Source organism: Ovis canadensis, chromosome 23, assembly GCF_042477335.2.
Source record: "Ovis canadensis isolate MfBH-ARS-UI-01 breed Bighorn chromosome 23, ARS-UI_OviCan_v2, whole genome shotgun sequence".
Lineage (NCBI taxonomy): Eukaryota > Metazoa > Chordata > Mammalia > Artiodactyla > Bovidae > Ovis > Ovis canadensis.
The window spans coordinates 10,910,298-12,033,056 of NC_091267.1; positions in this window are offsets into that span (position 1 = coordinate 10,910,298).

Genomic DNA, 1,122,759 nt, shown 5'->3' on the forward strand with positions numbered 1-1,122,759 from the left:
TCGGGGGCCTCTCTGGATTCCTCTCCCTTCGATGAGGGGCCTAAGACCTTGTGTGGAGTCGGGGCCGGAACCTGAGGATTCCTCTCCAGTGCTGACATGGATCTTGGGGTACTTCTGGAGTCTCCCCAGGGGAGTCAGTCCTCGTCTCGAATGCGGGCATGCACTTGCGGTTTCCTCCAGAGCGGTAGCAGCAGTGTCACGCAGTCCGCCGCGTGGATCAAAGGATCTATGGTTTTCCCTCGAGTCTTTCCCACGAGGCTTTCCCACGAGGCTTTCCACAGGGCTCTCCCACGTGCACACGTGGTGGGACTCGATCCTCGGCTTGAACGTCAAGGTAGTGCAGGGAAAACACGTTCCTCTGGAATGGACTGACACATCTGGGGGACTCTTGGAATGGTGGCACGACCCTGGAGTTCCTCTCGCCTTTCCTGTGGAGAGCGCCTCCTCTTGAGATGCGACGGGAACGCCGGGAATTCTTTCCCTACGAAACAGGGAAAGGATCCCTCATCTCGAGCTAGGAGGCGGAAACGGGGCTCCCCTGGATGTGTGCGGGACCCCACGTGCTTCCTCTCGAGTGGAGACGGGTATGTCGGGGAACTGCTTGAGTTGCAGCAAGGGTGTGAAGGACCCTTTGGAAGTTCCAGTGGTTAGATATGATTAGCCTCGAGAAGCCTCAGCGGAAATGGGCCTCATCTCGCCTGGAGGGCAAATCCTCCTGGATTTTCTCGAGTTGCGGCAGGTGCTCTCGACTTAGGATGGGGACCTCAGGGACCCGCTCTGGTGGCCTCAGGAAAGGCCAGTCCCCATGCGAGTTCCTCGGGGGCCTCTCGGGATTCCTCTCCCGTCGATGAGGGGCCTAAGACCTTGTGTGGAGTCGGGGCCGGAACCTGAGGATTCCTCTCCACTGCTGACATGGATCTTGGGGTACTTCTGGAGTCTCCCCAGGGGAGTCAGTCCTCGTCTCGAATGCGGGCATGCACTTGCGCTTTCCTCCAGAGCGGTAGCAGCAGTGTCACGCAGTCCACCGCGTGGATTAAAGTATCTATGGTTTTCCCTCGAGGCTTTCCCACGAGGCTTTCCCACAGGGCTGTCCCACGTGCACACGTGGTGGGAGTCGATCCTCGGCTTGAACGTCAAGGCAGTGCAGGGAAAATAGGTTCCTCTGGAATGGACTGACACATCTGGGGGACTCTTGGAATGGTGGCACGACCCTGGAGTTCCTCTCGCCTTTCCTGTGGAGAGCGCCTCCTCTTGAGATGCGACGGGAACGCCGGGAATTCTTTCCCTACGAAACAGGGAAAGGATCCCTCATCTCGAGCTAGGAGGCGGAAACGGGGCTCCCCTGGATGTGTGCGGGACCCCACGTGCTTCCTCTCGAGTGGAGACGGGTATGTCGGGGAACTTCTTGAGTTGCAGCAAGGGTGTGAAGGACCCTTTGGAAGTTCCAGTGGTTAGACGTGATTGGCCTCGAGAAGCCTCAGCGGAAATGGGCCTCATCTCGCCTGGAGGGCAAAACCTCCTGGATTTTCTCGAGTTGCGGCAGGTGCTCTCGACTTACGACGGGGACCTCAGGGACCCGCTCTGGTGGCCTCAGGAAAGGCCAGTCCCCATGCGAGTTCCTCGGGGGCCTCTCGGGATTCCTCTCCCGTCGATGCCGGGGCCTAAGACCTTGTGTGGAGTCGGGGCCGGAACCTGAGGATTCCTCTCCAGTGCTGACATGGATCTTGGGGTACTTCTGGAGTCTCCCCAGGGGAGTCAGTCCTCGTCTCGAATGCGGGCATGCACTTGCGCTTTCCTCCAGAGCGGTAGCAGCAGTGTAACGCAGTCCACCGCGTGGATTAAAGTATCTATGCTTTTCACTCGAGTCTTTCCCACGAGGCTTTCCCACGAGGCTTTCCCACAGGGCTGTCCCACGTGCACACGTGGTGGGAGTCGATCCTCGGCTTGAACGTCAAGGCAGTGCAGGGAAAACAGGTTCCTCTGGAATGGACTGACACATCTGGGGGTCTCTTGGAATGGTGGCACGACCCTGGAGTTCCTCTCGCCTTTCCTGTGGAGAGCGCCACCTCTTGAGTTGCGACGGGAACGCCGGGAATTCTTTCCCTAAGAAACAGGGAAAGGATCCCTCATCTCGAGCTAGGAGGCGGAAACGGGGCTCCCCTGGATGTGTGCGGGACCCCACGTGCTTCCTCTCGAGTGGAGACGGGTATGTCGCGGAACTGCTTGAGTTGCAGCAAGGGTGTGAAGGACCCTTTGGAAGTTCCAGTGGTTAGATATGATTAGCCTCGAGAAGCCTCAGCGGAAATGGGCCTCATCTCGCCTGGAGGGCAAATCCTCCTGGATGTTCTCGAGTTGCGGCAGGTGCTCTCGACTTTCGATGGGGACCTCAGGGACCCGCTCTGGTGGCCTCAGGAAAGGCCAGTCCCCATGCGAGTTCCTCGGGGGCCTCTCGGGATTCCTCTCCCGTCGATGAGGGGCCTAAGACCTTGTGTGGAGTCGGGGCCGGAACCTGAGGATTCCTCTCCAGTGCTGACATGGATCTTGGGGTACTTCTGGAGTCTCCCCAGGGGAGTCAGTCCTCGTCTCGAATGCGGGCATGCACTTGCGCTTTCCTCCAGAGCGGTAGCAGCAGTGTCACGCAGTCCGCCGCGTGGATCAAAGGATCTATGGTTTTCCCTCGAGTCTTTCCCACGAGGCTTTCCCACGAGGCTTTCCCACAGGGCTGTCCCACGTGCACACGTGGTGGAAGTCGATCCTCGGCTTGAACTCAAGGCAGTGCAGGGAAAACAGGTTCCTCTGGAATGGACTGACACATCTGCGGGACTCTTGGAATGGTGTCACGACCCTGGAGTTCTTCTCGCCTTTCCTGTGGAGAGCGCCTCCTCTTGAGATGCGACGGGAACGCCAGAATTCTTTCCCTATGAAACAGGGAAAGGATCCCTCATCTCTAGCTAGGAGGCGGAAACGGGGCTCCCCTGGATGTGTGCGGGACCCCACGTGCTTCCTCTCGAGTGGAGACGGGTATGTCGGGGAACTTCTTGAGTTGCAGCAAGGGTGTGAAGGACCCTTTGGAATTTCCAGTGGTTAGATGTGATTGGCCTCGAGAAGCCTCAGCGGAAATGGGCCTCATCTCGCCTGGAGGGCAAAACCTCCTGGATTTTCTCGAGTTGCGGCAGGTGCTCTCGACTTACGACGGGGACCTCAGGGACCCGCTCTGGTGGCCTCAGGAAAGGCCAGTCCCCATGCGAGTTCCTCGGGGGCCTCTCGGGATTCCTCTCCAGTCGATCCCGGGGCGTAAGACCTTGTGTGGAGTCAGGGCCGGAACCTGAGGATTCCTCTCCAGTGCTGACATGGATCTTGGGGTACTTCTGGAGTCTCCCCAGGGGAGTCAGTCCTCGTCTCGAATGCGGACATGCACTTGCGCTTTCCTCCAGAGCGGTAGCAGCAGTGTCACGCAGTCCGCCGCGTGGATCAAAGGATCTATGGTTTTCCCTCGAGTCTTTCCCACGAGGCTTTCCCACGAGGCTTTCCCACAGGGCTGTCCGACGAGCACACGTGGTGGGAGTCGATCCTCGGCTTGAACATCAAGGCAGTGCAGGGAAAACAGGTTCCTCTGCAATTGACAGACACATCTGGGGTCTCTTGGAATGGTCGCACGACCCTGGAGTTCCTCTCGCCTTTTCTGTGGGATCGCCTCCTCTTGAGATGCGACGGTAACGCCGGGAATTCTTTCCCTACGAAACAGGGAAAGGATCCCTCATCTCGAGCTAGGATGCGGAAACGGGGCTCCCCTGGATGTGTGAGGGACCCTCGTGCTTCCTCTTGAGTGGAGACGGGTATGTCGGGGAACTTCTAGAGTTGCAGCAAGGGTGTGAAGGACCCTTTGGAAATTCCAGTGGTTAGATGTGATTAGCCTCGAGAAGCCTCAGCGGAAATGGGCCTCATCTCGCCTGGAGGGCAAAACCTCCTGGATTTTCTCGAGTTGGGGCATGTGCTCTCGACGTACGACGGGGACCTCAGGGACCCGCTCTGGTGACCTCAGGAAAGGCCAGTCCCCATGCGAGTTCCTCGGGGCCTCTCGGGATTCCTCTCCCGTCGATGCCGGGGCCTAAGACCTTGTGTGGAGTCGGGGCAGGAACCTGAGGATTCCTCTCCAGTGCTGACATGGATCTTGGGGTACTTCTGGAGTCTCCCTAGGGGAGTCAGTCCTCGTCTCGAATGCGGGCATGCACTTGCGCTTTCCTCCAGAGCGGTAGCAGCAGTGTCCGCAGTCCGCCGCGTGGATCAAAGGATCTATGGTTTTCCCTCGAGTCTTTCCCACGAGGCTTTCCCACGAGGCTTTCCACAGGGCTGTCCCACGTGCACACGTGGTGGGACTCGATCCTCGGCTTGAACGTCAAGGTAGTGCAGGGAAAACACGTTCCTCTGGAATGGACTGACACATCTGGGGGACTCTTGGAATGGTGGCATGACCCTGGAGTTCCTCTCGCCTTTCCTGTGGAGAGCGCCTCCTCTTGAGATGCGACGGGAACGCCGGGAATTCGTTCCCTACGAAACAGGGAAAGGATCCCTCATCTCGAGCTAGGAGGCGGAAATGGGGCTCCCCTGGATGTTTGCGGGACCGCACGTGCTTCCTCTCGAGTGCAGACGGGTATGTCGGGGAACTTCTTGAGTTGCAGCAAGGGTGTGAAGGACCCTTTGGAAGTTCCAGTGGTTAGATGTGATTGGCCTCGAGAAGCCTCAGCGGAAATGGGCCTCATCTTGCCTGGAGGGCAAAACCTCCTGGATTTTCTCGAGTTGCGGCAGGTGCTCTCGACTTACGACGGGGACGTCAGGGACCCGCTCTGGTGGCCTCAGGAAAGGCCAGTCCCCATGCGAGTTCCTCGGGGGCCTCTCGGGATTCCTCTCCCGTCGATGCCGGCGCCGAAGACCTTGTGTGGAGTCGGGGCCGGAACCTGAGGATTCCTCTCCAGTGCTGACATGGATCTTGGGGTACTTCTGGAGTCTCCCCAGGGGAGTCAGTCCTCGTCTCGAATGCGGGCATGCACTTGCGCTTTCCTCCAGAGCGGTAGCAGCAGTGTCACGCAGTCCGCCGCGTGGATCAAAGGATCTATGGTTTTCCCCCGAGTCTTTCCCACGAGGCTTTCCCACGAGGCTTTCCCACAGGGCTGTCCCACGTGCACACGTGGTGGGAGTCGATCCTCGGCTTGAACGTCAAGGCAGTGCAGGGAAAACAGGTTCCTCTGGAATGGACTGACACATCTGGGGGTCTCTTGGAATGGTGCCCCGACCCTGGAGTTCCTCTCGCCTTTCCTTTGGAGAGCGCCACCTCTTGATTTGCGACGGGAACGCCGGGAATTCTTTCCCTACGAAACAGGGAAAGGATCCCTCATCTCGAGCTAGGAGGCGGAAACGGGGCTCCCCTGGATGTGTGCGGGACCCCACGTGTTCCTCTCGAGTGGAGACGGGTATGTCGCGGAACTGCTTGAGTTGCAGCAAGGGTGTGAAGGACCCTTTGGAAGTTCCAGTGGTTAGATATGATTAGCCTCGAGAAGCCTCAGCGGAAATGGGCCTCATCTCGCCTGGAGGACAAATCCTCCTGGATGTTCTCGAGTTGCGGCAGGTGCTCTCGACTTACGACGGGGACCTCAGGGACCCGCTCTGGTGGCCTCAGGAAAGGCCAGTCCCCATGCGAGTTCCTCGGGGGCCTCTCGGGATTCCTCTCCCGTCGATGAGGGGCCTAAGACATTGTGTGGAGTCGGGGCCGGAACCTGAGGATTCCTCTCCAGTGCTGACATGGATCTTGGGGTACTTCTGGAGTCTCCCCAGGGGAGTCAGTCCTCGTCTCGAATGCGGGCATGCACTTGCGCTTTCCTCCAGAGCGGTAGCAGCAGTGTCACGCAGTCCGCCGCGTGGATCAAAGGATCTATGGTTTTCCCTCGAGTCTTTCCCACGAGGCTTTCCCACGAGGCTTTCCCACAGGGCTGTCCCACGTGCACACGTGGTGGAAGTCGATCCTCGGCTTGAACGTCAAGGCAGTGCAGGGAAAACAGGTTCCTCTGGAATGGACTGACACATCTGCGGGACTCTTGGAATGGTGTCACGACCATGGAGTTCTTCTCGCCTTTCCTGTGGAGAGCGCCTCCTCTTGAGATGCGACGGGAACGCCAGAATTCTTTCCCTATGAAACAGGGAAAGGATCCCTCATCTCGAGCTAGGAGGCGGAAACGGGGCTCCCCTGGATGTGTGCGGGACCCCACGTGCTTCCTCTCGAGTGGAGACGGGTATGTCGGGGAACTTCTTGAGTTGCAGCAAGGGTGTGAAGGACCCTTTGGAATTTCCAGTGGTTAGATGTGATTGGCCTCGAGAAGCCTCATCGGAAATGGGCCTCATCTCGCCTGGAGGGCAAAACCTCCTGGATTTTCTCGAGTTGCGGCAGGTGCTCTCGACTTACGACGGGGACCTCAGGGACCCGCTCTGGTGGCCTCAGGAAAGGCGAGTCCCCATGCGAGTTCCTCGGGGGCCTCTCGGGATTCCTCTCCCGTCGATGCCGGGGCGTAAGACCTTGTGTGGAGTCAGGGCCGGAACCTGAGGATTCCTCTCCAGTGCTGACATGGATCTTGGGGTACTTCTGGAGTCTCCCCAGGGGAGTCAGTCCTCGTCTCGAATGCGGGCATGCACTTGCGCTTTCCTCCAGAGCGGTAGCAGCAGTGTCACGCAGTCCGCCGCGTGGATCAAAGATCTATGGTTTTCCCTCGAGTCTTTCCCACGAGGCTTTCCCACGAGGCTTTCCCACAGGGCTGTCCCACGTGCACACGTGGTGGGAGTCGATCCTCGGCTTGAAAGTCAAGGCAGTGCAGGGAAAACAGGTTCCTCTGGAATGGACTGACACATCTGGGGGTCTCTTGGAATGGTGCCACGACCCTGGAGTTCCTCTCCCCTTTCTTGTGGAGAGCGCCTCCTCTTGAGATGCGACGGGAACGCCGGGAATTCTTTCCCTACGAAACAGGGAAAGGATCCCTCATCTCGAGCTAGGAGGCGGAAACGGGGCTCCCCTGGATGTGTGCGGGACCCCACGTGCTTCCTCTCGAGTGGAGACGGGTATGTCGCGGAACTGCTTGAGTTGCAGCAAGGGTGTGAAGGACCCTTTGGAAGTTACAGTGGTTATATGTGATTAGCCTCGATAAGCCTCAGCGGAAATGGGCCTCATCTCGCCTGGAGGGCAAAACCTCCTGGATTTTCTCGAGTTGCGGCAGGTGCTCTCGACTTACGACGGGGACCTCAGGGACCCGCTCTGGTGGCATCAGGAAAGGCCAGTCCCGATGCGACTTCCTCAGGGGCCTCTCGGGATACCTCTCACGTCGATGTCGGGGCCTAAGACCTTGTGTGGACTCGGCGCCGGAACCTGAGCATTCCTCTCCAGTGCTGACATGGGTTTTGGGGTACTTCTGGAGTCTCCCCAGGGGAGTCAGTCCTCGTCTGGAATGCGGGCATGCACTTGCGCTATCCTCCAGAGCAGTAGCAGCAGTGTCACGCAGTCCGCCGCCTGGATCAAAGGATCTATCGTTTTCCCTCGAGTCTTTCCCACGAGGCTTTCCCAAGAGGCTTTCCCACAGGGCTGTCCCACGTGCACACGTGGTGGGAGTCGATCCTCGGCTTGAACGTCAAGGCAGTGCAGGGAAAACAGGTTCCTCTGGAATGGACTGACACATCGGGGGACTCTTGGAATGGTGGCACGACCCTGGAGTTCCTCTCGCCTTTCCTGTGGAGAGCGCCTCCTCTTGAGATGCGACGGGAACGCCGGGAATTCTTTCCCTACGAAACAGGGAAAGGATCCCTCATCTCGAGCTAGGAGGCGGAAACGGGGCTCCCCTGGATGTGTGCGGGACCCCACGTGCTTCCTCTCGAGTGGAGATGGGTATGTCGGGGAACTTCTTGAGTTGCAGCAAGGGTGTGAAGGACCCTTTGGAAGTTCCAGTGGTTAGACGTGATTAGTCTCGAGAAGCCACAGCGGAAATGGGCCTCATCTCGCCTGGAGGGCAAAACTTCCTGGATTTTCTCGAGTTGCGGCAGGTGCTCTCGACTTACGACGGGGACCTCAGGGACCCGCTCTGGTGGCCTCAGGAAAGGCCAGTCCCCATGCGAGTTCCTCGGGGGCCTCTCGGGATTCCTCTCCCTTCGATGCCGGGGCCTAAGACCTTGTGTGGAGTCGGGGCCGGAACCTGAGGATTCCTCTCCAGTGCTGACATGGATCTTGGGGTACTTCTGGAGTCTCCCCAGGGGAGTCAGTCCTCGTCTCGAATGCGGGCATGCACTTGCGCTTTCCTCCAGAGCGGTAGCAGCAGTGTCACGCAGTCCGCCGCGTGGATCAAAGGATCTATGGTTTTCCCTCGAGTCTTTCCCACGAGGCTTTCCCACGAGGCTTTCCCACTGGGCTGTCCAACGAGCACACGTGGTGGGAGTCGATCCTCGGCTTGAACATCAAGGCAGTGCATGGAAAACAGGTTCCTCTGTAATGGACAGACACATCTGGGGTCTCTTGGAATGGTCGCACGACCCTGGAGTTCCTCTCGCCTTTTCTGTGGGAGCGCCTCCTCTTGAGATGCGACGGGAACGCCGGGAATTCTTTCCCTACGAAACAGGGAAAGGATCCCTCATCTCGAGCTAGGAGGCGGAAACGGGGCTCCCCTGGATGTGTGAGGGACCCTCGTGCTTCCTCTTGAGTGGAGACGGGTATGTCGGGGAACTTCTAGAGTTGCAGCAAGGGTGTGAAGGACCCTTTGGAAGTTCCAGTGGTTAGATGTGATTAGCCTCGAGAAGCCTCAGCGGAAATGGGCCTCATCTCGCCTGGAGGGCAAAACCTCCTGGATTTTCTCGAGTTGCGGCATGTGCTCTCGACTTACGACGGGGAGCTCAGGGACCCGCTCTGGTGACCTCAGGAAAGGCCAGTCCCCATGCGAGTTCCTCGGGGGCCTCTCTGGATTCCTCTCCCTTCGATGCCGGGGCCTAAGACCTTGTGTGGAGTCCGGGCCGGAACCTGAGGATTCCTCTCCAGTGCTGACATGGATCTTGGGGTACTTCTGGAGTCTCCCCAGGGGAGTCAGTCCTCGTCTCGAATGCGGGCATGCACTTGCGGTTTCCTCCAGAGCGGTAGCAGCAGTGTCACGCAGTCCGCCGCGTGGATCAAAGGATCTATGGTTTTCCCTCGAGTCTTTCCCCCGAGGCTTTCCCACGAGGCTTTCCACAGGGCTGTCCCACGTGCACACGTGGTGGGACTCGATCCTCGGCTTGAACGTCAAGGTAGTGCAGGGAAAACACGTTCCTCTGGAATGGACTGACACATCTGGGGGACTCTTGGAATGGTGGCACGACCCTGGAGTTCCTCTCGCCTTTCCTGTGGAGAGCGCCTCCTCTTGAGATGCGACGGGAACGCCGGGAATTCTTTCCCTACGAAACACGGAAAGGATCCCTCATCTCGAGCTAGGAGGCGGAAACGGGGCTCCCCTGGATGTGTGCGGGACCCCACGTGATTCCTCTCGATTGGAGACGGGTATGTCGCGGAACTGCTTGAGTTGCAGCAAGGGTGTGAAGGACCCTTTGGAAGTTCCAGTGGTTAGATATGATTAGCCTCGAGAAGCCTCAGCGGAAATGGGCCTCATCTCGCCTGGAGGGCAAATCCTCCTGGATTTTCTCGAGTTGCGGCAGGTGCTCTCGACTTACGATGGGGACCTCAGGGACCCGCTCTGGTGGCCTCAGGAAAGGCCAGTCCCCATGCGAGTTCCTCGGGGGCCTCTCGGGATTCCTCTCCCGTCGATGAGGGGCCTAAGACCTTGTGTGGAGTCGGGGCCGGAACCTGAGGATTCCTCTCCAGTGCTGACATGGATCTTGGGGTACTTCTGGAGTCTCCCCAGGGGAGTCAGTCCTCGTCTCGAATGCGGGCATGCACTTGCGCTTTCCTCCAGAGCGGTAGCAGCAGTGTCACGCAGTCCGCCGCGTGGATCAAAGGATCTATGGTTTTCCCTCGAGTCTTTCCCACGAGGCTTTCCCACGAGGCTTTCCCACAGGGCTGTCCCACGTGCACACGTGGTGGGAGTCGATCCTCGGCTTGAACGTCAAGGCAGTGCAGGGAAAACAGGTTCCTCTGGAATGGACTGACACATCTGCGGGACTCTTGGAATGGTGTCAAGACCCTGGAGTTCTTCTCGCCTTTCCTGTGGAGAGCGCCTCCTCTTGAGATGCGACGGGAACGCCGGAATTCTTTCCCTATGAAACAGGGAAAGGATCCCTCATCTCGAGCTAGGAGGGGGAAACGGGGCTCCCCTGGATGTGTGCGGCACCCCACGTGCTTCCTCTCGAGTGGAGACGGGTATGTCGGGGAACTTCTTGAGTTGCAGCAAGGGTGTGAAGGACCCTTTGGAAGTTCCAGTGGTTAGACGTGATTAGGCTCGAGAAGCCTCAGCGGAAATGGGCCTCATCTCGCCTGGAGGGCAAAACCTCCTGGATTTTCTCGAGTTGCGGCAGGTGCTCTCGACTTATGATGGGGACCTCAGGGACCCTATCTGGTGGCCTCAGGAAAGGCCAGTCCCCATGCGAGTTCCTCGGGGGCCTCTCGGGATTCCTCTCCCGTCGATGCCGGGGCCTAAGACCTTGTGTGGAGTCGGGGCCGCAACCTGAGGATTCCTCTCCAGTGCTGACATGGATCTTGGGGTACTTCTGGAGTCTCCCCAGGGGAGTCAGTCCTCGTCTCGAATGCGGGCATGCACTTGCGCTTTCCTCCAGAGCGGTAGCAGCAGTGTGACGCAGTCCGCCGCGTGGATCAAAGGATCTATGGTTTTCCCTCGAGTCTTTCCCACGAGGCTTTCCCACGAGGCTTTCCCACAGGGCTGTCCCACGTGCACACGTGGTGGGAGTCGATCCTCGGCTTGAACGTCAAGGCAGTGCAGGGAAAACAGGTTCCTCTGGAATGGACTGACACATCTGGGGGTCTCTTGGAATGGTGCCCCGACCCTGGAGTTCCTCTCGCCTTTCCTGTGGAGAGCGCCACCTCTTGAGTTGCGACGGGAACGCCGGGAATTCTTTCCCTACGAAACAGGGAAAGGATCCCTCATCTCGAGCTAGGAGGCGGAAACGGGGCTCCCCTGGATGTGTGCGGGACCCCACGTGCTTCCTCTCGAGTGGAGACGGGTATGTCGGGGAACTTCTTGAGTTGCAGCAAGGGTGTGAAGGACCCTTTGAAATTTCCAGTGGTTAGATGTGATTGGCCTCGAGAAGCCTCAGCGGAAATGGGCCTCATCTTGCCTGGAGGGCAAAACCTCCTGGATTTTCTCGAGTTGCGGCAGGTGCTCTCGACTTACGACGGGGACGTCAGGGACCCGCTCTGGTGGCCTCAGGAAAGGCCAGTCCCCATGCGAGTTCCTCGGGGGCCTCTCGGGATTCCTCTCCCGTCGATGCCGGCGCCGAAGACCTTGTGTGGAGTCGGGGCCGGAACCTGAGGATTCCTCTCCAGTGCTGACATGGATCTTGGGGTACTTCTGGAGTCTCCCCAGGGGAGTCAGTCCTCGTCTCGAATGCGGGCATGCACTTGCGCTTTCCTCCAGAGCGGTAGCAGCAGTGTCACGCAGTCCGCCGCGTGGATCAAAGGATCTATGGTTTTCCCCCGAGTCTTTCCCACGAGGCTTTCCCACGAGGCTTTCCCACAGGGCTGTCCCACGTGCACACGTGGTGGGAGTCGATCCTCGGCTTGAACGTCAAGGCAGTGCAGGGAAAACAGGTTCCTCTGGAATGGACTGACACATCTGGGGGTCTCTTGGAATGGTGCCCCGACCCTGGAGTTCCTCTCGCCTTTCCTTTGGAGAGCGCCACCTCTTGATTTGCGACGGGAACGCCGGGAATTCTTTCCCTACGAAACAGGGAAAGGATCCCTCATCTCGAGCTAGGAGGCGGAAACGGGGCTCCCCTGGATGTGTGCGGGACCCCACGTGTTCCTCTCGAGTGGAGACGGGTATGTCGCGGAACTGCTTGAGTTGCAGCAAGGGTGTGAAGGACCCTTTGGAAGTCCCAGTGGTTAGATATGATTAGCCTCGAGAAGCCTCAGCGGAAATGGGCCTCATCTCGCCTGGAGGACAAATCCTCCTGGATTTTCTCGAGTTGCGGCAGGTGCTCTCGACTTACGACGGGGACCTCAGGGACCCGCTCTGGTGGCCTCAGGAAAGGCCAGTCCCCATGCGAGTTCCTCGGGGGCCTCTCGGGATTCCTCTCCCGTCGATGCCGGGGCGTAAGACCTTGTGTGGAGTCAGGGCCGGAACCTGAGGATTCCTCTCCAGTGCTGACATGGATCTTGGGGTACTTCTGGAGTCTCCCCAGGGGAGTCAGTCCTCGTCTCGAATGCGGGCATGCACTTGCGCTTTCCTCCAGAGCGGTAGCAGCAGTGTCACGCAGTCCGCCGCGTGGATCAAAGATCTATGGTTTTCCCTCGAGTCTTTCCCACGAGGCTTTCCCACGAGGCTTTCCCACAGGGCTGTCCCACGTGCACACGTGGTGGGAGTCGATCCTCGGCTTGAAAGTCAAGGCAGTGCAGGGAAAACAGGTTCCTCTGGAATGGACTGACACATCTGGGGGTCTCTTGGAATGGTGCCACGACCCTGGAGTTCCTCTCCCCTTTCTTGTGGAGAGCGCCTCCTCTTGAGATGCGACGGGAACGCCGGGAATTCTTTCCCTACGAAACAGGGAAAGGATCCCTCATCTCGAGCTAGGAGGCGGAAACGGGGCTCCCCTGGATGTGTGCGGGACCCCACGTGCTTCCTCTCGAGTGGAGACGGGTATGTCGCGGAACTGCTTGAGTTGCAGCAAGGGTGTGAAGGACCCTTTGGAAGTTACAGTGGTTATATGTGATTAGCCTCGATAAGCCTCAGCGGAAATGGGCCTCATCTCGCCTGGAGGGCAAAACCTCCTGGATTTTCTCGAGTTGCGGCAGGTGCTCTCGACTTACGACGGGGACCTCAGGGACCCGCTCTGGTGGCATCAGGAAAGGCCAGTCCCCATGCGACTTCCTCAGGGGCCTCTCGGGATACCTCTCACGTCGATGTCGGGGCCTAAGACCTTGTGTGGACTCGGCGCCGGAACCTGAGCATTCCTCTCCAGTGCTGACATGGGTTTTGGGGTACTTCTGGAGTCTCCCCAGGGGAGTCAGTCCTCGTCTGGAATGCGGGCATGCACTTGCGCTATCCTCCAGAGCAGTAGCAGCAGTGTCACGCAGTCCGCCGCCTGGATCAAAGGATCTATCGTTTTCCCTCGAGTCTTTCCCACGAGGCTTTCCCACGAGGCTTTCCCACAGGGCTGTCCCACGTGCACACATGGTGGGAGTGGATCCTCGGCTTGAACGTCAAGGCAGTGCAGGGAAAACAGGTTCCTCTGGAATGGACTGACACTTCTGGGGGACTCTTGGAATGGTGGCACGACCCTGGAGTTCCTCTCGCCTTTCCTGTGGAGAGCGCCTCCTCTTGAGATGCGACGGGAACGCCGGGAATTCTTTCCCTACGAAACAGGGAAAGGATCCCTCATCTCGAACTAGGAGGCGGAAACGGGGCTCCCCTGGATGTGTGCGGGACCCCACGTGCTTCCTCTCCAGTGGAGACGGGTATGTCGGGGATCTTCTTGAGTTGCAGCAAGGGTGTGAAGGACCCTTTGGAAGTTCCAGTGGTTAGACGTGATTAGGCTCGAGAAGCCTCAGCGGAAATGGGCCTCATCTCGCCTGGAGGGCAAAACCTCCTGGATTTTCTCGAGTTGCGGCAGGTGCTCTCGACTTATGATGGGGACCTCAGGGACCCTCTCTGGTGGCCTCAGGAAAGGCCAGTCCCCATGCGAGTTCCTCGGGGGCCTCTCGGGATTCCTCTCCCGTCGATGCCGGGGCCTAAGACCTTGTGTGGAGTCGGGGCCGCAACCTGAGGATTCCTCTCCAGTGCTGACATGGATCTTGGGGTACTTCTGGAGTCTCCCCAGGGGAGACAGTCCTCGTCTCGAATGCGGGCATGCACTTGCGCTTTCCTCCAGAGCGGTAGCAGCAGTGTCACGCAGTCCGCCGCGTGGATCAAAGGATCTATGGTTTTCCCTCGAGTCTTTCCCACGAGGCTTTCCCACGAGGCTTTCCCACAGGGCTGTCCCACGTGCACACGTGGTGGGAGTCGATCCTCGGCTTGAACGTCAAGGCAGTGCAGGGAAAACAGGTTCCTCTGGAATGGACTGACACATCTGGGGGTCTCTTGGAATGGTGCCCCGACCCTGGAGTTCCTCTCGCCTTTCCTGTGGAGAGCGCCACCTCTTGAGTTGCGACGGGAACGCCGGGAATTCTTTCCCTACGAAAAAGGGAAAGGATCCCTCATCTCGAGCTAGGAGGCGGAAACGGGGCTCCCCTGGATGTGTGGGGGACCCCACGTGCTTCCTCTCGAGTGGAGACGGGTATGTCGCGGAACTGCTTGAGTTGCAGCAAGGGTGTGAAGGACCCTTTGGAAGTTTCAGTGGTTAGATATGATTAGCCTCGAGAAGCCTCAGCGGAAATGGTCCTCATCTCGCCTGGAGGGCAAATCCTCCTGGATTTTCTCGAGTTGCGGCAGGTGCTCTTGACTTACGATGGGGACCTCAGGGACCCGCTCTGGTGGCCTCAGGAAAGGCCAGTCCCCATGCGAGTTCCTCGGGGGCCTCTCGGGATTCCTCTCCCGTCGATGAGGGGCCTAAGACCTTGTGTGGAGTCGGGGCCGGAACCTGAGGATTCCTCTCCAGTGCTGACATGGATCTTGGGGTACTTCTGGAGTCTCCCCAGGGGAGTCAGTCCTCCTCTCGAATGCGGGCATGCACTTGCACTTTCCTCCAGAGCGGTAGTAGCAGTGTCACGCAGTCCGCCGCGTGGATTAAAGTATCTATGGTTTTCCCTCGAGTCTTTCCCACGAGGCTTTCCCACAGGGCTGTCCCACGTGCACACGTGGTGGAAGTCGATCCTCGGCTTGATCGTCAAGGCAGTGCAGGGAAAACAGGTTCCTCTGGAATGGACTGACACATCTGCGGGACTCTTGGAATGGTGTCACGACCCTGGAGTTCTTCTCGCCTTTCCTGTGGAGAGCGCCTCCTCTTGAGATGCGACGGGAACGCCGGAATTCTTTCCCTATGAAACAGGGAAAGGATCCCTGATCTCGAGCTCGGAGGCGGAAACGGGGCTCCCCTGGATGTGTGCGGGACCCCACGTGCTTCCTCTCGAGTGGAGACGGGTATGTCGGGGAACTTCTTGAGTTGCAGCAAGGGTGTGAAGGACCCTTTGGAATTTCCAGTGGTTAGATGTGATTGGCCTCGAGAAGCCTCATCGGAAATGGGCCTCATCTCGCCTGGAGGGCAAAACCTCCTGGGTTTTCTCGAGTTGCGGCAGGTGCTCTCGACTTACGACGGGGACCTCAGGGACCCGCTCTGGTGGCCTCAGGAAAGGCCAGTCCCCATGCGAGTTCCTCGGGGGCCTCTCGGGATTCCTCTCCCGTCGATGCCGGGGCCTAAGACCTTGTGTGGAGTCGGGGCCGGAACCTGAGGATTCCTCTTCAGTGCTGACATGGATCTTGGGGTACTTCTGGAGTCTCCCCAGGGGAGTCAGTCCTCGTCTCGAATGCGGGCATGCACTTGCGCTTTCCTCCAGAGCGGTAGCAGCAGTGTCACGCAGTCCGCCGCGTGGATCAAAGGATCTACGGTTTTCCCTCGAGTCTTTCCCACGAGGCTTTCCCACGAGGCTTTCCCACAGGGCTGTCCCACGTGCACACGTGGTGGGAGTCGATCCTCTGCTTGAACGTCAAGGCAGTGCAGGGAAAACAGGTTCCTCTGGAATGGAATGACACATCTGGGGGTCTCTTGGAATGGTGCCCCGACCCTGGAGTTCCTCTCGCCTTTCCTGTGGAGAGCGCCACCTCTTGAGTTGCGACGGGAACGCCGGGAATTCTCTCCCTACGATACAGGGAAAGGATCCCTCATCTCGAGCTAGGAGGCGGAAACGGGGCTCCCCTGGATGTGTGCGGGACCCCACGTGCTTCCTCTCGAGTGGAGACGGGTATGTCGGGGAACTTCTTGAGTTGCAGCAAGGGTGTGAAGGACCCTTTGGAAGTTCCAGTGGTTAGACGTGATTGGCCTCGAGAAGCCTCAGCGGAAATGGGCCTCATCTCGCCTGGAGGGCAAAACCTCCTGGATTTTCTCGAGTTGCGGCAGGTGCTCTCGACTTACGACGGGGACCTCAGGGACCCGCTCTGGTGGCCTCAGGAAAGGCCAGTCCCCATGCGAGTTCCTCGGGGGCCTCTCGGGATTCCTCTCCCGTCGATGCCGGGGCCTAAGACCTTGTGTGGAGTCGGGGCCGGAACCTGAGGATTCCTCTCCAGTGCTGACATGGATCTTGGGGTACTTCTGGAGTCTCCCCAGGGGAGTCAGTCCTCGTCTCGAATGCGGGCATGCACTTGCGCTTTCCTCCAGAGCGGTAGTAGCAGTGTCACACAGTCCGCCGCGTGGATTAAAGTATCTATGGTTTTCCCTCGAGTCTTTCCCACGAGGCTTTCCCACAGGGCTGTCCCACGTGCACACGTGGTGGGAGTCGATCCTCGGCTTGAACGTCAAGGCAGTGCAGGGAAAACAGGTTCCTCTGGAATGGACTGACACATCTGGGGGACTCTTGGAATGGTGGCACGACCCTGGATTTCCTCTCGCCTTTCCTGTGGAGAGCTCCTCCTCTTGAGATGCGACGGGAACGCCGGGAATTCTTTCCCTACGAAACAGGGAAAGGATCCCTCATCTCGAGCTAGGAGGCGGAAACGGGGCTCCCCTGGATGTGTGCGGGACCCCACGTGCTTCCTCTCGAGTGGAGACGGGTATGTCGCGGATCTGCTTCAGTTGCAGCAAGGGTGTGAAGGACCCTTTGGAAGTTCCAGTGGTTAGATGTGATTAGCCTAGAGAAGCCTCAGCGGAAATGGGCCTCATCTCGCCTGGAGGGCAAAACCTCCTGGATTTTCTCGAGTTGCGGCAGGTGCTCTCGACTTACGACGGGGACCTCAGGGACCCGCTCTGGTGGCCTCAGGAAAGGCCAGTCCCCATGCGAGTTCCTGGGGGGCCTCTCGGCATTCCTCTCCCGTCGATGCCGGGGCCTAAGACCTTGTGTGGAGTCGGGGCCGGAACCTGAGGATTCCTCTCCAGTGCTGACATGGATCTTGGGGTACTTCTGGAGTCTCCCCAGGGGAGTCAGTCCTCGTTTCGAATGCGGGCATGCACTTGCGCTTTCCTCCAGAGCGGTAGCAGCAGTGTCACGCAGTCCGCCGCGTGGACCAAAGGATCTATGGTTTTCCCTCGAGTCTTTCCCACGAGGCTTTCCCACGAGGCTTTCCCACAGGGCTGTCCCACGTGCACACGTGGTGGGAGTCGATCCTCGGCTTGAACGTCAAGGCAGTGCAGGGAAAACAGGTTCCTCTGGAATGGAATGACACATCTGGGGGACTCTTGGAATGGTGGCACGACCCTGGAGTTCCTCTCGCCTTTCCTGTGGAGAGCGCCTCCTCTTGAGATGCGATGGGAACGTCGGGAATTCTTTCTCTACGAAACAGGGAAAGGATCCCTCATCTCGAGCTAGGAGGCGGAAACGGGGCTCCCCTGCATGTGTGCGGGACCCCACGTGCTTCCTCTTGAGTGGAGACGGGTATGTCGGGGAACTTCTTGAGTTGCAGCAAGGGTGTGAAGGACCCTTTGGAAGTTTCAGTGGTTAGACGTGATTAGCCTCGAGAAGCCTCAGAGGAAATGGGCCTCATCTCGCCTGGAGGGCAAAACCTCCTGGATTTTCTCGAGTTGCGGCAGGTGCTCTCGACTTACGACGGGGACCTCAGGGACCCGCTCTGGTGGCCTCAGGAAAGGCCAGTCCCCATGCGAGTTCCTCGGGGGCCTCTCGGGATTCCTCTCCCGTCGATGCCGGGGCCTAAGACCTTGTGTGGAGTCGGGGCCGGAACCTGAGGATTCCTCTCCAGTGCTGACATGGATCTTGGGGTACTTCTGGAGTCTCCCCAGGGGAGTCAGTCCTCGTCTCAAATGCGGGCATGCACTTGCGCTTTCCTCCAGAGTGGTAGCAGCAGTGTCACGCAGTCCGCCGTGTGGATCAAAGGATCTATGGTTTTCCCTCGAGTCTTTCCCACGAGGCTTTCCCACGAGGCTTTCCCACTGGGCTGTCATACGAGCACACGTGGTGGGAGTCGATCCTCGGCTTGAACATCAAGGCAGTGCAGGGAAAACAGGTTCCTCTGGAATGGACAGACACATCTGGGGTCTCTTGGAATGGTCGCACGACCCTGGAGTTCCTCTCGCCTTTTCTGTGGGAGCGCCTCCTCTTAAGATGCGACGGGAACGCCGGGAATTCTTTCCCTACGAAACAGGGAAAGGATCCCTCATCTCGAGCTAGGAGGCGGAAACGGGGCTCCCCTGGATGTGTGCGGGACCCCACGTGCTTCCTCTCGAGTGGAGACGGGAATGTCGGGGAACTTCTTGAGTTTCAGCAAGGGTGTGAAGGACCCTTTGGAAGTTCCAGTGGTTAGACGTGATTGGCCTCGAGAAGCCTCAGCGGAAAAGGGCCTCATCTCGCCTGGAGGGCAAAACCTCCTGGATTTTCTCGAGTTGCGGCAGGTGCTCTCGACTTACGAGGGGGACCTCAGGGACCCGCTCTGGTGGCCTCAGGAAAGGCCAGTCCCCATGCGAGTTCCTCGGGGGCCTCTCGGGATTCCTCTCCCGTCGATGCCGGCGCCGAAGACCTTGTGTGGAGTCGGGGCCGGAACCTGAGGATTCCTCTCCAGTGCTGACATGGATCTTGGGGTACTTCTGGAGTCTCCCCAGGGGAGTCAGTCCTCGTCTCGAATGCGGGCATGCACTTGCGCTTTCCTCCAGATCGGTAGCAGCAGTGTCACGCAGTCCGCCGCGTGGATCAAAGGATCTATGGTTTTCCCCCGAGTCTTTCCCACGAGGCTTTCCCACGAGGCTTTCCCACAGGGCTGTCCCACGTGCACACGTGGTGGGAGTCGATCCTCGGCTTGAACGTCAAGGCAGTGCAGGGAAAACAGGTTCCTCTGGAATGGACTGACACATCTGGGGGACTCTTGGAATGGTGGCACGACCCTGGAGTTCCTCTCGCCTTTCCTGTGGAGAGCGCCTCCTCTTGAGATGCGACGTGAACGCCGGGAATTCTTTACCTACGAAACAGGGAAAGGATCCCTCATCTCGAGCTAGGAGGCGGAAACGGGGCTCCCCTGGATGTGTGCGGGACCCCACGTGCTTCCTCTCGAGTGGAGACGGGTATGTCGTGGAACTTCTTGAGTTGCAGCAAGGGTGTGAAGGACCCTTTGGAAGTTCCAGTGGTTAGACGTGATTGGCCTTGAGAAGCCTCAGCGGAAATGGGCCTCATCTCGCCTGGAGGGCAAAACCTCCTGGATTTTCTCGAGTTGCGGCAGGTGCTCTCGACTTACGACGGGGACCTCAGGGACCCGCTCTGGTGGCCTCAGGAAAGGCCAGTCCCCATGCGAGTTCCTCGGGGGCCTCTCGGGATTCCTCTCCCGTCGATCCCGGGGCCTAAGACCTTGTGTGGAGTCGGGGCCGGAACCTGAGGATTCCTCCCCAGTGCTGACATGGATCTTGGGGTACTTCTGGAGTCTCCCCAGGGGAGTCAGTCCTCGTCTCGAATGCGGGCATGCACTTGCGCTTTCCTCCAGAGCGGTAGCAGCAGTGTCACGCAGTCCGCCGCGTTGATCAAAGGATCTATGGTTTTCCCTCGAGTCTTTCCCACGAGGCTTTCCCACGAGGCTTTCCCACAGGGCTGTCCCACGAGCACACGTGGTGGGAGTCGATCCTCGGCTTGAACATCAAGGCAGTGCAGGGAAAACAGGTTCCTCTGCAATTGACAGACACATCTGGGGTCTCTTGGAATGGTCGCACGACCCTGGAGTTCCTCTCGCCTTTTCTGTGGGAGCGCCTCCTCTTGAGATGCGACGGTAACGCCGGGAATTCTTTCCCTACGAAACAGGGAAAGGATCCCTCATCTCGAGCTAGGAGGCGGAAACGGGGCTCCCCTGGATGTGTGCGGGACCCCACGTGCTTCCTCTTGAGTGGAGACGGGTATGTCGGGGAACTTCTAGAGTTGCAGCAAGGGTGTGAAGGACCCTTTGGAAATTCCAGTGGTTAGATGTGATTAGCCTCGAGAAGCCTCAGCGGAAATGGGCCTCATCTCGCCTGGAGGGCAAAACCTCCTGGATTTTCTCGAGTTGCGGCAGGTGCTCTCGACGTACGACGGGGACCTCAGGGACCCGCTCTGGTGACCTCAGGAAAGGCCAGTCCCCATGCGAATTCCTCGGTGGCCTCTCGGGATTCCTCTCCCTTCGATGCCGGGGCCTAAGACCTTGTGTGGAGTCGGGGCCGGAACCTGAGGATTCCTCTCCAGTTCTGACATGGATCTTGGGGTACTTCTGGAGTCTCCCCAGGGGAGTCAGTCCTCGTCTCCAATGCGGGCATGCACTTGCGCTTTCCTCCAGAGCGGTAGCAGCAGTGTCCGCAGTCCGCCGCGTGGATCAAAGGATCTATGGTTTTCCCTCGAGTCTTTCCCACGAGGCTTTCCCACGAGGCTTTCCACAGGGCTGTCCCACGTGCACACGTGGTGGGACTCGATCCTCGGCTTGAACGTCAAGGTAGTGCAGGGAAAACACGTTCCTCTGGAATGGACTGACACATCTGGGGGACTCTTGGAATGGTGGCACGACCCTGGAGTTCCTCTCGCCTTTCCTGTGGAGAGCGCCTCCTCTTGAGATGCGACGGGAACGCCGGGAATTCGTTCCCTACGAAACAGGGAAAGGATCCCTCATCTCGAGCTAGGAGGCGGAAATGGGGCTCCCCTGGATGTTTGCGGGACCGCACGGGCTTCCTCTCGAGTGCAGACGGGTATGTCGGGGAACTTCTTGAGTTGCAGCAAGGGTGTGAAGGACCCTTTGGAAGTTCCAGTGGTTAGATGTGATTGGCCTCGAGAAGCCTCAGCGGAAATGGGCCTCATCTCGCCTGGAGGTCAAAACCTCCTGGATTTTCTCGAGTTGCGGCAGGTGCTCTCGACTTATGATGGGGACGTCAGGGACCCGCTCTGGTGGCCTCAGGAAAGGTCAGTCCCCATGCGAGTTCCTCGGGGGCCTCTCGGGATTCCTCTCCCGTCGATGCCGGCGCCGAAGACCTTGTGTGGAGTCGGGGCCGGAACCTGAGGATTCCTCTCCAGTGCTGACATGGATCTTGGGGTACTTCTGGAGTCTCCCCAGGGGAGTCAGTCCTCGTCTCGAATGCGGGCATGCACTTGCGCTTTCCTCCAGAGCGGTAGCAGCAGTGTCACGCAGTCCGCCGCGTGGATCAAAGGATCTATGGTTTTCCCCCGAGTCTTTCCCACGAGGCTTTCCCACGAGGCTTTCCCACAGGGCTGTCCCACGTGCACACGTGGTGGGAGTCGATCCTCGGCTTGAACGTCAAGGCAGTGCAGGGAAAACTGGTTCCTCTGGAATGGACTGACACATCTGGGGGTCTCTTGGAATGGTGCCCCGACCCTGGAGTTCTTCTCGCCTTTCCTGTGGAGAGCGCCTCCTCTTGAGATGCGACGGGAACGCCAGAATTCTTTCCCTACGAAACAGGGAAAGGATCCCTCATCTCGAGCTAGGAGGCGGAAACGGGGCTCCCCTGGATGTGTGCGGGACCCCACGTGCTTCCTCTCGAGTGGAGACGGGTATGTCGGGGAACTTCTTGAGTTGCAGCAAGGGTGTGAAGGTCCCTTTGGAATTTCCAGTGGTTAGATGTGATTGGCCTCGAGAAGCCTCATCGGAAATGGGCCTCATCTCGCCTGGAGGGCAAAACCTCCTGGATTTTCTCGAGTTGCGGCAGGTGCTCTCGACTTACGACGGGGACCTCAGGGACCCGCTCTGGTGGCCTCAGGAAAGGCCAGTCCCCATGCGAGTTCCTCGGGGGCCTCTCGGGATTCCTCTCCCGTCGATGCCGGGGCCTAAGACCTTGTGTGGAGTCAGGGCCGGAACCTGAGGATTCCTCTCCAGTGCTGACATGGATCTTGGGGTACTTCTGGAGTCTCCCCAGGGGAGTCAGTCCTCGTCTCGAATGCGGGCATGCACTTGCGCTTTCCTCCAGAGCGGTAGCAGCAGTGTCACGCAGTCCGCCGCGTGGATCAAAGGATCTATGGTTTTCCCTCGAGTCTTTCCCACGAGGCTTTCCCACGAGGCTTTCCCACAGGGCTGTCCCACGTGCACACGTGGTGGGAGTCGATCCTCGGCTTGAAAGTCAAGGCAGTGCAGGGAAAACAAGTTCCTCTGGAATGGACTGACACATCTGGGGGTCTCTTGGAATGGTGCCACGACCCTGGAGTTCCTCTCCCCTTTCTTGTGGAGAGCGCCTCCTCTTGAGATGCGACGGGAACGCCGGGAATTCTTTCCCTACGAAACAGGGAAAGGATCCCTCATCTCGAGCTAGGAGGCGGAAACGGGGCTCCCCTGGATGTGTGCGGGACCCCACGTGCTTCCTCTCGAGTGGAGACGGGTATGTCGCGGATCTGCTTCAGTTGCAGCAAGGGTGTGAAGGACCCTTTGGAAGTTACAGTGGTTATATGTGATTAGCCTCGATAAGCCTAAGCGGAAATGGGCCTCATCTCGCCTGGAGGGCAAAACCTCCTGGATTTTCTCGAGTTGCGGCAGGTACTCTCGACTTACGACGGGGACCTTAGAGACCCGCTCTGCTGGCCTCAGGAAAGGCCAGTCCCCATGTGAGTTCCTCGGGGGCGTCTCGGGATTCCTCTCCCGTCGATGCCGGGGCCTAAGACCTTGTGTGGAGTCGGGGCCACAACCTGAGGATTCCTCTCCAGTGCTGACATGGATCTTGGGGTACTTCTGGAGTCTCCCCAGGGGAGTCAGTCCTCGTCTCGAATGCGGGCATGCACTTGCGCTTTCCTCCAGAGCGGTAGCAGCAGTGTCACGCAGTCCGCCGCGTGGATCAAAGGATCTATGGTTTTCCCTCGAGTCTTTCCCACGAGGCTTTCCCACGAGGCTTTCCCACAGGGCTGTCCCACGTGCACACGTGGTGGGAGTCGATCCTCGGCTTGAACGTCAAGGCAGTGCAGGGAAAACAGGTTACTCTGGAATGGACTGACACATCTGGGGGTCTCTTGGAATGGTGCCCCGACCCTGGAGTTCCTCTCGCCTTTCCTGTGGAGAGCGCCACCTCTTGAGTTGCGACGGGAACGCCGGGAATTCTTTCCCTACGAAACAGGGAAAGGATCCCTCATCTCGAGCTAGGAGGCGGAAACGGGGCTCCCCTGGATGTGTGGGGGACCCCACGTGTTTCCTCTCGAGTGGAGACGGGTATGTCGCGGAACTGCTTGAATTGCAGCAAGGGTGTGAAGGACCCTTTGGAAGTTCCAGTGGTTAGATATGATTAGCCTCGAGAAGCCTCAGCGGAAATGGGCCTCTTCTCGCCTGGAGGGCAAATCCTCCTGGATTTTCTCGAGTTGCGGCAGGTGCTCTCGACTTATGATGGGGACCTCAGGGACCCGCTCTGGTGGCCTCAGGAAAGGCCAGTCCCCATGCGAGTTCCTCGGGGGCCTCTCGGGATTCCTCTCCCGTCGATGAGGGGCCTAAGACCTTGTGTGGAGTCGGGGCCGGAACCTGAGGATTCCTCTCCAGTGCTGACATGGATCTTGGGGTACTTCTGGAGTCTCCCCAGGGGAGTCAGTCCTCGTCTCGAATGCGGGCATGCACTTGCGCTTTCCTCCAGAGCGGTAGCAGCAGTGTCACGCAGTCCGCCGCGTGCATCAAAGGATCTATGGTTTTCCCTCGAGTCTTTCCCACGAGGCTTTCCCACGAGGCTTTCCCACAGGGCTGTCCCACGTGCACACGTGGTGGAAGTCGATCCTCGGCTTGAACGTCAAGGCAGTGCAGGGAAAACAGGTTCCTCTGGAATGGACTGACACATCTGCGGGACTCTTGGAATGGTGTCACGACCCTGGAGTTCTTCTGGCCTTTCTTGTGGAGAGCGCCTCCTCTTGAGATGCGACGGGAACGCCGGAATTCTTTCCCTACGAAACAGGGAAAGGATCCCTCATCCCGAGCTAGGAGGCGGAAACGGGGCTCCCCTGGATGTGTGCGGGACCCCACGTGCTTCCTCTCGAGTGGAGACGGGTATGTCGGGGAACTTCTTGAGTTGCAGCAAGGGTGTGAAGGACCCTTTGGAAGTTCCAGTGGTTAGACGTGATTAGGCTCGAGAAGCCTCAGCGGAAATGGGCCTCATCTCGCCTGGAGGGCAAAACTTCCTGGATTTTCTCGAGTTGCGGCAGGTGCTCTCGACTTACGACGGGGACCTCAGGGACCCGCTCTGGTGGCCTCAGGATAGGCCAGTCCCCATGCGAGTTCCTCGGGGGCCTCTCGGGATTCCTCTCCCGTCGATGCCGGGGCCTAAGACCTTGTGTGGAGTCGGGGCCGGAACCTGAGGATTCCTCTCCAGTGCTGACATGGATCTGGGGTACTTCTGGAGTCTCCCCAGGGGAGTCAGTCCTTGTCTCGAATGCGGGCATTCATTGCGCTTTCCTCCAGAGCGGTAGCAGCAGTGTCACGCAGTCCGCCGCGTGGATCAAAGGATCTATGGTTTTCCCTCGAGTCTTTCCCACGAGGCTTTCCCACGAGGCTTTCCCACTGGGCTGTCCAACGAGCACACGTGTTGGGAGTCGATCCTCGGCTTGAACATCAAGGCAGTGCAGGGAAAACAGGTTCCTCTGTAATGGACAGACACATCTGGGGTCTCTTGAAATGGTCGCACGACCCTGGAGTTCCTCTCGCCTTTTCTGTGGGAGCGCCTCCTCTTGAGATGCGACGGGAACGCCGGGAATTCTTTCCCTACGAAACAGGGAAAGGATCCCTCATCTCGAGCTAGGAGGCGGAAACGGGGCTCCCCTGGATGTGTGCGGGACCCTCGTGCTTCCTCTTGAGTGGAGACGGGTATGTCGGGGAACTTCTAGAGTTGCAGCAAGGGTGTGAAGGACCCTTTGGAAGTTCCAGTGGTTAGATGTGATTAGCCTCGAGAAGCCTCAGCGGAAATGGGCCTCATCTCGCCTGGAGGGCAAAACCTCTTGGATTTTCTCGAGTTGCGGCATGTGCTCTCGACTTACGACGGGGACCTCAGGGACCCGCTCTGGTGACCTCAGGAAAGGCCAGTCCCCATGCGAGTTCCTCGGGGGCCTCTCGGGATTCCTCTCCCTTCGATGCCGTGGCCAAAGACCTTGTGTGGAGTCGGGGCCGGAACCTGAGGATTCCTCTCCAGTGCTGACATGGATCTTGGGGTACTTCTGGAGTCTCCCCAGGGGAGTCAGTCCTCGTCTCCAATGCGGGCATGCACTTGCGCTTTCCTCCAGAGCGGTAGCAGCAGTGTCCGCAGTCCGCCGCGTGGATCAAAGGATCTATGGTTTTCCCTCGAGTCTTTCCCACGAGGCTTTCCCACGAGGCTTTCCACAGGGCTGTCCCACGTGCACACGTGGTGGGACTCGATCCTCGGCTTGAACGTCAAGGTAGTGCAGGGAAAACACGTTCCTCTGGAATGGACTGACACATCTGGGGGACTCTTGGAATGGTGGCACGACCCTGGAGTTCCTCTCGCCTTTCCTGTGGAGAGCGCCTCCTCTTGAGATGCGACGGGAACGCCGGGAATTCGTTCCCTACGAAACAGGGAAAGGATCCCTCATCTCGAGCTAGGAGGCGGAAATGGGGCTCCCCTGGATGTTTGCGGGACCGCACGGGCTTCCTCTCGAGTGCAGACGGGTATGTCGGGGAACTTCTTGAGTTGCAGCAAGGGTGTGAAGGACCCTTTGGAAGTTCCAGTGGTTAGATGTGATTGGCCTCGAGAAGCCTCAGCGGAAATGGGCCTCATCTCGCCTGGAGGGCAAAACCTCCTGGATTTTCTCGAGTTGCGGCAGGTGCTCTCGACTTACGACGGGGACGTCAGGGACCCGCTCTGGTGGCCTCAGGAAAGGTCAGTCCCCATGCGAGTTCCTCGGGGGCCTCTCGGGATTTCTCTCCCGTCGATGCCGGCGCCGAAGACCTTGTGTGGAGTCGGGGCCGGAACCTGAGGATTCCTCTCCAGTGCTGACATGGATCTTGGGGTACTTCTGGAGTCTCCCCAGGGGAGTCAGTCCTCGTCTCGAATGCGGGCATGCACTTGCGCTTTCCTCCAGAGCGGTAGCAGCAGTGTCACGCAGTCCGCCGCGTGGATCAAAGGATCTATGGTTTTCCCCCGAGTCTTTCCCACGAGGCTTTCCCACGAGGCTTTCCCACAGGGCTGTCCCACGTGCACACGTGGTGGGAGTCGATCCTCGGCTTGAACGTCAAGGCAGTGCAGGGAAAACTGGTTCCTCTGGAATGGACTGACACATCTGGGGGTCTCTTGGAATGGTGCCCCGACCCTGGAGTTCTTCTCGCCTTTCCTGTGGAGAGCGCCTCCTCTTGAGATGCGACGGGAACGCCAGAATTCTTTCCCTACGAAACAGGGAAAGGATCCCTCATCTCGAGCTAGGAGGCGGAAACGGGGCTCCCCTGGATGTGTGCGGGACCCCACGTGCTTCCTCTCGAGTGGAGACGGGTATGTCGGGGAACTTCTTGAGTTGCAGCAAGGGTGTGAAGGTCCCTTTGGAATTTCCAGTGGTTAGATGTGATTGGCCTCGAGAAGCCTCATCGGAAATGGGCCTCATCTCGCCTGGAGGGCAAAACCTCCTGGATTTTCTCGAGTTGCGGCAGGTGCTCTCGACTTACGACGGGGACCTCAGGGACCCGCTCTGGTGGCCTCAGGAAAGGCCAGTCCCCATGCGAGTTCCTCGGGGGCCTCTCGGGATTCCTCTCCCGTCGATGCCGGGGCCTAAGACCTTGTGTGGAGTCAGGGCCGGAACCTGAGGATTCCTCTCCAGTGCTGACATGGATCTTGGGGTACTTCTGGAGTCTCCCCAGGGGAGTCAGTCCTCGTCTCGAATGCGGGCATGCACTTGCGCTTTCCTCCAGAGCGGTAGCAGCAGTGTCACGCAGTCCGCCGCGTGGATCAAAGGATCTATGGTTTTCCCTCGAGTCTTTCCCACGAGGCTTTCCCACGAGGCTTTCCCACAGGGCTGTCCCACGTGCACACGTGGTGGGAGTCGATCCTCGGCTTGAAAGTCAAGGCAGTGCAGGGAAAACAAGTTCCTCTGGAATGGACTGACACATCTGGGGGTCTCTTGGAATGGTGCCACGACCCTGGAGTTCCTCTCCCCTTTCTTGTGGAGAGCGCCTCCTCTTGAGATGCGACGGGAACGCCGGGAATTCTTTCCCTACGAAACAGGGAAAGGATCCCTCATCTCGAGCTAGGAGGCGGAAACGGGGCTCCCCTGGATGTGTGCGGGACCCCACGTGCTTCCTCTCGAGTGGAGACGGGTATGTCGCGGAACTGCTTGAGTTACAGCAAGGGTGTGAAGGACCCTTTGGAAGTTACAGTGGTTATATGTGATTAGCCTCGATAAGCCTAAGCGGAAATGGGCCTCATCTCGCCTGGAGGGCAAAACCTCCTGGATTTTCTCGAGTTGCGGCAGGTACTCTCGACTTACGACGGGGACCTCAGGGACCCGCTCTGGTGGCCTCAGGAAAGGCCAGTCCCCATGCGACTTCCTCAGGGGCCTCTCGGGATTCCTCTCACGTCGATGTCGGGGCCTAAGACCTTGTGTGGACTCGGGGCCGGAACCTGAGGATTCCTCTCCAGTGCTGACATGGGTCTTGGGGTACTTCTGGAGTCTCCCCAGGGGAGTCAGTCCTCGTCTGGAATGAGGGCATGCACTTGCGCTATCCTCCAGAGCAGTAGCAGCAGTGTCACGCAGTCCGCCGCCTGGATCAAAGGATCTATCGTTTTCCCTCGAGTCTTTCCCACGAGGCTTTCCCACGAGGCTTTCCCACAGGGCTGTCCCACGTGCACACGTGTTGGGAGTCGATCCTCGGCTTGAACGTCAAGGCAGTGCAGGGAAAACAGGTTCCTCTGGAATGGACTGACACATCTGGGGGACTCTTGGAATGGTGGCACGACCCTGGAGTTCCTCTCGCCTTTCCTGTGGAGAGCGCCTCCTCTTGAGATGCGACGGGAACGCCTGGAATTCTTTCCCTACGAAACAGGGAAAGGATCCCTCATCTCGAACTAGGAGGCGGAAACGGGGCTCCCCTGGATGTGTGCCGGACCCCACGTACTTCCTCTCGAGTGGAGACGGGTATGTCGGGGAACTTCTTGAGTTGCAGCAAGGGTGTGAAGGACCCTTTGGAAGTTCCAGTGGTTAGACGTGATTAGGCTCGAGAAGCCTCAGCGGAAATGGGCCTCATCTCGCCTGGAGGGCAAAACCTCCTGGATTTTCTCGAGTTGCGGCAGGTGCTCTCGACTTACGACGGGGACCTCAGGGACCCGCTCTGGTGGCCTCAGGAAAGGCCAGTCCCCATGCGAGTTCCTCGGGGGCGTCTCGGGATTCCTCTCCCGTCGATGCCGGGGCCTAAGACCTTGTGTGGAGTCGGGGCCACAACCTGAGGATTCCTCTCCAGTGCTGACATGGATCTTGGGGTACTTCTGGAGTCTCCCCAGGGGAGTCAGTCCTCGTCTCGAATGCGGGCATGCACTTGCGCTTTCCTCCAGAGCGGTAGCAGCAGTGTCACGCAGTCCGCCGCGTGGATCAAAGGATCTATGGTTTTCCCTCGAGTCTTTCCCACGAGGCTTTCCCACGAGGCTTTCCCACAGGGCTGTCCCACGTGCACACGTGGTGGGAGTCGATCCTCGGCTTGAACGTCAAGGCAGTGCAGGGAAAACAGGTTCCTCTGGAATGGACTGACACATCTGGGGGTCTCTTGGAATGGTGCCCCGACCCTGGAGTTCCTCTCGCCTTTCCTGTGGAGAGCGCCACCTCTTGAGTTGCGACGGGAACGCCGGGAATTCTTTCCCTACGAAACAGGGAAAGGATCCCTCATCTCGAGCTAGGAGGCGGAAACGGGGCTCCCCTGGATGTGTGGGGGACCCCACGTGTTTCCTCTCGAGTGGAGACGGGTATGTCGCGGATCTGCTTGAGTTGCAGCAAGGGTGTGAAGGACCCTTTGGAAGTTCCAGTGGTTAGATATGATTAGCCTCGAGAAGCCTCAGCGGAAATGGGCCTCATCTCGCCTGGAGGGCAAATCCTCCTGGATTTTCTCGAGTTGCGGCAGGTGCTCTCGACTTATGATGGGGACCTCAGGGACCGGCTCTGGTGGCCTCAGGAAAGGCCAGTCCCCATGCGAGTTCCTCGGGGGCCTCTCGGGATTCCTCTCCCGTCGATGAGGGGCCTAAGACCTTGTGTGGAGTCGGGGCCGGAACCTGAGGATTCCTCTCCAGTGCTGACATGGATCTTGGGGTACTTCTGGAGTCTCCCCAGGGGAGTCAGTCCTCGTCTCGAATGCGGGCATGCACTTGCGCTTTCCTCCAGAGCGGTAGCAGCAGTGTCACGCAGTCCGCCGCGTGCATCAAAGGATCTATGGTTTTCCCTCGAGTCTTTCCCACGAGGCTTTCCCACGAGGCTTTCCCACAGGGCTGTCCCACGTGCACACGTGGTGGAAGTCGATCCTCGGCTTGAACGTCAAGGCAGTGCAGGGAAAACAGGTTCCTCTGGAATGGACTGACACATCTGCGGGACTCTTGGAATGGTGTCACGACCCTGGAGTTCTTCTGGCCTTTCTTGTGGAGAGCGCCTCCTCTTGAGATGCGACGGGAACGCCGGAATTCTTTCCCTATGAAACAGGGAAAGGATCCCTCATCTCGAGCTAGGAGGCGGAAACGGGGCTCCCCTGGATGTGTGCGGGACCCCACGTGCTTCCTCTCGAGTGGAGACGGGTATGTCGGGGAACTTCTTGAGTTGCAGCAAGGGTGTGAAGGACCCTTTGGAAGTTCCAGTGGTTAGACGTGATTGGCCTCGAGAAGCCTCAGCGGAAATGGGCCTCATCTCGCCTGGAGGGCAAAACCTCCTGGATTTTCTCGAGTTGCGGCAGGTGCTCTCGACTTACGACGGGGACCTCAGGGACCCGCTCTGGTGGCCTCAGGAAAGGCCAGTCCCCATGCGAGTTCCTCGGCGGCCTCTCGGGATTCCTCTCCCGTCGATGCCGGGGCCTAAGACCTTGTGTGGAGTCGGGGCCGGAACCTGAGGATTCCTCTCCAGTGCTGACATGGATCTTGGGGTACTTCTGGAGTCTCCCCAGGGGAGTCAGTCCTCGTCTCGAATGCGGGCATGCACTTGCGCTTTCCTCCAGAGCGGTAGTAGCAGTGTCACGCAGTCCGCCGCGTGGATTAAAGTATCTATGGTTTTCCCTCGAGTCTTTCCCACGAGGCTTTCCCACAGGGCTGTCCCACGTGCACACGTGGTGGGAGTCGATCCTCGGCTTGAACGTCAAGGCAGTGCAGGGAAAACAGGTTCCTCTGGAATGGACTGACACATCTGGGGGACTCTTGGAATGGTGGCACGACCCTGGAGTTCCTCTCGCCTTTCCTGTGGAGAGCGCCTCCTCTTGAGATGCGACGGGAACGCCGGGAATTCTTTCCCTACGAAACAGGGAAAGGATCCCTCATCCCGAGCTAGGAGGCGGAAACGGGGCTCCCCTGGATGTGTGCGGGACCCCACGTGCTTCCTCTCGAGTGGAGACGGGTATGTCGGGGAACTTCTTGAGTTGCAGCAAGGGTGTGAAGGACCCTTTGGAAGTTCCAGTGGTTAGACGTGATTAGGCTCGAGAAGCCTCAGCGGAAATGGGCCTCATCTCGCCTGGAGGGCAAATCCTCCTGGATTTTCTCGAGTTGCGGCAGGTGCTCTCGACTTAGGATGGGGACCTCAGGGACCGGCTCTGGTGGCCTCAGGAAAGGCCAGTCCCCATGCGAGTTCCTCGGGGGCCTCTCGGGATTCCTCTCCCGTCGATGAGGGGCCTAAGACCTTGTGTGGAGTCGGGGCCGGAACCTGAGGATTCCTCTCCAGTGCTGACATGGATCTGGGGTACTTCTGGAGTCTCCCCAGGGGAGTCAGTCCTTGTCTCGAATGCGGGCATTCATTGCGCTTTCCTCCAGAGCGGTAGCAGCAGTGTCACGCAGTCCGCCGCGAGGATCAAAGGATCTATGGTTTTCCCTCGAGTCTTTCCCACGAGGCTTTCCCACGAGGCTTTCCCACTGGGCTGTCCAACGAGCACACGTGTTGGGAGTCGATCCTCGGCTTGAACATCAAGGCAGTGCAGGGAAAACAGGTTCCTCTGTAATGGACAGACACATCTGGGGTCTCTTGAAATGGTCGCACGACCCTGGAGTTCCTCTCGCCTTTTCTGTGGGAGCGCCTCCTCTTGAGATGCGACGGGAACGCCGGGAATTCTTTCCCTACGAAACAGGGAAAGGATCCCTCATCTCGAGCTAGGAGGCGGAAACGGGGCTCCCCTGGATGTGTGCGGGACCCTCGTGCTTCCTCTTGAGTGGAGACGGGTATGTCGGGGAACTTCTAGAGTTGCAGCAAGGGTGTGAAGGACCCTTTGGAAGTTCCAGTGGTTAGATGTGATTAGCCTCGAGAAGCCTCAGCGGAAATGGGCCTCATCTCGCCTGGAGGGCAAAACCTCTTGGATTTTCTCGAGTTGCGGCATGTGCTCTCGACTTACGACGGGGACCTCAGGGACCCGCTCTGGTGACCTCAGGAAAGGCCAGTCCCCATGCGAGTTCCTCGGGGGCCTCTCGGGATTCCTCTCCCTTCGATGCCGTGGCCTAAGACCTTGTGTGGAGTCGGGGCCGGAACCTGAGGATTCCTCTCCAGTGCTGACATGGATCTTGGGGTACTTCTGGAGTCTCCCCAGGGGAGTCAGTCCTCGTCTCGAATGCGGGCATGCACTTGCGCTTTCCTCCAGAGCGGTAGCAGCAGTGTCACGCAGTCCGCCGCGTGGATCAAAGGATCTATGGTTTTCCCTCGAGTCTTTCCCACGAGGCTTTCCCACGAGGCTTTCCCACAGGGCTGTCCCACGTGCACACGTGGTGGGAGTCGATCCTCGGCTTGAACGTCAAGGCAGTGCAGGGAAAACAGGTTCCTCTGGAATGGACTGACACATCTGGGGGACTCTTGGAATGGTGTCACGACCCTGGAGTTCCTCTCGCCTTTCCTGTGGAGAGCGCCTCCTCTTGAGATGCGACGGGAACGCCGGGAATTCTTTCCCACGAAACAGGGAAAGGATCCCTCATCTCGAGCTAGGAGGCGGAAACGCAGCTCCCCTGGATGTGTGCGGGACCCCACGTGCTTCCTCTCGAGTGGAGACGGGTATGTCGGGGAACTTCTTGAGTTGCAGCAAGGGTGTGAAGGACCCTTTGGAAGTTCCAGTGGTTAGATGTGATTGGCCTCGAGAAGCCTCAGCGGAAATGGGCCTCATCTCGCCTGGAGGGCAAAACCTCCTGGATTTTCTCGAGTTGCGGCAGGTGCTCTCGACTTACGACGGGGACCTCAGGGAACCGCTCTGGTGGCCTCAGGAATGGCCAGTCCCCATGCGAGTTCCTCGGGGGCCTCTCGGGATTCCTCTCCCGTCGATGCCGGGGCCTAAGACCTTGTGTGGAGTCGGGGCCGGAACCTGAGGATTCCTCTCCAGTGCTGACATGGATCTTGGGGTACTTCTGGATTCTCCCCAGGGGAGTCAGTCCTCGTCTCGAATGCGGGCATGCACTTGAGCTTTCCTCCAGAGCGTTAGCAGCAGTGTCACGCAGTGCGCCGCGTGGAGCAAAGGATCTATGATTTTCCCTCGAGTCTTTCCCACGAGGCTTTCCAACGAGGCTTTCCCACAGGGCTGTCCCACGTGCACACGTGGTGGGAGTCGATCCTCGGCTTGAACGTCAAGGCAGTGCAGGGAAAACAGGTTCCTCTGGAATGGACTGACATATCTGGGGGACACTTTAGATGGTTGCACGACGCTGGAGTCCTCTCGCCTTTCCTGTGGCGAGCGCCTCCTCTTGAGATGCGACGGGAACTCCGGGAATTCTTTCCCTACGAAACAGGGAAAGGATCCCTCATCTCGAGCTAGGAGGCGGAAACGGGGCTCCCCTGGATGTGTGCGGGACCCTCGTGCTTCCTCTCGAATGGAAACGGGTATGTCGGGGAACTTCTTGAGTTGCAGCAAGGGTGTGAAGGACCCTTTGGAAGTTCCAGTGTTTAGATGTGATTAGGCTCGAGAAGCCTCAGCGGAAATGGGCCTCATCTCGCCTGGAGGGCAAAACCTCCTGGATTTTCTCGAGTTGCGGCAGGTGCTCTCGACTTACGACGGGGACCTCAGGGAACCGCTCTGGTGGCCTCAGGAAAGGCCAGTCCCCATGCGAGTTCCTCGGGGGCCTCTCGGGATTCCTCTCCCGTCGATGCCGGGGCCTAAGACCTTGTGTGGAGTCGGGGCCGGAACCTGAGGATTCCTCTCCAGTGCTGACATGGATCTTGGGGTACTTCTGGAGTCTCCCCAGGGGAGTCAGTCCTCGTGTCGAATGCGGGCAGGCACTTGCGCTTTCCTCCAGAGCGGTAGCAGCAGTGTCACGCAGTCCGCCGCGTGGATCAAAGGATCTATGGTTTTCCCTCGAGTCTTTCCCACGAGGCTTTCCCACGAGGCTTTCCACAGGGCTGTCCCACGTGCACACGTGGTGGGAGTCGATCCTCGGCTTGAACTTCAAGGCAGTGCAGGGAAAACAGGTTCCTCTGGAATGGACTGACACATCTGGGGGACTCTTGGAATGGTGGCACGACCCTGGAGTTCCTCTCGCCTTTCCTGTGGAGAGCGCCTCCTCTTGAGATGCGACGGGAACGCCGGGAATTGTTTCCCTACGAAACAGGGAAAGGATCCCTCATCTCGAGCTAGGAGTCGGAAATGGGGTCCCCTGGATTTTTGCGGGACCCCACGTGCTTCCTCTCGAGTGGAGACGGGTATGTCCGGGAACTTCTTGAGTTGCAGCAAGGGTGTGAAGGACCCTTTGGGAGTTCCAGTGGTTAGATGTGATTGGCCTCGAGAAGCCTCAGCAGAAATGGGCCTCATCTCGCCTGGAGAGCAAAACCTCTTGGATTTTCTCGAGTTGCGGCAGGTGCTCTCGACTTACGACGGGGACTTCAGGGACCCGCTCTGGTGGCCTCAGGAAAGGCCAGTCCCCATGCGAGTTCCTCGGGGGCCTCTCGGGATTCCTCTCCCGTCGATGCCGGGGCCGAAGACCTTGTGTGGAGTCGGGGCCTGAACCAGAGGATTCCTCTCCAGTGCTGACATGGATCCTGGGGTACTTCTGGAGTCTCCCCAGGGGAGTCAGTCCTCGTCTCGAATGCGGGCATGCACTTGCGCTTTCCTCCAGAGCGGTAGCAGCAGTGTCACGCAGTCCGCCGCGTGGATCAAAGGATCTATGGTTGTCCCTCGAGTCTTTCCCACGAGGCTTTCCCACGAGGCTTTCCCACAGGGCTGTCCCACGTGCACACGTGGTGGGAGTCGATCCTCGGCTTGAACGTCAGGCAGTGCAGGGAAAACAGGTTCCTCTGGAATGGACTGACACATCTGGGGGTCTCTTGGAATGGTGCCACGACCCTGGAGTTCCTCTCGCCTTTCCTTTGGAGAGCGCCACCTCTTGAGATGCGACGGGAACGCCGGGAATTCTTTCCCTACGAAACAGGGAAAGGATCCCTCATCTCGAGCTAGGAGGCGGAAACGGGGCTCCCCTGGATTGGTGCGGGGCCCCACGTGCTTCCTCTCGAGTGGAGACGGGTATGTCGCGGAACTGCTTGAGTTGCAGCAAGGGTGTGAAGGACCCTTTGGAAGTTCCAGTGGTTAGACGTGATTAGCCTCGAGAAGCCTCAGCGGAAATGGGCCTCATCTCGCCTGGAGGGCAAAACCTCCTGGATTTTCTCGAGTTGCGGCAGGTGCTCTCGACTTACGACGGGGACCTCAGGGACCCGCTCTGGTGGCCTCAGGAAAGGCCAGTCCCCATGCGAGTTCCTCGGGGGCCTCTCGGCATTCCTCTGCGTCGATGCCGGGGCCTAAGACCTTGTGTGGAGTCGGGGCCGGAACCTGAGGATTCCTCTCCAGTGCTGACATGGATCTTGGGATACTTCTGGAGTCTCCCCAGGGGAGTCAGTCCTCGTCTCGAATGCGGGCATGCACTTGCGCTTTCCTCCAGAGCGGTAGCAGCAGTGTCACGCAGTCCGACGCTTGGATCAAAGGATCTATGGTTTTCCCTCGAGTCTTTCCCACGAGGCTTTCCCACGAGGCTTTCACACAGGGCTGTCCCACGTGCACACGTGGTGGGAGTGGATCCTCGGCTTGAACGTCAAGGCAGTGCAGGGAAAACAGTTTCCTCTGGAATGGACTGACACATCTGGGGGACTCTTGGAATGGTGGCACGACCCTGGAGTTCCTCTCGCTTTTCCTGTGGAGAGCGCCTCCTCTTGAGATGCGACGGGAACGCCGGGAATTCTTTCCCTACGAAACAGGGAAAGGATCCCTCATCTCGAGCTAGGAGGCGGAAACGGGGCTCCCCTGGATGTGTGCGGGACCCCACGTGCTTCCTCTCGAGTATAGACGGGTATGTCGGGGAACTTCTTGAGTTGCAGCAAGGGTGTGAAGGACCCTTTGGAAGTTCCAGTGGTTAGACGTGATTAGCCTCGAGAAGCCTCAGCGGAAATGGGCCTCATCTCGCCTGGAGGGCAAAACCTCCTGGATTTTCTCGAGTTGCGGCAGGTGCTCTCGACTTACGACGGGGACCTCAGGGACCCGCTCTGGTGGCCTCAGGAAAGGCCAGTCCCCATGCGAGTTCCTCGGGGGCCTCTCGGCATTCCTCTCCGTCGATGCCGGGGCCTAAGACCTTGTGTGGAGTCGGGGCCGGAACCTGAGGATTCCTCTCCAGTGCTGACATGGATCTTGGGGTACTTCTGGAGTCTCCCCAGGGGAGTCAGTCCTCGTCTCGAATGCGGGCATGCACTTGCGCTTTCCTCCAGAGCGGTAGCAGCAGTGTCACGCAGTCCGACGCTTGGATCAAAGGATCTATGGTTTTCCCTCGAGTCTTTCCCACGAGGCTTTCCCACGAGGCTTTCACACAGGGCTGTCCCACGTGCACACGTGGTGGGAGTGGATCCTCGGCTTGAACGTCAAGGCAGTGCAGGGAAAACAGGTTCCTCTGGAATGGACTGACACATCTGGGGGACTCTTGGAATGGTGGCACGACCCTGGAGTTCCTCTCGCCTTTCCTGTGGAGAGCGCCTCCTCTTGAGATGCGACGGGAACGCCGGGAATTCTTTCCCTACGAAACAGGGAAAGGATCCCTCATCTCGAGCTAGGAGGCGGAAACGGGGCTCCCCTGGATGTGTGCGGGACCCCACGTGCTTCCTCTCGAGTATAGACAGGTATGTCGGGGAACTTCTTGAGTTGCAGCAAGGGTGTGAAGGACCCTTTGGAAGTTCCAGTGGTTAGACGTGATTCGCCTCGAGAAGCCACAGCGGAAATGGGCCTCATCTCGCCTGGAGGGCAAAACCTCCTGGATTTTCTCGAGTTGCGGCAGGTGCTCTCGACTTACGACGGGGACCTCAGGGACACGCTCTGGTGGCCTCAGGAAAGGCCAGTCCCCATGCGAGTTCCTCGGGGGCCTCTCGGGATTCCTCTCCCGTCGATGCCGGGGCCTAAGACCTTGTGTGGAGTCGGGGCCGTGACCTGAGGATTCCTCTCCAGTGCTGACATGGATCTTGGGGTACTTCTGGAGTCTCCCCAGGGGAGTCAGTCCTCGTCTCGAATGCGGGCATGCACTTGCGCTTTCCTCCAGAGCAGGAGCAGCAGTGACACGCAGTCCGCCGCGTGGATCAAAGGATGTATGGTTTTCCCTCGAGTCTTTCCCACGAGGCTTTCCCACGAGGCTTTCCACAGGGCTGTCCCACGTGCACACGTGGTGGGACTCGATCCTCGGCTTGAACGTCAAGACAGTGCAGGGAAAACAGGTTCCTCTGGAATGGACTGACACATCTGGGGGCCTCTTGGAATGGTGGCACGACCCTGGAGTTCCTCTCGCCTTTCCTGTGGAGAGCGCCTCCTCTTGAGATGCGACGGGAACGCCGGGAATTCTTTCCCTACGAAACAGGGAAAGGATCCCTCATCTCTAGCTAGGAGGCGGAAATGGGGCTCCCCTGGATGTGTGCGGGACCCCACGTGCTTCCTCTCGAGTGGAGACGGGTATGTCGGGGAACTTCTTGAGTTGCAGCAAGGGTGTGAAGGACCCTTTGGAAGTTTCAGTGGTTAGATGTGATTGGCCTCGAGAAGCCTCAGCGGAAATGGGCCTCATCTCGCCTGGAGGGCAAAACCTCCTGGATTTTCTCGAGTTGCGGCAGGTGCTCTCGACTTACGATGGGGACCTCAGGGACCCGCTCTGGTGGCCTCAGGAAAGGCCAGTCCCCATGCGAGTTCCTCGGGGGCCTCTCGGGATTCCTCTCCCGTCGATGCCGGGGCCTAAGACCTTGTGTGGAGTCGGGGCCGGAACCTGAGGATTCCTCTCCAATGCTGACATGGATCTTGGGGTACTTCTGGAGTCTCCCCAGGGGAGTCAGTCCTCGTCTCGAATGCGGGCATGCACTTGCGCTTTCCTCCAGAGCGGTAGCAGAAGTGTCACGCAGTCCGCCGCGTGGATCAAAGGATCTATGGTTTTCCCTCGAGTCTTTCCCACGAGGCTTTCCCACGAGGCTTTCACATAGGGCTGTCCCACGTGCACACGTGGTGGGAGTGGATCCTTGGCTTGAACGTCAAGGCAGTGCAGGGAAAACAGGTTCCTCTGGAATGGACTGACACATCTGGGGGACTCTTGGAATGGTGGCACGACCCTGGAGTTCCTCTCGCCTTTCCTGTGGAGAGCGCCTCCTCTTGAGATGCGACGGGAACGCCGGGAATTCTTTCCCTACGAAACAGGGAAACGATCCCTCATCTCGAGCTAGGAGGCGGAAACGGGGCTCCCCTGGATGTGTGCGGGACCCCACGTGCTTCCTCTCGAGTGGAGACGGGTATGTCCGGGAACTTCTTGAGTTGCAGCAAGGGGGTGAAGGACCCTTTTGAAGTTCCAGTGTTTAGACGTGATTCGCCTCGAGAAACCACAGCGGAAATGGGCCTCATCTCGCCTGGAGGGCAAAACCTCCTGGATTTTCTCGAGTTGCAGCAGGTGCTCTCGACTTACGACGGGGACCTCAGGGACCCGCTCTGGTGGCCTCAGGAAAGGCCAGTCCCCATGCGAGTTCCTCGGGGGCCTCTCGGGATTCCTCTCCCGTCGATGCCGGGGCCTAAGACCTTGTGTGGAGTCGGGGCCGGGACCTGAGGATTCCTCTCCAGTGCTGACATGGATCTTGGGGTACTTCTGGAGTCTCCCCAGGGGAGTCAGTCCTCGTCTCGAATGCGGGCATGCTCTTGCGCTTTCCTCCAGAGCGGTAGCAGCAGTGTCACGCAGTCCGCCGCGTGGATCAAAGGATCTATGGTTTTCCCTCGAGTCTTTCCCACGAGGCTTTCCCACGAGGCTTTCACACAGGGCTGTCCCACGTGCACACGTGGTGGGAGTCGATCCTCGGCTTGAACGTCAGGCAGTGCAGGGAAAACAGGTTCCTCTGGAATGGACTGACACATCTGGGGGTCTCTTGGAATGGTGCCACGACCTTGGAGTTCCTCTCGCCTTTCCTGTGGAGAGCGCCACCTCTTGAGATGCGACGGGAACGCCGGGAATTCTTTCCCTACGAAACAGGGAAAGGATCCCTCATCTCGAGCTAGGAGGCGGAAACGGGGCTCCCCTGAATGGGTGCGGGACCCCACGTGCTTCCTCTCGAGTGGAGACGGGTATGTCGCGGAACTGCTTGAGTTGCAGCAATGGTGTGAAGGACCGTTGGAAGTTCCAGCGGTTAGATGTGATTAGCCTCGAGAAGCCTCAGCGGAAATGGGCCTCATCTCGCCTGGAGGGCAAAACCTCCTGGATTTTCTCGAGTTGCAGCAGGTGCTCTCGACTTACGATGGGGACCTCAGGGACCCGCTCTGGTGGCCCCAGGAAAGGCCAGTCCCCATGCGACTTCCTCGGGGGCCTCTCGGGATTCCTCTCCCGTCGATGCCGGGGCCTAAGACCTTGTGTGGAGTCGGGGCCGGAACCTGAGGATTCCTCTCCAGTGTTGACATGGATCTTGGGGTACTTCTGGAGTCTCCCCAGGGGAGTCAGTCCTCATCTCGAATGCGGGCATGCACTTGCGCTTTCCTCCAGAGCGGTAGGAGCTGTGTCACGCAGTCCGCCGCGTGGATCAAAGGATCTATGGTTTTCCCTCGAGTCTTTCCCACGAGGCTTTCCCACGAGGCTTTCCCACAGGGCTGTCCCACGTGCACACGTGGTGGGACTCGATCCTCGGCTTGAACGTTAAGGCAGTGCAGGGAAAACAGGTTCCTCAGGAATGGATTGACACATCTGGGGTACTCTTGGAATGGTGCCACGACCCTGGAGTTCCTCTCGCCTTTCCTGTGGAGAGCGCCTCCTCTTGAGATGCGACGGGAACGCCGGGAATTCTTTCCCTACGAAACAGGGAAAGGATCCCTCATCTCGAGCTAGGAGGCGGAAACGGGGCTAACCTGGATGTGTGCGGGACCCCACGTGCTTCCTCTCGAGTGGAGACGGGTATGTCGGGGAACTTCTTGAGTTGCAGCAAGGGTGTGAAGCACCCTTTGGCAGTTCCAGTGGTTAGACGTGATTCGCCTCGAGAAACCTCAGCGGAAATGGGCCTCATCTCGCCTGGAGGGCAAAACCTCCTGGATTTTCTCGAGTTGCGGCAGGTGCTCTCGACTTACGACGAGGACCTCAGGGACCCGCTCTGGTGGCCTCAGGAAAGGCCAGTCCCCATGCGAGTTCCTCGGGGGCATCTCGGGATTCCTCTCCCGTCGAAGCCGGGGCCTAAGACCTTGTGTGGAGTCGGGGCCGGAACCTGAGGATTCCTCTCCAGTGCTGACATGGATCTTGGGGTACTTCTGGAGTCTCCCCAGGGGAGTCAGTCCTCGTCTCGAATGCGGGCATGCACTTGCGCTTTCCTCCAGAGCGGTAGCAGCAGTGTCACGCCGTCCGCCGCGTGGATCAAAGGATCTATGGTTTTCCCTCGAGTCTTTCCCAAGAGGCTTTCCCACGAGGCTTTCCCACAGGGCTGTCCCACGTGCACACGTGGTGGGAGTGGATCCTCGGCTTGAACGTCAAGGCAGTGCAGGGAAAACAGGTTCCTCTGGAATGGACTGACACATCTGGGGGACTCTTGGAATGGTGGCACGACCCTGGAGTTCCTCTCGCCTTTCCTGTGGAGAGCGCCTCCTCTTGAGATGCGACGGGAACGCCGGGAATTCTTTCCCTACGAAACAGGGAAAGGATCCCTCATCTCGAGCTAGGAGGCGGAAACGGGGCTCCCCTGGATGTGTGAGGGACCCTCGTGCTTCCTCTTGAGTGGAGACGGGTATGTCGGGGAACTTCTAGAGTTGCAGCAAGGGTGTGAAGGACCCTTTGGAAATTCCAGTGGTTAGATGTGATTAGCCTCGAGAAGCCTCAGCGGAAATGGGCCTCATCTCGCCTGGAGGGCAAAACCTCCTGGATTTTCTCGAGTTGCGGCAGGTGCTCTCGACGTACGACGGGGACCTCAGGGACCCGCTCTGGTGACCTCAGGAAAGGCCAGTCCCCATGCGAATTCCTCGGTGGCCTCTCGGGATTCCTCTCCCTTCGATGCCGGGGCCTAAGACCTTGTGTGGAGTCGGGGCCGGAACCTGAGGATTCCTCTCCAGTTCTGACATGGATCTTGGGGTACTTCTGGAGTCTCCCCAGGGGAGTCAGTCCTCGTCTCCAATGCGGGCATGCACTTGCGCTTTCCTCCAGAGCGGTAGCAGCAGTGTCCGCAGTCCGCCGCGTGGATCAAAGGATCTATGGTTTTCCCTCGAGTCTTTCCCACGAGGCTTTCCCACGAGGCTTTCCACAGGGCTGTCCCACGTGCACACGTGGTGGGACTCGATCCTCGGCTTGAACGTCAAGGTAGTGCAGGGAAAACACGTTCCTCTGGAATGGACTGACACATCTGGGGGACTCTTGGATGGTGGCACGACCCTGGAGTTCCTCTCGCCTTTCCTGTGGAGAGCGCCTCCTCTTGAGATGCGACGGGAACGCCGGGAATTCGTTCCCTACGAAACAGGGAAAGGATCCCTCATCTCGAGCTAGGAGGCGGAAATGGGGCTCCCCTGGATGTTTGCGGGACCGCACGGGCTTCCTCTCGAGTGCAGACGGGTATGTCGGGGAACTTCTTGAGTTGCAGCAAGGGTGTGAAGGACCCTTTGGAAGTTCCAGTGGTTAGATGTGATTGGCCTCGAGAAGCCTCAGCGGAAATGGGCCTCATCTCGCCTGGAGGGCAAAACCTCCTGGATTTTCTCGAGTTGCGGCAGGTGCTCTCGACTTACGACGGGGACGTCAGGGACCCGCTCTGGTGGCCTGAGGAAAGGTCAGTCCCCATGCGAGTTCCTCGGGGGCCTCTCGGGATTCCTCTCCCGTCGATGCCGGCGCCGAAGACCTTGTGTGGAGTCGGGGCCGGAACCTGAGGATTCCTCTCCAGTGCTGACATGGATCTTGGGGTACTTCTGGAGTCTCCCCAGGGGAGTCAGTCCTCGTCTCGAATGCGGGCATGCACTTGCGCTTTCCTCCAGAGCGGTAGCAGCAGTGTCACGCAGTCCGCCGCGTGGATCAAAGGATCTATGGTTTTCCCCCGAGTCTTTCCCACGAGGCTTTCCCACGAGGCTTTCCCACAGGGCTGTCCCACGTGCACACGTGGTGGGAGTCGATCCTCGGCTTGAACGTCAAGGCAGTGCAGGGAAAACTGGTTCCTCTGGAATGGACTGACACATCTGGGGGTCTCTTGGAATGGTGCCCCGACCCTGGAGTTCTTCTCGCCTTTCCTGTGGAGAGCGCCTCCTCTTGAGATGCGACGGGAACGCCAGAATTCTTTCCCTACGAAACAGGGAAAGGATCCCTCATCTCGAGCTAGGAGGCGGAAACGGGGCTCCCCTGGATGTGTGCGGGACCCCACGTGCTTCCTCTCGAGTGGAGACGGGTATGTCGGGGAACTTCTTGAGTTGCAGCAAGGGTGTGAAGGTCCCTTTGGAATTTCCAGTGGTTAGATGTGATTGGCCTCGAGAAGCCTCATCGGAAATGGGCCTCATCTCGCCTGGAGGGCAAAACCTCCTGGATTTTCTCGAGTTGCGGCAGGTGCTCTCGACTTACGACGGGGACCTCAGGGACCCGCTCTGGTGGCCTCAGGAAAGGCCAGTCCCCATGCGAGTTCCTCGGGGGCCTCTCGGGATTCCTCTCCCGTCGATGCCGGGGCCTAAGACCTTGTGTGGAGTCAGGGCCGGAACCTGAGGATTCCTCTCCAGTGCTGACATGGATCTTGGGGTACTTCTGGAGTCTCCCCAGGGGAGTCAGTCCTCGTCTCGAATGCGGGCATGCACTTGCGCTTTCCTCCAGAGCGGTAGCAGCAGTGTCACGCAGTCCGCCGCGTGGATCAAAGGATCTATGGTTTTCCCTCGAGGCTTTCCCACGAGGCTTTCCCACGAGGCTTTCCCACAGGGCTGTCCCACGTGCACACGTGGTGGGAGTCGATCCTCGGCTTGAAAGTCAAGGCAGTGCAGGGAAAACAAGTTCCTCTGGAATGGACTGACACATCTGGGGGTCTCTTGGAATGGTGCCACGACCCTGGAGTTCCTCTCCCCTTTCTTGTGGAGAGCGCCTCCTCTTGAGATGCGACGGGAACGCCGGGAATTCTTTCCCTACGAAACAGGGAAAGGATCCCTCATCTCGAGCTAGGAGGCGGAAACGGGGCTCCCCTGGATGTGTGCGGGACCCCACGTGCTTCCTCTCGAGTGGAGACGGGTATGTCGCGGAACTGCTTGAGTTACAGCAAGGGTGTGAAGGACCCTTTGGAAGTTACAGTGGTTATATGTGATTAGCCTCGATAAGCCTAAGCGGAAATGGGCCTCATCTCGCCTGGAGGGCAAAACCTCCTGGATTTTCTCGAGTTGCGGCAGGTACTCTCGACTTACGACGGGGACCTCAGGGACCCGCTCTGGCGGCCTCAGGAAAGGCCAGTCCCCATGCGACTTCCTCAGGGGCCTCTCGGGATTCCTCTCACGTCGATGTCGGGGCCTAAGACCTTGTGTGGACTCGGGGCCGGAACCTGAGGATTCCTCTCCAGTGCTGACATGGGTCTTGGGGTACTTCTGGAGTCTCCCCAGGGGAGTCAGTCCTCGTCTCGAATGCGGGCATGCACTTGCACTTTCCTCCAGAGCGGTAGCAGCAGTGTCACGCAGTCCGCCGCGTGGATCAAAGGATCTATGGTTTTCCCTCGAGTCTTTCCCACGAGGCTTTCCCACGAGGCTTTCCACAGGGCTGTCCCACGTGCACACGTGGTGGGACTCGATCCTCGGCTTGAACGTCAAGACAGTGCAGGGAAAACAGGTTCCTCTGGAATGGACTGACACATCTGGGGGCCTCTTGGAATGGTGGCACGACCCTGGAGTTCCTCTCGCCTTTCCTGTGGAGAGCGCCTCCTCTTGAGATGCGACGGGAACGCCGGGAATTCTTTCCCTACGAAACAGGGAAAGGATCCCTCATCTCTAGCTAGGAGGCGGAAATGGGGCTCCCCTGGATGTGTGCGGGACCCCACGTGCTTCCTCTCGAGTGGAGACGGGTATGTCGGGGAACTTCTTGAGTTGCAGCAAGGGTGTGAAGGACCCTTTGGAAGTTTCAGTGGTTAGATGTGATTGGCCTCGAGAAGCCTCAGCGGAAATGGGCCTCATCTCGCCTGGAGGGCAAAACCTCCTGGATTTTCTCGAGTTGCGGCAGGTGCTCTCGACTTACGATGGGGACCTCAGGGACCCGCTCTGGTGGCCTCAGGAAAGGCCAGTCCCCATGCGAGTTCCTCGGGGGCCTCTCGGGATTCCTCTCCCGTCGATGCCGGGGCCTAAGACCTTGTGTGGAGTCGGGGCCGGAACCTGAGGATTCCTCTCCAATGCTGACATGGATCTTGGGGTACTTCTGGAGTCTCCCCAGGGGAGTCAGTCCTCGTCTCGAATGCGGGCATGCACTTGCGCTTTCCTCCAGAGCGGTAGCAGAAGTGTCACGCAGTCCGCCGCGTGGATCAAAGGATCTATGGTTTTCCCTCGAGTCTTTCCCACGAGGCTTTCCCACGAGGCTTTCACATAGGGCTGTCCCACGTGCACACGTGGTGGGAGTGGATCCTTGGCTTGAACGTCAAGGCAGTTCAGGGAAAACAGGTTCCTCTGGAATGGACTGACACATCTGGGGGACTCTTGGAATGGTGGCACGACCCTGGAGTTCCTCTCGCCTTTCCTGTGGAGAGCGCCTCCTCTTGAGATGCGACGGGAACGCCGGGAATTCTTTCCCTACGAAACAGGGAAACGATCCCTCATCTCGAGCTAGGAGGCGGAAACGGGGCTCCCCTGGATGTGTGCGGGACCCCACGTGCTTCCTCTCGAGTGGAGACGGGTATGTCCGGGAACTTCTTGAGTTGCAGCAAGGGGGTGAAGGACCCTTTGGAAGTTCCAGTGGTTAGACGTGATTCGCCTCGAGAAACCACAGCGGAAATGGGCCTCATCTCGCCTGGAGGGCAAAACCTCCTGGATTTTCTCGAGTTGCAGCAGGTGCTCTCGACTTACGACGGGGACCTCAGGGACCCGCTCTGGTGGCCTCAGGAAACGCCAGTCCCCATGCGAGTTCCTCGGGGGCCTCTCGGGATTCCTCTCCCGTCGATGCCGGGGCCTAAGACCTTGTGTGGAGTCGGGGCCGGGACATGAGGATTCCTCTCCAGTGCTGACATGGATCTTGGGGTACTTCTGGAGTCTCCCCAGGGGAGTCAGTCCTCGTCTCGAATGCGGGCATGCTCTTGCGCTTTCCTCCAGAGCGGTAGCAGCAGTGTCACGCAGTCCGCCGCGTGGATCAAAGGATCTATGGTTTTCCCTCGAGTCTTTCCCACGAGGCTTTCCCACGAGGCTTTCACACAGGGCTGTCCCACGTGCACACGTGGTGGGAGTCGATCCTCGGCTTGAACGTCAGGCAGTGCAGGGAAAACAGGTTCCTCTGGAATGGACTGACACATCTGGGGGTCTCTTGGAATGGTGCCACGACCTTGGAGTTCCTCTCGCCTTTCCTGTGGAGAGCGCCACCTCTTGAGATGCGACGGGAACGCCGGGAATTCTTTCCCTACGAAACAGGGAAAGGATCCCTCATCTCGAGCTAGGAGGCGGAAACGGGGCTCCCCTGAATGGGTGCGGGACCCCACGTGCTTCCTCTCGAGTGGAGACGGGTATGTCGCGGAACTGCTTGAGTTGCAGCAATGGTGTGAAGGACCGTTGGAAGTTCCAGCGGTTAGATGTGATTAGCCTCGAGAAGCCTCAGCGGAAATGGGCCTCATCTCGCCTGGAGGGCAAAACCTCCTGGATTTTCTCGAGTTGCAGCAGGTGCTCTCGACTTACGATGGGGACCTCAGGGACCCGCTCTGGTGGCCCCAGGAAAGGCCAGTCCCCATGCGACTTCCTCGGGGGCCTCTTGGGATTCCTCTCCCGTCGATGCCGGGGCCTAAGACCTTGTGTGGAGTCGGGGCCGGAACCTGAGGATTCCTCTCCAGTGTTGACATGGATCTTGGGGTACTTCTGGAGTCTCCCCAGGGGAGTCAGTCCTCATCTCGAATGCGGGCATGCACTTGCGCTTTCCTCCAGAGCGGTAGGAGCTGTGTCACGCAGTCCGCCGCGTGGATCAAAGGATCTATGGTTTTCCCTCGAGTCTTTCCCACGAGGCTTTCCCACGAGGCTTTCCCACAGGGCTGTCCCACGTGCACACGTGGTGGGACTCGATCCTCGGCTTGAACGTTAAGGCAGTGCAGGGAAAACAGGTTCCTCAGGAATGGATTGACACATCTGGGGTACTCTTGGAATGGTGCCACGACCCTGGAGTTCCTCTCGCCTTTCCTGTGGAGAGCGCCTCCTCTTGAGATGCGACGGGAACGCCGGGAATTCTTTCCCTACGAAACAGGGAAAGGATCCCTCATCTCGAGCTAGGAGGCGGAAACGGGGCTAACCTGGATGTGTGCGGGACCCCACGTGCTTCCTCTCGAGTGGAGACGGGTATGTCGGGGAACTTCTTGAGTTGCAGCAAGGGTGTGAAGCACCCTTTGGCAGTTCCAGTGGTTAGACGTGATTCGCCTCGAGAAACCTCAGCGGAAATGGGCCTCATCTCGCCTGGAGGGCAAAACCTCCTGGATTTTCTCGAGTTGCGGCAGGTGCTCTCGACTTACGACGAGGACCTCAGGGACCCGCTCTGGTGGCCTCAGGAAAGGCCAGTCCCCATGCGAGTTCCTCGGGGGCATCTCGGGATTCCTCTCCCGTCGAAGCCGGGGCCTAAGACCTTGTGTGGAGTCGGGGCCGGAACCTGAGGATTCCTCTCCAGTGCTGACATGGATCTTGGGGTACTTCTGGAGTCTCCCCAGGGGAGTCAGTCCTCGTCTCGAATGCGGGCATGCACTTGCGCTTTCCTCCAGAGCGGTAGCAGCAGTGTCACGCCGTCCGCCGCGTGGATCAAAGGATCTATGGTTTTCCCTCGAGTCTTTCCCAAGAGGCTTTCCCACGAGGCTTTCCCACAGGGCTGTCCCACGTGCACACGTGGTGGGAGTGGATCCTCGGCTTGAACGTCAAGGCAGTGCAGGGAAAACAGGTTCCTCTGGAATGGACTGACACATCTGGGGGACTCTTGGAATGGTGGCACGACCCTGGAGTTCCTCTCGCCTTTCCTGTGGAGAGCGCCTCCTCTTGAGATGCGACGGGAACGCCGGGAATTCTTTCCCTACGAAACAGGGAAAGGATCCCTCATCTCGAGCTAGGAGGCGGAAACGGGGCTCCCCTGGATGTGTGAGGGACCCTCGTGCTTCCTCTTGAGTGGAGACGGGTATGTCGGGGAACTTCTAGAGTTGCAGCAAGGGTGTGAAGGACCCTTTGGAAATTCCAGTGGTTAGATGTGATTAGCCTCGAGAAGCCTCAGCGGAAATGGGCCTCATCTCGCCTGGAGGGCAAAACCTCCTGGATTTTCTCGAGTTGCGGCAGGTGCTCTCGACGTACGACGGGGACCTCAGGGACCCGCTCTGGTGACCTCAGGAAAGGCCAGTCCCCATGCGAATTCCTCGGTGGCCTCTCGGGATTCCTCTCCCTTCGATGCCGGGGCCTAAGACCTTGTGTGGAGTCGGGGCCGGAACCTGAGGATTCCTCTCCAGTTCTGACATGGATCTTGGGGTACTTCTGGAGTCTCCCCAGGGGAGTCAGTCCTCGTCTCCAATGCGGGCATGCACTTGCGCTTTCCTCCAGAGCGGTAGCAGCAGTGTCACGCAGTCCGCCGCGTGGATCAAAGGATCTATGGTTTTCCCTCGAGTCTTTCCCACGAGGCTTTCCCACGAGGCTTTCCACAGGGCTGTCCCACGTGCACACGTGGTGGGACTCGATCCTCGGCTTGAACGTCAAGGTAGTGCAGGGAAAACACGTTCCTCTGGAATGGACTGACACATCTGGGGGACTCTTGGATGGTGGCACGACCCTGGAGTTCCTCTCGCCTTTCCTGTGGAGAGCGCCTCCTCTTGAGATGCGACGGGAACGCCGGGAATTCGTTCCCTACGAAACAGGGAAAGGATCCCTCATCTCGAGCTAGGAGGCGGAAATGGGGCTCCCCTGGATGTTTGCGGGACCGCACGGGCTTCCTCTCGAGTGCAGACGGGTATGTCGGGGAACTTCTTGAGTTGCAGCAAGGGTGTGAAGGACCCTTTGGAAGTTCCAGTGGTTAGATGTGATTGGCCTCGAGAAGCCTCAGCGGAAATGGGCCTCATCTCGCCTGGAGGGCAAAACCTCCTGGATTTTCTCGAGTTGCGGCAGGTGCTCTCGACTTACGACGGGGACGTCAGGGACCCGCTCTGGTGGCCTGAGGAAAGGTCAGTCCCCATGCGAGTTCCTCGGGGGCCTCTCGGGATTCCTCTCCCGTCGATGCCGGCGCCGAAGACCTTGTGTGGAGTCGGGGCCGGAACCTGAGGATTCCTCTCCAGTGCTGACATGGATCTTGGGGTACTTCTGGAGTCTCCCCAGGGGAGTCAGTCCTCGTCTCGAATGCGGGCATGCACTTGCGCTTTCCTCCAGAGCGGTAGCAGCAGTGTCACGCAGTCCGCCGCGTGGATCAAAGGATCTATGGTTTTCCCCCGAGTCTTTCCCACGAGGCTTTCCCACGAGGCTTTCCCACAGGGCTGTCCCACGTGCACACGTGGTGGGAGTCGATCCTCGGCTTGAACGTCAAGGCAGTGCAGGGAAAACTGGTTCCTCTGGAATGGACTGACACATCTGGGGGTCTCTTGGAATGGTGCCCCGACCCTGGAGTTCTTCTCGCCTTTCCTGTGGAGAGCGCCTCCTCTTGAGATGCGACGGGAACGCCAGAATTCTTTCCCTACGAAACAGGGAAAGGATCCCTCATCTCGAGCTAGGAGGCGGAAACGGGGCTCCCCTGGATGTGTGCGGGACCCCACGTGCTTCCTCTCGAGTGGAGACGGGTATGTCGGGGAACTTCTTGAGTTGCAGCAAGGGTGTGAAGGTCCCTTTGGAATTTCCAGTGGTTAGATGTGATTGGCCTCGAGAAGCCTCATCGGAAATGGGCCTCATCTCGCCTGGAGGGCAAAACCTCCTGGATTTTCTCGAGTTGCGGCAGGTGCTCTCGACTTACGACGGGGACCTCAGGGACCCGCTCTGGTGGCCTCAGGAAAGGCCAGTCCCCATGCGAGTTCCTCGGGGGCCTCTCGGGATTCCTCTCCCGTCGATGCCGGGGCCTAAGACCTTGTGTGGAGTCAGGGCCGGAACCTGAGGATTCCTCTCCAGTGCTGACATGGATCTTGGGGTACTTCTGGAGTCTCCCCAGGGGAGTCAGTCCTCGTCTCGAATGCGGGCATGCACTTGCGCTTTCCTCCAGAGCGGTAGCAGCAGTGTCACGCAGTCCGCCGCGTGGATCAAAGGATCTATGGTTTTCCCTCGAGTCTTTCCCACGAGGCTTTCCCACGAGGCTTTCCCACAGGGCTGTCCCACGTGCACACGTGGTGGGAGTCGATCCTCGGCTTGAAAGTCAAGGCAGTGCAGGGAAAACAAGTTCCTCTGGAATGGACTGACACATCTGGGGGTCTCTTGGAATGGTGCCACGACCCTGGAGTTCCTCTCCCCTTTCTTGTGGAGAGCGCCTCCTCTTGAGATGCGACGGGAACGCCGGGAATTCTTTCCCTACGAAACAGGGAAAGGATCCCTCATCTCGAGCTAGGAGGCGGAAACGGGGCTCCCCTGGATGTGTGCGGGACCCCACATGCTTCCTCTCGAGTGGAGACGGGTATGTCGCGGAACTGCTTGAGTTACAGCAAGGGTGTGAAGGACCCTTTGGAAGTTACAGTGGTTATATGTGATTAGCCTCGATAAGCCTAAGCGGAAATGGGCCTCATCTCGCCTGGAGGGCAAAACCTCCTGGATTTTCTCGAGTTGCGGCAGGTACTCTCGACTTACGACGGGGACCTCAGGGACCCGCTCTGGTGGCCTCAGGAAAGGCCAGTCCCCATGCGACTTCCTCAGGGGCCTCTCGGGATTCCTCTCACGTCGATGTCGGGGCCTAAGACCTTGTGTGGACTCGGGGCCGGAACCTGAGGATTCCTCTCCAGTGCTGACATGGGTCTTGGGGTACTTCTGGAGTCTCCCCAGGGGAGTCAGTCCTCGTCTGGAATGCGGGCATGCACTTGCGCTATCCTCCAGAGCAGTAGCAGCAGTGTCACGCAGTCCGCCGCCTGGATCAAAGGATCTATCGTTTTCCCTCGAGTCTTTCCCACGAGGCTTTCCCACGAGGCTTTCCCACAGGGCTGTCCCACGTGCACACGTGTTGGGAGTCGATCCTCGGCTTGAACGTCAAGGCAGTGCAGGGAAAACAGGTTCCTCTGGAATGGACTGACACATCTGGGGGACTCTTGGAATGGTGGCACGACCCTGGAGTTCCTCTCGCCTTTCCTGTGGAGAGCGCCTCCTCTTGAGATGCGACGGGAACGCCTGGAATTCTTTCCCTACGAAACAGGGAAAGGATCCCTCATCTCGAACTAGGAGGCGGAAACGGGGCTCCCCTGGATGTGTGCCGGACCCCACGTACTTCCTCTCGAGTGGAGACGGGTATGTCGGGGAACTTCTTGAGTTGCAGCAAGGGTGTGAAGGACCCTTTGGAAGTTCCAGTGGTTAGACGTGATTAGGCTCGAGAAGCCTCAGCGGAAATGGGCCTCATCTCGCCTGGAGGGCAAAACCTCCTGGATTTTCTCGAGTTGCGGCAGGTGCTCTCGACTTACGACGGGGACCTCAGGGACCCGCTCTGGTGGCCTCAGGAAAGGCCAGTCCCCATGTGAGTTCCTCGGGGGCGTCTCGGGATTTCTCTCCCGTCGATGCCGGGGCCTAAGACCTTGTGTGGAGTCGGGGCCACAACCTGAGGATTCCTCTCCAGTGCTGACATGGATCTTGGGGTACTTCTGGAGTCTCCCCAGGGGAGTCAGTCCTCGTCTCGAATGCGGGCATGCACTTGCACTTTCCTCCAGAGCGGTAGCAGCAGTGTCACGCAGTCCGCCGCGTGGATCAAAGGATCTATGGTTTTCCCTCGAGTCTTTCCCACGAGGCTTTCCCACGAGGCTTTCCACAGGGCTGTCCCACGTGCACACGTGGTGGGAGTCGATCCTCGGCTTGAACGTCAAGGCAGTGCAGGGAAAACAGGTTCCTCTGGAATGGACTGACACATCTGGGGGTCTCTTGGAATGGTGCCCCGACCCTGGAGTTCCTCTCGCCTTTCCTGTGGAGAGCGCCACCTCTTGAGTTGCGACGGGAACGCCGGGAATTCTTTCCCTACGAAACAGGGAAAGGATCCCTCATCTCGAGCTAGGAGGCGGAAACGGGGCTCCCCTGGATGTGTGGGGGACCCCACGTGTTTCCTCTCGAGTGGAGACGGGTATGTCGCGGAACTGGTTGAGTTGCAGCAAGGGTGTGAAGGACCCTTTGGAAGTTCCAGTGGTTAGATATGATTAGCCTCGAGAAGCCTCAGCGGAAATGGGCCTCATCTCGCCTGGAGGGCAAATCCTCCTGGATGTTCTCGAGTTGCGGCAGGTGCTCTCGACTTATGATGGGGACCTCAGGGACCCGCTCTGGTGGCCTCAGGAAAGGCCAGTCCCCATGCGAGTTCCTCGGGGGCCTCTCGGGATTCCTCTCCCGTCGATGAGGGGCCTAAGACCTTGTGTGGAGTCGGGGCCGGAACCTGAGGATTCCTCTCCAGTGCTGACATGGATCTTGGGGTACTTCTGGAGTCTCCCCAGGGGAGTCAGTCCTCGTCTCGAATGCGGGCATGCACTTGCGCTTTCCTCCAGAGCGGTAGCAGCAGTGTCACGCAGTCCGCCGCGTGCATCAAAGGATCTATGGTTTTCCCTCGAGTCTTTCCCACGAGGCTTTCCCACGAGGCTTTCCCACAGGGCTGTCCCACGTGCACACGTGGTGGAAGTCGATCCTCGGCTTGAACGTCAAGGCAGTGCAGGGAAAACAGGTTCCTCTGGAATGGACTGACACATCTGCGGGACTCTTGGAATGGTGTCACGACCCTGGAGTTCTTCTGGCCTTTCTTGTGGAGAGCGCCTCCTCTTGAGATGCGACGGGAACGCCGGAATTCTTTCCCTATGAAACAGGGAAAGGATCCCTCATCTCGAGCTAGGAGGCGGAAACGGGGCTCCCCTGGATGTGTGCGGGACCCCACGTGCTTTCTCTCGAGTGGAGACGGGTATGTCGGGGAACTTCTTGAGTTGCAGCAAGGGTGTGAAGGACCCTTTGGAAGTTCCAGTGGTTAGACGTGATTGGCCTCGAGAAGCCTCAGCGGAAATGGGCCTCATCTCGCCTGGAGGGCAAAACCTCCTGGATTTTCTCGAGTTGCGGCAGGTGCTCTCGACTTACGACGGGGACCTCAGGGACCCGCTCTGGTGGCCTCAGGAAAGGCCAGTCCCCATGCGAGTTCCTCGGGGGCCTCTCGGGATTCCTCTCCCGTCGATGCCGGGGCCTAAGACCTTGTGTGGAGTCGGGGCCGGAACCTGAGGATTCCTCTCCAGTGCTGACATGGATCTTGGGGTACTTCTGGAGTCTCCCCAGGGGAGTCAGTCCTCGTCTCGAATGCGGGCATGCACTTGCGCTTTCCTCCAGAGCGGTAGTAGCAGTGTCACGCAGTCCGCCGCGTGGATTAAAGTATCTATGGTTTTCCCTCGAGTCTTTCCCACGAGGCTTTCCCACAGGGCTGTCCCACGTGCACACGTGGTGGGAGTCGATCCTCGGCTTGAACGTCAAGGCAGTGCAGGGAAAACAGGTTCCTCTGGAATGGACTGACACATCTGGGGGACTCTTGGAATGGTGGCACGACCCTGGAGTTCCTCTCGCCTTTCCTGTGGAGAGCGCCTCCTCTTGAGATGCGACGGGAACGCCGGGAATTCTTTCCCTACGAAACAGGGAAAGGATCCCTCATCCCGAGCTAGGAGGCGGAAACGGGGCTCCCCTGGATGTGTGCGGGACCCCACGTGCTTCCTCTCGAGTGGAGACGGGTATGTCGGGGAACTTCTTGAGTTGCAGCAAGGGTGTGAAGGACCCTTTGGAAGTTCCAGTGGTTAGACGTGATTAGGCTCGAGAAGCCTCAGCGGAAATGGGCCTCATCTCACCTGGAGGGCAAAACTTCCTGGATTTTCTCGAGTTGCGGCAGGTGCTCTCGACTTACGACGGGGACCTCAGGGACCCGCTCTGGTGGCCTCAGGATAGGCCAGTCCCCATGCGAGTTCCTCGGGGGCCTCTCGGGATTCCTCTCCCGTCGATGCCGGGGCCTAAGACCTTGTGTGGAGTCGGGGCCGGAACCTGAGGATTCCTCTCCAGTGCTGACATGGATCTGGGGTACTTCTGGAGTCTCCCCAGGGGAGTCAGTCCTTGTCTCGAATGCGGGCATTCATTGCGCTTTCCTCCAGAGCGGTAGCAGCAGTGTCACGCAGTCCGCCGCGTGGATCAAAGGATCTATGGTTTTCCCTCGAGTCTTTCCCACGAGGCTTTCCCACGAGGCTTTCCCACTGGGCTGTCCAACGAGCACACGTGTTGGGAGTCGATCCTCGGCTTGAACATCAAGGCAGTGCAGGGAAAACAGGTTCCTCTGTAATGGACAGACACATCTGGGGTCTCTTGAAATGGTCGCACGACCCTGGAGTTCCTCTCGCCTTTTCTGTGGGAGCGCCTCCTCTTGAGATGCGACGGGAACGCCGGGAATTCTTTCCCTACGAAACAGGGAAAGGATCCCTCATCTCGAGCTAGGAGGCGGAAACGGGGCTCCCCTGGATGTGTGCGGGACCCTCGTGCTTCCTCTTGAGTGGAGACGGGTATGTCGCGGAACTGCTTGAGTTGCAGCAAGGGTGTGAAGGACCCTTTGGAAGTTCCAGTGGTTAGATGTGATTGGCCTCGAGAAGCCTCAGCGGAAATGGGCCTCATCGCGCCTGGAGGGCAAAACCTCCTGGATTTTCTCGAGTTGTGGCAGGTGCTCTCGACTTACGACGGGGATCTCAGGGAACCGCTCTGGTGGCCTCAGGAAAGGCCAGTCCCCATGCGAGTTCCTCTGGGGCGTCTCGGGATTCCTCTCCCGTCGATGCCGGGGCCTAAGACCTTGTGTGGAGTCGGGGCCGGAACCTGAGGATTCCTCTCCAGTGCTGACATGGATCTTGGGGTACTTCTCTAGTCTCCCCAGGGGAGTCAGTCCTCGTCTCGAATGCGGGCATGCACTTGCGCTTTCCTCCAGAGCGGTAGCAGCAGTGACACGCAGTCCGCCGCGTGGATCAAAGGATCTATGGTTTTCCCTCGAGTCTTTCCCACGAGGCTTTCCCACGAGGCTTTCCCACAGGGCTGTCCCACGTGCACACGTGGTGGGAGTCGATCCTCGGCTTGAACGTCAAGGCAGTGCAGGGAAAACAGGTTCCTCTGGATTGGACTGACACATCTGGGAGACTCTTGGAATGGTGTCTCGACCCTGGAATTCCTCTCGCCTTTCCTGTGGAGAGCGCCTCCTCTTGAGATGCGACGGGAACGCCGGGAATTCTTTCCCTACGAAACAGGGAAAGGATCCCTCATCTCGAGCTAGGAAGCGGAAACGGGGCTCCCCTGGATGTGTGCGGGTCCCCACGTGCTTCCTCTCGAGTGGAGACGGGTATGTCGGGGAACTTCTTGAGTTGCAGCAAGGGTGTGAAGGACCCTTTGAAAGTTCCAGTGGTTAGACGTGATTGGCCTCGAGAAGCCTCAGCGGAAATGGGCCTCATCTCGCCTGGAGGGCAAAACCTCCTGGATTTTCTCGAGTTGCGGCAGGTGCTCTCGACTTAGGACGGGGACCTCAGGTACCCGCTCTGGTGGCCTCAGGAAAGGCCAGTCCCCATGCGAGTTCCTCGGGGGCGTCTCGGGATTCCTCTCCCGTAGATGCCGGGGCCTAAGACCTTGTGTGGAGTCGGGGCCGGAACCTGAGGATTCCTCTCCAGTGCTGACATGGATCTTGGGGTACTTCTGGAGTCTCCCCAGGGGAGTCAGTCCTCGTCTCGAATGCGGGCATGCACTTGCGCTTTCCTCCAGAGCGGTAGCAGCAGTGTCACGCAGTCCGCCGGGTGGATCAAAGGATCTATGGTTTTCCCTCGAGTCTTTCCCACGAGGCTTTCCCACGAGGCTTTCCCACAGGGCTGTCCCACGTGCACACGTGGTGGGAGTCGATCCTCGGCTTGAACGTCAAGGCAGTGCAGGGAAAACAGGTTCCTCTGGAATGGACTGACACATCTGGGGGACTCTTGGAATGGTGGCACCACCCTTCAGTTCCTCTCGCCTTTCCTGTGGAGAGCGCCTCCTCTTGAGATGCGACGGGAACGCCGGGAATTCTTTCCCTACGAAACAGGGAAAGGATCCCTCATCTCGAGCTAGGAGGCGGAAACGGGGCTCCCCTGGATGTGTGCGGGACCCACGTGCTTCCTCTCGAGTGGAGACGGGTATGTCGGGGATCTTCTTGAGTTGCAGCAAGGGTGTGAAGGACCCTTTGGAAGTTCCAGTGGTTAGACGTGATTAGCCTCGAGAAGCCTCAGCGGAAATGGGCCTCATCTCGCCTGGAGGGCAAAACCTCCTGGATTTTCTCGAGTTGCGGCAGGTGCTCTCGACTTACGACGGGGACCTCAGGGACCCGCTCTGTTGGCCTCCGGAAAGGCCAGTCCCCATGCGAGTTCCTCGGGGGCCTCTGGGGATTCCTCTCCCGTCGATGCCGGGGCCTAAGTCCTTGTGTGGAGTCGGGGCCGAAACCTGAGGATTCCTCTCCAGTGCTGACATGGATCTTGGGGTACTTCTGGAGTCTCCCCAGGGGAGTCAGTCCTCGTCTCGAATGCGGGCATGCACTTGCGCTTTCCTCCAGAGCGGTAGCAGCAGTGTCACGCAGTCCGCCGCGTGGATCAAAGGATCTATGGTTTTCCCTCGAGTCTTTCCCACGAGGCTTTCTCACAGGGCTGTCCCAGGTGCACACGTGGTGGGAGTCGATCCTCGGCTTGAACGTCAAGGCAGTGCAGGGAAAACAGGTTCCTCTGGAATGGACTGACACATCTGGGGGATTCTTGGAATGGTGGCATGACCCTGGAGTTCCTCTCGCCTTTCCTGTGGAGAGCGCCTCCTCTTGAGATGCGACGGGAACGCCGGGAATTCTTTCCCTACGAAACAGGGAAAGGATCCCTCATCTCGAGCTAGGAGGCGGAAACGGGGCTCCCCTGGATGTGTGCGGGACACCACGTGCTTCCTCTCGTGTGCAGACGGGTATGTCGGGGAACTTCTTGAGTTGCAGCAAGGGTGTGAAGGACCCTTTGGAAGTTCCAGTGGTTAGATGTGATTGGCCTCGAGACGCCTCAGCGGAAATGGGCCTCATCTCGCCTGGAGGGCAAAACCTCCTGGATTTTCTCGAGTTGCGGCAGGTGCTCTCGACTTACGACGGGGACCTCAGGGACCCGCTCTGGTGGCCTCAGGAAAGGCCAGTCCCCATGCGAATTCCTCGGGGGCCTCTCGGGATTCCTCTCCCGTCGATGCCGGGGCCTAAGACCTTGTGTGGAGTCGGGGCCGGAACCTGAGGATTCCTCTCCAGTGCTGACATGGATCTTGGGGTACTTCTGGAGTCTCCCCAGGGGAGTCAGTCCTCGTCTCGAATGCGGGCATGCACTTGCACTTTCCTCCAGAGCGGTAGCAGCAGTGTCACGCAGTCCGCCGCGTGGATCAAAGGATCTATGGTTTTCCCTCGAGTCTTTCCCACGAGGCTTTCCCACGAGGCTTTCCCACAGGGCTGTCCCACGGGCACACGTGGTGGGAGTCGATCCTCAGCTTGAACGTCAAGGCAGTGCAGGGAAAACAGGTTCCTCTGGAATGGACTGACACATCTGGGGGACTCTTGGAATGGTGTCTCGACCCTGGAGTTCCTCTCGCCTTTCCTTTGGAGAGCGCCTCCGCTTGAGATGCGACGGGAACGCCGGAAATTCTTTCCCTAAGAAACAGGTAAAGGATCCCTCATCTCGAGCTAGGAGGCGGAAACGGGGATCCCCTGGATGTGTGCGGGACACCGCGTGCTTCCTCTCGAGTGGAGACGGGTATGTCGGGGAACTTCTTGAGTTGCAGCAAGGGTGTGAAGGACCCTTTGGAAGTTCCAGTGGTTAGATGTGATTGGCCTCGAGAAGCCTCAGCGGAAATGGGCCTCATCTCGCCTGGAGGGCAAAACCTCCTGGATTTTCTCGAGTTGCAGCAGGTGTTCTCGACTTACGACGGGGACCTCAGGGACCCGCTCTGGTGGCCTCAGGAAAGGCCAGTCCCCATGCGAGTTCCTCGGGGGCCTCTGGGGATTCCTCTCCCGTCGATGCCGGGGCCTAAGACCTTGTGTGGAGTCGGGGCCGGAACCTGAGGATTCCTCTCCAGTGCTGACATGGATCTTGGGGTACTTCTGGAGTCTCCCCAGGGGAGTCAGTCCTCGTCTCGAATGCGGGCATGCACTTGCGCTTTCCTCCAGAGCGGTAGCAGCAGTGTCACGCAGTCCGCCGCGTGGATCAAAGGATCTATGGTTTTCCCTCGAGTCTTTCCCACGAGGCTTTCCCACGAGGCTTTCCCACAGGGCTGTCCCACGTGCACACGTGGTGGGAGTCGATCCTCGGCTTGAACGTCAAGGCAGTGCAGGGAAAACAGGTTCCTCTGGAATGGACTGACAAATCTGGGGGACTCTTGGAATGGTGGCACGACCCTGGAGTTCCTCTCGCCTTTCCTGTGGAGAGCGCCTCCGCTTGAGATGCGACGGGAACGCCGGAAATTCTTTCCCTAAGAAACAGGTAAAGGATCCCTCATCTCGAGCTAGGAGGCGGAAACGGGGATCCCCTGGATGTGTGCGGGACACCGCGTGCTTCCTCTCGAGTGGAGACGGGTATGTCGGGGAACTTCTTGAGTTGCAGCAATGGTGTGAAGGACCCTTTGGAAGTTCCAGTGGTTAGATGTGATTGGCCTCGAGAAGGCTCAGCGGAAATGGGCCTCATCTCGCCTGGAGGGCAAAACCTCCTGGATTTTCTCGAGTTGCGGCAGGTGCTCTCGACTTACGACCGGGACCTCAGGGACCCGCTCTGGTGGCCTCAGGAAAGGCCAGTCCCCATGCGAGTTCCTCGGGGGCCTCTCGGGATTCCTCTCCCGTCCATACTGGGGCCTAAGACCTTGTGTGGAGTCGGGGCCGGAACCTGAGGATTCCTCTCCAGTGCTGACATGGATCTTGGGGTACTTCTGGAGTCTCCCCAGGGGAGTCAGTCCTCGTCTCGAATGCGGGCATGCACTTGCGCTTTCCTCCAGAGCAGTGGCAGCAGTGTCACGCAGTCCGCCTCGTGGATCAAAGGATCTATGGTTTTCCCTCGAGTCTTTTCCACGAGGCTTTCCCACGAGGCTTTCCCACAGGGCTGTCCCACGTGCACACGTGGTGGGAGTCGATCCTCGGCTTGAACGTCAAGGCAGTGCAGGGAAAACAGGTTCCTCTGGAATGGACTGACACATCTGGGGGACTCTTGGAATGGTGGCGCGACCCTTCAGTTCCTCTCGCCTTTCCTGTGGAGAGCGCCTACTCTTGAGATGCGACGGGAACGCCGGGAATTCTTTCCCTACGAAAGAGGGAAAGGATCCCTCATCTCGAGCTAGGAGGCGGAAACGGGGCTCCCCTGGATGTGTGCGGGACCCCACGTGCTTCCTCTCGAGTGGAGACGGGTATGTCGGGGAACTTCTTGAGTTGCAGCAAGGGTGTGAAGGACCCTTTGGAAGTTCCAGTGGTTAGATGTGATTGGCCTCGAGAAGCCTCAGCGGTAATGGGCCTCATCTCGCCTGGAGGGCAAAACCTCCTGGGTTTTCTCGAGTTGCGGCAGGTGCTCTCGACTTACGACGGGGACCTCAGGGACCCGCACTGGTGGCCTCAGGAAAGGCCAGTCCCCATGCCAGTTCCTCGGGGACCTCTCGGGGTTCCTCTCCCGTCGATGCCGGGGCCGAAGACCTTGTGTGGAGTCGGGGCCGGAACATGAGGATTCCTCTCCAGTGCTGACATGGATCTTGGGGTACTTCTGGAGTCTCCCCAGGGGAGTCAGTCCTCGTCTCGAATGCGGGCATGCACTTGCGCTTTCCTCCAGAGCGGTAGCAGCAGTGTCACGCAATCCGCCGCGTGGATCAAAGGATCTATGGTTTTCCCTCGAGTCTTTCCCACGAGGCTTTCCCACGAGGCTTTCCCACAGGGCTGTCCCACGTGCACACGTGGTGGGAGTCGATCCTCGGCTTGAACGTCAAGGCAGTGCAGGGAAAACAGGTTCCTCTGGAATGGACTGACACATCTGGGGGATTCTTGGAATGGTGGCATGACCCTGGAGTTCCTCTCGCCTTTCCTGTGGAGAGCGCCTCCTCTTGAGATGCGACGGGAACGCCGGGAATTCTTTCCCTACGAAACAGGGAAAGGATCCCTCATCTCGAGCTAGGAGGCGGAAACGGGGCTCCCCTGGATGTGTGCGGGACACCACGTGCTTCCTCTCGTGTGCAGACGGGTATGTCGGGGAACTTCTTGAGTTGCAGCAAGGGTGTGAAGGACCCTTTGGAAGTTCCAGTGGTTAGATGTGATTGGCCTCGAGACGCCTCAGCGGAAATGGGCCTCATCTCGCCTGGAGGGCAAAACCTCCTGGATTTTCTCGAGTTGCGGCAGGTGCTCTCGACTTACGACGGGGACCTCAGGGACCCGCTCTGGTGGCCTCAGGAAAGGCCAGTCCCCATGCGAATTCCTCGGGGGCCTCTCGGGATTCCTCTCCCGTCGATGCCGGGGCCTAAGACCTTGTGTGGAGTCGGGGCCGGAACCTGAGGATTCCTCTCCAGTGCTGACATGGATCTTGGGGTACTTCTGGAGTCTCCCCAGGGGAGTCAGTCCTCGTCTCGAATGCGGGCATGCACTTGCACTTTCCTCCAGAGCGGTAGCAGCAGTGTCACGCAGTCCGCCGCGTGGATCAAAGGATCTATGGTTTTCCCTCGAGTCTTTCCCACGAGGCTTTCCCACGAGGCTTTCCCACAGGGCTGTCCCACGGGCACACGTGGTGGGAGTCGATCCTCAGCTTGAACGTCAAGGCAGTGCAGGGAAAACAGGTTCCTCTGGAATGGACTGACACATCTGGGGGACTCTTGGAATGGTGTCTCGACCCTGGAGTTCCTCTCGCCTTTCCTTTGGAGAGCGCCTCCGCTTGAGATGCGACGGGAACGCCGGAAATTCTTTCCCTAAGAAACAGGTAAAGGATCCCTCATCTCGAGCTAGGAGGCGGAAACGGGGATCCCCTGGATGTGTGCGGGACACCGCGTGCTTCCTCTCGAGTGGAGACGGGTATGTCGGGGAACTTCTTGAGTTGCAGCAAGGGTGTGAAGGACCCTTTGGAAGTTCCAGTGGTTAGATGTGATTGGCCTCGAGAAGCCTCAGCGGAAATGGGCCTCATCTCGCCTGGAGGGCAAAACCTCCTGGATTTTCTCGAGTTGCAGCAGGTGTTCTCGACTTACGACGGGGACCTCAGGGACCCGCTCTGGTGGCCTCAGGAAAGGCCAGTCCCCATGCGAGTTCCTCGGGGGCCTCTGGGGATTCCTCTCCCGTCGATGCCGGGGCCTAAGACCTTGTGTGGAGTCGGGGCCGGAACCTGAGGATTCCTCTCCAGTGCTGACATGGATCTTGGGGTACTTCTGGAGTCTCCCCAGGGGAGTCAGTCCTCGTCTCTAATGCGGGCATGCACTTGCGCTTTCCTCCAGAGCGGTAGCAGCAGTGTCACGCAGTCCGCCGCGTGGATCAAAGGATCTATGGTTTTCCCTCGAGTCTTTCCCACGAGGCTTTCCCACGAGGCTTTCCCACAGGGCTGTCCCACGTGCACACGTGGTGGGAGTCGATCCTCGGCTTGAACGTCAAGGCAGTGCAGGGAAAACAGGTTCCTCTGGAATGGACTGACAAATCTGGGGGACTCTTGGAATGGTGGCACGACCCTGGAGTTCCTCTCGCCTTTCCTGTGGAGAGCGCCTCCGCTTGAGATGCGACGGGAACGCCGGAAATTCTTTCCCTAAGAAACAGGTAAAGGATCCCTCATCTCGAGCTAGGAGGCGGAAACGGGGATCCCCTGGATGTGTGCGGGACACCGCGTGCTTCCTCTCGAGTGGAGACGGGTATGTCGGGGAACTTCTTGAGTTGCAGCAATGGTGTGAAGGACCCTTTGGAAGTTCCAGTGGTTAGATGTGATTGGCCTCGAGAAGGCTCAGCGGAAATGGGCCTCATCTCGCCTGGAGGGCAAAACCTCCTGGATTTTCTCGAGTTGCGGCAGGTGCTCTCGACTTACGACCGGGACCTCAGGGACCCGCTCTGGTGGCCTCAGGAAAGGCCAGTCCCCATGCGAGTTCCTCGGGGGCCTCTCGGGATTCCTCTCCCGTCCATACTGGGGCCTAAGACCTTGTGTGGAGTCGGGGCCGGAACCTGAGGATTCCTCTCCAGTGCTGACATGGATCTTGGGGTACTTCTGGAGTCTCCCCAGGGGAGTCAGTCCTCGTCTCGAATGCGGGCATGCACTTGCGCTTTCCTCCAGAGCAGTGGCAGCAGTGTCACGCAGTCCGCCTCGTGGATCAAAGGATCTATGGTTTTCCCTCGAGTCTTTTCCACGAGGCTTTCCCACGAGGCTTTCCCACAGGGCTGTCCCACGTGCACACGTGGTGGGAGTCGATCCTCGGCTTGAACGTCAAGGCAGTGCAGGGAAAACAGGTTCCTCTGGAATGGACTGACACATCTGGGGGACTCTTGGAATGGTGGCGCGACCCTTCAGTTCCTCTCGCCTTTCCTGTGGAGAGCGCCTACTCTTGAGATGCGACGGGAACGCCGGGAATTCTTTCCCTACGAAAGAGGGAAAGGATCCCTCATCTCGAGCTAGGAGGCGGAAACGGGGCTCCCCTGGATGTGTGCGGGACCCCACGTGCTTCCTCTCGAGTGGAGACGGGTATGTCGGGGAACTTCTTGAGTTGCAGCAAGGGTGTGAAGGACCCTTTGGAAGTTCCAGTGGTTAGATGTGATTGGCCTCGAGAAGCCTCAGCGGTAATGGGCCTCATCTCGCCTGGAGGGCAAAACCTCCTGGGTTTTCTCGAGTTGCGGCAGGTGCTCTCGACTTACGACGGGGACCTCAGGGACCCGCACTGGTGGCCTCAGGAAAGGCCAGTCCCCATGCCAGTTCCTCGGGGACCTCTCGGGGTTCCTCTCCCGTCGATGCCGGGGCCGAAGACCTTGTGTGGAGTCGGGGCCGGAACATGAGGATTCCTCTCCAGTGCTGACATGGATCTTGGGGTACTTCTGGAGTCTCCCCAGGGGAGTCAGTCCTCGTCTCGAATGCGGGCATGCACTTGCGCTTTCCTCCAGAGCGGTAGCAGCAGTGTCACGCAATCCGCCGCGTGGATCAAAGGATCTATGGTTTTCCCTCGAGTCTTTCCCACGAGGCTTTCCCACGAGGCTTTCCCACAGGGCTGTCCCACGTGCACACGTGGTGGGAGTCGATCCTCGGCTTGAACGTCAAGGCAGTGCAGGGAAAACAGGTTCCTCTGGAATGGACTGACACATCTGGGGGATTCTTGGAATGGTGGCATGACCCTGGAGTTCCTCTCGCCTTTCCTGTGGAGAGCGCCTCCTCTTGAGATGCGACGGGAACGCCGGGAATTCTTTCCCTACGAAACAGGGAAAGGATCCCTCATCTCGAGCTAGGAGGCGGAAACGGGGCTCCCCTGGATGTGTGCGGGACACCACGTGCTTCCTCTCGTGTGCAGACGGGTATGTCGGGGAACTTCTTGAGTTGCAGCAAGGGTGTGAAGGACCCTTTGGAAGTTCCAGTGGTTAGATGTGATTGGCCTCGAGACGCCTCAGCGGAAATGGGCCTCATCTCGCCTGGAGGGCAAAACCTCCTGGATTTTCTCGAGTTGCGGCAGGTGCTCTCGACTTACGACGGGGACCTCAGGGACCCGCTCTGGTGGCCTCAGGAAAGGCCAGTCCCCATGCGAATTCCTCGGGGGCCTCTCGGGATTCCTCTCCCGTCGATGCCGGGGCCTAAGACCTTGTGTGGAGTCGGGGCCGGAACCTGAGGATTCCTCTCCAGTGCTGACATGGATCTTGGGGTACTTCTGGAGTCTCCCCAGGGGAGTCAGTCCTCGTCTCGAATGCGGGCATGCACTTGCACTTTCCTCCAGAGCGGTAGCAGCAGTGTCACGCAGTCCGCCGCGTGGATCAAAGGATCTATGGTTTTCCCTCGAGTCTTTCCCACGAGGCTTTCCCACGAGGCTTTCCCACAGGGCTGTCCCACGGGCACACGTGGTGGGAGTCGATCCTCAGCTTGAACGTCAAGGCAGTGCAGGGAAAACAGGTTCCTCTGGAATGGACTGACACATCTGGGGGACTCTTGGAATGGTGTCTCGACCCTGGAGTTCCTCTCGCCTTTCCTTTGGAGAGCGCCTCCGCTTGAGATGCGACGGGAACGCCGGAAATTCTTTCCCTAAGAAACAGGTAAAGGATCCCTCATCTCGAGCTAGGAGGCGGAAACGGGGATCCCCTGGATGTGTGCGGGACACCGCGTGCTTCCTCTCGAGTGGAGACGGGTATGTCGGGGAACTTCTTGAGTTGCAGCAAGGGTGTGAAGGACCCTTTGGAAGTTCCAGTGGTTAGATGTGATTGGCCTCGAGAAGCCTCAGCGGAAATGGGCCTCATCTCGCCTGGAGGGCAAAACCTCCTGGATTTTCTCGAGTTGCAGCAGGTGTTCTCGACTTACGACGGGGACCTCAGGGACCCGCTCTGGTGGCCTCAGGAAAGGCCAGTCCCCATGCGAGTTCCTCGGGGGCCTCTGGGGATTCCTCTCCCGTCGATGCCGGGGCCTAAGACCTTGTGTGGAGTCGGGGCCGGAACCTGAGGATTCCTCTCCAGTGCTGACATGGATCTTGGGGTACTTCTGGAGTCTCCCCAGGGGAGTCAGTCCTCGTCTCGAATGCGGGCATGCACTTGCGCTTTCCTCCAGAGCGGTAGCAGCAGTGTCACGCAGTCCGCCGCGTGGATCAAAGGATCTATGGTTTTCCCTCGAGTCTTTCCCACGAGGCTTTCCCACGAGGCTTTCCCACAGGGCTGTCCCACGTGCACACGTGGTGGGAGTCGATCCTCGGCTTGAACGTCAAGGCAGTGCAGGGAAAACAGGTTCCTCTGGAATGGACTGACAAATCTGGGGGACTCTTGGAATGGTGGCACGACCCTGGAGTTCCTCTCGCCTTTCCTGTGGAGAGCGCCTCCGCTTGAGATGCGACGGGAACGCCGGAAATTCTTTCCCTAAGAAACAGGTAAAGGATCCCTCATCTCGAGCTAGGAGGCGGAAACGGGGATCCCCTGGATGTGTGCGGGACACCGCGTGCTTCCTCTCGAGTGGAGACGGGTATGTCGGGGAACTTCTTGAGTTGCAGCAATGGTGTGAAGGACCCTTTGGAAGTTCCAGTGGTTAGATGTGATTGGCCTCGAGAAGGCTCAGCGGAAATGGGACTCATCTCGCCTGGAGGGCAAAACCTCCTGGATTTTCTCGAGTTGCGGCAGGTGCTCTCGACTTACGACCGGGACCTCAGGGACCCGCTCTGGTGGCCTCAGGAAAGGCCAGTCCCCATGCGAGTTCCTCGGGGGCCTCTCGGGATTCCTCTCCCGTCCATACTGGGGCCTAAGACCTTGTGTGGAGTCGGGGCCGGAACCTGAGGATTCCTCTCCAGTGCTGACATGGATCTTGGGGTACTTCTGGAGTCTCCCCAGGGGAGTCAGTCCTCGTCTCGAATGCGGGCATGCACTTGCGCTTTCCTCCAGAGCAGTGGCAGCAGTGTCACGCAGTCCGCCTCGTGGATCAAAGGATCTATGGTTTTCCCTCGAGTCTTTTCCACGAGGCTTTCCCACGAGGCTTTCCCACAGGGCTGTCCCACGTGCACACGTGGTGGGAGTCGATCCTCGGCTTGAACGTCAAGGCAGTGCAGGGAAAACAGGTTCCTCTGGAATGGACTGACACATCTGGGGGACTCTTGGAATGGTGGCGCGACCCTTCAGTTCCTCTCGCCTTTCCTGTGGAGAGCGCCTACTCTTGAGATGCGACGGGAACGCCGGGAATTCTTTCCCTACGAAAGAGGGAAAGGATCCCTCATCTCGAGCTAGGAGGCGGAAACGGGGCTCCCCTGGATGTGTGCGGGACCCCACGTGCTTCCTCTCGAGTGGAGACGGGTATGTCGGGGAACTTCTTGAGTTGCAGCAAGGGTGTGAAGGACCCTTTGGAAGTTCCAGTGGTTAGATGTGATTGGCCTCGAGAAGCCTCAGCGGTAATGGGCCTCATCTCGCCTGGAGGGCAAAACCTCCTGGGTTTTCTCGAGTTGCGGCAGGTGCTCTCGACTTACGACGGGGACCTCAGGGACCCGCACTGGTGGCCTCAGGAAAGGCCAGTCCCCATGCCAGTTCCTCGGGGACCTCTCGGGGTTCCTCTCCCGTCGATGCCGGGGCCGAAGACCTTGTGTGGAGTCGGGGCCGGAACATGAGGATTCCTCTCCAGTGCTGACATGGATCTTGGGGTACTTCTGGAGTCTCCCCAGGGGAGTCAGTCCTCGTCTCGAATGCGGGCATGCACTTGCGCTTTCCTCCAGAGCGGTAGCAGCAGTGTCACGCAATCCGCCGCGTGGATCAAAGGATCTATGGTTTTCCCTCGAGTCTTTCCCACGAGGCTTTCCCACGAGGCTTTCCCACAGGGCTGTCCCACGTGCACACGTGGTGGGAGTCGATCCTCGGCTTGAACGTCAAGGCAGTGCAGGGAAAACAGGTTCCTCTGGAATGCACTGACACATCTGGGGGACTCTTGGAATGGTGGCACGACCCTGGAGTTCCTCTCCCCTTTCCTGTGGAGAGCGCCTCCTCTTGAGATGCGACGGGAACGCCGGGAATTCTTTCCCTACGAAACAGGGAAAGGATCCCTCATCTCGAGCTAGGAGGCGGAAACGGGGCTCCCCTGGATGTGTGCGGGACACCATGTGCTTCCTCTCGAGTGCAGACGGGTATGTCGGGGAACTTCTTGAGTTGCAGCAAGGGTGTGAAGGACCCTTTGGAAGTTCCAGTGGTTAGATGTGATTGGCCTCGAGAAGCCTCAGCGGAAATGGGCCTCATCTCGCCTGGAGGGCAAAACCTCCTGGATTTTCTCGAGTTGCGGCAGGTGCTCTCGACTTACGACGGGGACCTCAGGGACCCGCTCTGGTGGCCTCAGGAAAGGCCAGTCCCCATGCGAGTTCCTCGGGGGCCTCTCGGGATTCCTCTCCCGTCGATGCCGGCGCCGAAGACCTTGTGTGGAGTCGGGGCCGGAACCTGAGGATTCCTCTCCAGTGCTGACATGGATCTTGGGGTACTTCTGGAGTCTCCCCAGGGGAGTCAGTCCTCATCTCGAATGCGGGCATGCACTTGCGCTTTCCTCCAGAGCGGTAGCAGCAGTGTCACGCAGCCCGCCGCGTGGATCAAAGGATCTATGGTTTTCCCTCGAGTCTTTCCCACGAGGCTTTCCCACGAGGCTTTCTCACAGGGCTGTCCCACGTGCACACGTGGTGGGAGTCGATCCTCGGCTTGAACGTCAAGGCAGTGCAGGGAAAACAGGTTCCTCTGGAATGGACTGACACATCTGGGGGACTCTTGGTATGGTGTCATGACCCTGGAGTTCCTCTCGCCTTTCCTGTGGAGAGCGCCTCCTCTTGAGTTGCGACGGGAATGCCGGGAATTCTTTCCCTACGAAACAGGGAAAGGATCCCTCATATCGAGCTAGGAGGCGGAAACGGGGCTCCCCTGGATGTGTGCGGGACCCACGTGCTTCCTCTCGAGTGGAGACGGGTATGTCGGGGAACTTCTTGAGTTGCAGCAAGGGTGTGAAGGACCCTTTGGAAGTTCCAGTGGTTAGACGTGATTAGCCTCCAGAAGCCTCAGCGGAAATGGGCCTCATCTCGCCTGGAGGGCAAAACCTCCTGGATTTTCTCGAGTTGCGGCAGGTGCTCTCGACTTACGACGGGGACCTCAGTGACCCGCTCTGGTGGCCTCAGGAAAGGCCAGTCCCCATGCGAGTTCCTCGGGGGCCTCTGGGGATTCCTCTCCCGTCGATGCCGGGGCCTATGACCTTGTGTGGAGTCGGGGCCGGAACATGAGGATTCCTCTCCAGTGCTGACATGGATCTTGGGGTACTTCTGGAGTCTCCCCAGGGGAGTCAGTCCTTGTCTCGAATGCGGGCATGCACTTGCGCTTTCCTCCAGAGCGGTAGCAGCAGTGTCACGCAGTCCGCCGCGTGGGTCGAAGGATCTATGGTTTTCCCTCGAGTCTTTCCCACGAGGCTTTCCCACGAGGCTTTCCCACAGGGCTGTCCCACGTGCACACGTGGTGGGAGTCGATCCTCGGCTTGAACGTCAAGGCAGTGCAGGGAAAACAGGTTCCTCTGGAATGGACTGACACATCTGGGGGACTCTTGGAATGGTGGCACGACCCTGGAGTTCCTCTCCCCTTTCCTGTGGAGAGCGCCTCCTCTTGAGATGCGACGGGAACGCCGGGAATTCTTTCCCTACGAAACAGGGAAAGGATCCCTCATCTCGAGCTAGGAGGCGGAAACGGGGCTTCCCTGGATGTGTGCGGGACACCACGTGCTTCCTCTCGAGTGCAGACGGGTATGTCGGGGAACTTCTTGAGTTGCAGCAAGGGTGTGAAGGACCCTTTGGAAGTTCCAGTGGTTAGATGTGATTGGCCTCGAGAAGCCTCAGCGGAAATGGTCCTCATCTCGCCTGGAGGGCAAAACCTCCTGGATTTTCTCGAGTTGCGGCAGGTGCTCTCGACTTACGACGGGGACCTCAGGGACCCGCTCTGGTGGCCTCAGGAAAGGCCAGTCCCCATGCGAGTTCCTCGGGGGCCTCTCGGGATTCCTCTCCCGTCGATGCCGGGGCCTAAGACCTTGTGTGGAGTCGGGGCCGGAACCTGAGGATTCCTCTCCAGTGCTGACATGGATCTTGTGGTACTTCTGGAGTCTCCCCAGGGGAGTCAGTCCTCGTCTCGAATGCGGGCATACTCTTGCGCTTTCCTCCAGAGCGGTAGCAGCAGTGTCACACAGTCCGCCGCGTGGATCAAAGGATCTATGGTTTTCCCTCGAGTCTTTCCCACGAGGCTTTCCCAAGAGGCTTTCCCACAGGGCTGTCCCACGTGCACACGTGGTGGGAGTCGATCCTCGGCTTGAACGTCAAGGCAGTGCAGGGAAAACAGGTTCCTCTGGAATGGACTGACACATCTGCGGGACTCTTGGAATGGTGGCACGACCCTGGAGTTCCTCTCGCCTTTCCTGTGGAGAGCGCCTCCTCTTGAGATGCGACGAGAACGCCGGGAATTCTTTCCCTACGAAACAGGGAAAGGATCCCTCATCTCGAGCTAGGAGGCGGAAACGGGGCTCCCCTGGACGTGTGCGGGACCCACATGCTTCCTCTCGAGTGGAGACGGGTATGTCGGGGAACTTCTTGAGTTGCAGCAAGGGTGTGAAGGACCCTTTGGAAGTTCCAGTGGTTAGACGTGATTAGCCTCCAGAAGCCTCAGCGGAAATGGGCCTCATCTCGCCTGGAGGGCAAAACCTCCTGGATTTTCTCGAGTTGCGGCAGGTGCTCTCGACTTACGACGGGGACCTCAGGGACCCGCTCTGGTGGCCTCAGGAAAGGCCAGTCCCCATGCGAGTTCCTCGGGGGCCTCTGGGGATTCCTCTCCCGTCGATGCCGGGGCCTAAGACCTTGTGTGGAGTCGGGGCCGGAACCTGAGGATTCCTCTCCAGTGCTGACATGGATCTTGGGGTACTTCTGGAGTCTCCCTAGGGGAGTCAGTCCTCGTCTCGAATGCGGGCATGCACTTGCGCTTTCCTCCAGAGCGGTAGCAGCAGTGTCACGCAGTCCGCCGCGTGGATCAAAGGATCTATGGTTTTCCCTCGAGTCTTTCCCACGAGGCTTTCCCACGAGGCTTTCCCACAGGGCTATCCCACGTGCACACGTGGTGGGAGTCGATCCTCGGCTTGAACGTCAAGGCAGTGCAGGGAAAACAGGTTCCTCTGGAATGGACTGACACATCTGGGGGACTCTTGGAATGGTGGCACGACCCTGGAGTTCCTCTCCCCTTTCCTGTGGAGAGCGCCTCCTCTTGAGATGCGACGGGAACGCCGGGAATTCTTTCCCTACGAAACAGGGAAAGGATCCCTCATCTCGAGCTAGGAGGCGGAAATGGGGCTCCCCTGGATGTGTGCGGGACACCACGGGCTTCCTCTCGAGTGCAGACGGGTATGTCGGGGAACTTCTTGAGTTGCAGCAAGGGTGTGAAGGACCCTTTGGTAGTTCCAGTGGTTAGACGTGATTAGCCTCCAGAAGCCTCAGCGGAAATGGGCCTCATCTCGCCTGGAGGGCAAAACCTCCTGGATTTTCTCGAGTTGCGGCAGGTGCTCTCGACTTATGACGGGGACCTCAGGGACCCGCTCTGGTGGCCTCAGGAAAGGCCAGTCCCCATGCGAGTTCCTCGGGGGCCTCTGGGGATTCCTCTCCCGTCGATGCCGGGGCCTAAGACCTTGTGTGGAGTCGGGGCCGGAACCTGAGGATTCTTCTCCAGTGCTGACATGGATCTTGGGGTACTTCTGGAGTCTCCCCAGGGGAGTCAGTCCTCGTCTCGAATGCGGGCATGCACTTGCGCTTTCCTCCAGAGCGGTAGCAGCAGTGTCACGCAGTCCGCCGCGTGGATCAAAGGATCTATGGTTTTCCCTCGAGTCTTTCCCACGAGGCTTTCCCACGAGGCTTTCCCACAGGGCTGTCCCACGTGCACACGTGGTGGGAGTCGATCCTCGGCTTGAACGTCAAGGCAGAGCAGGGAAAACAGGTTCCTCTGGAATGGACTGACACATCTGGGGGACTCTTGGAATGGTGTCACGACCCTGGAGTTCCTCTCGCCTTTCCTGTGGAGAGCGCCTCCTCTTGAGATGCGACGGGAACGCCGGGAATTCTTTCCCTACGAAACAGGGAAAGGATCCCTCATCTCGAGCTAGGAGGCGGAAACGGGGCTTCCCTGGATGTGTGCGGGACACCACGTGCTTCCTCTCGATTGCAGACGGGTATGTCGGGGAACTTCTTGAGTTGCACCAAGGGTGTGAAGGACCCTTTGGAAGTTCCAGTGGTTAGATGTGATTGGCCTCGAGAAGCCTCAGCGGAAATGGGCCTCATCTCGCCTGGAGGGCAAAACCTCCTGGATTTTCTCGAGTTGCGGCAGGTGCTCTCGACTTACGACGGGGACCTCAGGGACCCGCTCTGGTGGCCTCAGGAAAGGCCAGTCCCCATGCGAGTTCCTCGGGGGCCTCTCGGGATTCCTCTCTCGTCGATGCCGGGGCCTAAGTCCTTGTGTGGAGTCGGGGCCGGAACCTGAGGATTCCTCTCCAGTGCTGACATGGATCTTGGGGTACTTCTGGAGTCTCCCCAGGGGAGTCAGTCCTCGTCTCGAATGCGGGCATGCACTTGCGCTTTCCTCCAGAGCGGTGGCAGCAGTGTCACGCAGTCCGCCGGGTGGATCAAAGGATCTATGGTTTTCCCTCGAGTCTTTCCCACGAGGCTTTCCCACCAGGCTTTCCCACAGGGCTGTCCCACGTGCATACGTGGTGGGACTCGATCCTCGGCTTGAACTTCAAGGCAGTGCAGGGAAAACAGGTTCCTCTGGAATGGACTGACACATCTGGGGGACTCTTGGAATGGTGGCACGACCCTGGAGTTCCTCTCCCCTTTCCTGTGGAGAGCGCCTCCTCTTGAGATGCGACGGGAACGCCGGGAATTCTTTCCCTACGAAACAGGGAAAGGATCCCTCATCTCGAGCTAGGAGGCGGAAACGGGGCTTCCCTGGATGTGTGCGGGACACCACGTGCTTCCTCTCGAGTGCAGACGGGTATGTCGGGGAACTTCTTGAGTTGCAGCAAGGGTGTGAAGGACCCTTTGGAAGTTCCAGTGGTTAGATGTGATTGGCCTCGAGAAGCCTCAGCGGAAATGGTCCTCATCTCGCCTGGAGGGCAAAACCTCCTGGATTTTCTCGAGTTGCGGCAGGTGCTCTCGACTTACGACGGGGACCTCAGGGACCCGCTCTGGTGGCCTCAGGAAAGGCCAGTCCCCATGCGAGTTCCTCGGGGGCCTCTCGGGATTCCTCTCCCGTCGATGCCGGGGCCTAAGACCTTGTGTGGAGTCGGGGCCGGAACCTGAGGATTCCTCTCCAGTGCTGACATGGATCTTGTGGTACTTCTGGAGTCTCCCCAGGGGAGTCAGTCCTCGTCTCGAATGCGGGCATACTCTTGCGCTTTCCTCCAGAGCGGTAGCAGCAGTGTCACACAGTCCGCCGCGTGGATCAAAGGATCTATGGTTTTCCCTCGAGTCTTTCCCACGAGGCTTTCCCAAGAGGCTTTCCCACAGGGCTGTCCCACGTGCACACGTGGTGGGAGTCGATCCTCGGCTTGAACGTCAAGGCAGTGCAGGGAAAACAGGTTCCTCTGGAATGGACTGACACATCTGCGGGACTCTTGGAATGGTGGCACGACCCTGGAGTTCCTCTCGCCTTTCCTGTGGAGAGCGCCTCCTCTTGAGATGCGACGAGAACGCCGGGAATTCTTTCCCTACGAAACAGGGAAAGGATCCCTCATCTCGAGCTAGGAGGCGGAAACGGGGCTCCCCTGGACGTGTGCGGGACCCACATGCTTCCTCTCGAGTGGAGACGGGTATGTCGGGGAACTTCTTGAGTTGCAGCAAGGGTGTGAAGGACCCTTTGGAAGTTCCAGTGGTTAGACGTGATTAGCCTCCAGAAGCCTCAGCGGAAATGGGCCTCATCTCGCCTGGAGGGCAAAACCTCCTGGATTTTCTCGAGTTGCGGCAGGTGCTCTCGACTTACGACGGGGACCTCAGGGACCCGCTCTGGTGGCCTCAGGAAAGGCCAGTCCCCATGCGAGTTCCTCGGGGGCCTCTGGGGATTCCTCTCCCGTCGATGCCGGGGCCTAAGACCTTGTGTGGAGTCGGGGCCGGAACCTGAGGATTCCTCTCCAGTGCTGACATGGATCTTGGGGTACTTCTGGAGTCTCCCTAGGGGAGTCAGTCCTCGTCTCGAATGCGGGCATGCACTTGCGCTTTCCTCCAGAGCGGTAGCAGCAGTGTCACGCAGTCCGCCGCGTGGATCAAAGGATCTATGGTTTTCCCTCGAGTCTTTCCCACGAGGCTTTCCCACGAGGCTTTCCCACAGGGCTATCCCACGTGCACACGTGGTGGGAGTCGATCCTCGGCTTGAACGTCAAGGCAGTGCAGGGAAAACAGGTTCCTCTGGAATGGACTGACACATCTGGGGGACTCTTGGAATGGTGGCACGACCCTGGAGTTCCTCTCCCCTTTCCTGTGGAGAGCGCCTCCTCTTGAGATGCGACGGGAACGCCGGGAATTCTTTCCCTACGAAACAGGGAAAGGATCCCTCATCTCGAGCTAGGAGGCGGAAATGGGGCTCCCCTGGATGTGTGCGGGACACCACGGGCTTCCTCTCGAGTGCAGACGGGTATGTCGGGGAACTTCTTGAGTTGCAGCAAGGGTGTGAAGGACCCTTTGGTAGTTCCAGTGGTTAGACGTGATTAGCCTCCAGAAGCCTCAGCGGAAATGGGCCTCATCTCGCCTGGAGGGCAAAACCTCCTGGATTTTCTCGAGTTGCGGCAGGTGCTCTCGACTTATGACGGGGACCTCAGGGACCCGCTCTGGTGGCCTCAGGAAAGGCCAGTCCCCATGCGAGTTCCTCGGGGGCCTCTGGGGATTCCTCTCCCGTCGATGCCGGGGCCTAAGACCTTGTGTGGAGTCGGGGCCGGAACCTGAGGATTCTTCTCCAGTGCTGACATGGATCTTGGGGTACTTCTGGAGTCTCCCCAGGGGAGTCAGTCCTCGTCTCGAATGCGGGCATGCACTTGCGCTTTCCTCCAGAGCGGTAGCAGCAGTGTCACGCAGTCCGCCGCGTGGATCAAAGGATCTATGGTTTTCCCTCGAGTCTTTCCCACGAGGCTTTCCCACGAGGCTTTCCCACAGGGCTGTCCCACGTGCACACGTGGTGGGAGTCGATCCTCGGCTTGAACGTCAAGGCAGAGCAGGGAAAACAGGTTCCTCTGGAATGGACTGACACATCTGGGGGACTCTTGGAATGGTGTCACGACCCTGGAGTTCCTCTCGCCTTTCCTGTGGAGAGCGCCTCCTCTTGAGATGCGACGGGAACGCCGGGAATTCTTTCCCTACGAAACAGGGAAAGGATCCCTCATCTCGAGCTAGGAGGCGGAAACGGGGCTTCCCTGGATGTGTGCGGGACACCACGTGCTTCCTCTCGATTGCAGACGGGTATGTCGGGGAACTTCTTGAGTTGCACCAAGGGTGTGAAGGACCCTTTGGAAGTTCCAGTGGTTAGATGTGATTGGCCTCGAGAAGCCTCAGCGGAAATGGGCCTCATCTCGCCTGGAGGGCAAAACCTCCTGGATTTTCTCGAGTTGCGGCAGGTGCTCTCGACTTACGACGGGGACCTCAGGGACCCGCTCTGGTGGCCTCAGGAAAGGCCAGTCCCCATGCGAGTTCCTCGGGGGCCTCTCGGGATTCCTCTCTCGTCGATGCCGGGGCCTAAGTCCTTGTGTGGAGTCGGGGCCGGAACCTGAGGATTCCTCTCCAGTGCTGACATGGATCTTGGGGTACTTCTGGAGTCTCCCCAGGGGAGTCAGTCCTCGTCTCGAATGCGGGCATGCACTTGCGCTTTCCTCCAGAGCGGTGGCAGCAGTGTCACGCAGTCCGCCGGGTGGATCAAAGGATCTATGGTTTTCCCTCGAGTCTTTCCCACGAGGCTTTCCCACCAGGCTTTCCCACAGGGCTGTCCCACGTGCATACGTGGTGGGACTCGATCCTCGGCTTGAACTTCAAGGCAGTGCAGGGAAAACAGGTTCCTCTGGAATGGACTGACACATCTGGGGGACTCTTGGAATGGTGGCACGACCCTGGAGTTCCTCTCGCCTTTCCTGTGGAGAGCGCCTCCTCTTGAGATGCGACGGGAACGCCGGGAATTCTTTCCCTACGAAACAGTGAAAGGATCCCTCATCTCGAGCTAGGAGGCGGAAACGGGGCCCCCTGGATGTGTTCGGGACTCAAGTGCTTCCTCTCGAGTGGAGACGGGTATGTCGGGGAACTTCTTGAGTTGCAGCAAGGGTGTGAAGGACCCTTTGGAAGTTCCAGTGGTTAGATGTGATTGGCCTCGAGAAGCCTCAGCGGAAATGGGCCTCATCTCGCCTGGAGGGCAAAACCTCCTGGATTTTCTCGAGTTGCGGCAGGTGCTCTCGACTTACGACGGGGACCTCAGGGACCCGCTCTGGTGGCCTCAGGAAAGGCCAGTCCCCAGGCGAGTTCCTCGGGGGCCTCTGGGGATTCCTCTCCCGTCGATGCTGGGGCCTAAGTCCTTGTGTGGAGTCGGGACCGGAACCTGAGGTTTCCTCTCCAGTGCTGACATGGATCTTGGGGTACTTCTGGAGTCTCCCCAGGGGAGTCAGTCTTCGTCTCGAATGCGGGCATGCACTTGCGCTTTCCTCCAGAGCGGTAGCAGCAGTGTCACGCTGTCAGCCTCGTGGATCAAAAGATCTATGGTTTTCCCTCGAGTCTTTCCCACGAGGCTTTCCCACGAGGCTTTCCCACAGGTCTGTCCCACGTGCACACGTGGTGGGAGTGGATCCTTGGCTTGAACGTCAAGGCAGTGCAGGGAAAACAGTTTCCTCTGGAATGGACTGACACATCTGGGGGACTCTTGGAATGGTGGCACGACCCTGGAGTTCCTCTCGCCTTTCCTGTGGAGAGCGCCTCCTCTTGAGATGCGACGGGAACGCCGGGAATTCTTTCCCTACGAAACAGGGAAAGGATCCCTCATCTCGAGCTAGGAGGCGGAAACGGGGCTCCCCTGGATGTGTGCGGGACCCCACGTGCTTCCTCTCGAGTGGAGACGGGTATGTCGGGGACCTTCTTGAGTTGCAGCAAGGGTGTGAAGGACCCTTTGGATGTTCCAGTGGTTAGATGTGATTAGCCTCGAGAAGCCTCAGCGGAAATGAGCCTCATCTCGCCTGGAGGGCAAAACCTCCTGGATTTTCTCGAGTTGCGGCAGGTGCTCTCGACTTACGACGGGGACCTCAGGGACCCGCTCTGGTGGCCTCAGGAAAGGCCAGTCCCCAGGCGAGTTCCTAGGGGGCCTCTGGGGATTCCTCTCCCGTCGATGCTGGGGCCTAAGTCCTTGTGTGGAGTCGGGACCGGAACCTGAGGTTTCCTCTCCAGTGCTGACATGGATCTTGGGGTACTTCTGGAGTCTCCCCAGGGGAGTCAGTCTTCGTCTCGAATGCGGGCATGCACTTGCGCTTTCCTCCAGAGCGGTAGCAGCAGTGTCACGCTGTCCGCCTCGTGGATCAAAAGATCTATGGTTTTCCCTCGAGTCTTTCCCACGAGGCTTTCCCACGAGGCTTTCCCACAGGTCTGTCCCACGTGCACACGTGGTGGGAGTCGATCCTCGGCTTGAACGTCAAGGCAGTGCAGGGAAAATAGTTTCCTCTGGAATGGACTGACACATCTGGGGGACTCTTGGAATGGTGTCACGACCCTGGAGTTCCTCTCGCCTTTCCTGTGGAGAGCGCCTCCTCTTGAGATGCGACGGGAACGCCGGGAATTCTTTCCCTAAGAAACAGGGAAAGGATCCCTCATCTCGAGCTAGGAGGCGGAAACGGGGCTCCCCTGGATGTGTGCGGGACCCCACGTGCTTCCTCTCGAGTGGAGACGGGTATGTCGGGGAACTTCTTGAGTTGCAGCAATGGTGTGAAGGACCCTTTGGAAGTTCCAGTGGTTAGATGTGATTGGCCTCGAGAAGCCTCAGCGGAAATTGGCCTCATCTCGCCTGGAGGGCAAAACCTCCTGGATTTTCTCGAGTTGCGGCAGGTGCTCTCGACTTACGACGGGGACCTCAGGGACCCGCTCTGGTGGCCTCAGGAAAGGCCAGTCCCCATGCGAGTTCCTCGGGTGCCTCTCGGGATTCCTCTCCCGTCGATGCCGGGGCCTAAGACCTTGTGTGGAGTCGGGGCCGGAACCTGAGGATTCCTCTCCAGTGCTGACATGGATCTTGGGGTACTTCTGGAGTCTCCCCAGGGGAGTCAGTCCTCGTCTCGAATGCGGGCATGCACTTGCGCTTTCCTCCAGAGCGGTGGCAGCAGTGTCACGCAGTCCGCCGCGTGGATCAAAGGATGTTTGGTTTTCCCTCGAGTCTTTCCCACGAGGCTTTCCCACGAGGCTTTCCCACAGGGCTGTCCCACGTGCACACGTGGTGGGACTCGATCCTCGGCTTGAACTTCAAGGCAGTGCAGGGAAAACAGGTTCCTCTGGAATGGACTGACACATCTGGGGGACCTTTGGAATGGTGGCACGACCCTTCAGTTCCTCTCGCCTTTCCTGTGGAGAGCGCCTCCTCTTGAGATGCGACGGGAACGCCGGGAATTCTTTCCCTAAGAAACAGTGAAAGGATTCCTCATCTCGAGCTAGGAGGCGGAAACGGGGCCCCCTGGATGTGTTCGGGACTCAAGTGCTTCCTCTCGAGTGGAGACGGGTATGTCGGGGAACTTCTTGAGTTGCAGCAAGGGTGTGAAGGACCCTTTGGAAGTTCCAGTGGTTAGACGTGATTAGCCTCGAGAAGCCTCAGCGGAAATGGGCCTCATCTCGCCTGGAGGGCAAAACCTCCTGGATTTTCTCGAGTTGCGGCAGGTGCTCTCGACTTACGACGGGGACCTCAGGGACCCGCTCTGTTGGCCTCAGGAAAGGCCAGTCCCCAGGCGAGTTCCTCGGGGGCCTCTGGGGATTCCTCTCCCGTCGATGCTGGGGCCGAAGTCCTTGTGTGGAGTCGGGACCGGAACCTGAGGTTTCCTCTCCAGTGCTGACATGGATCTTGGGGTACTTCTGGAGTCTCCCCAGGGGAGTCAGTCTTCGTCTCGAATGCGGGCATGCACTTGCGCTTTCCTCCAGAGCGGTAGCAGCAGTGTCACGCTGTCCGCCTCGTGGATCAAAAGATCTATGGTTTTCCATCGAGTCTTTCCCACGAGGCTTTCCCACGAGGCTTTCCCACAGGTCTGTCCCACGTGCACACGTGGTGGGAGTCGATCCTCGGCTTGAACGTCAAGGCAGTGCAGGGAAAACAGTTTCCTCTGGAATGGACTGACACATCTGGGGGACTCTTGGAATGGTGGCACGACCCTGGAGTTCCTCTCGCCTTTCCTGTGGAGAGCGCCTCCTCTTGAGATGCGACGGGAACGCCGGGAATTCTTTCCCTAAGAAACAGGGAAAGGATCCCTCATCTCGAGCTAGGAGGCGGAAACGGGGCTCCCCTGGATGTGTGCGGGACCCACGTGCTTCCTCTCGAGTGAGACGGGTATGTCGGGGAACTTCTTGAGTTGCAGCAATGGTGTGAATGACCCTTTGGAAGTCCAGTGGTTAGATGTGATTGGCCTCGAGAAGCCTCAGCGGAAATGGGCCTCATCTCGCCTGGAGGGCAAAACCTCCTGGATTTTCTCGAGTTGCGGCAGGTGCTCTCGACTTACGACGGGGACCTCAGGGACCCGCTCTGGTGGCCTCAGGAAAGGCCAGTCCCCATGCGAGTTCCTCGGGGGCCTCTCGGGATTCCTCTCCCGTCAATGCCGGGCCTACGACCTTGTGTGGAGTCGGAGCCGGAACCTGAGGATTCCTCTCCAGTGCTGACATGGATCTTGGGGTACTTCTGGAGTCTCCACAGGGGAGTCAGTCCTCGACTCGAATGCGGGCATGCACTTGCGCTTTCCTCCAGAGCGGTAGCAGCAGTGTCACGCAGTCCGCCGCGTGGATCAAAGGATCTATGGTTTTCCCTCGAGTCTTTCCCACGAGGCTTTCCCACGAGGCTTTCCCACAGGGCTGTCCCACGTGCACACGTGGTGGGAGTTGATCCTCGGCTTGAACGTCAAGGCAGTGCAGGGAAAACAGGTTCCTCTGGAATGGACTGACACATCTGGGGGACTCTTGGAATGGTGGCACGACCCTGGAGTTCCTCTCGCCTTTCCTGTGGAGAGCGCCTCCTCTTGAGATGCGACGGGAACACCGGGAATTCTTTCCCTACGAAACAGGGAAAGGATCCCTCATCTCGAGCTAGGAGGCGAAACGGGGCTCCCCTGGATGTGTGCGGGACCCCACGTGCTTCCTCTCGAGTGGAGACGGGTATGTCGGGGAACTTCTTGAGTTGCAGCAAGGGTGTGAAGGACCCTTTGGAAGTTCCAGTGGTTAGATGTGATTGGCCTCGAGAAGCCTCAGCGGAAATGGGCCTCATCTCGCCTGGAGGGCAAAACCTCCTGGATTTTCTCGAGTTGCGGCAGGTGCTCTCGACTTAGGACGGGGACCTCAGGGAACCGCTCTGGAGGCCTCAGGAAAGGCCAGTCCCCATGCGAGTTCCTCGGGGGCCTCTCGGGATTCCTCTCCCGTCGATGCCAGGGCCTATGACCTTGTGTGGAGTCGAGGCCGGAACCTGAGGATTCCTCTCCAGTGCTGACATGGATCTTGGGGTACTTCTGGAGTCTCCCCAGGGGAGTAAGTCCTCGTCTCGAATGCGGTCATGCACTTGGGCTTTCCTCCAGAGCGGTAGCAGCAGTGTCACGCAGTCCGCCGCGTGGATCAAAGGATCTATGGTTTTCCCTCGAGTCTTTCCCACGAGGCTTTCCCACGAGGCTTTCCCACAGGGCTGTCCCACGTGCACACGTGGTGGGAGTCGATCCTCGGCTTGAACGTCAAGGCAGTGCAGGGAAAACAGGTTCCTCTGGAATGGACTGACAAATCTGGGGGACTCTTGGAATGGTGTCACGACCCTGGAGTTCCTCTCGCCTTTCCTGTGGAGAGCGCCTCCTCTTGAGATGCGACGGGAACGCCGGGAATTCTTTCCCTACGAAACAGGGAAAGGATCCCTCATCTCGAGCTAGGAGGCGAAACGGGGCTCCCCTGTATGTGTGCGGGACCCCACGTGCTTCCTCTCGAGTGGAGACGGGTATGTCGGGGAACTTCTTGAGTTGCAGCAATGGTGTGAAGGACCCTTTGGAAGTTCCAGTGGTTAGATGTGATTGGCCTCGAGAAGCCTCAGCGGAAATGGGCCTCATCTCGCCTGGAGGGCAAAACCTCCTGGATTTTCTCGAGTTGCGGCAGGTGCTCTCGACTTACGACGGGGACCTCAGGGACCCCCTCTGGTGGCCTCAGGCAAGGCCAGTCCCTATGCGATTTCCACGGGGGCCTCTCGGGATTCCTCTCCCGTCGATGCCGGGGCCTAAGACCTTGTGTGGAGTCGGGGCCGGAACCTGAGGATTCCTCTCCAGTGCTGACATGGATCTTGGGGTACTTCTGGAGTCTCCCCAGGGGAGTCAGTACTCGTCTCGAATGCGGGCATGCACTTGCGCTTTCCTCCAGAGCGTTAGCAGCATTGTCACGCAGTCCGCCGCGTGGATCAAAGGATCTATGGTTTTCCCTCGAGTCTTTCCCACGAGGCTTTCCCACGAGGCTTTCCCACAGGGCTGTCCCACGTGAACACGTGGTGGGAGTCGATCCTCGGCTTGAACGTCAAGGCAGTGCAGGGAAAAAGGTTCCTCTGGAATGGACTGACACATCTGGGGGACTCTTGGAATGGTGTCACGACCCTGGAGTTCCTATCGCCTTTCCTGTGGAGAGCGCCTCCTCTTGAGATGCGACGGGAACGCCGGGAAATCTTTCCCTACGAAACAGCGAAAGGATCCCTCATCTCGAGCTAGGAGGCGGAAACGGGGCTCCCCTGGATGTGTGCGGGACCCCACGTGCTTCCTCTCGAGTGGAGACGGGTATTTCGGGGAACTTCTTGAGTTGCAGCTATGGTGTGAAGGACCCTTTGGAAGTCCAGTGGTTAGATGTGATTGGCCTCGAGAAGCCTCAGCGGAAATGGACCTCATCTCGCCTGGAGGGCAAAACCTCCTGGATTTTCTCGAGTTGCGGCAGGTGCTCTCGACTTACGGCGGGGACCTCAGGGACCCGCTCTGGTGGCCTCAGGAAAGGCCAGTCCCCATGCGAGTTCCTCGGGGGCCTCTCGGGATTCCTCTCCCGTCGATGCCGGGGCCTAAGACCTTGTGTGGAGTCGGGGCGGGAACCTGAGGGTTCCTCTCCAGTGCTGACATGGATCTTGGGGTACTTCTGGAGTCTCCCCAGGGGAGTCAGTCCTCGTCTCGAATGCGGGCATGCACTTGCGCTTTCCTCCAGAGCGGTAGCAGCAGTGTCACGCAGTCCGCCGCGTGGATCAAAGGATCTATGGTTTTCCCTCGAATCTTTCCCACGAGGCTTTCCCACGAGGCTTTCCCACAGGGCTGTCCCACGTGCACACGTGGTGGGAGTCGATCCTCGGCTTGAACGTCAAGGCTGTGCAGGGAAAACAGGTTCCTCTGGAATGGACTGACACATCTGGGGGACTCTTGGAATGGTGGCACGACCCTGGAGTTCCTCTCGCCTTTCCTGTGGAGAGCGCCTCCTCTTGAGATGCGACGGGAACGCCGGGAATTCTTTCCCTACGAAACAGGGAAAGGATCCCTCATCTCGAGCTAGGAGGCGGAAACGGGGCTACCCTGGATGTGTGCGGGACCCCACGTGCTTCCTCTCGAGTGGAGACGGGTATGTCGGGGAACTTCTTGAGTTGCAGCAAGGGTGTGAAGGACCCTTTGGAAGTTCCAGTGGTTAAACGTGATTAGCCTCGAGAAGCCTCAGCGGAAATGGGCCTCATCTCGCCTGGAGGGCAAAACCTCCTGGATTTTCTCGAGTTGCGGCAGGTGCTCTCGACTTACGACGGGGACCTCAGGGACCCGCTCTGGTGGCCTCAGGAAAGGCCAGTCCCCATGCGAGTTCCTCGGGGGCCTCTCGGGATTCCTCTCCCGTCGATGCCGGGGCCTAAGACCTTGTGTGGAGTCGGGGCCGGAAACTGAGGATTCCTCTCCAGTGCTGACATGGATCTTGGGGTACTTCTGGAGTCTCCCCAGGGGAGTCAGTCCTCGTCTCGAATGCGGGCATGCACTTGCGCTTTCCTCCAGAGCGGTAGCAGCAGTGTCACGCAGTCCGCCGCGTGGATCAAAGGATCTATGGTTTTCCCTCGAGTCTTTCCCACGAGGCTTTCCCACGAGGTTTCCCACAGGGCTGTCCCACGTGCACACGTGGTGGGAGTCGATCCTCGGCTTGAACATCAAGGCAATGCAGGGAAAACAGGTTCCTCTATAATGGACTGACATATCTGGGGGTCTCTTGGAATGGTGGCACGACCCTGGAGTTCCTCTCCCCTTTCCTGTGGAGAGCACCTCCTCTTGAGATGCGACGGGAACGCCGGGAATTCTTTCCCTATGAAACAGGGAAAGGATCCCTCATCTCGATCTAGGAGGCGGAAACGGTGCTCCCCTGGATGTGTGCGGGACCCCACGTGCTTCCTCTGGAGTGGAGACGGGTATGTTGGGGAACTTCTTTAGTCGCAGCAAGGGTGTGAAGGACCCGTTGGAAGTTCCAGTATTTAGACGTGATTAGCCTCTAGAAGCCTCAGCGGAAATGGGCCTCATCTCGCCTGGAGGGCAAAACCTCCTGGATTTTCTCGAGTTGCGGCAGGTGCTCTCGACTTACGACATGGACCTCAGGGACCCGCTCTGGTGGCCTCAGGAAAGGCCAGTCCCCATGCGAGTTCCTCGGGGGCCTCTGGGGATTCCTCTCCCATCGATGCCGGTGCCTAAGACCTTGTGTGGTGTCGGGGCCGGACCCTGAGGATTCCTCTCCAGTGCTGACATGGATCTTGGGGTACTTCTGGAGTCTCCCCAGGGGAGTCAGTCCTCGTCTCGAATGCGGGCATGCACTTGCGCTTTCCTCCAGAGCGGTAGCAGCAGTGTCACGCAGTCTGCCGCGTGGATCAAAGCATCTATGGTTTTCCCTCGAGTCTTTCCCACGAGGCTTTCCCACGAGGCTTTCCCACAGGGCTGTCCCACGTGCACACGTGGTGGGAGTCGATCCTCGTCTTGAACGTCAAGGCAGTGCAGGGAAAACAGGTTCCTCTGGAATGGACTGACACATCTGGGGGACTCTTGGAATGGTGTCACGACCCTGGAGTTCCTATCGCCTTTCCTGTGGAGAGCGCCTCCTCTTGAGATACGAAGGGAACGCCGGGAATTCTTTCCCTACGAAACAGGTAAAGGATCCCTCATCTCGAGCTAGGAGCCGGAAACGGGGCTCCCCTGGATGTGTGCGGGACCCACGTGCTTCCTCTCGAGTGAGACGGGTATGTCGGGGAACTTCTTGATTTGCAGCAATGGTGTGAAGGACCCTTTGGAAGTTCCAGTGGTTAGACGTGATTAGCCTCCAGAAGCCTCAGCGGAAATGGGCCTCATATCGCCTGGAGGGCAAAACCTCCTGGATTTTCTCGAGTTGCGGCAGGTGCTCTCGACTTACGACGGGGACCTCAGGGACCCGCTCTGGTGGCCTCAGGAAAGGCCAGTCCCCTTGCGAGTTCCTCTGGGGATTCCTCTCCCGTCGATGCCGGGGCCTAAGACCTTGTCTGGAGTCGGGGCCGGAACCTGAGGATTCCTCTCCAGTGCTGACATGGATCTTGGGGTACTTCTGGAGTCTCCCCAGGGGAGTCAGTCCTCGTCTCGAATGCGGGCATGCACTTGCGCTTTCCTCCAGAGCGGTAGCAGCAGTGTCACGCAGTCCGCCGCATGGATCAAAGGATCCATGGTTTTCCCTCGAGTCTTTCCCACGAGGCTTTCCCACGAGGCTTTCCCACAGGGCTGTCCCACGTGCACACGTGGTGGGAGTCGATCCTTGGCTTGAACGTCAAGGCAGTGCAGGGAAAACAGGTTCCTCTGGAATGGACTGACACATCTGGGGGACTCTTGGAATGGTGGCACGACCCTGGAGTTCCTCTCGCTTTTCCTGTGGAGAGCGCCTCCTCTTGAGATGCGACGGGAACGCCGGGAATTCTTTCCCTACGAAACAGGGAAAGGATCCCTCATCTCGAGCTAGGAGGCGGAAACGGGGCTCCCCTGGATGTGTGCAGGACCCCACGTGCTTCCTCTCGAGTGGAGACGGATATGTCGGGGAACTTCTTGAGTTGCAGCAAGGGTGTGAAGGACCCTTTGGAAGTTCCAGTGGTTAGATGTGATTGGCCTCGAGAAGCCTCAGCGGAAATGGGCCTCATCTCGCCTGGAGGGCAAAACCTCCTGGATTTTCTCGAGTTGCGGCAGGTGCTCTCGACTTACGACGGGGACCTCAGGGACCCGCTGTGGTGGCCTCAGGAAAGGCCAGTCTCCTTGCGAGTTCCTCGGGGGCCTCTCGGGATTCCTCTCCCGTCGATGCCGGGGCCTAAGTCCTTGTCTGGAGTCGGGGCCGGAACCTGAGGATTCCTCTCCAGTGCTGACATGGATCTTGGGGTACTTCTGGAGTCTCCCCAGGGGAGTCAGTCCTCGTCTCGAATGCGGGCATGCACTTGCGCTTTCCTCCAGAGCGGTAGCAGCAGTGTCACGCAGTCCGCCGCGTGGATCAAAGGATCTATGGTTTTCCCTCGAGTCTTTCCCACGAGGCTTTCCCACGAGGCTTTCCCACAGGACTGTCCCACGTGAACACGTGGTGGGAGTCGATCCTCGGCTTGAACGTCAAGGCAGTGCAGGGAAAAAGGTTCCTCTGGAATGGACTGACACATCTGGGGGACTCTTGGAATGGTGTCACGACCCTGGAGTTCCTCTCGCCTTTCCTGTGGAGAGCGCCTCCTCTTGAGATGCGACGGGAACGCCGGGAATTCTTTCCCTACGAAACAGGGAAAGGATCCCTCATCTCGAGCTAGGAGGCGGAAACGGGGCTCCCATGGATGTGTGCGGGACCCCACGTGCTTCCTCTCGAGTGGAGACGGGTATTTCGGGGAACTTCTTGAGTTGCAGCAATGGTGTGAATGACCCTTTGGAAGTCCAGTGGTTAGATGTGATTGGCCTCGAGAAGCCTCAGCGGAAATGGGCCTCATCTCGCCTGAAGGGCAAAACCTCCTGGATTTTATCGAGTTGCGGCAGGTGCTCTCGACTTACGACGGGGACCTCAGGGACCCGCTCTGGTGGCCTCAGGAAAGGCCAGTCCCCATGCGAGTTCCTCGGGGGCCTCTCGGGATTCCTCTCCCGTCGATGCCGGGCCTACGACCTTGTGTGGAGTCGGAGCCGGAACCTGAGGATTCCTCTCCAGTGCTGACATGGATCTTGGGGTAATTCTGGGTCTCCCCAGGGGAGTAAGTCCTCGTCTCGAATATGGTCATGCACTTGGGCTTTCCTCCAGAGCGGTAGCAGCAGTGTCACGCAGTCCGCCGCGTGGATCAAAGGATCTATGGTTTTCCCTCGAGTCTTTCCCACGAGGCTTTCCCACGAGGCTTTCCCACAGGGCTGTCCCACGTGCACACGTGGTGGGAGTCGATCCTCGGCTTGAACGTCAAGGCAGTGCAGGGAAAACAGGTTCCTCTGGAATGGACTGACACATCTGGGGGACTCTTGGAATGGTGGCACGACCCTGGAGTTCCTCTCCCCTTTCCTGTGGAGAGCGCCTCCTCTTGAGATGCGACGGGAACGCCGGGAATTCTTTCCCTACGAAACAGGGAAAGGATCCCTCATCTCGAGCTAGGAGGCGAAACGGGGCTCCCCTGTATGTGTGCGGGACCCCACGTGCTTCCTCTCGAGTGGAGACGGGTATGTCGGGGAACTTCTTGAGTTGCAGCAATGGTGTGAAGGACCCTTTGGAAGTTCCAGTGGTTAGATGTGATTGGCCTCGAGAAGCCTCAGCGGAAATGGGCCTCATCTCGCCTGGAGGGCAAAACCTCCTGGATTTTCTCGAGTTGCGGCAGGTGCTCTCGACTTACGACGGGGACCTCAGGGACCCCCTCTGGTGGCCTCAGGCAAGGCCAGTCCCTATGCGATTTCCACGGGGGCCTCTCGGGATTCCTCTCCCGTCGATGCCGGGGCCTAAGACCTTGTGTGGAGTCGGGGCCGGAACCTGAGGATTTCTCTCCAGTGCTGACATGGATCTTGGGGTACTTCTTGAGTCTCCCCAGGGGAGTCAGTCCTCGTCTCGAATGCGGGCATGCACTTGCGCTTTCCTCCAGAGCGGTAGCAGCAGTGTCACGCAGTCCGCCGCGTGGATCAAAGGATCTATGGTTTTCCCTCGAGTCTTTCCCACGAGGCTTTCCCACGAGGCTTTCCCACAGGACTGTCCCACGTGAACACGTGGTGGGAGTCGATCCTCGGCTTGAACGTCAAGGCAGTGCAGGGAAAAAGGTTCCTCTGGAATGGACTGACACATCTGGGGGACTCTTGGAATGGTGTCACGACCCTGGAGTTCCTATCGCCTTTCCTGTGGAGAGCGCCTCCTCTTGAGATGCGACGGGAACGCCGGGAATTCTTTCCCTACGAAACAGGGAAAGGATCCCTCATCTCGAGCTAGGAGGCGAAACGGGGCTCCCCTGGATGTGTGCGGGACCCCACGTGCTTCCTCTCGAGTGGAGACGGGTATGTCGGGGAACTTCTTGAGTTGCAGCAATGGTGTGAAGGACCCTTTGGAAGTTCCAGTGGTTAGATGTGATTGGCCTCGAGAAGCCTCAGCGGAAATGGGCCTCATTTCGCCTGGAGGGCAAAACCTCCTGGATTTTCTCGAGTTGCGGCAGGTGCTCTCGACTTACGACGGGGACCTCAGGGACCCCCTCTGGTGGCCTCAGGCAAGGCCAGTCCCCATGCGAGTTCCACGGGGGCCTCTCGGGATTCCTCTCCCGTCGATGCCGGGGCCTAAGACCTTGTGTGGAGTCGGGGCCGGAACCTGAGGATTCCTCTCCAGTGCTGACATGGATCTTGGGGTACTTCTGGAGTCTCCCCAGGGGAGTCAGTCCTCGTCTCGAATGCGGGCATGCACTTGCGCTTTCCTCCAGAGCGGTAGCAGCAGTGTCACGCAGTCCGCCGCGTGGATCAAAGGATCTATGGTTTTCCCTCGAGTCTTTCCCACGAGGCTTTCCCACGAGGCTTTCCCACAGGGCTGTCCCACTTGCACACGTGGTGGGAGTCGATCCTCGGCTTGAACGTCAAGGCAGTGAAGGGAAAACAGGTTCCTCTGGAATGGACTGACACATCTGGGGGACTCTTGGAATGGTGTCACGACCCTGGAGTTCCTATCGCTTTTCCTGTGGAGAGCGCCTCCTCTTGAGATGCGACGGGAACACCGGGAATTCTTTCCCTACAAAACAGGGAAAGGATCCCTCATCTCGAGCTAGGAGGCGGAAACGGGGCTCCCCTGGATGTGTGAGGGACCCCACGTGCTTCCTCTCGAGTGGAGACAGGTATGTCGGGGAACTTCTTGAGTTGCAGCAATGGTGTGAAGGACCCTTTGGAAGTTCCAGTGGTTAGATGTGATTGGCCTCGAGAAGCCTCAGCGGAAATGGGCCTCATCTCGCCTGGAGGGCAAAACCTCCTGGATTTTCTCGAGTTGCGGCAGGTGCTCTCGACTTACGACGGGGACCTCAGGGACCCGCTCTGGTGGCCTCAGGAAAGGCCAGTCCCCATGCGAGTTCCTCGGGGGCCTCTCGGGATTCCTCTCCCGTCGATGCCGGGGCCTAAGACCTTGTGTGGAGTCGGGACGGAACCTGAGGATTCATCTCAAGTGCTGACATGGATCTTGGGGTACTTCTGGAGTCTCCCCAGGGGAGTCAGTCCTCGTCTCGAATGCGGGCATGCACTTGCCCTTTCCTCCAGAGCGGTAGCAGCAGTGTCACGCAGTCTGCCGCGTGGATCAAAGGATCTATGGTTTTCCCCCGAGTCTTTCCCACGAGGCTTTCCCACGAGGCTTTCCCACAGGGCTGTCCCACGTGCACACGTGGTGGGAGTCGATCCTCGGCTTGAACGTCAAGGCAGTGCAGGGAAAACAGGTTCCTCTGGAATGGACTGACACATCTGGGGGACTCTTGGAATGGTGGCACGACCCTTCAGTTCCTCTCGCCTTTCCTGTGGAGAGCGCCTCCTCTTGAGATGCGACGGGTACGCCGGGAATTCTTTCCCTACGAAACAGGGAAAGGATCCCTCATCTCGAGCTAGGAGGCGAAACGGGGCTCCCCTGGATGTGTGCGGGACCCCACGTGCTTCCTCTCGAGTGGAGACGGGTATGTCGGGGAACTTCTTGAGTTGCAGCTAGGGTGTGAAGGACCCTTTGGAAGTTCCAGTGGTTAGATGTGATTGGCCTCGAGAAGCCTCAGCGGAAATGGGCCTCATCTCGCCTGGAGGGCAAAACCTCCTGGATTTTCTCGAGTTGCGGCAGGTGCTCTCGACTTAGGACGGGGACCTCAGGGAACCGCTCTGGAGGCCTCAGGAAAGGCCAGTCCCCATGCGAGTTCCTCGGGGGCCTCTCGGGATTCCTCTCCCGTCGATGCCAGGGCCTATGACCTTGTGTGGAGTCGAGGCCTGAACCTGAGGATTCCTCTCCAGTGCTGACATGGATCTTGGGGTACTTCTGGAGTCTCCCCAGGGGAGTCTGTGCTCGTCTCGAATGCGGGCATGCACTTGCGCTTTCCTCCAGAGCGGTAGCAGCAGTGTCCGCAGTCCGCCGCGTGGATCAAAGGATCTATGGTTTTCCCTCGAGTCTTTCCCACGAGGCTTTCCCACGAGGCTTTCCACAGGGCTGTCCCACGTGCACACGTGGTGGGAGTCGATCCTCGGCTTGAACGTCAAGGTAGTGCAGGGAAAACACGTTCCTCTGGAATGGACTGACACATCTGGGGGACTCTTGGAATGGTGGCACGACACTGGAGTTCCTCTCGCCTTTCCTGTGGAGAGCGCCTCCTCTTTAGATGCGACGGGAACGCCGGGAATTCTTTCCCTACGAAACAGGGAAAGGATCCCTCATCTCGAGCTAGGAGGCGAAACGGGGCTCCCCTGGATGTGTGCGGGACCCCACGTGCTTCCTCTCGAGTGGAGACGGGTATGTCGGGGAACTTCTTGAGTTGCAGCAAGGGTGTGAAGGACCCTTTGGAAGTTCCACTGGTTAGATGTGATTGGCCTCGAGAAGCCTCAGCGGAAATGGGCCTCATCTGGCCTGGAGGGCAAAACCTCCTGGATTTTCTCGAGTTGCGGCAGGTGCTCTCGACTTACGAAGGGGACCTCAGGGAACAGCTCTGGTGGCCTCAGGAAAGGCCAGTCCCCATGCGAGTTCCTCGGGGGCCTCTCGGGATTCCTCTCCCGTCGATGCCGGGGCCTAAGACCTTGTGTGGAGTCGGGGCCGGAACCTGAGGATTCCTCTCCAGTGCTGACATGGATCTTGGGGTACTTCTGGAGTCTCCCCAGGGGAGTCAGTCCTCGTCTCGAATGCGGGCATGCACTTGCGCTTTCCTCCAGAGCGGTAGCAGCAGTGTCACGCAGTCCGCCGCGTGGATCAAAGGATCTATGGTTTTCCCTCGAGTCTTTCCCACGAGGCTTTCCCACGAGGCTTTCACACAGGGCTGTCCCACAGGGCTGTCCCACGTGCACACGTGGTGGGAGTCGATCCTCGGCTTGAACGTCAAGGCAGTGCAGGGAAAACAGGTTCCTCTGGAATGGACTGACACATCTGGGGGACTCTTGGAATGGTGGCACGACCCTGGAGTTCCTCTCACCTTTCCTGTGGAGAGCGCCTCCTCTTGAGATGCGACGGGAACGCCGGGAATTCTTTCCCTGCGAAACAGGGAAAGGATCCCTCATCTCGAGCTAGGAGGCAGAAACGGGGCTCCCCTGGATGTGTGCGGGACACCACGTGCTTCCTTTCGAGTGCAGACGGGTATGTCGGGGAACTTCTTGAGTTGCAGCAATGGTGTGAAGGACCCTTTGGAAGTTCCAGTGGTTAGATGTGATTGGCCTCGAGAAGCCTCAGCGGAAATGGGCCTCATCTCGCCTGGAGGGCAAAACCTCCTGGATTTTCTCGAGTTGCGGCAGGTGCTCTCGACTTACGACGGGGACCTCAGGGACCCGCTCTGGTGGCCTCAGGAAAGGCCAGTCCCCATGCGAGTTCCTCGGGGCCCTCTCGGGATTCCTCCCCCGTCGATGCCGGGGCCTAAGACCTTGTGTGGAGTCGGGGCCGGAACCTGAGGATTCCTCTCCAGTGCTGACATGGATCTTGGGGTACTTCTGGAGTCTCCCCAGGGGAGTCAGTCCTCGTCTCGAATACGGGCATGCCCTTGCGCTTTCCTCCAGAGCGGTAGCAGCAGTGTCACGCAGTCCGCCGCGTGGATCAAAGGATCTATGGTTTTCCCTCGAGTCTTTCCCACGAGGCTTTCCCACGAGGCTTTCCCACAGGGCTGTCCCACGTGCACACGTGGTGGGAGTCGATCCTCGGCTTGAACGTCAAGGCAGTGCAGGGAAACCAGGTTCCTCTGGAATGGACTGACACATCTGGGGGACTCTTGGAATGGTGGCACGACCCTGGAGTTCCTCTCGCCTTTCCTGTGGAGAGCGCCTCCTCTTGAGATGCGACGGGAACGCCGGGAATTCTTTCCCTACGAAACAGGGAAAGGATCCCTCATCTCGAGCTAGGAGGTGGAAACGGGGCTCCCCTGGATGTGTGCGGGACCCCACGTGCTTCCTCTCGATTGGAAACGGGTATGTCGGGGAACTTCTTGAGTTGCAGCAATGGTGTGAAGGACCCTTTGGAAGTTCCTGTGGTTAGATGTGATTGGCCTCGAGAAGCCTCAGCGGAAATGGGCCTCATCTCGCCTGGAGGGCAAAACCTCCTGGATTTTCTCGAGTTGCGGCAGGTGCTCTCGACTTACGACGGGGACCTCAGGGACCCGCTCTGGTGGCCTCAGGAAAGGCCAGTCCCCATGCGAGTTCCTCGGGGGCCTCTCGGGATTCCTCTCCCGTAGATGCCGGGGCCTAAGACCTTGTGTGGAGTCGGGGCCGGAACCTGAGGATTCCTCTCCAGTGCTGACATGGATCTTGGGGTACTTCTGGAGTCTTCCCAGGGGAGTCAGTCCTTGTCTCGAATGCGGGCATGCACTTGCGCTTTCCTCCAGAGCGGTAGCAGCAGTGTCACGCAGTCCGCCGCGTGGATCAAAGGATCTATGGTTTTCCCTCGAGTCTTTCCCACGAGGCTTTCCCACGAGGCTTTCCCACAGGGCTGTCCCACGTGCACACGTGGTGGGAGTCGATCCTCGGCTTGAACCTCAAGGCAGTGCAGGGAAAACATTTTCCTCTGGAATGGACTGACACATCTGGGGGACTCTTGGAATGGTGGCACGACCCTGGAGTTCCTCTTGCCTTTCCTGTGGAGAGCGCCTCCTCTTGAGATGCGACGGGAACGCCGGGAATTCTTTCCCTACGAAACAGGGAAAGGATACCTCATCTCGAGCTAGGAGGCGGAAACGGGGCTCCCCTGGATGTGTGCGGGACACCACGTGCTTCCTCTCGAGTGGAGACAGGTATGTCGGGGAACTTCTCGAGTTGCAGCAATGGTGTGAAGGACCCTTTGGAAGTTCCAGTGGTTAGATGTGATTGGCCTCGAGAAGCCTCAGCGGAAATGGGCCTCATCTCGCCTGGAGAGCAAAACCTCCTGGATTTTCTCGAGTTGCGGCAGGTGCTCTCGACTTACGACGGGGACCTCAGGGAACCGCTCTGGTGGCCTCAGGAAAGGCCAGTCCCCATGCGAGTTCCTCGGTAGCGTCTCGGGATTCCTCTCCCGTCGATGCCGGGGCCTAAGACCTTGTGTGGAGTCGGGGCCGGAACCTGAGGATTCCTCTCCAGTGCTGACATGGATCTTGGGGTACTTCTGGAGTCTCCCCAGGGGAGTCCGTCCTCGTCTCGAATGCGGGCATGCACTTGCGCTTTCCTCCAGAGCGGTAGCAGCAGTGTCACGCAGTCCGCCGCGTGGATCAAAGGATCTATGGTTTTCCCTCGAGTCTTTCCCACGAGGCTTTCCCACGAGGCTTTCCCACAGGGCTGTCCCACAGGGCTGTCCCACGTGCACACGTGGTGGGAGTCGATCCTCGGCTTGAACGTCAAGGCAGTGCAGGGAAAACAGGTTCCTCTGGAATGGACTGACACATCTGGGGGACTCTTGGAATGGTGGCACGACCCTGGAGTTCCTCTCGCCTTTCCTGTGGAGAGCGCCTCCTCTTGAGATGCGACGGGAACGCCGGGAATTCTTTCCCTACGAAACAGGGAAAGGATCCCTCATCTCGAGCTAGGAGGCGGAAACGGGGCTCCCCTGGATGTGTGCGGGACCCCACGTGCTTCCTCTCGAGTGGAGACGGCTATGTCGGGAACTTCTTGAGTTGCAGCAATGGTGTGAAGGACCCTTTGGAAGTTCCAGTGGTTAGATGTGATTGGCCTCGAGAAGCCTCAGCGGAAATGGGCCTCATCTCGCCTGGAGGGCAAAACCTCCTGGATTTTCTAGAGTTGCGGCAGGTGCTCTCGACTTACGACGGGGACCTCAGGGAACCGCTCTGGTGGCCTCAGGAAAGGCCAGTCCCCATGCGAGTTCCTCGGGGGCGTCTCGGGATTCCTCTCCCGTCGATGCCGGGTCCTAAGACCTTGTGTGGAGCCGGGGCCGGAACCTGAGGATTCCTCTCCAGTGCTGACATGGATCTTGGGGTACTTCGGGAGTCTCCCCAGGGGAGTCAGTCCTCGTCTCGAATGCGGGCATGCCTTGCGCTTTCCTCCAGAGCGGTAGCAGCAGTGTCACGCAGTCCGCCGCGTGGATCAAAGGATGTTTGGTTTTCCCTCGAGTCTTTCCCACGAGGCTTTCCCACGAGGCTGTCCCACGTGCACACGTGGTGGGAGTCGATCCTCGGCTTGAACGTCAAGGCAGTGCAGGGAAAACAGGTTCCTCTGGAATGGACTGACACATCTGGGGGACTCTTGGAATGGTGGCACGACCCTGGAGTTCCTCTCGCCTTTCCTGTGGAGAGCGCCTCCTCTTGAGACGCGACGGGAATGCCGGGAATTCTTTCCCTACGAAACAGGGAAAGGATCCCTCATCTCGAGCTAGGAGGCGGAAACGGGGCTCCCCTGGGTGTGTGCGGGACACCACGTGCTTCCTCTCGAGTGGAGACGGGTATGTCGGGGAACTTCTTGAGTTGCAGCAAGGGTGTGAAGGACCCTTTGGAAGTTCCAGTGGTTAGATGTGATTAGCCTCGAGAAGCCTCAGCGGAAATGGACCTCATCTCGAGTGGAGGGCAAAACTTCCTGGATTTTCTCGAGTTGCGGCAGGTGCTCTCGACTTACGACGGGGACCTCAGGGACCCGCTCTGGTGGCCTCAGGAAAGGCCAGTCCCCATGCGAGTTCCTCGGGGGCCTCTCGGGATTCCTCTCCCGTCGATGCCGGGGCCTAAGACCTTGTGTGGAGTCGGGGCCGGAACCTGAGGATTCCTCTCCAGTGCTGACATGGATCTTGGGGTACTTCTGGAGTCTCCCCAGGGGAGTCAGTCCTCGTCTCGAATGCGGGCATGCACTTGCGCTTTCCTCCAGAGCGGTAGCAGCAGTGTCACGCAGTCCGCCGCGTGGATCAAAGGATCTATGGTTTTCCCTCGAGTCTTTCCCACGAGGCTTTCCCACGAGGCTTTCCCACTGGGCTGTCCAACGAGCACACGTGTTGGGAGTCGATCCTCGGCTTGAACATCAAGGCAGTGCAGGGAAAACAGGTTCCTCTGCAATGGACAGACACATCTGGGGTCTCTTGGAATGGTCGCACGACCCTGGAGTTCCTCTCGCCTTTTCTGTGGGAGCGCCTCCTCTTGAGATGCGACGGGAACGCCGGGAAATCTTTCCCTACGAAACAGGGAAAGGATCCCTCATCTCGAGCTAGGAGGCGGAAACGGGGCTCCCCTGGATGTGTGAGGGACCCTCGTGCTTCCTCTTGAGTGGAGACGGGTATGTCGGGGAACTTCTAGAGTTGCAGCAAGGGTGTGAAGGACCCTTTGGAAGTTCCAGTGGTTAGATGTGATTAGCCTCGAGAAGCCTCAGCGGAAATGGGCCTCATCTCGCCTGGAGGGCAAAACCTCTTGGATTTTCTCGAGTTGCGGCATGTGCTCTCGACTTACGACGGGGACCTCAGGGACCCGCTCTGGTGGGCTCAGGAAAGGCCAGTCCCCATGCGAGTTCCTCGGGGGCCTCTCGGGATTCCTCTCCCTTCGATGCCGTGGCCTAAGACCTTGTGTGGAGTCGGGGCCGGAACCTGAGGTTTCCTCTCCAGTGCTGACATGGATCTTGGGGTACTTCTGGAGTCTCCCCAGGGGAGTCAGTCCTCGTCTCGAATGGGGCATGCACTTGCGCTTTCCTCCAGAGCGGTAGCAGCAGTGTCACGAAGTCCGCCGCGTGGATCAAAGGATCTATGGTTTTCCCCCGAGTCTTTCCCACGAGGCTTTCCCACGAGGCTTTCCACAGGGCTGTCCCACGTGCACACGTGGTGGGAGTCGATCCTCGGCTTGAACGTCAAGGCAGTGCAGGGAAAACAGGTTCCTCTGGAATGGACTGACACATCTGGGGGACTCTTGGAATGGTGGCACGACCCTGGAGTTCCTCTCGCCTTTCCTGTGGAGAGCGCCTTCTCTTGAGATGCGACGGGAACGCCGGGAATTCTTTCCCTACGAAACAGGGAAAGGATCCCTCATCTCGAACTAGGAGGCGGAAACGGGGCTCCCCTGGATGTGTGCGGGACCCCACGTGCTTCCTCTCGAGTGGAGACGGTATGTGGGGGCTCTTCTTGAGTTGCAGCAAGGTTGTGAAGGACCCTTTGGAAGTTCCAGTGGTTAGACGTGATTAGGCTCCAGAAGCCTCAGCGGAAATGGGCCTCATCTCGCCTGGAGGGCAAAACCTCCTGGATTTTCTCGAGTTGCGGCAGGTGCTCTCGACTTATGATGGGGACCTCAGGGACCCTCTCTGGTGGCCTCAGGAAAGGCCAGTCCCCATGCGAGTTCCTCGGGGGCCTCTCGGGATTCCTCTCCCGTCGATGCCGGGGCCTAAGACCTTGTGTGGAGTCGGGGCCGGAACCTGAGGATTCCTCTCCAGTGCTGACATGGATCTTGGGGTACTTCTGGAGTCTCCCCAGGGGAGTCAGTCCTCGTCTCGAATGCGGGCATGCACTTGCGCTTTCCTCCAGAGCGGTAGCAGCAGTGTCACGCAGTCCGCCGCGTGGATCAAAGGATCTATGGTTTTCCCTCGAGTCTTTCCCACGAGGCTTTCCCACGAGGCTTTCCCACTGGGCTGTCCAACGAGCACACGTGTTGGGAGTCGATCCTCGGCTTGAACATCAAGGCAGTGCAGGGAAAACAGGTTCCTCTGCAATGGACAGACACATCTGGGGTCTCTTGGAATGGTCGCACGACCCTGGAGTTCCTCTCGCCTTTTCTGTGGGAGCGCCTCCTCTTGAGATGCGACGGGAACGCCGGGAATTCTTTCCCTACGAAACAGGGAAAGGATCCCTCATCTCGAGCTAGGAGGCGGAAACGGGGCTCCCCTGGATGTGTGAGGGACCCTCGTGCTTCCTCTTGAGTGGAGACGGGTATGTCGGGGAACTTCTAGAGTTGCAGCAAGGGTGTGAAGGACCCTTTGGAAGTTCCAGTGGTTAGATGTGATTAGCCTCGAGAAGCCTCAGCGGAAATGGGCCTCATCTCGCCTGGAGGGCAAAACCTCTTGGATTTTCTCGAGTTGCGGCATGTGCTCTCGACTTACGACGGGGACCTCAGGGACCCGCTCTGGTGACCTCAGGAAAGGCCAGTCCCCATGCGAGTTCCTCGGGGGCCTCTCGGGACTCCTCTCCCTTCGATGCCGTGGCCTAAGACCTTGTGTGGAGTCGGGGCCGGAACCTGAGGTTTCCTCTCCAGTGCTGACATGGATCTTGGGGTACTTCTGGAGTCTCCCCAGGGGAGTCAGTCCTCGTCTCGAATGGGGCATGCACTTGCGCTTTCCTCCAGAGCGGTAGCAGCAGTGTCACGAAGTCCGCCGCGTGGATCAAAGGATCTATGGTTTTCCCCCGAGTCTTTCCCACGAGGCTTTCCCACGAGGCTTTCCACAGGGCTGTCCCACGTGCACACGTGGTGGGAGTCGATCCTCGGCTTGAACGTCAAGGCAGTGCAGGGAAAACAGGTTCCTCTGGAATGGACTGACACATCTGGGGGACTCTTGGAATGGTGGCACGACCCTGGAGTTCCTCTCGCCTTTCCTGTGGAGAGCGCCTTCTCTTGAGATGCGACGGGAACGCCGGGAATTCTTTCCCTACGAAACAGGGAAAGGATCCCTCATCTCGAACTAGGAGGCGGAAACGGGGCTCCCCTGGATGTGTGCGGGACCCCACGTGCTTCCTCTCGAGTGGAGACGGTATGTGGGGGCTCTTCTTGAGTTGCAGCAAGGTTGTGAAGGACCCTTTGGAAGTTCCAGTGGTTAGACGTGATTAGGCTCCAGAAGCCTCAGCGGAAATGGGCCTCATCTCGCCTGGAGGGCAAAACCTCCTGGATTTTCTCGAGTTGCGGCAGGTGCTCTCGACTTATGATGGGGACCTCAGGGACCCTCTCTGGTGGCCTCAGGAAAGGCCAGTCCCCATGCGAGTTCCTCGGGGGCCTCTCGGGATTCCTCTCCCGTCGATGCCGGGGCCTAAGACCTTGTGTGGAGTCGGGGCCGCAACCTGAGGATTCCTCTCCAGTGCTGACATGGATCTTGGGGTACTTCTGGAGTCTCCCCAGGGGAGTCAGTCCTCGTCTCGAATGCGGGCATGCACTTGCGCTTTCCTCCAGAGCGGTAGCAGCAGTGTCACGCAGTCCGCCGCGTGGATCAAAGGATCTATGGTTTTCCCTCGAGTCTTTCCCATGAGGCTTTCCCACGAGGCTTTCCCACAGGGCTGTCCCACGTGCACACGTGGTGGGAGTCGATCCTCGGCTTGAACGTCAAGGCAGTGCAGGGAAAACAGGTTCCTCTGGAATGAACTGACACATCTGGGGGTCTCTTGGAATGGTGCCCCGACCCTGGAGTTCCTCTCGCCTTTCCTGTGGAGAGCGCCACCTCTTGAGTTGCGATGGGAAGGCCGGGAATTCTTTCCCTACGAAACAGGGAAAGGATCCCTCATCTCGAGCTAGGAGGCGGAAACGGGGCTCCCCTGGATGTGTGCGGGACCCCACGTGCTTCCTCTCGAGTGGAGACGGGTATGTCGCGGAACTGCTTGAGTTGCAGCAAGGGTGTGAAGGACCCTTTGGAAGTTCCAGTGGTTAGATATGATTAGCCTGGAGAAGCCTCAGCGGAAATGGGCCTCATCTCGCCTGGAGGGCAAATCCTCCTGGATGTTCTCGAGTTGCGGCAAGTGCTCCCGACTTACGATGGGGACCTCAGGGACCCGCTCTGGTGGCCTCAGGAAAGGCCAGTCCCCATGCGAGTTCCTCGGGGGCCTCTCGGGATTCCTCTCCCGTCGATGAGGGGCCTAAGACCTTGTGTGGAGTCGGGGCCGGAACCTGAGGATTCCTCTCCAGTGCTGACATGGATCTTGGGGTACTTCTGGAGTCTCCCCAGGGGAGTCAATCCTCGTCTCGAATGCGGGCATGCACTTGCGCTTTCCTCCAGAGCGGTAGCAGCAGTGTCACGCAGTCCGCCGCGTGGATCAAAGGATCTATTGTTTTCCCTCGAGTCTTTCCCACGAGGCTTTCCCACGAGGCTTTCCCACAGGGCTGTCCCACGTGCACACGTGGTGGGAGTCGATCCTCGGCTTGAACGTCAAGGCAGTGCAGGGAAAACAGGTTCCTCTGGAATGGACTGACACATCTGGGGGACTCTTGGAATGGTGGCACGACCCTGGAGTTCCTCTCGCCTTTCCTGTGGAGAGCGCCTCCTCTTGAGATGCGACGTGAACGCCAGGGAATTCTCTCCCTACGAAACAGGGAAAGGATCCCTCATCTCGAGCTAGGAGGCGGAAACGGGGCACCCCTGGATGTGTGCGGGACCCCACGTGCTTCCTCTCGAGTGGAGACGGGTATGTCGGGGAACTTCTTGAGTTGCAGCAAGGGTGTGAAGGACCCTTTGGAATTTCCAGTGGTTAGATGTGATTGGCCTCGAGAAGCCTCATCGGAAATGGGCCTCATCTCGCCTGGAGGGCAAAACCTCCTGGGTTTTCTCGAGTTGCGGCAGGTGCTCTCAACTTACGACGGGGACCTCAGGGACCCGCTCTGGTGGCCTGAGGAAAGGCCAGTCCCCATGCGAGTTCCTCGGGGGCCTCTCGGGATTCCTCTCCCGTCGATGCCGGGGCCTAAGACCTTGTGTGGAGTCGGGGCCGCAACCTGAGGATTCCTCTCCAGTGCTGACATGGATCTTGGGGTACTTCTGGAGTCTCCCCAGGGGAGTCAGTCCTCGTCTCGAATGCGGGCATGCACTTGCGCTTTCCTCCAGAGCGGTAGCAGCAGTGTCACGCAGTCCGCCGCGTGGATCAAAGGATCTATGGTTTTCCCTCGAGTCTTTCCCACGAGGCTTTCCCACGAGGCTTTCCCACAGGGCTGTCCCACGTGCACACGTGGTGGGAGTCGATCCTCGGCTTGAACGTCAAGGCAGTGCAGGGAAAACAGGTTCCTCTGGAATGGACTGACACATCTGGGGGACTCTTGGAATGGTGGCACGACCCTGGAGTTCCTCTCGCCTTTCCTGTGGAGAGCGCCTTCTCTTGAGATGCGACGGGAACGCCGGGAATTCTTTCCCTACGAAACAGGGAAAGGATCCCTCATCTCGAGCTAGGAGGCGGAAACGGGGCTCCCCTGGATGTGTGCGGGACCCCACGTGCTTCCTCTCGAGTGGAGACGGGTATGTCGGGGAACTTCTTGAGTTGCAGCAATGGTGTGAAGGACCCTTTGGAAGTTCCAGTGGTTAGATGTGATTGGCCTCGAGAAGCCTCAGCGGAAATGGGCCTCATCTCGCCTGGAGGGCAAAACCTCCTGGATTTTCTAGAGTTGCGGCAGGTGCTCTCGACTTACGACGGGGACCTCAGGGAACCGCTCTGGTGGCCTCAGGAAAGGCCAGTCCCCATGCGAGTTCCTCGGGGGCGTCTCGGGATTCCTCTCCCGTCGATGCCGGGTCCTAAGACCTTGTGTGGAGCCGGGGCCGGAACCTGAGGATTCCTCTCCAGTGCTGACATGGATCTTGGGGTACTTCGGGAGTCTCCCCAGGGGAGTCAGTCCTCGTCTCGAATGCGGGCATGCCTTGCGCTTTCCTCCAGAGCGGTAGCAGCAGTGTCACGCAGTCCGCCGCGTGGATCAAAGGATGTTTGGTTTTCCCTCGAGTCTTTCCCACGAGGCTTTCCCACGAGGCTGTCCCACGTGCACACGTGGTGGGAGTCGATCCTCGGCTTGAACGTCAAGGCAGTGCAGGGAAAACAGGTTCCTCTGGAATGGACTGACACATCTGGGGGACTCTTGGAATGGTGGCACGACCCTGGAGTTCCTCTCGCCTTTCCTGTGGAGAGCGCCTCCTCTAGAGACGCGACGGGAACGCCGGGAATTCTTTCCCTACGAAACAGGGAAAGGATCCCTCATCTCGAGCTAGGAGGCGGAAACGGGGCTCCCCTGGATGTGTGCGGGACACCACGTGCTTCCTCTCGAGTGGAGACGGGTATGTCGGGGAACTTCTTGAGTTGCAGCAAGGGTGTGAAGGACCCTTTGGAAGTTCCAGTGGTTAGATGTGATTAGCCTCGAGAAGCCTCAGCGGAAATGGACCTCATCTCGAGTGGAGGGCAAAACTTCCTGGATTTTCTCGAGTTGCGGCAGGTGCTCTCGACTTACGACGGGGACCTCAGGGACCCGCTCTGGTGGCCTCAGGAAAGGCCAGTCCCCATGCGAGTTCCTCGGGGGCCTCTCGGGATTCCTCTCCCGTCGATGCCGGGGCCTAAGACCTTGTGTGGAGTCGGGGCCGGAACCTGAGGATTCCTCTCCAGTGCTGACATGGATCTTGGGGTACTTCTGGAGTCTCCCCAGGGGAGTCAGTCCTCGTCTCGAATGCGGGCATGCACTTGCGCTTTCCTCCAGAGCGGTAGCAGCAGTGTCACTCAGTCCGCCGCGTGGATCAAAGGATCTATGGTTTTCCCTCGAGTCTTTCCCACGAGGCTTTCCCACGAGGCTTTCCCACAGGGCTGTCCCACGTGCACACGTGGTGGGAGTCGATCCTCGGCTTGAACGTCAAGGCAGTGCAGGGAAAACAGGTTCCTCTGGAATGGACTGACACATCTGGGGGACTCTTGGAATGGTGGCACGACCCTGGAGTTCCTCTCGCCTTTCCTGTGGAGAGCGCCACCTCTTGAGATGCGACGGGAACGCCGGGAATTCTTTCCCTATGAAACAGGGAAAGGATCCCTCATCTCGTGCTAGGAGGCGGAAACGGGGCTCCCCTGGATGTGTGCGGGACCCCACGTGCTTCCTCTCGAGTGGAGACGGGTATGTCGGGGAAATTCTTGAGTTGCAGCAAGGGTGTGAAGGACCCTTTGGAAGTTCCAGTGGTTAGACGTGATTGGCCTCGAGAAGCCTCAGCGGAAATGGGCCTCATCTCGCCTGGAGGGCAAAACCTCCTGGATTTTCTCGAGTTGCGGCAGGTGCTCTCGACTTACGACGGGGACCTCAGGGACCCGCTCTGGTGGCCTCAGGAAAGGCCAGTCCCCATGCGAGTTCCTCGGGGGCCTCTCGGGATTCCTCTCCCGTCGATGCCGGGGCCTAAGACCTTGTGTGGAGTCGGGGCCGGAACCTGAGGATTCCTCTCCAGTGCTGACATGGATCTTGGGGTACTTCTGTAGTCTCCCCAGGGGAGTCAGTCCTCGTCTCGAATGCGGGCATGCACTTGCGCTTTCCTCCAGAGCGGTAGCAGCAGTGTCACGCAGTCCGCCGCGTGGATCAAAGGATCTATGGTTTTCCCTCGAGTCTTTCCCACGAGGCTTTCCCACGAGGCTTTCCCACTGGGCTGTCCAACGAGCACACGTGTTGGGAGTCGATCCTCGGCTTGAACATCAAGGCAGTGCAGGGAAAACAGGTTCCTCTGCAATGGACAGACACATCTGGGGTCTCTTGGAATGGTCGCACGACCCTGGAGTTCCTCTCGCCTTTTCTGTGGGAGCGCCTCCTCTTGAGATGCGACGGGAACGCCGGGAATTCTTTCCCTACGAAACAGGGAAAGGATCCCTCATCTCGAGCTAGGAGGCGGAAACGGGGCTCCCCTGGATGTGTGAGGGACCCTCGTGCTTCCTCTTGAGTGGAGACGGGTATGTCGGGGAACTTCTAGAGTTGCAGCAAGGGTGTGAAGGACCCTTTGGAAGTTCCAGTGGTTAGATGTGATTAGCCTCGAGAAGCCTCAGCGGAAATGGGCCTCATCTCGCCTGGAGGGCAAAACCTCTTGGATTTTCTCGAGTTGCGGCATGTGCTCTCGACTTACGACGGGGACCTCAGGGACCCGCTCTGGTGACCTCAGGAAAGGCCAGTCCCCATGCGAGTTCCTCGGGGGCCTCTCGGGATTCCTCTCCCTTCGATGCCGTGGCCTAAGACCTTGTGTGGAGTCGGGGCCGGAACCTGAGGATTCCTCTCCAGTGCTGACATGGATCTTGGGGTACTTCTGGAGTCTCCCCAGGGGAGTCAGTCCTCGTCTCGAATGGGGCATGCACTTGCGCTTTCCTCCAGAGCGGTAGCAGCAGTGTCACGAAGTCCGCCGCGTGGATCAAAGGATCTATGGTTTTCCCTCGAGTCTTTCCCACGAGGCTTTCCCACGAGGCTTTCCACAGGGCTGTCCCACGTGCACACGTGGTGGGAGTCGATCCTCGGCTTGAACGTCAAGGCAGTGCAGGGAAAACAGGTTCCTCTGGAATGGACTGACACATCTGGGGGACTCTTGGAATGGTGGCACGACCCTGGAGTTCCTCTCGCCTTTCCTGTGGAGAGCGCCTCCTCTTGAGATGCGACGGGAACGCCGGGAATTCTTTCCCTACGAAACAGGGAAAGGATCCCTCATCTCGAACTAGGAGGCGGAAACGGGGCTCCCCTGAATGTGTGCGGGACCCCACGTGCTTCCTCTCGAGTGGAGACGGGTATGTGGGGGCTCTTCTTGAGTTGCAGCAAGGGTGTGAAGGACCCTTTGGAAGTTCCAGTGGTTAGACGTGATTAGGCTCCAGAAGACTCAGCGGAAATGGGCCTCATCTCGCCTGGAGGGCAAATCCTCCTGGATGTTCTCGAGTTGCGGCAAGTGCTCCCGACTTACGATGGGGACCTCAGGGACCCGCTCTGGTGGCCTCAGGAAAGGCCAGTCCCCATGCGAGTTCCTCGGGGGCCTCTCGGGATTCCTCTCCCGTCAATGAGGGGCCTAAGACCTTGTGTGGAGTCGGGGCCGGAACCTGAGGATTCCTCTCCAGTGCTGACATGGATCTTGGGGTACTTCTGGAGTCTCCCCAGGGGAGTCAATCCTCGTCTCGAATGCGGGCATGCACTTGCGCTTTCCTCCAGAGCGGTAGCAGCAGTGTCACGCAGTCCGCCGCGTGGATCAAAGGATCTATTGTTTTCCCTCGAGTCTTTCCCACGAGGCTTTCCCACGAGGCTTTCCCACAGGGCTGTCCCACGTGCACACGTGGTGGGAGTCGATCCTCGGCTTGAACGTCAAGGCAGTGCAGGGAAAACAGGTTCCTCTGGAATGGACTGACACATCTGGGGGACTCTTGGAATGGTGGCACGACCCTGGAGTTCCTCTCGCCTTTCCTGTGGAGAGCGCCTCCTCTTGAGATGCGACGTGAACGCCAGGGAATTCTCTCCCTACGAAACAGGGAAAGGATCCCTCATCTCGAGCTAGGAGGCGGAAACGGGGCTCCCCTGGATGTGTGCGGGACCCCACGTGCTTCCTCTCGAGTGGAGACGGGTATGTCGGGGAACTTCTTGAGTTGCAGCAAGGGTGTGAAAGATCCTTTGGAATTTCCAGTGGTTAGATGTGATTGGCCTCGAGAAGCCTCATCGGAAATGGGCCTCATCTCGCCTGGAGGGCAAAACCTCCTGGGTTTTCTCGAGTTGCGGCAGGTGCTCTCAACTTACGACGGGGACCTCAGGGACCCGCTCTGGTGGCCTCAGGAAAGGCCAGTCCCCATGCGAGTTCCTCGGGGGCCTCTCGGGATTCCTCTCCCGTCGATGCCGGGGCCTAAGACCTTGTGTGGAGTCGGGGCCGCAACCTGAGGATTCCTCTCCAGTGCTGACATGGATCTTGGGGTACTTCTGGAGTCTCCCCAGGGGAGTCAGTCCTCGTCTCGAATGCGGGCATGCACTTGCGCTTTCCTCCAGAGCGGTAGCAGCAGTGTCACGCAGTCCGCCGCGTGGATCAAAGGATCTATGGTTTTCCCTCGAGTCTTTCCCACGAGGCTTTCCCACGAGGCTTTCCCACAGGGCTGTCCCACGTGCACACGTGGTGGGAGTCGATCCTCGGCTTGAACGTCAAGGCAGTGCAGGGAAAACAGGTTCCTCTGGAATGAACTGACACATCTGGGGGTCTCTTGGAATGGTGCCCCGACCCTGGAGTTCTTCTCGCCTTTCCTGTGGAGAGCGCCACCTCTTGAGTTGCGACGGGAACGCCGGGAATTCTTTCCCTACGAAACAGGGAAAGGATCACTCATCTCGAGCTAGGAGGCGGAAACGGGGCTCCCCTGGATGTGTGCGGGACCCCACGTGCTTCCTCTCGAGTGGAGACGGGTATGTCGGGGAACTTCTTGAGTTGCAGCAAGGGTGTGAAGGACCCTTTGGAAGTTCCAGTGGTTAGACGTGATTGGCCTCGAGAAGCCTCAGCGGAAATGGGCCTCATCTCGCCTGGAGGGCAAAACCTCCTGGATTTTCTCGAGTTGCGGCAGGTGCTCTCGACTTACGACGGGGACCTCAGGGACCCGCTCTGGTGGCCTCAGGAAAGGCCAGTCCCCATGCTAGTTCCTCGGGGGCCTCTCGGGATTCCTCTCCCGTCGATGCCGGGGCCTAAGACCTTGTGTGGAGTCGGGGCCGGAACCTGAGGATTCCTCTCCAGTGCTGACATGGATCTTGGGGTACTTCTGGAGTCTCCCCAGGGGAGTCAGTCCTCGTCTCGAATGCGGGCATGCACTTGCGCTTTCCTCCAGAGCGGTAGTAGCAGTGTAACTCAGTCCGCCGCGTGGATCAAAGGATCTATGGTTTTCCCTCGAGTCTTTCCCACGAGGCTTTCCCACGAGGCTTTCCCACAGGGCTGTCCCACGTGCACACGTGGTGGGAGTAGATCCTCGGCTTGAACGTCAAGGCAGTGCAGGGAAAACAGGTTCCTCTGGAATGGACTGACACATCTGGGGGACTCTTGGAATGGTGGCACGACCCTGGAGTTCCTCTCGCCTTTCCTGTGGAGAGCGCCTCCTCTTGAGATGCGACGGGAACGCCGGAATTCTTTCCCTATGAAACAGGGAAAGGATCCCTCATCTCGAGCTAGGAGGCGGAAACGGGGCTCCCCTGGATGTGTGCGGGACCCCACGTGCTTCCTCTCGAGTGGAGACGGGTATGTCGGGGAACTTCTTGAGTTGCAGCAAGGGTGTGAAGGACCCTTTGGAATTTCCAGTGGTTAGATGTGATTGGCCTCGAGAAGCCTCATCGGAAATGGGCCTAATCTCGCCTGGAGGGCAAAACCTCCTGGGTTTTCTCGAGTTGCGGCAGGTGCTCTCGACTTACGACGGGGACCTCAGGGACCCGCTCTGGTGGCCTCAGGAAAGGCCAGTCCCCATGCGAGTTCCTCGGGGGCCTCTCGGGATTCCTCTCCCGTCGATGCCGGGGCCGAAGACCTTGTGTGGAGTCGGGGCCGGAACCTGAGGATTCCTCTTCAGTGCTGACATGGATCTTGGGGTACTTCTGGAGTCTCCCCAGGGGAGTCAGTCCTCGTCTCGAATGCAGGCATGCACTTCCGCTTTCGTCCAGAGCGGTAGCAGCAGTGTCACGCAGTCCGCCGCGTGGATCAAAGGATCTATGGTTTTCCCTCGACTCTTTCCCACGAGGCTTTCCCACGAGGCTTTCCCACAGGGCTGTCCCACGTGCACACGTGGTGGGAGTCGATCCTCGGCTTGAACGTCAAGGCAGTGCAGGGAAAACAGGTTCCTCTGGAATGGACTGACACATCTGGGGGACTCTTGGAATGGTGGCACGACCCTGGAGTTCCTCTCGCCTTTCCTGTGGAGAGCGCCTCCTCTTGAGATGCGACGGGAACGCCGGGAATTCTTTCCCTACGAAACAGGGAAAGGATCACTCATCTCGAACTAGGAGGCGGAAACGGGGCTCCCCTGAATGTGTGCGGGACCCCACGTGCTTCCTCTCGAGTGGAGACGGGTATGTCGGGGAACTTCTTGAGTTGCAGCAACGGTGTGAAGGACCCTTTGGAAGTTCCAGTGGTTAGACGTGATTAGGCTCGAGAAGCCTCAGCGGAAATGGGCCTCATCTCGCCTGGAGGGCAAAACCTCCTGGATTTTCTCGAGTTGCGGCAGGTGCTCTCGACTTACGATGGGGATCTCAGGGACCCTCTCTGGTGGCCTCAGGAAAGGCCAGTCCCCTTGCGAGTTCCTCGGGGGCCTCTCGGGATTCCTCTCCCGTCGATGCCGGGGCCTAAGACCTTGTGTGGAGTCGGGGCCCCAACCTGAGGATTCCTCTCCAGTGCTGACATGGATCTTGGGGTACTTCTGGAGTCTCCCCAGGGGAGTCAGTCCTCGTCTCGAATGCGGGCATGCACTTGCGCTTTCCTCCAGAGCGGTAGCAGCAGTGTCACGCAGTCCGACGCGTGGATCAAAGGATCTATGGTTTTCCCTCGAGTCTTTCCCGCGAGGCTTTCCCACAGGGCTGTCCCACGTGCACACGTGGTGGGAGTCGATCCTCGGCTTGAACGTCAAGGCAGTGCAGGGAAAACAGATTCCTCTGGAATGGACTGACACATCTGCGGGACTCTTGGAATGGTGTCACGACCCTGGAGTTCTTCTCGCCTTTCCTGTGGAGAGCGCCTCCTCTTGAGATGCGACGGGAACGCCAGAATTCTTTCCCTATGAAACAGGGAAAGGATCCCTCATCTCGAGCTAGGAGGCGGAAACGGGGCTCCCCTGGATGTGTGCGGGACCCCACGTGCTTCCTCTCGAGTGGAGACGGGTATGTCGGGGAACTTCTTGAGTTGCAGCAAGGGTGTGAAGGACCCTTTGGAATTTCCAGTGGTTAGATGTGATTGGCCTTGAGAAGCCTCAGCGGAAATGGGCCTCATTTCGCCTGGAGGGCAAAACCTCCTGGATTTTCTCGAGTTGCGGCAGGTGCTCTCGACTTACGACGGGGACCTCAGGGACCCGCTCTGGTGGCCTCAGGAAAGGCCAGTCCCCATGCGAGTTCCTCGGGGGCCTCTCGGGATTCCTCTCCCGTCGATGCCGGGGCCTAAGACCTTGTGTGGAGTCGGGGCCGGAACCTGAGGATTCCTCTCCAGTGCTGACATGGATCTTGGGGTACTTCTGGAGTCTCCCCAGGGGAGTCAGTCCTCGTCTCGAATGCGGGCATGCACTTGCGCTTTCCTCCAGAGCGGTAGCAGCAGTGTCACGCAGTCCGCCGCGTGGATCAAAGGATCTATGGTTTTCCCTCGAGTCTTTCCCACGAGGCTTTCCCACGAGGCTTTCCCACAGGGCTGTCCCACGAGCACACGTGGTGGGAGTCGATCCTCGGCTTGAACATCAAGGCAGTGCAGGGAAAACAGGTTCCTCTGTAATTGACAGACACATCTGGGGTCTCTTGGAATGGTCGCACGACCCTGGAGTTCCTCTCGCCTTTTCTGTGGGAGCGCCTCCTCTTGAGATGCGACGGGAACGCCGGGAATTCTTTCCCTACGAAACAGGGAAAGGATCCCTCATCTCGAGCTAGGAGGCGGAAACGGGGCTCCCCTGGATGTGTGCGGGACCCTCGTGCTTCCTCTCGAGTGGAGACGGGTATGTCGGGGAACTTCTTGAGTTGCAGCAAGGGTGTGAAGGACCCTTTGAAAGTTCCAGTGGTTAGATGTGATTGGCCTCGAGAAGCATCAGCGGAAATGGTCCTCATCTGGCCTGGAGGGCAAAACCTCCTGGATTTTCTCGAGTTACGGCAGGTGCTCTCGACTTACGACGGGGACCTCAGGGACCCGCTCTGGTGGCCTCAGGAAAGGCCAGTCCCCATGCGAGTTCCTCGGGGGCCTCTCGGGATTCCTATCCCGTCGATGCCGGGGCCTAAGACCTTGTGTGGAGTCGGGGCCGGAACCTGAGGATTCCTTTCCAGTGCTGAAATGGATCTTGGGGTACTTCTGGAGTCTCCCCAGGGGCGTCAGTCCTCGTCTCGAATGCGGGCATGCACTTGCGCTTTCCTCCATAGCGGTAGCAGCAGTGTCAGGCAGTCCGCCGCGTGGATCAAAGGATCTATGGTTTTCCCTCGAGTCTTTCCCACGAGGCTTTCCCACGAGGCTTTCCACAGGGCTGTCCCACGTGCACACGTGGTGGGAGTCGATCCTCGGCTTGAATGTCAAGGCAGTGCAGGGAAAACAGTTTCCTCTGGAATGGACTGACCCATCTGGGGGACTCTTGGAATGGTGGCACGACGCTGGAGTTCCTCTCGCCTTTCCTGTGGAGAGCGCCTCCTCTTGAGATGCGACGGAAACGCCGGGAATTCTTTCCCTACGAAACAGGGAAAGGATCCCTCATCTCGAGCTAGGAGGCGGAAACGGGGCTCCCCTGGATGTGTGCGGGACCCCACGTGCTTCCTCTCGGATGGAGACGGGTATGTCGGGGAACTTCTTGAGTTGCAGCAAGGGTGTGAAGGACCCTTTGGAAGTTCCAGGGGTTAGACGTGATTGGCCTCGAGAAGCCTCAGTGAAAATGGGCCTCATCTCGCCTGGAGGGCAAAACCTCGTGGATTTTCTCGAGTTGCGGCAGGTGCTCTCGACTTACGACGGGGACCTCAGGGACCCGCTCTGGTGGCCTCAGGAAAGGCCAGTCCCAATGCGAGTTCCTCGGGGGCCTCTCGGGATTCCTCTCACGTCGATGCCGGGGCCTAAGACCTTGTGTGGAGTCGGGGCCGGAACCTTAGGATTCCTCTCCAGTGCTGACATGGATCTTGGGGTACTTCTGGAGTCTCCCCAGGGGAGTCAGTCCTCGTCTCGAATGCGGGCATGCATTGCGCTTTCCTCCAGAGCGGTAGCAGCAGTGTCACGCAGTCCGCCGCGTGGATCAAAGGATCTATGGTTTTCCCTCGAGTCTTTCCCACGAGGCTTTCCCACGAGGCTTTCCCACAGGGCTGTCCCACGTGCACACGTGGTGGGAGTCGATCCTCGGCTTGAACGTCAAGTGCAGGGAAAACAGGTTCCTCTGGAATGGACTGACACATCTGGGGGACTCTTGGAATGGTGGCACGACCCTGGAATTCCTCTCGCCTTTCCTGTGGAGAGCGCCTCCTCTTGAGATGCGACGGGAACGCCGGGAATTCTTTCCCTACGAAACAGGGAAAGGATCCCTCATCTCGAGCTAGGAGGCGGAAAGGGGGCTCCCCTGGATGTGTGCGGGACCCACGTGCTTCCTCTCGAGTGGAGACGGGTATGTCGGGAAACTTCTTGAGTTGCAGCAAGGGTGTGAAGGACCCTTTGGAAGTTCAAATGGTTAGATGTGATTGGCCTCGAGAAGCCTCAGCGGAAATGGGCCTCATCTCGCCTGGAGGGCAAAACCGCCTGGATTTTCTCGAGTTGCGGCAGGTGCTCTCGACTTACGACGAGGACCTCAGGGACCCTCTCTGGTGGCCTCAGGAAAGGCCAGTCCCCATGCGAGTTCCTCTGGGGATTCCTCTCCCGTCGATGCCGGGGCCTAAGACCTTGTGTGGAGTCGGGGCCGGAACCTGAGGATTCCTCTCCAGTGCTGACATGGATCTTGGGGTACTTCTGGAGTCTCCCCAGGGGAGTCAGTCCTCGTCTCGAATGCAGGCATGCACTTGCGCTTTCCTCCAGAGCGGTAGCAGCAGTGTCACGCAGTCCACCGCATGGATCAAAGGATCTATGGTTTTCCCTCGAGTCTTTCCCACGAGGCTTTCCCACGAGGCTTTCTCACAGGGCTGTCCCACGTGCACACGTGGTGGGACTCGATCCTTGGCTTGAACGTCAAGGCAGTGCAGGGAAAACAGGTTCCTCTGGAATGGACTGACACATCTGGGGGACTCTTGGAATGGTGGCACGACCCTGGAGTTCCTCTCGCCTTTCCTGTGGAGAGCGCCTCCTCTTGAGATGCGACGGGAACGCCGGGAATTCTTTCCCTACGAAAGAGGGAAAGGATCCCTCATCTCGAGCTAGGAGGCGGAAACGGGGCTCCCATGGATGTGTGCGGGACCCCACGTGCTTCCTTTCGAGTGGAGACGGGTATGTCGGGGAACTTCTTGAGTTGCAGCAAGGGGGTGAAGGACCCTTTGGAAGTTCCAGTGTTTAGATGTGATTAGCCTCGAGAAGCCTCAGCGGAAATGGGCCTCATCTCGCCTGGAGGGCAAAACCTCCTGGATTTTCTCGAGTTGCGGCAGGTGCTCTCGACGTACGATGGGGACCTCAGGGAACCGCTCTGGTGGCCTCAGGAAAGGCCAGTCCCCATGCGAGTTCCTCGGGGGCGTCTCGGGATTCCTCTCCCGTCGATGCCGGGGCCTAAGACCTTGTGTGGAGTCGGGGCCGGAACCTGAGGATTCCTCTCCAGTGCTGACATGGATCTTGGGGTACTTCTGGAGTCTCCCCAGGGGAGTCAGTCCTCGGCTCGAATGCGGGCATGCACTTGCGCTTTCCTCCAGAGCGGTAGCAGCAGTGTCACGCAGTCCGCCGCGTGGATCAAAGGATCTATGGTTTTCCCTCGAGTCTTTCCCACGAGGCTTTCCCACGAGTCTTTCCCACAGGTCTGTCCCACGTGCACACGTGGTGGGAGTCGATCCTCGGCTTGAACGTCAAGGCAGTGCAGGGAAAACAGGTTCCTCTGGAATGGACTGACACATCTGGGGGACTCTTGGAATGGTGGCATGACCCTGGAGTTCCTCTCGCCTTTCCTGTGGAGAGCGCCTCCTCTTGAGATGCGACGGGAACGCCGGGAATTCTTTCCCTACGAAACAGGGAAAGGATCCCTCATCTCGAGCTAGGAGGCGGAAACGGGGCTCCCCTGGATGTGTTCGGGACACCACGTTCTTCCTCTCGAGTGCAGACGGGTATGTCGGGGAACTTCTTGAGTTGCAGCAAGGGTGTGAAGGACCCTTTGGAAGTTCCAGTGGTTAGATGTGATTGGCCTCGAGAAGCCTCAGCGGAAATGGGCCTCATCTCGCCTGGAGGGCAAAACCTCCTGGATTTTCTCGAGTTGCGGCAGGTGCTCTCGACTTACGACGGGGACCTCAGGGACCCGCTCTGGTGGCCTCAGGAAAGGCCAGTCCCCATGCGAGTTCCTCGGGGGCCTCTCGGGATTCCTCTCCCGTCGATGCCGGGGCCTAAGACCTTGTGTGGAGTCGGGGCCGGAACCTGAGGATTCCTCTCCAGTGCTGACATGGATCTTGGGGTACTTCTGGAGTCTCCCCAGGGGAGTCAGGCCTCGTCTCGAATGCGGGCATGCACTTGCGCTTTCCTCCAGAGCGGTAGCAGCAGTGTCACGCAGTCCGCCGCGTGGATCAAAGGATCTATGGTTTTCCCTCGAGTCTTTCCCAAGAGGCTTTCCCACGAGGCTTTCCCACAGGGCTGTCCCACGTGCACACGTGGTGGGAGTCGATCCTCGGCTTGAACGTCAAGGCAGTGCAGGGAAAACAGGTTCCTCTGGAATATACTGACACATCTGGGGGACTCTTGGAATGGTGTCACGACCCTGGAGTTCCTCTCGACTTTCCTGTGGAGAGCGCCTCCTCTTGAGATGCGACGGGAACGCCGGGAATTCTTTCCCTACGAAACAGGGAAAGGATCCCTCATCTCGAGCTAGGAGGCGAAACGGGGCTCCCCTGGATGTGTGTGGGACACCACGTGCTTCCTCTCGAGTGGAGACGGGTATGTCGGGGAACTTCTTGAGTTGCAGCAAGGGTGTGCAGGACCCTTTGGAAGTTCCAGTGGTTAGATGTGATTGGCCTCGAGAAGCCTCAGCGGAAATGGGCCTCATCTCGCCTGGAGGGCAAAACCTCCTGGATTTTCTCGAGTTGCGGCAGGTGCTCTCGACTTACGACGGGGACCTCAGGGACCCGCTCTGGTGGCCTCAGGAAAGGCCAGTCCCCATGCGAGTTCCTCGGGGGCGTCTCGGGATTCCTCTCCCGTCGATGCCGGGGCCTAAGACCTTGTGTGGAGTCGGGGCCGGAACCTGAGGATTCCTCTCCAGTGCTGACATGGATCTTGGGGTACTTCTGGAGTCTCCCCAGGGGAGTCAGTCCTCGTCTCGAATGCGGGCATGCACTTGCGCTTTCCTCCAGAGCGGTAGCAGCAGTGTCACGCAGTCCGCCGCGTGGATCAAAGGATCTATGGTTTTCCCTCGAGTCTTTCCCACGAGGCTTTCCCACGAGGCTTTCCCACAGGGCTGTCCCACGTGCACACGTGGTGGGAGTCGATCCTCGGCTTGAACGTCAAGGCAGTGCAGGGAAAACAGGTTCCTCTGGAATGGACTGACACATCTGGGGGACTCTTGGAATGGTGTCACGACCCTGGAGTTCCTCTCGACTTTCCTGTGGAGAGCGCCTCCTCTTGAGATGCGACGGGAACGCCGGGAATTCTTTCCCTACGAAACAGGGAAAGGATCCCTCATCTCGAGCTAGGAGGCGAAACGGGGCTCCCCTGGATGTGTGTGGGATACCACGTGCTTCCTCTCGAGTGGAGACGGGTATGTCGGGGAACTTCTTGAGTTGCAGCAAGGGTGTGCAGGACCCTTTGGAAGTTCCAGTGGTTAGATGTGATTGGCCTCGAGAAGCCTCAGCGGAAATGGGCCTCATCTCGCCTGGAGGGCAAAACCTCCTGGATTTTCTCGAGTTGCGGCAGGTGCTCTCGACTTACGACGGGGACCTCAGGGACCCGCTCTGGTGGCCTCAGGAAAGGCCAGTCCCCATGCGAGTTCCTCGGGGACCTCTCGGGATTCCTCTCCCGTCGATGCCGGGGCCTAAGACCTTGTGTGGAGTCGGGGCCGGAACCTGAGGATTCCTCTCCAGTGCTGACATGGATCTTGGGGTACTTCTGGAGTCTCCCCAGGGGAGTCAGTCCTCGTCTCGAATGCGGGCATGCACTTGCGCTTTCCTCCAGAGCGCTAGCAGCAGTGTCACGCAGTCCGCCGCGTGGATCAAAGGATCTATGGTTTTCCCTCGAGTCTTTCCCACGAGGCTTTCCCACGAGGCTTTCCCACAGGGCTGGCCCACGTGCACACGTGGTGGGAGTCGATCCTCGGCTTGAACGTCAAGGCAGTGCAGGGAAAACAGGTTCCTCTGGAATGGACTGACACATCTGGGGAACTCTGGGAATGGTGTCACGACCCTGGAGTTCCTCTCGCCTTTCCTGTGGAGAGCGCCTCCTCTTGAGATGCGACGGGAACGCCGGGAATTCTTTCCCTACGAAACAGGGAAAGGATCCCTCATCTCGAGCTAGGAGGCGGAAACGGGGCTCCCCTGGATGTGTGCGGGAACCCACGTGCTTCCTCTCGAGTGGAGACGGGTATGTCTGGGAAGTTCTTGAGTTGCAGCAAGGGTGTGAAGGACCCTTTGGAAGTTCCAGTGGTTAGATGTGATTGGCCTCGAGAAGCCTCAGCGGAAATGGGCCTCATCTCGCCTGGAGGTCAAAACCTCCTGGGTTTTCTCGAGTTGCGGCAGGTGCTCTCGACTTACGACGGGGACCTCAGGGAACCGCTCTGGTGGCCTCAGGAAAGGCCAGTCCCCATGCGAGTTCCTCGGGGGCGTCTCGGGATTCCTCTCCCGTCGATGCCGGGGCCTAAGACCTTGTGTGGAGTCGGGGCCGGACCTGAGGATTCCTCTCCAGTGCTGACATGGATCTTGGGGTACTTCTGGAGTCTCCCCAGGGGAGTCAGTCCTCGTCTCGAATGCGGGCATGCACTTGCGCTTTCCTCCAGAGCGGTAGCAGCAGTGTCACGCAGTCCGCCGCATGGATCAAAGGATCTATGGTTTTCCCTCGAGTCTTTCCCACAGGGCTGTCCCACGTGCACACGTGGTGGGAGTCGATCCTCGGTTTGAACGTCAAGGCAGTGCAGGGAAAACAGGTTCCTCTGGAATGGACTGACACATCTGGGGGACTCTTGGAATGGTGGCACGACCCTGGAGTTCCTCTCGCCTTTCCTGTGGAGAGCGCCTCCTCTTGAGATGCGACGGGAACGCCGGGAATTCTTTCCCTACGAAACAGGGAAAGGATCCCTCATCTCGAGCTAGGAGGCGAAACGGGGCTCCCCTGGATGTGTGCGGGACACCACGTGCTTCCTCTCGAGTGGAGACGGGTATGTCGGGGAACTTCTTGAGTTGCAGCAAGGGTGTGCAGGACCCTTTGGAAGTTCCAGTGGTTAGATGTGATTGGCCTCGAGAAGCCTCAGCGGAAATGGGCCTCATCTCGCCTGGAGGGCAAAACCTCCTGGATTTTCTCCAGTTGCGGCAGGTGCTCTCGACTTACTACGGGGACCTCAGGGACCCGCTCTGGTGGCCTCAGGAAAGGCCAGTCCCCATGCGAGTTCCTCGGGGGCCTCTCGGGATTCCTCTCCCGTCGATGCCGGGGCCTAAGACCTTGTGTGGAGTCGGGGCCGGAACCTGAGGATTCCTCTCCAGTGCTGACATGGATCTTGGGTTACTTCTGGAGTCTCCCCAGGGGAGTCAGTCCTCGTCTCGAATGCGTGCATGCACTTGCGCTTTCCTCCAGAGCGGTAGCAGCAGTGTCACGCAGTCCGCCGCGTGGATCAAAGGATCTATGGTTTTCCCTCGAGTCTTTCCCACGAGGCTTTCCCACGAGGCTTTCCCACAGGGCTGTCCCACGTGCACACGTGGTGGGAGTCGATCCTCGGCTTGAATGTCAAGGCAGTGCAGGGAAAACAGGTTCCTCTGGAATGGACTGACACATCTGGGGGACTCTTGGAATGGTGTCACGACCCTGGAGTTCCTCTCGCCTTTCCTGTGGAGAGCGCCTCCTCCTCAGATGCGACGGGAACGCCGGGAATTCTTTCCCTACGAAACAGGGAAAGGATCCCTCATCTCGAGCTAGGAGGCGGAAACGGGGCTCCCCTGGATGTGTGCGGGAACCCACGTGCTACCTCTCGAGTGGAGACGGGTATGTCGGGGAACTTCTTGAGTTTCAACAATGGTGTGAAGGACCCTTTGGAATTTCCAGTTTTTTGATGTGATTGGCCTCGAGAAGCCTCAGCGGAAATGGGCCTCATCTCGCCTGGAGGGCAAAACCTCCTGGATTTTCTCGAGTTGCGGCAGGTGCTCTCGACGTACGACGGGGACCTCAGGGAACCGCTCTGGTGGCCTCAGGAAAGGCCAGTCCCCATGCGAGTTCCTCGGGGGTGTCTCGGGATTCCTCTCCCGTCGATGCCGGGGCCTAAGACCTTGTGTGGAGTCGGGGCCGGAACCTGAGGATTCCTCTCCAGTGCTGACATGCATCTTGGGGTACTTCTGGAGTCTCCCCAGGGGAGTCAGTCCTCGGCTCGAATGTGGGCATGCACTTGCGCTTTCCTCCAGAGCGGTAGCAGCAGTGTCACGCAGTCCGCCGCAAGGATCAAAGGATATATGGTTTTCCCTCGAGTCTTTCCCACAGGGCTGTCCCACGTGCACACGTGGTGGGAGTCGATCCTCGGCTTGAACGTCAAGGCAGTGCAGGGAAAACAGGTTCCTCTGGAATGGACTGACACATCTGGGGGACTCTTGGAATGCTGGCACGACCCTGGAGTTCCTCTCGACTTTCCTGTGGAGAGCGCCTCCTCTTGAGATGCGACGGGAACGCCGGGAATTCTTTCCCTACGAAACAGGGAAAGGATCCCTCATCTCGAGCTAGGAGGCGGAAACGGGGCTCCCCTGGATGTGTTCGGGACATCACGTGCTTCCTCTCGAGTGCAGACGGGTATGTCGGGGAACTTCTTGAGTTGCAGCAAGGGTGTGAAGGACCCTTTGGAAGTTCCAGTGGTTAGATGTGATTGGCCTCGAGAAGCCTCAGCGGAAATGGGCCTCATCTCGCCTGGAGGGCAAAACCTCCTGGATTTTCTCGAGTTGCGGCAGGTGCTCTCGACTTACGACGGGGACCTCAGGGACCCGCTCTGGTGGCCTCAGGAAAGGCCAGTCCCCATGCGAGTTCCTCGGGGACCTCTCGGGATTCCTCTCCCGTCGATGCCGGGGCCTAAGACCTTGTGTGGAGTCGGGGCCGGAACCTGAGGATTCCTCTCCAGTGCTGACATGGATCTTGGGGTACTTCTGGAGTCTCCCCAGGGGAGTCAGGCCTCGTCTCGAATGCGGGCATGCACTTGCGCTTTCCTCCAGAGCGGTAGCAGCAGTGTCACGCAGTCCGCCGCGTGGATCAAAGGATCTATGGTTTTCCCTCGAGTCTTTCCCACGAGGCTTTCCCACGAGGCTTTCCCACAGGGCTGTCCCACGTGCACACGTGGTGGGAGTCGATCCTCGGCTTGAACGTCACGGCAGTGCAGGGAAAACAGGTTCCTCTGCAATGGACTGACACATCTTTGGGACTCTTGGAATGGTGTCACGACCCTGGAGTTCCTCTCGACTTTCCTGTGGAGAGCGCCTCCTCTTGAGATGCGACGGGAACGCCGGGAATTCTTTCCCTACGAAACAGGGAAAGGATCCCTCATCTCGAGCTAGGAGGCGGAAACGGGGCTCCCCTGGATGTGTGCGGGACCCCACGTGCTTCCTCTCGAGTGGAGACGGGTATGTCGGGGAACTTCTTGAGTTGCAGCAATGGTGTGAAGGACCCTTTGGAAGTTCCAGTGGTTAGATGTGATTGGCCTCGAGAAGCCTCAGCGGAAATGGGCCTCATCTCGCCTGGAGGGCAAAACCTCCTGGATTTTCTCGAGTTGCGGCAGGTGCTCTCGACTTACGACGGGGACCTCAGGGAACCGCTCTGGTGGCCTCAGGAAAGGCCAGCCCCCATGCGAGTTCCTCGGGGGCCTCTCGGGATTCCTCTCCCGTCGATGCCGGGGCCTAAGACCTTGTGTGGAGTCGGGGCTGGAACCTGAGGATTCCTCTCCAGTGCTGACATGGATCTTGGGGTACTTCTGGAGTCTCCCCAGGGGAGTCAGTCCTCGTCTCGAATGCGGGCATGCACTTGCGCTTTCCTCCAGAGCGGTAGCAGCAGTGTCACGCAGTCCGCCGCGTGGATCAAAGGATCTATGGTTTTCCCTCGAGTCTTTCCCACGAGGATTTCCCAAGGGGCTTTCCCACAGGGCTGTCCCACGTGCACACGTGGTGGGAGTCGATCCTCGGCTTGAACGTCAAGGCAGTGCAGGCAAAACAGGTTCCCCTGGAATGGACTGACACATCTGGGGGACTCTTGGAATGGTGGCATGACCCTGGAATTCCTCTCGCCTTTCCTGTGGAGAGCGCCTCCTCTTGAGATGCGACGGGAACGCCGGGAATTCTTTCCCTACGAAACAGGGAAAGGATCCCTCATCTCGAGCTAGGAGGCGGAAACGGAGCTCCCCTGGATGTGTGCGGGACCCCACGTGCTTCCTCTCGAGTGGAGACGGGTATGTCGGGGAACTTCTTGAGTTGCAGCAACGGTGTGAAGGACCCTTTGGAAGTTCCAGTGGTTAGATGTGATTGGCCTCGAGAAGCCTCAGCGGAAATGGGCCTCATCTCGCCTGGAGGTGAAAACCTCCTGGATTTACTCGAGTTGCGGCAGGTGCTCTCGACTTACGACGGGGACCTCAGGGACCCGCTCTGGTGGCCTCAGGAAAGGCCAGTCCCCATGCGAGTTCCTCGGGGGCGTCTCGGGATTCCTCTCCCGTCTATGCCGGGGCCTAAGACCTTGTGTGGAGTCGGGGCCGGAACCTGAGGATTCCTCTCCAGTGCTGACATGGATCTTGGGGTACTTCTGGAGTCTCCCCAGGGGAGTCAGTCCTCGTCTCGAATGCGGGCATGCACTTGCGCTTTCCTCCAGAGCGGTAGCAGCAGTGTCACGCAGTCCGCCGCGTGGATCAAAGGATCTATGGTTTTCCCTCGAGTCTTTCCCACGAGGCTTTCCCACGAGGCTTTCCCACAGGGCTGTCCCACGTGCACACGTGGTGGGAGTCGATCCTCGGCTTGAACGTCACGGCAGTGCAGGGAAAACAGGTTCCTCTGGAATATACTGACACATCTTTGGGACTCTTGGAATGGTGTCACGACCCTGGAGTTCCTCTCGCCTTTCCTGTGGAGAGCGCCTCCTCTTGAGATGCGACGGGAACGCCGGGAATTCTTTCCCTACGAAACAGGGAAAGGATCCCTCATCTCGAGCTAGGAGGCGGAAACGGGGCTCCCCTGGATGTGTGCGGGACCCCACGTGCTTCCTCTCGAGTGGAGACGGGTATGTCGGGGAACTTCTTGAGTTGCAGCAATGGTATGAAGGACCCTTTGGAAGTTCCAGTGTTTAGATGTGATTGGCCTCGAGAAGCCTCAGCGGAAATGGGCCTCATCTCGCCTGGAGGGCAAAACCTCCTGGATTTTCTCGAGTTGCGGCAGGTGCTCTCGACTTACGACGGGGACCTCAGGGAACCGCTCTGGTGGCCTCAGGAAAGGCCAGTCCCCATGCGAGTTCCTCGGGGGCCTCTCGGGATTCCTCTCCCGTCGATGCCGGGGCCTAAGACCTTGTGTGGAGTCGGGGCTGGAACCTGAGGATTCCTCTCCAGTGCTGACATGGATCTTGGGGAACTTCTGGAGTCTCCCCAGGGGAGTCAGTCCTCGTCTCGAATGCGGGCATGCACTTGGGCTTTCCTCCAGAGCGGTAGCAGCAGTGTCACGCAGTCCGCCGCGTGGATCAAAGGATCTATGGTTTTCCCTCGAGTCTTTCCCACGAGGATTTCCCAAGAGGCTTTCCCACAGGGCTGTCCCACGTGCACACGTGGTGGGAGTCGATCCTCGGCTTGAACGTCAAGGCAGTGCAGGGAAAACAGGTTCCCCTGGAATGGACTGACACATCTGGGGGACTCTTGGAATGGTGGCATGACCCTGGAATTCCTCTCGCCTTTCCTGTGGAGAGCGCCTCCTCTTGAGATGCGACGGGAACGCCGGGAATTCTTTCCCTAAGAAACAGGGAAAGGATCCCTCATCTCGAGCTAGGAGGCGGAAACGGAGCTCCCCTGGATGTGTGCGGGACCCCACGTGCTTCCTCTCGAGTGGAGACGGGTATGTCGGGGAACTTCTTGAGTTGCAGCAACGGTGTGAAGGACCCTTTGGAAGTTCCAGTGGTTAGATGTGATTGGCCTCGAGAAGCCTCAGCGGAAATGGGCCTCATCTCGCCTGGAGGTGAAAACCTCCTGGATTTACTCGAGTTGCGGCAGGTGCTCTCGACTTACGACGGGGACCTCAGGGACCCGCTCTGGTGGCCTCAGGAAAGGCCAGTCCCCATGCGAGTTCCTCGGGGGCCTCTCGGGATTCCTCTCCCGTCTATGCCGGGGCCTAAGACCTTGTGTGGAGTCGGGGCCGGAACCTGAGGATTCCTCTCCAGTGCTGACATGGATCTTGGGGTACTTCTGGAGTCTCCCCAGGGGAGTCAGTCCTCGTCTCGAATGCGGGCATGCACTTGCGCTTTCCTCCAGAGCGGTAGCAGCAGTGTCACGCAGTCCGCCGCGTGGATCAAAGGATCTATGGTTTTCCCTCGAGTCTTTCCCACGAGGCTTTCCCACGAGGCTTTCCCACAGGGCTGTCCCACGTGCACACGTGGTGGGAGTCGATCCTCGGCTTGAACGTCAAGGCAGTGCAGGGAAAACAGGTTCCTCTGGAATATACTGACACATCTTTGGGACTCTTGGAATGGTGTCACGACCCTGGAGTTCCTCTCGCCTTTCCTGTGGAGAGCGCCTCCTCTTGAGATGCGACGGGAACGCCGGGAATTCTTTCCCTACGAAACAGGGAAAGGATCCCTCTTCTCGAGCTAGGAGGCGGAAACGGGGCTCCCCTGGATGTGTGCGGGACCCCACGTGCTTCCTCTCGAGTGGAGACGGGTATGTCGGGGAACTTCTTGAGTTGCAGCAATGGTGTGAAGGACCCTTTGGAAGTTCCAGTGGTTAGATGTGATTGGCCTCGAGAAGCCTCAGCGGAAATGGGCCTCATCTCGCCTGGAGGGCAAAACCTCCTGGATTTTCTCGAGTTGCGGCAGGTGCTCTCGACTTACGACGGGGACCTCAGGGACCCGCTCTGGTGGCCTCAGGAAAGGCCAGTCCCCATGCGAGTTCCTCGGGGGCCTCTCGGGATTCCTCTCCCGTCGATGCCGGGGCCTAAGACCTTGTGTGGGGTCGGGGCCGGAACCTGAGGATTCCTCTCCAGTGCTGACATGGATCTTGGGGTATTTCTGGAGTCTCCCCAGGGGAGTCAGTCCTCGTCTCGAATGCGGGCATGCACTTGCGCTTTCCTCAGAGCGGTAGCAGCAGTGTCACGCAGTCCGCCGCGTGGATCAAAGGATCTATGGTTTTCCCTCAAGTCTTTCCCACGAGGCTTTCCCACGAAGCTTTCCCACAGGGCTGTCCCACGTGCACACGTGGTGGGAGTCGATCCTCGGCTTGAACGTCAAGTCAGTGCAGGGAAAACAGGTTCCTCTGGAATGGACTGACACATCTGGGGGACTCTTGGAATGGTGGCATGACCCTGGAGTTCCTCTCGCCTTTCCTGTGGAGAGCGCCTCCTCTTGAGATGCGACGGGAACGCCGGGAATTCTTTCCCTACGAAACAGGGAAAGGATCCCTCATCTCGAGCTAGGAGGCGGAAACGCGGCTCCCCTGGATGTGTGCGGGACACCACGTGCTTCCTCTCGAGTGCAGACGGGTATGTCGGGGAACTTCTTGAGTTGCAGCAAGGGTGTGAAGGACCCTTTGGAAGTTCCAGGGTTGGATGTGATTGGCCTCGAGAAGCCTCAGCGGAAATGGGCCTCATCTCGCCTGGAGGGCAAAACCTCCTGGATTTTCTCGAGTTGCAGCAGGTGTTCTCGACTTACGACGGGGACCTCAGGGACCCGCTCTGGTGGCCTCAGGAAAGGCCAGTCCCCATGCGAGTTCCTCGGGGGCCTCTCGGGATTCCTCTCCCGTCGATGCCGGGGCCTAAGACCTTGTGTGGAGTCGGGGCCGGAACCTGAGGATTCCTCTCCAGTGCTGACATGGATCTTGGGGTACTTCTGGAGTCTCCCCAGGGGAGTCAGTCCTCGTCTCGAATGCGGGCATGCACTTGCGCTTTCCTCCAGAGCGGTAGCAGCAGTGTCACGCAGTCCACCGCGTGGATCAACGGATCTATGGTTTTCCCTGGAGTCTTTCCCACGAGGCTTTCCCACGAGGCTTTCCCACAGGGCTGTCCCACGTGCACACGTGGTGGGAGTCGATCCTCGGCTTGAACGTCAAGGCAGTGCAGGGAAAACAGGTTCCTCTGGAATGTACTGACACATCTGGGGGACTCTTGGAATGGTGGCACGACCCTGGAGTTCCTCTCGCCTTTCCTGTGGAGAGCGCCTCCTCTTGAGATGCGACGGGAACGCCGGGAATTCTTTCCCTACGAAACAGGGAAAGGATCCCTCATCTCGAGCTAGGAGGCGGAAACGGGGCTCCCCTGGATGTGTGCGGGACCCACGTGCTTCCTCTCGAGTGGAGACCGGTATGTCGGGGAACTTCTTGAGTTGCAGCAATGGTGTGAAGGACCCTTTGGAAGTTCCAGTGGTTAGACGTGATTAGCCTCGAGAAGCCTCAGCGGAAATGGGCCTCATCTCGCCTGGAGGTGAAAACCTCCTGGATTTTCTCGAGTTGCGGCACTTGCTCTCGACTTACGACGGGGACCTCAGGGATCCGCTCTGGTGGCCTCAGGAAAGGCCAGTCCCCATGCGAGTTCCTCGGGGGCCTCTCGGGATTCCTCTCCCGTCGATTCCGGGGCCTAAGACCTTGTGTGGAGTCGGGGCCGGAACCTGAGGATTCCTCTCCAGTGCTGACATGGATCTTGGGGTACTTCTGGAGTCTCCCCAGGGGAGTCAGTCCTGCTCTCGAATGCGGGCATGCACTTGCGCTTTCCTCCAGAGCGGTAGCAGCAGTGTCACGCAGTCCGCCGCGTGGGTCAAAGGATCTATGGTTTTCCCTCGAGTCTTTCCCACGAGGCTTTCCCACGAGGCTTTCCCACAGGGCTGTCCCACGTGCACACGTGTTGGGAGTCGATCCTCGGCTTGAACGTCAAGGCAGTGTAGGGAAAACATGTTCCTCTGGAATGGACTGACATATCTGGGGGACTCTTTGAATGGTGGCACGACGCTGGAGTCCTCTCGCCTTTCCTTTGGAGAGCGCCTCCTCTTGAGATGCGACGGGAACGCCGGGAATTCTTTCCCTACGAAACAGGGAAAGGATCCCTCATCTCGAGCTAGGAGGCGGAAACGGGGCTACCCTGGATGTGTGCGGGACACCACGTGCTTCCTCTCGAGTGGAGACGGGTATGTCGGGGAACTTCTTGAGTTGCAGCAAGGGTGTGAAGGACCCTTTGGAAGTTCCAGTGATTAGACGTGATTAGCCTCGAGAAGCCTCAGCGGAAATGGGCCTCATCTCGCATGGAGGGCAAAACCTCCTGGATTTTCTCCAGTTGCGGCAGGTGCTCTCGACTTACGACCGGGACCTCAGGGACCCGCTCTGGTGGCCTCAGGAAAGGCCAGTCCCCATGCGAGTTCCTCGGGGGCCCCTCGGGATTCCTCTCCCGTCGATGCCGGGGCCTAAGATCTTGTGTGGAGTCGGGGCCGGAACCTGAGGATTCCTCTCCAGTGCTGACATGGTTCTTGGGGTACTTCTGGAGTCTCCCCAGGGGAGTCAGTCCTCGTCTCGAATGCGGGCATGCACTTGCGCTTTCCTCCAGAGCGGTAGCAGCAGTGTCACGCAGTCCGCCGCGTGGATCAAAAGATCTATGGTTTTCCCTCGAGTCTTTCCCACGAGGCTTTCCCACGAGGCTTTCCCACAGGGCTGTCCCACGTGCACACGTGGTGGGAGTCGATCCTCGGCTTGAACGTCAAGGCAGTGCAGGGAACACAGGTTCCTCTGGAATGGACTGACACATCTGGGGGACTCTTGGAATGGTGTCACGACACTGGAGTTCCTCTCGCCTTTCCTGTGGAGAGCGCCTCCTCTTGAGATGCGACAGGAACGCCGGGAATTCTTTCCCTACGAAACAGGGAAAGGATCCCTCATCTCGAGCTATGAGCCGGAAACGGGGCTCCCCTGGATGTGTGCGGGACACCACGTACTTCCTCTCGAGTGCAGACGGGTATGTCGGGGAACTTCTTGAGTTGCAGCAAGGGTGTGAAGGACCCTTTGGAAGTTCCAGTGGTTAGATGTGATTGGCCTCGAGAAGCCTCAGCGGAAATGGGCCTCATCTCGCCTGGAGGGCAAAACCTCCTGGATTTTCTCGAGTTGCGGCAGGTGCTCTCGACTTACGACGGGGACCTCAGGGACCCGCTCTGGTGGCCTAAGGAAAGGCCAGTCCCCATGCGAGTTCCTCGGGGGCCTCTCGGGATTCCTCTCCCGTCGATGCCGGGGCCTAAGACCTTGTGTGGAGTCGGGGCCGGAACCTGAGGATTCCTCTCCAGTGCTGACATGGATCTTGGGGTACTTCTTGAGTCTCTCCAGGGGAGACAGTCCTCGTCTCGAATGCGGGCATGCACTTGCGCTTTCCTCCAGAGCGGTAGCAGCAGTGTCACGCAGTCCGCCGCGTGGATCAAAGGATCTATGGTTTTCCCTCGAGTCTTTCCCACGAGGTTTTCCCACGAGGCTTTCGCACAGGGCTGTCCCACGTGCACACGTGTTGGGAGTCGATCCTCGGCTTGAACGTCAAGGCAGTGCAGGGAAAACAGGTTCCTCTGGAATGGACTGACACATCTGGGGGACTCTTGGAATGGTGGCATGACCCTGGAGTTTCTCTCGCCTGTCCTGTGGAGAGCGCCTCCTCTTGAGATGCGACGGGAACGCCGGGAATTCTTTCCCTACGAAACAGGGAAAGGATCCCTCATCTCGAGCTAGGAGGCGGAAACGGGGCTCCCCTGGATGTGTGCGGGACACCACGTGCTTCCTCTCGAGTGCAGACGGGTATGTCGGGGAACTTCTTGAGTTGCAGCAAGGGTGTGAAGGACCCTTTGGAAGTTCCAGTGGTTAGATGTGATTGGCCTCGAGAAGCCTCAGCGGAAATGGGCCTCATCTCGCCTGGAGGTGAAAACCTCCTGGATTTACTCGAGTTGCGGCAGGTGCTCTCGACTTACGACGGGAACCTCAGGGACCCGCTCTGGTGGCCTCAGGAAAGGCCAGTCCCCATGCGAGTTCCTCGGGGGCCTCTCGGGATTCCTCTCCAATCTATGCCGGGGCCTAAGACCTTGTGTGGAGTCGGGGCCGGAACCTGAGGATTCCTCTCCAGTGCTGACATGGATCTTGGGGTACTTCTGGAGTCTCCCCAGGGGAGTCAGGCCTCGTCTCCAATGCGGGCATGCACTTGCGCTTTCCTCCAGAGCGGTAGCAGCAGTGTCACGCAGTCCGCCGCGTGGATCAACGGATCTATGGTTTTCCCTCGAGTCTTTCCCACGAGGCTTTCCCACGAGGCTTTCCCACAGGGCTGTCCCACGTGCACACGTGTTGGGAGTCGATCCTCGGCTTGAACGTCAAGGCAGTGCAGGGAAAACAGGTTCCTCTGGAATGGACTGACACATCTGGGGGACTCTTGGAATGGTGGCATGAACCTGGAGTTCCTCTCGCCTGTCCTGTGGAGAGCGCCTCCTCTTGAGATGCGACGGGAACGCCGGGAATTCTTTCCCTACGAAACAGGGAAAGGATCCCTCATCTCGAGCTAGGAGGCGGAAACCGGGCTCCCCTGGATGTGTGCGGGACACCACGTACTTCCTCTCGAGTGCAAACGGGTATGTCGGGGAACTTCTTGAGTTGCAGCAAGGGTGTGAAGGACCCTTTGGAAGTTCCAGTGGTTAGATGTGATTGGCCTCGAGAAGCCTCAGCGGAAATGGGCCTCATCTCGCCTGGAGGTGAAAACCTCCTGGATTTACTCGAGTTGCGGCAGGTGCTCTCGACTTACGACGGGGACCTCAGGGACCCGCTCTGGTGGCCTCAGGAAAGGCCAGTCCCCATGCGAGTTCCTCGGGGGCCTCTCGGGATTCCTCTCCCGTCTATGCCGGGGCCTAAGACCTTGTGTGGAGTCGGGGCCGGAACCTGAGGATTCCTCTCCAGTGCTGACATGGATCTTGGGGTACTTTTGGAGTCTCCCCAGGGGAGTCAGGCCTCGTCTCGAATGCGGGCATGCACTTGCGCTTTCCTCCAGAGCGGTAGCAGCAGTGTCACGCAGTCCGCCGCGTGGATCAAAGGATCTATGGTTTTCCCTCGAGTCTTTCCCACGAGGCTTTCCCACGAGGCTTTCCCACAGGGCTGTCCCACGTGCACACGTGGTGGGAGTCGATCCTCGGCTTGAACGTCAAGGCAGTGCAGGGAAAACAGGTTCCTCTGGAATGGACTGACACATCTGGGGGACTCTTGGAATGGTGGCACGACCCTGGAGTTCCTCTCGCCTTTCCTGTGGAGAGCGCCTCCTCTTGAGATGCGACGGGAACGCCGGGAATTCTTTCCCTACGAAAAAGGGAAAGGATCCCTCATCTCGAGCTAGGAGGCGGAAACGGGGCTCCCCTGGATGTGTGCGGGACCCCACGTGCTTCCTCTCGAGTGGAGACGGGTATGTCGGGGAACTTCTTGAGGTGCAGCAATGGTGTGAAGGACCCTTTGGAAGTTCCAGTGGTTAGATGTGATTGGCCTCGAGAAGCCTCAGCGGAAATGGGCCTCATCTCGCCTGGAGGGCAAAACCTCCTGGATTTTCTCGAGTTGCGGCAGGTGCTCTCGACTTACGACGGGGACCTCAGGGACCCGCTCTGGTGGCCTCAGGAAAGGCCAGTCCCCATGCGAGTTCCTCGGGGGCCTCTCGGGATTCCTCTCCCGTCGATGCCGGGGCCTAAGACCTTGTGTGGAGTCGGGGCCGGAACCTGAGGATTCCTCTCCAGTGCTGACATGGATCTTGGGGTACTTCTTGAGTCTCTCCAGGGGAGACAGTCCTCGTCTCGAATGCGGGCATGCACTTGCGCTTTCCTCCAGAGCGGTAGCAGCAGTGTCACGCAGTCCGCCGCGTGGATCAAAGGATCTATGGTTTTCCCTCGAGTCTTTCCCACGAGGTTTTCCCACGAGGCTTTCGCACAGGGCTGTCCCACGTGCACACGTGTTGGGAGTCGATCCTCGGCTTGAACGTCAAGGCAGTGCAGGGAAAACAGGTTCCTCTGGAATGGACTGACACATCTGGGGGACTCTTGGAATGGTGGCATGACCCTGGAGTTCCTCTCGCCTGTCCTGTGGAGAGCGCCTCCTCTTGAGATGCGACGGGAACGCCGGGAATTCTTTCCCTACGAAACAGGGAAAGGATCCCTCATCTCGAGCTAGGAGGCGGAAACGGGGCTCCCCTGAATGTGTGCGGGACACCACGTGCTTCCTCTCGAGTGCAGACGGGTATGTCGGGGAACTTCTTGAGTTGCAGCAAGGGTGTGAAGGACCCTTTGGAAGTTCCAGTGGTTAGATGTGATTGGCCTCGAGAAGCCTCAGCGGAAATGGGCCTCATCTCGCCTGGAGGTGAAAACCTCCTGGATTTACTCGAGTTGCGGCAGGTGCTCTCGACTTACGACGGGGACCTCAGGGACCCGCTCTGGTGGCCTCAGGAAAGGCCAGTCCCCATGCGAGTTCCTCGGGGGCCTCTCGGGATTCCTCTCCCGTCTATGCCGGGGCCTAAGACCTTGTGTGGAGTCGGGGCCGGAACCTGAGGATTCCTCTCCAGTGCTGACATGGATCTTGGGGTACTTCTGGAGTCTCCCCAGGGGAGTCAGTCCTCGTCTCGAATGCGGGCATGCACTTGCGCTTTCCTCCAGAGCGGTAGCAGCAGTGTCACGCAGTCCGCCGCGTGGATCAAAGGATCTATGGTTTTCCCTCGAGTCTTTCCCACGAGGCTTTCCCACGAGGCTTTCCCACAGGGCTGTCCCACGTGCACACGTGGTGGGAGTCGATCCTCGGCTTGAACGTCAAGGCAGTGCAGGGAAAACAGGTTCCTCTGGAATGGACTGACACATCTGGGGGACTCTTGGAATGGTGTCACGACCCTGGAGTTCCTCTCGCCTTTCCTGTGGAGAGCGCCTCCTCTTGAGATGCGACGGGAACGCCGGGAATTCTTTCCCTACGAAACAGGGAAAGGATCCCTCATCTCGAGCTAGGAGGCGGAAACGGGGCTCCCCTGGATGTGTGCGGGACCCCACGTGCTTCCTCTCGAGTGGAGACGGGTATGTCGGGGAACTTCTTGAGTTGCAGCAATGGTGTGAAGGACCCTTTGGAAGTTCCAGTGGTTAGATGTGATTGGCCTCGAGAAGCCTCAGCGGAAATGGGCCTCATCTCGCCTGGAGGGCAAAACCTCCTGGATTTTCTCGAGTTGCGGCATGTGCTCTCGACTTACGACGGGGACGTCAGGGACCCGCTCTGGTGGCCTCAGGAAAGGCCAGTCCCCATGCGAGTTCCTCGGGGGCCTCTCGGGATTCCTCTCCCGTCGATGCCGGGGCCTAAGACCTTGTGTGGAGTCGGGGCCGGAACCTGAGGATTCCTCTCCAGTGCTGACATGGATCTTGGGGTACTTCTGGAGTCTCCCCAGGGGAGTCAGTCCTCGTCTCGAATGCGGGCATGCACTTGCGCTTTCCTCCAGAGCGGTAGCAGCAGTGTCACGCAGTCTGCCGCGTGGATCAAAAGATCTATGGTTTTCCCTCGAGTCTTTCCCACGAGGCTTTCCCACGAGGCTTTCCCACAGGGCTGTCCCACGTGCACAGGTGGTGGGAGTCGATCCTCGGCTTGAACGTCAAGGCAGTGCAGGGAAAACAGGTTCCTCTGGAATGGACTGACACATCTGGGGGACTCTTGGAATGGTGTCACGACCCTGGAGTTCCTCTCGCCTTTCCTGTGGAGAGCGCCTCCTCTTGAGATGCGACGGGAACGCCGGGAATTCTTTCCCTACCAAACAGGGAAAGGATCCCTCATCTCGAGCTAGGAGGCGGAAACGGGGCTCCCCTGGATGTGTGCGGGACCCCACGTGCTTCCTCTCGAGTGGAGACGGGTATGTCGGGGAACTTCTTGAGTTGCAGCAATGGTGTGAAGGACCTTTTGAAAGTTCCAGTGGTTAGATGTGATTGGCCTCGAGAAGCCTCAGCGGAAATGGGCCTCATGTCGCCTGGAGGGCAAAACCTCCTGGATTTTCTCGAGTTGCGGCAGGTGCTCTCGACTTACGACGGGGACCTCAGGGACCCGCTCTGGTGGTCTCAGGAAAGGCCAGTCCCCATGCGAGTTCCTCGGGGGCCTCTCGGGATTCCTCTCCCGTCGATGCCGGGGCCTAAGACCTTGTGTGGAGTCGGGGCCGGAACCTGAGGATTCCTCTCCAGTGCTGACATGGATCTTGGGGTACTTCTGGAGTCTCCCCAGGGGAGTCAGTCCTCGTCTCGAATGCGGGCATGCACTTGCGCTTTCCTCCAGAGCGGTAGCAGCAGTGTCACGCAGTCCGCCGCGTGGATCAACGGATCTATGGTTTTCCCTCGAGTCTTTCCCACGAGGCTTTCCCACGAGGCTTTCCCACAGGGCTGTTCCACGTGCACACGTGGTGGGAGTCGATCCTCGGCTTGAACGTCAAGGCAGTGCAGGGAAAACAGGTTCCTCTGGAATGGACTGACACATCTGGGGGACTCTTGGAATGGTGGCACGACCCTGGAGTTCCTCTTGCCTTTCCTGTGGAGAGCGCCTCCTCTTGAGATGCGACGGGAACGCCGGGAATTCTTTCCCTACGAAACAGGGCAAGGATCCCTCATCTCGAGGTAGGAGGCGGAAACGGGGCTCCCCTGGATGTGTGCGGGACCCACGTGCTTCCTCTCGAGTGGAGACGGGTATGTCGGGGAACTTCTTGAGTTGCAGCAAGGGTGTGAAGGACCCTTTGGAAGTTCCAGTGGTTAGACGTGATTAGCCTCGAGAAGCCTCAGCGGAAATGGGCCTCATCTCGCCTGGAGGGCAAAACCTCCTGGATTTTCTCGAGTTGCGGCACGTGCTCTCGAATTACGACGGGGACCTCAGGGATCCGCTCTGGTGGCCTCAGGAAAGGCCAGTCCCCATGCGAGTTCCTCGGGGGCCTCTCGGGATTCCTCTCCCGTCGATGCCGGGGCCTAAGACCTTGTGTGGAGTCGGGGCCGGAACCTGAGGATTCCTCTCCAGTGCTGACATGGATCTTGGGGTACTTCTGGAGTCTCCCCAGGGGAGTCAGTCCTCCTCTCGAATGCGGGCATGCACTTGCGCTTTCCTCCATAGCGGTAGCAGCAGTGTCACACAGTCCACCGCGTAGATCAAAGGATCTATGGTTTTCCCTCGAGTCTTTCCCACGAGGCTTTCCCACAGGGCTGTCCCACGTGCACACGTGGTGGGAGTCGATCCTCGGCTTGAACGTCAAGGCAGTGCAGGGAAAACATGTTCCTCTGGAATGGACTGACACATCTGGGGGACTCTTGGAATGGTGTCACGACCCTGGAGTTCCTCTCGCCTTTCCTGTGGAGAGCGCCTCCTCTTGTGATGCGACGGGAACGCCGGGAATTCTTTCCCTACGAAACAGGGAAAGGATCCCTCATCTCGAGGTAGGAGGCGGAAACGGGGCTCCCCTGGATGTGTGCGGGACGCCACGTGCTTCCTCTCGAGTGGAGACGGGTATGTCGGGGAACTTCTTGAGTTGCAACAAGGGTGTGAAGGACCCTTTGGAAGTTCCAGTGGTTAGAAGTGATTAGCCTCGAGAAGCCTCAGCGGAAATGGGTCTCATCTCGCCTGGAGAGCAAAACCTCCTGGATTTTCTCGAGTTGCGGCAGGTGCTCTCGACTTACGACGGGGACCTCAGAGACCCGCTCTGGTGGCCTCAGGAAAGGCCAGTCCCCATGTGAGTTCCTCGGGTCCTCTCGGGATTCCTCTCCCGTCGATGCTGGGGCCTAAGACCTTGTGTGGAGTCGGGGCCGGAACCTGAGGATTCCTCTCCAGTGCTGACATGGATCTTGGGGTACTTCTGGAGTCTCCCAGGTGAGTCAGTCCTCGTCTCCAATGCGGGCATGCACTTGCGCTATCCTCCAGAGCGGTAGCAGCAGTGTCAAGCAGTCCGCCGCGTGCATCAAAGGATCTATGGTTTTCCCTCGAGTCTTTCCCACGAGGCTTTCCCACGAGGCCTTCCCACAGGGCTGTCCCACGTGCACACGTGGTGGGAGTCGATTCTCGGCTTGAACGTCAAGGCAGTGCCGGGAAAACAGGTTCCTCTGGAATGGACTGACATATCTGGGGGACACTTTAGATGGTGGCACGACGCTGGAGTCCTCTCGAATTTCCTGTGGAGAGCGCCTCCTCATGAGATGCGACGGGAACGCCGGGAATTCTTTCCCTACGAAACAGGGAAAGGATACCTCATCTCGAGCTAGGAGGCGGAAACGGGGCTCCCCTGGATGTGTGCGGGAACCTCGTGCTTCCTCTCGAGTGGAGACGGGTATGTCGGGGAACTTCTTAAGTTGCAGCAAGGGTGTGAAGGACCCTTTGGAAGTTCCAGTGGTTAGATGTGATTGGCCTCCAGAAGCCTCAGCGGAAATGGGCCTCATCTCGACTGGAGGGCAAAACCTCCTGGATTTTCTCGAGTTGCGGCAGGTGCTCTCGACTTACGACGGGGACCTCAGGGACCCGCTCTGGTGGCCTCAGGAAAGGCCAGTCCCCATGCGAGTTCTTCGGGGGCCTCTCGGGATTCCTCTCCCGTCGATGCCGGGGCCTAAGACCTTGTGTGGAGTCGGGGCCGGAACCTGAGGATTCCTCTCCAGTGCTGACATGCATCTTGGGGTACTTCTGGAGTCTCCCCTGGGGAGTCAGTCCTCGTCTCGAATGCGGGCATGCACTTGCGCTTTCCTCCAGAGCGGTAGCAGCAGTGCCACCCAGTCCGCCGCGTGGATGAAAGGATCTATGGTTTTCCCTCGAGTCTTTCCCACGAGGCTTTCCCACAGGGCTGTCCCACGTGCACACGTGGTGGGAGACGATCCTCGGCTTGAACGTCAAGGCAGTGCAGGGAAAACAGGTTCCTCTGGAATGGACTGACACATCTGGGGGTCTCTTGGAATGGTGCCACGACCCTGGAGTTCCTCTCGCCTTTCCTGTGGAGAACGCCTCCTCTTGAGATGCGACGGGAACGCCGGGAATTCTTTCCCTAAAAAACAGGGAAAGGATCACTCATCTCGAGCTAGGAGGCGGAAACGGGTCTCCCCTGGATGTGTGCGGGACCCCACGTGCTTCCTCTCGAGTGGAGATGGGTATGTCGGGGAACTTCTTGAGTTGCAGCAAGGGTGTGAAGGACCCTTTGGAAGTTCCAGTTGTTAGACGTGATTAGCCTCGAGAAGCCTCAGCGGAAATGGGCCTCATCTCGCCTGGAGGGCAAAACCTCCTGGATTTTCTCGAGTTGCGGCATGTGCTCTCGACTTCCGACAGGGACCTCGGGGACCCGCTCTGGGGACCTCAGGAAAGGCCAGTCCCCATGCGAGTTCCTCGGGGGCCTCTCGGGATTCCTCTCCCATTGATGCCGGGGCCTAAGACGTTGTGTGGAGTCAGGGCCGGAACCTGAGGATTCCTCTCCAGTGCTGACATGGATCTTGGGGTACTTCTGGAGTCTCCCCAGGGGAGTCAGTCCTCGTCTCGAATGTGGGCATGCACTTGCGCTTTCCTCTAGAGCGGTAGCAGCAGTGTCACGCAGTCCGCCGCGTGGATCAAAGGATCTATGGTTTTCCCTCGAGTCTTTCCCACGAGGCTTTCCCACGAGGCTTTACCACAGGGCTGTCCCACGTGCACACTTGGTGGGAGTCGATCCTCGGCTTGAACGTCAAGGCAGTGCAGGGAAAACAGTTTCCTCTGTAATGGACTGACACATCTCGGCGTCTCTTGGAATGGTGGCACGACCCTGGAGTTCCTCTCGCCTCTCCTGTGGAGAGCGCCTCCTCTTGAGATGCGACGGGAACGCCGGGAATTCTTTCCCTAAGAAACAGGGAAAGGATCCCTCATCTCGAGCTAGGAGGCGGAAACGGGGCTCCCCTGGATGTGTGCGGGACCCCACGTGCTTCCTCTCGAGTTGAGACGGGTATGTCGGGGAACTTCATGAGTTGCAGCAAGGGTGTGAAGGACCCTTTGGAAGTTCCAGTGGTTAGATGTGATTAGCCTCGAGAAGCCTCAGCGGAAATGGGCCTCATCTCGCCTGGAGGGCAAAACCTCCTGGATTTTCTCGAGTTGCGGCAGGTGCTCTCGACTTACGACGGGGACCTCAGGGACCCGCTCTGGTGGCCTCAGGAAAGGCCAGTCCCCATGCGAGTTCCACGGGGGCCTCTCGGGATTCCTCTCCCGTCGATGCCGGGGCCTAAGACCTTGTGTGGAGTCGGGGCCGGAACCTGAGGATTCCTCTCCAGTGCTGACATGGATCTTGGGGTACTTCTGGAGTCTCCCCAGGGGAGTCAGTCCTCGTCTCGAATGCGGGCATGCACTTGCGCTTTCCTCCAGAGCGGTAGCAGCAGTGCCACCCAGTCCGCCGCGTGGATGAAAGGATCTGTGGATTTCCCTCGAGTCTTTCCCACGAGGCTTTCCCACAGGGCTGTCCCACGTGCACACGTGGTGGGAGACGATCCTCGGCTTGAACGTCAAGGCAGTGCAGGGAAAACAGGTTCCTCTGGAATGGACTGACACATCTGGGGGTCTCTTGGAATGGTGCCACGACCCTGGAGTTCCTCTCGCCTTTCCTGTGGAGAGCGCCTCCTCTTGAGATGCGACGGGAACGCCGGGAATTCTTTCCCTACGAAACAGGGAAAGGATCCCTCATCTCGAGCTAGGAGGCGGAAACGGGGCTCCCCTGGATGTGTGCGGGACCCCACGTGCTTCCTCTCGAGTGGAGACGGGTATGTCGGGGAACTTCTTGAGTTGCAGCAAGGGTGTGAAGGACCCTTTGGAAGTTCCAGTTGTTAGACGTGATTAGCCTCGAGAAGCCTCAGCGGAAATGGGCCTCATCTCGCCTGGAGGGCAAAACCTCCTGGATTTTCTCGAGTTGCGGCAGGTACTCTCGACTTACGACGGGGACCTCAGGGACCCACTCTGGTGGCCTCAGGAAAGGCCAGTCCCCATGCGAGTTCCTCGCGGGCCTCTGGGGATTCCTATCCCGTCGATGCTGGGGCCTAAGACCTTGTGTGGAGTCGGGGCCGGAACCTGAGGATTCCTCTCCAGTGCTGACATGGATCTTGGGGTACTTCTGGAGTCTCCCCAGGGGAGTCAGTCCTCGTCTCGAATGCGGGCATGCACTTGCGCTTTCCTCCAGAGCGGTAGCAGCAGTGTCACGCAGTCCGCCGCGTGCATCAAAGGATCTATGGTTTTCCCTCGAGTCTTTCCCACGAGGCTTTCCCACGAGGCTTTCCCACAGGGCTGTCCCACGTGCACACTTGGTGGGAGTCGATCCTCGGCTTGAACGTCAAGGCAGTGCAGGGAAAACAGGTTCCTCTGGAATGGACTGACACATCTGGGCGTCTCTTGGAATGGTGGCACGACCCTGGAGTTCCTCTCGCCTCTCCTGTGGAGGACGCCTCCTCTTGAGATGCGACGGGAACGCCGGGAATTCTTACCCTAAGAAACAGGGAAAGGATCCCTCATCTCGAGCTAGGAGGGGGAAACGGGGCTCCCCTGGATGTGTACGGGACGCCACGTGTTTCCTCTCGAGTGGAGACGGGTATGTCGGGGAATTTCTTGAGTTGCAGCAAGGGTGTGAAGGATCCTTTGGAAGTTCCAGTGGTTAGATGTGATTGGCCTCGAGAAGCCTCAGCGGAAATGGGCCTCATCTCGCCTGGAGGGCAAAACCTCCTGGATTTTCTCGAGTTGCGGCAGGTGCTCTCGACTTACGACGGGGACCTCAGGGAACCGCTCTGGTGGCCTCAGGAAAGGACAGTCCCGATGCGAGTTCCTCGGGGGCCTCTCGGCATTCCTCTCCCGTCGATGCCGGGGCCTAAGACCTTGTGTGGAGTCGGGGCCGGAACCTGAGGATTCCTCTCCAGTGCTGACATGGATCTTGGGGTACTTCTGTAGTCTCCCCAGGGGAGTCAGTCCTCGTCTCGAATGCGGGCATGCACTTGCGCTTTCCTCCAGAGCGGTAGCAGCAGTATCACGCAGTCCGCCGCGTGGATCAACGGATCTTTGGTTTTCCCTCGAGTCTTTCCCACGAGGCTTTCCCACGAGGCTTTCCCACAGGGCTGTCCCACGTGCACACGTGGTGGGAGTGGATCCTCGGTTTGAACGTCAAGGCAGTGCAGGGAAAACTGGTTCCTCTGGAATGGACTGACACATCTGGGGGACTCTTGGAATGGTGGCACGACCCTGGAGTTCCTCTCGCCTTTCCTGTGGAGAGCGCCTCCTCTTGAGATGCGACGGGAACGCCGGGAATTCTTTCCCTACGAAACAGGGAAAGGATCCCTCATCTCGAGCTAGGAGGCGGAAACGGGGCTCCCCTGGATGTGTGCGGGACCCCACGTGCTTCCTCTCGAGTGGAGACGGGTATGTCGGGGAACTTCTTGAGTTGCAGCAATGGTGTGAAGCACCCTTTGGAAGTTCCAGTGGTTAGACGTGATTAGCCTCGAGAAGCCTCAGCGGAAATGGGCCTCATCTCGCCTGGAGGGCAAAACCTCCTGGATTTTCTCGAGTTGCGGCAGGTGCTCTCGACTTACGACGGGGACCTCAGGGACCCGCTCTGGTGGCCTCAGGAAAGGCCAGTCCCCATGCGAGTTCCTCGGGGGCGTCTCGGGATTCCTCTCCCGTCGATGCCGGGGCCTAAGACCTTGTGTGGAGTCGGGGCCGGAATCTGAGGATTCCTCTCCAGTGCTGACATGGATCTTGGGGTACTTCTGGAGTCTCCCCAGGGGAGTCAGTCCTCGTCTCGAATGCGGGCATGCACTTGCGCTTTCCTCCAGAGCGGTAGCAGCAGTGTCACGCAGTCCGCCGCGTGGATCAAAGGATCTATGGTTTTCCCTCGAATTTTCCCACGAGGCTTTCCCACGAGGCTTTCCCACAGGGCTGTCCCACGGCACACGTGGTGGGAGTCGATCCTCGGCTTGAACGTCAAGGCAGTGCAGGGAAAACAGGTTCCTCTGGAATGGACTGACACATCTGGGGGACTCTTGGAATGGTGGCATGACCCTGGAGTTCCTCTCGCCTTTCCTGTGGAGAGCGCCTCCTCTTGAAATGCGACGGGAACGCCGGGAATTCTTTCCCTACGAAACAGGGAAAGGATCCCTCATCTCGAGCTAGGAGGCGGAAACGGGGCTCCCCTGGATGTGTGCGGGACCCCACGTGCTTCCTCTCGAGTGGAGACGGGTATGTCGGGGAACTTCTTGAGTTGCAGCCAGGGTGTGAAGGACCCTTTGGAAGTTCCAGTGGTTAGATGTGATTGGCCTCGAGAAGCCTCGGCGGAAATGGGCCTCATCTCGCCTGGAGGGCAAAACCTCCTGGATTTTCTCGAGTTGCGGCAGGTGCTCTCGACTTACGACGGGGACCTCAGGGACCCGCTCTGGTGGCCTCAGGAAAGGCCAGTCCCCATGCGAGTTCCTCGGGGGCCTCTCGGGATTCCTCTCCCGTCGATGCCGGGGCCTAAGACCTTGTGTGGAGTCGGGGCCGGAACCTGAGGATTCCTCTCCAGTGCTGACATGGATCTTGGGGTACTTCTGGAGTCTCCCCAGGGGAGTCAGTCCTCGTCTCGAATGCGGGCATGCACTTGCGCTTTCCTCCAGAGCGGTAGCAGCAGTGTCACGCAGTCCGCCGCGTGCATCAAAGGATCTATGGTTTTCCCTCGAGTCTTTCCCACGAGGCTTTCCCACGAGGCTTTCCCACAGGGCTGTCCCACGTGCACACGTGGTGGGAGTGGATCCTCGTCTTGAACGTCAAGGCAGTGCAGGGAAAACAGGTTCCTCTGGAATGGACTGACACATCTGGGGGACTCTTGGAATGGTGGCACGACCCTGGAGTTCCTCTCGCCTTTCCTGTGGAGAGCGCCTCCTCTTGAGATGCGACGGGAACGCCGGAAATTCTTTCCCTACGAAACAGGGAAAGGATCCCTCATCTCGAGCTAGGAGGCGGAAACGGGGCTCCCCTGGATGTGTGCGGGACCCCACGTGCTTCCTCTCGAGTGGAGACGGGTATGTCGGGGAACTTCTTGAGTTGCAGCAAGGGTGTGAAGGACCCTTTGGAAGTTCCAGTGGTTAGACGTGATTCGCCTCGAGAAGCCTCAGCGGAAATGGGCCTCATCTCGCCTGGAGGGCAAAACCTCCTGGATTTTCTCGAGTTGCGGCAGGTGCTCTCGACTTACGACGGGGACGTCAGGGACCCGCTCTGGTGGCCTCAGGAAAGGCCAGTCCCCATGCGAGTTCCTCGGGGGCCTCTCGGGATTCCTCTCCCGTCGATGCCGGGGCCTAAGACCTTGTGTGGAGTCGGGGCCGGAACCTGAGGATTCCTCTCCAGTGCTGACATGGATCTTGGGGTACTTCTGGAGTCTCCCCAGGGGAGTCAGTCCTCGTCTCGAATGCGGGCATGCACTTGCGCTTTCCTCCAGAGCGGTAGCAGCAGTGTCACGCAGTCCGCCGCGTGGATCAAAGGATCTATGGTTTTCCCTCGAGTCTTTCCCACGAGGCTTTCCCACGAGGCTTTCCCACAGGGCTGTCCCACGTGCACACGTGGTGGGAGTCGATCCTCGGCTTGAACGTCAAGGCAGTGCAGGGAAAACAGGTTCCTCTGGAATGGACTGACACATCTGGGGGACTCTTGGAATGGTGGCACGACCCTGGAGTTCCTCTCGCCTTTCCTGTGGAGAGCACCTCCTCTTGAGATGCGACGGGAATGCCGGGAATTCTTTCCCTGCGAAACAGGGAAAGGATCCCTCATCTCGAGCTAGGAGGCGGAAACGGGGCTCCCCTGGATGTGTGCGGGACACCACGTGCTTCCTCTCGAGTGGAGACGGGTATGTCGGGGAACTTCTTGAGTTGCAGCAAGGGTGTGAAGGACCCTTTGGAAGTTCCAGTGGTTAGACGTGATTAGCCTCGAGAAGCCTCAGCGGAAATGGGCCTCATCTCGCCTGGAGGGCAAAACCTCCTGGATTTTCTCGAGTTGCGGCAGGTGCTCTCAACTTACGACGGGGACCTCAGGGACCCGCTCTGGTGGCCTCAGGAAAGGCCAGTCCCCATGCGAGTTCCTCGGGGGCCTCTCGGGATTCCTCTCCCGTCGATGCCGGGGCCTAAGACCTTGTGTGGAGTCGGGGCCGGAACCTGAGGATTCCTCTCCAGTGCTGACATGGATCTTGGGGTACTTCTGGAGTCTCCCCAGGGGAGTCAGTCCTCCTCTCGAATGCGGGCATGCACTTGCGCTTTCCTCCAGAGCGGTAGCAGCAGTGTCACGCAGTCCGCCGCGTGGATCAAAAGATCTATGGTTTTCCCTCGAGTCTTTCCCACGAGGCTTTCCCACGAGGCTTTCCCACAGGGCTGTCCCACGTTCACAGGTGGTGGGAGTCGATCCTCGGCTTGAACGTCAAGGCAGTGCAGGGAAAACAGGTTCCTCTGGAATGGACTGACACATCTGGGGGACTCTTGGAATGGTGTCACGACCCTGGAGTTCCTCTCGCCTTTCCTGTGGAGAGCGCCTCCTCTTGAGATGCGACGGGAACGCCGGGAATTCTTTCCCTACGAAACAGGGAAAGGATCCCTCATCTCGAGCTAGGAGGCGGAAACGGGGCTCCCCTGGATGTGTGCGGGACCCCACGTGCTTCCTCTCGAGTGGAGACGGGTATGTCGGGGAACTTCTTGAGTTGCAGCAATGGTGTGAAGGACCCTTTGAAAGTTCCAGTGGTTAGATGTGATTGTCCTCGAGAAGCCTCAGCGGAAATGGGCCTCATGTCGCCTGGAGGGCAAAACCTCCTGGATTTTCTCGAGTTGCGGCAGGTGCTCTCGACTTACGACGGGGACCTCAGGGACCCGCTCTGGTGGTCTCAGGAAAGGCCAGTCCCCATGCGAGTTCCTCGGGGGCCTCTCGGGATTCCTCTCCCGTCGATGCCGGGGCCTAAGACCTTGTGTGGAGTCGGGGCCGGAACCAGAGGATTCCTCTCCAGTGCTGACATGGATCTTGGGGTACTTCTGGAGTCTCCCCAGGGGAGTCAGTCCTCGTCTCGAATGCGGGCATGCACTTGCGCTTTCCTCCAGAGCGGTAGCAGCAGTGTCACGCAGTCCGCCGCGTGGATCAACGGATCTATGGTTTTCCCTCGAGTCTTTCCCACGAGGCTTTCCCACGAGGCTTTCCCACAGGGCTGTTCCACGTGCACACGTGGTGGGAGTCGATCCTCGGCTTGAACGTCAAGGCAGTGCAGGGAAAACAGGTTCCTCTGGAATGGACTGACACATCTGGGGGACTCTTGGAATGGTGGCACGACCCTGGAGTTCCTCTTGCCTTTCCTGTGGAGAGCGCCTCCTCTTGAGATGCGACGGGAACGCCGGGAATTCTTTCCCTACGAAACAGGGAAAGGATCCCTCATCTCGAGCTAGGAGGCGGAAACGGGGCTCCCCTGGATGTGTGCGGGACCCTCGTGCTTCCTCTCGAGTGGAGACGGGTATGTCGGGGAACTTCTTGAGTTGCAGCAATGGTGTGAAGGACCCTTTGGAAGTTCCAGTGGTTAGACGTGATTAGCCTCGAGAAGCCTCAGCGGAAATGGGCCTCATCTCGCCTGGAGGGCAAAACCTCCTGGATTTTCTCGAGTTGCGGCACGTGCTCTCGAATTACGACGGGGACCTCAGGGATCCGCTCTGGTGGCCTCAGGAAAGGCCAGTCCCCATGCGAGTTCCTCGGGGGCCTCTCGGGATTCCTCTCCCGTCGATGCCGGGGCCTAAGACCTTGTGTGGAGTCGGGGCCGGAACCTGAGGATTCCTCTCCAGTGCTGACATGGATCTTGGGGTACTTCTGGAGTCTCCCCAGGGGAGTCAGTCCTCCTCTCGAATGCGGGCATGCACTTGCGCTTTCCTCCATAGCGGTAGCAGCAGTGTCACACAGTCCACCGCGTAGATCAAAGGATCTATGGTTTTCCCTCGAGTCTTTCCCACGAGGCTTTCCCACAGGGCTGTCCCACGTGCACACGTGGTGGGAGTCGATCCTCGGCTTGAACGTCAAGGCAGTGCAGGGAAAACATGTTCCTCTGGAATGGACTGACACATCTGGGGGACTCTTGGAATGGTGTCACGACCCTGGAGTTCCTCTCGCCTTTCCTGTGGAGAGCGCCTCCTCTTGTGATGCGACGGGAACGCCGGGAATTCTTTCCCTACGAAACAGGGAAAGGATCCCTCATCTCGAGGTAGGAGGCGGAAACGGGGCTCCCCTGGATGTGTGCGGGACGCCACGTGCTTCCTCTCGAGTGGAGACGGGTATGTCGGGGAACTTCTTGAGTTGCAACAAGGGTGTGAAGGACCCTTTGGAAGTTCCAGTGGTTAGAAGTGATTAGCCTCGAGAAGCCTCAGCGGAAATGGGTCTCATCTCGCCTGGAGAGCAAAACCTCCTGGATTTTCTCGAGTTGCGGCAGGTGCTCTCGACTTACGACGGGGACCTCAGAGACCCGCTCTGGTGGCCTCAGGAAAGGCCAGTCCCCATGTGAGTTCCTCGGGTCCTCTCGGGATTCCTCTCCCGTCGATGCTGGGGCCTAAGACCTTGTGTGGAGTCGGGGCCGGAACCTGAGGATTCCTCTCCAGTGCTGACATGGATCTTGGGGTACTTCTGGAGTCTCCCAGGTGAGTCAGTCCTCGTCTCCAATGCGGGCATGCACTTGCGCTATCCTCCAGAGCGGTAGCAGCAGTGTCAAGCAGTCCGCCGCGTGCATCAAAGGATCTATGGTTTTCCCTCGAGTCTTTCCCACGAGGCTTTCCCACGAGGCCTTCCCACAGGGCTGTCCCACGTGCACACGTGGTGGGAGTCGATTCTCGGCTTGAACGTCAAGGCAGTGCAGGGAAAACAGGTTCCTCTGGAATGGACTGACATATCTGGGGGACACTTTAGATGGTGGCACGACGCTGGAGTCCTCTCGAATTTCCTGTGGAGAGCGCCTCCTCATGAGATGCGACGGGAACGCCGGGAATTCTTTCCCTACGAAACAGGGAAAGGATACCTCATCTCGAGCTAGGAGGCGGAAACGGGGCTCCCCTGGATGTGTGCGGGAACCTCGTGCTTCCTCTCGAGTGGAGACGGGTATGTCGGGGAACTTCTTAAGTTGCAGCAAGGGTGTGAAGGACCCTTTGGAAGTTCCAGTGGTTAGATGTGATTGGCCTCCAGAAGCCTCAGCGGAAATGGGCCTCATCTCGACTGGAGGGCAAAACCTCCTGGATTTTCTCGAGTTGCGGCAGGTGCTCTCGACTTACGACGGGGACCTCAGGGACCCGCTCTGGTGGCCTCAGGAAAGGCCAGTCCCCATGCGAGTTCCTCGGGGGCCTCTCGGGATTCCTCTCCCGTCGATGCCGGGGCCTAAGACCTTGTGTGGAGTCGGGGCCGGAACCTGAGGATTCCTCTCCAGTGCTGACATGCATCTTGGGGTACTTCTGGAGTCTCCCCAGGGGAGTCAGTCCTCGTCTCGAATGCGGGCATGCACTTGCGCTTTCCTCCAGAGCGGTAGCAGCAGTGCCACCCAGTCCGCCGCGTGGATGAAAGGATCTATGGTTTTCCCTCGAGTCTTTCCCACGAGGCTTTCCCACAGGGCTGTCCCACGTGCACACGTGGTGGGAGACGATCCTCGGCTTGAACGTCAAGGCAGTGCAGGGAAAACAGGTTCCTCTGGAATGGACTGACACATCTGGGGGTCTCTTGGAATGGTGCCACGACCCTGGAGTTCCTCTCGCCTTTCCTGTGGAGAACGCCTCCTCTTGAGATGCGACGGGAACGCCGGGAATTCTTTCCCTAAAAAACAGGGAAAGGATCCCTCATCTCGAGCTAGGAGGCGGAAACGGGTCTCCCCTGGATGTGTGCGGGACCCCACGTGCTTCCTCTCGAGTGGAGATGGGTATGTCGGGGAACTTCTTGAGTTGCAGCAAGGGTGTGAAGGACCCTTTGGAAGTTCCAGTTGTTAGACGTGATTAGCCTCGAGAAGCCTCAGCGGAAATGGGCCTCATCTCGCCTGGAGGGCAAAACCTCCTGGATTTTCTCGAGTTGCGGCATGTGCTCTCGACTTCCGACAGGGACCTCGGGGACCCGCTCTGGGGACCTCAGGAAAGGCCAGTCCCCATGCGAGTTCCTCGGGGGCCTCTCGGGATTCCTCTCCCATCGATGCCGGGGCCTAAGACGTTGTGTGGAGTCAGGGCCGGAACCTGAGGATTCCTCTCCAGTGCTGACATGGATCTTGGGGTACTTCTGGAGTGTCCCCAGGGGAGTCAGTCCTCGTCTCGAATGTGGGCATGCACTTGCGCTTTCCTCTAGAGCGGTAGCAGCAGTGTCACGCAGTCCGCCGCGTGGATCAAAGGATCTATGGTTTTCCCTCGAGTCTTTCCCACGAGGCTTTCCCACGAGGCTTTACCACAGGGCTGTCCCACGTGCACACTTGGTGGGAGTCGATCCTCGGCTTGAACGTCAAGGCAGTGCAGGGAAAACAGTTTCCTCTGTAATGGACTGACACATCTCGGCGTCTCTTGGAATGGTGGCACGACCCTGGAGTTCCTCTCGCCTCTCCTGTGGAGAGCGCCTCCTCTTGAGATGCGACGGGAACGCCGGGAATTCTTTCCCTAAGAAACAGGGAAAGGATCCCTCATCTCGAGCTAGGAGGCGGAAACGGGGCTCCCCTGGATGTGTGCGGGACCCCACGTGCTTCCTCTCGAGTTGAAACGGGTATGTCGGGGAACTTCATGAGTTGCAGCAAGGGTGTGAAGGACCCTTTGGAAGTTCCAGTGGTTAGATGTGATTAGCCTCGAGAAGCCTCAGCGGAAATGGGCCTCATCTCGCCTGGAGGGCAAAACCTCCTGGATTTTCTCGAGTTGCGGCAGGTGCTCTCGACTTACGACGGGGACCTCAGGGACCCGCTCTGGTGGCCTCAGGAAAGGCCAGTCCCCATGCGAGTTCCACGGGGGCCTCTCGGGATTCCTCTCCCGTCGATGCCGGGGCCTAAGACCTTGTGTGGAGTCGGGGCCGGAACCTGAGGATTCCTCTCCAGTGCTGACATGGATCTTGGGGTACTTCTGGAGTCTCCCCAGGGGAGTCAGTCCTCGTCTCGAATGCGGGCATGCACTTGCGCTTTCCTCCAGAGCGGTAGCAGCAGTGCCACCCAGTCCGCCGCGTGGATGAAAGGATCTGTGGATTTCCCTCGAGTCTTTCCCACGAGGCTTTACCACAGGGCTGTCCCACGTGCACACGTGGTGGGAGACGATCCTCGGCTTGAACGTCAAGGCAGTGCAGGGAAAACAGGTTCCTCTGGAATGGACTGACACATCTGGGGGTCTCTTGGAATGGTGCCACGACCCTGGAGTTCCTCTCGCCTTTCCTGTGGAGAACGCCTCCTCTTGAGATGCGACGGGAACGCCGGGAATTCTTTCCCTAAAAAACAGGGAAAGGATCCCTCATCTCGAGCTAGGAGGCGGAAACGGGGCTCCCCTGGATGTGTGCGGGACCCCACGTGCTTCCTCTCGAGTGGAGATGGGTATGTCGGGGAACTTCTTGAGTTGCAGCAAGGGTGTGAAGGACCCTTTGGAAGTTCCAGTTGTTAGACGTGATTAGCCTCGAGAAGCCTCAGCGGAAATGGGCCTCATCTCGCCTGGAGGGCAAAACCTCCTGGATTTTCTCGAGTTGCGGCATGTGCTCTCGACTTCCGACAGGGACCTCGGGGACCCGCTCTGGTGACCTCAGGAAAGGCCAGTCCCCATGCGAGTTCCTCGGGGGCCTCTCGGGATTCCTCTCCCATCGATGCCGGGGCCTAAGACGTTGTGTGGAGTCAGGGCCGGAACCTGAGGATTCCTCTCCAGTGCTGACATGGATCTTGGGGTACTTCTGGAATCTCCCCAGGGGAGTCAGTCCTCGTCTCGAATGCGGGCATGCACTTGCGCTTTCCTCCAGAGCGGTAGCAGCAGTGTCACGCAGTCCGCCGCGTGGATCAAAGGATCTATGGTTTTCCCTCGAGTCTTTCCCACGAGGCTTTCCCACGAGGCTTTCCCACAGGGCTGTCCCACGTGCACACGTGGTGGGAGTCGATCCTCGGCTTGAACGTCAAGGCAGTGCAGGGAAAACAGGTTCCTCTGGAATGGACTGACACATCTGGGGGACTCTTGGAATGGTGGCACGACCCTGGAGTTCCTCTCGACTTTCCTGTGGAGAGCGCCTCCTCTTGAGATGCGACGGGAACGCCGGGAATTCTTTCCCTAAGAAACAGGGAAAGGATCCCTCATCTCGAGCTAGGAGGCGGAAACGGGGCTCCCCTGGATGTGTACGGGACCCCACGTGCTTCCTCTCGAGTGGAGACGGGTATGTCGGGGAACTTCTTGAGTTGCAGCAAGGGTGTGAAGGACCCTTTGGAAGTTCCAGTGGTTAGACGTGATTAGCCTCGAGAAGCCTCAGCGGAAATGGGCCTCATCTCGCCTGGAGGGCAAAACCTCCTGGATTTTCTCGAGTTGCGGCAGGTACTCTCGACTTACGACGGGGACCTCAGGGACCCACTCTGGTGGCCTCAGGAAAGGCCAGTCCCCATGCGAGTTCCTCGGGGGCCTCTGGGGATTCCTATCCCGTCGATGCTGGGGCCTAAGACCTTGTGTGGAGTCGGGGCCGGAACCTGAGGATTCCTCTCCAGTGCTGACATGGATCTTGGGGTACTTCTGGAGTCTCCCCAGGGGAGTCAGTCCTCGTCTCGAATGCGGGCATGCACTTGCGCTTTCCTCCAGAGCGGTAGCAGCAGTGTCACGCAGTCCGCCGCGTGCATCAAAGGATCTATGGTTTTCCCTCGAGTCTTTCCCACGAGGCTTTCCCACGAGGCTTTCCCACAGGGCTGTCCCACGTGCACACTTGGTGGGAGTCGATCCTCGGCTTGAACGTCAAGGCAGTGCAGGGAAAACAGGTTCCTCTGGAATGGACTGACACATCTGGGCGTCTCTTGGAATGGTGGCACGACCCTGGAGTTCCTCTCGCCTCTCCTGTGGAGGACGCCTCCTCTTGAGATGCGACGGGAACGCCGGGAATTCTTACCCTAAGAAACAGGGAAAGGATCCCTCATCTCGAGCTAGGAGGGGGAAACGGGGCTCCCCTGGATGTGTACGGGACGCCACGTGTTTCCTCTCGAGTGGAGACGGGTATGTCGGGGAACTTCTGGAGTTGCAGCAAGGGTGTGAAGGACCCTTTGGAAGTTCCAGTGGTTAGATGTGATTGGCCTCGAGAAGCCTCAGCGGAAATGGGCCTCATCTCGCCTGGAGGGCAAAACCTCCTGGATTTTCTCGAGTTGCGGCAGGTGCTCTCGACTTACGACGGGGACCTCAGGGAACCGCTCTGGTGGCCTCAGGAAAGGACAGTCCCGATGCGAGTTCCTCGGGGGCCTCTCGGCATTCCTCTCCCGTCGATGCCGGGGCCTAAGACCTTGTGTGGAGTCGGGGCCGGAACCTGAGGATTCCTCTCCAGTGCTGACATGGATCTTGGGGTACTTCTGTAGTCTCCCCAGGGGAGTCAGTCCTCGTCTCGAATGCGGGCATGCACTTGCGCTTTCCTCCAGAGCGGTAGCAGCAGTATCACGCAGTCCGCCGCGTGGATCAACGGATCTATGGTTTTCCCTCGAGTCTTTCCCACGAGGCTTTCCCACGAGGCTTTCCCACAGGGCTGTCCCACGTGCACACGTGGTGGGAGTGGATCCTCGGTTTGAACGTCAAGGCAGTGCAGGGAAAACTGGTTCCTCTGGAATGGACTGACACATCTGGGGGACTCTTGGAATGGTGGCACGACCCTGGAGTTCCTCTCGCCTTTCCTGTGGAGAGCGCCTCCTCTTGAGATGCGACGGGAACGCCGGGAATTCTTTCCCTACGAAACAGGGAAAGGATCCCTCATCTCGAGCTAGGAGGCGGAAACGGGGCTCCCCTGGATGTGTGCGGGACCCCACGTGCTTCCTCTCGAGTGGAGACGGGTATGTCGGGGAACTTCTTGAGTTGCAGCAATGGTGTGAAGCACCCTTTGGAAGTTCCAGTGGTTAGACGTGATTAGCCTCGAGAAGCCTCAGCGGAAATGGGCCTCATCTCGCCTGGAGGGCAAAACCTCCTGGATTTTCTCGAGTTGCGGCAGGTGCTCTCGACTTACGACGGGGACCTCAGGGACCAGCTCTGGTGGCCTCAGGAAAGGCCAGTCCCCATGCGAGTTCCTCGGGGGCGTCTCGGGATTCCTCTCCCGTCGATGCCGGGGCCTAAGACCTTGTGTGGAGTCGGGGCCGGAATCTGAGGATTCCTCTCCAGTGCTGACATGGATCTTGGGGTACTTCTGGAGTCTCCCGAGGGGAGTCAGTCCTCGTCTCGAATGCGGGCATGCACTTGCGCTTTCCTCCAGAGCGGTAGCAGCAGTGTCACGCAGTCCGCCGCGTGGATCAAAGGATCTATGGTTTTCCCTCGAATTTTCCCACGAGGCTTTCCCACGAGGCTTTCCCACAGGGCTGTCCCACGGCACACGTGGTGGGAGTCGATCCTCGGCTTGAACGTCAAGGCAGTGCAGGGAAAACAGGTTCCTCTGGAATGGACTGACACATCTGGGGGACTCTTGGAATGGTGGCATGACCCTGGAGTTCCTCTCGCCTTTCCTGTGGAGAGCGCCTCCTCTTGAAATGCGACGGGAACGCCGGGAATTCTTTCCCTACGAAACAGGGAAAGGATCCCTCATCTCGAGCTAGGAGGCGGAAACGGGGCTCCCCTGGATGTGTGCGGGACCCCACGTGCTTCCTCTCGAGTGGAGACGGGTATGTCGGGGAACTTCTTGAGTTGCAGCCAGGGTGTGAAGGACCCTTTGGAAGTTCCAGTGGTTAGATGTGATTGGCCTCGAGAAGCCTCGGCGGAAATGGGCCTCATCTCGCCTGGAGGGCAAAACCTCCTGGATTTTCTCGAGTTGCGGCAGGTGCTCTCGACTTACGACGGGGACCTCAGGGACCCGCTCTGGTGGCCTCAGGAAAGGCCAGTCCCCATGCGAGTTCCTCGGGGGCCTCTCGGGATTCCTCTCCCGTCGATGCCGGGGCCTAAGACCTTGTGTGGAGTCGGGGCCGGAACCTGAGGATTCCTCTCCAGTGCTGACATGGATCTTGGGGTACTTCTGGAGTCTCCCCAGGGGAGTCAGTCCTCGTCTCGAATGCGGGCATGCACTTGCGCTTTCCTCCAGAGCGGTAGCAGCAGTGTCACGCAGTCCGCCGCGTGCATCAAAGGATCTATGGTTTTCCCTCGAGTCTTTCCCACGAGGCTTTCCCACGAGGCTTTCCCACAGGGCTGTCCCACGTGCACACGTGGTGGGAGTGGATCCTCGTCTTGAACGTCAAGGCAGTGCAGGGAAAACAGGTTCCTCTGGAATGGACTGACACATCTGGGGGACTCTTGGAATGGTGGCACGACCCTGGAGTTCCTCTCGCCTTTCCTGTGGAGAGCGCCTCCTCTTGAGATGCGACGGGAACGCCGGGAATTCTTTCCCTACGAAACAGGGAAAGGATCCCTCATCTCGAGCTAGGAGGCGGAAACGGGGCTCCCCTGGATGTGTGCGGGACCCCACGTGCTTCCTCTCGATTGGAGACGGGTATGTCGGGGAACTTCTTCAGTTGCAGCAAGGGTGTGAAGGACCCTTTGGAAGTTCCAGTGGTTAGACGTGATTCGCCTCGAGAAGCCTCAGCGGAAATGGGCCTCATCTCGCCTGGAGGGCAAAACCTCCTGGATTTTCTCGAGTTGCGGCAGGTGCTCTCGACTTACGACGGGGACGTCAGGGACCCGCTCTGGTGGCCTCAGGAAAGGCCAGTCCCCATGCGAGTTCCTCGGGGGCCTCTCGGGATTCCTCTCCCGTCGATGCCGGGGCCTAAGACCTTGTGTGGAGTCGGGGCCGGAACCTGAGGATTCCTCTCCAGTGCTGACATGGATCTTGGGGTACTTCTGGAGTCTCCCCAGGGGAGTCAGTCCTCGTCTCGAATGCGGGCATGCACTTGCGCTTTCCTCCAGAGCGGTAGCAGCAGTGTCACGCAGTCCGCCGCGTGGATCAAAGGATCTATGGTTTTCCCTCGAGTCTTTCCCACGAGGCTTTCCCACGAGGCTTTCCCACAGGGCTGTCCCACGTGCACACGTGGTGGGAGTCGATCCTCGGCTTGAACGTCAAGGCAGTGCAGGGAAAACAGGTTCCTCTGGAATGGACTGACACATCTGGGGGACTCTTGGAATGGTGGCACGACCCTGGAGTTCCTCTCGCCTTTCCTGTGGAGAGCACCTCCTCTTGAGATGCGACGGGAATGCCGGGAATTCTTTCCCTGCGAAACAGGGAAAGGATCCCTCATCTCGAGCTAGGAGGCGGAAACGGGGCTCCCCTGGATGTGTGCGGGACACCACGTGCTTCCTCTCGAGTGGAGACGGGTATGTCGGGGAACTTCTTGAGTTGCAGCAAGGGTGTGAAGGACCCTTTGGAAGTTCCAGTGGTTAGACGTGATTAGCCTCGAGAAGCCTCAGCGGAAATGGGCCTCATCTCGCCTGGAGGGCAAAACCTCCTGGATTTTCTCGAGTTGCGGCAGGTGCTCTCAACTTACGACGGGGACCTCAGGGACCCGCTCTGGTGGCCTCAGGAAAGGCCAGTCCCCATGCGAGTTCCTCGGGGGCCTCTCGGGATTCCTCTCCCGTCGATGCCGGGGCCTAAGACCTTGTGTGGAGTCGGGGCCGGAACCTGAGGATTCCTCTCCAGTGCTGACATGGATCTTGGGGTACTTCTGGAGTCTCCCCAGGGGAGTCAGTCCTCGTCTCGAATGCGGGCATGCACTTGCGCTTTCCTCCAGAGCGGTAGCAGCAGTGTCACGCAGTCCGCCGCGTGGATCAAAGGATCTATGGTTTTCCCTCGAGTCTTTCCCACGAGGCTTTCCCACGAGGCTTTCCCACAGGGCTGTCCCACGTGCACACGTGGTGGGAGTGGATCCTCGGCTTGAACGTCAAGGCAGTGCAGGGAAAACAGGTTCCTCTGGAATGGACTGACACATCTGGGGGACTCTTGGAATGGTGGCACGACCCTGGAGTTCCTCTCGCCTTTCCTGTGGAGAGCCCCTCCTCTTGAGATGCGACGGGAACGCCGGGAATTCTTTCCCTACGAAACAGGGAAAGGATCCCTCATCTCGAGCTAGGAGGCGGAAACGGGGCTCCCCTGGATGTGTGCGGGACCCCACGTGCTTCCTCTCGAGTGGAGACGGGTATGTCGGGGAACTTCTTGAGTTGCAGCAAGGGTGTGAAGGACCCTTTGGAAGTTCAAGTGGTTAGACGTGATTCGCCTCGAGAAGCCTCAGCGGAAATGGGCCTCATCTCGCCTGGAGGGCAAAACCTCCTGGATTTTCTCGAGTTGCGGCAGGTGCTCTCGACTTACGACGGGGACCTCAGGGACCCTCTCTGGTGGCCTCAGGAAAGGCCAGTCCCCATGCGAGTTCCTCGGGGGCCTCTCGGCATTCCTCTCCCTTCGATGCCGGGGCCTAAGACCTTGTGTGGAGTCGGGGCCGGAACCTGAGGGTTCCTCTCCAGTGCTGACATGGATCTTGGGGTACTTCTGGAGTCTCCCCAGGGGAGTCAGTCCTCGTCTCGAATGCGGGCATGCACTTGCGCTTTCCTCCAGAGCGGTCGCAGCAGTGTCACGCAGTCCGCCCCGTGGATCAAAGGATCTATGGTTTTCCCTCGAGTCTTTCCCACGAGGCTTTCCCACGAGGCTTTCCCACAGGGCTGTCCCACGTGCACACGTGGTGGGAGTGGATCCTCGTCTTGAACGTCAAGGCAGTGCAGGGAAAACAGGTTCCTCTGGAATGGACTGACACATCTGGGGGACTCTTGGAATGGTGGCACGACCCTGGAGTTCCTCTCGCCTTTCCTGTGGAGAGCGCCTCCTCTTGAGATGCGACGGGAACGCCGGGAATTCTTTCCCTACGAAACAGGGAAAGGATCCCTCATCTCGAGCTAGGAGGCGGAAACGGGGCTCCCCTGGATGTGTGCGGGACCCCACGTGCTTCCTCTCGAGTGGAGACGGGTATGTCGGGGAACTTCTTCAGTTGCAGCAAGGGTGTGAAGGACCCTTTGGAAGTTCCAGTGGTTAGACGTGATTCGCCTCGAGAAGCCTCAGCGGAAATGGGCCTCATCTCGCCTGGAGGGCAAAACCTCCTGGATTTTCTCGAGTTGCGGCAGGTGCTCTCGACTTACGACGGGGACGTCAGGGACCCGCTCTGGTGGCCTCAGGAAAGGCCAGTCCCCATGCGAGTTCCTCGGGGGCCTCTCGGGATTCCTCTCCCGTCGATGCCCGGGCCTAAGACCTTGTGTGGAGTCGGGGCCGGAACCTGAGGATTCCTCTCCAGTGCTGACATGGATCTTGGGGTACTTCTGGAGTCTCCCCAGGGGAGTCAGTCCTCGTCTCGAATGCGGGCATGCACTTGCGCTTTCCTCCAGAGCGGTAGCAGCAGTGTCACGCAGTCCGCCGCGTGGATCAAAGGATCTATGGTTTTCCCTCGAGTCTTTCCCACGAGGCTTTCCCACGAGGCTTTCCCACAGGGCTGTCCCACGTGCACACGTGGTGGGAGTCGATCCTCGGCTTGAACGTCAAGGCAGTGCAGGGAAAACAGGTTCCTCTGGAATGGACTGACACATCTGGGGGACTCTTGGAATGGTGGCACGACCCTGGAGTTCCTCTCGCCTTTCCTGTGGAGAGCGCCTCCTCTTGAGATGCGACGGGAACGCCGGGAATTCTTTCCCTACGAAACAGGGAAAGGATCCCTCATCTCGAGCTAGGAGGCGGAAACGGGGCTCCCCTGGATGTGTGCGGGACCCCACGTGCTTCCTCTCGAGTGGAGACGGGTATGTCGGGGAACTTCTTCAGTTGCAGCAAGGGTGTGAAGGACCCTTTGGAAGTTCCAGTGGTTAGACGTGATTCGCCTCGAGAAGCCTCAGCGGAAATGGGCCTCATCTCGCCTGGAGGGCAAAACCTCCTGGATTTTCTCGAGTTGCGGCAGGTGCTCTCGACTTACGACGGGGACGTCAGGGACCCGCTCTGGTGGCCTCAGGAAAGGCCAGTCCCCATGCGAGTTCCTCGGGGGCCTCTCGGGATTCCTCTCCCGTCGATGCCCGGGCCTAAGACCTTGTGTGGAGTCGGGGCCGGAACCTGAGGATTCCTCTCCAGTGCTGACATGGATCTTGGGGTACTTCTGGAGTCTCCCCAGGGGAGTCAGTCCTCGTCTCGAATGCGGGCATGCACTTGCGCTTTCCTCCAGAGCGGTAGCAGCAGTGTCACGCAGTCCGCCGCGTGGATCAAAGGATCTATGGTTTTCCCTCGAGTCTTTCCCACGAGGCTTTCCCACGAGGCTTTCCCACAGGGCTGTCCCACGTGCACACGTGGTGGGAGTGGATCCTCGGCTTGAACGTCAAGGCAGTGCAGGGAAAACAGGTTCCTCTGGAATGGACTGACACATCTGGGGGACTCTTGGAATGGTGGCACGACCCTGGAGTTCCTCTCGCCTTTCCTGTGGAGAGCGCCTCCTCTTGAGATGCGACGGCAACGCCGGGAATTCTTTCCCTACAAAACAGGGAAAGGATCCCTCATCTCGAGCTAGGAGGCGGAAACGGGGCTCCCCTGGATGTGTGCGGGACCCCACGTGCTTCCTCTCGAGTGGAGACGGGTATGTCGGGGAACTTCTTGAGTTGCAGCAAGGGTGTGAAGGACCCTTTGGAAGTTCAAGTGGTTAGACGTGATTCGCCTCGAGAAGCCTCAGCGGAAATGGGCCTCATCTCGCCAGGAGGGCAAAACCTCCTGGATTTTCTCGAGTTGCGGCAGGTGCTCTCGACTTACGACGGGGACCTCAGGGACCCTCTCTGGTGGCCTCAGGAAAGGCCAGTCCCCATGCGAGTTCCTCGGGGGCCTCTCGGCATTCCTCTCCCGTCGATGCCGGGGCCTAAGACCTTGTGTGGAGTCGGGGCCGGAACCTGAGGGTTCCTCTCCAGTGCTGACATGGATCTTGGGGTACTTCTGGAGTCTCCCCAGGGGAGTCAGTCCTCGTCTCGAATGCGGGCATGCACTTGCGCTTTCCTCCAGAGCGGTAGCAGCAGTGTCACGCAGTCCACCGCGTGGATCAAAGGATCTATGGTTTTCCCTCGAGTCTTTCCCACGAGGCTTTCCCACGAGGCTTTCCCACAGGGCTGTCCCACGTGCACACGTGGTGGGAGTCGATCCTCGGCTTGAACGTCAAGGCAGTGCAGGGAAAACAGGTTCCTCTGGAATGGACTGACACATCTGGGGGACTCTTGGAATGGTGGCACGACCCTGGAGTTCCTCTCGCCCTTCCTGTGGAGAGCGCCTCCTCTTGAGATGCGACGGGAACGCCGGGAATTCTTTCCCTAGGAAACAGGGAAAGGATCCCTCATCTCGAGCTAGGAGGCGGAAACGGGGCTCCCCTGGATGTGTGCGGGACACCACGTGCTTCCTCTCGAGTGGAGACGGGTATGTCGGGGAACTTCTTGAGTTGCAGCAAGGGTGTGAAGGACCCTTTGGAAGTTCCAGTGGTTAGATGTGATTGGCCTCAAGAAGCCTCAGCGGAAATGGGCCTCATCTCGCCTGGAGGGCAAAACCTCCTGGATTTTCTCGAGTTGCGGCAGGTGCTCTCGACTTACGACGGGGACCTCAGGGACCCGCTCTGGTGGCCTCATGAAAGGCCAGTCCCCATGCGAGTTCCTCGGGGGCCTCTCGGGATTCCTCTCCCGTCGATGCCGGGGCCTAAGACCTTGTGTGGAGTCGGGGCCGGAACCTGAGGATTCTTCTCCAGTGCTGACATGGATCTTGGGGTACTTCTGGAGTCTCCCCAGGGGAGTCAGTCCTCGTCTCGAATGCGGGCATGCACTTGTGCTTTCCTCCAGAGCGGTAGCAGCAGTGTCACGCAGTCCACCGCGTGGATCAAAGGATCTATGGTTTTCCCTCGAGTCTTTCCCACGAGGCTTTCCCACGAGGCTTTCCCACAGGGCTGTCCCACGTGCACACGTGGTGGGAGTGGATCCTCGTCTTGAACGTCAAGGCAGTGCAGGGAAAACAGGTTCCTCTGGAATGGACTGACACATCTGGGGGACTCTTGGAATGGTAGCACGACCCTGGAGTTCCTCTCGCCTTTCCTGTGGAGAGCGCCTCCTCTTGAGATGCGACGGGAACGCCGGGAATTCTTTCCCTACGAAACAGGGAAAGGATCCCTCATCTCGAGCTAGGAGGCGGAAACGGGGCTCCCCTGGATGTGTGCGGGACCCCACGTGCTTCCTCTCGAGTGGAGACGGGTATGTTGGGGAACTTCTTGAGTTGCAGCAAGGGTGTGAAGGACCCTTTGGAAGTTCCAGTGGTTAGACTTGATTCGCCTCGAGAAGCCTCAGCGGAATTGGGCCTCATCTCGCCTGGAGGGCAAAACCTCCTGGATTTTCTCGAGTTGCGGCAGGTGCTCTCGACTTACGACGGGGACCTCAGGGACCCGCTCTGGAGGCCTCAGGAAAGGCCAGTCCCCATGCGAGTTCCTCGGGGGCCTCTCGGGATTCCTCTCCCGTCGATGCCCGGGCCTAAGACCTTGTGTGGAGTCGGGGCCGGAACCTGAGGATTCCTCTCCAGTGCTGACATGGATCTTGGGGTACTTCTGGAGTCTCCCCAGGGGAGTCAGTCCTCGTCTCGAATGCGGGCATGCACTTGCGCTTTCCTCCAGAGCGGTAGCAGCAGTGTCACGCAGTCCGCCGCGTGGATCAAAGGATCTATGGTTTTCCCTCGAGTCTTTCCCACGAGGCTTTCCCACGAGGCTTTCCCACAGGGCTGTCCCACGTGCACACGTGGTGGGAGTGGATCCTCGGCTTGAACGTCAAGGCAGTGCAGGGAAAACAGGTTCCTCTGGAATGGACTGACACATCTGGGGGACTCTTGGAATGGTGGCACGACCCTGGAGTTCCTCTCGCCTTTCCTGTGGAGAGCGCCTCCTCTTGAGATGCGACGGGAACGCCGGGAATTCTTTCCCTACGAAACAGGGAAAGGATCCCTCATCTCGAGCTAGGAGGCGGAAACGGGGCTCCCCTGGATGTGTGCGGGACCCCACGTGCTTCCTCTCGAGTGGAGACGGGTATGTCGGGGAACTTCTTGAGTTGCAGCAAGGGTGTGAAGGACCCTTTGGAAGTTCCAGTGGTTAGACGTGATTCGCCTCGAGAAGCCTCAGCGGAAATGGGCCTCATCTCGCCTGGAGGGCAAAACCTCCTGGATTTTCTCGAGTTGCGGCAGGTGCTCTCGACTTACGACGGGGACGTCAGGGACCCGCTCTGGTGGCCTCAGGAAAGGCCAGTCCCCATGCGAGTTCCTCGGGGGCCTCTCGGGATTCCTCTCCCGTCGATGCCGGGGCCTAAGACCTTGTGTGGAGTCGGGGCCGGAACCTGAGGATTCCTCTCCAGTGCTGACATGGATCTTGGGGTACTTCTGGAGTCTCCCCAGGGGAGTCAGTCCTCGTCTCGAATGCGGGCATGCACTTGCGCTTTCCTCCAGAGCGGTAGCAGCAGTGTCACGCAGTCCGCCGCGTGGATCAAAGGATCTATGGTTTTCCCTCGAGTCTTTCCCACGAGGCTTTCCCACGAGGCTTTCCCACAGGGCTGTCCCACGTGCACACGTGGTGGGAGTCGATCCTCGGCTTGAACGTCAAGGCAGTGCAGGGAAAACAGGTTCCTCTGGAATGGACTGACACATCTGGGGGACTCTTGGAATGGTGGCACGACCCTGGAGTTCCTCTCGCCTTTCCTGTGGAGAGCACCTCCTCTTGAGATGCGACGGGAATGCCGGGAATTCTTTCCCTGCGAAACAGGGAAAGGATCCCTCATCTCGAGCTAGGAGGCGGAAACGGGGCTCCCCTGGATGTGTGCGGGACACCACGTGCTTCCTCTCGAGTGGAGACGGGTATGTCGGGGAACTTCTTGAGTTGCAGCAAGGGTGTGAAGGACCCTTTGGAAGTTCCAGTGGTTAGACGTGATTAGCCTCGAGAAGCCTCAGCGGAAATGGGCCTCATCTCGCCTGGAGGGCAAAACCTCCTGGATTTTCTCGAGTTGCGGCAGGTGCTCTCAACTTACGACGGGGACCTCAGGGACCCGCTCTGGTGGCCTCAGGAAAGGCCAGTCCCCATGCGAGTTCCTCGGGGGCCTCTCAGGATTCCTCTCCCGTCGATGCCGGGGCCTAAGACCTTGTGTGGAGTCGGGGCCGGAACCTGAGGATTCCTCTCCAGTGCTGACATGGATCTTGGGGTACTTCTGGAGTCTCCCCAGGGGAGTCAGTCCTCGTCTCGAATGCGGGCATGCACTTGCGCTTTCCTCCAGAGCGGTAGCAGCAGTGTCACGCAGTCCGCCGCGTGGATCAAAGGATCTATGGTTTTCCCTCGAGTCTTTCCCACGAGGCTTTCCCACGAGGCTTTCCCACAGGGCTGTCCCACGTGCACACGTGGTGGGAGTGGATCCTCGGCTTGAACGTCAAGGCAGTGCAGGGAAAACAGGTTCCTCTGGAATGGACTGACACATCTGGGGGACTCTTGGAATGGTGGCACGACCCTGGAGTTCCTCTCGCCTTTCCTGTGGAGAGCGCCTCCTCTTGAGATGCGACGGCAACGCCGGGAATTCTTTCCCTACAAAACAGGGAAAGGATCCCTCATCTCGAGCTAGGAGGCGGAAACGGGGCTCCCCTGGATGTGTGCGGGACCCCACGTGCTTCCTCTCGAGTGGAGACGGGTATGTCGGGGAACTTCTTAAGTTGCAGCAAGGGTGTGAAGGACCCTTTGGAAGTTCAAGTGGTTAGACGTGATTCGCCTCGAGAAGCCTCAGCGGAAATGGGCCTCATCTCGCCTGGAGGGCAAAACCTCCTGGATTTTCTCGAGTTGCGGCAGGTGCTCTCGACTTACGACGGGGACCTCAGGGACCCTCTCTGGTGGCCTCAGGAAAGGCCAGTCCCCATGCGAGTTCCTCGGGGGCCTCTCGGCATTCCTCTCCCGTCGATGCCGGGGCCTAAGACCTTGTGTGGAGTCGGGGCCGGAACCTGAGGGTTCCTCTCCAGTGCTGACATGGATCTTGGGGTACTTCTGGAGTCTCCCCAGGGGAGTCAGTCCTCGTCTCGAATGCGGGCATGCACTTGCGCTTTCCTCCAGAGCGGTAGCAGCAGTGTCACGCAGTCCACCGCGTGGATCAAAGGATCTATGGTTTTCCCTCGAGTCTTTCCCACGAGGCTTTCCCACGAGGCTTTCCCACAGGGCTGTCCCACGTGCACACGTGGTGGGAGTCGATCCTCGGCTTGAACGTCAAGGCAGTGCAGGGAAAACAGGTTCCTCTGGAATGGACTGACACATCTGGGGGACTCTTGGAATGGTGGCACGACCCTGGAGTTCCTCTCGCCCTTCCTGTGGAGAGCGCCTCCTCTTGAGATGCGACGGGAACGCCGGGAATTCTTTCCCTACGAAACAGGGAAAGGATCCCTCATCTCGAGCTAGGAGGCGGAAACGGGGCTCCCCTGGATGTGTGCGGGACACCACGTGCTTCCTCTCGAGTGGAGACGGGTATGTCGGGGAACTTCTTGAGTTGCAGCAAGGGTGTGAAGGACCCTTTGGAAGTTCCAGTGGTTAGATGTGATTGGCCTCAAGAAGCCTCAGCGGAAATGGGCCTCATCTCGCCTGGAGGGCAAAACCTCCTGGATTTTCTCGAGTTGCGGCAGGTGCTCTCGACTTACGACGGGGACCTCAGGGACCCGCTCTGGTGGCCTCATGAAAGGCCAGTCCCCATGCGAGTTCCTCGGGGGCCTCTCGGGATTCCTCTCCCGTCGATGCCGGGGCCTAAGACCTTGTGTGGAGTCGGGGCCGGAACCTGAGGATTCTTCTCCAGTGCTGACATGGATCTTGGGGTACTTCTGGAGTCTCCCCAGGGGAGTCAGTCCTCGTCTCGAATGCGGGCATGCACTTGTGCTTTCCTCCAGAGCGGTAGCAGCAGTGTCACGCAGTCCACCGCGTGGATCAAAGGATCTATGGTTTTCCCTCGAGTCTTTCCCACGAGGCTTTCCCACGAGGCTTTCCCACAGGGCTGTCCCACGTGCACACGTGGTGGGAGTGGATCCTCGTCTTGAACGTCAAGGCAGTGCAGGGAAAACAGGTTCCTCTGGAATGGACTGACACATCTGGGGGACTCTTGGAATGGTAGCACGACCCTGGAGTTCCTCTCGCCTTTCCTGTGGAGAGCGCCTCCTCTTGAGATGCGACGGGAACGCCGGGAATTCTTTCCCTACGAAACAGGGAAAGGATCCCTCATCTCGAGCTAGGAGGCGGAAACGGGGCTCCCCTGGATGTGTGCGGGACCCCACGTGCTTCCTCTCGAGTGGAGACGGGTATGTCGGGGAACTTCTTGAGTTGCAGCAAGGGTGTGAAGGACCCTTTGGAAGTTCCAGTGGTTAGACTTGATTCGCCTCGAGAAGCCTCAGCGGAATTGGGCCTCATCTCGCCTGGAGGGCAAAACCTCCTGGATTTTCTCGAGTTGCGGCAGGTGCTCTCGACTTACGACGGGGACCTCAGGGACCCGCTCTGGAGGCCTCAGGAAAGGCCAGTCCCCATGCGAGTTCCTCGGGGGCCTCTCGGGATTCCTCTCCCGTCGATGCCCGGGCCTAAGACCTTGTGTGGAGTCGGGGCCGGAACCTGAGGATTCCTCTCCAGTGCTGACATGGATCTTGGGGTACTTCTGGAGTCTCCCCAGGGGAGTCAGTCCTCGTCTCGAATGCGGGCATGCACTTGCGCTTTCCTCCAGAGCGGTAGCAGCAGTGTCACGCAGTCCGCCGCGTGGATCAAAGGATCTATGGTTTTCCCTCGAGTCTTTCCCACGAGGCTTTCCCACGAGGCTTTCCCACAGGGCTGTCCCACGTGCACACGTGGTGGGAGTGGATCCTCGGCTTGAACGTCAAGGCAGTGCAGGGAAAACAGGTTCCTCTGGAATGGACTGACACATCTGGGGGACTCTTGGAATGGTGGCACGACCCTGGAGTTCCTCTCGCCTTTCCTGTGGAGAGCGCCTCCTCTTGAGATGCGACGGGAACGCCGGGAATTCTTTCCCTACGAAACAGGGAAAGGATCCCTCATCTCGAGCTAGGAGGCGGAAACGGGGCTCCCCTGGATGTGTGCGGGACCCCACGTGCTTCCTCTCGAGTGGAGACGGGTATGTCGGGGAACTTCTTGAGTTGCAGCAAGGGTGTGAAGGACCCTTTGGAAGTTCCAGTGGTTAGACGTGATTCGCCTCGAGAAGCCTCAGCGGAAATGGGCCTCATCTCGCCTGGAGGGCAAAACCTCCTGGATTTTCTCGAGTTGCGGCAGGTGCTCTCAACTTACGACGGGGACCTCAGGGACCCGCTCTGGTGGCCTCAGGAAAGGCCAGTCCCCATGCGAGTTCCTCGGGGGCCTCTCGGGATTCCTCTCCCGTCGATGCCGGGGCCTAAGACCTTGTGTGGAGTCGGGGCCGGAACCTGAGGATTCCTCTCCAGTGCTGACATGGATCTTGGGGTACTTCTGGAGTCTCCCCAGGGGAGTCAGTCCTCGTCTCGAATGCGGGCATGCACTTGCGCTTTCCTCCAGAGCGGTAGCAGCAGTGTCACGCAGTCCGCCGCGTGGATCAAAGGATCTATGGTTTTCCCTCGAGTCTTTCCCACGAGGCTTTCCCACGAGGCTTTCCCACAGGGCTGTCCCACGTGCACACGTGGTGGGAGTGGATCCTCGGCTTGAACGTCAAGGCAGTGCAGGGAAAACAGGTTCCTCTGGAATGGACTGACACATCTGGGGGACTCTTGGAATGGTGGCACGACCCTGGAGTTCCTCTCGCCTTTCCTGTGGAGAGCGCCTCCTCTTGAGATGCGACGGCAACGCCGGGAATTCTTTCCCTACAAAACAGGGAAAGGATCCCTCATCTCGAGCTAGGAGGCGGAAACGGGGCTCCCCTGGATGTGTGCGGGACCCCACGTGCTTCCTCTCGAGTGGAGACGGGTATGTCGGGGAACTTCTTAAGTTGCAGCAAGGGTGTGAAGGACCCTTTGGAAGTTCAAGTGGTTAGACGTGATTCGCCTCGAGAAGCCTCAGGGGAAATGGGCCTCATCTCGCCTGGAGGGCAAAACCTCCTGGATTTTCTCGAGTTGCGGCAGGTGCTCTCGACTTACGACGGGGACCTCAGGGACCCTCTCTGGTGGCCTCAGGAAAGGCCAGTCCCCATGCGAGTTCCTCGGGGGCCTCTCGGCATTCCTCTCCCGTCGATGCCGGGGCCTAAGACCTTGTGTGGAGTCGGGGCCGGAACCTGAGGGTTCCTCTCCAGTGCTGACATGGATCTTGGGGTACTTCTGGAGTCTCCCCAGGGGAGTCAGTCCTCGTCTCGAATGCGGGCATGCACTTGCGCTTTCCTCCAGAGCGGTAGCAGCAGTGTCACGCAGTCCGCCGCGTGGATCAAAGGATCTATGGTTTTCCCTCGAGTCTTTCCCACGAGGCTTTCCCACGAGGCTTTCCCACAGGGCTGTCCCACGTGCACACGTGGTGGGAGTCGATCCTCGGCTTGAACGTCAAGGCAGTGCAGGGAAAACAGGTTCCTCTGGAATGGACTGACACATCTGGGGGACTCTTGGAATGGTGGCACGACCCTGGAGTTCCTCTCGCCTTTCCTGTGGAGAGCGCCTCCTCTTGAGATGCGACGGGAACGCCGGGAATTCTTTCCCTACGAAACAGGGAAAGGATCCCTCATCTCGAGCTAGGAGGCGGAAACGGGGCTCCCCTGGATGTGTGCGGGACCCCACGTGCTTCCTCTCGAGTGGAGACGGGTATGTCGGGGAACTTCTTGAGTTGCAGCAAGGGTGTGAAGGACCCTTTGGAAGTTCCAGTGGTTAGACGTGATTCGCCTCGAGAAGCCTCAGCGGAAATGGGCCTCATCTCGCCTGGAGGGCAAAACCTCCTGGATTTTCTCGAGTTGCGGCAGGTGCTTTCGACTTACGACGGGGACCTCAGGGACCCGCTCTGGTGGCCTCAGGAAAGGCCAGTCCCCATGCGAGTTCCTCGGGGGCCTCTCGGGATTCCTCTCCCGTCGATGCCGGGGCCTAAGACCTTGTGTGGAGTCGGGGCCGGAACCTGAGGATTCCTCTCCAGTGCTGACATGGATCTTGGGGTACGTCTGGAGTCTCCCCAGGGGAGTCAGGCCTCGTCTCGAATGCGGGCATGCACTTGCGCTTTCCTCCAGAGTGGTAGCAGCAGTGTCACGCAGTCTGCCGCGTGGATCAAAGGATCTATGGTTTTCCCTCGAGTCTTTCCCACAAGGCTTTCCCACGAGGCTTTCCCACAGGGCTGTCCCACGTGCACACGTGGTGGGAGTGGATCCTCGGCTTGAACGTCAAGGCAGTGCAGGGAAAACAGGTTCCTCTGGAATGGACTGACACATCTGGGGGACTCTTGGAATGGTGGCACGACCCTGGAGTTCCTCTCGCCTTTCCTGTGGAGAGCGCCTCCTCTTGAGATGCGACGGGAACGCCGGGAATTCTTTCCCTACGAAACAGGGAAAGGATCCCTCATCTCGAGCTAGGAGGCGGAAACGGGGCTCCCCTGGATGTGTGCGGGACCCCACGTGCTTCCTCTCGAGTGGAGACGGGTATGTCGGGGAACTTCTTGAGTTGCAGCAAGGGTGTGAAGGACCCTTTGGAAGTTCCAGTGGTTAGACGTGATTCGCCTCGAGAAGCCTCAGCGGAAATGGGCCTCATCTCGCCTGGAGGGCAAAACCTCCTGGATTTTCTCAAGTTGCGGCAGGTGCTCTCGACTTACGACGCGGACCTCAGGGACCCGCTCTGGTGGCCTCAGGAAAGGCCAGTCCCCATGCGAGTTCCTCGGGGGCCTCTCGGGATTCCTCTCCCGTCGATGCCGGGGCCTAAGACCTTGTGTGGAGTCGGGGCCGGAACCTGAGGATTCCTCTCCAGTGCTGACATGGATCTTGGGGTACGTCTGGAGTCTCCCCAGGGGAGTCAGTCCTCGTCTCGAATGCGGGCATGCACTTGTGCTTTCCTCCAGAGTGGTAGCAGCAGTGTCACGCAGTCCGCCGCGTGGATCAAAGGATCTATGGTTTTCCCTCGAGTCTTTCCCAGGAGGCTTTCCCACGAGGCTTTCCCACAGGGCTGTCCCACGTGCACACGTGGTGGGAGTGGATCCTCGGCTTGAACGTCAAGGCAGTGCAGGGAAAACAGGTTCCTCTGGAATGGACTGACACATCTGGGGGACTCTTGGAATGGTGGCACGACCCTGGAGTTCCTCTCGCCTTTCCTGTGGAGAGCGCCTCCTCTTGAGATGCGACGGGATCGCCGGGAATTCTTTCCCTACGAAACAGGGAAAGGATCCCTCATCTCGAGTTAGGAGGCGGAAACGGGTCTCCCCTGGATGTGTGCGGGACCCCACGTGCTTTCTCTCGAGTGGAGATGGGTATGTCGGGGAACTTCTTGAGTTGCAGCAAGGGTGTGAAGGACCCTTTGGAAGTTCCAGTGGTTAGATGTGATTGGCCTCGAGAAGCCTCAGCGGAAATGGGCCTAATCTCGCCTGGAGGGCAAAACCTCCTGGATTTTCTCGAGTTGCGGCATGTGCTCTCGACTTACGACGGGGCCTCAGGGACCCGCTCTGGTGGCCTCAGGAAAGGCCAGTCCCCATGCGAGTTCCTCGGGGGCCTCTCGGCATTCCTCTCCCGTCGATGCCGGGGCCTAAGACCTTGTGTGGAGTCGGGGCCGGAACCTGAGGATTCCTCTCCAGTGCTGACATGGATCTTGGGGTATTTCTGGAGTCTCCCCAGGGGAGTCAGTCCTCGTCTCGAATGCGGGCATGCACTTGTGCTTTCCTCCAGAGCGGTAGCAGCAGTGTCACGCAGTCCGCCGCGTGGATCAAAGGATCTATGGTTTTCCCTCGAGTCTTTCCCACGAGGCTTTCCCACGAGGCTTTCCCACAGGGCTGTCCCACGTGCACACGTGGTGGGAGTGGATCCTCGGCTTGAACGTCAAGGCAGTGCAGGGAAAACAGGTTCCTCTGGAATGGACTGACACATCTGGGGGACTCTTGGAATGGTGGCACGACCCTGGAGTTCCTCTCGCCTTTCCTGTGGAGAGCGCCTCCTCTTGAGATGCGACGGGATCACCGGGAATTCTTTCCCTACGAAACAGGGAAAGGATCCCTCATCTCGAGCTAGGAGGCGGAAACGGGGCTCCCCTGGATGTGTGCGGGACCCCACGTGCTTCCTCTCGAGTGGAGACGGGTATGTCGGGGAACTTCTTGAGTTGCAGCAAGGGTGTGAAGGACCCTTTGGAAGTTCCAGTGGTTAGACGTGATTAGCCTCGAGAAGCCTCAGCGGAAATGGGCCTCATCTCGCCTGGAGGGCAAAACCTCCTGGATTTTCTCGAGTTGCGGCAGGTGCTCTCGACTTATGACGCGGACCTCAGGGACCCGCTCTGGTGGCCTCAGGAAAGGCCAGTCCCCATGCGAGTTCCTCGGGGGCCTCTCGGGATTCCTCTCCCGTCGATGCCGGGGCCTAAGACCTTGTGTGGAGTCGGGGCCGGAACCTGAGGATTCCTCTCCAGTGCTGACATGGATCTTGGGGTACTTCTGGAGTCTCCCCAGGGGAGTCAGTCCTCGTCTCGAATGCGGGCATGCACTTGCGCTTTCCTCCAGAGCGGTAGCAGCAGTGTCACGCAGTCCGCCGCGTGGATCAAAGGATCTATGGTTTTCCCTCGAGTCTTTCCCACGAGGCTTTCCCACGAGGCTTTCCCACAGGGCTGTCCCACGTGCACACGTGGTGGGGGTCGATCCTCGGCTTGAACGTCAAGGCAGTGCAGGGAAAACAGGTTCCTCTGGAATGGACTGACACATCTGGGGGACTCTTGGAATGGTGGCACGACCCTGGAGTTCCTCTCGCCTTTCCTGTGGAGAGCGCCTCCTCTTGAGATGCGACGGGAACGCCGGGAATTCTTTCCCTACGAAACAGGGAAAGGATCTCTCATCTCGAGCTAGGAGGCGGAAACGGGGCTCCCCTGGATGTGTGCGGGACATCACGTGCTTCCTCTCGAGTGCAGACGGGTATGTCGGGGAACTTCTTGAGTTGCAACAAGGGTGTGAAGAACCCTTTGGAAGTTCCAGTGGTTAGATGTGATTGGCCTCGAGAAGCCTCAGCGGAAATGGGCCTCATCTCGCCTGGAGGGCAAAACCTCCTTGATTTTCTCGAGTTGCGGCAGGTGCTCTCGACTTACGACGGGGACCTCAGGGACCCGCTCTGGTGGCCTCAGGAAAGGCCAGTCCCCATGCGAGTTCCTCGGGGGCCTCTCGGGATTCCTCTCCCGTCGATGCCGGGGCCTAAGACCTTGTGTGGAGTCGGGGCCGGAACCTGAGGATTCCTCTCCAGTGCTGACATGGATCTTGGGGTACTTCTGGAGTCTCCCCAGGGGAGTCAGTCCTCGTCTCGAATGCGGGCATGCACTTGCGCTTTCCTCCAGAGCGGTAGCAGCAGTGTCACGCAGTCCGCCGCGTGGATCTAAGGATCTATGGTTTTCCCTCGAGTCTTTCCCACGAGGCTTTCCCACGAGGCTTTCCCACAGGGCTGTCCCACGTGAACACGTGGTGGGAGTCGATCCTCGGCTTGAACTTCAAGGCAGTGCAGGGAAAACAGGTTCCTCTGGAATGGACTGACACATCTGGGGGACTCTTGGAATGGTGGCATGACCCTGGAGTTCCTCTCGCCTTTCGTGTGGAGAGCGCCTCCTCTTGAGATGCGACGGGAACGCCTGGAATTCTTTCCCTACGAAACAGGGAAAGGATACCTCATCTCGAGCTAGGAGGCGGAAACGGGGCTCCCCTGGATGTGTGCGGACCCCACGTGCTTCCCCTCAAGTGGAGACGGGTATTTCGGGAAACTTCTTGGGTTGCAGCAATGGTGTGAAGGACCCTTTGGAAGTTCCAGTGGTTAGATGTGATTGGCCTCGAGAAGCCTCAGCGGAAATGGGCCTCATCTCGCCTGGAGGGCAAAACCTCCTGGATTTTCTCGAGTTGCGGCAGGTGCTCTCGACTTACGACGGGGACCTCAGGGAACCCCTCTGGTGGCCTCAGGAAGGCCAGTCCCCATGCGAGTTCCTCGGGGGCGTCTCGGGATTCCTCTCCCGTCAATGCCGGGGCCTAAGTCCTTGTGTGGAGTCGGGGCCGGAACCTGAGTATTCCTCTCCAGTGCTGACATGGACCTTGGGGTACTTCTGGAGTCTCCCCAGGGGAGTCAGTCCTCCTCTCTAATGCGGGCATGCACTTGCGCTTTCTTCCAGAGCGGTAGCAGCAGCGTCACGCAGTCCGCCGCGTGGATCAAAGGATCTATGGTTTTCCCTCGAGTCTTTCCCACGAGGCTTTCCCACGAGGCTTTCCCACAGGGCTGTCCCACGTGCACACGTGGTGGGAGTCGATCCTCGGCTTGAACGTCAAGGCAGTGCAGGGAAAACAGGTTCCTCTGGAATGGACTGACACATCTGGGGGACTCTTGGAATGGTGGCACGACCCTGGAGTTCCTCTCGCCTTTCCTGTGGAGAGAGCCTCCTCTTGAGATGCGACGGGAACGCCGGGAATTCTTTCCCTACGAAACAGGGAAAGGATCCCTCATCTCGAGCTAGGAGGCGGAAACGGGGCTCCCCTGGATGTGTGCGGGACACCACGTGCCTCCTCTCGAGTGGAGACGGGTATGTCGGGGAACTTCTTGAGTTGCAGCAAGGGTGTGAAGGACCCTTTGGAAGTTCCAGTGGTTAGACGAGATTGGCCTTGAGAAGCCTCAGCGGAAATGGGCCTCATCTCGCCTGGAGGGCAAAACCTCCTGGATTTTCTCGAGTTGCGGCAGGTGCTCTCGACTTACGACGGGAACCTCAGGGACCCGCTCTGGTGGCCTCAGGAAAGGCCAGTCCCCATGCGAGTTCCTCGGGGGCGTCTCGGGATTCCTCTCCCGTCGATGCCGGGGCCTAAGACCTTGTGTGGATTCGGGGCCGGAACCTGAGGATTCCTCTCCAGTGCTGACATGGATCTTGGGGTACTTCTGGAGTCTCCCCAGGGTAGTCAGTCCTCGTCTCGAGTGCGGGCATGCACTTGCGCTTTCCTCCATAGCGGTAGCATCAGTGTCACGCAGTCCGCCGCGTGGATCAAAGGATATATGGTTTTCCCTCGAGTCTTTCCCACGAGGCTTTCCCACGAGGCTTTCACACAGGGCTGTCCCACAGGGCTGTCCCACGTGCACACGTGGTGGGAGTCGATCCTCGGCTTGAACGTCAAGGCAGTGCAGGGAAAACAGGTTCCTCTGGAATGGACTGACACATCTGGGGGACTCTTGGAATGGTGGCACGACCCTGGAGTTCCTCTCGCCTTTCGTGTGGAGAGCGCCTCCTCTTGAGATGCGACGGGAACCCCGGGAATTCTTTCCCTACGAAACAGGGAAAGGATCCCTCATCTCGAGCTAGGAGGCGGAAACGGGTCTCCCCTGGATGTGTGCGGGACACCACGTGCTTCCTCTCGAGTGGAGACGGGTATGTCGGGGAACTTCTTGAGTTGCAGCAAGGGTGTGAAGGACCCTTTGGAAGTTCCAGTGGTTAGATGTGATTGGCCTCGAGAAGCCTCAGCGGAAATGGGCCTCATCTCGCATGTAGGGCAAAACCTCCTGGATTTTCTCGAGTTGCGGCAGGTGCTCTCGACTTACGACGGGAACCTCAGGGACCTGCTCTGGTGGCCTCAGGAAAGGCCAGTCCCCATGCGAGTTCCTCGGGGGCCTCTCGGGATTCCTCTCCCGTCGATGCCGGGGCCTAAGACCTTGTGTGGAGTCGGGGCCGGAACCTGAGGATTCCTCTCCAGTGCTGACATGGATCTTGGGGTACTTCTGGAGTCTCCCCAGGGGAGTCAGTCCTCGTCTCGAATGCGGGAATGCACTTGCGCTTTCCTCCAGAGCGGTAGCAGCAGTGTCACGCAGTCCACCGCGTGGATCAAAGGATCTATGGTTTTCCCTCGAGTCTTTCCCAGGAGGCTTTCCCACGAGGCTTTCCCACAGGGCTGTCCCACGTGCACACGTGGTGAGAGTCGATCCTCGGCTTGAACGTCAAGGCAGTGCAGGGAAAACAGGTTCCTCTGGAATGGACTGACACATCTGGGGGACTCTTGGAATGGTGGCACGACCCTGGAGTTCCTCTCGCCTTTCCTGTGGAGAGCGCCTCCTCTTGAGATGCGACCAGAACGCCGGGAATTCTTTCCGTACGAAAAAGGGAAAGGATCCCTCATCTCGAGCTAGGAGGCGGAAACGGGGCTCCCCTGGATGTGTGCGGGACCCACGTGCTTCCTCTCGAGTGGAGACGGGTATGTCGGGGAACTTCTTGAGTTGCAGCAAGGGTGTGAAGGACCCTTTGGAAGTTCCAGTGGTTAGACGTGATTAGCCTCGAGAAGCCTCAGCGGAAATGGGCCTCATCTCGCCTGGAGGGCAAAACCTCCTGGATTTTCTCGAGTTGCGGCAGGTGCTCTCGACTTACGACGGGCACCTCAGGGACCCGCTCTGGTGGCCTCAGGAAAGGCCAGTCCCCATGCGAGTTCCTCGGGGGCCTCTCGGGATTCCTCTCCCGGCGATGCCGGGGCCTAAGACCTTGTGTGGAGTCGGGGCCGGAACCTGAGGATTCCTCTCCAGTGCTGACATGGATCTTGGGGTACTTCTGGAGTCTCCCCAGGGGAGTCAGTCCTCGTCTCGAATGCGGGCATGCACTTGCGCTTTCCTCCAGAGTGGTAGCAGCAGTGTCACGCAGTCCGCCGCGTGGATCAAAGGATCTATGGTTTTCCCTCGAGTCTTTCCCACGAGGCTTTCCCACGAGGCTGTCCCACGTGCACACGTGGTGGGAGTCGATCCTCGGCTTGAACGTCAAGGCAGTGCAGGGAAAACAGGTTCCTCTGGAATGGACTGACACATCTGGGGGACTCTTGGAATGGTGGCACGACCCTGGAGTTCCTCTCGCCTTTCCTGTGGAGAGCACCTCCACTTGAGATGCGAGGGGAACGCCGGGAATTCTTTCCCTACGAAACAGGGAAAGGATCCCTCATCTCGAGCTAGGAGGCGGAAACGGGACTCCCGTGGATGTGTGCGGGACCCACGTGCTTCCTCTTGAGTGGAGACGGGTATGTCCGGGAACTTCTTGAGTTGCAGCAAGGTTGTGAAGGACCCTTTGGAAGTTCCAGTGGTTAGACGTGATTAGCCTCGAGAAGCCTCAGCAAAAATGGGCCTCATCTCGCCTGGGGGGCAAAACCTCCTGGATTTTCTCGAGTTTCGGCAGGTGCTCTCGACTTACGACGGGGATCTCAGGGACCCGCTCTGGTGGCCTCAGGAAAGGCCAGTCCCCATGCGAGTTCCTCGGGGGCCTCTCGGGATTCCTCTCCCGTTGATGCCGGGGCCTAAGACCTTGTGTGGAGTCGGGGCCGGAACCTGAGGATTCCTCTCCAGTGCTGACATGGATCTTGGGGTACTTCTGGAGTCTCCCCAGGGGAGTCAGTCCTCGTCTCGAATGCGGGCATGCACTTGCGCTTTCCTCCAGAGCGGTAGCAGCAGTGTCACGCAGTCCGCCGCGTGGATCAAAGGATCTATGGTTTTCCCTCGAGTCTTTCCCACGAGGATTTCCCACGAGGCTTTCCCACAGGGCTGTCCCACGTGCACACGTGGTGGGAGTCGATCCTCGGCTTGAACGTCAAGGCAGTGCAGGGAAAACAGGTTCCTCTGGAATGGACTGACACATCTGGGGGACTCTTGGAATGGTGGCACGACCCTGGAGTTCCTCTCGCCTTTCCTGTGGAGAGCGCCTCCTCTTGAGATGCGACGGGAACGCCGGGAATTCTTTCCCTACGAAACAGGGAAAGGATCCCTCATCTCGAGCTAGGAGGCGGAAACGGGGCTCCCCTGGATGTGTGCGGGACCCACTTGCTTCCTCTCGAGTGGAGACGGGTATGTCGGGGAACTTCTTGAGTTGCAGCAAGGGTGTGAAGGACCCTTTGGAAGTTCCAGTGGTTAGACGTGATTAGCCTCGAGAAGCCTCAGCGGAAATGGGCCTCATCTCGCCTGGAGGGCAAAACCTCCTGGATTTTCTCGAGTTGCGGCAGGTGCTCTCGACTTACGACGGGGACCTCAGGGACCCGATCTGGTGGACTCAGGAAAGGCCAGTCCCCATGCGAGTTCCTCGGGGGCCTCTTGGGATTCCTCTCCCGTCGATGCCGGGGCCTAAGACCGTGTGTGGAGTCGGGGCCGGAACCTGAGGATTCCTCTCCAGTGCTGACATTTATCTTGGGGTACTTCTGGAGTCTCCCCAGGGGAGTCAGTCCTCGTCTCGAATGCGGGCATGCACTTGCGCTTTCCTCCAGAGCGGTAGCAGCAGTGTCACGCAGTCCGCCGCGTGGATCAAAGGATCTATGGTTTTCCCTCGAGTCTTTCCCACGAGGCTTTCCCACGAGGCTTTCCCACAGGGCTGTCCCACGTGCACACGTGGTGGGAGTCGATCCTCGGCTTGAACGTCAAGGCAGTGCAGGGAAAACAGGTTCCTCTGGAATGGACTGACACATCTGGGGGACTCTTGGAATGGTGGCACGACCCTGGAGTTCCTCTCGCCTTTCCTGTGGAGAGCGCCTCCTCTTGAGATGCGACGGGAACGCCGGGAATTCTTTCCCTACGAAACAGGGAAAGGATCCCTCATCTCGAGCTAGGAGGCGGAAACGGCGCTCCCCTGGATGTGTGCGGGACACCACGTGCTTCCTCTCGAGTGGAGACGGGTATGTCGGGGAACTTCTTGAGTTGCAGCAAGGGTGTGAAGGACCCTTTGGAAGTTCCAGTGGTTAGATGTGATTGGCCTCGAGAAGCCTCAGCGGAAATGGGCCTCATCTCGCCTGGAGGGCAAAACCTCCTGGATTTTCTCGAGTTGCGGCAGGTGCTCTCGACTTACGACGAGGACCTCAGGGACCCGCTCTGGTGGCCTCAGGGAAGGCCAGTCCCCATGCGAGTTCCTCGGGGGCCTCTCGGGATTCCTCTCCCGTCGATGCCGGGGCCTAAGACCTTGTGTGGAGTCGGGGCAGGAACCTGAGGATTCCTCTCCAGTGCTGACAAGGATCTTGGGGTACTTCTGGAGTCTCCCCAGGGGAGTCAGTCCTCGTCTCGAATGCGGGCATGCACTTGCGCTTTCCTCCAGAGCGGTAGCAGCAGTGTCACGCAGTCCGCCGCGTGGATCAAAGGATCTATGGTTTTCCCTCGAGTCTTTCCCACGAGGCTTTCCCACGAGGCTTTCCCACAGGGCTGTCCCACGTGCACACGTGGTGGGAGTCGATCCTCGGCTTGAACGTCAAGGCAGTGCAGGGAAAACAGGTTCCTCTGGAATGGACTGACACATCTGGGGGACTCTTGGAATGGTGGCACGACCCTGGAGTTCCTCTCCCTCTCCTGTGGAGAGCACCTCCTCTTGAGATGCGACGGGAACGCCGGGAATTCTTTCCCTACGAAACAGGGAAGGATCCCTCATCTCGAGCTAGGAGGCGGAAACGGAGCTCCCCTGGATGTGTGCGGGACCCCACGTGCTTCCTCTCGAGTGGAGATGGGTATGTCGGGGAACTTCTTGAGTTGCAGCAATGGTGTGAAGGACCCTTTGGAAGTTCCAGTGGTTAGATGTGATTGGCCTCGAGAAGCCTCAGCGGAAATGGGCCTCATCTCGCCTGGAGGGCAAAACCTCCTTGATTTTCTCGAGTTGCGGCAGGTGCTCTCGACTTACGACGGGGACCTCAGGGAACCGCTCTGGTGGCCTCAGGAAAGGCCAGTCCCCATGCGAGTTCCTCGGGAGCGTCTCGGGATTCCTCTCCCGTCGATGCCGGGGCCTAAGACCTTGTGTGGAGTCGGGGCCGGAACCTGAGGATTCCTCTCCAGTGCTGACATGGATCTTGGGGTACTTCTGGAGTCTCCCCAGGGGAGTCCGTCCTCGTCTCGAATGCGGGCATGCACTTGCGCTTTCCTCCAGAGCGGTAGCAGCAGTGTCACGCAGTCCGCCGCGTGGATCAAAGGATTTATGGTTTTCCCTCGAGTCTTTCCCACGAGGCTTTCCCACGAGGCTTTCCCACAGGGCTGTCCCACGTGCACACGTGGTGGGAGTCGATCCTCGGCTTGAACGTCAAGGCAGTGCAGGGAAAACAGGTTCCTCTGGAATGGACTGACAAATCTGGGGGACTCTTGGAATGGTGGCACGACCCTGGAGTTCCTCTCGCCTTTCCTGTGGAGAGCGCCTCCTCTTGAGATGCGACGGGAACGCCGGGAATTCTTTCCCTACGAAACAGGGAAGGATCCCTCATCTCGAGCTAGGAGGCGGAAACGGGGCTCCCCTGGATGTGTGTGGGACACCACGTGCTTCCTCTCGAGTGGAGACGGGTATGTCGAGGAACTTCTTGAGTTGCAGCAAGGGTGTGAAGGACCCTTTGGAAGTTCCAGTGGTTAGATGTGATTGGCCTCGAGAAGCCTCAGCGGAAATGGGCCTCATCTCGCCTGGAGGGCAAAACCTCCTGGATTTTCTCGAGTTGCGGCAGGTGCTCTCGACTTACGACGGGGACCTCAGGGACCCGCTCTGGTGGCCTCAGGAAAGGCCAGTCCCCATGCGAGTTCCTCGGGGGCCTCTCGGGATTCCTCTCTCGTCGATGCCGGGGCCTAAGACCTTGTGTGGAGTCGGGGCCGGAACCTGAGGTTTCCTCTCCAGTGCTGACATGGATCTTGGGGTACTTCTGGAGTCTCCCCAGGGGAGTCAGTCCTCGTCTCGAATGCGGGCATGCACTTGCGCTTTCCTCCATAGCGGTAGCATCAGTGTCACGCAGTCCGCCGCGTGGATCAAAGGATCTATGGTTTTCCCTCGAGTCTTTCCCACGAGGCTTTCCCACGAGGCTTTCCCACAGGGCTGTCCCACGTGCACACGTGGTGGGAGTCGATCCTCGGCTTGAACGTCAAGGCAGTGCAGGGAAAACAGGTTCCTCTGGAATGGACTGACAAATCTGGGGGACTCTTGGAATGGTGTCACGACCCTGGAGTTCCTCTCGCCTTTCCTGTGGAGAGCGCCTCCTCTTGAGATGCGACTGGAACGCCGGGAATTCTTTCCCTACGAAACAGGGAAGGATCCCTCATCTCGAGCTAGGAGGCGGAAACGGGGCTCCCCTGGATGTGTGAGGGACCCCACGTGCTTCCTCTCGAGTGGAGACGGGTATGTCGGGGAACTTCTTGAGTTGCAGCAATGGTGTGAAGGACCCTTTGGAAGTTCCAGTGGTTAGACGTGATTTGCCTCGAGAAGCCTCAGGGGAAATGGGCCTCATCTCGCCTGGAGGGCAAAACCTCCTGGATTTTCTCGAGATGCGGCAGGTGCTCTCGACTTACGACGGGGACCTCAGGGAACCGCTCTGGTGGCCTCAGGAAAGGCCAGTCCCCATGCGAGTTCCTCGGGGGCCTCTCGGGATTCCTCTCCCGTCGATGCCGGGGCCTAAGACCTTGTGTGGAGTCGGGGCCGGAACCTGAGGTTTCCTCTCCAGTGCTGACATGGATCTTGGGGTACTTCTGGAGTCTCCCCAGGGGAGTCAGTCCTCGTCTCGAATGCGGGCATGCACTTGCGCTTTCCTCCAGAGGGGTAGCAGCAGTGTCACGCAGTCCGCCGCGTGGATCAAAGGATCTATGGTTTTCCCTCGAGTCTTTCCCACGAGGCTTTCCCACGAAGCTTTCCCACAGGGCTCTCCCACGTGCACACGTGGTGGGAGTCGATCCTTGGCTTGAACGTCAAGGCAGTGCAGGGAAAACAGGTTCCTCTGGAATGGACTGACACATCTGGGGGACTCTTGGAATGGTGGCACGACCCTGGAATTCCTCTCGCCTTTCCTGTGGAGAGCGCCTCCTCTTGAGATGCGACGGGAACGCCGGGAATTCTTTCCCTACGAAACAGGGAAAGGATCACTCATCTCGAGCTAGGAGTCGGAAACGAAGCTCCCTTGGATGTGGGCGGGACACCACGTGCTTCCCCTCGAGTGGAGACGGGTATGTCGGGGAACTTCTTGAGTTGCAGCAAGGGTGTGAAGGACCCTTTGGAAGTTCCAGTGGTTAGACGTGATTTGCCTCGAGAAGCCTCAGCGGAAATGGGCCTCATCTCGCCTGGAGGGCAAAACCTCCTGGATTTTCTCGAGTTGCGGCAGGTGCTCTCGACTTACGACGGGGACCTCAGGGACCCGCTCTGGTGGCCTCAGGAAAGGCCAGTCCCCATGAGAGTTCACGGGGGCCTCTCGGGATTCCTCTCCCGTCGATGCCGGGGCCTAAGACCTTGTGTGGAGTCGGGGCCGGAACCTGAGGATTCCTCTCCAGTGCTGACATGGATCTTGGGGTACTTCTGGAGTCTCCCCAGGGGAGTCAGTCCTCGTCTCGAATGCGGGCATGCACTTGCGGTTTCCTCCAGAGGGGTAGCAGCAGTGTCACGCAGTCCGCCGCGTGGATCAAAGGATCTATGGTTTTCCCTCGAGTCTTTCCCACAGGGCTGTCCCACGTGCACAAGTGGTGGGAGTCGATCCTCGGCTTGAACGTCAAGGCAGTGCAGGGAAAACAGGTTCCTCTGGAATGGACTGACCCATCTGGGGGACTCTTCGAATGGTGGCACGACCCTGGAGTTCCTCTCGGCTTTCCTGTGGAGAGCGCCTCCTCTTGAGATGCGACGGGAACACCGGGAATTCTTTCCCTACGAAGCAGGGAAAGGATCCCTCATCTCGAGCTAGGAGGCGGAAACGGGGCTACCCTGGATGTGTGCGGGACACCACGTGCTTCCTCTCGAGTGCAGACGGGTATGACGGGGAACTTCTTGAGTTGCAGCAAGGGTGTGAAGGACCCTTTGGAAGTTCCAGTGGTTAGATGTGATTGGCCTCGAGAAGCCTCAGCGGAAATGGGCCTCATCTCGCCTGGAGGGCAAAACCTCCTGGATTTTCTCGAGTTGCGGCAGGTGCTCTCGACTTACGACGGGGACGTCAGGGACCCGCTCTGGTGGCCTCAGGAAAGGCCAGTCCCCATGCGAGTTCCTCGGGGGCCTCTCGGGATTCCTCTCCCGTCGATGCCGGGGCCTAAGACCTTGTGTGGAGTCGGGGCCGGAACCTGAGGATTCCTCTCCAGTGCTGACATGGATCTTGGGGTACTTCTGGAGTCTCCCCAGGGGAGTCAGTCCTCGTCTCGAATGCGGGCATGCACTTGCGCTTTCCTCCAGAGCGGTAGCAGCAGTGTCACGCAGTCCGCCGCGTGGATCAAAGGATCTATGGTTTTCCCTCGAGTCTTTCCCACGTGGCTTTCCCACGAGGCTTTCCCACAGGGCTGTCCCACGTGCACACGTGGAGGGACTCGATCCTCGGCTTGAACGTCAAGGCAGTGCAGGGAAAACAGGTTCCTCTGGAATGGACTGACACATCTGGGCGACTCTTGAAATGGTGTCACGACCCTGGAGTTCCTCTCGCCTTTCCTGTGGAGAGCGCCTCCTCTTGAGATGCGACGGGAACGCCGGGAATTCTTTCCCTACGAAACAGGGAAAGGATCCCTCATCTCGAGCTAGGAGGCGGAAACGGGGCTCCCCTGGATGTGTGCGGGACACCACGTGCTTCCTCTCGAGTGGAGACGGGTATGTCGGGGAATTTCTTGAGTTGCATCAAGGGTGTGAAGGACCCTTTGGAAGTTCCAGTGGTTAGACGTGATTGGCCTCGAGAAGCCTCAGCGGAAATGGGCCTCATCTCGCCTGGAGGGCAAAACCTCCTGGATTTTCTCGAGTTGCGGCAGGTGCTCTCGACTTACGACGGGGACCTCAGGGACCCGCTCTGGGGGCCTCAGGAAAGTCCAGTCCCCAGGCGAGTTCCTCGGGGGCCTCTCGGGATTCCTCTCCCGTCGATGCCGGGGCCTAAGACCTTGTGTGGAGTCGGGGCCGGAACCTTAGGATTCCTCTCCAGTGCTGACATGGATCTTGGGGTACTTCTGGAGTCTCCCCAGGGGAGTCAGTCCTCGTCTCGAATGCGGGCATGCACTTACGCTTTCCTCCAAAGCGGTAGCAGCAGTGTCACGCAGTCCGCCGCGTGGATCAAAGGATGTATGGTTTTCCCTCGAGTCTTTCCCACGAGGCTTTCCCACGTGGCTTTCCCACAGGGCTGTCCCACGTGCACACGTGGTGGGAGTCGATCCTCGGCTTGAACGTCAAGGCAGTGCAGGGAAAACTGGTTCCTCTGGAATGGACTGACACATCTGTGGGTCTCTTGGAATGGTGGCACGACCCTGGAGTTCCTCTCCCCTTTCCTGTGGAGAGCGCCTCCTCTTGAGATGCGACCGGAACGCCGGGAATTCTTTCCCTACGAAACAGGGAAAGGATCCCTCATCTCGAGCTAGGAGGCGGAAACGGGGCTCCCCTGGATGTGTGAGGGACCCCACGTGCTTCCTCTCGAGTGGAGACGGGTATGTCGGGGAACTTCTTGAGTTGCAGCAATGGTGTGAAGGACCCTTTGGAAGTTCCAGTGGTTAGACGTGATTTGCCTCGAGAAGCCTCAGGGGAAATGGGCCTCATCTCGCCTGGAGGGCAAAACCTCCTGGATTTTCTCGAGATGCGGCAGGTGCTCTCGACTTACGACGGGGACCTCAGGGAACCGCTCTGGTGGCCTCAGGAAAGGCCAGTCCCCATGCGAGTTCCTCGGGGGCCTCTCGGGATTCCTCTCCCGTCGATGCCGGGGCCTAAGACCTTGTGTGGAGTCGGGCCCGGAACCTGAGGATTCCTCTCCAGTGCTGACATGGATCTTGGGGTACTTCTGGAGTCTCCCCAGGGGAGTCAGTCCTCGTCTCGAATGCGGGCATGCACTTGCGCTTTCCTCCAGAGGGGTAGCAGCAGTGTCACGCAGTCCGCCGCGTGGATCAAAGGATCTATGGTTTTCCCTCGAGTCTTTCCCACGAGGCTTTCCCACGAAGCTTTCCCGCAGGGCTCTCCCACGTGCACACGTGGTGGGAGTCGATCCTTGGCTTGAACGTCAAGGCAGTGCAGGGAAAACAGGTTCCTCTGGAATGGACTGACACATCTGGGGGACTCTTGGAATGGTGGCACGACCCTGGAATTCCTCTCGCCTTTCCTGTGGAGAGCGCCTCCTCTTGAGATGCGACGGGAACGCCGGGAATTCTTTCCCTACGAAACAGGGAAAGGATCACTCATCTCGAGCTAGGAGTCGGAAACGAAGCTCCCTTGGATGTGGGCGGGACACCACGTGCTTCCCCTCGAGTGGAGACGGGTATGTCGGGGAACTTCTTGAGTTGCAGCAAGGGTGTGAAGGACCCTTTGGAAGTTCCAGTGGTTAGACGTGATTTGCCTCGAGAAGCCTCAGCGGAAATGGGCCTCATCTCGCCTGGAGGGCAAAACCTCCTGGATTTTCTCGAGTTGCGGCAGGTGCTCTCGACTTACGACGGGGACCTCAGGGACCCGCTCTGGTGGCCTCAGGAAAGGCCAGTCCCCATGAGAGTTCACGGGGGCCTCTCGGGATTCCTCTCCCGTCGATGCCGGGGCCTAAGACCTTGTGTGGAGTCGGGGCCGGAACCTGAGGATTCCTCTCCAGTGCTGACATGGATCTTGGGGTACTTCTGGAGTCTCCCCAGGGGAGTCAGTCCTCGTCTCGAATGCGGGCATGCACTTGCGCTTTCCTCCAGAGGGGTAGCAGCAGTGTCACGCAGTCCGCCGCGTGGATCAAAGGATCTATGGTTTTCCCTCGAGTCTTTCCCACAGGGCTGTCCCACGTGCACAAGTGGTGGGAGTCGATCCTCGGCTTGAACGTCAAGGCAGTGCAGGGAAAACAGGTTCCTCTGGAATGGACTGACCCATCTGGGGGACTCTTCGAATGGTGGCACGACCCTGGAGTTCCTCTCGGCTTTCCTGTGGAGAGCGCCTCCTCTTGAGATGCGACGGGAACACCGGGAATTCTTTCCCTACGAAGCAGGGAAAGGATCCCTCATCTCGAGCTAGGAGGCGGAAACGGGGCTACCCTGGATGTGTGCGGGACACCACGTGCTTCCTCTCGAGTGCAGACGGGTATGACGGGGAACTTCTTGAGTTGCAGCAAGGGTGTGAAGGACCCTTTGGAAGTTCCAGTGGTTAGATGTGATTGGCCTCGAGAAGCCTCAGCGGAAATGGGCCTCATCTCGCCTGGAGGGCAAAACCTCCTGGATTTTCTCGAGTTGCGGCAGGTGCTCTCGACTTACGACGGGGACCTCAGGGACCCGCTCTGGTGGCCTCAGGAAAGGCCAGTCCCCATGCGAGTTCCTCGGGGGCCTCTCGGGATTCCTCTCCCGTCGATGCCGGGGCCTAAGACCTTGTGTGGAGTCGGGCCCGGAACCTGAGGATTCCTCTCCAGTGCTGACATGGATCTTGGGGTACTTCTGGAGTCTCCCCAGGGGAGTCAGTCCTCGTCTCGAATGCGGGCATGCACTTGCGCTTTCCTCCAGAGGGGTAGCAGCAGTGTCACGCAGTCCGCCGCGTGGATCAAAGGATCTATGGTTTTCCCTCGAGTCTTTCCCACGAGGCTTTCCCACGAAGCTTTCCCACAGGGCTCTCCCACGTGCACACGTGGTGGGAGTCGATCCTTGGCTTGAACGTCAAGGCAGTGCAGGGAAAACAGGTTCCTCTGGAATGGACTGACACATCTGGGGGACTCTTGGAATGGTGGCACGACCCTGGAATTCCTCTCGCCTTTCCTGTGGAGAGCGCCTCCTCTTGAGATGCGACGGGAACGCCGGGAATTCTTTCCCTACGAAACAGGGAAAGGATCACTCATCTCGAGCTAGGAGTCGGAAACGAAGCTCCCTTGGATTTGGGCGGGACACCACGTGCTTCCCCTCGAGTGGAGACGGGTATGTCGGGGAACTTCTTGAGTTGCAGCAAGGGTGTGAAGGACCCTTTGGAAGTTCCAGTGGTTAGACGTGATTTGCCTCGAGAAGCCTCAGCGGAAATGGGCCTCATCTCGCCTGGAGGGCAAAACCTCCTGGATTTTCTCGAGTTGCGGCAGGTGCTCTCGACTTACGACGGGGACCTCAGGGACCCGCTCTGGTGGCCTCAGGAAAGGCCAGTCCCCATGAGAGTTCACGGGGGCCTCTCGGGATTCCTCTCCCGTCGATGCCGGGGCCTAAGACCTTGTGTGGAGTCGGGGCCGGAACCTGAGGATTCCTCTCCAGTGCTGACATGGATCTTGGGGTACTTCTGGAGTCTCCCCAGGGGAGTCAGTCCTCGTCTCGAATGCGGGCATGCACTTGCGCTTTCCTCCAGAGGGGTAGCAGCAGTGTCACGCAGTCCGCCGCGTGGATCAAAGGATCTATGGTTTTCCCTCGAGTCTTTCCCACAGGGCTGTCCCACGTGCACAAGTGGTGGGAGTCGATCCTCGGCTTGAACGTCAAGGCAGTGCAGGGAAAACAGGTTCCTCTGGAATGGACTGACCCATCTGGGGGACTCTTCGAATGGTGGCACGACCCTGGAGTTCCTCTCGGCTTTCCTGTGGAGAGCGCCTCCTCTTGAGATGCGACGGGAACACCGGGAATTCTTTCCCTACGAAGCAGGGAAAGGATCCCTCATCTCGAGCTAGGAGGCGGAAACGGGGCTACCCTGGATGTGTGCGGGACACCACGTGCTTCCTCTCGAGTGCAGACGGGTATGACGGGGAACTTCTTGAGTTGCAGCAAGGGTGTGAAGGACCCTTTGGAAGTTCCAGTGGTTAGATGTGATTGGCCTCGAGAAGCCTCAGCGGAAATGGGCCTCATCTCGCCTGGAGGGCAAAACCTCCTGGATTTTCTCGAGTTGCGGCAGGTGCTCTCGACTTACGACGGGGACCTCAGGGACCCGCTCTGGTGGCCTCAGGAAAGGCCAGTCCCCATGCGAGTTCCTCGGGGGCCTCTCGGGATTCCTCTCCCGTCGATGCCGGGGCCTAAGACCTTGTGTGGAGTCGGGGCCGGAACCTGAGGATTCCTCTCCAGTGCTGACATGGATCTTGGGGTACTTCTGGAGTCTCCCCAGGGGAGTCAGTCCTCGTCTCGAATGCGGGCATGCACTTGCGCTTTCCTCCAGAGCGGTAGCAGCAGTGTCACGCAGTCCGCCGCGTGGATCAAAGGATCTATGGTTTTCCCTCGAGTCTTTCCCACGTGGCTTTCCCACGAGGCTTTCCCACAGGGCTGTCCCACGTGCACACGTGGAGGGACTCGATCCTCGGCTTGAACGTCAAGGCAGTGCAGGGAAAACAGGTTCCTCTGGAATGGACTGACACATCTGGGCGACTCTTGAAATGGTGTCACGACCCTGGAGTTCCTCTCGCCTTTCCTGTGGAGAGCGCCTCCTCTTGAGATGCGACGGGAACGCCGGGAATTCTTTCCCTACGAAACAGGGAAAGGATCCCTCATCTCGAGCTAGGAGGCGGAAACGGGGCTCCCCTGGATGTGTGCGGGACACCACGTGCTTCCTCTCGAGTGGAGACGGGTATGTCGGGGAATTTCTTGAGTTGCATCAAGGGTGTGAAGGACCCTTTGGAAGTTCCAGTGGTTAGACGTGATTGGCCTCGAGAAGCCTCAGCGGAAATGGGCCTCATCTCGCCTGGAGGGCAAAACCTCCTGGATTTTCTCGAGTTGCGGCAGGTGCTCTCGACTTACGACGGGGACCTCAGGGACCCGCTCTGGGGGCCTCAGGAAAGTCCAGTCCCCAGGCGAGTTCCTCGGGGGCCTCTCGGGATTCCTCTCCCGTCGATGCCGGGGCCTAAGACCTTGTGTGGAGTCGGGGCCGGAACCTTAGGATTCCTCTCCAGTGCTGACATGGATCTTGGGGTACTTCTGGAGTCTCCCCAGGGGAGTCAGTCCTCGTCTCGAATGCGGGCATGCACTTACGCTTTCCTCCAAAGCGGTAGCAGCAGTGTCACGCAGTCCGCCGCGTGGATCAAAGGATGTATGGTTTTCCCTCGAGTCTTTCCCACGAGGCTTTCCCACGTGGCTTTCCCACAGGGCTGTCCCACGTGCACACGTGGTGGGAGTCGATCCTCGGCTTGAACGTCAAGGCAGTGCAGGGAAAACAGGTTCCTCTGGAATGGACTGACACATCTGGGGGACTCTTGGAATGGTGTCTCGACCCTGGAGTTCCTCTCGCCTTTCCTGTGGAGAGCGCCTCCTCTTGAGATGCGACGGGAACGCCGGGAATTCTTTCCCTTCGAAACAGGGAAAGGATCCCTCATCTCGAGCTAGGAGGCGAAACGGGGCTCCCCTGGATGTGTGCGGGACCCCACGTGCTTCCTCTCGAGTGGAGACGGGTATGTCGGGGAACTTCTTGAGTTGCAGCAAGGGTGTGAAGGACCCTTTGGAAGTTCCAGTGGTTAGATGTGATTGGCCTCGAGAAGCCTCAGCGGAAATGGGCCTCATCTCGCCTGGAGGGCAAAACCTCCTGGATTTTCTCGAGTTGCGGCAGGTGCTCTCGACTTACGACGGGGACCTCAGGGACCCGCTCTGGTGGCCTCAGGAAAGGCCAGTCCCCATGCGAGTTCCTCGGGGGCCTCTCGGGATTCCTCTCCCGTCGATGCCGGGGCCTAAGACCTTGTGTGGAGTCGGGGCCGGAACCTGAGGATTCCTCTCCAGTGCTGACATGGATCTTGGGGTACTTCTGGAGTCTCCCCAGGGGAGTCAGTCCTCGTCTCGAATGCGGGCATGCACTTGCGCTTTCCTCCAGAGCGGTAGCAGCAGTGTCACGCAGTCCGCCGTGTGGATCAAAGGATCTATGGTTTTCCCTCGAGTCTTTCCCACGAGGCTTTCCCACGAGGCTTTCCCACAGGGCTGTCCCACGTGCACACGTTGTGGGAGTCGATCCTCGGCTTGAACGTCAAGGCAGTGCAGGGAAAACAGGTTCCTCTGGAATGGACTGACACATCTGGGGGACTCTTGGAATGGTGGCACGACCCTGGAGTTCCTCTCGCCTTTCCTGTGGAGAGCGCCTCCTCTTGAGATGCGACGGGAACGCCGGGAATTCTTTCCCTACGAAACAGGGAAAGGATCCCTCATCTCGAGCTAGGTGGCGGAAACGGGGCTCCCCTGGATGTGTGCGGGACACCACGTGCTTCCTCTCGAGTGCAGACGGGTATGTCGGGGAACTTCTTGAGTTGCAGCAAGGGTGTGAAGGACCCTTTGGAAGTTCCAGTAGTTACATGTTATTGGCCTCGAGAAGCCTCAGCGGAAATGGGCCTCATCTCGCCTGGAGGGCAAAACCTCCTGGATTTTCTCGAGTTGCGGCAGGTGCTCTCGACTTACCACGGGGACCTCAGGGACCCGCTCTGGTGGCCTCAGGAAAGGCCAGTCCCCATGCGAGTTCCTCGGGGGCCTCTGGGGATTCCTCTCCCGTCGATGCCGGGGCATAAGTCCTTGTGTGGAGTCAGGGCCGGAACCTGAGGATTCCTCTCCAGTGCTGACATGGATCTTGGGGTACTTCTGGAGTCTCCCCAGGGGAGGCAGTCTTCGTCTCGAATGCGGGCATGCACTTGCGCTTTCTTCCAGAGCGGTAGCAACAGTGTCACGCAGTCCGCCGCGTGGATCAAAGGATCTATGGTTTTCCCTCGAGTCTTTTCCACGAGGCTTCCCACGAGGCTTTCCCACAGGGCTCTCCCACGTGCACACGTGGTGGGAGTCGATCCTTGGCTTGAACGTCAAGGCAGTGCAGGGAAAACAGGTTCCTCTGGAATGGACTGACATATCTGGGGGACTCTTGGAATGGTGGCACGACCCTGGAGTTCCTCTCGCCTTTCCTGTGGAGAGCGCCTCCTCTTGAGATGCGACGGGAACGCCGGGAATTCTTTCCCTACGAAACAGGGAAAGGATCCCTCATCTCGAGCTAGGAGTCGGAAACGAAGCTCCCCTGGATGTGGGTGGGACACCACGTGCTTCCCCTCGAGTGGAGACGGGTATGTCGGGGAACTTCTTGAGTTGCAGCAAGGGTGTGAAGGACCCTTTGAAGTTCCAGTGGTTAGACGTGATTAGCCTCGAGAAGCCTCAGCGGAAATGGGCCTCATCTCGCCTGGAGGGCAAAACCTCCTGGATTTTCTCGAGTTGCGGCAGGTGCTCTCGACTTACGACGGGGACCTCAGGGAACCGCTCTGGTGGCCTCAGGAAAGGCGAGTCCCCATGCGAGTTCCTCGGGGGCCTCTCGGGATTCCTCTCCCGTCGATGCCGGGGCCTAAGACCTTGTGTGGAGTCGGGGCCGGAACCTGAGGATTCCTCTCCAGTGCTGACATGGATCTTGGGGTACTTCTGGAGTCTCCCCAGGGGAGTCAGTCCTCGTCTCGAATGCGGGCATGCACTTGCGCTTTCCTCCAGAGCGGTAGCAGCAGTGTCACGCAGTCCGCCGCGTGGATCAAAGGATCTATGGTTTCCCTCGAGTCTTTCCCACGAGGCTTTCCCACGAGGCTTTCCCACAGGGCTGTCCCACGTGCACACGTGGTGGGAGTCGATCCTCGGCTTGAACGTCAAGGCAGTGCGGGGAAAACAGGTTCCTCTGGAATGGACTGACACATCTGGGGGACTCTTGGAATGGTGTCACGACCCTGGAGTTCCTCTCGACTTTCCTGTGGAGAGCGCCTCCTCTTGAGATGCGACGGGAACGCCGGGAATTCTTTCCCTACGAAACAGGGAAAGGATCCCTCATCTCGAGCTAGGAGACGGAAACGGGGCTCCCCTCGATGTGTGCCGGAACCCACGTGCTTCCTCTCGAGTGGAGACGGGTATGTCGGGGAACTTCTTGAGTTGCAGCAATGGTGTGAAGGACGCTTTGGAAGTTCCAGTGGTTAGATGTGATTGGCCTCGAGAAGCCTCAGCGGAAATGGGCCTCATCTCGCCTGGAGGGCAAAACCTCCTGGATTTTCTCGAGTTGCGGCAGGTGCTCTCGACTTACGACGTCGACCTCAGGGAACCGCTCTGGTGGCCTCAGGAAAGGCCAGTCCCCATGAGAGTTCCTCGGGGGCCTCTCGGGTTCCTCTCCCGTCGATGCCGGGGCCTAAGACCTTGTGTGGAGTCGGGGCCGGAACCTGAGGATTCCTCTCCAGTGCTGACATGGATCTTGGGGTACTTCTGGAGTCTCCCCAGGGGAGGCAGTCTTCGTCTCGAATGCGGTCATGCACTTGCGCTTTCCTCCAGAGCGGTAGCAGCAGTGTCACGCAGTCCGCCGCGTGGATCAAAGGATCTATGGTTTTCCCTCGAGTCTTTTCCACGAGGCTTCCCACGAGGCTTTCCCACAGGGCTCTCCCACGTGCACACGTGGTGGGAGTCGATCCTTGGCTTGAACGTCAAGGCAGTGCAGGGAAAACAGGTTCCTCTGGAATGGACTGACATATCTGGGGGACTCTTGGAATGGTGGCACAACCCTGGAGTTCCTCTCGCCTTTCCTGTGGAGAGCGCCTGCTCTTGAGATGCGACGGGAACGCCGGGAATTCTTTCCCTACGAAACAGGGAAAGGATCCCTCATCTCGAGCTAGGAGTCGGAAACGAAGCTCCCCTGGATGTGGGCGGGACACCACGTGCTTCCCCTCGAGTGGAGACGGGTATGTCGGGGAACTTCTTGAGTTGCAGCAAGGGTGTGAAGGACCCTTTGAAAGTTCCAGTGGTTAGACGTGATTAGCCTCGAGAAGCCTCAGCGGAAATGGGCCTCATCTCGCCTGGAGGGCAAAACCTCCTGGATTTTCTCGAGTTGCGGCAGGTGCTCTCGACTTACGACGGGGACCTCAGGGAACCGCTCTGGTGGCCTCAGGAAAGGCCAGTCCCCATGCGAGTTCCTCGGGAGCCTCTCGGGATTCCTCTCCCGTCGATGCCGGGGCCTAAGACCTTGTGTGGAGTCGGGGCCGGAACCTGAGGATTCCTCTCCAGTGCTGACATGGATCTTGGGGTACTTCTGGAGTCTCCCCAGGGGAGTCAGTCCTCGTCTCGAATGCGGGCATGCACTTGCGCTTTCCTCCAGAGCTGCAGCAGCAGTGTCACGCAGTCCGCCGCGTGGATCAAAGGATCTATGGTTTCCCTCGAGTCTTTCCCACGAGGCTTTCCCACGAGGCTTTCCCACAGGGCTGTCCCACGTGCACACGTGGTGGGAGTAGATCCTCGGCTTGAACGTCAAGGCAGTGCGGGGAAAACAGGTTCCTCTGGAATGGACTGACACATCTGGGGGACTCTTGGAATGGTGTCACGAACCTGGAGTTCCTCTCGACTTTCCTGTGGAGAGCGCCTCCTCTTGAGATGCGACGGGAACGCCGGGAATTCTTTCCCTACGAAACAGGGAAAGGATCCCTCATCTCGAGCTAGGAGGCGGAAACGGGGCTCCCCTCGATGTGTGCCGGAACCCACGTGCTTCCTCTCGAGTGGAGATGGGTATGTCGGGGAACTTCTTGAGTTGCAGCAATGGTGTGAAGGACCCTTTGGAAGTTCCAGTGGTTAGATGTGATTGGCCTCGAGAAGCCTCAGCGGAAATGGGCCTCATCTCGCCTGGAGGGCAAAACCTCCTGGATTTTCTCGAGTTGCGGCAGGTGCTCTCGACTTACGACGTCGACCTCAGGGAACCGCTCTGGTGGCCTCAGGAAAGGCCAGTCCCCATGAGAGTTCCTCGGGGGCCTCTCGGGTTCCTCTCCCGTCGATGCCGGGGCCTAAGACCTTGTGTGGAGTCGGGGCCGGAACCTGAGGATTCCTCTCCAGTGCTGACATGGATCTTGGGGTACTTCTGGAGTCTCCCCAGGGGAGTCAGTCCTCGTCTCGAATGCGGGCATGCACTTGCGCTTCCTCCAGAGCGGTAGCAGCAGTGTCACGCAGTCCGCCGCGTGGATCAAAGGATCTATGGTTTTCCCTCGAGTCTTTCCCACGAGGCTTTCCCACGAGGCTTTCCCACAGGGCTGTCCCACGTGCACACGTGGTGGGAGTCGATCCTCGGGTTGAACGTCAAGGCAGTGCAGGGAAAACAGGTTCCTCTGGAATGGACTGACACATATGGGGGACTCTTGGAATGGTGGCACGACCCTGGAGTTCCTCTCGCCTTTCCTGTGGAGAGCGCCTCCTCTTGAGATGCGACGGGAACGCCGGGAATTCTTTCCCTACGAAACAGGGAAAGGATCCCTCATCTCGAGCTAGGAGGCGGAAACGGGGCTCCCCTGGATGTGTGCGGGACCCCACGTGCTTCCTCTCGAGTGGAGACGGGTATGTCGGGGAACTTCTTGAGTTGCAGCAAGGGTGTGCAGGACCCTTTGGAAGTTCCAGTGGTTAGATGTGATTGGCCTCGAGAAGCCTCAGCGGAAATGGGCCTCATCTCGCCTGGAGGGCAAAACCTCCTGGATATTCTCGAGTTGCGGCAGGTGCTCTCGACTTACGACGGGGACCTCAGGGACCCGCTCTGGTGGCCTCAGGAAAGGCCAGTCCCCATGCGAGTTCCTCGGGGGCCTCTCGGGATTCCTCTCCCGTCGATGCCGGGGCCTAAGACCTTGTGTGGAGTCGGGGCCGGAACCTGAGGATTCCTCTCCAGTGCTGACATGGATCTTGGGGTACTTCTGGAGTCTCCCCAGGGGAGTCAGTCCTCGGCTCGAATGCGGGCATGCACTTGCGCTTTCCTCCAGAGCGGTAGCAGCAGTGTCACGCAGTCCGCTGCAAGGATCAAAGGATCTATGGTTTTCCCTCGAGTCTTTCCCACAGGGCTGTCCCACGTGCACACGTGGTGGGAGTCGATCCTCGGCTTGAACGTCAAGGCAGTGCAGGGAAAACAGGTTCCTCTGGAATGGACTGACACATCTGGGGGACTCTTGGAATGGTGGCATGACCCTGGAGTTCCTCTCGCCTTTCCTGTGGAGAGCGCCTCCTCTTGAGATGCGACGGGAACGCCGGGAATTCTTTCCCTACGAAACAGCGAAAGGATCCCTCATCTCGAGCTAGGAGGCGAAACGGGGCTCCCCTGGATGTGTGCGGGACACCACGTGCTTCCTCTCGAGTGGAGACGGGTATGTCGGGGAACTTCTTGAGTTGCAGCAAGGGTGTGCAGGACCCTTTGGAAGTTCCAGTGGTTAGATGTGATTGGCCTCGAGAAGCCTCAGCGGAAATGGGCCTCATCTCGCCTGGAGGGCAAAACCTCCTGGATTTTCTCGAGTTGCGGCAGGTGCTCTCGACTTACGACGGGGACCTCAGGGACCCGCTCTGGTGGCCTCAGGAAAGGCCAGTCCCCATGCGAGTTCCTCGGGGGCCTCTCGGGATTCCTCTCCCGTCGATGCCGGGGCCTAAGACCTTGTGTGGAGTCGGGGCCGGAACCTGAGGATTCCTCTCCAGTGCTGACATGGATCTTGGGGTACTTCTGGAGTCTCCCCAGGGGAGTCAGTCCTCGTCTCGAATGCGGGCATGCATTTGCGCTTTCCTCCAGAGCGGTAGCAGCAGTGTCACGCAGTCCGACGCGTGGATCAACGGATCTATGGTTTTCCCTCGAGTCTTTCCCACGAGGCTTTGCCACGAGGCTTTCCCACAGGGCTGTCCCACGTGCACACGTGGTGGGAGTCGATCCTCGGCTTGAATGTCAAGGCAGTTCAGGGAAAACAGGTTCCTCTGGAATGGACTGACACATCTGGGGGACTCTTGGAATGGTGTCACGACCCTGGAGTTCCTCTCGCCTATCCTGTGGAGAGCGCCTCCTCCTCAGATGCGACGGGAACGCCGGGAATTCTTTCCCTACGAAACAGGGAAAGGATCCCTCATCTCGAGCTAGGAGGCGGAAACGGGGCTCCCCTGGATGTGTGCGGGAACCCACGTGCTACCTCTCGAGTGGAGACGGGTATGTCGGGGAACTTCTTGAGTTGCAGCAATGGTGTGAAGGACCCTTTGGAATTTCCAGTGGTTTGATGTGATTGGCCTCGAGAAGCCTCAGCGGAAGTGGGCCTCATCTCGCCTGGAGGGCAAAACCTCCTGGATTTTCTCGAGTTGCGGCAGGTGCTCTCGACGTACGACGGGGACCTCAGGGACCCGCTCTGGTGGCCTCAGGAAAGGCCAGTCCCCATGCGAGTTCCTCGGGGGCGTCTCGGCTTCCTCTCCCGTCGATGCCGGGGCCTAAGACCTTGTGTGGAGTCGGGGCCGGAACCTGAGGATTCCTCTCCAGTGCTGACATGGATCTTGGGAACTTCTGGAGTCTCCCCAGGGGAGTCAGTCCTCGTCTCGAATGCGGGCATGCACTTGCGCTTCCTCCAGAGCGGTAGCAGCAGTGTCACGCAGTCCGCCGCGTGGATCAAAGGATCTATGGTTTTCCCTCGAGTCTTTCCCACGAGGCTTTCCCACGAGGCTTTCCCACAGGGCTGTCCCACGTGCACACGTGGTGGGAGTCGATCCTCGGCTTGAACGTCAAGGCAGTGCAGGGAAAACAGGTTCCTCTGGAATGGACTGACACATCTGGGGGACTCTTGGAATGGGCGCATGACCCTGGAGTTCCTCTCGCCTTTCCTGTGGAGAGCGCCTCCTCTTGAGATGCGACGGGAACGCCGGGAATTCTTTCCCTAGGAAACAGGGAAAGGATCCTTCATCTCGAGCTAGGAGGCGGAAACGGGGCTCCCCTGGATGTGTGCGGGACACCACGTGCTTCCTCTCGAGTGCAGACGGGTATGTCGGGGAACTTCTTGAGTTGCAGCAATGGTGTGTAGGACCCTTTGGATGTTCCAGTGGTTAGATGTGATTGGCCTCGAGAAGCCTCAGCGGAAATGGGCCTCATCTCGCCTGGAGGGCAAAACCTCCTGGATTTTCTCGAGTTGCGGCAGGTGCTCTCGACTTACGACGGGGACCTCAGGGAACCGCTCTGGTGGCCTCAGGAAAGGCCAGTCCCCATGCGAGTTCCTCGGGGGTGTCTCGGGATTCCTCTCCCGTCGATGCCGGGGCCTAAGACCTTGTGTGGAGTCGGGGTCGGAGCCTGAGGATTCCTCTCCAGTGCTGACATGGATCTTGGGGTACTTCTGGAGTCTCCCCAGGGGAGTCAGTCCTCGGCTCGAATGCGGGCATGCACTTGCGCTTTCCTCCAGAGCGGTAGCAGCAGTGTCACGCAGTCCGCCGCAAGGATCAAAGGATATATGGTTTTCCCTCGAGTCTTTCCCACAGGGCTGTCCCACGTGCACACGTGGTGGGAGTCGATCCTCGGCTTGAACGTCAAGGCAGTGCAGGGAAAACAGGTTCCTCTGGAATGGACTGACACATCTGGGGGACTCTTGGAATGGTGGCATGACCCTGGAGTTCCTCTCGCCTTTCCTTTGGAGAGCGCCTCCTCTTGAGATGCGACGGGAACGCCGGGAATTCTTTCCCTACGAAACAGGGAAAGGATCCCTCATCTCGAGCTAGGAGGCGGAAACCGGGCTCCCCTGGATGTGTGCGGGAACCCACGTGCTTCCTCTCGAGTGGAGACGGGTATGTCGGGGAACTTCTTGAGTTGCAGCAATGGTGTGTAGGACCCTTTGGATGTTCCAGTGGTTAGATGTGATTGGCCTCGAGAAGCCTCAGCGGAAATGGGCCTCATCTCGCCTGGAGGGCAAAACCTCCTGGATTTTCTCGAGTTGCGGCAGGTGCTCTCGACTTACGACGGGGACCTCAGGGAACCGCTCTGGTGGCCTCAGGAAAGGCCAGTCCCCATGCGAGTTCCTCGGGGGTGTCTCGGGATTCCTCTCCCGTCGATGCCGGGGCCTAAGACCTTGTGTGGAGTCGGGGCCGGAGCCTGAGGATTCCTCTCCAGTGCTGACATGGATCTTGGGGTACTTCTGGAGTCTCCCCAGGGGAGTCAGTCCTCGGCTCGAATGCGGGCATGCACTTGCGCTTTCCTCCAGAGCGGTAGCAGCAGTGTCACGCAGTCCGCCGCAAGGATCAAAGGATATATGGTTTTCCCTCGAGTCTTTCCCACAGGGCTGTCCCACGTGCACACGTGGTGGGAGTCGATCCTCGGCTTGAACGTCAAGGCAGTGCAGGGAAAACAGGTTCCTCTGGAATGGACTGACACATCTGGGGGACTCTTGGAATGGTGGCATGACCCTGGAGTTCCTCTCGCCTTTCCTGTGGAGAGCGCCTCCTCTTGAGATGCGACGGGAACGCCGGGAATTCTTTCCCTACGAAACAGGGAAAGGATCCCTCATCTCGAGCTAGGAGGCGGAAACCGGGCTCCCCTGGATGTGTGCGGGAACCCACGTGCTTCCTCTCGAGTGGAGACGGGTATGTCGGGGAACTTCTTGAGTTGCAGCAATGGTGTGTAGGACCCTTTGGATGTTCCAGTGGTTAGATGTGATTGGCCTCGAGAAGCCTCAGCGGAAATGGGCCTCATCTCGCCTGGAGGGCAAAACCTCCTGGATTTTCTCGAGTTGCGGCAGGTGCTCTCGACTTACGACGGGGACCTCAGGGAACCGCTCTGGTGGCCTCAGGAAAGGCCAGTCCCCATGCGAGTTCCTCGGGGGTGTCTCGGGATTCCTCTCCCGTCGATGCCGGGGCCTAAGACCTTGTGTGGAGTCGGGGCCGGAACCTGAGGATTCCTCTCCAGTGCTGACATGGATCTTGGGGTACTTCTGGAGTCTCCCCAGGGGAGTCAGTCCTCGGCTCGAATGCGGGCATGCACTTGCGCTTTCCTCCAGAGCGGTAGCAGCAGTGTCACGCAGTCCGCCGCAAGGATCAAAGGATATATGGTTTTCCCTCGAGTCTTTCCCACAGGGCTGTCCCACGTGCACACGTGGTGGGAGTCGATCCTCGGCTTGAACGTCAAGGCAGTGCAGGGAAAACAGGTTCCTCTGGAATGGACTGACACATCTGGGGGACTCTTGGAATGGTGTCACGACCCTGGAGATCCTCTCGCCTTTCCTGTGGAGAGCGCCTCCTCTTGAGATGCGACGGGAACGCCGGGAATTCTTTCCCTACGAAACAGGGAAAGGATCCCTCATCTCGAGCTAGGAGGCGAAACGGGGCTCCCCTGGATGAGTGCGGGACACCACGTGCTTCCTTTCGAGTGGAGACGGGTATGTCGGGGAACTTCTTGAGTTGCAGCAAGGGTGTGCAGGACCCTTTGGAAGTTCCAGTGGTTAGATGTGATTGGCCTCGAGAAGCCTCAGCGGAAATGGGCCTCATCTCGCCTGGAGGGCAAATCCTCCTGGATTTTCTCGAGTTGCGGCAGGTGCTCTCGACTTACGACGGGGACCTCAGGGACCCGCTCTGATGGCCTCAGGAAAGGCCAGTCCCCATGCGAGTTCCTCGGGGGCCTCTCGGGATTCCTCTCCCGTCGATGCCGGGGCCTAAGACCTTGTGTGGAGTCGGGGCCGGAACCTGAGGATTCCTCTCCAGTGCTGACATGGATCTTGGGGTACTTCTGGAGTCTCCCCAGGGGAGTCAGTCCTCGTCTCGAATGCGGGCATGCACTTGCGCTTTCCTCCAGAGCGGTAGGAGCAGTGTCACGCAGTCCGCCGCGTGGATCAACGGATCTATGGTTTTCCCTCGAGTCTTTCCCACGAGGCTTTCCCACGAGGCTTTCCCACAGGGCTGTCCCACGTGCACACGTGGTGGGAGTCGATCCTCGGCTTGAACGTCAAGGCAGTGCAGGGAAAACAGGTTCCTCTGGAATGGACTGACACATCTGGGGGACTCTTGGAATTGTGTCACGACCCTGGAGTTCCTCTCGCCTTTCCTGTGGAGAGCGCCTCCTCTTGAGATGCGACGGGAACGCCGGGAATTCTTTCCCTACGAAACAGGGAAAGGATCCCTCATCTCGAGCTAGGAGGCGGAAACGGGGCTCCCCTGGATGTGTGCGGGACCCCACGTGCTTCCTCTCGAGTGGAGACGGGTATGTCGGGGAACTTCTTGAGTTGCAGCAATGGTGTGAAGGACCCTTTGGAAGTTCCAGTGGTTAGATGTGATTGGCCTCGAGAAGCCTCAGCGGAAATGGGCCTCATCTCGCCTGGAGGGCAAAACCTCCTGGATTTTCTCGAGTTGCGGCAGGTGCTCTCGACGTACGACGGGGACCTCAGGGAACCGCTCTGGTGGCCTCAGGAAAGGCCAGTCCCCATGCGAGTTCCTCGGGGGCGTCTCGGGATTCCTCTCCCGTCGATGCCGGGGCCTAAGACCTTGTGTGGAGTCGGGGCCGGAACCTGAGGATTCCTCTCCAGTGCTGACATGGATCTTGGGGTACTTCTGGAGTCTCCCCAGGTGAGTCAGTCCTCTTCTCGAATGCGGGCATGCACTTGCGCTTTCCCCCATAGCGGTAGCAGCAGTGTCACGCAGTCCGCCGCGTGTATCAAAGGATCTATGGTTTTCCCTCGAGTCTTTCCCACGAGGCTTTCCCACGAGGCTTTCCCACAGGGCTGTCCCACGTGCACACGTGGTGGGAGTCGATCCTCGGCTTGAACGTCAAGGCAGTGCAGGGAAAACAGGTTACTCTGGAATGGACTGACACATCTGGGGGACTCTGGGAATGGTGGCACGACCCTGGAGTTCCTCTCGACTTTCCTGTGGAGAGCGCCTCCTCTTGAGATGCGACGGGAACGCCGGGAATTCTTTCCCTACGAAACAGGGAAAGGATCCCTCATCTCGAGCTAGGAGGCGGAAACGGGGCTCCCCTTGATGTGTGCGGGAACCCACGTGCTTCCTCTCGAGTGGAGACGGGTATGTCGGGGAACTTCTTGAGTTGCAGCAATGGTGTGAAGGACCCTTTGGAAGTTCCAGTGGTTAGATGTGATTGGCCTCGAGAAGCCTCAGCGGAAATGGGCCTCATCTCGCCTGGAGGGCAAAACCTCCTGGATTTTCTCGAGTTGCGGCAGGTGCTCTCGACTTACGACGGGGACCTCAGGGAACCGCTCTGGTGGCCTCAGGAAAGGCCAGTCCCCATGCGAGCTCCTCGGGGGCCTCTCGGGTTCCTCTCCCGTCGATGCCGGGGCCTAAGACCTTGTGTGGAGTCGGGGCCGGAACCTGAGGATTCCTCTCCAGTGCTGACATGGATCTTGGGGTACTTCTGGAGTCTCCCCAGGGGAGTCAGTCCTCGTCTCGAATGCGGGCATGCACTTGCGCTTCCTCCAGAGCGGTAGCAGCAGTGTCACGCAGTCCGCCGCGTGGATCAAAGGATCTATGGTTTTCCCTCGAGTCTTTCCCACGAGGCTTTCCCACGAGTCTTTCCCACAGGGCTGTCCCACGTGCACACGTGGTGGGAGTCGATCCTCGGCTTGAACGTCAAGGCAGTGCAGGGAAAACAGGTTCCTCTGGAATGGACTGACACATCTGGGGGACTCTTGGAATGGTGGCACGACCCTGGAGTTCCTCTCGCCTTTCCTTTGGAGAGCGCCTCCTCTTGAGATGCGACGGGAACTCCGGGAATTCTTTCCCTACGAAACAGGGAAAGGATCCCTCATCTCGAGCTCGGAGGCGGAAACGGGGCTCCCCTGGATGTGTGCGGGAACCCACGTGCTTCCTCTCGAGTGGAGACGGGTATGTCGGGGAACTTCTTGAGTTGCAGCAATGGTGTGTAGGACCCTTTGGATGTTCCAGTGGTTAGATGTGATTGGCCTCAAGAAGCCTCAGCGGAAATGGGCCTCATCTCGCCTGGAGGGCAAAACCTCCTGGATTTTCTCGAGTTGCGGCAGGTGCTCTCGACGTACGACGGGGACCTCAGGGACCCGCTCTGGTGGCCTCAGGAAAGGCCAGTCCCCATGCGAGTTCCTAGGGGGCCTCTCGGGATTCCTCTCCCGTCGATGCCGGGGCCTAAGACCTTGTGTGGAGTCGGGGCCGGAACCTGAGGATTCCTCTCCAGTGCTGACATGGATCTTGGGGTACTTCTGGAGTCTCCCCAGGGGAGTCAGTCATCGTCTCGAATGCGGGCATGCACTTGCGCTTTCCTCCAGAGCGGTAGCAGCAGTGTCACGCAGTCCGCCGCGTGGATCAACGGATCTATGGTTTTCCCTCGAGTCTTTCCCACGAGGCTTTCCCACGAGGCTTTCCCACAGGGCTGTCCCACGTGCACACGTGGTGGGAGTCGATCCTCGGCTTGAACGTCAAGGCAGTGCAGGGAAAACAGGTTCCTCTGGAATGGACTGACACATCTGGGGAACTCTGGGAATGGTGTCACGACCCTGGAGTTCCTCTCGCCTTTCCTGTGGAGAGCGCCTCCTCTTGAGATGCGACGGGAACGCCGGGAATTCTTTCCCTACGAAACAGGGAAAGGATCCCTCATCTCGAGCTAGGAGGCGGAAACGGGGCTCCCCTGGATGTGTGCGGGAACCCACGTGCTTCCTCTCGAGTGGAGACGGGTATGTCTGGGAACTTCTTGAGTTGCAGCAACGGTGTGAAGGACCCTTTGGAAGTTCCAGTGGTTAGATGTGATTGGCCTCGAGAAGCCTCAGCGGAAATGGGCCTCATCTCGCCTGGAGGGCAAAACCTCCTGGATTTTCTCGAGTTGCGGCAGGTGCTCTCGACTTACGACGGGGACCTCAGGGACCCGCTCTGGTGGCCTCAGGAAAGGCCAGTCCCCATGCGAGTTCCTCGGGGGCCTCTCGGGATTCCTCTCCCGTCGATGCCGGGGCCCAAGACCTTTTGTGGAGTCGGGGCCGGAACCTGAGGATTCCTCTCCAGTGCTGACATGGATCTTGGGGTACTTCTGGAGTCTCCCCAGGGGAGTCAGTCCTCGTCTCGAATGCGGGCATGCACTTGCGCTTTCCTCCAGAGCGGTAGCAGCAGTGTCACGCAGTCCGCCGCGTGGATCAAAGGATCTATGGTTTTCCCTCGAGTCTTTCCCACGAGGCTTTCCCACGAGGCTTTCCCACAGGGCTGTCCCACGTGCACACGTGGTGGGAGTCGATCCTCGGCTTGAACTTCAAGGCAGTGCAGGGAAAACAGGTTCCTCTGGAATGGACTGACACATCTGGGGGACTCTTGGAATGGTGTCACGACCCTGGAGTTCCTCTCGCCTTTCCTGTGGAGAGCGCCTCCTCTTGAGATGCGACGGGAACGCCGGGAATTCTTTCCCTACGAAACAGGGAAAGGATCCCTCATCTCGAGCTAGGAGGCGAAACGGGGCTCCCCTGGATGTGTGTGGGACACCACGTGCTTCCTCTCGAGTGGAGACGGGTATGTCGGGGAACTTCTTGAGTTGCAGCAAGGGTGTGCAGGACCCTTTGGAAGTTCCAGTGGTTAGATATGATTGGCCTCGAGAAGGCTCAGTGGAAATGGGCCTCATCTCGCCTGGAGGGCAAAACCTCCTGGATTTTCTCGAGTTGCGGCAGGTGCTCTCGACTTACGACGGGGACCTCAGGGACCCGCTCTGGTGGCCTCAGGAAAGGCCAGTCCCCATGCGAGTTCCTCGGGGGCCTCTCGGGATTCCTCTCCCGTCGATGCCGGGGCCTAAGACCTTGTGTGGTGTCGGGGCCGGAACCTGAGGATTCCTCTCCAGTGCTGACATGGATCTTGGGGTACTTCTGGAGTCTCCCCAGGGTAGTCAGTCCTCGTCTCGAATGCGGGCATGCACTTGCGCTTTCCTCCAGAGCGGTAGCAGCAGTGTCACGCAGTCCGCCGCGTGGATCAAAGGATCTATGGTTTTCCCTCGAGTCTTTCCCACGAGGCTTTCCCACGAGGCTTTCCCACAGGGCTGTCCCACGTGCACACGTGGTGGGAGTCGATCCTCGGCTTGAACGTCAAGGCAGTGCAGGAAAAACAGGTTCCTCTGGAATGGACTGACACATCTGGGGGACTCTTGGAATGGTGGCATGACCCTGGAGTTCCTCTCGCTTTCCTGTGGAGAGCGCGTCCTCTTGAGATGCGACGGGAACGCCGGGAATTCGTTCCCTACGAAACAGGGAAAGGATCCCTCATCTCGAGCTAGGAGGCGGAAACGGAGCTCCCCTGGATGTTTGCGGGACCCCACGTGCTTCCTCTCGAGTGGAGACGGGTATGTCGGGGAACTTCTTGAGTTGCAGCAACGGTGTGAAGGACCCTTTGGAAGTTCCAGTGGTTAGATGTGATTGGCCTCGAGAAGTCTCAGCGGAAATGGGCCTCATCTCGCCTGGAGGGCAAAACCTCCTGGGTTTTCTCGAGTTGCGGCAGGTGCTCTCGACTTACGACGGGGACCTCAGGGAACCGCTCTGGTGGCCTCAGTAAAGGCCAGTCCCCATGCGAGTTCCTCGGGGGCGTCTCGGGATTCCTCTGCCGTCGATGCCGGGGCCTAAGGCCTTGTGTGGAGTCGGGGCCGGAACCTGAGGATTCCTCTCCAGTGCTGACATGGATCTTGGGGTACTTCTGGAGTCTCCCCAGGGGAGTCAGTCCTCGTCTCGAATGCGGGCATGCACTTGCGCTTTCCTCCAGAGCGGTAGCAGCAGTGTCACGCAGTCCGCCGCGTGGATCAAAGGATCTATGGTTTTCCCTCGAGTCTTTCCCACGAGGCTTTCCCACGAGGCTTTCCCACATGGCTGTCCCACGTGCACACGTGGTGGGAGTCGATCCTCGGCTTGAACGTCACGGCAGTGCAGGGAAAACAGGTTCCTCTGGAATATACTGACACATCTTTGGGACTCTTGGAATGGTGTCACGACCCTGGAGTTCCTCTCGCCTTTCCTGTGGAGAGCGCCTCCTCTTGAGATGCGACGGGAACGCCGGGAATTCTTTCCCTACGAAACAGGGAAAGGATCCCTCATCTCGAGCTAGGAGGCGGAAACGGGGCTCCCCTGGATGTGTGCGGGACCCCACGTGCTTCCTCTCGAGTGGAGACGGGTATGTCGGGGAACTTCTTGAGTTGCAGCAATGGTGTGAAGGACCCTTTGGAAGTTCCAGTGGTTAGACGTGATTGGCCTCGAGAAGCCTCAGCGGAAATGGGCCTCATCTCGCCTGGAGGGCAAAACCTCCTGGATTTTCTCGAGTTGCGGCAGGTGCTCTCGACTTACGACGGGGACCTCAGGGACCCGCTCTGGTGGCCTCAGGAAAGGCCAGTCCCCATGCGAGTTCCTCGGGGGCCTCTCGGGATTCCTCTCCCGTCGATGCCGGGGCCTAAGACCTTGTGTGGAGTCGGGGCCGGAACCTGAGGATTCCTCTCCAGTGCTGACATGGATCTTGGGGTATTTCTGGAGTCTCCCCAGGGGAGTCAGTCCTCGTCTCGAATGCGGGCATGCACTTGCGCTTTCCTCCAGAGCGGTAGCAGCAGTGTCACGCAGTCCGCCACGTGGATCAAAGGATCTATGGTTTTCCCTCAAGTCTTTCCCACGAGGCTTTCCCACGAAGCTTTCCCACAGGGCTGTCCCACGTGCACACGTGGTGGGAGTCGATCCTCGGCTTGAACGTCAAGGCAGTGCAGGGAAAACAGGTTCCTCTGGAATGGACTGACACATCTGGGGGACTCTTGGAATGGTGGCATGACCCTGGAGTTCCTCTCGCCTTTCCTGTGGAGAGCGCCTCCTCTTGAGATGCGACGGGAACGCCGGGAATTCTTTCCCTACGAAACAGGGAAAGGATCCCTCATCTCGAGCTAGGAGGCGGAAACGGGGCTCCCCTGGATGTGTGCGGGACACCACGTGCTTCCTCTCGAGTGCAGACGGGTATGTCGGGGAACTTCTTGAGTTGCAGCAAGGGTGTGAAGGACCCTTTGGAAGTTCCAGGGTTAGATGTGATTGGCCTCGAGAAGCCTCAGCGGAAATGGGCCTCATCTCGCCTGGAGGGCAAAACCTCCTGGATTTTCTCGAGTTGCAGCAGGTGCTCTCGACTTACGACGGGGACCTCAGGGACCCGCTCTGGTGGCCTCAGGAAAGGCCAGTCCCCATGCGAGTTCCTCGGGGGCCTCTCGGGATTCTTCTCCCGTCGATGCCGGGGCCTAAGACCTTGTGTGGAGTCGGGGCCGGAACCTGAGGATTCCTCTCCAGTGCTGACATGGATCTTGGGGTACTTCTGGAGTCTCCCCAGGGGAGTCAGTCCTCGTCTCGAATGCGGGCATGCACTTGCGCTTTCCTCCAGAGCGGTAGCAGCAGTGTCACGCAGTCCGCCGCGTGGATCAACGGATCTATGGTTTTCCCTCGAGTCTTTCCCACGAGGCTTTCCCACGAGGCTTTCCCACAGGGCTGTCCCACGTGCACACGTGGTGGGGGTCGATCCTCGGCTTGAACGTCAAGGCAGTGCAGGGAAAACAGGTTCCTCTGGAATGGACTGACACATCTGGGGGACTCTTGGAATGGTGGCACGACCCTGGAGTTCCTCTCGCCTTTCCTGTGGAGAGCGCCTCCTCTTGAGATGCGACGGGAACGCCGGGAATTCTTTCCCTACGAAACAGGGAAAGGATCCCTCATCTCGAGCTAGGAGGCGGAAACGGGGCTCCCCTGGATGTGTGCGGGACCCACGTGCTTCCTCTCGAGTGGAGACGGGTATGTCGGGGAACTTCTTGAGTTGCAGCAATGGTGTGAAGGACCCTTTGGAAGTTCCAGTGGTTAGACGTGATTATCCTCGAGAAGCCTCAGCGGAAATGGGCCTCATCTCGCCTGGAGGTGAAAACCTCCTGGATTTTCTCGAGTTGCGGCACGTGCTCTCGACTTACGACGGGGACCTCAGGGATCCGCTCTGGTGGCCTCAGGAAAGGCCAGTCCCCATGCGAGTTCCTCGGGGGCCTCTCGGGATTCCTCTCCCGTCGATTCCGGGGCCTAAGACCTTGTGTGGAGTGGGGCCGGAACCTGAGGATTCCTCTCCAGTGCTGACATGGATCTTGGGGTACTTCTGGAGTCTCCCCAGGGGAGTCAGTCCTCGTCTCGAATGCGGGCATGCACTTGCGCTTTCCTCCAGAGCGGTAGCAACAGTGTCACGCAGTCCGCCGCGTGGGTCAAAGGATCTATGGTTTTCCCTCGAGTCTTTCCCACGAGGCTTTCCCACGAGGCTTTCCCACAGGGCTGTCCCACGTGCACACGTGGTGGGAGTCGATCCTCGGCTTGAACGTCAAGGCAGTGCAGGGAAAACAGGTTCCTCTGGAATGGACTGACACATCTGGGGGACTCTTGGAATGGTGGCATGACCCTGGAGTTCCTCTCGCCTTTCCTGTGGAGAGCGCCTCCTCTTGAGATGCGACGGGAACGCCGGGAATTCTTTCCCTACGAAACAGGGAAAGGATCCCTCATCTCGAGCTAGGAGGCGGAAACGGGGCTCCCCTGGATGTGTGCGGGACACCACGTGCTTCCTCTCGAGTGCAGACGGGTATGTCGGGGAACTTCTTGAGTTGCAGCAAGGGTGTGAAGGACCCTTTGGAAGTTCCAGGGTTAGATGTGATTGGCCTCGAGAAGCCTCAGCGGAAATGGGCCTCATCTCGCCTGGAGGGCAAAACCTCCTGGATTTTCTCGAGTTGCAGCAGGTGCTCTCGACTTACGACGGGGACCTCAGGGACCCGCTCTGGTGGCCTCAGGAAAGGCCAGTCCCCATGCGAGTTCCTCGGGGGCCTCTCGGGATTCCTCTCCCGTCGATGCCGGGGCCTAAGACCTTGTGTGGAGTGGGGCCGGAACCTGAGGATTCCTCTCCAGTGCTGACATGGATCTTGGGGTACTTCTGGAGTCTCCCCAGGGGAGTCAGTCCTCGTCTCGAATGCGGGCATGCACTTGCGCTTTCCTCCAGAGCGGTAGCAGCAGTGTCACGCAGTCCGCCGCGTGGATCAACGGATCTATGGTTTTCCCTCGAGTCTTTCCCACGAGGCTTTCCCACGAGGCTTTCCCACAGGGCTGTCCCACGTGCACACGTGGTGGGAGTCGATCCTCGGCTTGAACGTCAAGGCAGTGCAGGGAAAACAGGTTCCTCTGGAATGGACTGACACATCTGGGGGACTCTTGGAATGGTGGCACGACCCTGGAGTTCCTCTCGCCTTTCCTGTGGAGAGCGCCTCCTCTTGATATGCGACGGGAACGCCGGGAATTCTTTCCCTACGAAACAGGGAAAGGATCCCTCATCTCGAGCTAGGAGGCGGAAACGGGGCTCCCCTGGATATGTGCGGGACCCACGTGCTTCCTCTCGAGTGCAGACGGGTATGTCGGGGAACTTCTTGAGTTGCAGCAATGGTGTGAAGGACCCTTTGGAAGTTCCAGTGGTTAGACGTGATTAGCCTCGAGAAGCCTCAGCGGAAATGGGCCTCATCTCGCCTGGAGGTGAAAACCTCCTGGATTTTCTCGAGTTGCGGTACGTGCTCTCGACTTACGACGGGGACCTCAGGGACCCGCTCTGGTGGCCTCAGGAAAGGCCAGTCCCCATGCGAGTTCCTCGGGGGCCTCTCGGGATTCCTCTCCCGTCGATGCCGGGGCCTAAGACCTTGTGTGGAGTCGGGGCCGGAACCTGAGGATTCCTCTCCAGTGCTGACATGGATCTTGGGGTACTTCTGGAGTCTCCCCAGGGGAGTCAGTCCTCGTCTCGAATGCGGGCATGCACTTGCGCTTTCCTCCAGAGCGGTAGCAGCAGTGTCACGCAGTCCTCCGCGTGGATCAAAGGATCTATGGTTTTCCCTCGAGTCTTTCCCACGAGGCTTTCCCACGAGGCTTTCCCACAGGGCTGTCCCACGTGCACACGTGGTGGGAGTCGATCCTCGGCTTGAACGTCACGACAGTGCAGGGAAAACAGGTTCCTCTGGAATATACTGACACATCCGGGGGACTCTTGGAATGGTGTCACGACCCTGGAGTTCCTCTCGCCTTTCCTGTGGAGAGCGCCTCCTCTTGAGATGCGACGGGAACGCCGGGAATTCTTTCCCTACGAAACAGGGAAAGGATCCCTCATCTCGAGCTAGGAGGTGGAAACGGGGCTCCCCTGGATGTGTGCGGGACACCACGTGCTTCCTCTCGAGTGCAGACGGGTATGTTGGGGAACTTCTTGAGTTGCAGCAAGGGTGTGAAGGACTCTTTGGAAGTTCCAGTGGTTAGATGTGATTGGCCTCGAGAAGCCTCAGCGGAAATGGGCCTCATCTCGCCTGGAGGGCAAAACCTCCTGGATTTTCTCGAGTTGCCGCAGGTGCTCTCGACTTACGACGGGGACCTCAGGGACCCGCTCTGGTGGCCTCAGGAAAGGCCAGTCCCCATGCGAGTTCCTCGGGGGCCTCTCGGGATTCCTCTCCCGTCGATGCCGGGGCCTAAGACCTTGTGTGGAGTCGGGGCCGGAACCTGAGGATTCCTCTCCAGTGCTGACATGGATCTTGGGGTACTTCTGGAGTCTCCCCAGGGGAGTCAGTCCTCGTCTCGAATGCGGGCATGCACTTGCGCTTTCCTCCAGAGCGGTAGCAGCAGTGTCACGGAGTCCGCCGCGTGGATCAACGGATCTATGGTTTTCCCTCGAGTCTTTCCCACGAGGCTTTCCGACGAGGCTTTCCACAGGGCTGTCCCACGTGCACACGTGGTGGGACTCGATCCTCGGCTTGAACGTCAAGGCAGTGCAGGGAAAACAGGTTCCTCTGGAATGGACTGACACATCTGGGGGACTCTTGGAATGGTGGCACGACCCTGGAGTTCCTCTCGCCTTTCCTGTGGAGAGCGCCTCCTCTTGAGATGCGACGGGAACGCCGGGAATTCGTTCCCTACGAAACAGGGAAAGGATCCCTCATCTCTAGCTAGGAGGCGGAAATGGGGCTCCCCTGGATGTTTGCGGGACCCCACGTGCTTCCTCTCGAGTGCAGACGGGTATGTCGGGGAACTTCTTGAGTTGCAGCAAGGGTGTGAAGGACCCTTTGGAAGTTCCAGTGATTAGACGTGATTAGCCTCGAGAAGCCTCAGCGGAAATGGGCCTCATCTCGCCTGGAGGGCAAAACCTCCTGTATTTTCTCCAGTTGCGGCAGGTGCTCTCGACTTACGACGGGGACCTCAGGGACCCGCTCTGGTGGCCTCAGGAAAGGCCAGTCCCCATGCGAGTTCCTCGGGGGCCTCTCGGGATTCCTCTCCCGTCGATGCCGGGGCCTAAGACCTTGTGTGGAGTCGGGGCCGGAACCTGAGGATTCCTCTCCAGTGCTGACATGGATCTTGGGGTACTTCTGGAGTCTCCCCAGGGGAGTCAGTCCTCGTCTCGAATGCGGGCATGCACTTGCGCTTTCCTCCAGAGCGGTAGCAGCAGTGTCACGCAGTCCGCCGCGTGGATCAAAGGATCTATGGTTTTCCCTCGAGTCTTTCCCACGAGGCTTTCCCACGAGGCTTTCCCACAGGGCTGTCCCACGTGCACACGTGGTGGGAGTCGATCCTCGGCTTGAACGTCAAGGCAGTGCAGGGAAAACAGGTTCCTCTGGAATGGACTGACACATCTGGGGGACTCTTGGAATGGTGGCACGACCCTGGAGTTCCTCTCGCCTTTCCTGTGGAGAGCGCCTCCTCTTGAGATGCGACGGGAACGCCGGGAATTCTTTCCCTACGAAACAGGGAAAGGATCCCTCATCTCGAGCTAGGAGGCGGAAACGGGGCTCCCCTGGATTTGTGCGGGACGCACGTGCTTCCTCTCGAGTGGAGACGGGTATGTCGGGGAACTTCTTGAGTTGCAGCAATGGTGTGAAGGACCCTTTGGAAGTTCCAGTGGTTAGACGTCATTAGCCTCGAGAAGCCTCAGCGGAAATGGGCCTCATCTCGCCTGGAGGTGAAAACCTCCTGGATTTTCTCGAGTTGCGGCACGTGCTCTCGAATTACGACGGGGACCTCAGGGATCCGCTCTGGTGGCCTCAGGAAAGGCCAGTCCCCATGCGAGTTCCTCGGGGGCCTCTCGGGATTCCTCTCCCGTCGATGACGGGGCCTAAGACCTTGTGTGGAGTCGGGGCCGGAACCTGAGGATTCCTCTCCAGTGCTGACATGGATCTTGGGGTACTTCTGGAGTCTCCCCAGGGGAGTCAGTCCTCCTCTCGAATGCGGGCATGCACTTGAGCTTTCCTCCATAGCGGTAGCAGCAGTGTCACACAGTCCACCGCGTAGATCAAAGGATCTATGGTTTTCCCTCGAGTCTTTCCCACGAGGCTTTCCCACAGGGCTGTCCCACGTGCACACGTGGTGGGAGTCGATCCTCGGCTTGAACGTCAAGGCAGTGCAGGGAAAACAGGTTCCTCTGGAATGGACTGACACATCTGGGGGACTCTTGGAATGGTGTCACGACCCTGGAGATCCTCTCGCCTTTCCTGTGGAGAGCGCCTCCTCTTGAGATGCGACGGGAACGCCGGGAATTCTTTCCCTACGAAACAGGGAAAGGATCCCTCATCTCGAGCTAGGAGGCGAAACGGGGCTCCCCTGGATGAGTGCGGGACACCACGTGCTTCCTTTCGAGTGGAGACGGGTATGTCGGGGAACTTCTTGAGTTGCAGCAAGGGTGTGCAGGACCCTTTGGAAGTTCCAGTGGTTAGATGTGATTGGCCTCGAGAAGCCTCAGCGGAAATGGGCCTCATCTCGCCTGGAGGGCAAATCCTCCTGGATTTTCTCGAGTTGCGGCAGGTGCTCTCGACTTACGACGGGGACCTCAGGGACCCGCTCTGATGGCCTCAGGAAAGGCCAGTCCCCATGCGAGTTCCTCGGGGGCCTCTCGGGATTCCTCTCCCGTCGATGCCGGGGCCTAAGACCTTGTGTGGAGTCGGGGCCGGAACCTGAGGATTCCTCTCCAGTGCTGACATGGATCTTGGGGTACTTCTGGAGTCTCCCCAGGGGAGTCAGTCCTCGTCTCGAATGCGGGCATGCACTTGCGCTTTCCTCCAGAGCGGTAGGAGCAGTGTCACGCAGTCCGCCGCGTGGATCAACGGATCTATGGTTTTCCCTCGAGTCTTTCCCACGAGGCTTTCCCACGAGGCTTTCCCACAGGGCTGTCCCACGTGCACACGTGGTGGGAGTCGATCCTCGGCTTGAACGTCAAGGCAGTGCAGGGAAAACAGGTTCCTCTGGAATGGACTGACACATCTGGGGGACTCTTGGAATTGTGTCACGACCCTGGAGTTCCTCTCGCCTTTCCTGTGGAGAGCGCCTCCTCTTGAGATGCGACGGGAACGCCGGGAATTCTTTCCCTACGAAACAGGGAAAGGATCCCTCATCTCGAGCTAGGAGGCGGAAACGGGGCTCCCCTGGATGTGTGCGGGACCCCACGTGCTTCCTCTCGAGTGGAGACGGGTATGTCGGGGAACTTCTTGAGTTGCAGCAATGGTGTGAAGGACCCTTTGGAAGTTCCAGTGGTTAGATGTGATTGGCCTCGAGAAGCCTCAGCGGAAATGGGCCTCATCTCGCCTGGAGGGCAAAACCTCCTGGATTTTCTCGAGTTGCGGCAGGTGCTCTCGACGTACGACGGGGACCTCAGGGAACCGCTCTGGTGGCCTCAGGAAAGGCCAGTCCCCATGCGAGTTCCTCGGGGGCGTCTCGGGATTCCTCTCCCGTCGATGCCGGGGCCTAAGACCTTGTGTGGAGTCGGGGCCGGAACCTGAGGATTCCTCTCCAGTGCTGACATGGATCTTGGGGTACTTCTGGAGTCTCCCCAGGTGAGTCAGTCCTCTTCTCGAATGCGGGCATGCACTTGCGCTTTCCCCCATAGCGGTAGCAGCAGTGTCACGCAGTCCGCCGCGTGTATCAAAGGATCTATGGTTTTCCCTCGAGTCTTTCCCACGAGGCTTTCCCACGAGGCTTTCCCACAGGGCTGTCCCACGTGCACACGTGGTGGGAGTCGATCCTCGGCTTGAACGTCAAGGCAGTGCAGGGAAAACAGGTTACTCTGGAATGGACTGACACATCTGGGGGACTCTGGGAATGGTGGCACGACCCTGGAGTTCCTCTCGACTTTCCTGTGGAGAGCGCCTCCTCTTGAGATGCGACGGGAACGCCGGGAATTCTTTCCCTACGAAACAGGGAAAGGATCCCTCATCTCGAGCTAGGAGGCGGAAACGGGGCTCCCCTTGATGTGTGCGGGAACCCACGTGCTTCCTCTCGAGTGGAGACGGGTATGTCGGGGAACTTCTTGAGTTGCAGCAATGGTGTGAAGGACCCTTTGGAAGTTCCAGTGGTTAGATGTGATTGGCCTCGAGAAGCCTCAGCGGAAATGGGCCTCATCTCGCCTGGAGGGCAAAACCTCCTGGATTTTCTCGAGTTGCGGCAGGTGCTCTCGACTTACGACGGGGACCTCAGGGAACCGCTCTGGTGGCCTCAGGAAAGGCCAGTCCCCATGCGAGCTCCTCGGGGGCCTCTCGGGTTCCTCTCCCGTCGATGCCGGGGCCTAAGACCTTGTGTGGAGTCGGGGCCGGAACCTGAGGATTCCTCTCCAGTGCTGACATGGATCTTGGGGTACTTCTGGAGTCTCCCCAGGGGAGTCAGTCCTCGTCTCGAATGCGGGCATGCACTTGCGCTTCCTCCAGAGCGGTAGCAGCAGTGTCACGCAGTCCGCCGCGTGGATCAAAGGATCTATGGTTTTCCCTCGAGTCTTTCCCACGAGGCTTTCCCACGAGTCTTTCCCACAGGGCTGTCCCACGTGCACACGTGGTGGGAGTCGATCCTCGGCTTGAACGTCAAGGCAGTGCAGGGAAAACAGGTTCCTCTGGAATGGACTGACACATCTGGGGGACTCTTGGAATGGTGGCATGACCCTGGAGTTCCTCTCGCCTTTCCTTTGGAGAGCGCCTCCTCTTGAGATGCGACGGGAACGCCGGGAATTCTTTCCCTACGAAACAGGGAAAGGATCCCTCATCTCGAGCTAGGAGGCGGAAACGGGGCTCCCCTGGATGTGTGCGGGACCCCACGTGCTTCCTCTCGAGTGGAGACGGGTATGTCGGGGAACTTCTTGAGTTGCAGCAATGGTGTGTAGGACCCTTTGGATGTTCCAGTGGTTAGATGTGATTGGCCTCAAGAAGCCTCAGCGGAAATGGGCCTCATCTCGCCTGGAGGGCAAAACCTCCTGGATTTTCTCGAGTTGCGGCAGGTGCTCTCGACGTACGACGGGGACCTCAGGGACCCGCTCTGGTGGCCTCAGGAAAGGCCAGTCCCCATGCGAGTTCCTCGGGGGCCTCTCGGGATTCCTCTCCCGTCGATGCCGGGGCCTAAGACCTTGTGTGGAGTCGGGGCCGGAACCTGAGGATTCCTCTCCAGTGCTGACATGGATCTTGGGGTACTTCTGGAGTCTCCCCAGGGGAGTCAGTCATCGTCTCGAATGCGGGCATGCACTTGCGCTTTCCTCCAGAGCGGTAGCAGCAGTGTCACGCAGTCCGCCGCGTGGATCAACGGATCTATGGTTTTCCCTCGAGTCTTTCCCACGAGGCTTTCCCACGAGGCTTTCCCACAGGGCTGTCCCACGTGCACACGTGGTGGGAGTCGATCCTCGGCTTGAACGTCAAGGCAGTGCAGGGAAAACAGGTTCCTCTGGAATGGACTGACACATCTGGGGAACTCTGGGAATGGTGTCACGACCCTGGAGTTCCTCTCGCCTTTCCTGTGGAGAGCGCCTCCTCTTGAGATGCGACGGGAACGCCGGGAATTCTTTCCCTACGAAACAGGGAAAGGATCCCTCATCTCGAGCTAGGAGGCGGAAACGGGGCTCCCCTGGATGTGTGCGGGAACCCACGTGCTTCCTCTCGAGTGGAGACGGGTATGTCTGGGAACTTCTTGAGTTGCAGCAACGGTGTGAAGGACCCTTTGGAAGTTCCAGTGGTTAGATGTGATTGGCCTCGAGAAGCCTCAGCGGAAATGGGCCTCATCTCGCCTGGAGGGCAAAACCTCCTGGATTTTCTCGAGTTGCGGCAGGTGCTCTCGACTTACGACGGGGACCTCAGGGACCCGCTCTGGTGGCCTCAGGAAAGGCCAGTCCCCATGCGAGTTCCTCGGGGGCCTCTCGGGATTCCTCTCCCGTCGATGCCGGGGCCCAAGACCTTTTGTGGAGTCGGGGCCGGAACCTGAGGATTCCTCTCCAGTGCTGACATGGATCTTGGGGTACTTCTGGAGTCTCCCCAGGGGAGTCAGTCCTCGTCTCGAATGCGGGCATGCACTTGCGCTTTCCTCCAGAGCGGTAGCAGCAGTGTCACGCAGTCCGCCGCGTGGATCAAAGGATCTATGGTTTTCCCTCGAGTCTTTCCCACGAGGCTTTCCCACGAGGCTTTCCCACAGGGCTGTCCCACGTGCACACGTGGTGGGAGTCGATCCTCGGCTTGAACTTCAAGGCAGTGCAGGGAAAACAGGTTCCTCTGGAATGGACTGACACATCTGGGGGACTCTTGGAATGGTGTCACGACCCTGGAGTTCCTCTCGCCTTTCCTGTGGAGAGCGCCTCCTCTTGAGATGCGACGGGAACGCCGGGAATTCTTTCCCTACGAAACAGGGAAAGGATCCCTCATCTCGAGCTAGGAGGCGAAACGGGGCTCCCCTGGATGTGTGTGGGACACCACGTGCTTCCTCTCGAGTGGAGACGGGTATGTCGGGGAACTTCTTGAGTTGCAGCAAGGGTGTGCAGGACCCTTTGGAAGTTCCAGTGGTTAGATATGATTGGCCTCGAGAAGGCTCAGCGGAAATGGGCCTCATCTCGCCTGGAGGGCAAAACCTCCTGGATTTTCTCGAGTTGCGGCAGGTGCTCTCGACTTACGACGGGGACCTCAGGGACCCGCTCTGGTGGCCTCAGGAAAGGCCAGTCCCCATGCGAGTTCCTCGGGGGCCTCTCGGGATTCCTCTCCCGTCGATGCCGGGGCCTAAGACCTTGTGTGGTGTCGGGGCCGGAACCTGAGGATTCCTCTCCAGTGCTGACATGGATCTTGGGGTACTTCTGGAGTCTCCCCAGGGTAGTCAGTCCTCGTCTCGAATGCGGGCATGCACTTGCGCTTTCCTCCAGAGCGGTAGCAGCAGTGTCACGCAGTCCGCCGCGTGGATCAAAGGATCTATGGTTTTCCCTCGAGTCTTTCCCACGAGGCTTTCCCACGAGGCTTTCCCACAGGGCTGTCCCACGTGCACACGTGGTGGGAGTCGATCCTCGGCTTGAACGTCAAGGCAGTGCAGGAAAAACAGGTTCCTCTGGAATGGACTGACACATCTGGGGGACTCTTGGAATGGTGGCATGACCCTGGAGTTCCTCTCGCCTTTCCTGTGGAGAGCGCGTCCTCTTGAGATGCGACGGGAACGCCGGGAATTCGTTCCCTACGAAACAGGGAAAGGATCCCTCATCTCGAGCTAGGAGGCGGAAACGGAGCTCCCCTGGATGTTTGCGGGACCCCACGTGCTTCCTCTCGAGTGGAGACGGGTATGTCGGGGAACTTCTTGAGTTGCAGCAACGGTGTGAAGGACCCTTTGGAAGTTCCAGTGGTTAGATGTGATTGGCCTCGAGAAGTCTCAGCGGAAATGGGCCTCATCTCGCCTGGAGGGCAAAACCTCCTGGGTTTTCTCGAGTTGCGGCAGGTGCTCTCGACTTACGACGGGGACCTCAGGGAACCGCTCTGGTGGCCTCAGTAAAGGCCAGTCCCCATGCGAGTTCCTCGGGGGCGTCTCGGGATTCCTCTGCCGTCGATGCCGGGGCCTAAGGCCTTGTGTGGAGTCGGGGCCGGAACCTGAGGATTCCTCTCCAGTGCTGACATGGATCTTGGGGTACTTCTGGAGTCTCCCCAGGGGAGTCAGTCCTCGTCTCGAATGCGGGCATGCACTTGCGCTTTCCTCCAGAGCGGTAGCAGCAGTGTCACGCAGTCCGCCGCGTGGATCAAAGGATCTATGGTTTTCCCTCGAGTCTTTCCCACGAGGCTTTCCCACGAGGCTTTCCCACATGGCTGTCCCACGTGCACACGTGGTGGGAGTCGATCCTCGGCTTGAACGTCACGGCAGTGCAGGGAAAACAGGTTCCTCTGGAATATACTGACACATCTTTGGGACTCTTGGAATGGTGTCACGACCCTGGAGTTCCTCTCGCCTTTCCTGTGGAGAGCGCCTCCTCTTGAGATGCGACGGGAACGCCGGGAATTCTTTCCCTACGAAACAGGGAAAGGATCCCTCATCTCGAGCTAGGAGGCGGAAACGGGGCTCCCCTGGATGTGTGCGGGACCCCACGTGCTTCCTCTCGAGTGGAGACGGGTATGTCGGGGAACTTCTTGAGTTGCAGCAATGGTGTGAAGGACCCTTTGGAAGTTCCAGTGGTTAGACGTGATTGGCCTCGAGAAGCCTCAGCGGAAATGGGCCTCATCTCGCCTGGAGGGCAAAACCTCCTGGATTTTCTCGAGTTGCGGCAGGTGCTCTCGACTTACGACGGGGACCTCAGGGACCCGCTCTGGTGGCCTCAGGAAAGGCCAGTCCCCATGCGAGTTCCTCGGGGGCCTCTCGGGATTCCTCTCCCGTCGATGCCGGGGCCTAAGACCTTGTGTGGAGTCGGGGCCGGAACCTGAGGATTCCTCTCCAGTGCTGACATGGATCTTGGGGTATTTCTGGAGTCTCCCCAGGGGAGTCAGTCCTCGTCTCGAATGCGGGCATGCACTTGCGCTTTCCTCCAGAGCGGTAGCAGCAGTGTCACGCAGTCCGCCACGTGGATCAAAGGATCTATGGTTTTCCCTCAAGTCTTTCCCACGAGGCTTTCCCACGAAGCTTTCCCACAGGGCTGTCCCACGTGCACACGTGGTGGGAGTCGATCCTCGGCTTGAACGTCAAGGCAGTGCAGGGAAAACAGGTTCCTCTGGAATGGACTGACACATCTGGGGGACTCTTGGAATGGTGGCATGACCCTGGAGTTCCTCTCGCCTTTCCTGTGGAGAGCGCCTCCTCTTGAGATGCGACGGGAACGCCGGGAATTCTTTCCCTACGAAACAGGGAAAGGATCCCTCATCTCGAGCTAGGAGGCGGAAACGGGGCTCCCCTGGATGTGTGCGGGACACCACGTGCTTCCTCTCGAGTGCAGACGGGTATGTCGGGGAACTTCTTGAGTTGCAGCAAGGGTGTGAAGGACCCTTTGGAAGTTCCAGGGTTAGATGTGATTGGCCTCGAGAAGCCTCAGCGGAAATGGGCCTCATCTCGCCTGGAGGGCAAAACCTCCTGGATTTTCTCGAGTTGCAGCAGGTGCTCTCGACTTACGACGGGGACCTCAGGGACCCGCTCTGGTGGCCTCAGGAAAGGCCAGTCCCCATGCGAGTTCCTCGGGGGCCTCTCGGGATTCTTCTCCCGTCGATGCCGGGGCCTAAGACCTTGTGTGGAGTCGGGGCCGGAACCTGAGGATTCCTCTCCAGTGCTGACATGGATCTTGGGGTACTTCTGGAGTCTCCCCAGGGGAGTCAGTCCTCGTCTCGAATGCGGGCATGCACTTGCGCTTTCCTCCAGAGCGGTAGCAGCAGTGTCACGCAGTCCGCCGCGTGGATCAACGGATCTATGGTTTTCCCTCGAGTCTTTCCCACGAGGCTTTCCCACGAGGCTTTCCCACAGGGCTGTCCCACGTGCACACGTGGTGGGGGTCGATCCTCGGCTTGAACGTCAAGGCAGTGCAGGGAAAACAGGTTCCTCTGGAATGGACTGACACATCTGGGGGACTCTTGGAATGGTGGCACGACCCTGGAGTTCCTCTCGCCTTTCCTGTGGAGAGCGCCTCCTCTTGAGATGCGACGGGAACGCCGGGAATTCTTTCCCTACGAAACAGGGAAAGGATCCCTCATCTCGAGCTAGGAGGCGGAAACGGGGCTCCCCTGGATGTGTGCGGGACCCACGTGCTTCCTCTCGAGTGGAGACGGGTATGTCGGGGAACTTCTTGAGTTGCAGCAATGGTGTGAAGGACCCTTTGGAAGTTCCAGTGGTTAGACGTGATTAGCCTCGAGAAGCCTCAGCGGAAATGGGCCTCATCTCGCCTGGAGGTGAAAACCTCCTGGATTTTCTCGAGTTGCGGCACGTGCTCTCGACTTACGACGGGGACCTCAGGGATCCGCTCTGGTGGCCTCAGGAAAGGCCAGTCCCCATGCGAGTTCCTCGGGGGCCTCTCGGGATTCCTCTCCCGTCGATTCCGGGGCCTAAGACCTTGTGTGGAGTGGGGCCGGAACCTGAGGATTCCTCTCCAGTGCTGACATGGATCTTGGGGTACTTCTGGAGTCTCCCCAGGGGAGTCAGTCCTCGTCTCGAATGCGGGCATGCACTTGCGCTTTCCTCCAGAGCGGTAGCAACAGTGTCACGCAGTCCGCCGCGTGGGTCAAAGGATCTATGGTTTTCCCTCGAGTCTTTCCCACGAGGCTTTCCCACGAGGCTTTCCCACAGGGCTGTCCCACGTGCACACGTGGTGGGAGTCGATCCTCGGCTTGAACGTCAAGGCAGTGCAGGGAAAACAGGTTCCTCTGGAATGGACTGACACATCTGGGGGACTCTTGGAATGGTGGCATGACCCTGGAGTTCCTCTCGCCTTTCCTGTGGAGAGCGCCTCCTCTTGAGATGCGACGGGAACGCCGGGAATTCTTTCCCTACGAAACAGGGAAAGGATCCCTCATCTCGAGCTAGGAGGCGGAAACGGGGCTCCCCTGGATGTGTGCGGGACACCACGTGCTTCCTCTCGAGTGCAGACGGGTATGTCGGGGAACTTCTTGAGTTGCAGCAAGGGTGTGAAGGACCCTTTGGAAGTTCCAGGGTTAGATGTGATTGGCCTCGAGAAGCCTCAGCGGAAATGGGCCTCATCTCGCCTGGAGGGCAAAACCTCCTGGATTTTCTCGAGTTGCAGCAGGTGCTCTCGACTTACGACGGGGACCTCAGGGACCCGCTCTGGTGGCCTCAGGAAAGGCCAGTCCCCATGCGAGTTCCTCGGGGGCCTCTCGGGATTCCTCTCCCGTCGATGCCGGGGCCTAAGACCTTGTGTGGAGTGGGGCCGGAACCTGAGGATTCCTCTCCAGTGCTGACATGGATCTTGGGGTACTTCTGGAGTCTCCCCAGGGGAGTCAGTCCTCGTCTCGAATGCGGGCATGCACTTGCGCTTTCCTCCAGAGCGGTAGCAGCAGTGTCACGCAGTCCGCCGCGTGGATCAACGGATCTATGGTTTTCCCTCGAGTCTTTCCCACGAGGCTTTCCCACGAGGCTTTCCCACAGGGCTGTCCCACGTGCACACGTGGTGGGAGTCGATCCTCGGCTTGAACGTCAAGGCAGTGCAGGGAAAACAGGTTCCTCTGGAATGGACTGACACATCTGGGGGACTCTTGGAATGGTGGCACGACCCTGGAGTTCCTCTCGCCTTTCCTGTGGAGAGCGCCTCCTCTTGATATGCGACGGGAACGCCGGGAATTCTTTCCCTACGAAACAGGGAAAGGATCCCTCATCTCGAGCTAGGAGGCGGAAACGGGGCTCCCCTGGATATGTGCGGGACCCACGTGCTTCCTCTCGAGTGCAGACGGGTATGTCGGGGAACTTCTTGAGTTGCAGCAATGGTGTGAAGGACCCTTTGGAAGTTCCAGTGGTTAGACGTGATTAGCCTCGAGAAGCCTCAGCGGAAATGGGCCTCATCTCGCCTGGAGGTGAAAACCTCCTGGATTTTCTCGAGTTGCGGTACGTGCTCTCGACTTACGACGGGGACCTCAGGGACCCGCTCTGGTGGCCTCAGGAAAGGCCAGTCCCCATGCGAGTTCCTCGGGGGCCTCTCGGGATTCCTCTCCCGTCGATGCCGGGGCCTAAGACCTTGTGTGGAGTCGGGGCCGGAACCTGAGGATTCCTCTCCAGTGCTGACATGGATCTTGGGGTACTTCTGGAGTCTCCCCAGGGGAGTCAGTCCTCGTCTCGAATGCGGGCATGCACTTGCGCTTTCCTCCAGAGCGGTAGCAGCAGTGTCACGCAGTCCTCCGCGTGGATCAAAGGATCTATGGTTTTCCCTCGAGTCTTTCCCACGAGGCTTTCCCACGAGGCTTTCCCACAGGGCTGTCCCACGTGCACACGTGGTGGGAGTCGATCCTCGGCTTGAACGTCACGACAGTGCAGGGAAAACAGGTTCCTCTGGAATATACTGACACATCCGGGGGACTCTTGGAATGGTGTCACGACCCTGGAGTTCCTCTCGCCTTTCCTGTGGAGAGCGCCTCCTCTTGAGATGCGACGGGAACGCCGGGAATTCTTTCCCTACGAAACAGGGAAAGGATCCCTCATCTCGAGCTAGGAGGTGGAAACGGGGCTCCCCTGGATGTGTGCGGGACACCACGTGCTTCCTCTCGAGTGCAGACGGGTATGTTGGGGAACTTCTTGAGTTGCAGCAAGGGTGTGAAGGACTCTTTGGAAGTTCCAGTGGTTAGATGTGATTGGCCTCGAGAAGCCTCAGCGGAAATGGGCCTCATCTCGCCTGGAGGGCAAAACCTCCTGGATTTTCTCGAGTTGCCGCAGGTGCTCTCGACTTACGACGGGGACCTCAGGGACCCGCTCTGGTGGCCTCAGGAAAGGCCAGTCCCCATGCGAGTTCCTCGGGGGCCTCTCGGGATTCCTCTCCCGTCGATGCCGGGGCCTAAGACCTTGTGTGGAGTCGGGGCCGGAACCTGAGGATTCCTCTCCAGTGCTGACATGGATCTTGGGGTACTTCTGGAGTCTCCCCAGGGGAGTCAGTCCTCGTCTCGAATGCGGGCATGCACTTGCGCTTTCCTCCAGAGCGGTAGCAGCAGTGTCACGGAGTCCGCCGCGTGGATCAACGGATCTATGGTTTTCCCTCGAGTCTTTCCCACGAGGCTTTCCGACGAGGCTTTCCACAGGGCTGTCCCACGTGCACACGTGGTGGGACTCGATCCTCGGCTTGAACGTCAAGGCAGTGCAGGGAAAACAGGTTCCTCTGGAATGGACTGACACATCTGGGGGACTCTTGGAATGGTGGCACGACCCTGGAGTTCCTCTCGCCTTTCCTGTGGAGAGCGCCTCCTCTTGAGATGCGACGGGAACGCCGGGAATTCGTTCCCTACGAAACAGGGAAAGGATCCCTCATCTCTAGCTAGGAGGCGGAAATGGGGCTCCCCTGGATGTTTGCGGGACCCCACGTGCTTCCTCTCGAGTGGAGACGGGTATGTCGGGGAACTTCTTGAGTTGCAGCAAGGGTGTGAAGGACCCTTTGGAAGTTCCAGTGATTAGACGTGATTAGCCTCGAGAAGCCTCAGCGGAAATGGGCCTCATCTCGCCTGGAGGGCAAAACCTCCTGTATTTTCTCCAGTTGCGGCAGGTGCTCTCGACTTACGACGGGGACCTCAGGGACCCGCTCTGGTGGCCTCAGGAAAGGCCAGTCCCCATGCGAGTTCCTCGGGGGCCTCTCGGGATTCCTCTCCCGTCGATGCCGGGGCCTAAGACCTTGTGTGGAGTCGGGGCCGGAACCTGAGGATTCCTCTCCAGTGCTGACATGGATCTTGGGGTACTTCTGGAGTCTCCCCAGGGGAGTCAGTCCTCGTCTCGAATGCGGGCATGCACTTGCGCTTTCCTCCAGAGCGGTAGCAGCAGTGTCACGCAGTCCGCCGCGTGGATCAAAGGATCTATGGTTTTCCCTCGAGTCTTTCCCACGAGGCTTTCCCACGAGGCTTTCCCACAGGGCTGTCCCACGTGCACACGTGGTGGGAGTCGATCCTCGGCTTGAACGTCAAGGCAGTGCAGGGAAAACAGGTTCCTCTGGAATGGACTGACACATCTGGGGGACTCTTGGAATGGTGGCACGACCCTGGAGTTCCTCTCGCCTTTCCTGTGGAGAGCGCCTCCTCTTGAGATGCGACGGGAACGCCGGGAATTCTTTCCCTACGAAACAGGGAAAGGATCCCTCATCTCGAGCTAGGAGGCGGAAACGGGGCTCCCCTGGATTTGTGCGGGACGCACGTGCTTCCTCTCGAGTGGAGACGGGTATGTCGGGGAACTTCTTGAGTTGCAGCAATGGTGTGAAGGACCCTTTGGAAGTTCCAGTGGTTAGACGTCATTAGCCTCGAGAAGCCTCAGCGGAAATGGGCCTCATCTCGCCTGGAGGTGAAAACCTCCTGGATTTTCTCGAGTTGCGGCACGTGCTCTCGAATTACGACGGGGACCTCAGGGATCCGCTCTGGTGGCCTCAGGAAAGGCCAGTCCCCATGCGAGTTCCTCGGGGGCCTCTCGGGATTCCTCTCCCGTCGATGACGGGGCCTAAGACCTTGTGTGGAGTCGGGGCCGGAACCTGAGGATTCCTCTCCAGTGCTGACATGGATCTTGGGGTACTTCTGGAGTCTCCCCAGGGGAGTCAGTCCTCCTCTCGAATGCGGGCATGCACTTGAGCTTTCCTCCATAGCGGTAGCAGCAGTGTCACACAGTCCACCGCGTAGATCAAAGGATCTATGGTTTTCCCTCGAGTCTTTCCCACGAGGCTTTCCCACAGGGCTGTCCCACGTGCACACGTGGTGGGAGTCGATCCTCGGCTTGAACGTCAAGGCAGTGCAGGGAAAACAGGTTCCCCTGGAATGGACTGACACATCTGGGGGACTCTTGGAATTGTGGCATGACCCTGGAATTCCTCTCGCCTTTCCTGTGGAGAGCGCCTCCTCTTGAGATGCGACGGGAACGCCGGGAATTCTTTCCCTACGAAACAGGGAAAGGATCCCTCATCTCGAGCTAGGAGGCGGAAACGGAGCTCCCCTGGATGTGTGCGGGACCCCACGTGCTTCCTCACGAGTGGAGACGGGTATGTCGGGGAACTTCTTGAGTTGCAGCAACGGTGTGAAGGACCCTTTGGAAGTTCCAGTGGTTAGATGTGATTGGCCTCGAGAAGCCTCAGCGGAAATGGGCCTCATCTCGCCTGGAGGTGAAAACCTCCTGGATTTTCTCGAGTTGGGGCATGTGCTCTCGACTTACGACGGGGACCTCAGGGACCCGCTCTGGTGGCCTCAGGAAAGGCCAGTCCCCATGCGAGTTCCTCGGGGGCCTCTCGGGATTCCTCTCCCGTCTATGCCGGGGCCTAAGACCTTGTGTGGAGTCGGGGCCGGAACCTGAGGATTCCTCTCCAGTGCTGACATGGATCTTAGGGTACTTCTGGAGTCTCCCCAGGGGAGTCAGTCCTCGTCTCGAATGCGGGCATGCACTTGCGCTTTCCTCCAGAGCGGTAGCAGCAGTGTCACGCAGTCCGCCGCGTGGATCAAAGGATCTATGGTTTTCCCTCGAGTCTTTCCCACGAGGCTTTCCCACGAGGCTTTCCCACAGGGCTGTCCCACGTGCACACGTTGTGGGAGTCGATCCTCTGCTTGAACGTCACGGCAGTGCAGGGAAAACAGGTTCCTCTGGAATATACTGACACATCTTTGGGACTCTTGGAATGGTGTCACGACCCTGGAGTTCCTCTCGCCTTTCCTGTGGAGAGCGCCTCCTCTTGAGATGCGACGGGAACGCCGGGAATTCTTTCCCTACGAAACAGGGAAAGGATCCCTCATCTCGAGCTAGGAGGCGGAAACGGGGCTCCCCTGGATGTGTGCGGGACCCCACGTGCTTCCTCTCGAGTGGAGACGGGTATGTCGGGGAACTTCTTGAGTTGCAGCAATGGTGTGAAGGACCCTTTGGAAGTTCCAGTGGTTAGATGTGATTGGCCTCGAGAAGCCTCAGCGGAAATGGGCCTCATCTCGCCTGGACGGCAAAACCTCCTGGATTTTCTCGAGTTGCGGCAGGTGCTCTCGACTTACGACGGGGACCTCAGGGACCCGCTCTGGTGGCCTCAGGAAAGGCCAGTCCCCATGCGAGTTCCTCGGGGGCCTCTCGGGATTCCTCTCCCGTCGATGCCGGGGCCTAAGACCTTGTGTGGAGTCGGGGCCGGAACCTGAGGATTCCTCTCCAGTGCTGACATGGATCTTGGGGTATTTCTGGAGTCTCCCCAGGGGAGTCAGTCCTCGTCTCGAATGCGGGCATGCACTTGCGCTTTCCTCCAGAGCGGTAGCAGCAGTGTCACGCAGTCCGCCGCGTGGATCAAAGGATCTATGGTTTTCCCTTAAGTCTTTCCCATGAGGCTTTCCCACGAAGCTTTCCCACAGGGCTGTCCCACGTGCACACGTGGTGGGAGTCGATCCTCGGCTTGAACGTCAAGGCAGTGCGGGGAAAACAGGTTCCTCTGGAATGGACTGACACATCTGGGGGACTCTTGGAATGGTGGCATGACCCTGGAGTTCCTCTCGCCTTTCCTGTGGAGAGCGCCTCCTCTTGAGATGCGACGGGAACGCCGGGAATTCTTTCCCTACGAAACAGGGAAAGGATCCCTCATCTTGAGCTAGGAGGCGGAAACGGGGCTCCCCTGGATGTGTGCGGGACACCACGTGCTTCCTCTCGAGTGCAGACGGGTATGTCGGGGAACTTCTTGAGTTGCAGCAAGGGTGTGAAGGACCCTTTGGAAGTTCCAGGGTTAGATGTGATTGGCCTCGAGAAGCCTCAGCGGAAATGGGCCTCATCTCGCCTGGAGGGCAAAACCTCCTGGATTTTCTCGAGTTGCAGCAGGTGCTCTCGACTTACGACGGGGACCTCAGGGACCCGCTCTGGTGGCCTCAGGAAAGGCCAGTCCCCATGCGAGTTCCTCGGGGGCCTCTCGGGATTCCTCTCCCGTCGATGCCGGGGCCTAAGACCTTGTGTGGAGTCGGGGCCGGAACCTGAGGTTTCCTCTCCAGTGCTGACATGGATCTTGGGGTACTTCTGGAGTCTCCCCAGGGGAGTCAGTCCTCCTCTCGAATGCGGGCATGAACTTGCGCTTTCCTCCAGAGCGGTAGCAGCAGTGTCACGCAGTCCGCCGCGTGGGTCAAAGGATCTATGGTTTTCCCTCGAGTCTTTCCCACGAGGCTTTCCCACGAGGCTTTCCCACAGGGCTGTCCCACGTGCACACGTGGTGGGAGTCGATCCTCGGCTTGAACGTCAAGGCAGTGCAGGGAAAACAGGTTCCTCTGGAATGGACTGACACATCTGGGGGACTCTTGGAATGGTGGCATGACCCTGGAGTTCCTCTCGCCTGTCCTGTGGAGAGTGCCTCCTCTTGAGATGCGACGGGAACGCCGGGAATTCTTTCCCTACGAAACAGGGAAAGGATCCCTCATCTAGAGTTAGGAGGCGGAAACCGGGCTCCCCTGGATGTGTGCGGGACACCACGTGCTTCCTCTCGAGTGGAGACGGGTATGTCGGGGAACTTCTTGAGTTGCAGCAAGGGTGTGAAGGACCCTTTGGAAGTTCCAGTGGTTAGACGTGATTAGCCTCGAGAAGCCTCAGCGGAAATGGGCCTCATCTCGCCTGGAGGTGAAAACCTCCTGGATTTTCTCGAGTTGCGTCAGGTGCTCTCGACTTACGACGGGGACCTCAGGGACCCGCTCTGGTGGCCTCAGGAAAGGCCAGTCCCCATGCGAGTTCCTCGGGGGCCTCTCGGGATTCCTCTCCCGTCTATGCCGGGGCCTAAGACCTTGTGTGGAGTCGGGGCCGGAACCTGAGGATTCCTCTCCAGTGCTGACATGGATCTTGGGGTACTTCTGGAGTCTCCCCAGGGGAGTCAGTCCTCGTCTCGAATGCGGGCATGCACTTGCGCTTTCCTCCAGAGCGGTAGCAGTCCGCCGCGTGGATCAAAGGATCTATGGTTTTCCCTCGAGTCTTTCCCACGAGGCTTTCCCACGAGGCTTTCCCACAGGGCTGTCCCACGTGCACACGTGGTGGGAGTCGATCCTCGGCTTGAACGTCAAGGCAGTGCAGGGAAAACAGGTTCCTCTGGAATATACTGACACATCTGGGGGACTCTAGGAATGGTGTCACGACCCTGGAGTTCCTCTCGCCTTTCCTGTGGAGAGCGCCTCCTCTTGAGATGCGACGGGAACGCCGGGAATTCTTTCCCTACGAAACAGGGAAAGGATCCCTCATCTCGAGCTAGGAGGCGGAAACGGGGCTCCCCTGGATGTGTGCGGGACCCCACGTGCTTCCTCTCGAGTGGAGACGGGTATGTCGGGGAACTTCTTGAGTTGCAGCAATGGTGTGAAGGACCCTTTGGAAGTTCCAGTGGTTAGATGTGATTGGCCTCGAGAAGCCTCAGCGGAAATGGGCCTCATCTCGCCTGGAGGGCAAAACCTCCTGGATTTTCTCGAGTTGCGGCAGGTGCTCTCGAATTACGAAGGGGACCTCAAGGACCCGCTCTGGTGGCCTCAGGAAAGGCCAGTCCCCATGCGAGTTCCTCGGGGGCCTCTCGGGATTCCTCTCCCGTCGATGCCGGGGCCTAAGACCTTGTGTGGAGTCGGGGCCGGAACCTGAGGATTCCTCTCCAGTGCTGACATGGATCTTGGGGTACTTCTGGAGTCTCCCCAGGGGAGTCAGTCCTCGTCTCGAATGCGGGCATGCACTTGCGCTTTCCTCCAGAGCGGTAGCAGCAGTGTCACGCAGTCCGCCGCGTGGATCAACGGATCTATGGTTTTCCCTCGAGTCTTTCCCACGAGGCTTTCCCACGAGGCTTTCCCACAGGGCTGTCCCACGTGCACACGTGGTGGGAGTCGATCCTCTGCTTGAACGTCACGGCAGTGCAGGGAAAACAGGTTCCTCTGGAATGGACTGACACATCTGGGGGACTCTTGGAATGGTGTCACGACACTGGAGTTCCTCTCGCCTTTCCTGTGGAGAGCGCCTCCTCTTGAGATGCGACGGGAACGCCGGGAATTCTTTCCCTACGAAACAGGGAAAGGATCCCTCATCTCGAGCTAGGAGGCGGAAACGGGGCTCCCCTGGATGTGTGCGGGACACCACGTGCTTCCTCTCGAGTGCAGACGGGTATGTCGGGGAACTTCTTGAGTTGCAGCAAGGGTGTGAAGGACCCTTTGGAAGTTCCAGTGGTTAGATGTGATTGGCCTCGAGAAGCCTCAGCGGAAATGGGCCTCATCTCGCCTGGAGGTGAAAACCTCCTGGATTTACTCGAGTTGCGTCAGGTGCTCTCGACTTACGACGGGGACCTCAGGGACCCGCTCTGGTGGCCTCAGGAAAGGCCAGTCCCCATGCGAGTTCCTCGGGGGCCTCTCGGGATTCCTCTCCCGTCTATGCCGGGGCCTAAGACCTTGTGTGGAGTCGGGGCCGGAACCTGAGGATTCCTCTCCAGTGCTGACATGGATCTTGGGGTACTTCTGGAGTCTCCCCAGGGGAGTCAGTCCTCGTCTCGAATGCGGGCATGCACTTGCGCTTTCCTCCAGAGCGGTAGCAGTCCGCCGCGTGGATCAAAGGATCTATGGTTTTCCCTCGAGTCTTTCCCACGAGGCTTTCCCACGAGGCTTTCCCACAGGGCTGTCCCTACGTGCACACGTGGTGGGAGTCGATCCTCGGCTTGAACGTCAAGGCAGTGCAGGGAAAACAGGTTCCTCTGGAATATACTGACACATCTGGGGGACTCTAGGAATGGTGTCACGACCCTGGAGTTCCTCTCGCCTTTCCTGTGGAGAGCGCCTCCTCTTGAGATGCGACGGGAACGCCGGGAATTCTTTCCCTACGAAACAGGGAAAGGATCCCTCATCTCGAGCTAGGAGGCGGAAACGGGGCTCCCCTGGATGTGTGCGGGACCCCACGTGCTTCCTCTCGAGTGGAGACGGGTATGTCGGGGAACTTCTTGAGTTGCAGCAATGGTGTGAAGGACCCTTTGGAAGTTCCAGTGGTTAGATGTGATTGGCCTCGAGAAGCCTCAGCGGAAATGGGCCTCATCTCGCCTGGAGGGCAAAACCTCCTGGATTTTCTCGAGTTGCGGCAGGTGCTCTCGAATTACGAAGGGGACCTCAAGGACCCGCTCTGGTGGCCTCAGGAAAGGCCAGTCCCCATGCGAGTTCCTCGGGGGCCTCTCGGGATTCCTCTCCCGTCGATGCCGGGGCCTAAGACCTTGTGTGGAGTCGGGGCCGGAACCTGAGGATTCCTCTCCAGTGCTGACATGGATCTTGGGGTACTTCTGGAGTCTCCCCAGGGGAGTCAGTCCTCGTCTCGAATGCGGGCATGCACTTGCGCTTTCCTCCAGAGCGGTAGCAGCAGTGTCACGCAGTCCGCCGCGTGGATCAAAGGATCTATGGTTTTCCCTCGAGTCTTTCCCACGAGGCTTTCCCACGAGGCTTTCCCACAGGGCTGTCCCACGTGCACACGTGGTGGGAGTCGATCCTCGGCTTGAACGTCAAGGCAGTGCAGGGAAAACAGGTTCCTCTGGAATGGACTGACACATCTGGGGGACTCTTGGAATGGTGGCACGACACTGGAGTTCCTCTCGCCTTTCCTGTGGAGAGCGCCTCCTCTTGAGATGCGACGGGAACGCCGGGAATTCTTTCCCTACGAAACAGGGAAAGGATCCCTCATCTCGAGCTAGGAGGCGGAAACCGGGCTCCCCTGGATGTGTGCGGAACACCACGTGCTTCCTCTCGAGTGCAGACGGGTATGTCGGGGAACTTCTTGAGTTGCAGCAAGGGTGTGAAGGACCCTTTGGAAGTTCCAGTGGTTAGATGTGATTGGCCTCGAGAAGCCTCAGCGGAAATGGGCCTCATCTCGCCTGGAGGGCAAAACCTCCTGGATTTTCTCGAGTTGCGGCAGGTGCTCTCGACTTACGACGGGGACCTCAGGGACCCGCTCTGGTGGCCTCAGGAAAGGCCAGTCCCCATGCGAGTTCCTAGGGGGCCTCTCGGGATTCCTCTCCCGTCGATGCCGGGCCTAAGACCTTGTGTGGAGTCGGGGCCGGAACCTGAGGATTCCTCTCCAGTGCTGACATGGATCTTGGGGTACTTCTGGAGTCTCCCCAGGGGAGTCAGTCCTCGTCTCGAATGCGGGCATGCACTTGCGCTTTCCTCCAGAGCGGTAGCAGCAGTGTCACGCAGTCCGCCGCGTGGATCAAAAGATCTATGGTTTTCCCTCGAGTCTTTCCCACGAGGCTTTCCCACGAGGCTTTCCCACAGGGCTGTCCCACGTGCACACGTGGTGGGAGTCGATCCTCGGCTTGAACGTCAAGGCAGTGCAGGGAAAACAGGTTCCTCTGGAATGGACTGACACATCTGGGGGACTCTTGGAATGGTGTCACGACACTGGAGTTCCTCTCGCCTTTCCTGTGGAGAGCGCCTCCTCTTGAGATGCGACGGGAACGCCGGGAATTCTTTCCCTACGAAACAGGGAAAGGATCCCTCATCTCGAGCTAGGAGGCGGAAACGGGGCTCCCCTGGATGTGTGCGGGACACCACGTACTTCCTCTCGAGTGCAGACGGGTATGTCGGGGAACTTCTTGAGTTGCAGCAAGGGTGTGAAGGACCCTTTGGAAGTTCCAGTGGTTAGATGTGATTGGCCTCGAGAAGCCTCAGCGGAAATGGGCCTCATCTCGCCTGGAGGGCAAAACCTCCTGGATTTTCTCGAGTTGCGGCAGGTGCTCTCGACTTACGACGGGGACCTCAGGGACCCGCTCTGGTGGCCTCAGGAAAGGCCAGTCCCCATGCGAGTTCCTCGGGGGCCTCTCGGGATTCCTCTCCCGTCGATGCCGGGGCCTAAGACCTTGTGTGGAGTCGGGGCCGGAACCTGAGGATTCCTCTCCAGTGCTGACATGGATCTTGGGGTACTTCTGGAGTCTCCCCTGGGGAGTCAGTCCTCGTCTCGAATGCGGGCATGCACTTGCGCTTTCCTCCAGAGCGGTAGCAGCAGTGTCACACAGTCCGCCGCGTGGATCAAAAGATCTATGGTTTTCCCTCGAGTCTTTCCCACGAGGCTTTCCCACGAGGCTTTCCCACAGGGCTGTCCCACGTGCACACGTGGTGGGAGTCGATCCTCGGCTTGAACGTCAAGGCAGTGCAGGGAAAACAGGTTCCTCTGGAATGGACTGACACATCTGGGGGACTCTTGGAATGGTGTCACGACACTGGAGTTCCTCTCGCCTTTCCTGTGGAGAGCGCCTCCTCTTGAGATGCGACGGGAACGCCGGGAATTCTTTCCCTACGAAACAGGGAAAGGATCCCTCATCTCGAGCTAGGAGGCGGAAACGGGGCTCCCCTGGATGTGTGCGGGACACCACGTGCTTCCTCTCGAGTGCAGACGGGTATGTCGGGGAACTTCTTGAGTTGCAGCAAGGGTGTGAAGGACCCTTTGGAAGTTCCAGTGGTTAGATGTGATTGGCCTCGAGAAGCCTCAGCGGAAATGGGCCTCATCTCGCCTGGACGGCAAAACTTCCTGGATTTTCTCGAGTTGCGGCAGGTGCTCTCGACTTACGACGGGGACCTCAGGGACCCGCTCTGGTGGCCTCTGGAAAGGCCAGTCCCCATGCGAGTTCCTCGGGGGCCTCTCGGGATTCCTCTCCCGTCGATGCCGGGGCCTAAGACCTTGTGTGGAGTCGGGGCCGGAACCTGAGGATTCCTCTCCAGTGCTGACATGGATCTTGGGGTACTTCTGGAGTCTCCCCAGGGGAGTCAGTCCTCGTCTCGAATGCGGGCATGCACTTGCGCTTTCCTCCAGAGCGGTAGCAGCAGTGTCACGGAGTCCGCCGCGTGGATCAACGGATCTATGGTTTTCCCTCGAGTCTTTCCCACGAGGCTTTCCCACGAGGCTTTCCCACAGGGCTGTCCCACGTGCACACGTGGTGGGAGTCGATCCTCGGCTTGAACGTCAAGGCAGTGCAGGGAAAACAGGTTCCTCTGGAATGGACTGACACATCTGGGGGACTCTTGGAATGGTGTCACGACCCTGGAGTTCCTCTCGCCTTTCCTGTGGAGAGCGCCTCCTCTTGAGATGCGACGGGAACGCCGGGAATTCTTTCCCTACGAAACAGGGAAAGGATCCCTCATCTCGAGCTAGGAGGCGGAAACGGGGCTCCCCTGGATGTGTGCGGGACCCACGTGCTTCCTCTCGAGTGGAGACGGGTATGTCGGGGAACTTCTTGAGTTGCAGCAATGGTGTGAAGGACCCTTTGGAAGTTCCAGTGGTTAGACGTCATTAGCCTCGAGAAGCCTCAGCGGAAATGGGCCTCATCTCGCCTGGAGGTGAAAACCTCCTGGATTTTCTCGAGTTGCGGCACGTGCTCTCGAATTACGACGGGGACCTCAGGGATCCGCTCTGGTGGCCTCAGGAAAGGCCAGTCCCCATGCGAGTTCCTCGGGGGCCTCTCGGGATACCTCTCCCGTCGATGACGGGGCCTAAGACCTTGTGTGGAGTCGGGGCCGGAACCTGAGGATTCCTCTCCAGTGCTGACATGGATCTTGGGGTACTTCTGGAGTCTCCCCAGGGGAGTCAGTCCTCCTCTCGAATGCTGGCATGCACTTGCGCTTTCCTCCATAGCGGTAGCAGCAGTGTCACACAGTCCACCGCGTAGATCAAAGGATCTATGGTTTTCCCTCGAGTCTTTCCCACGAGGCTTTCCCACAGGGCTGTCCCACGTGCACACGTGGTGGGAGTCGATCCTCGGCTTGAACGTCAAGGCAGTGCAGGGAAAATATGTTCCTCTGGAATGGACTGACACATCTGGGGGACTCTTGGAATGGTGTCACGACCCTGGAGTTCCTCTCGCCTTTCCTGTGGAGAGCGCCTCCTCTTGAGATGCGACGGGAACGCCGGGAATTCTTTCCCTACGAAACAGGGAAAGGATCCCTCATCTTGAGGTAGGAGGCGGAAACGGGGCTCCCCTGGATGTGTGCGGGACGCCACGTGCTTCCTCTCCAGTGGAGACGGGTATGTCGGGGAACTTCTTGAGTTGCAACAAGGGTGTGAAGGACCCTTTGGAAGTTCCAGTGGTTAGAAGTGATTAGCCTCGAGAAGCCTCAGCGGAAATGGGTCTCATCTCGCCTGGAGAGCAAAACCTCCTGGATTTTCTCGAGTTGCGGCAGGTGCTCTCGACTTACGACGGGGACCTCAGAGACCCGCTCTGGTGGCCTCAGGAAAGGCCAGTCCCCATGCGAGTTCCTCGGGTCCTCTCGGGATTCCTCTCCCGTCGATGCTGGGGCCTAAGACCTTGTGTGGAGTCGGGGCCGGAACCTGAGGATTCCTCTCCAGTGCTGACATGGATCTTGGGGTACTTCTGGAGTCTCCCAGGGGAGTCAGTCCTCGTCTCCAATGCGGGCATGCACTTGCGCTATCCTCCAGAGCGGTAGCAGCAGTGTCAAGCAGTCCGCCGCGTGCATCAAAGGATCTATGGTTTTCCCTCGAGTCTTTCCCACGAGGCTTTCCCACGAGGCTTTCCCACAGGGCTGTCCCACGTGCACACGTGGTGGGAGTCGATCCTCGGCTTGAACGTCAAGGCAGTGCAGGGAAAACAGGTTCCTCTGGAATGGACTGACACATCTGGGGGACTCTTGGAATGGTGTCACGACACTGGAGTTCCTCTCGCCTTTCCTGTGGAGAGCGCCTCCTCTTGAGATGCGACGGGAACGCCGGGAATTCTTTCCCTACGAAACAGGGAAAGGATCCCTCATCTCGAGCTAGGAGGCGGAAACGGGGCTCCCCTGGATGTGTGCGGGACACCACGTGCTTCCTCTCGAGTGCAGACGGGTATGTCGGGGAACTTCTTGAGTTGCAGCAAGGGTGTGAAGGACCCTTTGGAAGTTCCAGTGGTTAGATGTGATTGGCCTCGAGAAGCCTCAGCGGAAATGGGCCTCATCTCGCCTGGAGGGCAAAACCTCCTGGATTTTCTCGAGTTGCGGCAGGTGCTCTCGACTTACGACGGGGACCTCAGGGACCCGCTCTGGTGGCCTCAGGAAAGGCCAGTCCCCATGCGAGTTCCTCGGGGGCCTCTCGGGATTCCTCTCCCGTCGATGCCGGGGCCTAAGACCTTGTGTGGAGTCGGGGCCGGAACCTGAGGATTCCTCTCCAGTGCTGACATGGATCTTGGGGTACTTCTGGAGTCTCCCCAGGGGAGTCAGTCCTCGTCTCGAATGCGGGCATGCACTTGCGCTTTCCTCCAGAGCGGTAGCAGCAGTGTCACGGAGTCCGCCGCGTGGATCAACGGATCTATGGTTTTCCCTCGAGTCTTTCCCACGAGGCTTTCCCACGAGGCTTTCCCACAGGGCTGTCCCACGTGCACACGTGGTGGGAGTGGATCCTCGGCTTGAACGTCAAGGCAGTGCAGGGAAAACAGGTTCCTCTGGAATGGACTGACACATCTGGGGGACTCTTGGAATGGTGTCACGACCCTGGAGTTCCTCTCGCCTTTCCTGTGGAGAGCGCCTCCTCTTGAGATGTGACGGGAACGCCGGGAATTCTTTCCCTACGAAACAGGGAAAGGATCCCTCATCTCGAGCTAGGAGGCGGAAACGGGGCTCCCCTGGATGTGTGCGGGTCCCCACGTGCTTCCTCTCGAGTGGAGACGGGTATGTCGGGGAACTTCTTGAGTTGCAGCAATGGTGTGAAGGACCCTTTGGAAGTTCCAGTGGTTAGATGTGATTAGCCTCGAGAAGCCTCAGCGGAAATGGGCCTCATGTCGCCTGGAGGGCAAAACCTCCTGGATTTTCTCGAGTTGCGGCAGGTGCTCTCGACTTACGACGGGGACCTCAGGGACCCGCTCTGGTGGTCTCAGGAAAGGCCAGTCCCCATGCGAGTTCCTCGGGGGCCTCTCAGGATTCCTCTCCCGTCGATGCCGGGGCCTAAGACCTTGTGTGGAGTTGGGGCCGGAACCTGAGGATTCCTCTCCAGTGCTGACATGGATCTTGGGGTACTTCTGGAGTCTCCCCAGGGGAGTCAGTCCTCGTCTCGAATGCGGGCATGCACTTGCGCTTTCCTCCAGAGCGGTAGCAGCAGTGTCACGCAGTCCGCCGCGTGGATCAAAGGATCTATGGTTTTCCCTCGAGTCTTTCCCACGAGGCTTTCCCACGAGGCTTTCCCACAGGGCTGTCCCACGTGCACACGTGGTGGGAGTCGATCCTCGGCTTGAACGTCAAGGCAGTGCAGGGAAAACAGGTTCCTCTGGAATGGACTGACACATCTGGGGGACTCTTGGAATGGTGGCACGACCCTGGAGTTCCTCTCGCCTTTCCTGTGGAGAGCGCCTTCTCTTGAGATGCGACGGGAACGCCGGGAATTCTTTCCCTAAGAAACAGGGAAAGGATCCCTCATCTCGAGCTAGGAGGCGGAAACGGGGCTCCCCTGGATGTGTGCGGGTCCCCACGTGCTTCCTCTCGAGTGGAGACGGGTATGTCGGGGAACTTCTTGAGTTGCAGCAATGGTGTGAAGGACCCTTTGGAAGTTCCAGTGGTTAGACGTGATTAGCCTCGAGAAGCCTCAGCGGAAATGGGCCTCATCTCGCCTGGAGGTGAAAACCTCCTGGATTTTCTCGAGTTGCGGCACGTGCTCTCGAATTACGACGGGGACCTCAGGGATCCGCTCTGGTGGCCTCAGGAAAGGCCAGTCCCCATGCGAGTTCCACGGGGGCCTCTCGGGATTCCTCTCCCGTCGATGACGGGGCCTAAGACCTTGTGTGGAGTCGGGGCCGGAACCTGAGGATTCCTCTCCAGTGCTGACATGGATCTTGGGGTACTTCTGGAGTCTCCCCAGGGGAGTCAGTCCTCCTCTCGAATGCGGGCATGCACTTGAGCTTTCCTCCATAGCGGTAGCAGCAGTGTCACACAGTCCACCGCGTAGATCAAAGGATCTATGGTTTTCCCTCGAGTCTTTCCCACGAGGCTTTCCCACAGGGCTGTCCCACGTGCACACGTGGTGGGAGTCGATCCTCGGCTTGAACGTCAAGGCAGTGCAGGGAAAACATGTTCCTCTGGAATGGACTGACACATCTGGGGGACTCTTGGAATGGTGTCACGACCCTGGAGTTCCTCTCGCCTTTCCTGTGGAGAGCGCCTCCTCTTGTGATGCGACGGGAACGCCGGGAATTCTTTCCCTACGAAACAGGGAAAGGATCCCTCATCTCGAGGTAGGAGGCGGAAACGGGGCTCCCCTGGATGTGTGCGGGACGCCACGTGCTTCCTCTCGAGTGGAGACGGGTATGTCGGGGAACTTCTTGAGTTGCAACAAGGGTGTGAAGGACCCTTTGGAAGTTCCAGTGGTTAGAAGTGATTAGCCTCGAGAAGCCTCAGCGGAAATGGGTCTCATCTCGCCTGGAGAGCAAAACGTCCTGGATTTTCTCGAGTTGCGGCAGGTGCTCTCGACTTACGACGGGGACCTCAGAGACCCGCTCTGGTGGCCTCAGGAAAGGCCAGTCCCCATGCGAGTTCCTCGGGTCCTCTCGGGATTCCTCTCCCGTCGATGCTGGGGCCTAAGACCTTGTGTGGAGTCGGGGCCGGAACCTGAGGATTCCCCTCCAGTGCTGACATGGATCTAGGGGTACTTCTGGAGTCTCCCAGGGGAGTCAGTCCTCGTCTCCAATGCGGGCATGCACTTGCGCTATCCTCCAGAGCGGTAGCAGCAGTGTCAAGCAGTCCGCCGCGTGCATCAAAGGATCTATGGTTTTCCATCGAGTCTTTCCCACGAGGCTTTCCCAGGAGGCCTTCCCACAGGGCTGTCCCACGTGCACACGTGGTGGGAGTGGATCCTCGGCTTGAACGTCAAGGCAGTGCAGGGAAAACAGGTTCCTCTGGAATGGACTGACATATCTGGGGGACACTTTAGATGGTGGCACGACGCTGGAGTCCTCTCGAATTTCCTGTGGAGAGCGCCTCCTCATGAGATGCGACGGGAACGCCGGGAATTCTTTCCCTACGAAACAGGGAAAGGATCCCTCATCTCGAACTAGGAGGCGGAAACGGGGCTCCCCTGGATGTGTGCGGGAACCTCGTGCTTCCTCTCGAGTGCAGACGGGTATGTCGGGGAACTTCTTAAGTTGCAGCAAGGGTGTGAAGGACCCTTTGGAAGTTCCAGTGGTTAGATATGATTGGCCTCGAGAAGCCTCAGCGGAAATGGGCCTCATCTCGCCTGGAGGGCAAAACCTCCTGGATTTTCTCGAGTTGCGGCAGGTGCTCTCGACTTACGACGGGGACCTCAGGGACCCGCTCTGGTGGCCTCAGGAAAGGCCAGTCCCCATGCGAGTTCCTCGGGGGCCTCTCGGGATTCCTCTCCCGTCGATGCCGGGGCCTAAGACCTTGTGTGGAGTCGGGGCCGGAACCTGAGGATTCCTCTCCAGTGCTGACATGGATCTTGGGGTACTTCTGGAGTCTCCCCAGGGGAGTCAGTCCTCGTCTCGAATGCGGGCATGCACTTGCGCTTTCCTCCAGAGCGGTAGCAGCAGTGCCACCCAGTCCGCCGCGTGGATGAAAGGATCTATGGTTTTCCCTCGAGTCTTTCCCACGAGGCTTTCCCACAGGGCTGTCCCACGTGCACACGTGGTGGGAGACGATCCTCGGCTTGAACGTCAAGGCAGTGCAGGGAAAACAGGTTCCTCTGGAATGGACTGACACATCTGGGGGTCTCTTGGATTTGTGCCACGACCCTGGAGTTCCTCTCGCCTTTCCTGTGGAGAACGCCTCCTCTTGTGATGGGACGGGAACGCCGGGAATTCTTTCCCTAAAAAACAGGGAAAGGATCCCTCATCTCGAGCTAGGAGGCGGAAACGGGGCTCCCCTGGATGTGTGCGGGACCCCACGTGCTTCCTCTCGAGTGGAGATGGGTATGTCGGGGAACTTCTCGAGTTGCAGCAAGGGTGTGAAGGACCCTTTGGAAGTTCCAGTTGTTAGACGTGATTAGCCTCGAGAAGCCTCAGCGGAAATGGGCCTCATCTCGCCTGGAGGGCAAAACCTCCTGGATTTTCTCGAGTTGCGGCATGTGCTCTCGACTTACGACAGGGACCTCGGAGACCCGCTCTGGTGACCTCAGGAAAGGCCAGTCCCCATGCGAGTTCCTCGGGGGCCTCTCGGGATTCCTCTCCCATCGATGCCGGGGCCTAAGACGTTGTGTGGAGTCAGGGCCGGAACCTGAGGATTCCTCTCCAGTGCTGACATGGATCTTGGGGTACTTCTGGAGTCTCCCCAGGGGAGTCAGTCCTCGTCTCGAATGCGGGCATGCACTTGCGCTTTCCTCCAGAGCGGTAGCAGCAGTGTCACGCAGTCCGCCGCGTGGATCAAAGGATCTATGGTTTTCCCTCGAGTTTTCCCACGAGGCTTTCCCACGAGGCTTTCCCACAGGGCTGTCCCACGTGCACACGTGGTGGGAGTCGATCCTCGGCTTGAACGTCAAGGCAGTGCAGGGAAAACAGGTTCCTCTGGAATGGACTGACACATCTGGGGGACTCTTGGAATGGTGGCACGACCCTGGAGTTCCTCTCGCCTTTCCTGTGGAGAGCGCCTCCTCTTGAAATGCGACGGGAACGCCGGCAATTCTTTCCCTAAGAAACAGGGAAAGGATCCCTCATCTCGAGCTAGGAGGTGGAAACGGGGCTCCCCTGGATGTGTGCGGGACCCCACGTGCTTCCTCTCGAGTGGAGACGGGTATGTCGGGGAACTTCTTGAGTTGCAGCAAGGGTGTGAAGGACCCTTTGTAAGTTCCAGTGGTTAGATGTGATTGGCCTCGAGAAGCCTCAGCGGAAATGGGCCTCATCTCGCCTGGAGGGCAAAACCTCCTGGATTTTCTCGAGTTGCGGCAGGTGCTCTCGACTTACGACCGGGACCTCAGGGACCCGCTCTGGTGGCCTCAGGAAAGGCCAGTCCCCATGCGAGTTCCTCGGGGGCCTCTGGGGATTCCTCTCCCGTCGATGCCGGGGCCTAAGACCTTGTGTGGAGTCGGGGCCGGAACCTGAGGATTCCTTTCCAGTGCTGACATGGATCTTGGGGTACTTCTGGAGTCTCCCTAGGGGAGTCAGTCCTCGTCTCGAATGCGGGCATGCACTTGCGCTTTCCTCCAGAGCGGTAGCAGCAGTGTCACACAGTACGCCGCTTGGATCACAGGATGTATTGTTTTCCCTCGTGTCTTTCCCACGAGTCTTTCCCACGAGGCTTTCCCACAGGGCTGTCCCACGTGCACACGTGGTGGGAGTGGATCCTCGGCTTGAACGTCAAGGCAGTGCAGGGAAAACAGGTTCCTCTGGAATGGACTGACACATCTGGGGGACTCTTGGAATGGTGGCACGACCCTGGAGTTCCTCTCGCCTTTCCTATGGAGAGCGCCTCCTCTTGAGATGCGACGGGAACGCCGGGAATTCTTTCCCTACGAAACAGGGAAAGGATCCCTCATCTCGAGCTAGGAGTCGGAAACGGGGCTCCCCTGGATGTGTGCGGGACCCCACGTGCTTCCTCTCGAGTGGAGACGGGTATGTCGGGGAACTTCTTGAGTTGCAGCAAGGGTGTGAAGGACCCTTTGGAAGTTCCAGTTGTTAGACGTGATTAGCCTCGAGAAGCCTCAGCGGAAATGGGCCTCATCTCGCCTGGAGGGCAAAACCTCCTGGATTTTCTCGAGTTGCGGCAGGTACTCTCGACTTACGACGGGGACCTCAGGGACCCACTCTGGTGGCCTCAGGAAAGGCCAGTCCCCATGCGAGTTCCTCGGGGGCCTCTCGGGATTCCTCTCCCGTCGATGCCGGGGCCTAAGACCTTGTGTGGAGTCGGGGCCGGAACCTGAGGATTCCTCTCCAGTGCTGACATGGATCTTGGGGTACTTCTGGAGTCTCCCCAGGGAGTCAGTCCTCGTCTCGAATGCGGGCATGCACTTGCGCTTTCCTCCAGAGCGGTAGCAGCAGTGTCACGCAGTCCGCCGCGTGGATCAAAGGATCTATGGTTTTCCCTCGAGTCTTTCCCACGAGGCTTTCCCACGAGGCTTTCCCACAGGGCTGTCCCACGTGCACACGTGGTGGGAGTCGATCCTCGGCTTGAACGTCAAGGCAGTGAAGGGAAAACAGGTTCCTCTGGAATGGACTGACACATCTGGGCGTCTCTTGGAATGGTGGCACGACCCTGGAGTTCCTCTCGCCTCTCCTGTGGAGAGCGCCTCCTCTTGAGATGCGACGGGAACGCCGGGAATTCTTTCCCTACGAAACAGGGAAAGGATCCCTCATCTCGAGCTAGGAGGCGGAAACGGGGCTCCCCTGGATGCGTGCGGGAACCCACGTGCTTCCTCTCGAGTGGAGACGGGTATGTCGGGGAACTTCTTGAGTTGCAGCCAGGGTGTGAAGGACCCTTTGGAAGTTACAGTGGTTAGACGTGATTGGCCGCGAGAAGCCTCAGCGGAAATGGGCCTCATCTCGCCTGGAGGGCAAAACCTCCTGGATTTTCTCGAGTTACGGCAGGTGCTCTCGACTTACGACGGGGACGTCAGGGACCCGCTCTGGTGGCCTCAGGAAAGGCCAGTCCCCATGCGAGTTCCTCGGGGGCCTTTCGGGATTCCTCTCCCGTCGATCCCGGGGCCTAAGACCTTGTGTGGAGTCGGGGCCGGAACCTGAGGATTCCTCTCCAGTGCTGACATGGATCTTGGGGTACTTCTGGAGTCTCCCCAGGGGAGTCAGTCCTCGTCTCGAAAGCGGGCATGCACTTGCGCTTTCCTCCAGAGCGGTAGCAGCAGTGTCACGCAGTCCGCCGCGTGGATCAAAGGATCTATGGTTTTCCCTCGAGTCTTTCCCACGAGGCTTTCCCACGAGGCTTTCCCACAGGGCTGTCCCACGTGCACACGTGGTGGGAGTCGATCCTCGGCTTGAACGTCAAGGCAGTGCAGGGAAAACAGTTTCCTCTGTAATGGACTGACACATCTGGGCGTCTCTTGGAATGGTGGCACGACCCTGGAGTTCCTCTCGCCTCTCCTGTGGAGAGCGCCTCCTCTTGAGATGCGACGGGAACGCCGGGAATTCTTTCCCTAAGAAACAGGGAAACGATCCCTCATCTCGAGCTAGGAGGCGGAAACGGGGCTCCCCTGGATGTGTGCGGGACCCCACGTGCTTCCTCTCGAGTGGAGACGGGTATGTCGGGGAACATCTTGAGTTGCAGCCAGGGTGTGAAGGACCCTTTGGAAGTTCCAGTGGTTAGATGTGATTGGCCTCGAGAAGCCTCAGCGGAAATGGGCCTCATCTCGCCTGGAGGGCAAAACCTCCTGGATTTTCTCGAGTTAAGGCAGGTGCTCTCGACTTACGACGGGGACCTCAGGGACCCGCTCTGGTGGCCTCAGGAAAGGCCAGTCCCCATGCGAGTTCCTCGGGGGCCTCTCGGGATTCCTCTCCCGTCGATGCCGGGGCCTAAGACCTTGTGTGGAGTCGGGGCCGGAACCTGAGGATTCCTCTCCAGTGCTGACATGGATCTTGGGGTACTTCTGGAGTCTCCCCAGGGGAGTCAGTCCTCGTCTCGAATGCGGGCATGCACTTGCGCTTTCCTCCAGAGCGGTAGCAGCAGTGTCACGCAGTCCGCCGCGTGGATCAAAGGATCTATGGTTTTCCCTCGAGTCTTTCCCACGAGGCTTTCCCACGAGGCTTTCCCACAGGGCTGTCCCACGTGCACACGTGGTGGGAGTCGATCCTCGGCTTGAACGTTAAGGCAGTGCAGGGACAACAGGTTCCTCTGGAATGGACTGACACATCTGGGGGTCTCTTGGAATGGTGCCACGACCCTGGAGTTCCTCTCGCCTTTCCTGTGGAGAGCGCCACCTCTTGAGATGCGACGGGAACGCCGGGAATTCTTTCCCTACGAAACAGGCAAAGGATCCCTCATCTCGAGCTAGGAGGCGGAAACGTGGCTCCCCTGGATTGGTGCGGGACCCCACGTGCTTCCTCTCGAGTGGAGACGGGTATGTCGCGGAACTGCTTGAGTTGCAGCAAAGGTGTGAAGGACCCTTTGGAAGTTCCAGCGGTTAGATGTGATTAGCTTCGAGAAGCCTCAGCGGAAATGGGCCTCATCTCGCCTGAAGGGCAAAACCTTCTGGATTTTCTCGAGTTGCGGCAGGTGCTCTCGACTTACGACGGGGACCTCAGGGACCCGCTCTGGTGGCCTCAGGAAAGGCCAGTCCCCATGCGAGTTCCTCGGGGGCCTCTCGGGATTCCTCTCCCGTCGATGCCGGGGCCTAAGACCTTGTGTGGAGTCGGGGCCGGAACCTGAGGATTCCTCTCCAGTGCTGACATGGATCTTGGGGTACTTCTGGAGTCTCCCCAGGGGAGTCAGTCCTCGTCTCGAATGCGGGCATGCACTTGCGCTTTCCTCCAGAGCGGTAGCAGCAGTGTCACGCAGTCCGCCGCGTGGATCAAAGGATCTACGGTTTTCCCTCGAGTCTTTCCCACGAGGCTTTCCCACGAGGCTTTCCCACAGGGCTGTCCCACGTGCACACGTCGTGGGAGTCGATCCTCGGCTTGAACGTCAAGGCAGTGCAGGGAAAACAGGTTCCTCTGGATTGGACTGACACATCTGGGGGACTCTTGGAATGGTGGCACGACCCTGGAGTTCCTCTCGCCTTTCCTGTGGAGAGCGCCTCCTCTTGAGATGCGACGGGAACGCCGGGAATTCTTTCCCTAAGAAACAGGGAAAGGATCCCTCATCTCGAGCTAGGAGGCGGAAACGGGGCTCCCCTGGATGTGTGCGGGACCCCACGTGCTTCCTCTCGAGTGGAGACGGGTATGTCGGGGAACTTCTTGAGTTGCAGCCAGGGTGTGAAGGACCCTTTGGAAGTTCCAGTGGTTAGATGTGATTAGCTTCGAGAAGCCTCAGCGGAAATGGGCCTCATCTCGCCTGAAGGGCAAAACCTTCTGGATTTTCTCGAGTTGCGGCAGGTGCTCTCGACTTACGACGGGGACCTCAGGGACCCGCTCTGGTGGCCTCAGGAAAGGCCAGTCCCCATGCGAGTTCCTCGGGGGCCTCTCGGCATTCCTCTCCCGTCGATGCCGGGGCCTAAGACCTTGTGTGGAGTCGGGGCCGGAACCTGAGGATTCCTCTCCAGTGCTGACATGGATCTTGGGGTACTTCTGGAGTCTCCCCAGGGGAGTCAGTCCTCGTCTCGAATGCGGGCATGCACTTGCGCTTTCCTCCAGAGCGGTAGCAGCAGTGTCACGCAGTCCGCCGCGTGGATCAAAGGATCTACGGTTTTCCCTCGAGTCTTTCCCACGAGGCTTTCCCACGAGGCTTTCCCACAGGGCTGTCCCACGTGCACACGTCGTGGGAGTCGATCCTCGGCTTGAACGTCAAGGCAGTGCAGGGAAAACAGGTTCCTCTGGAATGGACTGACACATCTGGGGGACTCTTGGAATGGTGGCACGACCCTGGAGTTCCTCTCGCCTTTCCTGTGGAGAGCGCCTCCTCTTGAGATGCGACGGGAACGCCGGGAATTCTTTCCCTAAGAAACAGGGAAAGGATCCCTCATCTCGAGCTAGGAGGCGGAAACGGGGCTCCCCTGGATGTGTGCGGGACCCCACGTGCTTCCTCTCGAGTGGAGACGGGTATGTCGGGGAACTTCTTGAGTTGCAGCAATGGTGTGAAGCACCCTTTGGAAGTTCCAGTGGTTAGACGTGATTAACCTCGAGAAGCCTCAGCGGAAATGGGCCTCATCTCGCCTGGAGGGCAAAACCTCCTGGATTTTCTCGAGTTGCGGCAGGTGCTCTCGACTTACGACGGGGACCTCAGGGACCCGCTCTGGTGGCCTCAGGAAAGGCCAGTCCCCATGCGAGTTCCTCGGGGGCCTCTCGGCATTCCTCTCCCGTCGATGCCGGGGCCTAAGACCTTGTGTGGAGTCGGGGCCGGAACCTGAGGATTCCTCTCCAGTGCTGACATGGATCTTGGGGTACTTCTGGAGTCTCCCCAGGGGAGTCAGTCCTCGTCTCGAATGCGGGCATGCACTTGCGCTTTCCTCCAGAGCGGTAGCAGCAGTGTCACGCAGTCCGCCTCGTGGATCAAAGGATCTATGTTTTTCCCTCGAATTTTCCCACGAGGCTTTCCCACGAGGCTTTCCCACAGGGCTGTCCCACGGCACACGTGGTGGGAGTCGATCCTCGGCGTGAACGTCAAGGCAGTGCAGGGAAAACAGGTTCCTCTGGAATGGACTGACACATCTGGGGGACTCTTGGAATGGTGGCATGACCCTGGAGTTCCTCTCGCCTTTCCTGTGGAGAGCGCCTCCTCTTGAAATTCGACGGGAACGCCGGGAATTCTTTCCCTACGAAACAGGGAAAGGATCCCTCATCTCGAGCTAGGAGGCGGAAACGGGGCTCCCCTGGATGTGTGCGAGACCCCACGTGCTTCCTCTCGAGTGGAGACGGGTATGTCGGGGAACTTCTTGAGTTGCAGCCAGGGTGTGAAGGACCCTTTGGAAGTTCCAGTGGTTAGATGTGATTGGCCTCGAGAAGCCTCGGCGGAAATGGGCCTCATCTCGCCTGGAGGGCAAAACCTCCTGGATTTTCTCGAATTACGGCAGGTGCTCTCGACTTACGACGGGGACCTCAGGGACCCGCTCTGGTGGCCTCAGGAAAGGCCAGTCCCCATGCGAGTTCCTCGGGGGCCTCTCGGGATTCCTCTCCCGTCGATGCCGGGGCCTAAGACCTTGTGTGGAGTCGGGGCCGGAACCTGAGGATTCCTCTCCAGTGCTGACATGGATCTTGGGGTACTTCTGGAGTCTCCCCAGGGGAGTCAGTCCTCGTCTCGAATGCGGGCATGCACTTGCGCTTTCCTCCAGAGCGGTAGCAGCAGTGTCACGCAGACCGCCGAGTGGATCAAAGGATCTATGGTTTTCCCTCGAGTATTTCCCACGAGGCTTTCCCACGAGGCTTTCCCACAGGGCTGTCCCACGAGCACACGTGGTGGGAGTCGATCCTCGGCTTGAACGTCAAGGCAGTGCAGGGAAAACAGGTTCCTCTGTAATGGACTGACACATATGGGGTCTCTTGGAATGGTGGCACGACCCTGGAGTTCCTCTCGCCTTTCCTGTGGGAGCGCCTCCTCTTGAGATGCGACGGGACCGCCGGGAATTCTTTCCCTACGAAACAGGGAAAGGATCCCTCATCTCGAGCTAGGAGGTGGAAACGGGGCTACCCTGGATGTGTGCGGGACCCTCGTGCTTTCTCTCGAGTGGAGACGGGTATGTCGGGGAACTTCTTGAGTTGCAGCAAGGGTGTGAAGGACCCTTTAGAAGTTCCAGTGGTTAGATGTGATTAGCCTAGAGTAGCCTCAGCGGAAATGGGCTTCAACTCGCCTGGAGGGCAAATCTCCTGGATTTTCTCGAGTTGTGGCAGGTGCTCTCGATTTACGACGGGGACCTCAGGGACCCGCTCTGGTGACCTCAGGAAAGGCCAGTCCCCATGCGAGTTCCTCGGGGGCCTCTCGGGATTCCTCTCCCATCGATGCCGGGGCCTAAGACCTTGTGTGGAGTCGGGGCCGGGACCTGAGGATTCCTCTCCAGTGCTAACATGGATCTTGGGGTACTTCTGGAGTCTCCCCAGGGGAGTCAGTCCTCGTCTCGAATGCGGCCATGCACTTGCGCTTTCCTCCAGAGCGGTAGCAGTAGTGTCACGCAGTCCGCCGCGTGGATCAAAGGATCTATGGTTTTCCCTCGAGTCTTTCCCACGAGGCTTTCCCACGAGGCTTTCCACAGGGCTGTTCCACGTGCACACGTGGTGGGACTCGATCCTCGGCTTGAACGTCAAGGCAGTGCAGGGAAAACAGGTTCCTCTGGAATGGACTGACACATCTGGGGGACTCTTGGAATGGTGGCACGACCCTGGAGTTCCTCTCGCCTTTCCTGTGGAGAGCGACTCCTCTTGAGATGTGACGGGAACGCCGGGAATTCTTTCCCTACGAAACAGGGAAAGGATCCCTCATCTCTAGCTAGGAGGCAGAAATGGGGCTCCCATGGATGTTTGCGGGACCCCACTTGCTTCCTTTCGAGTGGAGACGGGTATGTCGGGGAACTTCTTGAGTTGCAGCAAGGGTGTGAAGGACCCTTTGGAAGTTCCAGTGATTAGATGTGATTGGCCTCGAGAAGCCTCAGCGGAAATGGGCCTCATCTCGGCTGGAGGGCAAAACCTCCTGGATTTTCTCGAGTTGCGGCAGGTGCTCTCGACTTACCATGGGGACCTCAGGGACCCGCTCTGGTGGCCTCAGGAAAGGCCAGTCCCCATGCGAGTTCCTCGGGGGCCTCTCGGGATTCCTCTCCCGTCGATGCCGGGGCCTAAGACCTTGTGTGGAGTCGGGGCCGGAACCTGAGGATTCCTCTCCAGTGCTGACATGGATCTTGGGGTACTTCTGGGGTCTCCCTAGGGGAGTCAGTCCTGGTCTCGAATGCGGGCATGCACTTGCGCTTTCCTCCAGAGCGGTAGCAGCAGTGTCACGCAGTCCGCCGCGTGGATCAAAGGATCTACGGTTTTCCCTCGAGTCTTTCCCACGAGGCTTTCCCACGAGGCTTTCCCACAGGGCTGTCCCACGTGCACACGTGGTGGGAGTGGATCCTCGGCTTGAACGTCAAGGCAGTGCAGGGAAAACAGGTTCCTCTGGAATGGACTGACACATCTGGGGGACTCTTGGAATGGTGGCACGACCCTGGAGTTCCTCTCGCCTTTCCTGTGGAGAGCGCCTCCTCTTGAGATGCGACGGGAACGCCGGGAATTCTTTCCCTACGAAACAGGGAAAGGATCCCTCATCTCGAGCTAGGAGTCGGAAACGGGGCTCCCCTGGATGTGTGCGGGACCCCACGTGCTTCCTCTCGAGTGGAGACGGGTATGTCGGGGAACTTCTTGAGTTGCAGCAAGGGTGTGAAGGACCCTTTGGAAGTTCCAGTGGTTAGAAGTGATTAGCCCCGAGAAGCCTCAGCGGAAATGGGCCTCATATCGCCTGGAGAGCAAAACCTCCTGGATTTTCTCGAGTTGCGGCAGGTACTCTCGACTTACGACGGGGACCTCAGAGACCCGCTCAGGTGGCCTCAGGAAAGGCCAGTCCCATTGCGAGTTCCTCGGGTCCTCTCGGGATTCCTCTCCCGTCGATGCCGGGGCCTAAGACCTTGTGTGGAGTCGGGGCCGGAACCTGAGGATTCCTCTCCAGTGCTGACATGGATCTTGGTGTACTTCTGGAGGCTCCCCAGGGGAGTCAGTCCTCGTCTCGAATGCGGGCATGCACTTGCGCTTTCCTCCAGAGCGGTAGCAGCAGTGTCACGCAGTCCGCCGCGTGGATCAACGGATCTATGTTTTTCCCTCGAGTCTTTCCCACGAGGCTTTCCCACGAGGCTTTCCCTCAGGGCTGTCCCACGTGCACACGTGGTGGGAGTCGATCCTCGGCTTGAACGTCAAGGCAGTGCAGGGAAAACAGGTTCCTCTGGAATGGACTGACACATCTGGGGGTCTCTTGTAATGGTGGCACGACCCTGGAGTTCCTCTCGCCTTTCCAGTGGAGAGCGCTTCCTCTTGAGATGCGACGGGAACGCCGGGAATTCTTTCCCTACAAAACAGGGAAAGGATCCCTCATCTCGAGCTAGGAGGCGGAAACGGGGCTCCCCTTGATGTGTGCGGGACCCCACGTGCTTCCTCTCGAGTGGAGACGGGTATGTCGGGGAACTTCTTGAGTTGCAGCAAGGGTGTGAAGGACCCTTTGGAAGTTCCAGTTGTTAGACGTGATTAGCCTCGAGAAGCCTCAGCGGAAATGGGCCTCATCTCGCCTGGAGGGCAAAACCTCCTGGATTTTCTCGAGTTGCGGCAGGTGCTCTCGACTTACGACGGGGACCTCAGGGACCCGCTCTGGTGGCCACAGGAAAGGCCAGTCCCCATGCGAGTTCCTCGGGGGCCTCTCGGCATTCCTCTCCCGTCGATGCCGGGGCCTAAGACCTTGTGTGGAGTCGGGGCCGGAACCTGAGGATTCCTCTCCAGTGCTGACATGGATCTTGGGGTACTTCTGGAGTCTCCCCAGGGGAGTCAGTCCTCGTCTCGAATGCGGCCATGCACTTGCGCTTTCCTCCAGAGTGGTAGCAGCAGTGTCACGCAGTCCGCCGCGTGGATCAAAGGATGTATGGTTTTCCCTCGAGTCTTTCCCACGAGGCTTTCCCACGAGGCTTTCCCACAGGGCTGTCCCACGTGCACACGTGGTGGGAGTGGATCCTCGGCTTGAACGTCAAGGCAGTGCAGGGAAAACAGGTTCCTCTGGAATGGACTGACACATCTGGGGGACTCTTGGAATGGTGGCACGACCCTGGAGTTCCTCTCGCCTTTCCTGTGGAGAGCGCCTCCTCTTGAGATGCGACGGGAACGCCGGGAATTCTTTCCCTACGAAACAGGGAAAGGATCCCTCATCTCGAGCTAGGAGGCGGAAACGGGGCTCCCCTGGATGTGTGCGGGACCCCACGTGCTTCCTCTCGAGTGGAGACGGGTATGTCGGGAAACTTCTTCAGTTGCAGCAAGGGTGTGAAGGACCCTTTGGAAGTTCCAGTGGTTAGACGTGATTCGCCTCGAGAAGCCTCAGCGGAAATGGGCCTCATCTCGCCTGGAGGGCAAAACCTCCTGGATTTTCTCGAGTTGCGGCAGGTGCTCTCGACTTACGACGGGGACATCAGGGACCCGCTCTGGTGGCCTCAGGAAAGGCCAGTCCCCATGCGAGTTCCTCGGGGGCCTCTCGGGATTCCTCTCCCGTCGATGCCGGGGCCTAAGACCTTGTGTGGAGTCGGGGCCGGAACCTGAGGATTCCTCTCCAGTGCTGCCATGGATCTTGGGGTACTTCTGGAGTCTCCCCAGGGGCGTCAGTCCTCGTCTCGAATGCGGGCATGCACTTGCGCTTTCCTCCAGAGCGGTAGGAGCAGTGTCACGCAGTCCGCCGCGTGGATCAACGGATCTATGGTTTTCCCTCGAGTCTTTCCCACGAGGCTTTCCCACGAGGCTTTCCCACAGGGCTGTCCCACGTGCACACGTGGTGGGAGTGGATCCTCGTCTTGAACGTCAAGGCAGTGCAGGGAAAACAGGTTACTCTGGAATGGACTGACACATCTGGGGGACTCTTGGAATGGTGGCACGACCCTGGAGTTCCTCTCGCCTTTCCTGTGGAGAGCGCCTCCTCTTGAGATGCGACGGGAACGCCGGGAATTCTTTCCCTAAGAAACAGGGAAAGGATCCCTCATCTCGAGCTAGGAGGCGGAAACGGGGCTCCCCTGGATGTGTGCGGGACCCCACGTGCTTCCTCTCGAGTGGAGACGGGTATGTCGGGGAACTTCTTCAGTTGCAGCAAGGGTGTGAAAGACCCTTTGGAAGTTCCAGTGGTTAGACGTGATTAGCCTCGAGAAGCCTCAGCGGAAATGGGCCTCATCTCGCCTGGAGGGCAAAACCTCCTGGATTTTCTCGAGTTGCGGCACGTGCTCTCGACTTATGACGAGGACCTCAGGGACCCGCTCTGGTGGCCTCAGGAAAGGCCAGTCCCCATGCGAGTTCCTCGGGGGCCTCTCGGGATTCCTCTCCCGTCGAAGCCGGGGCCTAAGACCTTGTGTGGAGTCGGGGCCGGAACCTGAGGATTCCTCTCCAGTGCTGACATGGATCTTGGGGTACTTCTGGAGTCTCCCCAGGGGAGTCAGTCCTCGTCTCGAATGCGGGCATGCACTTGCGCTTTCCTCCAGAGCGGTAGCAGCAGTGTCACGCAGTCCGCCTCGTGGATCAAAGGATCTATGTTTTTCCCTCGAATTTTCCCACGAGGCTTTCCCACGAGGCTTTCCCACAGGGCTGTCCCACGGCACACGTGGTGGGAGTCAATCCTCGGCTTGAACGTCAAGGCAGTGCAGGGAAAACAGGTTCCTCTGGAATGGACTGACACATCTGGGGGCTCTTGGAATGGTGGCATGACCCTGGAGTTCCTCTCGCCTTTCCTGTGGAGAGCGCCTCCTCTTGAAATTCGACGGGAACGCCGGGAATTCTTTCCCTACGAAACAGGGAAAGGATCCCTCATCTCGAGCTAGGAGGCGGAAACGGGGCTCCCCTGGATGTGTGCGAGACCCCACGTGCTTCCTCTCGAGTGGAGACGGGTATGTCGGGGAACTTCTTGAGTTGCAGCCAGGGTGTGAAGGACCCTTTGGAAGTTCCAGTGGTTAGATGTGATTGGCCTCGAGAAGCCTCGGCGGAAATGGGCCTCATCTCGCCTGGAGGGCAAAACCTCCTGGATTTTCTCGAATTACGGCAGGTGCTCTCGACTTACGACGGGGACCTCAGGGACCCGCTCTGGTGGCCTCAGGAAAGGCCAGTCCCCATGCGAGTTCCTCGGGGGCCTCTCGGGATTCCTCTCCCGTCGATGCCGGGGCCTAAGACCTTGTGTGAAGTCGGGGCCGGAACCTGAGGATTCCTCTCCAGTGCTGACATGGATCTTGGGGTACTTCTGGAGTCTCCCCAGGGGAGTCAGTCCTCGTCTCGAATGCGGGCATGCACTTGCGCTTTCCTCCAGAGCGGTAGCAGCAGTGTCACGCAGACCGCCGAGTGGATCAAAGGATCTATGGTTTTCCCTCGAGTATTTCCCACGAGGCTTTCCCACGAGGCTTTCCCACAGGGCTGTCCCACGAGCACACGTGGTGGGAGTCGATCCTCGGCTTGAACGTCAAGGCAGTGCAGGGAAAACAGGTTCCTCTGTAATGGACTGACACATATGGGGTCTCTTGGAATGGTGGCACGATCCTGGAGTTCCTCTCGCCTTTCCTGTGGGAGCGCCTCCTCTTGAGATGCGACGGGACCGCCGGGAATTCTTTCCCTACGAAACAGGGAAAGGATCCCTCATCTCGAGCTAGGAGGTGGAAACGGGGCTACCCTGGATGTGTGCGGGACCCTCGTGCTTTCTCTCGAGTGGAGACGGGTATGTCGGGGAACTTCTTGAGTTGCAGCAAGGGTGTGAAGGACCCTTTAGAAGTTCCAGTGGTTAGATGTGATTAGCCTAGAGTAGCCTCAGCGGAAATGGGCTTCATCTCGCCTGGAGGGCAAAATCTCCTGGATTTTCTCGAGTTGTGGCAGGTGCTCTCGATTTACGACGGGGACCTCAGGGACCCGCTCTGGTGACCTCAGGAAAGGCCAGTCCCCATGCGAGTTCCTCGGGGGCCTCTCGGGATTCCTCTCCCGTCTATGCCGGGGCCTAAGACCTTGTGTGGAGTCGGGGCCGGGACCTGAGGATTCCTCTCCAGTGCTGACATGGATCTTGGGGTACTTCTGGAGTCTCCCCAGGGGAGTCAGTCCTCGTCTCGAATGCGGCCATGCACTTGCGCTTTCCTCCAGAGCGGTAGCAGTAGTGTCACGCAGTCCGCCGCGTGGATCAAAGGATCTATGGTTTTCCCTCGAGTCTTTCCCACGAGGCTTTCCCACGAGGCTTTCCACAGGGCTGTTCCACGTGCACACGTGGTGGGACTCGATCCTCGGCTTGAACGTCAAGGCAGTGCAGGGAAAACAGGTTCCTCTGGAATGGACTGACACATCTGGGGGACTCTTGGAATGGTGGCACGACCCTGGAGTTCCTCTCGCCTTTCCTGTGGAGAGCGACTCCTCTTGAGATGTGACGGGAACGCCGGGAATTCTTTCCCTACGAAACAGGGAAAGGATCCCTCATCTCTAGCTAGGAGGCGGAAATGGGGCTCCCATGGATGTTTGCGGGACCCCACTTGCTTCCTTTCGAGTGGAGACGGGTATGTCGGGGAACTTCTTGAGTTGCAGCAAGGGTGTGAAGGACCCTTTGGAAGTTCCAGTGATTAGATGTGATTGGCCTCGAGAAGCCTCAGCGGAAATGGGCCTCATCTCGGCTGGAGGGCAAAACCTCCTGGATTTTCTCGAGTTGCGGCAGGTGCTCTCGACTTACCATGGGGACCTCAGGGACCCGCTCTGGTGGCCTCAGGAAAGGCCAGTCCCCATGCGAGTTCCTCGGGGGCCTCTCGGGATTCCTCTCCCGTCGATGCCGGGGCCTAAGACCTTGTGTGGAGTCGGGGCCGGAACCTGAGGATTCCTCTCCAGTGCTGACATGGATCTTGGGGTACTTCTGGGGTCTCCCTAGGGGAGTCAGTCCTGGTCTCGAATGCGGGCATGCACTTGCGCTTTCCTCCAGAGCGGTAGCAGCAGTGTCACGCAGTCCGCCGCGTGGATCACAGGACCTATGGTTTTCCCTCGAGTCTTTCCCACGAGGCTTTCCCACGAGGCTTTCCCACAGGGCTGTCCCACGTGCACACGTGGTGGGAGTGGATCCTCGGCTTGAACGTCAAGGCAGTGCAGGGAAAACAGGTTCCTCTGGAATGGACTGACACATCTGGGGGACTCTTGGAATGGTGGCACGACCCTGGAGTTCCTCTCGCCTTTCCTGTGGAGAGCGCCTCCTCTTGAGATGCGACGGGAACGCCGGGAATTCTTTCCCTACGAAACAGGGAAAGGATCCCTCATCTCGAGCTAGGAGTCGGAAACGGGGCTCCCCTGGATGTGTGCGGGACCCCACGTGCTTCCTCTCGAGTGGAGACGGGTATGTCGGGGAATTTCTTGAGTTGCAGCAAGGGTGTGAAGGACCCTTTGGAAGTTCCAGTGGTTAGAAGTGATTAGCCCCGAGAAGCCTCAGCGGAAATGGGCCTCATATCGCCTGGAGAGCAAAACCTCCTGGATTTTCTCGAGTTGCGGCAGGTACTCTCGACTTACGACGGGGACCTCAGAGACCCGCTCAGGTGGCCTCAGGAAAGGCCAGTCCCATTGCGAGTTCCTCGGGTCCTCTCGGGATTCCTCTCCCGTCGATGCCGGGGCCTAAGACCTTGTGTGGAGTCGGGGCCGGAACCTGAGGATTCCTCTCCAGTGCTGACATGGATCTTGGTGTACTTCTGGAGGCTCCCCAGGGGAGTCAGTCCTCGTCTCGAATGCGGGCATGCACTTGCGCTTTCCTCCAGAGCGGTAGCAGCAGTGTCACTCAGTCCGCCGCGTGGATCAACGGATCTATGTTTTTCCCTCGAGTCTTTCCCACGAGGCTTTCCCACGAGGCTTTCCCTCAGGGCTGTCCCACGTGCACACGTGGTGGGAGTCGATCCTCGGCTTGAACGTCAAGGCAGTGCAGGGAAAACAGGTTCCTCTGGAATGGACTGACACATCTGGGGGTCTCTTGTAATGGTGCCGCGACCCTGGATTTCCTCTCGCCTTTCCAGTGGAGAGCGCTTCCTCTTGAGATGCGACGGGAACGCCGGGAATTCTTTCCCTACAAAACAGGGAAAGGATCCCTCATCTCGAGCTAGGAGGCGGAAACGGGGCTCCCCTTGATGTGTGCGGGACCCCACGTGCTTCCTCTCGAGTGGAGACGGGTATGTCGGGGAACTTCTTGAGTTGCAGCAAGGGTGTGAAGGACCCTTTGGAAGTTCCAGTTGTTAGACGTGATTAGCCTCGAGAAGCCTCAGCGGAAATGGGCCTCATCTCGCCTGGAGGGCAAAACCTCCTGGATTTTCTCGAGTTGCGGCAGGTGCTCTCGACTTACGACCGGGACCTCAGGGACCCGCTCTGGTGGCCACAGGAAAGGCCAGTCCCCATGCGAGTTCCTCGGGGGCCTCTCGGCATTCCTCTCCCGTCGATGCCGGGGCCTAAGACCTTGTGTGGAGTCGGGGCCGGAACCTGAGGATTCCTCTCCAGTGCTGACATGGATCTTGGGGTACTTCTGGAGTCTCCCCAGGGGAGTCAGTCCTCGTCTCGAATGCGGGCATGCACTTGCGCTTTCCTCCAGAGCGGTAGCAGCAGTGTCACGCAGTCCGCCGCGTGGATCAAAGGATCTACGGTTTTCCCTCGAGTCTTTCCCACGAGGCTTTCCCACGAGGCTTTCCCACAGGGCTGTCCCACGTGCACACGTCGTGGGAGTCGATCCTCGGCTTGAACGTCAAGGCAGTGCAGGGAAAACAGGTTCCTCTGGATTGGACTGACACATCTGGGGGACTCTTGGAATGGTGGCACGACCCTGGAGTTCCTCTCGCCTTTCCTGTGGAGAGCGCCTCCTCTTGAGATGCGACGGGAACGCCGGGAATTCTTTCCCTAAGAAACAGGGAAAGGATCCCTCATCTCGAGCTAGGAGGCGGAAACGGGGCTCCCCTGGATGTGTGCGGGACCCCACGTGCTTCCTCTCGAGTGGAGACGGGTATGTCGGGGAACTTCTTGAGTTGCAGCCAGGGTGTGAAGGACCCTTTGGAAGTTCCAGTGGTTAGATGTGATTAGCTTCGAGAAGCCTCAGCGGAAATGGGCCTCATCTCGCCTGAAGGGCAAAACCTTCTGGATTTTCTCGAGTTGCGGCAGGTGCTCTCGACTTACGACGGGGACCTCAGGGACCCGCTCTGGTGGCCTCAGGAAAGGCCAGTCCCCATGCGATTTCCTCGGGGGCCTCTCGGCATTCCTCTCCTGTCGATGCCGGGGCCTAAGACCTTGTGTGGAGTCGGGGCCGGAACCTGAGGATTCCTCTCCAGTGCTGACATGGATCTTGGGGTACTTCTGGAGTCTCCCCAGGGGAGTCAGTCCTCGTCTCGAATGCGGGCATGCACTTGCGCTTTCCTCCAGAGCGGTAGCAGCAGTGTCACGCAGTCCGCCGCGTGGATCAAAGGATCTACGGTTTTCCCTCGAGTCTTTCCCACGAGGCTTTCCCACGAGGCTTTCCCACAGGGCTGTCCCACGTGCACACGTCGTGGGAGTCGATCCTCGGCTTGAACGTCAAGGCAGTGCAGGGAAAACAGGTTCCTCTGGAATGGACTGACACATCTGGGGGACTCTTGGAATGGTGGCATGACCCTGGAGTTCCTCTCGCCTTTCCTGTGGAGAGCGCCTCCTCTTGAAATTCGACGGGAACGCCGGGAATTCTTTCCCTACGAAACAGGGAAAGGATCCCTCATCTCGAGCTAGGAGGCGGAAACGGGGCTCCCCTGGATGTGTGCGAGACCCCACGTGCTTCCTCTCGAGTGGAGACGGGTATGTCGGGGAACTTCTTGAGTTGCAGCCAGGGTGTGAAGGACCCTTTGGAAGTTCCAGTGGTTAGATGTGATTGGCCTCGAGAAGCCTCGGCGGAAATGGGCCTCATCTCGCCTGGAGGGCAAAACCTCCTGGATTTTCTCGAATTACGGCAGGTGCTCTCGACTTACGACGGGGACCTCAGGGACCCGCTCTGGTGGCCTCAGGAAAGGCCAGTCCCCATGCGAGTTCCTCGGGGGCCTCTCGGGATTCCACTCCCGTCGATGCCGGGGCCTAAGACCTTGTGTGGAGTCGGGGCCGGAACCTGAGGATTCCTCTCCAGTGCTGACATGGATCTTGGGGTACTTCTGGAGTCTCCCCAGGGGAGTCAGTCCTCGTCTCGAATGCGGGCATGCACTTGCGCTTTCCTCCAGAGCGGTAGCAGCAGTGTCACGCAGACCGCCGAGTGGATCAAAGGATCTATGGTTTTCCCTCGAGTATTTCCCACGAGGCTTTCCCACGAGGCTTTCCCACAGGGCTGTCCCACGAGCACACGTGGTGGGAGTCGATCCTCGGCTTGAACGTCAAGGCAGTGCAGGGAAAACAGGTTCCTCTGTAATGGACTGACACATATGGGGTCTCTTGGAATGGTGGCACGACCCTGGAGTTCCTCTCGCCTTTCCTGTGGGAGCGCCTCCTCTTGAGATGCGACGGGACCGCCGGGAATTCTTTCCCTACGAAACAGGGAAAGGATCCCTCATCTCGAGCTAGGAGGTGGAAACGGGGCTACCCTGGATGTGTGCGGGACCCTCGTGCTTTCTCTCGAGTGGAGACGGGTATGTCGGGGAACTTCTTGAGTTGCAGCAAGGGTGTGAAGGACCCTTTAGAAGTTCCAGTGGTTAGATGTGATTAGCCTAGAGTAGCCTCAGCGGAAATGGGCTTCAACTCGCCTGGAGGGCAAAATCTCCTGGATTTTCTCGAGTTGTGGCAGGTGCTCTCGATTTACGACGGGGACCTCAGGGACCCGCTCTGGTGACCTCAGGAAAGGCCAGTCCCCATGCGAGTTCCTCGGGGGCCTCTCGGGATTCCTCTCCCGTCTATGCCGGGGCCTAAGACCTTGTGTGGAGTCGGGGCCGGGACCTGAGGATTCCTCTCCAGTGCTGACATGGATCTTGGGGTACTTCTGGAGTCTCCCCAGGGGAGTCAGTCCTCGTCTCGAATGCGGCCATGCACTTGCGCTTTCCTCCAGAGCGGTAGCAGTAGTGTCACGCAGTCCGCCGCGTGGATCAAAGGATCTATGGTTTTCCCTCGAGTCTTTCCCACGAGGCTTTCCCACGAGGCTTTCCACAGGGCTGTTCCACGTGCACACGTGGTGGGACTCGATCCTCGGCTTGAACGTCAAGGCAGTGCAGGGAAAACAGGTTCCTCTGGAATGGACTGACACATCTGGGGGACTCTTGGAATGGTGGCACGACCCTGGAGTTCCTCTCGCCTTTACTGTGGAGAGCGACTCCTCTTGAGATGTGACGGGAACGCCGGGAATTCTTTCCCTACGAAACAGGGAAAGGATCCCTCATCTCTAGCTAGGAGGCAGAAATGGGGCTCCCATGGATGTTTGCGGGACCCCACTTGCTTCCTTTCGAGTGGAGACGGGTATGTCGGGGAACTTCTTGAGTTGCAGCAAGGGTGTGAAGGACCCTTTGGAAGTTCCAGTGATTAGATGTGATTGGCCTCGAGAAGCCTCAGCGGAAATGGGCCTCATCTCGGCTGGAGGGCAAAACCTCCTGGATTTTCTCGAGTTGCGGCAGGTGCTCTCGACTTACCATGGGGACCTCAGGGACCCGCTCTGGTGGCCTCAGGAAAGGCCAGTCCCCATGCGAGTTCCTCGGGGGCCTCTCGGGATTCCTCTCCCGTCGATGCCGGGGCCTAAGACCTTGTGTGGAGTCGGGGCCGGAACCTGAGGATTCCTCTCCAGTGCTGCCATGGATCTTGGGGTACTTCTGGAGTCTCCCCAGGGGCGTCAGTCCTCGTCTCGAATGCGGGCATGCACTTGCGCTTTCCTCCAGAGCGGTAGGAGCAGTGTCACGCAGTCCGCCGCGTGGATCAACGGATCTATGGTTTTCCCTCGAGTCTTTCCCACGAGGCTTTCCCACGAGGCTTTCCCACAGGGCTGTCCCACGTGCACACGTGGTGGGAGTGGATCCTCGTCTTGAACGTCAAGGCAGTGCAGGGAAAACAGGTTACTCTGGAATGGACTGACACATCTGGGGGACTCTTGGAATGGTGGCACGACCCTGGAGTTCCTCTCGCCTTTCCTGTGGAGAGCGCCTCCTCTTGAGATGCGACGGGAACGCCGGGAATTCTTTCCCTAAGAAACAGGGAAAGGATCCCTCATCTCGAGCTAGGAGGCGGAAACGGGGCTCCCCTGGATGTGTGCGGGACCCCACGTGCTTCCTCTCGAGTGGAGACGGGTATGTCGGGGAACTTCTTCAGTTGCAGCAAGGGTGTGAAAGACCCTTTGGAAGTTCCAGTGGTTAGACGTGATTAGCCTCGAGAAGCCTCAGCGGAAATGGGCCTCATCTCGCCTGGAGGGCAAAACCTCCTGGATTTTCTCGAGTTGCGGCACGTGCTCTCGACTTTTGACGAGGACCTCAGGGACCCGCTCTGGTGGCCTCAGGAAAGGCCAGTCCCCATGCGAGTTCCTCGGGGGCCTCTCGGGATTCCTCTCCCGTCGAAGCCGGGGCCTAAGACCTTGTGTGGAGTCGGGGCCGGAACCTGAGGATTCCTCTCCAGTGCTGACATGGATCTTGGGGTACTTCTGGAGTCTCCCCAGGGGAGTCAGTCCTCGTCTCGAATGCGGGCATGCACTTGCGCTTTCCTCCAGAGCGGTAGCAGCAGTGTCACGCAGTCCGCCTCGTGGATCAAAGGATCTATGTTTTTCCCTCGAATTTTCCCACGAGGCTTTCCCACGAGGCTTTCCCACAGGGCTGTCCCACGGCACACGTGGTGGGAGTCGATCCTCGGCTTGAACGTCAAGGCAGTGCAGGGAAAACAGGTTCCTCTGGAATGGACTGACACATCTGGGGGCTCTTGGAATGGTGGCATGACCCTGGAGTTCCTCTCGCCTTTCCTGTGGAGAGCGCCTCCTCTTGAAATTCGACGGGAACGCCGGGAATTCTTTCCCTACGAAACAGGGAAAGGATCCCTCATCTCGAGCTAGGAGGCGGAAACGGGGCTCCCCTGGATGTGTGCGAGACCCCACGTGCTTCCTCTCGAGTGGAGACGGGTATGTCGGGGAACTTCTTGAGTTGCAGCCAGGGTGTGAAGGACCCTTTGGAAGTTCCAGTGGTTAGATGTGATTGGCCTCGAGAAGCCTCGGCGGAAATGGGCCTCATCTCGCCTGGAGGGCAAAACCTCCTGGATTTTCTCGAATTACGGCAGGTGCTCTCGACTTACGACGGGGACCTCAGGGACCCGCTCTGGTGGCCTCAGGAAAGGCCAGTCCCCATGCGAGTTCCTCGGGGGCCTCTCGGGATTCCTCTCCCGTCGATGCCGGGGCCTAAGACCTTGTGTGGAGTCGGGGCCGGAACCTGAGGATTCCTCTCCAGTGCTGACATGGATCTTGGGGTACTTCTGGAGTCTCCCCAGGGGAGTCAGTCCTCGTCTCGAATGCGGGCATGCACTTGCGCTTTCCTCCAGAGCGGTAGCAGCAGTGTCACGCAGACCACCGAGTGGATCAAAGGATCTATGGTTTTCCCTCGAGTATTTCCCACGAGGCTTTCCCACGAGGCTTTCCCACAGGGCTGTCCCACGAGCACACGTGGTGGGAGTCGATCCTCGGCTTGAACGTCAAGGCAGTGCAGGGAAAACAGGTTCCTCTGTAATGGACTGACACATATGGGGTCTCTTGGAATGGTGGCACGATCCTGGAGTTCCTCTCGCCTTTCCTGTGGGAGCGCCTCCTCTTGAGATGCGACGGGACCGCCGGGAATTCTTTCCCTACGAAACAGGGAAAGGATCCCTCATCTCGAGCTAGGAGGTGGAAACGGGGCTACCCTGGATGTGTGCGGGACCCTCGTGCTTTCTCTCGAGTGGAGACGGGTATGTCGGGGAACTTCTTGAGTTGCAGCAAGGGTGTGAAGGACCCTTTAGAAGTTCCAGTGGTTAGATGTGATTAGCCTAGAGTAGCCTCAGCGGAAATGGGCTTCATCTCGCCTGGAGGGCAAAATCTCCTGGATTTTCTCGAGTTGTGGCAGGTGCTCTCGATTTACGACGGGGACCTCAGGGACCCGCTCTGGTGACCTCAGGAAAGGCCAGTCCCCATGCGAGTTCCTCGGGGGCCTCTCGGGATTCCTCTCCCGTCTATGCCGGGGCCTAAGACCTTGTGTGGAGTCGGGGCCGGGACCTGAGGATTCCTCTCCAGTGCTGACATGGATCTTGGGGTACTTCTGGAGTCTCCCCAGGGGAGTCAGTCCTCGTCTCGAATGCGGCCATGCACTTGCGCTTTCCTCCAGAGCGGTAGCAGTAGTGACACGCAGTCCGCCGCGTGGATCAAAGGATCTATGGTTTTCCCTCGAGTCTTTCCCACGAGGCTTTCCCACGAGGCTTTCCACAGGGCTGTTCCACGTGCACACGTGGTGGGACTCGATCCTCGGCTTGAACGTCAAGGCAGTGCAGGGAAAACAGGTTCCTCTGGAATGGACTGACACATCTGGGGGACTCTTGGAATGGTGGCACGACCCTGGAGTTCCTCTCGCCTTTCCTGTGGAGAGCGACTCCTCTTGAGATGTGACGGGAACGCCGGGAATTCTTTCCCTACGAAACAGGGAAAGGATCCCTCATCTCTAGCTAGGAGGCAGAAATGGGGCTCCCATGGATGTTTGCGGGACCCCACTTGCTTCCTTTCGAGTGGAGACGGGTATGTCGGGGAACTTCTTGAGTTGCAGCAAGGGTGTGAAGGACCCTTTGGAAGTTCCAGTGATTAGATGTGATTGGCCTCGAGAAGCCTCAGCGGAAATGGGCCTCATCTCGGCTGGAGGGCAAAACCTCCTGGATTTTCTCGAGTTGCGGCAGGTGCTCTCGACTTACCATGGGGACCTCAGGGACCCGCTCTGGCGGCCTCAGGAAAGGCCAGTCCCCATGCGAGTTCCTCGGGGGCCTCTCGGGATTCCTCTCCCGTCGATGCCGGGGCCTAAGACCTTGTGTGGAGTCGGGGCCGGAACCTGAGGATTCCTCTCCAGTGCTGACATGGATCTTGGGGTACTTCTGGGGTCTCCCTAGGGGAGTCAGTCCTGGTCTCGAATGCGGGCATGCACTTGCGCTTTCCTCCAGAGCGGTAGCAGCAGTGTCACGCAGTCCGCCGCGTGGATCACAGGATCTATGGTTTTCCCTCGAGTCTTTCCCACGAGGCTTTCCCACGAGGCTTTCCCACAGGGCTGTCCCACGTGCACACGTGGTGGGAGTGGATCCTCGGCTTGAACGTCAAGGCAGTGCAGGGAAAACAGGTTCCTCTGGAATGGACTGACACATCTGGGGGACTCTTGGAATGGTGGCACGACCCTGGAGTTCCTCTCGCCTTTCCTGTGGAGAGCGCCTCCTCTTGAGATGCGACGGGAACGCCGGGAATTCTTTCCCTACGAAACAGGGAAAGGATCCCTCATCTCGAGCTAGGAGTCGGAAACGGGGCTCCCCTGGATGTGTGCGGGACCCCACGTGCTTCCTCTCGAGTGGAGACGGGTATGTCGGGGAATTTCTTGAGTTGCAGCAAGGGTGTGAAGGACCCTTTGGAAGTTCCAGTGGTTAGAAGTGATTAGCCCCGAGAAGCCTCAGCGGAAATGGGCCTCATATCGCCTGGAGAGCAAAACCTCCTGGATTTTCTCGAGTTGCGGCAGGTACTCTCGACTTACGACGGGGACCTCAGAGACCCGCTCAGGTGGCCTCAGGAAAGGCCAGTCCCATTGCGAGTTCCTCGGGTCCTCTCGGGATTCCTCTCCCGTCGATGCCGGGGCCTAAGACCTTGTGTGGAGTCGGGGCCGGAACCTGAGGATTCCTCTCCAGTGCTGACATGGATCTTGGGGTACTTCTGGAGGCTCCCCAGGGGAGTCAGTCCTCGTCTCGAATGCGGGCATGCACTTGCGCTTTCCTCCAGAGCGGTAGCAGCAGTGTCACGCAGTCCGCCGCGTGGATCAACGGATCTATGTTTTTCCCTCGAGTCTTTCCCACGAGGCTTTCCCACGAGGCTTTCCCTCAGGGCTGTCCCACGTGCACACGTGGTGGGAGTCGATCCTCGGCTTGAACGTCAAGGCAGTGCAGGGAAAACAGGTTCCTCTGGAATGGACTGACACATCTGGGGGTCTCTTGTAATGGTGCTGCGACCCTGGATTTCCTCTCGCCTTTCCAGTGGAGAGCGCTTCCTCTTGAGATGCGACGGGAACGCCGGGAATTCTTTCCCTACAAAACAGGGAAAGGATCCCTCATCTCGAGCTAGGAGGCGGAAACGGGGCTCCCCTTGATGTGTGCGGGACCCCACGTGCTTCCTCTCGAGTGGAGACGGGTATGTCGGGGAACTTCTTGAGTTGCAGCAAGGGTGTGAAGGACCCTTTGGAAGTTCCAGTTGTTAGACGTGATTAGCCTCGAGAAGCCTCAGCGGAAATGGGCCTCATCTCGCCTGGAGGGCAAAACCTCCTGGATTTTCTCGAGTTGCGGCAGGTGCTCTCGACTTACGACGGGGACCTCAGGGACCCGCTCTGGTGGCCACAGGAAAGGCCAGTCCCCATGCGAGTTCCTCGGGGGCCTCTCGGCATTCCTCTCCCGTCGATGCCGGGGCCTAAGACCTTGTGTGGAGTCGGGGCCGGAACCTGAGGATTCCTCTCCAGTGCTGACATGGATCTTGGGGTACTTCTGGAGTCTCCCCAGGGGAGTCAGTCCTCGTCTCGAATGCGGGCATGCACTTGCGCTTTCCTCCAGAGCGGTAGCAGCAGTGTCACGCAGTCCGCCGCGTGGATCAAAGGATCTACGGTTTTCCCTCGAGTCTTTCCCACGAGGCTTTCCCACGAGGCTTTCCCACAGGGCTGTCCCACGTGCACACGTCGTGGGAGTCGATCCTCGGCTTGAACGTCAAGGCAGTGCAGGGAAAACAGGTTCCTCTGGATTGGACTGACACATCTGGGGGACTCTTGGAATGGTGGCACGACCCTGGAGTTCCTCTCGCCTTTCCTGTGGAGAGCGCCTCCTCTTGAGATGCGACGGGAACGCCGGGAATTCTTTCCCTAAGAAACAGGGAAAGGATCCCTCATCTCGAGCTAGGAGGCGGAAACGGGGCTCCCCTGGATGTGTGCGGGACCCCACGTGCTTCCTCTCGAGTGGAGACGGGTATGTCGGGGAACTTCTTGAGTTGCAGCCAGGGTGTGAAGGACCCTTTGGAAGTTCCAGTGGTTAGATGTGATTAGCTTCGAGAAGCCTCAGCGGAAATGGGCCTCATCTCGCCTGAAGGGCAAAACCTTCTGGATTTTCTCGAGTTGCGGCAGGTGCTCTCGACTTACGACGGGGACCTCAGGGACCCGCTCTGGTGGCCTCAGGAAAGGCCAGTCCCCATGCGAGTTCCTCGGGGGCCTCTCGGCATTCCTCTCCCGTCGATGCCGGGGCCTAAGACCTTGTGTGGAGTCGGGGCCGGAACCTGAGGATTCCTCTCCAGTGCTGACATGGATCTTGGGGTACTTCTGGAGTCTCCCCAGGGGAGTCAGTCCTCGTCTCGAATGCGGGCATGCACTTGCGCTTTCCTCCAGAGCGGTAGCAGCAGTGTCACGCAGTCCGCCGCGTGGATCAAAGGATCTACGGTTTTCCCTCGAGTCTTTCCCACGAGGCTTTCCCACGAGGCTTTCCCACAGGGCTGTCCCACGTGCACACGTCGTGGGAGTCGATCCTCGGCTTGAACGTCAAGGCAGTGCAGGGAAAACAGGTTCCTCTGGAATGGACTGACACATCTGGGGGACTCTTGGAATGGTGGCATGACCCTGGAGTTCCTCTCGCCTTTCCTGTGGAGAGCGCCTCCTCTTGAAATTCGACGGGAACGCCGGGAATTCTTTCCCTACGAAACAGGGAAAGGATCCCTCATCTCGAGCTAGGAGGCGGAAACGGGGCTCCCCTGGATGTGTGCGAGACCCCACGTGCTTCCTCTCGAGTGGAGACGGGTATGTCGGGGAACTTCTTGAGTTGCAGCCAGGGTGTGAAGGACCCTTTGGAAGTTCCAGTGGTTAGATGTGATTGGCCTCGAGAAGCCTCGGCGGAAATGGGCCTCATCTCGCCTGGAGGGCAAAACCTCCTGGATTTTCTCGAATTACGGCAGGTGCTCTCGACTTACGACGGGGACCTCAGGGACCCGCTCTGGTGGCCTCAGGAAAGGCCAGTCCCCATGCGAGTTCCTCGGGGGCCTCTCGGGATTCCTCTCCCGTCGATGCCGGGGCCTAAGACCTTGTGTGGAGTCGGGGCCGGAACCTGAGGATTCCTCTCCAGTGCTGACATGGATCTTGGGGTACTTCTGGAGTCTCCCCAGGGGAGTCAGTCCTCGTCTCGAATGCGGGCATGCACTTGCGCTTTCCTCCAGAGCGGTAGCAGCAGTGTCACGCAGACCGCCGAGTGGATCAAAGGATCTATGGTTTTCCCTCGAGTATTTCCCACGAGGCTTTCCCACGAGGCTTTCCCACAGGGCTGTCCCACGAGCACACGTGGTGGGAGTCGATCCTCGGCTTGAACGTCAAGGCAGTGCAGGGAAAACAGGTTCCTCTGTAATGGACTGACACATATGGGGTCTCTTGGAATGGTGGCACGACCCTGGAGTTCCTCTCGCTTTTCCTGTGGGAGCGCCTCCTCTTGAGATGCGACGGGACCGCCGGGAATTCTTTCCCTACGAAACAGGGAAAGGATCCCTCATCTCGAGCTAGGAGGTGGAAACGGGGCTACCCTGGATGTGTGCGGGACCCTCGTGCTTTCTCTCGAGTGGAGACGGGTATGTCGGGGAACTTCTTGAGTTGCAGCAAGGGTGTGAAGGACCCTTTAGAAGTTCCAGTGGTTAGATGTGATTAGCCTAGAGTAGCCTCAGCGGAAATGGGCTTCAACTCGCATGGAGGGCAAAATCTCCTGGATTTTCTCGAGTTGTGGCAGGTGCTCTCGATTTACGACGGGGACCTCAGGGACCCGCTCTGGTGACCTGAGGAAAGGCCAGTCCCCATGCGAGTTCCTCGGGGGCCTCTCGGGATTCCTCTCCCGTCTATGCCGGGGCCTAAGACCTTGTGTGGAGTCGGGGCCGGGACCTGAGGATTCCTCTCCAGTGCTGACATGGATCTTGGGGTACTTCTGGAGTCTCCCCAGGGGAGTCAGTCCTCGTCTCGAATGCGGCCATGCACTTGCGCTTTCCTCCAGAGCGGTAGCAGTAGTGTCACGCAGTCCGCCGCGTGGATCAAAGGATCTATGGTTTTCCCTCGAGTCTTTCCCACGAGGCTTTCCCACGAGGCTTTCCACAGGGCTGTTCCACGTGCACACGTGGTGGGACTCGATCCTCGGCTTGAACGTCAAGGCAGTGCAGGGAAAACAGGTTCCTCTGGAATGGACTGACACATCTGGGGGACTCTTGGAATGGTGGCACGACCCTGGAGTTCCTCTCGCCTTTCCTGTGGAGAGCGACTCCTCTTGAGATGTGACGGGAACGCCGGGAATTCTTTCCCTACGAAACAGGGAAAGGATCCCTCATCTCTAGCTAGGAGGCAGAAATGGGGCTCCCATGGATGTTTGCGGGACCCCACTTGCTTCCTTTCGAGTGGAGACGGGTATGTCGGGGAACTTCTTGAGTTGCAGCAAGGGTGTGAAGGACCCTTTGGAAGTTCCAGTGATTAGATGTGATTGGCCTCGAGAAGCCTCAGCGGAAATGGGCCTCATCTCGGCTGGAGGGCAAAACCTCCTGGATTTTCTCGAGTTGCGGCAGGTGCTCTCGACTTACCATGGGGACCTCAGGGACCCGCTCTGGTGGCCTCAGGAAAGGCCAGTCCCCATGCGAGTTCCTCGGGGGCCTCTCGGGATTCCTCTCCCGTCGATGCCGGGGCCTAAGACCTTGTGTGGAGTCGGGGCCGGAACCTGAGGATTCCTCTCCAGTGCTGACATGGATCTTGGGGTACTTCTGGGGTCTCCCTAGGGGAGTCAGTCCTGGTCTCGAATGCGGGCATGCACTTGCGCTTTCCTCCAGAGCGGTAGCAGCAGTGTCACGCAGTCCGCCGCGTGGATCACAGGATCTATGGTTTTCCCTCGAGTCTTTCCCACGAGGCTTTCCCACGAGGCTTTCCCACAGGGCTGTCCCACGTGCACACGTGGTGGGATTGGATCCTCGGCTTGAACGTCAAGGCAGTGCAGGGAAAACAGGTTCCTCTGGAATGGACTGACACATCTGGGGGACTCTTGGAATGGTGGCACGACCCTGGAGTTCCTCTCGCCTTTCCTGTGGAGAGCGCCTCCTCTTGAGATGCGACGGGAACGCCGGGAATTCTTTCCCTACGAAACAGGGAAAGGATCCCTCATCTCGAGCTAGGAGTCGGAAACGGGGCTCCCCTGGATGTGTGCGGGACCCCACGTGCTTCCTCTCGAGTGGAGACGGGTATGTCGGGGAACTTCTTGAGTTGCAGCAAGGGTGTGAAGGACCCTTTGGAAGTTCCAGTGGTTAGAAGTGATTAGCCCCGAGAAGCCTCAGCGGAAATGGGCCTCATATCGCCTGGAGAGCAAAACCTCCTGGATTTTCTCGAGTTGCGGCAGGTACTCTCGACTTACGACGGGGACCTCAGAGACCCGCTCAGGTGGCCTCAGGAAAGGCCAGTCCCATTGCGAGTTCCTCGGGTCCTCTCGGGATTCCTCTCCCGTCGATGCCGGGGCCTAAGACCTTGTGTGGAGTCGGGGCCGGAACCTGAGGATTCCTCTCCAGTGCTGACATGGATCTTGGTGTACTTCTGGAGGCTCCCCAGGGGAGTCAGTCCTCGTCTCGAATGCGGGCATGCACTTGCGCTTTCCTCCAGAGCGGTAGCAGCAGTGTCACGCAGTCCGCCGCGTGGATCAACGGATCTATGTTTTTCCCTCGAGTCTTTCCCACGAGGCTTTCCCACGAGGCTTTCCCTCAGGGCTGTCCCACGTGCACACGTGGTGGGAGTCGATCCTCGGCTTGAACGTCAAGGCAGTGCAGGGAAAACAGGTTCCTCTGGAATGGACTGACACATCTGGGGGTCTCTTGTAATGGTGCCGCGACCCTGGATTTCCTCTCGCCTTTCCAGTGGAGAGCGCTTCCTCTTGAGATGCGACGGGAACGCCGGGAATTCTTTCCCTACAAAACAGGGAAAGGATCCCTCATCTCGAGCTAGGAGGCGGAAACGGGGCTCCCCTTGATGTGTGCGGGACCCCACGTGCTTCCTCTCGAGTGGAGACGGGTATGTCGGGGAACTTCTTGAGTTGCAGCAAGGGTGTGAAGGACCCTTTGGAAGTTCCAGTTGTTAGATGTGATTAGCCTCGAGAAGCCTCAGCGGAAATGGGCCTCATCTCGCCTGGAGGGCAAAACCTCCTGGATTTTCTCGAGTTGCGGCAGGTGCTCTCGACTTACGACGGGGACCTCAGGGACCCGCTCTGGTGGCCACAGGAAAGGCCAGTCCCCATGCGAGTTCCTCGGGGGCCTCTCGGCATTCCTCTCCCGTCGATTCCGGGGCCTAAGACCTTGTGTGGAGTCGGGGCCGGAACCTGAGGATTCCTCTCCAGTGCTGACATGGATCTTGGGGTACTTCTGGAGTCTCCCCAGGGGAGTCAGTCCTCGTCTCGAATGCGGGCATGCACTTGCGCTTTCCTCCAGAGTGGTAGCAGCAGTGTCACGCAGTCCGCCGCGTGGATCAAAGGATGTATGGTTTTCCCTCGAGTCTTTCCCACGAGGCTTTCCCACGAGGCTTTCCCACAGGGCTGTCCCACGTGCACACGTGGTGGGAGTGGATCCTCGTCTTGAACGTCAAGGCAGTGCAGGGAAAACAGGTTCCTCTGGAATGGACTGACACATCTGGGGGACTCTTGGAATGGTGGCACGACCCTGGAGTTCCTCTCGCCTTTCCTGTGGAGAGCGCCTCCTCTTGAGATGCGACGGGAACGCCGGGAATTCTTTCCCTACGAAACAGGGAAAGGATCCCTCATCTCGAGCTAGGAGGCGGAAACGGGGCTCCCCTGGATGTGTGCGGGACCCCACGTGCTTCCTCTCGAGTGGAGACGGGTATGTCGGGAAACTTCTTCAGTTGCAGCAAGGGTGTGAAGGACCCTTTGGAAGTTCCAGTGGTTAGACGTGATTCGCCTCGAGAAGCCTCAGCGGAAATGGGCCTCATCTCGCCTGGAGGCCAAAACCTCCTGGATTTTCTCGAGTTGCGGCAGGTGCTCTCGACTTACGACGGGGACATCAGGGACCCGCTCTGGTGGCCTCAGGAAAGGCCAGTCCCCATGCGAGTTCCTCGGGGGCCTCTCGGGATTCCTCTCCCGTCGATGCCGGGGCCTAAGACCTTGTGTGGAGTCGGGGCCGGAACCTGAGGATTCCTCTCCAGTGCTGCCATGGATCTTGGGGTACTTCTGGAGTCTCCCCAGGGGCGTCAGTCCTCGTCTCGAATGCGGGCATGCACTTGCGCTTTCCTCCAGAGCGGTAGCAGCAGTGTCACGCAGTCCGCCGCGTGGATCAAAGGATCTATGGTTTTCCCTCGAGTCTTTCCCACGAGGCTTTCCCACGAGTCTTTCCCACAGGGCTGTCCCACGTGCACAGGTGGTGGGAGTCGATCCTCGGCTTGAACGTCAAGGCAGTGCAGGGAAAACAGGTTCCTCTGGAATGGACTGACACATCTGGGCGTCTCTTGGAATGGTGGCACGACCCTGGAGTTCCTCTCGCCTCTCCTGTGGAGAGCGCCTCCTCTTGAGATGCGACGGGAACGCCGGGAATTCTTTCCCTAAGAAACAGGGAAAGGATCCCTCATCTCGATCTAGGAGGCGATACTGGGCTCCCCTGGATGTGTGCGGGACCCAACGTGCTTCCTCTCGAGTGGAGACGGGTATGTCTGGGAACTTCTAGAGTTGCAGCAAGGGTGTGAAGGACCCTTTGGAAGTTCCAGTGGTTAGATGTGATTAGCCTCGAGAAGCCTCAGCGGAAATGGGCCTCATCTCGCCTGGAGGGCAAAACCTCCTGGATTTTCTCGAGTTGCGGCAGGTGCTCTCCAATTACGACGGGGACATCGGGGACCCGCTCTGGTGACCTCAGGAAAGGCCAGTCCCCATGCGAGTTCCTCGGGGGCCTCTCGGGATTCCTCTCCCGTCGATGCCGGGGCCTAAGACCTTGTGTGGAGTCGGGGCCGGAACCTGAGGATTCCTCTCCAGTGCTGACATGGATCTTGGGGTACTTCTGGAGTCTCCCCAGGGGAGTCAGTCCTCGTCTCGAATGCGGGCATGCACTTGCGCTTTCCTGCAGAGCGGTAGCAGCAGTGTCACGCAGTCCGCCGCGTGGATCAAAGGATCTATGGTTTTCCCTCGAGTCTTTCCCACGAGGCTTTCCCACGAGGCTTTCCCACAGGGCTGTCCCACGTGCACACGTGGTGGGAGTGGATCCTCGTCTTGAACGTCAAGGCAGTGCAGGGAAAACAGGTTACTCTGGAATGGACTGACACATCTGGGGGACTCTTGGAATGGTGGCACGACCCTGGAGTTCCTCTCGCCTTTCCTGTGGAGAGCGCCTCCTCTTGAGATGCGACGGGAACGCCGGGAATTCTTTCCCTACGAAACAGGGAAAGGATCCCTCATCTCGAGCTAGGAGGCGGAAACGGGGCTCCCCTGGATGTGTGCGGGACCCCACGTGCTTCCTCTCGAGTGGAGACGGGTATGTCCGGGAACTTCTTCAGTTGCAGCAAGGGTGTGAAAGACCCTTTGGAAGTTCCAGTGGTTAGACGTGATTAGCCTCGAGAAGCCTCAGCGGAAATGGGCCTCATCTCGCCTGGAGGGCAAAACCTCCTGGATTTTCTCGAGTTGCGGCACGTGCTCTCGACTTATGACGAGGACCTCAGGGACCCGCTCTGGTGGCCTCAGGAAAGGCCAGTCCCCATGCGAGTTCCTCGGGGGCCTCTCGGGATTCCTCTCCCTTCGATGCCGGGGCCTAAGAACTTGTGTGGAGTCGGGGCCGGAACCTGAGGATTCCTCTCCAGTGCTGACATGGATCTTGGGGTACTTCTGGAGTCTCCCCAGGGGAGTCAGTCCTCGTCTCGAATGCGGGCATGCACTTGCACTTTCCTCCACAGCGGTAGCAGCAGTGTCACGCAGTCCGCCGCGTGGATCAAAGGATCTATGGTTTTCCCTCGAGTCTTTCCCACGAGGCTTTCCCACGAGGCTTTCCCACAGGGCTGTCCCACGTGCACACGTGGTGGGAGTGGATCCTCGGCTTGAACGTCAAGGCAGTGCAGAGAAAACAAGTTCCTCTGGAATGGACTGACACATCTGGTGGACTCTTGGAATGGTGGCACGACCCTGGAGTTCCTCTCGCCTTTCCTGTGGAGAGCGCCTCCTCTTGAGATGCGACGGGAACGCCGGGAATTCTTTCCCTACGAAACAGGGAAAGGATCCCTCATCTCGAGCTAGGAGGCGGAAACGGGGCTCCCCTGGATGTGTGTGGGACCCCACGTGCTTCCTCTCGAGTGGAGACGGGTATGTCGGGGAACTTCTTGAGTTGCAGCAAGGGTGTGAAGGACCCTTTGGAAGTTCCAGTGGTTAGACGTGATTAGCCTCGAGAAGCCTCAGCGGAAATGGGCCTCATCTCGCCTGGAGGGCAAAACCTCCTGGATTTTCTCGAGTTGCGGCAGGTGCTCTCGACTTACGACGTGGACCTCAGGGACCCGCTCTGGTGGCCTCAGGAAAGGCCAGTCCCCATGCGAGTTCCTCGGGGGCCTCTCGGGATTCCTCTCCCGTCGATGCCGGGGCCTAAGACCTTGTGTGGAGTCGGGGCCGGAAACTGAGGATTCCTCTCCAGTGCTGACATGGATCTTGGGGTACTTCTGGAGTCTCCCCAGGGGAGTCAGTCCTCGTCTCGAATGCGGGCATGCACTTGTGCTTTCCTCCAGAGCGGTAGCAGCAGTGTCACGCAGTCCGCCGCGTGGATCAAAGGATCTATGTTTTTCCTTCGAGTCTTTCCCACGAGGCTTTCCCACGAGGCTTTCCCACACGGCTGTCCCACGTGCACACGTGGTGGGAGTGGATCCTCGGCTTGAACGTCAAGGCAGTGCAGGGAAAACAGGTTCCTCTGGAATGGACTGACACATCTGGGGGACTCTTGGAATGGTGGCACGACCCTGGAGTTCCTCTCGCCCTTCCTGTGGAGAGCGCCTCCTCTTGAGATGCGACGGGAACGCCGGGAATTCTTTCCCTACGAAACAGGGAAAGGATCCCTCATCTCGAGCTAGGAGGCGGAAACGGGGCTCCCCTGGATGTGTGCGGGACACCACGTGCTTCCTCTCGAGTGGAGACGGGTATGTCGGGGAACTTCTTGAGTTGCAGCAAGGGTGTGAAGGACCCTTTGGAAGTTCCAGTGGTTAGATGTGATTGGCCTCGAGAAGCCTCAGCGGAAATGGGCCTCATCTCGCCTGGAGGGCAAAACCTCCTGGATTTTCTCGAGTTGCGGCAGGTGCTCTCGACTTACGACGGGGACCTCAGGGACCCGCTCTGGTGGCCTCATGAAAGGCCAGTCCCCATGCGAGTTCCTCGGGGGCCTCTCGGGATTCCTCTCCCGTCGATGCCGGGGCCTAAGACCTTGTGTGGAGTCGGGGCCGGAACCTGAGGATTCCTCTCCAGTGCTGACATGGATCTTTGGGTACTTCTGGAGTCTCCCCAGGGGAGTCAGTCCTCGTCTCGAATGCGGGCATGCACTTGTGCTTTCCTCCAGAGCGGTAGCAGCAGTGTCACGCAGTCCGCCGCGTGGATCAAAGGATCTATGGTTTTCCCTCGAGTCTCTCCCACGAGGCTTTCCCACGAGGCTTTCCCACAGGGCTGTCCCACCTGCACACGTGGTGGGAGTCGATCCTCTCCTTGAACGTCAAGGCAGTGCAGGGAAAACAGGTTCCTCAGGAATGGACTGACACATCTGGGGGACTCTTGGAATGGTGGCACGACCCTGGAGTTCCTCTCGCCTTTCCTGTGGAGAGCGCCTCCTCTTGAGATGCGACGGGAACTCCGGGAATTCTTTCCCTACGAAACACGGAAAGGATCCCTCATCTCGAGCTAGGAGGCGGAAACGGGGCTCCCCTGGATGTGTGCAGGACCCCACGTGCTTCCTCTCGAGTGGAGACGGGTATGTCGGGGAATTTCTTGAGTTGCAGCAAGGGTGTGAAGCGACCCTTTGGAAGTTCCAGTGGTTAGACGTGATTCGCCTCGAGAAGCCTTAGCGGAAATGGGCCTCATCTCGCCTGGAGGGCAAAACCTCCTGGATTTTCTCGAGTTGCGGCACGTGCTCTCGACTTATGACGAGGACCTCAGGGACCCGCTCTGGTGGCCTCAGGAAAGGCCAGTCCCCATGCGAGTTCCTCGGGGGCCTCTCGGGATTCCTCTCCCGTCGAAGCCGGGGCCTAAGACCTTGTGTGGAGTCGGGGCCGGAACCTGAGTATTCCTCTCCAGTGCTGACATGGATCTTGGGGTACTTCTGGAGTCTCCCCAGGGGAGTCAGTCCTCGTCTCGAAAGCGGGCATGCACTTGCGCTTTCCTCCAGAGTGGTAGCAGCAATGTCACGCAGTCCGCCGCGTGGATCAAAGGATCTATGGTTTTCCCTCGAGTCTTTCCCACGAGGCTTTCCCACGAGGCTTTCCCACAGGGCTGTCCCACGTGCACAGGTGGTGGGAGTCGATCCTCGGCTTGAACGTCAAGGCAGTGCAGGGAAAACAGGTTCCTCTGGAATGGACTGACACATCTGGGCGTCTCTTGGAATGGTGGCACGACCCTGGAGTTCCTCTCGCCTCTCCTGTGGAGAGCGCCTCCTCTTGAGATGCGACGGGAACGCCGGGAATTCTTTCCCTACGAAACAGGGAAAGGATCCCTCATCTCGAGCTAGGAGGCGGAAACGGGGCTCCCCTGGATGTGTGCGGGACCCCACGTGCTTCCTCTCGAGTGGAGACGGGTATGTCGGGGAACTTCTTGAGTTGCAGCAAGGGTGTGAAGGACCCTTAGGAAGTTCCAGTGGTTAGATGTGATTAGCCTCGAGAAGCCTCAGCGGAAATGGGCCTCATCTCGCCTGGAGGGCAAAACCTCCTGGATTTTCTCGAGTTGCGGCAGGTGCTCTCCAATTACGACGGTGACCTCGGGGACCCGCTCTGGTGACCTCAGGAAAGGCCAGTCGCCATGCGAGTTCCTCGGGGGCCTCTCGGGATTCCTCTCCCTTCGATGCCGGGGCCTAAGACCTTGTGTGGAGTCGGGGCCGGAACCTGAGGATTCCTCTCCAGTGCTGACATGGATCTTGGGGTACTTCTGGAGTCTCCCCAGGGGAGTCAGTCCTCGTCTCGAATGCGGGCATGCACTTGCGCTTTCCTCCAGAGCGGTAGCAGCAGTGTCACGCAGTCCGCCGCGTGGATCAAAGGATCTATGGTTTTCCCTCGAGTCTTTCCCACGAGGCTTTCCCACGAGGCTTTCCCACAGGGCTGTCCCACGTGCACACGTGGTGGGAGTGGATCCTCGGCTTGAACGTCAAGGCAGTGCAGGGAAAACAAGTTCCTTTGGAATGGACTGACACATCTGGTGGACTCTTGGAATGGTGGCACGACCCTGGAGTTCCTCTCGCCTTTCCTGTGGAGAGCGCCTCCTCTTGAGATGCGACGGGAACGCCGGGAATTCTTTCCCTAAGAAACAGGGAAAGGATCCCTCATCTCGAGCTAGGAGGCGGAAACGGGGCTCCCCTGGATGTGTGCGGGACCCCACGTGCTTCCTCTCGAGTGGAGACGGGTATGTCTGGGAACTTCTTGAGTTGCAGCAAGGGTGTGAAGGACCCTTTGGAAGTTCCAGTGGTTAGACGTGATTAGCCTCGAGAAGCCTCAGCGGAAATGGGCCTAATCTCGCCTGGAGGGCAAAACCTCCTGGATTTTCTCGAGTTGCGGCAGGTGCTCTCGACTTACGACGCGGACCTCAGGGACCCGCTCTGGTGGCCTCAGGAAAGGCCAGTCCCCATGCGAGTTCCTCGGGGGCCTCTCGGGATTCCTCTCCCGTCGATGCCGGGGCCTAAGACCTTGTGTGGAGTCGGGGCCGGAACCTGAGGATTCCTCTCCAGTGCTGACATGGATCTTGGGGTACTTCTGGAGTCTCCCCAGGGGAGTCAGTCCTCGTCTCGAATGCGGGCATGCACTTGCGCTTTCCTCCAGAGCGGTAGCAGCAGTGTCACGCAGTCCTCCGCGTGGATCAAAGGATCTATGGTTTTCCCTCGAGTCTTTCCCACGAGGCTTTCCCACGAGGCTTTCCCACAGGGCTGTCCCACGTGCACACGTGGTGGGAGTCGATCCTCGGCTTGAACGTCAAGGCAGTGCAGGGAAAACAGGTTCCTCTGGAATGGACTGACACATCTGGGGGACTCTTGGAATGGTGGCACGACCCTGGAGTTCCTCTCGCCTTTCCTGTGGAGAGCGCCTCCTCTTGAGATGCGACGGGAACGCCGGGAATTCTTTCCCTACGAAACAGGGAAAGGATCCCTCATCTCGAGCTAGGAGGCGGAAACGGGGCTCCCCTGGATGTGTGCGGGACCCCACGTGCTTCCTCTCGAGTGGAGACGGGTATGTCGGGGAACTTCTTGAGTTGCAGCAAGGGTGTGAAGGACCCTTTGGAAGTTCCAGTGGTTAGACGTGATTCGCCTCGAGAAGCCTCAGCGGAAATGGGCCTCATCTCGCCTGGAGGGCAAAACCTCCTGGATTTTCTCGAGTTGCGGCAGGTGCTCTCGACTTACGACGGGGACCTCAGGGACCCGCTCTGGTGGCCTCAGGAAAGGCCAGTCCCCATGCGAGTTCCTCGGGGGCCTCTCGGGATTCCTCTCCCGTCGATGCCGGGGCCTAAGACCTTGTGTGGAGTCGGGGCCGGAACCTGAGGATTCCTCTCCAGTGCTGACATGGATCTTGGGGTACTTCTGGAGTCTCCGCAGGGGAGTCAGTCCTCGTCTCGAATGCGGGCATGCACTTGCGCTTTCCTCCAGAGCGGTAGCAGCAGTGTCACGCAGTCCGCCGCGTGGATCAAAGGATGTATGGTTTTCCCTCGAGTCTTTCCCACGAGGCATTCCCACGAGGCTTTCCCACAGGGCTGTCCCACGTGCACACGTGGTGGGAGTCGATCCTCGGCTTGAACGTCAAGGCAGTGCAGGGAAAACAGGTTCCTCTGGAATGGACTGACACATCTGGGGGACTCTTGGAATGGTGGCACGACCCTGGAGTTCCTCTCGCCTTTCCTGTGGAGAGCGCCTCCTCTTGAGATGCGACGGGAACGCCGGGAATTCTTTCCCTGCGAAACAGGGAAAGGATCCCTCATCTCGAGCTAGGAGGCGGAAACGGGGCTCCCCTGGATGTGTGCGGGACCCCACGTGCTTCCTCTCGAGTGGAGACGGGTATGTCGGGGAACTTCTTCAGTTGCAGCAAGGGTGTGAAGGACCCTTTGGAAGTTCCAGTGGTTAGACGTGATTAGCCTCGAGAAGCCTCAGCGGAAATGGGCCTCATCTCGCCTGGAGGGCAAAACCTCCTGGATTTTCTCGAGTTGCGGCAGGTGCTCTCAACTTACGACGGGGACCTCAGGGACCCGCTATGGTGGCCTCAGGAAAGGCCAGTCCCCATGCGAGTTCCTCGGGGGCCTCTCGGGATTCCTCTCCCGTCGATGCCGGGGCCTAAGACCTTGTGTGGAGTCGGGGCCGGAACCTTAGGATTCCTCTCCAGTGCTGACATGGATCTTGGGGTACTTCTGGAGTCTCCCCAGGGGAGTCAGTCCTCGTCTCGAATGCGGGCATGCACTTGCGCTTTCCTCCAGAGCGGTAGCAGCAGTGTCACGCAGTCCGCCGCGTGGATCAAAGGATCTATGGTTTTCCCTCGAGTCTTTCCCACGAGGCTTTCCCACGAGGCTTTCCCACAGGGCTGTCCCACGTGCACACGTGGTGGGAGTGGATCCTCGGCTTGAACGTCAAGGCAGTGCAGGGAAAACAGGTTCCTCTGGAATGGACTGACACATCTGGGGGACTCTTGGAATGGTGGCACGACCCTGGAGTTCCTCTCGCCTTTCCTGTGGAGAGCGCCTCCTCTTGAGATGCGACGGGAACGCCGGGAATTCTTTCCCTACGAAACACGGAAAGGATCCCTCATCTCGAGCTAGGAGGCGGAAACGGGGCTCCCCTGGATGTGTGCAGGACCCCACGTGCTTCCTCTCGAGTGGAGACGGGTATGTCGGGGAATTTCTTGAGTTGCAGCAAGGGTGTGAAGCGACCCTTTGGAAGTTCCAGTGGTTAGACGTGATTCGCCTCGAGAAGCCTTAGCGGAAATGGGCCTCATCTCGCCTGGAGGGCAAAACCTCCTGGATTTTCTCGAGTTGCGGCACGTGCTCTCGACTTATGACGAGGACCTCAGGGACCCGCTCTGGTGGCCTCAGGAAAGGCCAGTCCCCATGCGAGTTCCTCGGGGGCCTCTCGGGATTCCTCTCCCGTCGAAGCCGGGGCCTAAGACCTTGTGTGGAGTCGGGGCCGGAACCTGAGGATTCCTCTCCAGTGCTGACATGGATCTTGGGGTACTTCTGGAGTCTCCCCAGGGGAGTCAGTCCTCGTCTCGAAAGCGGGCATGCACTTGCGCTTTCCTCCAGAGTGGTAGCAGCAATGTCACGGAGTCCGCCGCGTGGATCAAAGGATCTATGGTTTTCCCTCGAGTCTTTCCCACGAGGCTTTCCCACGAGGCTTTCCCACAGGGCTGTCCCACGTGCACAGGTGGTGGGAGTCGATCCTCGGCTTGAACGTCAAGGCAGTGCAGGGAAAACAGGTTCCTCTGGAATGGACTGACACATCTGGGCGTCTCTTGGAATGGTGGCACGACCCTGGAGTTCCTCTCGCCTCTCCTGTGGAGAGCGCCTCCTCTTGAGATGCGACGGGAACGCCGGGAATTCTTTCCCTACGAAACAGGGAAAGGATCCCTCATCTCGAGCTAGGAGGCGGAAACGGGGCTCCCCTGGATGTGTGCGGGACCCCACGTGCTTCCTCTCGAGTGGAGACGGGTATGTCGGGGAACTTCTTGAGTTGCAGCAAGGGTGTGAAGGACCCTTAGGAAGTTCCAGTGGTTAGATGTGATTAGCCTCGAGAAGCCTCAGCGGAAATGGGCCTCATCTCGCCTGGAGGGCAAAACCTCCTGGATTTTCTCGAGTTGCGGCAGGTGCTCTCCAATTACGACGGTGACCTCGGGGACCCGCTCTGGTGACCTCAGGAAAGGCCAGTCGCCATGCGAGTTCCTCGGGGGCCTCTCGGGATTCCTCTCCCTTCGATGCCGGGGCCTAAGACCTTGTGTGGAGTCGGGGCCGGAACCTGAGGATTCCTCTCCAGTGCTGACATGGATCTTGGGGTACTTCTGGAGTCTCCCCAGGGGAGTCAGTCCTCGTCTCGAATGCGGGCATGCACTTGCACTTTCCTCCAGAGCGGTAGCAGCAGTGTCACGCAGTCCGCCGCGTGGATCAAAGGATCTATGGTTTTCCCTCGAGTCTTTCCCACGAGGCTTTCCCACGAGGCTTTCCCACAGGGCTGTCCCACGTGCACACGTGGTGGGAGTGGATCCTCGGCTTGAACGTCAAGGCAGTGCAGGGAAAACAAGTTCCTCTGGAATGGACTGACACATCTGGTGGACTCTTGGAATGGTGGCACGACCCTGGAGTTCCTCTCGCCTTTCCTGTGGAGAGCGCCTCCTCTTGAGATGCGACGGGAACGCCGGGAATTCTTTCCCTACGAAACAGGGAAAGGATCCCTCATCTCGAGCTAGGAGGCGGAAACGGGGCTCCCCTGGATGTGTGCGGGACCCCACGTGCTTCCTCTCGAGTGGAGACGGGTATGTCTGGGAACTTCTTGAGTTGCAGCAAGGGTGTGAAGGACCCTTTGGAAGTTCCAGTGGTTAGACGTGATTAGCCTCGAGAAGCCTCAGCGGAAATGGGCCTAATCTCGCCTGGAGGGCAAAACCTCCTGGATTTTCTCGAGTTGCGGCAGGTGCTCTCGACTTACGACGCGGACCTCAGGGACCCGCTCTGGTGGCCTCAGGAAAGGCCAGTCCCCATGCGAGTTCCTCGGGGGCCTCTCGGGATTCCTCTACCGTCGATGCCGGGGCCTAAGACCTTGTGTGGAGTCGGGGCCGGAACCTGAGGATTCCTCTCCAGTGCTGACATGGATCTTGGGGTACTTCTGGAGTCTCCCCAGGGGAGTCAGTCCTCGTCTCGAATGCGGGCATGCACTTGCGCTTTCCTCCAGAGCGGTAGCAGCAGTGTCACGCAGTCCTCCGCGTGGATCAAAGGATCTATGGTTTTCCCTCGAGTCTTTCCCACGAGGCTTTCCCACGAGGCTTTCCCACAGGGCTGTCCCACGTGCACACGTGGTGGGAGTCGATCCTCGGCTTGAACGTCAAGGCAGTGCAGGGAAAACAGGTTCCTCTGGAATGGACTGACACATCTGGGGGACTCTTGGAATGGTGGCACGACCCTGGAGTTCCTCTCGCCTTTCCTGTGGAGAGCGCCTCCTCTTGAGATGTGACGGGAACGCCCGGAATTCTTTCCCTACGAAACAGGGAAAGGATCCCTCATCTCGAGCTAGGAGGCGGAAACGGGGCTCCCCTGGATGTGTGCGGGACCCCACGTGCTTCCTCTCGAGTGGAGACGGGTATGTCGGGGAACTTCTTGAGTTGCAGCAAGGGTGTGAAGGACCCTTTGGAAGTTCCAGTGGTTAGACGTGATTAGCCTCGAGAAGCCTCAGCGGAAATGGGCCTCATCTCGCCTGGAGGGCAAAACCTCCTGGATTTTCTCGAGTTGCGGCAGGTGCTCTCGACTTACGACGGGGACGTCAGGGACCCGCTCTGGTGGCCTCAGGAAAGGCCAGTCCCCATGCGAGTTCCTCGGGGGCCTCTCGGGATTCCTCTCCCGTCGATGCCGGGGCCTAAGTCCTTGTGTGGAGTCGGGGCCGGAACCTGAGGATTCCTCTCCAGTGCTGACATGGATCTTGGGGTACTTCTGGAGTCTCCCCAGGGGAGTCAGTCCTCGTCTCGAATGCGGGCATGCACTTGCGCTTTCCTCCAGAGCGGTAGCAGCAGTGTCACGCAGTCCGCCGCGTGGATCAAAGGATCTATGGTTTTCCCTCGAGTCTTTCCCACGAGGCTTTCCCACGAGGCTTTCCCACAGGGCTGTCCCACGTGCACACGTGGTGGGGGTCGATGCTCGGCTTGAACGTCAAGGCAGTGCAGGGAAAACATGTTCCTCTGGAATGGACTGACACATCTGGGGGTCTCTTGGAATGGTGTCACGACCCTGGAGTTCCTCTCGCCTTTCCTGTGGAGAGCGCCTCCTCTTGAGATGCGACGGGAACGCCGGGAATTCTTTCCCTACGAAACAGGGAAAGGATCCCTCATCTCGAGCTAGGAGGCGGAAACGGGGCTCCCCTGGATGTGTGCGGGACCCCACGTGCTTCCTCTCGAGTGGAGACGGGTATGTCGGGGAACTTCTTGAGTTGCAGCAAGGGTGTGAAGGACCCTTTGGAAGTTCCAGTGGTTAGACGTGATTAGCCTCGAGAAGCCTCAGCGGAAATGGGCCTCATCTCGCCTGGAGGGCAAAACCTCCTGGATTTTCTCGAGTTGCGGCAGGTGCTCTCGACTTACGACGGGGACCTCAGGGACCCGCTCTGGTGGCCTCAGGAAAGGCCAGTCCCCATGCGAGTTCCTCGGGGGCCTCTCGGGATTCCTCTCCCGTCGATGCCAGGGCCTAAGACCTTGTGTGGAGTCGGGGCCGGAACCTGAGGATTCCTCTCCAGTACTGACATGGATATTGGGGTACTTCTGGAGTCTCCCCAGGGGAGTCAGTCCTCGTCTCGAATGCGGGCATGCACTTGCGCTTTCCTCCAGAGCGGTAGCAGCAGTGTCACGCAGTCCGCCGCGTGGATCAAAGGATCTATGGTTTTCCCTCGAGTCTTTCCCACGAGGCTTTCCCACGAGGCTTTCCCACAGGGCTGTCCCACGTGCACACGTGGTGGGAGTCGATCCTCGGCTTGAACGTCAAGGCAGTGCAGGGAAAACAGGTTCCTCTGGAATGGACTGACACATCTGGGGGACTCTTGGAATGGTGGCACGACCCTGGAGTTCCTCTCGCCTTTCCTGTGGAGAGCGCCTCCTCTTGAGATGCGACGGGAACGCCGGGAATTCTTTCCCTACGAAACAGGGAAAGGATCCCTCATCTCGAGCTAGGAGGCGGAAACGGGGCTCCCCTGGATGTGTGCGGGACCCCACGTGCTTCCTCTCGAGTGGAGACGGGTATGTCGGGGAACTTCTTGAGTTGCAGCAAGGGTGTGAAGGACCCTTTGGAAGTTCCAGTGGTTAGACGTGATTAGCCTCGAGAAGCCTCAGCGGAAATGGGCCTCATCTCGCCTGGAGGGCAAAACCTCCTGGATTTTCTCGAGTTGCGGCAGGTGCTCTCAACTTACGACGGGGACCTCAGGGACCCGCTCTGGTGGCCTCAGGAAAGGCCAGTCCCCATGCGAGTTCCTCGGGGGCCTCTCGGGATTCCTCTCCCGTCGATGCCGGGGCCTAAGACCTTGTGTGGAGTCGGGGCCGGAACCTGAGGATTCCTCTCCAGTGCTGACATGGATCTTGGGGTACTTCTGGAGTCTCCCCAGGGGAGTCAGTCCTCGTCTCGAATGCGGGCATGCACTTGCGCTTTCCTCCAGAGCGGTAGCAGCAGTGTCACGCAGTCCGCCGCCTGGATCAAAGGATCTATGGTTTTCCCTCGAGTCTTTCCCACGAGGCTTTCCCACGAGGCTTTCCCACAGGGCTGTCCCACGTGCACACGTGGTGGGAGTGGATCCTCGGCTTGAACGTCAAGGCAGTGCAGGGAAAACAGGTTCCTCTGGAATGGACTGACACATCTGGGGGACTCTTGGAATGGTGGCACGACCCTGGAGTTCCTCTCGCCTTTCCTGTGGAGAGCGCCTCCTCTTGAGATGCGACGGGAACGCCGGGAATTCTTTCCCTACGAAACAGGGAAAGGATCCCTCATCTCGAGCTAGGAGTCGGAAACGGGGCTCCCCTGGATGTGTGCGGGACCCCACGTGCTTCCTCTCGAGTGGAGACGGGTATGTCGGGGAAATTCTTGAGTTGCAGCAAGGGTGTGAAGGACCCTTTGGAAGTTCCAGTGGTTAGACGTGATTAGGCTCGAGAAGCCTCAGCGGAAATTGGCCTCATCTCGCCTGGAGGGCAAAACCTCCTGGATTTTCTCGAGTTGCGGCAGGTGCTCTCGACTTACGACGGGGGCCTCAGGGACCCGCTCTGGTGGCCTCAGTAAAGGCCAGTCCCCATGCGAGTTCCTCGGGGGCCTCTCGGGATTCCTCTCCCGTCGATGCCGGGGCCTAAGACCTTGTGTGGAGTCGGGGCCGGAACCTGAGGATTCCTCTCCAGTGCTGACATGGATCTTGGGGTACTTCTGGAGTCTCCCCAGGGGAGTCAGTCCTCGTCTCGAATGCGGGCATGCACTTGCGCTTTCCTCCAGAGCGGTAGCAGCAGTGTCACGCAGTCCGCCGCCTGGATCAAAGGATCTATGGTTTTCCCTCGAGTCTTTCCCACGAGGCTTTCCCACGAGGCTTTCCCACAGGGCTGTCCCACATGCACACGTGGTGGGAGTGGATCCTCGGCTTGAACGTCAAGGCAGTGCAAGGAAAACAGGTTCCTCTGGAATGGACTGACACATCTGGGGGACTCTTGGAATGGTGGCACGACCCTGGAGTTCCTCTCGCCTTTCCTGTGGAGAGCGCCTCCTCTTGAGATGCGACGGGAACGCCGGGAATTCTTTCCCTACAAAACAGGGAAAGGATCCCTCATCTCGAGCTATGAGGCGGAAACGGGGCTCCCCTGGATGTGTGCGGGACCCCACGTGCTTCCTCTCGAGTGCAGACGGGTATGTCGGGGAACTTCTTGAGTTGCAGCAAGGGTGTGAAGGACCCTTTGGAAGTTCCAGTGGTTAGATGTGATTAGCCTCGAGAAGCCTCAGCGGAAATGGGCCTCATCTCGCCTGGAGGGCAAAACCTCCTGGATTTTCTCGAGTTGCGGCAGGTGCTCTCGACTTACGACGGGGACGTCAGGGACCCGCTCTGGTGGCCTCAGGAAAGGCCAGTCCCCATGCGAGTTCCTCGGGGGCCTCTCGGGATTCCTCTCCCGTCGATGCCGGGGCCTAAGACCTTGTGTGGAGTCGGGGCCGGAACCTGAGGATTCCTCTCCAGTGCTGACATGGATCTTGGGGTACTTCTGGAGTCTCCCCAGGGGAGTCAGTCCTCGTCTCGAATGCGGGCATGCACTTGTGCTTTCCTCCAGAGCGGTAGCAGCAGTGTCACTCAGTCCGCCGCGTGGATCACAGGATCTATGGTTTTCCCTCGAGTCTTTCCCACGAGGCTTTCCCACGAGGCTTTCCCACAGGGCTGTCCCACGTGCACACGTGGTGGGAGTCGATCCTCGGCTTGAACGTCAAGGCAGTGCAGGGAAAACAGGTTCCTCTGGAATGGACTGACACATCTGGGGGACTCTTGGAATGGTGGCACGACCCTGGAGTTCCTCTCGCCTTTCCTGTGGAGAGCGCCTCCTCTTGAGATGCGACGGGAACGCCGGGAATTCTTTCCCTACGAAACAGGGAAAGGATCCCTCATCTCGAGCTAGGAGGCGGAAACGGGGCTCCCCTGGATGTGTGCGGGACCCCACCTGCTTCCTCTCGAGTGGAGACGGGTATGTCGGGGAACTTCTTGAGTTGCAGCAAGGGTGTGAAGGACCCTTTGGAAGTTCCAGTGGTTAGACGTGATTAGCCTCGAGAAGCCTCAGCGGAAATGGGCCTCATCTCGCCTGGAGGGCAAAACCTCCTGGATTTTCTCGAGTTGCGGCAGGTGCTCTCAACTTACGACGGGGACCTCAGGGACCCGCTCTGGTGGCCTCAGGAAAGGCCAGTCCCCATGCGAGTTCCTCGGGGGCCTCTCGGGATTCCTCTCCCGTCGATGCCGGGGCCTAAGACCTTGTGTGGAGTCGGGGCCGGAACCTGAGGATTCCTCTCCAGTGCTGACATGGATCTTGGGGTACTTCTGGAGTCTCCCCAGGGGAGTCAGTCCTCGTCTCGAATGCGGGCATGCACTTGCGCTTTCCTCCAGAGCGGTAGCAGCAGTGTCACGCAGTCCTCCGCGTGGATCAAAGGATCTATGGTTTTCCCTCGAGTCTTTCCCACGAGGCTTTCCCACGAGGCTTTCCCACAGGGCTGTCCCACGTGCACACGTGGTGTGAGTCGATCCTCGGCTTGAACGTCAAGGCAGTGCAGGGAAAACAGGTTCCTCTGGAATGGACTGACACATCTGGGGGACTCTTGGAATGGTGTCACGACCCTGGAGTTCCTCTCGCCTTTCCTGTGGAGAGCGCCTCCTCTTGAGATGCGACGGGAACGCCGGGAATTCTTTCCCTACGAAACAGGGAAAGGATCCCTCATCTCGAGCTAGGAGGCGGAAACGGGGCTCCCCTGGATGTGTGCGGGACCCCACGTGCTTCCTCTCGAGTGGAGACGGGTATGTCGGGGAACTTCTTCAGTTGCAGCAAGGGTGTGAAGGACCCTTTGGAAGTTCCAGTGGTTAGACGTGATTCGCCTCGAGAAGCCTCAGCGGAAATGGGCCTCATCTCGCCTGGAGGGCAAAACCTCCTGGATTTTCTCGAGTTGCGGCAGGTGCTCTCGACTTACGACGGGGACCTCAGGGACCCGCTCTGGTGGCCTCAGGAAAGGCCAGTCCCCATGCGAGTTCCTCGGGGGCCTCTCGGGATTCCTCTCCCGTCGATCCCGGGGCCTAAGACCTTGTGTGGAGTCGGGGCCGGAACCTGAGGATTCCTCTCCAGTGCTGACATGGATCTCGGGGTACTTCTGGAGTCTCCCCAGGGGAGTCAGTCCTCGTCTCGAATGCGGGCATGCACTTGCACTTTCCTCCAGAGCGGTAGCAGCAGTGTCACGCAGTCAGCCGTGTGGATCAAAGGATCTATGGTTTTCCCTCGAGTCTTTCCCACGAGGCTTTCCCACGAGGCTTTCCCACAGGGCTGTCCCACGTGCACACATGGTGGGAGTCGATCCTCGGCTTGAACGTCAAGGCAGTGCAGGGAAAACAGGTTCCTCTGGAATGGACTGACACATCTGGGGGACTCTTGGAATGGTGGCACGACCCTGGAGTTCCTCTCGCCTTTCCTGTGGAGAGCGCCTCCTCTTGAGATGCGACGGGAACGCCGGGAATTCTTTCCCTACGAAACAGGGAAAGGATCCCTCATCTCGAGCTAGGAGGCGGAAACGGGGCTCCCCTGGATGTGTGCGGGACCCCACGTGCTTCCTCTCGAGTGGAGACGGGTATGTCGGGGAACTTCTTGAGTTGCAGCAAGGGTGTGAAGGACCCTTTGGAAGTTCCAGTGGTTAGACGTGATTAGCCTCGAGAAGCCTCAGCGGAAATGGGCCTCATCTCGCCTGGAGGGCAAAACCTCCTGGATTTTCTCGAGTTGCGGCAGGTGCTCTCGACTTACGACGGGGACGTCAGGGACGCGCTCTGGTGGCCTCAGGAAAGGCCAGTCCCCATGCGAGTTCCTCGGGGGCCTCTCGGGATTCCTCTCCCGTCGATGCCGGGGCCTAAGACCTTGTGTGGAGTCGGGGCCGGAACCTGAGGATTCCTCTCCAGTGCTGACATGGATCTTGGGGTACTTCTGGAGTCTCCCCAGGGGAGTCAGTCCTCGTCTCGAATGCGGGCATGCACTTGCGCTTTCCTCCAGAGCGGTAGCAGCAGTGTCACGCAGTCCGCCGCGTGGATCAAAGGATCTATGGTTTTCCCTCGAGTCTTTCCCACGAGGCTTTCCCACGAGGCTTTCCCACAGGGCTGTCCCACGTGCACACGTGGTGGGAGTGGATCCTCGGCTTGAACGTCAAGGCAGTGCAGGGAAAACAGGTTCCTCTGGAATGGACTGACACATCTGGGGGACTCTTGGAATGGTGGCACGACCCTGGAGTTCCTCTCGCCTTTCCTGTGGAGAGCGCCTCCTCTTGAGATGCGACGGGAACGCCGGGAATTCTTTCCCTACAAAACAGGGAAAGGATCCCTCATCTCGAGCTAGGAGGCGGAAACGGGGCTCCCCTGGATGTGTGCGGTACCCCACGTGCTTCCTCTCGAGTGGAGACGGGTATGTCGGGGAACTTCTTGAGTTGCAGCAAGGGTGTGAAGGACCCTTTGGAAGTTCCAGTGGTTAGACGTGATTCGCCTCGAGAAGCCTCAGCGGAAATGGGCCTCATCTCGCCTGGAGGGCAAAACCTCCTGGATTTTCTCGAGTTGCGGCAGGTGCTCTCGACTTACGACGGGGACCTCAGGGACCCTCTCTGGTGGCCTCAGGAAAGGCCAGTCCCCATGCGAGTTTCTCGGGGGCCTCTCGGCATTACTCTCCCGTCGATGCCGGGGCCTAAGACCTTGTGTGGAGTCGGGGCCGGAACCTGAGGGTTCCTCTCCAGTGCTGACATGGATCTTGGGGTACTTCTGGAGTCTCCCCAGGGGAGTCAGTCCTCGTCTCGAATGCGGGTATGCACTTGCGCTTTCCTCCAGAGCGGTAGCAGCAGTGTCACGCAGTCCGCCGCGTGGATCAAAGGATCTATGGTTTTCCCTCGAGTCTTTCCCACGAGGCTTTCCCACGAGGCTTTCCCACAGGGCTGTCCCACGTGCACACGTGGTGGGAGTCGATCCTCGGCTTGAACGTCAAGGCAGTGCAGGGAAAACAGGTTCCTCTGGAATGGACTGACACATCTGGGGGACTCTTGGAATGGTGGCACGACCCTGGAGTTCCTCTCGCCTTTCCTGTGGAGAGCGCCTCCTCTTGAGATGTGACGGGAACGCCCGGAATTCTTTCCCTACGAAACAGGGAAAGGATCCCTCATCTCGAGCTAGGAGGCGGAAACGGGGCTCCCCTGGATGTGTGCGGGACCCCACGTGCTTCCTCTCGAGTGGAGACGGGTATGTCGGGGAACTTCTTGAGTTGCAGCAAGGGTGTGAAGGACCCTTTGGAAGTTCCAGTGGTTAGACGTGATTAGCCTCGAGAAGCCTCAGCGGAAATGGGCCTCATCTCGCCTGGAGGGCAAAACCTCCTGGATTTTCTCGAGTTGCGGCAGGTGCTCTCGACTTACGACGGGGACGTCAGGGACCCGCTCTGGTGGCCTCAGGAAAGGCCAGTCCCCATGCGAGTTCCTCGGGGGCCTCTCGGGATTCCTCTCCCGTCGATCCCGGGGCCTAAGACCTTGTGTGGAGTCGGGGCCGGAACCTGAGGATTCCTCTCCAGTGCTGACATGGATCTTGGGGTACTTCTGGAGTCTCCCCAGGGGAGTCAGTCCTCGTCTCGAATGCGGGCATGCACTTGTGCTTTCCTCCAGAGCGGTAGCAGCAGTGTCACTCAGTCCGCCGCGTGGATCACAGGATCTATGGTTTTCCCTCGAGTCTTTCCCACGAGGCTTTCCCACGAGGCTTTCCCACAGGGCTGTCCCACGTGCACACGTGGTGGGAGTCGATCCTCGGCTTGAACGTCAAGGCAGTGCAGGGAAAACAGGTTCCTCTGGAATGGACTGACACATCTGGGGGACTCTTGGAATGGTGGCACGACCCTGGAGTTCCTCTCGCCTTTCCTGTGGAGAGCGCCTCCTCTTGAGATGCGACGGGAACGCCGGGAATTCTTTCCCTACGAAACAGGGAAAGGATCCCTCATCTCGAGCTAGGAGGCGGAAACGGGGCTCCCCTGGATGTGTGCGGGACCCCACCTGCTTCCTCTCGAGTGGAGACGGGTATGTCGGGGAACTTCTTGAGTTGCAGCAAGGGTGTGAAGGACCCTTTGGAAGTTCCAGTGGTTAGACGTGATTAGCCTCGAGAAGCCTCAGCGGAAATGGGCCTCATCTCGCCTGGAGGGCAAAACCTCCTGGATTTTCTCGAGTTGCGGCAGGTGCTCTCAACTTACGACGGGGACCTCAGGGACCCGCTCTGGTGGCCTCAGGAAAGGCCAGTCCCCATGCGAGTTCCTCGGGGGCCTCTCGGGATTCCTCTCCCGTCGATGCCGGGGCCTAAGACCTTGTGTGGAGTCGGGGCCGGAACCTGAGGATTCCTCTCCAGTGCTGACATGGATCTTGGGGTACTTCTGGAGTCTCCCCAGGGGAGTCAGTCCTCGTCTCGAATGCGGGCATGCACTTGCGCTTTCCTCCAGAGCGGTAGCAGCAGTGTCACGCAGTCCTCCGCGTGGATCAAAGGATCTATGGTTTTCCCTCGAGTCTTTCCCACGAGGCTTTCCCACGAGGCTTTCCCACAGGGCTGTCCCACGTGCACACGTGGTGTGAGTCGATCCTCGGCTTGAACGTCAAGGCAGTGCAGGGAAAACAGGTTCCTCTGGAATGGACTGACACATCTGGGGGACTCTTGGAATGGTGTCACGACCCTGGAGTTCCTCTCGCCTTTCCTGTGGAGAGCGCCTCCTCTTGAGATGCGACGGGAACGCCGGGAATTCTTTCCCTACGAAACAGGGAAAGGATCCCTCATCTCGAGCTAGGAGGCGGAAACGGGGCTCCCCTGGATGTGTGCGGGACCCCACGTGCTTCCTCTCGAGTGGAGACGGGTATGTCGGGGAACTTCTTCAGTTGCAGCAAGGGTGTGAAGGACCCTTTGGAAGTTCCAGTGGTTAGACGTGATTCGCCTCGAGAAGCCTCAGCGGAAATGGGCCTCATCTCGCCTGGAGGGCAAAACCTCCTGGATTTTCTCGAGTTGCGGCAGGTGCTCTCGACTTACGACGGGGACCTCAGGGACCCGCTCTGGTGGCCTCAGGAAAGGCCAGTCCCCATGCGAGTTCCTCGGGGGCCTCTCGGGATTCCTCTCCCGTCGATCCCGGGGCCTAAGACCTTGTGTGGAGTCGGGGCCGGAACCTGAGGATTCCTCTCCAGTGCTGACATGGATCTCGGGGTACTTCTGGAGTCTCCCCAGGGGAGTCAGTCCTCGTCTCGAATGCGGGCATGCACTTGCACTTTCCTCCAGAGCGGTAGCAGCAGTGTCACGCAGTCAGCCGTGTGGATCAAAGGATCTATGGTTTTCCCTCGAGTCTTTCCCACGAGGCTTTCCCACGAGGCTTTCCCACAGGGCTGTCCCACGTGCACACATGGTGGGAGTCGATCCTCGGCTTGAACGTCAAGGCAGTGCAGGGAAAACAGGTTCCTCTGGAATGGACTGACACATCTGGGGGACTCTTGGAATGGTGGCACGACCCTGGAGTTCCTCTCGCCTTTCCTGTGGAGAGCGCCTCCTCTTGAGATGCGACGGGAACGCCGGGAATTCTTTCCCTACGAAACAGGGAAAGGATCCCTCATCTCGAGCTAGGAGGCGGAAACGGGGCTCCCCTGGATGTGTGCGGGACCCCACGTGCTTCCTCTCGAGTGGAGACGGGTATGTCGGGGAACTTCTTGAGTTGCAGCAAGGGTGTGAAGGACCCTTTGGAAGTTCCAGTGGTTAGACGTGATTAGCCTCGAGAAGCCTCAGCGGAAATGGGCCTCATCTCGCCTGGAGGGCAAAACCTCCTGGATTTTCTCGAGTTGCGGCAGGTGCTCTCGACTTACGACGGGGACGTCAGGGACCCGCTCTGGTGGCCTCAGGAAAGGCCAGTCCCCATGCGAGTTCCTCGGGGGCCTCTCGGGATTCCTCTCCCGTCGATGCCGGGGCCTAAGACCTTGTGTGGAGTCGGGGCCGGAACCTGAGGATTCCTCTCCAGTGCTGACATGGATCTTGGGGTACTTCTGGAGTCTCCCCAGGGGAGTCAGTCCTCGTCTCGAATGCGGGCATGCACTTGTGCTTTCCTCCAGAGCGGTAGCAGCAGTGTCACGCAGTCCGCCGCGTGGATCAAAGGATCTATGGTTTTCCCTCGAGTCTTTCCCACGAGGCTTTCCCACGAGGCTTTCCCACAGGGCTGTCCCACGTGCACACGTGGTGGGAGTGGATCCTCGGCTTGAACGTCAAGGCAGTGCAGGGAAAACAGGTTCCTCTGGAATGGACTGACACATCTGGGGGACTCTTGGAATGGTGGCACGACCCTGGAGTTCCTCTCGCCTTTCCTGTGGAGAGCGCCTCCTCTTGAGATGCGACGGGAACGCCGGGAATTCTTTCCCTACAAAACAGGGAAAGGATCCCTCATCTCGAGCTAGGAGGCGGAAACGGGGCTCCCCTGGATGTGTGCGGGACCCCACGTGCTTCCTCTCGAGTGGAGACGGGTATGTCGGGGAACTTCTTGAGTTGCAGCAAGGGTGTGAAGGACCCTTTGGAAGTTCCAGTGGTTAGACGTGATTCGCCTCGAGAAGCCTCAGCGGAAATGGGCCTCATCTCGCCTGGAGGGCAAAACCTCCTGGATTTTCTCGAGTTGCGGCAGGTGCTCTCGACTTACGACGGGGACCTCAGGGACCCTCTCTGGTGGCCTCAGGAAAGGCCAGTCCCCATGCGAGTTTCTCGGGGGCCTCTCGGCATTACTCTCCCGTCGATGCCGGGGCCTAAGACCTTGTGTGGAGTCGGGGCCGGAACCTGAGGGTTCCTCTCCAGTGCTGACATGGATCTTGGGGTACTTCTGGAGTCTCCCCAGGGGAGTCAGTCCTCGTCTCGAATGCGGGTATGCACTTGCGCTTTCCTCCAGAGCGGTAGCAGCAGTGTCACGCAGTCCGCCGCGTGGATCAAAGGATCTATGGTTTTCCCTCGAGTCTTTCCCACGAGGCTTTCCCACGAGGCTTTCCCACAGGGCTGTCCCACGTGCACACGTGGTGGGAGTCGATCCTCGGCTTGAACGTCAAGGCAGTGCAGGGAAAACAGGTTCCTCTGGAATGGGCTGACACATCTGGGGGACTCTTGGAATGGTGGCACGACCCTGGAGTTCCTCTCGCCTTTCCTGTGGAGAGCGCCTCCTCTTGAGATGTGACGGGAACGCCCGGAATTCTTTCCCTACGAAACAGGGAAAGGATCCCTCATCTCGAGCTAGGAGGCGGAAACGGGGCTCCCCTGGATGTGTGCGGGACCCCACGTGCTTCCTCTCGAGTGGAGACGGGTATGTTGGGGAACTTCTTGAGTTGCAGCAAGGGTGTGAAGGACCCTTTGGAAGTTCCAGTGGTTAGACGTGATTAGCCTCGAGAAGCCTCAGCGGAAATGGGCCTCATCTCGCCTGGAGGGCAAAACCTCCTGGATTTTCTCGAGTTGCGGCAGGTGCTCTCGACTTACGACGGGGACGTCAGGGACCCGCTCTGGTGGCCTCAGGAAAGGCCAGTAGCCATGCGAGTTCCTCGGGGGCCTCTCGGGATTCCTCTCCCGTCGATGCCGGGGCCTAAGACCTTGTGTGGAGTCGGGGCCGGAACCTGAGGATTCCTCTCCAGTGCTGACATGGATCTTGGGGTACTTCTGGAGTCTCCCCAGGGGAGTCAGTCCTCGTCTCGAATGCGGGCATGCACTTGCGCTTTCCTCCAGAGCGGTAGCAGCAGTGTCACGCAGTCCGCCGCGTGGATCAAAGGATCTATGGTTTTCCCTCGAGTCTTTCCCACGAGGCTTTCCCACGAGGCTTTCCCACAGGGCTGTCCCACGTGCACACGTGGTGGGGGTCGATGCTCGGCTTGAACGTCAAGGCAGTGCAGGGAAAACATGTTCCTCTGGAATGGACTGACACATCTGGGGGTCTCTTGGAATGGTGTCACGACCCTGGAGTTCCTCTCGCCTTTCCTGTGGAGAGCGCCTCCTCTTGAGATGCGACGGGAATGCCGGGAATTCTTTCCCTACGAAACAGGGAAAGGATCCCTCATCTCGAGCTAAGAGGCGGAAACGGGGCTCCCCTGGATGTGTGCGGGACCCCACGTGCTTCCTCTCGAGTGGAGACGGGTATGTCGGGGAACTTCTTGAGTTGCAGCAAGGGTGTGAAGGACCCTTTGGAAGTTCCAGTGGTTAGACGTGATTAGCCTCGAGAAGCCTCAGCGGAAATGGGCCTCATCTCGCCTGGAGGGCAAAACCTCCTGGATTTTCTCGAGTTGCGGCAGGTGCTCTCGACTTACGACGGGGACCTCAGGGACCCGCTCTGGTGGCCACAGGAAAGGCCAGTCCCCATGCGAGTTCCTCGGGGGCCTCTCGGGATTCCTCTCCCGTCGATGCCAGGGCCTAAGACCTTGTGTGGAGTCGGGGCCGGAACCTGAGGATTCCTCTCCAGTACTGACATGGATATTGGGGTACTTCTGGAGTCTCCCCAGGGGAGTCAGTCCTCGTCTCGAATGCGGGCATGCACTTGCGCTTTCCTCCAGAGCGGTAGCAGCAGTGTCACGCAGTCCGCCGCGTGGATCAAAGGATCTATGGTTTTCCCTCGAGTCTTTCCCACGAGGCTTTCCCACGAGGCTTTCCCACAGGGCTGTCCCACGTGCACACGTGGTGGGAGTGGATCCTCGGCTTGAACGTCAAGGCAGTGCAGGGAAAACAGGTTCCTCTGGAATGGACTGACACATCTGGGGGACTCTTGGAATGGTGGCACGACCCTGGAGTTCCTCTCGCCTTTCCTGTGGAGAGCGCCTCCTCTTGAGATGCGACGGGAACGCCGGGAATTCTTTCCCTACGAAACAGGGAAAGGATCCCTCATCTCGAGCTAGGAGGCGGAAACGGGGCTCCCCTGGATGTTTGCGGGACCCCACGTGCTTCCTCTCGAGTGGAGACGGGTATGTCGGGGAACTTCTTGAGTTGCAGCAAGGGTGTGAAGGACCCTTTGGAAGTTCCAGTGGTTAGACGTGATTAGCCTCGAGAAGCCTCAGCGGAAATGGGCCTCATCTCGCCTGGAGGGCAAAACCTCCTGGATTTTCTCGAGTTGCGGCAGGTGCTCTCGACTTACGACGGGGACCTCAGGGACCCGCTCTGGTGGCCTCAGGAAAGGCCAGTCCCCATGCGAGTTCCTCGGGGGCCTCTCGGGATTCCTCTCCCGTCGATGCCAGGGCCTAAGACCTTGTGTGGAGTCGGGGCCGGAACCTGAGGATTCCTCTCCAGTGCTGACATGGATCTTGGGGTACTTCTGGAGTCTCCCCAGGGGAGTCAGTCCTCGTCTCGAATGCGGGCATGCACTTGCGCTTTCCTCCAGAGCGGTAGTAGCAGTGTCACGCAGTCCGCCGCGTGGATCAAAGGATCTATGGTTTTCCCTCGACTCTTTCCCACGAGGCTTTCCCACAGGGCTGTCCCACGTGCACACGTGGTGGGAGTGGATCCTCGGCTTGAACGTCAAGGCAGTGCAGGGAAAACAGGTTCCTCTGGAATGGACTGACACATCTGGGGGACTCTTGGAATGGTGGCACGACCCTGGAGTTCCTCTCGCCTTTCCTGTGGAGAGCGCCTCCTCTTGAGATGCGACGGGAACGCCGGGAATTCTTTCCCTACGAAGCAGGGAAAGGATCCCTCATCTCGAGCTAGGAGGCGGAAACGGGGCACCCCTGGATGTGTGCGGGACCTCACGTGCTTCCTCTCGAGTGGAGACGGGTATGTCGGGGAACTTCTTGAGTTGCAGCAAGGGTGTGAAGGACCCTTTGGAAGTTCCAGTGGTTAGACGTGACTCCCCTCGAGAAGCCTCAGCGGAAATGGGCCTCATCTCGCCCGGAGGGCAAAACCTCCTGGATTTTCTCGAGTTGCGGCAGGTGCTCTCGACTTACGACGGGGACCTCAGGGACCCGCTCTGGTGGCCTCAGGAAAGGCCAGTCCCCATGCGAGTTCCTCGGGGGCCTCTCCGCATTCCTCTCCCGTCGATGCCGGGGCCTAAGACCTTGTGTGGAGTCGGGGCCGGAACCTGAGGATTCCTCTCCAGTGCTGACATGGATCTTGGGGTACTTCTGGAGTCTCCCCAGGGGAGTCAGTCCTCGTCTCGAATGCGGGCATGCACTTGCGCTTCCCTCCAGAGCGGTAGCAGCAGTGTCACGCAGTCCGCCGCGTGGATCAAAGCATCTATGGTTTTCCCTCGAGTCTTTCCCACGAGGCTTTCCCACGAGGCTTTCCCACAGGGCTGTCCCACGTGCACACGTGGTGGGAGTCGATCCTCGGCTTGAACGTCAAGGCAGTGCAGGGAAAACAGGTTCCTCTGGAATGGACTGACACATCTGGGGGACTCTTGGAATGGTGGCACGACCCTGGAGTTCCTCTCGCCTTTCCTGTGGAGAGCGCCTCCTCTTGAGATGCGACGGGAACGCCGGGAATTCTTTCCCTACGAAACAGGGAAAGGATCCCTCATCTCGAGCTAGGAGGCGGAAACGGGGCTCCCCTGGATGTGTGCGGGACCCCACGTGCTTCCTCTCGAGTGGAGACGGGTATGTCGGGGAACTTCTTGAGTTGCAGCAAGGGTGTGAAGGACCCTTTGGAAGTTCCAGTGGTTAGACGTGATTAGCCTCGAGAAGCCTCAGCGGAAATGGGCCTCATCTCGCCTGGGGGGCAAAACCTCCTGGATTTTCTCGAGTTGTGGCAGGTGCTCTCGACTTACGACGGGGACCTCAGGGACCCGCTCTGGTGGCCTCAGGAAAGGCCAGTCCCCATGCGAGTTCCTCGGGGGCCTCTCGGGATTCCTCTCCCGTCGATGCCGGGGCCTAAGACCTTGTGTGGAGTCGGGGCCGGAACCTGAGGATTCCTCTCCAGTGCTGACATGGATCTTGGGGTACTTCTGGAGTCACCCCAGGGGAGTCAGTCCTCGTCTCGAATGCGGGCATGCACTTGCGCTTTCCTCCAGAGCGGTAGCAGCAGTGTCACGCAGTCCGTCGCCTGGATCAAAGGATCTATGGTTTTCCCTCGAGTCTTTCCCACGAGGCTTTCCCACGAGGCTTTCCCACAGGGCTGTCCCACGTGCACACGTGGTGGGAGTGGATCCTCGGCTTGAACGTCAAGGCAGTGCAGGGAAAACAGGTTCCTCTGGAATGGACTGACACATCTGGGGGACTCTTGGAATGGTGGCACGACCCTGGAGTTCCTCTCGCCTTTCCTGTGGAGAGCGCCTCCTCTTGAGATGCGACGGGAACGCGGGGAATTCTTTCCCTACGAAACAGGGAAAGGATCCCTCATCTCGAGCTAGGAGGCGGAAACGGGGCTCCCCTGGATGTGTGCGGGACCCCACGTGCTTCCTCTCGAGTGGAGACGGGTATGTCGGGGAACTTCTTGAGTTGCAGCAAGGGTGTGAAGGACCCTTTGGAAGTTCCAGTGGTTAGACGTGATTAGCCTCGAGAAGCCTCAGCGGAAATGGGCCTCATCTCGCCTGGAGGGCAAAACCTCCTGGATTTTCTCGAGTTGCGGCAGGTGCTCTCGACTTACGACGGGGACCTCAGGGACCCGCTCTGGTGGCCTCAGGAAAGGCCAGTCCCCATGCGAGTTCCTCGGGGGCCTCTCGGCATTCCTCTCCCGTCGATGCCAGGGCCTAAGACCTTGTGTGGAGTCGGGGCCGGAACCTGAGGATTCCTCTCCAGTGCTGACATGGATCTTGGGGTACTTCTGGAGTCTCCCCAGGGGAGTCAGTCCTCGTCTCGAATGCGGGCATGCACTTGCGCTTTCCTCCAGAGCGGTAGCAGCAGTGTCACGCAGTCCGCCGCCTGGATCAAAGGATCTATGATTTTCCCTCGATTCTTTCCCACGAGGCTTTCCCACGAGGCTTTCCCACAGGGCTGTCCCACGTGCACACGTGGTGGGAGTGGATCCTCGGCTTGAACGTCAAGGCAGTGCAGGGTAAACAGGTTCCTCTGGAATGGACTGACACATCTGGGGGACTCTTGGAATGGTGGCACGACCCTGGAGTTCCTCTCGCCTTTCCTGTGGAGAGCGCCTCCTCTTGAGATGCGACGGGAACGCCGGGAATTCTTTCCCTACGAAACAGGGAAAGGATCCCTCATCTCGAGCTAGGAGGCGGAAACGGGGCACCCCTGGATGTGTGCGGGACCCCACGTGCTTCCTCTCGAGTGGAGACGGGTATGTCGGGGAACTTCTTGAGTTGCAGCAAGGGTGTGAAGGACCCTTTGGAAGTTCCAGTGGTTAGACGTGACTCGCCTCGAGAAGCCTCAGCGGAAATGGGCCTCATCTCGCCCGGAGGGCAACACCTCCTGGATTTTCTCGAGTTGCGGCAGGTGCTCTCGACTTACGACGGGGACCTCAGGGACCCGCTCTGGTGGCCTCAGGAAAGGCCAGTCCCCATGCGAGTTCCTCGGGGGCCTCTCGGCATTCCTCTCCCGTCGATGCCGGGGCCTAAGACCTTGTGTGGAGTCGGGGCCGGAACCTGAGGATTCCTCTCCAGTGCTGACATGGATCTTGGGGTACTTCTGGAGTCTCCCCAGGGGAGTCAGTCCTCGTCTCGAATGCGGGCATGCACTTGCGCTTCCCTCCAGAGCGGTAGCAGCAGTCTCATGCAGTCCGCCGCGTGGATCAAAGCATCTATGGTTTTCCCTCGAGTCTTTCCCACGAGGCTTTCCCACGAGGCTTTCCCACAGGGCTGTCCCACGTGCACACGTGGTGGGAGTCGATCCTCGGCTTGAACGTCAAGGCAGTGCAGGGAAAACAGGTTCCTCTGGAATGGACTGACACATCTGGGGGACTCTTGGAATGGTGGCACGACCCTGGAGTTCCTCTCGCCTTTCCTGTGGAGAGCGCCTCCTCTTGAGATGCGACGGGAACGCCGAGAATTCTTTCCCTACGAAACAGGGAAAGGATCCCTCATCTCGAGCTAGGAGGCGGAAACGGGGCTCCCCTGGATGTGTGCGGGACCCCACGTGCTTCCTCTCGAGTGGAGACGGGTATGTCGGGGAACTTCTTGAGTTGCAGCAAGGGTGTGAAGGACCCTTTGGAAGTTCCAGTGGTTAGACGTGATTAGCCTCGAGAAGCCTCAGCGGAAATGGGCCTCATCTCGCCTGGGGGGCAAAACCTCCTGGATTTTCTCTAGTTGTGGCAGGTGCTCTCGACTTACGACGGGGACCTCAGGGACCCGCTCTGGTGGCCTCAGGAAAGGCCAGTCCCCATGCGAGTTCCTCGGGGGCCTCTCGGAATTCCGCTCCCGTCGATGCCGGGGCCCAGGACCTTGTGTGGAGTCGGGGCCGGAACCTGAGGATTCCTCTCCAGTGCTGACATGGATCTTGGGGTTCTACTGGAGTCTCCCCAGGGGAGTCAGTCCTCGTCTCGAATGCGGGCATGGACTTGCGCTTTCCTCCAGAGCGGTAGCAGCAGTGTCACGCAGTCCGCCGCGTGGATCAAAGGATCTATGGTTTTCCCTCGAGTCTTTCCCACGAGGTTTTCCCACGAGGCTTTCCCACAGGGCTGTATCACGTGCACACGTGGTGGGAGTCAATCCTCGGCTTGAACGTCAAGGCAGTGCAGGAAAAACAGATTCCTCTGGAATGGACTGACACATCTGGGGGTCTCTTGAAATGGTGCCACGACCCTGGAGTTCCTCTCGGCTTTCCTGTGGAGAGGGCCACCTCTTGAGATGCGACGGGAACGCCGGGAATTCTTTCCCAACGAAAAAGGGAAAGGATCCCTCATCTCGAGCTAGGAGGCGGAAACGGGGCTCCCCTGGATGTGTGCGGGACCCCACGTGCTTCCTCTCGAGTGGAGATGGGTATGTCGCGGAACTGCTTGAGTTGCAACAAGGGTGTGAAGGACCCTTTGGAAGTTCCAGTGGTTAGATGTAATTAGCCTCGAGAAGCCTCAGCGGAAATGGGCCTCATCTCGCCTGGAGGGCAAAACCTCCTGGATTTTCTCGAGTTGCGGCAGGTGCTCTCGACTTACGACGGGGACATCAGGGAACCGCTCTGGTGGCCTCAGGAAAGGCCAGTCCCCATGCGAGTTCCTCGGGGGCCTCTCGGGATTCCTCTCCCGTCGATGCCGGGGCCTAAGACCTTGTGTGGAGTCGGGTCGGGAACCTGAGGATTCCTCTCCAGTGCTGACATGGATCTTGGGGTACTTCTGGAGTCTCCCCAGGGGAGTCAGTCCTCGTCTCGAATGCGGGCATGCACTTGCGCTTTCCTCCAGAGCGGTAGCAGCAGTGTCACGCAGTCCGCCGCGTGGATCAAAGGATCTATGGTTTTCCCTCGAGTCTTTCCAACGAGGCTTTCCCACGAGGCTTTCCCACAGGGCTGTCCCACGTGCACACGTGGTGGGAGTCGATCCTCGGCTTGAACGTCAAGGCAGTGCAGGGAAAACAGGTTCCTCTGGAATGGACTGACACATCTGGGGGACTCTTGGAATGGTGGCACGACCCTGGAGTTCCTCTCGCCTTTCCTGTGGAGAGCGCCTCCTCTTGAGATGCGACGGGAACGCCGGAAATTCTTTCCCTACGAAACAGGGAAAGGATCCCTCATCTCGAGCTAGGAGGCGGAAACGGGGCTCCCCTGGATGTGTGCGGGACCCACGTGCTTCCTCTCGAGTGGAGACGGGTATGTTGGGGAACTTCTTGAGTTGCAGCAAGGGTGTGAAGGACCCTTTGGAAGTTCCAGTGGTTAGACGTGATTAGCCTCGAGAAGCCTCAGCGGAAATGGGCCTCATCTCGCCTGGAGGGCAAAACCTCCTGGATTTTCTCGAGTTGCGGCAGGTGCTCTCGACTTACGACGGGGACCTCAGGGACCCGCTCTGGTGGCCTCAGGAAAGGCCAGTCCCCATGCGAGTTCCTCGGGGGCCTCTCGGGATTCCTCTCCCGTCGATGCCGGGGCCTAAGACCTTGTGTGGAGTCGGGGCGGGAACCTGAGGATTCCTCTCCAGTGCTGACATGGATCTTGGGGTACTTGTGGAGTCTCCCCAGGGGAGTCAGTCCTCGTCTCGAATGCGGGCATGCACTTGCGCTTTCCTCCAGAGCGGTAGCAGCAGTGTCACGCAGTCCGCCGCGTGGATCAAAGGATCTATGGTTTTCCCTCGAGTCTTTCCCACGAGGCTTTCCCACGAGGCTTTCCCACAGGGCTGTCCCACGTGCACACGTGGTGGGAGTCGATCCTCGGCTTGAACGTCTAGGCAGTGCAGGGAAAACAGGTTCCTCTGGAATGGACTGACTCATCTGGGGGACTCTTGGAATGGTGGCACGACCCTGGAGTTCCTCTCGCCTTTCCTGTGGAGAGCGCCTCCTCTTGAGATGCGACGGGAACGCCGGGAATTCTTTCCCTACGAAACAGGGAAAGGATCCCTCATCTCGAGCTAGGAGGCGGAAACGGGGCTCCCTGGATGTGTGCGGGACACCACGTGCTTCCTCTCGAGTGGAGACGGGTATGTCGGGGAACTTCTTGGGTTGCAGCAATGGTGTGAAGGACCCTTTGGAAGTTCCAGTGGTTAGATGTGATTGGCCTCGAGAAGCCTCAGCGGAAATGGGCCTCATCTCGCCTGGAGCGCAAAACCTCCTGGATTTTCTCGAGTTGCGGCAGGTGCTCTCGACTTACGACGGGGACCTCAGGGACCCGCTCTGGTGGCCTCAGGAAAGGCCAGTCCCCATGCGAGTTCCTCGGGGGCCTCTCGGGATTCCTCTCCCGTCGATGCCGGGGCCTAAGACCTTGTGTGGAGTCGGGGCCGGAACCTGAGGATTCCTCTCCACAACTGACATGGATCTTGGGGTACTTCTGGAGTCTCCCCAGGGGAGTCAGTCCTCGCTTCGAATGCGGTCATGCACTTGCGCTTTCCTCCAGAGCGGTAGCAGCAGTGTCACGCAGTCCGCCGCGTGGATCAAAGGATCTATGGTTTTCCCTCAAGTCTTTCCCACGAGGCTTTCCCACGAGGCTTTCCCACAGGGCTGTCCCACGTGCACACGTGGTGGGAGTCGATCCTCGGCTTTAACGTCAAGGCAGTGCAGGGAAAACAGGTTCCTCTGGAATGGACTGACACATCTGGGGGACTCTTGGAATGGTGGCACGACCCTGGAGTTCCTCTCGCCTTTCCTGTGGAGAGCGCCTCCTCTTGAGATGCGACGGGAACGCCGGGAATTCTTTCCCTACGAAACAGGGAAAGGATCCCTCATCTCGAGCTAGGAGGCGGAAACGGGGCTCCCCTGGATGTGTGCGGGACCCACGTGCTTCCTCTCGAGTGGAGACGGGTATGTCGGGGAACTTCTTGAGTTGCAGCAAGGGTGTGAAGGACCCTTTGGAAGTTCCAGTGGTTAGACGTGATCAGCCTCGAGAAGCCTCAGCGGAAATGGGCCTCATCTCGCCTGGAGGTCAAAACCTCCTGGATTTTCTCGAGTTGCGGAGGGGCTCTCGACTTACGACGGGGACCTCAGGGACCCGCTCTGGTGGCCTCAGGAAAGGCCAGTCCCCATGCGAGTTCCTCGGGGGCCTCTCAGGATTCCTCTCCCGTCGATGCCGGGGCCTAAGACCTTGTGTGGAGTCGGGGCCGGAACCTGAGGATTCCTCTCCAGTGCTGACATGGATCTTGGGGTACTTCTGGAGTCTCCCCAGGGGAGTCAGTCCTCGTCTCGAATGCGGGCATGCAATTGCGCTTTCCTCCAGAGCGGTAGCAGCAGTGTCACGCAGTCCGCCGCGTGGATCAAAGGATCTATGGTTTTCCCTCGAGTCTTTCCCACGAGGCTTTCCCACGAGGCTTTCCCACAGGGCTGTCCCACGTGCACACGTGGTGGGAGTGGATCCTCGGCTTGAACGTCAAGGCAGTGCAGGGAAAACAGGTTCCTCTGGAATGGACTGACACATCTGGGGGACTCTTAGAATGGTGGCACGACCCTGGAGTTCCTCTCGCCTTTCCTGTGGAGAGCGCCTCCTCTTGAGATGCGACGGGAACGCCGGGAATTCTTTCCCTACGAAACAGGGAAAGGATCCCTCATCTCGAGCTAGGAGGCGGAAACGGGGCTCCCCTGGATGTGTGCGGGACACCACGTGCTTCCTCTCGAGTGCAGACGGGTATATCGGGGAACTTCTTGAGTTGCAGCAAGGGTGTGAAGGACCCTTTGGAAGTTCCAGTGGTTAGATGTGATTGGCCTCGAGAAGCCTCAGCGGAAATGGGCCTCATCTCGCCTGGAGGGCAAAACCTCCTGGATTTTCTCGAGTTGCGGCAGGTGCTCTCGACTTACGACGGGGACCTCAGGGACCCGCTCTGTTGGCCTCAGGAAAGGCCAGTCCCCATGCGAGTTCCTCGGGGGCCTCTCGGGATTCCTCTCCCGTCGATGCCGAGGCCTAAGACCTTGTGTGGAGTCGGGGCCGGAACCTGAGGATTCCTCTCCAGTGCTGACATGGATCTTGGGGTACTTCTGGAGTCTCCCCAGGGGAGTCAGTCCTCGTCTCGAATGCGGGCATGCACTTGCGCTTTCCTCCAGAGTGGTAGCAGCAGTGTCACGCAGTCCGCCGCGTGGATCAAAGGATCTATGGTTTTCCCTCGAGTCTTTCCCACGAGGCTTTCCCACGAGGCTTTCCCACAGGGCTGTCCCACGTGCACACGTGGTGGGAGTCGATCCTCGGCTTGAACGTCAAGGCAGTGCAGGGAAAACAGGTTCCTCTGGAATGGACTGACTCATCTGGGGGACTCTTGGAATGGTGGCACGACCCTGGAGTTCCTCTCGCCTTTCCTGTGGAGAGCGCCTCCTCTTGAGATGCGACGGGAACGCCGGGAATTCTTTCCCTACGAAACAGGGAAAGGATCCCTCATCTCGAGCTAGGAGGCGGAATCGGGGCTCCCCTGGATCTGTGCGGGACCCACGTGCTTCCTCTCGAGTGGAGACGGGTATGTCGGGGAACTTCTTGAGTTGCAGCAAGGGTGTGAAGGACCCTTTGGAAGTTCCAGTGGTTAGATGTGATTGGCCTCGAGAAGCCTCAGCGGAAATGGGCCTCATCTCGCCTGGAGCGCAAAACCTCCTGGATTTTCTCGAGTTGCGGCAGGTGCTCTCGACTTACGACGGGGACCTCAGGGAACCGCTCTGGTGACCTCAGGAAAGGCCAGTCCCCATGCGAGTTCCTCGGGGGCCTCTCGGGATTCCTCTCCCGTCGATGCCGGGGCCTAAGACCTTGTGTGGAGTCGGGGCCGGAACCTGAGGATTCCTCTCCAGTGCTGACATGGATCTTGGGGTACTTCTGGAGTCTCCCCAGGGGAGTCAGTCCTCGTCTCGAATGCGGGCATGCACTTGCGCTTTCCTCCAGAGCGGTAGCAGCAGTGTCACGCAGTCCGCCGCGTGGATCAAAGGATCTATGGTTTTCCCTCGAGTCTTTCCCACGAGGCTTTCCCACGAGGCTTTCCCACAGGGCTGTCCCACGTGCACACGTGGTGGGACTCGATCCTCGTCTTGAACGTCAAGGCAGTGCAGGGAAAACAGGTTCCTCTGGAATGGACTGACACATCTGGGGGACTCTTGGAATGGTGGCACGACCCTGGAGTTCCTCTCGCCTTTCCTGTGGAGAGCGCCTCCTCTTGAGATGCGACGGGAACGCCGGGAATTCTTTCCCTACGAAACAGGGAAAGGATCCCTCATCTCGAGCTAGGAGGCGGAAACGGGGCTCCCCTGGATGTGTGCGGGACCCCACGTGCTTCCTCTCGAGTGGAGACGGGTATGTCGGGGAACTTCTTGAGTTGCAGCAATGGTGTGAAGGACCCTTTGGAAGTTCCAGTGGTTAGATGTGATTAGCCTCGAGAAGCCTCATCGGAAATGGGCCTCATCTCGCCTGGAGCGCAAAACCTCCTGGATTTTCTCGAGTTGCGGCAGGTGCTCTCGACTTACGACGGGGACCTCAGGGACCCGCTCTGGTGGCCTCAGGAAAGGCCAGTCCCCATGCGAGTTCCTCGGGGGCCTCTCGGGATTCCTCTCCCGTCGATGCCGGGGCCTAAGACCTTGTGTGGAGTCGGGGCCGGAACCTGAGGATTCCTCTCCACAACTGACATGGATCTTGGGGTACTTCTGGAGTCTCCCCAGGGGAGTCAGTCCTCGCTTCGAATGCGGTCATGCACTTGCGCTTTCCTCCAGAGCGGTAGCAGCAGTGTCACGCAGTCCGCCGCGTGGATCAAAGGATCTATGGTTTTCCCTCAAGTCTTTCCCACGAGGCTTTCCCACGAGGCTTTCCCACAGGGCTGTCCCACGTGCACACGTGGTGGGAGTCGATCCTCGGCTTTAACGTCAAGGCAGTGCAGGGAAAACAGGTTCCTCTGGAATGGACTGACACATCTGGGGGACTCTTGGAATGGTGGCACGACCCTGGAGTTCCTCTCGCCTTTCCTGTGGAGAGCGCCTCCTCTTGAGATGCGACGGGAACGCCGGGAATTCTTTCCCTACGAAACAGGGAAAGGATCCCTCATCTCGAGCTAGGAGGCGGAAACGGGGCTCCCCTGGATGTGTGCGGGACCCACGTGCTTCCTCTCGAGTGGAGACGGGTATGTCGGGGAACTTCTTGAGTTGCAGCAAGGGTGTGAAGGACCCTTTGGAAGTTCCAGTGGTTAGACGTGATCAGCCTCGAGAAGCCTCAGCGGAAATGGGCCTCATCTCGCCTGGAGGTCAAAACCTCCTGGATTTTCTCGAGTTGCGGAGGGGCTCTCGACTTACGACGGGGACCTCAGGGACCCGCTCTGGTGGCCTCAGGAAAGGCCAGTCCCCATGCGAGTTCCTCGGGGGCCTCTCAGGATTCCTCTCCCGTCGATGCCGGGGCCTAAGACCTTGTGTGGAGTCGGGGCCGGAACCTGAGGATTCCTCTCCAGTGCTGACATGGATCTTGGGGTACTTCTGGAGTCTCCCCAGGGGAGTCAGTCCTCGTCTCGAATGCGGGCATGCAATTGCGCTTTCCTCCAGAGCGGTAGCAGCAGTGTCACGCAGTCCGCCGCGTGGATCAAAGGATCTATGGTTTTCCCTCGAGTCTTTCCCACGAGGCTTTCCCACGAGGCTTTCCCACAGGGCTGTCCCACGTGCACACGTGGTGGGAGTGGATCCTCGGCTTGAACGTCAAGGCAGTGCAGGGAAAACAGGTTCCTCTGGAATGGACTGACACATCTGGGGGACTCTTAGAATGGTGGCACGACCCTGGAGTTCCTCTCGCCTTTCCTGTGGAGAGCGCCTCCTCTTGAGATGCGACGGGAACGCCGGGAATTCTTTCCCTACGAAACAGGGAAAGGATCCCTCATCTCGAGCTAGGAGGCGGAAACGGGGCTCCCCTGGATGTGTGCGGGACACCACGTGCTTCCTCTCGAGTGCAGACGGGTATATCGGGGAACTTCTTGAGTTGCAGCAAGGGTGTGAAGGACCCTTTGGAAGTTCCAGTGGTTAGATGTGATTGGCCTCGAGAAGCCTCAGCGGAAATGGGCCTCATCTCGCCTGGAGGGCAAAACCTCCTGGATTTTCTCGAGTTGCGGCAGGTGCTCTCGACTTACGACGGGGACCTCAGGGACCCGCTCTGTTGGCCTCAGGAAAGGCCAGTCCCCATGCGAGTTCCTCGGGGGCCTCTCGGGATTCCTCTCCCGTCGATGCCGAGGCCTAAGACCTTGTGTGGAGTCGGGGCCGGAACCTGAGGATTCCTCTCCAGTGCTGACATGGATCTTGGGGTACTTCTGGAGTCTCCCCAGGGGAGTCAGTCCTCGTCTCGAATGCGGGCATGCACTTGCGCTTTCCTCCAGAGTGGTAGCAGCAGTGTCACGCAGTCCGCCGCGTGGATCAAAGGATCTATGGTTTTCCCTCGAGTCTTTCCCACGAGGCTTTCCCACGAGGCTTTCCCACAGGGCTGTCCCACGTGCACACGTGGTGGGAGTCGATCCTCGGCTTGAACGTCAAGGCAGTGCAGGGAAAACAGGTTCCTCTGGAATGGACTGACTCATCTGGGGGACTCTTGGAATGGTGGCACGACCCTGGAGTTCCTCTCGCCTTTCCTGTGGAGAGCGCCTCCTCTTGAGATGCGACGGGAACGCCGGGAATTCTTTCCCTACGAAACAGGGAAAGGATCCCTCATCTCGAGCTAGGAGGCGGAATCGGGGCTCCCCTGGATCTGTGCGGGACCCACGTGCTTCCTCTCGAGTGGAGACGGGTATGTCGGGGAACTTCTTGAGTTGCAGCAAGGGTGTGAAGGACCCTTTGGAAGTTCCAGTGGTTAGATGTGATTGGCCTCGAGAAGCCTCAGCGGAAATGGGCCTCATCTCGCCTGGAGCGCAAAACCTCCTGGATTTTCTCGAGTTGCGGCAGGTGCTCTCGACTTACGACGGGGACCTCAGGGAACCGCTCTGGTGACCTCAGGAAAGGCCAGTCCCCATGCGAGTTCCTCGGGGGCCTCTCGGGATTCCTCTCCCGTCGATGCCGGGGCCTAAGACCTTGTGTGGAGTCGGGGCCGGAACCTGAGGATTCCTCTCCAGTGCTGACATGGATCTTGGGGTACTTCTGGAGTCTCCCCAGGGGAGTCAGTCCTCGTCTCGAATGCGGGCATGCACTTGCGCTTTCCTCCAGAGCGGTAGCAGCAGTGTCACGCAGTCCGCCGCGTGGATCAAAGGATCTATGGTTTTCCCTCGAGTCTTTCCCACGAGGCTTTCCCACGAGGCTTTCCCACAGGGCTGTCCCACGTGCACACGTGGTGGGACTCGATCCTCGTCTTGAACGTCAAGGCAGTGCAGGGAAAACAGGTTCCTCTGGAATGGACTGACACATCTGGGGGACTCTTGGAATGGTGGCACGACCCTGGAGTTCCTCTCGCCTTTCCTGTGGAGAGCGCCTCCTCTTGAGATGCGACGGGAACGCCGGGAATTCTTTCCCTACGAAACAGGGAAAGGATCCCTCATCCCGAGCTAGGAGGCGGAAACGGGGCTCCCCTGGATGTGTGCGGGACCCCACGTGCTTCCTCTCGAGTGGAGACGGGTATGTCGGGGAACTTCTTGAGTTGCAGCAATGGTGTGAAGGACCCTTTGGAAGTTCCAGTGGTTAGATGTGATTAGCCTCGAGAAGCCTCATCGGAAATGGGCCTCATCTCGCCTGGAGCGCAAAACCTCCTGGATTTTCTCGAGTTGCGGCAGGTGCTCTCGACTTACGACGGGGACCTCAGGGAACCGCTCTGGTGGCCTCAGGAAAGGCCAGTCCCCATGCGAGTTCCTCGGGGGCCTCTCGGGATTCCTCTCCCGTCGATGCCGGGGCCTAAGACCATGTGTGGAGTCGGGGCCGGAACCTGAGGATTCCTCTCCAGTGCTGACATGGATCTTGGGGTACTTCTGGAGTCTCACCAGGGGAGTCAGTCCTCGTCTCGAATGCGGGCATGCACTTGCGCTTTCCTCCAGAGCGGTAGCAGCAGTGTCACGCAGTCCGCCGCGTGGATCAAAGGATCTATGGTTTTCCCTCGAGTCTTTCCCACGAGGCTTTCCCACGAGGCTTTCCCACAGGGCTGTCCCACTTGCACACGTGGTGGGAGTCGATCCTCGGCTTGAACGTCAAGGCAGTGCAGGGAAAACAGGTTCCTCTGGAATGGACTGACACATCTGGGGGACTCTTGGAATGGTGGCACGATCCTGGAGTTCCTCTCGCCTTTCCTGTGGAGAGCGCCTCCTCTTGAGATGAGACGGGATCGCCGGGAATTCTTTCCTTACGAAACAGGGAAAGGATCCCTCATCTCGAGCTAGGAGGCGGAAACGGGGCTCCCCTGGATCTGTGCGGGACCCACGTGCTTCCTCTCGAGTGGAGACGGGTATGTCGGGGAACTTCTTGAGTTGCAGCAAGGGTGTGAAGGACCCTTTGGAAGTTCCAGTGGTTAGACGTGATTAGCCTCGAGAAGCCTCAGCGGAAATGGGCCTCATCTCGCCTGGAGGGCAAAACCTCCTGGATTTTCTCGAGTTGCGGCAGGTGCTCTCGACTTACGACGGGGACATCAGGGACCCGCTCTGGTGGCCTCAGGAAAGGCCAGTCCCCATGCGAGTTCCTCGGGGGCCTCTCGGGATTCCTCTCCCGTCGATGCCGGGGCCTAAGACCTTGTGTGGAGTCGGGGCCGGAACCTGAGGATTCCTCTCCGGAACTGACATGGATCTTGGGGTACTTCTGGAGTCTCCCCAGGGGAGTCAGTCCTCGTCTCGAATGCGGGCATGCACTTGCGCTTTCCTCCAGAGCTGTAGCAGCAGTGTCACGCAGTCCGCCGCGTGGATCAAAGGATCTATGGTTTTCCCTCGAGTCTTTCCCACGAGGCTTTCCCTCGAGGCTTTCCCACAGGGCTGTCCCACGTGCACACGTGGTGGGAGTCGATCCTCGGCTTGAACGTCTAGGCAGTGCAGGGAAAACAGGTTCCTCTGGAATGGACTGACTCATCTGGGGGACTCTTGGAATGGTGGCACGACCCTGGAGTTCCTCTCGCCTTTCCTGTGGAGAGCGCCTCCTCTTGAGATGCGACGGGAACGCCGGGAATTCTTTCCCTACGAAACAGGGAAAGGATCCCTCATCTCGAGCTAGGAGGCGGAAACGGGGCTCCCCTGGATGTGTGCGGGACCCCACGTGCTTCCTCTCGAGTGGAGACGGGTATGTCGGGGAACTTCTTGAGTTGCAGCAATGGTGTGAAGGACCCTTTGGAAGTTCCAGTGGTTAGATGTGATTGGCCTCGAGAAGCTTCAGCGGAAATGGGCCTCATCTCGCCTGGATGGCAAAACATCCTGGATTTTCTCGAGTTGCGGCAGGTGCTCTCGACTTACGACGGGGACGTCAGGGAACCGCTCTGGTGGCCTCAGGAAAGGCCAGTCCCCATGCGAGTTCCTCGGGGGCCTCTGGGGATTCCTCTCCCGTCGATGCCGGGGCCTAAGACCTTGTGTGGAGTCGGGGCCGGAACCTGAGGATTCCTCTCCAGTGCTGACATGGATCTTGGGGTACTTCTGGAGTCTCCCCAGGGGAGTCAGTCCTCGTCTCGAATGCGGGCATGCACTTGCGCTTTCCTCCAGAGCGGTAGCAGCAGTGTCACGCAGTCAGCCGCGTCGATCAAAGGATCTATGGTTTTCCCTCGAGTCTTTCCCACGAGGCTTTCCCACGAGGATTTCCCACAGGGCTGTCCCACGTGCACACGTGGTGGGACTCGATCCTCGGCTTGAACGTCAAGGCAGTGCAGGGAAAACAGGTTCCTCTGGAATGGACTGACACATTTGGGGGACTATTGGAATGGTGGCACGACCCTGGAGTTCCTCTCGCCTTTCCTGTGGAGAGCGCCTCCTCTTGAGATGCGACGGGAACGCCGGGAATTCTTTCCCTACGAAACAGGGAAAGGATCCCTCATCTCGAGCTAGGAGGCGGAAACGGGGCTCCCCTGGATGTGTGCGGGACCCCACGTGCTTCCTCTCGAGTGGAGACGGGTATGTCGGGGAACTTCTTGAGTTGCAGCAATGGTGTGAAGGACCCTTTGGAAGTTCCAGTGGTTAGATGTGATTAGCCTCGAGAAGCCTCATCGGAAATGGGCCTCATCTCTCCTGGAGGGCAAAACCTCCTGGATTTTCTCGAGTTGCGGCAGGTGCTCTCGACTTACGACGGGGACCTCAGGGAACCGCTCTGGTGGCCTCAGGAAAGGCCAGTCCCCATGCGAGTTCCTCGGGGGCCTCTCGGGATTCCTCTCCCGTCGATGCCGGGGCCTAAGACCATGTGTGGAGTCGGGGCCGGAACCTGAGGATTCCTCTCCAGTGCTGACATGGATCTTGGGGTACTTCTGGAGTCTCACCAGGGGAGTCAGTCCTCGTCTCGAATGCGGGCATGCACTTGCGCTTTCCTCCAGAGCGGTAGCAGCAGTGTCACGCAGTCCGCCGCGTGGATCAAAGGATCTATGGTTTTCCCTCGAGTCTTTCCCACGAGGCTTTCCCACGAGGCTTTCCCACAGGGCTGTCCCACGTGCACACGTGGTGGGAGTCGATCCTCGGCTTGAACGTCAAGGCAATGCAGGGAAAACAGGTTCCTCTGGAATGGACTGACACATCTGGGGGACTCTTGGAATGGTGGCACGATCCTGGAGTTCCTCTCGCCTTTCCTGTGGAGAGCGCCTCCTCTTGAGATGAGACGGGATCGCCGGGAATTCTTTCCTTACGAAACAGGGAAAGGATCCCTCATCTCGAGCTAGGAGGCGGAAACGGGGCTCCCCTGGATCTGTGCGGGACCCACGTGCTTCCTCTCGAGTGGAGACGGGTATGTCGGGGAACTTCTTGAGTTGCAGCAAGGGTGTGAAGGACCCTTTGGAAGTTCCAGTGGTTAGACGTGATTAGCCTCGAGAAGCCTCAGCGGAAATGGGCCTCATCTCGCCTGGAGGGCAAAACCTCCTGGATTTTCTCGAGTTGCGGCAGGTGCTCTCGACTTACGACGGGGACATCAGGGACCCGCTCTGGTGGCCTCAGGAAAGGCCAGTCCCCATGCGAGTTCCTCGGGGGCCTCTCGGGATTCCTCTCCCGTCGATGCCGGGGCCTAAGACCTTGTGTGGAGTCGGGTCCGGAACCTGAGGATTCCTCTCCGGAACTGACATGGATCTTGGGGTACTTCTGGAGTCTCCCCAGGGGAGTCAGTCCTCGTCTCGAATGCGGGCATGCACTTGCGCTTTCCTCCAGAGCTGTAGCAGCAGTGTCACGCAGTCCGCTGCGTGGATCAAAGGATCTATGGTTTTCCCTCGAGTCTTTCCCACGAGGCTTTCCCTCGAGGCTTTCCCACAGGGCTGTCCCACGTGCACACGTGGTGGGAGTCGATACTCGGCTTGAACGTCTAGGCAGTGCAGGGAAAACAGGTTCCTCTGGAATGGACTGACTCATCTGGGGGACTCTTGGAATGGTGGCACGACCCTGGAGTTCCTCTCGCCTTTCCTGTGGAGAGCGCCTCCTCTTGAGATGCGACGGGAACGCCGGGAATTCTTTCCCTACGAAACAGGGAAAGGATCCCTCATCTCGAGCTAGGAGGCGGAAACGGGGCTCCCCTGGATGTGTGCGGGACCCCACGTGCTTCCTCTCGAGTGGAGACGGGTATGTCGGGGAACTTCTTGAGTTGCAGCAATGGTGTGAAGGACCCTTTGGAAGTTCCAGTGGTTAGATGTGATTGGCCTCGAGAAGCCTCAGCGGAAATGGGCCTCATCTCGCCTGGAGCGCAAAACCTCCTGGATTTTCTCGAGTTGGGGCAGGTGCTCTCGACTTACGACGGGGACCTCAGGGAACCGCTCTGGTGGCCTCAGGAAAGGCCAGTCCCCATGCGAGTTCCTCGGGGGCCTCTGGGGATTCCTCTCGCGTCGATGCCGGGGCCTAAGACCTTGTGTGGAGTCGGGGCCGGAACCTGAGGATTCCTCTCCAGTGCTGACGTGGATCTTGGGGTACTTCTGGAGTCTCCCCAGGGGAGTCAGTCCTCGTCTCGAATGCGGGCATGCACTTGCGCTTTCCTCCAGAGCGGTAGCAGCAGTGTCACGCAGTCCGCCGCGTGCATCAAAGGATCTATGGTTTTCCCTCGAGACTTTCCCACGAGGCTTTCCCCCGAGGCTTTCCCACAGGGCTGTCCCACGTGCACACTTGGTGGGAGTCGATCCTCGGCTTGAACGTCAAGGCAGTGCAGGGAAAACAGGTTCCTCTGGAATGGACTGACACATCTGGGCGTCTCTTGGAATGGTGGCACGACCCTGGAGTTCCTCTCGCCTCTCCTGTGGAGAGCGCCTCCTCTTGAGATGCGACGGGAACGCCGGGAATTCTTACCCTAAGAAACAGGGAAAGGATCCCTCATCTCGAGCTAGGAGGGGGAAACGGGGCCCCCTGGATGTGTACGGGACCCCACGTGCTTCCTCTCGAGTGGAGACGGGTATGTCGGGGAACTTCTTGAGTTGCAGCAAGGGTGTGAAGGACCCTTTGGAAGTTCCAGTGGTTAGATGTGATTGGCCTTGAGAAGTCTGAGCGGAAATGGGCCTCATCTCGCCTGGAGGGCAAAACCTCCTGGATTTTCTCGAGTTGCGGCATGTGCTCTCGACTTACGACGGCGACCTCGGGGACCCGCTCTGGTGACCTCAGGAAAGGCCAGTCCCCATGCGAGTTCCTCGGGGGCCTCTCGGGATTCCTCTCCCGTCGATGCCGGGGCCTAAGACCTTGTGTGGAGTCGGGGCCGGAACCTGAGGATTCCTCTCCAGTGCTGACATGGATCTTGGGGTACTTCTGGAGTCTCCCCAGGGGAGTCAGTCCTCGTCTCGAATGCGGGCATGCACTTGCGCTTTCCTCCAGAGCGGGAGCAGCAGTGTCACGCAGTCCGCCGCGTGGATCAAAGGATCTATGGTTTTCCCTCGAGTCTTTCCCACGGGGCTTGCCCACGAGGCTTTCCCACAGGGCTGTCCCACGTGCACACGTGGTGGGAGTGGAATCTTGGCTTGAACGTCAAGGCAGTGCAGGGAAAACAGGTTCCTCTGGAATGGACTGACACATCTGGGGGACTCTTGGAATGGTGGCACGACCCTGGAGTTCCTCTCGCCTTTCCTGTGGAGAGCGCCTCCTCTTGAGATGCGACGGGAACGCCGGGAATTCTTTCCCTACGAAACAGGGAAAGGATCCCTCATCTCGAGCTAGGAGGCGGAAACGGGGCTCCCCTGGATGTGTGCGGGACCCACGTGCTTCCTCTCGAGTGGAGACGGGTATGTCGGGGAACTTCTTGAGTTGCAGCAAGGGTGTGAAGGACCCTTTGGAAGTTCCAGTGGTTAGACGTGATTAGCCTCCAGAAGCCTCAGCGGAAATGGGCCTCATCTCGCCTGGATGGCAAAACCTCCTGGATTTTCTCGAGTTGCGGGAGGTGCTCTCGACTTACGACGGGGACCTCAGGGACCCGCTCTGGTGGCCTCAGGAAAGGCCAGTCCCCATGCGAATTCCTCAGGGGCCTCTCGGGATTCCTCTCCCGTCGATGCCGGGGCCTAAGACCTTGTGTGGAGTCGGGGCCGGAACCTGAGGATTCCTCTCCAGAACTGACATGGATCTTGGGGTACTTCTGGAGTCTCCCCATTGGAGTCAGTCCTCGTCTCGAATGCGGGCATGCACTTGCGCTTTCCTCCAGAGCGGTAGCAGCAGTGTCACGCAGTCCACCGCGTGGATCAAAGGATCTATGGTTTTCCCTCGAGTCTTTCCCACGAGGCTTTCCCTCGAGGCTTTCCCACAGGGCTGTCCCACGTGCCCACGTGGTGGGAGTCGATCCTCGGCTTGAACGTCTAGGCAGTGCAGGGAAAACAGGTTCCTCTGGAATGGACTGACACATCTGGGGGACTCTTGGAATGGTGGCACGACCCTGGAGTTCCTCTCGCCTTTCCTGTGGAGAGCGCCTCCTCTTGAGATGCGACGGGAACGCCGGGAATTCTTTCCCTACGAAACAGGGAAAGGATCCCTCATCTCGAGCTAGGAGGCGGAAACGGGGCTCTCCTGGATGTGTGCGGGACCCCACGTGCTTCCTCTCGAGTGGAGACGGGTATGTCGGGGAACTTCTTGAGTTGCAGCAATGGTGTGAAGGACCCTTTGGAAGTTCCAGTGGTTAGATGTGATTGGCCTCGAGAAGCCTCAGCGGAAATGGGCCTCATCTCGCCTGGAGCGCAAAACCTCCTGGATTTTCTCGAGTTGCGGCAGGTGCTCTCGACTTACGACGGGGACCTCAGGGAACCGCTCTGGTGGCCTCAGGAAAGGCCAGTCCCCATGCGAGTTCCTCGGGGGCCTCTCGGGATTCCTCTCCCGTCGATGCCGGGGCCTAAGACCTTGTGTGGAGTCGGGGCCGGAACCTGAGGATTCCTCTCCAGTGCTGACATGGATCTTGGGGTACTTCTGGAGTCTCCCCAGGGGAGTCAGTCCTCGTCTCGAATGCGGTCATGCACTTACGCTTTCCTCCAGAGCGGTAGTAGCAGTGTCACGCAGTCCGCCGCGTGGATCAAACGATCTATGGTTTTCCCTCGAGTCTTTCCCACGAGGCTTTCCCACGAGGCTTTCCCACAGGGCTGTCCCACGTGCACACGTGGTGGGACTCGATCCTCGGCTTGAACGTCAAGGCAGTGCAGGGAAAACAGGTTCCTCTGGAATGGACTGACACATCTGGGGGACTCTTGGAATGGTGTCACGATCCTGGAGTTCCTCTCGCCTTTCCTGTGGAGAGCGCCTCCTCTTGAGATGCGACGGGAACGCCGGGAATTCTTTCCCTACGAAACAGGGAAAGGATCCCTCATCTCGAGCTAGGAGGCGGAAACGGGGCTCCCCTGGATGTGTGCGGGAACCCACGTGCTTCCTCTCGAGTGGAGACGGGTATGTCGGGGAACTTCTTGAGTTGCAGCAAGGGTGTGAAGGACCCTTTGGAAGTTCCAGTGGTTAGACGTGATTAGCCTCGAGAAGCCTCAGCGGAAATGGGCCTCATCTCGCCTGGAGGGAAAACCTCCTGGATTTTCTCGAGTTGCGGCAGGTGCTCTCGACTTACGACGGGGACCTCAGGGACCCGCTCTGGTGGCCTCAGGAAAGGCCAGTCCCCATGCGAGTTCCTCGGGGGCCTCTCGGGATTCCTCTCCCGTCGATGCCGGGGCCTAAGACCTTGTGTGGAGTCGGGGCCGGAACCTGAGGATTCCTCTCCAGTGCTGACATGGATCTTGGGGTACTTCTGGAGTCTCCCCAGGGGAGTCAGTCCTCGTCTCGAATGCGGGCATGCACTTGCGCTTTCCTCCAGAGCGGTAGCAGCAGTGTCACGCAGTCCGCCGCGTGGATCAAAGGATCTATGGTTTTCCCTCGAGTCTTTCCCACGAGGCTTTCCCAAGAGGCTTTCCCACAGGGCTGTCCCACGTGCACACGTGGTGGGAGTCGATCCTCGGCTTGAACGTCAAGGCAGTGCAGGGAAAACAGGTTCCTCTGGAATGGACTGACACATCTGGGGGACTCTTGGAATGGTGGCACGATCCTGGAGTTCCTCTCGCCTTTCCTGTGGAGAGCGCCTCCTCTTGAGATGAGACGGGATCGCCGGGAATTCTTTCCTTACGAAACAGGGAAAGGATCCCTCATCTCGAGCTAGGAGGCGGAAACGGGGCTCCCCTGGATCTGTGCGGGACCCACGTGCTTCCTCTCGAGTGGAGACGGGTATGTCGGGGAACTTCTTGAGTTGCAGCAAGGGTGTGAAGGACCCTTTGGAAGTTCCAGTGGTTAGACGTGATTAGCCTCGAGAAGCCTCAGCGGAAATGGGCCTCATCTCGCCTGGAGGGCAAAACCTCCTGGATTTTCTCGAGTTGCGGCAGGTGCTCTCGACTTACGACGGGGACATCAGGGACCCGCTCTGGTGGCCTCAGGAAAGGCCAGTCCCCATGCGAGTTCCTCGGGGGCCTCTCGGGATTCCTCTCCGATCCATGCCGGGGCCTAAGACCTTGTGTGGAGTCGGGGCCGGAACCTGAGGATTCCTCTCCGGAACTGACATGGATCTTGGGGTCCTTCTGGAGTCTCCCCAGGGGAGTCAGTCCTCGTCTCGAATGCGGGCATGCACTTGCGCTTTCCTCCAGAGCTGTACCAGCAGTGTCACGCAGTCCGCCGCGTGGATCAAAGGATCTATGGTTTTCCCTCGAGTCTTTCCCACGAGGCTTTCCCTCGAGGCTTTCCCACAGGGCTGTCCCACGTGCACACGTGGTGGGAGTCGATCCTCGGCTTGAACGTCTAGGCAGTGCAGGGAAAACAGGTTCCTCTGGAATGGACTGACTCATCTGGGGGACTCTTGGAATGGTGGCACGACCCTGGAGTTCCTCTCGCCTTTCCTGTGGAGAGCGCCTCCTCTTGAGATGCGACGGGAACGCTGGGAATTCTTTCCCTACGAAACAGGGAAAGGATCCCTCATCTCGAGCTAGGAGGCGAAAACGGGGCTCCCCTGGATGTGTGCGGGACCCACGTGCTTCCTCTCGAGTGGAGACGGGTATGTCGGGGAACTTCTTGAGTTGCAGCAAGGGTGTGAAGGACCCTTTGGAAGTTCCAGTGGTTAGATGTGATTGGCCTCGAGAAGCCTCAGCGGAAATGGGCCTCATCTCGCCTGGAGGGCAAAACCTCCTGGATTTTCTCGAGTTGCGGCAGGTGCTCTCGACTTACGACGGGGACCTCAGGGAACCGCTCTGGTGGCCTCAGGAAAGGCCAGTCCCCATGCGAGTTCCTCGGGGGCCTCTCGGGATTCCTCTCCCGTCGATGCCGGGGCCTAAGACCTTGTGTGGAGTCGGGGCCGGAACCTGAGGATTCCTCTCCAGTGCTGACATGGATCTTGGGGTTCTTCTGGAGTCTCCCCAGGGGAGTCAGTCCTCGTCTCGAATGCGGGCATGCACTTGCGCTTTCCTCCAGAGCGGTAGCAGCAGTGTCACGCAGTCCGCCGCGTGGATCAAAGGATCTATGGTTTTCCCTCGAGTCTTTCCCACGAGGCTTTCCCACGAGGCTTTCCCACAGGGCTGTCCCACGTGCACACTTGGTGGGAGTCGATCCTCGGCTTGAACGTCAAGGAATTGCAGGGAAAACAGGTTCCTCTGGAATGGACTGACACATCTGGGCGTCTCTTGGAATGGTGGCACGACCCTGGAGTTCCTCTCGCCTCTCCTGTGGAGAGCGCCTCCTCTTGAGATGCGACGGGAACGCCGGGAATTCTTTCCCTACGAAACAGGGAAAGGATCCCTCATCTCGAGGTAGGAGGCGGAAACGGGGCTCCCCTGGATGTGTGCGGGACACCACGTGCTTCCTCTCGAGTGGAGAAGGGTATGTCGGGGAACTTCTTGAGTTGCAGCAAGGGTGTGAAGGACCCTTTGGAAGTTCCAGTGGTTAGATGTGATTGGCCTCGAGAAGCCTCAGCGGAAATGGGCCTCATCTCGCCTGGAGGGCAAAACCTCCTGGATTTTCTCGAGTTGCGGCAGGTGCTCTCGACTTACGATGGGGACCTCAGGGACCCGCTCTGGTGGCCTCAGGAAAGGCCAGTCCCCATGCGAGTTCCTCGGGGGCCTCTCGGGATTCCTCTCCCGTCGATGCCGGGGCCTAAGACCTAGTGTGGAGTCGGGGCCGGAACCTGAGGATTCCTCTCCAGTGCTGACCTGGATTTTGGGGTACTTCTGGAGTCTCCCCAGGGGAGTCAGTCCTCGTCTCGAATGCGGGCATGCATTGCGCTTTCCTCCAGATCGGTAGCAGCAGTGTCACGCAGTCCGCCGCGTGGATCAAAGGATCTATGGTTTTCCCTCCAGTCTTTCCCACGAGGCTTTGACACGAGGCTTTCCCACAGGGCTGTCCCACGTGCACACGTGGTGGGAGTCGATCCTTGGCTTGAACGTCAAGGCAGTGCAGGGAAAACAGGTTCCTCTGGAATGGACTGACTCATCTGGGGGACTCTTGGAATGGTGGCACGACCCTGGAGTTCCTCTCGCCTTTCCTGTGGAGAGCGCCTCCTCTTGAGATGCGACAGGAACGCCGGGAATTCTTTCCCTACGAAACAGGGAAAGGATCCCTCATCTCGAGCTAGGAGGCGGAAACGGGGCTCCCCTGGATGTGTGCGGGACCCACGTGCTTCCTCTCGAGTGGAGACGGGTATGTCGGGGAACTTCTTGAGTTGCAGCAAGGGTGTGAAGGACCCTTTGGAAGTTCCAGTGGTTAGACGTGATTGGCCTCGAGAAGCCTCAGCGGAAATGGGCCTCATCTCGCCTGGAGGGCAAAACCTCCTGGATTTTCTCGAGTTGCGGCAGGTGCTCTCGACTTACGACGGGGACCTCAGGGACCCGCTCTGGTGGCCTCAGGAAAGGCCAGTCCCCATGCGAGTTCCTCGGGGGCCTCTCGGGATTGCTCTCCCGTCGATGCCGGGGCCTAAGACCTTGTGTGGAGTCGGGGCCGGAACCTGAGGATTCCTCTCCAGTGCTGACATGGATTTTGGGGTACTTCTGGAGTCTCCCCAGGGGAGTCAGTCCTCGTCTCGAATGCGGGCATGCATTGCGCTTTCCTCCAGAGCGGTAGCAGCAGTGTCACGCAGTCCGCCGCGTGGATCAAAGGATCTATGGTTTTCCCTCCAGTCTTTCCCACGAGGCTTTCCCACGAGGCTTTCCCACAGGGCTGTCCCACGTGCACACGTGGTGGGAGTCGATCCTCGGCTTGAACGTCAAGGCAGTGCAGGGAAAACAGGTTCCTCTGGAATGGACTGACTCATCTGCGGGACTCTTGGAATGGTGGCACGACCCTGGAATTCCTCTCGCCTTTCCTGTGGAGAGCGCCTCCTCTTGAGATGCGACGGGAACGCCGTGAATTCTTTCCCTACGATACAGGGAACGGATCCCTCATCTCGAGCTAGGATGCGGAAACGGGGCTCCCCTGGATGTGTGCGGGACACCACGTGCTTCCTCTCGAGTGGAGACGGGTATGTCGGGGAACTTCTTGAGTTGCAGCAATGGTGTGAAGGACCCTTTGGAAGTTTCAGTGGTTAGATGTGATTGGCCTCGAGAAGCCTCAGCGGAAATGGGCCTCATCTCGCCTGGAGGGCAAAACCTCCTGGATTTTCTCGAGTTGCGACAGGTGCTCTCGACTTACGACGTGGACCTCAGGGACCCGCTCTGGTGGCCTCAGGAAAGGCCAGTCCCCATGCGAGTTCCTCGGGGGCCTCTCGGGATTCCTCTCCCGTCGATGCCGGGGCCTAAGACCTTGTGTGGAGTCGGGACCGGAACCTGAGGATTCCTCTCCAGTGCTGACATGGATCTTGGGGTACTTCTGGAGTCTCCCCAGGGGAGTCAGTCCTCGTCTCGAATGCGGGCATGCATTTGCGCTTTCCTCCAGAGCGGTAGCAGCAGTGTCACGCAGTCCGCCGCGTGGATCAAAGGATCTATGGTTTTCCCTCGAGTCTTTCCCACGAGGCTTTCCCACGAGGCTTTCCCACAGGGCTGTCCCACGTGCACACGTGGTGGGAGTCGATCCTCGGCTTGAACGTCAAGGCAGTGCAGGGAAAACAGGTTCCTCTGGAATGGACTGACACATCTGGGGGACTCTTGGAATGGTGGCACGACCCTGGAGTTCCTCTCGCCTTTCCTGTGGAGAGCGCCTCCTCTTGAGATGCGACGGGAACGCCGGTAATTCTTTCCCTACAAAACAGGGAAAGGATCCCTCATCTCGAGCTAGGAGGCGGAAACGGGGCTCCCCTGGATGTGTGCGGGACCCACGTGCTTCCTCTCGAGTGGAGACGTGTATGTCGGGGAACTTCTTGAGTTGCAGCAAGGGTGTGAAGGACCCTTTGGAAGTTCCAGTGGTTAGACGTGATTAGCCTCGAGAAGCCTCAGCGGAAATGGGCCTCATCTCGCCTGGAGGGCAAAACCTCCTGGATTTTCTCGAGTTGCGGCAGGTGCTCTCGACTTACGACGGGGACCTCAGGGACCCGCTCTGGTGGCCTCAGGAAAGGCCAGTCCCCATGCGAGTTCCTCGGGGGCCTCTCGGGATTCCTCTCCCGTCGATGCCGGGGCCTAAGACCTTGTGTGGAGTCGGGGCCGGAACCTGAGGATTCCTCTCCAGTGCTGACATGGATCTTGGGGTACTTCTGGAGTCTCCCCAGGGGAGTCAGTCCTCGTCTCGAATGCGGGCATGCACTTGCGCTTTCCTCCAGAGCGGTAGCAGCAGTGTCACGCAGTCCGCCGCGTGGATCAAAGGATCTATGGTTTTCCCTCGAGTCTTTCCCACGAGGCTTTCCCACGAGGCTTTCCCACAGGGCTGTCCCACGTGCACACGTGGTGGGAGTCGATCCTCGGCTTGAACGTCAAGGCAGTGCAGGGAAAACAGGTTCCTCTGGAATGGACTGACACATCTGGGGGACTCTTAGAATGGTGTCACGACCCTGGAGTTCCTCTCGCCTTTCCTGTGGAGAGCGCCTCCTCTTGAGATGCGACGGGAATGCCGGGAATTCTTTCCCTACGAAACAGGGAAAGGATCCCTCATCTCGAGCTAGGAGGCGGAAACGGGGCTCCCCTGGATGTGTGCGGGACACCACGTGCTTCCTCTCGAGTGCAGACGGGTATGTCGGGGAACTTCTTGAATTGCAGCAAGGGTGTGAAGGACCCTTTGGAAGTTCCAGTGGTTAGACGTGATTAACCTCGAGAAGCCTCAGCGGAAATGGGCCTCATCTCGCCTGGAGGGCAAAACCTCCTGGATTTTCTCGAGTTGCGGCAGGTGCTCTCGACTTACGACGGGGACCTCAGGGACCCGCTCTGGTGGCCTCAGGAAAGGCCAGTCCCCATGCGAGTTCCTCGGGGGCCTCTCGGGATTCCTCTCCCGTCGATGCCGGGGCCTAAGACCTGTGTGGAGTAGGGGCCGGAACCTGAGGATTCCTCTCCAGTGCTGACATGGATCTTGGGGTACTTCTGGAGTCTCCCCAGGGGAGTCAGTCCTCGTCTCGAATGCGGGCATGCACTTGCGCTTTCCTCCAGATCGGTAGCAGCAGTGTCACGCAGTCCGCCGCGTGGATCAAAGGATCTATGGTTTTCCCTCGAGTCTTTCCCACGAGGCTTTCCCACGAGGCTTTCCCACAGGGCTGTCCCACGTGCACACGTGGTGGAATTCGATCCTCGGCTTGTACGTCAAAGCAGTTCAGGGAAAACAGGTTCCTCTGGAATGGAGTGACACATCTGGGGGACTCTTGGAATGGTGTCACGACCCTTCAGTTCCTCTCGCCTTTCCTGTGGAGAGCGCCTCCTCTTGAGATGCGACGGGAACGCCGGGAATTCTTTCCCTACGAAACAGGGAAAGGATCCCTCATCTCGAGCTAGGAGGCGGAAACGGGGCTCCCCTGGATGTGTGCGGGACCCACGTGCTTCCTCTCGAGTGGAGACGGGTATGTCGGGGAACTTTTTGAGTTGCAGCAAGGGTGTGAAGGACCCTTTGGAAGTTCCAGTGGTTAGACGTGATTAGCCTCGAGAAGCCTCAGCAGAAATGGGCCTCATCTCGCCTGGAGGGCAAAACCTCCTGGATTTTCTCGAGTTGCGGCAGGTGCTCTCGACTTACGACGGGGACCTCAGGGACCCGCTCTGGTGGCCTCAGGAAAGGCCAGTCCCCATGCGAGTTCCTCGGGGGCGTCTCGGGATTCCTCTCCCGTCGATGCCGGGGCCTAAGTCCTTGTGTGGAGTCGGGGCCGGAACCTGAGGATTCCTCTCCAGTGCTGACATGGATCTTGGGGTACTTCTGGAGTCTCCCCAGGGGAGGCAGTCTTCGTCTCGAATGCGGGCATGCACTTGCGCTTTCCTCCAGAGCGGTAGCAGCAGTGTCACGCAGTCCGCCGCGTGGATCAAAGGATCTATGGTTTTCCCTCGAGTCTTTTCCACGAGGCTTTCCCACGAGGCTTTCCCACAGGGCTGTCCCACGTGCACACGTGGTGGGACTCGATCCTCGGCTTGAACGTCAAGGCAGTGCAGGGAAAACAGGTTCCTCTGGAATGGACTGACACATCTGGGGGACTCTTGGAATGGTGGCACGACCCTGGAGTTCCTCTCGCCTTTCCTGTGGAGAGCGCCTCCTCTTGAGATGCGACGGGAACGCCGGGAATTTTTTCCCTACGAAACAGGGAAAGGATCCCTCATCTCGAGCTAGGAGGCGAAACGGGGCTCCCCTGGATGTGTGCGGGACACCACGTGCTTCCTCTCGAGTGGAGACGGGTATGTCGGGGAACTTCTTGAGTTGCAGCAATGGTGTGAAGGACCCTTTGGAAGTTCCAGTGGTTAGATGTGATTGGCCTCGAGAAGCCTCAGCGGAAATGGGCCTCATCTCGCCTGGAGGGCAAAACCTCCTGGATTTTCTCGAGTTGCGGCAGGTGCTCTCGACTTACGACGGGGACCTCAGGGACCCGCTCTGGTGGCCTCAGGAAAGGCCAGTCCCCATGCGAGTTCCTCGGGGACCTCTCGGGATTCCTCTCCCGTCGATGCCGGGGCCTAAGACCTTGTGTGGAGTCGGGGCCGGAACCTGAAGATTCCTCTCCAGTGCTGACATGGATCTTGGGGTACTTCTGGAGTCTCCCCAGGGGAGTCAGTCCTCGTCTCGAATGCGGGCATGCACTTGCGCTTTCCTCCAGAGCAGTAGCAGCAGTGTCACACAGTCCGCCGCGTGGATCAAAGGATCTATGGTTTTCCCTCGAGTCTCTCCCACGAGGCTTTCCCACGAGGCTTTCCCACAGGGCTGTCCCACGTGCACACGTGGTGGGAGTCGATCCTCGGCTTGAACGTCAAGGCAGTGAAGGGAAAACAGGTTCCTCTTTAATGGACTGACACATCTGGGGGACTCTTGGAATGGTGGCACGACCCTGGAGTTCCTCTCCCCTTTCCTGTGGAGAGCGCCTCCTCTTGAGATGTGACGGGAACGCCGGGAATTCTTTCCCTACGAAACAGGGAAAGGATCCCTCATCTCGAGCTAGGGGGCGGAAACGGGGCTCCCCTGGATGTGTGCGGGACCCCACGTGCTTCCTCTCGAGTGGAGACGGATATGTCGGGGAACTTCTTGAGTTGCAGCAAGGGTGTGAAGGACCCTTTGGAAGTTCCAGTGGTTAGACGTGATTAGCCTCGAGAAGCCTCAGCGGAAATGGGCCTCAACTCGCCTGAAGGGCAAAACCTCCTGGATTTTCTCGAGTTGCGGCAGGTGCTCTCGACTTACGACGGGGACCTCAGGGACCCGCTCTGGTGGCCTCAGGAAAGGCCAGTCCCCATGCGAGTTCCTCGGGGGCCTCTCGGGATTCCTCTCCCGTCGATGCCGGGGACTAAGACCTTGTGTGGAGTCGGGGCCGGAACCTGAGGATTCCTCTCCAGTGTTGACATGGATCTTGGGGTACTTCTGGAGTCTCCCCAGGGGAGTCAGTCCTCGTCTCGAATGTGGGCATGTACTTGCGCTTTCCTCCAGATTGGTAGCAGCAGTGTCACGCAGTCCGCAGCGTACATCAAAGGATCTATGGTTTTCCCTCGAGTCTTTCCCACGAGGCTTTCCAACGAGGCTTTCCCACAGGGCTGTCTAACGTGCAAACGTGGAGCGAATCGATCCTCGGCTTGAATGTCAAGGCAGTGCAGGAAAAACAGGTTCCTCTGGAATGGACTGACACATCTGGGGGACTCTTGGAATGGTGGCATGACCCTGGAGTTCCTCTCGCCTTTCCTGTGGAGAGTGCCTCCTCTTGAGATGTGACGGGAACGCCGGGAATTCTTTCCCTAAGGAACAGGGAAAGGATCCCTCATCTCGAGCTAGGAGGCGGAAACGGGGCTCCCCTGGATGTGTGCGGGACCCCACGTGCTTCCTCTCGAGTGGAGACGGGTATGTCGGGGAACTTCTTGAGTTGCAGCAAGGGTGTGAAGGACCCTTTGGAAGTTCCAGTGGTTAGACGTGATTAGCCTCGAGAAGCCACAGCGGAAATGGGCCTCATCTCGCCTGGAGGGCAAAACCTCCTGGATTTTCTCGAGTTGCGGTAGGTGCTCTCGACTTACGACGGGGACCTCAGGGACCCGCTCTGGTGGCCTCAGGAAAGGCCAGTCCCCATGCGAGTTCCTCGGGGGCATCTCGGGATTCCTCTCCCGTCGATGCCGGGTCCTAAGACCTTGTGTGGAGTCGGGGCCGGAACCTGAGGATTCCTCTCCAGTCCTGACATGGATCTTGGGGTATTTCTGGTGTCTCCCCAGGGGAGGCAGTCTTCGTCTCGAATGCGGGCATGCACTTGAGCTTTCCTCCAGAGCGGTAGCAGCAGTGTCACGCAGTCCGCCGCGTGGATCAAAGGATCTATGGTTTTCCCTCGAGTCTTTTCCACGAGGCTTTCCCACGAGGCTTTCCCACAGGGCTGTCCCACGTGCACTCGTGGTGGCAGTCGATCCTTGGCTTGAACGTCAAGGCAGTGCAGGGAAAACAGGTTCCTCTGGAATGGACTGACACATCTGGGGGACTCTTGGAATGGTGGCACGACCCTGGAGTTCCTCTCGCCTTTCCTGTGGAGAGCGCCTCCTCTTGAGATGCGACGGGAACGCCGGGAATTCTTTCCCTACGAAACAGGGAAAGGATCCCTCATCTCGAGCTAGGAGGCGGAAACTAAGCTCCCCTGGATGTGGGCGGGACACCACGTGCTTCCCCTCGAGTGGAGACGGGTATGTCGGGGAACTTCTTGAGTTGCAGCAATGGTGTGAAGGACCCTTTGGAAGTTATAGTGGTTAGACGTGATTTGCCGCGAGAAGCCTCAGGGGATATGGGCCTCATCTCGCCTGGAGGGCAAAACCTCCTGGATTTTCTCGAGTTGCGGCAGGTGCTCTCGACTTACGACGGGGACCTCAGGGACCCGCTCTGGTGGCCTCAGGAAAGGCCAGTCCCCATGCGAGTTCCTCGGGGGCCTCTCGGGATTCCTCTCCCGTCGATGCCGGGGCCTAAGACCTTGTGTGGAGTCGGGGCCGGAACCTGAGGATTCCTCTCCAGTGCTAACATGGATCTTGGGGTACTTCTGGAGTCTCCCCAGGGGAGTCAGTCCTCGTCTCTAATGCGGGCATGCATTGCGCTTTCCTCCAGATCGGTAGCAGCAGTGTCACGCAGTCCGCCGCGTGGATCAAAGGGTCTATGGTTTTCCCTCCAGTCTTTCCCACGAGGTTTTCCCACGAGGCTTTCCCACAGGGCTGTCCCACGTGCACAGGTGGTGGGAGTCGATCCTCGGCTTGAACGTCAAGGCAGTGCAGGGAAAACAGGTTCCTCTGGAATGGACTGACTCATCTGGGGGACTCTTGGAATGGTGTCACGACCCTGGAGTTCCTCTCGCCTTTCCTGTGGAGAGCGCCTCCTCTTGAGATGCGACGGGAACGCCGGGAATTCTTTCCCTAAGGAACAGGGAAAGGATCCCTCATCTCGAGCTAGGAGGCGGAAACGGGGCTCCCCTGGATGTGTGCGGGACCCCACGTGCTTCCTCTCGAGTGGAGACGGGTATGTCGGGGAACTTCTTGAGTTGCAGCAATGGTGTGAAGGACCCTTTGGAAGTTCCAGTGGTTAGATGTGATTGGCCTCGAGAAGCCTCAGCGGAAATGGGCCTCATCTCGCCTGGAGGGCAAAACCTCCTGGATTTTCTCGAGTTGCGGCAGGTGCTCTCGACTTACGACGGGGACCTCAGGGACCCGCTCTGGTGGCCTCAGGAAAGGCCAGTCCCCATGCGAGTTCCTCGGGGGCCTCTCGGGATTCCTCTCCCGTCGATGCCGGGGCCTAAGACCTTGTGTGGAGTCGGGGCCGGAACCTGAGGATTACTCTCCAGTGCTGACATGGATCTTGGGGTACTTCTGGAGTCTCCCCAGGGGAGTCAGTCCTCGTCTCGAATGCGGGCATGCACTTGCGCTTTCCTCCAGAGCGGTAGCAGCAGTGTCACGCAGTCCGCCGCGTGGATCAATGGATCTATGGTTTTCCCACGAGGCTTTCCCCCGAGGCTTTCCCACAGGGCTGTCCCACGTGCACACGTGGTGGGACTCGATCCTCGGCTTGAACGTCAAGGCAGTGCAGGGAAAACAGGTTCCTCTGGAATGGACTGACACATCTGGGGGACTCTTGGAATGGTGGCACGACCCTGGAGTTCCTCTCGCCTTTCCTGTGGAGAGAGCCTCCTCTTGAGATGCGACGGGAACGCCGGGAATTTTTTCCCTACGAAACAGGGAAAGGATCCCTCATCTCGAGCTAGGAGGCGAAACGGGGCTCCCCTGGATGTGTGCGGGACACCACGTGCTTCCTCTCGAGTGGAGACGGGTATGTCGGGGAACTTCTTGAGTTGCAGCAATGGTGTGAAGGACCCTTTGGAAGTTCCAGTGGTTAGATGTGATTGGCCTCGAGAAGCCTCAGCGGAAATGGGCCTCATCTCGCCTGGAGGGCAAAACCTCCTGGATTTTCTCGAGTTGCGGCAGGTGCTCTCGACTTACGACGGGGACCTCAGGGACCCGCTCTGGTGGCCTCAGGAAAGGCCAGTCCCCATGGGAGTTCCTCGGGGACCTCTCGGGATTCCTCTCCCGTCGATGCCGGGGCCTAAGACCTTGTGTGGAGTCGGGGCCGGAACCTGAGGATTCCTCTCCAGTGCTGACATGGATCTTGGGGTACTTCTGGAGTCTCCCCAGGGGAGTCAGTCCTCGTCTCGAATGCGGGCATGCACTTGCGCTTTCCTCCAGAGCAGTAGCAGCAGTGTCACACAGTCCGCCGCGTGGATCAAAGGATCTATGGTTTTCCCTCGAGTCTTTCCCACGAGGCTTTCCCACGAGGCTTTCCCACAGGGCTGTCCCACGTGCACACGTGGTGGGAGTCGATCCTCGGCTTGAACGTCAAGGCAGTGAAGGGAAAACTGGTTCCTCTTTAATGGACTGACACATCTGGGGGACTCTTGGAATGGTGGCACGACCCTGGAGTTCCTCTCCCCTTTCCTGTGGAGAGCGCCTCCTCTTGAGATGCGATGGGAACGCCGGGAATTCTTTCCCTACGAAACAGGGAAAGGATCCCTCATCTCGAGCTAGGGGGCGGAAACGGGGCTCCCCTGGATGTGTGCGGGACCCCACGTGCTTCCTCTCGAGTGGAGACGGATATGTCGGGGAACTTCTTGAGTTGCAGCAAGGGTGTGAAGGACCCTTTGGAAGTTCCAGTGGTTAGACGTGATTAGCCTCGAGAAGCCTCAGCGGAAATGGGCCTCAACTTGCCTGAAGGGCAAAACCTCCTGGATTTTCTCGAGTTGCGGCAGGTGCTCTCGACTTACGACGGGGACGTCAGGGACCCGCTCTGGTGGCCTCAGGAAAGGCCAGTCCCCATGAGAGTTCCTCGGGGGCCTCTCGGGATTCCTCTCCCGTCGATGCCGGGGCCTAAGACCTTGTGTGGAGTCGGGGCCGGAACCTGAGGATTCCTCTCCAGTGTGGACATGGATCTTGGGGTACTTCTGGAGTCTCCCCAGGGGAGTCAGTCCTCGTCTCGAATGTGGGCATGTACTTGCGCTTTCCTCCAGATTGGTAGCAGCAGTGTCACGCAGTCCGCAGCGTGCATCAAAGGATCTATGGTTTTCCCTCGAGTCTTTCCCACGAGGCTTTCCAACGAGGCTTTCCCACAGGGCTGTCTAACGTGCAAACGTGGAGCGAATCGATCCTCGGCTTGAATGTCAAGGCAGTGCAGGAAAAACAGGTTCCTCTGGAATGGACTGACACATCTGGGGGACTCTTGGAATGGTGGCATGACCCTGGAGTTCCTCTCGCCTTTCCTGTGGAGAGTGCCTCCTCTTGAGATGTGACGGGAACGCCGGGAATTCTTTCCCTAAGGAACAGGGAAAGGATCCCTCATCTCGAGCTAGGAGGCGAAAACGGGGCTCCCCTGGATGTGTGCGGGACCCCACGTGCTTCCTCTCGAGTGGAGACGGGTATGTCGGGGAACTTCTTGAGTTGCAGCAAGGGTGTGAAGGACCCTTTGGAAGTTCCAGTGGTTAGACGTGATTAGCCTCGAGAAGCCACAGCGGAAATGGGCCTCATCTCGCCTGGAGGGCAAAACCTCCTGGATTTTCTCGAGTTGCGGTAGGTGCTCTCGACTTACGACGGGGACCTCAGGGACCCGCTCTGGTGGCCTCAGGAAAGGCCAGTCCCCATGCGAGTTCCTCGGGGGCATCTCGGGATTCCTCTCCCGTCGATGCCGGGGCCTAAGACCTTGTGTGGAGTCGGGGCCGGAACCTGAGGATTCCTCTCCAGTGCTGACAGGGATCTTGGGGTACTTCTGGAGTCTCCCCAGGGGAGTCAGTCCTCGTCTCGAATGCGGGCATGCACTTGCGCTTTCCTCCAGAGCGGTAGCAGCAATGTCATGCAGTCCGCCGCGTGGATCAAAGGATCTATGGTTTTCCCTCGAGTCTTTCCCACGAGGCTTTCCCACGAGGCTTTCCCACAGGGCTGTCCCACGTGCACACGTGGTGGGAGTGGATCCTCGGCTTGAACGTCAAGGCAGTGCAGGGAAAACGGGTTCCTCTGGAATGGACTGACACATCTGGGGGACTCTTGGAATGGTGGCACGACCCTGGAGTTCCTCTCGCCTTTCCTGTGGAGAGCGCCTCCTCTTGAGATGCGACAGGAACGCCGGGAATTCTTTCCCTACGAAACAGGGAAAGGATCCCTCATCTCGAGCTAGGAGGCGGAAACGGGGCTCCCCTGGATGTGTGCGGGACACCACGTGCTTCCTCTCGAGTGGAGACGGGTATGTTGGGGAACTTCTTGAGTTGCAGCAAGGGTGTGAAAGACCCTTTGGAAGTTCCAGTGGTTAGACGTGATTAGCCTCGAGAAGCCTCAGCGGAAATGGGCCTCAACTCGCCTGAAGGGCAAAACCTCTTGGATTTTCTCGAGTTGCGGCAGGTGCTCTCGACTTACGACGGGGACCTCAGGGACCCGCTCTGGTGGCCTCAGGAAAGGCCAGTCCCCATGCGAGTTCCTCGGGGGCCTCTCGGGATTCCTCTCCCGTCGATGCCGGGGACTAAGAACTTGTGTGGAGTCGGGGCCGGAACCTGAGGATTCCTCTCCAGTGTTGACATGGATCTTGGGGTACTTCTGGAGTCTCCCCAGGGGAGTCAGTCCTCGTCTCGAATGTGGGCATGTACTTGCGCTTTCCTCCAGAGCGGTAGCAGCAGTGTCACGCAGTCCGCAGCGTGCATCAAAGGATCTATGGTTTTCCCTCGAGTCTTTCCCACGAGGCTTTCCCACGAGGCTTTCCCACAGGGCTGTCTAACGTGCAAACGTGGAGCGAGTCGATCCTCGGCTTGAACGTCAAGGCAGTGCAGGAAAAACAGGTTCCTCTGGAATGGACTGACACATCTGGGGGACTCTTGGAATGGTGGCACGACCCTGGAGTTCCTCTCGCCTTTCCTGTGGAGAGTGCCTCCTCTTGAGATGTGACGGGAACGCCGGGAATTCTTTCCCTACGAAACAGGGAAAGGATCCCTCATCTCGAGCTAGGAGGCGGAAACGGGGCTCCCCTGGATGTGTGCGGGACACCACGTGCTTCCTCTCGAGTGGAGACGGGTATGTCGGGGAACTTCTTGAGTTGCAGCAAGGGTGTGAAGGACCCTTTGGAAGTTCCAGTGGTTAGACGTGATTAGCCTCGAGAAGCCTCAGCGGAAATGGGCCTCATCTCGCCTGGAGGGCAAAACCTCCTGGATTTTCTCGAGTTGCGGCAGGTGCTCTCGACTTACGACGGGGACCTCAGGGACCCGCTCTGGTGGCCTCAGGAAAGGCCAGTCCCCATGCGAGTTCCTCGGGGGCCTCTCGGGATTCCTCTCCCGTCGATGCCGGGGCCTAAGACCTTGTGTGGAGTCGGGGCCGGAACCTGAGGATTCCTCTCCAGTGCTGACATGGATCTTGGGGTACTTCTGAAGTCTCCCCAGGGGAGTCAGTCCTCGTCTCGAATGCGGGCATGCACTTGCGCTTTCCTCCAGAGCGGTAGCAGCAGTGTCACGCATTCCGCCGCGTGGATCAAAGGATCTATGGTTTTCCCTCGAGTCTTTCCCACGAGGCTTTCCCACGAGGCTTTCCCACAGGGCTGTCCCACGTGCACAGGTGGTGGGAGTCGATCCTCGGCTTGAACGTCAAGGCAGTGCAGGGAAAACAGGTTCCTCTGGAATGGACTGACACATCTGGGGGACTCTTGGAATGGTGGCACGACCCTGGATTTCCTCTCGCCTTTCCTGTGGAGAGCGCCTCCTCTTGAGATGCGACGGGAACGCCGGGTATTCTTTCCCTACGAAACAGGGAAAGGATCCCTCATCTCGAGCTAGGAGGCGGAAACGGGGCTCCCCTGGATGTGTGCGGGACCCCACGTGCTTCCTCTCGAGTGGAGACGGGTATGTCGGGGAACTTCTTGAGTTGCAGCAAGGGTGTGAAGACCCTTTGTAAGTTCCAGTGTTTAGATGTGATTGGCCTCGAGAAGCCTCAGCGGAAATGGGCCTCATCTCGCCTGGAGGGCAAAACCGCCTGGATTTTCTCGAGTTGCGGCAGGTGATCTCGACTTACGACGGGGACCTCAGGGACCCGCTCTGGTGGCCTCAGGAAAGGCCAGTCCCCATGCGAGTTCCTCGGGGGCCTCTCGGGATTCCTCTCCCGTTGATGCCGGGGCCTAAGACCTTGTGTGGAGTCGGGGCCGGAACCTGAGGATTCCTCTCCAGTGCTGACATGGATCTTGGGGTACTTCTGGAGTTTCCCCAGGGGAGTCAGTCCTCGTCTCGAATGCGGGCATGCACTTGCGCTTTCCTCCAGAGCGGTAGCAGCAGTGTCACGCAGTCCGCCGCGTGGATCAATGGATCTATGGTTTTCCCAGGAGGCTTTCCCCCGAGGCTTTCCCACAGGGCTGTCCCACGTGCACACGTGGTGGGACTCGATCCTCGGCTTGAACGTCAAGGCAGTTCAGGGAAAACAGGTTCCTCTGGAATGGACTGACACATCTGGGGGACTCTTGGAATGGTGGCACGACCCTGGAGTTCCTCTCGCCTTTCCTGTGGAGAGCGCCTCCTCTTGAGATGCGACGGGAACGCCGGGAATTTTTTCCCTACGAAACAGGGAAAGGATCCCTCATCTCGAGCTAGGAGGCGAAACGGGGCTCCCCTGGATGTGTGCGAGACACCACGTGCTTCCTCTCGAGTGGAGACGGGTATGTCGGGGAACTTCTTGAGTTGCAGCAATGGTGTGCAGGACCCTTTGGAAGTTCCAGTGGTTAGATGTGATTGGCCTCGAGAAGCCTCAGCGGAAATGGGCCTCATCTCGCCTGGAGGGCAAAACCTCCTGGATTTTCTCGAGTTGCGTCAGGTGCTCTCGACTTACGACGGGGACCTCAGGGACCCGCTCTGGTGGCCTCAGGAAAGGCCAGTCCCCATGCGAGTTCCTCGGGGGCCTCTCGGGATTCCTCTCCCGTCGATGCCGGGGCCTAAGACCTTGTGTGGAGTCGGGGCCGGAACCTGAGGATTCCTCTCCAGTGCTGACATGGATCTTGGGGTACTTCTGGAGTCTCCCCAGGGGAGTCAGTCCTCGTCTCGAATGCGGGCATGCACTTGCGCTTTCCTCCAGAGCAGTAGCAGCAGTGTCACACAGTCCGCCGCGTGGATCAAAGGATCTATGGTTTTTCCTCGAGTCTTTCCCACGAGGCTTTCCCACGATGCTTTCCCACAGGGCTGTACCACGTGTACACGTGGTGGGAGTCGATCCTCGGCTTGAACGTCAAGGCAGTGAAGGGAAAACAGGTTCCTCTTGAATGGACTGACACATCTGGGGGACTCTTGGAATGGTGGCACGACCCTGGAGTTCCTCTCGCCTTTCCTGTGGAGAGCGCCTCCTCTTGAGATGCGATGGGAACGCCGGGAATTCTTTCCCTACGAAACAGGGAGAGGATCCCTCATCTCGAGCTAGGGGGCGGAAACGGGGCTCCCCTGGATGTGTGCGGGACCCCACGTGCTTCCTCTCGAGTGGAGACGGATATGTCGGGGAACTTTTTGAGTTGCAGCAAGGGTGTGAAGGACCCTTTGGAAGTTCCAGTGGTTAGACGTGATTAGCCTCGAGAAGCCTCAGCGGAAATGGGCCTCAACTCGCCTGAAGGGCAAAACCTCCTGGATTTTCTCGAGTTGCGGCAGGTGCTCTCGACTTACGACGGGGACCTCAGGGACCCGCTCTGGTGGCCTCAGGAAAGGCCAGTCCCCATGCGAGTTCCTCGGGGGCCTCTCGGGATTCCTCTCCCGTCGATGCCGGGGACTAAGACCTTGTGTGGAGTCGGGGCCGGAACCTGAGGATTCCTCTCCAGTGTTGACATGGATCTTGGGGTACTTCTGGAGTCTCCCCAGGGGAGTCAGTCCTCGTCTCGAATGTGGGCATGTACTTGCGCTTTCCTCCAGAGCGGTAGCAGCAGTGTCACGCAGTCCGCAGCGTGCATCAAAGGATCTATGGTTTTCCCTCGAGTCTTTCCCACGAGGCTTTCCAACGAGGCTTTCCCACAGGGCTGTCTAACGTGCAAACGTGGAGCGAGTCGATCCTCGGCTTGAACGTCAAGGCAGTGCAGGGAAAACAGGTTCCTCTGGAATGGACTGACACATCTGGGGGACTCTTGGAATGGTGGCACGACCCTTCAGTTCCTCTCTCCTTTCCTGTGGAGAGCGCCTCCTCTTGAGATGCGACGGGAACGCCGGGAATTCTTTCCCTACGAAACAGGGAAAGGATCCCTCATCTCGAGCTAGGAGGCGGAAACGGGGCTCCCCTGGATGAGTGCGGGACCCACGTGCTTCCTCTCGAGTGGAGACGGGTATGTCGGGGAACTTCTTGAGTTGCAGCAAGGGTGTGAAGGACCCTTTGGAAGTTCCAGTGGTTAGACATGATTAGCCTCGAGAAGCCTCAGCGGAAATGGGCCTCATCTCGCCTGGAGGGCAAAACCTCCTGGATTTTCTCGAGTTGCGGCAGGTGCTCTCGACTTACGACGGGGACCTCAGGGACCCGTTCTGGTGGCCTCAGGAAAGGCCAGTCCCCATGCGAGTTCCTCGCGGGCCTCTGGGGATTCCTCTCCCGTCGATGCCGGGGCCTAAGTCCTTGTGTGGAGTCGGGGTCGGAACCTGAGGATTCCTCTCCAGTGCTGACATGGATCTTGGGGTATTTCTGGAGTCTCCCCAGGGGAGGCAGTCTTCGTCTCGAATGCGGGCATGCACTTGCGCTTTCCTCCAGAGCGGTAGCAGCAGTGTCACGCAGTCCGCCGCGTGGATCAAAGGATCTATGGTTTTCCCTCGAGTCTTTTCCACGAGGCTTTCCCACGAGGCTTTCCCACAGGGCACTCCCACGTGCACACGTGGTGGGAGTCGATCCTTGGCTTGAACGTCAAGGCAGTGCAGGGAAAACAGGTTCCTCTGGAATGGACTGACACATCTGGGGGACTCTTGGAATGGTGGCACGACCCTGGAGTTCCTCTCGCCTTTCCTGTGGAGAGCGCCTCCTCTTGAGATGCGACGGGAACGCCGGGAATTCTTTCCCTACGAAACAGGGAAAGGATCCCTCATCTCGAGCTAGGAGGCGGAAACTAAGCTCCCCTGGATGTGGGCGGGACACCACGTGCTTCCCCTCGAGTGGAGACGGGTATGTCGGGGAACTTCTTGAGTTGCAGCAAGGGTGTGAAGGACCCTTTGGAAGTTCCAGTGGTTAGACGTGATTTGCCTCGAGAAGCCTCAGGGGAAATGGGCCTCATCTCGCCTGGAGGGCAAAACCTCCTAGATTTTCTCGAGTTGCGGCAGGTTCTCTCGACTTACGACGGGGACCTCAGGGACCCGCTCTGGTGGCCTCAGGAAAGGCCAGTCCCCATGCGAGTTCCTCGGGGGCGTCTCGGGATTCCTCTCCCGTCGATGCCGGGGCTTAAGACCTTGTGTGGAGTGGGGGCCGGAACCTGAGGATTCCTCTCCAGTGCTGACATGGATCTTGGGGTACTTCTGGAGTCTCCCCAGGGGAGTCAGTCCTCGTCTCGAATGCGGGCATGCACTTGCGCTTTCCTCCAGAGGGATAGCAGCAGTGTCACGCACTCCGCCGCGTGGAACAAAGGATCTATGGTTTTCCCTCGAGTCTTTCCCACGAGGCTTTCCCACGAGGCTTTCCCACAGGGCTGTCCCACGTGCACACGTGGTGGGAGTCGATCCTCGGCTTGTACGTCAAGGCAGTTCAGGGAAAACAGGTTCCTCTGGAATGGACTGACACATCTGGGGGACTCTTGGAATGGTGGCACGACCCTTCAGTTCCTCTCGCCTTTCATGTGGAGAGCGCCTCCTCTTGAGATGCGACGGGAACGCCGGGAATTCTTTCCCTACGAAACAGGGAAAGGATCCCTCATCTCGAGCTTGGAAGCGGAAACGGGGCTCCCCTGAATGTGTGCGGGACCCACGTGCTTTCTCTCGAGTGGAGACGGGTATGTCGGGGAACTTCTTGAGTTGCAGCAAGGGTGTGAAGGACCCTTTGGAAGTTCCAGTGGTTAGACGTGATTAGCCTTGAGAAGCCTCAGCGGAAATGGGCCTCATCTCGCCTGGAGGGCAAAACCTCCTGGATTTTCTCGAGTTGCGGCAGGTGCTCTCGACTTACGACGGGGACCTCAGGGACCCGCTCTGGTGGCCTCAGGAAAGGCCAGTCCCCATGCGAGTTCCTCGGGGGCGTCTCGCGATTCCTCTCCCGTCGATGCCGGGGCCTAAGACCTTGTGTGGAGTCGGGGCCGGAACCTGAGGATTCCTCTCCAGTGCTGACATGGATCTTGGGGTACTTCTGGAGTCTCCCCAGGGGAGTCAGTCCTCGTCTCGAATGCGGTCATGCACTTGCGCTTTCCTCCAGAGCGGTAGCAGCAGTGTCACGCAGTCCGCCGCGTGGATCAAAGGATCTATGTTTTTCCCTCGAGTCTTTCCCACGAGGCTTTCCCACGAGGCTTTCCCACAGGGCTGTCCCACGTGCACACGTGGTGAGAGTCGATCCTCGGCTTGAACGTCAAGGCAGTGCGGGAAAAACAGGTTCCTCTGGAATGGACTGACACATCTGGGGGAATCTTGGAATGGTGGCACGACCCTGGAGTTCCTCTCGCCTTTCCTGTGGAGAGCGCCTCCTCTTGAGATGCGACGGGAACGCCGGGAATTCTTTCCCTACGAAACAGGGAAAGGATCCCTCATCTCGAGGTAGGAGGCGGAAACGTGGCTCCCCTGGATGTGTGCGGGACACCACGTGCTTCCTCTCGAGTGGAGACGGGTATGTCGGGGAACTTCTTGAGTTGCAGCAAGGGTGTGCAGGACCCTTTGGAAGTTCCAGTGGTTAGATGTGATTGGCCTCGAGAAGCCTCAGCGGAAATGGGCCTCATCTCGCCTGGAGCGCAAAACCTCCTGGATTTTCTCGAGTTGCGGCAGGTGCTCTCGACTTACGACGGGGACCTCAGGGAACCGCTCTGGTGGCCTCAGGAAAGGACAGTCCCCATGCGAGTTCCTCGGGGGCGTCTCGGGATTCCTCTCCCGTCGATGCCGGGGCCTAAGACCTTGTGTGGAGTCGGGGCCGGAACCTGAGGATTCCTCTCCAGTGCTGAAATGGATCTTGGGGTACTTCTGGAGTCTCCCCAGGGGAGTCAGTCCTCGTCTCTAATGCGGGCATGCATTGCGCTTTCCTCCAGATCGGTAGCAGCAGTGTCACGCAGTCCGCCGCGTGGATCAAAGGATCTATGGTTTTCCCTCCAGTCTTTCCCACGAGGCTTTCCCACGAGGCTTTCCCACAGGGCTGTCCCACGTGCACAGGTGGTGGGAGTTGATCCTCGGCTTGAACGTCAAGGCAGTGCAGGGAAAACAGGTTCCTCTGGAATGGACTGACTCATCTGGGGGACTCTTGGAATGGTGTCACGACCCTGGAGTTCCTCTCGCCTTTCCTGTGGAGAGCGCCTCCTCTTGAGATGCGACGGGAACGCCGGGAATTCTTTCCCTACGAAACAGGGAAAGGATCCCTCATCTCGAGCTAGGAGGCGGAAACGGGGCTCCCCTGGATGTGTGCGGGACCCCACGTGCTTCCTCTCGAGTGGAGACGGGTATGTCGGGGAACTTCTTGAGTTGCAGCAAGGGTGTGAAGGACCCTTTGGAAGTTCCAGTGGTTAGATGTGATTGGCCTCGAGAAGCCTCAGCGGAAATGGGCCTCATCTCGCCTGGAGGGCAAAACCTCCTGGATTTTCTCGAGTTGCGGCAGGTGCTCTCGACTTACGACGGGGACCTCAGGGACCCGCTCTGGTGGCCTCAGGAAAGGCCAGTCCCCATGCGAGTTCCTCGGGGGCCTCTCGGGATTCCTCTCCCTTCGATGCCGGGGCCTAAGACCTTGTGTGGAGTCGGGGCCGGAACCTGAGGATTCCTCTCCAGTGCTGACATGGATCTTGGGGTACTTCTGGAGTCTCCCCAGGGGAGTCAGTCCTCGTCTCGAATGCGGGCATGCACTTGCGCTTTCCTCCAGAGCGGTAGCAGCAGTGTCACGCAGTCCGCCGCGTGGATCAATGGATCTATGGTTTTCCCACGAGGCTTTCCCCCGAGGCTTTCCCACAGGGCTGTCCCACGTGCACACGTGGTGGGACTCGATCCTCGGCTTGAACGTCAAGGCAGTGCAGGGAAAACAGGTTCCTCTGGAATGGACTGACACATCTGGGGGACTCTTGGAATGGTGGCACGACCCTGGAGTTCCTCTCGCCTTTCCTGTGGAGAGCGCCTCCTCTTGAGATGCGACGGGAACGCCGGGAATTTTTTCCCTATGAAACAGGGAAAGGATCCCTCATCTCGAGCTAGGAGGCGAAACGGGGCTCCCCTGGATGTGTGCGGGACACCACGTGCTTCCTCTCGAGTGGAGACGGGTATGTCGGGGAACTTCTTGAGTTGCAGCAATGGTGTGAAGGACCCTTTGGAAGTTCCAGTGGTTAGATGTGATTGGCCTCGAGAAGCCTCAGCGGAAATGGGCCTCATCTCGCCTGGAGGGCAAAACCTCCTGGATTTTCTCGAGTTGCGGCAGGTGCTCTCGACTTACGACGGGGACCTCAGGGACCCGCTCTGGTGGCCTCAGGAAAGGCCAGTCCCCATGGGAGTTCCTCGGGGACCTCTCGGGATTCCTCTCCCGTCGATGCCGGGGCCTAAGACCTTGTGTGGAGTCGGGGCCGGAACCTGAGGATTCCTCTCCAGTGCTGACATGGATCTTGGGGTACTTCTGGAGTCTCCCCAGGGGAGTCAGTCCTCGTCTCGAATGCGGGCATGCACTTGCGCTTTCCTCCAGAGCAGTAGCAGCAGTGTCACACAGTCCGCCGCGTGGATCAAAGGATCTATGGTTTTCCCTCGAGTCTTTCCCACGAGGCTTTCCCACGAGGCTTTCCCACAGGGCTGTCCCACGTGCACACGTGGTGGGAGTCGATCCTCGGCTTGAACGTCAAGGCAGTGAAGGGAAAACAGGTTCCTCTTTAATGGACTGACACATCTGGGGGACTCTTGGAATGGTGGCACGACCCTGGAGTTCCTCTCCCCTTTCCTGTGGAGAGCGCCTCCTCTTGAGATGCGACGGGAACGCCGGGAATTCTTTCCCTACGAAACAGGGAAAGGATCCCTCATCTCGAGCTAGGGGGCGGAAACGGGGCTCCCCTGGATGTGTGCGGGACCCCACGTGCTTCCTCTCGAGTGGAGACGGATATGTCGGGGAACTTCTTGAGTTGCAGCAAGGGTGTGAAGGACCCTTTGGAAGTTCCAGTGGTTAGACGTGATTAGCCTCGAGAAGCCTCAGCGGAAATGGGCCTCAACTCGCCTGAAGGGCAAAACCTCCTGGATTTTCTCGAGTTGCGGCAGGTGCTCTCGACTTACGACGGGGACCTCAGGGACCCGCTCTGGTGGCCTCAGGAAAGGCCAGTCCCCATGCGAGTTCCTCGGGGGCCTCTCGGGATTCCTCTCCCGTCGATGCCGGGGACTAAGACCTTGTGTGGAGTCGGGGCCGGAACCTGAGGATTCCTCTCCAGTGTTGACATGGATCTTGGGGTACTTCTGGAGTCTCCCCAGGGGAGTCAGTCCTCGTCTCGAATGTGGGCATGTACTTGCGCTTTCCTCCAGATTGGTAGCAGCAGTGTCACGCAGTCAGCAGCGTGCATCAAAGGATCTATGGTTTTCCCTCGAGTCTTTCCCACGAGGCTTTCCAACGAGGCTTTCCCACAGGGCTGTCTAACGTGCAAACGTGGAGCGAATCGATCCTCGGCTTGAATGTCAAGGCAGTGCAGGAAAAACAGGTTCCTCTGGAATGGACTGACACATCTGGGGGACTCTTGGAATGGTGGCATGACCCTGGAGTTCCTCTCGCCTTTCCTGTGGAGAGTGCCTCCTCTTGAGATGTGACGGGAACGCCGGGAATTCTTTCCCTAAGGAACAGGGAAAGGATCCCTCATCTCGAGCTAGGAGGCGGAAACGGGGCTCCCCTGGATGTGTGCGGGACCCCACGTGCTTCCTCTCGAGTGGAGACGGGTATGTCGGGGAACTTCTTGAGTTGCAGCAAGGGTGTGAAGGACCCTTTGGAAGTTCCAGTGGTTAGACGTGATTAGCCTCGAGAAGCCACAGCGGAAATGGGCCTCATCTCGCCTGGAGGGCAAAACCTCCTGGATTTTCTCGAGTTGCGGTAGGTGCTCTCGACTTACGACGGGGACCTCAGGGACCCGCTCTGGTGGCCTCAGGAAAGGCCAGTCCCCATGCGAGTTCCTCGGGGGCATCTCGGGATTCCTCTCCCGTCGATGCCGGGGCCTAAGACCTTGTGTGGAGTCGGGGCCGGAACCTGAGGATTCCTCTCCAGTGCTGACAGGGATCTTGGGGTACTTCTGGAGTCTCCCCAGGGGAGTCAGTCCTCGTCTCGAATGCGGGCATGCACTTGCGCTTTCCTCCAGAGCGGTAGCAGCAATGTCATGCAGTCCGCCGCGTGGATCAAAGGATCTATGGTTTTCCCTCGAGTCTTTCCCACGAGGCTTTCCCACGAGGCTTTCCCACAGGGCTGTCCCACGTGCACACGTGGTGGGAGTGGATCCTCGGCTTGAACGTCAAGGCAGTGCAGGGAAAACGGGTTCCTCTGGAATGGACTGACACATCTGGGGGACTCTTGGAATGGTGGCACGACCCTGGAGTTCCTCTCGCCTTTCCTGTGGAGAGCGCCTCCTCTTGAGATGCGACAGGAACGCCGGGAATTCTTTCCCTACGAAACAGGGAAAGGATCCCTCATCTCGAGCTAGGAGGCGGAAACGGGGCTCCCCTGGATGTGTGCGGGACACCACGTGCTTCCTCTCGAGTGGAGACGGGTATGTTGGGGAACTTCTTGAGTTGCAGCAAGGGTGTGAAAGACCCTTTGGAAGTTCCAGTGGTTAGACGTGATTAGCCTCGAGAAGCCTCAGCGGAAATGGGCCTCAACTCGCCTGAAGGGCAAAACCTCTTGGATTTTCTCGAGTTGCGGCAGGTGCTCTCGACTTACGACGGGGACCTCAGGGACCCGCTCTGGTGGCCTCAGGAAAGGCCAGTCCCCATGCGAGTTCCTCGGGGGCCTCTCGGGATTCCTCTCCCGTCGATGCCGGGGACTAAGAACTTGTGTGGAGTCGGGGCCGGAACCTGAGGATTCCTCTCCAGTGTTGACATGGATCTTGGGGTACTTCTGGAGTCTCCCCAGGGGAGTCAGTCCTCGTCTCGAATGTGGGCATGTACTTGCGCTTTCCTCCAGAGCGGTAGCAGCAGTGTCACGCAGTCCGCAGCGAGCATCAAAGGATCTATGGTTTTCCCTCGAGTCTTTCCCACGAGGCTTTCCAACGAGGCTTTCCCACAGGGCTGTCTAACGTGCAAACGTGGAGCGAGTCGATCCTCGGCTTGAACGTCAAGGCAGTGCAGGAAAAACAGGTTCCTCTGGAATGGACTGACACATCTGGGGGACTCTTGGAATGGTGGCACGACCCTGGAGTTCCTCTCGCCTTTCCTGTGGAGAGTGCCTCCTCTTGAGATGTGACGGGAACGCCGGGAATTCTTTCCCTACGAAACAGGGAAAGGATCCCTCATCTCGAGCTAGGAGGCGGAAACGGGGCTCCCCTGGATGTTTGCGGGACACCACGTGCTTCCTCTCGAGTGGAGACGGGTATGTCGGGGAACTTCTTGAGTTGCAGCAAGGGTGTGAAGGACCCTTTGGAAGTTCCAGTGGTTAGACGTGATTAGCCTCGAGAAGCCTCAGCGGAAATGGGCCTCATCTCGCCTGGAGGGCAAAACCTCCTGGATTTTCTCGAGTTGCGGCAGGTGCTCTCGACTTACGACGGGGACCTCAGGGACCCGCTCTGGTGGCCTCAGGAAAGGCCAGTCCCCATGCGAGTTCCTCGGGGGCCTCTCGGGATTCCTCTCCCGTCGATGCCGGGGCCTAAGACCTTGTGTGGAGTCGGGACCGGAACCTGAGGATTCCTCTCCAGTGCTGACATGGATCTTGGGGTACTTCTGAAGTCTCCCCAGGGGAGTCAGTCCTCGTCTCGAATGCGGGCATGCACTTGCGCTTTCCTCCAGAGCGGTAGCAGCAGTGTCACGCATTCCGCCGCGTGGATCAAAGGATCTATGGTTTTCCCTCGAGTCTTTCCCACGAGGCTTTCCCACGAGGCTTTCCCACAGGGCTGTCCCACGTGCACACGTGGTGGGAGTCGATCCTCGGCTTGAACGTCAAGGCAGTGCAGGGAAAACAGGTTCCGCTGGAATGGACTGACACATCTGGGGGACTCTTGGAATGGTGGCACGACCCTGGATTTCCTCTCGCCTTTCCTGTGGAGAGCGCCTCCTCTTGAGATGCGACGGGAACGCCGGGTATTCTTTCCCTACGAAACAGGGAAAGGATCCCTCATCTCGAGCTAGGAGGCGGAAACGGGGCTCCCCTGGATGTGTGCGGGACCCCACGTGCTTCCTCTCGAGTGGAGACGGGTATGTCGGGGAACTTCTTGAGTTGCAGCAAGGGTGTGAAGACCCTTTGGAAGTTCCAGTGTTTAGATGTGATTGGCCTCGAGAAGCTTCAGCGGAAATGGGCCTCATCTCGCCTGGAGGGCAAAACCGCCTGGATTTTCTCGAGTTGCGGCAGGTGATCTCGACTTACGACGGGGACCTCAGGGACCCGCTCTGGTGGCCTCAGGAAAGGCCAGTCCCCATGCGAGTTCCTCGGGGGCCTCTCGGGATTCCTCTCCCGTCTATGCCGGGGCCTAAGACCTTGTGTGGAGTCGGGGCCGGAACCTGAGGATTCCTCTCCAGTGCTGACATGGATCTTGGGGTACTTCTGGAGTCTCCCCAGGGGAGTCAGTCCTCGTCTCGAATGCGGGCATGCACTTGCGCTTTCCTCCAGAGCGGTAGCAGCAGTGTCACGCAGTCCGCCGCGTGGATCAAAGGATCTATGGTTTTCCCAGGAGGCTTTCCCCCGAGGCTTTCCCACAGGGCTGTCCCACGTGCACACGTGGTGGGACTCGATCCTCGGCTTGAACGTCAAGGCAGTTCAGGGAAAACAGGTTCCTCTGGAATGGACTGACACATCTGGGGGACTCTTGGAATGGTGGCACGACCCTGGAGTTCCTCTCGCCTTTCCTGTGGAGAGCGCCTCCTCTTGAGATGCGACGGGAACGCCGGGAATTTTTTCCCTACGAAACAGGGAAAGGATCCCTCATCTCGAGCTAGGAGGCGAAACGGGGCTCCCCTGGATGTGTGCGAGACACCACGTGCTTCCTCTCGAGTGGAGACGGGTATGTCGGGGAACTTCTTGAGTTGCAGCAATGGTGTGAAGGACCCTTTGGAAGTTCCAGTGGTTAGATGTGATTGGCCTCGAGAAGCCTCAGCGGAAATGGGCCTCATCTCGCCTGGAGGGCAAAACCTCCTGGATTTTCTCGAGTTGCGTCAGGTGCTCTCGACTTACGACGGGGACCTCAGGGACCCGCTCTGGTGGCCTCAGGAAAGGCCAGTCCCCATGCGAGTTCCTCGGGGGCCTCTCGGGATTCCTCTCCCGTCGATGCCGGGGCCTAAGACCTTGTGTGGAGTCGGGGCCGGAACCTGAGGATTCCTCTCCAGTGCTGACATGGATCTTGGGGTACTTCTGGAGTCTCCCCAGGGGAGTCAGTCCTCGTCTCGAATGCGGGCATGCACTTGCGCTTCCCTCCAGAGCAGTAGCAGCAGTGTCACACAGTCCGCCGCGTGGATCAAAGGATCTATGGTTTTTCCTCGAGTCTTTCCCACGAGGCTTTCCCACGATGCTTTCCCACAGGGCTGTACCACGTGCACACGTGGTGGGAGTCGATCCTCGGCTTGAACGTCAAGGCAGTGAAGGGAAAACAGGTTCCTCTTGAATGGACTGACACATCTGGGGGACTCTTGGAATGGTGGCACGACCCTGGAGTTCCTCTCGCCTTTCCTGTGGAGAGCGCCTCCTCTTGAGATGCGACGGGAACGCCGGGAATTCTTTCCCTACGAAACAGGGAGAGGATCCCTCATCTCGAGCTAGGGGGCGGAAACGGGGCTCCCCTGGATGTGTGCGGGACCCCACGTGCTTCCTCTCGAGTGGAGACGGATATGTTGGGGAACTTCTTGAGTTGCAGCAAGGGTGTGAAGGACCCTTTGGAAGTTCCAGTGGTTAGACGTGATTAGCCTCGAGAAGCCTCAGCGGAAATGGGCCTCAACTCGCCTGAAGGGCAAAACCTCCTGGATTTTCTCGAGTTGCGGCAGGTGCTCTCGACTTACGACGGGGACCTCAGGGACCCGCTCTGGTGGCCTCAGGAAAGGCCAGTCCCCATGGGAGTTCCTCGGGGGCCTCTCGGGATTCCTCTCCCGTCGATGCCGGGGCCTAAGACCTTGTGTGGAGTCGGGGCCGGAACCTGAGGATTCCTCTCCAGTGTTGACATGGATCTTGGGGTACTTCTGGAGTCTCCCCAGGGGAGTCAGTCCTCGTCTCGAATGTGGGCATGTACTTGCGCTTTCCTCCAGAGCGGTAGCAGCAGTGTCACGCAGTCCGCAGCGTGCATCAAAGGATCTATGGTTTTCCCTCGAGTCTTTCCCACGAGACTTTCCAACGAGGCTTTCCCACAGGGCTGTCTAACGTGCAAACGTGGAGCGAGTCGATCCTCGGCTTGAACGTCAAGGCAGTGCAGGGAAAACAGGTTCCTCTGGAATGGACTGACACATCTGGGGGACTCTTGGAATGGTGGCACGACCCTTCAGTTCCTCTCTCCTTTCCTGTGGAGAGCGCCTCCTCTTGAGATGCGACGGGAACGCCGGGAATTCTTTCCCTGCGAAACAGGGAAAGGATCCCTCATCTCGAGCTAGGAGGCGGAAACGGGGCTCCCCTGGATGAGTGCGGGACGCACGTGCTTCCTCTCGAGTGGAGACGGGTATGTCGGGGAACTTCTTGAGTTGCAGCAAGGGTGTGAAGGACCCTTTGGAAGTTCCACTGGTTAGACATGATTAGCCTCGAGAAGCCTCAGCGGAAATGGGCCTCATCTCGCCTGGAGGGCAAAACCTCCTGGATTTTCTCGAGTTGCGGCAGGTGCTCTCGACTTACGACGGGGACCTCAGGGACCCGTTCTGGTGGCCTCAGGAAAGGCCAGTCCCCATGCGAGTTCCTCGCGGGCCTCTGGGGATTCCTCTCCCGTCGATGCCGGGGCCTAAGTCCTTGTGTGGAGTCGGGGCCGGAACCTGAGGATTCCTCTCCAGTGCTGACATGGATCTTGGGGTATTTCTGGAGTCTCCCCAGGGGAGGCAGTCTTCGTCTCGAATGCGGGCATGCACTTGCGCTTTCCTCCAGAGCGGTAGCAGTAGTGTCACGCAGTCCGCTGCGTGGATCAAAGGATCTATGGTTTTCCCTCGAGTCTTTTCCACGAGGCTTTCCCACGAGGCTTTCCCACAGGGCACTCCCACGTGCACACGTGGTGGGAGTCGATCCTTGGCTTGAACGTCAAGGCAGTGCAGGGAAAACAGGTTCCTCTGGAATGGACTGACACATCTGGGGGACTCTTGGAATGGTGGCACGACCCTGGAGTTCCTCTCGCCTTTCCTGTGGAGAGCGCCTCCTCTTGAGATGCGACGGGAACGCCGGGAATTCTTTCCCTACGAAACAGGGAAAGGATCCCTCATCTCGAGCTAGGAGACGGAAACGAAGCTCCCCTGGATGTGGGCGGGACACCACGTGCTTCCCCTCGAGTGGAGACGGGTATGTCGGGGAACTTCTTGAGTTGCAGCAAGGGTGTGAAGGACCCTTTGGAAGTTCCAGTGGTTAGACGTGATTTGCCTCGAGAAGCCTCAGGGGAAATGGGCCTCATCTCGCCTGGAGGGCAAAACCTCCTGGATTTTCTCGAGTTGCGGCAGGTTCTCTCGACTTACGACGGGGACCTCAGGGACCCGCTCTGGTGGCCTCAGGAAAGGCCAGTCCCCATGCGAGTTCCTCGGGGGCGTCTCGGGATTCCTCTCCCGTCGATGCCGGGGCCTAAGACCTTGTGTGGAGTGGGGGCCGGAACCTGAGGATTCCTCTCCAGTGCTGACATGGATCTTGGGGTACTTCTGGAGTCTCCCCAGGGGAGTCAGTCCTCGTCTCGAATGCGGGCATGCACTTGCGCTTTCCTCCAGAGGGATAGCAGCAGTGTCACGCACTCCGCCGCGTGGAACAAAGGATCTATGGTTTTCCCTCGAGTCTTTCCCACGAGGCTTTCCCACGAGGCTTTCCCACAGGGCTGTCCCACGTGCACACGTGGTGGGAGTCGATCCTCGGCTTGTACGTCAAGGCAGTTCAGGGAAAACAGGTTCCTCTGGAATGGACTGACACATCTGGGGGACTCTTGGAATGGTGGCACGACCCTTCAGTTCCTCTCGCCTTTCATGTGGAGAGCGCCTCCTCTTGAGATGCGACGGGAACGCCGGGAATTCTTTCCCTACGAAACAGGGAAAGGATCCCTCATCTCGAGCTTGGAAGCGGAAACGGGGCTCCCCTGAATGTGTGCGGGACCCACGTGCTTTCTCTCGAGTGGAGACGGGTATGTCGGGGAACTTCTTGAGTTGCAGCAAGGGTGTGAAGGACCCTTTGGAAGTTCCAGTGGTTAGACGTGATTAGCCTTGAGAAGCCTCAGCGGAAATGGGCCTCATCTCGCCTGGAGGGCAAAACCTCCTGGATTTTCTCGAGTTGCGGCAGGTGCTCTCGACTTACCACGGGGACCTCAGGGACCCGCTCTGGTGGCCTCAGGAAAGGCCAGTCCCCATGCGAGTTCCTCGGGGGCGTCTCGCGATTCCTCTCCCGTCGATGCCGGGGCCTAAGACCTTGTGTGGAGTCGGGGCCGGAACCTGAGGATTCCTCTCCAGTGCTGACATGGATCTTGGGGTACTTCTGGAGTCTCCCCAGGGGAGTCAGTCCTCGTCTCGAATGCGGTCATGCACTTGCGCTTTCCTCCAGAGCGGTAGCAGCAGTGTCACGCAGTCCGCCGCGTGGATCAAAGGATCTATGTTTTTCCCTCGAGTCTTTCCCACGAGGCTTTCCCACGAGGCTTTCCCACAGGGCTGTCCCACGTGCACACGTGGTGAGAGTCGATCCTCGGCTTGAACGTCAAGGCAGTGCGGGAAAAACAGGTTCCTCTGGAATGGACTGACACATCTGGGGGAATCTTGGAATGGTGGCACGACCCTGGAGTTCCTCTCGCCTTTCCTGTGGAGAGCGCCTCCTCTTGAGATGCGACGGGAACGCCGGGAATTCTTTCCCTACGAAACAGGGAAAGGATCCCTCATCTCGAGGTAGGAGGCGGAAACGTGGCTCCCCTGGATGTGTGCGGGACACCACGTGCTTCCTCTCGAGTGGAGACGGGTATGTCGGGGAACTTCTTGAGTTGCAGCAAGGGTGTGCAGGACCCTTTGGAAGTTCCAGTGGTTAGATGTGATTGGCCTCGAGAAGCCTCAGCGGAAATGGGCCTCATCTCGCCTGGAGCGCAAAACCTCCTGGATTTTCTCGAGTTGCGGCAGGTGCTCTCGACTTACGACGGGGACCTCAGGGAACCGCTCTGGTGGCCTCAGGAAAGGACAGTCCCCATGCGAGTTCCTCGGGGGCCTCTCGGGATTCCTCTCCCGTCGATGCCGGGGCCTAAGACCTTGTGTGGAGTCGGGGCCGGAACCTGAGGATTCCTCTCCAGTGCTGACATGGATCTTGGGGTACTTCTGGAGTCTCCCCAGGGGAGTCAGTCCTCGGCTCGAATGCGGGCATGCACTTGCGCTTTCCTCCAGAGCGGTAGCAGCAGTGTCACGCAGTCCGCCGAATGGATCAAAGGATCTATGGTTTTCCCTCGAGGCTTTCCCACAGGGCTGTCCCACGTGCACACGTGGTGGGAGTCGATCCTCGGCTTGAACGTCAAGGCAGTGCAGGGAAAACAGGTTCCTCTGGAATGGACTGACACATCTGGGGGACTCTTGGAATGGTGGCACGACCCTGGAGTTCCTCTCGCCTTTCCTGTGGAGAGCGCCTCCTCTTGAGATGCGACGGGAACGCCGGGAATTCTTTCCCTACGAAACAGGGAAAGGATCCCTCATCTCGAGCTAGGGGGCGGATACGGGGCTCCCCTGGATGTGTGCGGGACCCCACGTGCTTCCTCTCGAGTGGAGACGGATATGTCGGGGAACTTCTTGAGTTGCAGCAAGGGTGTGAAGGACCCTTTGGAAGTTCCAGTGGTTAGACGTGATTAGCCTCGAGAAGCCTCAGCGGAAATGGGCCTCAACTCGCCTGAAGGGCAAAACCTCCTGGATTTTCTCGAGTTGCGGCAGGTGCTCTCGACTTACGACGGGGACCTCAGGGACCCGCTCTGGTGGCCTCAGGAAAGGCCAGTCCCCATGCGAGTTCCTCGGGGGCCTCTCGGGATTCCTCTCCCGTCGATGCCGGGGTCTAAGACCTTGTGTGGAGTCGGGGCCGGAACCTGAGGATTCCTCTCCAGTGTTGACATGGATCTTGGGGTACTTCTGGAGTCTCCCCAGGGGAGTCAGTCCTCGTCTCGAATGTGGGCATGTACTTGCGCTTTCCTCCAGAGCGGTAGCAGCAGTGTCACGCAGTCCGCAGCGTGCATCAAAGATCTATGGTTTTCCCTCGAGTCTTTCCTACGAGGCTTTCCAACGAGGCTTTCCCACAGGGCTGTCTAACGTGCAAACGTGGAGCGAGTCGATCCTCGGCTTGAACGTCAAGGCAGTGCAGGAAAAACAGGTTCCTCTGGAATGGACTGACACATCTGGGGGACTCTTGGAATGGTGGCACGACCCTGGAGTTCCTCTCGCCTTTCCTGTGGAGAGCGCCTCCTCTTGAGATGTGACGGGAACGCCGGGAATTCTTTCCCTACGAAACAGGGAAAGGATCCCTCATCTCGAGCTAGGAGGCGGAAACGGGGCTCCCCTGGATGTGTGCGGGACCCCACGTGCTTCCTCTCGAGTGGAGACTGGTATGTCGGGGAACTTCTTGAGTTGCAGCAAGGGTGTGAAGGACCCTTTGGAAGTTCCAGTGGTTAGACGTGATTCGCCTCGAGAAGCCACAGCGGAAATGGGCCTCATCTCGCCTGGAGGGCAAAACCTCCTGGATTTTCTCGAGTTGCGGCAGGTGCTCTCGACTTACGACGGGGACCTCAGGGACCCGCTCTGGTGGCCTCAGGAAAGGCCAGTCCCCATGCGAGTTCCTCGGGGGCCTCTCGGGATTCCTCTCCCGTCGATGCCGGGGCCTAAGACCTTGTGTGGAGTCGGGGCCGGGACCTGAGAATTCCTCTCCAGTGCTGACATGGATCTTGGGGTACTTCTGGAGTCTCCCCAGGGGAGTCAGTCCTCGTCTCGAATGCGGGCATGCACTTGCGCTTTCCTCCAGAGCGGTAGCAGCAGTGTCACGCAGTCCGCCGCGTGGATCAAAGGATCTATGGTTTTCCCTCGAGTCTTTCCCACGAGGCTTTCCCACGAGGCTTTCCACAGGGCTGTCCCACGTGCACACGTGGTGGGACTCGATCCTCGGCTTGAACGTCAAGGCAGTGCAGGAAAAACAGGTTCCTCTGGAATGGACTGACACATCTGGGGGACTCTTGGAATGGTGGCACGACCCTGGAGTTCCTCTCGCCTTTCCTGTGCAGAGCGCCTCCTCTTGAGATGCGACGGGAACGCCGGGAATTCTTTCCCTACGAAACAGGGAAAGGATCCCTCATCTCTAGCTAGGAGGTGGAAATGGGGCTCCCCTGGATGTGTGCGGGACCCCACGTGCTTCCTCTCGAGTGGAGACGGGTATGTCGGGGAACTTCTTGAGTTGCAGCAAGGGTGTGAAGGACCCTTTGGAAGTTCCAGTGGTTAGATGTGATTGGCCTCGAGAAGCCTCAGCGGAAATGGGCCTCATCTCGCCTGGAGGGCAAAACCTCCTGGATTTTCTCGAGTTGCGGCAGGTGCTCTCGACTTACGATGGGGACCTCAGGGACCCGCTCTGGTGGCCTCAGGAAAGGCCAGTCCCCATGCGAGTTCCTCGGGGGCCTCTCGGGATTCCTCTCCCGTCGATGCCGGGGCCTAAGACCTTGTGTGGAGTGGGGGCCGGAACCTGAGGATTCCTCTCCAGTGCTGACATGGATCTTGGGGTACTTCTGGAGTCTCCCCAGGGGAGTCAGTCCTCGTCTCGAATGCGGGCATGCACTTGCGCTTTCCTCCAGAGCGGTAGCAGCAGTGTCACGCAGTCCGCCGCGTGGATCAAAGGATCTATGGTTTTCCCTCGAGTCTTTCCCACGAGGCTTTCCCACGAGGCTTTCCCACAGGGCTGTCCCACGTGCACACGTGGTGGGAGTGGATCCTCGGCTTGAACGTCAAGGCAGTGCAGGGAAAACAGGTTCCTCTGGAATGGACTGACACATCTGGGGGACTCTTGGAATGGTGACACGACCCTGGAGTTCCTCTCGCCTTTCCTGTGGAGAGCGCCTCCTCTTGAGATGCGACGGGAACGCCGGGAATTCTTTCCCTACGAAACAGGGAAAGGATCCCTCATCTCGAGCTAGGAGGCGGAAACGGGGCTCCCCTGGATGTGTGCGGGACACCACGTGCTTCCTCTCGAGTGCAGACGGGTATGTCGGGGAACTTCTTGAGTTGCAGCAAGGGTGTGAAGGACCCTTTGGAAGTTCCAGTGGTTAGACGTGATTCGCCTCGAGAAACCACAGCGGAAATGGGCCTCATCTCGCCTGGAGGGCAAAACCTCCTGGATTTTCTCGAGTTGCGGCAGGTGCTCTCGACTTACGACGGGGACCTCAGGGACCCGCTCTGGTGGCCTCAGGAAAGGCCAGTCCCCATGCGAGTTCCTCGGGGGCCTCTCGGGATTCCTCTCCCGTCGATGCCGGGGCCTAAGACCTTGTGTGGAGTCGGGGCCGGGACCTGAGGATTCCTCTCCAGTGCTAACATGGATCTTGGGGTACTTCTGGAGTCTCCCCAGGGGAGTCAGTCCTCGTCTCGAATGCGGGCATGCACTTGCGCTTTCCTCCAGAGCGGTAGCAGCAGTGTCACGCAGTCCGCCGCGTGGATCAAAGGATCTATGGTTTTCCCTCGAGTCTTTCCCACGAGGCTTTCCCACGAGGCTTTCCACAGGGCTGTCCCACGTGCACACGTGGTGGGAGTCGATCCTCGGCTTGAACGTCAAGGCAGTGCAGGGAAAACAGGTTCCTCTGGAATGGATTGACACATCTGGGGGACTCTTGGAATGGTGGCACGACCCTGGAGTTCCTCTCGCCTTTCCTGTGGAGAGCGCCTCCTCTTGAGATGCGACGGGAACGCCGGGAATTCTTTCCCTACGAAACAGGGAAAGGATCCCTCATCTCTAGCTAGGAGGCGGAAATGGGGCTCCCCTGGATGTTTGCGGGACCCCACGTGCTTCCTCTCGAATGGAGACGGGTATGTCGGGGAACTTCTTGAGTTGCAGCAAGGGTGTGAAGGACCCTTTGTAAGTTCCAGTGGTTAGATGTGATTGGCCTCGAGAAGCCTCAGCGGAAATGGGCCTCATCTCGCCTGGAGGGCAAAACCTCATGGATTTTCTCGAGTTGCGGCAGGTGCTCTCGACTTACGATGGGGACCTCAGGGACCCGCTCTGGTGGACTCAGGAAAGGCCAGTCCCCATGCGAGTACCTCGGGGGCCTCTCGGGATTCCTCTCCCGTCGATGCCGGGGCCTAAGACCTTGTGTGGAGTCGGGGCCGGAACCTGAGGATTCCTCTCCAGTGCTCCCATGGATCTTGGGGTACTTCTGGAGTCTCCCCAGGGGAGTCAGTCCTCGTCTCGAATGCGGGCATGCACTTGCGCTTTCCTCCAGAGCGGTAGCAGCAGTGTCACGCAGTCCGCCGCGTGGATCACAGGATCTATGGTTTTCCCTCGAGTCTTTCCCACGAGGCTTTCCCACGAGGCTTTCCCACAGGCTGTCCCACGTGCACACGTGTTTGGAGTGGATCCTCGGCTTGAACGTCAAGGCAGTGCAGGGAAAACAGGTTCCTCTGGAATGGACTGACACATCTGGGGGACTCTGGGAATGGTGGCACGACCCTGGAGTTCCTCTCGCCTTTCCTGTGGAGAGCGCCTCCTCTTGAGATGCCACGGGAACGCCGGGAATTCTTTCCCTACGAAACAGGGAAAGGATCACTCATCTCGAGCTAGGAGGCGGAAACGGGGATCCCCTGGATGTGTGCGGGACCCCACGTGCTTCCTCTCGAGTGGAGACGGGTAAGTCGGGGAACTTCTTGAGTTGCAGCAAGGGTGTGAAGGACCCTTTGGAAGTTCCAGTGGTTAGATGTGATTAACCTTGAGAAGCCTCAGCGGAAATGGGCCTCATCTCGCCTGGAGGGCAAAACCTCCTGGATTTTCTCGAGTTGCGGCAGGTGCTCTCCACTTACGACGGGGACCTCGGGGACCCGCTCTGGTGACCTCAGGAAAGGCCAATCCCCATGCGAGTTCCTCGGGGGCCTCTCGGGATTCCTCTCCCATCGATGCCGGGGCCTAAGACCTTGTGTGGAGTCGGGGCCGGAACCTGAGGATTCCTCTCCAGTGCTGACATGGATCTTGGGGTACTTCTGGAGTCTCCCCAGGGGAGTCAGTCCTCGTCTCGAATGCGGGCATGCACTTGCGCTTTCCTCCAGAGCGGTAGCAGCAATGTCACGCAGTCCGCCGCGTGGATCAAAGGATCTATGGTTTTCCCTCGAGTCTTTCCCACGAGGCTTTCCCACGAGGCTTTCCCACAGGGCTGTCCCACGTGCACACGTGGTGGGAGTGGATCCTCGGCTTGAACGTCAAGGCAGTGCAGGGAAAACAGGTTCCTCTGGAATGGACTGACACATGTGGGGGACTCTTGGAATGGTGGCACGACCCTGGAGTTCCTCTCGCCTTTCCTGTGGAGAGCGCCTCCTCTTGAGATGCGACAGGAACGCCGGGAATTCTTTCCCTACGAAACAGGGAAAGGATCCCTCATCTCGAGCTAGCAGGCGGAAACGGGGCTCCCCTGGATGTGTGCGGGACACCACGTGCTTCCTCTCGAGTAGAGACGGGTATGTTGGGGAACTTCTTGAGTTGCAGCAAGGGTGTGAAAGTCCCTTTGGAAGTTCCAGTGGTTAGATGTGATTGGCCTCGAGAAGCCTCAGCGGAAATGGGCCTCATCTCGCCTGGAGGGTAAAACCGCCTGGATTTTCTCGAGTTACGGCAGGTGCTCTTGACTTACGACGGGGACCTCAGGGACCCGCTCTGGTGGCCTCAGGAAAAGCCAGTCCCCATGCGAGTTCCTCGGGGGCCTCTCGGGATTCCTCTCCCGTCGATGCCGGGGCCTAAGACCTTGTGTGGAATCGGGGCCGGAACCTGAGGATTCCTCTCCAGTGCTGACATGGATCTTGGGGTACTTCTGGAATCTCCCCAGGGGAGTCAGTCCTCGTCTCGAATGCGGGCATTCACTTGCGCTTTCCTCCAGAGCGGTAGCAGCAGTGTCACGCAGTCCGCCGCGTGGATCAAAGGATCTATGGTTTTCCCTCGAGTCTTTCCCACGAGGCTTTCCCACGAGGCTTTCCCACAGGGATGTCCCACGTGCACACGTGGTGGGAGTGGATCCTCGGCTTGAATGTCAAGGCAGTGCAGGGAAAACAGGTTCCTCTGGAATGGACTGACACATCTGGGGGACTCTTGGAATGGTGGCACGACACTGGAGTTCCTCTCGCCTTTCCTGTGGAGATCGCCTCCTCTTGAGATGCGACGGGAACGCCGGGAATTCTTTCCCTACGAAACAGGGAAAGGATCCCTCATCTCGAGCTAGGAGGCGGAAACGGGGCTCCCCTGGATGTGTGTGGGACCCCACGTGCTTCCTCTCTAGTGGAGACGGGTATGTCGGCGAAATTCTTGAGTTGCAGCAAGGGAGTGAATGACCCTTTGGAAGTTCCAGTGGTTAGACGTGATTCGCCTCGAGAAGCCTCAGCGGAAATGGGCCTCATCTCGCCTGGAGGGCAAAACCTCCTGGATTTTCTCGAGTTGCGGCAGGTGCTCTCGACTTACGACGGGGACCACAGGGACCCGCTCTGGTGGCCTCAGGAAAGGCCAGTCCCCATGGGAGTTCCTCGGGGGCCTCTCGGGATTCCTCTCCCGTCGATGCCGGGGCCTAAGACCTTGTGTGGAGTCGGGGCCGGAACCTGAGGATTCCTCTCCAGTGCTGACATGGATCTTGGGGTACTTCTGGAGTCTCCCCAGGGAAGTCAGTCCTCGTCTCGAATGCGGGCATGCACTTGCGCTTTCCTCCAGAGCGGTAGCAGCAGTGTCACGCAGTCCGCCGCGTGGATCAAAGGATCTATGGTTTTCCCTCGAGTCTTTCCCACGAGGCTTTCCCACGAGGCTTTCCCACAGGGCTGTCCCACGTGCACAGGTGGTGGGAGTCGATCCTCGGCTTGAACGTCAAGGCAGTGCAGGAAAAACAGGTTCCTCTGGAATGGACTGACACAGCTGGAGGTCTCTTGGAATGGTGGCACGACCCTGGAGTTCCTCTCGCCTTTCCTGTGGAGAGCGCCTCCTCTTGAGATGCGACGTGAACGCCGGGAATTCTTTCCCTACGAAACAGGGAAAGGATCCCTCATCTCGAGCTAGGAGGCGGAAACGTGGCTCCCCTGGATGTGTGCGGGACCCCACGTGCTTCCTCTCGAGTGGAGACGGGTATGTCGGGGAACTTCTTGAGTTGCAGCAAGGGTGTGAAGGACCCTTTGGAAGTTCCAGTGGTTAGACGTGATTAGCCTCGAAAAGCCTCAGCGGAAATGGGCCTCATCTCGCCTGGAGGGCAAAACCTCCTGGATTTTCTCGAGTTGCAGCAGGTGCTCTCGACTTACGACGGGGACCTCAGGGACCCGCTCTGGTGGCCTCAGGAAAGGCCAGTCCCCATGCGAGTTCCTCGGGGGCCTCTCGGCATTCCTCTCCCGTCGATCCCGGGGCCTAAGACCTTGTGTGGAGTCGGGGCCGGAACCTGAGGATTCCTCTCCAGTGCTGACATGGATCTTGGGGTACTTCTGGAGTCTCCCCAGGGGAGTCAGTCCTCGTCTCGAATGCGGGCGTGCACTTGCGCTTTCCTCCAGAGCGGTAGCAGCAGTGTCACGCAGTACGCCGCGTGGATTAAAGGATCTATGGTTTTCCCTCGAGTCTTTCCCACGAGGCTTTCCCACGAGGCTTTCCCACAGGGCTGTCCCACGTGCACACGTGGTGGGAGTCGATCCTCGGCTTGAACGTCAAGGCAGTGCAGGGAAAACAGGTTCCTCTGGAATGGACTGACACATCTGGGGGTCTCTTGGAATGGTGCCACGACCCTGGAGTTCCTCTCGCCTTTCCTGTGGAGAGCGCCACCTCTTTAGATACGACGGGAACGCCGGGAATTCTTTCCCTACGAAACAGGGAAAGGATCCCTCATCTCGAGCTAGGAGGCGGAAAAGGGGCTCCCCTGGATGTGTGCGGGACCCCACGTGCTTCCTCTCGAGTGGAGACGGGTATGTCGCGGATCTGCTTCAGTTGCAGCAAGGGTGTGAAGGACCCTTTGGAAGTTCCAGTGGTTAGATGTGATTAGCCTCGAGAAGCCTCAGCGGAAATGGGCCTCATCTCGCCTGGAGGGCAAAACCTCCTGGATTTTCTCGAGTTGAGGCAGGTGCTCTCGACTTACGACGGGGACGTCAGGGACCCGCTCTGGTGGCCTCAGGAAAGGCCAGTCCCCATGCGAGTTCCTCGGGGCCTCTCGGGATTCCTCTCCCGTCGATGCCGGGGCCTAAGACCTTGTGTGGAGTCGGGGCCGGAACCTGAGGATTCCTCTCCAGTGCTGACATGGATCTTGGGGTACTTCTGGAGTCTCCCCAGGGGAGTCAGTCCTCGTCTCGAATGCGGGCATGCACTTGCGCTTTCCTCCAGAGCGGTAGCAGCAGTGTCACGCAGTCCGCCGCGTGGATCAAAGGATCTATGGTTTTCCCTCGAGTCTTTCCCACGAGGCTTTCCCACGAGGCTTTCCCACAGGGCTGTCCCACGTGCACACGTGGTGGGAGTCGATCCTCGGCTTGAACGTCAAGGCAGTGCAGGGAAAACAGGTTCCTCTGGAATGGACTGACACATCTAGGGGACTCTTGGAATGGTGGCACGACCCTGGAGTTCCTCTCGCCTTTCCTGTGGAGAGCGCCTCCTCTTGAGATGCGACGTGAACGCCGGGAATTCTTTCCCTACGAAACAGGGGAAGGATCCCTCATCTCGAGATAGGAGGCTGAAACGGGGCTCCCCTGGATGTGTGCGGGACCCCACGTGCTTCCTCTCGAGTGGAGACGGGTATGTCGGGGAACTTCTTGAGTTGCAGCAAGGGCGTGAAGGACCCTTTGGAAGTTCCAGTGGTTAGACGTGATTGGCCTCGAGAAGCCTCAGCGGAAATGGGCCTCATCTCGCCTGGAGGGCAAAACCTCCTGGATTTTCTCGAGTTGTGGCAGGTGCTCTCGACTTACGACGGGGACCTCAGGGACCCGCTCTGGTGGCCTCAGGAAAGGCCAGTCCCCATGCGAGTTCCTCGGGGGCCTCTCGGGATTCCTCTCCCGTCGATCCCGGGGCCTAAGACCTTGTGTGGAGTCGGGGCCGGAACCTGAGGATTCCTCTCCAGTGCTGACATGGATCTTGGGGTACTTCTGGAGTCTCCTCAGGGGAGTCAGTCCTCGTCTCGATTGCGGGCATGCACTTGCGCTTTCCTCCAGAGCGGTAGCAGCAGTGTCACGCAGTCCTCCGCGTGGATTAAAGGATCTATGGTTTTCCCTCGAGTCTTTCCCACGAGGCTTTCCCACAGGGCTGTCCCACGTGCACACGTGGTGGGAGTCGATCCTCGGCTTGAACGTCAAGGCAGTGCAGGGAAAACAGGTTCCTCTGGAATGGACTGACACATCTGGGGGACTCTTGGAATGGTGGCACGACCCTGGAGTTCCTCTCGCCTTTCCTGTGGAGAGCGCCTCCTCTTGAGATGCGACGGAAACGCCGGGAATTCTTTCCCTACGAAACAGGGAAAGGATCCCTCATCTCGAGCTAGGAGGCGGAAACGGGGCTCCCCTGGATGTGTGCGGGACCCCACGTGCTTCCTCTCGAGTGGAGACGGGTATGTCGGGGAACTTCTTGAGTTGCAGCAAGGGTGTGAAGGACCCTTTGGAAGTTCCAGTGGTTAGACGTGATTAGCCTCGAGAAGCCTCAGCGGAAATGGGCCTCATCTCGCCTGGAGGGCAAAACTTCCTGGATTTTCTCGAGTTGCGGCAGGTGCTCTCGACTTACGACGGGGACCTCAGGGACCCGCTCTGGTGGCCTCAGGAAAGGCCAGTCCCCATGCGAGTTCCTCGGGGGCCTCTCGGGAATCCTCTCCCGTCGATGCCGGGGCCTAAGACCTTGTGTGGAGTCGGGGCCGGAACCTGAGGATTCCTCTCCTGTGCTGACATGGATCTTGGGGTACTTCTGGAGTCTGCCCAGGGGAGTCAGTCCTCGTCTCGAATGCGGGCATGCACTTGCGCTTTCCTCCAGAGCGGTAGCAGCAGTGTCACGCAGTCCGCCGCGTGGATCAAAGGATCTATGGTTTTCCCTCGAGTCTTTCCCACGAGGCTTTCCCACGAGGCTTTCCACAGGGCTGTCCCACGTGCACACGTGGTGGGACTCGATCCTCGGCTTGAATGTCAAGGTAGTGCAGGGAAAACACGTTCCTCTGGAATGGACTGACACATCTGGGGGACTCTTGGAATGGTGCCACGACCCTGGAGTTCCTCTCGCCTTTCCTGTGGAGAGCGCCTCCTCTTGAGATGCGACGGGAACGCCGGGAATTCTTTCCCTACGAAACAGGGAAAGGATCCCTCATCTCGAGCTAGGAGGCGTAAACGGGGCTCCCCTGGATGTGTGCGGGAGCCCACGTGCTTCCTCTCGAGTGGAGACGGGTATGTCGGGGAACTTCTTGAGTTGCAGCAAGGGTGTGAAGGACCCTTTGGAAGTTCCAGTGGTTAGACGTGATTAGCCTTGAGAAGCCTCAGCGGAAATGGGCCTCATCTCGCCTGGAGGGCAAAACCTCCTGGATTTTCTTGAGTTGCGGCAGGTGCTCTCGACTTACGACGGGGACGTCAGGGACCCGATCTGGTGGCCTCAGGAAAGTCCAGTCCCCATGCGAGTTCCTCGGGGGCCTCTCGGGATTCCTCTCCCGTCGATGCCGGGGCCTAAGACCTTGTGTGGAGTCGGGGCCGGAACCTGAGGATTCCTCTCCAGTGCTGACATGGATCTTGGGGTACTTCTGGAGTCTCCCCAGGGGAGTCAGTCCTCGTCTCGAATGCGGGAATGCACTTGCGCTTTCCTCCAGAGCGGTAGCAGCAGTGTCACGCAGTCCACCGCGTGGATCAAAGGATCTATGGTTTTCCCTCGAGTTTTTCCCACGAGGCTTTCCCACGAGGCTTTCCCACAGGGCTGTCCCACGTGCACAGGTGGTGGGAGTCGATCCTCGGCTTGAACGTCAAGGCAGTGCAGGGAAAACAGGTTCCTCTGGAATGGACTGACACATCTGGAGGTCTCTTGGAATGGTGGCACGACCCTGGAGTTCCTCTCGCCTTTCCTGTGGAGAGCGCCTCCTCTTGAGATGCGACGTGAACGCCGGGAATTCTTTCCCTACGAAACAGGGAAAGGATCCCTCATCTCGAGCTAGGAGGCGGAAACGTGGCTCCCCTGGATGTGTGCGGGACCCCACGTGCTTCCTCTCGAGTGGAGGCGGGTATGTCGGGGAACTTCTTGAGTTGCAGCAAGGGTGTGAAGGACCCTTTGGAAGTTCCAGTGGTTAGACGTGATTAGCCTCGAAAAGCCTCAGCGGAAATGGGCCTCATCTCGCCTGGAGGGCAAAACCTCCTGGATTTTCTCGAGTTGCAGCAGGTGCTCTCGACTTACGACGGGGAACTCAGGGACCCGCTCTGGTGGCCTCAGGAAAGGCCAGTCCCCATGCGAGTTCCTCGGGGGCCTCTCGGCATTCCTCTCCCGTCGATCCCGGGGCCTAAGACCTTGTGTGGAGTCGGGGCCGGAACCTGACGATTCCTCTCCAGTGCTGACATGGATCTTGGGGTACTTCTGGAGTCTCCCCAGGGGAGTCAGTCCTCGTCTCGAATGCGGGCATGCACTTGCACTTTCCTCCAGAGCGGTAGCAGCAGTGTCACGCAGTCCGCCGCGTGGATTAAAGGATCTATGGTTTTCCCTCGAGTCTTTCCCACGAGGCTTTCCCACAGGGCTGTCCCACGTGCACACGTGGTGGGAGTCGATCCTCGGCTTGAACGTCAAGGCAGTGCAGGGAAAACAGGTTCCTCTGGAATGGACTGACACATCTAGGGGACTCTTGGAATGGTGGCACGACCCTGGAGTTCCTCTCGCCTTTCCTGTGGAGAGCGCCTCCTCTTGAGATGCGACGTGAACGCCGGGAATTCTTTCCCTACGAAACAGGGGAAGGATCCCTCATCTCGAGCTAGGAGGCTGAAACGGGGCTCCCCTGGATGTGTGCGGGACCCCACGTGCTTCCTCTCGAGTGGAGACGGGTATGTCGGGGAACTTCTTGAGTTGCAGCAAGGGCGTGAAGGACCCTTTGGAAGTTCCAGTGGTTAGACGTGATTGGCCTCGAGAAGCCTCAGCGGAAATGGGCCTCATCTCGCCTGGAGGGCAAAACCTCCTGGATTTTCTCGAGTTGCGGCAGGTGCTCTCGACTTACGACGGGGACCTCAGGGACCCGCTCTGGTGGCCTCAGGAAAGGCCAGTCCCCATGAGAGTTCCTCGGGGGCCTCTCGGGATTCCTCTCCCGTCGATCCCGGGGCCTAAGACCTTGTGTGGAGTCGGGGCCGGAACCTGAGGATTCCTCTCCAGTGCTGACATGGATCTTGGGGTACTTCTGGAGTCTCCCCAGGGGAGTCAGTCCTCGTCTCGAATGCGGGCATGCACTTGCGCTTTCCTCCAGAGCGGTAGCAGCAGTGTCACGCAGTCCTCCACGTGGATTAAAGGATCTATGGTTTTCCCTCGAGTCTTTCCCACGAGGCTTTCCCACAGGGCTGTCCCACGTGCACACGTGGTGGGAGTCGATCCTCGGCTTGAACGTCAAGGCAGTGCAGGGAAAACAGTTTCCTCTGGAATGGACTGACACATCTGGGGGACTCTTGGAATGGTGTCACGACCCTGGAGTTCCTCTCGCCTTTCCTGTGGAGAGCGCCTCCTCTTGAGATGCGACGGGAACGCCGGGAATTCTTTCCCTACGAAACAGGGAAAGGATCCCTCATCTCGAGCTAGGAGGCGGAAACGGGGCTCCCCTGGATGTGTGCGGGACCCCACGTGCTTCCTCTCGAGTGGAGACGGGTATGTCGGGGAACTTCTTGAGTTGCAGCAATGGTGTGAAGGACCCTTTGGAAGTTCCAGTGGTTAGATGTGATTGGCCTCGAGAAGCCTCAGCGGAAATGGGCCTCATCTCGCCTGGAGGGCAAAACCTCCTGGATTTATTCGAGTTGCGGCAGGTGCTCTCGACTTACGACGGGGACCTCAGGGACCCGCTCTGGTGGCCTCAGGAAAGGCCAGTCCCCATGCGAGTTCCTCGGGGGCCTCTGGGGATTCCTCTCCCGTCGATGCCGGGGCCTAAGACCTTGTGTGGAGTCGGGGCCGGAACCTGAGGATTCCTCTCCAGTGCTGACATGGATCTTGGGGTACTTCTGGAGTCTCCCCAGGGGAGTCAGTCCTCGTCTCGAATGCGGGCATGCACTTGCGCTTTCCATCAGAGCGGTGGCAGCAGTGTCACGCAGTCCGCCCCGTGGATCAAAGGATCTATGGTTTTCCCTCCAGTCTTTCCCACGAGGCTTTCCCACGAGGCTTTCCCACAGGGCTGTCCCACGTGCACACGTGGTGGGAGTCGATCCTCGGCTTGAACGTCAAGGCAGTGCAGGGAAAACAGGTTCCTCTGGAATGGACTGACACATGTGGGGGACTCTTGGAATGGTGGCACGACCCTGGAGTTCCTCTCGCCTTTCCTGTGGAGAGCGCCTCCTCTTGAGATGCGACGGGAACGCCGGGAATTCTTTCCCTATGAAACAGGGAAAGGATCCCTCATCTCGAGCTAGGAGGCGGAAACGCGGCTCCCCTGTATGTGTGCGGGACACCACGTGTTTCCTCTCGAGTGCAGACGGGTATGTCGGGGAACTTCTTGAGTTGCAGCAAGGGTGTGAAGGACCCTTTGGAAGTTCCAGTGGTTAGATGTGATTGGCCTCGAGAAGCCACAGCGGAAATGGGACTCATCTCGCCTGGAGGGCAAAACCTCCTGGATTTTCTCGAGTTGCGGCAGGTGCTCTCGACTTACGACGGGGACCTCAGGGACCCGCTCTGGTGGCCTCAGGAAAGGCCAGTCCCCATGCGAGTTCCTCGGGGGCCTCTCGGGATTCCTCTCCCGTCGATGCCGGGGCCTAAGACCTTGTGTGGAGTCGGGGCCGGAACCTGAGGATTCCTCTCCAGTGCTGACATGGATCTTGGGGTACTTCTGGAGTCTCCCCAGGGGAGTCAGTCCTCGTCTCGAATGCGGGCATGCACTTGCGCTTTCCTCCAGAGCGGTAGCAGCAGTGTCACGCAGTCCGCCGCGTGGATCAAAGGATCTATGGTTTTCCCTCGAGTCTTTCCCACGAGGCTTTCCCACGAGGCTTTCCCACAGGGCTGTCCCACGTGCACACGTGGTGGGAGTCGATCCTCGGCTTGAACGTCAAGGCAGTGCAGGGAAAACAGGTTCCTCTGGAATGGACTGACACATCAGGGGGACACTTGGAATGGTGGCACGACCCTGGAGTTCCTCTCGCCTTTCCTGTGGAGAGCGCCTCCTCTTGAGATGCTACGGGAACGCCGGGAATTCTTTCCCTACGAAACAGGGAAAGGATCCCTCATCTCCAGCTAGGAGGCAGAAACGGGGCTCCCCTGGATGTGTGCGGGACCCTCGTGCTTCCTCTCGAGTGGAGACAGGTATGTCGGGCAAGTTCTTTAGTTGCAGCAAGGGTGTGAAGGACCCTTTGGAAGTTCCAGTGGTTAGAGGTGATTAGCCTCGAGAAGCCTCAGCGGAAATGGGCCTCATCTCGCCTGGAGGGCAAAACCTCCTGGATTTTCTCGAGTTGCGGCAGGTGCTCTCGACTTACGACGGGGACCTCAGGGACCCGCTCTGGTGGCCTCAGGAAAGGCCAGTCCCCATGCGAGTTCCTCGGGGGCCTCTCGGGATTCCTCTCCCGTCGATGCTGGGGCCTAAGACCTTGTGTGGAGTCGGGGCCGGAACCTGAGGCTTCCTCTCCAGTGCTGACATGGATCTTGGGGTACTTCTGGAGTCTCCCCAGGGGAGTCAGTCCTCGTCTCGAATGCGGGCATGCACTTGCGCTTTCCTCCAGATCGGTAGCAGCAGTGTCACGCAGTCCGTCGCCTGTATCAAAGGATCTATGGTTTTCCCTCGAGTCTTTCCCACGAGGCTTTCCCACGAGGCTTTCCCACAGGGCTGTCCCATGTGCACACGTGGTGGGAGTCGATCCTCGGCTTGAACGTCAAGGCAGTGCAGGGAAAACAGGTACCTCTGGAATGGACTGACACATCTGGGGGACTCTTGGAATGGTGGCATGACCCTGGAGTTCCTCTCGCCTTTCCTGTGGAGAGCGCCTCCTCTTGAGATGCGACGGGAACGCCGGGAATTCTTTCCCTACGAAACAGGGAAAGGATCCCTCATCTCGAGCTAGGAGGCGGAAACGGGGCTCCCCTGGATGTGTGCGGGACCCCACGTGCTTCCTCTCGAGTGGAGACGGGTATGTCGGGGACCTTCTTGAGTTGCAGCAAGGGTGTGAAGGACCCTTTGGATGTTCCAGTGGTTAGATGTGATTAGACTCGAGAAGCCTCAGCGGAAATGGGCCTCATCTCGCCTGGAGGGCAAAACCTCCTGGATTTTCTCGAGTTGCGGCAGGTGCTCTCGACTTACGACGGGGACCTCAGGGACCCGCTCTGGTGGCCTCAGGAAAGGCCAGTCCCCATGCGAGTTCCTCGGGGGCCTCTCGGGATTCCTCTCCCGTCGATGCCGGGGCCTAAGACATTGTGTGGAGTCGGGGCCGGAAACTGAGGATTCCTCTCCAGTGCTGACATGGATCTTGGGGTACTTCTGGAGCCTCCCCAGGGGAGTCAGTCCTCGTCTCGAATGGGGGCATGCACTTGCGCTTTCCTCCAGAGCGGTAGCAGCAGTGTCACGCAGTCCGCTGCATGGATCAAAGGATCTACGGTTTTCCCTCGAGTCTTTCCCACGAGGCTTTCCCACGAGGTTTTCCCACAGGGCTGTCCCACGTGCGCACGTGGTGGGAGTCGATCCTCGGCTTGAACGTCAAGGCAATGCAGGGAAAACAGGTTCCTCTATAATGGACTGACATATCTGGGGGTCTCTTGGAATGGTGGCACGACCCTGGAGTTCCTCTCCCCTTTCCTGTGGAGAGCACCTCCTCTTGAGATGCGACGGGAACGCCGGGAATTCTTTACCTATGAAACAGGGAAAGGATCCCTCATCTCGGGCTAGGAGGCGGAAACGGTGCTCCCCTGGATGTGTGCGGGACCCCACGTGCTTCCTCTGGAGTGGAGACGGGTATGTTGGGGAACTTCTTTAGTCGCAGCAAGGGTGTGAAGGACCCGTTGGAAGTTCCAGTATTTAGACGTGATTAGCCTCGAGAAGCCTCAGCGGAAATGGGCCTCATCTCGCCTGGAGGGCAAAACCTCCTGGATTTTCTCGAGTTGCGGCAGGTGCTCTCGACTTACGACATGAACCTCAGGGACCCGCTCTGGTGGCCTCAGGAAAGGCCAGTCCCCATGCGAGTTCCTCGGGGGCCTCTGGGGATTCCTCTCCCATCGATGCCGGTGCCTAAGACCTTGTGTGGTGTCGGGGCCGGAACCTGAGGATTCCTCTCCAGTGCTGACATGGATCTTGGGGTACTTCTGGAGTCTCCCCAGGGGAGTCAGTCCTCGTCTCGAATGCGGGCATGCACTTGCGCTTTCCTCCAGAGCGGTAGCAGCAGTGTCACGCAGTCTGCCGCGTGGATCAAAGCATCTATGGTTTTCCCTCGAGTCTTTCCCACGAGGCTTTCCCACGAAGCTTTCCCACAGGGCTGTCCCACGTGCACACGTGGTGGGAGTCGATACTCGGCTTGAACGTCAAGGCAGTGCAGGGAAAACAGGTTCCTCTGGAATGGACTGACACATCTGGGGGACTCTTGGAATGGTGGCACGACCCTTCAGTTCCTCTCGCCTTTCCTGTGGAGAGGGCCTCCTCTTGAGATGCGACGGGAACGCCGGGAACTCTTTCCCTACGAAACAGGGAAAGGATCCCTCATCTCGAGCTAGGAGGCGGAAACGGGGCTCCCCTGGATGTGTGCGGGACCCCACGTGCTTCCTCTCGAGTGGAGACGGGTATGTCGGGGAACTTCTTGAGTTGCAGCAATGGTGTGAAGGACCCTTTGGAAGTTCCAGTGGTTAGATGTGATTGGCCTCGAGAAGCCTCAGCGGAAATGGGCCTCATCTCGCCTGGAGGGCAAAACCTCCTGGATTTATTCGAGTTGCGGCAGGTGCTCTCGACTTACGACGGGGACCTCAGGGACCCGCTCTGGTGGCCTCAGGAAAGTCCAGTCCCCATTCGAGTTCTTCGGGGGCCTCTCGGGATTCCTCTCCCGTCGATGCCTGGGCCTAAGACCTTGTGTGGAGTCGGGGCCGGAACCTGAGGATTCCTCTCCAGTGCTGACATGGATCTTGGGGTACTTCTGGAGTCTCCCCAGGGGAGTCAGTCCTCGTCTCGAATGCGGGCATGCACTTGCGCTTTCCTCCAGAGCGGTGGCAGCAGTGTCAGGCAGTCCGTCGCGTGGATCGAAAGATCTATGGTTTTCCCTCGAGTCTTTCCCACGAGGCTTTCCCACGAGGCTTTCCCACAGGGCTGTCCCACGTGCACACGTGGTGGGAGTCGATCCTTGGCTTGAACGTCAAGGCAGTGCAGGGAAAACAGGTTCCTCTGGAATGGACTGACACATCTGGGGGACTCTTGGAATGGTGGCACGACCCTGGAGTTCCTCTCCCCTTTCCTGTGGAGAGCGCCTCCTCTTGAGATGCGACGGGAACGCCGGGAATTCTTTCCCTACGAAACAGGGAAAGGATCCCTCATCTCGAGCTAGGAGGCGGAAACGGGGCTCCCCTGGATGTGTGCGGGACACCACGTGCTTCCTCTCGAGTGGAGACGGGTATGTCGGGGAAGTTCTTGAGTTGCAGCAAGGGTGTGAAGGACCCTTTGGAAGTTCCAGTGGTTAGACGTGATTAGCCTCGAGAAGCCTCAGCGGAAATGGGCCTCATCTCGCCTAGAGGGCAAAACCTCCTGTATTTTCTCGAGTTGCGGCAGGTGCTCTCGACTTACAACGGGGACCTCAGGGACCCGCTCTGGTGGCCTCAGGAAAGGCCAGTCCCCATCTGAGTTCCTCGGGGGCCTCCGGGGAATCCTCTCCCGTCGATGCCGGGGCCTAAGACCTTGTGTGGAGTCGGGGCCGGAACCTGAGGATTCCTCTCCAGTGCTGACATGGATCTTGGGGTACTTCTGGAGTCTCCCCAGGGGAGTCAGTCCTCGTCTCGAATGCGGGCATGCACTTGCGCTTTCCTCCAGAGCGGTAGCAGCAGTGTCACGCAGTCCGCCGCGTGGATAAAAGGATCTATGGTTTTCCCTCGAGTCTTTTCCACGAGGCTTTCCCACGAGGCTTTCCCACAGGGCTGTCCCACGTGCACACGTGGTGGGAGTCGATCCTCGGCTTGAACGTCAAGGCAGTGCAGGGAAAACAGGTTCCGCTGGAATGGACTGACACATCTGGGGGACTCTTGGAATGGTGTCACGACCCTGGAGTTCCTCTCGCCTTTCCTGTGGAGAGCGCCTCCTCTTGAGATGCGACGGTAACGCCGGGAATTCTTTCCCTACGAAACAGGGAGAGGATCCCTCATCTCGAGCTAGGAGGCGGAAACGGGGCTCCCCTGGATGTGTGCGGGACCCCACGTGCTTCCTCTCGAGTGGAGACGGGTATTTCGGGGAACGTCTTGTGTTGCAGCAATGGTGTGAAGGACCCTTTGGAAGTCCAGTGGTTAGATGTGATTGGCCTCGAGAAGCCTCAGCGGAAATGGGCCTCATCTCACCTGGAGGGCAAAACCTCCTGGATTTTCTCGAGTTGCGGCAGGTGCTCTCGACGTACGACGGGGACCTCAGGGACCCGCTCTGGTGGTCTCAGGAAAGGCCAGTCCCCATGCGAGTTCCTCGGGGGCCTCTCGGGATTCCTCTCCCGTCGATGCCGGGGCCTAAGACCTTGTGTGGAGTCGGGGCCGGAACCTGAGGATTCCTCTCCAGTGCTGACATGGATCTTGGGGTACTTCTGGAGTCTCCCCAGGGGAGTCAGTCCTCGTCTCGAATGCGGGCATGCACTTGCGCTTTCCTCCAGAGCGGTAGCAGCAGTGTCACGCAGTCCGCCGCGTGGATAAAAGGATCTATGGTTTTCCCTCGAGTCTTTTCCACGAGGCTTTCCCACGAGGCTTTCTCACAGGGCTGTCCCACGTGCACACGTGGTGGGAGTCGATCCTCGGCTTGAACGTCAAGGCAGTGCAGGGAAAACAGGTTCCGCTGGAATGGACTGACATAGCTGGGGGACTCTTGGAATGGTGTCACGACCCTGGAGTTCCTCTCGCCTTTCCTGTGGAGAGCGCCTCCTCTTGAGATGCGACGGTAACGCCGGGAATTCTTTCCCTACGAAACAGGGAAAGGATCCCTCATCTCGAGCTAGGAGGCGGAAACGGGGCTCCCCTGGATGTGTGCGGGACCCCACGTGCTTCCTCTCGAGTGGAGACGGGTATTTCGGGGAACTTCTTGAGTTGCAGCAATGGTGTGAAGGACCCTTTGGAAGTCCAGTGGTTAGATGTGATTGGCCTCGAGAAGCCTCAGCGGAAATGGGCCTCATCTCACCTGGAGGGCAAAACCTCCTGGATTTTCTCGAGTTGCGGCAGGTGCTCTCGACGTACGACGGGGACCTCAGGGACCCGCTCTGGTGGTCTCAGGAAAGGCCAGTCCCCATGCGAGTTCCTCGGGGGCCTCTCGGGATTCCTCTCCCGTCGATGCCGGGGCCTAAGACCTTGTGTGGAGTCGGGGCCGGAACCTGAGGATTCCTCTCCAGTGCTGACATGGATCTTGGGGTACTTCTGGAGTCTCCCCAGGGGAGTCAGTCCTCGTCTCGAATGCGGGCATGCACTTGCGCTTTCCTCCAGAGCGGTAGCAGCAGTGTCACGCAGTCCGCAGCGTGGATCAAAGGATCTGTGGTTTTCCCTCGAGTCTTTTCCACGAGGCTTTCCCACGAGGCTTTCCTACATGGCTGTCCCAAGTGCACAAGTGGTGGGAGTCGATCCTCGGCTTGAACGTCAAGGCAGTGCAGGGAAAACAGGTTCCTCTGGAATGGACTGACACATCTAGGGGACTCTTGGAATGGTGTCACGACCCTGGAGTTCCTCTCGCCTTTCCTGTGGAGAGCGCCTCCTCTTGAGATGCGACGGGAACGCCGGGAATTCTTTCCCTACGAAACAGGGAAAGGATCCCTCATCTCGAGCTAGGAGGCGGAAACGGGGCTCCCCTGGATGTGTGCGGGACCCCACGTGCTTCCTCTCGAGTGGAGACGGGTATGTCGGGGAACTTCTTGAGTTGCAGCAATGGTGTGAAGGACCCTTTGGAAGTTCCAGTGGTTAGATGTGATTGGCCTCGAGAAGCCTCAGCGGAAATGGGCCTCATCTCGCCTGGAGGGCAAAACCTCCTGGATTTTCTCGAGTTGCGGCAGGTGCTCTCGACTTACGACGGGGACCTCAGGGTCCCGCTCTGGTGGCCTCAGGAAAGGCCAGTCCCCATGCGAGTTCCTCGGGGGCCTCTCGGGATTCCTCTCCCGTCGATGCCGGGCCTAAGACCTTGTGTGGAGTCGGGGCCGGAACCTGAGGATACCTCTCCAGTGCTGACATGGATCTTGGGGTACTTCTGGAGTCTCCCCAGGGGAGTCAGTCCTCGTCTCGAATGCGGGCATGCACTTGCGCTTTCCTCCAGAGCGGTAGCAGCAGTGTCACGCAGTCCGCCGCGTGGATCAAAAGATCTATGGTTTTCCCTCGAGTCTTTCCCACGAGGCTTTCCCACGAGGCTTTCCCACAGGGCTGTCCCACGTGCACACGTGGTGGGAGTCGATCCTCGGCTTGAACGTCAAGGCAGTGCAGGGAAAACAGGTTCCTCTGGAATGGACTGACACATCTAGGGGACTCTTGGAATGGTGTCACGACCCTGGAGTTCCTCTCGCCTTTCCTGTGGAGAGCGCCTCCTCTTGAGATGCGACGGGAACGCCGGGAATTCTCTCCCTACGAAACAGGGAAAGGATCCCTCATCTCGAGCTAGGAGGCGGAAACGGGGCTCCCCTGGATGTGTGCGGGACCCCACGTGCTTCCTCTCGAGTGAAGACGGGTATGTCGGGGAACTTCTTGAGTTGCAGCAATGGTGTGAAGGACCCTTTGGAAGTTCCAGTGGTTAGATGTGATTGGCCTCGAGAAGCCTCAGCGGAAATGGGCCTCATCTCGCCTGGAGGGCAAAACCTCCTGGATTTTCTCGAGTTGCGGCAGGTGCTCTCGACTTACGACGGGGACCTCAGGGTCCCGCTCTGGTGGCCTCAGGAAAGGCCAGTCCCCATGCGAGTTCCTCGGGGTCCTCTCGGGATTCCTCTCCCGTCGATGCCGGGGCCTAAGACCTTGTGTGGAATCGGGGCCGGAACCTGAGGATTCCTCTCCAGTGCTGACATGGATCTTGGGGTACTTCTGGAGTCTCCCCAGGGGAGTCAGTCCTCGTCTCGAATGCGGGCATGCACTTGGGCTTTCCTCCAGAGCGGTAGCAGCAGTGTCACGCAGTCCACCGCGTGGATCAAAGGATCTATGGTTTTCCCTCGAGTCTTTCCCACGAGGCTTTCCCACGAGGCTTTCCCACAGGGCTGTCCCACGTGCACACGTGGTGGGAGTCGATCCTCGGCTTGAACGTCAAGGCAGTGCAGGGAAAACAGGTTCCTCTGGAATGGACTGACACATCTGGGGGACTCTTGGAATGGTGTCACGACCCTGGAGTTCCTCTCGCATTTCCTGTGGAGAGCGCCTCCTCTTGAGATGCGACGGGAACGCCGGGAATTCTTTCCCTACGAAACAGGGAAAGGATCCCTCATCTCGAGCTAGGAGGCGGAAACGGGGCTCCCCTGGATGTATGCGGGACCCACGTGCTTCCTCTCGAGTGCAGACGGGTATGTCGGGGAAGTTCTTGAGTTGCAGCAAGGGTGTGAAGGACCCTTTGGAAGTTCCAGTGGTTAGACGTGATTAGCCTCGAGAAGCCTCAGCGGAAATGGGCCTCATCTCGCCTGGAGGGCAAAACCTCCTGGATTTTCTCGAGTTGCGGCAGGTGCTCTCGACTTACGACGGGGACCTCAGGGACCCGCTCTGGTGGCCTCAGGAAAGGCCAGTCCCCATGCGAGTTCCTCGGGGGCCTCTCGGGATTCCTCTCCCGTCGATGCCGGGGCCTAAGACCTTGTGTGGAGTCGGGGCCTGAACCTGAGGATTCCTCTCCAGTGCTGACATGGATCTTGGGGTACTTCTGGAGTCTCCCCAAGGAAGTCAGTCCTCGTCTCGAATGCGGGCATGCACTTGCGCTTTCCTCCAGAGCGGTAGCAGCCGTGTCTCGCAGTCCGCCGCGTGGATCAAAGGATCTATGGTTTTCCCTCGAGTCTTTCCCACGAGGCTTTCCCACGAGGCTTTCCCACAGGGCTTTCCCACGTGCACACGTGGTGGGAGTCGATCCTCGGCTTGAACGTCAAGGCAGTGCAGGGAAAACAGGTTCCTCTGGAATGGACTGACACATCTGGGGGACTCTTGGAATGGTGTCACGACCCTGGAGTTCCTCTCCCCTTTCCTGTGGAGAGCGCCTCCTCTTGAGATGCGACGGGAACGCCGGGAATTCTTTCCCTACGAAACAGGGAAAGGATCCCTCATCTCGAGCTAGGAGGCGGAAACGGGGCTCCCCTGGATGTGTGCGGGACACCACGTGCTTCCTCTCGAGTGCAGACGGGTATGTCGGGGAACTTCTTGAGTTGCAGCAAGGGTGTGAAGGACCCTCTGAAAGTTCCAGTGGTTAGATGTGATTGGCCTCAAGAAGCCTCAGCGGAAATGGGCCTCATCTCGCCTGGAGGGCAAAACCTCCTGGATTTTCTCGAGTTGCGGCAGGTGCTCTCGACTTACGACGGGGACCTCAGGGACCCGCTCTGGTGGCCTCAGGAAAGGCCAGTCCCCATGCGAGTTCCTCGGGGGCCTCTCGGGATTCCTCTCCCGTCGATGCCGGGGCCTAAGACCTTGTGTGGAGTCGGGGCCGGAACCTGAGGATTCCTCTCCAGTGCTGACATGGATCTTGGGGTACTTCTGGAGTCTCCCCAGGGGAGTCAGTCCTCGTCTCGAATGCGGGCATGCACTTGCGCTTTCCTCCAGAGCGGTAGCAGCAGTGTCACGCAGTCCGCCGCGTGGATCAAAGGATCTATGTTTTTCCCTCGAGTCTTTCCCACGAGGCTTTCCCCCGAGGCTTTCCCACAGGGCTGTCCCACGTGCACACGTGGTGGGAGTCGATCCTCGGCTTGAACGTCAAGGCAGTGCAGGGAAAACAGGTTCCTCTGGAATGGGCTGATACATCTGGGGGACTCTCGGAATGGTGGCACGACCCTGGAGTTCCTCTCGCCTTTCCTGTGGAGAGCGCCTCCTCTTGAGATGCGACGGGAACGCCGGGAATTCTTTCCCTACGAAACAGGGAAAGGATCCCTCATCTCGAGCTAGGAGGAGGAAACGGGTCTCCCCTGGATGTGTGCGGGACACCACGTGCTTCCTCTCGAGTGGAGACGGGTATGTCGGGGAACTTCTTGAGTTGCAGCAAGGGTGTGAAGGACCCTTTGGAAGTTCCAGTGGTTAGATGTGATTGGACTCGAGAAGCCTCAGCGGAAATGGGCCTCATCTCGCCTGGAGGGCAAAACCTCCTGGATTTTCTCGAGTTGCGGCAGGTGCTCTCGACTTACGACCGGGACCTCAGGGACCCGCTCTGGTGGCCTCAGGAAAGGCCAGTCCCAATGCGAGTTCCTCCGGGGCCTCTCGGGATTCCTCTCCCGTGGATGCCGGGGCCTAAGACCTTGTGTGGAGTCGGGGCCGGAACCTGAGGATTGCTCTCCAGTGCTGACATGGATCTTGGGGTACTTCTGGAGTCTCCCCAGGGGAGTCAGTCCTCGTCTCGAATGCGGGCATGCACTTGCGCTTTCCTCCAGAGCGGTAGCAGCAGTGTCACGCAGTCCGCCGCGTGGATCAAAGGATCTATGGTTTTCCCTCGAGTCTTTCCCACGAGGCTTTCCCACGAGGCTTTCCCACAGGGCTGTCCCACGTGCACACGTGGTGGGAGTCGATCCTCGGCTTGAACGTCAAGGCAGTGCAGGGAAAACAGGTTCCTCTGGAATGGACTGACACATCTAGGGGACTCTTGGAATGGTGTCACGACCCTGGAGTTCCTCTCTCCTTTCCTGTGGAGAGCGCCTCCTCTTGAGATGCGACGGGAACGCCGGGAATTCTTTCCCTACGAAACAGGGAAAGGATCCCTCATCTCGAGCTAGGAGGCGGAAACGGGGCTCCCCTGGATGTGTGCGGGACCCCACGTGCTTCCTCTCGAGTGGAGACGGGTATGTCGGGGAACTTCTTGAGTTGCAGCAATGGTGTGAAGGACCCTTTGGAAGTTCCAGTGGTTAGATGTGATTGGCCTCGAGAAGCCTCAGCGGAAATGGGCCTCATCTCGCCTGGAGGGCAAAACCTCCTGGATTTTCTCGAGTTGCGGCAGGTGCTCTCGACTTACGACGGGGACCTCAGGGTCCCGCTCTGGTGGCCTCAGGAAAGGCCAGTCCCCATGCGAGTTCCTCGGGGTCCTCTCGGGATTCCTCTCCCGTCGATGCCGGGGCCTAAGACCTTGTGTGGAATCGGGGCCGGAACCTGAGGATTCCTCTCCAGTGCTGACATGGATCTTGGGGTACTTCTGGAGTCTCCCCAGGGGAGTCAGTCCTCGTCTCGAATGCGGGCATGCACTTGCGCTTTCCTCCAGAGCGGTAGCAGCAGTGTCACGCAGTCCGCCGCGTGGATCAAAGGATCTATGGTTTTCCCTCGAGTCTTTCCCACGAGTCTTTCCCACGAGGCTTTCCCACAGGGCTGTCCCACGTGCACACGTGGTGGGAGTCGATCCTCGGCTTGAACGTCAAGGCAGTGCAGGGAAAACAGGTTCCTCTGGAATGGACTGACACATCTGGGGGACTCTTGGAATGGTGTCACGACCCTGGAGTTCCTCTCGCATTTCCTGTGGAGAGCGCCTCCTCTTGAGATGCGACGGGAACGCCGGGAATTCTTTCCCTACGAAACAGGGAAAGGATCCCTCATCTCGAGCTAGGAGGCGGAAACGGGGCTCCCCTGGATGTATGCGGGACCCACGTGCTTCCTCTCGAGTGCAGACGGGTATGTCGGGGAAGTTCTTGAGTTGCAGCAAGGGTGTGAAGGACCCTTTGGAAGTTCCAGTGGTTAGACGTGATTAGCCTCGAGAAGCCTCAGCGGAAATGGGCCTCATCTCGCCTGGAGGGCAAAACCTCCTGGATTTTCTCGAGTTGCGGCAGGTGCTCTCGACTTACGACGGGGACCTCAGGGACCCGCTCTGGTGGCCTCAGGAAAGGCCAGTCCCCATGCGAGTTCCTCGGGGGCCTCTCGGGATTCCTCTCCCGTCGATGCCGGGGCCTAAGACCTTGTGTGGAGTCGGGGCCGGAACCTGAGGATTCCTCTCCAGTGCTGACATGGATCTTGGGGTACTTCTGGAGTCTCCCCAAGGAAGTCAGTCCTCGTCTCGAATGCGGGCATGCACTTGCGCTTTCCTCCAGAGCGGTAGCAGCAGTGTCACGCAGTCCGCCGCGTGGATCAAAGGATCTATGGTTTTCCCTCGAGTCTTTCCCACGAGGCTTTCCCACGAGGCTTTCCCACAGGGCTATCCCACGTGCACACGTGGTGGGAGTCGATCCTCGGCTTGAACGTCAAGGCAGTGCAGGGAAAACAGGTTCCTCTGGAATGGACTGACACATCTGGGGGACTCTTGGAATGGTGTCACGACCCTGGAGTTCCTCTCGCCTTTCCTGTGGAGAGCGCCTCCTCTTGAGATGCGACGGGAACGCCGGGAATTCTTTCCCTACGAAACAGGGAAAGGATCCCTCATCTCGAGCTAGGAGGCGGAAACGGGGCTCCCCTGGATGTGTGCGGGACACCACGTGCTTCCTCTAGAGTGCAGACGGGTATGTCGGGGAACTTCTTGAGTTGCAGCAAGGGTGTGAAGGACCCTCTGAAAGTTCCAGTGGTTAGATGTGATTGGCCTCAAGAAGCCTCAGCGGAAATGGGCCTCATCTCGCCTGGAGGGCAAAACCTCCTGGATTTTCTCGAGTTGCGGCAGGTGCTCTCGACTTACGACGGGGACCTCAGGGACCCGCTCTGGTGGCCTCAGGAAAGGCCAGTCCCCATGCGAGTTCCTCGGGGGCCTCTCGGGATTCCTCTCCCGTCGATGCCGGGGCCTAAGACCTTGTGTGGAGTCGGGGCCGGAACCTGAGGATTCCTCTCCAGTGCTGACATGGATCTTGGGGTACTTCTGGAGTCTCCCCAGGGGAGTCAGTCCTCGTCTCGAATGCGGGCATGCACTTGCGCTTTCCTCCAGAGCGGTAGCAGCAGTGTCACGCAGTCCGCCGCGTGGATCAAAGGATCTATGGTTTTCCCTCGAGTCTTTCCCACGAGGCTTTCCCACGAGGCTTTCCCACAGGGCTGTCCCACGTGCACACGTGGTGGGAGTCGATCCTCGGCTTGAACGTCAAGGCAGCGCAGGGAAAACAGGTTCCTCTGGAATGGGCTGATACATCTGGGGGACTCTCGGAATGGTGGCACGACCCTGGAGTTCCTCTCGCCTTTCCTGTGGAGAGCACCTCCTCTTGAGATGCGACGGGAACGCCGGGAATTCTTTCCCTACGAAACAGGGAAAGGATCCCTCATCTCGAGCTAGGAGGAGGAAACGGGTCTCCCCTGGATGTGTGCGGGACCCCACGTGCTTCCTCTCGAGTGGAGACGGGTATGTCGGGGAACTTCTTGAGTTGCAGCAAGGGTGTGAAGGACCCTTTGGAAGTTCCAGTGGTTAGATGTGATTGGACTCGAGAAGCCTCAGCGGAAATGGGCCTCATCTCGCCTGGAGGGCAAAACCTCCTGGATTTTCTCGAGTTGCGGCAGGTGCTCTCGACTTACGACCGGGACCTCAGGGACCCGCTCTGGTGGCCTCAGGAAAGGCCAGTCCCATTGCGAGTTCCTCGGGGGCCTCTCGGGATTCCTCTCCCGTGGATGCCGGGGCCTAAGACCTTGTGTGGAGTCGGGGCCGGAACCTGAGGATTCCTCTCCAGTGCTGACATGGACCTTGGGGTACTTCTGGAGTCTCCCCAGGGGAGTCACTCCTCATCTCGAATGCGGTATTGCCCTTGCGCTTAACTCCAGAGCGGTAGCAGCAGTGTCACGCAGTCCGCCGCGTGGATCAAAGGATCTATGGTTTTCCCTCGAGTCTTTCCCACGAGGCTTTCCCCCGAGGCTTTCCCACAGGGCTGTCCCACGTGCACACGTGGTGGGAGTCGATCCTCGGCTTGAACGTCAAGGCAGTGCAGGGAAAACAGGTTCCTCTGGAATGGGCTGATACATCTGGGGGACTCTCGGAATGGTGGCACGACCCTGGAGTTCCTCTCGCCTTTCCTGTGGAGAGCGCCTCCTCTTGAGATGCGACGGGAACGCCGGGAATTCTTTCCCTACGAAACAGGGAAAGGATCCCTCATCTCGAGCTAGGAGGAGGAAACGGGTCTCCCCTGGATGTGTGCGGGACACCACGTGCTTCCTCTCGAGTGGAGACGGGTATGTCGGGGAACTTCTTGAGTTGCAGCAAGGGTGTGAAGGACCCTTTGGAAGTTCCAGTGGTTAGATGTGATTGGACTCGAGAAGCCTCAGCGGAAATGGGCCTCATCTCGCCTGGAGGGCAAAACCTCCTGGATTTTCTCGAGTTGCGGCAGGTGCTCTCGACTTACGACCGGGACCTCAGGGACCCGCTCTGGTGGCCTCAGGAAAGGCCAGTCCCAATGCGAGTTCCTCGGGGGCCTCTCGGGATTCCTCTCCCGTGGATGCCGGGGCCTAAGACCTTGTGTGGAGTCGGGGCCGGAACCTGAGGATTGCTCTCCAGTGCTGACATGGATCTTGGGGTACTTCTGGAGTCTCCCCAGGGGAGTCAGTCCTCGTCTCGAATGCGGGCATGCACTTGCGCTTTCCTCCAGAGCGGTAGCAGCAGTGTCACGCAGTCCGCCGCGTGGATCAAAGGATCTATGGTTTTCCCTCGAGTCTTTCCCACGAGGCTTTCCGACGAGGCTTTCCCACAGGGCTGTCCCACGTGCACACGTGGTGGGAGTCGATCCTCGGCTTGAACGTCAAGGCAGTGCAGGGAAAACAGGTTCCTCTGGAATGGACTGACACATCCGCGGGAGTCTTGGAATGGTGGCACGACCCTGGAGTTCCTCTCGCCTTTCCTGTGGAGAGCGCCTCCTCTTGAGATGCGACGGGAACGCCGGGAATTCTTTCCCTAGGAAACAGGGAAAGGATCCCTCATCTCGAGCTAGGAGGCGGAAACGGGGCTCCCCTGGATGTGTGCGGGACCCTCGTGCTTCCTCTCGAGTGGAGACGGGTATGTTGGGGAGCTTCTTGAGTTGCAGCAAGGGTGAGAAGGACCCTTTGGATGTTCCAGTGGTTAGATGTGATTAGCCTCGAGAAGCCTCAGCGGAAATGGGCCTCATCTCGCCTGGAGGGCAAAACCTCCTGGATTTTCTCGAGTTGCGGCAGGTGCTCTCGACTTACGACGGGGACCTCAGGGACCCGCTCTGGTGGCCTCAGGAAAGGCCAGTCCCCATGCGAGTTCCTCGGGGGCCTCTCGGGATTCCTCTCCCGTCGATGCCGGGGCCTAAGACCTTGTGTGGAGTCGGGGCCGGAACCTGAGGATTCCTCTCCAGTGCTGACATGGATCTTGGGGTACTTCTGGAGTCTCCCCAGGGGAGTCAGTCCTCGTCTCGAATGCGGGCATGCACTTGCGCTTTCCTCCAGAGCGGTAGCAGCAGTGTCACGCAGTCCTCCGCGTGGATCAAAGGATCTATGGTTTTCCCTCGAGTCTTTCCCACGAGGCTTTCCCACGAGGCTTTCCCACAGGGCTGTCCCACGTGCACACGTGGTGGGAGTCGATCCTCGGCTTGAACGTCAAGGCAGTGCAGGGAAAACAGGTTCCTCTGGAATGGACTGACACATCCGGGGGACTCTTGGAATGGTGGCACGACCCTGGAGTTCCTCTCGCCTTTCCTGTGCAGAGCGCCTCCTCTTGAGATGCGACGGGAACGCCGGGAATTCTTTCCCTACGAAACAGGGTAAGGATCCCTCATCTCGAGCTAGGAGGCGGAAACGGGGCTCCCCTGGATGTGTGCGGCACCCACGTGCTTCCTCTCGAGTGGAGACGGGTATGTCGGGGAACTTCTTGAGTTGCAGCAAGGGTGAGAAGGACCCTTTGGATGTTCCAGTGGTTAGATGTGATTAGCCTCGAGAAGCATCAGCGGAAATGGGCCTCATCTCGCCTGGAGGGTAAAACCTCCTGGATGTTCTCGAGTTGCGGCAGGTGCTCTCGACTTACGACGGGGACCTCAGGGACCCGCTCTGATGGCCCCAGGAAAGGCCAGTCCCCATGCGAGTTCCTCGGGGGCCTCTCAGGATTCCTCTCCCGTAGATGCCGGGGCCTAAGACCTTGTGTGGAGTCGGGGCCGGAACCTGAGGATTCCTCTCCAGTGGTGACATGGATCTTGGGGTACTTCTGGAGTCTCCCCAGGGGAGTCAGTCCTCGTCTCGAATGCGGGCATGCACTTGCGCTTTCCTCCAGAGCGGTAGCAGCAGTGTCACGCAGTCCGCCGCGTGGATCAAAGGATCTATGGTTTTCCCTCGAGTCTTTCCCACGAGGCTTTCCCACGAGGCTTTCCCACAGGGCTGTCCCACGTGCACACGTGGTGGGAGTCGATCCTCGGCTTGAACGTCAAGGCAGTGCAGGGAAAACAGGTTCCTCTGGAATGGACTGACACATCTGGGGGACTCTTGGAATGGTGGCACGACCCTGGAGTTCCTCTCGCCTTTCCTGTGGAGAGCGCCTCCTCTTGAGATGCGACGGGAACGCCGGGAATTCTTTCCCTACGAAACAGGGAAAGGATCCCTCATCTCGAGCTAGGAGGCGGAAACGGGTCTCCCCTGGATGTGTGCGCGACCCTCGTGCTTCCTCTCGAGTGGAGACGGGTATGTCGGGGAACTTCTTGAGTTGCAGCAAGGTTGAGAAAGACCCTTTGGATGTTCCAGTGGTTAGATGTGTTTAGCCTCGAGAAGCCTCAGCGGAAATGGGCCTCATCTCGCCTGGAGGGTAAAACCTCCTGGATGTTCTCGAGTTGCGGCAGGTGCTCTCGACTTATGACGGGGACCTCAGGGACCCGCTCTGGTGGCCTCAGGAAAGGCCAGTCCCCATGCGAGTTCCTCGGGGGCCTCTCGGGATTCCTCTCCCGTCGATGCCGGGGCCTGAGACCTTGTGTGGAGTCGGGGCCGGAACCTGAGGATTCCTCTCCAGTGCTGACATGGATCTTGGGGTACTTCTGGAGTCTCCCCAGGGGAGTCAGTCCTCGTCTCGAATGCGGGCATGCACTTGCGCTTTCCTCCAGAGCGGTAGCAGCAGTGTCACGCAGTCCGCCGCGTGGATCAAAGGATCTATGGTTTTCCCTCGAGTCTTTCCCACGAGGCTTTCCCACGAGGCTTTCCCACAGGGCTGTCCCACGTGCACACGTGGTGGGAGTCGATCCTCGGCTTGAACGTCAAGGCAGTGCAGGGAAAACAGGTTCCTCTGGAATGGACTGACACATCTGGGGGACTCTTGGAATGGTGGCACGACCCTGGAGTTCCTCTCGCCTTTCCTGTGGAGAGCGCCTCCTCTTGAGATGCGACGGGAACGCCGGGAATTCTTTCCCTACGAAACAGGGAAAGGATCCCTCATCTCGAGCTAGGAGGCGGAAACGGGGCTCCCCTGGATGTGTGCGGGACCCTCGTGCTTCCTCTCGAGCGGAGACGGGTATGTCGGGGAACTTCTTGAGTTGCAGCAAGGGTGTGAAGGACCCTCTGAAAGTTCCAGTGGTTAGATGTGATTGGCCTCAAGAAGCCTCAGCGGAAATGGGCCTCATCTCGCCTGGAGGGCAAAACCTCCTGGATTTTCTCGAGTTGCGGCAGGTGCTCTCGACTTACGATGGGGACCTCAGGGACCCGCTCTGGTGGCCTCAGGAAAGGCCAGTCCCCATGCGAGTTCCTCGGGGGCCTCTCGGGATTCCTCTCCCGTCGATGCCGGGGCCTAAGACCTTGTGTGGAGTCGGGGCCGGAACCTGAGGATTCCTCTCCAGTGCTGACATGGATCTTGGGGTACTTCTGGAGTCTCCCCAGGGGAGTCAGTCCTCGTCTCGAATGCGGGCATGCACTTGCGCTTTCTTCCAGAGCGGTAGCAGCAGTGTCACGCAGTCCGCCGCGTGGATCAAAGGATCTATGGTTTTCCCTCGAGTCTTTCCCACGAGGCTTTCCCCCGAGGCTTTCCCACAGGGCTGTCCCACGTGCACACGTGGTGGGAGTCGATCCTCGGCTTGAACGTCAAGGCAGTGCAGGGAAAACAGGTTCCTCTGGAATGGGCTGATACATCTGGGGGACTCTCGGAATGGTGGCACGACCCTGGAGTTCCTCTCGCCTTTCCTGTGGAGAGCGCCTCCTCTTGAGATGCGACGGGAACGCCGGGAATTCTTTCCCTACGAAACAGGGAAAGGATCCCTCATCTCGAGCTAGGAGGAGGAAACGGGTCTCCCCTGGATGTGTGCGGGACACCACGTGCTTCCTCTCGAGTGGAGACGGGTATGTCGGGGAACTTCTTGAGTTGCAGCAAGGGTGTGAAGGACCCTTTGGAAGTTCCAGTGGTTAGATGTGATTGGACTCGAGAAGCCTCAGCGGAAATGGGCCTCATCTCGCCTGGAGGGCAAAACCTCCTGGATTTTCTCGAGTTGCGGCAGGTGCTCTCGACTTACGACCGGGACCTCAGGGACCCGCTCTGGTGGCCTCAGGAAAGGCCAGTCCCAATGCGAGTTCCTCGGGGGCCTCTCGGGATTCCTCTCCCGTGGATGCCGGGGCCTAAGACCTTGTGTGGAGTCGGGGCCGGAACCTGAGGATTGCTCTCCAGTGCTGACATGGATCTTGGGGTACTTCTGGAGTCTCCCCAGGGGAGTCAGTCCTCGTCTCGAATGCGGGCATGCACTTGCGCTTTCCTCCAGAGCGGTAGCAGCAGTGTCACGCAGTCCGCCGCGTTGATCAAAGGATCTATGGTTTTCCCTCGAGTCTTTCCCACGAGGCTTTCCCACGAGGCTTTCCCACAGGGCTGTCCCACGTGCACACGTGGTGGGAGTCGATCCTCGGCTTGAACGTCAAGGCAGTGCAGGGAAAACAGGTTCCTCTGGAATGGACTGACACATCTAGGGGACTCTTGGAATGGTGTCACGACCCTGGAGTTCCTCTCGCCTTTCCTGTGGAGAGCGCCTCCTCTTGAGATGCGACGGGAACGCCGGGAATTCTTTCCCTACGAAACAGGGAAAGGATCCCTCATCTCGAGCTAGGAGGCGGAAACGGGGCTCCCCTGGATGTGTGCGGGACCCCACGTGCTTCCTCTCGAGTGGAGACGGGTATGTCGGGGAACTTCTTGAGTTGCAGCAATGGTGTGAAGGACCCTTTGGAAGTTCCAGTGGTTAGATGTGATTGGCCTCGAGAAGCCTCAGCGGAAATGGGCCTCATCTCGCCTGGAGGGCAAAACCTCCTGGATTTTCTCGAGTTGCGGCAGGTGCTCTCGACTTACGACGGGGACCTCAGGGTCCCGCTCTGGTGGCCTCAGGAAAGGCCAGTCCCCATGCGAGTTCCTCGGGGTCCTCTCGGGATTCCTCTCCCGTCGATGCCGGGGCCTAAGACCTTGTGTGGAATCGGGGCCGGAACCTGAGGATTCCTCTCCAGTGCTGACATGGATCTTGGGGTACTTCTGGAGTCTCCCCAGGGGAGTCAGTCCTCGTCTCGAATGCGGGCATGCACTTGCGCTTTCCTCCAGAGCGGTAGCAGCAGTGTCACGCAGTCCGCCGCGTGGATCAAAGGATCTATGGTTTTCCCTCGAGTCTTTCCCACGAGTCTTTCCCACGAGGCTTTCCCACAGGGCTGTCCCACGTGCACACGTGGTGGGAGTCGATCCTCGGCTTGAACGTCAAGGCAGTGCAGGGAAAACAGGTTCCTCTGGAATGGACTGACACATCTGGGGGACTCTTGGAATGGTGTCACGACCCTGGAGTTCCTCTCGCATTTCCTGTGGAGAGCGCCTCCTCTTGAGATGCGACGGGAACGCCGGGAATTCTTTCCCTACGAAACAGGGAAAGGATCCCTCATCTCGAGCTAGGAGGCGGAAACGGGGCTCCCCTGGATGTATGCGGGACCCACGTGCTTCCTCTCGAGTGCAGACGGGTATGTCGGGGAAGTTCTTGAGTTGCAGCAAGGGTGTGAAGGACCCTTTGGAAGTTCCAGTGGTTAGACGTGATTAGCCTCGAGAAGCCTCAGCGGAAATGGGCCTCATCTCGCCTGGAGGGCAAAACCTCCTGGATTTTCTCGAGTTGCGGCAGGTGCTCTCGACTTACGACGGGGACCTCAGGGACCCGCTCTGGTGGCCTCAGGAAAGGCCAGTCCCCATGCGAGTTCCTCGGGGGCCTCTCGGGATTCCTCTCCCGTCGATGCCGGGGCCTAAGACCTTGTGTGGAGTCGGGGCCGGAACCTGAGGATTCCTCTCCAGTGCTGACATGGATCTTGGGGTACTTCTGGAGTCTCCCCAAGGAAGTCAGTCCTCGTCTCGAATGCGGGCATGCACTTGCGCTTTCCTCCAGAGCGGTAGCAGCAGTGTCACGCAGTCCGCCGCGTGGATCAAAGGATCTATGGTTTTCCCTCGAGTCTTTCCCACGAGGCTTTCCCACGAGGCTTTCCCACAGGGCTGTCCCACGTGCACACGTGGTGGGAGTCGATCCTCGGCTTGAACGTCAAGGCAGTGCAGGGAAAACAGGTTCCTCTGGAATGGACTGACACATCTGGGGGACTCTTGGAATGGTGTCACGACCCTGGAGTTCCTCTCGCCTTTCCTGTGGAGAGCGCCTCCTCTTGAGATGCGACGGGAACGCCGGGAATTCTTTCCCTACGAAACAGGGAAAGGATCCCTCATCTCGAGCTAGGAGGCGGAAACGGGGCTCCCCTGGATGTGTGCGGGACACCACGTGCTTCCTCTAGAGTGCAGACGGGTATGTCGGGGAACTTCTTGAGTTGCAGCAAGGGTGTGAAGGACCCTCTGAAAGTTCCAGTGGTTAGATGTGATTGGCCTCAAGAAGCCTCAGCGGAAATGGGCCTCATCTCGCCTGGAGGGCAAAACCTCCTGGATTTTCTCGAGTTGCGGCAGGTGCTCTCGACTTACGACGGGGACCTCAGGGACCCGCTCTGGTGGCCTCAGGAAAGGCCAGTCCCCATGCGAGTTCCTCGGGGGCCTCTCGGGATTCCTCTCCCGTCGATGCCGGGGCCTAAGACCTTGTGTGGAGTCGGGGCCGGAAGCTGAGGATTCCTCTCCAGTGCTGACATGGATCTTGGGGTACTTCTGGAGTCTCCCCAGGGGAGTCAGTCCTCGTCTCGAATGCGGGCATGCACTTGCGCTTTCCTCCAGAGCGGTAGCAGCAGTGTCACGCAGTCCGCCGCGTGGATCAAAGGATCTATGGTTTTCCCTCGAGTCTTTCCCACGAGGCTTTCCCCCGAGGCTTTCCCACAGGGCTGTCCCACGTGCACACGTGGTGGGAGTCGATCCTCGGCTTGAACGTCAAGGCAGTGCAGGGAAAACAGGTTCCTCTGGAATGGGCTGATACATCTGGGGGACTCTCGGAATGGTGGCACGACCCTGGAGTTCCTCTCGCCTTTCCTGTGGAGAGCGCCTCCTCTTGAGATGCGACGGGAACGCCGGGAATTCTTTCCCTACGAAACAGGGAAAGGATCCCTCATCTCGAGCTAGGAGGAGGAAACGGGTCTCCCCTGGATGTGTGCGGGACACCACGTGCTTCCTCTCGAGTGGAGACGGGTATGTCGGGGAACTTCTTGAGTTGCAGCAAGGGTGTGAAGGACCCTTTGGAAGTTCCAGTGGTTAGATGTGATTGGACTCGAGAAGCCTCAGCGGAAATGGGCCTCATCTCGCCTGGAGGGCAAAACCTCCTGGATTTTCTCGAGTTGCGGCAGGTGCTCTCGACTTACGACCGGGACCTCAGGGACCCGCTCTGGTGGCCTCAGGAAAGGCCAGTCCCAATGCGAGTTCCTCGGGGGCCTCTCGGGATTCCTCTCCCGTGGATGCCGGGGCCTAAGACCTTGTGTGGAGTCGGGGCCGGAACCTGAGGATTGCTCTCCAGTGCTGACATGGATCTTGGGGTACTTCTGGAGTCTCCCCAGGGGAGTCAGTCCTCGTCTCGAATGCGGGCATGCACTTGCGCTTTCCTCCAGAGCGGTAGCAGCAGTGTCACGCAGTCCGCCGCGTGGATCAAAGGATCTATGGTTTTCCCTCGAGTCTTTCCCACGAGGCTTTCCGACGAGGCTTTCCCACAGGGCTGTCCCACGTGCACACGTGGTGGGAGTCGATCCTCGGCTTGAACGTCAAGGCAGTGCAGGGAAAACAGGTTCCTCTGGAATGGACTGACACATCTAGGGGACTCTTGGAATGGTGTCACGACCCTGGAGTTCCTCTCGCCTTTCCTGTGGAGAGCGCCTCCTCTTGAGATGCGACGGGAACGCCGGGAATTCTTTCCCTACGAAACAGGGAAAGGATCCCTCATCTCGAGCTAGGAGGCGGAAACGGGGCTCCCCTGGATGTGTGCGGGACCCCACGTGCTTCCTCTCGAGTGGAGACGGGTATGTCGGGGAACTTCTTGAGTTGCAGCAATGGTGTGAAGGACCCTTTGGAAGTTCCAGTGGTTAGATGTGATTGGCCTCGAGAAGCCTCAGCGGAAATGGGCCTCATCTCGCCTGGAGGGCAAAACCTCCTGGATTTTCTCGAGTTGCGGCAGGTGCTCTCGACTTACGACGGGGACCTCAGGGACCCGCTCTGGTGGCCTCAGGAAAGGCCAGTCCCCATGCGAGTTCCTCGGGGTCCTCTCGGGATTCCTCTCCCGTCGATGCCGGGGCCTAAGACCTTGTGTGGAATCGGGGCCGGAACCTGAGGATTCCTCTCCAGTGCTGACATGGATCTTGGGGTACTTCTGGAGTCTCCCCAGGGGAGTCAGTCCTCGTCTCGAATGCGGGCATGCACTTGCGCTTTCCTCCAGAGCGGTAGCAGCAGTGTCACGCAGTCCGCCGCGTGGATCAAAGGATCTATGGTTTTCCCTCGAGTCTTTCCCACGAGTCTTTCCCACGAGGCTTTCCCACAGGGCTGTCCCACGTGCACACGTGGTGGGAGTCGATCCTCGGCTTGAACGTCAAGGCAGTGCAGGGAAAACAGGTTCCTCTGGAATGGACTGACACATCTGGGGGACTCTTGGAATGGTGTCACGACCCTGGAGTTCCTCTCGCATTTCCTGTGGAGAGCGCCTCCTCTTGAGATGCGACGGGAACGCCGGGAATTCTTTCCCTACGAAACAGGGAAAGGATCCCTCATCTCGAGCTAGGAGGAGGAAACGGGTCTCCCCTGGATGTGTGCGGGACACCACGTGCTTCCTCTCGAGTGGAGACGGGTATGTCGGGGAACTTCTTGAGTTGCAGCAAGGGTGTGAAGGACCCTTTGGAAGTTCCAGTGGTTAGATGTGATTGGACTCGAGAAGCCTCAGCGGAAATGGGCCTCATCTCGCCTGGAGGGCAAAACCTCCTGGATTTTCTCGAGTTGCGGCAGGTGCTCTCGACTTACGACCGGGACCTCAGGGACCCGCTCTGGTGGCCTCAGGAAAGGCCAGTCCCAATGCGAGTTCCTCGGGGGCCTCTCGGGATTCCTCTCCCGTCGATGCCGGGGCCTAAGACCTTGTGTGGAGTCGGGGCCGGAACCTGAGGATTGCTCTCCAGTGCTGACATGGATCTTGGGGTACTTCTGGAGTCTCCCCAGGGGAGTCAGTCCTCGTCTCGAATGCGGGCATGCACTTGCGCTTTCCTCCAGAGCGGTAGCAGCAGTGTCACGCAGTCCGCCGCGTGGATCAAAGGATCTATGGTTTTCCCTCGAGTCTTTCCCACGAGGCTTTCCGACGAGGCTTTCCCACAGGGCTGTCCCACGTGCACACGTGGTGGGAGTCGATCCTCGGCTTGAACGTCAAGGCAGTGCAGAGAAAACAGGTTCCTCTGGAATGGACTGACACATCCGCGGGAGTCTTGGAATGGTGGCACGACCCTGGAGTTCCTCTCGCCTTTCCTGTGGAGAGGGCCTCCTCTTGAGATGCGACGGGAACGCCGGGAATTCTTTCCCTAGGAAACAGGGAAAGGATCCCTCATCTCGAGCTAGGAGGCGGAAACGGGGCTCCCCTGGATGTGTGCGGGACCCTCGTGCTTCCTCTCGAGTGGAGACGGGTATGTTGGGGAACTTCTTGAGTTGCAGCAAGGGTGAGAAGGACCCTTTGGATGTTCCAGTGGTTAGATGTGATTAGCCTCGAGAAGCCTCAGCGGAAATGGGCCTCATCTCGCCTGGAGGGCAAAACCTCCTGGATTTTCTCGAGTTGCGGCAGGTGCTCTCGACTTACGACGGGGACCTCAGGGACACGCTCTGGTGGCCTCAGGAAAGGCCAGTCCCCATGCGAGTTCCTCGGGGGCCTCTCGGGATTCCTCTCCCGTCGATGCCGGGGCCTAAGACCTTGTGTGGAGTCGGGGCCGGAACCTGAGGATTCCTCTCCAGTGCTGACATGGATCTTGGGGTACTTCTGGAGTCTCCCCAGGGGAGTCAGTCCTCGTCTCGAATGCGGGCATGCACTTGCGCTTTCCTCCAGAGCGGTAGCAGCAGTGTCACGCAGTCCTCCGCGTGGATCAAAGGATCTATGGTTTTCCCTCGAGTCTTTCCCACGAGGCTTTCCCACGAGGCTTTCCCACAGGGCTGTCCCACGTGCACACGTGGTGGGAGTCGATCCTCGGCTTGAACGTCAAGGCAGTGCAGGGAAAACAGGTTCCTCTGGAATGGACTGACACATCCGGGGGACTCTTGGAATGGTGGCACGACCCTGGAGTTCCTCTCGCCTTTCCTGTGCAGAGCGCCTCCTCTTGAGATGCGACGGGAACGCCGGGAATTCTTTCCCTACGAAACAGGGTAAGGATCCCTCATCTCGAGCTAGGAGGCGGAAACGGGGCTCCCCTGGATGTGTGCGGCACCCACGTGCTTCCTCTCGAGTGGAGACGGGTATGTCGGGGAACTTCTTGAGTTGCAGCAAGGGTGAGAAGGACCCTTTGGATGTTCCAGTGGTTAGATGTGATTAGCCTCGAGAAGCATCAGCGGAAATGGGCCTCATCTCGCCTGGAGGGTAAAACCTCCTGGATGTTCTCGAGTTGCGGCAGGTGCTCTCGACTTACGACGGGGACCTCAGGGACCCGCTCTGATGGCCCCAGGAAAGGCCAGTCCCCATGCGAGTTCCTCGGGGGCCTCTCAGGATTCCTCTCCCGTAGATGCCGGGGCCTAAGACCTTGTGTGGAGTCGGGGCCGGAACCTGAGGATTCCTCTCCAGTGGTGACATGGATCTTGGGGTACTTCTGGAGTCTCCCCAGGGGAGTCAGTCCTCGTCTCGAATGCGGGCATGCACTTGCGCTTTCCTCCAGAGCGGTAGCAGCAGTGTCACGCAGTCCGCCGCGTGGATCAAAGGATCTATGGTTTTCCCTCGAGTCTTTCCCACGAGGCTTTCCCACGAGGCTTTCCCACAGGGCTGTCCCACGTGCACACGTGGTGGGAGTCGATCCTCGGCTTGAACGTCAAGGCAGTGCAGGGAAAACAGGTTCCTCTGGAATGGACTGACACATGTGGGGGACTCTTGGAATGGTGGCACGACCCTGGAGTTCCTCTCGCCTTTCCTGTGGAGAGCGCCTCCTCTTGAGATGCGACGTGAACGCCGGGAATTCTTTCCCTACGAAACAGGGAAAGGATCCCTCATCTCGAGCTAGGAGGCGGAAACGTGGCTCCCCTGGATGTGTGCGGGACCCCACGTGCTTCCTCTCGAGTGGAGGCGGGTATGTCGGGGAACTTCTTGAGTTGCAGCAAGGGTGTGAAGGACCCTTTGGAAGTTCCAGTGGTTAGACGTGATTAGCCTCGAAAAGCCTCAGCGGAAATGGGCCTCATCTCGCCTGGAGGGCAAAACCTCCTGGATTTTCTCGAGTTGCAGCAGGTGCTCTCGACTTACGACGGGGAACTCAGGGACCCGCTCTGGTGGCCTCAGGAAAGGCCAGTCCCCATGCGAGTTCCTCGGGGGCCTCTCGGCATTCCTCTCCCGTCGATCCCGGGGCCTAAGACCTTGTGTGGAGTCGGGGCCGGAACCTGACGATTCCTCTCCAGTGCTGACATGGATCTTGGGGTACTTCTGGGGTCTCCCCAGGGGAGTCAGTCCTCGTCTCGAATGCGGGCATGCACTTGCACTTTCCTCCAGAGCGGTAGCAGCAGTGTCACGCAGTCCGCCGCGTGGATTAAAGGATCTATGGTTTTCCCTCGAGTCTTTCCCACGAGGCTTTCCCACAGGGCTGTCCCACGTGCACACGTGGTGGGAGTCGATCCTCGGCTTGAACGTCAAGGCAGTGCAGGGAAAACAGGTTCCTCTGGAATGGACTGACACATCTAGGGGACTCTTGGAATGGTGGCACGACCCTGGAGTTCCTCTCGCCTTTCCTGTGGAGAGCGCCTCCTCTTGAGATGCGACGTGAACGCCGGGAATTCTTTCCCTACGAAACAGGGGAAGGATCCCTCATCTCGAGCTAGGAGGCTGAAACGGGGCTCCCCTGGATGTGTGCGGGACCCCACGTGCTTCCTCTCGAGTGGAGACGGGTATGTCGGGGACCTTCTTGAGTTGCAGCAAGGGCGTGAAGGACCCTTTGGAAGTTCCAGTGGTTAGACGTGATTGGCCTCGAGAAGCCTCAGCGGAAATGGGCCTCATCTCGCCTGGAGGGCAAAACCTCCTGGATTTTCTCGAGTTGCGGCAGGTGCTCTCGACTTACGACGGGGACCTCAGGGACCCGCTCTGGTGGCCTCAGGAAAGGCCAGTCCCCATGAGAGTTCCTCGGGGGCCTCTCGGGATTCCTCTCCCGTCGATCCCGGGGCCTAAGACCTTGTGTGGAGTCGGGGCCGGAACCTGAGGATTCCTCTCCAGTGCTGACATGGATCTTGGGGTACTTCTGGAGTCTCCCCAGGGGAGTCAGTCCTCGTCTCGAATGCGGGCATGCACTTGCGCTTTCCTCCAGAGCGGTAGCAGCAGTGTCACGCAGTCCTCCACGTGGATTAAAGGATCTATGGTTTTCCCTCGAGTCTTTCCCACGAGGCTTTCCCACAGGGCTGTCCCACGTGCACACGTGGTGGGAGTCGATCCTCGGCTTGAACGTCAAGGCAGTGCAGGGAAAACAGTTTCCTCTGGAATGGACTGACACATCTGGGGGACTCTTGGAATGGTGTCACGACCCTGGAGTTCCTCTCGCCTTTCCTGTGGAGAGCGCCTCCTCTTGAGATGCGACGGGAACGCCGGGAATTCTTTCCCTACGAAACAGGGAAAGGATCCCTCATCTCGAGCTAGGAGGCGGAAACGGGGCTCCCCTGGATGTGTGCGGGACCCCACGTGCTTCCTCTCGAGTGGAGACGGGTATGTCGGGGAACTTCTTGAGTTGCAGCAATGGTGTGAAGGACCCTTTGGAAGTTCCAGTGGTTAGATGTGATTGGCCTCGAGAAGCCTCAGCGGAAATGGGCCTCATCTCGCCTGGAGGGCAAAACCTCCTGGATTTATTCGAGTTGCGGCAGGTGCTCTCGACTTACGACGGGGACCTCAGGGACCCGCTCTGGTGGCCTCAGGAAAGGCCAGTCCCCATGCGAGTTCCTCGGGGGCCTCTGGGGATTCCTCTCCCGTCGATGCCGGGGCCTAAGACCTTGTGTGGAGTCGGGGCCGGAACCTGAGGATTCCTCTCCAGTGCTGACATGGATCTTGGGGTACTTCTGGAGTCTCCCCAGGGGAGTCAGTCCTCGTCTCGAATGCGGGCATGCACTTGCGCTTTCCATCAGAGCGGTGGCAGCAGTGTCACGCAGTCCGCCCCGTGGATCAAAGGATCTATGGTTTTCCCTCCAGTCTTTCCCACGAGGCTTTCCCACGAGGCTTACCCACAGGGCTGTCCCACGTGCACACGTGGTGGGAGTCGATCCTCGGCTTGAACGTCAAGGCAGTGCAGGGAAAACAGGTTCCTCTGGAATGGACTGACACATGTGGGGGACTCTTGGAATGGTGGCACGACCCTGGAGTTCCTCTCGCCTTTCCTGTGGAGAGCGCCTCCTCTTGAGATGCGACGGGAACGCCGGGAATTCTTTCCCTATGAAACAGGGAAAGGATCCCTCATCTCGAGCTAGGAGGCGGAAACGCGGCTCCCCTGTATGTGTGCGGGACACCACGTGTTTCCTCTCGAGTGCAGACGGGTATGTCGGGGAACTTCTTGAGTTGCAGCAAGGGTGTGAAGGACCCTTTGGAAGTTCCAGTGGTTAGATGTGATTGGCCTCGAGAAGCCACAGCGGAAATGGGACTCATCTCGCCTGGAGGGCAAAACCTCCTGGATTTTCTCGAGTTGCGGCAGGTGCTCTCGACTTACGACGGGGACCTCAGGGACCCGCTCTGGTGGCCTCAGGAAAGGCCAGTCCCCATGCGAGTTCCTCGGGGGCCTCTCGGGATTCCTCTCCCGTCGATGCCGGGGCCTAAGACCTTGTGTGGAGTCGGGGCCGGAACCTGAGGATTCCTCTCCAGTGCTGACATGGATCTTGGGGTACTTCTGGAGTCTCCCCAGGGGAGTCAGTCCTCGTCTCGAATGCGGGCATGCACTTGCGCTTTCCTCCAGAGCGGTAGCAGCAGTGTCACGCAGTCCGCCGCGTGGATCAAAGGATCTATGGTTTTCCCTCGAGTCTTTCCCACGAGGCTTTCCCACGAGGCTTTCCCACAGGGCTGTCCCACGTGCACACGTGGTGGGAGTCGATCCTCGGCTTGAACGTCAAGGCAGTGCAGGGAAAACAGGTTCCTCTGGAATGGACTGACACATCAGGGGGACACTTGGAATGGTGGCACGACCCTGGAGTTCCTCTCGCCTTTCCTGTGGAGAGCGCCTCCTCTTGAGATGCTACGGGAACGCCGGGAATTCTTTCCCTACGAAACAGGGAAAGGATCCCTCATCTCCAGCTAGGAGGCAGAAACGGGGCTCCCCTGGATGTGTGCGGGACCCTCGTGCTTCCTCTCGAGTGGAGACAGGTATGTCGGGCAAGTTCTTTAGTTGCAGCAAGGGTGTGAAGGACCCTTTGGAAGTTCCAGTGGTTAGAGGTGATTAGCCTCGAGAAGCCTCAGCGGAAATGGGCCTCATCTCGCCTGGAGGGCAAAACCTCCTGGATTTTCTCGAGTTGCGGCAGGTGCTCTCGACTTACGACGGGGACCTCAGGGACCCGCTCTGGTGGCCTCAGGAAAGGCCAGTCCCCATGCGAGTTCCTCGGGGGCCTCTCGGGATTCCTCTCCCGTCGATGCTGGGGCCTAAGACCTTGTGTGGAGTCGGGGCCGGAACCTGAGGCTTCCTCTCCAGTGCTGACATGGATCTTGGGGTACTTCTGGAGTCTCCCCAGGGGAGTCAGTCCTCGTCTCGAATGCGGGCATGCACTTGCGCTTTCCTCCAGATCGGTAGCAGCAGTGTCACGCAGTCCGTCGCCTGTATCAAAGGATCTATGGTTTTCCCTCGAGTCTTTCCCACGAGGCTTTCCCACGAGGCTTTCCCACAGGGCTGTCCCATGTGCACACGTGGTGGGAGTCGATCCTCGGCTTGAACGTCAAGGCAGTGCAGGGAAAACAGGTACCTCTGGAATGGACTGACACATCTGGGGGACTCTTGGAATGGTGGCATGACCCTGGAGTTCCTCTCGCCTTTCCTGTGGAGAGCGCCTCCTCTTGAGATGCGACGGGAACGCCGGGAATTCTTTCCCTACGAAACAGGGAAAGGATCCCTCATCTCGAGCTAGGAGGCGGAAACGGGGCTCCCCTGGATGTGTGCGGGACCCCACGTGCTTCCTCTCGAGTGGAGACGGGTATGTCGGGGACCTTCTTGAGTTGCAGCAAGGGTGTGAAGGACCCTTTGGATGTTCCAGTGGTTAGATGTGATTAGACTCGAGAAGCCTCAGCGGAAATGGGCCTCATCTCGCCTGGAGGGCAAAACCTCCTGGATTTTCTCGAGTTGCGGCAGGTGCTCTCGACTTACGACGGGGACCTCAGGGACCCGCTCTGGTGGCCTCAGGAAAGGCCAGTCCCCATGCGAGTTCCTCGGGGGCCTCTCGGGATTCCTCTCCCGTCGATGCCGGGGCCTAAGACATTGTGTGGAGTCGGGGCCGGAAACTGAGGATTCCTCTCCAGTGCTGACATGGATCTTGGGGTACTTCTGGAGCCTCCCCAGGGGAGTCAGTCCTCGTCTCGAATGGGGGCATGCACTTGCGCTTTCCTCCAGAGCGGTAGCAGCAGTGTCACGCAGTCCGCTGCATGGATCAAAGGATCTACGGTTTTCCCTCGAGTCTTTCCCACGAGGCTTTCCCACGAGGTTTTCCCACAGGGCTGTCCCACGTGCGCACGTGGTGGGAGTCGATCCTCGGCTTGAACGTCAAGGCAATGCAGGGAAAACAGGTTCCTCTATAATGGACTGACATATCTGGGGGTCTCTTGGAATGGTGGCACGACCCTGGAGTTCCTCTCCCCTTTCCTGTGGAGAGCACCTCCTCTTGAGATGCGACGGGAACGCCGGGAATTCTTTACCTATGAAACAGGGAAAGGATCCCTCATCTCGAGCTAGGAGGCGGAAATGGTGCTCCCCTGGATGTGTGCGGGACCCCACGTGCTTCCTCTGGAGTGGAGACGGGTATGTTGGGGAACTTCTTTAGTCGCAGCAAGGGTGTGAAGGACCCGTTGGAAGTTCCAGTATTTAGACGTGATTAGCCTCGAGAAGCCTCAGCGGAAATGGGCCTCATCTCGCCTGGAGGGCAAAACCTCCTGGATTTTCTCGAGTTGCGGCAGGTGCTCTCGACTTACGACATGAACCTCAGGGACCCGCTCTGGTGGCCTCAGGAAAGGCCAGTCCCCATGCGAGTTCCTCGGGGGCCTCTGGGGATTCCTCTCCCATCGATGCCGGTGCCTAAGACCTTGTGTGGTGTCGGGGCCGGAACCTGAGGATTCCTCTCCAGTGCTGACATGGATCTTGGGGTACTTCTGGAGTCTCCCCAGGGGAGTCAGTCCTCGTCTCGAATGCGGGCATGCACTTGCGCTTTCCTCCAGAGCGGTAGCAGCAGTGTCACGCAGTCTGCCGCGTGGATCAAAGCATCTATGGTTTTCCCTCGAGTCTTTCCCACGAGGCTTTCCCACGAAGCTTTCCCACAGGGCTGTCCCACGTGCACACGTGGTGGGAGTCGATACTCGGCTTGAACGTCAAGGCAGTGCAGGGAAAACAGGTTCCTCTGGAATGGACTGACACATCTGGGGGACTCTTGGAATGGTGGCACGACCCTTCAGTTCCTCTCGCCTTTCCTGTGGAGAGGGCCTCCTCTTGAGATGCGACGGGAACGCCGGGAACTCTTTCCCTACGAAACAGGGAAAGGATCCCTCATCTCGAGCTAGGAGGCGGAAACGGGGCTCCCCTGGATGTGTGCGGGACCCCACGTGCTTCCTCTCGAGTGGAGACGGGTATGTCGGGGAACTTCTTGAGTTGCAGCAATGGTGTGAAGGACCCTTTGGAAGTTCCAGTGGTTAGATGTGATTGGCCTCGAGAAGCCTCAGCGGAAATGGGCCTCATCTCGCCTGGAGGGCAAAACCTCCTGGATTTATTCGAGTTGCGGCAGGTGCTCTCGACTTACGACGGGGACCTCAGGGACCCGCTCTGGTGGCCTCAGGAAAGTCCAGTCCCCATTCGAGTTCTTCGGGGGCCTCTCGGGATTCCTCTCCCGTCGATGCCTGGGCCTAAGACCTTGTGTGGAGTCGGGGCCGGAACCTGAGGATTCCTCTCCAGTGCTGACATGGATCTTGGGGTACTTCTGGAGTCTCCCCAGGGGAGTCAGTCCTCGTCTCGAATGCGGGCATGCACTTGCACTTTCCTCCAGAGCGGTGGCAGCAGTGTCAGGCAGTCCGTCGCGTGGATCGAAAGATCTATGGTTTTCCCTCGAGTCTTTCCCACGAGGCTTTCCCACGAGGCTTTCCCACAGGGCTGTCCCACGTGCACACGTGGTGGGAGTCGATCCTTGGCTTGAACGTCAAGGCAGTGCAGGGAAAACAGGTTCCTCTGGAATGGACTGACACATCTGGGGGACTCTTGGAATGGTGGCACGACCCTGGAGTTCCTCTCCCCTTTCCTGTGGAGAGCGCCTCCTCTTGAGATGCGACGGGAACGCCGGGAATTCTTTCCCTACGAAACAGGGAAAGGATCCCTCATCTCGAGCTAGGAGGCGGAAACGGGGCTCCCCTGGATGTGTGCGGGACACCACGTGCTTCCTCTCGAGTGGAGACGGGTATGTCGGGGAAGTTCTTGAGTTGCAGCAAGGGTGTGAAGGACCCTTTGGAAGTTCCAGTGGTTAGACGTGATTAGCCTCGAGAAGCCTCAGCGGAAATGGGCCTCATCTCGCCTAGAGGGCAAAACCTCCTGTATTTTCTCGAGTTGCGGCAGGTGCTCTCGACTTACAACGGGGACCTCAGGGACCCGCTCTGGTGGCCTCAGGAAAGGCCAGTCCCCATCTGAGTTCCTCGGGGGCCTCCGGGGAATCCTCTCCCGTCGATGCCGGGGCCTAAGACCTTGTGTGGAGTCGGGGCCGGAACCTGAGGATTCCTCTCCAGTGCTGACATGGATCTTGGGGTACTTCTGGAGTCTCCCCAGGGGAGTCAGTCCTCGTCTCGAATGCGGGCATGCACTTGCGCTTTCCTCCAGAGCGGTAGCAGCAGTGTCACGCAGTCCGCCGCGTGGATAAAAGGATCTATGGTTTTCCCTCGAGTCTTTTCCACGAGGCTTTCCCACGAGGCTTTCCCACAGGGCTGTCCCACGTGCACACGTGGTGGGAGTCGATCCTCGGCTTGAACGTCAAGGCAGTGCAGGGAAAACAGGTTCCGCTGGAATGGACTGACACATCTGGGGGACTCTTGGAATGGTGTCACGACCCTGGAGTTCCTCTCGCCTTTCCTGTGGAGAGCGCCTCCTCTTGAGATGCGACGGTAACGCCGGGAATTCTTTCCCTACGAAACAGGGAAAGGATCCCTCATCTCGAGCTAGGAGGCGGAAACGGGGCTCCCCTGGATGTGTGCGGGACCCCACGTGCTTCCTCTCGAGTGGAGACGGGTATTTCGGGGAACTTCTTGAGTTGCAGCAATGGTGTGAAGGACCCTTTGGAAGTCCAGTGGTTAGATGTGATTGGCCTCGAGAAGCCTCAGCGGAAATGGGCCTCATCTCACCTGGAGGGCAAAACCTCCTGGATTTTCTCGAGTTGCGGCAGGTGCTCTCGACGTACGACGGGGACCTCAGGGACCCGCTCTGGTGGTCTCAGGAAAGGCCAGTCCCCATGCGAGTTCCTCGGGGGCCTCTCGGGATTCCTCTCCCGTCGATGCCGGGGCCTAAGACCTTGTGTGGAGTCGGGGCCGGAACCTGAGGATTCCTCTCCAGTGCTGACATGGATCTTGGGGTACTTCTGGAGTCTCCCCAGGGGAGTCAGTCCTCGTCTCGAATGCGGGCATGCACTTGCGCTTTCCTCCAGAGCGGTAGCAGCAGTGTCACGCAGTCCGCCGCGTGGATAAAAGGAGCTATGGTTTTCCCTCGAGTCTTTTCCACGAGGCTTTCCCACGAGGCTTTCCCACAGGGCTGTCCCACGTGCACACGTGGTGGGAGTCGATCCTCGGCTTGAACGTCAAGGCAGTGCAGGGAAAACAGGTTCCGCTGGAATGGACTGACTCAGCTGGGGGACTCTTGGAATGGTGTCACGACCCTGGAGTTCCTCTCGCCTTTCCTGTGGAGAGCGCCTCCTCTTGAGATGCGACGGTAACGCCGGGAATTCTTTCCCTACGAAACAGGGAAAGGATCCCTCATCTCGAGCTAGGAGGCGGAAACGGGGCTCCCCTGGATGTGTGCGGGACCCCACGTGCTTCCTCTCGAGTGGAGACGGGTATTTCGGGGAACTTCTTGAGTTGCAGCAATGGTGTGAAGGACCCTTTGGAAGTCCAGTGGTTAGATGTGATTGGCCTCGAGAAGCCTCAGCGGAAATGGGCCTCATCTCACCTGGAGGGCAAAACCTCCTGGATTTTCTCGAGTTGCGGCAGGTGCTCTCGACGTACGACGGGGACCTCAGGGACCCGCTCTGGTGGTCTCAGGAAAGGCCAGTCCCCATGCGAGTTCCTCGGGGGCCTCTCGGGATTCCTCTCCCGTCGATGCCGGGGCCTAAGACCTTGTGTGGAGTCGGGGCCGGAACCTGAGGATTCCTCTCCAGTGCTGACATGGATCTTGGGGTACTTCTGGAGTCTCCCCAGGGGAGTCAGTCCTCGTCTCGAATGCGGGCATGCACTTGCGCTTTCCTCCAGAGCGGTAGCAGCAGTGTCACGCAGTCCGCAGCGTGGATCAAAGGATCTGTGGTTTTCCCTCGAGTCTTTTCCACGAGGCTTTCCCACGAGGCTTTCCTACATGGCTGTCCCAAGTGCACAAGTGGTGGGAGTCGATCCTCGGCTTGAACGTCAAGGCAGTGCAGGGAAAACAGGTTCCTCTGGAATGGACTGACACATCTAGGGGACTCTTGGAATGGTGTCACGACCCTGGAGTTCCTCTCGCCTTTCCTGTGGAGAGCGCCTCCTCTTGAGATGCGACGGGAACGCCGGGAATTCTTTCCCTACGAAACAGGGAAAGGATCCCTCATCTCGAGCTAGGAGGCGGAAACGGGGCTCCCCTGGATGTGTGCGGGACCCCACGTGCTTCCTCTCGAGTGGAGACGGGTATGTCGGGGAACTTCTTGAGTTGCAGCAATGGTGTGAAGGACCCTTTGGAAGTTCCAGTGGTTAGATGTGATTGGCCTCGAGAAGCCTCAGCGGAAATGGGCCTCATCTCGCCTGGAGGGCAAAACCTCCTGGATTTTCTCGAGTTGCGGCAGGTGCTCTCGACTTACGACGGGGACCTCAGGGTCCCGCTCTGGTGGCCTCAGGAAAGGCCAGTCCCCATGCGAGTTCCTCGGGGGCCTCTCGGGATTCCTCTCCCGTCGATGCCGGGCCTAAGACCTTGTGTGGAGTCGGGGCCGGAACCTGAGGATACCTCTCCAGTGCTGACATGGATCTTGGGGTACTTCTGGAGTCTCCCCAGGGGAGTCAGTCCTCGTCTCGAATGCGGGCATGCACTTGCGCTTTCCTCCAGAGCGGTAGCAGCAGTGTCACGCAGTCCGCCGCGTGGATCAAAAGATCTATGGTTTTCCCTCGAGTCTTTCCCACGAGGCTTTCCCACGAGGCTTTCCCACAGGGCTGTCCCACGTGCACACGTGGTGGGAGTCGATCCTCGGCTTGAACGTCAAGGCAGTGCAGGGAAAACAGGTTCCTCTGGAATGGACTGACACATCTAGGGGACTCTTGGAATGGTGTCACGACCCTGGAGTTCCTCTCGCCTTTCCTGTGGAGAGCGCCTCCTCTTGAGATGCGACGGGAACGCCGGGAATTCTTTCCCTACGAAACAGGGAAAGGATCCCTCATCTCGAGCTAGGAGGCGGAAACGGGGCTCCCCTGGATGTGTGCGGGACCCCACGTGCTTCCTCTCGAGTGAAGACGGGTATGTCGGGGAACTTCTTGAGTTGCAGCAATGGTGTGAAGGACCCTTTGGAAGTTCCAGTGGTTAGATGTGATTGGCCTCGAGAAGCCTCAGCGGAAATGGGCCTCATCTCGCCTGGAGGGCAAAACCTCCTGGATTTTCTCGAGTTGCGGCAGGTGCTCTCGACTTACGACGGGGACCTCAGGGTCCCGCTCTGGTGGCCTCAGGAAAGGCCAGTCCCCATGCGAGTTCCTCGGGGTCCTCTCGGGATTCCTCTCCCGTCGATGCCGGGGCCTAAGACCTTGTGTGGAATCGGGGCCGGAACCTGAGGATTCCTCTCCAGTGCTGACATGGATCTTGGGGTACTTCTGGAGTCTCCCCAGGGGAGTCAGTCCTCGTCTCGAATGCGGGCATGCACTTGGGCTTTCCTCCAGAGCGGTAGCAGCAGTGTCACGCAGTCCACCGCGTGGATCAAAGGATCTATGGTTTTCCCTCGAGTCTTTCCCACGAGGCTTTCCCACGAGGCTTTCCCACAGGGCTGTCCCACGTGCACACGTGGTGGGAGTCGATCCTCGGCTTGAACGTCAAGGCAGTGCAGGGAAAACAGGTTCCTCTGGAATGGACTGACACATCTGGGGGACTCTTGGAATGGTGTCACGACCCTGGAGTTCCTCTCGCATTTCCTGTGGAGAGCGCCTCCTCTTGAGATGCGACGGGAACGCCGGGAATTCTTTCCCTACGAAACAGGGAAAGGATCCCTCATCTCGAGCTCGGAGGCGGAAACGGGGCTCCCCTGGATGTATGCGGGACCCACGTGCTTCCTCTCGAGTGCAGACGGGTATGTCGGGGAAGTTCTTGAGTTGCAGCAAGGGTGTGAAGGACCCTTTGGAAGTTCCAGTGGTTAGACGTGATTAGCCTCGAGAAGCCTCAGCGGAAATGGGCCTCATCTCGCCTGGAGGGCAAAACCTCCTGGATTTTCTCGAGTTGCGGCAGGTGCTCTCGACTTACGACGGGGACCTCAGGGACCCGCTCTGGTGGCCTCAGGAAAGGCCAGTCCCCATGCGAGTTCCTCGGGGGCCTCTCGGGATTCCTCTCCCGTCGATGCCGGGGCCTAAGACCTTGTGTGGAGTCGGGGCCTGAACCTGAGGATTCCTCTCCAGTGCTGACATGGATCTTGGGGTACTTCTGGAGTCTCCCCAAGGAAGTCAGTCCTCGTCTCGAATGCGGGCATGCACTTGCGCTTTCCTCCAGAGCGGTAGCAGCCGTGTCTCGCAGTCCGCCGCGTGGATCAAAGGATCTATGGTTTTCCCTCGAGTCTTTCCCACGAGGCTTTCCCACGAGGCTTTCCCACAGGGCTTTCCCACGTGCACACGTGGTGGGAGTCGATCCTCGGCTTGAACGTCAAGGCAGTGCAGGGAAAACAGGTTCCTCTGGAATGGACTGACACATCTGGGGGACTCTTGGAATGGTGTCACGACCCTGGAGTTCCTCTCCCCTTTCCTGTGGAGAGCGCCTCCTCTTGAGATGCGACGGGAACGCCGGGAATTCTTTCCCTACGAAACAGGGAAAGGATCCCTCATCTCGAGCTAGGAGGCGGAAACGGGGCTCCCCTGGATGTGTGCGGGACACCACGTGCTTCCTCTCGAGTGCAGACGGGTATGTCGGGGAACTTCTTGAGTTGCAGCAAGGGTGTGAAGGACCCTCTGAAAGTTCCAGTGGTTAGATGTGATTGGCCTCAAGAAGCCTCAGCGGAAATGGGCCTCATCTCGCCTGGAGGGCAAAACCTCCTGGATTTTCTCGAGTTGCGGCAGGTGCTCTCGACTTACGACGGGGACCTCAGGGACCCGCTCTGGTGGCCTCAGGAAAGGCCAGTCCCCATGCGAGTTCCTCGGGGGCCTCTCGGGATTCCTCTCCCGTCGATGCCGGGGCCTAAGACCTTGTGTGGAGTCGGGGCCGGAACCTGAGGATTCCTCTCCAGTGCTGACATGGATCTTGGGGTACTTCTGGAGTCTCCCCAGGGGAGTCAGTCCTCGTCTCGAATGCGGGCATGCACTTGCGCTTTCCTCCAGAGCGGTAGCAGCAGTGTCACGCAGTCCGCCGCGTGGATCAAAGGATCTATGTTTTTCCCTCGAGTCTTTCCCACGAGGCTTTCCCCCGAGGCTTTCCCACAGGGCTGTCCCACGTGCACACGTGGTGGGAGTCGATCCTCGGCTTGAACGTCAAGGCAGTGCAGGGAAAACAGGTTCCTCTGGAATGGGCTGATACATCTGGGGGACTCTCGGAATGGTGGCACGACCCTGGAGTTCCTCTCGCCTTTCCTGTGGAGAGCGCCTCCTCTTGAGATGCGACGGGAACGCCGGGAATTCTTTCCCTACGAAACAGGGAAAGGATCCCTCATCTCGAGCTAGGAGGAGGAAACGGGTCTCCCCTGGATGTGTGCGGGACACCACGTGCTTCCTCTCGAGTGGAGACGGGTATGTCGGGGAACTTCTTGAGTTGCAGCAAGGGTGTGAAGGACCCTTTGGAAGTTCCAGTGGTTAGATGTGATTGGACTCGAGAAGCCTCAGCGGAAATGGGCCTCATCTCGCCTGGAGGGCAAAACCTCCTGGATTTTCTCGAGTTGCGGCAGGTGCTCTCGACTTACGACCGGGACCTCAGGGACCCGCTCTGGTGGCCTCAGGAAAGGCCAGTCCCAATGCGAGTTCCTCCGGGGCCTCTCGGGATTCCTCTCCCGTGGATGCCGGGGCCTAAGACCTTGTGTGGAGTCGGGGCCGGAACCTGAGGATTGCTCTCCAGTGCTGACATGGATCTTGGGGTACTTCTGGAGTCTCCCCAGGGGAGTCAGTCCTCGTCTCGAATGCGGGCATGCACTTGCGCTTTCCTCCAGAGCGGTAGCAGCAGTGTCACGCAGTCCGCCGCGTGGATCAAAGGATCTATGGTTTTCCCTCGAGTCTTTCCCACGAGGCTTTCCCACGAGGCTTTCCCACAGGGCTGTCCCACGTGCACACGTGGTGGGAGTCGATCCTCGGCTTGAACGTCAAGGCAGTGCAGGGAAAACAGGTTCCTCTGGAATGGACTGACACATCTAGGGGACTCTTGGAATGGTGTCACGACCCTGGAGTTCCTCTCTCCTTTCCTGTGGAGAGCGCCTCCTCTTGAGATGCGACGGGAACGCCGGGAATTCTTTCCCTACGAAACAGGGAAAGGATCCCTCATCTCGAGCTAGGAGGCGGAAACGGGGCTCCCCTGGATGTGTGCGGGACCCCACGTGCTTCCTCTCGAGTGGAGACGGGTATGTCGGGGAACTTCTTGAGTTGCAGCAATGGTGTGAAGGACCCTTTGGAAGTTCCAGTGGTTAGATGTGATTGGCCTCGAGAAGCCTCAGCGGAAATGGGCCTCATCTCGCCTGGAGGGCAAAACCTCCTGGATTTTCTCGAGTTGCGGCAGGTGCTCTCGACTTACGACGGGGACCTCAGGGTCCCGCTCTGGTGGCCTCAGGAAAGGCCAGTCCCCATGCGAGTTCCTCGGGGTCCTCTCGGGATTCCTCTCCCGTCGATGCCGGGGCCTAAGACCTTGTGTGGAATCGGGGCCGGAACCTGAGGATTCCTCTCCAGTGCTGACATGGATCTTGGGGTACTTCTGGAGTCTCCCCAGGGGAGTCAGTCCTCGTCTCGAATGCGGGCATGCACTTGCGCTTTCCTCCAGAGCGGTAGCAGCAGTGTCACGCAGTCCGCCGCGTGGATCAAAGGATCTATGGTTTTCCCTCGAGTCTTTCCCACGAGTCTTTCCCACGAGGCTTTCCCACAGGGCTGTCCCACGTGCACACGTGGTGGGAGTCGATCCTCGGCTTGAACGTCAAGGCAGTGCAGGGAAAACAGGTTCCTCTGGAATGGACTGACACATCTGGGGGACTCTTGGAATGGTGTCACGACCCTGGAGTTCCTCTCGCATTTCCTGTGGAGAGCGCCTCCTCTTGAGATGCGACGGGAACGCCGGGAATTCTTTCCCTACGAAACAGGGAAAGGATCCCTCATCTCGAGCTAGGAGGCGGAAACGGGGCTCCCCTGGATGTATGCGGGACCCACGTGCTTCCTCTCGAGTGCAGACGGGTATGTCGGGGAAGTTCTTGAGTTGCAGCAAGGGTGTGAAGGACCCTTTGGAAGTTCCAGTGGTTAGACGTGATTAGCCTCGAGAAGCCTCAGCGGAAATGGGCCTCATCTCGCCTGGAGGGCAAAACCTCCTGGATTTTCTCGAGTTGCGGCAGGTGCTCTCGACTTACGACGGGGACCTCAGGGACCCGCTCTGGTGGCCTCAGGAAAGGCCAGTCCCCATGCGAGTTCCTCGGGGGCCTCTCGGGATTCCTCTCCCGTCGATGCCGGGGCCTAAGACCTTGTGTGGAGTCGGGGCCGGAACCTGAGGATTCCTCTCCAGTGCTGACATGGATCTTGGGGTACTTCTGGAGTCTCCCCAAGGAAGTCAGTCCTCGTCTCGAATGCGGGCATGCACTTGCGCTTTCCTCCAGAGCGGTAGCAGCAGTGTCACGCAGTCCGCCGCGTGGATCAAAGGATCTATGGTTTTCCCTCGAGTCTTTCCCACGAGGCTTTCCCACGAGGCTTTCCCACAGGGCTATCCCACGTGCACACGTGGTGGGAGTCGATCCTCGGCTTGAACGTCAAGGCAGTGCAGGGAAAACAGGTTCCTCTGGAATGGACTGACACATCTGGGGGACTCTTGGAATGGTGTCACGACCCTGGAGTTCCTCTCGCCTTTCCTGTGGAGAGCGCCTCCTCTTGAGATGCGACGGGAACGCCGGGAATTCTTTCCCTACGAAACAGGGAAAGGATCCCTCATCTCGAGCTAGGAGGCGGAAACGGGGCTCCCCTGGATGTGTGCGGGACACCACGTGCTTCCTCTAGAGTGCAGACGGGTATGTCGGGGAACTTCTTGAGTTGCAGCAAGGGTGTGAAGGACCCTCTGAAAGTTCCAGTGGTTAGATGTGATTGGCCTCAAGAAGCCTCAGCGGAAATGGGCCTCATCTCGCCTGGAGGGCAAAACCTCCTGGATTTTCTCGAGTTGCGGCAGGTGCTCTCGACTTACGACGGGGACCTCAGGGACCCGCTCTGGTGGCCTCAGGAAAGGCCAGTCCCCATGCGAGTTCCTCGGGGGCCTCTCGGGATTCCTCTCCCGTCGATGCCGGGGCCTAAGACCTTGTGTGGAGTCGGGGCCGGAACCTGAGGATTCCTCTCCAGTGCTGACATGGATCTTGGGGTACTTCTGGAGTCTCCCCAGGGGAGTCAGTCCTCGTCTCGAATGCGGGCATGCACTTGCGCTTTCCTCCAGAGCGGTAGCAGCAGTGTCACGCAGTCCGCCGCGTGGATCAAAGGATCTATGGTTTTCCCTCGAGTCTTTCCCACGAGGCTTTCCCACGAGGCTTTCCCACAGGGCTGTCCCACGTGCACACGTGGTGGGAGTCGATCCTCGGCTTGAACGTCAAGGCAGCGCAGGGAAAACAGGTTCCTCTGGAATGGGCTGATACATCTGGGGGACTCTCGGAATGGTGGCACGACCCTGGAGTTCCTCTCGCCTTTCCTGTGGAGAGCGCCTCCTCTTGAGATGCGACGGGAACGCCGGGAATTCTTTCCCTACGAAACAGGGAAAGGATCCCTCATCTCGAGCTAGGAGGAGGAAACGGGTCTCCCCTGGATGTGTGCGGGACCCCACGTGCTTCCTCTCGAGTGGAGACGGGTATGTCGGGGAACTTCTTGAGTTGCAGCAAGGGTGTGAAGGACCCTTTGGAAGTTCCAGTGGTTAGATGTGATTGGACTCGAGAAGCCTCAGCGGAAATGGGCCTCATCTCGCCTGGAGGGCAAAACCTCCTGGATTTTCTCGAGTTGCGGCAGGTGCTCTCGACTTACGACCGGGACCTCAGGGACCCGCTCTGGTGGCCTCAGGAAAGGCCAGTCCCATTGCGAGTTCCTCGGGGGCCTCTCGGGATTCCTCTCCCGTGGATGCCGGGGCCTAAGACCTTGTGTGGAGTCGGGGCCGGAACCTGAGGATTCCTCTCCAGTGCTGACATGGACCTTGGGGTACTTCTGGAGTCTCCCCAGGGGAGTCACTCCTCATCTCGAATGCGGTATTGCCCTTGCGCTTAACTCCAGAGCGGTAGCAGCAGTGTCACGCAGTCCGCCGCGTGGATCAAAGGATCTATGGTTTTCCCTCGAGTCTTTCCCACGAGGCTTTCCCCCGAGGCTTTCCCACAGGGCTGTCCCACGTGCACACGTGGTGGGAGTCGATCCTCGGCTTGAACGTCAAGGCAGTGCAGGGAAAACAGGTTCCTCTGGAATGGGCTGATACATCTGGGGGACTCTCGGAATGGTGGCACGACCCTGGAGTTCCTCTCGCCTTTCCTGTGGAGAGCGCCTCCTCTTGAGATGCGACGGGAACGCCGGGAATTCTTTCCCTACGAAACAGGGAAAGGATCCCTCATCTCGAGCTAGGAGGAGGAAACGGGTCTCCCCTGGATGTGTGCGGGACACCACGTGCTTCCTCTCGAGTGGAGACGGGTATGTCGGGGAACTTCTTGAGTTGCAGCAAGGGTGTGAAGGACCCTTTGGAAGTTCCAGTGGTTAGATGTGATTGGACTCGAGAAGCCTCAGCGGAAATGGGCCTCATCTCGCCTGGAGGGCAAAACCTCCTGGATTTTCTCGAGTTGCGGCAGGTGCTCTCGACTTACGACCGGGACCTCAGGGACCCGCTCTGGTGGCCTCAGGAAAGGCCAGTCCCAATGCGAGTTCCTCGGGGGCCTCTCGGGATTCCTCTCCCGTGGATGCCGGGGCCTAAGACCTTGTGTGGAGTCGGGGCCGGAACCTGAGGATTGCTCTCCAGTGCTGACATGGATCTTGGGGTACTTCTGGAGTCTCCCCAGGGGAGTCAGTCCTCGTCTCGAATGCGGGCATGCACTTGCGCTTTCCTCCAGAGCGGTAGCAGCAGTGTCACGCAGTCCGCCGCGTGGATCAAAGGATCTATGGTTTTCCCTCGAGTCTTTCCCACGAGGCTTTCCGACGAGGCTTTCCCACAGGGCTGTCCCACGTGCACACGTGGTGGGAGTCGATCCTCGGCTTGAACGTCAAGGCAGTGCAGGGAAAACAGGTTCCTCTGGAATGGACTGACACATCCGCGGGAGTCTTGGAATGGTGGCACGACCCTGGAGTTCCTCTCGCCTTTCCTGTGGAGAGCGCCTCCTCTTGAGATGCGACGGGAACGCCGGGAATTCTTTCCCTAGGAAACAGGGAAAGGATCCCTCATCTCGAGCTAGGAGGCGGAAACGGGGCTCCCCTGGATGTGTGCGGGACCCTCGTGCTTCCTCTCGAGTGGAGACGGGTATGTTGGGGAGCTTCTTGAGTTGCAGCAAGGGTGAGAAGGACCCTTTGGATGTTCCAGTGGTTAGATGTGATTAGCCTCGAGAAGCCTCAGCGGAAATGGGCCTCATCTCGCCTGGAGGGCAAAACCTCCTGGATTTTCTCGAGTTGCGGCAGGTGCTCTCGACTTACGACGGGGACCTCAGGGACCCGCTCTGGTGGCCTCAGGAAAGGCCAGTCCCCATGCGAGTTCCTCGGGGGCCTCTCGGGATTCCTCTCCCGTCGATGCCGGGGCCTAAGACCTTGTGTGGAGTCGGGGCCGGAACCTGAGGATTCCTCTCCAGTGCTGACATGGATCTTGGGGTACTTCTGGAGTCTCCCCAGGGGAGTCAGTCCTCGTCTCGAATGCGGGCATGCACTTGCGCTTTCCTCCAGAGCGGTAGCAGCAGTGTCACGCAGTCCTCCGCGTGGATCAAAGGATCTATGGTTTTCCCTCGAGTCTTTCCCACGAGGCTTTCCCACGAGGCTTTCCCACAGGGCTGTCCCACGTGCACACGTGGTGGGAGTCGATCCTCGGCTTGAACGTCAAGGCAGTGCAGGGAAAACAGGTTCCTCTGGAATGGACTGACACATCCGGGGGACTCTTGGAATGGTGGCACGACCCTGGAGTTCCTCTCGCCTTTCCTGTGCAGAGCGCCTCCTCTTGAGATGCGACGGGAACGCCGGGAATTCTTTCCCTACGAAACAGGGTAAGGATCCCTCATCTCGAGCTAGGAGGCGGAAACGGGGCTCCCCTGGATGTGTGCGGCACCCACGTGCTTCCTCTCGAGTGGAGACGGGTATGTCGGGGAACTTCTTGAGTTGCAGCAAGGGTGAGAAGGACCCTTTGGATGTTCCAGTGGTTAGATGTGATTAGCCTCGAGAAGCATCAGCGGAAATGGGCCTCATCTCGCCTGGAGGGTAAAACCTCCTGGATGTTCTCGAGTTGCGGCAGGTGCTCTCGACTTACGACGGGGACCTCAGGGACCCGCTCTGATGGCCCCAGGAAAGGCCAGTCCCCATGCGAGTTCCTCGGGGGCCTCTCAGGATTCCTCTCCCGTAGATGCCGGGGCCTAAGACCTTGTGTGGAGTCGGGGCCGGAACCTGAGGATTCCTCTCCAGTGGTGACATGGATCTTGGGGTACTTCTGGAGTCTCCCCAGGGGAGTCAGTCCTCGTCTCGAATGCGGGCATGCACTTGCGCTTTCCTCCAGAGCGGTAGCAGCAGTGTCACGCAGTCCGCCGCGTGGATCAAAGGATCTATGGTTTTCCCTCGAGTCTTTCCCACGAGGCTTTCCCACGAGGCTTTCCCACAGGGCTGTCCCACGTGCACACGTGGTGGGAGTCGATCCTCGGCTTGAACGTCAAGGCAGTGCAGGGAAAACAGGTTCCTCTGGAATGGACTGACACATCTGGGGGACTCTTGGAATGGTGGCACGACCCTGGAGTTCCTCTCGCCTTTCCTGTGGAGAGCGCCTCCTCTTGAGATGCGACGGGAACGCCGGGAATTCTTTCCCTACGAAACAGGGAAAGGATCCCTCATCTCGAGCTAGGAGGCGGAAACGGGTCTCCCCTGGATGTGTGCGCGACCCTCGTGCTTCCTCTCGAGTGGAGACGGGTATGTCGGGGAACTTCTTGAGTTGCAGCAAGGTTGAGAAAGACCCTTTGGATGTTCCAGTGGTTAGATGTGTTTAGCCTCGAGAAGCCTCAGCGGAAATGGGCCTCATCTCGCCTGGAGGGTAAAACCTCCTGGATGTTCTCGAGTTGCGGCAGGTGCTCTCGACTTATGACGGGGACCTCAGGGACCCGCTCTGGTGGCCTCAGGAAAGGCCAGTCCCCATGCGAGTTCCTCGGGGGCCTCTCGGGATTCCTCTCCCGTCGATGCCGGGGCCTGAGACCTTGTGTGGAGTCGGGGCCGGAACCTGAGGATTCCTCTCCAGTGCTGACATGGATCTTGGGGTACTTCTGGAGTCTCCCCAGGGGAGTCAGTCCTCGTCTCGAATGCGGGCATGCACTTGCGCTTTCCTCCAGAGCGGTAGCAGCAGTGTCACGCAGTCCGCCGCGTGGATCAAAGGATCTATGGTTTTCCCTCGAGTCTTTCCCACGAGGCTTTCCCACGAGGCTTTCCCACAGGGCTGTCCCACGTGCACACGTGGTGGGAGTCGATCCTCGGCTTGAACGTCAAGGCAGTGCAGGGAAAACAGGTTCCTCTGGAATGGACTGACACATCTGGGGGACTCTTGGAATGGTGGCACGACCCTGGAGTTCCTCTCGCCTTTCCTGTGGAGAGCGCCTCCTCTTGAGATGCGACGGGAACGCCGGGAATTCTTTCCCTACGAAACAGGGAAAGGATCCCTCATCTCGAGCTAGGAGGCGGAAACGGGGCTCCCCTGGATGTGTGCGGGACCCTCGTGCTTCCTCTCGAGCGGAGACGGGTATGTCGGGGAACTTCTTGAGTTGCAGCAAGGGTGTGAAGGACCCTCTGAAAGTTCCAGTGGTTAGATGTGATTGGCCTCAAGAAGCCTCAGCGGAAATGGGCCTCATCTCGCCTGGAGGGCAAAACCTCCTGGATTTTCTCGAGTTGCGGCAGGTGCTCTCGACTTACGATGGGGACCTCAGGGACCCGCTCTGGTGGCCTCAGGAAAGGCCAGTCCCCATGCGAGTTCCTCGGGGGCCTCTCGGGATTCCTCTCCCGTCGATGCCGGGGCCTAAGACCTTGTGTGGAGTCGGGGCCGGAACCTGAGGATTCCTCTCCAGTGCTGACATGGATCTTGGGGTACTTCTGGAGTCTCCCCAGGGGAGTCAGTCCTCGTCTCGAATGCGGGCATGCACTTGCGCTTTCTTCCAGAGCGGTAGCAGCAGTGTCACGCAGTCCGCCGCGTGGATCAAAGGATCTATGGTTTTCCCTCGAGTCTTTCCCACGAGGCTTTCCCCCGAGGCTTTCCCACAGGGCTGTCCCACGTGCACACGTGGTGGGAGTCGATCCTCGGCTTGAACGTCAAGGCAGTGCAGGGAAAACAGGTTCCTCTGGAATGGGCTGATACATCTGGGGGACTCTCGGAATGGTGGCACGACCCTGGAGTTCCTCTCGCCTTTCCTGTGGAGAGCGCCTCCTCTTGAGATGCGACGGGAACGCCGGGAATTCTTTCCCTACGAAACAGGGAAAGGATCCCTCATCTCGAGCTAGGAGGAGGAAACGGGTCTCCCCTGGATGTGTGCGGGACACCACGTGCTTCCTCTCGAGTGGAGACGGGTATGTCGGGGAACTTCTTGAGTTGCAGCAAGGGTGTGAAGGACCCTTTGGAAGTTCCAGTGGTTAGATGTGATTGGACTCGAGAAGCCTCAGCGGAAATGGGCCTCATCTCGCCTGGAGGGCAAAACCTCCTGGATTTTCTCGAGTTGCGGCAGGTGCTCTCGACTTACGACCGGGACCTCAGGGACCCGCTCTGGTGGCCTCAGGAAAGGCCAGTCCCAATGCGAGTTCCTCGGGGGCCTCTCGGGATTCCTCTCCCGTGGATGCCGGGGCCTAAGACCTTGTGTGGAGTCGGGGCCGGAACCTGAGGATTGCTCTCCAGTGCTGACATGGATCTTGGGGTACTTCTGGAGTCTCCCCAGGGGAGTCAGTCCTCGTCTCGAATGCGGGCATGCACTTGCGCTTTCCTCCAGAGCGGTAGCAGCAGTGTCACGCAGTCCGCCGCGTTGATCAAAGGATCTATGGTTTTCCCTCGAGTCTTTCCCACGAGGCTTTCCCACGAGGCTTTCCCACAGGGCTGTCCCACGTGCACACGTGGTGGGAGTCGATCCTCGGCTTGAACGTCAAGGCAGTGCAGGGAAAACAGGTTCCTCTGGAATGGACTGACACATCTAGGGGACTCTTGGAATGGTGTCACGACCCTGGAGTTCCTCTCGCCTTTCCTGTGGAGAGCGCCTCCTCTTGAGATGCGACGGGAACGCCGGGAATTCTTTCCCTACGAAACAGGGAAAGGATCCCTCATCTCGAGCTAGGAGGCGGAAACGGGGCTCCCCTGGATGTGTGCGGGACCCCACGTGCTTCCTCTCGAGTGGAGACGGGTATGTCGGGGAACTTCTTGAGTTGCAGCAATGGTGTGAAGGACCCTTTGGAAGTTCCAGTGGTTAGATGTGATTGGCCTCGAGAAGCCTCAGCGGAAATGGGCCTCATCTCGCCTGGAGGGCAAAACCTCCTGGATTTTCTCGAGTTGCGGCAGGTGCTCTCGACTTACGACGGGGACCTCAGGGTCCCGCTCTGGTGGCCTCAGGAAAGGCCAGTCCCCATGCGAGTTCCTCGGGGTCCTCTCGGGATTCCTCTCCCGTCGATGCCGGGGCCTAAGACCTTGTGTGGAATCGGGGCCGGAACCTGAGGATTCCTCTCCAGTGCTGACATGGATCTTGGGGTACTTCTGGAGTCTCCCCAGGGGAGTCAGTCCTCGTCTCGAATGCGGGCATGCACTTGCGCTTTCCTCCAGAGCGGTAGCAGCAGTGTCACGCAGTCCGCCGCGTGGATCAAAGGATCTATGGTTTTCCCTCGAGTCTTTCCCACGAGTCTTTCCCACGAGGCTTTCCCACAGGGCTGTCCCACGTGCACACGTGGTGGGAGTCGATCCTCGGCTTGAACGTCAAGGCAGTGCAGGGAAAACAGGTTCCTCTGGAATGGACTGACACATCTGGGGGACTCTTGGAATGGTGTCACGACCCTGGAGTTCCTCTCGCATTTCCTGTGGAGAGCGCCTCCTCTTGAGATGCGACGGGAACGCCGGGAATTCTTTCCCTACGAAACAGGGAAAGGATCCCTCATCTCGAGCTAGGAGGCGGAAACGGGGCTCCCCTGGATGTATGCGGGACCCACGTGCTTCCTCTCGAGTGCAGACGGGTATGTCGGGGAAGTTCTTGAGTTGCAGCAAGGGTGTGAAGGACCCTTTGGAAGTTCCAGTGGTTAGACGTGATTAGCCTCGAGAAGCCTCAGCGGAAATGGGCCTCATCTCGCCTGGAGGGCAAAACCTCCTGGATTTTCTCGAGTTGCGGCAGGTGCTCTCGACTTACGACGGGGACCTCAGGGACCCGCTCTGGTGGCCTCAGGAAAGGCCAGTCCCCATGCGAGTTCCTCGGGGGCCTCTCGGGATTCCTCTCCCGTCGATGCCGGGGCCTAAGACCTTGTGTGGAGTCGGGGCCGGAACCTGAGGATTCCTCTCCAGTGCTGACATGGATCTTGGGGTACTTCTGGAGTCTCCCCAAGGAAGTCAGTCCTCGTCTCGAATGCGGGCATGCACTTGCGCTTTCCTCCAGAGCGGTAGCAGCAGTGTCACGCAGTCCGCCGCGTGGATCAAAGGATCTATGGTTTTCCCTCGAGTCTTTCCCACGAGGCTTTCCCACGAGGCTTTCCCACAGGGCTGTCCCACGTGCACACGTGGTGGGAGTCGATCCTCGGCTTGAACGTCAAGGCAGTGCAGGGAAAACAGGTTCCTCTGGAATGGACTGACACATCTGGGGGACTCTTGGAATGGTGTCACGACCCTGGAGTTCCTCTCGCCTTTCCTGTGGAGAGCGCCTCCTCTTGAGATGCGACGGGAACGCCGGGAATTCTTTCCCTACGAAACAGGGAAAGGATCCCTCATCTCGAGCTAGGAGGCGGAAACGGGGCTCCCCTGGATGTGTGCGGGACACCACGTGCTTCCTCTAGAGTGCAGACGGGTATGTCGGGGAACTTCTTGAGTTGCAGCAAGGGTGTGAAGGACCCTCTGAAAGTTCCAGTGGTTAGATGTGATTGGCCTCAAGAAGCCTCAGCGGAAATGGGCCTCATCTCGCCTGGAGGGCAAAACCTCCTGGATTTTCTCGAGTTGCGGCAGGTGCTCTCGACTTACGACGGGGACCTCAGGGACCCGCTCTGGTGGCCTCAGGAAAGGCCAGTCCCCATGCGAGTTCCTCGGGGGCCTCTCGGGATTCCTCTCCCGTCGATGCCGGGGCCTAAGACCTTGTGTGGAGTCGGGGCCGGAAGCTGAGGATTCCTCTCCAGTGCTGACATGGATCTTGGGGTACTTCTGGAGTCTCCCCAGGGGAGTCAGTCCTCGTCTCGAATGCGGGCATGCACTTGCGCTTTCCTCCAGAGCGGTAGCAGCAGTGTCACGCAGTCCGCCGCGTGGATCAAAGGATCTATGGTTTTCCCTCGAGTCTTTCCCACGAGGCTTTCCCCCGAGGCTTTCCCACAGGGCTGTCCCACGTGCACACGTGGTGGGAGTCGATCCTCGGCTTGAACGTCAAGGCAGTGCAGGGAAAACAGGTTCCTCTGGAATGGGCTGATACATCTGGGGGACTCTCGGAATGGTGGCACGACCCTGGAGTTCCTCTCGCCTTTCCTGTGGAGAGCGCCTCCTCTTGAGATGCGACGGGAACGCCGGGAATTCTTTCCCTACGAAACAGGGAAAGGATCCCTCATCTCGAGCTAGGAGGAGGAAACGGGTCTCCCCTGGATGTGTGCGGGACACCACGTGCTTCCTCTCGAGTGGAGACGGGTATGTCGGGGAACTTCTTGAGTTGCAGCAAGGGTGTGAAGGACCCTTTGGAAGTTCCAGTGGTTAGATGTGATTGGACTCGAGAAGCCTCAGCGGAAATGGGCCTCATCTCGCCTGGAGGGCAAAACCTCCTGGATTTTCTCGAGTTGCGGCAGGTGCTCTCGACTTACGACCGGGACCTCAGGGACCCGCTCTGGTGGCCTCAGGAAAGGCCAGTCCCAATGCGAGTTCCTCGGGGGCCTCTCGGGATTCCTCTCCCGTGGATGCCGGGGCCTAAGACCTTGTGTGGAGTCGGGGCCGGAACCTGAGGATTGCTCTCCAGTGCTGACATGGATCTTGGGGTACTTCTGGAGTCTCCCCAGGGGAGTCAGTCCTCGTCTCGAATGCGGGCATGCACTTGCGCTTTCCTCCAGAGCGGTAGCAGCAGTGTCACGCAGTCCGCCGCGTGGATCAAAGGATCTATGGTTTTCCCTCGAGTCTTTCCCACGAGGCTTTCCGACGAGGCTTTCCCACAGGGCTGTCCCACGTGCACACGTGGTGGGAGTCGATCCTCGGCTTGAACGTCAAGGCAGTGCAGGGAAAACAGGTTCCTCTGGAATGGACTGACACATCTAGGGGACTCTTGGAATGGTGTCACGACCCTGGAGTTCCTCTCGCCTTTCCTGTGGAGAGCGCCTCCTCTTGAGATGCGACGGGAACGCCGGGAATTCTTTCCCTACGAAACAGGGAAAGGATCCCTCATCTCGAGCTAGGAGGCGGAAACGGGGCTCCCCTGGATGTGTGCGGGACCCCACGTGCTTCCTCTCGAGTGGAGACGGGTATGTCGGGGAACTTCTTGAGTTGCAGCAATGGTGTGAAGGACCCTTTGGAAGTTCCAGTGGTTAGATGTGATTGGCCTCGAGAAGCCTCAGCGGAAATGGGCCTCATCTCGCCTGGAGGGCAAAACCTCCTGGATTTTCTCGAGTTGCGGCAGGTGCTCTCGACTTACGACGGGGACCTCAGGGACCCGCTCTGGTGGCCTCAGGAAAGGCCAGTCCCCATGCGAGTTCCTCGGGGTCCTCTCGGGATTCCTCTCCCGTCGATGCCGGGGCCTAAGACCTTGTGTGGAATCGGGGCCGGAACCTGAGGATTCCTCTCCAGTGCTGACATGGATCTTGGGGTACTTCTGGAGTCTCCCCAGGGGAGTCAGTCCTCGTCTCGAATGCGGGCATGCACTTGCGCTTTCCTCCAGAGCGGTAGCAGCAGTGTCACGCAGTCCGCCGCGTGGATCAAAGGATCTATGGTTTTCCCTCGAGTCTTTCCCACGAGTCTTTCCCACGAGGCTTTCCCACAGGGCTGTCCCACGTGCACACGTGGTGGGAGTCGATCCTCGGCTTGAACGTCAAGGCAGTGCAGGGAAAACAGGTTCCTCTGGAATGGACTGACACATCTGGGGGACTCTTGGAATGGTGTCACGACCCTGGAGTTCCTCTCGCATTTCCTGTGGAGAGCGCCTCCTCTTGAGATGCGACGGGAACGCCGGGAATTCTTTCCCTACGAAACAGGGAAAGGATCCCTCATCTCGAGCTAGGAGGAGGAAACGGGTCTCCCCTGGATGTGTGCGGGACACCACGTGCTTCCTCTCGAGTGGAGACGGGTATGTCGGGGAACTTCTTGAGTTGCAGCAAGGGTGTGAAGGACCCTTTGGAAGTTCCAGTGGTTAGATGTGATTGGACTCGAGAAGCCTCAGCGGAAATGGGCCTCATCTCGCCTGGAGGGCAAAACCTCCTGGATTTTCTCGAGTTGCGGCAGGTGCTCTCGACTTACGACCGGGACCTCAGGGACCCGCTCTGGTGGCCTCAGGAAAGGCCAGTCCCAATGCGAGTTCCTCGGGGGCCTCTCGGGATTCCTCTCCCGTCGATGCCGGGGCCTAAGACCTTGTGTGGAGTCGGGGCCGGAACCTGAGGATTGCTCTCCAGTGCTGACATGGATCTTGGGGTACTTCTGGAGTCTCCCCAGGGGAGTCAGTCCTCGTCTCGAATGCGGGCATGCACTTGCGCTTTCCTCCAGAGCGGTAGCAGCAGTGTCACGCAGTCCGCCGCGTGGATCAAAGGATCTATGGTTTTCCCTCGAGTCTTTCCCACGAGGCTTTCCGACGAGGCTTTCCCACAGGGCTGTCCCACGTGCACACGTGGTGGGAGTCGATCCTCGGCTTGAACGTCAAGGCAGTGCAGAGAAAACAGGTTCCTCTGGAATGGACTGACACATCCGCGGGAGTCTTGGAATGGTGGCACGACCCTGGAGTTCCTCTCGCCTTTCCTGTGGAGAGGGCCTCCTCTTGAGATGCGACGGGAACGCCGGGAATTCTTTCCCTAGGAAACAGGGAAAGGATCCCTCATCTCGAGCTAGGAGGCGGAAACGGGGCTCCCCTGGATGTGTGCGGGACCCTCGTGCTTCCTCTCGAGTGGAGACGGGTATGTTGGGGAACTTCTTGAGTTGCAGCAAGGGTGAGAAGGACCCTTTGGATGTTCCAGTGGTTAGATGTGATTAGCCTCGAGAAGCCTCAGCGGAAATGGGCCTCATCTCGCCTGGAGGGCAAAACCTCCTGGATTTTCTCGAGTTGCGGCAGGTGCTCTCGACTTACGACGGGGACCTCAGGGACACGCTCTGGTGGCCTCAGGAAAGGCCAGTCCCCATGCGAGTTCCTCGGGGGCCTCTCGGGATTCCTCTCCCGTCGATGCCGGGGCCTAAGACCTTGTGTGGAGTCGGGGCCGGAACCTGAGGATTCCTCTCCAGTGCTGACATGGATCTTGGGGTACTTCTGGAGTCTCCCCAGGGGAGTCAGTCCTCGTCTCGAATGCGGGCATGCACTTGCGCTTTCCTCCAGAGCGGTAGCAGCAGTGTCACGCAGTCCTCCGCGTGGATCAAAGGATCTATGGTTTTCCCTCGAGTCTTTCCCACGAGGCTTTCCCACGAGGCTTTCCCACAGGGCTGTCCCACGTGCACACGTGGTGGGAGTCGATCCTCGGCTTGAACGTCAAGGCAGTGCAGGGAAAACAGGTTCCTCTGGAATGGACTGACACATCCGGGGGACTCTTGGAATGGTGGCACGACCCTGGAGTTCCTCTCGCCTTTCCTGTGCAGAGCGCCTCCTCTTGAGATGCGACGGGAACGCCGGGAATTCTTTCCCTACGAAACAGGGTAAGGATCCCTCATCTCGAGCTAGGAGGCGGAAACGGGGCTCCCCTGGATGTGTGCGGCACCCACGTGCTTCCTCTCGAGTGGAGACGGGTATGTCGGGGAACTTCTTGAGTTGCAGCAAGGGTGAGAAGGACCCTTTGGATGTTCCAGTGGTTAGATGTGATTAGCCTCGAGAAGCATCAGCGGAAATGGGCCTCATCTCGCCTGGAGGGTAAAACCTCCTGGATGTTCTCGAGTTGCGGCAGGTGCTCTCGACTTACGACGGGGACCTCAGGGACCCGCTCTGATGGCCCCAGGAAAGGCCAGTCCCCATGCGAGTTCCTCGGGGGCCTCTCAGGATTCCTCTCCCGTAGATGCCGGGGCCTAAGACCTTGTGTGGAGTCGGGGCCGGAACCTGAGGATTCCTCTCCAGTGGTGACATGGATCTTGGGGTACTTCTGGAGTCTCCCCAGGGGAGTCAGTCCTCGTCTCGAATGCGGGCATGCACTTGCGCTTTCCTCCAGAGCGGTAGCAGCAGTGTCACGCAGTCCGCCGCGTGGATCAAAGGATCTATGGTTTTCCCTCGAGTCTTTCCCACGAGGCTTTCCCACGAGGCTTTCCCACAGGGCTGTCCCACGTGCACACGTGGTGGGAGTCGATCCTCGGCTTGAACGTCAAGGCAGTGCAGGGAAAACAGGTTCCTCTGGAATGGACTGACACATGTGGGGGACTCTTGGAATGGTGGCACGACCCTGGAGTTCCTCTCGCCTTTCCTGTGGAGAGCGCCTCCTCTTGAGATGCGACGGGAACGCCGGGAATTCTTTCCCTACGAAACAGGGAAAGGATCCCTCATCTCGAGCTAGGAGGCGGAAACGGGTCTCCCCTGGATGTGTGCGGGACCCTCGTGCTTCCTCTCGAGTGGAGACGGGTATGTCGGGGAACTTCTTGAGTTGCAGCAAGGTTGAGAAAAACCCTTTGGATGTTCCAGTGGTTAGATGTGTTTAGCCTCGAGAAGCCTCAGCGGAAATGGGCCTCATCTCGCCTGGAGGGTAAAACCTCCTGGATGTTCTCGAGTTGCGGCAGGTGCTCTCGACTTATGACGGGGACCTCAGGGACCCGCTCTGGTGGCCTCAGGAAAGGCCAGTCCCCATGCGAGTTCCTCGGGGGCCTCTCGGGATTCCTCTCCCGTCGATGCCGGGGCCTGAGACCTTGTGTGGAGTCGGGGCCGGAACCTGAGGATTCCTCTCCAGTGCTGACATGGATCTTGGGGTACTTCTGGAGTCTCCCCAGGGGAGTCAGTCCTCGTCTCGAATGCGGGCATGCACTTGCGCTTTCCTCCAGAGCGGTAGCAGCAGTGTCACGCAGTCCGCCGCGTGGATCAAAGGATCTATGGTTTTCCCTCGAGTCTTTCCCACGAGGCTTTCCCACGAGGCTTTCCCACAGGGCTGTCCCACGTGCACACGTGGTGGGAGTCGATCCTCGGCTTGAACGTCAAGGCAGTGCAGGGAAAACAGGTTCCTCTGGAATGGACTGACACATCTGGGGGACTCTTGGAATGGTGGCACGACCCTGGAGTTCCTCTCGCCTTTCCTGTGGAGAGCGCCTCCTCTTGAGATGCGACGGGAACGCCGGGAATTCTTTCCCTACGAAACAGGGAAAGGATCCCTCATCTCGAGCTAGGAGGCGGAAACGGGGCTCCCCTGGATGTGTGCGGGACCCTCGTGCTTCCTCTCGAGCGGAGACGGGTATGTCGGGGAACTTCTTGAGTTGCAGCAAGGGTGAGAAGGACCCTTTGGATGTTCCAGTGGTTAGATGTGATTAGCCTCGAGAAGTCTCAGCGGAAATGGGGCTCATCTCGCCTGGAGGGCAAAACCTCCTGGATTTTCTCGAGTGCGGCAGGTGCTCTCGACTTACTTCGGGGACCTCAGGGACCCGCTCTGGTGGCCTCAGGAAAGGCCAGTCCCCATGCGAGTTCCTCGGGGGCCTCTCGGGATTCCTCTCCCGTCGATGCCGGGGCCTAAGACCTTGTGTGGAGTCGGGGCCTGAACCTGAGGATTCCTCTCCAGTGCTGACATGGATCTTGGGGTACTTCTGGAGTCTCCCCAGGGGAGTCAGTCCTCGTCTCGAATGCGGGCATGCACTTGCGCTTTCCTCCAGAGCGGTAGCAGCAGTGTCACGCAGTCCGCCGCGTGGATCAAAGGATCTATGGTTTTCCCTCGAGTCTTTCCCACGAGGCTTTCCCACGAGGCTTTCCCACAGGGCTGTCCCACGTGCATACGTGGTGGGAGTCGATCCTCGGCTTGAACGTCAAGGCAGTGCAGGGAAAACAGGTTCCTCTGGAATGGACTGACACATCTGGGGGACTCTTGGAATGGTGTCACGACCCTGGAGTTCCTCTCGCCTTTCCTGTGGAGAGCGCCTCCTCTTGAGATGGGACGGGAACGCCGGAATTCTTTCCCTACGAAACAGGGAAAGGATCCCTCATCTCGAGCTAGGAGGCGGAAACGGGGCTCCCCTGGATGTGTGCGGGACCCACGTGCTTCCTCTCGAGTGGAGACGGGTATGTCGGGGAACTTCTTGAGTTGCAGAAAGGGTGTGAAGGACCCTTTGGAAGTTCCAGTGGTTAGACTTGATTAGCATCGAGAGGCCACAGCGGAAATGGGCCTCATCTCGCCTGGAGGGCAAAACCTCCTGGATTTTCTCGAGTTGCGGCAGGTGCTCTCGACTTACGACGGGGACCTCAGGGACCCGCTCTGGTGGCCTCAGGAAAGGCCAGTCCCCATGCGAGTTCCTCGGGGGCCTCTCGGGATTCCTCTCCCGTCGATGCCGGGGCCTAAGACCTTGTGTGGAGTCGGGGCCGGAAGCTGAGGATTCCTCTCCAGTGCTGACATGGATCTTGGGGTACTTCTGGAGTCTCCCCAGGGGAGTCAGTCCTCGTCTCGAATGCGGGCATGCACTTGCGCTTTCCTCCAGAGCGGTAGCAGCAGTGTCACGCAGTCCGCCGCGTTCATCAAAGGATTTATGGTTTTCCCTCGAGTCTTTCCCACGAGACTTTCCCACGAGGCTTTCCCACAGGGCTGTCCCACGTGCACACGTGGTGGGAGTCGATCCTCGGCTTGAACGTCAAGGCAGTGCAGGGAAAACAGGTTCCTCTGGAATGGACTGACACATCTGGGGGACTCTTGGAATGGTGGCATGACCCTGGAGTTCCTCTCGCCTTCCGGGTGGAGATCGCCTCCTCTTGAGATGCGACGGGAACGCCGGGAATTCTTTCCCTACGAAACAGGGAAAGGATCCCTCATCTCGAGCTAGGAGGCGGAAACGGGGCTTCCCTGGATGTGTGCGGGACACCACGTGCTTCCTCTCGAGTGCAGACGGGTATGTCGGGGAACTTCTTGAGTTGCAGCAAGGGTGTGAAGGACCCTTTGGAAGTTCCAGTGGTTAGATGTGATTGGCCTCGAGAAGCCTCAGCGGAAATGGCCCTCATCTCGCCTGGAGGGCAAAACCTCCTGGATTTTCTCGAGTTGCGGCAGGTGCTCTCGACTTACGACGGGGACCTCAGGGACCCGCTCTGGTGGCCTCAGGAAAGGCCAGTCCCCATGCGAGTTCCTCTGGGTCCTCTCGGGATTCCTCTCCCGTCGATGCCGGGGCCTCAGACCTTGTGTGGAGTCGGGGCCGGAACCTGAGGATTCCTCTCCAGTGCTGACATGGATCTTTCGGAACTTCTGGAGTCTCCCCAGGGGAGTCAGTCCTCGTCTCGAATGCGGGCATGCACTTGCGCTTTCCTCCAGAGCGGTAGCAGCAGTTTCACGCAGTCCGCCGCGTGGATCAAAGGATCTATGGTTTTCCCTCGAGTCTTTCCCACGAGACTTTACCACGAGGCTTTCCCACAGGGCTGTCCCACGTGCACACGTGGTGGGAGTCGATCCTCGGCTTGAACGTCAAGGCAGTGCAGGGAAAACAGGTTCCTCTGGAATGGACTGACACATCTGGGGGACTCTTGGAATGGTGGCACGACCCTGGAGTTCCTCTCGCCTTTCCTGTGGAGAGCGCCTCCTCTTGAGATGCGACGGGAACGCCGGGAATTCTTTCCCTACGAAACAGGGAAAGGATCCCTCATCTCGAGCTAGGAGGCGGAAACGGGGCTCCCCTGGATGTGTGCGGGACCCCACGTGCTTCCTCTCGAGTGGAGACGGGTATGTCGGGGAACTTCTTTAGTTGCAGCAAGGGTGTGAAGGACCCTTTGGAAGTTCCAGTGGTTAGATGTGATTGGCCTCGAGAAGCCTCAGCGGAAATGGGCCTCATCTCGCCTGGAGGGCAAAACCTCCTGGATTTTCTCGAGTTGCGGAAGGTGCTCTCGTTTAACGACGGGGACCTCAGGGACCCGCTATGGCGGCCTCAGGAAAAGCCAGTCCCCATGCGAGTTCCTCGGGGGCCTCTTGGGATTCCTCTCCCGTCGATGCCGGGGCCTAAGACCTTGTGTGGAGTCGGGGCCGGAACCTGAGGATTCCTTTCCAGTGGTGACATGGATCTTGGGGTACTTCTGGAGTCTCCCCAGGGGAGTCAGTCCTCGTCTCGAATGCGGGCATGCACTTGCGCTTTCCTCCAGAGCGGTAGCAGCAGTTTCATGCAGTCCACTGCGTGGATCAAAGGATCTATGGTTTTCCCTCGAGTCTTTCCCACGAGACTTTCCCACGAGGCTTTCCCACAGGGCTGTCCCACGTGCACACGTGGTGGGAGTCGATCCTCGGCTTGAACGTCAAGGCAGTGCAGGGAAAACAGGTTCCTCTGGAATGGACTGACACATCTGGGGGACTCTTGGAATGGTGGCATGACCCTGGAGTTCCTCTCGCCTTTCCTGTGGAGAGCGCCTCCTCTTGAGATGCGACGGGAACGCCAGGAATTCTTTCCCTACGAAACAGGGAAAGGATCCCTCATCTCGAGCTAGGAGGCGGAAACGGGGCTCCCCTGGATGTGTGCGGGACACCACGTGCTTCCTCTCGAGTGCAGACGGGTATGTCGGGGAACTTCTTGAGTTGCAGCAAGGGTGTGAAGGACCCTTTGGAAGTTCCAGTGGTTAGATGTGATTGGCCTCGAGAAGCCTCAGCGGAAATGGGCCTCATCTCGCCTGGAGGGCAAAACCTCCTGGATTTTCTCGAGTTGCGGCTGGTGCTCTCGACTTACGACGGGGACCTCAGGGACCCGCTCTGGTGGCCTCAGGAAAGGCCAGTCCCCATGCGAGTTCCTCGGGGGCCTCTCGGGATTCCTCTCCCGTCGATGCCGGGGCCTAAGACCTTGTGTGGAGTCGGGGCCGGAACCTGAGGATTCCTCTCCAGTGCTGACATGGATCTTGGGGTACTTCTGGAGTCTCCCCAGGGGAGTCAGTCCTCGTCTCGAATGCGGGCATGCACTTGCGCTTTCCTCCAGAGCGGTAGCAGCAGTGTCACGCAGTCCGCCGCGTGGATCAAAGGGTCTATGGTTTTCCCTCGAGTCTTTCCCACGAGGCTTTCCCACGAGGCTTTCCCACAGGGCTGTCCCACGTGCACACGTGGTGGGAGTCGATCCTCGGCTTGAACGTCAAGGCAGTGCAGGGTAAACAGGTTCCTCTGGAATGGACTGACACATCTGGGGGACTCTTGGAATGGTGGCACGACCCTGGAGTTCCTCTCGCCTTTCCTGTGGAGAGCACCTCCTCTTGAGATGCGACGGGAACGCCGGGAATTCTTTCCCTACGAAACAGGGAAAGGATCCCTCATCTCGAGCTAGGAGGAGGAATCGGGGCTCCCCTGGATGTGTGCAGGACCCACGTGCTTCCTCTCGAGTGGAGACGGGTATGTCGGGGAACTTCTTGAGTTGCAGCAAGGGTGTGAAGGACCCTTTGGAAGTTCCAGTGGTTAGATGTGATTAGCCTTGAGAAGCCTCAGCGGAAATGGGCCTCATCTCGCCTGGAGGGCAAAACCTCCTGGATTTTCTCGAGTTGTGGCAGGTGCTCTCGACTTAAGACGGGGACCTCAGGGACCCGCTCTGGTGGCCTCAGGAAAGGCCAGTCCCCATGTGAGTTCCTCGGGGGCCTCTCGGGATTCCTCTCCCGTCGATGCCGGGGCCTAAGACCTTGTGTGGAGTCGGGGCCGGAACCTGAGGATTCCTCTCCAGTGCTGACATGGATCTTGGGGTACTTCTGTAGTCTCCCCAGGGGAGTCAGGCCTCGTCTCGAATGTGGGCATGCACTTGCGCTTTCCTCCAGAGCGGTAGCAGCAGTGTCACGCAGTCCGCCGCGTGGATCAAACGATCTATGGTTTTCCCTCGAGTCTTTCCCACGAGGCTTTCCCACGAGGCTTTCCCACAGGGCTTTCCCACGTGCACACGTGGTGGGAGTCAATCCTCGGCTTGAACGTCAAGGCAGTGCAGGGAAAACAGGTTCCTCTGGAATGGACTGACACATCTGTGGGACTCTTGGAATGGTGGCACGACCCTGGAGTTCCTCTCGCCTTTCCTGTGGTGAGCGCCTCCTCTTGAGATGCGACGGGAACGCCGGGAATTCTTTCCCTACGAAACAGGGAAAGGATCCCTCATCTCGAGCTAGGAGGCGGAAACGGGGCTCCCCTGGATGTGTGCGGGACCCACGTGCTTCCTCTCGAGTGGAGACGGGTATGTCGGGGAACTTCTTGAGTTGCAGCAAGGGTGTGAAGGACCCTTTGGAAGTTCCAGTGGTTAGACGTGATTAGCCTCGAGAAGCCTCAGCGGAAATGGGCCTCATCTCGCCTGGAGGGCAAAACCTCCTGGATTTTCTCGAGTTGCGGCAGGTGCTCTCGACTTACGACGGGGACCTCAGGGACCCGCTCTGGTGGCCTCAGGAAAGGCCAGTCCCCATGCGAGTTCCTCAGGGACCTCTCGGGATTCCTCTCCCGTCGATGCCGGGGCCTAAGACCTTGTGTGGAGTCGGGGCCGGAACCTGAGGATTCCTCTCCAGTGTTGACATGGATCTTGGGGTACTTCTGGAGTCTCCCCAGGGGAGTCAGTCCTCGTCTCGAATGCGGGCATGCACTTGCGCTTTCCTCCAGAGCGGTAGCAGCAGTGTCACGCAGTCCGCCGCGTGGATCAAAGGATCTATGTTTTTCCCTCGAGTCTTTCCCACGAGGCTTTCCCACGAGGCTTTCCCACAGGGCTGTCCCACGTGCACACGTGGTGGGAGTCGATCCTCGGCTTGAACGTCAAGGCAGTGCAGGGAAAACAGGTTCCTCTGGAATGAACTGACACATCTGGTGGACTCTTGGAATGGTGGCATGACCCTGGAGTTCCTCTCTCCTTTCCTGTGGAGAGCGCCTCCTCTTGAGATGCGACGGGAACGCCGGGAATTCTTTCCCTACGAAACAGGGAAAGGATCCCTCATCTCGAGCTAGGAGGCGGAAACGGGGCTCCCCTGGATGTGTGCGGGACACCACGTGCTTCCTCTCGAGTGCAGACGGGTATGTCGGGGAACTTCTTGAGTTGCAGCAAGGGTGTGAAGGACCCTTTGGAAGTTCCAGTGGTTAGATGTGATTGGCCTCGAGAAGACTCAGCGGAAATGGGCCTCATCTCGCCTGGAGGGCAAAACCTCCTGGATTTTCTCGAGTTGCGGCTGGTGCTCTCGACTTACGACGGGGACCTCAGGGACCCCCTCTGGTGGCCTCAGGAAAGGCCAGTCCCCATGCGAGTTCCTCGGGGGCCTCTCGGGATTCCTCTCCCGTCGATGCCGGGGCCTAAGACCTTGTGTAGAGTCGGGGCCGGAACCTGAGGATTCCTCTCCAGTGCTGACATGGATCTTGGGGTACTTCTGGAGTCTCCCCAGGGGAGTCAGTCCTCGTCTCGAATGCGGGCATGCACTTGCGCTTTCCTCCAGAGCGGTAGCAGCAGTGTCACGCAGTCCGCCGCGTGGATCAAAGGGTCTATGGTTTTCCCTCGAGTCTTTCCCACGAGGCTTTCCCACGAGGCTTTCCCACAGGGCTGTCCCACGTGCACACGTGGTGGGAGTCGATCCTCGGCTTGAACGTCAAGGCAGTGCAGGAAAAACAGGTTCCTCTGGAATGGACTGACACATCTGGGGGACTCTTGGAATGGTGTCACGACCCTGGAGTTCCTCTCGCCTTTCCTGTGGAGAGCGCCTCCTCTTGAGATGCGACGGGAACGCCGGAATTCTTTCCCTACGAAACAGGGAAAGGATCCCTCATCTCGAGCTAGGAGGCGGAAACGGGGCTCCCCTGGATGTGTGCGGGACCCCACGTGCTTCCTCTCGAGTGGAGACGGGTATGTCGGGGTACTTCTTGAGTTGCAGAAAGGGTGTGAAGGACCCTTTGGAAGTTCCAGTGGTTAGACTTGATTAGCCTCGAGAGGCCTCAGCGGAAATGGGCCTCATCTCGCCTGGAGGGCAAAACCTCCTGGATTTTCTCGAGTTGCGGCAGGTGCTCTCGACTTACGACGGGGACCTCAGGGACCCGCTCTGGTGGCCTCAGGAAAGGCCAGTCCCCATGCGAGTTCCTCGGGGGCCTCTCGGGATTCCTCTCCCGTCGATGCCGGGGCCTAAGACCTTGTGTGGAGTCGGGGCCGGAACCTGAGGATTCCTCTCCAGTGCTGACATGGATCTTGGGGTACTTCTGGAGTCTCCCCAGGGGAGTCAGTCCTCGTCTCGAATGCGGGCATGCACTTGCGCTTTCCTCCAGAGCGGTAGCAGCAGTGTCACGCAGTCCGCCGCGTTCATCAAAGGATTTATGGTTTTCCCTCGAGTCTTTCCCACGAGGCTTTCCCACGAGGCTTTCCCACAGGGCTGTCCCACGTGCACACGTGGTGGGAGTCGATCCTCGGCTTGAACGTCAAGGCAGTGCAGGGAAAACAGGTTCCTCTGGAATGGACTGACACATCTGGGGGACTCTTGGAATGGTGGCATGACCCTGGAGTTCCTCTCGCCTTCCGGGTGGAGAGCGCCTCCTCTTGAGATGCGACGGGAATGCCGGGAATTCTTTCCCTACGAAACAAGGAAAGGATCCCTCATCTCGAGCTAGGAGGCGGAAACGGGGCTCCCCTGGATGTGTGCGGGACACCACGTGCTTCCTCTCGAGTGCAGACGGGTATGTCGGGGAACTTCTTGAGTTGCAGCAAGGGTGTGAAGGACCCTTTGGAAGTTCCAGTGGTTAGATGTGATTGGCCTCGAGAAGCCTCAGCGGAAATGGCCCTCATCTCGCCTGGAGGGCAAAACCTCCTGGATTTTCTCGAGTTGCGGCAGGTGCTCTCGACTTACGACGGGGACCTCAGGGACCCGCTATGGCGGCCTCAGGAAAGGCCAGTCCCCATGCGAGTTCCTCGGGGGCCTCTCGGGATTCCTCTCCCGTCGATGCCGGGGCCTAAGACCTTGTGTGGAGTCGGGGCCAGAACCTGAGGATTCCTCTCCAGTGCTGACATGGATCTTGGGGTACTTCTGGAGTCTCCCCAGGGGAGTCAGTCCTCGTCTCGAATGCGGGCATGCACTTGCGCTTTCCTCCAGAGCGGTAGCAGCAGTTTCATGCAGTCCGCTGCGTGGATCAAAGGATCTATGGTTTTCCCTCGAGTCTTTCCCACGAGACTTTCCCACGAGGCTTTCCCACAGGGCTGTCCCACGTGCACACGTGGTGGGAGTCGATCCTCGGCTTGAACGTCAAGGCAGTGCAGGGAAAACAGGTTCCTCTGGAATGGACTGACACATCTGTGGGACTCTTGGAATGGTGGCACGACCCTGGAGTTCCTCTCGCCTTTCCTGTGGAGAGCGCCTCCTCTTGAGATGCGACGGGAACGCCGGGAATTCTTTCCCTACGAAACAGGGAAAGGATCCCTCATCTCGAGCTAGGAGGCAGAAACGGGGCTCCCCTGGATGTGTGCGGGACACCACGTGCTTCCTCTCGAGTGCAGACGGGTATGTCGGGGAACTTCTTGAGTTGCAGCAAGGGTGTGAAGGACCCTTTGGAAGTTCCAGTGGTTAGATGTGATTGGCCTCGAGAAGCCTCAGCGGAAATGGGCCTCATCTCGCCTGGAGGGCAAAACCTCCTGGATTTTCTCGAGTTGCGGCAGGTGCTCTCGACTTACGACGGGGACCTCAGGGACCCGCTCTGGTGGCCTCAGGAAAGGCCAGTCCCCATGCGAGTTCCTCGGGGGCCTCTCGGGATTCCTCTCCCGTCGATGCCGGGGCCTAAGACCTTGTGTGGAGTCGGGGCCGGAACCTGAGGCTTCCTCTCCAGTGCTGACAGGGATCTTGGGGTACTTCTTGAGTCTCCCCAGGGGAGTCAGTCCTCGTCTCGAATGCGGGCATGCACTTGCGCTTTCCTCCAGAGCGGTAGCAGCAGTGTCACGCAGTCCGCCGCGTGGATCAAAGGATCTATGGTTTTCCCTCGAGTCTTTCCCACGAGGCTTTCCCACGAGGCTTTCCCACAGGGCTGTCCCACGTGCACACGTGGTGGGAGTCGATCCTCGGCTTGAACGTCAAGGCAGTGCAGGGAAAACAGGTTTCTCTGGAATGGACTGACACATCTGGGGGACTCTTGGAATGGTGGCATGACCCTGGAGTTCCTCTCGCCTTCCCTGTGGAGAGCGCCTCCTCTTGAGATGCGACGGGAACGCCGGGAATTCTTTCCCTACGAAACAGGGAAAGGATCCCTCATCTCGAGCTAGGAGGCGGAAACGGGGCTCCCCTGGATGTGTGCGGGACCACACGTGCTTCCTCTCGAGTGGAGACGGGTATGTCGGGGAACTTCTTTAGTTGCAGCAATGGTGTGAAGGACCCTTTGGAAGTTCCAGTGGTTAGATGTGATTGGCCTCGAGAAGCCTCAGCGGAAATGGGCCTCATCTCGCCTGGAGGGCAAAACCTCCTGGATTTTCTCGAGTTGCGGCAGGTGCTCTCGACTTACGACGGGGACCTCAGGGACCCGCTCTGGTGGCCTCAGGAAAGGCCAGTCACCATGCGAGTTCCTCGGGGGCCTCTCGGGATTCCTCTCCCGTCGATGCCGGGGCCTAAGACCTTGTGTGGCGTCGGGGCCGGAACCTGAGGATTCCTCTCCAGTGCTGACATGCATCTTGGGGTACTTCTGGAGTCTCCCCAGGGGAGTCAGTCCTCGTCTCGAATGCGGGCATGCACTTGCGCTTTCCTCCAGAGTGGTAGCAGCAGTGTCACGCAGTCCGCCGCGTGGATCAAAGGATCTATGGTTTTCCCTCGAGTCTTTCCCACGAGGCTTTCCCACGAGGCTTTCCCACGGGGCTGTCCCACGTGCACACGTGGTGGGAGTCGATCCTCGGCTTGAACGTCAAGGCAGTGCAGGGAAAACAGGTTCCTCTGGAATGGACTGACACATCTGGGGGACTCTTGGAATGGTGGCATGACCCTGGAGTTCCTCTCGCCTTTCCTGTGGAGAGCGCCACCTCTTGAGATGCGACGGGAACGCCGGGAATTCTTTCCCTACGAAACAGGGAAAGGATCCCTCATCTCGAGCTAGGAGGCGGAAACGGGGCTCCCCTGGATGTGTGTGGGACACCACGTGCTTCCTCTCGAGTGGAGACGGGTATGTCGGGGAACTTCTTGAGTTGCAGCAAGGGTGTGAAGGACCCTTTGGAAGTTCCAGTGGTTACATGTGATTGGCCTCGAGAAGCCTCAGCGGAAATGGGCCTCATCTCGCCTGGAGGGCAAAACCTCCTGGATTTTCTCGAGTTGCGGCAGGTGCTCTCGACTTACGACGGGGACCTCAGGGACCCGCTCTGGTGGCCTCAGGAAAGGCCAGTCCCCATGCGAGTTCCTCGGGGGCGTCTCGGGATTCCTCTCCCGTCGATGCCGGAGCCTAAGACCTTGTGTGGAGTCGGGGCCGGAACCTGAGGATTCCTCTCCAGTGCTGACATGGATCTTGGGGTACTTCTGGAGTCTCCCCAGGGGAGTCAGTCCTCGTCTCGAATGCGGGCATGCACTTGCGCTTTCCTCCAGAGCGGTAGCAACAGTGGCACGCAGTCCGCCGCGTGGATCAAAAGATCTATGGTTTTCCCTCGAGTCTTTCCCACGAGGCTTTCCCACGAGGCTTTCCCACACGGCTGTCCCACGTGCACACGTGGTGGGAGTCGATCCTCGGCTTGAACGTCAAGGCAGTGCAGGGAAAACAGGTTCCTCTGGAATGGACTGACACATCTGGGGGACTCTTGGAATGGTGTCACGACTTTGAAGTTCCTCTCGCCTTTCCTGTGGAGAGCGCCTCCTCTTGAGATGCGACGGGAACGCCGGGAATTCTTTCCCTACGAAACAGGGAAAGGATCCCTCATCTCGAGCTAGGAGGCGGAAACGGGGCTCCCCTGGATGTGTGCGGGACCACACGTGCTTCCTCTCGAGTGGAGACGGGTATGTCGGGGAACTTCTTTAGTTGCAGCAATGGTGTGAAGGACCCTTTGGAAGTTCCAGTGGTTAGATGTGATTGGCCTCGAGAAGCCTCAGCGGAAATGGGCCTCATCTCGCCTGGAGGGCAAAACCTCCTGGATTTTCTCGAGTTGCGGCAGGTGCTCTCGACTTACGACGGGGACCTCAGGGAACCGCTCTGGTGGCCTCAGGAAAGGCCAGTCCCCATGCGAGTTCCTCGGGGGCCTCTCGGGATTCCTCTCCCGTCGATGCCGGGGCCTAAGACCTTGTGTGGAGTCGGGGCCGGAACCTGAGGATTCCTCTCCAGTGCTGACATGCATCTTGGGGTACGTCTGGAGTCTCCCCAGGGGAGTAAGTCCTCGTCTCGAATGTGGGCATGCATTGCGCTTTCCTCCAGAGCGGTAGCAGCAGTGTCACGCAGTCCGAAGCGTGGATCAAAGGATCTATGGTTTTCCCTCGAGTCTTTCCCACGAGGCTTTCCCACGAGGCTTTCCCACAGGGCTTTACCACGTTCACACGTGGTGGGAGTCGATCCTCGGCTTGAACGTCTAGGCAGTGCAGGGAAAACAGGTTCCTCTGGAATGGACTGACACATCTGGGGGACTCTTGGAATGGTGGCACGACCCTGGAGTTCCTCTCGCCTTTCCTGTGGAGAGCGCCTCCTCTTGAGATGCGACGGGAACGCCAGGAATTCTTTCCCTACGAAACAGGGAAAGGATCCCTCATCTCGAGCTAGGAGGCGGAAACGGGGCTCCCCTGGATGTGTGCGGGACCCCACATTCTTCCTCTCGAGTGGAGACGGGTATGTCGGGGAACTTCTTGAGTTGCAGCAAGGGTGTGAAGGACCCTTTGGAAGTTCCAGTGGTTAGACGTGATTAGCCTCGAGAAGCCTCAGCGGAAATGGGCCTCATCTCGCCTGGAGGGCAAAACCGCCTGGATTTTCTCGTGTTGCGGCAGGTGCTCTCGACTTACGACGGGGACCTCAGGGACCCGCTCTGGTGGCCTCAGGAAAGGCCAGTCCCCATGCGAGTTCCTCGGGGGCCTCTCGGGATTCCTCTCCCGTCGATGCCGGGGCCTAAGACCTTGTGTGGAGTCGGGGCCGGAACCTGAGGATTCCTCTCCAGTGCTGACATGGATCTTGGGGTACTTCTGGAGTCTCCCCAGGGGAGTCAGTCCTCGTCTCGAATGCGGGCATGCACTTGCGCTTTCCTCCAGAGCGGTAGCAGTAGTGTCACGCAGTCCGCCGCGTGGATCAAAGGATCTATGGTTTTCCCTCGAGTCTTTCCCACGAGGCTTTCCAACGAGGCTTTCCCACAGGGCTGTCCCAAGTGCACACGTGGTGGGAGTCGATCCTCGGCTTGAACGTCAAGGAAGTGCAGGGAAAACAGGTTCCTCTCGTATGGACTGACACATCTGGGGGTCTCTTGGAATGTTGGCACGACCCTGGAGTTCCTCTCGCCTCTCCTGTGGAGAGTGTCTCCTCTTGAGATGCGACGGGAACGCCGGGAATTCTTTCCCTATGAATCAGGGAAAGGATCCCTCATCTCGAACTAGGAGGCGGAAACGGGGCTCCCCTGGATGTGTGCGGGAACCCACGTGCTTCCTCTCGAGTGGAGACGGGTATGTCGGGGAACTTCTTGAGTTGCAGCAAGGGTGTGAAGGACCCTTTGGAAGTACCAATGGTTAGATGTGATTATCCTCGAGAAGCCTCAGCGGAAATTGGCATCATCTCGCCTGGAGGGCAAAACCTCCTGGATTTTCTCGAGTTGCGGCAGGTGCTCTCGACTTACGAAGGGGACCTCAGGGACCCGCTCTGGTGGCCTCAGGAATGGCCAGTCCCCATGCGAGCTCCTCGGGGGCCTCTCGGGATTCCTCTCCCGTCAATGCCGGGGCCTAAGACCTTGTGTGGAGTCGGGGCCGGAACCTCAGGATTCCTCTCCAGTGCTGACATGGATCTTGGGGTACTTCTGGAGTCTCCCCAGGGGAGTCAGTCCTCGTCTCGAATGCGGGCATGCACTTGCGCTTTCCTCCAGAGCGGTAGCAGCAGTGTCACGCAGTCCGCCGCGTGGATCAAAGGATCTATGGTTTTCCCTCGAGTCTTTCCCACGAGGCTTTCCCACGAGGCTTTCCCACAGGGCTGTTCCACGTGCACACGTGCTGGGAGTCGATCCTCGGCTTGAACGTCAAGGCAGTGCAGGGAAAACAGGTTCCTCTGGAATGGACTGACACATCTGGGGGTCTCTTGGAATGGTGTCACGACCCTGGAGTTCCTCTCGCCTTTCCTGTGGAGAGCGCCAACTCTTCGGGAACGCCGGGAATTCTTTCCCTACGAAACAGGGAAAGGATCCCTCATCTCGAGCTAGGAGGCGGAAATGGGGCTCCCCTGGATGTGTGCGGGACCCCACTTGCTTCCTCTCGAGTGGAGACGGGTATGTCCCGGAACTGCTTGAGTTGCAGCAAGGGTGTGAAGGACCCTTTGGAAGTTCCAGTGGTTAGATGTGATTAGCCTCGAGAAGCCTCAGCGGAAATTGGCCTCATCTCGCCTGGAGGGCAAAACCTCCTGGATTTTCTCGAGTTCCGGCAGGTGCTCTCGACTTACGACGGGGACCTCAGGGACCCGCTCTGGTGGGCTCAGGAAAGGCCAGTCCCCATGCGAGTTCCTCGGGGGCCTCTCGGCATTCCTCTCCCGTCGATGCCGGGGCCTAAGACCTTGTGTGGAGTCGGGGCCGGAACCTCAGGATTCCTCTCCAGTGCTGACATGGATCTTGGGGTACTTCTGGAGTCTCCACAGGGGAGTCAGTCCTCGTCTCGAATGCGGGCATGCACTTGCGCTTTCCTCCAGAGCGGTAGCAGCAGTGTCACGCAGTCCGCCGCGTGAATCAAAGGATCTATGGTTTTCCCTCGAGTCTTTCCTACGAGGCTTTCCCACGAGGCTTTCCCAAGGGCTGTCCCACGTGCACACGTGGTGGGAGTCGATCCTCGGCTTGAACATCTAGGCAGTTCAGGGAAAACAGATTCCTCTGGAATGGACTGACACATCTGGGGGACTCTTGGAATGGTGGCACGACCCTGGAGTTCCTCTCGCCTTTCCTGTGGAGAACGCCTCCTCTTGAGATGCGACGGGAACGCCGGGAATTCTTTCCCTACGAAACAGGGAAAGGATCCCTCATCTCGAGCTAGGAGGCGGAAACGGGGCTCCCCTGGATGTGTGCGGGACCCCACGTGCTTCCTCTCGAGTGGAGACGGGTATGTCGGGGAACTTCTTGAGTTGCAGCAAGTGTGTGAAGGACCCTTTGGAAGTTCCAGTATTTAGACGTGATTAGCCTCGGGAAGCTTCAGCGGAAATGGGCCTCATCTCGCCTGGAGGTGAAAACCTCCTGGATTTTCTCGAGTTGCGGCAGGTGCTCTCGACTTACGACGAGGACCTCAGGGACCCGCTCTGGTGGCCTCAGGAAAGGCCAGTCCCCATGCGAGTTCCTCGGGGGCCTCTCGGGATTCCTCTCCCTTCGATGCCGGGGCCTAAGACCTTGTGAGGAGTCGGGGCCGGAACCTGAGGATTCCTCTCCCGTGCTGACATGGATCTTGGGGTACTTCTGGAGTCTCCCCAGGGGAGTCAGTCCTCGTCTGGAATGCGGGCATGCACTTGCGCTTTCCTCCAGAGCGGTAGCAGCAGTGTCACGCATTCCACCGCGTGGATCAAAGGATCTATGTTTTTCCCTCGAGTCTTTCCCACGAGGCTTTCCCACGAGGCTTTCCCACAGGGCTGTCCCACGTGCACACGTGGTGGGAGTCGATCCTCGGCTTGAACGTCAAGGCAGTGCAGGGAAAACAGGTTCCTCTGGAATGGACTGACACATCTGGGGGACTCTTGGAATGGTGGCACGACCCTGGAGTTCCTCTCGCCTTTCCTGTGCAGAGCGCCTCCTCTTGAGATGCGACGGGAACGCCGGGAATTCTTTCCCGTCGAAACAGGGAAAGGATCCCTCATCTCGAGGTGGGAGGCGGAAACGGGGCTTCCCTGGATGTGTGCGGGACCCTTGTGCTTCCTCTCGAGGGGAGACGGGTATGTCGGGGAACTTCTTGAGTTGCAGCAAGGGTGTGAAGGACCCTTTGGAAGTTCCACTGGTTAGATGTGATTAGCCTCGAGAAGCCTCAGCGGAAATGGGCCTCATCTCGCCTGGAGGGCAAAATCTCCTGGATTTTCTCGAGTTGCGGCAGGTGCTCTCGACTTACGACGGGGACCTCGGGGACCCGCTCTTGTGGCCTCAGGAAAGGCCAGTCCCCATGCGAGTTCCTCGGAGGCCTCTCGGGATTCCTCTCCCTTCGATGCCGGGGCCTAAGACCTTGTGTGGAGTCGGGGCCGGAACCTGAGGATTCCTCTCCAGTGCTGACATGGATCCTGGGGTACTTCTGGAGTCTCCCCAGGGGAGTCAGTCCTCGTCTCGAATGCGGACATGCACTTGCACTTTCCTCCAGAGCGGTAGCAGCAGTGTCAAGCAGTCCGCCGCGTGCATCAAAGGATCTATGTTTTTCCCTCGAGTCTTTCTCACGAGGCTTTCCCACGAGGCTTTCCCACAGGGCTGTCCCACGTGCACACGTGGTGGGAGTGGATCCTCGGCTTGAACGTCAAGGCAGTGCAGGGAAAACAGGTTCCTCTGGAATGGACTGACACATCTGGGGAACTCTTGGAATGGTGGCACGACCCTGGAGTTCCTCTCGCCTTTCCTGTGGAGAGTGCCTCCTCTTGAGATGCGACGGGAACGCCGGGAAATCTTTCCCTACGAAACAGTGAAAGGATCCCTCATCTCGATCTAGGAGGCGGAAACGGGGCTCCCCTGGAGGTGTGCGGGACCCCACGTGCTTCCTCTCGAGTGGAGACGGGTATGTCGGGGAACTTCTTGAGTTGCAGCAAGGGCGTGAAGGACCCTTTGGAAGTTCCAGTGGTTAGACGTGATTAGCCTCGAGAAGCCTCAGCGGAAATGGGCCTCATTTCGCCTGGAGGGCAAAACCTCCTGGATTTTCTCGAGTTGCGGCAGGTGCTCTCGACTTACGACGGGGACCTCAGGGACCCGCTCTGGTGGCCTCAGGAAAGGCCAGTCCCCATGCGAGTTCCTCGGGGGCCTCTCGGGATTCCTCTCCCGTCGATGCCGGGGCCTAAGACCTTGTGTGGAGTCGGGGCCGGAACCTGAGGATTCCTCTCCAGTGCTGACATGGATCTTGGGGTACTTCTGGAGTCTCCCCAGGGGAGTCAGTCCTCGTCTCGAATGCGGGCATGCACTTGCGCTTTCCTCCAGAGCGGTAGCAGTAGTGTCACGCAGTCCGCCGCGTGGATCAAAGGATCTATGGTTTTCCCTCGAGGCTTTCCCACGAGGCTTTCCTACGAGGCTTTCCCACAGGGCTGTCCCACGTGCACACGTGGTGGGAGTCGATCCTCGGCTTGAACGTCAAGGCAGTGCAGGGAAAACTGGTTCCTCTGGAATGGACTGACACATCTGGGGGACTCTTGGAATGGTGGCACGACCCTGGAGTTCCTCTCGCCTTTCCTGTGGAGAGCGCCTCCTCTTGAGATGCGACGGGAACGCCGGGAAATCTTTCCCTACGAAACAGGGAAAGGATCCCTCATCTCGAGCTAGGAGGCGGAAACGGGGCTAACCTGGATGTGTGCGGGACCCCACGTGCTTCCTCTCGAGCGGAGACGGGTATGTCGCGGAACTTCTTGAGTTGCAGCAAGGGTGTGAAGGACCCTTTGGAAGTTCCAGTGGTTAGACGTGATTAGCCTCGAGAAGCCTCAGCGGAAATGGGCCTCATCTCGCCTGGAGGGCAAAACCTCCTGGATTTTTTCGAGTTGCGGCAGGTGCTCTCGACTTACGACGGGGACCTCAGGGACCCGCTCTGGTGGCCTCAGGAAAGGCCAGTCCCCATGCGAGTTCCTCGGGAGCCTCTCGGGATTCCTCTCCCATCGATGCCGGGGCCTAAGACCTTGTGTGGAGTCGGGGCCGGAACCTGAGGATTCCTCTCCAGTGCTGACATGGATCTTGGGGTACTTCTGGAGTCTCCCCAGGGGAGTCAGTCCTCGTCTGGAATGCGGGCATGCACTTGCGCTTTCCCCCATAGCGGTAGCAGCAGTGTCACGCAGTCCGCCGCGTGGATCAAGGGATCTATGGTTTTCCCTCGAGTCTTTCCCACGAGGCTTTCCCACGAGGCTTTCCCACAGGGCTGTCCCACGTGCACACGTGGTGGGAGTCGATCCTCGGCTTGAACGTCATGGCAGTGCAGGGAAAACAGGTTCCTCTGGAATGGACTGACACATCTGGGGGACTCTTGGAATGGTGGCACGACCCTGGAGTTCCTCTCGCCTTTCCTGTGGAGAGCGCCTCCTCTTGAGATGCGACGGGAACGCCGGGAAATCTTTCCCTACGAAACAGGGAAAGGATCCCTCATCTCGAGCTAGGAGGCGGAAACGGGGCTCCCCTGGATGTTTGCGTGACCCCACGTGCTTCCTCTCGAGTGGAGACGGGTATGTCGCGGAACTTCTTGAGTTGCAGCAAGGGTGTGAAGGACCCTTTGGAAGTTCCAGTGGTTAGACGTGATTAGCCTCGAGAAGCCTCAGCGGAAATGGGCCTCATCTCGCCGGAGAGCAAAACTTCCTGAATTTTCTCGAATTGCGGCAGGTGCTCTCGACTTACGACGGGGACCTCGGGGACCCGCTCTGGTGGCCTCAGGAAAGGCCAGTCCCCATGCGAGTTCCTCGGGGGCCTCTCGGGATTCCTCTCCCGTCGATGCCGGGGCCTAAGACCTTGTGTGGAGTCGGGGCCGGAACCTGAGGATTCCTCTCCAGTGCTGACATGGATCTTGGGGTCCTTCTGGAGTCTCCCCAGGGGAGTCAGTCCTCGTCTCGAATGCGGGCATGCACTTGCGCTTTCCTCCAGAGCTGTAGCAGCAATGTCACGCAGTCCGCCGCATGGATCAAAGGATCTATGGTTTTCCCTCGAGTCTTTCCCACGAGGCTTTCCCACGAGGCTTTCCCACAGGGCTGTCCCACGTGCACACGTGGTGGGAGTCGATCCTCGGCTTGAACGTCAAGGCAGTGCAGGGAAAACAGGTTCCTCCTGAATGGACTGACACATCTGGGGGACTCTTGGAATGGTGGCACGACCCTGGATTTCCTCTCGCCTTTCCTGTGGAGAGCGCCTCCTCTTGAGATGCGACGGGAACGCCGGGAATTCTTTCCCTACGAAACAGGGAAAGGATCCCTCATCTCGAGCTAGGAGGCGGAAACGGGGCTCCCCTGGATGTGTGCGGGACCCCACGTGCTTCCTCTCGAGTGGAGACGTGTATGTCGGGGAACTTCTTGAGTTGCAGCAAGGGTGTGAAGGACCCTTTGGAAGTTCCAGTGGTTAGATGTGATTAGCCTCAAGAAGCCTCAGCGGAAATGGGCCTCATCTCGCCTGGAGGGCAAAACCTCCTGGATTTTCTCGAGTTGCGGCAGGTGCTCTCGACTTACGACGGGGACCTCAGGGACCCGCTCTGGTGGTTCAGGAAAGGCCAGTCCCCGTGCGAGTTCCTCGGGGGCCTCTCGGGATTCCTCTCCCGTCGATGCCGGGGCCTAAGACCTTGTGTGGAGTCGGGGCCGGAATCTGAGGATTCCTCTCCAGTGCAGACATGGATCTTGGAGTACTTCTGGAGTCTCCCCAGGGGAGTCAGTCCTCGTCTCGAATGCGGGCATGCACTTGCGCTTTCCTCCAGAGCGGTAGCAGCAGTGTCACGCAGTCCGCCGCGTGGATCAAAGGATCTATGGTTTTCCCTCGAGGCTTTCCCACGAGGCTTTCCCACAGGGCTGTCCGACGTGCACACGTGTTGGGAGTCGATCCTCGGCTTGAACGTCAAGGCAGTGCAGGGAAAACAGGTTCCTCTGGAATGGACTGACACATCTGGGGGTCTCTTGGAATGGTGCCAAGACCCTGGAGTTCCTCTCGCCTTTCCTGTGGAGAGCGCCACCTCTTGAGATGCGACGGGAACGCCGGGAATTCTTTCCCTACGAAACAGGGAAAGGATCCCTCATCTCGAGCTAGGAGGCGGAAACGGGGCTCCCCTGGATGTGTGCGGGACCCCACGTGCTTCCTCTCGAGTGGAGACGGGTATGTCGCGGAACTGCTTGAGTTGCAGCAAGGGTGTGAAGGACCCTTTGGAAGTTCCAGTGGTTAGATGTGATTGGCCTCGAGAAGCCTCAGCGGAAATGGGCCTCATCTCGCCAGGAGGGCAAAACCTCCTGGATTTTCTCGAGTTGCGGCAGGTGCTCTCGACTTACGACGGGGACCTCAGGGACCCGCTCTGGTGGCCTCAGGAAAGGCCAGTCCCCATGCGAGTTCCTCGGGAGCCTCTCGGGATTCCTCTCCCATCGATGCCGGGGCCTAAGACCTTGTGTGGAGTCGGGGCCGGAACCTGAGGATTCCTCTACAGTGCTGACATGGATCTTGGGGTACTTCTGGAGTCTCCCCAGGGGAGTCAGTCCTCGTCTGGAATGCTGGCATGCACTTGCGCTTTCCCCCATAGCGGTAGCAGCAGTGTCACGCGGTCCGCCGCGTGGATCAAGGGATCTATGGTTTTCCCTCGAGTCTTTCCCACGAGGCTTTCCCACGAGGCTTTCCCACAGGGCTGTCCCACGTGCACACGTGGTGGGAGTCGATCCTCGGCTTGAACGTCAAGGCAGTGCAGGGAAAACAGGTTCCTCTGGAATGGACTGACACATCTGGGGGACTCTTGGAATGGTGGCACGACCCTGGAGTTCCTCTCGCCTTTCCTGTGGAGAGCGCCTCCTCTTGAGATGCGACGGGAACGCCGGGAAATCTTTCCCTACGAAACAGGGAAAGGATCCCTCATCTCGAGCTAGGAGGCGGAAACGGGGCTCCCCTGGATGTGTGCGGGACCCCACGTGCTTCCTCTCGAGTGGAGACGGGTATGTCGCGGAACTTCTTGAGTTGCAGCAAGGGTGTGAAGGACCCTTTGGAAGTTCCAGTGGTTAGACGTGATTAGCCTCGAGAAGCCTCAGCGGAAATGGGCCTCATCTCGCCTGGAGGGCAAAACCTCCTGGATTTTCTCGAGTTGCGGCAGGTGCTCTCGACTTACGACGGGGACCTCTGGGACGCGCTCTGGTGGCCTCAGGAAAGGCCAGTCCCCATGCGAGTTCCTCGTGAGCCTCTCGGGATTCCTCTCCCATCGATGCCGGGGCCTAAGACCTTGTGTGGAGTCGGGGCCGGAACCTGAGGATTCCTCTCCAGTGCTGACATGGATCTTGGGGTACTTCTGGAGTCTCCCCAGGGGAGTCAGTCCTCGTCTCGAATGCGGGCATGCACTTGCACTTTCCTCCAGAGAGGTAGCAGCAGTGTCACGCAGTCCGCCGCGTGGAGCAAAGGATCTATGGTTTTCCCTCGAGTCTTTCCCACGAGGCTTTCCCACGAGGCTTTCCCACAGGGCTGTCCCACGTGCACACGTGGTGGGAGTCGATCCTCGGCTTGAACGTCAAGGCAGTGCAGGGAAAACAGGTTCCTCTGGAATGGACTGACACATCTGGGGGACTCTTGGAATGGTGGCACGACCCTGGAGTTCCTCTCGCCTTTCCTGTGGAGAGCGCCTCCTCTTGAGATGCGACGGGAACGCCGGGAAATCTTTCCCTACGAAACAGGGAAAGGATCCCTCATCTCGAGCTAGGAGGCGGAAACGGGGCTCCCCTGGATGTGTGCGGGACCCAACGTGCTTCCTCTCGAGTGGAGACGGGTATGTCGCGGAACTTCTTGAGTTGCAGCAAGGGTGTGAAGGACCCTTTGGAAGTTCCAGTGGTTAGATGTGATTGGCCTCGAGAAGCCTCAGCGGAAATGGGCCTCATCTCGCCTGGAGGGCAAAACCTCCTGGATTTTCTCGAGTTGCGGCAGGTGCTCTCGACTTACGACGGGGACCTCAGGGATCCGCTCTGGTGTCCTCAGGAAAGGCCAGTCCCCATGCGAGTTCCTCGGGGGCCTCTCGGGATTCCTCTCCCGTCGATGCCGGGGCCTAAGACCTTGTGTGGAGTCGGGGCCGGAACCTGAGGATTCCTCTCCAGTGCTGACTTGGATCTTGGGGTACTTCTGGAATCTCCCCAGGGGAGTCAGTCCTCGTCTCGAATGCGGGCATGCACTTGCGCTTTCCTCCAGAGCGGTAGCAGCAATGTCACGCAGTCCGCCGCGTGGATCAAAGGATCTATGGTTTTCCCTCGAGTCTTTCCCACGAGGCTTTCCCACGAGGCTTTCCCATAGGGCTGTCCCACGTGCACACGTGTTGGGAGTCGATCCTCGGCTTGAACGTCAAGGCAGTGCAGGGAAAACAGGTTCCTCTGGAATGGACTGACACATCTGGGGGTCTCTTGGAATGGTGCCAAGACCCTGGAGTTCCTCTCGCCTTTCCTGTGGAGAGCGCCACCTCTTGAGATGCGACGGGAACGCCGGGAATTCTTTCCCTACGAAACAGGGAAAGGATCCCTCATCTCGAGCTAGGAGGCGGAAACGGGGCTCCCCTGGATGTGTGCGGGACCCCACGTGCTTCCTCTCGAGTGGAGACGGGTATGTCGCGGAACTGCTTGAGTTGCAGCAAGGGTGTGAAGGACCCTTTGGAAGTTCCAGTGGTTAGATGTGATTGGCCTCGAGAAGCCTCAGCGGAAATGGGCCTCATCTCGCCTGGAGGGCAAAACCTCCTGGATTTTCTCGAGTTGCGGCAGGTGCTCTCGACTTACGACGGGGACCTCAGGGACCCGCTCTGGTGGCCTCAGGAAAGGCCAGTCCCCATGCGAGTTCCTCGGGGGCCTCTCGGGATTCCTCTCCCGTCGATGCCGGGGCCTAAGACCTTGTGTGGAGTCGGGGCCGGAACCTGAGGATTCCTCTCCAGTGCTGACATGGATCTTGGGGTACTTCTGAAGTCTCCCCAGGGGAGTCAGTCCTCGTCTCGAATGCGGGCATGCACTTGCGCTTTCCTCCAGAGCGGTAGCAGCAGTGTCACGCAGTCCGCCGCGTGGATCAAAGGATCTATGGTTTTCCCTCGAGTCTTTCCCACGAGGCTTTCCCACGAGTCTTTCCCACAGGGCTGTCCCACGTGCACACGTGGTGGGAGTGGATCCTCGGCTTGAACGTCAAGGCAGTGCAGGGAAAACAGGTTCCTCCTGAATGGACTGACACATCTGGGGGACTCTTGGAATGGTGGCACGACCCTGGATTTCCTCTCGCCTTTCCTGTGGAGAGCGCCTCCTCTTGAGATGCGACGGGAACGCCGGGAATTCTTTCCCTACGAAACAGGGAAAGGATCCCTCATCTCGAGCTAGGAGGCGGAAACGGGGCTCCCCTGGATGTGTGCGGGACCCCACGTGCTTCCTCTCGAGTGGAGACGTGTATGTCGGGGAACTTCTTGAGTTGCAGCAAGGGTGTGAAGGACCCTTTGGAAGTTCCAGTGGTTAGATGTGATTAGCCTCAAGAAGCCTCAGCGGAAATGGGCCTCATCTCGCCTGGAGGGCAAAACCTCCTGGATTTTCTCGAGTTGCGGCAGGTGCTCTCGACTTTCGACGGGGACCTCAGGGACCCGCTCTGGTGGTTCAGGAAAGGCCAGTCCCCGTGCGAGTTCCTCGGGGGCCTCTCGGGATTCCTCTCCCGTCGATGCCGGGGCCTAAGACCTTGTGTGGAGTCGGGGCCGGAATCTGAGGATTCCTCTCCAGTGCAGACATGGATCTTGGAGTACTTCTGGAGTCTCCCCAGGGGAGTCAGTCCTCGTCTCGAATGCGGGCATGCACTTGCGCTTTCCTCCAGAGCGGTAGCAGCAGTGTCACGCAGTCCGCCGCGTGGATCAAAGGATCTATGGTTTTCCCTCGAGGCTTTCCCACGAGGCTTTCCCACAGGGCTGTCCGACGTGCACACGTGTTGGGAGTCGATCCTCGGCTTGAACGTCAAGGCAGTGCAGGGAAAACAGGTTCCTCTGGAATGGACTGACACATCTGGGGGTCTCTTGGAATGGTGCCAAGACCCTGGAGTTCCTCTCGCCTTTCCTGTGGAGAGCGCCACCTCTTGAGATGCGACGGGAACGCCGGGAATTCTTTCCCTACGAAACAGGGAAAGGATCCCTCATCTCGAGCTAGGAGGCGGAAACGGGGCTCCCCTGGATGTGTGCGGGACCCCACGTGCTTCCTCTCGAGTGGAGACGGGTATGTCGCGGAACTGCTTGAGTTGCAGCAAGGGTGTGAAGGACCCTTTGGAAGTTCCAGTGGTTAGATGTGATTGGCCTCGAGAAGCCTCAGCGGAAATGGGCCTCATCTCGCCAGGAGGGCAAAACCTCCTGGATTTTCTCGAGTTGCGGCAGGTGCTCTCGACTTACGACGGGGACCTCAGGGACCCGCTCTGGTGGCCTCAGGAAAGGCCAGTCCCCATGCGAGTTCCTCGGGAGCCTCTCGGGATTCCTCTCCCATCGATGCCGGGGCCTAAGACCTTGTGTGGAGACGGGGCCGGAACCTGAGGATTCCTCTACAGTGCTGACATGGATCTTGGGGTACTTCTGGAGTCTCCCCAGGGGAGTCAGTCCTCGTCTGGAATGCTGGCATGCACTTGCGCTTTCCCCCATAGCGGTAGCAGCAGTGTCACGCGGTCCGCCGCGTGGATCAAGGGATCTATGGTTTTCCCTCGAGTCTTTCCCACGAGGCTTTCCCACGAGGCTTTCCCACAGGGCTGTCCCACGCGCACACGTGGTGGGAGTCGATCCTCGGCTTGAACGTCAAGGCAGTGCAGGGAAAACAGGTTCCTCTGGAATGGACTGACACATCTGGGGGACTCTTGGAATGGTGGCACGACCCTGGAGTTCCTCTCGCCTTTCCTGTGGAGAGCGCCTCCTCTTGAGATGCGACGGGAACGCCGGGAAATCTTTCCCTACGAAACAGGGAAAGGATCCCTCATCTCGAGCTAGGAGGCGGAAACGGGGCTCCCCTGGATGTGTGCGGGACCCCACGTGCTTCCTCTCGAGTGGAGACGGGTATGTCGCGGAACTTCTTGAGTTGCAGCAAGGGTGTGAAGGACCCTTTGGAAGTTCCAGTGGTTAGACGTGATTAGCCTCGAGAAGCCTCAGCGGAAATGGGCCTCATCTCGCCTGGAGGGCAAAACCTCCTGGATTTTCTCGAGTTGCGGCAGGTGCTCTCGACTTACGACGGGGACCTCTGGGACCCGCTCTGGTGGCCTCAGGAAAGGCCAGTCCCCATGCGAGTTCCTCGGGAGCCTCTCGGGATTCCTCTCCCATCGATGCCGGGGCCTAAGACCTTGTGTGGAGTCGGGGCCGGAACCTGAGGATTCCTCTCCAGTGCTGACATGGATCTTGGGGTACTTCTGGAGTCTCCCCAGGGGAGTCAGTCCTCGTCTCGAATGCGGGCATGCACTTGCACTTTCCTCCAGAGAGGTAGCAGCAGTGTCACGCAGTCCGCCGCGTGGAGCAAAGGATCTATGGTTTTCCCTCGAGTCTTTCCCACGAGGCTTTCCCACGAGGCTTTCCCACAGGGCTGTCCCACGTGCACACGTGGTGGGAGTCGATCCTCGGCTTGAACGTCAAGGCAGTGCAGGGAAAACAGGTTCCTCTGGAATGGACTGACACATCTGGGGGACTCTTGGAATGGTGGCACGACCCTGGAGTTCCTCTCGCCTTTCCTGTGGAGAGCGCCTCCTCTTGAGATGCGACGGGAACGCCGGGAAATCTTTCCCTACGAAACAGGGAAAGGATCCCTCATCTCGAGCTAGGAGGCAGAAACGGGGCTCCCCTGGATGTGTGCGGGACCCAACGTGCTTCCTCTCGAGTGGAGACGGGTATGTCGCGGAACTTCTTGAGTTGCAGCAAGGGTGTGAAGGACCCTTTGGAAGTTCCAGTGGTTAGATGTGATTGGCCTCGAGAAGCCTCAGCGGAAATGGGCCTCATCTCGCCTGGAGGGCAAAACCTCCTGGATTTTCTCGAGTTGCGGCAGGTGCTCTCGACTTACGACGGGGACCTCAGGGATCCGCTCTGGTGTCCTCAGGAAAGGCCAGTCCCCATGAGAGTTCCTCGGGGGCCTCTCGGGATTCCTCTCCCGTCGATGCCGGGGCCTAAGACCTTGTGTGGAGTCGGGGCCGGAACCTGAGGATTCCTCTCCAGTGCTGACTTGGATCTTGGGGTACTTCTGGAATCTCCCCAGGGGAGTCAGTCCTCGTCTCGAATGCGGGCATGCACTTGCGCTTTCCTCCAGAGCGGTAGCAGCAATGTCACGCAGTCCGCCGCGTGGATCAAAGGATCTATGGTTTTCCCTCGAGTCTTTCCCACGAGGCTTTCCCACGAGGCTTTCCCATAGGGCTGTCCCACGTGCACACGTGTTGGGAGTCGATCCTCGGCTTGAACGTCAAGGCAGTGCAGGGAAAACAGGTTCCTCTGGAATGGACTGACACATCTGGGGGTCTCTTGGAATGGTGCCAAGACCCTGGAGTTCCTCTCGCCTTTCCTGTGGAGAGCGCCACCTCTTGAGATGCGACGGGAACGCCGGGAATTCTTTCCCTACGAAACAGGGAAAGGATCCCTCATCTCGAGCTAGGAGGCGGAAACGGGGCTCCCCTGGATGTGTGCGGGACCCCACGTGCTTCCTCTCGAGTGGAGACGGGTATGTCGCGGAACTGCTTGAGTTGCAGCAAGGGTGTGAAGGACCCTTTGGAAGTTCCAGTGGTTAGATGTGATTGGCCTCGAGAAGCCTCAGCGGAAATGGGCCTCATCTCGCCTGGAGGGCAAAACCTCCTGGATTTTCTCGAGTTGCGGCAGGTGCTCTCGACTTACGACGGGGACCTCAGGGACCCGCTCTGGTGGCCTCAGGAAAGGCCAGTCCCCATGCGAGTTCCTCGGGGGCCTCTCGGGATTCCTCTCCCGTCGATGCCGGGGCCTAAGACCTTGTGTGGAGTCGGGGCCGGAACCTGAGGATTCCTCTCCAGTGCTGACATGGATCTTGGGGTACTTCTGAAGTCTCCCCAGGGGAGTCAGTCCTCGTCTCGAATGCGGGCATGCACTTGCGCTTTCCTCCAGAGCGGTAGCAGCAGTGTCACGCAGTCCGCCGCGTGGATCAAAGGATCTATGGTTTTCCCTCGAGTCTTTCCCACGAGGCTTTCCCACGAGTCTTTCCCACAGGGCTGTCCCACGTGCACACGTGGTGGGAGTGGATCCTCGGCTTGAACGTCAAGGCAGTGCAGGGAAAACAGGTTCCTCCTGAATGGACTGACACATCTGGGGGACTCTTGGAATGGTGGCACGACCCTGGATTTCCTCTCGCCTTTCCTGTGGAGAGCGCCTCCTCTTGAGATGCGACGGGAACGCCGGGAATTCTTTCCCTACGAAACAGGGAAAGGATCCCTCATCTCGAGCTAGGAGGCGGAAACGGGGCTCCCCTGGATGTGTGCGGGACCCCACGTGCTTCCTCTCGAGTGGAGACGTGTATGTCGGGGAACTTCTTGAGTTGCAGCAAGGGTGTGAAGGACCCTTTGGAAGTTCCAGTGGTTAGATGTGATTAGCCTCAAGAAGCCTCAGCGGAAATGGGCCTCATCTCGCCTGGAGGGCAAAACCTCCTGGATTTTCTCGAGTTGCGGCAGGTGCTCTCGACTTACGACGGGGACCTCAGGGACCCGCTCTGGTGGTTCAGGAAAGGCCAGTCCCCGTGCGAGTTCCTCGGGGGCCTCTCGGGATTCCTCTCCCGTCGATGCCGGGGCCTAAGACCTTGTGTGGAGTCGGGGCCGGAACCTGAGGATTCCTCTCCAGTGCTGACATGGATCTTGGGGTACTTCTGGAGTCTCCCCAGGGGAGTCAGTCCTCGTCTCGAATGCGGGCATGCACTTGCACTTTCCTCCAGAGAGGTAGCAGCAGTGTCACGCAGTCCGCCGCGTGGAGCAAAGGATCTATGGTTTTCCCTCGAGTCTTTCCCACGAGGCTTTCCCACGAGGCTTTCCCACAGGGCTGTCCCACGTGCACACGTGGTGGGAGTCGATCCTCGGCTTGAACGTCAAGGCAGTGCAGGGAAACAGGTTCCTCTGGAATGGACTGACACATCTGGGGGACTCTTGGAATGGTGGCACGACCCTGGAGTTCCTCTCGCCTTTCCTGTGGAGAGCGCCTCCTCTTGAGATGCGACGGGAACGCCGGGAAATCTTTCCCTACGAAACAGGGAAAGGATCCCTCATCTCGAGCTAGGAGGCGGAAACGGGGCTCCCCTGGATGTGTGCGGGACCCAACGTGCTTCCTCTCGAGTGGAGACGGGTATGTCGCGGAACTTCTTGAGTTGCAGCAAGGGTGTGAAGGACCCTTTGGAAGTTCCAGTGGTTAGATGTGATTGGCCTCGAGAAGCCTCAGCAGAAATGGGCCTCATCTCGCCTGGAGGGCAAAACCTCCTGGATTTTCTCGAGTTGCGGCAGGTGCTCTCGACTTACGACGGGGACCTCAGGGATCCGCTCTGGTGTCCTCAGGAAAGGCCAGTCCCCATGCGAGTTCCTCGGGGGCCTCTCGGGATTCCTCTCCCGTCGATGCCGGGGCCTAAGACCTTGTGTGGAGTCGGGGCCGGAACCTGAGGATTCCTCTCCAGTGCTGACATGGATCTTGGGGTACTTCTGGAATCTCCCCAGGGGAGTCAGTCCTCGTCTCGAATGCGGGCATGCACTTGCGCTTTCCTCCAGAGCGGTAGCAGCAATGTCACGCAGTCCGCCGCGTGGATCAAAGGATCTATGGTTTTCCCTCGAGTCTTTCCCACGAGGCTTTCCCACGAGGCTTTCCCATAGGGCTGTCCCACGTGCACACGTGTTGGGAGTCGATCCTCGGCTTGAACGTCAAGGCAGTGCAGGGAAAACAGGTTCCTCTGGAATGGACTGACACATCTGGGGGTCTCTTGGAATGGTGCCAAGACCCTGGAGTTCCTCTCGCCTTTCCTGTGGAGAGCGCCACCTCTTGAGATGCGACGGGAACGCCGGGAATTCTTTCCCTACGAAACAGGGAAAGGATCCCTCATCTCGAGCTAGGAGGCGGAAACGGGGCTCCCCTGGATGTGTGCGGGACCCCACGTGCTTCCTCTCGAGTGGAGACGGGTATGTCGCGGAACTGCTTGAGTTGCAGCAAGGGTGTGAAGGACCCTTTGGAAGTTCCAGTGGTTAGATGTGATTGGCCTCGAGAAGCCTCAGCGGAAATGGGCCTCATCTCGCCTGGAGGGCAAAACCTCCTGGATTTTCTCGAGTTGCGGCAGGTGCTCTCGACTTACGACGGGGACCTCAGGGACCCGCTCTGGTGGCCTCAGGAAAGGCCAGTCCCCATGCGAGTTCCTCGGGGGCCTCTCGGGATTCCTCTCCCGTCGATGCCGGGGCCTAAGACCTTGTGTGGAGTCGGGGCCGGAACCTGAGGATTCCTCTCCAGTGCTGACATGGATCTTGGGGTACTTCTGAAGTCTCCCCAGGGGAGTCAGTCCTCGTCTCGAATGCGGGCATGCACTTGCGCTTTCCTCCAGAGCGGTAGCAGCAGTGTCACGCAGTCCGCCGCGTGGATCAAAGGATCTATGGTTTTCCCTCGAGTCTTTCCCACGAGGCTTTCCCACGAGTCTTTCCCACAGGGCTGTCCCACGTGCACACGTGGTGGGAGTGGATCCTCGGCTTGAACGTCAAGGCAGTGCAGGGAAAACAGGTTCCTCCTGAATGGACTGACACATCTGGGGGACTCTTGGAATGGTGGCACGACCCTGGATTTCCTCTCGCCTTTCCTGTGGAGAGCGCCTCCTCTTGAGATGCGACGGGAACGCCGGGAATTCTTTCCCTACGAAACAGGGAAAGGATCCCTCATCTCGAGCTAGGAGGCGGAAACGGGGCTCCCCTGGATGTGTGCGGGACCCCACGTGCTTCCTCTCGAGTGGAGACGTGTATGTCGGGGAACTTCTTGAGTTGCAGCAAGGGTGTGAAGGACCCTTTGGAAGTTCCAGTGGTTAGATGTGATTAGCCTCAAGAAGCCTCAGCGGAAATGGGCCTCATCTCGCCTGGAGGGCAAAACCTCCTGGATTTTCTCGAGTTGCGGCAGGTGCTCTCGACTTACGACGGGGACCTCAGGGACCCGCTCTGGTGGTTCAGGAAAGGCCAGTCCCCGTGCGAGTTCCTCGGGGGCCTCTCGGGATTCCTCTCCCGTCGATGCCGGGGCCTAAGACCTTGTGTGGAGTCGGGGCCGGAATCTGAGGATTCCTCTCCAGTGCAGACATGGATCTTGGAGTACATCTGGAGTCTCCCCAGGGGAGTCAGTCCTCGTCTCGAATGCGGGCATGCACTTGCGCTTTCCTCCAGAGCGGTAGCAGCAGTGTCACGCAGTCCGCCGCGTGGATCAAAGGATCTATGGTTTTCCCTCGAGGCTTTCCCACGAGGCTTTACCACAGGGCTGTCCGACGTGCACACGTGTTGGGAGTCGATCCTCGGCTTGAACGTCAAGGCAGTGCAGGGAAAACAGGTTCCTCTGGAATGGACTGACACATCTGGGGGTCTCTTGGAATGGTGCCAAGACCCTGGAGTTCCTCTCGCCTTTCCTGTGGAGAGCGCCACCTCTTGAGATGCGACGGGAACGCCGGGAATTCTTTCCCTACGAAACAGGGAAAGGATCCCTCATCTCGAGCTAGGAGGCGGAAACGGGGCTCCCCTGGATGTGTGCGGGACCCCACGTGCTTCCTCTCGAGTGGAGACGGGTATGTCGCGGAACTGCTTGAGTTGCAGCAAGGGTGTGAAGGACCCTTTGGAAGTTCCAGTGGTTAGATGTGATTGGCCTCGAGAAGCCTCAGCGGAAATGGGCCTCATCTCGCCAGGAGGGCAAAACCTCCTGGATTTTCTCGAGTTGCGGCAGGTGCTCTCGACTTACGACGGGGACCTCAGGGACCCGCTCTGGTGGCCTCAGGAAAGGCCAGTCCCCATGCGAGTTCCTCGGGAGCCTCTCGGGATTCCTCTCCCATCGATGCCGGGGCCTAAGACCTTGTGTGGAGTCGGGGCCGGAACCTGAGGATTCCTCTACAGTGCTGACATGGATCTTGGGGTACTTCTGGAGTCTCCCCAGGGGAGTCAGTCCTCGTCTGGAATGCTGGCATGCACTTGCGCTTTCCCCCATAGCGGTAGCAGCAGTGTCACGCGGTCCGCCGCGTGGATCAAGGGATCTATGGTTTTCCCTCGAGTCTTTCCCACGAGGCTTTCCCACGAGGCTTTCCCACAGGGCTGTCCCACGTGCACACGTGGTGGGAGTCGATCCTCGGCTTGAACGTCAAGGCAGTGCAGGGAAAACAGGTTCCTCTGGAATGGACTGACACATCTGGGGGACTCTTGGAATGGTGGCACGACCCTGGAGTTCCTCTCGCCTTTCCTGTGGAGAGCGCCTCCTCTTGAGATGCGACGGGAACGCCGGGAAATCTTTCCCTACGAAACAGGGAAAGGATCCCTCATCTCGAGCTAGGAGGCGGAAACGGGGCTCCCCTGGATGTGTGCGGGACCCCACGTGCTTCCTCTCGAGTGGAGACGGGTATGTCGCGGAACTTCTTGAGTTGCAGCAAGGGTGTGAAGGACCCTTTGGAAGTTCCAGTGGTTAGACGAGATTAGCCTCGAGAAGCCTCAGCGGAAATGGGCCTCATCTCGCCTGGAGGGCAAAACCTCCTGGATTTTCTCGAGTTGCGGCAGGTGCTCTCGACTTACGACGGGGACCTCTGGGACCCGCTCTGGTGGCCTCAGGAAAGGCCAGTCCCCATGCGAGTTCCTCGGGAGCCTCTCGGGATTCCTCTCCCATCGATGCCGGGGCCTAAGACCTTGTGTGGAGTCGGGGCCGGAACCTGAGGATTCCTCTCCAGTGCTGACATGGATCTTGGGGTACTTCTGGAGTCTCCCCAGGGGAGTCAGTCCTCGTCTCGAATGCGGGCATGCACTTGCACTTTCCTCCAGAGAGGTAGCAGCAGTGTCACGCAGTCCGCCGCGTGGAGCAAAGGATCTATGGTTTTCCCTCGAGTCTTTCCCACGAGGCTTTCCCACGAGGCTTTCCCACAGGGCTGTCCCACGTGCACACGTGGTGGGAGTCGATCCTCGGCTTGAACGTCAAGGCAGTGCAGGGAAAACAGGTTCCTCTGGAATGGACTGACACATCTGGGGGACTCTTGGAATGGTGGCACGACCCTGGAGTTCCTCTCGCCTTTCCTGTGGAGAGCGCCTCCTCTTGAGATGCGACGGGAACGCCGGGAAATCTTTCCCTACGAAACAGGGAAAGGATCCCTCATCTCGAGCTAGGAGGCGGAAACGGGGCTCCCCTGGATGTGTGCGGGACCCAACGTGCTTCCTCTCGAGTGGAGACGGGTATGTCGCGGAACTTCTTGAGTTGCAGCAAGGGTGTGAAGGACCCTTTGGAAGTTCCAGTGGTTAGATGTGATTGGCCTCGAGAAGCCTCAGCGGAAATGGGCCTCATCTCGCCTGGAGGGCAAAACCTCCTGGATTTTCTCGAGTTGCGGCAGGTGCTCTCGCCTTATGACGGGGACCTCGGGGACCCGCTCTGGTGGCCTCAGGAAAGCCCAGTTCCCATGCGAGTTCTTCGGGGGCCTCTCGGGATTCCTCTCCCGTCGATGCCGGTGCCTAAGACCTTGTGTGGAGTAGGGGCCGGAAACTGAGGATTCCTCTCCAGTGCTGACATGGATCTTGGGGTACTTCTGGAGTCTCCCCAGGGGAGTCAGTCCTCGTCTCGAATGCGGGCATGCACTTGCACTTTCCTCCAGAGCGGTAGCAGCAGTGTCACGCAGTCCGCCGCGTGGATCAAAGGATCTATGGTTTTCCCTCGAGTCTTTCCCACGAAGCTTTCCCACGAGGCTTTCCCACAGGGCTGTCCCACGTGCACACGTGGTGGGAGTCGATCCTCGGCTTGAACGTCAAGGCAGTGCAGGGAAAACAGGTTCCTCTGGAATGGACTGACACATCTGGGGGTCTCTTGGAATGGTGCCACGACCCTGGAGTTCCTCTCGCCTTTCCTGTGGAGAGCGCCACCTCTTGAGATGTGACGGGAACGCCGGGAATTCTTTCCCTACGAAACAGGGAAAGGATCCCTCATCTCGAGCTAGGAGGCGGAAACGGGGCTCCCCTGGATGTGTGCGGGACCCCACGTTCTTCCTCTCGAGTGGAGACGGGTATGTCGCGGAACTGCTTGAGTTGCAGCTAGGGTGTGAAGGACCCTTTGGAAGTTCCAGTGGTTAGATGTGATTGGCCTCGAGAAGCCTCAGCGGAAATGGGCCTCATCTCGCCTGGAGGGCAAAACCTCCTGGATTTTCTCGAGTTGCGGCAGGTGCTCTCGACTTACGACGGGGACCTCAGGGACCCGCTCTGGTGGCCTCAGGAAAGGCCAGTCCCCATGCGAGTTCCTCGGGGGCCTCTCGGGATTCCTCTCCCGTCGATGCCGGGGCCTAAGACCTTGTGTGGAGTCGGGGCCGGAACCTGAGGATTCCTCTCCAGTGCTGACATGGATCTTGGGGTACTTCTGAAGTCTCCCCAGGGGAGTCAGTCCTCGTCTCGAATGCGGGCATGCACTTGCGCTTTCCTCCAGAGCGGTAGCAGCAGTGTCACGCAGTCCGCCGCGTGGATCAAAGGATCTATGGTTTTCCCTCGAGTCTTTCCCACGAGGCTTTCCCACGAGTCTTTCCCACAGGGCTGTCCCACGTGCACACGTGGTGGGAGTGGATCCTCGGCTTGAACGTCAAGGCAGTGCAGGGAAAACAGGTTCCTCCTGAATGGACTGACACATCTGGGGGACTCTTGGAATGGTGGCACGACCCTGGATTTCCTCTCGCCTTTCCTGTGGAGAGCGCCTCCTCTTGAGATGCGACGGGAACGCCGGGAATTCTTTCCCTACGAAACAGGGAAAGGATCCCTCATCTCGAGCTAGGAGGCGGAAACGGGGCTCCCCTGGATGTGTGCGGGACCCCACGTGCTTCCTCTCGAGTGGAGACGTGTATGTCGGGGAACTTCTTGAGTTGCAGCAAGGGTGTGAAGGACCCTTTGGAAGTTCCAGTGGTTAGATGTGATTAGCCTCAAGAAGCCTCAGCGGAAATGGGCCTCATCTCGCCTGGAGGGCAAAACCTCCTGGATTTTCTCGAGTTGCGGCAGGTGCTCTCGACTTACGACGGGGACCTCAGGGACCCGCTCTGGTGGTTCAGGAAAGGCCAGTCCCCGTGCGAGTTCCTCGGGGGCCTCTCGGGATTCCTCTCCCGTCGATGCCGGGGCCTAAGACCTTGTGTGGAGTCGGGGCCGGAATCTGAGGATTCCTCTCCAGTGCAGACATGGATCTTGGAGTACTTCTGGAGTCTCCCCAGGGGAGTCAGTCCTCGTCTCGAATGCGGGCATGCACTTGCGCTTTCCTCCAGAGCGGTAGCAGCAGTGTCACGCAGTCCGCCGCGTGGATCAAAGGATCTATGGTTTTCCCTCGAGGCTTTCCCACGAGGCTTTACCACAGGGCTGTCCGACGTGCACACGTGTTGGGAGTCGATCCTCGGCTTGAACGTCAAGGCAGTGCAGGGAAAACAGGTTCCTCTGGAATGGACTGACACATCTGGGGGTCTCTTGGAATGGTGCCAAGACCCTGGAGTTCCTCTCGCCTTTCCTGTGGAGAGCGCCACCTCTTGAGATGCGACGGGAACGCCGGGAATTCTTTCCCTACGAAACAGGGAAAGGATCCCTCATCTCGAGCTAGGAGGCGGAAACGGGGCTCCCCTGGATGTGTGCGGGACCCCACGTGCTTCCTCTCGAGTGGAGACGGGTATGTCGCGGAACTGCTTGAGTTGCAGCAAGGGTGTGAAGGACCCTTTGGAAGTTCCAGTGGTTAGATGTGATTGGCCTCGAGAAGCCTCAGCGGAAATGGGCCTCATCTCGCCAGGAGGGCAAAACCTCCTGGATTTTCTCGAGTTGCGGCAGGTGCTCTCGACTTACGACGGGGACCTCAGGGACCCGCTCTGGTGGCCTCAGGAAAGGCCAGTCCCCATGCGAGTTCCTCGGGAGCCTCTCGGGATTCCTCTCCCATCGATGCCGGGGCCTAAGACCTTGTGTGGAGTCGGGGCCGGAACCTGAGGATTCCTCTACAGTGCTGACATGGATCTTGGGGTACTTCTGGAGTCTCCCCAGGGGAGTCAGTCCTCGTCTGGAATGCTGGCATGCACTTGCGCTTTCCCCCATAGCGGTAGCAGCAGTGTCACGCGGTCCGCCGCGTGGATCAAGGGATCTATGGTTTTCCCTCGAGTCTTTCCCACGAGGCTTTCCCACGAGGCTTTCCCACAGGGCTGTCCCACGTGCACACGTGGTGGGAGTCGATCCTCGGCTTGAACGTCAAGGCAGTGCAGGGAAAACAGGTTCCTCTGGAATGGACTGACACATCTGGGGGACTCTTGGAATGGTGGCACGACCCTGGAGTTCCTCTCGCCTTTCCTGTGGAGAGCGCCTCCTCTTGAGATGCGACGGGAACGCCGGGAAATCTTTCCCTACGAAACAGGGAAAGGATCCCTCATCTCGAGCTAGGAGGCGGAAACGGGGCTCCCCTGGATGTGTGCGGGACCCCACGTGCTTCCTCTCGAGTGGAGACGGGTATGTCGCGGAACTTCTTGAGTTGCAGCAAGGGTGTGAAGGACCCTTTGGAAGTTCCAGTGGTTAGACGTGATTAGCCTCGAGAAGCCTCAGCGGAAATGGGCCTCATCTCGCCTGGAGGGCAAAACCTCCTGGATTTTCTCGAGTTGCGGCAGGTGCTCTCGACTTACGACGGGGACCTCTGGGACCCGCTCTGGTGGCCTCAGGAAAGGCCAGTCCCCATGCGAGTTCCTCGGGAGCCTCTCGGGATTCCTCTCCCATCGATGCCGGGGCCTAAGACCTTGTGTGGAGTCGGGGCCGGAACCTGAGGATTCCTCTCCAGTGCTGACATGGATCTTGGGGTACTTCTGGAGTCTCCCCAGGGGAGTCAGTCCTCGTCTCGAATGCGGGCATGCACTTGCACTTTCCTCCAGAGAGGTAGCAGCAGTGTCACGCAGTCCGCCGCGTGGAGCAAAGGATCTATGGTTTTCCCTCGAGTCTTTCCCACGAGGCTTTCCCACGAGGCTTTCCCACGAGGCTTTCCCACAGAGCTGTCCCACGTGCACACGTGGTGGGAGTCAATCCTCGGCTTGAACGTCAAGGCAGTGCAGGGAAAACAGGTTCCTCTGGAATGGACTGACACATCTGGGGGACTCTTGGAATGGTGGCACGACCCTGGAGTTCCTCTCGCCTTTCCTGTGGAGAGCGCCTCCTCTTGAGATGCGACTGGAACGCCGGGAATTCTTTTCCTACGAAACAGGGAAAGGATCCCTCATCTCGAGCTAGGCGACGGAAACGGGGCTCCCCTGGATGTGTGCGCGACCCTCGTGCTTCCTCTCAAGGGGAGACGAGTATGTCGGGGAACTTCTTGAGTTGCAGCAAGGGTGTGAAGGACCCTTTGGAAATTCCACTGGTTAGATGTGATTAGCCTCGAGAAGCCTCAGCGGAAATGAGCCTCATCTCGCCTGGAGGGCAAAACCTCCTGGATTTTCTCGAGTTGCGGCAGGTGCTCTCGACTTATGACGGGGACCTCGGGGACCCGCTCTGGTGGCCTCAGGAAAGCCCAGTTCCCATGCGAGTTCTTCGGGGGCCTCTCGGGATTCCTCTCCCGTCGATGCCGGTGCCTAAGACCTTGTGTGGAGTAGGGGCCGGAAACTGAGGATTCCTCTCCAGTGCTGACATGGATCTTGGGGTACTTCTGGAGTCTCCCCAGGGGAGTCAGTCCTCGTCTCGAATGCGGGCATGCACTTGCACTTTCCTCCAGAGCGGTAGCAGCAATGTCACGCAGTCCGCCGCGTGGATCAAAGGATCTATGGTTTTCCCTCGAGTCTTTCCCACGAAGCTTTCCCACGAGGCTTTCCCACAGGGCTGTCCCACGTGCACACGTGGTGGGAGTCGATCCTCGGCTTGAACGTCAAGGCAGTGCAGGGAAAACAGGTTCCTCTGGAATGGACTGACACATCTGGGGGTCTCTTGGAATGGTGCCACGACCCTGGAGTTCCTCTCGCCTTTCCTGTGGAGAGCGCCACCTCTTGAGATGCGACGGGAACGCCGGGAATTCTTTCCCTACGAAACAGGGAAAGGATCCCTCATCTCGAGCTAGGAGGCGGAAACGGGGCTCCCCTTGATGTGTGCGGGACCCCACGTGCTTCCTCTCGAGTGGAGACAGGTATGTCGCGGAACTGCTTGAGTTGCAGCAAGGGTGTGAAGGACCCTTTGGAAGTTCCAGTGGTTAGATGTGATTGGCCTCGAGAAGCCTCAGCGGAAATGGGCCTCATCTCGCCTGGAGGGCAAAACCTCCTGGATTTTCTGGAGTTGCGGCAGGTGCTCTCGACTTACGCCGGGGACCTCGGGGACCCGCTCTGGTGGCCTCAGGAAAGTCCAGTCCCCATGCGAGTTCCTCGGGGGCCTCTCGGGATTCCTCTCCCGTCGATGCCGGGGCCTAAGACCTTGTGTGGAGTCAGGGCCGGAACCTGAGGATACCTCTCCAGTGCTGACATGGATCTTGGGGTACTTCTGGAGTCTCCCCAGGGGAGTCAGTCCTCGTCTCGAATGCGGGCATGCACTTGCACTTTCCTCCAGAGTGGTAGCAGCAGTGTCACGCCGTCCGCCGCGTGGATCAAAGGATCTATGGTTTTCCCTCGAGTCTTTCCCACGAGGCTTTCCCACGAGGCTTTCCCACAGGGCTGTCCCACGTGCACACGTGGTGGGAGTCGATCCTCGGCTTGAACGTCAAGGCAGTGCAGGGAAAACAGGTTCCTCTGGAATGGACTGACACATCTGGGGGACTCTTGGAATGGTGGCACGACCCTGGAGTTCCTCTCGCCTTTCCTGTGGAGAGCGCCTCCTCTTGAGATGCGACGGGAACGCCGGGAATTCTTTCCCTACGAAACAGGGATAGGATCCCTCACCTCGAACTAGGAGGTGGAAACGGAGCTCCCCTGGATGTGTGCGGGAACCTCGTGCTTCCTCTCGAGTGGAGACGGTTATGTCGGGGAACTTCTTGAGTTTCAGCAAGGGTGTGAAGGACCCTTTGGAAGTTTCAGTGGTTAGATGTGATTAGCCTCGAGAAGCCTCAGCGGAAATGGGCCTCATCTCGCCTGGAGGGCAAAACCTCCTGGATTTTCTCGAGTTGCGGCAGGTGCTCTCGACTCACGACGGGGACCTCAGGGACCCGCTCTGGTGGCCTCAGGAAAGGCGAGTCCCCATGCGAGTTCCTCGGGGGCCTCTCCGGATTCCTCTCCCGTCGATGCCGGGGCCTAAGACCTTGTGTGGAGTCGGGGCCGGAACCTGAGGATTCCTCTCCAGTGCTGACATGGATCTTGGGATACTTCTGGAGTCGCCCCAGGGGAGTCAGTCCTCGTCTCGAATGCGGGCATGCACTTGTGCTTTCCTCCAGAGCGGTAGCAGCAGTGTCACGCAGTCCGCCGTGTGGATCAAAGGATCTATGGTTTTCCCTCGAGTCTTTCCCACGAGGCTTTCCCCCGAGGCTTTCCCACGAGCATTTCCCACAGGGCTGTCCCACGTGCACACGTGGTGGGAGTCGATCGTTGGCTTGAACGTCAAGGCAGTGCAGGGAAAACAGGTGCCTCTGGAATGGACTGACACATCTGGGGGACTCTTGGAATGGTCTCACGACCCTGGAGTTCCTCTCACCTTTCCTGTGGAGAGCGCCTCCTCTTGAGATGCGATGGGAACCCCGGGAATTCTTTCCCTACGAAACAGGGATAGGATCCCTCACCTCGAACTAGGAGGCGGATACGGGGCACCCCTGGATGTGTGCGGCACCCCACGTGCTTCCTTTCGAGTGGAGACGGGTATGTCGCGGAACTGCTTGAGTTGCAGCTAGGGTGTGAAGGACCCTTTGGAAGTTTCAGTGGTTAGATGTGATTAGCCTCGAGAAGCCTCAGCGGAAATGGGCCTCATCTCGCCTGGAGGGCAAAACCTCCTGGATTTTCTCGAGTTGTGGCAGGTGCTCTCGACTCACGACGGGGACCTCAGGGACCCGCTCTGGTGGCCTCAGTAAAGGCGAGTCCCCATGCGAGTTCCTCGGGGGCCTCTCGGGATTCCTCTCCCGTCGATGCCGGGGCCTAAGACCTTGTGTGGAGTCGGGGCCGCAACCTGAGGATTCCTCTCCAGTGCTGACATGGATCTTGGGATACTTCTGGAGTCTCCCCAGGGGAGTCAGTCCTCGTCTCGAATGCGGGCATGCACTTGCGCTTTCCTCCAGAGCGGTAGCAGCAGTGTCACGCAGTCCGCCGCGTGGATCAAAGGATCTATGGTTTTCCCTCGAGTCTTTCCCACGAGGCTTTCCCACGAGGCTTTCCCACGAGGCTTTCCCACAGGGCTGTCCCACGTGCACACGTGGTGGGAGTAGATTCTCGGCTTGAACGTCAAGGCAGTGCAGGGAAACAGGTTCCTCTCTAATGGACTGACACATTTGGGGGACTCGTGGAATGGTAGCACGACCCTGGAGTTCCTCTCGCCTTTCCTGTGGAGAGCGCCTCCTCTTGAGATGCGACGGGAAAGCCCGGAATTCTTTCCCTACGAAACAGGGAAAGGATCCCTCATCTTGAGCTAGGAGGCGGAAACGGGGCTCCCCTGGATGTGTGCGGGACCCTCGTGCTTCCTCTCGAGTGGATACGGGTATGTCGGGGAACTTCTTGAGTTGCAGCAAGGGTGTGAAGGACCCTTTGGAAGTTCCAGTGGTTAGATGTGATTAGCCTCGAGCAGCCTCAGGGAAATGGGCCTCATCTCGCCTGGAGGGCAAAACCTCCTGGATTTTCTCGAGTTGCGGCAGGTGCTCTCGACTTACGACGGGGACCTCGGGGACCCGCTCTGGTGGCCTCAGGAAAGGCCATTCCCCATGCGAGTTCCTCGGGGGCCTCTCGGGATTCCCCTCCCGTCGATGCTGGGGCCTAAGACCTTGTGTGGAGTCGGGGCCGGAACCTGAGGATTCCTCTCCAGTGCTGACATGGATCTTGGGGTACTTCTGGAGTCTCCCCAGGGGAGTCAGTCCTCGACTCGAATGCGCGCATGCACTTGCGCTTTCCTCCAGAGCGGTAGCAGCAGTGTCACGCAGTCCGCCGCGTGGATCAAAGGATCTATGGTTTTCCCTCGAGTCTTTCCCACGAGGCTTTCCCACGAGGCTTTCCCACGAGGATTTCCCACAGGGCTGTACCACTTGCACACGTGGTGGGAGTCGATCGTCGGCATGAACGTCAAGGCAGTGCAGGGAAAACAGGTGCCTCTGGAATGGACTGACACATCTGGGGGTCTCTTGGAATGGTGGCACGACCCTGGAGTTCCTCTCGCCTTTCCTGTGGAGAGTGCCTCCTCTTGAGATGCGACGGGAACGCCGGGAAATCTTTCCCTACGAAACAGGGAAAGGATCCCTCATCTCGAGCTAGGAGGCGGAAACGGGGCTCCCCTGGATGTGTGCGGGACCCTCGTGATTCCTCTCGAGTGGAGACGGCTATGTCGAGCAACTTCTTGAGTTGCAGCAAGGGTGTGAAGGACCCTTGGGAAGTTCCAGTGGTTAGATGTGATTAGCCTCGAGAAGCCTCAGCGGAAATGGGCCTCATCTCGCCTGGAGGGCAAAACCTCCTGGATTTTCTCGAGTTGCGGCAGGTGCTCTCGACTTACCACGGGGACCACAGGGACCCGCTCTGGTGGCCTCAGGAAAGGCCAGTCCCCATGCGAGTTCCTCGGGGGCCTCTCGGGATTCCTCTCCCGTTGATTCCGGGGTCTATGACCTTGTGTGGAGTCCGGGCCGGAACCTGAGGATTCCTATCCAGTGCTGACATGGATCTTGGGGTACTTATGGAGTCTCCCCAGGGGAGTCAGTCCTCGTCCCGAATGCGGGCATGCACTTGCGCTTTTCTCCAGAGCGGTAGCAGCAGTGTCACACAGTCCGCCGCGTGGATCAAAGGATCTATGGTTTTCCCTCGAGTCTTTCCCAAGAGGCTGTCCCAGGAGGCTTTCCCACAGGGCTGTTCCACGTGCACCCGAGGTGGGAGTAGATCCTCGGCTTGAACGTCAAGGCAGTGCAGGGAAAACAGGTTCCTCTGGAATGGACTGACACATCTGGGGGACTCTTGGATGGTGGCACGACCCTGGAGTTCCTCTCGCCTTTCCTGTGGAGAGCGCCTCCTCTTGAGATGCGACGGGAACGCCGGGAATTCTTTCCCTACTAAACAGGGAAAGGATCCCTCATCTCGAGCTAGGATGCGGAAACGGGGCTCCCCTGGATGTGTGCGGGTCCCCACGTGCTTCATCTCGAGTGGAGACGGGTATGTCGGGGTACTGCTTGAGTTGCAGCAAGGGTGTGAAGGACCCTTTGTAAGTTCCAGTGGTTAGATGTGATTAGCCTCGAGAAGCCTCAGCGGAAATGGGCCTCATCTCGCCTGGAGGGCAAAACCTCCTGGATTTTCTCGAGTTGCGGCAGGTGCTCTCAACTTACGACGGGGACCACAGGGACCCCCTCTGGTGGCCTCAGGAAAGGCCAGTCCCCATGCGAGTTCCTCGGGGGCCTCTCGGGATTCCTCTCCCGTCGATGCCGGGGCCTAAGACCTTGTGTGGAGTCGGGGCCGGAACCTGAGGATTCCTCTCCAGTGCTGACATGGATCTTGGGGTACTTCTGGAGTCTCCCAAGGGGAGTCAGTCTTCGTCTCGAATGCGGGCATGCACTTGCGCTTTCCTCTAGAGCGGTAGCAGCAGTGTCACGCAGTCCGCCGTGTGGATCAAAGGATCTATGGTTTTGCCTCGAGTCTTTCCCACGAGGCTTTCCCACGAGGCTTTCCCACAGGGCTGTACCACGTGCACACGTGGTTGTACTCGATCCTCGGCTTGAACGTCAAGGCAGTGCAGGGAAAACAGGTTCCTCTGGAATGGACTGACACATCTGGGGGTCTCTTGGAATGGTGACACGATCCTGGAGTTCCTCTCGCCTTTCCTGTGGATAGTGCGTCCTCTTGAGATGCGAAGGGAACGCCGGGAATTCTTTCCCTACGAAACAGGGAAAGGATCCCTCATCTCGAGCTAGGAGGCGGAAACGGGGCTCCCCTGGATGTGTGCGGGACCCCATGTGCTTCCTCTCGAGTGGAGACGGGTATGTCGGGGAACTTCTTGAGTTGCAGCAAGGGTGTGAAGGACCCTTTGGAAGTTCCAGTGGTTAGATGTGATTAGCCTCGAGAAGCCTCAGCGGAATTGGGCCTCATCTCGCCTGGAGGGCAAAACCTCCTGGATTTTCTCGAGTTGCGGCAGGTGCTCTCGACTTACGACGGGGACCTCAGGGACCCGCTCTGGTGGCCTCAGGAAAGGCCAGTCCCCATTCGAGTTCCTCGGGGGACTCTCGGGATTCCTCTTCCTTCGATGCCGGGGTCTATGACCTTGTGTGGAGTCCGGGCCGGAACCTGAGGATTCCTCTCCAGTGCTGACATGGATCTTGGGGTACTTCTGGAGTCTCCCCAGTTGAGTCAGTCCTCGTCTCGAATGCGGGCATGCACTTGCGCTTTCCTCCAGAGCGGTAGCAGCAGTGTCACGCAGACCGCCGCGTGGATCAAAGGATCATGGTTTTCCCTCGAGTCTTTCCCACGAGGCTTTCCCACGAGGCTTTCCCACAGGGCTGTCCCACGTGCACACGTGGTGGGAGTCGATCCTCGGCTTGAACGTCAAGGCAGTGCAGGGAAAACAGTTTCCTCTGGAATGGACTGACCCATCTGGGGGCCTCTTGGAATGGTGGCACGACCCTGGAGTTCCTCTCGCCGTTCCTGTGGAGAGCGCCTCCTCTTGAGATGCGACGGGAACGCCGGGAATTCTTTCCCTACGAAACAGGGAAAGGATCCCTCATCTCGAGCTAGGAGGCAGAAACGGGGCTCCCCTGGATGTGTGCGGGACCCCACGTGATTCCTCTCGAGTGGAGACGGGTATGTCGCGGAACTTCTTGAGTTGCAGCAAGGGTGTGAAGGACCCTTTGGAAGTTCCAGTGGTAAGATGTGATTAGCCTCGAGAAGCCTGAGCGGAAATGGGCCTCATCTCGCCTGGAGGGCAAAACCTCCTGGATTTTCTCGAGTTGCGGCAGGTGCTCTCGACTTACGATGGGGACCTCAGGGACCCGCTCTGGTGGACTCAGGAAAGGCCAGTCCCCATGCGAGTTCCTCGGGGGCCTCTCGGGATTCCTCTCCCGTCGATGCCGGGGCCTAAGACCTTGTGTGGAGTCGGGGCCGGAACCTGAGGATTCCTCTCCCGTGCTGACATGGATCTTGGGGTACTTCTGGAGTCTCCCCAGGGGAGTCAGTCCTCGTCTCGAATGCGGGCATGCACTTGCGCTTTCCTCCAGAGCGGTAGCAGCAGTATCACGCAGTCCGCCGCGTGGATCAAAGGATCTATGGTTTTCCCTCGAGTCTTTCCCAAGAGGCTTTCCAACGAGGATTTCCCACAGGCCTGTCCCACGTGCACACGTGGTGGGAGTCGATCCTCGGCTTGAACGTCAAGGCAGTGCAGGGAAAAGAGTTTCCTCTGGAATGGACTGACACATCTGGGGGACTCTTGGAATGGTGGCACGACTCTGGAGTTCCTCTTCCCTTTCCTGTGGAGAGCGCCTCCTCTTGAGATGCGACGGGAACGCCGGGAATTCTTTCCCTACTAAACAGGGAAAGGATCCCTCATCTCGAGCTATGAGGCGGAAACGGGGCTCTCCTGGATGTGTGCGGGACCCCACGTGCTTCCTCTCGAGTGGAGACGGGTATGTCGCGGAACTTCTTGAGTTGCAGCAAGGGTGTGAAGGACACTTTGGAAGTTCCAGTGGTTAGATGTGATTAGCCTCGAGAAGCCTCAGCGGAAATGGGCCTCATCTCGCCTAGAGGGCAAAACCTCCTGGATTTTCTCGAGTTGCGGCAGGTGCTCTCGACTTACTATGGGGACCTCAGGGACCCGCTCTGGTGGCCTCAGGAAAGGCCAGTCCCCATGCGAGTTCCTCGGGGGCCTCTCGGGATTCCTCTCCCGTCGATGCCGGGGCCTAAGACCTTGTGTGGAGTCGGGGCCGGAACCTGAGGATTCCTCTCCAGTGCTGACATGGATCTTGGGGTACTTCTGGAGTCTCCCCAGAGGAGTCAGTACTCGTCTCGAATGCGGTATTGCCCTTGCGCTTTCCTCCAGAGCGGTAGCAGCAGTGTCACGCAGTCCGCCGTGTGGATCAAAGGATCTATGGTTTCCCTCGAGTCTTTCCCACGAGGCTTTCCCACGAGGCTTTCCCACAGGGCAGTCCCACGTGCACACGTGGTGGGAGTCGATCCTCGGCTTGAACGTCAAGGCAGTGCAGGGAAAACAGGTTCCTCTGGAATGGACTGACACATCTGGGGGACTCTTGGAATGGTGGCACGACCCTGGAGTTCCTCTCGCCTTTCCTGTGGAGAGCGCCTCCTCTTGAGATGCGAAGGGAACGCCGGGAATTCTTTCCCTACGAAACAGGGAAAGCATCCCTCATCTCGAGCTAGGAGGCGGAAACGGGGTTCCCCTGGATGTGTGCGGGACCTTCGTGTTTCCTCTCGAGTGGAGACGGGTATGTCGGGGAACTTCTTGAGTTGCAGCAAGGGTGTGAAGGACCCTTTGGAAGTTCCAGTGGTTAGATGTGATTAGCCTCGAGAAGCCTCAGCGGAAATGGGCCTCATCTCGCCTGGAGGGCAAAACCTCCTGGATTTTCTCGAGTTCTGGCAGGTGCTCTCGACTTACGACGGGGACCTCGGGGACCCGCTCTGGTGGCCTCAGGAAAGGCCAGTCCCCATGCGAGTTCCTCGGGGGCCTCTCGGGATTCCTCTCCCGTCGATGCCGGGGCCTAAGACCTTGTGTGGAGTCGGGGCCGGAACCTGAGGATTCCTCTCCAGTGCTGACATGGATCTTGGGGTACTTCTGGAGTTTAACCAGCGGAGCCAGTCCTCGTCTCGAATGCGGGCATGCACTTGCGCTTTCCTCCAGAGCGGTAGCAGCAGTGTCACGCAGTCCGCCGCGTGGATCAAAGGATCTATGGTTTTCCCTCGAGTCTTTCCCACCAGGCTTTCCCACGAGGCTTTCCCACAGGGATGTCCCACGTGCACACGTGGTGGGAGTCGATCCTCGGCTTCAACGTCAAGGCAGTGCAGGGAAAACAGGTTCCTCTGGAATGGACTGACACATCTGGGGGACTCTTGGAATGGTGGCACGACCCTGGAGTTCCTCTCGCCTTTCCTGTGGAGAGCGCCTCCTCTTGAGATGCGACGGGAACGCCGGTAATTCTTTCCCTATGAAACACGGAAAGGATCCCTCATCTCGAGCTAGTCGGCGGAAACGGGGCTCCCCTGGATGTGTGCGCGACCCTCGTGCTTCCTCTCGAGTGGAGACGGGTCTGTCGGGGAACTTCTTGAGTTGCAGCAAGGGTGTGAAGGACCCTTTGGAAGTTCCAGTGGTTAGATGTGATTAGCCTCGAGAAGCCTCAGCGGAAATGGGCCTCATCTCGCCTGGAGGGTAAAACCTCCTGGATTTTCTCGAGTTGCGGCAGGTGCTCTCGACTTACGACGGGGACCTCAGGGACTCGCTCTGGTGGACTCAGGAAAGGCCAGTCCCCATGCGAGTTCCTCGGGGGCCTCTCGGGATTCCTCTCCCGTCGATGCCGGGGCCTAAACCTTGTGTGGTGTCGGGGCCGGAACCTGAGGATCCCTCTCCAGTGCTGACATGTAACTTGGGGTACTTCTGGAGTTTAACCAGCGGAGCCAGTCCTCGTCTCGAATGCGGGCATGCACTTGCGCTTTCCTCCAGAGCGGTAGCAGCAGTGTCACACAGTCTGCCGCGTGGATCAAAGGATCTATGGTTTTCCCTCGAGTCTTTCCCACGAGGCTTTGCCACGAGGCTTTCCCACAGGGTTGTCCCACGTGCACACGTGGTGGGAGTCGATCCTCGGCTTGAACGTCAAGGCAGTGCAGGGAAAACAGGTTCCTCTGGAATGGACTGACACATCTGGGGGACTCTTGGAATGGTGGCCCGACCCTGGAGTTCCTCTCGCCTTTCCTGTGGAGAGCGCCTCCTCTTGAGATGCGACGGGAACGCCGGGAATTCTTTCCCTACGAAACAGGGAAAGGATCCCTCATCTCGAGCTAGGAGGCGGAAACGGGGCTCCGCTGGATGTGTGCGGGACCCTCGTGCTTCCTCTCGAGTGGAGAAGGGTATGTCGGGGAACTTCTTGATTTGCAGCAAGGGTGTGAAGGACCCTTTGGAAGTTCCAGTGGTTAGATGTGATTAGCCTCGAGAAGCCTCAGCGGAAATGGGCCTCATCTCGCCTGGAGGGCAAAACCTCCTGGATTTTCTCGAGTTGCGGCAGGTGCTCTCGACTTACGATGGGGACCTCGGGGACCCGCTCTGGTGGCCTCAGGAAAGGCCAGTCCCCATGCGAGTTCCTCGGGGGCCTCTCGGGATTCCTCTCCCGTCGATGCCGGGGCCTAAGACCTTGTGTGGAGTCTGGGCCGGAACCTGAGGATTCCTCTACAATGCTGACATGGATCTTGGGGTACTTCTGGAGTCTCCCCAGAGGAGTCAGTCCTCGTCTCGAATGCGGTATTGCCCTTGCGCTTTCCTCCAGAGCGGTAGCAGCAGTGTCACGCGGTCCGCCGCGTGGATCAAAGGATCTATGGTTTTCCCTCGAGTCTTTCCCACGAGGCTTTCCCACGAGGCTTTCCCACAGGGCTGTCCCACGTGCACACGTGGTGGGAGTCGATCCTCGGCTTGAACGTCAAGGCAGTGCAGGGAAAACAGGTTCCTCTGGAATGGACTGACACATCTGGGGGACACTTGGAATGGTGGCCCGACCCTGGAGTTCCTCTCGCCTTTCCTGTGGAGAGCGCCTCCTCTTGAGATGCGACGGGAACGCCGGGAATTCTTTCCCTACGAAACAGGGAAAGGATCCGTCATCTCAAGCTGGGAGGCGGAAACGGGGCTCCCCTGGATGTGTGCGGGACCCCACGTGCTTCCTCTTGAGTGGAGACGGGTATGTCGCCGAACTGCTTGAGTTGCAGCAAGGGTGTGAAGGACCCTTTGGAAGTTCCAGTGGTTAGATGTGATTAGCCTCGAGAAGCCTCAGCGGAAATGGGCCTCATCTCGCCTGGAGGGCAAAACCTCCTGCATTTTCTCGAGTTGCGGCAGGTGCTCTCGACTTACGACAGGGACCTCAGGGACCCGCTCTGGTGGCCTCAGGAAAGGCCAGTCTCCTTGCGAGTTCCTCGGGAGCCTCTCGGGATTCCTCTCCCGTCGATGCCGGGGCCTAAGACCTTGTGTGGAGTCGGGGCCGGAACCTGAGGATTCCTCTCCAGTGCTGACATGGATCTTGGGGTACTTCTGGAGTCTCCCCAGGGGAGTCAGTCCTCGTCTCGGATGCGGTATTGCCCTTGCGCTTTCCTCCAGAGCGGTAGCAGCAGTGTCACGCAGTCCGCCGCGTGGATCAAAGGATCTATGGTTTCCCTCGAGTCTTTCCCACGAGGCTTTCCCACGAGGCTTTCCCACAGGGCTGTCCCACGTGCACACGTGGTGGGAGTCGATCCTCGGCTTGAACGTCAAGGCAGTACAGGGAAAACAGGTTCCTCTGGAATGGACTGACACATCTGGGGTCTCTTGGAATGGTGGCACGACCCTGGAGTTCCTCTCGCCTTTCCTGTGGAGAGCGCCTCCTCTTGAGATGCGACGGGAACGCCGGGAATTCTTTTCCTAGGAAACAGGGATAGGATCCCTCATCTCGAACTAGGAGGCGGAAACGGTGCTCCCCTGGATGTGTGCGGCACCCCACGTGCTTCCTCTCGAGTGGAGACGGGTATGTCACGGAACTGCTTGAGTTGCAGCAAGGGTGTGAAGGACCCTTTGGAAGTTCCAGTGGTTAGATGTGATTAGCCTCGAGAAGCCTCAGCGGAAATGGGCCTCATCTCGCCTGGAGGGCAAAACCTCATGTATTTTCTCGAGTTGCGGCAGGTGTTCTCGACTTACGACGGGGACCTCAGGGACCCGCTCTGGTAGCCTCAGGAAAGGCCAGTCTCCTTGCGAGTTCCTCGGGGGCCTCTCAGGATTCCTCTCCCGTCGATGCCGGGGCCTAAGACCTTGTGTGGAGTCGAACCCGGAACCTGAGGATTCCTCTCCAGTGCTGACATGGATCTTGGGGTACTTCTGGAGTCTCCCCAGGGGAGTCAGTCCTCGTCTCGAATGCGTGCATGCACTTGCGCTTTCCTCCAGAGCGGTAGCAGCAGTGTCAGGCAGTCCGCCGCGTGGATCAAAGGATCTATGGTTTTCCCTCGAGTCTTTCCCACGAGGCTTTCCCACGAGGCTTTCCCACAGGGCTGTCCCACGTGCACACGTGGTGGGAGTTGATCCTCGGCTTGAACGTCAAGGCAGTACAGGGAAAACAGGTTCCTCTGGAATGGACTGACACATCTGGGGGACTCTTGGAATGGTGGCACGACCCTGGAGTTCCTCTCGCCTTTCCTGTGGAGAGCGCCTCCTCTTGAGATGCGACGGGAACGCCGGGAATTCTTTCCCTATGAAACACGGAAAGGATCCCTCATCTCGAGCTAAGAGGCGGAAACGGGGCTCCCCTGAATGTGTGCGGGACCCTCGTGCTTCCTCTCGAGTGGAGACGGGTATGTCGGGGAACTTCTTGAGTTGCAGCAAGGGTGTGAAGGACCCTTTGGAAGTTCCAGTGGTTAGATGTGATTAGCCTCGAGAAGCCTCAGCGGAAATGGGCCTCATCTCGCCTGGAGGGTAAAACCTCCAGGATTTTCTCGAGTTGCGGCAGGTGCTCTCGACTTACGACGGGGACCTCAGGGACTCGCTCTGGTGGCCTCAGTAAAGGCCAGTCCCCATGCGAGTTCCTCGGGGGCCTCTCGTGATTCCTCTCCCGTCGGTTCCATGGCCTAAGACCTTGTGTGGAGTCGGGGCCGGAACCTGAGAATTCCTCTCCAGTGCTGACATGGATCTTGGGGTACTTCTGGAGTTTAACCAGCGGAGCCAGTCCTCGTCTCGAATGCGGGCATGCACTTGCGCTTTCCTCCAGAGAGGTAGCAGCAGTGTCACGCAGTCCGCCGCGTGGATCAAAGCATCTATGCTTTTCCCTCGAGTCTTTCCCACGAGGCTTTCCCACGAGGCTTTCCCACAGGGTTGTCCCACGTGCACACGTGGTGGGAGTCGATCCTCGGCTTGAACGTCAAGGCAGTGCAGGGAAAACAGGTTCCTCTGGAATGGACTGACACCTCTGGGGGACTCTTGGAATGGTGGCACGACCCTGGAGTTCCTCTCGCCTTTCCTGTGGAGAGCGCCTCCTCTTGAGATGCGACGGGAACGCCGGGAATTCTTTCCCTACGAAACAGGGAAAGGATCCCTCATCTCGAGCTAGGAGGCGGAAACGGGGCTCCCCTGTATGTGTGCGGGACCCTCGTGCTTCCTCTCGAGTGGAGAAGGTTATGTCGGGGAACTTCTTGATTTGCAGCAAGGGTGTGAAGGACCCTTTGGAAGTTCCAGTGGTTAGATGTGATTAGCCTCGAGAAGCCTCAGCGGAAATGGGCCTCATCTCGCCTGGAGGGCAAAACCTCCTGGATTTTCTCGAGTTGCGGCAGGTGCTCTCGACTTACGACGGGGACCTCGGGGACCCGCTCTGGTGGCCTCAGGAAAGGCCAGTCCCCATGCGAGTTCCTCGGGGGCCTCTCGGGATTCCTCTCCCGTCGATGCCGGGGCCTAAGACCTTGTGTGGAGTCGGGGCCGGAACCTGAGGATTCCTCTCCAGTGCTGACATGGATCTTGGGGTTCTTCTGGAGTCTCCCCAGAGGAGTCAGTCCTCGTCTCGAATGCGGTATTGCCCTTGAGCTTTCCTCCAGAGCGGTAGCAGCAGTGTCACGCGGTCCGCCGCGTGGATCAAAGGATCTATGGTTTCCCTCGAGTCTTTCCCAAGAGGCTTTCCCACGAGGCTTTCTCACAGGGCTGTCCCTCGTGCACACGTGGTGGGAGTCGATCCTCGGCTTGAACGTCAAGGCAGTGCAGGGAAAACAGGTTCCTCTGGAATGGACTGACACATCTGGGGGACTCTTGGAATGGTGGCCCGACCCTGGAGTTCCTCTCGCCTTTCCTGTGGAGAGCGCCTCCTCTTGAGATGCGACCGGAACGCCGGGAATTCTTTCCCTACGAAACAGGGAAAGGATCCGTCATCTCAAGCTGGGAGGCGGAAACGGGGCTCCCCTGGATGTGTGCGGGACCCCACGTGCTTCCTCTTGAGTGGAGACGGGTATGTCGCGGAACTGCTTGAGTTGCAGCAAGGGTGTGAAGGACCCTTTGGAAGTTCCAGTGGTTAGATGTGATTAGCCTCGAGAAGCCTCAGCGGAAATGGGCCTCATCTCGCCTGGAGGGCAAAACCTCCTGCATTTTCTCGAGTTGCGGCAGGTGCTCTCGACTTACGACAGGGACCTCAGGGACCCGCTCTGGTGGCCTCAGGAAAGGCCAGTCTCCTTGCGAGTTCCTCGGGAGCCTCTCGGGATTCCTCTCCCGTCGATGCCGGGGCCTAAGACCTTGTGTGGAGTCGGGGCCGGAACCTGAGGATTCCTCTCCAGTGCTGACATGGATCTTGGGGTACTTCTGGAGTCTCCCCAGGGGAGTCAGTCCTCGTCTCGAATGCCGGCATGCACTTGCGCTTTCCTCCAGAGCGGTAGCAGCAGTGTCACGCAGTCCGCCGCGTGGATCAAAGGATCTATGGTTTTCCCTCGAGTCTTTCCCAAGGGGCTTTCCCACGAGGCTTTCCCACAGGGCTGTCCCACGTGCAGACGTGGTGGGAGTCGATCCTCGGCTTGAACGTCAAGGCAGTGCAGGGAAAACAGGTTCCTCTGGAATGGACTGAGACATCTGGGGGACTCTTGGAATGGTGGCACGACCCTGGAGTTCCTCTCGCCTTTCCTGTGGAGAGCGCCTCCTTTTGAGATGCGACGGCAACGCCGGGAATTCTTTCCCTACGAAACAGGGATAGGATCCCTCATCTCGAACTAGGAGGCGGAAACGGGGCTCCCCTGGATGTGTGCGGCACCCCACGTGCTTCCTCTCGAGGGGAGACGGGTATGTCGGGGAACTTCTTGAGTTGCAGCAAGGGTGTGAAGGACCCTTTGGAAGTTCCAGTGCTTAGATGTGATTAGCCTCGAGAAGCCTCAGCGGAAATGGGCCTCATCTCGCCTGGAGGGCAAAACCTCCTGGATTTTCTCGAGTTGCGGCAGGTGCTCTCGACTTACGACGGAGACCTCGGGGACCCGCTCTGGTGGCCTCAGGAAATGCCAGTCCCCATGCGAGTTCCTCGGGGGCCTCTCGGGATTCCTCTCCCGTCGATGCCGGGGCCTAAGACCTTGTGTGGAGTCGGGGCCGGAACCTGAGGATTCCTCTCCAGTGCTGACATGGATCTTGGGGTACTTCTGGAGTCTCCCCAGGGGAGTCAGTCCTCGTCTCGAATGCGGGAATGCACTTGCGCTTTCCTCCAGAGCGGTAGCAGCAGTGTCACGCAGTCCGCCGCGTGGATCAAAGGATCTATGGTTTCCCTCGAGTCTTTCCCACGAGGCTTTCCCACGAGGCTTTCCCACAGGGCTGTCCCACGCGCACACGTGGTGGGAGTCGATCCTCGGCTTGAACGTCAAGGCAGTGCAGGGAAAACAGGTTCCTCTGGAATGGACTGACACATCTGGAGGACTCTTGGAATGGTGGCACGACCCTGGAGTTCCTCTCGCCTTTCCTGTGGAGAGCGCCTCCTGTTGAGATGCGACGGGAACGCCGGGAATTCTTTCCCTACAAAACAGGGAAAGGATCCCTCATCTCGAGCTAGGAGGCGGAAACGGGGCTCCCCTGGATGTGTGCGCGACCCTCGTGCTTCCTCTCGATTGGAGACTGGTATGTCGGGGAACTTCTTGAGTTGCAGCAAGGGTGTGAAGGACCCTTTGGAAGTTCCAGTGGTTAGATGTGATTAGCCTCGAGAAGCCTCAGCGGAAATGGGCCTCATCTCGCCTGGAGGGCAAAACCTCCTGCATTTTCTCGAGTTGCGGCAGGTGCTCTCGACTTACGACGGGGACCTCAGGGACCCGCTCTGGTGGCCTCAGGAAAGGCCAGTCTCCTTGCGAGTTCCTCGGGGGCCTCTCAGGATTCCTCTCCCGTCGATGCCGGGGCCTAAGACCTTGTGTGGAGTCGGGGCCGGAACCTGAGGATTCCTCTCCAGTGCTGACATGGATCTTGGGGTACTTCTGGAGTCTCCCCAGGGGAGTCAGTCCTCGTCTCGAATGCCGGCATGCACTTGCGCTTTCCTCCAGAGCGGTAGCAGCAGTGTCACGCAGTCCGCCGTGTGGATCAAAGGATCTATGGTTTTCCCTCGAGTCTTTCCCAAGGGGCTTTCCCACGAGGCTTTCCCACAGGGCTGTCCCACGTGCAGACGTGGTGGGAGTCGATCCTCGGCTTGAACGTCAAGGCAGTGCAGGGAAAACAGGTTCCTCTGGAATGGACTGACACATCTGGGGGACTCTTGGAATGGTGGCACGACCCTGGAGTTCCTCTCGCCTTTCCTGTGGAGAGCGCCTCCTTTTGAGATGCGACGGGAACGCCGGGAATTCTTTCCCTACGAAACAGGGATAGGATCCCTCATCTCGAACTAGGAGGCGGAAACGGGGCTCCCCTGGATGTGTGCGGGACCCCACGTGCTTCCTCTCGAGGGGAGACGGGTATGTCGGGGAACTTCTTGAGTTGCAGCAAGGGTGTGAAGGACCCTTTGGACGTTCCAGTGGTTAGATGTGATTAGCCTCGAGAAGCCTCAGCGGAAATGGGCCTCATCTCGCCTGGAGGGCAAAACCTCCTGCATTTTCTCGAGTTGCGGCAGGTGCTCTCGACTTACGACAGGGACCTCAGGGACCCGCTCTGGTGGCCTCAGGAAAGGCCAGTCTCCTTGCGAGTTCCTCGGGAGCCTCTCGGGATTCCTCTCCCGTCGATGCCGGGGCCTAAGACCTTGTGTGGAGTCGGGGCCGGAACCTGAGGATTCCTCTCCAGTGCTGACATGGATCTTGGGGTACTTCTGGAGTCTCCCCAGGGGAGTCAGTCCTCGTCTCGAATGCCGGCATGCACTTGCGCTTTCCTCCAGAGCGGTAGCAGCAGTGTCACGCAGTCCGCCGCGTGGATCAAAGGATCTATGGTTTTCCCTCGAGTCTTTCCCAAGGGGCTTTCCCACGAGGCTTTCCCACAGGGCTGTCCCACGTGCAGACGTGGTGGGAGTCGATCCTCGGCTTGAACGTCAAGGCAGTGCAGGGAAAACAGGTTCCTCTGGAATGGACTGAGACATCTGGGGGACTCTTGGAATGGTGGCACGACCCTGGAGTTCCTCTCGCCTTTCCTGTGGAGAGCGCCTCCTTTTGAGATGCGACGGCAACGCCGGGAATTCTTTCCCTACGAAACAGGGATAGGATCCCTCATCTCGAACTAGGAGGCGGAAACGGGGCTCCCCTGGATGTGTGCGGCACCCCACGTGCTTCCTCTCGAGGGGAGACGGGTATGTCGGGGAACTTCTTGAGTTGCAGCAAGGGTGTGAAGGACCCTTTGGAAGTTCCAGTGCTTAGATGTGATTAGCCTCGAGAAGCCTCAGCGGAAATGGGCCTCATCTCGCCTGGAGGGCAAAACCTCCTGGATTTTCTCGAGTTGCGGCAGGTGCTCTCGACTTACGACGGAGACCTCGGGGACCCGCTCTGGTGGCCTCAGGAAATGCCAGTCCCCATGCGAGTTCCTCGGGGGCCTCTCGGGATTCCTCTCCCGTCGATGCCGGGGCCTAAGACCTTGTGTGGAGTCGGGGCCGGAACCTGAGGATTCCTCTCCAGTGCTGACATGGATCTTGGGGTACTTCTGGAGTCTCCCCAGGGGAGTCAGTCCTCGTCTCGAATGCGGGAATGCACTTGCGCTTTCCTCCAGAGCGGTAGCAGCAGTGTCACGCAGTCCGCCGCGTGGATCAAAGGATCTATGGTTTCCCTCGAGTCTTTCCCACGAGGCTTTCCCACGAGGCTTTCCCACAGGGCTGTCCCACGCGCACACGTGGTGGGAGTCGATCCTCGGCTTGAACGTCAAGGCAGTGCAGGGAAAACAGGTTCCTCTGGAATGGACTGACACATCTGGAGGACTCTTGGAATGGTGGCACGACCCTGGAGTTCCTCTCGCCTTTCCTGTGGAGAGCGCCTCCTGTTGAGATGCGACGGGAACGCCGGGAATTCTTTCCCTACAAAACAGGGAAAGGATCCCTCATCTCGAGCTAGGAGGCGGAAACGGGGCTCCCCTGGATGTGTGCGCGACCCTCGTGCTTCCTCTCGATTGGAGACTGGTATGTCGGGGAACTTCTTGAGTTGCAGCAAGGGTGTGAAGGACCCTTTGGAAGTTCCAGTGGTTAGATGTGATTAGCCTCGAGAAGCCTCAGCGGAAATGGGCCTCATCTCGCCTGGAGGGCAAAACCTCCTGCATTTTCTCGAGTTGCGGCAGGTGCTCTCGACTTACGACGGGGACCTCAGGGACCCGCTCTGGTGGCCTCAGGAAAGGCCAGTCTCCTTGCGAGTTCCTCGGGGGCCTCTCAGGATTCCTCTCCCGTCGATGCCGGGGCCTAAGACCTTGTGTGGAGTCGGGGCCGGAACCTGAGGATTCCTCTCCAGTGCTGACATGGATCTTGGGGTACTTCTGGAGTCTCCCCAGGGGAGTCAGTCCTCGTCTCGAATGCCGGCATGCACTTGCGCTTTCCTCCAGAGCGGTAGCAGCAGTGTCACGCAGTCCGCCGTGTGGATCAAAGGATCTATGGTTTTCCCTCGAGTCTTTCCCAAGGGGCTTTCCCACGAGGCTTTCCCACAGGGCTGTCCCACGTGCAGACGTGGTGGGAGTCGATCCTCGGCTTGAACGTCAAGGCAGTGCAGGGAAAACAGGTTCCTCTGGAATGGACTGACACATCTGGGGGACTCTTGGAATGGTGGCACGACCCTGGAGTTCCTCTCGCCTTTCCTGTGGAGAGCGCCTCCTTTTGAGATGCGACGGGAACGCCGGGAATTCTTTCCCTACGAAACAGGGATAGGATCCCTCATCTCGAACTAGGAGGCGGAAACGGGGCTCCCCTGGATGTGTGCGGCACCCCACGTGCTTCCTCTCGAGGGGAGACGGGTATGTCGGGGAACTTCTTGAGTTGCAGCAAGGGTGTGAAGGACCCTTTGGAAGTTCCAGTGGTTAGATGTGATTAGCCTCGAGAAGCCTCAGCGGAAATGGCCCTCATCTCGCCTGGAGGGCAAAACCTCCTGGATTTTCTCGAGTTGCGGCAGGTGCTCTCGACATACGACGGGGACCTCGGGGACCCGCTCTGGTGGCCTCAGGAAATGCCAGTCCCCATGCGAGTTCCTCGGGGGCCTCTCGGGATTCCTCTCCCGTCGATGCCGGTTCCTAAGACATTGTGTGGAGTCGGGGCCGGAACCTGAGGATTCCTCTCCAGTGCTGACATGGATCTTGGGGTACTTCTGGAGTCTCCCCAGGGGAGTCAGTCCTCGTCTCGGATGCGGTATTGCCCTTGCGCTTTCCTCCAGAGCGGTAGCAGCAGTGTCACGCAGTCCGCCGCGTGGATCAAAGGATCTATGGTTTCCCTCGAGTCTTTCCCACGAGGCTTTCCCACGAGGCTTTCCCACAGGGCTGTCCCACGTGCACACGTGGTGGGAGTCGATCCTCGGCTTGAACGTCAAGGCAGTACAGGGAAAACAGGTTCCTCTGGAATGGACTGACACATCTGGGGTCTCTTGGAATGGTGGCACGACCCTGGAGTTCCTCTCGCCTTTCCTGTGGAGAGCGCCTCCTCTTGAGATGCGACGGGAACGCCGGGAATTCTTTTCCTAGGAAACAGGGATAGGATCCCTCATCTCGAACTAGGAGGCGGAAACGGTGCTCCCCTGGATGTGTGCGGCACCCCACGTGCTTCCTCTCGAGTGGAGACGGGTATGTCACGGAACTGCTTGAGTTGCAGCAAGGGTGTGAAGGACCCTTTGGAAGTTCCAGTGGTTAGATGTGATTAGCCTCGAGAAGCCTCAGCGGAAATGGGCCTCATCTCGCCTGGAGGGCAAAACCTCATGTATTTTCTCGAGTTGCGGCAGGTGTTCTCGACTTACGACGGGGACCTCAGGGACCCGCTCTGGTAGCCTCAGGAAAGGCCAGTCTCCTTGCGAGTTCCTCGGGGGCCTCTCAGGATTCCTCTCCCGTCGATGCCGGGGCCTAAGACCTTGTGTGGAGTCGAACCCGGAACCTGAGGATTCCTTTCCAGTGCTGACATGGATCTTGGGGTACTTCTGGAGTCTCCCCAGGGGAGTCAGTCCTCGTCTCGAATGCGTGCATGCACTTGCGCTTTCCTCCAGAGCGGTAGCAGCAGTGTCAGGCAGTCCGCCGCGTGGATCAAAGGATCTATGGTTTTCCCTCGAGTCTTTCCCACGAGGCTTTCCCACGAGGCTTTCCCACAGGGCTGTCCCACGTGCACACGTGGTGGGAGTTGATCCTCGGCTTGAACGTCAAGGCAGTACAGGGAAAACAGGTTCCTCTGGAATGGACTGACACATCTGGGGGACTCTTGGAATGGTGGCACGACCCTGGAGTTCCTCTCGCCTTTCCTGTGGAGAGCGCCTCCTCTTGAGATGCGACGGGAACGCCGGGAATTCTTTCCCTATGAAACACGGAAAGGATCCCTCATCTCGAGCTAAGAGGCGGAAACGGGGCTCCCCTGAATGTGTGCGGGACCCTCGTGCTTCCTCTCGAGTGGAGACGGGTATGTCGGGGAACTTCTTGAGTTGCAGCAAGGGTGTGAAGGACCCTTTGGAAGTTCCAGTGGTTAGATGTGATTAGCCTCGAGAAGCCTCAGCGGAAATGGGCCTCATCTCGCCTGGAGGGTAAAACCTCCAGGATTTTCTCGAGTTGCGGCAGGTGCTCTCGACTTACGACGGGGACCTCAGGGACTCGCTCTGGTGGCCTCAGTAAAGGCCAGTCCCCATGCGAGTTCCTCGGGGGCCTCTCGTGATTCCTCTCCCGTCGGTTCCATGGCCTAAGACCTTGTGTGGAGTCGGGGCCGGAACCTGAGAATTCCTCTCCAGTGCTGACATGGATCTTGGGGTACTTCTGGAGTTTAACCAGCGGAGCCAGTCCTCGTCTCGAATGCGGGCATGCACTTGCGCTTTCCTCCAGAGAGGTAGCAGCAGTGTCACGCAGTCCGCCGCGTGGATCAAAGCATCTATGCTTTTCCCTCGAGTCTTTCCCACGAGGCTTTCCCACGAGGCTTTCCCACAGGGTTGTCCCACGTGCACACGTGGTGGGAGTCGATCCTCGGCTTGAACGTCAAGGCAGTGCAGGGAAAACAGGTTCCTCTGGAATGGACTGACACCTCTGGGGGACTCTTGGAATGGTGGCACGACCCTGGAGTTCCTCTCGCCTTTCCTGTGGAGAGCGCCTCCTCTTGAGATGCGACGGGAACGCCGGGAATTCTTTCCCTACGAAACAGGGAAAGGATCCCTCATCTCGAGCTAGGAGGCGGAAACGGGGCTCCCCTGTATGTGTGCGGGACCCTCGTGCTTCCTCTCGAGTGGAGAAGGTTATGTCGGGGAACTTCTTGAGTTGCAGCAAGGGTGTGAAGGACCCTTTGGAAGTTCCAGTGGTTAGATGTGATTAGCCTCGAGAAGCCTCAGCGGAAATGGGCCTCATCTCGCCTGGAGGGCAAAACCTCCTGGATTTTCTCGAGTTGCGGCAGGTGCTCTCGACTTACGACGGGGACCTCGGGGACCCGCTCTGGTGGCCTCAGGAAAGGCCAGTCCCCATGCGAGTTCCTCGGGGGCCTCTCGGGATTCCTCTCCCGTCGATGCCGGGGCCTAAGACCTTGTGTGGAGTCGGGGCCGGAACCTGAGGATTCCTCTCCAGTGCTGACATGGATCTTGGGGTTCTTCTGGAGTCTCCCCAGAGGAGTCAGTCCTCGTCTCGAATGCGGTATTGCCCTTGAGCTTTCCTCCAGAGCGGTAGCAGCAGTGTCACGCGGTCCGCCGCGTGGATCAAAGGATCTATGGTTTCCCTCGAGTCTTTCCCAAGAGGCTTTCCCACGAGGCTTTCTCACAGGGCTGTCCCTCGTGCACACGTGGTGGGAGTCGATCCTCGGCTTGAACGTCAAGGCAGTGCAGGGAAAACAGGTTCCTCTGGAATGGACTGACACATCTGGGGGACTCTTGGAATGGTGGCCCGACCCTGGAGTTCCTCTCGCCTTTCCTGTGGAGAGCGCCTCCTCTTGAGATGCGACCGGAACGCCGGGAATTCTTTCCCTACGAAACAGGGAAAGGATCCGTCATCTCAAGCTGGGAGGCGGAAACGGGGCTCCCCTGGATGTGTGCGGGACCCCACGTGCTTCCTCTTGAGTGGAGACGGGTATGTCGCGGAACTGCTTGAGTTGCAGCAAGGGTGTGAAGGACCCTTTGGATGTTCCAGTGGTTAGATGTGATTAGCCTCGAGAAGCCTCAGCGGAAATGGGCCTCATCTCGCCTGGAGGGCAAAACCTCCTGCATTTTCTCGAGTTGCGGCAGGTGCTCTCGACTTACGACAGGGACCTCAGGGACCCGCTCTGGTGGCCTCAGGAAAGGCCAGTCTCCTTGCGAGTTCCTCGGGAGCCTCTCGGGATTCCTCTCCCGTCGATGCCGGGGCCTAAGACCTTGTGTGGAGTCGGGGCCGGAACCTGAGGATTCCTCTCCAGTGCTGACATGGATCTTGGGGTACTTCTGGAGTCTCCCCAGGGGAGTCAGTCCTCGTCTCGAATGCCGGCATGCACTTGCGCTTTCCTCCAGAGCGGTAGCAGCAGTGTCACGCAGTCCGCCGCGTGGATCAAAGGATCTATGGTTTTCCCTCGAGTCTTTCCCAAGGGGCTTTCCCACGAGGCTTTCCCACAGGGCTGTCCCACGTGCAGACGTGGTGGGAGTCGATCCTCGGCTTGAACGTCAAGGCAGTGCAGGGAAAACAGGTTCCTCTGGAATGGACTGAGACATCTGGGGGACTCTTGGAATGGTGGCACGACCCTGGAGTTCCTCTCGCCTTTCCTGTGGAGAGCGCCTCCTTTTGAGATGCGACGGGAACGCCGGGAATTCTTTCCCTACGAAACAGGGATAGGATCCCTCATCTCGAACTAGGAGGCGGAAACGGGGCTCCCCTGGATGTGTGCGGCACCCCACGTGCTTCCTCTCGAGGGGAGACGGGTATGTCGGGGAACTTCTTGAGTTGCAGCAAGGGTGTGAAGGACCCTTTGGAAGTTCCAGTGCTTAGATGTGATTAGCCTCGAGAAGCCTCAGCGGAAATGGGCCTCATCTCGCCTGGAGGGCAAAACCTCCTGGATTTTCTCGAGTTGCGGCAGGTGCTCTCGACTTACGACGGAGACCTCGGGAACCCGCTCTGGTGGCCTCAGGAAATGCCAGTCCCCATGCGAGTTCCTCGGGGGCCTCTCGGGATTCCTCTCCCGTCGATGCCGGGGCCTAAGACCTTGTGTGGAGTCGGGGCCGGAACCTGAGGATTCCTCTCCAGTGCTGACATGGATCTTGGGGTACTTCTGGAGTCTCCCCAGGGGAGTCAGTCCTCGTCTCGAATGCGGGCATGCACTTGCGCTTTCCTCCAGAGCGGTAGCAGCAGTGTCACGCAGTCCGCCGCGTGGATCAAAGGATCTATGGTTTCCCTCGAGTCTTTCCCACGAGGCTTTCCCACGAGGCTTTCCCACAGGGCTGTCCCACGCGCACACGTGGTGGGAGTCGATCCTCGGCTTGAACGTCAAGGCAGTGCAGGGAAAACAGGTTCCTCTGGAATGGACTGACACATCTGGAGGACTCTTGGAATGGTGGCACGACCCTGGAGTTCCTCTCGCCTTTCCTGTGGAGAGCGCCTCCTGTTGAGATGCGCCGGGAACGCCGGGAATTCTTTCCCTACAAAACAGGGAAAGGATCCCTCATCTCGAGCTAGGAGGCGGAAACGGGGCTCCCCTGGATGTGTGCGCGACCCTCGTGCTTCCTCTCGATTGGAGACTGGTATGTCGGGGAACTTCTTGAGTTGCAGCAAGGGTGTGAAGGACCCTTTGGAAGTTCCAGTGGTTAGATGTGATTAGCCTCGAGAAGCCTCAGCGGAAATGGGCCTCATCTCGCCTGGAGGGCAAAACCTCCTGCATTTTCTCGAGTTGCGGCAGGTGCTCTCGACTTACGACGGGGACCTCAGGGACCCGCTCTGGTGGACTCAGGAATGGCCAGTCTCCTTGCGAGTTCCTCGGGGGCCTCTCAGGATTCCTCTCCCGTCGATGCCGGGGCCTAAGACCTTGTGTGGAGTCGGGGCCGGAACCTGAGGATTCCTCTCCAGTGCTGACATGGATCTTGGGGTACTTCTGGAGTCTCCCCAGGGGAGTCAGTCCTCGTCTCGAATGCCGGCATGCACTTGCGCTTTCCTCCAGAGCGGTAGCAGCAGTGTCACGCAGTCCGCCGCGTGGATCAAAGGATCTATGGTTTTCCCTCGAGTCTTTCCCAAGGGGCTTTCCCACGAGGCTTTCCCACAGGGCTGTCCCACGTGCAGATGTGGTGGGAGTCGATCCTCGGCTTGAACGTCAAGGCAGTGCAGGGAAAACAGGTTCCTCTGGAATGGACTGACACATCTGGGGGACTCTTGGAATGGTGGCACGACCCTGGAGTTCCTCTCGCCTTTCCTGTGGAGAGCGCCTCCTTTTGAGATGCGACGGGAACGCCGGGAATTCTTTCCCTACGAAACAGGGATAGGATCCCTCATCTCGAACTAGGAGGCGGAAACGGGGCTCCCCTGGATGTGTGCGGCACCCCACGTGCTTCCTCTCGAGGGGAGACGGGTATGTCGGGGAACTTCTTGAGTTGCAGCAAGGGTGTGAAGGACCCTTTGGAAGTTCCAGTGGTTAGATGTGATTAGCCTCGAGAAGCCTCAGCGGAAATGGCCCTCATCTCGCCTGGAGGGCAAAACCTCCTGGATTTTCTCGAGTTGCGGCAGGTGCTCTCGACATACGACGGGGACATCGGGGACCCGCTCTGGTGGCCTCAGGAAATGCCAGTCCCCATGCGAGTTCCTCGGGGGCCTCTCGGGATCCCTCTCCCGTCGATGCCGGGTCCTAAGACCTTGTGTGGAGTCGGGGCCGGAACCTGAGGATTCCTCTCCAGTGCTGACATGGATCTTGGGGTACTTCTGGAGTCTCCCCAGGGGAGTCAGTCCTCGTCTCGGATGCGGTATTGCCCTTGCGCTTTCCTCCAGAGCGGTAGCAGCAGTGTCACGCAGTCCGCGGCGTGGATCAAAGGATCTATGGTTTCCCTCGAGTCTTTCCCACGAAGCTTTCCCACGAGGCTTTCCCACAGGGCTGTCCCACGTGCACACGTGGTGGGAGTCGATCCTCGGCTTGAACGTCAAGGCAGTACAGGGAAAACAGGTTCCTCTGGAATGGACTGACACATCTGGGGTCTCTTGGAATGGTGGCACGACCCTGGAGTTCCTCTCGCCTTTCCTGTGGAGAGCGCCTCCTCTTGAGATGCGACGGGAACGCAGGGAATTCTTTTCCTACGAAACAGGGATAGGATCCCTCATCTCGAACTAGGAGGCGGAAACGGTGCTCCCCTGGATGTGTGCGGCACCCCACGTGCTTCCTCTCGAGTGGAGACGGGTATGTCACGGAACTGCTTGAGTTGCAGCAAGGGTGTGAAGGACCCTTTGGAAGTTCCAGTGGTTAGATGTGATTAGCCTCGAGAAGCCTCAGCGGAAATGGGCCTCATCTCGCCTGGAGGGCAAAACCTCCTGCATTTTCTCGAGTTGCGGCAGGTGCTCTCGACTTACGACAGGGACCTCAGGGACCCGCTCTGGTGGCCTCAGGAAAGGCCAGTCTCCTTGCGAGTTCCTCGGGAGCCTCTCAGGATTCCTCTCCCGTCGATGCCGGGGCCTAAGACCTTGTGTGGAGTCGGGGCCGGAACCTGAGGATTCCTCTCCAGTGCTGACATGGATCTTGGGGTACTTCTGGAGTCTCCCCAGGGGAGTCAGTCCTCGTCTCGAATGCCGGCATGCACTTGCGCTTTCCTCCAGAGCGGTAGCAGCAGTGTCACGCAGTCCGCCGCGTGGATCAAAGGATCTATGGTTTTCCCTCGAGTCTTTCCCAAGGGGCTTTCCCACGAGGCTTTCCCACAGGGCTGTCCCACGTGCACACGTGGTGGGAGTCGATCCTCGGCTTGAACGTCAAGGCAGTGCAGGGAAAACAGGTTCCTCTGGAATGGACTGAGACATCTGGGGGACTCTTGGAATGGTGGCACGACCCTGGAGTTCCTCTCGCCTTTCCTGTGGAGAGCGCCTCCTTTTGAAATGCGACGGGAACGCCGGGAATTCTTTCCCTACGAAACAGGGATAGGATCCCTCATCTCGAACTAGGAGGCGGAAACGGGGCTCCCCTGGATGTGTGCGGCACCCCACGTGCTTCCTCTCGAGGGGAGACGGGTATGTCGGGGAACTTCTTGAGTTGCAGCAAGGGTGTGAAGGACCCTTTGGAAGTTCCAGTGCTTAGATGTGATTAGCCTCGAGAAGCCTCAGCGGAAATGGGCCACATCTCGCCTGGAGGGCAAAACCTCCTGGATTTTCTCGAGTTGCGGCAGGTGCTCTCGACTTACGACGGAGACCTCGGGAACCCGCTCTGGTGGCCTCAGGAAATGCCAGTCCCCATGCGAGTTCCTCGGGGGCCTCTCGGGATTCCTCTCCCGTCGATGCCGGGGCCTAAGACCTTGTGTGGAGTCGGGGCCGGAACCTGAGGATTCCTCTCCAGTGCTGACATGGATCTTGGGGTACTTCTGGAGTCTCCCCAGGGGAGTCAGTCCTCGTCTCGAATGCGGGCATGCACTTGCGCTTTCCTCCAGAGCGGTAGCAGCAGTGTCACGCAGTCCGCCGCGTGGATCAAAGGATCTATGGTTTCCCTCGAGTCTTTCCCACGAGGCTTTCCCACGAGGCTTTCCCACAGGGCTGTCCCACGCGCACACGTGGTGGGAGTCGATCCTCGGCTTGAACGTCAAGGCAGTGCAGGGAAAACAGGTTCCTCTGGAATGGACTGACACATCTGGGGGACTCTTGGAATGGTGGCACGACCCTGGAGTTCCTCTCGCCTTTCCTGTGGAGAGCGCCTCCTGTTGAGATGCGACGGGAACGCCGGGAATTCTTTCCCTACAAAACAGGGAAAGGATCCCTCATCTCGAGCTAGGAGGCGGAAACGGGGCTCCCCTGGATGTGTGCGCGACCCTCGTGCTTCCTCTCGATTGGAGACTGGTATGTCGGGGAACTTCTTGAGTTGCAGCAAGGGTGTGAAGGACCCTTTGGAAGTTCCAGTGGTTAGATGTGATTAGCCTCGAGAAGCCTCAGCGGAAATGGGCCTCATCTCGCCTGGAGGGCAAAACCTCCTGCATTTTCTCGAGTTGCGGCAGGTGCTCTCGACTTACGACGGGGACCTCAGGGACCCGCTCTGGTGGACTCAGGAAAGGCCAGTCTCCTTGCGAGTTCCTCGGGGGCCTCTCAGGATTCCTCTCCCGTCGATGCCGGGGCCTAAGACCTTGTGTGGAGTCGGGGCCGGAACCTGAGGATTCCTCTCCAGTGCTGACATGGATCTTGGGGTACTTCTGGAGTCTCCCCAGGGGAGTCAGTCCTCGTCTCGAATGCCGGCATGCACTTGCGCTTTCCTCCAGAGCGGTAGCAGCAGTGTCACGCAGTCCGCCGTGTGGATCAAAGGATCTATGGTTTTCCCTCGAGTCTTTCCCAAGGGGCTTTCCCACGAGGCTTTCCCACAGGGCTGTCCCACGTGCAGACGTGGTGGGAGTCGATCCTCGGCTTGAACGTCAAGGCAGTGCAGGGAAAACAGGTTCCTCTGGAATGGACTGACACATCTGGGGGACTCTTGGAATGGTGGCACGACCCTGGAGTTCCTCTCGCCTTTCCTGTGGAGAGCGCCTCCTTTTGAGATGCGACGGGAACGCCGGGAATTCTTTCCCTACGAAACAGGGATAGGATCCCTCATCTCGAACTAGGAGGCGGAAACGGGGCTCCCCTGGATGTGTGCGGCACCCCACGTGCTTCCTCTCGAGGGGAGACGGGTATGTCGGGGAACTTCTTGAGTTGCAGCAAGGGTGTGAAGGACCCTTTGGAAGTTCCAGTGGTTAGATGTGATTAGCCTCGAGAAGCCTCAGCGGAAATGGGCCTCATCTCGCCTGGAGGGCAAAACCTCCTGGATTTTCTCGAGTTGCGGCAGGTGCTCTCGACATACGACGGGGACCTCGGGGACCCGCTTTTGTGGCCTCAGGAAAGGCCAGTCCCCATGCGAGTTCCTCGGAGGCCTCTCGGGATTCCTCTCCCGTCGATGCCGGGGCCTAAGACCTTGTGTGGAGTCGGGGCCGGAACCTGAGGATTCCTCTCCAGTGCTGACATGGATCTTGGGGTACTTCTGGAGTCTCCCCAGGGGAGTCAGTCCTCGTCTCGAATGCGGGCATGCACTTGCGCTTTCCTCCAGAGTGGTAGCAGCAGTGTCATGCAGTCCGCCGCGTGGATTAAAGGATCTATGGTTTTCCCTCGAGTCTTTCCCACGAGGCTTTCCCACGAGGCTTTCCCACAGGGCTGTCCCACGTGCACACGTGGTGCGAGTCGATCCTCGGCTTGAACGTCAAGGCAGTGCTGGGAAAACAGGTTCCTCTGGAATGGACTGACACATCTGGGGGACTCTTGGAATGGTGGCCCGACCCTGGAGTTCCTCTCGCCTTTCCTGTGGAGAGCGCCTCCTCTTGAGATGCGACGGGAACGCCGGGAATTCTTTCCCTACGAAACAGGGAAAGGATCCCTCATCTCGAGCTAGGAGGCGGAAACGGGGCTCCCCTGGATGTGTGCGGGACCCTCGTGCTTCCTCTCGAGTGGAGACGGGTATGTCGCGGAACTTCTTGAGTTGCAGCAAGGGTGTGAAGGACCCTTTGGAAGTTCCAGTGGTTAGATGTGATGAGCCTCGAGAAGCCTCAGCGGAAATGGGCCTCATCTCGCCTGGAGGGCAAAACCTCCTGGATTTTCTCGAGTTGCGGCAGGTGCTCTTGACTTACGACAGGGATCTCAGGCACCCGCTCTGGTGGCCTCAGGAAAGGCCAGTCCCCATGCGAGTTCCTTGGGGGCCTTTCGGGATTCCTCTCCCGTCGATGCCGGGGCCTAACAACTTCTGTGGAGTCTCGGCCGGAACCTGAGGTTTCCTCTCCAGTGCTGACATGGATCTTGGGGTACTTCTGGAGTCTCCCCAGGGGAGTCAGTCCTCATCTCGAATGCGGGCATGCACTTGCGCTTTCCTCCAGAGCGGTAGCTGCAGTGTCACGCAGTCCGCCACGTGGATCAAAGGATCTATGGTTTTCCCTCGAGTCTTTCCCACGAGGCTTTCCCACGAGGCTTTCCCACAGGGCTGTCCCACGGGCACACGTGGTGGGAGTCGATCCTCGGCTTGAACGTCAAGGCAGTGCAGGGAAAACAGGTTCCTCTGGAATGGACTGACACATCTGGGGGACTCTTGGAATGGTGGCACGACCCTGGAGATCCTCTCGACTTTCCTTTGGAGAGCGCCTCCTCTTGAGATGCGACGGGAACGCCGGGAATTCTTTCCCTACGAAACAGGGAAAGGATCCCTCATCTCGAGCTAGGAGGCGGAAACGGGGCTCCCCTGGATGTGTGCGGGACCCTCGTGCTTCCTCTCGACTGGAGACGGGTATGTCGGGGAACTTCTTGATTTGCATCAAGGGTGTGAAGGACCCTTTGTAAGTTCCAGTGGTTAGATGTGATTAGCCTCTAAAAGCCTCAGCGGAAATGGGCTTCATCTCGCCTGGAGGGCAAAACCTCCTGGATTTACTCGAGTTGAGGCAGGTGCTCTCGACTTAAGACAGGGACATCAGGCACCCGCTCTGGTGGCCTCAGGAAAGGTCAGTCCCCATGCGAGTTCCTCGGGGGCCTCTCGGGATTCCTCTCCCGTCGATGCCGGGGCCTAAGACCTTGTGTGGACTCGGGGCTGGAACCTGAGGTTTCCTCTCCAGTGCTGACATGGATCTTGCGGTAATTCTGGAGAATCCCCAGGGGAGTCAGTCCTCGTCTCGAATGTGGGCATGCCCTTGCGCTTTCCTCCAGAGCGGTAGCAGCAGTGTCACGCAGTCCGCCGCGTGGATCAAAGAATCTATGGTTTTCCCTCGAGTCTTTCCCACGAGGCTTTCCCACGAGGCTTTCCCACAGGGCTGTCACACGTGCACACGTGGTGGGAGTCGATCCTCGGCTTGAACGTCAAGGCAGTGCAGGGAAAACAGCTTCCTCTGGAATGGACTGACACATCTGCGGGACTCTTGGAATGGTGGCACGACCCTGGAGTTCCTCTCGCCTTTCCTTTTGAGAGCGCCTCCTCTTGAGATGCGACGGGAACGCCGGGAATTCTTTCCCTAAGAAAAAGGGAAAGCATACGTCATCTTGAGCTAGGAGGCGGAAACGGGGCTCCCCTGGATGTGTGCGGGACCCTCGTGCTTCCTCTCGAGTGGAGCCGGGTATGTCGGGGAACTTCTTGAGTTGCAGCAAGGGTGTGAAGGACCCTTTGGAAGTTCCAGTGGTTAGATGTGATTAGCCTGGAGAAGCCTCAGCGGAAATGGGCCTCATCTCGCCTGGAGGGCAAAACCTCCTGGATTTTCTCGAGTTGCGGCAGGTGCTCTCGACCTACGACAGGGACCTCAGGCACCCGCTCTGGTGGACTCAGGAAAGGCCAGTCCCCATGCGAGTTCCTTGGGGGCCTTTCGGGATTCCTCTCCCGTCGATGCCGGGGCCTAAGACCTTCTGTGGAGTCTCGGCCGGAACCTGAGGATTCCTCTCCAGTGCTGACATGGATCTTGGGGTACTTCTGGAGTCTCCCCAGGGGAGTCAGTCCTCATCTCGAATGCGGGCATGCACTTGAGCTTTCCTCCAGAGCGGTAGCAGCAGTGTCACGCAGTCCGCCGCGTGGATCAAAGGATCTATGGTTTTCCCTCGAGTCTTTCCCACGAGGCTTTCCCACGAGGCTTTCCCACAGGGCTGTCCCACGTGCACAAATGGTGGGAGTCGATCCTCGGCTTGAACGTCAAGGCAGTGCAGGGAAAACAGGTTCCTCTGGAATGGACTGACACATCTGGGGGACTCTTGGAATGGTGGCACGACCCTGGAGTTCCTCTCGCCTTTCCTGTGGAGAGCGCCTCCTCTTGAGATGCGACGGGAACGCCGGGAATTCTTTCCCAAAGAAACAGGGAAAGGATCCCTCATCTCGAGCTAGGAGGCGGAAACGGGGATCCCCTGGATGTGTGCGGGACCCTCGTGCTTCCTCTCGAGTGGAGACGGGTATGTCGGGGAACTTCTTGAGTTGCAGAAACGGTGTGAAGGACCCTTTGGAAGTTCCAGTGGTTAGATGTGATTAGCCTCGAGAAGCCTCAGCGGAAATGGGCCTCATCTCGCCTGGAGGGCAAAACCTCCTGGATTTTCTCGAGTTGCGGCAGGTGCTCTCGACTTACGACAGGGACCTCAGGCACCCGCTCTGGTGGCCTCAGGAAAGGCCAGTCCCCATGCGAGTTCCTTGGGGGCCTTTCGGGATTCCTCTCCCGTCGATGCCGGGGCCTAAGACCTTCTGTGGAGTCTCGGCCGGAAACTGAGGATTCCTCTCCAGTGCTGACATGGATCTTGGGGTACTTCTGGAGACTCCCCAGGGGAGTCAGTCCTCATCTCGAATGCGGGCATGCACTTGCGCTTTCCGCCATAGCGGTAGCTGCAGTGTCACGCAGTCCGCCACGTGGATCAAAGGATCTATGGTTTTCCCTCGAGTCTTTCCCACGAGGCTTTCCCACGAGGCTTTCCCACAGGGCTGTCCCACGGGCACACGTGGTGGGAGTCGATCCTCGGCTTGAACGTCAAGGCAGTGCAGGGAAAACAGGTTCCTCTGGAATGGACTGACACATCTGGGGGACTCTTGGAATGGTGGCACGACCCTGGAGATCCTCTCGACTTTCCTTTGGAGAGCGCCTCCTCTTGAGATGCGACGGGAACGCCGGGAATTCTTTCCCTACGAAACAGGGAAAGGATCCCTCATCTTGAGCTAGGAGGCGGAAACGGGGCTCCCCTGGATGTGTGCGGGACCCTCGTGCTTCCTCTCGAGTGGAGACGGGTATGTCGGGGAACTTCTTGAGTTGCAGCAAGGGTGTGAAGGACCCTTTGGAAGTTCCAGTGGTTAGATGTGATTAGCCTCGAGAAGCCTCAGCGGAAATGGGCCTCATCTCGCCTGGAGGGCAAAACCTCCTGGATTTTCTCGAGTTGCGGCAGGTGCTCTCGACCTACGACAGAGACCTCAGGCACCCGCTCTGGTGGACTCAGGAAAGGCCAGTCCCCATGCGAGTTCCTTGGGGGCCTTTCGGGATTCCTCTCCCGTCGATGCCGGGGCCTAAGACCTTCTGTGGAGTCTCGGCCGGAACCTGAGGATTCCTCTCCAGTGCTGACATGGATCTTGGGGTACTTCTGGAGTCTCCCCAGGGGAGTCAGTCCTCATCTCGAATGCGGGCATGCACTTGAGCTTTCCTCCAGAGGGGTAGCAGCTGTGTCACGCAGTCCGCAGCGTGGATCAAAGGATCTATGGTTTTCCCTCGAGTCTTTCCCACGAGGCTTTCCCACGAGGCTTTCCCACAGGGCTGTCCCACGTGCACAAATGGTGGGAGTCGATCCTCGGCTTGAACGTCAAGGCAGTGCAGGGAAAACAGGTTCCTCTGGAATGGACTGACACATCTGGGGGACTCTTGGAATGGTGGCACGACCCTGGAGTTCCTCTCGCCTTTCCTGTGGAGAGCGCCTCCTCTTGAGATGCGACGGGAACGCCGGGAATTCTTTCCCAAAGAAACAGGGAAAGGATCCCTCATCTCGAGCTAGGAGGCGGAAACGGGGCTCCCCTGGATGTGTGCGGGACCCTCGTGCTTCCTCTCGAGTGGAGCCGGGTATGTCGGGGAACTTCTTGAGTTGCAGCAAGGGTGTGAAGGACCCTTTGGAAGTTCCAGTGGTTAGATGTGATTAGCCTCGAGAAGCCTCAGCGGAAATGGGCCTCATCTCGCCTGGAGGGCAAAACCTCCTGGATTTTCTCGAGTTGCGGCAGGTGCTCTCGACTTACGACAGGGACCTCAGGCACCCGCTCTGGTGGACTCAGGAAAGGCCAGTCCCCATGCGAGTTCCTTGGGGGCCTTTCGGGATTCCTCTCCCGTCGATGCCGGGGCCTAAGACCTTCTGTGGAGTCTCGGCCGGAAACTGAGGATTCCTCTCCAGTGCTGACATGGATCTTGGGGTACTTCTGGAGACTCCCCAGGGGAGTCAGTCCTCATCTCGAATGCGGGCATGCACTTGCGCTTTCCTCCAGAGCGGTAGCAGCAGTGTCACGCTATCCGCCGCGTGGATCAAAGGATCTATGGTTTTCCCTCGAGTCTTTCCCACGAGGCTTTCCCACGAGGCTTTCAAACAGGGCTGTCCCACGTGCACACGTGGTGGGAGTCGATCCTCGGCTTGAACGTCAAGGCAGTGCAGGGAAAACAGGTTCCTCTGGAATGGACTGACACATCTGGGGGACTCTTGGAATGGTGGCACGACCCTGGAGTTCCTCTCGCCTTTCCTTTGGAGAGCGCCTCCTCTTGAGATGCGACGGGAACGCCGGGAATTCCTTCCCTAAGAAACAGGGAAAGGATCCCTCATCTCGAGCTAGGCGGCGGAAACGGGGCTCCCCTGGATGTGTGCGGGACCCTCGTGCTACCTATCGAGTGGAGACGGGTATGTCGGGGAACTTCTTGATTTGCAGCCAGGGTGTGAAGGACCCTTTGGAAGTTCCAGTGGTTAGATGTGATTAGCCTCTAAAAGCCTCAGAGGAAATGGGCTTCATCTCGCCTGGAGGGCAAAACCTCCTGGATTTACTCGAGTTGAGGCAGGTGCTCTCGACTTACGACAGGGACCTCAGGCACCCGCTCTGGTGGCCTCAGGAAAGGCCAGTCCCCATGCGAGTTCCTCGGGGGCCTCTCGGGATTCCTCTCCCGTCGATGCCGGGGCCTAAGACCTTGTGTGGACTCGGGGCTGGAACCTGAGGTTTCCTCTCCAGTGCTGACATGGATCTTGCGGTACTTCTGGAGACTCCCCAGGGGAGTCAGTCCTCATCTCGAATGCGGGCATGCACTTGCGCTTTCCGCCATAGCGGTAGCTGCAGTGTCACGCAGTCCGCCACGTGGATCAAAGGATCTATGGTTTTCCCTCGAGTCTTTCCCACGAGGCTTTCCCACGAGGCTTTCCCACAGGGCTGTCCCACGGGCACACGTGGTGGGAGTCGATCCTCGGCTTGAACGTCAAGGCAGTGCAGGGAAAACAGGTTCCTCTGGAATGGACTGACACATCTGGGGGACTCTTGAAATGGTGGCACGACCCTGGAGTTCCTCTCGCCTTTCCTGTGGAGAGCGCCTCCTCTTGAGATGCGACGGGAACGCCGGGAATTCTTTCTCAAAGAAACAGGGAAAGGATCCCTCATCTCGAGCTAGGAGGCGGAAACGGGGCTCCCCTGGATGTGTGCGGGACCCTCGTGCTTCCTCTCGAGTGGAGACGGGTATGTCGGGGAACTTCTTGAGTTGCAGCAAGGGTGTGAAGGACCCTTTGGAAGTTCCAGTGGTTAGATGTGATTAGCCTCGAGAAGCCTCAGCGGAAATGGGCCTCATCTCGCCTGGAGGGCAAAACCTCCTGGATTTTCTCGAGTTGCGGCAGGTGCTCTCGACCTACGACAGGGACCTCAGGCACCCGCTCTGGTGGCCTCAGGAAAGGCCAGTCCCCATGCGAGTTCCTTGGGGGCCTTTCGGGATTCCTCTCCCGTCGATGCCGGGGCCTAAGACCTTCTGTGGAGTCTCGGCCGGAACCTGAGGATTCCTCTCCAGTGCTGACATGGATCTTGGTGTACTTCTGGAGTCTCCCCAGGGGAGTCAGTCCTCATCTCAAATGCGGGCATGCACTTGCGCTTTCCTCCAGAGCGGTAGCAGCAGTGTCACGCAGTCCGCCGCTTGGATCAAAGGATCTATGGTTTTCCCTCGAGTCTTTCCCACGAGGCTTTCCCACGAGGCTTTCAAACAGGGCTGTCCCACGTGCACACGTGGTGGGAGTCGATCCTCGGCTTGAACGTCAAGGCAGTGCAGGGAAAACAGGTTCCTCTGGAATGGACTGACACATCTGGGGGACTCTTGGAATGGTGGCACGACCCTGGAGTTCCTCTCGCCTTTCCTGTGGAGAGCACCTCCACTTGAGATGCGTCGGGAACGCCGGGAATTCTTTCCCTATGAAACAGGGAAAGGATCCCTCATCTCGAGCTAGGAGGCGGAAACGGGGCGCCCCTGGATGTGTGCGGGACCCTCGTGCTTCCTCTCGAGTGGAGACGGGTACGTCGGGGAACTTCTTGAGTTGCAGCAAGGGTGTGAAGGACCCTTTGGAAGTTCCAGTGGTTAGATGTGATTAGCCTCGAGAAGCCTCAGCGGAAATGGGCCTCATCTCGCCTGGAGGGCAAAACCTCCTGGATTTTCTCGAGTTGCGGCAGGTGCTCTCGACTTAGGACGGGGACCTCAGGGACCCGCTCTGGTGGCCTCAGGAAAGGCCAGTCCCCATGCGAGTTCCTCGGGGTCCACTTGGGATTGCTCTCCCGTCGATGCCGGGCACTAAGACCTTGTGTGGAGTCGGGGCCGGAACCTGAGGATTCCTCTCCCGTGCTGACATGGATCTTGGGGTACTTCTGGAGTCTCCCCAGGGGAGTCAGTCCTCGTCTCGAATGCGGGCATGCACTTGCGCTTTCCTCCAGAGCGGTAGCAGAGGTGTCACCCAGTTCGCTGCGTGGATCAAAGGATCTATGGTTTTCCCTCGAGAATTTCCCTCGAGTCTTTCCCAAGTGGCTTTCCCCCGAGGCTTTCGCACAGGGCTGTCCCACGTGCACACGTGGTGGGAGTCGATCCTCGGCTTGAACGTCAAGGCAGTTCAGGGAAAACAGGTTCCTCTGGAATGGACTGACACATCTGGGGGACTATTGGAATGGTGGCACGACCCTGGAGTTCCTCTCGCCTTTCCTGTGGAGAGCGCCTCCTCTTTAGATGCGACGGGAACGCTGGGAATTCTTTCCCTACGAAACAGGGAAAGGATCCGTCATCTCGAGCTAGGAGGCGGAAACGGGACTCCCCTGGATGTGTGCGGGACCCTCGTGCTTCCTCTCGAGTGGAGACGGTTATGTCGGGGAACTTCTTGAGTTGCAGCAAGGGTGTGAAGGACCCTTTGTAAGTTCCAGTGGTTAGATGTGATTAGCCTCGAGAAGCCTCAGCGGAAATGGGCCTCATCTCGCCTGGGGGGCAAAACCTCCTGGATTTACTCGAGTTGCGGCAGGTGCTCTCGACTTACGACGGGGACCTCAGGGACACGCTCTGGTGGCCTCAGGAAAGGCCAGTCCCCATGCGAGTTCCTCGGGGGCCTCTCGGGATTCCCCTCCCGTCGATGCCGGGGCCTAAGACCTTGTGTGGAGTCGGGGCCGGAACCTGAGGATTCCTCTCCAGTGCTGACATGGAACTTGGGGTACTTCTGGAGTCTCCACAGGGGAGTCAGTCCTCGTCTCGAATGCGGGCATGCACTTGCGCTTTCCTCCATAGCGGTAGCAGCAGTGTCGCGCAGTCCCCCGCGTGGATCAAAGGATCTATGGTTTTCCCTCGAGTCTTTCCCACGAGGCTTTCCCACGAGGCTTTCAGACATGGCTGTCCCACGTGCACATGTGGTGGGAGTCGATCCTCGGCTTGAACGTCAAAGCAGTTCAGGGAAAGCAGGTTCCTCTGGAATGGACTGACACATCTGGGGGACTCTTGGAATGGTGGCACGTCCCTGGAGTTCCTCTCGCCTTTCCTGTGGAGAGCGCCTCCTCTTGAGATGCGACGGGAACGCCCGGAATTCTTTCCCTAAGAAACAGTGAAAGGATCCCTCATCTCGAGCTAAGAGGCGGAAACGGGCTCCCCTTGATGTGTGCGGGACCCTCGTGCTTCCTCTCGAGTGGAGACGGGTATGTCGGGGAACTTCTTGAGTTGCAGCAAGGGTGTGAAGGACCCTTTGGAAGTTCCAGTGGTTAGATGTGATTAGCCTCGAATAGCCTCAGTGGAAATGGGCCTCATCTGAACTGGAGGGCAAAACCTCCTGGATTTTCTCGAGTTGCGGCAGGTGCTCTCGACTTACGACGGGGACCTCAGGGACCCGCTCTGGTGGCCTCAGGAAAGGCCAGTCCCCATACGAGTTGCTCGGGGGACTCTCGGGATTCCTTTCCCGTCGATGCCGGGGCCTAAGACCTTGTGTGGAGTCGGGGCCGGAACCTGAGGATTCCTCTCCAGTGCTGACATGGATCTTGGGGTACTTCTGGAGTCTCCCCAGGGGAGTCAGTCCTCGTCTCGAATGCGGGCAGGCACTTGCGCTTTCCTCCAGAGGGGTAGCAGCAGAGTCACGCAGTCCGCCGCGTGGAGCAAAGGATCTATGGTTTTCCCCAGAGTCTTTCACACGAGTCTTTCCCACAAGGCTTTCCCACAGGGCTGTCCCACGTGCACACGTGGTGGGAGTCCATCCTCGGCTTGAACGTCGAGGCAGTGCAGGGAAAGCAGGTTCCTCTTCAATGGACTGACACATCTGGGGGACTCTTGGAATGGTGGCACGTCCCTGGAGTTCCTCTCGCCTTTCCTGTGGAGAGCGCCTCCTCTTGAGATGCGACGGGAACGCCGGGAATTCTTTCTCAAAGAAACAGGGAAAGGATCCCTCATCTCGAGCTAGGAGGCGGAAACGGGGCTCCCCTGGATGTGTGCGGGACCCTCGTGCTTCCTCTCGAGTGGAGACGGGTATGTCGGGGAACTTCTTGAGTTGCAGCAAGGGTGTGAAGGACCCTTTGGAAGTTCCAGTGGTTAGATGTGATTAGCCTCGAGAAGCCTCAGCGGAAATGGGCCTCATCTCGCCTGGAGGGCAAAACCTCCTGGATTTTCTCGAGTTGCGGCAGGTGCTCTCGACCTACGACAGGGACCTCAGGCACCCGCTCTGGTGGCCTCAGGAAAGGCCAGTCCCCATGCGAGTTCCTTGGGGGCCTTTCGGGATTCCTCTCCCGTCGATGCCGGGGCCTAAGACCTTCTGTGGAGTCTCGGCCGGAACCTGAGGATTCCTCTCCAGTGCTGACATGGATCTTGGTGTACTTCTGGAGTCTCCCCAGGGGAGTCAGTCCTCATCTCAAATGCGGGCATGCACTTGCGCTTTCCTCCAGAGCGGTAGCAGCAGTGTCACGCAGTCCGCCGCTTGGATCAAAGGATCTATGGTTTTCCCTCGAGTCTTTCCCACGAGGCTTTCCCACGAGGCTTTCAAACAGGGCTGTCCCACGTGCACACGTGGTGGGAGTCGATCCTCGGCTTGAACGTCAAGGCAGTGCAGGGAAAACAGGTTCCTCTGGAATGGACTGACACATCTGGGGGACTCTTGGAATGGTGGCACGACCCTGGAGTTCCTCTCGCCTTTCCTGTGGAGAGCACCTCCACTTGAGATGCGTCGGGAACGCCGGGAATTCTTTCCCTATGAAACAGGGAAAGGATCCCTCATCTCGAGCTAGGAGGCGGAAACGGGGCGCCCCTGGATGTGTGCGGGACCCTCGTGCTTCCTCTCGAGTGGAGACGGGTACGTCGGGGAACTTCTTGAGTTGCAGCAAGGGTGTGAAGGACCCTTTGGAAGTTCCAGTGGTTAGATGTGATTAGCCTCGAGAAGCCTCAGCGGAAATGGGCCTCATCTCGCCTGGAGGGCAAAACCTCCTGGATTTTCTCGAGTTGCGGCAGGTGCTCTCGACTTAGGACGGGGACCTCAGGGACCCGCTCTGGTGGCCTCAGGAAAGGCCAGTCCCCATGCGAGTTCCTCGGGGTCCACTTGGGATTGCTCTCCCGTCGATGCCGGGCACTAAGACCTTGTGTGGAGTCGGGGCCGGAACCTGAGGATTCCTCTCCCGTGCTGACATGGATCTTGGGGTACTTCTGGAGTCTCCCCAGGGGAGTCAGTCCTCGTCTCGAATGCGGGCATGCACTTGCGCTTTCCTCCAGAGCGGTAGCAGAGGTGTCACCCAGTTCGCTGCGTGGATCAAAGGATCTATGGTTTTCCCTCGAGAATTTCCCTCGAGTCTTTCCCAAGTGGCTTTCCCCCGAGGCTTTCGCACAGGGCTGTCCCACGTGCACACGTGGTGGGAGTCGATCCTCGGCTTGAACGTCAAGGCAGTTCAGGGAAAACAGGTTCCTCTGGAATGGACTGACACATCTGGGGGACTATTGGAATGGTGGCACGACCCTGGAGTTCCTCTCGCCTTTCCTGTGGAGAGCGCCTCCTCTTTAGATGCGACGGGAACGCTGGGAATTCTTTCCCTACGAAACAGGGAAAGGATCCGTCATCTCGAGCTAGGAGGCGGAAACGGGACTCCCCTGGATGTGTGCGGGACCCTCGTGCTTCCTCTCGAGTGGAGACGGTTATGTCGGGGAACTTCTTGAGTTGCAGCAAGGGTGTGAAGGACCCTTTGTAAGTTCCAGTGGTTAGATGTGATTAGCCTCGAGAAGCCTCAGCGGAAATGGGCCTCATCTCGCCTGGGGGGCAAAACCTCCTGGATTTACTCGAGTTGCGGCAGGTGCTCTCGACTTACGACGGGGACCTCAGGGACACGCTCTGGTGGCCTCAGGAAAGGCCAGTCCCCATGCGAGTTCCTCGGGGGCCTCTCGGGATTCCCCTCCCGTCGATGCCGGGGCCTAAGACCTTGTGTGGAGTCGGGGCCGGAACCTGAGGATTCCTCTCCAGTGCTGACATGGAACTTGGGGTACTTCTGGAGTCTCCACAGGGGAGTCAGTCCTCGTCTCGAATGCGGGCATGCACTTGCGCTTTCCTCCATAGCGGTAGCAGCAGTGTCGCGCAGTCCCCCGCGTGGATCAAAGGATCTATGGTTTTCCCTCGAGTCTTTCCCACGAGGCTTTCCCACGAGGCTTTCAGACATGGCTGTCCCACGTGCACATGTGGTGGGAGTCGATCCTCGGCTTGAACGTCAAAGCAGTTCAGGGAAAGCAGGTTCCTCTGGAATGGACTGACACATCTGGGGGACTCTTGGAATGGTGGCACGTCCCTGGAGTTCCTCTCGCCTTTCCTGTGGAGAGCGCCTCCTCTTGAGATGCGACGGGAACGCCCGGAATTCTTTCCCTAAGAAACAGTGAAAGGATCCCTCATCTCGAGCTAAGAGGCGGAAACGGGCTCCCCTTGATGTGTGCGGGACCCTCGTGCTTCCTCTCGAGTGGAGACGGGTATGTCGGGGAACTTCTTGAGTTGCAGCAAGGGTGTGAAGGACCCTTTGGAAGTTCCAGTGGTTAGATGTGATTAGCCTCGAATAGCCTCAGTGGAAATGGGCCTCATCTGAACTGGAGGGCAAAACCTCCTGGATTTTCTCGAGTTGCGGCAGGTGCTCTCGACTTACGACGGGGACCTCAGGGACCCGCTCTGGTGGCCTCAGGAAAGGCCAGTCCCCATACGAGTTGCTCGGGGGACTCTCGGGATTCCTTTCCCGTCGATGCCGGGGCCTAAGACCTTGTGTGGAGTCGGGGCCGGAACCTGAGGATTCCTCTCCAGTGCTGACATGGATCTTGGGGTACTTCTGGAGTCTCCCCAGGGGAGTCAGTCCTCGTCTCGAATGCGGGCAGGCACTTGCGCTTTCCTCCAGAGGGGTAGCAGCAGAGTCACGCAGTCCGCCGCGTGGAGCAAAGGATCTATGGTTTTCCCCAGAGTCTTTCACACGAGTCTTTCCCACAAGGCTTTCCCACAGGGCTGTCCCACGTGCACACGTGGTGGGAGTCCATCCTCGGCTTGAACGTCGAGGCAGTGCAGGGAAAGCAGGTTCCTCTTCAATGGACTGACACATCTGGGGGACTCTTGGAATGGTGGCACGTCCCTGGAGTTCCTCTCGCCTTTCCTGTGGAGAGCGCCTCCTCTTGAGATGCGACGGGAACGCCGGGAATTCTTTCCCTACGAAACAGGGAAAGGATCCCTCATCTCGAGCTAGGAGGCGGAAACGGGCTCCCCTTGATGTGTGCGGGACCCTCGTGCTTCCTCTCGAGTGGAGACGGGTAACTCGGGGAACTTCTTGAGTTGCAGCAAGGGTGTGAAGGACCCTTTGGAAGTTCCAGTGGTTACATGTGATTAGCCTCGAAAAGCCTCAGTGGAAATGGGCCTCATCTCGACTGGAGGGCAAAACCTCCTGGATTTTCTCGAGTTGAGGCAGGTGCTCTCGACTTACGTCGGGGACCACAGGGACCCGCTCTGGTGGCGTCAGGAAAGGCCAGACCCCATACGAGTTGCTCGGGGGCCTCTCGGGATTCTTCTCCCGTCGATGCCGGGGCCTAAGACCTTGTGTGGAGTCGGGGCCGGAACCTGAGGATTCCTCTCCAGTGCTGACATGGATCTTGGGGTACTTCTGAAGTCTCCCCAGGGGAATCAGTCCTCGTCTCGAATGGGGGCAGGCACTTGCGCTTTCCTCCAGAGCGGTAGCAGCAGTGTCACGCAGTCCGCCGCGTGGATCAAAGGATCTATGGTTTTCCCTCGAGTCTTTCCCACGAGGCTTTCCCACGAGGCTTTCCCACAGGACTGTCCCACATGCACACGTGGTGGGAGTCGATCCTCGGCTTGAACGTCAAGGCAGTGCAGGGAAAACAGGTTCCTCTGGAATGGACTGACACATCTGGGGGACTCTTGGAATGGTGGCACGTCCCTGGAGTTCCTCTCGCCTTTCCTGTGGAGAGCGCCTCCTCTTGAGATGCGACGGGAACGCCGGGAATTCTTTCCCTAAGAAACAGGGCAAGGATCCCTCATCTCGAGCTAAGAGGCGGAAACGGGCTCCCCTTGATGTGTGCGGGACCCACGTGCTTCCTCTCGAGTGGAGACGGGTACGTCGGGGAACTTCTTGAGTTTCAGCAAGGGTGTGAAGGACCCTTTGGAAGTTCCAGTGGTTAGATGTGATTAGCCTCGAATAGCCTCAGTTGAAATGGGCCTCATCTGAACTGGAGGGCAAAACCTCCTGGATTTTCTCGAGTTGCGGCAGGTGCTCTCGACTTACGACGGAGACCTCAGGGACCCGCTCTGGTGGCCTCAGGAAAGGCCAGTCCCCATAGGAGTTGCTCGGGGGCCTCTTGGGATTGCTCTCCCTTCGATGCCGGGGCCTAAGACCTTGTGTGGAGTCGGGGCTGGAACCTGAGGACTCCTCTCCAGTGCTGACATGGAACTTGGGGTACTTCTGGAGTCTCCCCAGGGGAGTCAGTCCTCGTCTCGAATGCGGGCATGCACTTGCGCTTTCCTCTAGAGCGGTAGCAGCAGTGTCACGCAGTCCGCCGCGTGGATCAAAGGATCTATGGTTTTCCCTCGAGTCTTTCCCACGAGTCTTTCCCACGAGGCTTTCCCACATGGCTGTCCCACGTGCAAATGTGATGGAAGTCGATCCTCGGCTTGAACGTCAAGGCAGTGCAGGGAAAGCAGGTTGCTCTGGAATGGACTGACATATCTGGGGGACTCTTGGAATGGTGGCACTTCCTGGAGTTCCTCTCGCCTTTCCTGTGGAGAGCGCCTCCTCTTGAGATGCGACGGGAACGTCGGGAATTCTTTCCCTACGAAACAGGGAAAGGATCCCTCATCTCGAGCTAGGAGGCGGAAACGGGTTCCCCTGGATGTGTGCGGGACCCTCGTGCTTCCTCTCGAGTGGAGACGGGTATGTCGGGGAACTTCTTGAGTTGCAGCAAGGGTGTGAAGGACCCTTTGGAAGATCCAGTGGTTATATGTGATTAGCCTCGAGAAGCCTCAGCGGAAATGGGCCTCATCTCGCCAGGATGGCAAAACCTCCTGGATTTTCTCGAGTTGCGGCAGGTGCTCTCGACTTACGACGGGGACCTCAGGGACCCGCTCTGGTGGCCTCAGGAAAGGCCAGTCCCCATGCTAGTTCCTCGGGGTCCTCTTGGGATTGCTCTCCCGTCGATTCCGGGGCCTAAGACCTTGTGTGGAGTCGCGGCCGGAACCTGAGGATTCCTCTCCAGTGCTGACATGGAACTTGGGGTACTTCTGGAGTCTCCCCAGGGGAGTCAGTCCTCGTCTCGAATGCGGGCATGCACTTGCGCTTTCCTCCAGAGCGGTAGCAGCAGTGTCACGCAGTCCGCCGCGTGGATCAACGGATCTATGGTTTTCCCTCGAGTCTTTCCCACGAGGCTTTCCCACGAGGCTTTCCCACAGGGCTGTCCCACGTGCACACGTGGTGGGAGTCGACCCTCGTCTTGAACGTCGATGCAGTGCAGGGAAAACAGGTTCCTCTGGAATGGACTGACACATCTGGGGGACTCTTGGAATGGTGGCACGACCCTGGAGTTCCTCTCGCCTTTCCTGTGGAAAGCGCCTCCTCTTGAGATGCGACGGGAACGCCGGGAATTCTTTCCCTAAGAAACAGGGAAAGGATCCCTCATCTCGAGCTAGGAGGCAGAAACGGCGCTCCCCTGGATGTTTGCGGGACCCTCGATCTTCCTATCGAGGGGAGATGGGTATCTCGGGGAACTTCTTGAGTTGCAGCAAGGGTGTGAAGGACCCTTTGGAAGTTCCAGTGGTTAGATGTGATTATCCTGGAGAAGCCTCAGCGGAAATGGTCCTCATCTCGCCTGGAGGCAAAACCTCCTGGATTTTCTCGAGTTGCGGCAAGTGCTCTCGACTTATGACGGGGACCTCAGGGACACGCTCTGGTGGCCTCAGGAAAGGCCAGTCCCCATGCGAGTTCCTCAGGGGCCTCTCGGGATTGCTCTCCCGTCGATGCCGGGGCCTAAGACCTTGTGTGAAGTCGGGGCCGGAACCTGAGGATTCCTCTCCAGTGCTGACATGGAACTTGGGATACTTCTGGAGTCTCCCCAGGGGAGTCAGTCCTCGTCTCGTATACGGGCATGCACTTGCGCTTTCCTCTAGAGCGGTAGCAGCAGTGTCACGCAGTCCGCCGCGTGGATCAAAGGATCTATGTTTTTCCCTCGAGTCTTTCCCACGAGGCTTTCCCACGAGGCTTTCCCACGAGGCTTTCCCACATTGCTGTCCCACGTACACATGTGGTGGAAGTCGATCCTCGGCTTGAACGTCAAGGAAGTGCAGGGAAAACAGGTTCCTCTGGAATGGACTGACACATCTGGGGGACTCTTGGAATGGTGGCACGTCCCAGGAGTTCCTCTCGCCTTTCCTGTGGAGAGCGCCTCCTCTTGAGATGCGACGGGAACGCCGGGAATTCTTTCCCTACGAAACAGGGAAATGATCCCTCATCTCGAGCTAGGAGGCGGAAACGGGGCTCCCCTGGATGTGAGCGGGACCCTCGTGCTTCCTCTCGAGTGGAGACGGGTATGTCAGGGAACTTCTTGAGTTGCAGCAAGGGTGTGAAGAACCCCTTGTGAGGTCCAGTGGTTAGATGTGATTAGCCTCGAGAAGCCTCAGAGGAAATGGGCCTCATCTCGCCTGGAGGGCAAAACCTCCTGGATTTTCTCGAATTGCGGCAGGTGCTCTCGACTTACGACGGGGACCTCAGGGACCCGCTCTGGTGGCCTCAGGAAAGGCCAGTCCCCATGCGAGTTGCACGGGGGCCTCTCGGGATTCCTCTCCCATCGATGCCGGGGCCTAAGACATTGTGTGGAGTCGGGGCCGGAACCTGAGGATTCCTCTCCAGTGCTGACATGGATCTTGGGGTACTTCTGGATTCTCCCCAGGGGAGTCAGTCCTCGTCTCGAATGCGGGCATGCACTTGAGCTTTCCTCCAGAGCGTTAGCAGCAGTGTCACGCAGTCCACCGCGTGGAGCAAAGGATCTATGATTTTCCCTCGAGTCTTTCCCACGAGGCTTTCCAACGAGGCTTTCCCACAGGGCTGTCCCACGTGCACACGTGGTGGGAGTCGATCCTCGGCTTGAACGTCAAGGCAGTGCAGGGAAAACAGGTTCCTCTGGAATGGACAGACACATCTCGGGGACTCTTGGAATGGTGGCACGACCCTGGAATTCCTCTCGCCTTTCCTGTGGAGAGCGCCTCCTCTTGAGATGCGACGGGAACCCCGGGAATTCTTTCCCTACGAAACAGGGAAAGGATCCCTCATCTCGAGCTAGGAGGCGGAAACGGGGCTCCCCCGGATGTCTGCGGGACCCTCGTGCTTCCTCTCGAGTGGTGACGGGTATCTCGGGAAATTCTTGAGTTGCAGCAAGGGTGTGAAGGACCCTTTGGAAGTTCCAGTGGTTAGATGTGATTAGCCTCGAGAAGCCTCACCGGAAATGGGCCTCATCTCGCCTGGAGGGCAAAACCTCCTGGATTTTCTCGAGTTGCGGCAGGTGCTCTCGACTTACGACGGGGACCTCAGGGACCCGCTCTGGTGGCCTCAGGAAAGGCCAGTCCCCATGCGAGTTCCTCGGGGGCCTCTCGGGATTCCTCTCCCGTCGATGCCGGGGCCTAAGACCTTGTGTGGAGTCGGGGCCGGAACCTGAGGATTCCTCTCCAGTGCTGACATGGATCTTGGGGTACTTCTGGAGTCTCCCCAGGGGAGTCAGTCCTCGTTTCGAATGCGGGCATGCACGTGGGCTTTCCTCCAGAGTGTCAGCAGCAGTGTCACGCAGTCCGCCGCGTGGATCAAGGGATCTATGGCTTTCCCTCGAGTCTTTCCCACGAGGCTTTCCCACAGGGCTATCCCACGTGCAGACCTGGTGGGAGTCGATCCTCGGCTTGAACGTCAAGGCAGTGCAGGGAAAACAGTTTCCTCTGGAATGGACTGACACATCTGGGGGACTCTTGGAATGGTGGCACAACCCTGGAGTTCCTCTCGCCTTTCCTGTGGAGAGCGCCTCCTCTTGAGATGTGAGGGAACGCCGGGAATTTTTTCCTATGAAACAGGGAAAGGATCCCTCATCTCGAGCTAGGAGGAGGAAACTGGGCTCCTCTGGATGTGTGCGGGACCCTCGTGCTTCCTCTCGAGTGGAGACGGGTATGTCGGGGAACTTCTTGAGTTGCAGCAAGGGTGTGAAGGACCCTTTGGAAGTTCCAGTGGTTAGATGTGATTAGCCTCGAGAAGCCTCAGCAGAAATGGGCCTCATCTCGCCTGGAGGGCAAAACCTCCTGGATTTTCTCGAGTTGCGGAAGGTGCTGTCGACTTACGACGGGGACCTCAGGGAACCGCTCTGGTAGCCTCAGGAAAGTCAGTCCCCATGCGAGTTCCTCGGGGGCCTAACGGGATTCCTCTCCCGTCGATGCCGGGGCCTAAGACCTTGTGTGGAGTCGGGGCCGGAACCTGAGGATTCCTCTCCAGTGCAGACATTGATCTTGGGGTACTTCTGGAGTCTCCCCAGGGGAGTCAGTCCTCGTCTCGAATGCGGGCATGCACTTGCGCTTTCCTCCAGAGCGGTAGCAGTAGTGTCACGCAGTCCGCCGGGTGGAGCAAAGGATCTATGGTTTTCCCTCGAGTCTTTCCCACGAGGCTTTCCCACTAGGCTTTCCCACAGGGCTGTCCCACGTGCACACGTGGTGGGAGTCGATCCTCGGCTTGAACGTCAAGGAAGTGCAGGGAAAACAAGTTCCTCTGGAATGGACTGACACATCTGGTGGACTCTTGGAATGGTGGCACGACCCTGGAGTTCCTCTCGCCTTTCCTGTGGAGAACGCCTCCTCTTGAGATGCGAAGGGAACGCCGGGAATTCTTTCCCTACGAAACAGGGAAAGGATTCATCATCTCGCGCTAGGAGGCAGGAACGGGGGTCCCCTGGATGTGTGCGGGACCCTCGTGCTTCCTCTCGAGTGGAGACGGGTATATCGGGGAACTTCTTGAGTTGCAGCAAGGGTGTGAAGGACCCTTTGGACGTTCCAGTGGTTAGATGTGATTAGCCTCGAGAAGCCTCAGCGGAAATGGGCCTCATCTCGCCTGGAGGGCAAAACCTCCTGGATTTTCTCGAGTTGCCCAGGTGCTCTCGACTTAGACGGGGACTTCAGGGACCCGCTCTGGTGGCCTCAGGAAAGGCCAGTCCCCACGCGAGTTCCTCGGGGGCATCTCGGGATTCCTCTCCCGTCGATGCCGGGGCCTAAGACCTTGTGTGGAGTCGGGGCCGTAACCTGAGGATTCCTCTCCAGTGCTGACATGGATCTTGGGGTAATTCTGGAGTCTCCCCAGGGGAGTCAGTCCTCGTCTCGAATGCGGCCATGCACTTGTGCTTTCCTCCAGAGCGGTAGCAGCAGTGTCACGCAGTCCGCCGCGTGGAGCAAAGGATCTATGGTTTTCCCTCGAGTCTTTCCCACGACGCTTTCCCACGAGGCTTTCCCACAGGGCTGTCCCACGTGTACACGTGGTGGGAGTCGATCCTCGGCTTGAACGTCAAGGCAGTGCAGGGAAAACAGGTTCCTCTGGAATGGACCTACACATCTGGGGGACTCATGGAATGGGGGCACGACCCTGGAATTCTTCTCGCCTTTCCTGTGGAGAGCGCCTCCTTTTGAGATGCGACGGGAACGCCAGGAAATCTTTCCCTACGAAACAGGGAAAGGATCCCTCATCTCGAACTACGAGGCGGAAACGGGGCTCCCCTGGATGTGTGCGGGACCCACGTGCTTCCTCTCGAGTGGAGACGGGTATGTCGGGGAACTTCTTGAGTTGCAGCAAGGGTGTGAAGGACCCTTTGGAAGTTCCAGTGGTTAGATGTGATTAGCCTCGAATAGCCTCAGTGGAAATGGGCCTCATCTGAACTGGAGGGCAAAACCTCCTGGATTTTCTCGAGTTGCGGCAGGTGCTCTCGACTTACGACGGGGACCTCAGGGACCCGCTCTGGTGGCCTCAGGAAAGGCCAGTCCCCATACGAGTTGCTCGGGGGCCTCTTGGGATTACTCTCCCGTCGATGCCGGGGCCTAAGACCTTGTGTGGAGTCGGGGCTGGAACCTGAGGACTCCTCTCCAGTGCTGACATGGAACTTGGGGTACTTCTGGAGTCTCCCCAGGGGAGTCAGTCCTCGTCTCGAATGCGGGCATGCACTTGCGCTTTCCTCTAGAGCGGTAGCAGCAGTGTCACGCAGTCCGCCGCGTGGATCAAAGGATCTATTGTTTTCCCTCGAGTCTTTCCCACGAGGCTTTCCCACGAGGCTTTCCCACATGGCTGTCCCACGTGCAAATGTGGTGGAAGTCGATCCTCGGCTTGAACGTCAAGGCAGTGCAGGGAAAGCAGGTTCCTCTGGAATGGAATGACACATCTGGGGGGCTCTTGGAATGGTGGCACTTCCTGGAGTTCCTCTCGCATATCCTGTGGAGAGCGCCTCCTCTTGAGATGCGACGGGAACGTCGGGAATTCTTTCCCTACGAAACAGGGAAAGGATCCCTCATCTCGAGCTAGGAGGCGGAAACGGGCTCCCCTGGATGTGTGCGGGACCCTCGTGCTTCCTCTCGAGTGGAGACGGGTATGTCACGGAACTGCTTGAGTTGCAGCTAGGGTGTGAAGGACCCTTTGGAAGTTCCAGTGGTTATATGTGATTAGCCTCGAGAAGCCTCAGCGGAAATGGGCCTCATCTTGCCAGGATGGCAAAACCTCCTGGATTTTCTCGAGTTGCGGCAGGTGCTCTCGACTTACGACGGGGACCTCAGGGACCCGTTCTGGTGGCCTCAGGAAAGGCCAGTCCCCATGCTAGTTCCTCGGGGTCCTCTTGGGATTGCTCTCCCGTCGATGCCGGGGCCTAAGACCTTGTGTGGAGTCGGGGCCGGAACCTGAGGATTCCTCTCCAGTGCTGACATGGAACTTGGGGTACTTCTGGAGTCTCCCCAGGGGAGTCAGTCCTCGTCTCGAATGCGGGCATGCACTTGCGCTTTCCTCCAGAGCGGTAGCAGCAGTGTCACGCAGTCCGCCGCGTGGATCAAAGGATCTATGGTTTTCCCTCGAGTCTTTCCCACGAGGCTTTCCCACAAGGCTTTCCCACAGGGCTGTCCCACGTGCACACGTGGTGGGAGTCGATCCTCGTCTTGAACGTCGATGCAGTACAGGGAAAACAGGTTCCTCTGGAATGGACTGACACATCTGGGGGACTCTTGGAATGGTGGCACGACCCTGGAGTTCCTCTCGCCTTTCCTGTGGAGAGCGCCTCCTCTTGAGATGCGACGGGAACGCCGGGAATTCTTTCCCTACGAAACAGGGAAAGGATCCCTCATCGAGCTAGAAGGCGGAAACGGGGCTCCCTGGATGTGTGCGGGACCCACGTGCTTCCTCTCGAGTGGAGATGGGTATGTCGGGGAACTTCTTCATTTGCAGCAAGGGTGTGAAGGACCCGTTGGAAGTTCCAGTGGTTAGATGTGATTAGCCTAGAGAGGCCTCAGCCGAAATGGGCCTCATCTCGCCTGGAGGGCAAAACCTCCTGGATTTTCTCGAGTTGCGGCAGGTGCTCTCGACTTACGACAGGGCGCTCAGGGACCCGCTCTGGTGGCCTCAGGAAAGGCCAGTCCCCATGCGAGTTCCTCGGGGGCCTCTCGGGATTCCTCTCCCGTCGATGCCGGGGCCTAAGACCTTGTGTGGAGTCGGGGCCGGAACCTGAGGATTCCTCTCCAGTGCTGACATGGATCTGGGGGTACTTCTGGAGTCTCCCCAGGGGAGTCAGTCCTCGTTTCGAATGCGGGCATGCACGTGGGCTTTCCTCCAGAGTGTCAGCAGCAGTGTCACGCAGTCCGCCACGTGGATCAAGGGATCTATGGCTTTCCCTCGAGTCTTTCCCACGAGGCTTTCCCACAGGGCTATCCCACGTGCACACCTGGTGGGATTCGATCCTCGGCTTGAACGTCAAGGCAGTGCAGGGAAAACAGGTTCCTCTGGAATGGACTGACACATCTGGGGGACTCTTGGAATGGTGGCACAACCCTGGATTTCCTCTCGCCTTTCCTGTGGAGAGCGCCTCCTCTTGAGATGCGAGGGAACGCCGGGAATTTTTTCCCTATGAAACAGGGAAAGGATCCTTCATCTCGAGCTAGGAGGAGGAAACTGGGCTCCTCTGGATGTGTGCGGGACCCTCGTGCTTCCTCTCGGGTGGAGCCGGGTATGTCGGGGAACTTCTTGAGTTGCAGCAAGGGTGTGAAGGACCCTTTGGAAGTTCCAGTGGTTAGATGTGATTAGCCTCGAGAAGCCTCAGCGGAAATGGGCCTCATCTCGCCTGGAGGGCAAAACCTCCTGGATTTTCTCGAGTTGCGGAAGGTGCTCTCGACTTACGACGGGGACCTCAGGGAACCGCTCTGGTAGCCTCAGGAATGTCAGTCCCCATGCGAGTTCCTCGGGGGCCTAACGGGATTCCTCTCCCTTCGATGCCGGGGCCTAAGACCTTGTGTGGAGTCGGGGCCGGAACCTGAGGATTCCTCTCCAGTGCAGACATGGATCTTGGGGTACTTCTGGAGTCTCCCCAGGGGAGTCAGTCCTCGTCTCGAATGCGGGCATGCACTTGCGCTTTCCTCCAGAGCGGTAGCAGTAGTGTCACGCAGTCCGCCGGGTGGAGCAAAGGATCTATGGTTTTCCCTCGAGTCTTTCCCACGAGGCTTTCCCACTAGGCTTTCCCACAGGGCTGTCCCACGTGCACACGTGGTGGGAGTCGATCCTCGGCTTGAACGTCCAGGCAGTGCAGGGAAAACAAGTTCCTCTGGAATGGACTGACACATCTGGTGGACTCTTGGAAGGGTGGCACGACCCTGGAGTTCCTCTCGCCTTTCCTGTGGAGAGCGCCTCCTCTTGAGATGCGACGGGAACGCCGGGAATTCTTTCCCTACGAAACAGGGAAAGGATCCCTCATCTCGAGCTAGGAGTCGGGAACGGGGCTCCCCTGGATGTGTCGGGGACTCTCGTGCTTCCTCTCGAGTGGAAACGGGTATGTTGGGGAACTTCTTGAGTTGCAGCAAGGGTGTGAAGGACCCTTTGGACGTTCCAGTGGTTAGATGTGATTAGCCTCGAGAAGCCTCAGCTGAAATGGGCCTCATCTCGCCTGGAGGGCAAAACCTCCTGGATTTTCTCGAGTTGCGGCAGGTGCTCTCGACTTAGACGGGGACTTCAGGGACCCGCTCTGGTGGCCTCAGGAAAGGCCAGTCCCCACGCGAGTTCCTCGGGGGCCTCTCGGGATTCCTCTCCCGTCGATGCCGGGGCCTAAGACCTTGTGTGGAGTCGGGGCCGGAACCTGAGGATTCCTCTCCAGTGCTGACATGGATCTTGGGGTACTTCTGGAGTCTCCCCAGGGGAGTCAGTCCTCGTCTCGAATACGGGCATGCACTTGAACTTTCCTCCACAGCGGTAGCAGCAGTGTGACGCAGTCCGAGCGTGGATCAAGGGATCTATTGCTTTCCCTCGAGGCTTTCCCACGAGGCTTTCCCACAGGGCTGTCCCACGTGCACCGTGGTGGGTTCGATCCTCGTCTTGAACGTCGAGGTAGTGCAGGGAAAACAGGTTCCTCTGGAATGGACTGACACATCTGGGGGACTCTTGGAATGGTGGCACGACCGTGGAGTTCCTCTTGCCTTTCCTGTGGAGAGCACCTCCTCTTGAGATGCGACGGGAACGCTGGGAATTCTTTCCCTACGAAACAGGGAAAGGATCCCTCATCTCGAGCTAGGAGGCGGAAACGGGGCTCCCCTGGATGTGTGCGGGACCCTCGTGCTTCCTCAGGAGTGGAGACGGGTATGTCGGGTAACTTGTTGAGCTGCAGCAAGGGTGTGAAGGACCCTTTGGAAGTTCCATTGGTTAGATGTGATTAGCCTCGAGAAGCCTCAGCGGAAATGGGCCTCATCTCGCCTGGAGGGCAAAACCTCCTGGATTTTCTCGAGTTGCGGCAGGTGCTCTCGACTTACGACGGGGACCTCAGGGACCCACTCTGGTGGCCTCAGGAAAGGCCAGTCCCCATGCGAGTTCCTCGGGCGCCTCTCGGGATTGCTCTCCCGTCGATGCCGGGGCCTAAGACCTTGTGTGAAGTCGGGGCCGGAACCTGAGGATTCCTCTCCAGTGCTGACATGGAACTTGGGATACTTCTGGAGTCTCCCCAGGGGAGTCAGTCCTCGTCTCGTATACGGGCATGCACTTGCGCTTTCCTCTAGAGCGGTAGCAGCAGTGTCACGCAGTCCGCCGCGTGGATCAAAGGATCTATGTTTTTCCCTCGAGTCTTTCCCACGAGGCTTTCCCACGAGGCTTTCCCACGAGGCTTTCCCACATTGCTGTCCCACGTACACATGTGGTGGAAGTCGATCCTCGGCTTGAACGTCAAGGAAGTGCAGGGAAAGCAGGTTCCTCTGGAATGGACTGACACATCTGGGGGACTCTTGGAATGGTGGCACGTCCCAGGAGTTCCTCTCGCCTTTCCTGTGGAGAGCGCCTCCTCTTGAGATGCGACGGGAACGCCGGGAATTCTTTCCCTACGAAACAGGGAAATGATCCCTCATCTCGAGCTAGGAGGCGGAAACGGGGCTCCCCTGGATGTAAGCGGGACCCTCGTGCTTCCTCTCGAGTGGAGACGGGTATGTCAGGGAACTTCTTGAGTTGCAGCAAGGGTGTGAAGAACCCCTTGTGAGGTCCAGTGGTTAGATGTGATTAGCCTCGAGAAGCCTCAGAGGAAATGGGCCTCATCTCGCCTGGAGGGCAAAACCTCCTGGATTTTCTCGAATTGCGGCAGGTGCTCTCGACTTACGACGGGGACCTCAGGGACCCGCTCTGGTGGCCTCAGGAAAGGCCAGTCCCCATGCGAGTTGCACGGGGGCCTCTCGGGATTCCTCTCCCATCGATGCCGGGGCCTAAGACCTTGTGTGGAGTCGGGGCCGGAACCTGAGGATTCCTCTCCAGTGCTGACATGGATCTTGGGGTACTTCTGGATTCTCCCCAGGGGAGTCAGTCCTCGTCTCGAATGCGGGCATGCACTTGAGCTTTCCTCCAGAGCGTTAGCAGCAGTGTCACGCAGTCCGCCGCGTGGAGCAAAGGATCTATGATTTTCCCTCGAGTCTTTCCCACGAGGCTTTCCAACGAGGCTTTCCCACAGGGCTGTCCCACGTGCACACGTGGTGGGAGTCGATCCTCGGCTTGAACGTCAAGGCAGTGCAGGGAAAACAGGTTCCTCTGGAATGGATATACACATCTCGGGGACTCTTGGAATGGTGGCACGACCCTGGAATTCCTCTCGCCTTTCCTGTGGAGAGCGCCTCCTCTTGAGATGCGACGGGAACCCCGGGAATTCTTTCCCTACGAAACAGGGAAAGGATCCCTCATCTCGAGCTAGGAGGGGGAAACGGGGCTCCCCCGGATGTCTGCGGGACCCTCGTGCTTCCTCTCGAGTGGTGACGGGTATCTCGGGAAATTCTTGAGTTGCAGCAAGGGTGTGAAGGACCCTTTGGAAGTTCCAGTGGTTAGATGTGATTAGCCTCGAGAAGCCTCACCGGAAATGGGCCTCATCTCGCCTGGAGGGCAAAACCTCCTGGATTTTCTCGAGTTGCGGCAGGTGCTCTCGACTTACGACGGGGACCTCAGGGACCCGCTCTGGTGGCCTCAGGAAAGGCCAGTCCCCATGCGAGTTCCTCGGGGGCCTCTCGGGATTCCTCTCCCGTCGATGCCGGGGCCTAAGACCTTGTGTGGAGTCGGGGCCGGAACCTGAGGATTCCTCTCCAGTGCTGACATGGATCTTGGGGTACTTCTGGAGTCTCCCCAGGGGAGTCAGTCCTCGTTTCGAATGCGGGCATGCACGTGGGCTTTCCTCCAGAGTGTCAGCAGCAGTGTCACGCAGTCCGCCGCGTGGATCAAGGGATCTATGGCTTTCCCTCGAGTCTTTCCCACGAGGCTTTCCCACAGGGCTATCCCACGTGCAGACCTGGTGGGAGTCGATCCTCGGCTTGAACGTCAAGGCAGTGCAGGGAAAACAGTTTCCTCTGGAATGGACTGACACATCTGGGGGACTCTTGGAATGGTGGCACAACCCTGGAGTTCCTCTCGCCTTTCCTGTGGAGAGCGCCTCCTCTTGAGATGTGAGGGAACGCCGGGAATTTTTTCCCTATGAAACAGGGAAAGGATCCCTCATCTCGAGCTAGGAGGAGGAAACTGGGCTCCTCTGGATGTGTGCGGGACCCTCGTGCTTCCTCTCGAGTGGAGACGGGTATGTCGGGGAACTTCTTGAGTTGCAGCAAGGGTGTGAAGGACCCTTTGGAAGTTCCAGTGGTTAGATGTGATTAGCCTCGAGAAGCCTCAGCAGAAATGGGCCTCATCTCGCCTGGAGGGCAAAACCTCCTGGATTTTCTCGAGTTGCGGAAGGTGCTGTCGACTTACGACGGGGACCTCAGGGAACCGCTCTGGTAGCCTCAGGAAAGTCAGTCCCCATGCGAGTTCCTCGGGGGCCTAACGGGATTCCTCTCCCGTCGATGCCGGGGCCTAAGACCTTGTGTGGAGTCGGGGCCGGAACCTGAGGATTCCTCTCCAGTGCAGACATTGATCTTGGGGTACTTCTGGAGTCTCCCCAGGGGAGTCAGTCCTCGTCTCGAATGCGGGCATGCACTTGCGCTTTCCTCCAGAGCGGTAGCAGTAGTGTCACGCAGTCCGCCGGGTGGAGCAAAGGATCTATGGTTTTCCCTCGAGTCTTTCCCACGAGGCTTTCCCACTAGGCTTTCCCACAGGGCTGTCCCACGTGCACACGTGGTGGGAGTCGATCCTCGGCTTGAACGTCAAGGAAGTGCAGGGAAAACAAGTTCCTCTGGAATGGACTGACACATCTGGTGGACTCTTGGAATGGTGGCACGACCCTGGAGTTCCTCTCGCCTTTCCTGTGGAGAACGCCTCCTCTTGAGATGCGAAGGGAACGCCGGGAATTCTTTCCCTACGAAACAGGGAAAGGATTCATCATCTCGCGCTAGGAGGCAGGAACGGGGGTCCCCTGGATGTGTGCGGGACCCTCGTGCTTCCTCTCGAGTGGAGACGGGTATATCGGGGAACTTCTTGAGTTGCAGCAAGGGTGTGAAGGACCCTTTGGACGTTCCAGTGGTTAGATGTGATTAGCCTCGAGAAGCCTCAGCGGAAATGGGCCTCATCTCGCCTGGAGGGCAAAACCTCCTGGATTTTCTCGAGTTGCCCAGGTGCTCTCGACTTAGACGGGGACTTCAGGGACCCGCTCTGGTGGCCTCAGGAAAGGCCAGTCCCCACGCGAGTTCCTCGGGGGCATCTCGGGATTCCTCTCCCGTCGATGCCGGGGCCTAAGACCTTGTGTGGAGTCGGGGCCGTAACCTGAGGATTCCTCTCCAGTGCTGACATGGATCTTGGGGTAATTCTGGAGTCTCCCCAGGGGAGTCAGTCCTCGTCTCGAATGCGGCCATGCACTTGTGCTTTCCTCCAGAGCGGTAGCAGCAGTGTCACGCAGTCCGCCGCGTGGAGCAAAGGATCTATGGTTTTCCCTCGAGTCTTTCCCACGACGCTTTCCCACGAGGCTTTCCCACAGGGCTGTCCCACGTGTACACGTGGTGGGAGTCGATCCTCGGCTTGAACGTCAAGGCAGTGCAGGGAAAACAGGTTCCTCTGGAATGGACCTACACATCTGGGGGACTCATGGAATGGGGGCACGACCCTGGAATTCTTCTCGCCTTTCCTGTGGAGAGCGCCTCCTTTTGAGATGCGACGGGAACGCCAGGAAATCTTTCCCTACGAAACAGGGAAAGGATCCCTCATCTCGAACTACGAGGCGGAAACGGGGCTCCCCTGGATGTGTGCGGGACCCACGTGCTTCCTCTCCAGTGGAGACGGGTATGTCGGGGAACTTCTTGAGTTGCAGCAAGGGTGTGAAGGACCCTTTGGAAGTTCCAGTGGTTAGATGTGATTAGCCTCGAATAGCCTCAGTGGAAATGGGCCTCATCTGAACTGGAGGGCAAAACCTCCTGGATTTTCTCGAGTTGCGGCAGGTGCTCTCGACTTACGACGGGGACCTCAGGGACCCGCTCTGGTGGCCTCAGGAAAGGCCAGTCCCCATACGAGTTGCTCGGGGGCCTCTTGGGATTACTCTCCCGTCGATGCCGGGGCCTAAGACCTTGTGTGGAGTCGGGGCTGGAACCTGAGGACTCCTCTCCAGTGCTGACATGGAACTTGGGGTACTTCTGGAGTCTCCCCAGGGGAGTCAGTCCTCGTCTCGAATGCGGGCATGCACTTGCGCTTTCCTCTAGAGCGGTAGCAGTAGTGTCACGCAGTCCGCCGCGTGGATCAAAGGATCTATTGTTTTCCCTCGAGTCTTTCCCACGAGGCTTTCCCACGAGGCTTTCCCACATGGCTGTCCCACGTGCAAATGTGGTGGAAGTCGATCCTCGGCTTGAACGTCAAGGCAGTGCAGGGAAAGCAGGTTCCTCTGGAATGGACTGACACATCTTTGGGACTCTTGGAATGGTGGCACTTCCTGGAGTTCCTCTCGCATATCCTGTGGAGAGCGCCTCCTCTTGAGATGCGACGGGAACGTCGGGAATTCTTTCCCTACGAAACAGGGAAAGGATCCCTCATCTCGAGCTAGGAGGCGGAAACGGGCTCCCCTGGATGTGTGCGGGACCCTCGTGCTTCCTCTCGAGTGGAGACGGGTATGTCACGGAACTGCTTGAGTTGCAGCTAGGGTGTGAAGGACCCTTTGGAAGTTCCAGTGGTTATATGTGATTAGCCTCGAGAAGCCTCAGCGGAAATGGGCCTCATCTTGCCAGGATGGCAAAACCTCCTGGATTTTCTCGAGTTGCGGCAGGTGCTCTCGACTTACGACGGGGACCTCAGGGACCCGTTCTGGTGGCCTCAGGAAAGGCCAGTCCCCATGCTAGTTCCTCGGGGTCCTCTTGGGATTGCTCTCCCGTCGATGCCGGGGCCTAAGACCTTGTGTGGAGTCGGGGCCGGAACCTGAGGATTCCTCTCCAGTGCTGACATGGAACTTGGGGTACTTCTGGAGTCTCCCCAGGGGAGTCAGTCCTCGTCTCGAATGCGGGCATGCACTTGCGCTTTCCTCCAGAGCGGTAGCAGCAGTGTCACGCAGTCCGCCGCGTGGATCAAAGGATCTATGGTTTTCCCTCGAGTCTTTCCCACGAGGCTTTCCCACAAGGCTTTCCCACAGGGCTGTCCCACGTGCACACGTGGTGGGAGTCGATCCTCGTCTTGAACGTCGATGCAGTACAGGGAAAACAGGTTCCTCTGGAATGGACTGACACATCTGGGGGACTCTTGGAATGGTGGCACGACCCTGGAGTTCCTCTCGCCTTTCCTGTGGAGAGCGCCTCCTCTTGAGATGCGACGGGAACGCCGGGAATTCTTTCCCTACGAAACAGGGAAAGGATCCCTCATCGAGCTAGAAGGCGGAAACGGGGCTCCCTGGATGTGTGCGGGACCCACGTGCTTCCTCTCGAGTGGAGATGGGTATGTGGGGGAACTTCTTCATTTGCAGCAAGGGTGTGAAGGACCCGTTGAAAGTTCCAGTGGTTAGATGTGATTAGCCTAGAGAGGCCTCAGCCGAAATGGGCCTCATCTCGCCTGGAGGGCAAAACCTCCTGGATTTTCTCGAGTTGCGGCAGGTGCTCTCGACTTACGACAGGGCGCTCAGGGACCCGCTCTGGTGGCCTCAGGAAAGGCCAGTCCCCATGCGAGTTCCTCGGGGGCCTCTCGGGATTCCTCTCCCGTCGATGCCGGGGCCTAAGACCTTGTGTGGAGTCGGGGCCGGAACCTGAGGATTCCTCTCCAGTGCTGACATGGATCTTGGGGTACTTCTGGAGTCTCCCCAGGGGAGTCAGTCCTCGTTTCGAATGCGGGCATGCACGTGGGCTTTCCTCCAGAGTGTCAGCAGCAGTGTCACGCAGTCCGCCACGTGGATCAAGGGATCTATGGCTTTCCCTCGAGTCTTTCCCACGAGGCTTTCCCACAGGGCTATCCCACGTGCACACCTGGTGGGATTCGATCCTCGGCTTGAACGTCAAGGCAGTGCAGGGAAAACAGGTTCCTCTGGAATGGACTGACACATCTGGGGGACTCTTGGAATGGTGGCACAACCCTGGATTTCCTCTCGCCTTTCCTGTGGAGAGCACCTCCTCTTGAGATGCGAGGGAACGCCGGGAATTTTTTCCCTATGAAACAGGGAAAGGATCCCTCATCTCGAGCTAGGAGGAGGAAACTGGGCTCCTCTGGATGTGTGCGGGACCCTCGTGCTTCCTCTCGGGTGGAGCCGGGTATGTCGGGGAACTTCTTGAGTTGCAGCAAGGGTGTGAAGGACCCTTTGGAAGTTCCAGTGGTTAGATGTGATTAGCCTCGAGAAGCCTCAGCGGAAATGGGCCTCATCTCGCCTGGAGGGCAAAACCTCCTGGATTTTCTCGAGTTGCGGAAGGTGCTCTCGACTTACGACGGGGACCTCAGGGAACCGCTCTGGTAGCCTCAGGAATGTCAGTCCCCATGCGAGTTCCTCGGGGGCCTAACGGGATTCCTCTCCCTTCGATGCCGGGGCCTAAGACCGGGTGTGGAGTCGGGGCCGGAACCTGAGGATTCCTCTCCAGTGCAGACATGGATCTTGGGGTACTTCTGGAGTCTCCCCAGGGGAGTCAGTCCTCGTCTCGAATGCGGGCATGCACTTGCGCTTTCCTCCAGAGCGGTAGCAGTAGTGTCACGCAGTCCGCCGGGTGGAGCAAAGGATCTATGGTTTTCCCTCGAGTCTTTCCCACGAGGCTTTCCCACTAGGCTTTCCCACAGGGCTGTCCCACGTGCACACGTGGTGGGAGTCGATCCTCGGCTTGAACGTCAAGGCAGTGCAGGGAAAACAAGTTCCTCTGGAAAGGACTGACACATCTGGTGGACTCTTGGAATGGTGGCACGACCCTGGAGTTCCTCTCTCCTTTCCTGTGGAGAGCGCCTCCTCTTGAGATGCGACGGGAACGCCGGGAATTCTTTCCCTACGAAACAGGGAAAGGATCCCTCATCTCGAGCTAGGAGGCGGGAACGGGGCTCCCCTGGATGTGTCGGGGACTCTCGTGCTTCCTCTCGAGTGGAAACGGGTATGTTGGGGAACTTCTTGAGTTGCAGCAAGGGTGTGAAGGACCCTTTGGACGTTCCAGTGGTTAGATGTGATTAGCCTCGAGAAGCCTCAGCTGAAATGGGCCTCATCTCGCCTGGAGGGCAAAACCTCCTGGATTTTCTCGAGTTGCGGCAGGTGCTCTCGACTTAGACGGGGACTTCAGGGACCCGCTCTGGTGGCCTCAGGAAAGGCCAGTCCCCACGCGAGTTCCTCGGGGGCCTCTCGGGATTCCTCTCCCGTCGATGCCGGGGCCTAAGACCTTGTGTGGAGTCGGGGCCGGAACCTGAGGATTCCTCTCCAGTGCTGACATGGATCTTGGGGTACTTCTGGAGTCTCCCCAGGGGAGTCAGTCCTCGTCTCGAATACGGGCATGCACTTGAACTTTCCTCCACAGCGGTAGCAGCAGTGTGACGCAGTCCGAGCGTGGATCAAGGGATCTATTGCTTTCCCTCGAGGCTTTCCCACGAGGCTTTCCCACAGGGCTGTCCCACGTGCACCGTGGTGGGTTCGATCCTCGTCTTGAACGTCGAGGTAGTGCAGGGAAAACAGGTTCCTCTGGAATGGACTGACACATCTGGGGGACTCTTGGAATGGTGGCACGACCGTGGAGTTCCTCTTGCCTTTCCTGTGGAGAGCACCTCCTCTTGAGATGCGACGGGAACGCTGGGAATTCTTTCCCTACGAAACAGGGAAAGGATCCCTCATCTCGAGCTAGGAGGCGGAAACGGGGCTCCCCTGGATGTGTGCGGGACCCTCGTGCTTCCTCAGGAGTGGAGACGGGTATGTCGGGTAACTTGTTGAGCTGCAGCAAGGGTCTGAAGGACCCTTTGGAAGTTCCATTGGTTAGATGTGATTAGCCTCGAGAAGCCTCAGCGGAAATGGGCCTCATCTCGCCTGGAGGGCAAAACCTCCTGGATTTTCTCGAGTTGCGGCAGGTGCTCTCGACTTACGACGGGGACCTCAGGGACCCACTCTGGTGGCCTCAGGAAAGGCCAGTCCCCATGCGAGTTCCTCGGGCGCCTCTCGGGATTGCTCTCCCGCCGATGCCGGGGCCTAAGACCTTGTGTGGAGTCGGGGCCGTAACCTGAGGATTCCTCTCTAGTGCTGACATGGATCTTGGGGTACTTCTGGAGTCTCCCCAGGGGAGTCAGTCCTCGTCTCAAATGCGGGCATGCACTTGCGCTTTCTTCCAGAGCGGTAGCAGCAGTGTCACGCAGTCCGCCGCGTGGAGCAAAGGATCTATGGTTTTCCCTCGAGTCTTTCCCACGACGCTTTCCCACGAGGCTTTCCCACAGGGCTGTCCCACGTGTACACGTGGTGGGAGTCGATCCTCGGCTTGAACGTCAAGTCAGTGCAGGGAAAACAGGTTCCTCTGGAATGGACCTACACATCTGGGGGACTCATGGAATGGGGGCACGACCCTGGAATTCTTCTCGCCTTTCCTGTGGAGAGCGCCTCCTTTTGAGATGCGACGGGAACGCCAGGAAATCTTTCCCTACGAAACAGGGAAAGGATCCCTCATCTCAAACTACGAGGCGGAAACGGGGCTCCCCTGGATGTGTGCGGGACCCACGTGCTTCCTCTCGAGTGGAGACGGGTATGTCAGGGAACTTCTTGAGTTGCAGCAAGGGTGTGAAGGACCCTTTGGAAGTTCCAGTGGTTAGATGTGATTAGCCACGAATAGCCTCAGTGGAAATGGGCCTCATCTGAACTGGAGGGCAAAACCTCCTGGATTTTCTCGAGTTGCGGCAGGTGCTCTCGACTTACGACGGGGACCTCAGGGACCCGCTCTGGTGGCCTCAGGAAAGGCCAGTCCCCATACGAGTTGCTCGGGGGCCTCTTGGGATTGCTCTCCCGTCGATGCCGGGGCCTAAGACCTTGTGTGGAGTCGGGGCTGGAACCTGAGGACTCCTCTCCAGTGCTGACATGGAACTTGGGGTACTTCTGGAGTCTCCCCAGGGGAGTCAGTCCTCGTCTCGAATGCGGGCATGCACTTGCGCTTTCCTCTAGAGCGGTAGCAGCAGTGTCACGCAGTCCGCCGCGTGGATCAAAGGATCTATTGTTTTCCCTCGAGTCTTTCCCACGAGGCTTTCCCACGAGGCTTTCCCACATGGCTGTCCAACGTGCAAATGTGGTGGAAGTCGATCCTCGGCTTGAACGTCAAGGCAGTGCAGGGAAAGCAGGTTCCTCTGGAATGGACTGACACATCTGGGGGACTCTTGGAATGGTGGCACTTCCTGGAGTTCCTCTCGCATATCCTGTGGAGAGCGCCTCCTCTTGAGATGCGACGGGAACGTCTGGAATTCTTTCCCTACGAAACAGGGAAAGGATCCCTCATCTCGAGCTAGGAGGCGGAAACGGGCTCCCCTGGATGTGCGCGGGACCCTCGTGCTTCCTCTCGAGTGGAGACGGGTATGTCGGGGAACTTCTTGAGTTGCAGCTAGGGTGTGAAGGACCCTTTGGAAGTTCCAGTGGTTATATGTCATTAGCCTCGAGAAGCCTCAGCGGAAATGGGCCTCATCTTGCCAGGATGGCAAAACCTCCTGGATTTTCTCGAGTTGCGGCAGGTGCTCTCGACTTACGACGGGGACCTCAGGGACCCGTTCTGGTGGCCTCAGGAAAGGCCAGTCCCCATGCTAGTTCCTCGGGGTCCTCTTGGGATTGCTCTCCCGTCGATGCCGGGGCCTAAGACCTTGTGTGGAGTCGGGGCCGGAACCTGAGGATTCCTCTCCAGTGCTGACATGGAACTTGGGGTACTTCTGGAGTCTCCCCAGGGGAGTCAGTCCTCGTCTCGAATGCGGGCATGCACTTGCGCTTTCCTCCAGAGCGGTAGCAGCAGTGTCACCCAGTCCGCCGCGTGGATCAAAGGATCTATGGTTTTCCCTCGAGTCTTTCCCACGAGGCTTTCCCACAAGGCTTTCCCACAGGGCTGTCCCACGTGCACACGTGGTGGGAGTCGATCCTCGTCTTGAACGTCGATGCAGTACAGGGAAAACAGGTTCCTCTGGAATGGACTGACACATCTGGGGGACTCTTGGAATGGTGGCACGACCCTGGAGTTCCTCTCGCCTTTCCTGTGGAGAGCGCCTCCTCTTGAGATGCGACGGGAACGCCGGGAATTCTTTCCCTACGAAACAGGGAAAGGATCCCTCATCGAGCTAGGAGGCGGAAACGGGGCTCCCTGGATGTGTGCGGGACCCACGTGCTTCCTCTCGAGTGGAGATGGGTATGTCGGGGAACTTCTTCATTTGCAGCAAGGGTGTGAAGGACCCGTTGGAAGTTCCAGTGGTTAGATGTGATTAGCCTAGAGAGGCCTCAGCCGAAATGGGCCTCATCTCGCCTGGAGGGCAAAACCTCCTGGATTTTCTCGAGTTGCGGCAGGTGCTCTCGACTTACGACAGGGCGCTCAGGGACCCGCTCTGGTGGCCTCAGGAAAGGCCAGTCCCCATGCGAGTTCCTCGGGGGCCTCTCGGGATTCCTCTCCCGTCGATGCCGGGGCCTAAGACCTTGTGTGGAGTCGGGGCCGGAACCTGAGGATTCCTCTCCAGTGCTGACATGGATCTTGGGGTACTTCTGGAGTCTCCCCAGGGGAGTCAGTCCTCGTTTCGAATGCGGGCATGCACGTGGGCTTTCCTCCAGAGTGTCAGCAGCAGTGTCACGCAGTCCGCCGCGTGGATCAAGGGATCTATGGCTTTCCCTCGAGTCTTTCCCACGAGGCTTTCCCACAGGGCTATCCCACGTGCACACCTGGTGGGAGTCGATCCTCGGCTTGAACGTCAAGGCAGTGCAGGGAAAACAGGTTCCTCTGGAATGGACTGACACATCTGGGGGACTCTTGGAATGGTGGCACAACCCTGGATTTCCTCTCGCCTTTCCTGTGGAGAGCGCCTCCTCTTGAGATGCGAGGGAACGCCGGGAATTTTTTCCCTATGAAACAGGGAAAGGATCCCTCATCTCGAGCTAGGAGGAGGAAACTGGGCTCCCCTGGATGTGTGCGGGACCCTCGTGCTTCCTCTCGAGTGGAGCCGGGTATGTCGGGGAACTTCTTGAGTTGCAGCAAGGGTGTGAAGGACCCTTTGGAAGTTCCAGTGGTTAGATGTGATTAGCCTCGAGAAGCCTCAGCGGAAATGGGCCTCATCTCGCCTGGAGGGCAAAACCTCCTGGATTTTCTCGAGTTGCGGAAGGTGCTCTCGACTTACGACGGGGACCTCAGGGAACCGCTCTGGTAGCCTCAGGAAAATCAGTCCCCATGCGAGTTCCTCGGGGGCCTAACGGGATTCCTCTCCCGTCGATGCCGGGGCCTAAGACCTTGTGTGGAGTCGGGGCCGGAACCTGAGGATTCCTCTCCAGTGCAGACATGGATCTTGGGGTACTTCTGGAGTCTCCCCAGGGGAGTCAGTCCTCGTCTCGAATGCGGGCATGCACTTGCGCTTTCCTCCAGAGCGGTAGCAGTAGTGTCACGCAGTCCGCCGGGTGGAGCAAAGGATCTATGGTTTTCCCTCGAGTCTTTCCCACGAGGCTTTCCCACTAGGCTTTCCCACAGGGCTGTCCCACGTGCACACGTGGTGGGAGTCGATCCTCGGCTTGAACGTCCAGGCAGTGCAGGGAAAACAAGTTCCTCTGGAATGACTGACACATCTGGTGGACTCTTGGAATGGTGGCACGACCCTGGAGTTCTTCTCGCCTTTCCTGTGGAGAGCGCCTCCTCTTGAGATACGACGGGAACGCCGGGAATTCTTTCCCTATGAAACAGGGAAAGGATCCCTCATCTCGAGCTAGGAGGCGGGAACGGGGCTCCCCTGGATGTGTCGGGGACTCTCGTGCTTCCTCTCGAGTGGAAACGGGTATGTTGGGGAACTTCTTGAGTTGCAGCAAGGGTGTGAAGGACCCTTTGGACGTTCCAGTGGTTAGATGTGATTAGCCTCGAGAAGCCTCAGCGGAAATGGGCCTCATCTCGCCTGGAGGGCAAAACCTCCTGGATTTTCTCGAGTTGCAGCAGGTGCTCTCGACTTAGACGGGGACTTCAGGGACCCGCTCTGGTGGCCTCAGGAAAGGCCAGTCCCCACGCGAGTTCCTCGGGGGCCTCTCGGGATTCCTATCCCGTCGATGCCGGGGCCTAAGACCTTGTGTGGAGTCGGGGCCGGAACCTGAGGATTCCTCTCCAGTGCTGACATGGATCTTGGGGTACTTCTGGAGTCTCCCCAGGGGAGTCAGTCCTCGTTTCGAATACGGGCATGCACTTGAACTTTCCTCCACAGCGGTAGCAGCAGTGTGATGCAGTCCGAGCGTGGATCAAGGGATCTATTGCTTTCCCTCGAGGCTTTCCCACGAGGCTTTCCCACAGGGCTGTCCCAAGTGCACCGTGGTGGGTTCGATCCTCGTCTTGAACGTCGAGGTAGTGCAGGGAAAACAGGTTCCTCTGGAATGGACTGACACATCTGGGGGACTCTTGGAATGGTGGCACGACCGTGGAGTTCCGCTTGCCTTTCCTGTGGAGAGCACCTCCTCTTGAGATGCGACGGGAATGCTGGGAATTCTTTCCCTACGAAACAGGGAAAGGATCCCTCATCTCGAGCTAGGAGGCGGAAACGGGGCTCCCCTGGATGTGTGCGGGACCCTCGTGCTTCCTCAGGAGTGGAGACGGGTATGTCGGGTAACTTGTTGAGCTGCAGCAAGGGTGTGAAGGACCCTTTGGAAGTTCCATTGGTTAGATGTGATTAGCCTCGAGAAGCCTCAGCGGAAATGGGCCTCATCTCGCCTGGAGGGCAAAACCTCCTGGATTTTCTCGAGTTGCGGCAGGTGCTCTCGACTTACGACGGGGACCTCAGGGACCCACTCTGGTGGCCTCAGGAAAGGCCAGTCCCCATGCGAGTTCCTCGGGCGCCTCTCGGGATTGCTCTCCCGCCGATGCCGGGGCCTAAGACCTTGTGTGGAGTCGGGGCCGTAACCTGAGGATTCCTCTCCAGTGCTGACATGGATCTTGGGGTACTTCTGGAGTCTCCCCAGGGGAGTCAGTCCTCGTCTCAAATGCGGGCATGCACTTGCGCTTTCTTCCAGAGCGGTAGCAGCAGTGTCACGCAGTCCGCCGCTTGGAGCAAAGGATCTATGGTTTTCCCTCGAGTATTTCCCACGAGGCTTTCCCACGAGGCTTTCCCACAGGGCTGTCCCACGTGCACACGTGGTGGGAGTCGATCCTCGGCTTGAACGTCATGGCAGTGCAGGGAAAACAGGTTCCTCTGGAATGGACTGACACATCTGGGGGACTCTTGGAATGGTGGCACGACCCTGGAGTTCCTCTCGCCTTTCCTGTGGAGAGCGCCTCCTCTTGAGATGCGAAGGGAACGCCGGGAATTCTCTCCCTACGAAACAGGGAAAGGATTCATCATCTCGCGCTAGGAGGCAGGAACGGGGGTCCCCTGGATGTGTGCGGGACCCTCGTGCTTCCTCTCGAGTGGAGACGGGTATATCGGGGAACTTCTTGAGTTGCAGCAAGGGTGTGAAGGACCCTTTGGACGTTCCAGTGGTTAGATGTGATTAGCCTCGAGAAGCCTCAGCGGAAATGGGCCTCATCTCGCCTGGAGGGCAAAACCTCCTTAATTTTCTCGAGTTGCCCAGGTGCTCTCGACTTAGACGGGGACTTCAGGGACCCGCTCTGGTGGCCTCAGGAAAGGCCAGTCCCCACGCGAGTTCCTCGGGGGCATCTCGGGATTCCTCTCCCGTCGATGCCGGGGCCTAAGACCTTGTGTGGAGTCGGGGCCGGAACCTGAGGATTCCTCTCCAGTGCTGACATGGATCTTGGGGTACTTCTGGAGTCTCCCCAGGGGAGTCAGTCCTCGTCTCGAATGCGGGCATGCACTTGAACTTTCCTCCACAGCGGTAGCAGCAGTGTGACGCAGTCCGAGCGTGGATCAAGGGATCTATGGCTTTCCCTCGAGGCTTTCCAACGAGGCTTTCCCACAGGGCTGTCCCACGTGCCACCGTGGTGGGATCGATCCTCGGCTTGAACGTCGAGGCAGTGCAGGGAAAACTGGTTCCTCTGGAATGGACTGACACATCTGGGGGACTCTTGGAATGGTGGCACGACCCTGGAGTTCCTCTCGCCTTTCCTGTGGAGAGTGCCTCCTCTTGAGATGCGACGGGAACGCCGGGAATTCTTTCCCTACGAAACAGTGAAAGGATCCCTCATCTCGAGCTAGGAGGCGGAAACAGGGCTCCCCTGGATGTGTGCGGGACCCTCGTGCTTCCTCTCGAGTGGAGACAAGTATCTCGGGGAACTTCTTGAGTTGCAGCAAGGGTGTGAAGGACCCTTTGGAAGTTCCAGTGGTTAGATGTGATTAGCCTTGAATAGCCTCAGTGGAAATGGGCCTCATCTCGCCTGGAGGGCAAAACCTCCTGGATTTTCTCGAGTTGCGGCAGATGCTCTCGACTTACGACCGGGACCTCAGGGACGCGCTCTGGTGGCCTCAGGAAAGGCCAGTCCCCATGCGAGTTCCTCGGGGGCCTCTCGGGATTGCTCTCCCTTTGATGCCGGGGCCTAAGACCTTGTGTGGAGTCGGGGCCGTAACCTGAGGATTCCTCTCCAGTGCTGACATGGATCTTGGGGTAATTCTGGAGTCTCCCCAGGGGAGTCAGTCCTCGTCTCGAATGCGGCCATGCACTTGCGCTTTCCTCCAGAGCGGTAGCAGCAGTGTCACGCAGTCCGCCGCGTGGAGCAAAGGATCTATGGTTTTCCCTCGAGTCTTTCCCACGAGGCTTTCCCACGAGGCTTTCCCACAGGGCTGTCCCACGTTTACACGTGGTGGGAGTCGATCCTCGGCTTGACCGTCAAGGCAGTGCAGGGAAAACAGGTTCCTCTGGAATGGACCTACACATCTGGGGGACTCATGGAATGGGGGCACGACCCTGGAATTCTTCTCGCCTTTCCTGTGGAGAGCGCCTCCTTTTGAGATGCGACGGGAACGCCAGGAAATCTTTCCCTACGAAACAGGGAAAGGATCCCTCATCTCGAACTACGAGGCGGAAACGGGGCTCCCCTGGATGTGTGCGGGACCCTCGTGCTTCCTCTCGAGTGGAGACGGGTATGTCGGGGAAATTCTTGAGTTGCAGCAAGGGTGTGAAGGACCAGTTGGATGTTCCAGTGGTTAGATGTGATTAGCCTCGAGAAGCCTCAGTGGAAATGGGCCTCATCTCGCCTGGAGGACAACACCTCCTGGATTTTCTCGCGTTGCGGCAGGTGCTCTCGACTTACGACGGGACCCTGAGGGACCCGCTCTTGTGGCCTCAGGAAAGGCCAGTCCCCATGCCAGTTCCTCGCGGGCCTCTAGGGATTCCTCTCCCGTCGATGCCAGGGCCTAAGACCTTGTGTGGAGTTGGTGCCGGAACATGAGGATTCCTTTCCAGTGCTGACATGGATCTTGGGGTACTTCTGGAGTCTCCCCAGGGGAGTCAGTCCTCGTCTCGAATGCGGGCATGCACTTGCACTTTCCTCCAGAGAGGTAGCAGCAGTGTCACGCAGTCCGCCGCGTGGAGCAAAGGATCTATGGTTTTCCCTCGAGTCTTTCCCACGAGGCTTTCCCACGAGGCTTTCCCACAGGGCTGTCCCACGTGCACACTTGGTGGGAGTCGATCCTCGGCTTGAACGTCAAGGCAGTGCAGGGAAAACAGGTTCCTCTGGAATGGACTGACACATCTGGGGGACTCTTGGAATGGTGGCACGACCCTGGAGTTCCTCTCGCCTTTCCTGTGGAGAGCGCCTCCTCTTGAGATGCGACGGGAACGCCGGGAAATCTTTCCCTACGAAACAGGGAAAGGATCCCTCATCTCGAGCTAGGAGGCGGAAACGGGGCTCGCCTGGATGTGTGCGGGACCCAACGTGCTTCCTCTCGAGTGGAGACGGGTATGTCGCGGAACTTCTTGAGTTGCAGCAAGGGTGTGAAGGACCCTTTGGAAGTTCCAGTGGTTAGATGTGATTGGCCTCGAGAAGCCTCAGCGGAAATGGGCCTCATCTCGCCTGGAGGGCAAAACCTCCTGGATTTTCTCGAGTTGCGGCAGGTGCTCTCGACTTACGACGGGGACCTCAGGGACCCGCTCTGGTGGCCTCAAGAAATGTCAGTCCCCATGCGAGTTCCTCGGGGGCCTCTCGGGATTACTCTCCCGTCGATGCAGGGGCCTAAGACCTTGTGTGGAGTCGGGGCCGGAACCTGAGGATTCCTCTCCAGTGCTAACATGGATCTTGGGGTACTTCTGGAGTCTCCCCAGGGGAGTCAGTCCTCGTCTCGAATGCGGGCATGCACTTGCGCTTTCCTCCGGAGCGGTAGCAGCAGTGTCACGCATTCCGCCGCGTGGATCAAGGGATCTATGGCTTTCCCTCGAGGCTTTCCCACGAGGCTTTCCCACAGGGCTGTCCCACATGCACACGTGGTGGGAGTCGATCCTCGGCTTGAACGTCAAGGCAGTGCAGGGAAAACAGGTTCCTCTGTAATGGACTGACACATCTGGGGGACTCTTGGAATGGTGGCACGACCCTGGAGTTCCTCTCGCCTTTCCTGTGGAGAGCGCCTCCTCTTGAGATGCGACGGGAACTCCGGGAATTCCTTCCCTACGAAACAGGGAAAGGATCCCCCATCTCGAGCTAGGAGGCGGAAACGGGGCTCCCCTGGATGTGTGCGGGACTCTCGTGCTTCCTCTTGAGTCGAGACGGGTATGTCGGGGAACTTCTTGAGTTGCAGCAAGGGTGTGAAGGACCCTTTGGAAGTTCCAGTGGTTAGATGTGATTAGACTTGAGAAGCCTCAGTGGAAATGGGCCTCATCTCGCCTGGAGGACAACACCTCCTGGATTTTCTCGAGTTGCGGCAGGTGCTCTCGACTTACGACGGGTACCTCAGGGACCCGCTCTGGTGGTCTCAGGAAAGGCCAGTGCCCATGCGAGTTCCTCGGGGGCCTCTAGGGATTCCTCTCCCGTCGATGCCGGGGCCTAAGACCTTGTGTGGAGTCGGGGCCGGAACCTGAGGATTCCTCTCCAGTGCTGACATGGCTCTTGGGGTACTTCTGGAGTCTCCCCAGGGGAGTCAGTCCTCGTCTCTAATGCGGACATGCACTTGCGTTTTCCTCCAGAGCGGTAGCAGCAGTGTCACGCAGTCCCCCGCGTGGATCAAAGGATCTCTGGTTTTCCCTCGAGTCTTTCCCACGAGGCTTTCCCAAAGGGCTGTCCCACGTGCACACGTGGTGGGAGTCGATCCTCGGCTTGAACGTCAAGGCAGGGCAGGGAAAACAGGTTCCTCTGGAATGGACTGACACTTCTGGGTGACTCTTGGGATGGTGGCACGACCCTGGAGTTCCTCTCGCCTTTCCTGTGGAGAGCGCCTCCTCTTGAGATGCGACGGGAACGCCGGGAATTCTTTCCCTACGAAACAGGGAAAGGATCCCTCATCTCGAGCAAGGAGGCGAAAACGGGGCTCCCCTGGATGTGTACGGGACTCTCGTACGTCCTCTCCAGTGGAGACGGGTATGTCGGGGAACTTCTTGAGTTGCAACAAGGGTGTGAAGGACCCTTTGGAAGTTCCAGTGGTTAGATGTGATTAGCCTCGAGAAGCCTCAGTGGAAATGGGCCTCATCTCGCCTGGAGGGCAAAACCTCCTGGATTTTCTCGAGTTGCGGCAGGTGCTCTCGACTTACGACGGGGACCACAGGGACCCGTTCTGGTGGCCTCAGGAAAGGCCAGTCCCCATGCGAGTTCCTCGGGGGCCTCTCGGGATTCCTCTCCCGTCGATGCGGGGGCCTAAGACCTTGTTTGGAGTCGGGGCCGGAACCTGAGGATTCCTCTCCAGTGCTGACATGGATCTTGGGGTACTTCTGGAGTCTCCCCAGGGGAGTCAGTACTCGTCTCGAATGCGGGCATGCACTTGCCCTTTCCTCCAGAGCGGTAGCAGCAGTGTCACGCAATCCGCCGCGTGGATCAAAGGATCTATGGTTTTCCCTCGGGTCTTTCCCGCGAGGCTTTCCCACGAGGCTTTCCCTCAGGGCTGTCCCACGTTCACACGTGGTGGTAGTCTATCCTCGGCTTGAACTTCAAGGCAGTGCAGGGAAAACAGGTTCCTCTGGAATGGACTGACACATCTGGGGACTCGTGGAATGGTGGCACAACCCTGGAGATCCTCTCGCCTTTCCTGAGGAGAGCGCCTCCTCTTTAGATGCGACGGGAACGACGGGAATTCTTTCCCTACGAAACAGGGAAAGGATACCTCATCTCGAGCTAGGAGGCGGAAACGGGGCTCCCCTGGATGTGTGCGGGAACCTCGTGCTTCCTCTCAAGTGGAGACGGGTATGTCGGGGAACTTCTTGAGTTGCAGCAAGGGTGTGAAGGACCCTTTGGAAGTTCCAGTGGTTAGATGTGATTAGCCTCATAAAGCCTCAGTGGAAATGAGATTCATCTCGCCTGGAGGGCAAAACCTCCTGGATTTTCTCGAGTTGCGGCAGGTGCTCTCGACTTACGACTGGGACCTCAGGGACCCGCTCTGGTGGCCTCAGGAATGGGAGTTCCTCGGGGTCCTCTCGGGATTGCTCTCCCGTCGATGCCGGGGCCTAAGACCTTGTGTGGAGTCGGGGCCGGAACATTAGGATTCCTCTCCAGTGCTGACATGGATCTTGGGGTACTTCTGGAGTCTCCCCAGCGGAGTCAGTCCTCGTGTCGATTGCGGGCATGCACTTGCGCTTTCCTCCAGAGCGGTAGCAACAGTGTCACGCATTCCACCACGTGGATCAAAGGATCTATGGTTTTCCCTCGAGTCTTTCCCACGAGGCTTTCCCACGATGCTTTCCCACAGGGCTGTCCCACGTGCACACGTGGTGGGAGTCGATCCTCGGCTTGAACGTCAAGGCAGTGCAGGGAAAACAGGTTCCTCTGGAATGGACTGACACATCTGGGGGACTCTTGGAATTGTGGCACGACCCTGGAGTTCCTCTCGCCTTTCCTGTGGAGAGCGCCTGCTCTTGAGATGCGACGGGAACGCTGGGAATTCTTTCCCTATGAAACAGGGAAAGGATCCCTCATCTCGAGCTAGGAGGCGGAAACGGGGCTCCCCTGGATGTGTGCGGGACCCTCGTGCTTCCTCTCGAGTGAAGACGGGTATGTCGCGGAACTTCTTGAGTTGCAGCAAGGGTGCGAAGGACCCTTTGGAAGTTCCAGTGGTTAAATGTGATTAGCCTCGACAAGCATCAGCGGACATGGGCCTCATCTCGCCTGGAGGGCAAAACCTCCTGGATTTTCTCGAGTTGAGGCATGTGCTCTCGACTTACGACGGGGCCCTCAGGGACCCGCTCTGGTGGCCTCAGGAAAGGCCAGTCCCCATACGAGTTCCTCGGGGGCCTCTCGGGATTCCTCTCCCGTCGATGCTGGGGCCTAAGACCTCGTGTGGAGTCGGGGCCGGAACCTGAGGATTCCTCTCCAGTGCTGACATGGATCTTGGGGTACTTCTGAAGTCTCCCCAGGGGAGTCAGTCCTCGTCTCGAATGCGGGCATGCACTTGCGCTTTCCTCCAAAGCGGTAGCAGCAATGTCACGCAGTCCGCCGCCTGGATCAAAGAATCTATGGTTTTCCCTCGAGTCTTTCCCACGAGGCTTTCCCACGAGGCTTTTCCACAGGGCTGTCCCACGTGCACACGTGGTGGGAGTAGATCCTCGGCTTGAACGTCAAGGCAGGGCAGGGAAAACAGGTTCCTCTGGAATGGACTGACAGATCTTGGGGACTCTTGGAATGGTGGCACGACCCTGGAGTTCCTCTCGCCTTTCCTGTGGAGACCGCCTCCTTTTGAGATGCGACGGGAACGCCGGAAATTCTTTCCCTACGAAACAGGGAAAGGATCCCTCATCTCGAGCTAGGAGGCAGAAACTGGGCTCCCCTGGATGTGTGCGGGACCCTCGTGCTTCCTCTCGAGTGGAGACGGGTATGTCGGGGAACTTCTTGAGTTGCAGCAAGGGTGTGAAGGACCCTTTGGAAGTTCCAGTGGTTAGATGTGATTAGCCTCGAGAAGCCTCAGCGGAAATGGGCCTCATCTCGCCTGGAGGTCAAAACCTCCTGGATTTTCTCGAGTTGCGGCAGGTGCTCTCGACTTACGACGCGGACCTCAGGGACTCGCTCTGGTGACCTCTAGAAAGGTCAGTCCCCATGCGAGCTCCTCGGGGGCCTCTCGGGATTCCTCTCCCGTCGATGCCGTGGCCTAATACCTTGTGTGGAGTCGGGGCCGGAACCTGAGGATTCCTCTCCAGTGCTGACATGGATCTTGGGGTACTTCTGGAGTCTCCCCAGGGGAGTCAGTGCTCGTCTCGAATGCGGGCATGCACTTGCGCTTTCCTCCAGAGCGGTAGCAGCAGTGTCACGCATTCCACCGCGTTGATCAAGGGATCTATGGCTTTCCCTCGAGGCTTTCCCACAGGCTGTCCCAAGTGCCACCGTGGTGGGAGTCGTTCCACGGCATGAACATCGAGGCAGTGCAGGGAAAATACATTCCTCTGGAATGGACTGACACATCTGGGGGACTCTTGGAATGGTGGCACGACCCTGGAGTTCCTCTCGCCTTTCCTGTGTAGAGCGCCTCCTCTTGAGATGCGACGGGAACGCCGGGAATTCTTTCCCTACGAAACAGGGAAAGGATCCCTCATCTTGAGCTAGGAGGCGGAAACGGGGCTCCCCTGGATGTGTGCGGGACCCTCGTGCTTCCTCTCGAGTGGGGACGGGTATGTCGGGGAACTTCTTGAGTTGCAGCAAGCGTTTGAAAGACCCTTTGGAATTTCCAGTGGTTAGATGTGATTAGCCTCGAGAAGCCTCAGCGGAAATGGGCCTCATCTCGCCTGGAGGGCAAAACCTCCTGGATTTTCTCGAGTTGCGGCAGGTGCTCTCGATATACGACGGGGACCTCCGGGACCCGCTCTGGTGGCCTCAGGAATGGCCAGTCCCAATGCGTGTTCCTCGGGGGCCTCTCGGGATTCCTCTCCTGTCGATGCCGGAGCCTAAGACCTTGTGTGGAGTCGGGGCCGGAACCTGAGGATTCCTCTCCATTGCTGACATGGATCTTGGGGTACTTCTTAAGTCTCCCCAGGGGAGTCAGTGCTCGTCTCGAATGCGGGAATCCACTTGCGATTTCCTCCAGAGCGGTAGCAGCACTGTCACGCAGTCCGCCGCGTGGATCAAAGGATCTATGGTATTCCCTCGAGTCTTTCCCACGAGGCTTTCCCACGAGGCTTTCCCACAGGGCTGTCCCACGTGCACACGTGGTGGGAGTTGATCCTCGGCTTGAACGTCAAGGCAGTGCAGGATTAAAAGGTTGCTCTGGAATGGACTGACACATCTGGGGGACTATTGGAATGGTGGCACGACCCTGGAGTTCCTCTCGCCTTTCCTGTGGAGAGCGCCTCCTCTTGAGATGCGACGGAAACGCCGGGAATTCTTTCCCTAAGAAATAGGGAAAGGATCCCTCATCTCGAGCTCGGAGGCGGAAACGGGTCTCCCCTGGATGTGTGTGGGTCCCTCGTGCTTCCTCTCGAGTGGAGTCGGGTATGTCGGTGAACTTCTTGAGTTGCAGCAAGGGTGTGAAGGACCCTTTGGAAGTTCCAGTGGTTAGACGTGATTAGCCTCGAGAAGCCTCAGCGGAAATGGGCCTCATCTCGCCTTGAGGGCAAAACCTCCTGGATTTTCTCGAGTTGCGGCAGGTGCCCTCGACTTACGACGGGGCCCTCAGGGACCCGCTCTGGTGGCCTCAGGAAAGGCCAGGCCCCATGAGAGTTCCTCGGGGGCCTGTCGGGATTCCTGTCCTGTCGATGCCGGGGCCTAAGACCTTGTGTGGAGTCGTGGCCGGAACCTGAGGATTCATCTCCAGTGCTGACATGGATCTTGGGGTGCTTCTGGAGTCTCCCCAGGGGAGTCAGTCCTCGTCTCGAATGCGGGCATGCACTTGCGCTTTCCTCCAGAGAGGTAGCAGCAGAATCACGCATTCCGCCGCGTGGATCAAGGGATCTATGGCTTTCCCTCGAGGCTTTCCCACAGGGCTGTCCCGAGTGCCACCGTGGTGGGAGTCGATCCACGGCATGAACGTCGAGGCAGTGCAGGGAAAATACATTCCTCTGGAATGGACTGACATATCTGGGGGACTCTTGGAATGGTGGCACGACCCTGGAGTTCCTCTCGCCTTTCCTGTGGAGAGCGCCTCCTCTTGAGATGCGACGGGAACGCCGGGAATTCTTTCCCTACGAAACAGGGAAAGGATCCCTCATCTCGAGCTAGGAGGCGAAAACGGGGCTGCCCTGGATGTGTGCAGGACCCTCGTGCTTCCTCTCGAGTGGAGACTGGTATGTCGGGGAACTTCTTGAGTTGCAGCAAGCGTGTGAAAGACCCTTTGGAATTTCCAGTGGTTAGATGTGATTAGCCTCGAGAAGCCTCAGCGGAAATGGGCCTCATCTCGCCTGGAGGGCAAAACTTCCTGGATTTTCTCGAGTTGCGGCAGGTGCTCTCGACTTATGATGGGGACCTCAGGGACCTGCACTGGTGGCCTCAGGAAAAGCCAGTCCCCATGCGAGTTCCTCGGCGGCCTCTCGGGATACCTCTCCCGTCGATGCCGGGGCCTAAGACCTTGTGTGGAGTCGGGGCCGGAACCTGAGGATTCCTCTCCAGTGCTGACATGGATCTTGGGGTACTTCTGGTGTCTCCCCAGGGGAGTCAGTCCTCGTCTCGAATGCGGGCATGCACTTGCGCTTTCCTCCAGAGCGGTAGCAGCAGTGTCACGCAGTCCGCCGCGTGGATAAAGGGATCTATGGCTTTCCCTCGAGGCTTTCCCACGAGGCATTCCCACAGGGATGTCCCACGTCCACACGTGGTGGGAGTCGATCCTCGGCTTGAACGTCAAGGCAGTGCAGGGAAAACAGGTTCCTCTGGAATGGACTGACACATCTGGGGGACTCTTGGAATGGTGGCACGACCCTGGAGTTCCTCTCGCCTTTCCTATGGAGAGCGCCTCCTCTTGAGATGCGACGGGAACGCCGGGAATTCTTTCCCTACGAAACAGGGAAAGGATCCCTCATCTCGAGCTAGGAGGCGAACAAGGGGCTCCCCTGGATGTGTGCGGGACCCTCGTGCTTCTTCTCGTGTGGAGACGGGTATGTCGGGGAACTTCATGAGTTGCAGCAAGCGTGTGAAAGACCCTTTGGAATTTCCAGTGGTTAGATGTGATTAGCCTCTAGAAGCCTCAGCGGAAATGGGCCTCATCTCGCCTGGAGGGCAAAACCTCCTGGATTTTCTCGAGTTGCGGCAGGTGCTCTCGACTTACGATGTGGACCTCAGCGACCTGCTCTGGTGGCCTCAGTAAAGGCCAGTCCCCATGCGAGTTCCTCAGGGGCCTCTCGGGATTCCTCTCCCGTCGATGCCGGGGCCTAAGACCTTGTGTGGAGTCAGGGCCGGAACCTGAGGATTCCTCTCCAGTGCTGATATGGATCTTGGGGTACTTCTGGAGTCTCCCCAGGGGAGTCAGTCCTCGTCTCGAATGCGGGCATGCACTTGCGCTTTCCTCCATAGCGGTAGCAGTGGTGTCACGCAGTCCGCCGCGTGGGTCATGGGATCTATGGCTTTCCCTCGAGGCTTTCCCGCAAGGCTTTCCCACAGGGCTGTCCCACGTGCACACGTGGTGGGAGTCGATCCTCGGCTTGAACGTCAAGGCAGTGCAGGAAAAACAGGTTCCTCTGGAATGGACTGAGACATCTAGGGGTCTCTGGGAATGGTTGCACGACGCTGGAGTTCTCGCCTTTCCTGTGGAGAGCACCTCCTCTTGGGACGCGACGGGAGTGCCCAGAATTCTTTCCCGAACCATCAGCGAAAGTATCCCTCATCTCGAGCAACGAGGCGGAATCTGGGCTCCTCTGGATGTGGCCGGGACCCTCGTGCTTCCTCTCGAGTGGAGACGGGTATGTCGGTGAACTTCTTGATTTGCAGCAAGGCTGTGAAGGACCCTTTGTACTTTCCAGGGTTAGATGTGATTATCCTAGAGACGCCTCAGTGGAAATGGGCCTCATCTATCCTGGAGGTGAGAACGTCCTGGATTTTCTCAAGTTGTGGCACGTGCTCTCGTCTTATGACGGTGACGAAAGGGACCGACTCTGGTGGCCTCAGGACTGGTCAGTCCCCATTCAAGTTGTTCGGGGCCTTCTGGGGAATCCTCTCCTTTGATGCCGGGGCCTAAGACCTTGTGTGGAGTCGGGCCCGGTACATGAGGATTCCTCTCCAGTGTTGAAATGGATCTTGGGTCACTTCTGGAGTCTCCCCAGGGGAGTTAGTCCTCGTCTCGAAAGGGGGCATGCACGTGCACGTTCCTTCCGACCTGTAGCAGCAGTGTCACGCTTCCCGTCGCGTGGATCAAGGGATCTGTGGCTTTCCCTCGAGGCTTTCCCAGGAGGCTTTCCCACAGGGCTGTCCCACGTGAGACTGTGGTGGGAGTCGATCCTCGGCGTGAAAGTCGAGGCAGTGCAGGGAAAACAGGTTCCTCCGGAATGGACTGACACATCTGGGGGACTCTTGGAATGGTGGCGCGACGCTGGATTTGCTCTCACCTTTCCTGTGGAGAGCACCTCCTCTTGTGATGCGACGGGAACGCCCAGGATTCTCTCCCGAACAAGCAGCGAAAGGATCCCTCAGCTCGACCTACGAGGCGGAAACGGAGCTCTTCTGGATGTGAGCGGGACCCACGTGCTTCCTTTCGAGTGGAGAGGGGTATGTCGGGGAACTTCTTGAGTTGCAAAAAGGGTGTGAAGGACTCTTTTGAAGTTCCAGAGGTCAGATGTGATTAGCCTCGAGACGCCTCATGGAAATGGGCCTCATCGAGCCTGGATGGGAGAACTTCCTGGATTTTCTCGAGTTTTGGAAGGTGGTCTCGTCTTACGACGGTGACCTAAGGAAGCCGCTCTGGTGACCTCAGGACTGGCCAGTCCCCATACGACTTGATCGGTGGCCTCCTGGGATTACACTCCCGTCGATGCCGGGGCCTAAGATGTTGTGTGGAGTCGGGGCCGGAACCTGAGGATTCCTCTCCAGTGCTGAAATGGATATTGGGGTAATTCTGGAGTCTCCCCAGGGAAGTCAGTCCTCCTCTCGAGAAGGGGCATACACGTGCGCTTTCCTCCCGAGCTGTAGCAGCAGTGTGACGCTTGCCATCGCGTCGATCATGGGATCTGTGGCTTTCCCTCGAGGATTTCCTTCGAGGCTTTCACACGAGGATTTCGTACAGAGCTGTCCAACGTGCCACCGTGGTCGGAGTCGATCCTCAGCATGAAAGTAGAGGCAGCACAGGGAAAACAGGTCCTCTGGAATGGACTGAGACAATGGGGGACTCTTGGTTTGGTGGCACGACCCTGGTGTTCCTTTCGCGTTTCCTGTGGAGAATGCATCCTCTTGAGATGGGACGGGAATGCGCAGAATTCTTTGCCGACCAAGCAGGGAAAGGATCCCTCATCTCGAGCTAGGAGGCAGAAACGGGGCTCCTCTGGATGTGGGCGGTACCATCGTGCTTCCTCTCGAGTGGAGACAGGTATGTCGGGGAACTTCTTGAGTTGCAGCAAGGGTGTGAAAGACCTTTTGAAAGTCTCAGATGTTAGGTGTGATTAGCCTCGAGACGCCTCAGCGGAAATGGGCCTCATCTCGCCTGGAGGGCAAAACCTCCTAGATTTTCTCGAGTTGCGGCAGGTGCTCTTGACTTACGACGGGGTCCTCAGGGACCCGCTCTGGTGGCCTCAGGAAAGGCCAGTCCCCATGCGAGTTTCTCGGGGGCCTCTCGGGATTCCTCTCCCTTCAATGCCAGGGCCTAAAGCCTTGTGTGGAATACGGGCCGGAACTTTAGGATTCCTCTGCAGTGCTGACATGGATCTTGGGGTACTTCTGGAGTCTCCCCAGGGGAGTCAGTCCTCGTCTCGAATGCGGGCATGCACTTGCGCTTTCCTCCAGAACGGTAGCAGCAGTGTCTGGATCCAGGAGCATGGATCATGGGATCTGTGGCTGTCAGGCTAGGTTTTCCAACGAGGATTTTCCACGAGGCTTTCCCACAGGGCTGTCCTACGTGCCACTGTGGTGGGAGTCGATCCTCGGCGTGAAAGTCAAGGCAGTACAGGGAAAACAGGTTCCTCTGGAATGGACAAAGACATCTGGGGGACTCTTGGAATGGTCGCACGACACTGAAGTTCTTCTCTCCTTTCCTGTGGAGAGCATCTCCTCTTGAGATGCGACCGGAATGCCCAGAATTCTTTCCCGACCAAGCAGGGAAAGGATCCCTCATCTCGAGCTACGAGGCGGAAACGGGGCTCCTCTGGATGTGGCCGGGACCCTCGTGCTTCCTCCCTAATGTAAACGGTTATGTCAGGGAACTTCGTGAGTTGAAGCAAGGGTGTAAAGGACCTTTTTGAAGTTCCAGATGTTAGGTGTCATTAGCTTGGAGAAGCCTCAGTGGAAATGGGCATCACCTCGCCTGGAGGGCAAAACTTCCTGGATTTTCTCCAATTGTGGCAGGTGCTCTCGACTTACGACGGGGACCTCTGGGACCCTCTCTGGTGGCCTCAGGAAAGGCCAGTCCCTATGCGAGTTGCTCAGGGGCTTCTCGGGATTCCTGTACTGTCGATGCCGGGACTCAAGACCTTGTGTGGAGTTGGGGCCGGAACCTGAGGATTCCTCCCCAGTGCTGACATGGATCTTTGGGTACTTCTGGAGTCTCCCCAGGGGAGTCAGTCATTGTCTCCAGAGGGGGCATTCACGTGTGCTTTCCTCCCGAGCTGTAGCAGCAGTGTCACGTTTCCTGTCGCGTCGATCATGGGATCTCTGGTTCTCCTTCGAGGATTTCCCACTAGGCTTTCCCACCAGGCTCTCCCACAGTGCTCTCCCACGTATCACCGAGGTGGGAGTCGATCCTCGGCTTGAAAGTCGAGGCAGTGCAGGGAAAACAATTTCCTCTGGAATGGACTGAGACTTCTGGAGGACTCTTGGAATGGTGGAACGATGCTGGAGTTCCTCCCGCGTTTCCTGTGGAGACCGCCTCCTCTTGAGATGGGACGGGAATGCCCAGAATTCTTTCCCGACAAAGCAGCGAAAGGATCCCACATCTCGAGCTACGAGGCGGAAACGGGGCTCCTCTGGATGTGGGCGGGACCCTCGTGCTTCCTCTCGAAGGGAGACGGCTATGTCGGGGAACTTCTTGAGTTGCAGCAAGGGTGTGAAGGAACTTTTGGAAGTTCCAGAGCTTAGATGTCATTAGCCTTGAGAAACCTCCGAGGAAATGGGCCCCATCTCTCCTGGAGGGCAAAACCTCCTGGATTTTCTCGAGTTGCGGCAGGTGCTCTCGACTTACGACGGGGACCTCAGAGACACGCTCTGGTGGCCTCAGGAAAGGCCAGTCCCCATGCGAGTTGCTCGGCGGCCTCTCGGGATTACTCTCTCTTCGATGCCAGGGCCTAAGACCTTGTGTGGAGGCGGGGCCGGAATCTGAGGATTCCTCTCCATTGCTGACATACATCTTGGGGTACTTCTGGAGTCTTCCCAGGGGAGTAAGTCCTCGTCTCGAATGGGGGCATGCACGTGTGTTTTCTGCTGAGCTGTAGCAGCAGTGTCACGCTTCCCATCGCCTGGATCATGGGGTCTGTGGCTTCCCCTAGAGGATTTCCCACGAGGCTTTCCCACAGGGCTGTCCCACGTGCCACCGTGGTGGGAGTCGATCCTCGGCGAGAAAGTCTTGGCAGTGCAGGGAAAACAGGTTCCTCTGGAATGGACTGAGACTTCTGGGGGACTCTTGGAATGGTAGAACGTTGCTGGAGTTCCTCCCGCGTTTCCTGTGGAGGACGCCTCCTCTTGAGGTGAGAGGGGAACGCCGAGAATTCTTTCCCGACAAAGCAGCGAAGGATCCCTCATCTCGAGCTACTAGGCGGAAACGGGGCTCCTCTGGGCGTGGCCGGGACCTTCTTGCTTCCTCTAGAGTGTAGACGGGTATGTCAGGCAACTTCTTGAGTTGCAGCAAAGGTGTGAAGGACATTTTGGAAGTTACAGATTTTAGGTTTGATTAGCTTCGAGAAGCCTCAGCGGAAATGGGCCTCATCTCGCCTGGAGGGCAAAACCTTCTGGATTTTCTCGAGTTGCGGCAGGTGCTCTCGACTTACGACGGGGACCTCAGGGACCCGCTCTGGTGGCCTCAGGAAAAGCCAGTCCCCATGTGAGTTGCTCTAGCGCCTCTAGGGACTCCTCTCCCTTTGATGACAGTGCCTAAGACCTTGAGTGGTGTCAGGTCCGGAACCTGAGGATTCCTCTCCAGTGCTCACATGGATCTTGGGGCACTTCTGGGGTCTTCCCAGGGAAGTAAGTCCTCGTCTCGAATGGGGGCATGCACGTGCGCTTTCCTCCAGAGGGGTAGCAGCAGTGTCATACTTCCAGTCGCGTGGATCAAGGGATCTGTGGATTTCCCTCGACGCTTTCCCACGAGGATTTCCTACAGGGCTGTCCAACATGACACCATGGTTGGAGGCGGTCCTCCTCGTGAAAGTCGAGGCAGTGCAGGGAAAACAGGTTCCTCTGGAATGGAGTGAGACTTCTGGGGTCTCTTGGAATGGTGGCACGATGCTGGAGTTTCTCTCGCCTTTCCTGTGGAGAGCACCTCCCCTTGAGATGGGAAGGGAATGCCCAGAATTCTTTCCCGACAAAGCAGCGAAAGTTCCCTCATATCGAGCAACGAGGCGGAAACGGGGCTCCTCTGGATTTGGCAGGGACCCTCGTACTTCCTCTAGAATGGAGTCGGGTATGTCAGGAACCTGCTTGAGTTGCAGCAAGGGTGTGAAGGACCTTTTGGAAGTTCCAGAGGTTAGGTGTGATTAACTTCGAGAAGCCTCAGGGGATATGGGCCTCATCTCGCCTGGAGGGCAAAACCTCCTGGATTTTCTCGAGTTGCGGCAGGTGCTCTCGACTTATGACGGGGACCTCAGGGACCCGCTCTGGTGGCCTCAGGAAAGGCCAGTCCGCATGCGAGTTGCTCGGGGTCCTCTCGGGATTCCTCTCTCTTCGATGCCCGGCCCTAAGACCTTGTGTGGAGTCTGGCCCAGAACCTGAGGATTCCTCTGCAGTGCTGACATGGACCTTGTGGTACGTCTGGAGTCTCTCCAGGGGTTAAGTCCTCGTCTCGAATGGGGGCATGCACGTGCGCTTTCCTCAAGAGCTTTAGCAGCAGTGTAAGGCTTCCCGTCCCCTGGATCAAGGGATCTGTGGCTTACCCTCGAGGCTTCCCACGAGGCTTTCCCACAGGGCTGTCCCACGTGCCACCATGGTGTGAGTTGATCCTCGACGTGAAAGTCGAGGCAGTGCAGGGAAAACAGGTTCCTCTGGAATGGACTAAGGCATCTGGGGGACTCCTGGAATGGTGGTACGACGCTGGAGTTCCTCTCGCCTTTCCTGTGGAGAGCGCCTCCTCTTGAAATGAGACGGGAATGCCCAGAACTCTTTCCCGACCAAGCAGCGAAAGGATCCCTCATCTCGAGTTACGAGGCGGAAACGGGGATCCTCTGCATGTGGCCGGGACCCTAGTGCTTCCTCTAGAGTGGAGACGGGTATGTGAGGGAACTTCTTGAGTTGCAGCAAGGGTGTGAAGAACCTTTTGGAAGTTCCAGACGTTAGGTGTGATTAGCCTCGAGAAGCCTCAGTGGAATGGGCCTGATCTCGCCTGGAGAGTAAAACCTCCTGGATTTTCTCGAGTTGCGGCAGGTGCACTCGACTTACGACGGGGACCGCAGGGACCCACTCTGGTGGCCTCAGGAAAGGACAGTCCGCATGCGAGTTGCTCGGGGGCCTCTCGGGATTCCTCTCACTTCCATGCCGGGGCCTAAGACCTTGTGTGGAGTCGGGCCCGGAACCTGAGGATTCCTCTCCAGTACTGCCATGGATCTTGGGGTACTTCTTGAGTCTCCCCAGGGGAGTATGTCCTCGTCTGGAATGGGAGCATGCACGTGATCTTTCCTCAAGACTGTAGTAGCAGTGTCACGTTTCCCATCGCCTGGATCAAGGGATCTGTAGCTTTCCCTCGAGACTTTCCCACGAGGCTTTCCCACGAGGCTTTCCCACAGGGCTGTCCCACGTGCCACCTTGGTGTGAGTCGATCCTCTGCATGAAAGTCGTGCAGTGCAGGGAAAACAGGTTCCGTTGGAATGGACTGAGACATCTAGGGGACTCTGGGAATGTTGGCACGACCCTGGAGTTCCTCTCCCATTTCCTGTGGAGAGCACCTCCTCTTGAGATGCGACGGGAACGCCGGGAAATCTTTCCCGATCACGCAGGGAAAGGATCCCTCATCTCGAGCTTCGAGGCGGCAACGGGGCTCCTCTGGATGTGCGCGGGACCATCGTGCTTCCTCTCGAATGGAGACGGTATGTCGGGGAACTCTTGAGTGGCAGCAAGGGTGTGAAGGACTTTTTGGAGATTCCAGAGGTTAGGTGTGATTAGACTCGAGAAGCCTCAGCGGGAAATGGGGCTCATCTGGCCTGGAGGGCAAAACCTCCGGATTTTCTCGTGTTGCGGTAGGTGCTCTAGACTTTGGTCGGGGACTTCAGGGACCCTTCTGGTGGCCTCAGGAAAGGCCAGTCCCATTGCGAGTTGTTCGCGGGCCTCTCGCGATTCCTCTCCCTTCGATGCCAGAGCCTAAGACTTTGTATGGAGTCGGGGCCCGAACCTGAGGATTCCTCTCCAGTGCTGACATGGAACTTGCGGTACATCGGGATTCTCCCCAGGAGAGTAAGTCCTCGTTTCGAGAGGATGCATGCGCGTGTGCTTTCCTCCCGAGCTGTAGCACCAGTATCATGCTTTCTGTCGCGTCACTCATGGGATCTGTGTCTTTTCCTCAAGGATTTTCCACGACGCTTTCCCACGAGGCTTTCCCACAGGGCTGTCCCACGTGCCACCGAGGTGTGAGTCGATCCTCGGCATGAAAGTAAAGGCAGTGCAGGGAAAACAGGTTCCTCGGGAATGGACTGAGACATCTGGGGGACTCTGGGAATGGTGGCACGACCTTGGAGTTCCTGTCGCCTTTCCTGTGGAGAGTGCCTCCTCTTGAGATACGCCGGGAAACCCAGGAATTATTTCCCGACCAAGCAGGGAAAGGATCCCCCATCTCCAGTTACAAGGCGGAAACTGGGCTCCTCTGGATGTGGGCGGGACCCTCTTGCTTCTTCTCGAGTGGAGACGGGTATGTCGGGGAACTTCTTGAGTTGCAGCAAGGATGTGAAGGACCTTTTCGAAGATCCAGAGGTTAGATGTGATTAGCCTCGAGAAGCCTCAGCGGAAATGGGACTCATCTCGCCTGGAAGGGAGAACCTCCTGGATTTTCTCGAGTTGCGGCAGGTGATCTCGTCTTGCGACGGTGACCTAAGGGACCCGTTCTGGTGGCCTCAGGACTGGCCAGTCCACATTCGAGTTCCTTGGGGGCCTCTCGGGATTCTTCTTCCCTCGATTCCGGGGTCTAAGACCTTGTGTGGAGTCGGGGCCGGAAGCTGAGTATTCTTCTCCAGTGCTGACATGGATCTTGGTGTACTTCAGGAGTCTCCCCAGGGGAGTCAATCCTTGGTTCGAAACGGTGCTTGCACGGACGCTTTCCTCCCGAATTGTAGCAGCAGTGTCACGCTTCCCGTCGCGTCGATCATGGCATCTGTGGCTTTCCCTCGAGGTTTTCCCAGGAGGTTTTCCCACGAGGCTTTTCCACAGGGCTGTGCCACGTGAATCCGTGGTGTGAGTCGATCCTCTCTGTGAAAGTCGAGGCGGTGCAGGAAAGCAGGTTCCTCTGGAATGGACTGAGACATCTGGGGGTCTCTGGGAATGGTTGCACGACGCTGAAGTTCTCGCCTTTCCTGTGGAGTGCACCTCCTCCTGAGATGTGAGGCGAATGCCCAGAATCTTTCCCGTCCAAGCAGCGAAAGGATCCCTCATCTCGAGCAACGAGGCGGAAACGGGGCTCCTCTGGATATGGACGGAACCCTCGTGCTTCCTCTCGAGTGGAGTCGGGTATGTCGGGGAACTTCTTGAGTTGCAGCAAGGGTGTCAATGATTCTTTGGACTTTCCAGGGTTAGATGTGATTATCCTCGAGACGCCTCAGCGGAAATGGGCCTCATCTATCCTGGAGGTGAGAACGTCCTGGATTTTCTCAAGTTGTGGCAGGTGCTCTCGTCTTATAACGGTGTCGAAAGGGACCGACTCGGGTGGCCTCAGGACTGGTCAGTCCCCATTCGAGTTGCTCGGGGGCTTCTGGGAATGCCTCTCCCTTTGATGCCGGGGCCTAAGACCTTGTGTGGAGTCGGGCCCGGAACATGAGGTTTCCTCTCCAGTGTTGAAATGGATCTTGGGGCACTTCTGGAGTCTCCCCAGGGGAGTGAGTCCTCGTCTCGAGAGGGGGCATGCACGTGCGCTTTCCTTCTGACCTGTAGCAGCAGTGTCACACTTCCCGTCGCGTGGATCAAGGGATCTGTGTCTTTCCCTCGAGGCATTCCCACGAGGCTTTCCCACAGGGCTGCTTCACGTACCACCGTGGTGGGTGTCCATACTCGGCGAGAAAGTCGAGGCAGTGCAGGGAAAACAGGTTCCTCTGGAATGGACTGTGACATCCGGGGGACTCAGGAATGGTGGCGCGACGCTGGAGTTCCTCTCGCCTTTCCTGTGGAGAGCGCCTCCTCTTGAGAAGTGACGGGAACGCCGGGAATTCCTTCCCGACCAAGCAAGGAAAGGATCCCTCATCTCGAGCTACGAGGCGAAAACGGGGCTCCTCTGGATGTGGGCGGGACCCTCGTGATTCCTCAAGAGTTGAGACGGGGATGTCGGGGAACTTCTTGAATTGCAGAAAGGGTGTGAAGGACCTTTTGGAAGTTCCAGAGCTTAGATTTGATTAGCCTTGAGAAGCCTCAGCGGAAATGTGCCTCATCTCGCCTGCAGGGCAAAACCTCGTGGATTTTCTCGAGTTTTGGCAGATGCTCTCGTCTTACGAAGGGGACATCAGGGACCGCTCTGGTGGCCTCACGAAAGGCCAGTCCCCATGCAAGTTGCTCGCGGGCCTCTCGGGATTCCTCTCCCTTCGATGCCCGGGCCTAAGACCTTGTGTGGAGTCAGGGCCGGTACCTGAGGATTCCTCTCCAGTGCTGACATGGATCTTGGTGTACTTCTGGAGTCTCCCCTGGGGAGTAAGTCCTCGTCTCGAATAGGGGCATGCACGTGCGCTTTCCTCCAGAGCGGTAGCAGCAGTGTCACGCTTCCCATCGCCTGGATTAAGGGATCTGTGGCTTTCCTTCGAGGCTTTCCCTCGAGGCTTTCCCACGAGGCTTTCTGACGAGGCTTTCACACAGGGATGTCACACGTGCCACCGTGGTGGTAGTCGATCCTCGGCATGAAATTCGAGGCAGTGCAGGGAAAACAGGTTCGTCTGGAATGGACTGAGACATCCGGGGGACTCTTGGAATGGTGGCACGACGCTGGAGTTCCTCTCGCCTTCCCTGTGGAGAGCGCCTTCTCTTGAGAAGCGGCGGGAACGCCGGGAATTCTTTCGTGACCAAGAAGGGAAAGGATCCCTCATCTCGAGCTACGAGGTGGAAACGGGGCTCCTCTGGATGTGGGCCGAACCTCGTGCTTTCTTTCGACTGGATACGGGTATGTCGGGGAACTTCTTGAGTTGCAGTAAGGGTGTCAAGGACCCTTTGGAAGTTCCAGAGGTTAGATGTGATTAGCCTCGAGACTCCTCAGCCAAAATGGGCCACATCTCGCCTGGAGGGGGGAACCTCCTGGTTTTCTCGAGTTGCGGCTTGTTCTCTCGACTTACGACGGGGACCTCATCGACCCGCTCTGTTGGCCTCAGGAAAGGTCATTCCCCATGCGAGTTGCTCGGTGGCCTCTCAGGATTCCTCGCCCGTCGATGCCGGCGCCTAAGACCTTGTGTGGAGTCGGACCAGAACCTGAGGATTCCTCTCCCGTGCTCACATGGATCTTGGCGTACTTCTGGAGTCTCCCAAGGGGCGTCAGTCCTCGTCTCGAGTGGGGTCATGCACGTGTGCTTTCCTCCTGAGCAGTAGCAGCAGTGTCTCGCTTCCCGTCTTGTGGATCAAGGGATCTGTGTCTTTCCCTCGAGGCTTTTCCATGGGCTTTCCCACAGGGCTATTCCACGTGCCACCATGCAGTGCTGGGAAAACAGGAACCTCCTTCCCCACATAGGGGGTACACTGTCCCCTTGGGCGTGTATCTCCAGGGCATTCGCGCTTGGGGGTTGCCCACGAATGTTGGCCTCAGGCTCCACATGAGAAAAGCCCCTAATGGCATTAGCTGCCGGTCCAGATGCTGACCCCTCAGGTCTCTGGCCGGAGCCTTGGGCTCCAGGCAACTCAAAGCCCTCGGGGCTGGTGCTCTGGGACTGCTGTAGGAAAAGGACGCCAGGAGCCCACGGAGGAGTTGGGGAGGCGCAGGGGGCATATGGAGGCGAGGACAGCGTGGGATCTAGGTGGAGGCGCTGGAGAGAGCGTCCGTTGTCCCGGAATGCCTCGGAGGAGCCAGCGGGGGACAGTCCAGGCCCAGGGACCTGTGGTATGTGAAAAGGTGGGAAACCCCAGAACAAGGCAGGCTGGGAAAGGGGGCGTGGGCGGCCAATTCAAAGGGACCTAGGGGGCGTTTCCTGGGCGGTGAGCTCCCTTGGCACTGCTGAGGGCCCCTGATTGATCCACCCGGGGTTGATCCCACCATCCGCTGCGAGGGAGGGCCACAAACCAAAGCCCCCGAACTGCCCACCCACCCCAACGGGGATCTTGGCGGTCCGGGGCACAGCTGTGCCCGGGAAAAGCCCACTCACTCCACGGGACTCCGTCCAGGGTCTCTGCTTGGAAAGAGGCCAGGGGCGGCCCCCTCCATCTACGCACCCAAACCCTATTGACGTCAATGGGGGCGGAGACGCCTCCCGCTCTCCAGAGTCCTGGGCTGCTGGGTCCCCGCCCACTCGGCCAGCAGTCTGCAGCGCTCCTGTGTGCCTCTCCCACCATGGCTTCGTCCGGCTCCTCCAGCACCTCAAGCGGTACGTTTGCCCTCTGTCCCTCGGGTCGGATCACGTCTCAGGGGATTTGCGGGTGGCCCGGGCAAGGGCTCTCGGCCCACGTGTCGACCCCCGCTCCCGCCCGAGAACGGCGGGGACCCATCGGCCGGGCCCCGGGTTCCCAGGCGTCAGGTGTGCCCAAAGTTGGAGGGCGTGGCATCGTTCGTTCATCTTGCTCCTTTGGCACACACATGGCTTCTCTGTTCTCTTTTCTGGGAAGACAGTGTTGTTTTAGGGGGCGTGCTGCGGGGGTCAGGGGCCGGTGGGAGCGGGTGCTGTGCTGGGATGAGGCCCTTTATCCTCACATCTTCCTGTGGGAACGGGAGTCGGGGAGCTCTGTGGCCTTGCCGCCTTCAGTGGCTTCCTCTGCACAGGGGCCTAGTGCCTTCTGCCTTCTGTCAGGCGTTACGGGGTTTGGGCTTCGCTTTGGCGGCCTTGGCCTTGGCCCTGGCCTGGGCCTTGGCCTTACCCTTGGCGTTGCCCTTGCCCTTGCCCTTGGCCTTCGGCTTGGCCTTCCCTAGGCCTTGTCCTTGCCCTTACCTTGTCCTTGCCCTTACCTTGTCCTTGCCCTTAAACTTAAATTTGACCTTGACTTTGACCTTGAACTTGAACTTGAACTTGACCTTGACCTTGAACTTGACTTTGACCTTGAACTTGACCTTGACCTTGACCTTGAACTTGACCTTGACTTTGACCTTGAACTTGGCCTTGAACTTGACCTTGAACTTGAACTTGACTTTGACCTTGAACTTGACCTTGAACTTGAACTTGACCTTGACTTGGACCTTGAACTTGAACTTGACCTTGACCTTGAACTTGAACTTGACCAACAACGGGAGACCAGATTTGCTCAGAGCACCGGAGGTCCAGAGGCAGGGCCGTGTATCTTCCCTTCCCTTCGTGATCATTGCAAAGACATTCCTAGCTGATAGCGGGAGTGCCCATGAAGAAGCAAGCAGTGGGAGTGTGTTTGACACGACTGTGTGCCTCAACTCCACAAGTGGCCTTTCCTCTCGAAGTAGGCCCCATGTCCCCTTGGGGAGGGTGTCATGCCTCTTTTCTCCACACTGCCAAAGGGTGGAGCAAAGCTCGCTCTGTCAGAGGTACAAAAACAGCAATTGAATGGATTTTCAAGCTCTTGCTAGGCTGCACCCTTTCAGGGCCCACTTTACTGAAACAGGTGCTCTGTGGCCCCCGGTTGGGTATGCAGGTTCACAAACAGGGTGAGATCCTGTCCAAGCCAACAATTTTCCTGAAAGACCTAGGCTCACTAAAGCTCTCCTCCAGAGCAAAGGGGATAGAGGAGATGTATGGAGGAGTCTTTGCCTTTCCCTGTGAGTGTGGGGCTACTCCCTACGGCCCCAAGCTCAGGGATAACTGCCTCTAAGAAAGGAATGGCAAGAAGCGCTAATCTTGGAGGTTGGGACAGGGAGTTCGCAGCATGTGGGGAAAGAAAGACTTCTTCGGGGAAGAAGAGGCAACCACCGGGGGTGTGTTCGCAAGCCTCTATTTGGAAGGAACACGTTTGCTTATACAACTCAAGACCTCCAGATCTGCTCAGAGGACTGAAGTTCCAGAGACAGGGCCATGTATCTCCCCTTCCCTTTGAGATCCTTGCCAAGACATTCCTAGCAGATTGTCGGAGTGCCCATGAAGAAGCAAGCAGCGGGAGTGTGCTTGACATCACTGGCTGCCTACCTGGGCTCAGCTCCTCAAGGGGCCTTTCTCTCCTGGTAGGCCCTATGTCCCCTTTGGGAGAGGGTTGTGCCCTCTTCCCTCCACACTGCCAAAGGGTGGAGGTGGAGCAAACTCGTTCTCTCCGAGGTAAAAGAAAGACAAATTGGATGGATCTTTAAGCTCTTGCTATGCTGCACCCCTCCAGGACCCACTCGAGCAAAACAGGTGCCCTGTGGCCCCTAGGTCGGGTATGCAGGTTCACACACCGGGTGTGATCCCGTCAAAGCCAAGAATTTTCCTGACAGACCTAGGCTCACTAGAGCTCTCCTCCAGAGGAAAGGGGACAGAAAAGATGTGTGTGTGGAGGTGGCTCTGCCTTTCCAGGTCCCAATCTCAGGGATAACTGCCCCTAAGAAAGGAACTGCTGCTGCTGCTGCTGCTGCTGCTGCTGCTGCTGCTGCTGCTAAGTTGGTTCAGTCGTGTTCGACTCTGTGCGACGCCATAGACGGTAGCCCACTAGGCTCCCCCGTCCCTGGGATTCTCCAGGCAAGAACAGTAAGTGGGTTGCCATTGCCTTCTCCAATGCATGAAAGTGAAAATGAAAGTGCAGTCGCTCAGTCGTGTCCGACCCTCAGCGACCCCATGGACTGCAGCCTACCAGGCTTCTCTGTCCATAGGATTTTCTGAAAGGGACTGCAAGAAGCACTTTTCCAGGAGGCTGGGAAAGGGAGTTTGCAGGATGTGGGGAAAGAGAGCCTCCTTCGGGGAAGAATAGGCGGCCACTTGTTTTGTGTTGCAAACCTCTATTTGGAAGGAACAGGTTAGCTTATACAAAGGGAGACCTCCAGATCTGCTCAGAGGACCGAAGTTGCAGAGGCAGGTCGGTGTATCTTCCCTTCACTTTGCGATCCTTGCAAAGACATTCCTTGCTGCTAGATGACTCAGCAAGGGCCTTTGAGACTGTTGTTTTCTTTCCTAGCTTCAAAGATTCCTTCAGTTCCTAATATAGATATCCTAGAAATGATATGACATCCGTGAAAATCTGATATGTCCTGGTCAAATGCTGTCAGTTATCATTCTAGTTATCATATTAAAGCATTTCAAGTCGCAGCAGTGACCAGATGACATTGTCAATTTCTATTTCATCAGGTTTTAACCATGTCCTCTGTGGTTTCACACTGATGCCTTTGCAGAAATACTGCTACTTCAAGATATATGGAAAATACTTTTTTTAAGCTTACTGATAATTTGTTTGTTTGTTTGCTTGTCTTCTGGTAAGCTGCTACCAGATGGAATTTAGTCTCCTCTCTAGGTTAAGAGAACTAAGTTTTCTTAGAATGCAATTTTTGATCACAGACTATGAGTTTCTCTACCTTTCATTGATTTATAATTGTTTTCATCATCTGTTTTTTTACTTCGGTAAAGTAAATAAGCCTTATTTAAGATTTTGGTACATGTAGGATGGGCTAAGCTTTCCCCACTCTTGCAAGTTCCCGTAACCCTTCAGATTCTTCTCGTGGGACCAAGATCTCACTTTCCTCCAGAGGGACAATCCAAGCTTTTTATCAGTTGATCTGCCCCTGACATCAGAGTTAAGTTGAGCACGAGTTGGCCTATAATTTAGGCATGAAACTATGACTACATAAAGAAAAGGTGACTTTATGATTCAGGGATGGCCATGATATGCCTTGCACTTCAGAGAAAATGGGTTAAAATGATTTTTTTTTCCTTCAAAACTGCACACCCAGTTCTTTCAGCATATGCAATTGAAAACATCTAGTCATTAGGTCAGTTTTCATTCCAATCCCAAAGAAAGGCAATGACAAAGATTATTCAAGCTGCTGCACAATTGCACTCATCTCACACACTAGTAAAGTAATGCTCAAAATTCTCCAAGTTCACATGAACTGTGAACTTCCAGATGTTCAAGAGGGATTTAAAAAATGCAGAGAAACCAGAGATCAAATTGCCAACATCCACTGGATCATTGAAAAAGCAAGAGAGTTCCGGAAAAAAAAAACCCATCTATTTCTGCTTTATTGACAATGCCAAAGCCTTTGACTGTGTGGATCACAAGAAACTGGGAAAAATTCTGAAAGAGATGGGAATACCAGACCACCTGACCTGTCTCTTGAGAAACCTGTATGCAGGTCAGGAAGAAACAGTTCGAACTGGACATGGAACAACAGACTGGTTCTACATAGGAAAAGGAACATGTCAAGGCTGTATATTGTCACCCTGCTTATTTAACTTATATGCAGAGTACAGCATGAGAAACACTGGGCTGGAGGAAGCACACGCTGGAATCAAGGTTGCTGGGAGAAATATCAATAATCTCAGATATTCAGATGACACCACCCTTATGGCAGAAAGTGAAGAAGAGCTAAAGAGTCTCCTGATGAAAGTGAAAGAGGAGAGTGAAAAAGTTAGCTTAAAGCTCAGCATTCAGAAAACTACAATCATTGCATCCAGTCTCATCACTTCATGGCAAATAGATGGGAAAACATTGGAAACAGCAGCAGACTATTTTGGGGGGCTTGGGAATCACTGCAGGTGATGGCTGCCTCCATGAACTTAAAACATATTTATGACTTGGAAGAAAAGTGATGACCAAACTAGACAGCATATTAAAAAGCCGAGACGTTGCTTTGCCAACAAAGATCCATCCGGTCAAGGCTATGGTTTTTCCATATGTCATGGATGGATATGAAAGATGCACTATAAAGAAAGTGACAGCTGAAAATGTGATGCTTTTGAACTGTGGTGTTGGAGAAGATGCTTGTAGGTCGCTTAGACTACAAGGAGACGCAACCACTCCATCCTAAAGGAAATCAGGTCTGAATATCCATTGGAAGGACTAATACTGAACCTGAAACTCCAATACTTTGGCCACTTGATGTGAAGAGCTGACTCACTTGGAAGTTGCTTTGATTTGCCTATGAGTGTGGGAGCCCTCCCTGGGCAAAGGGCCTCAGGGGTCATTGCCACTGAATCATGACATCCAAGCAAGCGCATTCCAGCTGTGTGACATGCAGGAAGCAGGAGACTGGGACATCTGTCTTCCTTAGAGGAAGGAAAGTCATCCACAGAGAGTGTGTTTTCAGGCCTCTCTTTGCAGCAAGTGTTTTGCTTCTCAGACATCAGAGCTGCAGGCTTGCTCTGAGGGCCTCAATTCCAGAGTCAGGGCTGTGTGTCTCACTGCACTTTCCAAGCATTGCAGACACATTCCTAGGTTGGAGCAGTGCTTCCCATGAGAAAGAAGCCTCGGGAGTGTGTCTGAGCGGGCTGAGTGCCATGCTAGGGTCACCTAGTCGAGGGCACCTTGCACATCCAATGGGCCCCAGGCGAGTAGCTATGGACCGGCCCCTCGGTTGAGATATCCCAAAGCAGGGAACAAAGCTAGCTCTGTCTGTCAGAAGGAGGAAAACAGCAATGGGATGGATTTTCAAGCAGTTGCTAAGTCACACCACGTGAGGGCTCCGCGGGAAAGAAATGCGAATTTTGGCCTCTAGGCCCAGTATCCAGATGTGTGCACAGGATATTTTCCCCACAGGATCCAAGAATGTTCCAGACAGACCTAAGCTCACTAGCTCTCTCCTGCAGAGGAAATGAAATATTGTTGCTGAACCACGAAAAGATGCTGGGATTCTTGGCTTATGGAGGAGAAGAATTCAATCCAGGGCCCAAGACGAGGCTTGATTGCTCAGAGCTTTTGTGCAATCGAGTCTTATTCAAGTAGAAAGGAGATAGAGAAAGCTTCTGACAGAGACATCACAAGGGGCAGAAAGTGTACCCCCTTGCTAGTGTTAGTAATGGAGTTATATACTCTCCAATAAGTTATTACAACGAACAAAAGAATGTCTGGAGGTTGTAAAGACTCACTAGACCTACTCCCATCATTTACATTTTAAGATAACAGGATTAGCCAGAAGGTTTTTCCAGAGACCGTCCTCAAGAAGGATGCATGATTGTTATGTAATCCGAAGGAATGTAGAGGGAAAAAAGTGTGCCCTTTCTTCCTCCTTGAGAATTCTAGACCCCTCTCTCCTTGGGGACCCTGGAACTTCTTATAAACCTGCCTTGGCAATGACTCTCTCCGAAACATGATTGAACAGCCGTTTGGAGCTTCCTTTGACTTTCCCTGGGAGGGAGGGAGCCCTCCCTGAGCACAGGGCCTCAGGGGCCATGGCCAATGAAAACTAATCTCCCAGTAAGTGCTTTTCAGCCCTGTGTGACTCTCAGCCCACAGGAGGCTGAGAAAACTCTCTTCCTTGGAGGAAGGAAAGGCAGCCCAAGAGTGTGTTTTCAGGCCTGTATCTTGCAGCAAGTGTTTGGCTTGTTAGACATAAGACCTGCAGGCCTGCTCCAACAGACTCCATTCCAGAATCAGGGCCTTGTGTCTCCCTGCAGTTTCCTGGCCTCGCAAACACATTCCTAGGGGAGAGCAGTCCTGCCCATGGGGAAGCAGGCTGCGGGAGTGTGTCTGAGGGGGCCAGGTGCCATGCTGGGGTCACCTGGTCGAGGGCACCTTGCACCTCCAATGGACCCCAGGCAAGGAGTTGCAGGCCACCACCTTGCTTCTGAAATCCCAAAGTGGGGAGCAAAGCTCGCTCTGTCAGAGGGAAGAAAACAGCAACAGGATGGATTTTCAAGCAGTTGCTAGGCTGTACTGCGTTAGGGCTCCAAGGAAGAAAAATGCAAATGTTAGCCCCTACGACTGGTATCCAGGTGGGCTCCCAGGATGATTTCCCCGCAGGATCCAAGAACGTTCCAGACAGACCTGGGCTCACTAGCTCCCTCCTGCAGAGGAAACATGATAGAACAGCTGTTTGGAGGTTGCTTTGACTTCCCCTGGGAGGGTAGGATCCCTCCCTGGGTGCAGGGCCTCAGGGGCCATTGCCGCTGAGAAATGCCCTCTAAGCCAGACCTTTCCAGCCTTGTATGACTCAGCACGGAGGAGACTGGAAAAGCTATCTTCCTTGGAGGAAGGAAAGGCAGCCCCAGAGAGTGTGTTTTCACACCTGTATCTCGCAGCAAGCGTTTGCCGTCTCAGACGTCAGACCTCCAGGCCTGCTCCAACGGCCTCAGTTCCAGAGTCAGGGCCGTGTGTCTCCCTGCATTTTCTGAGCCTTGGGAACACATTCCTAGGTCAGAACAGTCCTGCCCATGGGGAAGGAGGCTGCGGGAGTGTGTCTGAGGGGGTCGGGTGCCATGCTGGGGTCCAATAGACCTGGTACCTCCAATAGACCCCAGGACAACAGCGGTGGGGCTCCCCCTGGCTTCCGAAATGCCAAAGCGAGAAGCAAAGCTAGCTCTATCAGAAGGAAGAAAAGAGCAATTAGATGGATGTTCAGGCTGTTGCTGGGCCGCACCACTTCAGGTTTCCCCCCGAGAGGAGCAGGCGCCCTGTGGCCCCTCGGTCCCATATGCAGGTTAACACACAGGATGTGTCCCCATAGGAGCCAAGAATTTTCCTGACAGACCTAGGCTCACTAGAGCTCTCCTACAGGGCAAAAGGGATAGAACAGACTGTGGATGTGACTCTGCCTTTCCCAGCGAGCATGGGGCCCTCCCTACGGCCCCGGGCTCCAGGGAAAATTGTCCCTGAAAAATGACCTCCAAGAAGCGCTTTTCCAGCAGGCTGGGATGCAGAGTTCACAGGATGTGGGGAAAGTGATCGTCCTTCAGGGAAGAAGAGGCAGCCACCCAGTGTGTGTTTGCAAGCCTGTATTTGGAAGAAACTGGTTTGCTTCTTCAAGGGGAGACCTCCAGGTCTGCTCAGAGGACCGAAATTCCAGAGGCAGCACCATGCATCTCCCGTGTCCTTTCTGAGCCTTGGAAAGACATTCCTAGCTTATAGCGGTATTGCTCATGAAGAAGCAGGATGCAGGAATGTGTCAGACATGACTGGGTGCCTTCCTGGGTTCAGCTCCGTGAGGGGCCTTTCCACTCAAAGTAGGTCCCATGCCTCCTTGGGGAGGAAGTGGGGCCCGCTTGCCTCCAAATTGCCAAAGGCTGGAACAAAGCTAGTTCTATCAGAGGTAAGAAAAGAGCAATTGGATGGATGTGGAAGCTGTTGCTGGGCCGCACTGCTTCAGGCCCCCCACCCCTCCGGCCCCAAGAGAAACAGGCGCCCTGTGGCCCCTCGGTCCTGTATGCAGTTTCACACATAGAATGTGTCCCCATAGGAGCCAAGAATTTTCCTGACAGACCTAGGCTCACTAGAGCTCTCCTACAGAGCAAAGGGGATGGGACAGATGTGTGGCTGTGGCTCTGCCTTTCCCTGGGAGTGTGGAGCCGCTCCCTATGGCCCCGGGCTCCAGGGGAAATTGCCCCTGAATAATGACCTCCAAGAAGCGCTTTTCCAACTGGCTGAGACGTGGAGTTCTCAGGATGCAGGGAAAGCGAGTGTCCCTTCGGGGAAGCAAAGGCAGTCACCTGTTATCATTACTTACTAGAATAGTAGGTACCTTCTCTGGTTGGGCAGAGGCCTTCCCTACCTGATCTGAAAAAGAAAATGAAGTAGCTCGCTGATTTGAGAAATAATTCCCAGACTTGGGTTTCCAACCAATATAGAATCCGACAATGGCCCTGTCTTTGTAGCCGCGTTAATTAACAGGTATGTGAAGCTCTAAATATCAGTGGAAATTACATACAGCATATAGGCCCCAGTGTTCTGGAATGGTGGAAAGAAACAACCAAACTCTTGAAGAGACTCTTTCAAAATGGATCATAGAGACTGACTGTACATGGATGGGCTTGCTTCTGGCAGACTTACTCATATTACGGGTAACTGCACGTTCCCATAGTTGTTGTCCTTATGAAATTTTCTATGGGAGAACCCCCCACCCCAAATGAGGCAGGTGTTAGCAGATTTGCCACAAGTAAGGAGGTGGGATTTCACAGCAGCTGGAACAATTAGGTAAGGTAATAAATCAGGTAACTAAGTTTGTGTAAAAAAAAAATATCATTCCCCCTTGAGGAACAGATTCATGAATTTGTGCTCAGTGATCAGGTGTGGCTCAATGACTGGAAACACAATTCCTTGGCCTGACATCGGAAAGGTCCTTATACTGTTGTTTTAGCCACAATTCTGAAAGAGAAGGGAATACTAGACCACCTAACCTGCCTCTTGAGAAATCTGTATGAAGGTCAGGAAGCAACAGTTAGAGCAGGACATGGAACAACATACTGGTTCCAAAAAGGAAAAGGAGTATGTCAAGGCTGTATATTGTCACCCTGTTTATTTAACTTATATGCAGACTACATCATGAAAAATGCTGGGATGGAAGATACCTGAGCTGGAATCAAGATTGCCGGAAGAAATAGCAATAAACTTCTTGAGTTGCAGCAAACGTGTGAAGGACCCTTTCGAAGTTCCAGAGGTTAGGTGTGGTTAGTCTCGAGATGCCTCAGCAGAAATGGGCCTCATGTCGCCTGGAATGGAGAGGCTTCTGGATATTCCCGAGTTTCAGCAGGTGCTCTCAAGTTACCACGGGGACTTCAGGGACCCGCTCTGGCGGCCTCAGGAAAGGCCAGTCATCATGCGTGTTGCTAGGGGGCCTCTCGTGATTCCTCTCCCGTCGGTGCCGGGGCCTAAGAAGTTGTGTGGAGTCGGGGCTGGAACCTGAGGATTCCTCACCAATGGTGACATGGATCATGGGGTAATTATGGAGTCTCCCCAGGGGAGTCAGTCCTCGTCTTGAGAGGGGGCATGCAGGTGCGCTTTCCTCCTGATCTGTAGCAGCAGTGTCACGCTTCCCATCTCGTGAGTCATGGGATCTGTGGCTTTCCCTCCAGGATTTTCCACGAGGCTTTCCCACGAGGCTTTCCCACAGAGCTGTCCCACTAGGCTTTCGCACAGGGCTGTCCCACGTGCCAAGTTGGTGGCAGTCGATCCTCGGCGTGAAAGTCGAGGCAGTGCAGGGAAAACAGGTTCCTCTGGAATGGACTGAGACATCTGGGGGACTCTTGGAATGGTGGCACGACCCTGGAGTTCCTCTCGCCTTTCCTGTGGAGAGCGCCTCCTCTTGAGATGTGACGGGAACGCCCAGAATTCTTTCCCGGCCACCAGCGAAAGGATCCCTCATCACGAGCTACGAGCGGAAACGGGGCTCTTCTGGATGTGGGCCGGACCCTCGTGCTTCCTCTCGAGTGGAGACGGGTATGTCAGGCAACTTCTTGAGTTGCAGCAAGGGTGTGAAGGACCTTTTGGAAGTTACAGACTTTAGGTTTGATTAGCTTCGAGAAGCCTCAACGGAAATGGGCCTCATCTCGCCTGGAGGGCAAAACCTCCTGGATTTTCTCGAGTTGCGGCAGGTGCTCTCGACTTACGACGGGGACCTCAGGGACACTCTCTGGTGGCCTCAGGAAAGGCCACTCCCCATGCGAGTTGCTCGGGGGCCTCTCGGCATTCCTCTCCTTTCGATGCCGGGGCCTAAGACCTTGTGTGGAGTCGGGGCCAGAACGTGAGGATTCCTCTCCAGGGCTGACATGGATCTTGGGGTACTTCTGGAGTCTCCCCAGGGGAGTAAGTCCTCGTCTCGAATGGGGGCATGCACGTGAGCTTTTCTCCAGAGCAGTAGCAGCAGTGTCACGCTTCCTGTCGCGTGGATCAAGGGATCTGTGGCTTTCCCTCGAGGCTTTCCCACGAGGTTTTCCCACGTGGCTTTCCCACGAGGCTTTCCCACGTGGCTTTCCCACGAGGCTTTCCCACAGGGCTGTCCCACCTGCCACCGTGGTGGGAGTCGATCCTCGGCGTGAAAGTTGAGGCAGTTCATGGAAAATAGGTTCCTCTGGAATGGACTGAGATATCTGGGGGCTCTCGGAATGGTGGCACGAAGCTGGAGTTCCTCTCGCCTTTCCTATTGCGACCGCCTCCTCTTGAAATGCGACGGGAACACCGAGAATTCTTCCCCGACCAAGAAGCGAAAGGATGCCTCATCTCGAGCTACGAGGCGGAAACGAGGCTCCTCTGGATGTGCCCAGGACCCTCGTGCATCCTATAGAGTGGAGACGGGTAAGTCGGGGAACTTCTTGAGTGGCAGCAAGGGAGTGAAGGACCTTTTGGAAGTTCCAGAGGTTAGGTGTGATTAGCCTCGAGAAGCATCAGTGGAAATGGGACTCATCTCGCCTGGAGGGCAAAACCTCCTGGATTTTTTCGAGTTGCGGCTGGTGCTCTCGACTTACCACGGGGACCTCAGGGACACGATCTGGTGACCTCAGGAAAGGCCAGTCCCCATTCAGGATTCTCGCGGGCATCTTGGGATTCCTCTCACTTTGATGCCGGGGCCTAAGACCTTGTGTGGAGTCGGGGCCGGAACATGAGGATTCCTCTCCAGTGTTGAAATGGATCTTGGGTCACTTCTGGAGTCTCCCCAGGGGAGTGAGTCCTCGTCTCGAGAGGGGGCATGCACGTGCGCTTTCCGTCCGACCTGTAGCAGCAGGGTCACGCTTCCCGTCGTGTGGATCAAGGGATCTGTGGCTTTCCCTCGATGCTTTCCCAGGAGGCTTTCCCACAGGGCTGTCCCACGTGAGACTGTGGTAGGAGTCGATCCTCTGCGAGAAAGTCGAGGCAGTGCAGGGAAAACAGTTCCTCCGGAATGGACTGAGACATCTGGGGGACTCTTGGAATGGTGGCACGACGCTGGAGTTGCTCTCACCTTTCCTGTGGAGAGCACCTCCACTTGCGATGCGACGGGAACTCCCAGGATTCTCTCTCGAACAATCAGCGAAAGGATCCCTCATCTCCACCTACGAGGCGGAAACGGAGCTCTTCTGGATGTGCGCGGGACCCACGTGCTTCCTCTCGAGTGGAGAGGGGTATGTCGGGGAAATTCTTGAGTTGCAACAAGGGTGTGAAGGACCCTCTGAAAGTTCCAGAGGTTAGATGTGATTAGCCTCGAGACGCCTCAGCGGAAATGGGCCTCATCGAGCCTGGAGGGGAGAACTTCCTGGATTTTCTCGAGTTTTGGCACGTGGTCTCGTCTTACGACGGTGACCTAAGGAACCCGCTCTGGTGACCTCAGGACTGGCCAGTCCCCATACGACTTGACGGTGGCCTCCTGGGATTACACTCCCGTCGATGCCGGGGCCTAAGATGTTGTGTGGAGTCGGGGCTGGAACCTGAGGATTCCTCTCCAGTGCTGAAATGGATATTGGGGTAATTCTGGAGTCTCCCCATGGAAGTCAGTCCTCCTCTCGGGAAGGGGCATGCACGTGCGCTTCCTCTAGAGTGGAGACGGGGATATCGGGGAACTTCTTGAGTTGCAGCAAGGGTGTGAAGGACCTTTTGGAAGTTCCAGGGCTTAGATGTGATTAGCCTTCAGAAGCCTCAGCGGAAATGGGCCTCATCTCGCCTGGAGGGCAAAACCTCCTGGATTTTCTCGAGTTGCGGCAGGTGCTCTCGACTTATGGCGGGAAACACAGGGACCCGCTCTGGTGGCCTCAGGAAAGGCCAGACCCCATCCGAGTTGCTCGGGGGCCTCTGGGGATTCCTCTCCCTTCGATGCCGGGGCCTAAGACATTGTGTGGAGGTGGGGCCGGAACCTGAGTATTCCTGTCCTGTGCTGACATGGATCTTGGGGTACATCTGGAGTCTCCCCAGGGGAGTAAGTCCTCATCTCGAATGGGGACATGCACCTGCACTTTCCTTCCGACCTGTAGCAGCAGTGTCACGCTTTCCATCGCCTGGATCAAGGGATCTGTTGCTTTCACTCCAGGCTTTCCCACGAGGCTTTCCCACGAGGCTTTCCCACGAGGCTTCCCCACAGGGGTCCCATGTGCCACCTTTGTTTGAATCAAGCCTTGGCGTGAAAGTCGAGGCAGTGCAGGGAAAACAGGTTCCTCTGAAATGGACTGAGATATTTGGGGGACTCTTGGAATGGCGGCACGATGCTGGAGTTCCTCTCCCCTTTGCTGTGGAGAGCGCCTCCTCCTGAAATGCGACAGGAATGCCCAGAATTCTTTCCCGACCAAGCAGGGAAAGTATCCCTCATCTTGAGCTACGAGGAAGAAACGGGTCTCCTCTGGATGTGGGCGGGACCCTCGTGCTTCCTGTAGAGTGGAGACGGGGAAGTCGGGTAACGTCTTGAGTAGCAGCAAGGGTGTGAAGGACCCTTTGGAAGTTCCAGGGCTTAGATGTGATTAGCCTTGAGAAGCCTCAGCGGAAATGTGCCTCATCTCGCCTGGAGGGCAAAACCTCCTGGATTTTCTCGAGTTGCGGCAGGTGCTCTCGACTTATGACGGGGACCTCAGGGACCCGCTCTTGTGGCCTCAGGAAAGGCCAGTCCCCATGCGAGTTGCATGTGGGCCTCTCGGGATAGCTATCCCTTCGTTGACAGGGCCTAAGACCTTGTGTGGAGGCGGGGCCGGAACCTGAGGATTGCTCTCCAGTGCTCATATGGATCTTGGGGTAATTCTGGAGTCTCCCCAGGGGAGTAAGTCCTCGTCTCGAATGGGGGCATGCACGTGCGCATTCCTCCAGAGCGGTAGCAGCAGTGTCACGATTCCCATCGCCTGGGTCAAGGGATCTGTGGCTTTCCCTCGAGGCTTTCCCACGAGGTTTCCCACGAGGCTTTCCCACAGGGGTCCCACGTACCACCGTGGTGTGAGTCGATCCTCGGCGTGAAAGTCGAGGCAGTTCAGGGTAAACAGGTTCCTCTGGAATGGACTGAGACATGTGGGGGACTCTTGGAATGGTGGCACGACGCTGAAGTTCCTCTCGCCTTTACTATGGAGAGCTCCTCCTCTTCAGGTGCGACGGGAACGCCGGGAATTCTTTCCTGACCAATCAGGGTATAGGATCCCTCATCTCGAGCTACGAGGCAGAAAGGGGGCTCCTCTGGATGTGGGCGGGACCCTCGTGCTTCCTCTAGAGTGGAGACGGGGATGTCGGGGAACTTCTTGAGTTGCAGCAAGTGTGTGAAGGACCTTTTGGACTTTCCAGAGGTTAGATGTGATTATTCCCGAGACGCCTCAGCGGAAATGGACCTCATCTATACTGGAGGTGAGAACCTCCTGGATTTTCTAGAGTTGCAGCAGGTGCTCTTGTCTTAGGACGGTGAGGAAAGGGACCCGCTTTGGTGGCCTCAGGACTGGTCAGTCCCCATTCGAGTTGCTCGGGAGCCTCTCGGGATTCCTCTCCCTTTGATGCCAGAGCCTAAGACCTTGTGTGGAGTCGTGCCTGAAACATGAGGTTTCCTCTCCAGTGCTGACATGGATCATGGGGTATTTCTGGAGTCTCCCCAGGGGAGTAAGACCTCGTCTCAAATGGGGGCATGCACGTGCGCTGTCCTCCAGAGCTGTAGCTGCAGTGTCACGCTTGCCGTCGCGTGGATAAAGGGATCTGTGGCTTTCACTCGAGGCTTTCCCACGTGGTTTTCCCACGAGGCCTTCCCACAAGGCTGCTTCACGTGCCACCGTGGTGGGGGTCGATCCTCGGCGAGAAAGTCGAGGCAGTGCAAGGAAAACAGGTTCCTCTGAAATGGACTGAGACATCTGGGGGACTCGGCATGATGGCGCGACCCTGGAGTTCCTCTTGCCTTTCCTGTGGAGAATGGACTGAGACATCTGGGGGACTCGGAATGGTGGCGCGGCCCTGGAGTTCCTCTTGCCTTTCCTGTGGAGACGGCCTCCTCTTGAGATGTAACGGGAACGACGGGAATTCTTTCCCAACCAAGCAGGGAAAGGATCCCTCATCTCGAGCTTTGAGGCAGAAACGGGGCTCCCCTGGATGTGCGAGGGAGCCTCGTGCTTCCTCTAGAGTGGAGACAGGTATGTCGGGGACCTTCTTGAGTTGCGGCAAGTGTGTGAAGGACCTTTTAGAATTTCCAGAAATTAGGTGTGATTAGCCTTGAGAAGCCTCAGAGGAAATGGGCCTCATCTCGCCTGGAGGGCAAAACCTCCTGGATTTTCTCGAGTTGGGGCAGGTGCTCTCGACTTACGATGGGGACCTCAGGGACCCGCTCTGGTGACCTCAGGAAGGGCCAGTGCCCATGCGAGTTGCTCGGCGGCCTCTCGGGATTCCTCCCCCATCCATGCCGGGGTCTAAGACCTTGTGTGGAGTCGGGGCCGGAAAGTGAAGATTCCACTCCAGTGCTGACATGGATCTTGGGGTTCTTCTGTAGTCCCCCCAGGGGAGTCAGTACTCGTTTTAGAGGGGGCATGCACGTTCGCTTTCATCCCGAGCTGTAACAACAGTGCCACGCCTCTCGGGGCGCCGATCATGGGATCTGTAGCTTTCCCACGAGGCTTTCCCACGAGGCTTTCCCACAGGGCTGTCCCACGTGCCACCGTGGTGTGAGTCGATGCTCGGCGTGAAACTCGAGGCAGTGCAGGGAAAACAGGTTCCTCTGGAATGGACTGAGACATCTGGGGGACTCTTGGAATGGTGGCACGACGCTGGAGTTCCTCTCGCCTTTCCTGTGGAGAGCGCCTCCGCTTGAGATGCGACGGGAACGTCGGGAATTCTTTCCCGACCAAGCAGGAAAAGGATCCTTCATCTCGAGCTTCGAGGCAGAAACGGGGCTCCTCTGGATGTGGGCGGGACCCTCGTGCTTCCTCTAGAGTGGAAACGGGGATGTCGCCGAACTTCCTGAGATGCAGCAAGGGTGTGAAGGACCTTTTGAAACTTCAAGAACTTAGATGTGCTTAGCCTTGAGAAGACTCAGCGGAAATGGGCCTCATCTCGCCTGGAGGGCAAAACCTCCTGGATTTTCTCGAGTTGCGGCAGGTGCTCTCGACTTACGACGGGGACCTCAGGGACCCGCTCTGGTGGCCTTAGGAAAGGCCAGTCCCCATGCGAGCTGCTCGGGGGCCTCTCGGGATTCCTCTCCCTTGGATGCCGGAGCCTAAGACCTTGTGTGGAGCCGGGCCCGGAACCTGAGGATTCCTCTCCAGTGCTGACATGGATCTTGGGGTAATTCTGGAGTCTCCCCAGGGGAGTAAGTCCTCGTTTCGAATGGGGGCATGCACGTGCCTTTTCCTCCAGAGCTGTAGCAGCAGTGTCACGCTTCCCATCAGCAGGATCAAGGGATCTGTGGCTTTCCCTCGAGGCTTTCCCACGAGGCTTTCCCAGGAGGCTTTCCCACAGGGCTGTCCCACGTCCACCGTGTTGTGAGTCGATCCTCGGCGTGAAAGTCGAGGCAGCGCAGGGAAAACAGGATCCTCTGGAATGGACTGAGATATTTGGGGGACTCTTGGAATGATGCCACGACGCTGGAGTTCCTCTCGCCTTTCTTGTGGAGAGCGCGTCCTCCTGAGATGCGATGGGAACGCCCAGAATTCTTTCCCGTCCAAGCAGGAAAAGGATCCCTCATCTAGAGCTACGAGGCCGAAACGGGGTTCCTCTGGATGTGGGCGGGACCCTCGTGCTTCCTCTAGAGTGGAAACGGGGTTGTCGCCGAACTTCCTGAGATGCAGCAAGGGTGTGAAGGACCTTTTGGAACTTCAAGAACTTAGATGTGCTTAGCCTTGAGAAGACTCAGCGGAAATGGGCCTCATCTCGCCTGGAGGGCAAAACCTCCTGGATTTTCTCGAGTTGCGGCAGGTGCTCTCGACTTGCGACGGGAAAATAACGGACCCCCTCTGGTAGCCTCAGGAAAGGCCAGTCCCCATGCGAGTTGCTCAGGGGCCTCTAGGGGTTCCTCTCCCTTTGATGACAGTGCCTAAGACCTTGTGTGGAGTCGGGACCGGAAACTGAGGATTCCTCTCCAGTGCTCACATGGATCTTGGGGTACTTCTGGAGTCACCCCAGTAGAGTAAGTCCTCGTCTCGAATGGGGGCATGCACTTGCGCTTTCCTCCAGAGCTGTAGCAGCAGTGGCAGACTTCCCATCGCCTGGATCAAGGGATATGTGGCTTTCCTTCGAGGCTTTCCAACGAGGCTTTCCCACGAGGCTTTCCCACAGGTATGTCCCACGTGCCACCGTCGTGTGAGTCGATCCTCGGCGTGAAAGTCGAGGCAGTGCAGGAAAAATACGTTCCTCTTGAATGGACTGAGATATCTGGTGGACTTTGGGATGGTGGCATGACCCTCGATTTCCCCTCGCTTTTACTGTCGAGAGCGCCTCATCTTGAGATGCGACGTGATCGCTGGGAATTCTTTCCCGAGTTAGCAGGGGAAGGATCCCTCATATCGAGCTATGAGGCGGAATCGGGGCTCCCCTGGATGTGGGTGGGACCCTCGTGCTTCCTCTACAGTGGAGACCAGGATGTCGAGGAACTTCTTGAGTTGCAGCAAGGGTGTGAAGGACCTTTTGGAAGTTCCAGATGTTAGGTGTGATTAGCCCCTAGAAGCCTCAGCGGAAATGGGCCTCATCTCTACTGGAGGGCAAAACCGCCTGGATTTTCTCGAGTTGAGGCAGGTGCTCTCAACTTACGACGGGGACCTCAGGGACCCCCTCTGGTGGCCTCGGAAAGTCCAGTCCCCATGTTAATTGAACGGGGACCTCTCATGATTCGTCTACCTTCTATAACGGGGCCTAAGACATTGTGTTGAGTTGGGGCTGGAACCTGAGGATTCCTCTCCAGTGCTGACATGGATCTTGGGGTATTTCTGGAGTCTCCCCAGGGGAGTAAGTCCTCGTCTAGAATGGGGGCATGCACGAGCGCTTTCCTCAAGACTGTAGCAGCAGTGTTACGCTTCCCATCGCCTGGATCAAGGGATCTCTATCTTTCCCTCGAGGCTTTCCCACGAGGTGTTCTCACGAGGCTATACAACAGGGCTGTCCCACGTGCCACCATTTTGTGAGTAGATCGTCGGCGTGAAAGTTGAGGCAGTGCAGGGAAAGCAGGTTTCTCTTGCATGGACTGAGATATCTGGGGGACTTTGGGATAGCGGCACGACCCTCGATTTCCCCTCGCTTTTACTGTCGAGAGCGCCTCCTCTTGAGATGCGACGGGAACCCCGGGAATTCTTTCCCGAGAAAGCATGGGAAGGATCCCTCATCTTGAGCTACGAGGCGTAAACAGGGCTCCTCTGGATGTGGGCGGGACACTCGTGCTTCCTCTTCAGTGGATACGGGGATGTGGGGAACTTCTTGAGTTGCAGCAAGGGTGTGAAGGACCTTTTGGAAGTTCCAGAGTTTCGGTGTGATTAGCCTCGAGAAGCCTCAGCGGAAATGGGCCTCATCTCACGTGGAGGGCAAAACCGCCTGTATTTTCTCGAGTTGTGGCAGGTGCTCTCGACATAAGGCGGGGACATCAGGGACCCGCTTTGGTGGCCTCAGGACTGGCAAGTTCCCAATCGAGTTATTCCCGGGCCTCTCCGGATTCCTTTCCTGTCGATGCCGGGGCCTAAGACCTTGTGTGGAGTCGGGCCCAGAACCTGAGGATTCCTCTCCAGTGCTGACATCTATCTTGGGTTCCTTCTGGAGTCTCCCCAGGGGAGTAAGTCCTCGTCTCGAATGGGGGCATTAACGTGCGCTTTCGTCCAGAGCGGTAGCAGTAGTGTCACGCATCCCATCGCGTGGATCAAGGGATCTGTGGCTTTCCCTCGAGGCTTTCCCACGAGGCTTTCCCACAGGGCTGTCCCACGTGCCACCGTGGTTTGAGTCGATCCTCGGCGTGAAAGTCGAGGCAGTGCAGGGAAAACATGTTCCTCTGGAATGGACTGAGACATCTGGGGGACTCCTGGAATGGTGGCATGACGCTGGAGTTCCTCTCGCCTTTTCTGTGGAGAGCGCCTCCTCTTGAGATGCGACGGGAATGCCCAGAACTCTTTCCCGACCAAGCAGTGAAAGGATCCCTCATCTCAAGTTACGAGTCGGAAACGGGTCTCCTCTGGATGTTGCCGGGACCCTAGTGCTTCCTACAGAGTGGAGACGGGTATGTCAGGGAACTTCTTGAGTTGCAGCAAGGGTGTGAAGGACCTTTCGGAAATTCCAGAGGTTAGGTGTGATTAGCCTCGAGAAGCCTCAGTGGAAATGGGCCTCATCTCGCCTGGAGGGCAAAACCTCCTGGATTTTCTCGAGTTCCGGCAGGTGCACTTGACTTACGATGGGGACGTCAGGGAACCGCTCTGGTGGCATAAGGAAAGGACAGTCCGCATGCGAGGTGCTTGGGGGCCTCTCGGGATTCCTCTCCCGTCAATGCCGGGGCCTAAGACCTTGTGTGGAGTCGAGCCCGGAAACTGAGGATTCCTCTCCAGTGCTGACATGGATCTTGGGGTACTTCAGGAGTCTCCCAAGGGGAGTAAGTCCTCGTCTGGAATGGGCACATGCTCGTGAGCTTTCCTCAAGACTGTAGCAGCAGTGTCACGGTTCCCATCGCCTGGATCAAGGGATCTGTGGCTTTCTCTTGAGGCTTTCCCACAGGGCTGTTCTACGTGCCACAGTGCTGTGAGTCGATTCTCGGCGTGAAAGTCGAGGCATTGCAGGGAAAACAGGTTCCTCTGGAATGGGCTGAGACTTCTGAGGGACTCTTGGAATGGTGGCACGATGCTGGAGTTCTTCTTGCCTTTCCTGTGGAGAGTGCCTCCTCTTGAGATGGGACGGGAATGCTCAGAATTCTTTCCCGACCAAGCAGGGAAAGGATCCCTCAACTGGAGCTATGAGGCGGAAACGGGGCTCTTCTCGATATGGGCGGGACCATCGTGCTTCCTCTAGATTGGAGACGGGGATGTCGGGGAATTTCTTCAGTTGCAGCAAGGGTGTGAAGGACCTTTTGGAAGATCCAGAGCTTAGATGTGATTAGCCTTGAGAAGCCCCAGCGGAAATGGGCCTCATCTCGCCTGGAGGGCAAAACCTCCTGGATTTTCTCGAGTTGCGACACGTGTTCTCAACTTACGACGGGGACCTCAGGGACCCGCTCTGGTGGCCTCAGGAAAGGCCAGTCCCCATGCGAGTTCCTCGGGGGCCTCTCGGGATTCCTCTCCCTTCAATGCCGGGGCCAAAGACCTTGTGTGGATGCGGGACCGGAACCTGAGGATTCCTCTCCAGTGCTGACATAGATCTTGGGCTACTTCTGGAGTCTCCAAGGGGGAGTATGTCCTCCTCTCGAAGGGGGCATGCACGTGCGCTTTCCTCCAGAGCGGTAGCAGCAGTGTCACTCTTCCAGTGGCGTGGATCAAGGGATCTGTGGATTTTCCTCGACGCTTTCCCAAGAGGATTTCCCACAGGGCTGTCCAACTTGACACCATGGTTTGAGGCGATCCTCCGCGTGAAAGTCGAGGCAGTGCAGGGAAAACAGGTTCCTCTGGAATGGACTGACACATCTGGGGGACTCTTGGAATGGTGGCACGACCCTGGAGTTCCTCTCGCCTTTCCTGTGGAGAGCGCCTCCTCTTGAGATGCGACGGGAACGCCGGGGATTCTTTCCCTACGAAACAGGGAAAGGATCCCTCATCCCGAGCTAGGAGGCGGAAAAGGGGCTCCCCTGGATGTGTGCGGGACACTCCTGCATCCTCTCGAGTGGAGACGGTTATGTCGGGGAACTTCTTGAGTTGCAGCAAGGGTGTGAAGGACCCTTTGGAAGTTCCAGTGGTTAGATGTGATTAGCCTCGAGAAGCCTCAGCGGAAATCGGCCTCATCTCGCCTGAAGGGCAAAACCTCCTTATTTTCTCGAGTTGCGGCAGGTGCTCTCGACTTACGACGGGGACTTCAGGGACCCGGTCTTTTGGCCTCAGGAAAGGCCAGTCCCCGTGCGAGTTCCACGGGGGACCCTTGGGATTCCTCTCCCGTCGATGCCGGGGCCTAAGACCTTGTGTGGAGTCGGGGCCGGAACCTGAGGATTCCTCTCCAGTGCTGACATGGATATTGGGGTACTTCTGGAGTCTCCCCAGGGGAGTCAGTCCTCGTCTCGAATGCGGGCATGCACTTGCGCTTTCCTCCTGAGCGGTATCAGCAGTGTCACGCAGTCCGCAACGTGGATCAAAGGGTCTATGGTTTTCCCTCCAGTCTTTCTCACGAGGTTTTCCCACGAGGCTTTCCCACAGGGCTGTCCCACGTGCACACGTGGTGGGAGTCGATCCTCGGCTTGAACGTCAAGGCAGTGCAGGGAAAACAGGTTCCTCTGGAATGGACTGACACATCTGGGGGACTCTTGGAATGGTGGCACGACCCTGGAATTCCTCTCGCCTTTCCTGTGGAGAGCGCCTCCTCTTGAGATGCGACGGGAACGCCGGGAATTCTTTCCCTACGAAACAGGGAAAGGATCCCTCATCTCGAGCTAGAAGGCAGAAACGGGGCTCCCCTGGATGTGTGCGGGACCCTCGTGCCTCCTCTCGAGTGGAGAGGGGTAGGTCGGGGAACTTCTTGAGTTGCAGCAAGGGTGTGAAGGACCCTTTGGGAGTTCCAGTGGTTAGATGTGATTAGCCTCGAGAAGCCGCATTGGAAATGGGCCTCATCTCGCCTGGAGGGCAAAACCTCCTGGATTTTCTCGAGTTGCGGCAGGTGCTCTCGACTTACGATGGGGACCTCAGGGACCCGCTCTGGTGGCCTCAGGAAAGGCCAGTCCCCATGCGAGTTCCTCGGGGGCCTATCGGGATTCCTCGCCCGTCGATGCAGGGGCCTGAGACCTTGTGTGGAGTCGGGGCCGGAACCCGTGTATTCCTCTCCAGTGCTGACATGGATCTTGGGGTACTTCTGGAGACTCCCCAGTGGAGTCAGTCCTCGTCTCGAATGCGGGCATGCACTTGCACTTTCCTCCAGAGCGGTAGCAGCAGTGTCCCGCAGTCCGCCGCTTGGATCGAAGGATCTATGGTTTTCCCTCGACTCTTTCCCACGAGTCTTTCCCACGAGGCTTTCCCACGAGGCTTTCCCACAGGGCTGTCCCACGTGCACACGTGGTGGGAGTCGATCCTCGGCTTGAACGTCAAGGCAGTGCAGGGAAAACAGGTTTCTCTGGAATGGACTGACACATCTAGGGGACTCTTGGAATGGTGGCCCGACCCTGGAGTTCCCCTCGCCTTTCCTGTGGAGAGCGCCTCCTCTTGTGATGAGACGGGGACGCCGGGAATTCTATACCTACGAGACAGGGAAAGGATCCCTCATCTCGAGCTAGGAGGCGGAAACGGGGCTCCCCTGGATGTGTGCGGGACCCTCGTGCTTCCTCTCGAGTGGAGACGGCTATGTCGGGGAACTTCTTGAGTTGCAGCAACGGTGTGAAGGACCCTTTGGAAGTTCCAGTGGTTAGATATGATTAGCCTCGAGAAGCCTCAGAGGAAATGGGCCTCATCTCGCCTGGAGTGCAAAATCTCCTGGATTTTCTCGAGTTGCAGCAGGTGTTCTCGACTTACGACGGGGACCTCAGGGACCCGCTCTGGTGGCCTCAGGAAAGGCCAGTCCCCATGCGAGTTCTTGGGGACCTCTCGGGATTCCTCTCCCGTCGATGCCGGGGCCTAAGACCTTGTGTGGAGTCGGGGCCGGAACCCGTGGATTCCTCTCCAGTGCTGACATGGATCTTGGGGTACTTCTGGAGTCTCCCCAGGGGAGTCAGTCCTCGTCTCGAATGCGGGCATGCACTTGTGCTTTCCTCCAGAGAGGTAGCAGCAGTTTCACGCAGTCTGCCGCGTGGATCAAAGGATCTTTGGTTTTCCCTCGAGTCTTTCCCACGAGGCTTTCCCACGAGGCTTTCCCTCAGGGCTGTCCCACGTGCACACGTGGTGGGAGTCGATCCTCGGCTTGAACGTCAAGGCAGCGCAGGGAAAACAGGTTCCTCTGGAATGGACTGACACATCTGGGGGACTCTTGGAAGGGTGGCACGACCCTGGAGTTCCTCTCGCCTTTCCTGTGGAGAGCGCCTCCTCTTGAGATGCGACGGGAACGCCGGGGATTCTTTCTCTACGAAACAGGGAAAGGATCCCTCATCTCGAGCTAGGAGGCGGAAAAGGGGCTCCCCTGGATGTGTGCGGGACACTCCTGCATCCTCTCGAGTGGAGACGGTTATGTCGGGGAACTTCTTGAGTTTCAGCAAGGGTGTGAAGGACCCTTTGGAAGTTCCAGTGGTTAGATGTGATTAGCTTCGAGAAGCCTCAGCGGAAATCGGCCTCATCTCGCCTGAAGGGCAAAACCTCCTTATTTTCTCGAGTTGCGGCAGGTGCTCTCGACTTACGACGGGGACTTCAGGGACCCGGTCTGGTGGCCTCAGGAAAGGCCAGTCCCCGTGCGAGTTCCACGGGGGACCCTCGAGTTTCCTCTCCCGTCGATGCCGGGGCATAAGACCTTGTGTGGAGTCGGGGCCGGAACCTGAGGATTCCTCTCCAGTGCTGACATGGATATTGGGGTAATTCTGGAGTCTCCCCAGGGGAGTCAGTCCTCGTCTCGAATGCGGGCATGCACTTGCGCTTTCCTCCTGAGCGGTATCAGCAGTGTCACGCAGTCCGCAACGTGGATCAAAGGGTCTATGGTTTTCCCTCCAGTCTTTCTCACGAGGTTTTCCCACGAGGCTTTCCCACAGGGCTGTCCCACGTGCACACGTGGTGGGAGTCGATCCTCGGCTTGAACGTCAAGGCAGTGCAGGGAAAACAGGTTCCTCTGGAATGGACTGACACATCTGGGGGACTCTTGGAATGGTGGCACGACCCTGGAATTCCTCTCGCCTTTCCTGTGGAGAGCGCCTCCTCTTGAGATGCGACGGGAACGCCGGGAATTCTTTCCCTACGAAACAGGGAAAGGATCCCTCATCTCGAGCTAGAAGGCAGAAACGGGGCTCCCCTGGATGTGTGCGGGACCCTCGTGCCTCCTCTCGAGTGGAGAGGGGTATGTCGGGGAACTTCTTGAGTTGCAGCAAGGGTGTGAAGGACCCTTTGGGAGTTCCAGTGGTTAGATGTGATTAGCCTCGAGAAGCCGCATTGGAAATGGGCCTCATCTTGCCTGGAGGGCAAAACCTCCTGGATTTTCTCGAGTTGCGGCAGGTGCTCTCGACTTACGACGGGGACCTCAGGGACCCGCTCTGGTGGCCTCAGGAAAGGCCAGTCCCCATGCGAGTTCCTCGGGGGCCTATCGGGATTCCTCGCCCGTCGATGCAGGGGCCTGAGACCTTGTGTGGAGTCGGGGCCGGAACCCGTGTATTCCTCTCCAGTGCTGACATGGATCTTGGGGTACTTCTGGAGACTCCCCAGTGGAGTCAGTCCTCGTCTCGAATGCGGGCATGCACTTGCACTTTCCTCCAGAGCGGTAGCAGCAGTGTCCCGCAGTCCGCCGCGTGGATCGAAGGATCTATGGTTTTCCCTCGACTCTTTCCCACGAGTCTTTCCCACGAGGCTTTCCCACGAGGCTTTCCCACAGGGCTGTCCCACGTGCACACGTGGTGGGAGTCGATCCTCGGCTTGAACGTCAAGGCAGTGCAGGGAAAACAGGTTCCTCTGGAATGGACTGACACATCTAGGGGACTCTTGGAATGGTGGCCCGACCCTGGAGTTCCCCTCGCCTTTCCTGTGGAGAGCGCCTCCTCTTGTGATGACACGGGGACGCCGGGAATTCTATACCTACGAAACAGGGAAATGATCCCTCATCTCGAGCTAGGAGGCGGAAACGGGGCTCCCCTGGATGTGTGCGGGACCCTCGTGCTTCCTCTCGAGTGGAGACGGCTATGTCGGGGAACTTCTTGAGTTGCAGCAACGGTGTGAAGGACCCTTTGGAAGTTCCAGTGGTTAGATATGTTTAGCCTCGAGAAGCCTCAGAGGAAATGGGCCTCATCTCGCCTGGAGTGCAAAATCTCCTGGATTTTCTCGAGTTGCAGCAGGTGTTCTCGACTTACGACGGGGACCTCAGGGACCCGCTCTGGTGGCCTCAGGAAAGGCCAGTCCCCATGCGAGTTCTTGGGGACCTCTCGGGATTCCTCTCCCGTCGATGCCGGGGCCTAAGACCTTGTGTGGAGTCGGGGCCGGAACCCGTGGATTCCTCTCCAGTGCTGACATGGATCTTGGGGTACTTCTGGAGTCTCCCCAGGGGAGTCACTCCTCGTCTCGAATGCGGGCATGCACTTGCGCTTTCCTCCAGAGCGGTAGCAGCAGTGTCACGCAGTCCGCCGCGTGGATCAAAGGATCTATGGTTTTCCCTCGAGTCTTTCCTACGAGGCTTTCCCACGAGGCTTTCCCACAGGGCTGTCCCACGTGCACACGTGGTGGGAGTCGATCCTCGGCTTGAATGTCAAGGCAGTGCAGGGAAAACAGGTTCCTCTGGAATGGACTGACATATCTGGGGGATTCTTGGAATGGTGGCACCACCCTGGAGTTCCTCTCGCCTTTCCTGTGGAGAGTGCCTCCTCTTGAGATGCGACGGGAACGCCGGGAATTCTTTCCCTACGAAACAGGGAAAGGATCCCTCATCTCGAGCTAGAAGGCAGAAACGGGGCTCCCCTGGATGTGTGCGGTACCCTCGTGCTTCCTCTCGAGTGGAGACGGGTATGTCGGGGAACTTCTTGAGTTGCAGCAAGGGTGTGAAGGACCCTTTGGGAGTTCCAGTGGTTAGATGTGATTAGCCTCGAGAAGCCTCAGCGGAAATGTGCCTCATCTCGCCTGGAGGGCAAAACCTCCTGGATTTTCTCGTGTTGCGGCAGGTGCCCTCGACTTAAGACGGGGACCTCAGGGACCCGCTCTGGTGGGCTCAGGAAAGGCCAGTCCCGATGAGAGTTCCTCGGGGGCCTCTCGGGATTCCTCTCCGGTCGATGCCGGGGCCTAAGACCTTGTGTGGAGTCGGGGCCGGAACCCGTGGATTCCTCTCCAGTGCTGACATGGATCTTGGGGTACTTCTGGAGTCTCCCGAGGGGCGTCAGTCCTCGTCTCGAATGCGGGCATGCACTTGCGCTTTCCTCCAGAGCGGTAGTAGCAGTGTCCCGCAGTCCGCCGCGTGGATCAAAGGATCTATGGTTTTCCCTCGACTCTTTCCCACGAGTCTTTCCCACGAGGCTGTCCCACGAGGCTTTCCCACAGGACTGTCCCACGTGCACACGTGGTGGGAGTCGATCCTCGGCTTGAACGTCAAGGCAGCGCAGGGAAAACAGGTTCCTCTGGAATGGACTGACACATCTGGGGGACTCTTGGAATGGTGGCACGACCCTGGAGTTCCTCTCGCCTTTCCTGTGGAGAGCGCCTCCTCTTGAGATGCGATGGCAATGCCGGGAATTCTTTCCTTAAGAAACAGGGAAAGGATCCCTCATCTCGAGCTAGGAGTCGGAAACGGGGCTCCCCTGGATGTGTGCGGGACCCTTGTGCTTCCTCTCGAATGGAGACGGGTATGTCGGGGGACTTCTTGAGTTGCAGCAAGGGTGTGAAGGACCCTTTGGAAGTCCCAGTGGTTAGATGTGATTCGCCTCGAGAAGCCTCATCGGAAATCGGCCTCATCTCGCCTGTAGGGCAAAACCTCCTGGATTTTCTCGAGTTGCGGCAGGTGCTCTCGACTTACGACGGGGACCTCAGGGACCCGCTCTGGTGGCTTCAGGAAAGGCCAGTCCCCATGCGAGTTCCTCGGGGGCCTCTCGGGATTCCTCTCCCGTCGATGCCGGGGCCTAAGACCTTGTGTGGATGCGGGGCCGGAACCCGTGGATTCCTCTGAAGTGCTGACATGGATCTTGGGGTACTTCTGGAGTCTCCCCAGGGGAGTCAGTCCTCGTCTCGAATGCGGGCATGCACTTGTGCTTTCCTCCAGAGAGGTAGCAGCATTTTCACCCAGTCTGCCGCGTGGATCAAAGGATCTATGGTTTTCCCTCGAGTCTTTCCCACGAGGCTTTCCCACGAGGCTTTCCCACAGGGCTGTCCCAGGTGCACACGTGGTGGGAGTCGATCCTCGGCTTGAACGTCAAGGCAGTGCAGGGAAAACAGGTTCCTCTGGAATGGACTGACACATCTGGGGGACTCTTGGAATGGTGGCACGACCCTGGAGTTCCTCTCGCCTTTCCTGTGGAGAGCGCCTCCTCTTGAGATGCGACGGAAACGCCGGGAATTCTTTCCCTAGGAAACAGGGAAAGGATCCCTCATCTGGAGCTAGGAGGCTGAAACGGGGCTCCCCTGGATGTGTGCGGGACCCTCGTGATTCCTCTTGAATGGAGACGGGTATGTCGGGGAACTTCTTGAGTTGCAACAAGGGTGTGAAGGACCCTTTGGAAGTTCCAGTGGTTAGATGTGATTAGCCTCGAGAAGCCTCAGCGGAAATGGGCCTCATCTCGCCTGGAGGGCAAAACCTCCTGGATTTTATCGAGTTGCGGCAGGTGCTCTCGACTTACAACGGGGACCTCAGGGACCAGCTCTGGGGGCCTCAGGAAAGGCCAGTCCCCATGCGAGTTCCTCGGGGGCCTCTCGGGATTCCTTTCCCGTCGATGCCGGGGCCTAAGACCTTGTGTGGAGTCGGGGCCGGAACCTGAGGATTCCTCTCCAGTGCTGACATGGATCTTGGGGTACTTCTGGAGTCTCCCCAGGGGAGTCAGTCCTCGTCTCGAATGCGGGCATGCACTTGCGCTTTCCTCCAGAGCGGTAGCAGCAGTGTCCCGCAGTCCGCCGTGTGGATCAAAGGATCTATGGTTTTCCCTCGACTCTTTCCCACGAGTCTTTCCCACGAGGCTTTCCCACGAGGCTTTCCCACAGGACTGTCCCACGTGCACACGTGGTGGGAGTCGATCCTCGGCTTGAACGTCAAGGCAGCGCAGGGAAAACAGGTTCCTCTGGAATGGACTGACATATCTGGGGGACTCTTGGAATGGTGGCACGACCCTGGAGTTCCTCTCGCCTTTCCTGTGGAGAGCGCCTCCTCTTGAGATGCGATGGCAATGCCGGGAATTCTTTCCTTAAGAAACAGGGAAAGGATCCCTCATCTCGAGCTAGGAGGCGGAAACGGGGCTCCCCTGGATGTGTGCGGGACCCTCGTGCTTCCTCTCGAATGGAGACGGGAATGTCGGGGAACTTTTTGAGTTGCAGCAAGGGTGTGAAGGACCCTTTGGAAGTCCCAGTGGTTAGATGTGATTAGCCTCGAGAAGCCTCATCGGAAATGGGCCTCATCTCGCCTGGAGGGCAAAACCTCCTGGATTTTCTCGAGTTGCGGCAGGTGCTCTCGACTTACGACGGGGACCTCAGGGACTCGCTCTGGTGGCCTCAGGAAAGGCCAGTCCCCATGCGAGTTCCTCGGGGGCCTTTCGGGATTCCTCTCCCGTCGATGCCGGGGCCTAAGACCTTGTGTGGATGCGGGGCCGGAACCCGTTGATTCCTCTCCAGTGCTGACATGGATCTTGGGGTACTTCTGGAGTCTCCCCAGGGGAGTCAGTCCTCGTCTCGAATGCGGGCATGCACTTGTGCTTTCCTCCAGAGAGGTAGCAGCAGTTTCACCCAGTCTGCCGCGTGGATCAAAGGATCCATGGTTTTCCCTCGAGTCTTTCCCACGAGGCTTTCCCACGAGGATTTCCCACAGGGCTGTCCCAGGTGCACCGTGGTGGGAGTCGATCCTCGGCTTGAACGTCAAGGCAGTGCAGGGAAAACAGGTTCCTCTGGAATGGATTGACCCAACTGGGGGACTCTTGGAATGGTGGCACGACCCTGGAGTTCCCCTCGCCTTTCCTGTGGAGAGCGTCTCCTCTTGAGATGCGACGGAAACGCCGGGAATTCTTTCCCTAGGAAACAGGGAAAGGATCCCTCATCTGGAGCTAGGAGGCTGAAACGGGGCTCCCCTGGATGTGTGCGGGACCCTCGTGATTCCTCTTGAATGGAGACGGGTATGTCGGGGAACTTCGTGAGTTGCAACAAGGGTGTGAAGGACCCTTTGGAAGTTCCAGTGGTTAGATGTGATGAGCCTCGAGAAGCCTCAGCGGAAATGGGCCTCATCTCGCCTGGAGGGCAAAACCTCCTGGATTTTCTCGAGTTGCGGCAGGTGCTCTCGACCTAAGACGGGGACCTCAGGGACCAGCTCTGGGGGCCTCAGGAAAGGCCAGTCCACATGCGAGTTCCACGGGGGCCTCTCGGGATTCCTTTCCCGTCGATACCGGGGCCTAAGACCTTGTGTGGACTCGGGGCCGGAACCTGAGGATTCCTCTCCAGTGCTGATATGGATCTTGGGGTACTTCTGGAGTCTCCCCTGGGGAGTAAGTCCTCGCCTCCAATGCGGGCATGCACTTGAGCTTTCCTCCAGAGCGGTAGCAGCAGTGTCACGCAGTCCGCCGCGTGGATCGAAGGATCTATGGTTTTCCCTCGACTCTTTCCCACGAGTCTTTCCCACGAGGCTTTCCCACGAGGCTTTCCCACAGGGCTGTCCCACGTGCACACGTGGTGGGAGGCGATCCTAGGCTTGAACGTCAAGGCAGCGCAGGGAAAACAGTTTCCTCTGGAATGGACTGACATATCTGGGGGACTCTTGGAATGGTGGCACGACCCTGGAGTTCCTCTCGCCTTTCCTGTGGAGAGCGCCTCCTCTTGAGATGCGACGGCAACGCCGGGAATTCTTTCCCTAAAAAACAGGGAAAGGATCCCTCATCTCGAGCTAGGAGGCGGAAACGGGGCTCCCCTGGATGTGTGCGGGACCCTCGTGCTTCCTCTCGAGTGGAGTCGGGTATGTCGGGGAACTAATTGAATTGCAGCAAGGGTGTGAAGGACACTTTGGAAGTTCCAGTGGTTAGATGTGATTAGCCTCGAGAAGCCTCAGCGGACATGGGCCTCATCTCGCCTGGAGGGCAAAACCTCCTGGATTTTCTCCAGTTGCGGCAGCTGCTCTCGACTTACGACGGGGACCTCAGGCACCCGCTCTGGTGGCCTCAGGAAAGGCCAGTCCCCATGCGAGTTCCTCGTGGGCCTCTCGGGATTCCTCTCCCATCGATGCCGGGGCCTAAGACCTTGTGTGGAGTCGGGGCCGGAACCCGAGGAATCCTCTCTAGTGCTGACATGGATCTTGGGGTACTTCTGGAGTCTCCCCAGGGGACTCAGTCCTCGTCTCGTATGCGGGCATGCACTTGTGCTTTCCTCCAGAGCGGTAGCAGCAGTGTCACGCAGTCCGCCGCGTGGATCAAAGGATCTATGGTTTTCCCTCGAACCTTTCCCACGAGGCTTTCCCACGAGGCTTTCCCACAGGGCTGTCCCACATGCACACGTGGTGGGAGTCGATCCTCGGCTTGAACGTCAAGGCAGCGCAGGGAAAACAGGTTCCTCTGGAATGGACTGACACATCTGGGGGACTTGTGGAATGGTGGCACGACCCTGGAGTTCCTCCCGCCTTTCCTGTGGAGAGCGCCTCCTCTTGAGATGCGACGGGAACGCCAGGAATTCTTTCCCTAAGAAACAGGGAAAGGATCCCTCATCTCGAGCTAGGAGGCGGAAACGGGGCTCCCCTGGATGTGGGCGGGACCCTCGTTCTTCCTCTAGAATGGAGACCTGTATGTCGGGCAACTCCTTGAGTTGCAGCAAGTGTGTGAAGGACCCTTTTTAAGTTCCAGTGGTTAGATGTGATTAGCCTCGAGAAGCCTCAGCGGAAATGGGCCTCATCTCGCCTGGAGGGCAAAACCTCCTGGATTTTCTCGAGTTGCGGCAGGTGCTCTCGACTTACGACGGGGACCTCAAGGACCCGCTCTGGTGGCCTCAGGAAAGGCCAGTCCCCATGCGAGTTCCTCGCGGGCCTCTCGGGATTCCTCTCCCGTCGATGCCGGAGCCTAAGACCTTGTGTGGAGTCGGGGCCGGAACCTGAGGAATCCTCTCCAGTGCTGACATGGATCTTGGGGTACTTCTGGAGTCTCCCCAGGGGACTCAGTCCTCGTCTCGAATGCGGGCATGCACTTGCGCTTTCCTCCAGAGCGGTAGCAGCAGTGTCACGCAGTCCGCCGCGTGGATCAAAGGATCTATGGTTTTCCCTCGAGTCTTTCCCACGAGGCTTTCCCACGAGGCTTTCCCACAGGGCTGTCCCACGTGCACACGTGGTGGGAGTCGATCCTCGGCTTGAACGTCAAGGCAGTGCAGGGAAAACAGGTTCCTCTGGAATGGACTGACACATCTGGGGACTCTTGGAATGGTGGCACGACCCTGGAGTTCCTCTCGCCTTTCCTGTGGAGAGCGCCTCCTCTTGAGATGCGACGGAAACGCCGGGAATTCTTTCCCTAGGAAACAGGGAAAGGATCCCTCATCTGGAGCTAGGAGGCTGAAACGGGGCTCCCCTGGATGTGTGCGGGACCCTCGTGATTCCTCTTCAATGGAGACGGGTATGTCGGGGAACTTCTTGAGTTGCAACAAGGGTGTGAAGGACCCTTTGGAAGTTCCAGTGGTTAGATGTGATTAGCCTCGAGGAGCCTCAGCGGAAATGGGCCTCATCTCGCCTGGAGGGCAAAACCTCCTGGATTTTATCGAGTTGCGGCAGGTGCTCTCGACCTACAACGGGACCTCAGGGACCCGCTCTGGGGGCCTCAGGAAAGGCCAGTCCCCATGCGAGTTCCTCGGGGGCCTCTCGGGATTCCTTTCCCGTCGATGCCGGGGCCTAAGACCTTGTGTGGAGTCGGGGCCGGAACCTGAGGATTCCTCTCCAGTGCTGACATGGATCTTGGGGTACTTCTGGAGTCTCCCCAGGGGAGTCAGTCCTCGCCTCGAATGCGGGCATGCACTTGAGCTTTCCTCCAGAGCGGTAGAAGCAGTGTCACGCAGTCCGCCGCGTGGATCAAAGATCTATGGTTTTCCCTCGAGTTTTTCCCACGAGTCTTTCCCACGAGGCTTTCCCACAGGACTGTCCCACGTGCACACGTGGTGGGAGTCGATCCTTGGCTTGAACGTCAAGGCAGTGCCGGGAAAAGAGGTTCCTCTGGAGTGGACTGACACATCTGGGGGACTCTTGGAATGGTGGCCCGACCCTGGAGTTCCTCTCGCCTTTCCTGTGGAGAGCGCCTCCTGTTGAGATGCCACGGGAACGCCGGGAATTCTTTCCCTACGAAAAAGGGAAAGGATCCCTCATCTCGAGCTAGGACGCGGAAACGGGGCTCCCCTGGATGTGTGCGGGACCCACGTGCTTCCTCTCGAGTGGAGACGGCTATGTCGGGGAACTTCTTGAGTTGCAGCAAAGGTGTGAAGGACCCTTTGGAAGTTCCAGTGGTTAGATGTGATTAGCCTCGAGAAGCCTCAGCGGAAATGGGCCTCATCTGGCCTGGAGGGCAAAACCTCCTGGATTTTCTCGAGTTGCGGCATGTGCTCTCGACTTACGACGGGGACCTCGGGGACCCGCTCTGGTGGCCTCAGGAACGGCCAGTCCCCATGCGAGTTCCTCGGGGGCATCTGGGGATTCCTCTCCCGTCGATGCCGGGGCCTAAGACCTTGTGCGGAGTCGGGGCCGGAACCTGAAGTTTCCTCTCCAGTGCTGACATGGATCTTGGGGTACTTCTGGAGTCTCCCCAGGGGAGTCAGTCCTCGTCTCGAATGCGGGCATGCACTTGCGCTTTCCTCCAGAGCGGTAACAGCAGTGTCACGCAGTCCGCCTCGTGGATCAAAGGATCTATGGTTTTCCCTCGAGTCTTTCCCACGAGGCTTTCCCAAGAGGCTTTCCCACAGGGCTGTCCCACGTGCACACGTGGTGGGAGTCGATCCTCGGCTTGAACGTCAAGGCAGTGCAGGGAAAACAGGTTCCTCTGGAATGGACTGTCCCACCTGGGGGACTCTTGGAATGGTGGCACGACCCTGGAGTTCCTCTCGCCTTTCCTGTGGAGAGCGCCTCCTCTTGAGATGCCACGGAACGCCGAGAATTCTTTCCCGACGAAACAGGGAAAGGATCCCTCATCTCGAGCTAGGAGGCGGAAACGGGGCTCCCCTGGATGTGTGCGGGACACTCGTGCTTCCTCTCGAGTGGAGACGGGCATGTCGGGAAACTTCTTGAGTTGCAGCAAGGGTGTGAAGGACCCTTTGGAAGTTCCAGTGGTTAGATGTGATTAGCCTCGAGAAGCCTCAGCGGAAATGGGCCTCATCTCGCCTGGAGGGCAAAACCTCCTGGATTTTCTCGAGTTGCGGCAGGTGCTCTCGACTTACGACGGGGACCTCAGGGACCCGCTCTGGTGGCCTCAGGAAAGGCCAGTCCCCATGCGAGTTCCTCGGGTGACTCTCGGGATTCCTCTCCCGTCGATGCCGGGGCCTAAGACATTGGGCGGAGTCGGGGCCGGAACCTGAGGATTCCTCTCCAGTGCTGACATGGATTTTGGGGTACTTCTGGAGTCTCCCCAGGGGAGTCAGTCCTCGCCTCCAATGCGGTCATGCACTTGCGCTTTCCTCCAGAGCGGTAGCAGCAGTATCTCGCAGTCCGCCACGTGGATCAAAGATCTATGGTTTTCCCTCGACTCTTTCCCACGAGGCTTTACCACGAGGCTTTCCCACAGGGCTGTCCCACGTGCACACGTGGTGGGAGTCGATCCTCGGCTTGAACGTCAAGGCAGTGCAGGGAAAACAGGTTCCTCTGGAATGGACTGACACATCTGGGGGACTCTTGGAATGGTGGCACGACCCTGGAGTTCCTCTCGCCTTTCCTGTGGAGAGCGCCTCCTCTTGAGATGCGACGGGAACGCCGGAATTCTTTCCCTACGAAACAGGGAAAGGATCCCTCATCTCGAGCTAGGTGGTGGAAACGGGGCTCACCTGGATGTGTGCAGGACCCTCGTGCTTCCTCTCGAGTGGAGACGGGTATGTCGGGGAACTTCTGGACTTGCAGGAAGGGTGTGAAGGACCCTTTGGAAGTTCCAGTGGTTAGATGTGATGAGCCTCGGGAAGCCTCAGCGGAAATGGGCCTCATCTCGCCTGGAGGGCAAAACCTCCTGGATTTTCTCGAGTTGCGGCATGTGCTCTCGACTTACGACGGGGACCTCGGGGACCCGCTCTGGTGGCCTCAGGAAAGGCCAGTCCCCATGCGAGTTCCTAGGGGGCCTCTCGGGATTCCTCTCCCGTCAATGCCGGGGCCTAAGACCTTGTGTGGAGTCGGGGCCGGAACCTGAGGATTCCTCTCCAGTGCTGACATGGATCTTGGGGTACTTCTGGAGTCTCCCCAGGGGCGTCAGTCCTCGTCTCGAATGCGGGCATGCACTTGCGCTTTCCTCCAGAGCGGTAGCAGCAGTGTCACGCAGTCTGCCGCGTGGATCAAAGGATCTATGGTTTTCCCTCGAGTCTTTCCCACGAGGCTTTCCCACGAGGCTTTCCCACAGGGCTGTCCCACGTGCACACGTGGTGGGAGTCGATCCTCGGCTTGAACGTCAAGGCAGTACAGGGAAAACAGGTTCCTCTGGAATGGACTGACACATCTGGGGGACTCTTGGAATCGTGGCACGACCCTGGAGTTCCTCTCGCCTTTCCTGTGGAGAGCGCCTCCTCTTGAGACGCGACGGGAACGCCGGGAATTCTTTCCCTAAGAAACAGGGAAAGGATCCCTCATCTCGAGCTAGGAGGCGGAAACGGGGCTCCCCTGGATGTGTGCGGGACCCTCGTGCTTCCTCTCTAGTGGAGACGGGTATGTCGGGTAACTTCTTGAGTTGCAGCAAGAGTGTGAAGGACCCTTTGGAAGTTCCAGTGGTTAGATGTGATGAGCCTCGAGAAGCCTCAGCGGAAATGGGCCTCATCTCGCCTGGAGGGCAAAACCTCCTGGATTTTCTCGAGTTGTGGCAGGTGTTCTCGACTTACGACGGGGACCTCAGGGACCCGCTCTGGTGGCCTCAGGAAAGGCCAGTCCCCATGCGAGTTCTTCGGGGACCACTCGGGATTCCTCTCCCTTCGATGCCGGGGCCTAAGACCTTGTGTGGAGTCGGGGCCGGAACCTGAGGTTTCCTCTCCAGTGCTGAAATGGATCTTGGGGTACTTCTGGAGTTCCCCAGGGGAGTCAGTCCTCGTCTCGAATGCGGGCATGCACTTGCGCTTTCCTCAAGAGCGGTAGCAGCAGTGTCACGCAGTCCACTGCGTGGATCAAAGGATCTATGTTTTTCCCTCGAGTCTTTCAGACGAGGCTTTCCCACGAGGCTTTCCCACAGGGCTGTCCCACGTGCACACGTGGTGGGAGTCGATCCTCGGCTTGAACGACAAGGCAGTGCAGGGAAAACAGGTTCCTCTGGAATGGACTGACCCACCTGGTGGACTCTCGGAATGTTGGCACCACCCTGGACTTCCTCTCACCTTTCCTGTGGAGAGCGCCTCCTCTTGAGATGCGACGGGAACGCCGGGAATTCTTTCCCTACGAATCAGGGAAAGGATCCCTCATCTCGAGCTAGGAGGCGGAAACGGGGCTCCCCTGGATTTGTGCGGGACCTCGTGCTCCTCCCGAGTAGAGACGGGTATGTCGGGGAACTTCTTGAGTTGCAGCAAGGGTGTGAAGGACCCTTTGGAAGTTCCAGTGGTTAGATGTGATTAGCCTCGAGAAGCCTCAGCGGAAATGGGCCTCATCTCGCCTGGAGGGCAAAACCTCCTGGATTTTCTCGAGTTGCGGCAGGTGCTCTCGACTTACGACGGGGACCTCAGGGACCCGCTCTGGTGGCCTCAGGAAAGGCCAGTCCCCATGCGAGTTCCTCGGGGGCCTCTCGGGATTCCTCTCCCGTCGATGCCGGGGCCTAAGACCTTGTGTGGAACCGGGGCCGGAACCTGAGGATTCCTCTCCAGTGCTGACATGGATCTTGGGGTACTTCTGGAGTCTCCCCAGGGGAGTCAGTCCTCGTCTCGAATGCGGGCATGCACTTGCGCTTTCCTCCAGAGCGGTAGCAGCAGTGTCACTCATTCCGCCGCGTAGTTCAAGGGATCTATGGCTTTCCCTCGAGGCTTTCCCAAGAGGCTTTCCCACAGGGCTGTCCCACGTGCACACGTGGTGGGAGTCGATCCTCGGCTTGAACGTCAAGGCAGTGCAGGGAAAACAGGTTTCTCTGGGATGGACTCACAAATCTGGAGCACTCTTGGAATGGTGGCACGACCCTGGTTTTCCTCTCGCCTTTCCTGTGGAGAGCGCCTCCTCTTGAGATGCGACGGGAACGCCGGGAATTCTTTCCCTAGGAAACAGGGAAAGGATCCCTCATGTCGAGCTAGGAGGCGGAAACGGGGCTCCCCTGGATGTGTGCGGGACCCTCGTGCTTCCTCTGGAGTGGAGACGTGTATGTCGCGGAACTTCTTGAGTTGCAGCAAGGGTGTGAAGGACCCTTTGGAAGTTCCAGTGGTTAGATGTGATTAGACTCGAGAAGCCTCAGCGGAAATGGGCCTCATCTCGCCTGGAGGGCAAAACCTCCTGGATTTCTCGAGTTGCGGCAGGTGCTCTCGACTTACGACGGGGACCTCAGGGACCCGCTCTGGTGTCCTCAGGGAAGGCCAGTCCCTATGCGCGTTCCTCCGGGGCCTCTCTGGATTCCTCTCCCGTCGATGCCGGGGCCTAAGACCTTATGTGGAGTCGGGGCCGGAACCTGAGGATTCCTCTCCAGTGCTGACATGGATCTTGGGGTACTTCTGGAGTCTCCCCAGGGGAGTCAGTCCTCGCCTCCAGTGCGGGCATGCACTTGCGCTTTCCTCCAGAGCGGTAGCAGCAGTGTCACTCATTCCGCCGCGTGGTTCAAGGGATCTATGGCTTTCCCTCGAGGCTTTCCCAAGAGGCTTTCCCACAGGGCTGTCCCACGTGCACACGTGGTGGGAGTCGATCCTCGGCTTGAACGTCAAGGCAGTGCAGGGAAAACAGGTTCCTCTGGAATGGACTGACACATCTGGGGGACTCTTGGAATGGTGGCACGACCCTGGAGTTCCTCTCGCCTTTCCTGTGGAGAGCGCCTCCTCTTGAGATGCGACGGAAACGCCGGGAATTCTTTCCCTAGGAAACAGGGAAAGGATCCCTCATCTCGAGCTAGGAGGCGGAAACGGGGCTCCCCTGGATGTGTGCGGGACCCTCGTGATTCCTCTTGAGTGGAGACGGGTATGTCGGGGAACTTCTTGAGTTGCAGCAAGGGTGTGAAGGACCCTTTGGAAGTTCCAGTGGTTAGATGTGATGAGCCTCAAGAAGCCTCAGCGGAAATGGGCCTCATCTCGCCTGGAGGGCAAAACCTCCTGGATTTTCTCGAGTTGCGGCAGGTTCTCTCGACTTACGACGGGGACCTCAGGGACCCGCTCTGGTGCCTCAGGAAAGGCCAATCCCCATGAGAGTTCCTCGGGGGCCTCTCGGGATTCCTCTCCCGTCGATGCCGGGGCCTAAGACCTTGTGTGGAGTCGGGGCCGGAACCTGAGGATTCCTCTCCAGTGCTGACATGGATCTTGGGGTACTTCTGGAGTCTCCCCAGGGGCGTCAGTCCTCGTCTCGAATGCGGGCATGCACTTGCGCTTTCCTCCAGAGTGGTAGCAGCAGTGTCACGCAGTCCGCCGCGTGGATCAAAGGATCTATGGTTTTCCCTCGAGTCTTTCCCACGAGGATTTCCCACGAGGCTTTCCCACAGGGCTGTCCCACGTGCACACGTGGTGGGAGTCGATCCTCGGCTTGAACGTCAAGGCAGTGCAGGGAAATCAGGTTCCTCTGGAATGGACTGACACATCTGGGGGTCTCTTGGAATGGTGGCACGACCCTGGAGTTCCTGTCGCCTTTCCTGTGGAGAGCGCCTCCTCTTGAGATGCGACGGGAACGCCAGGAATTCTTTCCCTACGAAACAGGGAAAGGATCCCTCATCTCGAGCTAGGAGGCGGAAACGGGGCTCCCCTGGATGTGTGCGGGACCCTCGTGCTTCCTCTCGAGTGGAGACGGGTATGTCGGGGAACTTCTGGACTTGCAGCAAGGGTGTGAAGGACCCTTTGGAAGTTCCAGTGGTTAGATGTGATGAGCCTCGAGAAGCCTCAGCGGAAATGGGCCTTATCTCGCCTGGAGGGCAAACCCTCCTGGATTTTCTCGAGTTGCGGCAGGTGCTCTCGACTTACGACGGGGACCTCAGGGACCCGCTCTGGTGGCCTCAGGAAAGGCCAGGCCCCATGCGAGTTCCTCGGGGGCCTCTCGTGATTCCTCTCCCGTCGATTCCGGGGCCTAAGACCTTGTGTGGAGTCCGGGCCGGAACCCGTGGATTCCTCTCCAGTGCTGACATGGATCTTGGGGTACTTCTGGAGTCTCCCCAGGGGAGTCAGTCCTCGTCTCGAATGCGGGCATGCACTTGCGCTTTCCTCCAGAGCGGTAGCAGCAGTGTCCCGCAGTCCGCCGAGTGGATCAAAGGATCTATGGTTTCCCTCGACTCTTTCCCAGGAGTCTTTCCCACGAGGCTTTCCCACGAGGCTTTCCCACAGGGCTGTCCCACGTGCACACGTGGTGGGAGTCGATCCTCGGCTTGAACGTCAAGGCAGTGCAGGGAAAACAGGTTCCTCTGGAATGGACTGACACATCTGGGGACTCTTGGAATGGTGGCACGACCCTGGAGTTCCTCTCGCCTTTCCTGTGGAGAGCGCCTCCTCTTGAGATGCGACGGAAACGCCGGGAATTCTTTCCCTAGGAAACAGGGAAAGGATCCCTCATCTGGAGCTAGGAGGCTGAAACGGGGCTCCCCTGGATGTGTGCGGGACCCTCGTGATTCCTCTTCAATGGAGACGGGTATGTCGGGGAACTTCTTGAGTTGCAACAAGGGTGTGAAGGACCCTTTGGAAGTTCCAGTGGTTAGATGTGATTAGCCTCGAGGAGCCTCAGCGGAAATGGGCCTCATCTCGCCTGGAGGGCAAAACCTCCTGGATTTTATCGAGTTGCGGCAGGTGCTCTCGACCTACAACGGGACCTTAGGGACCCGCTCTGGGGGCCTCAGGAAAGGCCAGTCCCCATGCGAGTTCCTCGGGGGCCTCTCGGGATTCCTTTCCCGTCGATGCCGGGGCCTAAGACCTTGTGTGGAGTCGGGGCCGGAACCTGAGGATTCCTCTCCAGTGCTGACATGGATCTTGGGGTACTTCTGGAGACTCCCCAGGGGAGTCAGTCCTCGCCTCGAATGCGGGCATGCACTTGAGCTTTCCTCCAGAGCGGTAGAAGCAGTGTCACGCAGTCCGCCGCGTGGATCAAAGATCTATGGTTTTCCCTCGAGTTTTTCCCACGAGTCTTTCCCACGAGGCTTTCCCACAGGACTGTCCCACGTGCACACGTGGTGGGAGTCGATCCTCGGCTTGAACGTCAAGGCAGTGCCGGGAAAAGAGGTTCCTCTGGAGTGGACTGACACATCTGGGGGGCTCTTGGAATGGTGGCCCGACCCTGGAGTTCCTCTCGCCTTTCCTGTGGAGAGCGCCTCCTGTTGAGATGCCACGGGAACGCCGGGAATTCTTTCCCTACGAAAAAGGGAAAGGATCCCTCATCTCGAGCTAGGACGCGGAAACGGGGCTCCCCTGGATGTGTGCGGGACCCTCGTGCTTCCTCTCGAGTGGAGACGGCTATGTCGGGGAACTTCTTGAGTTGCAGCAAAGGTGTGAAGGACCCTTTGGAAGTTCCAGTGGTTAGATGTGATTAGCCTCGAGAAGCCTCAGCGGAAATGGGCCTCATCTGGCCTGGAGGGCAAAACCTCCTGGATTTTCTCGAGTTGCGGCATGTGCTCTCGACTTTCGACGGGGACCTCGGGGACCCGCTCTGGTGGCCTCAGGAACGGCCAGTCCCCATGCGAGTTCCTCGGGGGCATCTGGGGATTCCTCTCCCGTCGATGCCGGGGCCTAAGACCTTGTGCGGAGTCGGGGCCGGGACCTGAAGTTTCCTCTCCAGTGCTGACATGGATCTTGGGGTACTTCTGGAGTCTCCCCAGGGGAGTCAGTCCTCGTCTCGAATGCGGGCATGCACTTGCGCTTTCCTCCAGAGCGGTAACAGCAGTGTCACGCAGTCCGCCTCGTGGATCAAAGGATCTATGTTTTTCCCTCGAGTCTTTCCCACGAGGCTTTCCCACGAGGCTTTCCCACAGGGCTGTCCGACGTGCACACGTGGTGGGAGTCGATCCTCGGCTTGAACGTCAAGGCAGTGGTGTGAAAACAGGTTCCTCTGGAATGGACTGTCCCACCTGGGGGACTCTTGGAATGGTGGCACGACCCTGGAGTTCCTCTCGCCTTTCCTGTGGAGAGCGCCTCCTCTTGAGATGCCTCGGAACGCCGAGAATTCTTTCCCTACGAAACAGGGAAAGGATCCCTCATCTCGAGCTAGGAGGCGGAAACGGGGCTCCCCTGGATGTGTGCGGGACACTCGTGCTTCCTCTCGAGTGGAGACGGGCATGTCGGGAAACTTCTTGAGTTGCAGCAAGGGTGTGAAGGACCCTTTGGAAGTTCCAGTGGTTAGATGTGATTAGCCTCGAGAAGCCTCATCGGAAATGGGCCTCATCTCGCCTGGAGGGCAAAACCTCCTGGATTTTCTCGAGTTGCGGCAGGTGCTCTCGACTTACGACGGGGACCTCAGGGACCCGCTCTGGTGGCCTCACGAAAGGCCAGTCCCCATGCGAGTTCCTCGGGTGCCTCTCGGGATTCCTCTCCCGTCGATGCCGGGGCCTAAGACATTGGGCGGAGTCGGGGCCGGAACCTGAGGATTCCTCTCCAGTGCTGACATGGATTTTGGGGTACTTCTAGAGTCTCCCCAGGGGAGTCAGTCCTCGCCTCCAATGCGGTCATGCACTTGCGCTTTCCTCCAGAGCGGTAGCAGCAGTATCTCGCAGTCCGCCATGTGGATCAAAGATCTATGGTTTTCCCTCGACTCTTTCCCACGAGGCTTTCCCACGAGGCTTTCCCACAGGGCTGTCCCACGTGCACACGTGGTGGGAGTCGATCCTCGGCTTGAACGTCAAGGCAGTGCAGGGAAAACAGGTTCCTCTGGAATGGACTGACACATCTGTGGGACTCTTGGAATGGTGGCACGACCCTGGAGTTCCTCTCGCCTTTCCTGTGGAGAGCGCCTCCTCTTGAGATGCGACGGAAACGCCGGGAATTCTTTCCATAGGAAACAGGGAAAGGATCCCTCATCTCGAGCTAGGAGGCGGAAACGGGGCTCCCCTGGATGTGTGCGGGACCCTCGTGATTCCTCTTGAGTGGAGACGGGTATGTCGGGGAACTTCTTGATTTGCAGCAAGGGTGTGAAGGACCCTTTGGAAGTTCCAGTGGTTAGATGTGATGAGCCACAAGAAGCCTCAGCGGAAATGGGCCTCATCTCGCCTGGAGGGCAAAACCTCCTGGATTTTCTCGAGTTGCGGCAGGTTCTCTCGACTTACGACGGGGACCTCAGGGACCCGCTCTGGTGGCCTCAGGAAAGGCCAATCCCCATGAGAGTTCCTCGGGGGCCTCTCGGGATTCCTCTCCCGTCGATGCCGGGGCCTAAGACCTTGTGTGGAGTCGGGGCCGGAACCTGAGGATTCCTCTCCAGTGCTGACATGGATCTTGGGGTACTTCTGGAGTCTCCCCAGGGGCGTCAGTCCTCGTCTCAAATGCGGGCATGCACTTGCGCTTTCCTCCAGAGCGGTAGCAGCAGTGTCACGCAGTCCGCCGCGTGGATCAAAGGATCTATGGTTTTCCCTCGAGTCTTTCCCACGAGGATTTCCCACGAGGCTTTCCCACAGGGCTGTCCCACGTGCACACGTGGTGGGAGTCGATCCTCGGCTTGAACGTCAAGGCAGTGCAGGGAAATCAGGTTCCTCTGGAATGGACTGACTAATCTGGGGGACTCTTGGAATGGTGGCACGACCCTGGAGTTCCTGTCGCCTTTCCTGTGGAGAGCGCCTCCTCTTGAGATGCGACGGGAACGCCGGGAATTCTTTCCCTACGAAACAGGGAAAGGATCCCTCATCTCGAGCTAGGAGGCGGAAACGGGGCTCCCCTGGATGTGTGCGGGACCCTCGTGCTTCCTCTCGAGTGGAGACGGGTATGTCGGGGAACTTCTGGACTTGCAGCAAGGGTGTGAAGGACCCTTTGGAAGTTCCAGTGGTTAGATGTGATGAGCCTCGAGAAGCCTCAGCGGAAATGGGCCTTATCTCGCCTGGAGGGCAAAGCCTCCTGGATTTTCTCGAGTTGCGGCAGGTGCTCTCGACTTACGACGGGGACCTCAGGGACCCGCTCTGGTGGCCTCAGGAAAGGCCAGGCCCCATGCGAGTTCCTCGGGGGCCTCTCGTGATTCCTCTCCCGTCGATTCCGGGGCCTAAGACCTTGTGTGAATTCGGGGCCGGAACCTGAGGATTCCTCTCCGGTGCTGACATGGATCTTGGGGTATTTCTGGAGTCTCCCCAGGGGAGTCAGTCCTCGCCTCCAATGCGGGCATGCACTTGCGCTTTCCTCCAGATCGGTAGCAGCAGTGTCACGCAGTCCGCCGCGTGGATCAAAGTATCTATGGTTATCCCTCGAGTCTTTCCCACGAGGCTTTCCCACGAGGCTTTCCCACAGGGCTGTCCCGCGTGCACACGTGGTGGGAGTCGATCCTCGGCTTGAACGTCAAGGCAGTGCAGGGAAAACAGGTTCCTCTGGAATGGACTGACACATCTGGGGGACTCTTGGAATGGTGGCACAACCCTGGAGTTCCTCTCGCCTTTCCTGTGGAGAGCGCCTCCTCTTGAGATGCGACGGGAATGCCGGGAATTCTTTCCCTACGAAACAGTTAAAGGATCCCTCATCTCGAGCTAGGAGGCGGAAACGGGGCTCTCCTGGATGTGTGTGGGACCCTCGTGCTTCCTCTTGAGTGGACACGGGTATGTCGGGGAACTTCTTGAGTTGCAGCAAGGGTGTGAATGACCCTTTGGAAGTTCCAGTGGTTAGATGTGATGAGCCTCGAGAAGCCTCAGCGGAAATGGGCCTCATCTCGCCTGGAGGGCAAAACCTCCTGGATTTTCTCGAGTTGCGGCAGGTGCTCTCATCTTACGACGGGGACCTCAGGGACCCGCTCTGGTGGCCTCAGGAAAGGCCAGTCCCCATGCGAGTTCCTCGCAGGCCTCTCGGGATTCCTCTCCCGTCGATGCCGGGGCCTAAGACCTTGTGTGGAGTCGGGGCCGGAACCTGAGGATTTCTCTCCAGTGCTGGCATGGATCTTGGGGTACTTCTGGAGTCTCCCCAGGGGAGTCAGTCCTCGCCTTCAATGTGGGCATGCACTTGCGCTTTCCTCCAGAGCGGTAGCAGCAGTGTCACGCAGTGCGCCGCGTGGATCAAAGGATCTATGGTTTTCCCTCGAGTCTTTCCCACGAGGCTTTCCCACGAGGCTTTCCCACAGGGCTGTCCCACGTGCACACGTGGTGGGAGTCGATCCTCGGCTTGAACGTCAAGGCAGTGCAGGGAAAACAGGTTCCTCTGGAATGGACTGACACATCTGGGGGACTCTTGGAATGGTGGCACGACCCTGGAGTTCCTCTCGCCTTTCCTGTGGAGAGCGCCTCCTCTTGAGATGCGACGGGAACGCCGGGAATTCTTTCCCTACGAAACAGTGAAACGATCCCTCATCTCGAGCTAGAAGGCGGAAACGGGGCTCCCCTGGATGTGTGCGGGACACTCGTGCTTCCTCTCGAGTGGAGACGGGTATGTCGGGGAACTTCTTGAGTTACAGCAAGGGTGTGAAGGACCCTTTGGAAGTTCCAGTGGTTAGATGTGATTAGCCTCGAGAAGCCTCAGCGGAAATGGGCCTCATCTCGCCTGGAGGGCAAAACCTCCTGGATTTTCTCGAGTTGCGGCAGGTGCTCTCGACTTACGACGGGGACCTCAGGGACCCGCTCTGGTGGCCTCAGGAAAGGCCAGTCCCCATGCGAGTTCTTCGGGGGCCTCTCGGGATTCCACTCCCGTCGATGCCGGGGCCTAACGCCTTGTGTGGAGTCGGGACCGGAACCTGAGAATTCCTCTCCAGTGCTGACATGGATCTTGGGGTACTTCTGGAGTCTCCCCAGGGGAGTCAGTCCTCGCCTCCAATGCGGGCATGCACTTGCGCTTTCCTCCAGAGCGGTAGCAGCAGTGTCACGCAGTCCGCCGCGTGGATCAAAGGATCTATGATTTTCCCTCGAGTCTTTCCCACGAGGCTTTCCCACGAGGCTTTCCACAGGGCTGTCCCACGTGAACACGTGGTGGGATCGATCCTCGGCTTGAACGTCAAGGCAGTGCAGGGAAAACAGTTTCCTCTGGAACGGACTGACACATCTGGCGGACTCTTGGAATGGTAGCACGACCCTGGAGTTCCTCTCGCCTTTCCTGTGGAGAGCGCCTCCTCTTGAGATGCGACGGGAACGCCGGGAATTCTTTCCCTACAAAACAGGGAAAGGATCCCTCATCTCGAGCTAGGAGGCGGAAACGGGGCTCCACTCGATGTGTGCGGGAGCCTCGTGCTTCCTCTCGAGTGGAGACGGGTATGTCGGGAAACTTCTTGAGTTGCAGCAAGGGTGTAAAGGACCCTTTGGAAGTTCCAGTGGTTAGATGTGATGAGCCTCGAGAAGCCTCAGCGGAAATGAGCCTCATCTCGCCTGGTGGGCAAAACCTCCTGGATTTTCTCGAGTTGCGGCAGGTGCTCTCGACTTACGACGGGGACCTAAGGGACCCGCTCTGGTGGCCTCAGGAAAGGCCAGTCCAGATGCGAGTTCCTCGGGGGCCTCTCGGGATTCCTCTCACGTCGATGCCGGGGCCTAAGACCTTGTGTGGAGTCGGGGCCGGAACCTGAGGATTCCTCTCCAGTGCTGACATGGATCTTGGGGTACTTCTGGAGTCTCCCCAGGGGAGTCAGTCCTCGCCTCCAATGCGGGCATGCACTTGCGCTTTCCTCCAGAGCGGTAGTAGCATTGTCAGGCAGTCCTCCACGTGGATCAAAGGATCTATGGTTTTCCCTCGAGTCTTTCCCACGAGGCTTTCCCACGAGGCTTTCCCACAGGGCTGTCCCACGTGCACACGTGGTGGGAGTCGATCCTCCGCTTGAACGTCAAGGCAGTGCAGGGAAAACAGGTTCCTCTGGAATGGACTGACACATCTGGGGGACTCTTGGAATGGTGGCACGACCCTGGAGTTCCTCTCGCCTTTCCTGTGGAGAGCGCCTCCTCTTGAGATGCGACGGGAACGCCGGGAATTCTTTCCCCACGAAACAGGGAAAGGATCCCTCATCTCGAGCTAGGAGGCGGAAACGGGGCTCCCCTGGATGTGTGCGGGACCTTCGTGCTTCCTCTCGAGTGGAGACGGGTATGTCGGGGAACATCTTGAGTTGCAGCAAGGATGTGAAGGACCCTTTGGAAGTTCCAGTGGTTAGATGTGATGAGCCTCGAGAAGTCTCAGCGGAAATGGGCCTCATCTCGCCTGGAGGGAAAAACCTCCTGGATTTTCCCGAGTTGCAACACGTGCTCTCGACTTATGACGGGGACCTCAGGGACCCGCTCTGGTGGCCTCATGAAAGGCCAGTCCCCATGCGACTTCCTCGGGGGCCTCTCGGGATTCCTCTCCCGGTGATGCCGGGGCCTAAGACCTTGTGTGGAGTCGGGGCCGGAACCTGAGGATTCCTCTCCAGTGCAGACATGGATCTTGGGGTACTTCTGGAGTCTCCCCAGGGGAGTCAGTCCTCGCCTCCAATGCGGGCATACACTTGCGCTTTCCTCCAGAGCGGTAGCAGCAGTGTCACGCAGTCCGCCGCGTGGATCAAAGGATCTATGGTTTTCCCTCGAGTCTTTCCCACGAGGCTTTCCCACAGGGCTGTCCCGCGTGCACACGTGGTGGGAGTCGATCCTCGGCTTGAACGTCAAGGCAGTGCAGGGAAAACAGGTTCCTCTGGAATGGAGTGACACATCTGGGGGACTCTTGGAATGGTGGCACGACCCTGGAGTTCCTCTCGCCTTTCCTGTGGAGAGCGCCTCCTCTTGAGATGCGACGGGAACGCCGGGAATTCTTTCCCTACGAAACAGGGAAAGGATCCCTCATCTCGAGCTAGGAGGCGGAAACGGGGCTCCCCTGGATGTGTGCGGGACCTTCGTGCTTCCACTCGAGTGGACACGGGTATGTCGGGGAACTTCTTGAGTTGCAGCAAGGGTGTGAAGGACCCTTTGGAAGTTCCAGTGGTTAGATGTGATGAGCCTCGAGAAGTCTCAGCGGAAATGGGCCTCATCTCGCCTGGAGGGCAAAACCTCCTGGATTTTCTCGAGTTGCGGCAGGTGCTCTCGACTTACGACGGGGACCTCAGGGACCCGCTCTGGTGGCCTCAGAAAAGGCCAGTCCCCATGCGAGTTCCTCAGGGGCCTCTCGGGATTCCTCTCCCGTCGATGTCGGGGCCTAAGACATTGTGTGGAGACGGGGCCGCAACCTGAGGATTTCTCTCCAGTGCTGACATGGATCTTGGGGTACTTCTGGAGTCTCCCCAGGGGAGTCAGTCCTCGCCTCCAATGCGGGCATGCACTTGCGCTTTCCTCCAGAGCGGTAGCAGCAGTGTCACGCAGTCCGCCGCGTGGATCAAAGGATCTATGGTTTTCCCTCGAGTCTTTCCCACGAGGCTTTCCCACGAGGCTTTCCCACAGGGCTGTCCCACGTGCACACGTGGTGGGAGTCGATCCTCGGCTTGAACGTCAAGGCAGTGCAGGGATAACAGGTTCCTCTGGAATGGACTGACACATCTGGGGGACTCTTGGAATGGTGGCACGACCCTGGAGTTCCTCTCGCCTTTCCTGTGGAGAGGGCCACCTCTTGAGATGCGTCGGGAAAGCCGGGAATTCTTTCCCGACGAAACAGGGAAACGATCCCTCATCTCGAGCTAGGAGGCGGAAACGGGGCTCCCCTGGATGTGTGCGGGACCTTCGTGCTTCCTCTCGAGTGGACACGGGTATGTCGGGGAACTTCTTGAGTTGCAGCAAGGGTGTGAAGGACCCTTTGGAAGTTCCAGTGGTTAGATGTGATGAGCCTCGAGAAGCCTCAGCGGAAATGGGCCTCATCTCGCCTGGAGGGCAAAACCTCCTGGATTTTCTCGAATTGCGGCAGGTGCTCTCGACTTACGACGGGGACCTCAGGGACCCGCTCTGGTGGCCTCAGAAAAGGCCAGTCCCCATGCGAGTTCCTCAGGGGCCTATCGGGATTCCTCTCCCGTCGATGTCGGGGCCTAAGACATTGTGTGGAGACGGGGCCGGAACCTGAGGATTTCTCTCCAGTGCTGACATGGATTTGGGGTATTTCTGGAGTCTCCCCAGGGGAGTCAGTTCTCGCCTCCAATGCGTGCATACACTTGCGCTTTCCTCCAGAGCGGTAGCAGCAGTGTCACGCAGTCCGCCGCGTGGATCAAAGGATCTATGGTTTTCCCTCGAGTCTTTCCCACGAGTCTTTCCCACGAGGCATTCCCACAGGGCTGTCCCACGTGCACACGTGGTGGGAGTCGATCCTCCGCTTGAACGTCAAGGCAGTGCAGGGAAAACAGGTTCCTCTGGAATGGACTGACACATCTGGGGGACTCTTGGAATGGTGGCACGACCCTGGAGTTACTCTCGACTTTCCTGTGGAGCTCGCCTCCTCTTGAGATGCGACGGGAATGCCGGGAATTCTTTCCCTACGAAACAGGGAAAGGATCCCTCATCTCGAGCTAGGAGGCGGAAACGGGGCTCTCCTGGATGTGTGCGGGACTCTCGTGCTTCCTCTTGAGTGGACACGGGTATGTCGGGGAACTTCTTGAGTTGCAGCAAGGGTGTGAAGGACCCTTTGGAAGTTCCAGTGGTTAGATGTGATGAGCCTCGAGAAGCCTCAGCGGAAATGAGCCTCATCTCGCCTGGAGGGCAAAACCTCCTGGATTTTCTCGAATTGCGGCAGGTGCCCTCGACTTATGACGGGGACCTCAGGGACCCGCTCTGGTGGCCTCAGGAAAGGAAAGTCCCCATGCGAGTTCCTCGGGGACCTCTCGGGATTCCTCTCCGGTCGATGTCGGGGCCTAATACCTTGTGTGGATTCGGGGCCGGAAACTGAGGATTCCTCTCCAGTGCTGACATGGATTTTGAGGTACTTCTGGAGTCTCCCCAGGGGCGTCAGTCCTCATCTCGAATGCGGGCATGCACTTGCGCCTTCCTCCAGAGCGGTAGCAGCAGTGTCACGCAGTCCGCCGTGTGGATCAAAGGATCTATGGTTTTCCCTCGAGTCTTTCCCACGAGGCTTTCCCACGAGGCATTCCCACAGGGCTGTCCCACGTGCACACGTGGTGGGAGTCGATCCTCCGCTTGAACGTCAAGGCAGTGCAGGGAAAACAGGTTCCTCTGGAATGGACTGACACATCTGGGGGACTCTTGGAATGGTGGCACGACCCTGGAGTTACTCTCGACTTTCCTGTGGAGCTCGCCTTCTCTTGAGATGCGACGGGAATGCCGGGAATTCTTTCCCTACGAAACCGGGAAAGGATCCCTCATCTCGAGCTAGGAGGCGGAAACGGGGCTCTCCTGGATGTGTGCGGGACTCTCGTGCTTCCTCTTGAGTGGACACGGGTATGTCGGGGAACTTCTTGAGTTGCAGCAAGGGTGTGAAGGACCCTTTGGAAGTTCCAGTGGTTAGATGTGATGAGCCTCGAGAAGCCTCAGCGGAAATGATCCTCATCTCGCCTGGAGGGCAAAACCTCCTGGATTTTCTCGAATTGCGGCAGGTGCCCTCGACTTACGACGGAGACCTCAGGGACCCGCTCTGGTGGCCTCAGGAAAGGAAAGTCCCCATGCGAGTTCCTCGGGGGCCTCTCGGGATTCCTCTCCCGTCGATGTCGTGGCCTAAGACATTGTGTGGAGACGGGGCCGGAACCTGAGGATTTCTCTCCAGTGCTGACATGGATCTTGGGGTACTTCTGGAGTCTCCCCAGGGGAGTCAGTCCTCGCCTCCAATGCGGGCATGCACTTGCGCTTTCCTCCAGAGCGGTAGCAGCAGTATCTCGCAGTCCGCCACGTGGATCAAAGATCTATGGTTTTCCCTCGACTCTTTCCCACGAGGCTTTCCCACGAGGCTTTCCCACAGGGCTGTCCCACGTGCACACGTGGTGGGAGTCGATCCTCGGCTTGAACGTCAAGGCAGTGCAGGGAAAACAGGTTCCTCTAGAATGGACTGACACATCTGGGGGACTCTTGGAATGGTGGCACGACCCTGGAGTTCCTCTCGCCTTTCCTGTGGAGAGCGCCTCCTCTTGAGATGCGACGGAAACGCCGGGAATTCTTTCCCTAGGAAACAGGGAAAGGATCCCTCATCTCGAGCTAGGAGGCGGAAACGGGGCTCCCCTGGATGTGTGCGGGACCCTCGTGATTCCTCTTGAGTGGAGACGGGTATGTCGGGGAACTTCTTGATTTGCAGCAAGGGTGTGAAGGACCCTTTGGAAGTTCCAGTGGTTAGATGTGATGAGCCACAAGAAGCCTCAGCGGAAATGGGCCTCATCTCGCCTGGAGGGCAAAACCTCCTGGATTTTCTCGAGTTGCGGCAGGTTCTCTCGACTTACGACGGGGACCTCAGGGACCCGCTCTGGTGGCCTCAGGAAAGGCCAATCCCCATGAGAGTTCCTCGGGGGCCTCTCGGGATTCCTCTCCCGTCGATGCCGGGGCCTAAGACCTTGTGTGGAGTCGGGGCCGGAACCTGAGGATTCCTCTCCAGTGCTGACATGGATCTTGGGGTACTTCTGGAGTCTCCCCAGGGGCGTCAGTCCTCGTCTCGAATGCGGGCATGCACTTGCGCTTTCCTCCAGAGCGGTAGCAGCAGTGTCACGCAGTCCGCCGCGTGGATCAAAGGATCTATGGTTTTCCCTCGAGTCTTTCCCACGAGGCTTTCCCACGAGGCTTTCCCACAGGGCTGTCCCACGTGCACACGTGGTGGGAGTCGATCCTCGGCTTGAACGTCAAGGCAGTGCAGGGAAATCAGGTTCCTCTGGAATGGACTGACACATCTGGGGGACTCTTGGAATGGTGGCACGACCCTGGAGTTCCTGTCGCCTTTCCTGTGGAGAGCGCCTCCTCTTGAGATGCGACGGGAACGCCGGGAATTCTTTCCCTACGAAACAGGGAAAGGATCCCTCATCTCGAGCTAGGAGGCGGAAACGGGGCTCCCCTGGATGTGTGCGGGACCCTCATGCTTCCTCTCGAGTGGAGACGGGTATGTCGGGGAACTTCTGGACTTGCAGTAAGGGTGTGAAGGACCCTTTGGAAGTTCCAGTGGTTAGATGTGATGAGCCTCGAGAAGCCTCAGCGGAAATGGGCCTTATCTCGCCTGGAGGGCAAAGCCTCCTGGATTTTCTCGAGTTGCGGCAGGTGCTCTCGACTTACGACGGGGACCTCAGGGACCCGCTCTGGTGGCCTCAGGAAAGGCCAGGCCCCATGCGAGTTCCTCGGGGGCCTCTCGTGATTCCTCTCCCGTCGATTCCGGGGCCTAAGACCTTGTGTGAATTCGGGGCCGGAACCTGAGGATTCCTCTCCGGTGCTGACATGGATCTTGGGGTATTTCTGGAGTCTCCCCAGGGGAGTCAGTCCTCGCCTCCAATGCGGGCATGCACTTGCGCTTTCCTCCAGATCGGTAGCAGCAGTGTCACGCAGTCCGCCGCGTGGATCAAAGTATCTATGGTTATCCCTCGAGTCTTTCCCACGAGGCTTTCCCACGAGGCTTTCCCACAGGGCTGTCCCGCGTGCACACGTGGTGGGAGTCGATCCTCGGCTTGAACGTCAAGGCAGTGCAGGGAAAACAGGTTCCTCTGGAATGGACTGACACATCTGGGGGACTCTTGGAATGGTGGCACAACCCTGGAGTTCCTCTCGCCTTTCCTGTGGAGAGCGCCTCCTCTTGAGATGCGACGGGAATGCCGGGAATTCTTTCCCTACGAAACAGTTAAAGGATCCCTCATCTCGAGCTAGGAGGCGGAAACGGGGCTCTCCTGGATGTGTGTGGGACCCTCGTGCTTCCTCTTGAGTGGACACGGGTATGTCGGGGAACTTCTTGAGTTGCAGCAAGGGTGTGAATGACCCTTTGGAAGTTCCAGTGGTTAGATGTGATGAGCCTCGAGAAGCCTCAGCGGAAATGGGCCTCATCTCGCCTGGAGGGCAAAACCTCCTGGATTTTCTCGAGTTGCGGCAGGTGCTCTCATCTTACGACGGGGACCTCAGGGACCCGCTCTGGTGGCCTCAGGAAAGGCCAGTCCCCATGCGAGTTCCTCGCAGGCCTCTCGGGATTCCTCTCCCGTCGATGCCGGGGCCTAAGACCTTGTGTGGAGTCGGGGCCGGAACCTGAGGATTTCTCTCCAGTGCTGACATGGATCTTGGGGTACTTCTGGAGTCTCCCCAGGGGAGTCAGTCCTCGCCTTCAATGTGGGCATGCACTTGCGCTTTCCTCCAGAGCGGTAGCAGCAGTGTCACGCAGTGCGCCGCGTGGATCAAAGGATCTATGGTTTTCCCTCGAGTCTTTCCCACGAGGCTTTCCCACGAGGCTTTCCCACAGGGCTGTCCCACGTGCACACGTGGTGGGAGTCGATCCTCGGCTTGAACGTCAAGGCAGTGCAGGGAAAACAGGTTCCTCTGGAATGGACTGACACATCTGGGGGACTCTTGGAATGGTGGCACGACCCTGGAGCTCCTCTCGCCTTTCCTGTGGAGAGCGCCTCCTCTTGAGATGCGACGGGAACGCCGGGAATTCTTTCCCTACGAAACAGTGAAACGATCCCTCATCTCGAGCTAGAAGGCGGAAACGGGGCTCCCCTGGATGTGTGCGGGACACTCGTGCTTCCTCTCGAGTGGAGACGGGTATGTCGGGAAACTTCTTGAGTTGCAGCAAGGGTGTAAAGGACCCTTTGGAAGTTCCAGTGGTTAGATGTGATGAGCCTCGAGAAGCCTCAGCGGAAATGAGCCTCATCTCGCCTGGAGGGCAAAACCTCCTGGATTTTCTCGAGTTGCGGCAGGTGCTCTCGACTTACGACGGGGACCTAAGGGACCCGCTCTGGTGGCCTCAGGAAAGGCCAGTCCAGATGCGAGTTCCTCGGGGGCCTCTCGGGATTCCTCTCACGTCGATGCCGGGGCCTAAGACCTTGTGTGGAGTCGGGGCCGGAACCTGAGGATTTCTCTCCAGTGTTGACATGGATCTTGGGGTACTTCTGGAGTCTCCCCAGGGGAGTCAGTCCACGCCTCCAATGCGGGCATGCACTTGCGCTTTCCTCCAGAGCGGTGGCAGTAGTGTCACGCAGTCCGCCGCGTGGATCAAAGGATCTATGGTTTTCCCTCGAGTCTTTCCCACGAGGCTTTCCCACGAGGCTTTCCCACAGGGCTGTCCGACGTGCACACGTGGTTGGAGTCGATCCTCGGCTTGAACGTCAAGGCAGTGCAGGGAAAACACTTTCCTCTGGAATGGACTGACACATCTGGGGGACTCTTGGAATGGTGGCACGACCCTGGAGTTCCTCTCGCCTTTCCTGTGGAGAGCGCCACCCCTTGAGATTCGACGGGAACGCAGGGAAATCTTTCCCTAGGAAACAGGGAAAGGATACCTCATCTCGAGCTAGGAGGCGGAAACGGGGCTCCCCTGGATGTGTGCGGGACCCTCGTGCTTCCTCTCGAGTGGAGAAGGGTATGTCGGGGAACTTCTTGAGTTGCAGCAAGGGTGTGAAGGACCCTTTGGAAGTTCCAATGGTTAGATGTGATTAGCCGCGAGAAGCCTCAGCAGAAATGGGCCTCATCTCGCCTGGAGGGAAAAACCTCCTGTATTTTCTCGAGTTGCGGCAGGTGCTCTCGACTTACGACGGGGACCTCAGGGACCCGCTCTGGTGGCCTCAGGAAAAGCCAGTCCCCATGCGAGTTCCTCGGGGTCCTCTCAGGATTCCTCTCCCGTCGATGACGGGGCCTAAGACCTTGTGTGGAGTCGGGGCCGGAACCTGAGGATTCCTCTCCAGTGCTGACATGGATCTTGGGGTACTTCTGGAGTCTCCCCAGGGGAGTCAGTCCTCGCCTCCAATGCGGGCATGCACTTGCGCTTTCCTCCAGAGCGGTAGCAGCATTGTCAGGCAGTCCTCCACGTGGATCAAAGGATCTATGGTTTTCCCTCGAGTCTTTCCCACAAGGCTTTCCCACGAGGCTTTCCCACAGGGCTGTCCCACGTGCACACGTGGTGGGAGTCGATCCTCCGCTTGAACGTCAAGGCAGTGCAGGGAAAACAGGTTCCTCTGGAATGGACTGACACATCTGGGGGACTCTTGGAATGGTGGCACGACCCTGGAGTTCCTCTCGCCTTTCCTGTGGAGAGCGCCTCCTCTTGAGATGCGACGGGAACGCCGGGAATTCTTTCCCCACGAAACAGTGAAAGGATCCCTCATCTCGAGCTAGGAGGCGGAAACGGGGCTCCCCTGGATGTGTGCGGGACCTTCGTGCTTCCTCTCGAGTGGAGACGGGTATGTCGGGGAACATCTTGAGTTGCAGCAAGGATGTGAAGGACCCTTTGGAAGTTCCAGTGGTTAGATGTGATGAGCCTCGAGAAGTCTCAGCGGAAATGGGCCTCATCTCGCCTGGAGGGCAAAACCTCCTGGATTTTCCCGAGTTGCGACACGTGCTCTCGACTTATGACGGGGACCTCAGGGACCCGCTCTGGTGGCCTCATGAAAGGCCAGTCCCCATGCGACTTCCTCGGGGGCCTCTCGGGATTCCTCTCCCGGTGATGCCGGGGCCTAAGACCTTGTGTGGAGTCGGGGCCGGAACCTGAGGATTCCTCTCCAGTGCAGACATGGATCTTGGGGTACTTCTGGAGTCTCCCCAGGGGAGTCAGTCCTCGCCTCCAATGCGGGCATACACTTGCGCTTTCCTCCAGAGCGGTAGCAGCAGTGTCACGCAGTCCGCCGCGTGGATCAAAGGATCTATGGTTTTCCCTCGAGTCTTTCCCACGAGGCTTTCCCACAGGGCTGTCCCGCGTGCACACGTGGTGGGAGTCGATCCTCGGCTTGAACGTCAAGGCAGTGCAGGGAAAACAGGTTCCTCTGGAATGGACTGACACATCTGGGGGACTCTTGGAATGGTGGCACGACCCTGGAGTTCCTCTCGCCTTTCCTGTGGAGAGCGCCTCCTCTTGAGATGCGACGGGAACGCCGGGAATTCTTTCCCTACGAAACAGGGAAAGGATCCCTCATCTCGAGCTAGGAGGCGGAAACGGGGCTCCCCTGGATGTGTGCGGGACCTTCGTGCTTCCACTCGAGTGGACACGGGTATGTCGGGGAACTTCTTGAGTTGCAGCAAGGGTGTGAAGGACCCTTTGGAAGTTCCAGTGGTTAGATGTGATGAGCCTCGAGAAGTCTCAGCGGAAATGGGCCTCATCTCGCCTGGAGGGCAAAACCTCCTGGATTTTCTCGAGTTGCGGCAGGTGCTCTCGACTTACGACGGGGACCTCAGGGACCCGCTCTGGTGGCCTCAGAAAAGGCCAGTCCCCATGCGAGTTCCTCAGGGGCCTCTCGGGATTCCTCTCCCGTCGATGTCGGGGCCTAAGACATTGTGTGGAGACGGGGCCGCAACCTGAGGATTTCTCTCCAGTGCTGACATGGATCTTGGGGTACTTCTGGAGTCTCCCCAGGGGCGTCAGTCCTCATCTCGAATGCGGGCATGCACTTGCGCCTTCCTCCAGAGCGGTAGCAGCAGTGTCACGCAGTCCGCCGTGTGGATCAAAGGATCTATGGTTTTCCCTCGAGTCTTTCCCACGAGGCTTTCCCACGAGGCATTCCCACAGGGCTGTCCCACGTGCACACGTGGTGGGAGTCGATCCTCCGCTTGAACGTCAAGGCAGTGCAGGGAAAACAGGTTCCTCTGGAATGGACTGACACATCTGGGGGACTCTTGGAATGGTGGCACGACCCTGGAGTTACTCTCGACTTTCCTGTGGAGCTCGCCTTCTCTTGAGATGCGACGGGAATGCCGGGAATTCTTTCCCTACGAAACAGGGAAAGGATCCCTCATCTCGAGCTAGGAGGCGGAAACGGGGCTCTCCTGGATGTGTGCGGGACTCTCGTGCTTCCTCTTGAGTGGACACGGGTATGTCGGGGAACTTCTTGAGTTGCAGCAAGGGTGTGAAGGACCCTTTGGAAGTTCCAGTGGTTAGATGTGATGAGCCTCGAGAAGCCTCAGCGGAAATGAGCCTCATCTCGCCTGGAGGGCAAAACCTCCTGGATTTTCTCGAATTGCGGCAGGTGCCCTCGACTTACGACGGGGACCTCAGGGACCCGCTCTGGTGGCCTCAGGAAAGGAAAGTCCCCATGCGAGTTCCTCGGGGGCCTCTCGGGATTCCTCTCCCGTCGATGTCGTGGCCTAAGACATTGTGTGGAGACGGGGCCGGAACCTGAGGATTTCTCTCCAGTGCTGACATGGATCTTGGGGTACTTCTGGAGTCTCCCCAGGGGAGTCAGTCCTCGCCTCCAATGCGGGCATGCACTTGCGCTTTCCTCCAGAGCGGTAGCAGCAGTGTCACGCAGTCCGCCGCGTGGATCAAAGGATCTATGGTTTTCCCTCGATTCTTTCCCACGAGGCTTTCCCACGAGGCTTTCCCACAGGGCTGTCCCACGTGCACACGTGGTGGGAGTCGATCCTCGGCTTGAACGTCAAGGCAGTGCAGGGAAAACAGGTTCCTCTGGAATGGACTGACACATCTGGGGGACTCTTGGAATGGTGGCACGACCCTGGAGTTCCTCTCGCCTTTCCTGTGGAGAGCGCCTCCTCTTGAGATGCGACGGGAACGCCGGGAATTCTTTCCCTACAAAACAGGGAAAGGATCCCTCATCTCGAGCTAGGAGGAGGAAACGGGGCTCCCCTGGATGTGTGCGGGACCCTCGTGCTTCCTCTCTAGTGGAGAAGGGTATGTCGGGGAGCTTCTTGAGTTGCAGCAAGGGTGTGAAGGACCCTTTGGAAGTTCCAATGGTTAGATGTGATTAGCCGCGAGAAGCCTCAGCAGAAATGGGCCTCATCTCGCCTGGAGGGAAAAACCTCCTGTATTTTCTCGAGTTGCGGCAGGTGCTCTCGACTTACGACGGGGACCTCAGGGACCCGCTCTGGTGGCCTCAGGAAAAGCCAGTCCCCATGCGAGTTCCTCGGGGTCCTCTCAGGATTCCTCTCCCGTCGATGACGGGGCCTAAGACCTTGTGTGGAGTCGGGGCCGGAACCTGAGGATTCCTCTCCAGTGCTGACATGGATCTTGGGGTACTTCTGGAGTCTCCCCAGGGGAGTCAGTCCTCGCCTCCAATGCGGGCATGCACTTGCGCTTTCCTCCAGAGCGGTAGCAGCATTGTCAGGCAGTCCTCCACGTGGATCAAAGGATCTATGGTTTTCCCTCGAGTCTTTCCCACAAGGCTTTCCCACGAGGCTTTCCCACAGGGCTGTCCCACGTGCACACGTGGTGGGAGTCGATCCTCCGCTTGAACGTCAAGGCAGTGCAGGGAAAACAGGTTCCTCTGGAATGGACTGACACATCTGGGGGACTCTTGGAATGGTGGCACGACCCTGGAGTTCCTCTCGCCTTTCCTGTGGAGAGCGCCTCCTCTTGAGATGCGACGGGAACGCCGGGAATTCTTTCCCTACGAAACAGGGAAAGGATCCCTCATCTCGAGCTAGGAGGCGGAAACGGGGCTCCCCTGGATGTGTGCGGGACCTTCGTGCTTCCTCTCGAGTGGAGACGGGTATGTCGGGGAACATCTTGAGTTGCAGCAAGGATGTGAAGGACCCTTTGGAAGTTCCAGTGGTTAGATGTGATGAGCCTCGAGAAGTCTCAGCGGAAATGGGCCTCATCTCGCCTGGAGGGCAAAACCTCCTGGATTTTCTCGAGTTGCGGCACGTGCTCTCGACTTATGACGGGGACCTCAGGGACCCGCTCTGGTGGCCTCATGAAAGGCCAGTCCCCATGCGACTTCCTCGGGGGCCTCTCGGGATTCCTCTCCCGGTGATGCCGGGGCCTAAGACCTTGTGTGGAGTCGGGGCCGGAACCTGAGGATTCCTCTCCAGTGCAGACATGGATCTTGGGGTACTTCTGTAGTCTCCCCAGGGGAGTTAGTCCTCGCCTCCAATGCGGGCATGCACTTGCGGTTTCCTCCAGAGCGGTAGCAGCAGTGTCACGCAGTCCGCCGCGTGGATCAAAGGATCTATGTTTTTCCCTCGAGTCTTTCCCACGAGGCTTTCCCACAGGGCTGTCCCACGTGCACACGTGGTGGGAGTCGATCCTCGGCTTGAACGTCAAGGCAGGGCATGGAAAACAGGTTCCTCTGGAATGGACTGACACATCTGGGGGACTCTTGGTATGGTGGCACGACCCTGGAGTTCCTCTCGCCTTTTCTGTGGAGAGCGCCTCCTCTTGAGATGCGACGGGAACGCCGGGAATTCTTTCCCTACGAAACAGGGAAAGGATCCCTCATCTCGAGCTAGGAGGCGGAAACGGGGCTCACCTGGATGTGTGCGGGACTCTCGTGCTTCCTCTCGAGTGGACACGGGTATGTCGGGGAACTTCTTGAGTTGCAACAAGGTTGTGAAGGACCCTTTGGAAGTTCCAGTGGTTAGATATGATGAGCCTCGAGAAGCCTCAGCGGAAATGGGCCTCATCTCGCCTGGAGGGCAAAACCTCCTGGATTTTCTCGAGTTGCGGCAGGTGCTCTCGACTTACGACGGGGACCTCAGGGACCCGCTCTGGTGGCCTCAGGAAAGGCCAGTCCCCATGCGAGTTCCTCGGGGGCCTCTCGGGATTTCTCTCCGGTCGATGTCGGGGCCTAAGACTTTGTGTGGATTCGGGGCCGGAAACTGAGGATTCCTCTCCAGTGCTGACATGGATCTTGGGGTACTTCTGGTGTCTCCCCAGGGGCGTCAGTCCTCGTCTCGAATGCGGGCATGCACTTGCGCTTTCCTCCAGAGCGGTAGCAGCAGTGTCACGCAGTCCGCCGCGTGGATCAAAGGATCTATGGTTTTCCCTCGAGTCTTTCCCACGAGGCTTTCCCACGAGGCTTTCCCACATTGTTGTCCAACGTGCACACGTGGTGGGAGTCGATCCTCGGCTTGAACCTCAAGGCAGTGCAGGGAAACCTGGTTCCCCTGGAATGGACTGACACATCTGGGGGACTCTTGGAATGGTGGCACGACCCTGGAGTTCCTCTCGCCTTTCCTGTGGAGAGCCCCTCCTCTTGAGATGCGACGGGAACGCCGGGAATTCTTTCGCTACGAAACAGGGAAAGGATCCCTCATCTCGGGCTAGGAGGCGGAAACGGGTCTCCCCTGGATGTGTGCGGGACCCTCGTGCTTCCTCTCGAGTGGACACGGGTATGTCGGGGAACTTCTTGAGTTGCAGCAAGGGTGTGAAGGACCCTTTGGAAGTTCCAGTGGTTAGATGTGATGAGCCTCGAGAAGCCTCAGCGAAAATGGGCCTCATCTCGCCTGGAGGGCAAAACCTCCTGGACATTCTCGAGTTGCGGCAGGTGCTCTCGACTTACGACGGGGACCTCAGGGACCCGCTCTGGTGGCCTCAGGAAAGGCCAGTCCCCATGTGAGTTCCTCGGGGGCCTCTCGGGATTCCTCTCCGGTCGATGTCGGGGCCTAAGACCTTGTGTGGATTCGGGGCCGGAAACTGAGGATTCCTCTCCAGTGCTGACATGGATCTTGGGGTACTTCTGGAGTCTCCCGAGGGGCGTCAGTCCTCGTCTCGAATGCGGGCATGCACTTGCGCTTTCCTCCAGAGCGGTAGCAGCAGTGTCACGCAGTCCGCCGCGTGGATCAAAGGATCTATGGTTTTCCCTCGAGTTTTTCCCACGAGGCTTTCCCACGAGGCTTTCCCACAGGGCTGTCCCACGTGCACACGTGGTGGGAGTCGATCCTCGGCTTGAACGTCAAGGCAGTGCAGGGAAAACAGTTTCCTCTGGAATGGACTGACACATCTGGGGGACTCTTGGAATGGTGGCACGACCCTGGAGTTCCTCTCGCCTTTCCTGTGGAGAGCGCCTCCTCTTGAGATGCGACGGGAACGCCGGGAATTCTTTCCCTACGAAACAGGGAAAGGATCCCTCATCTCGAGCTAGGAGGCGGAAACGGGTCTCCCCTGGATGTGTGCGGGACCCTCGTGCTTCCTCTCGAGTGGACACGGGTATGTCGGGGAACTTCTTGAGTTTCAGCAAGGGTGTGAAGGACCCTTTGGAAGTTCCAGTGGTTAGATGTGATTAGCCTCGAGAAGCCTCAGCGGAAATGGGCCTCATCTCGCCTGGAGAGCAAACCCTCCTGGATTTTCTCGAGTTGCGGCAGGTGCTCTCGACTTACGACGGGGACCTCAGGGACCTGCTCTGGTGGCCTCAGGAAAGGCCAGTCCCCATGCGAGATCCTCGGGGGCCTCTCGGGATTCCTCTCCCGTCGATGCCGGGGCCTAAGACCTTGTGTGAATTCGGGGCCGGAACCTGAGGATTCCTCTCCGGTGCTGACATGGATCTTGGGGTATTTCTGAAGTCTCCCCAGGGGAGTCAGTCCTCGCCTCCAATGCGAGCATGCATTTGCGCTTTCCTCCAGAGCAGTAGCAGCAGTGTCACGCAGTCCGCCGCATGGATCAAAGGATCTATGATTTTCCCTCGACTCTTTCCCACGAGGCTTTCCCACGAGGCTTTCCCACAGGGCTGTCCCACGTGCACACGTGGTGGGAGTCGATCCTCGGCTTGAACGTCAAGGCAGTGCAGGGAAAACAGGTTCCTCTGGAATGGACTGACACATCTGGGGGACTCTTGGAATGGTGGCACGACCCTGGAGTTCCTCTCGCCTTTCCTGTGGAGAGCGCCTCCTCTTGAGATGCGACGGGAATGCCGGGAATTCTTTCCCTACGAAACAGTTAAAGGATCCCTCATCTCGAGCTAGGAGGCGGAAACGGGGCTCCCCTGGATGTGTGCGGGACCCTCGTGCTTCCTCTCGAGTTGAGAGAGGTATGTCGGGGAACTTCTGGACTTGCAGCAAGGGTGTGAAGGACCCTTTGGAAGTTCCAGTGGTTAGATGTGATTAGCCTCGAGAAGCCTCAGCGGAAATGGGCCTCATCTCGCCTGGAGGGCAAAACCTCCTGGATTTTCTCGAGTTGCGGCAGGTGCTCTCGACGTACGACGGGGACCTCAGGAAAGGCCAGTCCCAATGCGAGTTCCTCGGGATCCTCTCGGGATTCCTCTCCCGTCGATGCCGGGGCCTAAGACCTTGTGTGGTGTCGGGGCCGGAACCTGAGGATTCCTCTCCAGTGCTGACATGGATCTTGGGGTACTTCTGGAGTCTCCCCAGGGGAGTCAGTCCTCCTCTCGAATGCGGGCCTGCACTTGCGCTTTCCTCCAGAGCGGTAGCAGCATTGTCACGCAGTCCGCCGCGTGGATCAAAGGATCTATGGTTTTCCCTCGAGGCTTTCCCACGTGGCTTTCCCACAGGGGTATCCCACGTGCACACGTGGTGGGAGTCGATCCTCGGCTTGAACTTCAAGGCAGTGCAGGGAAAACAGATTCCTCTGGAATGGACTGACACATCTGGGGGACTCTTGGAATGGTGGCACGACCCTGGAGTTCCTCTCGCCTTTCCTGTGGAGAGCGCCTCCTCTTGAGATGCGACGGGAACCCCGGGAATTCTTTCCCTAAGAAACAGGGAAAGGATCCCTCATCTCGAGCTAGGAGGCGGAAACGGGGCTCCCCTGGATGTGTTCGGGACCCTCGTGCTTCCTCTCGAGTGGAGACGGGTATGTCGGGGAACTTCTTGAGTTGCAGAAAGGGTGTGAGGACCCTTTGGAAGTTCCAGTGGTTAGATGTGATTGGCCTTGAGAAGCCTCTACGGAAATGGGCCTCATCTCGCCTGGAGGGCAAAACCTCCTGGATTTTCTCGAGTTGCGGCAGGTGCTCTCGACTTACGACGGGGACCTCAGGGACCCGCTCTGGCGGCCTCAGGAAAGGCCAGTCCCCATGCGAGTTCCTCGGGGGCCACTTCGGATTCCTCCCCCGGCGATGCCGGGGCCTAAGACCTTGTGTGGAGTCGGGGCCGGAACCTGAGGATTTCTCTCTAGTGCTGACATGGATCTTGGGGTATTTCTGGAGTTTCCCCAGGGGAGTTAGTCCTCGTCTCGAATGCGGGCATGCCCTTGCGCTTTCCTCCAGAGCGGTAGCAGCAGTGTCACGCAGTCCGCCGCGTGGATCAAAGGGTCTATTGTTTTCTCTCGAGTCTTTCCAACGAGGCTTTCCCACGTGGCTTTCCCACAGGGCTGTCCCACGTGCACACGTGGTGGGAGTCGATCCTCGGCTTGAACGTCAAGGCAGTGCAGGGAAAACAGGTTCCTCTGGAATGGACTGACACATCTGGTGGACTCTTGGAATGGTGGCACGACCCTGGAGTTCCTCTCGCCTTTCCTGTCTAGAGTGCCTCCTCTTGAGTTGCGACGGGAACGCCGGGAATTCTTTCCCTACGAAACAGGGAAAGGATCCCTCATCTCGAGCTAGGAGGCGGAAACGGGGCTGCCCTGGATGTGTGCGGGACCCTCGTGCTTCCTCTAGAGTGGAGAAGGGTATGTCGGGGAACTTCTTGAGTTGCAGGAAGGTTGTGAAGGACCCTTTGGAAGTTCCAGTGGTTAGATGTGATTAGCCTCGAGAAGCCTCAGCGGAAATGGGCCTCATCTCGCCTGGAGGGCAAAACCTCCTGGATTTTCTCGAGTTGCGGCAGGTGCTCTCGGCTTACGACGGGGACCTCAGGGACCCGCTCTGGTGGCCTCAGGAAAAGCCAGTCCCCATGCGAGTTCCTCGGGGTCCTCTCGGGATTCCTCTCCCGTCGATGCCGGGGCCTAAGACCTTGTGTGGAGTCGGGGCCGGAACCTGAGGATTCCTCTCGAGTGCTGACATGGATCTTGGGGTACTTCTGGAGTCTCCCCAGGGGAGTCAGTCCTTGCTTCCAATGCGGGCAGGCACTTGCGCTTTCCTCCAGAGCGGTAGGAGCAGTGTCACGCAGTCTGCCGCGTGGATCAAAGGATCTATGGTTTTCCCTCGAGTCTTTCCCACGAGGCTTTCCCACAGGGCTGTCCCACGTGCACACGTGGTGGGAGTCGATCCTCGGCTTGAACGTCAAGGCAGTGCAGGGAAAACAGGTTCCTCTGGAATGGACTGACACATCTGGGGACTCTTGGAATGGTGGCACGACCCTGGAGTTCCTCTCGCCTTTTCTGTGGAGAGCGCCTCCTCTTGAGATGCGTCGGGAAAGCCGGGAATTCTTTCCCTACGAAACAGGGAAAGGATCCCTCATCTCGAGCTAGGAGGCGGAAACGGGGCTCCCCTGGATGTGTTCGGGACCTTCGTGCTTCCTCTCGAGTGGACACGGGTATGTCGGGGAACTTCTTGTGTTGCAGCAAGGGTGTGAAGGACCCTTTGGAAGTTCCAGTGGTTAGATGTGATGAGCCTCGAGAAGCCTCAGCGGAAATGGGCCTCATCTCGCCTGGAGGGCAAAACCTCCTGGATTTTCTCGAGTTGCGGCAGGTGCTCTCGACTTACGACGGGGACCTCAGGGACCCGCTCTGGTGGCCTCAGAAAAGGCCAGTCACCATGCGAGTTCCTCAGGGGCCTCTCGGGATTCCTCTCCCGACGATGTCGGGGCCTAAGACCTTGTGTGGAGTTGGGGCCGGAACCTGTGGATTTCTCTCCAGTGCTGACATGGATCTTGGGGTACTTCTGGAGTCTCCCCAGGGGAGTCAGTCCTCGCCTCCAATGCGGGCATGCACTTGCGCTTTCCTCCAGAGCGGTAGCAGCAGTGTCACGCAGTCCGCCGCGTGGATCAAAGGATCTATGGTTTTCCCTCGAGTCTTTCCCACGAGGCTTTCCCACGAGGCTTTCCCACAGGGCTGTCCCACGTGCACACGCGGCGGGAGTCGATCCTCGGCTTGAACGTCAAGGCAGTGCAGGGAAACAGTTTCCTCTGGAATGGACTGACATATCTGGGGGACTCTTGGAATGGTGGCACGACCCTGGAGTTCCTCTCGCCTTTCCTGTGGAGAGCGCCTCCTCTTGAGATGCGACGGGAACGCCGGGAATTCTTTCCCTACGAAACAGGGAAAGGATCCCTCATCTCGAGCTAGGAGGCGGAAACGGGGCTCCCCTGGATGTGTGCGGGACCCTCGTGCTTCCTCACGAGTGGAGACGGGTATGTCGGGAACTTCTTGAGTTGCAGCAAGGGTGTGAAGGACCCTTTGGGAGTGCCAGTGGATAGATGTGATGAGCCTCGAGAAGCCTCACCGGAAATGGGCCTCATCTCGCCTGGAGGGCAAAACCTCCTGGATTTTCTCGAGTTGCGGCAGGTGCTCTCGACTTACGACGGGGACCTCAGGGACCCGCTCTGGTGGCCTCAGGAAAGGCCAGTCCCCATGCGACTTCCTCGGGGGCTTCTCGGGTTTCCTCTCCCGTCGATGCCGGGACCTAAGACCTTGTGTGGAGTCGGGGCCGGAACCTGAGGATTTCTCTCCAGTGCTGACATGGATCTTGGGGTACTTCTGGAGTCTCCCCAGGGGAGTCAGTCCTCGCCTCCAATGCGGGCATGCACTTGCGCTTTCCTCCAGAGCGGTAGCAGCAGTGTCACGCAGTCCGCCGCGTGGATCAAAGGATCTATGGTTTTCCCTCGAGTCTTTCCCACGAGGCTTTCCCACGAGGCTTTCCCACAGAGCTGTCCCACGTGCACACGTGGTGGGAGTCGATCCTCCGCTTGAACGTCAAGGCAGTGCAGGGAAAACAGGTTCCTCTGGAATGGACTGACACATCTGGGGGACTCTAGGAATGGTGGCACGACCCTAGAGTTCCTCTCGCCTTTCCTGTGGAGAGCGCCTCCTCTTGAGATGTGACGGGAACGCCGGGAATTCTTTCCCTGCGAAACAGGGAAAGGATCCCTCATCTCGAGCTAGGAGGCGGAAACGGGGCTCCCCTGGATGTGTGCGGGACCTTCGTGCTTCCTCTCGAGTGGACACGGGTATGTCGGGGAACTTCTTGTGTTGCAGCAAGGGTGTGAAGGACCCTTTGGAAGTTCCAGTGGTTAGATGTGATGAGCCTCGAGAAGCCTCAGCGGAAATGGGCCTCATCTCGCCTGGAGGGCAAAACCTCCTGGATTTTCTCGAGTTGCGGCAGGTGCTCTCGACTTACGACGGGGACCTCAGGGACCCGCTCTGGTGGCCTCAGAAAAGGCCAGTCACCATGCGAGTTCCTCAGGGGCCTCTCGGGATTCCTCTCCCGACGATGTCGGGGCCTAAGACCTTGTGTGGAGTTGGGGCCGGAACCTGTGGATTTCTCTCCAGTGCTGACATGGATCTTGGGGTACTTCTGGAGTCTCCCCAGGGGAGTCAGTCCTCGCCTCCAATGCGGGCATGCACTTGCGCTTTCCTCCAGAGCGGTAGCAGCAGTGTCACGCAGTCCGCCGCGTGGATCAAAGGATCTATGGTTTTCCCTCGAGTCTTTCCCACGAGGCTTTCCCACGAGGCTTTCCCACAGGGCTGTCCCACGTGCACACGTGGCGGGAGTCGATCCTCGGCTTGAACGTCAAGGCAGTGCAGGGAAACAGGTTCCTCTGGAATGGACTGACACATCTGGGGGACTCTTGGAATGGTGGCACGACCCTGGAGTTCCTCTTGCCTTTCCTGTGGAGAGCGCCTCCTCTTGAGATGCGACGGGAACGCCGGGAATTCTTTCCCTACGAAACAGGGAAAGGATCCCTCATCTCGAGCTAGGAGGCGGAAACGGGGCTCCCCTGGATGTGTGCGGGACCCTCGTGCTTCCTCACGAGTGGAGACGGGTATGTCGGGAACTTCTTGAGTTGCAGCAAGGGTGTGAAGGACCCTTTGGGAGTGCCAGTGGATAGATGTGATGAGCCTCGAGAAGCCTCACCGGAAATGGGCCTCATCTCGCCTGGAGGGCAAAACCTCCTGGATTTTCTCGAGTTGCAGAAGGTGCTCTCGACTTACGACGGGGACCTCAGGGACCCGCTCTGGTGGCCTCAGGAAAGGCCAGTCCCCATGCGACTTCCTCGGGGGCTTCTCGGGTTTCCTCTCCCGTCGATGCCGGGGCCTAAGACCTTGTGTGGAGTCGGGGCCGGAACCTGAGGATTTCTCTCCAGTGCTGACATGGATCTTGGGGTACTTCTGGAGTCTCCCCAGGGGAGTCAGTCCTCGCCTCCAATGCGGGCATGCACTTGCGCTTTCCTCCAGAGCGGTAGCAGCAGTGTCACGCAGTCCGCCGCGTGGATCAAAGGATCTATGGTTTTCCCTCGAGTCTTTCCCACGAGGCTTTCCCACGAGGCTTTCCCACAGAGCTGTCCCACGTGCACACGTGGTGGGAGTCGATCCTCCGCTTGAACGTCAAGGCAGTGCAGGGAAAACAGGTTCCTCTGGAATGGACTGACACATCTGGGGGACTCTTGGAATGGTGGCACGACCCTAGAGTTCCTCTCGCCTTTCCTGTGGAGAGCGCCTCCTCTTGAGATGTGACGGGAACGCCGGGAATTCTTTCCCTGCGAAACAGGGAAAGGATCCCTCATCTCGAGCTTGGAGGCGGAAACGGGGCTCCCCTGGATGTGTGCGGGACCTTCGTGCTTCCTCTCGAGTGGACACGGGTATGTCGGGGAACTTCTTGTGTTGCAGCAAGGGTGTGAAGGACCCTTTGGAAGTTCCAGTGGTTAGATGTGATGAGCCTCGAGAAACCTCAGCGGAAATGGGCCTCATCTCGCCTGGAGGGCAAAACCTCCTGGATTTTCTCGAGTTGCGGCAGGTGCTCTCGACTTACGACGGGGACCTCAGGGACCCGCTCTGGTGGCCTCAGAAAAGGCCAGTCCCCATGCGAGATCCTCAGGGGCCTCTCGGGATTCCTTTCCCAACGATGTCGGGGCCTAAGACCTTGTGTGGAGTTGGGGCCGGAACCTGTGGATTTCTCTCCAGTGCTGACATGGATCTTGGGGTACTTCTGGAGTCTCCCCAGGGGAGTCAGTCCTCGCCTCCAATGCGGGCATGCCCTTGCGCTTTCCTCCAGAGCGGTGACAGCAGTGTCATGCAGTCCGCCGCGTGGACCAAAGGATCTATGGTTTTCCCACGAGGCTTTCCCACGAGGCTTTCCCACAGGGCTGTCCCACGTGCACACGTGGTGGGAGTCGATCCTCGGCTTGAACGTCAAGGCAGTGCAGGGAAAACAGGTTCCTCTGGAATGGACTGACACATCTGGGGGACTCTTGGAATGGTGGCACGACCCTGGAGTTCCTCTCGCCTTTTCTGTGGAGAGCGCCTCCTCTTGAAATGCGACGGGAAAGCCGGGAATTCTTTCCCTACGAAACAGGGAAAGGAAACCTCATCTCGAGCTAGGAGGCGGAAACGGGGCTCCCCTGGATGTGTGCGGGACCTTCGTGCTTCCTCTCGAGTGGACACGGGTATGTCGGGGAACTTCTTGAGTTGCAGCAAGGGTGTGAAGGACCCTTTGGGAGTGCCAGTGGATAGATGTGATGAGCCTCGAGAAGCCTCACCGGAAATGGGCCTCATCTCGCCTGGAGGGCAAAACCTCCTGGATTTTCTCGAGTTACAGCAGGTGCTCTCGACTTACGACGGGGACCTCAGGGACCCGCTCTGGTGGCCTCAGGAAAGGCCAGTCCCCATGCGACTTCCTCGGGGGCCTCTCGGGATTCCTCTCCCGTCGATGCCGGGGCCTAAGACCTTGTGTGGAGTCGGGGCCGGAACCTGAGGATTTCTCTCCAGTGCTGACATGGATCTTGGGGTACTTCTGGAGTCTCCCCAGGGGAGTCAGTCCTCGCCTCCAATGCGGGCATGCACTTGCGCTTTCCTCCAGAGCGGTAGCAGCAGTGTCACGCAGTCCGCCGCGTGAATCAAAGGATCTATGGTTTTCCCTCGAGTCTTTCCCACGAGGCTTTCCCACGAGGCTTTCCCACAGGGATGTCCCACGTGCACACGTGGTGGGAGTCGATCCTCGGCTTGAACATCAAGGCAGTGCAGGGAAAACAGGTTCCTCTGGAATGTACTGATACATCTGGGGGACTCTTGGAATGGTGGCACGACCCTGGAGTTCCTCTCGCCTTTCCTGTGGAGAGCGCCTCCTCTTGAGATGCGACGGGAACGCGGGGAATTCTTTCCCTACGAAACAGGGAAAGAATCAGTCATCTCGAGCTATGAGGCGGAAACGGGGCTCCGCTGGATGTGTGCGGAACACTCGTGCTTCCTCTCGAGTGGAGACGGATATGTCGGGGAACTTCTTGAGTTGCAGCAAGGGTGTGAAGGACCCTTTGGAAGTTCCACTGGTTAGATGTGATGAGCCTCCAGAAGCCTCAGCGGAAATGGGCCTCATCTCGCCTGGAGGGCAAAACCTCCTGGATTTTCTCGAGTTGCCGCAGGTGCTCTCGACTTACGAAGGGGACCTCAGGGACCCGCTCTGGTGGCCTCAGGAAAGGCCAGTCCCCATGCGAGTTCCTCGGGGGCCTCTCGGGATTCCTTTCCCGTCGATGCCGGGGCCTAACACCTTGTGTGGAGTCGGGGCCGGAACCTGAGGATTCCTCTCCAGTGCTGACATGGATCTTTGGGTACTTCTGGAGTCTCCCCAGGGGAGTCAGTCCTCGCCTCCAATGCGGGCATGCACTTGCGCTTTCCTCCAGAGCGGTAGCAGCAGTGTCACGCTGTCCGCCGCGTGGATCAAAGGATCTATGGTTTTCCCTCGAGTCTTTCCCACGAGGCTTTCCCACGAGGCTTTCCCACAGGGCTGTCCCACGTGCACACGTGGTGGGAGTCGATCCTCGGCTTGAACGTCAAGGCAGTGCAGGGAAAACAGGTTCCTCTGGAATGGACTGACACATCTGGGGGACTCTTGGAATGGTGGCACGACCCTGGAGTTCCTCTCGCCTTTCCTGTGGAGAGCGCCTCCTCTTGACATGCGACGGGAACGCCGGGAATTCTTTCCCTACGAAACAGGGAAAGGATCCCTCATCTCGAGCTAGGAGGCGGAAACGGGGCTCCCCTGGATGTGTACGGGACCTTCGTGCTTCCTCTCGAGTGGACACGGGTATGTCGGGGAACTTCTTGAGTTGCAGCAAGGGTGTGAAGGACCCTTTGGAAGTTCCAGTGGTTAGATGTGATGAGCCTCGAGAAGCCTCAGCGGAAATGGGCCTCATCTCGCCTGGAGGGCAAAACCTCCTGGATTTTCTCGAGTTGCGGCAGGTGCTCTCGACTTACGACGGGGACCTCAGGGACCCGCTCTGGTGGCCTCAGAAAAGGTCAGTCACCATGCGAGTTCCTCAGGGGCCTCTCGGGATTCCTCTCCCGACGATGTCGGGGCCTAAGACCTTGTGTGGAGTTGGGGCCGGAACCTGTGGATTTCTCTCCAGTGCTGACATGGATCTTGGGGTACTTCTGGAGTCTCCCCAGGGGAGTCAGTCCTCGCCTCCAATGCGGGCATGCACTTGCGCTTTCCTCCAGAGTGGTGACAGCAGTGTCACGCAGTCCGCCGCGTGGATCAAAGGATATATGGTTTTCCCTCGAGTCTTTCCCACGAGGCTTTCCCACGAGGCTTTCCCACAGAGCTGTCCCACGTGCACACGTGGTGGGAGTCGATCCTCCGCTTGAACGTCAAGGCAGTGCAGGGAAAACAGGTTCCTCTGGAATGGACTGACAAATCTGGGGGACTCTTGGAATGGTGGCACGACCCTAGAGTTCCTCTCGCCTTTCCTGTGGAGAGCGCCTCCTCTTGAGATGTGACGGGAACGCCGGGAATTCTTTCCCTGCGAAACAGGGAAAGGATCCCTCATCTCGAGCTAGGAGGCGGAAACGGGGCTCCCCTGGATGTGTGCGGGACCTTCGTGCTTCCTCTCGAGTGGAGACGGGTATGTCGGGAACTTCTTGAGTTGCAGCAAGGGTGTGAAGGACCCTTTGGAAGTTCCAGTGGTTAGATGTGATGAGCCTCGAGAAGCCTCAGCGGAAATGGGCCTCATCTCGCCTGGAGGGCAAAACCTCCTGGATTTTCTCGAGTTGCGGCAGGTGCCCTCGACTTTCGACGGGGACCTCAGGGACCCGCTCTGGTGGCCTCAGAAAAGGCCAGACCCCATGCGACTTCCTCGGGGGCCTCTCAGGATTCCCCTCCCGTCGATGCCGGGGCCTAAGACCTTGTGTGGAGTCGGGGCCGGAACCTGAGGATTCCTCTCCAGTGCTGACATGGATCTTGAGGTACTTCTGGAGTCTCCACAGGGGAGTCAGTCCTCGCCTCCAATGCGGGCATACACTTGCGCTTTCCTCCAGAGCGTTAGCAGCAGTGTCACGCAGTCCTCCGCGTGGATCAAAGGATCTATGGTTTTCCCTCGAGTCTTTCCCACGAGGCTTTCCCACGAGGCTTTCCACAGGGCTGTCCCACGTGCACACGTGGTGGGAGTCGATCCTCGGCTTGAACATCAAGGCAGTGCAGGGAAAACAGGTTCCTCTGGAATGTACTGATACATCTGGGGGACTCTTGGAATGGTGGCACGACCCTGGAGTTCCTCTCGCCTTTCCTGTGGAGAGCGCCTCCTCTTGAGATGCGACGGGAACGCGGGGAATTCTTTCCCTACGAAACAGGGAAAGAATCCGTCATCTCGAGCTAGGAGGCGGAAACGGGGCTCCGCTGGATGTGTGCGGAACACTCGTGCTTCCTCTCGAGTGGAGACGGATATGTCGGGGAACTTCTTGAGTTGCAGCAAGGGTGTGAAGGACCCTTTGGAAGTTCCACTGGTTAGATGTGATGAGCCTCCAGAAGCCTCAGCGGAAATGGGCCTCATCTCGCCTGGAGGGCAAAACCTCCTTGATTTTCTCGAGTTGCGGCAGGTGCTCTCGACTTACGACGGGGACCTCAGGGACCCGCTCTGGTGGCCTCAGGAAAGGCCAGTCCCCATGAGAGTTCCTCGGGGGCCTCTCGGGATTCCTCTCCCGTCGATGCCGGGGCCTAAGACCTTGTGTGGAGTCGGGGCCGGAACCTGAGGATTCCTCTCCAGTGCTGACATGGATCTTTGGGTACTTCTGGAGTCTCCCCAGGGGAGTCAGTCCTCGCCTCCAATGCGGGCATGCACTTGCGCTTTCCTCCAGAGCGGTAGCAGCAGTGTCACGCAGTCCGCCGCGTGGATCAAAGATCTATGGTTTTCCCTCGAGTCTTTCCCACGAGGCTTTCCCACGAGGCTTTCCCACAGGGCTGTCCCACGTGCACACGTGGTGGGAGTCTATCCTCGGCTTGAACGTCAAGGCAGTGCAGGGAAAACAGGTTCCTCTGGAATGGACTGACACATCTGGGGGACTCTTGGAATGGTGGCACGACCCTGGAGTTCCTCTCGCCTTTCCTGTGGAGAGCGCCTCCTCTTGAGATGCGACGGGAACTCCGGGAATTCTTTCCTAGGAAACAGGGAAAGGATCCCTCATCTCGAGCTAGGAGGCGGAAACGGGTCTCCCCTGGATGTGTGCGGGACCCTCGTGCTTCCTCTCGAGTGGACACGGGTATGTCGGGGAACTTCTTGAGTTGCAGCAAGGGTGTGAAGGACCCTTTGGAAGTTCCAGTGGTTAGATGTGATGAGCCTCCAGAAGCCTCAGCGGAAATGGGCCTCATCTCGCCTGGAGGGCAAAACCTCCTGGATTTTCTCGAGTTGCGGCAGGTGCTCTCGACTATCGACGGGGACCTCAGGGACCCGCTCTGGTAGCCTCAGGAAAGGACAGTCCCCATGCGAGTTCCTCGGGGGCCCCTCGGGATTCCGCTCCCGTCCATGCCGGCTCCTAAGGCCTTTTGTGGAGTCGGGGCCGGAACCTGAGGATTCCTCTCCAGTGCTGACATGGATCTTGGGGTACTTCTGGAGTCTCCCCAGGGGAGTCAGTCCTCGCCTCCAATGCAGGCATGCACTTGCGCTGTCCTCCAGAGCGGTTGCAGCAGTGTCACGCAGTCCGCCGTGTGGATCAAAGGATCTATGGTTTTCCCTCGAGTCTTTCCCACGAGGCTTTCCCTCGAGGCTTTCCCACAGGGCTTTCCCCGTGCACACGTGGTGGGAGTCGATCCTCGGCTTGAACGTCAAGGCAATGCAGGGAAAACAGGTTCCTCTGGAATGGACTGACACATCTGCGGTACTCTGGGAATGGTGGCACGACCTTGGACTTCCGCTCGCCTTTCCTGTCTAGAGCGCCTCCTCTTGAGTTGCGACGGGAACGCCGGGAATTCTTTCCCTACGAAACAGGGAAAGGATCCCTCATCTCGAGCTAGGAGGGGGGACGGTGCTCCCCGGGATGTGTGCGGGACCCGCGTGCTTCCTCTCGAGTGGAGACGGGTATGTCGGGGAACTTCTTGAGTTGCAGGAAGGGTGTGAAGGACCCTTTGGAACTTACAGTGGTAGATGTGATTAGCCTCGAGAAGCCTCAGCGGAAATGGGCCTCATCTCGCCTGGAGGGCAAAACCTCCTGGATTTTCTCGAGTTGCGGCAGGTGCTCTCGACTTACGACGGGGACCTCAGGGACCCGCTCTGGTGGCCTCAGGAAAGGCCAGTCCCAATGCGAGTTCCACGGGGGCCTCTCGGGATTCCTCTCCCGGCGATGCCGGGGCCTAAGACCTTGTGTGGAGTCGGGGCCGGAACCTGAGGATTCCTATCCAGTGCTGACATGGATCTTGGGTATTTCTGGAGTCTCCCCAGGGGAGTCAGTCCTCGCCTCCAATTCGGGAATGCACTTGCGCTTTCCTCCAGAGCGGTAGCAGCAGTGTCAAAAATCCGCCGCGCAGATCAAAAGATCTATGGTTTTCCCTCGATTCTTTCGCACGAGGCTTTCCCACGAGGCTTTCCCACAGGGCTGTCCCACGTGCACACGTGGTGGGATTCGATCCTCGGCTTCAAAGGCAAGGCATTGCAGGGAAAACAGGTTCCTAGGGAATGGACTGACACATCTGGGGGACTCTTGGAATGGTGGCACGACCCTGGGGTTCCTCTTGCCTTTCCTGTGGAGAGGCTCTCCTCTTGAGATGTGACGGGAACGCCGGGAATTCTTTCCCTGCGAAACAGGGAAAGGATCCCTCATCTCGAGCTAGGAGGCGGAAACGGGGCTCCCCTGGATGTGTGCGGGACCTTCGTGCTTCCTCTCGAGTGTAGACGATTATGTCGGGAACTTCTTGAGTTGCAGCAAGGGTGTGAAGGACCCTTTGGAAGTTCCAGTGGTTAGATGTGATGAGCCTCGAGAAGCCTCAGCGGAAATGGGCCTCATCTCGCCTGGAGGGCAAAACCTCCTGGATTTTCTCGAGTTGCGGCAGGTGCCCTCGACTTTCGACGGGGACCTCAGGGACCCGCTCTGGTGGCCTCAGAAAAGGCCAGACCCCATGCGACTTCCTCGGGGGCCTCTCAGGATTCCCCTCCCGTCGATGCCGGGGCCTAAGACCTTGTGTGGAGTCGGGGCCGGAACCTGAAGATTCCTCTCCAGTGCTGACATGGATCTTGGGGTACTTCTGGAGTCTCCACAGGGGAGTCAGTCCTCGCCTCCAATGCGGGCATACACTTGCGCTTTCCTCCAGAGCGTTAGCAGCAGTGTCACGCAGTCCGACGCGTGGATCAAAGGATCTATGGTTTTCCCTCGAGTCTTTCCCACGAGGCTTTCCCACGAGGCTTTCCCACAGGGCTGTCCCACGTGCACACGTGGTGGGAGTCGATCCTCGGCTTGAACATCAAGGCAGTGCAGGGAAAACAGGTTCCTCTGGAATGGACTGACACATCTGGGGGACTCTTGGAATGGTGGCACGACCCTGGAGTTCCTCTCGCCTTTCCTGTGGAGAGCTCCTCCTCTTGAGATGCGACGGGAACGCCGGGAATTCTTTCCCTACGAAACAGGGAAAGGATCCTTCATCTCGCGCTAGGAGGCGGAAACGGGGCTCCCCTGGATGTGTGCGGGACCCTCGTGCTTCCTCTCAAGTGGACACGGGTATGTCAGGGAACTTCTTGAGTTGCAGCAAGGGTGTGAAGGACCCTTTGGAAGGTCCAGTGGTTAGATGTGATTAGCCTCGAGAAGCCTCAGCGGAAATGGGCCTCATCTCGCCTGGAGGGCAAAACCTCCTGGATTTTCTCGAGTTGCGGCAGGTGCTCTCGACTTACGACGGGGACCTCAGGGACCCGCTCTGGTGGCCTCAGGAAAGGCCAGTCCCCATGCGAGTTCCGCGGGGGCCTCTCGGGTTTCCGCTCCCGTCCATGCCGGCTACTAAGGCCTTGTGTGGAGTCGGGGTCGGAACCTGAGGATTCCTCTCCAGTGCTGACATGGATCTTGGGGTACTTCTGGAGTCTCCCCAGGGGAGTCAGTCCTCGCCTCCAATGCAGGCATGCACTTGCGCTGTCCTCCAGAGCGGTTGCAGCAGTGTCACGCAGTCCGCCGTGTGGATCAAAGGATCTATGGTTTTCCCTCGAGTCTTTCCCACGAGGCTTTCCCTCGAGGCTTTCCCACAGGGCTTTCCCCGTGCACACGTGGTGGGAGTCGATCCTCGGCTTGAACGTCAAGGCAATGCAGGGAAAACAGGTTCCTCTGGAATGGACTGACACATCTGCGGTACTCTGGGAATGGTGGCACGACCTTGGAGTTCCTCTCGCCTTTCCTGTCTAGAGCGCCTCCTCTTGAGTTGCGACGGGAACGCCGGGAATTCTTTCCCTACGAAACAGGGAAAGGATCCCTCATCTCGAGCTAGGAGGCGGAAACGGGGCTCCCCTGGATGTGTGCGGGACCCGCGTGCTTCCTCTCGAGTGGAGACGGGTATGTCGGGGAACTTCTTGAGTTGCAGGAAGGGTGTGAAGGACCCTTTGGAAGTTACAGTGGTAGATGTGATTAGCCTCGAGAAGCCTCAGCGGAAATGGGCCTCATCTCGCCTGGAGGGCAAAACCTCCTGGATTTTCTCGAGTTGCGGCAGGTGCTCTTGACTTACGACGGGGACCTCAGGGACCCGCTCTGGTGGCCTCAGGAAAGGCCAGTCCCAATGCGAGTTCCACGGGGGCCTCTCGGGATTCCTCTCCCGTCGATGCCGGGGCCTAAGACCTTGTGTGGAGTCGGGGCCGGAACCTGAGGATTCCTATCCAGTGCTGACATGGATCTTGGGTACTTCTGGAGTCTCCCCAGGGGAGTCAGTCCTCGCCTCCAATTCGGGCATGCACTTGCGCTTTCCTCCAGAGCGGTAGCAGCAGTGTCACGCAGTCTGTCGCGTGGATCAAAGGATCTATGGTTTTCCCTCGAGTCTTTCCCACGAGGCTTTCCCACGAGGCTTTCCCACAGGGCTGTCCCACGTGCACACGTGGTGGGACTCGATCCTCGGCTTGAACGTCAAGGCAGTGCAGGGAAAACAGGTTCCTCTGGAATGGACTGACACATCTGGGGGACTCTTGGAATGGTGGCACGACCCTGGAGTTCCTCTCGCCTTTCCTGTGGAGAGCGCCTCCTCTTGAGATGCGACGGGAACGCCGGGAATTCTTTCACTACGAAACAGGGAATGGATCCCTCATCTCGAGCTAGGAGGCGGAAATGGGGCTCCCCTGGATGTGTGCGGGACCCTCGTGCTTCCTCTCGAGTGGAGACGTGTATGTCGGGGAACTTCTTGAGTTGCAGTAAGGGTGTGAAGGACCCTTTGGAAGTTCCAGTGGTTAGATGTGATTAGCCTCGAGAAGCCTCAGGGGAAATGGGCCTCATCTCGCCTGGAGGGCAAAACCTCCTTGATTTTCTCGAGTTGCGGCAGGTGCTCTCGACTTACGACGGGGACCTCAGGGACCCGCTCTGGTGGCCTCAGGAAAGGCCAGTCCCCATGCGAGTTCCTCGGGGGCCTCTCGGGATTCCTCTCCCGTCGATGCCGGGGCCTAAGACCTTGTGTGGAGTCGGGGCCGGAACCTGAGGATTCCTCGCCAGTGCTGACATGGATCTTGGGGTATTTCTGGAGTCTCCCCAGGGGAGTCAGTCCTCGTCTCGAATGCGGGCATGCACTTGCGCTTTCCTCCAAAGCAGTAGCAGCAGTGTCACGCAGTCCGCCGGGTTGATCAAGGGATCTATGGCTTTCCCTCGAGGCTTTACCACGAGGGTTTCCCACAGGGCTGTCCCACGTGCACACGTGGTTGGAGTCGATCCTCGGCTTGAACGTCAAGGCAGTGCAGGGAAAAAAGTTTCCTCTGGAATGGACTGACACATCTGGGGGACTCTTGGAATGGAGGCACCACCCTGGAGTTCCTTTCGCCTTTCCTGTGGAGAGCGCCTCCTCTTGAAAGGCGACGGGAACGCAGGGAATTCTTTCCCTACGAAACAGGGAAAGGATCCCTCATCTCGAGCTAGGAGGCGGAAACGGGGCTCCCCTGGATGTGTGCGGGACCCTCGTGCTTCCTCTCGAGTGGACTCGGGTATGTCGGGGAACTTCTTGAGTTGCAGCAAGGGTGTGAAGGACCCTTTGGAAATTCCAGTGGTTAGATGTGATTAGCCTCGAGAAGCCTCAGCGGAAATGGGCCTCATCTCGCCTGGAGGGCAAAACCTCCTGGATTTTCTCGAGTTGCGGCAGGTGCTCTCGACTTACGACGGGGACCTCAGGGACCCGCTCTGGTGGCCTCAGGAAAGGCCAGTCCCCATGCGAGTTCCTCGGGGGCCTCTCGGGATTCCTCTCCCTTCGATGCCGGGGCCTAAGACCTTGTGTGGAGTCGGGGCCGGAACCGGAGGACTCCTCTCCAGTCCTGACATGGATCTTGGGGTACTTCTGGAGCCTCCCCAGGGGAGTCATTCCTAGTCTCGAATGCGGGCATGCATTTGCGCTTTCCTCCAAAGCGGTAACAGCAGTGTCACGCAGTCCGCCGCGTGGATCAAGGGATCTAGGGCTTTCCCTCGAGGCTTTCCCACGAGGCTTTCCCACAGGGCTGTCCCACATGCACACGTGGTTGGAGTCGATCCTCGGCTTGAACGTCAAGGCAGTGCAGGGAAAACAGGTTCCTCTGGAATGGACTGACACATCTGGGGGACTCTTGGAATGGTGGCACGACCCTGGAGTTCCTCTCGCCTTTCCTGTGGAGAGCGCCTCCTCTTGAGATGGGACGGGAACGCCGGGAATTCTTTCCCTACGAAAAAGGGAAATGATCCCTCATCTCGAGCTAGGAGGCAGAAACGGGGCTCCCCTGGCTGTGTGCGGGACCCTCGTGCTTCCTCTTGAGTGGAGACGGGTATGTCGGGGAACTTCTTGAGTTGCAGCAAGGGTGTGAAGGACCCTTTGGAAGTTCCAGTGGTTAGATGTGATTAGCCTCGAGAAGCCTCAGCGGAAATGGGAATCATCTCGCCTGGAGGGCAAAACCTCCTGGATTTTCTCGAGTTGCGGCAGGTGCTCTCGACTTACGACGGGGACCTCAGGGACACGCTCTGGTGGCCTCAGGAAAGGCCAGTCCCCATGCGAGTTCCTCGGGGGCCTCTCGGGATTTCTCTCCCGTCGATGCCGGGGCCTAAGACCTTGTGTGGAGTTGGGGCCGGAACCTGAGGATTCCTCTCCAGTGCTGACATGGATCTTGGGGTACTTCTGGAGTCTCCCCAGGGGAGTCAGTCCTCCCCTCCAATGTGGGCATGCACTTGCGCTTTCCTCCAGAGCGGTAGCAGCAGTGATACGCAGTCCGATGCGTTGATTAAAGGATCTATGGTTTTCCCTCGAGTCTTTCCCACGAGGCTTTCCCACGAGGCTTTCCCACAGGGCTGTCCCACGTGCACACGTGGTGGGAGTCGATCCTCGGCTTGAACGTCAAGGCAGTGCAGGGAAAACAGGTTCCTCTGGAATGGACTGACACATCTGGGGGACTCTTGGAATGGTGGCACGACCCTGGAGTTCCTCTCGCCTTTCCTGTGGAGAGCGCCTCCTCTTGACATGCGACGGGAACGCCGGGAATTCTTTCCCTACGAAACAGGGAAAGGATCCGTCATCTCGAGCTAGGAGGCGGAAACGGGGCTCCCCTGGATGTGTGCGGGACCCTCGTGCTTCCTCTCGAGTGGAGACGGGTATGTCGGGGAACTTCTTGAGTTGCAGCAACGGTGTGAAGGACCCCTTGGAAGTTCCAGTGGTTAGATGTGATGAGCCTCGAGAAGCCTCAGTGGAAATGTGCCTCAACTCGCCTGGAGGGCAAAACCTCCTGGATTTTCTCGAGTTGCGGCAGGTGCTCTCGACTTACAACTGGGACCTCAGGGACCCGCTCTGGTGGCCTCAGGAAAGGCAAGTCCCCATGCGAGTTCCTCGGGGGCCTCTCGGGATTCCTCTCCCGTCGATGCCGGGGCCTAAGACCTTGTGTGGAGTCGGGGCCGGAACCTGAGGATTCCTCTCCAGTGCTGACATGGATCTTGGGGTACTTCTGAAGTCTCCCCAGGGGCGTCAGTCCTCGTCTCGAATGCGGGCATGCACTTGCGCTTTCCTCCAGAGCGGTAGCAGCAGTGTCACGCAGTCCGCCGCGTGGGTCAAAGATCTATGGTTTTCCCTCGAGTCTTTCCCACGAGGCTTTCCCACGAGGCTTTCCCACAGGGATGTCCCACGTGCACACGTGGTGGGAGTCTATCCTCGGCTTGAACGTCAAGGAAGTGCAGGGAAAACAGGTTCCTCTGGAATGGACTGACACATCTGGGGGACTCTTGGAATGGTGGCACGACCCTGGAGTTCCTCTCGCCTTTCCTGTGGAGAGCGCCTCCTCTTGAGATGCGACGGGAACGCCGGGAATTCTTTCCGTACGAAACAGGGAAAGGATCCCTCATCTCGAGCGAAGAGGCGGAAACGGGTCTCCCCTGGATGTGTGCGGGACCCTCGTGCTTCCTCTCGAGTGGAGACGGGTATGTCGGGGAACTTCTTGAGTTGCAGCAAGGGTGTGAAGGACCCTTTGGAAGTTCCAGTGGTTAGATGTGATGAGCCTCGAGAAGCCTCAGCGGAAATGGGCCTCATCTCGCCTGGAGGGCAAAACCTCCTGGATTTTCTCGAGTTGCGGCAGGTGCTCTCGACTATCGACGGGGACCTCAGGGACCCGCTCTGGTAGCCTCAGGAAAGGACAGTCCCCATGCGAGTTCCTCGGGGGCCCCTCGGGATTCCGCTCCCGTCCATGCCGGCTCCTAAGGCCTTTTGTGGAGTCGGGGCCGGAACCTGAGGATTCCTCTCCAGTGATGACATGGATCTTGGGGTACTTCTGGAGTCTCCCCAGGGGAGTAAGTCCTCGCCTCCAATGCGAGCATGCACTTGCGCTTTCCTCCAGAGCGGTAGCAGCAGTGTCACGCAGTCCGCCGCGTGGAACAAAGGATCTATGGTTTTCCCTCGAGTCTTTCAACGAGGCTTTCCCACGAGGCTTTCCCACAGGGGTGTCCCACGTGCACACGTGGTGGGAGTCGATCCTCGGCTTGAACGTCAAGGCAGTGCAGGGAAAACAGGTTCCTCTGGAATGGACTGACACATCTGGGGGACTCTTGGAATGGTGGCACGACCCTGGAGTTCCTCTCGCCTTTCCTGTGGAGAGCTCCTCCTCTTGAGATGCGACGGGAACGCCGGGAATTCTTTCCCTACGAAACAGGGAAAGGATCCTTCATCTCGCGCTAGGAGGCGGAAACGGGGCTCCCCTGGATGTGTGCGGGACCCTCGTGCTTCCTCTCAAGTGGACACGGGTATGTCAGGGAACTTCTTGAGTTGCAGCAAGGGTGTGAAGGACCCTTTGGAAGGTCCAGTGGTTAGATGTGATTAGCCTCGAGAAGCCTCAGCGGAAATGGGCCTCATCTCGCCTGGAGGGCAAAACCTCCTGGATTTTCTCGAGTTGCGGCAGGTGCTCTCGACTTACGACGGGGACCTCAGGGACCCGCTCTGGTGGCCTCAGGAAAGGCCAGTCCCCATGCGAGTTCCGCGGGGGCCTCTCGGGTTTCCGCTCCCGTCCATGCCGGCTACTAAGGCCTTGTGTGGAGTCGGGGTCGGAACCTGAGGATTCCTCGCCAGTGCTGACATGGATCTTGGGGTACTTCTGGAGTCTCCCCAGGGGAGTCACTCCTCGTCTCGAATGCGGGCATGCACTTGCGCTTTCCTCCAAAGCGGTTGCAGCAGTGTCCCGCAGTCCGCCGCGTTGATCAAGGGATCTATGGCTTTCACTCGAGGCTTTCCCACGAGGGTTTCCCACAGGGCTGTCCCACGTGCACACGTGGTTGGAGTCGATCCTCGGCTTGAACGTCAAGGCAGTTCAGGGAAAACAGGTTCCTCTGGAATGGACTGACACATCTGGGAGACTCTTGGAATGGAGGCAAGACCCTGGAGTTCCTTTCGCCTTTCCTGTGGAGAGCGCCTCCTCTTGAGATGCGACGGGAACGCAGGGAATTCTTTCCCTACGAAACAGGGAAAGGATCCCTCATTTCGAGCTAGGAGGCGGAAACGGGGCTCCCCTGGATGTATGCAGGAACCTCGTGCTTCCTCTCGAGTGAAGTCAGGTATGTCGGGGAACTTCTTGAGTTGCAGCAAGGGTGTGAAGGACCCTTTGGAAGTTCCAGTGGTTAGATGTGATTAGCCTCGAGAAGCCTCAGCGGAAATGGGCCTCATCTCGCCTGGAGGGCAAAACCTCCTGGATTTTCCCGAGTTGCAGCAGGTGCTCTCGACTTACGACGGGGACCTCAGGGACCCGCTCTGGTGGCCTCAGGAAAGGCCAGTCCCCATGCGAGTTCCACGGGGGCCTCTCGGGATTCCTCTCCCGGCGATGCCGGGGCCTAAGACCTTGTGTGGAGTCGGGGCCGGAACCTGAGGATTCCTCTCCAGTGCTGACATGGACCTTGGGGTACTTCTGGAGTCTCCCCAGGGGAGTCAGTTCTCGTCTCGAATGCGGGCATGCATTTGTGCTTTCCTCCAAAGCGGTAGCAGCAGTGTCACGCAATCCGCCGCGTGGATCAAGGGATCTATGGCTTTCCCTCGAGGCTTTCCCACGAGGCTTTCCCACAGGGCTGTCCAACGTGCACACGTGGTGGGAGTCGATCCTCGGCTTGAACGTCAAGGCAGTGCAGGGAAAACAGGTTCCTCTGGAATGGACTGACACATCTGGGCGACTCTTGGAATGGAGGCACGACCCTGGAGTTCCTTTCGCCTTTCCTGTGGAGAGCGCCTCCTCTTGAGATGCGACGGGAACGCAGGGAATTCTTTCCATACGAAACAGGGAAAGGATCCCTCATCTCGAGCTAGGAGGCGGAAACGGGGCTCCCCTGGATGTGTGCGGGACCCTCGTTCTTCCCCTCGAGTGGAGACGGGTATGTCGGGGAACGTCTTGAGTTGCAGCAAGGGTGTGAAGGACCCTTTGGAAGTTCCAGTGGTTAGATGTGATTAGCGTCGAGAAGCCTCAGCGGAAATGGGCCTCATTTCGCCTGGAGGGCAAAACCTCCTGGATTTTCTCGAGTTGCGGAAGGTGCTCTGGACTTATGACAGGGACCTCAGGGACCCGCTCTGGTGGCCTCAGGAAAGGCCAGTCCCCATGCGAGTTCCTCGGGGTCCTCTCGGGATTCCTCTCCCGTCGATGCCGGGGCCTAAGCCCTTGTGTGGAGTCGGGGCCGGAACCTGAGGATTCCTCTCCAGTGCTGACATGGATCTTGGGGTACTTCTGGAGTCACCCCAGGGGAGTCAGTCATCGCCTCCAATGCGGGCATGCACTTGCGCTTTCCTCCAGAGCGGTAGCAGCAGTGTCACGCAGTCCCTCGCGTGGATTAAAGGATCTATGGTTTTCCCTCGAGTCTTTCCCACGTGGCTTTCCCACGAGGCTTTCCCACAGGGCTGTCCCACGTGCACACGTGGTGGGAGTCGATCCTCGGCTTGAACGTCAAGGCAGTGCAGGGAAATCAGGTTCCTCTGGAATGGACTGACACATCTGGGGGACTCTTGGAATGGTGGCAGGACCCTGGAGTTCCTCTCGCCTTTCCTGTGGAGAGCGCCTCCTCTTGAGATGCGACGGGAACCCCGGGAATTCTTTCACTATGAAACAGGGAAAGGATCCCTCATCCCGAGCTGGGAGGCGGAAACGGGGCTCCCCTGGATGTGTGCGGGACCCTCGTGCTTCCTCTCGAGTGGAGACGGGTATATCGGGGAACTTCTTGAGTTGCAGCAAGGGTGTGAAGGACCCTTTGGAAGTTCCAGTGGTTAGATGTGATTAGCCTCGAGAAGCCTCAGCGGAAATGGGCCTCATCTCGCCTGGAGGGCAAAACCTCCTGGATTTTCTCGAGTTGCGGCAGGTGCTCTCGACTTACGACGGGGACCTCAGGGACCCGCTCTGGTGGCCTCAGGAAAGGCCAGTCCCCATGCGAGTTCCTCGGGGGCCTCTCGGGATTCCTCTCCCGTCGATGCCGGGGCCTAAGACCTTGTGTGGAGTCGGGGCCGTAACCTGAGGATTCCTCTCCAGTGCTGACATGGACCTTGGGGTACTTCTGGAGTCTCCCCAGGGGAGTCAGTCCTCGTCTCGAATGCGGGCATGCACTTGCGCTTTCCTCTAAAGCGGTAGCAGCAGTGTCACGCAGTCCGCCGCGCTGATCAAGGGATCTATGGTTTTCCCTCGAGGCTTTCCCACGAGGGTTTCCCACAGGGCTGTCCCACGTGCACACGTTGTTGGAGTTGATCCTCGGCTTGAATGTCAATGCAGTGCAGAGAAAACAGGTTCCTCTGGAATGGACTGACACATCTGGGGGACTCATGGAATGGAGGCACGACCCTGGAGTTCCTTTCGCCTTTCCTGTGGAGAGCGCCTCGTCTTGAGATGCGACGGGAACGCAGGGAATTCATTCCCTACGAAACAGGGAAAGGATCCCTCATCTCGAGCCTGGAGGCGGAAACGGGGCTCCCCTGGATGTGTGCGGGACCCTCGTGCTTCCTTTCGAGTGGAGACGGGTATGTCGGGGATCTTCTTGAGTTGCAGCAAGGGTGTGAAGGACCCTTTGGAAGTTCCAGTGGTTAGATGTGATTAGCCTCGAGAAGCCTCAGCGGAAATGGGCCTCATCTCGCCTGGAGGGCAAAACCTCCTGGATTTTCTCGAGTTGCGGCAGGTGCTCTCGACTTACGACGGGGAACTCTGGGACCCGCTCTGGTGGCCTCAGGAAAGGCCAGTCCCCATGCGAGTTCCTCGGGGGCCTCTCGGGATTCCTCTCCCGGCGATGCCGGGGCCTAAGACCTTGTGTGGAGTCGGGGCCAGAACCTGAGGATTCCTCTCCAGTGCTGACATGGATCTTGGGGTACTTCTGAAGTCTCCCCAGGGGAGTCAGTCCTCCCCTCCAATGTGGGCATGCACTTGCGCTTTCCTCCAGAGCGGTAGCAGCAGTGTTATGCAGTCCGCTGCGTGGATTAAAGGATCTATGGTTTTCCCTCGAGTCTTTCCCACGAGGCTTTCCCACGAGGCTTTCCCTCAGGGCTGTCCCACGTGCACACGTGGTGGGAGTCGATCCTCGGCTTGAACGTCAAGGCAGTGCAGGGAAAACATGTTCCTCTGGAATGGACTGACATATCTGGGGGACTCTTGGAATGGTGGCATGACCCTGCAGTTCCTCTCGCCTTTCCTGTGGAGAGCGCCTCCTCTTGAGATGCGACGGGAACGCCGGGAATTCTTTCCCTTCGAAACAGGGAAAGGATCCCTCATCTCGAGCTAGGAGGCAGAAACGGGGCTCCGCTGGATGTGTGCGGGACCCTCGTGCTTCCCCTCGAGTGGAGTCAGGTATGTCGGAGAACTTCTTGAGTTGCAGCAAGGGTGTGAAGGACCCTTTGGAAGTTCCAGTGGTTAGATGTGATTAGCCTCGAGAAGCCTCAGCGGAAATGGGCCTCATCTCGCCTGGAGGGCAAAACCTCCTGGATTTTCTCGAGTTGCGGCAGGTGCTCTCGACTTACGACGGGGACCTCAGGGACCCGCTCTGGTGGCCTCAGGAAAGGCCAGTCCCCATGCGAGTTCCTCGGGGGCCTCTCGGGATTTCTCTCCCGTCGTTGCCGGGTCCTAAGACCTTGTGTGGAGTCGGGGCCGGAACCTGAGGATTCCTCTCCAGTGCTGACATGGATCTAGGGGTACATCTGGAGTCTCCCCAGGGGAGTCAGTCCTCCCCTCCAATGTAGGCATGCACTTCCGCTTTCCTCCAGAGCGGTAGCAGCAGTGTCACGCAGTCCGCCGCGTGGATCAAAGGATCTGTGGTTTTCCCTCGAGTCTTACCCACGAGGCTTTCCCACGAGGCTTTCCCACAGGGCTGTCCCACGTGCACACGTGGTGGGAGTCGATCCTCGGCTTGAACGTCAAGGCAGTGCAGGAAAACAGGTTCCTCTGGAATGGACTGACACATCTGGTGGACTCTTGGAATGTTGGCACGACCCTGGAGTTCCTCTCGCCTTTCCTGTGGAGAGCGCCTCCTCTTGAGATGCGACGGGAACGCCGGGAATTGTTTCCCTTCGAAACAGGTGAAGGATCCCTCATCTCGAGCTAGGAGGCGGAAACGGGGCTCCCCTGGATGTGTGCGGGACCCTCGTGCTTCCTCTCGAGTGGAGACGGGTATGTCGGGGAACTTCTTGAGTTGCAGCAAGGGTGTGAAGGACCCTTTGGAAGTTCCAGTGGTTAGATGTGATTAGCCTCGAGAAGCCTCAGCGGAAATGGGCCTCAACTAGCCTGGAGGGCAAAACCTCCTGGATTTTCTCGAGTTGCGGCAGGTGCTCTCGACTTACGACGGGGACCTCAGGGACCCGCTCTGGTGGCCTCAGGAAAGGCCAGTCCCCATGCGAGATCCTCGGGCGCCTCTCGGGATTCCTCTCCCGTCGATGCCGGGGCCTAAGACCTTGTGTGGAGTCGGGGCCCGAAACTGAGGATGCCTCTCCAGTGCTGACATGGATCTTGGGGTAATTCTGGAGTCTCCCCAGGGGAGTCAGTCCTCGCCTCCAATGTGGGCATGCACTTGCGCTTTCCTCCAGAGCGGTAGCAGCAGTGTCACGCAGTCCGCCGCGTGGATCAAAGGATCTATGGTTTTCCCTCGAGTCTTTCCCACGAGGCTTTCCCACGAGGCTTTCCCACAGGGCTGTCCCACGTGCACACGTGGTGGGAGTCGATCCTCAGCTTGAACGTCAAGGCAGTGCAGGGAAAACATGTTCCTCTGGAATGGACTGACACATCTGGGGGACTCTTGGAATGGTGGCATGACCCTGCAGTTCCTCTCGCCTTTCCTGTGGAGAGCGCCTTCTCTTGAGTTGCGACGGGAATGCCGGGAATTCTTTCCCTACGAAACAGGGAAAGGATCCCTCATCTCGAGCTAGGAGTCGGAAACGGGCTCCCCTGGATGTGTGCGGGACCCTCGTGCTTCCTCTCGAGTGGAGACGGGTATTTTGGGGAACTTCTTGAGTTGCAGCAAGGGTGTGAAGGACCCTTTGGAAGTTCCAGTGGTTCGATGTGATTAGCCTCGAGAAGCCTCAGCGGAAATGGGCCTCATCTCGCCTGGAGGGCAAAACCTCCTGGATTTTCTCGAGTTGCGGCAGGTGCTCTCGACTTACGACGGGGACTTCAGGGACCCGCTCTGGCGGCGTCAGGAAAGGCCAGTCCCCTTGCGAGTTCCTCGGGGGCCTCTCGGGATTTCTCTCCCGTCGATGCCGGGGCCTAAGACCTTGTGTGGTGTCGGGGCCGGAACCTGAGGATTCCTCTCCAGTGCTGACATGGATCTTGGGGTACTTCTGGAGTCTCCCCAGGGGAGTCAGTCCTCCCCTCCAATGTGGGCATGCACTTGCGCTTTCCTCCAGAGCGGTAGCAGCAGTGTCACGCAGTCCGCTGCGTGTATTAAAGGATCTATGGTTTTCCCTCGAGTCTTTCCCACGAGGCTTTCCCACGAGGCTTTCCCACAGGGCTGTCCCACGTGCACACGTGGTGGGAGTCGATCCTTGGCTTGATCGTCAATGCAGTGCAGGGAAAACAGGTTCCTCTGGAATGGACTGACACATCTGGGGGACTCTTGGAATGGTGGCACGACCCTGGAGTTCCTCTCGCCTTTCCTGTGGAGAGCGCCTCCTCTTGAGATGCGACAGGAACGCCGGGAATTGTTTCCCTTCGAAACAGGGAAAGGATCCCTCATCTTGAGCTGGGAGGCGGAAACGGGGCTCCCCTGGATGTGTGCGGGACCCTCGTGCTTCCTCTCAAGTGGAGACGGGTATGTCGGGGAACTTCTTGACTTGCAGCAAGGGTGTGAAGGACCCTTTGGAAGTTCCAGTGGTTAGATGTGATTAGCCTCGAGAAGCCTCAGCAGAAATGGGCCTCATCTCGGCTGGAGGGCAAAAACTCCTAGATTTTCTCGAGTTGCGGCAGGTGCTCTCGACTTACGACGGGGACCTCAGGGACCCGCTCTGGTGGCCTCAGGAAAGGCTAGTCCCCATGCGAGTTCCTCGGGGGCCTCTCGGGATTCCTCTCCCGTCGATGCCGGGGCCTAAGACCTTGTGTGGAGTCGGGGCCGGAAACTGAGGATTCCTCTCCAGTGCTGACATGGATCTTGGGTACTTCTGGAGTCTCCCCAGGGGAGTCAGTCCTCGTCTCGAATGCGGGCATGCACTTGCGCTTTCCTCCAGAGCGGTAGCAGCAGTGTCACGCAGTCCGCCGCGTGGATCAAAGGATCTATGGTTTTCCCTCGAGTCTTTCCCACGAGGCTTTTACACGAGGCTTTCCAAAAGGGCTGTCCCACGTGCAAACGTGGTGGGAGTCGATCCTCGGCTTGAACGTCAAGGTAGTGCAGGGAAAACAGGTTCTTCTGGAATGGACTGACACATCTGGGGGACTCTTGGAATGGTGGCACGACCCTGGAGTTCCTCTCGCCTTTCCTGTGGAGAGCGCCTCCTCTTGAGATGGGGCGGGAATGCCGGGAATTCTTTCCCTACGAAAGAGGGAAAGGATCCCTCATCTCGAGCTAGTAGGCGGAAACGGGGCTCCCCTGGATGTGTGCGGGACCCTCGTGCTTCCTCTCTAGTGGAGACGGGTATGTCGGGGAACTTCTTGAGTTGCAGCAAGGGTGTGAAGGACCCTTTGGAAGTTCCAGTGGTTAGATGTGATTGGCCTTGAGAAGCCTCAGCGGAAATGGGCCTCATCTCGCCTGGAGGGCAAAACCTCCTGGATTTTCTCGAGTTGCGGCAGGTGCTCTCGACTTACGACGGGGACCTCAGGGACCCGCTCTGGTGGCCTCAGGAAAGGCCAGTCCCAATGCGAGTTCCTCGGGGGCCTCTCAGGATTCCTCTCCCGTCGATGCCGGGGCCTAAGACCTTGTGTGGAGTCGGGGCCGGAACCTGAGGATTCCTCTCCAGTGCTGACATGGATCTTGGGGTGTTTCTGGAGTCTCCCCAGGGGAGTCAGTCCTTGTCTCGAATGCGGGCGTGCACTTGCGCTTTCCTCCAGAGCGGTAGCAGCAGTGTCACGCAGTCCGACGCGTGTATCAAAGGATCTATGGTTTTCCCTCGAGTCTTTCCCACGAGGCTTTCCCACGAGGCTTTCCCACAGGGCTGTCCCACGTGCACACGTGGTGGGAGTCGATCCTCGGCTTGAAGGTGAAGGCAGTGCAGGGAAATCAGGTTCCTCTGGAATGGACTGACACATCTGGGGGACTCTTGGAATGGTGGCACGACCCTGGAGTTCCTCTCGCCTTTCCTGTGGAGAGCGCCTCCTCTTGAGATGCGACGGAACGCCGGGAATTCTTTCCCTAGGAAACAGGGAAAGGATCCCTCATCTCGAGCTAGGAGGCGGAAACGGGGCTCCCCTGGATGTGTGCGGACCCTCGTGCTTCCTCTCGAATGGACATTGGTATGTCGGGGTACTTCTGGACTTGCAGCAAGGGTGTGAAGGACCCTTTGGAATTCCAGTGGTTAGATGTGATTAGCCTCGAGAAGCCTCAGCGGAAATGGGCCTCATCTCGCCTGGAGGGCAAAACCTCCTGGATTTTCTCGAGTTGCGGTACGTGCTCTCGACTTACGACGGGGACCTCAGGGACCCGCTCTGGTGGCCTCAGGAAAGGCCAGTCCCCATGCGAGTTCCTCGGGGGCCTCTCGGGATTCCTCTCCCGACGATGCCGGGCCTAAGACCTTGTGTGGAGTCGGGGCCGGAACCTGAGGATTCCTCTCCAGTGCTGACATGGATCTTGGGTACTTCTGGAGTCTCCCAAGGGGAGTCAGTCCTCGCCTCCAATGCGGGCATGCACTTGCGCTTTCCTCCAGAGCGGTAGCAGCAGTGACACGCAGTCCGCCGCGTGGATCAAAGGATCTATGGTTTTCCCTCGAGTCTTTCCCACGAGGCTTTCCCACGAGGCTTTCCCACAGGGCTGTCCCACGTGCACACGTGGTGGGAGTAGATCCTCGGCTTGAACGTCAAGGCAGTGCAGGGAAAACAGGTTCCTCTGGAATGGACTGACACATCTGGGGGACTCTTGGAATGGTGGCACGACCCTGGAGTTCCTCTCGCCTTTCCTGTGGAGAGCGCCTCCTCTTGAGATGCGACGGAACGCCGGGAATTCTTTCCTAGGAAACAGGGAAAGGATCCCTCATCTCGAGCTAGGAGGCGGAAACGGGGCTCCCCTGGATGTGTGCGGACCCTCGTGCTTCCTCTCGAGGGGAGACGGGTATGTTGGGGAACGTCTTGAGTTGCAGCAAGGGTGTGAAGGACCCTTTGGAAGTTCCAGTGGTTAGATGTGATTAGCCTCGAGAAGCCTCAGCTGAAATGGGCCTCATCTGGGCTGGAGGGCAAAAACTCCTGGATTTTCTCGAGTTGCGGCAGGTGCTCTCGACTTACGACGGGGACCTCAGGGACCCGCTCTGGTGGCCTCGGGAAAGGCCAGTCCCCATGCGAGTTCCTCGGGGGCCTCTTGGGATTCCTCTCCCGTCGATGCCGGGGCCTAAGACCTTGTGTGGAGTCGGGGCCGGAACCTGAGGATTCCTCTCCAGTGCTGACATGGATCTTGGGGTACTTCTGGAGTCTCCCAAGGGGAGTCAGTCCTCGTCTCGAATGCGGGCATGCACTTGCGCTTTCCTCCAGAGCGGTAGCAGCAGTGTCACGCAGTCCGCCGTGTGGATCAAAGGATCTATGGTTTTCCCTCGAGTCTTTCTCACGAGGCTTTCCCACGAGGCTTTCCCACAGGGCTCTCCCACGTGCACACGTGTTGGGAGTCGTTCCTCGGCTTGAAGGTCAAGGCAGTGCAGGGAAAACAGGTTCCTCTGGAATGGACTGACACATCTGGGGGCCTCTTGGAATGGGGGCACGACCCTGGAGTTCCTCTCGCCTTTCCTGTGGAGAGCGCCTCCTATTGAGATGCGACGGGAACGCCGGGAATTCTTTCCCTACGAAACAAAGAAAGGATCCCTCATCTCGAGCTAGGAGGCGGAAACGGGGCTCCCCTGGATGTGTGCGGGACCTTCGTGCTTCCTCTCGAGGGGAGACGGGTATGTCGAGGAACTTCTGGACTTGCAGCAAGGGTGTGAAGGACCCTTTGGAAGTTCCAGTGGTTAGATGTGATTAGCCTCGAGAAGCCTCAGCGGAAATGGGCCTCATCTCGCCTGGAGGGCAAAACCTCCTGGATTTTCTCGAGTTGCGGCAGGTGCTCTCGACTTACGACGGGGACCTCAGGGACCCGCCCTGGTGGCCTCAGGAAAGGCCAGTCCCCATGCGAGTTCCTCGGGGGCCTGTCGGGATTCCTCTCCCGTCGATGCCGGGGCCTAAGACCTTGTGTGGAGTCGGGGCCGGAACCTGAGGATTCCTCTCCAGTGCTGACATGGATCTTGGGTACTTCTGGAGTCTCCCCAGGGGAGTCAGTCCTCGCCTCCAATTCGGGCATGCATTTGCGCTTTCCTCCAGAGCGGTAGCAGCAGTGTCACGCAGTCCGCCGCGTGGATCAAAGGATCTATGGTTTTCCCTCGAGTCTTTCCCAAGAGGCTTTCACACGAGGCTTTCCCACAGGGCTGTCCCACGTGCACACGGGGTGGGAGTCGATCCTCGGCTTGAACGTCAAGGCAGTGCAGGGAAAACAGGTTCCTCTGGAATGGACTGACACATCTGGGGGACTCTTGGAATGGTGGCACGACCCTGGAGTTCCTCTCGCCTTTCCTGTGGAGAGCGCCTCCTCTTGAGATGCGACGGGAACGCCGGGAATTCTTTCCCTAGGAAACAAGGAAAGGATCCCTCATCTCGAGCTAGGAGGCGGAAACGGGGCTCCCCTGTATGTGTGCGGACCCTCGTGCTTCCTCGCGAATGGATACTGGTATGTCAGGGAACTTCTGGACTTGCAGCAAGGGTGTGAAGGACCCTTTGGAAGTTCCAGTGGTTAGATTTGATTAGCCTCGAGAAGCCTCAGCGGAAATGGGCCTCATATCGCCTGGAGGGCAAAACCTCCTGGATTTTCTCGAGTTGCGGCAGGTGCTCTCGACTTAAGACGGGGACCTCAGGGACCCGCTCTGGTGGCCTCAGGAAAGGCCAGTCCCCATGCGAGTTCCTCGGGGGCCTCTCGGGATTCCTCTCCCGTCGATTCCGGTGCCTAAGACCTTGCGTGGGGTCGGGGCCGGAACCTGAGGATTCCTCTCCAGTGCTGACATGGATCTTGGGTACTTCTGGAGTCTCCCCAGGGGAGTCAGTCCTCGTCTCGAATGCGGGCATGCACTTGCGCTTTCCTCCAGAGCGGTAGCAGCAGTGTCACGCAGTCCGACGCATGGATCAAATGATCTATGGTTTTCCCTCGAGTCTTTCCCACGAGGCTTTCCCACGAGGCGTTCCCACAGGGCTGTCCCACGTGCACACGTGGTGGGAGTCGATCCTCGGCTTGTAGGTGAAGGCAGTGCTGGGAAATCAGGTTCTTCTGGAATGGACTGACACATCTGGGGACTCTTGGAATGGTGGCACGACCCTGGAGTTCCTCTCGCCTTTCCTGTGGAGAGCGCCTCCTCTTGAGATGCGACGGGAACGCCGGGAATTCTTTCCCTACGAAGCAGGGAAAGGATCCCTCATCTCGAGCTAGGAGGGGGAAACGGGGCTCCCCTGGATGTGTGCTTGACACCACGTGCTTCCTCTCGAGTGGAGACGGGTATGTCGGGGAACTTCTTGAGTTGCAGCAAGGGTGTGAAGGACCCTTTGGAAGTTCCAGTGGTTAGATGTGATTAGCCTCGAGAAGCCTCAGCGGAAATGGGCCTCATCTCGCCTGGAGGGCAAACCCTCCTGGATTTTCTCGAGTTGCGGCAGGTGCTCTCGACTTACGACGGGGACCTCAGGGACCCGCTCTGGTGTCCTCAGGAAAGGCCAGTCCCCATTCGAGTTCCTCGGGGGCCTCTCGGGATTCCTCTCACGTCGATGCCGGGGAATAAGACCTGTGTGGATTCGGGGCGGGAACCTGAGTATTCCTCTCCATTGCTGACATGGATCTTGGGGTACTGCTGGAGTCTCCCCAGGGGACTCAGTCCTCGTCTCGAATGCGGGCATGCACTTGCGCTTTCCTCCAGAGCGGTAGCAGCTGTGTCACGCAGTCCGCCGTGTGGATCAAAGGATCTATGATTTTCCCTCGAGTCTTTCCCACGAGGCTTTCCCACGAGGCTTTCCCACAGGGCTGTCCCACGTGCACACGTGGTGGGAGTCGATCCTCGGCTTGAACGTCAAGGCAGTGCAGGGAAAACAGGTTCCTCTGGAATGGACTGACACATCTGGGGGACTCTTGGAATGGTGGCACGACCCTGGAGTTCCTCTCGCCTTTCCTGTGGAGAGCGCCTCCTCTTGAGATGAGACGGGAACGCCAGGAATACTTTCCCTACGAAACAGGGAAAGGATCCCTCATCTCGACCTAGGAGGCGGAAACGGGGCTCCCCTGTATGTGTGCGGGACCCTCATGCTTCCTCTCGAGTGGAGTCGGGTATGTCGAGGAACTTCTGGACTTGCAGCAAGGGTGTGAAGGACCCTTTGGAAGTTCCAGTGGTTAGATGTGATTAGCCTCGAGAAGCCTCAGCGGAAATGGGCCTCATCTCGCCTGGAGGGCAAAACCTCCTGGATTTTCTCGAGTTGCGGCAGGTGCTCTCGACTTACGACGGGGACCTCAGGGACCCGCTCTGGTGGCCTCAGTAAAGGCCAGTCCCCAGGCGAGTTCCTCGGGGGCCTCTCGGGATTCCTCTCCCGTCGATGCCGGGGCCTAAGACCTTGTGTGGAGTCGGGGCCGGAACCTGAGGAATCCTCTCCAGTGCTGACATGGATCTTGGGGTACTTCTGGAGTCTCCCCAGAGGAGTAAGTCCTCGTCTCGAATGCGGGCATGCACTTGCGCTTTCCTCCAGAGCGTTAGCAGCAGTGTCACGCAGTCCGACGCATTGATCAAAGGATCTAAGGTTTTCCCTCGAGTCTTTCCCACGAGTCTTTCCCACGAGGCTTTCCCACAGGTCTGTCCAACGTGCACACGTGGTGGGAGTCGATCCTCGGCTTGAACGTCAAGGCAGTGCAGGGAAAACAGGTTCCTCTGGAATGGACTGACACATCTGGGGGACTCTTGGAATGGTGGCACGACCCTGGAGTTCCTCTCGCCTTTCCTGTGGAGAGCGCCTCCACTTGAGATGCGACGGGAACTCCGGGAATTCTTTCCCCACGAAACAGGGAAAGGATCCCTCATCTCGAGCTAGGAGGCAGAAACGGGGCTCCCCTGGATGTGTGCGGGACCCTCGTGCTTCCTCTCGAGTGGAGACGGGTATGTCGGGGAACTTCTTGAGTTGCAGTAAGGGTGTGAAGGACCCTTTGGAAGTTCCAATGGTTAGATGTGATTGGCCTCGAGAAGCCTCACCGGAAATGGGCCTCATCTTGCCTGGAGGGCAAAACCTTCTGGATTTTCTCGAGTTGCGGTAGGTGCTCTCGACTTACGACGGGGACCTCATGGACCCGCTCTGGTGGCCTCAGGAAAGGCCAGTCCCCATGCGAGATCCTCGGGGGCCTCTCGGGATTCCTCTCCCGTCGATGCCGGGGCCTAAGACCTTGTGTGGAGTCGGGGCCCGAAACTGAGGATTCCTCTCCAGTGCTGACATGGATCTTGGGGTACTTCTGGAGTCTCCCCAGGGAGTCAGTCCTCGCCTCCCATGTGGGCATGCACTTGTGCTTTCCTCCAGAGCGGTAGCAGCAGTGTCACGCAGTCCGCCGCGTGGATCAAAGGATCTATGATTTTCCCTCGAGTCTTTCCCACGAGGCTTTCCCACGAGGCTTTCCCAAAGGGCTGTCCCACGTGCACACGTGGTGGGAATCGATCCTCGGCTTGAAAGTCAAAGCAGTGCAGGGAAAACATGTTCCTCTGGAATGGACTGACACATCTGGGGGACTCTTGGAATGGTGGCACGACCCTGGAGTTCCTCTCGCCTTTCCTGTGGAGAGCGCCTCCTCTTGAGATAGGACGGGAACGCCGGGAATTCTTTCCCTACGAAACAGGGAAAGGATTCCTCATCTCGAGCTAGGAGGCAGAAACGGGGCTCCCCTGGATGTGTGCGGGACCCTCGTGCTTCCTCTCGAGTGGAGACGGGTATGTCGGGGAACTTCTTGAGTTGCAGCAAGGGTGTGAAGGACCCTTTGGAAGTTCCAGTGGTTAGATGTGATTGGCCTTGAGAAGCCTCAGCGGAAATGGGCCTCATCTCGCCTGGAGGGCAAAACCTCCCGGATTTTCTCGAGTTGCGACAGGTGCTCTTGACTTATGACGGGGACCTCAGGGACCCGCTCTGGTGGCCTAAGGAAAGGCCAGTCCCCATGCGAGATCCTCGGGGGCCTCTCGGGATTCCTCTCCCGTCGATGCCGGGGCCTAAGACCTTGTGTGGACTCGGGGCCCGAAACTGAGGATTCCTCTCCAGTGCTGACATGGATCTTGGGGTACTTCTGGAGTCTCCCCAGGGGAGTCAGTCCTCGCCTCCAATGTGGGCATGCACTTGCGCTTTCCTCCAGAGCGGTAGCAGCAGTGTCACGCAGTCCGCCGCGTGGATCAAAGGATCTATGGTTTTCCCTCGAGTCTTTCCCACGAGGCTTTCCCACGAGGCTTTCCCACAGGGCTGTCCCACGTGCACACGTGGTGGGAGTCGATCCTCGGCTTGAACGTCAAGGCAGTGCAGGGAAAACAGGTTCCTCTGGAATGGACTGACACATATGGGGGACTCTTGGAATGGTGGCACGACCCTGGAGTTCCTCTCGCCTTTCCTGTGGAGAGCGCCTCCTCTTGAGATGGGACGGGAACGCCGGGAATTCTTTCCCTACGAAACAGGGAAAGGATCCCTCATGTCGAGCTAGGAGGCGGAAACGGTGCTCCCCTGGATGTGTGCGGGACCCTCGTGCTTCCTCTGGAGTGGAGACGGGTATGTCTGGGAACTTCTTGAGTTGCAGCAAGGGCGTGAAGGACCCTTTGGAAGTTCCAGTGGTTAGATGTGATTGGCCTTGAGAAGCCTCAGCGGAAATGGGCCTCATCTCGCCTGGAGGGCAAAACCTCCTGGATTTTCTCGAGTTGCGGCAGGTGATCTCGACTTACGACGGGGACCTCAGGGACCCGCTCTGGTGGCCTCAGGAAAGGCCAGTCCCCATGCGAGATCCTCGGGGGCCTCTCGGGATTCCTCTCCCGTCGATGCCGGGGCCTAAGACCTTGTGTGGAATCGGGGCCCGAAACTGAGGATTCCTCTCCAGTGCTGACATGGATCTTGGGGTACTTCTGGAGTCTCCCCAGGGGAGTCAGTCCTCGCCTCCAATGTGGGCATGAACTTGCGCTTTCCTCCAGAGCGGTAGCAGCAGTCTCACGCAGTCCGCCGCGTGGATCAAAGGATCTATGGTTTTCCCTCGAGTTTTTACCACGAGGCTTTCCCACGAGGCTCTCCCACAGGGCTGTCCCACGTGCACACGTGGTGGGAGTCGGTGCTCGGCTTGAACGTCAAGGCAGTGCAGGGGAAACAGGTTCCTCTGGAATGGACTGACACGTCTGGGGGACTCTTGGAATGGTGGCACGACCCTGGAGTTCCTCTCGCCTTTCCTGTGGAGAGCGCCTCCTCTTGTGATGCGACGGAACACCGGGAATTCTTTCCCTAGGAAACAGGGAAAGGATCCCTCATCTCGAGCTAGGAGGCGGAAACGGGGCTCCCCTGGATGTGTGCGGACCCTCGTGCTTCCTCTCGAATGGATACTGGTATGTCAGCGAACTTCTGGACTTGCAGCAAGGGTGTGAAGGACCCTTTGGAAGTTCCAGTGGTTAGATGTGATTAGCCTCGAGAAGCCTCAGCGGAAATGGGCCTCATCTCGCCTGGAGGGTAAAACCTCCTGGATTTTCTCGAGTTGCGGCAGGTGCTCTCGACTTACGACGGGGACCTCAGGGACACGCTCTGGTGGCCTCAGGAAAGGCCAGTCCCCATGCGAGTTCCTCGGGGGCCTCTCGGGATTCCTCTCCCGTCGATGCCGGGGCCTAAGACCTTGTGGGGGTCGGGGCCGGAACCTGAGGATTCCTCTCCAGTGCTGACATGGATCTTGGGTATTTCTGGAGTCTCCCCAGGGGAGTCAGTCCACGTCTCGAATGCGGGCATGCACTTGCGCTTTCCTCCAGAGCGGTAGCAGCAGTGTCACGCAGTCTGCCGCGTGGATCAAAGGATCTATGATTTTCCCTCGAGTCTTTCCCACGAGGCTTTGCCACGAGGCTTTCCCACAGGGATGTCCCACGTGCACACGTGGTGGGAGTGGATGCTCGGCTTGAAGGTGAAGGCATTGCAGGGAAAACAGGTTCCTCTGGAATGGACTGACACTTCTGGGGGACTCTTGGAATGGTGGCACGACCCTGGAGTTCCTCTCGCCTTTCCTGTGGAGAGCGCCTCCTCTTGAGATGCGACGGGAACGCCGGGAATTCTTTCCCTACGAAACAGGGAAAGGATCCCTCATCTCGAGCTAGGAGGCAGAAACGGGGCTCCCCTGGGTGTGTGCGGGACCCTCGTGCTTCCTCTCGAGTGGAGACGGGTGTGTCGGGGAACTTCTTGAGTTGCAGCAAGGGTGTGAAGGACCCTTTGGAAGTTCCAGTGGTTAGATGTGATTAGCCTCGAGAAGCCTCAGCGGAAATGGGCCTCAACTAGCCTGGAGGGCAAAACCTCCTGGATTTTCTCGAGTTGCGGCAGGTGCTCTCGACTTACGACGGGGACCTCAGGGACCCCCTCTGGTGGCCTCAGGAAAGGCCAGTCCCCATGCGAGTTCCTCGGGGGCCTCTCGGGATTCCTCTCCCGTCGATGCCGGGGCCTAAGACCTTGTGTGGAGTCGGGGCCGGATCCTGAGGATTCCTCTCCAGTGCTGACAAGGATCTTGGGGTACTTTGGAGTCTCCCCAGGGGAGTAAGTCCTCGTCTCGAATGCGAGCATGCGCTTGCCCTTTCCTCCAGAGTGGAAGCAGAAGTGTCACGCAGTCCGCCGCGTGGATCAAAGGATCTATGTTTTTCCCTCGAGTCTTTCCCACGAGGCTTTCACACGAGGCTTTCCCACAGGGCTGTCCCACGTGCACACGTGGTGGGGGTCGATCCTCGGCTTGAACGTCAAGGCAGTGCAGGGAAAACAGGTTCCTCTGGAATGGACTGACACATCTGGGGGACTCTTGGAATGGTGGCACGACCCTGGAGTTCCTCTCGCCTTTCCTGTGGAGAGCGCCTCCTCTTGAGATGGGACGGGAACGCCGGGAATTCTTTCCCTACGAAACAGGGAAAGGATCCCTCATCTCGAGCTAAGAGGCAGAAACGGGGTTCCCCTGGATGTGTGCGGGACCCTCGCGCTTCCTCTCAAGTGGAGATGGGAATGTCGGGAAACTTCTTGAGTTGCAGCAAGGGTGTGAAAGACCCTTTGGAAGTTCCAGTGGTTAGATGTGATTAGCCTCGAGAGGCCTCAGCAGAAATGGGCCTCATCTCAGATGGAGGGCAAAACCTCCTGGATTTTCTCGAGTTGCGGCAGGTGCTCTCTACTTACGACGGGGACCTCAGGGACCCGCTCTGGTGGCCTCAGGCAAGGCCAGTCCCCATGCGAGTTCCTCGGGGGCCTCTCGGGATTCCTCTCCCGTCGATGCCGGGGCCTAAGACCTTGTGTGGAGTCGGGGCCGGAACCTGAGGATTCCTCTCCAGTGGTGACATGGATCTTGGGGTACTTCTGGAGTCTCCCCAGGGGAGTCAGTCCTCGCCTCGAATGCGGGCATGCACTTGCGCTTTTCTCCAGACCGGTAGCAGCAGTGTCACGCAGTCCGCCGCGTGGATCAAAGGATCTATGGATTTCCCTCGAGTTTTTCCCACGAAGCTTTCCCACGAGGCTTTCCCACAGGGCTGTCCCACGTGCACACGTGGAGGGAGTCGATGCTCGGCTTGAACGTCAAGGCAGTGCAGGGAAAACAGGTTCCTCTGGAATGGACTGACACTTCTGGGGGACTCTTGGAATGGTGGCACGACCCTGGAGTTCCTCTCGCCTTTCCTGTGGAGAGCGCCTCCTCTTGAGATGCGACGGAACGCCGGGAATTCTTTCCCTAGGAAACAGGGAAAGGATCCGTCATCTCGAGCTAGGAGGCGGAAACGGAGCTCCCCTGGATGTGTGCGGACCGTCGTGCTTCCTCTCGAATGGATACTGGTATGTCAGGGAACTTCTGGACTTGCAGCAAGGGTGTGAAGGACCCTTTGGAAGTTCCAGTGGTTAGATGTGATTAGCCTGGAGAAGCCTCAGCGGAAATGGGCCTCATCTCGCCTGGAGGGCAAAACCTCCTGGATTTTCTCGAGTTGCGGCAGGTGCTCTCGACTTACGACGGGGACCTCAGGGACCCGCTCTGGTGTCCTCAGGAAAGGCCAATCCCCTTTCGAGTTCCTCGGGGGCCTCTCGGGATTCCTCTCCCGTCGATGCCGGGGACTAAGACCTTGTGTGGATTCGGGGCGGGAACCTGAGTATTCCTCTCCATTGCTGACATGGATCTTGGGGTACTTCTGGAGTCTCGCCAGGGGACTCAGTCCTCGTCTCGAATGCGGGCATGCACTTGCGCTTTCCTCCAGAGCGGTAGCAGCTGTGTCACGCAGTCCGCCGTGTGGATCAAAGGATCTATGGTTTTCCCTCGAGTCTTTCCCACGAGGCTTTCCCACGAGGCTTTCCCACAGGGCTTGCCCACGTGCCCACGGGGTGGGAGTCGATCCTCGGCTTGAACGTCAAGGCAGTGCAGGGCAAACAGGTTCCTCTGGAATGGACTGACACATCTGGGGGACTCTTGGAATGGTGGCACGACCCTGGAGTTCCTCTCGCCTTTCCTGTGGAGAGCGCCTCCTCTTGAGATGCGACGGGAACGCCGGGAATTCTTTCCCTAGGAAACAAGGAAAGGATCCCTCATCTCGAGCTAGGAGGCGGAAACGGGGCTCCCCTGTATGTGTGCGGACCCTCGTGCTTCCTCGCGAATGGATACTGGTATGTCAGGGAACTTCTGGACTTGCAGCAAGGGTGTGAAGGACCCTTTGGAAGTTCCAGTGGTTAGATTTGATTAGCCTCGAGAAGCCTCAGCGGAAATGGGCCTCATATCGCCTGGAGGGCAAAACCTCCTGGATTTTCTCGAGTTGCGGCAGGTGCTCTCGACTTAAGACGGGGACCTCAGGGACCCGCTCTGGTGGCCTCAGGAAAGGCCAGTCCCCATGCGAGTTCCTCGGGGGCCTCTCGGGATTCCTCTCCCGTCGATTCCGGTGCCTAAGACCTTGCGTGGGGTCGGGGCCGGAACCTGAGGATTCCTCTCCAGTGCTGACATGGATCTTGGGTACTTCTGGAGTCTCCCCAGGGGAGTCAGTCCTCGTCTCGAATGCGGGCATGCACTTGCGCTTTCCTCCAGAGCGGTAGCAGCAGTGTCACGCAGTCCGACGCATGGATCAAATGATCTATGGTTTTCCCTCGAGTCTTTCCCACGAGGCTTTCCCACGAGGCGTTCCCACAGGGCTGTCCCACGTGCACACGTGGTGGGAGTCGATCCTCGGCTTGTAGGTGAAGGCAGTGCTGGGAAATCAGGTTCTTCTGGAATGGACTGACACATCTGGGGACTCTTGGAATGGTGGCACGACCCTGGAGTTCCTCTCGCCTTTCCTGTGGAGAGCGCCTCCTCTTGAGATGCGACGGGAACGCCGGGAATTCTTTCCCTACGAAGCAGGGAAAGGATCCCTCATCTCGAGCTAGGAGGCGGAAACGGGGCTCCCCTGGATGTGTGCGGGACACCACGTGCTTCCTCTCGAGTGGAGACGGGTATGTCGGGGAACTTCTGGAGTTGCAGCAAGGGTGTGAAGGACCCTTTGGAAGTTCCAGTGGTTAGACGTGATTAGCCTCGAGAAGCCTCAGCGGAAATGGGCCTCATCTCGCCTGGAGGGCAAACCCTCCTGGATTTTCTCGAGTTGCGGCAGGTGCTCTCGACTTACGACGGGGACCTCAGGGACCCGCTCTGGTGTCCTCAGGAAAGGCCAGTCCCCATTCGAGTTCCTCGGGGGCCTCTCGGGATTCCTCTCACGTCGATGCCGGGGAATAAGACCTGTGTGGATTCGGGGCGGGAACCTGAGTATTCCTCTCCATTGCTGACATGGATCTTGGGGTACTGCTGGAGTCTCCCCAGGGGACTCAGTCCTCGTCTCGAATGCGGGCATGCACTTGCGCTTTCCTCCAGAGCGGTAGCAGCTGTGTCACGCAGTCCGCCGTGTGGATCAAAGGATCTATGATTTTCCCTCGAGTCTTTCCCACGAGGCTTTCCCACGAGGCTTTCCCACAGGGCTGTCCCACGTGCACACGTGGTGGGAGTCGATCCTCGGCTTGAACGTCAAGGCAGTGCAGGGAAAACAGGTTCCTCTGGAATGGACTGACACATCTGGGGGACTCTTGGAATGGTGGCACGACCCTGGAGTTCCTCTCGCCTTTCCTGTGGAGAGCGCCTCCTCTTGAGATGAGACGGGAACGCCAGGAATACTTTCCCTACGAAACAGGGAAAGGATCCCTCATCTCGACCTAGGAGGCGGAAACGGGGCTCCCCTGTATGTGTGCGGGACCCTCATGCTTCCTCTCGAGTGGAGTCGGGTATGTCGAGGAACTTCTGGACTTGCAGCAAGGGTGTGAAGGACCCTTTGGAAGTTCCAGTGGTTAGATGTGATTAGCCTCGAGAAGCCTCAGCGGAAATGGGCCTCATCTCGCCTGGAGGGCAAAACCTCCTGGATTTTCTCGAGTTGCGGCAGGTGCTCTCGACTTACGACGGGGACCTCAGGGACCCGCTCTGGTGGCCTCAGTAAAGGCCAGTCCCCAGGCGAGTTCCTCGGGGGCCTCTCGGGATTCCTCTCCCGTCGATGCCGGGGCCTAAGACCTTGTGTGGAGTCGGGGCCGGAACCTGAGGAATCCTCTCCAGTGCTGACATGGATCTTGGGGTACTTCTGGAGTCTCCCCAGAGGAGTAAGTCCTCGTCTCGAATGCGGGCATGCACTTGCGCTTTCCTCCAGAGCGTTAGCAGCAGTGTCACGCAGTCCGACGCATTGATCAAAGGATCTAAGGTTTTCCCTCGAGTCTTTCCCACGAGTCTTTCCCACGAGGCTTTCCCACAGGTCTGTCCAACGTGCACACGTGGTGGGAGTCGATCCTCGGCTTGAACGTCAAGGCAGTGCTGGGAAATCAGGTTCCTCTGGAATGGACTGACACATCTGGGGGACTCTTGGAATGCTGGCACGACCCTGGAGTTCCTCTCGCCTTTCCTGTGGAGAGCGCCTCCACTTGAGATGCGACGGGAACTCCGGGAATTCTTTCCCCACGAAACAGGGAAAGGATCCCTCATCTCGAGCTAGGAGGCAGAAACGGGGCTCCCCTGGATGTGTGCGGGACCCTCGTGCTTCCTCTCGAGTGGAGACGGGTATGTCGGGGAACTTCTTGAGTTGCAGTAAGGGTGTGAAGGACCCTTTGGAAGTTCCAATGGTTAGATGTGATTGGCCTCGAGAAGCCTCAGCGGAAATGGGCCTCATCTTGCCTGGAGGGCAAAACCTTCTGGATTTTCTCGAGTTGCGGTAGGTGCTCTCGACTTACGACGGGGACCTCATGGACCCGCTCTGGTGGCCTCAGGAAAGGCCAGTCCCCATGCGAGATCCTCGGGGGCCTCTCGGGATTCCTCTCCCGTCGATGCCGGGGCCTAAGACCTTGTGTGGAGTCGGGGCCCGAAACTGAGGATTCCTCTCCAGTGCTGACATGGATCTTGGGGTACTTCTGGAGTCTCCCCAGGGAGTCAGTCCTCGCCTCCCATGTGGGCATGCACTTGTGCTTTCCTCCAGAGCGGTAGCAGCAGTGTCACGCAGTCCGCCGCGTGGATCAAAGGATCTATGATTTTCCCTCGAGTCTTTCCCACGAGGCTTTCCCACGAGGCTTTCCCAAAGGGCTGTCCCACGTGCACACGTGGTGGGAATCGATCCTCGGCTTGAAAGTCAAAGCAGTGCAGGGAAAACATGTTCCTCTGGAATGGACTGACACATCTGGGGGACTCTTGGAATGGTGGCACGACCCTGGAGTTCCTCTCGCCTTTCCTGTGGAGAGCGCCTCCTCTTGAGATAGGACGGGAACGCCGGGAATTCTTTCCCTACGAAACAGGGAAAGGATTCCTCATCTCGAGCTAGGAGGCAGAAACGGGGCTCCCCTGGATGTGTGCGGGACCCTCGTGCTTCCTCTCGAGTGGAGACGGGTATGTCGGGGAACTTCTTGAGTTGCAGCAAGGGTGTGAAGGACCCTTTGGAAGTTCCAGTGGTTAGATGTGATTGGCCTTGAGAAGCCTCAGCGGAAATGGGCCTCATCTCGCCTGGAGGGCAAAACCTCCCGGATTTTCTCGAGTTGCGACAGGTGCTCTCGACTTATGACGGGGACCTCAGGGACCCGCTCTGGTGGCCTCAGGAAAGGCCAGTCCCCATGCGAGATCCTCGGGGGCCTCTCGGGATTCCTCTCCCGTCGATGCCGGGGCCTAAGACCTTGTGTGGAATCGGGGCCCGAAACTGAGGATTCCTCTCCAGTGCTGACATGGATCTTGGGGTACTTCTGGAGTCTCCCCAGGGGAGTCAGTCCTCGCCTCCAATGTGGGCATGAACTTGCGCTTTCCTCCAGAGCGGTAGCAGCAGTCTCACGCAGTCCGCCGCGTGGATCAAAGGATCTATGGTTTTCCCTCGAGTTTTTACCACGAGGCTTTCCCACGAGGCTCTCCCACAGGGCTGTCCCACGTGCACACGTGGTGGGAGTCGGTGCTCGGCTTGAACGTCAAGGCAGTGCAGGGAAAACAGGTTCCTCTGGAATGGACTGACACGTCTGGGGGACTCTTGGAATGGTGGCACGACCCTGGAGTTCCTCTCGCCTTTCCTGTGGAGAGCGCCTCCTCTTGTGATGCGACGGAACACCGGGAATTCTTTCCCTAGGAAACAGGGAAAGGATCCCTCATCTCGAGCTAGGAGGCGGAAACGGGGCTCCCCTGGATGTGTGCGGACCCTCGTGCTTCCTCTCGAATGGATACTGGTATGTCAGCGAACTTCTGGACTTGCAGCAAGGGTGTGAAGGACCCTTTGGAAGTTCCAGTGGTTAGATGTGATTAGCCTCGAGAAGCCTCAGCGGAAATGGGCCTCATCTCGCCTGGAGGGTAAAACCTCCTGGATTTTCTCGAGTTGCGGCAGGTGCTCTCGACTTACGACGGGGACCTCAGGGACACGCTCTGGTGGCCTCAGGAAAGGCCAGTCCCCATGCGAGTTCCTCGGGGGCCTCTCGGGATTCCTCTCCCGTCGATGCCGGGGCCTAAGACCTTGTGGGGGTCGGGGCCGGAACCTGAGGATTCCTCTCCAGTGCTGACATGGATCTTGGGTATTTCTGGAGTCTCCCCAGGGGAGTCAGTCCTCGTCTCGAATGCGGGCATGCACTTGCGCTTTCCTCCAGAGCGGTAGCAGCAGTGTCACGCAGTCTGCCGCGTGGATCAAAGGATCTATGATTTTCCCTCGAGTCTTTCCCACGAGGCTTTGCCACGAGGCTTTCCCACAGGGATGTCCCACGTGCACACGTGGTGGGAGTCGATGCTCGGCTTGAAGGTGAAGGCATTGCAGGGAAAACAGGTTCCTCTGGAATGGACTGACACTTCTGGGGGACTCTTGGAATGGTGGCACGACCCTGGAGTTCCTCTCGCCTTTCCTGTGGAGAGCGCCTCCTCTTGAGATGCGACGGGAACGCCGGGAATTCTTTCCCTACGAAACAGGGAAAGGATCCCTCATCTCGAGCTAGGAGGCAGAAACGGGGCTCCCCTGGGTGTGTGCGGGACCCTCGTGCTTCCTCTCGAGTGGAGACGGGTGTGTCGGGGAACTTCTTGAGTTGCAGCAAGGGTGTGAAGGACCCTTTGGAAGTTCCAGTGGTTAGATGTGATTACCCTCGAGAAGCCTCAGCGGAAATGGGCCTCAACTAGCCTGGAGGGCAAAACCTCCTGGATTTTCTCGAGTTGCGGCAGGTGCTCTCGACTTACGACGGGGACCTCAGGGACCCCCTCTGGTGGCCTCAGGAAAGGCCAGTCCCCATGCGAGTTCCTCGGGGGCCTCTCGGGATTCCTCTCCCGTCGATGCCGGGGCCTAAGACCTTGTGTGGAGTCGGGGCCGGATCCTGAGGATTCCTCTCCAGTGCTGACAAGGATCTTGGGGTACTTTGGAGTCTCCCCAGGGGAGTAAGTCCTCGTCTCGAATGCGAGCATGCGCTTGCCCTTTCCTCCAGAGTGGAAGCAGAAGTGTCACGCAGTCCGCCGCGTGGATCAAAGGATCTATGTTTTTCCCTCGAGTCTTTCCCACGAGGCTTTCCCACGAGGCTTTCCCACAGGGCTGTCCCACGTGCACACGTGGTGGGGGTCGATCCTCGGCTTGAACGTCAAGGCAGTGCAGGGAAAACAGGTTCCTCTGGAATGGACTGACACATCTGGGGGACTCTTGGAATGGTGGCACGACCCTGGAGTTCCTCTCGCCTTTCCTGTGGAGAGCGCCTCCTCTTGAGATGGGACGGGAACGCCGGGAATTCTTTCCCTACGAAACAGGGAAAGGATCCCTCATCTCGAGCTAAGAGGCAGAAACGGGGTTCCCCTGGATGTGTGCGGGACCCTCGCGCTTCCTCTCAAGTGGAGATGGGAATGTCGGGAAACTTCTTGAGTTGCAGCAAGGGTGTGAAAGACCCTTTGGAAGTTCCAGTGGTTAGATGTGATTAGCCTCGAGAGGCCTCAGCAGAAATGGGCCTCATCTCAGATGGAGGGCAAAACCTCCTGGATTTTCTCGAGTTGCGGCAGGTGCTCTCTACTTACGACGGGGACCTCAGGGACCCGCTCTGGTGGCCTCAGGCAAGGCCAGTCCCCATGCGAGTTCCTCGGGGGCCTCTCGGGATTCCTCTCCCGTCGATGCCGGGGCCTAAGACCTTGTGTGGAGTCGGGGCCGGAACCTGAGGATTCCTCTCCAGTGGTGACATGGATCTTGGGGTACTTCTGGAGTCTCCCCAGGGGAGTCAGTCCTCGCCTCGAATGCGGGCATGCACTTGCGCTTTTCTCCAGACCGGTAGCAGCAGTGTCACGCAGTCCGCCGCGTGGATCAAAGGATCTATGGATTTCCCTCGAGTTTTTCCCACGAAGCTTTCCCACGAGGCTTTCCCACAGGGCTGTCCCACGTGCACACGTGGAGGGAGTCGATGCTCGGCTTGAACGTCAAGGCAGTGCAGGGAAAACAGGTTCCTCTGGAATGGACTGACACTTCTGGGGGACTCTTGGAATGGTGGCACGACCCTGGAGTTCCTCTCGCCTTTCCTGTGGAGAGCGCCTCCTCTTGAGATGCGACGGAACGCCGGGAATTCTTTCCCTAGGAAACAGGGAAAGGATCCGTCATCTCGAGCTAGGAGGCGGAAACGGGGCTCCCCTGGATGTGTGCGGACCGTCGTGCTTCCTCTCGAATGGATACTGGTATATCAGGGAACTTCTGGACTTGCAGCAAGGGTGTGAAGGACCCTTTGGAAGTTCCAGTGGTTTGATGTGATTAGCCTGGAGAAGCCTCAGCGGAAATGGGCCTCATCTCGCCTGGAGGGCAAAACCTCCTGGATTTTCTCGAGTTGCGGCAGGTGCTCTCGACTTACGACGGGGACCTCAGGGACCCGCTCTGGTGTCCTCAGGAAAGGCCAATCCCCTTTCGAGTTCCTCGGGGGCCTCTCGGGATTCCTCTCCCGTCGATGCCGGGGACTAAGACCTTGTGTGGATTCGGGGCGGGAACCTGAGTATTCCTCTCCATTGCTGACATGGATCTTGGGGTACTTCTGGAGTCTCGCCAGGGGACTCAGTCCTCGTCTCGAATGCGGGCATGCACTTGCGCTTTCCTCCAGAGCGGTAGCAGCTGTGTCACGCAGTCCGCCGTGTGGATCAAAGGATCTATGGTTTTCCCTCGAGTCTTTCCCACGAGGCTTTCCCACGAGGCTTTCCCACAGGGCTTGCCCACGTGCCCACGTGGTGGGAGTCGATCCTCGGCTTGAAGGTCAATGCAGTGCAGGGAAAACAGGTTCCTCTGGAATGGACTGACACATCTGGGGGACTCTTGGAATGGTGGCACGACCCTGGAGTTCCTCTCGCCTTTCCAGTGGAGAGCGCCTCCTCTTGAGATGCGACGGGAACGCCGGGAATACTTTCCCTACGAAACAGGGAAAGGATCCCTCATCTCGAGCTAGGAGGCGGAAACGGGGCTCCCCTGGATGTGTGCGGGACCCTCGTGCTTCCTCTCGAGTGGAGACGGGTATGTCGAGGAAATTCTGGACTTGCAGCAAGGGTGTGAAGGACCCTTTGGAAGTTCCAGTGGTTAGATGTGATTAGCCTCGAGAAGCCTCAGCGGAAATGGGCCTCATCTCGCCTGGAGGGCAAAACCTCCTGGATTTTCTCGAGTTGCGGCAGGTGCTCTCGACTTACGACGGGGACCTCAGGGACCCGCTCTGGTGGCCTCAGGAAAGGCCAGTCCCCATGCGAGTTCCTCGGGGGCCTCTCGGGATTCCTCTCCCGTCGATGCCGGGGCCTAAGACCTTGTGTGGAGTCGGGGCCGGAACCTGAGGAATCCTCTCCAGTGCTGACATGGATCTTGGGGTACTTCTGGAGTCTCCCCAGAGGAGTAAGTCCTCGTCTCGAATGCGGGCATGCACTTGCGCTTTCCTCCAGAGCGTTAGCAGCAGTGTCACGCAGTCCGCCGCATTGATCAAAGGATCTAAGGTTTTCCCTCGAGTCTTTCCCACGAGTCTTTCCCACGAGGCTTTCCCACAGGGCTGTCCAACGTGCACACGTGGTGGGAGTCGATCCTCGCCTTGAACGTCAAGGCAGTGCAGGGAAAACAGGTTCCTCTGGAATGGACTGACACATCTGGGAGACTCTTGGAATGGTGTCACGACCCTGGAGTTCCTCTCGCCTTTCCTGTGGAGAGCGCCTCCTCTTGAGATACGACGGGAACGCCGTGAATTCTTTCCCTTCGAAACAGGGAAAGGATCCCTCATCTCGAGCTTGGAGGGGGAAACGGGGCTCCCCTGGATGTGTGCGGGACCCTCGTTCTTCCTCTCGAGTGGAGACGGGTATGTCGAGGAACTTCTGGACTTGCAGCAAGGGTGTGAAGGACCCTTTGGAAGTTCCAGTGGTTAGATGTGATTAGCCTCGAGAAGCCTCAGCGGAAATGGGCCTCATCTCGCCTGGAGGGCAAAACCTCCTGGATTTTCTCGAGTTGCGGCAGGTGCTCTCGACTTACGACGGGGACCTCAGGGACCCGCTCTGGTGGCCTCAGGAAAGGCCAGTCCCCATGCGAGTTCCTCGGGGGCCTCTCGGGATTCCTCTCCCGTCGATGCCGGGGCCTAAGACCTTGTGTGGAGTCGGGGCCGGAACCTGAGGATTCCTCTCCAGTGCTGACGTGGATCTTGGGGTACTTCTGGAGTCTCCCCAGGGGAGTCAGTCCTCGTCTCGAATGCGGGCATGCACTTGCGCTTTCCTCCAGAGCGGTAGCTGCAGTGTCACGCAGTCTGCCGCGTGGAACAAAGGATCTATGTTTTTCCCTCGAGTCTTTCCCACGAGGCTTTCCCACGAGGCTTTCACACAGGGCTGTCCCACGTGCACACGTGGTGGGAGTCGATGCTCGGCTTGAACGTCAAGGCAGTGCAGGGAAAACAGGTTCCTCTGGAATGGACTGACACTTCTGGGGGACTCTTGGAATGGTGGCACGACCCTGGAGTTCCACTCGCCTTTCCTGTGGAGAGCGCCTCCTCTTGAGATGCGACGGGAACGCCGGGAATTCTTTCCCTTCGAAACAGGGAAAGGATCCCTCATCTCGAGCTAGGAGGCGGAAACGGCGCTCCCCTGGATGTATGCGGACCCTCGTGCTTCCTCTCGAATGGAGACGGGTATGTCGAGGAACTTCTGGACTTGCAGCAAGGGTGTGAAGGACCCTTTGGAAGTTCCAGTGGTTAGATGTGATTAGCCTCGAGAAGCCTCAGCGGAAATGGGCCTCAACTAGCCTGGAGGGCAAAACCTCCTGGATTTTCTCGAGTTGCGGCAGGTGCTCTCGACTTACGACGGGGACCTCAGGGACCCGCTCTGGTGGCCTCAGGAAAGGCCAGTCCCCATGCGAGATCCTCGGGCGCCTCTCGGGATTCCTCTCCCGTCGATGCCGGGGCCTAAGACCTTGTGTGGAGTCGGGGCCCGAAACTGAGGATGCCTCTCCAGTGCTGACATGGATCTTGGGGTAATTCTGGAGTCTCCCCAGGGGAGTCAGTCCTCGCCTCCAATGTGGGCATGCACTTGCGCTTTCCTCCAGAGCGGTAGCAGCAGTGTCACGCAGTCCGCCGCGTGGATCAAAGGATCTATGGTTTTCCCTCGAGTCTTTCCCACGAGGCTTTCCCACGAGGCTTTCCCACAGGGCTGTCCCACGTGCACACGTGGTGGGAGTCGATCCTCAGCTTGAACGTCAAGGCAGTGCAGGGAAAACATGTTCCTCTGGAATGGACTGACACATCTGGGGGACTCTTGGAATGGTGGCATGACCCTGCAGTTCCTCTCGCCTTTCCTGTGGAGAGCGCCTTCTCTTGAGTTGCGACGGGAATGCCGGGAATTCTTTCCCTACGAAACAGGGAAAGGATCCCTCATCTCGAGCTAGGAGTCGGAAACGGGCTCCCCTGGATGTGTGCGGGACCCTCGTGCTTCCTCTCGAGTGGAGACGGGTATTTTGGGGAACTTCTTGAGTTGCAGCAAGGGTGTGAAGGACCCTTTGGAAGTTCCAGTGGTTCGATGTGATTAGCCTCGAGAAGCCTCAGCGGAAATGGGCCTCATCTCGCCTGGAGGGCAAAACCTCCTGGATTTTCTCGAGTTGCGGCAGGTGCTCTCGACTTACGACGGGGACTTCAGGGACCCGCTCTGGCGGCGTCAGGAAAGGCCAGTCCCCTTGCGAGTTCCTCGGGGGCCTCTCGGGATTTCTCTCCCGTCGATGCCGGGGCCTAAGACCTTGTGTGGTGTCGGGGCCGGAACCTGAGGATTCCTCTCCAGTGCTGACATGGATCTTGGGGTACTTCTGGAGTCTCCCCAGGGGAGTCAGTCCTCCCCTCCAATGTGGGCATGCACTTGCGCTTTCCTCCAGAGCGGTAGCAGCAGTGTCACGCAGTCCGCTGCGTGTATTAAAGGATCTATGGTTTTCCCTCGAGTCTTTCCCACGAGGCTTTCCCACGAGGCTTTCCCACAGGGCTGTCCCACGTGCACACGTGGTGGGAGTCGATCCTTGGCTTGATCGTCAATGCAGTGCAGGGAAAACAGGTTCCTCTGGAATGGACTGACACATCTGGGGGACTCTTGGAATGGTGGCACGACCCTGGAGTTCCTCTCGCCTTTCCTGTGGAGAGCGCCTCCTCTTGAGATGCGACAGGAACGCCGGGAATTGTTTCCCTTCGAAACAGGGAAAGGATCCCTCATCTTGAGCTGGGAGGCGGAAACGGGGCTCCCCTGGATGTGTGCGGGACCCTCGTGCTTCCTCTCAAGTGGAGACGGGTATGTCGGGGAACTTCTTGACTTGCAGCAAGGGTGTGAAGGACCCTTTGGAAGTTCCAGTGGTTAGATGTGATTAGCCTCGAGAAGCCTCAGCAGAAATGGGCCTCATCTCGGCTGGAGGGCAAAAACTCCTAGATTTTCTCGAGTTGCGGCAGGTGCTCTCGACTTACGACGGGGACCTCAGGGACCCGCTCTGGTGGCCTCAGGAAAGGCTAGTCCCCATGCGAGTTCCTCGGGGGCCTCTCGGGATTCCTCTCCCGTCGATGCCGGGGCCTAAGACCTTGTGTGGAGTCGGGGCCGGAAACTGAGGATTCCTCTCCAGTGCTGACATGGATCTTGGGTACTTCTGGAGTCTCCCCAGGGGAGTCAGTCCTCGTCTCGAATGCGGGCATGCACTTGCGCTTTCCTCCAGAGCGGTAGCAGCAGTGTCACGCAGTCCGCCGCGTGGATCAAAGGATCTATGGTTTTCCCTCGAGTCTTTCCCACGAGGCTTTTACACGAGGCTTTCCAAAAGGGCTGTCCCACGTGCAAACGTGGTGGGAGTCGATCCTCGGCTTGAACGTCAAGGTAGTGCAGGGAAAACAGGTTCTTCTGGAATGGACTGACACATCTGGGGGACTCTTGGAATGGTGGCACGACCCTGGAGTTCCTCTCGCCTTTCCTGTGGAGAGCGCCTCCTCTTGAGATGGGGCGGGAATGCCGGGAATTCTTTCCCTACGAAAGAGGGAAAGGATCCCTCATCTCGAGCTAGTAGGCGGAAACGGGGCTCCCCTGGATGTGTGCGGGACCCTCGTGCTTCCTCTCTAGTGGAGACGGGTATGTCGGGGAACTTCTTGAGTTGCAGCAAGGGTGTGAAGGACCCTTTGGAAGTTCCAGTGGTTAGATGTGATTGGCCTTGAGAAGCCTCAGCGGAAATGGGCCTCATCTCGCCTGGAGGGCAAAACCTCCTGGATTTTCTCGAGTTGCGGCAGGTGCTCTCGACTTACGACGGGGACCTCAGGGACCCGCTCTGGTGGCCTCAGGAAAGGCCAGTCCCAATGCGAGTTCCTCGGGGGCCTCTCAGGATTCCTCTCCCGTCGATGCCGGGGCCTAAGACCTTGTGTGGAGTCGGGGCCGGAACCTGAGGATTCCTCTCCAGTGCTGACATGGATCTTGGGGTGTTTCTGGAGTCTCCCCAGGGGAGTCAGTCCTTGTCTCGAATGCGGGCGTGCACTTGCGCTTTCCTCCAGAGCGGTAGCAGCAGTGTCACGCAGTCCGACGCGTGTATCAAAGGATCTATGGTTTTCCCTCGAGTCTTTCCCACGAGGCTTTCCCACGAGGCTTTCCCACAGGGCTGTCCCACGTGCACACGTGGTGGGAGTCGATCCTCGGCTTGAAGGTGAAGGCAGTGCAGGGAAATCAGGTTCCTCTGGAATGGACTGACACATCTGGGGGACTCTTGGAATGGTGGCACGACCCTGGAGTTCCTCTCGCCTTTCCTGTGGAGAGCGCCTCCTCTTGAGATGCGACGGAACGCCGGGAATTCTTTCCCTAGGAAACAGGGAAAGGATCCCTCATCTCGAGCTAGGAGGCGGAAACGGGGCTCCCCTGGATGTGTGCGGACCCTCGTGCTTCCTCTCGAATGGACATTGGTATGTCGGGGTACTTCTGGACTTGCAGCAAGGGTGTGAAGGACCCTTTGGAATTCCAGTGGTTAGATGTGATTAGCCTCGAGAAGCCTCAGCGGAAATGGGCCTCATCTCGCCTGGAGGGCAAAACCTCCTGGATTTTCTCGAGTTGCGGTACGTGCTCTCGACTTACGACGGGGACCTCAGGGACCCGCTCTGGTGGCCTCAGGAAAGGCCAGTCCCCATGCGAGTTCCTCGGGGGCCTCTCGGGATTCCTCTCCCGACGATGCCGGGCCTAAGACCTTGTGTGGAGTCGGGGCCGGAACCTGAGGATTCCTCTCCAGTGCTGACATGGATCTTGGGTACTTCTGGAGTCTCCCAAGGGGAGTCAGTCCTCGCCTCCAATGCGGGCATGCACTTGCGCTTTCCTCCAGAGCGGTAGCAGCAGTGACACGCAGTCCGCCGCGTGGATCAAAGGATCTATGGTTTTCCCTCGAGTCTTTCCCACGAGGCTTTCCCACGAGGCTTTCCCACAGGGCTGTCCCACGTGCACACGTGGTGGGAGTAGATCCTCGGCTTGAACGTCAAGGCAGTGCAGGGAAAACAGGTTCCTCTGGAATGGACTGACACATCTGGGGGACTCTTGGAATGGTGGCACGACCCTGGAGTTCCTCTCGCCTTTCCTGTGGAGAGCGCCTCCTCTTGAGATGCGACGGAACGCCGGGAATTCTTTCCTAGGAAACAGGGAAAGGATCCCTCATCTCGAGCTAGGAGGCGGAAACGGGGCTCCCCTGGATGTGTGCGGACCCTCGTGCTTCCTCTCGAGGGGAGACGGGTATGTTGGGGAACGTCTTGAGTTGCAGCAAGGGTGTGAAGGACCCTTTGGAAGTTCCAGTGGTTAGATGTGATTAGCCTCGAGAAGCCTCAGCAGAAATGGGCCTCATCTGGGCTGGAGGGCAAAAACTCCTGGATTTTCTCGAGTTGCGGCAGGTGCTCTCGACTTACGACGGGGACCTCAGGGACCCGCTCTGGTGGCCTCGGGAAAGGCCAGTCCCCATGCGAGTTCCTCGGGGGCCTCTTGGGATTCCTCTCCCGTCGATGCCGGGGCCTAAGACCTTGTGTGGAGTCGGGGCCGGAACCTGAGGATTCCTCTCCAGTGCTGACATGGATCTTGGGGTACTTCTGGAGTCTCCCAAGGGGAGTCAGTCCTCGTCTCGAATGCGGGCATGCACTTGCGCTTTCCTCCAGAGCGGTAGCAGCAGTGTCACGCAGTCCGCCGTGTGGATCAAAGGATCTATGGTTTTCCCTCGAGTCTTTCTCACGAGGCTTTCCCACGAGGCTTTCCCACAGGGCTCTCCCACGTGCACACGTGTTGGGAGTCGTTCCTCGGCTTGAAGGTCAAGGCAGTGCAGGGAAAACAGGTTCCTCTGGAATGGACTGACACATCTGGGGGCCTCTTGGAATGGGGGCACGACCCTGGAGTTCCTCTCGCCTTTCCTGTGGAGAGCGCCTCCTATTGAGATGCGACGGGAACGCCGGGAATTCTTTCCCTACGAAACAAAGAAAGGATCCCTCATCTCGAGCTAGGAGGCGGAAACGGGGCTCCCCTGGATGTGTGCGGGACCTTCGTGCTTCCTCTCGAGGGGAGACGGGTATGTCGAGGAACTTCTGGACTTGCAGCAAGGGTGTGAAGGACCCTTTGGAAGTTCCAGTGGTTAGATGTGATTAGCCTCGAGAAGCCTCAGCGGAAATGGGCCTCATCTCGCCTGGAGGGCAAAACCTCCTGGATTTTCTCGAGTTGCGGCAGGTGCTCTCGACTTACGACGGGGACCTCAGGGACCCGCCCTGGTGGCCTCAGGAAAGGCCAGTCCCCATGCGAGTTCCTCGGGGGCCTGTCGGGATTCCTCTCCCGTCGATGCCGGGGCCTAAGACCTTGTGTGGAGTCGGGGCCGGAACCTGAGGATTCCTCTCCAGTGCTGACATGGATCTTGGGTACTTCTGGAGTCTCCCCAGGGGAGTCAGTCCTCGCCTCCAATTCGGGCATGCATTTGCGCTTTCCTCCAGAGCGGTAGCAGCAGTGTCACGCAGTCCGCCGCGTGGATCAAAGGATCTATGGTTTTCCCTCGAGTCTTTCCCAAGAGGCTTTCACACGAGGCTTTCCCACAGGGCTGTCCCACGTGCACACGGGGTGGGAGTCGATCCTCGGCTTGAACGTCAAGGCAGTGCAGGGAAAACAGGTTCCTCTGGAATGGACTGACACATCTGGGGGACTCTTGGAATGGTGGCACGACCCTGGAGTTCCTCTCGCCTGTCCTGTGGAGAGCGCCTCCTCTTGAGATGCGACGGGAACGCCGGGAATTCTTTCCCTAGGAAACAAGGAAAGGATCCCTCATCTCGAGCTAGGAGGCGGAAACGGGGCTCCCCTGTATGTGTGCGGACCCTCGTGCTTCCTCGCGAATGGATACTGGTATGTCAGGGAACTTCTGGACTTGCAGCAAGGGTGTGAAGGACCCTTTGGAAGTTCCAGTGGTTAGATTTGATTAGCCTCGAGAAGCCTCAGCGGAAATGGGCCTCATATCGCCTGGAGGGCAAAACCTCCTGGATTTTCTCGAGTTGCGGCAGGTGCTCTCGACTTAAGACGGGGACCTCAGGGACCCGCTCTGGTGGCCTCAGGAAAGGCCAGTCCCCATGCGAGTTCCTCGGGGGCCTCTCGGGATTCCTCTCCCGTCGATTCCGGTGCCTAAGACCTTGCGTGGGGTCGGGGCCGGAACCTGAGGATTCCTCTCCAGTGCTGACATGGATCTTGGGTACTTCTGGAGTCTCCCCAGGGGAGTCAGTCCTCGTCTCGAATGCGGGCATGCACTTGCGCTTTCCTCCAGAGCGGTAGCAGCAGTGTCACGCAGTCCGACGCATGGATCAAATGATCTATGGTTTTCCCTCGAGTCTTTCCCACGAGGCTTTCCCACGAGGCGTTCCCACAGGGCTGTCCCACGTGCACACGTGGTGGGAGTCGATCCTCGGCTTGTAGGTGAAGGCAGTGCTGGGAAATCAGGTTCTTCTGGAATGGACTGACACATCTGGGGACTCTTGGAATGGTGGCACGACCCTGGAGTTCCTCTCGCCTTTCCTGTGGAGAGCGCCTCCTCTTGAGATGCGACGGGAACGCCGGGAATTCTTTCCCTACGAAGCAGGGAAAGGATCCCTCATCTCGAGCTAGGAGGGGGAAACGGGGCTCCCCTGGATGTGTGCTTGACACCACGTGCTTCCTCTCGAGTGGAGACGGGTATGTCGGGGAACTTCTTGAGTTGCAGCAAGGGTGTGAAGGACCCTTTGGAAGTTCCAGTGGTTAGATGTGATTAGCCTCGAGAAGCCTCAGCGGAAATGGGCCTCATCTCGCCTGGAGGGCAAACCCTCCTGGATTTTCTCGAGTTGCGGCAGGTGCTCTCGACTTACGACGGGGACCTCAGGGACCCGCTCTGGTGTCCTCAGGAAAGGCCAGTCCCCATTCGAGTTCCTCGGGGGCCTCTCGGGATTCCTCTCACGTCGATGCCGGGGAATAAGACCTGTGTGGATTCGGGGCGGGAACCTGAGTATTCCTCTCCATTGCTGACATGGATCTTGGGGTACTGCTGGAGTCTCCCCAGGGGACTCAGTCCTCGTCTCGAATGCGGGCATGCACTTGCGCTTTCCTCCAGAGCGGTAGCAGCTGTGTCACGCAGTCCGCCGTGTGGATCAAAGGATCTATGATTTTCCCTCGAGTCTTTCCCACGAGGCTTTCCCACGAGGCTTTCCCACAGGGCTGTCCCACGTGCACACGTGGTGGGAGTCGATCCTCGGCTTGAACGTCAAGGCAGTGCAGGGAAAACAGGTTCCTCTGGAATGGACTGACACATCTGGGGGACTCTTGGAATGGTGGCACGACCCTGGAGTTCCTCTCGCCTTTCCTGTGGAGAGCGCCTCCTCTTGAGATGAGACGGGAACGCCAGGAATACTTTCCCTACGAAACAGGGAAAGGATCCCTCATCTCGACCTAGGAGGCGGAAACGGGGCTCCCCTGTATGTGTGCGGGACCCTCATGCTTCCTCTCGAGTGGAGTCGGGTATGTCGAGGAACTTCTGGACTTGCAGCAAGGGTGTGAAGGACCCTTTGGAAGTTCCAGTGGTTAGATGTGATTAGCCTCGAGAAGCCTCAGCGGAAATGGGCCTCATCTCGCCTGGAGGGCAAAACCTCCTGGATTTTCTCGAGTTGCGGCAGGTGCTCTCGACTTACGACGGGGACCTCAGGGACCCGCTCTGGTGGCCTCAGTAAAGGCCAGTCCCCAGGCGAGTTCCTCGGGGGCCTCTCGGGATTCCTCTCCCGTCGATGCCGGGGCCTAAGACCTTGTGTGGAGTCGGGGCCGGAACCTGAGGAATCCTCTCCAGTGCTGACATGGATCTTGGGGTACTTCTGGAGTCTCCCCAGAGGAGTAAGTCCTCGTCTCGAATGCGGGCATGCACTTGCGCTTTCCTCCAGAGCGTTAGCAGCAGTGTCACGCAGTCCGACGCATTGATCAAAGGATCTAAGGTTTTCCCTCGAGTCTTTCCCACGAGTCTTTCCCACGAGGCTTTCCCACAGGTCTGTCCAACGTGCACACGTGGTGGGAGTCGATCCTCGGCTTGAACGTCAAGGCAGTGCTGGGAAATCAGGTTCCTCTGGAATGGACTGACACATCTGGGGGACTCTTGGAATGCTGGCACGACCCTGGAGTTCCTCTCGCCTTTCCTGTGGAGAGCGCCTCCACTTGAGATGCGACGGGAACTCCGGGAATTCTTTCCCCACGAAACAGGGAAAGGATCCCTCATCTCGAGCTAGGAGGCAGAAACGGGGCTCCCCTGGATGTGTGCGGGACCCTCGTGCTTCCTCTCGAGTGGAGACGGGTATGTCGGGGAACTTCTTGAGTTGCAGCAAGGGTGTGAAGGACCCTTTGGAAGTTCCAGTGGTTAGATGTGATTGGCCTTGAGAAGCCTCAGCGGAAATGGGCCTCATCTCGCCTGGAGGGCAAAACCTCCCGGATTTTCTCGAGTTGCGACAGGTGCTCTCGACTTATGACGGGGACCTCAGGGACCCGCTCTGGTGGCCTCAGGAAAGGCCAGTCCCCATGCGAGATCCTCGGGGGCCTCTCGGGATTCCTCTCCCGTCGATGCCGGGGCCTAAGACCTTGTGTGGAATCGGGGCCCGAAACTGAGGATTCCTCTCCAGTGCTGACATGGATCTTGGGGTACTTCTGGAGTCTCCCCAGGGGAGTCAGTCCTCGCCTCCAATGTGGGCATGAACTTGCGCTTTCCTCCAGAGCGGTAGCAGCAGTCTCACGCAGTCCGCCGCGTGGATCAAAGGATCTATGGTTTTCCCTCGAGTTTTTACCACGAGGCTTTCCCACGAGGCTCTCCCACAGGGCTGTCCCACGTGCACACGTGGTGGGAGTCGGTGCTCGGCTTGAACGTCAAGGCAGTGCAGGGAAAACAGGTTCCTCTGGAATGGACTGACACGTCTGGGGGACTCTTGGAATGGTGGCACGACCCTGGAGTTCCTCTCGCCTTTCCTGTGGAGAGCGCCTCCTCTTGTGATGCGACGGAACACCGGGAATTCTTTCCCTAGGAAACAGGGAAAGGATCCCTCATCTCGAGCTAGGAGGCGGAAACGGGGCTCCCCTGGATGTGTGCGGACCCTCGTGCTTCCTCTCGAATGGATACTGGTATGTCAGCGAACTTCTGGACTTGCAGCAAGGGTGTGAAGGACCCTTTGGAAGTTCCAGTGGTTAGATGTGATTAGCCTCGAGAAGCCTCAGCGGAAATGGGCCTCATCTCGCCTGGAGGGTAAAACCTCCTGGATTTTCTCGAGTTGCGGCAGGTGCTCTCGACTTACGACGGGGACCTCAGGGACACGCTCTGGTGGCCTCAGGAAAGGCCAGTCCCCATGCGAGTTCCTCGGGGGCCTCTCGGGATTCCTCTCCCGTCGATGCCGGGGCCTAAGACCTTGTGGGGGTCGGGGCCGGAACCTGAGGATTCCTCTCCAGTGCTGACATGGATCTTGGGTATTTCTGGAGTCTCCCCAGGGGAGTCAGTCCTCGTCTCGAATGCGGGCATGCACTTGCGCTTTCCTCCAGAGCGGTAGCAGCAGTGTCACGCAGTCTGCCGCGTGGATCAAAGGATCTATGATTTTCCCTCGAGTCTTTCCCACGAGGCTTTGCCACGAGGCTTTCCCACAGGGATGTCCCACGTGCACACGTGGTGGGAGTCGATGCTCGGCTTGAAGGTGAAGGCATTGCAGGGAAAACAGGTTCCTCTGGAATGGACTGACACTTCTGGGGGACTCTTGGAATGGTGGCACGACCCTGGAGTTCCTCTCGCCTTTCCTGTGGAGAGCGCCTCCTCTTGAGATGCGACGGGAACGCCGGGAATTCTTTCCCTACGAAACAGGGAAAGGATCCCTCATCTCGAGCTAGGAGGCAGAAACGGGGCTCCCCTGGGTGTGTGCGGGACCCTCGTGCTTCCTCTCGAGTGGAGACGGGTGTGTCGGGGAACTTCTTGAGTTGCAGCAAGGGTGTGAAGGACCCTTTGGAAGTTCCAGTGGTTAGATGTGATTACCCTCGAGAAGCCTCAGCGGAAATGGGCCTCAACTAGCCTGGAGGGCAAAACCTCCTGGATTTTCTCGAGTTGCGGCAGGTGCTCTCGACTTACGACGGGGACCTCAGGGACCCCCTCTGGTGGCCTCAGGAAAGGCCAGTCCCCATGCGAGTTCCTCGGGGGCCTCTCGGGATTCCTCTCCCGTCGATGCCGGGGCCTAAGACCTTGTGTGGAGTCGGGGCCGGATCCTGAGGATTCCTCTCCAGTGCTGACAAGGATCTTGGGGTACTTTGGAGTCTCCCCAGGGGAGTAAGTCCTCGTCTCGAATGCGAGCATGCGCTTGCCCTTTCCTCCAGAGTGGAAGCAGAAGTGTCACGCAGTCCGCCGCGTGGATCAAAGGATCTATGTTTTTCCCTCGAGTCTTTCCCACGAGGCTTTCCCACGAGGCTTTCCCACAGGGCTGTCCCACGTGCACACGTGGTGGGGGTCGATCCTCGGCTTGAACGTCAAGGCAGTGCAGGGAAAACAGGTTCCTCTGGAATGGACTGACACATCTGGGGGACTCTTGGAATGGTGGCACGACCCTGGAGTTCCTCTCGCCTTTCCTGTGGAGAGCGCCTCCTCTTGAGATGGGACGGGAACGCCGGGAATTCTTTCCCTACGAAACAGGGAAAGGATCCCTCATCTCGAGCTAAGAGGCAGAAACGGGGTTCCCCTGGATGTGTGCGGGACCCTCGCGCTTCCTCTCAAGTGGAGATGGGAATGTCGGGAAACTTCTTGAGTTGCAGCAAGGGTGTGAAAGACCCTTTGGAAGTTCCAGTGGTTAGATGTGATTAGCCTCGAGAGGCCTCAGCAGAAATGGGCCTCATCTCAGATGGAGGGCAAAACCTCCTGGATTTTCTCGAGTTGCGGCAGGTGCTCTCTACTTACGACGGGGACCTCAGGGACCCGCTCTGGTGGCCTCAGGCAAGGCCAGTCCCCATGCGAGTTCCTCGGGGGCCTCTCGGGATTCCTCTCCCGTCGATGCCGGGGCCTAAGACCTTGTGTGGAGTCGGGGCCGGAACCTGAGGATTCCTCTCCAGTGGTGACATGGATCTTGGGGTACTTCTGGAGTCTCCCCAGGGGAGTCAGTCCTCGCCTCGAATGCGGGCATGCACTTGCGCTTTTCTCCAGACCGGTAGCAGCAGTGTCACGCAGTCCGCCGCGTGGATCAAAGGATCTATGGATTTCCCTCGAGTTTTTCCCACGAAGCTTTCCCACGAGGCTTTCCCACAGGGCTGTCCCACGTGCACACGTGGAGGGAGTCGATGCTCGGCTTGAACGTCAAGGCAGTGCAGGGAAAACAGGTTCCTCTGGAATGGACTGACACTTCTGGGGGACTCTTGGAATGGTGGCACGACCCTGGAGTTCCTCTCGCCTTTCCTGTGGAGAGCGCCTCCTCTTGAGATGCGACGGAACGCCGGGAATTCTTTCCCTAGGAAACAGGGAAAGGATCCGTCATCTCGAGCTAGGAGGCGGAAACGGGGCTCCCCTGGATGTGTGCGGACCGTCGTGCTTCCTCTCGAATGGATACTGGTATATCAGGGAACTTCTGGACTTGCAGCAAGGGTGTGAAGGACCCTTTGGAAGTTCCAGTGGTTTGATGTGATTAGCCTGGAGAAGCCTCAGCGGAAATGGGCCTCATCTCGCCTGGAGGGCAAAACCTCCTGGATTTTCTCGAGTTGCGGCAGGTGCTCTCGACTTACGACGGGGACCTCAGGGACCCGCTCTGGTGTCCTCAGGAAAGGCCAATCCCCTTTCGAGTTCCTCGGGGGCCTCTCGGGATTCCTCTCCCGTCGATGCCGGGGACTAAGACCTTGTGTGGATTCGGGGCGGGAACCTGAGTATTCCTCTCCATTGCTGACATGGATCTTGGGGTACTTCTGGAGTCTCGCCAGGGGACTCAGTCCTCGTCTCGAATGCGGGCATGCACTTGCGCTTTCCTCCAGAGCGGTAGCAGCTGTGTCACGCAGTCCGCCGTGTGGATCAAAGGATCTATGGTTTTCCCTCGAGTCTTTCCCACGAGGCTTTCCCACGAGGCTTTCCCACAGGGCTTGCCCACGTGCCCACGTGGTGGGAGTCGATCCTCGGCTTGAAGGTCAATGCAGTGCAGGGAAAACAGGTTCCTCTGGAATGGACTGACACATCTGGGGGACTCTTGGAATGGTGGCACGACCCTGGAGTTCCTCTCGCCTTTCCAGTGGAGAGCGCCTCCTCTTGAGATGCGACGGGAACGCCGGGAATACTTTCCCTACGAAACAGGGAAAGGATCCCTCATCTCGAGCTAGGAGGCGGAAACGGGGCTCCCCTGGATGTGTGCGGGACCCTCGTGCTTCCTCTCGAGTGGAGACGGGTATGTCGAGGAAATTCTGGACTTGCAGCAAGGGTGTGAAGGACCCTTTGGAAGTTCCAGTGGTTAGATGTGATTAGCCTCGAGAAGCCTCAGCGGAAATGGGCCTCATCTCGCCTGGAGGGCAAAACCTCCTGGATTTTCTCGAGTTGCGGCAGGTGCTCTCGACTTACGACGGGGACCTCAGGGACCCGCTCTGGTGGCCTCAGGAAAGGCCAGTCCCCATGCGAGTTCCTCGGGGGCCTCTCGGGATTCCTCTCCCGTCGATGCCGGGGCCTAAGACCTTGTGTGGAGTCGGGGCCGGAACCTGAGGAATCCTCTCCAGTGCTGACATGGATCTTGGGGTACTTCTGGAGTCTCCCCAGAGGAGTAAGTCCTCGTCTCGAATGCGGGCATGCACTTGCGCTTTCCTCCAGAGCGTTAGCAGCAGTGTCACGCAGTCCGCCGCATTGATCAAAGGATCTAAGGTTTTCCCTCGAGTCTTTCCCACGAGTCTTTCCCACGAGGCTTTCCCACAGGGCTGTCCAACGTGCACACGTGGTGGGAGTCGATCCTCGCCTTGAACGTCAAGGCAGTGCAGGGAAAACAGGTTCCTCTGGAATGGACTGACACATCTGGGAGACTCTTGGAATGGTGTCACGACCCTGGAGTTCCTCTCGCCTTTCCTGTGGAGAGCGCCTCCTCTTGAGATACGACGGGAACGCCGTGAATTCTTTCCCTTCGAAACAGGGAAAGGATCCCTCATCTCGAGCTTGGAGGGGGAAACGGGGCTCCCCTGGATGTGTGCGGGACCCTCGTTCTTCCTCTCGAGTGGAGACGGGTATGTCGAGGAACTTCTGGACTTGCAGCAAGGGTGTGAAGGACCCTTTGGAAGTTCCAGTGGTTAGATGTGATTAGCCTCGAGAAGCCTCAGCGGAAATGGGCCTCATCTCGCCTGGAGGGCAAAACCTCCTGGATTTTCTCGAGTTGCGGCAGGTGCTCTCGACTTACGACGGGGACCTCAGGGACCCGCTCTGGTGGCCTCAGGAAAGGCCAGTCCCCATGCGAGTTCCTCGGGGGCCTCTCGGGATTCCTCTCCCGTCGATGCCGGGGCCTAAGACCTTGTGTGGAGTCGGGGCCGGAACCTGAGGATTCCTCTCCAGTGCTGACGTGGATCTTGGGGTACTTCTGGAGTCTCCCCAGGGGAGTCAGTCCTCGTCTCGAATGCGGGCATGCACTTGCGCTTTCCTCCAGAGCGGTAGCTGCAGTGTCACGCAGTCTGCCGCGTGGAACAAAGGATCTATGTTTTTCCCTCGAGTCTTTCCCACGAGGCTTTCCCACGAGGCTTTCACACAGGGCTGTCCCACGTGCACACGTGGTGGGAGTCGATGCTCGGCTTGAACGTCAAGGCAGTGCAGGGAAAACAGGTTCCTCTGGAATGGACTGACACTTCTGGGGGACTCTTGGAATGGTGGCACGACCCTGGAGTTCCACTCGCCTTTCCTGTGGAGAGCGCCTCCTCTTGAGATGCGACGGGAACGCCGGGAATTCTTTCCCTTCGAAACAGGGAAAGGATCCCTCATCTCGAGCTAGGAGGCGGAAACGGCGCTCCCCTGGATGTATGCGGACCCTCGTGCTTCCTCTCGAATGGAGACGGGTATGTCGAGGAACTTCTGGACTTGCAGCAAGGGTGTGAAGGACCCTTTGGAAGTTCCAGTGGTTAGATGTGATTAGCCTCGAGAAGCCTCAACGGAAATGGGCATCATCTCGCCTGGAGGGCAAAACCTCCTGGATTTTCTCGAGTTGCGGCAGGTGCTCTCGACTTAAGACGGGGACCTCAGGGACCCGCTCTGGTGGCCTCAGGAAAGGCCAGTCCCAATACGAGTTCCTCGGGGGCCTCTCGGGATTCCTCTCCCGTCGATACCGGGGCCTAAGACCTTGTGTGGGGTCGGGGCCGGAACCTGAGGATTCCTCTCCAGTGCTGACATGGATCTTGGGTACTTCTGGAGTCTCCCCAGGGGAGTCAGTCCTCGTCTCGAATGCGGGCATGCACTTGCGCTTTCCTCCAGAGCGGTAGCAGCATTGTCACGCATTCCACCCCGTGAATCAAGGGATCTATGGTTTTCCCTCGAGTCTTTCCCTCGAGGCTTTCCCACGAGGCTCTCCCTCAGGGCTGTCCCACGTGCACACGTGGTGGGAGTCGATCCTCGGCTTGAACGTCAAGGCAGTGCAGGGAAAACAGGTTCCTCTGGAATGGACTGACACATCTGGGGGACTTTGGAATGGTAGCACGACCCTGGAGTTCCTCTCGCCTTTCCTGTGGAGAGCGCCTCCTCTTGAGATGCGACGGGAATGGTGGGAATTCTTTCCCTACGATACAGGGAAAGGAACCCTCATCTCGAGCTAGGAGGCGGAAACGGGGCTCCCACGTGCGGGACCCTCGTGCTTCCTCTCGAGTGCAGACGGGTATGTCAGGGAACTTCTTGAGTTGCAGCAAGGGTGTGAAGGACCCTTTGGAAGTTCCAGTGGTTAGATGTGAATAGCCTCGAGAAGCCTCAGCAGAAATGGTCCTCATCTCGCCTGGAGGGCAAAACCTCCTGGATTTTCTCGAGTTGCGGCAGGTGCTCTCGACTTACGACGGGGACCTCAGGGACCCGCTCTGGTGGCCTCAGGAAAGGCCATTCCCCTTGCGAGTTCCACGGGGGCCTCTCGGGATTCCTCTCCCGTCGATGCCGGGGCCTAAGACTTTGTGTGGAGTCGGGGCCACAACCTGAGGATTCCTCTCCAGTGCCGACATGGATCTTGGGGTACTTCTGGAGTCTCCCCAGGGGAGTCAGTCCTCGTCTCGAATGCGGGCATGCACTTGCGCTTTCCTCCAGAGCGGTAGCAGCAGTGTCACGCATTCCGCCTCGTGAATCAAGGGATCTATGCCTTTCCCTCGAGTCTTTCCCTCGAGGTTTTCCCACGAGGCTTTCCCACAGGACTGTCCCACGTGCACACGTGGTGGAAGTCGATCCTCAGCTTGAACGTCAAGGCAGTGCACGGAAAACTGGTTCCTCTGGAATGGACTGACACATCTGGGGGACTCTTGGAATGGTGGCAGGATCCTGGAGTTCCTCTCGCCTTTCCTGTGGAGAGCGCCTCCTCTTGAGATTTGACGGGAATGCCGGGAATTCTTTCCCTACGAAACAGGGAAAGGATCCCTCATCTCAAGCTAGGATGAGGAAACGGGGCTCTCTCGTGCGGGACCCTCGTGCATCCTCTCGAGTGGAGACGGGTATGTCGGGGAACTTCTTGAGTTGCAGCAAGGGTGTGAAGGACCCTTAGGAAGTTCCAGTGGTTAGATGTGATTAGCCTCGAGAAGCCTCAGCGGAAATGGGCCTCATCTGGCCTGGAGGGCAAAACCTCCTGGATTTTCTCGAGTTGCGGCAGGTGCTCTCGACTTAGGACGGGGCCCTCAGGGCCCCGCTCTGGTGGCCTCAGGAAAGGCCAGTCCCCATGCGAGTTCCTCGGGGGATTCTCGGGATTCCTCTCCCGTCGATGCCTGGGCCTAAGACTTTGTGTGGAGTCGGGGCCGGAACCTGAGGATTCCTCTCCAGTGCTGACATGGATCTTGGGGTACTTCTGGAGTCTCCCCAGGGGAGTCAGTCCTCGTCTCGAATGCGGGCATGCACTTGCGCTTTCCTCCAGAGCGTTAGCAGCAGTGTCACGCAGTCCGCCGCGTGGATCAAAGGATCTATGGTTTTCCCTCGAGTCTTTCCCACGAGGCTTTCCCACGAGGCTTTCCCACAGGGCTGTCCCATGTGCACACGTGGTGGGAGTCGATCCTCGGCTTGAACGTCAAGGCAGTGCAGGGAAACAGGTTCCTCTCTAATGGACTGACACATCTGGGGGACTCTTGGAATGGTGGCACGACCCTGGAGTTCCTCTCGCCTTTCCTGTGGAGAGCGCCTCCTCTTGAGATGCGACGGGAACGCCGGGAAATCTTTCCCTGCGAAACAGGGAAAGGATCCCTCATCTCGAGCTAGGAGGCGGAAACGGGGCTCCCCTGGCTGTGTGCGGGACCCTCGTGCTTCCTCTCGAGTGGAGACGGGTATGTCGGGAACTTCTTGAGTTGCAGCAAGGGTGTGAAGGACCCTTTGGAAGTTCCAGTGGTTAGATGTGATTAGCCTCGAGTAGCCTCAGCGGAAATGGGCCTCGTCTCGCCTGGAGGACAAAACCTCCTGAATTTTCTCGAGTTGCGGCAGGTGCTCTCGACTTACGACGGGGACCTCAAGGACACGCTCTGGTGGCCTCAGGAAAGGCCAGTCCCCATGCGAGTTCCTCGGGGGCCTCTCGGGATTCCTCTCCCGTCGACGCCGGGGCCTAAGACCTTGTGTGGAGACGGGGCCGGAACCTCAGGATTCCTCTCCAGTGCTGACATGGATCTTGGGGTACTTTTGGAGTCTCCCCAGGGTGTCAGTCCTCGTCTCGAATGCGGGCATGCACTTGCGCTTTCCTCCAGAGCGGTAGCAGCAGTGTCACGCAGTCCGCCGTGTGGATCAAAGGATCTATGGATTTTCCTCGAGTCTTTCCCACGAGGCTTTCCCACGAGGCTTTCCCACAGGGCTGTCCCACGTGCACACGTGGTGGGAGTCGATGCTCGGCTTGAAGGTGAAGGCAGTGCAGGGAAAACAGGTTCCTCTGGAATGGACTGACACATCTGGGGGACTCTTGGAATGGTGGCACGACCCTGGAGTTCCTCTCGCCTTTCCTGTGGAGAGCGCCTCCTCTTGAGATGCGACGGGAACGCCGGGAATTCTTTCCCTATGAAACAGGGAAAGGATCCCTCATCTCGAGCCAAGAGGCGGAAACGGGGCTCCCCTGGATGTGTGCGGGACACTCGTGCTACCTCTCGAGTGGAGACGGGTATGTCGGGGACTTCTTGACTTGTGGCAAGGGTGTGAAGGACCTTTTGGAAGTTCCAGTGGTTAGATGTGATTAGCCTCGAGAAGCCTCAGTGGAAATGGGCCTCATCTCGCCTGGAGGGCAAAACCTCCTGGATTTTCTCGAGTTGCGGCAGGTGCTCTCGACTTACGACGGGGACCTCAGGGACCCGGTCTGGTGGCCTCAGGAATGGCCAGTCCCCTTGGGACTTCCTCGGGGGCCTCTCGGGATTCCTCCCCGTCGATGCCGGGGCCTAAGACCTTGTGTGGAGTCGGGGCCGGAACCTGAGGATTCCTCTCCAGTGCTGACATGGATCTTGGGGTACTTCTGGAGTCTCCCCCGGAGAGGCAGTCCTCGTCTCAAATGGGGGCATGCACGTGGGCTTTCCTCCAGAGCGGGAGCAGCAGTGTCACCCAGTCCCTCGCGTGGATCAAAGGATCTATGGTTTTCCCTCGAGGCTTTCCCACGAGGCTTTCCCACGAGGCTTTCCCACAGGGCTGTCCCACGTGCACACGTGTTGGGAGTCGATCCTCGGCTTGAACGTAAAGGCAGTGCAGGGAAAACAGGTTCTTCTGGAATGGACTGACACATCTGGGAGACTGTTGGAATGGTGGCACGACCCTGGAATTCCTCTCGCCTTTCCTGTGGAGAGCGCCTCCTCTTGAGATGCTACGGGAACGCAGGGAAATCTTTCCCTACGAAACAGGGAAAGGATCCCTCATCTCGAGCTAGGAGGCGGAAACGGGGCTCCCCTGTATGTGTGCGGGACCTTCGTGCTTCCTCTCGAGTGGAGACGGGTATGTCGGGGAACTTCTTGACTTGCAGCAAGGGTGTGAAGGATCCTTTGGAAGTTCCAGTGGTTAGATGTGATTAGCCTCGAGTAGCCTCAGCGGAAATGGGCCTCGTCTCGCCTGGAGGACAAAACCTCCTGGATTTTCTCGAGTTGCGGCAGGTGCTCTCGACGTACGACGGGGACCTCAAGGACCCGCTCTGGTGGCCTCAGGAAAGGCCAGTCCCCATGCGAGTTCCTCAGGGGCCTCTCGGGATTCCTCTCCCTTCGAAGCCGGGGCATAAGACCTTGTGTGGAGTCGGGGCCGGAACCTGAGGATTCCTCTCCAGTGCTGACATGGATCTTGGGGTACTTCTGGAGTCTCCCCCGGGGAGGCAGTCCTAGTCTCGAATGCGGGCATGCACTTGCGCTTTCCTCCAGAGCGGTAGCAGCAGTGTCACGCATTCCGTCCTGTGGATCAAAGGATCTATGGTTTTCCCTCGAGTCTTTCCCACGAGGCTTTCCCACGAGGCTTTCCCACAGGGCTGTCCCACGTGCACACGTGGTGAGAGTCGATTCTCGGCTTGAACGTCAAGGCAGTGCAGGGAAAACAGGTTCCTCTGGAATGGACTGACACATCTGGGGGACTCTTGGAATGGTGGCACGACCCTGGAGTTCCTCTCGCCTTTCCTGTGGTGAGCGCCTCCTCTTGAGATGCGACGGGAACGCCGGGAATTCTTTCCCTATGAAACAGGGAAAGGATCCCTCATCTCGAGCTAGGAGGCGGAAACGGGGCTCCCCTGGATGTGTGCGGGACCCTCGTGCTTCCTCTCGGGTGGAGACGGGTATGTCGGGGAACTTCTGGAGTTGCATCAAGGGTGTGAAGGACCTTTTGGAAGTTCCAGTGGTTAGATGTGATTAGCCTCGAGAAGCCTCAGTGGAAATGGGCCTCATCTCGCCTGGAGGGCAAAACCTCCTGGATTTTCTCTAGTTGCGGCAGGTGCTCTCGACTTATGACGGGGAAACCAGGAACCCGCTCTGGTGGCCTCAGGAAAGGCCAGTCCCCATGCGACTTCCTCGGGGGCCTCTCGGGATTCCTCTCCCGTCGATGCCGGGGCCTAAGACCTTGTGTGGAGTCGGGGCCGGAACCTGAGCATTCCTCTCCAGTGCTGACATGGATCTTGGGGTACTTCTGGAGTATTCCCAGGGGAGTCAGTCCTCGTCTCGAATGCGGGCATGCCCTTGCGCTTTCCTCCAGAGCGGTAGCAGCAGTGTCACGCAGTCCGCCGCGTGGATCAAAGGATCTAAGGTTTTCCCTCGAGTCTTTCCCCCGAGGCTTTCCCACAGGGCTGTCCCACGTGCACACGTGGTCGGAGTCGATCCTCGGCTTGAACGTCAAGGCAGTGCAGGGAAAACAGGTTCCTCTGGAATGGACTGACACATCTGGGGGACTCTTGGAATGGTGGCACGACCCTGGAGTTCCTCTCGCCTTTCCTGTGGAGAGCGCCTCCTCTTGAGATGCGACGGGAACGCCGGGAATTCTTTCCCTACGAAACAGGGAAAGGATCCCTCATCTGGAGCTAGGAGGCGGAAACGGGGCTCCCCTGGATGTGTGCGGGAACCTTGTGCTTTCTCTCCAGTGTACACGGGTATGTCGGGGAACTTCTTGAGTTGCAGCAAGGGTGTGAAGGACCCTTTGGAAGTTCCAGTGGTTTGATGTGATTAGCCTCGAGAAGCCTCAGCGGAAATGGGCCTCATCTCGCCTGGAGGGCAAAACCTCCTGGATTTTCTCGAGTTGCGGCAGGTGCCATCGACGTACGACAGGGACCTCAGGGACCCGCTCCGGTGGCCTCAGGAAAGGCCAGTCCCCATGCGAGTTCCTCGGGGGCCTCTCGGGATTACTCTCCCGTCGATGCTGGGGCCTACGACCTTGTGTGGAGTCGGGGCCAGAACCTTAGGATTCCTCTCCAGTGCTGACATGGATCGTGGGGTACTCTGGTGTCTCCCCAGGGGAGTCAGTCCTCGTCTCGAATGCGGGCATGCACTTGCGCTTTCCTCCAGAGCGGTAGCAGCAGTGTCACGCAGTCTGCCGCGTGGATCAAAGGATCTATGGTTTCCCTCGAGTCTTTCCCACGAGGCTTTCCCACAAGGCTTTCCCACAGGTCTGTCCCACGTGTACACGTGGTGGGAGTCGATCCTCTGCTTGAACGTCAAGGCAGTGCAGGGAAAACAGATTCCTCTGAAATGGACTGACACATCTGGGGGACTCTTGGAATGGTGGCGCTTCCCTGGAGTTTCTCTCGCCTTTCCTGTGGAGAGCGCCTCCTCTTGAGATGCGACGGGAACGCCGGGAATTCTTTCCCTTCCAAACAGGGAAAGGTCCCTCATCTCGAGCTAGGAGGCGGAAACGGGGCTCCCCTGGATGTGTGCGGGACACTCGTGCTTCCTCTCGAGTGGACACGGGTATGTCGGGGAACTTCTTGAGTTGCAGCAAGGGTGTGAAGGACCCTTTGGAAGTTCCAGTTGTTAGATGTGATGAGCCTCGAGAAGCCTCACCGGAAATGAGCCTCATCTCGCCTGGAGGGCAAAACCTCCTGGATTTTCTCGAGTTGCGGCAGGTGCTCTCGACTTACGACGGGGACCTCAGGGACCCGCTCCGGTGGCCTCAGTAAAGGCCAGTCCCCATGCGAGATCCTCGGGGGCCTCTCGGGATTCCTCTCCCGTCGATGCCGGGGCCTAAGACCTTGTGTGGAGTCGGGGCCGGAACCTGAGCATTCCTCTCCAGTGCTGACATGGATCTTGGGGTACTTCTGGAGTCTCCCCAGGGGAGTCAGTCCTCGTCTAGAGCGGGCATGCACTTGCGCTTTCCTCCATAGCGGTAGCAGCAGTGTCACGCAGTCCGCCGCGTGGAGCAAAGGATCTATGGTTCTCCCTCGTGTCTTTCCCTCGAGGCTTTCCCACGAGGCTTTCCCACAGGGCTGTCCGACGTGCACACGTGGTGGGAGTCGATCCTCGGCTTGAACCTCAAGGCAGTGCAGGGAAAACAGGTTCCTCTGGAATGGACTGACACATCTGGGGGCTCTTAGAATGGTGGCACGACTCTGGAGTTCCTCTCGCCTTTCCTGTCGAGAGCGCCTCCTCTTGAGATGCGGCGGGAAAGCCGGGAATTCTTTCCCTACGAAACAGGGAAAGGATTCCTCATCTCGAGCTAGGAGGCGAAAACGGGGTTCCCCTGTAGGTGTGCGGGACCCTCGTGCTTCCTCTCGAGTGGAGACGGGTATGTCGGGGAACTTCTTGAGTTGCAGCAAGGGTGTGAAGGACCCTTTGGAAGTTCCAGTGGTTAGATGTGATTAGCCTCGAGAAGCCTCACCCGAAATGGGCCTCATCTCGCCTGGAGGGCAAAACCTCCTGGATTTTCTCGAGTTGCGGCAGGTGCTCTCGACTAACGACGGGGACCTCAGGGACCCGCTCTGGTGGCCTCAGGAAAGGCCAGGGCCCATGGGAGTTCCTCAGGAGCCTCTCGGGATTCCTCTCCCGTCGATGCCGGGGCCTAAGACCTTGTGTGGAGTCGGGGCCGGAACCCGAGGATTCCTCTCCAGTGCTGACATGGATCTTGGGGTACTTCTGGAGTCTCCCCAGGGGAGTCAGTCCTCGCCCCCAATGCGGGCATGCACTTGCGCTTTCCTCCAGAGCGGTAGCAGCAGTGTCACGCAGTCCGCCGTGTGGATCAAAGGATCTATGGTTTTCCCTCGAGTCTTTCCCATGAGGCTTTCCCACGAGGCTTTCCCACAGTGCTGTCCCACGTGCACACGTGGTGGGAGTCGATCCTCGGCTTCAACGTCAAGGCAGCGCAGGAAAAACAGGTTCCTCTGGAATGGACTGACATATCTGGGGGACTCTTGGAATCGTGTTACCACCCTGGAGTTCCTCTCGCCTTTCCTGTGGAGAGCGCCTCCTCTTGAGATGCGACGGGAACGCCGGGAATTCTTTCCCTACGACACAGGGAAAGGATCCCTCATCTCGAGCTAGGAGGCGGAAACGGGGCTCCCCTGGATGTGTACGGGACCCACGTGCTTCCTCTCGAGTGGAGACGGGTATGTCGGGGAACTTCTTGAGTTGCAGCAAGGGTGTGAAGGACCCTTTGGAAGTTCCAGTGGTTAGATGTGATTAGCCTCGAGAAGCCTCAGCGGAAATGGGCCTCATCTCGCCTGGAGGGCAAAACCTCCTGGATTTTCTCGAGTTGCGGCAGGTGCTCTCGACTTACGACGGGGACCTCAGGGACATGCTCTGGTGGCCTCAGGAAAGGCCAGGCCCCATGCGAGTTCCTCAGGGGCCTCTCGGGATTCCTCTCCCGTCGATGCCGGGGCCTAAGACCTTGTGTGGAGTCGGGGCCGGAACCCGAGGATTCCTCTCCAGTGCTGACATGGATCTTGGGGTAATTCTGGAGTCTCCCCAGGGGAGTCAGTCCTCGTCTCGAATGCGGGCATGCACTTGTGCTTTCCTCCAGAGAGGTAGCAGCACTTTCACCCAGTCTGCCGCGTGGATCAAAGGATCTATGGTTTCCCCTCGAGTCTTTCCCACGAGGTTTTCCCACGAGGCTTTCCCACAGGGCTGTCCCACGTACACACGTGGTGGGAGTCGATCCTCGGCTTGAACGTCAAGGCAGCGCAGGGAAAACAGGTTCCTCTGGAATGGACTGACACATCTGGGGGACTCTTGGAATGGTGGCACGACCCTGGAGTTCCTCTCGCCTTTCCTGTGGAGAGCGCCTCCTCTTGAGATGCGACGGGAACGCCTGGAATTCTTTCCCTAAGAAACAGGGCGAGGATCCCTCATCTCGAGCTAGGAGGCGGAAACGGGGCTCCCCTGGATGTGTGCGGGACCCTAGTGCTTCCTCTCGAGTGGAGTCGGGTATGTCGGGGAACTTCTTGATTTGCAGCAAGGTTGTGAAGGACCCTTTGGAAGTTCCAGTGGTTAGATGTGATTAGCCTCGAGAAGCCTCAACGGAAATGGGCCTCATCTCGCCTGGAGGGCAAAACCTCCTGGATTTTCTCGAGTTGCGGCAGGTGATCTCGACTTACGACGGGTCCTCAGGGACCCGCTCTGGTGGCCTCAGGAAAGGCCAGTCCCCATGCGAGTTCCTCGGGGGCCTCTCGGGATTCCTCTCCCGGAGATGCCGGGGCCTAAGACCTTGTGTGGAGTCGGGGCCGGAACCCGAGGAATCCTCTCCAGTGCTGACATGGATCTTGGGGTACTTCTGGAGTCTCCCCAGGGGACTCAGTCTTCGTCTCGAATGCGGGCATGCACTTGCGCTTTCCTCCAGAGCGGTAGTAGCAGTGTCACGCAGTCCGCCGCGTGGATCAAAGGATCTATGGTTTTCCCTCGAGTCTTTCCACGAGGCTTTCCCACGAGGCTTTCCCACAGGGCTGTCCCACGTGCACACGTGGTGGGAGTCGATCCTCGGCTTGAATGTCAAGGCAGTGCAGGGAAAACAGGTTCCTCTGGAGTGGACTGACATATCTGGGGGATTCTTGAATGGTGGCACCACCCTGGAGTTCCTCTCGCCTTTCCTGTGGAGAGTGCCTGCTCTGAGATGCGACCGGAATGCCGGGAATTCTTTCCCTACGAAACAGGGAAAGGATCCCTTATCTCGAGCTAGAAGGCAGAAACGGGGCTCCCCTGGATGTGTGTGGGACCCTCGTTCTTCCTCTCGAGTGGAGACTGGTATGTCGGGGAACTTCTTGAGTTGCAGCAAGGGTGTGAAGGACCCTTTCGGAGTTCCAGTTGTTAGATGTGATTTGCCTCGAGAAGCCTCAGCGGAAATGGGCCTCATCTCGCCTGGAGGGCAAAACCTCCTGGATTTTCTCGAGTTGCGGCAGGTGCTCTCGACTTACGTCGGGGACCACAGGGACCCGCTCTGGTGGCCTCAGTAAAGGCCATTCCCCATGCGAGTTCCTCGGGGGCCTCTCGGGATTCCTCGCCCGTCGATGCCGGGGCCTAAGACCTTGTGTGGAGTCGGGGCCGGAACCCGTGGATTCCTCTCCAGTGCTGACATGGATCTTGGGGTACTTCTGGAGTCTCCCCAGGGGAGTCAGTCCTTGTCTCGAATGCGGGCATGCACTTGCACTTTCCTCCAGAGCGGTAGCAGCAGTGTCCCGCAGTCCACCGCGTGGATCAAAGGATCTATGGTTTTCCCTCGACACTTTCCCACGAGGCTTTCCCACGAGGCTTTCCCACAGGACTGTCCCACGTGCACACGTGGTGGGAGTCGATCCTCGGCTTGAACGTCAAGGCAGCGCAGGGAAAACAGGTTCCTCTGGAATGGACTGACACATCTGGGGGACTCTTGGAATGGTGGCACGACCCTGGAGTTCCTCTCGCCTTTCCTGTGGAGAGCACCTCCTCTTGAGATACGACGGCAACGCCGGGTATTCTTTCCCTAAGAAACAGGGAAAGGATCCCTCATCTCGAGCTAGGAGTCGGAAACGGGGCTCCCCTGGATGTGTGCGGGACCCTTGTGCTTTCTCTCGAATGGAGACGGGTATGTCGGGGAACTTCTTGAGTTGCAGCAAGGGTGTGAGGGACCCTTTGGAAGTCCCAGTGGTTAGATGTGATTAGCCTCGAGAAGCCTCAGCGGAAATGGGCCTCATCTCGCCTGGAGGGCAAAACCTCCTGGATTTTCTCGAGTTGCAGCAGGTGCTCTCGACTTACGACGGGGACCTCAGGGACCCGCTCTGGTGGCCTCAGGAAAGGCCAGTCCCCATGCGAGTTCTTGGGGGCCTCTCGGGATTCCTCTCCCGTCGATGCCGGGGCCTAAGACCTTGTGTGGAGTCGGGGCAGGAACCCGTGGATTCCTCTCCAGTGCTGACATGGATCTTGGGGTACATCTGGAGTCTCCCCAGGGGCGTCAGTCCTCGTCTCAAATGCGGGCATGCACTTGCGCTTTCCTCCAGAGCGGTAGCAGCAGTGTCACGCAGTCCGCCGCGTGGATCAAAGGATCTATGGTTTTCCCTCGAGTCTTTCCCACGAGGCTTTCCCATGAGGCTTTCCCACAGGGCTGTCCCACGTGCACACGTTGTGGGAGTCGATCCTCGGCTTGAACGTCAAGGCAGTGCAGGGAAAACAGGTTCCTCTGGAAAGGACTGACCCACCTGGGGGACTCTTGGAATGGTGGCACGACACTGGAGTTCCTCTCGCCTTTCCTGTGGAGAGCGCCTCCTCTTGAGATGCGACGGGAACGCCGGGAATTCTTTCCCTACGAAACATGGAAAGGATCTCTCATCTCGAGCAAGGAGGCGGAAACGGGGCTCCCCTGGATGTGTGCCGGACCCTCGTGCTTCCCCTCGAGTCGAGATGGGTATGTCTGGGAACTTCTGCACTTGCAGCAAGGGTGTGAAGGACCCTTTGGAAGTTCCAGTGGTTAGATGTGATTAGCCTCGAGAAGCCTCAGCGGAAATGGGCCTCATCTCGCCTGGAGGGCAAAACCTCCTGGATTTTCTCGAGTTGCGGCAGGTGCTCTCGACTTATGACGGGGAACTTAGGGACTCGCTCTGGAGGCCTCAGGAAAGGCCAGTCCCCATGCGAGTTCCTAGGGGGCCTCTCGGGATTCCTCTCCCGTCGATGCCGGGGCCTAATGCCTTGTGTGGAGTCGGGGCCCGAACCTGAGGATTCCTCTAGAGTGCTGACATGGATCTTGGGGTACTTCTGGAGTCTCCCCAGGGGAGTCAGTCCTCGCCTCCAATGTGGGCATGAACTTGCGCTCTCCTCCAGAGCGGTAGCAGGAGTGTCACGCATTCCGCCGCGTGGATCAAAGGATCTATGGTTTTCCCTCGAGTCTTTCCCACGAGGCTTTCCCACTAGGCTTTCCCACAGGGCTGTCCCTCGTGCACACGTGGTGGGAGTCGATCCTCGGCTTGAACATCAAGGCAGTGCAGGGAAAACAGGTTCCTCTGGAATGGACTGACACATCTGGGGGACTCTTGGAATGGTGGCACGACCCTGGAGTTCCTCTCGCCTTTCCTGTGGAGAGCGCCTCCTCTTGAAATGCGACGGGAACGCCGGGAATTCTTTCCCTACGAAACAGGGAATGGTTCCCACATTTCGAGCTAGGAGGCGGAAACGGGGCTCACCTGGATGTGTGCGGGACCCTCGTGCTTCCTCTCGAGTGGACACGGGTATGTCGGGAACTTCTTGAGTTGCAGCAAGGGTGTGAAGGACCCTTTGGAAGTTCCAGTGGTTAGATGTGATGAGCCTCGAGAAGCCCCAGCAGAAATGGGCCTCATCTCGCCTGGAGAGCAAAACCTCCTGGATTTTCTCGAGTTGGGGCAGGTGCTCTCGACTTACGACGGGGACCTCAGGGACCCGATCTGGTGGCCTCAGGAAAGGCCAGTCCCCATGCGAGTTTCTCGGGGGCCTCTCGGGATTCCTCTCCGGTCGATGTCGGGGCCTAAGACCTTGTGTGGATTCGGGGCCGGAAACTGAGGATTCCTCTCCAGTGCTAACATGGATCTTGGGGTACTTCTGGAGTCTCCCCAGGGGCGTCAGTCCTCGTCTCGAATGCGGGCATGCACTTGCGCTTTCCTCCAGAGCGGTAGCAGCAGTGTCACGCAGTCCGCCGCGTGGATCAAAGATCTATGGTTTTCCCTCGAGTCTTTCCCACGAGGCTTTCCCACGAGGCTTTCCCACAGGGCTGTCCCACGTGCACACGTGGTGGTAGTCTATCCTCGGCTTGAACGTCAAGGAAGTGCAGGGAAAACAGGTTCCTCTGGAATGGACTGATACATCTGGGGGACTCTTGGAATGGTGGCACGACCCTGGAGTTCCTCTCGCCTTTCCTGTGGAGAGCGCCTCCTCTTGAGATGCGACGGGAACGCCGGGAATTCTTTCCGTACGAAACAGGGAAAGGATCCCTCATCTCGAGCTAGGAGGCGGAAACGGGTCTCCCCTGGATGTGTGGGGGACCCTCGTGCTTCCTCTCGAGTGGACACGGGTATGTCGGGGAACTTCTTGAGTTGCAGCAAGGGTGTGAAGGACCCTTTGGAAGTTCCAGTGGTTAGATGTGATGAGGCTCGAGAAGCCTCAGCGGAAATGGGCCTCATCTCGCCTGGTGGGCAAAACCTCCTGGATTTTCTCGAGTTGCGGCAGGTGCTCTCGACTTACGACGGGGACCTCAGGGACCCGCTCTGGTAGCCTCAGGAAAGGACAGTCCCCATGCGAGTTCCTCGGGGGCCCCTCGGGATTCCGATCCCGTCCATGCCGGCTCCTAAGGACTTTTGTGGAGTCGGGGCCGGAACCTGAGGATTCCTCTCCAGTGCTGACATGGATCTTGGGGTATTTCTGGAGTCTCCCCAGGGGAGTCAGTCCTCGTCTCGAATGCGGGCATGCACTTGCGCTTTCCTCCAAAGCAGTAGCAGCAGTGTCACGCAGTCCGCCGCGTGGATCAACGGATCTATGGCTTTCCCTCGAGGCTTTACCACGAGGGTTTCCCACAGGGCTGTCCCACGTGCACACGTGGTTGGAGTCGATCCTCGGCTTGAACGTCAAGGCAGTGCAGGGAAAACAGGTTCCTCTGGAATGGACTGACACATCTGGGGGACTCTTGGAATGGAGGCACGACCCTGGAGTTCCTTTGGCCTTTCCTGTGGAGAGCGCCGCCTCTTGAAAGGCGACGGGAACGAAGGAATTCTTTCCCTACGAAACAGGAAAAGGATCCCTCATCTCGAGCTAGGAGGCGGAAATGGGGCTCCCCTGGATGTGTGCGGGACCCTCGTGCTTCCTCTCGAGTGGAGTCAGTTATGTCGGGGAACTTCTTGAGTTGCAGCAAGGGTGTGAAGGACCCTTTGGAAATTCCAGTGGTTAGATGTGATTAGCCTCGAGAAGCCTCAGCGGAAATAGGCCTCATCTCGCCTGGAGGGCAAAACCTCCTGGATTTTCTCGAGTTGCGGCAGGTGCTCTCGACTTACGACGGGGACCTCAGGGACCCGGTCGGTGGCCTCAGGAAAGGCCAGTCCCCATGCGAGTTCCTCGGGGGCCTCTCGGGATTCCTCTCCCGGCGATGCCGGGGCCTAAGACCTTGTGTGGAGTCGGGGCCGGAACCTGAGGATTCCTCTCCAGTGCTGACATGGATCTTGGGGTACTTCTGGAGTCTCCCCAGGGGAGTCATTCCTAGTCTCGAATGCGGGCATGCATTTGCGCTTTCCTCCAAAGCGGTAGCAGCAGTGTCACGTAGTCCGCCGCGTGGATCAAGGGATCTAGGGCTTTCCCTCGAGGCTTTCCCACGAGGCTTTCCCACGAGGCTTTCCCACAGGGCTGTCCCACGTGCACACGTGGTGGGAGTCGATCCTCGGCTTGAACGTCAAGGCATGCAGGGAAAACAGGTTCCTCTGGAATGGACTGACACATCTGGGGGACTCTTGGAATGGTGGCACGACCCTGGAGTTCCTCTCGCCTTTCCTGTGGAGAGCGCCTCCTCTTGAGATGCGACGGGAACGCCGGGAATTCTTTCCCTACGAAACAGGGAAAGGATCCCTCATCTCGAGCTAGGAGGCGGAAACGGGGCTCCCATTGGTTGTGTGCGGGACCCTCGTGCTTCCTCTCGAGTGGAGACGGGTATGTCGGGGAACTTCTTGAGTTGCAACAAGGGTGTGAAGGACCCTTTGGAAGTTCCAGTGGTTAGATGTGATTAGCCTCGAGAAGCCTCAGCGGAAATGGGCCTCATCTCGCCTGGAGGGCAAAACCTCCTGGATTTTTTCGAGTTGCGGCAGGTGCTCTCGACTTACGACGGGGACCTCAGGGACCCGCTCTGGTGGCCTCAGGAAAGGCCAGTTCCCATGCGAGTTCCTCGGGTGCCTCTCGGGATTCCTCTCCCGTCGATGCCGGGGCCTAAGACCTTGTGTGGAGTCGGGGCCGGAACCTGAGGATTCCTCTCCAGTGCTGACATGGATCTTGGGGTACTTCTGGAGTCTCCCCAGGGGAGTCAGTCCTCGTCTCGAATGCGGGCATGCACTTGAGTTTTCCTCCAAATCGGTAGCAGCAGTGTCACGCAGTCAGCCGCGTTGATCAAGGGATCTATGGCTTTCCCTCGAGGCTTTCCCACGAGGGTTTCCCACAGGGCTGTCCCACGTCAACACGTGGTTGGAGTCGATCCTCGGCTTGAACGTCAAGGCAGTGCAGGGAAAACAGGTTCCTCTGGAATGGATTGACACATCTGGGGGTCTCTTGGAATGGAGGCACGACCCTGGAGTTCCTTTCGCCTTTCCTGTGGAGAGCGCCTCCTCTTGAGATGCGACGGGAACACAGGGAATTCATTCCCTACGAAACAGGGAAAGGATCCCTCATCTCGAGCTAGGAGGCGGAAACGGGGCTCCCCTGGATGTGTGCGGGACCCTCGTGCTTCCTCTCGAGTGGACACGGGTATGTCGGGGAACTTCTTGAGTTGCAGCAAGGGTGTGAAGGACCCTTTGGAAGTTCCAGTGGTTAGATGTGATTAGCCTCGAGAAGCCTCAGCGGAAATGGGCCTCATCTCGCCTGGAGGGCAAAACCTCCTGTATTTTCTCGAGTTGCGGCAGGTGCTCTCGACTTACGACGGGGACCTCAGGGACCCGCTCTGGTGGCCTCAGGAAAGGCCAGTCCCCATGCGAGTTTTTCGGGGGCCTCTTGGGATTCCTTTCCCGGCGATGCCGGGGCCTAAGACCTTGTGTGGAGTCGGGGCCGGAACCTGAGGATTCCTCTCCAGTGCTGACATGGATCTTGGGGTACTTCTGGAGTCTCCCCAGGGGAGTCAGTCCTCGTCTCGAATGCGGGCATGCACTTGCGCTTTCTTCCAAAGCGGTAGCAGCAGTGTCACGCAGTCCGCCGCGTGGATCAAGGGATATGGCTTTCCCTCGAGGCTTTCCGACGAGGCTTTCCCACAGGGCTGTCCCACGTGCACACGTGGTTGGAGTCGATCCTCGGCTTGAACGTCAAGGCAGTGCAGGGAAAACAGGTTCCTCTGGAATGGACTGACACATCTGGGGGACTCTTGGAATGGTGGCACGACCCTGGAGTTCCTCTCGCCTTTCCAGTGGAGAGCGCCTCCTCTTGAGATGGGACGGGAACGCCGGGAATTCTTTCCCTACGAAACAGGGAAATGATCCCTCATCTCGAGCTAGGAGGCAGAAACGGGGCTCCCCTGGCTGTGTGCGGGACCCTCGTGCTTCCTCTCGAGTGGAGACGGGTATGTCGGGGAACTTCTTGAGTGGCAGCAAGGGTGTGAAGGACCCTTTGGAAGTTCCAGTGGTTAGATGTGATTAGCCTCGAGAAGCCTCAGCGGAAATGGGCCTCATCTCGCCTGGAGGGCAAAACCTCCTGGATTTTCTCGAGTTGCGGCAGGTGCTCTCGACTTACGACGGGGACCTCAGGGACCCGCTCTGGTGGCTTCAGGAAAGGCTAGTCCCCATGCGAGTTCCTCGGGGGCCTCTCGGGATTTCTCTCCCGTCGATGCCGGGGCCTAAGACCTTGTGTGGAGTCGGGGCCGGAACCTGAGGATTCCTCTCCAGTGCTGACAAGGATCTTGGGGTACTTCTGGAGTCTCCCCAGGGGAGTCAGTCCTCCCCTCCAATGTGGGCATGCACTTGCGCTTTCCTCCAGAGCGGTAGCAGCAGTGTTACGCAGTCGGCTGCGTTGATTAAAGGATCTATGGTTTTCCCTCGAGTCTTTCCCACGAGGCTTTCCCACGAGGCTTTCCCACAGGGCTGTCCCACGTGCACACGTGGTGGGAGTCGATCCTCGGCTTGAACGTCAAGGCCGTGCAGGAAAAACAGGTTCCTCTGGAATGGACTGACACATCTGGGGGACTCTTGGAATGGTGGCACGACCCTGGAGTTCCTCTCGCCTTTCCTGTGGAGAGCTCCTCTTCTTGAGATGCGACGGGAACGCCGGGAATTCTTTCACTACGAAACAGGGAAAGGATCCCTCATCTCGAGCTAGGAGGCGGAAACGGGGCTCCCCTGGATGTTTGCGGGACCCTCGTGCTTCCTCTCGAGTGGAGACGGGTATGTCGGGGAACTTCTTGAGTTGCAGCAAGGGTGTGAAGGACCCATTGGAAGTTCCAGTGGTTAGATGTGATTAGCCTCGAGAAGCCTCAGCGGAAATGGGCCTCAACTATCCTGGAGGGCAAAACCTCCTGGATTTTCTCGAGTTGCGGCAGGTGCTCTCGACTTACGACGGGGACCTCAGGGACCCGCTCTGGTGGCCTCAGGAAAGGCCAGTCCCCATGCGAGATCCTCAGGGGCCTCTCGGGATTCCTCTCCCGTCGATGCCGGGGCCTAAGACCTTGTGTGGAGTCGGGGCCGGAACCTGAGGATTCCTCTCCAGTGCTGACATGGATCTTGGGGTACTTCTGGAGTCTCCCCAGGGGAGTCAGTCCTCGCCTCCAATGTGGGCATGCCCTTGCGCTTTCCTCCAGAGCGGTAGCAGCAGTGTCACGCAGTCCGCCCCGTGGATCAAAGGATCTGTGGTTTACCCTCGAGTCTTACCCACGAGGCTTTCCCTCGAGGCTTTCCCACAGGGCGGTCCCACGTGCACACGTGGTGGGAGTCGATCCTCGGCTTGAACATCAAGGCAGTGCAGGAAAACAGGTTCCTCTGGAATGGACTGACACATCTGGGGGACTCTTGGAATGTTGGCACGACCCTGGAGTTCCTCTCCCCTTTCCTGTGGAGAGCGCCTCCTCTTGAGATGCGACGGGAACGCCGGGAATTGTTTCCCTTCGAAACAGGGAAAGGATCCCTCATCTCGAGCTAGGAGGCGGAAACGGGGCTCCCCTGGTTGTGTGCGGGACCCTCGTGCTTCCTCTCGAGTGGAGACGGGTATGTCGGTGAACTTCTTGAGTTGCAGCAAGGGTGTGAAGGACCCTTTGGAAGTTCCAGTGGTTAGATGTGATTAGCCTCGAGAAGCCTCAGCGGAAATGGGCCTCAACTAGCCTGGAGGGCAAAACCTCCTGGATTTTCTCGAGTTGCGGCAGGTGCTCTCGACTTACGACGGGGACCTCAGGGACCCGCTCTGGTGGCCTCAGGAAAGGCCAGTCCCCATGCGAGTTCCTCGGGGGCCTCTCGGGATTCCTCTCCCGTCGATGCCGGGGCCTAAGACCTTGTGTGCAGCCGGGGCCCGAAACTGAGGATTCCTCTCCAGTGCTGACATGGATCGTGGGGTACTTCTGGAGTCTCCCCAGGGGAGTCAGTCCTCGCCTCCAATGTGGGCATGCACTTGCGCTTTCCTCCAGAGCGGTAGCAGCAGTGTCACGCAGTCCGTCGCGTGGATCAAAGGATCTCTGGTTTTCCCTCGAGTCTTTCCCACGAGGCTTTCCCACGAGGCTTTCCCACAGGGCTGTCCCACGTGCACACGTGGTGGGAGTCGATGCTCCGCTTGAACGTCAAGGCAGTGCAGGCAAAACAGGTTCCTCTGGAATGGACTGACACATCTGGGGGACTCTTGGAATGGTGGCATGACCCTGGAGTTCCTCTCGCCTTTCCTGTGGAGAGCGCCTCCTCTTGAGATGGGACGGGAACGCCGGGAATTCTTTCCCTACGAAACAGGGAAAGGATCCCTCATCTCGAGCTAGGAGGCAGAAACGGGGCTCCCCTGGATGTGTGCGGGACCCTCGTGCTTCCTCTCAAATGGAGACGGGTATGTCGGGGAACTTCTTGAGTTGCAGCAAGGGTGTGAAGGACCCTTTGGAAGTTCCAGTGGTTAGATGTGATTGGCCTTGAGAAGCCTCAGCGGAAATGGGCCTCATCTCGCCTGGAGGGCAAAACCTCCTGGATTTTCTCGAGTTGCGGCAGCTGCTCTCGACTTACGACCGGGACCTCAGGGACCCGCTCTGGTGGCCTCAGGAAAGGCCAGTCCCCATGCGAGATCCTCGGGGGCCTCTCGGGATTCCTCTCCCGTCGATGCCGGGTCCTAAGACCTTGTGTGGAGTCGGAGCCGGAACCTGAGGATTCCTCTCCAGTGCTGACATGGATTTTGGGGTACTTCTGGAGTCTCCCCAGGGGAGTCAGTCCTCGCCTCCAATGCGGGCATGCACTTGCGCTTTCCTCCAGAGCGGTAGCAGCAGTGTCACGCAGTCCGCCGCGTGGATCAAAGGATCTGTGGTTTTCCCTCGAGTCTTACCCACGAGGCTTTCCCACGAGGCTTTCCCACAGGGCTGTCCCTCGTGCACACGTGGTGGGAGTCGATCCTTGGCTTGAACGTCAAGGCAGTGCAGGAAAACAGGTTCCTCTGGAATGGACTGACACATCTGGGGGACTCTTGGAATGTTGGCACGACCCTGGAGTTCCTCTCGCCTTTCCTGTGGAGAGCGCCTCCTCTTGAGATGCGACGGGAACGCCGGGAATTGTTTCCCTTCGAAACAGGGAAAGGATCCCTCATCTCGAGCTAGGAGGCGGAAACGGGGCTCCCCTGGATGTGTGCGGGACCCTCGTGCTTCCTCTCGAGTGGAGACGGGTATGTCGGGGAACTTCTTGAGTTGCAGCAAGGGTGTGAAGGACCCTTTGGAAGTTCCAGTGGTAAGATGTGATTAGCCTCGAGAAGCCTCAGCGGAAATGGGCCTCAACTAGCCTGGAGGGCAAAACCTCCTGGATTTTCTCGAGTTGGGGCAGGTGCTCTCGACTTACGACGGGGACCTCAGGGACCCGCTCTGGTGGCCTCAGGAAAGGCCAGTCCCCATGCGAGATCCTCGGGACCTCTCGGGATTCCTCTCCCGTCGATGCCGGGGCCTAAGACCTTGTGTGCAGTCGGGGCCCGAAACTGAGGATTCCTCTCCAGTGCTGACATGGATCTTGGGGTACTTCTGGAGTCTCCCCAGGGGAGTCAGTCCTCGCCTCCAATGTGGGCATGCACTTGCGCTTTCCTCCAGAGCTGTAGCAGCAGTGTCACGCAGTCCGCCACGTGGATCAAAGGATCTCTGGTTTTCCCTCGAGTCTTTCCCACGAGGCTTTCCCACGAGGCTTTCCCACAGGGCTGTCCCACGTGCACACGTGGTGGGAGTCGATGCTCGGCTTGAACGTCAAGGCAGTGCAGGCAAAACAGGTTCCTCTGGAATGGACTGACACATCTGGGGGAATCTTGGAATGGTGGCACGACCCTGGAGTTCCTCTCGCCTTTCCTGTGGAGAGTGCCTCCTCTTGAGATGGGACGGGAACGCCGGGAATTCTTTCCCTACGAAACAGGGAAAGGATCCCTCATCTCGAGCTAGGAGGCAGAAACGGGGATCCCCTGGATGTGTGCGGGACCCTCGTGCTTCCTCTCAAATGGAGACGGGTATGTCGGGGAACTTCTTGAGTTGCAGCAAGGGTGTGAAGGACCCTTTGGAAGTTCCAGTGGTTAGATTTGATTGGCCTTGAGAAGCCTCAGCGGAAATGGGCCTCATCTCGCCTGGAGGGCAAAACCTCCTGGATTTTCTCGAGTTGCGGCAGCTGCTCTCGACTTACGACGGGGACCTCAGGGACCCGTTCTGGTGGCCTCAGGAAAGGCCAGTCCCCATGCGAGATCCTCGGGGGCCTCTCGGGATTCCTCTCCCGTCGATGCCGAGGCCTAAGACCTTGTGTGGAGTCGGGGCCGGAACCTGAGGATTCCTCTCCAGTGCTGACATGGATCTTGGGTACTTCTGGAGTCTCCCCAGGGGAGTCAGTCCTCGTCTCGAATGCGGGCATGCACTTGCGCTTTCCTCCAGAGCGGTAGCAGCAGTGTCACGCAGTCTGCCGCGTGGATAAAAGGATCTATGGTTTTCCCTCGAGTCTTTCCCACGAGGCTTTCCCACGAGGCTTTCCCACAGGGCTGTCCCACGTGCACACGTGGTGGGAGTCGATCCTCGGCTTGAACGTCAAGGCAGTGCAGGAAAACAGGTTCCTCTGGAATGGACTGACACATCTGGGGGACTCTTGGAATGGTGGCACGACCCTGGAGTTCCTCTCGCCTTTCCTGTGGAGAGCGCCTCCTCTTGAGATGCGACGGGAACCCCGGGAATTGTTTCCCTTCGAAACAGGGAAAGGATCCCTCATCTAGAGCTGGGAGGCGGAAACGGGGCTCCCCTGGATGTGTGCGGGACCCTCGTGCTTCCTCTCGAGTGGAGACGGGTATGTCGGGGAACTTCTTGAGTTGCAGCAAGGGTGTGAAGGACCCTTTGGAAGTTCCAGTGGTTAGATGTGATTAGCCTCGAGAAGCCTCAGCGGAAATGGGCCTCGTCTCGCCTGGAGGGCAAAACCTCCTGGATTTTCTCGAGTTGCGGCAGGTGCTCTCGACTTACGACGGGGACCTCAGGGACCCCCTCTGGTGGCCTCAGGAAAGGCCAGTCCCCATTCGAGTTCCTCGGGGGCCTCTCGGGATTCCTCTCCTGATGATGCCGGAACTAAGACCTTGTGTGGAGTCGGGGCCGGAACCTGAGGATTCCTCTCCAGTGCTGACATGGATCTTGGGTACTTCTGGAGTCTCCCCAGGAGAGTCAGTCCTCGTCTCGAATGCGGGCATGCACTTGCGCTTTCCTCCAGAGCGGTAGCAGCAGTGTCACGCAGTCCGCCGCGTGGATCAAAGGATCTATGGTTTTCCCTCGAGTCTTTCCCACGAGGCTTTCCCACGAGGCTTTCCCACAGGGCTCTCCCACGTGCACACGTGGTGGGAGTGGATCCTGGGCTTGAACGTCAAGGCAGTGCAGGGAAATCAGGTTCCTCTGGAATGGACTGACACATCTGGGGGACTCCTGGAATGGTGGCACGACCCTGGAGTTCCTCTCGCCTTTCCTGTGGAGAGCGCCTCCTCTTGAGATGGGACGGGAACGCCGGGAATTCTTTCCCTACGAAACAGGGAAAGGATCCCTCATCTCGAGCTGGGAGGCGGAAACGGGGCTCCCCTGGATGTGTGCGGGACCCTCGTGCTTCCTCTCGAGTGGAGACGGGTATGTCGGGGAACTTCTTGAGTTGCAGCAAGGGTGTGAAGGACCCTTTGGAAGTTCCAGTTGTTAGATGTGATTAGCCTCGAGAAGCCTCAGCGGAAATGGGCCTCATCTCGCCTGGAGGGCAAAACCTCCTGGATTTTCTCGAGTTGCGGCAGCTGCTCTCGACTTACGACGGGGACCTCAGGGACCCGCTCTGGTGGCCTCAGGAAAGGCCAGTCCCCATGCGAGTTCCTCGGGGGCCTCTCGGGATTCCTCTCCCGTCGATGCCGGGTCCTAAGACCTTGTGTGGAGTCGGGGCCGGAACCTGAGGATTCCTCTCCAGTGCTGACATGGATCTTGGGGTACTTCTGGAGTCTCCCCAGGGGAGTCAGTCCTCGTCTCGAATGCGGGCATGCACTTGCGCTTTCCTCCAGAGCGGTAGCAGCAGTGTCACGCAGTCCGCCGTGTGGATCAAAGGATCTATGGTTTTCCCTCGAGTCTTTCCCACGAGGCTTTCCCACGAGGCTTTCCCACAGGGCTCTCCCACGTGCACACGTGTTGGGAGTCGATCCTCGGCTTGAAGGTCAAGGCAGTGCAGGGAAAACAGGTTCCTCTGGAATGGACTGACACATCTGGGGGACTCTTGGAATGGGGGCACGACCCTGGAGTTCCTCTCGCCTTTCCTGTGGAGAGCGCCTCCTATTGAGATGCGACGGGAACGCCGGGAATTCTTTCCCTAGGAAACAAAGAAAGGATCCCTCATCTCGAGCTAGGAGGCGGAAACGGGGCTCCCCTGGATGTGTGCGGGACCCTCGTGATTCCTCTCGAGTGAAGACGTGTATGTCGGGGAACTTCTTGAGTTGCAGCAAGGGTGTGAAGGACCCTTTGGAAGTTCCAGTGGTTAGATGTGATTAGCCTCGAGAAGCCTCAGCGGAAATGGGCCTCAACTAGCCTGGAGGGCAAAACCTCCTGGATTTTCTCGAGTTGCGGCAGGTGCTCTCGAGTTACGACGGGGACCTCAGGGACCCGCTCTGGTGACCTCAGGAAAGGCCAGTCCCCATGCGAGTTCCTCGGGGGCCTCTCAGGATTCTTCTCCCGTCGATGCCGGGGCCTAAGACCTTGTGTGGAGTCGGGGCCGGAACCTGAGGATTCCTCTCCAGTGGTGACATGGATCTTGGGGTACTTCTGGAGTCTCCCCAGGGGAGTCGGTCCTCGCCTCCAATGAGGGCATGAACTTGCGCTTTTCTCCAGAGCGGTAGCAGCAGTGTGACGCAGTCCGCCGCGTGGATCAAAGGATCTATGGTTTTCCCTCGAGTCTTTCCCACGAGGCTTTTCCACGCGGCTTTCCCACAGGGCTGTCCCACGTGCACACGTGGTGGGAGTCGATCCTCGGCTTGAACGTAAAGGAAGTGAGGGAAAACAGGTTCTTCTGGAATGGACTGACACATCTGGGGGACTCATGGAATGGTGGCACGACCCTGGAGTTCCTCTCGCCTTTCCTGTGGAGAGCGCCTCCTCTTGAGATGCGACGGGAACGCCGGGAATTCTTTCCCTACGAAACAGGGAAAGGATCCCTCATCTCGAGCTAGGAGGTGGAAACGGGGCTCCCCTGGATGTGTGCGTGACCCACGTGCTTCCTCTCGAGTGGAGACGGGTATGTCGGGGAACTTCTTGAGTTGCAACAAGGGTGTGAAGGACCCTTTGGAAGTTCCAGTGGTTAGATGTGATTAGCCTCGAGAAGCCTCAGCGGAAATGGACCTCATCTCGCATGGAGGGCAAAACCTCCTGGATTTTCTCGAGTTGAGGCAGGTGCTCTCGACTTACGACGGGGACCTCAGGGACCCGCTCTGGTGGCCTCAGGAAAGGCCAGACCCCATGCGAGTGCCTCGGGGGCGTCTCGGGATTCCTCTCCCGTCGATGCCGGGGCCTACGACCTTGTGTGGGGTCGAGGCCGGAACCTGAGGATTCCTCTCCAGTGCTGACATGGATCTTGGGGTACTTCTGGAGTCTCCCCAGGGGAGTCAGTAATCGTCTCGAATGCGGGCATGCCCTTGCGCTTTCCTCCAGAGCGGTAGCAGCAGTGTCACGCAGTCTGCCGCGTGGATCAAAGGATCTATGATTTTCCCTCGAGTCTTTCCCACGAGGCTTTCCCACGAGGCTTTCCCACAAGGCTGTCCCACGTGCATACGTGGTGGGAGTCGATGCTCGGCTTGAACGTCAAGGCAGTGCAGGGAAAACAGGTTCCTCTGGAATGGACTGACACTTCTGGGGGACTCTTGGAATGGTGGCACGACCCTGGAGTTCCTCTCGCCTTTCCTGTGGAGAGCGCCTCCTCTTGAGATGCGACGGAACGCCGGGAATTCTTTCCTAGGAAACAGGGAAAGGTTCCCTCATCTCGAGCTAGGAGGCGGAAACGGGGCTCCCCTGGATGTGTGCGGACCCACGTGCTTCCTCTCGAATGGATACTGGTATGTCGGGGAACTTCTGGACTTGCAGTAAGGGTGTGAAGGACCCTTTGGAAGTTCCAGTGGTTAGATGTGATTAGCCTCGAGAAGCCTCAGCGGAAATGGGCCTCATCTCACCTGGAGGGCAAAACCTCCTGGATTTTCTCGAGTTGCGGCAGGTGCTCTCGACTTACTACGGGGACCTCAGGGACCCGCTCTGGTGGCCTCAGGAAAGGCCAGTCCCCATTCGAGTTCCTCGGGGGCCTCTCGGGATTCCTCTCCCGTCGATGCCGGGGTCTAAGTCCTTGTGTGGATTCGGGGCGGGAACCTGAGTATTCCTCTCCATTGCTGACATGGATCTTGGGGTACTTCTGGAGTCTCCCCAGGGGACTCAGTCCTCGTCTCGAATGCGAGCATGCACTTGCGCTTTCCTCCAGAGCGGTAGCAGCTGTGTCACGCAGTCCGCCGTGTGGATCAAAGGATCTATGATTTTCCCTCGAGTATTTCCCACGAGGCTTTCCCACGAGGCTTTCCCACAGGGCTGTCCCACGTGCACACGTGGTGGGAGTCGATCCTCGGCTTGAAGGTGAAGACAGTGCTGGGAAATCAGGTTCCTCTGGAATGGACTGACACATCTGGGGGACTCTTGGAATGGTGTCACGACCCTGGAGTTCCTCTCGCCTTTCCTGTGGAGAGCGCCTCCTCTTGAGATGCGACGGGAACGCCGGGAATTCTTTCCCTACGAAGCAGGGAAAGGAACCCTCATCTCGAGCTAGGAGGGGGAAACGGGGCTCCCCTGGATGTGTGCGGGACCCTCGTGCTTCCTCTCGAGTGGAGACGGGTATGTCGGGGAACTTCTTGAGTTGCAGCAAGGGTGTGAAGGACCCTTTGGAAGTTCCAGTGGTTAGATGTGATTAGCCTCTAGAAGCCTCAGCGGAAATGGGCCTCATCTCGCCTGGAGGGCAAAACCTCCTGGATTTTCTCGAGTTGCGGCAGGTGCTCTCGACTTACGACGGGGACCTCAGGGAGCCGCTCTGGTGGCCTCAGGAAAGGCCAGTCCCCATTCGAGTTCCTCAGGGGCCTCTCGGGATTCCTCTCCCGTCGATTCCGGGGCCTAAGACCTTGTGTGGGGTCGGGGCCGGAACCTAAGGATTCCTCTCCAGTGCTGACGTGGATCTTGGGGTACTTCTGGAGTCTCCCCAGGGGAGTCAGTCCTCGTCTCGAATGCGGGCATGCACTTGCGCTTTCCTCCAGAGCGGTAGCTGCAGTGTCACGCAGTCTGCCGCGTGGATCAAAGGATCTATGATTTTCCCTCGAGTCTTTCCCACGAGGCTTTCCCACGAGGCTTTCCCACAGGGCTGTCCCACGTGCACACGTGGTGGGAGTCGATGCTCGGCTTGAACGTCAAGGCAGTGCAGGGAAAACAGGTTCCTCTGGAATGGACTGTCACATCTGGGGGACTCTTGGAATGGTGGCACGACCCTGGAGTTCCTCTCGCCTTTGCTGTGGAGAGCGCCTCCTCTTGAGATGCGACGGAACGCCGGGAATTCTTTCCCTAGGAAACAGGGAAAGGATCCCTCATCTCGAGCTAGTAGGCGGAAACGGGGCTCCCCTGTATGTGTGCGGACCCTCGTGCTTCCTCTCGAATGGATACTGGTATGTCAGGGAACTTGTGGACTTGCAGCAAGGGTGTGAAGGACCCTTTGGAAGTTCCAGTGGTTAGATGTGATTAGCCTCGAGAAGCCTCAGCGGAAATGGGCCTCATCTCGCCTGGAGGGCTAAACCTCCTGGATTTTCTCGAGTTGCGGCAGGTTCTCTCGACTTACGACGGGGACCTCAGGGACCCGCTCTGGTGGCCTCAGGAAAGGCCAGTCCCCATGCGAGTTCCTCGGGGGCCTCTCGGGATTCCTCTCCCGTCGATGCCGGGGACTAAGACCTTGTGTGGGGTCGGGGCCGGAACCTGACGATTCAGCTCAGGTGCTGACATGGATCTTGGGTACTTCTGGAGTCTCCCCAGGGGAGTCAGTCCTCGCCTCCAATGCGGGCATGCACTTGCGCTTTCCTCCAGAGCGGTAGCAGCAGTGTCACGCAGTCCGCCGCGTGGATCAAAGTATCTATGGTTTTCCCTCGAGTCTTTCCCACGAGGCTTTCCCACGAGGCTTTCCCACAGGGCTGTCCCACGTGCATACGTGGTGGGAGTCGATGCTCGGCTTGAACGTCAAGGCAGTGCAGGGAAAACAGGTTCCTCTTGATTGGACTGACACTTCTGGCGGACTCTTGGAATGGTGGCACGACCCTGGAGTTCCTCTCGCCTTTCCTGTGGAGAGCGCCTCCTCTTGAGATGCGACGGGAATGCCGGGAATTCTTTCCTAGGAAACAGGGAAAGGATCCCTCATCTCGAGCTAGGAGGCGGAAACGGGGCTCCCCTGGATGTGTGCGGACCCTCGTGCTTCCTCTCGAATGGATACTGGTATGTCAGGGAACTTCTGGACTTGCAGCAAGGGAGTGAAGGACCCTTTGGAAGTTCCAGTGGTTAGATTTGATTAGCCTCGAGAAGCCTCAGCGGAAATGGGCCTCATCTGGCCTGGAGGGCAAAACCTCCTGGATTTTCTCGAGTTGCGGCAGGTGCTCTCGACTTACGACGGGGACCTCAGGGACCCGCTCTGGTAGCCTCAGGAAAGGCCAGTCCCCATGCGAGTTCCTCGGGGGCCTCTCGGGATTCCTCTCCCGTCGATGCCGGGGCCTAAGACCTTGTGTGGGGTCGGGGCCGGAACCTGAGGATTCCGCTCCAGTGCTGACATGGATCTTGGGTACTTCTGGAGTCTCCCCAGGGGAGTCAGTCCTCGTCTCAAATGCGGGCATGCACTTGCGCTTTCCTCCAGAGCGGTAGCAGCAGTGTCACGCAGTCCGACGCGTGGATCAAAGGATCTATGGTTTTCCCTCGAGGCTTTCCCACGAGGCTTTCCCACAGGGCTGTCCCACGTGCACACGTGGTGGGAGTCGATCCTCGGCTTGAAGGTGAAGGCAGTGCAGGGAAATCAGGTTCCTCTGGAATGGACTGACACATCTGGGGGTCTCTTGGAATGGTGGCACGACCCTGGAGTTCCTCTCGCCTTTCCTGTGGAGAGCGCCTCCTCTTGAGATGCGACGGGAACGCCGGGAATTCTTTCCCTACGAAACAGGGAAAGGATCCCTCATCTCGAGCTAGGAGTCGGAAACGAGGCTCCCCTGGATGTGTGCGGGACACTCGCGCTTCCTCTCAAGTGGAGACGGGTATGTCAGGAAACTTCTTGAGTTGCAGCAAGGGTGTGAAGGACCCTTTGGAAGTTCCAGTGGTTAGATGTGATTAGCCTCGAGAAGCCTCTGCAGAAATGGGCCTCATCTGGGCTGGAGGGCAAAAACTCCTGGATTATCTCGAGTTGCGGCAGGTGCTCTCGACTTACGACGGGGACCTCAGGGACCCGCTCTGGTGGCCTCAGGAAAGGCCAGTCCCCATGCGAGTTCCTCGGGGGCCTCTCGGGATTCCTCTCCCGTCGATGCCGGGGCCTAAGACCTTGTGTGGAGTCGGGGCTGGAACCTGATGATTCCTCTCCAGTGCTGACATGGATCTTGGGGGAATTCTGGAGTCTCCCCAGGGGACTCAGTCCTCGTCTCGAATGCGAGCATGCACTTGCGCTTTCCTCCAGAGCGGTAGCAGCAGTGTCACGCAGTCCGCCGCGTGGATCAAAGTATCTATGGTTTTCCCTCGAGTCTTTCCCACGAGGCTTTCCCACTAGGCTTTCCCACAGGGCTGTCCAACGTGAATACGTGGTGGGAGTCGATGCTCGGCTTGAACGTCAAGGCAGTGCAGGGAAAACAGGTTCCTCTGGAATGGACTGACACTTCTGGGGGACTCTTGGAATGGTGGCACGACCCTGGAGTTCCTCTCGCCTTTCCTGTGGAGAGCGCCTCCTCTTGAGATGCGACGGAACGCCGGGAATTCTTTCCTAGGAAACAGGGAAAGGATCCCTCATCTCGAGCTAGGAGGCGGAAACGGGGCTCCCCTGGATGTGTGCGGACCCTCGTGCTTCCTCTCGAATGGATACTGGTATGTCGGGGAACTTCTGGACTTGCAGCAAGGGTGTGAAGGACCCTTTGGAAGTTCCAGTGGTTAGATGTGATTAGCCTCGAGAAGCCTCAGCGTAAATGGGCCTCATCTCGCCTGGAGGGCAAAACCTCCTGGATTTCCTCGAGTTGCGGCAGGTGCTCTCGACTTACTACGGGGACCTCAGGGACCCTCTCTGGTGGCCTCAGGAAAGGCCAGTCCCCATTCGAGTTCCTCGGGGGCCTCTCGGGATTCCTCTCCCGTCGATGCCGGGGTCTAAGTCCTAGTGTGGATTCGGGGCGGGAAACTGAGTATTCCTCTCCATTGCTAACATGGATCTTGGGGTACTTCTGGAGTCTCCCCAGGGGACTCAGTCCTCGTCTCGAATGCGGGCATGCACTTGCGCTTTCCTCCAGAGCGGTAGCAGCTGTGTCACGCAGACCGCCGTGTGGATCAAAGGATCTATGATTTTCCCTCGAGTCTTTCCCACGAGGCTTTGCCACGAGGCTTTCCCACAGGGCTGTCCCACGTGCACACGTGGTGGGAGTCGATCCTCGGCTTGAAGGTGAAGGCAGTGCTGGGAAATCAGGTTCCTCTGGAATGGACTGACACATCTGGGGGACTCTTGGAATGGTGGCACGACCCTGGAGTTCCTCTCGCCTTTCCTGTGGAGAGCGCCTCCTCTTGAGATGCGACGGGAACGCCGGGAATTCTTTCCCTACGAAACAGGGAAAGGATCCCTCATCTCGAGCTAGGAGGCGGAAACGGGGCTCCCCTGGATGTGTGCGGGACCCCACGTGCTTCCTCTCGAGGGGAGACGGGTATGTCGAGGAACTTCTGGACTTGCAGCAAGGTTGTGAAGGACCCTTTGGAAGTTCCAGTGGTTAGATGTGATTAGCCTCGAGAAGCCTCAGCGGAAATGGGCCTCATCTGGCCTGGAGGGCAAAACCTCCTGGATTTTCTCGAGTTGCGGCAGGTGCTCTCGACTTACGACGGGGACCTCAGGGACCCGCTCTGGTGGCCTCAGGAAAGGCAAGTCCCCATGCGAGTTCCTCGGGGGCCTCTCGGGATTCCTCTCCCGTCGATGCCGGGGCCTAAGACCTTGTGTGGGGTCGGGGCCGGAACCTGAGGATTCCGCTCCAGTGCTGACTTGGATCTTGGGTACTTCTGGAGTCTCCCCAGGGGAGTCAGTCCTCGTCTCAAATGCAGGAATGCACTTGCGCTTTCCTCCAGAGCGGTAGCAGCAGTGTCACGCAGTCCGACGCGTGGATCAAAGGATCTCTGGTTTTCCCTCGAGTCTTTCCCACGAGGCTTTCCCACGAGGCTTTCCCACAGGGCTGTCCCACGTGCACACGTGGTGGGAGTCGATGCTCGGCTTGAACGTCAAGGCAGTGCAGGCAAAACAGGTTCCTCTGGAATGGACTGACACATCTGGGGGAATCTTGGAATGGTGGCACGACCCTGGAGTTCCTCTCGCCTTTCCTGTGGAGAGCGCCTCCTCTTGAGATGGGACGGGAACGCCGGGAATTCTTTCCCTACGAAACAGGGAAAGGATCCCTCATCTCGAGCTAGGAGGCAGAAACGGGGCTCCCCTGGATGTGTGCGGGACCCTCGTGCTTCCTCTCAAATGGAGACGGGTATGTCGGGGAACTTCTTGAGTTGCAGCAAGGGTGTGAAGGACCCTTTGGAAGTTCCAGTGGTTAGATTTGATTGGCCTTGAGAAGCCTCAGCGGAAATGGGCCTCATCTCGCCTGGAGGGCAAAACCTCCTGGATTTTCTCGAGTTGCGGCAGCTGCTCTCGACTTACGACGGGGACCTCAGGGACCCGTTCTGGTGGCCTCAGGAAAGGCCAGTCCCCATGCGAGATCCTCGGGGGCCTCTCGGGATTCCTCTCCCGTCGATGCCGAGGCCTAAGACCTTGTGTGGAGTCGGGGCCGGAACCTGAGGATTCCTCTCCAGTGCTGACATGGATCTTGGGTACTTCTGGAGTCTCCCCAGGGGAGTCAGTCCTCGTCTCGAATGCGGGCATGCACTTGCGCTTTCCTCCAGAGCGGTAGCAGCAGTGTTACGCAGTCCGCTGCGTGGATTAAAGGATCTATGGTTTTCCCTCGAGTCTTTCCCACGAGGCTTTCCCACGAGGCTTTCCCACAGGGCTGTCCCACGTGCACACGTGGTGGGAGTCGATCCTCGGCTTGAACGTCAAGGCAGTGCAGGAAAACAGGTTCCTCTGGAATGGACTGACACATCTGGGGGACTCTTGGAATGGTGGCACGACCCTGGAGTTCCTCTCGCCTTTCCTGTGGAGAGCGCCTCCTCTTGAGATGCGACGGGAACCCCGGAAATTGTTTCCCTTCGAAACAGGGAAAGGATCCCTCATCTAGAGCTGGGAGGCGGAAACGGGGCTCCCCTGGATGTGTGCGGGACCCTCGTGCTTCCTCTCGAGTGGAGACGGGTATGTCGGGGAACTTCTTGAGTTGCAGCAAGGGTGTGAAGGACCCTTTGGAAGTTCCAGTGGTTAGATGTGATTAGCCTCGAGAAGCCTCAGCGGAAATGGGCCTCATCTCGCCTGGAGGGCAAAACCTCCTGGATTTTCTCGAGTTGCGGCAGGTGCTCTCGACTTACGACGGGGACCTCAGGGACCCCCTCTGGTGGCCTCAGGAAAGGCCAGTCCCCATTCGAATTCCTCGGGGGCCTCTCGGGATTCCTCTCCTGATGATGCCGGAACTAAGACCTTGTGTGGAGTCGGGGCCGGAACCTGAGGATTCCTCTCCAGTGCTGACATGGATCTTGGGTACTTCTGGAGTCTCCCCAGGGGAGTCAGTCCTCGTCTCGAATGCGGGCATGCACTTGCGCTTTCCTCCAGAGCGGTAGCAGCAGTGTCACGCAGTCCGCCGCGTGGATCAAAGGATCTATGTTTTTCCCTCGAGTCTTTCCCACGAGGCTTTCCCACGAGGCTTTCCCACAGGGCTCTCCCACGTGCACACGTGGTGGGAGTGGATCCTGGGCTTGAACGTCAAGGCAGTGCAGGGAAATCAGGTTCCTCTGGAATGGACTGACACATCTGGGGGACTCCTGGAATGGTGGCACGACCCTGGAGTTCCTCTCGCCTTTCCTGTGGAGAGCGCCTCCTCTTGAGATGGGACGGGAACGCCGGGAATTCTTTCCCTACGAAACAGGGAAAGGATCCCTCATCTCGAGCTGGGAGGCGGAAACGGGGCTCCCCTGGATGTGTGCGGGACCCTCGTGCTTCCTCTCGAGTGGAGACGGGTATGTCGGGGAACTTCTTGAGTTGCAGCAAGGGTGTGAAGGACCCTTTGGAAGTTCCAGTGGTTAGATGTGATTAGCCTCGAGAAGCCTCAGCGGAAATGGGCCTCATCTCGCCTGGAGGGCAAAACCTCCTGGATTTTCTCGAGTTGCGGCAGGTGCTCTCGACTTACGACGGGGACCTCAGGGACCCGCTCTGGTGGCCTCAGGAAAGGCCAGTCCCCATGCGAGTTCCTCAGGGGCCTCTCGGGATTCCTCTCCCGTCGATGCCGGGGCCTAAGACCTTGTGTGGATTCGGGGCCGGAACCTGAGGATTCCTCTCCAGTGCTGACATGGATCTTGGGGTACTTCTGGAGTCTCCCCAGGGGAGTCAGTCCTCGTCTCGAATGCGGGCATGCACTTGCGCTTTCCTCCAGAGCGGTAGCAGCAGTGTCACGCAGTCCGCCGTGTGGATCAAAGGATCTATGGTTTTCCCTCGAGTCTTTCCCACGAGGCTTTCCCACGAGGCTTTCCCACAGGGCTCTCCCACGTGCACACGTGTTGGGAGTCGATCCTCGGCTTGAAGGTAAAGGCAGTGCAGGGAAAACAGGTTCCTCTGGAATGGACTGACACATCTGGGGGACTCTTGGAATGGGGGCACGACCCTGGAGTTCCTCTCGCCTTTCCTGTGGAGAGCGCCTCCTCTTGAGATGCGACGGGAACCCCGGGAATTGTTTCCCTTCGAAACAGGGAAAGGATACCTCATCTAGAGCTGGGAGGCGGAAACGGGGCTCCCCTGGATGTGTGCGGGACCCTCGTGCTTCCTCTCGAGTGGAGACGGGTATGTCGGGGAACTTCTTGAGTTGCAGCAAGGGTGTGAAGGACCCTTTGGAAGTTCCAGAGGTTAGATGTGATTAGCCTCGAGAAGCCTCAGCGGAAATGGGCCTCATCTCGCCTGGAGGGCAAAACCTCCTGGATTTTCTCGAGTTGCGGCAGGTGCTCTCGACTTACGACGGGGACCTCAGGGACCCGCTCTGGTGGCCTCAGGAAAGGCCAGTCCCCATGCAAGTTCCTCAGGGGCCTCTCGGGATTCCTCTCCCGTCGATGCCGGGGCCTAAGACCTTGTGTGGATTCGGGGCCGGAACCTGAGGATTCCTCTCCAGTGCTGACATGGATCTTGGGGTACTTCTGGAGTCTCCCCAGGGGAGTCAGTCCTCGTCTCGAATGCGGGCATGCACTTGCGCTTTCCTCCAGAGCGGTAGCAGCAGTGTCACGCAGTCCGCCGTGTGGATCAAAGGATCTATGGTTTTCCCTCGAGTCTTTCCCACGAGGCTTTCCCACGAGGCTTTCCCACAGGGCTCTCCCACGTGCACACGTGTTGGGAGTCGATCCTCGGCTTGAAGGTCAAGGCAGTGCAGGGAAAACAGGTTCCTCTGGAATGGACTGACACATCTGGGGGACTCTTGGAATGGGGGCACGACCCTGGAGTTCCTCTCGCCTTTCCTGTGGAGAGCGCCTCCTCTTGAGATGCGACGGGAACCCCGGGAATTGTTTCCCTTCGAAACAGGGAAAGGATCCCTCATCTAGAGCTGGGAGGCGGAAACGGGGCTCCCCTGGATGTGTGCGGGACCCCACGTGCTTCCTCTCGAGTGGAGACGGGTATGTCGGGGAACTTCTTGAGTTGCAGCAAGGGTGTGAAGGACCCTTTGGAAGTTCCAGTGGTTAGATGTGATTAGCCTCGAGAAGCCTCAGCGGAAATGGGCCTCATCTCGCCTGGAGGGCAAAACCTCCTGGATTTTCTCGAGTTGCGGCAGGTGCTCTCGACTTACGACGGGGACCTCAGGGACCCGCTCTGGTGGCCTCAGGAAAGGCCAGTCCCCATTCGAGTTCCTCGGGGGCCTCTCGGGATTCCTCTCCTGATGATGCCGGAACTAAGGCCTTGTGTGGAGTCGGGGCCGGAACCTGAGGATTCCTCTCCAGTGCTGACATGGATCTTGGGTACTTCTGGAGTCTCCCCAGGGGAGTCAGTCCTCGTCTCGAATGCGGGCATGCACTTGCGCTTTCCTCCAGAGCGGTAGCAGCAGTGTCACGCAGTCCGCCGCGTGGATCAAAGGATCTATGTTTTTCCCTCGAGTCTTTCCCACGAGGCTTTCCCACGAGGCTTTCCCACAGGGCTGTCCCACGTGCACACGTGGTGGGAGTGGATCCTGGGCTTGAACGTCAAGGCAGTGCAGGGAAATCAGGTTCCTCTGGAATGGACTGACACATCTGGGCGACTCCTGGAATGGTGGCACGACCCTGGAGTTCCTCTCGCCTTTCCTGTGGAGAGCGCCTCCTCTTGAGATGGGACGGGAACGCCGGGAATTCTTTCCCTACGAAACAGGGAAAGGATCCCTCATCTCGAGCTGGGAGGCGGAAACGGGGCTCCCCTGGATGTGTGCGGGACCCTCGTGCTTCCTCTCGAGTGGAGACGGGTATGTCGGGGAACTTCTTGAGTTGCAGCAAGGGTGTGAAGGACCCTTTGGAAGTTCCAGTGGTTAGATGTGATTAGCCTCGAGAATCCTCAGCGGAAATGGGCCTCATCTCGCCTGGAGGGCAAAACCTCCTGGATTTTCTCGAGTTGCGGCAGGTGCTCTCGACTTACAACGGGGACTTCAGGGACCCGCTCTGGTGGCCTCAGGAAAGGCCAGACCCCATGCGAGTTCCTCGGGGGCGTCTCGGGATTCCTCTCCCGTCGATGCCGGGGCCTACGACCTTGTGTGGGGTCGGGGCCGGAACCTGAGGATTCCTCTCCAGTGCTGACATGGATCTTGGGGTACTTCTGGAGTCTCCCCAGGGGAGTCAGTCCTCGTCTCGAATGCGGGCATGCCCTTGCGCTTTCCTCCAGAGCGGTAGCTGCAGTGTCACGCAGTCTGCCGCGTGGATCAAAGGATCTATGATTTTCCCTCGAGTCTTTCCCACGAGGCTTTCCCACGAGGCTTTCCCACAGGGCTGTCCCACGTGCATACGTGGTGGGAGTCGATGCTCGGCTTGAACGTCAAGGCAGTGCAGGGAAAACAGGTTCCTCTGGAATGGACTGACACTTCTGGGGGACTCTTGGAATGGTGGCACGACCCTGGAGTTCCTCTCGCCTTTCCTGTGGAGAGCGCCTCCTCTTGAGATGCGACGGAACGCCGGGAATTCTTTCCTAGGAAACAGGGAAAGGATCGCTCATCTCGAGCTAGGAGGCGGAAACGGGGCTCCCCTGGATGTGTGCGGACCCACGTGCTTCCTCTCGAATGGATACTGCTATGTCGGGGAACTTCTGGACTTGCAGTAAGGGTGTGAAGGACCCTTTGGAAGTTCCAGTGGTTAGATGTGATTAGCCTCGAGAAGCCTCAGCGGAAATGGGCCTCATCTCACCTGGAGGGCAAAACCTCCTGGATTTTCTCGAGTTGCGGCAGGTGCTCTCGACTTACTACGGGGACCTCAGGGACCCGCTCTGGTGGCCTCAGGAAAGGCCAGTCCCCATTCGAGTTCCTCGGGGGCCTCTCGGGATTCCTCTCCCGTCGATGCCGGGGTCTAAGTCCTTGTGTGGATTCGGGGCGGGAACCTGAGTATTCCTCTCCATTGCTGACATGGATCTTGGGGTACTTCTGGAGTCTCCCCAGGGGACTCAGTCCTCGTCTCGAATGCGAGCATGCACTTGCGCTTTCCTCCAGAGCGGTAGCAGCTGTGTCACGCAGTCCGCCGTGTGGATCAAAGGATCTATGATTTTCCCTCGAGTATTTCCCACGAGGCTTTCCCACGAGGCTTTCCCACAGGGCTGTCCCACGTGCACACGTGGTGGGAGTCGATCCTCGGCTTGAAGGTGAAGACAGTGCTGGGAAATCAGGTTCCTCTGGAATGGACTGACACATCTGGGGGACTCTTGGAATGGTGGCACGACCCTGGAGTTCCTCTCGCCTTTCCTGTGGAGAGCGCCTCCTCTTGAGATGCGACGGGAACGCCGGGAATTCTTTCCCTACGAAGCAGGGAAAGGATCCCTCATCTCGAGCTAGGAGGGGGAAACGGGGCTCCCCTGGATGTGTGCGGGACCCTCGTGCTTCCTCTCGAGTGGAGACGGGTATGTCGGGGAACTTCTTGAGTTGCAGCAAGGGTGTGAAGGACCCTTTGGAAGTTCCAGTGGTTAGATGTGATTAGCCTCGAGAAGCCTCAGCGGAAATGGGCCTCATCTCGCCTGGAGGGCAAAACCTCCTGGATTTTCTCGAGTTGCGGCAGGTGCTCTCGACTTACGACGGGGACCTCAGGGACCCGCTCTGGTGGCCTCAGGAAAGGCCAGTCCCCATGCGAGTTCCTCGGGGGCCCCTCGGGATTCCTCTCCCGTCGATGCCGGGGCCTAAGACCTTGTGTGGAGTCGGGGCCGGAACCTGAGGATTCCTCTCCAGTGCTGACATGGATCTTGGGGTACTTCTGGAGTCTCCCCAGGGGAGTCAGTCCTCGTCTCGAATGCGGGCATGCACTTGCGCTTTCCTCCAGAGCGGTAGCAGCAGTGTCACGCAGTCCGCCGTGTGGATCAAAGGATCTATGGTTTTCCCTCGAGTCTTTCCCACGAGGCTTTCCCACGAGGCTTTCCCACAGGGCTCTCCCACGTGCACACGTGTTGGGAGTCGATCCTCGGCTTGAAGGTCAAGGCAGTGCAGGGAAAACAGGTTCCTCTGGAATGGACTGACACATCTGGGGGACTCTTGGAATGGGGGCACGACCCTGGAGTTCCTCTCGCCTTTCCTGTGGAGAGCGCCTCCTATTGAGATGCGACGGGAACGCCGGGAATTCTTTCCCTAGGAAACAAAGAAAGGATCCCTCATCTCGAGCTAGGAGGCGGAAACGGGGCTCCCCTGGATGTGTGCGGGACCCTCGTGATTCCTCTCGAGTGAAGACGGGTATGTCGGGGAACTTCTTGAGTTGCAGCAAGGGTGTGAAGGACCCTTTGGAAGTTCCAGTGGTTAGATGTGATTAGCCTCGAGAAGCCTCAGCGGAAATGGGCCTCAACTAGCCTGGAGGGCAAAACCTCCTGGATTTTCTCGAGTTGCGGCAGGTGCTCTCGAGTTACGACGGGGACCTCAGGGACCCGCTCTGGTGACCTCAGGAAAGGCCAGTCCCCATGCGAGTTCCTCGGGGGCCTCTCAGGATTCTTCTCCCGTCGATGCCGGGGCCTAAGACCTTGTGTGGAGTCGGGGCCGGAACCTGAGGATTCCTCTCCAGTGGTGACATGGATCTTGGGGTACTTCTGGAGTCTCCCCAGGGGAGTCAGTCCTCGCCTCCAATGAGGGCATGAACTTGCGCTTTTCTCCAGAGCGGTAGCAGCAGTGTGACGCAGTCCGCCGCGTGGATCAAAGGATCTATGGTTTTCCCTCGAGTCTTTCCCACGAGGCTTTTCCACGAGGCTTTCCCACAGGGCTGTCCCACGTGCACACGTGGTGGGAGTCGATCCTCGGCTTGAACGTAAAGGTAGTGAGGGAAAACAGGTTCTTCTGGAATGGACTGACACATCTGGGGGACTCATGGAATGGTGGCACGACCCTGGAGTTCCTCTCGCCTTTCCTGTGGAGAGCGCCTCCTCTTGAGATGCGACGGGAACGCCGGGAATTCTTTCCCTACGAAACAGGGAAAGGATCCCTCATCTCGAGCTAGGAGGTGGAAACGGGGCTCCCCTGGATGTGTGCGTGACCCACGTGCTTCCTCTCGAGTGGAGACGGGTATGTCGGGGAACTTCTTGAGTTGCAACAAGGGTGTGAAGGACCCTTTTTAAGTTCCAGTGGTTAGATGTGATTAGCCTCGAGAAGCCTCAGCGGAAATGGACCTCATCTCGCATGGAGGGCAAAACCTCCTGGATTTTCTCGAGTTGAGGCAGGTGCTCTCGACTTACGACGGGGACCTCAGGGACCCGCTCTGGTGGCCTCAGGAAAGGCCAGACCCCATGCGAGTTCCTCGGGGGCGTCTCGGGATTCCTCTCCCGTCGATGCCGGGGCCTACGACCTTGTGTGGGGTCGGGGCCGGAACCTGAAGATTCCTCTCCAGTGCTGACATGGATCTTGGGGTACTTCTGGAGTCTCCCCAGGGGAGTCAGTCCCCGTCTCGAATGCGGGCATGCCCTTGCGCTTTCCTCCAGAGCGGTAGCTGCAGTGTCACGCAGTCTGCCGCGTGGATCAAAGTATCTATGGTTTTCCCTCGAGTCTTTCCCACGAGGCTTTCCCACGAGGCTTTCCCACAGGGCTGTCCCACGTGCATACGTGGTGGGAGTCGATGCTCGGCTTGAACGTCAAGGCAGTGCAGGGAAAACAGGTTCCTCTGGAATGGACTGACACTTCTGGCGGACTCTTGGAATGGTGGCACGACCCTGGAGTTCCTCTCGCCTTTCCTGTGGAGAGCGCCTCCTCTTGAGATGCGACGGAACGCCGGGAATTCTTTCCTAGGAAACAGGGAAAGGATCCCTCATCTCGAGCTAGGAGGCGGAAACGGGGCTCCCCTGGATGTGTGCGGACCCTCGTGCTTCCTCTCGAATGGATACTGGTATGTCAGGGAACTTCTGGACTTGCAGCAAGGGAGTGAAGGACCCTTTGGAAGTTCCAGTGGTTAGATTTGATTAGCCTCGAGAAGCCTCAGCGGAAATGGGCCTCATCTGGCCTGGAGGGCAAAACCTCCTGGATTTTCTCGAGTTGCGGCAGGTGCTCTCGACTTACGACGGGGACCTCAGGGACCCGCTCTGGTAGCCTCAGGAAAGGCCAGTCCCCATGCGAGTTCCTCGGGGGCCTCTCGGGATTCCTCTCCCGTCGATGCCGGGGCCTAAGACCTTGTGTGGGGTCGGGGCCGGAACCTGAGGATTCCGCTCCAGTGCTGACATGGATCTTGGGTACTTCTGGAGTCTCCCCAGGGGAGTCAGTCCTCGTCTCAAATGCGGGCATGCACTTGCGCTTTCCTCCAGAGCGGTAGCAGCAGTGTCACGCAGTCCGACGCGTGGATCAAAGGATCTATGGTTTTCCCTCGAGTCTTTCCCACGAGGCTTTCCCACGAGGCTTTCCCACGAGGCTTTCCCACAGGGCTGTCCCATGTGCATACGTGGTGGGAGTCGATCCTCGGCTTGAAGGTGAAGGCAGTGCTGGGAAATCAGGTTCCTCTGGAATGGACTGACACATCTGGGGGTCTCTTGGAATGGTGGCACGACCCTGGAGTTCCTCTCGCCTTTCCTGTGGAGAGCGCCTCCTCTTGAGATGCGACGGGAACGCCGGGAATTCTTTCCCTACGAAACAGGGAAAGGATCCCTCATCTCGAGCTAGGAGTCGGAAACGAGGCTCCCCTGGATGTGTGCGGGACCCTCGCGCTTCCTCTCAAGTGGAGACGGGTATGTCAGGAAACTTCTTGAGTTGCAGCAAGGGTGTGAAGGACCCTTTGGAAGTTCCAGTGGTTAGATGTGATTAGCCTCGAGAAGCCTCAGCAGAAATGGGCCTCATCTGGGCTGGAGGGCAAAAACTCCTGGATTATCTCGAGTTGCGGCAGGTGCTCTCGACTTACGACGGGGACCTCAGGGACCCGCTCTGGTGGCCTCAGGAAAGGCCAGTCCCCATGCGAGTTCCTCGGGGGCCTCTCGGGATTCCTCTCCCGTCGATGCCGGGGCCTAAGACCTTGTGTGGAGTCGGGGCTGGAACCTGATGATTCCTCTCCAGTGCTGACATGGATCTTGGGGTACTTCTGGAGTCTCCCCAGGGGACTCAGTCCTCGTCTCGAATGCGAGCATGCACTTGCGCTTTCCTCCAGAGCGGTAGCAGCAGTGTCACGCAGTCCGCCGCGTGGATCAAAGTATCTATGGTTTTCCCTCGAGTCTTTCCCACGAGGCTTTCCCACTAGGCTTTCCCACAGGGCTGTCCCACGTGAATACGTGGTGGGAGTCGATGCTCGGCTTGAACGTCAAGGCAGTGCAGGGAAAACAGGTTCCTCTGGAATGGACTGACACTTCTGGGGGACTCTTGGAATGGTGGCACGACCCTGGAGTTCCTCTCGCCTTTCCTGTGGAGAGCGCCTCCTCTTGAGATGCGACGGAACGCCGGGAATTCTTTCCTAGGAAACAGGGAAAGGATCCCTCATCTCGAGCTAGGAGGCGGAAACGGGGCTCCCCTGGATGTGTGCGGACCCTCGTGCTTCCTCTCGAATGGATACTGGTATGTCGGGGAACTTCTGGACTTGCAGCAAGGGTGTGAAGGACCCTTTGGAAGTTCCAGTGGTTAGATGTGATTAGCCTCGAGAAGCCTCAGCGTAAATGGGCCTCATCTCGCCTGGAGGGCAAAACCTCCTGGATTTTCTCGAGTTGCGGCAGGTGCTCTCGACTTACTACGGGGACCTCAGGGACCCTCTCTGGTGGCCTCAGGAAAGGCCAGTCCCCATTCGAGTTCCTCGGGGGCCTCTCGGGATTCCTCTCCCGTCGATGCCGGGGTCTAAGTCCTAGTGTGGATTCGGGGCGGGAACCTGAGTATTCCTCTCCATTGCTAACATGGATCTTGGGGTACTTCTGGAGTCTCCCCAGGGGACTCAGTCCTCGTCTCGAATGCGGGCATGCACTTGCGCTTTCCTCCAGAGCGGTAGCAGCTGTGTCACGCAGTCCGCCGTGTGGATCAAAGGATCTATGATTTTCCCTCGAGTCTTTCCCACGAGGCTTTGCCACGAGGCTTTCCCACAGGGCTGTCCCACGTGCACACGTGGTGGGAGTCGATCCTCGGCTTGAAGGTGAAGGCAGTGCTGGAAAATCAGGTTCCTCTGGAATGGACTGACACATCTGGGGGACTCTTGGAATGGTGGCACGACCCTGGAGTTCCTCTCGCCTTTCCTGTGGAGAGCGCCTCCTCTTGAGATGCGACGGGAATGCCGGGAATTCTTTCCCTACGAAACAAAGAAAGGATCCCTTATCTCGAGCTAGGAGGCGGAAACGGGGCTCCCCTGGATGTGTGCGGGACCCACGTGCTTCCTCTCGAGGGGAGACGGGTATGTCGAGGAACTTCTGGACTTGCAGCAAGGTTGTGAAGGACCCTTTGGAAGTTCCAGTGGTTAGATGTGATTAGCCTCGAGAAGCCTCAGCGGAAATGGGCCTCATCTGGCCTGGAGGGCAAAACCTCCTGGATTTTCTCGAGTTGCGGCAGGTGCTCTCGACTTATGACGGGGACCTCAGGGACACGCTCTGGTGGCCTCAGGAAAGGCCAGTCCCCATGCGAGTTCCTCGGGGGCCTCTCGGGATTCCTCTCCCGTCGATGCCGGGGCCTAAGACCTTGTGTGGGGTCGGGGCCGGAACCTGAGGATTCCGCTCCAGTGCTGACTTGGATCTTGGGTACTTCTGGAGTCTCCCCAGGGGAGTCAGTCCTCGTCTCAAATGCGGGAATGCACTTGCGCTTTCCTCCAGAGCGGTAGCAGCAGTGTCACGCAGTCCGACGCGTGGATCAAAGGATCTATGGTTTTCCCTCGAGTCTTTCCCACGAGGCTTTCCCACGAGGCTTTCCCACAGGGCTGTCCCACGTGCACACGTGGTGGGAGTCGATCCTCGGCTTGAAGGTGAAGGCAGTGCTGGGAAATCAGGTTCCTCTGGAATGGACTGACACATCTGGGGGTCTCTTGGAATGGTGGCACGACCCTGGAGTTCCTCTCGCCTTTCCTGTGGAGAGCGCCTCCTCTTGAGATGCGACGGGAACGCCGGGAATTCTTTCCCTTCGAAACAGGGAAAGGATCCCTCATCTCGAGCTAGGAGTCGGAAACGAGGCTCCCCGGGATGTGTGCGGGACCCTCGCGCTTCCTCTCAAGTGGAGACGGGTATGTCAGGAAACTTCTTGAGTTGCAGCAAGGGTGTGAAGGACCCTTTGGAAGTTCCAGTGGTTAGATGTGATTAGCCTCGAGAAGCCTCAGCAGAAATGGGCCTCATCTGGGCTGGAGGGCAAAAACTCCTGGATTATCTCGAGTTGCGGCAGGTGCTCTCGACTTACGACGGGGACCTCAGGGACCCGCTCTGGTGGCCTCAGGAAAGGCCAGTCCCCATGCGAGTTCCTCGGGGGCCTCTCGGGATTCCTCTCCCGTCGATGCCGGGGCCTAGGACCTTGTGTGGAGTCTGGGACAGAACCTGAGTATTCCTCTCCAGTGGTGACATGGATCTTGGGGTACTTCTGGAGTCTCCCCAGGGGAGTCAGTCCTCGCCTCCAATGCGGGCATGCACTTGCGCTTTTCTCCAGAGCGGTAGCAGCAGTGTGACGCAGTCCTCCGCGTGGATCAAAGGATCTATGGTTTTCCCTCGAGTTTTTCCCACGAGGCTTTTCCACGAGGCTTTCCCACAGGGCTGTCCCACGTGCACACGTGGTGGAGTCGATCCTCGGCTTGAACGTCAAGGTAGTGCAGGGAAAACAGGTTCTTCTGGAATGGACTGACACATCTGGGGACTCTTGGAATGGTGGCACGACCCTGGAGTTCCTCTCGCCTTTCCTGTGGAGAGCGCCTCCTCTTGAGATGCGACGGGAACGCCGGGAATTCTTTCCCTACGAAGCAGGGAAAGGATCCCTCATCTCGAGCTAGGAGGTGGAAACGGGGCTCCCCTGGATGCGTGCGTGACCCACGTGCTTCCTCTCGAGTGGAGACGGGTATGTCGGGGAACTTCTTGAGTTGCAGCAAGGGTGTGAAGGACCCTTTGGAAGTTCCAGTGGTTAGATGTGATTAGCCTCGAGAAGCCTCAGCGGAAATGGGCCTCATCTCGCCTGGAGGGCAAAACCTCCTGGATTTACTCGAGTTGCGGCAGGTGCTCTCGACTTACGACGGGGCCCTCAGGGACCCGCTCTGGTGGCCTCAGGAAAGGCCAGTCCCCATGCGAGTTCCTCGGGGGCCTCTCGGGATTCCTCTCCCGTCGATGCCAGGGCCTAAGACCTTGTGTGGAGTCGGGGCCGGAACCTGAGGATTCCTCTCCAGTGCTGACATGGATCTTGGGGTACTTCTGGAGTCTCCCCAGGGGAGTCAGTCCTCGTCTCGAATGCAGACATGCACTTGCGCTTTCCTCCAGAGCGGTAGCAGCAGTGTCACGCAGTCCGCCGCGTGGATCAAATGATCTATGGTTTTCCCTCGAGTCTTTCCCACGAGGCTTTCCCACGATGCTTTCCCAGAGGGCTGTCCCACGTGCACACGTGGTGGGAGTCCATCCTCGGCTTGAACGTCAAGGCAGTGCAGGGAAAACAGGTTCCTCTGGAATGGACTGACACATCTGGGGGACCCTTGGAATGGTGGCACGACCCTGGAGTTCCTCTCGCCTTTCCTGTGGAGAGCGCCTCCTCTTGAGATGCGCCGGGAACGCCGGGAATTCTTTCCCTTCGAAACAGGGAAGGGATCACTCATCTCGAGCTGGGAGGCGGAATCGGGGCTCCCCTGGATGTGTTCGGGACCCTCGTGCTTCCTCTCGAGTGGAGACGGGTATGTCGGGGAACTTCTTGAGTTGCAGCAAGGGTGTGAAGGACCCTTTGGAAGTTTCTGTGGTTAGATGTGATTAGCCTCGAGAAGCCTCAGCGAAAATAGGCCTCATCTCGTCTGGAGGGCAAAACCTCCTGGATTTTCTTGAGTTGCGGCAGGTGCTCTCGACTTACGACGGGGACCTCAGGGACCCGCTCTGGTGGCCTCAGGAAAGGCCAGTCCCCATGCGAGTTCCTCGGGGGCCTCTCGGGATTCCGCTCTCGTTGATGCCGGGGCCTAAGACCTTGTGTGGAGTCCGTGCCGGAACCTGAGGATTCCTCTCAAGTGCTGACATGGATCTTGGGGTACTTCTGGAGTCTCCCCCGGGGAGGCAGTCCTCGTCTCAAATGGGGGCATGCACGTGGGCTTTCCCCAGAGCGGGAGCAGCAGTGTCACCCAGTCCCTCGCGTGGATCAAAGGATCTATGGTTTTCCCTTGAGTCTTTCCCACGAGGCTTTCCCACGAGGCTTTCCCACAGGGCTGTCCCACGTGCACACGTGGTGGGAGTCGATCCTCGGCTTGAACGTCAAGGCAGTGCAGGGAAAACAGGTTCCTCTGGAATGGACTGACACATCTGGGAGACTGTTGGAATGGTGGCACGACCCTGGAATTCCTCTCGCCTTTCCTGTGGAGAGCGCCTCCTCTTGAGATGCTACGGGAATGCAGGGAAATCTTTCCCTACGAAACAGGGAAAGGATCCCTCATCTCGAGCTAGGAGGCGGAAACGGGGCTCCCCTGTATGTGTGCGGGACCTTCGTGCTTCCTCTCGAGTGGAGACGGGTATGTCGGGGAACTTCTTTACTTGCAGCAAGGGTGTGAAGGATCCTTTGGAAGTTCCAGTGGTTAGATGTGATTAGCCTCGAGTAGCCTCAGCGGAAATGGGCCTCGTCTCGCCTGGAGGACAAAACCTCCTGGATTTTCTCGAGTTGCGGCAGGTGCTCTCGACGTACGACGGGGACCTCAAGGACCCGCTCTGGTGGCCTCAGGAAAGGCCAGTCCCCATGCGAGTTCCTCGGGGGCCTCTCGGTATTCCTCTCCCGTCGACGCCGGGGCCTAAGACCTTGTGTGGAGTCGGGGCCGGAACCTGAGGATTCCTCTCCAGTGCTGACATGGATCTTGGGGTACTTCTGGAGTCTCCCCAGGGGAGTCAGTCCTAGTCTCGAATGCGGGCATGCACTTGTGCTTTCCTCCAGAGCGGTAGCAGCAGTGTCACGCAGTCCGCCGCGTGGATCAAAGGATCTATGGTTTTCCCTCGAGTCTTTCCCTCGAGTCTTTCCCACGAGGCTTTCCCACGAGGCTTTCCCACAGGGCTGTCCCACATGCACACGTGTTGGGAGTCGATCCTCGGCTTGAAGGTCAAGGCAGTGCAGGGAAAACAGGTTCCTCTGGAATGGACTGACACATCTGTGGGACTCTTGGAATGGTGGCACGACCCTGGAGTTCCTCTCGCCTTTCCTGTGGAGAGCGCCTCCTCTTGAGTTGCGACGGGAACGCCGGGAATTCTTTCTCTATGAAACAGCCAAAGGATCCCACATCTCGAGCTAGGAGGTGGAAACGGGGCTCCCCTGGAAGTGTACGGGACCTTCGTGCTTCCTCTCGAGTGGAGACGGGTATGTCGGGGAACTTCTTGAGTTGCAGCAAGGGTGTGAAGGACCCTTTGGAAGTTCCAGTGGTTAGATGTGATTAGCCTCGAGAAGCCTCAGCGGAAAAGGGCCTCATATCGCCTGGAGGGCAAAACCTCCTGGATTTTCTCGAGTTGCGGCAGGTGCTCTCGACGTACGACGGGGACCTCAGGGACCCGCTCTGGTGGCCTCAGGAAAGGCCAGTCCCCATGCGAGTTCCTCGGGGGCATCTCGGGATTCCTCTCACGTCGATGCCAGGGCCTAAGACCTTGTGTGGAGTCGGAGCCGGAACCTGAGGATTCTTCTCCAGTGCTGACATGGATCTTGGGGTACTTCTGGAGTCTTCCCAGGCGAGTCAGTCCTCGTCTCGAATGCGGGCATGCACTTGCGCTTTCCTCCAGAGCGGTAGCAGCAGTGTCACGCATTCCGCCCTGTGGATCAAAGGATCTATGGTTTTCCCTCGAGTCTTTCCCACGAGGCTTTCCCACGAGGCTTTCCCACAGGGCTGTCCCACGTGCACACGTGGTGGGAGTCGATCCTCGGCTTGAACGTCAAGGCAGTGCAGGGAAAACAGGTTCCTCTGGAATGGACTGACACATCTGGGGGACTCTGAGAATGGTGGCACGACCCTGGAGTTCCTCTCCCCTTTCCTGTGGAGAGTGCCTCCTCTTGAGATGCGACGGGAACGCCGGGAATTCTTTCCCTACGAAACAGGGAAAGGATCCCTCATCTGGAGCTAGGAGGCGGAAACGGGGCTCCCCTGGATGTGTGCGGGACCCTCGTGCTTTCTCTCGAGTGGAGACGGGTATGTCGGGGAACTTCTTGAGTTGCAGCAAGGGTGTGAAGGACCCTTTCCAAGTTCCAGTGGTTAGATGTGATTAGCCTCGAGAAGCCTCAGCGGAAATGGGCCTCATCTCGCCTGGAGGGCAAAACCTCCTGGATTTTCTCGAGTTGCGGCAGGTGCCCTCGACGTACGACAGGGACCTCAGGGACATGCTCCGTTGGCCTCAGGAAAGGCCAGTCCCCATGCGAGTTCCTCGGGGGCTTCTCGGGATTACTCTCCCGTCGATGCTGGGGCCTACGACCTTGTGTGGAGTCGGGGCCAGAACCTTAGGATTCCTCTCCAGTGCTGACATGGATCTTGGGGTACTCTGGTGTCTCCCCAGGGGAGTCAGTCCTCGTCTCGAATGCGGGCATGCTCTTGCGCTTTCCTCCAGAGCGGTAGCAGCAGTGTCACGCAGTCTGCCGCGTGGATCAAAGGATCTATGGTTTCCCTCGAGTCTTTCCCACGAGGCTTTCTCACAAGGCTTTCCCACAGGTCTGTGCCACGTGTACACGTGGTGGGAGTCGATCCTCTGCTTGAACGTCAAGGCAGTGCAGGGAAAACAGGTTCCTCTGAAATGGACTGACACATCTGGGGGACTCTTGGAATGGTGTCACGACCCTGGAGTTCCTCTCGCCTTTCCTGTGGAGAGCGCCTCCTCTTGAGATGCGACGGGAACGCCGGGAATTCTTTCCCTAAGAAACAGGGAAGTATCCCTCATCTCGAGCTAGGAGGCGGAAACGGGGCTCCCCTGGATGTGTGAGGGACCCCACGTGCTTCCTCTCGAGTGGAGACGGGTATGTCGGGGAACTTCTTGAGTTGCAGCAATGGTGTGAAGGACCCTTTGGAAGTTCCAGTGGTTAGATGTGATTGGCCTCGAGAAGCCTCATCGGAAATGGGCCTCATCTCGCCTGGAGGGCAAAACCTCCTGGATTTTCTCGAGTTGCGGCAGGTGCTCTCGACTTACGACGGGGACCACAGGGACCCGCTCTGGTGGCCTCAGGAAAGGCCAGTCCCCATGCGAGTTCCTCGGGGGCCTCTCGGGATTCCTCTCCCGTCGATGCCGGGGCCTAAGACCTTGTGTGGAGTCGGGGCCGGAACCTGAGGATTCCTCTCCAGTGCTGACATGGATCTTGGGGTACTTCTGGAGTCTCCCCAGGGGAGTCAGTCCTCGTCTCGAATGCGGGCATGCACTTGCGCTTTCCTCCAGAGCGGTAGCAGCAGTGTCACGCAGTCCGCCGCGTGGATCAAAAGATCTATAGTTTTCCCTGGAGTCTTTCCCACGAGGCTTTCCCACGAGGCTTTCCCACAGGGCTGTCCCACGTGCACACGTGGTGGGAGTCGATCCTCGGCTTGAACGTCAAGGCAGTGCAGGGAAAACAGGTTCCTCTGGAATGGACTGACACATCTGGGGGACTCTTGGAATGGTGGCACGACCCTGGAGTTCCTCTCGCCTTTCCTGTGGAGAGCGCCTCCTCTTGAGATGCGATGGGAAGGCCGGGAATTCTTTCCCTACGAAACAGGGAAAGATCCCTCATCTCGAGCTAGGAGGCGGAAACGGGGCTCCCCTGGATGTGTGAGGGACCCCACGTGCTTCCTCTCGAGTGTAGACGGGTATGTCGGGGAACTTCTTGAGTTGCAGCAAGGGTGTGAAGGACCCTTTGGAAGTTCCAGTGGTTAGATGTGATTGGCCTCGAGAAGCCTCAGCGGAAATGGGCCTCATCTCGCCTGGAGGGCAAAACCTCCTGGATTTTCTCGAGTTGCGGCAGGTGCTCTCGACTTACGACGGGGACCTCAGGGACCCGCTCTGGTGGCCTCAGGAAAGGCCAGTCCCCATGCGAGTTCCTCGGGGGCCTCTCGGGATTCCTCTCCCGTCGATGCCGGGGCCTAAGACCTTGTGTGGAGTCGGGGCCGGAACCTGAGGATTCCTCTCCAGTGCTGACATGGATCTTGGGGTACTTCTGGAGTCTCCCCAGGGGAGTCAGTCCTCGTCTCGAATGCGGGCATGCACTTGCGCTTTCCTCCAGAGCGGTAGCAGCAGTGTCACGCATTCCGCCGCGTGGATCAAAGGATCTATGGTTTTCCCTCGAGTCTTTCCCACGAGGCTTTCCCACGAGGCTTTCCCACAGGGCTGTCCCACGTGCACACGTGGTGGGAGTCGATCCTCGGCTTGAACGACAAGGCAGTGCAGGGAAAACAGGTTCCTCTGGAATGGACTGACATATCTGGGGGACTCTTGAAATGGTGGCACGACCCTGGAGTTCCTGTCGCCTTTCCTGTGGAGAGCGCCTGCTCTTGAGATGCGACGGGAACGCCGGGAATTCTTTCCCTACGAAACAGGGAAAGGATCCCTCATCTCGAGCTAGGAGGCGGAAACGGGGCTCCCCTGGATGTGTGCGGGACCCTCGTGCTTCCTCTCGAGTGGAGACGGGTATGTCGGGGACCTTCTTGAGTTGCAGCAAGGGTGTGAAGGACCCTTTGGAAGTTCCAGTGGTTAGATGTGATTATCCTCGAGAAGCCTCAGCGGAAATGGGCCTCATCTCCCCTGGAGGGCAAAACCTCCTGGATTTTCTCGAGTTGCGGCAGGTGCTCTAGACTTACAACGGGGACCCCAGGGACCCGCTCTGGTGGCCTCAGGAAAGGCCAGTCCCCATTCGACTTCCTCGGGGTCGTCTCGGGATTCCTCTCCCGTCGATGCCGGGGCCTAAGACCTGTGTGGAGTCGGGGACGGAACCTGACGATTCCTCTCCAGTGCTGACATGGATCTTGGGGTACTTCTGGAGTCTCCCCAGGGGAGTCAGTCCTCATTTTGAATGCGGGCAAGCACTTGCGCTTTCCTCCAGAGCGGTAGCAGCAGTGTCACGCATTCTGCCGCGTGCATCAAGGGATCTATGGCTTTCCCTCGAGGCTTTCCCACGAGGCTTTCCCACAGGGCTGTCCTACGTGCCACCGTGGTGGGAGTCGATCCTCGGCATAAACGTCGAGGCAATGCAGGGAAAATAGGTTCCTCTGGAATGGACTGACACGTCTGGGGGACTCTTGGAATGGTGGCAAGACCCTGGAGTTCCTCTCGCCTTTCCTGTGGAGAGCGCCTCCTCTTGAGATGCGACAGTAACGCCGGGAATTATTTCCCTACGAAACAGGGAAAGGATCCCTCATCTCGAGCTAGGAGGCAGAAATGGGGCATCCCTTGATGTGTGCGGGACCCTCGAGCTTCCTCTCGAGTGGAGACGTGTATGTCGGGGAACTACTTGAGTTGCAGCAAGGGTGTGAAGGACCCTTTGGAAGTTCCTGTGGTTAGATGTTGTTAGCCTCGAGAAGCCTCAGCGGAAACGGGCCTCATCTCGCCTGGAGGGAAAAACCTCCTGGATTTTCTCGAGTTGCGGCAGGTGCTCTCGACTTACGACAGGGACCTCAGGGACCCGCTCTGGGGGCCTCAGGAAAGGACAGTCCCCATGCAAGTTCCTCGGGGGCCTCTCGGGATTCCTCTCCCGTCGATGCCGGGGCCTAAGACCTTGTGTGGAATCGGGCCCGGAACCTGAGGATTCCTCTCCAGTGCTGACATGGATCTTGGGGTACTTCTGGAGTCTCCCCAGGGGATTCAGTCCTTGTCTCGAATGCCGGCATGCTCTTCCGCTTTCCTCCAGAGCGGTAGCAGCAGTGTCACGCAGTCCGCCGCGTGGATCAAAGGATCTATGGTTTTCCCTCGAGCCTTTCCCACGAGGCTTTCCCACGAGGCTTTCCCACAGGGCTGTCCCACGTGCACAAGTGGTGGGAGTCGATCCTCGGCTTGAACGTCAAGGCAGTGCAGGGAAAACAGATTCCTCTGGAATGGACTGACACATCTGGGGGACTCTTGGAATGGTGGCACGACCCTGGAGTTCCTCTCGCCTTTCCTGTGGAGAGCGCCTCCTCTTGAGATGCGACGGGAACGCCGGGAATTCTTTCCCTAGGAAACAGGGAAAGGATCCCTCATCTCGAGCTAGGAGGCGGAAACGGGGCTCCCCTGGATGTGTGCGGGACCTTCGTGCTTCCTCTCGAGTGGAGACGGGTATGTCGGGGAACTTCTTGAGTTGCAGCAAGGGTGTGAAGGACCCTTTGGAAGTTCCAGTGGTTAGATGTGATTAGCCTCGAGAAGCCTCAGCGGAAAAGGGCCTCATATCGCCTGGAGGGCAAAACCTCCTGGATTTTCTCGAGTTGCGGCAGGTGCTCTAGACTTACGACGGGGACCCCAGGGACCCGCTCCGGTGGCCTCAGGAAAGGCCAGTCCCCATGCGAGTTCCGCGGGGGCCTCTCGGGATTCCTCTCCCGTCGATGCCGGGGCCTAAGACCTTGTGTGGAGTCGGGGCCGGAACCTGAGGATTCTTCTCCAGTGCTGACATGGATCTTGGGGTACTTCTGGAGTCTCCCCAGGGGAGTCAGTCCTCGTCTCGAATGCCGGCATGCACTTGCGCTTTCCTCCAGAGCGGTAGCAGCAGTGTCACGCAGTCCGCCGCGTGGATGAAAGGATCTAAGGTTTTCCCTCGAGTCTTTCCCACGAGGCTTTCCCACGAGGCTTTCCCACAGGGCTGTCCCACGTGCACACGTGGTGGGAGTCGATCCTCGGCTTGAACGTTAAGGCAGTGCAGGGAAAACAGGTTCCTCTGGAATGGACTGACACATCTGGGGGACTCTGGGAATGGTGGCACGACCCTGGAGTTCCTCTCGCCTTTCCTGTGGAGAGCACCTCCTCTTGAGATGCGACGGGAACGCCGGGAATTCTTTCCCTACGAAACAGGGAAAGGATCCCTCATCTCGAGCTATGAGGCCGATACAGGGCTCCCCTGGATGTGTGCGGGACCCTCGTGCTTTCTCTCGAGTGGAGACGGGTATGTCGGGGAACTTCTTGAGTTGCAGCAAGGGTGTGAAGGACCCTTTGGAAGTTCCAGTGGTTAGATGTGTTTAGCCTCGAGAAGCCTCAGCGGAAATGGGCCTCATCTCGCCTGGAGGGCAAAATCTCCTGGATTTTCTCGAGTTGCGGCAGGTGCTCTCGACTTACGACGGGGACCTCAGGGACCCGCTCTGGTGGCCTCAGGAAAGGCCAGTCCCCATGCGAGTTCCTCGGGGGCCTCTCGGGATTCCTCTCCCGTCGATGCCGGGGCCTAAGAGCTTGTGTGGAGTCGGGGCCGGAACCTGAGGATTCCTCTCCAGTGCTGACATGGATCTTGGGGTATTCTGGAGTCTCCCCAGGGGAGTGAGTCCTCGTCTCTAATGCGGGCATGCACTTGCGCTTTCCTCCAGAGTGGTAGCAGCAGTGTTACGCAGTCCGCCGCGTGGAGCAAAGTATCTATTGTTTTCCCTCGAGTCTTTCCCACGAGGCATTCCCACGAGGCTTTCCCACGAGGCTTTCCCACAGGGCTGTCCCACGTGCACACGTGGTGGGAGTCGATCCTCGGCTTGAACGTCAAGGCAGTGCAGGGAAAACAGGTTCCTCTGGAATGGACTGACACATCTGGGGGACTCTTGGAATGGTGGCACGACCCTGGAGTTCCTCTCGCCTGTCCTGTGGAAAGTGCCTCCTCTTGAGATGCGACGGGAACGCCGGGAATTCTTTCCCTACGAAACAGGGAAAGAATCCCTCATCTCGAGCTGGGAGGAGGAAACGTGGCTCCCCTGGATGTGTGCGGGACCCTCGTGCTTCCTCTCGAGTGGAGACGTGTATGTCGGGGAACTTCTTGAGTTGCAGCAAGGGTGTGAAGGACCCTTTGGAAGTTCCAGTGGTTAGATGTGATTAGCCTCGAGAAGCCTCAGCGGAAATGGGCCTCATCTCGCCTGGAGGGCAAAACCTCCTGGATTTTCTCGAGTTGCGGCAGGTGCTCTCGACTTACGACGGGGACCTCAGGGACCCGCTCTTGTGTCCTCAGGAAAGGCCAGTCCCAATGCGAGTTCCACGGGGGCCTCTCGGGATTCCTCTCCCGTCGATGCCGGGGCCTAAGACCTTGTGTGGAGTCGGGGCCCGAACCTGAGGATTCCTCTCCTGTGCTGACATGGATCTTGGGGTACTTCTGGAGTCTCCCCAGGGGAGTCAGTCCTCGTCCCGAATGCGAGCATGCACTTGCGCTTTCTTCCAGAGCGGTAGCAGCAGTGTCACGCAGGCCGCCGCGTGGAGCAAAGGATGTATGGTTTTCCCTCGAGTCTTTCCCACGAGGCTTTCCCACGAGGCTTTCCCACAGGGCTGTCCCACGTGCACACGTGGTGGGAGTCGATCCTCGGCTTCAACGTCAAGGCAGTGCAGGGAAAACAGGTTCCTCTGGAATGGACTGACACATCTGGGGGACTCTTGGAATGGTGGCACGACCCTGAAGTTCCTCTCGCCTTTCCTGTGGAGAGCGCCTCCTCTTGAGATGCGACAGGAACGCTGGGAATTCTTTCCCTACGAAACACGGAAAGGATCCCTCATCTCGAGCTAGGAGGCGGAAACAGGGCTCCCCTGGATGTGTGCGGGACCCTCGTGCTTCCTCTCGAGTGGAGGCGGGTATGTCTCTGAAATTCATGAGTTGCAGCAAGGGTGTGAAGGACCCTTTGGAAGTTCCAGTGGTTAGATGTGATTAGCTTCCAGAAGCCTCAGCGGAATTGGGCCTCATCTCGCCTGGAGGGCAAAACCTCCTGGATTTTCTCGAGTTGCGGCAGGTGCTCTTGACTTACGACGCGTTCCTCAGGGACCAGCTCTGGTGGTCTCAGGAAAGGCCAGTCCCCAGGCGAGTTCCTCGGGGGCCTCTCGGGATTCCACTCCCGTCGATGCCGGGGCCTAAGACCTTGTGTGGAGTCGGGGCCGGAACCTGAGGATTCCTCTCCAGTGCTGACATGGATCTTGGGGTACTTCTGGAGTCTCCCTAGGGGAGTCAGTCCTCGTCTCGAGCGGGCATGCACTTGCGCTTTCCTCCATAGCGGTAGCAGCAGTGTCACGCAGTCCGCCGCGTGGAGCAAAGGATCTATGGTTCTCCCTCGTGTCTTTCCCACGAGGCTTTCCCACGAGGCTTTCCCACAGGGCTGTCCGACGTGCACACGTGGTGGGAGTCGATCCTCGGCTTGAACCTCAAGGCAATGCAGGGAAAACAGGTTCCTCTGGAATGGACTGACACATCTGGGGGCTCTTAGAATGGTGGCACGACCCTGGAGTTCCTCTCGCCTTTTCTGTGGAGAGCGCCTCCTCTTGAGATGCGACGGGAACGCCGGGAATTCTTTCCCTACGACACAGGGAAAGGATCCCTCATCTCGACCTAGGAGGCGGAATCGGGGCTCCCCCGGAAGTGTGCGGGACCCTCGTGCTTCCTCTCGAGTGGAGACGGGTATGTCGGGGAACTTCTTGAGTTGCAGCAATGGTGTGAAGGACCCTTTGGAAGTTCCAGTGGTTAGATGTGATTAGCCTCAAGAAGCCTCAGCCGAAATGGGCCTCATCTCGCCTGGAGGGCAAAACCTCCTGGATTTTCTCGAGTTGCGGCAGGTGCTCTCGACTTACGACGGGGACCTCAGGGACATGCTCTGGTGGCCTCAGGAAAGGCCAGGCCCCATGCGAGTTCCTCAGGGGCCTCTCGGGATTCCTCTCCCGTCGATGCCGGGGCCTAAGACCTTGTGTGGAGTCGGGGCCGGAACCCGAGGATTCCTCTCCAGTGCTGACATGGATCTTGGGGTACTTCTGGAGTCTCCCCAGGGGAGTCTGTCCTCGTCTCGAATGCGGGCATGCACATGCGCTTTCCTCCAGAGCGGTAGCAGAAGTGTCACGCAGTCCGCCGCGTGCATCAAAGGATCTATGGTTTTCCCTCTACCCTTTCCCACGAGGCTTTCCCACGAGGCTTTCCCACAGGGCTGTCCCACGTGCACACGTGGTGGGAGTCGATCCTCGGCTTGAAGGTGAAGGCAGTGCTGGGAAATCAGGTTCCTCTGGAATGGACTGACACATCTGGGGGACTCTTGGAATGGTGGCACGACCCTGGAGTTCCTCTCGCCTTTCCTGTGGAGAGCGCCTCGTCTTGAGATGCGACGGGAACGCCGGGAATTCTTTCCCTACGAAACAGGGAAAGGATCCCTCATCTCGAGCTAGGAGGCGGAAACGGGGCTCCCCTGGATGTGTGCGGGACCCTCGTGCTTCCTCTCGAGTGGACACGGGTATGTCGGGGAACTTCTTGAGTTGCAGCAAGGGTGTGAAGGACTCTTTGGAAGTTCCAGTGGTTAGATGTGATGAGCCTCGAGAAGCCTCAGCGGAAATGGGCCTCATCTCGCCTGGAGGGCAAAACCTCCTGGATTTTCTCGAGTTGCGGCAGGTGCTCTCGACTTACGACGGGGACTTCAGGGACCAGCTCTGGTGGCCTCAGGAAAGGACTGTCCCCATGCGAGTTCCTCGGGGGCCTCTCGGGATTCCTCTCCCGTCGATGCCGGGGCCTAAGACCTTGTGTGGAGTCGGGGCCGGAACCTGAGGATTCCTCTCCAGTGCTGACATGGATCTTGGGGTACTTCTGGAGTCGCCCCAGGGGAGTCAGTCCTCGTCTCGAATGCGGGCATGCACTTCCGCTTTCCTCCAGAGCGGTAGCAGCAGTGTCACGCAGTCCGCCGCGTGGATCAAAAGATCTATAGTTTTCCCTGGAGTCTTTCCCACGAGGCTTTCCCACGAGGCTTCCCACAGGGCTGTCCCACGTGCACACGTGGTGGGAGTCGATCCTCGGCTTGAACGTCAAGGCAGTGCAGGGAAAACAGGTTCCTCTGGAATGGACTGACACATCTGGGGGACTCTTGGAATGGTGGCACGACCCTGGAGTTCCTCTCGCCTTTCCTGTGGAGAGCGCCTCCTCTTGAGATGCGATGGGAAGGCCGGGAATTCTTTCCCTACGAAACAGGGAAAGATCCCTCATCTCGAGCTAGGAGGCGGAAACGGGGCTCCCCTGGATGTGTGAGGGACCCCACGTGCTTCCTCTCGAGTGGAGACGGGTATGTCGGGGAACTTCTTGAGTTGCAGCAAGGGTGTGAAGGACCCTTTGGAAGTTCCAGTGGTTAGATGTGATTGGCCTCGAGAAGCCTCAGCGGAAATGGGCCTCATCTCGCCTGGAGGGCAAAACCTCCTGGATTTTCTCGAGTTGCGGCAGGTGCTCTCGACTTACGACGGGGACCTCAGGGACCCGCTCTGGTGGCCTCAGGAAAGGCCAGTCCCCATGCGAGTTCCTCGGGGGCCTCTCGGGATTCCTCTCCCGTCGATGCCGGGGCCTAAGACCTTGTGTGGAGTCGGGGCCGGAACCTGAGGATTCCTCTCCAGTGCTGACATGGATCTTGGGGTACTTCTGGAGTCTCCCCAGGGGAGTCAGTCCTCGTCTCGAATGCGGGCATGCACTTGCGCTTTCCTCCAGAGCGGTAGCAGCAGTGTCACGCATTCCGCCGCGTGGATCAAAGGATCTATGGTTTTCCCTCGAGTCTTTCCCACGAGGCTTTCCCACGAGGCTTTCCCACAGGGCTGTCCCACGTGCACACGTGGTGGGAGTCGATCCTCGGCTTGAACGACAAGGCAGTGCAGGGAAAACAGGTTCCTCTGGAATGGACTGACATATCTGGGGGACTCTTGAAATGGTGGCACGACCCTGGAGTTCCTGTCGCCTTTCCTGTGGAGAGCGCCTGCTCTTGAGATGCGACGGGAACGCCGGGAATTCTTTCCCTACGAAACAGGGAAAGGATCCCTCATCTCGAGCTAGGAGGCGGAACCGGGGCTCCCCTGGATGTGTGCGGGACCCTCGTGCTTCCTCTCGAGTGGAGACGGGTATGTCGGGGACCTTCTTGAGTTGCAGCAAGGGTGTGAAGGACCCTTTGGAAGTTCCAGTGGTTAGATGTGATTATCCTCGAGAAGCCTCAGCGGAAATGGGCCTCATCTCCCCTGGAGGGCAAAACCTCCTGGATTTTCTCGAGTTGCGGCAGGTGCTCTAGACTTACAACGGGGACCCCAGGGACCCGCTCTGGTGGCCTCAGGAAAGGCCAGTCCACATTCGACTTCCTCGGGGTCGTCTCGGGATTCCTCTCCCGTCGATGCCGGGGCCTAAGACCTGTGTGGAGTCGGGGACGGAACCTGACGATTCCTCTCCAGTGCTGACATGGATCTTGGGGTACTTCTGGAGTCTCCCCAGGGGAGTCAGTCCTCATTTTGAATGCGGGCAAGCACTTGCGCTTTCCTCCAGAGCGGTAGCAGCAGTGTCACGCATTCTGCCGCGTGCATCAAGGGATCTATGGCTTTCCCTCGAGGCTTTCCCACGAGGCTTTCCCACAGGGCTGTCCTACGTGCCACCGTGGTGGGAGTCGATCCTCGGCATAAACGTCGAGGCAATGCAGGGAAAATAGGTTCCTCTGGAATGGACTGACACGTCTGGGGGACTCTTGGAATGGTGGCAAGACCCTGGAGTTCCTCTCGCCTTTCCTGTGGAGAGCGCCTCCTCTTGAGATGCGACAGTAACGCCGGGAATTATTTCCCTACGAAACAGGGAAAGGATCCCTCATCTCGAGCTAGGAGGCAGAAATGGGGCATCCCTTGATGTGTGCGGGACCCTCGAGCTTCCTCTCGAGTGGAGACGTGTATGTCGGGGAACTACTTGAGTTGCAGCAAGGGTGTGAAGGACCCTTTGGAAGTTCCTGTGGTTAGATGTTGTTAGCCTCGAGAAGCCTCAGCGGAAACGGGCCTCATCTCGCCTGGAGGGAAAAACCTCCTGGATTTTCTCGAGTTGCGGCAGGTGCTCTCGACTTACGACGGGGACCTCAGGGACCCGCTCTGGGGGCCTCAGGAAAGGACAGTCCCCATGCAAGTTCCTCGGGGGCCTCTCGGGATTCCTCTCCCGTCGATGCCGGGGCCTAAGACCTTGTGTGGAATCGGGCCCGGAACCTGAGGATTCCTCTCCAGTGCTGACATGGATCTTGGGGTACTTCTGGAGTCTCCCCAGGGGAGTCAGTCCTTGTCTCGAATGCCGGCATGCTCTTCCGCTTTCCTCCAGAGCGGTAGCAGCAGTGTCACGCAGTCCGCCGCGTGGATCAAAGGATCTATGGTTTTCCCTCGAGCCTTTCCCACGAGGCTTTCCCACGAGGCTTTCCCACAGGGCTATCCCACGTGCACAAGTGGTGGGAGTCGATCCTCGGCTTGAACGTCAAGGCAGTGCAGGGAAAACAGATTCCTCTGGAATGGACTGACACATCTGGGGGACTCTTGGAATGGTGGCACGACCCTGGAGTTCCTCTCGCCTTTCCTGTGGAGAGCGCCTCCTCTTGAGATGCGACGGGAACGCCGGGAATTCTTTCCCTTCGAAACAGGGAAAGGATCCCTCATCTCGAGCTAGGAGGCGGAAACGGGGCTCCCCTGGATGTGTGCGGGACCCTCGTGCTTCCTCTCGAGTGGAGACGGGTATGTCGGGGAACTTCTTGAGTTGCAGCAAGGGTGTGAAGGACCCTTTGGAAGTTCCAGTGGTTAGATGTGATTAGCCTCGAGAAACCTCAGCGGAAAAGGGCCTCATATCGCCTGGAGGGCAAAACCTCCTGGATTTTCTCGTGTTGCGGCAGGTGCTCTCGACTTACGACAGGGACCTCAGGGACCCGCTCCGGTGGCCTCAGGAAAGGCCAGTCCCCATGCGAGTTCCTCGGGGGCCTCTCGGGATTGCTCTCCCGTCGATGCTGGGGCCTACGACCTTGTGTGGAGTCGGGGCCAGAACCTTAGGATTCCTCTCCAGTGCTGACATGGATCTTGGGGTACTCTGGTGTCTCCCCAGGGGAGTCAGTCCTCGTCTCGAATGCGGGCATGCACTTGCCCTTTCCTCCAGAGCGGTAGCAGCAGTGTCACGCAGTCTGCCGCGTGGATCAAAGGATCTATGGTTTCCCTCGAGTCTTTCCCACGAGGCTTTCCCACAAGGCTTTCCCACAGGTCTGTCCCAGGTGTACACGTGGTGGGAGTCGATCCTCTGCTTGAACGTCAAGGCAGTGCAGGGAAAACAGGTTCCTCTGGAATGGACTGACACATCTGGGGGACTCTTGGAATGGTGGCACGTCCCTGGAGTTCCTCTCGCCTTTCCTGTGGAGAGCACCTCCTCTTGAGATGCGACGGGAACGCCGGGAATTCTTTCCCTACGAAACAGGGAAAGGATCCCTCATCTCGAGCTAGGAGGCGGAAACGGGGCTCCCCTGGAAGTGTGCGGGACCTTCGTGCTTCCTCTCGAGTGGAGACGGGTATGTCGGGGAACTTCTTGAGTTGCAGCAAGGGTGTGAAGGACCCTTTGGAAGTTCCAGTGGTTAGATGTGATTAGCCTCGTGAAGCCTCAGCGGAAAAGGGCCTCATATCGCCTGGAGGGCAAAACCTCCTGGATTTTCTCGAGTTGCGGCAGGTGCTCTAGACTTACGACGGGGACCCCAGGGACCCGCTCCGGTGGCCTCAGGAAAGGCCAGTCCCCATGCGAGTTCCGCGGGGTCCTCTCGGGATTCCTCTCCCGTCGATGCCGGGGCCTAAGACCTTGTGTGGAGTCGGGGCCGGAACCTGAGGATTCTTCTCCAGTGCTGACATGGATCTTGGGGTACTTCTGGAGTCTCCCCAGGGGAGTCAGTCCTCGTCTCGAATGCCGGCATGCACTTGCGCTTTCCTCCAGAGCGGTAGCAGCAGTGTCACGCAGTCCGCCGCGTGGATGAAAGGATCTAAGGTTTTCCCTCGAGTCTTTCCCACGAGGCTTTCCCACGAGGCTTTCCCACAGGGCTGTCCCACGTGCACACGTGGTGGGAGTCGATCCTCGGCTTGAACGTTAAGGCAGTGCAGGGAAAACAGGTTCCTCTGGAATGGACTGACACATCTGGGGGACTCTGGGAATGGTGGCACGACCCTGGAGTTCCTCTCGCCTTTCCTGTGGAGAGCGCCTCCTCTTGAGATGCGACGGGAACGCCGGGAATTCTTTCCCTACGAAACAGGGAAAGGATCCCTCATCTCGAGCTATGAGGCCGATACAGGGCTCCCCTGGATGTGTGCGGGACCCTCGTGCTTTCTCTCGAGTGGAGACGGGTATGTCGGGGAACTTCTTGAGTTGCAGCAAGGGTGTGAAGGACCCTTTGGAAGTTCCAGTGGTTAGATGTGTTTAGCCTCGAGAAGCCTCAGCGGAAATGGGCCTCATCTCGCCTGGAGGGCAAAATCTCCTGGATTTTCTCGAGTTGCGGCAGGTGCTCTCGACTTACGACGGGGACCTCAGGGACCCGCTCTGGTGGCCTCAGGAAAGGCCAGTCCCCATGCGAGTTCCTCGGGGGCCTCTCGGGATTCCTCTCCCGTCGATGCCGGGGCCTAAGAGCTTGTGTGGAGTCGGGGCCGGAACCTGAGGATTCCTCTCCAGTGCTGACATGGATCTTGGGGTATTCTGGAGTCTCCCCAGGGGAGTGAGTCCTCGTCTCTAATGCGGGCATGCACTTGCGCTTTCCTCCAGAGTGGTAGCAGCAGTGTTACGCAGTCCGCCGCGTGGAGCAAAGTATCTATTGTTTTCCCTCGAGTCTTTCCCACGAGGCATTCCCACGAGGCTTTCCCACGAGGCTTTCCCACAGGGCTGTCCCACGTGCACACGTGGTGGGAGTCGATCCTCGGCTTGAACGTCAAGGCAGTGCAGGGAAAACAGGTTCCTCTGGAATGGACTGACACATCTGGGGGACTCTTGGAATGGTGGCACGACCCTGGAGTTCCTCTCGCCTGTCCTGTGGAAAGTGCCTCCTCTTGAGATGCGACGGGAACGCCGGGAATTCTTTCCCTACGAAACAGGGAAAGAATCCCTCATCTCGAGCTGGGAGGAGGAAACGTGGCTCCCCTGGATGTGTGCGGGACCCTCGTGCTTCCTCTCGAGTGGAGACGTGTATGTCGGGGAACTTCTTGAGTTGCAGCAAGGGTGTGAAGGACCCTTTGGAAGTTCCAGTGGTTAGATGTGATTAGCCTCGAGAAGCCTCAGCGGAAATGGGCCTCATCTCGCCTGGAGGGCAAAACCTCCTGGATTTTCTCGAGTTGCGGCAGGTGCTCTCGACTTACGACGGGGACCTCAGGGACCCGCTCTGGTGGCCTCAGGAAAGGCCAGTCCCAATGCGAGTTCCACGGGGGCCTCTCGGGATTCCTCTCCCGTCGATGCCGGGGCCTAAGACCTTGTGTGGAGTCGGGGCCCGAACCTGAGGATTCCTCTCCTGTGCTGACATGGATCTTGGGGTACTTCTGGAGTCTCCCCAGGGGAGTCAGTCCTCGTCCCGAATGCGAGCATGCACTTGCGCTTTCTTCCAGAGCGGTAGCAGCAGTGTCACGCAGGCCGCCGCGTGGAGCAAAGGATGTATGGTTTTCCCTCGAGTCTTTCCCACGAGGCTTTCCCACGAGGCTTTCCCACAGGGCTGTCCCACGTGCACACGTGGTGGGAGTCGATCCTCGGCTTCAACGTCAAGGCAGTGCAGGGAAAACAGGTTCCTCTGGAATGGACTGACACATCTGGGGGACTCTTGGAATGGTGGCACGACCCTGAAGTTCCTCTCGCCTTTCCTGTGGAGAGCGCCTCCTCTTGAGATGCGACAGGAACGCTGGGAATTCTTTCCCTACGAAACACGGAAAGGATCCCTCATCTCGAGCTAGTAGGCGGAAACAGGGCTCCCCTGGATGTGTGCGGGACCCTCGTGCTTCCTCTCGAGTGGAGGCGGGTATGTCTCTGAAATTCATGAGTTGCAGCAAGGGTGTGAAGGACCCTTTGGAAGTTCCAGTGGTTAGATGTGATTAGCTTCCAGAAGCCTCAGCGGAATTGGGCCTCATCTCGCCTGGAGGGCAAAACCTCCTGGATTTTCTCGAGTTGCGGCAGGTGCTCTTGACTTACGACGCGTTCCTCAGGGACCAGCTCTGGTGGTCTCAGGAAAGGCCAGTCCCCAGGCGAGTTCCTCGGGGGCCTCTCGGGATTCCACTCCCGTCGATGCCGGGGCCTAAGACCTTGTGTGGAGTCGGGGCCGGAACCTGAGGATTCCTCTCCAGTGCTGACATGGATCTTGGGGTACTTCTGGAGTCTCCCTAGGGGAGTCAGTCCTCGTCTCGAGCGGGCATGCACTTGCGCTTTCCTCCATAGCGGTAGCAGCAGTGTCACGCAGTCCGCCGCGTGGAGCAAAGGATCTATGGTTCTCCCTCGTGTCTTTCCCACGAGGCTTTCCCACGAGGCTTTCCCACAGGGCTGTCCGACGTGCACACGTGGTGGGAGTCGATCCTCGGCTTGAACCTCAAGGCAATGCAGGGAAAACAGGTTCCTCTGGAATGGACTGACACATCTGGGGGCTCTTAGAATGGTGGCACGACCCTGGAGTTCCTCTCGCCTTTTCTGTGGAGAGCGCCTCCTCTTGAGATGCGACGGGAACGCCGGGAATTCTTTCCCTACGACACAGGGAAAGGATCCCTCATCTCGACCTAGGAGGCGGAATCGGGGCTCCCCCGGAAGTGTGCGGGACCCTCGTGCTTCCTCTCGAGTGGAGACGGGTATGTCGGGGAACTTCTTGAGTTGCAGCAAGGGTGTGAAGGACCCTTTGGAAGTTCCAGTGGTTAGATGTGATTAGCCTCGAGAAGCCTCAGCCGAAATGGGCCTCATCTCGCCTGGAGGGCAAAACCTCCTGGATTTTCTCGAGTTGCGGCAGGTGCTCTCGACTTACGACGGGGACCTCAGGGACATGCTCTGGTGGCCTCAGGAAAGGCCAGGCCCCATGCGAGTTCCTCAGGGGCCTCTCGGGATTCCTCTCCCGTCGATGCCGGGGCCTAAGACCTTGTGTGGAGTCGGGGCCGGAACCCGAGGATTCCTCTCCAGTGCTGACATGGATCTTGGGGTACTTCTGGAGTCTCCCCAGGGGAGTCTGTCCTCGTCTCGAATGCGGGCATGCACATGCGCTTTCCTCCAGAGCGGTAGCAGAAGTGTCACGCAGTCCGCCGCGTGGATCAAAGGATCTATGGTTTTCCCTCGAGACTTTCCCACGAGGCTTTCCCACGAGGCTTTCCCACAGGGCTGTCCCACGTGCACACGTGGTGGGAGTCGATCCTCGGCTTGAAGGTGAAGGCAGTGCTGGGAAATCAGGTTCCTCTGGAATGGACTGACACATCTGGGGGACTCTTGGAATGGTGGCACGACCCTGGAGTTCCTATCGCCTTTCCTGTGGAGAGCGCCTCGTCTTGAGATGCGACGGGAACGCCGGGAATTCTTTCCCTACGAAACAGGGAAAGGATCCCTCATCTCGAGCTAGGAGGCGGAAACGGGGCTCCCCTGGATGTGTGCGGGACCCTCGTGCTTCCTCTCGAGTGGACACGGGTATGTCGGGGAACTTCTTGAGTTGCAGCAAGGGTGTGAAGGACTCTTTGGAAGTTCCAGTGGTTAGATGTGATGAGCCTCGAGAAGCCTCAGCGGAAATGGTCCTCATCTCGCCTGGAGGGCAAAACCTCCTGGATTTTCTCGAGTTGCGGCAGGTGCTCTCGACTTACGACGGGGACTTCAGGGACCAGCTCTGGTGGCCTCAGGAAAGGACTGTCCCCATGCGAGTTCCTCGGGGGCCTCTCGGGATTCCGCTCCCGTCCATGCCGGCTCCTAAGGCCTTGTGTGGAGTCGGGGCCGGAACCTGAGGATTCCTCTCCAGTGCTGACATGGATCTTGGGGTACTTCTGGAGTCTCCCCAGGGGAGTCAGTCCTCGCCTCCAATGCGGGCATGCACTTGCGCTTTCCTCCAGAGCGGTAGCAGCAGTGTCACGCAGTCCGCCGCGTGGATCAAAGGATCTATGGTTTTCCCTCGAGTCTTTCCCACGAGGCTTTCCCACGAGGCTTTCCCACAGGGCTGTCCCACGTGCACACGTGGTGGGAGTCGATCCTCGGCTTGAACGTCAAGGCAGTGCAGGGAAAACAGGTTCCTCTGGAATGGACTGACACATCTGGGGGACTCTTGTAATGGTGGCACGACCCTGGAGTTCCTCTCGCCTTTCCTGTGGAGAGCTCCTCCTCTTGAGATGCGACGGGAACGCCGGGAATTCTTTCCCTACGAAACAGGGAAAGGATCCCTCATCTCGAGCTAGGAGGCGGAAACGGGGCTCCCCTTGATGTGTGCGGAACCCTCGTGCTTCCTCTCGAGTGGACCTGGGTATGTCGGGGAACTTCTTGAGTTGCAGGAAGGGTGTGAAGGACCCTTTGGAAGTTCCAGTTGTTAGATGTGATGAGCCTCGAGAAGCCTCAGCGGAATTGGGCCTCATCTCGCCTGGAGGGCAAAACCTCCTGGATTTTCTCGAGTTGCGGCAGGTGCTCTCGACTTACGACGGGGACCTCAGGGACCCGCTCTGGTGGCCTCAGGAAAGGCCAGTCCCCATTCGAGTTCCTCGGGGGCCTCTCGGGATTCCTCTCCCGTCGATGCCGGGGCCTAAGACCTTGTGTGGAGTCGGGGCCGGAACCTGAGGATTCCTCTCCAGTGCTGACATGGATCTTGGGGTACTTCTGGAGTCTCCCCAGGGGAGTCAGTCCTCGCCTCCAAAGCGGGCATGCACTTGCGCTTTCCTCCAGAGCGGTAGCAGCAGTGTCACGCAGTCCGCCACGTGGATCAAAGGATCTATGGTTATCCCTCGAGTCTTTCCCACGAGGCTTTCCCACGAGGCTTTCCCACAGGGCTGTCCCACGTGCACACGTGGTGGTAGTCGATCCTCGGCTTGAACCTCAAGGCAGTGCAGGGAAAACAGGTTCCTCTGGAATGGACTGAAACATCTGGGGGACTCTTGGAATGGGGGCACGACCCTGGAGTTCCTCTCGCCTTTCCTGTGGAGAGCCCCTCCTCTTGAGATGCGACGGGAACGCCGGGAATTTTTTCCCTACGAAACAGGGAAAGGATCCCTCATCTCGAGCTAGGAGGCGGAAACGGGGCTCCCCTGGATGTGTGCCGGACCCTCGTGCTTCCTCTCGAGTGGACACGGGTATGTCGGGGAATTTCTTGAGTTGCAGTAAGGGTGTGAAGGACCCTTTGGAAGTTCCAGTGGTTAGAAGTGATGAGCCTCGAGATGCCTCAGCGGAAATGGGGCTCATCTCGCCTGGAGGGCAAAACCTCCTGGATTTTCTCGAGTTGCGGCAGGTGCTCTCGACTTACGACGGGGACTTCAGGGACCCGCTCTGGTGGCCTCAGGAAAGGACAGTCCCCATGCGAGTTCCTAGGGGGCCTCTCGGGATTCCGCTCCCGTCCATGCCGGCTCCTAAGGCCTTGTGTGGAGTCGGGGCCGGAACCTGAGGATTCCTCTCCAGTGCTGACATATAACTTTGGGTACTTCTGGAGTCTCCCCAGGGGAGTCAGTCCTCGCCTGCAATGCGGGCATGCACTTGCGCTTTCCTCCAGAGCGGTAGCAGCAGTGTCACGCATTCCGCCGCGAGGATCAAAGGATCTATGGTTTTCCCTCGAGTCTTTCCCACGAGGCTTTCCCACGAGGCTTTCCCACAGGGCTGTCCCACGTGCACACGTGGTGGGAGTCGATCCTCGGCTTGAACGTCAAGGCAGTGCAGGGAAAACCGGTTCCTCTGGAATGGACAGACACATCTGGGGGACTCTTGGAATGGTGGCACGACCCTGGAGTTCCTCTCGCCTTTCCTGTGGAGAGCGCCTCCTCTTGAGATGCGATGGGAATGCCGGGAATTCTTTCCCTACGAAACAGTTAAAGGATCCCTCATCTCGAGCTAGGAGGCGGATACGGGGCTCTCCTGGTTGTGTGCGGGACCCTCTTGCTTCCTCTTGAGTGGACACGTGTATGTCGGGGAACTTCTTGAGTTGCAGCAAGGGTGTGAAGGACCCTTTGGAAGTTCCAGTGGTTAGATGTGATGAGCCTCGAGAAGCCTCAGCGGAAATGGGCCTCATCTCATCTGGAGGGCAAATCTTCCTGGATTTTCTCGAGTTGCGGCAGGTGCTCTCGACTTATGACGGGGACCTCAGGGACCCGCTCTGGTGGCCTCAGGAAAGGACAGTCCCCATGCGAGTTCCTCGGGGGCCTCTCAGGATTCCGCTCCCGTCCATGCCGGCTCCTAAGGCCTTGTGTGGAGTCGGGGCCGGAACCTGAGGATTCCTCTCCAGTGCTGACATGGATCTTGGGGTACTTCTGGAGTCTCCCCAGGGGAGTCAGTCCTCGTCTCGAATGCGGGCATGCACTTGCGCTTTCCTCCAGAGCGGTAGCAGCAGTGTCACGCAATCCGCCGCGTGGATCAAAGGATCTATGGTTTTCCCTCGAGTCTTTCCCACGAGGCTTTCCCACGAGGCTTTCCCACAGGGCTGTCCCACGTGCACACGTGGTGGGAGTCGATCCTCAGCTTGAACGTCAAGGCAGTGCAGGGAAAACAGGTTCCTCTGGAATGGACTGACACATCTTGGGGACTCTTGGAATTGTGGCACGACCCTGGAGTTCCTCTCGCCTTTCCTGTGGAGAGCGCCTCCTCTTGAGATGCGACGGGAACGCCGGGAATTCTTTCCCTAAGAAACAGGGAAAGGATCCCTCATCTCGAGCTAGGAGGCGGAAACCGGGCTCCCCTGGATGTGTGAGGGACCCTCGTGCTTCCTCTCGAGTGGAGACGGGTATGTCGGGGAACTTCTTGAGTTGCAGCAAGGGTGAGAAGCACTCTTTGGATGTTCCAGTGGTTAGATGTGATTAGCCTCGAGAAGCCTCAGCAGAAATGGGCCTCATCTCGCCTGGAGGGCAAAACCTCCTGGATTTTCTCGAGTTGCGGCAGGTGCTCTCGACTTACGACGGGGACCTCAGGGACCCGCTCTCGTGGCCTCAGGAAAGGCAAGTCCCCATGCGAGTTCCTCGAGGGCCTCTCGGGATTCCTCTCCCGTCGATGCCGGGGCCTAAGACCTTGTGTGGAGTCGGGGCTGGAACCTGAGGATTCCTCTCCAGTGCTGACATGGATCTTGGGGTACTTCTGGAGTCTCCCCAGGGGAGTCAGTCCTCGTCTCGAATGCGGGCATGCACTTGCGCTTTCCTACAGAGCGGTAGCAGCAGTGTCACGCAATCCGCCGCGTGGATCAAAGGATCTATGGTTTTCCCTCGAGTCTTTCCCACGAGGCTTTCCCACGAGGCTTTCCCACAGGGCTGTCCCACGTGCACACGTGGTGGTAGTCGATCCTCAGCTTGAACGTCAAGGCAGTGCAGGGAAAACTGGTTCCTCTGGAATGGACTGACACATCTGGGGGACTCTTGGAATGGTGGCACGACCCTGGAGTTCCTCTCGCCTTTCCTGTGGAGAGCGCCTCCTCTTGAGATGCGACGGGAACGCCGGGAATTCTTTCCCTACGAAACAGGGAAAGGATACCTCATCTCGAGCTAGGAGGCGGAAACGGGGCTCCCCTGGATGTGTGCGGGACCCACGTGCTTCCTCTCGAGTGGAGACGGGTATGTCGGGGAACTTCTTGAGTTGCAGCAAGGGTGTGAAGGACCCTTTGGAAGTTCCAGTGGTTAGACCTGATTAGCCTCGAGAAGCCTCAGCGGAAATGGGCCTCATCTCGCCTGGAGGGCAAAACCTCCTGGATTTTCTCGAGTTGCGGCAGGTGCTCTCGACTTACGACGGGGACCTCAGGGACCCGCTCTGGTGGCCTCAGGAAAGGCCAGTCCCCATGCGCGTTCCTCAGGAGCCTCTCGGGATTCCTCTCGCGGCGATGCCGGGGCCTAAGACCTTGTGTGGAGTCGGGGCCGGAACCTGAGGATTCCTCTCCAGTGCTGACATGGATCTTGGGGTACTTCTGGAGTAGCCCCAGGGGAGTCAGTGCTCGCCTCCAATGCGGGCATGCACTTGCGCTTTCCTCCAGAGCGATAGCAGCAGTGTCAAGCAGTCCGCCGCGTGGATCAAAGGATCTATGTTTTTCCCTCGAGCCTTTCCCACGAGGCTTTCCCAGGAGGCTTTCCCACAGGGCTGTCCCACGTGCACACGTGGTGGGAGTCGATCCTCGGCTTGAACGTCAAGGCAGTGCAGGGAAAACAGGTTCCTCTGGAATGGACTGACACATCTGGGGGACTCTTGGAATGGTGGCACGACCCTGGAGTTCCTCTCGCCTTTCCTGTGGAGAGCGCCTCCTCTTGAGATGCGACGGGAACACCGGGAATTCTTTCCCTACGAAACAGGGAAAGGATCCCTCATCTCGAGCTAGGAGGCGGAAACGGGGCTCCCCTGGATGTGTGCGGGACCTTCGTGCTTCCTCTCGACTGGACACGGGTATGTCGGGGAACTTCTTGAGTTGCAGCAAGGATGTGAAGGACCCTTTGGAAGTTCCAGTGGTTAGATGTGATGAGCCTCGAGAAGCCTCAGCGGAAATGGGCCTCATCTCGCCTGGAGGGCAAAACCTCCTGGATTTTCTCGAGTTGCGGCAGGTGCTCTCGACTTATGACGGGGACCTCAGGGACCCGCTCTGGTGGCCTCAGGAAAGGCCAGTCCCCATGCGAGTTCCTCGGGGGCCTCTCGGGATTCCTCTCCCGTCGATGCCGGGGCCTAAGACCTTGTGTGGAGTCAGGGCCGGAACCTGAGGATTTCTCTCCAGTGCTGACATGGATCTTGGGGAAGTTCTGGAGTCTCCCCAGGGAAGTCAGTCCTCGCCTCCAATGCGGGCATGCACTTGCGCTTTCCTCAAGAGCGGTAGCAGCAGTGTCACGCAGTCCGCCGCGTGGATCAAAGGATCTATGGTTTTCCCTCGAGTCTTTCCCACGAGGCTTTCCCACGAGGCTTTCCCACAGGGCTGACCCACGTGCACACGTGGTGGGAGTCGATCCTCGGCTTGAACGTCAAGGCAGTGCAGGGAAAAGAGGTTCCTCTGGAATGGACTGACACATCTCGGGGACTCTTGGAATGGTGGCACGACCCTGGAGTTCCTCTCGCCTTTCCTGTGGAGAGCGCCTCCTCTTGAGATGCGACGGGAACGCGTCGAATTCTTTCCCTACGATACAGGGAAACGATCCCTCATCTCGAGCTAGGAGGCGGAAACGGAGCTCCCCTGGATGTGTGCGGGACCCTCGTGCTTCCTCTCGAGTGGAGTCGTCTATGTCGGGGAACTTCTGGACTTGCAGCAAGGGTGTGAAGGACCCTTTGGAAGTTCCAGTGGTTAGATGTGATTAGCCTCGAGAAGCCTCAGCGGAAATGGGCCTCATCTCGCCTGGAGGGCAAAACCTCCTGGATTTTCTCGAGTTGCGGCAGGTGCTCTCGACTTACGACGGGGACCTCAGGGACCCGCTCTGGTGGCCTCAGGAAAGGCCAGTCCCCATGCGAGTTCCACGGGGGCCTCTCGGGATTCCTCTCCCGGCGATGCCGGGGCCTAAGACCTTGTGTGGAGTCGGGGCCGGAACCTGAGGATTCCTATCCAGTGCTGACATGGATCTTGGGGTACTTCTGGAGTCTCCCCAGGGGAGTCAGTCCTCGTCTCGAATACGGGCATGCACTTGCGCTTTCCTCCAGAGCGGTAGCAGCAATGTCACAAATCCGCCGCGCAGATCAAAGGATCCAAGGTTTTCCCTCGATTCTTTCCCACGAGGCTTTCCCACGAGGCTTTCCCAAAGGGCTGTCCCACGTGCACACGTGGTGGGATTCGATCCTCGGCTGGAATGTCAAGGCAGTGCAGGGAAAACAGGTTCCTATGGAATGGACTGACACATCTGGGGGACTCTTGGAATGGTGGCACGACACTGGAGTTCCTCTCGCCTTTCCTGTGGAGAGGCTCTCCTCTTGAGATGCGACGGGAACGCCGGGAATTCTTTCCGTACGAAACAGGGAAAGAATCCCTCATCTCGAGCTAGGAGGCGGAAACGGGGCTCCCCTGGATGTGTGCGGGACCCTCGTGCTTCCTCTCTAGTGGAGACGGGTATGTCGGGGAACTTCTAGACTTGCAGCAAGGGTGTGAAGGACCCTTTGGAAGTTCCAGTGGTTAGATGTGATTAGCCTCGAGAAGCCTCAGCGGAAATGGGCCTCATCTCGCCTGGAGGGCAAAACCTCCTGGATTTTCTCGAGTTGCGGCAGGTGCTCTCGACTTACGACGGGGACCTCAGGGACCCGCTCTGGTGGCCTCAGGAAAGGCAAGTCCCCATGCGAGTTCCTCAGGGGCCTCTCGGGATTTCTCTCCCGTCGATGCTGGGGCCTAAGACCTTGTCTGGAGTCGGGGCCGGAACCTGAGGATTCCTCTCTGGTGCTGACATGGATCTTGGGGTACTTCTGGAGTCTCCCCAGGGGAGTCAGTCCTCGCCTCCAATGCAGGCATGCACTTGCGCTGTCCTCCAGAGCGGTTGCAGCAGTGTCACGCAGTCCGCCGTGTGGATCAAAGGATCTATGGTTTTCCCTAGAGTCTTTCCCACGAGGCTTTCCCACGAGGCTTTCCCACAGGGCTTTCCCACGTGCACACGTGGTGGGAGTCGATCCTCGGCTTGAACGTCAAGGCAGTGCAGGGAAAACATGTTCCTCTGGAATGGACTGACACATCTGCGGGACTCTGGGAATGGTGGCACGACCTTGGAGTTCCTCTCGCCTTTCCTGTCTAGAGCGCCTCCTGTTGAGTTGCGACGGGAACGCCGGGAATTCTTTCCCTACGAAACAGGGAAAGGATCCCTCATCTCGAGCTAGGAGGGGGGACGGGGCTCCCCTGGATGTGTGCGGGACCCGCGTGCTTCCTCTCGAGTGGAGACGGGTATGTCGGGGAACTTCTTGAGTTGCAGGAAGGGTGTGAAGGACCCTTTGGAAGTTACCGTGGTAGATGTGATTAGCCTCGAGAAGCCTCAGCGGAAATGGGCCTCATCTCGCCTGGAGGGCAAAACCTCCTGGATTTTCTCGAGTTGCGGCAGCTGCTCTCGACTTACGACGGGGACCTCAGGGACCCGCTCTGGTGGCCTCAGGAAAGGCCAGTCCCCATGCAAGTTCCACGGGGGCCTTCGGGATTCCTCTCCCGGCGATGCCGGGGCCTAAGACCTTGTGTGGAGTCGGGGCCGGAACCTGAGGATTCCTCTCCAGTGCTGACATGGATCTTTGGGTACATCTGGAGTCTCCCCAGGGGAGTCAGTCCTCGCCTCCAATGCGGGCATGCACTTGCACTTTCCTCCAGAGCAGTAGCAGCAGTGTCACGCAGTCCGCCGCGTGGATCAAAGGATCTATGGTTTTCCCTCGAGTCTTTCCCACGAGGCTTTCCCACGAGGCTTTCCCACAGGGCTGTCCCACGTGCACACGTGGTGGGAGTCGATCCTCGGCTTGAACGTCAAGGCAGTGCAGGAAAACAGGTTCCTCTGGAATGGACTGACACATCTGGGGGACTCTTGGAATGTTTTGAAGACCCTGGAGTTCCTCTCGCCTTTCCTGTGGAGAGCGACTCCTCTTGAGATGTGACGGGAACGCCGGGAATTGTTTCCCTTCGAAAAAGGGAAAGGATCCCTCATCTCGAGCTAGGAGGCGGAAACGGGGCTCCCCTGGATGTGTGCGGGACCCTCGTGCTTCCTCTCGAGTGGAGACGGGTATGTCGGGGAACTTCCTGAGTTGCAGCAAGGGTGTGAAGGACCCTTTGGAAGTTCCAGTGGTTAGATGTGATTAGCCTCGAGAAGCCTCAGCGGAAATGGGCCACAACTAGCCTGGAGGGCAAAACCTCCCGGATTTTCTCGAGTTGCGGCAGGTGCTCTCGACTTACGACGGGGACTTCAGGGACACGCTCTGGTGGCCTCAGGAAAGGCCAGTCCCCATGCGAGATCCTCGGTGGCCTCTTGGGATTCCTCTCCCTTCGATGCCGGGGCCTAAGACCTTGTGTGGAGTCGGGGCCCGAAACTGAGGATTCCTCTCCAGTGCTGACATGGATCTTGGGGTACTTCTGGAGTCTCCCCAGGGGAGTCAGTCCTCGCCTCCAATGTGGGCATGCACTTGCGCTTTCCTCCAGAGCGGTAGCAGCAGTGTCACGCAGTCCGCCTCGTGCATCAAAGGATCTATGGTTTTCCCTCGAGTCTTTCCCACGAGGCTTTTAACGAGGCTTTCCCACAGGGCTGTCCCACGTGCACACGTGGTGGGAGTCGATCCTCGGCTTGAACGTCAAGGCAGTGCAGGGAAATCATGTTCCTCTGGAATGGACTGACACATCTGGGGGACTCTTGGATTGGTGGCATGACACTGCAGTTCCTCTCTCCTTTCCTGTGGAGAGCGCCTCCTCTTGAGTTGCGACGGGAATGCGGGGAATTCTTTCCCTACGAAACAGGGAAAGGATCCCTCATCTCGAGCTAGGAGGCGGAAACGGGGCTCCCCTGGATGTGTGCGGGACCCTCGTGCTTCCTCTCGAGTGGAGACGGGTATGTCGGGGAACTTCTTGAGTTGCAGCAAGGGTGTGAAGGACCCTTTGGAAGTTCCAGTGGTTAGATGTGATTAGCCTCGAGAAGCCACAGCGGAAATGGGCCTCATCTCGCCTGGAGGGCAAAACCTCCTGGATTTTCTCGAGTTGCGGCAGGTGCTCTCGACTTACTCCTGGGACCTCAGGGACCCGCTCTGGTGGCCTCAGGAAAAGCCAGTCCCCATGCGAGTTCCTCGGGGGCCTCTCGGGATTCCTCTCCCGTCGATGCCGGGGCCTAAGACCTTGTGTGGAGTCGGGGCCGGAATCTGAGGATTCCTATCCAGTGCTGACATGGATCTTGGGGTACTTCTGGAGTCTCCCCTGGGGAGTCAGTCCTCGCCTCCAATGCGGGCATGCACTTGCGCTTTCCTCCAGAGCGGTAGCAGCAGTGTCACGCAGTCCGCCACGTGGATCAAAGGATCTATGGTTTTCCCTCGAGTCTTTCCCACGAGGCTTTCCCACGAGGTCTTCTCACAGGGTTGTCCCACGTGCACACGTGGTGGGAGTCGATCCTCGGCTTGAACGTCAAGGCAGTGCAGGGAAAACAGGTTCCTCTGGAATGGACTGACACATCTGGGGGACTCTTGGAATGGTGGCACGACCCTGGAGTTCCTCTCGCCTTTCCTGTGGAGAGCGCCTCCTCTTGAGATGGGACGAGAACGCCGGGAATTCTTTCCCTACGAAACAGGGAAAGGATCCCTCATCTCGAGCTAGGAGGCGGAAACGGGGCTCCCCTGGATGTGTGCGGGACCCTCGTGCTTCGTCTCGAGTGGAGACGGGTATGTCGGGGAACTTCTTGAGTTGCAGCAAGGGTGTGAAGGACCCTTTGGAAGTTCCAGTGGTTAAATGTGATTAGCCTCGAGAAGCCACAGCGCAAATGTGCCTCATCTCGCCTGGAGGGCAAAACCTCCTGGATTTTCTCGAGTTGCGGCAGCTGCTCTCGACTTACGACGGGGACCTCAGGGACCCGCTCTGGTGGCCTCAGGAAAGGCCAGTCCCCATGCGAGTTCCACGGGGGCCTCTCGGGATTCCTCTCCCGTCGATGCCGGGGCCTAAGACCTTGTGTGGAGTCGGGGCCGGAACCTGAGGATTCCTCTCCAGTGCTGACATGGATCTTGGGGTACATCTGGAGTCTCCCCAGGGGAGTCAGTCCTCGCCTCCAATGCGGGCATGCACTTGCACTTTCCTCCAGAGCAGTAGCAGCAGTGTCACGCAGTCCGCCGCGTGGATCAAATGATCTATGGTTTTCCCTCGTGTCTTTCCCACGAGGCTTTCCCACGAGGCTTTCCCACAGGGCTGTCCCACGTGCACACGTGGTGGGAGTCGATCCTCGGCTTGAACGTAAAGGCAGTGCAGGAAAACAGGTTCCTCTGGAATGGACTGACACATCTGGGGGACTCTTGGAATGTTTTCACGACCCTGGAGTTCCTCTCGCCTTTCCTGTGGAGAGCGCCTCCTCTTGAGATGCGACGGGAACGCCGGGAATTGTTTCCCTTCGAAAAAGGGAAAGGATCCCTCATCTCGAGCTAGGAGGCGGAAACGGGGCTCCCCTGGATGTGTGCGGGACCCTCGTGCTTCCTCTCGAGTGGAGACGGGTATGTCGGGGAACTTCTTGAGTTGCAGCAAGGGTGTGAAGGACCCTTTGGACGTTCCAGTGGTTAGATGTGATTAGCCTCGAGAAGCCTCAGCGGAAATGGGACTCAACTAGCCTGGAGGGCAAAACCTCCCGGATTTTCTCGAGTTGCGGCAGGTGCTCTCGACTTATGACGGGGACTTCAGGGACCCGCTCTGGTGGCCTCAGGAAAGGCCAGTCCCCATGCGAGATCCTCGGTGGCCTCTCGGGATTCCTCTCCCGTCGATGCCGGGGCCTAAGACCTTGTGTGGAGTCGGGGCCCGAAACTGAGGATTCCTCTCCAGTGCTGACATGGATCTTGGGGTACTTCTGGAGTCTCCCCAGGGGAGTCAGTCCTCGCCTCCAATGTGGGCATGCACTTGCGCTTTCCTCCAGAGCGGTAGCAGCAGTGTCACGCAGTCCGCCGCGTGGATCAAAGGATCTATGGTTTTCCCTCGAGTCTTTCCCACGAGGCTTTCCCACGAGGCTTTCCCACAGGGCTGTCCCACGTGCACACGTGGTGGGAGTCGATCCTCGGCTTGAACGTCAAGGCAGTGCAGGGAAAACAGGTTCCTCTGGAATGGACTGACACATCTGGGGGACTCTTGGAATGGTGGCACGACCCTGGAGTTCCTCTCGCCTTTCCTGTGGAGAGCGCCTCCTCTTGAGATGGGACGAGAACGCCGGGAATTCTTTCCCTACGAAACAGGGAAAGGATCCCTCATCTCGAGCTAGGAGGCGGAAACGGGGCTCCCCTGGATGTGTGCGGGACCCTCGTGCTTCGTCTCGAGTGGAGACGGGTATGTCGGGGAACTTCTTGAGTTGCAGCAAGGGTGTGAAGGACCCTTTGGAAGTTCCAGTGGTTAAATGTGATTAGCCTCGAGAAGCCACAGCGCAAATGGGCCTCATCTCGCCTGGAGGGCAAAACCTCCTGGATTTTCTCGAGTTGCGGCAGGTGCTCTCGACTTACGACGGGGACTTCAGGGACCCGCTCTGGTGGCCTCAGGAAAGGCCAGTCCCCATGCGAGATCCTCGGGCGCCTCTCGGGATTCCTCTCCCGTCGATGCCGGGGCCTAAGACCTTGTGTGGAGTCGGGGCCCGAAACTGAGGATTCCTCTCCAGTGCTGACATGGATCTTGGGGTACTTCTGGAGTCTCCCCAGGGGAGTCAGTCCTCGCCTCCAATGTGGGCATGCACTTGCGCTTTCCTCCAGAGTGGTAGCAGCAGTGTCACGCAGTCCGCCGCGTGGATCAAAGGATCTATGGTTTTCCCTCGAGTCTTTCCCACGAGGCTTTCCCACGAGGCTTTCCCACAGGGCTGTCCCACGTGCACACGTGGTGGGAGTAGATCCTCGGCTTCAACGTCAAGGCAGTGCAGGGAAATCATGTTCCTCTGGAATGGACTGACACATCTGGGGGACTCTTGGAATGGTGGCATGACCCTGCAGTTCCTCTCTCCTTTCCTGTGGAGAGCGCCTCCTCTTGAGTTGCGACGGGAATGCGGGGAATTCTTTCCCTACGAAACAGGGAAAGGATCCCTCATCTCGAGCTAGGAGGCGGAAACGGGGCTCCCCTGGATGTGTGCGGGACCCTCGTGCTTCCTCTCGAGTGGAGACGGGTATGTCGGGGAACTTCTTGAGTTGCAGCAAGGGTGTGAAGGACCCTTTGGAAGTTCCAGTGGTTAGATGTGATTAGCCTCGAGAAGCCACAGCGGAAATGGGCCTCATCTCGCCTGGAGGGCAAAACCTCCTGGATTTTCTCGAGTTGCTCAGGTGCTCTCGACTTACGACGGGGACCTCAGGGACCCGCTCTGGTGGCCTCAGGAAAGGCCAGTCCCCATGCGAGTTCCTCGGGGGCCTCTTGGGATTCCTCTCCCGTCGATGCCGGGGCCTAAGACCTTGTGTGGATTCGGGGCCGGAATCTGAGGATTCCTATCCAGTGCTCACATGGATCTTGGGGTACTTCTGGAGTCTCCCCAGGGGAGTCAGTCCTCGCCTCCAATGCGGGCATGCACTTGCGCTTTCCTCCAGAGCGGTAGCAGCAGTGTCACGCAGTCCGCCACGTGGATCAAAGGATCTATGGTTTTCCCTCGAGTCTTTCCCACGAGGCTTTCCCACGAGGCCTTCTCACAGGGTTGTCCCACGTGCACACGTGGTGGGAGTCGATCCTCGGCTTGAACGTCAAGGCAGTGCAGGGAAAACAGGTTCCTCTGGAATGGACTGACACATCTGGGGGACTCTTGGAATGGTGGCACGACCCTGGAGTTCCTCTCGCCTTTCCTGTGGAGAGCGCCTCCTCTTGAGATGGGACGAGAACGCCGGGAATTCTTTCCCTACGAAACAGGGAAAGGATCCCTCATCTCGAGCTAGGAGGCGGAAACGGGGCTCCCCTGGATGTGTGCGGGACCCTCGTGCTTCCTCTCGAGTGGAGACGGGTATGTCGGGGAACTTCTTGAGTTGCAGCAAGGGTGTGAAGGACCCTTTGGAAGTTCCAGTGGTTAGATGTGATTAGCCTCGAGAAGCCACAGCGGAAATGGGCCTCATCTCGCCTGGAGGGCAAAACCTCCTGGATTTTCTCGAGTTGCTCAGGTGCTCTCGACTTACGACGGGGACCTCAGGGACCCGCTCTGGTGGCCTCAGGAAAGGCCAGTCCCCATGCGAGTTCCTCGGGGGCCTCTCGGGATTCCTCTCCCGTCGATGCCGGGGCCTAAGACCTTGTGTGGATTCGGGGCCGGAATCTGAGGATTCCTATCCAGTGCTCACATGGATCTTGGGGTACTTCTGGAGTCTCCCCAGGGGAGTCAGTCCTCGCCTCCAATGCGGGCATGCACTTGCGCTTTCCTCCAGAGCGGTAGCAGCAGTGTCACGCAGTCCGCCACGTGGATCAAAGGATCTATGGTTTTCCCTCGAGTCTTTCCCACGAGGCTTTCCCACGAGGCCTTCTCACAGGGTTGTCCCACGTGCACACGTGGTGGGAGTCGATCCTCGGCTTGAACGTCAAGGCAGTGCAGGGAAAACAGGTTCCTCTGGAATGGACTGACACATCTGGGGGACTCTTGGAATGGTGGCACGACCCTGGAGTTCCTCTCGCCTTTCCTGTGGAGAGCGCCTCCTCTTGAGATGGGACGAGAACGCCGGGAATTCTTTCCCTACGAAACAGGGAAAGGATCCCTCATCTCGAGCTAGGAGGCGGAAACGGGGCTCCCCTGGATGTGTGCGGGACCCTCGTGCTTCGTCTCGAGTGGAGACGGGTATGTCGGGGAACTTCTTGAGTTGCAGCAAGGGTGTGAAGGACCCTTTGGAAGTTCCAGTGGTTAAATGTGATTAGCGTCGAGAAGCCACAGCGCAAATGGGCCTCATCTCGCCTGGAGGGCAAAACCTCCTGGATTTTCTCGAGTTGCGGCAGGTGCTCTCGACTTACGATGGGGACTCAGGGACCCGCTCCGGTGGCCTCAGGAAAGGCCAGTCCCCATGCGAGTTCCTCGGGGGCCTCTCGGGATTCCTCTCCCGTCGATGCCGGGGCCTAAGACCTTTTGTGGAGTCGGAGCCGGAACCTGAGGTTTCCTCTCCAGTGCTGACATGGATCTTGGGGTACTTCTGGAGTCTCCCCAGGGGAGTCAGTCCTCGCCTCCAATGCGGGCATGCACTTGCGCTTTCCTCCAGAGTGGTAGCAGCAGTGTCACGCAGTCCGCCGCGTGGATCAAAGGATCTGTGGTTTTCCCTCGAGTCTTACCCACGAGGCTTTCCCACGAGGCTTTCCCACAGGGCTGTCCCACGTGCACACGTGGTGGGAGTCGATCCTCGGCTTGAACGTCAAGGCAGTGCAGGAAAACAGGTTCTTCTGGAATGGACTGACACATCTGGGGGACTCTTGGAAAGGTGGCACGACCCTGGAGTTCCTCTCGCCTTTCCTGTGGAGAGCGCCTCCTCTTGAGATGCGACGGGAACGCCGGGAATTCTTTCCCTTCGAAACAGGGAAAGGATCCCTCATCTCGAGCTAGGAGGCGGAAACGGGGCTCCCCTGGATGTGTGCGGGACCCTCGTGCTTCCTCTCGAGTGGAGACGGGTATGTCGGGGAACTTCTTGAGTTGCAGCAAGGGTGTGAAGGACCCTTTGGAAGTTCCAGTGGTTAGATGTGATTGGCCTCGAGAAGCCTCAGCGGAAATGGGCCTCATCTCTCCTGGAGGGCAAAACCTCCTGGATTTTCTCGAGTTGCGGCAGGTGCTCTCGACTTACGACGGGGACCTCAGGGACCCGCTCTGGTGGCCTCAGGAAAGGCCAGTCCCCATGCGAGTTCCTCGGGGGCCTCTCGGGATTCCTCTCCCGTCGATGCCGGGGCCTAAGACCTTGTGTAGAGTCAGGGCCGGAACCTGAGGATTCCTCTCCAGTGCTGACATGGATCTTGGGGTACTTCTGGAGTCTCCCCAGGTGAGTCAGTCCTAGTCTCGAATGCGGGCATGCACTTGCGCTTTCCTCCAGAGCGGTAGCAGCAGTGTCACGCAGTCCGCCGCGTGGATCAAAGGATCTATGGTTTTCCCTCGAGTCTTTCCCACGAGGCTTTCCCACGAGGCTTTCCCACGAGGCTTTCCCACAGGGCTGTCCCACGTGCACACGTGGTGGGAGTCGATCCTCAGTTTGAACGTCAAGGCAGTGCAGGGAAAACAGGTTCCTCTGGAATGGACTGACACATCTTGGGGACTCTTGGAATTGTGGCACGACCCTGGAGTTCCTCTCGCCTTACCTGTGGAGAGCGCCTCCTCTTGAGATGCGACGGGAACGCCTGGAATTCTTTCCCTAAGAAACAGGGAAAGGATCCCTCATCTCGAGCTAGGAGGCGGAAACCGGGCTCCCCTGGATGTGTGCGGGACCCTCGTGCTTCCTCTCGAGTGGAGACGGGTATGTCGGGGAACTTCTTGAGTTGCAGCAAGGGTGAGAAGGACCCTTTGGATGTTCCAGTGGTTAGATGTGATTAGCCTCGAGAAGCCTCAGCAGAAATGGGCCTCATCTCGCCTGGAGGGCAAAACCTCCTGGATTTTCTCGAGTTGCGGCAGGTGCTCTCGACTTACGACGGGGACCTCAGGGACCCGCTCTCGTGGCCTCAGGAAAGGCAAGTCCCCATTCGAGTTCCTCGAGGGCCTCTCGGGATTCCTCTCCCGTCGATGCCGGGGCCTAAGACCTTGTGTGGAGTCGGGGCCGGAACCTGAGGATTCCTCTCCAGTGCTGACATGGATCTTGGGGTACTTCTGGAGTCTCCCCAGGGGAGTCAGTCCTCGTCTCGAATGCGGGCATGCACTTGCGCTTTCCTACAGAGCGGTAGCAGCAGTGTCACGCAATCCGCCGCGTGGATCAAAGGATCTATGGTTTTCCCTCGAGTCTTTCCCACGAGGCTTTCCCACGAGGCTTTCCCACAGGGCTGTCCCACGTGCACACGTGGTGGTAGTCGATCCTCAGCTTGAACGTCAAGGCAGTGCAGGGAAAACAGGTTCCTCTGGAATGGACTGACACATCTGGGGGACTCTTGGAATGGTGGCACGACCCTGGAGTTCCTCTCGCCTTTCCTGTGGAGAGCGCCTCCTCTTGAGATGCGACGGGAACGCCGGGAATTCTTTCCCTAGGAAACAGGGAAAGGATCCCTCATCTCGAGCTAGGAGGCGGAAACGGGGCTCCCCTGGATGTGTGCGGGACCCCACGTGCTTCCTCTCGAGTGGAGACGGGTATGTCGGGGAACTTCTTGAGTTGCAGCAAGGGTGTGAAGGACCCTTTGGAAGTTCCAGTGGTTAGACCTGATTAGCCTCGAGAAGCCTCAGCGGAAATGGGCCTCATCTCGCCTGGAGGGCAAAACCTCCTGGATTTTCTCGAGTTGCGGCAGGTGCTCTCGACTTACGACGGGGACCTCAGGGACCCGCTCTGGTGGCCTCAGGAAAGGCCAGTCCCCATGCGCGTTCCTCAGGAGCCTCTCGGGATTCCTCTCGCGGCGATGCCGGGGCCTAAGACCTTGTGTGGAGTCGGGGCCGGAACCTGAGGATTCCTCTCCAGTGCTGACATGGATCTTGGGGTACTTCTGGAGTAGCCCCAGGGGAGTCAGTGCTCGCCTCCAATGCGGGCATGCACTTGCGCTTTCCTCCAGAGCGGTAGCAGCAGTGTCAAGCAGTCCGCCGCGTGGATCAAAGGATCTATGGTTTTCCCTCGAGTCTTTCCCACGAGGCTTTCCCACGAGGCTTTCCCACGAGGCTTTCCCACAGGGCTGTCCCACGTGCACACGTGGTGGGAGTCGATCCTCAGTTTGAACGTCAAGGCAGTGCAGGGAAAACAGGTTCCTCTGGAATGGACTGACACATCTTGGGGACTCTTGGAATTGTGGCACGACCCTGGAGTTCCTCTCGCCTTACCTGTGGAGAGCGCCTCCTCTTGAGATGCGACGGGAACGCCTGGAATTCTTTCCCTAAGAAACAGGGAAAGGATCCCTCATCTCGAGCTAGGAGGCGGAAACCGGGCTCCCCTGGATGTGTGCGGGACCCTCGTGCTTCCTCTCGAGTGGAGACGGGTATGTCGGGGAACTTCTTGAGTTGCAGCAAGGGTGAGAAGGACCCTTTGGATGTTCCAGTGGTTAGATGTGATTAGCCTCGAGAAGCCTCAGCAGAAATGGGCCTCATCTCGCCTGGAGGGCAAAACCTCCTGGATTTTCTCGAGTTGCGGCAGGTGCTCTCGACTTACGACGGGGACCTCAGGGACCCGCTCTCGTGGCCTCAGGAAAGGCAAGTCCCCATTCGAGTTCCTCGAGGGCCTCTCGGGATTCCTCTCCCGTCGATGCCGGGGCCTAAGACCTTGTGTGGAGTCGGGGCCGGAACCTGAGGATTCCTCTCCAGTGCTGACATGGATCTTGGGGTACTTCTGGAGTCTCCCCAGGGGAGTCAGTCCTCGTCTCGAATGCGGGCATGCACTTGCGCTTTCCTACAGAGCGGTAGCAGCAGTGTCACGCAATCCGCCGCGTGGATCAAAGGATCTATGGTTTTCCCTCGAGTCTTTCCCACGAGGCTTTCCCACGAGGCTTTCCCACAGGGCTGTCCCACGTGCACACGTGGTGGTAGTCGATCCTCAGCTTGAACGTCAAGGCAGTGCAGGGAAAACAGGTTCCTCTGGAATGGACTGACACATCTGGGGGACTCTTGGAATGGTGGCACGACCCTGGAGTTCCTCTCGCCTTTCCTGTGGAGAGCGCCTCCTCTTGAGATGCGACGGGAACGCCGGGAATTCTTTCCCTAGGAAACAGGGAAAGGATCCCTCATCTCGAGCTAGGAGGCGGAAACGGGGCTCCCCTGGATGTGTGCGGGACCCCACGTGCTTCCTCTCGAGTGGAGACGGGTATGTCGGGGAACTTCTTGAGTTGCAGCAAGGGTGTGAAGGACCCTTTGGAAGTTCCAGTGGTTAGACCTGATTAGCCTCGAGAAGCCTCAGCGGAAATGGGCCTCATCTCGCCTGGAGGGCAAAACCTCCTGGATTTTCTCGAGTTGCGGCAGGTGCTCTCGACTTACGACGGGGACCTCAGGGACCCGCTCTGGTGGCCTCAGGAAAGGCCAGTCCCCATGCGCGTTCCTCAGGAGCCTCTCGGGATTCCTCTCGCGGCGATGCCGGGGCCTAAGACCTTGTGTGGAGTCGGGGCCGGAACCTGAGGATTCCTCTCCAGTGCTGACATGGATCTTGGGGTACTTCTGGAGTAGCCCCAGGGGAGTCAGTGCTCGCCTCCAATGCGGGCATGCACTTGCGCTTTCCTCCAGAGCGGTAGCAGCAGTGTCAAGCAGTCCGCCGCGTGGATCAAAGGATCTATGTTTTTCCCTCGAGCCTTTCCCACGAGGCTTTCCCAGGAGGCTTTCCCACAGGGCTGTCCCACGTGCACACGTGGTGGGAGTTGATCCTCGGCTTGAACGTCAAGGCAGTGCAGGGAAAACAGGTTCCTCTGGAATGGACTGACACATCTGGGGGACTCTTGGAATGGTGGCACGACCCTGGAGTTCCTCTCGCCTTTCCTGTGGAGAGCGCCTCCTCTTGAGATGCGACGGGAACACCGGGAATTCTTTCCCTACGAAACAGGGAAAGGATCCCTCATCTCGAGCTAGGAGGCGGAAACGGGGCTCCCCTGGATGTGTGCGGGACCTTCGTGCTTCCTCTCGACTGGACACGGGTATGTCGGGGAACTTCTTGAGTTGCAGCAAGGATGTGAAGGACCCTTTGGAAGTTCCAGTGGTTAGATGTGATGAGCCTCGAGAAGCCTCAGCGGAAATGGGCCTCATCTCGCCTGGAGGGCAAAACCTCCTGGATTTTCTCGAGTTGCGGCAGGTGCTCTCGACTTATGACGGGGACCTCAGGGACCCGCTCTGGTGGCCTCAGGAAAGGCCAGTCCCCATGCGAGTTCCTCGGGGGCCTCTCGGGATTCCTCTCCCGTCGATGCCGGGGCCTAAGACCTTGTGTGGAGTCAGGGCCGGAACCTGAGGATTTCTCTCCAGTGCTGACATGGATCTTGGGGAAGTTCTGGAGTCTCCCCAGGGAAGTCAGTCCTCGCCTCCAATGCGGGCATGCACTTGCGCTTTCCTCAAGAGCGGTAGCAGCAGTGTCACGCAGTCCGCCGCGTGGATCAAAGGATCTATGGTTTTCCCTCGAGTCTTTCCCACGAGGCTTTCCCACAGGGCTGTCCCACGTGCACACGTGGTGGGAGTCGATCCTCGGCTTGAACGTCAAGGCAGGGCAGGGAAAACAGGTTCCTCTAGAATGAACTGACACATCTGGGGGACTCTTGGTATGGTGGCACGACCCTGGAGTTCCTCTCGCCTTCTCTGTGGAGAGCGCCTCCTCTTGAGATGCGACAGGAACGCCGGGAATTCTTTCCCTACGAAACAGGGAAAGGATCCCTCATCTCGAGCTAGGAGGCGGAAACGGGGCTCACCTGGATGTGTGCGGGACTCTCGTGCTTCCTCTCGAGTGGACACGGGTATGTCGGGGAACTTCTTGAGTTGCAGCAAGGGTGTGAAGGACCCTTTGGAAGTTCCAGTGGTTAGATGTGATGAGCCTCGAGAAGCCTCAGCGGAAATGGGCCTCATTTCGCCTGGAGGGCAAAACCTCCTGGATTTTCTCGAGTTGCAGCAGGTGCTCTCAACTTACGACGGGGACCTCAGGGACCCGCTCTGGTGGCCTCAGGAAAGGCCAGTTCCCATGCGAGTTCCTCGGGGGCCTCTCGGGATTCCTCTCCCGTCGATGTCGGGGCCTAAGACCTTGTGTGGAGTGGGGCCGGAACCTGTGGATTTCTCTCCAGTGCTGACATGGATCTTGGGGTACATCTGGAGTCTCCCCAGGGGAGTCAGTTCTCGCCTCCAATGCGGGCATACACTTGCGCTTTCCTCCAGAGCGGTAGCAGCAGTGTCACGCAGTCCGCCGCGTGGATCAAAGGATCTATGGTTTTCCCTCGAGTCTTTCCCACGAGGCTTTCCCACGAGGCTTTCCCACAGGGCTGACCCACGTGCACACGTGGTGGGAGTCGATCCTCGGCTTGAACGTCAAGGCAGTGCAGGGAAAAGAGGTTCCTCTGGAATGGACTGACACATCTCGGGGACTCTTGGAATGGTGGCACGACCCTGGAGTTCCTCTCGCCTTTCCTGTGGAGAGCGCCTCCTCTTGAGATGCGACGGGAACGCGTCGAATTCTTTCCCTACGATACAGGGAAACGATCCCTCTTCTCGAGCTAGGAGGCGGAAACGGAGCTCCCCTGGATGTGTGCGGGACCCTCGTGCTTCCTCTCGAGTGGAGTCGTCTATGTCGGGGAACTTCTGGACTTGCAGCAAGGGTGTGAAGGACCCTTTGGAAGTTCCAGTGGTTAGATGTGATTAGCCTCGAGAAGCCTCAGCGGAAATGGGCCTCATCTCGCCTGGAGGGCAAAACCTCCTGGATTTTCTCGAGTTGCGGCAGGTGCTCTCGACTTACGACGGGGACCTCAGGGACCCGCTCTGGTGGCCTCAGGAAAGGCCAGTCCCCATGCGAGTTCCACGGGGGCCTCTCGGGATTCCTCTCCCGGCGATGCCGGGGCCTAAGACCTTGTGTGGAGTCGGGGCCGGAACCTGAGGATTCCTATCCAGTGCTGACATGGATCTTGGGGTACTTCTGGAGTCTCCCCAGGGGAGTCAGTCCTCGTCTCGAATACGGGCATGCACTTGCGCTTTCCTCCAGAGCGGTAGCAGCAATGTCACAAATCCGCCGCGCAGATCAAAGGATCCAAGGTTTTCCCTCGATTCTTTCCCACGAGGCTTTCCCACGAGGCTTTCCCACAGGGCTGTCCCACGTGCACACGTGGTGGGATTCGATCCTCGGCTGGAATGTCAAGGCAGTGCAGGGAAAACAGGTTCCTATGGAATGGACTGACACATCTGGGGGACTCTTGGAATGGTGGCACGACACTGGAGTTCCTCTCGCCTTTCCTGTGGAGAGGCTCTCCTCTTGAGATGCGACGGGAACGCCGGGAATTCTTTCCGTACGAAACAGGGAAAGAATCCCTCATCTCGAGCTAGGAGGCGGAAACGGGGCTCCCCTGGATGTGTGCGGGACCCTCGTGCTTCCTCTCGAGTGGAGACGGGTATGTCGGGGAACTTCTAGACTTGCAGCAAGGGTGTGAAGGACCCTTTGGAAGTTCCAGTGGTTAGATGTGATTAGCCTCGAGAAGCCTCAACGGAAATGGGCCTCATCTCGCCTGGAGGGCAAAACCTCCTGGATTTTCTCGAGTTGCGGCAGGTGCTCTCGACTTACGACGGGGACCTCAGGGACCCGCTCTGGTGGCCTCAGGAAAGGCAAGTCCCCATGCGAGTTCCTCAGGGGCCTCTCGGGATTTCTCTCCCGTCGATGCTGGGGCCTAAGACCTTGTCTGGAGTCGGGGCCGGAACCTGAGGATTCCTCTCTGGTGCTGACATGGATCTTGGGGTACTTCTGGAGTCTCCCCAGGGGAGTCAGTCCTCGCCTCCAATGCAGGCATGCACTTGCGCTGTCCTCCAGAGCGGTTGCAGCAGTGTCACGCAGTCCGCCATGTGGATCAAAGGATCTATGGTTTTCCCTAGAGTCTTTCCCACGAGGCTTTCCCACGAGGCTTTCCCACAGGGCTTTCCCACGTGCACACGTGGTGGGAGTCGATCCTCGGCTTGAACGTCAAGGCAGTGCAGGGAAAACAGGTTCCTCTGGAATGGACTGACACATCTGCGGGACTCTGGGAATGGTGGCACGACCTTGGAGTTCCTCTCGCCTTTCCTGTCTAGAGCGCCTCCTGTTGAGTTGCGACGGGAACGCCGGGAATTCTTTCCCTAGGAAACAGGGAAAGGATCCCTCATCTCAAGCTAGGAGGGGGGACGGGGCTCCCCTGGATGTGTGCGGGACCCGCGTGCTTCCTCTCGAGTGGAGACGGGTATGTCGGGGAACTTCTTGAGTTGCAGGAAGGGTGTGAAGGACCCTTTGGAAGTTACCGTGGTAGATGTGATTAGCCTCGAGAAGCCTCAGCGGAAATGGGCCTCATCTCGCCTGGAGGGGAAAACCTCCTGGATTTTCTCGAGTTGCGGCAGCTGCTCTCGACTTACGACGGGGACCTCAGGGACCCGCTCTGGTGGCCTCAGGAAAGGCCAGTCCCCATGCAAGTTCCACGGGGGCCTTCGGGATTCCTCTCCCGGCGATGCCGGGGCCTAAGACCTTGTGTGGAGTCGGGGCCGGAACCTGAGGATTCCTCTCCAGTGCTGACATGGATCTTGGGGTACATCTGGAGTCTCCCCAGGGGAGTCAGTCCTCGCCTCCAATGCGGGCATGCACTTGCACTTTCCTCCAGAGCAGTAGCAGCAGTGTCACGCAGTCCGCCGCGTGGATCAAAGGATCTATGGTTTTCCCTCGAGTCTTTCCCACGAGGCTTTCCCACGAGGCTTTCCCACAGGGCTGTCCCACGTGCACACGTGGTGGGAGTCGATCCTCGGCTTGAACGTCAAGGCAGTGCAGGAAAACAGGTTCCTCTGGAATGGACTGACACATCTGGGGGTCTCTTGGAATGGTGGCATGACACTGCAGTTCCTCTCTCCTTTCCTGTGGAGAGCGCCTCCTCTTGAGTTGCGACGGGAATGCGGGGAATTCTTTCCCTACGAAACAGGGAAAGGATCCCTCATCTCGAGCTAGGAGGCGGAAACGGGGCTCCCCTGGATGTGTGCGGGACCCTCGTGCTTCCTCTCGAGTGGAGACGGGTATGTCGGGGAACTTCTTGAGTTGCAGCAAGGGTGTGAAGGACCCTTTGGAAGTTCCAGTGGTTAGATGTGATTAGCCTCGAGAAGCCACAGCGGAAATGGGCCTCATCTCGCCTGGAGGGCAAAACCTCCTGGATTTTCTCGAGTTGCGGCAGGTGCTCTCGACTTACTCCTGGGACCTCAGGGACCCGCTCTGGTGGCCTCAGGAAAAGCCAGGCCCCATGCGAGTTCCTCGGGGGCCTCTCGGGATTCCTCTCCCGTCGATGCCGGGGCCTAAGACCTTGTGTGGAGTCGGGTCCGGAATCTGAGGATTCCTATCCAGTGCTGACATGGATCTTGGGGTACTTCTGGAGTCTCCCCTGGGGAGTCAGTCCTCGCCTCCAATGCGGGCATGCACTTGCGCTTTCCTCCAGAGCGGTAGCAGCAGTGTCACGCAGTCCGCCGCGTGGATCAAAGGATCTATGGTTTTCCCTCGAGTCTTTCCCACGAGGCTTTCCCACGAGGCCTTCTCACAGGGTTGTCCCACGTGCACACGTGGTGGGAGTCGATCCTCGGCTTGAACGTCAAGGCAGTGCAGGGAAAACAGGTTCCTCTGGAATGGACTGACACATCTGGGGGACTCTTGGAATGGTGGCACGACCCTGGAGTTCCTCTCGCCTTTCCTGTGGAGAGCGCCTCCTCTTGAGATGGGACGAGAACGCCGGGAATTCTTTCCCTACGAAACAGGGAAAGGATCCCTCATCTCGAGCTAGGAGGCGGAAACGGGGCTCCCCTGGATGTGTGCGGGACCCTCGTGCTTCGTCTCGAATGGAGACGGGTATGTCGGGGAACTTCTTGAGTTGCAGCAAGGGTGTGAAGGACCCTTTGGAAGTTCCAGTGGTTAAATGTGATTAGCCTCGAGAAGCCACAGCGCAAATGTGCCTCATCTCGCCTGGAGGGCAAAACCTCCTGGATTTTCTCGAGTTGCGGCAGCTGCTCTCGACTTACGACGGGGACCTCAGGGACCCGCTCTGGTGGCCTCAGGAAAGGCCAGTCCCCATGCGAGTTCCACGGGGGCCTCTCGGGATTCCTCTCCCGTCGATGCCGGGGCCTAAGACCTTGTGTGGAGTCGGGGCCGGAAACTGAGGATTCCTCTCCAGTGCTGACATGGATCTTGGGGTACATCTGGAGTCTCCCCAGGGGAGTCAGTCCTCGCCTCCAATGCGGGCATGCACTTGCACTTTCCTCCAGAGCAGTAGCAGCAGTGTCACGCAGTCCGCCGCGTGGATCAAATGATCTATGGTTTTCCCTCGTGTCTTTCCCACGAGGCTTTCCCACGAGGCTTTCCCACAGGGCTGTCCCACGTGCACACGTGGTGGGAGTCGATCCTCAGCTTGAACGTAAAGGCAGTGCAGGAAAACAGGTTCCTCTGGAATGGACTGACACATCTGGGGGACTCTTGGAATGTTTTCACGACCCTGGAGTTCCTCTCGCCTTTCCTGTGGAGAGCGCCTCCTCTTGAGATGCGACGGGAACGCCGGGAATTGTTTCCCTTCGAAAAAGGGAAAGGATCCCTCATCTCGAGCTAGGAGGCGGAAACGGGGCTCCCCTGGATGTGTGCGGGACCCTCGTGCTTCCTCTCGAGTGGAGACGGGTATGTCGGGGAACTTCTTGAGTTGCAGCAAGGGTGTGAAGGACCCTTTGGAAGTTCCAGTGGTTAGATGTGATTAGCCTCGAGAAGCCTCAGCGGAAATGGGACTCAACTAGCCTGGAGGGCAAAACCTCCCGGATTTTCTCGAGTTGCGGCAGGTGCTCTCGACTTACGACGGGGACTTCTGGGACCCGCTCTGGTGGCCTCAGGAAAGGCCAGTCCCCATGCGAGATCCTCGGTGGCCTCTCGGGATTCCTCTCCCGTCGATGCCGGGGCCTAAGACCTTGTGTGGAGTCGGGGCCCGAAACTGAGGATTCCTCTCCAGTGCTGACATGGATCTTGGGGTACTTCTGGAGTCTCCCCAGGGGAGTCAGTCCTCGCCTCCAATGTGGGCATGCACTTGCGCTTTCCTCCAGAGCGGTAGCAGCAGTGTCACGCAGTCCGCCGCGTGGATCAAAGGATCTATGGTTTTCCCTCGAGTCTTTCCCACGAGGCTTTCCCACGAGGCTTTCCCACAGGGCTGTCCCACGTGCACACGTGGTGGGAGTCGATCCTCGGCTTGAACGTCAAGGCAGTGCAGGGAAATCATGTTCCTCTGGAATGGACTGACACATCTGGGGGACTCTTGGAATGGTGGCATGACCCTGCAGTTCCTCTCTCCTTTCCTGTGGAGAGCGCCTCCTCTTGAGTTGCGACGGGAATGCGGGGAATTCTTTCCCTACGAAACAGGGAAAGGATCCCTCATCTCGAGCTAGGAGGCGGAAACGGGGCACCCGTGGATGTGTGCGGGACCCTCGTGCTTCCTCTGGAGTGGAGACGGGTATGTCGGGGAACTTCTTGAGTTGCAGCAAGGGTGTGAAGGACCCTTTGGAAGTTCCAGTGGTTAGATGTGATTAGCCTCGAGAAGCCACAGCCCAAATGGGCCTCATCTCGCCTGGAGGGCAAAACCTCCTGGATTTTCTCGAGTTGCTCAGGTGCTCTCGACTTACGACGGGGACCTCAGGGACCCGCTCTGGTGGCCTCAGGAAAGGCCAGTCCCCATGCGAGTTCCTCAGGGGCCTCTCGGGATTCCTCTCCCATCGATGCCGGGGCCTAAGACCTTGTGTGGAGTCGGGGCCGGAATCTGAGGATTCCTATCCAGTGCTGACATGGATCTTGGGGTACTTCTGGAGTCTCCCCTGGGGAGTCAGTCCTCGCCTCCAATGCGGGCATGCACTTGCGCTTTCCTCCAGAGCGGTAGCAGCAGTGTCACGTAGTCCGCCGCGTGGATCAAAGGATCTATGGTTTTCCCTCGAGTCTTTCCCACGAGGCTTTCCCACGAGGCCTTCTCACAGGGTTGTCCCACGTGCACACGTGGTGGGAGTCGATCCTCGGCTTGAACGTCAAGGCAGTGCAGGGAAAACAGGTTCCTCTGGAATGGACTGACACATCTGGGGGACTCTTGGAATGGTGGCACGACCCTGGAGTTCCTCTCGCCTTTCCTGTGGAGAGCGCCTCCTCTTGAGATGGGACGAGAACGCCGGGAATTCTTTCCCTACGAAACAGGGAAAGGATCCCTCATCTCGAGCTAGGAGGCGGAAACGGGGCTCCCCTGGATGTGTGCGGGACCCTCGTGCTTCGTCTCGAGTGGAGACGGGTATGTCGGGGAACTTCTTGAGTTGCAGCAAGGGTGTGAAGGACCCTTTGGAAGTTCCAGTGGTTAAATGTGATTAGCCTCGAGAAGCCACAGCGCAAATGGGCCTCATCTCGCCTGGAGGGCAAAACCTCCTGGATTTTCTCGAGTTGCGGCAGGTGCTCTCGACTTACGACGGGGACTTCAGGGACCCGCTCTGGTGGCCTCAGGAAAGGCCAGTCCCCATGCGAGATCCTCGGGCTCCTCTCGGGATTCCTCTCCCGTCGATGCCGGGGCCTAAGACCTTGTGTGGAGTCGGGGCCCGAAACTGAGGATTCCTCTCCAGTGCTGACATGGATCTTGGGGTACTTCTGGAGTCTCCCCAGGGGAGTCAGTCCTCGCCTCCAATGTGGGCATGCACTTGCGCTTTCCTCTAGAGTGGTAGCAGCAGTGTCACGCAGTCCGCCGCGTGGATCAAAGGATCTATGGTTTTCCCTCGAGTCTTTCCCACGAGGCTTTCCCACGAGGCTTTCCCACAGGGCTGTCCCACGTGCACACGTGGTGGGAGTAGATCCTCGGCTTCAACGTCAAGGCAGTGCAGGGAAATCATGTTCCTCTGGAATGGACTGACACATCTGGGGGACTCTTGGAATGGTGGCATGACCCTGCAGTTCCTCTCTCCTTTCCTGTGGAGAGCGCCTCCTCTTGAGTTGCGACGGGAATGCGGGGAATTCTTTCCCTACGAAACAGGGAAAGGATCCCTCATCTCGAGCTAGGAGGCGGAAACGGGTCTACCCTGGATGTGTGCGGGACCCTCGTGCTTCGTCTCGAGTGGAGACGGGTATGTCGGGGAACTTCTTGAGTTGCAGCAAGGGTGTGAAGGACCCTTTGGAAGTTCCAGTGGTTAAATATGATTAGCCTCGAGAAGCCACAGCGCAAATGGGCCTCATCTCGCCTGGAGGGCAAAACCTCCTGGATTTTCTCGAGTTGCGGCAGGTGCTCTCGACTTACGACGGGGACCTCAGGAACCCGCTCTGGTGGCCTCAGGAAAGACCAGTCCCCATGCGAGTTCATCGGGGGCCTCTCGGGATTCCTCTCCCGTCCATGCCGGGGCCTAAGACTTTGTGTGGAGTCGGGGCCGGAACCTGAGGATTCCTCTCCAGTGCTGACATGGATCTTGGGGTACTTCTGGAGTCTCCCGAGGGGAGTCAGTCCTCGCCTCCAATGCGGGCATGCACTTGCGCTTTCCTCCAGAGCGGTAGCAGCAGTGTCACGCAGTCCGCCGCGTGGATCAAAGGATCTGTGGTTTTCCCTCGAGTCTTACCCACGAGGCTTTCCCAAGAGGCTTTCCCACATTGCTGTCCAACGTGCACACGTGGTGGGAGTCGATCCTCGGCTTGAACGTCAAGGCAGTGCAGGAAAACAGGTTCCTCTGGAATGGACTGACACATCTGGGGGACTCTTGGAATGGTGGCACGACCCTGGAGTTCCTCTCGCCTTTCCTGTGGAGAGCGCCTCCTCTTGAGATGCGACGGGAACGCCGGGAATTCTTTCCCTTCGAAACAGGGAAAGGATCCCTCATTTCGAGCTAGGAGGCGGAAACGGGGCTCCCCTGGATGTGTGCGGGACCCTCGTGCTTCCTCTCGAGTGGAGACGGGTATGTCGGGGATCTTCTCGAGTTGCAGCAAGGGTGTGAAGGACCCTTTGGAATTTCCAGTGGTTAGATGTGATTAGCCTCGAGAAGCCTCAGCGGAAATGGGCCTCATCTCGCCTGGAGGGCAAAACCTCCTGGATTTCCTCGAGTTGCGGCAGGTGCTCTTGACTTACAACGGGGACCTCAGGGACCCGCTTTGGTGGCCTCAGGAAAGGCCAGTCCCCATGCGAGTTCCTCGGGGGCCTCTCGGGATTCCTCTCCCGTCGATGCCGGGGCCTAAGACCTTGTGTGGAGTCGGGGCCGGAACCTGAGGATTCCTCTCCAGTGCTGACATGGATCTTGGGGTACTTCTGGAGTCTCCCCAGGGGAGGCAGTCCTCGTCTCAAATGAGGTCATGCACTTGCGCTTTCCTCCAGAGCGGTAGCAGCAGTGTCACGCAGTCCGCCGCGTGGATCAAAGGATCTATGGTTTTCCCTCGAGTCTTTCCCACGAGGCTTTCCCACGAGGCTTTCCCACAGGGCTGTCCCACGTGCACACGTGGTGGGAGTCGATCCTCGGCTTGAACGTCTAGGCAGTGCAGGGAAAACAGGTTCCTCTGGAATGGACTGACACATCTGGGGGACTCTTGGAATGGTGGCACGACCCTGGAGTTCCTCTCGCCTTTCCTGTGGAGAGCGCCTCCTCTTGAGATGCGACGGGAACGCCGGGAATTCTTTCCCTACGAAACAGGGAAAGGATCCCTCATCTCGAGCTAGGAGGCGGAAACGGGGCTCCCCTGGATGTGTGCGGGACCCACGTGCTTCCTCTCGAGTGGAGACGGGTATGTCGGGGAACTTCTTGAGTTGCAGCAAGGTTGTGAAGGACCCTTTGGAAGTTCCAGTGGTTAGACGTGATTAGCCTCGAGAAGCCTCAGCGGAAATGGGCCTCATCTCGCCTGGAGGGCAAAACCTCCTTGATTTCCTCGAGTTGCTGCAGGTGCTCTCGACTTACGACGGGGACCTCAGGGACCCGCTCTGGTGGCCTCAGGAAAGGCCAGTCCCCATGCGAGATCCTCGGTGGCCTCTCGGGATTCCTCTCCCGTCGATGCCGGGGCCTAAGACCTTGTGTGGAGTCGGGGCCCGAAACTGAGGATTCCTCTCCAGTGCTGACATGGATCTTGGGGTACTTCTGGAGTCTCCCCAGGGGAGTCAGTCCTCGCCTCCAATGTGGGCATGCACTTGCGCTTTCCTCCAGAGCGGTAGCAGCAGTGTCACGCAGTCCGCCGCGTGGATCAAAGGATCTATGGTTTTCCCTCGAGTCTTTCCCACGAGGCTTTCCCACGAGGCTTTCCCACAGGGCTGTCCCACGTGCACACGTGGTGGGAGTCGATCCTCGGCTTGAACGTCAAGGCAGTGCAGGGAAATCATGTTCCTCTGGAATGGACTGACACATCTGGGGGACTCTTGGAATGGTGGCATGACCCTGCAGTTCCTCTCTCCTTTCCTGTGGAGAGCGCCTCCTCTTGAGTTGCGACGGGAATGCGGGGAATTCTTTCCCTACGAAACAGGGAAAGGATCCCTCATCTCGAGCTAGGAGGCGGAAACGGGGCTCCCGTGGATGTGTGCGGGACCCTCGTGCTTCCTCTGGAGTGGAGACGGGTATGTCGGGGAACTTCTTGAGTTGCAGCAAGGGTGTGAAGGACCCTTTGGAAGTTCCAGTGGTTAGATGTGATTAGCCTCGAGAAGCCACAGCGGAAATGGGCCTCATCTCGCCTGGAGGGCAAAACCTCCTGGATTTTCTCGAGTTGCTCAGGTGCTCTCGACTTACGACGGGGACCTCAGGGACCCGCTCTGGTGGCCTCAGGAAAGGCCAGTCCCCATGCGAGTTCCTCAGGGGCCTCTCGGGATTCCTCTCCCATCGATGCCGGGGCCTAAGACCTTGTGTGGAGTCGGGGCCGGAATCTGAGGATTCCTATCCAGTGCTGACATGGATCTTGGGGTACTTCTGGAGTCTCCCCTGGGGAGTCAGTCCTCGCCTCCAATGCGGGCATGCACTTGCGCTTTCCTCCAGAGCGGTAGCAGCAGTGTCACGCAGTCCGCCGCGTGGATCAAAGGATCTATGGTTTTCCCTCGAGTCTTTCCCACGAGGCTTTCCCACGAGGCCTTCTCACAGGGTTGTCCCACGTGCACACGTGGTGGGAGTCGATCCTCGGCTTGAACGTCAAGGCAGTGCAGGGAAAACAGGTTCCTCTGGAATGGACTGACACATCTGGGGGACTCTTGGAATGGTGGCACGACCCTGGAGTTCCTCTCGCCTTTCCTGTGGAGAGCGCCTCCTCTTGAGATGGGACGAGAACGCCGGGAATTCTTTCCCTACGAAACAGGGAAAGGATCCCTCATCTCGAGCTAGGAGGCGGAAACGGGGCTCCCCTGGATGTGTGCGGGACCCTCGTGCTTCGTCTCGAGTGGAGACGGGTATGTCGGGGAACTTCTTGAGTTGCAGCAAGGGTGTGAAGGACCCTTTGGAAGTTCCAGTGGTTAAATGTGATTAGCCTCGAGAAGCCACAGCGCAAATGGGCCTCATCTCGCCTGGAGGGCAAAACCTCCTGGATTTTCTCGAGTTGCGGCAGGTGCTCTCGACTTACGACGGGGACTTCAGGGACCCGCTCTGGTGGCCTCAGGAAAGGCCAGTCCCCATGCGAGATCCTCGGGCTCCTCTCGGGATTCCTCTCCCGTCGATGCCGGGGCCTAAGACCTTGTGTGGAGTCGGGGCCCGAAACTGAGGATTCCTCTCCAGTGCTGACATGGATCTTGGGGTACTTCTGGAGTCTCCCCAGGGGAGTCAGTCCTCGCCTCCAATGTGGGCATGCACTTGCGCTTTCCTCCAGAGTGGTAGCAGCAGTGTCACGCAGTCCGCCGCGTGGATCAAAGGATCTATGGTTTTCCCTCGAGTCTTTCCCACGAGGCTTTCCCACGAGGCTTTCCCACAGGGCTGTCCCACGTGCACACGTGGTGGGAGTAGATCCTCGGCTTCAACGTCAAGGCAGTGCAGGGAAATCATGTTCCTCTGGAATGGACTGACACATCTGGGGGACTCTTGGAATGGTGGCATGACCCTGCAGTTCCTCTCTCCTTTCCTGTGGAGAGCGCCTCCTCTTGAGTTGCGACGGGAATGCGGGGAATTCTTTCCCTACGAAACAGGGAAAGGATCCCTCATCTCGAGCTAGGAGGCGGAAACGGGTCTACCCTGGATGTGTGCGGGACCCTCGTGCTTCGTCTCGAGTGGAGACGGGTATGTCGGGGAACTTCTTGAGTTGCAGCAAGGGTGTGAAGGACCCTTTGGAAGTTCCAGTGGTTAAATATGATTAGCCTCGAGAAGCCACAGCGCAAATGGGCCTCATCTCGCCTGGAGGGCAAAACCTCCTGGATTTTCTCGAGTTGCGGCAGGTGCTCTCGACTTACGACGGGGACCTCAGGAACCCGCTCTGGTGGCCTCAGGAAAGACCAGTCCCCATGCGAGTTCATCGGGGGCCTCTCGGGATTCCTCTCCCGTCCATGCCGGGGCCTAAGACTTTGTGTGGAGTCGGGGCCGGAACCTGAGGATTCCTCTCCAGTGCTGACATGGATCTTGGGGTACTTCTGGAGTCTCCCGAGGGGAGTCAGTCCTCGCCTCCAATGCGGGCATGCACTTGCGCTTTCCTCCAGAGCGGTAGCAGCAGTGTCACGCAGTCCGCCGCGTGGATCAAAGGATCTGTGGTTTTCCCTCGAGTCTTACCCACGAGGCTTTCCCAAGAGGCTTTCCCACATTGCTGTCCAACGTGCACACGTGGTGGGAGTCGATCCTCGGCTTGAACGTCAAGGCAGTGCAGGAAAACAGGTTCCTCTGGAATGGACTGACACATCTGGGGACTCTTGGAATGGTGGCACGACCCTGGAGTTCCTCTCGCCTTTCCTGTGGAGAGCGCCTCCTCTTGAGATGCGACGGGAACGCCGGGAATTCTTTCCCTTCGAAACAGGGAAAGGATCCCTCATTTCGAGCTAGGAGGCGGAAACGGGGCTCCCCTGGATGTGTGCGGGACCCTCGTGCTTCCTCTCGAGTGGAGACGGGTATGTCGGGGATCTTCTCGAGTTGCAGCAAGGGTGTGAAGGACCCTTTGGAATTTCCAGTGGTTAGATGTGATTAGCCTCGAGAAGCCTCAGCGGAAATGGGCCTCATCTCGCCTGGAGGGCAAAACCTCCTGGATTTCCTCGAGTTGCGGCAGGTGCTCTTGACTTACAACGGGGACCTCAGGGACCCGCTTTGGTGGCCTCAGGAAAGGCCAGTCCCCATGCGAGTTCCTCGGGGGCCTCTCGGGATTCCTCTCCCGTCGATTCCGGGGCCTAAGACCTTGTGTGGAGTCGGGGCCGGAACCTGAGGATTCCTCTCCAGTGCTGACATGGATCTTGGGGTACTTCTCGAGTCTCCCCAGGGGAGGCAGTCCTCGTCTCAAATGAGGTCATGCACTTGCGCTTTCCTCCAGAGCGGTAGCAGCAGTGTCACGCAGTCCGCCGCGTGGATCAAAGGATCTATGGTTTTCCCTCGAGTCTTTCCCACGAGGCTTTCCCACGAGGCTTTCCCACAGGGCTGTCCCACGTGCACACGTGGTGGGAGTCGATCCTCGGCTTGAACGTCTAGGCAGTGCAGGGAAAACAGGTTCCTCTGGAATGGACTGACACATCTGGGGGACTCTTGGAATGGTGGCACGACCCTGGAGTTCCTCTCGCCTTTCCTGTGGAGAGCGCCTCCTCTTGAGATGCGACGGGAACGCCGGGAATTCTTTCCCTACGAAACAGGGAAAGGATCCCTCATCTCGAGCTAGGAGGCGGAAACGGGGCTCCCCTGGATGTGTGCGGGACCCACGTGCTTCCTCTCGAGTGGAGACGGGTATGTCGGGGAACTTCTTGAGTTGCAGCAAGGTTGTGAAGGACCCTTTGGAAGTTCCAGAGGTTAGACGTGATTAGCCTCGAGAAGCCTCAGCGGAAATGGGCCTCATCTCGCCTGGAGGGCAAAACCTCCTTGATTTCCTCGAGTTGCTGCAGGTGCTCTCGACTTACGACGGGGACCTCAGGGACCCGCTCTGGTGGCCTCAGGAAAGGCCAGTCCCCATGCGAGTTCCTCGGGGGCCTCTCGGGATTCCTCTCCCGTCGATGCCGGGGCGTAAGACCTTGTGTGGAGTCGGGGCCGGAACCTGAGGATTCCTCTCCAGTGATGACATGGATCTTGGGGTACTTCTGGAGTCTCCCCAGGGGAGTCAGTCCTCGCCTCCAATGCGCGCATGCACTTCCGCTTTCCTCCAGAGCGGTAGCAGCAGTGTCACACAGTCCGCCGCGTGGATCAAAGGATCTATGGTTTTCCCTCGAGACTTTCCCACGAGGCTTTCCCACGAGGCTTTCCCACAGGGCTGTCCCACGTGCACACGTGGTGGGAGTCGATCCTCGGCTTGAACGTCAAGGCAGTGCAGGGAAAACAGGTTCCTCTGGAATGGACTGACACATCTGGGGGACTCTTGGAATGGTGGCACGACCCTGGAGTTCCTCTCGCCTTTCCTGTGGAGAGTGCCTCCTCTTGAAATGCGACGGGAACGCCGGGAATTCTTTCCCTACGAAACAGGGAAAGGATCCCTCATCTCGAGCTAGGAGGCGGAAACGGGGCTCCCCTGGATGTGTGCGGGACCCCACGTGCTTCCTCTCGAGTGGAGACGGGTATGTCGGGGAACTTCTTGAGTTGCAGCAATGGTGTGAAGGACCCTTTGGAAGTTCCAGTGGTTAGATGTGATTGGCCTCGAGAAGCCTCAGCGGAAATGGGCCTCATCTCGCCTGGAGGGCAAAACCTCCTGGATTTTCTCGAGTTACGGCAGGTGCTCTCGACTTACGACGGGGACCTCAGGGACCCGCTCTGGTGGCCTCATGAAAGGCCATTCCCCATGTGAGTTCCTCGGGGGCCTCTCGGGATTCCTCTCCCGTCGATGCCGGGGCCTAAGACCTTGTGTGGAGTCGGGGCCGGAACCTGAGGATTCCTCTCCAGTGATGACATGGATCTTGGGGAACTTCTGGAGTCTCCCCAGGGGAGTCAGTCCTCGTCTCGAATGCGGGCATGCACTTGCGCTTTCCTCCAGAGCGGTAGCAGCAGTGTCACGCAGTCCGCCGCGTGGATCAAAGGATCTATGGTTTTCCCTCGAGTCTTTCCCACGAGGCTTTCCCACGAGGCTTTCCCACAGGGCTATCCCACGTGCACACGTGGTGGGAGTCGATCCTCGGCTTGAACGTCAAGGCAGTGCAGGGAAAACAGGTTCCTCTGGAATGGACTGACACATCTGGGGTACTCTTGGAATGGTGGCACGACCCTGGAGTTCCTCTCGCCTTTCCTGTGGAGAGCGCCTCCTCTTGAGATGCGACGGGAACGACGGAAATTCTTTCCCTACGAAACAGGGAAAGGATCCCTCATCTCGAGCTAGGAGGCGGAAACGGGGCTCACCTGGATGTGTGCGGGACCCACGTGCTTCCGCTCGAGTGGAGACGGGTATGTCGGGGAACTTCTTGAGTTGCAGCAAGGGTGTGAAGGACCGTTTGGAAGTTCCAGTGGTTAGACGTGATTAGCCTCGAGAAGTCTCAGCGGAAATGGGCCTCATCTCGCCTGGAGGGCAAAACCTCCTGGATTTTCTCGAGTTGCGGCAGGTGCTCTCGACTTACGACGGGGACCTCAGGGACCCGCTCTGGTGGCCTCAGGAAAGGCCAGTCCCCATGCGAGTTCCTCGGGGGCCTCTCGGGATTCCTCTCCCGTCGATGCCGGGGCCTAAGACCTTGTGTGGAGTCGGGGCCGGAACCTGAGGATTCCTCTCCAGTGCTGACATGGATCTTGGGGTACTTCTGGAGTCTCCCCAGGGGAGTCAGTCCTCGTCTCGAATGCGGTCATGCACTTGCGCTTTCCTCCAGAGCGGTAGCAGCAGTGTCACGCAGTCCGCCGCGTGGATCAAAGGATCTATGGTTTTCCCTCGAGTCTTTCCCACGAGGCTTTCCCACGAGGCTTTCCCACAGGGCTGTCCCACGTGCACACGTGGTGGGAGTCGATCCTCGGCTTGAACGTCAAGGCAGTGCAGGGAAAACAGGTTCCTCTGGAATGGACTGACACATCTGGGGGACTCTTGGAATGGTGGCACGACCCTGGAGTTCCTCTCGCCTTTCCTGTGGAGAGCGCCTCCTCTTGAGATGCGACGGGAACGCCGGGAATTCTTTCCCTACGAAACAGGGAAAGGATCCCTCATCTCGAGCTAGGAGGCGGAAACGGGGCTCCCCTGGATGTGTGCGGGACCCACGTGCTTCCTCTCAAGTGGAGACGGGTATGTCGGGGAACTTCTTGAGTTACAGCAAGGGTGTGAATGACCCTTTGGAAGTTCCAGTGTTTAAACGTGATTAGCCTCGAGAAGCCTCAGCGGAAATGGGCCTCATCTCGCCTGGAGGGCAAAACCTCCTGGATTTTCTCGAGTTGCGGCAGGTGCTCTCGACTTACGACCGGGCGCTCAGGGACCCGCTCTGGTGGCCTCAGGAAAGGCCAGTCCCCATGCGAGTTCCTCGGGGGCCTCTCGGGATTCCTCTCCCGTCGATGCCGGGGCCTAAGACCTTGTGTGGAGTCGGGGCCGGAACCTGAGGATTCCTCTCCAGTGCTGACATGGAACTTGGGGTACTTCTGGAGTCTCCCCAGGGGAGTCAGTCCTCGTGTCGAATGTGGGCATGCACTTGTGCTTTCCTCCAGAGCGGTAGCAGCAGTGTCACGCAGTCCTCCGCGTGGATCAAAGGATCTATGGTTTTCCCTCGAGTCTTTCCCACGAGGCTTTCCCACAGGGCTGTCCCACGTGCACACGTGGTGGGAGTCGATCCTCGGCTTGAACGTAAAGGCAGTGCAGGGAAAACAGGTTCATCTGGAATGGACTGACACATCTGGGGGACTCTTGGAATGGTGGCATGACCCTGGAGTTCCTCTCGCCTTCCCTGTGGAGAGCGCCTCCTCTTGAGATGCCACGGGAACGCCGGGAATTCTTTCCCTACGAAACAGGGAAAGGATCCCTCATCTCGAGCTAGGAGGCGGAAACGGGGCTCCCCTGGATGTGTGCGGGACACCACGTGCTTCCTCTCGAGTGCAGACGGGTATGTCGGGGAACTTCTTGAGTTGCAGCAAGGGTGTGAAGGACACTTTGGAAGTTCCAGTGGTTAGATGTGATTGGCCTCGAGAAGCCTCAGCGGAAATGGGCCTCATCTCGCCTGGAGGGCAAAACCTTCTGGATTTTCTCGAGTTGCGGCAGGTGCTCTCGACTTACGACGGGGACCTCAGGGACCCGCTCTGGTGGCCTCAGGAAAGGCCAGTCCCCATGCGAGTTCCTCGGGGTCCTCTCGGGATTCCTCTCCCGTCGATGCCGGGGCCTAAGACCTTGTGTGGAGTCGGGGCCGGAACCTGAGGATTCCTCTCCAGTGCTGACATGGATCTTGGGGTACATCTGGAGTCTCCCCAGGGGAGTCAGTCCTCGTCTCGAATGCGGGCATGCACTTGCGCTTTCCTCCAGAGCGGTAGCAGCAGTTTCATGCAGTCCGCTGCGTGGATCAAAGGATCTATGGTTTTCCCTCGAGTCTTTCCCACGAGACTTTCCCACGAGGCTTTCCCACAGGGCTGTCCCACGTGCACACGTGGTGGGAGTCGATCCTCGGCTTGAACGTCAAGGCAGTGCAGGGAAAACAGGTTCCTCTGGAATGGACTGACACTTCTGGGGGACTCTTGGAATGGTGGCATGACCCTGGAGTTCCTCTCGCCTTTCCTGTGGAGAGCGCCTCCTCTTGAGATGCGACGGGAACGCCAGGAATTCTTTCCCTACGAAACAGGGAAAGGATCCCTCATCTCGAGCTAGGAGGCGGAAACGGGGCTCCCCTGGATGTGTGCGGGACACCACGTGCTTCCTCTCGAGTGGAGACGGGTATGTCGGGGAACTTCTTGAGTTGCAGCAAGGGTGTGAAGGACCCTTTGGAAGTTCCAGTGGTTAGATGTGATTGGCCTCGAGAAGCCTCAGCGGAAATGGGCCTCATCTCGCCTGGAGGGCGAAACCTCCTGGATTTTCTCGAGTTGCGGCAGGTGCTCTCGACTTACGATGGGGACCTCAGGGACCCGCTCTGGTGGCCTCAGGAAAGGCCAGTCCCCATGCGAGTTCCTCGGGGGCCTCTCAGGATTCCTCTCCCGTCGATGACGGGGCCTAAGACCTTTGTGGAGTCGTGGCCGGAACCTGAGGATTCCTCTCCAGTGCTGACATGGATCTTGGGGTACTTCTGGAGTCTCCCCAGGGGAGTCAGTCCTCGTCTCGAATGCGGGCATGCACTTGCGCTTTCCTCCAGAGCGGTAGCAGCAGTGTCACGCAGTCCTCCGCGTGGATCAAAGGATCTATGGTTTTCCCTCGAGTCTTTCCCACGAGGCTTTCCCACGAGGCTTTCTCACAGGGCTGTCCCACGTGCACACGTGGTGGGAGTCGATCCTCGGCTTGAACGTCAAGGCAGTGCAGGGAAAACAGGTTCCTCTGGAATGGACTGACACATCTGGGGGACTCTTGGAATGGTGGCACGACCCTGGAGTTCCTCTCGCCTTTCCTGTGGAGAGCGCCTCCTCTTGAGATGCGACGGGAACGCCGGGAATTCTTTCCCTAAGAAACAGGGAAAGGAACCCTCATCTCGAGCTAGGAGGCGGAAACGGGGCTCCCCTGGATGTGTGCGGGACACCACGTGCTTCCTCTCGAGTGGAGACGGGTATGTCGGGGAACTTCTTGAGTTGCAGCAATGGTGTGAAGGACCCTTTGGAAGTTCCAGTGGTTAGATGTGATTGGCCTCGAGAAGCCTCAGCGGAAATGGGCCTCATCTCGCCTGGAGGGCAAAACCTCCTGGATTTTCTCGAGTTGCGGCAGGTGCTCTCGACTTACGACCGGGACCTCAGGGACCCGCTCTGGTGGCCTCAGGAAAGGCCAGTCCCCATGCGAGTTCCTCGGGGGCCTCTCGGGATTCCTCTCCCGTCGATGGCGGGGCCTAAGTCCTTGTGTGGAGTCGGGGCTGGAACCTGAGGATTCCTCTCCAGTGCTGATATGGATCTTGGGGTACTTCTGGAGTCTCCCCAGGGGAGTCAGTCCTCGTCTCGAATGCGGGCATGCACTTGCGCTTTCCTCCAGAGCGGTAGCAGCAGTGTCACGCAGTCCGCCGCGTGGATCAAAGGATCTATAGTTTTCCCTCGAGTCTTTCCCAGGAGGCTTTCCAACGAGGCTTTCCCACAGGGCTGTCCCACGTGCACACGTGGTGGGAGTCGATCCTCGGCTTGAACGTCAAGGCAGTGCAGGGAAAACAGGTTCCTCTGGAATGGACTGACACATCTGGGGGACTCTTGGAATGGTGTCACGACACTGGAGTTCCTCTCGCCTTTCCTGTGGAGAGCGCCTCCTCTTGAGATGCGACGGGAACGCCGGGAATTCTTTCCCTACGAAACAGGGAAAGATCCCTCATCTCGAGCTAGGAGGCGGAAACGGGGCTCCCCTGGATGTGTGAGGGACCCCACGTGCTTCCTCTCGAGTGGAGACGGGTACGTCGGGGAACTTCTTGAGTTGCAGCAATGGTGTGAAGGACCCTTTGGAAGTTCCAGTGGTTAGATGTGATTGGCCTCGAGAAGCCTCAGCGGAAATGGGCCTCATCTCGCCTGAAGGGCAAAACCTCCTGGATTTTCTCGAGTTGCTGCAGGTGCTCTCGACTTACGACGGGGACCTCAGGAACCGCTCTGGTGGCCTCAGGAAAGACCAGTTCCCATGCGAGTTCCTCGGGGGCCTCTCGGGATTCCTCTCCCGTCGATGGCGGGGCCTAAGTCCTTGTGTGGAGTCGGGGCCGGAACCTGAGGATTCCTCTCCAGTGCTGACATGGATCTTGGGGTACTTCTGGAGTCTCCCCAGGGGAGTCAGTCCTCGCCTCGAATGCGGGCATGCACTTGCGCTTTCCTCCAGAGCGGTAGCAGCAGTGTCACGCAGTCCGCCGCGTGGATCAAAGGATCTATAGTTTTCCCTCGAGTCTTTCCCACGAGGCTTTCCAACGAGGCTTTCCCACAGGGCTGTCCCACGTGCACACGTGGTGGGAGTCGATCCTCGGCTTGAACGTCAAGGCAGTGCAGGGAAAACAGGTTCCTCTGGAATGGACTGACACATCTGGGGGACTCTTGGAATGGTGTCACGACCCTGGAGTTCCTCTCGCCTTTCCTGTGGAGAGCGCCTCCTCTTGAGATGCGACGGGAACGCCGGGAATTCTTTCCCTACGAAACAGGGAAAGATCCCTCATCTCGAGCTAGGAGGCGGAAACGGGGCTCCCCTGGATGTGTGAGGGACCCCACGTGCTTCCTCTCGAGTGGAGACGGGTACGTCGGGGAACTTCTTGAGTTGCAGCAATGGTGTGAAGGACCCTTTGGAAGTTCCAGTGGTTAGATGTGTTTGGCCTCGAGAAGCCTCAGCGGAAATGGGCCTCATCTCGCCTGAAGGGCAAAACCTCCTGGATTTTCTCGAGTTGCGGCAGGTGCTCTCGGCTTACGACGGGGACCTCAGGAACCGCTCTGGTGGCCTCAGGAAAGGCCAGTCCCCATGCGAGTTCCTCGGGGGCGTCTCGGGATTCCTCTCCCGTCGATGCCGGGGCCTAAGACCTTGTGTGGAGTCGGGGCCGGAACCTGAGGATTCCTCTCCAGTGCTGACATGGATCTTGGGGTACTTCTGGAGTCTCCCCAGGGGAGTCAGTCCTCGTCTCGAATGCGGGCATGCACTTGCGCTTTCCTCCAGAGCGGTAGCAGCAGTGTCACGCAGTCCGGCGCGTGGATCAAAGGATCTATGGTTTTCCCTCGAGTCTTTCCCACGAGGCTTTCCCACGAGGCTTTCCCACAGGGCTGTCCCACGTGCACACGTGGTGGGAGTCGATCCTCGGCTTGAACGTCAAGGTAGTGCAGGGAAAACAGGTTCCTCTGGAATGGACTGACACATCTGGGGGACTCGTGGAATGGTGTCACGACCCTGGAGTTCCTCTCGCCTTTCCTGTGGAGAGCGCCTCCTCTTGAGATGCGACGGGAACGCCGGGAATTCTTTCCCTACGAAACAGGGAAGGATCCCTCATCTCGAGCTAGGAGGCGGAAACGGGGCTCCCCTGGATGTGTGAGGGACCCCACGTGCTTCCTCTCGAGTGGAGACGGGTATGTCGGGGAACTTCTTGAGTTGCAGCAAGGGTGTGAAGGACCCTTTGGAAGTTCCAGTGGTTAGATGTGATTGGCCTCGAGAAGCCTCAGCGGAAATGGGCCTCATCTCGCCTGGAGGGCAAAACCTCCTGGATTTTCTCGAGTTGCGGCAGGTGCTCTCGACTTACGACGGGGACCTCAGGGACCCGCTCTGGTGGCCTCAGGAAAGGCCAGTCCCCATGCGAGTTCCTCGGGGGCCTCTCGGGATTCCTCTCCCGTCGATGCCGGGGCCTAAGACCTTGTGTGGAGTCGGGGCCGGAACCTGAGGATTCCTCTCCAGTGCTGACATGGATCTTGGGGTACTTCTGGAGTCTCCCCAGGGGAGTCAGTCCTCGTCTCGAATGCGGGCATGCACTTGCGCTTTCCTCCAGAGCGGTAGCAGCAGTGTCACGCAGTCCGCCGCGTGGATCAAAGGATCTATGGTTTTCCCTCGAGTCTTTCCCACGAGGCTTTCCCACGAGGCTTTCCCACAGGGCTGTCCCACGTGCACACGTGGTGGGAGTCGATCCTCGGCTTGAACGTCAAGACAGTGCAGGGTAAACAGGTTCCTCTGGAATGGACTGACACATCTGGGGGACTCTTGGAATGGTGGCACGACCCTGGAGTTCCTCTCGCCTTTCCTGTGGAGAGCGCCTCCTCTTGAGATGCGACGGGAACGCCGGGAATTCTTTCCCTACGAAACAGGGAAAGGATCCCTCATCTCGAGCTAGGAGGCGGAATCGGGGCTCCCCTGGATGTGTGCGGGACCCACGTGCTTCTTCTCGAGTGGAGACGGGTATGTCTGGGAACTTCTTGAGTTGCAGCAAGGGTGTGCAGGACCCTTTGGAAGTTCCAGTGGTTAGACGTGATTAGCCTCGAGAGGCCTCAGCGGAAATGGGCTTCATCTCGCCTGGAGGGCAAAACCTCCTGGATTTTCTCGAGTTGCGGCAGGTGCTCTCGACTTACGACGGGGACCTCAGGGACCCGCTCTGGTGGCCTCAGGAAAGGCCAGTCCCCATGCGAGTTCCTCGGGGGCCTCTCGGGATTCCTCTCCCGTCGATGCCGGGGCCTAAGACCTTGTGTGGAGTCGGGGCCGGAACCTGAGGATTCCTCTCCAGTGCTGACATGGATCTTGGGGTACTTCTGGAGTCTCCCCAGGGGAGTCAGTCCTCGTCTCGAATGCGGGCATGCACTTGCGCTTTCCTCCAGAGCGGTAGCAGCAGAGTCACGCAGTCCGCCGCGTGGATCAAAGGATCTATGGTTTTCCCTCGAGTCTTTCCCACGAAGCTTTCCCACGAGGCTTTCCCACAGGGCTGTCCCACGTGCACACGTGGTGGGAGTCGATCCTCGGCTTGAACGTCAAGGCAGTGCAGGGAAAACAGGTTCCTCTGGAATGGACTGACACATCTGGGGGACTCTTGGAATGGTGTCACGACCCTGGAGTTCCTCTCGCCTTTCCTGTGGAGAGCGCCTCCTCTTGAGATGCGACGGGAACGCCGGGAATTCTTTCCCTACGAAACAGGGAAGGATCCCTCATCTCGAGCTAGGAGGCGGAAACGGGGCTCCCCTGGATGTGTGAGGGACCCCACGTGCTTCCTCTCGAGTGGAGACGGGTATGTCGGGGAACTTCTTGAGTTGCAGCAATGGTGTGAAGGACCCTTTGGAAGTTCCAGTGGTTAGATGTGATTGGCCTCGAGAAGCCTCAGCGGAAATGGGCCTCATCTCGCCTGGAGGGCAAAACCTCCTGGATTTTCTCGAGTTGCGGCAGGTGCTCTCGACTTACGACGTGGACCACAGGGACCCGCTCTGGTGGCCTCAGGAAAGGCCAGTCCCCATGCGAGTTCCTCGGGGGCCTCTCGGGATTCCTCTCCCGTCGATGCCGGGGCCTAAGACCTTGTGTGGAGTCGGGGCCGGAACCTGAGGATTCCTCTCCAGTGCTGACATGGATCTTGGGGTACTTCTGGAGTCTCCCCTGGGGACTCAGTCCTCGTCTCGAATGCGGGCATGCACTTGCGCTTTCCTCCAGAGCGGTAGCAGCAGTGTCACGCAGTCCGCCGCGTGGATCAAAAGATCTATAGTTTTCCCTGGAGTCTTTCCCACGAGACTTTCCCACGAGGCTTCCCACAGGGCTGTCCCACGTGCACACGTGGTGGGAGTCGATCCTCGGCTTGAACGTCAAGGCAGTGCAGGGAAAACAGGTTCCTCTGGAATGGACTGACACATCTGGGGGACTCTTGGAATGGTGGCACGACCCTGGAGTTCCTCTCGCCTTTCCTGTGGAGAGCGCCTCCTCTTGAGATGCGATGGGAAGGCCGGGAATTCTTTCCCTACGAAACAGGGAAAGATCCCTCATCTCGAGCTAGGAGGCGGAAACGGGGCTCCCCTGGATGTGTGAGGGACCCCACGTGCTTCCTCTCGAGTGGAGACGGGTATGTCGGGGAACTTCTTGAGTTGCAGCAAGGGTGTGAAGGACCCTTTGGAAGTTCCAGTGGTTAGATGTGATTGGCCTCGAGAAGCCTCAGCGGAAATGGGCCTCATCTCGCCTGGAGGGCAAAACCTCCTGGATTTTCTCGAGTTGCGGCAGGTGCTCTCGACTTACAACGGGGACCTCAGGGAACCGCTCTGGTGGCCTCAAGAAAGGCCAGTCCCCATGCGAGTTCCTCGGGGGCCTCTCGGGATTCCTCTCCCGTCGATGCCGGTGCCTAAGACCTTGTGTGGAGTCGGGGCCGGAACCTGAGGATTCCTCTCCAGTGTTGACATGGATCTTGGGGTACTTCTGGAGTCTCCCCAGGGGAGTCAGTCCTCGTCTCGAATGCGGGCATGCACTTGCACTTTCCTCCAGAGCGGTAGCAGCAGTGTCACGCAGTCCGCCGCGTGGATCAAAGGATCTATGGTTTTCCCTCGAGGCTTTCCCACGAGGCTTTCCCACAGGGCTGTCCCACGTGCACACGTGGTGGGAGTCGATCCTCGGCTTGAACGTCAAGGCAGTGCAGGGAAAACAGGTTCCTCTGGAATGGACTGACACATCCGGGGGAGTCTTGGAATGTTGGCACGACCCTGGAGTTCCTCTCGCCTTTCCTGTGGAGAGCGCCTCCTCTTGAGATGCGACGGGAACGCCGGGAATTCTTTCCCTACGAAACAGGGAAAGGATCCTTCATCTCGAACTAGGAGGCGGATACGGGGCTCCCCTGGATGTGTGCGGGACCCCACGTGCTTCCTCTCGAGTGGAGACGGGTATGTCGGGGAACTTCTTGAGTTGCAGCAAGGGTGTGAAGGACCCTTTGGACGTTCCAGTGGTTAGATGTGATTGGCCTCGAGAAGCCTCAGGGGAAATGGGCCTCATCTCGCCTGGAGGTCAATACCTCCTGGATTTTCTCGAGTTGCGGCAGGTGCTCTCGACTTACGACGGGGACCTCAGGGACCCGCTCTGGTGGCCTCAGGAAAGCCCAGTCCCCATGCGAGTTCCTCGGGGGCCTCTCGGGATTCCTCTCCCGTCGATGCCGGGGCCTAAGACCTTGTGTGGAGTCGGGGCCGGAACCTGAGGATTCCTCTCCAGTGCTGACATGGATCTTGGGGTACTTCTGGAGTCTCCCCAGGGGAGTCAGTCCTCGTCTCGAATGCGGGCATGCACTTGCGCTTTCCTCCAGTGCGGTAGCAGCAGTTTCACGCAGTCCTCCACGTGGATCAAAGGATCTATGGTTTTCCCTTGAGTCTTTCCCACGAGTCTTTCCCACGAGGCTTTCCCACAGGGCTTTCCCACGTGCACACGTGGTGGGAGTCGATCCTCGGCTTGAACGTCAAGGCAGTGCAGGGAAAACAGGTTCCTCTGGAATGGACTGACACATCTGGGGGACTCTTGGAATGGTGGCATGACCCTGGAGTTCCTCTCGCCTTTCCTGTGGAGAGCGCCTCCTCTTGAGATGCGACGGGAACGCCGGGAATTCTTTCCATACGAAACAGGGAAAGGATCCCTCATCTCGAGCTAGGAGGCGGAAACGGGGCTCCCCTGGATGTGTGCGGGACCCCACGTGCTTCCTCTCGAGTGGAGACGGGTATGTCGGGGAACTTCTTGAGTTGCAGCAAGGGTGTGAAGGACCCTTTGGAAGATCCAGTGGTTAGATGTGATTGGCCTCGAGAAGCCTCAGCGGAAATGGGCCTCATCTCGCCTGGAGGGCAAAACCTCCTGGATTTTCTCGAGTTGCGGCAGGTGCTCTCGAGTTACGACGGGGACCTCGGGGACTCGCTCTGGTGGCCTCAGGAAAGGGCAGTCCCCATGCGAGTTCCTCGGGGGCGTCTCGGGATTCCTCTCCCGTCGATGCCGGGGCCTAAGACCTTGTGTGGAGTCGGGGCCGGAATCTGAGGATTCCTATCCAGTGCTGACATGGATCTTGGGGTACTTCTGGAGTCTCCCCTGGGGAGTCAGTCCTCGCCTCCAATGCGGGCATGCACTTGCGCTTTCCTCCAGAGCGGTAGCAGCAGTGTCACGCAGTCCGCCGCGTGGATCAAAGGATCTATGGTTTTCCCTCGAGTCTTTCCCACGAGGCTTTCCCACGAGGCCTTCTCACAGGGTTGTCCCACGTGCACACGTGGTGGGAGTCGATCCTCGGCTTGAACGTCAAGGCAGTGCAGGGAAAACAGGTTCCTCTGGAATGGACTGACACATCTGGGGGACTCTTGGAATGGTGGCACGACCCTGGAGTTCCTCTCGCCTTTCCTGTGGAGAGCGCCTCCTCTTGAGATGGGACGAGAACGCCGGGAATTCTTTCCCTACGAAACAGGGAAAGGATCCCTCATCTCGAGCTAGGAGGCGGAAACGGGGCTCCCCTGGATGTGTGCGGGACCCTCGTGCTTCGTCTCGAGTGGAGACGGGTATGTCGGGGAACTTCTTGAGTTGCAGCAAGGGTGTGAAGGACCCTTTGGAAGTTCCAGTGGTTAAATGTGATTAGCCTCGAGAAGCCACAGCGCAAATGGGCCTCATCTCGCCTGGAGGGCAAAACCTCCTGGATTTTCTCGAGTTGCGGCAGGTGCTCTCGACTTACGACGGGGACTTCAGGGACCCGCTCTGGTGGCCTCAGGAAAGGCCAGTCCCCATGCGAGATCCTCGGGCTCCTCTCGGGATTCCTCTCCCGTCGATGCCGGGGCCTAAGACCTTGTGTGGAGTCGGGGCCCGAAACTGAGGATTCCTCTCCAGTGCTGACATGGATCTTGGGGTACTTCTGGAGTCTCCCCAGGGGAGTCAGTCCTCGCCTCCAATGTGGGCATGCACTTGCGCTTTCCTCCAGAGTGGTAGCAGCAGTGTCACGCAGTCCGCCGCGTGGATCAAAGGATCTATGGTTTTCCCTCGAGTCTTTCCCACGAGGCTTTCCCACGAGGCTTTCCCACAGGGCTGTCCCACGTGCACACGTGGTGGGAGTAGATCCTCGGCTTCAACGTCAAGGCAGTGCAGGGAAATCATGTTCCTCTGGAATGGACTGACACATCTGGGGGACTCTTGGAATGGTGGCATGACCCTGCAGTTCCTCTCTCCTTTCCTGTGGAGAGCGCCTCCTCTTGAGTTGCGACGGGAATGCGGGGAATTCTTTCCCTACGAAACAGGGAAAGGATCCCTCATCTCGAGCTAGGAGGCGGAAACGGGTCTACCCTGGATGTGTGCGGGACCCTCGTGCTTCGTCTCGAGTGGAGACGGGTATGTCGGGGAACTTCTTGAGTTGCAGCAAGGGTGTGAAGGACCCTTTGGAAGTTCCAGTGGTTAAATATGATTAGCCTCGAGAAGCCACAGCGCAAATGGGCCTCATCTCGCCTGGAGGGCAAAACCTCCTGGATTTTCTCGAGTTGCGGCAGGTGCTCTCGACTTACGACGGGGACCTCAGGAACCCGCTCTGGTGGCCTCAGGAAAGACCAGTCCCCATGCGAGTTCATCGGGGGCCTCTCGGGATTCCTCTCCCGTCCATGCCGGGGCCTAAGACTTTGTGTGGAGTCGGGGCCGGAACCTGAGGATTCCTCTCCAGTGCTGACATGGATCTTGGGGTACTTCTGGAGTCTCCCGAGGGGAGTCAGTCCTCGCCTCCAATGCGGGCATGCACTTGCGCTTTCCTCCAGAGCGGTAGCAGCAGTGTCACGCAGTCCGCCGCGTGGATCAAAGGATCTGTGGTTTTCCCTCGAGTCTTACCCACGAGGCTTTCCCAAGAGGCTTTCCCACATTGCTGTCCAACGTGCACACGTGGTGGGAGTCGATCCTCGGCTTGAACGTCAAGGCAGTGCAGGAAAACAGGTTCCTCTGGAATGGACTGACACATCTGGGGACTCTTGGAATGGTGGCACGACCCTGGAGTTCCTCTCGCCTTTCCTGTGGAGAGCGCCTCCTCTTGAGATGCGACGGGAACGCCGGGAATTCTTTCCCTTCGAAACAGGGAAAGGATCCCTCATTTCGAGCTAGGAGGCGGAAACGGGGCTCCCCTGGATGTGTGCGGGACCCTCGTGCTTCCTCTCGAGTGGAGACGGGTATGTCGGGGATCTTCTCGAGTTGCAGCAAGGGTGTGAAGGACCCTTTGGAATTTCCAGTGGTTAGATGTGATTAGCCTCGAGAAGCCTCAGCGGAAATGGGCCTCATCTCGCCTGGAGGGCAAAACCTCCTGGATTTCCTCGAGTTGCGGCAGGTGCTCTTGACTTACAACGGGGACCTCAGGGACCCGCTTTGGTGGCCTCAGGAAAGGCCAGTCCCCATGCGAGTTCCTCGGGGGCCTCTCGGGATTCCTCTCCCGTCGATGCCGGGGCCTAAGACCTTGTGTGGAGTCGGGGCCGGAACCTGAGGATTCCTCTCCAGTGCTGACATGGATCTTGGGGTACTTCTCGAGTCTCCCCAGGGGAGGCAGTCCTCGTCTCAAATGAGGTCATGCACTTGCGCTTTCCTCCAGAGCGGTAGCAGCAGTGTCACGCAGTCCGCCGCGTGGATCAAAGGATCTATGGTTTTCCCTCGAGTCTTTCCCACGAGGCTTTCCCACGAGGCTTTCCCACAGGGCTGTCCCACGTGCACACGTGGTGGGAGTCGATCCTCGGCTTGAACGTCTAGGCAGTGCAGGGAAAACAGGTTCCTCTGGAATGGACTGACACATCTGGGGGACTCTTGGAATGGTGGCACGACCCTGGAGTTCCTCTCGCCTTTCCTGTGGAGAGCGCCTCCTCTTGAGATGCGACGGGAACGCCGGGAATTCTTTCCCTACGAAACAGGGAAAGGATCCCTCATCTCGAGCTAGGAGGCGGAAACGGGGCTCCCCTGGATGTGTGCGGGACCCACGTGCTTCCTCTCGAGTGGAGACGGGTATGTCGGGGAACTTCTTGAGTTGCAGCAAGGTTGTGAAGGACCCTTTGGAAGTTCCAGTGGTTAGACGTGATTAGCCTCGAGAAGCCTCAGCGGAAATGGGCCTCATCTCGCCTGGAGGGCAAAACCTCCTTGATTTCCTCGAGTTGCTGCAGGTGCTCTCGACTTACGACGGGGACCTCAGGGACCCGCTCTGGTGGCCTCAGGAAAGGCCAGTCCCCATGCGAGTTCCTCGGGGGCCTCTCGGGATTCCTCTCCCGTCGATGCCGGGGCGTAAGACCTTGTGTGGAGTCGGGGCCGGAACCTGAGGATTCCTCTCCAGTGATGACATGGATCTTGGGGTACTTCTGGAGTCTCCCCAGGGGAGTCAGTCCTCGCCTCCAATGCGCGCATGCACTTCCGCTTTCCTCCAGAGCGGTAGCAGCAGTGTCACACAGTCCGCCGCGTGGATCAAAGGATCTATGGTTTTCCCTCGAGACTTTCCCACGAGGCTTTCCCACGAGGCTTTCCCACAGGGCTGTCCCACGTGCACACGTGGTGGGAGTCGATCCTCGGCTTGAACGTCAAGGCAGTGCAGGGAAAACAGGTTCCTCTGGAATGGACTGACACATCTGGGGGACTCTTGGAATGGTGGCACGACCCTGGAGTTCCTCTCGCCTTTCCTGTGGAGAGTGCCTCCTCTTGAAATGCGACGGGAACGCCGGGAATTCTTTCCCTACGAAACAGGGAAAGGATCCCTCATCTCGAGCTAGGAGGCGGAAACGGGGCTCCCCTGGATGTGTGCGGGACCCCACGTGCTTCCTCTCGAGTGGAGACGGGTATGTCGGGGAACTTCTTGAGTTGCAGCAATGGTGTGAAGGACCCTTTGGAAGTTCCAGTGGTTAGATGTGATTGGCCTCGAGAAGCCTCAGCGGAAATGGGCCTCATCTCGCCTGGAGGGCAAAACCTCCTGGATTTTCTCGAGTTACGGCAGGTGCTCTCGACTTACGACGGGGACCTCAGGGACCCGCTCTGGTGGCCTCATGAAAGGCCATTCCCCATGTGAGTTCCTCGGGGGCCTCTCGGGATTCCTCTCCCGTCGATGCCGGGGCCTAAGACCTTGTGTGGAGTCGGGGCCGGAACCTGAGGATTCCTCTCCAGTGATGACATGGATCTTGGGGAACTTCTGGAGTCTCCCCAGGGGAGTCAGTCCTCGTCTCGAATGCGGGCATGCACTTGCGCTTTCCTCCAGAGCGGTAGCAGCAGTGTCACGCAGTCCGCCGCGTGGATCAAAGGATCTATGGTTTTCCCTCGAGTCTTTCCCACGAGGCTTTCCCACGAGGCTTTCCCACAGGGCTATCCCACGTGCACACGTGGTGGGAGTCGATCCTCGGCTTGAACGTCAAGGCAGTGCAGGGAAAACAGGTTCCTCTGGAATGGACTGACACATCTGGGGTACTCTTGGAATGGTGGCACGACCCTGGAGTTCCTCTCGCCTTTCCTGTGGAGAGCGCCTCCTCTTGAGATGCGACGGGAACGACGGAAATTCTTTCCCTACGAAACAGGGAAAGGATCCCTCATCTCGAGCTAGGAGGCGGAAACGGGGCTCCCCTGGATGTGTGCGGGACCCACGTGCTTCCGCTCGAGTGGAGACGGGTATGTCGGGGAACTTCTTGAGTTGCAGCAAGGGTGTGAAGGACCGTTTGGAAGTTCCAGTGGTTAGACGTGATTAGCCTCGAGAAGTCTCAGCGGAAATGGGCCTCATCTCGCCTGGAGGGCAAAACCTCCTGGATTTTCTCGAGTTGCGGCAGGTGCTCTCGACTTACGACGGGGACCTCAGGGACCCGCTCTGGTGGCCTCAGGAAAGGCCAGTCCCCATGCGAGTTCCTCGGGGGCCTCTCGGGATTCCTCTCCCGTCGATGCCGGGGCCTAAGACCTTGTGTGGAGTCGGGGCCGGAACCTGAGGATTCCTCTCCAGTGCTGACATGGATCTTGGGGTACTTCTGGAGTCTCCCCAGGGGAGTCAGTCCTCGTCTCGAATGCGGTCATGCACTTGCGCTTTCCTCCAGAGCGGTAGCAGCAGTGTCACGCAGTCCGCCGCGTGGATCAAAGGATCTATGGTTTTCCCTCGAGTCTTTCCCACGAGGCTTTCCCACGAGGCTTTCCCACAGGGCTGTCCCACGTGCACACGTGGTGGGAGTCGATCCTCGGCTTGAACGTCAAGGCAGTGCAGGGAAAACAGGTTCCTCTGGAATGGACTGACACATCTGGGGGACTCTTGGAATGGTGGCACGACCCTGGAGTTCCTCTCGCCTTTCCTGTGGAGAGCGCCTCCTCTTGAGATGCGACGGGAACGCCGGGAATTCTTTCCCTACGAAACAGGGAAAGGATCCCTCATCTCGAGCTAGGAGGCGGAAACGGGGCTCCCCTGGATGTGTGCGGGACCCACGTGCTTCCTCTCAAGTGGAGACGGGTATGTCGGGGAACTTCTTGAGTTACAGCAAGGGTGTGAATGACCCTTTGGAAGTTCCAGTGTTTAAACGTGATTAGCCTCGAGAAGCCTCAGCGGAAATGGGCCTCATCTCGCCTGGAGGGCAAAACCTCCTGGATTTTCTCGAGTTGCGGCAGGTGCTCTCGACTTACGACCGGGCGCTCAGGGACCCGCTCTGGTGGCCTCAGGAAAGGCCAGTCCCCATGCGAGTTCCTCGGGGGCCTCTCGGGATTCCTCTCCCGTCGATGCCGGGGCCTAAGACCTTGTGTGGAGTCGGGGCCGGAACCTGAGGATTCCTCTCCAGTGCTGACATGGAACTTGGGGTACTTCTGGAGTCTCCCCAGGGGAGTCAGTCCTCGTGTCGAATGTGGGCATGCACTTGTGCTTTCCTCCAGAGCGGTAGCAGCAGTGTCACGCAGTCCTCCGCGTGGATCAAAGGATCTATGGTTTTCCCTCGAGTCTTTCCCACGAGGCTTTCCCACAGGGCTGTCCCACGTGCACACGTGGTGGGAGTCGATCCTCGGCTTGAACGTAAAGGCAGTGCAGGGAAAACAGGTTCATCTGGAATGGACTGACACATCTGGGGGACTCTTGGAATGGTGGCATGACCCTGGAGTTCCTCTCGCCTTCCCTGTGGAGAGCGCCTCCTCTTGAGATGCCACGGGAACGCCGGGAATTCTTTCCCTACGAAACAGGGAAAGGATCCCTCATCTCGAGCTAGGAGGCGGAAACGGGGCTCCCCTGGATGTGTGCGGGACACCACGTGCTTCCTCTCGAGTGCAGACGGGTATGTCGGGGAACTTCTTGAGTTGCAGCAAGGGTGTGAAGGACACTTTGGAAGTTCCAGTGGTTAGATGTGATTGGCCTCGAGAAGCCTCAGCGGAAATGGGCCTCATCTCGCCTGGAGGGCAAAACCTTCTGGATTTTCTCGAGTTGCGGCAGGTGCTCTCGACTTACGACGGGGACCTCAGGGACCCGCTCTGGTGGCCTCAGGAAAGGCCAGTCCCCATGCGAGTTCCTCGGGGTCCTCTCGGGATTCCTCTCCCGTCGATGCCGGGGCCTAAGACCTTGTGTGGAGTCGGGGCCGGAACCTGAGGATTCCTCTCCAGTGCTGACATGGATCTTGGGGTACATCTGGAGTCTCCCCAGGGGAGTCAGTCCTCGTCTCGAATGCGGGCATGCACTTGCGCTTTCCTCCAGAGCGGTAGCAGCAGTTTCATGCAGTCCGCTGCGTGGATCAAAGGATCTATGGTTTTCCCTCGAGTCTTTCCCACGAGACTTTCCCACGAGGCTTTCCCACAGGGCTGTCCCACGTGCACACGTGGTGGGAGTCGATCCTCGGCTTGAACGTCAAGGCAGTGCAGGGAAAACAGGTTCCTCTGGAATGGACTGACACTTCTGGGGGACTCTTGGAATGGTGGCATGACCCTGGAGTTCCTCTCGCCTTTCCTGTGGAGAGCGCCTCCTCTTGAGATGCGACGGGAACGCCAGGAATTCTTTCCCTACGAAACAGGGAAAGGATCCCTCATCTCGAGCTAGGAGGCGGAAACGGGGCTCCCCTGGATGTGTGCGGGACACCACGTGCTTCCTCTCGAGTGGAGACGGGTATGTCGGGGAACTTCTTGAGTTGCAGCAAGGGTGTGAAGGACCCTTTGGAAGTTCCAGTGGTTAGATGTGATTGGCCTCGAGAAGCCTCAGCGGAAATGGGCCTCATCTCGCCTGGAGGGCGAAACCTCCTGGATTTTCTCGAGTTGCGGCAGGTGCTCTCGACTTACGATGGGGACCTCAGGGACCCGCTCTGGTGGCCTCAGGAAAGGCCAGTCCCCATGCGAGTTCCTCGGGGGCCTCTCAGGATTCCTCTCCCGTCGATGACGGGGCCTAAGACCTTTGTGGAGTCGTGGCCGGAACCTGAGGATTCCTCTCCAGTGCTGACATGGATCTTGGGGTACTTCTGGAGTCTCCCCAGGGGAGTCAGTCCTCGTCTCGAATGCGGGCATGCACTTGCGCTTTCCTCCAGAGCGGTAGCAGCAGTGTCACGCAGTCCTCCGCGTGGATCAAAGGATCTATGGTTTTCCCTCGAGTCTTTCCCACGAGGCTTTCCCACGAGGCTTTCCCACAGGGCTGTCCCACGTGCACACGTGGTGGGAGTCGATCCTCGGCTTGAACGTCAAGGCAGTGCAGGGAAAACAGGTTCCTCTGGAATGGACTGACACATCTGGGGGACTCTTGGAATGGTGGCACGACCCTGGAGTTCCTCTCGCCTTTCCTGTGGAGAGCGCCTCCTCTTGAGATGCGACGGGAACGCCGGGAATTCTTTCCCTAAGAAACAGGGAAAGGAACCCTCATCTCGAGCTAGGAGGCGGAAACGGGGCTCCCCTGGATGTGTGCGGGACACCACGTGCTTCCTCTCGAGTGGAGACGGGTATGTCGGGGAACTTCTTGAGTTGCAGCAATGGTGTGAAGGACCCTTTGGAAGTTCCAGTGGTTAGATGTGATTGGCCTCGAGAAGCCTCAGCGGAAATGGGCCTCATCTCGCCTGGAGGGCAAAACCTCCTGGATTTTCTCGAGTTGCGGCAGGTGCTCTCGACTTACGACCGGGACCTCAGGGACCCGCTCTGGTGGCCTCAGGAAAGGCCAGTCCCCATGCGAGTTCCTCGGGGGCCTCTCGGGATTCCTCTCCCGTCGATGGCGGGGCCTAAGTCCTTGTGTGGAGTCGGGGCTGGAACCTGAGGATTCCTCTCCAGTGCTGATATGGATCTTGGGGTACTTCTGGAGTCTCCCCAGGGGAGTCAGTCCTCGTCTCGAATGCGGGCATGCACTTGCGCTTTCCTCCAGAGCGGTAGCAGCAGTGTCACGCAGTCCGCCGCGTGGATCAAAGGATCTATAGTTTTCCCTCGAGTCTTTCCCAGGAGGCTTTCCAACGAGGCTTTCCCACAGGGCTGTCCCACGTGCACACGTGGTGGGAGTCGATCCTCGGCTTGAACGTCAAGGCAGTGCAGGGAAAACAGGTTCCTCTGGAATGGACTGACACATCTGGGGGACTCTTGGAATGGTGTCACGACACTGGAGTTCCTCTCGCCTTTCCTGTGGAGAGCGCCTCCTCTTGAGATGCGACGGGAACGCCGGGAATTCTTTCCCTACGAAACAGGGAAAGATCCCTCATCTCGAGCTAGGAGGCGGAAACGGGGCTCCCCTGGATGTGTGAGGGACCCCACGTGCTTCCTCTCGAGTGGAGACGGGTACGTCGGGGAACTTCTTGAGTTGCAGCAATGGTGTGAAGGACCCTTTGGAAGTTCCAGTGGTTAGATGTGATTGGCCTCGAGAAGCCTCAGCGGAAATGGGCCTCATCTCGCCTGAAGGGCAAAACCTCCTGGATTTTCTCGAGTTGCTGCAGGTGCTCTCGACTTACGACGGGGACCTCAGGAACCGCTCTGGTGGCCTCAGGAAAGACCAGTTCCCATGCGAGTTCCTCGGGGGCCTCTCGGGATTCCTCTCCCGTCGATGGCGGGGCCTAAGTCCTTGTGTGGAGTCGGGGCCGGAACCTGAGGATTCCTCTCCAGTGCTGACATGGATCTTGGGGTACTTCTGGAGTCTCCCCAGGGGAGTCAGTCCTCGCCTCGAATGCGGGCATGCACTTGCGCTTTCCTCCAGAGCGGTAGCAGCAGTGTCACGCAGTCCGCCGCGTGGATCAAAGGATCTATAGTTTTCCCTCGAGTCTTTCCCACGAGGCTTTCCAACGAGGCTTTCCCACAGGGCTGTCCCACGTGCACACGTGGTGGGAGTCGATCCTCGGCTTGAACGTCAAGGCAGTGCAGGGAAAACAGGTTCCTCTGGAATGGACTGACACATCTGGGGGACTCTTGGAATGGTGTCACGACCCTGGAGTTCCTCTCGCCTTTCCTGTGGAGAGCGCCTCCTCTTGAGATGCGACGGGAACGCCGGGAATTCTTTCCCTACGAAACAGGGAAAGATCCCTCATCTCGAGCTAGGAGGCGGAAACGGGGCTCCCCTGGATGTGTGAGGGACCCCACGTGCTTCCTCTCGAGTGGAGACGGGTACGTCGGGGAACTTCTTGAGTTGCAGCAATGGTGTGAAGGACCCTTTGGAAGTTCCAGTGGTTAGATGTGTTTGGCCTCGAGAAGCCTCAGCGGAAATGGGCCTCATCTCGCCTGAAGGGCAAAACCTCCTGGATTTTCTCGAGTTGCGGCAGGTGCTCTCGGCTTACGACGGGGACCTCAGGAACCGCTCTGGTGGCCTCAGGAAAGGCCAGTCCCCATGCGAGTTCCTCGGGGGCGTCTCGGGATTCCTCTCCCGTCGATGCCGGGGCCTAAGACCTTGTGTGGAGTCGGGGCCGGAACCTGAGGATTCCTCTCCAGTGCTGACATGGATCTTGGGGTACTTCTGGAGTCTCCCCAGGGGAGTCAGTCCTCGTCTCGAATGCGGGCATGCACTTGCGCTTTCCTCCAGAGCGGTAGCAGCAGTGTCACGCAGTCCGGCGCGTGGATCAAAGGATCTATGGTTTTCCCTCGAGTCTTTCCCACGAGGCTTTCCCACGAGGCTTTCCCACAGGGCTGTCCCACGTGCACACGTGGTGGGAGTCGATCCTCGGCTTGAACGTCAAGGTAGTGCAGGGAAAACAGGTTCCTCTGGAATGGACTGACACATCTGGGGGACTCGTGGAATGGTGTCACGACCCTGGAGTTCCTCTCGCCTTTCCTGTGGAGAGCGCCTCCTCTTGAGATGCGACGGGAACGCCGGGAATTCTTTCCCTACGAAACAGGGAAGGATCCCTCATCTCGAGCTAGGAGGCGGAAACGGGGCTCCCCTGGATGTGTGAGGGACCCCACGTGCTTCCTCTCGAGTGGAGACGGGTATGTCGGGGAACTTCTTGAGTTGCAGCAAGGGTGTGAAGGACCCTTTGGAAGTTCCAGTGGTTAGATGTGATTGGCCTCGAGAAGCCTCAGCGGAAATGGGCCTCATCTCGCCTGGAGGGCAAAACCTCCTGGATTTTCTCGAGTTGCGGCAGGTGCTCTCGACTTACGACGGGGACCTCAGGGACCCGCTCTGGTGGCCTCAGGAAAGGCCAGTCCCCATGCGAGTTCCTCGGGGGCCTCTCGGGATTCCTCTCCCGTCGATGCCGGGGCCTAAGACCTTGTGTGGAGTCGGGGCCGGAACCTGAGGATTCCTCTCCAGTGCTGACATGGATCTTGGGGTACTTCTGGAGTCTCCCCAGGGGAGTCAGTCCTCGTCTCGAATGCGGGCATGCACTTGCGCTTTCCTCCAGAGCGGTAGCAGCAGTGTCACGCAGTCCGCCGCGTGGATCAAAGGATCTATGGTTTTCCCTCGAGTCTTTCCCACGAGGCTTTCCCACGAGGCTTTCCCACAGGGCTGTCCCACGTGCACACGTGGTGGGAGTCGATCCTCGGCTTGAACGTCAAGACAGTGCAGGGTAAACAGGTTCCTCTGGAATGGACTGACACATCTGGGGGACTCTTGGAATGGTGGCACGACCCTGGAGTTCCTCTCGCCTTTCCTGTGGAGAGCGCCTCCTCTTGAGATGCGACGGGAACGCCGGGAATTCTTTCCCTACGAAACAGGGAAAGGATCCCTCATCTCGAGCTAGGAGGCGGAATCGGGGCTCCCCTGGATGTGTGCGGGACCCACGTGCTTCTTCTCGAGTGGAGACGGGTATGTCTGGGAACTTCTTGAGTTGCAGCAAGGGTGTGCAGGACCCTTTGGAAGTTCCAGTGGTTAGACGTGATTAGCCTCGAGAGGCCTCAGCGGAAATGGGCTTCATCTCGCCTGGAGGGCAAAACCTCCTGGATTTTCTCGAGTTGCGGCAGGTGCTCTCGACTTACGACGGGGACCTCAGGGACCCGCTCTGGTGGCCTCAGGAAAGGCCAGTCCCCATGCGAGTTCCTCGGGGGCCTCTCGGGATTCCTCTCCCGTCGATGCCGGGGCCTAAGACCTTGTGTGGAGTCGGGGCCGGAACCTGAGGATTCCTCTCCAGTGCTGACATGGATCTTGGGGTACTTCTGGAGTCTCCCCAGGGGAGTCAGTCCTCGTCTCGAATGCGGGCATGCACTTGCGCTTTCCTCCAGAGCGGTAGCAGCAGAGTCACGCAGTCCGCCGCGTGGATCAAAGGATCTATGGTTTTCCCTCGAGTCTTTCCCACGAAGCTTTCCCACGAGGCTTTCCCACAGGGCTGTCCCACGTGCACACGTGGTGGGAGTCGATCCTCGGCTTGAACGTCAAGGCAGTGCAGGGAAAACAGGTTCCTCTGGAATGGACTGACACATCTGGGGGACTCTTGGAATGGTGTCACGACCCTGGAGTTCCTCTCGCCTTTCCTGTGGAGAGCGCCTCCTCTTGAGATGCGACGGGAACGCCGGGAATTCTTTCCCTACGAAACAGGGAAGGATCCCTCATCTCGAGCTAGGAGGCGGAAACGGGGCTCCCCTGGATGTGTGAGGGACCCCACGTGCTTCCTCTCGAGTGGAGACGGGTATGTCGGGGAACTTCTTGAGTTGCAGCAATGGTGTGAAGGACCCTTTGGAAGTTCCAGTGGTTAGATGTGATTGGCCTCGAGAAGCCTCAGCGGAAATGGGCCTCATCTCGCCTGGAGGGCAAAACCTCCTGGATTTTCTCGAGTTGCGGCAGGTGCTCTCGACTTACGACGTGGACCACAGGGACCCGCTCTGGTGGCCTCAGGAAAGGCCAGTCCCCATGCGAGTTCCTCGGGGGCCTCTCGGGATTCCTCTCCCGTCGATGCCGGGGCCTAAGACCTTGTGTGGAGTCGGGGCCGGAACCTGAGGATTCCTCTCCAGTGCTGACATGGATCTTGGGGTACTTCTGGAGTCTCCCCTGGGGACTCAGTCCTCGTCTCGAATGCGGGCATGCACTTGCGCTTTCCTCCAGAGCGGTAGCAGCAGTGTCACGCAGTCCGCCGCGTGGATCAAAAGATCTATAGTTTTCCCTGGAGTCTTTCCCACGAGACTTTCCCACGAGGCTTCCCACAGGGCTGTCCCACGTGCACACGTGGTGGGAGTCGATCCTCGGCTTGAACGTCAAGGCAGTGCAGGGAAAACAGGTTCCTCTGGAATGGACTGACACATCTGGGGGACTCTTGGAATGGTGGCACGACCCTGGAGTTCCTCTCGCCTTTCCTGTGGAGAGCGCCTCCTCTTGAGATGCGATGGGAAGGCCGGGAATTCTTTCCCTACGAAACAGGGAAAGATCCCTCATCTCGAGCTAGGAGGCGGAAACGGGGCTCCCCTGGATGTGTGAGGGACCCCACGTGCTTCCTCTCGAGTGGAGACGGGTATGTCGGGGAACTTCTTGAGTTGCAGCAAGGGTGTGAAGGACCCTTTGGAAGTTCCAGTGGTTAGATGTGATTGGCCTCGAGAAGCCTCAGCGGAAATGGGCCTCATCTCGCCTGGAGGGCAAAACCTCCTGGATTTTCTCGAGTTGCGGCAGGTGCTCTCGACTTACAACGGGGACCTCAGGGAACCGCTCTGGTGGCCTCAAGAAAGGCCAGTCCCCATGCGAGTTCCTCGGGGGCCTCTCGGGATTCCTCTCCCGTCGATGCCGGTGCCTAAGACCTTGTGTGGAGTCGGGGCCGGAACCTGAGGATTCCTCTCCAGTGTTGACATGGATCTTGGGGTACTTCTGGAGTCTCCCCAGGGGAGTCAGTCCTCGTCTCGAATGCGGGCATGCACTTGCACTTTCCTCCAGAGCGGTAGCAGCAGTGTCACGCAGTCCGCCGCGTGGATCAAAGGATCTATGGTTTTCCCTCGAGGCTTTCCCACGAGGCTTTCCCACAGGGCTGTCCCACGTGCACACGTGGTGGGAGTCGATCCTCGGCTTGAACGTCAAGGCAGTGCAGGGAAAACAGGTTCCTCTGGAATGGACTGACACATCCGGGGGAGTCTTGGAATGTTGGCACGACCCTGGAGTTCCTCTCGCCTTTCCTGTGGAGAGCGCCTCCTCTTGAGATGCGACGGGAACGCCGGGAATTCTTTCCCTACGAAACAGGGAAAGGATCCTTCATCTCGAACTAGGAGGCGGATACGGGGCTCCCCTGGATGTGTGCGGGACCCCACGTGCTTCCTCTCGAGTGGAGACGGGTATGTCGGGGAACTTCTTGAGTTGCAGCAAGGGTGTGAAGGACCCTTTGGACGTTCCAGTGGTTAGATGTGATTGGCCTCGAGAAGCCTCAGGGGAAATGGGCCTCATCTCGCCTGGAGGTCAATACCTCCTGGATTTTCTCGAGTTGCGGCAGGTGCTCTCGACTTACGACGGGGACCTCAGGGACCCGCTCTGGTGGCCTCAGGAAAGCCCAGTCCCCATGCGAGTTCCTCGGGGGCCTCTCGGGATTCCTCTCCCGTCGATGCCGGGGCCTAAGACCTTGTGTGGAGTCGGGGCCGGAACCTGAGGATTCCTCTCCAGTGCTGACATGGATCTTGGGGTACTTCTGGAGTCTCCCCAGGGGAGTCAGTCCTCGTCTCGAATGCGGGCATGCACTTGCGCTTTCCTCCAGTGCGGTAGCAGCAGTTTCACGCAGTCCTCCACGTGGATCAAAGGATCTATGGTTTTCCCTTGAGTCTTTCCCACGAGTCTTTCCCACGAGGCTTTCCCACAGGGCTTTCCCACGTGCACACGTGGTGGGAGTCGATCCTCGGCTTGAACGTCAAGGCAGTGCAGGGAAAACAGGTTCCTCTGGAATGGACTGACACATCTGGGGGACTCTTGGAATGGTGGCATGACCCTGGAGTTCCTCTCGCCTTTCCTGTGGAGAGCGCCTCCTCTTGAGATGCGACGGGAACGCCGGGAATTCTTTCCATACGAAACAGGGAAAGGATCCCTCATCTCGAGCTAGGAGGCGGAAACGGGGCTCCCCTGGATGTGTGCGGGACCCCACGTGCTTCCTCTCGAGTGGAGACGGGTATGTCGGGGAACTTCTTGAGTTGCAGCAAGGGTGTGAAGGACCCTTTGGAAGATCCAGTGGTTAGATGTGATTGGCCTCGAGAAGCCTCAGCGGAAATGGGCCTCATCTCGCCTGGAGGGCAAAACCTCCTGGATTTTCTCGAGTTGCGGCAGGTGCTCTCGAGTTACGACGGGGACCTCGGGGACTCGCTCTGGTGGCCTCAGGAAAGGGCAGTCCCCATGCGAGTTCCTCGGGGGCGTCTCGGGATTCCTCTCCCGTCGATGCCGGGGCCTAAGACCTTGTGTGGAGTCGGGGCCGGAACCTGAGGATTCCTCTCCAGTGCTGACAGGGATCTTGGGGTACTTCTGGAGTCTCCCCAGGGGAGTCAGTCCTCGTCTCCAATGCGGGCATGCACTTGCGCTTTCCTCCAGAGCGGTAGCAGCGGTGTCACGCAGTCCGCCGCGTGGATCAAAGGATCTATGGTTTTCCCTCGAGTCTTTACCTCGAGGCTTTCCCACGAGGCTTTCCCACAGGGCTGTCCCACGTACACACGTGGTGGGAGTCGATCCTCGGCTTGAACGTCAAGGCAGTGCAGGGAAAACAGGTTCCTCTGGAATGGACTGACACATCTGGGGGACTCTTGGAATGGTGGCATGACCCTGGAATTCCTCTCGCCTTTCCTGTGGAGAGCGCCTCCTCTTGAGATGCGACGGGAACGCCGGGAATTCTTTCCCTTCGAAACAGGGAAAGGATCCCTCATTTCGAGCTAGGAGGCGGAAACGGGGCTCCCCTGGATGTGTGCGGGACCCTCGTGCTTCCTCTCGAGTGGAGACGGGTATGTCGGGGATCTTCTCGAGTTGCAGCAAGGGTGTGAAGGACCCTTTGGAATTTCCAGTGGTTAGATGTGATTAGCCTCGAGAAGCCTCAGCGGAAATGGGCCTCATCTCGCCTGGAGGGCAAAACCTCCTGGATTTCCTCGAGTTGCGGCAGGTGCTCTTGACTTACAACGGGGACCTCAGGGACCCGCTTTGGTGGCCTCAGGAAAGGCCAGTCCCCATGCGAGTTCCTCGGGGGCCTCTCGGGATTCCTCTCCCGTCGATGCCGGGGCCTAAGACCTTGTGTGGAGTCGGGGCCGGAACCTGAGGATTCCTCTCCAGTGCTGACATGGATCTTGGGGTACTTCTGGAGTCTCCCCAGGGGAGGCAGTCCTCGTCTCAAATGAGGTCATGCACTTGCGCTTTCCTCCAGAGCGGTAGCAGCAGTGTCACGCAGTCCGCCGCGTGGATCAAAGGATCTATGGTTTTCCCTCGAGTCTTTCCCACGAGGCTTTCCCACGAGGCTTTCCCACAGGGCTGTCCCACGTGCACACGTGGTGGGAGTCGATCCTCGGCTTGAACGTCTAGGCAGTGCAGGGAAAACAGGTTCCTCTGGAATGGACTGACACATCTGGGGGACTCTTGGAATGGTGGCACGACCCTGGAGTTCCTCTCGCCTTTCCTGTGGAGAGCGCCTCCTCTTGAGATGCGACGGGAACGCCGGGAATTCTTTCCCTACGAAACAGGGAAAGGATCCCTCATCTCGAGCTAGGAGGCGGAAACGGGGCTCCCCTGGATGTGTGCGGGACCCACGTGCTTCCTCTCGAGTGGAGACGGGTATGTCGGGGAACTTCTTGAGTTGCAGCAAGGTTGTGAAGGACCCTTTGGAAGTTCCAGTGGTTAGACGTGATTAGCCTCGAGAAGCCTCAGCGGAAATGGGCCTCATCTCGCCTGGAGGGCAAAACCTCCTTGATTTCCTCGAGTTGCTGCAGGTGCTCTCGACTTACGACGGGGACCTCAGGGACCCGCTCTGGTGGCCTCAGGAAAGGCCAGTCCCCATGCGAGATCCTCGGTGGCCTCTCGGGATTCCTCTCCCGTCGATGCCGGGGCCTAAGACCTTGTGTGGAGTCGGGGCCCGAAACTGAGGATTCCTCTCCAGTGCTGACATGGATCTTGGGGTACTTCTGGAGTCTCCCCAGGGGAGTCAGTCCTCGCCTCCAATGTGGGCATGCACTTGCGCTTTCCTCCAGAGCGGTAGCAGCAGTGTCACGCAGTCCGCCGCGTGGATCAAAGGATCTATGGTTTTCCCTCGAGTCTTTCCCACGAGGCTTTCCCACGAGGCTTTCCCACAGGGCTGTCCCACGTGCACACGTGGTGGGAGTCGATCCTCGGCTTGAACGTCAAGGCAGTGCAGGGAAATCATGTTCCTCTGGAATGGACTGACACATCTGGGGGACTCTTGGAATGGTGGCATGACCCTGCAGTTCCTCTCTCCTTTCCTGTGGAGAGCGCCTCCTCTTGAGTTGCGACGGGAATGCGGGGAATTCTTTCCCTACGAAACAGGGAAAGGATCCCTCATCTCGAGCTAGGAGGCGGAAACGGGGCTCCCGTGGATGTGTGCGGGACCCTCGTGCTTCCTCTGGAGTGGAGACGGGTATGTCGGGGAACTTCTTGAGTTGCAGCAAGGGTGTGAAGGACCCTTTGGAAGTTCCAGTGGTTAGATGTGATTAGCCTCGAGAAGCCACAGCGGAAATGGGCCTCATCTCGCCTGGAGGGCAAAACCTCCTGGATTTTCTCGAGTTGCTCAGGTGCTCTCGACTTACGACGGGGACCTCAGGGACCCGCTCTGGTGGCCTCAGGAAAGGCCAGTCCCCATGCGAGTTCCTCAGGGGCCTCTCGGGATTCCTCTCCCATCGATGCCGGGGCCTAAGACCTTGTGTGGAGTCGGGGCCGGAATCTGAGGATTCCTATCCAGTGCTGACATGGATCTTGGGGTACTTCTGGAGTCTCCCCTGGGGAGTCAGTCCTCGCCTCCAATGCGGGCATGCACTTGCGCTTTCCTCCAGAGCGGTAGCAGCAGTGTCACGCAGTCCGCCGCGTGGATCAAAGGATCTATGGTTTTCCCTCGAGTCTTTCCCACGAGGCTTTCCCACGAGGCCTTCTCACAGGGTTGTCCCACGTGCACACGTGGTGGGAGTCGATCCTCGGCTTGAACGTCAAGGCAGTGCAGGGAAAACAGGTTCCTCTGGAATGGACTGACACATCTGGGGGACTCTTGGAATGGTGGCACGACCCTGGAGTTCCTCTCGCCTTTCCTGTGGAGAGCGCCTCCTCTTGAGATGGGACGAGAACGCCGGGAATTCTTTCCCTACGAAACAGGGAAAGGATCCCTCATCTCGAGCTAGGAGGCGGAAACGGGGCTCCCCTGGATGTGTGCGGGACCCTCGTGCTTCGTCTCGAGTGGAGACGGGTATGTCGGGGAACTTCTTGAGTTGCAGCAAGGGTGTGAAGGACCCTTTGGCAGTTCCAGTGGTTAAATGTGATTAGCCTCGAGAAGCCACAGCGCAAATGGGCCTCATCTCGCCTGGAGGGCAAAACCTCCTGGATTTTCTCGAGTTGCGGCAGGTGCTCTCGACTTACGACGGGGACTTCAGGGACCCGCTCTGGTGGCCTCAGGAAAGGCCAGTCCCCATGCGAGATCCTCGGGCTCCTCTCGGGATTCCTCTCCCGTCGATGCCGGGGCCTAAGACCTTGTGTGGAGTCGGGGCCCGAAACTGAGGATTCCTCTCCAGTGCTGACATGGATCTTGGGGTACTTCTGGAGTCTCCCCAGGGGAGTCAGTCCTCGCCTCCAATGTGGGCATGCACTTGCGCTTTCCTCCAGAGTGGTAGCAGCAGTGTCACGCAGTCCGCCGCGTGGATCAAAGGATCTATGGTTTTCCCTCGAGTCTTTCCCACGAGGCTTTCCCACGAGGCTTTCCCACAGGGCTGTCCCACGTGCACACGTGGTGGGAGTAGATCCTCGGCTTCAACGTCAAGGCAGTGCAGGGAAATCATGTTCCTCTGGAATGGACTGACACATCTGGGGGACTCTTGGAATGGTGGCATGACCCTGCAGTTCCTCTCTCCTTTCCTGTGGAGAGCGCCTCCTCTTGAGTTGCGACGGGAATGCGGGGAATTCTTTCCCTACGAAACAGGGAAAGGATCCCTCATCTCGAGCTAGGAGGCGGAAACGGGTCTACCCTGGATGTGTGCGGGACCCTCGTGCTTCGTCTCGAGTGGAGACGGGTATGTCGGGGAACTTCTTGAGTTGCAGCAAGGGTGTGAAGGACCCTTTGGAAGTTCCAGTGGTTAAATATGATTAGCCTCGAGAAGCCACAGCGCAAATGGGCCTCATCTCGCCTGGAGGGCAAAACCTCCTGGATTTTCTCGAGTTGCGGCAGGTGCTCTCGACTTACGACGGGGACCTCAGGAACCCGCTCTGGTGGCCTCAGGAAAGACCAGTCCCCATGCGAGTTCATCGGGGGCCTCTCGGGATTCCTCTCCCGTCCATGCCGGGGCCTAAGACTTTGTGTGGAGTCGGGGCCGGAACCTGAGGATTCCTCTCCAGTGCTGACATGGATCTTGGGGTACTTCTGGAGTCTCCCGAGGGGAGTCAGTCCTCGCCTCCAATGCGGGCATGCACTTGCGCTTTCCTCCAGAGCGGTAGCAGCAGTGTCACGCAGTCCGCCGCGTGGATCAAAGGATCTGTGGTTTTCCCTCGAGTCTTACCCACGAGGCTTTCCCAAGAGGCTTTCCCACATTGCTGTCCAACGTGCACACGTGGTGGGAGTCGATCCTCGGCTTGAACGTCAAGGCAGTGCAGGAAAACAGGTTCCTCTGGAATGGACTGACACATCTGGGGACTCTTGGAATGGTGGCACGACCCTGGAGTTCCTCTCGCCTTTCCTGTGGAGAGCGCCTCCTCTTGAGATGCGACGGGAACGCCGGGAATTCTTTCCCTTCGAAACAGGGAAAGGATCCCTCATTTCGAGCTAGGAGGCGGAAACGGGGCTCCCCTGGATGTGTGCGGGACCCTCGTGCTTCCTCTCGAGTGGAGACGGGTATGTCGGGGATCTTCTCGAGTTGCAGCAAGGGTGTGAAGGACCCTTTGGAATTTCCAGTGGTTAGATGTGATTAGCCTCGAGAAGCCTCAGCGGAAATGGGCCTCATCTCGCCTGGAGGGCAAAACCTCCTGGATTTCCTCGAGTTGCGGCAGGTGCTCTTGACTTACAACGGGGACCTCAGGGACCCGCTTTGGTGGCCTCAGGAAAGGCCAGTCCCCATGCGAGTTCCTCGGGGGCCTCTCGGGATTCCTCTCCCGTCGATGCCGGGGCCTAAGACCTTGTGTGGAGTCGGGGCCGGAACCTGAGGATTCCTCTCCAGTGCTGACATGGATCTTGGGGTACTTCTCGAGTCTCCCCAGGGGAGGCAGTCCTCGTCTCAAATGAGGTCATGCACTTGCGCTTTCCTCCAGAGCGGTAGCAGCAGTGTCACGCAGTCCGCCGCGTGGATCAAAGGATCTATGGTTTTCCCTCGAGTCTTTCCCACGAGGCTTTCCCACGAGGCTTTCCCACAGGGCTGTCCCACGTGCACACGTGGTGGGAGTCGATCCTCGGCTTGAACGTCTAGGCAGTGCAGGGAAAACAGGTTCCTCTGGAATGGACTGACACATCTGGGGGACTCTTGGAATGGTGGCACGACCCTGGAGTTCCTCTCGCCTTTCCTGTGGAGAGCGCCTCCTCTTGAGATGCGACGGGAACGCCGGGAATTCTTTCCCTACGAAACAGGGAAAGGATCCCTCATCTCGAGCTAGGAGGCGGAAACGGGGCTCCCCTGGATGTGTGCGGGACCCACGTGCTTCCTCTCGAGTGGAGACGGGTATGTCGGGGAACTTCTTGAGTTGCAGCAAGGTTGTGAAGGACCCTTTGGAAGTTCCAGTGGTTAGATGTGATTAGCCTCGAGAAGCCTCAGCGGAAATGGGCCTCATCTCGCCTGGAGGGCAAAACCTCCTTGATTTCCTCGAGTTGCTGCAGGTGCTCTCGACTTACGACGGGGACCTCAGGGACCCGCTCTGGTGGCCTCAGGACAGGCCAGTCCCCATGCGAGTTCCTCGGGGGCCTCTCGGGATTCCTCTCCCGTCGATGCCGGGGCGTAAGACCTTGTGTGGAGTCGGGGCCGGAACCTGAGGATTCCTCTCCAGTGATGACATGGATCTTGGGGTACTTCTGGAGTCTCCCCAGGGGAGTCAGTCCTCGCCTCCAATGCGCGCATGCACTTCCGCTTTCCTCCAGAGCGGTAGCAGCAGTGTCACACAGTCCGCCGCGTGGATCAAAGGATCTATGGTTTTCCCTCGAGACTTTCCCACGAGGCTTTCCCACGAGGCTTTCCCACAGGGCTGTCCCACGTGCACACGTGGTGGGAGTCGATCCTCGGCTTGAACGTCAAGGCAGTGCAGGGAAAACAGGTTCCTCTGGAATGGACTGACACATCTGGGGGACTCTTGGAATGGTGGCACGACCCTGGAGTTCCTCTCGCCTTTCCTGTGGAGAGTGCCTCCTCTTGAAATGCGACGGGAACGCCGGGAATTCTTTCCCTACGAAACAGGGAAAGGATCCCTCATCTCGAGCTAGGAGGCGGAAACGGGGCTCCCCTGGATGTGTGCGGGACCCCACGTGCTTCCTCTCGAGTGGAGACGGGTATGTCGGGGAACTTCTTGAGTTGCAGCAATGGTGTGAAGGACCCTTTGGAAGTTCCAGTGGTTAGATGTGATTGGCCTCGAGAAGCCTCAGCGGAAATGGGCCTCATCTCGCCTGGAGGGCAAAACCTCCTGGATTTTCTCGAGTTACGGCAGGTGCTCTCGACTTACGACGGGGACCTCAGGGACCCGCTCTGGTGGCCTCATGAAAGGCCATTCCCCATGTGAGTTCCTCGGGGGCCTCTCGGGATTCCTCTCCCGTCGATGCCGGGGCCTAAGACCTTGTGTGGAGTCGGGGCCGGAACCTGAGGATTCCTCTCCAGTGATGACATGGATCTTGGGGAACTTCTGGAGTCTCCCCAGGGGAGTCAGTCCTCGTCTCGAATGCGGGCATGCACTTGCGCTTTCCTCCAGAGCGGTAGCAGCAGTGTCACGCAGTCCGCCGCGTGGATCAAAGGATCTATGGTTTTCCCTCGAGTCTTTCCCACGAGGCTTTCCCACGAGGCTTTCCCACAGGGCTATCCCACGTGCACACGTGGTGGGAGTCGATCCTCGGCTTGAACGTCAAGGCAGTGCAGGGAAAACAGGTTCCTCTGGAATGGACTGACACATCTGGGGTACTCTTGGAATGGTGGCACGACCCTGGAGTTCCTCTCGCCTTTCCTGTGGAGAGCGCCTCCTCTTGAGATGCGACGGGAACGACGGAAATTCTTTCCCTACGAAACAGGGAAAGGATCCCTCATCTCGAGCTAGGAGGCGGAAACGGGGCTCCCCTGGATGTGTGCGGGACCCACGTGCTTCCGCTCGAGTGGAGACGGGTATGTCGGGGAACTTCTTGAGTTGCAGCAAGGGTGTGAAGGACCGTTTGGAAGTTCCAGTGGTTAGACGTGATTAGCCTCGAGAAGTCTCAGCGGAAATGGGCCTCATCTCGCCTGGAGGGCAAAACCTCCTGGATTTTCTCGAGTTGCGGCAGGTGCTCTCGACTTACGACGGGGACCTCAGGGACCCGCTCTGGTGGCCTCAGGAAAGGCCAGTCCCCATGCGAGTTCCTCGGGGGCCTCTCGGGATTCCTCTCCCGTCGATGCCGGGGCCTAAGACCTTGTGTGGAGTCGGGGCCGGAACCTGAGGATTCCTCTCCAGTGCTGACATGGATCTTGGGGTACTTCTGGAGTCTCCCCAGGGGAGTCAGTCCTCGTCTCGAATGCGGTCATGCACTTGCGCTTTCCTCCAGAGCGGTAGCAGCAGTGTCACGCAGTCCGCCGCGTGGATCAAAGGATCTATGGTTTTCCCTCGAGTCTTTCCCACGAGGCTTTCCCACGAGGCTTTCCCACAGGGCTGTCCCACGTGCACACGTGGTGGGAGTCGATCCTCGGCTTGAACGTCAAGGCAGTGCAGGGAAAACAGGTTCCTCTGGAATGGACTGACACATCTGGGGGACTCTTGGAATGGTGGCACGACCCTGGAGTTCCTCTCGCCTTTCCTGTGGAGAGCGCCTCCTCTTGAGATGCGACGGGAACGCCGGGAATTCTTTCCCTACGAAACAGGGAAAGGATCCCTCATCTCGAGCTAGGAGGCGGAAACGGGGCTCCCCTGGATGTGTGCGGGACCCACGTGCTTCCTCTCAAGTGGAGACGGGTATGTCGGGGAACTTCTTGAGTTACAGCAAGGGTGTGAATGACCCTTTGGAAGTTCCAGTGTTTAAACGTGATTAGCCTCGAGAAGCCTCAGCGGAAATGGGCCTCATCTCGCCTGGAGGGCAAAACCTCCTGGATTTTCTCGAGTTGCGGCAGGTGCTCTCGACTTACGACCGGGCGCTCAGGGACCCGCTCTGGTGGCCTCAGGAAAGGCCAGTCCCCATGCGAGTTCCTCGGGGGCCTCTCGGGATTCCTCTCCCGTCGATGCCGGGGCCTAAGACCTTGTGTGGAGTCGGGGCCGGAACCTGAGGATTCCTCTCCAGTGCTGACATGGAACTTGGGGTACTTCTGGAGTCTCCCCAGGGGAGTCAGTCCTCGTGTCGAATGTGGGCATGCACTTGTGCTTTCCTCCAGAGCGGTAGCAGCAGTGTCACGCAGTCCTCCGCGTGGATCAAAGGATCTATGGTTTTCCCTCGAGTCTTTCCCACGAGGCTTTCCCACAGGGCTGTCCCACGTGCACACGTGGTGGGAGTCGATCCTCGGCTTGAACGTAAAGGCAGTGCAGGGAAAACAGGTTCATCTGGAATGGACTGACACATCTGGGGGACTCTTGGAATGGTGGCATGACCCTGGAGTTCCTCTCGCCTTCCCTGTGGAGAGCGCCTCCTCTTGAGATGCCACGGGAACGCCGGGAATTCTTTCCCTACGAAACAGGGAAAGGATCCCTCATCTCGAGCTAGGAGGCGGAAACGGGGCTCCCCTGGATGTGTGCGGGACACCACGTGCTTCCTCTCGAGTGCAGACGGGTATGTCGGGGAACTTCTTGAGTTGCAGCAAGGGTGTGAAGGACACTTTGGAAGTTCCAGTGGTTAGATGTGATTGGCCTCGAGAAGCCTCAGCGGAAATGGGCCTCATCTCGCCTGGAGGGCAAAACCTTCTGGATTTTCTCGAGTTGCGGCAGGTGCTCTCGACTTACGACGGGGACCTCAGGGACCCGCTCTGGTGGCCTCAGGAAAGGCCAGTCCCCATGCGAGTTCCTCGGGGTCCTCTCGGGATTCCTCTCCCGTCGATGCCGGGGCCTAAGACCTTGTGTGGAGTCGGGGCCGGAACCTGAGGATTCCTCTCCAGTGCTGACATGGATCTTGGGGTACATCTGGAGTCTCCCCAGGGGAGTCAGTCCTCGTCTCGAATGCGGGCATGCACTTGCGCTTTCCTCCAGAGCGGTAGCAGCAGTTTCATGCAGTCCGCTGCGTGGATCAAAGGATCTATGGTTTTCCCTCGAGTCTTTCCCACGAGACTTTCCCACGAGGCTTTCCCACAGGGCTGTCCCACGTGCACACGTGGTGGGAGTCGATCCTCGGCTTGAACGTCAAGGCAGTGCAGGGAAAACAGGTTCCTCTGGAATGGACTGACACTTCTGGGGGACTCTTGGAATGGTGGCATGACCCTGGAGTTCCTCTCGCCTTTCCTGTGGAGAGCGCCTCCTCTTGAGATGCGACGGGAACGCCAGGAATTCTTTCCCTACGAAACAGGGAAAGGATCCCTCATCTCGAGCTAGGAGGCGGAAACGGGGCTCCCCTGGATGTGTGCGGGACACCACGTGCTTCCTCTCGAGTGGAGACGGGTATGTCGGGGAACTTCTTGAGTTGCAGCAAGGGTGTGAAGGACCCTTTGGAAGTTCCAGTGGTTAGATGTGATTGGCCTCGAGAAGCCTCAGCGGAAATGGGCCTCATCTCGCCTGGAGGGCGAAACCTCCTGGATTTTCTCGAGTTGCGGCAGGTGCTCTCGACTTACGATGGGGACCTCAGGGACCCGCTCTGGTGGCCTCAGGAAAGGCCAGTCCCCATGCGAGTTCCTCGGGGGCCTCTCAGGATTCCTCTCCCGTCGATGACGGGGCCTAAGACCTTTGTGGAGTCGTGGCCGGAACCTGAGGATTCCTCTCCAGTGCTGACATGGATCTTGGGGTACTTCTGGAGTCTCCCCAGGGGAGTCAGTCCTCGTCTCGAATGCGGGCATGCACTTGCGCTTTCCTCCAGAGCGGTAGCAGCAGTGTCACGCAGTCCTCCGCGTGGATCAAAGGATCTATGGTTTTCCCTCGAGTCTTTCCCACGAGGCTTTCCCACGAGGCTTTCCCACAGGGCTGTCCCACGTGCACACGTGGTGGGAGTCGATCCTCGGCTTGAACGTCAAGGCAGTGCAGGGAAAACAGGTTCCTCTGGAATGGACTGACACATCTGGGGGACTCTTGGAATGGTGGCACGACCCTGGAGTTCCTCTCGCCTTTCCTGTGGAGAGCGCCTCCTCTTGAGATGCGACGGGAACGCCGGGAATTCTTTCCCTAAGAAACAGGGAAAGGAACCCTCATCTCGAGCTAGGAGGCGGAAACGGGGCTCCCCTGGATGTGTGCGGGACACCACGTGCTTCCTCTCGAGTGGAGACGGGTATGTCGGGGAACTTCTTGAGTTGCAGCAATGGTGTGAAGGACCCTTTGGAAGTTCCAGTGGTTAGATGTGATTGGCCTCGAGAAGCCTCAGCGGAAATGGGCCTCATCTCGCCTGGAGGGCAAAACCTCCTGGATTTTCTCGAGTTGCGGCAGGTGCTCTCGACTTACGACCGGGACCTCAGGGACCCGCTCTGGTGGCCTCAGGAAAGGCCAGTCCCCATGCGAGTTCCTCGGGGGCCTCTCGGGATTCCTCTCCCGTCGATGGCGGGGCCTAAGTCCTTGTGTGGAGTCGGGGCTGGAACCTGAGGATTCCTCTCCAGTGCTGATATGGATCTTGGGGTACTTCTGGAGTCTCCCCAGGGGAGTCAGTCCTCGTCTCGAATGCGGGCATGCACTTGCGCTTTCCTCCAGAGCGGTAGCAGCAGTGTCACGCAGTCCGCCGCGTGGATCAAAGGATCTATAGTTTTCCCTCGAGTCTTTCCCAGGAGGCTTTCCAACGAGGCTTTCCCACAGGGCTGTCCCACGTGCACACGTGGTGGGAGTCGATCCTCGGCTTGAACGTCAAGGCAGTGCAGGGAAAACAGGTTCCTCTGGAATGGACTGACACATCTGGGGGACTCTTGGAATGGTGTCACGACACTGGAGTTCCTCTCGCCTTTCCTGTGGAGAGCGCCTCCTCTTGAGATGCGACGGGAACGCCGGGAATTCTTTCCCTACGAAACAGGGAAAGATCCCTCATCTCGAGCTAGGAGGCGGAAACGGGGCTCCCCTGGATGTGTGAGGGACCCCACGTGCTTCCTCTCGAGTGGAGACGGGTACGTCGGGGAACTTCTTGAGTTGCAGCAATGGTGTGAAGGACCCTTTGGAAGTTCCAGTGGTTAGATGTGATTGGCCTCGAGAAGCCTCAGCGGAAATGGGCCTCATCTCGCCTGAAGGGCAAAACCTCCTGGATTTTCTCGAGTTGCTGCAGGTGCTCTCGACTTACGACGGGGACCTCAGGAACCGCTCTGGTGGCCTCAGGAAAGACCAGTTCCCATGCGAGTTCCTCGGGGGCCTCTCGGGATTCCTCTCCCGTCGATGGCGGGGCCTAAGTCCTTGTGTGGAGTCGGGGCCGGAACCTGAGGATTCCTCTCCAGTGCTGACATGGATCTTGGGGTACTTCTGGAGTCTCCCCAGGGGAGTCAGTCCTCGCCTCGAATGCGGGCATGCACTTGCGCTTTCCTCCAGAGCGGTAGCAGCAGTGTCACGCAGTCCGCCGCGTGGATCAAAGGATCTATAGTTTTCCCTCGAGTCTTTCCCACGAGGCTTTCCAACGAGGCTTTCCCACAGGGCTGTCCCACGTGCACACGTGGTGGGAGTCGATCCTCGGCTTGAACGTCAAGGCAGTGCAGGGAAAACAGGTTCCTCTGGAATGGACTGACACATCTGGGGGACTCTTGGAATGGTGTCACGACCCTGGAGTTCCTCTCGCCTTTCCTGTGGAGAGCGCCTCCTCTTGAGATGCGACGGGAACGCCGGGAATTCTTTCCCTACGAAACAGGGAAAGATCCCTCATCTCGAGCTAGGAGGCGGAAACGGGGCTCCCCTGGATGTGTGAGGGACCCCACGTGCTTCCTCTCGAGTGGAGACGGGTACGTCGGGGAACTTCTTGAGTTGCAGCAATGGTGTGAAGGACCCTTTGGAAGTTCCAGTGGTTAGATGTGTTTGGCCTCGAGAAGCCTCAGCGGAAATGGGCCTCATCTCGCCTGAAGGGCAAAACCTCCTGGATTTTCTCGAGTTGCGGCAGGTGCTCTCGGCTTACGACGGGGACCTCAGGAACCGCTCTGGTGGCCTCAGGAAAGGCCAGTCCCCATGCGAGTTCCTCGGGGGCGTCTCGGGATTCCTCTCCCGTCGATGCCGGGGCCTAAGACCTTGTGTGGAGTCGGGGCCGGAACCTGAGGATTCCTCTCCAGTGCTGACATGGATCTTGGGGTACTTCTGGAGTCTCCCCAGGGGAGTCAGTCCTCGTCTCGAATGCGGGCATGCACTTGCGCTTTCCTCCAGAGCGGTAGCAGCAGTGTCACGCAGTCCGGCGCGTGGATCAAAGGATCTATGGTTTTCCCTCGAGTCTTTCCCACGAGGCTTTCCCACGAGGCTTTCCCACAGGGCTGTCCCACGTGCACACGTGGTGGGAGTCGATCCTCGGCTTGAACGTCAAGGTAGTGCAGGGAAAACAGGTTCCTCTGGAATGGACTGACACATCTGGGGGACTCGTGGAATGGTGTCACGACCCTGGAGTTCCTCTCGCCTTTCCTGTGGAGAGCGCCTCCTCTTGAGATGCGACGGGAACGCCGGGAATTCTTTCCCTACGAAACAGGGAAGGATCCCTCATCTCGAGCTAGGAGGCGGAAACGGGGCTCCCCTGGATGTGTGAGGGACCCCACGTGCTTCCTCTCGAGTGGAGACGGGTATGTCGGGGAACTTCTTGAGTTGCAGCAAGGGTGTGAAGGACCCTTTGGAAGTTCCAGTGGTTAGATGTGATTGGCCTCGAGAAGCCTCAGCGGAAATGGGCCTCATCTCGCCTGGAGGGCAAAACCTCCTGGATTTTCTCGAGTTGCGGCAGGTGCTCTCGACTTACGACGGGGACCTCAGGGACCCGCTCTGGTGGCCTCAGGAAAGGCCAGTCCCCATGCGAGTTCCTCGGGGGCCTCTCGGGATTCCTCTCCCGTCGATGCCGGGGCCTAAGACCTTGTGTGGAGTCGGGGCCGGAACCTGAGGATTCCTCTCCAGTGCTGACATGGATCTTGGGGTACTTCTGGAGTCTCCCCAGGGGAGTCAGTCCTCGTCTCGAATGCGGGCATGCACTTGCGCTTTCCTCCAGAGCGGTAGCAGCAGTGTCACGCAGTCCGCCGCGTGGATCAAAGGATCTATGGTTTTCCCTCGAGTCTTTCCCACGAGGCTTTCCCACGAGGCTTTCCCACAGGGCTGTCCCACGTGCACACGTGGTGGGAGTCGATCCTCGGCTTGAACGTCAAGACAGTGCAGGGTAAACAGGTTCCTCTGGAATGGACTGACACATCTGGGGGACTCTTGGAATGGTGGCACGACCCTGGAGTTCCTCTCGCCTTTCCTGTGGAGAGCGCCTCCTCTTGAGATGCGACGGGAACGCCGGGAATTCTTTCCCTACGAAACAGGGAAAGGATCCCTCATCTCGAGCTAGGAGGCGGAATCGGGGCTCCCCTGGATGTGTGCGGGACCCACGTGCTTCTTCTCGAGTGGAGACGGGTATGTCTGGGAACTTCTTGAGTTGCAGCAAGGGTGTGCAGGACCCTTTGGAAGTTCCAGTGGTTAGACGTGATTAGCCTCGAGAGGCCTCAGCGGAAATGGGCTTCATCTCGCCTGGAGGGCAAAACCTCCTGGATTTTCTCGAGTTGCGGCAGGTGCTCTCGACTTACGACGGGGACCTCAGGGACCCGCTCTGGTGGCCTCAGGAAAGGCCAGTCCCCATGCGAGTTCCTCGGGGGCCTCTCGGGATTCCTCTCCCGTCGATGCCGGGGCCTAAGACCTTGTGTGGAGTCGGGGCCGGAACCTGAGGATTCCTCTCCAGTGCTGACATGGATCTTGGGGTACTTCTGGAGTCTCCCCAGGGGAGTCAGTCCTCGTCTCGAATGCGGGCATGCACTTGCGCTTTCCTCCAGAGCGGTAGCAGCAGAGTCACGCAGTCCGCCGCGTGGATCAAAGGATCTATGGTTTTCCCTCGAGTCTTTCCCACGAAGCTTTCCCACGAGGCTTTCCCACAGGGCTGTCCCACGTGCACACGTGGTGGGAGTCGATCCTCGGCTTGAACGTCAAGGCAGTGCAGGGAAAACAGGTTCCTCTGGAATGGACTGACACATCTGGGGGACTCTTGGAATGGTGTCACGACCCTGGAGTTCCTCTCGCCTTTCCTGTGGAGAGCGCCTCCTCTTGAGATGCGACGGGAACGCCGGGAATTCTTTCCCTACGAAACAGGGAAGGATCCCTCATCTCGAGCTAGGAGGCGGAAACGGGGCTCCCCTGGATGTGTGAGGGACCCCACGTGCTTCCTCTCGAGTGGAGACGGGTATGTCGGGGAACTTCTTGAGTTGCAGCAATGGTGTGAAGGACCCTTTGGAAGTTCCAGTGGTTAGATGTGATTGGCCTCGAGAAGCCTCAGCGGAAATGGGCCTCATCTCGCCTGGAGGGCAAAACCTCCTGGATTTTCTCGAGTTGCGGCAGGTGCTCTCGACTTACGACGTGGACCACAGGGACCCGCTCTGGTGGCCTCAGGAAAGGCCAGTCCCCATGCGAGTTCCTCGGGGGCCTCTCGGGATTCCTCTCCCGTCGATGCCGGGGCCTAAGACCTTGTGTGGAGTCGGGGCCGGAACCTGAGGATTCCTCTCCAGTGCTGACATGGATCTTGGGGTACTTCTGGAGTCTCCCCTGGGGACTCAGTCCTCGTCTCGAATGCGGGCATGCACTTGCGCTTTCCTCCAGAGCGGTAGCAGCAGTGTCACGCAGTCCGCCGCGTGGATCAAAAGATCTATAGTTTTCCCTGGAGTCTTTCCCACGAGACTTTCCCACGAGGCTTCCCACAGGGCTGTCCCACGTGCACACGTGGTGGGAGTCGATCCTCGGCTTGAACGTCAAGGCAGTGCAGGGAAAACAGGTTCCTCTGGAATGGACTGACACATCTGGGGGACTCTTGGAATGGTGGCACGACCCTGGAGTTCCTCTCGCCTTTCCTGTGGAGAGCGCCTCCTCTTGAGATGCGATGGGAAGGCCGGGAATTCTTTCCCTACGAAACAGGGAAAGATCCCTCATCTCGAGCTAGGAGGCGGAAACGGGGCTCCCCTGGATGTGTGAGGGACCCCACGTGCTTCCTCTCGAGTGGAGACGGGTATGTCGGGGAACTTCTTGAGTTGCAGCAAGGGTGTGAAGGACCCTTTGGAAGTTCCAGTGGTTAGATGTGATTGGCCTCGAGAAGCCTCAGCGGAAATGGGCCTCATCTCGCCTGGAGGGCAAAACCTCCTGGATTTTCTCGAGTTGCGGCAGGTGCTCTCGACTTACAACGGGGACCTCAGGGAACCGCTCTGGTGGCCTCAAGAAAGGCCAGTCCCCATGCGAGTTCCTCGGGGGCCTCTCGGGATTCCTCTCCCGTCGATGCCGGTGCCTAAGACCTTGTGTGGAGTCGGGGCCGGAACCTGAGGATTCCTCTCCAGTGTTGACATGGATCTTGGGGTACTTCTGGAGTCTCCCCAGGGGAGTCAGTCCTCGTCTCGAATGCGGGCATGCACTTGCACTTTCCTCCAGAGCGGTAGCAGCAGTGTCACGCAGTCCGCCGCGTGGATCAAAGGATCTATGGTTTTCCCTCGAGGCTTTCCCACGAGGCTTTCCCACAGGGCTGTCCCACGTGCACACGTGGTGGGAGTCGATCCTCGGCTTGAACGTCAAGGCAGTGCAGGGAAAACAGGTTCCTCTGGAATGGACTGACACATCCGGGGGAGTCTTGGAATGTTGGCACGACCCTGGAGTTCCTCTCGCCTTTCCTGTGGAGAGCGCCTCCTCTTGAGATGCGACGGGAACGCCGGGAATTCTTTCCCTACGAAACAGGGAAAGGATCCTTCATCTCGAACTAGGAGGCGGATACGGGGCTCCCCTGGATGTGTGCGGGACCCCACGTGCTTCCTCTCGAGTGGAGACGGGTATGTCGGGGAACTTCTTGAGTTGCAGCAAGGGTGTGAAGGACCCTTTGGACGTTCCAGTGGTTAGATGTGATTGGCCTCGAGAAGCCTCAGGGGAAATGGGCCTCATCTCGCCTGGAGGTCAATACCTCCTGGATTTTCTCGAGTTGCGGCAGGTGCTCTCGACTTACGACGGGGACCTCAGGGACCCGCTCTGGTGGCCTCAGGAAAGCCCAGTCCCCATGCGAGTTCCTCGGGGGCCTCTCGGGATTCCTCTCCCGTCGATGCCGGGGCCTAAGACCTTGTGTGGAGTCGGGGCCGGAACCTGAGGATTCCTCTCCAGTGCTGACATGGATCTTGGGGTACTTCTGGAGTCTCCCCAGGGGAGTCAGTCCTCGTCTCGAATGCGGGCATGCACTTGCGCTTTCCTCCAGTGCGGTAGCAGCAGTTTCACGCAGTCCTCCACGTGGATCAAAGGATCTATGGTTTTCCCTTGAGTCTTTCCCACGAGTCTTTCCCACGAGGCTTTCCCACAGGGCTTTCCCACGTGCACACGTGGTGGGAGTCGATCCTCGGCTTGAACGTCAAGGCAGTGCAGGGAAAACAGGTTCCTCTGGAATGGACTGACACATCTGGGGGACTCTTGGAATGGTGGCATGACCCTGGAGTTCCTCTCGCCTTTCCTGTGGAGAGCGCCTCCTCTTGAGATGCGACGGGAACGCCGGGAATTCTTTCCATACGAAACAGGGAAAGGATCCCTCATCTCGAGCTAGGAGGCGGAAACGGGGCTCCCCTGGATGTGTGCGGGACCCCACGTGCTTCCTCTCGAGTGGAGACGGGTATGTCGGGGAACTTCTTGAGTTGCAGCAAGGGTGTGAAGGACCCTTTGGAAGATCCAGTGGTTAGATGTGATTGGCCTCGAGAAGCCTCAGCGGAAATGGGCCTCATCTCGCCTGGAGGGCAAAACCTCCTGGATTTTCTCGAGTTGCGGCAGGTGCTCTCGAGTTACGACGGGGACCTCGGGGACTCGCTCTGGTGGCCTCAGGAAAGGGCAGTCCCCATGCGAGTTCCTCGGGGGCGTCTCGGGATTCCTCTCCCGTCGATGCCGGGGCCTAAGACCTTGTGTGGAGTCGGGGCCGGAACCTGAGGATTCCTCTCCAGTGCTGACAGGGATCTTGGGGTACTTCTGGAGTCTCCCCAGGGGAGTCAGTCCTCGTCTCCAATGCGGGCATGCACTTGCGCTTTCCTCCAGAGCGGTAGCAGCGGTGTCACGCAGTCCGCCGCGTGGATCAAAGGATCTATGGTTTTCCCTCGAGTCTTTACCTCGAGGCTTTCCCACGAGGCTTTCCCACAGGGCTGTCCCACGTACACACGTGGTGGGAGTCGATCCTCGGCTTGAACGTCAAGGCAGTGCAGGGAAAACAGGTTCCTCTGGAATGGACTGACACATCTGGGGGACTCTTGGAATGGTGGCATGACCCTGGAATTCCTCTCGCCTTTCCTGTGGAGAGCGCCTCCTCTTGAGATGCGACGGGAATGCCGGGAATTCTTTCCCTACGAAACAGGGAAAGGATCCCTCATCTCGAGCTAGGAGGCGGAAACGGGGCTCCCCTGGATGTGTGCGGGACACCACGTGCTTCCTCTCGAGTGGAGACGGGTATGTCGGGGAACTTCTTGAGTTGCAGCAAGGGTGTGAAGGACCCTTTGGAAGTTCCAGTGGTTAGATGTGATTGGCCTCGAGAAGCCTCGCGGAAATGGGCCTCATCTCGCCTGGAGGGCAAAACCTCCTGGATTTTTTGGAGTTACGGCAGGTGCTCTCGACTTACGACGGGGACCTCAGGGACCCGCTCTGGTGGCCTCAGGACAGGCCAGTCCCCATGCGAGTTCCTCGGGGGCCTCTCGGGATTCCTCTCCCGTCGATGCCGGGGCCTAAGACCTTGTGTGGAGTCGGGGCCGGAACCTGAGGATTCCTCTCCAGTGCTGACATGGATCTTGGGGTACTTCTGGAGTCTCCACAGGGGAGTCAGTCCTCGTCTCGAATGCGGGCATGCACTTGCGATTTCCTCCAGAGCGGTAGCAGCAGTGTCACGCAGTCCTCCGCGTGGATCAAAGGATCTATGGTTTTCCCTCGAGTCTTTCCCCCGAGGCTTTCCCACGAGGCTTTCCCACAGGGCTGTCCCACGTGCACACGTGGTGGGACTCGATCCTCGGCTTGAACGTCAAGGCAGTGCAGGGAAAACAGTTTCCTCTGGAATGGACTGACACATCTGGGGGACTCTTGGAATGGTGGCACGACCCTGGAGTTCCTCTCGCCTTTCCTGTGGAGAGCGCCTCCTCTTGAGATGCGACGGGAACGCCGGGAATTCTTTCCCTACGAAACAGGGAAAGGATCCCTCATCTCGAGCTAGGAGGCGGAAACGGGGCTCCCCTGGATGTGTGCGGGACACCACGTGCTTCCTCTCGAGTGGAGACGGGTATGTCGGGGAACTTCTTGAGTTGCAGCAAGGGTGTGAAGGACCCTTTGGAAGTTCCAGTGGTTAGACGTGATTGGCCTCGAGAAGCCTCAGCGGAAATGGGCCTCATCTCGCCTGGAGGGCCAAATCTCCTGGATTTTCTCGAGTTGCGGCAGGTGCTCTCGACTTACGACGGGGACTTCAGGGACCCGCTCTGGTGGCCTCAGGAAAGGCCAGTCCCCATGCGAGTTCCTCGGGGGCCTCTCGGGATTCCTCTCCCGTCGATGCCGGGGCCTAAGACCTTGTGTGGAGTCGGGGCCGAACCTGAGGATTGCTCTCCAGTGCTGACATGGATCTTGGGGTACTTCTGGAGTCTCCCCAGGGGAGTCTGTCCTCGTCTCGAATGCGGGCATGCACTTGCGCTTTCCTCCAGAGCGGTAGCAGCAGTGTCACGCAGTCCGCAGCCTGGATCAAAGGATCTATGGTTTTCCCTCGAGTCTTTCCCACGAGGCTTTCCCACGAGGCTTTCCCACAGGGCTGTCCCACGTGCACACGTGGTGGGAGTCGATCCTCGGCTTGAACGTCAAGGCAGTGCAGGGAAAACAGGTTCCTCTGGAATGGACTGACACATCTGGGGGACTCTTGGAATGGTGGCATGACCCTGGAGTTCCTCTCGCCTTTCCTGTGGAGAGCGCCACCTCTTGAGATGCGACGGGAACGCCGGGAATTCTTTCCCTACGAAACAGGGAAAGGATCCCTCATCTCGAGCTAGGAGGCGGAAACGGGGCTCCCCTGGATGTGTGTGGGACACCACGTGCTTCCTCTCGAGTGGAGACGGGTATGTCGGGGAACTTCTTGAGTTGCAGCAAGGGTGTGAAGGACCCTTTGGAAGTTCCAGTGGTTACATGTGATTGGCCTCGAGAAGCCTCAGCGGAAATGGGCCTCATCTCGCCTGGAGGGCAAAACCTCCTGGATTTTCTCGAGTTGCGGCAGGTGCTCTCGACTTACGACGGGGACCTCAGGGACCCGCTCTGGTGGCCTCAGGAAAGGCCAGTCCCCATGCGAGTTCCTCGGGGGCCTCTCGGGATTCCTCTCCCTTCGATGCCGGGGCCTAACACCTTGTGTGGAGTCGGGGCCGGAACCTGAGGATTCCTCTCCAGTGCTGACATGGATCTTGGGGTATTTCTGGAGTCTCCCCAGGGGAGTCAGTCCTCGTCTCGAATGCGGGCATGCACTTGCGCTTTCCTCCAGGGCGGTAGGAGCAGTTTCACGCAGTCCGCGCGTGGATCAAAGGATCTATGGTTTTCCCTCGAGTCTTTCCCACGAGGCTTTCCCACGAGGCTTTCCCACAGGGCTGTCCCACGTGCACACGTGGTGGGAGTCGATCCTCGGCTTGAACGTCAAGGCAGTGCAGGGAAAACAGGTTCCTCTGGAATGGACTGACACATCTGGGGGACTCTTGGAATGGTGGCATGACCCTGGAGTTCCTCTTGCCTTTCCTGTGGAGAGCGCCTCCTCTTGAGATGCGACGGGAACGCCGGGAATTCTTTCCCTACGAAACAGGGAAAGGATCCCTCATCTCGAGCTAGGAGGCGGAAACGGGTCTCCACTGAATGTGTGCGGGACACCACGTACTTCCTCTCGAGTGGAGACGGGTATGTCGGGGAACTTCTTGAGTTGCAGCAAGGGTGTGAAGGACCCTTTGGAAGTTCCAGTGGTTAGACGTGATTAGCCTCGAGAAGCCTCAGCGGAAATGGGCCTCATCTCGCCTGGAGGGCAAAACCTCCTGCATTTTCTCGAGTTGCGGCAGGTGCTCTCGACTTACGACGGGGACCTCAGGGACCCGCTCTGGTGGCCTCAGGAAAGGCCAGTCCCCATGCGAGTTCCTCGGGGGCCTCTCGGGATTACTCTCCCGTCGATTCCGGGGCCTAAGACCTTGTGTGGAGTCGGGGCCGGAACCTGAGGATTCCTCTCCAGTGCTGACATGGATCTTGGGGTACTTCTGGAGTCTCCCCAGGGGAGTCAGTCCTCGTCTCGAATACGGGCATGCACTTGCGCTTTCCTCCAGAGCGGTAGCAGCAGTGTCACGCAGTCCGCCGCGTGGATCAAAGGATCTATGGTTTTCCCTCGAGTCTTTCCCAAGAGGCTTTCCCACGAGGCTTTCCCACAGGGCTGTCCCACGTGCACACGTGGTGGGAGTCGATCCTCGGCTTGAACGTCAAGGCAGTGCAGGGAAAACAGGTTCCTCTGGAATGGACTGACACATCTGGGGGACTCTTGGAATGGTGTCACGACCCTGGAGTTCCTCTCGCCTTTCCTGTGGAGAGCGCCTCCTCTTGAGATGCGATGGGAACGCCGGGAATTCTTTCCCTACGAAACAGGGAAAGGATCCCTCATCTCGAGCTAGGAGGCGGAAACGGGGCTCCCCTGGATGTGTGCGGGACCCCACGTGCTTCCTCTCGAGTGGAGACGGGAATGTCGGGGAACTTCGTGAGTTGCAGCAAGGGTGTGAAGGACCCTTTGGAAGTTCCAGTGGTTAGACGTGATTAGCCTCGAGAAGCCTCAGCGGAAATGGGCCTCATCTCGCCTGGAGGGCAAAACCTACTGGATTTTCTCGAGTTGCGGCAGGTGCTCTCGACTTACGACGGGGACCTCAGGGAACCTCTCTGGTGGCCTCAGGAAAGGCCAGTCACCATGCGAGTTCCTCGGGGGCCTCTCGGGATTCCTCTCCCGTCGATGCCGGCGCCTAAGACCTTGTGTGGAATCGGGGCCGGAACCTGAGGATTCCTCTCCAGTGCTGACATGGATCTTGGGGTACTTCTGGAGTCTCCCCAGGGGAGTCAGTCCTCGTCTCGAATGCGGGCATGCACTTGCGCTTTCCTCCAGAGCGGTAGCAGCAGTGTCACGCAGTCCGCCGCGTGGATCAAAGGATCTATGGTTTTCCTTCGAGTCTTTCCCTCCAGGCTTTCCCACGAGTCTTTCCCACAGGGCTGTCCCACGTGCACACGTGGTGGGAGTCGATCCTCGGCTTGAACGTCAAGGCAGTGCAGGGAAAACAGGTTCCTCTGGAATGGACTGACACATCTGGGGGACTCTTGGAATGGTGGCACGACCCTTGAGTTCCTCTCGCCTTTCCTGTGGACAGCGCCTCCTCTTGAGATGCGACGGGAACGCCGGGAATTCTTTCCCTACGAAACAGGGAAAGGATCCCTCATCTCGAGCTAGGAGGCGGAAACGGGGCTCCCCTGGATGTGTGCGGGACCCGCGTGCTTCCTCTCGAGTGGAGACGGGTATGTCGGGGAACTTCTTGAGTTGCAGCAAGGGTGTGAAGGACCCTTTGGAAGTTCCAGTGGTTAGACGTGATTAGCCTCGAGAAGCCTCAGCGGAAATGGGCCTCATCTCGCCTGGAGGGCAAAACCTCCTGGATTTTCTCGAGTTGCGGCAGGTGCTCTCGACTTACGACGGGGACCTCAGGGACCCGCTCTGGTGACCTCAGGAAAGGCCTGTCCCCATGCGAGTTCCTCGGGGGCCTCTCGGGATTCCTCTCCCGTCGATGCCGGGGCCTAAGACCTTGTGTGGAGTCGGGGCCGGAACCTGAGGATTCCTCTCCAGTGCTGACATGGATCTTGGGGTACTTCTGGAGTCTCCCCAGGGGAGTCAGTCCTCGTCTCGAATGCGGGCATGCACTTGCGCTTTCCTCCAGAGCGGTAGCAGCAGTGTCACGCAGTCCGCCGCGTGGATCAAAGGATCTATGGTTTTCCCTCGAGTCTTTCCCACGAGGCTTTCCCACGTGGCTTTCCCACAGGGCTGTCCCACGTGCACACGTGGTGGGAGTCGATCCTCGGCTTGAACGTCAAGGCAGTGCAGGGAAAACAGGTTCCTCTGGAATGGACTGACACATCTGGGGGACTCTTGGAATGGTGGCACGACCCTGGAGTTCCTCTCGCCTTTCCTGTGGAGAGCGCCTCCTCTTGAGATGCGACAGGAACGCCGGGAATTCTTTCCCTACGAAACAGGGAAAGGATCCCTCATCTCGAGCTAGGAGGCGGAAACGGGGCTCCCCTGGATGTGTGCGGGACCCCACGTGCTTCCTCTCGAGTGGAGACGGGCATGTCGGGGAACTTCTTGAGTTGCAGCAATGGTGTGAAGGACCCTTTGGAAGTTCCAGTGGTTAGATGTGATTGGCCTCGAGAAGCCTCAGCGGAAATGGGCCTCATCTCGCCTGGAGGGCAAAACCTCCTGGATTTTCTCGAGTTGCGGCAGGTGCTCTCGACTTACGACGGGGACCTCAGGGAACCGCTCTGGTGGCCTCAGGAAAGGCCAGTCCCCATGCGAGTTCCTCGGGGGCCTCTCGGGATTCCTCTCCCGTCGATGCCGGGGCCTAAGACCTTGTGTGGAGTCGGGGCCGGAACCTGAGGATTCCTCTCCAGTGCTGACATGGATCTTGGGGTACTTCTGGAGTCTCCCCAGGGGAGTCAGTCCTCGTCTCGAATACGGGCATGCACTTGCGCTTTCCTCCAGAGCGGTAGCAGCAGTGTCACGCAGTCCGCCGCGTGGATCAAAGGATCTATGGTTTTCCCTCGAGTCTTTCCCACGAGGCTTTCCCACGAGGCTTTCCCACGAGGGCTGTCCCACGTGCACACGTGGTGGGAGTCAATCCTCGGCTTGAACGTCAAGGCAGTGCAGGGAAAACAGGTTCCTCTGGAATGGACTGACACATCTGGGGGACTCTTAGAATGGTGGCACGACCCTGGAGTTCCTCTCGCCTTTCCTGTGGAGAGCGCCTCCTCTTGAGATGCGACGGGAACGCCGGGAATTCTTTCCCTACGAAACAGGGAAAGGATCCCTCATCTCGAGCTAGGAGGCGGAAACGGGGCTCCCCTGGATGTGTGCGGGACCCACGTGCTTCCTCTCGAGTGGAGACGGGTATGTCGGGGAACTTCTTGAGTTGCAGCAAGGGTGTGAAGGACCCTTTGGAAGTTCCAGTGGCTAGACATGATTAGCCTCGAGAAGCCTCAGAGGAAATGAGCCTCATCTCGCCTGGAGGGCAAAACCTCCTGGTTTTTCTCGAGTTGCGGCAGTGCTCTCGATTTACGACGGGGACCTCAGGGACCCGCTCTGGTGGCCTCAGGAAAGGCCAGTCCCCATGCGAGTTCCTCGGGGGCCTCTCGGGATTCCTCTCCCGTCGATGCCGGGGCCTAAGTCCTTGTGTGGAATCGGGGCCGGAACCTGAGGATTCCTCTCCAGTGCTGACATGGATCTTGGGGTACTTCTGGAGTCTCCCCAGGGGAGTCAGTCCTCGTCTCGAATGCGGGCATGCACTTGCGCTTACCTCCAGAGCGGTAGCAGCAGTGTCACGCAGTCCGCCGCGTGGATCAAAGGATCTATGGTTTTCCCTCGAGTCTTTCCCACGATGCTTTCCCACGATTCTTTCCCTCAGGGCTGTCCCACGTGCACACGTGGTGGGAGTCGATCCTCGGATTGAACGTTAAGGCAGTGCAGGGAAAACAGTTTCCTCTGGAATGGACTGACACATCTGGGTGACCCTTGGAATGGTGGCATGACCCTGGAGTTCCTCTCGCCTTTCCTGTGGAGAGCGCCTCCTCTTGAGATGCGACGGGAATGCCGGGAATTCTTTCCCTACGAAACAGGGAAAGGATCCCTCATCTCGAGCTAGGAGGCGGAAACGGGGCTCCCAAGGATGTGTGCGGGACCCCACGTGCTGCCTCTCGAGTGGAGACGGGTATGTCGGGGAACTTCTTGAGGTGCAGCAATGGTGTGAAGGACCCTTTGGAAGTTCCAGTGGTTAGATGTGATTGGCCTCGAGAAGCCTCAGCGGAAATGGGCCTCATCTCGCCTGGAGGGCAAAACCTCCTGGATTTTCTCGAGTTGCGGCAGGTGCTCTCGACTTACGACGGGGACCTCAGGGACCCGCTCTGGTGGCCTCAGGAAAGGCCAGTCCCCATGCGAGTTCCTCGGGGGCCTCTCGGGATTCCTCTCCCGTCGATGCCGGGGCCTAAGACCTTGTGTGGAGTCGGGGCCGGAACCTGAGGATTCCTCCAGTGCTGACATGGATCTTGGGGTACTTCTGGAGTCTCCCCAGGGGAGTCAGTCCTCGTCTCGAATGCGGGCATGCATTGCGCTTTCCTCCAGAGCGGTAGCAACAGTGTCACGCAGTGCGCCGCGTGGATCAAAGGATCTATGGTTTTCCCTCGAGTCTTTCCCACGAGGCTTTCCCACGAGGCTTTCCCACAGGGCTGTCCCACGTGCACACGTGGTGGGAGTCGATCCTCGGCTTGAACGTCAAGGCAGTGCAGGGAAAACAGGTTCCTCTTGAATGGACTGACTCATCTGGGGGACTCTTGGAATGGTGGCACGACCCTGGAGTTCCTCTCGCCTTTCCTGTGGAGAGCGCCTCCTCTTGAGATACGACGGGAACGCCGGGAATTCTTTCCCTACGAAACAGGGAAAGGATCCCTCATCTCGAGCTAGGAGGCGGAAATGGGGCTCCCCTGGATGTGTGCGGGACCCACGTGCTTCCTCTCGAGTGGAGACGGGTATGTCGGGGAACTTCTTGAGTTGCCGCAAGGGTGTGAAGGACCCTTTGGAAGTTCCAGTGGTTAGACGTGATTAGCCTCGAGAAGCCTCAGCAGAAATGGGCCTCATCTCGCCTGGAGGGCAAAACCTACTGGATTTTCTCGAGTTGCGGCAGGTGCTCTCGACTTACGACGGGGACCTCAGGGAACCGCTCTGGTGGCCTCAGGAAAGGCCAGTCACCATGCGAGTTCCTCGGGAGCCTCTCGGGATTCCTCTCCCGTCGATGCCGGCGCCTAAGACCTTGAGTGGAATCGGGGCCGGAACCTGAGGATTCCTCTCCAGTGCTGACATGGATCTTGGGGTACTTCTGGAGTCTCCCCAGGGGAGTCAGTCCTCGTCTCGAATGCGGGCATGCACTTGCGCTTTCCTCCAGAGCGGTAGCAGCAGTGTCACGCAGTCCGCCGCGTGGATCAAAGGATCTATGGTTTTCCCTCGAGTCTTTCCCTCCAGGCTTTCCCACGAGTCTTTCCCACAGGGCTGTCCCACGTGCACACGTGGTGGGAGTCGATCCTCGGCTTGAACGTCAAGGCAGTGCAGGGAAAACAGGTTCCTCTGGAATGGACTGACACATCTGGGGGACTCTTGGAATGGTGGCACGACCCTTGAGTTCCTCTCGCCTTTCCTGTGGACAGCGCCTCCTCTTGAGATGCGACGGGAACGCCGGGAATTCTTTCCCTACGAAACAGGGAAAGGATCCCTCATCTCGAGCTAGGAGGCGGAAACGGGGCTCCCCTGGATGTGTGCGGGACCCGCGTGCTTCCTCTCGAGTGGAGACGGGTATGTCGGGGAACTTCTTGAGTTGCAGCAAGGGTGTGAAGGACCCTTTGGAAGTTCCAGTGGTTAGACGTGATTAGCCTCGAGAAGCCTCAGCGGAAATGGGCCTCATCTCGCCTGGAGGGCAAAACCTCCTGGATTTTCTCGAGTTGCGGCAGGTGCTCTCGACTTACGACGGGGACCTCAGGGACCCGCTCTGGTGGCCTCAGGAAAGGCCAGTCCCCATGCGAGTTCCTCGGGGGCCTCTCGGGATTCCTCTCCCGTCGATGCCGGGGCCTAAGACCTTGTGTGGAGTCGGGGCCGGAACCTGAGGATTCCTCTCCAGTGCTGACATGGATCTTGGGGTACTTCTGGAGTCTCCCCAGGGGAGTCAGTCCTCGTCTCGAATGCGGGCATGCACTTGCGCTTTCCTCCAGGGCGGTAGGAGCAGTTTTACGCAGTCCGCCGCGTGGATCAAAGGATCTATGGTTTTCCCTCGAGTCTTTCCCACGAGGCTTTCCCACGGGGCTTTCCCACAGGGCTGTCCCACGTGCACACGTGGTGGGAGTCGATCATCGGCTTGAACGTCAAGGCAGTGCAGGGAAAACAGGTTCCTCTGGAATGGACTGACACATCTGGGGGACTCTTGGAATGGTGGCACGACCCTGGATTTCCTCTCGCCTTTCCTGTGGAGAGCGCCTCCTCTTGAGATGCGACGGGAACGCCGGGAATTCTTTCCCTACGAAACAGGGAAAGGATCCCTCATCTCGAGCTAGGAGGCGGAAACGGGGCTCCCCTGGATGTGTGCGGGACCCTCGGGCTTCCTCTCGAGTGGAGACGGTATGTCGGGGAACTTCTTGAGTTGCAGCAAGGGTGTAAAGGACCCTTGGTAAGTTCCAGTGGTTAGATGTGATTAGCCTCGAGAAGCCTCAGCGGAAATGGGCCTCATCTCGCCTGCAGGGCAAAACCTCCTGGATTTTCTCGACTTGCGGCAGGTGCTCTCGACTTACCACGGGGACCTCAGGGACCCGCTCTGGTGGCCTCAGGAATGGCCAGTCCCCATGCGAGTTCCACGGGGGCCTCTCGGGATTCCTCTCCCTTCGATGCCGGGGCCTAAGACCTTGTGTGGATTCGGGGCCGGAACCTGAGGATTCCTCTCCAGTGCTGACATGGATCTTGGGGTACTTCTGGAGTCTCCCCAGGGGAGTCAGTCCTCGTCTCGAATGCTGGCATGCACTTGCGCTTTCCTCCAGAGCGGTAGCAGCAGTGTCACGCAGTCCGCCGCGCGGATCAAAGGATCTATGGTTTTCCCTCGAGTCTTTCCCACGAGGCTTTCCCACGAGGCTTTCCCACAGGGCTGTTCCACGTGCACACGTGGTGGGAGTCGATCCTCGGCTTGAACGCCAAGGCAGTGCAGGGAAAACAGGTTCCTCTGGAATGGACTGACACATCTGGGGGTCTCTTGGAATGGTGCCACGACCCTGGAGTTCCTCTCCTCTTTCCTGTGGAGAGCGCCTCCTCTTGAGATGCGACGGGAACGCCGGGAATTCTTTCCCTAGGAAACAGGGAAAGGATCCCTCATCTCGAGCTAGGAGGCGGAAACGGGGCTCCCCTGGATGTGTGCGGGACCCCAAGTGCTTCCTCTCGAGTGGAGACGGGTATGTCGGGAACTTCTTGAGTTGCAGCAAGGGTGTGAAGGACCCTTTGGAAATTCCAGTGGTTAGATGTGATTTGCCTCGAGAAGCCTCAGCGGAAATGGGCCTCATCTCACCTGGAGGGCAAAACCTCCTGGATTTTCTCGAGTTGCGGCAGGTGCTCTCGACTTACGACGGGGACCTCAGGGACCCGCTCTGGTGGCCTCAGGAAAGGCCAGTCCCCATGCGAGTTCCTCGGGGGCCTCTCGGGATTCCTCTCCTGTCGATGCCGGGGACTAAGACCTTGTGTGGAGTCGGGGCCGGAACCTGAGGATTCCTCTCCAGTGCTGACATGGATCTTGGGGTACTTCTGGAGTCTCCCCAGGGGAGTCAGTCCTCGTCTCGAATGCGGGCATGCACTTGGGCTTTCCTCCAGAGCGGTAGCAGCAGTGTCACGCAATTCGCCGCGTGGATCAAAGGATCTATGGTTTTCCCTCGAGTCTTTCCCACGAGGCTTTCCCACGAGGCTTTCCCACAGGGCTGTCCCACGTGCACACGTGGTGGGAGTCGATTCTCAGCTTGAACGTCAAGGCAGTGCAGGGAAAACAGGTTCCTCTGGAATGGACTGACACATCTGGGGGACTATTGGAATGGTGGCACGACCCTGGAGTTCCTCTCGCCTTTCCTGTGGAGAGCGCCTCCTCTTGAGATGCGACGGGAACGCCGGGAATTCTTTCCCTACGAAACAGGGACAGGATCCCTCATCTCGAGCTAGGAGTCGGAAACGGGGCTCCCCTGGATGTGTGCGGGACCCCACGTGCTTCCTCTCGAGTGGAGACGGGTATGTCGGGGAACTTCTTGAGTTGCAGCAAGGGTGTGAAGGACCCTTTGGAAGTTCCAGTGGTTAGACGTGATTAGCCTCGAGAAGCCTCAGCGGAAATGGGCCTCATCTCGCCTGGAGGGAAAACCTCCTGGATTTTCTCGAGTTGCGGCAGGTGCTCTCGACTTATGACGGGGACCTCAGGGACCCGCTCTGGTGGCCTCAGGAAAGGCCAGTCCCCATGCGAGTTCCTCGGGGGCCTCTCGGGATTCCTCTCCCGTCGATGCCGGGGCCTAAGACCTTGTGTGGAGTCGGGGCCGGAACCTGAGGATTCCTCTCCAGTGCTGACATGGATCTTGGGGTACTTCTGGAGTCTCCCCAGGGGAGTCAGTCCTCGTCTCGAATGCGGGCATGCACTTGCGCTTTCCTCCAGAGCGGTAGCAGCAGTGTCACGCAGTCCGCCGCGTGGATCAAAGGATCTATGGTTTTCCCTCGAGTCTTTCCCACGAGGCTTTCCCACGAGGCTTTCCCACAGGCTGTCCCACGTGCACACGTGGTGGGAGTCGATCCTCGGCTTGAACGTCAAGGCAGTGCAGGGAAAACAGGTTCCTCTCGAATGGACTGACACATCTGGGGGACTCTTGGAATGGTGGCACGACCCTGGAGTTCCTCTCTCCTTTCCTGTGGAGAGCGCCTCCACTTGAGATGCGACGGGAACGCCTCGAAATCTTTCCCTTCGAAACAGGGAAAGGATCCCTCATCTCGAGCTAGGAGGCGGAAACGGGGCTCCCCTGGATGTGTGCGGGACCCCACGTTCTTCCTCTCGAGTGGAGACGGGTATGTCGGGGAACTTCTTGAGTTGCAGCAAGGGTGTGAAGGACCCTTTGGAAGTTCCAGTGGTTAGATGTGATTAGCCTCCAGAAGCCTCAGCGGAAATGGGCCTCATCTCGCCTGGAGGGCAAAACCTCCTGGATTTTCTCGAGTTGCCGCAGGTGCTCTCGACTTACGACGGGGACCTCAGGGACCCGCTCTGGTGGCCTCAGGAAAGGCCAGTCCCCATGCGAGTTCCTCGGGGGCCTCTCGGGATTCCTCTCCCGTCGATGCCGGGGCCTAAGACCTTGTGTGGATTCGGGGCCGGAACCTGAGGATTCCTCTCCAGTGCTGACATGAATCTTGGGGTACTTCTGGAGTCTCCCCAGGGGAGTCAGTCCTCGTCTCGAATGCGGGCATGCACTTGCGCTTTCCTCCAGAGCGGTAGCAGCAGTGTCACGCAGTCCGCCGCGTGGATCAAAGGATCTATGGTTTTCCCTCGAGTCTTTCCCACGAGGCTTTCCCACGAGGCTTTCCCACAGGGCTGTCCCACGTGCACACGTGGTGGGAGTCGATCCTCGGCTTGAACGTCAAGGCAGTGCAGGGAAAACAGGTTCCTCTGGAATGGACTGACACATCTTGGGGACTCTTGGAATGGTGGCACGACCCTTGAGTTCCTCTCGCCTTTCCTGTGGAGAGCGCCTCCTCTTGAGATGCGACGGGAACGCCGGGAATTCTTTCCCTACGAAACAGGGAAAGGATCCCTCATCTCGAGCTAGGAGGCGGAAACAGGGCTCCCCTGGATGTGTGCGGGACCCTCGTGCTTCCTCTCGAGTGGAGACGGGTATGTCGGGGAACTTCTTGAGTTGCAGCAAGGGTGAGAAGGACCCTTTGGATGTTCCAGTGGTTAGATGTGATTAGCCTGGAGAAGCCTCAGCGGAAATGGGCCTCATCTCGCCTGGAGGGCAAAACCTCCTGGATTTTCTCGAGTTGTGGCAGGTGCTCTCGACTTACGACGGGGACCTCAGGGACCCGCTCTGGTGGCCTCAGGAAAGGCCAGTCCCCATGCGAGTTCCTAGGGGGCCTCTCGGGATTCCTCACCCGTCGATGCCGGGGCCTAAGACCTTGTGTGGAATCGGGGCCGGAACCTGAGGATTCCTCTCCAGTGCTGACATGGATCTTGGGGTACTTCTGGAGTCTCCCCAGGGGAGTCAGTCCTCGTCTCGAATGCGGGCATGCACTTGCGCTTTCCTCCAGGGCGGTAGCAGCAGTGTCACGCAGTCCGCCGCCTGGATCAAAGGATCTATAGTTTTCCCTCGAGTCTTTCCCACGAGGCTTTCCCACAAGGCTTTCCCACAGGGCTGTCCCACGTGCACACGTGGTGGGAGTCGATCCTCGGCTTGAACGTCAAGGCAGTGCAGGGAAAACAGGTTCCTCTGGAATGGACTGACACATCTGGGGGACTCTTGGAATGGTGGCACGACCCTGGAGTTCCTCTCGCCTTTCCTGTGGAGAGCGCCTCCTCTTGAGATGCGACGGGAACGCCGGGAATTCTTTCCCTACTAAACAGGGAAAGGATCCCTCATCTCGAGCTAGGAGGCGGAAACGGGGCTCCCCTGGATGTGTGCGGGACCCTCGTGCTTCCTCTCGAGTGGAGACGGGTATGTCGGGGAACTTCTTGAGTTGCAGCAAGGGTGAGAATGACCCTTTGGATGTTCCAGTGGTTAGATGTGATTAGCCTGGAGAAGCCTCAGCGGAAATGGGCCTCATCTCGCCTGGAGGGCAAAACCTCCTGGATTTTCTCGAGTTGCGGCAGGTGCTCTCGACTTACGACGGGGACCTCAGGGACCCGCTCTGGTGGCCTCAGGAAAGGCCAGTCCCCATGCGAGTTCCTCGGGGGCCTCTCGGGATTCCTCTCCCTTCGATGCCGGGGCCTAACACCTTGTGTGGAGTCGGGGCCGGAACCTGAGGATTCCTCTCCAGTGCTGACATGGATCTTGGGGTATTTCTGGAGTCTCCCCAGGGGAGTCAGTCCTCGTCTCGAATGCGGGCATGCACTTGCGCTTTCCTCCAGGGCGGTAGGAGCAGTTTCACGCAGTCCGCGCGTGGATCAAAGGATCTATAGTTTTCCCTCGAGTCTTTCCCACGAGGCTTTCCCACGAGGCTTTCCCACAGGGCTGTCCCACGTGCACACGTGGTGGGAGTCGATCCTCGGCTTGAACGTCAAGGCAGTGCAGGGAAAACAGGTTCCTCTGGAATGGACTGACACATCTGGGGGACTCTTGGAATGGTGGCACGACCCTGGAGTTCCTCTCGCCTTTCCTGTGGAGAGCGCCTCCTCTTGAGATGCGACGGGAACGCCGGGAATTCTTTCCCTACGAAACATGGAAAGGATCCCTCATCTCGAGCTAGGAGGCGAAAACGGGGCTCCCCTGGATGTGTGCGGGACCCCACGTGCTTCCTCTCGAGTGGAGACGGGTATGTCGGGGAACTTCTTGAGTTGCAGCAAGGGTGTGAAGGACCCTTTGGAAGTTCCAGTGGTTAGACGTGATTAGCCTCGAGAAGCCTCAGCGGAAATGTGCCTCATCTCGCCTGGAGGGCAAAACCTCCTGGATTTTCTCGAGTTGCGGCAGGTGCTCTCGACTTACGACGGGGACCTCAGGGGCCCGCTCTGGTGGCCTCAGGAAAGGCCAGTCCCCATGCGAGTTCCTCGGCGGCCTCTCGGGATTCCTCTCCCGTCGATGCCGGGGCCTAAGACATTGTGTGGAGTCGGGGCCGGAACCTGAGGATTCCTCTCCAGTGCTGACATGGATCTTGGGGTACTTCTGGAGTCTCCCCAGGGGAGTCAGTCCTCGACTCGAATGCGGGCATGCACTTGCGCTTTCCTCCAGAACGGTAGCAGCAGTGTCACGCAGTCCGCCGCGTGGATCAAAGGATCTATGGTTTTCCCTCGAGTCTTTCCCACGAGGCTTTCCCACGAGGCTTTCCCACACGGCTGTCCCACGTGCACACGTGGTGGGAGTCGATCCTCGGCTTGAACGTCAAGGCAGTGCAGGGAAAACAGGTTCCTCTGGAATGGACTGACACATCTGGGGGACTCTTGGAATGGTGGCACGACCCTGGAGTTCCTCTCCCCTTTCCTGTGGAGAGCGCCTCCTCTTGAGATGCGACGGGAACGCCGGGAATTCTTTCCCTACGAAACAGGGAAAGGATCCCTCATCTCGAGCTAGGAGGCGGAAACGGGGCTCCCCTGGATGTGTGCGGGACCCCACGTGCTTCCTCTCGAGTGGAGACGGGTATGTCGGGGAACTTCTTGAGTTGCAGCAAGGGTGAGAAGGACCCTTTGGATGTTCCAGTGGTTAGATGTGATTAGCCTGGAGAAGCCTCAGCGGAAATGGGCCTCATCTCGCCTGGAGGGCAAAACCTCCTGGATTTTCTCGAGTTGCGGCAGGTGCTCTCGACTTACGACGGGGACCTCAGGGACCCGCTCTGGTGGCCTCAGGAAAGGCCAGTCCCCATGCGAGTTCCTCGGGGGCCTCACGGGATTCCTCTCCCTTCGATGCCGGGGCCTAAGACCTTGTGTGGAGTCGGGGCCGGAACCTGAGGATTCCTCTCCAGTGCTGACATGGATCTTGGGGTACTTCTGGAGTCTCCGCAGGGGAGTCAGTCCTCGTCTCGAATGCGGGCATGCACTTGCGCTTTCCTCCAGGGCGGTAGGAGCAGTTTCACCCAGTCCGCCGCGTGGATCAAAGGATCTATGGTTTTCCCTCGAGTCTTTCCCACGAGGCTTTCCCACGAGGCTTTCCCACAGGGCTGTCCCACGTGCACACGTGGTGGGAGTCGATCATCGGCTTGAACGTCAAGGCAGTGCAGGGAAAACAGGTTCCTCTGGAATGGACTGACACATCTGGGGGACTCTTGGAATGGTGGCACGACCCTGGATTTCCTCTCGCCTTTCCTGTGGAGAGCGCCTCCTCTTGAGATGCGACGGGAACGCCGGGAATTCTTTCCCTACGAAACAGGGAAAGGATCCCTCATCTCGAGCTAGGAGGCGGAAACGGGGCTCCCCTGAATGTGTGCGGGACCCCACGTGCTTCCTCTCGAGTGGAGACGGGTATGTCGGGGAACTTCTTGAGTTGCAGCAAGGGTGTGAAGGACCCTTTGGAAGTTCCAGTGGTTAGACGTGATTAGCCTCGAGAAGCCTCAGCGGAAATGGGCCTCATCTCGCCTGGAGGGCAAAACCTCCTGGATTTTCTCGAGTTGCGGCAGGTGCTCTCGACTTACCACGGGGACCTCAGGGACCCGCTCTGGTGGCCTCAGGAAAGGCCAGTCCCCATGCGAGTTCCTCGGGGGCCTCTCGGGATTCCTCTCCTGTCGATGCCGGGGCCTAAGACATTGTGTGGAGTCGGGGCCGGAACCTGAGGATTCCTCTCCAGTGCTGACATGGATCTTGGGGTACTTCTGGAGTCTCCCCAGGGGAGTCAGTCCTCGACTCGAATGCGGGCATGCACTTGCGCTTTCCTCCAGAGCGGTAGCAGCAGTGTCACGCAGTCCGCCAGGTGGATCAAAGGATCTATGGTTTTCCCTCGAGGCTTTCCCACGAGGCTTTCCCACGAGGCTTTCCCACAGGGCTGTCCCACGTGCACACGTGGTGGGAGTCGATCCTCGGCTTGAACGTCAAGGCAGTGCAGGGAAAACAGGTTCCTCTGTAATGGACTGACACATCTGGGGGACTCTTGGAATGGTGGCACGACCCTGGAGTTCCTCTCGCCTTTCCTGTGGAGAGCGCCTCCTCTTGAGATGCGACGGGAACGCCGGGAATTCTTTCCCTACGAAACAGGGAAAGGATCCCTCGTCTCGAGCTAGGAGGCGGAAACGGGGCTCCCCTGGATGTGTGCGGGACCCCACGTGCTTCCTCTCGAGTGGAGACGGGTATGTCGGGGAACTTCTAGAGTTGCAGCAAGGGAGTGAAGGACCCTTTGGAAGTTCCAGTGGTTAGACGTGATTTGCCTCGAGAAGCCTCAGAGGAAATGGGCCTCATCTCTCCTGGAGGGCAAAACCTCCTGGATTTTCTCGAGTTGCGGCAGGTGCTCTCGACTTACGACGGGGACCTCAGGGACCCGCTCTGGTGGCCTCAGGAAAGGCCAGTCCCCATGCGAGTTCCTCGGGGGCCTCTCGGGATTCCTGTCCCGTCGATGCCGGGGACTAAGACCTTGTGTGGAGTCGGGGCCGGAACCTGAGGATTACTCTCCAGTGCTGACATGGATCTTGGGGTTCTTCTGGAGTCTCCCCAGGGGAGTCAGTCCTCGTCTCGAATGCGGGCATTCACTTGCGCTTTCCTCCAGAGCGGTAGCAGCAGTGTCACGCAGTCCACCGCGTGGATCAAAGGATCAATGGTTTTCCCTCGAGTCTTTCCCACGAGGCTTTCCCACGAGGCTTTCCCACAGGGCTGTCCCACGTGCACACGTGGTGGGAATCGATCCTCGGCTTGAACGTCAAGGCAGTGCAGGGAAAACAGGTTCCTCTGGAATGGACTGACACATCTGGGGGACTCTTGGAATGGTGGCACGACCCTTGAGTTCCTCTCGCCTTTCCTGTGGAGAGCGCCGCCTCTTGAGATGCGACGGGAACGCCGGGAATTCTTTCCCTACGAAACAGGGAAAGGATCCCTCATCTCGAGCTAGGAGGCGGAAACGGGCCTCCCATGGATGTGTGCGGGACCCCACGTGCTTCCTCTCGAGTGGAGATGGGTATGTCGGAGAACTTCTTGAGTTGCAGCAAGGGTGTGAAGGACCCTTTGGAAGTTCCAGTGGTTAGAAGTGATTAGCCTCGAGAAGCCTCAGCAGAAATGGGCCTCATCTCGCCTGGAGGGCAAAACCTCCTGGATTTTCTCGAGTTGCGGCAGGTGCTCTCGACTTACTATGGGGACCTCAGGGACCCGCTCTGGTGGCCTCAGGAAAGGCCAGTCCCCATGCGAGTTCCTCGGGGGCCTCTCGGGATTCCTCTCCCGTCGATGCCGGGGCCTAAGACCTTGTGTGGAGTCGGGGCCGGAACCTGAGGATTCCTCTCCAGTGCTGACATGGATCTTGGGGTACTTCTGGAGTTTCCCCAGGGGAGTCAGTCCTCGTCTCGAATGCGGGCATGCACTTGCGCTTTCCTCCAGAGAGGTAGCAGCAGTGTCACGCAGTCCGCCCCGTGGATCAAAGGATCTATGTTTTTCCCTCGAGTCTTTCCCACGAGGCTTTCCCACGAGGCTTTCCCACAGGGCTGTCCCACGTGCACACGTGGTGGGTGTCGATCCTCGGCTTGAACGTCAAGGCAGTGCAGGGAAAACAGGTTCCTCTGGAATGGACTGACACATCTGGGGGACTCTTGGAATGGTGGCACGACCCTGGAGTTCCTCTCGCCTTTCCTGTGGAGAGCGCCTCCTCTTGAGATGCGACGGGAACGCCGGGAATTCTTTCCCTAGGAAACAGGGAAAGGATCCCTCATCTCGAGCTAGGAGGCGGAAACGGGGCTCCCCTGGATGTGTGCGGGACCATCGTGCTTCCTCTCGAGTGGAGATGGGTATGTCGGGGAACTTCTTGAGTTGCAGCAAGGGTGTGAAGGACACTTTGGAATTTCCAGTGGTTAGACGTGATTAGCCTCGAGAAGCCTCAGCGGAAATGGGCCTCATCTCGACTGGAGGGCAAAACCTCCTGGATTTTCTCGAGTTGCGGCAGGTGCTCTCGACTTACGACGGGGACCTCATGGACCCGCTCTGGTGGCCTCAGGAAAGGCCAGTCCCCATGCGAGTTCCTCGGGGGCCTCTCGGGATTCCTCTCCCGTCGATGCCGGGGCCTAAGACCTTGTGTGGAGTCGGGGCCGGAACCTGAGGATTCCTCTCCAGTGCTGACATGGATCTTGGGGTACTTCTGGAGTCTCCTCAGGGGAGTCAGTCCCCGTCTCGAATGCGGGCATGCACTTGCGCTTTCCTCCAGAGCGGTAGCAGCAGTGTCACGCAGTCCGCCGCGTGGATCAAAGGATCTATGGTTTTCCCTCGAGTCTTTCCCACGAGGCTTTCCCACGAGGCTTTCCCACAGGGCTGTCCCACGTGCACACGTGGTGGGAGTCGATCCTCGGCTTGAACGTCAAGGCAGTGCAGGGAAAACAGGTTCCTCTGGAATGGACTGACACAACTGGGGGTGTCTTGGAATGGTGCCACGACCCTGGAGTTCCTCTCGCCTTTCCTGTGGAGAGCGCCTCCTCTTGAGACGCGACGGGAACGCCGGGAATTCTTTCCCTACGAAACAGGGAAAGGATCCCTCATCTCGAGCTAGGAGGCGGAAACGGGGCTCCCCTGGATGTGTGCGGGACCCCACGTGCTTCCTCTCGAGTGGAGACGGGTATGTCGGGGAACAACTTGAGTTGCAGCAAGGGTGTGAAGGACCCTTTGGAAGTTCCAGTGGTTAGACGTGATTAGCCTCGAGAAGCCTCAGCGGAAATGGGCCTCATCTCGCCTGGAGGGCAAAACCTCCTGGATTTTCTCGAGTTGCGGCAGGTGCTCTCGACTTACGACGGGGACTTCAGGGACCCGCTCTGGTGGCCTCAGGAAAGGCCAGTCCCCATGCGAGTTCCTCGGGGGCCTCTCGGGATTCCTCTCCCGTCGATGCCGGGGCCTAAGACCTTGTGTGGAGTCGGGGCCGGAACCTGAGGATTCCTCTCCAGTGCTGACATGGATCTTGGGGTACTTCTGGAGTCTCCCCAGGGGAGTCAGTCCTCGTCTCGAATGCGGGCATGCACTTGCGTTTTCCTCCAGAGCGGTAGCAGCAGTGTCACGCAGTCCGCCGCGTGGATCAAAGGATCTATGGTTTTCCCTCGAGTCTTTCCCACGAGGCTTTCCCACGAGGCTTTCCCACAGGGCTGTCCCACGTGCACACGTGGTGGGAGTCGATCCTTGGCTTGAACGTCAAGGCAGTGCAGGGAAAACAGGTTCCTCTGTAATGGACTGACACATCTGGGGGACTCTTGGAATGGTGGCACGACCCTGGAGTTCCTCTCGCCTTTCCTGTGGAGAGCGCCTCCTCTTGAGATGCGACGGGAACGCCGGGAATTCTTTCCCTACGAAACAGGGAAAGGATCCCTCGTCTCGAGCTAGGAGGCGGAAACGGGGCTCCCCTGGATGTGTGCGGGACCCCACGTGCTTCCTCTCGAGTGGAGACGGGTATGTCGGGGAACTTCTAGAGTTGCAGCAAGGGTGTGAAGGACCCTTTGGAAGTTCCAGTGGTTAGACGTGATTTGCCTCAAGAAGCCTCAGCGGAAATGGGCCTCATCTCTCCTGGAGGGCAAAACCTCCTGGATTTTCTCGGGTTGCGGCAGGTGCTCTCGACTTACAACTGGGACCTCAGGGACCCGCTCTGGTGGCCTCAGGAAAGGCCAGTCCCCATGCGAGTTCCTCGGGGGCCTCTCGGGATTCCTGTCCCGTCGATGCCGGGGACTAAGACCTTGTGTGGAGTCGGGGCCGGAACCTGAGGATTACTCTCCAGTGCTGACATGGATCTTGGGGTTCTTCTGGAGTCTCCCCAGGGGAGTCAGTCCTCGTCTCGAATGCGGGCATGCACTTGCGCTTTCCTCCAGAGCGGTAGCAGCAGTGTCACGCAGTCCACCGCGTGGATCAAAGGATCTATGGTTTTCCCTCGAGTCTTTCCCACGAGGCTTTCCCACGAGGCTTTCCCACAGGGCTGTCCCACGTGCACACGTGGTGGGAATCGATCCTCGGCTTGAACGTCAAGGCAGTGCAGGGAAAACAGGTTCCTCTGGAATGGACTGACACATCTGGGGGACTCTTGGAATGGTGGCACGACCCTTGAGTTCCTCTCGCCTTTCCTGTGGAGAGCGCCGCCTCTTGAGATGCGACGGGAACGCCGGGAATTCTTTCCCTACGAAACAGGGAAAGGATCCCTCATCTCGAGCTAGGAGGCGGAAACGGGCCTCCCATGGATGTGTGCGGGACCCCACGTGCTTCCTCTCGAGTGGAGACGGGTATGTCGGAGAACTTCTTGAGTTGCAGCAAGGGTGTGAAGGACCCTTTGGAAGTTCCAGTGGTTAGATGTGATTAGCCTCGAGAAGCCTCAGCGGAAATGGGCCTCATCTCGCCTGGAGGGCAAAACCTCCTGGATTTTCTCGAGTTGCGGCAGGTGCTCTCGACTTATGATGGGGACCTCAGGGACCCGCTCTGGTGGCCTCAGGAAAGGCCAGTCCCCATGCGAGTTCCTCGGGGGCCTCTCGGGATTCCTCTCCCGTCGATGCCGGGGCCTAAGACCTTGTGTGGAGTCGGGGCCGGAACCTGAGGATTCCTCTCCAGTGCTGACATGGATCTTGGGGTACTTCTGGAGTTTCCCCAGGGGAGTCAGTCCTCGTCTCGAATGAGGGCATGCACTTGCGCTTTCCTCCAGAGAGGTAGCAGCAGTGTCACGCAGTCCGCCCCGTGGATCAAAGGATCTATGTTTTTCCCTCGAGTCTTTCCCACGAGGCTTTCCCACGAGGCTTTCCCACAGGGCTGTCCCACGTGCACACGTGGTGGGTGTCGATCCTCGGCTTGAACGTCAAGGCAGTGCAGGGAAAACAGGTTCCTCTGGAATGGACTGACACATCTGGGGCACTCTTGAAATGGTGGCACGACCCTGGAGTTCCTCTCGCCTTTCATGTGGAGAGTGCCACCTCTTGAGATGCGACGGGAACGCCGGGAATTCTTTCCCTAGGAAACAGGGAAAGGATCCCTCATCTCGAGCTAGGAGGCGGAAACGGGGCTCCCCTGGATGTGTGCGGGACCCCACGTGCTTCCTCTCGAGTGGAGACGGGTATGTCGGGGAACAACTTGAGTTGCAGCAAGGGTGTGAAGGACCGTTTGGAAGTTCCAGTGGTTAGACGTGATTAGCCTCGAGAAGCCTCAGCAGAAATGGGCCTCATCTCGCCTGGAGGGCAAAACCTCCTGGATTTTCTCGAGTTGCGGCAGGTGCTCTCGACTTACAACGGGGACCTCAGGGACCCGCTCTGGTGGCCTCAGGAAAGGTAAGTCCCCATGCGAGTTCCTCGGGGGCCTCTCGGGATTCCTCTCCCGTCGATGCCGGGGCCTAAGACCTTGTGTGGAGTCGGGGCCGGAACCTGAGGATTCCTCTCCAGTGCTGACATGGATCTTGGGGTACTTCTGGAGTCTCCCCAGGGGAGTCAGTCCTCGTCTCGAATGCGGGCATGCACTTGCGCTTTCCTCCAGGGCGGTAGCAGCAGTGTCACGCAGTCCGCCGCGTGGATCAAAGGATCTATGGTTTTCCCTCGAGTCTTTCCCACGAGGCTTTCCCACGAGGCTTTCCCACAGGGCTGTCCCACGTGCACACGTGGTGGGAGTCGATCCTCGGCTTGAACGTCAAGGCAGTGCAGGGAAAACAGGTTCCTCTGGAATGGACTGACACATCCGGGGGAGTCTTGGAATGGTGGCACGACCGTGGAGTTCCTCTCGCCTTTCCTGTGGAGAGCGCCTCCTCTTGAGATGCGACGGGAACGCCGGGAATTCCTTCCCAAAGAAACAGGGAAAGGATCCCTCATCTCGAGCTAGGAGGCGGAAACGGGGCTCCCCTGGATGTGTGCGGGACCCCACGTGCTTCCTCTCGAGTGGAGACGGGTATGTCGGGGAACTTCTTGAGTTGCAGCAAGGGTGTGAAGGACCCTTTGGAAGTTCCAGTGGTTAGACGTGATTAGCCTCGAGAAGCCTCAGCGGAAATGTGCCTCAACTCGCCTGGAGGGCAAAACTTCGTGGAATTTCTCGAGTTGCGGCAGGTGCTCTCGACTTACAACTGGGACCTCAGGGACCCGCTCTGGTGGCCTCAGGAAAGGCAAGTCCCCATGCGAGTTCCTCGGGGGCCTCTCGGGATTCCTCTCCCGTCGATGCCGGGGCCTAAGACCTTGTGTGGAGTCGGGGCCGGAACCTGAGGATTCCTCTCCAGTGCTGACATGGATCTTGGGGTACTTCTGGAGTCTCCCCAGGGGAGTCAGTCCTCGTCTCGAATGCGGGCATGCACTTGCGCTTTCCTCCAGGGCGGTAGCAGCAGTGTCACGCAGTCCGCCGCGTGGATCAAAGGATCTATGGTTTTCCCTCGAGTCTTTCCCACGAGGCTTTCCCACAGGGCTGTCCCACGTGCACACGTGGTGGAAGTCGATCCTCGGCTTGAACGTCAAGGCAGTGCAGGGAAAACAGGTTCCTCTGGAATGGACTGACACATCTGGGGGACTCTTGGAATGGTGGCACGACCCTGGAGTTCCTCTCGCCTTTCCTGTGGAGCGCGCCTCCTCTTGAGATGCGACGGGAACGCCGGGAATTCTTTCCCTACGAAACAGGGAAAGGATCCCTCATCTCGAGCTAGGAGGCGGAAACGGGGCTCCCCTGGATGTGTGCGGGACCCCACGTGCTTCCTCTCTAGTGGAGACGGGTATGTCGGGGAACTTCTTGAGTTGCAGCAAGGGTGAGAAGGACCCTTTGGATGTTCCAGTGGTTAGATGTGATTAGCCTCGAGAAGCCTCAGCAGAAATGGGCCTCATCTCGCCTGGAGGGCAAAACCTCCTGGATTTTCTCGAGTTGCGGCAGGTGCTCTCGACCTACGACGGGGACCACAGGGACCCGCTCTGGTGGCCTCAGGAAAGGCCAGTCCCCATGCGAGTTCCTCGGGGGCCTCTCGGGATTCCTCTCCCGTCGATGCCGGGGCCTAAGACCTTGTGTGGATTTGGGGCCGGAACCTGAGGATTCCTCTCCAGTGCTGACATGGACCTTGGGGTACTTCTGGAGTCTCCCCAGGGGAGTCAGTCCTCGTTTCGAATGCGGGCATGCACTTGCGCTTTCCTCCAGGGCGGTAGCAGCAGTGTCACGCAGTCCGCCGCGTGGATCAAAGGATCTATGGTTTTCCCTCGAGTCTTTCCCACGAGGCTTTCCCACAGGGCTGTCCCACGTGCACACGTGGTGGGAGTCGATCCTCGGCTTGAACGTCAAGGCAGTGCAGGGAAAACAGGTTCCTCTGGAATGGACTGACACATCTGGGGGACTCTTGGAATGGTGGCACGACCCTGGAGTTCCTCTCGCCTTTCCTGTGGAGAGCGCCTCCTCTTGAGATGCGACGGGAACGCCGGGAATTCTTTACCTACGAAACAGGGAAAGGATCCCTCATCTCGAGCTAGGAGGCGGAAACGGGGCTCCCCTGGATGTGTGCGGGACCCCACGTGCTTCCTCTCGAGTGGAGACGGGTATGTCGGGGAACTTCTTGAGTTGCAGCAAGGGTGTGAAGGACCCTTTGGAAGTTCCAGTGGTTAGACGTGATTAGCCTCGAGAAGCCTCAGCGGAAATGTGCCTCATCTCGCCTGGAGGGCAAAACCTCCTGGATTTTCTCGAGTTGCGGCAGGTGCTCTCGACTTACGACGGGGACCTCAGGGACCCGCTCTGGTGGCCTCAGGAAAGGCCAGTCCCCATGCGAGTTCCTCGGGGGCCTCTCGGGATTCCTCTCCCGTCGATGCCGGGGCCTAAGACCTTGTGTGGAGTCGGGGCCGGAACCTGAGGATTCCTCTCCAGTGCTGACATGGATCTTGGGGTACTTCTGGAGTCTCCCCAGGGGAGTCAGTCCTCGTCTCGAATGCGGGCATGCACTTGCGCTTTCCTCCAGGGCGGTAGCAGCAGTGTCACGCAGTCCGCCGCGTGGATCAAAGGATCTATGGTTTTCCCTCGAGTCTTTCCCACGAGGCTTTCCCACAGGGCTGTCCCACGTGCACACGTGGTGGGAGTCGATCCTCGGCTTGAACGTCAAGGCAGTGCAGGGAAAACAGGTTCCTCTGGAATGGACTGACACATCTGGGGGACTCTTGGAATGGTGGCACGACCCTGGAGTTCCTCTCGCCTTTCCTGTGGAGCGCGCCTCCTCTTGAGATGCGACGGGAACGCCGGGAATTCTTTCCCTACGAAACAGGGAAAGGATCCCTCATCTCGAGCTAGGAGGCGGAAACGGGGCTCCCCTGGATGTGTGCGGGACCCCACGTGCTTCCTCTCTAGTGGAGACGGGTATGTCGGGGAACTTCTTGAGTTGCAGCAAGGGTGTGAAGGACCCTTTGGAAGTTCCAGTGGTTAGACGTGATTAGCCTCGAGAAGCCTCAGCGGAAATGTGCCTCAACTCGCCTGGAGGGCAAAACTTCGTGGAATTTCTCGAGTTGCGGCAGGTGCTCTCGACTTACAACTGGGACCTCAGGGACCCGCTCTGGTGGCCTCAGGAAAGGCAAGTCCCCATGCGAGTTCCTCGGGGGCCTCTCGGGATTCCTCTCCCGTCGATGCCGGGGCCTAAGACCTTGTGTGGAGTCGGGGCCGGAACCTGAGGATTCCTCTCCAGTGCTGACATGGATCTTGGGGTACTTCTGGAGTCTCCCCAGGGGAGTCAGTCCTCGTCTCGAATGCGGGCATGCACTTGCGCTTTCCTCCAGGGCGGTAGCAGCAGTGTCACGCAGTCCGCCGCGTGGATCAAAGGATCTATGGTTTTCCCTCGAGTCTTTCCCACGAGGCTTTCCCACAGGGCTGTCCCACGTGCACACGTGGTGGAAGTCGATCCTCGGCTTGAACGTCAAGGCAGTGCAGGGAAAACAGGTTCCTCTGGAATGGACTGACACATCTGGGGGACTCTTGGAATGGTGGCACGACCCTGGAGTTCCTCTCGCCTTTCCTGTGGAGCGCGCCTCCTCTTGAGATGCGACGGGAACGCCGGGAATTCTTTCCCTACGAAACAGGGAAAGGATCCCTCATCTCGAGCTAGGAGGCGGAAACGGGGCTCCCCTGGATGTGTGCGGGACCCCACGTGCTTCCTCTCTAGTGGAGACGGGTATGTCGGGGAACTTCTTGAGTTGCAGCAAGGGTGAGAAGGACCCTTTGGATGTTCCAGTGGTTAGATGTGATTAGCCTCGAGAAGCCTCAGCAGAAATGGGCCTCATCTCGCCTGGAGGGCAAAACCTCCTGGATTTTCTCGAGTTGCGGCAGGTGCTCTCGACCTACGACGGGGACCACAGGGACCCGCTCTGGTGGCCTCAGGAAAGGCCAGTCCCCATGCGAGTTCCTCGGGGGCCTCTCGGGATTCCTCTCCCGTCGATGCCGGGGCCTAAGACCTTGTGTGGATTTGGGGCCGGAACCTGAGGATTCCTCTCCAGTGCTGACATGGATCTTGGGGTACTTCTGGAGTCTCCCCAGGGGAGTCAGTCCTCGTTTCGAATGCGGGCATGCACTTGCGCTTTCCTCCAGGGCGGTAGCAGCAGTGTCACGCAGTCCGCCGCGTGGATCAAAGGATCTATGGTTTTCCCTCGAGTCTTTCCCACGAGGCTTTCCCACAGGGCTGTCCCACGTGCACACGTGGTGGGAGTCGATCCTCGGCTTGAACGTCAAGGCAGTGCAGGGAAAACAGGTTCCTCTGGAATGGACTGACACATCTGGGGGACTCTTGGAATGGTGGCACGACCCTGGAGTTCCTCTCGCCTTTCCTGTGGAGAGCGCCTCCTCTTGAGATGCGACGGGAACGCCGGGAATTCTTTCCCTACGAAACAGGGAAAGGATCCCTCATCTCGAGCTAGGAGGCGGAAACGGGGCTCCCCTGGATGTGTGCGGGACCCCACGTGCTTCCTCTCTAGTGGAGACGGGTATGTCGGGAACTTCTTGAGTTGCAGCAAGGGTGTGAAGGACCCTTTTTAAATTCCAGTGGTTAGATGTGATTAGCCTCGAGAAGCCTCAGCGGAAATGGACCTCATCTCGCCTGGAGGGCAAAACCTCCTGGATTTTCTCGAGTTGCGGCAGGTGCTCTCGACTTACGACGGGGACCTCAGGGACCCGCTCTGGTGGCCTCAGGAAAGGCCAGTCCCCATGCGAGTTCCTCGGGGGCCTCTTGGGATTCCTCTCCCGTCGATGCCGGGGCCTAAGACCTTGTGTGGAGTCGGGGCCGGAACCTGAGGATTGCTCTCCAGTGCTGACATGGATCTTGGGGTACTTCTGGAGTCTCCCCAGGGGAGTCAGTCCTCGTCTCGAATGCGGGCATGCACTTGCGCTTTCCTCCAGAGCGGTAGCAGCAGTGTCACGCAGTCCGCCGCGTGGATCAAAGGATCTATGGTTTTCCCTCGAGTCTTTCCCACGAGGCTTTCCCACGAGGTTTTCCCACAGGGCTGTCCCACGTGCACACGTGGTGGGAGTCGATCCTCGGCTTGAACTCAAGGCAGTGCAGGGAAAACAGGTTCCTCTGGAATGGACTGACACATCTGGGGCACTCTTGAAATGGTGGCACGACCCTGGAGTTCCTCTCGCCTTTCATGTGGAGAGTGCCACCTCTTGAGATGCGATGGGAACGCCGGGAATTCTTTCCCTAGGAAACAGGGAAAGGATCCCTCATCTCGAGCTAGGAGGCGGAAACGGGGCTCCCCTGGATGTGTGCGGGACCCCACGTGCTTCCTCTCGAGTGGAGACGGGTATGTCGGGGAACAACTTGAGTTGCAGCAAGGGTGTGAAGGACCGTTTGGAAGTTCCAGTGGTTAGACGTGATTAGCCTCGAGAAGCCTCAGCAGAAATGGGCCTCATCTCGCCTGGAGGGCAAAACCTCCTGGATTTTCTCGAGTTGCGGCAGGTGCTCTCGACTTACAACGGGGACCTCAGGGACCCGCTCTGGTGGCCTCAGGAAAGGCCAGTCCCCATGCGAGTTCTTCGGGGGCCTCTCGGGATTCCTCTCCCGTCGATGCCGGGGCCTAAGACCTTGTGTGGAGTCGGGGCCGGAACCTGAGGATTCCTCTCCAGTGCTGACATGGATCTTGGGGTACTTCTGGAGTCTCCCCAGGGGAGTCAGTCCTCGTCTCGAATGCGGGCATGCACTTGCGCTTTCCTCCAGGGCGGTAGCAGCAGTGTCACGCAGTCCGCCGCGTGGATCAAAGGATCTATGGTTTTCCCTCGAGTCTTTCCCACGAGGCTTTCCCACGAGGCTTTCCCACAGGGCTGTCCCACGTGCACACGTGGTGGGAGTCGATCCTCGGCTTGAACGTCAAGGCAGTGCAGGGAAAACAGGTTCCTCTGGAATGGACTGACACATCCGGGGGAGTCTTGGAATGGTGGCACGACCGTGGAGTTCCTCTCGCCTTTCCTGTGGAGAGCGCCTCCTCTTGAGATGCGACGGGAACGCCGGGAATTCTTTCCCAAAGAAACAGGGAAAGGATCCCTCATCTCGAGCTAGGAGGCGGAAACGGGGCTCCCCTGGATGTGTGCGGGACCCCACGTGCTTCCTCTCGAGTGGAGACGGGTATGTCGGGGAACTTCTTGAGTTGCAGCAAGGGTGTGAAGGACCCTTTGGAAGTTCCAGTGGTTAGACGTGATTAGCCTCGAGAAGCCTCAGCGGAAATGGGCCTCATCTCGCCTGGAGGGCAAAACCTCCTGGATTTTCTCGAGTTGCGGCAGGTGCTCTCGACTTACGACGGGGACCACAGGGACCCGCTCTGGTGGCCTCAGGAAAGGCCAGTCCCCATGCGAGTTCCTCGGGGGCCTCTCGGGATTCCTCTCCCGTCGATGCCGGGGCCTAAGACCTTGTCTGGAATCGGGGCCGGAACCTGAGGATTCCTCTCCAGTGCTGACATGGATCTTGGGGTACTTCTGGAGTCTCCCCAGGGGAGTCAGTCCTCGTTTCGAATGCGGGCATGCACTTGCGCTTTCCTCCAGGGCGGTAGCAGCAGTGTCACGCAGTCCGCCGCGTGGATCAAAGGATCTATGGTTTTCCCTCGAGTCTTTCCCACGAGGCTTTCCCACGAGGCTTTCCCACAGGGCTGTCCCACGTGCACACGTGGTGGGAGTCGATCCTCGGCTTGAACGTCAAGGCAGTGCAGGGAAAACAGGTTCCTCTGGAATGGACTGACACATCTGGGGGACTCTTGGAATGGTGGCACGACCCTGGAGTTCCTCTCGCCTTTCCTGTGGAGAGCGCCTCCTCTTGAGATGCGACGGGAACGCCGGGAATTCTTTCCCTACGAAACATGGAAAGGATCCCTCATCTCGAGCTAGGAGGCGGAAACGGGGCTCCCCTGGATGTGTGCGGGACCCCACGTGCTTCCTCTCGAGTGGAGACGGGTATGTCGGGGAACTTCTTGAGTTGCAGCAAGGGTGTGAAGGACCCTTTGGAAGTTCCAGTGGTTAGACGTGATTAGCCTCGAGAAGCCTCAGCGGAAATGTGCCTCATCTCGCCTGGAGGGCAAAACCTCCTGGATTTTCTCGAGTTGCGGCAGGTGCTCTCGACTTACGACGGGGACCTCAGGGACCCGCTCTGGTGGCCTCAGGAAAGGCCAGTCCCCATGCGAGTTCCTCGGGGGCCTCTCGGGATTCCTCTCCCGTCGATGCCGGGGCCTAAGACCTTGTGTGGAGTCGGGGCCGGAACCTGAGGATTCCTCTCCAGTGCTGACATGGATCTTGGGGTACTTCTGGAGTCTCCCCAGGGGAGTCAGTCCTCGTCTCGAATGCGGGCATGCACTTGCGCTTTCCTCCAGGGCGGTAGCAGCAGTGTCACGCAGTCCGCCGCGTGGATCAAAGGATCTATGGTTTTCCCTCGAGGCTTTCCCACGAGGCTTTCCCACAGGGCTGTCCCACGTGCACACGTGGTGGAAGTCGATCCTCGGCTTGAACGTCAAGGCAGTGCAGGGAAAACAGATTCCTCTGGAATGGACTGACACATCTGGGGGACTCTTGGAATGGTGGCACGACCCTGGAGTTCCTCTCGCCTTTCCTGTGGAGCGCGCCTCCTCTTGAGATGCGACGGGAACGCCGAGAATTCTTTCCCTACGAAACAGGGAAAGGATCCCTCATCTCGAGCTAGGAGGCGGAAACGGGGCTCCCCTGGATGTGTGCGGGACCCCACGTGCTTCCTCTCTAGTGGAGACGGGTATGTCGGGGAACTTCTTGAGTTGCAGCAAGGGTGAGAAGGACCCTTTGGATGTTCCAGTGGTTAGATGTGATTAGCCTCGAGAAGCCTCAGCAGAAATGGGCCTCATCTCGCCTGGAGGGCAAAACCTCCTGGATTTTCTCGAGTTGCGGCAGGTGCTCTCGACCTACGACGGGGACCACAGGGACCCGCTCTGGTGGCCTCAGGAAAGGCCAGTCCCCATGCGAGTTCCTCGGGGGCCTCTCGGGATTCCTCTCCCGTCGATGCCGGGGCCTAAGACCTTGTGTGGATTTGGGGCCGGAACCTGAGGATTCCTCTCCAGTGCTGACATGGATCTTGGGGTACTTCTGGAGTCTCCCCAGGGGAGTCAGTCCTCGTTTCCAATGCGGGCATGCACTTGCGCTTTCCTCCAGGGCGGTAGCAGCAGTGTCACGCAGTCCGCCGCGTGGATCAAAGGATCTATGGTTTTCCCTCGAGTCTTTCCCACGAGGCTTTCCCACAGGGCTGTCCCACGTGCACACGTGGTGGGAGTCGATCCTCGGCTTGAACGTCAAGGCAGTGCAGGGAAAACAGGTTCCTCTGGAATGGACTGACACATCTGGGGGACTCTTGGAATGGTGGCACGACCCTGGAGTTCCTCTCGCCTTTCCTGTGGAGAGCGCCTCCTCTTGAGATGCGACGGGAACGCCGGGAATTCTTTCCCTACGAAACAGGGAAAGGATCCCTCATCTCGAGCTAGGAGGCGGAAACGGGGCTCCCCTGGATGTGTGCGGGACCCCACGTGCTTCCTCTCTAGTGGAGACGGGTATGTCGGGGAACTTTTTGAGTTGCAGCAAGGGTGAGAAGGACCCTTTGGATATTCCAGTGGTTAGATGTGATTAGCCTCGAGAAGCCTCAGCAGAAATGGGCCTCATCTCGCCTGGAGGGCAAAACCTCCTGGATTTTCTCGAGTTGCGGCAGGTGCTCTCGACTTACGACGGGGACCACAGGGACCCGCTCTGGTGGCCTCAGGAAAGGCCAGTCCCCATGCGAGTTCCTCGGGGGCCTCTCGGGATTCCTCTCCCGTCGATGCCGGGGCCTAAGACCTTGTCTGGAATCGGGGCCGGAACCTGAGGATTCCTCTCCAGTGCTGACATGGATCTTGGGGTACTTCTGGAGTCTCCCCAGGGGAGTCAGTCCTCGTTTCGAATGCGGGCATGCACTTGCGCTTTCCTCCAGGGCGGTAGCAGCAGTGTCACGCAGTCCGCCGCGTGGATCAAAGGATCTATGGTTTTCCCTCGAGTCTTTCCCACGAGGCTTTCCCACGAGGCTTTCCCACAGGGCTGTCCCACGTGCACACGTGATGGGAGTCGATCCTCGGCTTGAACGTCAAGGCAGTGCAGGGAAAACAGGTTCCTCTGGAATGGACTGACACATCTGGGGGACTCTTGGAATGGTGGCACGACCCTGGAGTTCCTCTCGCCTTTCCTGTGGAGAGCGCCTCCTCTTGAGATGCGACGGGAACGCCGGGAATTCTTTACCTACGAAACAGGGAAAGGATCCCTCATCTCGAGCTAGGAGGCGAAAACGGGGCTCCCCTGGATGTGTGCGGGACCCCACATGCTTCCTCTCGAGTGGAGACGGGTATGTCGGGGAGCTTCTTGAGTTGCAGCAAGGGTGTGAGGGACCCTTTGGAAGTTCCAGTGGTTAGACGTGATTAGCCTCGAGAAGCCTCAGCGGAAATGTGCCTCATCTCGCCTGGAGGGCAAAACCTCCTGGATTTTCTCGAGTTGCGGCAGGTGCTCTCGACTTACGACGGGGACCTCAGGGACCCGCTCTGGTGGCCTCAGGAAAGGCCAGTCCCCATGCGAGTTCCTCGGGGGCCTCTCGGGATTCCTCTCCCGTCGATGCCGGGGCCTAAGACCTTGTGTGGAGTCGGGGCCGGAACCTGAGGATTCCTCTCCAGTGCTGACATGGATCTTGGGGTACTTCTGGAGTCTCCCCAGGGGAGTCAGTCCTCGTCTCGAATGCGGGCATGCACTTGCGCTTTCCTCCAGGGCAGTAGCAGCAGTGTCACCCAGTCCTCCGCGTGGATCAAAGGATCTATGGTTTTCCCTCGAGTCTTTCCCACGAGGCTTTCCCACGAGGCTTTCCCACAGGGCTGTCCCACGTGCACACGTGGTGGGAGTCGATCCTCGGCTTGAACGTCAAGGCAGTGCAGGGAAAACAGGTTCCTCTGGAATGGACTGACACATCCGGGGGAGTCTTGGAATGGTGGCACGACCCTGGAGGTCCTCTCGTCTTTCCTGTGGAGAGCGCTTCCTCTTGAGATGCGACGGGAACGCCGGGAATTCTTTCCCTAGGAAACAGGGAAAGGATCCCTCATCTCGAGCTAGGAGGCGGAAACGGGGCTCCCCTGGATGTGTGCGGGACCCTCGTGCTTCCTCTCGAGTGGAGACGGGTATGTCGGGGAACTTCTTGAGTTGCAGCAAGGGTGAGAAGGACCCTTTGGATGTTCCAGTGGTTAGATGTGATTAGCCTCGAGAAGCCTCAGCGGAAATGGGCCTCATCTCGCCTGGAGGGCAAAACCTCCTGGATTTTCTCGAGTTGCGGCAGGTGCTCTCGACTTACGACGGGGACCTCAGGGTCCCGCTCTGGTGGCCTCAGGAAAGGCCAGTCCCCATGCGAGTTCCTCGGGGGCCTCTCGGGATTCCTCTCCCGTCGATGCCGGGGCCTAAGACCTTGTGTGGAGTTGGGGCCGGAACCTGAGGATTCCTCTCCAGTGCTGACATGGATCTTGGGGTACTTCTGGAGTCTCCCCAGGGGAGTCAGTCCTCGTCTCGAATGCGGGCATGCACTTGCGCTTTCCTCCAGAGCGGTAGCAGCAGTGTCACGCAGTCCGCCGCGTGGATCAAAGGATCTATGGTTTTTCCTCGAGTCTTTCCCACGAGGCTTTCCCACGAGGCTTTCCCACAGGGCTGTCCCACGTGCCCACGTGGTGGGTGTCGATCCTCGGCTTGAACGTCAAGGCAGTGCAGGGAAAACAGGTTCCTCTGGAATGGACTGACACATCTGGGCGTCTCTTGGAATGGTGGCACGACCCTGGAGTTCCTCTCGCCTTTCCTGTGGAGAGCGCCTCCTCTTGAGATGCGACGGGAACGCCGGGAATTCTTTCCCTACGAAACAGGGAAAGGATCCCTCATCTCGAGCTAGGAGGCGGAAACGGGGCTCCCCTGGATGTGTGCGGGACCCCACGTGCTTCCTCTCTAGTGGAGACGGGTATGTCGGGGAACTTCTTGAGTTGCAGCAAGGGTGAGAAGGACCCTTTGGATGTTCCAGTGGTTAGATGTGATTAGCCTCGAGAAGCCTCAGCAGAAATGGGCCTCATCTCGCCTGGAGGGCAAAACCTCCTGGATTTTCTCGAGTTGCGGCAGGTGCTCTCGACCTACGACGGGGACCACAGGGACCCGCTCTGGTGGCCTCAGGAAAGGCCAGTCCCCATGCGAGTTCCTCGGGGGCCTCTCGGGATTCCTCTCCCGTCGATGCCGGGGCCTAAGACCTTGTGTGGATTTGGGGCCGGAACCTGAGGATTCCTCTCCAGTGCTGACATGGATCTTGGGGTACTTCTGGAGTCTCCCCAGGGGAGTCAGTCCTCGTTTCCAATGCGGGCATGCACTTGCGCTTTCCTCCAGGGCGGTAGCAGCAGTGTCACGCAGTCCGCCGCGTGGATCAAAGGATCTATGGTTTTCCCTCGAGTCTTTCCCACGAGGCTTTCCCACAGGGCTGTCCCACGTGCACACGTGGTGGGAGTCGATCCTCGGCTTGAACGTCAAGGCAGTGCAGGGAAAACAGGTTCCTCTGGAATGGACTGACACATCTGGGGGACTCTTGGAATGGTGGCACGACCCTGGAGTTCCTCTCGCCTTTCCTGTGGAGAGCGCCTCCTCTTGAGATGCGACGGGAACGCCGGGAATTCTTTCCCTACGAAACAGGGAAAGGATCCCTCATCTCGAGCTAGGAGGCGGAAACGGGGCTCCCCTGGATGTGTGCGGGACCCCACGTGCTTCCTCTCTAGTGGAGACGGGTATGTCGGGGAACTTTTTGAGTTGCAGCAAGGGTGAGAAGGACCCTTTGGATATTCCAGTGGTTAGATGTGATTAGCCTCGAGAAGCCTCAGCAGAAATGGGCCTCATCTCGCCTGGAGGGCAAAACCTCCTGGATTTTCTCGAGTTGCGGCAGGTGCTCTCGACTTACGACGGGGACCACAGGGACCCGCTCTGGTGGCCTCAGGAAAGGCCAGTCCCCATGCGAGTTCCTCGGGGGCCTCTCGGGATTCCTCTCCCGTCGATGCCGGGGCCTAAGACCTTGTCTGGAATCGGGGCCGGAACCTGAGGATTCCTCTCCAGTGCTGACATGGATCTTGGGGTACTTCTGGAGTCTCCCCAGGGGAGTCAGTCCTCGTTTCGAATGCGGGCATGCACTTGCGCTTTCCTCCAGGGCGGTAGCAGCAGTGTCACGCAGTCCGCCGCGTGGATCAAAGGATCTATGGTTTTCCCTCGAGTCTTTCCCACGAGGCTTTCCCACGAGGCTTTCCCACAGGGCTGTCCCACGTGCACACGTGGTGGGAGTCGATCCTCGGCTTGAACGTCAAGGCAGTGCAGGGAAAACAGGTTCCTCTGGAATGGACTGACACATCTGGGGGACTCTTGGAATGGTGGCACGACCCTGGAGTTCCTCTCGCCTTTCCTGTGGAGAGCGCCTCCTCTTGAGATGCGACGGGAACGCCGGGAATTCTTTACCTACGAAACAGGGAAAGGATCCCTCATCTCGAGCTAGGAGGCGAAAACGGGGCTCCCCTGGATGTGTGCGGGACCCCACGTGCTTCCTCTCGAGTGGAGACGGGTATGTCGGGGAACTTCTTGAGTTGCAGCAAGGGTGTGAAGGACCCTTTGGAAGTTCCAGTGGTTAGACGTGATTAGCCTCGAGAAGCCTCAGCGGAAATGTGCCTCATCTCGCCTGGAGGGCAAAACCTCCTGGATTTTCTCGAGTTGCGGCAGGTGCTCTCGACTTACGACGGGGACCTCAGGGACCCGCTCTGGTGGCCTCAGGAAAGGCCAGTCCCCATGCGAGTTCCTCGGGGGCCTCTCGGGATTCCTCTCCCGTGGATGCCGGGGCCTAAGACCTTGTGTGGAGTCGGGGCCGGAACCTGAGGATTCCTCTCCAGTGCTGACATGGATCTTGGGGTACTTCTGGAGTCTCCCCAGGGGAGTCAGTCCTCGTCTCGAATGCGGGCATGCACTTGCGCTTTCCTCCAGGGCAGTAGCAGCAGTGTCACCCAGTCCTCCGCGTGGATCAAAGGATCTATGGTTTTCCCTCGAGTCTTTCCCACGAGGCTTTCCCACGAGGCTTTCCCACAGGGCTGTCCCACGTGCACACGTGGTGGGAGTCGATCCTCGGCTTGAACGTCAAGGCAGTGCAGGGAAAACAGGTTCCTCTGGAATGGACTGACACATCCGGGGGAGTCTTGGAATGGTGGCACGACCCTGGAGGTCCTCTCGTCTTTCCTGTGGAGAGCGCTTCCTCTTGAGATGCGACGGGAACGCCGGGAATTCTTTCCCTAGGAAACAGGGAAAGGATCCCTCATCTCGAGCTAGGAGGCGGAAACGGGGCTCCCCTGGATGTGTGCGGGACCCTCGTGCTTCCTCTCGAGTGGAGACGGGTATGTTGGGGAACTTCTTGAGTTGCAGCAAGGGTGAGAAGGACCCTTTGGATGTTCCAGTGGTTAGATGTGATTAGCCTCGATAAGCCTCAGCGGAAATGGGCCTCATCTCGCCTGGAGGGCAAAACCTCCTGGATTTTCTCGAGTTGCGGCAGGTGCTCTCGACTTACGACGGGGACCTCAGGGTCCCGCTCTGGTGGCCTCAGGAAAGGCCAGTCCCCATGCGAATTCCTCGGGGGCCTCTCGGGATTCCTCTCCCGTCGATGCCGGGGCCTAAGACCTTGTGTGGAGTTGGGGCCGGAACCTGAGGATTCCTCTCCAGTGCTGACATGGATCTTGGGGTACTTCTGGAGTCTCCCCAGGGGAGTCAGTCCTCGTCTCGAATGCGGGCATGCACTTGCGCTTTCCTCCAGAGCGGTAGCAGCAGTGTCACGCAGTCCGCCGCGTGGATCAAAGGATCTATGGTTTTTCCTCGAGTCTTTCCCACGAGGCTTTCCCACGAGGCTTTCCCACAGGGCTGTCCCACGTGCCCACGTGGTGGGTGTCGATCCTCGGCTTGAACGTCAAGGCAGTGCAGGGAAAACAGGTTCCTCTGGAATGGACTGACACATCTGGGCGTCTCTTGGAATGGTGGCACGACCCTGGAGTTCCTCTCGCCTTTCCTGTGGAGAGCGCCTCTTCTTGAGATGCGACGGGAACGCCGGGAATTCTTTCCCTATGAAACAGGGACAGGATCCCTCATCTCGAGCTAGCAGGCGGAAACGGGGCTCCCCTGGATGTGTGCGAGACCCTCGTGCTTCCTCTCGAGTGGAGACGGGTATGTCGGGGAACTTCTTGAGTTGCAGCAAGGGTGAGAAGGACCCTTTGGATGTTCCAGTGGTTAGATGTGATTAGTCTCGAGAAGCCTCAGCGGAAATGTGCCTCATCTCGCCTGGAGGTCAAAACCCCCTGGATTTTCTCGAGTTGCGGCAGGTGCTCTCGACTTACGACCGGGACCTCAGGGACCCGCTCTGGTGGCCTCAGGAAAGGCCAGTCCCCATGCGAGTTCCTCGGGGGCCTCTCGGGATTCCTCTCCCGTCGATGCCGGGGCCTAAGACCTTGTGTGGAGTCGGGGCCGGAACCTGAGGATTGCTCTCCAGTGCTGACATGGATCTTGGGGTACTTCTGGAGTCTCCCCAGGGGAGTCAGTCCTCGTCTCGAATGCGGGCATGCACTTGCGCTTTCCTCCACAGCGGTAGCAGCAGTGTCACGCAGTCCGCCGCGTGGATCAAAGGATCTATGATTTTCCCTCGAGTCTTTCCCACGAGGCTTTCCCACGAGGCTTTCCCACAGGGCTGTCCCACGTGCACACGTGGTGGGAGTCGATCCTCGGCTTGAACGTCAAGGCAGTGCAGGGAAAACAGGTTCCCCTGGAATGGACTGACACATCTGGGGGACTCTTGGAATGGTGGCACGACCCTGGAGTTCCTCTCGCCTTTCCTGTGGAGAGCGCCTCCTCTTGAGATGCGACGGGAACGCCGGGAATTCTTTCCCTAGGAAACAGGGAAAGGATCCCTCATCTCGAGCTAGGAGGCGGAAACGGGGCTCCCCTGGATGTGTGCGGGACCCTCGTGCTTCCTCTCGAGTGGAGACGGGTATGTCGGGGAACTTCTTGAGTTGCAGCAAGGGTGAGAAGGACCCTTTGGATGTTCCAGTGGTTAGATGTGATTAGCCTCGAGAAGCCTCAGCGGAAATGGGCCTCATCTCGCCTGGAGGGCAAAACCTCCTGGATTTTCTCGAGTTGCGGCAGGTGCTCTCGACTTACGACGGGGACCACAGGGACCCGCTCTGGTGGCCTCAGGAAGGCCAGTCCCCATGCGAGTTCCTCGGGGGCCTCTCGGGATTCCTCTCCAGTCGATGCCGGGGCCTAAGACCTTGTGTGGAGTCGGGGCCGGAACCTGAGGAATCCTCTCCAGTGCTGACATGGATCCTGGGGTACTTCTGGAGTCTCCCCAGGGGAGTCAGTCCTCGTCTCGAATGCGGGCATGCACTTGCGCTTTCCTCCAGGGCGGTAGCAGCAGTGTCACGCAGTCCGCCGCGTGGATCAAAGGATCTATGGTTTTCCCTCGAGTCTTTCCCACGAGGCTTTCCCACGAGGCTTTCCCACAGGGCTGTCCCACGTGCACACGTGGTGGGAGTCGATCCTCGGCTTGAACGTCAAGGCAGTGCAGGGAAAAAAGGTTCCTCTGGAATGGACTGACTCATCTGGGGACTCTTGGAATGGTGGCACGACCCTGGAGTTCCTCTCGCCTTTCCTGTGCAGAGCGCCTCCTCTTGAGATGCGACGGGAACGCCGGGAATTCTTTCCCTACGAAACAGGGAAAGGATCCCTCATCTCGAGCTAGGAGGCGGAAACGGGGCTCCCCTGGATGTGTGCGGGACCCCACGTGCTTCCTCTCGAGTGGAGACGGTATGTCGGGGAACTTCTTGAGTTGCAGCAAGGGTGTGAAGGACCCTTTGGAAGTTCCAGTGGTTAGACGTGATTAGCCTCGAGAAGCCTCAGCGGAAATGTGCCTCATCTCGCCTGGAGGGCAAAACCTCCCGAATTTTCTCGAGTTGCGGCAGGTGCTCTCGACTTACGACCGGGACCTCAGGGACCCGCTCTGGTGGCCTCAGGAAAGGCCAGTCCCCATGCGAGTTCCTCGGGGGCCTCTCGGGATTCCTCTCCCGTCGATGCCGGGGCCTAAGACCTTGTGTGGAGTCGGGGCCGGAACCTGAGGATTGCTCTCCAGTGCTGACATGGATCTTGGGGTACTTCTGGAGTCTCCCCAGGGGAGTCAGTCCTCGTCTCGAATGCGGGCATGCACTTGCGCTTTCCTCCACAGCGGTAGCAGCAGTGTCACGCAGTCCGCCGCGTGGATCAAAGGATCTATGGTTTTCCCTCGAGTCTTTCCCACGAGGCTTTCCCACGAGGCTTTCCCACAGGGCTGTCCCACGTGCACACGTGGTGGGAGTCGATCCTCGGCTTGAACGTCAAGGCAGTGCAGGGAAAACAGGTTCCTCTGGAATGGACTGACACATCTGGGGGACTCTTGGAATGGTGGCACGACCCTGGAGTTCCTCTCGCCTTTCCTGTGGAGAGCGCCTCCTCTTGAGATGCGACGGGAACGCCGGGAATTCTTTCCCTACGAAACAGGGAAAGGATCCCTCATCTCGAGCTAGGAGGCGGAAACGGGGCTCCCCTGGATGTGTGCGGGACCCTCGTGCTTCCTCTCGAGTGGAGACGGGTATGTCGGGGAACTTCTTGAGTTGCAGCAAGGGTGAGAAGGACCCTTTGGATGTTCCAGTGGTTAGATGTGATTAGCCTCGAGAAGCATCAGCGGAAATGGGCCTCATCTCGCCTGGAGGGCAAAACCTCCTGGATTTTCTCGAGTTGCGGCAGGTGCTCTCGACTTACGACTGGGACCTCAGGGACCCGCTCTGGTGGCCTCAGGAAAGGCCAGTCCCCATGCGAGTTCCACGGGGGCCTCTCGGGATTCCTCTCCAGTCGATGCCGGGCCTAAGACCTTGTGTGGAGTCGGGGCCGGAACCTGAGGAATCCTCTCCAGTGCTGACATGGATCCTGGGGTACTTCTGGAGTCTCCCCAGGGGAGTCAGTCCTCGTCTCGAATGCGGGCATGCACTTGCGCTTTCCTCCACAGCGGTAGCAGCAGTGTCACGCAGTCCGCCGCGTGGATCAAAGGATCTATGGTTTTCCCTCGAGTCTTTCCCACGAGGCTTTCCCACGAGGCTTTCCCACAGGGCTGTCCCACGTGCACACGTGGTGGGAGTCGATCCTCGGCTTGAACGTCAAGGCAGTGCAGGGAAAACAGGTTCCTCTGGAATGGACTGACACATCCGGGGGAGTCTTGGAATGGTGGCACGACCCTGGAGTTCCTCTCGCCTTTCCTGTGCAGAGCGCCTCCTCTTGAGATGCGACGGGAACGCCGGGAATTCTTTCCCTACGAAACAGGGAAAGGATCCCTCATCTCGAGCTAGGAGGCGGAAACGGGGCTCCCCTGGATGTGTGCGGGACCCCACGTGCTTCCTCTCGAGTGGAGACGGGTATGTCGGGGAACTTCTTGAGTTGCAGCAAGGGTGTGAAGGACCCTTTGGAAGTTCCAGTGGTTAGACGTGATTAGCCTCGAGAAGCCTCAGCGGAAATGGGCCTCATCTCGTCTGGAGGGCAAAACCTCCTGGATTTTCTCGAGTTGCGGCAGGTGCTCTCGACTTACGACCGGGACCTCAGGGACCCGCTCTGGTGGCCTCAGGAAAGGCCAGTCCCAATGCGAGTTCCTCGGGGGCCTCTCGGGATTCCTCTCCCGTGGATGCCGGGGCCTAAGACCTTGTGTGGAGTCGGGGCCGGAACCTGAGGATTGCTCTCCAGTGCTGACATGGATCTTGGTGTACTTCTGGAGTCTCCCCAGGGGAGTCAGTCCTCGTCTCGAATGCGGGCATGCACTTGCGCTTTCCTCCAGAGCGGTAGCAGCAGTGTCACGCAGTCCGCCGCGTGGATCAAAGGATCTATGGTTTTCTCTCGAGTCTTTCCCACGAGGCTTTCCCACGAGGCTTTCCCACAGGGCTGTCCCACGTGCACACGTGGTGGGAGTCGATCCTCGGCTTGAACGTCAAGGCAGTGCAGGGAAAACAGGTTCCTCTGGAATGGACTGACACATCCGGGGGAGTCTTGGAATGGTGGCACGACCCTGGAGTTCCTCTCGCCTTTCCTGTGGAGAGCGCCTCCTCTTGAGATGCGACGGGAACGCCGGGAATTCTTTCCCTACGAAACAGGGAAAGGATCCCTCATCTCGAGCTAGGAGGCGGAAACGGGGCTCCCCTGGATGTGTGCGGGACCCTCGTGCTTCCTCTCGAGTGGAGACGGGTATCTCGGGGAACTTCTTGAGTTGCAGCAAGGGTGAGAAGGACCCTTTGGATGTTCCAGTGGTTAGATGTGATTAGCCTCGAGAAACCTCAGCGGAAATGGGCCTCATCTCGCCTGGAGGGCAAAACCTCCTGGATTTTCTCTAGTTGCGGCAGGTGCTCTCGACTTACGACGGGGACCTCAGGGACCCGCTCGGGTGGCCTCAGGAAAGGCCAGTCCCCATGCGAGTTCCTCGGGGGCCTCTCAGGATTCCTCTCCCGTCGATGCCGGGGCCTAAGACCTTGTGTGGAGTCGGGGCCGGAACCTGAGGTTTCCTCTCCAGTGCTGACATGGATCTTGGGGTACTTCTGGAGTCTCCCCAGGGGAGTCAGTCCTCGTCTCGAATGCGGGCAAGCACTTGCGCTTTCCTCCAGAGCGGTAGCAGCAGTGTCACGCAGTCCGGCGCGTTGATCAAAGGATCTATGGTTTTCCCTCGAGTCTTTCCCACGAAGCTTTCCCACGAGGCTTTCCCACAGGGCTGTGCCACGTGCACACGTGGTGGGAGTCGATCCTCGACTTGAACGTCAAGGCAGTGCAGGGAAAACAGGTTCCTCTGGAATGGACTGACACATCCGGGGGTGTCTTGGAATGGTGTCTCGACCCTGGAGTTCCTCTCGCCTTTCCTTTGGAGAGCGCCTCCTCTTGAGATGCGACGGGAACGCCGGGAATTCTTTCCCTACGAAACAGGGAAAGGATCCCTCATCTCGAGCTAGGAGGCGGAAACGGGGCTCCCCTGGATGTGTGCGGGACCCTCGTGCTTCCTCTCAAGCGGAGACTGGTATGTCGGGGAACTTCTTGAGTTGCAGCTAGGGTGAGAAGGACCCTTTGGATGTTCCAGTGGTTAGATGTGATTAGCCTCAAGAAGCCTCAGCGGAAATGGGCCTCATCTCGCCTGGAGGGCAAAACCTCCTGGATTTTCTCGAGTGCGGCAGGTGCTCTCGACTTACGACGGGGACCTCAGGGACCCGCTCTGGTGGCCTCAGGAAAGGCCAGTCCCCATGCGAGTTCCTCGGGGGCCTCTCGGGATTCCTCTCCCGTCGATGCCGGGGCCTAAGACCTTGTGTGGAGTCGGGGCCGGAACCTGAGGATTCCTCTCCAGTGCTGACATGGATCTTGGGGTACTTCTGGAGTCTCCCCAGGGGAGTCAGTCCTCGTCTCGAATGCGGGCATGCACTTGCGCTTTCCTCCAGGGCGGTAGCAGCAGTGTCACGCAGTCCGCCGCGTGGATCAAAGGATCTATGGTTTTCCCTCGAGTCTTTCCCACGAGGCTTTCCCACGAGGCTTTCCCACAGGGCTGTCCCACGTGCACACGTGGTGGGAGTCGATCCTCGGCTTGATCGTCAAGGCAGTGCAGGAAAAAGAGGTTCCTCTGGAATGGACTGACACATCTGGGGAACTCTTGGAATGGTGGCACGACCCTGGAGTTCCTCTCGCCTTTCCTGTGGAGAGCGCCTGCTCTTGAGATGCGACGGGAACGCCGGGAAATCTTTCCCTACGAAACAGGGAAAGGATCCCTCATCTCGAGCTAGCAGGCGGAAACGGGGCTCCCCTGGATGTGTGCGGGACCCTCGTGCTTCCTCTAGAGTGGAGACGGGTATGTCGGGGAACTTCTTGAGTTGCAGCAAGGGTGTGAAGGACCCTTTGGAAGTTCCAGTGGTTAGATGTGATTAGCCTCGAGAAGCCTCAGCGGAAATGGGCCTCATCTCGCCTGGAGGGCAAAACCTCCTGGATTTTCTCGAGTTGCGGCAGGTGCTCTCGACTTACGACGGGGACCTCAGGGACCCGCTCTGGTGGCCTCAGGAAAGGCCAGTCCCCATGCGAGTTCCTCGGGGGCCTCTCGGGATTCCTCTCCCGTCGATGCCGGGGCCTAAGACCTTGTGTGGAGTCGGGGCCGGAACCTGAGGATTCCTCTCCAGTGCTGACATGGATCTTGGGGTACTTCTGGAGTCTCCCCAGGGGAGTCAGTCCTCGTCTCGAATGCGGGCATGCACTTGCGCTTTCCTCCAGAGCGGTAGCAGCAGTGTCACCCAGTCCGCCGCGTGGATCAAAGGATCTATGGTTTTCCCTCGAGTATTTCCCACGAGGCATTCCCACGAGGCTTTCCCACAGGGCTGTCCCACGTGCACACGTGGTGGGAGTCGATCCTCGGCTTGAACGTCAAGGCAGTGCAGGGAAAACAGGTTCTTCTGGAATGGACTGACACATCTGGGGGACTCTTGGAATGGTGGCACGACCCTGGAGTTCCTCTCGCCTTTCCTGTGGAGAGCGCCTCCTCTTGAGATGCGACGGGATCGCCGGGAATTCTTTCCCTACGAAACAGGGAAAGGATCCCTCATCTCGGGCTAGGAGGCGGAAATGGGGCTCCCCTGGATGTGTGCGGGACCCCACATGCTTCCTCTCGAGTGCAGACGGGTATGTCGGGGAACTTCTTGAGTTGCAACAAGGGTGTGAAGGACCCTTTGGAAGTTCCAGTGGTTAGTTGTGATTAGCCTCGAGAAGCCTCAGCGGAAATGGGCCTCATCTCGCCTGGAGGGCAAAACCTCCTGGATTTTCTCGAGTTGCGGCAGGTGCTCTCGACTTACGACGGGGACCTCAGAGACCCGCTCTGGTGGCCTCAGGAAAGGCCAGTACCCATGCGAGTTCCTCGGGGGCCTCTCGGGATTCCTCTCCCGTCGATGCCGGGGCCTAAGACCTTGTGTGGAGTCGGGGCCGGAACCTGAGGATTCCTCTCCAGTGCTGACATGGATCTTGGGGTACTTCTGGAGTCTCCCCAGGGGAGTCAGTCCTCGTCTCGAATGCGGGCATGCACTTGCGCTTTCCTCCAGAGCGGTAGCAGCAGTGTCACGCAGTCCGCCGCGTTGATCAAAGGATCTACGGTTTTCCCTCGAGTCTTTCCCACGAGGCTTTCCCACGAGGCTTTCCCACAGGGCTGTCCCACGTGCACACGTGGTGGGAGTCGATCCTCGGCTTGAACGTCAAGGCAGTGCAGGGAAAACAGGTTCCTCTGGAATGGACTGACACATCCGGGGGTGTCTTGGAATGGTGTCTCGACCCTGGAGTTCCTCTCGCCTTTCCTTTGGAGAGCGCCTCCTCTTGAGATGCGACGAGAACGCCGGGAATTCTTTCCCTACGAAACAGGGAAAGGATCCCTCATCTCGAGCTAGGAGGCGGAAACGGGGCTCCCCTGGATGTGTGCGGGACACCACGTGCTTCCTCTCGAGTGCAGACGGGTATGTTGGGGAACTTCTTGAGTTGCAGCAAGGGTGTGAAGGACCCTTTGGAAGTTCCAGTTGTTAGATGTGATTAGACTCGAGAAGCCTCAGCGGAAATGGGCCTCATCTCGCCTGGAGGGCAAAACCTCCTGGATTTTCTCGAGTTGCGACAGGTGCTCTCGACTTACGACGGGGACCTCAGGGAACGGCTCTGGTGGCCTCAGGAAAGGCCAGTCCCCATGCGAGTTCCTCGGGGGCGTCTCGGGATTCCTCTCCCGTCGATGCTGGGGCCTAAGACCTTGTGTGGAGTCGGGGCTGGAACCTGAGGATTCCTCTCCAGTGCTGACATGGATCTTGGGGTACTTCTGGAGTCTCCCCAGGGGAGTCAGTCCTCGTCTCGAATGCGGGCATGCACTTGCGCTTTCCTCCAGAGCGGTAGCAGCAGTGTCACGCAGTCCGCCGCGTGGATCAAAGGATCTATGGTTTTCCCTCGAGTCTTTCCCACGAGGCTTTCCCACGAGGCTTTCCCACAGGGCTGTCCCACGTGCACACGTTTTGGGAGTCGATCCTCGGCTTGAACGTCAAGGCAGTGCAGGGAAAACAGGTTCCTCTGGAATGGACTGACACATCTGGGGGACTCTTGGAATGGTGGCACGACCCTGGAGTTCCTCTCGCCTTTCCTGTGGAGAGCGCCTCCTCTTGAGATGCGACGGGAACGCCGGGAATTTTTTCCCTACGAAACAGGGAAAGGATCCCTCATCTCGAGCTAGGAGGCGGAAACGGGGCTCCCCTGGATGTGTGCGGGACACCACGTGCTTCCTCTCGAGTGCAGACGGGTATGTCGGGGAACTTCTTGAGTTGCAGCAAGGGTGTGAAGGACCCTTTGGAAGTTCCAGTGGTTAGATGTGATTGGCCTCGAGAAGCCTCAGCGGAAATGGGCCTCATCTCGCCTGGAGGGCAAAACCTCCTGGATTTTCTCGAGTTGCGACAGGTGCTCTCGACTTACGACGGGGACCTCAGGGAACCGCTCTGGTGGCCTCAGGAAAGGCCAGTCCCCATGCGAGTTCCTCGGGGGCGTCTCGGGATTCCTCTCCCGTCGATGCCGGGGCCTAAGACCTTGTGTGGAGTCGGGGCCGGAACCTGAGGATTCCTCTCCAGTGCTGACATGGATCTTGGGGTACTTCTGGAGTCTCCCCAGGGGAGTCAGTTCTCGTCTCGAATGCGGGCATGCACTTGCGCTTTCCTCCAGAGCGGTAGCAGCAGTGTCACGCAGTCCGCCGCGTGGATCAAAGGATCTATGGTTTTCCCTCGAGTCTTTCCCACGAGGCTTTCCCACGAGGCTTTCCCACAGGGCTGTCCCACGTGCACACGTTGTGGGAGTCGATCCTCGGCTTGAACGTCAAGGCAGTGCAGGGAAAACAGGTTCCTCTGGAATGGACTGACACATCTGGGGGACTCTTGGAATGGTGGCACGACCCTGGAGTTCCTCTCGCCTTTCCTGTGGAGAGCGCCTCCTCTTGAGATGCGACGGGAACGCCGGGAATTCTTTCCCTACGAAACAGGGAAAGGATCCCTCATCTCGAGCTAGGAGGCGGAAACGGGGCTCCCCTGGATGTGTGCGGGACCCTCGTGCTTCCTCTAGAGTGGAGACGGGTATGTCGGGGAACTTCTTGAGTTGCAGCAAGGGTGTGAAGGACCCTTTGGAAGTTCCAGTGGTTAGATGTGATTAGCCTCGAGAAGCCTCAGCGGAAATGGGCCTCATCTCGCCTGGAGGGCAAAACCTCCTGGATTTTCTCGAGTTGCGGCAGGTGCTCTCGACTTACGACGGGGACCTCAGGGACCCGCTCTGGTGGCCTCAGGAAAGGCCAGTCCCCATGCGAGTTCCTCGGGGGCCTCTCGGGATTCCTCTCCCGTCGATGCCGGGGCCTAAGACCTTGTGTGGAGTCGGGGCCGGAACCTGAGGATTCCTCTCCAGTGCTGACATGGATCTTGGGGTACTTCTGGAGTCTCCCCAGGGGAGTCAGTCCTCGTCTCGAATGCGGGCATGCACTTGCGCTTTCCTCCAGAGCGGTAGCAGCAGTGTCACACAGTCCGCCGCGTGGATCAAAGGATCTATGGTTTTCCCTCGAGTATTTCCCACGAGGCATTCCCACGAGGCTTTCCCACAGGGCTGTCCCACGTGCACACGTGGTGGGAGTCGATCCTCGGCTTGAACGTCAAGGCAGTGCAGGGAAAACAGGTTCCTCTGGAATGGACTGACACATATGGGGGACTCTTGGAATGGTGGCACGACCCTGGAGTTCCTCTCGCCGTTCCTGTGGAGAGCGCCTCCTCTTGAGATGCGACGGGAACGCCGGGAATTCTTTCCCTACGAAACAGGGAAAAGATCCCTCATCTCGGGCTAGGAGGCGGAAATGGGGCTCCCCTGGATGTGTGCGGGACCCCACATGCTTCCTCTCGAGTGGAGACGGGTATGTCGGGGAACTTCTTGAGTTGCAGCAAGGGTGTGAAGGACCCTTTGGAAGTTCCAGTGGTTAGTTGTGATTAGCCTCGAGAAGCCTCAGCGGAAATGGGCCTCATCTCGCCTGGAGGGCAAAACCTCCTGGATTTTCTCGAGTTGCGGCAGGTGCTCTCGACTTACGACGGGGACCTCAGAGACCCGCTCTGGTGGCCTCAGGAAAGGCCAGTACCCATGCGAGTTCCTCGGGGGCCTCTCGGGATTCCTCTCCCGGCGATGCCGGGGCCTAAGACCTTGTGTGGAGTCGGGGCCGGAACCTGAGGATTCCTCTCCAGTGCTGACATGGATCTTGGGGTACTTCTGGAGTCTCCCCAGGGGAGTCAGTCCTCGTCTCGAATGCGGGCATGCACTTGCGCTTTCCTCCAGAGCGGTAGCAGCAGTGTCACACAGTCCGCCGCGTTGATCAAAGGATCTATGGTTTTCCCTCGAGTCTTTCCCACGAGGCTTTCCCACGAGGCTTTCCCACAGGGCTGTCCCACGTGCACACGTGGTGGGAGTCGATCCTCGGCTTGAACGTCAAGGCAGTGCAGGGAAAACAGGTTCCTCTGGAATGGACTGACACATCCGGGGGTGTCTTGGAATGGTGTCTCGACCCTGGAGTTCCTCTCGCCTTTCCTTTGGAGAGCGCCTCCTCTTGAGATGCGACGGGAACGCCGGGAATTCTTTCCCTACGAAACAGGGAAAGGATCCCTCATCTCGAGCTAGGAGGCGGAAACGGTGCTTCCCTGGATGTGTGCGGGACCCCACCTGCTTCCTCTCGAGTGGAGACGGGTATGTCGGGGAACTTCTTGAGTTGCAGCAATGGTGTGAAGGATCCTTTGGAAGTTCCAGTGGTTAGATGTGATTGGCCTCGAGAAACCTCAGCGGAAATGGGCCTCATCTCGCCTGGAGGGCAAAACCTCCTGGATTTTCTCGAGTTGCGGCAGGTGCTCTCGACTTACGACGGGGACCTCAGGGAACCGCTCTGGTGGCCTCAAGAAAGGCCAGTCCCCATGCGAGTTCCTCGGGGGCGTCTCGGGATTCCTCTCCCGTCGATGCCGGGGCCTAAGACCTTGTGTGGAGTCGGGGCCGGAACCTGAGGATTCCTCTCCAGTGCTGACATGGATCTTGGGGTACTTCTGGAGTCTCCCCAGGGAAGTCAGTCCTCGTCTCGAATGCGGGCATGCACTTGCGCTTTCCTCCAGAGCGGTAGCAGCAGTGTCACACAGTCCGCCGCGTGGATCAAAGGATCTATGGTTTTCCCTCGAGTCTTTCCCACGAGGCTTTCCCACGAGGCTTTCCCACAGGGCTGTCCCACGTGCACACGTGGTGGGAGTCGATCCTCGGCTTGAACGTCAAGGCAGTGCAGGGAAAACAGGTTCCTCTGGAATGGACTGACACATGTGGGGGACTCTTGGAATGGTGGCACGACCCTGGATTCCTCTCGCCTTTCCTGTGGTAATCGCCTCCTCTTGAGATGCGACGGGAACGCCGGGAATTCTTTCCCTACGAAACAGGGAAAGGATCCCTCATCTCGAGCTAGGAGGCGGAAACGGGGCTCCCCTGGATGTGTGCGGGACACCACGTGCTTCCTCTCGAGTGGAGACGGGTATGTCGGGGAACTTCTTGAGTTGCAGCAAGGGTGTGAAGGACCCTTTGGAAGTTCCAGTGGTTAGATGTGATTGGCCTCGAGAAGCCTCAGCGGAAATGGGCCTCATCTCGCCTGGAGGGCAAAACCTCCTGGATTTTCTCGAGTTGCGACAGGTGCTCTCGACTTACGACGGGGACCGCAGGGAACCGCTCTGGTGGCCTCAGGAAAGGCCAGTCCCCATGCGAGTTCCTCGGGGGCGTCTCGGGATTCCTCTCCCGTCGATGCCGGGGCCTAAGACCTTGTGTGGAGTCGGGGCTGGAACCTGAGGATTCCTCTCCAGTGCTGACATGGATCTTGGGGTACTTCTGGAGTCTCCCCAGGGGAGTCAGTCCTCGTCTCGAATGCGGGCATGCACTTGCGCTTTCCTCCAGAGCGGTAGCAGCAGTGTCACGCAGTCCGCCGCGTGGATCAAAGGATCTATGGTTTTCCCTCGAGTCTTTCCCACGAGGCTTTCCCACGAGGCTTTCCCACAGGGCTGTCCCACGTGCACACGTGGTGGGAGTCGATCCTCGGCTTGAACGTCAAGGCAGTGCAGGGAAAACAGGTTCCTCTGGAATGGACTGACACATCTGGGGGACTCTTGGAATGGTGGCACGACCCTGGAGTTCCTCTCGCCTTTCCTGTGGAGAGCGCCTCCTCTTGAGATGCGACGGGAACGCCGGGAATTCTTTCCCTACGAAACAGGGAAAGGATCCCTCATCTCGAGCTAGGAGGCGGAAACGGGGCTCCCCTGGATGTGTGCGGGACACCACGTGCTTCCTCTCGAGTGCAGACGCGTATGTCGGGGAACTTCTTGAGTTGCAGCAAGGGTGTGAAGGACCCTTTGGAAGTTCCAGTGGTTAGATGTGATTGGCCTCGAGAAGCCTCAGCGGAAATGGTCCTCATCTCGCCTGGAGGGCAAAACCTCCTGGATTTTCTCGAGTTGCGACAGGTGCTCTCGACTTACGACGGGGACCTCAGGGAACCGCTCTGGTGGCCTCAGGAAAGGCCAGTCCCCATGCGAGTTCCTCGGGGGCGTCTCGGGATTCCTCTCCCGTCGATGCCGGGGCCTAAGACCTTGTGTGGAGTCGGGGCTGGAACCTGAGGATTCCTCTCCAGTGCTGACATGGATCTTGGGGTACTTCTGGAGTCTCCCCAGGGGAGTCAGTCCTCGTCTCGAATGCGGGCATGCACTTGCGCTTTCCTCCAGAGCGGTAGCAGCAGTGTCACGCAGTCCGGCGCGTGGATCAAAGGATCTATGGTTTTCCCTCGAGTCTTTCCCACGAGGCTTTCCCACGAGGCTTTCCCACAGGGCTGTCCCACGTGCACACGTGGTGGGAGTCGATCCTCGGCTTGAACGTCAAGGCAGTGCAGGGAAAACAGGTTCCTCTGGAATGGACTGACACATCTGGGGGACTCTTGGAATGGTGGCACGACCCTGGAGTTCCTCTCGCCTTTCCTGTGGAGAGCGCCTCCTCTTGAGATGCGACGGGAACGCCGGGAATTCTTTCCCTACGAAACAGGGAAAGGATCCCTCATCTCGAGCTAGGAGGCGGAAACGGGGCTCCCCTGGATGTGTGCGGGACACCACGTGCTTCCTCTCGAGTGCAGACGGGTATGTCGGGGAACTTCTTGAGTTGCAGCAAGGGTGTGAAGGACCCTTTGGAAGTTCCAGTGGTTAGATGTGATTGGCCTCGAGAAGCCTCAGCGGAAATGGGCCTCATCTCGCCTGGAGGTGAAAACCTCCTGGATTTACTCGAGTTGCGGCAGGTGCTCTCGACTTACGACGGGGACCTCAGGGACCCGCTCTGGTGGACTCAGGAAAGGCCAGTCCCCATGCGAGTTCCTCGGGGGCCTCTCGGGATTCCTCTCCCGTCGATGCCGGGGCCTAAGACCTTGTGTGGAGTGGGGGCCGGAACCTGAGGATTCCTCTCCAGTGCTGACATGGATCTTGGGGTACTTCTGGAGTCTCCCCAGGGGAGTCAGTCCTCGTCTCGAATGCGGGCATGCACTTGCGCTTTCCTCCAGAGCGGTAGCAGCAGTGTCACGCAGTCCGCCGCGTGGATCAAAGAATCTATGGTTTTCCCTCGAGTCTTTCCCACGAGGCATTCCCACGAGGCTTTCCCACAGGGCTGTCCCATGTGCACACGTGGTGGAAGTCGATCCTCGGCTTGAACGTCAAGGCAGTGTAGGGAAAACAGGTTCCTCTGGAATGGATTGACACATCTGGGGGACTCTTGGAATGGTTGCATGACCCTGGAGTTCCTCTCGCCTTTCCTGTGGAGAGCACCTCCTCTTGAGATGCGACGGGAACGCCGGGAATTTTTTCCCTACGAAACAGGGAAAGGATCCCTCATCTCGAGCTAGGAGGCGGAAACGGGGCTCCCCTGGATGTGTGCGGGACCCCACGTGCTTCCTCTCGAGTGGAGACGGGTATGTCGGGGAGCTTCTTGAGTTGCAGCAAGGGTGTGAGGGACCCTTTGGAAGTTCCAGTGGTTAGACGTGATTAGCCTCGAGAAGCCTCAGCAGAAATGGGCCTCATCTCGCCTGGAGGGCAAAACCTCCTGGACTTCCTCGAGTTGCGGCAGGTGCTCTCGACTTACGACGGGGACCTCAGGGACCCGCTCTGGTGGCCTCAGGAAAGGCCAGTCCCCATGCGAGTTCCTCGGGGGCCTCTCGGGATTCCTCTCCCGTCGATGCCGGGGCCTAAGACCTTGTGTGGAGTCGGGGCCGGAACCTGAGGATTCCTCTCCAGTGCTGACATGGATCTTGGGGTACTTCTGGAGTCTCCCCAGGGGAGTCAGTCCTCGTCTCGAATGCGGTCATGCACTTGCGCTTTCCTCCAGAGCGGAAGCAGCAGTGTCAAGCAGTCCGCCGCTTGGATCAAAGGATCTATGGTTTTCCCTCGAGTCTTTCCCACGAGGCTTTCCCAGGAGGCTTTCCCACAGGGCTGTCCCACGTGCACACGTGGTGGGAGTCGATCCTCGGCTTGAACGTCTAGGCAGTGCAGGGAAAACAGGTTCCTCTGGAATGGACTGACACATCTGGGGGACTCTTGGAATGGTGGCACGACCCTGGAGTTCCTCTCGCCTTTCCTGTGGAGAGCGCCTCCTCTTGAGATGCGACGGGAACGCCGGGAATTCTTTCCCTACGAAACAGGGAAAGGATCCCTCATCTCGAGCTAGGAGGCGGAAACGGGGCTCCCCTGGATGTGTGCGGGACCCACGTGCTTCCTCTCGAGTGGAGACGGGTATGTCGGGGAACTTCTTGAGTTGCAGCAAGGTTGTGAAGGACCCTTTGGAAGTTCCAGTGGTTAGACGTGATTAGCCTCGAGAAGCCTCAGCGGAAATGGGCCTCATCTCGCCTGGAGGGCAAAACCTCCTGGATTTCCTCGAGTTGCGGCAGGTGCTCTCGACTTACGACGGGGACCTCAGGGACCCGCTCTGGTGGCCTCAGGAAAGGCCAGTCCCCATGCGAGTTCCTCGGGGGCCTCTCGGGATTCCTCTCCCGTCGATGCCGGGGCCTAACACCTTGTGTGGAGTCGGGGCCGGAACCTGAGGATTCCTCTCCAGTGCTGACATGGATCTTGGGGTACTTCTGGAGTCTCCCCAGGGGAGTCAGTCCTCGTCTCGAATGCGGGCATGCACTTGCGCTTTCCTCCAGAGCGGTAGCAGCAGTGTCACGCAGTCCGCCGCGTGGATCAAAGGATCTATGGTTTTCCCTCGAGTCTTTCCCACGAGGCTTTCCCACGAGGCTTTCCCACAGGGCTGTCCCAAGTGCACACATGGTGGGAGTCGATCCTCGGCTTGAACGTCAAGGCAGTGCAGGGAAAACAGGTTCCTCTGGAATGGACTGACACATCTGGGGGATTCTTGGAATGGTGGCACGACCCTGGAGTTCCTCTCGCCTTTCCTGTGAGAGCGCCTCCTCTTGAGATGCGACAGGAACGCCAGAAATCTTTCCCTACGAAACAGGGAAAGGATCCCTCATCTCGAGCTAGGAAGCGGAAACGGGGCTCCCCTCGATGTGTGCAGGACCCTCGTGCTTCCTCTCGAGTGGAGACGGGTATGTCGGGGAACTTCTTGAGTTGCAGCAAGGGTGTGAAGGACCGTTTGGAAGTCCCAGCGGTTAGACGTGATTGGCCTCGAGAAGCCTCAGCGGAAATGGGCCTCATCTCGCCTGGAGGGCAAAACCTCCTGGATTTTCTTGAGTTGCAGCAGGTGCTCTCGTCTTACGAGTGGGACAACAAGGACCCGCTCTGGAGGCCTCAGGAAAGGCCAGTCCCCATGCGAGTTCCTCGGGGGCCTCTCAGGATTCCTCTCCCGTCGATGCCGGGGCCTAAGTCCTTGTGTGGAGTCGGGGCCGGAACCTGAGGATTCCTCTCCAGTGCTGACATGGATCTAGGGGTACTTCTGGAGTCTCCCCAGGGGAGTCAGTCCTCGTCTCGAATGCGGGCATGCACTTGCGCTTTCCTCCAGAGCGGTACCAGCAGTGTCACGCAGTCCGCCGCGTGGATCAAAGGATCTAAGGTTTTCCCTCGAGTCTTTCCCACCAGGCTTTCCCACGAGGCTTTCCCGCAGGGCTGTCCCACGTGCACACGTGGTGGGAGTCGATCCTCGGCTTGAAAGTCAAGGCAGTGCAGGTAAAACAGGTCCCTCTGGAATGGACTGACACATCTGGGGGACTCTTGGAATGGTGGCACGACCCTGGAGTTCCTCTCGCCTTTCCTGTGAGAGCGCCTCCTCTTGAGATGCGACGGGAACGCCGGGAAACTTTCGCTACGAAACAGGGAAAGGATCCCTCATCTCGAGCTAGGAGGCGGAAACGGGGCTCCCCTGGATGTGTGCGGGACCCTCGTGTTTCCTCTCGAGTGGAGACAGGTATGTCGGGGAACTTCTTGAGTTGCAGCAAGGGTGTGAAGGACCCTTTGGAAGTTCCAGTGGTTAGATGTGATTAGCCTCGAGAAGCCTCAGCGGAAATGGGCCTCATCTCGCCTGGAGGGCCAAACCCCCTGGATTTTCTCGAGTTGCGGCAGGTGCTCTCGACTTACCACGGGGACCTCAGGGACCCGCTCTGGTGGCCTCAGGAAAGGCCAGTCCCCATGCGAGTTCCTCGGGGGCCTCTTGGGATTCCTCTCCCGTCGATGCCGGGGCCTAAGGCCTTGTGTGGAGTCGGGGCCGGAACCTGAGGATTCCTCTTCAGTGCTGACATGGATCTTGGGGTACTTCTGGAGTCTCCCTAGGGGAGGCAGTCCTCGTCTCGAATGCGGGCATGCACTTGCGCTTTCCTCCAGAGCGGTAGCAGCAGTGTCACGCAGTCCGCCGAGTGGATCAAAGGATCTATGGTTTTCCCTCGAGTCATTCCCACGAGGCTTTCCCACGAGGCTTTCCCACAGGGCTGTCCCACGTGCACACGTGGAGGGAGTCGATCCTCGGCTTGAACGTCAAGACAGTGCAGGGAAAACAGGTTCCTCTGGAATGGACTGACACATCTGGGGCACTCTTGGAATGGTGGCACGACCCTGGAGTTCCTCTCGCCTTTCCTGCGGAGAGCGACTCCTCTTGAGATGCGACGGGAAAGCCGGGAATCTTTCCCTACGAAACAGGGAAAGGATCCCTCATCTCGAGCTAGGAGGCGGAAACGAGGCTCCCCTGGATGTGTGCGGGACCCTCGTGCTTCCTCTCGAGTGGAGACGGGTATGTCGGGGAACTTCTTGAGTTGCAGCAAGGGTGTGAAGGACCCTTTGGAAGTTCCAGTGGTTAGATGTGATTGGCCTCGAGAAGCCTCAGCAGAAATGGGCCTCATCTCGCCTGGAGGGCAAAACCTCCTGGATTTTCTCGAGTTGCGACAGGTGCTCTCGACTTACGACGGGGACCGCAGGGAACCGCTCTGGTGGCCTCAGGAAAGGCCAGTCCCCATGCGAGTTCCTCGGGGGCGTCTCGGGATTCCTCTCCCGTCGATGCCGGGGCCTAAGACCTTGTGTGGAGTCGGGGCTGGAACCTGAGGATTCCTCTCCAGTGCTGACATGGATCTTGGGGTACTTCTTGAGTCTCCCCAGGGGAGTCAGTCCTCGTCTCGAATGCGGGCATGCACTTGCGCTTTCCTCCAGAGCGGTAGCAGCAGTGTCACGCAGTCCGGCGCGTGGATCAAAGGATCTATGGTTTTCCCTCGAGTCTTTCCCACGAGGCTTTCCCACGAGGCTTTCCCACAGGGCTGTCCCACGTGCACACGTGGTGGGAGTCGATCCTCGGCTTGAACGTCAAGGCAGTGCAGGGAAAACAGGTTCCTCTGGAATGGACTGACACATCTGGGGGACTCTTGGAATGGTGGCACGACCCTGGAGTTCCTCTCGCCTTTCCTGTGGAGAGCGCCTCCTCTTGAGATGCGACGGGAACGCCGGGAATTCTTTCCCTACGAAACAGGGAAAGGATCCCTCATCTCGAGCTAGGCGGCGGAAACGGGGCTCCCCTGGATGTGTGCGGGACACCACGTGCTTCCTCTCGAGTGGAGACGGGTATGTCGGGGAACTTCTTGAGTTGCAGCAAGGGTGTGAAGGACCCTTTGGAAGTTCCAGTGGTTAGATGTGATTGGCCTCGAGAAGCCTCAGCGGAAATGGGCCTCATCTCGCCTGGAGGTGAAAACCTCCTGGATTTACTCGAGTTGCGGCAGGTGCTCTCGACTTACGACGGGGACCTCAGGGACCCGCTCTGGTGGACTCAGGAAAGGCCAGTCCCCATGCGAGTTCCTCGGGGGCCTCTCGGGATTCCTCTCCCGTCGATGCCGGGGCCTAAGACCTTGTGTGGAGTCGGGGCCGGAACCTGAGGATTCCTCTCCAGTGCTGACATGGATCTTGGGGTACTTCTGGAGTCTCCCCAGGGGAGTCAGTCCTCGTCTCGAATGCGGGCATGCACTTGCGCTTTCCTCCAGAGCGGTAGCAGCAGTGTCACGCAGTCCGCCGCGTGGATCAAAGGATCTATGGTTTTCCCTCGAGTCTTTTCCACGAGGCATTCCCACGAGGCTTTCCCACAGGGCTGTCCCATGTGCACACGTGGTGGAAGTCGATCCTCGGCTTGAACGTCAAGGCAGTGTAGGGAAAACAGGTTCCTCTGGAATGGATTGACACATCTGGGGGACTCTTGGAATGGTTGCATGACCCTGGAGTTCCTCTCGCCTTTCCTGTGGAGAGCACCTCCTCTTGAGATGCGACGGGAACGCCGGGAATTTTTTCCCTACGAAACAGGGAAAGGATCCCTCATCTCGAGCTAGGAGGCGGAAACGGGGCTCCCCTGGATGTGTGCGGGACCCCACGTGCTTCCTCTCGAGTGGAGACGGGTATGTCGGGGAGCTTCTTGAGTTGCAGCAAGGGTGTGAGGGACCCTTTGGAAGTTCCAGTGGTTAGACGTGATTAGCCTCGAGAAGCCTCAGCAGAAATGGGCCTCATCTCGCCTGGAGGGGAAAACCTCCTGGATTTCCTCGAGTTGCGGCAGGTGCTCTCGACTTACGACGGGGACCTCAGGGACCCGCTCTGGTGGCCTCAGGAAAGGCCAGTCCCCATGCGAGTTCCTCGGGGGCCTCTCGGGATTCCTCTCCCGTCGATGCCGGGGCCTAAGACCTTGTGTGGACTCGGGGCCGGAACCTGAGGATTCCTCTCCAGTGCTGACATGGATCTTGGGGTACTTCTGGAGTCTCCCCAGGGGAGTCAGTCCTCGTCTCGAATGCGGTCATGCACTTGCGCTTTCCTCCAGAGCGGAAGCAGCAGTGTCAAGCAGTCCGCCGCTTGGATCAAAGGATCTATGCTTTTCCCTCGAGTCTTTCCCACGAGGCTTTCCCAGGAGGCTTTCCCACAGGGCTGTCCCACGTGCACACGTGGAGGGAGTCGATCCTCGGCTTGAACGTCAAGACAGTGCAGGGAAAACAGGTTCCTCTGGAATGGACTGACACATCTGGGGCACTCTTGGAATGGTGGCACGACCCTGGAGTTCCTCTCGCCTTTCCTGTGGAGAGCGACTCCTCTTGAGATGCGACGGGAAAGCCGGGAATCTTTCCCTACGAAACAGGGAAAGGATCCCTCATCTCGAGCTAGGAGGCGGAAACGAGGCTCCCCTGGATGTGTGCGGGACCCTCGTGCTTCCTCTCGAGTGGAGACGGGTATGTCGGGGAACTTCTTGAGTTGCAGCAAGGGTGTGAAGGACCCTTTGGAAGTTCCAGTGGTTAGATGTGATTGGCCTCGAGAAGCCTCAGCGGAAATGGGCCTCATCTCGCCTGGAGGGCAAAACCTCCTGGATTTTCTCGAGTTGCGACAGGTGCTCTCGACTTACGACGGGGACCACAGGGAACCGCTCTGGTGGCCTCAGGAAAGGCCAGTCCCCATGCGAGTTCCTCGGGGGCGTCTCGGGATTCCTCTCCCGTCGATGCCGGGGCCTAAGACCTTGTGTGGAGTCGGGGCTGGAACCTGAGGATTCCTCTCCAGTGCTGACATGGATCTTGGGGTACTTCTTGAGTCTCCCCAGTGGAGTCAGTCCTCGTCTCGAATGCGGGCATGCACTTGCGCTTTCCTCCAGAGCGGTAGCAGCAGTGTCACGCAGTCCGGCGCGTGGATCAAAGGATCTATGGTTTTCCCTCGAGTCTTTCCCACGAGGCTTTCCCACGAGGCTTTCCCACAGGGCTGTCCCACGTGCACACGTGGTGGGAGTCGATCCTCGGCTTGAACGTCAAGGCAGTGCAGGGAAAACAGGTTCCTCTGGAATGGACTGACACATCTGGGGGACTCTTGGAATGGTGGCACGACCCTGGAGTTCCTCTCGCCTTTCCTGTGGAGAGCGCCTCCTCTTGAGATGCGACGGGAACGCCGGGAATTCTTTCCCTACGAAACAGGGAAAGGATCCCTCATCTCGAGCTAGGAGGCGGAAACGGGGCTCCCCTGGATGTGTGCGGGACACCACGTGCTTCCTCTCGAGTGCAGACGGGTATGTCGGGGAACTTCTTGAGTTGCAGCAAGGGTGTGAAGGACCCTTTGGAAGTTCCAGTGGTTAGATGTGATTGGCCTCGAGAAGCCTCAGCGGAAATGGTCCTCATCTCGCCTGGAGGGCAAAACCTCCTGGATTTTCTCGAGTTGCGACAGGTGCTCTCGACTTACGACGGGGACCTCAGGGAACCGCTCTGGTGGCCTCAGGAAAGGCCAGTCCCCATGCGAGTTCCTCGGGGGCGTCTCGGGATTCCTCTCCCGTCGATGCCGGGGCCTAAGACCTTGTGTGGAGTCGGGGCTGGAACCTGAGGATTCCTCTCCAGTGCTGACATGGATCTTGGGGTACTTCTGGAGTCTCCCCAGGGGAGTCAGTCCTCGTCTCGAATGCGGGCATGCACTTGCGCTTTCCTCCAGAGCGGTAGCAGCAGTGTCACGCAGTCCGGCGCGTGGATCAAAGGATCTATGGTTTTCCCTCGAGTCTTTCCCACGAGGCTTTCCCACGAGGCTTTCCCACAGGGCTGTCCCACGTGCACACGTGGTGGGAGTCGATCCTCGGCTTGAACGTCAAGGCAGTGCAGGGAAAACAGGTTCCTCTGGAATGGACTGACACATCTGGGGGACTCTTGGAATGGTGGCACGACCCTGGAGTTCCTCTCGCCTTTCCTGTGGAGAGCGCCTCCTCTTGAGATGCGACGGGAACGCCGGGAATTCTTTCCCTACGAAACAGGGAAAGGATCCCTCATCTCGAGCTAGGAGGCGGAAACGGGGCTCCCCTGGATGTGTGCGGGACACCACGTGCTTCCTCTCGAGTGCAGACGGGTATGTCGGGGAACTTCTTGAGTTGCAGCAAGGGTGTGAAGGACCCTTTGGAAGTTCCAGTGGTTAGATGTGATTGGCCTCGAGAAGCCTCAGCGGAAATGGGCCTCATCTCGCCTGGAGGTGAAAACCTCCTGGATTTTCTCGAGTTGCGGCAGGTGCTCTCGACTTACGACGGGGACCTCAGGGACCCGCTCTGGTGGACTCAGGAAAGGCCAGTCCCCATGCGAGTTCCTCGGGGGCCTCTCGGGATTCCTCTCCCGTCGATGCCGGGGCCTAAGACCTTGTGTGGAGTGGGGGCCGGAACCTGAGGATTCCTCTCCAGTGCTGACATGGATCTTGGGGTACTTCTGGAGTCTCCCCAGGGGAGTCAGTCCTCGTCTCGAATGCGGGCATGCACTTGCGCTTTCCTCCAGAGCGGTAGCAGCAGTGTCACGCAGTCCGCCGCGTGGATCAAAGAATCTATGGTTTTCCCTCGAGTCTTTCCCACGAGGCATTCCCACGAGGCTTTCCCACAGGGCTGTCCCATGTGCACACGTGGTGGAAGTCGATCCTCGGCTTGAACGTCAAGGCAGTGTAGGGAAAACAGGTTCCTCTGGAATGGATTGACACATCTGGGGGACTCTTGGAATGGTTGCATGACCCTGGAGTTCCTCTCGCCTTTCCTGTGGAGAGCACCTCCTCTTGAGATGCGACGGGAACGCCGGGAATTTTTTCCCTACGAAACAGGGAAAGGATCCCTCATCTCGAGCTAGGAGGCGGAAACGGGGCTCCCCTGGATGTGTGCGGGACCCCACGTGCTTCCTCTCGAGTGGAGACGGGTATGTCGGGGAGCTTCTTGAGTTGCAGCAAGGGTGTGAGGGACCCTTTGGAAGTTCCAGTGGTTAGACGTGATTAGCCTCGAGAAGCCTCAGCAGAAATGGGCCTCATCTCGCCTGGAGGGCAAAACCTCCTGGACTTCCTCGAGTTGCGGCAGGTGCTCTCGACTTACGACGGGGACCTCAGGGACCCGCTCTGGTGGCCTCAGGAAAGGCCAGTCCCCATGCGAGTTCCTCGGGGGCCTCTCGGGATTCCTCTCCCGTCGATGCCGGGGCCTAAGACCTTGTGTGGAGTCGGGGCCGGAACCTGAGGATTCCTCTCCAGTGCTGACATGGATCTTGGGGTACTTCTGGAGTCTCCCCAGGGGAGTCAGTCCTCGTCTCGAATGCGGTCATGCACTTGCGCTTTCCTCCAGAGCGGAAGCAGCAGTGTCAAGCAGTCCGCCGCTTGGATCAAAGGATCTATGGTTTTCCCTCGAGTCTTTCCCACGAGGCTTTCCCAGGAGGCTTTCCCACAGGGCTGTCCCACGTGCACACGTGGTGGGAGTCGATCCTCGGCTTGAACGTCTAGGCAGTGCAGGGAAAACAGGTTCCTCTGGAATGGACTGACACATCTGGGGGACTCTTGGAATGGTGGCACGACCCTGGAGTTCCTCTCGCCTTTCCTGTGGAGAGCGCCTCCTCTTGAGATGCGACGGGAACGCCGGGAATTCTTTCCCTACGAAACAGGGAAAGGATCCCTCATCTCGAGCTAGGAGGCGGAAACGGGGCTCCCCTGGATGTGTGCGGGACCCACGTGCTTCCTCTCGAGTGGAGACGGGTATGTCGGGGAACTTCTTGAGTTGCAGCAAGGTTGTGAAGGACCCTTTGGAAGTTCCAGTGGTTAGACGTGATTAGCCTCGAGAAGCCTCAGCGGAAATGGGCCTCATCTCGCCTGGAGGGCAAAACCTCCTGGATTTCCTCGAGTTGCGGCAGGTGCTCTCGACTTACGACGGGGACCTCAGGGACCCGCTCTGGTGGCCTCAGGAAAGGCCAGTCCCCATGCGAGTTCCTCGGGGGCCTCTCGGGATTCCTCTCCCGTCGATGCCGGGGCCTAACACCTTGTGTGGAGTCGGGGCCGGAACCTGAGGATTCCTCTCCAGTGCTGACATGGATCTTGGGGTACTTCTGGAGTCTCCCCAGGGGAGTCAGTCCTCGTCTCGAATGCGGGCATGCACTTGCGCTTTCCTCCAGAGCGGTAGCAGCAGTGTCACGCAGTCCGCCGCGTGGATCAAAGGATCTATGGTTTTCCCTCGAGTCTTTCCCACGAGGCTTTCCCACGAGGCTTTCCCACAGGGCTGTCCCAAGTGCACACATGGTGGGAGTCGATCCTCGGCTTGAACGTCAAGGCAGTGCAGGGAAAACAGGTTCCTCTGGAATGGACTGACACATCTGGGGGATTCTTGGAATGGTGGCACGACCCTGGAGTTCCTCTCGCCTTTCCTGTGAGAGCGCCTCCTCTTGAGATGCGACAGGAACGCCAGAAATCTTTCCCTACGAAACAGGGAAAGGATCCCTCATCTCGAGCTAGGAAGCGGAAACGGGGCTCCCCTCGATGTGTGCAGGACCCTCGTGCTTCCTCTCGAGTGGAGACGGGTATGTCGGGGAACTTCTTGAGTTGCAGCAAGGGTGTGAAGGACCGTTTGGAAGTCCCAGCGGTTAGACGTGATTGGCCTCGAGAAGCCTCAGCGGAAATGGGCCTCATCTCGCCTGGAGGGCAAAACCTCCTGGATTTTCTTGAGTTGCAGCAGGTGCTCTCGTCTTACGAGTGGGACAACAAGGACCCGCTCTGGAGGCCTCAGGAAAGGCCAGTCCCCATGCGAGTTCCTCGGGGGCCTCTCAGGATTCCTCTCCCGTCGATGCCGGGGCCTAAGTCCTTGTGTGGAGTCGGGGCCGGAACCTGAGGATTCCTCTCCAGTGCTGACATGGATCTAGGGGTACTTCTGGAGTCTCCCCAGGGGAGTCAGTCCTCGTCTCGAATGCGGGCATGCACTTGCGCTTTCCTCCAGAGCGGTACCAGCAGTGTCACGCAGTCCGCCGCGTGGATCAAAGGATCTAAGGTTTTCCCTCGAGTCTTTCCCACCAGGCTTTCCCACGAGGCTTTCCCGCAGGGCTGTCCCACGTGCACACGTGGTGGGAGTCGATCCTCGGCTTGAAAGTCAAGGCAGTGCAGGTAAAACAGGTCCCTCTGGAATGGACTGACACATCTGGGGGACTCTTGGAATGGTGGCACGACCCTGGAGTTCCTCTCGCCTTTCCTGTGAGAGCGCCTCCTCTTGAGATGCGACGGGAACGCCGGGAAACTTTCGCTACGAAACAGGGAAAGGATCCCTCATCTCGAGCTAGGAGGCGGAAACGGGGCTCCCCTGGATGTGTGCGGGACCCTCGTGTTTCCTCTCGAGTGGAGACAGGTATGTCGGGGAACTTCTTGAGTTGCAGCAAGGGTGTGAAGGACCCTTTGGAAGTTCCAGTGGTTAGATGTGATTAGCCTCGAGAAGCCTCAGCGGAAATGGGCCTCATCTCGCCTGGAGGGCCAAACCCCCTGGATTTTCTCGAGTTGCGGCAGGTGCTCTCGACTTACCACGGGGACCTCAGGGACCCGCTCTGGTGGCCTCAGGAAAGGCCAGTCCCCATGCGAGTTCCTCGGGGGCCTCTTGGGATTCCTCTCCCGTCGATGCCGGGGCCTAAGGCCTTGTGTGGAGTCGGGGCCGGAACCTGAGGATTCCTCTTCAGTGCTGACATGGATCTTGGGGTACTTCTGGAGTCTCCCTAGGGGAGGCAGTCCTCGTCTCGAATGCGGGCATGCACTTGCGCTTTCCTCCAGAGCGGTAGCAGCAGTGTCACGCAGTCCGCCGAGTGGATCAAAGGATCTATGGTTTTCCCTCGAGTCATTCCCACGAGGCTTTCCCACGAGGCTTTCCCACAGGGCTGTCCCACGTGCACACGTGGAGGGAGTCGATCCTCGGCTTGAACGTCAAGACAGTGCAGGGAAAACAGGTTCCTCTGGAATGGACTGACACATCTGGGGCACTCTTGGAATGGTGGCACGACCCTGGAGTTCCTCTCGCCTTTCCTGCGGAGAGCGACTCCTCTTGAGATGCGACGGGAAAGCCGGGAATCTTTCCCTACGAAACAGGGAAAGGATCCCTCATCTCGAGCTAGGAGGCGGAAACGAGGCTCCCCTGGATGTGTGCGGGACCCTCGTGCTTCCTCTCGAGTGGAGACGGGTATGTCGGGGAACTTCTTGAGTTGCAGCAAGGGTGTGAAGGACCCTTTGGAAGTTCCAGTGGTTAGATGTGATTGGCCTCGAGAAGCCTCAGCAGAAATGGGCCTCATCTCGCCTGGAGGGCAAAACCTCCTGGATTTTCTCGAGTTGCGACAGGTGCTCTCGACTTACGACGGGGACCGCAGGGAACCGCTCTGGTGGCCTCAGGAAAGGCCAGTCCCCATGCGAGTTCCTCGGGGGCGTCTCGGGATTCCTCTCCCGTCGATGCCGGGGCCTAAGACCTTGTGTGGAGTCGGGGCTGGAACCTGAGGATTCCTCTCCAGTGCTGACATGGATCTTGGGGTACTTCTTGAGTCTCCCCAGGGGAGTCAGTCCTCGTCTCGAATGCGGGCATGCACTTGCGCTTTCCTCCAGAGCGGTAGCAGCAGTGTCACGCAGTCCGGCGCGTGGATCAAAGGATCTATGGTTTTCCCTCGAGTCTTTCCCACGAGGCTTTCCCACGAGGCTTTCCCACAGGGCTGTCCCACGTGCACACGTGGTGGGAGTCGATCCTCGGCTTGAACGTCAAGGCAGTGCAGGGAAAACAGGTTCCTCTGGAATGGACTGACACATCTGGGGGACTCTTGGAATGGTGGCACGACCCTGGAGTTCCTCTCGCCTTTCCTGTGGAGAGCGCCTCCTCTTGAGATGCGACGGGAACGCCGGGAATTCTTTCCCTACGAAACAGGGAAAGGATCCCTCATCTCGAGCTAGGCGGCGGAAACGGGGCTCCCCTGGATGTGTGCGGGACACCACGTGCTTCCTCTCGAGTGGAGACGGGTATGTCGGGGAACTTCTTGAGTTGCAGCAAGGGTGTGAAGGACCCTTTGGAAGTTCCAGTGGTTAGATGTGATTGGCCTCGAGAAGCCTCAGCGGAAATGGGCCTCATCTCGCCTGGAGGTGAAAACCTCCTGGATTTTCTCGAGTTGCGGCAGGTGCTCTCGACTTACGACGGGGACCTCAGGGACCCGCTCTGGTGGACTCAGGAAAGGCCAGTCCCCATGCGAGTTCCTCGGGGGCCTCTCGGGATTCCTCTCCCGTCGATGCCGGGGCCTAAGACCTTGTGTGGAGTCGGGGCCGGAACCTGAGGATTCCTCTCCAGTGCTGACATGGATCTTGGGGTACTTCTGGAGTCTCCCCAGGGGAGTCAGTCCTCGTCTCGAATGCGGGCATGCACTTGCGCTTTCCTCCAGAGCGGTAGCAGCAGTGTCACGCAGTCCGCCGCGTGGATCAAAGGATCTATGGTTTTCCCTCGAGTCTTTTCCACGAGGCATTCCCACGAGGCTTTCCCACAGGGCTGTCCCATGTGCACACGTGGTGGAAGTCGATCCTCGGCTTGAACGTCAAGGCAGTGTAGGGAAAACAGGTTCCTCTGGAATGGATTGACACATCTGGGGGACTCTTGGAATGGTTGCATGACCCTGGAGTTCCTCTCGCCTTTCCTGTGGAGAGCACCTCCTCTTGAGATGCGACGGGAACGCCGGGAATTTTTTCCCTACGAAACAGGGAAAGGATCCCTCATCTCGAGCTAGGAGGCGGAAACGGGGCTCCCCTGGATGTGTGCGGGACCCCACGTGCTTCCTCTCGAGTGGAGACGGGTATGTCGGGGAGCTTCTTGAGTTGCAGCAAGGGTGTGAGGGACCCTTTGGAAGTTCCAGTGGTTAGACGTGATTAGCCTCGAGAAGCCTCAGCAGAAATGGGCCTCATCTCGCCTGGAGGGGAAAACCTCCTGGATTTCCTCGAGTTGCGGCAGGTGCTCTCGACTTACGACGGGGACCTCAGGGACCCGCTCTGGTGGCCTCAGGAAAGGCCAGTCCCCATGCGAGTTCCTCGGGGGCCTCTCGGGATTCCTCTCCCGTCGATGCCGGGGCCTAAGACCTTGTGTGGACTCGGGGCCGGAACCTGAGGATTCCTCTCCAGTGCTGACATGGATCTTGGGGTACTTCTGGAGTCTCCCCAGGGGAGTCAGTCCTCGTCTCGAATGCGGTCATGCACTTGCGCTTTCCTCCAGAGCGGAAGCAGCAGTGTCAAGCAGTCCGCCGCTTGGATCAAAGGATCTATGCTTTTCCCTCGAGTCTTTCCCACGAGGCTTTCCCAGGAGGCTTTCCCACAGGGCTGTCCCACGTGCACACGTGGAGGGAGTCGATCCTCGGCTTGAACGTCAAGACAGTGCAGGGAAAACAGGTTCCTCTGGAATGGACTGACACATCTGGGGCACTCTTGGAATGGTGGCACGACCCTGGAGTTCCTCTCGCCTTTCCTGTGGAGAGCGACTCCTCTTGAGATGCGACGGGAAAGCCGGGAATCTTTCCCTACGAAACAGGGAAAGGATCCCTCATCTCGAGCTAGGAGGCGGAAACGAGGCTCCCCTGGATGTGTGCGGGACCCTCGTGCTTCCTCTCGAGTGGAGACGGGTATGTCGGGGAACTTCTTGAGTTGCAGCAAGGGTGTGAAGGACCCTTTGGAAGTTCCAGTGGTTAGATGTGATTGGCCTCGAGAAGCCTCAGCGGAAATGGGCCTCATCTCGCCTGGAGGGCAAAACCTCCTGGATTTTCTCGAGTTGCGACAGGTGCTCTCGACTTACGACGGGGACCACAGGGAACCGCTCTGGTGGCCTCAGGAAAGGCCAGTCCCCATGCGAGTTCCTCGGGGGCGTCTCGGGATTCCTCTCCCGTCGATGCCGGGGCCTAAGACCTTGTGTGGAGTCGGGGCTGGAACCTGAGGATTCCTCTCCAGTGCTGACATGGATCTTGGGGTACTTCTTGAGTCTCCCCAGTGGAGTCAGTCCTCGTCTCGAATGCGGGCATGCACTTGCGCTTTCCTCCAGAGCGGTAGCAGCAGTGTCACGCAGTCCGGCGCGTGGATCAAAGGATCTATGGTTTTCCCTCGAGTCTTTCCCACGAGGCTTTCCCACGAGGCTTTCCCACAGGGCTGTCCCACGTGCACACGTGGTGGGAGTCGATCCTCGGCTTGAACGTCAAGGCAGTGCAGGGAAAACAGGTTCCTCTGGAATGGACTGACACATCTGGGGGACTCTTGGAATGGTGGCACGACCCTGGAGTTCCTCTCGCCTTTCCTGTGGAGAGCGCCTCCTCTTGAGATGCGACGGGAACGCCGGGAATTCTTTCCCTACGAAACAGGGAAAGGATCCCTCATCTCGAGCTAGGAGGCGGAAACGGGGCTCCCCTGGATGTGTGCGGGACACCACGTGCTTCCTCTCGAGTGCAGACGGGTATGTCGGGGAACTTCTTGAGTTGCAGCAAGGGTGTGAAGGACCCTTTGGAAGTTCCAGTGGTTAGATGTGATTGGCCTCGAGAAGCCTCAGCGGAAATGGGCCTCATCTCGCCTGGAGGTGAAAACCTCCTGGATTTTCTCGAGTTGCGGCAGGTGCTCTCGACTTACGACGGGGACCTCAGGGACCCGCTCTGGTGGACTCAGGAAAGGCCAGTCCCCATGCGAGTTCCTCGGGGGCCTCTCGGGATTCCTCTCCCGTCGATGCCGGGGCCTAAGACCTTGTGTGGAGTCGGGGCCGGAACCTGAGGATTCCTCTCCAGTGCTGACATGGATCTTGGGGTACTTCTGGAGTCTCCCCAGGGGAGTCAGTCCTCGTCTCGAATGCGGGCATGCACTTGCGCTTTCCTCCAGAGCGGTAGCAGCAGTGTCACGCAGTCCGCCGCGTGGATCAAAGGATCTATGGTTTTCCCTCGAGTCTTTTCCACGAGGCATTCCCACGAGGCTTTCCCACAGGGCTGTCCCATGTGCACACGTGGTGGAAGTCGATCCTCGGCTTGAACGTCAAGGCAGTGTAGGGAAAACAGGTTCCTCTGGAATGGATTGACACATCTGGGGGACTCTTGGAATGGTTGCATGACCCTGGAGTTCCTCTCGCCTTTCCTGTGGAGAGCACCTCCTCTTGAGATGCGACGGGAACGCCGGGAATTTTTTCCCTACGAAACAGGGAAAGGATCCCTCATCTCGAGCTAGGAGGCGGAAACGGGGCTCCCCTGGATGTGTGCGGGACCCCACGTGCTTCCTCTCGAGTGGAGACGGGTATGTCGGGGAGCTTCTTGAGTTGCAGCAAGGGTGTGAGGGACCGTTTGGAAGTTCCAGTGGTTAGACGTGATTAGCCTCGAGAAGCCTCAGCAGAAATGGGCCTCATCTCGCCTGGAGGGGAAAACCTCCTGGATTTCCTCGAGTTGCGGCAGGTGCTCTCGACTTACGACGGGGACCTCAGGGACCCGCTCTGGTGGCCTCAGGAAAGGCCAGTCCCCATGCGAGTTCCTCGGGGGCCTCTCGGGATTCCTCTCCCGTCGATGCCGGGGCCTAAGACCTTGTGTGGAGTCGGGGCCGGAACCTGAGGATTCCTCTCCAGTGCTGACATGGATCTTGGGGTACTTCTGGAGTCTCCCCAGGGGAGTCAGTCCTCGTCTCGAATGCGGTCATGCACTTGCGCTTTCCTCCAGAGCGGAAGCAGCAGTGTCAAGCAGTCCGCCGCTTGGATCAAAGGATCTATGGTTTTCCCTCGAGTCTTTCCCACGAGGCTTTCCCAGGAGGCTTTCCCACAGGGCTGTCCCACGTGCACACGTGGTGGGAGTCGATCCTCTGCTTGAACGTCTAGGCAGTGCAGGGAAAACAGGTTCCTCTGGAATGGACTGACACATCTGGGGGACTCTTGGAATGGTGGCACGACCCTGGAGTTCCTCTCGCCTTTCCTGTGGAGAGCGCCTCCTCTTGAGATGCGACGGGAACGCCGGGAGTTCTTTCCCTACGAAACAGGGAAAGGATCCCTCATCTCGAGCTAGGAGGCGGAAACGGGGCTCCCCTGGATGTGTGCGGGACCCACGTGCTTCCTCTCGAGTGGAGACGGGTATGTCGGGGAACTTCTTGAGTTGCAGCAAGGTTGTGAAGGACCCTTTGGAAGTTCCAGTGGTTAGACGTGATTAGCCTCGAGAAGCCTCAGCGGAAATGGGCCTCATCTCGCCTGGAGGGCAAAACCTCCTGGATTTCCTCGAGTTGCGGCAGGTGCTCTCGACTTACGACGGGGACCTCAGGGACCCGCTCTGGTGGCCTCAGGAAAGGCCAGTCCCCATGCGAGTTCCTCGGGGGCCTCTCGGGATTCCTCTCCCGTCGATGCCGGGGCCTAACACCTTGTGTGGAGTCGGGGCCGGAACCTGAGGATTCCTCTCCAGTGCTGACATGGATCTTGGGGTACTTCTGGAGTCTCCCCAGGGGAGTCAGTCCTCGTCTCGAATGCGGGCATGCACTTGCGCTTTCCTCCAGAGCGGTAGCAGCAGTGTCACGCAGTCCGCCGCGTGGATCAAAGGATCTATGGTTTTCCCTCGAGTCTTTCCCACGAGGCTTTCCCACGAGGCTTTCCCACAGGGCTGTCCCAGGTGCACACATGGTGGGAGTCGATCCTCGGCTTGAACGTCAAGGCAGTGCAGGGAAAACAGGTTCCTCTGGAATGGACTGACACATCTGGGGGATTCTTGGAATGGTGGCACGACCCTGGAGTTCCTCTCGCCTTTCCTGTGAGAGCGCCTCCTCTTGAGATGCGACAGGAACGCCAGAAATCTTTCCCTACGAAACAGGGAAAGGATCCCTCATCTCGAGCTAGGAAGCGGAAACGGGGCTCCCCTCGATGTGTGCAGGACCCTCGTGCTTCCTCTCGAGTGGAGACGGGTATGTCGGGGAACTTCTTGAGTTGCAGCAAGGGTGTGAAGGACCGTTTGGAAGTCCCAGCGGTTAGACGTGATTGGCCTCGAGAAGCCTCAGCGGAAATGGGCCTCATCTCGCCTGGAGGGCAAAACCTCCTGGATTTTCTTGAGTTGCAGCAGGTGCTCTCGTCTTACGAGTGGGACAACAAGGACCCGCTCTGGAGGCCTCAGGAAAGGCCAGTCCCCATGCGAGTTCCTCGGGGGCCTCTCAGGATTCCTCTCCCGTCGATGCCGGGGCCTAAGTCCTTGTGTGGAGTCGGGGCCGGAACCTGAGGATTCCTCTCCAGTGCTGACATGGATCTAGGGGTACTTCTGGAGTCTCCCCAGGGGAGTCAGTCCTCGTCTCGAATGCGGGCATGCACTTGCGCTTTCCTCCAGAGCGGTACCAGCAGTGTCACGCAGTCCGCCGCGTGGATCAAAGGATCTAAGGTTTTCCCTCGAGTCTTTCCCACCAGGCTTTCCCACGAGGCTTTCCCGCAGGGCTGTCCCACGTGCACACGTGGTGGGAGTCGATCCTCGGCTTGAAAGTCAAGGCAGTGCAGGTAAAACAGGTCCCTCTGGAATGGACTGACACATCTGGGGGACTCTTGGAATGGTGGCACGACCCTGGAGTTCCTCTCGCCTTTCCTGTGAGAGCGCCTCCTCTTGAGATGCGACGGGAACGCCGGGAAACTTTCGCTACGAAACAGGGAAAGGATCCCTCATCTCGAGCTAGGAGGCGGAAACGGGGCTCCCCTGGATGTGTGCGGGACCCTCGTGTTTCCTCTCGAGTGGAGACAGGTATGTCGGGGAACTTCTTGAGTTGCAGCAAGGGTGTGAAGGACCCTTTGGAAGTTCCAGTGGTTAGATGTGATTAGCCTCGAGAAGCCTCAGCGGAAATGGGCCTCATCTCGCCTGGAGGGCCAAACCCCCTGGATTTTCTCGAGTTGCGGCAGGTGCTCTCGACTTACCACGGGGACCTCAGGGACCCGCTCTGGTGGCCTCAGGAAAGGCCAGTCCCCATGCGAGTTCCTCGGGGGCCTCTTGGGATTCCTCTCCCGTCGATGCCGGGGCCTAAGGCCTTGTGTGGAGTCGGGGCCGGAACCTGAGGATTCCTCTTCAGTGCTGACATGGATCTTGGGGTACTTCTGGAGTCTCCCTAGGGGAGTCAGTCCTCGTCTCGAATTCGGGCATGCACTTGCGCTTTCCTCCAGAGCGGTAGCAGCAGTGTCACGCAGTCCGCCGAGTGGATCAAAGGATCTATGGTTTTCCCTCGAGTCATTCCCACGAGGCTTTCCCACGAGGCTTTCCCACAGGGCTGTCCCACGTGCACACGTGGAGGGAGTCGATCCTCGGCTTGAACGTCAAGACAGTGCAGGGAAAACAGGTTCCTCTGGAATGGACTGACACATCTGGGGCACTCTTGGAATGGTGGCACGACCCTGGAGTTCCTCTCGCCTTTCCTGTGGAGAGCGACTCCTCTTGAGATGCGACGGGAAAGCCGGGAATCTTTCCCTACGAAACAGGGAAAGGATCCCTCATCTCGAGCTAGGAGGCGGAAACGAGGCTCCCCTGGATGTGTGCCGGACCCTCGTGCTTCCTCTCGAGTGGAGACGGGTATGTCGGGGAACTTCTTGAGTTGCAGCAAGGGTGTGAAGGACCCTTTGGAAGTTCCAGTGGTTCGACGTGATTGGCCTCGAGAAGCCTCAGCGGAAATGGGCCTCATCTCTCCTAGAGGGCAAAACCTCCTGGATTTTTTCGAGTTGCAGCAGGTGCTCTCGACTTACGACGGGGACCACAGGGACCCGCTCTGGAGGCCTCAGGAAAGGCCTGTCCCCATGCCAGTTCCTCGGGGGCCTCTCGGTATTCCTCTCCCGTCGATGCCGGGGCCTAAGACCTTGTGTGGAGTCGGGGCCGGAACCTGAGGATTCCTCTCCAGTGCTGACATGGATCTTGGGGTACTTCTGGAGTCTCCCCAAGGGAATCAGTCCTCGTCTCGAATGCGGGCATGCACTTGTGCTTTCCTCCAGAGCGGTAGCAGCAGTGTCACGCAGTCCGCCGCGTGGATCAAAGGATCTATGGTTTTCCCTCGAGTCTTTCCAACGAGGCTTTCCCACGAGGCTTTCCCACAGGGCTGCCCCAGGTGCACACGTGGTGGGAGTCGATCCTCGGCTTGAACGTCAAGGCAGTGCAGGGAAAACAGGTTCCTCTGGAATGGACTGACACATCTGGTGGACTCTTGGAATGGTGGCACGACCCTGGAGTTCCTCTCGCCTTTCCTGTGGAGAGCGCCTCCTCTTGAGATGCGACGGGAACGCCGGAAATCTTTCCCTACGAAACATGGAAAGGATCCCTCATCTCGAGCTAGGAAGCGGAAACGGGGCTCCCCTGGATGTGTGCAGGACCCTCGAGCTTCCTCTCGAGTGGAGACGGGTATGTCGGGGAACTTCTTGAGTTGCAGCAAGGGTGTGAAGGACCCTTTGGAAGTTCCAGCGGTTAGACGTGATTGGCCTCGAGAAGCCTCAGCGGAAATGGGCCTCATCTCGCCTGGAGGGCAAAACCTCCTGGATTTTCTTGAGTTGCAGCAGGTGCTCTCGTCTTACGAAGGGGACAACAAGGACCCGCTCTGGAGGCCTCAGGAAAGGCCAGTCCCCATGCAAGTTCCTCGGGGGCCTCTCGGGATTCCTCTCCCGTCGATGTCGGGGCCTAAGTCCTTGTGTGGAGTCGGGGCCGGAACCTGAGGATTCCTCTCCAGTGCTGACATGGATCTAGGGGTACTTCTGGAGTCTCCCCAGGGGAGTCAGTCCTCGTCTCGAATGCGGGCATGCACTTGCGCTTTCCTCCAGAGCGGTAGCAGCAGTGTCACGCAGTCCTCCGCGTGGATCAAAGGATCTATGGTTTTCCCTCGAGTCTTTCCCAAGAGGCATTCCCACGAGGCTTTCCCACAGGGCTATTCCACGTGCACACGTGGTGGGAGTCGATCCTGGGCTTGAACGTCAAGACAGTGCAGGGAACACAGGTTCCTCTGGAATGGACTGATACATCTGGGGGACTCCTGGAATGGTGGCAGGACCTTGGAATTCCTCTCGCCTTTCCTGTGGAGAGCGCCTCCTCTTGAGATGCGACGGGAACGCCGGGAATACTTTCCCTACGAAACAGGGAAAGGATCCATCATCTCGAGCTAGGAGGCGGATACTGGGCTTCCCTGGATGTGTGCGGGACCATCGTGCATCCTCTCGAGTGGAGACGGGTATGTCGGGGAACTTCTTGAGTTGCAGCAAGGGTGTGAAGGACCCTTTGGAAGTCCCAGTGGTTAGATGTTATTAGCCTCAAGAAGCCTCAGCGCAAATGGGCCTCATCTCGCCTGGAGGGCAAAACCTCCTGTATTTTTTCGATTTGCGGCAGGTGCTCTCGACTTACGACGGGGACCTCAGGCACCCGCTCTGGTGGCCTCAGGAAAGGCCAGTCCCCATGCGAGTTCCTCGGGGGCCTCTCGGGATTCCTCTCCCGTCGATGCCGGGGCCTAAGACCTTGTGTGGAGTCGGGGCCGGAACCCGAGGATTCCTCTCCAGTGCTGACATGTATCTTGGGGTACTTCTGGAGTCTCCCCAGGGGAGTCAGTCCTCGTCTCCAATGCGGGCATGCACTTGCGCTTTCCTCCAGAGCGTTAGCAGCATTGTCACGCAGTCCGCCGAGTGGAGCAAAGTATCTATGGTTTTCCCTCGACTCTTTCCCACGAGGCTTTCCCACGAGGCTTTCCCACAGGGCTGTCCCACGTGCACACGTGGTGGGAGTCGATCCTCGGTTTGAACGTCAAGGTAGTGCAGGGAAAACAGGTTCCTCTGGAATGGACTGACACATCTGGGGGACTATTGCAATGGTGGCCCGACCCTGGAGTTCCTCTCGCCTTTCCTGTGGAGAGCGCCTCCTCTTGAGATGCGACGGGAACGCCGGGAATTCTTTCCCTACGAAACAGGGAAATGATCCCTCATCTCGAGCTAGGAGGCGGAAACGGGGCTCTGCTGGATGTGTGCGGGACCCTCGTGCTTCCTCTCGAGTGGAGACGGGTATGTCGCGGAACTTCTTGAGTTGCAGCAAGGGTGTAAAGGACCCTTTGGAAGTTCCAGTAGTTAGATGTGATTAGCCTCGAGAAGCCTCAGCGGAAATGGGCCTCATCTCGCCTGGAGGGCAAAACCTCCTGGATTTTCTCGAGTTGCGGCAGGTGCTCTCGACTTACGACGGGGACCTCAGGGACCCGCTCTGGTGGCCTCAGGAAAGGCCAGTCTCCATGCGAGTTCCTCGGGGGCCTCTCGGGATTCCTCTCCCGTCGATGTCGGGGCCTAAGACCTTGTGTGGACTCGGGGCTGGAACCTGAGGTTTCCTCTCCAGTACTGACATGGATCTTGCGGTACTTCTGGAGACTTCCCAGGGGAGTCAGTCCTCGTCTCGAATGTGGGCATGCACTTGTGCTTTCCTCCAGAGCGGTAGCAGCAGTGTCACGCAGTCCGCCGCGTGGATCAAAGGATCTATGGTTTTCCCTCGAGTCTTTCCCACGAGGCTTTCCCACGAGGCTTTCCCACAGGGCTGTCCCACGTGCACACGTGGTGGGAGTCGATCCTCGGCTTGAACGTCAAGGCAGTGCAGGGAAAACAGGTTCCTCTGGAATGGACTGACACATCTGGGGGACTCTTGGAATGGTGGCACGACCCTGGAGTTCCTCTCGCGTTTCCTTTGGAGAGCGCCTCCTCTTGAGATGCGTCGGGAATGCCCGGAATTCTTTCCCTAAGAAAAAGGGAAATCATACGTCATCTCGAGCTAGTAGGCGGAAACGGGGCTCCCCTGGATGTGTGCGGGACCCTCGTGCTTCCTCTCGAGTGGAGACGGGTATGTCGGGGAACTTCTTGAGTTGCAGCAAGGGTGTGAAGGACCCTTTGGAAGTTCCAGTGGTTAGATGTGATTAGCCTCGAGAAGCCTCAGCGGAAATGGGCCTCATCTCGCCTGGAGGGCAAAACATCCTGGATTTTCTCGAGTTGCGGCAGGTGCTCTCGACTTACGACAGGGATCTCAGGCACCCGCTCTGGTGGCCTCAGGAAAGGCCAGTCCCCATGCGAGTTCCTTGGGGGCCTTTCGGGATTCCTCTCCCGTCGATGCCGGGGCCTAAGACCTTCTGTGGAGTCTCGGCCGGAACCTGAGGATTCATCTCCAGTGCTGACATGGATCTTGGGGTACTTCTGGAGTCTCCCCAGGGGAGTCAGTCCTCATCTCGAATGCGGGCATGCACTTGCGCTTTCCTCCAGAGCGGTAGCAGCAGTGTCACGCAGTCCGCCGCGTGGATCAAAGGATCTATGGTTTTCCCTCGAGTCTTTCCCACGAGGCTTTCCCACGAGGCTTTCAAACAGGGCTGTCCCACGTGCACACGTGGTGGGAGTCGATCCTCGGCTTGAACGTCAAGGCAGTGCAGGGAAAACAGGTTCCTCTGGAATGGACTGACACATCTGGGGGACTCTTGGAATGGTGGCACGACCCTGGAGTTCCTCTCGCCTTTCCTTTGGAGAGCGCCTCCTCTTGAGGTGCGACGGGAACGCCGGGAATTCTTTCCCTAAGAATCAGGGAAAGGATCCCTCATCTCGAGCTAGGAGGCGGAAACGGGGCTCCCCTGGATGTGTGCGGGACCCTCGTGCTTCCTATCGAGTGGAGACGGGTATGTCGGGGAACTTCTTGATTTGCAGCAAGGGTGTGAAGGACCCTTTGGAAGTTCCAGTGGTTAGATGTGATTAGCCTCTAAAAGCCTCAGCGGAAATGGGCTTCATCTCGCCTGGAGGGCAAAACCTCCTGGATTTACTCGAGTTGAGGCAGGTGCTCTCGACTTAAGACAGGGACTTCAGGCACCCGCGCTGGTGGCCTCAGGAAAGGCCAGTCCCCATGCGAGTTCCTCGGGGGCCTCTCGGGATTCTTCTCCCGTCGATGCCGGGGCCTAAGACCTTGTGTGGAGTCGGGGCCGGAACCTGAGGACTCCTCTCCAGTGCTACATCTATCTTAGGGTACTTCTGGAGTCTCCCCAGGGGAGTCAGTCCTCGTCTCGAATGCGGGCATGCACTTGCGCTTTCCTCCAGAGCGGTAGCAGCAGTGTCACCCAGTCCGCCGCGTGGATCACAGGATCTATGGCTTTCGCTCCAGGCTTTCCCACGAGGCTTTCCCACAGGGCTGTCCCACGTGCACACGTGGTGGGAGTCGATCCTCGGCTTGAACGTCAAGGCAGTGCTGGGAAAACAGGTTCCTCTGGAATGGACTGACACATCTGGGGGACTCTTGGAATGGTGGCCCGACCCTGGAGTTCCTCTCGCCTTTCCTGTGGAGAGCGCCTCCTCTTGAGATGCGACGGGAACGCCGGGAATTCTTTCCCTACGAAACAGGGAAAGGATCCCTCATCTCGAGCTAGGAGGCGGAAACGGGGCTCTGCTGGATGTGTGCGGGACCCTCGTGCTTCCTCTCGAGTGGAGACGGGTATGTCGCGGAACTTCTTGAGTTGCAGCAAGGGTGTGAAGGACCCTTTGGAAGTTCCAGTGGTTAGATGTGATTAGCCTCGAGAAGCCTCAGCGGAAATGGGCCTCATCTCGCCTGGAGGGCAAAACATCCTGGATTTTCTCGAGTTGCGGCAGGTGCTCTTGACTTACGACAGGGATCTCAGGCACCCGCTCTGGTGGCCTCAGGAAAGGCCAGTCCCCATGCGAGTTCCTTGGGGGCCTTTCGGGATTCCTCTCCCGTCGATGACGGGGCCTAAGACCTTCTGTGGAGTCTCGGCCGGAACCTGAGGATTCCTCTCCAGTGCTGACATGGATTTTGGGGTACTTCTGGAGTCTCCCCAGGGGAGTCAGTCCTCATCTCGAATGCGGGCATGCACTTGCGCTTTCCTCCAGAGCGGTAGCAGCAGTGTCACGCAGTCCACCGCGTGGATCAAAGGATCTATGGTTTTCCCTTGAGTCTTTCCCACGAGGCTTTCCCACGAGGCTTTCAAACAGGGCTGTCCCACGTGCACACGTGGTGGGAGTCGATCCTCGGCTTGAACGTCAAGGCAGTGCAGGGAAAACAGGTTCCTCTGGAATGGACTGACACATCTGGGGGACTCTTGGAATGGTGGCACGACCCTGGAGTTCCTCTCGCCTTTCCTGTGGAGAGCGCCTCCTTTTGAGATGCGACGGGAACGCCGGGAATTCCTTCCCTAAGAAACAGGGAAAGGATCCCTCATCTCGAGCTAGGAGGCGGAAACGGGGCTCCCCTGGATGTGTGCGGGACCCTCGTGCTTCCTCTCGAGTGGAGACGGGTATGTCGGGGAACTTCTTGATTTGCATCAAGGGTGTGAAGGACCCTTTGGAAGTTCCAGTGGTTAGATGTGATTAGCCTCTAAAAGCCTCAGCGGAAATGGGCTTCATCTCGCCTGGAGGGCAAAACCTCCTGGATTTACTCGAGTTGAGGCAGGTGCTCTCGACTTAAGACAGGGACATCAGGCACCCGCTCTCCTGGCCTCAGGAAAGGCCAGTCCCCATGCGAGTTCCTTGGGGGCCTTTCGGGATTCCTCTCCCGTCGATGCCGGGGCCTAAGACCTTCTGTGGAGTCTCGGCCGGAACCTGAGGATTCCTCTCCAGTGCTGACATGGATCTTGGGGTACTTCTGGAGTCTCCCCAGGGGAGTCAGTCCTCATCTCGAATGCGGGCATGCACTTGCGCTTTCCTCCAGAGCGGTAGCAGCAGTGTCACGCAGTCCGCCGCGTGGATCAAAGGATCTATGGTTTTCCCTCGAGTCTTTCCCACGAGGCTTTCCCACGAGGCTTTCAAACAGGGCTGTCCCACGTGCACACGTGGTGGGAGTCGATCCTCGGCTTGAACGTCAAGGCAGTGCAGGGAAAACAGGTTCCTCTGGAATGGACTGACACATCTGGGGGACTCTTGGAATGGTGGCACGACCCTGGAGTTCCTCTCGCCTTTCCTTTGGAGAGCGCCTCCTCTTGAGGTGCGACGGGAACGCCGGGAATTCTTTCCCTAAGAATCAGGGAAAGGATCCCTCATCTCGAGCTAGGAGGCGGAAACGGGGCTCCCCTGGATGTGTGCGGGACCCTCGTGCTTCCTATCGAGTGGAGACGGGTATGTCGGGGAACTTCTTGATTTGCAGCAAGGGTGTGAAGGACCCTTTGGAAGTTCCAGTGGTTAGATGTGATTAGCCTCTAAAAGCCTCAGCGGAAATGGGCTTCATCTCGCCTGGAGGGCAAAACCTCCTGGATTTACTCGAGTTGAGGCAGGTGCTCTCGACTTAAGACAGGGACTTCAGGCACCCGCGCTGGTGGCCTCAGGAAAGGCCAGTCCCCATGCGAGTTCCTCGGGGGCCTCTCGGGATTCTTCTCCCGTCGATGCCGGGGCCTAAGACCTTGTGTGGAGTCGGGGCCGGAACCTGAGGACTCCTCTCCAGTGCTACATCGATCTTAGGGTACTTCTGGAGTCTCCCCAGGGGAGTCAGTCCTCGTCTCGAATGCGGGCATGCACTTGCGCTTTCCTCCAGAGCGGTAGCAGCAGTGTCACCCAGTCCGCCGCGTGGATCACAGGATCTATGGCTTTCGCTCCAGGCTTTCCCACGAGGCTTTCCCACAGGGCTGTCCCACGTGCACACGTGGTGGGAGTCGATCCTCGGCTTGAACGTCAAGGCAGTGCTGGGAAAACAGGTTCCTCTGGAATGGACTGACACATCTGGGGGACTCTTGGAATGGTGGCCCGACCCTGGAGTTCCTCTCGCCTTTCCTGTGGAGAGCGCCTCCTCTTGAGATGCGACGGGAACGCCGGGAATTCTTTCCCTACGAAACAGGGAAAGGATCCCTCATCTCGAGCTAGGAGGCGGAAACGGGGCTCTGCTGGATGTGTGCGGGACCCTCGTGCTTCCTCTCGAGTGGAGACGGGTATGTCGCGGAACTTCTTGAGTTGCAGCAAGGGTGTGAAGGACCCTTTGGAAGTTCCAGTGGTTAGATGTGATTAGCCTCGAGAAGCCTCAGCGGAAATGGGCCTCATCTCGCCTGGAGGGCAAAACATCCTGGATTTTCTCGAGTTGCGGCAGGTGCTCTTGACTTACGACAGGGATCTCAGGCACCCGCTCTGGTGGCCTCAGGAAAGGCCAGTCCCCATGCGAGTTCCTTGGGGGCCTTTCGGGATTCCTCTCCCGTCGATGACGGGGCCTAAGACCTTCTGTGGAGTCTCGGCCGGAACCTGAGGATTCCTCTCCAGTGCTGACATGGATCTTGGGGTACTTCTGGAGTCTCCCCAGGGGAGTCAGTCCTCATCTCGAATGCGGGCATGCACTTGCGCTTTCCTCCAGAGCGGTAGCAGCAGTGTCACGCAGTCCACCGCGTGGATCAAAGGATCTATGGTTTTCCCTTGAGTCTTTCCCTCGAGGCTTTCCCACGAGGCTTTCAAACAGGGCTGTCCCACGTGCACACGTGGTGGGAGTCGATCCTCGGCTTGAACGTCAAGGCAGTGCAGGGAAAACAGGTTCCTCTGGAATGGACTGACACATCTGGGGGACTCTTGGAATGGTGGCACGACCCTGGAGTTCCTCTCGCCTTTCCTGTGGAGAGCGCCTCCTTTTGAGGTGCGACGGGAACGCCGGGAATTCCTTCCCTAAGAAACAGGGAAAGGATCCCTCATCTCGAGCTAGGAGGCGGAAACGGGGCTCCCCTGGATGTGTGCGGGACCCTCGTGCTTCCTCTCGAGTGGAGACGGGTATGTCGGGGAACTTCTTGATTTGCATCAAGGGTGTGAAGGACCCTTTGGAAGTTCCAGTGGTTAGATGTGATTAGCCTCTAAAAGCCTCAGCGGAAATGGGCTTCATCTCGCCTGGAGGGCAAAACCTCCTGGATTTACTCGAGTTGAGGCAGGTGCTCTCGACTTAAGACAGGGACATCAGGCACCCGCTCTCCTGGCCTCAGGAAAGGTCAGTCCCCATGCGAGTTCCTCGGGGGCCTCTCGGGATTCCTCTCCCGTCGAAGCCGGGGCCTAAGACCTTGTGTGGACTCGGGGCTGGAACCTGAGGTTTCGTCTCCAGTGCTGACATGGATCTTGCGGTAATTCTGGAGAATCCCCAGGGGAGTCAGTCCTCGTCTCGAATGCGGGCATGCACTTGCGCTTTCCTCCAGAGCGGTAGCAGAAGTGTCACGCAGTCCGCCGCGTGGATCAAAGGATCTATGGTTTTCCCTCGCGTCTTTCCCACGAGGCTTTCCCACGAGGCTTTCCCACAGGGCTGTCCCACGTGCACACGTGGTGAGAGTCGATCCTCGGCTTGAACGTCAAGGCAGTGCAGGGAAAACAGCTTCCTCTGGAATGGACTGACACATCTGGGGGACTCTTGGAATGGTGGCACGACCCTGGAGTTCCTCTCGCCTTTCCCGTGGAGAGCGCCTCCTCTTGAGATGCGACGGGAACGCCGGGAATTCTTTCCCTATGAAACAGGGAAAGGATCCCTCATCTCGAGCTAGGAGGCGGAAAAGGGGCGCCCCTGGATGTGTGCGGGACCCTCGTGCTTCCTCTCGAGTGGAGACGGGTACGTCGGGGAACTTCTTGAGTTGCAGCAAGGGTGTGAAGGACCCTTTGGAAGTTCCAGTGGTTAGATGTGATTAGCCTCGAGAAGCCTCAGCGGAAATGGGCCTCATCTCGCCTGTAGGGCAAAACCTCCTGGATTTTCTCGAGTTGCGGCAGGTGCTCTCGACTTACGACAGGGACCTCAGGCACCCGCTCTGGTGGCCTCAGGAAAGTCCAGTCCCCATGCGAGTTCCTTGGGGGCATTTCGGGATTCCTCTCCCGTCGATGACGGGGCCTAAGACCTTCTGTGGAGTCTCGGCCGGAACCTGAGGATTCCTCTCCAGTGCTGACATGGATCTTGGGGTACTTCTGGAGTCTCCCCAGGGGAGTCAGTCCTCATCTCGAATGCGGGCATGCACTTGCGCTTTCCTCCAGAGCGGTAGCAGCATTGTCACGCAGTCCGCCGCGTAGATCAAAGGATCTATGGTTTTCCCTTGAGTCTTTCCCACGAGGCTTTCCCACGAGGCTTTCAAACAGGGCTGTCCCACGTGCACACGTGGTGGGAGTCGATCCTCGGCTTGAACGTCAAGGCAGTGCAGGGAAAACAGGTTCCTCTGGAATGGACTGACACATCTGGGGGACTCTTGGAATGGTGGCACGACCCTGGAGTTCCTCTCGCCTTTCCCGTGGAGAGCACCTCCTCTTGAGATGCGACGGGAACGCCGGGAATTCTTTCACTAAGAATCAGGGAAAGGATACGTCATCTCGAGCTAGCAGGCGGAAACGGGGCTCCCCTGAATGTGTGCGGGACCCTCGTGCTTCCTCTCGAGTAGAGACGGGTATGTCGGGGAACTTCTTGAGTTGCAGCAAGGGTGTGAAGGACCCTTTGGAAGTTCCAGTGGTTAGATGTGATTAGCCTCTAAAAGCCTCAGCGGAAATGGGCCTCATGTCGCTTGGAGGGCAAAACCTCCTGGATTTTCTCGAGTTGTGGCAGGTGCTCTTGACTTACGATGGGGACCTCATGGACCCGCTCTGGTGGCCTCAGGAAAGGCCAGTCCCCATGCGAGTTCCACGGGGGCCTTTCGGGATTCCTCTCCCGTCGATGCCGGGGCCTAAGACCTTGTGTGGACTCGGGGCTGGAACCTGAGGTTTCCTCTCCAGTGCTGACATGAATCTTGCGGTACTTCTGGAGACTCCCCAGGGGAGTCAGTCCTCGTCTCGAATGCGGGCATGCACTTGCGCTTTCCTCCAGAGCGGTAGCAGCAGTGTCACGCAGTCCGCCGCGTGGTTCAAAGGATCTATGGTTTTCCCTCGAGTCTTTCCAACGAGGCTTTCCCACGAGGTTTTCCCACAGGGCTGTCCCACGTGCACACGTGGTTGGAGTCGATCCTCGACTTGAACGTCAAGGCAGTGCAGGGAACACAGGTTCCTCTGGAATGGACTGACACATCTGGGGTTCTCTTGGAATGGTGGCACGACCCTGGAGTTCCTCTCGCCTTTCCTGTGGAGAGTGCCTCCTCTTGAGATGCGACGGGAACGCCGGGAATTCTTTCCCTACGAAACAGGGAAAGGATCCCTCATCTCGAGCTAGGAGGCGGAAACGGGTCTCCCCTGGATGTGTGCGGGACCCTCGTGCTTCCTCTCGAGTGGAGACGGGTATGTCGGGGAACTTCTTGAGTTGCAGCAAGGGTGTGAAGGACCCTTTGGAATTTCCAGTGGTTAGATGTGATTAGCCTCGAGAAGCCTCAGCGGAAATGGGCCTCATCTCGCCTGGAGTGCAAAACCTCCTGGATTTTCTCGAGTTGCGGGATGTGCTCTCGACTTACGACTGGGACCTCAGGGACCCGCTCTGGTGGCCTCAGGAAAGGCCAGTCCCCATGCGAGTTCCTCGGGGGCCTCTCGGGATACCTCTCCCGTCGTTGCCGGGGCCTAAGACCTTGTGCGGAGTTGGGGCCGGAACCTGAGGATTCCTCTTCCGTGCTGACATGGATCTTGGGGTACTTCAGGAGTCTCCCCAGGGGAGTCAGTCCTCCTCTCGAATGCGGGCATGCACTTGCGCTTTCCTCCAGAGCGGTAGCAGCAATGTCACGCAGTCCGCCGCGTGGATCAAAGGATCTATGGTTTTCCCTCGAGTCTTTCCCACGAGGCTTTCCCACGAGACTTTCAAACAGGGCTGTCCCACGTGCACACGTGGTGGGAGTCGATCCTCGGCTTGAACGTCAAGGCAGTGCAGGGAAAACAGGTTCCTTTGGAATGGACTGACACATCTGGGGGACTCTTGGAATGGTGGCTCGACCCTGGAGTTCCTCTTGCCTTTCCTTTTGAGAGCGCCTCCTCTTGAGATGCGACGGGAAGCCGGGAATTCTTTCCCTAAGAAACAGGGAAAGGAGCCCTCATCTCGAGCTAGGAGGCGGAAACGGGGCTCTCCTGGATGTGTGCGGGACCCTCTTGCTTCCTATCGAGTGGAGACGGGTATGTCGGGGAACTTCTTGATTTGCAGCAAGGGTGTGAAGGACCCTTTGGAAGTTCCAGTGGTTAGATGTGATTAGCCTCTAAAAGCCTCAGCGAAAATGGGCTTCATCTCGCCTGGAGGGCAAAACCTCCTGGATTTACTCCAGTTGCGGCAGGTGCTCTCGACTTACGACAGGGACCTCAGGCACCCGCTCTGGTGGCCTCAGGAAAGGCCAGTCCCCATGCGAGTTCCTCGGGGGCCTCTCGGGATTCCTCTCCCGTCGATGCCGGGGCCTAAGACCTTGTGTGGACTCGGGGCTGGAACCTGAGGTTTCCTTTCCAGTGCTGACATGGATCTTGCGGTAATTCTGGAGACTCCCCAGGGGAGTCAGTCCTCGTCTCGAATGCGGGCATGCACTTGCGCTTTCCTCCAGAGCGGTAGCAGCAGTGTCACGCAGTCCGCCGCGTGGATCAAAGGATATATGGTTTTCCCTCGAGTCTTTCCCACGAGGCTTTCCCACGAGGCTTTCCCACAGGGCTGTCCCACGTGCACAAAAGGTGGGAGTCGATCCTCGGCTTGAACGTCAAGGCAGTGCAGGGAAAACAGGTTCCTCTGGAATGGACTGACACATCTGGGGGACTCTTGGAATGGTGGCACGACCCTGGAGTTCCTCTCGCCTTTCCTGTGGAGAGCGCCTCCTCTTGAGATGCGACGGGAACGCGGGGAATTCTTTCCCTACGAAACAGGGAAAGGATCCCTCATCTCGAGCTAGGAGGCGGAAACGGGGCTCCCCTGGATGTCTGCGGGACCCTCGTGCTTCCTCTCGAGTGGTGACGGGTATGTCGGGAAATTCTTGAGTTGCAGCAAGGGTGTGAAGGACCCTTTGGAAGTTCCAGTGGTTAGATGTGATTAGCCTCGAGAAGCCTCAGCGGAAATGGGCCTCATCTCGCCTGGAGGGCAAAACCTCCTGGATTTTCACGAGTTGAGGCAGGTGCTCTCGACTTACGACGGGGACCTCAGGGACCCGCTCTGTTGGCCTCAGGAAAGGCCAGTCCCCATGCGAGTTCCTCCGGGGCCTCTCGGGATTCCTCTCCCGTCAATGCCAGGGCCTAAGACCTTGTGTGGTGTCTCGGCCGGAACCTGAGGATTCCTCTCCAGTGCTGACATGGATCTTGGGGTACTTCTGGAGTCTACCCAGCGGAGTCCGTCCTCGTCTCGAATGCGGGCATGCACTTGCGCTTTCCTCCAGAGCGGTAGCAGCAGTGTCACGCAGTCCGCCGCGTGGATCAAAGGATCTATGGTTTTCCCTCGAGTCTTTCCCACGAGGCTTTCCCATGAGGCTTTCCCACAGGGCTGTCCCACGTGCACACGTGGTGGGAGTCGATCCTCGGCTTGAACGTCAAGGCAGTGCAGGGAAAACAGGTTCCTCTGGAATGGACTGACACATCTGGGGGACTCTTGGAATGGTGGCACGACCCTGGAGTTCCTCTCGCCTTTCCTGTGGAGAGCGCCTCCTCTTGAGATGCGTCGGGAACGGCGGGAATTCTTTCCCTATGAAACAGGGAAAGGATCCCTCATCTCGAGCTAGGAGGCGGAAACGGGGCGCCCCTGGATGTGTGCGGGACCCTCGTGCTTCCTCTCGAGTGGAGACGGGTACGTCGGGGAACTTCTTGAGTTGCAGCAAGGGTGTGAAGGACCCTTTGGAAGTTCCAGTGGTTAGATGTGTTTAGCCTCGAGAAGCCTCAGCGGAAATGGGCCTCATCTCGCCTGTAGGGCAAAACCTCCTGGATTTTCTCGAGTTGCGGCAGGTGCTCTCGACTTACGACAGGGACCTCAGGCACCCGCTCTGGTGGCCTCAGGAAAGTCCAGTCCCCATGCGAGTTCCTTGGGGGCATTTCGGGATTCCTCTCCCGTCGATGCCGGGGTCTAAGACCTTCTGTAGAGTCTGGGCCGGAACCTGAGGATTCCTCTCCAGTGCTGACATGGATCTTGGGGTACTTCTGGAGTCTCCCCAGGGGAGTCAGCCCTCATCTCGAATGCGGGCATGCACTTGCGCTTTCCTCCAGAGCGGTAGCAGCAGTGTCACGCAGTCCGCCGCGTGGATCAAAGGATCTATGGTTTTCCCTCGCGTCTTTCCCACGAGGATTTCCCAAGAGGCTTTCCCACAGGGCTGTCCCACGTGCACACGTGGTGAGAGTCGATCCTCGGCTTGAACGTCAAGGCAGTGCAGGGAAAACAGCTTCCTCTGGAATGGACTGACACATCTGGGGGACTCTTGGAATGGTGGCACGACCCTGGAGTTCCTCTCGCCTTTCCCGTGGAGAGCGCCTCCTCTTGAGATGCGACGGGAACGCCGGGAATTCTTTCACTAAGAATCAGGGAAAGGATACGTCATCTCGAGCTAGCAGGCGGAAACGGGGCTCCCCTGAATGTGTGCGGGACCCTCGTGCTTCCTCTCGAGTAGAGACGGGTATGTTGGGGAACTTCTTGAGTTGCAGCAAGGGTGTGAAGGACCCTTTGGAAGTTCCAGTGGTTAGATGTGATTAGCCTCGAGAAGCCTCAGCGGAAATGGGCCTCATCTCGCCTGGAGGGCAAAACCTCCTGGATTTTCTCGAGTTGTGGCAGGTGCTCTTGACTTTCGATGGGGACCTCATGGACCCGCTCTGGTGGCCTCAGGAAAGGCCAGTTCCCATGCGAGTTCCACGGGGGCCTCTCGGGATTCCTCTCCCGTCGATGGCGGGGCCTAAGACCTTGTGTGGAGTCGGGGCCGGAACCTGAGGATTCCTCTCCCGTGCTGACATGGATCTTGGGGTACTTCTGGAGTCTCCCCAGTCGAGTCAGTCCTCGTCTCGAATGCGGGCATGCACTTGTGCTTTCCTCCAGAGCGGTAGCAGCAGTGTCACGCAGTCCGCCGCGTGTATCAAAGGATCTATGGTTTTCCCTCGATTCTTTCCCACGAGGCTTTCCCAGGAGGCTTTCCCACAGAGCTGTCCCACGTGCACACGTGGTGGGAGTCGATCCTCGGCTTGAACGTCAAGGCAGTGCAGGGAAGACAGCTTCCTCTGGAATGGACTGACACATCTGGGGGACTCTTGAAATGGTGGCACGACCCTGGAGTTCCTCTCGCCTTTCCTGTGGAGAGCGCCTCCTCTTGAGATGCGACGGGAACGCCGGGAATTCTTTCCCTACGAAACAGAGGAAGGATCCTTCATCTCGAGCTAGGAGGCGGAAACGGGGCTCCCCTGGATGTGTGCGGGACCCTCGTGCTTCCTCTCGAGTGGAGAGGGGTATGTCGGGGAACTTCTTGATTTGCATCAAGGGTGTGAAGGACCCTTTGGAAGTTCCAGTGGTTAGATGTGATTAGCCTCTAAAAGCCTCAGCGGAAATGGGCTTCATCTCGCCTGGAGGGCAAAACCTCCTGGATTTACTCGAGTTGAGGCAGGTGCTCTCGACTTAAGACAGGGACATCAGGCACCCGCTCTCCTGGCCTCAGGAAAGGTCAGTCCCCATGCGAGTTCCTCGGGGGCCTCTCGGGATTCCTCTCCCGTCGAAGCCGGGGCCTAAGACCTTGTGTGGACTCGGGGCCGGAACCTGAGGATTCCTCTCCAGTGCTGACATGGATCTTGGGGTACTTCTGGAGTCTCCCCAGGGGAGTCAGTCCTCGTCTCGAATGCGGGCATGCACTTGCGCTTTCGTCCAGAGGGGTAGCAGCAGAGTCACGCAGTCCGCCGCGTGGAGCAAAGGATCTATGGTTTTCCCCAGAGTCTTTCCCACGAGTCTTTCCCACAAGGCTTTCCCACAGGGCTGTCCCACGTGCACACGTAGTGGGAGTCCATCCTCGGCTTGAACGTCGAGGCAGTGCAGGGAAAGCAGGTTCCTCTTGAATGGACTGACACATCTGGGGGACTCTTGGAATGGTGGCACGTCCCTGGAGTTCCTCTCGCCTTTCCTGTGGAGAGCGCCTCCTCTTGAGATGCGACGGGAACGCCGGGAAATCTTTCCCTACGAAACAGGGAAATGATCCCTCATCTCGAGCTAGGAGGCGGAAACGGGGCTCCCCTGGATGTGAGCGGGACCCTCGTGCTTCCTCTTGAGTGGAGACGGGTATGTCAGGGACCTTCTTGAGTTGCAGCAAGGGTGTGAAGAACCCCTTGTGAGTTCCAGTGGTTAGATGTGATTAGCCTCGAGAAGCCTCAGAGGAAATGGGCCTCATCTCGCCTGGAGGGCAAAACCTCCTGGATTTTCTCGAATTGCGGCAGGTGCTCTCGACTTACGACGGGGACCTCAGGGACCCGCTCTGGTGGCCTCAGGAAAGGCCAGTCCCCATGCGAGTTGCACGGGGGCCTCTCGGGATTCCTCTCCCATCGATGCCGGGGCCTAAGACCTTGTGTGGAGTCGGGGCCGGAACCTGAGGATTCCTCTCCAGTGCTGACATGGAACTTGGGGTACTTCTGGAGTCTCCCCAGGGGAGTCAGTCCTCGTCTCGAATGCGGGCATGCACTTGCGCTTTCCTCCAGCGCGGTAGCAGCAGTGTCGCGCAGTCCCCCGCGTGGATCAAAGGATCTATGGTTTTCCCTCGAGTCTTTCCCACGAGGCTTTCCCACGAGGCTTTCCCACATGGCTGTCCCACGTGCACATGTGGTGGGAGGCGATCCTCGGCTTGAACGTCAAAGCAGTTCAGGGAAAGCAGGTTCCTCTGGAATGGACTGACACATCTGGGGGCTCTTGGAATGGTGGCACGTCCCTGGAGTTCCTCTCGCCTTTCCTGTGGAGAGCGCCTCCTCTTGAGATGCGACGGGAACGCCGGGAATTCTTTCCCTACGAAACAGGGAAATGATCCCTCATCTCGAGCTAGGAGGCGGAAACGGGGCTCCCCTGGATGTGAGCGGGACCCTCGTGCTTCCTCTCGAGTGGAGACGGGTATGTCGGGGAACTTCTTGAGTTGCAGCTAGGGTGTGAAGGACCCTTTGGAAGTTCCAGTGGGTATATGTGATTAGCCTCGAGAAGCCTCAGCGGAAATGGGCCTCATCTCGCCAGGATGGCAAAACCTCCTGGATTTTCTCGAGTTGCGGGAGGTGCTCTCGACTTACGAGGGGACCTCAGGGACCCGCTCTGGTGGCCTCAGGAAAGGCCAGTCCCCATGCTAGTTCCTCGGGGTCCTCTTGGGATTGCTCTCCCGTCGATGCCGAGGCCTAAAACCTTGTGTGGAGTCGGGGCCGGAACCTGAGGATTCCTCTCCAGTGCTGACATGGAACTTGGGGTACTTCTGGAGTCTCCCCAGGGGAGTCAGTCCTCGTCTCGAATGCGGGCATGCACTTGCGCTTTCCTCCAGAGCGGTAGCAGCAGTGTCACGCAGTCCGCCGCGTGTATCAAAGGATCTATGGTTTTCCCTCGAGTCTTTCCCACGAGGCTTTCCGACGAGGCTTTCCCACGAGGCTTTGCCACATTGCTGTCCCACGTACACATGTGGTGGAAGTCGATCCTCGGCTTGAACGTCAAGGCAGTGCAGGGAAAGCAGGTTCCTCTGGAATGGACTGACACATCTGGGGGACTCTTGGAATGGTGGCACGTCCCAGGAGTTCCTCTCGCCTTTCCTGTGGAGAGCGCCTCCTCTTGAGATGCGACGGGAACGCCGGGAATTCTTTCCCTACGAAACAGGAAAATGATCCCTCATCTCGAGCTAGGAGGCGGAAACGGGGCTCCCCTGGATGTGTGCGGGACCCTCGTGCTTCCTCTCGAGTGGAGACGGGTATGTCAGGGAACTTCTTGAGTTGCAGCAAGGGTGTGAAGAACCCTTTGGAAGTTCCAGTGGTTAGATGTGATTAGCCTCGAGAAGCCTCAGAGGAAATTGGCCTCATCTCGCCTGGAGGGCAAAACCTCCTGGATTTTCTCGAGTTGCGACAGGTGCTCTCCACTTACGACGGGGACCTCAGGGACCCGCTCTGGTGGCCTCAGGAAAGGCCAGTCCCCATGCGAGTTGAACGGGGGCCTCTCGGGATTCCTCTCCCGTCGATGCCGGGGCCTAAGACCTTGTGTGGAGTCGGGGCCGGAACCTGAGGATTCCTCTCCAGTGCTGACATGGATCTTGGGGTACTTCTGGATTCTCCCCAGGGGAGTCAGTCCTCGTCTCGAATGCGGGCATGCACTTGAGCTTTCCTCCAGAGCGTTAGCAGCAGTGTCACGCAGTGCGCCGCGTGGAGCAAAGGATCTATGATTTTCCCTCGAGTCTTTCCCACGAGGCTTTCCAACGAGGCTTTCCCACAGGGCTGTCCCACGTGCACACGTGGTGGGAGTCGATCCTCGGCTTGAACGTCAAGGCAGTGCAGGGAAAACAGGTTCCTCTGGAATGGACAGACACATCTCGGGGACTCTTGGAATGGTGGCACGACCCTGGAATTCCTCTCGCCTTTCCTGTGGAGAGCGCCTCCTCTTGAGATGCGACGGGAACGCCGGGAATTCTTTCCCTACGAAACAGGGAAAGGATCCCTCATCTCGAGCTAGGAGGCGGAAACGGGGCTCCCATGGATGTCTGCGGGACCCTCGTGCTTCCTCTCGAGTGGTGACGGGTATGTCGGGAAATTCTTGAGTTGCAGCAAGGGTGTGAAGGACCCTTTGGAAGTTCCAGTGGTTAGATGTGATTAGCCTCGAGAAGCCTCACCGGAAATGGGCCTCATCTCGCCTGGAGGGCAAAACCTCCTGGATTTTCTCGAGTTGAGGCAGGTGCTCTCGACTTACGACGGGGACCTCAGGGACCCGCTCTGGTGGCCTCAGGAAAGTCCAGTCCCCATGCGAGTTCCTCCGGGGCCTCTCGGGATTCCTCTCCCGTCGATGCCAGGGCCTAAGACCTTGTGTGGAGTCTCGGCCGGAACCTGAGGATTCCTCTCCAGTGCTGACATGGATCTTGGGGTACTTCTGGAGTCTACCCAGCGGAGTTAGTCCTCGTCTAGAATGCGGGCATGCACTTGCGCTTTCCTCCAGCGCGGTAGCAGCAGTGTCGCGCAGTCCCCCGCGTGGATCAAAGGATCTATGATTTTCCCTCGAGTCTTTCCCACGAGGCTTTCAAACGAGGCTTTCCCACAGGGCTGTCCCACGTGCACACGTGGTGGGAGTCGATCCTCGGCTTGAACGTCAAGGCAGTGCAGGGAAAACAGGTTCCTCTGGAATGGACTGACACATCTGGTGGACTCTTGGAATGGTGGCATGACCCTGGAGTTCCTCTCGCCTTTCCTGTGGAGAGTGCCTCCTCTTGAGATGCAACGGGAACGCCGGAATTCTTTCCCTACGAAACAGGGAAAGGATCCCTCATCTCGAGCTAGGAGGCGGAAACGGGGCTCCCCTGGATGTGTGCGGGACCCACGTGCTTCCTCTCGAGTGGAGACGGGTATGTCGGGGAACTTCTTGAGTTGCAGCAAGGGTGTGAAGGACCCTTTGGAAGTTCCAGTGGTTAGACTTGATTAGCCTCGAGAGGCCTTAGCGGAAATGGGCCTCATCTCGCCTGGAGCTCAAAACCTCCTGGATTTTCTCGAGTTGCGGCAGGTGCTCTCGACTTACGACGGGGACCTCAGGGACCCGCTCTGGTGGCCTCAGGAAAGGCCAGTCCCCATGCGAGTTCCTCGGGGGCCTCTCGGGATTCCTCTCCCGTCGATGCCGAGGCCTAAGACCTTGTGTGGAGTCGGGGCCGGAACCTGAGGATTCCTCTCCAGTGCTGACATGGATCTTGGGGTACTTCTGGAGTCTCCCCAGGGGAGTCAGTCCTCGTCTCGAATGCGGGCATGCACTTGCGCTTTCCTCCAGAGCGGTAGCAGCAGTGTCACGCAGTCCGCCGCGTGGATCAAAGGGTCTATGGTTTTCCCTCGAGTCTTTCCCACGAGGCTTTCCCACGAGGCTTTCCCACAGGGCTGTCCCACGTGCACACGTGGTGGGAGTCGATCCTCGGCTTGAACGTCAAGGCAGTGCAGGGAAAACAGGTTCCTCTGGAATGGACTGACACATCTGGGGGACTCTTGGAATGGTGGCACGACCCTGGAGTTCCTCTCGCCTTTCCTGTGGAGAGCGCCTCCTCTTGAGATGCGACGGGAACGCCGGGAATTCTTTCCCTACGAAACAGGGAAAGGATCCCTCATCTCGAGCTAGGAGGCGGAAACGGGGCTCCCCTGGATGTGTGCGGGACACCACGTGCTTCCTCTCGAGTGGAGACGGGTATGTCGGGGAACTTCTTGAGTTGCAGCAAGGGTGTGAAGGACCCTTTGGAAGTTCCAGTGGTTAGATGTGATTGGCCTCGAGAAACCTCAGCGGAAATGGGCCTCATCTCGCCTGAAGGGCAAAACCTCCTGGATTTTCTCGAGTTGCGGAAGGTGCTCTCGACTTACGACGGGGACCTCAGGGACCCGCTATGGCGGCCTCAGGAAAGGCCAGTCCCCATGCGAGTTCCTCGGGGGCCTCTCGGGATTCCTCTCCCGTCGATGCCGGGGCCTAAGACCTTGTGTGGAGTCGGGGCCGGAACCTGAGGATTCCTCTCCAGTGCTGACATGGATCTTGGGGTACTTCTGTAGTCTCCCCAGGGGAGTCAGTCCTCGTCTCGAATGTGGGCATGCACTTGCGCTTTCCTCCAGAGCGGTAGCAGCAGTGTCACGCAGTCCGCCGCGTGGATCAAAGGATCTATGGTTTTCCCTCGAGTCTTTCCCACGAGGCTTTCCCACGAGGCTTTCCCACAGGGCTGTCCCACGTGCACACGTGGTGGGAGTCGATCCTCGGCTTGAACGTCAAGGCAGTGCAGGGAAAACAGGTTCCTCTGGAATGGACTGACACATCTGGGGGACTCTTGAAATGGTGGCACGACCCTGGAGTTCCTCTCGCCTTTCCTGTGGAGAGCGCCTCCTCTTGAGATGCGACGGGAACGCCGGGAATTCTTTCCCTACGAAATAGGGAAAGGATCCCTCATCTCGAGCTAGGAGGCGGAAACGGGGCTCCCCTGGATGTGTGCGGGACCCACGTGCTTCCTCTCAAGTGGAGACGGGTATGTCGGGGAACTTCTTGAGTTGCAGCAAGGGTGTGAATGACCCTTTGGAAGTTCCAGTGTTTAGACGTGATTAGCCTCGAGAAGCCTAAGCGGAAATGGGCCTCATCTCGCCTGGAGGGCAAAACCTCCTGGATTTTCTCGAGTTGCGGCAGGTGCTCTCGACTTACGACGGGGACCTCAGGGACCCGCTCTGGTGGCCTCAGGAAAGGCCAGTCCCCATGCGAGTTCCTCGGGGGCCTCTCGGGATTCCTCTCCCGTCGATGCCGGCGCCTAAGACCTTGTGTGGAGTCGGTACCGTAACCTGAGGATTCCTCTCCAGTGCTGACATGGATCTTGGGGTACTTCTGGAGTCTCCCCAGGGGAGTCAGTCCTCGTCTCGAATGCGGGCATGCACTTGCGCTTTCCTCCAGTGCGGTAGCAGCAGTTTCATGCAGTCCGCTGCGTGGATCAAAGGATCTATGGTTTTCCCTCGAGTCTTTCCCACGAGACTTTCCCACGAGGCTTTCCCACAGGGCTGTCCCACGTGCACACGTGGTGGGAGTCGATCCTCGGCTTGAACGTCAAGGCAGTGCAGGGAAAACAGGTTCCTCTGGAATGGACTGACACATCTGGGGGACTCTTGGAATGGTGGCATGACCCTGGAGTTCCTCTCGCCTTACCTGTGGAGCGCGCCTCCTCTTGAGATGCGACGGGAACGCCAGGAATTCTTTCCCTACGAAACAGGGAAAGGATCCCTCATCTCGAGCTAGGAGGCGGAAACGGGGCTCCCCTGGATGTGTGCGGGACACCACGTGCTTCCTCTCGAGTGGAGACGGGTATGTCAGGGAACTTCTTGAGTTGCAGCAAGGGTGTGAAGGACCCTTTGGAAGTTCGAGTGGTTAGATGTGATTGGCCTCGAGAAGCCTCAGCGGAAATGGGCCTCATTTCGCCTGGAGGGCGAAACCTCCTGGATTTTCTCGAGTTGCGGCAGGTGCTCTCGACTTACGATGGGGACCTCAGGGACCCGCTCTGGTGGCCTCAGGAAAGGCCAGTCCCCATGCGAGTTCCTCGGGGGCCTCTCGGGATTCCTCTCCCGTCGATGCCGGGGCCTAAGACCTTGTGTGGAGTCGGGGCCGGAACCTGAGGATTCCTCTCCAGTGCTGACCTGGATCTTGGGGTACTTCTGGAGTCTCCCCAGGGGAGTCAGTCCTCGTCTCGAATGCGGGCATGCACTTGCGCTTTCCTCCAGAGCTGTAGCAGCAGTGTCACGCAGTCCTCCGCGTGGATCAAAGGATCTATGGTTTTCCCTCGAGTCTTTCCCACGAGGCTTTCCCACGAGGCTTTCCCACAGGGCTGTCCCACGTGCACACGTGGTGGGAGTCGATCCTCGGCTTGAACGTCAAGGCAGTGCAGGGAAAACAGGTTCCTCTGGAATGGACTGACACATCTGGGGGACTCTTGGAATGGTGTCACGACCCTGGAGTTCCTCTCGCCTTTCCTGTGGAGAGCGCCTCCTCTTGAGATGCGACGGGAACGCCTGGAATTCTTTCCCTACGAAACAGGGTAGGATCCCTCATCTCGAGCTAGGAGGCGGAAACGGGGCTCCCCTGGATGTGTGAGGGACGCCACGTGCTTCCTCTCTAGTGGAGACGGGTATGTCGGGGAACTTCTTGATTTGCAGCAAGGGTGTGAAGGACCCTTTGGAAGTTCCAGTGGTTAGATGTGATTGGCCTCGAGAAGCCTTAGCGGAAATGGGCCTCATCTCGCCTGGAGGGCAAAACCTCCTGGATTTTCTCGAGTTGAGGCAGGTGCTCTCGACTTACGATGGGGACCTCAGGGACCCGCTCTGGTGGCCTCAGGAAAGGCCAGTCCCCATGCGAGTTCCTCGGGGGCCTCTCGGGATTCCTCTCCCGTCGATGCCGGGGCCTAAGACCTTGTGTGGAGTCGGGGCCGGAACCTGAGGATTCCTCTCCAGTGCTGACATGGATCTTGGGGTACTTCTGTAGTCTCCCCAGGGGAGTCAGTCCTCGTCTCGAATGTGGGCATGCACTTGCGCTTTCCTCCAGAGCGGTAGCAGCAGTGTCACGCAGTCCGCCGCGTGGATCAAAGGATCTATGGTTTTCCCTCGAGTCTTTCCCACGAGGCTTTCCCACGAGGCTTTCCCACAGGGCTGTCCCACGTGCACACGTGGTGGGAGTCGATCCTCGGCTTGAACGTCAAGGCAGTGCAGGGAAAACAGGTTCCTCTGGAATGGACTGACACATCTGGGGGACTCTTGAAATGGTGGCACGACCCTGGAGTTCCTCTCGCCTTTCCTGTGGAGAGCGCCTCCTCTTGAGATGCGACGGGAACGCCGGGAATTCTTTCCCTACGAAATAGGGAAAGGATCCCTCATCTCGAGCTAGGAGGCGGAAACGGGGCTCCCCTGGATGTGTGCGGGACCCACGTGCTTCCTCTCAAGTGGAGACGGGTATGTCGGGGAACTTCTTGAGTTGCAGCAAGGGTGTGAATGACCCTTTGGAAGTTCCAGTGTTTAGACGTGATTAGCCTCGAGAAGCCTCAGCGGAAATGGGCCTCATCTCGCCTGGAGGGCAAAACCTCCTGGATTTTCTCGAGTTGCGGCAGGTGCTCTCGACTTACGACGGGGACCTCAGGGACCCGCTCTGGTGGCCTCAGGAAAGGCCAGTCCCCATGCGAGTTCCTCGGGGGCCTCTCGGGATTCCTCTCCCGTCGATGCCGGCGCCTAAGACCTTGTGTGGAGTCGGTACCGTAACCTGAGGATTCCTCTCCAGTGCTGACATGGATCTTGGGGTACTTCTGGAGTCTCCCCAGGGGAGTCAGTCCTCGTCTCGAATGCGGGCATGCACTTGCGCTTTCCTCCAGTGCGGTAGCAGCAGTTTCATGCAGTCCGCTGCGTGGATCAAAGGATCTATGGTTTTCCCTCGAGTCTTTCCCACGAGACTTTCCCACGAGGCTTTCCCACAGGGCTGTCCCACGTGCACACGTGGTGGGAGTCGATCCTCGGCTTGAACGTCAAGGCAGTGCAGGGAAAACAGGTTCCTCTGGAATGGACTGACACATCTGGGGGACTCTTGGAATGGTGGCATGACCCTGGAGTTCCTCTCGCCTTACCTGTGGAGCGCGCCTCCTCTTGAGATGCGACGGGAACGCCAGGAATTCTTTCCCTACGAAACAGGGAAAGGATCCCTCATCTCGAGCTAGGAGGCGGAAACGGGGCTCCCCTGGATGTGTGCGGGACACCACGTGCTTCCTCTCGAGTGGAGACGGGTATGTCAGGGAACTTCTTGAGTTGCAGCAAGGGTGTGAAGGACCCTTTGGAAGTTCGAGTGGTTAGATGTGATTGGCCTCGAGAAGCCTCAGCGGAAATGGGCCTCATTTCGCCTGGAGGGCGAAACCTCCTGGATTTTCTCGAGTTGCGGCAGGTGCTCTCGACTTACGATGGGGACCTCAGGGACCCGCTCTGGTGGCCTCAGGAAAGGCCAGTCCCCATGCGAGTTCCTCGGGGGCCTCTCGGGATTCCTCTCCCGTCGATGCCGGGGCCTAAGACCTTGTGTGGAGTCGGGGCCGGAACCTGAGGATTCCTCTCCAGTGCTGACCTGGATCTTGGGGTACTTCTGGAGTCTCCCCAGGGGAGTCAGTCCTCGTCTCGAATGCGGGCATGCACTTGCGCTTTCCTCCAGAGCTGTAGCAGCAGTGTCACGCAGTCCTCCGCGTGGATCAAAGGATCTATGGTTTTCCCTCGAGTCTTTCCCACGAGGCTTTCCCACGAGGCTTTCCCACAGGGCTGTCCCACGTGCACACGTGGTGGGAGTCGATCCTCGGCTTGAACGTCAAGGCAGTGCAGGGAAAACAGGTTCCTCTGGAATGGACTGACACATCTGGGGGACTCTTGGAATGGTGTCACGACCCTGGAGTTCCTCTCGCCTTTCCTGTGGAGAGCGCCTCCTCTTGAGATGCGACGGGAACGCCTGGAATTCTTTCCCTACGAAACAGGGTAGGATCCCTCATCTCGAGCTAGGAGGCGGAAACGGGGCTCCCCTGGATGTGTGAGGGACGCCACGTGCTTCCTCTCGAGTGGAGACGGGTATGTCGGGGAACTTCTTGATTTGCAGCAAGGGTGTGAAGGACCCTTTGGAAGTTCCAGTGGTTAGATGTGATTGGCCTCGAGAAGCCTTAGCGGAAATGGGCCTCATCTCGCCTGGAGGGCAAAACCTCCTGGATTTTCTCGAGTTGAGGCAGGTGCTCTCGACTTACGACGGGGACCTCAGGGACCCGCTCTGGTGGCCTCAGGAAAGGCCAGTCCCCATGCGAGTTCCTCGGGGGCCTCTCGGGATTCCTCTCCCGTCGATGCCGGGGCCTAAGACCTTGTGTGGAGTCGGGGCCGGAACCTGAGGATTCCTCTCCAGTGCTGACATGGATCTTGGGGTACTTCTGGAGTCTCCCCAGGGGAGTCAGTCCTCGTCTCGAATGCGGGCATGCACTTACGCTTTCCTCCAGAGCGGTAGCAGCAGTGTCACGCAGTCCGCCGCGTGGATCAAAGGATCTATGGTTTTCCCTCGAGTCTTTCCCATGAGGCTTTCCCACGAGGCTTTCCCACAGGGCTGTCCCACGTGCACACGTGGTGGGAGTCGATCCTCGGCTTGAACGTCAAGGCAGTGCAGGGAAAACAGGTTCCTCTGGAATGGACTGACACATCTGGGGGACTCTTGGAATGGTGGCACGACCCTTGAGTTCCTCTCGCCTTTCCTGTGGAGAGCGCCTCCTCTTGAGATGCGACGGGAACGCCGGGAATTCCTTCCCTACGAAACAGGGAAAGGATCCCTCATCTCGAGCTAGGAGGCGGAAACGGGGCTCCCCTGGATGTGTGCGGGACCCACGTGCTTCCTCTCAAGTGGAGACGGGTATGTCGGGGAACTTCTTGAGTTGCAGCAAGGGTGTGAATGACCCTTTGGAAGTTCCAGTGTTTAGACGTGATTAGCCTCGAGAAGCCTCAGCGGAAATGGGCCTCATTTCGCCTGGAGGGCAAAACCTGGATTTTCTCGAGTTGCGGCAGGTGCTCTCGACTTACGACGGGGACCTCAGGGACCCGCTCTGGTGGCCTCAGGAAAGGCCAGTCCCCATGCGAGTTCCTCGGGGGCCTCTCGGGATTCCTCTCCCGTCGATGCCGGGGCCTAAGACCTTGTGTGGAGTCGGGGCCGGAACCTGAAGATTCCTCTCCAGTGCTGACATGGATCTTGGGGTACTTCTGGAGTCTCCCCAGGGGAGTCAGTCCTCGTCTCGAATGCGGGCATGCACTTGCGCTTTCCTCCAGAGCGGTAGCAGCAGTGTCACGCAGTCCGCCGCGTGGATCAAAGGATCTATGGTTTTCCCTCGAGTCTTTCCCACGAGGCTTTCCCACGAGGCTTTCCCACAGGGCTGTCCCACGTGCACACGTGGTGGGAGTCAATCCTCGGCTTGAACGTCAAGGCAGTGCAGGGTAAACAGGTTCCTCTGAAATGGACTGACACATCTGGGGGACTCTTGGAATGGTGGCACGACCCTGGAGTTCCTCTCGCCTTTCCTGTGGAGAGTGCCTCCTCTTGAGATGCGACGGGAACGCCGGGAATACTTTCCCTACGATACAGGGAAAGGATCAATCATCTCGAGCTAGGAGGCGGAAACGGGGCTCCCCTGGATGTGTGCGGGACCCACGTGCTTCCTCTCGAGTGGAGACGGGTATGTCGGGGAACTTCTTGAGTTGCAGCAAGGGTGTGAAGGACCCTTTGGAAGTTCCAGTGGTTAGATGTGATTAGCCTTGAGAAGCCTCAGCGGAAATGGGCCTCATCTCGCCTGGAGGGCAAAACCTCCTGGATTTTCTCCAGTTGTGGCAGGTGCTCTCGACTTACGACGGGGACCTCAGGGACCCGCTCTGGTGGCCTCAGGAAAGGCCAGACCCCATGTGAGTTCCTCGGGGGCCTCTCGGGATTCCTCTCCCGTCGATGCCGGGGCCTAAGACCTTGTGTGGAGTCGGGGCCGGAACCTGAGGATTCCTCTCCAGTGCTGACATGGATCTTGGGGTACTTCTGTAGTCTCCCCAGGGGAGTCAGTCCTCGTCTCGAATGCGGGCATGCACTTGCGCTTTCCTCCAGAGCGGTAGCAGCAGTGTCACGCAGTCCGCCGCGTGGATCAAGGGTCTATGGTTTTCCCTCGAGTCTTTCCCACGAGGCTTTCCCACGAGGCTTTCCCACAGGGCTGTCCCACGTGCACACGTGGTGGGAGTCGATCCTCGGCTTGAACGTCAAGGCAGTGCAGGGAAAACAGGTTCCTCTGGAATGGACTGACACATCTGGGGGACTCTTGGAATGGTGGCACGACCCTGGAGTTCCTCTCGCCTTTCCTGTGGAGAGCGCCTCCTCTTGAGATGCACCGGGAACGCCGGAATTCTTTCCCTACGAAACAGGGAAAGGATCCCTCATCTCGAGCTAGGAGGCGGAAACGGGGCTCCCCTGGATGTGTGCGGGACCCACGTGCTTCCTCTCGAGTGGAGACGGGTATGTCGGGGAACTTCTTGAGTTGCAGCAAGGGTGTGAAGGACCCTTTGGAAGTTCCAGTGGTTAGATTTGAGTAGCCTCGAGAGGCCTTAGCGGAAATGGGCCTCATCTCGACTGGAGGGCAAAACCTCCTGGATTTTCTCGAGTTGCGGCAGGTGCTCTCGACTTACGACGGGGACCTCAGGGACCCGCTCTGGTGGCCTCAGGAAAGGCCAGTCCCCATGCGAGTTCCTCGGGGGCCTCTCGGGATTCCTCTCCCGTCGATGCCGGGGCCTAAGACCTTGTGTGTAATCGGGTCCGGAAACTGAGGATTCCTCTCCAGTGCTGACATGGATCTTGGGGTACTTCTGGAGTCTCCCCAGGGGAGTCAGTCCTCGTCTCGAATGCGGGCATGCACTTGCGCTTTCCTCCAGAGCGGTAGCAGCAGTGTCACGCAGTCCGCCGCGTGGATCAAAGGGTCTATGGTTTTCCCTCGAGTCTTTCCCACGAGGCTTTCCCACGAGGCTTTCCCACAGGGCTGTCCCACGTGCACACGTGGTGGGAGTCGATCCTCGGCTTGAACGTCAAGGCAGTGCAGGAAAAACAGGTTCCTCTGGAATGGACTGACACATCTGGGGGACTCTTGGAATGGTGGCACGACCCTGGAGTTCCTCTCGCCTTTCCTGTGGAGAGCGCCTCCTCTTGAGATGCGACGGGAACGCCGGAATTCTTTCCCTACGAAACAGGGAAAGGATCCCTCATCTCGAGCTAGGAGGCGGAAACGGGGCTCCCCTGGATGTGTGCGGGACCCACGTGCTTCCTCTCGAGTGGAGACGGGTGTGTCGGGGAACTTCTTGAGTTGCAGCAAGGGTGTGAAGGACCCTTTGGAAGTTCCAGTGGTTAGACTTGATTAGCCTCGAGAGGCCTCAGCGGAAATGGGCCTCATCTCGCCTGGAGGGCAAAACCTCCAGGATTTTCTCGAGTTGCGGCAGGTGCTCTCGACTTACGACGGGGACCTCAGGGACCCGCTCTGGTGGCCTCAGGAAAGGCCAGTCCCCATGCGAGTTCCTCGGGGGCCTCTCGGGATTCCTCTCCCGTCGATGCCGGGGCCTAAGACCCTGTGTGGAGTCGGGGCCGGAACCTGAGGATTCCTCTCCAGTGCTGACATGGATCTTGGGGTACTTCTGGAGTCTCCCCAGGGGAGTCAGTCCTCGTCTCGAATGCGGGCATGCACTTGCGCTTTCCTCCAGAGCGGTAGCAGCAGTGTCACGCAGTCCGCCGCGTTCATCAAAGGATTTATGGTTTTCCCTCGAGTCTTTCCCACGAGGCTTTCCCACGAGGCTTTCCCACAGGGCTGTCCCACGTGCACACGTGGTGGGAGTCGATCCTCGGCTTGAACGTCAAGGCAGTGCAGGGAAAACAGGTTCCTCTGGAATGGACTGACACATCTGGGGGACTCTTGGAATGGTGGCATGACCCTGGAGTTCCTCTCGCCTTCCCTGTGGAGAGCGCCTCCTCTTGAGATGCGACGGGAACGCCGGGAATTCTTTCCCTACGAAACAGGGAAAGGATCCCTCATCTCGAGCTAGGAGGCGGAAACGCGGCTCCCCTGGATGTGTGCGGGACACCACGTGCTTCCTCTCGAGTGCAGACGGGTATGTCGGGGAACTTCTTGAGTTGCAGCAAGGGTGTGAAGGACCCTTTGGAAGTTCCAGTGGTTAGATGTGATTGGCCTCGAGAAGCCTCAGCGGAAATGGGCCTCATCTCGCCTGGAGGGCAAAACCTCCTGGATTTTCTCGAGTTGCGGCAGGTGCTCTCGACTTACGACGGGGACCTCAGGGACCCGCTCTGGTGGCCTCAGAAAGGCCAGTCCCCATGCGAGTTCCTCTGGGTCCTTCGGGATTCCTCTCCCATCGATGCCGGGGCCTAAGACCTTGTGTGGAGTCGGGGCCGGAACCTGAGGATTCCTCTCCAGTGCTGACATGGATCTTGGGGTACTTCTGGAGTCTCCCCAGGGGAGTCAGTCCTCGTCCTGAATGCGGGCATGCACTTGCGCTTTCCTCCAGAGCGGTAGCAGCAGTGTCACGCAGTCCGCCGCGTGGATCAAAGGATCTATGGTTTTCCCTCGAGTCTTTCCCACGAGGCTTTCCCACGAGGCTTTCCCACAGGGCTGTCCCACGTGCACACGTGGTGGGAGTCGATCCTCGGCTTGAACGTCAAGGCAGTGCAGGGAAAACAGGTTCCTCTGGAATGGACTGACACATCTGGGGGACTCTTGGAATGGTGGCATGACCCTGGAGTTCCTCTCGCCTTACCTGTGGAGCGCGCCTCCTCTTGAGATGCGACGGGAACGCCAGGAATTCTTTCCCTACGAAACAGGGAAAGGATCCCTCATCTCGAGCTAGGAGGCGGAAACGGGGCTCCCCTGGATGTGTGCGGGACACCACGTGCTTCCTCTCGAGTGGAGACGGGTATGTCAGGGAACTTCTTGAGTTGCAGCAAGGGTGTGAAGGACCCTTTGGAAGTTCGAGTGGTTAGATGTGATTGGCCTCGAGAAGCCTCAGCGGAAATGGGCCTCATTTCGCCTGGAGGGCGAAACCTCCTGGATTTTCTCGAGTTGCGGCAGGTGCTCTCGACTTACGATGGGGACCTCAGGGACCCGCTCTGGTGGCCTCAGGAAAGGCCAGTCCCCATGCGAGTTCCTCGGGGGCCTCTCGGGATTCCTCTCCCGTCGATGCCGGGGCCTAAGACCTTGTGTGGAGTCGGGGCCGGAACCTGAGGATTCCTCTCCAGTGCTGACCTGGATCTTGGGGTACTTCTGGAGTCTCCCCAGGGGAGTCAGTCCTCGTCTCGAATGCGGGCATGCACTTGCGCTTTCCTCCAGAGCTGTAGCAGCAGTGTCACGCAGTCCTCCGCGTGGATCAAAGGATCTATGGTTTTCCCTCGAGTCTTTCCCACGAGGCTTTCCCACGAGGCTTTCCCACAGGGCTGTCCCACGTGCACACGTGGTGGGAGTCGATCCTCGGCTTGAACGTCAAGGCAGTGCAGGGAAAACAGGTTCCTCTGGAATGGACTGACACATCTGGGGGACTCTTGGAATGGTGTCACGACCCTGGAGTTCCTCTCGCCTTTCCTGTGGAGAGCGCCTCCTCTTGAGATGCGACGGGAACGCCTGGAATTCTTTCCCTACGAAACAGGGTAGGATCCCTCATCTCGAGCTAGGAGGCGGAAACGGGGCTCCCCTGGATGTGTGAGGGACGCCACGTGCTTCCTCTCGAGTGGAGACGGGTATGTCGGGGAACTTCTTGATTTGCAGCAAGGGTGTGAAGGACCCTTTGGAAGTTCCAGTGGTTAGATGTGATTGGCCTCGAGAAGCCTTAGCGGAAATGGGCCTCATCTCGCCTGGAGGGCAAAACCTCCTGGATTTTCTCGAGTTGAGGCAGGTGCTCTCGACTTACGACGGGGACCTCAGGGACCCGCTCTGGTGGCCTCAGGAAAGGCCAGTCCCCATGCGAGTTCCTCGGGGGCCTCTCGGGATTCCTCTCCCGTCGATGCCGGGGCCTAAGACCTTGTGTGGAGTCGGGGCCGGAACCTGAGGATTCCTCTCCAGTGCTGACATGGATCTTGGGGTACTTCTGGAGTCTCCCCAGGGGAGTCAGTCCTCGTCTCGAATGCGGGCATGCACTTACGCTTTCCTCCAGAGCGGTAGCAGCAGTGTCACGCAGTCCGCCGCGTGGATCAAAGGATCTATGGTTTTCCCTCGAGTCTTTCCCATGAGGCTTTCCCACGAGGCTTTCCCACAGGGCTGTCCCACGTGCACACGTGGTGGGAGTCGATCCTCGGCTTGAACGTCAAGGCAGTGCAGGGAAAACAGGTTCCTCTGGAATGGACTGACACATCTGGGGGACTCTTGGAATGGTGGCACGACCCTTGAGTTCCTCTCGCCTTTCCTGTGGAGAGCGCCTCCTCTTGAGATGCGACGGGAACGCCGGGAATTCCTTCCCTACGAAACAGGGAAAGGATCCCTCATCTCGAGCTAGGAGGCGGAAACGGGGCTCCCCTGGATGTGTGCGGGACCCACGTGCTTCCTCTCAAGTGGAGACGGGTATGTCGGGGAACTTCTTGAGTTGCAGCAAGGGTGTGAATGACCCTTTGGAAGTTCCAGTGTTTAGACGTGATTAGCCTCGAGAAGCCTCAGCGGAAATGGGCCTCATTTCGCCTGGAGGGCAAAACCTGGATTTTCTCGAGTTGCGGCAGGTGCTCTCGACTTACGACGGGGACCTCAGGGACCCGCTCTGGTGGCCTCAGGAAAGGCCAGTCCCCATGCGAGTTCCTCGGGGGCCTCTCGGGATTCCTCTCCCGTCGATGCCGGGGCCTAAGACCTTGTGTGGAGTCGGGGCCGGAACCTGAAGATTCCTCTCCAGTGCTGACATGGATCTTGGGGTACTTCTGGAGTCTCCCCAGGGGAGTCAGTCCTCGTCTCGAATGCGGGCATGCACTTGCGCTTTCCTCCAGAGCGGTAGCAGCAGTGTCACGCAGTCCGCCGCGTGGATCAAAGGATCTATGGTTTTCCCTCGAGTCTTTCCCACGAGGCTTTCCCACGAGGCTTTCCCACAGGGCTGTCCCACGTGCACACGTGGTGGGAGTCAATCCTCGGCTTGAACGTCAAGGCAGTGCAGGGTAAACAGGTTCCTCTGAAATGGACTGACACATCTGGGGGACTCTTGGAATGGTGGCACGACCCTGGAGTTCCTCTCGCCTTTCCTGTGGAGAGTGCCTCCTCTTGAGATGCGACGGGAACGCCGGGAATACTTTCCCTACGATACAGGGAAAGGATCAATCATCTCGAGCTAGGAGGCGGAAACGGGGCTCCCCTGGATGTGTGCGGGACCCACGTGCTTCCTCTCGAGTGGAGACGGGTATGTCGGGGAACTTCTTGAGTTGCAGCAAGGGTGTGAAGGACCCTTTGGAAGTTCCAGTGGTTAGATGTGATTAGCCTTGAGAAGCCTCAGCGGAAATGGGCCTCATCTCGCCTGGAGGGCAAAACCTCCTGGATTTTCTCCAGTTGTGGCAGGTGCTCTCGACTTACGACGGGGACCTCAGGGACCCGCTCTGGTGGCCTCAGGAAAGGCCAGACCCCATGTGAGTTCCTCGGGGGCCTCTCGGGATTCCTCTCCCGTCGATGCCGGGGCCTAAGACCTTGTGTGGAGTCGGGGCCGGAACCTGAGGATTCCTCTCCAGTGCTGACATGGATCTTGGGGTACTTCTGTAGTCTCCCCAGGGGAGTCAGTCCTCGTCTCGAATGCGGGCATGCACTTGCGCTTTCCTCCAGAGCGGTAGCAGCAGTGTCACGCAGTCCGCCGCGTGGATCAAGGGTCTATGGTTTTCCCTCGAGTCTTTCCCACGAGGCTTTCCCACGAGGCTTTCCCACAGGGCTGTCCCACGTGCACACGTGGTGGGAGTCGATCCTCGGCTTGAACGTCAAGGCAGTGCAGGGAAAACAGGTTCCTCTGGAATGGACTGACACATCTGGGGGACTCTTGGAATGGTGGCACGACCCTGGAGTTCCTCTCGCCTTTCCTGTGGAGAGCGCCTCCTCTTGAGATGCACCGGGAACGCCGGAATTCTTTCCCTACGAAACAGGGAAAGGATCCCTCATCTCGAGCTAGGAGGCGGAAACGGGGCTCCCCTGGATGTGTGCTGGACCCACGTGCTTCCTCTCGAGTGGAGACGGGTATGTCGGGGAACTTCTTGAGTTGCAGCAAGGGTGTGAAGGACCCTTTGGAAGTTCCAGTGGTTAGATTTGAGTAGCCTCGAGAGGCCTTAGCGGAAATGGGCCTCATCTCGACTGGAGGGCAAAACCTCCTGGATTTTCTCGAGTTGCGGCAGGTGCTCTCGACTTACGACGGGGACCTCAGGGACCCGCTCTGGTGGCCTCAGGAAAGGCCAGTCCCCATGCGAGTTCCTCGGGGGCCTCTCGGGATTCCTCTCCCGTCGATGCCGGGGCCTAAGACCTTGTGTGTAATCGGGTCCGGAAACTGAGGATTCCTCTCCAGTGCTGACATGGATCTTGGGGTACTTCTGGAGTCTCCCCAGGGGAGTCAGTCCTCGTCTCGAATGCGGGCATGCACTTGCGCTTTCCTCCAGAGCGGTAGCAGCAGTGTCACGCAGTCCGCCGCGTGGATCAAAGGGTCTATGGTTTTCCCTCGAGTCTTTCCCACGAGGCTTTCCCACGAGGCTTTCCCACAGGGCTGTCCCACGTGCACACGTGGTGGGAGTCGATCCTCGGCTTGAACGTCAAGGCAGTGCAGGAAAAACAGGTTCCTCTGGAATGGACTGACACATCTGGGGGACTCTTGGAATGGTGGCACGACCCTGGAGTTCCTCTCGCCTTTCCTGTGGAGAGCGCCTCCTCTTGAGATGCGACGGGAACGCCGGAATTCTTTCCCTACGAAACAGGGAAAGGATCCCTCATCTCGAGCTAGGAGGCGGAAACGGGGCTCCCCTGGATGTGTGCGGGACCCACGTGCTTCCTCTCGAGTGGAGACGGGTATGTCGGGGAACTTCTTGAGTTGCAGCAAGGGTGTGAAGGACCCTTTGGAAGTTCCAGTGGTTAGACTTGATTAGCCTCGAGAGGCCTCAGCGGAAATGGGCCTCATCTCGCCTGGAGGGCAAAACCTCCAGGATTTTCTCGAGTTGCGGCAGGTGCTCTCGACTTACGACGGGGACCTCAGGGACCCGCTCTGGTGGCCTCAGGAAAGGCCAGTCCCCATGCGAGTTCCTCGGGGGCCTCTCGGGATTCCTCTCCCGTCGATGCCGGGGCCTAAGACCCTGTGTGGAGTCGGGGCCGGAACCTGAGGATTCCTCTCCAGTGCTGACATGGATCTTGGGGTACTTCTGGAGTCTCCCCAGGGGAGTCAGTCCTCGTCTCGAATGCGGGCATGCACTTGCGCTTTCCTCCAGAGCGGTAGCAGCAGTGTCACGCAGTCCGCCGCGTTCATCAAAGGATTTATGGTTTTCCCTCGAGTCTTTCCCACGAGGCTTTCCCACGAGGCTTTCCCACAGGGCTGTCCCACGTGCACACGTGGTGGGAGTCGATCCTCGGCTTGAACGTCAAGGCAGTGCAGGGAAAACAGGTTCCTCTGGAATGGACTGACACATCTGGGGGACTCTTGGAATGGTGGCATGACCCTGGAGTTCCTCTCGCCTTCCCTGTGGAGAGCGCCTCCTCTTGAGATGCGACGGGAACGCCGGGAATTCTTTCCCTACGAAACAGGGAAAGGATCCCTCATCTCGAGCTAGGAGGCGGAAACGCGGCTCCCCTGGATGTGTGCGGGACACCACGTGCTTCCTCTCGAGTGCAGACGGGTATGTCGGGGAACTTCTTGAGTTGCAGCAAGGGTGTGAAGGACCCTTTGGAAGTTCCAGTGGTTAGATGTGATTGGCCTCGAGAAGCCTCAGCGGAAATGGGCCTCATCTCGCCTGGAGGGCAAAACCTCCTGGATTTTCTCGAGTTGCGGCAGGTGCTCTCGACTTACGACGGGGACCTCAGGGACCCGCTCTGGTGGCCTCAGAAAGGCCAGTCCCCATGCGAGTTCCTCTGGGTCCTTCGGGATTCCTCTCCCATCGATGCCGGGGCCTAAGACCTTGTGTGGAGTCGGGGCCGGAACCTGAGGATTCCTCTCCAGTGCTGACATGGATCTTGGGGTACTTCTGGAGTCTCCCCAGGGGAGTCAGTCCTCGTCCTGAATGCGGGCATGCACTTGCGCTTTCCTCCAGAGCGGTAGCAGCAGTGTCACGCAGTCCGCCGCGTGGATCAAAGGATCTATGGTTTTCCCTCGAGTCTTTCCCACGAGGCTTTCCCACGAGGCTTTCCCACAGGGCTGTCCCACGTGCACACGTGGTGGGAGTCAATCCTCGGCTTGAACGTCAAGGCAGTGCAGGGTAAACAGGTTCCTCTGAAATGGACTGACACATCTGGGGGACTCTTGGAATGGTGGCACGACCCTGGAGTTCCTCTCGCCTTTCCTGTGGAGAGCGCCTCCTCTTGAGATGCGACGGGAACGCCGGGAATTCTTTCCCTACGATACAGGGAAAGGATACCTCATCTCGAGCTAGGAGGCGGAAACGGGGCTCCCCTGTATGTGTGCGGGACCCACGTGCTTCCTCTCGAGTGGAGACGGGTATGTCGGGGAACTTCTTGAGTTGCAGCAAGGGTGTGAAGGACCCTTTGGAAGTTCCAGTGGTTAGAAGTGATTAGCCTTGAGAAGCCTCAGCGGAAATGGGCCTCATCTCGCCTGGAGGGCAAAACCTCCTGGATTTTTTCGAGTTGTGGCAGGTGCTCTCGACTTACGACGGGGACCTCAGGGACCCGCTCTGGTGGCCTCAGGAAAGGCCAGTCCCCATGCGAGTTCCTCGGGGGCCTCTCGGGATTCCTCTCCCGTCGATGCCGGGGCCTAAGACCTTGTGTGGAGTCGGGGCCGGAACCTGAGGATTCCTCTCCAGTGCTGACATGGATCTTGGGGTACTTCTGGAGTCTCCCCAGGGGAGTCAGTCCTCGTCTCGAATGCGGGCATGCACTTGCGCTTTCCTCCAGAGCTGTAGCAGCAGTGTCACGCAGTCCGCCGCGTGGATCAAAGGATCTATGGTTTTCCCTCGAGTCTTTCCCACGAGGCTTTCCCACGAGGCTTTCCCACAGGGCTGTCCCACGTGCACACGTGGTGGGAGTCGATCCTCGGCTTGAACGTCAAGGCAGTGCAGGGAAAACAGGTTCCTCTGGAATGGACTGACACATCTGGGGGACTCTTGGAATGGTGTCACGACCCTGGAGTTCCTCTCGCCTTTCCTGTGGAGAGCGCCTCCTCTTGAGATGCGACGGGAACGCCTGGAATTCTTTCCCTACGAAACAGGGTAGGATCCCTCATCTCGAGCTAGGAGGCGGAAACGGGGCTCCCCTGGATGTGTGAGGGACGCCACGTGCTTCCTCTCGAGTGGAGACGGGTATGTCGGGGAACTTCTTGAGTTGCAGCAAGGGTGTGAAGGACCCTTTGGAAGTTCCAGTGGTTAGATGTGATTGGCCTCGAGAAGCCTTAGCGGAAATGGGCCTCATCTCGCCTGGAGGGCAAAACCTCCTGGATTTTCTCGAGTTGAGGCAGGTGCTCTCGACTTACGACGGGGACCTCAGGGACCCGCTCTGGTGGCCTCAGGAAAGGCCAGTCCCCATGCGAGTTCCTCGGGGGCCTCTCGGGATTCCTCTCCCGTCGATGCCGGGGCCTAAGACCTTGTGTGGAGTCGGGGCCGGAACCTGAGGATTCCTCTCCAGTGCTGACATGGATCTTGGGGTACTTCTGGAGTCTCCCCAGGGGAGTCAGTCCTCGTCTCGAATGCGGGCATGCACTTACGCTTTCCTCCAGAGCGGTAGCAGCAGTGTCACGCAGTCCGCCGCGTGGATCAAAGGATCTATGGTTTTCCCTCGAGTCTTTCCCTCCAGGCTTTCCCACGAGTCTTTCCCACAGGGCTGTCCCACGTGCACACGTGGTGGGAGTCGATCCTCGGCTTGAACGTCAAGGCAGGGCAGGGAAAACAGGTTCCTCTGGAATGGACTGACACATCTGGGGGACTCTTGGAATGGTGGCACGACCCTTGAGTTCCTCTCGCCTTTCCTGTGGAGAGCGCCTCCTCTTGAGATGCGACGGGAACGCTGGGAATTCTTTCCCTACGAAACAGGGAAAGGATCCCTCATCTCGAGCTAGGAGGCGGAAACGGGGCTCCCCTGGATGTGTGCGGGACCCACGTGCTTCCTCTCAAGTGGAGACGGGTATGTCGGGGAACTTCTTGAGTTGCAGCAAGGGTGTGAATGACCCTTTGGAAGTTCCAGTGTTTAGACGTGATTAGCCTCGAGAAGCCTCAGCGGAAATGGGCCTCATTTCGCCTGGAGGGCAAAACCTGGATTTTCTCGAGTTGCGGCAGGTGCTCTCGACTTACGACGGGGACCTCAGGGACCCGCTCTGGTGGCCTCAGGAAAGGCCAGTCCCCATGCGAGTTCCTCGGGGGCCTCTCGGGATTCCTCTCCCGTCGATGCCGGGGCCTAAGACCTTGTGTGGAGTCGGGCCGGAACCTGAAGATTCCTCTCCAGTGCTGACATGGATCTTGGGGTACTTCTGGAGTCTCCCCAGGGGAGTCAGTCCTCGTCTCGAATACGGGCATGCACTTGCGCTTTCCTCCAGACCGGTAGCAGCAGTGTCACGCAGTCCGCCGCGTGGATCAAAGGATCTATGGTTTTCCCTCGAGTCTTTCCCACGAGGCTTTCCCACGAGGCTTTCCCACAGGGCTGTCCCACGTGCACACGTGGTGGGAGTCAATCCTCGGCTTGAACGTCAAGGCAGTGCAGGGTAAACAGGTTCCTCTGAAATGGACTGACACATCTGGGGGACTCTTGGAATGGTGGCACGACCCTGGAGTTCCTCTCGCCTTTCCTGTGGAGAGTGCCTCCTCTTGAGATGCGACGGGAATGCCGGGAATACTTTCCCTACGATACAGGGAAAGGATCAATCATCTCGAGCTAGGAGGCGGAAACGGGGCTCCCCTGGATGTGTGCGGGACCCACGTGCTTCCTCTCGAGTGGAGACGGGTATGTCGGGGAACTTCTTGAGTTGCAGCAAGGGTGTGAAGGACCCTTTGGAAGTTCCAGTGGTTACATGTGATTAGCCTTGAGAAGCCTCAGCGGAAATGGGCCTCATCTCGCCTGGAGGGCAAAACCTCCTGGATTTTCTCCAGTTGTGGCAGGTGCTCTCGACTTACGACGGGGACCTCAGGGACCCGCTCTGGTGGCCTCAGGAAAGGCCAGACCCCATGTGAGTTCCTCGGGGGCCTCTCGGGATTCCTCTCCCGTCGATGCCGGGGCCTAAGACCTTGTGTGGAGTCGGGGCCGGAACCTGAGGATTCCTCTCCAGTGCTGACTTGGATCTTGGGGTACTTCTGTAGTCTCCCCAGGGGAGTCAGTCCTCTTCTCGAATGTGGGCATGCACTTGCGCTTTCCTCCAGAGCGGTAGCAGCAGTGTCACGCAGTCCGCCGCGTGGATCAAAGGATCTATGGTTTTCCCTCGAGTCTTTCCCACGAGGCTTTCCCACGAGGCTTTCCCACAGGGCTGTCCCACGTGCACACGTGGTGGGAGTCAATCCTCGGCTTAAACGTCAAGGCATTGCAGGGAAAACAGGTTCCTCTGGAATGGACTGACACATCTGTGGGACTCTTGGAATGGTGGCACGACCCTGGAGTTCCTCTCTCCTTTCCTGTGGAGAGCGCCTCCTCTTGAGATGCGACGGGAACGCCGGGAATTCTTTCCCTACGAAACAGGGAAAGGATCCCTCATCTCGAGCTTGAAGGCGGAAACGGGGCTCCGCTGGATGTGTGCGGGACCCACGTGCTTCCTCTCGAGTGGAGACGGGTATGTCGGGGAACTTCTTGAGTTGCAGCAAGGGTGTGAAGGACCCTTTGGAAGTTCCAGTGGTTAGATGTGATTGGCCTCGAGAAGCCTCAGCGGAAATGGGCCTCATCTCGCCTGGAGGGCAAAACCTCCTGGATTTTCTCGAGTTGCGGCTGGTGCTCTCGACTTACGACGGGGACCTCATGGACCCGCTCTGGTGGCCTCAGGAAAGGCCAGTCCCCATGCGAGTTCCTCGGGGGCCTCTCGGGATTCCTCTCCCGTCGATGCCGGGGCCTAAGACCTTGTGTGGAGTCGGGGCCGGAACCTGAGGATTCCTCTCCAGTGCTGACATTGATCTTGGGGTACTTCTGGAGTCTCCCCAGGGGAGTCAGTCCTCGTCTCGAATGCGGGCATGCACTTGCGCTTTCCTCCAGAGCGGTAGCAGCAGTGTCACGCAGTCCGCCGCGTGGATCAAGGGTCTATGGTTTTCCCTCGAGTCTTTCCCACGAGGCTTTCCCACGAGGCTTTCCCACAGGGCTGTCCCACGTGCACACGTGGTGGGAGTCGATCCTCGGCTTGAACGTCAAGGCAGTGCAGGGAAAACAGGTTCCTCTGGAATGGACTGACACATCTGGGGGACTCTTGGAATGGTGTCACGACCCTGGAGTTCCTCTCGCCTTTCCTGTGGAGAGCGCCTCCTCTTGAGATGCACCGGGAACGCCGGAATTCTTTCCCTACGAAACAGGGAAAGGATCCCTCATCTCGAGCTAGGAGGCGGAAACGGGGCTCCCCTGGATGTGTGCGGGACCCACGTGCTTCCTCTCGAGTGGAGACGGGTATGTCGGGGAACTTCTTGAGTTGCAGCAAGGGTGTGAAGGACCCTTTGGAAGTTCCAGTGGTTAGACTTGAGTAGCCTCGAGAGGCCTTAGCGGAAATGGGCCTCATCTCGCCTGGAGGGCAAAACCTCCTGGATTTTCTCGAGTTGCGGCAGGTGCTCTCGACTTACGACGGGGACCTCAGGGACCCGCTCTGGTGGCCTCAGGAAAGGCCAGTCCCCATGCGAGTTCCTCGGGGGCCTCTCGGGATTCCTCTCCCGTCGATGCCGGGGCCTAAGACCTTGTGTGGAATCGGGTCCGGAAACTGAGGATTCCTCTCCAGTGCTGACATGGATCTTGGGGTACTTCTGGAGTCTCCCCAGGGGAGTCAGTCCTCGTCTCGAATGCGGGCATGCACTTGCGCTTTCCTCCAGAGCGGTAGCAGCAGTGTCACGCAGTCCGCCGCGTGGATCAAAGGGTCTATGGTTTTCCCTCGAGTCTTTCCCACGAGGCTTTCCCACGAGGCTTTCCCACAGGGCTGTCCCACGTGCACACGTGGTGGGAGTCGATCCTCGGCTTGAACGTCAAGGCAGTGCAGGAAAAACAGGTTCCTCTGGAATGGACTGACACATCTGGGGGACTCTTGGAATGGTGGCACGACCCTGGAGTTCCTCTCGCCTTTCCTGTGGAGAGCGCCTCCTCTTGAGATGCGACGGGAACGCCGGAATTCTTTCCCTACGAAACAGGGAAAGGATCCCTCATCTCGAGCTAGGAGGCGGAAACGGGGCTCCCCTGGATGTGTGCGGGACCCACGTGCTTCCTCTCGAGTGGAGACGGGTATGTCGGGGAACTTCTTGAGTTGCAGCAAGGGTGTGAAGGACCCTTTGGAAGTTCCAGTGGTTAGACTTGATTAGCCTCGAGAGGCCTCAGCGGAAATGGGCCTCATCTCGCCTGGAGGGCAAAACCTCCTGGATTTTCTCGAGTTGCGGCAGGTGCTCTCGACTTACGACGGGGACCTCAGGGACCCGCTCTGGTGGCCTCAGGAAAGGCCAGTCCCCATGCGAGTTCCTCGGGGGCCTCTCGGGATTCCTCTCCCGTCGATGCCGGGGCCTAAGACCTTGTGTGGAGTCGGGGCCGGAACCTGAGGATTCCTCTCCAGTGCTGACATGGATCTTGGGGTACTTCTGGAGTCTCCCCAGGGGAGTCAGTCCTCGTCTCGAATGCGGGCATGCACTTGCGCTTTCCTCCAGAGCGGTAGCAGCAGTGTCACGCAGTCCGCCGCGTTCATCAAAGGATTTATGGTTTTCCCTCGAGTCTTTCCCACGAGGCTTTCCCACGAGGCTTTCCCACAGGGCTGTCCCACGTGCACACGTGGTGGGAGTCGATCCTCGGCTTGAACGTCAAGGCAGTGCAGGGAAAACAGGTTCCTCTGGAATGGACTGACACATCTGGGGGACTCTTGGAATGGTGGCATGACCCTGGAGTTCCTCTCGCCTTCCCTGTGGAGAGCGCCTCCTCTTGAGATGCGACGGGAACGCCGGGAATTCTTTCCCTACGATACAGGGAAAGGATCCCTCATCTCGAGCTAGGAGGCGGAAACGGGGCTCCCCTGGATGTGTGCGGGACACCACGTTCTTCCTCTCGAGTGCAGACGGGTATGTCGGGGAACTTCTTGAGTTGCAGCAAGGGTGTGAAGGACCCTTTGGAAGTTCCAGTGGTTAGATGTGATTGGCCTCGAGAAGCCTCAGCGGAAATGGGCCTCATCTCGCCTGGAGGGCAAAACCTCCTGGATTTTCTCGAGTTGCGGCAGGTGCTCTCGACTTACGACGGGGACCTCAGGGACCCGCTCTGGTGGCCTCAGAAAGGCCAGTCCCCATGCGAGTCCCTCTGGGTCCTTCGGGATTCCTCTCCCGTCGATGCCGGGGCCTAAGACCTTGTGTGGAGTCGGGGCCGGAACCTGAGGATTCCTCTCCAGAGCTGACATGGATCTTTGGGTACTTCTGGAGTCTCCCCAGGGGAGTCAGTCCTCGTCTCGAATGCGGGCATGCACTTGAGCTTTCCTCCAGAGCGGTAGCAGCAGTTTCACGCAGTCCGCCGCGTGGATCAAAGGATCTATGGTTTTCCCTCGAGTCTTTCCCACGAGACTTTCCCACGAGGCTTTCCCACAGGGCTGTCCCACGTGCACACGTGGTGGGAGTCGATCCTCGGCTTGAACGTCAAGGCAGTGCAGGGAAAACAGGTTCCTCTGGAATGGACTGACACATCTGGGGGACTCTTGGAATGGTGGCACGACCCTGGAGTTCCTCTCGCCTTTCCTGTGGAGAGCGCCTCCTCTTGAGATGCGACGGGAACGCCGGGAATTCTTTCCCTACGAAACAGGGAAAGGATCCCTCATCTCGAGCTAGGATGCGGAAACGGGGCTCCCCTGGATGTGTGCGGGACCCCACGTGCTTCCTCTCGAGTGGAGACGGGTATGTCGGGGAACTTCTTGAGTTGCAGCAAGGGTGTGAAGGACCCTTTGGAAGTTCCAGTGGTTAGATGTGATTGGCCTCGAGAAGCCTCAGCGGAAATGGGCCTCATCTCGCCTGGAGGGCAAAACCTCCTGGATTTTCTCGAGTTGCGGAAGGTGCTCTCGACTTACGACGGGGACCTCAGGGACCCGCTATGGGGGCCTCAGGAAAGGCCAGTCCCCATGCGAGTTCCTCGGGGGCCTCTCGGGATTCCTCTCCCGTCGATGCCGGGGCCTAAGACCTTGTGTGGAGTCGGGGCCGGAACCTGAGGATTCCTCTCCAGTGCTGACATGGATCTTGGGGTACTTCTGGAGTCTCCCCAGGGGAGTCAGTCCTCGTCTCGAATGCGGGCATGCACTTGCGCTTTCCTCCAGAGCGGTAGCAGCAGTTTCATGCAGTCCGCTGCGTGGATCAAAGGATCTATGGTTTTCCCTCGAGTCTTTCCCACGAGACTTTCCCACGAGGCTTTCCCACAGGGCTGTCCCACGTGCACACGTGGTGGGACTCCATCCTCGGCTTGAACGTCAAGGCAGTGCAGGGAAAACAGGTTCCTCTGGAATGGACTGACACATCTGGGGGACTCTTGGAATGGTGGCATGACCCTGGAGTTCCTCTCGCCTTCCCTGTGGAGAGCGCCTCCTCTTGAGATGCGACGGGAACGCCTGGAATTCTTTCCCTACGAAACAGGGAAAGGATCCCTCATCTCGAGCTAGAAGGCGGAAACGGGGCTCCCCTGGATGTGTGCGGGACACCACGTGCTTCCTCTCGAGTGCAGACGGGTATGTCGGGGAACTTCTTGAGTTGCAGCAAGGGTGTGAAGGACCCTTTGGAAGTTCCAGTGGTTAGATGTGATTGGCCTCGAGAAGCCTCAGCGGAAATGGGCCTCATCTCGCCTGGAGGGCAAAACCTCCTGGATTTTCTCGAGTTGCGGCAGGTGCTCTCGACTTACGACGGGGACCTCAGGGACCCGCTCTGGTGGCCTCAGAAAGGCCAGTCCCCATGCGAGTTCCTCTGGGTCCTTCGGGATTCCTCTCCCGTCGATGCCGGGGCCTAAGACCTTGTGTGGAGTCGGGGCCGGAACCTGAGGATTCCTCTCCAGTGCTGACATGGATCTTTGGGTACTTCTGGAGTCTCCCCAGGGGAGTCAGTCCTCGTCTCGAATGCGGGCATGCACTTGCGCTTTCCTCCAGAGTGGTAGCAGCAGTTTCACGCAGTCCGCCGCGTGGATCAAAGGATCTATGGTTTTCCCTCGAGTCTTTCCCACGAGACTTTCCCACGAGGCTTTCCCACAGGGCTGTCCCACGTGCACACGTGGTGGGAGTCGATCCTCGGCTTGAACGTCAAGGCAGTGCAGGGAAAACAGGTTCCTCTGGAATGGACTGACACATCTGGGGGACTCTTGGAATGGTGGCACGACCCTGGAGTTCCTCTCGCCTTTCCTGTGGAGAGCGCCTCCTCTTGAGATGCGACGGGAACGCCGGGAATTCTTTCCCTACGAAACAGGGAAAGGATCCCTCATCTCGACCTAGGAGGCGGAAACGGGGCTCCCCTGGATGTGTGCGGGACCCCACGTGCTTCCTCTCGAGTGGAGACTGGTATATCGGGGAACTTCTTGAGTTGCAGCAAGGGTGTGAAGGACCCTTTGGAAGTTCCAGTGGTTAGATGTGATTGGCCTCGAGAAGCCTCAGCGGAAATGGGCCTCATCTCGCCTGGAGGGCAAAACCTCCTGGATTTTCTCGAGTTGCGGAAGGTGCTCTCGACTTACGACGGGGACCTCAGGGACCCGCTATGGGGGCCTCAGGAAAGGCCAGTCCCCATGCGAGTTCCTCGGGGGCCTCTCGGGATTCCTCACCCGTCGATGCCGGGGCCTAAGACCTTGTGTGGAGTCGGGGCCGGAACCTGAGGATTCCTCTCCAGTGCTGACATGGATCTTGGGGTACTTCTGGAGTCTCCCCAGGGGAGTCAGTCCTCGTCTCGAATGCGGGCATGCACTTGCGCTTTCCTCCAGAGCGGTAGCAGCAGTTTCATGCAGTCCGCTGCGTGGATCAAAGGATCTATGGTTTTCCCTCGAGTCTTTCCCACGAGACTTTCCCACGAGGCTTTCCCACAGGGCTGTCCCACGTGCACACGTGGTCGGAGTCGATCCTCGGCTTGAACGTCAAGGCAGTGCAGGGAAAACAGGTTCCTCTGGAATGGACTGACACATCTGGGGGACTCTTGGAATGGTGGCATGACCCTGGAGTTCCTCTCGCCTTTCCTGTGGAGAGCGCCTCCTCTTGAGATGCGACGGGAACGCCAGGAATTCTTTCCCTACGAAACAGGGAAAGGATCCCTCATCTCGAGCTAGGAGGCGGAAACGGGGCTCCCCTGGATGTGTGCGGGACACCACGTGCTTCCTCTCGAGTGGAGACCGGTATGTCGGGGAACTTCTTGAGTTGCAGCAAGGGTGTGAAGGACCCTTTGGAAGTTCCAGTGGTTAGATGTGATTGGCCTCGAGAAGCCTCAGCGGAAATGGGCCTCATTTCGCCTGGAGGGCGAAACCACCTGGATTTTCTCGAGTTTGCGGCAGGTGCTCTCGACTTACGATGGGGACCTCAGGGACCCGCTCTGGTGGCCTCAGGAAAGGCCAGTCCCCATGCGAGTTCCTCGGGGGCCTCTCGGGATTCCTCTCCCGTCGATGCCGGGGCCTAAGACCTTGTGTGGAGTCGGGGCCGGAACCTGAGGATTCCTCTCCAGTGCTGACATGGATCTTGGGGTACTTCTGGAGTCTCCCCAGGGGAGTCAGTCCTCGTCTCGAATGCGGGCATGCACTTGCGCTTTCCTGCAGAGCGGTAGCAGCAGTGTCACGCAGTCCGCCGCATGGATCAAAGGATCTATGGTTTTCCCTCGAGTCTTTCCCACGAGGCTTTCCCACGAGTCTTTCCCACGAGGCTTTCCCCGAGGCTTTCCCACAGGGCTGTCCCACGTGCACACGTGGTGGGACTCGATCCTCGGCTTGAACGTCAAGGCAGTGCAGGGAAAACAGGTTCCTCTGGAATGGACTGACACATCTGGGGGACTCTTGGAATGGTGTCACGACCCTGGAGTTCCTCTCGCCTTTCCTGTGGAGAGCGCCTCCTCTTGAGATGCGACGGGAACGCCGGGAATTCTTTCCCTACGAAACAGGGAAGGATCCCTCATCTCGAGCTAGGAGGCGGAAACGGGGCTCCCCTGGATGTGTGCGGGACCCCACGTGCTTCCTCTCGAGTGGAGACGGGTATGTCGGGGAACTTCTTGAGTTGCAGCAATGGTGTGAAGGACCCTTTGGAAGTTCCAGTGGTTAGATGTGATTGGCCTCGAGGAACCTCAGCGGAAATGGGCCTCATCTCGCCTGGAGGGCAAAACCTCCTGGATTTTCTCGAGTTGCGGCAGGTGCTCTCGACTTACGACGGGGACCTCGGGGACCCGCTCTGGTGTCCTCAGGAAAGGCCAGTCCCCATGCGAGTTCCTCCGGGGCCTCTCGGGATTCCTCTCCCTTCGATGAAGGGGCCTAAGACCTTGTGTGGAGTCGGGGCCGGAACCTGAGGATTCCTCTCCAGTGCTGACATGGATCTTGGGGTACTTCTGGAGTCTCCCCAGGGGAGTCAGTCCTCGTCTCGAATGCGGGCATGCACTTGCGCTTTCCTCCAGAGTGGTAGCAGCAGTGTCACGCAGTCCGCCGCGTGGATCAAAGGATCTATGGTTTTCCCTCGAGTCTTTCCCACGTGGCTTTCCCACGAGGCTTTCCCACAGGGCTGTCCCACGTGCACACGTGGTGGGAGTCGATCCTCGGCTTGAACGTCAACGCAGTGCAGGGAAAACAGGTTCCTCTGGAATGGACTGACACATCTGGGGGACTCTTGGAATGGTGGCACGACCCTTCAGTTCCTCTCGCCTTTCCTGTGGAGAGCGCCTCCTCTTGAGATGCGACGGGAACGCCGGGAATTCTTTCCCTACGAAACAGGGAAAGGATCCCTCATCTCGAGCTAGGAGGCGGAAACGGGGCTCCCCTGGATGTGTGCGGGACCCACGTGCTTCCTCTCGAGTGGAGACGGGTATGTCGGGGAACTTCTTGAGTTGCAGCAAGGGTGTGAAGGACCCTTAGGAAGTTCCAGTGGTTAGACGTGATTAGCCTCGAGAAGCCTCAGCGGAAATGGGCCTCATCTCGCCTGGAGGGCAAAACCGCCTGGATTTTCTCGAGTTGCGGCAGGTGCTCTCGACTTACGACGGGGACCTCAGGGACCCGCTCTGGTGGCCTCAGGAAAGGCCAGTCCCCATGCGAGTTCCACGGGGGCCTCTCGGGATTCCTCTCCCGTCGATGCCGGGGCCTAAGACCTTGTGTGGAGTCGGGGCCGGAACCTGAGGATTCCTCTCCAGTGCTGACATGGATCTTGGGGTACTTCTGGAGTCTCCCCAGGGGAGTCAGTCCTCGTCTCGAATGCGGGCATGCACTTGCGCTTTCCTCCAGAGCGGTAGAAGCAGTGTCACGCAGTCCGCCGCGTGGATCAAAGGATCTATGATTTTCCCTCGAGTCTTTCCCAGGAGGCTTTCCCACGATGCTTTCCCACAGGGCTGTCCCACAGGGCTGTCCCACGTGCACACGTGGTGGGAGTCGATCCTCGGCTTGAACGTCATGGCAGTGCAGGGAAAACAGGTTCCTCTGGAATGGACTGACACATCTGGGGGACTCTTGGAATGGTGGCATGACCCTGGAGTTCCTCTCGCCTTTCCTGTGGAGAGCGCCTCCTCTTTAGATGCGACGGGAACGCCGGGAATTCTTTCCCTACCAAACAGGGAAAGGATCCCTCATCTCGAGCTAGGAGGCGGAAACGGGGCTCCCCTGGATGTGTGCGGGACACCACGTGCTTCCTCTAGAGTGCAAACGCGTATGTCGGGGAAGTTCTTAAGTTGCAGCAAGGGTGTGAAGGACCCTTTGGAAGTTCCAGTGGTTAGATGTGATTGGCCTCGAGAAGCCTCAGCGGAAATGGGCCTCATCTCGCCTGGAGGGCAAAACCTCCTGGATTTTCTCGAGTTGCGGCAGGTGCTCTTGACTAACGACGGGGACCTCAGGGACCCGCTCTGGTGGCCTCAGGAAAGGCCAGTCCCCATGCGAGTTCCTCGGGGGCCTCTCGGGATTCCTCTCCCGTCGATGCCGGGGCCTAAGACCTTGTGTGGAGTCGGGGCCGGAACCTGAGGATTCCTCTCCAGTGCTGACATGGATCTTGGGGTATTTCTGGAGTCTCCCCAGGGGAGTCAGTCCTCGTCTCGAATGCGGGCATGCACTTGCGCTTTCCTCCAGAGCGTTAGCAGCAGTGTCACGCAGTCCGCCGCGTGGATCAAAGGATCTATGGTTTTCCCTCGAGTCTTTCCCACGAGGCTTTCCCACGAGGCTTTCCCACAGGGCTGTCCCACGTGCACACGTGGTGGGAGTCGATTCTCGGGTTAACGTCAACGCAGTGCAGGGAAAACAGGTTCCTCTGGAATGGACTGACACATCTGGGGGACTCTTGAATGGTGGCACGACCCTGGAGTTCCTCTCGCCTTTCCTGTGGAGAGCGCCTCCTCTTGAGATGCGACGGGAACGCCGGGAATTCTTTCCCTACGAAACAGGGAAAGGATCCCTCATCTCGAGCTAGGAGGCGGAAACGGGGCTCCCCTGGATGTGTGCGGGACACAACATGTTTCCTCTCGAGTGGAGACGGGTATGTCGGGGAACTTCTTGAGTTGCAGCAAGGGTGTGAAGGACCCTTTGGAAGTTCCAGTGGTTAGACGTGATTGGCCTAGAGAAGCCTCAGCGGAAATGGGCCTCATCTCGCCTGGAGGGCAAAACCTCCTGGATTTTCTGGAGTTACGGCAGGTGCTCTCGACTTACGACGGGGACCTCAGGGACCCGCTCTGGTGGCCTCAGGACAGGCCAGTCCCCATGCGAGTTCCTCGGGGGCCTCTCGGGATTCCTCTCCCGTCGATGCCGGGGCCTAAGACCTTGTGTGGAGTCGGGGCCGGAACCTGAGGATTCCTCTCCAGTGCTGACATGGGTCTTGGGGTACTTCTGGAGTCTCCCCAGGGGAGTCAGTCCTCGTCTCGAATGCGGGCATGCACTTGCGCTTTCCTCCAGAGCGGTAGCAGCAGTGTCACGCCGTCCGCCGCGTGGATATAAGGATCTATGGTTTTCCGTCGAGTCTTTCCCACGAGGCTTTCCCACGAGGCTTTCCCACAGGGCTGTCCCACGTGCACACGTGGTGGGAGTCGATCCTCGGCTTGAAGGTCAAGGCAGTGCAGGGAAAACAGGTTCCTCTGGAATGGACTGACACATCTGGGGGACTCTTGGAATGGTGTCACGACCCTGGAGTTCCTCTCGCCTTTCCTGTGGAGAGCGCCTCCTCTTGAGATGCGACGGGAACGCCGGGAATTCTTTCCCTACGAAACAGGGAAAGGATCCCTCATCTCGAGCTAGGAGGCGGAAACGGGGCTCCACTGGATGTGTGCGGGACCCACGTGCTTCCTCTCGAGTGGAGACGGGTATGTCGGGGAACTTCTTGAGTTGCAGCAAGGGTGTGAAGGACCCTTTGGAAGTTCCAGTGGTTAGACGTGATTAGCCTCGAGAAGCCTCAGCGGAAATGGGCCTCATCTCGCCTGGAGGGCAAAACCTCCTGGATTTTCTCGAGTTGCGGCAGGTGCTCTCGACTTACGACGGGGACCTCAGGGACCCGCTCTGGTGGCCTCAGGAAAGGCCAGTCCCCATGCGAGTTCCTCGGGGGCATCTCTGGATTCCTCTCCCGTCGATGCCGGCGCCTAAGACCTTGTGTGGAGTCGGGGCCGGAACCTGAGGATTCCTCTCCAGTGCTGACATGGATCTTGGGGTACTTCTGGAGTCTCCCCAGGGGAGTCAGTCCTCGTCTCGAATGCGGGCATGCACTTGCGCTTTCCTCCAGAGCGGTAGCAGCAGTGTCACGCAGTCCGCCGCGTGGATCAAAGGATCTATGGTTTTCCCTCGAGTCTTTCCCTCCAGGCTTTCCCACGAGTCTTTCCCACAGGGCTGTCCCACGTGCACACGTGGTGGGAGTCGATCCTCGGCTTGAACGTCAAGGCAGGGCAGGGAAAACAGGTTCCTCTGGAATGGACTGACACATCTGGGGGACTCTTGGAATGGTGGCACGACCCTTGAGTTCCTCTCGCCTTTCCTGTGGAGAGCGCCTCCTCTTGAGATGCGACGGGAACGCCGGGAATTCTTTCCCTACGAAACAGGGAAAGGATCCCTCATCTCGAGCTAGGAGGCGGAAACGGGGCTCCCCTGGATGTGTGCGGGACCCGCGTGCTTCCTCTCGAGTGGAGACGGGTATGTCGGGGAACTTCTTGAGTTGCAGCAAGGGTGTGAAGGACCCTTTGGAAGTTCCAGTGGTTAGATGTGATTAGCCTCGAGAAGCCTCAGCGGAAATGGGCCTCATCTCGCCTGGAGGGCAAAACCTCCTGGATTTTCTCGAGTTGCGGCAGGTGCTCTCGACTTACGACGGGGACCTCAGGGACCCGCTCTGGTGGCCTCAGGAAAGGCCAGTCCCCATGCGAGTTCCTCGGGGGCCTCTCGGGATTCCTCTCCCGTCGATGCCAGGGCCTAAGACCTTGTGTGGAGTCGGGGCCGGAACCTGAGGATTCCTCTCCAGTGCTGACATGGATCTTGGGGTACTTCTGGAGTCTCCCCAGGGGAGTCAGTCCTCGTCTCGAATGCGGGCATGCACTTGCGCTTTCCTCCAGAGCGGTAGCAGCAGTGTCACGCTGTCCGCCGCGTGGATCAAAGGATTTATGGTTTTCCCTCGAGTCTTTCCCACGAGTCTTTCCCAAAGGGCTGTCCCACGTGCACACGTGGTGGGAGTCGATCCTCGGCTTTAACGTCAAGGCAGTGCAGGGAAAATAGGTTCCTCTGGAATGGACTGACACATCTGGGGGACTCTTGGAATGGTGTCACGACCCTGGAGTTCCTCTCGCCTTTCCTGTGGAGAGCGCCTCCTCTTGAGATGCGACGGGAACGCCGGGAATTCTTTCCCTACGAAACAGGGAAAGGATCCCTCATCTCGAGCTAGGAGGCGGAAACGGGGCTCCCCTGGATGTGTGCGGGACACCTCGTGCTTCCTCTCGAGTGCAGACGGGTATGTCGGGGAACTTCTTGAGTTGCAGCAATGGTGTGAAGGACCCTTTGGAAGTTCCAGTGGTTAGATGTGATTGGCCTCGAGAAGCCTCAGCGGAAATGGGCCTCATCTCGCCTGGAGGGCAAAACCTCCTGGATTTTCTCGAGTTGCGGCAGGTGCTCTCGACTTACGACGGGGACCTCAGGGACCCGCTCTGGTGGCCTCAGGAAAGGCCAGTCCCAATGCGAGTTCCTCGGGGGCCTCTCGGGATTCCTCTCCCGTCGATGCCGGGGCCTAAGACCTTGTGTGGAGTCGGGGCCGGAACCTGAGGATTCCTCTCCAGTGCTGACATGGATCTTGGGGTACTTCTGGAGTCTCCCCAGGGGAGTCAGTCCTCGTCTCGAATGCGGGCATGCACTTGCGCTTTCCTCCAGAGCGGTAGCAGCAGTGTCACGCAGTCCGCCCAATGGATCAAAGGATCTATGGTTTTCCCTCGAGTCTTTCCCACGAGGCTTTCCCACGAGGCTTTCCCACAGGGCTGTCCCACGTGCACACGTGGTGGGAGTCGATCCTCGGCTTGAACGTCAAGGCAGTGCAGGGAAAACAGGTTCCTCTGGAATTGACTGACACATCTGGGGAACTCTTGGAATGGTGGCACGACCCTGGAGTTCCTCTCGCCTTTCCTGTGGAGAGCGCCTCCTCTTGAGATGCGATGGGAACGCCGGGAATTCTTTCCCTACCAAACAGGGAAAGGATCCCTCATCTCGAGCTAGGAGGCGGAAACGGGGCTCCCCTGGATGTGTGCGGGACCCCACGTTCTTCCTCTCGAGTGGAGACGGGTATGTCGGGGAACTTCTTGAGTTGCAGCAAGGGTGTGAAGGACCCTTTGGAAGTTCCAGTGGTTAGACATGATTAGCCTCGAGAAGCCTCAGCGGAAATGGGCCTCATCTCGCCTGGAGGGCAAAACCTCCTGGATTTTCTCGAGTTGCGGCAGGTGCTCTCGACTTACGACGGGGACCTCAGGGACCCGCTCTGGTGGCCTCAGGAAAGGCCAGTCCCAATGCGAGTTCCTCGGGGGCCTCTCGGGATTCCTCTCCCGTCGATGCCGGGGCCTAAGACCTTGTGTGGAGTCGGGGCCGGAACCTGAGGATTCCTCTCCAGTGCTGACATGGATCTTGGGGTACTTCTGGAGTCTCCCCAGGGGAGTCAGTCCTCGTCTCGAATGCGGGCATGCACTTGCGCTTTCCTCCAGAGCGGTAGCAGCCGTGTCACGCAGTCCGCCGCGTGGATCAAAGGATCTATGGTTTTCCCTCGAGTCTTTCCCTCCAGGCTTTCCCACGAGTCTTTCCCACAGGGCTGTCCCACGTGCACACGTGGTGGGAGTCGATCCTCGGCTTGAACGTCAAGGCAGGGCAGGGAAAACAGGTTCCTCTGGAATGGACTGACACATCTGGGGGACTCTTGGAATGGTGGCACGACCCTTGAGTTCCTCTCGCCTTTCCTGTGGAGAGCGCCTCCTCTTGAGATGCGACGGGAACGCCGGGAATTCTTTCCCTACGAAACAGGGAAAGGATCCCTCATCTCGAGCTAGGAGGCGGAAACGGGGCTCCCCTGGATGTGTGCGGGACCCGCGTGCTTCCTCTCGAGTGGAGACGGGTATGTCGGGGAACTTCTTGAGTTGCAGCAAGGGTGTGAAGGACCCTTTGGAAGTTCCAGTGGTTAGATGTGATTAGCCTCGAGAAGCCTCAGCGGAAATGGGCCTCATCTCGCCTGGAGGGCAAAACCTCCTGGATTTTCTCGAGTTGCGGCAGGTGCTCTCGACTTACGACGGGGACCTCAGGGACCCGCTCTGGTGGCCTCAGGAAAGGCCAGTCCCCATGCGAGTTCCTCGGGGGCCTCTCGGGATTCCTCTCCCGTCGATGCCAGGGCCTAAGACCTTGTGTGGAGTCGGGGCCGGAACCTGAGGATTCCTCTCCAGTGCTGACATGGATCTTGGGGTACTTCTGGAGTCTCCCCAGGGGAGTCAGTCCTCGTCTCGAATGCGGGCATGCACTTGCGCTTTCCTCCAGAGCGGTAGCAGCAGTGTCACGCTGTCCGCCGCGTGGATCAAAGGATTTATGGTTTTCCCTCGAGTCTTTCCCACGAGTCTTTCCCAAAGGGCTGTCCCACGTGCACACGTGGTGGGAGTCGATCCTCGGCTTTAACGTCAAGGCAGTGCAGGGAAAATAGGTTCCTCTGGAATGGACTGACACATCTGGGGGACTCTTGGAATGGTGTCACGACGCTGGAGTTCCTCTCGCCTTTCCTGTGGAGAGCGCCTCCTCTTGAGATGCGACGGGAACGCCTGGAATTCTTTCCCTACGAAACAGGGAAAGGATCCCTCATCTCGAGCTAGGAGGCGGAAACGGGGCTCCCCTGGATGTGTGCGGGACACCTCGTGCTTCCTCTCGAGTGCAGACGGGTATGTCGGGGAACTTCTTGAGTTGCAGCAATGGTGTGAAGGACCCTTTGGAAGTTCCAGTGGTTAGATGTGATTGGCCTCGAGAAGCCTCAGCGGAAATGGGCCTCATCTCGCCTGGAGGGCAAAACCTCCTGGATTTTCTCGAGTTGCGGCAGGTGCTCTCGACTTACGACGGGGACCTCAGGGACCCGCTCTGGTGGCCTCAGGAAAGGCCAGTCCCAATGCGAGTTCCTCGGGGGCCTCTCGGGATTCCTCTCCCGTCGATGCCGGGGCCTAAGACCTTGTGTGGAGTCGGTGCCGGAACCTGAGGATTCCTCTCCAGTGCTGACATGGATCTTGGGGTACTTCTGGAGTCTCCCCAGGGGAGTCAGTCCTCGTCTCGAATGCGGGCATGCACTTGCGCTTTCCTCCAGAGTGGTAGCAGCAGTGTCACGCAGTCCGCCCAATGGATCAAAGGATCTATGGTTTTCCCTCGAGTCTTTCCCACGAGGCTTTCCCACGAGGCTTTCCCACAGGGCTGTCCCACGTGCACACGTGGTGGGAGTCGATCCTCGGCTTGAACGTCAAGGCAGTGCAGGGAAAACAGGTTCCTCTGGAATGGACTGACACATCTGGGGGACTCTTGGAATGGTGTCACGACCCTGGAGTTCCTCTCGCCTTTCCTGTGGAGAGCGCCTCCTCTTGAGATGCGACGGGAACGCCTGGAATTCTTTCCCTACGAAACAGGGAAAGGATCCCTCATCTCGAGCTAGGAGGCGGAAACGGGGCTCCCCTGGATGTGTGCGGGACACCTCGTGCTTCCTCTCGAGTGCAGACGGGTATGTCGGGGAACTTCTTGAGTTGCAGCAATGGTGTGAAGGACCCTTTGGAAGTTCCAGTGGTTAGATGTGATTGGCCTCGAGAAGCCTCAGCGGAAATGGGCCTCATCTCGCCTGGAGGGCAAAACCTCCTGGATTTTCTCGAGTTGCGGCAGGTGCTCTCGACTTACGACGGGGACCTCAGGGACCCGCTCTGGTGGCCTCAGGAAAGGCCAGTCCCAATGCGAGTTCCTCGGGGGCCTCTCGGGATTCCTCTCCCGTCGATGCCGGGGCCTAAGACCTTGTGTGGAGTCGGGGCCGGAACCTGAGGATTCCTCTCCAGTGCTGACATGGATCTTGGGGTACTTCTGGAGTCTCCCCAGGGGAGTCAGTCCTCGTCTCGAATGCGGGCATGCACTTGCGCTTTCCTCCAGAGCGGTAGCAGCAGTGTCACGCAGTCCGCCGCGTGGATCAAAGGATCTATGGTTTTCCCTCGAGTCTTTCCCACGAGGCTTTCCCACGAGGCTTTCCCACAGGGCTGTCCCACGTGCACACGTGGTGGGAGTCGATCCTCGGCTTGAACGTCATGGCAGTGCAGGGAAAACAGGTTCCTCTGGAATGGACTGACACATCTGGGGAACTCTTGGAATGGTGGCAGGACCCTGGAGTTCCTCTCGCCTTTCCTGTGGAGAGCGCCTCCTCTTGAGATGCGACGGGAACGCCGGGAATTCTTTCCCTACCAAACAGGGAAAGGATCCCTCATCTCGAGCTAGGAGGCGGAAACGGGGCTCCCCTGGATGTGTGCGGGACCCCACGTTCTTCCTCTCGAGTGGAGACGGGTATGTCGGGGAACTTCTTGAGTTGCAGCAAGGGTGTGAAGGACCCTTTGGAAGTTCCAGTGGTTAGACGTGATTAGCCTCGAGAAGCCTCAGCGGAAATGGGCCTCATCGCGCCTGGAGGGCCAAACCTCCTGGATTTTCTCGAGTTGCGGCAGGTGCTCTCGACTTACGACGGGGAACTCAGGGACACGCTCTGGTGGCCTCAGGAAAGGCCAGTCCCCATGCGAGTTCCTCGGGGGCCTCTCGGGATTCCTCTCCCGTCGATGCCGGGGCCTAAGACCTTGTGTGGAGTCGGGGCCGGAACCTGAGGATTTCTCTCCAGTGCTGACATGGATCTTGGGGTACTTCTGGAGTCTCCCCAGGGGAGTCAGTCCTCGTCTCGAATGCGGGCATGCACTTGCGCTTTCCTCCAGAGCGGTAGCAGCAGTGTCACGCAGTCCGCCGCGTGGATCAAAGGATCTATGGTTTTCCCTCGAGTCTTTCCCACGAGGCTTTCCCACAGGGCTGTCCCACGTGCACACGTGGTGGGAGTCGATCCTCGGCTTTAACGTCAAGGCAGTGCAGGGAAAATAGGTTCCTCTGGAATGGACTGACACATCTGGGGGACTCTTGGAATGGTGTCACGACCCTGGAGTTCCTCTCGCCTTTCCTGTGGAGAGCGCCTCCTCTTGAGATGCGACGGGAACGCCGGGAATTCTTTCCCTACGAAACAGGGAAAGGATCCCTCATCTCGTGCTAGGAGGCGGAAACGGGGCTCCCCTGGATGTGTGCGGGACACCACGTGCTTCCTCTCGAGTGGAGACGGGTATGTCGGGGAACTTCTTGAGTTGCAGCAATGGTGTGAAGGACCCTTTGGAAGTTCCAGTGGTTAGATGTGATTGGCCTCGAGAAGCCTCAGCGGAAATGGGCCTCATCTCGCCTGGAGGGCAAAACCTCCTGGATTTTCTCGAGTTGCGGCAGGTGCTCTCGACTTACGACGGGGCCCTCAGGGACCCGCTCTGGTGGCCTCAGGAAAGGCCAGTCCCAATGCGAGTTCCTCGGGGGCCTCTCGGGATTCCTCTCCCGTCGATGCCGGGGCCTAAGACCTTGTGTGGAGTCGGGGCCGGAACCTGAGGATTCCTCTCCAGTGCTGACATGGATCTTGGGGTACTTCTGGAGTCTCCCCAGGGGAGTCAGTCCTCGTCACGAATGCGGGCATTCACTTGCGCTTTCCTCCAGAGCGGTAGCAGCAGTGTCACGCAGTCCGCCGCCTGGATCAAAGGATCTATGGTTTTCCCTCGAGTCTTTCCCACGAGGCTTTCCCAGGAGGCTTTCCCACAGGGCTGTCCCACGTGCACACGTGGTGGGAGTCGTTCCTCGGCTTGAACGTCAAGGCAGTGCAGGGAAAACAGGTTCCTCTGGAATGGACTGACACATCTGCGGGACTCTTGGAATGGTGTCACGATCCTGGAGTTCCTCTCCCCTTTGCTGTGGAGAGGGCCTGCTCTTGAGATGCGACGGGAACGCCGGGAATTCTTTCCCTACGAAAAAGGGAAGGATCCCTCATCTCGAGCTAGGAGGCAGAAACGGGGCTCCCCTGGATGTGTGAGGGACCCCACGTGCTTCCTCTCGAGTGGAGACGGGTATGTCGGGGAACTTCTTGAGTTGCAGCAATGGTGTGAAGGACCCTTTGGAAGTTCCAGTGGTTAGACGTGATTAGCCTCGAGAAGCCTCAGCGGAAATGGGCCTCATCTCGCCTGGAGGGCAAAACCTCCTGGATTTTCTCGAGTTGCGGCAGGTGCTCTCGACTTACGACGGGGACCTCAGGGACCCGCTCTGGTGGCCTCAGGAAAGGCCAGTCCCCATGCGAGTTCCTCGGGGGCCTCTCGGGATTCCTCTCCCGTCGATGCCGGGGCCTAAGACCTTGTGTGGAGTCGGGGCCGGAACCTGAGGATTCCTCTCCAGTGGTGACATGGATCTTGGGGTACTTCTGGAGTCTCCCCAGGGGAGTCAGTCCTCGTCTCGAATGCGGGCATGCACTTGCGCTTTCCTCCAGAGCGGTAGCAGCAGTGTCACGCAGTCCGCCGCGTGGATCAAAGGATCTATGTTTTTCCCTCGAGTCTTTCCCACGAGGCTTTCCCACGAGGCTTTCCCACAGGGCTGTCCCACGTGCACACGTGGTGGGAGTCAATCCTCGGCTTGAACGTCAAGGCAGTGCAGGGAAAACAGGTTCCTCTGGAATGGACTGACACATCTGGGGGACTCTTGGAATGGTGGCACGACCCTGGAGTTCCTCTCGCCTTTCCTGTGGAGAGCGCCTCCTCTTGAGATGCGACGGGAACGCCGGGAATTCTTTCCCTACGAAACAGGGAAAGGATACCTCATCTCGAGCTAGGAGGCGGAAACGGGGCTCCCCTGGATGTGTGCGTGTCCTACGTGCTTCCTCTCGAGTGGAGACGGGTATGTCGGGGAACTTCTTGAGTTGCAGCAAGGGTGTGAAGGACCCTTTGGAAGTTCCAGTGGTGAGACGTGATTAGCCTCGAGAAGCCTCAGCGGAAATGGGCCTCATCTCGCCTGGAGGGCAAAACCGCCTGGATTTTCTCGAGTTGCGGCAGGTGCTCTCGACTTAAGACGGGGACCTCAGGGACCCGCTCTGGTGGCCTCAGGAAAGGCCAGTCCCCATGCGAGTTCCTCGGGGGCCTCTCGGGATTCCTCTCCCGTCGATGCCGGTGCCTAAGACCTTGTGTGGAGTCGGGGCCGGAACCTGAGATTTCCTCTCCAGTGCTGACATGGATCTTGGGGTACTTCTGGAGTCTCCCCAGGGGAGTCAGTCCTCGTCTCGAATGCGGGCATGCACTTGCGCTTTCCTCCAGAGGGTTAGCAGCAGTGTCACGCAGTCCGCCGCGTGGATCAAAGGATCTATGGTTTTCCCTCGAGTCTTTCTCACGAGGCTTTCCCACGAGGCTTTCCCACAGGGCTGTCCCACGTACACACGTGGTGGGAGTCGATCCTCGGCTTGAACGTCAAGGCAGTGCAGGGAAAACAGGTTCCTCTGGAATGGACTGACACATCTGGGGGACTCTTGGAATGGTGGCATGACCCTGGAGTTCCTCTCGCCTTTCCTGTGGAGAGCGCCTCCTCTTGAGATGCGACGGGAACACCAGGAATTCTTTCCCTACGAAACAGGGAAAGGATCCCTCATCTCGAGCTAGGAGGCGGAAACGGGGCTCCCCTGGATGTGTGCGGGACTCCACCTGCTTCCTCTCGAGTGGAGACGGGTATGTCGGGGAAGTTCTTAAGTTGCAGCAAGGGTGTGAAGGACCCTTTGGAAGTTCCAGTGGTTCGATGTGATTAGCCTCGAGAAGCCTCAGCGGAAATGGGCCTCATCGCGCCTGGAGGGCAAAACCTCTTGGATTTTCTCGAGTTGCGGCAGGTGCTCTCGACTTACGACGGGGAACTCAGGGACACGCTCTGGTGGCCTCAGGAAAGGCCAGTCCCCATGCGAGTTCCTCGGGGGCCTCTCGGGATTCCTCACCCGTCGATGCCGGGGCCTAAGACCTTGTGTGGAGTCGGGGCCGGAACCTGAGGATTCCTCTCCAGTGCTGACATGGATCTTGGGGTACTTCTGGAGTCTCCCCAGGGGAGTCAGTCCTCGTCTCGAATGCGTGCATGCACTTGCGCTTTCCTCCAGAGGGGTAGCAGCAGTGTCACGCAGTCCGCCGCGTGGATCAAAGGATCTATGGTTTTCCCTCGAGTCTTTCCCACGAGACTTTCCCACGAGGCTTTCCCACAGGGCTGTCCCACGTGCACACGTGGTGGGAGTCGATCCTCGGCTTGAATGTCAAGGCAGTGCAGGGAAAACAGGTTCCTCTGGAATGGACTGACACATCTGGGGGACTCTTGGAATGGTGGCATGACCCTGGAGTTCCTCTCGCCTTTCCTGTGGAGAGCGCCTCCTCTTGAGATGCGACGGGAACACCAGGAATTCTTTCCCTACGAAACAGGGAAAGGATCCCTCATCTCGAGCTAGGAGGCGGAAACGGGGCTCCCTTGGATGTGTGCGGGACACCACGTGCTTCCTCTCGAGTGCAGACGGGTATGCCGGGGAAGTTCTTAAGTTGCAGCAAGGGTGTGAAGGACCCTTTAGAAGTTCCAGTGGTTAGATGTGATTGGCCTCGAGAAGCCTCAGCGGAAATGGGCCTCATCTCGCCTGGAGGGCAAAACCTCCTGGATTTTCTCGAGTTGCGGCAGATGCTCTCGACTTACGACGGGGACCTCAGGGACCCGCTCTGGTGGCCTCAGGAAAGGCCAGTCCCCATGCGAGTTCCTCGGGGGCCTCTCGGGATTCTTCTCCCGTCGATGCCGGGGCCTAAGACCTTGTGTGGAGTCGGGGCCGGAACCTGAGGATTCCTCTCCAGTGCTGACATGGATCTTGGGGTACTTCTGGAGTCTCCCCAGGGGAATCAGTCCTCGTCTTGAATGCGGGCATGCACTTGCGCTTTCCTCCAGAGCGGTAGCAGCAGTGTCACGCAGTCCGCCGCGTGGATCAAAGGATCTATGGTTTTCCCTCGAGTATTTACCACGAGGCTTTCCCACGAGGCTTTCCTACAGGGCTGTCCCACGTGCACACGTGGTGGGAGTCGATCCTCGGCTTGAACGTCAAGGCAGTGCAGGGAAAACAGGTTCCTCTGGAATGGACTGACACATCTGGGGGACTCTTGGAATGGTGGCACGACCCTGGAGTTCCTCTCGCCTTTCCTGTGGAGAGCGCCTCCTCTTGAGATGCGACGGGAACGCCGGGAATTCTTTCCCTACGAAACAGGGAAAGGATTCCTCATCTCGAGCTAGGAGGCGGAAACGGGGCTCCCAAGGATGTGTGCGGGACCCACGTGCTTCCTCTCGAGTGGAGACGGGTGTGTCGGGGAACTTCTTGAGATGCAGCAAGGGTGTGAAGGACCCTTTGGAAGTTCCAGTGGTTAGACGTGATTAGGCTCGAGAAGCCTCAGAGGAAATGGGCCTCATCTCGCCTGGAGGGCAAAACCTCCTGGATTTTCTCGAGTTGCGGCAGGTGCTCTCGACTTACGACGGGGACCTCAGGGACCCGCTCTGGTGGCCTCAGGAAAGGCCAGTCCCCATGCGAGTTCCTCGGGGGCCTCTCGGGATTCCTCTCCCGTCGATGCCGGGGCCTAAGACCTTGTGTGGAGTCGGGGCCGGAACCTGAGGATTCCTCTCCAGTGCTGACATGGATCTTTGGGTACTTCTGGAGTCTCCCCAGGGGAGTCAGTCCTCGTCTCGAATGCGGGCATGCACTTGCCCTTTCCTCCAGAGCGGTAGCAGCAGTGTCACGCAGTCCGCCGCGTGGATCAAAGGATCTATGGTTTTCCCTCGAGTCTTTCCCACGAGGCTTTCCCACGAGGCTTTCCCACAGGGCTGTCCCACGTGCACACGTGGTGGGAGTCGATCCTCGGCTTGAACGTCAAGGCAGTGCAGGGAAAACAGGTTCCTCTGGAATGGACTGACACATCTGGGGGACTCTTGGAATGGTGGCATGACCCTGGAGTTCCTCTCGCCTTTCCTGTGGAGAGCGCCTCCTCTTGAGATGCGACGGGAACGCCGGGAATTCTTTCCCTACGAAACAGGGAAAGGATCCCTCATCTCGAGCTAGGAGGCGGAAAAGGGGCTCCCCTGGATGTGTGCGGGACACCACGTGCTTCCTCTCGGGTGCAGACGGGTATGTCGGGGAAGTTCTTAAGTTGCAGCAAGGGTGTGAAGGACCCTTTGGAAGTTCCAGTGGTTAGATGTGATTGGCCTCGAGAAGCCTCAGCGGAAATGGGCCTCATCTCGCCTGGAGGGCAAAACCTCCTGGATTTTCTCGAGTTGCAGCAGGTGCTCTCGACTTACGACGGGGACCTCAGGGACCCGCTCTGGTGGCCTCAGGAAAGGCCAGTCCCCATGCGAGTTCCTCGGGGGCCTCTCGGGATTCCTCTCCCGTCGATACCGGGCCCTAAGACCTTGTGTGGAGTCGGGGCCGGAACCTGAGGATTCCTCTCCAGTGCTGACATGGATCTTGGGTTACTTCTGGAGTCTCCCCAGGGGAGTCAGTCCTCGTCTCGAATGCGGGCATTCACTTGCGCTTTCCTCCAGAGCGGTAGCAGCAGTGTCACGCAGTCCGCCGCGTAGATCAAAGGATCTATGGTTTTCCCTCGAGTCTTTCCCACGAGGCTTTCCCACGAGGCTTTCCCACAGGGCTGTCCCACGTGCACACGTGGTGGGAGTCGTTCCTCGGCTTGAACGTCAAGGCAGTGCAGGGAAAACAGGTTCCTCTGGAATGGACTGACACATCTGGGGGACTCTTGGAATGGTGTCACGACCCTGGAGTTCCTCTCGCCTTTCCTCTGGAGAGCGCCTCCTCTTGAGATGCGACTGGAACGCCGGGAATTCTTTCCCTACGAAACAGGGAAAGGATCCCTCATCTCGAGCTAGGAGGCAGAAACGGGGCTCCCCTGGATGTGTGAGGGACCCCACGTGCTTCCTCTCGAGTGGAGACGGGTATGTCGGGGAACTTCTTGAGTTGCAGCAATGGTGTGAAGGACCCTTTGGAAGTTCCAGGGGTTAGATGTGATTGGCCTCGAGAAGCCTCAGCGGAAAAGGCCTCATCTCGCCTGGAGGGCAAAACCTCCTGGATTTTCTCGAGTTGCGGCAGGTGCTCTCGACTTACGACGGGGACCTCAGGGACCCGCTCTGGTGGCCTCAGGAAAGGCCAGTCCCCATGCGAGTTCCTCGGGGACCTCTCGGGATTCCTCTCCCGTCGATGCCGGGGCCTAAGACCTTGTGTGGAGTCGTGGCCGGAACCTGAGGATTCCTCTCCAGTGCTGACATGGATCTTGGGGTACTTCTGGAGTCTCCCCAGGGGAGTCAGTCCTTGTCTCGAATGCGGGCATGCACTTGCGCTTTCCTCCAGAGCGGTAGCAGCAGTGTCACGCAGTCCTCCGCGTGGATCAAAGGATCTATGGTTTTCCCTCGAGTCTTTCCCACGAGGCTTTCCCACGAGGCTTTCCCACAGGGCTGTCCCACGTGCACACGTGGTGGGAGTCGATCCTCGGCTTGAACGTCAAGGCAGTGCAGGGAAAACAGGTTCCTCTGGAATGGACTGACACATCTGGGGGACTCTTGGAATGGTGGCACGACTATGGAGTTCCTCTCGTCATTCCTGTGGAGAGCGCCTCCTCTTGAGATGCGACGGGAACGCCGGGAATTCTTTCCCTACGAAACAGGGAAAGGATCCCTCATCTCGAGCTAGGAGGCGGAAACGGGGCTCCCATGGATGTGTGCGGGACCCACGTGCTTCCTCTCGAGTGGAGACGGGTATGTCGGGGAACTTCTTGAGTTGCAGCAAGGGTGTGAAGGACCCTTTGGAAGTTCCAGTGGTTAGACGTGATTAGCCTCGAGAAGCCTCAGCGGAAATGGGCCTCATCTCGCCTGGAGGGCAAAACCGCCTGGATTTTCTCGAGTTGCGGCAGGTGCTCTCGACTTACGACGGGGACCTCAGGGACCCGCTCTGGTGGCCTCAGGAAAGGCCAGTCCCCATGCGAGTTCCTCGGGGGCCTCACGGGATTCCTCTCCCGTCGATGCCGGGGCCTAAGACCTTGTGTGGAGTCGGGGCCTGAACCTGAGGATTCCTCTCCAGTGCTGACATGGATCTTGGGGTACTTCTGGAGTCTCCCCAGGGGAGTCAGTCCTCGTCTCGAATGCGGGCATGCACTTGCGCTTTCCTCCAGAGCGGTAGCAGCAGTGTCACGAAGTCCGCCGCGTGGATCAAAGGATCTATGGTTTTCCCTCGAGTCTTTCCCACGAGGCTTTCCCACGAGGCTTTCCCACAGGGCTGTCCCACGTGCACACGTGGTGGGAGTCAATCCTCGGCTTGAACGTCAAGGCCGTGCAGGGAAAACAGGTTCCTCTGGAATGGACTGACACATCTGGGGGACTCTTGGAATGGTGGCACGACCCTGGAGTTCCTCTCGCCTTTCCTGTGGAGAGCGCCTCCTCTTGAGATGCGACGGGAACGCCGGGAATTCTTTCCCTACGAAACAGGGAAAGGATCCCTCATCTCGAGCTAGGAGGCGGAAACGGGGCTCCCCTGGATGTGTGTGGGTCCTACGTGCTTCCTCTCGAGTGGAGACGGGTATGTCGGGGAACTTCTTGAGTTGCAGCAAGGGTGTGAAGGACCCTTTGGAAGTTCCAGTGGTTAGTCCTGATTAGCCTCGAGAAGCCTCAACGGAAATGGGCCTCATCTCGCCTGGAGGGCAAAACCGCCTGGATTTTCTCAAGTTGCGGCAGGTGCTCTCGACTTACGACGGGGACCTCAGGGACCCGCTCTGGTGGCCTCAGGAAAGGCCAGTCCCCATGCGAGTTCCTCGGGGGCCTCTCGGGATTCCTCTCCCGTCGATGCCGGTGCCTAAGACCTTGTGTGGAGTCGGGGCGGGAACCTGAGGATTCCTCTCCAGTGCTGACATGGATCTTGGGGTACTTCTGGAGTCTAACCAGGGGAGTCAGTCCTCGTCTCGAATGCGGGCATGCACTTGCGCTTTCCTCCAGAGCGGTAGCAGCAGTGTCACGCAGTCCGCCGCGTGGATCAAAGGATCTATGGTTTTCCCTCGAGGCTTTCCCACGAGGCTTTCCCACGAGGCTTTCCCACAGGGCTGTCCCACGTGCACACGTGGTGGGAGTCGATCCTCGGCTTGAACGTCAAGGCCGTGCAGGGAAAACAGGTTCCTATGGAATGGACTGACACATCTGGGGGAATCTTGGAATGGTGGCACGACCCTGGAGTTCCTCTCGCCTTTCCTGTGAAGAGCGCCTCCTCTTGAGATGCGACGGGAACGCCGGGAATTCTTTCCCTACGAAACAGGGAAAGGATCCCTCATCTCGAGCTAGGAGGCGGAAACGTGGCTGCCCTGGATGTGTGCGGGACCCCACGTGCTTCCTCTCGAGTGGAGACGGGTATGTCGGGGAACTTCTTGAGTTGCAGCAATGGTGTGAAGGACCCTTTGGAAGTTCCAGTGGTTAGATGTGATTGGCCTCGAAAAGCCTCAGCGGAAATGGGCCTCATCTCGCCTGGAGGGCAAAACCTCCTGGATTTTCTCGAGTTGCGGCAGGTGCTCTCGACTTACGACGGGGACCTCAGGGACCCGCTCTGGTGGCCTCAGGAAAGGCCAGTCCCCATGCGAGTTCCTCGGGGGCCTCTCGGGATTCCTCTCCCGTCGATGCCGGGGCCTAAGACCTTGTGTGGAGTCGGGGCCGGAACCTGAGGATTCCTCTCCAGTGCTGACATGGATCTTGGGGTACTTCTGGAGTCTCCCCAGGGGAGTCAGTCCTCGTCTCGAATGCGGGCATTCACTTGCGCTTTCCTCCAGAGCGGTAGCAGCAGTGTCACGCAGTCCGCCACGTGGATCAAAGGATCTATGGTTTTCCCTCGAGTCTTTCCCACGAGGCTTTCCCACGAGGCTTTAACACAGGGCTGTCCCACTTGCACACGTGGTGGGAGTCGATCTTCGGCTTGAACGTCAAGCCAGTGCAGGGAAAACAGGTTCCTCTGGAATGGACTGACACATCTGGGGGACTCTTGGAATGGTGGCACGACCCTTCAGTTCCTCTCGCCTTTCATGTGGAGAGCGCCTCCTCTTGAGATGCGACGGGAACGCCGGGAATTCTTTTCCTACGAAACAGGGAAAGGATCCCTCATCTCGAGCTAGGAGGCGGAAACGGGGCTCCACTGGATGTGTGCGGGACCCACGTGCTTCCTCTCGAGTGGAGACGGGTATGTCGGGGAACTTCTTGAGTTGCAACAAGGGTGTGAAGGACCCTTTGGAAGTTCCAGTGGTTAGACGTGATTAGCCTCGAGAAGCCTCAGCGGAAATGGGCCTCATCGCGCCTGGAGGACAAAACCTCCTGGATTTTCTCGAGTTGCGGCAGGTGCTCTCGACTTACGACGGGGACCTCAGGGACCCGCTCTGGTGGCCTCAGGAAAGGCCAGTCCCCATGCGAGTTCCTCGGGGGCCTCTCGGGATTCCTCTCCCGTGGATGCCGGGGCCTAAGACCTTGTGTGGAGTCGGGGCCGGAACCTGAGGATTCCTCTCCAGTGCTGACATGGATCTTGGGGTACTTCTGGAGTCTCCCCAGGGGAGTCAGTCCTCGTCTCGAATGCGGGCATGCACTTGCGCTTTCCTCCAGAGCGGTAGCAGCAGTATCACGAAGTCCGCCGCGTGGATCAAAGGATCTATGGTTTTCCCTCGAGTCTTTCCCACGAGGCTTTCCCACGAGGCTTTCCCACAGGGCTGTCCCACGTGCACACGTGGAGGGAGTCGATCCTCGGCTTGAACGTCAAGGCAGTGCAGGGAAAACAGGTTCCTCTGGAATGGACTGACACATCTGGGGGACTCTTGGAATGGTGGCACGACCCTGGAGTTCCTCTCGCCTTTCCTGTGGAGAGCGCCTCCTCTTGAGATGCGACGGGAACGCCGGGAATTCTTTCCCTACGAAACATGGAAAGGATCCCTCATCTCGAGCTAGGAGGCGGAAACGGGGCTCCCCTGGATGTGTGCGGGACACCACGTGCTTCGTCTCGAGTGCAGACGGGTATGTCGGGGAAGTTCTTAAGTTGCAGCAAGGGTGTGAAGGACCCTTTGGAAGTTCCAGTGGTTAGATGTGATTGGCCTCGAGAAGCCTCAGCGGAAATGGGCCTCATCTCGCCTGGAGGGCAAAACCTCCTGGATTTTCTCGAGTTGCGGCAGGTGCTCTCGACTTACGACGGGGACCTCAGGGACCCGCTCTGGTGGCCTCAGGAAAGGCCAGTCCCCATGCGAGTTCCTCGGGGGCCTCTCGGGATTCCTCTCCCGTCGATGCCGGGGCCTAAGACCTTGTGTGGAGTCAGGGCCGGAACCTGAGGATTCCTCTCCAGTGCTGACATGGATCTTGGGGTACTTCTGGAGTCTCCCCAGGGGAGTCAGTCCTCGTCTCGAATGCGGGCATGCACTTGCGCTTTCCTCCAGAGCGGTAGCAGCAGTGTCACGCAGTCCGCCGCCTGGATCAAAGGATCTATGGTTTTCCCTCGAGTCTTTCCCACGAGGCTTTCCCACAGGGCTGTCCCACGTGCACACGTGGTGGGAGTCGATGCTCGGCTTGAACGTCAAGGCAGTGCAGGGAAAACAGGTTCCTCTGGAATGGACTGACACATCTGGGGGACTCTTGGAATGGTGGCACGACCCTGGAGTTCCTCTCGCCTTTCCTGTGGAGAGCGCCTCCTCTTGAGATGCGACGGGAACGCCGGGAATTCTTTCCCTACGAAACATGGAAAGGATCCCTCATCTCGAGCTAGGAGGCGGAAACGGGGCTCCCCTGGATGTGTGCGGGACACCACGTGCTTCGTCTCGAGTGCAGACGGGTATGTCGGGGAAGTTCTTAAGTTGCAGCAAGGGTGTGAAGGACCCTTTGGAAGTTCCAGTGGTTAGATGTGATTGGCCTCGAGAAGCCTCAGCGGAAATGGGCCTCATCTCGCCTGGAGGGCAAAACCTCCTGGATTTTCTCGAGTTGCGGCAGGTGCTCTCGACTTACGACGGGGACCTCAGGGACCCGCTCTGGTGGCCTCAGGAAAGGCCAGTCCCCATGCGAGTTCCTCGGGGGCCTCTCGGGATTCCTCTCCCGTCGATGCCGGGGCCTAAGACCTTGTGTGGAGTCAGGGCCGGAACCTGAGGATTCCTCTCCAGTGCTGACATGGATCTTGGGGTACTTCTGGAGTCTCCCCAGGGGAGTCAGTCCTCGTCTCGAATGCGGGCATGCACTTGCGCTTTCCTCCAGAGCGGTAGCAGCAGTGTCACGCTGTCCGCCGCCTGGATCAAAGGATCTATGGTTTTCCCTCGAGTCTTTCCCACGAGGCTTTCCCACAGGGCTGTCCCACGTGCACACGTGGTGGGAGTCGATGCTCGGCTTGAACGTCAAGGCAGTGCAGGGAAAACAGGTTCCTCTGGAATGGACTGACACATCTGGGGGACTCTTGGAATGGTGGCACGACCCTGGAGTTCCTCTCGCCTTTCCTGTGGAGAGCGCCTCCTCTTGAGATGCGACGGGAACGCCGGGAATTCTTTCCCTACGAAACAGGGAAAGGATCCCTCATCTCGAGCTAGGAGGCGGAAACGGGGCTCCCCTGGATGTGTGTGGGACACCACGTGCTTCCTCTCGAGTGGATACGGGTATGTCGGGGAACTTCTTGAGTTGCAGAAAGGGTGTGAAGGACCCTTTGGAAGTTCCAGTGGTTAGATGTGATTGGCCTCGAGAAGCCTCAGCGGAAATGGGCCTCATCTCGCCTGGAGGGCAAAACCTCCTGTATTTTCTCGAGTTGCGGCAGGTGCTCTCGACTTACGATGGGGACCTCAGGGACCCGCTCTGGTGGCCTCAGGAAAGGCCAGTCCCCATGCGAGTTCCTCGGGGGCGTCTCGGGATTCCTCTCCCGTCCATACCGGGGCCTAAGACCTTGTGTGGAGTCGGGGCCGGAACCTGAGGATTCCTCTCCAGTGCTGGCATGGATCTTGGGGTACTTCTGGAGTCTCCCCAGGGGAGTCAGTCCTCGTCTCGAATGCGGGCATGCACTTGCGCTTTCCTCCAGAGCGGTAGCAGCAGTGTCACGCAGTCCGCCGCGTGGATCAAAGGATCTATGGTTTTCCCTCGAGTCTTTCCCCCGAGGCTTTCCCACGAGGCTTTCCCGCAGGGCTGTCCCACGTGCACACGTGGTGGGAGTCGATCCTCGGCTTGAACGTCAAGGCAGTGCAGGGAAAACAGGTTCCTCTGGAATGGACTGACACATCTGGGGGACTCTTGGAATGGTGGCACGACCCTGGAGTTCCTCTCGCCTTTCCTGTGGAGAGCGCCTCCTCTTGAGATGCGACGGGAACGCCGGGAATTCTTTCCCTACGAAACAGGGAAAGGATCCCTCATCTCGAGCTAGGAGGCGGAAACGGGGCTCCCCTGGAAGTGTGCGGGACCCCACGTGCTTCCTCTCGAGTGGAGACGGGTATGTGGGGAACTTCTTGAGTTGCGGCAAGGGTGTGAAGGACCCTTTGGAAGTTCCAGGGGTTAGATGTGATTGGCCTAGAGAAGCCTCAGCGGAAATGGGCCTCATCTCGCCTGGAGGGCAAAACCTCCTGGATTTTCTCGAGTTGCGGCAGGTGCTCTCGACTTACGACGGGGACCTCAGGGACCCGCTCTGGTGGCCTCAGGAAAGGCCAGTCCCCATGCGAGTTCCTCGGGGGCGTCTCGGGATTCCTCTCCCGTCGATGCCGGGGCCTAAGACCTTGTGTGGAGTCGGGGCCGGAACCTGAGGATTCCTCTCCAGTGCTGACATGGATCTTGGGGTACTTCTGGAGTCTCCCCAGGGGAGTCAGTCCTCGTCTCGAATGCGGGCATGCACTTGCGCTTTCCTCCAGAGCGGTAGCAGCAGTGTCACGCAGTCCGCCGCGTGGATCAAAGGATCTACGGTTTTCCCTCGAGTCTTTCCCACGAGGCTTTCCCACGAGGCTTTCCCACAGGGCTGTCCCACGTGCACACGTGGTGGGAGTCGATCCTCGGCTTGAACGTCAAGGCAGTGCAGGGAAAACAGGTTCCTCTGGAATGGACTGACACATCTGGGGGACTCTTGGAATGGTGGCACGACCCTGGAGTTCCTCTCGCCTTTCCTGTGGAGAGCGCCTCCTCTTGAGATGCGACGGGAACGCCGGAAATTCTTTCCCTGCGAAACAGGGAAAGGATCCCTCATCTCAAGCTAGGAGGCGGAAACGGGGCTCCCAAGGATGTGTGCGGGACCCACGTGCTTCCTCTCGAGTGGAGACGGGTGTGTCGGGGAACTTCTTGAGTTGCAGCAAGGGTGTGAAGGACCCTTTGGTAGTTCCAGTGGTTAGACGTGATTAGGCTCGAGAAGCCTCAGAGGAAATGGGCCTCATCTCGCCTGGAGGGCAAAACCGCCTGGATTTTCTCGAGTTGCGGCAGGTGCTCTCGACTTACGACGGGGACCTCAGGGACCCGCTCTGGTGGCCTCAGGAAAGGCCAGTCCCCATGCGAGTTCCTCGGGGGCCTCTCGGGATTCCTCTCCCGTCGATGCCGGGGCCTAAGACCTTGTGTGGAGTCGGGGCCGGAACCTGAGGATTCCTCTCCAGTGCTGACATGGATCTTGGGGTACTTCTGGAGTCTCCCCAGGGGAGTCAGTCCTCGTCTCGAATGCGGGCATGCACTTGCGCTTTCCTCCAGAGCTGTAGCAGCAGTGTCACGCAGTCCGCCGCGTGGATCAAAGGATCTATGGTTTTCCCTCGAGTCTTTCCCACGAGGCTTTCCCACGAGGCTTTCCCACAGGGCTGTCCCACGTGCACACGTGGAGGGAGTCGATCCTCGGCTTGAACGTCAAGGCAGTGCAGGGAAAACAGGTTCCTCTGGAATGGACTGACACATCTGGGGGACTCTTGGAATGGTGGCATGACCCTGGAGTTCCTCTCGCCTTTCCTGTGGAGAGCGCCTCCTCTTGAGATGCGACTGGAACGCCGGGAATTCTTTCCCTACGAAAAAGGGAAGGATCCCTCATCTCGAGCTAGGAGGCAGAAACGGGGCTCCCCTGGATGTGTGAGGGACCCCACGTGCTTCCTCTCGAGTGCAGACGGGTATGTCGGGGAACTTCTTGAGTTGCAGCAATGGTGTGAAGGACCCTTTGGAAGTTCCAGTGGTTAGATGTGATTGGCCTCGAGAAGCCTCAGCGGAAATGGGCCTCATCTCGCCTGGAGGGCAAAACCTCCTGGATTTTCTCGAGTTGCGGCAGGTGCTCTCGACTTACGACGGGGACCTCAGGGACCCGCTCTGGTGGCCTCAGGAAAGGCCAGTCCCCTTGCGAGTTCCTCGGGGGCCTCTCGGGATTCCTCTCCCGTCGATGCCGGGGCCTAAGACCTTGTGTGGAGTCGGGGCCGGAACCTGAGGATTCCTCTCCAGTGCTGACATGGATCTTGGGGTACTTCTGGAGTCTCCCCAGGGGAGTCAGTCCTTGTCTCGAATGCGGGCATACACTTGCGCTTTCCTCCAGAGCGGTAGCAGCAGTGTCACGCAGTCCGCCGCGTGGATCAAAGGATCTATGGTTTTCCCTCTAGTCTTTCCCACGAGGCTTTCCCACGAGGCTTTCCCACAGGGCTGTCCCACGTGCACACGTGGTGGGAGTCGATCCTCGGCTTGAACGTCAAGGCAGTGCAGGGAAAACAGGTTCCTCTGGAATGGACTGACACATCTGGGGGACTCTTGGAATGGTGGCACGACTATGGAGTTCCTCTCGTCATTCCTGTGGAGAGCGCCTCCTCTTGAGATGCGACGGGAACGCCGGGAATTCTTTCCCTACGAAACAGGGAAAGGATCCCTCATCTCGAGCTAGGAGGCGGAAACGGGGCTCCCATGGATGTGTGCGGGACCCACGTGCTTCCTCTCGAGTGGAGACGGGTATGTCGGGGAACTTCTTGAGTTGCAGCAAGGGTGTGAAGGACCCTTTGGAAGTTCCAGTGGTTAGACGTGATTAGCCTCGAGAAGCCTCAGCGGAAATGGGCCTCATCTCGCCTGGAGGGCAAAACCGCCTGGATTTTCTCGAGTTGCGGCAGGTGCTCTCGACTTACGACGGGGACCTCAGGGACCCGCTCTGGTGGCCTCAGGAAAGGCCAGTCCCCATGCGAGTTCCTCGGGGGCCTCTCGGGATTCCTCTCCCGTCGATGCCGGGGCCTAAGACCTTGTGTGGAGTCGGGGCCGGAACCTGAGGATTCCTCTCCAGTGCTGACATGGATCTTGGGGTACTTCTGGAGTCTCCCCAGGGGAGTCAGTCCTCGTCTCGAATGCGGGCATGCACTTGCGCTTTCCTCCAGAGCGGTAGCAGCAGTGTCACGCAGTCCGCCGCGTGGATCAAAGGATCTATGGTTTTCGCTCGAGTCTTTCCCACGAGGCTTTCCCACGAGGCTTTCCCACAGGGCTGTCCCACGTGCACACGTGGTGGGAGTCAATCCTCGGCTTGAACGTCAAGGCAGTGCAGGGAAAACAGGTTCCTCTGGAATGGACTGACACATCTGGGGGACTCTTGGAATGGTGGCACGACCCTGGAGTTCCTCTCGCCTTTCCTGTGGAGAGCGCCTCCTCTTGAGATGCGACGGGAACGCCGGGAATTCTTTCCCTACGAAACAGGGAAAGGATCCCTCATCTCGAGCTAGGAGGCGGAAACGGGGCTCCCCTGGTTGTGTGCGGGTCCTACGTGCTTCCTCTCGAGTGGAGACGGGTATGTCGGGGAACTTCTTGAGTTGCAGCAAGGGTGTGAAGGACCCTTTGGAAGTTCCAGTGGTTAGACGTGATTAGCCTCGAGAAGCCTCAGCGGAAATGGGCCTCATCTCGCCTGGAGGGCAAAACCGCCTGGATTTTCTCGAGTTGCGGCAGGTGCTCTCGACTTACGACGGGGACCTCAGGGACCCGCTCTGGTGGCCTCAGGAAAGGCCAGTCCCCATGCGAGTTCCTCGGGGGCCTCTCGGGATTCCTCTCCCATCGATGCCGGTGCCTAAGACCTTGTGTGGAGTCGGGGCCGGAACTTGAGGATTCCTCTCCAGTGCTGACATGGATCTTGGGGTACTTCTGGAGTCTCCCCAGGGGAGTCAGTCCTCGTCTCGAATGCGGGCATTCACTTGCGCTTTCCTCCAGAGCGGTAGCAGCAGTGTCACGCAGTCCGCCGCGTGGATCAAAGGATCTATGGTTTTCCCTCGAGTCTTTCCCACGAGGCTTTCCCACGAGGCTTTCCCACAGGGCTGTCCCACGTGCACACGTGGTGGGAGTCGTTCCTCGGCTTGAACGTCAAGGCAGTGCAGGGAAAACAGGTTCCTCTGGAATGGACTGACACATCTGGGGGACTCTTGGAATGGTGTCACGACCCTGGAGTTCCTCTCGCCTTTCCTGTGGAGAGCGCCTCCTCTTGAGATGCGACTGGAACGCCGGGAATTCTTTCCCTACGAAAAAGGGAAGGATCCCTCATCTCGAGCTAGGAGGCAGAAACGGGGCTCCCCTGGATGTGTGAGGGACCCCACGTGCTTCCTCTCGAGTGCAGACGGGTATGTCGGGGAACTTCTTGAGTTGCAGCAATGGTGTGAAGGACCCTTTGGAAGTTCCAGTGGTTAGACGTGATTGGCCTCGAGAAGCCTCAGCGGAAATGGGCCTCATCTCGCCTGGAGGGCAAAACCTCCTGGATTTTCTCGAGTTGCGGAAGGTGCTCTCGACTTACGACGGGGACCTCAGGGACCCGCTCTGGTGGCCTCAAGAAAGGCCAGTCCCCATGCGAGTTCCTCGGGGGCGTCTCGGGATTCCTCTCCCGTCGATGCCGGGGCCTAAGACCTTGTGTGGAGTCGGGGCCGGAACCTGAGGATTCCTCTCCAGTGCTGACATGGATCTTGGGGTACTTCTGGAGTCTCCCCAGGGGAGTCAGTCCTTGTCTCGAATGCGGGCATACACTTGCGCTTTCCTCCAGAGCGGTAGCAGCAGTGTCACGCAGTCCGCCGCGTGGATCAAAGGATCTATGGTTTTCCCTCGAGTCTTTCCCACGAGGCTTTCCCACGAGGCTTTCCCACAGGGCTGTCCCACGTGCACACGTGGTGGGAGTCGATCCTCGGCTTGAACGTCAAGGCAGTGCAGGGAAAACAGGTTCCTCTGGAATGGACTGACACAACTGGGGGACTCTTGGAATGGTGGCACGACCCTGGAGTTCCTCTCGTCATTCCTGGGGAGAGCGCCTCCTCTTGAGATGCGACGGGAACGCCGGGAATTCTTTCCCTACGAAACAGGGAAAGGATCCCTCATCTCGAGCTAGGAGTCGGAAACGGGGCTCCCATGGATGTGTGCGGGACCCACGTGCTTCCTCTCGAGTGGAGACGGGTATGTCGGGGAACTTCTTGAGTTGCAGCAAGGGTGTGAAGGACCCTTTGGAAGTTCCAGTGGTTAGACGTGATTAGCCTCGAGAAGCCTCAGCGGAAATGGGCCTCATCTCGCCTGGAGGGTAAAACCGCCTGGATTTTCTCGAGTTGCGGCAGGTGCTCTCGACTTACGACGGGGACCTCAGGGACCCGCTCTGGTGGCCTCAGGAAAGGCCAGTCCCCATGCGAGTTCCTCGGGGGCCTCTCGGGATTCCTCTCCCGTCGATGCCGGGGCCTAAGACCTTGTGTGGAGTCGGGGCCGGAACCTGAGGATTCCTCTCCAGTGCTGACATGGATCTTGGGGTACTTCTGGAGTCTCCCCAGGGGAGTCAGTCCTCGTCTCGAATGCGGGCATGCACTTGCGCTTTCCTCCAGAGCGGTAGCAGCAGTGTCACGCAGTCCGCCGCGTGGATCAAAGGATCTATGGTTTTCGCTCGAGTCTTTCCCACGAAGCTTTCCCACGAGGCTTTCCCACCGGGCTGTCCCACGTGCACACGTGGTGGGAGTCAATCCTCGGCTTGAACGTCAAGGCAGTGCAGGGAAAACAGGTTCCTCTGGAATGGACTGACACATCTGGGGGACTCTTGGAATGGTGGCACGACCCTGGAGTTCCTCTCGCCTTTCCTGTGGAGAGCGCCTCCTCTTGAGATGCGACGGGAACGCCGGGAATTCTTTCCCTACGAAAAAGGGAAGGATCCCTCATCTCGAGCTAGGAGGCAGAAACGGGGCTCCCCTGGATGTGTGAGGGACCCCACGTGCTTCCTCTCGAGTGCAGACGGGTATGTCGGGGAACTTCTTGAGTTGCAGCAATGGTGTGAAGGACCCTTTGGAAGTTCCAGTGGTTAGATGTGATTGGCCTCGAGAAGCCTCAGCGGAAATGGGCCTCATCTCGCCTGGAGGGCAAAACCTCCTGGATTTTCTCGAGTTGCGGCAGGTGCTCTCGACTTACGACGGGGACCTCAGGGACCCGCTCTGGTGGCCTCAGGAAAGGCCAGTCCCCTTGCGAGTTCCTCGGGGGCCTCTCGGGATTCCTCTCCCGTCGATGCCGGGGCCTAAGACCTTGTGTGGAGTCGGGGCCGGAACCTGAGGATTCCTCTCCAGTGCTGACATGGATCTTGGGGTACTTCTGGAGTCTCCCCAGGGGAGTCAGTCCTTGTCTCGAATGCGGGCATACACTTGCGCTTTCCTCCAGAGCGGTAGCAGCAGTGTCACGCAGTCCGCCGCGTGGATCAAAGGATCTATGGTTTTCCCTCTAGTCTTTCCCACGAGGCTTTCCCACGAGGCTTTCCCACAGGGCTGTCCCACGTGCACACGTGGTGGGAGTCGATCCTCGGCTTGAACGTCAAGGCAGTGCAGGGAAAACAGGTTCCTCTGGAATGGACTGACACATCTGGGGGACTCTTGGAATGGTGTCACGACTATGGAGTTCCTCTCGTCATTCCTGTGGAGAGCGCCTCCTCTTGAGATGCGACGGGAACGCCGGGAATTCTTTCCCTACGAAACAGGGAAAGGATCCCTCATCTCGAGCTAGGAGGCGGAAACGGGGCTCCCATGGATGTGTGCGGGACCCACGTGCTTCCTCTCGAGTGGAGACGGGTATGTCGGGGAACTTCTTGAGTTGCAGCAAGGGTGTGAAGGACCCTTTGGAAGTTCCAGTGGTTAGACGTGATTAGCCTCGAGAAGCCTCAGCGGAAATGGGCCTCATCTCGCCTGGAGGGCAAAACCGCCTGGATTTTCTCGAGTTGCGGCAGGTGCTCTCGACTTACGACGGGGACCTCAGGGACCCGCTCTGGTGGCCTCAGGAAAGGCCAGTCCCCATGCGAGTTCCTCGGGGGCCTCTCGGGATTCCTCTCCCGTCGATGCCGGGGCCTAAGACCTTGTGTGGAGTCGGGGCCGGAACCTGAGGATTCCTCTCCAGTGCTGACATGGATCTTGGGGTACTTCTGGAGTCTCCCCAGGGGAGTCAGTCCTCGTCTCGAATGCGGGCATGCACTTGCGCTTTCCTCCAGAGCGATAGCAGCAGTGTCACGCAGTCCGCCGCGTGGATCAAAGGATCTATGGTTTTCGCTCGAGTCTTTCCCACGAGGCTTTCCCACGAGGCTTTCCCACAGGGCTGTCCCACGTGCACACGTGGTGGGAGTCAATCCTCGGCTTGAACGTCAAGGCAGTGCAGGGAAAACAGGTTCCTCTGGAATGGACTGACACATCTGGGGGACTCTTGGAATGGTGGCACGACCCTGGAGTTCCTCTCGCCTTTCCTGTGGAGAGCGCCTCCTCTTGAGATGCGACGGGAACGCCGGGAATTCTTTCCCTACGAAACAGGGAAAGGATCCCTCATCTCGAGCTAGGAGGCGGAAACGGGGCTCCCCTGGTTGTGTGCGGGTCCTACGTGCTTCCTCTCGAGTGGAGACGGGTATGTCGGGGAACTTCTTGAGTTTCAGCAAGGGTGTGAAGGACCCTTTGGAAGTTCCAGTGGTTAGACGTGATTAGCCTCGAGAAGCCTCAGCGGAAATGGGCCTCATCTCGCCTGGAGGGCAAAACCGCCTGGATTTTCTCGAGTTGCGGCAGGTGCTCTCGACTTACGACGGGGACCTCACGGACCCGCTCTGGTGGCCTCAGGAAAGGCCAGTCCCCATGCGAGTTCCTCGGGGGCCTCTCGGGATTCCTCTCCCATCGATGCCGGTGCCTAAGACCTTGTGTGGAGTCGGGGCCGGAACTTGAGGATTCCTCTCCAGTGCTGACATGGATCTTGGGGTACTTCTGGAGTCTCCCCAGGGGAGTCAGTCCTCGTCTCGAATGCGGGCATTCACTTGCGCTTTCCTCCAGAGCGGTAGCAGCAGTGTCACGCAGTCCGCCGCGTGGATCAAAGGATCTATGGTTTTCCCTCGAGTCTTTCCCACGAGGCTTTCCCACGAGGCTTTCCCACAGGGCTGTCCCACGTGCACACGTGGTGGGAGTCGTTCCTCGGCTTGAACGTCAAGGCAGTGCAGGGAAAACAGGTTCCTCTGGAATGGACTGACACATCTGGGGGACTCTTGGAATGGTGTCACGACCCTGGAGTTCCTCTCGCCTTTCCTGTGGAGAGCGCCTCCTCTTGAGATGCGACTGGAACGCCGGGAATTCTTTCCCTACGAAAAAGGGAAGGATCCCTCATCTCGAGCTAGGAGGCAGAAACGGGGCTCCCCTGGATGTGTGAGGGACCCCACGTGCTTCCTCTCGAGTGCAGACGGGTATGTCGGGGAACTTCTTGAGTTGCAGCAATGGTGTGAAGGACCCTTTGGAAGTTCCAGTGGTTAGATGTGATTGGCCTCGAGAAGCCTCAGCGGAAATGGGCCTCATCTCGCCTGGAGGGCAAAACCTCCTGGATTTTCTCGAGTTGCGGCAGGTGCTCTCGACTTACGACGGGGACCTCAGGGACCCGCTCTGGTGGCCTCAGGAAAGGCCAGTCCCCATGCGAGTTCCTCGGGGGCGTCTCGGGATTCCTCTCCCGTCGATGCCGGGGCCTAAGACCTTGTGTGGAGTCGGGGCCGGAACCTGAGGATTCCTCTCCAGTGCTGACATGGATCTTGGGGTACTTCTGGAGTCTCCCCAGGGGAGTCAGTCCTTGTCTCGAATGCGGGCATACACTTGCGCTTTCCTCCAGAGCGGTAGCAGCAGTGTCACGCAGTCCGCCGCGTGGATCAAAGGATCTATGGTTTTCCCTCGAGTCTTTCCCACGAGGCTTTCCCACGAGGCTTTCCCACAGGGCTGTCCCACGTGCACACGTGGTGGGAGTCGATCCTCGGCTTGAACGTCAAGGCAGTGCAGGGAAAACAGGTTCCTCTGGAATGGACTGACACATCTGGGGGACTCTTGGAATGGTGGCACGACCCTGGAGTTCCTCTCGTCATTCCTGGGGAGAGCGCCTCCTCTTGAGATGCGACGGGAACGCCGGGAATTCTTTCCCTACGAAACAGGGAAAGGATCCCTCATCTCGAGCTAGGAGTCGGAAACGGGGCTCCCATGGATGTGTGCGGGACCCACGTGCTTCCTCTCGAGTGGAGACGGGTATGTCGGGGAACTTCTTGAGTTGCAGCAAGGGTGTGAAGGACCCTTTGGAAGTTCCAGTGGTTAGACGTGATTAGCCTCGAGAAGCCTCAGCGGAAATGGGCCTCATCTCGCCTGGAGGGTAAAACCGCCTGGATTTTCTCGAGTTGCGGCAGGTGCTCTCGACTTACGACGGGGACCTCAGGGACCCGCTCTGGTGGCCTCAGGAAAGGCCAGTCCCCATGCGAGTTCCTCGGGGGCGTCTCGGGATTCCTCTCCCGTGGATGCCGGGGCCTAAGACCTTGTGTGGAGTCGGGGCCGGAACCTGAGGATTCCTCTCCAGTGCTGACATGGATCTTGGGGTACTTCTGGAGTCTCCCCAGGGGAGTCAGTCCTCGTCTCGAATGCGGGCATGCACTTGCGCTTTCCTCCAGAGCGGTAGCAGCAGTGTCACGCAGTCCGCCGCGTGGATCAAAGGATCTATGGTTTTCGCTCGAGTCTTTCCCACGAAGCTTTCCCACGAGGCTTTCCCACCGGGCTGTCCCACGTGCACACGTGGTGGGAGTCAATCCTCGGCTTGAACGTCAAGGCAGTGCAGGGAAAACAGGTTCCTCTGGAATGGACTGACACATCTGGGGGACTCTTGGAATGGTGGCACGACCCTGGAGTTCCTCTCGCCTTTCCTGTGGAGAGCGCCTCCTCTTGAGATGCGACGGGAACGCCGGGAATTCTTTCCCTACGAAACAGGGAAAGGATCCCTCATCTCGAGCTAGGAGGCGGAAACGGGGCTCCCCTGGTTGTGTGCGGGTCCTACGTGCTTCCTCTCGAGTGGAGACGGGTATGTCGGGGAACTTCTTGAGTTGCAGCAAGGGTGTGAAGGACCCTTTGGAAGTTCCAGTGGTTAGACGTGATTAGCCTCGAGAAGCCTCAGCGGAAATGGGCCTCATCTCGCCTGGAGGGCAAAACCGCCTGGATTTTCTCGAGTTGCGGCAGGTGCTCTCGACTTACGACGGGGACCTCAGGGACCCGCTCTGGTGGCCTCAGGAAAGGCCAGTCCCCATGCGAGTTCCTCGGGGGCCTCTCGGGATTCCTCTCCCGTCGATGCCGGTGCCTAAGACCTTGTGTGGAGTCGGGGCCGGAACCTGAGGATTCCTCTCCAGTGCTGACATGGATCTTGGGGTACTTCTGGAGTCTCCCCAGGGGAGTCAGTCCTCGTCTCGAATGCGGGCATGCACTTGCGCTTTCCTCCAGAGCGGTAGCAGCAGTGTCACGCAGTCCGCCGCGTGGATCAAAGGATCTATGGTTTTCCCACGAGGCTTTCCCACGAGGCTTTCCAACAGGGCTGTCCCACGTGCACACGTGGTGGGAGTCGATCCTCGGCTTGAACGTCAAGGCAGTGCAGGGAAAACAGGTTCCTCTGGAATGGACTGACACATCTGGGGGACTCTTGGAATGGTGGCACGACCCTGGAGTTCCTCTCGCCTTTCCTGTGGAGAGCGCCTCCTCTTGAGATGCGACGGGAACACCGGGAATTCTTTTCCTAAGAAACAGGGAAAGGATCCCTCATCTCGAGCTAGGAGGCGGAAACGGGGCTCCCCTGGATGTGTGCGGGACCCACGTGCTTCCTCTCAAGTGGAGACGGGTATGTCGGGGAACTTCTTGAGTTGCAGCAAGGGTGTGAAGGACCCTTTGGAAGTTCCAGTGGTTAGACGTGATTAGCCTCGAGAAGCCTCAGCGGAAATGGGCCTCATCGCGCCTGGAGGGCAAAACCTCCTGGATTTTCTCGAGTTGCGGCAGGTGCTCTCGACTTACGACGGGGACCTCAGGGACCCGCTCTGGTGGCCTCAGGAAAGGCCAGTCCCCATGCGAGTTCCTCGGGGGCCTCTCGGGATTCCTCTCCCGTGGATGCCGGGGCCTAAGACCTTGTGTGGAGTCGGGGCCCGAACCTGAGGATTCCTCTCCAGTGCTGACATGGATCTTGGGGTACTTCTGGAGTCTCCCCAGGGGAGTCAGTCCTCGTCTCGAATGCGGGCATGCACTTGCGCTTTCCTCCAGAGCGGTAGCAGCAGTGTCACGCAGTCCGCCGCGTGGATCAAAGGATCTATGGTTTTCCCTCGAGTCTTTCCCACGAGGCTTTCCCACGAGGCTTTCCCACAGGGCTGTCCCACGTGCACACGTAGAGGGAGTCGATCCTCGGCTTGAACGTCAAGGCAGTGCAGGGAAAACAGGTTCCTCTGGAATGGACTGACACATCTGGGGGACTCTTGGAATGGTGGCAAGACCCTGGAGTTCCTCTCGCCTTTCCTGTGGAGAGCGCCTCCTCTTGAGATGCGACTGGAACGCCGGGAATTCTTTCCCTACGAAACAGGGAAAGGATCCCTCATCTCGAGCTAGGAGGCGGAAACGGGGCTCCCCTGGATGTGTGCGGGACACCACGTGCTTCCTCTCGAGTGCAGACGGGTATGTCGGGGAAGTTCTTAAGTTGCAGCAAGGGTGTGAAGGACCCTTTGGAAGTTCCAGTGGTTAGATGTGATTGGCCTCGAGAAGCCTCAGCGGAAATGGGCCTCATCTCGCCTGGAGGGCAAAACCTCCTGGATTATCTCGAGTTGCGGCAGGTGCTCTCGACTTACGACGGGGACCTCAGGGACCTGCTCTGGTGGCCTCAGGAAAGGCCAGTCCCCATGCGAGTTCCTCGGGGGCCTCTCGGGATTCCTCTCCCGTCGATGCCGGGGCCTAAGACCTTGTGTGGAGTCGGGGCCGGAACCTGAGGATTCCTCTCCAGTGCTGTCATGGATCTTGGGGTACTTCTGGAGTCTCCCCAGGGGCGTCAGTCCTCGTCTCGAATGCGGGCATGCACTTGCGCTTTCCTCCAGAGCGGTAGCAGCAGTGTCACGCAGTCCGCCGCGTGGATCAAAGGATCTATGGTTTTCCCTCGAGTCTTTCCCACGAGGCTTTCCCACGTGGCTTTCCCACCTGGCTGTCCCACGTGCACACGTGGTGGGAGTCGATCCTCTGCTTGAACGTCAAGGCACTGCAGGGAAAACAGGTTCCTCTGGAATGGACTGACACATCTGGGGGACTCTTGGAATGGTGGCACGACCCTGGAGTTCCTCTCGCCTTTCCTGTGGAGAGCGCCTCCTCTTGAGATGCGACGGGAACGCCGGGAATTCTTTCCCTACGAAACAGGGAAAGGATCCCTCATCTCGAGCTAGGAGGCGGAAACGGGGCTCCCCTGGATGTGTGCGGGACCCACGTGCTTCCTCTCGAGTGGAGACGGGTATGTCGGGGAACTTCTTGAGTTGCAGCAAGGGTGTGAAGGACCCTTTGGAAGTTCCAGTGGCTAGACATGATTAGCCTCGAGAAGCCTCAGCGGAAATGAGCCTCATATCGCCTGGAGGGCAAAACCTCCTGGTTTTTCTCGAGTTGCGGCAGTGCTCTCGACTTACGACGGGGACCTCAGGGACCCGCTCTGGTGGCCTCAGGAAAGGCCAGTCCCCATGCGAGTTCCTCGGGGGCCTCTCGGGATTCCTCTCCCGTCGATGCCGGGGCCTAAGTCCTTGTCTGGAGTCGGGGCCGGAACCTGAGGATACCTCTCCAGTGCTGACATGGATGTTGGGGTACTTCTGGAGTCTCCCCAGGGGAGTCAGTCCTCGTCTCGAATGCGGGCATGCACTTGCGCTTTCCTCCAGAGCGGTAGCAGCAGTGTCACGCAGTCCGCCGCGTGGATCAAAGGATCTATGGTTTACCCTCGAGTCTTTCCCACGAGGCTTTCCCACGAGGCTTTCCCACAGGGCTGTCCCACGTGCACACGTGGTGGGAGTCGATCCTCGGCTTGAACGTTAAGGCAGTGCAGGGAAAACAGTTTCCTCTGGAATGGACTGACACATCTGGGTGACCCTTGGAATGGTGGCATGACCCTGGAGTTCCTCTCGCCTTTCCTGTGGAGAGCGCCTCCTCTTGAGATGCGACGGGAACGCCGGGAATTCTTTCCCTACGAAACAGGGAAAGGATCCCTCATCTCGAGCTAGGAGGCGGAAACGGGGCTCCCCTGATGTGTGCGGGACCCCACGTGCTTCCTCTCGAGTGGAGACGGGTATGTCGGGGAACTTCTTGAGGTGCAGCAATGGTGTGAAGGACCCTTTGGAAGTTCCAATGGTTAGATGTGATTGGCCTCGAGAAGCCTCAGCGGAAATGGGCCTCATCTCGCCTGGAGGGCAAAACCTCCTGGATTTTCTCGAGTTGCGGCAGGTGCTCTCGACTTACGACGGGGACCTCTGGGACCCGCTCTGGTGACCTCAGGAAAGTCCAGTCCCCATGCGAGTTCCTCGGGGGCCTCTCGGGATTCCTCTCCCGTCGATGCCGGGGCCTAAGACCTTGTGTGGAGTCGGGGCCGGAACCTGAGGATTCCTCTCCAGTGCTGACATGGATCTTGGGGTACTTCTGGAGTCTCCCCAGGGGAGTCAGTCCGTGTCTCGAATTCGGGCATGCACTTGCGCTTTCCTCCAGAGCGGTAGCAGCAGTGTCACGCAGTCCGCCGCGTGGATCAAAGGATCTATGGTTTTCCCTCGAGTCTTTCCCACGAGGCTTTCCCACGAGGCTTTCCCACAGGGCTGTCCCACGTGCACACGTGGTGGGAGTCGATCCTCGGCTTGAACGTCAAGGCAGTGCAGGGAAAACAGGTTCCTCTGGAATGGACTGACACATCTGGGGGACTCTTGGAATGGTGTCACGACCCTGGAGTTCCTCTCGCCTTTCCTGTGGAGAGCGCCTCCTCTTGAGATGCGACGGGAACGCCGGGAATTCTTTCCCTACGAAACAGGGAAAGGATCCCTCATCTCGAGCTAGAAGGCGGAAACGGGGCTCCCCTGGATGTGTGCGTGAACCCACGTGCTTCCTCTCGAGTGGAGACGGGTATGTCGGGGAACTTCTTGAGTTGCAGTAATGGTGTGAAGCACCCTTTGGAAGTTCCAGTGGTTAGATGTGATTGGCCTCGAGAAGCCTCAGAGGAAATGGGCCTCATTTCGCCTGGAGGGCAAAACCTCCTGGATTTTCTCGAGTTGCGGCAGGTGCTCTCGACTTACGACGGGGACCTCAGGGACCCGCTCTGGTGGCCTCAGGAAAGGCCAGTCCCCATGCGAGTTCCTCGGGGGCCTCTCGGGATTCCTCTCTCTTCGATGCCGGGGCCTAAGACCTTGTGTGGAGTCGGGGCCGGAACCTGAGGATTCCTCTCCAGTGCTGACATGGATCTTGGGGTACTTCGGGAGTCTCCCCAGGGGAGTCAGTCATCGTCTCGAATGCGGGCATGCACTTGCGCTTTCCTCCAGAGTGGTAGCAGCAGTGTCACGCAGTCCGCCGCGTGGATCAAAGGATCTATGGTTTTCCCTCGAGTCTTTCCCACGAGGCTTTCCCACGAGGCTTTCCCACAGGGCTGTCCCACGTGCACACGTGGTGGGAGTCGATCCTCGGCTTGAACGTCAAGGCAGTGCAGGGAAAACAGGTTCCTCTGGAATGGACTGACACATCTGGGGGACTCTTGGAATGGTGGCACGACCCTGGAGTTCCTCTCGCCTTTCCTGTGGAGAGCGCCTCCTCTTGAGATGCGACGGGAACGCCGGGAATTCTTTCCCTACGAAACAGGGAAAGGATCCCTCATCTCGAGCTAGGAGGCGGAAACGGGGCTCCCCTGGATGTGTGCGGGACCCACGTGCTTCCTCTCGAGTGGAGACGGGTATGTCGGGGAACTTCTTGATTTGCAGCAAGGGTGTGAAGGACCCTTTGGAAGTTCCAGTGGTTAGACGTGATTAGCCTCGAGAAACCTCAGCGGAAATGGGCCTCATCTCGCCTGGAGGGCAAAACCTCCTGGATTTTCTCGAGTTGCGGCAGGTGCTCTCGACTTACGACGGGGACCTCAGGGACCCGCTCTGGTGGCCTCAGGAAAGGCCAGTCCCCATGCGAGTTCCTCGGGGGCCTCTCGGGATTCCTCTCCCTTCGATGCCGGGGCCTAAGACCTTGTGTGGAGTCGTGGCCGGAACCTGAGGATTCCTCTCCAGTGCTGACATGGATCTTGGGGTACTTCGGGAGTCTCCCCAGGGGAGTCAGTCCTCGTCTCGAATGCGGGCATGCACTTGCGCTTTCCTCCAGAGTGGTAGCAGCAGTGTCACGCAGTCCGCCGCGTGGATCAAAGGATCTATGGTTTTCCCTCGAGTCTTTCCCACGAGTCTTTCCCACGAGGCTTTCCCACAGGGCTGTCCCACGTGCACACGTGGTGGGAGTCGATCCTCGGCTTGAACGTCAAGGCAGTGCAGGGAAAACAGGTTCCTCTGGAATGGACTGACACATCTGGGGGACTCTTGGAATGGTGGCACGACCCTGGAGTTCCTCTCGCCTTTCCTGTGGAGAGCGCCTCCTCTTGAGATGCGACGAGAACGCCGGGAATTCTTTCCCTACGAAACAGGGAAAGGATCCCTCATCTCGAGCTAGGAGGCGGAAACGGGGCTCCCCTGGATGTGTGCGGGACCCCACGTACTTCCTCTCGAGTGGAGACGGGTATGTCGGGGAACTTCTTGAGTTGCAGCAATGGTGTGAAGGACCCTTTGGAAGTTCCAGTGGTTAGATGTGATTGGCCTCGAGAAGCCTCAGCGGAAATGGGCCTCATCTCGCCTGGAGGGCAAAACCTCCTGGATTTTCTCGAGTTGCGGCAGGTGCTCTCGACTTCCGACGGGGACATCAGGGACCCGCTCTGTTGGCCTCAGGAAAGGCCAGTCCCCATGCGAGTTCCTCGGGGGCCTCTCGGGATTCCTCTCCCGTCGATGCTGGGGCCTAAAACCTTGTGTGGATTCGGGATCGGAGCCTGAGGATTCCTCTCCAGTGCTGACAGGGATCTTGGGGTACTTCTGGAGTCTCCCCAGGGGAGTCAGTCCTCGTCTCGAATGCGGGCATGCACTTGCGCTTTCCTCCAGAGCGGTAGCAGCAGTGTCACGCAGTCCGCCGCGTGGATCAAAGGATCTATGGTTTTCCCTCGAGTCTTTCCCACGAGGCTTTCCCACGAGGCTTTCCCACAGGGCTGTCCCACGTGCACACGTGGTGGGAGTCGATCCTCGGCTTGAACGTCAAGGCCGTGCAGGGAAAACAGTTTCCTCTGTAATGGACTGACACATCGGGGGGACTCTTGGAATGGTGACACGACCCTGGAGTTCCTCTCGCCTTTCCTTTGGAGAGCGCCTCCTCTTGAGATGCGACGGGAACGCCGGGAATTCTTTCCCTACCAAACAGGGAAAGGATCCCTCATCTCGAGCTAGGAGGCGGAAACGGGGCTCCCCTGGATGTGTGCGGGACCCACGTGTTCCTCTCGAGTGGAGACGGGTATGTCGGGGAACTACTTGAGTTGCAGCAAGGGTGTGAAGGACCCTTTGGAAGTTCCAGTGGTTAGACGTGATTAGCCTCGAGAAGCCTCAGCGGAAATGGGCCTCATCGCGCCTGGAGGGCAAAACCTCCTGGATTTTCTCGAGTTGCGGCAGGTGCTCTCGACTTACGACGGGGACCTCAGGGACCCGCTCTGGTGACCTCAGGAAAGGCCAGTCCCCATGCGAGTTCCTCGGGGGCCTCTCGGGATTCCTCTCCCGTCGATGCCGGGGCCTAAGATCTTGTGTGGAGTCGGGGCCGGAACCTGAGGATTCCTCTCCAGTGCTAACATGGATCTTGGGGTACTTCTGGAATCTCCCCAGGGGAGTCAGTCCTAGTCTCGAATGCGGGCATGCACTTGCGCTTTCCTCCAGAGCGGTAGCAGCAGTGTCACGCAGTCCGCCGCGTGGATCAAAGGATCTATGGTTTTCCCTCGAGTCTTTCCCACGAGGCTTTCCCACGAGGCTTTCCCACAGGGCTGTCCCACGTGCACACGTGGTGGGAGTCGATCCTTGGCTTGAACGTCAAGGCAGTGCAGGGAAAACAGGTTCCTCTGGAAAGGACTGACACATCTGGGGGACTCTTGGAATGGTGGCACGACCCTGGAGTTCCTCTCGCCTTTCCTGTGGAGAGCGCCTCCTCTTGAGATGGGACGGGAACGCCTGGAATTCTTTCCCTACGAAACAGGGAAAGGATCCCTCATCTCGAGCTAGGAGGCGGAAACGGGGCTCCCCTGGATGTGTGCGGGACCCCACGTGCTTCCTCTCGAGTGGAGACGGGTATGTCGGGGAACTTCTTGAGTTGCAGCAAGGGTGTGAAGGACCCTTTGGAAGTTCCAGTTGTTAGATGTGATTGGCCTCGAGAAGCCTCAGCGGAAATGGGCCTCATCTCGCCTGGAGGGCAAAACCTCCTGGATTTTCTCGAGTTGCGGCAGGTGCTCTCGACTTACGACGGGGACCTCAGGGACCCGCTCTGGTGGCCTCAGGAAAGGCCAGTCCCCATGCGAGTTCCACGGGGGCGTCTCGGGATTCCTCTCCCGTCGATGCAGGGGCCTAAGACCTTGTGTGGAGTCGGGGCCGGAACCTGAGGATTCCTCTCCAGTGCTGACATGGATCTTGGGGTACTTCTGGAGTCTCCCCAGGGGAGTCAGTCCTCCTCTCGAATGCGGGCATGCACTTGCGCTTTCCTCCAGAACGGTAGCAGCAGTGTCACGCAGTCCGCCCAATGGATCAAAGGATCTATGGTTTTCCCTCGAGTCTTTTCCACGAGGCTTTTCCACGAGGCTTTCCCACAGGGCTGTCCCACGTGCACACGTGGTGGGAGTCGATCCTTGGCTTGAACGTCAAGGCAGTGCAGGGAAAACAGGTTCCTCTGGAATGGACTGACACATCTGGGGGACTCTTGGAATGGTGGCATGACCCTGGAATTCCTCTCGCCTTTCCTGTGGAGAGCGCCTCCTCTTGAGATGCGACGGGAACGCCGGGAATTCTTTCCCTACCAAACAGGGAAAGGATCCCTCATCTCGAGCTAGGAGGCGGAAACGGGGCTCCCCTGGATGTGTGCGGGACCCACGTGCTTCCTCTCGAGTGGAGACGGGTATGTCGGGGAACTTCTTGAGTTGCAGCAAGGGTGTGAAGGACCCTTTGGAAGTTCCAGTGGTTAGACGTGATTAGCCTCGAGAAGCCTCAGCGGAAATGGGCCTCATCGCGCCTGGAGGGCAAAACCGCCTGGATTTTCTCGCGTTGCGGCAGGTGCTCTCGACTTACGACGGGGACCTCAGGGACCCGCTCTGGTGGCCTCAGGAAAGGCCAGTCCCCATGCGAGTTCCTCGGGGGCCTCTCGGGATTCCTCTCCCGTCGATGCCGGGGCCTAAGACCTTGTGTGGAGTCGGGGCCGGAACCTGAGGATTCCTCTCCAGTGCTGACATGGATCTTGGGGTACTTCTGGAGTCTCCCCAGGGGAGTCAGTCCTCGTCTCGAATGCGGGCATGCACTTGCGCTTTCCTCCAGAACGGTAGCAGCAGTGTCACGCAGTCCGCCGCGTGGATCAAAGGATCTATGGTTTTCCCTCGAGTCTTTCCCACGAGGCTTTCCCACGAGGCTTTCCCACAGGGCTGTCCCACGTGCACACGTGGTGGGAGTCGATCCTCGGCTTGAACGTCAAGGCAGTGCAGGGAAAGCAGGTTCCTCTGGAATGGTCTGACACATCTGGGGGACTCTTGGAATGGTGGCACGACCCTGGAGTTCCTCTCGCCTTTCCTGTGGAGAGCGCCTCCTCTTGAGATGCGACGGGAACGCCGGGAATTCTTTCCCTACGAAACAGGGAAAGGATCCCTCATCTCGAGCTAGGAGGCGGAAACGGGGCTCCCCTGGATGTGTGCGGGACCCCACGTGCTTCCTCTCGAGTGGAGACGGGTATGTCGGGGAACTTCTTGAGTTGCAGCAATGGTGTGAAGGACCCTTTGGAAGTTCCAGTTGTTAGATGTGATTGGCCTCGAGAAGCCTCAGCGGAAATGGGCCTCATCTCGCCTGGAGGGCAAAACCTCCTGGATTTTCTCGAGTTGCGGCAGGTGCTCTCGACTTACGACGGGGACCTCAGGGATCCGCTCTGGTGGCCTCAGGAAAGGCCAGTCCCCATGCGAGTTCCACGGGGGCGTCTCGGGATTCCTCTCCCGTCGATGCCGGGGCCTAAGACCTTGTGTGGAGTCGGGGCCGGAACCTGAGGATTCCTCTCCAGTGCTGACATGGATCTTGGGGTACTTCTGGAGTCTCCCCAGGGGAGTCAGTCCTCCTCTCGAATGCGGGCATGCACTTGCGCTTTCCTCCAGAACGGTAGCAGCAGTGTCACGCAGTCCGCCCAATGGATCAAAGGATCTATGGTTTTCCCTCGAGTCTTTTCCACGAGGCTTTTCCACGAGGCTTTCCCACAGGGCTGTCCCACGTGCACACGTGGTGGGAGTCGATCCTTGGCTTGAACGTCAAGGCAGTGCAGGGAAAACAGGTTCCTCTGGAATGGACTGACACATCTGGGGGACTCTTGGAATGGTGGCATGACCCTGGAATTCCTCTCGCCTTTCCTGTGGAGAGCGCCTCCTCTTGAGATGCGACGGGAACGCCGGGAATTCTTTCCCTACCAAACAGGGAAAGGATCCCTCATCTCGAGCTAGGAGGCGGAAACGGGGCTCCCCTGGATGTGTGCGGGACCCACGTGCTTCCTCTCGAGTGGAGACGGGTATGTCGGGGAACTTCTTGAGTTGCAGCAAGGGTGTGAAGGACCCTTTGGAAGTTCCAGTGGTTAGACGTGATTAGCTTCGAGAAGCCTCAGCGGAAATGGGCCTCATCGCGCCTGGAGGGCAAAACCGCCTGGATTTTCTCGAGTTGCGGCAGGTGCTCTCGACTTACGACGGGGACCTCAGGGACCCGCTCTGGTGGCCTCAGGAAAGGCCAGTCCCCATGCGAGTTCCTCGGGGGCCTCTCGGGATTCCTCTCCCGTCGATGCCGGGGCCTAAGACCTTGTGTGGAGTCGGGGCCGGAACCTGAGGATTCCTCTCCAGTGCTGACATGGATCTTGGGGTACTTCTGGAGTCTCCCCAGGGGAGTCAGTCCTCGTCTCGAATGCGGGCATGCACTTGCGCTTTCCTCCAGAACGGTAGCAGCAGTGTCACGCAGTCCGCCGCGTGGATCAAAGGATCTATGGTTTTCCCTCGAGTCTTTCCCACGAGGCTTTCCCACGAGGCTTTCCCACAGGGCTGTCCCACGTGCACACGTGGTGGGAGTCGATCCTCGGCTTGAACGTCAAGGCAGTGCAGGGAAAGCAGGTTCCTCTGGAATGGTCTGACACATCTGGGGGACTCTTGGAATGGTGGCACGACCCTGGAGTTCCTCTCGCCTTTCCTGTGGAGAGCGCCTCCTCTTGAGATGCGACGGGAACGCCGGGAATTCTTTCCCTACGAAACAGGGAAAGGATCCCTCATCTCGAGCTAGGAGTCGGAAACGGAGCTCCCCTGGATGTGGGCGGGACACCACGTGCTTCCTCTCGAGTGGAGACGGGTATGTCGGGGAACTTCTTGAGTTGCAGCAATGGTGTAAAGGACCATTTGGAAGTTCCAGTGGTTAGACGTGATTAACCTCGAGAAGCCTCAGCGGAAATGGGCCTCATCTCGCCTGGAGGAAAAAGCCTCCTGGATTTTCTCGAGTTGCGGCAGGTGCTCTCGACTTACGACGGGGACCTCAGGGACCCGCTCTGGTGGCCTCAGGAAAGGCCAGTCCCCATGCGAGTTCCTCGGGAGCGTCTCGGGATTCCTCTCCCTTCGATGCCGGGGCCTAAGACCTTGTGTGGAGTCGGGGCCGGAACCTGAGGATTCCTCTCCAGTGCTGACATGGATCTTGGGGTACTTCTGGAGTCTCCCCAGGGGAGTCAGTCCTCGTCTCGAATGCGGGCATGCACTTGCGCTTTCCTCCAGAGCGGTAGCAGCAGTGTCACGCAGTCCGCCGCGTGGATCAAAGGATCTATGGTTTTCCCTCGAGTCTTTCCCACGAGGCTTTCCCACGAGGCTTTCCCACAGGGCTGTCCCACGTGCACACGTGGTGGGAGTCGATCCTCGCCTTGAACGTCAAGGAAGTGCAGGGAAAACAGGTTACTCTGGAATGGACTGACACATCTGGGGGACTATTGGAATGGTGTCACGACCCTGGAGTTCCTCTCGCCTCTCCTGTGGAGAGCGCCTCCTCTTGAGATGCGACGGGAACGCCGGGAATTCTTTCCCTACGAAACAGGGAAAGGATCCCTCATCTCGAGCTAGGAGTCGGAAACGGGGCTCCCCTGGATGTGTGCGGGACCCCACGTGCTTCCTCTCGAGTGGAGACGGGTATGTCGGGGAACTTCTAGAGTTGCAGCAATGGTGTGAAGGACCCTTTGGAAGTTCCAGTGGTTAGATGTGATTGGCCTCGAGAAGCCTCAGCGGAAATGGGCCTCATCTGGCCTGGAGGGCAAAACCTCCTGGATTTTCTCGAGTTGCGGCAGGTGCTCTCGACTTACGACGGGGATCTCAGGGAACCGCTCTGGTGGCCTCAGGAAAGGCCAGTCCCCATGCGAGTTCCTCCGGGGCCTCTCGGGATTCCTCTCCTGTCGATGCCGGGGCCTAAGACCTTGTGTGGAGTCGGGGCCGGAACCTGAGGATTCCTCTCCAGTGCTGACATGGATCTTGGGGTACTTCTGGAGTCTCCCCAGGGGAGTCAGTCCTCGTCTCGAATGCGGGCATGCACTTCCGCTTTCCTCCAGAGCGGTAGCAGCAGTGTCACGCAGTCCGCCGCGTGGATCAAAGGATCTATGGTTTTCCCTCGAGTTTTTCCCACGAGGCTTACCCACGACGCTTTCCCATAGGGCTGTCCCACGTGCACACGTGTTGGGAGTCGATCCTCGGCTTGAACGTCAAGGCAGTGCAGGGAAAACAGGTTCCTCTGGAATGGACTGACACATCTGGGGGACTCTTGGAATGGTGGCACGACCCTGGAGTTCCTCTCGCCTTTCCTGTGGAGAGCGCCTCCTCTTGAGATGCGACGGGAACGCCGGGAATTCTTTCCCTACGAAACAGGGAAAGGATCCGGCATCTCGAGCTAGGAGGCGGAAACGGGGCTCCCCTGGATGTGTGCGGGACCCACGTGCTTCCTCTCGAGTGGAGACGGGTATGTCGGGGAACTTCTTGAGTTGCAGCAAGGGTGTGAAGGACCCTTTGGAAGTTCCAGTGGTTAGACGTGATTAGCCTCGAGAAGCCTCAGCTGAAATGGGCCTCATCGCGCCTGGAGGGCAAAACCTCCTGGATTTTCTCGAGTTGCGGCAGGTGCTCTCGACTTACGACGGGGACCTCAGGGACCCGCTCTGGTGGCCTCAGGAAAGGCCAGTCCCCATGCGAGTTCCTCGGGGGCCTCTCGGGATTCCTCTCCCGTCGATGCCGGGGCCTAAGACCTTGTGTGGAGTCGGGGCCGGAACCTGAGGATTCCTCTCCAGTGCTGACATGGATCTTGGGGTACTTCTGGAGTCTCCCCAGGGGAGTCAGTCCTCGTCTCGAATGCGGGCATGCACTTGCGCTTTCCTCCAGAGCGGTAGCAGCAGTGTCACGCAGTCCGCCGCGTGGATCAAAGGATCTATGGTTTTCCCTCGAGTCTTTCCCACGAGGCTTTCCCACGAGGCTTTCCCACAGGGCTGTCCTACGTGCACACGTGGTGGGAGTCGATCCTCGGCTTGAACGTCAAGGCAGTGCAGGGAAAGCAGGTTCCTCTGGAATGGTCTGACACATCTGGGGGACTCTTGGAATGGTGGCACGACCCTGGAGTTCCTCTCGCCTTTCCTGTGGAGAGCGCCTCCTCTTGAGATGCGACGGGAACGCCGGGAATTCTTTCCCTACGAAACAGGGAAAGGATCCCTCATCTCGAGCTAGGAGGCGGAAACGGGGCTCCCCTGGATGTGTGCGGGACCCCACGTGCTTCCTCTCGAGTGGAGACGGGTATGTCGGGGAACTTCTTGAGTTGCAGCAAGGGTGTGAAGGACCCTTTGGAAGTTCCAGTGGTTAGACGTGATTGGCCTCGAGAAGCCTCAGCGGAAATGGGCCTCATCTCGCCTGGACGGCAAAACCTCCTGGATTTTCTCGAGTTGCGGCAGGTGCTCTCGACTTACGACGGGGACCTCAGGGACCCGCTCTGGTGGCCTCAGGAAAGGCCAGTCCCCATGCGAGTTCCTCGGGGGCGTCTCGGGATTCCTCTCCCGTGGATGCCGGGGCCTAAGACCTTGTGTGGAGTCGGGGCCGGAACCTGAGGATTCCTCTCCAGTGCTGACATGGATCTTGGGGTACTTCTGGAGTCTCCCAGGGGAGTCAGTCCTCGTCTCGAATGCGGGCATGCACTTGCGCTTTCCTCCAGAGCGGTAGCAGCAGTGTCACGCAGTCCGCCGCGTGGATCAAAGGATCTATGGTTTTCCCTCGAGTCTTTCCCACGAGGCTTCCCCACGAGGCTTTCCCACAGGGCTGTCCACGTGCACACGTGGTGGGAGTCGATCCTCGGCTTGAACGTCAAGGCAGTGCAGGGAAAACAGGTTCCTCTGGAATGGACTGACACATCTGGGGGACTCTAGGAATGGTGGCACGACCCTGGAGTTCCTCTCGCCTTTCCTGAGGAGAGCGCCTCCTCTTGAGATACGACGGGAACGCCGGGAATTCTTTCCCCAGGAAACAGGGAAAGGATCCCTCATCTCGAGCTAGGAGGCGGAAACGGGGCTCCCCTGGATGTGTGCGGGACCCCACGTGCTTCCTCTCGAGTGGAGACGGGTATGTCGGGGAACTTCTTGAGTTGCAGCAAGGGTGTGAAGGACCCTTTGGAAGTTCAAGTGGTTAGATGTGATTAGCCTCGAGAAGCCTCAGCGGAAATGGGCCTCATCTCGCCTGGAGGGCAAAACCTCCTGGATTTTCTCGAGTTGCGGCAGGTGCTCTCGACTTACGACGGGGACGTCAGGGACCCGCTCTGGTGGCCTCAGGAAAGGCCAGTCCCCATGCGAGTTCCTCGGGGGCCTCTCGGGATTCCTCTCCCGTCGATGCCGGGGCCTAAGACCTTGTGTGGAGTCGGGGCCGGAACCTGAGGATTCCTCTCCAGTGCTGACATGGATCTTGGGGTACTTCTGGAGTCTCCCCAGGGGAGTCAGTCCTCGTCTCGAATGCGGGCATGCACTTGCGCTTTCCTCCAGAGCGGTAGCAGCAGTGTCACGCAGTCCGCCGCGTGGATCAAAGGATCTATGGTTTTCCCTCGAGTCTTTCCCACGAGGCTTTCCCACGAGGCTTTCCCACAGGGCTGTCCCACGTGCACACGTGGTGGGAGTGGATCCTCGGCTTGAACGTCAAGGCAGTGCAGGGAAAACAGGTTCCTCTGGAATGGACTGACACATCTGGGGGACTCTTGGAATGGTGGCACGACCCTGGAGTTCCTCTCGCCTTTCCTGTGGAGAGCGCCTCCCCTTGAGATGCGACGGGAACGCCGGGAATTCTTTCCCTACGAAACAGGGAAAGGATTCCTCATCTCGAGCTAGGAGTCGGAAACGGGGCTCCCCTGGATGTGTGCGGGACCCCACGTGCTTCCTCTCGAGTGGAGACGGGTATGTCGGGGAACTTCTTGAGTTGCAGCAAGGGTGTGAAGGACCCTTTGGAAGTTCCAGTGGTTAGATGTGATTGGCCTCGAGAAGCCTCAGCGGAAATGGGCCTCATCTCGCCTGGAGGGCAAAACCACCTGGATTTTCTCGAGTTGCGGAAGGTGCTCTCGACTTACGACGGGGACCTCAGGGACCCGCTCTGGTGACCTCAGGAAAGGCCAGTCCCCATGCGAGTTCCTCGGGGGCGTCTCGGGATTCCTCTCCCGTCGATGCCGGGGCCTAAGACCTTGTGTGGAGTCGGGGCCGAAACCTGAGGATTCCTCTCCAGTGCTGACATGGATCTTGGGGTACTTCTGGAGTCTCCCCAGGGGAGTCAGTCCTCGTCTCGAATGCGGGCATGCACTTGCGCTTTCCTCCAGAGCGGTAGCAGCAGTGTCACGCAGTCCGCCGCTTGGATCAAAGGATCTATGGTTTTCCCTCGAGTCTTTCCCACGAGGCTTTCCCACGAGGCTTTCCCACAGGGCTGTCCCACGTGCACACGTAGTGGGAGTCGATCCTCGGCTTGAACGTCAAGGCAGTGCAGGGAAAACAGGTTCCTCTGGAATGGACTGACACATCTGGGGGACTCTTGGAATGGTGGCACGACCCTGGAGTTCCTCTCGCCTTTCCTGTGGAGAGCGCCTCCTCTTGAGATGCGACGGGAACGCCGGGAATTCTTTCCCTACGAAACAGGGAAAGGATCCCTCATCTCGAGCTAGGAGGCGGAAACGGGGCTCCCCTGGATGTGTGCGGGACCCCACGTGCTTCCTCTCGAGTGGAGACGGGTATGTCGGGGAACTTCTTGAGTTGCAGCAAGGGTGTGAAGGACCCTTTGGAAGTTCCAGTGGTTAGACGTGATTGGCCTCGAGAAGCCTCAGCGGAAATGGGCCTCATCTCGCCTGGAGGGCAAAACCTCCTGGATTTTCTCGAGTTGCGGCAGGTGCTCTCGACTTACGACGGGGACCTCAGGGACCCGCTCTGGTGGCCTCAGGAAAGGCCAGTCCCCATGCGAGTTCCTCGGGGGCCTCTCGGGATTCCTCTCCCGTCTATGCCGGGGACTAAGACCTTGTGTGGAGTCGGGGCCGGAACCTGAGGATTCCTCTCCAGTGCTGACATGGACCTTGGGGTACTTCTGGAGTCTCCCCAGGGGAGTCAGTCCTCGTCTCGAATGCGGGCATGCACTTGCGCTTTCCTCCAGAGCGGTAGCAGCAGTGTCACGCAGTCCGCCTCGTGGATCAAAGGATCTATGGTTTTCCCTCGAGTCTTTCCCACGAGGCTTTCCCACGAGGCTTTCCCACAGGGCTGTCCCACGTGCACACGTGGTGGGAGTCGATCCTCGGCTTGAACGTCAAGGCAGTGCAGGGAAAACTGGTTCCTCTGGAATGGACTGACACATCTGGGGGACTCTTGGAATGGTGTCACGACCCTGGAGTTCCTCTCGCCTTTCCTGTGGAGAGCGCCTCCTCTTGAGATGCGACGGGAACGCCGGGAATTCTTTCCCTACGAAACAGGGAAAGGATCCCTCATCTCGAGCTAGGAGTCGGAAACGGGGCTCCCCTGGATGTGTGCGGGACCCCACGTGCTTCCTCTCGAGTGGAGACGGGTATGTCGGGGAACTTCTAGAGTTGCAGCAATGGTGTGAAGGACCCTTTGGAAGTTCCAGTGGTTAGATGTGATTGGCCTCGAGAAGCCTCAGCGGAAATGGGCCTCATCTGGCCTGGAGGGCAAAACCTCCTGGATTTTCTCGAGTTGCGGCAGGTGCTCTCGACTTACGACGGGGATCTCAGGGAACCGCTCTGGTGGCCTCAGGAAAGGCCAGTCCCCATGCGAGTTCCTCGGGGGCCTCTCGGGATTCCTCTCCCGTCGATGCCGGGGCCTAAGACCTTGTGTGGTGTCGGGGCCGGAACCTGAGGATTCCTCTCCAGTGCTGACATGGATCTTGGGGTACTTCTGGAGTCTCCCCAGGGGAGTCAGTCCTCGTCTCGAATGCGGGCATGCACTTGCGCTTTCCTCCAGAGCGGTAGCAGCAGTGTCACGCAGTCCGCCGCGTGGATCAAAGGATCTATGGTTTTCCCTCGAGTCTTTCCCACGAGGCTTTCCCACGAGGCTTTCCCACAGGGCTGTCCCACGTGCACACGTGGTGGGAGTCGATCCTCGGCTTGAACGTCAAGGCAGTGCAGGGAAAACCGGTTCCTCTGGAATGGACTGACACATCTGGGGGACTCTTGGAATGGTGGCACGACCCTGGAGTTCCTCTCGCCTTTCCTGTGGAGAGCGCCTCCTCTTGAGATGCGACGGGAACGCCGGGAATTCTTTCCCTACGAAACAGGGAAAGGATCCCTCATCTCGAGCTAGGAGGCGGAAACGGGGCTCCCCTGGATGTGTGTGGGACACCACGTGCTTCCTCTCGAGTGGAGACGGGTATGTCGGGGAACTTCTTGAGTTGCAGCAAGGGTGTGAAGGACCCTTTGGAAGTTCCAGTGGTTAGATGTGATTGGCCTCGAGAAGCCTCAGCGGAAATGGGCCTCATCTCGCCTGGAGGGCAAAACCTCCTGGATTTTCTCGAGTTGCGGCAGGTGCTCTCGACTTATGACGGGGCCCTCAGGGACCCGCTCTGGTGGCCTCAGGAAAGGCCAGTCCCCATGCGAGTTCCTCGGGGGCCTCTGCGGATTCCTCTCCCGTCGATGCCGGGGCCTAAGTCCTTGTGTGGAGTCGGGGCCGGAACCTGAGGATTCCTCTCCAGTGCTGACATGGATCTTGGGGTACTTCTGGAGTCTCCTCAAGGGAGTCAGTCTTCGTCTCAAATGCGGGCATGCACTTGCGCTTTCCTCCAGAGCGGTAGCAGCAGTGTCACGCAGTCCGCCTCGTGGATCAAAGGATCTATGGTTTTCCCTCGAGTCTTTTCCACGAGGCTTTCCCACTAGGCTTTCCCACAGGGCTGTCCCACGTGCACACGTGGTGGGAGTCGATCCTTGGCTTGAACGTCAAGGCAGTGCAGGGAAAACAGGTTCCTCTGGAATGGACTGACACATCTGGGGGACTCTTGGAATGGTGTCACGACCCTGGAGTTCCTCTCGCCTTTCCTGTGGAGAGCGCCTCCTCTTGAGATGCGACGGGAACGCCGGGAATTCTTTCCCTACGAAACAGGGAAAGGATCCATCATCTCGAGCTAGGAGGCGGAAACGGGGCTCCCCTGGATGTGTGCGGGACCCCACGTGCTTCTATTCGAGTGGAGACGGGTATGTCGGGGAACTTCTTGAGTTGCAGCAAGGGTGTGAAGGACCCTTTGGAAGTTCCAGTGTTTAGACATGATTAGCCTCGAGAAGCCTCAGCGGAAATGAGCCTCATCTCGCCTGGAGGGCAAAACCTCCTGGATTTTCTCGAGTTGCGGCAGGTTATCTCGACTTACGACGGGGACCTCAGGGACCCGCTCTGGTGGCCTCAGGAAAAGCCAGTCCCCATGCGAGTTCCTCGGGGGCCTCTCGGGATCCCTCTCCCGTCGATGCCAGGGCCTAAGTCCTTCTGTGGAGTCGGGGCCGGAACCTGAGGATTCCTCTCCAGTGCTGACATGGATCTTGGGGTACTTCTGGAGTCTCTCCAGGGGAGTCAGTCCTCGTCTCGAATGCGGGCATGCACTTGCGCCTTCCTCCAGAGCGGTAGCAGCAGTGTCACGCAGTCCGCCGCGTGGATCAAAGGATCTATGGTTTTCCCTCGAGTCTTTCCCACGAGGCTTTCCCACTAGGCTTTCCCACAGGGCTGTCCCACGTGCACACGTGGTGGGAGTCGATCCTCGGCTTGAACGTCAAGGCAGTGCAGGGAAAACAGGTTCCTCTGGAATGGACTGACACATCTGGGGGACTCTTGGAATGGTGGCACGACCCTGGAGTTCCTCTCGCCTTTCCTGTGGAGAGCGCCTCCTCTTGAGATGCGACGGGAACGCCGGGAATTCTTTCCCTACGAAACAGGGAAAGGATCCCACATCTCGAGCTAGGAGGCGGAAACCGGGCTCCCCTGGATGTGTGCGGGACCCACGTGCTTCCTCTCGAGTGGAGACGGGTATGTCGGGGAACTTCTTGAGTTGCAGCAAGGGTGTGAAGGACCCTTTGGAAGTTCCAGTGTTTAGACGTGATTAGCCTCGAGAAGCCTCAGCGGAAATGGGCCTCATCTCGCCTGGAGGGCAAAACCTCCTGGATTTTCTCGAGTTGCGGCAGGTGCTCTCGACTTACAACGGGGACCTCAGGGAACCGCTCTGGTGGCCTCAGGAAAGGCCAGTCCCCATGCGAGTTCCTCGGGGGCCTCTGGGAATTCCTCTCCCGTCGATGCCAGGGCCTAAGTCCTTGTGTGGAGTCGGGGCCGGAACCTGAGGATTCCTCTCCAGTGCTGACATGGATCTTGGGGTACTTCTGGAGTCTCCCTAGGGGAGTCAGTCTTCGTCTCGAATGCGGGCATACACTTGCGCTTTCCTCCAGAGCGGTAGCAGCAGTGTCACGCAGTCCGCCTCGTGGATCAAAGGATCGATGGTTTTCCCTCGAGTTTTTTCCACGAGGCTTTCCCACGAGGCTTTCCCAGAGGGCTGTCCCACGTGCCCACGTGGTGGGCGTCGATCCTTGGCTTGAACGTCAAGGCAGTGCAGGGAAAACAGGTTCCTCTGGAATGGACTGACACATCTGGGGGACTCTTGGAATGGTGGCACGACCCTGGAGTTCCTCTCGCCTTTCCTGTGGAGAGCGCCTCGTCTTGAGATGCGACGGGAACGCCGGGAATTCTTTCCCTACGAAACAGGGAAAGGATCCCTCATCTCGAGCTAGGAGTCGGAAACGGAGCTCCCCTGGATGTGGGCGGGAACCCACGTGCTTCCTCCGAGTGCAGACGGGTATGTCGGGGAATTTCTTGAGTTGCAGCAAGGGTGTGAAGGACCCTTTGGAAGTTCCAGTGGTTAGATGTGATTGGCCTCGAGAAGCCTCAGCGGAAATGGGCCTCATCTCGCCTGGAGGGCAAAACCTCCTGGATTTTCTCGAGTTGCGGCAGGTGCTCTCGACTTACGACGGGGCCCTCAGGGACACGCTCTGGTGGCCTCAGGAAAGGCCAGTCCCCATGCGAGTTCCTCGGGGGCCTCTGGGGATTCCTCTCCCGTCGATGCCGGGGCCTAAGACCTTGTGTGGAGTCGGGGCCGGAACCTGAGGATTCCTCTCCAGTGCTGACATGGATCTTGGGGTACTTCTGGAGTCTCCCCAGGGGAGTCAGTCCTCGTCTCGAATGCGGGCATGCACTTGCGCTTTCCTCCAGAGCGGTAGCAGCAGTGTCACGCAGTCCGCCGCATGGATCAAAGGATCCATGGTTTTCCCTTGAGTCTTTCCCACGAGGCTTTCCCACGAGGCTTTCCCACAATGCTGTCCCACGTGCACACGTGGTGGGAGTCGATCCTTGGCTTGAACGTCAAGGCAGTGCAGGGAAAACAGGTTCCTCTGGAATGGACTGACACATCTGGGGGACTCTTGGAATGGTGGCACGACCCTGGAGTTCCTCTCGCCTTTCCTGTGGAGAGCGCCTCCTCTTGAGATGCGACGGGAACGCCGGGAATTCTTTCCCTACGAAACAGGGAAAGGATCCCACATCTCGAGCTAGGAGGCGGAAACCGGGCTCCCCTGGATGTGTGCGGGACCCACGTGCTTCCTCTCGAGTGGAGACGGGTATGTCGGGGAACTTCTTGAGTTGCAGCAAGGGTGTGAAGGACCCTTTTTAAGTTCCAGTGTTTAGACGTGATTAGCCTCTAGAAGCCTCAGCGGAAATGGGCCTCATCTCGCCTGGAGGGCAAAGCCTCCTGGATTTTCTCGAGTTGCGGCAGGTGCTCTCGACTTACGACGGGGACCTCAGGGACCCGCTCTGGTGGCCTCAGGAAAGGCCAGTCCCCATGCGAGTTCCTCTGGGGATTCCTCTCCCGTCGATGCCGGGGCCTAAAACCTTGTGTGGAGTCGGGGCCGGAACCTGAGGATTCCTCTCCAGTGCTGACATGGATCTTGGGGTACTTCTGGAGTCTCCCCAGGGGGGTCAGTCCTCGTCTCGAATGCGGGCATGCACTTGCGCTTTCCTCCAGAGCTGTAGCAGCAGTGTCACGCAGTCCTCCGCATGGATCAAAGGATCCATGGTTTTCCCTCGAGTCTTTCCCACGAGGCTTTCCCACGAGGCTTTCCCACAGGGCTGTCCCACGTGCACACGTGGTGGGAGTCGATCCTTGGCTTGAACGTCAAGGCAGTGCAGGGAAAACAGGTTCCTCTGAAATGGACTGACACATCTGGGGGACTCTTGGAATGGTGGCACGACCCTGGAGTTCCTCTCGCTTTTCCTGTGGAGAGCGCCTCCTCTTGAGATGCGACGGGAACGCCGGGAATTCTTTCTGTAGGAAACAGGGAAAGGATCCCTCATCTCGAGCTAGGAGGCGGAAACGGGGCTCCCCTGGATGTGTGCGGGACCCACGTGCTTCCTCTCGAGTGCAGACGGGTATGTCGGGGAACTTCTTGAGTTGCAGCAAGGGTGTGAAGGACCCTTTGGAAGTTCCAGTGGTTAGACGTGATTAGCCTCTAGAAGCCTCAGCGGAAATGGGCCTCATCTCGACTGGAGGGCAAAACCTCCTGGATTTTCTCGAGTTGCGGCAGGTGCTCTCGACTTACGACGGGGACCTCAGGGACCCGCTCTGGTGGCCTCAGGAAAGGCCAGTCCCCATACGAGTTCCTCGGGGGCATCTCGGGATTGCTCTCCCGTCGATGCCGGGGCCTAAGACCTTGTGTGGAGTCGGGGCCGGAACGTGAGGATTCCTCTCCAGTGCTGACATGGATCTTGGGGTACTTCTGGAGTCTCCCCAGGGGAGTCAGTCCTCGTCTCGAATGCGGGCATGCACTTGCGCTTTCCTCCAGAGCGGTAGCAGCAGTGTCACGCAGTCCGCCGCATGGATCAAAGGATCCATGGTTTTCCCTTGAGTCTTTCCCACGAGGCTTTCCCACGAGGCTTTCCCACAATGCTGTCCCACGTGCACACGTGGTGGGAGTCGATCCTTGGCTTGAACGTCAAGGCAGTGCAGGGAAAACAGGTTCCTCTGGAATGGACTGACACATCTGGGGGACTCTTGGAATGGTGGCACGACCCTGGAGTTCCTCTCGCCTTTCCTGTGGAGAGCGCCTCCTCTTGAGATGCGACGGGAACGCCGGGAATTCTTTCCCTACGAAACAGGGAAAGGATCCCTCATCTCGAGCTAGGAGGCGGAAACGGGGCTCCCCTGGATGTGTGCGGGACCCCACGTGCTTCCTCTCGAGTGGAGACGGGTATGTCGGGGAACTTCTTGAGCTGCAGCAAGGGTATGAAGGACCCTTTTGAAGTTCCAGTGGTTAGATGTGATTGGCCTCGAGAAGCCTCAGCGGAAATGGGCCTCATCTCGCCTGGAGGGCAAAATCGCCTGGATTTTCTCGAGTTGCGGCAGGTGCTCTCGACTTACGACGAGGACCTCAGGGACCCGCTCTGGTGGCCTCAGGAAAGGCCAGTCCCCATGCGAGTTCCTTTGGGGATTCCTCTCCCGTCGATGCCGGGGCCTAAGACCTTGTGTGGAGTCGGGGACGGAACCTGAGGATTCCTCTCCAGTGCTGACATGGATCTTGGGGTACTTCTGGAGTCTCCCCAGGGGAGTCAGTCCTCGTGTCGAATGCGGGCATGCACTTGCGCTTTCCTCCAGAGCGGTAGCAGCAGTGTCACACAGTCCGCCGCATGGATCAAAGGATCCATGGTTTTCCCTCGAGTCTTTCCCACGAGGCTTTCCCACTAGGCTTTCCCACAGGGTTGTCCCACGTGCACACGTGGTGGGAGTCGATCCTTGGCTTGAACGTCAAGGCAGTGCAGGGAAAACAGGTTCCTCTGGAATGGACTGACACATCTGGGGGACTCTAGGAATGATGGCACGACCCTGGAGTTCCTCTCGCCTTTCCTGTGGAGAGCGCCTCCTCTTGAGATGCGACGGGAACGCCGGGAATTCTTTCTGTAGGAAACAGGGAAAGGATCCCTCATCTCGAGCTAGGAGGCGGAAACGGGGCTCCCCTGGATGTGTGCGGGACACCACGTGCTTCCTCTCGAGTGGAGACGGGTATGTCGGGGAACTTCTTGAGTTGCAGCAAGGGTGTGAAGGACCCTTTGGAAGTTCCAGTGGTTAGATGTGATTGGCCTCGAGAAGCCTCAGCGGAAATGGGCCTCATCTCGTCTGGAGGGCAAAACCTCCTGGATTTTCTCGAGTTGCGGCAGGTGCTCTCGACTTACGACGGGGACCTCAGGGACCCGCTCTGGTGGCCTCAGAAAGGCCAGTCCCCATGCGAGTTCCTCTGGGTCCTTCGGGATTCCTCTCCCGTCGATGCCGGGGCCTAAGACCTTGTGTGGAGTCGGGGCCGGAACCTGAGGATTCCTCTCCAGTGCTGACATGGATCTTGGGGTACTTCTGGAGTCTCCCCAGGGGAGTCAGTCCTCGTCTCGAATGCGGGCATGCACTTGCGCTTTCCTCCAGAGCGGTAGCAGCAGTGTCACGCAGTCCGCCTCGTGGATCAAAGGATCGATGGTTTTCCCTCGAGTTTTTTCCACGAGGCTTTCCCACGAGGCTTTCCCAGAGGGCTGTCCCACGTGCACACGTGGTGGGAGTCGATCCTTGGCTTGAACGTCAAGGCAGTGCAGGGAAAACAGGTTCCTCTGGAATGGACTGACACATCTGGGGGACTCTTGGAATGGTGGCACGACCCTGGAGTTCCTCTCGCCTTTCCTGTGGAGAGCGCCTCGTCTTGAGATGCGACGGGAACGCCGGGAATTCTTTCCCTACGAAACAGGGAAAGGATCCCTCATCTCGAGCTAGGAGTCGGAAACGGAGCTCCCCTGGATGTGGGCGGGAACCCACGTGCTTCCTCCAAGTGCAGACGGGTATGTCGGGGAATTTCTTGAGTTGCAGCAAGGGTGTGAAGGACCCTTTGGAAGTTCCAGTGGTTAGATGTGATTGGCCTCGAGAAGCCTCAGCGGAAATGGGCCTCATCTCGCCTGGAGGGCAAAACCTCCTGGATTTTCTCGAGTTGCGGCAGGTGCTCTCGACTTACAACGGGGACCTCAGGGAACCGCTCTGGTGGCCTCAGGAAAGGCCAGTCCCCATGCGAGTTCCTCGGGGGCCTCTGGGAATTCCTCTCCCATCGATGCCAGGGCCTAAGTCCTTGTGTGGAGTCGGGGCCGGAACCTGAGGATTCCTCTCCAGTGCTGACATGGATCTTGGGGTACTTCTGGAGTCTCCCCAGTGGAGTCAGTCCTCGTCTCGAATGCGGGCATGCACTTGCGCTTTCCTCCAGAGCGGTAGCAGCAGTGTCACGCAGTCCGCCGCGTGGATCAAAGGATCTATGGTTTTCCCTCGAGTCTTTCCCACGAGGCTTTCCCACGAGGCTTTCCCACAGGGCTGTCCCACGTGCACACGTGGTGGGAGTCGATCCTCGGCTTGAACGTCAAGGCAGTTCAGGAAAAACAGGTTCCTCTGGAATGGACTGACACATCTGGGGGACTCTTGGAATGGTGGCACGACCCTGGAGTTCCTCTCGCCTTTCCAGTGGAGAGCGCCTCCTCTTGAGATGCGACGGGAACGCCGGGAATTCTTTCCCTACCAAACAGGGAAAGGATCCCTCATCTCGAGCTAGGAGGCGGAAACGGGGCTCCCCTGGATGTGTTTGGGACCCCACTTGCTTCCTCTCGAGTGGAGACGGCTATGTCGGGGAACTTCTTGAGTTGCAGCAATGGTGTGAAGGACCCTTTGGAAGTTCCAGTGGTTAGATGTGATTGGCCTCGAGAAGCCTCAGCGGAAATGGGCCTCATCTCGCCTGGAGGGCAAAACCTCCTGGATTTTCTCGAGTTGCGGCAGGTGCTCTCGACTTACGACGGGGACCTCAGGGACCCGCTCTGGTGGCCTCAGGAAAGGCCAGTCCCCATGCGAGTTCCTCGGGGGCGTCTCGGGATTCCTCTCCCGGCGATGCCGGGGCCTAAGACCTTGTGTGGAGTCGGGGCCAGAACCTGAGGATTCCTCTCCAGTGCTGACATGGATCTTGGGGTACTTCTGGAGTCTCCCCAGTGGAGTCAGTCCTCGTCTCGAATGCGGGCATGCACTTGCGCTTTCCTCCAGAGCGGTAGCAGCAGTGTCACGCAGTCCGCCGCGTGGATCAAAGGATCTATGGTTTTCCCTCGAGTCCTTCCCACGAGGCTTTCCCACGAGGCTTTCCCACAGGGCTGTCCCACGTGCACACGTGGTGGGAGTCGATCCTCGGCTTGAACGTCAAGGCAGTGCAGGGAAAACAGGTTCCTCTGGAATGGACTGACACATCTGTGGGACTCTTGGAATGGTGGCACGACCCTGGAGTTCCTCTCGCCTTTCCTGAGGAGAGCGCCTCCTCTTGAGATGCGACGGAAACGCCGGGAATTCTTTCCCTACGAAACAGGGAAAGGATCCCTCATCTCGAGCTAGGAGGCGGAAACGGGGCTCCCCTGGATGTGTGCGGGACCCCACGTGCTTCCTCTCCAGTGGAGACGCGTATGTCGGGGAACTTCTTGAGTTGCAGCAAGGGTGTGAAGGACCCTTTGGAAGTTCCAGTGGTTAGATGTGATTGGCCTCGAGAAGCCTCAGCGGAAATGGGCCTCATCTCGCCTGGAGGGCAAAACCTCCTGGATTTTCTCGAGTTGCGGCAGGTGCTCTCGACTTACGACGGGGACCTCAGGGACCCGCTCTGGTGGCCTCAGGAAAGGCCAGTCCCCATGCGAGTTCCTCGGGGGCCTCTCGGGATTCCTCTCCCGTCGATGCCGGGGCCTAAGACCTTGTGTGGAGTCGGGGCCGGAACCTGAGGATTCCTCTCCAGTGCTGACATGGATCTTGGGGTACTTCTGGAGTCTCCCCAGGGGAGTCAGTCCTCGTCTCGAATGCGGGCATGCACCTGCGCTTTCCTCCAGAGCGGTAGCAGCAGTGTCACGCAGTCCGCCGCGTGGATCAAAGGATCTATGGTTTTCCCTCGAGTCTTTCCCACGAGGCTTTCCCACGAGGCTTTCCCACAGGGCTGTCCCACGTGCACGCGTGGTAGGATTCGATCCTCGGCTTGAACGTCAAGGCAGTGCAGGGAAAACAGGTTCCTCTGGAATGGACTGACACATCTGGGGGACTCTTGGAATGTTGTCACGACCCTGGAGTTCCTCTCGCCTTTCCTGTGGAGAGCGCCTCCTCTTGAGATGCGACGGGAACGCCGGGAATTCTTTCCCTACGAAACAGGGAAAGGATCCCTCATCTCGAGCTAGGAGGCGGAAACGGGGCTCCCCTGGATGTGTGCGGGACACCACGTGCTTCCTCTCGAGTGCAGACGGGTATGTCGGGGAACTTCTTGAGTTGCAGCAAGGGTGTGAAGGACCCTTTGGAAGTTCCAGTGGTTAGATGTGATTGGCCTCGAGAAGCCTCAGCGGAAATGGGCCTCATCTCGCCTGGAGGGCAAAACCTCCTGGATTTTCTCGAGTTGCGGCAGGTGCTCTCGACTTACGACGGGGACCTCAGGGACACGCTCTGATGGCCTCAGGAAAGGCCAGTCCCCATGCGAGTTCCTCGGGGGCCTCTCGGCATTCCTCTCCCGTCGATGCCGGGGCCTAAGACCTTGTGTGGAGTCGGGGCCGGAACCTGAGGATTCCTCTCCAGTGCTGACATGGATCTTGGGGTACTTCTGGAGTCTCCCCAGGGGAGTCAGTCCTCGTGTCGAATGCGGGCATGCACTTGCGCTTTCCTCCAGAGCGGTAGCAGCAGTGTCACGCAGTCCGCCGCGTGGATCAAAGGATCTATGGTTTTCCCTCGAGTCTTTCCCACGAGGCTTTCCCACGAGGCTTTCCCACAGGGCTGTCCCACGTGCACACGTGGTGGGAGTCGATCCTCGGCTTGAACGTCAAGGCAGTGCAGGGAAAACAGGTTCCTCTGGAATGGACTGACACATCTGGGGGACTCTTGGAATGGTGGCACGACCCTGGAGTTCCTCTCGCCTTTCCTGTGGAGAGCGCCTCCTCTTGAGATGCGACGGGAACGCCGGGAATTCTTTCCCTACGAAACAGGGAAAGGATCCCTCATCTCGAGCTAGGAGTCGGAAACGGGGCTCCCCTGGATGTGTGCGGGACCCCACGTGCTTCCTCTCGAGTGGAGACGGGTATGTCGGGGAACTTCTAGAGTTGCAGCAATGGTGTGAAGGACCCTTTGGAAGTTCCAGTGGTTAGATGTGATTGGCCTCGAGAAGCCTCAGCGGAAATGGGCCTCATCTGGCCTGGAGGGCAAAACCTCCTGGATTTTCTCGAGTTGCGGCAGGTGCTCTCGACTTACGACGGGGATCTCAGGGAACCGCTCTGGTGGCCTCAGGAAAGGCCAGTCCCCATGCGAGTTCCTCGGGGGCCTCTCGGGATTCCTCTCCCGTCGATGCCGGGGCCTAAGACCTTGTGTGGAGTCGGGGCCGGAACCTGAGGATTCCTCTCCAGTGCTGACATGGATCTTGGGGTACTTCTGGAGTCTCCCCAGGGGAGTCAGTCCTCGTCTCGAATGCGGGCATGCACTTGCGCTTTCCTCCAGAGCGGTAGCAGCAGTGTCACGCAGTCCGCCGCGTGGATCAAAGGATCTATGGTTTTCCCTCGAGTCTTTCCCACGAGGCTTTCCCACGAGGCTTTCCCACAGGGCTGTCCCACGTGCACACGTGGTGGGAGTCGATCCTCGGCTTGAACGTCAAGGCAGTGCAGGGAAAACAGGTTCCTCTGGAATGGACTGACACATCTGGGGGACTCTTGGAATGGTGGCACGACCCTGGAGTTCCTCTCGCCTTTCCTGTGGAGAGCGCCTCCTCTTGAGATGCGACGGGAACGCCGGGAATTCTTTCTGTAGGAAACAGGGAAAGGATCCCTCATCTCGAGCTAGGAGGCGGAAACGGGGCTCCCCTGGATGTGTGCGGGACACCACGTGCTTCCTCTCGAGTGGAGACGGGTATGTCGGGGAACTTCTTGAGTTGCAGCAAGGGTGTGAAGGACCCTTTGGAAGTTCCAGTGGTTAGACCTGATTAGCCTCGAGAAGCCTCAGCGGAAATGGGCCTCATCTCGCCTGGAGGGCAAAACCTCCTGGATTTTCTCGAGTTGCGGCAGGTGCTCTCGACTTACAACGGGGACCTCAGGGAACCGCTCTGGTGGCCTCAGGAAAGGCCAGTCCCCATGCGAGTTCCTCGGGGGCCTCTGGGAATTCCTCTCCCATCGATGCCAGGGCCTAAGTCCTTGTGTGGAGTCGGGGCCGGAACCTGAGGATTCCTCTCCAGTGCTGACATGGATCTTGGGGTACTTCTGGAGTCTCCCTAGGGGAGTCAGTCTTCTTCTCGAATGCGGGCATGCACTTGCGCTTTCCTCCAGAGCGGTAGCAGCAGTGTCACGCAGTCCGCCGCGTGGATCAAAGGATCTATGGTTTTCCCTCGAGTCTTTCACACGAGGCTTTCCCACGAGGCTTTCCCACAGGGCTGTCCCACGTGCACACGTGGTGGGAGTCGATCCTTGGCTTGAACGTCAAGGCAGTGCAGGGAAAACAGGTTCCTCTGGAATGGACTGACACATCTGGGGGACTCTTGGAATGGTGGCACGACCCTGGAGTTCCTCTCGCCTTTCCTGTGGAGAGCGCCTCCTCTTGAGATGCGACGGGAACGCCGGGAAATCTTTCCCTACGAAACAGGGAAAGGATCCCTCATCTCGAGCTAGGAGGCGAAACGGGGCTCCCCTGGATGTGTGCGGGACACCACGTACTTCCTCTCGAGTGGAGACGGGTATGTCGGGGAACTTCTTGAGTTGCAGCAAGGGTGTGAAGGACCCTTTGGAAGTTCCAGTGGTTAGATGTGATTGGCCTCGAGAAGCCTCAGCGGAAATGGGCCTCATCTCGCCTGGAGGGCAAAACCTCCTGGATTTTCTCGAGTTGCGGCAGGTGCTCTCGACTTACGACGGGGACATCAGGGACCCGCTCTGGTGGCCTCAGGAAAGGCCAGTCCCCATGCGAGTTCCTCGGGGGCCTCTCGGTATTCCTCTCCCTTCGATGGCGGGGCCTAAGTCCTTGTGTGGAGTCGGGGCCGGAATCTGAAGATTCCTCTCCAGTGCTGACATGGATCTTGGGGTACTTCTGGAGTCTCCCCAGGGGAGTCAGTCCTCGTCTCTAATGCGGGCATGCACTTGCGCTTTCCTCCAGAGCGGTAGCAGCAGTGTCACGCAGTCCGCCGCGTGGATCAAAGGATCTATGGTTTTCCCTCGAGTCTTTCCCACGAGGCTTTCCCACGAGGCTTTCCCACAGGGCTGTCCCACGTGCACACGTGGTGGGAGTCGATCCTCGGCTTGAACGGCAAGGCAGTGCAGGGAAAACAGGTTCCTCTGGAATGGACTGACACATCTGGGGGACTCTTGGAATGGTGTCACGACCCTGGAGTTCCTCTCGCCTTTCCTGTTGAGAGCGCCTCCTCTTGAGATGCGACGAGAACGCCGGGAATTCTTTCCCTACGAAACAGGGAAAGGATCCCTCATCTCCAGCTAGGAGGCGGAAACGGGGCTCCCCTGGATGTGTGCGGGACCCCACGTGCTTCCTCTCGAGTGGAGACGGGTATGTCGGGGAACTTCTTGAGTTGCAGCAAGGGTGTGAAGGACCCTTTGGAAGTTCCAGTGGTTAGACGTGATTGGCCTCGAGAAGCCTCAGCGGAAATGGGCCTCATCTCGCCTGGAGGGCAAAACCTCCTGGATTTTCTCGAGTTGTGGCAGGTGCTCTAGACTTACGTCGGGGACCTCAGGGAACCGCTCTGGTGGCCTCAGGAAAGGCCCGTCCCCATGCGAGTTCCTCGGGGGCCTCTCGGGATTCTTCTCCCGTCGATGCCGTTGCCTAAGACCTTGTGTGGTGTCGGGGCCGGAACCTGAGGATTCCTCTCCAGTGCTGACATGGATCTTGGGGTACTTCTGGAGTCTCCCCAGGGGAGTGAGTCCTCGTCTCGAATGCGGGAATGCACTTGCGCTTTCCTCCAGAGCGGTAGCAGCAGTGTCACGCAGTCCGCCGCGTGGATCAAAGGATCTATGGTTTTCCCTCGAGTCTTTCCCACGAGGCTTTCCCACGAGGCTTTCCCACAGGGCTGTCCCACGTGCACACGTGGTGGGAGTCGATCCTCGCCTTGAACGTCAAGGAAGTGCAGGGAAAACAGGTTCCTCTGGAATGGACTGACACATCTGGGGGACTATTGGAATGGTGTCACGACCCTGGAGTTCCTCTCGCCTTTCCTGTGGAGAGCGCCTCCTCTTGAGATGCGACTGGAACGCCGGGAATTCTTTCCCTACGAAACAGGGAAAGGATCCCTCATCTCGAGCTAGGAGGCGGAAACGGGGCTCCCCTGGATGTGTGCGGGACCCCACGTGCTTCCTCTCGAGTGCAGACGGGTATGTCGGGGAACTTCTTGAGTTGCAGCAAGGGTGTGAAGGACCCTTTGGAAGTTCCAGTGGTTAGATGTGATTGGCCTCGAGAAGCCTCAGCGGAAATGGGCCTCATCTCGCCTGGAGGGCAAAACCTCCTGGATTTTCTCGAGTTGCGGCAGGTGCTCTCGACTTACGACGGGGACCTCAGGGACCCGCTCTGGGGGCCTCAGGAAAGGCCAGTCCCCATGCGAGTTCCTCGGGGCCCTCTCGTGATTCCTCTCCCGTCGATGCCGGGGCCTAAGACCTTGTGTGGAGTCGGGGCCGGAACCTGAGGATTCCTCTCCAGTGCTGACATGGATCTTGGGGTACTTCTGGAGTCTCCCCAGGGGAGTCAGTCCTCGTCTCGAATGCGGGCATGCACTTGCGCTTTCCTCCAGAGCGGTAGCAGCAGTGTCACGCAGTCCGCCGCGTGGATCAAAGGATCTATGGTTTTCCCTCGAGTCTTTCCCACGAGGCTTTCCCACGAGGCTTTCCCACAGGGCTGTCCCACGTGCACACGTGGTGGGAGTCGATCCTCGGCTTGAAAGTCAAGGCAGTGCAGGGAAAACAGTTTCCTCTGGAATGGCCTGACACATCTGGGGGACTCTTGGAATGGTGGCATGACCCTGGAGTTCCTCTCGCCTTTCCTGTGGAGAGCGCCTCCTCTTGTGATGCGACGAGAACGCCGGGAATTCTTTCCCTACGAAACAGGGAAAGGATCCCTCATCTCGAGCTAGGAGGCGGAAACGGGGCTCCCCTGGATGTGTGCGGGACACCACGTGCTTCCTCTCGAGTGGAGACGGGTAAGTCGGGGAACTTCTTGAGTTGCAGCAAGGGTGTGAAGGACCCTTTGGAAGTTCCATTGGTTAGACGTGATTGGCCTCGAGAAGCCTCAGCGGAAATGGGCCTCATCTCGCCTGGAGGGCAAAACCTCCTGGATTTTCTAGAGTTGTGGCAGGTGCTCTAGACTTACGACGGGGACCTCAGGGACCCGCTCTGGTGGCCTCAGGAAAGGCCCGTCCCATGCGAGTTTCTCGGGGGCCTCTCGGGATTCCTCTCCCGTCGATGCCGGGGCCTAAGACCTTGTGTGGAGTCGGGGCCGGAACCTGAGGATTCCTCTCCAGTGCTGACATGGATCTTGGGGTACTTCTGGAGTCTCCCCAGGGGAGTCAGTCCTCGTCTCGAATGCGGGCATGCACTTGCGCTTTCCTCCAGAGCGGTAGCAGCAGTGTCACGCAGTCCGCCGCGTGGATCAAAGGATCTATGGTTTTCCCTCGAGTCTTTCCCACGAGGCTTTCCCACGAGGCTTTCCCACAGGGCTGTCCCACGTGCACACGTGGTGGGAGTCGATCCTCGGCTTGAACGTCAAGGCAGTGCAGGGAAAACAGGTTCCTCTGGAACGGACTGACACATCTGGGGGACTCTTGGAATGGTGGCACGACCCTGGAGTTCCTCTCGCCTTTCCTGTGGAGAGCGCCTCCTCTTGAGATGCGACTGGAACGCCGGGAATTCTTTCCCTACGAAACAGGGAAAGGATCCCTCATCTCGAGCTAGGAGGCGGAAACGGGGCTCCCCTGGATGTGTTCTTGACACCACGTGCTTCCTCTCGAGTGCAGACGGGTATGTCGGGGAACTTCTTGACTTGCAGCAAGGGTGTGAAGGACCCTTTGGAAGTTCCAGTGGTTAGATGTGATTGGCCTCGAGAAGCCTCAGCGGAAATGGGCCTCATCTCGCCTGCAGGGCAAAACCTCCTGGATTTTCTCGAGTTTCGGCAGGTGCTCTCGACTTACGACGGGGACCTCAGGGACCCGCTCTGGTGGCCTCAGGAAAGGCCAGTCCCCATGCGAGTTCTTCGGGGCCCTCTCGTGATTCCTCTCCCGTCGATGCCGGGGCCTAAGACCTTGTGTGGAGTCGGGGCCGGAACCTGAGGATTCCTCTCCAGTGCTGACATGGATCTTGGGGTACTTCTGGAGTCTCCCCAGGGGAGTCAGTCCTCGTCTCGATTGTGGGCATGCACTTGCGCTTTCCTCCAGAGCGGTAGCAGCAGTGTCACGCAGTCCGCCGCGTGGATCAAAGGATCTTTGGTTTTCCCTCGAGTCTTTCCCACGAGGCTTTCCCACGAGGCTTTCCCACAGGGCTGTCCCACGTGCACACGTGGTGGGAGTCGATCCTCGGCTTGAACGTCAAGGCAGTGCAGGGAAAACAGGTTCCTCTGGAATGGACTGACACATCTGGGGGACTCTTGGAATGGTGGCATGACCCTGGAGTTCCTCTCGCCTTCCCTGTGGAGAGCGCCTCCACTTGAGATGCCACGGGAACGCCGGGAATTCTTTCCCTACGAAACAGGGAAAGGATCCCTCATCTCGAGCTAGGAGGCGGAAACGGGGCTCCCCTGGATGTGTGCGGGACACAACGTGCTTCCTCTCGAGTGGAGACCGGTATGTCGGGGAACTTCTTGAGTTGCAGCAAGGGTGTGAAGGACCCTTTGGAAGTTCCAGTGGTTAGATGTGATTGGCCTCGAGAAGCCTCAGCGGAAATGGGCCTCATCTCGCCTGGAGGGCAAAACCTCCTGGATTTTCTCGAGTTGCGGCAGGTGCTCTCGACTTACGACGGGGACCTCAGGGACCCGCTCTGGTGGCCTCAGGAAAGGCCAGTCCCCATGCGAGTTCCTCGGGGGCGTCTCGGTATTCCTCTCCCGTCGATGCCGGGGCCTAAGACCTTGTGTGGAGTCGGGGCCGGAACCTGAGGATTCCTCTCCAGTGCTGACATGGATCTATGGGTACTTCTCGAGTCGCCCCAGGGGAGTCAGTCCTCGTCTCGAATGCGGGCATGCACTTGCGCTTTCCTCCAGAGCGGTAGCAGCAGTTTCACGCAGTCTGCCGCGTGAATCAAAGGATCTATGGTTTTCCCTCGAGTCTTTCCCACGAGACTTTCCCACGAGGCTTTCCCTCAGGGCTGTCCCACGTGCACACGTGGTGGGAGTCGATCCTCGGCTTGAACGTCAAGGCAGTGCAGGGAAAACAGGTTCCTCTGGAATGGACTGACACATCTGGGGGACTCTTGGAATGGTGGCACGACCCTGGAGTTCCTCTCGCCTTTCCTGTGGAGAGCGCCTCCTCTTGAGATGCGACGGGAACGCCGGGAATTCTTTCCCTACGAAACAGGGAAAGGATCCCTCATCTCGAGCTAGGAGGCGGAAACGGGGCTCCCCTGGATGTGTGCGGGACACCACGTGCTTCCTCTCGAGTGGAGACGGGTATGTCGGGGAACTTCTTGAGTTGCAGCAAGGGTGTGAAGGACCCTTTGGAAGTTCCAGTGGTTAGATGTGATTGGCCTCGAGAAACCTCAGCGGAAATGGGCCTCATCTCGCCTGGAGGGCAAAACCTCCTGGATTTTCTCGAGTTGCGGAAGGTGCTCTCGACTTACGACGGGGACCTCAGGGACCCGCTATGGCGGCCTCAGGAAAGGCCAGTCCCCATGCGAGTTACTCGGGGGCCTCTCGGGATTCCTCTCCCGTCGATGCCGGGGCCTAAGACCTTGTGTGGAGTCGGTGCCGGAACCTGAGGATTCCTCTCCAGTGCTGACATGGATCTTGGGGTACTTCTGGAGTCTCCCCAGGGGAGTAAGTCCTCGTCTCGAATGCGGGCATGCACTTGCGCTTTCCTCCAGTGCGGTAGCAGCAGTTTCATGCAATCCGCTGCGAGGATCAAAGGATCTATGGTTTTCCCTCGAGTCTTTCCCACGAGACTTTCCCACGAGGCTTTCCCACAGGGCTGTCCCACGTGCACACGTGGTGGGAGTCGATCCTCGGCTTGAACGTCAAGGCAGTGCAGGGAAAACAGGTTCCTCTGGAATGGACTGACACATCTGGGGGACTCTTGGAATGGTGGCATGACCCTGGAGTTCCTCTCGCCTTTCCTGTGGAGAGCGCCTCCTCTTGAGATGCGACGGGAACGCCAGGAATTCTTTCCCTACGAAACAGGGAAAGGATCCCTCATCTCGAGCTAGGAGGCGGAAACGGGGCTCCCCTGGATGTGTGCGGGACACCACGTGCTTCCTCTCGAGTGGAGACGGGTATGTCAGGGAACTTCTTGAGTTGCAGCAAGGGTGTGAAGGACCCTTTGGAAGTTCCAGTGGTTAGATGTGATTGGCCTCGAGAAGCCTCAGCGGAAATGGGCCTCATTTCGCCTGGAGGGCGAAACCTCCTGGATTTTCTCGAGTTGCGGCAGGTGCTCTCGACTTACGATGGGGACCTCAGGAATCCGCTCTGGTGGCCTCAGGAAAGGCCAGTCCCCATGCGAGTTCCTCGGGGGCCTCTCGGGATTCCTCTCCCGTCGATGCCGGGGCCTAAGACCTTGTGTGGAGTCGTGGCCGGAACCTGAGGATTCCTCTCCAGTGCTGACATAGATCTTGGGGTACTTCTGGAGTCTCCCCAGGGGAGTCAGTCCTCGTCTCGAATGCGGGAATGCACTTGCGCTTTCCTCCAGAGCGGTAGCAGCAGTGTCACGCAGTCCGCCGCGTGGATCAAAGGATCTATGGTTTTCCCTCGAGTCTTTCCCACGAGGCTTTCCCACGAGGCTTTCCCACAGGGCTGTCCCACGTGCACACGTGGTGGGAGTCGATCCTCGGCTTGAACGTCAAGGCAGTGCAGGGAAAACAGGTTCCTCTGGAATGGACTGACACATCTGGGGGACTCTTGGAATGGTGTCACGACCCTGGAGTTCCTCTCGCCTTTCCTGTGGAGAGCGCCTCCTCTTGAGATGCGACGGGAACGCCGGGAATTCTTTCCCTACGAAACAGGGAAGGATCCCTCATCTCGAGCTAGGAGGCGGAAACGGGGCTCCCCTGGATGTGTGAGGGACCCCACGTGCTTCCTCTCGAGTGGAGACGGGTATGTCGGGGAACTTCTTGAGTTGCAGCAAGGGTGTGAAGGTCCCTTTGGAAGTTCCAGTGGTTAGATGTGATTGGCCTCGAGAAGCCTTAGCGGAAATGGGCCTCATCTCGCCTGGAGGGCAAAACCTCCTGGATTTTCTCGAGTTTCGGCAGGTGCTCTCGACTTACGACGGGGACCTCAGGGACCCGCTCTGGTGGCCTCAGGAAAGGCCAGTCCCCATGCGAGTTCCTCGGGGCCCTCTCGTGATTCCTCTCCCGTCGATGCCGGGGCCTAAGACCTTGTGTGGAGTCGGGGCCGGAACCTGAGGATTCCTCTCCAGTGCTGACATGGATCTTGGGGTACTTCTGGAGTCTCCCCAGGGGAGTCAGTCCTCGTCTCGAATGCGGGCATGCACTTGCGCTTTCCTCCAGAGCGGTAGCAGCAGTGTCACGCAGTCCGCCGCGTGGATCAAAGGATCTATGGTTTTCCCTCGAGTCTTTCCCACGAGGCTTTCCCACGAGGCTTTCCCACAGGGCTGTCCCACGTGCACACGTGGTGGGAGTCGATCCTCGGCTTGAAAGTCAAGGCAGTGCAGGGAAAACAGTTTCCTCTGGAATGGCCTGACACATCTGGGGGACTCTTGGAATGGTGGCATGACCCTGGAGTTCCTCTCGCCTTTCCTGTGGAGAGCGCCTCCTCTTGTGATGCGACGAGAACGCCGGGAATTCTTTCCCTACGAAACAGGGAAAGGATCCCTCATCTCGAGCTAGGAGGCGGAAACGGGGCTCCCCTGGATGTGTGCGGGACACCACGTGCTTCCTCTCGAGTGGAGACGGGTAAGTCGGGGAACTTCTTGAGTTGCAGCAAGGGTGTGAAGGACCCTTTGGAAGTTCCATTGGTTAGACGTGATTGGCCTCGAGAAGCCTCAGCGGAAATGGGCCTCATCTCGCCTGGAGGGCAAAACCTCCTGGATTTTCTAGAGTTGTGGCAGGTGCTCTAGACTTACGACGGGGACCTCAGGGACCCGCTCTGGTGGCCTCAGGAAAGGCCCGTCCCATGCGAGTTTCTCGGGGGCCTCTCGGGATTCCTCTCCCGTCGATGCCGGGGCCTAAGACCTTGTGTGGAGTCGGGGCCGGAACCTGAGGATTCCTCTCCAGTGCTGACATGGATCTTGGGGTACTTCTGGAGTCTCCCCAGGGGAGTCAGTCCTCGTCTCGAATGCGGGCATGCACTTGCGCTTTCCTCCAGAGCGGTAGCAGCAGTGTCACGCAGTCCGCCGCGTGGATCAAAGGATCTATGGTTTTCCCTCGAGTCTTTCCCACGAGGCTTTCCCACGAGGCTTTCCCACAGGGCTGTCCCACGTGCACACGTGGTGGGAGTCGATCCTCGGCTTGAACGTCAAGGCAGTGCAGGGAAAACAGGTTCCTCTGGAACGGACTGACACATCTGGGGGACTCTTGGAATGGTGGCACGACCCTGGAGTTCCTCTCGCCTTTCCTGTGGAGAGCGCCTCCTCTTGAGATGCGACTGGAACGCCGGGAATTCTTTCCCTACGAAACAGGGAAAGGATCCCTCATCTCGAGCTAGGAGGCGGAAACGGGGCTCCCCTGGATGTGTTCTTGACACCACGTGCTTCCTCTCGAGTGCAGACGGGTATGTCGGGGAACTTCTTGACTTGCAGCAAGGGTGTGAAGGACCCTTTGGAAGTTCCAGTGGTTAGATGTGATTGGCCTCGAGAAGCCTCAGCGGAAATGGGCCTCATCTCGCCTGCAGGGCAAAACCTCCTGGATTTTCTCGAGTTTCGGCAGGTGCTCTCGACTTACGACGGGGACCTCAGGGACCCGCTCTGGTGGCCTCAGGAAAGGCCAGTCCCCATGCGAGTTCTTCGGGGCCCTCTCGTGATTCCTCTCCCGTCGATGCCGGGGCCTAAGACCTTGTGTGGAGTCGGGGCCGGAACCTGAGGATTCCTCTCCAGTGCTGACATGGATCTTGGGGTACTTCTGGAGTCTCCCCAGGGGAGTCAGTCCTCGTCTCGATTGTGGGCATGCACTTGCGCTTTCCTCCAGAGCGGTAGCAGCAGTGTCACGCAGTCCGCCGCGTGGATCAAAGGATCTTTGGTTTTCCCTCGAGTCTTTCCCACGAGGCTTTCCCACGAGGCTTTCCCACAGGGCTGTCCCACGTGCACACGTGGTGGGAGTCGATCCTCGGCTTGAACGTCAAGGCAGTGCAGGGAAAACAGGTTCCTCTGGAATGGACTGACACATCTGGGGGACTCTTGGAATGGTGGCATGACCCTGGAGTTCCTCTCGCCTTCCCTGTGGAGAGCGCCTCCACTTGAGATGCCACGGGAACGCCGGGAATTCTTTCCCTACGAAACAGGGAAAGGATCCCTCATCTCGAGCTAGGAGGCGGAAACGGGGCTCCCCTGGATGTGTGCGGGACACAACGTGCTTCCTCTCGAGTGGAGACCGGTATGTCGGGGAACTTCTTGAGTTGCAGCAAGGGTGTGAAGGACCCTTTGGAAGTTCCAGTGGTTAGATGTGATTGGCCTCGAGAAGCCTCAGCGGAAATGGGCCTCATCTCGCCTGGAGGGCAAAACCTCCTGGATTTTCTCGAGTTGCGGCAGGTGCTCTCGACTTACGACGGGGACCTCAGGGACCCGCTCTGGTGGCCTCAGGAAAGGCCAGTCCCCATGCGAGTTCCTCGGGGGCGTCTCGGTATTCCTCTCCCGTCGATGCCGGGGCCTAAGACCTTGTGTGGAGTCGGGGCCGGAACCTGAGGATTCCTCTCCAGTGCTGACATGGATCTATGGGTACTTCTCGAGTCGCCCCAGGGGAGTCAGTCCTCGTCTCGAATGCGGGCATGCACTTGCGCTTTCCTCCAGAGCGGTAGCAGCAGTTTCACGCAGTCCGCCGCGTGAATCAAAGGATCTATGGTTTTCCCTCGAGTCTTTCCCACGAGACTTTCCCACGAGGCTTTCCCTCAGGGCTGTCCCACGTGCACACGTGGTGGGAGTCGATCCTCGGCTTGAACGTCAAGGCAGTGCAGGGAAAACAGGTTCCTCTGGAATGGACTGACACATCTGGGGGACTCTTGGAATGGTGGCACGACCCTGGAGTTCCTCTCGCCTTTCCTGTGGAGAGCGCCTCCTCTTGAGATGCGACGGGAACGCCGGGAATTCTTTCCCTACGAAACAGGGAAAGGATCCCTCATCTCGAGCTAGGAGGCGGAAACGGGGCTCCCCTGGATGTGTGCGGGACACCACGTGCTTCCTCTCGAGTGGAGACGGGTATGTCGGGGAACTTCTTGAGTTGCAGCAAGGGTGTGAAGGACCCTTTGGAAGTTCCAGTGGTTAGATGTGATTGGCCTCGAGAAACCTCAGCGGAAATGGGCCTCATCTCGCCTGGAGGGCAAAACCTCCTGGATTTTCTCGAGTTGCGGAAGGTGCTCTCGACTTACGACGGGGACCTCAGGGACCCGCTATGGCGGCCTCAGGAAAGGCCAGTCCCCATGCGAGTTACTCGGGGGCCTCTCGGGATTCCTCTCCCGTCGATGCCGGGGCCTAAGACCTTGTGTGGAGTCGGTGCCGGAACCTGAGGATTCCTCTCCAGTGCTGACATGGATCTTGGGGTACTTCTGGAGTCTCCCCAGGGGAGTAAGTCCTCGTCTCGAATGCGGGCATGCACTTGCGCTTTCCTCCAGTGCGGTAGCAGCAGTTTCATGCAGTCCGCTGCGAGGATCAAAGGATCTATGGTTTTCCCTCGAGTCTTTCCCACGAGACTTTCCCACGAGGCTTTCCCACAGGGCTGTCCCACGTGCACACGTGGTGGGAGTCGATCCTCGGCTTGAACGTCAAGGCAGTGCAGGGAAAACAGGTTCCTCTGGAATGGACTGACACATCTGGGGGACTCTTGGAATGGTGGCATGACCCTGGAGTTCCTCTCGCCTTTCCTGTGGAGAGCGCCTCCTCTTGAGATGCGACGGGAACGCCAGGAATTCTTTCCCTACGAAACAGGGAAAGGATCCCTCATCTCGAGCTAGGAGGCGGAAACGGGGCTCCCCTGGATGTGTGCGGGACACCACGTGCTTCCTCTCGAGTGGAGACGGGTATGTCAGGGAACTTCTTGAGTTGCAGCAAGGGTGTGAAGGACCCTTTGGAAGTTCCAGTGGTTAGATGTGATTGGCCTCGAGAAGCCTCAGCGGAAATGGGCCTCATTTCGCCTGGAGGGCGAAACCTCCTGGATTTTCTCGAGTTGCGGCAGGTGCTCTCGACTTACGATGGGGACCTCAGGAATCCGCTCTGGTGGCCTCAGGAAAGGCCAGTCCCCATGCGAGTTCCTCGGGGGCCTCTCGGGATTCCTCTCCCGTCGATGCCGGGGCCTAAGACCTTGTGTGGAGTCGTGGCCGGAACCTGAGGATTCCTCTCCAGTGCTGACATAGATCTTGGGGTACTTCTGGAGTCTCCCCAGGGGAGTCAGTCCTCGTCTCGAATGCGGGAATGCACTTGCGCTTTCCTCCAGAGCGGTAGCAGCAGTGTCACGCAGTCCGCCGCGTGGATCAAAGGATCTATGGTTTTCCCTCGAGTCTTTCCCACGAGGCTTTCCCACGAGGCTTTCCCACAGGGCTGTCCCACGTGCACACGTGGTGGGAGTCGATCCTCGGCTTGAACGTCAAGGCAGTGCAGGGAAAACAGGTTCCTCTGGAATGGACTGACACATCTGGGGGACTCTTGGAATGGTGTCACGACCCTGGAGTTCCTCTCGCCTTTCCTGTGGAGAGCGCCTCCTCTTGAGATGCGACGGGAACGCCGGGAATTCTTTCCCTACGAAACAGGGAAGGATCCCTCATCTCGAGCTAGGAGGCGGAAACGGGGCTCCCCTGGATGTGTGAGGGACCCCACGTGCTTCCTCTCGAGTGGAGACGGGTATGTCGGGGAACTTCTTGAGTTGCAGCAAGGGTGTGAAGGTCCCTTTGGAAGTTCCAGTGGTTAGATGTGATTGGCCTCGAGAAGCCTTAGCGGAAATGGGCCTCATCTCGCCTGGAGGGCAAAACCTCCTGGATTTTCTCGAGTTTCGGCAGGTGCTCTCGACTTACGACGGGGACCTCAGGGACCCGCTCTGGTGGCCTCAGGAAAGGCCAGTCCCCATGCGAGTTCCTCGGGGGCCTCTCGGGATTCCTCTCCCGTCGATGCCGGGGCCTAAGACCTTGTGTGGAGTCGGGGCCGGAACCTGAGGATTCCTCTCCAGTGCTGACATGGATCTTGGGGTACTTCTGGAGTCTCCCCAGGGGAGTCAGTCCTCGTCTCGAATGCGGGCATGCACTTACGCTTTCCTCCAGAGCGGTAGCAGCAGTGTCACGCAGTCCACCGCGTGGATCAAAGGATCTATGGTTTTCCCTCGAGTCTTTCACACGAGGCTTTCCCACGAGGCTTTCCCACAGGGCTGTCCCACGTGCACACGTGGTGGGAGTCAATCCTCGGCTTGAACGTCAAGGCAGTGCAGGGTAAACAGGTTCCTCTGAAATGGACTGACACATCTGGGGGACTCTTGGAATGGTGGCACGACCCTGGAGTTCCTCTCGCCTTTCCTGTGGAGAGCGCCTCCTCTTGAGATGCGACGGGAACGCCGGGAATTCTTTCCCTACGATACAGGGAAAGGATCCCTCATCTCGAGCTAGGAGGCGGAAACGGGGCTCCCCTGGATGTGTGCGGGACCCACGTGCTTCCTCTCGAGTGGAGACGGGTATGTCGGGGAACTTCTTGAGTTGCAGCAAGGGTGTGAAGGACCGTTTGGAAGTTCCAGTGGTTAGAAGTGATTAGCCTTGAGAAGCCTCAGCGGAAATGGGCCTCATCTCGCCTGGAGGGCAAAACCTCCTGGATTTTCTCGAGTTGTGGCAGGTGCTCTCGACTTACGACGGGGACCTCAGGGACCCGCTCTGGTGGCCTCAGGAAAGGCCAGTCCCCATGTGAGTTCCTCGGGGGCCTCTCGGGATTCCTCTCCCGTCGATGCCGGGGCCTAAGACCTTGTGTGGAGTCGGGGCCGGAACCTGAGGATTCCTCTCCAGTGCTGACATGGATCTTGGGGTACTTCTGTAGTCTCCCCAGGGGAGTCAGTCCTCGTCTCGAATGTGGGCATGCACTTGCGCTTTCCTCCAGAGCGGTAGCAGCAGTGTCACGCAGTCCGCCGCGTGGATCAAAGGATCTATGGTTTTCCCTCGAGTCTTTCCCACGAGGCTTTCCCACGAGACTTTCCCACAGGGCTGTCCCACGTGCACACGTGGTGGGAGTCAATCCTCGGCTTGAACGTCAAGGCAGTGCAGGGAAAACAGGTTCCTCTGGAATGGACTGACACATCTGTGGGACTCTTGGAATGGTGGCACGACCCTGGAGTTCCTCTCTCCTTTCCTGTGGAGAGCGCCTCCTCTTGAGATGCGACGGGAACGCCGGGAATTCTTTCCCTACGAAACAGGGAAAGGATCCCTCATCTCGAGCTAGGAGGCGGAAACGGGGCTCCCCTGGATGTGTGCGGGACCCACGTGCTTCCTCTCGAGTGGAGACGGGTATGTCGGGGAACTTCTTGAGTTGCAGCAAGGGTGTGAAGGACCTTTTGGAAGTTCCAGTGGTTAGACGTGATTAGCCTCGAGAAGCCTCAGCGGAAATGGGCCTCATCTCGCCTGGAGGGCAAAACCTCCTGGATTTTCTCGAGTTGCGGCAGGTGCTCTCGACTTACGACGGGGACCTCAGGGACCCGCTCTGGTGGCCTCAGGAAAGGCCAGTCCCCATGCGAGTTCCTCGGGGGCCTCTCGGGATTCCTCTCCCGTCGATGCCGGGGCCTAATACCTTGTGTGGAGTCGGGGCCGGAACCTGAGGATTCCTCTCCAGTGCTGACAGGGATCTTGGGGTACTTCTGGAGTCTCCCCAGGGGAGTCAGTCCTCGTCTCGAATGCGGGCATGCACTTGCGCTTTCCTCCAGAGCGGTAGCAGCAGTGTCACGCAGTCCGCCGCGTGGATCAAAGGATCTATGGTTTTCCCTCGAGTCTTTCCCACGAGGCTTTCCCACGAGGCTTTCCCACAGGGCTGTCCCACGTGCACACGTGGTGGGAGTCGATCCTCGGCTTGAACGTCAAGGCAGTGCAGGGAAAACAGGTTCCTCTGGAATGGACTGACACATCTGGGGGACTCTTGAAATGGTGGCACGACCCTGGAGTTCCTCTCGCCTTTCCTGTGGAGAGCGCCTCCTCTTGAGATGCGACGGGAACGCCGGGAATTCTTTCCCTACGAAACAGGGAAAGGATCCCTCATCTCGAGCTAGGAGGCGGAAACGGGGCTCCCCTGGATGTGTGCGGGACCCACGTGCTTCCTCTCAAGTGGAGACGGGTATGTCGGGGAACTTCTTGAGTTGCAGCAAGGGTGTGAATGACCCTTTGGAAGTTCCAGTGTTTAGACGTGATTAGCCTCGAGAAGCCTCAGCGGAAATGGGCCTCATTTCGCCTGGAGGGCAAAACCTGGATTTTCTCGAGTTGCGGCAGGTGCTCTCGACTTACGACGGGGACCTCAGGGACCCGCTCTGGTGGCCTCAGGAAAGGCCAGTCCCCATGCGAGTTCCTCGGGGGCCTCTCGGGATTCCTCTCCCGTCGATGCCGGGGCCTAAGACCTTGTGTGGAGTCGGGGCCGGAACCTGAGGATTCCTCTCCAGTGCTGACATGGATCTTGGGGTACTTCTGGAGTCTCCCCAGGGGAGTCAGTCCTCGTCTCGAATGCGGGCATGCACTTGCGCTTTCCTCCAGAGCGGTAGCAGCAGTGTCACGCAGTCCGCCGCGTGGATCAAAGGATCTATGGTTTTCCCTCGAGTCTTTCCACGAGGCTTTCCCACGAGGCTTTCCCACAGGGCTGTCCCACGTGCACACGTGGTGGGAGTCAATCCTAGGCTTGAACGTCAAGGCAGTGCAGGGTAAACAGGTTCCTCTGAAATGGACTGACACATCTGGGGGACTCTTGGAATGGTGGCACGACCCTGAAGTTCCTCTCGCCTTTCCTGTGGAGAGCGCCTCCTCTTGAGATGCGACGGGAACGCCGGGAATACTTTCCCTACGATACAGGGAAAGGATCAATCATCTCGAGCTAGGAGGCGGAAACGGGGCTCCCTGGATGTGTGCGGGACCCACGTGCTTCCTCTCGAGTGGAGACGGGTATGTCGGGGAACTTCTTGAGTTGCAGCAAGGGTGTGAAGGACCCTTTGGAAGTTCCAGTGGTTAGATGTGATTAGCCTTGAGAAGCCTCAGCGGAAATGGGCCTCATCTCGCCTGGAGGGCAAAACCTCCTGGATTTTCTCGAGTTGTGGCAGGTGCTCTCGACTTACGACGGGGACCTCAGGGACCCGCTCTGGTGGCCTCAGGAAAGGCCAGTCCCCATGTGAGTTCCTCGGGGGCCTCTCGGGATTCCTCTCCCGTCGATGCCGGGGCCTAAGACCTTGTGTGGAGTCGGGGCCGGAACCTGAGGATTCCTCTCCAGTGCTGACATGGATCTTGGGGTACTTCTGTAGTTTCCCCAGTGGAGTCAGTCCTCGTCTCGAATGCGGGCATGCACTTGCGCTTTCCTCCAGAGCGGTAGCAGCAGTTTCACGCAGTCCGCCGCGTGGATCAAAGGATCTATGGTTTTCCCTCGAGTCTTTCCCACGAGGCTTTCCCACGAGGCTTTCCCACAGGGCTGTCCCACGTGCACACGTGGTGGGAGTCGATCCTCGGCTTGAACGTCAAGGCAGTGCAGGGAAAACAGGTTCCTCTGGAATGGACTGACACATCTGGGGGACTCTTGGAATGGTGGCACGACCCTGGAGTTCCTCTCGCCTTTCCTGTGGAGAGCGCCTCCTCTTGAGATGCGACGGGAACGCCGGGAATTCTTTCCCTACGAAACAGGGAAAGGATCCCTCATCTCGAGCTAGGAGGCGGAAACGGGGCTCCCCTGGATGTGTGCGGGACCCCACGTGCTTCCTCTCGAGTGGAGACGGGTATGTCGGGGAACTTCTTGAGTTGCAGCAAGGGTGTGAAGGACCCTTTGGAAGTTCCAGTGGTTAGATGTGATTGGCCTCGAGAAGCCTCAGCGGAAATGGGCCTCATCTCGCCTGGAGGGCAAAACCTCCTGGATTTTCTCGAGTTGCGGAAGGTGCTCTCGACTTACGACGGGGACCTCAGGGACCCGCTATGGGGGCCTCAGGAAAGGCCAGTCCCCATGCGAGTTCCTCGGGGGCCTCTCGGGATTCCTCTCCCGTCGATGCCGGGGCCTAAGACCTTGTGTGGAGTCGGGGCCGGAACCTGAGGATTCCTCTCCAGTGCTGACATTGATCTTGGGGTACTTCTGGAGTCTCCCCAGGGGAGTCAGTCCTCGTCTCGAATGCGGGCATGCACTTGCGCTTTCCTCCAGAGCGGTAGCAGCAGTGTCACGCAGTCCGCCGCGTGGATCAAAGGGTCTATGGTTTTCCCTCGAGTCTTTCCCACGAGGCTTTCCCACGAGGCTTTCCCACAGGGCTGTCCCACGTGCACACGTGGTGGGAGTCGATCCTCGGCTTGAACGTCAAGTCAGTGCAGGGAAAACAGGTTCCTCTGGAATGGACTGACACATCTGGGGGACTCTTGGAATGGTGTCACGACCCTGGAGTTCCTCTCGCCTTTCCTGTGGAGAGCGCCTCCTCTTGAGATGCACCGGGAACGCCGGAATTCTTTCCCTACGAAACAGGGAAAGGATCCCTCATCTCGAGCTAGGAGGCGGAAACGGGGCTCCCCTGGATGTGTGCGGGACCCACGTGCTTCCTCTCGAGTGGAGACGGGTATGTCGGGGAACTTCTTGAGTTGCAGCAAGGGTGTGAAGGACCCTTTGGAAGTTCCAGTGGTTAGACTTGATTAGCCTCGAGAGGCCTCAGCGGAAATGGGCCTCATCTCGCCTGGAGGGCAAAACCTCCTGGATTTTCTCGAGTTGCGGAAGGTGCTCTCGACTTACGACGGGGACCTCAGGGACCCGCTCTGGTGGCCTCAGGAAAGGCCAGTCCCCATGCGAGTTCCTCGGGGGCCTCTCGGGATTCCTCTCCCGTCGATGCCGGGGCCTAAGACCTTGTGTGGAGTCGGGGCCGGAACCTGAGGATTCCTCTCCAGTGCTGACATTGATCTTGGGGTACTTCTGGAGTCTCCCCAGGGGAGTCAGTCCTCGTCTCGAATGCGGGCATGCACTTGCGCTTTCCTCCAGAGCGGTAGCAGCAGTGTCACGCAGTCCGCCGCGTGGATCAAAGGGTCTATGGTTTTCCCTCGAGTCTTTCCCACGAGGCTTTCCCACGAGGCTTTCCCACAGGGCTGTCCCACGTGCACACGTGGTGGGAGTCGATCCTCGGCTTGAACGTCAAGTCAGTGCAGGGAAAACAGGTTCCTCTGGAATGGACTGACACATCTGGGGGACTCTTGGAATGGTGTCACGACCCTGGAGTTCCTCTCGCCTTTCCTGTGGAGAGCGCCTCCTCTTGAGATGCACCGGGAACGCCGGAATTCTTTCCCTACGAAACAGGGAAAGGATCCCTCATCTCGAGCTAGGAGGCGGAAACGGGGCTCCCCTGGATGTGTGCGGGACCCACGTGCTTCCTCTCGAGTGGAGACGGGTATGTCGGGGAACTTCTTGAGTTGCAGCAAGGGTGTGAAGGACCCTTTGGAAGTTCCAGTGGTTAGACTTGATTAGCCTCGAGAGGCCTCAGCGGAAATGGGCCTCATCTCGCCTGGAGGGCAAAACCTCCTGGATTTTCTCGAGTTGCGGAAGGTGCTCTCGACTTACGACGGGGACCTCAGGGACCCGATATGGGGGCCTCAGGAAAGGCCAGTCCCCATGCGAGTTTCTCGGGGGCCTCTCGGGATTCCTCTCCCGTCGATGCCGGGGCCTAAGACCTTGTGTGGAGTCGGGGCCGGAACCTGAGGATTCCTCTCCAGTGCTGACATGGATCTTGGGGTACTTCTGGAGTCTCCCCAGGGGAGTCAGTCCTCGTCTCGAATGCGGGCATGCACTTGCGCTTTCCTCCAGAGCGGTAGCAGCAGTTTCATGCAGTCCGCTGCGTGGATCAAAGGATCTATGGTTTTCCCTCGAGTCTTTCCCACGAGACTTTCCCACGAGGCTTTCCCACAGGGCTGTCCCACGTGCACACGTGGTGGGAGTCGATCCTCGGCTTGAACGTCAAGGCAGTGCAGGGAAAACAGGTTCCTCTGGAATGGACTGACACATCTGGGGGACTCTTGGAATGGTGGCATGACCCTGGAGTTCCTCTCGCCTTCCCTGTGGAGAGCGCCTCCTCTTGAGATGCGACGGGAACGCCGGGAATTCTTTCCCTACGAAACAGGGAAAGGATCCCTCATCTCGAGCTAGGAGGCGGAAACGGGGCTCCCCTGGATGTGTGCGGGACACCACGTGCTTCCTCTCGAGTGCAGACGGGTATGTCGGGGAACTTCTTGAGTTGCAGCAAGGGTGTGAAGGACCCTTTGGAAGTTCCAGTGGTTAGATGTGATTGGCCTCGAGAAGCCTCAGCGGAAATGGGCCTCATCTCGCCTGGAGGGCAAAACCTCCTGGATTTTCTCGAGTTGCGGCAGGTGCTCTCGACTTACGACGGGGACCTCAGGGACCCGCTCTGGTGGCCTCAGAAAGGCCAGTCCCCATGCGAGTTCCTCTGGGTCCTTCGGGATTCCTCTCCCGTCGATGCCGGGGCCTAAGACCTTGTGTGGAGTCGGGGCCGGAACCTGAGGATTCCTCTCAAGTGCTGACATGGATCTTTGGGTACTTCTGGAGTCTCCCCAGGGGAGTCAGTCCTCGTCTCGAATGCGGGCATGCACTTGCGCTTTCCTCCAGAGCGGTAGCAGCAGTTTCACGCAGTCCGCCGCGTGGATCAAAGGATCTATGGTTTTCCCTCGAGTCTTTCCCACGAGACTTTCCCACGAGGCTTTCCCACAGGGCTGTCCCACGTGCACACGTGGTGGGAGTCGATCCTCGGCTTGAACGTAAAGGCAGTGCAGGGAAAACAGGTTCCTCTGGAATGGACTGACACATCTGGGGGACTCTTGGAATGGTGGCACGACCCTGGAGTTCCTCTCGCCTTTCCTGTGGAGAGCGCCTCCTCTTGAGATGCGACGAGAACGCCGGGAATTCTTTCCCTACGAAACAGGGAAAGGATCCCTCATCTCGAGCTAGGAGGCGAAACGGGGCTCCCCTGGATGTGTGCGGGACCCCACGTGCTTCCTCTCGAGTGGAGACGGGTATGTCGGGGAACTTCTTGAGTTGCAGCAAGGGTGTGAAGGACCCTTTGGAAGTTCCAGTGGTTAGATGTGATTGGCCTCGAGAAGCCTCAGCGGAAATGGGCCTCATCTCGCCTGGAGGGCAAAACCTCCTGGATTTTCTCGAGTTGCGGAAGGTGCTCTCGACTTACGACGGGGACCTCAGGGACCCGCTAAGGGGGCCTCAGGAAAGGCCAGTCCCCATGCGAGTTCCTCGGGGTCCTCTCGGGATTCCTCTCCCGTCGATGCCGGGGCCTAAGACCTTGTGTGGAGTCGGGGCCGGAACCTGAGGATTCCTCTCCAGTGCTGACATGGATCTTGGGGTACTTCTGGAGTCTCCCCAGGGGAGTCAGTCCTCGTCTCGAATGCGGGCATGCACTTGCGCTTTCCTGCAGAGCGGTAGCAGCAGTGTCACGCAGTCCGCCGCGTGGATCAAAGGATCTATGGTTTTCCCTCGAGTCTTTCCCACGAGGCTTTCCCACGAGGCTTTCCCACAGGGCTGTCCCACGTGCACACGTGGTGGGACTCGATCCTCGGCTTGAACGTCAAGGCAGTGCAGGGAAAACAGGTTCCTCTGGAATGGACTGACATATCTGGGGGACTCTTGGAATGGTGTCACGACCCTGGAGTTCCTCTCGCCTTTCCTGTGGAGAGCGCCTCCTCTTGAGATGCGACGGGAACGCCGGGAATTCTTTCCCTACGAAACAGGGAAGGATCCCTCATCTCGAGCTAGGAGGCGGAAACGGGGCTCCCCTGGATGTGTGAGGGACCCCACGTGCTTCCTCTCGAGTGGAGATGGGTATGTCGGGGAACTTCTTGAGTTGCAGCAATGGTGTGAAGGACCCTTTGGAAGTTCCAGTGGTTAGATGTGATTGGCCTCTAGGAGCCTTAGCGGAAATGGGCCTCATCTCGCCTGGAGGGCAAAACCTCCTGGATTTTCTCGAGTTGCGGCAGGTGCTCTCGACTTACGACGGGGACCTCGGAGACCCGCTCTGGTGGCCTCAGGAAAGGCCAGTCCCCATGCGAGTTCCTCGGGGGCCTCTCGGGATTCCTCTCCCTTCGATGAAGGGGCCTAAGACCTTGTGTGGAGTCGGGGCCGGAACCTGAGGATTCCTCTCCAGTGCTGACATGGATCTTGGGGTACTTCTGGAGTCTCCCCAGGGGAGTCAGTCCTCGTCTCGAATGCGGGCATGCACTTGCGCTTTCCTCCAGAGCGGTAGCAGCAGTGTCACGCAGTCCGCCGCGTGGATCAAAGGATCTATGGTTTTCCCTCGAGTCTTTCCCACGAGGCTTTCCCACGAGGCTTTCCCACAGGGCTGTCCCACGTGCACACGTGGTGGGAGTCGATCCTCGGCTTGAACGTCAAGGCAGTGCAGGGAAAACAGGTTCCTCTGGAATGGACTGACACATCTGGGGGACTCTTGGAATGGTGTCACGACCCTGGAGTTCCTCTCGCCTTTCCTGTGGAGAGCGCCTCCTCTTGAGATGCGACGGGAACGCCGGGAATTCTTTCCCTACGAAACAGGGAAAGGATCCCTCATCTCGAGCTAGGAGGCGAAACGGGGCTCCCCTGGATGTGTGCGGGACACCACGTGCTTCCTCTCGAGTGGAGACGGGTATGTCGGGGAACTTCTTGAGTTGCAGCAAGGGTGTGAAGGACCCTTTGGAAGTTCCAGTGGTTAGATGTGATTGGCCTCGAGAAGCCTCAGCGGAAATGGGCCTCATCTCGCCGGGAGGGCAAAACCTCCTGGATTTTCTCGAGTTGCGGCAGGTGCTCTCGACTTACGACGGGGACCTCAGGGACCCGCTCTGGTGGCCTCAGAAAGGCCAGTCCCCATGCGAGTTCCTCTGGGTCCTTCGGGATTCCTCTCCCGTCGATGCCGGGGCCTAAGACCTTGTGTGGAGTCGGGGCCGGAACCTGAGGATTCCTCTCCAGTGCTGACATGGATCTTTGGGTACTTCTGGAGTCTCCCCAGGGGAGTCAGTCCTCGTCTCGAATGCGGGCATGCACTTGCGCTTTCCTCCAGAGCGGTAGCAGCAGTGTCACGCAGTCCGCCGCGTGGATCAAAGGATCTATGGTTTTCCCTCGAGTCTTTCCCACGAGACTTTCCCACGAGGCTTTCCCACAGGGCTGTCCCACGTGCACACGTGGTGGGAGTCGATCCTCGGCTTGAACGTCAAGGCAGTGCAGGGAAAACAGGTTCCTCTGGAATGGACTGACACATCTGGGGGACTCTTGGAATGGTGTCACGACCCTGGAGTTCCTCTCGCCTTTCCTGTGGAGAGCGCCTCCTCTTGAGATGCGACGGGAACGCCGGGAATTCTTTCCCTACGAAACAGGGAAAGGATCCCTCATCTCGAGCTAGGACGCGGAAACGGGGCTCCCCTGGATGTGTGCGGGACCCCACGTGCTTCCTCTCGAGTGGAGACGGGTATGTCGGGGAACTTCTTGAGTTGCAGCAAGGGTGTGAAGGACCCTTTGGAAGTTCCAGTGGTTAGATGTGATTGGCCTCGAGAAGCCTCAGCGGAAATGGGCCTCATCTCGCCTGGAGGGCAAAACCTCCTGGATTTTCTCGAGTTGCGGAAGGTGCTCTCGACTTACGACGGGGAACTCAGGGACCCGCTATGGGGGCCTCAGGAAAGGCCAGTCCCCATGCGAGTTCCTCGGGGGCCTCTCGGGATTCCTCTCCCGTCGATGCCGGGGCCTAAGACCTTGTGTGGAGTCGGGGCCGGAACCTGAGGATTCCTCTCCAGTGCTGACATGGATCTTGGGGTACTTCTGGAGTCTCCCCAGGGGAGTCAGTCCTCGTCTCGAATGCGGGCATGCACTTGCGCTTTCCTCCAGAGCGGTAGCAGCAGTTTCATGCAGTCCGCTGCGTGGATCAAAGGATCTATGGTTTTCCCTCGAGTCTTTCTCACGAGACTTTCCCACGAGGCTTTCCCACAGGGCTGTCCCACGTGCACACGTGGTGGGAGTCGATCCTCGGCTTGAACGTCAAGGCAGTGCAGGGAAAAAAGGTTCCTCTGGAATGGACTGACACATCTGGGGGACTCTTGGAATGGTGGCATGACCCTGGAGTTCCTCTCGCCTTTCCTGTGGAGAGCGCCTCCTCTTGAGATGCGACGGGAACGCGGGGAATTCTTTCCCTACGAAACAGGGAAAGGATCCCTCATCTCGAGCTAGAAGGCGGAAACGGGGCTCCCCTGGATGTGTGCGGGACACCACGTGCTTCCTCTCGAGTGCAGACGGGTATGTCGGGGAACTTCTTGAGTTGCAGCAAGGGTGTGAAGGACCCTTTGGAAGTTCCAGTGGTTAGATGTGATTGGCCTCGAGAAGCCTCAGCGGAAATGGGCCTCATCTCGCCTGGAGGGCAAAACCTCCTGGATTTTCTCGAGTTGCGGCAGGTGCTCTCGACTTACGACGGGGACCTCAGGGACCCGCTCTGGTGGCCTCAGAAAGGCCAGTCCCCATGCGAGTTCCTCTGCGTCCTTCGGGATTCCTCTCCCGTTGATGCCGGGGCCTAAGACCTTGTGTGGAGTCGGGGCCGGAACCTGAGGATTCCTCTCCAGTGCTGACATGGATCTTGGGGTACTTCTGGAGTCTCCCCAGGGGAGTCAGTCCTCGTCTCGAATGCGGGCATGCACTTGCGCTTTCCTCCAGAGCGGTAGCAGCAGTGTCACGCAGTCCGCCGCGTGGATCAAAGGATCTATGGTTTTCCCTCGAGTCTTTCCCACGAGACTTTCCCACGAGGCTTTCCCACAGGGCTGTCCCACGTGCACACGTGGTGGGAGTCGATCCTCGGCTTGAACGTCAAGGCAGTGCAGGGAAAACAGGTTCCTCTGGAATGGACTGACACATCTGGGGGACTCTTGGAATGGTGGCACGACCCTGGAGTTCCTCTCGCCTTTCCTGTGGAGAGCGCCTCCTCTTGAGATGCGACGGGAACGCCGGGAATTCTTTCCCTACGAAACAGTGAAAGGATCACTCATCTCGAGCTAGGAGGCGGAAACGGGGCTCCCCTGGATGTGTGCGGGACCCCACGTGCTTCCTCTCGAGTGGAGACGGGTATGTTGGGGAACTTCTTGAGTTGCAGCAAGGGTGTGAAGGACCCTTTGGAAGTTCCAGTGGTTAGATGTGATTGGCCTCGAGAAGCCTCAGCGGAAATGGGCCTCATCTCGCCTGGAGGGCAAAACCTCCTGGATTTTCTCGAGTTGCGGCAGGTGCTCTCGACTTACGACGGGGACCTCAGGGACCCGCTCTGGTGGCCTCAGGAAAGGCCAGTCCCCATGCGAGTTCCTCGGGGGCCTCTCGGGATTCCTCTCCCGTCGATGCCGGGGCCTAAGACCTTGTGTGGAGTCGGGGCCGGAACCTGAGGATTCCTCTCCAGTGCTGACATGGATCTTGGGGTACTTCTGGAGTCTCCCCAGGGGAGTCAGTCCTCGTCTCGAATGCGGGCATGCACTTGCGCTTTCCTCCAGAGCGGAAGCAGCAGTTTCATGCAGTCCGCTGCGTGGATCAAAGGATCTATGGTTTTCCCTCGAGTCTTTCCCACGAGACTTTCCCACGAGGCTTTCCCACAGGGCTGTCCCACGTGCACACGTGGTCGGAGTCTATCCTCGGCTTGAACGTCAAGGCAGTGCAGGGAAAACAGGTTCCTCTGGAATGGACTGACACATCTGGGGGACTCTTGGAATGATGGCATGACCCTGGAGTTCCTCTCGCCTTTCCTGTGGAGAGCGCCTCCTCTTGAGATGCGACGGGAACACCAGGAATTCTTTCCCTACGAAACAGGGAAAGGATCCCTCATCTCGAGCTAGGAGGCGGAAACGGGGCTCCCCTGGATGTGTGCGGGACACCACGTGCTTCCTCTCGAGTGGAGACCGGTATGTCGGGGAACTTCTTGAGTTGCAGCAAGGGTGTGAAGGACCCTTTGGAAGTTCCAGTGGTTAGATGTGATTGGCCTCGAGAAGCCTCAGCGGAAATGGGCCTCATTTCGCCTGGAGGGCGAAACCTCCTGGATTTTCTCGAGTTGCGGCAGGTGCTCTCGACTTACGATGGGGACCTCAGGGACCCGCTCTGGTGGCCTCAGGAAAGACCAGTCCCCATGCGAGTTCCTCGGGGGCCTCTCGGGATTCCTCTCCCGTCGATGCCGGGGCCTAAGACCTTGTGTGGAGTCGGGGCCGGAACCTGAGGATTCCTCTCCAGTGCTGACATGGATCTTGGGGTACTTCTGGAGTCTCCCCAGGGGAGTCAGTCTTCGTCTCGAATGCGGGCATGCACTTGCGCTTTCCTCCAGAGCGGTAGCAGCAGTGTCACGCAGTCCGCCGCGTGGATCAAAGGATCTATGGTTTTCCCTCGAGTCTTTCCCACGAGGCTTTCCCACGAGGCTTTCCCACAGGGCTGTCCCAAGTGCACACGTGGTGGGACTCGATCCTCGGCTTGAACGTCAAGGCAGTGCAGGGAAAACAGGTTCCTCTGGAATGGACTGACACATCTGGGGGACTCTTGGAATGGTGTCACGACCCTGGAGTTCCTCTCGCCTTTCCTGTGGAGAGCGCCTCCTCTTGAGATGCGACGGGAACGCCGGGAATTCTTTCCCTACGAAACAGGGAAGGATCCCTCATCTCGAGCTAGGAGGCGGAAACGGGGCTCCCCTGGATGTGTGCGGGACCCCACGTGCTTCCTCTCGAGTGGAGACGGGTATGTCGGGGAACTTCTTGAGTTGCAGCAAGGGTGTGAAGGACCCTTTGGAAGTTCCAGTGGTTAGATGTGATTGGCCTCGAGGAACCTCAGCGGAAATGGGCCTCATCTCGCCTGGAGGGCAAAACCTCCTGGATTTTGTCGAGTTGCGGCAGGTGCTCTCGACTTACGACGGGGACCTCGGGGACCCGCTCTGGTGGCCTCAGGAAAGGCGAGTCCCCATGCGAGTTCCTCGGGGGCCTCTCGGGATTCCTCTCCCTTCGATGAAGTGGCCTAAGACCTTGTGTGGAGTCGGGGCCGGAACCTGAGGATTCCTCTCCAGTGCTGACATGGATCTTGGGGTACTTCGGAGTCTCCCCAGGGGAGTCAGTCCTCGTCTCGAATGCGGGCATGCACTTGCGCTTTCCTCCAGAGCGGTAGCAGCAGTGTCACGCAGTCCGCCGCGTGGATCAAAGGATCTATGGTTTTCCCTCGAGTCTTTCCCACGAGGCTTTCCCACGAGGCTTTCCCACAGGGCTGTCCCACGTGCACACGTGGTGGTACTCGATCCTCGGCTTGCACGTCAAGGCAGTGCAGGGAAAACAGGTTCCTCTGGAATGGACTGACACATCTGGGGGACTCTTGGAATGGTGGCACGACCCTGGAGTTCCTCTCGCCTTTCCTGTGGAGAGCGCCTCCTCTTGAGTTGCGACGGGAACGCCGGGAATTCTTTCCCTACGAAACAGGGAAAGGATCCCTCATCTCGAGCTAGGAGGCGAAACGGGGATCCCCTGGATGTGTGCGGGACACCACGTGCTTCCTCTCGAGTGGAGACGGGTATGTCGGGGAACTTCTTGAGTTGCAGCAAGGGTGTGAAGGACCCTTTGGAAGTTCCAGTGGTTAGATGTGATTGGCCTCGAGAAGCCTCAGCGGAAATGGGCCTCATCTCGCCTGGAGGGCAAAACCTCCTGGATTTTCTCGAGTTGCGGCAGGTGCTCTCGACTTACGACGGGGACCTCAGGGAACCGCTCTGGTGGCCTCAGGAAAGGCCAGTCCCCATGCGAGTTCCTCGGGGGCCTCTCGGGATTCCTCTCCCTTCGATGAAGGGGCCTAAGACCTTGTGTGGAGTCGGGGCCGGAACCTGAGGATTCCTCTCCAGTGTTGACATGGATCTTGGGGTACTTCTGGAGTCTCCCCAGGGGAGTCAGTCCTCGTCTCGAATGCGGGCATGCACTTGCACTTTCCTCCAGAGCGGTAGCAGCAGTGTCACGCAGTCCGCCGCGTGGATCAAAGGATCTATGGTTTTCCCTCGAGTCTTTCCCACAAGGCTTTCCCACGAGGCTTTCCCACAGGGCTGTCCCACTTGCACACGTGGTGGGAGTCGATCCTCGGCTTGACGTCAAGGCAGTGCAGGGAAAACAGGTTCCTCTGGAATGGACTGACACATCTGGGGGACTCTTGGAATGGTGGCACGACCCTGGAGTTCCTCTCGCCTTTCCTGTGGAGAGCGCCTCCTCTTGAGATGCGACGGGAACGCCGGGAATTCTTTCCCTACGAAAGAGGGAAAGGATCCCTCATCTCGAGCTAGGAGGCGGAAACGGGGCTCCCCTGGATGTGTGCGGGACACCACGTGCTTCCTCTCGAGTGCAGACGGGTATGTCGGGGAACTTCTTGAGTTGCAACAAGGGTGTGAAGGACCCTTTGGAAGTTCCAGTGGTTAGATGTGATTGGCCTCGAAAAGCCTCAGCGGAAATGGGCCTCATCTCGCCTGGAGGGCAAAACCTCCAGGATTTTCTCGAGTTGTGGCAGGTGCTCTCGACTTACGATGGGGACTTCAGGGACCCGCTCTGGTGGCCTCAGGAAAGGCAAGTCCCCATGCGAGTTCCTCGGGGGCGTCTCGGGATTCCTCTCCCGTCGATGCCGGGGCCTAAGACCTTGTGTGGAGTCGGGGCCGGAACCTGAGGATTCCTCTCCAGTGCTGACATGGATCTTGGGGTACTTCTGGAGTCTCCCCAGGGGAGTCAGTCCTCGTCTCGAATGCGGGCATGCACTTGCGCTTTCCTCCAGAGCGGTAGCAGCAGTGTCACGCAGTCCGCCGCGTGGATCAAAGGATTTATGGTTTTCCCTCGAGTCTTTCCCACGAGTCTTTCCCAAAGGGCTGTCCCACGTGCACACGTGGTGGGAGTCGATCCTCGGCTTGAACGTCAAGGCAGTGCAGGGAAAACAGGTTCCTCTGGAATGGAATGACACATCTGGGGGACTCTTGGAATGGTGGCACGACCCTGAATTTCCTCTCGCCTTCCTGTGGAGAGCGCCTCGTCTTGAGATGCGACGGGAACGCCGGGAATTCTTTCCCTACGAAACAGGGAAAGGCTCCCTCATCTCGAGCTAGGAGGCGGAAACGGGGCTCCCCTGGATGTGTGCGGGACACCACGTGCTTCCTCTCGAGTGGAGACGGGTATGTCGGGGAACTTCTTGAGTTGCAACAATGGTGTGAAGGACCCTTTGGAAGTTCCAGTGGTTAGATGTGATTGGCCTCGAGAAGCCTCAGCGGAAATGGGCCTCATCTCGCCTGGAGGGCAAAACCTCCTGGATTTTCTCGAGTTGCGGCAGGTGCTCTCGACTTTCGACGGGGACCTCAGGGACCCGCTCTGGTGGCCTCAGAAAAGGCCAGTCCCCATGCGAGTTCCTCGGGGGCCTCTCGGGATTCCTCTCCCGTCGATGCCGGGGCCTAAGACCTTGTGTGGAGTCGGGGCCGGAACCTGAGGATTCCTCTCCAGTGCTGACATGGATCTTGGGGTACTTCTGGAGTCTCCCCAGGGGAGTCAGTCCTCGTCTCGAATGCGGGCATGCACTTGCGCTTTCCTCCAGAGCGGTAGCAGCAGTGTCACGCAGTCCGCCGCGTGGATCAAAGGATCTATTGTTTTCCCTCGAGTCTTTCCCACGAGGCTTTCCCACGAGGGTTTCCCACAGGGCTGTCCCACGTGCACACGTGGTGGGAGTCGATTCTCGGGTTAACGTCAACGCAGTGCAGGGAAAACAGGTTCCTCTGGAATGGACTGACACATCTGGGGGACTCTTGAATGGTGGCACGACCCTGGAGTTCCTCTCGCCTTTCCTGTGGAGAGCGCCTCCTCTTGAGATGCGACGGGAACGCCGGGAATTCTTTTCCTATGAAACAGGGAAAGGATCCCTCATCTCGAGCTAGGAGGCGGAAACGGGGCTCCCCTGGATGTGTGCGGGACACCACATGTTTCCTCTCGAGTGGAGACGGGTATGTCGGCGAACTTCTTGAGTTGCAGCAAGGGTGTGAAGGACCCTTTGGAAGTTCCAGTGGTTAGACGTGATTGGCCTAGAGAAGCCTCAGCGGAAATGGGCCTCATCTCGCCTGGAGGGCAAAACCTCCTGGATTTTCTGGAGTTACGGCAGGTGCTCTCGACTTACGACGGGGACCTCAGGGACCCGCTCTGGTGGCCTCAGGACAGGCCAGTCCCCATGCGAGTTCCTCGGGGGCCTCTCGGGATTCCTCTCCCGTCGATGCCGGGGCCTAAGACCTTGTGTGGAGTCGGGGCCGGAACCTGAGGATTCCTCTCCAGTGCTGACATGGATCTTGGGGTACTTCTGGAGTCTCCCCAGGGGAGTCAGTCCTCGTCTCGAATGCGGGCATGCACTTGCGCTTTCCTCCAGAGCGGTAGCAGCAGTGTCACGCAGTCCGCCCAATGGATCAAAGGATCTATGGTTTTCCCTCGAGTCTTTCCCACGAGGCTTTCCCACGAGGCTTTCCCACAGGGCTGTCCCACGTGCACACGTGGTGGGAGTCGATCCTCGGCTTTAACGTCAAGGCAGTGCAGGGAAAATAGGTTCCTCTGGAATGGACTGACACATCTGGGGGACTCTTGGAATGGTGTCACGACCCTGGAGTTCCTCTCGCCTTTCCTGTGGAGAGCGCCTCCTCTTGAGATGCGACGGGAACGCCGGGAATTCTTTCCCTACGAAAGAGGGAAAGGATCCCTAATCTCGAGCTAGGAGGCGGAAACGGGGCTCCCCTGGATGTGTGCGGGACCCCACGTGCTTCCTCTCGAGTGGAGACGGGTATGTCGGGGAACTTCTTGAGTTGCAGCAATGGTGTGAAGGACCCTTTGGAAGTTCCAGTGGTTAGATGTGATTGGCCTCGAGAAGCCTCAGCGGAAATGGGCCTCATCTCGCCTGGAGGGCAAAACCTCCTGGATTTTCTCGAGTTGCGGCAGGTGCTCTCGACTTACGACGGGGACCTCAGGGAACCGCTCTGGTGGCCTCAGGAAAGGCCAGTCCCCATGCGAGTTCCTCGGGGGCCTCTCGGGATTCCTCTCCCGTCGATGCCGGGGCCTAAGACCTTGTGTGGAGTCGGGGCCGGAACCTGAGGATTCTTCTCCAGTGCTGACATGGATCTTGGGGTACTTCTGGAGTCTCCCCAGGGGAGTCAGTCCTCGTCTCGAATGCGGGCATGCATTGCGCTTTCCTCCAGAGCGGTAGCAGCAGTGTCACGCAGTCCGCCGCGTGGATCAAAGGATCTATGGTTTTCCCTCGAGTCTTTCCCACGAGGCTTTCCCACGAGGCTTTCCCACAGGGCTGTCCCACGTGCACACGTGGTGGGAGTCGATCCTCGGCTTGAACGTCAAGGCAGTGAAGGGAAAACAGGTTCCTCTGGAATGGACTGACACATCTGGGGGACTCTTGGAATGGTGGCACGACCCTGGAGTTCCTCTCGCCTTTCCTGTGGAGAGCGCCTCCTCTTGAGATGCGACGGGAACGCCGGGAATTCTTTCCCTACGAAACAGGGAAAGGATCCCTCATCTCGAGCTAGGAGGCGGAAACGGGGCTCCCCTGGATGTGTGCGGGACACCTCGTGCTTCCTCTCGAGTGCAGACGGGTATGTCGGGGAACGTCTTGAGTTGCAGCAACGGTGTGAAGGACCCTTTGGAAGTTCCAGTGGTTAGATGTGATTGGCCTCGAGAAGCCTCAGCGGAAATGGGCCTCATCTCGCCTGGAGGGCAAAACCTCCTGGATTTTCTCGAGTTGCGGCAGGTGCTCTCGACTTACGACGGGGACCTCAGGGACCCGCTCTGGTGGCCTCAGGAAAGGCCAGTCCCCATGCGAGTTCCTCGGGGGCCTCTCGGGATTCCTCTCCCGTCGATGCCGGGGCCTAAGACCTTGTGTGGAGTCGGGTCCGGAACCTGAGGATTCCTCTCCAGTGCTGACATGGATCTTGGGGTACTTCTGGAGTCTCCCCAGGGGAGTCAGTCCTCGTCTCGAATGCGGGCATGCACTTGCGCTTTCCTCCAGAGCGGTAGCAGCAGTGTCACGCAGTCCGCCGCCTGGATCAAAGGATCTATGGTTTTCCCTCGAGTCTTTCCCACGAGGCTTTCCCACGAGGCTTTCCCACAGGGCTGTCCCACGTGCACACGTGGTAGGAGTCGATCCTCGGCTTGAACGTCAAGGCAGTGCAGGGAAAACAGGTTCCTCTGGAATGGACTGACACATCTGGGGGACTCTTGGAATGGTGGCACGACCCTGGAGTTCCTCTCGCCTTTCCTGTGGAGAGCGCCTCCTCTTGAGATGCGACGGGAACGCCGGGAATTCTTTCCCTACCAAACAGGGAAAGGATCCCTCATCTCGAGCTAGGAGGCGGAAACGGGGCTCCACTGGATGTGTGCGGGACCCCACGTTCTTCCTCTCGAGTGGAGACTGGTATGTCGGGGAACTTCTTGAGTTGCAGCAAGGGTGTGAAGGACCCTTTGGTAGTTCCAGTGGTTAGACGTGATTAGCCTCGAGAAGCCTCAGCGGAAATGGGCCTCATCTCGCCTGGAGGGCAAAACCTCCTGGATTTTCTCGAGTTGCGGCAGGTGCTCTCGACTTACGACGGGGACCTCAGGGACCCACTCTGGTGGCCTCAGGAAAGGCCAGTCCCCATGCGAGTTCCTCGGGGGCGTCTCGGGATTCCTCTCCCGTCGATGCCGGGGCCTAAGACCTTGTGTGGAGTCGGGGCCGGAACCTGAGGATTCCTCTCCAGTGCTGACATGGATCTTCGGGTACGTCTGGAGTCTCCCCAGGAGAGTCAGTCCTCGTCTCGAATGCGGGCATGCACTTGCGCTTTCCTCCAGAGCGGTAGCAGCAGTGTCACGCAGTCCGCCGCGTGGATCAAAGGATCTATGGTTTTCCCTCGAGTCTTTCCCACGAGGCTTTCCCACGAGGCTTTCCCACAGGGCTGTCCCACGTTCACACGTGGTGGGAGTCGATCCTCGGCTTGAACGTCAAGGCAGTGCAGGGAAAACAGGTTCCTCTGGAATGGACTGACATATCTGGGGGACTCTTGGAATGGTGGCACGACCCTTCAGTTCCTCTCGCCTTTCCTGTGGAGAGCGCCTCCTCTTGAGATGCGACGGGAACGCCGGGAATTCTTTCCCAACGAAACAGGGAAAGGATTCCTCATCTCGAGCTAGGAGGCGGAAACGGGGCTCCCCTGGATGTGTGCGGGACACCACGTGCTTCCTCTCGGGTGCAGACGGGTATGTCGGGGAAGTCCTTAAGTTGCAGCAAGGGTGTGAAGGACCCTTTGGAAGTTCCAGTGGTTAGATGTGATTGGCCTCGAGAAGCCTCAGCGGAAATGGGCCTCATCTCGCCTGGAGGGCAAAACCTCCTGGATTTTCTCGAGTTGCAGCAGGTGCTCTCGACTTACGACGGGGACCTCAGGGACCCGCTCTGGTGGCCTCAGGAAAGGCCAGTCCCCATGCGAGTTCCTCGGGGGCCTCTCGGGATTCCTCTCCCGTCGATGCCGGGGCCTAAGACCTTGTGTGGAGTCGGGGCCGGAACCTGAGGATTCCTCTCCAGTGCTGACATGGATCTTGGGGTACTTCTGGAGTCTCCCCAGGGGAGTCAGTCCTCGTCTTGAATGCGGGCATGCACTTGCGCTTTCCTCCAGAGCGGTAGCAGCAGTGTCACGCAGTCCGCCGCGTGGATCAAAGGATCTATGGTTTTCCCTCGAGTATTTACCACGAGGCTTTCCCACGAGGCTTTCCTACAGGGCTGTCCCACGTGCACACGTGGTGGGAGTCGATCCTCGGCTTGAACGTCAAGGCAGTGCAGGGAAAACAGGTTCCTCTGGAATGGACTGACACATCTGGGGGACTCTTGGAATGGTGGCACGACCCTGGAGTTCCTCTCGCCTTTCCTGTGGAGAGCGCCTCCTCTTGAGATGGGACGAGAACGCCGGGAATTCTTTCCCTACGAAACAGGGAAAGGATCCCTCATCTCGAGCTAGGAGGCGGAAACGGGGCTCCCAAGGATGTGTGCGGGACCCACGTGCTTCCTCTCGAGTGGAGACGGGTATGTCGGGGAACTTCTTGATTTGCAGCAAGGGTGTGAAGGACCCTTTGGAAGTTCCAGTGGTTAGACGTGATTAGCCTCGAGAAACCTCAGCGGAAATGGGCCTCATCTCGCCTGGAGGGCAAAACCGCCTGGATTTTCTCGAGTTGCGGCAGGTGCTATCGACTTACTACGGGGACCTCAGGGACCCGCTCTGGTGGCCTCAGGAAAGGCCAGTCCCCATGCGAGTTCCTCGGGGGCCTCTCGGGATTCCTCTCCCGTCGATGCCGGGGCCTAAGACCTTGTGTGGAGTCGGGGCCGGAACCTGAGGATTCCTCTCCAGTGCTGACATGGATCTTGGGGTACTTCTGGAGTCTCCCCAGGGGAGTCAGTCCTCGTCTCGAATGCGGGCATGCACTTGCGCTTTCCTCCAGAGCGGTAGCAGCAGTGTCACGCAGACCGCCGCGTGGATCAAAGGATCTATGGTTTTCCCTCGAGTCTTTCCCACGAGGCTTTCCCACGAGGCTTTCCCACAGGGCTGTCCCACGTGCACACGTGGTGGGAGTCGATCCTCGGCTTGAACGTCAAGGCAGTGCAGGGAAAACAGTTTCCTCTGGAATGGACTGACACATCTGGGGGACTCTTGGAATGGTGGCACGACCCTGGAGTTCCTCTCGCCTTTCCTGTGGAGAGCGCCTCCTCTTGAGATGCGACGGGAACGCCGGGAATTCTTTCCCTACGAAACAGGGAAAGGATCCCTCATCTCGAGCTAGGAGGCGGAAAGGGGGCTCCCCTGGATGTGTGCGGGACCCCACGTGCTTCCTCTCGAGTGGAGACGGGTATGTCGGGGAACTTCTTGAGTTGCAGCAAGGGTGTGAAGGACCCTTTGGAAGTTCCAGTGGTTAGACGTGATTGGCCTCGAGAAGCCTCAGCGGAAATGGGCCTCATCTCGCCTGGAGGGCAAAACCTCCTGGATTTTCTCGAGTTGCGGCAGGTGCTCTCGACTTACGACGGGGACCTCAGGGACCCGCTCTGGTGGCCTCAGGAAAGGCCAGTCCCCATGCGAGTTCCTCGGGGGCGTCTCGGGATTCCTCTCCCGTCGATGCCGGGGCCTAAGACCTTGTGTGGAGTCGGGGCCGGAACCTGAGGATTCCTCTCCAGTGCTGACATGGATCTTGGGGTACTTCTGGAGTCTCCCCAGGGGAGTCAGTCCTCGTCTCGAATGCGGGCATGCACTTGCGCTTTCCTCCAGAGCGGTAGCAGCAGTGTCACGCAGTCCGCCGCGTGGATCAAAGGATCTATGTTTTTCCCTCGAGTCTTTCCCACGAGGCTTTCCCACGAGGCTTTCCCACAGGGCTGTCCCACGTGCACACGTGGTGGGAGTCGATCCTCGGCTTGAACATCAAGGCAGTGCAGGGAAAACAGGTTCCTCTGGAATGGACTGACACATCTGGGGGACTCTTGGAATGGTGGCACGACCCTGGAGTTCCTCTCGCCTTTCCTGTGGAGAGCGCCTCCTCTTGAGTTGCGACGGGAACGCCGGGAATTCTTTCCCTACGAAACAGGGAAAGGATCCCTCATCTCGAGCTAGGAGGCGGAAACGGGGCTCCCCTGGATGTGTGCGGGACACCACATGCTTCCTCTCGAGTGGAGACGGGTATGTCGGGGAACTTCTTGAGTTGCAGCAAGGGTGTGAAGGACCCTTTGGAAGTTCCAGTGGTTAGACCTGATTAGCCTCGAGAAGCCTCAGCGGAAATGGGCCTCATCTCGCCTGGAGGGCAAAACCGCCTGGATTTTCTCGAGTTGCGGCAGGTGCTCTCGACTTATGACGGGGACCTCAGGGACCCGCTCTGGTGGCCTCAGGAAAGGCCAGTCCCCATGCGAGTTCCTCGGGGGCCTCTCGGGATTCCTCTCCCGTCGATGCCGGTGCCTAAGACCTTGTGTGGAGTCGGGGCGGGAACCTGAGGATTCCTCTCCAGTGCTGACATGGATCTTGGGGTACTTCTGGAGTCTCCCCAGGGGAGTCAGTCCTCGTCTCGAATGCGGGCATGCACTTGCGCTTTCCTCCAGAGCGGTAGCAGCAGTGTCACGCAGTCCGCCGCGTGGATCAAAGGATCTATGGTTTTCCCTCGAGTCTTTCCCACGAGGCTTTCCCAGGAGGCTTTCCCACAGGGCTGTCCCACGTGCACACGTGGTGGGAGTCGATCCTCGGCTTGAACGTCAAGGCAGTGCAGGGAAAACAGGTTCCTCTGGAATGGACTGACACATCTGGGGGACTCTTGGAATGGTGTCACGACCCTGGAGTTCCTCTCGCCTTTCCTGTGGAGAGCGCCTCCTCTTGAGATGCGACGGGAACGCCGGGAATTCTTTCCCTACGAAACAGGGAAAGGATCCCTCATCTCGAGCTAGGAGGCGGAAACGGGGCTCCCCTGGATGTGTGCGTGAACCCACGTGCTTCCTCTCGAGTGGAGACGGGTATGTCGGGGAACTTCTTGAGTTGCAGCAATGGTGTGAAGCACCCTTTGGAAGTTCCAGTGGTTAGATGTGATTGGCCTCGAGAAGCCTCAGCGGAAATGGGCCTCATTTCGCCTGGAGGGCAAAACCTCCTGGATTTTCTCGAGTTGCGGCAGGTGCTCTCGACTTACGACGGGGACCTCAGGGACCCGCTCTGATGGCCTCAGGAAAGGCCAGTCCCCATGCGAGTTCCTCGGGGGCCTCTCGGGATTCCTCTCCCTTCGATGCCGGGGCCTAAGACCTTGTGTGGAGTCGGGGCCGGAACCTGAGGATTCCTCTCCAGTGCTGACATGGATCTTGGGGTACTTCGGGAGTCTCCCCAGGGGAGTCAGTCCTCGTCTCGAATGCGGGCATGCACTTGCGCTTTCCTCCAGAGTGGTAGCAGCAGTGTCACGCAGTCCGCCGCGTGGATCAAAGGATCTATGTTTTTCCCTCGAGTCTTTCCCACGAGGCTTTCCCACGAGGCTTTCCCACAGGGCTGTCCCACGTGCACACGTGGTGGGAGTCGATCCTCGGCTTGAACATCAAGGCAGTGCAGGGAAAACAGGTTCCTCTGGAATGGACTGACACATCTGGGGGACTCTTGGAATGGTGGCACGACCCTGGAGTTCCTCTCGCCTTTCCTGTGGAGAGCGCCTCCTCTTGATTTGCGACGGGAACGCCGGGAATTCTTTCCCTACGAAACAGGGAAAGGATCCCTCATCTCGAGCTAGGAGGCGGAAACGGGGCTCCCCTGGATGTGTGCGGGACACCACATGCTTCCTCTCGAGTGGAGACGGGTATGTCGGGGAACTTCTTGAGTTGCAGCAAGGGTGTGAAGGACCCTTTGGAAGTTCCAGTGGTTAGACCTGATTAGCCTCGAGAAGCCTCAGCGGAAATGGGCCTCATCTCGCCTGGAGGGCAAAACCGCCTGGATTTTCTCGAGTTGCGGCAGGTGCTCTCGACTTATGACGGGGACCTCAGGGACCCGCTCTGGTGGCCTCAGGAAAGGCCAGTCCCCATGCGAGTTCCTCGGGGGCCTCTCGGGATTCCTCTCCCGTCGATGCCGGTGCCTAAGACCTTGTGTGGAGTCGGGGCGGGAACCTGAGGATTCCTCTCCAGTGCTGACATGGATCTTGGGGTACTTCTGGAGTCTCCCCAGGGGAGTCAGTCCTCGTCTCGAATGCGGGCATGCACTTGCGCTTTCCTCCAGAGCGGTAGCAGCAGTGTCACGCAGTCCGCCGCGTGGATCAAAGGATCTATGGTTTTCCCTCGAGTCTTTCCCACGAGGCTTTCCCAGGAGGCTTTCCCACAGGGCTGTCCCACGTGCACACGTGGTGGGAGTCGATCCTCGGCTTGAACGTCAAGGCAGTGCAGGGAAAACAGGTTCCTCTGGAATGGACTGACACATCTGGGGGACTCTTGGAATGGTGTCACGACCCTGGAGTTCCTCTCGCCTTTCCTGTGGAGAGCGCCTCCTCTTGAGATGCGACGGGAACGACGGGAATTCTTTCCCTACGAAACAGGGAAAGGATCCCTCATCTCGAGCTAGGAGGCGGAAACGGGGCTCCCCTGGATGTGTGCGTGAACCCACGTGCTTCCTCTCGAGTGGAGACGGGTATGTCGGGGAACTTCTTGAGTTGCAGCAATGGTGTGAAGCACCCTTTGGAAGTTCCAGTGGTTAGATGTGATTGGCCTCGAGAAGCCTCAGCGGAAATGGGCCTCATTTCGCCTGGAGGGCAAAACCTCCTGGATTTTCTCGAGTTGCGGCAGGTGCTCTCGACTTACGACGGGGACCTCAGGGACCCGCTCTGATGGCCTCAGGAAAGGCCAGTCCCCATGCGAGTTCCTCGGGGGCCTCTCGGGATTCCTCTCCCTTCGATGCCGGGGCCTAAGACCTTGTGTGGAGTCGGGGCCGGAACCTGAGGATTCCTCTCCAGTGCTGACATGGATCTTGGGGTACTTCGGGAGTCTCCCCAGGGGAGTCAGTCCTCGTCTCGAATGCGGGCATGCACTTGCGCTTTCCTCCAGAGTGGTGGCAGCAGTGTCACGCAGTCCGCCGCGTGGATCAAAGGATCTATGGTTTTCCCTCGAGTCTTTCCCACGAGGCTTTCCCACGAGGCTTTCCCACAGGGCTGTCCCACGTGCACACGTGGTGGGAGTCGATCCTCGGCTTGAACGTCAAGGCAGTGCAGGGAAAACAGGTTCCTCTGGAATGGACTGACACATCTGGGGGACTCTTGGAATGGTGGCACGACCCTGGAGTTCCTCTCGCCTTTCCTGTGGAGAGCGCCTCCTCTTGAGATGCGACGGGAACGCCGGGAATTCTTTCCCTACGAAACAGGGAAAGGATCCCTCATCTCGAGCTAGGAGGCGGAAACGGGGCTCCCCTGGATGTGTGCGGGACCCACGTGCTTCCTCTCGAGTGGAGACGGGTATGTCGGGGAACTTCTTGATTTGCAGCAAGGGTGTGAAGGACCCTTTGGAAGTTCCAGTGGTTAGACGTGATTAGCCTCGAGAAACCTCAGCGGAAATGGGCCTCATCTCGCCTGGAGGGCAAAACCGCCTGGATTTTCTCGAGTTGCGGCAGGTGCTATCGACTTACTACGGGGACCTCAGGGACCCGCTCTTTTGGCCTCAGGAAAGGCCAGTCCCCATGCGAGTTCCTCGGGGGCCTCTCGGGATTCCTCTCCCGTCGATGCCGGGGCCTAAGACCTTGTGTGGAGTCGGGGCCGGAACCTGAGGATTCCTCTCCAGTGCTGACATGGATCTTGGGGTACTTCTGGAGTCTCCCCAGGGGAGTCAGTCCTCGTCTCGAATGCGGGCATGCACTTGCGCTTTCCTCCAGAGCGGTAGCAGCAGTGTCACGCAGACCGCCGCGTGGATCAAAGGATCTATGGTTTTCCCTCGAGTCTTTCCCACGAGGCTTTCCCACGAGGCTTTCCCACAGGGCTGTCCCACGTGCACACGTGGTGGGAGTCGATCCTCGGCTTGAACGTCAAGGCAGTGCAGGGAAAACAGTTTCCTCTGGAATGGACTGACACATCTGGGGGACTCTTGGAATGGTGGCACGACCCTGGAGTTCCTCTCGCCTTTCCTGTGGAGAGCGCCTCCTCTTGAGATGCGACGGGAACGCCGGGAATTCTTTCCCTACGAAACAGGGAAAGGATCCCTCATCTCGAGCTAGGAGGCGGAAAGGGGGCTCCCCTGGATGTGTGCGGGACCCCACGTGCTTCCTCTCGAGTGGAGACGGGTATGTCGGGGAACTTCTTGAGTTGCAGCAAGGGTGTGAAGGACCCTTTGGAAGTTCCAGTGGTTAGACGTGATTGGCCTCGAGAAGCCTCAGCGGAAATGGGCCTCATCTCGCCTGGACGGCAAAACCTCCTGGATTTTCTCGAGTTGCGGCAGGTGCTCTCGACTTACGACGGGGACCTCAGGGACCCGCTCTGGTGGCCTCAGGAAAGGCCAGTCCCCATGCGAGTTCCTCGGGGGCGTCTCGGGATTCCTCTCCCGTCGATGCCGGGGCCTAAGACCTTGTGTGGAGTCGGGGCCGGAACCTGAGGATTCCTCTCCAGTGCTGACATGGATCTTGGGGTACTTCTGGAGTCTCCCCAGGGGAGTCAGTCCTCGTCTCGAATGCGGGCATGCACTTGCGCTTTCCTCCAGAGCGGTAGCAGCAGTGTCACGCAGTCCGCCGCGTGGATCAAAGGATCTATGTTTTTCCCTCGAGTCTTTCCCACGAGGCTTTCCCACGAGGCTTTCCCACAGGGCTGTCCCACGTGCACACGTGGTGGGAGTCGATCCTCGGCTTGAACATCAAGGCAGTGCAGGGAAAACAGGTTCCTCTGGAATGGACTGACACATCTGGGGGACTCTTGGAATGGTGGCACGACCCTGGAGTTCCTCTCGCCTTTCCTGTGGAGAGCGCCTCCTCTTGAGTTGCGACGGGAACGCCGGGAATTCTTTCCCTACGAAACAGGGAAAGGATCCCTCATCTCGAGCTAGGAGGCGGAAACGGGGCTCCCCTGGATGTGTGCGGGACACCACATGCTTCCTCTCGAGGGGAGACGGGTATGTCGGGGAACTTCTTGAGTTGCAGCAAGGGTGTGAAGGACCCTTTGGAAGTTCCAGTGGTTAGACCTGATTAGCCTCGAGAAGCCTCAGCGGAAATGGGCCTCATCTCGCCTGGAGGGCAAAACCGCCTGGATTTTCTCGAGTTGCGGCAGGTGCTCTCGACTTATGACGGGGACCTCAGGGACCCGCTCTGGTGGCCTCAGGAAAGGCCAGTCCCCATGCGAGTTCCTCGGGGGCCTCTCGGGATTCCTCTCCCGTCGATGCCGGTGCCTAAGACCTTGTGTGGAGTCGGGGCGGGAACCTGAGGATTCCTCTCCAGTGCTGACATGGATCTTGGGGTACTTCTGGAGTCTCCCCAGGGGAGTCAGTCCTCGTCTCGAATGCGGGCATGCACTTGCGCTTTCCTCCAGAGCGGTAGCAGCAGTGTCACGCAGTCCGCCGCGTGGATCAAAGGATCTATGGTTTTCCCTCGAGTCTTTCCCACGAGGCTTTCCCAGGAGGCTTTCCCACAGGGCTGTCCCACGTGCACACGTGGTGGGAGTCGATCCTCGGCTTGAACGTCAAGGCAGTGCAGGGAAAACAGTTTCCTCTGGAATGGACTGACACATCTGGGGGACTCTTGGAATGGTGGCACGACCCTGGAGTTCCTCTCGCCTTTCCTGTGGAGAGCGCCTCCTCTTGAGATGCGACGGGAACGCCGGGAATTCTTTCCCTACGAAACAGGGAAAGGATCCCTCATCTCGAGCTAGGAGGCGGAAAGGGGGCTCCCCTGGATGTGTGCGGGACCCCACGTGCTTCCTCTCGAGTGGAGACGGGTATGTCGGGGAACTTCTTTAGTCGCAGCATGGGTGTGAAGGACCCGTTGGAAGTTCCAGTATTTAGACGTGATTGGCCTCGAGAAGCCTCAGCGGAAATGGGCCTCATCTCGCCTGGAGGGCAAAACCTCCTGGATTTTCTGAGTTGCGGCAGGTGCTCTCGACTTACGACGGGGACCTCAGGGACCCGCACTGGTGGCCTCAGGAAAGGCCAGTCCCCATGCGAGTTCCTCGGGGGCCTCTGGGGATTCCTCTCCCATCGATGCCGGTGCCTAAGACCTTGTGTGGAGTCGGGGCCGGATCCTGAGGATTCCTCTCCAGTGCTGACATGGATCTTGGGGTACTTCTGGAGTCTCCCCAGGGGAGTCAGTCCTCGTCTCGAATGCGGGCATGCACTTGCGCTTTCCTCCAGAGCGGTAGCAGCAGTGTCACGCAGTCTGCCCCGTGGATCAAAGGATCTATGGTTTTCCCTCGAGTCTTTCCCACGAGGCTTTCCCACGAGGCTTTCCCACAGGGCTGTCCCACGTGCACACGTGGTGGGAGTCGATCCTCGCCTTGAACGTCAAGGAAGTGCAGGGAAAACAGGTTCCTCTGGAATGGACTGACACAACTGGGGGACTATTGGAATGGTGTCACGACCCTGGAGTTCCTCTCGCCTCTCCTGTGGAGAGCGCCTCCTCTTGAGATGCGACGGGAACGCCGGGAATTCTTTCCCTACGAAACAGGGAAAGGATCCCTCATCTCGAGCTAGGAGGAGGAAACGGGGCTCCCCTGGATGTGTGCGGGAACCCACGTGCTTCCTCTCGAGTGCAGACCGGTATGTCGCGGACCTTCTTGAGTTGCAGCAAGGGTGTGAAGGACCCTTTGGAAGTTCCAGTGGTTAGATGTGATTAGCCTCGAGGAGCCTCAGCGGAAATGGGCCTCATCTCGCCTGGAGGGCAAAACCTCCTGGATTTTCTCGAGTTGCAGCAGGTGCTCTCGACTTACGACGGGGACCTCAGGGACCCGCTCTGGTGGCCTCAGGAAAGGCCAGTCCCCATGCGAGTTCCTCGGGGGCGTCTCGGGATTCCTCTCCCGTCGATGCCGGGGCCTAAGACCTTGTGTGGAGTCGGGGCCGGAACCTGAGGATTCCTCTCCAGAGCTGACATGGATCTTGGGGTACTTCTGGAGTCTCCTCAGGGGAGTCAGTCCTCGTCTCGAATGCGGGCATGCACTTGCGCTTTCCTCCAGAGCGGTAGCAGCAGTGTCACGCAGTCCGCCGCGTGGATCAAAGGATCTATGGTTTTCCCTCGAGTCTTTCCCACGAGGCTTTCCCACGAGGCTTTCCCACAGGGCTGTCCCACGTGCACACGTGGTGGGAGTCGATCCTCGGCTTGAACGTCAAGGCAGTGCAGGGAAAACAGGTTCCTCTGGAATGGACTGACACATCTGGGGGACTCTTGGAATGGTGGCAAGACCCTGGAGTACCTCTCGCCTTTCCTGTGGAGAGCGCCTCCTCTTGAGATGCGACGGGAACGCCGGGAATTCTTTCCCTACGAAACAGGGAAAGGATCCCTCATCTCGAGCTAGGAGGCGGAAACGGGGCTCCCCTGGATGTGTGCGGGACCCCACGTGCTTCCTCTCGAGTGGAGATGGGTATGTCGGGGAACTTCTTGAGTTGCAGCAAGGGTGTGAAGGACCCTTTTGAAGTTCCAATGGGTAGATGTGATTGGCCTCGAGAAGCCTCAGCGGAAATGGGCCTCATCTCGCCTGGAGGGCAAAACCTCCTGGATTTTCTCGAGTTGCGGCAGGTGCTCTCGACTTACGACGAGGACCTCAGGGACCCGCTCTGGTGGCCTCAGGAAAGGCCATTCCCCATTCGAGTTCCTCTGGGGATTCCTCTCCCGTCGATGCCGGGGCTTAAGACCTTGTGTGGAGTCGGGGCGGGAACCTGAGGATTCCTCTCCAGTGCTGACATGGATCTTGGGGTACTTCTGGAGTCTCCCCAGGGGAGTCAGTCCTCGTCTCGACTGCGGGCATGCACTTTCGCTTTCCTCCAGAGCGGTAGCAGCAGTGTCACGCAGTCCGCCGCATGGATCAAAGGATCTATGGTTTTCCCTCGAGTCTTTCCCACGAGGCTTTCCCACGAGGCTTACCCATAGGGCTGTCCCACGTGCACACGTGGTGGGAGTCGATCCTTGGCTTGAACGTCAAGGCAGTGCAGGGAAAACAGGTTCCTCTGGAATGGACTGACACACCTTGGGGACTCTTGGAATGGTGGCACGACCCTGGAGTTCCTCTTGCCTTTCCTGTGGAGAGCGCCTCCTCTTGAGATGCGACGGGAACGCCGGGAATTCTTTCGCTACGAAACAGGGAAAGGATCCCTCATCTCGAGCTAGGAGGCGGAAACGGGGCTCCCCTGGATGTGTGCGGGACCCCACGTGCTTCCTCTCGAGTGGAGACGGGTATGTCGGGGAACTTCTTGAGTTGCAGCAATGGTGTGAAGGACCCTTTGGACGTTCCAGTGGTTAGATGTGATTGGCCTCGAGAAGCCTCAGCGGAAATGGGCCTCATCTCGCCTGGAGGGCAAAACCTCCTGGATTTTCTCGAGTTGCGGCAGGTGCTCTCGACTTACGACGGGGACCTCAGGGACCCGCTCTGGTGGCCTCAGGAAAGGCCAGTCCCCATGCGAGTTCCTCGGGGGCGTCTCGGGATTCCTCTCCCATCGATGCCGGGGCCTAAGACCTTGTGTGTAGTCGGGGCCGGAACCTGAGGATTCCTCTCCAGTGCTGACATGGATCTTGGGGTACTTCTGGAGCCTCCCCAGGGGAGTCAGTCCTCGTCTCGAATGCGGGCATGCACTTGCGCTTTCCTCAAGAGCGGTAGCAGCAGTGTCACGCAGTCCGCCGCGTGGATCAAAGGATCTATGATTTTCCCTCGAGTCTTTCCCACGAGGCTTTCCCACGAGGCTTTCCCACAGGGCTGTCCCACGTGCACACGTGGTGGGAGTCGATCCTCGGCTTGAATGTCAAGGCAGTGCAGGGAAAACAGGTTCCTCTGGAATGGGCTGACACATCTGGGGGACTCTTGGAATGGTGGCACGACCCTGGAGTTCCTCTCGCCTTTCCTGTGGAGAGCGCCTCCTCTGAGATGCGACGGGAACGCCGGGAATTCTTTCCCTACGAAACAGGGAAAGGATCCCTCATCTCGAGCTAGGAGGCGGAAACGGGGCTCCCCTGGATGTGTGAGGGACACCACGTGCTTCCTCTCTAGTGCAGACTGGTATGTCGGGGAACTTCTTGAGTTGCAGCAAGGGTGTGAAGGACCCTTTGGAAGTTCCAGTTGTTAGATGTGACTGGCCTCGAGAAGCCTCAGCGGAAATGGGCCTCATCTCTCCTGGACGGCAAAACCTCCTGGATTTTCTCGAGTTGCGGCAGGTGCTCTCGACTTACGACGGGGACCTCAGGGACCCGCTCTGGTGGCCTCAGGAAAGGCCAGTCCCCATGCGAGTTCCTCGGGGGCCTCTCGGGATTCCTCTCCCGTCGATGCCGGGGCCTAAGACCTTGTGTGGAGTCGGGGCCGGAACCTGAGGATTCCTCTCCAGTGCTGACATGGATCTTGGGGTACTTCTGGAGTCTCCCCAGGGGAGTCAGTCCTCGTCTCGAATGCGGGCATGCACTTGCGCTTTCCTCCAGAGCGGTAGCAGAGGTGTCACGCAGTCCGCCGCGTGGATCAAAGGATCTATGGTTTTCCCTCGAGTCTTTCCCACGAGGCTTTCCCACGAGGCTTTCCCACAGGGCTGTCCCACGTGCACACGTGGTGGGAGTCGATCCTCGGCTTGAACGTCAAGGCAGTGCAGGGAAAACAGTTTCCTCTGGAATGGACTGACACATCTGGGGGACTCTTGGAATGGTGGCACGACCCTGGAGTTCCTCTCGCCTTTCCTGAGGAGAGCGCCTCCTCTTGAGATACGACGGGAACGCCGGGAATTCTTTCCCCAGGAAACAGGGAAAGGATCCCTCATCTCGAGCTAGGAGGCGGAAACGGGGCTCCCCTGGATGTGTGCGGGACCCCACGTGCTTCCTCTCGAGTGGAGACGGGTATGTCGGGGAACTTCTTGAGTTGCAGCAAGGGTGTGAAGGACCCTTTGGAAGTTCAAGTGGTTAGATGTGATTAGCCTCGAGAAGCCTCAGCGGAAATGGGCCTCATCTCGCCTGGAGGGCAAAACCTCCTGGATTTTCTCGAGTTGCGGCAGGTGCTCTCGACTTACGACGGGGACCTCAGGGACCCGCTCTGGTGGCCTCAGGAAAGGCCAGTCCCCATGCGAGTTCCTCGGGGGCCTCTCGGGATTCCTCTCCCGTCGATGCCGGGGCCTAAGACCTTGTGTGGAGTCGGGGCCGGAACCTGAGGATTCCTCTCCAGTGCTGACATGGATCTTGGGGTACTTCTGGAGTCTCCCCAGGGGAGTAAGTCCTCGTCTCGAATGCGGGCATGCACTTGCGCTTTCCTCCAGAGCGGTAGCAGCAGTGTCACGCAGTCCGCCGCGTGGATCAAAGGATCTATGGTTTTCCCTCGAGTCTTTCCCACGAGGCTTTCCCACGAGGCTTTCCCACAGGGCTGTCCCACGTGCACACGTGGTGGGAGTCGATCCTCGGCTTGAACGTCAAGGCAGTGCAGGGAAAACAGGTTCCTCTGGAATGGACTGACACATCTGGGGGACTCTTGGAATGGTGGAACGACCCTGGAGTTCCTCTCGCCTTTCCTGTGGAGAGCGCCTCCTCTTGAGATGCGACGGGAACGCCGGGAATTCTTTCCCTACGAAACAGGGAAAGGATCCCTCATCTCGAGCTAGGAGGCGGAAACGGGGCTCCCCTGGATGTGTGCGGGACCCCACGTGCTTCCTCTCGAGTGGAGACGGGTATGTCGGGGAACTTCTTGAGTTGCAGCAAGGGTGTGAAGGACCCTTTGGAAGTTCCAGTGGTTAGATGTGATTGGCCTCGAGAAGCCTCAGCGGAAATGGGCCTCATCTCGCCTGGAGGGCAAAACCTCCTGGATTTTCTCGAGTTGCGGAAGGTGCTCTCGACTTACGACGGGGACCTCAGGGACCCGCTCTGGTGACCTCAGGAAAGGCCAGTCCCCATGCGAGTTCCTCGGGGGCGTCTCGGGATTCCTCTCCCGTCGATGCCGGGGCCTAAGACCTTGTGTGGAGTCGGGGCCGAAACCTGAGGATTCCTCTCCAGTGCTGACATGGATCTTGGGGTACTTCTGGAGTCTCCCCAGGGGAGTCAGTCCTCGTCTCGAATGCGGGCATGCACTTGCGCTTTCCTCCAGAGCTGTAGCAGCAGCGTCACGCAGTCCGCCGCTTGGATCAAAGGATCTATGGTTTTCCCTCGAGTCTTTCCCACGAGGCTTTCCCACGAGGCTTTCCCACAGGGCTGTCCCACGTGCACACGTGGTGGGAGTCGATCCTCGGCTTGAACGTCAAGGCAGTGCAGGGAAAACAGGTTCCTCTGGAATGGACTGACACATCTGGGGGACTCTTGGAATGGTGGCACGACCCTGGAGTTCCTCTCGCCTTTCCTGTGGAGAGCGCCTCCTCTTGAGATGCGACGGGAACGCCGGGAATTCTTTCCCTACGAAACAGGGAAAGGATCCCTCATCTCGAGCTAGGAGGCGGAAACGGGGCTCCCCTGGATGTGTGCGGGACCCCACGTGCTTCCTCTCGAGTGGAGACGGGTATGTCGGGGAACTTCTTGAGTTGCAGCAAGGGTGTGAAGGACCCTTTGGAAGTTCCAGTGGTTAGACGTGATTGGCCTCGAGAAGCCTCAGCGGAAATGGGCCTCATCTCGCCTGGAGGGCAAAACCTCCTGGATTTTCTCGAGTTGCGGCAGGTGCTCTCGACTTACGACGGGGACCTCAGGGACCCGCTCTGGTGGCCTCAGGAAAGGCCAGTCCCCATGCGAGTTCCTCGGGGGCCTCTCGGGATTCCTCTCCCGTCTATGCCGGGGCCTAAGACCTTGTGTGGAGTCGGGGCCGGAATCTGAGGATTCCTCTCCAGTGCTGACATGGACCTTGGGGTACTTCTGGAGTCTCCCCAGGGGAGTCAGTCCTCGTCTCGAATGCGGGCATGCACTTGCGCTTTCCTCCAGAGCGGTAGCAGCAGTGTCACGCAGTCCGCCACGTGGATCAAAGGATCTATGGTTTTCCCTCGAGTCTTTCCCACGAGGCTTTCCCACGAGGCTTTCCCACAGGGCTGTCCCACGTGCACACGTGGTGGGAGTCGATCCTCGGCTTGAACGTCAAGGCAGTGCAGGGAAAACAGGTTCCTCTGGAATGGACTGACACATCTGGGGGACTCTTGGAATGGTGTCACGACCCTGGAGTTCCTCTCGCCTTTCCTGTGGAGAGCGCCTCCTCTTGAGATGCGACGGGAACGCCGGGAATTCTTTCCCTACGAAACAGGGAAAGGATCCCTCATCTCGAGCTAGGAGTCGGAAACGGGGCTCCCCTGGATGTGTGCGGGACCCCACGTGCTTCCTCTCGAGTGGAGACGGGTATGTCGGGGAACTTCTAGAGTTGCAGCAATGGTGTGAAGGACCCTTTGGAAGTTCCAGTGGTTAGATGTGATTGGCCTCGAGAAGCCTCAGCGGAAATGGGCCTCATCTGGCCTGGAGGGCAAAACCTCCTGGATTTTCTCGAGTTGCGGCAGGTCCTCTCGACTTACGACGGGGATCTCAGGGAACCGCTCTGGTGGCCTCAGGAAAGGCCAGTCCCCATGCGAGTTCCTCGGGGGCCTCTCGGGATTCCTCTCCCGTCGATGCCGGGGCCTAAGACCTTGTGTGGAGTCGGGGCCGGAACCTGAGGATTCCTCTCCAGTGCTGACATGGATCTTGGGGTACTTCTGGAGTCTCCCCAGGGGAGTCAGTCCTCGTCTCGAATGCGGGCATGCACTTGCGCTTTCCTCCAGAGCGGTAGCAGCAGTGTCACGCAGTCCGCCGCGTGGATCAAAGGATCTATGGTTTTCCCTCGAGTCTTTCCCACGAGGCTTTCCCACGAGGCTTTCCCACAGGGCTGTCCCACGTGCACACGTGGTGGGAGTCGATCCTCGGCTTGAACGTCAAGGCAGTGCAGGGAAAACAGGTTCCTCTGGAATGGACTGACACATCTGGGGGACTCTTGGAATGGTGGCACGACCCTGGAGTTCCTCTCGCCTTTCCTGTGGAGAGCGCCTCCTCTTGAGATGCGACGGGAACGCCGGGAATTCTTTCCCTACGAAACAGGGAAAGGATCCCTCATCTCGAGCTAGGAGGCGGAAACGGGGCTCCCCTGGATGTGTGTGGGACACCACGTGCTTCCTCTCGAGTGGAGACGGGTATGTCGGGGAACTTCTTGAGTTGCAGCAAGGGTGTGAAGGACCCTTTGGAAGTTCCAGTGGTTAGATGTGATTGGCCTCGAGAAGCCTCAGCGGAAATGGGCCTCATCTCGCCTGGAGGGCAAAGCCTCCTGGATTTTCTCGAGTTGCGGCAGGTGCTCTCGACTTACGACGGGGACCTCAGGGACCCGCTCTGGTGGCCTCAGGAAAGGCCAGTCCCCATGCGAGTTCCTCTGGGGATTCCTCTCCCGTCGATGCCGGGGCCTAAGACCTTGTGTGGAGTCGGGGCCGGAACCTGAGGATTCCTCTCCAGTGCTGACATGGATCTTGGGGTACTTCTGGAGTCTCTCCAGGGGGGTCAGTCCTCGACTCGAATGCGGGCATGCACTTGCGCTTTCCTCCAGAGCTGTAGCAGCAGTGTCACGCAGTCCTCCGCATGGATCAAAGGATCCATGGTTTTCCCTCGAGTCTTTCCCACGAGGCTATCCCACGAGGCTTTCCCACAGGGCTGTCCCACGTGCACACGTGGTGGGAGTCGATTCTTGGCTTGAACGTCAAGGCAGTGCAGGGAAAACAGGTTCCTCTGGAATGGACTGACACATCTGGGGGACTCTTGGAATGGTGGCACGACCCTGGAGTTCCTCTAGCCTTTCCTGTGGAGAGCGCCTCCTCTTGAGATTCGACGGGAACGCCGGGAATTCTTTCTGTAGGAAACAGGGAAAGGATCCCTCATCTCGAGCTAGGAGGCGGAAACGGGGCTCCCCTGGATGTGTGCGGGACCCAAGTGCTTCCTCTCGAGTGGAGACGGGTATGTCGGGGAACTTCTTGAGTTGCAGCAAGGGTGTGAAGGACCCTTTGGAAGTTCCAGTGGTTAGACGTGATTAGCCTCTAGAAGCCTCAGCGGAAATGGGCCTCATCTCGACTGGAGGGCAAAACCTCCTGGATTTTCTCGAGTTGCGGCAGGTGCTCTCGACTTACGACGGAGACCTCAGGGACCCGCTCTGGTGGCCTCAGGAAAGGCCAGTCCCCATACGAGTTCCTCGGGGGCATCTCGGGATTGCTCTCCCGTCGATGCCGGGGCCTAAGACCTTGTGTGGAGTCGGGGCCGGAACCTGAGGATTCCTCTCCAGTGCTGACATGGATCTTGGGGTACTTCTGGAGTCTCCCCAGGGGAGTCAGTCCTCGTCTCGAATGCGGGCATGCACTTGCGCTTTCCTCCAGAGCGGTAGCAGCAGTGTCACGCAGTCCGCCGCATGGATCAAAGGATCCATGGTTTTCCCTTGAGTCTTTCCCACGAGGCTTTCCCACGAGGCTTTCCCACAATTCTGTCCCACGTGCACACGTGGTGGGAGTCGATCCTTGGCTTGAACGTCAAGGCAGTGCAGGGAAAACAGGTTCCTCTGGAATGGACTGACACATCTGGGGGACTCTTGGAATGGTGGCACGACCCTGGAGTTCCTCTCGCCTTTCCTGTGGAGAGCGCCTCCTCTTGAGATGCGACGGGAACGCCGGGAATTCTTTCCCTACGAAACAGGGAAAGGATCCCTCATCTCGAGCTAGGAGGCGGAAACGGGGCTCCCCTGGATGTGTGTGGGACACCACGTGCTTCCTCTCGAGTGGAGACGGGTATGTCGGGGAACTTCTTGAGTTGCAGCAAGGGTGTGAAGGACCCTTTGGAAGTTCCAGTGGTTAGATGTGATTGGCCTCGAGAAGCCTCAGCGGAAATGGGCCTCATCTCGCCTGGAGGGCAAAACCTCCTGGATTTTCTCGAGTTGCGGCAGGTGCTCTCGACTTATGACGGGGCCCTCAGGGACCCGCTCTGGTGGCCTCAGGAAAGGCCAGTCCCCATGCGAGTTCCTCGGGGGCCTCTGGGGATTCCTCTCCCGTCGATGCCGGGGCCTAAGTCCTTGTGTGGAGTCGGGGCCGGAACCTGAGGATTCCTCTCCAGTGCTGACATGGATCTTGGGGTACTTCTGGAGTCTCCTCAAGGGAGTCAGTCTTCGTCTCAAATGCGGGCATGCACTTGCGCTTTCCTCCAGAGCGGTAGCAGCAGTGTCACGCAGTCCGCCTCGTGGATCAAAGGATCTATGGTTTTCCCTCGAGTCTTTTCCACGAGGCTTTCCCACTAGGCTTTCCCACAGGGCTGTCCGACGTGCACACGTGGTGGGAGTCGATCCTCGGCTTGAACGTCAAGGCAGTGCAGGGAAAACAGGTTCCTCTGGAATGGACTGACACATCTGGGGGACTCTTGGAATGGTGGCACGACCCTGGAGTTCCTCTCGCCTTTCCTGTGGAGAGCGCCTCCTCTTGAGATGCGACGGGAACGCCGGGAATTCTTTCCCTACGAAACAGGGAAAGGATCCCACATCTCGAGCTAGGAGGCGGAAACGGGGCTCCCCTGGATGTGTGCGGGACCCACGTGCTTCCTCTCGAGTGGAGACGGGTATGTCGGGGAACTTCTTGAGTTGCAGCAAGGGTGTGAAGGACCCTTTGGAAGTTCCAGTGTTTAGACGTGATTAGCCTCTAGAAGCCTCAGCGGAAATGGGCCTCATCTCGCCTGGAGGGCAAAGCCTCCTGGATTTTCTCGAGTTGCGGCAGGTGCTCTCGACTTACGACGGGGACCTCAGGGACCCGCTCTGGTGGCCTCAGGAAAGGCCAGTCCCCATGCGAGTTCCTCTGGGGATTCCTCTCCCGTCGATGCCAGGGCCTAAGACCTTGTGTGGAGTCGGGGCCGGAACCTGAGGATTCCTCTCCAGTACTGACATGGATCTTGGGGTACTTCTGGAGTCTCCCCAGGGGAGTCAGTCCTCGTCTCGAATGCGGGCATGCACTTGCGCTTTCCTCCAGAGCGGTAGCAGCAGTGTCACGCAGTCCGCCGCGTGGATCAAAGGATCTATGGTTTTCCCTCGAGTCTTTCCCACGAGGCTTTCCCACGAGGCTTTCCCACAGGGCTGTCCCACGTGCACGCGTGGTAGGATTCGATCCTCGGCTTGAACGTCAAGGCAGTGCAGGGAAAACAGGTTCCTCTGGAATGGACTGACACATCTGGGGGACTCTTGGAATGGTGGCACGACCCTGGAGTTCCTCTCGCCTTTCCTGTGGAGAGCGCCTCCTCTTGAGATGCGACGGGAACGCCGGGAATTCTTTCCCTACGAAACAGGGAAAGGATCCCTCATCTCGAGCTAGGAGGCGGAAACGGGGCTCCCCTGGATTTGTGCGGGACCCCACGTGCTTCCTCTCGAGTGGAGACGGGTATGCCGGGGAACTTCTTGAGTTGCAGCAAGGGTGTGAAGGACCCTTTGGAAGTACCAGTGGTTAGATGTGATTGGCCTCGAGAAGCCTCAGCGGAAATGGGCCTCATCTCGCCTGGAGGGCAAAACCTCCTGGATTTTCTCGAGTTGCGGCAGGTGCTCTCGACTTACGACGGGGACCTCAGGGACACGCTCTGATGGCCTCAGGAAAGGCCAGTCCCCATGCGAGTTCCTCGGGGGCCTCTCGGGATTCCTCTCCCGTCGATGCCGGGGCCGAAGACCTTGTGTGGAGTCGGGGCCGGAACCTGAGGATTCCTCTCCAGTGCTGACATGGATCTTGGGGTACTTCTGGAGTCTCCCCAGGGGAGTCAGTCCTCGTCTCGAATGCGGGCATGCCCTTGCGCTTTCCTCCAGAGCGGTAGCAGCAGTGTCACGCAGTCCGCCGCGTGGATCAAAGGATCTATGGTTTTCCCTCGAGTCTTTCCCACGAGGCTTTCCCACGAGGCTTTCCCACAGGGCTGTCCCACGTGCACACGTGGTGGGAGTCGATCCTCGGCTTGAACGGCAAGGCAGTGCAGGGAAAACAGGTTCCTCTGGAATGGACTGACACATCTGGGGGACTCTTGGAATGGTGGCACGACCCTGGAGTTCTTCTCGCCTTTCCTGTGGAGAGCGCCTCCTCTTGAGATGCGACGGGAACGCCGGGAATTCTTTCCCTACGAAACAGGGAAAGGATCCCTCATCTCGAGCTAGGAGGCGGAAATGGGGCTCCCCTGGATTTGTGCGGGACCCCACGTGCTTCCTCTCGAGTGGAGACGGGTATGTCGGGGAACTTCTTGAGTTGCAGCAAGGGTGTGAAGGACCCTTTGGAAGTTCCAGTGGTTAGATGTGATTGGCCTCGAGAAGCCTCAGCGGAAATGGGCCTCATCTCGCCTGGAGGGCAAAACCTCCTGGATTTTCTCGAGTTGCGGCAGGTGCTCTCGACTTACGACGGGGACCTCAGGGACACGCTCTGATGGCCTCAGGAAAGGCCAGTCCCCATGCGAGTTCCTCGGGGGCCTCTCGGGATTCCTCTCCCGTCGATGCCGGGGCCTAAGACCTTGTGTGGAGTGGGGGCCGGAACCTGAGGATTCCTCTCCAGTGCTGACATGGATCTTGGGGTACTTCTGGAGTCTCCCCAGGGGAGTCAGTCCTCGTGTCGAATGCGGGCATGCACTTGCGCTTTCCTCCAGAGCGGTAGCAGCAGTGTCACGCAGTCCGCCGCGTGGATCAAAGGATCTATGGTTTTCCCTCGAGTCTTTCCCACGAGGCTTTCCCACGAGGCTTTCCCACAGGGCTGTCCCACGTGCACACGTGGTGGGAGTCGATCCTCGGCTTGAACGTCAAGGCAGTGCAGGGAAAACAGGTTCCTCTGGAATGGACTGACACATCTGGGGGACTCTTGGAATGGTGGCACGACCCTGGAGTTCCTCTCGCCTTTCCTGTGGAGAGCGCCTCCTCTTGAGATGCGACGGGAACGCCGGGAATTCTTTCCCTACGAAACAGGGAAAGGATCCCTCATCTCGAGCTAGGAGGCGGAAATGGGGCTCCCCTGGATTTGTGCGGGACCCCACGTGCTTCCTCTCGAGTGGAGACGGGTATGTCGGGGAACTTCTTGAGTTGCAGCAAGGGTGTGAAGGACCCTTTGGAAGTTCCAGTGGTTAGATGTGATTGGTCTCGAGAAGCCTCAGCGGAAATGGGCCTCATCTCGCCTGGAGGGCAAAACCTCCTGGATTTTCTCGAGTTGCGGCAGGTGCTCTCGACTTACGACGGGGACCTCAGGGACACGCTCTGATGGCCTCAGGAAAGGCCAGTCCCCATGCGAGTTCCTCGGGGGCGTCTCGGGATTCCTCTCCCGTCGATGCCGGGGCCTAAGACCTTGTGTGGAGTCGGAGCCGGAACCTGAGGATTCCTCTCCAGTGCTGACATGGATCTTGGGGCACTTCTGGAGTCTCCCCAGGGGAGTCAGTCCTCGTCTCGAATGCGGGCATGCACTTGCGCTTTCCTTCAGAGCGGTAGCAGCAGTGTCACGCAGTCCACCGCGTGGATCAAAGGATCTATGGTTTTCCCTCGAGTCTTTCCCACGAGGCTTTCCCACGAGGCTTTCCCACAGGGCTGTCCCACGTGCACACGTGGTGGGAGTCGATCCTCGGCTTGAACGTCAAGGCAGTGCAGGGAAAACAGGTTCCTCTGGAATGGACTGACACATCTGGGGGACTCTTGGAATGGTGGCACGACCCTGGAGATCCTCTCGCCTTTCCTGTGGAGAGCGCCTCCTCTTGAGATGCGACGGGAACGCCGGGAATTCTTTCCCTACGAAACAGGGAAAGATCCCTCATCTCGAGCTAGGAGGCGGAAACGGGGCTCCCCTGGATGTGTGAGGGACCCCACGTGCTTCCTCTCGAATGGAGACGGGTACGTCGGGGAACTTCTTGAGTTGCAGTAATGGTGTGAAGGACCCTTTGGAAGTTCCAGTGGTTAGATGTGATTGGCCTCGAGAAGCCTCAGCGGAAATGGGCCTCATCTCGCCTGAAGGGCAAAACCTCCTGGATTTTCTCGAGTTGCGGCAGGTGCTCTCGACTTACGACGGGGACCTCAGGAACCGCTCTGGTGGCCTCAGGAAAGGCCAGTCCCCATGCGAGTTCCTCGGGGGCCTCTCGGGATTCCTTTCCCGTCGATTCCGGGGCCTAAGTCCTTGTGTGGAGTCGGGGCCGGAACCTGAGGATTCCTCTCCAGTGCTGACATGGATCTTGGGGTACTTCTGGAGTCTCTCCAGGGGAGTCAGTCCTCGTCTCGAATGCGGGCATGCACTTGCGCCTTCCTCCAGAGCGGTAGCAGCAGTGTCACGCAGTCCGCCGCGTGGATCAAAGGATCTATGGTTTTCCCTCGAGTCTTTCCCACGAGGCTTTCCCACGAGGCTTTCCCACAGGGCTGTCCCACGTGCACACGTGGTGGGAGTCGATCCTCGGCTTGAACGTCAAGGCAGTGCAGGGAAAACAGGTTCCTCTGGAATGGACTGACACATCTGGGGGACTCTTGGAATGGTGGCACGACCCTGGAGTTCCTCTCGCCTTTCCTGTGGAGAGCGCCTCCTCTTGAGATGCGACGGGAACGCCGGGAATTCTTTCCCTACGAAACAGGGAAAGGATCCCACATCTCGAGCTAGGAGGCGGAAACGGGGCTCCCCTGGATGTGTGCGGGACCCACGTGCTTCCTCTCGAGTGGAGACGGGTATGTCGGGGAACTTCTTGAGTTGCAGCAAGGGTGTGAAGGACCCTTTGGAAGTTCCAGTGTTTAGACGTGATTAGCCTCTAGAAGCCTCAGCGGAAATGGGCCTCATCTCGCCTGGAGGGCAAAGCCTCCTGGATTTTCTCGAGTTGCGGCAGGTGCTCTCGACTTACGACGGGGACCTCAGGGACCCGCTCTGGTGGCCTCAGGAAAGGCCAGTCCCCATGCGAGTTCCTCTGCGGATTCCTCTCCCGTCGATGCCAGGGCCTAAGACCTTGTGTGGAGTCGGGGCCGGAACCTGAGGATACCTCTCCAGTACTGACATGGATCTTGGGGTACTTCTGGAGTCTCCCCAGGGGAGTCAGTCCTCGTCTCGAATGCGGGCATGCACTTGCGCTTTCCTCCAGAGCGGTAGCAGCAGTGTCACGCAGTCCGCCGCGTGGATCAAAGGATCTATGGTTTTCCCTCGAGTCTTTCCCACGAGGCTTTCCCACGAGGCTTTCCCACAGGGCTGTCCCACGTGCACGCGTGGTAGGATTCGATCCTCGGCTTGAACGTCAAGGCAGTGCAGGGAAAACAGGTTCCTCTGGAATGGACTGACACATCTGGGGGACTCTTGGAATGGTGGCACGACCCTGGAGTTCCTCTCGCCTTTCCTGTGGAGAGCGCCTCCTCTTGAGATGCGACGGGAACGCCGGGAATTCTTTCCCTACGAAACAGGGAAAGGATCCCTCATCTCGAGCTAGGATTCGGAAATGGGGCTCCCCTGGATTTGTGCGGGACCCCACGTGCTTCCTCTCGAGTGGAGACGGGTATGCCGGGGAACTTCTTGAGTTGCAGCAAGGGTGTGAAGGACCCTTTGGAAGTACCAGTGGTTAGATGTGATTGGCCTCGAGAAGCCTCAGCGGAAATGGGCCTCATCTCGCCTGGAGGGCAAAACCTCCTGGATTTTCTCGAGTTGCGGCAGGTGCTCTCGACTTACGACGGGGACCTCAGGGACACGCTCTGATGGCCTCAGGAAAGGCCAGTCCCCATGCGAGTTCCTCGGGGGCCTCTCGGGATTCCTCTCCCGTCGATGCCGGGGCCGAAGACCTTGTGTGGAGTCGGGGCCGGAACCTGAGGATTCCTCTCCAGTGCTGACATGGATCTTGGGGTACTTCTGGAGTCTCCCCAGGGGAGTCAGTCCTCGTCTCGAATGCGGGCATGCCCTTGCGCTTTCCTCCAGAGCGGTAGCAGCAGTGTCACGCAGTCCGCCGCGTGGATCAAAGGATCTATGGTTTTCCCTCGAGTCTTTCCCACGAGGCTTTCCCACGAGGCTTTCCCACAGGGCTGTCCCACGTGCACACGTGGTGGGAGTCGATCCTCGGCTTGAACGGCAAGGCAGTGCAGGGAAAACAGGTTCCTCTGGAATGGACTGACACATCTGGGGGACTCTTGGAATGGTGGCACGACCCTGGAGTTCTTCTCGCCTTTCCTGTGGAGAGCGCCTCCTCTTGAGATGCGACGGGAACGCCGGGAATTCTTTCCCTACGAAACAGGGAAAGGATCCCTCATCTCGAGCTAGGAGGCGGAAATGGGGCTCCCCTGGATTTGTGCGGGACCCCACGTGCTTCCTCTCGAGTGGAGACGGGTATGTCGGGGAACTTCTTGAGTTGCAGCAAGGGTGTGAAGGACCCTTTGGAAGTTCCAGTGGTTAGATGTGATTGGCCTTGAGAAGCCTCAGCGGAAATGGGCCTCATCTCGCCTGGAGGGCAAAACCTCCTGGATTTTCTCGAGTTGCGGCAGGTGCTCTCGACTTACGACGGGGACCTCAGGGACACGCTCTGATGGCCTCAGGAAAGGCCAGTCCCCATGCGAGTTCCTCGGGGGCCTCTCGGGATTCCTCTCCCGTCGATGCCGGGGCCTAAGACCTTGTGTGGAGTCGGGGCCGGAACCTGAGGATTCCTCTCCAGTGCTGACATGGATCTTGGGGTACTTCTGGAGTCTCCCCAGGGGAGTCAGTCCTCGTCTCGAATGTGGGCATGCACTTGCGCTTTCCTCCAGAGCGGTAGCAGCAGTGTCACGCAGTCCGCCGCGTGGATCAAAGGATCTATAGTTTTCCCTCGAGTCTTTCCCACGAGGCTTTCCAACGAGGCTTTCCCACAGGGCTGTCCCACGTGCACACGTGGTGGGAGTCGATCCTCGGCTTGAACGTCAAGGCAGTGCAGGGAAAACAGGTTCCTCTGGAATGGACTGACACATCTGGGGGACTCTTGGAATGATGTCACGACCCTGGAGTTCCTCTCCCCTTTCCTGTGGAGAGCGCCTCCTCTTGAGATGCGACGGGAACGCCGGGAATTCTTTCCCTACGAAACAGGGAAAGATCCCTCATCTCGAGCTAGGAGGCGGAAACGGGGCTCCCCTGGATGTGTGAGGGACCCCACGTGCTTCCTCTCGAGTGGAGACGGGTACGTCGGGGAACTTCTTGAGTTGCAGCAATGGTGTGAAGGACCCTTTGGAAGTTCCAGTGGTTAGATGTGATTGGCCTCGAGAAGCCTCAGCGGAAATGGGCCTCATCTCGCCTGAAGGGCAAAACCTCCTGGATTTTCTCGAGTTGCGGCAGGTGCTCTCGACTTACGACGGGGACCTCAGGAACCGCTCTGGTGGCCTCAGGAAAGGCCAGTCCCCATGCGAGTTCCTCGGGGGCCTCTCGGGATTCCTCTCCCGTCGATGCCGGGGCCTAAGACCTTGTGTGGAGTCGGGGCCGGAACCTGAGGATTCCTCTCCAGTGCTGACATGGATCTTGGGGTACTTCTGGAGTCTCCCCAGGGGAGTCAGTCCTCGTCTCGAATGCGGGCATGCACTTGCGCTTTCCTCCAGAGCGGTAGCAGCAGTGTCACGCAGTCCGCCACGTGGATCAAAGGATCTATGGTTTTCCCTCGAGTCTTTCCCACGAGGCTTTCCCCCGAGGCTTTCCCACAGGGCTGTCCCACGTGCACACGTGGTGGGAGTCGATCCTCGGCTTGAACGTCAAGGCAGTGCAGGGAAAACAGGTTCCTCTGGAATGGACTGACACATCTGGGGGACTCTTGTTATGGTGTCACGACCCTGGAGTTCCTCTCGCCTTTCCTGTGGAGAGCGCCTCCTCTTGAGATGCGACGGGAACGCCGGGAAATCTTTCCCTACGAAACAGGGAAAGGATTCCTCATTTCGAGCTAGGAGGCCAAACGGGGCTCCCCTGGATGTGTGCGGGACACCACGTACTTCCTCTCGAGTGTAGACGGGTATGTCGGGGAACTTCTTGAGTCGCAGCAAGGGTGTGAAGGACCCTTTGGAAGTTCCAGTGGTTAGATGTGATTGGCCTCGAGGAGCCTCAGCGGAAATGGGCCTCATCTCGCCTGGAGGGCAAAACCTCCTGGATTTTCTCGAGTTGCGGCAGGTGCTCTCGACTTACGACGGGGACCTCAGGGACCCGCTCTGGTGGCCTCAGGGAAGGCCAGTCCCCATGCGAGTTCCTCGGGGGCCTCTCGGGATTCCTCTCCCGTCGATGCCGGGGCCTAAGACCTTGTGTGGAGTCGGGGCCGGAACCTGAGGATTCCTCTCCAGTGCTGACATGGATCTTGGGGTACTTCTGGAGTCTCCCCAGGGGAGTCAGTCCTCGTCTCGAATGCGGGCATGCACTTGCGCTTTCCTCCAGAGCGGTAGCAGCAGTGTCACGCAGTCCGCCGCGGGGATCAAAGGATCTATGGTTTTCCCTCGAGTCTTTCCCACGAGTCTTTCCCACGAGGCTTTCCCACAGGGCTGTCCCACGTGCACACGTGGTGGGAGTCGATCCTCGGCTTGAACGTCAAGGCAGTGCAGGGAAAACAGGTTCCTCTGGAATGGACTGACACATCTGGGGGACTCTTGGAATGGTGTCACGACCCTGGAGTTCCTCTCGCCTTTCCTGTGGAGAGGGCCTCCTCTTGAGATGCGACGGGAAAGCCGGGAATTCTTTCTCTACGAAACAGGGAAAGGATCCCTCATCTCGAGCTAGGCGGCAGAAACGGGGCTCGCCTGGATGTGTGGGGGACACCACGTGTTTCCTCTCGAGTGGAGACAGGTATGTCGGGGAACTTCTTGAGTTGCAGCAATGGTGTGAAGGACCCTTTGGAAGTTCCAGTGGTTAGATGTGATTGGCCTCGAGAAGCCTCAGCGGAAATGGGCCTCATCTCGCCTGGAGGGCAAAACCTCCTGGATTTTCTCGAGTTGCGGCAGGTGCTCTCGACTTACGACGGGGACCTCAGGGACCCGCTCTGGTGGCCTCAGGAAAGGCCAGTCCCCATGCGAGTTCCTCGGGGGCCTCTCGGGATTCCTCTCCCTTCGATGGCGGGGCCTAAGTCCTTGTGTGGAGTCGGGGCCGGAATCTGAAGATTCCTCTCCAGTGCTGACATGGATCTTGGGGTACTTCTGGAGTCTCCCCAGGGGAGTCAGTCCTCGTCTCGAATGCGGGCATGCACTTGCGCTTTCCTCCAGAGCGGTAGCAGCAGTGTCACGCAGTCCGCCGCGTGGATCAAAGGATCTATGGTTTTCCCTCGAGTCTTTCCCACGAGGCTTTCCCACGAGGCTTTCCCACAGGGCTGTCCCACGTGCACACGTGGTGGGAGTCGATCCTCGGCTTGAACGGCAAGGCAGTGCAGGGAAAACAGGTTCCTCTGGAATGGACTGACACATCTGGGGGACTCTTGGAATGGTGTCACGACCCTGGAGTTCCTCTCGCCTTTCCTGTGGAGAGCGCCTCCTCTTGAGATGCGACGAGAACGCCGGGAATTCTTTCCCTACGAAACAGGGAAAGGATCCCTCATCTCCAGCTAGGAGGCGGAAACGGGGCTCCCCTGGATGTGTGCGGGACCCCACGTGCTTCCTCTCGAGTGGAGACGGGTATGTCGGGGAACTTCTTGAGTTGCAGCAAGGGTGTGAAGGACCCTTTGGAAGTTCCAGTGGTTAGACGTGATTGGCCTCGAGAAGCCTCAGCGGAAATGGGCCTCATCTCGCCTGGAGGGCAAAACCTCCTGGATTTTCTCGAGTTGCGGCAGGTGCTCTCGACTTACGACGGGGACCTCAGGGACCCGCTCTGGTGGCCTCAGGAAAGGCCAGTCCCCATGCGAGTTCCTCGGGGGCCTCTCGGGATTCCTCTCCCGTCGATGCCGGGGCCTAAGACCTTGTGTGGAGTCGGGGCCGGAACCTGAGGATTCCTCTCCAGTGCTGACATGGATCTTGGGGTACTTCTGGAGTCTCCCCAGGGGAGTCAGTCCTCGTCTCCAATGCGGGCATGCACTTGCGCTTTCCTCCAGAGCGGTAGCAGCAGTGTCACGCAGTTCGCCGCGTGGATCAAAGGATCTATGGTTTTCCCTTGAGTCTTTCCCACGAGGCTTTCCCACGAGGCTTTCCCACAGGGCTGTCCCACGTGCACACGTGGTGGGAGTCGATCCTCGGCTTGAACGTCAAGGCAGTGCAGGAAAAAAAGATTCCTCTGGAATGGACTGACACATCTGGGGGACTCTTGGAATGGTGTCACGACCCTGGAGTTCCTCTCGCCTTTCCTGTGGAGAGCGCCTCCTCTTGAGATGCGACGGGAACGCCGGGAATTCTTTCTCTACGAAACAGGGAAAGGATCCCTCATCTCGAGCTAGGAGGCAGAAACGGGGCTCGCCTGGATGTGTGGGGGACACCACGTGCTTCCTCTCGAGTGGAGACGGGTATGTCGCGGAACTGCTTGAGTTGCAGCAATGGTGAGAAGGACCCTTTGGAAGTTCCAGTGGTTAGATGTGATTGGCCTCGAGAAGCCTCAGCGGAAATGGGAATCATCTCGCCTGGAGGGCAAAACCTCCTGGATTTTCTCGAGTTGCGGCAGGTGCTCTCGACTTACGACGGGGACCTCAGGAACCGCTCTCGTGGCCTCAGGAAAGGCCAGTCCCTATGCGAGTTCCTCTGGGGCCTCTCGGGATTCCTCTCCCGTCGATGCCAGGGCCTAAGACCTTGTGTGGAGTCGGGGCCGGAACCTGAGGATTAGTCTCCAGTGCTGACATGGATCTTGGGGTACTTCTGGAGTCTCCCCAGGGGAGTCAGTCGTCTTCTCGAATGCGGGCATGCACTTGCGCTTTCCTCCAGAGCGGTAGCAGCAGTGTCACGCAGTCCGCCGCGTGGATCAAAGGATCTATGGTTTTCCCTCGAGTCTTTCCCACGAGGCTTTCCCACGAGGCTTTCCCACAGGGCTGTCCCACGTGCACACGTGGTGGGAGTCGATCCTCGGCTTGAACGTCATGGCAGTGCAGGGAAAACAGGTTCCTCTGGAATGGACTGACACATCTGGGGGACTCTTGGGATGGTGTCACGACCCTGGAGTTCCTCTCGCCTTTCCTGTGGAGAGGGCCTCCTCTTGAGATGCGACGGGAACGCCGGGAATTCTTTCTCTACGAAACAGGGAAAGGATCCCTCATCTCGAGCTAGGCGGCAGAAACGGGGCTCGCCTGGATGTGTGGGGGACACCACGTGCTTCCTCTCGAGTGGAGACGGGTACGTCGCGGAACTGCTTGAGTTGCAGCAATGGTGAGAAGGATCCTTTGGAAGTTCGAGTGGTTAGATGTGATTGGCCTCGAGAAGCCTCAGCGGAAATGCGAATCATCTCGCCTGGAGGGCAAAACCTCCTGGATTTTCTCGAGTTGCGGCAGGCGCTCTCGACTTACGACGGGGACCTCAGGAACCGCTCTGGTGGCCTCAGGAAAGGCCAGTCCCTATGCGAGTTCCTCTGGGGCCTCTCGGGATTCCTCTCCCGTCGATGCCAGGGCCTAAGACCTTGTGTGGAGTCGGGGCCGGAACCTGAGGATTCCTCTCCAGTGCTGACATGGATCTTGGGGTACTTCTGGAGTCTCCCCAGGGGAGTCAGTCGTCTTCTCGAATGCGGGCATGCACTTGCGCTTTCCTCCAGAGCGGTAGCAGCAGTGTCACGCAGTCCGCCGCGTGCATCAAAAGATCTATGGTTTTCTCTCGAGTCTTTCCCACGAGGCTTTCCCACGAGGCTTTCCCACAGGGCTGTCCCACGTGCACACGTGGTGGGAGTCGATCCTCGGCTTGAACGGCAAGGCAGTGCAGGGAAAACAGGTTCCTCTGGAATGGACTGACACATCTGGGGGACTCTTGGAATGGTGTCACGACCCTGGAGTTCCTCTCGCCTTTCCTGTGGAGAGCGCCTCCTCTTGAGATGCGACGAGAACGCCGGGAATTCTTTCCCTACGAAACAGGGAAAGGATCCCTCATCTCCAGCTAGGAGGCGGAAACGGGGCTCCCCTGGATGTGTGCGGGACCCCACGTGCTTCCTCTCGAGTGGAGACGGGTATGTCGGGGAACTTCTTGAGTTGCAGCAAGGGTGTGAAGGACCCTTTGGAAGTTCCAGTGGTTAGACGTGATTGGCCTCGAGAAGCCTCAGCGGAAATGGGCCTCATCTCGCCTGGAGGGCAAAACCTCCTGGATTTTCTCGAGTTGCGGCAGGTGCTCTCGACTTACGACGGGGACCTCAGGGACCCGCTCTGGTGGCCTCAGGAAAGGCCAGTCCCCATGCGAGTTCCTCGGGGCCCTCTCGTGATTCCTCTCCCGTCGATGCCGGGGCCTAAGACCTTGTGTGGAGTCGGGGCCGGAACCTGAGGATTCCTCTCCAGTGCTGACATGGATCTTGGGGTACTTCTGGAGTCTCCCCAGGGGAGTCAGTCCTCGTCTCGAATGCGGGCATGCACTTGCGCTTTCCTCCAGAGCGGTAGCAGCAGTGTCACGCAGTCCGCCGCGTGGATCAAAGGATCTATAGTTTTCCCTCGAGTCTTTCCCACGAGGCTTTCCCACGAGGCTTTCCCACAGGGCTGTCCCACGTGCACACGTGGTGGGAGTCGATCCTCGGCTTGAACGTCAAGGCAGTCCAGGGAAAACAGGTTCCTCTGGAATGGACTGACACATCTGGGGGACTCTTGGAATGGTGTCACGACCCTGGAGTTCCTCTCGCCTTTCCTGTGGAGAGCGCCTCCTCTTGAGATGCGACGGGAACGCCGGGAATTCTTTCCCTACGAAACAGGGAAAGATCCCTCATCTCGAGCTAGGAGGCGGAAACGGGGCTCCCCTGGATGTGTGAGGGACCCCACGTGCTTCCTCTCGAGTGGAGACGGGTACGTCGGGGAACTTCTTGATTTGCAGCATTGGTGTGAAGGACCCTTTGGAAGTTCCAGTGGTTAGATGTGATTGGCCTCGAGAAGCCTCAGCGGAAATGGGCCTCATCTCGCCTGAAGGGCAAAACCTCCTGGATTTTCTCGAGTTGCGGCAGGTGCTCTCGACTTACGACGGGGACCTCATAACCGCTCTGGTGGCCTCAGGAAAGGCCAGTCCCCATGCGAGTTCCTCGGGGGCCTCTCGGGATTCCTCTCCCGTCGATGCCGGGGCCTAAGACCTTGTGTGGAGTCGGGGCCGGAACCTGAGGATTCCTCTCCAGTGCTGATATGGATCTTGGGGTACTTCTGGAGTCTCCCCAGGGGAGTCAGTCCTCGTCTCGAATGCGGGCATGCACTTGCGCTTTCCTCCAGAGCGGTAGCAGCAGTGTCACGCAGTCCGCCACGTGGATCAAAGGATCTATGGTTTTCCCTCGAGTCTTTCCCACGAGGCTTTCCCACGAGGCTTTCCCACAGGGCTGTCCCACGTGCACACGTGGTGGGAGTCGATCCTCGGCTTGAACGTCAAGGCAGTGCAGGGAAAACAGGTTCCTCTGGAATGGACTGACACATCTGGGGGACTCTTGGGATGGTGTCACGACCCTGGAGTTCCTCTCGCCTTTCCTGTGGAGAGCGCCTCCTCTTGAGATGCGACGGGAACGCCGGGAAATCTTTCCCTACGAAACAGGGAAAGGATCCCTCATCTCGAGCTAGGAGGCCAAACGGGGCTCCCCTGGATGTGTGCGGGACACCACGTACTTCCTCTCGAGTGTAGACGGGTATGTCGGGGAACTTCTTGAGTTGCAGCAAGGGTGTGAAGGACCCTTTGGAAGTTCCAGTGGTTAGATGTGATTGGCCTCGAGGAGCCTCAGCGGAAATGGGCCTCATCTCGCCTGGAGGGCAAAACCTCCTGGATTTTCTCGAGTTGCGGCAGGTGCTCTCGACTTACGACGGGGACCTCAGGGACCCGCTCTGGTGGCCTCAGGAAAGGCCAGTCCCCATGCGAGTTCCTCGGGGGCCTCTCGGGATTCCTCTCCCGTCGATGCCGGGGCCTAAGACCTTGTGTGGAGTCGGGGCCGGAACCTGAGGATTCCTCTCCAGTGCTGACATGGATCTTGGGGTACTTCTGGAGTCTCCCCAGGGGAGTCAGTCCTCGTCTCGAATGCGGGCATGCACTTGCGCTTTCCTCCAGAGCGGTAGCAGCAGTGTCACGCAGTTCGCCGCGTGGATCAAAGGATCTATGGTTTTCCCTCGAGTCTTTCCCACGAGGCTTTCCCACGAGGCTTTCCCACAGGGCTGTCCCACGTGCACACGTGGTGGGAGTCGATCCTCGGCTTGAACGTCAAGGCAGTGCAGGAAAAAAATGTTCCTCTGGAATGGACTGACACATCTGGGGGACTCTTGGAATGGTGTCACGACCCTGGAGTTCCTCTCGCCTTTCCTGTGGAGAGGGCCTCCTCTTGAGATGCGACGGGAACGCCGGGAATTCTTTCTCTACGATACAGGGAAAGGATCCCTCATCTCGAGCTAGGAGGCAGAAACGGGGCTCGCCTGGATGTGTGGGGGACACCACGTGCTTCCTCTCGAGTGGAGACGGGTATGTCGCGGAACTGCTTGAGTTGCAGCAATGGTGAGAAGGACCCTTTGGAAGTTCCAGTGGTTAGATGTGATTGGCCTCGAGAAGCCTCAGCGGAAATGGGAATCATCTCGCCTGGAGGGCAAAACCTCCTGGATTTTCTCGAGTTGCGGCAGGTGCTCTCGACTTACGACGGGGACCTCAGGAACCGCTCTGGTGGCCTCAGGAAAGGCCAGTCCCTATGCGAGTTCCTCTGGGGCCTCTCGGGATTCCTCTCCCGTCGATGCCAGGGCCTAAGACCTTGTGTGGAGTCGGGGCCGGAACCTGAGGATTAGTCTCCAGTGCTGACATGGATCTTGGGGTACTTCTGGAGTCTCCCCAGGGGAGTCAGTCGTCTTCTCGAATGCGGGCATGCACTTGCGCTTTCCTCCAGAGCGGTAGCAGCAGTGTCACGCAGTCCGCCGCGTGGATCAAAGGATCTATGGTTTTCCCTCGAGTCTTTCCCACGAGGCTTTCCCACGAGGCTTTCCCACAGGGCTGTCCCACGTGCACACGTGGTGGGAGTCGATCCTCGGCTTGAACGTCAAGGCAGTGCAGGGAAAACAGGTTCCTCTGGAATGGACTGACACATCTGGGGGACTCTTGGGATGGTGTCACGACCCTGGAGTTCCTCTCGCCTTTCCTGTGGAGAGGGCCTCCTCTTGAGATGCGACGGGAACGCCGGGAATTCTTTCTCTACGAAACAGGGAAAGGATCCCTCATCTCGAGCTAGGCGGCAGAAACGGGGCTCGCCTGGATGTGTGGGGGACACCACGTGCTTCCTCTCGAGTGGAGACGGGTACGTCGCGGAACTGCTTGAGTTGCAGCAATGGTGAGAAGGATCCTTTGGAAGTTCGAGTGGTTAGATGTGATTGGCCTCGAGAAGCCTCAGCGGAAATGGGAATCATCTCGCCTGGAGGGCAAAACCTCCTGGATTTTCTCGAGTTGCGGCAGGCGCTCTCGACTTACGACGGGGACCTCAGGAACCGCTCTGGTGGCCTCAGGAAAGGCCAGTCCCTATGCGAGTTCCTCTGGGGCCTCTCGGGATTCCTCTCCCGTCGATGCCAGGGCCTAAGACCTTGTGTGGAGTCGGGGCCGGAACCTGAGGATTCCTCTCCAGTGCTGACATGGATCTTGGGGTACTTCTGGAGTCTCCCCAGGGGAGTCAGTCATCTTCTCGAATGCGGGCATGCACTTGCGCTTTCTTCCAGAGCGGTAGCAGCAGTGTCACGCAGTCCGCCGCGTGGATCAAAAGATCTATGGTTTTCCCTCGAGTCTTTCCCACGAGGCTTTCATACGAGGCTTTCCCACAGGGCTGTCCCACGTGCACACGTGGTGGGAGTCGATCCTCGGCTTGAACGTCAAGGCAGTGCAGGGAAAACAGGTTCCTCTGGAATGGACTGACACATCTGGGGGACTCTTGGAATGGTGTCACGACCCTGGAGTTCCTCTCGCCTTTCCTGTGGAGAGCGCCTCCTCTTGAGATGCGACGGGAACGCCGGGAAATCTTTCCCTACGAAACAGGGAAAGGATCCCTCATCTCGAGCTAGGAGGCGAAACGGGGCTCCCCTGGATGTGTGCGGGACACCACGTACTTCCTCTCGAGTGGAGACGGGTATGTCGGGGAACTTCTTGAGTTGCAGCAAGGGTGTGAAGGACCCTTTGGAAGTTCCAGTGGTTAGATGTGATTGGCCTCGAGAAGCCTCAGCGGAAATGGGCCTCATCTCGCCTGGAGGGCAAAACCTCCTGGATTTTCTCGAGTTGCGGCAGGTGCTCTCGACTTACGACGGGGACCTCAGGGACCCGCTCTGGTGGCCTCAGGAAAGGGCAGTCCCCATGCGAGTTCCTCGGGGGCCTCTCGGGATTCCTCTCCCTTCGATGGCGGGGCCTAAGTCCTTGTGTGGAGTCGGGGCCGGAATCTGAAGATTCCTCTCCAGTGCTGACATGGATCTTGGGGTACTTCTGGAGTCTCCCCAGGGGAGTCAGTCGTCTACTCGAATGCGGGCATGCACTTGCGCTTTCCTCCAGAGCGGTAGCAGCAGTGTCACGCAGTCCGCCGCGTGGATCAAAGGATCTATGGTTTTCCCTCGAGTCTTTCCCACGAGGCTTTCCCACGAGGCTTTCCCACAGGGCTGTCCCACGTGCACACGTGGTGGGAGTCGATCCTCGGCTTGAACGGCAAGGCAGTGCAGGGAAAACAGGTTCCTCTGGAATGGACTGACACATCTGGGGGACTCTTGGAATGGTGTCACGACCCTGGAGTTCCTCTCGCCTTTCCTGTGGAGAGCGCCTCCTCTTGAGATGCGACGAGAACGCCGGGAATTCTTTCCCTACGAAACAGGGAAAGGATCCCTCATCTCGAGCTAGGAGGCGGAAACGGGGCTCCCCTGGATGTGTGCGGGACCCCACGTGCTTCCTCTCGAGTGGAGACGGGTATGTCGGGGAACTTCTTGAGTTGCAGCAAGGGTGTGAAGGACCCTTTGGAAGTTCCAGTGGTTAGACGTGATTGGCCTCGAGAAGCCTCAGCGGAAATGGGAATCATCTCGCCTGGAGGGCAAAACTTCCTGGATTTTCTCGAGTTGTGGCAGGTGCTCTAGACTTACGACGGGGACCTCAGGGAACCGCTCTGGTGGCCTCAGGAAAGGCCCGTCCCCATGCGAGTTCCTCGGGGGCCTCTCGGGATTCCTCTCCCGTTGATGCCGGGGCCTAAGACCTTGTGTGGAGTCGGGGCCGGAACCTGAGGATTCCTCTCCAGTGCTGACATGGATCTTGGGGTACTTCTGGAGTCTCCCCAGGGGAGTCAGTCGTCGTCTCGAATGCGGGCATGCACTTGCGCTTTCCTCCAGAGCGGTAGCAGCAGTGTCACGCAGTCCGCCGCGTGGATCAAAAGATCTATGGTTTTCCCTCGAGTCTTTCCCACGAGGCTTTCCCACGAGGCTTTCCCACAGGGCTGTCCCACGTGCACACGTGGTGGGAGTCGATCCTCGGCTTGAACGTCAAGGCAGTGCAGGGAAAACAGGTTCCTCTGGAATGGACTGACACATCTGGGGGACTCTTGGAATGGTGTCACGACCCTGGAGTTCCTCTCGCCTTTCCTGTGGAGAGCGCCTCCTCTTGAGATGCGACTGGAACGCCGGGAATTCTTTCCCTACGAAACAGGGAAAGGATCCCTCATCTCGAGCTAGGAGGCGGAAACGGGGCTTCCCTGGATGTGTGCGGGACCCCACGTGCTTCCTCTCGAGTGCAGACGGGTATGTCGGGGAACTTCTTGAGTTGCAGCAAGGGTGTGAAGGACCCTTTGGAAGTTCCAGTGGTTAGATGTGATTGGCCTCGAGAAGCCTCAGCGGAAATGGGCCTCATCTCGCCTGGAGGGCAAAACCTCCTGGATTTTCTCGAGTTGCGGCAGGTGCTCTCGACTTACGACGGGGACCTCAGGGACCCGCTCTGGTGGCCTCAGGAAAGGCCAGTCCCCATGCGAGTTCCTCGGGGCCCTCTCGTGATTCCTCTCCCGTCGATGCCGGGGCCTAAGACCTTGTGTGGAGTCGGGGCCGGAACCTGAGGATTCCTCTCCAGTGCTGACATGGATCTTGGGGTACTTCTGGAGTCTCCCCAGGGGAGTCAGTCCTCGTCTCGAATGCGGGCATGCACTTGCGCTTTTCTCCAGAGCGGTAGCAGCAGTGTCACGCAGTCCGCCGCGTGGATCAAAGGATCTATGGTTTTCCCTCGAGTCTTTCCCACGAGGCTTTCCCACGAGGCTTTCCCACAGGGCTGTCCCACGTGCACACGTGGTGGGAGTCGATCCTCGGCTTGAACGTCAAGGCAGTGCAGGGAAAACAGTTTCTTCTGGAATGGCCTGACACATCTGGGGGACTCTTGGAATGGTGGCATGACCCTGGAGTTCCTCTCGCCTTTCCTGTGGAGAGCGCGTCCTCTTGTGATGCGACGAGAACGCCGGGAATTCTTTCCCTACGAAACAGGGAAAGGATCCCTCATCTCGAGCTAGGAGGCGGAAACGGGGCTCCCCTGGATGTGTGCGGGACACCACGTGCTTCCTCTCCAGTGGAGACGGGTAAGTCGGGGAACTTCTTGAGTTGCAGCAAGGGTGTGAAGGACCCTTTGGAAGTTCCATTGGTTAGACGTGATTGGCCTCGAGAAGCCTCAGCGGAAATGGGCCTCATCTCGCCTGGAGGGCAAAACATCCTGGATTTTCTAGAGTTGTGGCAGGTGCTCTAGACTTACGACGGGGACCTCAGGGACCCGCTCTGGTGGCCTCAGGAAAGGCCCGTCCCATGCGAGTTTCTCGGGGGCCTCTCGGGATTCCTCTCCCGTCGATGCCGGGGCCTAAGACCTTGTGTGGAGTCGGGGCCGGAACCTGAGGATTCCTCTCCAGTGCTGACATGGATCTTGGGGTACTTCTGGAGTCTCCCCAGGGGAGTCAGTCCTCGTCTCGAATGCGGGCATGCACTTGCGCTTTCCTCCAGAGCGGTAGCAGCAGTGTCACGCAGTCCGCCGCGTGGATCAAAGGATCTATGGTTTTCCCTCGAGTCTTTCCCACGAGGCTTTCCCACGAGGCTTTCCCACAGGGCTGTCCCACGTGCACACGTGGTGGGAGTCGATCCTCGGCTTGAACGTCAAGGCAGTGCAGGGAAAACAGGTTCCTCTGGAACGGACTGACACATCTGGGGGACTCTTGGAATGGTGGCACGACCCTGGAGTTCCTCTCGCCTTTCCTGTGGAGAGCGCCTCCTCTTGAGATGCGACTGGAACGCCGGGAATTCTTTCCCTACGAAACAGGGAAAGGATCCCTCATCTCGAGCTAGGAGGCGGAAACGGGGCTCCCCTGGATGTGTGCTTGACACCACGTGCTTCCTCTCGAGTGCAGACGGGTATGTCGGGGAACTTCTTGACTTGCAGCAAGGGTGTGAAGGACCCTTTGGAAGTTCCAGTGGTTAGATGTGATTGGCCTCGAGAAGCCTCAGCGGAAATGGGCCTCATCTCGCCTGGAGGGCAAAACCTCCTGGATTTTATCGAGTTGCGGCAGGTGCTCTCGACTTACGACGGGGACCTCAGGGACCCGCTCTGGTGGCCTCAGGAAAGGCCAGTCCCCATGTGAGTTCCTCGGGGGCCTCTCGGGATTCCTCTCCCGTCGATGGCGGGGCCTAAGTCCTTGTGTGGAGTCGGGGCCGGAACCTGAGGATTCCTCTCCAGTGCTGACATGGATCTTGGGGTACTTCTGGAGTCTCCCCAGGGGAGTCAGTCCTCGTCTCGAATGCGGGCATGCACTTGCGCTTTCCTCCAGAGCGGTAGCAGCAGTGTCACGCAGTCCGCCGCGTGGATCAAAGGATCTATAGTTTTCCCTCGAGTCTTTCCCACGAAGCTTTCCAACGAGGCTTTCCCACAGGGCTGTCCCACGTGCACACGTGGTGGGAGTCGATCCTCGGCTTGAACGTCAAGGCAGTGCAGGGAAAACAGGTTCCTCTGGAATGGACTGACACATCTGGGGGACTCTTGGAATGGTGTCACGACCCTGGAGTTCCTCTCGCCTTTCCTGTGGAGAGCGCCTCCTCTTGAGATGCGACGGGAACGCCGGGAATTCTTTCCCTACGAAACAGGGAAAGATCCCTCATCTCGAGCTAGGAGCCGGAAACGGGGCTCCCCTGGATGTGTGAGGGACCCCACGTGCTTCCTCTCGAGTGGAGACGGGTACGTCGGGGAACTTCTTGAGTTGCAGCAATGGTGTGAAGGACCCTTTGGAAGTTCCAGTGGTTAGATGTGATTGGCCTCGAGAAGCCTCAGCGGAAATGGGCCTCATCTCGCCTGAAGGGCAAAACCTCCTGGATTTTCTCGAGTTGCGGCAGGTGCTCTCGACTTACGACGGGGACCTCAGGAACCGCTCTGGTGGCCTCAGGAAAGGCCAGTCCCCATGCGAGTTCCTCGGGGGCCTCTCGGGATTCCTCTCCCGTCGATGCCGGGGCCTAAGACCTTGTGTGGAGTCGGGGCCGGAACCTGAGGATTCCTCTCCAGTGCTGACATGGATCTTGGGGTACTTCTGGAGTCTCCCCAGGGGAGTCAGTCCTCGTCTCGAATGCGGGCATGCACTTGCGCTTTCCTCCAGAGCGGTAGCAGCAGTGTCACGCAGTCCGCCACGTGGATCAAAGGATCTATGGTTTTCCCTCGAGTCTTTCCCACGAGGCTTTCCCAGGAGGCTTTCCCACAGGGCTGTCCCACGTGCACACGTGGTGGGAGTCGATCCTCGGCTTGAACGTCAAGGCAGTGCAGGGAAAACAGGTTCCTCTGGAATGGACTGACACATCTGGGGGACTATTGGAATGGTGGCACGACCCTGGAGTTCCTCTCGCCTTTCCTGTGGAGAGCGCCTCCTCTTGAGATGCGACGGGAACGACGGGAAATCTTTCCCTACGAAACAGGGAAAGGATCCCTCATCTCGAGCTTGGAGGCCAAACGGGGCTCCCCTGGATGTGTGCGGGACACCACGTACTTCCTCTCGAGTGTAGACGGGTATGTCGGGGAACTTCTTGAGTTGCAGCAAGGGTGTGAAGGACCCTTTGGAAGTTCCAGTGGTTAGATGTGATTGGCCTCGAGAAGCCTCAGCGGAAATGGGCCTCATCTCGCCTGGAGGGCAAAACCTCCTGGATTTTCTCGAGTTGCGGCAGGTGCTCTCGACTTACGACGGGGACCTCAGGGACCCGCTCTGGTGGCCTCATGACAGGCCAGTCCCCATGCGAGTTCCTCGGGGGCCTCTCGGGATTCCTCTCCCGTCGATGCCGGGGCCTAAGACCTTGTGTGGAATCGGGGCCGGAACCTGAGGATTCCTCTCCAGTGCTGACATGGATCTTGGGGTACTTCTGGAGTCTCCCCAGGGGAGTCAGTCCTCGTCTCAAATGCGGGCATGCACTTGCGCTTTCCTCCAGAGCGGTAGCAGCAGTGTCACGCAGTCCGCCGCGTGGATCAAAGGATCTATGGTTTTCCCTCGAGTCTTTCCCACGAGGCTTTCCCACGAGGCTTTCCCACAGGGCTGTCCCACGTGCACACGTGGTGGGAGTCGATCCTCGGCTTGAACGTCAAGGCAGTGCAGGGAAAACAGGTTCCTCTGGAATGGACTGACACATCTGGGGGACTCTTGGAATGGTGGCACGACCCTGGAGTTCCTCTCGCCTTTCCTGTGGAGAGCGCCTCCTCTTGAGATGCGACGGGAAAGCCGGGAGTTCTTTCCCTACGAAACAGGGAAAGGATCCCTCATCTCGAGCTAGGAGGCGGAAACGGGGCTCCCCTGGATGTGTGCGGGACACCACGTGCTTCCTCTCGAGTGGAGACGGGTATGTCGGGGAACTTCTTGAGTTGCAGCAAGGGTGTGAAGGACCCTTTGGAAGTTCCAGTGGTTAGACGTGATTGGCCTCGAGAAGCCTCAGCGGAAATGGGCCTCATCTCGCCTGGAGGGCAAAACCTCCTGGATTTTCTCGAGTTGCGGCAGGTGCTCTCGACTTACGACGGGGACCTCAGGGACCCGCTCTGGTGGCCTCAGGAAAGGCCAGTCCCCATGTGAGTTCCTCGGGGGCCTCTCGGGATTCCTCTCCCGTCGATGCCGGGGCCTAAGACCTTGTGTGGAGTCGGGGCCGGAACCTGAGGATTCCGCTCCAGTGCTGACATGGATGTTGGGGTACTTCTGGAGTCTCCCCAGGGGAGTCAGTCCTCGTCTCGAATGCGGGCATGCACTTGCGCTTTCCTCCAGAGCGGTAGCAGCAGTGTCACGCAGTCCGCCGCGTGGATCAAAGGATCTATGGTTTTCCCTCGAGTCTTTCCCACGAGGCTTTCCCACGAGGCTTTCCCACAGGGCTGTCCCACGTGCACACGTGGTGGGAGTCGATCCTCGGCTTGAACGTCAAGGCAGTGCAGGGAAAACAGGTTCCTCTGGAATGGACTGACACATCTGGGGGACTCTTGGAATGGTGGCACGACCCTGGAGTTCCTCTCGCCTTTCCTGTGGAGAGCGCCTCCTCTTGAGATGCGACGGGAACGCCGGGAGTTCTTTCCCTACGAAACAGGGAAAGGATCCCTCATCTCGAGCTAGGAGGCGGAAACGGGACTCCCCTGGATTTGTGCGGGACACCACGTGCTTCCTCTCGAGTGGAGACGGGTATGTCGGGGAACTTCTTGAGTTGCAGCAAGGGTGTGAAGGACCCTTTGGAAGTTCCAGTGGTTAGACGTGATTGGCCTCGAGAAGCCTCAGCGGAAATGGGCCTCATCTCGCCTGGAGGGCAAAACCTCCTGGATTTTCTCGAGTTCCGGCAAGTGCTCTCGACTTACGACCGGGACCTCAGGGAACCGCTCTTGTGGCCTCAGGAAATGCCAGTCCCCATGCGAGTTCCTCGGGGGCGTCTCGGGATTCCTCTCCCGTCGATGCCGGGGCCTAAGACCTTGTGTGGAGTCGGGGCCGGAACCTGAGGATTCCTCTCCAGTGCTGACATGGATCTTGGGGTACTTCTGGAGTCTCCCCAGGGGAGTCAGTCCTCGTCTCGAATGCGGCCATGCACTTGTGCTTTCCTCCAGAGCGGTAGCAGCAGTGTCACGCAGTCCGCCGCGTGGATCAAAGGATCTATGGTTTTCCCTCGAGTCTTTCCCACGAGGCTTTCCCACGAGGCTTTCCCACAGGGCTGTCCCACGTGCACACGTGGTGGGAGTCGATCCTCGGCTTGAACGTCAAGGCAGTGCAGGGAAAACAGGTTCCTCTGGAATGGACTGACACATCTGGGGGACTCTTGGAATGGTGGCACGACCCTGGAGTTCCTCTCGCCTTTCCTGTGGAGAGCGCCTCCTCTTGAGATGCGACGGGAACGCCGGGAATTCTTTCCCTACGAAACAGGGAAAGGATCCCTCATCTCGAGCTAGGAGGCGGAAACGGGGCTCCCCTGGATGTGTGCGGGACCCCACGTGCTTCCTCTCGAGTGGAGACGGGTATGTCGGGAAACTTCTTGAGTTGCAGCAAGGGTGTGAAGGACCCTTTGGAAGTTCCAGTGGTTAGATGTGATTGGCCTCGAGAAGCCTCAGCGGAAATGGGCCTCATCTCGCCTGGAGGGCAAAACCTCCTAGATTTTCTCGAGTTGCGGCAGGTGCTCTCGACTTACGACGGGGACCTCAGGGACCCGCTCTGGTGGCCTCAGGAAAGGCCAGTCCCCATGCGAGTTCCACGGGGGCCTCTCGGGATTCCTCTCCCGTCGATGCCGGGGCCTAAGACCTTGTGTGGAGTCGGGGCCGGAACCTGAGGATTCCTCTCCAGTGCTTACATGGATCTTGGGGTATTTCTGGAGTCTCCCCAGGGGAGTCAGTCCTCGTTTCGAATGCGGGCATGCACTTGCGCTTTCCTCCAGAGCGGTAGCAGCAGTGTCACGCAGTCCGCCGCGTGGATCAAAGGATCTATGGTTTTCCCTCGAGTCTTTCCCACGAGGCTTTCCCACAGGGCTGTCCCACGTGCACACGTGGTGGGAGTCGATCCTCGGCTTGAACGTCAAGGCAGTGCAGGGAAAACAGGTTCCTCTGGAATGGACTGACATATCTGGGGGACTCTTGGAATGGTGGCACGACCCTGGAGTTCCTCTCGCCTTTCCTGTGGAGAGCGCCACCTCTTGAGATGCGACGGGAACGCCGGGAATTCTTTCCCTACGAAACAGGGAATAGGATCCCTCATCTCGAGCTAGGAGGCGGAAACGGGGCTCCCCTGGATGTGTCCGGGACCCCACGTGCTTCCTCTCGAGTGGAGACGGGTATGTCGGGGAACTTCTTGAGTTGCAGCAAGGGTGTGAAGGACCCTTTGGAAGTTCCAGTGGTTAGACGTGATTGGCCTCGAGAAGCCTCAGCGGAAATGGGCCTCATCTCTCCTGGAGGGCAAAACCTCCTGGATTTTCTCGAGTTGCGGCAGGTGCTCTCGACTTACGACGGGGACCTCAGGGACCCGCTCTGGTGGCCTCAGGAAAGGCCAGTCCCCATGTGAGTTCCTCGGGGGCCTCTCGGGATTCCTCTCCCGTCGATGCCGGGGCCTAAGACCTTGTGTGGAGTCGGGGCCGGAACCTGAGGATTCCGCTCCAGTGCTGACATGGATCTTGGGGTACTTCTGGAGTCTCCCCAGGGGAGTCAGTCCTCGTCTCGAATGCGGGCATGCACTTGCGCTTTCCTCCAGAGCGGTAGCAGCAGTGTCACGCATTCCGCCGCGTGGATCAAAGGATCTATGGTTTTCCCTCGAGTCTTGCCCACGACGCTTTCCCACGAGGCTTTCCCACAGGGCTGTCCCACGTGCACACGTGGTGGGAGTCGATCCTCGGCTTGAACGTCAAGGCAGTGCAGGGAAAACAAGTTACTCTGGAATGGACTGACACATCTGGGGGACTCTTGGAATGGTGGCACGACCCTGGAGTTCCTCTCGCCTTTCCTGTGGAGAGCGCCTCCTCTTGAGATGCGACGGGAACGCCGGGAATTCTTTCCCTACGAAACAGGGAAAGGATCCCTCATCTCGAGCTAGGAGGCGGAAACGGGGCTCCCCTGGATGTGTGCGGGACACCACGTGCTTCCTATCGAGTGGAGACGGGTATGTCGGGGAACTTCTTGAGTTGCAGCAAGGGTGTGAAGGACCCTTTAGAAGTACCAGTGGTTAGACGTGATTGGCCTCGAGAAGCCTCAGCGGAAATGGGCCTCTTCTCGCCTGGAGGGCAAAACCTCCTGGATTTTCTCGAGTTGCGGCAGGTGCTCTCGACTTACGACGGGGACCTCAGGGACCCGCTCTGGTGGCCTCAGGAAAGGCCAGTCCCCATGCGAGTTCCTCGGGGGCCTCTCGGGATTCCCCTCCCGTCGATGCCGGGGCCTAAGACCTTGTGTGGAGTCGGGGCCGGAACCTGAGGATTCCTCTCCAGTGCTGACATGGATCTTGGGGTACTTCTGGAGTCTCCCCAGGGGAGTCAGTCCTCGTCTCGAATGCGGGCATGCACTTGCGATTTCCTCCAGAGCGGTAGCAGCAGTGTCACGCAGTCCGCCGCGTGGATCAAAGGATCTATGGTTTTCCCTCGAGTATTTCCCACGAGGCTTTCCCACGTGGCTTTCCCACAGGGCTGTCCCACGTGCACACGTGGTGGGAGTCGATCCTCGGCTTGAACGTCAAGGCAGTGCAGGGAAAACAGGTTCCTCTGGAATGGACTGACACATCTGGGGGACTCTTGGAATGGTGTCACGACCCTGGAGTTACTCTCGCGTTTCCTGTGGAGAGCGCCTCCTCTTGAGATGCGACGGGAACGCCGGGAATTCTTTCCCTACGAAACAGGGAAAGGATCCCTCATCTTGAGCTAGGAGGCGGAAACGGGGCTCCCCTGGATGTGTGCGGGACCCCACGTGCTTCCTCTCGAGTGGAGACGGGTATGTCGGGGAACTTCTTGAGTTGCAGCAATGGTGTGAAAGACCCTTTGGAAGTTCCAGTGGTTAGATGTGATTGGCCTCGAGAAGCCTCAGCGGAAAAGGGCCTCATCTCGCCTGGAGGGCAAAACCTCCTGGATTTTCTCGAGTTCCGGCAAGTGCTCTCGACTTACGACCGGGACCTCAGGGAACCGCTCTTGTGGCCTCAGGAAATGCCAGTCCCCATGCGAGTTCCTCGGGGGCGTCTCGGGAATCCTCTCCCGTCGATGCCGGGGCCTAAGACCTTGTGTGGAGTCGGGGCCGGAACCTGAGGATTCCTCTCCAGTGCTGACATGGATCTTGGGGTACTTCTGGAGTCTCCCCAGGGGAGTCAGTCCTCGTCTCGAATGCGGCCATGCACTTGTGCTTTCCTCCAGAGCGGTAGCAGCAGTGTCACGCAGTCCGCCGCGTGGATCAAAGGATCTATGGTTTTCCCTCGAGTCTTTCCCACGAGGCTTTCCCACGAGGCTTTCCCACAGGGCTGTCCCACGTGCACACGTGGTGGGAGTCGATCCTCGGCTTGAACGTCAAGGCAGTGCAGGGAAAACAGGTTCCTCTGGAATGGACTGACACATCTGGGGGACTCTTGGAATGGTGGCATGACCCTGGAGTTCCTCTCGTCTTTCCTGTGGAGAGTGCCTCCTCTTGAGATGCGACGGAAACGCCGGGAATTCTTTCCCTACGAAACAGGGAAAGGATCCCTCATCTCGAGCTAGGAGGCGGAAACGGGGCTCCCCTGGATGTGTGCGGGACACCACGTGCTTCCTCTCGAGTGCAGACGGGTATGTCGGGGAACTTCTTGAGTTGCAGCAAGGGTGTGAAGGACCCTTTGGAAGTTCCAGTGGTTAGATGTGATTGGCCTCGAGAAGCCTCAGCGGAAATGGGCCTCATCTCGCCTGGACGGCAAAACCTCCTGGATTTTCTCGAGTTGCGGCAGGTGCTCTCGACTTACGACGGGGACCTCAGGGACCCGCTCTGGTGGCCTCAGGACAGGCCAGTCCCCATGCGAGTTCCTCGGGGGCGTCTCGGGATTCCTCTCCCGTCGATGCCGGGGCCTAAGACCTTGTGTGGAGTCGGGGCCGGAACCTGAGGATTCCTCTCCAGTGCTGACATGGATCTTGGGGTACTTCTGGAGTCTCCCCAGGGGAGTCAGTCCTCGTCTCGAATGCGGGCATGCACTTGCGCTTTCCTCCAGAGCGGTAGCAGCAGTGTCACGCAGTCCGCCGCGTGGATCAAAGGATCTATGGTTTTCCCTCGAGTCTTTCCTACGAGGCTTTCCCACGAGGCTTTCCCACAGGGCTGTCCCACGTGCACACGTGGTGGGAGTCGATCCTCGGCTTGAACGTCAAGGCAGTGCAGGGAAAACAGGTTCCTCTGGAATGGACTGACACATCTGGGGGACTCTTGGAATGGTGGCACGACCCTGGAGTTCCTCTCGCCTTTCCTGTGGAGAGCGCCTCCTCTTGAGATGCGACGGGAACGCCGGGAATTCTTTCCCTACGAAACAGGGAAAGGATCCCTCATCTCGAGCTAGGAGGCGGAAACGGGGCTCCCCTGGATGTGTGCGGGACCCCACGTGCTTCCTCTCGAGTGGAGACGGGTATGTCGGGGAACTTCTTGAGTTGCAGCAAGGGTGTGAAGGACCCTTTGGAAGTTCCAGTGGTTAGATGTGATTGGCCTCGAGAAGCCTCAGCGGAAATGGGCCTCATCTCGCCTGGAGGGCAAAACCTCCTAGATTTTCTCGAGTTGAGGCAGGTGCTCTCGACTTACGACGGGGACCTCAGGGACCCGCTCTGGTGGCCTCAGGAAAGGCCAGTCCCCATGCGAGTTCCTCGGGGGCCTCTCGGGATTCCTCTCCCGTCGATGCCGGGGCCTAAGACCTTGTGTGGAGTCGGGGCCGGAACCTGAGGATTCCTCTCCAGTGCTTACATGGATCTTGGGGTACTTCTGGAGTCTCCCCAGGGGAGTCAGTCCTCGTCTCGAATGCGGGCATGCACTTGCGCTTTCCTCCAGAGCGGTAGCAGCAGTGTCACGCAGTCCGCCGCGTGGATCAAAGGATCTATGGTTTTCCCTCGAGTCTTTCCCACGAGGCTTTCCCACGAGGCTTTCCCACAGGGCTGTCCCACGTGCACACGTGGTGGGAGTCGATCCTCGGCTTGAACGTCAAGGCAGTGCAGGGAAAACAGGTTCCTCTGGAATGGACTGACACATCTGGGGGACTCTTGGAATGGTGGCACGACCCTTCAGTTCCTCTCGCCTTTCCTGTGGAGAGCGCCTCCTCTTGAGATGCGATGGGAACGCCGGGAATTCTTTCCCTACGAAACAGGGAAAGGTTCCCTCATCTCTAGCTAGGAGGCGGAAACGGGGCTCCCCTGGATGTGTGCGGGACCCCACGTGCTTCCTCTCGAGTGGAGACGGGTATGTCGGGGAACTTCTTGAGTTGCAGCAAGGGTGTGAAGGACCCTTTGGAAGTTCCAGTGGTGAGATGTGATTGGCCTCGAGAAGTCTCAGCGGAAATGGGCCTCATCTCGCCTGGAGGGCAAAACCTCCTGGAATTTCTCGAATTGCGGCAGTTGCTCTCGACTTACGACGGGGACCTCAGGGACCCGCTCTGGTGGCCTCAGGAAAGGCCAGTCCCCATGCGAGTTCCTCGGGGGCCTCTCGGGATTCCTCTCCCGTCGATTCCGGGGCCTAAGACCTTGTGTGGAGTCGGGGCCGGAACCTGAGGATTCCTCTCCAGTGCTGACATGGATCTTGGGGTACTTCTGGAGTCTCCCCAGGGGAGTCAGTCCTCGTCTCGAATGCGGGCATGCACTTGCGCTTTCCTCCAGAGCGGTAGCAGCAGTGTCACCAGTCTGCCGCGTGGATCAAAGGATCTATGGTTTTCGCTCGAGTCTTTCCCACGAGGCTTTCCCACGAGGCTTTCCCACAGGGCTGTCCCACGTGCACACGTGGTGGGAGTCGATCCTCGGCTTGAACGTCAAGGCAGTGCAGGGAAAACAGGTTCCTCTGGAATGGACTGACACGTCTGGGGGACTCTTGGAATGGTTTCAGGACCCTGGAGTTCCTCTCGCCTTTCCTGTGGAGAGCGCCTCCTCTTGAGATGCGACGGGAAGTCCGGGAATTCTTTCCCTACGAAACAGGGAAAGGATCCCTCATCTCGAGCTAGGAGGCGGAAACGGGGCTCCCCTGGATGTGTGCGGGACCCCACGTGCTTCCTCTGGAGTGGAGACGGGTATGGTGGGGAACTTCTTTAGTCGCAGCAAGGGTGTGAAGGACCCGTTGGAAGTTCCAGTAATTAGACGTGATTATCCTCGAGAAGCCTCAGCGGAAATGGGCCTCATCTCGCCTGGAGGGCAAAACCTCCTGGATTTTCTCGAGTTGCGGCAGGTGCTCTCGACTTACGACGGGGACCTCAGGGACCCGCTCTTGTGGCCTCAGGAAAGGCCAGTCCCCATGCGAGTTCCTCCGGGGCCTCTCGGGATTCCTCTCCCGTCGAAGCCGTGGCCTAAGACCTTGTGTGGAGTCGGGGCCGGAACCTGAGGATTCCTCTCCAGTGCTGACATGGATCTTGGGGTACTTCTGGAGTCTCCCCAGGGGCGTCAGTCCTCGTCTCGAATGCCGGCATGCACTTGCGTTTTCCTCCAGAGGGGTAGCAGCAGTGTCACGCAGTCCGCCGCGTGGATCAAAGGATCTATGGTTTTCGCTCGAGTCTTTCCCACGAGGATTTCCCACGAGGCTTTCCCACAGGGCTGTCCCACGTGCACACGTGGTGGGAGTCGATCCTCGGCTTGAACGTCAAGGCAGTGCAGGGAAAACAGGTTCCTCTGGAATGGACTGACACATCTGGGGGACTCTTGGAATGGTTTCACGACCCTGGAGTTCCTCTCTCCTTTCCTGTGGAGAGCGCCTCCTCTTGAGATGCGACGGGAACGCCGGGAATTCTTTCCCTACGAAACAGGGAAAGGATCCCTCATCTCGAGTAAGGAGGCGGAAACGGGGCTCCCCTGGATGTGTGCGGGACCCCAAGTGCTTCCTCTCGAGTGGAGACGGGTATGTCGGGGAAGTTCTTGAGTTGCAGCAAGGGTCTGAAGGACCCTTTGGAAGTTCCAGTGGTTTGACGTGATTAGCCTCGAGAAGCCTCAGCGGAAATGGGCCTCATCTCGCCTGGACGGCAAAACCTCCTGAATTTTCTCGAGTTGCGGCAGGTGCTCTCGACTTACGACGGGGACCTCAGGGACCCGCTCTTGTGGCCTCAGAAAAGGCCAGTCCCCATGCCAGTTCCTCGGGGGCCTCTGGGGAATCCTCTCCCGTCGATGCCAGGGCCTAAGTCCTTGTGTGGAGTCGGGGCCGGAATCTGAGGATTCCTCTCCAGTGCTGACATGGATCTTGGGGTACTTCTGGAGTCTCCCCAGGGGAGTCAGTCCTCGTCTCGAATGCGGGCATGCACTTGCGCTTTCCTCCAGAGCGGTAGCAGCAGTGTCACGCAGTCCGCCGCGTGGATCAAAGGATCTATGGTTTTCCCTCGAGTCTTTCCCACGAGGCTTTCCCACGAGGCTTTCCCACAGGGCTGTCCCACGTGCACACGTGTTGGGAGTCGATCCTCGGCTTGAACGTCAAGGCAGTGCAGGGAAAACAGGTTCCTCTGGAATGGACTGACACATCTGGGGGACTCTTGGAATGGTGGCATGACCCTGGAGTTCCTCTCGCCTTTCCTGTGGAGAGCGCCTCCTCTTGAGATGCGACGGGAACGCCGGGAATTCTTTCCCTACGAAACAGGGAAAGGATCCCTCATCTCGAGCTAGGAGGCGGAAACGGGGCTCCCCTGGATGTGTGCGGGACCCCACGTGCTTCCTCTCGAGTGGAGACGGGTATGTCGGGGAACTTCTTGAGTTGCAGCAAGGGTGTGAAGGACCCTTTGGAAGATCCAGTGTTTAGACGTGAATAGCCTCGAGAAGCCTCAGCGGAAATGAGCCTCATCTCGCCTGGAGGGCAAAACCTCCTGGATTTTCTCGAGTTGCGGCAAGTGATCTCGACTTACGACGGGGACCTCAGGGACCCGCTCTGGTGGCCTCAGGAAAAGAAAGTCCCCATGCGAGTTCCTCGGGGGCCTCTCGGGATTCCTCTCCCGTCGATGCCGGGGCCTAAGACCTTGTGTGGAGTCGGGGCCGGAACCTGAGGATTCCTCTCCAGTGCTGACATGGATCTTGGGGTACTTCTGGAGTCTCCCCAGGGGAGTCAGTCCTCGTCTCGAATGCGGGCATGCACTTGCGCTTTCCTCCAGCGCGGTAGCAGCAGTGTCACGCAGTCCGCCTCGTGGATCAAAGGATCTATGGTTTTCCCTCGAGTCTTTCCCACGAGGCTTTCCCAAGAGGCTGTCCCACAGGGCTATCCCATGTGCACACGTGGTGGGAGTCGATCCTCGGCTTGAACGTCAAGGCAGTGCAGGGAAAACAGGTTCCTCTGGAATGGACTGACACATCTGGGGGACTCTTGGAATGGTGGCACGACCCTGGAGTTCCTCTCGCCTTTCCTGTGGAGAGCGCCTCCTCTTGAGATGCGACGGGAACGCCGGGAATTCTTTCCCTACGAAACAGGGAAAGGATCCCTCATCTCGAGCTAGGAGGCGGAAACGGGGCTCCCCTGGATGTGTGCGGGACCCCACGTGCTTCCTCTCGAGTGGAGACGGGTATGTCGGGGAACTTCTTGAGTTGCAGCAATGGTGTGAAGGACCCTTTGGAAGTTCCACTGGTGAGATGTGATTGGCCTCGAGAAGCCTCAGCGGAAATGGGCCTCATCTCGCCTGGAGGGCAAAACTTCCTGGAATTTCTCGAATTGCGGCAGTTGCTCTCGACTTACGACGGGGACCTCAGGGACCCGCTCTGGTGGCCTCAGGAAAGGCCAGTCCCCATGCGAGTTCCTCGGGGGCCTCTCGGGATTCCTCTCCGGTCGATGCCGGGGCCTAAGACCTTGTGTGGAGTCGGGGCCGGAACCTGAGGATTCCTCTCCAGTGCTGACATGGATCTTGGGGTACTTCTGGAGTCTCCCCAGGGGAGTCAGTCCTCCTCTCGAATGCGGGCATGCACTTGTGCTTTCCTCCAGAGCGGTAGCAGCAGTGTCACGCAGTCCGCCGCGTGGATCAAAGGATCTATGGTTTTCCCTCGAGTCTTACCCATGAGGCTTTCCCACGAGGCTTTCCCACAGGGCTGTCCCACGTGCACAAGTGGTGGGAGTCGATCCTCGGCTTGAACGTCAAGGCAGTGCAGGGAAAACAGGTTCCTCTGGAATGGACTGACACATCTGGGGGACTCTTGGAATGGTGGCACGACCCTGGAGTTCCTCTCGCCTTTCCTGTGGAGAGCGCCTCCTCTTGAGATGCGACGGGAACGCCGGGAATTCTTTCCCTGCGAAACAGGGAAAGGATCCCTCATCTCGAGCTAGGAGGCGGAAACCGGGCTCCCCTGGATGTGTGCGGGACACCACGTGCTTCCTCTCGAGTGGAGACGGGTTTGTCGGGGAACTTCTTGAGTTGCAGCAATGGTGTGAAGGACCCTTTGGAAGTTCCAGTGGTTAGATGTGATTGGCCTCGAGAAGCCTCAGCGGAAATGGGCCTCATCTCGCCTGGAGGGCAAAACCTCCTGGATTTTCTCGAGTTGCGGCAGGTGCTCTCGACTTACGACGGGGACCTCAGGGAACCGCTCTGGTGGCCTCAGGAAAGGCCAGTCCCCATGCGAGTTCCTCGGGGGCGTCTCGGGATTCCTCTCCCGTCGATGCCGGGGCCTAAGACCTTGTGTGGAGTCGGGGCCGGAACCTGAGGATTCCTCTCCAGTGCTGACATGGATCTGGGGTACTTCTGAAGTCTCCCCAGGGGAGTCAGTCCTCGTCTCGAATGCGGGCATGCACTTGCGCTTTCCTCCAGCGTGGTAGCAGCAGTGTCACGCAGTCCGCCTCGTGGATCAAAGGATCTATGGTTTTCCCTCGAGTCTTTCCCACGAGGCTTTCCCAAGAGGCTGTCCCACAGGGCTATCCCATGTGCACACGTGGTGGGAGTCGATCCTCGGCTTGAACGTCAAGGCAGTGCAGGGAAAACAGGTTCCTCTGGAATGGACTGACACATCTGGGGGACTCTTGGAATGGTGGCACGACCCTGGAGTTCCTCTCGCCTTTCCTGTGGAGAGCGCCTCCTCTTGAGATGCGACGGGAACGCCGGGAATTCTTTCCCTACGAAACAGGGAAAGGATCCCTCATCTCGAGCTAGGAGGCGGAAACGGGGCTCCCCTGGATGTGTGCGGGACCCCACGTGCTTCCTCTCGAGTGGAGACGGGTATGTCGGGGAACTTCTTGAGTTGCAGCAATGGTGTGAAGGACCCTTTGGAAGTTCCAGTGGTGAGATGTGATTGGCCTCGAGAAGCCTCAGCGGAAATGGGCCTCATCTCGCCTGGAGGGCAAAACCTCCTGGAATTTCTCGAATTGCGGCAGTTGCTCTCGACTTACGACGGGGACCTCAGGGACCCGCTCTGGTGGCCTCAGGAAAGGCCAGTCCCCATGCGAGTTCCTCGGGGGCCTCTCGGGATTCCTCTCCCGTCGATGCCGGGGCCTAAGACCTTGTGTGGAGTCGGGGCCGGAACCTGAGGATTCCTCTCCAGTGCTGACATGGATCTTGGGGTACTTCTGGAGTCTCCCCAGGGGAGTCAGTCCTCCTCTCGAATGCGGGCATGCACTTGCGCTTTCCTCCAGAGCGGTAGCAGCAGTGTCACGCAGTCCGCCGCGTGGATCAAAGGATCTATGGTTTTCCCTCGAGTCTTTCCCACGAGGCTTTCCCACGAGGCTTTCCCACAGGGCTGTTCCACGTGCACAAGTGGTGGGAGTCGATCCTCGGCTTGAACGTCAAGGCAGTGCAGGGAAAACAGGTTCCTCTGGAATGGACTGACACATCTGTGGGACTCTTGGAATGGTGGCACGACCCTGGAGTTCCTCTCGCCTTTCCTGTGGAGAGCGCCTCCTCTTGAGATGCGACGGGAACGCCGGGAATTCTTTCCCTTCGAAACAGGGAAAGGATCCCTCATCTCGAGCTAGGAGGCGGAAACCGGGCTCCCCTGGATGTGTGCGGGACACCACGTGCTTCCTCTCGAGTGGAGACGGGTTTGTCGGGGAACTTTTTGAGTTGCAGCAATGGTGTGAGGGACCCTTTGGAAGTTCCAGTGGTTAGATGTGATTGGCCTCGAGAAGCCTCAGCGGAAATGGGCCTCATCTCGCCTGGAGGGCAAAACCTCCTGGATTTTCTCGAGTTGCGGCAGGTGCTCTCGACTTACGACGGGGACCTCAGGGAACCGCTCTGGTGGCCTCAGGAAAGGCCAGTCCCCATGCGAGTTCCTCGGGGGCGTCTCGGGATTCCTCTCCCGTCGATGCCGGGGCCTAAGACCTTGTGTGGAGTCGGGGCCGGAACCTGAGGATTCCTCTCCAGTGCTGACATGGATCTGGGGTACTTCTGAAGTCTCCCCAGGGGAGTCAGTCCTCGTCTCGAATGCGGACATGCATTGCGCTTTCCTCCAGAGCGGTAGCAGCAGTGTCACGCAGTCCGCCGCGTGGATCAAAGGATCTATGGTTTTCCCTCGAGTCATTCCCACGAGGCTTTCCCACGAGGCTTTCCCACAGGGCTGTCCCACGTGCACACGTGGTGGGAGTCGATCCTCGGCTTGAACGTCAAGGCAGTGCAGGGAAAACAGGTTCCTCTGGAATGGACTGACACATCTGGGGGACTCTTGGAATGGTGGCACGACCCTGGAGTTCCTCTCGCCTTTCCTGTGGAGAGCGCCTCCTCTTGAGATGCGGCGGGAACGCAGGGAATTCTTTCCCTACGAAACAGGGAAAGGATCCCTCATCTCGAGCTAGGAGGCGGAAACGGGCCTCCCCTGGATGTGTGCGGGACAACACGTGCTTCCTCTCGAGTGGAGACGGGTATGTCGGGGAACTTCTTGAGTTGCAGCAAGGGTGTGAAGGACCCTTTGGAAGTTCCAGTGGTTAGACGTGATTGGCCTCGAGAAGCCTCAGCGGAAATGGGCCTCATCTCGCCTGGAGGGCAAAACCTCCTGGATTTTCTCGAGTTGCGGCAGGTGCTCTCGACTTACGACGGGGACCTCAGGGACCCGTTCTGGTGGCCTCAGGAAAGGCCAGTCCCCATGCGAGTTCCTCGGGGGCATCTCGGGATTCTTCTCCCGTCGATGCCGGGGCCTAAGAACTTGTGTGGAGTCGGGGCCGGAACCTGAGGATTCCTCTCCAGTGCTGACATCGATCTTGGGGTACTTCTGGAATCTCCCCAGGGGAGTCAGTCCTCGTCTCGAATGCGGGCATGCACTTGCGCTTTCGTCCAGAGCGGTTGCAGTAGTGTCACGCAGTCTGCCGCGTGGATCAAAGGATCTATGGTTTTCCCTCGAGTCTTTCCCACGAGGCTTTCCCACGAGGCTTTCCCACAGGGCTGTCCCACGTGCACACGTGGTGGGAGTCGATCCTCGGCTTGAACGTCAAGGCAGTGCAGGGAAAACAGGTTCCTCTGGAATGGACTGATACATCTGTGGGACTCTTGGAATGGTGGCACGACCCTGGAGTTCCTCTCGCCTTTCCTGTGGAGAGCGCCTCCTCTTGAGATGCGACGGGAACGCCGGGAATTCTTTCCCTACGAAACAGGGAAAGGATCCCTCATCTCGAGCTAGGAGGCGGAAACGGGGCTCCCCTGGATGTGTGCGGGACCCCACGTGCTTCCTCTCGAGTGGAGACGGGTATGTCGGGGTACTTCTTGAGTTGCAGCAAGGGTGTGAAGGACCCTTTGGAAGTTCCAGTGGTTAGACGTGATTAGCCTCGAGAAGCCTCAGTGGAAATGGGCCTCATCTCGCCTGGAGGGCAAAACCTCCTGGATTTTCTCGAGTTGCGGCAGCTGCTCTCGACTTACGACGCGGACCTCAGGGAACCGCTCTGGTGGCCTCAGGAAAGGCCAGTCCCCATGCGAGTACCTCGGGGGCGTCTCGGGATTCCTCTCCCGTCGATGCCGGGGCCTAAGACATTGTGTGGAGTCGGGGCCGGAACCTGAGGATTCCTCTCCAGTGCTGACATGGATCTTGGGGTACTTCTGGAGTCTCCCCAGGGGAGTCAGTCCTCGTCTCGAATGCGGGCATGCATTGCGCTTTCCTCAAGAGCGGTAGCAGCAGTGTCACGCAGTCCGCCGCGTGGATCAAAGGATCTATGGTTTTCCCTCGAGTCTTTCCCACGAGGCTTTCCCACGAGGCTTTCGCACAGGGCTGTCCCACGTGCACACGTGGTGGGAGTGGATCATCGGCTTGAACGTCAAGGCAGTGCAGGGAAAACAGGTTCCTCTGGAATGGACTGACACATCTGGGGGACTCTTGGAATGGTGGCACGACCCTGGAGTTCCTCTCGCCTTTCCTGTGGAGAGCGCCTCCTCTTGAGATGCGACGGGAACGCCGGGAATTCTTTCCCTACGAAACAGGGAAAGGATCCCTCATCTCGAGCTAGGAGGCGGAAACGGGGCTCCCCTGGATGTGTGCGGGACACCACGTGCTTCCTCTGGAGTGCAGACGGGTATGTCGGGGAACTTCTTGAGTTGCAGCAAGGGTGTGAAGGACCCTTTGGAAGTTCCAGTGGTTAGATGTGATTGGCCTCGAGAAGCCTCAGCGGAAATGGGCCTCATCTCGCCTGGAGGGCAAAACCTCCTGGATTTTCTCGAGTTGCGGCAGGTGCTCTCGACTTACGACGGGGACCTCAGGGACCCGCTCTGGTGGACTCAGGAAAGGCCAGTCCCCATGCGAGTTCCTCGGGGGCGTCTCGGGATTCCTCTCCCGTCGATGCCGGGGCCTAAAACCTTGTGTGGAGTCGGGGCCAGAACCTGAGGATTCCTCTCCAGTGCTGACATGGATCTTGGGGTACTTCTGGAGTCTCCCCAGGGGAGTCAGTCCTCGTCTCGAATGCGGGCATGCACTTGCGCTTTCTTCCAGAGCGGTAGCAGCAGTGTCACGCATTCCGCCGCGTGGATCAAAGGATCTATGGTTTTCCCTCGAGTCTTTCCCAGGAGGCTTTCCCACGAGGCTTTCCCACAGGGCTGTCCCACGTGCACACGTGGTGGGAGTCGATCCTCGGCTTGAACGTCAAGGCAGTGCAGGGAATACAGGTTCCTCTGGAATGGACTGACACATCTGGGGGACTCTTGGAATGGTGGCATGTCCCTGGAGTTCCTCTCGCCTTTCCTGTGGAGAGCGCCTCCTCTTGAGATGCGACGGGAACGCCGGGAATTCTTTCCCTACGAAACAGGGAAAGGATCCCTCATCTCGAGCTAGGAGGCGGAAACGGGGCTCCCCTGGATGTGTGCGGGACCCCACGTGCTTCCTCTGGAGTGGAGACGGGTATGGTGGGGAACTTCTTTAGTCGCAGCAAGGGTGTGAAGGACCCGTTGGAAGTTCCAGTAATTAGACGTGATTATCCTCGAGAAGCCTCAGCGGAAATGGGCCTCATCTCGCCTGGAGGGCAAAACCTCCTGGATTTTCTCGAGTTGCGGCAGGTGCTCTCGACTTACGACGGGGACCTCAGGGACCCGCTCTTGTGGCCTCAGGAAAGGCCAGTCCCCATGCGAGTTCCTCCGGGGCCTCTCGGGATTCCTCTCCCGTCGATGCCGTGGCCTAAGACCTTGTGTGGAGTCGGGGCCGGAACCTGAGGATTCCTCTCCAGTGCTGACATGGATCTTGGGGTACTTCTGGAGTCTCCCCAGGGGCGTCAGTCCTCGTCTCGAATGCGGGCATGCACTTGCGTTTTCCTTCAGAGGGGTAGCAGCAGTGTCACGCAGTCCGCCGCGTGGATCAAAGGATCTATGGTTTTCCCTCGAGTCTTTCCCACGAGGCTTTCCCACGAGGCTTTCCCACAGGGCTGTCCCACGTGCACACGTGGTGGGAGTCGATCCTCGGCTTGAACGTCAAGGCAGTGCAGGGAAAACAGGTTCCTCTGGAATGGACTGACACATCTGGGGGACTCTTGGAATGGTTTCACGACCATGGAGTTCCTCTCTCCTTTCCTGTGGAGAGCGCCTCCTCTTGAGATGCGACGGGAACGCCGGGAATTCTTTCCCTACGAAACAGGGAAAGGATCCCTCATCTCGAGCTAGGAGGCGGAAACGGGGCTCCCCTGGATGTGTGCGGGACCCCAAGTGCTTCCTCTCGAGTGGAGACGGGTATGTCGGGGAAGTTCTTGAGTTGCAGCAAGGGTCTGAAGGACCCTTTGGAAGTTCCAGTGGTTTGACGTGATTAGCCTCGAGAAGCCTCAGCGGAAATGGGCCACATCTCGCCTGGAGGGCAAAACCTCCTGGATTTTCTCGAGTTGCGGCAGGTGCTCTCGACTTACGACGGGGACCTCAGGGACCCGCTCTTGTGGCCTCAGGAAAGGCCAGTCCCCATGCCAGTTCCTCGGGGGCCCCTGGGGATTCCTCTCCCGTCGATGCCGGGGCCTAAGTCCTTGTGTGGAGTCGGGGCCGGAATCTGAGCATTCCTCTCCAGTGCTGACATGGATCTTGGGGTACTTCTGGAGTCTCCCCAGGGGAGTCAGTCCTCGTCTCGAATGCGGGCATGCAGTTGCGCTTTCCTCCAGAGCGGTAGCAGCAGTGTCACGCAGTCCGCCGCGTGGATCAAAGGATCTATGATTTTCCCTCGAGTCTTTCCCACGAGGCTTTCCCACGAGGCTTTCCCACAGGGCTGTCCCACGTGCACACGTGGTGGGAGTCGATCCTCGGCTTGAACGTCAAGGCAGTGCAGGGAAAACAGGTTCCTCTGGAATGGACTGACACATCTGGGGGACTCTTGGAATGGTGGCATGACCCTGGAGTTCCTCTCGCCTTTCCTGTGGAGAGCGCCTCCTCTTGAGATGCGACGGGAACGCCGGGAATTCTTTCCCTACGAAACAGGGAAAGGATCCCTCATCTCGAGCTAGGAGGCGGAAACGGGGCTCCCCTGGATGTGTGCGGGACCCCACGTGCTTCCTCTCGAGTGCAGACGGGTATGTCGGGGAACTTCTTGAGTTGCAGCAAGGGTGTGAAGGACCCTTTGGAAGATCCAGTGTTTAGACGTGAATAGCCTCGAGAAGCCTCAGCGGAAATGAGCCTCAGCTCGCCTGGAGGGCAAAACCTCCTGGATTTTCTCGAGTTGCGGCAAGTGATCTCGACTTACGACGGGGACCTCAGGGACCCGCTCTGGTGGCCTCAGGAAAAGCCAGTCCCCATGAGAGTTCCTCGGGGGCCTCTCGGGATCCCTCTCCCGTCGATGCCGGGGCCTAAGACCTTGTGTGGAGTCGGGGCCGGAACCTGAGGATTCCTCTCCAGTGCTGACATGGATCTTGGGGTACTTCTGGAGTCTCCCCAGGGGAGTCAGTCCTCGTCTCGAATGCGGGCATGCACTTGCGCTTTCCTCCAGCGCGGTAGCAGCAGTGTCACGCAGTCCGCCTCGTGGATCAAAGGATCTATGGTTTTCCCTCGAGTCTTTCCCACGAGGCTTTCCCAAGAGGCTGTCCCACAGGGCTGTCCCATGTGCACACGTGGTGGGAGTCGATCCTCGGCTTGAACGTCAAGGCAGTGCAGGGAAAACAGGTTCCTCTGGAATGGACTGACACATCTGGGGGACTCTTGGAATGGTGGCACGACCCTGGAGTTCCTCTCGCCTTTCCTGTGGAGAGCGCCTCCTCTTGAGATGCGACGGGAACGCCGGGAATTCTTTCCCTACGAAACAGGGAAAGGATCCCTCATCTCGAGCTAGGAGGCGGAAACGGGGCTCCCCTGGATGTGTGCGGGACCCCACGTGCTTCCTCTCGAGTGGAGACGGGTATGTCGGGGAAGTTCTTGAGTTGCAGCAAGGGTGTGAAGGACCCTTTGGAAGTTCCAGAGGTTAGATGTGATTGGCCTCGAGAAGCGTCAGCGGAAATGTGCCTCATCTCGCCTGGAGGGCAGAACCTCCTGGATTTTCTCGAGTTGCGGCAGGTGCTCTCGACTTACGACGGGGACCTCAGGGACCCGCTCTGGTGGCCTCAGGAAAGTCCAGTCCCCATGCGAGTTCCTCGGGGGCCTCTGGGGATTCCTCTCCCGTCGATGCCGGAGCCTAAGTTCTTGTGTGGAGTCGGGGCCGGAATCTGAGGATTCCTCTCCAGTGCTGACATGGATCCTGGGGTACTTCTGGAGTCTCCCCAGGGGAGTCAGTCCTCGTCTCGAATGCGGGCATGCACTTGCGCTTTCCTCCAGAGCGGTAGCAGCAGTGTCACGCAGTCCGGCGCGTGGATCAAAGGATCTATGGTTTTCCCTCGAGTCTTTCCCACGAGGCTTTCCCACGAGGCTTTCCCACAGGGCTGTCCCACGTGCACACGTGGTGGGAGTCGATCCTCGGCTTGAACGTCAAGGCAGTGCAGGGAAAACAGGTTCCTCTGGAATGGACTGACACATCTGGGGGACTCTTGGAATGGTGGCATGACCCTGGAGTTCCTCTCGCCTTTCCTGTGGAGAGCGCCTCCTCTTGAGATGCGACGGAAACGCCGGGAATTCTTACCCTACGAAACAGGGAAAGGATCCCTCATCTCGAGCTAGGAGGCGGAAACGGGGCTCCCCTGGATGTGTGCGGGACCCCACGTGCTTCCTCTCGAGTGCAGACGGGTATGTCGGGGAACTTCTTGAGTTGCAGCAAGGGTGTGAAGGACCCTTTGGAAGATCCAGTGTTTAGACGTGAATAGCCTCGAGAAGCCTCAGCGGAAATGAGCCTCATCTCGCCTGGAGGGCAAAACCTCCTGGATTTTCTCGAGTTGCGGCAAGTGATCTCGACTTACGACGGGGACCTCAGGGAACCGCTCTGGTGGCCTCAGGAAAAGCCAGTCCCCATGAGAGTTCCTCGGGGGCCTCTCGGGATCCCTCTCCCGTCGATGCCGGGGCCTAAGACCTTGTGTGGAGTCGGGGCCGGAACCTGAGGATTCCTCTCCAGTGCTGACATGGATCTTGGGGTACTTCTGGAGTCTCCCCAGGGGAGTCAGTCCTCGTCTCGAATGCGGGCATGCACTTGCGCTTTCCTCCAGCGCGGTAGCAGCAGTGTCACGCAGTCCGCCTCGTGGATCAAAGGATCTATGGTTTTCCCTCGAGTCTTTCCCACGAGGCTTTCCCAAGAGGCTGTCCCACAGGGCTGTCCCATGTGCACACGTGGTGGGAGTCGATCCTCGGCTTGAACGTCAAGGCAGTGCAGGGAAAACAGGTTCCTCTGGAATGGACTGACACATCTGGGGGACTCTTGGAATTGTGGCACGACCCTGGAGTTCCTCTCGCCTTTCCTGTGGAGAGCGCCTCCTCTTGAGATGCGACGGGAACGCCGGGAATTCTTTCCCTACGAAACAGGGAAAGGATCCCTCATCTCGAGCTAGGAGGCGGAAACGGGGCTCCCCTGGATGTGTGCGGGACCCCACGTGCTTCCTCTCGAGTGGAGACGGGTATGTCGGGGAACTTCTTGAGTTGCAGCAAGGGTGTGAAGGACCCTTTGGAAGTTCCAGTGGTGAGATGTGATTGGCCTCGAGAAGTCTCAGCGGAAATGGGCCTCATCTCGCCTGGAGGGCAAAACCTCCTGGAATTTCTCGAATTGCGGCAGTTGCTCTCGACTTACGACGGGGACCTCAGGGACCCGCTCTGGTGGCCTCAGGAAAGGCCAGTCCCCATGCGAGTTCCTCGGGGGCCTCTCGGGATTCCTCTCCCGTCGATTCCGGGGCCTAAGACCTTGTGTGGAGTCGGGGCCGGAACCTGAGGATTCCTCTCCAGTGCTGACATGGATCTTGGGGTACTTCTGGAGTCTCCCCAGGGGAGTCAGTCCTCGTCTCGAATGCGGGCATGCACTTGCGCTTTCCTCCAGAGCGGTAGCAGCAGTGTCACCAGTCTGCCGCGTGGATCAAAGGATCTATGGTTTTCGCTCGAGTCTTTCCCACGAGGCTTTCCCACGAGGCTTTCCCACAGGGCTGTCCCACGTGCACACGTGGTGGGAGTCGATCCTCGGCTTGAACGTCAAGGCAGTGCAGGGAAAACAGGTTCCTCTGGAATGGACTGACACGTCTGGGGGACTCTTGGAATGGTTTCAGGACCCTGGAGTTCCTCTCGCCTTTCCTGTGGAGAGCGCCTCCTCTTGAGATGCGACGGGAACGCCGGGAATTCTTTCCCTACGAAACAGGGAAAGGATCCCTCATCTCGAGCTAGGAGGCGGAAACGGGGCTCCCCTGGATGTGTGCGGGACCCCACGTGCTTCCTCTGGAGTGGAGACGGGTATGGTGGGGAACTTCTTTAGTCGCAGCAAGGGTGTGAAGGACCCGTTGGAAGTTCCAGTAATTAGACGTGATTATCCTCGAGAAGCCTCAGCGGAAATGGGCCTCATCTCGCCTGGAGGGCAAAACCTCCTGGATTTTCTCGAGTTGCGGCAGGTGCTCTCGACTTACGACGGGGACCTCAGGGACCCGCTCTTGTGGCCTCAGGAAAGGCCAGTCCCCATGCGAGTTCCTCCGGGGCCTCTCGGGATTCCTCTCCCGTCGAAGCCGTGGCCTAAGACCTTGTGTGGAGTCGGGGCCGGAACCTGAGGATTCCTCTCCAGTGCTGACATGGATCTTGGGGTACTTCTGGAGTCTCCCCAGGGGCGTCAGTCCTCGTCTCGAATGCGGGCATGCACTTGCGTTTTCCTCCAGAGGGGTAGCAGCAGTGTCACGCAGTCCGCCGCGTGGATCAAAGGATCTATGGTTTTCGCTCGAGTCTTTCCCACGAGGATTTCCCACGAGGCTTTCCCACAGGGCTGTCCCACGTGCACACGTGGTGGGAGTCGATCCTCGGCTTGAACGTCAAGGCAGTGCAGGGAAAACAGGTTCCTCTGGAATGGACTGACACATCTGGGGGACTCTTGGAATGGTTTCACGACCCTGGAGTTCCTCTCTCCTTTCCTGTGGAGAGCGCCTCCTCTTGAGATGCGACGGGAACGCCGGGAATTCTTTCCCTACGAAACAGGGAAAGGATCCCTCATCTCGAGTAAGGAGGCGGAAACGGGGCTCCCCTGGATGTGTGCGGGACCCCAAGTGCTTCCTCTCGAGTGGAGACGGGTATGTCGGGGAAGTTCTTGAGTTGCAGCAAGGGTCTGAAGGACCCTTTGGAAGTTCCAGTGGTTTGACGTGATTAGCCTCGAGAAGCCTCAGCGGAAATGGGCCTCATCTCGCCTGGACGGCAAAACCTCCTGAATTTTCTCGAGTTGCGGCAGGTGCTCTCGACTTACGACGGGGACCTCAGGGACCCGCTCTTGTGGCCTCAGAAAAGGCCAGTCCCCATGCCAGTTCCTCGGGGGCCTCTGGGGAATCCTCTCCCGTCGATGCCAGGGCCTAAGTCCTTGTGTGGAGTCGGGGCCGGAATCTGAGGATTCCTCTCCAGTGCTGACATGGATCTTGGGGTACTTCTGGAGTCTCCCCAGGGGAGTCAGTCCTCGTCTCGAATGCGGGCATGCACTTGCGCTTTCCTCCAGAGCGGTAGCAGCAGTGTCACGCAGTCCGCCGCGTGGATCAAAGGATCTATGGTTTTCCCTCGAGTCTTTCCCACGAGGCTTTCCCACGAGGCTTTCCCACAGGGCTGTCCCACGTGCACACGTGTTGGGAGTCGATCCTCGGCTTGAACGTCAAGGCAGTGCAGGGAAAACAGGTTCCTCTGGAATGGACTGACACATCTGGGGGACTCTTGGAATGGTGGCATGACCCTGGAGTTCCTCTCGCCTTTCCTGTGGAGAGCGCCTCCTCTTGAGATGCGACGGGAACGCCGGGAATTCTTTCCCTACGAAACAGGGAAAGGATCCCTCATCTCGAGCTAGGAGGCGGAAACGGGGCTCCCCTGGATGTGTGCGGGACCCCACGTGCTTCCTCTCGAGTGGAGACGGGTATGTCGGGGAACTTCTTGAGTTGCAGCAAGGGTGTGAAGGACCCTTTGGAAGATCCAGTGTTTAGACGTGAATAGCCTCGAGAAGCCTCAGCGGAAATGAGCCTCATCTCGCCTGGAGGGCAAAACCTCCTGGATTTTCTCGAGTTGCGGCAAGTGATCTCGACTTACGACGGGGACCTCAGGGACCCGCTCTGGTGGCCTCAGGAAAAGAAAGTCCCCATGAGAGTTCCTCGGGGGCCTCTCGGGATCCCTCTCCCGTCGATGCCGGGGCCTAAGACCTTGTGTGGAGTCGGGGCCGGAACCTGAGGATTCCTCTCCAGTGCTGACATGGATCTTGGGGTACTTCTGGAGTCTCCCCAGGGGAGTCAGTCCTCGTCTCGAATGCGGGCATGCACTTGCGCTTTCCTCCAGCGCGGTAGCAGCAGTGTCACGCAGTCCGCCTCGTGGATCAAAGGATCTATGGTTTTCCCTCGAGTCTTTCCCACGAGGCTTTCCCAAGAGGCTGTCCCACAGGGCTATCCCATGTGCACACGTGGTGGGAGTCGATCCTCGGCTTGAACGTCAAGGCAGTGCAGGGAAAACAGGTTCCTCTGGAATGGACTGACACATCTGGGGGACTCTTGGAATGGTGGCACGACCCTGGAGTTCCTCTCGCCTTTCCTGTGGAGAGCGCCTCCTCTTGAGATGCGACGGGAACGCCGGGAATTCTTTCCCTACGAAACAGGGAAAGGATCCCTCATCTCGAGCTAGGAGGCGGAAACGGGGCTCCCCTGGATGTGTGCGGGACCCCACGTGCTTCCTCTCGAGTGGAGACGGGTATGTCGGGGAACTTCTTGAGTTGCAGCAATGGTGTGAAGGACCCTTTGGAAGTTCCACTGGTGAGATGTGATTGGCCTCGAGAAGCCTCAGCGGAAATGGGCCTCATCTCGCCTGGAGGGCAAAACCTCCTGGAATTTCTCGAATTGCGGCAGTTGCTCTCGACTTACGACGGGGACCTCAGGGACCCGCTCTGGTGGCCTCAGGAAAGGCCAGTCCCCATGCGAGTTCCTCGGGGGCCTCTCGGGATTCCTCTCCGGTCGATGCCGGGGCCTAAGACCTTGTGTGGAGTCGGGGCCGGAACCTGAGGATTCCTCTCCAGTGCTGACATGGATCTTGGGGTACTTCTGGAGTCTCCCCAGGGGAGTCAGTCCTCCTCTCGAATGCGGGCATGCACTTGTGCTTTCCTCCAGAGCGGTAGCAGCAGTGTCACGCAGTCCGCCGCGTGGATCAAAGGATCTATGGTTTTCCCTCGAGTCTTTCCCACGAGGCTTTCCCACGAGGCTTTCCCACAGGGCTGTCCCACGTGCACAAGTGGTGGGAGTCGATCCTCGGCTTGAACGTCAAGGCAGTGCAGGGAAAACAGGTTCCTCTGGAATGGACTGACACATCTGGGGGACTCTTGGAATGGTGGCACGACCCTGGAGTTCCTCTCGCCTTTCCTGTGGAGAGCGCCTCCTCTTGAGATGCGACGGGAACGCCGGGAATTCTTTCCCTGCGAAACAGGGAAAGGATCCCTCATCTCGAGCTAGGAGGCGGAAACCGGGCTCCCCTGGATGTGTGCGGGACACCACGTGCTTCCTCTCGAGTGGAGACGGGTTTGTCGGGGAACTTCTTGAGTTGCAGCAATGGTGTGAAGGACCCTTTGGAAGTTCCAGTGGTTAGATGTGATTGGCCTCGAGAAGCCTCAGCGGAAATGGGCCTCATCTCGCCTGGAGGGCAAAACCTCCTGGATTTTCTCGAGTTGCGGCAGGTGCTCTCGACTTACGACGGGGACCTCAGGGAACCGCTCTGGTGGCCTCAGGAAAGGCCAGTCCCCATGCGAGTTCCTCGGGGGCGTCTCGGGATTCCTCTCCCGTCGATGCCGGGGCCTAAGACCTTGTGTGGAGTCGGGGCCGGAACCTGAGGATTCCTCTCCAGTGCTGACATGGATCTGGGGTACTTCTGAAGTCTCCCCAGGGGAGTCAGTCCTCGTCTCGAATGCGGGCATGCACTTGCGCTTTCCTCCAGCGTGGTAGCAGCAGTGTCACGCAGTCCGCCTCGTGGATCAAAGGATCTATGGTTTTCCCTCGAGTCTTTCCCACGAGGCTTTCCCAAGAGGCTGTCCCACAGGGCTATCCCATGTGCACACGTGGTGGGAGTCGATCCTCGGCTTGAACGTCAAGGCAGTGCAGGGAAAACAGGTTCCTCTGGAATGGACTGACACATCTGGGGGACTCTTGGAATGGTGGCACGACCCTGGAGTTCCTCTCGCCTTTCCTGTGGAGAGCGCCTCCTCTTGAGATGCGACGGGAACGCCGGGAATTCTTTCCCTACGAAACAGGGAAAGGATCCCTCATCTCGAGCTAGGAGGCGGAAACGGGGCTCCCCTGGATGTGTGCGGGACCCCACGTGCTTCCTCTCGAGTGGAGACGGGTATGTCGGGGAACTTCTTGAGTTGCAGCAATGGTGTGAAGGACCCTTTGGAAGTTCCAGTGGTGAGATGTGATTGGCCTCGAGAAGCCTCAGCGGAAATGGGCCTCATCTCGCCTGGAGGGCAAAACCTCCTGGAATTTCTCGAATTGCGGCAGTTGCTCTCGACTTACGACGGGGACCTCAGGGACCCGCTCTGGTGGCCTCAGGAAAGGCCAGTCCCCATGCGAGTTCCTCGGGGGCCTCTCGGGATTCCTCTCCCGTCGATGCCGGGGCCTAAGACCTTGTGTGGAGTCGGGGCCGGAACCTGAGGATTCCTCTCCAGTGCTGACATGGATCTTGGGGTACTTCTGGAGTCTCCCCAGGGGAGTCAGTCCTCCTCTCGAATGCGGGCATGCACTTGCGCTTTCCTCCAGAGCGGTAGCAGCAGTGTCACGCAGTCCGCCGCGTGGATCAAAGGATCTATGGTTTTCCCTCGAGTCTTTCCCACGAGGCTTTCCCACGAGGCTTTCCCACAGGGCTGTTCCACGTGCACAAGTGGTGGGAGTCGATCCTCGGCTTGAACGTCAAGGCAGTGCAGGGAAAACAGGTTCCTCTGGAATGGACTGACACATCTGTGGGACTCTTGGAATGGTGGCACGACCCTGGAGTTCCTCTCGCCTTTCCTGTGGAGAGCGCCTCCTCTTGAGATGCGACGGGAACGCCGGGAATTCTTTCCCTTCGAAACAGGGAAAGGATCCCTCATCTCGAGCTAGGAGGCGGAAACCGGGCTCCCCTGGATGTGTGCGGGACACCACGTGCTTCCTCTCGAGTGGAGACGGGTTTGTCGGGGAACTTTTTGAGTTGCAGCAATGGTGTGAGGGACCCTTTGGAAGTTCCAGTGGTTAGATGTGATTGGCCTCGAGAAGCCTCAGCGGAAATGGGCCTCATCTCGCCTGGAGGGCAAAACCTCCTGGATTTTCTCGAGTTGCGGCAGGTGCTCTCGACTTACGACGGGGACCTCAGGGAACCGCTCTGGTGGCCTCAGGAAAGGCCAGTCCCCATGCGAGTTCCTCGGGGGCGTCTCGGGATTCCTCTCCCGTCGATGCCGGGGCCTAAGACCTTGTGTGGAGTCGGGGCCGGAACCTGAGGATTCCTCTCCAGTGCTGACATGGATCTGGGGTACTTCTGAAGTCTCCCCAGGGGAGTCAGTCCTCGTCTCGAATGCGGACATGCATTGCGCTTTCCTCCAGAGCGGTAGCAGCAGTGTCACGCAGTCCGCCGCGTGGATCAAAGGATCTATGGTTTTCCCTCGAGTCATTCCCACGAGGCTTTCCCACGAGGCTTTCCCACAGGGCTGTCCCACGTGCACACGTGGTGGGAGTCGATCCTCGGCTTGAACGTCAAGGCAGTGCAGGGAAAACAGGTTCCTCTGGAATGGACTGACACATCTGGGGGACTCTTGGAATGGTGGCACGACCCTGGAGTTCCTCTCGCCTTTCCTGTGGAGAGCGCCTCCTCTTGAGATGCGGCGGGAACGCAGGGAATTCTTTCCCTACGAAACAGGGAAAGGATCCCTCATCTCGAGCTAGGAGGCGGAAACGGGCCTCCCCTGGATGTGTGCGGGACAACACGTGCTTCCTCTCGAGTGGAGACGGGTATGTCGGGGAACTTCTTGAGTTGCAGCAAGGGTGTGAAGGACCCTTTGGAAGTTCCAGTGGTTAGACGTGATTGGCCTCGAGAAGCCTCAGCGGAAATGGGCCTCATCTCGCCTGGAGGGCAAAACCTCCTGGATTTTCTCGAGTTGCGGCAGGTGCTCTCGACTTACGACGGGGACCTCAGGGACCCGTTCTGGTGGCCTCAGGAAAGGCCAGTCCCCATGCGAGTTCCTCGGGGGCATCTCGGGATTCTTCTCCCGTCGATGCCGGGGCCTAAGAACTTGTGTGGAGTCGGGGCCGGAACCTGAGGATTCCTCTCCAGTGCTGACATCGATCTTGGGGTACTTCTGGAATCTCCCCAGGGGAGTCAGTCCTCGTCTCGAATGCGGGCATGCACTTGCGCTTTCGTCCAGAGCGGTTGCAGTAGTGTCACGCAGTCTGCCGCGTGGATCAAAGGATCTATGGTTTTCCCTCGAGTCTTTCCCACGAGGCTTTCCCACGAGGCTTTCCCACAGGGCTGTCCCACGTGCACACGTGGTGGGAGTCGATCCTCGGCTTGAACGTCAAGGCAGTGCAGGGAAAACAGGTTCCTCTGGAATGGACTGATACATCTGTGGGACTCTTGGAATGGTGGCACGACCCTGGAGTTCCTCTCGCCTTTCCTGTGGAGAGCGCCTCCTCTTGAGATGCGACGGGAACGCCGGGAATTCTTTCCCTACGAAACAGGGAAAGGATCCCTCATCTCGAGCTAGGAGGCGGAAACGGGGCTCCCCTGGATGTGTGCGGGACCCCACGTGCTTCCTCTCGAGTGGAGACGGGTATGTCGGGGTACTTCTTGAGTTGCAGCAAGGGTGTGAAGGACCCTTTGGAAGTTCCAGTGGTTAGACGTGATTCGCCTCGAGAAGCCTCAGTGGAAATGGGCCTCATCTCGCCTGGAGGGCAAAACCTCCTGGATTTTCTCGAGTTGCGGCAGCTGCTCTCGACTTACGACGCGGACCTCAGGGAACCGCTCTGGTGGCCTCAGGAAAGGCCAGTCCCCATGCGAGTACCTCGGGGGCGTCTCGGGATTCCTCTCCCGTCGATGCCGGGGCCTAAGACATTGTGTGGAGTCGGGGCCGGAACCTGAGGATTCCTCTCCAGTGCTGACATGGATCTTGGGGTACTTCTGGAGTCTCCCCAGGGGAGTCAGTCCTCGTCTCGAATGCGGGCATGCACTTGCGCTTTCCTCAAGAGCGGTAGCAGCAGTGTCACGCAGTCCGCCGCGTGGATCAAAGGATCTATGGTTTTCCCTCGAGTCTTTCCCACGAGGCTTTCCCACGAGGCTTTCGCACAGGGCTGTCCCACGTGCACACGTGGTGGGAGTGGATCATCGGCTTGAACGTCAAGGCAGTGCAGGGAAAACAGGTTCCTCTGGAATGGACTGACACATCTGGGGGACTCTTGGAATGGTGGCACGACCCTGGAGTTCCTCTCGCCTTTCCTGTGGAGAGCGCCTCCTCTTGAGATGCGACGGGAACGCCGGGAATTCTTTCCCTACGAAACAGGGAAAGGATCCCTCATCTCGAGCTAGGAGGCGGAAACGGGGCTCCCCTGGATGTGTGCGGGACACCACGTGCTTCCTCTGGAGTGCAGACGGGTATGTCGGGGAACTTCTTGAGTTGCAGCAAGGGTGTGAAGGACCCTTTGGAAGTTCCAGTGGTTAGATGTGATTGGCCTCGAGAAGCCTCAGCGGAAATGGGCCTCATCTCGCCTGGAGGGCAAAACCTCCTGGATTTTCTCGAGTTGCGGCAGGTGCTCTCGACTTACGACGGGGACCTCAGGGACCCGCTCTGGTGGACTCAGGAAAGGCCAGTCCCCATGCGAGTTCCTCGGGGGCGTCTCGGGATTCCTCTCCCGTCGATGCCGGGGCCTAAAACCTTGTGTGGAGTCGGGGCCAGAACCTGAGGATTCCTCTCCAGTGCTGACATGGATCTTGGGGTACTTCTGGAGTCTCCCCAGGGGAGTCAGTCCTCGTCTCGAATGCGGGCATGCACTTGCGCTTTCTTCCAGAGCGGTAGCAGCAGTGTCACGCATTCCGCCGCGTGGATCAAAGGATCTATGGTTTTCCCTCGAGTCTTTCCCAGGAGGCTTTCCCACGAGGCTTTCCCACAGGGCTGTCCCACGTGCACACGTGGTGGGAGTCGATCCTCGGCTTGAACGTCAAGGCAGTGCAGGGAATACAGGTTCCTCTGGAATGGACTGACACATCTGGGGGACTCTTGGAATGGTGGCATGTCCCTGGAGTTCCTCTCGCCTTTCCTGTGGAGAGCGCCTCCTCTTGAGATGCGACGGGAACGCCGGGAATTCTTTCCCTACGAAACAGGGAAAGGATCCCTCATCTCGAGCTAGGAGGCGGAAACGGGGCTCCCCTGGATGTGTGCGGGACCCCACGTGCTTCCTCTGGAGTGGAGACGGGTATGGTGGGGAACTTCTTTAGTCGCAGCAAGGGTGTGAAGGACCCGTTGGAAGTTCCAGTAATTAGACGTGATTATCCTCGAGAAGCCTCAGCGGAAATGGGCCTCATCTCGCCTGGAGGGCAAAACCTCCTGGATTTTCTCGAGTTGCGGCAGGTGCTCTCGACTTACGACGGGGACCTCAGGGACCCGCTCTTGTGGCCTCAGGAAAGGCCAGTCCCCATGCGAGTTCCTCCGGGGCCTCTCGGGATTCCTCTCCCGTCGATGCCGTGGCCTAAGACCTTGTGTGGAGTCGGGGCCGGAACCTGAGGATTCCTCTCCAGTGCTGACATGGATCTTGGGGTACTTCTGGAGTCTCCCCAGGGGCGTCAGTCCTCGTCTCGAATGCGGGCATGCACTTGCGTTTTCCTTCAGAGGGGTAGCAGCAGTGTCACGCAGTCCGCCGCGTGGATCAAAGGATCTATGGTTTTCCCTCGAGTCTTTCCCACGAGGCTTTCCCACGAGGCTTTCCCACAGGGCTGTCCCACGTGCACACGTGGTGGGAGTCGATCCTCGGCTTGAACGTCAAGGCAGTGCAGGGAAAACAGGTTCCTCTGGAATGGACTGACACATCTGGGGGACTCTTGGAATGGTTTCACGACCATGGAGTTCCTCTCTCCTTTCCTGTGGAGAGCGCCTCCTCTTGAGATGCGACGGGAACGCCGGGAATTCTTTCCCTACGAAACAGGGAAAGGATCCCTCATCTCGAGCTAGGAGGCGGAAACGGGGCTCCCCTGGATGTGTGCGGGACCCCAAGTGCTTCCTCTCGAGTGGAGACGGGTATGTCGGGGAAGTTCTTGAGTTGCAGCAAGGGTCTGAAGGACCCTTTGGAAGTTCCAGTGGTTTGACGTGATTAGCCTCGAGAAGCCTCAGCGGAAATCGGCCTCATCTCGCCTGGAGGGCAAAACCTCCTGGATTTTCTCGAGTTGCGGCAGGTGCTCTCGACTTACGACGGGGACCTCAGGGACCCGCTCTTGTGGCCTCAGGAAAGGCCAGTCCCCATGCCAGTTCCTCGGGGGCCCCTGGGGATTCCTCTCCCGTCGATGCCGGGGCCTAAGTCCTTGTGTGGAGTCGGGGCCGGAATCTGAGCATTCCTCTCCAGTGCTGACATGGATCTTGGGGTACTTCTGGAGTCTCCCCAGGGGAGTCAGTCCTCGTCTCGAATGCGGGCATGCAGTTGCGCTTTCCTCCAGAGCGGTAGCAGCAGTGTCACGCAGTCCGCCGCGTGGATCAAAGGATCTATGATTTTCCCTCGAGTCTTTCCCACGAGGCTTTCCCACGAGGCTTTCCCACAGGGCTGTCCCACGTGCACACGTGGTGGGAGTCGATCCTCGGCTTGAACGTCAAGGCAGTGCAGGGAAAACAGGTTCCTCTGGAATGGACTGACACATCTGGGGGACTCTTGGAATGGTGGCATGACCCTGGAGTTCCTCTCGCCTTTCCTGTGGAGAGCGCCTCCTCTTGAGATGCGACGGGAACGCCGGGAATTCTTTCCCTACGAAACAGGGAAAGGATCCCTCATCTCGAGCTAGGAGGCGGAAACGGGGCTCCCCTGGATGTGTGCGGGACCCCACGTGCTTCCTCTCGAGTGCAGACGGGTATGTCGGGGAACTTCTTGAGTTGCAGCAAGGGTGTGAAGGACCCTTTGGAAGATCCAGTGTTTAGACGTGAATAGCCTCGAGAAGCCTCAGCGGAAATGAGCCTCAGCTCGCCTGGAGGGCAAAACCTCCTGGATTTTCTCGAGTTGCGGCAAGTGATCTCGACTTACGACGGGGACCTCAGGGACCCGCTCTGGTGGCCTCAGGAAAAGCCAGTCCCCATGAGAGTTCCTCGGGGGCCTCTCGGGATCCCTCTCCCGTCGATGCCGGGGCCTAAGACCTTGTGTGGAGTCGGGGCCGGAACCTGAGGATTCCTCTCCAGTGCTGACATGGATCTTGGGGTACTTCTGGAGTCTCCCCAGGGGAGTCAGTCCTCGTCTCGAATGCGGGCATGCACTTGCGCTTTCCTCCAGCGCGGTAGCAGCAGTGTCACGCAGTCCGCCTCGTGGATCAAAGGATCTATGGTTTTCCCTCGAGTCTTTCCCACGAGGCTTTCCCAAGAGGCTGTCCCACAGGGCTGTCCCATGTGCACACGTGGTGGGAGTCGATCCTCGGCTTGAACGTCAAGGCAGTGCAGGGAAAACAGGTTCCTCTGGAATGGACTGACACATCTGGGGGACTCTTGGAATGGTGGCACGACCCTGGAGTTCCTCTCGCCTTTCCTGTGGAGAGCGCCTCCTCTTGAGATGCGACGGGAACGCCGGGAATTCTTTCCCTACGAAACAGGGAAAGGATCCCTCATCTCGAGCTAGGAGGCGGAAACGGGGCTCCCCTGGATGTGTGCGGGACCCCACGTGCTTCCTCTCGCGTGGAGACGGGTATGTCGGGGAACTTCTAGAGTTGCAGCAAGGGTGTGAAGGACCCTTTGGAAGTTCCAGTGGTGAGATGTGATTGGCCTCGAGAAGCCTCAGCGGAAATGGGCCTCATCTCGCCTGGAGGGCAAAACCTCCTGGAATTTCTCGAATTGCGGCAGTTGCTCTCGACTTACGACGGGGACCTCAGGGACCCGCTCTGGTGGCCTCAGGAAAGGCCAGTCCCAATGCGAGTTCCTCGGGGGCCTCTCGGGATTCCTCTCCCGTCGATTCCGGGGCCTAAGACCTTGTGTGGAGTCGGGGCCGGAATCTGAGGATTCCTCTCCAGTGCTGACATGGATCTTGGGGTACTTCTGGAGTCTCCCCAGGGGAGTCAGTCCTCGTCTCGAAAGCGGGCATGCACTTGCGCTTTCCTCCAGAGCGGTAGCAGCAGTGTCACGCAGTCCGCCGCGTGGATCAAAGGATCTATGGTTTTCCCTCGAGTCGTTCCCACGAGGCTTTCCCACGAGGCTTTCCCACAGGGCTGTCCCACGTGCACAAGTGGTGGGAGTCGATCCTCGGCTTGAACGTCAAGGCAGTGCAGGGAAAACAGGTTCCTCTGGAATGGACTGACACATCTGGGGGACTCTTGGAATGGTGGCACGACCCTGGAGTTCCTCTCGCCTTTCCTGTGGAGAGCGCCTCCTCTTGAGATGCGACGGGAACGCCGGGAATTCTTTCCCTACGAAACAGAGAAAGGATCCCTCATCTCGAGCTAGGAGGCGGAAACGGGTCTCCCCTGGATGTGTGCGGGACACCACGTGCTTCCTCTCGAGTGCAGATGGGTATGTCGGGGAACTTCTTGAGTTGCAGCAAGGGTGTGAAGGACCCTCTGGAAGTTCCAGAGGTTAGATGTGATTGGCCTCGAGAAGCCTCAGCGGAAATGGGCCTCATCTCGCCTGGAGGGCAAAACCTCCTGGATTTTCTCGAGTTGCGGCAGGTGCTCTCGACTTACGACGGGGACCTCAGGGACCCGCTCTGGTGGCCTCAGGAAAGGCCAGTCCCCATGCGAGTTCCTCGGGGGCCTCTCGGGATTCCTCTCCCGTCGATGCCGGGGCCTAAGACCTTGTGTGGAGTCAGGGCCGGAACCTGAGGATTCCTCTCCAGTGCTGACATGGATCTTGGGGTACTTCTGGAGTCTCCCCAGGGGAGTCAGTCCTCGTCTCGAATGCGGGCATGCACTTGCGCTTTCCTCCAGAGCGGTAGCAGCAGTGTCACGCAGTCCGCCGCGTGGATCAAAGGATCTATGGTTTTCCCTCGAGTCTTTCCCACGAGGCTTTCCCACGAGGCTTTCCCACAGGGCTGTCCCACGTGCACACGTGGTGGGAGTCGATCCTCGGCTTGAACGTCAAGGCAGTGCAGGGAAAACAGGTTCCTCTGGAATGGACTGACACATCTAGGGGACTCTTGGAATGGTGGCACGACCCTGGAGTTCCTCTCGCCTTTCCTGTGGAGAGCGCCTCCTCTTGAGATGCGACGGGAACGCCGGGAATTCTTTCCCTACGAAACAGGGAAAGGATCCCTCATCTCGAGCTAGGAGGCGGAAACGGGGCTCCCCTGGATGTGTGCGGGACACCACGTGCTTCCTCTCGAGTGGAGACGGGTATGTCGGGGAACTTCTTGAGTGCAGCAAGGGTGTGAAGGACCCTTTGGAAGTTCCAGTGGTTAGATGTGATTGGCCTCGAGAAGCCTCAGCGGAAATGGGCCTCATCTCGACTGGAGGGCAAAACCTCCTGGATTTTCTCGAGTTGCGGCAGGTGCTCTCGACTTACGACGGGGACCTCAGGGACCCGCTCTGGTGGCCTCAGGAAAGGCCAGTCCCCATGCGAGTTCCTCGGGGGCCTCTGGGGATTCCTCTCAGGTCGATGCCGGGGCCTAAGACCTTGTGTGGAGTCGGGGCCGGAACCTGAGGATTCCTCTCCAGTGCTGACATGGATCTTGGGGTACTTCTGGAGTCTCCCCAGGGGAGTCAGTCCTCGTCTCGAATGCGGGCATGCAGTTGCGCTTTCCTCCAGAGCGGTAGCAGCAGTGTCACGCAGTCCGCCGCGTGGAACAAAGGATCTATGGTTTTCCCTCGAGTCTTTCCAACGAGGCTTTCCCCCGAGGCTTTCCCACAGGGATGTCCCACGTGCACACGTGTTGGGAGTCGATCCTCGGCTTGAACGTCAAGGCAGTGCAGGGAAAACAGGTTCCTCTGGAAAGGACTGACACATCTGGGGGACTCTTGGAATGGTGGCACGACCCTGGAGTTCCTCTCGCCTTTCCTGTGGAGAGCGCCTCCTCTTGAGATGCGACGGGAAGTCCGGGAATTCTTTCCCTACGAAACAGGGAAAAGATTCCTCATCTCGAGCTAGGAGGCGGAAACGGGGCTCCCCTGGATGTGTGCGGGACCCACGTGCTTCCTCTCGAGTGGAGACGGGTATGTCGGGGAACTTCTTGAGTTGCAGCAAGGGTGTGAATTACCCTTTGGAAGTTCCAGTGGTTAGACGTGATTAGCCTCGAGAAGCCTCAGCGGAAATGGGCCTCATAGCGCCTGGAGGGCAAAACCTCCTGGATTTTCTCGAGTTGCGGCAGGTGCTCTCGACTTACGACGGGGACCTCAGGGACCCGCTCTGGTGGCCTCAGGAAAGGCCAGTCCCCATGCGAGTTCCTCGGGGGCCTCTCGGGATTCCTATCCCGTCGATTCCGGGGCCTAAGACCTTGTGAGGAGTCGGGGCCGGAACCTGAGGATTCCTCTCCAGTGCTGACATGGATGTTGGGGTACTTCTGGAGTCTCCCCAGGGGAGTCAGTCCTCGTCTCGAATGCGGGCATGCAGTTGCGCTTTCCTCCAGAGCGGTAGCAGCAGTGTCACGCAGTCCGCCGCGTGGATCAAAGGATCTATGGTTTTCCCTCTAGTCTTTCCCACGAGGCTTTCCCACGAGGCTTTCCCAAAGGGCTGTCCCACGTGCACACGTGGTGGGAGTCGATCCTCGGCTTGAACGTCAAGGCAGAGCAGGGAAAACAGGTTTCTCTGGAACGGACTGACACATCTGGGGGACTCTTGGAATGGTGGCACGACCCTGGAGTTCCTCTCGCCTTTCCTGTGGAGAGCGCCTCCTCTTGAGATGCGACGGGAACGCCGGGAATTCTTTCCCTACGAAACAGGGAAAAGATCCCTCATCTATAGCTAGGAGGCGGAAACGGGGCTCCCCTGGATGTGTGCGGGACCCACGTGCTTCCTCTCGAGTGGAGACGGGTATGTCGGGGAACTTCTTGAGTTGCAGCAAGGGTGTGAAGGACCCTTTGGAAGTTCCAGTGGTTAGACGTGATTAGCCTCGAGAAGCCTCAGCGGAAATGGGCCTCATCGCGCCTGGAGGGCAAAACCTCCTGGATTTTCTCGAGTTGCGGCAGGTGCTCTCGACTTACGACGGGGACCTCAGGGACCCGCTCTGGTGGCCTCAGGAAAGGCCAGTCCCCATGCGAGTTCCTCGGGGGCATCTCGGGATTCCTCTCCCGTTGATGCCGGGGCCTAAGACCTTGTGTGGGATCGGGGCCGGAACCTGAGGATTCCTCTCCAGTGCTGACATGGATCTTGGTTTACTTCTGGAGTCTCCCCAGGGGAGTCAGTCGTCGTCTCGAATGCGGGCATGCACTTGCGCTTTCCTCCAGAGCGGTAGCAGCATTGTCACGCAGTCCGCCGCGTGGATCAAAGGATCTATGGTTTTCCCTCGAGTCTTTCCCACGAGGCTTTCCCACGAGGCTTTCCCACAGGGCTGTCCCACGTGCACACGTGGTGGGAGTCGATCCTCGGCTTGAACGTCAAGGCAGTGCAGGGAAAACAGGTTCCTCTGGAAAGGACTGACACATCTGGGGGACTCTTGGAATGGTGGCACGACCCTGGAGTTCCTCTCGCCTTTCCTGTGGAGAGCGCCTCCTTTGAGATGCGACGGGAACGCCGGGAATTCTTTTCCTACGAAACAGGGAAAGGATCCCTCATCTCGAGCTAGGAGGCGGAAACGGGGCTCCCCTGGATGTGTGCGGGACCCACGTGCTTCCTCTCGAGTGGAGACGGGTATGTCGGGGAACTTCTTGAGTTGCAGCAAGGGTGTGAAGGACCCTTTGGAAGTTCCAGTGGTTAGACGTGATTAGCCTCGAGAAGCCTCAGCGGAAATGGGCCTCATCGCGCCAGGAGGGCAAAACCTCCTGGATTTTCTCGAGTTGCGGCAGGTGCTCTCGACTTACGACGGGGACCTCAGGGACCCGCTCTGGTGGCCTCAGGATAGGCCAGTCCCCATGCGAGTTCCTCGGGGGCATCTCGGGATTCCTCTCCCGTCATTGCCGGGGCCTAAGACCTTGTGTGGAGTCGGGGCCGGAACCTGAGGATTCCTCTCCAGTGCTGACATGGATCTTGGGGTACTTCTGGAGTCTCCCCAGGGGAGTCACTCCTCGTCTCGAATGCGGGCCTGCACTTGCGCTTTCCTCCAGAGCGGTAGCAGCAGTGTCACGCAGTCCGCCGCGTGGATCAAAGGATCTATGGTTTTCCCCCGAGTCTTTCCCACGAGGCTTTCCCACGAGGCTTTCCCACAGGGCTGTCCCACGTGCACACGTGGTGGGAGTCGATCCTCGGCTTGAACGTCTAGGCAGTGCAGGGAAAACAGGTTCCTCTGGAATGGACTGACACATCTGAGGGACTCTTGGAATGGTGGCATGACCCTGGAGTTCCTCTCGCCTTTCCTGTGGAGAGCGCCTCCTCTTGAGATGCGACGGGAACGCTGGGAATTCTTTCCCTACGAAACAGGGAAAGGATCCCTCATCTCGAGCTAGGAGGCGGAAACGGGGCTCCCCTGGATGTGTGCGGGACCCCACGTGCTTCCTCTCGAGTGCAGACGGGTATGTCGGGGAAATTCTTGAGTTGCAGCAAGGGTGTGAAGGACCCTTTGGAAGTTCCAGTGGTTAGATGTGACTGGCCTCGAGAAGCCTCAGCGGAAAAGGGCCTCATCTCGCCTGGAGGGCAAAACCTCCTGGATTTTCTCGAGTTGCGGCAGGTGCTCTCGACTTACGACGGGGACCTCAGGGACCCGCTCTGGTGGCCTCAGGAAAGGCCAGTCCCCATGCGAGTTCCTCGGGGGCCTCTCGGGATTCCTCTCCCGGCGATGCCGGGGCCTAAGACCTTGTGTGGAGTCGGGGCCAGAACCTGAGGATTCCTCTCCAGTGCTGACATGGATCTTGGGGTACTTCTGGAGTCTCCCCAGTGGAGTAAGTCCTCGTCTCGAATGCGGGCATGCACTTGCGCTTTCCTCCAGAGCGGTAGCAGCAGTGTCACGCAGTCCGCCGCGTGGATCAAAGGATCTATGGTTTTCCCTCGAGTCCTTCCCACGAGGCTTTCCCACGAGGCTTTCCCACAGGGCTGTCCCACGTGCACACGTGGTGGGAGTCGATCCTCGGCTTGAACGTCAAGGCAGTGCAGGGAAAACAGGTTCCTCTGGAATGGACTGACACATCTGGGGGACTCTTGGAATGGTGGCACGACCCTGGAGTTCCTCTCGCCTTTCCTGAGGAGAGCGCCTCCTCTTGAGATGCGACGGGAACGCCGGGAATTCTTTCCCTACGAAACAGGGAAAGGATCCCTCATCTCGAGCTAGGAGGCGGAAACGGGGCTCCCCTGGATGTGTGCGGGACCCCACGTGCTTCCTCTCGAGTGGAGACGGGTATGTCGGGGAACTTCTTGAGTTGCAGCAAGGGTGTGAAGGACACTTTGGAAGTTCCAGTTGTTAGATGTGATTGGCCTCGAGAAGCCTCAGCGGAAATGGGCCTCATCTCGCCTGGAGGGCAAAACCTCCTGGATTTTCTCGAGTTGCGGCAGGTGCTCTCGACTTACGACGGGGACCTCAGGGACCCGCTCTGGTGGCCTCAGGAAAGGCCAGTCCCCATGCGAGTTCCTCGGGGGCGTCTCGGGATTCCTCTCCCGTCGATGCCGGGGCCTAAAACCTTGTGTGGAGTCGGGGCCAGAACCTGAGGATTCCTCTCCAGTGCTGACATGGATCTTGGGGTACTTCTGGAGTCTTCCCAGGGGAGTCAGTCCTCGTCTCGAATGCGGGCATGCACTTGCGCTTTCCTCCAGAGCGGTAGCAGCAGTGTCACGCAGTCCGCCGCGTGGATCAAAGGATCTATGGTTTTCCCTCGAGTCTTTCCCAGGAGGCTTTCCAACGAGGCTTTCCCACAGGGCTGTCCCACGTGCACACGTGGTGGGAGTCGATCCTCGGCTTGAACGTCAAGGCAGTGCAGGGAAAACAGGTTCCTCTGGAATGGACTGACACATCTGGGGGACTCTTGGAATGGTGGCATGTCCCTGGAGTTCCTCTCGCCTTTCCTGTGGAGAGCGCCTCCTCTTGAGATGCGACGGGAACGCCGGGAATTCTTTCCCTACGAAACAGGGAAAGGATCCCTCATCTCGAGCTAGGAGGCGGAAACGGGGCTCCCCTGGATTTGTGCGGGACCCCACGTGCTTCCTCTCGAGTGGAGACGGGTATGTCGGGGAACTTCTTGAGTTGCAGCAAGGGTGTGAAGGACCCTTTGGAAGTTCCAGTGGTGAGATGTGATTGGCCTCGAGAAGCCTCAGTGGAAATGGGCCTCATCTCGCCTGGAGGGCAAAACCTCCTGGATTTTCTCGAGTTGCGGCAGGTGCTCTCGACTTACGACGGGGACCTCAGGGACCCGCTCTGGTGGCCTCAGGAAAGGCCAGTCCCCATGCGAGTTCCTCAGGGGCCTCTCGGGATTCCTCTCCCGTCGATGCCGGGGCCTAAGACCTTGTGTGGAGTCGGGGCCGGAACCTGAGGATTCCTCTCCAGTGCTGACATGGATCTTGGGGTACTTCTGGAGTCTCCCCAGGGGAGTCAGTCCTCGTCTCGAATGCGGGCATGCACTTGCGCTTTCCTCCAGAGCGGTAGCAGCAGTGTCACGCAGTCCGCCGCGTGGAACAAAGGATCTATGGTTTTCCCTCGAGTCTTTCCCACGAGGCTTTCCCCCGAGGCTTTCCCACAGGGATGTCCCACGTGCACACGTGTTGGGAGTCGATCCTCGGCTTGAACGTCAAGGCAGTGCAGGGAAAACAGGTTCCTCTGGAATGGACTGACACATCTGGGGGACTCTTGGAATGGTGGCACGACCCTGGAGTTCCTCTCGCCTTTCCTGTGGAGAGCGCCTCCTTTGAGATGCGACGGGAACGCCGGGAATTCTTTTCCTACGAAACAGGGAAAGGATCCCTCATCTCGAGCTAGGAGGCGGAAACGGGGCTCCCCTGGATGTGTGCGGGACCCACGTGCTTCCTCTCGAGTGGAGACGGGTATGTCGGGGAACTTCTTGAGTTGCAGCAAGGGTGTGAAGGACCCTTTGGAAGTTCCAGTGGTTAGACGTGATTAGCCTCGAGAAGCCTCAGCGGAAATGGGCCTCATCGCGCCAGGAGGGCAAAACCTCCTGGATTTTCTCGAGTTGCGGCAGGTGCTCTCGACTTACGACGGGGACCTCAGGGACCCGCTCTGGTGGCCTCAGGATAGGCCAGTCCCCATGCGAGTTCCTCGGGGGCATCTCGGGATTCCTCTCCCGTCATTGCCGGGGCCTAAGACCTTGTGTGGAGTCGGGGCCGGAACCTGAGGATTCCTCTCCAGTGCTGACATGGATCTTGGGGTACTTCTGGAGTCTCCCCAGGGGAGTCAGTCCTCGTCTCGAATGCGGGCATGCACTTGCGCTTTCCTCCAGAGCGGTAGCAGCAGTGTCACGCAGTCCGCCGCGTGGATCAAAGGATGTATGGTTTTCCCCCGAGTCTTTCCCACGAGGCTTTCCCACGAGGCTTTCCCACAGGGCTGTCCCACGTGCACACGTGGTGGGAGTCGATCCTCGGCTTGAACGTCTAGGCAGTGCAGGGAAAACAGGTTCCTCTGGAATGGACTGACACATCTGAGGGACTCTTGGAATGGTGGCATGACCCTGGAGTTCCTCTCGCCTTTCCTGTGGAGAGCGCCTCCTCTTGAGATGCGACGGGAACGCCGGGAATTCTTTCCCTACGAAACAGGGAAAGGATCCCTCATCTCGAGCTAGGAGGCGGAAACGGGGCTCCCCTGGATGTGTGCGGGACCCCACGTGCTTCCTCTCGAGTGCAGACGGGTATGTCGGGGAAATTCTTGAGTTGCAGCAAGGGTGTGAAGGACCCTTTGGAAGTTCCAGTGGTTAGATGTGACTGGCCTCGAGAAGCCTCAGCGGAAAAGGGCCTCATCTCGCCTGGAGGGCAAAACCTCCTGGATTTTCTCGAGTTGCGGCAGGTGCTCTCGACTTACGACGGGGACCTCAGGGACCCGCTCTGGTGGCCTCAGGAAAGGCCAGTCCCCATGCGAGTTCCTCGGGGGCCTCTCGGGATTCCTCTCCCGGCGATGCCGGGGCCTAAGACCTTGTGTGGAGTCGGGGCCAGAACCTGAGGATTCCTCTCCAGTGCTGACATGGATCTTGGGGTACTTCTGGAGTCTCCCCAGTGGAGTCAGTCCTCGTCTCGAATGCGGGCATGCACTTGCGCTTTCCTCCAGAGCGGTAGCAGCAGTGTCACGCAGTCCGCCGCGTGGATCAAAGGATCTATGGTTTTCCCTCGAGTCCTTCCCACGAGGCTTTCCCACGAGGCTTTCCCACAGGGCTGTCCCACGTGCACACGTGGTGGGAGTCGATCCTCGGCTTGAACGTCAAGGCAGTGCAGGGAAAACAGGTTCCTCTGGAATGGACTGACACATCTGGGGGACTCTTGGAATGGTGGCACGACCCTGGAGTTCCTCTCGCCTTTCCTGAGGAGAGCGCCTCCTCTTGAGATGCGACGGGAACGCCGGGAATTCTTTCCCTACGAAACAGGGAAAGGATCCCTCATCTCGAGCTAGGAGGCGGAAACGGGGCTCCCCTGGATGTGTGCGGGACCCCACGTGCTTCCTCTCGAGTGGAGACGGGTATGTCGGGGAACTTCTTGAGTTGCAGCAAGGGTGTGAAGGACACTTTGGAAGTTCCAGTTGTTAGATGTGATTGGCCTCGAGAAGCCTCAGCGGAAATGGGCCTCATCTCGCCTGGAGGGCAAAACCTCCTGGATTTTCTCGAGTTGCGGCAGGTGCTCTCGACTTACGACGGGGACCTCAGGGACCCGCTCTGGTGGCCTCAGGAAAGGCCAGTCCCCATGCGAGTTCCTCGGGGGCGTCTCGGGATTCCTCTCCCGTCGATGCCGGGGCCTAAGACCTTGTGTGGAGTCGGGGCCGGAACCTGAGGATTCCTCTCCAGTGCTGACATGGATCTTGGGGTACTTCTGGAGTCTCCCCAGGGGAGTCAGTCCTCGTCTCGAATGCGGGCATGCACTTGCGCTTTCCTCCAGAGCGGTAGCAGCAGTGTCACGCAGTCCGCCGCGTGGATCAAAGGATCTATGGTTTTCCCTCGAGTATTTCCCACGAGGCTTTCCCACGAGGCTTTCCCACAGGGCTGTCCCACGTGCACACGTGGTGGGAGTCGATCCTCGGCTTGAACGTCAAGGCAGTGCAGGGAAAACAGGTTCCTCTGGAATGGACTGACACATCTGGGGGACTCTTGGAATGGTGGCACGACCCTGGAGTTCCTCTCGCCTTTCCTGTGGAGAGCGCCTCCTCTTGAGATGCGACGGGAACGCCGGGAATTCTTTCCCTACGAAACAGGGAAAGGATCCCTCATCTCGAGCTAGGAGGCGGAAACGGGCCTCCCCTGGATGTGTGCGGGACCCCACGTGCTTCCTCTCGAGTGGAGACGGGTATGTCGGGGAACTTCTTGAGTTGCAGCAAGGGTGTGAAGGACCCTTTGGAAGTTCCAGTGGTTAGATGTGATTGGCCTCGAGAAGCCTCAGCGGAAATGGGCCTCATCTCGCCTGGAGGGCAAAACCTCCTGGATTTTCTCGAGTTGTGGCAGGTGCTCTCGACTTACGACGGGGACCTCAGGGACCCGCTCTGGTGGCCTCAGGAAAGGCCAGTCCCCATGCGTGTTCCTCGGGGGCCTCTCGGGATTCCTCTCCCGTCGATGCCGGGGCCTAAGACCTTGTGTGGAGTCGGGGCCGGAACCTGAGTATTCCTCTCCAGTGCTGACATGGATCTTGGGGTACTTCTGGAGTCTCCCCAGGGGAGTCAGTCCTCGTCTCGAATGCGGGCATGCACTTGCGCTTTCCTCCAGAGCGGTAGCAGCAGTGTCACGCAGTCCGCCGCGTGGATCAAAGGATCTATGGTTTTCCCTCGAGTCTTTCCCACGAGGCTTTCCCACGAGGCTTTCCCACAGGGCTGTCCCACGTGCACACGTGGTGGGAGTCGATCCTCGGCTTGAACGTCAAGGCAGTGCAGGGAAAACAGGTTCCTCTGGAATGGACTGACACATCTGGGGGACTCTTGGAATGGTGGCACGACCCTGGAGTTCCTCTCGCCTTTCCTGTGGAGAGCGCCTCCTCTTGAGATGCGACGGGAACGCCGGGAATTCTTTCCCTACGAAACAGGGAAAGGATCCCTCATCTCGAGCTAGGAGGCGGAAACGGGGCTCCCCTGGATGTGTGCGGGACCCACGTGCTTCCTCTCGAGTGGAGACGGGTATGTCGGGGAACTTCTTGAGTTGCAGCAAGGGTGTGAAGGTCCTTTTGGAAGTTCCAGTGGTTAGATGTGACTGGCCTCGAGAAGCCTCAGCGGAAATGGGCCTCATCTCGCCTGGAGGGCAAAACCTCCTGGATTTTCTCGAGTTGCGGCAGGTGCTCTCGACTTACGACGGGGACCTCAGGGACCCGCTCTGGTGGCCTCAGGAAAGGCCAGTCCCCATGCGAGTTCCTCGGGGGCCTCTCGGGATTCCTCTCCCTTCGATGCCGGGGCCTAAGACCTTGTGTGGAGTCGGGGCCGGAACCTGAGGATTCCTCTCCAGTGCTGACATGGATCTTGGGGTACTTCTGAAGTCTCCCCAGGGGAGTCAGTCCTCGTCTCTAATGCGGGCATGCACTTGCGCTTTCCTCCAGAGCGGTAGCAGCAGTGTCACGCAGTCCGCCGCGTGGATCAAAGGATCTATGGTTTTCCCTCGAGTCTTTCCCACGAGGCTTTCCCACGAGGCTTTCCCACAGGGCTGTCCCACGTGCACACGTGGTGGGAGTCGATCCTCGGCTTGATCGTCAAGGCAGTGCAGGGAAAACAGGTTCCTCTGGAATGGACTGACACATCTGGGGGACTCTTGGAATGGTGGCACGATCCTGGAGTTCCTCTCGCCTTTCCTGTGGAGAGCGCCTCCTCTTGAGATGCGACGGGAACGCCGGGAATTCTTTCCCTACGAAACAGGGAAAGGATCCCTCATCTCGAGCTAGGAGGCGGAAACGGGCCTCCCCTGGATGTGTGCGGGACAACACGTGCTTCCTCTCGAGTGGAGACGGGTATGTCGGGGAACTTCTTGAGTTGCAGCAAGGGTGTGAAGGACCCTTTGGAAGTTCCAGTGGTTAGATGTGATTGGCCTCGAGAAGCCTCAGCGGAAATGGGCCTCATCTCGCCTGGAGGGCAAAACCTCCTGGATTTTCTCGAGTTGCGGCAGGTGCTCTCGACTTACGACGGGGACCTCAGGGACCCGCTCTGGTGGCCTCAGGAAAGGCCAGTCCCCATGCGAGTTCCTCGGGGGCCTCTGGGGATTCCTCTCCCGTCGATGCCGGGGCCTAAGACCTTGTGTGGAGTCGGGGCCGGAACCTGAGGATTCCTCTCCAGTGCTGACATGGATCTTGGGGTACTTCTGGAGTCTCCCCATGGGAGTCAGTTCTCGTCTCGAATGCGGGCATGCACTTGCGCTTTCCTCGAGAGCGGTAGCAGCAGTGTCACGCAGTCCGCTGCGTGGATCAAAGGATCTATGGTTTTCCCTCGAGTCTTTCCCACGAGGCTTTCCCACGAGGCTTTCCCACAGGGCTGTCCCACGTGCACACGTGGTGGGAGTCGATCCTCGGCTTGAACGTCAAGGCAGTGCAGGGAAAACAGGTTCCTCTGGAATGGACTGACACATCTGGGGGACTCTTGGAATGGTGGCACGACCCTGGAGTTCCTCTCGCCTTTCCTGTGGAGAGCGCCTCCTCTTGAGATGCGACGGGAACGCCGGGAATTCTTTCCCTACGAAACAGGGAAAGGATCCCTCATCTCGAGCTAGGAGGCGGAAACGGGGCTCCCCTGGATGTGTGCGGGACCCACGTGCTTCCTCTCGAGTGGAGACGGGTATGTCGGGGAACTTCTTGAGTTGCAGCAAGGGTGTGAAGGTCCTTTTGGAAGTTTCAGTGGTTAGATGTGACTGGCCTCGAGAAGCCTCAGCGGAAATGGGCCTCATCTCGCCTGGAGGGCAAAACCTCCTGGATTTTCTCGAGTTGCGGCAGGTGCTCTCGACTTACGACGGGGACCTCAGGGACCCGCTCTGGTGGCCTCAGGAAAGGCCAGTCCCCATGCGAGTTCCTCGGGGGCCTCTCGGGATTCCTCTCCCGTCGATGCCGGGGCCTAAGACCTTGTGTGGAGTCGGGGCCGGAACCTGAGGTTTCCTCTCCAGTGCTGACATGGATCTTGGGGTACTTCTGGAGTCTCCTCAGGGGAGTCAGTCCTCGTCTCGAATGCGGGCATGCACTTGCGCTTTCCTCCAGAGCGGTAGCAGCAGTGTCACGCAGTCTGCCAAATGGGTCAAAGGATCTATGGTTTTCCCTCGAGTCTTTCCCACGAGGCTTTCCCACGAGGCTTTCCCACAGGGCTGTCCCACGTGCACACGTGGTGGGAGTCGATCCTCGGCTTGAACGTCAAGGCAGTGCAGGGAAAACAGGTTCCTCTGGAATGGACTGACACATCTGGGGGACTCTTGGAATGGTGGAACGACCCTGGAGTTCCTCTCGCCTTTCCTGTGGAGAGCGCCTCCTCTTGAGATGCGACGGGAACGCCGGGAATTCTTTCCCTACGAAACAGGGAAAGGATCCCTCATCTCGAGCTAGGAGGCGGAAACGGGGCTCCCCTGGATGTGTGCGGGACACCACGTGCTTCCTCTCGAGTGGAGACGGGTATGTCGGGGAACTTCTTGAGTTGCAGCAAGCGTGTGAAAGACCCTTAGGAAGTTCCAGTGGTTAGATGTGATTGGCCTCGAGAAGCCTCAGCGGAAATGGGCCTCATCTCGCCTGGAGGGCAAAACCTCCTGGATTTTCTCGAGTTGCGGCAGGTGCTCTCGACTTACGACGGGGACCTCAGGGACCCGCTCTGGTGGCCTCAGGAAAGGCCAGTCCCCATGCGAGTTCCTCGGGGGCCTCTCGGGATTCCTCTCCCGTCGATGCCGGGGCCTAAGACCTTGTGTGAAGTCGGGGCCGGAACCTGAGGATTCCTCTCCAGTGCTGACATGGATCTTGGGGTACTTCTGGAGTCTCCCCAGGGGAGTCAGTCCTCGTCTCGAATGCGGGCATGCACTTGCGCTTTCCTCCAGAGCGGTAGCAGCAGTGTCACGCAGTCCGCCGCGTTGATCAAAGGATCTATGGTTTTCCCTCGAGTCTTTCCCACGAGGCTTTCCCACGAGGCTTTCCCACAGGGCTGTCCCACGTGCACACGTGGTGGGAGTCGATCCTCGGCTTGAACGTCAAGGCAGTGCAGGGAAAACAGGTTCCTCTGGAATGGACTGACACATCTGGGGGACACTTGGAATGGTGTCACGACCCTGGAGTTCCTCTCGCCTTTCCTGTGGAGAGCACCTCCTCTCGAGATGCGACGGGAACGCCGGGAATTCTTTCCCTACGAAACAGGGAAAGGATCCCTCATCTCGAGCTAGGAGGCGGAAACGGGGCTCCCCTGGATGTGTGCGGGACCCCACGTGCTTCCTCTCGAGTGGAGACGGGTATGTCGGGGAACTTCTTGAGTTGCAGCAAGGGTGTGAAGGACCCTTTGGAAGTTCCAGTGGTTAGATGTGATTGGCCTCGAGAAGCCTCAGCGGAAATGGGCCTCATCTCGCCTGGAGGGCAAAACCTCCTGGATTTTCTCGAGTTGCGGCAGGTGCTCTCGACTTACGACGGGGACCTCAGGGACCCGCTCTGGTGGCCTCAGGAAAGGCCAGTCCCCATGCGAGTTCCTCGGGGGCCTCTCGGGATTCCTCTCCCGTCGATGCCGGGGCCTAAGACCTTGTGTGGAGTCGGGGCCGGAACCTGAGGATTCCTCTCCAGTGCTGACATGGATCTTGGGGTACTTCTGGAGTCTCCCCAGGGGAGTCAGTCCTCGTCTCGAATGCGGGCATGCACTTGCGCTTTCCTCCAGCGCGGTAGCAGCAGTGTCACGCAGTCCGCCGCGTGGATCAAAGGATCTATGGTTTTCCCTCGAGTCTTTCCCACGAGGCTTTCCCAAGAGGCTGTCCCACAGGGCTGTCCCATGTGCACACGTGGTGGGAGTCGATCCTCGGCCTGAAAATCAAGGCAGTGCAGGGAAAACAGGTTCCTCTGGAATGGACTGACACATCTGGGGGTCTCTTGGAATGGTGGCACGACCCTGGAGTTCCTCTCGCCTTTCCTGTGGAGAGCGCCTCCTCTTGAGATGCGACGGGAACGCCGGGAATTCTTTCCCTACGAAACAGGGAAAGGATCCCTCATCTCGAGCTAGGAGGCGGAAACGGGGCTCCCCTGGATGTGTGCGGGACCCCACGTGCTTCTTCTCGAGTGGAGACGGGTATGTCGGGGAACTTCATGAGTTGCAGCAAGGGTGTGAAGGACCCTTTGGAAGTTCCAGTGGTGAGATGTGATTGGCCTCGAGAAGCCTCAGCGGAAATGGGCCTCATCTCGCCTGGAGGGCAAAACCTCCTGGATTTTCTCGAGTTGCGGCAGGTGCTCTCGACTTTCGACGGGGACCTCAGGGACCCGCTCTGGTGGCCTCAGGAAAGGCCAGGCCCCATGCGAGTTCCTCGGGGGCTTCTCGGGATTCCTCTCCCGTCGATGCCGGTGCCTAAGACCTTGTGTGGAGTCGGGGCCGGAACCTGAGGATTCCTCTCCAGTGCTGACATGGATCTTGGGGTACTTCTGGAGTCTTCCCAGGGGAGTCAGTCCTCGTCTCGAATGCGGGCATGCACTTGCGCTTTCCTCCAGAGCGGTAGCAGCAGTGTCACGCAGTCCGCCGCGTGGATCAAAGGATCTATGGTTTTCCCTCGAGTCTTTCCCAGGAGGCTTTCCAACGAGGCTTTCCCACAGGGCTGTCCCACGTGCACACGTGGTGGGAGTCGATCCTCGGCTTGAACGTCAAGGCAGTGCAGGGAAAACAGGTTCCTCTGGAATGGACTGACACATCTGGGGGACTCTTGGAATGGTGGCATGTCCCTGGAGTTCCTCTCGCCTTTCCTGTGGAGAGCGCCTCCTCTTGAGATGCGACGGGAACGCCGGGAATTCTTTCCCTACGAAACAGGGAAAGGATCCCTCATCTCGAGCTAGGAGGCGGAAACGGGGCTCCCCTGGATTTGTGCGGGACCCCACGTGCTTCCTCTCGAGTGGAGACGGGTATGTCGGGGAACTTCTTGAGTTGCAGCAAGGGTGTGAAGGACCCTTTGGAAGTTCCAGTGGTGAGATGTGATTGGCCTCGAGAAGCCTCAGTGGAAATGGGCCTCATCTCGCCTGGAGGGCAAAACCTCCTGGATTTTCTCGAGTTGCGGCAGGTGCTCTCGACTTACGACGGGGACCTCAGGGACCCGCTCTGGTGGCCTCAGGAAAGGCCAGTCCCCATGCGAATTCCTCAGGGGCCTCTCGGGATTCCTCTCCCGTCGATGCCGGGGCCTAAGACCTTGTGTGGAGTCGGGGCCGGAACCTGAGGATTCCTCTCCAGTGCTGACATGGATCTTGGGGTACTTCTGGAGTCTCCCCAGGGGAGTCAGTCCTCGTCTCGAATGCGGGCATGCACTTGCGCTTTCCTCCAGAGCGGTAGCAGCAGTGTCACGCAGTCCGCCGCGTGGAACAAAGGATCTATGGTTTTCCCTCGAGTCTTTCCCACGAGGCTTTCCCCCGAGGCTTTCCCACAGGGATGTCCCACGTGCACACGTGTTGGGAGTCGATCCTCGGCTTGAACGTCAAGGCAGTGCAGGGAAAACAGGTTCCTCTGGAATGGACTGACACATCTGGGGGACTCTTGGAATGGTGGCACGACCCTGGAGTTCCTCTCGCCTTTCCTGTGGAGAGCGCCTCCTCTTGAGATGCGACGGGAAGGCCGGGAATTCTTTCCCTACGAAACAGGGAAAAGATTCCTCATCTCGAGCTAGGAGGCGGAAACGGGGCTCCCCTGGATGTGTGCGGGACCCACGTGCTTCCTCTCGAGTGGAGACGGGTATGTCGGGGAACTTCTTGAGTTGCAGCAAGGGTGTGAATTACCCTTTGGAAGTTCCAGTGGTTAGACGTGATTAGCCTCGAGAAGCCTCAGCGGAAATGGGCCTCATCGCGCCTGGAGGGCAAAACCTCCTGGATTTTCTCGAGTTGCGGCAGGTGCTCTCGACTTACGACGGGGACCTCAGGGACCCGCTCTGGTGGCCTCAGGAAAGGCCAGTCCCCATGCGAGTTCCTCGGGGGCCTCTCGGGATTCCTATCCCGTCGATGCCGGGGCCTAAGACCTTGTGAGGAGACGGGGCCGGAACCTGAGGATTCCTCTCCAGTGCTGACATGGATCTTGGGGTACTTCTGGAGTCTCCCCAGGGGAGTCAGTCCTCGTCTCGAATGCGGGCATGCAGTTGCGCTTTCCTCCAGAGCGGTAGCAGCAGTGTCACGCAGTCCGCCGCGTGGATCAAAGGATCTATGGTTTTCCCTCGAGTCTTTCCCACGAGGCTTTCCCACGAGGCTTTCCCACAGGGCTGTCCCACGTTCACACGTGGTGGGAGTCGATCCTCGGCTTGAACGTCAAGGCAGTGCAGGGAAAACAGGTTTCTCTGGAACGGACTGACACATCTGGGGGACTCTTGGAATGGTGGCACGACCCTGGAGTTCCTCTCGCCTTTCCTGTGGAGAGCGCCTCCTTTCAGATGCGACGGGAACGCCGGGAATTCTTTTCCTACGAAACAGGGAAAGGATCCCTCATCTCGAGCTAGGAGGCGGAAACGGGGCTCCCCTGGATGTGTGCGGGACCCACGTGCTTCCTCTCGAGTGGAGACGTGTATGTCGGGGAACTTCTAGAGTTGCAGCAAGGGTGAGAAGGACCCTTTGGAAGTTCCAGTGGTTAGATGTGACTGGCCTCGAGAAGCCTCAGCGGAAATGGGCCTCATCTCGCCTGGAGGGCAAAACCTCCTGGATTTTCTCGAGTTGCGGCAGGTGCTCTCGACTTACGACGGGGACCTCAGGGACCCGCTCTGGTGGCCTCAGGAAAGGCCAGTCCCCATGCGAGTTCCTCGGGGGCCTCTCGGGATTCCTCTCCCTTCGATGCCGGGGCCTAAGACCTTGTGTGGAGTCGGGGCCGGAACCTGAGGTTTCCTCTCCAGTGCTGACATGGATCTTGGGGTACTTCTGGAGTCTCCTCAGGGGAGTCAGTCCTCGTCTCGAATGCGGGCATGCACTTGCGCTTTCCTCCAGAGCGGTAGCAGCAGTGTCACGCAGTCCGCCGCGTGGATCAAAGGATCTATGGTTTTCCCTCGAGTCTTTCCCACGAGGCTTTCCCACGAGGCTTTCCCACAGGGCTGTCCCACGTGCACACGTGGTGGGAGTCGATCCTCGGCTTGAACGTCAAGGCAGTGCAGGGAAAACAGGTTCCTCTGGAATGGACTGACACATCTGGGGGACTCTTGGAATGGTGGCACGACCCTGGAGTTCCTCTCGCCTTTCCTGTGGAGAGCGCCTCCTCTTGAGATGCGACGGGAACGCCGGGAATTCTTTCCCTACGAAACAGGGAAAGGATCCCTCATCTCGAGCTAGGAGGCGGAAACGGGCCTCCCCTGGATGTGTGCGGGACCCCACGTGCTTCCTCTCGAGTGGAGACGGGTATGTCGGGGAACTTCTTGAGTTGCAGCAAGGGTGTGAAGGACCCTTTGGAAGTTCCAGTGGTTAGATGTGATTGCCCTGAGAAGCCTCAGCGGAAATGGGCCTCATCTCGCCTGGAGGGCAAAACCTCCTGGATTTTCTCGAGTTGCGGCAGGTGCTCTCGACTTACGACGGGGACCTCAGGGACCCGATCTGGTGGCCTCAGGAAAGGCCAGTCCCCATGCGAGTTCCTCGGGGGCCTCTCGGGATTCCTCTCCCGTCGATGCCGGGGCCTAAGACCTTGTGTGGAGTCGGGGCCGGAACCTGAGGATTCCTCTCCAGTGCTGACATGGATCTTGGGGTACTTCTGAAGTCTCCCCAGGGGAGTCAGTCCTCGTCTCTAATGCGGGCATGCACTTGCGCTTTCCTCCAGAGCGGTAGCAGCAGTGTCACGCAGTCCGCCGCGTGGATCAAAGGATCTATGGTTTTCCCTCGAGTCTTTCCACGAGGCTTTCCCACGAGGCTTTCCCACAGGGCTGTCCCACGTGCACACGTGGTGGGAGTCGATCCTCGGCTTGATCGTCAAGGCAGTGCAGGGAAAACAGGTTCCTCTGGAATGGACTGACACATCTCGGGGACTCTTGGAATGGTGGCACGATCCTGGAGTTCCTCTCGCCTTTCCTGTGGAGAGCGCCTCCTCTTGAGATGCGACGGGAACGCCGGGAATTCTTTCCCTACGAAACAGGGAAAGGATCCCTCATCTCGAGCTAGGAGGCGGAAACGGGCCTCCCCTGGATGTGTGCGGGACCCCACGTGCTTCCTCTCGAGTGGAGACGGGTATGTCGGGGAACTTCTTGAGTTGCAGCAAGGGTGTGAAGGACCCTTTGGAAGTTCCAGTGGTTAGATGTGATTGGCCTCGAGAAGCCTCAGCGGAAATGGGCCTCATCTCGCCTGGAGGGCAAAACCTCCTGGATTTTCTCGAGTTGCGGCAGGTGCTCTCGACTTACGACGGGGACCTCAGGGACCCGCTCTGGTGGCCTCAGGAAAGGCCAGTCCCCATGCGAGTTCCTCGGGGGCCTCTGGGGATTCCTCTCCCGTCGATGCCGGGGCCTAAGACCTTGTGTGGAGTCGGGGCCGGAACCTGAGGATTCCTCTCCAGTGCTGACATGGATCTTGGGGTACTTCTGGAGTCTCCCCAGGGGAGTCAGTTCTCGTCTCGAATGCGGGCATGCACTTGCGCTTTCCTCGAGAGCGGTAGCAGCAGTGTCACGCAGTCCGCTGCGTGGATCAAAGGATCTATGGTTTTCCCTCGAGTCTTTCCCACGAGGCTTTCCCACGAGGCTTTCCCACAGGGCTGTCCCACGTGCACACGTGGTGGGAGTCGATCCTCGGCTTGAACGTCAAGGCAGTGCAGGGAAAACAGGTTCCTCTGGAATGGACTGACACATCTGGGGGACTCTTGGAATGGTGGCACGACCCTGGAGTTCCTCTCGCCTTTCCTGTGGAGAGCGCCTCCTCTTGAGATGCGACGGGAACGCCGGGAATTCTTTCCCTACGAAACAGGGAAAGGATCCCTCATCTCGAGCTAGGAGGCGGAAACGGGGCTCCCCTGGATGTGTGCGGGACCCACGTGCTTCCTCTCGAGTGGAGACGGGTATGTCGGGGAACTTCTTGAGTTGCAGCAAGGGTGTGAAGGTCCTTTTGGAAGTTTCAGTGGTTAGATGTGACTGGCCTCGAGAAGCCTCAGCGGAAATGGGCCTCATCTCGCCTGGAGGGCAAAACCTCCTGGATTTTCTCGAGTTGCGGCAGGTGCTCTCGACTTACGACGGGGACCTCAGGGACCCGCTCTGGTGGCCTCAGGAAAGGCCAGTCCCCATGCGAGTTCCTAGGGGGCCTCTCGGGATTCCTCTCCCGTCGATGCCGGGGCCTAAGACCTTGTGTGGAGTCGGGGCCGGAACCTGAGGTTTCCTCTCCAGTGCTGACATGGATCTTGGGGTACTTCTGGAGTCTCCTCAGGGGAGTCAGTCCTCGTCTCGAATGCGGGCATGCACTTGCGCTTTCCTCCAGAGCGGTAGCAGCAGTGTCACGCAGTCTGCCAAATGGGTCAAAGGATCTATGGTTTTCCCTCGAGTCTTTCCCACGAGGCTTTCCCACGAGGCTTTCCCACAGGGCTGTCCCACGTGCACACGTGGTGGGAGTCGATCCTCGGCTTGAACGTCAAGGCAGTGCAGGGAAAACAGGTTCCTCTGGAATGGACTGACACATCTGGGGGACTCTTGGAATGGTGGAACGACCCTGGAGTTCCTCTCGCCTTTCCTGTGGAGAGCGCCTCCTCTTGAGATGCGACGGGAACGCCGGGAATTCTTTCCCTACGAAACAGGGAAAGGATCCCTCATCTCGAGCTAGGAGGCGGAAACGGGGCTCCCCTGGATGTGTGCGGGACACCACGTGCTTCCTCTCGAGTGGAGACGGGTATGTCGGGGAACTTCTTGAGTTGCAGCAAGCGTGTGAAAGACCCTTAGGAAGTTCCAGTGGTTAGATGTGATTGGCCTCGAGAAGCCTCAGCGGAAATGGGCCTCATCTCGCCTGGAGGGCAAAACCTCCTGAATTTTCTCGAGTTGCGGCAGGTGCTCTCGACTTACGACGGGGACCTCAGGGACCCGCTCTGGTGGCCTCAGGAAAGGCCAGTCCCCATGCGAGTTCCTCGGGGGCCTCTCGGGATTCCTCTCCCGTCGATGCCGGGGCCTAAGACCTTGTGTGAAGTCGGGGCCGGAACCTGAGGATTCCTCTCCAGTGCTGACATGGATCTTGGGGTACTTCTGGAGTCTCCCCAGGGGAGTCAGTCCTCGTCTCGAATGCGGGCATGCACTTGCGCTTTCCTCCAGAGCGGTAGCAGCAGTGTCACGCAGTCCGCCGCGTTGATCAAAGGATCTATGGTTTTCCCTCGAGTCTTTCCCACGAGGCTTTCCCACGAGGCTTTCCCACAGGGCTGTCCCACGTGCACACGTGGTGGGAGTCGATCCTCGGCTTGAACGTCAAGGCAGTGCAGGGAAAACAGGTTCCTCTGGAATGGACTGACACATCTGGGGGACACTTGGAATGGTGTCACGACCCTGGAGTTCCTCTCGCCTTTCCTGTGGAGAGCACCTCCTCTCGAGATGCGACGGGAACGCCGGGAATTCTTTCCCTACGAAACAGGGAAAGGATCCCTCATCTCGAGCTAGGAGGCGGAAACGGGGCTCCCCTGGATGTGTGCGGGACCCCACGTGCTTCCTCTCGAGTGGAGACGGGTATGTCAGGGAACTTCTTGAGTTGCAGCAAGGGTGTGAAGGACCCTTTGGAAGTTCCAGTGGTTAGATGTGATTGGCCTCGAGAAGCCTCAGCGGAAATGGGCCTCATCTCGCCTGGAGGGCAAAACCTCCTGGATTTTCTCGAGTTGCGGCAGGTGCTCTCGACTTACGACGGGGACCTCAGGGACACGCTCTGGTGGCCTCAGGAAAGGCCAGTCCCCATGCGAGTTCCTCGGGGGCCTCTCGGGATTCCTCTCCCGTCGATGCCGGGGCCTAAGACCTTGTGTGGAGTCGGGGCCGGAACCTGAGGATTCCTCTCCAGTGCTGACATGGATCTTGGGGTACTTCTGGAGTCTCCCCAGGGGAGTCAGTCCTCGTCTCGAATGCGGGCATGCACTTGCGCTTTCCTCCAGCGCGGTAGCAGCAGTGTCACGCAGTCCGCCGCGTGGATCAAAGGATCTATGGTTTTCCCTCGAGTCTTTCCCACGAGGCTTTCCCAAGAGGCTGTCCCACAGGGCTGTCCCATGTGCACACGTGGTGGGAGTCGATCCTCGGCCTGAAAATCAAGGCAGTGCAGGGAAAACAGGTTCCTCTGGAATGGACTGACACATCTGGGGGTCTCTTGGAATGGTGGCACGACCCTGGAGTTCCTCTCGCCTTTCCTGTGGAGAGCGCCTCCTCTTGAGATGCGACGGGAACGCCGGGAATTCTTTCCCTACGAAACAGGGAAAGGATCCCTCATCTCGAGCTAGGAGGCGGAAACGGGGCTCCCCTGGATGTGTGCGGGACCCCACGTGCTTCTTCTCGAGTGGAGACGGGTATGTCGGGGAACTTCTTGAGTTGCAGCAAGGGTGTGAAGGACCCTTTGGAAGTTCCAGTGGTGAGATGTGATTGGCCTCGAGAAGCCTCAGCAGAAATGGGCCTCATCTCGCCTGGAGGGCAAAACCTCCTGGATTTTCTCGAGTTGCGGCAGGTGCTCTCGACTTTCGACGGGGACCTCAGGGACCCGCTCTGGTGGCCTCAGGAAAGGCCAGTCCCCATGCGAGTTCCTCGGGGGCTTCTCGGGATTCCTCTCCCGTCGATGCCGGTGCCTAAGACCTTGTGTGGAGTCGGGGCCGGAACCTGAGGATTCCTCTCCAGTGCTGACATGGATCTTGGGGTACTTCTGGAGTCTCCCCAGGGGAGTCAGTCCTCGTCTCGAATGCGGGCATGCACTTGCGCTTTCCTGCAGAGCGGTAGCAGCAGTGTCACGCAGTCCACCGCGTGGATCAAAGGATCTATGGTTTTCCCTCGAGTCTTTCCCAAGAGGCTAACCCACGAGGCTTTCCCACAGGGCTGTCCCACGTGCACACGTGGTGGGAGTCGATCCTCGGCTTGAACGTCAAGGCAGTGCAGGGAAAGCAGGTTCCTCTGGAATGGACTGACACATCTGGGGGACTCTTGTAATGGTGTCTCGACCCTGGAGTTCCTCTCGCCTTTCCTGTGGAGAGCGCCTCCTCTTGAGATGCGACGGGAACGCCGGGAATTCTTTCCCTACGAAACAGGGAAAGGATCCCTCATCTCGAGGTAGGAGGCGGAAACGGGGCTCCCCTGGATGTGTGCGGGACCCCACGTGCTTCCTCTCGAGTGGAGACGGGTATGTCGGGGAACTTCTTGAGTTGCAGCAAGGGTGTGAAGGACCCTTTGGAAGTTCCAGTGGTTAGATGTGATTGGCCTCGAGAAGCCTCAGCGGAAATGGGCCTCATCTCGCCTGGAGGGCAAAACCTCCTGGATTTTCTCGAGTTGCGGCAGGTGCTCTCGACTTACGACGGCGACCTCAGGGAACCGCTCTGGTGGCCTCAGGAAAGGCCAGTCCCCATGCGAGTTCCTCGGGGGCTTCTCGGGATATCTCTCCCGTCGATGCCGGGGCCTAAGACCTTGTGTGGAGTCGGGGCCGGAACCTGAGGATTCCTCTCCAGTGCTGACATGGATGTTGGGGTACTTCTGGAGTCTCCCCAGGGGAGTCAGTCCTCGTGTCGAATGCGGGCATGCACTTGCGCTTTCCTCCAGAGCGGTAGCAGCAGTGTCACGCAGTCCTCCGCGTGGATCAAAGGATCTATCTTTTTCCCTCGAGTCTTTCCCACCAGGCTTTCCCACGAGGCTTTCCCACAGGGCTGTCCCACGGCACACGTGGTGGGAGTCGATCCTCGGCTTGAACGTCAAGGCAGTGCAGGGAAAACAGGTTCCTCTGGAATGGACTGACACATCTGGGGGACTCTTGGAATGGTGTCACGACCCTGGAGTTCCTCTCGCCTTTCCTGTGGAGAGCGCCTCCTCTTGAGATGCGACGGGAACGCCGGGAATTCTTTCCCTACGAAACAGGGAAAGGATCCCTCATCTCAAGCTAGGAGGCGGAAACGGGGCTCCCCTGGATGTGTGCAGGACCCCACGTGCTTCCTCTCGAGTGGAGACAGGTATGTCGGGGAACTTCTTGAGTTGCAGCAAGGGTGTGAAGGACCCTTTGGAAGTTCCAGTGGTTAGATGTGATTGGCCTCGAGAAGCCTCAGTGGAAATGGGCCTCATCTCGCCTGGAGGGCAAAACCTCCTGGATTTTCTCGAGTTGCGGCAGGTGCTCTCGACTTACGACGGGGACCTCAGGGACCCGCTCTGGTGGCCTCAGGAAAGGCCAGTCCCCATGCGAGTTCCTCGGGGGCCTCTCGGAATTCCTCTCCCGTCGATGCCGGGGCCTAAGACCTTGTGTGGAGTCGGGGCCGGAACCTGAGGATTCCTCTCCAGTGCTGACATGGATCTTGGGGTACTTCTGGAGTCTCCCCAGGGGAGTCAGTCCTCGTCTCGAATGCGGGCATGCACTTGCGCTTTCCTCCAGAGCGGTAGCAGCAGTGTCACGCAGTCCGCCGCGTGGATCAAAGGATCTATGGTTTTCCCTCGAGTCTTTCCCACGAGGCTTTCCCACGAGGCTTTCCCACAGGGCTGTCCCACGTGCACACGTGGTGGGAGTCGATCCTCGGCTTGAAAGTCAAGGCAGTGCAGGGAAAACAGGTTCCTCTGGAATGGACTGACACATCTGGGGGACTCTTGGAATGGTGTCACAACCCTGGAGTTCCTCTCTACTTTCCTGTGGAGAGCGCCTCCTCTTGAGATGCGACGGGAACGCCGGGAATTCTTTCCCTACGAAACAGGGAAAGGATCCCTCATCTCGAGCTAGGAGGTGGAAACGGGGCTCCCCTGGATGTGTGCGGGAACCCACGTGGTTCCTCTCGAGTGGAGACGGGTATGTCGGGGAACTTCTTGAGTTGCAGCAATGGTGTGAAGGATCCTTTGGAAGATCCAGAGGTTAGATGTGAGTGGCCTCGAGAAGCCTCAGCGGAAATGGGCCTCATCTCGCCTGGAGGGCAAAACCTCCTGCATTTTCTCGAGTTGCGGCAGATGCTCTCGACTTACGATGGGGACCTCAGGGAACCGCTCTGGTGGCCTCAGGAAAGGGCAGTCCCCATGCGAGTACCTCGGGGGCCTCTGGGGATTCCTCTCCCGTCGATGCCGGGGCCTAAGACCTTGTGTGGAGTCGGGGCCAGAACCTGAGGATTCCTCTCCAGTGCTGACATGGATCTTGGGGTATTTCTGGAGTCTCCCCAGGGGAGTCAGTCCTCGTCTCGAATGCGGGCATGCATTGCGCTTTCCTCCAGAGCGGTAGCAGCAGTGTCACGCAGTCCGCCGCGTGGATCAAAGGATCTATGGTTTTCCCTCGAGTCTTTCCCACGAGGCTTTCCCACGAGGCTTTCCCACAGGGCTGTCCCACGTGCACACGTGGTGGGAGTCGATCCTCGGCTTGAACGTCAAGGCAGTGCAGGGAAAACAGGTTCCTCTGGAATGGACTGACACATCTGGGGGACTCTTGGAATGGTGGCACGACCCTGGAGTTCCTCTCGCCTTTCCTGTGGAGAGCGCCTCCTCTTGAGATGCGACGGGAACGCCGGGAATTCTTTCCCTATGAAACAGGGAAAGGATCCCTCATCTCGAGCTAGGAGGCGGAAACGGGGCTCCCCTGGATGTGTGCGGGACACCACGTGCTTCCTCTCGAGTGCAGACGGGTATGTCGGGGAACTTCTTGAGTTGCAGCAAGGGTGTGAAGGACCCTTTGGAAGTTCCAGAGGTTAGATGTGATTGGCCTCGAGAAGCCTCAGCGGAAATGGGCCTCATCTCGCCTGGAGGGCAAAACCTCCTGGATTTTCTCGAGTTGCGGCAGGTGCTCTCGACTTACGACGGGGACCTCAGGGACCCGCTCTGGTGGCCTCAGGAAAGGCAAGTCCCCATGCGAGTTCCTCGGGGGCCTCTCGGCATTCCTCTCCCGTCGATGCCGGGGCCTAAGACCTTGTGTGGAGTCAGGGCCGGAACCTGAGGATTCCTCTCCAGTGCTGACATGGATCTTGGGGTACTTCTGGAGTCTCCCCAGGGGAGTCAGTCCTCGTCTCGAATGCGGGCATGCACTTGCGCTTTCCTCCAGAGCGGTAGCAGCAGTGTCACGCAGTCCGCCGCGTGGATCAAAGGATCTATGGTTTTCCCTCGAGTCTTTCCCACGAGGCTTTCCCACGAGGCTTTCCCACAGGGCTGTCCCACGTGCACACGTTGTGGGAGTCGATCCTCGGCTTGAACGTCAAGGCAGTGCAGGGAAAACAGGTTCCTCTGGAATGGACTGACACATCTGGGGGACTCTTGGAATGGTGTCACGACCCTGGAGTTCCTCTCGCCTTTCCTGTGGAGAGCGCCTCCTCTTGAGATGCGACGGGAACGCCGGGAATTCTTTCCCTACGAAACAGGGAAAGGATCCCTCATCTCGAGCTAGGAAGCGGAAACGGGGCTCCCCTGGATGTGTGCGGGACCCACGTGCTTCCTCTCGAGTGGAGACGGGTATGTCGGGGAACTTCTTGAGTTGCAGCAAGGGTGTGAAGGACCCTTTGGAAGTTCCAGTGGTTAGATGTGATTGGCCTCGAGAAGCCTCAGCGGAAATGGGCCTCATCTCGCCTGGAGGGCAAAACCTCCTGGATTTTCTCGAGTTGCGGCAGGTGCTCTCGACTTACGACGGGGACCTCAGGGAACCGCTCTGGTGGCCTCAGGAAAGGCCAGTCCCCATGCGAGTTCCTCGGGGACCTCTCGGGATTCCTCTCCCGTCGATGCCGGGGCCTAAGACCTTGTGTGGAGTCGGGGCCGGAACCTGAGGATTCCTCTCCAGTGCTGACATGGATCTGGGGTACTTCTGGAGTCTCACCAGGGGAGTCAGTCCTCGTCTCGAATGCGGACATACATTGCGCTTTCCTCCAGAGCGGTAGCAGCAGTGTCACGCAGTCCGCCGCGTGGATCAAAGGATCTATGGTTTTCCCTCGAGTCATTCCCACGAGGCTTTCCCACGAGGCTTTCCCACAGGGCTGTCCCACGTGCACACGTGGTGGGAGTCGATCCTCGGCTTGAACGTCAAGGCAGTGCAGGGAAAACAGGTTCCTCTGGAATGGACTGACACATCTGGTGGACTCTTGGAATGGTGGCACGACCCTGGAGTTCCTCTCGCCTTTCCTGTGGAGAGCGCCTCCTCTTGAGATGCGACGGGAACGCCGGGAATTCTTTCCCTACGAAACAGGGAAAGGATCCCTCATCTCGAGCTAGGAGGCGGAAACGGGCCTCCCCTGGATGTGTGCGGGACCCCACGTGCTTCCTCTCGAGTGGAGACGGGTATGTCGGGGAACTTCTTGAGTTGCAGCAAGGGTGTGAAGGACCCTTTGGAAGTTCCAGTGGTTAGACGTGATTGGCCTCGAGAAGCCTCAGCGGAAATGGGCCTCATCTCCCCTGGAGGGCAAAACCTCCTGGATTTTCTCGAGTTGCGGCAGGAGCTCTCGACTTACGACGGGGACCTCAGGGACCCGCTCTGGTGGCCTCAGGAAAGGCCAGTCCCCATGCGAGTTCCTCGGGGGCCTCTCGGGATTCCTCTCCCGTCGATGCCGGGGCCTAAGACCTTGTGTGGAGTCGGGGCCGGAAACTGAGGATTCCTCTCCAGTGTTGACATGGATCTTGGGGTACTTCTGGAGTCTCCCCAGGGGAGTCAGTCCTCGTCTCGAATGCGGGCATGCACTTGCGCTTTCCTCCAGAGCGGTAGCAGCAGTGTCACGCCGTCCGCCGCGTGGATCAAAGGATCTATGGTTTTCCCTCGAGTCTTTCCCACGAGGCTTTCCCACGAGGCTTTCCCACAGGGCTGTCCCACGTGCACACGTGGTGGGAGTCGATCCTCGGCTTGAACGTCAAGGCAGTGCAGGGAAAACAGGTTCCTCTGGAATGGACTGACACATCTAGGGGACTCTTGGAATGGTGTCTCGACCCTGGAGTTCCTCTCGCCTTTCCTGTGGAGAGCGCCTCCTCTTGAGATGCGACGGGAACGCCGGGAATTCTTTCCCTACCAAACAGGGAAAGGATCCCTCATCTCGAGCTAGGAGGCGGAAACGGGGCTCCCCTGGATGTGTTTGGCACCCCACGTGCTTCCTCTCGAGTGGAGACGGGTATGTCGGGGAACTTCTTGAGTTGCAGCAATGGTGTGAAGGACCCTTTTGAAGTTCCAGTGGTTAGATGTGATTGGCCTCGAGAAGCCTCAGCGGAAATGGGCCTCATCTCGCCTGGAGGGCAAAACCTCCTGGATTTTCTCGAGTTGCGGCAGGTGCTCTCGACTTACGACGGGGACCTCAGGGACCCGCTCTGGTGGCCTCAGGAAAGGCCAGTCCCCATGCGAGTTCCTCGGGGGCCTCTCGGGATTCCTCTCCCGTCGATGCCGGGGCCTAAGACCTTGTGTGGAGTCGGGGCCGGAAACTGAGGATTCCTCTCCAGTTCTGACATGGATCTTGGGGTACTTCTGGAGTCTCCCCAGGAGAGTCAGTCCTCGTCTCGAATGCGGGCATGCACTTGCGCTTTCCTCCAGAGCGGTAGCAGCAGTGTCACGCAGTCCACCGCGTGGATCAAAGGATCTATGGTTTTCCCTCGAGTCTTTCCCATGAGGCTTTCCCACGAGGCTTTCCCACAGGGCTGTCCCACGTGCACACGTGGTGGGAGTCGATCCTCGGCTTGAACGTCAAGGCAGTGCAGGGAAAACAGGTTCCTCTGGAATGGACTGACACATCTGGGGGACTCTTGGAATGGTGTCTCGACCCTGCAGTTCCTCTCGCCTTTCCTGTGGAGAGCGCCTCCTCTTGAGATGCGACGGGAACACCGGGAATTCTTTCCCTACGAAACAGGGAAAGGATCCCTCATCTCGAGCTAGGAGGCGGAAACGGGGCTCCCCTGGATGTGTGTAGACAACCACGTGCTTCCTCTCGAGTGGAGACGGGTATGTCGGGGAACTTCTTGAGTTGCAGCAAGGGTGTGAAGGACCCTTTGGAAGTTCCAGTGGTTAGATGTGATTGGCCTCGAGAAGCCTCAGCGGAAATGGGCCTCATCTCGCCTGGAGGGCAAAACCTCCTGGATTTTCTCGAGTTGCGGCAGGTGCTCTCGACTTACGACGGGGACCTCAGGGAACCGCTCTGGTGGCCTCAGGAAAGGCCAGTCCCCATGCGAGTTCCTCGGGGGCCTCTCGGGATTCCTCTCCCGTCGATGCCGGGGCCTAAGACCTTGTGTGGAGTCGGGGCCGGAACCTGAGGATTCCTCTCCAGTGCTGACATGGATCTTGGGGTACTTCTGGAGTCTCCCCAGGGGAGTCAGTCCTCGTCTCGAATGCGGACATACATTGCGCTTTCCTCCAGAGCGGTAGCAGCAGTGTCACGCAGTCCGCCGCGTGGATCAAAGGATCTATGGTTTTCCCTCGAGTCATTCCCACGAGGCTTTCCCACGAGGCTTTCCCACAGGGCTGTCCCACGTGCACACGTGGTGGGAGTCGATCCTCGGCTTGAACGTCAAGGCAGTGCAGGGAAAACAGGTTCCTCTGGAATGGACTGACACATCTGGTGGACTCTTGGAATGGTGGCACGACCCTGGAGTTCCTCTCGCCTTTCCTGTGGAGAGCGCCTCCTCTTGAGATGCGACGGGAACGCTGGGAATTCTTTCCCTACGAAACAGGGAAAGGATCCCTCATCTCGAGCTAGGAGGCGGAAACGGGCCTCCCCTGGATGTATGCGGGACCCCACGTGCTTCCTCTCGAGTGGAGACGGGTATGTCGGGGAACTTCTTGAGTTGCAGCAAGGGTGTGAAGGACCCTTTGGAAGTTCCAGTGGTTAGACGTGATTAGCCTCGAGAAGCCTCAGCGGAAATGGGCCTCATCTCCCCTGGAGGGCAAAACCTCCTGGATTTTCTCGAGTTGCGGCAGGAGCTCTCGACTTACGACGGGGACCTCAGGGACCCGCTCTGGTGGCCTCAGGAAAGGCCAGTCCCCATGCGAGTTCCTCGGGGGCCTCTCGGGATTCCTCTCCCTTCGATGCCGGGGCCTAAGACCTTGTGTGGAGTCGGGCCTGGAAACTGAGGATTCCTCTCCAGTGCTGACATGGATCTTGGGGTACTTCTGGAGTCTCCCCAGGGGAGTCAGTCCTCGTCTCGAATGCGGGCATGCACTTGCGCTTTCCTCCAGAGCGGTAGCAGCAGTGTCACGCAGTCCGCCGCGTGGATCAAAGGATCTATGGTTTTCCCTCGAGTCTTTCCCACGAGGCTTTCCCACGAGGCTTTCCCACAGGGCTGTCCCACGTGCACACGTGGTGGGAGTCGATCCTCGGCTTGAACGTGAAGGCAGTGCAGGGAAAACAGGTTCCTCTGGAATGGACTGACACATCTGGGGGACTCTTGGAATGGTGGCACGACCCTGGAGTTCCTCTCGCATTTCCTGTGGAGAGCGCCTCCTCTTGAGATGCGACGGGAACGCCGGGAATTCTTTCCCTACGAAACAGGGAAAGGATCCCTCATCTCGAGCTAGGAGGCGGAAACGGGGCTCCCCTGGATGTGTGCGGGACCCACGTGCTTCCTCTCGAGTGGAGACAGGTATGTCGGGGAACTTCTTGAGTTGCAGCAAGGGTGTGAAGGACCCTTTGGAAGTTCCAGTGGTTAGACGTGATTAGCCTCGAGAAGCCTCAGTGGAAATGGGCCTCATCTCGCCTGGAGGGCAAAACCTCCTGGATTTTCTCGAGTTGCGGCAGGTGCTCTCGACTTACGACGGGGACCTCAGGGACCCGCTCTGGTGGCCTCAGGAAAGGCCAGTCCCCATGCGAGTTCCTCGGGGGCCTCTCGGGATTCCACTCCGTTCGATGCCGGGGCCTAAGACCTTGTGTGGAGTCGGGGCCGGAACCTGAGGATTCCTCTCCAGTGCTGACATGGATCTTGGGGTACTTCTGGAGTCTCCCCAGGGGAGTCAGTCCTCGTCTCGAATGCGGGCATGCACTTGCGCTTTCCTCCAGAGCGGTAGCAGCAGTGTCACGCAGTCCGCCGCGTGGATCAAAGGATCTATGGTTTTCCCTCGAGTCTTTCCCACGAGGCTTTCCCACGAGGCTTTCCCACAGGGCTGTCCCACGTGCACACGTGGTGGGAGTCGATCCTCGGCTTGAACGTCAAGGCAGTGCAGGGAAAACAGGTTCCTCTGGAATGGACTGACACATCTGGGGGACTCTTGGAATGGTGGCACGACCCTGGAGTTCCTCTCACCTTTCCTGTGGAGAGCGCCTCCTCTTGAGATGCGACGGGAACGCCGGGAATTCTTTCCCTACGAAACAGAGAAAGGATCCCTCATCTCGAGCTAGGAGCCGGAAACGGGTCTCCCCTGGATGTGTGCGGGACACCACGTGCTTCCTCTCGAGTGCAGACGGGTATGTCGGGGAACTTCTTGAGTTGCAGCAAGGGTGTGAAGGACCCTTTGGAAGTTCCAGAGGTTAGATGTGATTGGCCTCGAGAAGCCTCAGCGGAAATGGGCCTCATCTCGCCTGGAGGGCAAAACCTCCTGGATTTTCTCGAGTTGCGGCAGGTGCTCTCGACTTACGACGGAGACCTCAGGGACCCGCTCTGGTGGCCTCAGGAAAGGCCAGTCCCCATGCGAGTTCCTCGGGGGCCTCTCGGGATTCCTCTCCCGTCGATGCCGGGGCCTAAGACCTTGTGTGGAGTCGGGGCCGGAAACTGAGGATTCCTCTCCAGTGTTGACATGGATCTTGGGGTACTTCTGGAGTCTCCCCAGGGGAGTCAGTCCTCGTCTCGAATGCGGGCATGCACTTGCGCTTTCCTCCAGAGCGGTAGCAGCAGTGTCACGCCGTCCGCCGCGTGGATCAAAGGATCTATGGTTTTCCCTCGAGTCTTTCCCACGAGGCTTTCCCACGAGGCTTTCCCACAGGGCTGTCCCACGTGCACACGTGGTGGGAGTCGATCCTCGGCTTGAACGTCAAGGCAGTGCAGGGAAAACAGGTTCCTCTGGAATGGACTGACACATCTAGGGGACTCTTGGAATGGTGTCTCGACCCTGGAGTTCCTCTCGCCTTTCCTGTGGAGAGCGCCTCCTCTTGAGATGCGACGGGAACGCCGGGAATTCTTTCCCTACGAAACAGGGAAAGGATCCCTCATCTCGAACTAGGAGGCGGAAACGGGGCTCCCCTGGATGTGTGCGGGCCCCCACGTGCTTCCTCTCGAGTGGAGACGGGTATGTCGGGGAACTTCTTGAGTTGCAGCAATGGTGTGAAGGACCTTTGGAAGTTCCAGTGGTTAGATGTGATTGGCCTCAAGAAGCCTCAGCGGAAATGGGCCTCATCTTGCCTGGAGGGCAAAACCTCCTGGATTTTCTCGAGTTGCGGCAGGTGCTCTCGGCTTACGATGGGGACCTCAGGGACCCGCTCTGGTGGCCTCAGGAAAGGCCAGTCCCCATGCGAGTTCCTCGGGGGCCTCTCGGGATTCCTCTCCCGTCGATGCCGGGGCCTAAGACCTTGTGTGGAGTCGGGGCCGGAACCTGAGGATTCCTCTCCAGTGCTGAAATGGATCTTGGGGTACTTCTGGAGTCTCCCCAGGGGAGTCAGTCCTCGTCTCGAATGCGGGCATGCACTTGCGCTTTCCTCCAGAGCGGTAGCAGCAGTGTCACGCAGTCCGCCGCGTGGATCAAAGGATCTATGGTTTTCCCTCGAGTCTTTCCCACGAGGCTTTCCCACGAGGCTTACCCACAGGGCTGTCCCACGTGCACACGTGGTGGGAGTCGATCCTCGGCTTGAACGTCAAGGCAGTGCAGGGAAAACAGGTTCCTCTGGAATGGACTGACACATCTGGGGGACTCTTGGAATGGTGTCACGACCCTGGAGTTCCTCTCGCGTTTCCTGTGGAGAGCGCCTCCTCTTGAGATGCGACGGGAACGCTAGGAATTCTTTCCCTACGAAACAGGGAAAGGATCCCTCATCTCGAGCTAGGAGGCGGAAACGGGGCTCCCCTGGATGTGTGCGGGACCCACGTGCTTCCTCTCGAGTGGAGACGGGTATGTCGGGGAACTTCTTGAGTTGCAGGAAGGGTGTGAAGGACCCTTTGGAAGTTCCAGTGGTTAGACGTGATTAGCCTCGAGAAGCCTCAGCGGAAATGGGCCTCATCTCGCCTGGAGGGCAAAACCTCCTGGATTTTCTCGAGTTGCGGCAGGTGCTCTCGACTTACGACGGGGACCTCAGGGACCCGCTCTGGTGGCCTCAGGAAAGGCCTGTCCCCATGCGAGTTCCTCGGGGGCCTCTCGGGATTCCTCTCCCGTCGATGCCGGGGCCTAAGACCTTGAGTGGAGTCGGGGCCGGAATCTGAGGATTCCTCTCCAGTGCTGACATGGATCTTGGCGTACTACTGGAGTCTCCCCAGGGGAGTCAGTCCTCGTCTCGAATGCGGGCATGCACTTGCGCTTTCCTCCAGAGCGGTAGCAGCAGTGTCACGCCGTCCGCCGCGTGGATCAAAGGATCTATGGTTTTCCCTCGAGACTTTCCCACGAGGCTTTCCCACGAGGCTTTCCCACAGGGCTGTCCCACGTGCACACGTGGTGGGAGTCGATTCTCGGCTTGAACGTCAAGGCAGTGCAGGGAAAACAGGCTCCTCTGGAATAGACTGACACATCTGGGGGACTCTTGGAATGGTGGCACGACCCTGGAGTTCCTCTCGCCTTTCCTGTGGAGAGCGCCTCCTCTTGAGATGCGACGGGAACGCCGGGAATTCTTTCCCTACGAAACAGGCAAAGGATCCCTCATCTCGAGCTAGGAGGCGGAAATGGGGCTCCCCTGGATTTGTGCGGGACCCCACGTGCTTCCTCTCGAGTGGAGACGGGTATGTCGGGGAACTTCTTGAGTTGCAGCAAGGGTGTGAAGGACCCTTTGGAAGTTCCAGTGGTTAGATGTGATTGGCCTCGAGAAGCCTCAGCGGAAATGGGCCTCATCTCGCCTGGAGGGCAAAACCTCCTGGATTTTCTCGAGTTGCGGCAGGTGCTCTCGACGTACGACGGGGACCTCAGGGACACGCTCTGATGGCCTCAGGAAAGGCCAGTCCCCATGCGAGTTCCTCGGGGGCCTCTCGGGATTCCTCTCCCGTCGATGCCGGGGCCTAAGACCTTGTGTGGAGTCGGGGCCGGAACCTGAGGATTCCTCTCCAGTGCTGACATGGATCTTGGGGTACTTCTGGAGTCTCCCCAGGGGAGTCAGTCCTCGTCTCGAATGCGGGCATGCACTTGCGCTTTCCTCCAGAGCGGTAGCAGCAGTGTCACGCAGTCCGCCGCGTGGATCAAAGGATCTATGGTTTTCCCTCGAGTCTTTCCCACGAGGCTTTCCCACAGGGCTGTCCCACGTGCACACGTGGTGGGAGTCGATCCTCGGCTTGAACGTCAAGGCAGTGCAGGGAAAACAGGTTCCTCTGGAATGGACTGACACATCTGGGGGACTCTTGGAATGGTGGCACGACCCTGGAGTTCCTCTCGCCTTTCCTGTGGAGAGCGCCTCCTCTTGAGATGCGACGGGAACGCCAGGAATTCTTTCCCTACGAAACAGGGAAAGGATCCCTCATCTCGAGCTAGGAGGCGGAAACGGGGCTCCCCTGGATGTGTGCGGGACCCCACGTGCTTCCTCTCGAGTGGAGACGGGTATGTCGGGGAACTTCTTGAGTTGCAGCAAGGGTGTGAAGGACCCTTTGAAAGTTCCAGTGGTTAGATGTGATTGGCCTCGAGAAGCCTCAGCGGAAATGGGCCTCATCTCGCCTGGAGGGCAAAACCTCCTGGATTTTCTCGAGTTGCGGCAGGTGCTCTCGACTTACTACGGGGACCTCAGGGACCCGCTCTGGTGGACTCAGGAAAGGCCAGTCCCCATGCGAGTTCCTCGGGGGCCTCTCGGGATTCCTCTCCCGTCGATGCCGGGGCCTAAGACCTTGTGTGGAGTCGGGGCCGGAACCTGAGGATTCCTCTCCAGTGCTGACATGGATCTTGGGGTACTTCTGGAGTCTCCCCAGGGGAGTCAGTCCTCGTCTCGAATGCGGGCATGCACTTGCGCTTTCCTCCAGAGCGGTAGCAGCAGTGTCACGCAGTCCGCCGCGTGGATCAAAGGATCTATGGTTTTCCCTCGAGTCTTTCCCACGAGGCTTTCCCACGAGGCTTTCCCACAGGGCTGTCCCACGTGCACACGTGGTGGGAGTCGATCCTCGGCTTGAACGTCAAGGTAGTGCAGGGAAAACATGTTCCTCTGGAATGGACTGACATATCTGGGGGACTCTTGGAATGGTGGCACGACCCTGGAGTTCCTCTCACCTTTCCTGTGGAGAGCGCCTCCTCTTGAGATGCGACGGGAATGCCGGAATTTTTTCCCTACGAAACAGGGAAAGGATCCCTCATCTCGAGCTAGGAGGCGGAAACGGGGCTCCCCTGGATGTGTGCGGGACCCCACGTGCTTCCTCTCGAGTGGAGACGGGTATGTCGGGGAACTTCTTGAGTTGCAGCAAGGGTGTGAAGGACCCTTTGGAAGTTCCAGTGGTTAGATGTGATTGGCCTCGAGAAGCCTCAGCGGAAATGGGCCTCATCTCGCCTGGAGGGCAAAACCTCCTGGATTTTCTCGAGTTGCGGCAGGTGCTCTCGACTTACGACGGGGACCTCAGGGAACCGCTCTGGTGGCCTCAGGAAAGGCCAGTCCCCATGCGAGTTCCTCGGGGGCGTCTCGGGATTCCTGTCCCGTCGATGCCGGGGCCTAAGACCTTGTGTGGAGTCGGGGCCGGAACCTGAGGATTCCTCTCCAGTGCTGACATGGATCTTGGGGTATTCTGGAGTCTCCCCAGGGGAGTCAGTCCTCCTCTCGAATGCGGGCATGCACTTGCGCTTTCCTCCAGAGCGGTAGCAGCAGTGTCACGCAGTCCGCCGCGTGGATCAAAGGATCTATGGTTTTCCCTCGAGTCTTTCCCACGAGGCTTTCCCACGAGGCTTTCCCACAGGGCTGTCCCACGTGCACACGTGGTGGTAGTCGATCCTCGGCTTGAACGTCAAGGCAGTGCAGGGAAAACAGGTTCCTCTGGAATGGACTGACACATCTGGGGGACTCTTGGAATGGTGGCACGACCCTGGAGTTCCTCTCGCCTTTCCTGTGGAGAGCGCCTCCTCTTGAGATGCGACGGGAACGCCGGGAATTCTTTCCCTACGAAACAGGGAAAGAATCCCTCATCTCGAGCTAGGAGGCGGAAACGGGGCTCCCCTGGATGTGTGCGGGACCCCACGTGCTTCCTCTCGAGTGGAGACGGGTATGTCGGGGAACTTCTTGAGTTGCAGCAAGGGTGTGAAGGACCCTTTGGAAGTTCCAGTGGTTAGACGTGATTAGCCTCGAGAAGCCTCAGCGGAAATGGGCCTCATCTCGCCTGGAGGGCAAAACCTCCTGGATTTTCTCGAGTTGCGGCAGGTGCTCTCGACTTACGACGGGGACCTCAGGGACCCGCTCTGGTGGCCTCAGGAAAGGCCAATCCCCATGCGAGTCCCTCGGGGGCCTCTCGGGATTCCTCTCCCGTCGATGCCGGGGCCTAAGACCTTGTGTGGAGTCGGGGCCGGAACCTGAGGTTTCCTCTCCAGTGCTGACATGGATCTTGGGGTACTTCTGGAGTCTCCTCAGGGGAGTCAGTCCTCGTCTCGAATGCGGGCTTGCACTTGCGCTTTCCTCCAGAGCGGTAGCAGCAGTGTCACGCAGTCTGCCAAATGGGTCAAAGGATCTATGGTTTTCCCTCGAGTCTTTCCCACGAGGCTTTCACACGAGGCTTTCCCACAGGGCTTTCCCACGTGCACACGTGGTGGGAGTCGATCCTCGGCTTGAACGTCAAGGCAGTGCAGGGAAAACAGGTTCCTCTGGAATGGACTGACACATCTGGGGGACTCTTGGAATGGTGGCACGACCCTGGAGTTCCTCTCGCCTTTCCTGTGGAGAGCGCCTCCTCTTGAGATGCGACGGGAACGCCGGGAATTCTTTCCCTACGAAACAGGGAAAGGATCCCTCATCTCGAGCTAGGAGGCGGAAACGGGGCTCCCCTGGATGTGTGCGGGACCCCACGTGCTTCCTCTCGAGTGGAGACGGGTATGTCGGGGAACTTCTTGAGTTGCAGCAAGCGTGTGAAGGACCCTTTGGAAGTTCCAGTGGTTAGATGTGATTGGCCTCTAGAAGCCTCAGCGGAAATGGGCCTCATCTCGCCTGGAGGGCAAAACCTCCTGGATTTTCTCGAGTTGCGGCAGGTGCTCTCGACTTACGACGGGGAACTCAGGGACCCGCTATGGGGGCCTCAGGAAAGGCCAGTCCCCATGCGAGTTCCTCGGGGGCCTCTCGGGATTCCTCTCCCGTCGATGCCGGGGCCTAAGACCTTGTGTGGAGTCGGGGCCGGAACCTGAGGATTCCTCTCCAGTGCTGACATGGATCTTGGGGTACTTCTGGAGTCTCCACAGGGGAGTCAGTCCTCGTCTCGAATGCGGGCATGCACTTGCGCTTTCCTCCAGAACGGTAGCAGCAGTGTCACGCAGTCCGCCGCGTGGATCAAAGGATCTATGGTTTACCCTCGAGTCTTTCCCACGAGGCTTTCCCACGAGGCTTTCCCACAGGGCTGTCCCACGTGCACACGTGGTGGGAGTCGATCCTCGGCTTGAACGTCAAGGCAGTGCAGGGAAAACAGGTTCCTCTGGAATGGACTGACACATCTGGGGGACTCTTGGAATGGTGGCACGACCCTGGAGTTCCTCTCGCCTTTCCTGTGGAGAGCGCCTCCTCTTGAGATGCGACGGGAACGCCGGGAATTCTTTCCCTACGAAACAGGGAAAGGATCCCTCATCTCGAGCTAGGAGGCGGAAACGGGGCTCCCCTGGATGTGTGCGGGACCCCACGTGCTTCCTCTCGAGTGGAGACGGGAATGTCGGGGAACTTCTTGAGTTGCAGCAAGGGTGTGAAGGACCCTTTGGAAGTTCCAGTGGTTAGATGTGATTGGCCTCGAGAAGCCTCAGCGGAAATGGGCCTCATCTCGCCTGGAGGGCAAAACCTCCTGGATTTTCTCGAGTTGCGGCAGGTGCTCTCGACTTACGACGGGGACCTCAGGGACCCGCTCTGGTGGCCTCAGGAAATGCCAGTCCCCATGCGCGTTTCTCGGGGGCCTCTCGGGATTCCTCTCCCGTCGATGCCGGGGCCTAAAACCTTGTGTGGAGTCGGGGCCGGAACCTGACGATTCCTCTCCAGTGCTGACATGGATCTTGGGGTACTTCTGGAGTCTCCCCAGGGGAGTCAGTCCTCGTCTCGAATGCGGGCATGCACTTGCGCTTTCCTCCAGAGCGGTAGCAGCAGTGTCACGCAGTTCGCCGCGTGGATCAAAGGATCTATGGTTTTCCCTCGAGTCTTTCCAACGAGGCTTTCCCACGAGGCTTTCCCACAGGGCTGTCCCACGTGCACACGTGGTGGGAGTCGATCCTCGGCTTGAACGTCAAGGCAGTGCAGGGAAAACAGGTTCCTCTGGAATGGACTGACACATTTGGGGGACTCTTGGAATGGTGGCACGAAACTGGAGTTCCTCTCGCCTTTCCTGTGGAGAGCGCCTCCTCTTGAGATGCGACGGGAACGCCGGGAATTCTTTCCCTACGAAACAGGGAAAGGATCCCTCATCTCGAGCTAGGAGGCGGAATCGGGGCTCCCCTGGATGTGTGCGGGACACCACGTGCTTCCTCTCGAGTGGAGACGGGTATGTCGGGGAACTTCTTGAGTTGCAGCAAGCGTGTGAGGGACCCTTTGGAAGTTCCAGTGGTTAGATGTGATTGGCCTCGAGAAGCCTCAGCGGAAATGGGCCTCATCTCGCTTGGAGGGCAAAACCTCCTGGATTTTCTCGAGTTGCGGCAGGTGCTCTCGACTTACGACGGGGACCTCAGGGACCCGCTCTGGTGGCCTCAGGAAAGGCCAGTCCCCATGCGAGTTCCTCGGGGGCCTCTCGGGATTCCTCTCCCGTCGATGCCGGGGCCTAAGACCTTGTGTGGAGTCGGGGCCGGAACCTGAGGATTCCTCTCCAGTGCTGACATGGATCTTGGGGTACTTCTGGAGTCTCCCCAGGGGAGTCAGTCCTCGTCTCGAATGCGGGCATGCACTTGCGCTTTCCTCCAGAGCGGTAGCAGCAGTGTCACGCAGTCCGCCGCGTGGATCAAAGGATCTATGGTTTTCCCTCGAGTCTTTCCCACGAGGCTTTCCCACGAGGCTTTCCCACAGGGCTGTCCCACGTGCACACGTGGTGGGAGTCGATCCTCGGCTTGAACGTCAAAGCAGTGCAGTGAAAACAGGTTCCTCTGGAATGGACTGACACATCTGGGGGACTCTTGGAATGGTGGCATGACCCTGGAGTTCCTCTCGCCTTTCCTGTGGAGAGCGCATCCTCTTGAGATGCGACGGGAACGCCGGGAATTCTTTCCCTACGAAACAGGGAAAGGATCCCTCATCTCGAGCTAGGAGGCGGAAACGGGGCTCCCCTGGATGTGTGCGGGACACCTCGTGCTTCCTCTCGAGTGGAGACGGGTATGTCGGGGAACTTCTTGAGTTGCAGCAAGGGTGTGAAGGACCCTTTGGAAGTTCCAGTGGTTAGATGTGATTGGCCTCGAGAAGCCTCAGCGGAAATGGGCCTCATCTCGCCTGGAGGGCAAAACCTCATGGATTTTCTCGAGTTGCGGCAGGTGCTCTCGACTTAGGACGGGGACCTCAGGGACCCGCTCTGGTGGCCTCAGGAAAGGCCAGTCCCCATGCGAGTTCCTCGGGGGCCTCTCGGGATTCCTCTCCCGTCGATGCCGGGGCCTAAGACCTTGTGTGGAGTCGGGGCCGGAACCTGAAGATTCCTCTCCAGTGCTGACATGGATCTTGGGGTACTTCTGGAGTCTCCCCAGGGGAGTCAGTCCTCGTCTTGAATGCGGGCATGCACTTGCGCTTTCCTCCAGAGCGGTAGCAGCAGTGTCACGCAGTCCGCCGCGTGGATCAAAGGATCTATGGTTTTCCCTCGAGTCTTTCCCACGAGGTTTTCCCACAGGGCTGTCCCACGTGCACACGTGGTGGGAGTCGATCCTCGGCTTGAACGTCAAGGCAGTGCAGGGAAAACAGGTTCCTCTGGAATGGACTGACACATCTGGGGGACTCTTGGAATGGTGGCATGACCCTGGAGTTCCTCTCGCCTTTCCTGTGGAGAGCGCCTCCTCTTGAGATGCGACGGGAACGCCGGGAATTCTTTCCCTACGAAACAGGGAAAGGATCCCTCATCTCGAGCTAGGAGGCGGAAACGGGGCTCCCCTGGATGTGTGCGGGACACCTCGTGCTTCCTCTGGAGTGCAGACGGGTATGTCGGGGAACTTCTTGAGTTGCAGCAAGGGTGTGAAGGACCCTTTGGAAGTTCCAGTGGTTAGATGTGATTGGCCTCGAGAAGCCTCAGCGGAAATGGGCCTCATCTCGCCGGGAGGGCAAAACCTCCTGGATTTTCTCGAGTTGCGGCAGGTGCTCTCGACTTACGACGGGGACCTCAGGGACCCGCTCTGGTGGCCTCAGGAAGGGCCAGTCCCCATGCGAGTTCCTCGGGGGCCTCTCGGGATTCCTCTCCCGTCGATGCCGGGGCCTAAGACCTTTTGTGGAGTCGGGGCCGGAACTGAGGATTCCTTTCCAGTGCTGACGTGGATCTTGGGGTACTTCTGGAGTCTCCCCAGGGGAGTCAGTCCTCATCTCGAATGCGGGCATGCACTTGCGCTTTCCTCCAGAGCGGTAGCAGCAGTGTCACGCAGTCCTCCCAATGGATCAAAGGATCTATGGTTTTCCCTCGAGTCTTTCCCACGAGGCTTTCCCACGAGGCTTTCCCACAGGGCTGTCCCACGTGCACACGTGGTGGGAGTCGATCCTCGGCTTGAACGTCAAGGCAGTGCAGGGAAAACAGGTTCCTCTGGAATGCACTGACACATCTGGGGGACTCTTGGAATGGTGGCACGACCCTGGAGTTCCTCTCGCCTTTCCTGTGGAGAGCGCCTCCTCTTGAGATGCGACGGGAACGCCGGGAATTCTTTCCCTACGAAACAGGGAAAGGATCCATCATCTCGAGCTAGGAGGCGGAAACGGGGCTCCCCTGGATTTGTGCGGGACCCCACGTGCTTCCTCTCGAGTGGAGACGGGTAAGTCGGGGAACTTCTTGAGTTGCAGCACTGGTGTGAAGGACCCTTTGGAAGTTCCAGTGGTTAGATGTGATTGGCCTCGAGAAGCCTCAGCGGAAATGGGCCTCATCTCGCCTGGAGGGCAAAACCTCCTGGATTTTCTCGAGTTGCGGCAGGTGCTCTCGACTTACGACGGGGACCTCAGGGACCCGCTCTGGTGGCCTCAGGAATGGCCAGTCCCCATGCGAGTTCCTCGGGGGCCTCTCGGGATTCCTCTCCCGTCGATGCCGGGGCCTAAGACCTAGTGTGGAGTCGTGGCCGGAACCTGAGGATTCCTCTCCAGTGCTGACATGGATCTTGGGGTACTTCTGGAGTCTCCCCAGGGGAGTCAGTCCTCGTCTCGAATGCGGGCATGCACTTGCGCTTTCCTCCAGAGCGGTAGCAGCAGTGTCACGCAGTCCGCCGCGTGGATCAAAGGATCTATGATTTTCCCTCGAGTCTTTCCCACGAGGCTTTCCCACGAGGCTTTCCCACAGGGCTGTCCCACGTGCACACGTGGTGGGAGTCGATCCTCGGCTTGAACGTCAAGGCAGTGCAGGGAAAACAGGTTCCTCTGGAATGGACTGACACATCTGGGGGACTCTTGGAATGGTGGCACGACCCTGGAGTTCCTCTCGCCTTTCCTGTGGAGAGCGCCTCCTCTTGAGATGCGACGGGAACGCCGGGAATTCTTTCCCTACGAAACAGGGAAAGGATCCCTCACCTCGAGCTAGGGGGCGGAAACGGAGCTCACCTGGATGTGTGCGGGACCCCACGTGCTTCCTCTCGAGTGGAGACGGGTATGTCGGGGAACTTCTTGAGTTGCAGCACTGGTGTGAAGGACCCTTTGGAAGTTCCAGTGGTTAGATGTGATTGGCCTCGAGAAGCCTCAGCGGAAATGGGCCTCATCTCGCCTGGAGGGCAAAACCTCCTGGATTTTCTCGAGTTGCGGCAGGTGCTCTCGACTTACGACGGGGAACTCAGGGACCCGCTCTGGTGGCCTCAGGAAAGGCCAGTTCCCATGCGAGTTCCTCGGGGGCCTCTCGGGATTCCTCTCCCGTCGATGCCGGGGCCTAAGACCTTGTGTGGATTCGGGGCCGGAACCTGAGGATTCCTCTCCAGTGCTGACATGGATCTTGGGGTACTTCTGGAGTCTCCTCAGGGGAGTCAGTCCTCGTCTCGAATGCGGGCTTGCACTTGCGCTTTCCTCCAGAGCGGTAGCAGCAGTGTCACGCAGTCTGCCAAATGGGTCAAAGGATCTATGGTTTTCCCTCGAGTCTTTCCCACGAGGCTTTCACACGAGGCTTTCCCACAGGGCTTTCCCACGTGCACACGTGGTGGGAGTCGATCCTCGGCTTGAACGTCAAGGCAGTGCAGGGAAAACAGGTTCCTCTGGAATGGACTGACACATCTGGGGGACTCTTGGAATGGTGGCACGACCCTGGAGTTCCTCTCGCCTTTCCTGTGGAGAGCGCCTCCTCTTGAGATGCGACGGGAACGCCGGGAATTCTTTCCCTACGAAACAGGGAAAGGATCCCTCATCTCGAGCTAGGAGGCGGAAACGGGGCTCCCCTGGATGTGTGCGGGACCCCACGTGCTTCCTCTCGAGTGGAGACGGGTATGTCGGGGAACTTCTTGAGTTGCAGCAAGCGTGTGAAGGACCCTTTGGAAGTTCCAGTGGTTAGATGTGATTGGCCTCTAGAAGCCTCAGCGGAAATGGGCCTCATCTCGCCTGGAGGGCAAAACCTCCTGGATTTTCTCGAGTTGCGGCAGGTGCTCTCGACTTACGACGGGGAACTCAGGGACCCGCTCTGGTGGCCTCAGGAAAGGCCAGTCCCCATGCGAGTTCCTCGGGGGCCTCTCGGGATTCCTCTCCCGTCGATGCCGGGGCCTAAGACCTTGTGTGGAGTCGGGGCCGGAACCTGAGGATTCCTCTCCAGTGCTGACATGGATCTTGGGGTACTTCTGGAGTCTCCACAGGGGAGTCAGTCCTCGTCTCGAATGCGGGCATGCACTTGCGCTTTCCTCCAGAACGGTAGCAGCAGTGTCACGCAGTCCGCCGCGTGGATCAAAGGATCTATGGTTTACCCTCGAGTCTTTCCCACGAGGCTTTCCCACGAGGCTTTCCCACAGGGCTGTCCCACGTGCACACGTGGTGGGAGTCGATCCTCGGCTTGAACGTCAAGGCAGTGCAGGGAAAACAGGTTCCTCTGGAATGGACTGACACATCTGGGGGACTCTTGGAATGGTGGCACGACCCTGGAGTTCCTCTCGCCTTTCCTGTGGAGAGCGCCTCCTCTTGAGATGCGACGGGAACGCCGGGAATTCTTTCCCTACGAAACAGGGAAAGGATCCCTCATCTCGAGCTAGGAGGCGGAAACGGGGCTCCCCTGGATGTGTGCGGGACCCCACGTGCTTCCTCTCGAGTGGAGACGGGAATGTCGGGGAACTTCTTGAGTTGCAGCAAGGGTGTGAAGGACCCTTTGGAAGTTCCAGTGGTTAGATGTGATTGGCCTCGAGAAGCCTCAGCGGAAATGGGCCTCATCTCGCCTGGAGGGCAAAACCTCCTGGATTTTCTCGAGTTGCGGCAGGTGCTCTCGACTTACGACGGGGACCTCAGGGACCCGCTCTGGTGGCCTCAGGAAATGCCAGTCCCCATGCGCGTTTCTCGGGGGCCTCTCGGGATTCCTCTCCCGTCGATGCCGGGGCCTAAAACCTTGTGTGGAGTCGGGGCCGGAACCTGACGATTCCTCTCCAGTGCTGACATGGATCTTGGGGTACTTCTGGAGTCTCCCCAGGGGAGTCAGTCCTCGTCTCGAATGCGGGCATGCACTTGCGCTTTCCTCCAGAGCGGTAGCAGCAGTGTCACGCAGTTCGCCGCGTGGATCAAAGGATCTATGGTTTTCCCTCGAGTCTTTCCAACGAGGCTTTCCCACGAGGCTTTCCCACAGGGCTGTCCCACGTGCACACGTGGTGGGAGTCGATCCTCGGCTTGAACGTCAAGGCAGTGCAGGGAAAACAGGTTCCTCTGGAATGGACTGACACATTTGGGGGACTCTTGGAATGGTGGCACGAAACTGGAGTTCCTCTCGCCTTTCCTGTGGAGAGCGCCTCCTCTTGAGATGCGACGGGAACGCCGGGAATTCTTTCCCTACGAAACAGGGAAAGGATCCCTCATCTCGAGCTAGGAGGCGGAATCGGGGCTCCCCTGGATGTGTGCGGGACACCACGTGCTTCCTCTCGAGTGGAGACGGGTATGTCGGGGAACTTCTTGAGTTGCAGCAAGCGTGTGAGGGACCCTTTGGAAGTTCCAGTGGTTAGATGTGATTGGCCTCGAGAAGCCTCAGCGGAAATGGGCCTCATCTCGCTTGGAGGGCAAAACCTCCTGGATTTTCTCGAGTTGCGGCAGGTGCTCTCGACTTACGACGGGGACCTCAGGGACCCGCTCTGGTGGCCTCAGGAAAGGCCAGTCCCCATGCGAGTTCCTCGGGGGCCTCTCGGGATTCCTCTCCCGTCGATGCCGGGGCCTAAGACCTTGTGTGGAGTCGGGGCCGTAACCTGAGGATTCCTCTCCAGTGCTGACATGGATCTTGGGGTACTTCTGGAGTCTCCCCAGGGGAGTCAGTCCTCGTCTCGAATGCGGGCATGCACTTGCGCTTTCCTCCAGAGCGGTAGCAGCAGTGTCACGCAGTCCGCCGCGTGGATCAAAGGATCTATGGTTTTCCCTCGAGTCTTTCCCACGAGGCTTTCCCACGAGGCTTTCCCACAGGGCTGTCCCACGTGCACACGTGGTGGGAGTCGATCCTCGGCTTGAACGTCAAAGCAGTGCAGTGAAAACAGGTTCCTCTGGAATGGACTGACACATCTGGGGGACTCTTGGAATGGTGGCATGACCCTGGAGTTCCTCTCGCCTTTCCTGTGGAGAGCGCATCCTCTTGAGATGCGACGGGAACGCCGGGAATTCTTTCCCTACGAAACAGGGAAAGGATCCCTCATCTCGAGCTAGGAGGCGGAAACGGGGCTCCCCTGGATGTGTGCGGGACACCTCGTGCTTCCTCTCGAGTGGAGACGGGTATGTCGGGGAACTTCTTGAGTTGCAGCAAGGGTGTGAAGGACCCTTTGGAAGTTCCAGTGGTTAGATGTGATTGGCCTCGAGAAGCCTCAGCGGAAATGGGCCTCATCTCGCCTGGAGGGCAAAACCTCATGGATTTTCTCGAGTTGCGGCAGGTGCTCTCGACTTAGGACGGGGACCTCAGGGACCCGCTCTGGTGGCCTCAGGAAAGGCCAGTCCCCATGCGAGTTCCTCGGGGGCCTCTCGGGATTCCTCTCCCGTCGATGCCGGGGCCTAAGACCTTGTGTGGAGTCGGGGCCGGAACCTGAGGATTCCTCTCCAGTGCTGACATGGATCTTGGGGTACTTCTGGAGTCTCCCCAGGGGAGTCAGTCCTCGTCTTGAATGCGGGCATGCACTTGCGCTTTCCTCCAGAGCGGTAGCAGCAGTGTCACGCAGTCCGCCGCGTGGATCAAAGGATCTATGGTTTTCCCTCGAGTCTTTCCCACGAGGTTTTCCCACAGGGCTGTCCCACGTGCACACGTGGTGGGAGTCGATCCTCGGCTTGAACGTCAAGGCAGTGCAGGGAAAACAGGTTCCTCTGGAATGGACTGACACATCTGGGGGACTCTTGGAATGGTGGCATGACCCTGGAGTTCCTCTCGCCTTTCCTGTGGAGAGCGCCTCCTCTTGAGATGCGACGGGAACGCCGGGAATTCTTTCCCTACGAAACAGGGAAAGGATCCCTCATCTCGAGCTAGGAGGCGGAAACGGGGCTCCCCTGGATGTGTGCGGGACACCTCGTGCTTCCTCTGGAGTGCAGACGGGTATGTCGGGGAACTTCTTGAGTTGCAGCAAGGGTGTGAAGGACCCTTTGGAAGTTCCAGTGGTTAGATGTGATTGGCCTCGAGAAGCCTCAGCGGAAATGGGCCTCATCTCGCCGGGAGGGCAAAACCTCCTGGATTTTCTCGAGTTGCGGCAGGTGCTCTCGACTTACGACGGGGACCTCAGGGACCCGCTCTGGTGGCCTCAGGAAGGGCCAGTCCCCATGCGAGTTCCTCGGGGGCCTCTCGGGATTCCTCTCCCGTCGATGCCGGGGCCTAAGACCTTTTGTGGAGTCGGGGCCGGAACTGAGGATTCCTTTCCAGTGCTGACGTGGATCTTGGGGTACTTCTGGAGTCTCCCCAGGGGAGTCAGTCCTCATCTCGAATGCGGGCATGCACTTGCGCTTTCCTCCAGAGCGGTAGCAGCAGTGTCACGCAGTCCTCCCAATGGATCAAAGGATCTATGGTTTTCCCTCGAGTCTTTCCCACGAGGCTTTCCCACGAGGCTTTCCCACAGGGCTGTCCCACGTGCACACGTGGTGGGAGTCGATCCTCGGCTTGAACGTCAAGGCAGTGCAGGGAAAACAGGTTCCTCTGGAATGCACTGACACATCTGGGGGACTCTTGGAATGGTGGCACGACCCTGGAGTTCCTCTCGCCTTTCCTGTGGAGAGCGCCTCCTCTTGAGATGCGACGGGAACGCCGGGAATTCTTTCCCTACGAAACAGGGAAAGGATCCATCATCTCGAGCTAGGAGGCGGAAACGGGGCTCCCCTGGATTTGTGCGGGACCCCACGTGCTTCCTCTCGAGTGGAGACGGGTAAGTCGGGGAACTTCTTGAGTTGCAGCACTGGTGTGAAGGACCCTTTGGAAGTTCCAGTGGTTAGATGTGATTGGCCTCGAGATGCCTCAGCGGAAATGGGCCTCATCTCGCCTGGAGGGCAAAACCTCCTGGATTTTCTCGAGTTGCGGCAGGTGCTCTCGACTTACGACGGGGACCTCAGGGACCCGCTCTGGTGGCCTCAGGAATGGCCAGTCCCCATGCGAGTTCCTCGGGGGCCTCTCGGGATTCCTCTCCCGTCGATGCCGGGGCCTAAGACCTAGTGTGGAGTCGTGGCCGGAACCTGAGGATTCCTCTCCAGTGCTGACATGGATCTTGGGGTACTTCTGGAGTCTCCCCAGGGGAGTCAGTCCTCGTCTCGAATGCGGGCATGCACTTGCGCTTTCCTCCAGAGCGGTAGCAGCAGTGTCACGCAGTCCGCCGCGTGGATCAAAGGATCTATGATTTTCCCTCGAGTCTTTCCCACGAGGCTTTCCCACGAGGCTTTCCCACAGGGCTGTCCCACGTGCACACGTGGTGGGAGTCGATCCTCGGCTTGAACGTCAAGGCAGTGCAGGGAAAACAGGTTCCTCTGGAATGGACTGACACATCTGGGGGACTCTTGGAATGGTGGCACGACCCTGGAGTTCCTCTCGCCTTTCCTGTGGAGAGCGCCTCCTCTTGAGATGCGACGGGAACGCCGGGAATTCTTTCCCTACGAAACAGGGAAAGGATCCCTCACCTCGAGCTAGGGGGCGGAAACGGAGCTCACCTGGATGTGTGCGGGACCCCACGTGCTTCCTCTCGAGTGGAGACGGGTATGTCGGGGAACTTCTTGAGTTGCAGCACTGGTGTGAAGGACCCTTTGGAAGTTCCAGTGGTTAGATGTGATTGGCCTCGAGAAGCCTCAGCGGAAATGGGCCTCATCTCGCCTGGAGGGCAAAACCTCCTGGATTTTCTCGAGTTGCGGCAGGTGCTCTCGACTTACGACGGGGAACTCAGGGACCCGCTCTGGTGGCCTCAGGAAAGGCCAGTTCCCATGCGAGTTCCTCGGGGGCCTCTCGGGATTCCTCTCCCGTCGATGCCGGGGCCTAAGACCTTGTGTGGATTCGGGGCCGGAACCTGAGGATTCCTCTCCAGTGCTGACATGGATCTTGGGGTACTTCTGGAGTCTCCCCAGGGGAGTCAGTCCTCGTCTCGAATGCGGGCATGCACTTGCGCTTTCCTCCAGAGCGGTAGCAGCAGTGTCACGCAGTCCGCCGCGTGGATCAAAGGATCTATGGTTTTCTCTCGAGTCTTTCCCACGAGGCTTTCCCACGAGGCTTTCCCACAGGGCTGTCCCACGTGCACACGTGGTGGGAGTCGATCCTCGGCTTGAACGTCAAGGCAGTGCAGGGAAAACAGGTTCCTCTGGAATGGACTGACACATCTGGGGGACTCTTGGAATGGTGTCACGACCCTGGAGTTCCTCTCGCCTTTCCTGTGGAGAGCGCCTCCTCTTGACATTCGACGGGAACGCCGGGAATTCTTTCCCTACGAAACAGGGAAAGGATCCCTCACCTCGAGCTAGGGGGCGGAAACGGAGCTCCCCTGGTTGTGTGCGGGACCCCACGTGCTTCCTCTCGAGTGGAGACGGTATGTCGGGGAAATTCTTGAGTTGCAGCAATGGTGTGAAGGACCCTTTCGAAGTTCCAGTGGTTAGATGTGATTGGCCTCGAGAAGCCTCAGCGGAAATGGGCCTCCTCTCACCTGGAGGTCAAAACCTCCTGGATTCTCTCGAGTTGCGGCAGGTGCTCTCGACTTACGACAGGGACCTCAGGGAACCGCTCTGGTGGCCTCAGGAAAGGCCAGTCCCCATGCGAGTTCCTCGGGGGCCTCTCGGAATTCCTCTCCCGTCGATGCCGGGGCCTAAGACCTTGTGTGGAGTCTGGGCCGGAACCTGAGGATTCCTCTCCAGTGCTGACATTGATCTTGGGGTACTTCTGGAGTCTCCCCAGGGGAGTCAGTCCTCGTCTCGAATGCAGGCATGCACTTGCGCTTCCTCCACAGCGGAAGCAGCAGTGTCACGCAGTCCGCCGCGTGGATCAAAGGATCTATGGTTTTCCCTCGAGTCTTTCCCACGAGGCTTTCCCACGAGGCTTTCCCACAGGGCTGTCCCACGTGCACACGTGGTGGGAGTCGATCCTCGGCTTGAACGTCAAGGCAGTGCAGGGAAAACAGGTTCCTCTGGAATGGACTGACACATCTGGGGGACTCTTGGAATGGTGGCACGACCCTGGAGTTCCTCTCGCCTTTCCTGTGGAGAGCGCCTCCTCTTGAGATGCGACGGGAACGCCGGGAATTCTTTCCCTACGAAACAGGGAAAGGATCCCTCATCTCGAGCTAGGAGGCGGAAACGGGGCTCCCCTGGATGTGTGCGGGACCCCACGTGCTTCCTCTCGAGTGGAGACGGGTATGTCGGGGAACTTCTTGAGTTGCAGCAAGGGTGTGAAGGACCCTTTGGAAGTTCCAGTGGTTAGATGTGATTGGCCTCGAGAAGCCTCAGCGGAAATGGGCCTCATCTCGCCTGGAGGGCAAAACCTCCTGGATTTTCTCGAGTTGCGGCAGGTGCTCTCGACTTACGACGGGGACCTCAGGGACCCGCTCTGGTGGCCTCAGGAAAGGCCAGTCCCCATGCGAGTTCCTCGGGGGCCTCTCGGGATTCCTCTCCCGTCGATGCCGGGGCCTAAGACCTTGTGTGGAGTCGGGGCCGGAACCTGAGGATTCCTCTCCAGTGCTAACATGGATCTTGGGGTACTTCTGGAGTCTCCCCAGGGGAGTCAGTCCTCGTCTCGAATGCGGGCATGCACTTGCGCTTTCCTCCAGAGCGGTAGCAGCAGTGTCACACAGTTCGCCGCGTGGATCAAAGGATCTGTGGTTTTCCCTCGAGTCTTTCCCACGAGGCTTTCCCACGAGGCTTTTCCACAGGGCTGTCCCACGTGCACACGTGGTGGGAGTCAATCCTCGGTTTGAACGTCAAGGCAGTGCAGGAAAACAGGTTCCTCTGGAATGGACTGACACCTCTGGGGGACTCTTGGAATGGTGGCACGACCCTGGAGTTCCTCTCGCCTTTCCTGTGGAGAGCGCCTCCTCTTGAGATGCGACGGGAACGCCGGGAATTCTTTCCCTACGAAACAGGGAAAGGATCCCTCATCTCGAGCTAGGAGGCGGAAACGGGGCTCCCCTGGATGTGTGCGGGACCCCACGTGCTTCCTCTCGAGTGGAGACGGGTATTTCGGGGAACTTCTTGAGTTGCAGCAATGGTGTGAAGGACCCTTTGGAAGTTCCAGTGGTTAGATGTGATTGGCCTCGAGAAGCCTCAGCGGAAAAGGGCCTCATCTCGCCTGGAGGGCAAAACCTCCTGGATTTTCTCGAGTTGCGGCAGGTGCTCTCGACTTACGACGGGGACCTCAGGGAACCGCTCTGGTGGCCTCAGGAAAGGCCAGTCCCCATGCGAGTTCCTCGTGGGCCCTCGGGATTCCTCTCCCGTCGATGCCGGGGCCTAAGACTTTGTGTGGAGTCGGGGCCGGAACCTGAGGATTCCTCTCCAGTGCTGACATGGATCTTGGGGTACTTCTGGAGTCTCCCCAGGGGAGTCAGTCCTCGTCTCAAATGCGGGCATGCACTTGCGCTTTCCTCCAGAGCGAGAGCAGCAGTGTCACGCAGTCCACCGCGTGGATCAAAGGATCTATGGTTTTCCCTCGAGTCTTTCCCACGAGGCTTTCCCACGAGTCTTTCCCACAGGCTGTCCCACGTGCACACGTGGTGGGAGTCGATCCTCGGCTTGAACGTCAAGGCAGTGCAGGGAAAACAGGTTCCTCTGGAATGGACTGACACATCTGGGGGACTCTTGGAATGGTGGCACGACCCTGGAGTTCCTCTCGCCTTTCCTGTGGAGAGCGCCTCCTCTTGAGATGCGACGGGAACGCCGGGAATTCTTTCCCTACGAAACAGGGAAAGGATCCCTCATCTCGAGCTAGGAGGCGGAAACGGGGCTCCCCTGGATGTGTGCGGAACACCTCGTGCTTGCTCTCGAGTGCAGACGGGTATGTCGGGGAACTTCTTGAGTTGCAGCAATGTTGTGAAGGACCCTTTGGAAGTTCCAGTGGTTAGATGTGATTGGCCTCGAGAAGCCTCAGCGGAAATGGGCCTCATCTCGCCTGGAGGGCAAAACCTCCTGGATTTTCTCGAGTTGCGGCAGGTGCTCTCGACTTACGACGGGGACCTCAGAGACCCGCTCCGGTGGCCTCAGGAAAGGCCAGTCCCCATGCGAGTTCCTCGGGTCCTCTCGGGATTCCTCTCCCGTCGATGCTGGGGCCTAAGACCTTGTGTGGAGTCGGGGCCGGAACCTGAGGATTCCTCTCCAGTGCTGACATGGATCTTGGGGTACTTCTGGAGTCTCCCCAGGGGAGTCAGTCCTTGTCTGGAATGCGGGCATGCACCTGCGCTATCCTCCAGAGCGGTAGCAGCAGTGTCAAGCAGTCCGCCGCGTGCATCAAAGGATCTATGGTTTTCCCTCGAGTCTTTCCCACGAGGCTTTCCCACGAGGCTTTCCCACAGGGCTGTCCCACGTGCACACGTGGTGGGAGTTGATCCTCGGCTTGAACGTCAAGGCAGTGCCGGGAAATCAGGTTCCTCTGGAATGGACTGACACATCTGGGGGACTCTTGGAATGGTGGCACGACCCTGGAGTTCCTCTCGCCTTTCCTGTGGAGAGTGCCTCCTCTTGAGATGCGACGGGAACGCCGGGAATTCTTTCCTACGAAACAGGGAACGGATCCCTCATCTCGAGCTAGGAGGCGGAAACGGGGCTACCCTGGATGTGTGCGGGACCCTCGTGCTTCCTCTCGAGTGGAGACGGATATGTCGGGGAACTTCTAGAGTTGCAGCAAGGGTGTGAAGGACCCTTTGGAAGTTCAAGTGGTTAGATGTGATTAGCCTCGAGAAGCCTCAGCGGAAATGGACTTCATCTCGCCTGGAGGGCAAAATCTCCTGGATTTTCTCGAGTTGCGGCAGGTACTCTCGACTTGCGACGGGGACCTCAGGGACCCGCTCTGGTGACCTCAGGAAAGGCCAGTCCCCATGCGAGTTCCTCGGGGGCCTCTCGGGATTCCTCTCCCGTCGATGCCGGGGCCTAAGACCTTGTGTGGAGTCGGGGCCGGAACCTGAGGATTCCTCTCCAGTGCTGACATGGATCTTGGGGTACTTCTGGAGTCTCCCCAGGGGAGTCAGTCCTCGTCTCGAATGCGGGCATGCACTTGCGCTTTCCTCCAGAGCGGTAGCAGCAGTGTCACGCAGTCCGCCGCGTGGATCAAAGGATCTATGGTTTTCCCTCGAGTCTTTCCCACGAGGCTTTCCCACGAGGCTTTCCACAGGGCTGTCCCACGTGCACACGTGGTGGGAGTCGATCCTCGGCTTGAACGTCAAGGCAGTGCAGGGAAAACAGGTTCCTCTGGAATGGACTGACACATCTGGGGGACTCTTGGAATGGTGGCACGACCCTGGAGTTCCTCTCGCCTTTCCTGTGGAGAGCGCCTCCTCTTGAGATGCGACGGGAACGCCGGGAATTCTTTCCCTACGAAACAGGGAAAGGATCCCTCATCTCGAGCTAGGAGGCGGAAATGGGGCTCCCCTGGATGTTTGCGGGACCCCACGTGCTTCCTCTCGAGTGGAGACGGGTATGTCGGGGAACTTCTTGAGTTGCAGCAAGGGTGTGAAGGACCCTTTGGAAGTTCCAGTGGTTAGATGTTTTTGGCCTCGAGAAGCCTCAGCGGAAATGGGCCTCATCTCGCCTGGAGGGCAAAACCTCCTGGATTTTCTCGAGTTGCGGCAGGTGCTCTCGACTTACGACGGGGACCTCAGGGACCCGCTCTGGTGGCCTCAGGAAAGGCCAGTCCCCATGCGACTTCCTCGGGGGCCTCTCGGGATTCCTCTCCCGTCGATGCCGGGGCCTAAGACCTTGTGTGGAGTCGGGGCCGGAACCTGAGGATTCCTCTCCAGTGCTGACATGGATCTTGGGGTACTTCTGGAGTCTCCCCAGGGGAGTCAGTCCTCGTCTGGAATGCGGGCATGCACTTGCGCTATCCTCCAGAGCGGTAGCAGCAGTGTCAAGCAGTCCGCCGCGTGCATCAAAGGATCTATGGTTTTCCCTCGAGTCTTTCCCACGAGGCTTTCCCACGAGGCTTTCCCACAGGGCTGTCCCACGTGCACACGTGGTGGGAGTCGATCCTCGGCTTGAACGTCAAGGCAGTGCAGGGAAAACAGGTTCCTCTGGAATGGACTGACACATCTGGGGGACTCTTGGAATGGTGGCACGACCCTGGAGTTCCTCTCGCCTTTCCTGTGGAGAGCGCCTCCTCTTGAGATGCGACGGGAACGCCGGAATTCTTTCCCTACGAAACAGGGAAGGGATCCCTCATTTCGAGCTTGGAGGCAGAAACGGGGCTCCCCTGGATGTGTGCGGGACCCCACGTGCTTCCTCTCGAGTGGAGACAGGTATGTCGGGGAACTTCTAGAGTTGCAGCAAGGGTGTGAAGGACCCTTTGGAATTTCCAGTGGTTAGACGTGATTCGCCTCGAGAAGCCTCAGCGGAAATGGACTTCATCTCGCCTGGAGAGCAAAATCTCCTGGATTTTCTCGAGTTGCGGCAGGTGCTCTCGACTTACGACCAGGACCTCAGGAACCCGCTCTGGTGACCTCAGGAAAGGCCAGTCCCCATGCGAGTTCCTCGGGGGCCTCTCGGGATTCCTCTCCCGTCGATGCCGGGGCCTAAGACCTTGTGTGGAGTCGGGGCCGGAACCTGAGGATTCCTCTCCAGTGCTGACATGGATCTTGGGGTACTTCTGGAGTCTCCCCAGGGGAGTCAGTCCTCGTCTCGAATGCGGGCATGCACTTGCGCTTTCCTCCAGAGCGGTAGCAGCAGTGTCACGCAGTCCGCCGCGTGGATCAAAGGATCTATGGTTTTCCCTCGAGTCTTTCCCACGAGGCTTTCCAACGAGGCTTTCCACAGGGCTGTCTCACGTGCACACGTGGTGGTAGTCGATCCTCGGCTTGAACGTCAAGGCAGTGCAGGGAAAACAAGTTCCTCTGGAATGGACTGACACATCTGGGGGACTCTTGGATTGGTGGCACGACCCTTCAGTTCCTCTCGCCTTTCCTGTGGAGAGCGCCTCCTCTTGAGATGCGACGGGAACGCCGGGAATTCTTTCCCTACGAAACAGGGAAAGGTTCCCTCATCTCTAGCTAGGAGGCGGAAACGGGGCTCCCCTGGATTTGTGCGGGACCCCACGTGCTTCCTCTCGAGTGCAGACGGGTATGTCGGGGAACTTCTTGAGTTGCAGCAAGGGTGTGAAGGACCCTTTGGAAGTTCCAGTGGTTAGACGGGATTAGCCTCGAGAGCCTCAGCGGAAATGGGCCTCATCTCGCCTGGAGGGCAAAACCTCCTGGATTTTCTCGAGTTGCAGCAGGTGCTCTCAACTTACGACGGGGACCTCAGGGACCCGCTCTGGTGGCCTCAGGAAAGGCCAGTCCCCATGCGAGTTCCTCGGGGGCCTCTGGGGATTCCTCTCCCGTAGATGCCGGGGACTAAGTCCTTGTGTGGAGTCGGGGTCGGAACCTGAGGATTCCTCTCCAGTGCTGACATGGATCTTGGGGTACTTCTGGAGTCTCCCCAGGGGAGTCAGTCTTCGTCTCGAATGCGGGCATGCACTTGCGCTTACCTCCAGAGCGGTAGCAGCATTGTCACGCAGTCCGCCGCGTGGATCAAAGGATCTATGGTTTTCCCTCGAGTCTTTCCCACGAAGCTTTCCCACGAGGCTTTCCCACAGGGCTGTCCCACGTGCACACGTGGTGGGAGTCGATCCTTGGCTTGAACGTCAAGGCAGTGCAGGGAAAACAGGTTCCTCTGGAATGGACTGACACCTCTGGGGGACTCTTGGAATGGTGGCACGACCCTGGAGTTCCTCTCGCCTTTCCTGTGGAGAGCGCCTCCTCTTGAGATGCGACGGGAACGCCGGGAATTCTTTCCCTACGAAACAGGGAAAGGATCCCTCATCTCGAGCTAGGAGGCGGAAACGGGGCTCCCCTGGATGTGTGCGGGAAGCCACGTGCTTCCTCTCGAGTGGAGACAGGTATGTCAGGGAACTTCTTGATTTGCAGCAAGGGTGTGAAAGACCCTTTGGAAGTTCCAGTGGTTAGATGTGATTGGCCTCGAGAAGCCTCAGCGGAAATGGGCCTCATCTCGCCTGGAGGGCAAAACCTCCTGGATTTTCTCGAGTTGCGGCAGGTGCTCTCGACTTATGACGGGGACCTCAGGGACCCGCTCTGGTGGCCTCAGGAAAGGCCAGTCCCCATGCGAGTTCCTCGGGGGCCTCTCGGGATTCCTCTCCCGTCGATGCCGGGGCCTAAGACCTTGTGTGGAGTCGGGGCTGGAACCTGAGGATTCCTCTCCAGTGCTGACATGGATCTTGGGGTACTTCTGGAGTCTCCCCAGGGGAGTCAGTCCTCGTCTCGAATGCGGGCATGCACTTGCGCTTTCCTCCAAAGCGGTAGCAGCAGTGTCACGCAGTCCGCCGCGTGGATCAAAGGATCTATGGTTTTCCCTCGAGTCTTTCCCACGAGGCTTTCCCACGAGGCTTTCCCACAGGGCTGCCCACGTGCACACGTGGTGGGAGTCGATCCTCGGCTTGAACGTCAAGGCAGTGCAGGGAAAACAGGTTACTCTGGAATGGACTGACACATCTGGGGGACTCTTGGAATGGTGTCACGACCCTGGAGTTCCTCTCGCCTTTCCTGTGGAGAGCGCCTCCTCTTGAGATGCGACGGGAACGCCGGGAATTCTTTCCCTACGAAGCAGGGAAAGGATCCCTCATCTCGAGCTAGGAGGCGGAAATGGGGCTCCCCTGGATGTGTGCGGAACCCCACGTGCTTCCTCTCGAGTGCAGACGGGTATGTCGGGGAACTTCTTGAGTTGCAGCAAGGGTGTGAAGGACCCTTTGGAAGTTCCAGTGGTTAGAAGTGATTAGCCTCGAGAAGCCTCAGCGGAAATGGGCCTCATCTCGCCTGGAGAGCAAAACCTCCTGGATTTTCTCGAGTTGCGCCAGGTACTCTCGACTTACGACGGGGACCTCAGAGACCCGCTCTGGTGGCCTCAGGAAAGGCAGGTCCCCATGCGAGTTCCTCGGGGGCCTCTCGGGATTCCTCTCCCGTCGATGCCGGGGCCTAAGACCTTGTGTGGAGTCGGGGCTGGAAACTGAGGATTCCTCTCCAGTGCTGACATGGATCTTGGGGTACTTCTGGAGTCTCCCCAGGGGAGTCAGTCCTCGTCTCGAATGCGGGCATGCACTTGCGCTTTCCTCCAGAGCGGTAGCAGCAGTGTCACGCAGTCCGCCGCGTGGATCAAAGGATCTATGGTTTTCCCTCGAGTCTTTCCCACGAGGCTTTCCCACGAGGCTTTCCCACAGGGCTGTCCCACGTGCACACGTGGTGGGAGTCGATCCTCGGCTTGAACGTCAAGGCAGTGCAGGGAAAACAGGTTACTCTGGAATGGACTGACACATCTGGGGGACTCTTGGAATGGTGTCACGACCCTGGAGTTCCTCTCGCCTTTCCTGTGGAGAGCGCCTCCTCTTGAGATGCGACGGGAACGCCGGGAATTCTTTCCCTACGAAACAGGGAAAGGATCCCTCAACTCGAGCTGGGAGGCGGAAACGGGGCTCCCCTGGATGTGTGCGGGACACCACGTGCTTCCTCTCGAGTGGAGACGGGTATGTCGGGGAACTTCTTGAGTTGCAGCAAGGGTGTGAAGGACCCTTTGGAAGTTCCAGTGGTTAGATGTGATTGGCCTCGAGAAGCCTCAGCGGAAATGGGCCTCATCTCGCCTGGAGGGCAAAACCTCCTGGATTTTCTCGAGTTGCGGCAGGTGCTCTCGACTTTCGACGGGGAACTCAGGGACCCGCTCTGGTGGCCTCAGGAAAGGCCAGTCCCCATGCGAGTTCCTCGGGGGCGTCTCGGGATTCCTCTCCCGTCGATGCCGGGGCCTAAGACCTTGTGTGGAGTCGGGGCTGGAACCTGAGGATTCCTCTCCAGTGCTGACATGGATCTTGGGGGTACTTCTGGAGTCTCCCCAGGGGAGTCAGTCCTCGTCTCGAATGCGGGCATGCACTTGCGCTTTCCTCCAGAGCGGTAGCAGCAGTGTCACGCAGTCCGCCGCGTGGATCAAAGGATCTATGGTTTTCCCTCGAGTCTTTCCCACGAGGCTTTCCCACGAGGCTTTCCCACAGGGCTGTCCCACGTGCACACGTGGTGGGAGTCGATCCTCGGCTTGAACGTCAAGGCAGTGCAGGGAAAACAGGTTCCTCTGGAATGGACTGACACATCTGGGGGACTCTTGGAATGGTGTCACGACCCTGGAGTTCCTCTCGCCTTTCCTGTGGAGAGCGCCTCCTCTTGAGATGCGACGGGAACGCCGGGAATTCTTTCCCTACGAAACAGGGAAAGGATCCCTCATCTCGAGCTAGGAGGCAGAAACGGGGATCCCCTGGATGTGTGCGGGACACCACGTGCTTCCTCTCGAGTGGAGACGGGTATGTCGGGGAACTTCTTGAGTTGCAGCAAGGGTGTGAAGGACCCTTTGGAAGATCCAGTGTTTAGACGTGAATAGCCTCGAGAAGCCTCAGCGGAAATGGGCCTCATCTCGCCTGGAGGGCAAAACCTCCTGGATTTTCTCGAGTTGCGGCAGGTGCTCTCGACTTAAGACGGGGACCTAAGGGACCCGCTCTGGTGGCCTCAGGAAAGGCCAGTCCCCATGCGAGTTCCTCGGGGGCCTCTCGGGATTCCTCTCCCGTCGATGCCGGGACCTAAAACCTTGTGTGGAGTCGGGGCCGGAACCTGAGGATTCCTCTCCAGTGCTGACATGGATCTTGGGGTACTTCTGGAGTCTCCCCAGGGAAGTCAGTCCTCGTCTCGAATGCGGGCATGCACTTGCGCTTTCCTCCAGAACGGTAGCAGCAGTGTCACGCAGTCCGCCCCGTGGATCAAAGGATCTATGATTTTCCCTCGAGTCTTTCCCACGAGGCTTTCCCACGAGGCTTTCCCACAGGGCTGTCACACGTGCACACGTGGTGGGAGTCGATCCTCGGCTTGAACGTCAAGGCAGTGCAGGGAAAAAAGGTTCCTCTGGAATCGTCTGACACATCTGGGGGACTCTTGGAATGGTGGCACGACCCTGGAGTTCCTCTCGCCTTTCCTGTGGAGAGCGTCTCCTCTTGAGATGCGACGGGAACGCCGGGAATTCTTTCCCTACGAAACAGGGAAAGGATCCCTCATCTCGAGCTAGGGGGCGGAAAAGGAGCTCCCCTGGATGTGTGCGGGACCCCACGTGCTTCCTCTCGAGTGGAGACGGTATGTTTGGGAACTTCTTGAGTTGCAGCAATGGTGTGAAGGACCCTTTGGAAGTTCCAGTGGTTAGATGTGATTGGCCTCGAGAAGCCTCAGCGGAAATGGGCCTCATCTCGCCTGGAGGGCAAAACCTCCTGGATTTTCTCGAGTTGCGGCAGGTGCTCTCGACTTACGACGGGGACCTCAGGGACCCGCTCTGGTGGCCTCAGGAAAGGCCAGTCCCCATGCGAGTTCCTCGGGGGCCTCTCGGGATTCCTCTCCCGTCGATGCCGGGGCCTAAGACCTTGTGTGGAGTCGGGGCCGGAACCTGAGGATTCCTCTCCAGTGCTGACATGGATCTTGGGGTACTTCTGGAGTCTCCCCAGGGGAGTCAGTCCTCGTCTCGAATGCGGGCATGCACTTGCGCTTTCCTCCAGAGCGGTAGCAGCAGTGTCACGCAGTCCGCCGCGTGGATCAAAGGATCTATGGTTTTCCCTCGAGTCTTTCCCACGAGGCTTTCCCACGAGGCTTTCCCACAGGGCTGTCCCACGTGCACACGTGGTGGGAGTCGATCCTCGGCTTGAACGTCAAGGCAGTGCAGGGAAAACAGGTTCCTCTGGAATGGACTGACACATCTGGGGGACTCTTGGAATGGTGGCATGACCCTGGAGTTCCTCTCGCCTTTCCTGTGGAGAGCGCCTCCTCTTGAGATGCGACGAGAACGCCGGGAATTCTTTCCCTACGAAACAGGAAAAGGATCCCTCAACTCGAGCTAGGAGGCGGAAACGGGGCTCCCCTGGATGTGTGCGGGACCCCACGTGCTTCCTCTCGAGTGGAGACGGGTGTGTCGGGGAACTTCTTGAGTTGCAGCAAGGGTGTGAAAGACCCTTTGGAAGTTCCAGTGGTTAGATGTGATTGGCCTCGAGAAGCCTCAGCGGAAATGGGCCTCATCTCGCCTGGACGGCAAAACCTCCTGGATTTTCTCGAGTTGCGGCAGGTGCTCTCGACTTACGACGGGGACCTCAGGGACCCGCTCTGGTGGCCTCAGGAAAGGCCAGTCCCCATGCGAGTTCCTCGGGGGCCTCTCGGGATTCCTCTCCCGTCGATGCCGGGGCCTAAGACCTTGTGTGAGTCGGGGCCGGAACCTGAGGATTCCTCTCCAGTGCTGACATGGATCTTGGGGTACTTCTGGAGTCTCCCCAGGGGAGTCAGTCCTCGTCTCGAATGCGGGCATGCACTTGCGCTTTCCTCCAGAGCGGTAGCAGCAGTGTCACGCAGTCCGCCGCGTGGATCAAAGGATCTATGGTTTTCCCTCGAGTCTTTCCCACGAGGCTTTCCCACGAGGCTTTCCCACAGGGCTGTCCCACGTGCACACGTGGTGGGAGTCGATCCTCGGCTTGAACGTCAAGGCAGTGCAGGGAAAACAGGATCCTCTGGAATGGACTGACACATCTGGGGGACTCTTGGAATGGTGTCACGACCCTCGAGTTCCTCTCGCCTTTCCTGTGGAGCGCGCCACCTCTTGAGATGCGACGGGAACGCCGGGAATTCTTTCCCTACGAAACAGGGAAAGGATCCCTCATCTCGAGCTAGGAGGCGGAAACGGGGCTCCCCTGGATGTGTGCGGGACCCCACGTGCTTCCTCTAGAGTGGAGACGGGTATGTCGGGGAAGTTCTTGAGTTGCAGCAAGGGTGTGAAGGACCCTTTGGAAGTTCCAGTGGTTAGACGTGATTCGCCTCGAGAAGCCTCAGCGGAAATGGGCCTCATCTCGCCTGGAGGGCAAAACCTCCTGGATATTCTCGAGTTGCGGCAGGTGCTCTCGACTTACGACGGGGACCTCAGGGACCCGCTCTGGTGGCCTCAGGAAAGGCCAGTCCCCAAGCGAGTTCCTCGGGGGCCTCTGGGGATTCCTCTCCCGTCGATGCCAGGGCCTAAGTCCTTGTGTGGAGTCGGGGCCGGAACCTGAGGATTCCTCTCCAGTGCTGACATGGATCTTGGGGTACTTCTGGAGTCTCCCCAGGGGAGTCAGTCCTCATCTTGAATGCGGGCATGCACTTGCGCTTTCCTCCAGAGCGGTAGAAGCAGTGTCACGCAGTCCGCCGCGTGGCTCAAAGGATCTATGGTTTTCCCTCGAGTCTTTCCCACGAGGCTTTCCCACGAGGCTTTCCACAGGGCTGTCCCACGTGCACACGTGGTGGGAGTCGATCCTCGGCTTGAACGTCAAGGCAGTGCAGGGAAAACAGGTTCCTCTGGAATGGACTGACACATCTGGGGGACTCTTGGAATGGTGGCACGACCCTGGAATTCCTCTCGCCTTTCCTGTGGAGAGCGCCTCCTCTTGAGATGCGACGGGAACGCCGGGAATTCTTTCCCTACGAAACAGGGAAAGGATCCCTCATCTCGAGCTAGGAGGCGGAAATGGGGCTCCCCTGGATGTTTGCGGGACCCCACGTGCTTCCTCTCGAGTGGAGACGGATATGTCGGGGAACTTCTTGAGTTGCAGCAAATGTGTGAAGGACCCTTTCGAAGTTCCAGTGGTTAGAAGTGATTAGCCTCGAGAAGCCTCAGCGGAAATGGGCCTCATCTCGCCTGGAGAGCAAAACCTCCTGGATTTTCTCGAGTTGCGGCAGGTACTCTCGACTTACGACGGGGACCTCAGAGACCCGCTCTGGTGGCCTCAGGAAAGGCCAGTCCCCATGCGAGTTCCTCGGGTCCTCTCGGGATTCCTCTCCCGGCGATGCTGAGGCCTACGACCTTGTGTGGAGTCGGGGCCGGAACCTGAGGATTCCTCTCCAGTGCTGACATGGATCTTGGGGTACTTCTGGAGTCTCCCCAGGGGAGTCAGTCCTCGTCTCGAATGCGGGCATGCACTTGCGCTTTCCTCCAGAGCTGTAGCAGCAGTGTCACGCAGTCCACCGCGTGGATCAAAGGATCTATGGTTTTCCCTCGAGTCTTTCCAACGAGGCTTTCCCACGAGGCGTTCCCACAGGGCTGTCCCACGTGCACACGTGGTGGGAGTCGATCCTCGGCGTGAACGTCAAGGCAGTGCAGGGAAAACAGGTTCCTCTGGAATGGACTGACACATCTGGGGGTCTCTTGAAATGGTGCCACGACCCTGGAGTTCCTCTCGCCTTTCCTGTGGAGAGCGCCTCCTCTTGAGATGCGACGGGAACGCCGGGAATTCTTTCCCTACGAAACAGGGAAAGGATCCCTCATCTCGAGCTAGGAGGCGGAAACGGGGCTCCCCTGGATGTGTTCGGGAACCCACGTGCTTCCTCTCGAGTGCAGACGGGTATGTCGGGGAACTTCTTGAGTTGCAGCAAGGGTGTGAAGGACCCTTTGGAAGTTCCAGTGGTTAGATGTGATTGGCCTCGAAAAGCCTCAGCGGAAATGGGCCTCATCTCGCCTGGAGGGCAAAACCTCCTGGATTTTCTCGAGTTGCGGCAGGTGCTCTCGACTTACGACGGGGACCTCAGGGACCCGCTCTGGTGGCCTCAAAAGGCCAGTCCCCATGCGAGTTCCTCGGGGGCCTCTCGGGATTCCTCTCCCGTCGATGCCGGGGCCTAAGACCTTGTGTGGAGTCGGGGCCGGAACCTGAGGATTCCTCTCCAGTGCTGACATGGATCTTGGGGTACTTCTGGAGTCTCCCCAGGGGAGTCAGTCCTCGTCTCGAATGCGGGCATGCACTTGCGCTTTCCTCCAGAGCGGTAGCAGCAGTGTCACGCAGTCCGCCGCGTGGATCAAAGATCTATGGTTTTCCCTCGAGTCTTTCCCACGAGGCTTTCCCACGAGGCTTTCCCACAGGGCTGTCCCACGTGCACACGTGGTGGGAGTCGATCCTCGGCTTGAACGTCAAGGCAGTGCAGGGAAAACAGGTTCCTCTGGAATGGACTGACACACTTGGGGGACTCTTGGAATGGTGGCACGACCCTGGAGTTCCTCTCGCCTTTCCTGTGGAGAGCGCCTCCTCTTGAGATGCGACGGGAACGCCGGGAATTCTTTCCCTACGAAACAGGGAAAGGATCCCTCATCTCGAGCTAGGAGGCGGAAACGGGGCTCCCCTGGATGTGTGCGGGACCCCACGTGCTTCCTCTCGAGTGGAGACGGGTATGTCGGGGAACTTCTTGAGTTGCAGCAAGGGTGTGAAGGACCCTTTGGACGTTCCAGTGGTTAGATGTGATTGGCCTCGAGAAGCCTCAGCGGAAATGGGCCTCATCTCGCCTGGAGGGCAAAACCTCCTGGATTTTCTCGAGTTGCGGCAGGTGCTCTCGACTTACGACGGGGACCTCAGGGACCCGCTCTGGTGGCCTCAGGAAAGGCCAGTCCCCATGCGAGTTCCTCGGGGGCCTCTCGGGATTCCTCTCCCGTCGATGCCGGGGCCTAAGACCTTGTGTGGAGTCGGGGCCGGAACCTGAGGATTCCTCTCCAGTGCTGACATGGATCTTGCGGGACTTCTGGAGTCTCCCCAGGGGAGTCAGTCCTCGTCTCGAATGCGGGCATGCACTTGCGCTTTCCTCCAGAGCGGTAGCAGGAGTGTCACGCAGTCCGCCGCGTGGATCAAAGGATCTATGGTTTTCCCTCGAGTCTTTCCCACGAGGCTTTCCCACGAGGCTTTCCCACAGGGCTGTCCCACGTGCACACGTGGTGGGAGTCGATCCTCGGCTTGAACGTCAAGGCAGTGCAGGGAAAACAGGTTCCTCTGGAATGGACTGACACATCTGGGGGACTCTTGGAATGGTGTCTCGACCCTGCAGTTCCTCTCGCCTTTCCTGTGGAGAGCGCCTCCTCTTGAGATGCGACGAGAACGCCGGGAATTCTTTCCCTACGAAACAGGAAAAGGATCCCTCATCTCGAGCTAGGAGGCGGAAACGGGGCTCCCCTGGATGTGTGCGGGACACCACGTGCTTCCTCTCGAGTGCAGACGGGTATGTCGGGGAACTTCTTGAGTTGCAGCAAGGGTGTGAAGGACCCTTTGGAAGTTCCAGTGGTTAGATGTGATTGGCCTCGAGAAGCCTCAGCGGAAATGGGCCTCATCTCGCCTGGAGGGCAAACCTCCTGGATTTTCTCGAGTTGCGGCAGGTGCTCTCGACTTACGATGGGGACCTCAGGGACCCGCTCTGGTGGCCTCAGGACAGGCCAGTCCCCATGCGAATTCCTCGGGGGCCTCTCGGGATTCCTCTCCCGTCGATGCCGGTGCCTAAGACCTTGTGTGGAGTCGGGGCCGGAACCTGAGGATTCCTCTCCAGTGCTGTCATGGATCTTGGGGTACTTCTGGAGTCTCCCCAGGGGAGTCAGTCCTCGTCTCGAATGCGGGCATGCACTTGCGCTTTCCTCCAGAGCGGTAGCAGCAGTGTCACGCAGTCCGCCGCGTGGATCAAAGGATCTATGGTTTTCCCTCGAGTCTTTCCCACGAGGCTTTCCCACGAGGCTTTCCCACAGGGCTGTCCCACGTGCACACGTGGTGGGACTCGATCCTCGGCTTGAACGTCAAGGCAGTGCAGGGAAAACAGGTTCCTCTGGAATGGACTGACACATCTGGGGGACTCTTGGAATGGTGGCACGACCCTTCAGTTACTCTCGCCTTTCCTGTGGAGAGCGCCTCTTCTTGAGATGCGACGGGAACGCCGGGAATTCTTTCCCTACGAAAAAGGGAAAGGATCCCTCATCTCGAGCTAGGAGGCGGAAACGGGGCTCCCCTGGTGTGTGCGGGACCCCACGTGCTTCCTCTCGTGTGGAGACGGGTATGTCGGGGAACTTCTTGAGTTGCAGCAATGGTGTGAAGGACCCTTTGGAAGTTCCAGTGGTTAGATGTGATTGGCCTCGAGAAGCCTCAGCGGAAATGGGCCTCATCTCGCCTGGAGGGCAAAACCTCCTGGATTTTCTCGAGTTGCGGCAGGTGCTCTCGACTTACGACGGGGACCTCAGGGAACCGCTCTGGTGGCCTCAGGAAAGGCCAGTCCCCATGTGAGTTCCTCGGGGGCGTCTCGGGATTCCTCTCCCGTCGATGCCGGGGCCTAAGACCTTGTGTGGAGTCGGGGCCGGAACCTGAGGATTCCTCTCCAGTGCTGACATGGATCTTGGGGTACTTCTGGAGTCTCCCCAGGGGAGTCAGTCCTCGTCTCGAATGCGGGCATGCACTTGCGCTTTCCTCCAGAGCGGTAGCAGCAGTGTCACGCAGTCCGCCGCGTGGATCAAAGGATCTATGGTTTTCCCTCGAGTCTTTCCTACGAGGCTTTCCCACGAGGCTATCCCACAGGGCTGTCCCACGTGCACACGTGATGGGAGTCGATCCTCGGCTTGAACGTCAAGGCACTGCAGGGAAAACAGGTTCCTCTGGAATGGACTGACACATCTGGGGGACTCTTGGAATGGTGGCACGACCCTGGAGTTCCTCTCGCCTTTCCTGTGGAGAGCGCCTCCTCTTGAGATGCGACGGGAACGCCGGGAATTCTTTCCCTACGAAACAGGGAAAGGATTCCTCATCTCGAGCTAGGAGGCGGAAACGGGGCTCCCCTGGATGTGTGCGGGACCCCACGTGCTTCCTCTCGAGTGGAGACGGGTATGTCGGGGAACTTCTTGAGTTGCAGCAAGGGTGTGAAGGACCCTTTGTAAGTTCCAGTGGTTAGATGTGATTGGCCTTGAGAAGCCTCAGCGGAAATGGGCCTCATCTCGCCTGGAGGGCAAAACCTCCTGGATTTTCTCGAGTTGCGGCAGGTGCTCTCGACTTACGACGGGGACCTCAGGGACCCGCTCTGGTGGCCTCAGGAAAGGCCAGTCCCCATGCGAGTTCCTCGGGGGCCTCTCGGGATTCCTCTCCCGTCGATGCCGGGGCCTAAGACCTTGTGTGGAGTCGGGGCCGGAACCTGAGGATTCCTCTCCAGTGCTGACATGGATCTTGGGGTACTTCTGGAGTCTCCCCAGGGGAGTCAGTCCTCGTCTCGAATGCGGGCATGCACTTGCGCTTTCCTCCAGAGCGGTAGCAGCAGTGTCACGCAGTCCGCCGCGTGGATCAAAGGATCTATGGTTTTCCCTCGAGTCTTTCCCACGAGGCTTTCCCACGAGGCTTTCCCACAGGGCTGTCCCACGTGCACACGTGGTGGGAGTCGATCCTCGGCTTGAACGTCAAGGCAGTGCAGGGAAAACAGGTTCCTCTGGAATGGACTGACACATCTGGGGGACTCTTGGAATGGTGGCACGACCCTGGAGTTCCTCTCGCCTTTCCTGTGGAGAGCGCCTCCTCTTGAGATGCGACGGGAACGCCGGGAATTCTTTCCCTACGAAACAGGGAAAGGATCCCTCATCTCGAGCTAGGAGGCGGAAACGGGGCTCCCCTGGATGTGTGCGGGACCCCACGTGCTTCCTCTCGAGTGGAGACGGGTGTGTCGGGGAACTTCTTGAGTTGCAGCAAGGGTGTGAAAGACCCTTTGGAAGTTCCAGTGGTTAGATGTGATTGGCCTCGAGAAGCCTCAGCGGAAATGGGCCTCATCTCGCCTGGACGGCAAAACCTCCTGGATTTTCTCGAGTTGCGGCAGGTGCTCTCGACTTACGACGGGGACCTCAGGGACCCGCTCTGGTGGCCTCAGGAAAGGCCAGTCCCCATGCGAGTTCCTCGGGGGCCTCTCGGGATTCCTCTCCCGTCGATGCCGGGGCCTAAGACCTTGTGTGAGTCGGGGCCGGAACCTGAGGATTCCTCTCCAGTGCTGACATGGATCTTGGGGTACTTCTGGAGTCTCCCCAGGGGAGTCAGTCCTCGTCTCGAATGCGGGCATGCACTTGCGCTTTCCTCCAGAGCGGTAGCAGCAGTGTCACGCAGTCCGCCGCGTGGATCAAAGGATCTATGGTTTTCCCTCGAGTCTTTCCCACGAGGCTTTCCCACGAGGCTTTCCCACAGGGCTGTCCCACGTGCACACGTGGTGGGAGTCGATCCTCGGCTTGAACGTCAAGGCAGTGCAGGGAAAACAGGATCCTCTGGAATGGACTGACACATCTGGGGGACTCTTGGAATGGTGTCACGACCCTGGAGTTCCTCTCGCCTTTCCTGTGGAGCGCGCCACCTCTTGAGATGCGACGGGAACGCCGGGAATTCTTTCCCTACGAAACAGGGAAAGGATCCCTCATCTCGAGCTAGGAGGCGGAAACGGGGCTCCCCTGGATGTGTGCGGGACCCCACGTGCTTCCTCTAGAGTGGAGACGGGTATGTCGGGGAAGTTCTTGAGTTGCAGCAAGGGTGTGAAGGACCCTTTGGAAGTTCCAGTGGTTAGACGTGATTAGCCTCGAGAAGCCTCAGCGGAAATGGGCCTCATCTCGCCTGGAGGGCAAAACCTCCTGGATTTTCTCGAGTTGCGGCAGGTGCTCTCGACTTACGACGGGGACCTCAGGGACCCGCTCTGGTGGCCTCAGGAAAGGCCAGTCCCCAAGCGAGTTCCTCGGGGGCCTCTGGGGATTCCTCTCCCGTCGATGCCAGGGCCTAAGTCCTTGTGTGGAGTCGGGGCCGGAACCTGAGGATTCCTCTCCAGTGCTGACATGGATCTTGGGGTACTTCTGGAGTCTCCCCAGGGGAGTCAGTCCTCATCTCGAATGCGGGCATGCACTTGCGCTTTCCTCCAGAGCGGTAGAAGCAGTGTCACGCAGTCCGCCGCGTGGATCAAAGGATCTATGGTTTTCCCTCGAGTCTTTCCCACGAGGCTTTCCCACGAGGCTTTCCCACAGGGCTGTCCCACGTGCACACCTGGTGGGAGTCGATCCTCGGCTTGAAAGTCAAGGCAGTGCAGGGAAAACAGGTTCCTCTGGAATGGACTGACACATCTGAGGGTCTCTTGGAATGGTGGCACGACCCTGGAGTTCCTCTCCCCTTTCCTGTGGAGAGCGCCTCCTCTTGAGATGCGACGGGAACGCCGGGAATTCTTTCCCTACGAAACAGGGAAAGGATCCCTCATCTCGAGCTAGGAGGCGGAAACGGGTCTCCCCTGGATGTGTGCGGGACCCCACGTGCTTCCTCTCGAGTGGAGACGGGTATGTCGGGGAAGTTCTTGAGTTGCAGCAAGGGTGTGAAGGACCCTTTGGAAGTTCCAGTGGTTAGACGTGATTAGCCTCGAGAAGCCTCAGCGGAAATGGGCCTCATCTCGCCTGGAGGGCAAAACCTCCTGGATTTTCTCGAGTTGCGGCAGGTGCTCTCGACTTACGCCGGGGACCTCAGGGACCCGCTCTGGTGGCCTCAGGAAAGGCCAGTCCCCATGCGAGTTCCTCGGGGGCCTCTGGGGATTCCTCTCCCATCGATGCCGGAGCCTAAGTCCTTGTGCGGAGTCGGGGCCGGAACCTGAGGATTCCTCTCCAGTGCTGACATGGATCTTGGGGTACTTCTGGAGTCTCCCCAGGGGAGTCAGTCCTCGTCTCGAATGCGGGCATGCACTTGCGCTTTCCTCCAGAGCGGTAGCAGCAGTGTCACGCAGTCCGCCGCATGGATCAAAGGATCTATGGTTTTCCCTCGAGTCTTTCCCACGAGGCTTTCCCACGAGGCTTTCCCACAGGGCTGTCCCACGTGCACACGTGGTGGGAGTCGATCCTCGGCTTGAACGTCAAGGCAGTGCAGGGAAAACAGTTTCCTCTGGAATGGACTGACACATCTGGGGGACTCTTGGAATGGTGGCACGACCCTGGAGTTCCTCTCGCCTTTCCTGTGGAGAGCGCCTCCTCTTGAAATGCGACGGGAACGCCGGGAATTCTTTCCCTACGAAACAGGGAAAGGATCCTTCATCTCGAGCTAGGAGGCGGAAACGGGGCTCCCCTGGATGTGTGCGGGAAACCACGTGATTCCTCTCGAGTGGAGACGGGTATGTCGGGGAACTTCTTGAGTTGCAGCAAGGGTGTGAAGGACCCTTTGGAAGTTCCAGTGGTTAGATGTGATTAGCCTCGAGAAGCCTCAGCGGAAATGGGCCTCATCTCGCCTGGGGGGCAAAACCTCCTGGATTTTCTCAAGTTGCGGCAGGTGCTCTCGACTTACGACGGGGACCTCAGGGACCCGCTCTGGTGGCCTCAGGAAAGGCCAGTCCCCATGCGAGTTCCTCGGGGGCCTCTCGGGATTCCTCTCCCGTCGATGCCGGGGCCTAAGACCTTGTGTGGAGTCGGGGCCGGAACCTGAGGATTCCTCTCCAGTGCTGATATGGATCTTGGGGTACTTCTGGAGTCTCCCCAGGGGAGTCAGTCCTCGTCTCGAATGCGGGCATGCACTTGCGCTTTCCTCCAGAGCGGTAGCAGCAGTGTCACGCAGTCCGCCTCGTGGATCAAAGGATGTTTGGTTTTCCCTCGAGTCTTTCCCACGAGGCTTCCCACGAGGCTTTCTCACAGGGCTGTCCCACGTGCACACGTGGTGGGAGTCGATCCTCGGCTTGAACGTGAAGGCAGTGCAGGGAAAACAGGTTCCTCTGGAATGGACTGACACATCTGGGGGACTCTTGGAATGGTGGCACGACCCTTCAGTTCCTCTCGCCTTTCCTGTGGAGAGCGCCTCCTCTTGAGATGCGACGGGAACGCCGGGAATTCTTGCCCTGCGAAACAGGGAAAGGTTCCCTCATCTCTAGCTAGGAGGCGGAAACGGGGCTCCCCTGGATGTGTGCGGGACCCCACGTGCTTCCTCTCGAGTGCAGACGGGTATGTCGGGGAACTTCTTGAGTTGCAGCAAGGGTGTGAAGGACCCTTTGGAAGTTCCAGTGGTTAGACGGGATTAGCCTCGAGAGCCTCAGCGGAAATGGGCCTCATCTCGCCTGGAGGGCAAAACCTTCTGGATTTTCTCGAGTTGCAGCAGGTGCTCTCAACTTACGACGGGGACCTCAGGGACCCGCTCTGGTGGCCTCAGGAAAGGCCAGTCCCCATGCGAGTTCCTCGGGGGCCTCTGGGGATTCCTCTCCCGTAGATGCCGGGGACTAAGTCCTTGTGTGGAGTCGGGGTCGGAACCTGAGGATTCCTCTCCAGTGCTGACATGGATCTTGGGGTACTTCTGGAGTCTCCCCAGGGGAGTCAGTCTTCGTCTCGAATGCGGGCATGCACTTGCGCTTACCTCCAGAGCGGTAGCAGCAGTGTCACGCAGTCCGCCGCGTGGATCAAAGGATCTATGTTTTTCCCTTGAGTCTTTCCCACGAGGCTTTCCCACGAGGCTTTCCCACAGGGCTGTCCCACGTGCACACGTGGTGGGAGTCGATCCTTGGCTTGAACGTCAAGGCAGTGCAGGGAAAACAGGTTCCTCTGCAATGGACTGACACATCTGGGGGACTCTTGGAATGGTGGCACGACCCTGGAGTTCCTCTCGCCTTTCCTGTGGAGAGCGCCTCCTCTTGAGATGCGACGGGAACGCCGGGAATTCTTTCCCTACGAAACAGGGAAAGGATCCCTCATCTCGAGCTAGGAGGCGGAAACGGGGCTCCCCTGGTGTGTGCGGGACCCCACGTGCTTCCTCTCGAGTGCAGACGGGTATGTCGGGGAACTTCTTGAGTTGCAGCAAGGGTGTGAAGGACCCTTTGGAAGTTCCAGTGGTTAGATGTGATTGGCCTCGAGAAGCCTCAGCGGAAATGGGCCTCATCTCGCCTGGAGGGAAAAACCTCCTGGATTTTCTCGAGTTGCGGCAGGTGCTCTCGACTTACGACGGGGACCTCAGGGACACGCTCTGGTGGCCTCAGGAAAGGCCAGTCCCCATGCGAGTTCCTCGGGGGCCTCTCGGGATTCCTCTCCCGTCGATGCCGGGGCCTAAGACCTTGTGTGGAGTCGGGGCCGGAACCTGAGGATTCCTCTCCAGTGCTGACATGGATCTTGGGGTACTTCTGGAGTCTCCCCAGGGGAGTCAGTCTTCGTCTCGAATGCGGGCATGCACTTGTGCTTTCCTCCAGAGCGGTAGCAGCAGTGTCACGCAGTCCGCCGCGTGGATCAAAGGATGTTTGGTTTTCCCTCGAGTCTTTCCCACGAGGCTTCCCACGAGGCTTTCTCACAGGGCTGTCCCACGTGCACACGTGGTGGGAGTCGATCCTCGGCTTGAACGTGAAGGCAGTGCAGGGAAAACAGGTTCCTCTGGAATGGACTGACACATCTGGGGGACTCTTGGAATGGTGGCACGACCCTGGAGTTCCTCTCGCCTTTCCTGTGGAGAGCGCCTCCTCTTGAGATGCGACGGGAACGCCGGGAATTCTTTCCCTACGAAACAGGGAAAGGATCCCTCATCTCGAGC